Source organism: Mesocricetus auratus, unplaced genomic scaffold, assembly GCF_017639785.1.
Source record: "Mesocricetus auratus isolate SY011 unplaced genomic scaffold, BCM_Maur_2.0 Super-Scaffold_100006, whole genome shotgun sequence".
Taxonomy (NCBI): domain Eukaryota; kingdom Metazoa; phylum Chordata; class Mammalia; order Rodentia; family Cricetidae; genus Mesocricetus; species Mesocricetus auratus.
Genome location: NW_024429190.1, coordinates 89048659 through 90202091, shown reverse-complemented (window position 1 = coordinate 90202091; position 1153433 = coordinate 89048659). Strand labels below are relative to the sequence as shown.

Genomic DNA, 1153433 nt, shown 5'->3' with positions numbered 1-1153433 from the left:
CATTTATTCATCTTAAATCATTTTCTTAGACCCTCACAAAGTATTTAAGATTTAATTTTCATTTACACACCTTAAAACATATTCTTAGACCATGACAACTCAAGTTTTTACATCCTCAGAAATTACTTCATTTGACCTTCACAAGGTATGTAAATTTCAACCCTTTTTCCCCTCCCATTCATCATGAGACACAAGTAGTTGGTTACTGAGAGCAGTCATTGCAAAGCATATTCCTTTTAATAAAGGTATGACAAAAATTACATTGAATCCTATTTTGTAAGTTTATCTCTTTTATTTTGAAGCCTGTCAGGAAGGGAACCTTCTGTGTTTTTCTTCCTGAACAGGAGACTTATCAGCTCCAGAAAAGGGAGTCCCGATTTTACATGTGAAATGAAGTGACCAAGCAGCTGCAATCCTGGGGAGAGGGAGGGGGTTGCTTTCAGCTGACAAAGCCACAATTAGCCATCCATATGAGAAGGATGCCTTTAGTAGGAAATGTAATACACATGGCCACTGTAACAATTAAAATGACAGAGACTTAGCAGCTAATGTGGTCTAGATGGCTTTGTTGGGGGGCAGTAGTCTCAGGTCTTAGGTCTTTGGCTGGTCACACAGGAGACCTGTCATAGACCAGCATGGGGCTTCGGGTGTCAGTCCCAAAGGCTGTGGAGGAGGAACTTGGGAAAACTGACACCTTGATTAGGCAGTGTAGGGCCCTCAACACAGTAGTATCCACAGTTTCGACAGAGCACTGGCAGTGGGTGAGGCAATGGGAATTTTTTGCACAGAGGTTATCATCATCACAATCTAAGTGGAATATTTGTGTAGCATCATTTTCTTAAGAGATCCTGAAGTCACCTCTTAGAGCTGGCTTTTTTTTCTGTCTTGGAGCTTTTTCTTTTGTATTTTTTTTATTTAAAAAATTATCTTTCATTTTACAAACCAACCTCAGTTCTCTCTCTCCTCTTCTCCCACCCACTACCTTCGCCCTTCCCATTCCCCATCCACTCCCCAGAGTCAATCAAGTCTGGCACACCAAGTTGAGGGAGGACCAAGCACCTACCTTTCAATCACTGTAAATGGAGGAAACAAGATATTCTATGACAAAACAAGAAACTTTTCTCAATGAATAATTTAAATGCCATATTCAGCATATCTTTGAGGAGTTTGAAGACCATCTATTAAGCATACCTGACTTTAAACAACTTGGTTTTAGTTACTTGCTTTAGACTTAACTTTGAAATCATACACAAGAGACTAAATAAAACTTGCTCCTATAAATTCATTACATTTGTACTTGACATAATTGTGAGCATAATTATGAGCACATTAAAGAATTTGATCATTTATAAGGTTACTGACCATAAACTCACATGTCCTAATTATCTTTAACAGTTAGTTTAAAACAAGCTAGTAGGTTTTATAATATTAGGATTTTATAGTTTTATCCCTGTTAAGTTTGAGTTGAAGATTTAATTGAAGATCCTTTAACATCATAATAAAATTTTAAACTGTAACTGCAGTCCACACAGAGCCTGACAATTTTACCAGACCATAAATACAGTTCACACAGAAATTAGGAACCTTATTTCTCTGATCTTTTCTTCACAGTGTCATATTTTCTTGTACAGCTCAGTTTATCCAAACAGCTAAAGCTTAACCAAATTAGCAAAGACAAAGAGACTACATATATGTCATCAAGTCAGGTGGGGTTCAAGATAGGGTTTCTCTGTGACTTTGGAGGCTGTCCTGGAACTAGCTCTTATAGACCAGGATGGTGTCTCAAACTCAGAGGTCTGCCTGCCTCTGCCTCCAGAGTGCTGTGATTAAAGGCATGCATCACCACTGCCCAGCTAACTTGTTGGGAGCAATCATTGTTATTTAAAACCTCTTGTAAATATTGTCAGTCTTTTTAAAGTATAGTCCCTCCCCTCCCCAGCAGGGCATTCAGAAGCTGCAGAACTTAGCAGGGAACCCTAGAGAGAGGCAGGACTTAGGCAAGTTGGACAAGGGTGGGATAGAGAAGGGTCCTATTGACATAATTTAATCGGGGCATCCCCAAACAGATTTAGAAATGTCCTCTATCACATTGGAGAGGCATCCCTTTCCACACAACAGGGAAGAGGAAGCTTCCTGGCCCACTGGTGCAGCTTTTGAAGATGTAGTGGACAAAGCAGGTAGCTCCAGGGTAATACCCAGTAGAGGAAGAGAGGGAGCAGGTAGGGAGAGAAACCAGAAGAACAGGTCGACTGGGAGATGTTTTTGGTAAAACAGATGATTCCAACAGAGGAAACGGCATAAGTGTTCTAGCAGAGAGAGGCCCACATAGTGGGCACCCAGGAGGGTTTCATATGCTCCAGGAGCCAGAGAAACTGAGAAGGCAGTTACTAAGTGGGCAAGAAGAGAGCAGATAGAGGGTAAGACGGGACCTTATCATGTTATATGTGTTCAGGAGGGCATACCAGGCTCCAGGAGCCAGAGTGAGGTTGAGAGATGCTCCAAATCACAGTGGAGAAGCCTAGACTGGAGAGGGCAGAAACAACTAAAAAGGCATACTCTAGAATCTGAAATCAAATATGGTGAGTGGATGTAGCCAGTCAAAACAGATGATCCACTTGTACCTTAGTAGAGTCAAATCAACAACTTGGTTAGGTTAGGTTAGGTTGGGACCCTTGGATTGAGGTCTGTTTATACCAAACCCAGAGCTTTCAGCACAAGATTTGTAAAATGAGGACATAACTGCTCCAAGGAATAGTTGGAGGGAAGGTTTATATTGTATCTATGAGGGATACTATAGCCAGAAGCATGTGAAAGAGTCCTAAGTAGGAAAAGCAACTTGTAGACTAAACATGAGTACTAGACTGAACTGGGTCATGGGGCCAATATGGGGAGGGGTGGTAAGAGGAAAAAGGGCCAAAAGAAAGGGGGTATAGGGGACCAAGATAATTATTATTAATTCTTAAATTTCAAAATTTACTCTACTATATTTTGCTTAACCTAGATATAATTTTAATTTAATTTTTTCATTATATATATCTATATATTATTAGTTCATGTGTGTCCAACCCTAAATACCCAAAATAATTTTCAGCATAAAGATAAATAAAAGTTGGAGACTTTATTGTTTATTCTGTTATAAGGCATAACCAAGAATAGGAATAAACCTATAACACACAAATGATCCCATAAGTGTCTGCCAGGCCCTCTAGTACAAGATAATGATGAAATCAATCAACTATTAATATTAAATGTGCTAAAAGCCTCAGAATTTCATTAAAAAACACCATGTCAATAGAAAATTTTTGAAAAAAAAAGATTTTTCCATCACTTGGAAAGAAGCCAAGGGTGTTATAAGTAAATGTTCTATGTATTCCTTATACAACCAAACTCCACTACCTGTGGGAAGTAACTCAAAAGGCATAAAATCTGACAGATGAATGTGTTTCCTTTTGTAGAATTTGGAAAATTAAAATATGTACACGATACCATTGATACCTAATCAGGTTTTCAATAGGCAACTGCTTTGAGTCTGGAAAAGGCTGACTTGGTAATGATACATTCTCTAGAAGTTATGGCCATCATGTTTACACCTACACAAATAAAGCAGACAATGATCCCTCATATGCCTCCAAAACAATGAAACAGTTTTGTGCCTATTATAATATAAATCATATTACAGGTTTACAACGTAATTCTATAGGGCAGACAGTTAATGAAAGATCAAATCAAACTCTAAAGTATATGTTAAATAACAGAAAGAAATGATAAAGAACCCCAGAAACAGATTGCATAGAGCTTTATTAACTCTTAATTTTCTGAATTCTAATGAGAAAGGAACAACAGCCGAGGAGAGACATTAGATAAGAGAAAAAACTTTGTGTTCGTTTATGAATGGAAACCAGGACATGTGTTACCTTGGAGAAGAGGATTTGTTTTTGATAAAAATTTAATTTGAACAAGATACCTCTTAATTAGAAGAAATGATAGTTTGTCAAGCAGTATGACTATTTAATCTAAACTAATCTATAAAACTAACAAATATTTTTCATTTGATAAGATGTGACATCTCCAAAAAGGTAGGATTGGGGAAGGGCTTTATTTTGAGGAGAATAATGGTATCCATCAGAGGAATCCAGAAGCCACTGAACAAAAAAAACAACTGAAAGAAAAGACAAATAATCCAGAAAAATTGTCCCAAAGAAAGGAGTAAATTGGTCTATTATTATATCATATTTCCAACAGGAAAAAATTCATAAATCTTCCCAAATGTTTGTTTCTGCTTTTCTCTAAAGATATAATACAAATGGTTGTTTTGTAGTCCCAGGTCAATTAAAGATAAAAGCTGGCTTTGGAGTTGCAGTGTGGCTCTCTCCTTCTCTAAACCCAAGTATGCTTGTTAAAGAAAAAACAAAATACTCTGTTTCATGTTAGAAGATCCACCTGATATGGAAAGGAAGAAAAACAACTTTTTAAGGACTCTTAATCCTTTGGTTTTATATTGACTTTTCACAGCTTTTCTTAAAGCATAAATATTTATATGAAAATATACAAGATTAATATATATGTATTTTAAAGTTTATGTCATCATATTAATGGTCATATAGAGTACTAATTCTAGAAAAAGTTTTCAAGTACTTTTCTGCACATGATTTCGAGTTTGAGTCTCTACCAGTTTTCTATAGTGAACCATGACAATGCCTAACAGAGACCTTTGAAGTCTCCAAAAGGAGGATGGGGCACCATGCCAACAATTTTACCAGGACTATGACAACACCATTAAGCTGAACAACACCAACTAAGGATGAGCTTTGGACTACAAACTGCTTAGAACAATTTTGAGGTGGTCAGCTGAGATGATATAGCCTCAAAGACACTGTTCTGAACAATTTCAAGGAGGCCAGTTGAGACAACCCAGCCTCACCAACACTGCTCAGAACAATTTTGAGATGTCCAGCTGAGATGTTCCAGCCTCAGAAAGTACTCTATCTGGGACTTGAAACAAGTCCTGCTGTTTCCAATTATGCAGAGACTGGACAACAAATGATACAGTTTGACAGTTAACCCAATGTTTTTTTTTCAGGATTGCCTAAAGATATTGTTGTCCAAGACAACAGGAAGTAATTTTAAGAATATAAGGCTCTACAAATGGACTTTGTGTGTCCATAATCTCTCAGCCTGGACTCTTACGGGAGTGCCTGGACCCTGCCCTGAGCAAATTGACAGACTCTGGATATCCCCTATGTGGGAATAAGTGGGGATAGGGTGGGAGGCTGCAGGAGATGGTAAGGGGGTGTGGGAAGAGGGGAGGGAGATGAAACTGGAATTGACATGTGAAGCAAGCCATTTAACATTAAAGTAATAAAAAATGAAAAAAATAAAAATATATGATGCCACATTCTCAAGAGGTGGGGTGGGTGGTATTTGATCATCAGTGGGTTATGGATATTTGTCATTGTTTAGGGCAATTGGTTACAAAATGCTTTTGGTTACAATAAAGAAGAATGTTGAAGAAGGGGGATGGGAGTCAAGGTGTTTGTTTTGGAAAAAATAGGATACAGATATGATAAAAGGGTAGTTATTGAATCTACTCTTGAAAGTAAAAAGGGAGAATATAGATGTGATAAAATAAAAATGTAGATTATTGAATCTGCTTATAAAAATAATATATATATATATATAATGAGATCCAAAGATAGATTATTGAATCTACTTTTTAAAATTGTTTACTTAATTTTTTATTTAAATAGCAAACTTTTTTCATAGGCCAATCTCAGCTTCCTCTCCCTCCCCTCCTCCCCCACATCCCCACTAGCCTCCTCAGCCCTCTACCCAATACCCACTCAATTACCCAGTGAGGGTGAGGCCCTCCATGGGGCATCTCTAGAGTCTGTCATTTCGTCCAGGGCCGGGCCTAGGCCCTCTCCCTCACAGTGGCAACAGTATTAGGAAATCTTTACCCACCATAGATAGAGGCTTCTCATAGCTGAATAGGTGGGTTCCCTTTTCAATTAGACTGAACCAACACTCTAGCACCTGCATTTAAAGCCGAATGGCACCCAAATGGCGGGCAGACTATTTCTAGAAACCCAGGTGATGGATCAATGACCATCCTGACTCCCACCTTGTATGAAGGGTGTCAGAAGTCCATAGGCCCGGTTGTGATCGCCTCTCACAACAGCCACAACTGATCTGATGAAGATGGTGGCAGTTTTACTCAAAGGACCACATTCTACAATATAAAGGCATATCTGCATTCCCAAACGTGTCACGGTTCTATTCACAATAGTTGTAATATAGAAAGATGAACGGAGAAGGAAAAGTTAATTATGACTTGTCAGCTATATCAGTTAGCTTGATTGTGGTATTTCTAAAAGTGTACAAGTAAAAAAGCACATTATTTCTTTATCAATTACAAAGCAATAAATCTGGGGGAAATGGTATATGTAATAAGTAGAATTTTTCAAAGCTGGTGGAGAGAATGAATTTTATAACCCATAAACCAATGGCTATATTGCATGTTTTGTAACATTTTTATGATTTCCTCAAATATGTGCCATAACTAAGCAGAGCCTCTGTTTTAGGCATAGAATTGGAGTCATTACTAAGCTCATAACTATGTCAGGATGTAAATCTTGAACTGCTGGCCTGAGTTTACCAGCAACTGGGGATTCAGTCACTTTGGACTCTCCATTACTTTGTGATGATGATATCATTTCACAAATTATGTAGCACACAAAATACATTTATATAGTCTGTAGTCTGGGGACACTGGCACTCATGATACATTCCCACCTTGTAACTCCACATCCTTTATTAATTTTTATACTTTTAAAATCAATCACACACAGACACACAAACACATACCTTATAATTGCAAAAGTTTCCAATATTCTTTAACTTAAATTTTCCTAAGTAATAAGATAATTTTATCAATTTTCAGTAAGTTTCTCATTTTGTAATGTGATAGCATACATAAAGTGGTCTGTGACATAAACAGCATCCATTTTCAGTACTCAGTTTTTTTTTCAGCCAAGAAAATACAATGTTTCCTCTTTTGTTGACATTTTAATTGGTCAGGGTTGTAGCACTGCTGATAATGCTATTCATTTAATATTGAAATGATCAGATCTACACCTCTTATGGATTTTCATTTTTTTTATTAACGGAAACTTGATCATAATTGCTGATTGATCTTTAGTGAGATATAGGATGTCTTATCCAATACTTCCAATGAACTCTTTATCTGTAATTTACTGGCAAGTCCACCACAGTAACTAATCATTTATAAAGGCAGACACGGTAGGGACACTGTAATAATTTCATTTCCTTGTTCCGAGTAATTTTAAGTCTTACCTTCTGGCTCCATCTCTGTCTCTCTGCTCCCTCTCCCTTTTCCTTTGGGTACTGACTAGAATTTACACTAAATTGTTAAATAGAAATGGAACTAGAAAGCTGTGTTGTATTATTTATGAACTGGATGGAGTTCCATTACAGCTGTGTGTTCTGAAATGTTGTCCTCAAAACATCCATCTCTGCAGATGCTCTCAGGAAATGGTTACTTTTTTAAAGTCTGTGAAACTTTCCACTGAAGTGGTAATATATTTTTGAAAGCTAACCACCTTTTAAAAATGCTGTAGTTTAAAAAGTAACACCTTTAATCTGATTTTACTTTATTTTGCCAACAGATAAGATTTGTTTTCATAAAATTTTAATTAGAAATAATTTTTTTAAAGCCAAGCTTGTGGAGTGGTGTTGGTTCATGCCTTTAATCCCAGCACTTTGGAGGCAGAGGCAGGTGGATTTTTGTATGTTGGAGGCCCACCTGTTTTACAAAGCAAGGTCCAGGACAGCCAGGGCTACACAGAGAAACCCTATCTTGAATAGCAAAAGAAAATAACAAAAACAACAACCCCCCCAAAAAAAACAAAAACAAAAAAACCCAGACTGTGGTGGCACATGCTTTTAATCCCAGCACCCAGGAGGCAGAAGTAGACAGATCTCTGTGAGTTCAAGTCCAGCCTAATCTACAGATTTAATTCCAAGGTAGCAAAGGCTACAAAATGCAACCTTGTCTGAAAAACACACACAAAAAAAGAAAGAAAATTATCATTCGTATTTCAGGCCCCTAATTAGTAGGGCAGCATAATTTGTCCCTTATATTTAATTGAGAAAATACAAGGATGGGAGTAAAAGAATGGGAAAATAAAGTATTGGGAGAAATTTTCTGTTCCTGGCACTGACAATGGAGGTCATTTATTTTGTGAAAGTAACTGAATGGCAGCAACAAGGCCACCCTTAACATTCTCACTCAGAAATCTTTTGTGTGTCATTATAGTCTGCACTGAACATGAAGTTCATATATTCTTGGCAATTGTCCTTTAGAAAGCATTGTTTTAACAGAAGATCATTTGAAATACTACCAGCATATACTGGGTCACCACACTAGCAAAAGCAACCACACAGTTCAGATAACTGTATGGAACTGATTAGAACTATTTGTACTTGTTTTATCATTATGAGGTTACTTATCTATATATTAGAGAGCAAATATGAAATAAATTTTAAAAACACAGTGGTGATAAAGGCTACAAAGCAGGTCAGGAGGGTTTCAGTTCTGTAACTGCTGGCATTGGCAGTGTCTGTGTTTAGTTCAGGAACAAATGTGGTATGGCAATGGACTTGCTACATGCACACTTGGGTTTTCATGGGAGAATCTTGTCTTAATTTGGATAGCTCATTTTAAATTATTCTTATATGGTTAGGAGAGCTGGTCTTTTGTCCCCTCCCTCCATCCTGTCATTCTTTCATTGGCTAGGTTGGGGTAAGGAGTTTCCATTACCAGTGAATAATTCTCCAGAGAAAGGAGCAGGCAGGAAACAGTTCTTACAGCTACTGGAAACCCCAAACCCATACCCCCCTGCCTGGCTTTGGGGTCTGGATTTGAGCTTGGTACACTGATGCTCATGTGTTGTTTATTTATCAAGAAGATGCTTACAGTAGAGATTAAAAATACATCCTGCATCATCAATAATCTACTTCCTGGAACCAGGAATGAAATGTCGTTATAAATGGATTCTATGGTTTAGAATAGGGAGATTAGTTTGAATTTTTCAAGTTGATTTTGAATGTAATTTAATGTACCATTACAAAGTGAAAGAGAGAGATTTTACACGGAGACATAGAAAAGAAGGGGGAGTGGTGTGACCAAAAGATAGAGAACTGTAGAAAAGCAGGAACAAGCCAAGGAATACTGGCAGCTGCCAGCATCTAAGAGGGATGAAATGGATTCCCCGCTGGATGCTAGATGTGTGGAGCAGAACCCTAAAAACACCTCAGCTGATGTGTTCTGCTTAGTCAATGCTGTAGTGCGATGTCAGAGGACACATAAAAGAAAGCAAATGGATTTGATAATCAGTACTGCAAAACAATCATCTTCTATTTTTAGCTTCTATGTTTTGGCAATTTATTATAACACAAAGAAAAGTTCGAAGTAGCTTTGTCCTGTTTCTGAACTCTAGATCCCAAGCAAGTGATTTAAAACACTGGAGGCTCAAGTTTTCAATGCATAACACTGTCATCAAAGCAAAGGCAGCATAGGTCAAATGAGAAGCACAGCCTGGTCTAGAGCTAGAGACTGATAAAGCCCCTGTCTTACCCTGAGCAGTTATTATATAGTTTGATGTCCTTTCATTCAAGTAAATGGGGCTCTTGCTAGCTGAACCAGATGTGTTGGAAATTCAGATTTATATGTAACAGTTGATAATTACAAAAATGTGTACACTCTACATTTTTTATATCCAAAGGCTGCAGATTGGGTTGAAAAGTGACCTGGAGATCCTTTTAATTCTGTGATTGATAAATTTCTTTCCTACTCATTTTATAAATCATTCTTACAGTATGAAGGTATCCACTATAACTGTTACTAAAAACATTTTAAAATCTAGCATTTTCTTTGAAATTGAATAAAAAAAACAAAAACAAAAAAAAGCAATCATTAATAGCCTGGCTTTCTTCAATGTGGCTAGCTGTGTAACATTTCCTGTGGGGTCAAGAACTGCCATCTGTTTTCACAAATATTGTATGCAATGAAATTTCGCACTCCATATATTTATGCCACTATATGTATCAACATTAAACTTTTTAAAAAGGAGAAAACTAATTATTTGAAAATACGTGGCATTTACCAGAAATAAGTCTACTACTCAGATTCTTATTGAGCACGTTGGTGGGAATGAGGTGGTGAGAAGAAAAACAAAAAAAAAAGAAACAAAACAAAAACAAAAGGAAGTCACCCAGCTTAAAAGAAAGATGGTCTCAAAGGGAAAAGTAGACATCGGAAGAGGCTGAGCAATCCTCAGTAGACATCTTGGTGACCTATGGATCCATGGCCCCAAGGGTGGCTGAAAACACCAAAGTAAAAGATGGAGTATGAAATTCCATGCTTTTAAGTGTGTAAAATAGAACTGTTTTTTGAGACTATTTGCAACCTCATTTGTCTCTAGACACTCTGAATTGTTTTGTAATCCTCACTACCATTGGCTTCTTCAGTAGCTTTTGTTTTCTTGCAAATTCTTGGGAGCAGAAATTGTGTGTCTGTATGGAATATTAACTTTAGATTGCATTAACCTTTCTTTCTGTGTGTGTGATGTACCTTCTGTGCAAAAGCAGGTGATAATAGGAATACCTGGATTAATTTAACAAATTTATTGAGAAGTTGGTAAAAGAAAGCATTAATGTTTTAGATATATGCTTTTTTATACTTATACTATTATAGACATGCATATATTTATATACATAAAGATGTATTATGCTTAAGAAGTTCTACCTATACTGTAGTAAAACAGTGCTGAAGAATATATATATGTTACATATATATAAATAAAATTATCCAAAATATTCTTAATCTCCAAATCATTGTAGCTTCTCCTAATGTTTTAGAGGTAATGAATATAAGGTTGTGGCTCAGAATTGAAAAAGCCCAAGGTTCTTATTCATGGCCTATATTTTTCTCAAGAATTCATGAGAACTGGGCTAACAGTTCAGACAGCAAAGTACCCTCTTGGAAGTGTTCTATCACTCCAGGACCACAATGAGCAGTAGGGTAGAAAGCTCATCTATGGGTTAGGATGGCATTGGGACCGCAGTCTTGTTTCTCAGATTCAGAATCCCATTCTGTGAGGCAAGAGGCTAGATCGAAATTGACCCTACAGAAAATAGCAGAATTTTTAACAACAGGACTCCTTGATATTAAGCAATGCTGAAAATCTGCCCTAAATGTATCCCCAAGTTCCTCCTGGATCCAAAATCTTTCCTACTCCCAAAACCCATATAATATTGAGTTGTAATTTTTCTTTTTCCAAATTTTCTTTCCTGGTTACCTTCCTGTATATTCCTGAGCACCCTCTAATCTACTTTGGCTCCATACACCTTTAAAAAAGAAACTAAAATCTGACTTAGTCTGTTTTCTCTGAGGGAGACTATTTCTGTCTTCTTCACCCTTTCTTTTTTATTTTCATTTAATTTTACTATTTTATTATATTTTATATTTTGGGGAAAGCTCATGGTAATAACCTCCATTTCCATTTTGACATAGGTGTAAGGTGGGAAATTTGACTCACTTGAGATTTCTCAAAGATTTTGCGATAATCAAAAAGAGATGGAATATAGAGACACAATTTCAATAAATCTGAGTGTTAGTCCTCATGGCCCCTGTGTGAGCAAGTCAGTAAACTTCACTCCTCCATAACCTCTGTGTCAGCTCCTGCCTCCATGTTCCTGACCTGTTTGAGTTCCTAACTTGAATTCCTTCAGAGACAGACTCAGATGTGGAAGTATAATCCAAACAAACCCTTTCTTACCCAATTTCATTTTGATCATGATGTTTCATCATAGCAGTAATAATACTAATTAAGAAACACATTTTGCAAAATGTGGGAGGGTTTTAAATAGAGTTTTCTGAAATGGAATACCAATCACTACAGAAGATGCAGTTGTCCTATTTTCTGCTTACTATCATATTAAATCTTTTCTGTTTCTTCCTTCAACAAAGAAGGTTAAATGGAGGATGAAACAGAATTTTCTAGGATTTCCACCTCCTCACTCTTATAGATCCACTCCTCTTCCTGTTCCCTTTAGAAAAGAGCAGATCACAGAGAAATAACAACTAAACATGTGATAGCAAAACACAATAAGACTAAGCACAAACCTTAAAAACAAGGCTGGGCAAGGCGACCCAGTAGGAGGAAAAGAGTCCCAAGAGCAAACAAAAGAGTCAGAGACACTCCCACTCCCCCTGTTAGGAGGCAAACCAAAACATCATTCTAATAATCATGACATATATGCAAAAGACCTGGCACAGACTCATGCAGGCTCCATGGTTTACTCATCAGTCTCTCTGAGCTCCTAAGAACCCTACTTAGTTGATGTCTGTCGGGTATGTTCTAGAACCCAGGACCACCAGCCCAGAGTGGCACTACCTGCAATAGGCTTGGCCCTCCCCAGTCATAAACTAATTTAAAAAATTCCCTACCGGCTTGTCTACAGCTTGATTTTATAGGAGCCTGTTCTCAATTGAAGAAGACAGTAGAGTACATCAGAAGAATTACTGAATCTGAATTCAGTACTATTAGTATAACTTAACCTGATTAGAGTCTCAGAATGCACCATGTATCCATGCTATATTCATATCACATTGCATATTCATTTCCATGTGTGGAACCTAAGGCCCTATGATAGTTAACACTGATTGTTGACTTCATAGGATCTAGAACCACCTAGGAGACAAATTGCTGGGCTTGTATGTGAGCAATTATTTAGATTGCATTGATTGAGATGGAAAGAGCCAACCAGAATATAGAAAGTAACAAACCATGGACTGCTGTCCGAGATGGAATAAAAGAGAGAAAACTAGCTGAGATGAGTGAGCATTCATTACTCTGGACACACTGACAAGATGTCCCCTGCTCCTGCCACCACGCCTTTTCTGCTACATGGACTCTAGCCGTGGAACTGTTAAGTCAGAATGACAGCCTCTCCCCACTACTTAAGCTGCTATTGCCAGATATCTTGTGACAAAATGAGAGGATTAACTAATATTAATGCAATTATTAACCATTACAACGTTGAAGTCAAATGCACTGTGCAACCATTTTCTATAGTGCCATGCTTTATATTTCAAGTTTGTGTTACTGGATACTTAGGGCTAGAGCAACTCAAGAACTGTAGGAAAATCTAAATTTGTTGATCACTCTAACCAAGACCACTCCAACTTTGTTCTGTCTAAAATGGAGTCAAGGACAGATGTTGACAATTAGAAACAGGTCTAGAACTAAAAATTAGGTCCTGTTTGAACAGAAACAAATAATTGCTGAATGGTTTTCCACAGTATATGTGAACAAAAGAAATAAATTTGGTGATGGTGTCATCAACCTGCCTGTGTCAACAGTCTCCATAGTGATAGGGGAAAAAAACTTGATGAGGAGTGGTCATGTGCTACCAATAGTGGAATATATTGCTGAGAGAAGGTAGGCCTTAGTTAACTCAATTTCCTTTCTTCAGGCAATTTTATTGTAACTTTTTACACTCCTTTTAATAACAGTTTTTGTAAATATTAATCATACAGCTTTGAGAATGTTATAAGTTGTATTTCAGACTAAGGTTCTTTGGCATATTTTCAGATAATTTTGAGATTAACTTTGTTTATAGACAGGGACCAAGACAAGCTGGTCCTATCATCACTGCTGCTATCATGTGAGCAAATGCCTGTATTTACTTAGATTTTTAAATGTTTTACTTTTGTGCAAGGTACTATTGTAATATCACCTTCCTAAAGTTTGGGTGATAAATTTTAAGTCTGATGTATTACAACATGCCAATTTTTGCTATTTTGGGAAGGAAGCAAGCAGACACACTTTATAATACTACTCCTGATTGAGTACATTTTAAAACTCATGCTTATCTCTGGATTCTGTTTGTGAGCAAATCAAATTTTCTTTATCATCTTTCAATCTGCCTTCATAAATCATATATACACTTGATAAGAGGAAAGAACATAGCCTTAGGAAAATCCAACATGTCGGCGGCTATTTATAACTTGACAACTTATAAGAACATATGTCTCCGTTACATAAATAATTCAATTGCATTTCATTTACTTACACATCATTATTTCTGTAAGTTTGTTATAGAAAGAATGTTTAGCAATTTATCTTCTTAGCTGGCATGAGGGTAAATATGAATACCATTCATCCCATCAGCCTTATTTGACACAAAGGTGTTACTAATCTTATTTTATAAATATACATCACAATTTTAGCCAAAGACCACGGAGTTCAGGGACATAGACGAGCTTATGAGGAAATAAGACTGAGCTCTCTTTGTGCTCTGTGGTGACCATCTGTGTTTGAATAAAAAGCTGGACCAACCTTAGGCATTCTTTAGTACCCATAGTCTCGTCAGCGAGTCCTCTGCAGACTAAGGATCATAGGGCTTTGGGTCATAACCTATCCTCCATTGTTTGCTCTTGTGCAAACCATATACATTATTCTGAAAACAATTTGTCAAAAAAGAGGGTAGAGGTGTCTAATTATTTGCAGATTACATATGAATTATTTAAGATTCTAGCTATAACTGATAAAATCAACATCAGAATATCAGTTATACAGTAAAAAGACTGGGCCTTGTTCTGCAAATGTCTGGCAGCTGGGCGTAGGAACGTGGATCTCTCAAAACTGCCTTTCCTGTGGAAGAGGATCTAATCTCATTGGTTGTGTATTGGCTCCCAAGCAATTGTGCCAATTTAATTAATTATATCTTGTACAACTCTATGGGCCAAGAAAGTGTTCTGTATAGAATTTAGGGAACAGAAGTGAATCAAAGTCATCATTTTTTTGGCAAATACTTCATAACCATAAAAAAAAGGTAGCAGAGAGAGTGACCTGTGATTTCTGGCTAGGCTTTGACCTCACATAATTTGAATTCTAAGTCCACCTTGCCTTTCTCTTCACCCAGGGACCGTAAGTAACAAGCCTACTGCTAGCACTTGACTGTGAGTTCACAGAACATCTCACACATGAGCAGCAGCTTCTGGAAATGGGATGGTTACTGCATGTTCTCCATTCAAAGCCCATAGCCTGTCATACTCTGCTTCTAGAATTTTCCAAAATTCTGACACATTAACACATACCAGTTCTTCAAGTACACATGGTTATTGGCTATTTCTCCAGTTCTCCTGTTTTCTCTCTAGATCTCCACTTTCTTGCTTCCCCCTTCCATGTAGGCTCTCATTCATATCGTAAAAACAAACTCTTACATTTCTGTGAAAATTTGCCTTGCTTAATTTTGTTTTGTTTTTGTGTGACAGGGTCTCATAATATAACCTCCTCTGGCTTTGTACTCAGTTTGTACCCAGGCTAACCATGGACTTGTAATAAACCTTTTGTATCAGACTACTGAGTACTGAGACTACGTGTATGTGCTTCATACATGACTCTGGACCAGTAACTCATGTAAATACTTCTGGTCTCCTGAATGAACCCCAAGTGATGTGTACTAAAGCCCATGAGGTCCTTTCATCAGTAATATATAGTCAATTTGCAGTTTCTTTCACAAACCCAAACTTATTCTGAGTGAAAATAACATTTGTCATTTAGTTCTTATGTGCTGTTGAAAAGCATTTGTTATTATGGGACCCACTTCACAGGCAGGGAACATGTCTAAGAGTATGATCTAATTGATTTATTCACTGTGATATAGTCATAACTAAATCCCAACATATCTCTCCTTTGAATATAAGCCACACATAACCACAAACCTGTATATATATGAGCATCTCTGATCATTTGGAAAGTGTTGATTTATATTATTCTCTTTCTTAAAAAGGTTGCATAGTTTACATGCTTTTATAAAGGAGTCAATAAATACAAATTTGGTAAAAATCAATGTGTAACAGCTTGTCTTCTTCGTAGTCATTAGCCATATATGGATGCCTATATAGTAATTAATTTGTTCAGTAAAATTGAAAATTCAATTTTTTCTCATGATTGTCTCATCTCAAGTGTTTAGAAACCCTACACTACTAGTTGGCTACCACACTGGCTAGCACAGACATACAATATTTCCATCACTGTATAAATGTATATTCAATAGTGATGTCTATCAGGCCTATCATAGTAATACCTAATAAGAATTTCTGTCTTAGTTAAATTTTTATTGCTGCACAGACACCATGACCAACACATCTTATAAAAGGAAGAGTTTATTGGGGTTTTCAGTTTATGAGTGTGATTCCATGAACACCATGGAAGGGAGAATGGCAGCAGGCAGGGAGGCATGATGTATGAGAAGTACCTAGGAGCTATATCCTGTTCTATAAGCATGAGGCAGAGAGAGAGGGACAGCTAACTGTGGACAGTGGGCTTTTGAAACCTTAAAGTCTACTGCACTGACACATGTCCTCCAACAAGGATATACCTCCTAATGTTTCACAAACAGTACCACCAATAAGAGACCAAGTATTTAAATAAATAAGCCAATGGAGGTAATTATCATTCAAACCAACACAAGATTTGATTTAGAGGATAATCAACATTTTATGACAATTCAAAACTTCATTGCTGTATCACTATTGGGGGATCTAAGCCCCTTTCTTACCTTTCCTCGTCCTGCCAATCTTCTCCCTCCCCCAGAACACAAAACCCCCACCAGCACGAGCATCAGATTCATTGAACAGCTTTGTAGAAACTTTAATTTTTCCTTTTCTAAAAAGTGTCATGACTTTTTGTACAGTGTGAGTTCATATGGAGTTGAAAAAACTGACCCAGTTCACCTATGGAGCCACATAAATATTTAAGCTTGTGTTTTATAATCTGTAAACTTTATTATCAGTGTTGGTTTCAGAGCAGGTGAAGTCTATATATCATCAAGTCCCACAACCTCTGGCTGTTTTTTCAGAAACCATATACACCCAGCAGTTTGGATTAACATCTCCCTGGAGTCCCCTTCTCCCTTCCAGGAGAAATATTGATCAAACCTGAAGCAAATCTTTCCTTTTCTGACTTATGTGCATAGAAGCAAAACCCAGAATTTACCAACAGTACAATAGACTGCAAACAGGGCACCAATCACTGTCTTCAGGGAATGCCCTAATGAGGTTATCATCCTTTCAGGCCAGAAAGTCATTGAATGTCAAACACAAACCTTAGAGCTACAACACATGGTTTTTGTTTGTTAGTTTGAGCTTTTTCTTTTTTTTTTTTTAAGAAGCAGTCTAACAGTATCTCAAATTGGATACTAAATTGGGGGATAAGTAGTGGCTCCAGAATTCCGGCAAATACCCCTGGCAAACTGAAAGCAAACAGGAGCACTCCAGATTCACAGGTACACATGAAAGACCTGGGGTAGAAATCAATACCAGCTGTTTTGACTGAAAGTTCTCTGGTATCATTTTTAGGTAGCAGTTTTAGGGCATGAGTGGTGATCTAACATGATTTCTAGGGAACTACTTATTTTTAAACAAATTTTGGGTACCAACAAAGTTCAAAATATTTTCGGTGTTTTACCAGTGAGCACATCATTGAAAATAAGTAATAATAATAATAATAATAATAATAATAATAATAATAATAAACTGTGCAGTGTTGGCATACACCTATAATCCCAGCACTCCGGAGGCAGAGGCAAGTGGATCTCTGTGAGTTCGAGGCCAGCCTACTCTACCAAGTTACACAGAGAAATCCTGTTTCAAAAAACCAAGAAAAGTATAATAATAATAGTAATAATAACAAAAATCAAACAGACAAAAATAGCTGTTACCTCAAAATGAATAGAGATAGTTTACTCTGGAGAGAACATGCATGACTATATAATGGGAACACAGATTTAGGTAACCCAAAATACCATATGTTTTATGAGGTTATTGTAACAGAACAAAGAACAATTCAAGTGACATTTAGCATTCTTGTGGAAACCTCAGGTATGCAGGTTAGAGGAATTTGAGGAAATCTTAGCTAGAGGTCTCAGATACTAATTGATGATATTCTCAGCTTTAATATTGGTGGAAGATAGTGATCTATTAACAGATTTTAAAAGGACTTAGACATGAATGTTGAGTTAAACACAGAGGTGGTAATTAGTGGTTACTTATGGGGCTGAGATATCCTAACCTTACTCAAGAAGATTCTCTTAGCAATAAACAGAACAGTGCAACCTATGAAATACAGAAAGCAACTTATCATGGATGCCCATGCCCAATAGATATTTCTACAACACAACTAATATACCTAAGAAACAGGGACCGTGTAGGAAGAGAAAAGAGAAAAAAATTATTGCAAAGGCAAGATGTACAGGAAATGTGTTGTGAAATTGTCTTCCATAAGTAAAAAGGAAACTCTACCTATAATAGTTCAACAATATGATTGCCAAAGCAAAACCTGAACAAGGACAACACCAATAGACATGACTGTGATCAAACATAGGAGTCACCATGTGATCCCATGAAGAGAGGACACATGAAGCTGGCATCCTTGGTAAGATAAGATATATATTAGTAGTTATGGGTTAATACTTAAGACAGAACTAGTCAATGAGAAGCCCTGGACATTGGCCGACAGCATTGTAGCTAGTAGAGTCTCTTTGTCTATTTTGGGGTTGATGCTCTGGGACCAGGCTGTCGGAAAGATGCACATTACACCACCTGAAGGAGGCCTGGGCAATATATGGGACTCTGGTAGTGGATCAGTATTTAGCCCTAGTATACGAATGGACTTTGGGAGCCCATTCCACATAGAGGGATAGTCTCTTAGTCTAGAAACATGGGGGAGGACCTAGGTCCTGCTCCAAATGATCTAACAGATTTTGAAGATTCTCCATGGAAGGACTCACCCTCCTTGGGGAGCAGAAAGGGAATGGGATAGGGGGTCAGTGAGGGGCAGGGGAGGGAGAGGAAACTGGGACTGACATGTAAAACAAGCTTGTTCTAATTTAAATTTAAAGTGGAAAAAAAGAAAAAATAGACATGATATGTTGATTTGAATAAGAATAGCCCCCATGGGCTCATATATTTGAATATTTGGTTTCTTCTTGGTAGACTAGGAAGGATGAAGTAGGGCAGGCTTGTTGGAGAAGGTGTCTGACTCCAAATGGCCTTTGAGATTTCAAAAGGTCACATCAGTCTCTGCCATGGACCTGTAAATCAGATGTAAGGTGTTAAGATTCCACCCATGTTGGGTACTTTCTCATCATCAGTGTACTCCATAAAGCGTAGAATGCAATGTATGAGTGCACAGAATCTACAGGAAAGACAGATCCGGACAGCAAGGCCTCGAGGGGTGATCATGTAATGGTGCATTTCGGGAGTAGTGGACTTGACACGCCTGACAGAAGAACTCAGGGGGTAGGAGGATGGCTTTCCAAGGCCACTTGAGTCCGGACCTTATGGCACCATGGTGTGATCCGGGTGATTTTTCTGCAAGAGGCCAGTCATATGGCTCAGAGAGTAAATGTGCTAAGCAGGATAAGCTGAGTTCGATTCTTGACCTCTGCATGGTGAAAAGTGAGAACTTAACAAATTGTTCTCTGACCCCCACATGAATCACACGAATGCTATGGTGCATAGAAATGTGCATGCAAGGGGGCATGCTCACATACAAGCACACACACACATACAGAGAGAGAGAGAAAGAGAGAGAGAGAGAAATAAAAATGTGAATGCAAAATTAAAGAAATATTGAAAAGACAGCACAGCATCAGACATGCCCACTTGACTGGCTCTCAAATTTCCTTGTGAAGTACTAGAGAGAACATGACAACCCTATCTGTATAATAAAATATAAGCAAATGTCTAATATCATCAGAACCAATACTGATATTCAAATTATATCACACATAGTATACTTTAATTTTTGATTAAAAAATTATATAACATGAAAATGATTACTTGGTATACGTATAGCATTAGCTTGTGTTAGAGAAGAAAGAAAATGTGTGCCTTATTAAGAAAGACATACTATTTATTTTGTATAAGGAATTAAGTCTTAACTAATACTAGATATCATAGAGCATTCTCCACATTCCTCAAAATTGACTAAAATTTTGATTTTATGATTGTTAATGCCAAGAATACAGTTTTCCACATAGCTGTAATATAAAATTGCAGGAGTCTGTTTAGGGTCAGCTGAGAAGTTCTTGGAAATTCTTCCCTCCTTACAAGCTAGAAACTCACAGAGCTCCTACCCCATTCTTTAAGAAACTTAAGTCACCAACTCAAACAGGTGTTTGTTTTGTTTTTCTGTTTATGAAGGTCAGGAAAGTGTCAGATCCTCTAGTCCCGGAGTTACAGGCAACTGGGAGTAATCATGTGGATTCTGGGAATTGAATTTGGATCCTCGACAAGAACAAGTGGGCTCATCAGTTGAGCTAGCTTTCCAGCTCCAAATAAAACAATTCTAAATGAAACATTGTAACATAATACAATCTAAAGACAAAAGTTACTTACATGCTAAAGGATGATTGCAAGAGTATGCTCTCTTTGGTTTCACAGGTAAATTTTATTCCTGAGTGAACATAAAACTGTGTACAGTAAAAGAAATCTCAGCAGTTTGTAGCTTGTAATAGTCTCACCTGGCTGAATTGTTCCAGTGCCATTCACTGTGATTTAGTAACATTGTGCAAAGTGGCATGTTATATGTTCAGATCCAAGGATGCAGTCAAGTCACATGATATAACATGAGTGAGGGCTACCAGAAAATTCCGGTCCACTATGCATTTAATTTTTATTTTCTGTTTATAGTGTATGCAGAAAATTTTTGACTACTGTCAAATGTTTTCAGTTATATAACCCTCTGTGGTGTTGCTGGGCTTTAAAGTAAGCCAATGTGTTCCCTCTCTCTCTTTCTCTTTCTCCCCTCATCTTTCACCTCTCTCCTCTCTCTCTGCTTCTCTCCCTCCCTCCTTCTCTCCCTCCCTTCCTCCCTCCCTTCCTCACTCTGTCTCCCTCCCTCCATCTCCTCTTGCCTCTCTCTCTCCTCTCCCCCTCTCTCCTTTCTCTGTATCTTGTGGGAATGTATTTTCTGTATTGATACAATTACTACCTTACTAACATCCTGGCATCCATCCAGGTTGTGAGAAGCTATCACCAACATGTCAAATACTGCTTCAACGTGACTAAGCTGCATTCATGTTATTTATGTCTTTTCAGTTGACTTTTGTTCATCCTATTACACTGCCCATAAGGCAACACCTCAAAAAGAGACTGTGTTTTTCCCTAGGAGCATCAAGGAACCCCTAATATAAGAACGGAGGAATACCTCTTTCTCTTACAGCCCACAATAAACTTCCAATCCTGAAGAAAGTGGCATTTTTCTTTATAACTTGGTCTTTGGATTCATTCAGTTGGAGGACAGGGAAAAAGAAATGAAAAATGTATTTTCTTCTTCCTTGTCAGTGTCAATTTTAGCCAGCTTGTTTCCTGGGCTTTTCAAGTTATTCTGGATAAAACCCAACCTTTCTTCTCACCATTAGAGGTTTAATAGCCAATAAATCATAGATCTCCCGAGAGAGAAGTGGCTAGATGATGCATGGAGAAGCAGCACATTTGCAAAGACCCTTTCTAAAGGGGAAGAAACGTGAGCTCACTGTGAAGCAACAATTTACAAGGTTTTTTCAAAAAGCACCTGCCACAGAATTCACACACTGCCCTCTCTAGCATAGGACTTCCTGTGGGGAGTTAGAAAGATTTTTTATCATCTTATTTCATTTTGTACCACAAACCATATTTCAAAGTAGGAGAAAAAAAGAAGTATTTACCTCACAAACCCCATTGTTACCTTCAAGCATTTTAATTTTCTTCCTACTTGGTGTATCTCCTGAAGTTTTGTTCCTGCTCTCTGCATCATAGACCCTGCATCACATCATGGGACAAAGGGACAGTTGAAAAATAAAAGCAAAGTGTCACAGGTCCTCTTGTGGAAGTTCTGGAAACTTTGTCCTCAGGTCCACAAATTCAGGCTCACCTGTATGTTCTGGGATGTTCCAAGAAAGCTTTAAGCTGCCTCCCATCTGAGTGGGTGAGCAGGGAAAGTTATTAGGGAAACCACAGGAATATGCTGGAGGCAATTTTGAGAGCAGGCCAACCCCTGAGCTTCCTACAAAGTGACTTGTCAGCTGTCCTCCCCCTGACATCCACAAGCCTAATTTGCATCTCTCTCTTACCAAAGGGTCATTTGTGGTTCTGAATAAATTTAATTTTTAGCAACTGTGAAGCTTGTGCTCAAACAAAAGTTAAAAATAAATTAGTTTAGAGAAAATGTCAAAAATAGCAAGCATGGGACTGAAGAGATTGCTCAGTGTACTTGTAGCCCTTCCAGAGAACTGGACTGCAGTTCCTAGCGTAGGATCCAACACCATCTGGTGGCTATGCAGGCACCTATAGCTGTGTGGAAACACACACATAAACGAGACAATCAATTTTTTTGGAATATATGTGTTTCTTCAGCAATGCTTTTGTTGTTATGAGGTATCCACCAGAGAAAACCACCCAGACATAAGTTCAGGCCAATGGGAAGTCTTTATTAGTTGGTCAATGACCACTCTGGGTAATTGGGACCCAAGTGCAATCCTAAGCCTTACTCAGGGTGAGGTTTTAAGCACAAAAATCCACATCCTGGGCACACCTCAGTTAGCCAGAAGTGGCATTACAGCCTAAAAAGTAAGGGTAGTACACTTAGGAGCTTATCTAGAGCTATGGACCTTGATGGATTAGGTCTTTGTTCTAGTTTTGGTAGGTGTTGCTTCCTGTGTGGATTCCAAGGCATGAATGATACTTTAATCATGTTGTGCTAAGATCTGGTGGTCTACTAAGGACTGGTGGCTGTTACAGCTAGGCTGTGGTGAGTGTGTGTGTATGTGTGTGTGTGTGTGTGTGTGTGTGTGTGTGTGTTTGGAAGGTTCTGGTTGTGCAAATTAACACTACTTTGGATGTTAATATAGCAGATAGTGGGATAGGTACCTAACAAGTCCCAGTTGAAATCTCATGGTAAAACACATGAATTTAACATAATTTAAGGAAATAATAGTTTTGGGATCAGGCTGTTTCTAGACATACATTACTGTATATTGTATAAGTCTGTCTTTTCAGGTTAGGATATGACTTTTTGTCCCCACAGACAACATCACCTTTTTGTTTCTAACCACAAGACACCGAGTAACAAATGATTCCTATAAGCACAAAAGGTGCCATGCTAAATATGTCAAAGCAGATTGGATAGACAAAGAAATCCTGAACAAATAATAATAACAATACAGGAGGTATCACCATATATAATTTCAATTTATGCTACAGAACCATGGTAAACAAAAACAAAAACAAAAACAAAATGGTGCCGGCACAAAAGCAGGCACATGCATCAATGGAAGTGAATGAGAAATCTACATATAAAGCCCTACAAATAAAGTCACCTCATCATGACAAAGATGCCAAAAATACAGCTGAAGAAAGGACATAATTTTTAGACAACTGGATATCCTTGTAAACAAATAAATGTAGATTCTTGTATCTCAACCTGCATTGAGGAAACAAATTAAAATAAATAAAACACTCAATATATGATCTGAAACTCTAAAATCTATCAGAGAAAACTATATGGAAAAATATTTCAACAAATAAGCTCATGTAAGGAATTTAGGAACCTGAACATAGTTACTAAAACAAAGACCAACTTTGACAAGTGGGACCTCACAAAATTAAATTTTCTGTAGGACAAAACAAACAATCAAGCTAAGAGGCAGCCTACAGAACAGGAGAAAGTCTTTGACAACTATACATCCAACAGAGGGTTAATATTTGGACTATGAAAAGAACTGCAAAAACTAAATAAGTAAACAACCCAGTCAAAGAATAGGGCAATGTACTGAACAGAGAGTTCTCAAAAGAAAAAAATACACATTGCCATAAATACTTTTAAGGCATTAGAAATCCTTATCTATAAGAAAAATGCAAAGTAAAACTTCTGTGAGATTTTTTTCTCACACCAGTCAAAATGTTTATCATAAAAACAAAAAAAAAAGAATGATTGTGAGTGATGATATCCATGGGAAAATGAGAAACACTTATTCACTGTTTATGGGAGTATAACCTAGTGCAGCCACTATGGAGATCAATGTGATGAAGTTATGTCAAAAGACTATGAAACAACCAAGCTATACCACTCCTGGACATATACTCTAACAAGTCTACATCCTATGACAGAAATACTTGCATGCACAATAGCTATTTATTACTGCTCTCTTCACAACAGAAAGACAGTTGAATCACACTAGGTGTCTATTGATGGATAAATAGGAGGATGTATTCTGTCTACAAAATATTATTTTACTCAGCCATATGGGAAAATGAAATTGTGTTATTTGCAGGAAAATGTATGAAACTGCAAATTATTATATGAAATGAAGTGTGCCTTCATGGTGGTGTGAGTGTATGCAGAGGCTATGAAACTAGTAATGAGTCCATGAGATAGCAAAGAGTGCTATAAATTGGAAGACTGGGGAGACTAGCAAAATATATGTAATATGAAGGAGAATCCTTCAGATGGAAAAATAATAGCAGTAATGAGAACCCAAAAGATGGGGGAGAGATTCGGTGTGGCAAACAAAACTGTCTGTGTAAGAAATACCATAAGAAAACTAATAAAATAATAAAGAAAGGCCCTTTGAGATAAATATTTAACTTGGACAGATTTTATAAAACTAATAAATGAGTTTGGTCATTATATTTTCATGATAGTGCTGCATATGTCAAGTTGCTACAGGATTAGATGATGACAAATAGGTTTTATAAGGGAAAATGCAATTTCACAAACTCAAATTAGACTATAAAGACATTAGTTTTCTCTTGTGGTTTTAAAAGTGTTAAGGGTAGAACACACATTCCTAGAATTGGATGCTTCTGATGGTTATGCACGTAAACATCATCTCTGCCTTATTCAAAAAACACCAAATATAAGAAAGCCAGACAACCTATGAAAGCCCACATGCAGATTAGCCATTGTCTCAGATCTGAGTTTTGTACATCTGGTACAAGATGGCACATCGTATGTCAAAGCATATGGCTGCTGCTGAAGCTAAGGACAGGGAACATATGCTTAGAAGTAAAATATTTGTGAGTCTTGTTGCTTATCAAAAATTAATGAGAACAACTGTGTGTGTTTAGATTATTTTGAGTTTATAAACTGATCAGCAGGGTTAACTGTGAAAACTGCTTTTATGAAGCAGTCAAGTCAGATTTTATCAAGCAGTGACACTTTCTATATCTTGTCCATAAAACACTAATACACTCCCACACTACACTACAGACACACATACACACACACACACGCACACACACACACACAGAGAGAGAGAGACAGAGAGACAGAGAGACAGAGACAGAGAGACAGAGAGAAATTTACATTGTAGGGATAGTCAGAGACTTAATACATCCTGTAGCTCAAAGTTCCTCTGCCAACACTTCTTACAGAATTCTTCATTACAATTTCCCTTCTGCAGTGGGGAGTACCTCATTGGACAGAGTACTTGCTACACAAGTGTGAGGACCCGAGTTTGGATCTGGAGAAAGCAAATGAAAGCTGGTGCAGCAGCATGGTCCTTTAGCCTTAGCACTGGGAAAGCAGAGGCAGAAGCATGCTAGGCTCTCACTGGACAGTCAGTCTAGGCAAAACAAAGGCTAAGTATGAAACTCTGACTCAAAAAAAGATAAGATAGAGAAGTGATTGAGAAAATCATCCTTAATCGTTAGAGCAGTCTGATTTCTACATGTGATTACATGGGTAAGTGCACACAGGGTGGGGGGAATTAATATTAACATATTCACATTTCCACTGAGTGTCCATATGTGTAAAATTAAAACAGAAGCCATTAAAATGCTTTATCAGGGGCTGGAGAGTTGGCTCAGTGGTTAAGAGCACTGACTGTTCTTCCAGAGGTCCTGAGTTCAATTCCCAGAAACCACATGGTGGCTCACAAACCACCTTGAATCAGATCTGGTGCCCTCCACTGGCACGCAGACAGAAGACTGTATACACAATAAATAAATAAAATATGAAAAAAAATTAAAATGCTTTATCAGTTTTATTTTGGCAGATGACTTCTTTAATTATAAAGTTCCCTTATCTACAGGGTAAAATATAACTTTAAAGTGATCATGTGACAAGTATTTTCAGTCTTATTTGATGAAGAAAGGAACTTAGGTGTCCATCACTTTCCCAGTTGGTTTTGACAAAGCTGTACCTTGAGCTCTTAGCTTTTGTCGCCATCTCCAGTCTAGGCTGCACTGTAGCTATATAGTCTCATGAAAGAGTACCATCATATTAAAAGGCAGCTACTGTTTAATGTTGGAAGGGTTGAGGAGCCAGGAGAGTTGTGGTCAGTACCATTACTATGAGGTCTGCAATTTTGAAACTTCAGAAAACTTTAATGTAAGAGCATTTTGTTGCATCTTTAACATCTGATTCTACTTCTTACCAACTGCGCATTATAAGGAAATTTGTGATCCCTCTTTCCAAAGGTATTATTTCTTTTGGAAGATAAATTCTGCAGGAACTGAAGTGTTGAACCTAAATCTATAATTTATTCACAGTTTATAAACTCTGTGACTCTTCTCATAGCTCTACTAAAGTCATTGTACTGGCTTCATGATATCAACCACATCCTCCTCTCTTTCACAAGCATGCTGCCTGTATCAATCAGGTTTTAGTACAACTGTTATGAAATGTCAACAGAAAAAAAATTAAGAGAGGAAATATATTAATTAGATAAGATTCAAATATTCCGCCAGTCATGGAGGGAAGATGAGGGAGAGATGAGCTGTTCATACATGACACCCAGTAGGCAGAGAGGTAGGGAATGACAATCTTGTTGAGTTTTCATTACCACTTTTCTTCCATCTCGACATCCAGTTTACATGATGATGTTATCTACATTCAGGTGAGCTGATTCATTTAATTTAATCCGCACTCATTATATCTTTATAGACATGTATAGAGGCATGCTTTATTAATCTAATCATTTTTAATTTAATCAAGTTGACAATCAAGGTTAACTACTTGTCTTAGTTTGGATTTCTATTGCTTTGAGAAAAGTCCATGGGCAAACATAGCTTGGAGAGGAAAGAGCTTATTTGGCTTATAATTCCACATCACAGTCATAGGAAGTGAGAGCAGGGACCTGGAGACAGGAATTGAAGCAGAGACCACAGATGACTGTTTTTTACTGGGTTGCTCCTAATGGTTTGCTAAGATTTCTTTCTGAAGAACCATGGGACCAAATGCCCAGGGATGACACTGCCCACAGTAAACTAGATCTTTCCATATCAATTATTAATCAAGTCAAAGACCAATCTGATATAAGCATTATCTCAGTTAAGTTTCCCTTCTTAAAAAATCTAGGTTTGTGTCAAACTGACAAAAAACTAGAGACATAAGTCACGTTGTCTCAATTCAGGTCTCGGCAAGTACTTACCAGAATCTTCTCTAGCTTTCCTGGGATCTTATTCTCTTCCTTCTCAAGTCTAGCTATGATAGTTACTTTCTTAGCACTGAATGTCAAGCCTATCATGTCAACTTCCAAACCTCAAATATTCTCAAGAATTTTTGATGATTGGAACATTTCTAATGAAGATCATAACTAAGTGGCATTTATTCTCGTTTGTAGTTGTCTGTGGTACAAGAGGGATTTGCTCACAGTTTGTATATTTTAGGCCCTAACCTTAAAAACAGCTATAAGGAGGCTGTGACACAGAAAAAGGACTCAATTATCAAGGGACATTTTGATCCCTAGATCAGCACTGCCCAAACCACACAAAAATTAAAATTTACTAATAACCATAAATGCCAAACTCCAATGTAATGTCCCCAGGAATAATCTGAAATATTAAACAAATGTCCTAAGAGAGCATTTTCATTGTTATACCTTGTGAGGACACAGTAGGTAGACAGCCAATTATGCAACAGGTAGCAGGCTCTCACCAGATATTATCTCTATATTTGATATTGAACTTCCCAGTCTCTAGAATGAGAGATATACTGCTGCTTTTGTTTATAAGCCATTGTTTATGGTATGTTTTTACAATGAATTAAATTAAGATACTACATTAAATAAAAGCCAAAATTGGTGGATTAATTAACTAAGATAATTTATTTGATTACATCTATAAATATCTATAAATTTAGTTACCAATTTTCTGACATAATAATGTAACATGATACTATGTATATTATATGCATAATATATATTATATACTTATTAACATGTATATATTTCCCAACCAAAACAAAATATATATGAATTTTTGCATATTAATATCTTTGAAATTGAGTATACATTTTCTCATTTCAGATTAACCACAATTAATGTGCTCAATAAACTACAGGTAACCATTGGCTATCATGCTTGACACACAAAGTCAGAGCACTGTGATCTTCTGTTTCTTTTATCCCACAAATGATCAAACATCTAGAAAATATCGATACTTACTTTGTGCACTTGCTTGCAGTTCAATCTGCTTAACCCCAGCAGTATGACTTTTAGCCTACTCATCATTGAAATGGCTCTTTCCATAATCCCCAAGAACTTTCTCACAAGGAGTCATGGTGTTAGTTTTTGCTTTTCAACAGAGCTGTGAGGACCATGACATTTGTTAAAATGAAAGAAGTAAAGTAATATTGAGACTACTTGAATGTTCACTTGAAAGGAAGAAATCAAAAGACACAAATTATCTATGAAATTTTCCCAGAATAAAATACTACAGAAGCTTAAAAATCTTGTCTAACCGTTTAGAGGATTTGTAGCAGTGGGGGAGCCAAAAGAGCAAGCATTTAGCAAAGCAACATCAGGAACTCATCATCGAGAAGACAGAAAAGAACTAGTGGGAAACTGTGTCATTGCTTAGGATACCTGTGGCTGGCACTGCTATAAGAAGGTGTAACTAAAAAAATGCTGCTTGAGAATCTATTAAATTAGAGGAACGATTAACAATGATGATTATTCTCTGCCCCATTGTTAACCCATTTCTATTTTCTCTTCCATGGATGTTCTGAATAGTTTTATGTCAACTTGACACAGCTTGAGTTGTTTTGGAAAAGAGAGCCTCAACTGAGAAAAAGCCTCCACCAGGTTGGACTATGGGCAAGTCTGTGGTGCATTTTCTTGATTAATTATTAAACTAGAGGACCCAGTTTACTGTGGGTAGTGTACTCCGCCCATTAGGTGACCCTGAGTTCTGAAAGAAAATAGGTTCAGTAAATCATGAGGAACAAACCAGTAAGAAGCATTCCTCCATGGTCTCGCATCGGTTATGGTCCCCAGGTTCCCACTGCCATGACTTTCCTGGAAGATAAATAAATAAATCCTTTCTTCCAATGTTGCTTTTGGTCATATGGTTTCACAGCAATTAAAACCCTAATTTAGACTGGTCTAATTTAAGAAAAGCAGTGCGTGAGACAAAAATGCCATGAGACAGGGTTCAAACAGAGGAGTTCTTTATAAGGGAAGGGGATCATAAAAAGGGGAAAGAGGAAGGAAAAACTGGCCTCCTGAGACAGGAGCAAGAGGAGAGAGGAAAGAGGGGAGAGATAGAAAAAAGAGGGAGAGAGAGAAAGAGAGAGAGAGTGGAACAGACAGTGGGAGACAAAGAGAGAGAAGACAGAGAAGGAAGGATGGGAGGTGGACAGGTCCCTTTAAAAAAGGAACACGGTGAATATTCACAGGTGGTGCTCTTAGTGGCTGCAGTTGAAGTGTATCCTGGCAGAAACCCAAGGACAGGCCAGTACAGATGACTGAATATTAGCATAGACAATGGGGGATTTCATACATTTCAGATGTCTTTAATTGGGACATTTAATCTTTGATTATTTTCATTGTGGTGAAGGTTCTGCAATTTCAAATTCCATCTTCCTCAGACTTAGATGTCATTCTGAAAACTAAATACATTCGTTTCACTCTACCATGAACATATAAAATTCAGGATGTGCAAAACTGAATTCATCTTCCTTCTCCTCAGTTTTCCATCCTCACTCACAAAATGATGTCTGAATGCAGGCAGAAACTCAATCACATTTCTTTCATTCATGTGTCTAATCAATAAGCCATCTACTCTCCACTCACTAATGACTTCTCAAAACTGTCACCCTGTCCAGAAACCACTGATGATTTCTTAGTTCAAGCCATTTTTACCCTTGGAGCAACAATTAGGTTATGACATTAGGCTCCTAATTGTTCTCACTGTGGTCAACGTCTTTTTCTTAATACATTTTGAGTGATTACCTTAATATTCAAACTCAAACACATCATCTTTTTTTTTGCCTACAGCCCCTACAAATCTCTCTAAGATGTGTCTCTGATTACCAAGCTCATTTCATCCATTTCCTAGCCTCTTTGGGGATCAATATTCCAACAAACCAAACTTCCTGCTTTGCTTTTCTTGGCATTGATGTACACCAGTCATTTATTTTAACTAGGAGGCAACACTCCCATCATTTCTTCAGTATGCAATTTGATTTTATCAAAATATTCCTATTCTCACTTCAAGGCATGCTTAACTTCTTGTCCTCATGTGACAATCTCTCATAACACAAAGCAGTTGCCATATTTAGTATCTCTCTTTCCATCCCATTCTTTCCTAGAGAGAATGTGTTTATTTTTTCATATAACATATTTGACACATAACCAGTATTAATAAATAATTTAGAACAAATGGGGAAATAAATGTGTTCATGGACATGTGGCTAGTGGAGGCACGAGCAATTTTCTTGGCATACTTGGGGATCTTTGCCTTTTTTAGGCTGATGCATTATTTCAGTAAAGATAATTCATTGACTTCTGGACCATTCTGTTTCCTTGAATGTGTCACATGGATTGTGAAATTTGTATTCATTTCAAGTTATATTCTCAGTAGTCAAAGAAATGGTATATAAGACTCCCTACTGTGGAAATAATTATGAATTTCTCAGTCCCTATTTCTCTTTTTTTGTATATTTTTTACTTTTAAATTTAATTAGAAACAAGGTTCCTTTAAATGTCAATTCCAGGTCCCTCTCCCTTTCCCTCCCCTCCTCCTGTGTCCTCCCACCAACCCTCCCCAATATCCCCTCATTTCCCCAGGGAGGGTGAGGCCCTCCTTGGGGGTGTCCATAGTCTGTCATTTCATCCAGGGCAGGGCCTAGACCCTCCCCCAAGAGTTCAGGGTGAGAATGCATTCTCATTGTTGGAATGGAGTGCAAAGACCATTTGTACACCCGGGATAAATACTGATCTGCTGCCCAAGGTTCAATAGATTACCTAGGCATCCTCACTGACACCCCCATTCAGGGGGTCTTGAACAGTCCCATGCTGGATTGCCAGTGATCACTCTGGGAGTCAAGAGCTAACCCTTGTCAGGTCAGCTGTTTCTGGGGGTTAAACCAGCCAAGTCTTAATACCTTTGGACATCAGTCCTCCCTCACTGTCACTGGATTTCTTATGTTCAGCTCAGTGCTTAGCTGTGGGAGTCTGCCTCTTTTTCCATCAGCCAGTGAATGAAGGTTCTGTTTCCCAGACTCTCTGGCCATGGTGCAATGATATGCAGACAGAAATGATGCTGGAGAAATAAGCTGAGTGTCTTTAAACTTGACTTGCAGGTAGCAGGAAGTAGACTGAGACACTGAGACACAAATTTCACGATTGCAATTTTTAATTTCATATATTCATGAATATCTAGACTCTATCCAATTTCTGAATATTATGAATATAGAAATTATGAAAGTGGTTGAGCATTTGTCTCTGTAGTTGGATTAAACATCCTTTGAGTTTATGCCCAAGGGTGGATCTTGAATGAGATCTATTCTCAGCTACCTGAGGATGGGGGATGTTCTTCTGTATGTATGTTTTTCTTATTGGTTGATAAATAAAATGCTAATTGGCCAGTAGCCAGGCACAAGTGCAGGTGGGGCTACCAGACAAGGAAAGTTCTGGGGAGAGGAGGCATAGAGGAACCCCCAGGGAGATGCTTGTAGCTACCGGGAAGATAGAACACCAGGCATTCTTCAATAAGATAAGGAAATATATAGATCAATAGTTACGAGTTAGTGATTAAAAGAGACCTGGCCAGTAAGAAGCCTAAGCCATTGGTCAAACATTTTATAATTAATATAATCCTCTGTGTGTTTATTTGAGCCTAAACAACTGCAGAAACAATCAGGAAAGATTCCATAGTGGCTGTTCAAATTTGCATGCTCACCAGTAGTGGATGACTGTTCCCTGTACATCCTATCAGAATGAGCTGTCATTTGTTTTACTGATCTTGACCATTCTGACTTATATAAGATGAAATTTTAAATTAGTTTTGATTTGTGTTTCTCTGATGACTAAGGCTGTTAAACATTTAATTATTTCTCAGGCATTTGAATTTCTTCTTTTGAGAATTTGGTTTAGATCCATAATTTATTTATAAGTTGAGTTATTTGCTTTCTTGATATCCAGTTTGGTATGTTCTTTATATATTTTAGATATTAGTCCTCAATTGAATTTGTAATTGATAAAAATGAAAAATTCCCATTCTGTAACCTACTGCTTTGCCTGAATGATGGTGTCCTTTGCAGTACAGAAACTTCTCAGTTTTATGAGCTAACATTTAGTAACTGTTGTTCTGTGTCCGGTGCTATCAGTCTTCTATTAAGAAATTTCTTTCCTGTTCAAATGAGTTAAGATTTTTCCCCACTTTCTCTCCTATCAGGTTCACTGAATATGGCTTAATGTTGAGGTCTTTGATCCATTTGTAGTTGAATTTAATTTAGGATGATAAGTACAGATCTAATTGTATTGTTCTATGTGCATCAATCCTATACATATATTTTTCTTTCTTTTTGTGTATTTGTTTTTTCCCATGTAACATATCCTCAGTTCTGTTTCCCCTCTCTCTATAAATCTCAGTTCTTCCCTACCTCCTCTTTTATTTGGATCCATTCACTTCTTTTTCTCATTAGAAAACAAACAAGCTTCACAGGGATAATAATAAAAAAGATGTACATATATTTTATTGTTCAACATCTAAATGTGCAATTATAGAGACTAATATAATTATCTCTACTGTAGAGTGGAAGGGGTATCATTTTGGAATATGAAAGCATGCCAGTATGTTATGTTTGGCCACAGTGCTTTGACAACTAGGTTCATTTCTATGTATTTGCAAAAGCCCTCCTAGGTGATTGGTTTCTGAAGGTCCACAACACAAAACACACCCCCACCTCCAATGTGAATAAACTAGTTACCTAGAAGTTACCTTAGTGGTAAAACAAATGGACTTCTTTGTGTTTTTCAGAGTCTGTAACATCTTTAGATGGAGATGACATTTTCAACAATACTAATCTGGAGTTTTGAAAGCTTAGAAAAGCATCTGATCATACAACCCTAAGAGCAGAGTCATTGAAGGAAGACTTTTCCCCTCTTAAATGGTCTTCAAATATATTTTTAATGATTTTACTTAACTATGGGATTAATGAACTGAAATGATCAAATTCATGGTTTTCATTTCAACAAATATTTATTAAATATCAGTTATGTTCCTTCACTGCTATGTTAGTCAACTTCCCATTGCTATAACAAAATAACTAAAATAATCAACGTATTGAGAAGAAAAGTGTGTTTTGGATTACAATTTTGGATGCTTTACTCCATGGCAACTTGGAGTTGTTGTCTTTGGTCTTTTGATGGTACAATATTTTAGACATAGGTTAAAGAGTTAAACAGCATTTCCCTGATAGCTGGGATGTAAATAACCACTCATTTTAAGGTCATATAACCAATAAACTAAAACCCTAAACTAGTCTTCAGTTTTTAGAGTATCTACTGCTTGCCAACAAAACCAAGCTGGAGATCAAGCCTATTATATGTGAGACTGTTGACAACCCAGACACAAAGTATATCAATCATGCATAGCAGTATTTATAAAAATCTTTCTCAGCATAGTAGTATTTATAAAAATCTTTCTCAACATACAAATTAAAATACATTTTAAGTAGTTACAGAACATATGAGAAAATTTTCAGTAGTAAAAAGAGAATGTACACTAAGACAAGAGGAACACAAAATAACTGGATGGGGACCAGAGACACTGGAATTTTTTTATTAAGAGAATAGGGATGATTGATTGAATAGTGGGTAGGTATTCAGGAGGAAGTAATGTAAAGAACTAATCAGTATTTATATAATGGATTTGAGTTTCTGTGCTTAAAGGTATTCTATTCAGGACATTTTTCAATAACATATATTTGATGTATAGTTTGAGGGATAATGTAGCCTCAGTAGGATAAGCATTACTTCTATTTTGTTATTATTTTAATTAATTATTTTATACTAAGATTTGTATAATGATTGTCATATTGAATGTGACTTTCCTTAGGATCCTTCATTGTACACAAAAAGACAGATCATTATGGAAGGATTCTTACTTAGACCACTTTTCTCTGTCTCAAGTTCATAATAAGCTAGATTGCATTTTGCAAACTCAATTTGTGCTTTTACTCTCACATTATACAGCTATAAACTCCTATAAAAGTCTTATTTTCATAAAATTCAAAAGTATTTCATTGTGGCTATAAAGATTGATTTCTAGGTTATTTTTTATCATTTTTTATTTTAATTTTAAATAGCTTGTTTTACATGTCAATCCCAGTTCCCTCTCCCTCCCCTCCTCCCGCACTCCCCTTCCCCCCTGCCCTCCCACCCTATTGCCAAATCCTTCCACATAGGGGATATCTAGAGTCTGTCATTTTACTCTGGGTAGGGTCCAGGCAGTCCCCTAAGAGTCCAGGCTGAGAGAGCATCCCTCTTTGTGCTATAGGCACAAGAAGACTGTTTGAATACCAGGGAGAGACACTGATCCACAGCTCAGGGCCCCATAGGTTGCCCAGGCTTTCTCGCTGACACTCACATTTGGGGGGTCCAGATAAGTCCCATGCTGGCCTCCCCACTGTCGGTCTGGGGTCCAAGAGCTCTCCCCTGTTCAGATCAGCTGTCTCTGCTGGTTTTGCCAGCCCATTCTTTGCCAATTTGCTCATCACTCCTCTCTCTCTGTCACTGGGTTCCTTGGGTTCAGTTCAATGATTAATTGTGTGTTTGCCTCTGCTTCCATCAGTCACAGGATGAAGGCTCCCGGATGGTTATAGACATCAAGTTCATTATCAGGAATGGGCATTCAAGGTGGTCTCTCCACTATTGCTTAGCTTGCCAATTGGTGTTATCCCTTTAGATCACTTGAGGTCACTCTGGTGCCTGATCTGTATTCGATCCTATGATTCCTTCTTCCCCCTATTCTACCCCCACCCCCTCAACTTCCTGTTCCCCCATGACCAACTCTCTTCCTCTTCACCCCCTCTCTTCTTCCCAGGTCCCACTCCCCCCACCCCTCGCCGTGTTCCCCATCCATTCAGAGGATCTTGTCTCAATCCTCTTCTCTTGGGTACTATGCATATATGCATATCTTTTAGGTACTTCCCTGTTTCCCAGACTCTCTATCAGTGGAAGTGCAGACTGGCACTATCCTGATCCATGTCTAAAATCCATATATGAGTGAGTACATACCGTGTTTGTCTTTTTGCGACTGTGTTACCTCACTCAGGATGGTTTCTTCCAGTGCTATCCATTTACCTGCGAATTTCAAGATTCCATTGTTTTTTTCTGCTGAGTAATACTCCATTGTGTAAATGTACCACATTTTCTCTATCCACTGTTCAGTTGAGGGGCATCTAGGTTGCTTCCAGGTTCTGGCTATTACGAATAATGCTGCTATGAACATAGTGGAGCAGAGCAGATGCCCTTGTTGTATGAACTTGCCTCATTTGGATATATGCCTAAGAGTGGAATTGCTGGGTCTAGTGGTAGATTAATTCCCATTTTCCTGAGGAATCTCCATACTGATTTCCAAAGAGGCTTATGAGTCGGCACTCCCACCAGCAGTGGAGTAGTGTTCCTCTCTCTCCACATCCTCTCCAGCATAAATTGTCTTCGGTGTTTTTGATTTTAGCCATTCTGACAGGAGTAAGATAGTATCTCAGAGTTGTTTTGATTTGCATTTCCCTGATGGCTAAGGATGTTGAGCACTTTCTTGGAGACTTGTTTCTTGAGTTCTTTGTAAATTTTGGAGATTAGCCCTCTGTCAGATGTAGGGTTAGTGAATATCTTTTCCCATTCTGTGGCCTGCCTTTTTGTCTTTTTGACTGTGTTCTTTGCCTTACAGAAGCTTTTTAGTTTCAGAAGGTCCCATTTGTTAATTGTCGATCTCAGTGCCTGTGCCACTGGTGTTATGTTTAGGAAGTGGTCTCCTGTACCAACTCGTTGAAGAGTATCTCCCACTTTCTCTTCTAAAAGTTTCAGTGTGGCTGGATATATGTTGAGGTCTTTGATCCATTTGGACTTAAGTTTTGTACAAGGCGATAAGCATGGATCTATCTGCAGTCTTCTGCATACCAGTACCCAGTTATGCCAGCACCATCTGTTGAAGATGCTTTCTTTTTTCCATTGTACAGTTGTTTATTTATTTATTTGAGATTTTTAATTTTTCATTGAAAATTAATTCTTCTCTCATAGAATATATACAAATCACCATTCTCCACTTCTCTTAACTACCCCACAACAACTCCCACTCCATTCACTCTTTAGAAAAGAGCATGTCTCCAAGAGATGACAACCAGACAGGAGAAAAGAAGATAAAATAAGACAAGGTCAAAGTCCTCATTTGATGACTGAATGAGGAAACCCTAAAGGAGGAAAAGAGTCTCAAGAGCAAGTAAAAGAATCAGGTATACACCAACACCCAGTATGAGGTTTCCACAGGAACACCAAGCTGACACCAATGGGATGCACTGTTTCTATTTAAGTAAGGGTTATAGGTCTATGTAAATAGTTATCTGATCTTGATTTAACTTTGTTATATGGCACATGTCAAAAATATCATTTTTTTAGATTTTCCAACTTAACGAAGTAAAGATTTTTAAAATATGTACTTAAAATTCAGTCCTCTCTAACCAATATTATATTATATTCCCCTCTTCATTTCTGATTTTATTAATTTGAATATTAGTCTATCTTCTTTGTAGGTCATATAAGGGTTTGTCTACATTGTTTATTTTCACAAACTGCCAACTTTTTGTTTCATTGATTCTTTGCATCATTTTATTTTATTATATTTTATTGAATTTAACACTCAATTTGATAATTCCTTGCCCTTTAATCATCTTGAGTATGCTTACATCTTTTTGTTCTAGAGATTACAGGTGTGCTGTTAACTTTCTAGTATGATATCCCTCCAATATTTTCTGTAGGCATTTAGGGTTGTGAACTTTCCACTTTCTTTGTGTTCCATATGTTTGAGTATGTTGTATATCATTTTCATTAAATTCTAGAAAGACTCACTTTTTTATTTCTGCTTAACTCATTTTTTTCCTGAGTAGAGAGATGTTCAGTTTCTATGAGTTTCCTGATTTTTTTTTATTACTGTTGATGTCCTGCTTTAACCCATGGTGGTCTGATAGGATGCAAATGGTCATTTCAGTTTTCCTGTATCTATTGAGTTTGCTTTGTTCCATGTATGTGGTTAACTTTGGGGAAAGTTCCCTGAGGGGCAGAAAGAAAGTATGTTCTTTTTTGTTTGGGTGAAATGTTTTGTAAATACCTCTTGGGTCCATTTGTTTGTATCTTCTGTTAACTTCAGCATTTCTGTGTTTTTTTTTTTTCTGGATGCACTGTTTAGTAGTGAGAGTGGATTATTGAAGTCTGTGGTAAACAGATTTTTATTTATGCAACCAGCTTACAAATAACAACATGGAGAATTATTATTTACTCTAAATGCACAGCTGCAAGATTGGGTGGGACAGAAACTCCCATTTACATGTGGTGCCCAAACATTTTACAAGAATTTCCATGTAAGACCTGACAAAATTTTAAAAACAGTTTTGATGCACAGAAACGGAGCTGCACTGGGCTTTCTAGTTTCACAGTCTCATGCAGGCATGACACAGAGATGCTGGGGCATTCGGGCTCAAGCACAGCTTGGCAGATTCCCGCCCTGGCACACAGAGATGGTCTCCAAGCAAAAAAGTGTGGTGCATGGCATATTTAGCTTTTTCTCTTACAGATAAAAAGATTTATGGTCAGATGATTGATAGCAGGATAGATCAGAGTTGAGGTGGTGAGCATGGCTCCCAGAGCTGACAGTAAACAGACTACCACCATTTTGGAAAGCCAAACTGGGTGTACCCAGCAGCCAACGACTAATGTAATCTTAATGATTCTGTTTTTAAAGCCGGGCGTTGGTGGCACACGCCTTTAATCCCAGCACTCGGGAGGCAGAGGCAGGCGGATCTCTGTGAGTTCGAGGCCAGGCTGGACCAACAGCCTCCAAAACAGAGAAACCCTGTCTCGTAAAACCAAAAAAAAAAAATGATTCTGTTTTTCAGATTAAAGACTCATGTGGTTGGAAAAAGAGATTTACAATAAAGACAGATTCAGAGGAACTAAACCTCTAAATTGTTTATAGTGTGTTTAAAAATATAAGTACACTTGAGAGAGAAAAGACAAATGATAAAGTCCTTAAATAAGAAATAAAGTAGCTGAGTGTGATGGAACATGCCTTTAATCCCAGCACTTGGAAACAGAGGCAAGCAGATCTCTGTGATTTTAAGGCCAGCCTGCTCTACAGGGTTATTGCCAGGACAGCCAAAGATACACAGAGAAATGCTGTCTCAAGCAAACAAACACACACACACATACACACAAATAAAAGTAAAAGAAATATAGTTTTAAAAAAGTGACTTAAAGATGGAAAACATACAGAGAGTCTGGGTACTGCAAGTTCTTGTGTTGTCTTTGCATTATTTTATTACTGATGAAGTACCAACAACTGCTCAAAGACATTTCATTATAAATGCAACTGGACTATATATTTTTAAAAAGTCTTGACTTCAAAATTTAAGTCTAAAAACATATTACTTTGGAAAAGAGGTTTTGCTTCTATTTCCCCAGAAGATGAAAAGCTGTGGATTCCTTCCAGACTAATATAATTATAATTTGATCAAACAAGATCCCTTGTTTCAGTTGCCTAGGTGATCAAACATCCAAAATAGCTAAGATTACACAGCTTCATAGACCACTACTGCCAGGATTTTGCCAGGATTGTCGGTTTTCTCAGGATCCCCTTGGAATTGGCAGCATCCCCAAACAGCAGAAAGCAATTTTGAAAGAATGATGCCCACATTCCCAAATATTGTTTATAATTTTTGTTTCACTTAAATGCGTTTGGTTATAAGTGATAAATGGTCACACTCAATCTCTTTCTATAGAATAAAGGGACTAGGACTACTTTGCATTGGAATCAATTTAGGTTTATTGATACAAATTTAAGTTCAATTTTGTTGTAGGTATATTACTACTCTTGTTTAGGTATTGTGTTTATGCAGCTTATTAAAATGTAATGTATAATTAAATATAGATTATAGATATTCACTTATAATAGTCAAAACTTAGGTTTTATAGAGATACAGAGATATGTTCAAATGAATAGGTATTCTTCAAAACCCTTGAAAGACCTATATGATATGACATTTAAAATGATTTATTAAGGTTTTTCAGGGCAATGAGACACAACAGCTCCTGGCCACACCAATTATGTCAGAGAGGAAACTAGGCATTGAAGAAACTCATTATGGAGTTTGCCTTCAATATGGCAAAACTAGCCTCTAATGAGCATTCTTTCCACAAGCCTGGTCCCAGTGACATGTCTACCTCAAATAACGCACAGAAACTCTATTAGTTACAATGCCATCAGCCAATGCCCAGGGATTATCATTGGCGAGTTCTGTATTATTTATTAACCCATGACTACTAATATATATTACTGTAAGTTCTTATTTTACCAAGAACACCAGGCTTGTACATCTTCTCCTCCCGTAATCACAGGGTGACTCCCAGATATGCATTACATATGGTGCTCTTAATGTGTGGAATGAATTTCCATGTAGAATGACAAAATCTTAAAAGGGATTTTAGAAACAGAAGAACAGAGAGAGAGAAGCATGGTTTCTTGGTAGTAGCATTTTCTTGGGTGGGCTCTGTTTTAGTAGAGACAAGCAGAGACTTGACGGCCAGTGCTGGCAGTAAACTTATGCCCATCATTTTGGAAAGACAGCAGTTAAAACAACCGTGGCTTTGATTTCAACAATATTGTTTAGCAAATAACAGACACGTGGCCAGAAAAACATAAAGATTTACAATAAAGTCAGATTTAGATGAAGCAAAACCTCTAAGAGGTTTACAGTGTGTTTAAAAATATGCATAGGCTTAGGAGAGAAAAAGAAACAGGATAGTGGTAAAACAAATAGAGAAACTGGCCTATGGTGGCACATGCCTTAAATCCCAGCACTCCAGAGCCAGAGCCAGGTAGATTTCCACAGAGAAATCCTGTTTCAGAGAAAAACTAAATAAATTAAAGTAAAAGAAACAGAGTAAAAAAAATGTAAAGATGGAAAATACACAGAGAGTCTGGATACTGTATGCTATTGTGCTGTCTTTGAATTGTTTAATTATTGGGGAAGGAACAACAAGTGCTAAAAGATATTCGATTATGAATACTTCTAAATTAATGCCACTTCTGACACCAGAATGTTTCTGAAAAATAAATTACAAGCTTGATGACAGTATAGGTAACCATTTATTGTGGAAGGTACTTATAAGAGAAACTAGCAACCCAGGTGAGACAGCAGCTTTCCAAGACCAGACCAGAAGCCTGAAAGTGTGTGTGTCTCCCATGCTCAGTCTTTTATTCCCATGTCCATATGCTCCTGTAGCCATGCTCAAGGTGGGCGTGGTTGGCAGCACAGGTATCTAAGTTCTCTCCCTTCTGGGGCCAACATATCCATTTCTCCTATCCTGTCTTCAACACCTGAGATACTATCCTGTAATGTTGAAAGTCTTTGCTGATTACACAGAGATTACAGCTTCCCCCTGGTCTAGCAAATTATCTCAATAGCTTGGCAAAATTGAACACCCTCCCTCCAGCAAAGCTTCATGCTCTCTATCTGCCTTTATCTGGAGAATGTCTCTGGGCCTGAAGGACTGACCTTATTTGAAAGCTGTCTCTAAAACCAGATGCCTGATTCATCTTTATCTTGACTTTTGGCACAGATCTCTGCTGAGAAGACTTGTGCTAGGGGCTTTGCTATACGAGGCTATTGTCACATAAGAAGCCCCTTGATTGAAGTATGTTACTTAATGCAAATTAGGTTTAATCCACAGGCTCCCAAATTCTATGTATTTCTTATATTCTGTACTAAAAACAAATTGGTTCACTGATATCTCTCTCCCAGATAGCTAGCTACCTTTATTCATTCTCATGCATCACCAATGCTTTCTGTTATCCCATCTGCTTCTTTCCTCTCTCAGCCTGGTGGCCAACAGGCTCAGAGAGAAAGAGAACCCCCATACCCCATCTCTCTTGTTTTTTATTTCTTCTATTTCTATTTTCAGGTCTTAAATTCATTTCCTTCAATTGTTTGTGCTTACCTGGCTTTCTTTGAAGTATTTATTCATTCTTTATGGACCTCTATCATTTTCATATAGCTGGTATTAAGTTCATTTCCTTTTGCTTTAACTATAACAGAATATTCACTATATGCTGTAGTAGGACAAGATGGGCTCTGGTGGTGACATTTGAGACCGGCTGTTACTTATTGTGTCCTTACATTGGTTTCTAGGCATCTGAGTTTGTGTAATTATAGGTTAAGTGCTTAATTCTGTGTTTGTTTTGGTTCTGTAGGAGCTCTGTTTCTTAGCTTGCTTCCTCTCTGTATTTTCCAAGAGTGTGTTTGATGAGTATTGTCTTTTATTACTGGTTTTCCATGTTGGTGTATTCTTGGGGAAATGTATGCTGGTGTCAGAAGTTGAGGTCAGAGGGAGATGATCCAAGGTATTTACAGCAGTCATAGATATGGGGGAGACGAAGCTGCCTTTGGTGCTCTATTGCAGTACTTGGTGCCACCACAAGGAATAGATCTGGAGTAACAGAGAGTAAAGATGGTCCACGTGCTTCCTATCTGGTCTGACAGGAATTGCCTATGGCTAAAAAGGGAATGTCTGTCCAGTTTTAAGAATGAGTTCTTAAATAGCTGATAAATAGAGTTTATCTGAAAGATCAATATTTCTAGAATTTATTTCAGCAATCACTCATCCACTATCATATTTCTTCTGAGTCTAAAGAATCAGCTTATCTTGGGAGTCCTCAAAGACCCTTCTTGTAGTAGTTATGTCAAAATGCATCCAAAGAGCCTAATTCCTGTTCCTCTTGGAATTTCTCTGATATCCCTTGTCCTTCCCTGTTACACCTCTTCCGTCTAGGCTCCAGCAGTCTGTGGTGACATTTGATGCTATCATGATTCTTCCTGAAAATCCATTGTTTCTATGTGAATCCCTGTAATTAGCTCAAAGTCATTTCCTCTATTAGAAGTATGGGAAATCATACCTGCACTAGACTAGTTGGAAGCCTCGTGGACACTAAATTATTCCACATGATGAAAATACATGAATGCTAACATGCTACTTCTCCATTCAATGCAAGGCTGTCAGATGCCTTCCCTGAGCCTTATACAAAAGCACAAGCATCAGTGCATAAGTGAGTTCTCCAGATCTCTCAGTGTCTATCACAGGGCAACATAGTCAGTCTGTAGATTCATAGAACATGCCAATATCTACAGAAAAGATTTCATAATGGCTACTAAGAGTTTCCCATTAAGATTTAAATACCTAGTAAAAAGCAGAAGGATGATGCACACAGTTCCTAAGAGATGAAACCCAGAGTAACAGGGACAGGAGAGAAAGAAAACCTAAAGAACAGAATGTATAGATCCTTGGTTGACATGAGGCTGTGTCTGGAACTTGTACCAAAGAGAACTTTGCTTTCTTTTTATAAGTGGTTCAAGTACCATGTGTAGAATAGGAAATGAATGGCAAATGCCAGCAGAGAACTGAATGCACAAAGCAGAATGTAGTCATTACATTTCTTGAGATAAATGGAATCAAATTTAAAACCCCGATATTAACTCACACACCTAAGAACATCTGATCTTTGACAAAGAAGCTAAAATTATGCAAAGGAAAAAAGAAAGTATCTGCAGCAAATGGTACTGGCATAACTGGATGCTGGCATGTAGAAGACTGCAAATTGAACCATATCTATCAGCATGTACAAAACTTAATCCAAATGGATCAAAGACCTCAACATAAATCCAGCCACATTGAACCTCTTAGAAGAGAAAGTGGGAATTACCCTTGAATGAAGTGGTACAAGAGACTGCTTTCTGAGCATAACACTAATAGTACAGACACTACTAAATGGGACCTCCTGTACTGAGAAACTTCTGCAAGGCAAAGGACACAGTCACTAAGAAAAAACAGCAGCTCACAGAATGGGTAAAGATATTCACCTACCCCATATCTGCCAGAGGGTTGATCTCCAAAATTTAGAAAGAACACAAGAAGCTGGTCTCCAAAACACCAAATAATCCATTTAAAAATGGGTTAAAGAACCAAATAGAGAATTCTCAATAGAGAAATCTAAAATGGCTGATACACACTTAAGAAAGTGTTCAACATTCGTAGTCATCGGGGAAATGCAAATCAAAATAAACCTGTGATTCTATCTTACTACATTTTTAAAAATAATTTTTGGTGATAAACTTTTTTTTCCTTTTTTATTATTTATTTTTAAATTTAAATTAGAAACAAGGTTGCTTCACAAGTCAGTTCCATGTCCCTCTTCGTTTCTCTCCCCTCCTCCTGTGCCCTGACCCCAACACCCCCAATAACCCCTCATTTCCCCAGGGAGGGTGAGGCCCTTCTTGGGGGTGTTCATAGTCTACCATTTCATCCAGGGCAGGACCTAGACCCTCCCCCAAGAGTTCAGGGTAATAGTGCATCTCACATTGTTGATAAATACTGATCTACTGCCCAAGGCTCAATAGATTACCTAGGCCTCCTCAATGACACCCCCATTCAGGGTGTCTTGATCAGTCCCATGCTGGATTCCTAGGCATCAGTCTGGGATTCAAGAGCTAACCCATGTCAGGTCAGCTGTTTCTGGGGGTTAAACCAGTCCAGTCTTAATCCCTTTGATCATCAGTCCTCCCTCTCTGTTACTGGCTTTCTTGAGTTAAGCTCAGTGCTTAGCCATGGGAGACTGCCTCTTCTTCCATCAGCCACTGAATGAAGGTTCTGTTTCCCAGACACTCTGGCCATGGGATTGTAGGCTGGCACTCCCCAGATATATGTCTAAATTCCATATATGAGAGAGTACATGCCATGTTTCTCTTTTTGTGACTGCGTTGCTTCACTTAGGATGGTTTCTTCTAGTGTCATCCATTTGCCTGCAAATCTCAGGATTCTGTTGTTTTTTTCAGCTGAATAGTACTCCATTGTGTAAATGTACCACATTTTTTCTATCCACTCTTCGGTTGAGGGGCATTGAGGTTGCTTCCAAGTTCTGGCTATTACAAATAATGCTGCTATGAACATAGTGGAACAGACATCCTTGTTGTATGAATGGGCATCTTTTGGATATATGCCTAAGAGTGGACTTGCTGGATATTGTGGTAAGTTTATTCCCATTTTTCTGAGGAATCTCCATACATATTTCCAAAGTGGCTGAACAAGTTGGCACTCCCCCCAGAAATGGAGGAGTGTTCCACATTTACTACATCCTCTCCAGCATAAATTGTCATTGGTGTTTTTGATTTTAGCCATTTTGACAGGAGTGAGATGGTATGTCAGAGTTGTTTTGATTTGCATTTCCCATATGACTAAGGATGTTGAGCACTTTCTCAAGTACCTCTCAGCCATTTTAGACTCCTCTATAGAACATTCTCTATTTAGTTCTGCAGCCCACTTTTTAATTGTATCCTTTGGTGTTTTGGAGACTTGCTTCTTGAGTTCTTTATAAATTTTGGAGATCAACCCTCTGTCAGATGTGGGGTTAGTGAATATTTTTTCCCATTCTGTGGACTACCTTTTTGTCTTGCTAACTGTGTCTTTTGCCTTACAGAAGCTTCTCAGTTTCAAGAGGTCCCATTTATTAATTGTTGATCTCACTGTCTGTGCTACTGGTGTTATGTTCAGGAAGCTGTCTCCTGTACCAATTTGCTCCAGGATACAACCCACTTACTCTTCTAAGCGGTTCAGTGTGGCTGGATTCATGTTGAGTTCTTTGATCCATTTGGACTTAAGTTTTGTGCATAGCGATAAACATGGATCGATCCTCATTCTTCTACATGCCAGCCTCCAGTTATGCCAGCATCATTTGTTGAAGATGCTTTATTTTTCCATTGCATATTTTAGCTTCTTTGTCAAAGATCAGATTTTCATACGTGTGTGGGTTAATATCAAGGTTTTCAATTCGATTCCATTGGTCTACCTGCCTATTTTTGTGCCAATACCAAGCTGTTTTCAGGACTATAGCTCTATAATAGAGCTTGAAGTCAGGGATAGTGATGCCTCCAGACATTGCCTTGTTGAACAGGGTTGTTTTGGCTATCCTGGGTCTTTTGTTTTTCCATACAAAATTGACTATTGTTCTTTCAAGGTCTGTGAAGAATTGTGCTGGGATTTTATTGGGGATTGCATTGAATCTGTAGATTGCTTTTGGCAGGATTGCCATTTTTACTACATTGATCCTACCTATCCAAGAGCATGGGAGATCTTTCCCTTTTTTGAGGGCTTCTTTAATGTCTTTCTTTAAAGATTCAAAGTTCTTGTGATACAGGTCTTTCACTTGTCCCAAGCCACACAAAGACACAACTAAGAAAGAGAACTTCTGACTAATATCCCTCATGAACATTGATGCAAAAATACTCAATAAAATACTGTCAAATCAGATCCAAGGACACATCAAAACAATCATTCACCATGATCAAGTAGGTTTCATCCCAGGGATACAGGGATGGTTCAACATACGAAAATCCATCAATGTAATCCTCCATATAAACAAGCTGAAATACAAAAATCACATGATCCTCACTAGATGCTGAAAAAGCCTTTGACAAAATCCAACACCCCTTCATAATAAAGGTCTTGGAGAGAACTAGGATAACAAGCACATACCTAAACATAATAAAAGCTATATACAGTAAACCAACAGCCAACATCAAACTAAATGGACAGAAACTCAATGCAATTCTTCTAAAATCAGGAACAAGACAAGGCTGTCCACTCTCTCCATATCTTTTCAACATTGTACTTGAAGTTCTAGCTAGAGCCATATGACAACAAAAGGGGATCAAGAAGGTACAAATTCGGAAGGAAGAGATCAAACTTTCACTATTGCAGATGATATGATACTTTACATAAATAACCCAAAGAACTCTACCAGCTGATTAACACCTTCAGCCAAGTATCAGGCTACAAGATCAACTCAAAAAAATCAGTAGCCCTACTATATACAGATGATAAAAGTGCTGAGAAAGAAATCAGAGAAACATCACCCTTTACAATTGCCACAAACATCCATATATGAGAGAGTACATGCCATGTTTCTCTTTTTGTGACTGGGTTACCTCACTCAGGATGGTTTCTTCTAGTGTCATCCATTTGCCTGCGAAACTCATGATTCCATTCTCTCATATATGGATTTTAGACATAGATCTGGGGAGTGCCAGCCTACAATCCTATGGCCAGAGAGTCTGGGAAACAGAAACTTTATTTAGTGGCTGATCGAAGAAGAGGCAGACTCCCTTGGTTAAGTACTGAGCTGAACTCAAGAAAGCCAGTAACAGAGAGGGAGGACTGATGATCAAAGGGATTAAGACTGGGCTGGTTTAACCCCCAGAAACAGCTGACCAGACAAAGGTTAACTCTTGAATCCCAGGCATCAGCCTGGGAATCCAGCATGGGACTGATCAAGACCCCCCTGAATCTGGGTGTCAGTGAAGAGGCCTAGGGAATCTATTGAGCCTTGGGCAGCAGATCAGTAACCATCCCAAGTATACACACGGACTTTGGACTCCAATAGAACAATGTGAGGTGCACTCTCACCCAGAACTCTTGGGAAAGGGTCTAGGCCCTGCCCTATATGAAATGACACACTATGGACACCCCCATGGAGGGCCTCACCCTCCCTGGAGAAATGAGAGGATAACGGGGGGGGGGGAGGGCACGGGAGGAAGGGAGGGAATGGGAGAGGGACCTGGAACTGACTTGTGAAGCAACCTTGATTCTTATCTAAATTTAAACTGGAAAATAAAATTAAAAAAATAAAATAAAATAAAATAAAAACAATTGCCACAAACAACATAATATACCTTGGGGTAATGCTAACCTTACTACTGTTAAATGGCTAAAATATAAAAAAAACACAAATGACAATTCATGTTGGAGAGGATGTGTAGAAAGTTTATTACTCCTCCACTCTTGGTGGGAATGCCTACTTGTATAGTCACTTTAGAACTCATCATGGAGATTCCTCAGGAAAATGGAAATCTGTCTACCACAAGATCCAGAAATTCCACTCTTATGCATATACTCAAAAGATGTACATTCATGAAATAAGGACATCTGTTCTGCTATGCTCATAGGAGCATTACTTACAATACTCAGAACTTGGAAGCAATCTAGATGCCCCTCAACTGAGAAATGGATAGAGAAAATGTGGTACATTTACACAATGGAGTACTACTCAGTGGAAAAAAATGTAATCTTAAAATTTTCAGACAAATTGATGACAAGAGAAGAAGCCATCCTGAGTGAGGAAACTCAGTCTCAAAGAGACAAACATGGTCTGTACTCATATATTGATTTTAGACTTTTACCAGGTGGTTGTCAGCCTAAAATCCCACCAACAAAGAGCCTGGGAAACAAGAAAGACCCTAAGAGAAATATGCATGGTACCCAGGGGAAGGGGAATGGGACAGGATCTCCTGAGTGGATTAGTACCATGGGGGAAAGGGAGAGGAAGCTGGGAAAAAGTGAGGGGGAGAAGAGGAGGGGAAAGGCGGGTTTGGGGTGGGAAGGAAAGTTGAGTCCGTGGAAGAATAGAGGAGAGCAGAATGAGAGATACCAATATAGATGGAGCCATTACAGATTTGAGGAGAAATCTGCCACTAGTGAGATTTCCAGGCATCTACAAGATGATACCAACTGACAATCTAAGCAGGAGTGTAGAGGCTACCTAAATGCTCTTTCCCTTTCATGAGATTGATGACTATCTTATATGCCATCCTAGATCCTTCATCCAGTGGCTGATGGAAACACAGGCAGGCACTCACAGATAAACACTGAGCTGAACTCCTGGAACCCAGTTGTAGAGAGTGAGGAATGATGAGCAAATGGGTCAAGACCAGTCTGGTGAAATCTACAGAAACAGCTGACCTGAACAAGAGGGAGCTCTTGGGTCCCAGACTGATGGCTGAGAGGCTAGCATGGGACTGATCCAGACCCCATGAATGTGAGTGTCAGTGAGGAGGCCTCAGCAGTCTATGGGGCCTCTGGTAGTAGATCAGTATTCATCCCTGGCATAGGAATGGACTTTGGGAGTCCATTCCACATGAAGGGATGCTCTCTCAACCTGAACACATGGAGGAGGGCTTAGGCCCTGCCCAAGATGATATGACAGATTTTGGAGAATCCCCATGGAGGGCCTCACCCTCCCTGGGGAGCAGAAGAAGGATTGTGTGGGGGGATGGTGGGGGTTGGGGGAGGAAGGGAGGGAGAGGAAGCTGGGATTGACATGTGAAGCAAGCTTGTTTCTAATTTAAGTAAAAAATAAAATAATAATAGAAAAAAAGAAATTAGGAGCTGTTAAAACTGAGTGTGGTTGTCAAATTTTTAGGGTATTATCTTCTATGTGTGGTCAGAGAAGTATACACTTTCCTGCAAGAGAAAAGCCTGGTAAGGAAGAAGGTAAGGAAAGAAAAGGAATACCTCTCTGTTCCTTTCGATTTTACTATCTAAAGTGGAATATTAGAATACTTTCTACTGGGCCGGGTGTTGGTGGCACACGCCTTTAATCCCAGCACTTGGGAGGCAGAGGCAGGCAGATCTCTGTGAGTTCGAGGCCAGCCTGGTCTACAAGAGCTAGTTCCAGGACAGCCTCCAAAGCCACAGAGAAACATGTCTCGAAAAACCAAAAAAAAAAAAAAAAGAATACTTTCTACTGGCTGACAAATAGTGAAATATTCAAGGCAGGGAGCTGCTCAGATCATTGGAATTAATTTTGTAGTTGTCTGCTAATTTTGCCTTCCCCAACGCCCCCCTGAAGAATTGTTTTTGTCTTAGTCACCAACTGTGTAAGGAAAATGAGCATGTAGCCTGCTGCTCTGAAATTGGGCTTTGGTCATCTTCTGCTCTGGAAGACAGTCAATGACTAATTAACATGTATCTCTTCCTATCAATTTTTTACAATGTGGAAATGTTGGGACAGCAGGAGAAGCTTGCTGAATGGAGACTTGGGTAACAATGATGACTTGCGAGGCTTACAGGATAGGAAAGAAATCGGGTATTTTTTTCTTGATAACCATTTTCCTGAGCCTCCTATATCATTCTTATAAAAACTGGGCTATTTCTTTCTCTAATGAGACCCATAAAGCTCATGGAGGGGAGGGGAAGTTGGGAGAAACTATAAGGAGTAGAGGGAGAGGATACTGTAATTTGGATATATTATATGAACAAAGAACCTATTTTCAATAAAAGGAAAAAAAGCAAGAAAAAATCTTGTAGCTTAAAATGGGTTAATAATTATATTCATTGAGAGAATTTTTAAAATGTGTGTTCATGACCATATATCTTCACTTCATGAATAAGAATTTCATGAAGTAGGTATTAAAAATCACTTTTAAAAATGTTTCTCACTTATCACGATCTCCCACTGAAACCCTATTGAAAGAGGACATAGTTTATGGACAGACAATTGAGCCTCCCTTTTGACCTCTCTTTTCACTTACAAAATTAATTGCTTAACAGACATACTAAAGGTCCAGATTGGAGCTGACCTCTACAAAAAAGCACAAAATACTTCCACCCTATGTCTGAATGAGCCCATACACTAAGTTCTCTTTTAAAAAGGGGCGGGGAGAAACCCTAAACATAGAATGCCTACCTTATTCCCCTCAGTATGCCTTGAATTGAAGAGTATCTCTAAAACTCAGAATGGAGTCAAGGAAGCCAAATTGGATCTCACTCCCCCTCCCAAGAAAAGGAAGATTAACCTGTCACATATTTAAATATGCAGTATGTTCTTGAATGGTAATTTCTTGATAGCTAGGCATATATCAACAAAACCTTGAGGTCATTAAGAATGGACACTTACCCCCTTATGCAGCAGAGTTTAATACTAATTCAAGCTTTTTCTAAGGTAACTTGAAAAATGATCAAAGGCATCAATGAGGGGGAAATTGGACTTCTGTTTCCTCTTTGACAAATTATAAATAAACTGATTTTCTTTAGCAATTGCTATTTTCTTGTCCCAATGGAGATTCATACAAACCAAAGTGGTGCATTTCTGATCACAAGTGCCCAGTAACACAAAAGCTACCAAATATTTATATGCACAATTTAAGATGGTGAATATGATTTTTGACTGGAGGGACCATTTATTCATGAATTTAGACTTGGAAGAAAATAACACTGCTCTGTAGCTAACCACACACCTGAGAGTTTCCAGAACATGTAACAAAGTTAGTTTGTATCAATTTAATGTTCCTTGGTGTGCTTAAGAAACTAATATTTTCCTATAAAATTCTGCTTAACATTTTAAACTTTATAACATCTGATTTCAATATCTTTACATTGATGATTAAGTCATCTTTACAGAACACATAACATATACACTCAGAAGATATTTTATTTTCCCAGTCTTCACATATCCATTCATCTTAAATAAACAATGACTACTTGACAAAGAAGGAGACAAAATATTGAACACACATTTTTATGAATGTGTAGAGATGTTATGAATATGGAAAGAGGTGTGTCCTAAGTATGTCTCTTTTTTCTATTTTAATTGGAAGACAGTTGTCAGCACCTAAGGGAGATTATACTTCTAGGAGCAAAGAGGACAAAAAGAGGGTGTATGATTGGAACAGATACTGGGTTCAGCTCCTGTACTCTACCAGTGTCAGTGCACCTTACATGATAATTAATAGTGCAGCTTAGCCATGCTATTTAAGGACATGCCTCTGCATACTATGCACTTCTTAGTTCAAGAAACTAAACTATTTCAAAACAGATTATTTAGGTACTTGACATCTACTGAGGTGGAAACAATTTGGGCCACAGTGCTTTCAAAAATTCATTGCACTTATCCAAGCACAAAGATAATATTTTGAGTGATTTCTCTTCACTTAGCCATGAACCTTTATCATATCTTCTCACCCTCACTAACCCTTTAACTTGTGATTCTGAAACATTGGAAACCATGGTTACATTAGTATTGGGTAAATACTGGGGTTTTAACAAAAAGTACCAAGTTGTAAGGCTCTCATGCTCACAAGGCAAGTTAAGGTCCTACTATTCACCACCTCTCTTGAAATAAATTGAGACATACTATTGAAGAAGATAGTTTAATCAAAGTTTAAGCTTCAAAAAAACTGGAAGAAGACTTCATCTCAAAAACAAAATATACACCTACTATCCCCAAAGAGCCAAAATTGGAAGATTCCTTCCCTTATCAGTATTCTTTGCTTCAGACATATTCCTTTCATCTGTAACCAGCAGATCTGGAGGGCAGAAGAGTTATCATATAGCAAAGTAACAATGCCTTGAGTAGATACCAAAAGCTAACAAACAATAGCTCACTGACAAACATGAATTACCTTTTTAGTACTATAGACTGGGCGAGGTACCATAGACTTCCAAACATTACAGGAACTTGTCATTGCTAGTAATTAACCTCCAGAACTTGATGGCAAGACTATGTTGCTAAAGGCAGCATATGCTTGAATCATATAACATGAAAAAAATCAAGCTGGTATTCCCCTGGAAGTTTCATTCACACTGGCTAGATTTTATAGGATGGAACATGGTATGCAGATCACCAAAGGAGTAAAGTAATCATCAATCAGACATAATTGTGAACCACATAAGCTACAACAGTGACTTACCTTTCAAGACATGTCCTCTAGTGCAGTTGTATCAAACATTGTAGTGATAAACAACTACTTTCTGGATTTAAGGTCAGATGCACAAGATGATAATCATACCCAGCACCAATACTGTGCCAGATATGTCATAATCCCCCAGGGAGAATTTACTACTAATACTCTGCTAAATAGACATAACATTAAACCAATTATTCATGACTTATTGTTATACCCTTAGAGTATACCCATCTTTTGACTGTCATTGGAGAAACTTTTTTATTGTATATTGCAATTAACACAAAGACTTACAGTTTCCTAAGCTATAAGATACTTCAAAATGCTTAAGCTTAACTAGAACATCCATGTCACAACCATCTTTCCAAGGCTCAGGGATCATTGCCAAAGAGGATACGCAGAAATTATAAGAGCCAGAAGCAATGTATTACTACAAGTACACAGTATCTTCTAGACACAGCAGAGAAACTGTGCAATTGTATCAAACATTGTAGGGGTAAACAACTACTTTCTGTTATCAGTGTTTACTACAAAATGCACAAAAGTTGTGCAAACTCAAGCCAGACAAAATCTTGTAACATATTGGGTAAGTGGATATAAAAATCCCTCTTCTGGCCAAAAAAAAAAAAACTATTTCCAACAATGAATAGCTTCTGGGAGAAGAAGTGCTAGTACCCTTGTTTAAGATAATAGTCCCTTGCAGGTTGTCTATGTTCTAGTAGAAGGCCACTTACCAAGAATGTACTCAGCATACATTGGTCTTCATGAATTTAAAACAAAAAGAAGATACTGAGTTTAGTGGGTGGAGAAGGAGGAATAATCTTGGAAGGTGTTTGGGAGGTAGTAAATATGATTAAAACACATACAAAATGTTCAAAAAACTCAATTTAAAATCAGGAGAAAAATAACAACAACAAAAACAGGAAAGCAACCAAACACAAAAGTCACTCAGAAATAAAGATCAGATTGTGGAGGTCATGGTTAGGAAATGGGGAATGAGAGCAATCCATATGTATTATGACCATGTGCACAATTAATTAAAAACTGTTCTTATTAATAAAAATGAAATGGTTCACAGGAAATCCAAATTTCAACTTCTACCTCCACCTCACATGTCTGCGCTAAAACACAAATTTTGAAAGTGAAATATTGATAAGTACATTTTTTGCTTTTCTGTTGTTGTGATAACATGACCAAACTAAGATTTAAGTTTGGCTTGAGGTTCAAGGGAGATGAGTCCATCATAGGAAGAATGCATAGTAGCAAGTGGTAAGTGTTATAACATGAGGCACAAGGGGCACCTTGGCGAATCCCATGGTGGGTGAGGGAGGAATATACTGTGCAGACAGAACTTACATGGGAAGTCTTACTGGGAGAAGGGAAGGGAGTGGAGAAATGAAGGGAGAGAGGGAAGTGAGTGAAAGACAGAGAGACACAGAGAGAAAAATAGAGAGACGGAGAAAAATCAAGAGAGGCAAAAACTTGCCTGCCTCTTCAAAAGGACATCAAGAAAGAGAGAAAGTAGGCAGAGCTTGTCTTTCAAAGGGACCTTCCAAAGCTGTACAGAGTCAGGGTACTGGATGCCATGTGCAGAAGTGTCCCCAAGGGGCGGGGTCAAAGTGTGCCTGGATACTAACAGTAAGCATTGCAGGAGGAGCAGGAAAATTAAGAAGTTGCATCCTAACCTCAAGCAGATAACAGCAAAACAAACTGAAGGCATGATGAGGCTATGCACTCTCAATGGCCACCCACAGTGACACACTTCCTCCATTAAGGCCACAACTACTAACTCTACCCAAAGAGTGCTACCAACTGGAATGAATTATTCAAATGTCTGAGTTTATGTGGGTCACTGCTTATTCCAAACACTAAATTCCACTCCCTGTCACATTTGATTCATGACCATATCATGATGAAAAATGCATTTAGTAAAATTTACAAGTTTCTGTAGTCTCTAAGAGCCTCAACACTGTTTAATATCCAAACTTAAAAGTCTCTTCTGAGAATAAATACAATCTCTAGACTGTAGCACCTTGGAAAATGAAATATAAAAAGGAAATTACATACCATCAAGAAAAGAATGAAGGCATAGAAAGGGAATGCTATACCAAAGACATGAAACCCAGCAGGGTAAACAAAAAGTCTAAGAGCTCCATGTCCAATGTCAAAGGGCTTTTCTCTTCCAGGTTTTCTGTTTTTATCATGCTTTTCTCTTTTGAGCTGACTCTACTCTCTGGATAGTTCTTGTCAAATGTCCTTCAACTCTGGCATCTCTACAACCTTGGAATCTCCAACAAAACCCGGGCTTCCCCTTGATAGATTTATGATCTGTCAGGTCCTCCTGACCTGTAAGGAACCTTCACACAAGGACTTCCATTCAACACTCTCCCTAGCCTCCATAGCTTTCTGAAACAACCAAGGAAGAATCTACAACCCTTCATCTTACATTTTTTATGCCTCCAAAGCCAATACCACATGGAACTCTCAAATTAAAATGCCAGCTTGTGAAGAATCCTGGTTCCCTTTGATCATACAAGCAGTAACATTATTCAGTTACTTTAAAGAAGCAGAAATCTCCTTTTGCTCTCTTTCACAATTTGGGCGTAAAGCCTTGCTCTGAGGGTGCCACCATCCTGCAGAACAGGAGGTCATTCCATAAAAGCGCTCATCTCCTTAACAATTTCACCTTCTTTTCTAATATGTACCTTGGTTGAAATACTACACTTCCTCATAATCTTTTTTGTTTACTTCAAAATGTACACTATTTCCTTCTTTCTAACCCACTGTTCTTTTTCCTTGTAGACTCATGTAAGTATAATCACTAATGTCACAGATTCAACATTATATTACAGTGAAATTTCCTTCATCAAAAAATTAGTTAGTTGCTTTTAAAATTAACATCAGGCAAGTTCCTAAGACAAGATGAGAATATATCCAGATTCTTTGGCTCAATATCACAAAAATCTCTTCTAAATTGATTTCCGTTAAAGTCTGCTTCCCTCTGAAATGTTTTGAGGTAATCTTACAAAATCAGATTTTCTCTCATCACCTCTGTCTTCAGGTTCTTCCTATTACAGCTTGCTAAGCCCTATTCACAACATTAAATGATTTTTCTTTTCCAAAATATCAAAATCTTCCACATTACTCCAAACAAGAAAACATATAAACAAAAATTAAGATGGTCAGGCAGGTTCTTTACAGAAACAATTTACTACTCTATTGAAGACCTGTTGAGGTGTTTGCAGAGGTAGTCAGAGACACAGAATAGATGATAGTGAAGGAAAGCATTTGTGAATACCAGCTAAACCATTGTGACTAGATGCAGAAATGAGAAGTGTAATTGACATGACTGTTTGGTGTAGACTGCATGGCGACCATTGCTGTTTGACGAAGTTCCAGCATTTGGACATTGCAGATCACACTTCTCCAGCACGTTTTCACTTTCATTTTAAATTATTCTAAAATTCCTTTCCCTTAAGGAAATTTTCTGTGTGCTTTGGTAATGTATAAAAACTGTATGCAATGGTAGCCTCTATAAACAAAATAATTCTTTGGAAACAATCTCCAACATTGTGGAACAGGGAATTCCTATAGACCCTCCTAATTAAACCAAGAACAGGAAAGTTAGAGATTTATTAGACACACCAGATCCCAAGGATGAAATGCCTAAAATTCAGATCCAGTGTCTGAGGCCATTAAAGTCAGGGATCCAATTAATAAATACAGAGAAAACAGAATGGTGCTGTACAATGGGAAAAGAGTAAGACATCAGAACCTTTCCTTTCGGGAGCAGTATGAGGGGATCTGACTCCTATAGAAAGACTAAGAAATTGCAGTGTAGTATTTGGTCCCCAGAAGAAGTCCTTTACCCGAGCTCATGCAGGAGTCTTACAGGAGGTGGGTTGAGATCTCATTATATAATCTCTGTGGTCTGTAGCAGGTAACAAGATTGATTAGGTGTTGTAAATCTGTATTATCATATTTAAGTTATGAATCTATAAAAACCTAAACATTATCCCAGGGACTTTGCCACCTATTATAAAATATATAATGTAGCTACAGTTGCACATGGGATAGTTATATCATGTTAGACAAAATTGTTCCCTGGTTACTATTTTCATTTGGAATTTAAATATGGCCTAAGGTGTGATTTTGTGACAAGTTGACAAGGAGTAAACTTATGATGGCTAATCCTGCTTTTCTACTGGGCTGCATGTAGAATTAACTAGATATCAAGCTGCTTGTCATTGCTATGAATATTCTTGTTGACTGAGATTATATGAAACAAGAAGACAGATCTTAGCCTGCTTGGTACCTTCTGATGGCAATCCTCATAATTTGGCATATTAGGAAAGTTTTCTGTGATGTGGGTGTACTTCTATATGTAGTGAATGTGTCATGCTTTGATTGGTATAACAATAAAACTTCTTTGGGATATGGTATGGCAGACTATAGCTAGTTTGGATATCAGAGCAGAGATATAGGGAGAAAGAAGGCAAAGTAGAGAGAAGATGGAAGCAGACACGACACTGAGTAAGTCAGACATGTAGAAAATGAAGTAATGTCATGGCCATGTGGCAATCTCTACATTAAAACAAATTGATTAATTTAAATTGTAGCACTGTCTATAATAAGCCTGAGCCATCAGCCAAACAATCATAGGTACTATTAAGCCTCTGAGTGATTATTTATAAGCGGCTGTGGTACCAGGTGGGACGACAGAAAAGTCTTATATTCTCAATAGCTAGTTTGCCAATTCTGTTGCTGTGGGATTTCTTTATTGATATTAGAATCAATTTCTTTCGTATTCCAACATAGAGTAAAGACTAGCACCTCGCCATTAATCACCAAGCCTCTCCTGGCACACTGGGACTACCGAAGCTTCTAGCTTCATGGACTCAATAATTACTGCATTCTTAACCTCTCCATCATGAGACAGCTACTGAGACACTGATGCCTAATCTGTAAAGTAGTCTAAAAAAATTCCCCCTTATTTTTTCATTCATTCTATCAGTTCTGTTCTTCTAGAGAGCCCTCACTAATGAACAGGTCGAGGACAAGAAAAGTATCTCAATTGTCCCATTTTGGAATTTGTAGTACTAAGTGAAAGAAGACACAGCAAAAACCCAAACATACAAATGAAAACAACAAAAAAACACTAAAATCACCCTTCTCAAATGTAAAATCTTGTCAAAGTTAACAGAAGAAAAGGCAAAATAGAAGCTCAAGATAGCATGGATTCCTTGTGAGTCACCACAAGGACTGTGGTGTTTTGACACTTTTTTGCATTTTAAATATTAGTTACAGTCTCATTTTTAGTGTTTAATTTTAATCTGTTTGGATACATAATTACTAGTCCTATGTAGAGACACACCAGTTTTTAACTGCCCAGTAGGAGGTTGCAAGGTCATTATCTAAAATAATATATATGCCCATAGTCACATTGAAATTAGTCCTGATGGGTTCATGTCAACCATGTGGTCAAGACTACACTCCTCAGGAAGTCATTTGGTCCAGAGACTATAGAAAGGCACCTAGACTGCCTTAACCAATAGAACTGCACAACAGTCTCTGGTCATTGGCACTTTTGTCTTGAAGAATATTGTTTCACACAATGGTGTCTGTTGCCATTATCCTTTCTTATCCTTGAGAGTTTTTTTTTCTTTCACAATAGTTCCCATGACCATTTCCTACTCTCACTCCTGGAGAGTTTACCACATTTTCTTATTAAAAATCCATTTCTCTATATACTAACCTCTGTTTATTTGTTTTGTTTGAATTATTTCCAGGGCACTCATAATAACCAGAAAGCAGAAGAGTAATGGCTAAAATAGCATTAACATAAGCAAGAGACGCTCATGTACCCAAAAGCATTTATATAGGAGGACTGAAGCCTGTTGAGAAAGCAGCACTTATGAAGTGGATGGAGAATTTCTGGCGGGGCACAATTTGATTGTTAAACCTCACCACCACAAAAGTACTGGCAGAAACCACAGAAGACTATAACTCTCCATTCGGTAGGAGAATAACTATGTCTGCATGTTCTTTTAAGGCTGTGGATCTAAGGGAGTCTAGAGAATAACTGATATGCACAGACAATAAGTTGCATTTTATATTGCCTGATAAGCATCAATAATTTACTGAAAAAGTAGAGAATAAAGTCAATGTGTGAACTCTGAAGTTTATACAAATGAATACACTAATAGTGGTGCAAATTAGGCGAAAGCCAGGTGAGCAACATAGAAAAGAATTGGGCTTCTAAATTCAGAAAGGTAATAAAAGACAAAATAATCACTGAGAGAGGAGAAAAGATCCTGTAAAAACTGACTAAGTATATCTATGGTATCACTGACATACTTATTCCAGCTAGTCCCACTACAATAAAATTGATGCATCGGATATATAACTTCTTCCTTTAAAACATCCTTTAAATTCCATTTTAAAAACTTCCAATATAGTATGTCTTCACTTATATGTGGATATTAGCCATTAAGTAAATCATAATCAAGCTACAATCCATAGACCCAGAAAGGTTAGGTACAGAGGAAGGGACTAGGAGGGACACATGGATGTCCTTGTGAGGGAAATAGAATAGCTTTTATGAGCAAACTGTTGTCAGGCAAAACTCAAATTGGTGCATCAGGTGGGAAGGTGGAGGGAATGCAGGAGAGACATCTAGAATTAAGAGATATTTGAAAGGTGATATGGAAACATACTGCAGTGGAAACTTCCTAAACTATATGAAGGTGGTCCTAATGAAGTTTCCTAATAAAGGGTGAGATGGAGTCTCAACTAGGAATCTCTTGTCACCAACCAAGCTTCCAGTACTGGGACAGAGTTACATCCAATTGAGTTGTTAGCTATATCTCAAAACAGCCCAGGTTGATCTCTTCAAACTGACAGCAAGGTTCCATTGCTGAAGACAAACCCAAACCCATACAACTTACTGAACATGGAGAGGTTAATCTGGTGCCTACATAGAACCTTCAGCTCTATGTTCTAGAGTTTTGGTTCAGGAAGTTACAGTATGGGTTACCAAAAGAGAAATGTATACACAAACCTGACCCCAACCCCTCTGATATACAATGCTGTACTGCCTGGAAAATTACACTGGAGTAGGAGAGACAAAAAGCTTGTTCAAGTAGCCAATCAAGTAACCAACCTGATCTGACTTAAGTCACTCCATGAAACAGGCCATATCTGATACTGCATGAGTGACCAAGAACTAGAGAGCAGACAGCCCAGAGACCTGGAGTTAAACTAAATACTACTGGTAATTTTTAAAAAGTAATGATGAAGTGATTCCTAATGACACTCTAATATACTCCTAGATAAATGTATTACTCAGCCTTTATCAGAGAATCTTCTTCCTGCAGCAGATGTGAACAAGTACAAAGACTCTACATCAGACATGATGCAACACACAGAGAGTCTGGATACTGCAAGCTACTGTGTTGTCTTTGCATTGCCATTGTTTGATTACTGATGAAGGAAACAACTGCTAAAAGACATTTGATTATAAATGCAGCTGGATTAATCCTTTAGAGTGAGACTGGGAACGCTCAGTGCTAAATGGATGTCTCCAACAAATCCCTTCCTTCAGAGTTCAGGGAATGCTGTGTAAGAGTCAGTGCAAACAGTGTCAGAGACAGAGAGGATGGAGGATACCAGGAAAACAAGGCCCTCTAAATCAACTGAGCAAAGCTCATATGAACTCATAGTGGCTGAAGAAACAAGCACAGGGCCTTCAAAGGTCTACACAGGTCCTATGTGTATAGATGATAACTTTTAGTTTAATGTTTTTTTGGGATTCCTAAGAGTGTGATCAAGTGGGCCTCTGATACTTATGCCTTCTTTAGGTCTCGTTTCTTTCTGTTGTTTTGCATCATCCAACTTCAGTGTGATGTTATTTCTTAGAAGCCTGTTCTTGTCTAATGAAAGACATAAAAGGAACAGATGTGTATGCCAGGTGAGCTGGGGTAGAACTGAGAAAAATAAATAGAGATAAATCTGTAATCTTGATGTGGTATATGAGAAATGAATCTATTTTCTTTTTTTTTAGAACAACAAGTGCACTTTTTAAAAAGATTTATTTATTTATTATGTCAACAGTGTTGTGCCTACATGTGTGCCTTCAGGTCAGAAGAGGGCAACAGATCTCATTACGGATGGTTGTAAGCCACCATGTGTTTGCTGGGAACTGAACTCAGGACCTCCAGAAGAGCAGCCAGTGCTCTTAACCGCTGAACCTTCTCTCCAGCTCAATGAATCTATTTTCAGTAAAGTTGGGGGGGGGAGAAAGCATAACAAAGAAAAGACACATCACTGTTACTACTCTGTTCAAATAATAAATATTAAAACATGATTTTTTACTGTGTCAGGGTCACATGAAGCAAAACATGGTTGAGGATCAGCCATTGTAAATATGGTTTGAATTGAAGAAATCCTTTTGGGAACAAAGTTCAGGAGTGATACACCAAGATACTTTGTCAGGACCTTTACATGGTCCAATGTTGAAACAGTACCTAGTTTTATACAAACAACATTAATAGACATAAAAATAAGATTTTAGCTCCAATATTAATAAATAGCGTAATTGCAGAATTAAAAAAATCTCAAATTTCTTGTGACAGAACAAAAAAGGACACAAAACCCAGGGAAAAGGCAATACTGGGGACATAATATTGAAGCTATTATAACAAAAGGAAAATGGTATTGGATACATAAACCAGTAAAACATAATGGACCCCTAATCAATGTGTCTTCAGCCAACTAATTATGAATAAGAAATGCTAAAAATGTACATTATATAAAAGATAGCTTGAATAACTTGTTGTGAGAAAGCTGGATATCCACATGCAAAAGACTGAAACTAGAACTTGATATCATTCTATAAAAATGTGGACAAGAGATTTTAAGATCTAAAACTTATTTTGAAACTACTAGAACAACCCCCAACTCTAATCCCTATTGCAGATTGACATTCCATGTATTACTTAAGTCTGCTTAGTCCGCTGAATTTCTGACAGCTTAAGGAGGCTTAAACCTCTAGGCTGTATCCTGGTTGTATATCATAAATCCCAATAATTGTCTAATGAATCACTGTAATCCTAACATTCTCACTGCAGATTCAACTTCTAGGCCTGTCCAACTTTTATACATTTGTATGACACCCCAATATTGTACATCTCCAAAACTCTAGTTCAACTGAGCCATAATTAACCACCGGAAGTATACCATGTCATCCATCATATGTGCCAGTCAAGTCGGCCAAGTCTCTTGGATCCTAGCCTTGGCCTTATGGTCAAGTTAATATACTGGATCAGTCTGATAATTCCCCCAAATTCTCACAACCTGTTCTGTTGACAGCTTTCAGGCTTAGTCCTGGTTGGGCATTCTGTACATTTGACCAGTCTGGTGAGTTCCTCAAACCCTGATCACACACTTCTCAATCATCACACCTAGCTTAGGTCATATAGCCTGTATACTGACCTGGCCTAATGAGACCTTAAGACCCTGACATAGCCACACTATCCTAAGCAGAACAAAGGTAGCACATTAGCCTGAGAAGATCAAGTCATTTTTTCAGTTCACCTGATTCAGTTAGAATCAATCCCATTTTTATGAATCAAAATTATTACTGTGTACTGGAAGGCCTGACCTACCAGTTCCTCATACTTTATCTGAAATCATACAATTTAGTTAATAACACAAATATGACACAAAATTTAAAAGAACATCCAGAAACTTCCTCAAAGACCTCAAAAAACTTAAAAGAAGGCATGCACAAACACCTCATTCCACTTACAAAACAGCAATAAATGTCAAGAAAACAAATATATGACTGAATTAAATGGCAGAGGAAATTCAAGATTTGAAAATTGAATTCAGCAAAGAGATATAACAACTACTGTAAAGAACTCAAAATGAAATAAAGATGTAATTGAAAAACTCAAAACCTCTCTAGACAATTCAGGAGAATGGACTGAAGAAATCTTTCATCAGTTAATAGTACTGGCTGTTCTAAAGGATTCCAAAGGACTCACAGCTGTTGGTAACTCCTGTACAGGTTTCTGACATTTATTTCTGTTCTCATATGTATTGCACATACATACATTAAAGCAAAGTACTTATACATATAAAATTTCACAAAATGTGTTTTAAAGAAAGAAAGAAATTCAGGAGAAACCTTACAAGTGGAATGGGTCAAACACAAGATATAACATTGAGACTAGAAGATGAAGTAGAAAAAGTCCAGGTTTTGAGCCACTCAAGCAAAGAATATGAAGCAACACATGAAAGTAACATGAAGGATCTTTGAGGTACTAAGGATAGAACAAATCCTTAATCTCAAACATAGAAGAGGGGGAAGAATCACAGGTCCATGACATAGGACCAACCTTCAACAAGATCGTAGAAGAAAAACATGCTCAAACTAAGGAATAGGCACAACCATGCAGACACAAGATGCATACAAGGACAGAAGAGCAACTCTTCAACACGAGACCTAGACAGACAATAGGGTTCAAGCTTCAAGCTGAAGATCATAAAAGCAAAGAAGACATTCACTAGCTCTTATAGCTAACTCAGGATCAAAGGGTTGATCATGCTGCTTCCTCAACATCGCTAGGGAATCCTGGGACTGAATGTGTTCTTATCTTCAATTCGACTGGAGAATGAATCCCTCCTATCCTCAATGTCACTGGAGAATGAATGCCTGATACTGAGACATTGATCCTGTCTTATATTCCTCCCCAATGCTGGGATTAATTGCAAGTGATCCCATGTACTGAGACCATCTTTGTATGAGCTGTTTCTCTTTATGACTGAATCAATCTTATGTAGCTCTGGATGGCTTTGGACGCACGAGATCCTAGTATACGAGGTGTGTATTGCCACCTCCTAGTTTACAGCTGCTCGAATTAAAGGTGTGTGCCTGGATTCTATGGTTTCTGGCTGACTTTGATTCCTGAATCACCACACAACTTCACACCATATTATAGCTAAAATAGTAACTATAAGGAACAACAATATGAATTTCAAAGCTGCAAGCAAAAATCCCATAAGAAGGAAAACCTTTAAGAATAGTAGCCATCCCTCCACCCAGTGGAAAATTTAAAGCCTAGAAGAGACTCAATGTACTTCAAGTTTCAGAAGACCACAGATATCACTGGCCTCTTTAATAGTGCAAAAGTATCTGCCATAGTTGAAACAGAAAGACTACGTTTACATGATACAAAGAGACTAGAATAATTCAAGTTCATCACACAAGTCCTGCAGAAAACAGAGAAAACAATAGTTCAGACTGAAGACAGAAATAAGCCTAGCCAAGAAAAAACAGGAGAAAGGCAAATGCAGCTATAATTTACTGAAATTAAGAACATGAAGAACACTAACTAAAAACTAAGAACACTAAATAATACTAAGAACACAAGCAGTCAAATAACAAAATGTGAGAAATTGACAGACGCCTTGCAATAATATTAATGCCTTCAGCTCCTCAACCAAAAATACAGCTCCTAAAATGAATTAAAAACCAAAATCTGTCTTTCTGTTTTTTCTTTATTAAAAAATCAACTTACCATCAAATATAAATACCAGGTTTGAGTGACATAATGGAAAAAGTATTACAAATGAAGGAGACAAGAAATTGAGGGGAATAACTGTCCTAAAACTTGATAAAATATAATTAAGATGAAACTAAACAAGAAATAGAGGACAGTTCATTCTGACCAAGGGATCAACTAATCAAGCAGAACTTCCAGTCCTAAATATATATGCAGGACAACCTGATCATCTGAATTCATAGAAAGTCCTACTAGACTTAAAGACATAGATTCAATCCAAGTCATTAATAGTAGTTGATTTCAATCCCCCACTTTCTCTAATAAATGTGCCACAAAGAAAAAGAATAAGCACAGAAACATGAGACTTAAATAACATCATATGTCAAATGGTCCTAACAGATACTTATAAAATACTCCACCCAGACTCCGAGAATATGCATTCCACTAAATCTATACTGGAACATACAACAGATCTAAAATGCAGAAAAATTGGAATAACTCCATGTATCCTATCTAACTTCAAAGCAAATGAATATCTAGTAAATTCCAGGAACTCATAGAAATTAAATAGCACATTGCTAAGTGACAAATGGGTCAAAGAACAAATAAAAAAAGAAAGAAGAAACTCCCTGGAATCAAATGAAAATGAAAACACAACACAAGAAGACCTCAGGGATACATTAAAAGCAGTGCTAAGGGAGATATTTACAGCAACTAAAGAATTTGGAAAAAGTCCAAGGCAAATCCATATCCAGCAGATGAAAAGAAATAAAATTGTGAGCAGAAATTCATGAATGGAAACAAAGGAAATAACAAAGAAATAGAAAAATTTTGCTGACTAGTTGAGGTGATTAAATCAAAGGACCTTTCCTTCTGTCCAGTTTTTAAAAGGAAAAGAAAGAGATGATCCAAATTAACAGAATCAGAGATGGACAGAGAACAACAGTCACCAAAGAAATTCAGACTATTACTTTATTAAAACAATCTTCAAAAACTTGTAGTTCATTTAATTAGAAAATCTAAAAGAAATAGATAAATTTTTAGATTCATTCAACACAACCAACATCACACTAAAATGCTAGTAACAATTTAAACAGACACATGACAAGAACAGGAGATTGAAATATTTATGGAAGCCTTCCCAAAATATGCCCAGATGGGCTCATTGGAGAATTCTACAAACATTTTAATATCTTAGCTAATTCTTCTACACTAATTATATAATATATAAATTTATATGTATATATGGGTGTGTATATGTATATATGTGTGTATATATGTTTGCTTACATACAGAAAGAGAGCTTGTAAACTCCTACAAAGTCAATCTTAATATAAAAAGGAGGAAAATACATATGGAAAGGAAAATACATGCCTAATAGATTGGACAGAAACCAAGATGAGTGGCCCAAACAAGCATGCCAGCAAGTAGTGTTCCTCCACGCTCTCTGCTTCAGCTGATGTCTCTAGGTTCTTGCCTCTGCTGTGGTCAAAGATGGATTGTGATTGTTTTCCCCACCAGGCTGCTTTCAGTTATGGTTCTATCCCATTAATAGAAAACAAACTAAGACATTCACTAAGGACTTACAGAAACCAAGAATTAGAAATTCACAGTCATCAATCAGTCTGGGAATGATTCTCTTCAAATGACAATTTGTTGGCTAGGCAAGTCATGTGATTTCGTAGAGTTTACGCACAGGGAAGAGAGTCAGAAAAGGACTGTGTCAAGGTGGAGTGGGAGACGCTGGAAAGGGAATTTCAGTTCTCAAGACAAAGCAGGATGTCTACTTTTAAAGGTTTCCATGAGAAGAGGAGATCTTGCCCGATGAGGAGACAGGCTTAATGAATATGTGCTATATTCTGTGACCACGGCAAATAATAAGGTGCATGATTTAGGCTATAGGACAGGCCAGCCAGTTTGAGTAGGGGAGTGGTTCTTGTGTAAGGTGTGACACAAAACCATGTAAGGTGACAGTGATAAGGCTGCTGGTGACCTTTGTGTTTGTGAGGATGTGTGTAGAGTAAGCGCTTCCTGCCATTCTTACAATTCTCTTTTCTGAGGCCCAGTTAACTGGAGGACCTGGAATCCCTAGCATGAGCTATCATACTTGCCAAGAAATGAGAAGCTGGGTAATATTGTGTAAGAACTAGACGTGTCTGCTGTGATCTGTCATTAATAACTTTGCTTGTCACTTTCTTTTTATTAGGAGAGATATTTAATTTACTGAGAGAAGAAGGGGGCTGATAAGATAGTTCAGCACCTAAGAGTACCTGGGTTCAACTCACAGCACCCGCCATTGTGCCATCTATTACTACAGTTTCAGGGGATATGATGCCTTTTCCTAGCCTCTAGGCATGCACATGATGTGTAGATATACTCACAGACAAAATCACCCATATTCATAAAATACATTTTTGTCTTTTAAAAAAGAAAGTATTCTTCTACTGATATTTTCACCAGAGCATTCCTCCTCTCAGAATCATGGATTTCCATTGTCTGTTGTCAAAGGGATTGGTGTAAGTTATTGTACAGCATTCAATATCTTTTTCAATCTCCTTCTTTCTTCAACTATTAGACATAATACCAGCTTAGATCTTTGCTTTTATCACCTGATATTCTTTCATTCTTCCTAAACATTGGTCATGTATTGTTTTCTAGTCATTTCACAGTTCCTTGTATTTTGCTTTCTCCCCATGTATGTCATTCTTGACTCCTAAGATAAACATGGGAAATTTCATAACATGGATACCTCTGTTGAAGAAACTGTGCTGTATGAATCAACCATGAGCCCCACATGTCACCTCTACACTGCTTGTCAATAAATTCAGATATGCACATGTGCTCAAATCAGACACTCATATATTTTAAACAAACATGTATTAAACACCATCAGAATTTTAGGAATGGTATGTTTAGTGTCTATTCCAGTAAATGTTCCTCTTAATGAAACATCATTAATATTAGGTATTACCAGTACTACAAAATGCATGTGTCAGATGCAAAGAGGTATCAGAAAGGGCTGCAGGCAGAAAAAGTTCTGATCTTACATTATCCATAGATTTACTACTTTTCTGGAAAACATAGGAATTATTTAAAACCAATGTTGTATTTCTGAACAAAGAAGGAAGATTAACTCTAGAACTATGATTAACTCCTTCTTTCTCTTGAACTGGGACTATCTTGAAATCCATATGTGTGATTGGAGAAATGACTCAATAGTTAAGAGTGGGTATTGCTTATGGACACCCAGATTCTATTCCCAATAGTAGAATCAGCACAGTATATTTCCAGATCCAGGGGATATGTTGTCTTCTTCTGGACTCCTTAGACACCTGTACTCATGTGGCCACACATACACATACTCAAACACACACACTCTCAGAGAGAGAGAGAGAGAGAAGGAGATACATGTATTTACATAAACAAAAATAAATCTTTAAAAAGAAACCCATATGTAATCAAATGCTGTATAAATGAAAGAATTGAACTTATGTTGAGGCTTTAGCTTAATGCAATGTATACACTACAAAGCTCTGGATGTTCTTTTAATTTTAATATTATAGGTTTCATAACAAGAAAAGCATGTAGCATGCTTTAATTCTAGCATATACTTCTATTAGACACGTTCACAATATCCTATAATAGAACTTTCTTCGCAGTTAGGAAGAAAAACACAACACATCCATTCTTTCACCTTGTTGTGATTAGCATGACGAAGCAGTTTAAAAATCAATCCTCCACCTCCTAACATAAAAATTGGGACTTGCTTGCCATGTAAAAGCTTCTTATTGTCAGTTTATTCTTTGCAGACTCAGTTTCAGAGGGAAGACTAAATCACGAGTCCTATTAATGGGTTTACAGAATTATCTGAAGTGGGGTAATTATCTGAGGTTAATAAACTGGTGTGTTGATTGGCCATCATCTTCTTAGACTCAGGCTTAATTAATTCTTCAGCTGCCACATTTGAGTTGCTTTATGGAGAGTCACATGTTTCTGACCTTGCTCCAAACTTGTCTTCCACATTAAATAAGAATGGTGTCTACTTAGGAAATACTATTACCCCATGTGAGGAGGATTAGTATATGCTGATTTTTGAAAATTTTTAGAAAAATATAGTTTTAAGTCAACTCAGCATTGGCGATATGAAGAAACATACTTTTACTGCTTGTATCTGATCACACTCTACATTTTTTCATTAACTTTGTGAAATCATAATTTATTTACTTGAAACACTTTAGCAGCTTTTAAAATTTATTTAATTCACAAGCATAATTTTGAAGTTTTCTATTTCTTTTTAAATAGCTTGACTATAGTCTTGTATTCTACAAAATAGGCCTAAAGAACAAGAACTTCTTTACTGAAAATTAAAATTTATTTTTACAAAGTTTCTACAGATACAGAACTCATTAGGGTAGCTGGGCATTAAGACAAATATGTTAAATTAAAATATACTGAAAGAAAATTACTTGTGTCTATTTGTTTGAATTGTAGCTTTAAAGAAAAATGTAAAAATAATCACAATATAGAAAATTTACAAAGTAGGAGCTAAAATAAAAGCATTTGTGTTTTTGAATCTTTTTTCACTTCTAAGCTTATCAATTTAAGATCCTTCTAGTACCTTGTTACATGTATGTGTCATATGAATACAAAAGGGCCATGAATATGTGTTTCTCTTTGGTTCTATGTTCTAAGTCCATTTTATTGCTGTGATAAATACCTTGTCCAAAAGCAAGTTTGGGGGAAAGGGCTATTTGGATTTATAACTCCCTATTAGAGTCTACCTTTGAGGAAAGTCAGGGCAAGAATCATCAGCAATCTGAAGCAGAAACTATTCATGCTGAATCATGTGATTAACTAGGTATCTTATCCAGTCCAAGGCCATCCTCCCAGGGAATGATTAAACCCACAATGGGCTGGAAGTCCTCACTTCAATTAACTATCAAGATCCTGTCTCACAGACATGACGAGAGCTCATGAGATCTACAGTGATAATAATGCAGGTAAAAGGAATTGCTTATTGGAACTGACAGTAATGTGCAGTGTGTGTGTGTGTGTGTGTGTGTGTGTGTGTGTGTGTAGTCCATTTGAGTGTGTGCCCATGTAGACCAGAAAAGGATGTCAGAGCACCCAGAGATGAAGTTACAGGTGGATTCTAACAGGTGCCATCTCTCCAGCCCCTAAAGATGATTCCTAAGTGTAGAAAACATTATCATGCTAGTGCAAATCAAGGCTGTTTGATAGAAAGTCACTATCAGTTAACTGAAATTCAGGACCAAATAAACACAAAGTAGCATCTACCCAAGGTGTAGAGTACTAGTTATGACAATATCACCAAACACAGGCTCTACACTAGTACAAAATCACTTACACTAGTACAAAATCACTATGGGTTCTCTACACTTAGAATTCAGTGTGTCTGTGAAAAATGAAAACTATCTGCTACCAAGGTTATGGGGAGATGGCCAAATCTTTTAATAAATTGAGAGTTCATGAAAATCTAGAAAACATCAAAACATTTTGCAAAATGGATTCAAATATCTGGTAATTAATTATCAAGTACTACCAAGTTTTTTAGTTGATTTTTATTTATTAAGGAATTTAATGTTATTTCTGAGAGAGAGTGTGTGTGAGAGAGAGAAAGAATATGAAATTGTGTACTAGGGAGGTAGGGAAGGATTTAGGAGTAACAGTAGGGGAATTACTATGACCCAAATATACTGTATGATGAAATTTTTAATAAAAATGTGATGAAGTAAAGCAAACAAAAATTTCTCAACTAGTAACCACAAAAGAAAGGAATGAAAGAAGAGAAAGAAAGAAAGAAAGAAAGAAAGAAAGAAAGAAAGAAAGAAGGAAAGAAAGAAAAAAACTGTTCCCTAAGGATCCACTGTGAATCATGACTCCAGGGACAGTTGCTCCTGTGTTCCCCTCCATCTTGACTTGCTGGATCTTTTGACTGGGATATAAGAAAATGCATTGCAAGATTGTACAGTGGAGTGGCAAACTGGAATTCTGGAGGTACTCTGTGAAAGCATGCAGTGTGGCCAAACAGCTTGTCTGTCTTCCCCTCTAGCCCAATGAGCAAACCACAGAATAACCCAGCCGAATCACACAGTGAAACTTCATACTGGTGAGAGACAAATCATGTTCATTTTACATTAGCATGTATTATTTGGAGGAAGGGTAGTCAACAGGCAACCGAAAATTGTGATATGCCGAGATGCCATTTCTACCAATGGAGTTGCTATAAATTCAAAAGTTGTACAGCTCACTTTGGTTGTTTTGCTTATGGGAAATTAAACAAAGTGATAGAGTGCCAATGGAAGCACAAATTGACAAAACTCACTGTAAAGGGCAATTTAGCAATTTATAGTTTTCTAAGGGATTGTTTTTTAACTCAATGAGCACATTTCTGGGGAAATAATCTGAAGTATATTTACAAAAGTGTAAAATTATATATATGCAAGTTTATCTGTGCAGTATTTTTTAATATAAGATAAAAATAATGTGAATGTTTGTCATTAGGATTCTAGCTAAATTTACAATGGGATTATGACCTATAGAGCATCAAAGTATTTTTATGTATTTATGTGGAAAGATTTTAACTATATTTCTATGCATTAAATGCTCTATGCCAAATGATGGGAATAGGAAAATGTGTACTATGTGTGAAAAGGAGAGCAGAAGTCTATACTGCATAGATATGTAACATAAAAGTCCCAGAAAAGTAATACGTAAGGCTAGAGGGAGATAGAAGTACATCTGAGACAAAGGAAACAATAGGACTTTTCTTGTACCATATTTTCATATTTTGAGGGTTACATGCAATTATGCAACAAATTAAAAATAAACTAACCATTGAAGCAACAATGTTCAAGATTAGAAAAATGGCTCTTGGTTAAGAGTATTTGCTGATCTTAAATAGGACCAGAATTCAGGCAGCTGGGCTCCACAGGCACCTGAACTCAAGTGTCCATACTGTTACCCCCATGTACATACACATAATTAAAAACTAAGGTTAAATTACAAAGGAAACAACACTCATGTGCCAGGACACACATAGATCATGAATCCTGAACACAGAGGAAGTAGGTTATACACTGTAAAGCCGCTCTTCAGATTAGTGCTGGTGGAGTTCATTGTGCAGTTCACTAGCAAAGCAAGATGCCACTACAGTTATCTTGTACCTTGACAGCCTTAACAAAAATCACTAAAAATAAATCATGGTATGAAAGAATATGAGCAGTCTAAGGATGTTGGCACCCATAATTTTTCTGCAAAGTGATGTTAAATTTCCTTTGATTCGGACCACCAATATGTTCTGAATATCCTGTTAGAGTTTCATATCTCCAAAGAACATTAGAACTATCTTCAGCAGGGAATCCTCAGCTCAGATGTATGCTACCCACCTCCCTGGAGAATAAACTAAGGAGGGGAAGCAGGACTCTGGAGCAAGTGAAAACCTGTTTCACCCATGGACTACGAAGCTAAATGTGGATTTGGCAAGACCTTCATACTGACATTTCTCATTCATTTTGCAGATAGTCAGAGTCATTTAAGAAAGTTCTGGCAAACAGTCTGAAGGACAATTCAAGCACCTCAGCCCAGTCTCTGGACCTCCAGCTACCACTCCTCCTTTCTGTGATAGCAGAGCATTTCCAAGGCTGGGAAGAAAAGCCCAGTTTTCAGGAAATTAAAAGATTAGTGCATAAGATTAAACAAAAACTGCTAACGAGAGTTAATTGAGTGGTACCTTAAATCTTTGTTATCTATAATTGTATGGAAAGTAACACATCTGCAGGTGAATAAAAAGAAAATGTAGATTTTTGAAATGCACATATTTTTCTAGTTCCCCATAGTTGAATTAAGAGTGATTTTAATTGGATTATTTTTTCAAAAGAAAACAAACGGAATCTGCACACTTCTGCCTGAGAAGGAATAAGTTTGATTCTACTTTATTAATCTTCAGAGAGTAATTTATTCCTGGAGTAAGAATTTCCCCTACACTTCAAGTTTCCAGTAGCTAACCATTCCCTGTGGAGAACCTCAGTTTGATATACTCAGGAGATAGCAAAAGCATCCAGCATACTGAGAGCTTTACTTGAAGATAATCCATTTTCAAATGTACTAGGAAAGGAGAAAAGGGAGAGGGCCCGGAGAATGAAGCTCTAGCCTGAAAGAGGAAACACTTCCTTTGTTACAAAAAGTAGCTGAAAATGCTTCAAACAATACTGAAGATAGAAGCAAACATCAAAAACAAATGTTTTTCCATGCATAAGCTCACAGAAATGTCAACTGTACATTAGTTAGCCAAAAATCACTTGTAGGCTGTGTTGTTAATTCATTTGTCAGACAACAAGACCCATTAGCCCCCAGAAGGAAGTTGTCAACTAAATAACACAGGGAGTCTTGGCAGGCAGGCAGGAAAAGTTTGGCCAAGTCAATGCTGAACCAGTAAAAGAAATATAAAATGAGAGGCAGCCCCGAACAGGTCCCAGGATTTAAAACTTGGCTGAGTGAGGCTCCATGGACGGAAGTGTGTATTTATTTTTGTATGCATGAAAAAGATCTTTGGAAAATGGCCTGATTTAATGCAGCTTTATGCGCTTGAGTGGTTTTGCTTTTACTCATACATCTTGTGTATACCAGTAGGATGTTTTCTCTTTGTATTAATATATTTGTTTTCCTTAGTAGTCAACACTCTATTTTCTCTCTGAATACTCTCATCATATAAGCACAGAGAGAGAACAGATGACTTTATTTCCTATGTTGCTTAGGACAGTTGAAAAATATTACAAAAGTCAAGGGTGATTTAGGACACTAGAGAGGCAATTTACCTTATTCTGGGCTAAATTAAGGTGAACTAAGTTAAACCTAACTAAAGAAACTAAGGTGAAACCCAGATACGCCCCTCTTTAGCATTTACACACAAGGTGGCTGACTGCCAGTTTCCTCAGAAATGAGGACAACTAAGTTGATGAAGGCTCCATTGTGAATGTCTTTAAGACAGCACTATAGAAATGGTTCTCAGATAGCAGACAACAGTTATTGAATGAGGCCATCAGGATGTCAGTTGCTTTGTTATCTCTGCAGATAACACCCCCCCCCCAGAAAATAAGAATAATTGTAGATTCAGTACAGTTACTTAGGGAACTGATAATCTTGAATCAAATAGAGCAGTGTGTTGGAGATTAGGACAATATCTCTGAAAGTCTAAAGGAATACTCAAAAATACCGAATGGCTACTCATTTCTACATTCACTTTTTCAAGGGGCTAGAACTGCCCTGTGTGTAATTGTTTCTTTAAAATGGCTTACCATGTTCCTTGTGGAAAAACATACTCGCCCTCTAGTTTTCAATGACAATTACTTCCCTAAACTTTTGTTTATACCCAATACTTGTGGTACTTTAAATGCAAGTCCCTACCTTAAGTCTCTGGCATTTGGGTACTTGGCTCCCATTTGATGGCTCTTTGGGGAGGATTAGATGATGTGTCCTTGCTGAAGAAGTTGTATAACTCTGGTCAGATTTTGAGTTTCAAAGACTTTAGCTATTTCAGTGAGACCTTGTTTCCTGTTTCCTGGGTGGAACATGAGTCCCAGTTTCCCCACTCTAATGGTGATGGACTCTTCTCCCTCTGTAACTTTTAAGACCAAAACAAATCTCTCCTGTAACGTGTACTCTTTCCTGCCAGTTTCCTGGGTCCTGCCACTGTCTTTGCCCAAAAAAATAACACAAGAGACACTATATTAATTATAAAGTCATTGGCCATTTGCTATGGTTTCTTAATGGATAGTTCTGACTTAGTTGTTAACCCATAATTACTAATATATATTTTTATAAGGACTTATCTTACGGAGGACACAGACTCATGCATCCTCTCCCAATGACCACACAGTGATGACTCTCTACTCTTGACTACATTTCCCAGAATTCTCTGTGACTCCTAGTCCCACCTATCTTACTTTCCTATTGGCCAACAGTACTTTATTCATCTAGGTATACACAGAAGGACTTCCCCATCACATAGTAACCCTCCACCATTGAGTACATTCCCCAGAATCCTCCTTGACTCCTAGTCTCACCTATTTTGCTTCCTTATTGGACAACAGTGCTTTATTTATCAACCAATAGGACAAACATATACATAGAAGGATTTCCCCCATCACTCTCCTTCTAGAAATCATCCTGGCCATGGTTTTAATCACAGTAACAGAAAAGTAACTAATACTTTAAATAAATAAATACAACTTTAGTAAGTCTTTAAGTGTTCAGGAAACTTCTCAGATGAGAACTAGGAAGCATTCCCATGTATGAAAAACTTCTCTGTATTGTACAGTATGGGACCCATTTGTCACACATGACTCATAAACATTTGAACTGAGGCTAACACAAATAAGAAAGTGAATTTTAATTTAACTTCAGCTTAAATAGGCTTATGAGAGACATAAGACAGTGTAGCTAGCACAGATGCTCAGAAAACTAGATGAGAGAGAATAAATAAAAAAAGGCAGTGCCTTTTTGTTTTCTTTGTAAACTAAAGTACCTTGTCCAAAGTCTTGAAAAGGAAAGTCTGTGTTCGAGGAATGGTCAGATGAGGATGGAAGATAGATGGCCTGCTATGTAGTTGATTTCCATTTGCAAAAAATTCAGTCATTGAACATTTATATAGCAACATGGTTTTTTTTTTTTGCATGATTTCCCCATACTTAAAGTTACCATAATATAAGGCCATGCTAAAAGTAGCACCTGATAACTAAACATTTATTTTGGATGTGTAAAATGTTTTCTTCAATTTCTTTAGCTTACAGATGAAAACTCTGAGGACTACAATTTTATTGTCTGTTGCTGGATTCCCACCTGGGTCCCATCACTGCTTTAGCCCCGAAAATAACACACAGAGACTCTATTGGTTACAATGCTGTCAGCCAATGTCCAGGGCTTCTCATTGGCTAGTTCTGTCTTAAGTATTAACCCATGACTCCTAATATATATTTCTATAAGCACTTATCTTTCCAAAGACGGCATCCTGACGCACACTTTCTTCCCTGGGATCACATGGAGACTCTCCACTCTTGACTACATCTCCCAGAATCCTGCTTCTCTCCTAATATCGCCTACCTTGCTTCCGTATTGACCAACAGTGCTTTATTTATATGTAAAAGACAAATATATACACAGAAGACCATTCCCCATCAGATTTCTTTTCCATCTGTCTCAAACTATCCATTGCTCTCAATAAGTCAGAAAGAAGGTATGGTTTTAGTTTAAGATCCCTACTACATTTTGAATACAGTGAGTTTTAAGTTGATTCTATGTCAACATAAATAAATTATACTTTCAAAATTAATTTCATTTGTTTCTTTTTTTAAAAAGTATGTTTTTTGATACTGTCTTGCATGTAGTTCAGACTGGCTCCAAATTCACTACACATCTAAAGATGGCTTTTACCTGTGGATCCTCTTGTCTCTACCTCCTGAATGATAGAATTACTGACATGAATTACCATACCAGTGCTGTGATCATTTTGATAAACACCTCTGTGTAGAGACCTTGTAGACTTAAATATGCTTAATGATCCTAAGTTTCAATGAAGATTAGATTAGCATCAGAGCGAATGTAAAGTTGCAGCATTTCCTTTCTAGGTTGTGTTACAGATTGGCAGCTATGGCTTACATGGCCAGGGATACTGATTACACATAACTAACTCTGGGAAGTCAGAATTCAAACTGCACTTTCTCCTAAACCCAAGGTTGATTTTGCACCATCATAAGTTGAAATAACTCTAGTGGAGCCATCATTAATTAGAAACACTTTTTTTTTAATGGCAACTATACTACTTTCCCATAAGTGCTGACTGAACATTGTAAAGGAAGCTCCATCTTCCTCCTTTGCTTTCCAGAGCATATCTGTAGCTATAATTAGCTGAAAGGGAGATTTAAAGAAAGATATCTACAATGTTGCTTTGGAAAGTGTATAGATGAGCCACATGACCTTTTTTAATCACTGTCTCTGTGATAAGATATGGGGTGGGAGTCTTGGTTCAGATACCACCACAACTGAACAATGTACAGTACAGAGTTTTTGGATAAATGTTCCTTCATTTTCTGTATCCTGTTAAGGATATTTGCAGTAAGTTTAATTGGTACTTTAAAATAAATTATATAAGAAATACTAACTTTGTTTTAAAGTTTCCTCTATTTCATTTGGAAGATGACATAGAGAGGTCCTTATACTGTCATGGGAGTAAAGTACCTAATTTTACTTATACAATTAAACCATCTTCCTTCAATTTTCACAGAGTAAAGAGTTGTTCAATTTCCATGAGTTTGTAAACTTTCTCTTGTTTCTGTTGTGGTTAATATCCAGCTTTAATCCACAGTGGTCTGCCAGGGTGTACACTGTTGTTTCAATTTTCTTGTATCTGCTAAGACTTGTTTGATCAGTCTTGGAGGAAGTTTTATGAGGTGCTAAGAAGAAGGTATATTTTTGTGTTTGGGTGAAATGTTCTGTAAATATTTCTAGTTCTATTTGGTTAATAACACCTATTATCTACAACATATTTCTGTTTCATTTCTGTATGTATACATGTCTATTGGTGAAAGTGGGGTGTTGAAGTCTGCCATTACCACTATGTGAGGTCAATATATATTTTAAACTGCAATATTGTTTATTTTACCAGAATGGGTTCTCTTATGATTGGGACACTAAATTTAAAAATTGAACTGTTACATGTAGGCTGCTCTACACTATGGGATGCAGGGCAGCAGAAGTCACTACTGTGACCAAGTGTGTGATGGAGTAGAAGACATAGAGAAACAGAGCAAGTATGGGCCCTCTGAAGAGGCAGAACTGCAAACTTGATAGTGTTGAAAGTTGAGAGATAGAGCTGAAGTTGACATGCTGCCACTACCTAGTAGAATCAATGGGCTGGTGGGAAATAGCCTAGAACTCTGCCCTCTGGCATGTTACTATGCCTCAGGATCTCCCTAGATGATGAAAGGTTCCCTTCCTTAGTGGACCTCCTAGAAGGATCACTGTGATTTGTGAAGTCACGAGAGGCCATATTGGTGCCTATAGCTCATGCTACTGTCCCATGTCATATGTTGGTGAAGGTGGAGATCCATGTGAATGAAAGTGGTCTATGCTCTTGACTAATAACTTGGGGATGTCCTCAAGATTTGCTACCTGGGGGTTGGGATAGGGCTTGGTTGATGTGAGCGACATATGATAACTCCTGAGGTCATGATGAGGCCCAAAGTGTGTGGCGTCACTGATGGCCATGAGTGGGTCAGAGATACAGATATGACCAGAGACTGTGTTGCACAAAAGGCCTCATAGATATCTGTGGCATAAGCTATTGCTGAGGTCATCTTGATGCCGGCATGCCTGAAAGCATGGACTGAAGTTGGTTCCACCTCTTACTGGCTTATGTTCTGCTGTGCTAACAGTTCTGTGGCTTTGGAGAGCTGACCATGGCCCTCACTCAGCAGCAGCAGTGTGGGGGCCAAGCAGATGCTTAAGCTGAGTGACCAAACTACCACCGAGGCCCAGAATCAGGGCTTTGACTTGGACCACCCCAACATCTATCCCATTCATGAACTGCTGGAGCATATAAAGAGGCTGGTCCTACGGCACTATAGCTGTATGATCTAAATACCACTGGGAAACAGCAGGATATTCCAGAGGAGTCTAGGTGAGGTTCCTGTATTGATGGTGTAGAGGAAGCCAGAGGTTCTGAACCAGACAAATGGCTCCTTGAACATTTGCAAGTCATTCTCTTTGGGGAAAGAGGGATGCTAAGTGACATGGCGAAAGTTCCAACACTATTACCATGAACAAATATGTGAGGGGGAGGTGGAATGACTGAGGAGCAGAGTGGTGCATGCTTGGTGGAAGTGGAGATTTGACAACTGTGATAGGTGTGAGAGAAGGTGGCAGTTGATAGAGGAGCAGGTGGTTTTCCAGAGGGGTCAACAAAATTTTGTTATGTTTTGTTAACTTTTATTTTTTATTTTTTTTGGTGGCAGTTACAAGGGTAGGGGTGGACATGTAAGAACTGAGAAGTGAGTGGGATTGGGGTAAAAGATGTAAAATTTCAAAAAAATCAATAAAAAATTTTTATGTTAAAAAAAGAGAATGCAAATGCCATCTTGGTGAATTTTTTCTTTGAGTATGAAATGCCCTTATCTGTCCTTTTTGATTAATTTTGGTTTGAAGTATATTTTGGTAGTTAGTTAAATGGCTATACCAGGTTGCTTCTTAGGTTCATTTTCTTGGAATACTTTTCAAAACTTTTAACCTGAGTTCATGTTCATTTGTTGCATCCCATTTTTGCATCCGTTCTGTTTATCTGTGATTTTTTTAAATGGGAAATTGAGACCATTGATATTGTGAGATATCAATGACCAATGATTTGGAAATCAGTATGGTGGTTCCTCAGGAAAATGGGAATCAGTCTACCAGAAGTTCCAGAAATTCCACTTTTAGGCATATACCCAAAAGATGCACATTCATACAACAAGGACATCTGTTCAACCATGTGCATAGAAGCATTATTTGTAATAGCCAGAACCTGGAAGCAACCTAGATACCCCTCAACTGAAGAATGGATAAACAAAATGTGATACTTTTACACAATGGCATACTACTCAGTGGAAATAATAGAATCTTGAAATTCTCAGTCAAATAGATGGAACTAGAAGACGCCTGGAGACTTTTGAAAGTTATTCCTGTTTGGAATGATGAAGAGGGGGAACCTTGTAATCCTACCACTCTGGAAGAAAGGCAGGGTTCTAAGTTCAGTGCTTATTTACATAGTAAAACATACTTCAAACAACAAAGAGAGCAAAGACTATCACTTTTTCTTGCACACGGCAGAAGAAAAGTTCCTTTTAAAACTGTGCTTGGTTTTCCCTGATGCTTACCTCACAGCAGCCTATACAGTCATTCCTGGGCTACCATCCAACTTCCTAGAGAGGGAAACAACCCTATCTCAGAGAAATGAATAGATTCAATAATTGCTCCAATCTAAGAGAGTCATCCTTTGAATAGGCAGTACTAGCCACACAAATCCAAGGATTCCTGTTACACAATCACTGACAAACCCACAGAGACAATGAGAAATGCTTGTCTCATCTTTTGGACATACTCAATTTCAGCACGTTCTTCAATCCAGTTTCAATGTCAATGAAATGAGAAAGAGATTTATATATTTTCAGTTATTCAGATAGGAATTTGAAGCTAATATACAAATAACAATAGCCTACCTCATAGAGAATAAAAATATAAATTTGACATATAACATTTGTGAATAGTAGTCAATTTTTTGTACTTATGATGCTAAAGAGACAGGAAATTCACTTCTCCAAAGACAAAATCATCTGAGCTGTGTCTCCAGCATGGTTTTGTTTCCAGAATTGCCTCTGTTGTCTGATTTTATCCCCAGGCAATGGTGAACTAAATCTAGGTTTGAGAAGGCATTTATCAATAAAGTCCTGTTTACTTCCAAATGCAACCATGCAGGTTTTAACTATGAATGAAAGTTTTACATCCTGTGTATTTCCTAAATGAGGAAAAATGTGTTTATTTATCTCACTATCGTGAGTTTGCATACATAAGTAGCATGTCAGATCTGGAAAGGCAGCAAATCTCCCCATCTATCTCTATCTTTGTTTTCCTCCCTCTCTTCTTCTTCCTCTTCTTCCTGTATCAAAAATCTATATATACCTTTCTTGGGTATCTAAAATATCCTTTTCCTAAGTTTATATGTCTCTCTAAACTCCTTAAATGAATGTCAAATAAACCATGTGTGTACATGGTGTGCATCCTATGTGTGTGGGGACTAGAAGTTGACTTTAGTTGTCTTTCTCAATAACCCTGCAGGGCTCTAGCATCCCTTGACATCCTCTTGGTCAACCTCTCCAGTATTGGCATTACAGGTACTAACCACCATGCTTGCACTTCTAACAATAGTGCCGATGATAAAATTGAGGTCCTCATGCTTTCATGACAAGCAGGGTACCAAACAAGCCATCTCCCCAATACACCACCTTCTCTTTAAAATTTGAACTCCTATTTTAATAAAATGAATATAAAGAGTTATCTCATGGTTTCTTTTCTTAATTCAAGAAGAAGGAGCACATACTTTTGCAACTGGCATGAGAAGCGTACACAATAAGAACACATGAGTTTTGAAGCTCAAGGGTTTGTTGTGAGCCTAGCCTTTAACAGCTGAACCATCTCTCCAGCCCGTAGCTCAAGGTTTTGTGCTTGAGGTGGTTGTCATTTGTCTGGCATTGGTGCTAGCAATAAAATTGTCATAACAGCTAAGCAGTTTCATTCCAGCCGTCATAGTTGAGATTTTAGAACATATCTGACTGGGGGTTTATCTAATCTTCTTCTGTAACTGAAAACATCCCTTGCTCCCTACTTATCCCTACTTACATGCAGACAAGTCAGTTAACTCCTAGAGAACACTAATTAATTGGAATACTCAGTTTCATGAAGTCTATAACGTTCTTCACACTATTTCCCACATATCATCTTCCATGCTCTAGAAAATGCCAAACATCATTAAAAGTTGACAGTAAGGAGACACTGATACTTAAATCTCTCAGGGCATTCATTACAGTTGCCTCTCACACCTCTAAACGAGAAAGTGTGCTCTGAGGTACATGGTGACCTTGGCTCTCAAAAATCAAATTGCCTAGACTCGTGGAGTTACTGACTCAGAGTCAACAGAAAGCAAGGAGAAACATCTGGTCCTGCCACATGGTTCTTTATCAGTTCTGCTATGGAAAGCAGAATTGTTTCACCAGGTTGGCTCAAGTGTGCTGGGACATTTTAGCAGGAGGCACATAAGCTAAATGCCCTGTGATCCAACAGCATTTCTGTACAAGTGGATACCCAAGAGCGGGAGTGAGGTTCTTCTAACTGGTTTCTAGCAAAAAAAATCAGCATGGGAATTTAAAAGGACATTGGCGATTTAAGGTCTGATAATAAACTTTACACACAGGCAGAGATTTGTACATGTGAGCAGAACAGGGCTTACTGTCTAGCTACTAGGAGCTAGAATATAAACCCTTTATTGTACATGTTGTCATTTGCTCTGCTTGATTCTGCACTATGTATTTTAAAGTTGAATCTCATGAATCTGTTTCATCATTCAGGGCATAAAATATGTACATTTACATAAGATATATACATAAAAAATCAGTAATGGGAAAAGGTAGGCCTGTGTTTCCATTGATGCCCTGTCTCTATACTATCAGTGCTTAAAGTCCTGCACTGCAACCTGCCTGTCTGACAGCAGTGAGTGTATTCTAAGGTGACCTCCCTACTCTCCTTTTTAACTCTCTATGAAACAGAGGACCCCAAGATTCGAATTTGCCCAAGAGTCTCCTGTTTGGAGAACCCTAAGTCCCTGGGGACATTGAGAGGAGGAATTTTCTCCTAGAGAATGGTTTCTAGCTTGTCAGATGACCTATAGCAGGAAAGATATGGGGCAGATCGCTGAGAAGCAGGAGACCATACTTCATCCAATCTATGTAGCATACTTACGGCTTTCTGCACAAAGCTTACCCTCATGTTAAGATCTGAAAATCATCTTTGAAGATTTCCCTGGATTTCTCGTCCCTCTTTCCAATGTGGCCACATTGATTAAATCTCCTCGTTCTGCTTTTCACTACTAATTTGTTTCTTTCCATTGTCTTATGGAGAAGGTTAGGACAAATGGGATTTACTGGGGTGCAAGATATAACCCCAAGTGTGGTAACAGTATGCCACATGAAAAAGTAAGAAGATTATCAGGTTGCTCAAGAGAGAAACTGTAGAAATTTGGAAGAAAAAAAATCCATTGATGTTTTAGCCAAATTTTATTTTGTGTACAGTAAACACAGAAGATAATGTACCTCACTATATCATTTTCATCCACATGTCACTGCTTAGAGCTACAGAAACAGGTTATTCTTGCTCTGTTCATTTAGGAAGCAAAAGAAGTTTGAAAGTCAAGAAATGCCAAAATTTACTCAAAGAAGAAATTATATTAGAGTTTAATGGCAGAACTCAGAGCAGGCAAGTCATAAATCTCAGCAGCTCTCCAGAAAAGGCAAATGGAGGACTGGGGGAAATCTATTCATTGGGGTTACACAAATGGACGCCTACCACATGGTGGACATGTAGTCACATGGTAGGGGAAGAGTAGGGAAGCTGGAAATACCAGAGAAAGAAAGGAAGGAACAGATGGAGGGAAGGAGAGAGGGTAGAAGGGAGGGAGGAAAGCATACCTAAGCTGGGACCAGCATTGGGAGTAGGGCTAACAGAATATATTTAAAAAGAGTTATTAACATCTTTCTGAGTCAGGAGTCAGAAGGAGCAGACACAGTCAACCTTCCTGCAGGCTCTGCATGATAGCCCTAGGGAGCCAGAACTCTGTGAAAGAAAAGTACTTTATCTCAGTAAATGGATAATTTCCCATCTATCTCTTTAGTATGTCTTAAGGGAAGCCTTTCTAGGTTTGCCCGAATTTCTTGAAAAGTGATTCCTTGCCTAGGTGATTAACCACATCAGCTATATTGACTTAATACTTACACTTTGATTCCCCTGTAATGGGTCTTTATGTTGTGTCATAAACACATCCAAGTGTATATGGATGCTCACGTTCACTCCTAATTATACACTCGTACCCTCCGTCTTCTGTCCCACTTTGTTTGCCCTGTCTGCTTTAATGTCATTAATCTAACACATATTTCAATCAATAGTACACATGTGATAGAAAATATTTGATTTCTGTCTTTCTTTCCTTTGTTATCCCTTTTTGTTGTGCTTCCTGTTCCCTTTAATACCCTTACTCTCACCAAATTGTCACCTTCTACCCCCATGTCATAAAAGTATACTATATATTATATATTATATCATATTTAAATCTAGACCAGTGGTTCACAACCTTTCAAATGCTGCGACCCTTTAATACATCCTCATATTGTGGTGACCCCCAACCATAAAATACTTTCATTGCTACTTAATAAGTGTAATTTTGCTACTGTTAAGAATCATCATGTAAATATCTGAGATGAAATCTGCAAAGGGATCATGACTCCACAGATTGAGAATCACTGATCAAGATTTACATATGAAAGTATGGTATCTGCCTTTCAAAGTGTGTCTTATTTTATTTCGTATGATGTTATCCATTTTCATCCGCTTTTATGAATATTAGGTTTTTCTTCACTGAATACATATACAAATATATGTATATGAATGCACATTAGACACTTAAACAACCAAAAACCTTTTGCATAGCAAAGACAGCAATAAAGTAAAGATACAGCCTATATAGAGAGATATATGTACATATACATGTATGCACATGTATGTGTTTATATATGCATATATATGTATATCTATAAGAGAAAGGGATAAAATCAGAACTGCTTGAAGATGCTGTGGGTCATTCACTCTTCAATGAAACTTTAAACGGAGGAGAAAAGAGAGTGAAATCAAAATGAACAAGCTCAATGTTAACAGGTCACACAAGTAATGCCTGATCCCTAGAGGCCTGTTCCCCATCTTCCAGGATAAAGATTCAACCAGCGGAGTGAGCAAAGAGAAGGGAGTGCCCCCGTTGTTCTCAACAATAAAATATATGAGTAATTTAAACTGTTCTTGACAGATAGTTTAGCGTAGCACTCTATGGGGAACCATACTTCTCTGACAAATGTGGCCAAAGGAGAGGCAAGAGAATTTCTATAAATAATTTGTATTAACGCACAAGTATTACTCATTTGGCACAATCAAATATAAGTCAGTTGGGGATGTGAATGTCAGTTGCCGAGATTAAGTTTTTTGCTGTGGTTGCATTATTTAAGAGCTCTTATTTTTTTGTTTTGTTTTTCATTGGTATTATTTTGAACCCTCTCTTCTGAGATAGAACTTAAAATGATGCAAGCAACTTTATGTAACAACTTTGTGCCTTTATGTGTACTGCTGCCTCCTAAAGCCTCCTGCTAAGATGGAAGTAAAAATATAATACATTTTTTAATGTATAACTTGAGAATTTTATACATGTATATAATATATTGATAAAGTTCACCCCTCACTTTTGCTTCTAAGTTATTACAGACTTCTCACATCCCATACTCCCTTCCCAGCTTACATCGTCTTCATAAAGACATATACACATATATACACATATATGAATGTTTGTACATGTATGCATATATTTACATGTGTGCATATGTATAAATAGAACACTGAGTTCAATTAGTGTTGCCTATTAACCTATGTGAATGTTTTTATTGTGTGTGGGGGAGGTGGCCCACTGCAGTTTAGGCATCCTAGTAGTGGCTATACTCTCAAGAAAAATGATACTCCCTCTAGCAGAAGCCATCAAATATGAAAAGCAACTCAGCTAGGAATGGGGCATTATGAGCCTCTCCCTGATCCATACTAGTATTTTGACTCATTTGATTTTGTTCAAGTAACCATAACTGCCATGTGTTGAAAAGTGTAATGGTCTTGTTAGGTTTAGAAGCAGGGCTTTCAGAGATCTCCACTCTATCCTTTTGCTATAACATTGTTTCTGCTTCCTCTTCTCTGATGTTCCTTGAGCCTTATGTGGGAGAAACAGATTCATAAAGATGTTCAATTTAGGAATGGGCATACATTGTCAATTCTTCTAAACACTTGATGTGTTATGAGTCTCAGTATTAACCACTGCCTGCTGAAAGACAATTCTCTGACAAAGTTTGTAAGTAATACATATGTATGTTGGTAAACATAAATACTTAGAAAGATAGCATGACCACTTAGCACAATAAAAAATAATAGGTTCTCCACCTAGGAACTATAACCCCCCACCAGTCTTGGGCTTTTGAGAGGATCCCCTCCCCCGTGCAAGGCCTCAAATCAAAACAGAAAGTAGTTCATCACCCACTAGCCTTCATGCTACTAATATACCAGGGAGACCAACTTGCCTGCCAATTTGTTTTTACTGTACTCAAGGGCTAGTTCTTAGGGAAACCATTGATTTGTATCTCTTTTCTCCCAATAGAATACCCATATTATGAAATCTATTCAGCAGGGACAAATTTTCCCTTTGATTTGAGACTAGTTTTTCAATATCCTATAACCAAACCCACAAGGTCTTATCACCTAGATATGATAAGGAACCAAGTGTAATGGCAATAGCCTTTGTTGTTTTGTGGGTTTCAGGAAACTTTCTGACCAAATATTCATAGAGAATTATTCCAGGTTTAACAATGAGATTTTTTAATTTAATAGTTCGTGTCACCTAGGAATAGCATTGTCTGTTCATGCAGGAGTGTTCCATTCAAAGTCCCTTCTAAAAGGAGTATTTCTAGTTAGATTAAAACCTGCTGAGTTTCCTTCCACGTGCCTTTTTTGTACACAATGAATTCAGGTCAACCCACCAAAATCCCTTTCCTGTCTCCCAGCCTCTATCCCCATACTGCTTATTGATGTGTGTAAAGGGGACCATTATCCACTGTTGATGAGAGCGTGAACTAGTGTAGCCTCTTTGAAATTAATCTGGAGGTTTCTAAATCACTAAATTGACAAGTATACCATGTGACTCATTTATATTACTCTTGGGCATATACCCACTGTACTTCGTGTCTATCTTACTTACAGGGACTTCAACAGCTATGCTCCTTACTACACCATCAACTGATGAATAAATAAGGAAATTCAGAACGTCTACATAATAAGGAATACATTTTGGGTAAGGCCAATGCAGAAAGAAAGAGTGTCCTTGGAGCAACCTAGAGAAGCCTGAAAATCCGCAATTCTCAATGTGAGTAAAGACCTTGCAAACAATCATAGACACCCTTGTATTTGAGTTATAGGTGACACAATAGCAAACTGTGCCAGAAAGACACATTTAGCATGTGTAGGTGATTTGCACCTATTTAAAATTAAAAGGTCTGCCATTAATTTGTTTCTAAAAGATGCCAATATCTGCAGTGGTTTGAAAAAAAGAGGGAGCTGATTCCAACTCAAGTTCCAGAAAGTTTGAGTCATAGGAACAACTCTTCCCAGCCTTGATTATGTCTAAGCAGACAGCCACAAGGGAAATAAGATTCTCATTCCATGATAACAGATGCAAGAGGCCAGGAAAGCAGAACAGTGTTTCACATAACAGTCTGCAGGAAAGGATGTCAGCATAGGTGGAAAGCAAAAATGCTTATCCGACTGATTTCATTTGATAGTTGATACTAGTACCTTATTTTTCCCATAGGCTGGTATTCTGAAAAATTTACACTCTTCCCACTCTCCTAAAATAGCCCCCTTCCCAAGTCCCCATCCTTTTAATTCAGGATGCAAAGACAAATATAATAAATATCCTAGGCATGAAGCTGCTTCCTTTTCTGATCACATAGTCACACAGTCACACAGTCACATAGTCACATAGTCACATAGTTTGTGACTACCAGGGTACATTACCCAAACTTTTGTGACTCTCTGTTCTAAGTTTCCATGTGCTAATTTTGAAAATATCAAACTATAGGCACCCCTTCAGATACCATCACTAAAATAAAACAAAAGTTATACTTTTTTTCTGCCCTGCTAGTCTTATTACATTTTAATAATTCTCACCCTGGGACCTTTGACTTTCTGTCATTGTCAGGGAAAGATAAAGAACTTTTCAATATTCTTGTTAGACTTGGAGATATCACTTAGCTAGGAGATAGACCTAGAATAATGGATGCTAGGAGTTTTCTGGATCCCTTTTCCTGGATACAACACTGTGTCTCATCAGAACCTAGGTGAACTCAGAGTGATTCAGCATTGGGTGTTTTCTGGGCGTAATATATAGAGCCATCCCTTTTGAACTGTATTCACACACCTGCTTGCTGAACAGATCTTGGGCCTGGGAAATTTAAGCATAAACAATTAATACTATTGACCTGAGTGTTCAAAGGATGGCGGAAGACCAAAAAGAGAACCAACGATTTAACAGGACTTAAGCACTAGTCAACTCTTTCATATTTCAGAATTCATGTATGAAGACAGAAAGTTTCCATTTAGGAGGAATCATTGCATTTTCCAGTCTTTAATTCTTAGATATAAGATGAGGCATTAAAAAGTAGCAGAAGTGAGCTGTCTCTGTCTCTTTCTGTCTCTCTTTTAGATTTGTTTATTTTTCTGTTCCATATTTGTGCACATTTTGCCTATATGCATGTATTTGCAGCACATGGATGTGTGGTGTCCACTGGGACCAGAAGATGGGATCAGATACCCTGCAGTAGGAGGTAAGGATGAATATACACCACAATGTGGGTGCTAGAAACTAAACTCCAGTTCTTTGAAAGAGCATCAATTGTCCTTAACCTCTGTGCCATCTTCCATCTTTGGTGTCAGAGCGGGATTGAATTTCCACGTAGAATGATAAAAGCTTTAAAGGAATTTTAGAAACAGAAGAACGGAGAGAAGCACAGATTTTTGATAGCAGCATTTTTCTCAGGTGTTTTGCTGGCGACAAGCCCAGATATTCACATGGCTCGCTTACCGGAGTCTTCCTGACTCGGCATAAAAAGAAAACAAAAACCAGCAAGGTTGTTTTAAGAGACTCTGCTAATGATTAAAAGGTGTGTATGTACAGCTGGAAGTGGCAGCTTTTGCTGGATGTCAGCATGGACTGTGGCGGTAAGCTGGAATCACACTTATGCCCGCCATCTTGGAAACAGCAGTTTAAAACAGCCGTGGTTTTAACAGATAAAACATGTGGCCAGAAAAACATAAAGCTTTACAGTAAAGTCAGACTTGGATGAACAAAACCTCTAAAGGTTTACAGTGTGTTTAAAAATATACGTAAGATTGAAAGACAAAATGAAACGGCAAAGTGTTAAATAAGTAGAGAAGCCGGCTGTTGTGGCGCACGCCAGTAGGATTTACTCCAGAGGCAGAGGCAGGCAGATTTCCAAAGAGAAATCCTGTCTCAGAGAAAAAGAAATAAAAGTAAAATAAATAAAATAATAATAAATAAATAAATAAGCCACGTAAAGACGGAAAATACGCAGAGAGTCTGGATACTGTACACTATTGTGTTTTTCAGTTTTTTAATTGCTAAGGAAGGAACTGCTGCTAAAGTACACTTGATTTTAAATGCTGCTAAATTAATCCAACGTCTATCTTTTGAAAATGCCTTGACTTCAAAATTTAAGTATAAGGATATGTTACTTGGAAAAGGAGATTTTGCTTATGTTTCTACAGAAAATGAAAAGCTGAGGATTCCTTCCAGGCTTCTGTGGTTTGATGAACCAAGACCCCCGGAAGCACCGGAACAGATGTTCCTACAATTGAAACAGCTAAGATGATGCAGTCTTACAGACCCCAAAAATACGGACTTATACAGGTTTCTGAGTTTTGTCATGATCCCCATGGTATGAACAGTGCCCCCTTCCAGCAGGAAGCAGTTTGGAATGAACGACGTCCCAATTCCCATCTTGTTTATAAATCTTTGTTTTCATTTAAATGGGGTTGTTTATAATTGGCTAATGATCACAGCCAATATTTTTTTAATGGTAAAAAGGGGAATTATGGTATGGGTATTGTTTTTCATTTATTGATACAAATTCAAGGTCAATTTTGTGATGTGTATATTTCTCTTCTTGATTAAGTATTGTGCTTATACTGATCTTTTAAAACATAATGCATAATTGAATACAGACTATAGATAGTTACTTACAATAGAACTTATAGTTAGGTAAGTTAGGTTTTCTAGATATACAGAAATATATTTGAGATAGACAGTCTTCAAACCTCTCAAAGACCTTCAGAACATGGCATTTAAAATGGTTTAGGGTTTTTCTTGACAATGAGAAATGTCTGCTCCTGGCAGCACCAATTACATCTGAGAGGAAGATGGGCATCGAAGAAACTTGTTATGGAGTTTGCTTTCAACATGGCAATATTAGCCATTTGGGCAAGAAACTGCTCTTGCCTAGACTGTTTGACTGTTGTTGTATAATCTGGACATGCAGGACCCACAGAAAAGTGACTGCTGAACTCAGTCTTACAGGGTTCCTGCTTCATGGAAGAGTCTAGGAGACTTTCTGCAGGACAAAGAAAAATGACTGACAGACTGCCAATGCAGATGGACAGTTTTGAAATTTCCTGCTTTGCTGAGAAATCTTCTGGATACATTGTGGCCTATGGGCTGAAGATGGATGCCCCAACATTACAGAGGAACTTCTGGTGACTGTCCAGGCAGTAAGATGTCTCTGTCAATCCTAGTGTTTATATATTATACTTCTGTGGTCTTTGATGGAGTTGAAGACAGATAGTTATAGTTTTCCTTAGTTATGATAAAAGATAAGCTACATATAGGACTTTGGACTCACAAGAATGAGATAGATGATATTTTCTTTAAACCTTGCTAAATGTTGATAGACAAAATATTGTAACTATGTTCTTATTTGATAACTGTTCTGTTATATACAATTTGACTGTGTTAAAGTTAAGACCTTTCTTTTTGTTTAAACAAAAAAGAGGAGATGTTGGGGAAGTCTTATGTCAATAAAGCACTGTTGAGCCAATAGGAATCTAGATAGGTGGAACTAGGAGTCCAGAAGGACTCTGGGAAGGAGAAACACGAGAGAGTCTGAAATGTCACGCCATGGGATAGGAAGCCCGGAAACTTCTCTGGTAAGAGACATACTTAGATTAACAATTATGGGGTAATTACTTAAGTCAGAGCTAGCTAGTAAGAAACAAGCAAGGCCAACAGCTTCATAATTAATATAGCCTCCTGTGTGTTTAATTGGGACTGATGAGACTCTAGAACCAGGCTGGCGGGAAGGCTTCTCTCAAGGAAAAAGCTTCTCTTAACACAGCTTCAAGCCCAACTTTTCTCTCTTAAAGGAGGAAGCTTTAGAAAGGCCAAAGAGCTGCAGACCATTGGTTCTATGCCCTCTGAATATCTCCAAGCTCTATGGAAGAACAGTGTTTCACCTTCCTTGCCCCTGAATTTCCACATTCCCAATTCTAATGCATGTAGTAATAGATACTTAGGTAAAGAAACTGAAGTAAGTTCTAATGGTACCATAACTCATAATACCTTTAGCCCAAACTATCCATTTGGAAAATCGCCATGTGCTGTTGAGTAATAGAAGCTCTCCTGTTGGTCTTTAAAGCTTTGAAATTAAGCCATTGTCTTTTTTATGTATCATGTATTATGCATGCGTGTAATTATTTATTATATATTTAATTTATTTGATTATCCCTTCCAATTCTAAGCAAAAACAAACTCTCTTCCAACATTTATTCTTGTTTGTCATTTACTTTCCAGTCAGATTTTTTTGTAATCATAATGACAAAACTAGTTTACAGGCCTGTCATCTAATTTGCATTTCTCATCTTCCCTTTTCATCCAGAAGTTATAATTATATCATCACAGTACTATTCAAAATGCTCTTGCATAGGTTGTAACTGATCTCCTGATTCTAGTGCAGCCAACTCTCAGTCTCACATGATGAATATTCTCTTCACTTATTCCTGCTAGGATGTTTCTCTTTACTTTGGAGTACATTATATCACGTTCATCTGGTTCCCTCCAGAACTGATATTTAAGGCACTGCTGATCTCTATTTCTAGCCCAGATTCTCCTGCTTCCTCCCAGTGTTTCTATTTTTAACCTCTGAGAAATTGTGGGAATGTCATCAATTCCCTACTGAGTTCTAGACCTGTGATGGTGAATGTCTGTGTTTCATGCTTACTTTAAATTTATCCCAGGCAAAATATAATTCTATGAATTTGATATGAATCTGCTGTTTTCATGTACTTTTATTCACATTAGAGGCAATGTTCCTCATACAGTTGTCTCATATACAGAGGTATTCTGCTTCCTTTCCCTCACTCCTCATGGATCTTGTACACTTGTAAATTTGTCAAACCCACACACTAGTGTTCCCTCATTCTTTGACTGCTAGCATGAGTATTAGAAAAACTTCTCACTGCAACTAATCTGGAACTGATCCAAGTTTTTGTCTCCATGCCCATAATTAGGACAGAGTGGCAGCAGTCCATAAGTACAACTCACACTGCAGATATTGTCCATATTTCCTTGATGGGGAAAATTCAAAATATTCCACTTAATGACCATTAACTGCTTGGTTATAACAGCAGTACAGTAAAATATTTCCCCAGTGTATGGAAGGTATGATTTAATAAATTGCTGTCTTTTTCTAATTGACCAAGAGCTGCCATCTGGAGTACCTAGTGGTGACTGGAATTATGGTGCTAAAATATAGAGCACATTTTCATATTTATTGGGATAAACATGCCTTTGCACTCTTTGTATTAGGTGCCATACTTTGGCAGGTTACACAATGCACTAGACACTCTGGCTTAACTCTGTATGTAATATGGGGCATATACCCTGTGTGTTAGTTGTACTATGACTGGGGTGGAGGTGGAATAATGGTTGATACTATGTTTTTTATCTCTTCATATTTCTTGTTCTTTCCTATTTTCTCATCAAAATATAAAGCAAAATTCGTCTTTTGATACAATAGTCCAAATTCATATTGATTGACATCTCCATGTATTAATTTTATTTAATCTTACAGTAAGTATAATCCTCCAAAAGTGTTTACATTAGGTTGGACTTATCATATGTGTTAGATCTTTGGAAATTATCAGAAAATTTCATATAGCTTAATGTATCTTTTCATTTAAGGATAAAACTAACACAAACATATGCTGTATATTATTTAATTGCATGTTTGCATCCTTAAGTTTCTTTCAATTTCCTTTTGTTTCCTTGATGAAATTTATTTGAAAAACAGGAGTTCATATGTATTTATTTTGAACATACTGTCCCTTACACAAACACAAGAATTTATTAGCGAGAAAACAATATTCAAGTGCTCTAAAAACCCAGCTCACTTCTGTTGTAAGCAACAAGGACACTGTGCAGGGCTGTCTGTCAGTGATGTAAATATACACTTCACTGAACTAGAGGTCGTTATGAGAAAAGTATGTATGACAGAGGACTGAGAAATGTTTAATGACATGTGGCTGAGAGAGCTGAATGAACATGTAAGCAAGAATGAGAGAATGTTTGTGATGTAAGGTTGAGAGAATTGTGTGACAAAGGATTGAAGGGTGCTATGTACATAATGCTGAAGGAACTTTTATGACATCATATGGCTGAGAGTGTGTAAGCATAGGGCTGGAAGTGTATGAGTATAGGACACATAGTGTGTGAGCACAGGACTGACAGTGTGTGAGCATAGAGCTGAGAGAGTTAGGAATAATGAAACACAGGACTGAGAGGGAAATATGGGACTACTTTAGTTTTAACATTTTTAATAAAAAGTTATATTATTTTAAACAATCTTTAATTTTAAATACATTTCGATCATATTCTTCCCCTCCCCCAAGTGCTTCCATATCCTCTTCCTCTGTACCCACTCAACTTTAAGCTTAAAAAACCAAACACAAACTCAACACAAAAAAAAAACTGCCAAAAAAACAAGAAAAAAAATCACATACCACCCAAAAAGAAAAAACAAATAAACAAATAAAAAACAAAACAAACAAACAGAAAGAAATGAACCAAATAAAAGCACACCAAATAAACTGTGGAGTACATTATATATTGGTCAACAATTCCTGAACAGGAGACTTACCTTGGTGTGATAGATATAGCCATTCATTCTATTGAAGAAAAACTGATTTTCCTTTTCTATTAGGGTAAATTACATTTCTCAATAGGTAAAGGTTTAGTTGTTAACCTTTACCTTAGTGACTAGGTTTTCATCATTCTAATAAAATAAAATAAGGTAAAAATTATCACATCAAAGTTAGATAAGATACAAAGTAGGATGAAGAATAGGAAAAGGAGGAAGAACAGGAGAAGGAGGAGGAAGGAGGAAGAGGAGTAGTGAGGAGGAGCAGGAGCAGGAGGAGGAGGAGGAGGAGGAGGAAGTAGAGGAGGAGAGCCCAAGAGAAGGAACTAGTTCACACAGGAATTCCATGTAAAACACTAGACTGAAAGCCATAACGCATATGCAGGGGACCTGGTGCAGACCCATGCAGGCCCTGTGCATCTGTTTTAGTCTCTTTTATATGAGCCTTGCTCATATTGATTTATAGAACCGTGTTTTCATTGTGTACTCTCTGGTTCTCACCCTCTTTCTGCCTACTCTGGCTGGGTTCCCCAAGTTCTAATTGAAGGGATTTGATGGAGACATTCTATTTATGACTGAGTATTCCAATGCCTCTCACTCTCCATCTGGGTCTCTATATCTGTTCCCATTTGCTGCAGAAAAAACTTTGTGGATGATGGCTGCACAATGTACTGATCTATGAGTATAGCAGAACACCATTAGGAGTCATTCTATCATTACATATTCTCTCTCTCTCTCTCTCTCTCTCTCTCTCTCTCTCTCTCTCTCTCTCTCTCTCTCTCTCTCTCTCCTCTCTTCCTTTCTTCCTTTAGACCAGTATTATTTGGTTTTACCTTATGTTCCTGTGCTAACTAGCCTCTGATCCTCAATAGCCTGAGCAGTGTTAGGTACAGGTTCCATTTCCTGGAGTGATCTTAAGTCAAATCAGTTACTGATTGGTTACTTCCACAAGTTTATTGACATGGGGAAAAAACAATAACAACAATTCTACTGAACCGAAGCATTGTGAAGTGCTTGAGCACATTGTTCATGAGTCCAGTCACTTCATCACTGAGCATATTTCTGCTGAATAAGTGGTCCTGGAAAGACTGTTTTTAAATCAAAAACTGTGAAATTGTACTTGGCAGTCATGGCACAGGAATGACAAATTCTGTTTCCAAGAGTAGCCTTCTTTCCTTTTGCACCCCACCTTCCTTCATTTTTATTTTTTTTTAATTTATATCACATCTTACTGGTATTATTATTATTATTCGTATATCTGGATAGCTTAAGAGAAACAAGGATTCCTTTTTGTTTGTTTGTTTTGTTTTCAGTCTGTGAAAACAGGAGACCTTGAAATGTTGGCTGAATTAAGCCCTGCCCTGTGCAGTTGAACTAAAAGGTATTGCTGCTGGTGTTTTCACAGGATACTTAAGTTTTGTGGAAATGTAGCATTATCAAAGCAGCCATTTCCTGTTTTGTGCTGGACCACATCACAACTGTGCTCCATTAAGTAATTTTTAAAAAAGAGAAAGGAAAGAAAATTTATGTTTCCCTCTATGTTCTGTAATACTGTGAAAGAAATAAATGAACTCAACACTTTCAAATGAACCTTCTTGATGTTTTTAGAAGAGGAAGAGAGAGTAGGTCATGGGGGAACAGGAAGTTGAGTGGGTGGGGGTAGAATAGGGGGAAGAGGGAATCATAGGTTGCTAGATAGATCAGGCACCAGTGTGACCTCTAGTGATCTAAAGGGATGACACCAAGTGGCAAGCTAAGCCATAGTGGAGAGACCACCTCGAATGCCCATTCCTGATAATGAACTTGATGTCTATAACCATCCGGGAGCCTTCATCCAGTGATTAATGGAAGCAGAGGAAAACACACAATTAAGGACTGAACTGAACTCAAGGAACCCAGTGACAGAGAGAGAGGAGTGATGAGCAAATTGGCAAAGAATGGGCTGGCAAAACCAGCAGAGACAGCTGAGCTGAACAGGGGAGAGCTCTTGGACCCCAGACCGACAGTGGGGAGTCCTGCATGGGACTGATCTGGACCCCCCCAAATGTGAGTGTCAGTGAGAGGGCCTGGGCAACCTATGGGGCCCTGAGCAGTGGATCAGTGTCTACCCCTGGAATACAAACAGTCATCGTGTGCCCATAGCACAAAGAGGGATGCTTTCTCAGCCTGGACTCTTAGGGGAGTGCCTGGACCCTACCCAGTGTGAAATGACAGACTCTAGATATCCCCTATATGGAAGGATTTGGCAATAGGGTGGGAGGCTGGGGGGGGAAGGGGACTGCGGGAGGAGGGGAGGAAGAGGGAATTGGGATTGACATGTAAAACAAGCTATTTAAAATTAAAATAAAAAATGATAAAAAAAGAATTAGAGTTCTTAAATATCACTTATGAGCAATAAAATAACTGCCCTTTCCTGAAAACAGAACAAAGTAAGAAAGCTCCTTATTTGCAGCTATATCCTGGACTTGTTAAAATTACTGAACACTATAGCCTCCAAATAAGTTATTTTTAATCTCACTATGGCAGGCCTTTTCATGCTGAAAACACAACAGGGAATAAAGTATCAGATAGAAGCAGTAGAATCTTCAAGAGGGCAAGCATAAGAAAAATTTGTGTCTTAGAAATCACCTATATATATTCTCATACTGTACAAACCTTGCATGAAATAAACCTTTCAGAAACACTTGGTATGACAATGCCATTGCCTGTGTGATCACTAATACCTCAGTGATGAATATGTTGATTCTATGTGTTAGGTGGGAATCGGAATTTTCTTCAGGGCTTAATGGCTCTTGTACAAGTTATCCCTCTAAGCAAGTTTGAAGGACATTGACTATGAGTTGAAGAAATAATCATCTGTTGATTGATCTGAACCACATCTCGGGTATTGATAGACAGAAGCAGGCAGATGATCTTTGTCACAGAGCAGAAGTTTAGTGCTTCAACATGACATAGAAAACTTGTCACATTTGGACATGTGACAAGCTCAGTGAGTACATTTTTGGGACTGATGTCTTTTAGCATAATGTCACAGCACTGACTATTCCTCATGACTGAGAAAATAGTTCAGGTTTGTGATGTGATCATGACATAATTCCTGCTTCCTGATTTCATTCTATTTTAATTTCTATTGCCTGTTTTGTTTTCCTCCCTAGTTATTCTCTGAGGCTGTTTTTAGTCTCTCTCTCTCTCTCTCTCTCTCTCTCTCTCTCTCTCTCTCTCTCTCTGTGTGTGTGTGTGTCTGTGTGTCTCTCTGTCTCTGTCTCTGTCTCTCTGTCTCTGTCTCTGTCTCTGTCTCTCTCTCTCTTTCTCTCTCTGTTTCTTCTTCTCTGCCTCTCCTCCATCCCTGGATAACATAACATCCTTCCAATTATACTAGTGTTTACATGCATGGGCTCTGGAACACAATTTCCTGCGTTCAGTCTAAGCTCTTCCTCTACATTTACTCTGTCTTCCTTTGCTTCTTCACATGCGGAACAGGAGTAGAAGAAAACACTACACCCACCACAAAGGGTCATGTGAAGATTTAGAGTTCACAGGGCACAAAACATCAGCATGTATTAAGTTCTAAGAAAGTATTTTGTGTCTTTACCATTATCATCTTTGTATTGGTGATCAATCAAATCATCGTTCAACACAGAATTCCCCTTAAAGTTCCATAATGCATACTTGGTATTTCTACTCACATGTCAAACTCCAAAGCCAATCAGATAGAACTGCCTTTCTCTTCTGCCTATGTCTTGAACTTCTCCAAAACAACAATCTAGGTTTTCCAGTGGAAAGTAGGAGAAACACATATGAAGTTTTTCTCTCCCCCCAATTAAATCCATCACAAAGTATTGTTGATAGTCTCCCTGTTATTCAATATCGGCTCCTCCTGTGTGGCGATTGCCACAGACAAGTGACTGCCTCATTTTGGCATACTCCTTCATTCATGTGATACTCATGACTTTCATGTACTGCACCTGTTCCATTTTTTTATAGTCTGATCATAGTAAACATTCTAAACTATGAGGTGATGGTCTAAAAACCTTCAGGGTCTTCGTGTTGCTTATAAATGAAGTCAGTGTCTTTTAAGTTGGCAACTCAGTCTATAACACATCCATGTTATCCTCTTCATTCAAGTCTGAAATCCACATTGTTCTTTAGTAAAATCATTTGTCTCAAATCTTGCTTGCAATTGCCTCTTTGGAGAATATTTCCTTCTCCACTTACTTGCATTAGTTGAGAAGAGGCTTTTTCAGGTGGCTGTCTTGACAGTCCACATTCAATTTGTATTCTCTCTTGCTATCACATAATATATGTTGCACTTCTCACAGTATTTTGTAATTTGCTCCTACAATAGTATTATTTCTAAGGCAAGAAATTAATTATGTTTTATATATTTAAGTAACCACTACATTGTTTGGATCATGGCAAACATCTAATAAACAAGTGACGTAGGAAGGAAGGGAGAGAGGAAAGCAGTGAGGGAAGAATGAATACGTGAAATCAAAAGTGTCTTTTCATAATCCGGTGTTTCATTGTACTAGATATAGATTCTATTCGTTTCTATACTGACCACTAGTAATACCTATAAAGTTCCGTTTATAATATAAATGCAGATTATTACCACTTGTTGATCTAACAAATTTACAATTGGAATTCTACATAGAATAATAGCAGGGATTTTAGACCCCTTGAGTATTCACAACATATCCTGTTTGTGGGTAACCATAGCATTCTTTAATGTTAACCTCAAATCTTATGACAGATTTTATTTTTTTCTTATTTTTGTGTTTCTGGGCCCCCTGTTGTGTAAAATCTGGATCTTATTTAATCTCCTACCAATAGGACAAGTACCTTAATTTAGAAAAAAATTAATCATAGGACATGAAATGATGACATGGAAAAATATTATTTAAGCTTCAAAGGGGAGTCAATACTTATGAAAAATATAACAGAAAAACTGAACATGTGCTATACATCTAACTCAACTTTTTCATCCTGTGGCTGCAGAGAACTTAGTCAGAGAGATTAGTAATTAGACACAACTCACCAATGTACTTATTGGCACATTTTCTTTATTTTTTAAGTCTGGAGAACTTTCTGCATACTCATTGCTTAGGATAATTTTTACTTAAGTTCAGGGGCCTGTCATTTCCTCTCTGAACTGGCAATTAAGGAGAATCCATATGCAATAAAGTCATCTGTGAAAGCATCAACAAATAGTACCATGGTAGTTCCTCATGCATTCAATCTAGTATTCCAGAATTTCTCAATCTTGAGGTTAATGCATACAGTCTCAAATCAGATCAATGTGAAACATGTAATTTAGTGCATGAACGAGCAGAAAACAATAGAAGTGTGGCCATAAGAAAGCAAATTAACAACAATTAAGAGCCAATAATAGTTTGGAGAAATTTAAAGATTTCCTATGTACAATAAATTGTTAAGTCTTGCCTTGTTCTTCCAACCTTGACGTTTCATACTTGTATGAAATAGATCAGGGAAATGATGTTTATTGACTACATGAAATAAGCTCCTATTACTGCATTGCTCATCTTGTAAGACTCTCATGAATATACTTGCTAATGCAGGTTTACAATTATGACTGTGTGTGTATGTGCACAAGACTATACCTGTGTAGAGTGTGTGAGTGTGTGCACATGGCCTGAATTTGTATGTTTGTATGAGTGTGTGCCCACTTGTGTATACCACACATGTTCACATATGTGCGTACAGGTATACCTATACCTGGACACACATCCACATATGCACACACATATATGTGGAGGTCAGAGATTGGTGTGGTCTTCATAATCCAAGACAGAGACTCTCATTTAAAACCAGAGCTCACTACTCTTGGCTACATAGCTAGCCGTGACTTCCCATCGGGATCCTCTATCTGTATCTCCTGAGTGCTGAGATTAAAGAAGAGCTGTCATGCTCACCTGAGGATGCTGCCTGTCTTAATTGAATGTAAAGGTATTTACTCATTGAGTCATCTTTCCAGCCCAGCTTAGAACATTTTATTTAAATATTAGATAAAATTAGAATTCATTAATCTTCCCACCTATAAAATTGTATCTTAGTATCCCTAGAACTGTCCTGGAATTTCAAGTTTTGATTTGACCCACTCCACTATTTTATGACTATATTTATATCTTAGTTGTATGTGTTCCTGTTGTTGTTTTGTTGTTATATGTATTTGTCTTGAAAAGTATTTATAAGATGCCTTATAATGTCTTGGCCGGCCAAGACAGTCTATGGAACCTCTAACAGTGGAGCCAGGGTTTATTCCCAGACCACAAATCAACTAGGGGAACCCATTCCCTATGGAGGGATACTATTGCAGCCCAGATACAGAAAGGAGGGCTGGGTCCTCCCCCAAATGATGTGATGGACTGTAATAATTGCCCTGTGGAGAGTCTCACTATCCCTGGGGAGTGGGTGATGGGTGGGTTGGGGTGTTGGTGGGAAGCATGGGAGGATGGGAGGGAGAGAGAATGGGGGGACAGATGGGGAATTTTCTATAAAATAAATTCTATCCAATTACCTGTGAATATATACTTTCAGCTTTTTTAAGGCCTGAGTAGTATTACATTGTGTAGAAGTACCACATTTTCTTTAGCCACCTGTTGAGGGATATCTAGGCTATTTCTAATTTCTGACTATTATGAGTAGATCATTAGTGAGCATGGTCTGAGCAAGTATCTCTGTGGTATGATGAAGTATTCTGTTCTTTGGGTATATGCCCAAGAATGGTATAGTTGGATCTTGGGGTAGATAAATTCCCATCTTTCGGAGAAACTGCCATACTGCAGACAGAAGCTTTCTGTCCCACCACGTCCCACAGCCTTTTAGTCCAAAATAAATATACAAAGGCTTATATTAAGTATACATTGTTTAACCTATGGCTCAGGCTTCTTACTGGCTATCTCTCTCTTAATTGTTAACCCATAACTATTAATCTATGTATTTCCACATGGCCTTATCTTACCAGGAAATGTCCAAGCCACAACCTTCCCACTAGCTACATGGCATCTCTCTGGAAGCTCCTATCCATGTTCCTATTCCCAGAATTCTCCTAGTCTTGTAGCCCCACCTATACTTCCTGCCTGGCTATGTACTGCCTTTCCATTGGCTGAAACAGCCTTATTCATCAAACAATATGAGAAACATATATTCACAGCATATAGAAGGATCTCCATCATCACCGTATTGATTTCCATAGTGGTTGCACATGTTCATACTTCCACCAGCAATGGAGTAGTGTTCCCCTTGTAATAAATTATCATACTTACATTGGTTTATATAACCGATCTTAGTCATTCTGACTGATGTAAGATGGAATCACAAAATAATTTTGATTTGCATTTCCCTAATGGCTAATAATGTTGAACACTTTTTAAGTCTTTCTCAGGGACTTGTTATTCCTTTACTGAGAATTCTATGTTTAAATTTGAACCCTATTTTTAATTGAGTTATTTTTTGATAATAAATTTTTGTATTTTTATATATTTTTGATAATAGCCCTCTATCAGATATGGAGTTTGTAAAAATATTTTACAATTCTGCATGCTGTAGCTTTGTACAAATGGTGGTTTTCTTTACCTTACAGAATCTTTTCAATTTCAAGAGGTACCATTTATTAATTGTCCTTTGTGCCTGTGCTATTATTGTTCTGTTTAGAAAGTCTTCTCTTGTGCCAGTATGTTGTCCAATTTTCTCTTCTGTCAGTTTCAGCATACATGGTTTTATGTTGAGATCTTTGTTAAATATGTAGTTGAGTTCCATACAGGGTGATAGGTATGGATCTATTTTCACTCTTCTACATGAAACAATTTAGTTTGACCAGAAGTTCTACATTTGCAGATGATTGTCTGTGTCTCCAATTTGATTTCATTGATCATGCTGTTTTTATTACTGCAGCTTTATTATACAATTTGAGGTCAGTGATGGTGATACTTCCTATAATTCCTTTATTATTTAGCATTGTTTTTGGCATCCTGTAGAGTTTTGTGTGTGTATGTGTTTCTATGTGAAGTTGAGAATTATCCTTAAGATCTGTGAAGAATTGAATTATTTATTTATTGTTTTCAAGATATTCCAACTACAGTTCCCCTCCCTGTATTCCTCCTCTTTCTCCCCACACACTTCTCCCATTTTTCCCACATGCATCTCCTCTCCTGTCTCGCAGTTCCACCTGTCCTCCATTTCCCTTCATAAAAGAGAAGATATCAGTCCCCATCATCCCCACCTAACTCCAGAAATATTCACTGAACCTGGTACAAGAAAACATGATTAAGACTAGGTACAAACCATTCTATCAAGTCTAGGCAACCAAGTAGGGGAAAATCAGTCCCAAAAGCAGACAAAAGTGTCAGAGACACTCCATTCACTCTATTGAGACTCCCACAAAACCCCAGACTAGCAACAATAACATATTTTCAAAGGATCTAGAACAGACTATTTGATTTTCATTTCAATCTCTTGGAGTCACTATGAGTCCTACTTAGTTGATATCTAAGGTGCTTGACCATGCAGCCTCCTACAATTCTCCCCACCTCCTTTCCCAAGGTTCGCTAAACTTCAAGGAGAGGGACCTGATGAAGACGTCCAATTTGGTCTCTCTTTCCTCCTAAGGTTTGGCTGTGGGTCTCTGTCTCTGCTCCCATTAACTGCCAGAGGAAACCATTCTGATGATTATTGGACTAGGTACCAATCAATGAGTATATACATTAGGAATAATTGTATTGATTTCTCTTTTTTTTTATCTATCACAAGTTTCTGGGCTACCCACTTTCCAGTTCCTGTTCTTCCAGGCAGTGTCATACATGGGTTCCCTGTCATGATTTGAGCTTCAAATTAGATGTTGTTTGACCACTCCTACAAGTTCTGCAACTCAATTGCTCCTAGAACATCTTTCAGGCAGACAATAGATTGAAGGTTTGGTGGCTGCGTTGGTGTACAACTCCCACTATTAGAAGCCTCGCCTGGTTACAAAGGATGGTCAGCTCAGGCTCCAAGTCTTCCATTATTAGGAGTCCTCAATAAGGTCATCCTCATAGAATCCTGGGAGTTTATACATCACTGGGTTTCCACACTACACAGCCCATACCCTCCAATTCCAGTCATCTCTCCCCTTACTTTTTTCCTCCATTCCTCTCCTACACAGTTGATCTCATTCCTATTTTTCTCCAGCCCACTCACAAAATCTATTTAGTTAGGATCTCATTGAATCTGTAGACTGATTTTTCAATTTTAACTGTGATCCTACTTATCTATATGCATATGAGATCTTTCGGTATTCTGAGAAACATTCTTCAATTTCTTACCTCAGAATCTTAAAGTTTTTCTTATGAAAGCCGTTCACTTGCCAGGTTAGAGTTAACTCACAATATGCTATATTATTTGAAGATACTGTGAAAGGTGTTGTTTCCTGACTTTCTTTTTCAGTTCATTTGCCATTTTTATATAGAAATGTTTTATGTGTTAATTTTGTATCCTGCTACTTTTCTGAAAGTATTTATTAGCTGTAGAAGTTTCCCAGTAGAATTTTTGAGATTGCTCATGTATACTATATGATCTGCAAATACCAATACTTTGACTTCTTCCTCATTTGTATCCCCTTGATCTCCATAAGTTGTCTTATATATCTAAGTAAAATTTCAAATACCATATGAAATAGACATGGAGAGAGTGGATAGCCTTGTCTTGTTCTTGATTTTAGTGGAATTGTCTTGAGTTTCTCTCCATTTAGTTTCATGTTGGCTATAGGTTTGATAGAAACTATTTTTGTCATGTTTAGGTATGTCACTTGTATTCCTAATCTCTTCAGGACGTTTATCATAAAGATGTGTTGGGTTTAAACAAAAGTCTTCTCTCTATCTAGTGAGATAATCATGTGTTTTTATTTTTCTTTCAGTGTGTTTGTAATGTGAATTGCATTTATTGAATTAAGTATGTAGAAACATCCCTGAATAATGGAGGCCGTGTATACTTGATTATTTTAAATAATCATTTTGATGTGTTCTTGGATTTGGTTTGCAATGTTTTATTGAGAATTGTTACATCTGTGCTTATAAGGGAAATTGTTCTGTAATTCTATTTCTTTATTGTATCTTCTTTGTGTGGTTTGGATATCATAATAAATATGGTATCATAGAGTGAATTGAGCAATATTCCTTTCATTTCTATTTTGTGAAACAATTTGGGAAATATTATTGCTAATTTTTCTTTGAAAGTCTGATAGAATTCTTTGCTAAACATCTGGTCTTGGACATTTTTGGTTAGTAGTTATAATTAATGCTTCTATTTCTCTAGGGATTGCAGATCAGTTTAAATTACTTGCATAATCTTGATTTAACTTTATAGGATGATATGTATCCAGAAAATTATGTTTCTTTCAGATTTTCCAAATTGCTGGCGCATAGGATTTTTTCCTCTTTTTAAATTTAAAATAGAATCAAGATTGTTTTGCATGTCAATCCCAGTTCCCTCTCCAGCCCCTCCTCCCCTGCCCCACACTGACCCCCTATCCCATCCTCTTTCTGCTCCTCAAGGAGGGTGAGGCTTTCGATGGGGGGGATCTTTTTTTTTGTGACCAATAGTTATATTTTCTTTTTTTTTTAGTTTTTTTTTAGTTTTAAATAGCTTGTTTTACATGTCAATCCCAGTTCCCTCTCCCTCCCCTCCTCCCGCACTCCCCTTCCACCCTCCCTCCCACCCTATTGCCACATACTTCCACATAGGGGATGTCTAGAGTCTATCATTTTACTCTTTGTAGGGTCAAGGCACTCCCCTAAGAGTCCAGGCTGAGAGAGCATCTCTCTTTGTGCTATAGGCACATGAAGACAGATTGTATACCAGGAATAGACACTGATCCACAGCTCAGAGCCCCATAGGTTGTCCAGGCCTTCTCACTGACACTCACATTTGGGGAGTCCAGATCAGTCCCATTCTGGCCTCCCCACTGTCGGTCTGGGGTCCAAGAGCACTCCCCTGTTCAGATCAGCTGTCTCTGCTGGTTTTGCCAGCCCATTCTTTGCCAATTTGCTCATCATTCCTCTCTCTCTGTCACTGGGTTCCTTGGGTTCAGTTCAGTGCTTAGATGTGTGTTTGCCTCTGCTTCCATCAGTCCCAGGATGAAGGCTCCCGGATAGTTATAGACATCAAGTTCATTATCAGGAATGGGCATTCGAGGTGGTCCTTCCACTATTGCTTAGCTTGCCAATTGATGTTATACCTTTAGATCACTCGAGGTCACTCTGGTGCCTGATCTGTCTTCGATCCTATGATTCCCTCTTCCCCCTATTCTACCCCCACCCCCTCAACTTCCTGTTCCCCCATGACCAACTCCCTTCCTCTTTACCCCCTCTATTCTTCCCAGGTCCCACTACCCCCCCTCGCCCTGTTCCCCATCCATTCAGAGGATCTTGTCTCCATCCTCTTCTCTTGGGTACTATGCATATATGCATATCTTTTAGGTTCTTTCCTGTTTCCCAGACTCTCTATCTGTGGAAGTGCAGACTGGCCCTATCCTGATCCATATCTAAAATCCATATATGAGTGAGTACATACCATGTTTGTCTTTTTGCGACTGGGTTACCTCACTCAGGATGGTTTCTTCCAGTGCTATCCATTTACCTGCAAATTTCAAGATTCCATTGTTTTTTTCTGCTGAGTAATACTCCATTGTGTAAATGTACCACATTTTCTCTATCCACTCTTCAGTTGAGGGGCATCTAGGTTGCTTCCAGGTTCTGGCTATTACAAACAATGCTGCTATGAACATAGTGGAGCAGATGCCCTTGTTGTATGAACCTGCCTCATTTGGATAAATGCCTAAGAGTGGAATTGCTGGGTCTAGTGGTAGATTAATTCCCATTTTCCTGAGGAATCTCCATACTGATTTCCAAAGAGGCTGTATGAGTTGGCATTCCCACCAGCAGTGGAGGAATGTTCCTCTCTCTCCACATCCCCTCCAGCATAAATTGGATCTTCAAAATCTGTTATATCATTTGGAGCAGGGCCTAAAACCTCTCCCATGTGTCTAGACTGAAAGAGTATCCCTCCATGTGGAGTGGGCTCTCAAAGTCCATTTGTGTACTAGGGATAAATACTGATCCACTACTAGAGGCCCTATGGACCAGAGCTCCAAACTGACTCCCTCCTTCAGGGGGTCTGGAACAGCCCTATGCTGGTTTCCCAGCTATCAGTCTGGGGTCCATGAGCAACCGCTTGTTCAGGTCAGCTGTTTCTGTGGGTTTCTCCAGCCTGGTCTTGACCCCTTTGCTCATCATCCCTCCCTTCCTGCAGCTGGAATCAAGAGTTCAGCTCAATGTTTAGCTGTGGGTATTGGTGCATAGGTTTTTAAAGTATGTCCTTATGTTTCCTTAGACTTCCTCAGTTTATGTTTATTGTTTATGATTGCCTTTTCATCTCTCTATTGTGGTTAAGTTGAATATTCTCTGTCTTCTTTTTAGTTAATTTGGATAATGATTAGTCAATCTTAATAATTTTTTCAAAGAAGCAAACCTTTGGGTAATTTAGTCTTTGCATTTTTGTTATTTGTTTGCTTGTTTGTTTCAACATCATTGATGTCAACCCTAAATTTGTTAATTTCTTACTGTCTACTCACTTTACGTATTATTTCTCCTTTTAATTTTAGAGCTTTCATGTGTGTTCTTAAGTTACTAGTATGAGTTCTCTCCATTTTATTTAAATGTAAGGCCTTAGTGCTATGAACTTCCCTCTTAGAACCAACTTCAGTGCGTTCCATAAGGCTGTCTTATGTATTCATTTTCATTCAATTCTAGAAAATCTTCAACTTTTTTAGTTTTTGCCTTGACCCATTTAATGGTGACTTGTTCAGTTTCCATGAATTTGTAAACTCTCTGTTTTTTCTGGTTTTGATGATATCCAACTTTAATCTGTGGTGGGCAGATAGGATTCAGGGTTCTATGTCAATTTTCTTGTCTCTGTTGAGACTTGCTTTGTGTCCAAGTGTTTGTTTAATCTTGGAAGTACTTTTATGAGATTCTGAGAAGACAGTATATTCTTTTGTGTTTCAGTGAAACTGTAAATATCTGTTTGGGTCATTTGTTTCATAACATCAGTAGAATTTTTCCCCTAGCATTTCATCAGTTTTTGTCTGGATGAATTATCTCCTGGCAAGTATGAGGGTTAATATGTGATCTATGTTGTAGTGTTTTTGTTTTCTTTTCCATTTGAAATTTTTATTTAAATTAGAAACAAACTTATTTTACATATCAATCCTAGGTCCCTCTCCCTCCCATACCTCACATCAATCCCCTACCCACAAATCCAACACCCTGTCTACTCCCCAGAGAAAGGGAGATTATCAAAGGGGGATTATCAAAGTCTATCACATCATTTGGGGTGCAGCCTTGGCCCTCCCACATGCATGTAGCCTGAGAGAGTATCTCTCCATGGAAGAATGGGCTTTGAAATTCCATACAGGCACTAGGAATAAACACTGCATTCACTGCAAAAAACCCCTGGTATGCTAAATGTCACCCAAGTTCAAGAGCCCTGGTTCTGTCTTATGATGATTCCCCAGCTGTCTGGCTTGGATCCATGAACTCCTTCTTGCTCAGGCAGATGTTTCTGTGGGTTTCCCCAGAATGATCATGACAACATTGCTCATCACTCCTCCCTCTCTACAACTGGATTCCATGAGTTCAGCTCAGTGCTTAGCTGAGGATCTCTGCTTCTGCTTCCATCAGCTACTGGATGAAGACTCTAGGATGGCATTAAAAGTAGTCAGCATCTCATTATAGGGGAATGGCATTTGATTTAGCCCCTCCACTATTTCTTAGATTATTAGTGGGTGTCATCCTTGTGTGTTTCTGGACATTTCCCTAGTGTCTGATTTCTCATTAAACCTATAATGGTTCCTCCATTCATCCCCTGACTCAATATACCTGATCCCTCATGGTCTCTTCTTCCCTGCTCTTCTCTCCCCTCTTTCTCCTACTACCATCCTCCCCCCCCTTCCCTAGTGCTTCCAATTTGTTTAGGAGTTCTAGTCACTTTCCTCTTCTCAGGGGGTCTATGCATGTCTCTTTTAAGGTCCTCCTTGTTTCTTAGTTTCTCAGGAGGTGTGGACTCTATGGCTGGTAATCCTTTGTGCTATATCTAATAACCATATGTGAGTGAGTACATACCGTGTTTTTCTTTCTATGACTGGGTTATGTCACTCAGGATGGTGAGTGCCATCCATTTGCCTGTGAATTTCAAGATTTCATATTTTTTTTCTGTTGAGCAGTACTCCATTGTGTAAATGTACCACATTTTCTTTATCCATTCTTCAGTTGAGGGACATGTAGGTTTTTTCCAGGTTCTACCTGTTACTAATAATAATGCTGCTATGAGCATAGTTGAACAGATGTCCTTGTTGTATAAATGTGCATCTTGTGGAATTGCTGGATATTGAGGTAGACTGATTCCCATACTGGTTTCCAAAGTGGATGTACAAGTTTGCACTCCCACAGAAATGAAAGTGTGTTCCCCTTTATCCATATCCTCCCCAGCATAAACTGTCCTTTGTGTTTCTGATTTTAACAATTCAATTCTAACAGGTGTGAGATGGTACCTCAGAGTTGTTTTTGATTTGTGTTTCCCTGATGGCTAAGGATCTTGAGCAATTTCTTATGTATCTTTCAGCCATTTTAGATTCCTCAATTGAGAATTCTCTATACAGTTCTGCTTTTTAATTGGAAAGTTTCATAATTTGGTGACTAGCTTATTGAGTTCTATGTATATTTTGGAGATCAGCCCTCAGTCAGATATGGGGTTAGTGAAGATCTTTTCCCAATCTGTGGACTATCTTTTGTCGTGTTGACTGTGTTATTTGCTTTAGGGAAGGTTGTCTGTTTCAGGAGGTCCCATTAATTAATTATCAATTTCAGTGTCTGTGATAATGCATTATATCAAGTAAGTGGTCTTCTATACCAATTCCTTTAAGGGTAGCTCTTACTTTCTCTTCTAGAAAGTTTATTGTGGCCCGGCGAGCATTCTAGTGACTGGAGAAGGCTGAAGAGCTTCTCATCCTGGAAGGAGCCAATCATACCAGATACCCGATCATCTCTTCCAACAAGGAGATCAGGGGACCAGCTGTTCGAGCGGGACCAGGTGAAACAGGCCCTGCATCTGGGCCTGTGTTCCAGTGCCTGGAGATTGCCTGGGAACTGCATAGAGCTTCCAATACTGGTGGGAGACAAGCAACCCAGATACCAGGTCTTCTCTTCCACCAACGAGACCAGGAAACCAGCAGATCCAGCAAAGGGACCAGGGGACCAGGTGGGAGGCTAAGCACCCCAGATTCCTGGTCTTCTTCTCCACCCATGGGACCACAAGGAAGATGAGGAATAAAAGAACTACCAGATTATTGGACTTGCTAGCACACACCAAAAGGGAACTCTGGTACCCTAACCACCAAACTAGTAAGGGGCTCTTTCTGCACCCACTAGAAGAAGAGATGGGAAAGAGACAATAGAAAAATACACTCAGCAACAGAAAAACAAATATGACACTGCCAGATTCTAGAGACTATACACCAACAAGACACCAACATTCCAATGCAAATGAAGCAGAAGAGAATGAGCTTAAAAACACCTTCATGAAAATGATAGAGGCACTAAAAGAGGATATACAGAAATCCCTCAAAGAAAAAACACAGCAAAAAATGCAAGAAATGGAAGAAAACACAAAACAAAAAATGCAAGAAATGGAAGAAAAAGCAAACCAAATAAATGCAATAAATGGAAGAAAGAACAAACCAAAAAACTTATAAAATGCAACAAATGGGTGAAAAGATAAACCGAAAATTGCAAGAAACAATCCAAACAGTGCAAAGGTTGAAAACTAAAATAGATACAATAAAAAAACCACAATCTGAAGAAAGGCTGGAAATAGGAAAGCTGGGCAAATAGTCAGGTACTACCGATACGAGCTTTACCAACAGAATACAAGAGATGGAAGAGAGAATCTCAGGTGTTGAAGATACACTAGGAGAAATGGATTGATCAACCAAAGAAAATCTTAAGTCCAACAAATCCTTAACACAAAACATCCAGAAAACATGGGACACCATGAAAAGACCAAACCTAAGAATAATAGATATAGAAGAAGGTGAAGAAAACCACCTCAAAGGGGCAGAAAATATATTCAACAAAATCATAGAAGAAAACTTTCCCAACCTTAAGAAAGTCATGCCAATGAAGCTACAAGAAGCATCCAGAACACCAAATAGAGTAGATCACAAAAAAATCCCCTTGCCACATAATAATCAACACCACAAATATACAGAATAAAGAAAGGATACTAAGAGCAGTAAGGAAAAAGGCAAACCTATCAGAATTACACCTGATTCTCCATGGAAACTCTGAAAGCTAGAAGGTCCTGGATAGATATTCTACCAACACTAAGAGACCATGGATGCCAGCCCAGACTACTATACCCTGCAAAGCTCTCAATCACTATAGATGGAGAAAACAAGATATTCCATGACAAAACTAAATTCAAGCAATATGTATGCACTAACCCTGCCCTGCAGAAGGTTTTGGAAGGAAAACTCCAACCCAAGAAAGTTAACTACAACCAGAAAGACATAGGCATTAGAGAATCCCACTCTACAGCCAAAAGAACAAAGGGGTGGAATTCCACACATAATTCTACCCATAACAACCATTCCAAATCAAAGAAGAATGACCAATCAATGGTCATTAATATCCCTCAACATTAATGGCCTTAACTCACCCATAAAAATACACAGGCCAGCAAAATGGATTCGAAGACAGAACCCATCTTTCTGCTGCATACAAGAAAGACATCTCATCCTCAAAGACAGACATTACCTGAGAGTTAAAGGTTGGGAAAAATTTTTCCAACCAAATGGACCAAAGAAAGAAGCAGGGGTAGCAATCCTAATATCTAACAAATTAGATTTTAAAATAAAATCAATCAAAAGAAATGAAGGAGTTCATTACATACTCATCACAGGCGAAATCCACCAAGATGAAGTGTCTATCCTGAACATCTATGCCGCAAATGCAAAGGCATCCTCATTTGTAAAAGAAACATTACTAAAATTTAAATCACATATAAAGCCCCACACACTTATAGTGGGAGATTTCTACACACCACTCTCACCACTACAAAGGAATACCAGACAGAAACTCAACAAAGAAGCAAAGGGTCTAATAGAAGTAATGACCCAACAGGGGTTAACAGACATCTATAGAACATTTCATCCACATAAAAAAGAATATACCTTCTTCTCACCACCACATGGAACCTTCTCAAAAATTGACCACATACTTGGCAACATATCAAACCTCAGCAGCTACAAAAAAAACTGGAATAACTCAATGCATCTTATCAGACCACCATGCATTAAAATTAGAATTCAACAACAGCACAAATGGCAGAAACCCTACAAAAACATGGAAATTGAATAATACACAGCTGCAGCATTCCTTTGTTGAAGAAAAAATAGAAAATAAATTAAAGACTTCCTAGAATTCAATGAGAATGAAGACACAACATACACAAACCTATTGGGCACTTTGAAAGTGGTGCTATGGGGGAAGTTCATAGCACTAAGTGCCCACATGAAGAAACTGTTGAACAGTTATATTAGAGAATTAACAGCACAGCTGAAAGCTCTAGAACATGAAGAAGCAAAATCCCCTGGGAAGAGTAGATGCCAGGAAATAATCCAATTGAGGGCTGAAATCAATGAAGTAGATCAAAATTCTCCTAACCAAAAAAAGCTCAGGGCCAGATGGCCTCAGTGCAGAATTCTACCAGAAATTCAAAGAACAGCTTACACCAATTCTTCTCAAAGGATTCCACACAATAGAAGCAGAAGGGACTTTGCCAAACCCTTTATACTAGGCTGCAATAACCTTGATCCCCAAGCCACACAAAGATACAACTAAGAAAGAGAACTTCAGACCAATATCCCTCATGAACATTGATGCAAAAATATTCAATAAAATATTGGCAAATTGTATCCAAAACAATCATTCATCACCATCAAGTAGGTTTCGTCCCAGGGATGCAGGGATGGTTCAACATATGAAAATCCATCAATGTAATCCCCCATATAAACAAGCTGAAAAACAAAAATCACATGATCATCTCACTAGATGCTGAAAAAGCCTTTGAAAATTCCAACATTCCTTCATGGTAAAGGTCTTTGAGTGATCTGGGATAACAGGAAAATACCTAAGCATAATAAAATCTATATACAGCAAACCAACAGCCAACATCAAACTAAATTACAGAAACTCAATGAAAATCCTCTAAAATCAGGAACAGGACAAGGCTGTCCACTCTCTCCATACCTTTTCAATATTGTACTTGAAGTTCTAGTCAGAGCCATGCAGCAACAAAAGCAGATCAAGGGGATACAAATTGGAAAGGAAGAGGTCAAACTTTCACTATTTGCAGATAATATGATAGTTTACATAAATGATCCAAAGAACTCTACCAGGGAATCTTACAGCTGCTTAACACCTTCAGCAAAGTGGCAGGCTACAAGATCAACTCAAAAAATACAGTAGCCCTACTATATACAGATGATAAAAGTACTGAAAAAGAAATCAGAGAAACATTACCATTTATAATTGCCACAAACAACATACAATACCTTGGGGTAACGCTAACCAAACAAGTGAAAGTCCTGTATCGCATGAACTTTGAAACTTTAAAGAAAGAAATTAAAGTAGCCCTCAGAAAATGGAAAGATCTCCCATGCTCTTGGATAGGTAGGATCAATGTAGTAAAAATGGCAGTCCTGCCAAAAGCAATCTACAGATTCAATGCAATCCCCATTAAAATACTAGCACAATTATTCACAAACCTTGAAAGAACAATAATCTATTTTGTATGGAAAAACAAAAGACCCAGGATAGCCAAAACAACCCTGTTTAACAAGACAACTTCCGGAAGCATCACCATCCCTGATTTCAAGCTCTACTATAGAGTTATAGTCCTGAAAACAGCTTGGTATTGGCAGTTGTCCCATCTGAAACAGATCATTTCCTCTTTTCGCACATTGTTCTCTTAGAAGCAAGCTTCTTTTTATTCACACAGGGAACTGCTCACTTGCAACTCCTCTGTGAGGAATGGTATCTACACAAACTATGTGGATTTCTGTGTGGATAAATGTATCAATCCTTTCTATTATTTTACTCATTCAAACATTTGCTTTCATCATTAAAGAATCACGCATAATTATTCACTAATCTGTTTTTTTCTATTTTATTGCTCACACATTTCTTTTTCACATGTGGCCACTGGTCATTTCCAAAACCCTGGAACCAGAATCTGGCCTATGTATCCCTCTGATTTACTTTCCCACAACAGTTGACTTTAGTTTGGAACTTACTTTCTGTTTCCCTAAGTTAAAATATATTTGATAACTCCCATCCCAGTCTTAAAATCGGCTCTTTGTGGAAAGAACAGTTCTGGTTCATTTCAGAAGTTAGTGTATGGATTAGCTGTGCTTTGAAACATTGTTACTCTTGTGCAATTTTATTTAATGCAATGAGAAAATCTGTCTCTATGCTAAGCTGTGTATATGAGCACATCTATAAATAATTCTGTGTGCAAGCCATGTCTGCTTCAAGCTCAGCATGAATCTATGTGAATGTTTTCAGTTCTACTTCATTGCTCTTTTATAGCTCATTACAACTCCTCCACTTGCTGATCTGTTTCCTCCCATTCCTAGAGGGAGAAGAGAAGCCTGATACCTAAGTCTAGTTCCAGAATCCATCATTATCATGAATCCACACCTCACTGTAGCAGTGAGACTATAGTGCATTATGAGTACTTTATGTCTTTTACTCCACGGTATTCAATCACATGTGAAGTTCGGTCAGCAAAATTTTGATCAAATTCTTCAGAGAAATTGTTTCGTGGATTCATAAATTGGTTGGATTCTCCTGTCATGGTCTGTAAGCCTTTCTGCAACTGCAGAACTGTCACATATTTTTTCTGAAGTTTTCATGTAGTGACGTTTATTGGTTGCACAATATAATTGTAGAGGGTTTTAACAAGGGACTAATGAAAGATGTCAGTCATTAAAATAACTAGTAATTTCATTTTCATGTACAAAGTGTTCCTCATACTCCATGTATACAAATCTTTACCTATGTTCTACCCTATTGAATATCTCATGACAGCCTCTGCAACTCTGTTTCCCCTAGCATTGCATTGAGTGGAGTGATATGAGTTAGACCTTTTATTCAGGGTGTCTCCTTATAGTTAGCAGTATGCATGCATCCTGGTGTTTTTGGAGGAAATAATTGTTTTCTCACTAAAATTATTCAATTTATGCACAGTTATACCACTTATTTAACCATAAATTGCTGAGTAACTCCAATTATTAATAAACATTTCGAATGAACATAAGGTTGTACATTTAGATAGACTTTTTCTTTCAAACCATCTTCCCCAAACTCATCACATTATCCCTGACCCCAAACCAGCAAACCAGGCATTCCCTGGGAAGGTGCCGGCCACACCAGTAGGAAAGCAGCTAAACCAACAGGTAATCTTCATTTTTCCCTCTGCTTCTCCAATCAAATCCCCCAATCTCGTCCCCTAACTCAAAAAGAATTGTCTTATGCAACCTCCATTTCCTCAATGGCCCCATTACCAGTGAATCAAACACATCTTCTGCTCCAACCTTACATCCCTCATTGTTTCCTTTATAGTAAAGTATAGTAGTTCCCTGGGAACCCAATATCCAAGACTGCTTGGAAAACAAGTAGGCCAACAAAACAGGTAGGCAGAATTCAGATCTTCATTACTTTCATTTTTAGTCCTATGGAAGACTATATTTTGTCCTCTCCTCACTCTCTGTACCTATTTCCAGGGGACTAAGCAGGTGTTCCTGTAAAACCCTGATTTCCTTTGTCCTCTGAACTCCCACAGACTCCCTCAGACTCTCTCCTAGTATATCTCCATTCCAATGTGTCAGCTTAAAACCTAGAAACACATTTTACACAGATCTTTAGTTGCCAAATGTAGCAGGATAACAGAATTCTCAACCAGGAAACACAGCCAAAACACCTTCCTAAGAACCAGGGAGGACAATAGAAGTGAAACAACAAAACATTCATCTAAATAAGGCAAAACCCAATAGTAGCACCTAGAAATACAATAATCTGAAACCCAGATGCCTATACACCTGCAGAAAAGTACAACAAATAATAACTAGGACATTATGTTTCCACTAGAGCTCAGAAACCCTATTACAATAAAGCCTGAGAAATATAATATAGATGCTGCCCAAACTATTATAAATATGTTAAAGCACCACAAAGATGATTAATAAATCCATTAATGAAAACAGAAAAAAAGAGTAGAATGTAATGATGAATAGAGTTTAAGATATGAAAGTGGAAACAGAATTGATAAAGGAAACACACACACAGGGAAATCTTGAAACAACAACAAAAAATTGGAACTTGAACAGGAACATAAAAGGCAGGTCTCACCAACTGAATACAACTGATAGAGTAGAGAATCTGGGGCACTGAAAACATAATAGAAGAAATGGACATTTTGATATTATAAAATGTTAAATCTAAAAAACAATGCTGGCAGAAAACATCTGGAAAATCTGGGGGACTATAAAGTTCAAATCTAAAAATAATGGAAATAGTGGAAGGAAAAGATGCCCAAGTCAAAAGCCCAGAAAACAGATAATGTGCCAACTAATAATCAAAACACTAAACTCACAGAACAAAGAAAGACTATTAAAAGCTGAAAGGAGGAAAGTAAAAGTAATGCATGAAGACAGACCTAAAAGAACAACAGCTGACTATCAATAAAGACTCCGATGAAACAACATGTCAGTCCACAAAATTTCAATCACAAAAGATGGAGAAGGAAGGCTGTTTCATAATTTAACCAAGTTTTAGGAATATCACCTTACAAATTCACACCAACAGAAGGCACTAGAAGGAATACTCTAATATAAAGAGATTAACCACATCAAAGAAAAATGAATGAATAATTTCACTCCAGCAAACAAAAAGAGAGAAACTTACACAACAACAACAACAATAACTAGAAAATAACAGGAATAATCCAACACTGCTCTTTAATATCTGCCCAAGACAGTGGTCTCCATCTTTTAACAAAAAGACACAGAGCAACAAAAATATATGTGAAAACAGGATCCATCATTCCACTTCACCCAGAAATGAAACTTAACATCCAGGACACAAATTGCACTGGAACAAAAACAGAAACTTATTCCAAGCAAATAGAACTAAGAATCAAACTGGTATAGTCACTTTAATTTATGATACTAAATACTCATCAAGGGAAAAAAATCTCCCCTCCCACAAAAAAATTAGGATATTGTATTCTTAAGCATCTACGCATCAAGCACAAGGGAACCAAATTAGTAAAACAAAAACACTGGGAAGGCAATGGCAGCAGATACTGGGTGTCTGTGTCTGCCTCCAGGTCTCTGGGGGTTCAGTGACATGACAGGACTGGGGTGCTCATTTCAGAAGACTCAAACAGGAAAACGTGGGCAGGAAATGGCCAGGCACTCACCTACTACAGCGAGTGCAGATCCAAGACTGAAGATGCTGGATGTCTGTGTCTGCATCCAGGTCTCTGGGGTTCCAGTAATGAGACTGGACTAGGGGTTGCATTTCAGGGGACTCAAACATGGAAAGCTGGGCAGGAAATGGCCCAGCACTCATCTCTTCTGGCTGGTGCCAGTTCAAGATTAGGATGGAGGCAGAAGCTGGAGGGCTAAGTCTGCCTCCAGGTTTGCTGGGGAGTTCTAAGGCTGGATGGGACCGAGGGCAACAATTCAGAGGACTCAGACAGTGAAGGCTACGCGGGAGAAAGTAAACAGCAGCAGTAATGAATTATGTTAGTTATGGACAATACAAGGAAAAGCATGCCTTTTCCCCCAGATCTCATAGCTACACTCTACTTATTAGGAAGGCACAGGAAATCACCAATAAAAAAGGCATTCAAACATGCCAAATGCTCCTCAAATTTACAAGGCATCAAAATCACAGGAAACCTGAGACAATTTCTCAGCTACAGAAGCCTAAAAAGAAGTGACAGATGTGATATACCATCCTGAGGGAGATCCTAGTACATTGGGTAAAAGCCAAGTATCTTCAAAAACTCTGGTCATGAGTAGGTGTTTCATTGACTGCATCATGTAGCATGAGTACTAATTGATCTTAATGAAAAAAACCCGGAATCAGATATCACAGTGTGAAAGATGAAGGATCAGAGAAAAAAAGAAGTCAGCCACTAGAGTTCTTACCTCTACGAAATCTCCAGACTGAAAAGATGCTAAGCTCCTGTATCCTCCCATGTTATACTACTCTCTTTCCCAGTCATATCACTTCCTGTCTGTCTGAACATATCTCCAGACTTCTATAGTTAGCTATTGTTTATCTCTGTCCTCTGATCTTCAGGCAAGCTTTATTTGTTAGAGTACAAACAAGACAGCCAAAAGAAAAGGAAAAAAAAAGTAAACCATACCAATGGAAGCTATTAGTAACATTCAGAAGTAGAATAACATGAAACTTCCACTTCCACCTTTGTAACTCATCTAGAAATTTAAAACTATCCCAAATAGAAATTTTTATTTAAAGCAGCAAAATTCCCAAATCATGTTATGGTCTTGAAAAATAATCTGAATATATTTGTTTTGAATGACAGGATTAGATTATAACACTAAGAGACAGTGAAATGCTTGACCACATAAATTTTTAAATGAGTGTGCAATAAGAGAAATAGAGTGTTATCACCAAAGCATAAATTAATAACAGTTGCTATAACTGTCAACCATTGTTAGGTGATAAGGGTAATGGACATAAATTTCAGAAGAGTGAAGCATTTGTATAATTCAGAAAGCCCAATCCAAAATAAGTGAAATGAAAGTAAGATAGAGAGAAAAAAGTAACTTAACGATGGAAAATCCCAGCTGTGTAATGGTTAACATACTGGATAATAAGACATTTAGACTTTGAGGTGAATTAAGAAAAACACAGTATTTTCTCACATTTATCCCAGTAATTCATAACCACAGTATGGTCAGGAAAAAGGTACTGAGCTCAAAAGGGATCTTCTTCAGATTTTTTCAAAAATTCAAGGTCATGAAAAGTAAGAAGGACTGGCACAAACTGACTGAAGAAAACCAAGAAGGCATGAAAACTGTTTGCCATAGGCCTTAGAGTTGAAACGGAAAGGTTCATAGTGAAAAGAAAAGGCTAAACCTGGAAGAGACATATGGTTTCATTAAAAATGACATTGTGGCTGTGTTTGTTGGTTAGTTTTGGTTATTGTGCTATGGTTACAAGACAGGAACATTAGCAAACCTTGGCCATGGGACATTGGAACATGCTGCTATTTTTACAATTCTTCTGGAGTTCTAAAATTATTTCAGAGTAAGAAATTAAGTAAATACAGCGAGATAAAACTCTCTCCCAAAATTTTGTCTCTGATAATGTTTTGACTATTTATTTTGGGGTGGCTATTTGAAGTGAGGTTTTTGTTGTTGTTTCAGATCAGGGATGCTTTGTGAATAACCACTAAGCTCCTAATTAAATGATTAAGTAGTACTTGGCCTGGAAGATGTAATGACTCCTTCAGGGGATGTCATGTTCTTTTCAAAAATATGTGGTTCTTGTTTGTTTGCTCAACGTGTTTTGAAGGAGGTCTAGTTGGGGTCAGATGAATTTATTTAACTGTAAATCAGAGCCAGGTGTATATTCAATGCCAAAGGAAGAAATAAGTCACCCGATTAGTTCATACTCCAGGCATATTACTTTGGCTCAGTAAGTTCTTACTTCCAATATCTACAAATGCAAGTTCCCCATTCACCTGCAGCCAGATCTCTAAAGCAAATCATGGTTGCAGAATTTTATAAATTCTATCATTCCAATAATTATCTTACTCACAATGTCTTCAATATACAAGACCTTACTTAGTTTTAGAAAGTAACTAATAATAGAAGAAGATTAGAATTGGGATCTGGGATCCATGTATTGCAAACTAATTAATTTAGAAAATAAAAAGATATAATCCTTGTTGCTTAATATGCTTCCCAAAATCTATTTCCATTTTAATTGAAAGACTGCCTCTTTCCTTTTGAAATTTTGAAATGTGCTGATTTTTCCTTAGAATCACTACAAGGTCTTTGTTCACTTTATGGGTGGCATAAGTTACAATTATTTTAATCTTATAACTTCATTATTCTGCTATTTAATTTATATTTTCAATTTTAAAAAATTATTAGAACTTTTTTCTTAAATACAAAAAATAAAGACATGAAAAGGAAGCATAAATTAGTAGGAGTGATAAATAGATGATAGATGGATGATGATAGGTGACAGATAGATAGATACATGCATAGATACATAGATATATAGATACATAGACAATATAACTCTGGTTGAAAATGGTTCATTATTGTAGCTTACTGATAATGGTAAGAAGTGATAAAATGAGATGATAATTCATGGAAGAGGGCTGGATGACCTATGAAAAATGGTTGGAAATGTCTCCAGGAAAAAGTACTGGAGATTGCTACTGCAGATCAGTCTCTCTCTGTTGTCACAGGGTCTGAGTTCTTGAGGACTGTCTTTTCTTTAAATAATTTTGACAGCAGCTGATCCTGACAACTGATCAATGAAGAATGAACTTTATTTCAACCTTTCCTAAAGTGCCCTTTATTGTGTCATGTTCTTTCATAATATTTTCTCATTAGTTGGTTAAGAGTGATTCTAAAGATGGACCTATGGTAATTTCTCATCAAACCAGTAGCAAAATAAAATAGAAACCCAAAGACTGATATTGGGGTTCAAGCACTAAGTATCTGCTTCTATCTTATATTCCTTGAGTGTTGGGATTAAAGGTATGTGATCCCAAGTGCTGACATTACCTTTGTGTGATCTGTTTCTCTTTTAGACTAGATTGAATTCATGTGGTTCAGTGTGGCCTTGAACTAAAAGATTTATTTGCTTGTCTCTTGAGTCCTGGAATTAAAGGTGTGTGCCCATCACCACGTGGCACTATGCCTACTTAGTATGGATGCTGGAATTAAATGTGTGTACCACCATTGCCTAGCTCTATGACTGCATTCTGAACCCTCAGGCAAGCTTTAATAAATCACAAATAATATATCATCACAAGTCTAATACAAAATTAAGACTATATCTTATGTAAGAAAAACTATATACAATAAGAATAATAAGTATATGCAATATATGCAAGCAATAAGTAACAACAATGTCTAGTCCATTTGCATTTGTCAAATTCAGAGAAAATTTTCTATCCTATCTTGGGAGTCCAAAGTCTCGTACCTAATATATTTTCTATTCTAATTTGCATTACCAAATTATCTTTTTATGTCTTTCAACTATATATAGTTTATATTTCTTCAGTGAGTTTCCTTTCTGAACTGAGCAGCAAGGAAAACTCAAACTATACTGTCCAGTTTTCAACTCACTCAGAGACCTGAGAATTAATATTAATTTAGTAAGCAGCAAGTGCAAGCAAACAAGTTCCAAAAAATGTGATAAATGACAATAACAGCTGAATGATTCGACAGTCACCCAAGGTTCCCATACAATGTTGAGGCATCTACCTTCAGCCTATAGGCCTAGGATATCTGACAGACATTTCTGTGAATCAGGACATTCTGAAGGACTATCTCTCCTTGTCTTGGCAAGGTTTACAGTCACACTTTTTGGTGTTCTTTTTGTCCAATTTGGACAGCATACTGTCAGCAGTCAATCAAAGACACTTTCTTGCCTAGTGGCTTAACTTTGCACAAAGACATTAAGCTCCATGTACAGTTTCTTTTATACCCATCATATTCTTTGTAGTTTCTTTAATGTCCATCATCTTCTCTGAAGTAGATTTGTACTGCCATGAGCAGGCATGTGTCATTGTCATAAAAAATACCTATGTCATTAAAATACCTTAACTGCACTATTCTGTAGGTATCTGAATTGTTAGAAGATGACCTGACTCTCTAAAGTATATCGCTGTTTGTCTTTGAAAATGTAGCTAATGTGACTACAACTTCAATTGTAATAGATGACTGATTACTAACCTACATTTATTTATTATCTTATATAGTTGGTAATTACAACTTTCAAGGACTAGAAATTTGCATTACATTTTCAAATGAGTTGTATAGGTACAATACCTTTAACAAGATGAGAAATTTATGTAACGTATGCTTTAAAAAATTATCTCAAATTCGTATCAGTGCATATTTGTATAAAATATACAGAAGTCAATTCCAACGTTAAATATCTAAAACTAGTAGTTGTTTATTAAAAGTAGATTCAATAATCTTCATTTTTATCTTATCATATCTATATCCTCCTTTTTTTCTTTTCTGAAAAGATTCAATAACCTACTCTTTTTATCTGATCATATATGTATTCATTTTTTCAAAACAAAAACCTTGAATCTAATCCCCTTTGTTCAAATTTCTTCCTTACTGTAACCAACAACATTTTGTAACAAATCCCTGTAAACAATGATGAATATCCATAACCCATTAAGTGACCAAAAATCACCCACTCCACATCTTGGGAATGCAGGCATCATATTCTTCAATGTCCTTTCTGCTGTCTGGGAGTGACAGCATCTTTAGTGGATCATGAAAAGAAAAATTTGGCTTAACTGCCAAGCTGTATCAATTTTGTTCAGTCTCTACATAATGGGAAAGCACAGGACATGTCTTAAGACCTGGCAAGAGAAGTGTGTGAGGCTGGATCAGCTCAGAAGGCCACCTCAAATTCGTTCTAATTAGGGTCTGTGAGATTACAGCATCTCTGCTAGTCACCTCAAATTTATTCTGAGCAATATCTGTGAGGCTGGCCTCATCAAAATTATTCTCAGGAGTGGTTTTTGAGGCTGGGTCATCTCAGTTGACTGAGAAATTGTTCTGAACAGTTTGTAGTCCAAGGTTTACCTTTAGTTAGTATTGTTTGCTTTAATGGTGTTATGATAGTCTTGGTGTAATTGTCATTGGAGAACCCCATACTCCTTATGGAAACTTCAAATGTTGATCTTAAGCGTGGTCATGTTTCACTGTAGAAAACTGGAAGAGACTCAGAGCAGAAATCATTTATAGGGGCCTAGTTGAAACCTTTTTCTAGCATTAGTTAGTAAGTACTCTATATGACCATTAATGTCTTGATGGAAACTTTAATATATATATATATATATATATATATATATAATCAACTTTTAGTAATATTATATAACCAAAGGATATTTGATTAGTGGCAATAAAATAGTCCTTCAATATTTGTTTTCTTTTGTTCCATATCCAGGTGATTCTTCTGAGATGGGACCGAAATTTTTTATCTTTTCTAACTAGTATGCTTTGGTTTAAGATAAAGACACTGGACTACAAATGACCATTCACATTACATGTCTTTAGAGAAAACCAGAAACAAATATTTGGGAATATTTATGAAATTTTTATCCCGTTGTAAATGTGATATACCAATAGGCTACTTTATCCCTTTTCTTGGAACAATTTTTCTGGCTGATTTGTCCTATTTCTTCAGATGTCCCATTTGTCCAGTAGGCTGCAGATTCCTTAGATGGATACTTTTATTCTCCTGAAAAGACAAAAATAAAACCCTTCCCCAACCCTAACTTTTTGGGGAGGATCTCCATTGGCAAGTTACATCTGATCAAATGAAAAGCATTTGTTAGTTTTATAGTTTTGTTAGGATTAAGTGGTCATGTTGCTTGATGAACTGTCACATTCTAAGAGGTATCTTGTTCATATTAAATCTTTATTACTTTTGATGGTATTGTAGCTTTCTTCATCTGTGGAAACAAAAGCAAAACTTCTTTCCCAATGTAACACATGTTCTAGTTTCTATTCAGTGGTCAATGCATATTTAAAGTACACTTACTGATTCAGTTATGTACTTTTTTTTCTATTATCCAATGTCTCTCTGCAGCTATTGTTCCTTTCTCATTAGCATTCTGAAAACTCTAAGTTAATAAAGAACTATGCCATATATTGGGTTCTTTATCATCCCTTTTCTGTTTATTTAGTGCATACTTTAACATTTGATTTGAACTTTGTGTAGCCACCTGCCCTGTAAAATTGTGTTGTATACCTGTAATATGCTGTACATTAAAATATATGTCTTAGAGACATATTCTGCAGCTTTTTCTGTCTTTATTTGTGCAGGTTTAACTATGATGGCCATGATTACTAGCAAATGTGCAATTACTGAATTAGCCTTTTTCAAACTCAAAGAAGATGCCCATTTAAAAACTGAATAGCTATCATTGGTGTGGTGTACAAAATCTAAGTTCCCAAATTCTACAAAATGGAACATATCCTTCAGCCAGATTTTATTCCTTTGAGTGCCCTTTGGGTTACTTCCCACAAGTAGTGGAGTTTTGTTATACAAAAACAAGTAGCACATTTCCTTGGCTTGTGGTGAAGTGATGGAAAAGTCTTTTTTCAAACCTTTGCTATTGACATGATATTTTATAAAATTCTGAGGTGTTTAGCACATTTCCTATAGTTGATTTATTTCATCATTGCCTTGTGGTAGACAGTCTTGCAGACCTGTATGGGATCAGATGTGATTCCTGTCCCTGATAATGTCTTGTAACTGAATAAATAATAAATTCAATTCTCTAACATATGATATAAATTTATCACTTTCCATATGTAAAACAACTCTTTCTGCATATTGTGAATCAGTAACTATGTTGTGAGGTTTTTTATGATCCATTAACACCATGAAAGTAGCATATAATTCTGACTTTTGGACAGAAATATAAGGACATAGTTCCACTTTGCTTAAATTTTCTGATTTGTAACTTGCTTTTCCTGATTTATTTGCATGAGTATAGAATTTAGGACCTTCCGTTACTGGTGTTTCCAGTAATGTGAGGAAGGATCCCATAAGTTCTCTTTATAAGAGGAATTCTCTTGCTTGGGGGATAATTGCTGTATACCTTTCCTAAAAAATTACTACAAGCTCTTTGTCAGAATTCACACTGTATACATAATTTGTTAGATTCATCATTACTAAATGGTACCATAATTTCTGGTGAATTTGTTGATATTAATTGTCAAGTCTCTATTTTATTTGAGATTCAACTCAGAGATCTTTTCCTCATAAATTTTAAATTTTTTACTTAGTTCATGTGGTAAAAAGATATGTTCTATGATAATATCTTCCTTCCTCATTAAAATTTCTCTAGGGGAATGCTGAGAGGGTTATAGGACTAGAAGCTTTAGATCCACAAAGTCCATATGCACAATCTTTAAATCATCTTCCACAATGCCAGTTCTCGTGCAGCAGCATCTAATAATTTCCTGGTACTATTTCAGTCCTTGTCACTATCTAAGGTTTTGTGTAAATGAATCAGTTGATCAGGCTTTATCCCAGTAATGTGCCATAGATGGAAAATGTCTCCTAACAATCCTTGAAAGTCATTAAGAGTTTGCAATCAATCTCTCTTAATTTTCATCTTTTGGTGTCTAATTTTTTAAAACCTATTTTATAGTCTAAATAATTAATAGAATCTCCTCCTTGTTATTTTTCAGGAGCAATTTGCAGTCCCTGACAAGATATATTTTTCTTTACTTCTTCAAACATTCTTTCTAAAGTATTTGTGTTTGAATCAGGTAGTAAAATGTCATGTATGGAATAGTAAGCTATAGATTGAGGGAAATGCTTATGCATTAATTCCAAGGGCTACCATACAAAATATTGGAACAGAGTGGGGCTATTTAACATTCCTGGTGGGAGAACCTTCTATTGATATCTCTTAGCAGGCTGAGAATTATTATGAGTAGGCACTATGAAGCCAATTTTTTCTCTGTCCTTCTCTTGTAATGGTATATTAAAGAAATGATCTTTTAAATCAATAGCTATGATAGACTATTTGTAGGCAATAGACATGGCAAAGGTATTCCAGACTGTGGAGGGTCCATTGTCTGTCTCACCTCATTAATGACTTTTAAATCTGTTACCATTCTCCATTTATCTGATTTCTTTTCATAGCAAATATAGGAGAATTCCAAGGGCTAGTTGATTTCTCAATATGCTGAGCATTTAGTTGCTTCTTTACCAGCTCTTCTAAAGCCTATAGTTTCTCAGTTGTTGAAGGCCATTGTACAATCCATACAGGTTGGTCTGTCAGTCATTTTAAATGTAGGGCTGTTGGTGTCTTTGGAAGATTAGCAGCTGTTGTGTCCTGTTCTTATACTACCTGAACAGTCAGTGATTGTTCTTTATAATACCTTTTTATGAATTTTTCAGAACCACATGTAAATTTATTTTTTGTTTGTAAGATTGGGGAAATGTCATTATAAATAATGTACACACTCACTGAAAACCATTATTGAAATCACTGAAGCTTTCTCCCAATGTATTTCTCACTCAGTGAATGACACAACTACCACAGCTAAAATGGTATAAAAGTATATTTATTCTCAAGACAAATTGTGTTCGAAGCATGAGAGATGCATAGCTGAGGAGCCCTGGCTGATGATGTGAAAATTATTCAATTCTCCAACTCAGCGTATTTGTCACCCATTTGACTGTAATGCATCATTTTACAACAAAAATAGCCTTTTTTGCATTACTTGGAAAGACAGTAAAAATAAATGGATTTATAGCTCCCCCCCAAAAATTGGGGACAATGTTTATCTGAGTATTCCATTGCTGCAATAAGTCATGTCCCCACAAATTCACTGCAATATTAGCAATGTGTGGCTTTAAAATTTTCCCTGTCTTTTTAGCAAAATACTTTCAAGCCTTTTTGCATTCTGTTTTCTTGTTACTCCATACCTGTGTCTACCAGGTCTTCAATGATAACATCATTTATTCGCTCTGCTAATTTTGGTCTCTGCTCATTTAAGTTTGCCAATATACATGCTTTGTGATTTTATCCACAGTTTCTTGTTCTCTCTTCTATTTTTCAGAGAAGCATGATTTCCTACAGTAGGTACCTTTAATTGCTCTGGGAAGTGGATTCTATAGTGACAGGAAAGAACTGAACTGAATTTTTCATATGGTTTTCTGTAGGGGCATGCTAGAGGCCTCTTAAGGTGTTTTCCAATGGCAAAGTGTTGCCTAGATTATTTCTCAATGATACACATTTTTTAGGTTGGTGTTTGCCTTTGCCACACCATCTGCATAATCTAGAAGATAGGGGTGTTTTGTTTGAGTTCTATTTGTAAAAATAATTGTTTCTAAAATTGCCTATTTACAATCCCTTTTAAAGTGGCATTGTTTTTCACAATTAAAACATTTGAATTTTTTCAAACCTCTTGAAATCACCTCTCCTATCCATGTGTCATCACATTGTTAGTGAGATTCAATTTTGAATCCAGTCCTCCAAAGTTGCTGACCTTGGCTTTAAAGGCCTAATTATCATTTTGCATTGGGCATTAGCATCTTGAAAAGCTACAGTTTCAATTATTATTTTTCCAACTTCTATGTCTGGTATCATTCTATTTACTACTGAAGTCAGTCTTTATAAGAAATCCATGAATGATTCATTTCGGCACTGTATAACTTTTGTAAATGATTTAATTTTCTTTCCTGCTTCTCTGATTCTTTCCCAAGTGTTCTAAGCTGCTGTATGGCATCGACCTAAGAGGTGATCATCATATAGATACTGCCTTTCTAAAGTAGCATAATATCCTTCTCTAAGAATTTGTTCTTGGGAGATATCCACACCTCTTTCTTTATCCTTTTGTTCAATATTTTTAGCCTTTTCTCTGAGCCAGAAAGCCCATTGTAATTGTGGTCCAGGCTCTAGGACAGCTTTAATCAAATCTACCCAATCTATAGGCATAATGCTATTACAAACAGACCATGTGTTTATGATTTGCTTCACAAATTGTGAATGACTGCCATATGAGACAATAGCTTCCTTGGATTTCTCTACATCTAGCATCATCATAGGCTTCCAAGTAGCTCTTTTCAGCACTTCCTGTAAGGTTGCTTTTAAGAATTCAGAGTGTTCTTTTTAACCTGAAAATACAATGCTGAACTTGTTTTTCCATGTAATTCCTCAGTCTGGGTTTGAATATCTCTATAATCTGCTTTAATAAGTTTTGCTAAGGCAGAAACTTATCACTCATATCAACTAACCTTTTTTGGAGATTAACCAATAATTATTAAACAGACAAAAATCATTGGTGAAAAACCTCATTCATGGACACCAGAAAGGACTGCCCAAGAACATGACCAGCACTCACCATCTGACCAATGAAAGACATCCCAGATCATTACCAGCATTCACTGCCTATGGGTGTGACTGGCATCTGTGAAAGGAAAAGAAAATCTAGAAGGCAGTTTGAGCTAGCATCCAGGCCAGTGAGAACAGCTGAACCATTCATTTTGACTAGAACTCTTTCCTTTCCTTATTTAAGTTCTAATGTGAATTTAATGAGTTGTCATTCTGTCTCTCTTGCTCCCACTACTTTTCCATCTCCCTCATCCACTCTATCTCTTCATCCAAACATCTCTCTTCTCTTTCTTTCTGTCAATAATTTTCCTGGGTCTGGTTAGGGGCTATGATTATGGTAGGTTGCATAACAGTATTTCTTTGCCCTTTCTCTGATCATTCTACCTGTATTCAGAGTAGCCATCCCACTTGATTGTGCTCCTGTGTTTTATTCTTTCCTCCCATATTTTTGTTACACTAACACTAATGTCTAGATTAATTTTGCTATTTCCTTTCCATTCTTTAACAATTACACTATTAGAACATATGATAATGTCTCCTTTATAAAACTTGGAGTTGAAGGGGCGACTAACACTTACCTTACTGTAATTATATTTTCAAACTAGGCCCATTATTGACTTTGAATTGTATCTATGATTTGTATTTGTACTGGATATAGTTTATGTCAACTTGGCACAGTTAAAATTCTTTGAAAAGAGGGATCCTCAAATAAGAAAATGACCCAATCAGATTGGCCTATAGACAGGATAAGTCTATGGTATATTTTATTGATTTGTGTCTGATGTTGGAGGGCCCAGATATTTGTTGACATTGCTGTCCCTGAGCTTTTGGTCCTGAGTGTCATGAGAAAGCAAGCTTAGCCAAGCCATGGTAGCACAAGACTTTAATCTCAGCACTTGGGAGGCAGAGGCAGGTGGATCCATGTGAATTTGAAGCCAATCTGGTTTAGAGAGTAAGTGCCAGTACAGTCTCCAAAGTTACAGAGAGAAACTTCATCGAAAACAAAAAGAAGGAAAGAAAGAAAGGAAGGAAGGAAGAAAGAAAAAGAAAAGAAAGGGAAAAGTAGGAAGGAATAAAGGAATAAAGGAAGTTGAGCAAGCCATGGGATCACAAAATGAGCAGAGTTGCCCTATGTCTCTGTACTAGTTCTCACCTCTGAGCTCCTGCCCTTAGTTCATGCCCTGGCCTCCCTCAGTGATTGATTTGCCTTATGGTAAAATGAAACCTTTCATCCCTAAGTTGCTTTTGGCCATGGTGAGTTATCACAATAGAAACCCTAAATATAGTTAGGGTACGATACCCTTAAAGCAGCAGTGGAACATCAAGCCTAATGTCCTTAACCCATTTTCTAAAGGTCTAGATATTTAGCTATACTCCAAGTTCAAGAGAGAGAAATGACACCTCAGTCGTACTGCAATATAGACCCTGTTTAACAACGTAGTTACTCTCAGTGAAAGAATATGTGTGATTAAAGAATTCAACCACCAAACTAATCAAAATTGTATGAATCTCAATGCAAAAACCAAGAAGCCTGGAAAAAATGAGATAATATGATTCTTTTGAAAAACTGTTTTTTTAATATTTATTTATCCTAAGAGAATTTTATACAATATCTTTTTATCCTATTCATTTCCATACTCTGTCTCCTTCAAGATCCTCCCTCACGCCTCTGCCTACCCACATCATGTTCTCTCTCTGTCTCTTCAAACAAAACAAAATAAAAAATAGAGTACAGTTTGTATTGGTTGATCATTCCTGAATAAGGCCTGCTTTGAGGTATAATTGATAAACACAGTGGCACTCTACTGAAGAAGAATTTTTTTCTCTCCCAATACCTCTAGATTCTAAACATTCCCTTGCCTTTGGACATGACTTCATAACCACTTACAGTTTTGTCTGGCTTGAACAGGTCTTATACATAGTGTCACTGGTGAGAGAGGCAGTGTGGCCTAGTTTTAGATCAGCATATGAATGCTTGTCCAATGGATCTCCATGAAACAAAGCTTGTGGAGAGGTTCTCTCACACAGCAAGGATCAGTGGACCTCAGCAAATCATAAAATACTGCTGGGACCTCATGTTCTGCATGCTATCTTTCTCATAATGTTTATTGGTAATTATCTTGGCAGTTTATAGTGTCACTCTTTCAGTCACACATGGGAAGGGTGTAATCGTTCCCAGAAATCCCATTTTTGTTTTCAAATGTTTTTCCCAAAAATTCTTTGGAAACTGATACTTCTCAGATTTCTTATCTGGAAATACCAGTTGTTACTCCAAATCCTGGGAACTTTTCTGATTCCATGCTGACAGGATCAGAGGCACTAAAAGTTAATGGGCACATATGAGAAAGCAACACAGGGAAGATAAACTATGTCTCGCAAATTCAGGGGAGGAAACCATTAAGAACAGTGTAGCATGATGGAGAAAGAGTGGCTTATCAAATTTCATCCTTTATGGAGAGCCTTAAGCTTGCAAGACCCTTTTGTAGAACAAGGGAATAGTTAGAGAAATACAAACTAACAATATGCAAGAAGCTTATGACAAATCACCCCTATTTCTGTGAATATGTTTTGCTAAATTTTGAACAATATTATTGCCCTTGAAAAATGTGTGCCTCTGTATAACACCTTTTAATTTTGTAACAACAGGATGTTCCTGGCTCAATACTTAGTCGAGCTAGCAAAATGCTGAGAATTGTTTTTTATTTAAAAGCTGAAGCAATTTAAAAGTGGGGAAACAAATGTTTGTCTTTGCCTGATGTTAATGCTGGAGAGTGGGAAAATGTTTGTTTTTGAAGTACAAATAGAGATGACTTGAACTATTTGGGATACTGCTTGTATGAAACTCATGATGTGGTCAGACTCCTCTTTGTGCTGATGCATTAGCCTCTGGACAACTGAGATTACAGCAACAGGTCACCACATTTAATACATGAGTCTTAATATGGGAACAGAGGTATACAAGTCTTACCACAATCTCACTTTGGAGTTTATAATTTACAAGTCCAGATCTACTAATTCCATTCCCAATTCACCATCTTTCCTCAATCCCAAAGCAACCAAGCATTTCGATTCTCTGTGGAGTGTATATTCTGAACATCTCTGATGAAAGGAGAGGTATAATCTATGAGCTTTTGTATCTAACAGACTCATTCAGCATAATATGTCTGATGCCTGTTCTTTAATATTATCAAATAACAAACATTCCATCATATGAGTACCTTGTATCTCATTAGCTCGTTCGTTAGATGATGGACATCTGTGTTGTTAACACATTTTGCTATTATAAATACACCTGTTCAGTTAGTCTCTTTGGGTTGCTGAACAATAAATTCTTTAACAATATTAGGTATTATTAAATAATAATATAAGAAATAGTATATAATAAAGAAATAAGAAATATATAAAATTCATTCATTATGCTTTTGAGTTATAGAAAATTCAGTACTAAGGTGCTGTCAAATAAGTTATAAGAGGGAGAACAGGAAAACAGAAAGAGGGAGACAGAGAGACAGAAAGAGAAAAGTGAAACCACACAGAGAGAATTCCACAGAGATAGAGGTAGCACTTTGGTATCATTTCCTCTTATAAGATCCCTGGTTACTCTTTAAAAGGGCTGCAACTTACATTTGTACTCAGTCTTCACAACATTCGTGAAGGTCTTATCTATAAACACCATAGCATAGGTGTTGAGTTGGGGCTTCAACTATACTTCTCTCTGTCTTTGTCTCAAAAGGAGAACACAACTTGCTCTAAACAGCTAAACATATTTGTGCACATTTAAATAGAACATAAACTTCTTTTCCTAATTATTTTTCTACACAGGAGTAGAATTGCTGGGTTATATGACAACATCATGTCTAACCTTTAGAGAAATTGCCCAAACTGCTAGGGAAAGGTTAAATTTCCATGAATGGATCACTTAGAACAATTCTGGCAAGATTTTAGAAGAAGTGTAAAACTACACAGAAAAAAAAACTAATACTGAACAAAAGGTTTTATTTTAGAAATATTTTCCCATTTTAAAATGTCATTATTGTATTTATATTAAAAATAATCTTATTTTCCGTACAAATCCCAGTTCCCTCTTCCTCCTGTCCTCCCATGCGCCCCACCAGTCCCCCTCCCACCCCTTCCACTCCTCAAGAAGAGTGAGGCCTCCCATGGGGGATCATCAAAGTCTGTCATAGCACTTGAAGCAGGACCTAGGTTCTCCCTCATGTATCTAGGCTGAGATAGTATCTCTCCATAAGGAATGAGCTTCCAAAGCCCATTTGTGCACTAGGGATAAATACTGGTTCCCCTGACAGAGGCCCCAGAGGCTGTCCAAGTACCACAAATGACACCTATATTCAGGGGACCTGGTTTGGTCTTATGCTAGTTCCCCAGCTTTCACATCAGGGTCCATGATCTCCCACATGCTCAGGTCAACTGTTTCTGTGGGTTTTCCCAGCATGGTGTTGACCCACTTGCTCATCAGTCCTTCCTTTCTGCAACTGGATATCTGGAGTTAGGCTTAGTATTTAGCTGTGAATCTCTGCTTCTGCTTCCATCAGCCACTCATTATAGAGGAAGGGCGTTTAAGATAGCCTCTCCACTATCTTAGGTTTACATTCTTAGGTGCGATCATTCTTGTGGATCCATAGACATTTCCCTTTAAACTATAATGACTTCCTCTAATAAAATATCCCTTTTCTTGTTCTCTTTCTCTATTCTTCCCTCACCTTAATCTTCCTGTTCCCTCATGTTCTCCTCCCCCCACCTGCATCCTCTTACTTCTCTCCACCTTCCCCCTCTGCTCTAATTTTTTCAGACAATCTTGTCCCTTTCCTGTTCTCCAGGTGTTAATCTCTCTTAGGGTCCTGCTTGCTTCCTAGCTGCTCTGGTGGTATGGATTGTTGGTTAGTATTGCTTTGTTCTATGTATAATATCCATATATGAGTAAATACATACCATGTTTGTCTTTCTGGGTCTGGTTACCTCACTCAGGATGGATCTTCTAGTTCCATCCCTTTGCCTGAAAAATATAATTGTAAAAGATTTATTTTACATGTGAGTGTTCTGCCTGCATGCATATATGTACAACATGTGTATTTCTGCTGCTTGAAGGGGGGGCCTTTCCCAATTCTTTCTAACTGGAGTTACAGATGGTTATAATGGTTATGAGCTACCACGTGGATTCTAGTAATCAAGCTGGTCCTCTTCAAGAGCAACAAGTGTGCTCTTAACCACTAAGCCAACTCTCAAGTCCCAAAAATTATTCATTTAGAGATATTTAATTGTTTATGAAAAGTGTCAGTAGAAATGTTCTTGTTAAATACAAGTCAGGGAAGTTTGAGACATTGATGAGGATTGGTTTCTGGAAACACAAGGAAAGGATCTATTGTGTTCCCATAATTATTTATGGGAGAAGCAGACATAAAAAACTCCTAGTTAGCATAGTTACAGAAAGTTCTCTACCTTAAATTGATGACTATCTTAAATGCTATCCTAGAGCCTTCTTCCAGTAACTGATAGAAACAGAAACAGATAAGAACTGAGCTGAACTCCTAGAATCCAGTTGTAAAGAGGAAGGAGTGGTGAGCTAAGGGGTCAAGACAAGGTTGGGTAAACACACAGAAATAGCTGACTTGAGCAAATGGGAGATCATGGATGGACCTCAGTCTGAGAACTGGGGAACATGCATAAGCCCGAAAGAGATCCCCTGAACATGGGTGTCAGTTGGGGGCTTGGGCAGTCTATGGGGCCTCTGTCAGGGGAACCAGCATTTATCCCTAGTGCATGAATGGGCTTTGGGAGCCCATTCCCTGTGGAGGGATACTCTCTCAGCCTAGACACATGGGGGAGAGGGCCTAGGTCCTACCTCAAATGATGTGACAGACTTTGATGATCCCCCATGGGAGGCCTCACCCTCCCTGAGGAGTGGATGGGGGTTAGAAGTGGAGGGTAAGGTAAAAGGGGAACAGAATGGAGAGGGAACTGGGAATGGTATTACCCATAGATACATATGGAGGCAAAATATTCATACACATACAATAGAAATAAATCTTGTTAAAAATAATTTGAAAAAAGGAAGCAGAAATACTGCATTTCACATTCAGTAGTTGAACATAGTTTTGAATGTTCATATTGAAATATTACATAATCATAGTGATTTGTGGCCAAAAGCAAAACCAAACAAAACCTCAATCATAAAGATAAGACCTTGGGTGCAAGACTCACCATTGTAGACACATTTCTTCTTGTCTCATAATTGGTACATGCTTGTACACACTTGTCAATGATTGTGGTAGACATGCAAACTTCTACGTAGGGAAGAAAGAACAATTGTATACTTGACTTTCGGGTCAGTATTACACAATCAACTTATTTTCCCCCCATTCTTTTTATGAATTTATTCATTCTGCACCCAAGCCACAGTCTCTCAGTGTCACCTCCCCTATCCACTGTTCCTCTGTTTTTATTCAGAAAAGTGCAGGCCTCTCAGGGATGTTAATAAAACAAGTTGTAGCAAGACTAAGCACCTTGTATTGTATTAAGGCTAGGCAAGACAACCCAGTATAAAGAATAAAGTCCCTAAAGCCAGCACAAGTGTCAGAAAGAGTCCTGATCCCACTGTTAGGGGTCCTACAAGCAGACCAATGTAAAACCTGTCATGTATATGCAGAGGGTCTAAGTCATTCCCATTCAGGGCTCCTTGGTTGCTATTTTAGTCTCTCTGAGTTCCTATGAGCCCAGTTTAGATAATTCTGTGGGTTTTCTTGTGATGTTCTTGACCCCTCTGGCTCCTACAATTCTTCCTCCCTATCAACAGCAGGATTCTTCAACCTTGGCCTAATGTTTGACTGTGGGTTTCTGCATCTGTTTCTACCAAATTCTGGATGAAGCCTATCTGATTACTATTGGGCTAGTCACCAATCTATGAGCATAGCAGGATAACATTAGGCAATATTATATTGACTAATTTTTTTCTCCAGTCATATTTGGTTCTATTCTAGTTCTCTGGGCAATCCAGACTTTGGGTTCTTATGCTTCAGGCAATGCCCCAGTTGGGCTCACTCTCTTGGCATTAGTCTCAGACAGGAAAAGTGATTGTTTGGTCACTTCCAATATCTCTGGGGCAGCCTTATTCTAGCACAGCCCAAGGATCACACAGACTTTAGGTAAAAAGTTATGTGACTGGATTGGTTTCCCCATCCCTTCACTAAAAAGTCTTACCTGGTCACAGGAGATGGCCAGTTCAGGCTACATACACCTTTTACTAGGAGTCATAGCTATGGTCATCCTTGTAGATTCCTGGAATTTTTCCCTTGCACCACATTTCTACCTGACCATGAAATGACCCCTTTCCAGTAGTCTTTTTCAGTACAGTCATCCCCAACCCCATTCCCATCTGATCCCTTATGCTCCCATCCCCACCTGCCCACAGTCCACCCTTGAAATCTCTTATTTCCCTTTCACAGGGAAAATCAAGTGTCGCCTTTGAGCTCTCTTTGTTACCTGGCCATTCTGAATCTTTGAATTATAGCATAGTTACCATTTTACTTTATAGCTATTATCCTAATTTACTAATAAATGAGTACATACCATCTTTGTCTTTCTTGGTCTGGGTTACTTCAATCAGGATGATTTTTTCTAGTTCCATTTGCCTTCAAGTTTCCTGATGTCATTGATTTAGAAACTGAGAAATATTCCACTGTGTAAATGTACCACATTTTTTAATCCATCCTTCAGTTTCTGAATCCCTGCTTATTATGAATAAAGCTGCTGTGAACATAGATGTGTAAGTGTCCATGTGATACGGTTGAGCATTCTTTGGGTAGATGCACAAGAGTGTTATAGCTGGACATTGAGCTAGATCGATTCCCAATTTTTGGAAACACTGCCATATTCATTTCCAAACTGGCTGTAAAATTTTGCACTTCCACCAGAAAGGGAGGAGTGTTGCCTGTGCTCAACATCCTTGCCAGCATGAGGCGTCACTTGTGTTTTTTATCTTAGCCATTCTGACAGGTATAAGGTAGAATCTCAGAGTCCTTTTGAGTTCGAATTCCCTGATGACTAAGGATGTTGAACATTTATTTAACTGTTTCTCAGTCATTTGATAATTTATTGATAATCTGCTTAGGTTTTCATTGGCTTATTTGGTTTTTGATGTTATATATGAAATCAGTCTTTTGTCAGATGTGGGATTGTTGAGGATCTATTCTCATTCTGCAGGCTGCCATTTTGTTTTATTTATGGTGCCATTTGCCTTACGCTTTTCGATTTTGTGAGGTCCCGTTTATTAATCGTTGATCTCAGTGTCTGAACTATTGGTGTTCTATTCAGGAAACTGTCTCTTGTACCAAAACATTCAAAGCTATTTCCCACTTTCTCTTCTATCACTCTCTTAGTTATGGTTTCTATTACTGCAATGAAACACCATGACCAAATGGCAAGTTGTGGAGGAAAGGGTTTATTTGGCTTCATTATTGAAGGAAGTCAGGACAGGAACTCAAACACGACATGATCCCAGAGGCAGAATCTAACACAGAGGCCATGGATGGGAGCTGCTTACTGACTTGCTTCCCCTAGTTTGCACAGGCCACCTTCTTATAGAACCCAGGACACATGCCACCACCTACAATTGGCTGGGCTTGCCAACATTAATCATTAAATGAGAAAAATGCCTTACACCTGCATCCCATTGTGGCATTTCCTCAACGGAGGCACCTTCCTCTGATGAATCTAACTTGTGACAAGTTGACACACACAAACATCCAGTACAATCAGGTTCAGTGTATCTGGATTTATGTTGATTCAAGTTTTATTTGTGCAGAGTTATATAGTTCTATTATATAGTTCTATTCCCATTCTTCTTCAATCTGACATCCAGTTATGCCAGCACCATTTGTTGAAGATGCTCTTTTATTCATTGTATAATTTTGGCTTTTTTCTCCAAAATCAGGTGACCATAGGTATGTGAATTTATATCTGGATCTTTGATTGGATTCAATATATTTACTTGCCTGCTTGTATGGCATTGCCATGCAGTTTTTGTTTCTATAACCCTGTAGTAGAGCTTGAAATTCGGGGTGGTGGCAATTCTGGAAGATTTTTATTGTACAAAATTATTTTGCTATATTTGTTTGTGTTGTTTTGTTTTTCCATATGAAGTTGAGTATTATTCTTTCAAGGTCTGTTAAAAAATGTGTTGGGATTTTTTCTTTTTTTAATTTAAATAAGAAATAAGCTTGTTTTACTTGTCAATTCCAGTTCCCTCTTCCTCCCCTCCTCCCTTGGCTCCTACTATCCCCCTATCCTGTCCCCTTTCTGCTCCCCAGGGAGATCTTCTAAGTCTGTCATATCATTTGGAGCATGGCCTAGACCCTCCCCCATGTTTCTAGGCTGAGAGAATATCCCTCTATGTGGAGGGGGCTCCCAAAGTCCATTAGTGTGCTAGGGATAAATACTAAATCCATTGTGTTGGAATTTTAATGGGAATTACATTAAATGTAAAGATTGCTTTTGGTAACATGGCCATTTTTTATTATGTTGATCCTACCAACTAATGACCATGGGAGACCTTTCCATATTCTTAAATCTTCTCCAATTTATTTCTTCAAAGACTTGAGATTCTTTTCATGCAGGTCTTTGACTTGGTTAGAGTTACAAGATATTTTATATTATTTGTGGCTATTATGCTGGCTGTTATTTCCCTGGTTTCTTTCTCAGCCCATTTATCATGTGTATATAGGAGAATACTGTTTTTTTTTTTAGTTAATCTTGAATTTATTCACTTTTCTAAAGGTGTTTATCAGCAGGAGTCCCATGGCGAATTTTTCATTTCATAAGAAAATAATGATTAGTGATACTTTGACTTTTTTCCCTATTTGGATCCCCTTGGTCTCCTTTAGTTGTCTTATTGCTGTAGCTACAACAATACCTTTAATAGGTCTGCCATTGTATGTTAGTTTTCTCTTGCAGATTTTAATATTTTTTCTTTGTTCTGTATATTTAGTGTTTTAATTATTATGTGACATAGGAACTTTCTTTGCTGATCCAATCTATTTCTTGTTCTGTACCTTTATAGATGTGTTCATCTTTAGGTTGAAAGAATTTTCTTCTCTGATTTTGTTAAATATATTTTCTGAGTTTTTGAGATGGGATTCTTCTCCCACTTTTATTCCAATTAATCTTAGGGCTTTTTTCTAGTTGTATCCCTGATTTCCTATATATTTTGGGTTAGAAGTTTTTTTTTTAACTCTAACATTGTTTTGACTGATGAATTTATTTCTTCTATTGTATCTTCAATGTCTGAGTTTCTCTTTTCCATCTCTTGAATTCTGTTGGTGATGCTTGTATCTGTAGTTCTGTTTGCTTACCCAAATTTTCCATTTCCTGAACTCTCTCAGTTGTGTTTTCTTTCTTGCTCCTATTTAGATTTCCATGCCTTGTGTACTTTCCTTAATGTCTTAGTTGCTTTTCTTGGCTTTCTTGACATTCCTTAAGGGATTGTTGATTTCCTCCAATTTGTTCATTGTCTTTTCCTGAATTTCTTTAAGAGAACTTTTCATCTCCTCTTTATCATCATCATCATCATCATCACAAAGTTCATTTTCAGATTGTTTTCTTATGCTTCTGCTGTGTTGGAATACTCAGGCCTAGCTCTAGTGGTGACTTATTGACCTAGCTGTTGTTTGTATTCTTAAAATTATGTTTAGGCATCTGGATTTGGAGTGATTATAGGTCTAGGTGCAAATTTCTTTGTTTTTATTGGGTGGTTGCTGTCTTTCTCAGATTCTGTTTCCTCTCTGATGTTTTTTATCCTGTGGGCTGTGGTTGAGTAGGAAGTTTCCATTCATTATGAGGCCTGTACTTCTGATGGCCTGGACAGCCTCTGCTCTAGCAGGGGTTTTCTTCCCAAGTTTGGAGTTTACCTTCTGACTCTTCATGTGTATGGTCTTTGATCTGGCATGGGTGTCCTCTGGGTTTCAGATGCCTGTCTGGCTACTGGTGGGGTAGGAGGCTTTTGCCTGGTTTTCAGGAATTTGGCCTAGTATCTGGAGTTCAAGATACTGATCTAGCCTGTGGGGAAAGGAAGGCATTGGTCAGAGATGTGGCCTGTGATGTGATAACAAGAGGAGAAGCTGTTGGGATTATGTTGGACAAGCTCAGTGGGGTGGAGGCTGGCCTCTATTGGGGTGGAAGGCTTCTACCAGGGAATGATCCACACTTCTGCTGGAAGTCTCTTCTTCCACCTGAGGAAACTGAACCCCAGTTAATACTGCTTCACCGCTCCATCCTTACTCACCCAACATTACTCCAATACTTCCTCATTGCTGTACCCCAAACCACACTTCTGGTGGAAGCGTTCCATCCCTTGAAGGCCAGGCCAGCTTTCCCCAAACCAGGTAAACTACCACCCCAACTAACACCTGCCTGCCCCACCTAGCATAAACCCCATTAAAATTCCCCTCCTCTCTTAGTCATTTGATTCTGGCACACACATCTAGATGGAGTCTCCCATTCTCTAAACATCAGACCAGCATCCTGAACCCCATGTCTGCTCAACATAACCACAATCAACATCTTTAATCAGTATGTTGACATCATTGTCCTATGCTTTAATCATGACTTTGTGTTCCAAAGATTCCCGCCTTGTTTCACAGATAATATTTCATGATTTGGAAAAATAAAATAAGTATTGTTAATAATTTAAGGTCTTTGACAAGACATTGAGGTCCAATTGAATCATGGTCGTGACTCAGTTGTTTCAGTTTAGATAGGTCAAAGTGGGAGCCAGATAGGTACATCACCAAAGGGTTTTGTTTGCAAAAGAACATCTTGTTTACCTTGCACATAAAACTATTCTAATTTCAAGTATTCATTCTTAGCAACAAGTCCCGGGAATATTAATGTGAAAGAAAATAAAACACTTTAAAATGCAATGAGGCATTTGCATGATGGTTTCAGCAATGGCATTTGAATTTAATATACTGCCAATGTAGGACTTAGGCTCCAAATGTGGATGAGCAAAGGATCAACATGTCCCCTCCCAGTAGTGGATATTCACTCTTTTCAACAAAATTTCTTGGAAAGGCTGTATAAAATAGGGGGAAGAAACAGGAGATTATATCCATATTGGTGGAACTGCATAAGCTAAGGATATAACTGTCACTCTAAAGGGAGATCAGCAAGGTGTCTACTTTAGGGAACTCTAGCTACTAAGGAAAAAACTTTCTGGAATAAAGGTATGTGCTGGACTTAGTAATGAAAATATAGTAGCAGACATCAAGTGACTGATGTTGCCTTCATCTATTCATTCTACCAAGGTTTACTGGATATTTACAATATGTCCCTGGAAAATACAAAAGTAAGTAACACCAATCTCTTTCCAAAAAAACTATGTGATCCCAGGATGAGTCATACCTTTGTGGCCATAAGAATAAAGGCCAAGGCAATTTAAATTTTATGAGAGCAGAAGAGAAGTCCTTAATATTGTTTCCATTTTTAATTTTAATTATTACTTGTGTGTTCATGTGGGGAGGCATACATGCTACAACACACATGTAGGAGTCAGACCACAGCTTTCAGGCTGTGGTTTTCATCTTGTACCCTTAAGGACAGGGCCTCTCTTGTTATTTCTGTTGTGTTGCATACTCTAAGTTAGCATGCTCACAAGATTCTGGCCAATTTTCCTCTCTCTACTTCCATAGCACCATAGGAATGCTGGGATCACAGATGTGCACTGTAATACCTGAAAGTTTTACTTGCATTTCAGGACTCAAAGTCAACTTTCCAGGCAATTTTACATGCTGAGACATCTGAGAAGCTCTAGTCTTTCCAGTGACAATGCTGGTGCCAAGAAACAGAACACACAGTAAGCAAACAGAGGTAAATGATAGGGAGAAAGTAATAATCTTGTATGTACAGGTGTATATGTTATCTAGGTTAAGTTTCTTCTGCTGTGATAAACAGCAATTAGGGAAGAAAGGGTTTCTTTCATCTTACAACTTACAGTTCATCATGAAGGAAGTAAGAAAAGGAACTCAAGCTAGAATCTGGAGGCAAGAACTGACGAAGAAGCTATAGAGGAATGCTTCTAAGTGGCTTGCTCACCATGGTTTGCTCAGTCTACTTCCTTACAAAATATACAGTCAGGAACAATCTGCCCCAGGGTAGTGTCACACACAATGGTCCATGGCCTCCCACGTCAATTAGTAAAGAATAAAATGCCCTATAAAGTTGTCGATAGGCTGTGTACTAGAGGCATTTTCTCAGATGAGATTCTTATTCCCAAATACCTTTAGCTTGTGTCAAGTCAGGATAAAAAACTAACCAATGCATATTTCATCTCACAGTGGCCAATAGTCTTCCAGAGGAATATTCATTTCAACAAGAGTAAGGAAAGTATGTTTGGGGACTATTACATAGCAGATTGTACACCAATAACAATGTGAAGATGGCAACACAGATTGTTTATATGTGAATCCTTCTATTGTAGAAGATGTCTTAATGGCAAAGAATAGTGAGATTAGACAATACATGGTTTAATTCACTTTTTGAGACTCTCAACAGGCTTTGATTCCTTCTATACAAATTTGTTATCATAATTGTTATGGACCATGGTATTTAAATTTATCGTCCCATCTCAAAAAGGAGCAGACTGAACCATTTGTTTTTATGTCCCCTTTACAGGATAACATGTAATAAGCTAATTTAAAAACAATGACAAGTACAAATAGTGCTGTTTTTCCTGCATCCATTTCAGGCAGATACACTTGTGATCAGAATCTTACTCTTTTGATGAGAATATAAAGCAATGTTAAATTTCAAGATGGTGTACTAGAGCACATGATAGCTGTTTCTAGTCAACATGCCAAGAAATTTAGTGAGAATGTAGCTATTACATTAGCATCTTCAGTCTATGACCCCAGCTAGTCTTGCAGTGGTTCCTGTGCTGAAATTTCAACTTTATGGTGATTGGAGAGCTGTTTGGTGATCATGATTTCTCCATGGGATTGGTGGATTTGTTTGGTGCAATCATCTCAAACAACTGCAGCTCTGAATCCTGAGGTTGGCTCTTATGAAGATGGTACACACTCAGTGCTTAACTGTGGGTGTCTGCTTTTGCTTCCATAAGCTAATGGATGAAGGCTCTAGGGTGGCATTTATAGGGGAAAAGCATTTAAGGTAGCCCCTCCACTATTGCTTAGACTCTTAGTTGTTGTCATTCTTGTGGATCTCTGGACATGGATTCCAGTTGTAGAGAGGGAGGAGGTATGGAGTCAAGACTGTGCTGGAGAAACCCACAGAAACAACTGACCTGAATATGTGAGAGCACACGGACTCTGTTCGTAAAGTTGGGGACAAAGCATTGGACCAAACCAAACTCTCTGAATGTGGGTGACAGAAGCCTATGTAGTCTATGGGATCTCTGATGGTGGAACCAGGATTTTCCCTAGTGCACAAATGGACTTTGCGAGCCCATTATCCATGGAGGGATACTTTCTCAGCCCAGACACATAGAGGAGGGCCTAGGCCCTCTCCCAAATGATGTGACAGACTTTGATGATCCCCGGTGGAAGACTACATTCTTCCTGGTGAATGGATGGGGGTGGGATGGGGGTTTGGTGGTGGGAAAAGGAGGATGGGAATGGGAGGTAACTGGTATTGATATGTAAAATAATATTGTTTCTAAATTATATAAAGAAATTCAATGAAAACAAAATTGTCTCTCAAAATAAAATGAGAGTACATACTCATTTTCTCTAGAAAATATAAGAAGACTGTATTCTTTTTGTGTGTTCCTCTGTCTCCACCTCTCTCAATTTTTAGCTAACTAGATAATAAAATGTTCTATTCCTCCTTTATTTATGAAGTAAGTTTCCTTTCAAAGTGCTATACTCCTGGTAGTAGTTGTTCTTGTGCCAAGGTTTCAGAAAAGAGGAAATTTCTCCAAAGTAAGCTTGAAAGTTGGGAATGAAATATTGTATTTTGAATGCTAAGACATATTTTTCTTCATCATAAAAGAAATCATTAGAAAAATATGTAAGCCCTAAAGTTTGTCCAAAACTAGAGATTGATGCATCAATAATGTTTTTTTCTTTCTTTGCTTCCATTTCATTTTTTCATAGTATGCTTTAAATCAAAACATTCTGTAGCCTCCAGCAGAAACTCGCTGTAGAGTAAAAAACATCTTTGCAGCTTCAGGTCCTCTAAGCAAAGAATCCAAAACTTGTCTTCAGGTTTCAGAATTCTTTCACTCAAAACACTGACCTGACGTAACTGAAAGGCATTGATTCAGGTAGTCAGGAGGATATTGAGAAGGGTAAATGTGAGGGTGAAAATCTAGTGTCTTGATCTCTTATTACCAATGTACACAGACTATAGAAATTAGAGGACTGAATCAAGGCCTGATCTGAGAAAGCATCTGCGTTAGGGACCAAGAGGAGTCAGACAGCTGAACCTACAGGTTTATTGTGGTGTTTCAGGATGAGAAAAAAAGTGGCAGGACCCAGAGTGGGATCTGTGTCCACTGGACCCAAACCATTTGGCCACTGAGCATTTGTTTGCATGAAGTTTATAGTGAATTGTTCAATGGCAATCATGCTCCCAAGTGAGAAACTGAGCCTTGAAATGATGGCTCAATGACAGCCAGCAGATGTCATTAATTAAAGCTCTATTTCAGGACAATTTATGATTTCAATGAGATCCTAAATAGGAAATAAGAATTCTTACTATTATATCTGTGAATTCTTTCTCAATATAATGTTACATCCTAAAGTAAGGGCTCTCCATTTATCCTGGCAAGTTTTCTCCTTTTTCCTCAATTTGACCCAAACTAGAGTTATTTGGGGAGAAGAGTCTCAATTTTGAAAATGGCCCCATAAGACGTGTCTGTAGGCAAGCCTGTGGGGATTTCTCCTAACTACTGATTGATGTAGGAGACCCAGCCCACTGTGAATAGTACCACCTCTGGGGAGGGGATCCTGGGAGTTAAAGATAGCTTAGCAAAGCCATGGAAACAAGACAATATATTTGTCCAGGGTTTCTACTTTAAGTCCTGACTTCCGTTACTGCCCTGACTTATCTCAATAATAAGTGTAAAACAAATAAATACTTTCTTTTCTAAGTTGCTTTTGGACATGGCATTTTATTAAAACAATAGAATATCAAACCAGGACACCATCCTATACTTATTACAAGATCCATGAATATTATGTTTCAGAGGTATTAAAATTCTTCCAAGAATATAATCACAATCCCTTCTTCTCAAAAGATAAAAAATAAAACAGAAACAAAACAAAAAATAACAAATTAATTAAAAGCGAATGAGGGCTATAGATAATTAGAAAGAATTAACCATATAGGTTTGTCACTACTTAAAATTTTAGTACATATACTGCTCTGTCTTTCTCCCTTTCCTGTGTGTGTGTGTGTGTGTGTGTGTGTGTGTGCGATGATGATGAAGTGTGTCATTGTGGGGGTGGCCTTGAGGTCTCTTTTTCTCAAGTTTCCCTCAATGTGACTATCAGTTGACTTCCTGGTGTCTTCTAGCCAGTATGTAGCCAGCACCATATCTCCCGCATGCCACCATGCTCTCTCCCATGATGGCAATGGACTGAACCTCTGAAACTGTAAGCAAACCACAACAATTAAATGCTTTCTTTATAAGAACTGCCCTGGTAATGGTGTCTCTGCACCCCAATAACAACCCAAACTAAGACAGTATGCAAACACACCTCTATATAAATACACATAAGGAATGCATATGGCTATAGATAGATCTGTCTTGTATTGTAATATAGCTAAGTGTCATGTAAAACACAGAAACACTGGTGGTTAACCTAATTTTTTCTGATGATGACATACAATGGAATAGGTGTTAGCCACAGTAGATGGATGGTATTACTTCATTTTCTTTCTATCACATCACAGGATCATGACCGCAGTTTCCTCTATAAAGGAGGATGCTAAGTTGTTTCTGAGTTCAGATGATATTTATATACCCTTTCTTATGAAAGACTATTTCTCCCTTCATAAACAATAAGGAATCTATGGAGATATGCAGCATAAAACAATAAGCAAAGCAAAGATCTTCCTGAAAAACACTTCACCTAGAGATTTTAATATTCAATGCATTTCTTTTGTCAAAATAGAATACAGCATTGCAGTTACTCATCTTATTCATTACTGAATTTCAAATTCTCGTTTTCCAGTTATTGTGCAGAAGTGCTTGTTCAATGGCTAAAGGCAGGGTACACACACAGTCAGTAATGGCTTCCTTTACACTGAATGATTTAGGTTCTTTTATTTTTAGTTTATTCTTCTCTCATATAATACATCTTGAAAGCAGTCTACCCTTCCCTCCTCCCAGCCTTCCCCCACCACAAACTTCCCCAGATCCACTGCTTCTCTGTTTCACTTCAAAAAAGAGAAGACCTCTCAATAATAAGCAACATGGCATAACAGAATTCAATAAGACTAGGCATAAACACTCATATCAAGGCTGGACAAAGCAATCCAGTAGGAGAAAAATGTCTCATGAGCATGCAAAATGTGTCAGAAACAACCCCCACTCTAATTGTTAGGAGACCCCAAGTCTCATTATAATTAGGGCACCCTCAGTCACATTGTTAGCAACAATAACCCCAAGCTAAACAACCACAGCCTGTGTGTAGAGGACCTAGAACAGACACACACCGACTCCCTTGTTGATGCTTCAGTCTCTGTGGGTCCTATGTGTGAGTTCTGCTTAGTTGATTCTCCTGGCACAGACCACTCTAGGTCCTATCATTTTTGTTATTATACTAGAGCACGATGATAAGCCCCTGTTTCAGTTCCCCACCTCCTATTAATCTCTGATTCAGCTGCCTGGCCCTTACTGATCCTGTCATGCAATTGATGAGCAAAGTGTGACAATGAGGCAAAAGGGGCGGTTCAATTGGTGTGCAGTTTCATTTATACCTAACTCTAGAAGAGTAAACTAATTTGTAGTGACCTTCAAGCAAATAATTTGCTTCAAAGATGTGTGACTTTTTTACATCAAGTATATCTGACTAAAACCATTGAAAGCTAGTTACTAAATTCTTAACTGAAACATAAAAGACACGTAGAAGTGTATATGTGCCTTACTGCAGTGCACCCTTCAGGTGAGTATTTTTCCCTTGAGTATACAAAAACATTTATGTCTAACACAGTAGAAAAACAAGCAGTTGAGCTTTCAAAAAGCACAGAAAAAAATTAACTATCTGCTCCTTTACTGTAGGAAGGAATCGGCTTTGATTGTTTTAAATCTAATTTTCATTCCTTATTTAATTCTTGCATGCTCTGAATTAGCTCTATGATGCAGTCTTGGTCATACCACATTTTCTGGTCAGCATAGAAAAATGGGCTTCCTCTCCAGTTCTTGTGCTTTTATTCAAGTTTCTAGCATCAGTTCTACTAACTTTTTTTGTTGAATACCAAAAAAAAAGAAAAGTAATAAATCTCTTCCTTAAGACCAAAATTTCATCAAATTTTTCATGTTATATACCAAGAAATAAAATCTACTTCTTGTAACAATGATTATGGTTATTTAAATACACATAAACCCAGTATTTAAAAGAAAAAAAACACTCTGAAAATAACCATGAATATATGAAAACTGAGCTTTGAATATATATACATACATACACACACACATATATATATATATATATATTCCCTTGGATTAGAAACAAGGAAAAAATTTTGTTAGTTACCACATACATTTTAAAAATAGTGCAGTTATAGATAATTCTATTAAACTTTCATGCCTTAAGTAGTCTCTGAGGTGCAGTGTTTTATCTACTTGACCATGACATGTATTAATTAGTGTCAGAGAATACCCTGAAACCCAAGAAATTATGTCAAAATTCATGACCATTATCTTGATAATTTCAGCCTCAATTAGTTCTGGAAGATTGTTGAAATACCTGTTTTTAATAAACCATTACAAAAACTTATGTCTTTACTTATGAATAAAAAATACTTAGTTTGATATATACTTATCCAGTCTAACAATATCATTTGAAAGACAGGAAAAGAGGAAAAATGAAAGAGAGAAGTCAGGCTGAATTGTTGTCTCAGCAGTTAAAAATACTTACTACTATTTCCTAGGACTTGGATTCACTTCCCAATACCCATATTATATACCTCATAACCCTGTCCTCCGCCCAAAGCTCAAACTCCAAGAACTGGAATAACTTCTATACCTGTCTAAGGACAATCACACTCATTTGCAGTTGTCACACACATATACCAATAATTTAGAGTAAAGTAAGTATTTTAAAAACAGAAGAAGAAGAAAATGAGAAGTCAAATAACTTTTCCAAAGGCACAGACTAAAGTGTGTTCTCTCCAATATTTTCTTTTGGAGAGAAATGTAGCAGAATTTCCTTGCTACCTGTCAATTTGTAGATATAAAATACAATGAATAAATCTAATTAAAACATGGAGAATATAAGTGAAGGTGACATATCTAGACCATGATAAAGTGGAAAAACCAAGGGACAATGATACTCAGGAAACAGAATGGTTGAGGAGTCCAGGATAGATAGTGTGTTTGGGGTCCACGTAGCTTTCCCTGAAAAGTAGAGTGAAGTGCTGTAAACAGTTCCATAACTGTAGGGAAATTAAAGGTCCAGAGAAGTCAGATACTGCTTTTAGGCAATCAACATCTCTCCTACCTTAGTTGGCTCCTGGTAGATAGGTGACACTTTTGAAAGCTTATTTAATAAATGAACTGGAGAGACCCTGAACATCTCAGAGCCTGAAGGAAGCACCTAAAGTTGAACAGTTGATGTACACTAGCTTGTTTACCTTAGTTTTGATGGTAGGTAAATATTCTGTTTTCTTTCCATATCTCTGTGAGCATGTATATACACAAATAAACATATAATTATTCTAACACTAACCAGAGGGGATAGCTCAGTAATAGAAAAATTTGCCTAGTATGTACTGACATGGGCTTAATCTCTACAACTGCCAAAAAACCCTACCCTCAATTATAATGCATAAATAGGAGCATTTCTATGTGTACATACCTACTACAAATGTACACACACTACATACACACACATATATATATACATACATGCACATATAAATCCAAATATATATTTATAATAGTATTCCTCTATAATGGTGCTTAAAACTTAGAAATTAATCATTGAAAAAACTCAATTCTAAATATCATGCCAATAACTTTTTTCATCAGCCAGTATGTTCTTCTAAATACTGGTGACATTGGTTCACCAATGTAAGTAGTATTTTTGAGTAATGTTCATGATTATCTGAAGTGCTCTCTACCTGGGAAGCCACTGGTTCTGCAACCAACTCCAAAACATATTGCTTCATGCTTTGGGAGAAAGAAATTCTTGATTTGTGACTAAGAAACTAACTTGAAACCCTTGAGATGGTAAAGAGCTAAGCCTGACAACCTGAGTTTGAACCCTGGGACCTGCATGGTAAAGGAGATAATTATTCCTGCATGTTGTTCTCTGACTTCCACCTGTATGCTGAGCCTGTACACATTATTTTAGTTAATTTTGTATTATTGTAATGAGACACCATGAACAAGGCAACTATTAAAAAAGAAAGTATTTAATTGGGTCTTACTTACAATTATAGAGGGTTAGTCCACTATTATCATGGTGAGGCACATGGCAGCATACAGGCAGCAATGGAACAGGAGGAGCTAAGCACTACATCCTGATCCACAGGGAGCAGGCAGAGAGAGAGACACTCTACCTGGCACAGTAGAGTAACACACAGCTCCTCCAACAAGGCCACTTCTTCTCAAATAAGGCCACACCTCCGGATCCTTCCCAAGCAGTTCATAAACTGAGGACAAAATATTCAAACATATGAGCCTATGGGAACATTCTCACTCTACCCACCACAAACATTGACACAGATAAATTTTTAAAGTCATAATGTTTTTTAAAAGAATAGTACTATCAAAAAGAAGCTGTTTGGTTGAGCAAAGAGCTTCAAAATGAAATGGAAGCAATCATTTATTTTTAAAATATAAAAATGAAAAGAACTAGAAAAAATGGCACTAAGATGAGTAGCCAAGGGCACAGTGGTAAAAATGAGAACAACATTGATGACCCCGGGAAAACTGGTGCAGTGAATTTGAAGAAACAATAGCAGCTGAAAATGTGTCAGTGGCAGCTGCAGTTTTCTAACTGCTGCTGGGAATCTCATCCTGCCTCCCACTGGCCTTTTCAGTTCCATAGTGGCTCAGTCCCCTCCACATGCCCATTTTATCCTTCCATTGCTGATTACTAACTTCCTGAGTATTAATTACAGAGTTCACTCTTTCCACTATTGAGTCTGAAATAGAGAATGAGGTCTAAGTTTAGAACAAAAGCTTCAAATTCTCTTATCACTAAGGACATTCAAGGCCAAGGACATGTAAGGCAAAGAGATACATTCCTCCCCTTTCAGGAAAATCTGTGAAATTAAGATGACTCAAACATTCCTTCCAGTGCCTTAAAATAAAAGCGAGAGTGTTAACGGCATTCCATTTTTGAATGGTTCTTTTTTTAAAAGTCTTATTCTGGATGATGTGAAAAGAAGCGTATAATTATCTCAACTCATTGAACACAGATACTCTGTCCATCCTCTCCTATGTGATTAAACCATTGTCATAGTCACAGTTTCACCTCTATGTCCCAAACGAGCTCATTGCTTTAGAACTGATTTTAAATAAGTGAGGGGAAGAAGAATATTTTAATGGAATTAATGTCTTGACCTCAGGTACAAATCCCATCCTTTGGGGCTGCCATTGACTGCTCCAGCCACAAACATCAGTTTGTCACACATCCTCCTAAGAGCATGCTCCCAGATTGGCAATCTTCAGGTGAGGCAGGAAAGAGAGTTAGAGGAGGAAAAAGTCATCTACCAGAGCAGCAGATCTGGCAGATGACATTAGGTAGTTTCACTCAGATTGACACACAGATCATCTGATTCAAGTGTACTACCAAGGGACTTACTTTCATGAAAATTTTATGTTCTAATGAATAAAAAAATCCGAAGCCCACGTAAGACCAGCCCTATCAACAATCAGTTATAGAAGGTAGCCAGACTCTTAGAATCCCAGCTTTTCCCTCTGAATTATTGACTGTTAATGTATTCTGGGTTTCTTAGTTTGCATTCTATTGCTGTGATAGACTCTGACCAACAGCAACTTGGGAAGGAGACTTTATTTGGTCTACAAATCTCAATCACATTTCATCTTTGAGGGAAGTCAAGTCAGGAATTCAAGGCAGGAACATAGAACCAGGGACCATTCAGGAGTGAGTGCTGCTTACTAGCTTGCTCTGTATGGCTTGATTGACATATTTTCTTGTACAGCCCAGGACCACCTGTCTGGGCCTGGCACAACCAATAATGAGCTGGTTCTTCCTCGTTAATTACTAATCAAGAAACTACCTTACTGAGTTGCCTACAAGCAATCTGGTAGAAATGTTTTCTCTATTACAGTTCCTCTTTCCAGACAACTCTAGCTTGTATCAAGTTAACAAAAACAAACAAACAGACAAAGTAACCAGGACACCAGGACAGGGGAAACCATCCCTTTTAGCAGCATATCTACTGCTGAGCTCATGAGATGTCAGTGGATAGCAGTAAACCCATAGTCACACAGATAACCCTTGTTATTCTCAGGAAGTCACTAAACAAAACACACAGACATGAAAGTAGAAGGAAGATTTGTGGGGAGGGGGAGAAGTAGACAAGGGTATTCATAAGGAGAAGGTGAGAGTGATCAGTATACATATGTAAAATTAGTAGAACAAAATTCAATAATAAAAATATTCCCAGGCAGTTTTGACCAGGTGCATAGAGATGCTAGAAGCTATTTATCCATATTTTAGCAGCAAAGACATTAGTGTTGTTCTATCATGTTTCATTTGAGCCAAAGAATAGAAATTTGAGCAAAATATTCAAAAGAGCTTTAGTGATTATATTTAATAGAGGTCAAAAACAGTGATACTCTTCAGGTCTTTCATTTTTCCATCTATATAATGAATGACACTAGTTGGGTGGGTGGTTCCCAATACACCACAAATCTCTAGACATTTTTTCATAGTTAAAAGCAAGTTTGTGTAGATGTCCCAGTTAGAGATGAACATTCAAATGTAAACTGTTCCCCAAATACTGACTAAAGTTGAGCATCTGCCTTAACAGTTGCCCTCTTCCAAAGGGAACTTCTCACACAGGCTGAAATTGGAACTAGTCCTCAGATAAAAATATAAACATTTAGAAGGAAGAGTAACAATATATACATTTAAGGAAGAAACAGTAGTATGTGACTCCTTTGACTCATTTCGCTGGCCAGACTTTTGAACAAGCTTGTAATACCACATGCATAGGTGGCCTCCAAACCAATGATAAAACAACTGGTTACCTCCAACACAGCTGTGCCACTCTCAACCAGTGCATACATCCTGCCTGGCACAGCAAGCATGGTTTACTTCTTGTGGAGATTATTGATCCTTCTGTCCCCTAGAAGCTTGCATCACACCATCCAGTACTAGCAAGGAAGAGAGGTTTGGCTTGATTTCCAACTTGATTTCTCTGTGTCCTAGATCCAAAGTACACCATGCCTTCAGTGGCAGAAACAACAGCAATAGCCAATATTCTCTTGAGTCTTTGGGATCTCTCTGGACAACAAATCTTCACTGACACCAGGTTTTTGTTGAAAAGGCTGTAACTTTTATAAACAGCATTGCTTATCCATAAAGTACACTCTCATCCCAAGCTTCTCTTAAAGTTTTTATTTTTATTTTTCAGTTTATAAAGTAGTTTATTTGACATAGTTCTTTCACATATCTTAACTTTTCATACTCTTTTCCAAATTTCCAACATCTTGGTACACAAACACCATTCAAATATTTTCAAGCCTACTATTACTGCCTGATGTTTTCAAGTTCCACATTTTTCACTATCTTACCCCACCTTACTTCATTATACCTCACAACATTATTTTGTAAAAGTGAATTCAAGTTACTATACATCTGAAAAGTTAGGTAATAAGATTAAGTTTCTATCACACACCCGTAATCACTTTTCTTATCTGCTGACTGATTTATTGTCACTTATTAATTTAATTCTGCTGAGATGTTCCTCCTTAGGATGCTGTAAGTATATGTGAACAAAAACACTTAAGTGAGAAGAGTTAAAATAGAATAAGTGTTACATTAAAATTACCATTAGGTTTTCATTAATTTTCATTTATGAATTACTTTATAAACTTCAGAATAACTCAGTCTGTTCTATTTTTCCTGAAAAAAAAATTCCTTTTCAACCTGGGTAATTTCAAACATAACAGAAGGTAATACCTCTTGCAATGCCTTTCCTAGCCTGGGCTCCCTATCACTTTTCATAACTTCTGAATCTCTGAAAAGCTTGGATATTTTTGGAACCTTTTTTTCTCTCTAAAGGAATAAATGAATACAAGCTTTTTATTTATATATTATATTTAGTATTTTAGAATGAAATTATACATATTAATACATTAAAGTGATTTAAAATTAAATCCCTATCTCCTATAATCCAAAAGCACCTTTAAAGTTTGCTCTAGGGAAATGAAGGCCATACATACCCCAAGATCCATATGAGAGTAGACCTTCGTCCTCTCAATACCTGTTAGAATTGATGTGCTTTGATGGATATAGAAATAGGGGAAGACAGGGGCTGGGACATTGGCAATAACCCTTGTTTCTTTTGTAATGCATAGAGATTTGGTTAAATGCACCTACATTGCTACTCACGATTTTCTGTAACACAAGATACATGAGCCCTATAGTAGCCTCGGTGGGCAATGCATGCACATTGTGCACATACTTACATGTAGGCAAATCACTCAAACACACACACACACACACACACACACACACACACACACACACACACCATCCCTAAACACAGAAATGGAAAATAACTAGAATCTAACTTTATTTGTATTTGGGGGACTTACTCTTGATTAAGTCAAATTGGTAGATATTTTTTAACTGATAACATAATCTTTGTGAGAGTAATTAAATTGCAGCTAAAATGAATTAGCCACTCCCATGAAAGGCCTCACCCTCCCTGGAGAGTAGATGGGGGTGGCATTGGGAGGCTAGTGGGGGACATAGGAGGATGGGCGGTAGAAGGAATTGCTATTGATATGTAAAATGAAATTATGTATAAATTAAATTTTAAAAAGGTTTAAAACATGAGTGAGCCACCAACAGTACAGGATACACATTTCTCAAATCGGGTTTTCTAGTCTTTTAAAAGGGAAATGATGAATTTTGTAGATACAGAAAAGGACTATGTAATATTAGAATTGATATCAGTGAAGTCCAAAAGATAAAGGTAAGCCTGAAACTCATGGAAACCCACCCACTTTCATTTCTCGTGTGTGTGTGTGTGTGTGTGTGTGTGTGTGTGTGTGTTTATGTGCAGACTGAATGTAGAATGATCAAAATTCTCTATAAACTTGCAAACACAATGTGGCAGTCAATGAACCCAGTCCCCCATTGTCTGTTGGGTGGATCTGGCAAGAAGCCATAGCTGGAAGTAATGGGGTGAAGAGCTTCACACCATTACTTTCAAAGCAAATGATCCTGCTGAAGCTGTTACATTATTCTGAATTTAAAAAGAAAAAATGCAGGTGTTTTATCATCTCTTGTATTAGATAAAAATGATTTTTTTAAAAAAATGTGGATCGGTGAACTAGATATAAGGTGCTCAACCTGTCAGTTTCTATGTCCAAGTCAGCAAAGAGACAATATACTCAGTTTGTTTGTCAATGTTCATTTCTGCTTCCTGAGTGAAGGAGTTTCTAGATTGTGTGATTTTTCTAAATGATTTCTGACACCTGTTAGTCTATTGCTTTCAATGTATGAATTTAAAGTAAAATGATAAAATGAAAAGAAGGCATGTCAGAGCTTTCCAATGACAGATGGCTGTCTCCAACATGTAATTTTTTAGTTGATTATTAGCTACAAATGAGTAGATTACTAATAATTCTTATGTTTTGAATAAAGAAACCAGAAATACATAGTAGAAAAGAAGACATCTTTAAAAAATGATGCTGGGTCAAAGAGAATATATAGATGTATAATGATCAAAATAGATCCCTACCTATGACCCTGAACAAAACTCAAAACCAAATGGATCAAAGACCTAAACATAAAACCAAATACACTGAACCTGATAGAGAAGAAAGTGGGAAATAGCTTTGAGCTCATTGGTACAGGAAGAGACATTTGAACAGAACACCCTTAGTACAGGCTTTAAGTCAACGATACATAAATGAAATCTCATCCTAATCAGAAACTTCTACATGACAAAGAACACTACTATTTAGGTAAGGCAGCAGTACACAGAATGGGGAAAGATTTTCACTAACTGTGCATCCAATAGAGGTATGACATCCAAATTCATAAAGAAATAAAAAAATGGATATCAAGGAAACAAATGACTCTTTGTATCCATTTAAAATTGGGAACATATCTAAAAAGAGTTTCTTCAAAGAAGAAAATCAATTTTCTGAGAAACACTTAGGAAATGCTTAACATCTTTAGCAATCAGGAAAATGAAAATGCAAAATAACCCTTAGATTCCATTTTGTGTCCATCAAAATGGCTAAGTTCAATAAAACATGTGACTGCTCATGCTGGCAAGGATGCAAATTAAGGAAACATTCATCCATTGCTGGTGGGAGCATAAACTGGCATGGTCACTGTTAAAATCTGTGTGGGAGTTCCTCATCAAGATGGAAATTGGTCTACCTCAAGATGCAGCTAAACCTGTCTTTGTCATATTGACAAAGAATGCTTCATCCTACTGCAGAGATGCTTGCTCAACCATGTTCATTACTATTTTATTCATAATAGACAGAAATTGAAAACATCCTAGATTCCTCCCAACAGATGGATGGTTAAAGAAAACATGGTACATTTACACAATGGAATATTATTAAGATGTTAAAAAGGATAAAATCATAAAATTCACAGGTAAATGAATTTGTCTGGAAAAAGACATCCTGAGTTAGGTAACCTAGACCCAGAAAGACAAATATTGTGTGTATTCAGTTATATCTGGATATTAGCTCTTAGGTCAATGATAAGAAAGGTACAATCTAAGGAACAACAGAGTAGTATATCATATGGGACTAGAGATTATAAGAAAGGGAAATATTACTGATCATTAAGGCTTAATGGAGGATCTAGAACAAGAGAATCAAGTAAGGTACACAGAGGGGAGACAGCTAAAACTAAGGACCATTCAGAGGTATGTTTGGAAGTTCCTTGTCTCAAAATGTTACGTTAGGATCTTATTTTTTCATTATTGCTTGTTTCATTTATTTTATTTTTCTTTTACTTATATTATTTTTATCCCTTTTTATTCTATAGATCATTTGTTTCCAGTTTAGTGTTTTTATGGGATTCCTTCCTGGAGTGTGAAAAAGTAGATCTTTGCATGTCTCTCTTTTTCTGGTGCCTTTGTGGGGGGGGGGCTCTTTTTCTTTTGGTTTTTTGCTGATGCTAATACTGTCATTGTCTTCCTATTCTGATGTGTTGGTCTCTGTTTTATCTAGTTAATTTTATTTTATCATTATCTATCAGAAGCCTGTTTGTTTTCCACTGAGAGACAAAAATGGGATGAATGTGGATGGGAAGGGAATTAGGGATTAGCAAAGGGAGAAGAAACAATAATCAGGATATACTATATGAGAAACTGTGTCCCCCACCCCAAAAAAGCAAATAAGGACTAGAGTTATGACTCCATGACTAAGAGCCACTTGCTGCTCTTGCAAATGTACTGTTTCTATTCCCAGCATGTACACAGAAGCTTACAGTCATCTGTCACTCCATTTTCCAGAGATATAGCACCCCCTTTGAATTCCACTGGCACAACGCACACACATGTGGCATATACAAACTAACATTCATACACCCAAAATAAAAATTTAAAGGATGTAAAATAACTCTTCCCAGAGAATAAAATGATTTCTGAATGGAAAGTTAGGAAGAAATGAAGAATAAGAGGTGTGTTCTGCAAGATTGTAGTTTCTCCATTAATTGTTCATGTGAATAGTTCCATCTCAGTTGATACGGTTGCAGTGTGTGCGAGGAGAGTTCGCATAGAGGAAAAAGACTGTATCGTCTTGTTTTACATTATCATGGTTCATGCCTCTGAGTTTAATTTGTGTTTTTCAAACTTTGTTGCCCGTGAACATTGCAGTACAAAGAGTGAAATGAAGACACAATGAAAAACTATATAGAAATAGAATAGTTCATTGTCTACTGCAAATTAGACAGTGTCACAGACTAGGTTTGTTAACAATGAATTTTTATTGTGGCTCATGATGTTAGAAATGGAAACTGTGTGAAATCCGATGATAGCCTCGCTACCAGAGTACATCATGTCACAGATGACATAGCAGTAGACAGGAGACCTGCCCTTGCTCTCTGTTCCTATAGAGTTAGTCAGTCATTGGCTACACTCCTATGACTTCTAAACCCAACCATCTCTCAGTGACTCCAAGTCCAATATTGCAGCCCTATAGAGTTAGTCAATCATTGGGCTACACTCCTATGACTTCTAAACCCAACCATCTCTCAATGACTTCAAGTCCAATATTGAAGCTGGGTTAAGTTTTTATTCTCTTATATCCCACTATGTGTATTAAATTTCAACATAAGATTGAGAAAAAGACCATATTCCAACATTTTAAGAGTTGAAGATTTTCTATTATGGAATATAGAGTATGACAATAGAATTTAACAGTATTTTATAGATATAGAATAATGCCATTTTTTTAGAAAGAAGTGGTGGAAAAGGTGTCTGTGGTAATTTTAGTAATGGGTGGAGTCTGTAACATTATAACCAAAGGACACTCATTTTTATTGTATGCTAGTCAATATGCTGCATTATATGAGAAAAGAGGTTAAAACTTAAATCCACTATTACATTCATTATAGAATTGAAAAATGAAAGAAATATATGGAAGATGATAATTGAATGTTTCCCATTGGTGGAGTGTGTTATTAACATCAAATTGGGCTGGACTGGAGGGAACTATGTAATAATGGATTTGAGTTCAAGATAACATTACAAATTCCTGTTTGGCTTACTATAGATAAGGTAGTTAAAGACAACATATTCGTAGATACACGTATGTACCTGGATTAGTACACATGCCTATTATTCCTTCTCTGTCTACTGAGACAGCCTGGAAACAATAAAACACTACAGAAGTTCAAATACCTAACACATAGAATGTTGCTTCTAATATTCTATAAAATGTGAGAATCCTTGGACAAATGTTAGATTTTAAAATTCAGGTATCAAACGAATGTAAGTCTGGAATATTTCATAACAAGAAATAATGAAGCACACTTTAAAAGATCAAATCAAAGTGAAACTGCAGTGTCAAAGGTATCCAAGGGCTAACTGAAGGAACTCCAAAAATGAAAGTTGCAGAAATGTGAACAACAAAGGGTTTGATTGTAACAGAATGTACAAAAGAAATATCCAGACATCTATGATAATTTAAAAAATTGCATGCATACAAATTACAGAATGTGGTATTCTTCAAGTGTGAACTGCACAGGGTGACTTCATGCCAAAAAACTATCACATGAGAAACAGGGAAAAGGAATGTAGATATCCAACAAGTAAAACCTTACCAGCCAGGAAGCTGAGTCTGTGATAAATCATGCTGATGTGTGCCCAGAGAAACTGTAGCATACTTCAATGTCACCCCCATAGTTTTATGTCTAAAACTCCATGAATCTAGCTTAATGACAAAGAGATTCATTCACAGAGTTCAGCTCAGGAGCAGTCTTATAAGATCTAACCAACAGGTCTCCAAACTCTTGATGTCATCAGTACCACTGTGATAGCAGCAAGTGAGGGAGCAGTCCCCTAAAGAAACTCAAGTAGCAAGTGTCAAAATCAGGTAATGCTTCAAATATTTTTGTTTGTTTTTTCTTAGCAATTGCTGTACTTCTGAGCTGCATCTTTAGATCTCTCAAAACAATGAAAAGCTGGGATGAAGGGCATAAAGAACTGGCAGATCTATTCACAGAGAAATCCATGGGACACAGTTTCTATAGTAGGTGAATTGCAAATTCTCCACTGCTCTTGGGTATTGTTGCTGTTGTTGTCTGGTTGGGTTTGGGTTTGTTACTCTGTTTTATTATTGTTTGTTTTGGTTTTGTTTTGTTTTGGCCTTTTTGGCAGATAGATTCCCTTCCTGTCTCATCTCATGAGACAGGACTGGATCACACACATATGTTAGCACTAATGAACAGTGGTAGAGATTAGTTCATGGATCTTAGTAATTTCTTGGCGTCCTGGACAGCAGAGGTGACAAAGCAAGGTGATAAGCCAAAAACAGCATGCCACAGGGAAGACACTGAACAGATCTCCTCAGTTTAGCTACTAGACAGATCTTTCATGCTGTCTCATAATCTCAATAAGTGCTTACCAGAAGTGGAGAATAGCAGAGGCTAGCAAGTAACTGCAGAGTGATCTACCCAAGGCCAGTTGCTTAAGAGTGACGTTAACAAGCCTTGGTGTTCTGCTTAGGCACCCATATGGAAGGCAAAACAAGCCAAGTCCTGTCAATTTTGTAGCTAAACAGTCTCCAGTCTTGAAGCCTAGTACAAAGATCTGTCTAACAAGAGACATCAAACAAGAGTACCCTACAGCCAGAAGAAGAAAAGCAACCGCTTACCCCCATCATAGACAAGTGAAGAGCTGACAGTCCCACATGATCCTGACTCCAGGAAGAACAACTGATAGCGCCATTTAACTTCAGAGAACAGGGTGAGAAAGGAAGCTAACAGATATGTCTGCCAAGGATTCCTAGAAGCCACCCGATCACAAACCTGAATATAATAAATAGTCAAGTGTTGTGGAATATTTATTTAAGATGTGTTCCATTTTTTTATGCTGTGGAACATGTGTTTAATGATGCAAAGATGTGTTGCATTCTTTTATGTTGCATTTGTTTAACTCTGTGGAGCTGTCTTACTTTACCTGTCTAAAACGCCTGATTGGTCTAATAAAGAGCTGAACTTCCAATAGCCAGGCAGGAGAAAGAAAAGGCAGGGCTAGCAGGCATACAGAATAAATAGGAGAAATCTTGGATCAAGAAAAGAATGGACCAACCACTCAGTCACAAAGCCAGACACAGAATAAGAAGGAAAGAAAAGATTTACAGAAATAGGAAAAGGTAAAAACCAAGATGCAAAAATAGATGGGATTATCTAAGTTAATAAACTCTGGCTGGAAATAAACCAAGCTAAGGTCAGGCATTCATAAGTGAAAATAAGACTCTATGTATTTTTGCAGGGAGTTGGGTGGCAGGCCATTCAAAAATCAAGAGTAAAAAACAAAAGAATGTAACAAAAATCTGTTACCATTAAGGAACACATATATGTAAATAAATGAGGTGGCAATTCTCAAATTGTAGCTATCAATTTGAGGACACAATCGTTACCCTTATCACTCAGAGGACAATTAAAAAGAGAAAGAGTTGCAAGAAAATGTGAATAGGAAGGAAAATGAAATTTGTAAACCAAATTATGGGCACAATAAAACATTGACAAGGAAATATAATTAAAGTAGAAATATCCTCAGTACGGGATGTTTAAAATTATCCAGTCAGAAGAACAAAAAGAAAACACAAATTAAACGAATAAAGATGACTTGTGGGGACAATCAGTCGTTGCTATGGTCTGAACATGAAACAACTCAGCATTTGGGCACCCTATCTGAACTCAGGGGTGTTTTGAGAAGCTTGGCTTAGATGATAGAAGCAGATCACGGAGTCTTCAGGGTTGTCTGACTGCCTCTATCTCTGTTCCCTGGTTTCTGGTCAGGAGTTATATGGAGCCAATTGCTTACACTCCTAATATACACAGACAATACCTTCTCCTCCATGATAGTCTGATACCCTTCAAACCATGGACTCAAATGAACAAATCACTTCTACCTTCTGTTAACAATGAGAAAAGTAACCCTAACCCTGAAGCCATCTAGCCAACCAATTTTGTGTAAGAGGAGTTTTAAAAAAGATAAAGATAGGCCTAGAGAATATACTTAAAACAAAAAAATACTAGTTTCCCCCACAGGCCAATCTGGGAAAGTTGACAAATACAGAAGGCTCAGAGGCTACTAAGAAACTTCAACTTTTAATGGAATTTGCTATGATACAACCTAATCAAATGTCAAAGACAATGAAAGACCAGGAAAGTGTGAAGATAGAAGACATATATACATTGACTCTAAAATAGGGCTTTCAGGGCATTTCTTAGCAGAAAATAGGGGATGGGATTAAACTGCAAAGAGAAAAGCCTTCCAACCAAGAGTAGTTAACTTGGTATTGTTCTTCAGAAATGAGGGAGAAGTCAAAACTTTGAGACAAGAAAGAGTATTGGTCTTATTTTCTTTTATTTTCCTAATTAAGGCAAAACCAATAGACACAATTATACCCATATCAATTAGTAAGAATCAAGAGAAAAATATACATTTTGTTAGCCACACCATTAAAAAATGGTGGGAAATGTGCACAGTGTAAAGGCTTTGTAAGTGATTAAAGGTCACCTCTGTTAGGGGAACAAAATGTTTTTGTGCTGGTCATGGTAATGTATGTATGGAACCTTAGCCTCACCTGAAAAAGGAAGCAGGAATATACATTCAAGGCAAGACTTGGATAAGGAGAAAATACAAGGCCAGCATGATCCTGTCTCAAACTAAAACCAACAGCTAAAATGTCAATAAAATATATAGAGAGTGGATATGTAGCTCAATGGGGAAGTTTTTCTCTTGCGTGTATAGGACCTTAGTATCAATCCTGATTGCTTAGCATGTATAAGGCCTTGGTTTCAATGCATCAGTATGTTGTCCCCTCCTACACCAATTACCAATCAATCAAGAAAATGTCCCTTAGACAGTTCCATAAGCCATTCTGATGGAGGTAATGCTTTAATTGAGGTTCTCTCTTCCCAGGTGACGCTAGCTTGTGTGAAGTCTACAGAAAATAACCAGCCCAGAAGATCTTTTACAGTATTAAGAGAAATGTGAGTCAGTACAACTAGTGAATAAAACAGTGCAGTGGTGGCTCACACATTCAAATATAGAACTACGTGCTCCAGAGAGTCCTACTTCTGGTTACATAGACAAAGAAAATGAAATTAGTTTGTCAAAGAGACATGGGAAGCAAATGGAATGAATGTATCTTGAGGACACTGTTTGGAGTTAAAGAAGCTAGGCTTAGAAAGACAAATTGCACATGGTCTTGCTTATTTGAGAAACATGAAATTGTTTGACCCACGGCATATACAGGAGAATGATGATGATTGGGGTTGTGTAGTTCTACAAAGCAGTCAAAAGGCACACCGTTTTAGATAGAAGAAGGTTTGTGATCTATTGTATAGAAAGTGACAGTAATATGCCATACAGGCTTGTGAACTACTGCGTAAGAAGTGACAATAATCGGTAATGTAGGTTTGTGATCTATTGCATAAAAAGTGACGGCAATCACTATTGTACGTCCCAATGGAAGAATAAGCATCTCTTGAATACCTTCAAATTGTTTCCTCACATTCCTCTGGTATATACTCCCCAGGCTGCATCAGAAAGCTATTATTTTGGTTTTTATCTTTAGTATTCCTAGATATGGACCCTGGAAAATAACAAAAAAAGAACAAATAACAAAAAAACTTACTACATAGTGCACATGCTATTTTCATTTATGTTGCCCAGAACTTTAGTTTCTTAATTCAGCATCATGCTTTTGTGATACATTTATGAATTTATTAGAAAATACTCTGTTATATGGCCAGGATACATTGACTTAAAGCTGCCCCAATGATTATAAAACATTGTTTCCACTTTATACTCTGAACTGACATTGCATTGGGATGCCAGTTATTCTATGCATCAGGGAAGTTTTGGAATTGTGGGTTCGTTACATTGTAACTTTTATTTTCTATCTCTTAATATCCACTAATCTAGTTATTTACTTTCATGTATTCTACTGCAAAATATCTGACCAAACCTATCATCTTATTTTTAATAAATATGTTTACCTTTTTGGTTCAAAAAAAAATCCAACAACCCTTTATGTTATAAACTATGAAGAAACAAGTTATGAAGGAACACGTTTCAAAGCCTTTATAACTATACATGGCAAGCACAGGTGATACCATACTGGGTTGGAAAGGGAGGAAGCAGAAGTGTTGGTTATAAGACCTTGTGAATGTCCAATCCCTCCATTTATTTGCCCCAATCAGGATACTCAAGTCGCTTGTATAAAATGACACTGTGGACCAAAACAATGGTACAGAAGGGAAAGGCACTTGCCACCAGGCCTGAGTTTGGTACTCAGGTCTCACATCGTGGAAGGAGGGAATAGATTTCTACAAGTTGTTCTCTAATCTCCATGCATGTACCATGGCAAATGAGTGCACATGTATGCATATACGCAAATAATAAATGTAAATGTAGCAAAATTAATTTAAATGTCACAGCATTTGCATACAACCTGGACATACTCTAAAGCACACATTGAATCATCTCTAGAATATCTTTAAGAATTATATTAAATGCTTTTAAATACTTTCAGAGAATAATTCTGAGAAAAATGCTTTTATATTGGATACAGATAAAATTTTACTCAAGTATTTTCCACCAGTGGCTACATTCATTTGGAGAAATTGAACACATAGCAAGGACTTGCTTCATGTGCCTATGTATGGATAAATATGAATATTTGAGTATACATGTAAGTGAGTCCATCCTGACTAACAAACCCTGCTTATTATCATATGAAGTATCTACTTATTAGTCTGTTTTGTCAAATGTTCTTGTAATGTCATCAGATAGATGTGCACGATTTAAATTATTTCTCGTATTTGTTTTTCCTTTGAAGAAAACTACAGTTTTATTCCAATAAATACGGATTAATCTCAAATTGACTTGTAAAAATGTTTAAAAGAGAACTGGTTTAAATCCACTAAACTAACTTTAAACAATACACTGGAAAATGTTACTCTTTAAAACATAACAGAATATTATTTTAATATACAAATTCTTATCATGGTCAGGTTTTAATAATCAACAGAGATAAATAATTCAGTAAGAGATTCATTAGCCTTTGTCTCCAGTCTGCCGTGCAGAGAACAGAGAGGCTGAGTGCCTGCCTCTCGGAGAACATTTACTGCTTCACCTGAGCACAAGCATGAACAGAATTGTAAAACGGAAAATTGCATGTTCAGATGCCAAACTGCAAGGCCAAATTGCTATTTACACCTGCAATTACAACTCAAAGCATCACACACTCTGCGCAGATGTGAAGTCAACCTCGCAGCTGCAGCCTGTCTTTTGGCATCTACAACCCTCATGGTACACAATGGGGTCTCCTGCACATGATCATGATGGCAGTGGTGTGAATGCTTCAGTGCTATGATTGTTGACTTCAGTCTCCATGACATTTATATAATGCATATTTTCTGTGGAAGACTTTTTGCATTTGAAAACGTGAGGACCTCTGATTGTCATTCAGGATAGCTTATTTTGATCAAGATAAGAAAGATCATTTTTTTTCAAACATTCAATCATTGAGACAAAGAATTTTCCCTCTTGTGCTGTGGCTGTACCTTTGCAAAGAAGCACTTGTCTAAGGGTACAAATGCCATCACCACTAAAGAAAGGATGAAACAGTGAGCCTGCAGAAATTGGACATGAAGGTAAGAGCTGCACATGTCAGTTGGAAGCATGTAACCATGACCTCCTGGTCCTCAGTGGGTGAATCAAAAGTCAGACAGTAGAATCACATGAACACCGATCCTAGTGGTGGGGTTTTGAGATCTTATGTATTCAGAATCATTCTTCCCAGAATGGAAACAAACTAAAACCAAAGCACAAGGCCCATACCAAATAGAAGCAAGTAGGACAACATTTGGAATTGGCTAATTCAGACATTTGACAAAGGAAAGCATCTCCATATACAAAAATACCTTGGGATCGTAATAATGTACTCATAGAGGGAGATGAACTGGCTGCTTTAATTAAAAATTGAAAACTGGCAAACAAAAGTCAAGCAAGTAAAATCCTCATGGCACTACATTGCTTGTTTCTAAATACTGACATTGATCATGGTTTAGTTTTGCTGCAGGGACATTGTTTATACCACTGATATGCTTTCTGTTTAGGAAAGGATTCATTTTCAGAGCTCCTTGGAGTATCAGCAGCTGACATATCTCTCAAAGAATTTCTTCCACTTGCCTTGTTCAGTATTTCTTCCACTTGCCTTGTTCAGTATGAGGCTGCCTCCCCAGAGGCCGGAATTCTGGGGCCTGTTCTCTCAGCTACTTCATAAAGCAGCTCTGAGAGGTTCTCCCAGATGGGAGCTTCCCCACTGGACCTTTTGCTAGGACTCTGCTCTCATGGCTCTACAAAACGTCTACTTCTACCTGTCAATCTTCAATTTCCTCAGATAATCCTTCTGAACTTGCCCTTACATAGCCCTAAAGCATTCCTGAGTCTCCAGCTCACAGATGAGATTATATCCAAAAGACATTGGAACTCAACTATTACTATCTCATAGTTGGATCTCAGCTATAGAACCTAAAGTCTGATAAATCTAGGAATGAATGAATGAATGTAAAAGTCATTGAATTTCCAGTAGTCTGGTTGTGGGTCTCTGTGATGGTGGTCCTATCCTCACAAGTGCAGACTTTGTGCATTGGTAGATCTCAGTTCCCAAGTGGAATTCTTCCATCAGGGCACAGACAATGTCTCATGAAACTTTAAAGAACAGTTGTCATTACACACTTCAGGTACTCAGTGCTAAAGAGCAGTTAGTTACTGGCAGGAGTATTTGACTCTTCAGAGAAGGAGGTAGGACTGCCCGCCCTCACAACACAGAAGAAAGACTTATTGTTTAGCAAAAATTTGATACTTAAACTGAGATGGGCATGGTGACAAGGGACTCACACATACTAAGAATGAGTATTATTGAGTCAGACTACCTAAGAAGGTAGCTAACATGAGAAAAATCTTAGATGAGTGACAGAAAAGAAAAAGGGTTTTGCTTTAGAGTCAGGAACTATCACATATACTAGGATGTGAAGGGCCACTGTCCTGAAAGAGATACTCCATACAAAGAAGTGTAATTCAGTCATGTAGCAGCAGAGTCCCTTAGAAGTCATGATGGACTACAAAGATTCTCTTTAGATCAGGCCTACCTATTCCTGCTGCAGAGATGATGGTTGATAGACTGGGATTCTTCAGCCACAGGTCTTTATTGCCTGTTCATTATCGCATGCACTTCCTAAAGTGTTGGAATGTGATCTTTAGCAGGATAGCATTTTTTTAACCTATGATTTTAAAAGCTTTCTTGGGAATCTTAATCAAATAGTATATAATTTATCACATCTGGACTCTGGCCAGCATCGGGATATCTCTGAAGATCTAATGAACTCCAAAGTACTGATAATACAAGACTCTCATTAAGACAGCATCAGGGTCCCCTCTCACCTAACTTGACCCCTGTTCCCTTTTCCCTCCTGGCCTCCTGTTCCTGTCTTCTTTCCTATCCTCCTTTGTATGTTTAGTCTGTTGTTCAACTAGAGACAGTCTTCCAATGATACTCAAGCTGACCTCCACTGTATAATCACTCTGAATCCATTTCCAAAGCACTGATATTACATGTGTGGGTCATCAGGCCTGATTAAGGGATGGCCCCATTCTTGCTGTGTAAATCCCACTTTATTTTATTCGTTTTCTTCCCCATGCTAGGACAAATCCAAATGGTCTTCTCTATTTCTTTGAATGATAGTCTCTTTCTGAATATCATTCTTAAGAAATTTGATTTTCAGTATTTCCCAAAGATTAGAAGTAACTGAGTGTTCTGTGTAGGGTAGAAAGATGACTCTACAGCCATGTATCATGTCTTCTTGAGAATGCTTGATAATATATATAAATTTTCATCAAGTCACTTTAAGTGAAAAAAAATGAGACTGAGACTGTGGAGAAAAGAGAAAGATAAAGCAGAAACAAGGGAGGTAAAAAGGAAGGAAGAGAGAAAAAGGAGAGGAAGAATGAATGAGAGAGGAAGGAGAAATAGAGGCAATGACAAAGCAAACAGAGAGAGTGGTAATGCAACTAAACACCACTACATTTTCTGCATTCCGCATTGCCCAGCCAGGCTAAGAGATCATCCCCCCTCTTTCACTTTGCAGAATACTTCATGATTAATATGCAGTAATATTTAATTGTAAAGGACTATGCAAATGGACTTCTTGGTGCCTGGTCTGAGAATGTGTAAATGCCAGGATTTCTCTTATTTTCTCATATCAATATTACAATTTTAACTACAGTTGGAATGTACTTTGCTAATTGAGAAGGGCATTATGAACTTTGTATCATTGTAGACTTTTATTTGTTTTCAGATAAAGTCTGTTTGTAACTGTGGCTTAGCTGAAACTTGCTGTGTATGCGAGGCTGGTCTGTAACTTGTGATAAATCCCCTGCCTCAACTGACCAAGTGTTAGGATAACAGGACCATCATGTCCAGGTATCCATTGGTAAACTACAATAGAATATTGAGTCATTATTTTCAAAAGTGTGCCCCAGTTAACCCTTTAAAGCTCACAGCCATCCTGTCTGTCTTTAGAGACGATGCTGTACATATATCTCTTCTTAGCATACTAAGATATAGATGGATATGTTTCAGGAGGCTGTCCCTGTTCTGTTGCTTTGTCTAATCCACAGCAATGGTTCCTTGACCTGTAAAACTCAGGCTTCTATAAGTATCAGTCAGAGATGCTATGTAATTGCCAGTTTCAAGCTGTATTCTCACATTCAAGACTTTTCCTATGTGATATTTTTATCATCCCTTTTTGGCCTTCAATGCTGACATTTAACCTTGAACCTAAGAGTAAGGGAGATAACTGAAAAGGAGGTGTATATGGATTGCATGTGTGCATTTAAGGGGCGAGGTACTTACTTTTTAAAGAACCAATTCCCTCCTTAACTAATGTTTTATAAAGATCCTTTATTTTGACTGACTGTTGATGTGATGTCTGGTTGAGTGACTGCTTTATGAGTGCTGGCCTTAGTGCCTGACACAGGATGATAGACCCAGGTAGCCAAAATAGCATCTACTACCAGCTGTTGTTAAATGAAGCAAGAGAAGATGAGGATTAAAATATCCTGCCACTGTGATCCCTAGATGAGGGTACATAGTGACAGCACAGAAAGAGGAGCAGGGAGATGGAGTATTAACTAGCTTTCTATTCTTGTTACCATTCTAAGACAAGACGGCTCTGCATCTGGGAGACAAATCAAATCCCAGTCCTATTACGCATTTCCTAAAGCTTGTGTGATTTCCGCGGGTGTCGTGCTATCCTGACTCATCACATGCAATCTGTCTCTTTTGTTCACTTCTCTTTTATAATCTCCCCCAGTAAAATCAGATTATACTCAGCAAATGGAAGATGAGACGTGTGACGTTTATTATTGGAAATAAAACTCTATGCCTGCATTGTTTCTGGCAATTGATTTGTAACTCTAAATATTCACACTTTGTTTTGGTTTTTATTTGAAACTACTCGAGTCTTAAAAACCACACTAATAACTTGCCTGCCAAATCTGAAAAAGAACGAATCTGACTCAAAGGGTAATGAAGTAGATTATTAGCTAACACATGGCACTGTAACCAGACATCTCATAGTATGCAGTGATGTCCAAGGCCCAAAGGCAGCTGGTCTGTTGCTAGCGGTCTTGGATGCAGCCCACCGTGGTCACATCAAAGTCTGTGTTCAGGCTTCCACCAATTCTGACCTCAATGGACCCACCTGGTTAAGAAAGTTTAGGTTTATTCTGGAATCTATGCTTCAAATGTAAACATCGTAGGGCAGGGTATACTGCAAGCAGTCAACTCCTTTCGCTCTGTGATTAAAATTAGATATACTTTACACGGAAGCTATTTGTCCCATATGAAAAGAAACATATTTAGCACATATCCAATCACTCTGTCATGTTTGAAAAAAGTGTGTGTGTGTGTGTGTGTGTGTGTGTGTGTGTGTGCTTAGCATAGACAGATAAGATGTAAGAAAGAGCTGGATGACTGGTATAATATCATAAACAAACAAAATGTTTGAAATGAAAATTGAGGGGTTTATCTTGGTAATTGCGTTTTACAACAAGCCAGGTCAAAATGTTCCTGAAATACTCAGATAGCTGCCTCACTGTCTGTCTGGTGTTGCACTTCAAGTAGATACGTTGACACTCCAGCTACCAAAAAATTATCAAATAAGTGATAAGTGCAAGGGGAAATAGATTAATTTCAGGGAAGTGACAAGAATGTTATAAAAACAAATAAGTCAAATAGGGAATATGAAAGAGTAAAGCAGACAGCAACTTAGTACTTTACAGACTTCAGGAAATTTTTACATTCACCTTTAAGTGTTAATAGTTAACACTAAGACACCCAGTGTTTAGGTATAGTAAGTCGGTTTCTTCATTTCTTGTCACTACCATACCTAAACTAAGCATCACCTCGATTTTTATAAAATGAAAACACAGTACCTAACTTTATCACTATTTAACCCTTCAGAAGGCAAATAGGTAGAAATGTCAGCTTCCGGGTTCTGGATGCTTACACTGAACATGGTAAGGTTCAAAACGCAGCAGGCCTTGTTATAGGCTTAGCGTTTGGCAGCTGTGTTTGCTCTAAGGTGCTTGTTACCTGTCCCCACCCGCATCCAACTTTGTCCTGATATTTTTGTGCTGGGATTGAAGCTAAGACTTCACACAAGCAATGCAAGTGCTCTACCATAGACTTACACCCCCAGTCCTCTTTGGTGCTTTTAACATTGAGAGAGAGGTTTCTTAAGTTGCCTGAGCTGGCCTTGAACTCACTCTGTAACCCAAGGAGTCTCAGAGCAACTGATTCTCCTCCCACTGTGGTCTCCAAACACCCGAAACTAAGAGCTTGAGGAACCAGACTGCACTTCCTCTTTGACATTTGCTTCAAATGCGGATGCTTCCTGATTCACTGTCCCTCTGCCCAGCACACCACTGTTTGCCTTCCAATGATGCTGCTCTTCTAGAGGACCAGAGTTTGGTTCTCAGCATCCATGCTCAGTGGCTCAAAATTATCTGTTTGTCCAGCTCCAGGGATTCAGGCACCCTCTTCTGACTTCTGTGGGCACCTGCACCACCATGTACACACAGACAAAAATACAAATGAAGTAAATCTTGAAAAAAATTCAACATGCCAAATCTATGGACTGCCACAACAGTGTGAATAAGAGGGAGTTATCTACTACAAATGCCTTCATTAAGAAAAAAGGAAATCACAAACAAAAACATCTAAATGTACATACACCTCAGGAAATCAGAGCAAGAAGACCTGACCCCAGTATCAACAAGAAGAAATGAGAATGTGCAAAGAAGAAACAAAAAATACAGGAGAATTTGGTTTCATTAAAAGAATAACAAAGCTAAACTATCAGTTACACTAAGAAAAAGTTCAACGCTCAAATAAAAATATACAAGTAAAAGAGAAATACCACTGAATGACAAATAGAAAGTTTCCTAGGAAAATTAGCATGTCATCAACTTTTATACTTGAATAAATGAGTAAATTCCCAAAACACATATACTCTACAAGAGCTGAATTGTGAAGAATAAAATCTGAGCAATGAGTGATAAGAATAATTCAACAATCAAAAATTTCTCACTAAATAGGAATACCAGGACTTAATGGCTTCACTAACAAATTTCTCCAAACATTAAAAAATCAATGTTAATACAAAGCTCATAAATAAATCACCTGATTTAGTCATCATTCAAATTTTTGGGTTCTCTTCAATTGGAATAGTTCATACAAAGGAAATGTCTATATAGCCCAAACTGATCTATGCATGTGATGAAATTCCTAATATGCCAAGGTGATTGTTGGATAATAGGAAACTATATCTTTAAAATCCCTATATGATATTAAAGAGTATGCCAAAAATGATTAATAATCCTGGAGACACTGTGGAGTGGAATTTCCAAACACACTAAAGACCTAGTAATAAAGCCAACAAATATCTGTAAAAAAGGGAACTCAGCGAAATAGAACCCAGAAATAAACTCATGATTCTATGGTCAAGTGGTCATAGACAGATTTGACAAGAACACACAAGATAAAATTAATCTCATCAATAATAAATATCCATATGCAGAAGAACTTAGAGCCTTGTCTCAAGTCACAGACAATGTTCAGCTCAAAATATATAGCAACAAAATTCAAGTCCCCAAATGGAGAAAATACATGAAAAATAAAAGAAAATGCTGGCATATTTTAAACATCCTGAGTAATGTGTTTTTCATTTTATATCTATCTTATGGGGCCCATTTTGTCTTCCCTTCTTCCTCTGGGTGAATTCTCTCAATACCATGATGTTCTAGGCATGGCTATTTCCTGGCTAATAAATCTGTAGGAAAATTTTATGTTGACAAGAAAAATTATGATCTGCTCTAGTAAGAAAGAGTGGGGAAATTAAGAGTGTCATTTTCTAGACAGGTTAATAAGACCCAAAAGATCTCGTGTTTTCCTATGACTTTTTCCATGGACTTTTGCAGTAAGGCAGGTGAAACAGCAGACCAAGTTGTTTGTGTTCTATCATGCTGGGGCTGATATTTGTCCCTTGTAGTGACACCTCCTTCAGCAATGTGGAACATGGTGATTTTCTCATTCCCAATAGCAGGAAACAGATATTTAATTCAAAGGACTACTAATGGCCCCTAACACAGCAAACAGGACTTAAATAATTAATTATGTGTTAGTTTCATTTCTAGCAATGTAATTAAAGGTGACTTAAAGGAGACAGGAGAAGGTCATGATGTTAGCAGGAATAGGTGTGTACTGTGGAGCAGTATACTGAACATGCTGTATGCTTAGCCCTGTTTCCCAGTTGGGACCCTCACCAACTTACATCAACATAATAATTGTTATCAAGATACATTAGAAAGAAGAGGGAGCATACATCTGCAGTCTTCTTCAACCTATGCTTCTCAGCCACACAAGAAGCAACACAGCAACCAGTTTTAGTGAAGGAGAGTTAGAGGAACGTAGGTAGACAAGGAAAGTAAAGGTGTGCTTCCCGAGACGGCAGTTTTTTGTTGCCAGAAGACACTGTGAGGAAAAATGGCAGAAATGCATGTGATGAGGAGGAGAAAAACGGGGACCTGGGGGCCCTATTGAATACCAAAGCCAGCATCAATTTCCAAGTTTCCAGCCTAAGCTTCTTTCATCCATCCCAAAGTGGTTAAGCTGATTGTGGTCCTTTCTCTGCAGTTCAGTCTTCTGTCTTTCCCAGAAGTTCAATTCTTTGTCCATGCCAAAGCATGAACTCAGTAATCGTCTAGAATACTACCAGCATTTCAGCCTCTAAATCCCACCATTATCTTTTAATAATACGCCACTATCTTTTAATAAATTTTAAAGGAGTGTGGCTTTATAGACTGAAACAAAGTATTCCAACTAAAACTAGAGTTTTTATAACTTTGCAGGGGAGGAGGCTTATATACAAATTTGCCATAGCATATTGCCTTTGTAGTCCTCTGTCTTAGTCAGTGTAATAGTGCTGTGATGAGACAACATGACCATGGCAACTCTTATAAAGGAAAGCATTTAATTGGGGCTTGCTTACAGTTTCAGAAGTTTGATCCATTGTCATCAGGGTATGGAGCATAGCAGCACTCAGGCAGACATGGTTCTGGAGATATAGTTGAGAATTCTACATAAAATCTACATCAAATCCATAGGCAGCAGGAGAAGAGAGACTCTGGGCTTGCAATTGGGTTTTTATCTTATTTTTTATTCTATTTAAAATTTTTATTTTTAATTTTACTTACCAACCCTAGTTCATTCTAATTCCCTTCTCCAGCCCCCGTCCTTCACCTTCACACACAAACCCCGATGGGGGATGTCATATATTGCTATGAATATATGTTGTTCTTATTGGTTGATGAATAAATACTGATTGGCCAGTAGCCAGGCAGGAAGTATAGGTGGAGCTACAAGACTAGGAGAATTCTTGGGAGGGGACATAGAGAGGAATAGCCAGAGAGGAATGTAGCCTCTGGGAAGAATGACTAGGCATTCTCTGATAATCCAAGACAAGGTGGAAATACTTAGATTAATAGAAATGGATTCATGATTAAGAGAGAGCCAGCCAAGAAGAAGCCTGAGCTATTGGCCAAGCAGTGTATAATTAATATAAGCCACCCTGTGTTTACTTGACACTAAATGGCTGCCAGACCAGGCAGAAGAGAAACTTCTGTCTACACCCACATCAACAGCTCACAGGAGGTAAGGTCTTCCTTGGGGAGTCCAAATTCTGGCATACCAAGTTGAGACAAGACAGAGTCCCTCTGTGCTGTATCAAGGCTGAACAAAGTATCCCACTATAGGGAATGGACTCTGCAAAGCCAGTTCATGCCCCTGAAATAGGTCCTGGTGCCACTGCCAGGGGCCATCCCAACAAATCAAGTCACATAACTGTCATCCACTTTCGGAGGGTCTTATTTAGTCCCATGCAGGTTTCCCAGCTGTCAGCCCATAGTCCATGAGCTCCCACTAACTCAGGTCAGCTGCCCCTGTGGTTTTCCCAACCACAGTCTTGACCTAATTGTTCATATGTTCCTTCCTCCCTCTCTTCAGCTGAACACCAGAAGCTCAGACCAGTGCCGGGCTATAGGTCATTTTGCATCTGCCTCTATCAGTTTCTGGATGTTGTAGGTTCTACAATCACAATAAAGGTAGTCAATAATATGAATAAAGGGGAAGGCCCATTCAGATATCATCTCCATTATTTCTAGGAGTCTGAGTTAGGATCATCCTTACAGAGGACTGAGAATTTCTCTAGCATTAGCTTTCTCCCTAACCCCATAATGGCTCCCTCTATCAAGCTATCTCTTTTATTTCTCTCCCCCTCTGTCCCTGCCCCAACTCAGTCTTCTTGATCAATTATGCTTCTGTCTCCCATGCTGCCTCTTCTACACCCTTCCCAGTTTACCCAGGAGATCTTAATTATTTTCCCTTCCTAGGGCCCTACATATGTGTCTCTCTTAGGTCCCTCCTTTTTACCTAGCTTCTCTAGGGTTGTCGATTATAACCTGGTTATCCTTTGCTATAAATCTAATATCAACTTATGAATAAATACATACCCTGTTTCTATTTCTGGGTTTGGGGTACCTCACCCAGGATGTTTATTTTTCTACTTCCATCCATTTGCCTGCAAATTTCAGGTGCCATTATCTTTTATTATTGAATAATATTCCATTGTGTAAATGTACCACATTTTCTTTTATCCACTCTTTGATTGTGGGGCACCTATGTTGTTCCCATTTTATGACTATTACAAATAATGCTGCTATGACATAGTTGAGCAAATGTTCTTGTGACATAATTGTACAAACTTTGGGTACATGCCCAAGAGTGGTATTATGGGGTCTTTGTGGTAGGTTGATTCCCAGTTTTTCTGAGAAACCACCATACTGATTTCCAAAGTGGTTATACAAGCTTGCACTCCCACCAGGAGTGAAGGAATGATTATACTTACTCTATATCCTCTCCAACATAAGCCGTTCTCGGTATTTTTTATCTTAGTCATTCTGACAAGTATAGGATGGTATCTCAGAGACATTTTGAGTTACATTTCCCTGACAACTTAGGGTGTTGAGTGATTCCTTAAATGTGTTTTGGGATTTTTTTGTTGAGAATTCTCTGTTTAGATCTGTACCCCATTTTTAAATTGGATTATTTGTTATTTTAGTTTCTAGAATTATTTATGTATTTTGGAGATCAGACATCTATAAGATGTGTGTCTGGTAGAGATCTTTTCTCATTCTGTAGGCTGACATTTTGTTTTATTGACCATATCCTTTGCCTTACAGAAGCTTCTCAATTTCAGGAGGTCACATTTATTGATTGTACCTCTCAGAGTTTCTGCTACTAGTGTTATATTTAGGAAGTGGTCTCCTGTGCCAATGTATTCAAGGATACTTCCCACTTTTTCTTCCATAAGCTCCAGTATATTTGGATTTATATTGAGGTATTTTATTCACTTGGACTTGAATTTTGTGCATGGGAATATATATGGATTTATTTGCATTATTGTACATGTTGACATCCAGTAATATCAGCACCATTTGTTGAAGATGCTTTCTTTCTTCCATTGTACACTTTTGGCTTCTTTGTCCAAAAAAAAGGTTTTAATAGGTGTGTGGATTAGTATCAGGGCTTTCAGTTAAAATCCATTGATCTATGTGTCTATTTTTATGCTATTATCAAGCTGGTTTTTATTACTGTAGCTCTGTAGGAGAGCTTGAAGTCAGAGATTGTGATGTCTCCAGAAATTCCTTTATTGTACAGGATTGTTCTGACTATCCTGGGTTTTTTGTTTGTTTGTTTTTCCACATGAAGTTGAACATCATTCTTTTAGGATCTGTGAAGAATTGTCCTGGAATTTTGTTTTATTTTACTTAAAAATCATTTTTCATATACTAATCCTAGTTTACCCACCCTTCCTTTCTACACCCCACCTTCACCCCTCCACACCCCCATCTACTTCTCATAAGGGGTAAGGCCTTCCTTGGGGAGTCAACAAATTCTAGCATACCAAATCGAGGCTACAGTTACCTTGACACACAAAGCACACAAAGAGGCAAATAAGAAAGAGAATTACAGGTCAATCTCCCTCATCAACAATGACACAAAAATACTCAATAAAATACTGGCATAGTGGATCCAAGAATACATTAAAAAAAATCATCCACCATGATCAAGTAAGCTTCATCCCAGAGATGCAGGGATGGTTCAACATCTGAAAATCTGTCAGTATACTTCACCATATAAATAAAATGAAATAAAAAACACACACACATGATCATCTCAAAATCCAATACCCCTTCATGGTAAAGTTCTTGGGGAGAGCAGGGATACAAGGAATATACATAAACATAATAAAGGCAAATATACAGAAAGCTAACCGCCAACATCAAACTAAATGGAGAGAAATTTCAAAGTGATCTCACTAAAATCAGCAACAAGACAAGACTGTCCATTCTTTCTATATCTATTCAATATAGTACTTGAAGTTCTAGCTGGAGCAATAAGACAACAAAAAGAGATCAAGAGGATACAAATTGGAAGAGAAGAAGTCAAACTTTCACTGTTTGAAGATGGTATGATAATATACAAAAGTGACCCCAAAATGTCTACCAGGGAACTCCTTCATCTGATAAATCCCCTCAGTAATGTATCAGAAATGAGCTTTTTAAAACCTAAACGGGCACCCTCAGTGAAATGCTTCCTCCTTAAAAGTGACACTCCCTAATCCTTTAAAATAATAACACTCCCTGGTAGCCAAGTATTCAAATCGATGAGCTTCTGAGGGCCATTCTCATTCAAACCATCCCATCTTCCATGGTGACTTCTGACCTTATGCCTTTACACCCTGACTCTGGAATGTACTGTGTGATCGAATCGATCAATAGAACATTAGCAATGCTATATAATCAAAAGCCTGATAAAACTTCATTCTTTCTCTCTCTCTCTCTCTCTCTCTCTCTCTCTCTCTCTCTCTCTCTCTCTCTCTCTCTCTGATATATATATATCACTGCCTAGAGCATTCACTTTTTAAAAGGAACATACTCTTGAAGAGACCCATAATGTGTAGCTTCAATGGCATTGGGCTTCCTCAAATGAAGCCCTAAGAAGGAGAACAGAAGAAGACACATTTGTTTGTGTTCTGTCTCACATCTTTGTTCACAGAAGAGTGAAGAATAGAAATGTTGAAACACTGTCTATATGTGTAACTCTCTGAGTGATAGAAAGTAAGTGAAGCTAGGAAACTTTCAATCCCTAGCTAGAGGACCACATCTGCTATACATGTGAAGTCAAGGATAATCATTATGATTGTTTTCCATAAAAGTGCTGGTAAAAATAATTGCTCTTCATTTTTTCAATACAAATACTAAGCAAAATATTTTGACTGTTTACAAGGGAAAGCTCTGTTCTTTTAAATTAAAACCCTGAATCATAATTTAGATTTGTAACATGAAGAAAAAAATGCAAGTTCATCAAATATAGTGGACTAGATGTAATGAGAAATATTTCTATGTGGTATATCAACATGTAAAAATAATAAATTAGGCTGTGTATGTGTATGTATATATATGCATTTCATATTTATATATACATACATACATGTATCCCCATATATATGCAATTAATTTGAAAGTGTTGTGTTTTCATGTGGAATAGAATTTTATATTTAGAATCTAACACAGTCAACAGACTCTTGCAGTTTATACTGTATAAAAGCCATTTATATGATAAAATATCCAGTATACTCAATAACTAAAATCCGATTGCCTACACAAAAGTCAGTTCTTTGAAAAGAACAAAAATTAGTTATAAAATACTGACCTGGAACTGACTTGTGAATGTTTCAGATCAATGTTTCAGATCTCCCATGCCCTCCCCCACCCCCCATATCCCCTCATTTCCCCAGGGAGGGTGAGGCCCTCCTTGGGGGTGTCCATAGTCTGTCATTTCATCCAGGGCATGGCCCAGACCCTCCCCCAAGAGTTCAGGGTGAGAGTGCATCTCACATTGTTGGATGGGAGTCCAAAGTCCATGTGTATACTTGGGATAAATACTGATCTACTGTCCAAGGCTCAATAGATTACCTAGGCCTCCTCACTGACACCCCCATTCAGGGGGTCTTGATCAGTCCCATGCTGGATTCCCAGGCTGATGCCTTCGATTCAAGAGTTAACCCTTGCCAGGTCAGCTGTTTCTGGGGTTAAACCAGCCCAGTCTTAATCCCTTTGGTCATCAGTCTTGGTGTGACTTACCAGTCTGAGGCAAATTCTGTATTCTGAGTTTCTCTGTACAGAAACATAATAGTCAATACAAACACTATTCTACCTTCTGCTGTATGACAAGATATCTTGACAAAAAGAGAGAAAGAGTTTATCTCAGCTTATAATTCTAGACTATAGCCCATTATTGTAGGGACCTTAAGGCAGGAGCTAAAAGCAGGTATTCAACCCACAGTCAAGAACATAGACAGAATAAAGAGAAACTGCCTCCTGTGCAGCCTAGGAACAAGTATTCACACCCAAAGTCAAGAGCAGAGAGAGAATAAACACTGCCTGCCTCCTGCATATACTATGAACAAGTCTTCACACACTTGGCCAAGATCAGAGGGAGAATGAGTGCATAACTGGCTGCCTCACTGCCCAGGAAATGCTGCTACCTAGATTTACGGTATGTCATTTCCATACAATTAAACAAAACTTGCACAAGCATGCGCAAAGGCCAATCTGTTTTATGTAATCCCTCATCCTTGATTGTGCCAAGTTAACAATTAAAACTGTCCATCATAATCTCAGAACCATCTCCTATTTTGGAAAATGCAATCCAGATTCCAAAAGCTGTTTTCCACAGCTCTAACCACCAGACCTCTGACTTTTCCTTCATCTCCTCATGCTTTCTAGTGGGTTCTGTGCCCAAAATATGCTTAGGTGCTTTCAAATATTTTCTGGATCATGTTCTGAAAATCACAGCAACCTTCCCTTTAGATTTCCCAGAAGATGGATTTATACTTTGACTGTGAATTTCTGAAGGTGGTAGCCACAGCATCCTGGTATGACCACAAAGAAAAATACCTTCACAAGACTCATTCAGCCTTCAGAAAAATGCAGTATTTTACCTATTTTAAGTCCTACCATGAACTAAACATGGAGATTTCCCTATTGTACTGTGATTCCTTTTAACTCCACGACTTAAATCAAGGATTGTTGTGCTCATAGAAGGTGCTGTTAAGCATCCTGATATATACAAGGCAAGACAATACTTGGTAAGCACACAAGGCAGCCTGTTCCCTCCACATCTTTTTTTTCTAAATGGCTCTCATCCTCCATCTATGAGTTCTATAAATAGCAGCTTTTATTGTAAATCAGGCTGTGGTATAATGTCATATACACAGACAGTCTACAGAGCCATGTTCCTTACAGGAATACCCTGCTTGACTTTCACAGCTGGATAGGGATTCGAGAGATGGTGAGCAGACAAAACAAGATACCTTCCTTACTGCACTACACAAAAAAAGAAAGTTCTCATTATGTCACTAAAAGAAACATGAAAAAGAAGTAGGGTGAAATAAAAAAGGTTGAGGAGAGGAGAGAGCATGAATGCACTTTGCGGGTGTTCATATGTCTTCTACTGATACCTAATTTGGCCTTTGCATATTGCTAGTCTATTTGTCTGTCTTTGCATTTAGTATTTTATATATTCATACAAATCCATTTAGGAGGCAGGCAGTGTTGAGGAACATCTGGAATTCCCATTACTATCCCAAGAGGAGGAGGATTATTAGCATGTTCTTGTTTATAAAAACTCAATGTTTCAGATCTCTCATATTTCAACTATTTAAACTGAATCTAAGCATAACATGTCTCCCTATTCTAAACCTCATTTGTTGGGATAAAGTTATCAGGCATTGACTACATTTTACTTACCTCTTATATCATGTTTATGTTGCTGTTCCATTTCTGAATTTTAAATGAATTAACTATAATCAGTTTAACTCTAGCTATATTGTATCTAATTTCCTAATATGTATATAATATGAAAATAACAGAGGAAATTTGGGGCCTCGGTGCTGACTGAAAATTGAAAATATTCATTGGGACAGTAGAAGTTAAAAGAAATGACATTTGGAGCTAGAAGCTGCTTAGCTCGCTGGAGTTAAAGACTTTGTGGCTGATCTCAGAATTTCTGATAAGATATGGAAGAAATCTTAAATTACTCTGAGAGATCTATGCTCAATTTAAATAGCAGCCACTACCTTATGACTTTTACCAAAAGCAAAAACACACTACTGTGTAAATCTCTTTATTATTGCTTAAGATTGAATGAAGAAACGTTAAGCATTTACAATATTTCAAACTCAGCAATTACAATCAAAATATATTGTGGATAAAGAAAAGCGTTGAAAATAAATGTTGGCCCCAGTAGTGTATCTGGGATTTCAAAAGGCCTTATCATCAGTCAAAAAAAGAAGTATGTAGTGAACCACTGCACATTTGATCAGTAAGGAAATACAAATACTGTAAAACTCCATTTATGCTATGAAGTGTTGAATTGCTATGGAATGTGCAGAAAGAGCTATCTTTCTATATCATCTATCTACCTACTTACCTATTTATTCATATCTGAATGTCTAACAATATCCATTTCTATATAGATATATGTCAGGGGTTGCACACACCCATAATCCCAGCACTCAGCAGGCTGAAGCAGGAAATTCTTGAGTTAGAAGCTACCCTTAGTTACATAAAGTGTTGCCATCTCAAATGAAAAATCCTATCCTCTCTATTTATAGTGGTAGTTTTCATAGACACATGAATAGAACTCAAGACACAGACAAAATGGAGGAATGCACACGCTAAAAGTGAAGGATGAAAATTGATGGAGTATAAAAAATACAAAAGATAGTAATGGGCAGGGCAGGCTGTTGGTGAACATCTCCATGGAAGTTAAATCAATGGAAAAGATATAGACTTTCCAATCTTTTGGTTGAATTTGCCTAAATGCTACTTAGTTCTACTTAAGTTTAATTTACTGAGGCTTTCATTTGTATTCATAAGACTTGTAGCACAATAACAAAATATTTTGTATTTAACATGATTGATGCAGAATGTTGTCAAGCAGTGAACAATAAGCATAACTTCAAGATTGGGACTGATATTTCATATATATTCTTGAATCTTTGGTTTGAACCCAATAGATATGAATGAAGTCTTTAAGGCCTATGAAGTTCCAACTAGGACTTCAGATTTTACATTCCAGAACTTCTTGAATCAAAATGTCAACAAATGAGAATGTAGTATGTAACACATGGCCCTGTGGAGACAATTTAAGACTGAAGATATAACATGCTTTTAAGGTTCTGTAGCTTTATATTAAACAGAACTGTTATGTCATTATACTATTCAAACATCTATAGATGTTTTACTTGTACTTAAAAAAATCTCCTATTAAAAAACAGCAGCCCTTGTATTTCATTGATGAATGTTTGCATAATATGTGCACTCCACTTTGAATTTGAAAATGCATAGAGATGAAATAAGTATTTTGTTGGTAGCTTATAATTGCATCACTTTCTAATTCATTAGAATATTGATTGGATTTTTTTGCTTTTGTTTTGTTTTAAATTTTGTTTGTTTGTTTGTTTCCTTTTCCTTGCTTTTGGAAATTTACCTGTATCCATAATGAACTTTCATGATTTCTTCAAAGTCATTTACAATTTGTGGATTTTTATGTTTGTTAAAGCCACTCATGCATTTTTTTCCATTGGAGTTACTTTTCCAACTACTAGGTTAGATATATGAAACCCACAATGTTTCAGGTTATTTCTCCACGAAATATTCTACCCTCATATTTTTGGTCTCATTATATCTTAAGGAAAGAAGTAGTAATTTTAAAATAAAATTGAAGCTCTACATTTTCTTTTAATTCTACAGCCACAAATTATTGACCTGTAGCTATGTCAAGAATATTTCCTGCTCCTGGCATTTGTACTTGCTGTTCTCATTCTTGAGCACTTGCTGTTCTCATTCTTTTCTTCACTTTACTATTTATGTGGTTAGTTTCTTCATTGTTTTTTTTGTATTTAGATCTTTACTGGTAAGTTATGTCCTTAAAAATCACATCACATGAATTTTCATCTGTAAGATCTCCAGAACACTCAACTGTCCAAGTTTTCTAGAACCCTTTCAACACATAAGTCTAAACAGAGGGATGTGTCATTTATAGGCAGCAGCTATTCTCACTACTGCACTACCAGCATGATTTGTTCTTTTTAGTTCAGCTTCTGTATACATTGTGGCCTTGTTTGTCAGGTCTTCTGTAAAGCTATATGTTTGAATCAGACAACAGAGTTGTGGTGGTGGTGCTTCTCCTGGAAAGTTGATACCTCAAATGTTCATGGACTAGAACTCAACCCTTAAATGGTGAGTGGGATGTCATCAGGAACTTCCAGACAGGGTGTCCAAGGTGAGCTTTTTATTGTGCTTAGCTACTGTGAAGTAATTTTGGAAAAAAGGACTGAAAATATGCTTTATCAAACCAGTCTACAAAGGAGACACACATTAATTTTCTTACTCATGGGATGATATATGGACACCACAGGGTGGGGAGGGTCCACCACGTGTGAATGAGGACATTGCTTTTAGATGTACTCAAATCGTGTTCACAGAAGCTCTATAGTAAACTGAATCAAGTCACCTGAGCCAATGTATGTAGATATTAGAAGGAGAAGGAAACTGCTTAACTTTAAAAATTACTAGATCTGTTGTAGTTTTGTTCATTATAAATGTGTATTTACAACATTTTCATATAAAATACATTTTAATATATTTGTAATTTTCCCATCAAAGAAAGTAAAATAAAGCTTCTACTATGTAAGGTCCTGATGATTCTCTAACAAACTAATATATATAAATCCTGAAACATTTTGTTAATTGGTCTGGTGCTTTCAGTATAGCAGAGCTAAGTTTATAATTCTCCATTCACTTAGTTTCACACTGTGGTCATGCTCCAAAATGTGTTCAAGCTTTTAAGAGTTTGTTTTATATATAAAAGAATATCAGGAAGAAGATTGCCTAAGCCATATTGGTGTCTGAAGGTCATGTTTCAGTCTGGCCCGTACAGATGTTAGTGGCCTGCAGTGCCACAATATTCCATGGTGATATCCAGGTCTGGGATGCAGCTAAGGACTATGTCTGTGTCAGTGGTCCTTCAAAAGATGAGGTCTGTGTTGGTGCACCAATGTTCACATGGATGCCCGGGGCTAGGTCACAACCTGTAGTCATGTTGGTATCCAAGGGTCATGGAACAACCAGGGTCATGATGAACTGAATGGCCTGTGCTTCCACTTGGAACCATGGTGTCATCTAGGCCCAGGCTGCTACCAAGGGTCATGTGTGGGTCCATGGCCCTTCAGTAGCCAGGATCTGAGTTGACATCATGGCTCCTGATACGACTGAGAGAAATGCACATGTCTGGAGTCTGGTTGGTCAACTGAGACCATGTATGTGAAGGTTGCCTGGTGCTAGAGCCATACTTGCCTGGATGGCCTGCAATGCCACCAGGACTATGGTGACATCTGGACCTAAGCTACTGCCAAGGCCCATGTCTGCGTTGCAGCCCTGTTGCAGCTGGGGGCTGTGTTGATGTCTACTGGCCCCAAGATAGTCACATGGTTCTGCCCCACAATGGAATTATAGACAGTTGTTAGGTAACTGACATGGGTGCTGGGAATGTAAGTAGGGTCCTCTGGAAAAATCAGCAAGCACAGTAAGCCCTTTCTACAATCCACATACACTTTTCTCCAAATAACAAAGTAAACAGAAAATGAAAATTTTAAGTCAGAAATAACATAGCTAGAAATAAATATTTGAAAAATAGAGAAAACAATTTGAAATGAAGAGTAAGTTCTTTAATAAAATTGCTGGATAATAACCAAACTATGATATGGCATAAAAATAGATTATGAATATTATATAAAATGACATCAATAAAAATTCTACAGATACTGAACTGGTAATAAAAGAATACAGATAATTGTATTTCTATTTGATAATTTATGAAAAAAGCAAATCTCTTAAACCCACAAACTTCTAAAGTTCATTGAGGATGAAGAAAATGATGACAATTATTATTTAACTGTATTGAGTTGTCAAGACTCTCAAAGAGAATTTAACACACACAGACACACACACATACACACGCGCACGCGCGCGCACACACACACACACACACACACACACACACACACACACACTTGAATACAGCATAAACTGGGTTTTCCAAGAGTGGTCACATGCATGCTGGGCAGCCTGAGAGTCTGGTAGCTGTTCAATCCCTTGAGTTTGATGACTGAAAGTACCAGTCCGTCAGTGAAGGTCTGAGATATCTTTGGAAAGTCATTGGGTTTCAGTCCACATTGAAGCAACTGGGGTCTGAGAAGAATGGCAGTGTAGAGCAGAGGTTGCCCTACTCACCAGCAGAGCTAAGGGCAGGAGGAGGGCAGATTGCCTCTGCTTCTTCCTCTGACACCTCTACATCAGGGCAGCCACTTGAAGGTACCTCTCATCCTGGCAGGGCGCTTCTCTCCCTCCTTTATGGCCTCATAGACCCACCCGAAGGCATATCTTAGTTGATAACATACCAAGGAAGATGCCAAACAAGATAGACCATCACAACTTCTTATGAAAACTCCAAATCAAGATGGTTTCACCTATGAATTTTACAAGCATTTAAGCAAGAAGGTCACACCAAATTAGTACAAACTATTCAGATAATTAAGAACTGGCTATTCTCTCCATTTCACTCTAGAAAGCAAGTACAAGGTTGATAGAAAAAGAATAGAAATATATAGTCAGAAAAATGCACTGCAATTCATAATTTTCCATTAATTCAGCGAGATTTCACAATGACATTTGTGCAAGTCAAGCAACAAATAAAACAATGTAATCTCATTTATTGATAAAGATTGCCATGAAATGCAGAGCTAGTTTAGCACTCAAAATCTAAAAAATGAAATATACCATATTACTATACTTTAAGAAAAACATTTCAATATATCCAGAAGCATTTTACAAAATACAATATATATATTCACAATTAAAAAAATCTGTACAAATTACCAATAAAAGACAGCTTCCTCAAAAGCTATTATAATCATGTAGATCATAAAAGACTGAATGGTTTTCTTCTAAAACCTAAGTGTCAGTAATAGAGAAGAATGGGGACCACTTTTTCCTAACTGGCATTTTGCTGAGTGCTTAGCCACCGTAGTAATGCAAGAAGAAATACACTCAGACAAGTATAAGAAGAATATGGACACTGCTTTACAGACTACAAAAAAATTAAAGGCATCTCATGAAAATATTACACAGAAAATAAAAGAGATTATCAAACTTTTAAAATTTTTTTATTGCTTCTTTGTGGATTTTACATCATGAATTCCAATCACACTTATCTCCCTGTCCCCTGGGATCTGCATGCCCTCTGTCCTTGCAACCTCCCTGCAAAACAAAACCAGATTTAAAGGAAAAAAATAAAACAAAGAAACAAAAAGGAACAAGAAACATCTTGTGGTGGAACCTGTAGTGCGGCACATTGAGACACATAGTTTACCCTTTAGTCTTTTCATCTTTTCATTGCCAGGAATCATTAGGTTCTGCCATACCACCAATAATGAGCTCTCACTGGGGCTCCTTTTGGATACCCTGTCATCCTGTGTCATGGAGATCCTGATGTTTTGGATCTGTAGGTTTGTCCCCTTCATATGTTCCAACAGCTCACCGAAGGGACGAATGGTCGGGTGGGCCAACTCAAAGCCCCAGTTCTGGGCCTGGGTGGTAGCTGGGTTGGTCAGCTCCCTTGCTTTCCCTTATTGCCAGATGAGTTCTGCCTCTGTTAGCTCTGTTAGCTCACCCAATGCATCTATAGAAAGGAGCAGGTCCAGTTAGTTCTCTCACTCTTGGGCTCTCAGATCCTGGTTCCCCTCATTCATATCTCCAGGGCCAGCTCTACTATTTTACCCAGGCAAGGTATAGGTCCCTCTCTCCTGACTGCTGTAGGGGGCATGTAAGTGTGTGTGTGTGTGCCAGAGGTTCAGCTATCCTGTTCCCAGGCCCTCAGGGCTGCATCACCTGAGACCTGGTCCAAACAGTGTCAGCTCTAGTGTGCCGTCAGGGCAGGGTGCTGGGTCTGCTCTCTTATGTGCTGCAGCTGGCGTAGGGCAGGGCTAGTTCTCTCACACTTGTGACCTTGTGGCCTGTCTTGCCTGCCACAGGCAGCAAGGGGTGAGGGAATGGGAATCACCTCTGCTTCTCTCACACCCTCAGGGTTGTCTGCAACAACAGGGTCAGCTTTAAGTCTTGCTGAAGCTACTTTCTTCTGCATTGTTGCTGGTGAGGGTCAGGACTAGCTAGCTCTCCCACTCTTCAGACACCGGGGCCAGCTCTCTCACCTGCTAGAGATGGTAATTAGTGGCAGTGGGGGAAGACATCTTTCCTTCATCCATGCCACCCCATGGCAGACAGGGGAGAAGTGGAGGTTTCACCTTTCCTGTTCTCATGCTCTCAGGGTTACCTCATTTGAGTCTCCCTCCCAGGTGAGGTACACACCTATGGTGAGAGGGTGGGCAGGTGAGGAGCAAGACTAGCCTTCCCAGGTCCAGGGAAGAGCACAGTATGGTTCCAATGCTGCCATGCTAACACAGGACATGGACGTCACCACATACCCCAGGTACAGCAAGACTGTGGACCCAGACACGGCCCTTGGCAGCAGCTTGGCCAGGACATCACCATGGACCCAGTAGCAGTGAAGGACCTTCAGATCAGCACAGCCCTTGCAGCAGCATGGCTCCCAAGTATCAACATGGGCCCAGTTGGCTAGCCAGACTCTGCATATCCACAGAGCCCTCAGTGGCATCTGGAGACAGGGACACACACTGGATCCCAGTCTTTACAGAACCATGATCCAGACACAGCCCTAGGCAGTGGCATGTGCCTGGACTTCTCCATGACTCCAGGAGGAAGCCAGCTACCTAGAACAACATTGTTCCAGGCACTGTACTGTCCTTAGACAAGGACATGATCTGAGGTGGCCAACCAGATCTGGGTCATCCTCTTAGCCCCCAGTGACAACAGGAGCCCTGGACATCAACTTAGACCCTGGCTGCTGTAGGGCCACAGAGATTATGAAGTTTTTAATGTACTATATAAATACACAAAAATAATTTCCTTTTTATAAATTGACAGCAGGAAATCACATATTAAATTTTTGGAGAAACCATACAGGATGAAATGACAATGTGAGTTGATAAACTTTATACAGAAAATGCATCTATGAAACAACGATTAAACCTTTCTGAAGACAAAAGAAATAAAGTACATGGAACAACCAGCTTTGCATTCCTTCTCCCAAGTTTTATTTATGGATTTGAAGTAGTTCCAATGAGAAAAAACAAAACAAGTAACTGTTTTGTAGATACAAAATTTTAAATCCATGTAGAGTTGCAACAAGCCACTTAAATAGATTATATTTGGAGAGCTTAAACCACCTGACCTCAAGATACAACATAAGGAAAATAATGGATACAATACTAATGCAAAAGATGAGTACTGTGGTTAAAGAGATTATGTGGCCACCAAGCAGATGGACAGGTGAAGAAACCATCAACTGATCCCCTCACAGATGCACAGGTACCCTCAGTTGATCCCCACAGAGATGCACAGGTATGATTAACTGATCCCCACAGAAGCGTACTTACATCATCCACTGATCCAGACAACAGTGCACAGGTACCACCCACCGATCCCTACACATGTGAAAATATGTACCATTCAGTGATCACATATGCCCATATGCAGATGCACTCATGTCATGTCAACTGACCTTCAATAACAGGAACACATCAATCAAAATCAGAGTAGTAAAAAAAAAATAGTGTTGAATCAACTCTGTATCATCATGCAAAGGCCAGAAAGCAGCAGTCCTAGATCACAGAGTGGACCATGTGCAATATTGACACAGCTGACTTCAGAATTTAGCAGAACTGAAAGCTGTTGCACTTTGTTAGGGTCCACATACTATTTTAGAAATATGTTCCACCCAGCCAAGTTCTGAGAGGTCAGAACTTCTATTGTCTTTTAGATGTAGGCTGATTACCACTGGATAGCCTGGCCTCAGTGGGGAATGACTCCTATTCTAAATAACAAAAGATTTTGTCCAGGGTAAGTCTATACCCACCCTGAGGGCTAGTGAGGTGTGCTGGTGTGGGGTACCTGAGGGCTTGAGTACTTGCTGCTAAGAAGTGTCTCAGGATTAAAGGAAATATTTGCTGTCAGCCTTTTATGCATGATAATGTTATACATGATAACGAATGTCTTCTGCCATTACCCACACTTTTGGATGGTTACTTAAGATGATGATGCTTCAATAAACCATGGCCTTTAGTATTGTTGGGGTTCTCCGAATTGAGGATGGGTCCCCAAGCTGGATTCGTCACCCCAAGAATCAAGAGTCCACGCGCCAATTGATGCAACATGCAAGAGGCTTTAATTAGGCATCTGCAGATGGGCCTCTCGGTCAGCTTTTAGACCAATTGGCCCCAAGGTTCAGTTACAATCAGCTTTTAAAGACAAAAACCACAAGCCTTTGGGAGGGGTCCCTATCTTGTGACCGGGGGTACATGACTACTGACCAGGGGAAGTAGGTGTCTTCCTGTTGTAAATTAATCATCTCTCCCTAAGTAAATGGTGGTTATCATCTCCTTGTTTCCCATGAATCTTGTTTGCCCATCTCTGACGCCCTGGTCCGTTCCTCACAGGTGGTCAGCAGCCCGGAATTGGCCTTTTGTGGGTTTACAGCCCTTCTGCAATTAAGGTTGCTAAACCATACATCCCATTCTCTGGTCTTTCAGTATTAACTGAGAACCTTCTTGATGTGACCAGATGTCTCTGCCTCATCCTTAGTGCTGTTGGATAGCTAGGCCTTTGCTCATCCACATTCCACCACTCAGGGTCAGACCCATGGATGTCCTACTGGTCCCAATTGCAGCCCCAGAGTCATCAGTCCGGAATAGATGGCCCCTGTAGTGTGGGGCTAATACAGACCAAACCACGATAGCACTTTCAGAGGAATAACAGGGGGAATGCTTTTTACAGGCACAATGTCCTAGATTTCACCCCAAACCCAAGACTCATAAAATAGAAATTGGAAAATTAGTGTCATAAAAGCAAAAACTGGGTTTTGGAATTATGCTTTTAAGGCTGTGTAAATAAATGCACAAAGGAAGAAAACAAATTGTACCCCTAAATTAATTGATTCTACAATATGTAAAGTACTCTCATTTATCAATAGTGGGAAAAACAAAAACACAGTTTTTCATAGGAGAGATAGCTCTCATAGAAAACCTTGTAAGCCCAAGGACCTGAGTTGAGTCACAACAACAACCTACATTGGAAAAGAAAAAGAAAGGTGCCTATGACGGTACTTGCTTGTAATAGCAATGCTGTGGAGGCAGAGATATTTAGCTTATGGGGTTTGTTGCACCTAGTTGATATCACAAGCTCCTAGCAAGTGAGAAACTGCCTTTAAAAATTTGGTCCTGTAGAACAATAGTCCTGGGTTGTTCTTTGAATTCTACATACATGCACACACAAAGCACAATTATCAGAAGGATGGGGCAAATTTCTTGAGGAGACACTTTAGCCAGGAAGATTTCAAGATAAAAATTAAATACACAATTTTTTATATCACTAGTCATTAGAAGAATTCAGAAGGATCCCGGTGAAATAAACTACATATCTAAAACAAATGGAGAATTTTAAAAGGACTAATCATACAAACCATTGGTAAGAATGTGGAGAAACTGAAAACTCCCAAAACTAATGGTTAACAGATGTATTTGGAATATAGTTGGGAGATTTCTTTAAGGTAAAATACGCATGTACAGTGCCATTTTTTCAGGTATTGTGGTCTGACCATGAAATGTGCCCCATTAGGGATGTTCAAGTGTTTGAGCTTGTGCTGCTATTAGGGAAAGTTGGGGAACTATAAGGAAGTGTAGCTTTCCTGAAGGAATGGGGTTAGGGGGGTGGACCCAGCGCTATTTACTGCTTCCTGATGCAGATATGTTGTGACAGCTTGCCTCCAGCTCCTGCCAACACACCACTCCTGCCATGATCGAAAAGCCCACGTCAGGCCAAGTGTCTCTCAGCCTATGGATCAGGATGTAACTCTTAGTCACTTCTCCAGCACCATGTTTCTCTGCCATCATACACCCTTCCTTGATGATGATGGACTAAGCCTCTTGTTTTAGTTAAGGTTTCCATTGCTGTGAAGTAACATCATGACCATGGCAATTCTTATAAAGATAACATTTAAGTGGGGGTTGCTCACTTACATTTTCAGTGGTTCAATCCACTATCACCATGATGGTCAGCATGGCAGCATACAGGCAGATATAGTGCTGGAGTAGCTGAGAATTCTATATTTTGAAGGCCATAGGAAAGGAAGCCTGAAAAAACAAACCTAAAGAAAGAAAGAAAGAAAGAAAGAAAGAAAGAAAGAAAGAAAGAAAGAAAGAAAGAAAGAAAAGAGGAAGGCGGAAAGCAGATCACTGTGAGTTTGAGACAAGGAGAGCAGGCTGGTCTATAAGAACTCGTTCCAGAACAGCCTCCAAAGTCATGGAGAAACCCTGCCCTGCCTCAAAAAAACAAAAACAAACAAATAAACAAAAAAACAACAACAAAAAAACACAGAGAGACCTCAGAACTCACCACCACAGTTACACAATTCCTCCAGCAAAGCCACAACTCCTATTAATGCCACTCCCTTTCGGGGCCATTTTCTTTCAAACCACTACACCTCTGAAACTCTATGCAAGCCCCAACTAAATGCTTCTTTTAATAAATTTACCATGTTCATAGTGTCTCCTCACAGCATTAAAACATTGACTCAGTTACCTTCCTTAAGTTGCTTCCTGCCAGGTATTTTGTCAGACTTAGGAACATAACTATGCCTGATATGCAAATGTTCATACTGGTATTGCTACAGTCAAACAATGAAGGTAAATTTATGGGAAAATATTCTCCAACCAGTGAATAAATGAATAAACTATAATATTCTATGATTACATAATACTTAACAATTAAAAAGAAAAGAAAAAATTTTAAAAGTGGTGCAGCACTGTTGTAAATTACTATTCTCTTTTAGTTTATTATTTATTCATTTTAATGGTTCTAGAAACTTAACTTTGGGTCTGTTGAATGTTATATGCTCATTCCACCCCTAAGTTATGATACAACCCCTCAGAACAAGTATCATGAGTGAAGGAATTATACAGCCCTGGAAGGTCTCAGAATAAAAGAGAAGAAATTATGATTAGTTATTGTGGGGACAACAGACCTTGGCCAGAGACCCACTTCCCCATCAGCCTGGGACCAGGCAGCTGTAAGACAATGTTTACTCAAAACATGCTTACTAAAAACAATACAATGCCCAGGGCAATAAGTTCCTGAAAAGGGCTTGCCCATGGGAACACCCTGACCTCGACCCTTTCCAAAGACTAACTGCCTCTTCTGACCCACCCAACACATTCTCTGGTGTTAGGGCAGAACCAGCTAGAGGTAAGACTGGGAGCAGAAGTTTTTCTGGAGGGAAGCCTTTCTTGGGAAGTTTTCTTGAGCCTTTTTGGGGCCTGCTTAAAGTTTTCTTTACATAGTTGACTGGTCTCTGTGTCATCAATCTCGACACCCTCCACACATTCTCGGATACAGGCTGCACAACATAGGTGGTTATATGGAGAAACAGAATTACCTAACAGGTGAGGCAATAATAGAGCATGAATGAAACTTGTGAGGGTGTCAGAGAGGTCGATCAGCATGAATTTGCTTTGGTCTTTGAGAGCAAGTCTCATTGTGCAGTCCTGGGTGGCCTCAAAATTCCTGTATCTCAATACCACACAGGATAAAATTTTAGGCATTTGCTCTTCCACAATCCCTAAGACACTAAATTTTGTTCTTATTTAATTCATATTTTCTGTTCATTCTATAAATAACTATTTAAAAACTTAGCTTAATGTACATACTTTAAATAAATAATACAATTTATTAAATTTTTGTTTTCCTTAATTTGGAAAGTGATAAAATAATCTGAATAGGAGCAATGAATAAATGACTATGAGCCATTTTATTTATTTGGTTATTACTGTTTCTTATTTATTCATTACAAGTATTTACTATTGTCCTTTTATATATTCAAAAATGTTCCATCGTTGAAAGATAAGCAGACAAATAGTATAGTTTCAACCAGCGGTCATGCTAGCACCCAGATTTCAAGCCCATGCCTCCTGCAGAAACCCCTTGCCCCACAAGAGGCCACACCAGCACCTAGATGCCCAGCTCAAGTCACCCCAGTGTGGCCCACACCTTCTTCCAGCAGAGGTTATGCCAGAACCCAAATCCCAAGCCAACCTTCTGTGGAAGCCATCCAGTCCACCAGCCTACTTGCTCTGGGGCATTGGGACCAGTCTCTCCGGCAAAAAGCAGAGGCAGCATCCCTGGACTCATGTCATCACGGCTAGTTCTCCCATGCCTGTGGTGGGAGGTATGGCCATCTCCCTGAGTGCTGGCTCTCCTGTTAAAATGTCCAGAAAGTGGCAGGGCCACCTATACTGGAGCTAACAAAGGACAGGGATGGCTTACAACAGCCCTGAGTTTTCAAAAGGTAGTTCCTATGATTTCCTGTGATAACATGAGCCATGGACATCAACGTAGACCCTGGCTGTTGTTAGACCATGGACCTAGATATGGCCTATAGCAGCATCCTGGACCCAGACCATGTGGCTTCACAGGCCACTCATATTGTCATGGTCCCCATGGCAGTGAAGACTTCTGACACCAACATACCCACAGGTGGTGGCCCATACACCAAAAATCCCTGTGGCTTTGGTGGCAACATGGATCATAGTCATCAATATAGACCCCAGCTGTCACAGACCTAGATATGGCCATAGACAGCATCCCAGGCCTGGATATCACCCTAGTACCAGGTGGCAAGAAGCCTACTAACATTATGCCATTGCTCACACAGCCCTCCCTTCTTCAGAACTGCCTCTTAACACAGCACATCATTCATTCTGCCTTTCTTTCTTTCTTTCTCCCCCATTTTGCCACCATATCCTTGCTCATCATATTGGCCCCAGGGAAGGCAAGGGTATGCTTCAGGCAAGCTGGACTCTCAGAACCAAGGCTACTCCATGGGTGCCATTCACCCTTCTAAGCTTCAGAGCACCATGGGACCTGTGAATCCTTCAGGCATGCCACACTGCCCTGTTCAATTGTCTTAACTAACCATCCAAGTCTTCCTTACATGAAGTCAATTGTTTAAAGTTTTTTTTTTTTAGCTATGATGCATACTAAAATCCAGAAACACATGTTCCAATATAAAAAAAGAGCTTGAGCTAACTCCTGGGACTCAATTGTTTTCCTTCATCATTAACCTAAATCATAGTCTATATGGCTCCTCAAGAGAAACTCCTAAGTCCTAACTTCCTGATACTTCCTTGTTCCTATTTTTCATCCCTGAAAGCCCTTGCTTTATCAGAGGTTGAAACAACACTATATCCTGCCTTTACCTATATCAATTTTCCCACTAACTAACCTCTATTGTGATCCCTTGTTATATTTGTTAAAAACCCTTAATCATCCAAATTCTATTTAAACTAACACTACTGTATAAAAATATACTTTAGTAAAATAGAGTTTAAGAGGAAATCATCTTCATAATAACCCGCAGATACAAATGCCAAGTAGAAAGAGGTATTCTCCCGCATCCATTCACACCATGCCAGATACCAGAAAGGAATGGCAGTGATAAACATGTAAAGTTACAAAATTATCAAGAAACATTCTGGAGTCAAAGCACTCAAGACCTTATCGATCCAGGACTCACCTATCAGTGCTTTGCTTCCTGGTAGGACAAACTCCCAAAGCTCAGCTGTCACCTGCTGCTTCTCAGACATGGAAAAAGGCACTCCAGCAAGAAGACCAGTGAGGAAACAGAAACCAAGGAACAAAACAGCCATCAAACAAAGACATACTCTGAAATCAGAAACTATCATTATCCCAGACCAAAATTTCTTAACACTAGTGTATGAACACAATAGCATCAAGGAAATATATTACCACTATGCCTCACCCAGCCTACTGCAGCAGGACCTGAAAATTACAACACAGTTGAAGCACACACACACAAAAAAAAACCTACCAGAAAACCAACTTTAAAAGATGATGAAGTTCTATAAAGAGGAAATGAAAACAATCCCCTAAAGAAATCCAGAAATCCACAAATATAAACATCTGGAGGAAAGGAATAAATCTTTTAAAGAAAGCCAAGAAAAAAAAAACAGTTGAAGGAAATGAGTAAAACTCTTCAAGACTTGAAAATAGAAGTATAAGCAATAAAGAAAATGGAATTCTGGAAATAGAAAATCTAGGTAAGCAAACAGGAGCTATAGTTTCAAGTATAATCAACAGAATACAGGAAATGAAAGACAGAATTGAAGATATGATAGAATAAATATATAAAACAGTCAAATAAAATATTAGATCCAAAAAATCCCTGACAAAAAATATTCTGGAAACCTGGGACAACATGAAACAACCAAACCTAACAATTATAGGAAGAGAAAAGAAAAAAGAGAAGAAAACCAGCTCCAATACCCAGAAAATATTTTAATAAATCATAAAAGAAAAATTTCCTAACCTAAAGAAGATACAAGAACATTGCAGAACACCAAATAGATTATAAGAGAAAAGAACACGTAACAATCAAAATACTAAACACACAGAACAAAGACAGAACATTAAAAGCTGTAAAGACAAAATAATGGCCAAGTAATATAGACAGTACTTTTAAAATTATACCCAACTTCTCATTGGAGACACTAAAACCCATAGGGCCTGGACAGATGTGCTGTAAACTCTAAGTAACCTTAGATGTCATCCCAGACAATTATACCTACCAAAACATCCAATCAGCTTAGATGGATAAAAGAAGATATTCTATGTTAAAGTCAAATTTAAACAATAACTATCCATAAATTCAGCCCAACAGAAGGTACTAGGAGGTGAACTCCAACCTCAGTAAGGTAAGTAAGTATACCAAAGAAAACACAGGCAATAAAAATTCTTACACCATCAAAACCCTACAAAGGGAAGCAGCACAGACACACACACACACACACACACACACACACACACACACACACACAGATATGCACACATACACACTAAAGCCACCAACAACAAAAACACCAACAACAGCATTATAACAGAATTAGTAATCATTGATTATTGATAACTCATTATCAATGGACTCAATTTCCCAATAAAAAGACACAGACTAACAGAGTAGATTCAAAAACAGGATCAATCCTTCAGGTGCATAGAAGAAACACACCTTAATATCAAGGATTGACATTACCTCAGAGTAAAGAGTTAGAACCAGTTTTCCAAGCAAATGGACCCCCAAAACAAGCTGTTGTAGCCATTCTAATATCTAACAAAATAGACATCAAACCAAGTTAATCAAAAGATACAGAGAAGGACACTTCATGTTCATCAAAGGAAAAGTCAACCAAAATGATTTTTGCAATTCTTAACAACTATGCTCCAAAGACAAGGGCACCCAGGTTTATAAAGAAAACACCACTAAGCTTAATTCACACAATGATCATCACACACTGACTGTGGGAGACTTCAATACTCTACTCTCACCAATGGACATACCTTCCAGACAAAAACCAAACAGAGAAATACTGGGGCTACCATATTTCATGGCTTAAACAGACCTAGCAGAATCTAAAGGGAATTTCACTCAAGCACAAGAGAATACACTTTCTTTTCAGCACCTTGTGAACAATTCTGAAAATTGATTACACATTCAGTCACAAAGCAAGTCACATAGAATAACATTGAAATAATCTATTGCTGCCATGCCTGCAGCTGTATTTCCATAATGGAAACAACAGAGACTAAGAACTAGTGAAAACTGAGCAAAGCTCTACTGAATGAAAGAAATAAAGAAATTAAAGACTTCTGAGAACTCAATGGAAATAGATATGCAACATACTCAGACTTAGGGACACAGTGGAAGTGGTATTAAGATGAAAGTTCATAGCACCAAGTGCCTTCATAAACTGGAGAGATCTCATACTAGCAGGTTGCACACCAGGAAGACCTATAATAAAAAGAAGCAAACACACTCAACAGGAGTAATTGGCAGGAAATGATCAATCTGAGGGCTGAAATAAAGACAACAATACAAAGAATCAATAAAACGAAGAGTTGGTTCTTTGAGAAAATCATTCTTATTTAAAATAACTAAAAGGAACAGAGAGAATATCCAAATTAACAAAATCAGAAATGAAAAGGGAGACATAATAGTACACACTGGAGAAATCCAAGGAATCTTTAGGTCATGCTTCAAAAACATGTATGCTATAAAATTGGAAGATCTAACTTAAAATGGATAATTGTCTCCACAGGTGCCACTTACCAAAGTTAAATAAAGATCAAATTAAACAATTTAAATAGACCTACAACACCAAGGAAATTGAAGCAGCCATAAAAATCTCACCACCAAAACAGCCCAGATCCAGAATTTTAGTGCAGAATTTTATTAGACGTTCAAAAAAGAGTTAATGTCATTACTCCCCAAATTATTTCACAAAGTAGAAACAGAAGAAACATTGCCAAATTTGTTTTATGAGGTCAAAGTCCCTCTGATCCCTAAGCCACACGAAGACTAAAAAACAACAACAAAAAAGAGAATTACAAACCAATTTCACTGCAGTACCCACCAGTCAGTGAGGAAGTGAGAGACCTGCCTGCCAGTTGGACCACCAACAGCCACTACCAACTAAATTCTGTTTCACTAAGACCTACTCCACTGCCAAAACCCCACACATCCAAACATCCTCCCTGTGTCCAGCCCGTCCCCACAACTGCAGCAGATTCCATAGGCACAGAAAAACCCCACACAATCCAGAAAATCAGGTGAGACACTCATCTCCCAGCTGAGCTTCCCCACTCTCCAGACTCTAAGCCCCTTGCCCTTTCCCCTTCCATCTCAACATCAGCAAGGCAACTGTCCCCAAGTATGGTGGAATTCCACTGATCCAGTGCAGTCTCCACCAGTCATCTAGCACAAGATCTACTCCACCCAACTCCATCTACCTCATCCTTATCCCTGTGGCCAGAACTTTACCACAACTCCAGCAGACTCCATAGGTCCATGAGGCCAGGCTAGATCTAGGCATCCAAATGCCCACAAACCTCAGCTGACCCTACTAGACCTAAAGACCTAATAGATACCAGAACTCTTGGTCATTTAGGCCTGGAGAGAATAAATGAAACAAAAATAAAGGAACAAAACACCCACCCCAAAAAGACAAACACAAGAATCAATATCCAAACCTGTATAATCATCCCAAATCCATATGCCTAAACATCAATGTAAGAACACATTCAATGACAGAAAGGGTATCATGGCACCACCAGAGCTAATCAATCCTATGAAAACAAGACATGAACATTCCAATGCAAGTGAAGCAGAAAAACAATCTTTAAAATAGCTTTATGAAGATGATAGAGGCCCTTACAGAGGAAATAAAATATACCCTTAAAGATATCAAGGAAAAGACAAACAAAAAATTGGAAGAAATCAATAAATCCCTTAAAGAATGCCAATAAACCCAAGAAAAAACTATCAAATGGGTGAAGGGAATAGTTCAAGACCTGAAAATTGAAATGGAAGCAATAAAGAAAACATAAACCGAGGGAATTTTGGAAAAGGAAAATCTCGGTAATTGATCAGAAACTGTAGATGCAAGCCTCACTAACAAAATGCAAGAGGTGGAAGAGAGACTCTCAGGTATCGAAGATATTGTTTAGGAAATATATTCATTTGTCAAAGAATATATTAAATCTAAAACATCCTTAACACACTACACTCAGAAAATCTGGGATATCATGAAAAGACCAAACCTAAGAATAATAGAAATAAAAGAAGAATAATCCCAACTCAAAGGTACAGAAAATACATTCAACAGATCAATTTTGCTCATTAATATTGTTGCAAAATTATTCAATAAAATACTCACAATCAAAATCTAAGAACACAATAAAAACATCATCCATTCATCTTGATAAAATGGGCTCCATCCCAGAGATGCAGGAATTGTTCAACATTCAAAAACCTGTCAATGAATATACCATATAGACAATCTGAAAGACAAAAACCACATGACAATCTCATTAGATTCTGAAAAAGCTTTGCCAAAACTCAACACACCTTCATGATAAAAAGTCTCAGAGATACCAGGGATAAAGGAGATATACCTAAACATAATGAAGGCAATTTGCATTCTATGGAAAACACCAAATTAAATGTAGAGGAACCCAAAGCAATTTCCTAAAATCAACAAGACAAGAATATCCATTCTCTCCATACCTATTAATATAGTACTTGAAGTTCTAACTAGAGCAATGAGACATCTAAATGAGATCAAAGAGATGCAAATTGGAAGGGATGAAGTCAAAGTATTTCTGTTCATAGATGTTATACATACATATTGAGAGATAAGCAATCCCAAAAATTCTACTAGGAAAATATTTCAGCTGATAAATACATTCAGAAAAATAGCTGGATGCAGGATTAACTCAAAACATTCAGTAGCCTTCCTGACTTTTGGCAAAGAAGTAAGGAATATATAATGGTAAAATAAAGCATCTTCAACAAATGGTGCTCATAATACTGGTTGTCTACTTGTAGAAGAACGAAAATTAATCTGTAACTATTACTTTACACAAAACTTAAGTCCAAGTAGATCAAACACCTCACCATAAAGTGGAAAATAGTATTGAACACACTGACACTGGAGACAACTTCCTGAACAGAACATCAATGGCACAGGTACTAAAATTAACAATTAGTAAATGGGACCTCATAAAACTGAAAAGTTTCTGTAAGTCAAAGGACTCTGTCAACAGGACAAAACTTCAGCCCGCAGAATGGGGAAAGACTTTTCAACTGTACATCTCACAGAGGGTTACTACCCCAAAAATGTTAAGAACACAAGAAACTAGACTTCAACAAACCAAAATGATCTAAACAGAGAATTCTCAGCAGAAGAATATCAAATGGCTGAGAATCACTTAAAGAAATGTCTAACATCTATAAACAACAGGGAAATGTAAATCCAAAGGAGTCTGATAGTTCATATTACACCTGTCAGAATAGCTAAAATCAAAACCACAAGTGACAGATCATGCTGTTGAAGATGTGGATCAAGGGGAACACTCCTCCAGCCACTATGGAAATAAATATGATGTTTCTTCAGAAAATTGGGTGTCAATCAACCACAAAAACCTAGCTTCAACATTGCTCAACCATGTTTATAGCAGCTTTATTCGTAAGACTAGAAACCTAGATGTCTATCAACTGAAAGATGAATAAGGAATATGTACATTTTTACAATGGACTATTGATGGGCTGTTTAAAAAGATGCCATCATGCCTAGATGTCCCACAATTGAAGAGTGATAGAGAAAATGTGGTACATTTACACAATGGAGTACTACTCAGTGGAAAAAACAACAGAATCTTGAAATTTGCAAGCAAATAGATGGCACTAGAAGAAACCATGCTGAGTGAGGTAACCCAGTCACAAAAAGACAAACATGGGATGTACTTAATCATATATGGATTTTAGACATGAATCAGGGGAGTGCCAGCCTACAATCCCTCTGCCAAACCTCCATCCAGTGACGGATGGAAGCAGAGGCAGATACCCACAGCTAAACACTGAACAGAACTCCTAGAACCCAGTGACAGAGATGGAGGAGTGATGAGCAAAGGGGTCAAGACCATGCCAGTGAAACCCACTGGGACAGCTGTCCTGACAAGGGGGAGCTCCTGGATCCCAGATAGATGGCTGAGAGGCCAGCATGGGACTGATCTGAACCACCTGAATGTGGTGTCAGTGAGGAGACCTCAGCAATCTCTGGGGCCTTGCATAATAGATCAATATTTACCATGGTGTATGAATGAAATTTAGGAGCCCATTCCACACATGGGGAAGGGCCTAGGCTCTGCCCTGGATGAAAGGACAGACTCTGGAGATTCCCCCATGAAGGGTCTCACCTTCCCTGGGGAAAGGTATGGGATTGGGTGGGGCACTGGGGGACTGGTGGAGGAGCAAGGGAGGAGGGTAGGGAGAGGGATCTGGGATTGACATGTGAAGCAAGCTTTTTTCTAATTTAAATAAATCATATTAAAAAATACTGGCAAATCGAATCCTAGAATACATCAGAAAAACCATCCACCATGATTAAGTAGGCTTCACCCAGGAATGCAGGGATGGTTCAACATACAAAAATCCATCAATGTAATCCACTGTATAAATAATCTGAGAAAGAAAAATCACATGATCATCTCACTGAAAAAGAAGTTGGCAAAATGCAACACCCCATCATGTAAAGGTCTTGGAGAGGTCAGGGATAACATAAACATAGGGAAAAATGGTGCATAATGAAATTTTCAGTCAAATTAAAGAACTAGAAAAAAATCATCCTGAGTGAGGCAACCCAGACCCCAAAAGACAAATAAGGTATGTATTACTTATAAGTGGATATTAGCTATAAAATAAAAAGATGACCATGCTGTAATCTCCAGACCCAGAGAGATTAAATAACAAGGACTGCCCAAGTGAAGGTGTACCAGTCTCTTTGGGAATATGAAATAGAATAGATTTCCTAGGTAGATTGGGGACAAGTGGGGATAGAAACAGCATGTATTAAGAATATGTAGTGTTGGAAGAGAGTATTGAGAGAGATGAATGGATTTGGGAGGCATTTTAGAGTCAAGGTAGAAACCCAATACAATGGGCACTCCCAGGAATCTATGAGGGTGACCTTAGGTAAGATTCCTAGAAAAGGGAGATATGGAACCCAAGCCAACCACCTTCTGTAACCAATCAAGTCTTCCAGCAGGGGTATTGGTATACCAAACTAGTCACAAAACTTTCTACCTATAATTCATGCAGGATGTGCTGGGGTAAAGGTGGCACAGGACTTGTGGGAGTAGCCAAGCCATGACCGTTCCAAATTGAGACCTATGGTGCCTGGAGGGCAAGGAACCCAAATATGAATAGCCCAGAGACCAAAGATAGAACCAAATGTAATAAGAAAAAGAAAGTCAATGAAAGAATTCCTAATGGTACTCTGCTGTATTTGTAGACCAGAGCCTAAAATAATCATCATCATAGAGGCTTCATTCAGCAACTGATGAAAGCAGATGCACAGACACACAGGCAAAGTTTAGGCTGAGCTTGGGCAATCCTATAGAAGAAGGCAAGGAAGGATTATAGGGACAGGAATGGCCAAGATACCATAAGAAAGCAGCTCACAGTATTAACTAACCAGGCTCATAGGGGCTCACAGAGGCAACTGACAGTCAAGAAGCCTGTGCAGGTCAGACCTATGTCCTCTGTATGTGTGTTATGGTTATGTAGCTTGGTGTTCCTGTGGGACTCCTAACAGTGGAAGCTATTCTGTCTCTTGACTCTTTTGCCTGCTCCTATGACCCCTTTTTTCTATTAGGGTGCCTTGTCCAGTCTTAACATGAGGATAATACCTAGTTTTATTATAACTCGACATGTCATCTTTAGTTGATATCCCTGGGAGTCCTGCCCTTTTCTCAAGGAAAAGGAAGAGGTGTGGATCTGGAGGAGAGTAGATGTAGCAGGGAGAGACTGAGGAGAGGAGGCAGGATTAACTATGGTTGGGATACAATGTGCGGGAGAAGAATAAATTAAAAAGAATACTGTTCCTTATGTCACTGTCCAATGTTAACATATTTAGTTGAGTTTAATGTTTAAGTACTAGTAAAACAATAATGGACAAGAGTTGTTCATTATTCTTTTATAAACACATTTTGAGAAGTGATATTTGTTAGATTTTGACAAATTTCTTTCATCTATATGATACCACATAGTATTCTTATTAAATACCTGCTTTACCCCAGTCTGGCTATGTGATTATACTGTCAAGCATTATTAATATGGTGGATTCACCATGAGGTAGACACTTAAACCTTGGACAGCTGACTATGGTTCCAACAAATGATTGGTAGCAACAGACAACGTAGGAAGGAATCATGGCTATGATTCAAAAAGTCACCAAAAGATGTTGTTACTACTAAACTAGAACAAAGGCCATGATCTCATGCACCTACTGTGTTCACACAAAACATCAAGTTTAGCATAGTTCCTGAAATCCAGGTAGTCTCATCCTGTGGGCCACATCTCTGGGAACATGTCAGAAATGCAGTCCTTGGAAATTTCTTCATGTTTTACTCAATCAGATCTTTGGTGGTCTATCCTAGCCAAGTGTACCTCCATTTGTCCTCCAGGACACCATGGTACCTTTTCCATGTATAGAAACATGATTCTACTCTCCTTCTACCAACTTTCTAAGTAACCTATACATCCAGAATATAGATTGGTTATGTGCTTCTCCCCTGCTTAATTAAATCTTAACAGTGTCATTATCAGCACAAAAGGGCAGATGGTTAAATGCTTATACCTAGGGCTTGGCTTTTACAGCCTAGATAAAGATCACCTGGTTTTCATTTACTCACCCTGTGTCCAACATCCTCACATACACAACAACAAAAAATAATACTACCTATCTCATAGGAGCAGTAGGGAGGTAAAATTAGTTGGTATATATTAACTATTTAGAAAACTATTCAAAAATAACTATTTAAATAAAAATAAGTATTTTAATAACTATTTAAAATCCAGAATACTTTTACTGGGAATATATCTCAGCTGCCATTGATAGCAGAATATGGAACACCACATCTTTTTCTTCATCTATTATGTCTCATAATGGGGAATGCCCTTCTGTAGAGATTTTTCTATTATTGGTTGATGAATAAAGCATTGATTGGCCAGTAGCCAGGCAGAAAGTATAGGTGGGGCTAGGAGATAAAGAGAACTCTGGGGAGAGAATGCAGAGGGAGATGCCATGTAGTCATTGAAAGAGTAACATGTTGGAGATAAGTTAAGACCACATGGAAATACTTAGATTAATAGAAATTGGTTAATAATTAAGAGGGTGATAGCCAGTAAGAAGCCTAAGCTATTGGCCAAACAGTTTATAAATGATATAAGTCTCTGTGTGTTTATTTGGGGCAAAGTGACTGCAGGACCAGATGGAACAGAAACTACAACTACAAATCATCTAGTTTTTTGCCCTATGATTTCAACACAGATACTTGTAGCATGTTCTACATTCTCTGTTGTTTATCCTATTATGTTTTGTAGATCAATAAATATTTAAATGTCTCTACAATGTATTACTTCTTGTTTAACTTTTTTATTCATTATTTGGGAATTTCATATCATGCATCCCAATCCTGATTTTTCCAGGCACTCCCTATCTGCCCTTCGCTCCCATATCACCAAACTCCCAAAACAAAAATTTTAAAAACATGAATTAAAAACAAAACAAATTAAAGCACCACTTCACTCCTCCATCTTTCCAGCCTCTCCAATGCCTCTGCATTCATATTAATATCATTGGGAGCTGTGGTATTTTACCCAGTATAATCTTTTGTCCACTAAGCTTTACTTGCAAATGTTCATTGCAATGAGTTGTTGGTATGGTGAAGGCCCATGGGTTCTAGTACACCATCAATACTGAACCCTCATGAAAACTCATCTCAGATACTCTGCTGTTCCAGGGGTCATGGAGAGCCTGCAGATATAATTATATAGGACCTTTACAAACTGGCAGGTTAAAGATGGGATGGAAGTTTGAGTGGACCAACTCCATGCTCTGGATGTGCATCTGGATGGTAGCTGATTTGGTCAGTTTGACTGCCTGGGACTGTCTCACTCAGGTGATCAGAACCAGCTCTATGCCCATGCCATCAGGGCCAGCTTTCCTATATCCAAGTTGAGAGGGGAGGCCATCCCTTCTGAGTGTGATGTCAGATTTCCTGTGAGGTGTGAGTCCAGTTCTTTTGTTGCAATGGCCAGCAAGGGGCAGGAACAGCTCACACAGGGCCAGACAAGGGAGGTGTCATCTCACACATGGTTCCTGTTGCCCTCTGTGATAACATGGGCCACAGACATCAACACAGACCCCAACCGCAGTAACACTATGTGTTGTAATTTTAAAAAAGCAGTTCGAGAGAGAAAGATGCCATGAAACAGAACTCAAACAGAGGGTTTTTTTTCTTTCTTCTCTTTTTCAGGGAGAAGGATCCTAGAAAGGAGAGGAGACTGGTGTCTGAGGACAGGAACAGCTGGAGAGAGGAAAGAGAGACAGAAAGAGGGAAAGAGAGACAGAGAGAGAGAGAGAGAGAGAGACAGAGAGAGAGAGAGAGAGAGAGAGAGAGAGAGAGAGAGGAACAGACCAGACAAGATATATAGAGGGAGAGAAAAAGAGAGAAGAATGGGCAGGGCCCTTTTCAAATGGAATGGAACATAGTAAATGTGTACAGGAGGCCGGGGGAGGGAGTGGTGGCACATGCCTTTAATCCCAGCACTCAGGAAGCAGAGGCAGGTGGATCTCTGTGAGTTCGAGGCCGGGCTGGACTGATAGCCTCCAAAACAATACAGAGAAACCCTGTCTTATAAAACAAAAACAAAAACAAAAAAAACAAAATGTGTACAGGAGGTACTCTAAGTCACTACAGCTGAGGGGATATCCTGTCAGAACCCTAAGGACAGTCCAGTACAGATGCCTAAATACTAACACCATGGGGCCAGACATGGCCCTCAGCAGCACCTCAGGTGCAGACATCATCGTGGTCCCGGTGGCAGTGCAGGCCACTCAGATCAAGTAATCTTTTTTTCCTGAAGGACCTTATGCATTATTTATTTTCCTAAATTACCTTTGCCACTCATGAGCATCTATTCTGATTTTATTTTTATTTACTTAATTTTTAAGTTTATAGGATTTTTCCATTGGATAAATGCCTGGTACTTTGTGAGAAAGAGGAGTTTTTTTCAAACAATGAGATAGTTTATAATTTCATCACAAACAAAATACAAGTGAATTGTTATCTTCTGTGGAGACTTGGTCATCCTATGCTTGCACACTCATTACTAGTCTCCTTGGCATCAGTTAACGACTTGCTTCCCTTAAATAGATGAGATACCAACAAATAACAGTAGTGGTTTTTATACTTCAGCACAGAAAGGTGCTGTGGTGACAGCATAATAAATCTGAACAAAAACAGTTAATAGCCACATTAGTGACAGCGTAGTATGAGCACAAGAGCCCCAAAAGGCTGAGTTTCCTCTTCCCTTCTCTGTGATCCTCTGTTCTCTCCCCCCAGTTAATGTCTCTTGCTTACCTCATGCGTAGCTGAAATCCTTCCAACTGGAAACATACCTATTTGTAACTCCTTTTTACCCATAAAAAGGATATTAAATTTCTGTGGTAGCAGGTAAATGATTTCATAATAAAGTAGTTTTGAGGATATCCATAGTGATGGAGATTTATAATTTGAACCCAGTATGTTTACTTAAATACACTGCATTAGAGAAAAATCCACTTGATGTATTTGAGCCAAGATCACTAATTTCCACTAGAATGTTCCCTTTTGCTCTGTGATTGGATAGCAGTTCTGTCATGGAGGGAGATCCCCAGTTCTCCCTGGTCCTATCTCAGAGAAATCAGAGATAAATGAAACAGACTTAAAGAAACTGTGACCAAAGATGCAGTAAGCATAGGGTCCCTGGTTGCCCCATGGGTAGCCATCTCCTCTTTGTACTGTTGCTTAGTAAAGATTGTCATTCCATGGTGGCTTCTGTAAGCCACTGCTTTAATATTTATCATCAGAGAACCCCATTTCTAAGCAGTGTTGTGGGCTTACATAAAAAGGAAAAGTCAGACATATAATCTAACATATCTCGTCTTCTTTTGTTCTCCACTCTACTTCTTACTTTTCCAAATGGTCCTTCTGGATTCTTCTCAATGACACTCTGCAAAACAAATGTGCTCTCTCACTTTAACAGTACCATCCAAAAATGTGTATCTCCTCTAAGTTATCCAGAAGTCCAACATAAAGGGATAAGATTAGAACACAAAGCAGGTTGGACAAATATAAATTCAAGTAAATATGCATACTAGGTAATATTAGAAATTGCTTCCATTATTTGCCAAGTTCTTCCAGTTTATCAGGCAGAGGACTCAGTTTCATGTATTTTGCTTCCATTGAATCTTTGAAATATGCATATTATGTTCCAAGTTTGCATGCACTTAAGGTGTCCACTGATTTTAAAGATTTTTTTTGTCTCAGGTCACATAACTAGAAATTACTAGAGTCAATGTAGACTTGAAACGGTTATTGAAAGCCAGTGTATGATTTACTGCAAATTGCAGTCAATGTGCTTTCAGAATCCTTGGAAGAGTAACAGGTTAGTTTCTGAATTGTTCCAGGTCTCCATGTTCCAAAATATCTGCAATGTTACTAATAATAAATGGAAGAATAATCAGTGTCTGTGTAATGCTTCCAATGTAATAGACACATTCCAAAGCAAAGAATATGAACAATGGTTATAATCATGGGCTCTGGAATCTCATTCCCTAATTCTGAATCCCAAGTCCACAATTATGACACCCTAGTCCCATGTATCTTAATATCTATGTTTTATCATTTATGTGGTAAAGAGTAATAGCAGTCCATATCATATAGGATGATCATGTGAAGCAGTCCACACATGTTATCTATACTGCTGATTGCTTTTATTGTTGTGCACCACTGATGTGCTAGGTTTATATTTGTCTTTTAATTCATTATCAATAATGCTGCAAGGTATGTAGTATTATAGCATGATGCTTCCTATTGATTATCAATATGGCAAATCTAGTATTGTTTAGGACACAAGTTTTTGGTCATGTCTGTGAAGGATTGTCTTGATTTGGTTTGTTGAGGTAGGAAGACTGCACTAAATGGAGGAGGTAAGCAGAGTACACGTTTCTTGTTTTTCTGTTTTCTGATTTCAGAGGCAAAAGATAGGCAATGTGAAAGTGAAAGAATGTGGACTCATAAAATATTACTAAGTGTTTTAAGGTAAGGCATTATCCTAAGAATATTGTAGGCAGTTATCTCCAATGGTCCTGTTTAAATTCTTTGCTAGGAGAGGATGGAACAAGCATGCACAGACTTCACTCTTCATTCTGTTCCTGATTGCACAGAGGTTCTGGTTTGGGGCGCCCCCCACCCAATCCCAAAAAGAAAAACACCATCACCATGCTCTGAGACTGATTTTCAGGGACCAAAAACTTTAGAGAGGTTGTGTGCTGGCTGCAAACTTGTTGCATAGCAACAAGCAGATTTTCAGTAAACAAATATGTTTCAAATAACTATATCCACCAAGGAGAGTTCAGATTGTCTTTTGGTCTGAGTTGCACTTGGTGTTCTGTCCTTCCTGTGTTGGATCTGAAAACTACACATTTTTTCTTCCTCTTTGTAAATTATCACAAGTGGAAAATGTTTTTTTTCCAGGGAGGTGATGAAACATTGCTTTTCAGATTTCCCCAGAGCAATTAGGGAGACGGTGTTCGAAACAGAGTTTGATTTAAAAGGATGAATGTTTGTCAGACTTCACTTTTGAATTCCCTGCTGGAACCCTGGATGGGCTAAGGAGATATTCTGATTTCATTTCCAGCATAGTCAGAGCTGCAGGGCTCTTACTGATCCTGCAGTTAAGTAGAAAATGGGTATTGATGCATTAGAGCACTTTGGAAAATGTAGCATAGTATGTAACATTAAATGCATTTCACACACAAAATTATGTCAAAAAACGTGTAGGAGAACCAATGAAATAAGAATAGGTTCCAGTCAGTCTCTGGGAACACTGGCTGTCTTTGTTTTGCCTTACTCTAAGCCCTGACTTCTGTTACTCATGATCTATTTGAGGACACTTAACAAAAATAAGAGTCTTTCCTGGGCAAATGTCTCAATTAGCACAGACAGCCCTTACCCTTCTGTGGATCAGAATTTTGTCCCTCACAAACATTATGGTGACCCTTCATTGGTGGCTCAGAGAAATACTCATTCTTCAGTGTCTTTCATGTGACAAGCCTTCCCTCAATCCTTTCTCCCTTCCCCTTTGAAGCTGCCATTCTCTCATTGAAAGCCTCCATAGAATAACCTGCATGCCTTTTGCTGCATATCTACTTCCCACCTAAAGTATTAAGACAGAAGTTACATTCTATTCTTTCAAACAATTTTTCTGTGAACCTAGCAAAATCCTGTTTCCCAAGTGTTTACTAAAGAATCAGAATTGCTGGTAAGAATCTCATCATTGCTGCAGCTAAAGTTTATCAACTAGTCACTAATTCCCACTAATTAAGGACAGGCTAAATTACTTAAAAGAACCATTATTTTTGAGTAGAGAAGACTTTAAAACCACTGTCCTTCATATTTGCTACTTAGTGTGGCTATGATTATAAGACAAAGACTATTGGCATTATATATATAAGTTGGGTGTACCTAAGATTGCTTTCAAGGAATTTCATAAAAATCAAATAAGATTGTAAATATAAAGGTTACATTAATTATAAGCTATATAAAATGGTAGTTATTTCTGACCCTGACCAGGCACTTCTCAAAGTTTCAACATATATTCTTATTTCTATGTAAAAATGGTTACAAAGCTCTCAGAACACGTGCACACACGCACACACACACATACCACACACACACACACACACACACACACACACACACACAGAGATATATAGACACATATACAGGGATTTCTGCTTCAGGAGTTTCTCATTTTATTGGATTTTTAGTAATAATAAAAACAAAAGATGTCTTTTTGCCATTTTCATTCATGTATTTCACTGTATTTTGTTTGTTCTTTAGTGTACACTTCTACTCTCATTAAACCTATTCTTCCAAACAGTTCTTCCTCTGCCTTAATTCTATGTAAATTATACATTAGTATAATTTTCTAACACATATGTATAAATCTAATATGCATGCTATATCAGCATAATAGACTTTGGTTCCATTAATAGTCCTGTAATTGATAACGTTTATTCTTCTTTATAGCTGAATAAAACTCTACTGTGTGTGTATATATCAAATTTTCTTCAGTCATTCATCTGTTGATGATAATCTAGGCTGATTCCAGATTTTGGTTATTTGGAATAGTGTGTCAGTGACCATTAATGTCACATTTCTTTGAATATAGTGACTCTCATTCCTTATGGTGCATACCCAGAAGTAGTGTGGTGAGGTCATACTGTAGTTCTGATTCCAGCTTTGTGAGGAGCCTATCAAAATTTAATTGTGTCTGTAGTAGTTTATATTCCCACCAGCAATCTGTAAGGTTAATTTCTGACAATTTTTTTGTTTATTTTGAAACAGGGTTTCTCTGTAGGTTTGGAGACTGTCCTGGAACTCTTTCTTTTTTTAAATTTAATTTAGAAACAATCTTGTTTCACATGTCAATCCCAGCTTCCTCTCCCTCCCATTCTCCCCCACCCTCCCCACCAGGTCCTCCAGTCCCCCACCCAATCTCCACTCCAATCCCCAAGGAGGGTATGTCCTGGAACTCTCTTTGAAGACCAGGCTGGCCTCAAAGTCACAGAAACCCGCCTGCCTCTGCCACTCGAGTGCTGGGATTAAAGGCGTGTGCCACCACTGCCCGGCCCAAGTTCTGACAGTTTTAAACCAGTGGTGTCTAGTTTACATTTTGGAATAGACTTGGGGACTTCCTATCCCACCAGAGAGATGAGTTACTTTCTTCACATTTTTGGTGGGTAGCCTTTCTATTTCTCCTTATTTTTCAGTTGCCCTTTGATGTATTTTTGTGTGTTTTAAAAATGTCAGTCATCTAATTATCTCTTTGGTACAGTCTATTTTTTCTCTTGAATTTCCTCAGTGCTGCCATCAAAAAGGGCTGCTGGTCATCTGCCATCTTGGCAAGACCATATTCTCTTAAATAGAAACTTTCAAACCAATATTTGTGAATGTGAAGCTTAATGATATGTGATAGTTCAGGGTCCCACAATACCAATAAACACATGGACATCAAACAAGGAAGCACAAAAGAGGAGCAAGTACTCCACTGTGGGAACCAAGCTAGCAGACACCAAAGTAATATTCTAGCAAAGAATGTTGCTAACTTTCTTCCATGTCCCAGAATAATGAATTGGAATTCATCAGTTTATTTGGGCAAACAAATTAAATCTCTACATAACATTCAGGAATTAGCTTGGTTGTTGCTATTTACTTTCAATCACATTTACCTTAAAACTTATGAACAAAAAGAAAAAAAATAGAGCAACAAGAATAAAACTATGAAGATTAGCAAGAATAAGCACATCAACTCATTGAAAGTTTGGATACCACAGGTACAGATAAAGTAGCTCCAATTGTTTTCTTTTGTTTGCTTGTTTGTTTTCCTGTTATTTAAAATAGGGTTTCCATGAAATTTATTATAACTCCACTTTCTCTAATCCCAAATCCCCCCCATTATTCCCTCTTTTCCTCCCATCTAGAGCCATATCTTTCTGCCTCTCATTAGAAAACAAAGTAATATAAACAAAATAATAAGTAAAATACAGCGAAGTAAAATAAGATAAAACAAAAATAAGCAAATTAGAATAGAAAAATACAAACAGAAGAAAAAGAGCCAAAAAAATTATGTGACACCAGCGGATCCAGGGAGACCAGGGGACCAGTTGTTCTGGCAGGACCAGGTACAACAGGCCCTGCAACCGGACCTGTGTTCCAGTGCCTGGGGATTGCCTGGGAACTGCACAGAGCTTCCAATCCCAGTGGGAGCCAAACACCCCAGACTCCAGGTCTTTTCTCCCACCAACGAGACCAGGAAACCAGAGAAGCCAGGGAGACCGGGGGACCAGCGGTTCAGGAAGGACCAGGTACAACATGCGGGCCTGTGTTCCAGTGCCCAGGGATTGCCTGGGAACTGCACAGAGCTTCCAATCCCGGTGAGAGCCAAACACCCCAGACTCCAGGTCTTCTCTCCCACTAACGAGACCAGGAAACCAGCAGATCCAGCAAAGGGACCAGGGGATCAGGTGGGAGGATAAGCACCCCAGATTCATGTATTTCTTCTCCACCCATGGGACCAGAATGAGGACAAGGAATAGAAGAACTACCAGATTATTGATTGGACTTGCTAGCACCCACCAAAAGGGATCTCTGGTCCCCTAACCACCAGACCATTAAGGGGCTCTTTCTGCACCCACTAGAAGAAGAGATGGGAAAGAGACAATACAAAAACACACTTAGCAACAGAAAAACAAATATGACACTGCCAGATTCTAGAGACTCCACACTAGCAAGACTCCAACATTGCAATGCAAATGAAGCAGAAGAGAATGACCTTAAAACCGCTTTCATGTAAAAGATAGAGACCCTAAAAGAGGATATAGGAAAATCCCTCAAAGAAATGCATGAAAAAACAACCCAAAAATGCAAGAAATGGAAGAAAAAAACAAATCAAAAAAGGCAGGAAATGGAAGAAAAAACCAAGCAAAAAAGGCAGGAAATGGAAGAAAAAACAACCAAAAAATACAAGAACTGGAAGAAGCAAACCAAAAAATGCAAGAAATGGAAGAAGAAGCAAACCAAAAAATGCAAGAAATGGAAGAAAGAACAAACCAAAAAATTAATAAAATGCAACAAATGGACGAAAAGATAAACCAAAAATTGCAAGAAACAATGCAAACAGTGCAAGGATTGAAAACTGAAATATAGACAATAAAAAAACACAATCTGAAGAAAGACTGGAAATAGAAAAGCTGGGCAAATGGTCAGGTACTACCGATACAAGCATTACCAACAGAATACAAGAGATGGAAGAGAGGAGAATCTCAGGTGTTGAAGATACACTAGGAGAAATGAATTCATCAACCGAAGAAAACCTTAAGTCCAACAAATCCTTAACACAAAACATCCAGGAAATATGGGACACCATGAAAAGATCAAACCTAAGAATAATAGGTATAGAAGAAGGAGAAGAAACCCACCTCAAAGGGGCAGAAAACATATTCAACAAAATCATAGAAGAAAACTCTCCCAACCTAAAGTAAGACATGCCAATGAAGGTACAAGAAGCTTACAGAACACCAAATAGAGTGAATCACAAAATAAAGTCCCCTCACCACATAATAATCAAGACCCCAAATATACAGAATAAAGAAAGAATATTAAGAGTAGCTAAGGAAAAAGTCCAAGTAACATATAAAGGCAAACCTATCAGAATTACACCTGACTTCTCCATGGAATCTCTGAAAGCCAGGAGGTCCTGGATAGATATTCTACCAACACTAAGAGACCATGGATGCCAGCCCAGACTACTATACCCAGCAAAGCTCTCAATCACTATAGATGGAGAAAACAAGATATTCCATGACAAAACTAGATTCAGGCAATACATATCCACTAACCCAGCACTACAGAAGGTTTTGGAAGGAAAACTCCAAATCAAGAAAGTTAACTACAACCAGAAAAACATAGGCATTAGAGAATCCCTCTCTACCAACAGCCAAAAGAACAAAGGGGTGAAATTCCACACATAATTCCATCAACAACAACCATTGTAAATCAAAGAAGGATGAGCAATCAATGGTCATTAATATCCCTCAATATTAATGGCCTTAACTCACCCATAAAAAGACACAGGCTAGCACAATGGATTCGAAGACAGAACCCTTCCTTCTGCTGCATACAAGAAACACACCTCACCCTCTGAGAGTTAAAGGTTAGGAAAAAATTTTCCAATAAAATGGACCCAAGAAACAAGCAGGGGTAGCAATCCTAATATCTAACAAACTGGACTTTAAAATAAAATCAATCAAAAGAGATGAAGGAGGTCATTACATACTCATCACAGGTGAAATGCACCAAGATGAAGTGTCTATCCTGAACATCTATGCCCCAAATACAAAGGCAACCACATTTGTAAAAGAAACATTACTAAAACTTAAATCACATATAAAGCCCCACACACTTATAGTGGGAGATTTCAACACTCCACTCTCACCACTAGTCAGGAATACCAGACAGAAACTCAACAAAGAAGCAAAGGGTCTAATAGAAGTAATGGCCCAACTGGGATTAACAGACATATATAGAACATCTCATCCACATAAAAAAGAATATACCTTCTTCTCACCACCACATGGAACCTTCTCAAAAGGTGGTCCTGTCTAGTGATGACAGTGGGGCATTGAAGTCTCCCACTAAGTGTGTGATGTTTTATGTGTTATTTGAGTTTTAGTAATGTTTCATTTAGGAATGCAGATGCCTTTGTATTTGGGCATAGATGCTTAGAATTGAGACTTCATTCTGATGGATTTCTTATGTGATGAATGTGAAATGACATCCTTAATGTCTTTTGATTGGTTTTAGTTTAAAGTCTAATTTGTTAGAAATTTGATTGCTACCCCGCTTGTTTCTTGGGTCCATTTGATTGTAAAATCTTTTCCCAGCCCTTAACTCTGAGGCAATGTCTGTCTTTGAAGTTGAGGTGTGCTTCTTGTATGCATCACAAGGATGGATTCTGTCTTTGCATATATTCTGCTTTTCTGTGTCATTTTATACGTGACTTAAGACCATTAATATTGATGGATATTAATGACCATTGATTGTTCATCCTTGTTGGTTTTGGATTTGTTTTTTGTGATGTAATTATGTGTGGATTCCCCCCTTCCTTTTTTTGTTTGGCTGTTGGTAAAGTGGGATTACCTATTTCCTTAGGTTTGACCTTTTCATGGTGTCCCATATTTCCTGGATATTTTGTGTTAGCAGTTTTTTGGTTAAGATTTCTTTGGTGGATGAATCTATTTCTCTTAGTGTATCTTCAACACCTGAGATTCTGTCTCCATCTCTTGTATTCTGTTGGTTGTACTTGCATCTGTAGTTCCTGATTGTTTATCCATCTTTTCTATTTCCAGCATTTCCTCAGTTTGTGTTTTCCTTATTGTCTCTATTTCAGTTTTCAGGTCTTCAACTGTTTGAATTGTTTCCTTCATCTGTTTGATTTTTTTCTTGGCTTTTCTTGCTTTCTTCAAGAGATTTGTTGATTTCTTGTAATTGTTTTGGCTTGTTTTTCTTCCATTTCTTTAAGGGATTTTATCATGTCCTCTTTGATGACCTCTGTTATTTTAATGAAGTTGTTTTTAAGGTCATTCTCTTCTACTTTATCTGTGTTGGGATGTTCAGGTCTTGGTGGTGTAGACTTCCTATACTCTGGTGTTATATTGGTTTTTCTGGTGTTGAATGTGTTTTTATATTGTTTTCTTCCATCCTTTCTTCCAGTGAGTGCAGAAGGAATCTCTTCCTCTTCTGGTAGGTATGGGTAAAGGTTCCCTTCTGGTGGGCACAAGCATGTCTAATACTCTGATGACCCTCCTCTTCCCATGGTTGGAGGCGGGTATAGTACTTGGGCCTTGACAGTCTCTGGATGGGCTGGACTGCCTGGTTAAGATCCACATTGGGCAGTTCCCAGGCCTGAGGTGGCTCCATGCAGGGCACATGTGGCTCTCAGCAGGGCACGCCTGCATGTACCTTATATTTGTTTAGCTTAGTGTTCTTGAGGAATTCCCAAATGTGGGAATGGGATTATCTGAGTCTTTTGCTTATTCTTTTTTTTTTTTTTTTTTTTGGTTTTTACGAGACAGGGTTTCTCTGTATTGTTTTGGAGGTTGTGCTTTGTTAGGCCATGTTCAGGGAATATCACTGGGAGCAATGCTCTTTTCTCTTTTCATTTTTTAAGGGAGAGGAAGAGTGCATCTGGGGGAGAGGGGAACATGGGAAGAGAGGGGAACATGGGAGGAGAGTCTGCATAAAGTAGAGGGAGTAGAAACTGCAGTAGGGATGAGATTTATGAAAGAAGAATAAAAGAAAAACAAAGAAAAAGAAGGAAAATGTATACATCTAATTTTACATGTAGAAGAAGGTGAGAAGGAATGTATACTTCGGAAGCATGCTGTGTTAGTCTAAGGTGGCTGTGGTTCACTAAACTAACTAAACAATGCTAGTTTACTCTTTATGTCTACTAGTACCAAAGTTAAAGATTTTCCTAGTACAGAGGATAACAGACCAAAGAGGGGATAGCAAATATGTCACTAAGGATGTCACTTTAATTTGGCTTCTTGATACTTGGTGTGTGATTTGCCATGAAAGAGAATACAGAGATAAACTGGGCATGTAAACTCTTAAATGTACCTCTGTCACATAATCCCACCCTTTTTTCTATGATATCAGGCATCTCTATTTATTCAAAGTGGCATCAAACTTGAAATTCTCTTATTCAGGCTCTGAAGTGCTGGGTATTACAGACTTGTGTAAACCGAGTCCTAAATTCAGCTATGTAATCTTATTAACTGATAACAAAATATTTAATTTAAATTAGAAACAAGTTTGCTTCACATCCTCTTATAGTTTTTATTTGTCTGCATAATACTTTAACCTATTAAATATTTATGTAGGTCCTATTTTATAGGAACTTATGGAGACATTACTCTAAACAGTCATGACAAGTGTGTGTGTGTGTGTGTGTGTGTGTGTGTGTGTGTGTGTGTGGTGTGGTATGTTGCTTTGGGATATTTCCTATAAACCCAAGAATCAGCAGATGTGCCTTGTCTATAACATCTAGATTCAGTGATATGTTCTGTTGAAAAATTCCTATTTGGTAGGGACTCTTTTGTAATTGACAACCCTTCTAACATCAATCTCATCATCTTATTAAAGCAACTGCAATATAGTGCAGACTGAAGAAAGGAATATAGAAATTTATACACAACAGATGCTTACAAAAATAGTGGAAATGTAGATAATAGATTTTTGGTTGTTCTGAAGTTCTAAGTTCACTCTTCTGTGAAGGAAAATACAGAAAATAAACTGGGTTGTTCTAGACATATAATAAGTTCAGTCAACAGCATTATCTTCATGATGCTCTCATTGTCACCATTTTTATTAAAATTATGGAAAGTTGCACACTTTGGCTTTTACTATAAATGAATTCTATCTATCTGTTCCTTAACTGAACTTACAGAAATTTTATTATTCTCCACAAGAAACATTCTGACTGTGAAATTAGATGGTAGAAAGACTTGCCAGGCCCTGAGATTGTGTGTGTACATGCCATCATCAATGTTCACTCCCTGTTTATCTTGTGGAAGTGGATCCACACGTGTGTAGTATTTTGTTCCTGTCATTAGGAAGACAAAATAAAATATGCATTTAACATAGAGCTTATCAGTAAACTTGTCTCAATATCTGTCTTCTCACTCATCCTATATAGGATATCTTATAACTGTATAATGATGAAGGACTCATGATTGGATGAATTGGGGAATAAGTGGATGGAAAAACCATCTGTTTCTTCCTTAATGGTATTCCCTTTTAATAATTTAATTTTGTTAAATATTAAGCCCTAGACACACAAAAATATTATCTCAGTCTATTCATTTCATAAATAAAGAAAGCAAGAATAAAAAAAATAAGTTGAGCATATCAAAGTGGAAAATTCCAGACCTGTAAATCAAGTAGCATCCCTGAGTCCAAAAAGTAGCAGATACATTGGCTTGTCAACATTATCAAGAGCTGAATGCATTCATTGTCATTTTGTCTAACCACAGTTACCTCCTTTACCATACTGTTTTCAGAAGAGCAAGTTAAAACTAGCCCTTAGCTGGTTTCTCTCTGCATCCATCTGCATTTGCTTCAGAGAGGTGATGGCAGTTACACAAAAAGTTTAGGAATTCCATTCCAGTGTCTGCTTCTAAAGGCCACGCCCAGACCCTGAGTTTCTAAATCAGATCTTTGAAGATGTACTTAGGTAAAATCCAGTCATACAGGAATGGGATGGTTCAGAAATCCAATATGGCAAGTAAACTTAGGATGGTGAAAGGGACAGGTATACAGGAAGACATTTAAAGACAAGGACAAAGATTAGAACAGGTGACGGTAACCCATGAAACACTAAAGATTGCAAGAAGTCAACAGAATCTGAGGGACTTTCATGGAAAATTATCCCCCTGGAAAACTCTAAAGCAGTGGTTCTCAACCTGTGTGTCATGACCCCTGTGGGGGTTGCATAGCAGAAATTTAAATTAGGATTCCTAACAGTAACAAAAATTATACCTATGACCAAGAAATGAAATAATTTTATGGTTGCAGGTCACCACAACATGAGGAGCTATATTAAAGGTTCATAGGATTAGGAAGGTTGAGAAACACTGCTCTAGAGAAGAACTCTTAAGATTTAGGACTTTGAACCTCTGAAATTGTGAGAGTGAATTTCTGGTGTTTCAATCCACTCAAATTCATGGATAGCAGATCGAATGTGTTTTCTGGAAGGAAAAATAGATGCCTTTGGAGTTTTTAGGGAGGATGGTATGAAAAGCTTGGAATCTCATTTAACTGAACAATCCAAAGAGTTAAAACAATCTTTAATGCAGAAAATCTAAGACCTTAATGAACAATCTGAGGACTTGGGACAAATTTTAGTGGAGGAAATAGAAGACCTCAATGAACAGTCCAAGGAATTTGAACAATTATTAATGCAGGAAATACGAGACTTAAAGGATGACATGGTTGCAAAATTTCAATCTTTAGAAGATACATCCTCTGAAATATCAGAAGTTGAGTCAACGGATGCTAGGCCACTAGGAAATAAACGAAATATGGCTACTAGACATCCTAAGGTGGCCTTTCCAGTAACTGTAGTAGAAAGGTCATCATCACGGAGGCACCAATCTGGTTCCACTACACAGAAATGGGAACCTATTCCCATGAAAGATATGAAATCCATTAAAAATGCGATAATGACTTTTGGGGTCCACAGTCCTTATGTAAAACAGTTACTAAGTACATGGGCTACGACCAATAAGATAACTCCCTCAGATTGGAATGATTTAATATCTGCAATGTTGGACCAGTTTACTCAAATACAGTGGAAAGCTTTGTGGAGACAGGAAGCCAAGGCCCTTGAACTTCAAGGTTTGAAGGATGGCTTTGATGCTTCTGAAAGTAAGATTATGGGAGAGAAGCAATTTTCTGACCCGCAGGTCCAAGCTGGTTATGATGAGCATACATTTGATTTATGCAAAACAGCAGCTCAGGCAAAAGAGTAGAGTTGTTTCACAGTAGAAGTGCCTTTGCAAAAATGGTATTTTTTCTAATTGTAAATCTTTATTCCCTATTTCATACCAGTGTCCTTTGAAACTAAGCCTTCTGTTTTGTACACCTCTCACATAGAAAAAAATCCAGGGTAGAATCCATAACAAAACTATATTCTTTTAAACTCTGGATAGCATTTTGCTTCTGTTAAGTTCCCCATCCAGTACTGAATAAATCAAGAGTTTGCTGAAAATTTGTTTATGTATTTTTCTTTCATAAACCAGCCCACCTGAACTGCCTTGACACTCTCCAAAAGAATTTTAATTAATGAATAACACATGATAAATGGATAATTAGCTTTTGAAGGTGAACTTTTTAACAGAACTCTAACAGAAAGATAATTTGGTAATGTTCTAATTGTTTCCCCAGCATCAGACCTTAGATGACATTTGGCTTTAGCTTCCACAAAACAATTTCCAGTCTATGTTTAGAAAGACCATGAGCAATTTCCAATGACTTGACCAGATATTATTACAAAGCCTGAATTGCACACTTTGAAAAATGTGAAGTTGTGTGTTATTCAAGATCTGGAATCTCAGTTTGGCAAGGGATTTTGACTAGGGATGCTCAATACAGAGTTATGTATGGTCCTGTCATTTAAATAAAAAAAAATCTAAAAGAGACTTTTGGTAGTGTGTATTTAGCATTTTTAAACTATGGATGCCTAGTAGTGTGTGAATCAAGTTTATTTCCTATGTAAAGTGCATATAGGCATGACACCGTGGACAATTCTAAACACTTATTTTCCAGAATGTGAGGAGCTTCAGTGCAGCACTTTTAAATGCATTCTTTTCAAACTGACTATCTACATGTCCTAAGTATTTGAGAATTCCTTACAAATCAAAATATATTCAGCCAATCTATGTTCAGAAATATTTCTGCAATTATCTTCAATTTGATTTAAAGAAAGAACAAGAGAAATAAGAACTCATTTTTCTATGAAACCTACTTGACCATTCTTCCAAAAGTCCAATTTTTACTTGCAGAAAAAGACAAATAGTCTTGTTAAAAAACCCAGAGGACACACCAAAATCACTTAATTCCTTGATTTTTATTTACAAGAGAATCAAATATCTCCTGAATACTGTGGTCTGAAACTCTCCCTATTCATCGGAGAATTCCTTCTGTGTATATGCCTCTCTTATTGGTTAATGAATAAAACACTGTTGGCCAATAGGGAAGCAAGTTAGGCAAAACTAGGAGAAAAGGTGGATTCTGGGAAATGCAGTCAAGAGTAGGGAGTCACCATGTGATTCTGGGTAAGAGAGGATGCTTCAGGATGCCGTCCTCAGAAACATAAGTCCTTATAGAAATATATGTTAGGAGTCATAGGTTAATATTTAAGACAGAACTAGCCAATGAGAAGCCCTGGACATTGGCCAACAGCATTGTAACTAATAGAGTCTCCATGTGTTATTTTGGGGGCTAAAGCAGACATGGGACCCTGGCGGGAATCCTTCAACACCCTATCCCACTCACCATTGATCCTTCACGTTCTGATGAGAGAAACCTTTCCTGAAGTTAATATTTCTAACATTTCCCCTTGTGAAGACTGCCTGTTACTGTTAAGTAGTAACAGGAAAAACCTGCAGACATGAAAGAGAAGAGGAGAAGATTAGAGTAGAGTAGAGTAGAGTAGAGTAGAGTAGAGTAGAGTAGAGAGAGGTAGAAAAGTCTACAGACCACCCATTTGGCTGTAGACCAATAGCTAGGGGCCCTGGCGAGATGCAGGGGAAAGGACTTCTGCATGGAGCTTTCAGAAGATGTGTCCACAGGGGACACTAGGCATGGCAACAGAGAGTATCCACCAGTGTGAGAAAGCAGGTGTAATTATTCATAAATGTGAGATTCTTCTGTATACCAAGGCACTTGTGTGTGGGTCAGAAGTCAACTTCTGGTGGTTGGTCCTTCCTTTGTACTAAATTCAGGCCATCAATCATGCACAGAGAGCAATTTACCCACTAAGCTGCCTAACTGTGGAAGAAAAGTCTTTTAAAACCATGTTTGAGAATGAGCTAAACTATTTTCATCCTGTAGTATGAAGGAACAGTGTCTCTAAGTCTCATATCTACATGGAGATTTTATTTCAACAAATACCAACATAATGAAAATGGTTGTACTGTTTTCTCATTAAAAGGCAGTAAGTAAACACATGAAAAAATGATTTTTGTCGTTCTACGAAGGCAGAGAGAAAAGTCAATGAATCAAGTACTGGCCAGAACTAAATAAAAGCAAACTCTTTTATGCCATTTCTGCATGCAGCACACTTCCAGGAGACACATTTGTGAGTCACTAAAGCTTTTACCCAGTCTGGGAATGACTGTGTTGTGTGGGTTTTCTGTGCTCTAATGGGAAGACATTCAAAGGAGTTGTCTGGACCATGTAGAATATATAAATGCCTGTAATTTTCTTCTTCCAAAGAAGCTTAAGGAAAGAAAAGCACTTCTCAAATTGAGAATTTTTACTGTGGATTGTCTTTTGGAAACATGAAAATAAGTAGCTATTTTCATTTTGTGGACTAAGAGAAGATAAAGACATGAGTGTACCACTTCCCCAGAACCATTGTCCATATCTATGGGCAATGTGGATTATTGTCAGAAAGGAGGCAAAATTTGAGGATGTTTCTAGAACTGCTCAAGTAAGGGGAGATTTTGATAAATAAAGTGACTGCTAGAATCTTTTCGAAAATGGAAAACTTTGGATAACCCCTATTAAAAGTTATCATTCATTTCTTCAGGACTACAGATGAGAGGAAATGCATCGTGCTTTACATTTCTGTACATGAAATGGACAACTTCATGTCAGACTAATATTTGGGAGACTTACTTGATGATGGCTACCGAGCCATACCAAGTACACCAGGAAGGGAAGTCATATGATACTTTACTAGAGAGAGAGAAGTCACTTACATGAGAAGCTGAGAACTGAGGCCAGCGCTCTGCTGGTCTCTGACTCAAGCGCAGCCCCAAGAGAGAGCATGACCCTCCTTCCTTAACCTTTATCTCTGCCTCCCCCAAGTAGCTGTGACCATGCGCAAACATGAGTGGTCAAAGCTTCGGGTACTTGAGGTCTCTACCTACGTGTCATGTAGGGACATTGATTGACATATGGGAATGTGTCATCCCATGCCCTCACAGAAAGATGGGCATGAAACACAGTATGCTTATTTCCTGATTAGGTTACCAGTTTTTAGTGCAGTAATCTAGTGTCAACCATGATGCAGTTTTATGTATCTATAAGTAAGATAAATTTAATAATAACATAGATGATCATCATTTAATAATTATGATATAAAAATTTTTTAAAAAATCTCCATTTTAAGTGCACAGGCTCCTCAAGAAAATCTAGAACCACAGAGAAAGGTTACATAGCCTCCTTTGACAGAAAAGCAGAGTCACTGATAGTGGATGTACAGGTCAATAAAGTGATACAGGATGGCACCCTGAGCATTTGGAACCTTCCTACTCAAGTCATGTTTTCAGTATGCAGATGAGTACATAGCAAGGAAGCTCAGTACCAGGGAAGGGAGTCTTTGATATGGCCAAGGGATACATGAAAACCTCCTTCTGTGCAGCTGCTAGCCAAATGCCCCACCATGGAGCTGCAGCTTCAGTCATTACTGCCTTTGCCAATCTGAAGTATCATATTAAATTGAATCAGGCAAAACCTTGCCAAGGTACTAGGGATAGACAGACCCCTAATTAAATTGTCTTTCAATTTTTTCAGATATTATTTATTTACTTTTTATTTATTTACTTGTCAGTGGGGAGCTTATATATGTGTCTGTGAGGTCAGAAGACATTTTTAATTTTTTTGGAGGTCATTTTCTCTTTAAAATTTTATGTGGGTTCTGTGGATTGAACTCAAATCTTCAGACTTGCCTTGTAAGCATGTTACCTGTTTTACCTGCTAAGACCTCTAATAAGCCCATGACTATATTTTCTAACATAGGGGATCATAAAGAAGAAAATTTAAAAAACCACATGAATATTTTCTATAGTATTTTTTCAGAATTGCAAACATGTAAACCATAGTCCCTTCTTTTTTCATTTCTAAAGTATTCAATTTTAGAATGATTATTCAATGTAAAAGTTTATAAGAACAGCTTGGTTGTTAAAGAAAAGACTATTGTCTTTAATTTGTTCTCATTAAATGCATATATATTAAGCTATGTTTAGATCTGCTACCTAAAATCCCAAACTTGTCAGGTCAGAAAATAGGTGTACTTGGCATTTCCTCCTTTTTGATATGTTTTCTGCAACTCTTTTGTTAAGAATAAGCATTTTAAGGGCTGGAAAGCTGACACATCATTAAAAACAATTTTGCTCATGCAGAGAACGTGGGTTCAGTTCCCTGCACCCACATGTTGGCTCATATCCATTCTTAATTCTAGTTCCAGTGAATAAAGTAACCTCTTCTGACATCTGAGGACAGCACACACACATACATACCCCCCCCCACACACACACATGCAAGTAAAGCACATACATAAAATAAGTTAAATGAACCTTGAAATTTTAAAATAAAAATAGCAAGCATGTAGTCTTGTGTGAACTGAATATTTTGTAATAATTTGGGCAATACATTCCCTCCATGCCAGGCATGATGACACATGTCCATAATTCCTGAACTCATTTGGGGAACTGAGACAAGAGGGTGATGCATTTCAAACTAATCTGTGTTATACTGCAAGCTCTGTCACAAATTTTCCCCTGGAATCTCTTAGGAGTTAGTTTAAAATTAACTTCTATTAATTAGATATTTATAGAGAAATGCCACTTAAAAAACAGATTTTGGGTCTTAGACAAATGAGCTTTCCACTGAGAAAAGAAGTGGCAAATATTACCAAAAAGTTCTCAATAAAAAACAGTATTTTAAACATGAAGATTCATGTCCCCGGGAAGAAATTTTAAAAAACATGCCATCGATTCTTCAGAACAAAACAAAGTACCTAATACCAAAACATCGGTGTAGGTCTGGCCTGAGACCTGATTCATTTCAAATATATAAGGATTTGAGCATTGTCCAGTTTCATTTTTTAAAAAAATTTCAAATTTATAGAACTAAGATTTGATTTTGGAGCTATTTTTAGTGTCAAAGGACTTCCACTAAATTCAGTTTCTTCTTTGCACAGTCCATGTTACCAATGAACATTATTCAAATTTTGTCCAAAAAGAATTGTCATGTTATGAAGTGAATTATCCCAGGAAAACCTGGCCACTGTTCTCTGATATTCTATAGTGGGTCCAGATCCTTTGGCTACCCACCAGGTACTTCACCACGCAAAAGTTCTCTACCACACAATACATATCAAAACTGATGAAAATATAACATTTTATTTTACATCAGATGTTATCAACTGAAATTCATTTTAACTATTTGATTAAAATTAAAAATTTGATAATCTCAATAACCCTGTTTCTTCCCCATTTCTGGTAACTTGAACTCAACTACATAGTAGATTCATTTCAGTTCAAGGAAGGCTTTTTTGCAATGTGTGCTTTCCCTAATCAGAGAACCCTGTGTTATAATTATACAATGATAGATTTTTCAGTTGGATTAACATGGTGCAATAGAGCCCACAATATGCTTGCTTAATACAATTTCAAACTGCATGAAAGCTTCAAAACTCTGTAATGTTTCTCAGTCAGCTGAGGTGGCCCATACCAATAATCACAGTACTTTGTAAGCAGAGGCAGAAGGGTTGAGGCAAGTTCAAGGCCAGCCTGGGCTACCTAGTAAGTACCAGGTCAGTCAGGTTGCATAGCAAGACCCTAAAAAATGGAAAAATATTTCTGAATGAATTTCTACTTCATAACTCTAAAACTTAAAGATTATTTTGACATTAATATTATCTTGGTCCTTACCAAATATTTTCTTTTTGATAATTTGTCTTTATCCATGTTCTGTGCCCTGCTTGGTATGGAGATTAGGTTAGGGCTCAGCTTCATAGTTTAATATCCAGGTTCGAGGAAAGGACATGGTGAGAGTACAGAATACCAATTGCTAGCACGATGACCTTGGTACACAGCTCAGATCCCCCACATAGCACTAATTTTCATTCCTCCAGTGCCTTAAAGCTATTATGGTTCTTATAAAATTATACTTTTCTTATTTATTTTAATTTTATGTAAATGAGTGTTTGCCTAAATGTATTAAGTGTTCCACATAGGCCAGATGAGGGCATTGGGTCCCTTGGAACTGGAGCTACAGATGATTATGAGCCACAATGTGCATGCTAAGAACTGAGCCCCAGTCATCTGAAAGAAAAAGCAAGTTTTTGTAAGTGCTGAACCATCTTTCCAGTCTCTTAACATAAAACCAATCTAATCATTAAAAATAAAATGATTGCCATAACTTTAAAACAAATGACAGTTATGGAAAGCATTGAGAGTCCCTTTTTTTTTTTTTTTTTTGGTTTTTAGAGACAGGGTTTCTCTGTATTGTTTTGGAGCCTGTCCTGGAACTCGCTCAGTAGACCAGGCTGGTCTGGAACTCACAGAGATCCACCTGACTCTGGGATTAAAGGCGTGCCCCACCAATGCCCTGCTGAGAGGCCCATTTTAAAAAATTGTGTGTATGTAGGTGGGCACTGTTAGAACTGATCATTATACATTTACTTATTTTTTAATATATTTTCACACATTGTGATGAACTAGACCCATCCAAGACTTTCTCAGGGCCATGACAAAGGAATAAAGGGAACTTTAGCTCTGTGTCCCTTTCCAAGAGTAGACTTGCCAAGGTTGGTCTAGGACAGATCCCATGGCACAGAGGAGTCAAGCTTGTGAATTCTGGAGACGTAATTCTTCCCTCTGGGCTGTGGTTATCAATCCTAAGGCAGTTGTATCTGAGGTATCCTGTGTTCTCTTTGCCAAAATAGTCTGATTTAGCTATCTATTGATCTTAGCCATTTTCAACCTACAAGTGTATATGATGCTGAAATTCTTTTTTTTCTTTCTCATTTTTTAAAATTTTTATTTAACTATTTACACGTTACTCTCAGTTCTTTCTCCCTCTTTCCCTCCCTTCCCTCCCAATCTTCCCCACCCCCCCACTTGTTTGGCTTAAGTCATTAATTTATGCCACACCTCCTGATCCTAGCTATTGCTTTTGTCTTTTTCGTTTCTTGCCTCCTCTGTTTCTCATTTCCAGTCCTCTCCCTTGACACCTAGCTGTTTGGGACTCTTATTCTTGTAGACTTGGGTCAGCTCACAATTATTTCAGTCTAAATATTGACAAATTGCCTTTAGAGGTGGCTTGTCATTCATGGAAAGAATTTGCCCTGTTCTATACACTATTAGTAAATGTGACAGATCATTAAGAGTCAATTTGGTCAAACTAACAATGATCAGATTAAATCAATTTCAAGTTTATTTGGCAGTTTGTAGAGTCAACCTGGACATTAGGAAGGATGAGTTTCCAAGAAATATATAAGGAGGAAGATCTCCCTATTAAAGATATTTCTTTGTCCTTTCAAAAGGAAATGCCTCTAAGCACTTCTCTTCTACCCTGAACTTTTATTCCTTAAACTCTGGGATCTCTCATGACCCATATAGACTTCTGTAGTACACAGGAGCTTTTCCTTGCAATGAACGTGACCTACATCATCATGTGTTATTCTGGTAAGCTATTAATCTACTCCCGGAAGTAACAATTTTGATGGCCACACAGGGAAAGCACATCAGCAAATCCATCTTTCACTGTAAACTGCAATGTCATTCTCAGACATAGTAAGTGGGCAATGGAGACCTGCCACATAAATGATCCATTTCACCTCTGCATGGAAGCCTTTCTGTTTACTGAAGGACACAGAACAAGAAGAGATGCTTTGGAAATAAATATCCCCCTTTATCATGTGCACCAGCAATTGCTAGACAGAATGTTTACTGTCAAGACTCAGTTCAGGCATGACTGGAAGAAATAACTAATACTTTCAGCTATACAAGAAAACGTATGGGCAAGATAGTCCTTGGCTAAAACTGAATACTGAGGCAAAATTAGTTAAGCCTTAAGTAGAGGAATGAGGTTCTTTTTTATTGTTGTTGTTGTTATTCTTTAAATAGAAACAATCTTATTTTACATACCAATCCCAGTTCTCTCTCCCTCCCATCCTCCCATGTCCCCCACCACACCGTCATCCCATCCCCCTCTGTTCCCCAGGGAGGGTGAGGCCTTCCATGGGGGATCATCAAAGTCTGTCACATCATTTGGGAATGAGGTTCTTAAATAATGATTCTGTTGGAGTCTTGTTAACCCAGCAAAGCAAAAGAAACAGCACATACATGATGATGTGCTTGATTACAATAAGTGAATATAAATCAAGCCAGTTAACAACTCCTCCACTATTAATTGATGAGGCATACAATCTAGTTGATACAATCTAGCCTTACAATATAGCCTTACTGGGCTCTATGCAACCAGTATGGGATAATATAAGTAGCTGAGTTGCTGTTTTATTCACTGTAGAAAATCAAATTTAATTCAGAGATTATTCAAAAAATACTGTTTTAATGTGGAAATATTAAGCTGGATAAGCCTTTAATCTCTCAGTATTTTCTAATTAATTTAAACAAGGTAGATTTTAACTATATGAAGTAGTCCTGGAGCTCAGAGACAAAATCTACAACAACCTGTGTGTGTGTGTGTGTGTGTGTGTGTGTGTGTGTGTGTGTGTGTGTACAGGAAGTGAAACGTGAAGGAGTTAGTTTTCTCTTTCTACCATTTGGGTCCCAAGAGATTTCCTGATGGCAAACACTGTTACCCTCTAAGATTTATTTGTATTATTTTATACATTTGAATATATTGCCAGCTTACACCATGAGCAAGCCTAGTGCTGGGGGCCAGAAGAGAGTGTCAGATACCAGGCAACTGATGTTATGGATGATTGTGTGCCTTTGCGTGGATGCTAGGCATTGGTTGCAGGTCCTCTGCAAGAGCAACAGACACTCTAAGGCATTTAGCCATCTCTCCAGACCCTTCAGTTTTATTTTTTGAGTTGATTCTACCTAAGCTGCTAAGGCTGCCTTTAGCTTTACAGTTTTCCTTTCTCAGCCTTCTGTGTGGCAGAACCTGAAGGCCTATACCACCAGATAAACTGATTCTAACTCCCTTTGCACTCACTCTGTCACACTTATGCTTTATATAAAAATAGTTACTAATAAGTGCCATCCATGCTCCCATACAGAAACATACATCTCTACATCAACATACATACAGAAATAGAGCCCTTTAGACTTCATTACACTTTCCACTTCTGATCTGATCTTGGTATGATTTCTATTTGATTTTCTTTTTTTGAAAATGGTACCCCATGTACTCCCTCTAACTTGCTGTTTATACCTTGAACTTCTGGTCCTTTTGCCTCTGCTTCCCAAGGGATGGTATGATAGGCATGTGCCACCATGCCCAGTTTTGTGCAGGCCTGGAAATCAAATCCAGAGGATTATGCATGTTGGGTGTGGTTCATACAGGTCTACCAGCCGACTTGTATCCCCAGTTCTCAGGAACTGGCTTCTTCAGATATGGGGAAACATGAGTGGACACAGACACAATGATACTCCAACCTGAGCTGCAAGTAGAGCAAACTGCTAAACCTTATTGGATCAGTGGCTTGCAGATGTACACAGACATACCCACGGTGACTTCCACCTTATCCTCTTAGAAATTTTATTTTTATTATTTTTAATCACATGTTATTGTGTATGGAAGTACAGATACTCCTATAGGCCAGAAGCATTAGCTCCCCTGGAAGTGGATTTATAGGCAGCTGTTAGTCCTATTGTATAGATACTGTGACATGAACACAGGGCTATCTTTCCAGCCCTCCCATACCTTTTCTTGAAAATGATTTTTCTTTAAAATTTGAAAAATATTTGCTTTATTATTTCTTGTTCTCCTAAATTCTAAATAAACATTATATTATCTTCACTAGTTATTTCCTTGCTAACAAAATTATGTCTCTAGTCACATAGCATGTTTTGCAATGGTAAGAGGTTCCAACAGCGCAGAAAGATAGCAGTCCTTGCCAATGAGGCAGTGGCTAGAGAATTTGCTAAAAGCCACTTTGCCTGCTTATGGGAGAGAAACAACTGTTCTTCAAAGTTTGTACCTGTCTTTGCAGAAGAGAAACACAGTCATAGCCCAACCACTGTTTACACTTGCCTGAATCCTCTGGAAGAGTGGCACAAATGCCTTCTGCATTCTTTGGCCCTTGCACTGTATTTATATGGTTTCCAATGAAATGAAAAGCACTTACCCTGTCATACCTGTGTTGGTTAAGACACACAGAAAAAGGTGTATAACCCTGAAGTCAGACTACCTTTGGGGACTTTCATAGTACCATTGCTGAGGTATCTGAATTGTCAATCTTTATTTCTGAAGAAAATTTCCTAGAGAAAAAGACTATCGCTTTGTAGCAGTCTGTACCATATTTGATGCTGGCTGAGTCAAGATAAATAAATAGGGCCAGAGGAAGAAATCACAGAGAAGCCACTGGAGGTTCAATGGTTAGGCTTCATCCTTTATTAGGTAGTGAATAAAAGACAACTGATGCTTAAAACTCCAATTTAAGAGACCATTTAAACAAAAGAGGTTCCGTCGCAAAGTGAGGCAGACGGGGTCCAGGTTTTTCTGAGTGTTCTCATATGGCTGATGAAGAAAATATGGCTGATTTGTTTGTTCCAAGCAAACCATTAAAGTTATTAATGCCTTGTGACCCAGGACTCCATGTGATCCATGGGTCCTGACTTCTTGCAGACTGGTTCCTTCGCTTTGGTGAAAATGGGAGGAACAACAGAAATATATTATAATGAAATTGCATTGATAGTAAGCACAAGTGGCCTCATCAGGTGGAAAGACCAAGATGCAGTGAATACAGTGAACAATCAAATAGAAAAATTAAGTTGCAACACAACTTGAAGCTGCTGGTCACATGGTAACAAACTCCGGGTAACTAAATCCACCTGGCTGAATTTGTCCCATCTGTAGGCAACCAATAAATAAGCAAAGGAAACACTTGCTAAAAGAAGAGGGCGGTGCTTAGAAAGACTGCAACTGAGAAATCACCACATTCAGTGACAGATATGTCTAAAAGATCTTTGTACCAAAGACTGATGGAATGATTCTACTTGCTTCTTATCATTCTCCTTCTACTCCATATGTTTTCCTTTACAATCTGTCTTTTTCTTTCCTCTTTGAAAATGTTGTTTTGGTTGTTTGTTAAATAACAGGAATACACAGCCGGCTGCTTCAAAGATACACTTACATGACAAATTCTACAACTAGACACTGGGAAAGTCCTCTAAAGACCACATTTAACAGTCAGCACCATGCACACTATGCATATTCTTTAAATATAAATGACAAGTCTCCAGGGACTCCTTAATTCTCTATTCCTCTCTGAAGGTCACTACAATTGAGATAAAAGAAGTTCCAGGAAGGCCACACTCATTCCATCCCTATAGTTTTAAATAGTTTTTAAAAAACCTTTTCAAAAATATTTTTTATTTTCAATCCTAAGTCACAGAAGGCTGATGTGTACATGTTTTGTCTTGTTCTCTTGTCGAAGGTCATCATTTTTGAATGCAATTATCTGTCTGCATCCAGCCCCATCATATGTATAGGGGCAAGCTAACTTTCAATGGGAAAAAGCATACTGCCTTCATCACAAATTAAAGGCACAGCTATTTCATGCCATTTGTTACCAATTTAATGATAACATGTAACACTGAATGGTTATAGAATTATCTCATATAGATTTTCTTTTTATAAGTTATTTTCTTAATCTTTCTAACATATATACAATATACATACATACATTCATATATATATACATACATATATATATATTCCCCTGATAAATCTTTTTTAAAGATAAAACATCAACTACTTTCAGCTCTGTGATAAATAATCAAAGGCAGTTCTTATCTCACAATGCCACTAGAGAAATGATGGTCTAGGGGACCTTGCTAATATACTTTTTTGATGTCCTATCATTGGTGTGCAATGAACTCAGATTAATTTTTCTTGACAGCACTAACATTTACAAGTATGTTAGAGGTTTATGTCCCATCAGTCAGAAAAAGATAACAACACAGCCTTAGCTCATGCTTATGTCTGTCTTCAGACATTCCTATTTAAAGCAAAACCTTTTGCTATGCCTCTACAAGGATAACATAAAGGGTTATTACACATGACTAGTTTTCTCTGCTTTTATAGATCTGTTCTCATATTACATCATCATCTGAGATTCTGACAGCTCCTCGGGTTTAGAGTAAAACACTTAAACTGATTTCTTACTACTTGCCCATGATACATGGGTTGATTGGTTTTCAGATACATTGCCATTTCAGATACACTTCACATTCTCCAGCAATCCCTGTTCCAAGTGGGAAACTAGTATTTGATGATGCAGTGTCCTTCTTGGTACCTCTTCACCTCTAAGCATACAGGACAGGGGTGCTGACCATGTAGCCTTCCAGGATACCATCTGATGTTTTTTGATTGTTTGTTTACTGATTATAGGTATGAAATAGCTGTTCATTCTACCTTTTGTTCTTTAAAACCTAATGGCAAAGATTGAGACACAGCACTATTGTTTGACAAGACATCTACTGTATCTATTTTTGTTTGGATACATACCCAATAACTGCTGTCATAGCCAGAGGACCAGCAAGAGCACTACTATTCACAGTGTTGCTTTTGTTTTTGTTGCTTTTTTTCTTTTATATATATATATATATATTATTATAATCTATAGAGTAAATTATTATATATACATTGGAACCAGTTAATGCCCTTAGACAATGTATAATTGTTTTAGAAAGCAGGAAAGACAATGCAGGGGTAACAGGTGCCCAAAAAAGCACAGTCACAGACTTTTGAAGTTCTAGATACCACTATGAGTCAGTGCTGGAGATAAGTTCTAAAACAATCAGTGTTCAAGAAGAATGCTTTAATTTGAAGAAAATGCCACGCCTTCCCTCCCCTCCCCCCAGCCCTACATCCGCGCTTCTTTTTTTTTTTTTTTAAGTAATCATTTCATTTTACTATCAAAAGTCCTGGCTCTTCAGATACACTTTAAACTATAAATAAACACTGCATAGTTCTCTTTTTGTTTGATTTTAGTTTCATTTTGTTGTCTTAAAAATTATTGCAGTACAACACCTCCTGTTCGGAGTTCAGTAAGGAGCAAAGAGCACAGGAGTGTGGGTGGTCCGAATGGGTCCAGGAGCTGGCCGAAGGAGGGCTGGAGGAAGGGCAGATGTCTGGAAGAGGGTGGCCGCTGGAGCAGTTCGAAGACTGAAGGGGGAATTCACTGCCACAGCTGCTGCAGCTGCTGCAGCTGCCAGTGGATTTGGGAGAATTCTGGGAGTCAGCGGCTTCGAAGGTTCTTTTGAAAATACTAATTTTACCTGCAAAGAAAAGAAGTTTGAAAAGGATCAAGAAGAAAAGTTTTAGAGTTTGCAGTTGAAATCCAAAATGGTAGGCCATAGTAGTGAATACCCAGTAAGTGCCAGTGAAATGACAAATTAAAACAGAGTACAATTGATCTCTTGGAAAGGCTGAAGATAACGACCATAAGCCCACCAAGCATGCTTAAGTATCCTCCAGAGATTAACTCAACATTTTCTTGCATTTTAGTTGAAAATTTTAACTGCACAGGAGGCCGCCCTCTTAAGGAAAAGCACAGAATAAGGTTGTGCTAATCTATACACACTCAGCAAATGGAATGCCACAAATACTTATCTGTAAAATGACATTAGTTACACCACCACGCTTTTTACTCTAGAAAGCATATTTGATGTATTATGAGAGCACGTTCTAGGACCTATTTCTCTAGGTACCTAAACATCCTTCCAGGCAGCATTACACAACAACTAAACCATACCCTCAAGTTACCGTTTTTAAAATAACAAATTTTGGAGGGTACAAAATTACAAACATGCCCAGACAAAATTTAACGAACACTTTAACAGAGGAATTTAAGGACTTGACTATCGCTGATGCCTTTTCTTCATGTGTGCAGTAACATCAAGACCACGTTCTAGGTGATCATTCACTCAGCTCAAAAGCCTCACTTCTCTCGAGTCCTGTTCTCAGGGACAAATCTCAGCTTAACTAGACAGACCAGCTGAGGTGAAAGATGGCAAACACTGGAACAAATCATGTGACTCCACATTCCATGGTGGAGGGCAAGCTGAACCAGAAACTCACCTGTTACTAGATTCTTCAGTATACTAACTGATAGCCTCCACCCCAAGTACCTCTAAAGCAGACTGTGGGGGCGTAAACAACATCCCATTCTCTTTTAGAAGCAAAAGTATTACTTACCCCCAATGGGTTTGCTGCCTTCTGTAGTTTGTTGTAGGGACTGTATTTTGGTTTGGGGGGCTTCCCAGCAGCTCTGTCTTTGTGCCTTCGACTGCTAATGTGCTATTAAAAGCAATCAAAATGTCAGCTTCAAAAACACGCGTAAAACACTTCCACAAATATTGTTTTTACCTGCAGGAAGATAATGCTTACTTCATGCATGTTTCACAAAGACAAAAAGAAAGAGCAGAGTACAGTTCTGCCTTTGCATTTGAGAGCCTTTCACACTGTTCATTTTAATGTATTTTTAATAAAAAGAACAATTTTTTTCTGCTCTGCTTTTGCCTTATCACAGCACACATCTCCAAAAAGTATTTACAGAGGAAAGGGTGTCTGAAGGAATTTTATGTGCAAATAAACAAACATGCCCAGGCAGGCATGAATGAATTTCCATACTAATATTTATCCTCATATTTGTGCAGCCAAATGTCAACCCCTTAAATTCTAAAAATAAATAACTAAGGTACAAAATAACATCCATCCACAAACCACAACAGAATATGAAGGCTGAACCTTCAGCTGTAAATGTACCATTGCTTTCTTTAGTAGGCTATTTGGAGCACAAATGAGTGTCCATTGTTAGTCATTGCATCAGCAGGTGGCTGTAGGAATTAGAAATACAGTACAACAAATACTTACAATGAAAGGACATGCAATAAAGGAACACCACAGTATGAAATTAGCTGTAGTTTAAAAATATCTAAATAAGTAAAATTAGAACATTGTGTATTGGTCTTTAAAGAAAACTAACAGCTTTGAGTGGAAAGGTCAGTAGAGAAAGGTGCTAATATCCCTTCTCTTCCCAAAGTGCCCACACAAGAAATAGACAAATTCACTGTAAACAACTTCCAACATGTTTCATTTGTTAACCACTGCATCTTAATATTCCTTCAACAGCTAAAATGAAAACAGTGAATGAAAGAAAAATGAGGGTGCGAGTGGATGAATGGATGTACTGATGGGTGGATGGAGAGGTAGTTGGGTGGACTGGTGAATGAATGGGTGTTTGGATGAGTGGAAGGACAGGTAGATGACTGGGTGGATGAATGAACTGATCAATGAGTGGCTGGGTAACGACTTAGATGAATGGGTAAATTGATGAGTGGTTATATGGATAATTTTATGTGTAAGATAGATGGGTACAAGGATGAATTATGGATTGGTGAGTGGACTGAAGGGAAGGAGGATGAGTGGAAGAGAGAGACATGAGAAGAACAGGAACATACATAGACCTCTCGCTGGCGGCCCTTTTGGCTTTCAGTTTTATGGTACCTGTTTGAGTTGTGTTTCCGAGTTGACGTGCACGTCACATATTTCACAGTGAAATGTTTTGTTTTGGAGGCCTGTGTTTCCCTTGTTAACCGGTCCTTTGCCCTTCATTCCTGCCCGAGGAAAGGCCTTGATAGTCCCACTTCCATTGCGGGCTTCTAGCATTGTTTTGTGCTTTGTACCTACCAGGGATATTTAGAAAAAAGAGAGAAAAAATAAAAAGAAGAGAAAAATAGTTTATTAATTATAGCCTTCAAATGGAACACCAAACTCGAGGCTGTACTAAAATATATCCAGGACAAAGTAGATTGCAAGAAGAATCTTTGGTTTTATATTAAATATTAAATTATTAGCTTTTAAAAATGGTTAATTTTTTAAACTTGTTATCACATATAAGCACTATATGTAATTCAATGACAGGTCTGGAGCAAAATTCAATGGGTATGATCTTATGTCATTTGTTCTTGAGGCTAGTATGACATAAATGATGGCTGATAAGGAGTGGCCTGCTTGCTGAAGGTATGGTTGGAGGTGGGATGTACCAAATGTAATTAGGTTAGGCATGGCGGTCTTATAGCAGTGGCACCCATTAAATACGCACTTCTAAACAGAATGCAAATAGACTTTCCTGCCTTTGTGTTTTAGGCTCAAAAAATAAGAGTAATAGCAATGATAGTAATATGACTTTAATTTTTTTAATTTCATTTTTAGTTGTGAGCTTAGATTTTAATGGCTGAGCCATCTCTCCAACCCTTTTTAAATTTTAGAATCCAGAAGAGAATGTTGGGTCCTCTGGAGCTGGGGTCATAGGCAGTTGTGAGTCCATTGACATGGGTACTGGGAAGAGAACTGGGATTCTGTGCAAGAGCAATAAGCAGTTCTAACACTGAGCAATCTGTAGCCTGACAAATAAAGATGTGTAAGGATAGTGATGGAGTGTAATTTCAAATGTAAACAAGTGACCAAGGAGAGGAAAGTTATTTAAAGGGTAGGTAGTTATGTTGAACCTGAATTTTAATTTAAATATTAAACTAATAAATCTATATATGGACTGTCTCACATAATTAATGTAATTTTATTTAACTACCATTAACATATGTTTTCTAGCGTCATTATTGTTATATGTAGGTCATATTGGCAATTTCCCCTCAAAAATTGCTTAAAATGTTTCATATTTTTCTCGCTAATACATTTTCTTTGTTTTGTCTACTTGATTATGTAATTTTGATATGGAATTTTCTTTTTCCTTGATGCCATTTTAATTTTTAAATTTTCTTTTTGTAGTCCCTCCTTTTTATTTGTATTTATAAGATTGTAGGCCAGTTCTGGAAAAGAGTCGCATGTACAATAATACTCTTGAATATTCATAAGATTTTTTGAGTTACGTGTACAGAACTCTTGAATATTCATGAAAAGAATGTTGTGAGTATGATACAGATTGCATCACGCTCAATAAGCGACAAATCCAGGAAAGAGCTTCATAGCCACATTTTCCTCATTCAAAACAAAAAAGCATTACTTCACCAAGTCCAAATAAAGATGTCCTTTCCTATAATGTAGGCTGATTGATGTGATGATGACTGTTCCTAATGCACAGCTATCAAAGCACTCTTGTACTGGGGAGAACGGCACCTGCAGGAAGAGGGGGGCATAGATGCTTGAGCCACAGAATGGGCTCATAGTGGTGGCTGGGATGCCTCATTGCTTGTCTTGGGTGATCATCCTTGCAGTACTGGGTACACAAATGCTTCCCGTATCCTCTGAAGATGGAAGAGAGAAAGGGACACTAACTTCCCAGGGAGCAAGCAGGACATATGTGGATGGCTATCTGAACAGCTAATGTTTTTCAGACAAAATGGGAAACACCTATGAGGTCATTTCAGCTAAGGTGTAGGCCAAGTCTCATTCTGACTTTCATGATGGAACTCTTGTTGCACTTAGCTTCAAATTCTTTGTGACTTGGAAGTGGTATCTAATATGTAGAACACACACACACACACACACACACACACACACACACTGAAAAAAATCTAAAAATGTACTAAAAATGTAACAAGGATGGTATAACAGTGAACTAAACTAAGTCTTTAGCTCTCTGGCTAACATTTATCCTGAAATACAGACAAATTCTTTATGTACATCGTTGCAAAATGTCAGTTATTATAAATAGCTACTGTATACTTTCATTAGATTTTCAAAGTATTAACAAGCCTAAATGTAGCTAAACTTCAGAGGAAAAAAGGGTACCCTTAACTTTAAAGCATTTATATATTTGAGAGAAAAAAAAGGTGCATTAACAGTATAAACATCCAAAAACACCAAGGACAGTTTATGCTGGAGAGGATGTGGAGAAAGGGGGACACTCCTCCACTGCTGGTGGAAGTGCCAACTCGTACAGCCACTTTGCAAATCAGTACGGATATATTCCTCAGGAAAATGGGAATCAGTCTAGCACAAGATCCAGTAATTCCACTCTTAGGCATATCCCCAAAAGATACACATTCACACAACAAGGACATCTGTTCCACTATGTTCATAGGAACATTATTTGTAATAGCCAGAACCTGGAAGCAGCCTAGGTGCCCCTCAACTGAAGAGTGGATAGAGAAAATGTGGTACATGTACACAATGGAGTATTACTCAGTGAAGAAAAAACAATGGAATCTTGAAATTTGCAGGCTAATGTATGGCACTAGCAGAAAACATCATGAGTGAGATATCAAAAAGACAAACATGGTATGTACTCACTCATATATGGATTTTAGACATGAGGCAGGGGAATGCTAGCCTACAGTCCCACCTCCAGAGAGTCTGGGAAACAGGGAGGATCCTAAGGGATGTTACCCCAGAGAAGGGGAATGGGACAGGATCTCCTGAGTGAACTGGGAGCATGGGGAGATGACAGGCAGCTCGGGTAAAGTGTGGGGGAAAGAGAAGGGAAGAGGAGGATATGGGGGAGGAGGAAGGTTGAGTGTGATGGGGAAGTCCTGTGTATATGTCTATAAAGCACTGTTGGCCAATAGGGAAGCAAGATAGCTGGGACTAGGAGTCCAGGAGGACTCTGGGTAGGAGAAACACAGGGAGTCATCATGTAGCCCACCAGAGAAGTAAGATGTCCATCTGGTAAGAGAAATACTTAGATAGGTTAAATACTTAAGTCAGAGATAGCCAGTAAGAAACAAGCAAGGTCAACAGCTTCATAATTAATACAGCGTCTTGTGTGTTATTTGGGGAATACAACGTGACAGAGCCGAGGCGACTGATGGGGAAAAACCAAAACGGCTGGCAAGGAAACGGCTTCTCTCTACATGAGTGGGTGAAGACTAGAGGAGGGCGAGATGAGAGATACCATAATAGAGGGAGTTATTATTGCTTTGAGGAGAGATCTGACACTATAATGAGACTTCCAGAGATCTACAAGGATGACACCAATGGGCAATCTAAGCAATAGTGGACAGACTACCTTAAATGCCCTTCCCCAATAATGAAATTGATAACTACCTTGTATGTCATCCTAGAGTCTTCATCCAGTGGCTGATAGAAGCAGAGGCAAAAACCCACAGTTAAACACTGAACTGAACCCATGGAACCCAGTGACAGAAAGAGAGGAACGATGAGCAAATTGGCAAAGAATGGGTTGGCGAAACCAGCAGAGACAGCTGATCTGAACAGGGGAGAGCTCTTGGACCCCAGACAGACAGCTGGGAGGCCAGCATGAGACTTATCCAGACTCCCTGAGTGTGACAGTCAGTGAAGAGGCCTGAGCAACCTATGGGGCCCTGGGCAGTAGATCAGTATTTATCCCTGCCATACAAATGGACTTCGTGTGTCCATAACACAAAGAGGGATGATCTCTCAGCCTGGACTCTTAGGAGAGTGCCTGGGCCCTGCCCTGAGTGAAATGACAGACTCCAAATATCCCCTGTGTGGAAGGAAGTGGGGATAGGGTGGGAGGCTGGGGGGGGCATGGTAGGGGTTGCGGGAGGAGGGTGGAGAGAAGGAACTGGGATTGACATGTGAAGCAAACTTATTTCTAATTTAAATGAATAAAAAATAAATTATAAAAACAGTATAAACATCATGGATATTTAAAAGTTACTGTTATTGAATATTTAATGCATTTCAGAGCCTATGCTAAAATTTCTCCTGCTCACTGCCAACCTGAGTTTAGTGCTATTATTATCCCTTCTCTAGAGATGACAAAACAGGTGCTGAAAGGTCAGGTTATTGGCATGTGGTCATAAAGCAAACACCATTTGAAGTGCTAGTAAACAGAAAATGATTTCCTAGCTTGTTTCCAAATACTGACTAACGACTTCCAAACCATTGGGACACAGTCATATACCAGTCTTTCTTCAGTACACCATTCTACACAGCAATGAAACCTTTGGGAAAGCGGGATTTTACTTCAGGTCTTTGACCATTTTCATCCATGTTGCTCCCCACCATCCTTTCCCACTTAGCAGAGTTTCATGAATCCTGACATCTGGAAAGTATGTCTCTGCCAGTGATAACACATCTCTTTTCAGCATCCTGTGAACATTTGCCAAAACTAAGACCTGTTTTCAGGACTGCTCAGCAGGGCATCGTGAGCCTGTTCTGCCCTTGACTACTCCCCTTCTGAGGAAGGACACCTTTGATGCCAGGTAGACTGTCCCACCTCTGTAAGGCTGATGCTAACAGTGGCCTCCATGTGAAGCTCCATGTCTCCTGAAAGGAGAAACCACAGCATAACCTCATAGGTCATAAGGCTTCCAGAAACCCTGTATATGTTTGCTATTTGTTTAGTCTGAGAAACTTTGCGCAAGTTAAATACTGTTCCAAAATGGGAAGCAGGGGCTTTTCTTCCTGTCATTTTTAGGACATCTTTGTCTATGTCCTTCTCTTTCTCCCCTTCATTTTCTTGCACCTCCTACATCTCCTCTTCCTCTAACTTCTCCTGTTCCATCTCCTCCCTTCTTCCTCCTACTCCTGCTTCTTCTGTGGTGCTGAGATTGAACCCACAGCCTCAACATACCAGAGAAGCAGCATCCCCTCCCACAGCTCTCTTCCTCAAACCTATGACTTTCTTTGTCTGCTTTGCAACATGGGTGTTAGCATGGAGGAAAGGTGAATAAGATGGGAAAGTAAAGACCTAATTAACAAATAAAGCTTCAATCGTAAATGATTTGTTAGAAAATCATAGATATTGTTTTAAAAGAAACCAAACACAGTCCTACCGACTAGATTTTTAACAAAGCATGAAAAATGGTTTTATGAACTAGTCTTTTATTTTTTATTTGAATTTATTTATGATTAGTGTGTCTATTTTAAGGGGATCATATAGTCATGGACACTCTGGTGGCTGGAGAACATCTTTGTGGAGTCTATTCTTTCCTTTCATCCTGATTGAACTCAGATTGCCAGGCTGGTGGGGCAAGGCCATTACTTTACCGAATGAGCATCTCCTCTTCTTTTATTCATATGTGAATTAAAAAAATGGAAAACTTATCCAAAGTGATAGTGCATAAAAATTCTTATGGCATCACATCTTCTTTCAGAAACGCACATGGGTTTTAGTGACAGCACAATGGATAATCACTTATCCAATGCTAGGAATTAGAATTAGTCTTTTTTCCTTAAATGATTAGGTAAGAATCATACTTAATAAATTTTTATTTCAAATCTGATAGTTTCTTAAATAAAGATTGTCATAAGTGGGACTACAAGAACAAAGAATCTGAATTATTTTAAATGTCTGGATCCAAATTTTCTAATAATTGCCAAAGTAGTTCCAGCGGGAAAATAAACGTAATAAGGGCAATTTACAACAAGCCTATAGTCAACATGAAAATAAATGGAGAGAAACTCAAATCAATTACACTAAAATCAGGAACAATAAAAGGTTATTCACTCTTTCCATATCCATTCAATATAGTACTTGAAGTTCTATCTAGAACCATAAGAAAACTAAGGCAGATGAAGGGGAAACAAATTGAAAAGGAAGAAGTCAAAGTAATGCTATTTGTGTATTATATAATACTAAATACAGACACCCCCAAAATTCTATCAGAGAATTCAGACAGCTGATATATACATTCAGTGATATGGCTGGATACAAGATTAATTTTAAAAAATCTGTAGCCTTCCTACATACAAATGACAAACTGGATGAGAAAGAAATCAGGAAATCAGCTTCACAATAGCTATGAATAACTGAAAATATATTGGGGTAACTCTAATCAAGTCAGTGAAATACCTTTATAATAATAACTTTAAGCTTTTCAGAAGAAAATTGAAGGTGATATCAGAAGGTAGAAATATCTCCCATTCTCATGGATTGTAAAAATGGCCATCCTACCAAAATCAACCTACAGAGTCATCACATTTCCTATTATAATTCCAACACAATTCTTTACAGCAATGCTCAACTTAGTATGGAAAAAGAAACAAACAAAAAAAACATGATATCTAAAACAATCCATCCAATAAAAAAAACAGAAGTTTTTACCATCTCTGATTTAAAGCTCTGCTGCTATCGTAATAAAAACTGCATGGTATTGGTGTAAAAACAAACAGGTAGATCAATGAAATTGAGTTGAAGACACAGATGTAAACCCACACACCTATGGACACCTGTTTTTTGACAAAGAAGCCAAAATTATACAATGAAAAAGAGCATCTTCAACAAATGGTGCTGGTCTAACTGGTCATTGGCCTGTAGAAGAATTCAATTTAATCTATATCTATCACCCTGCACAAAACTCCAGTCCAAGTGGATCAAAGACCTCAAAGTAAAACCAAATACAGTGAACCTGAGAGAAGAGAAAGTGGGAAATAGCTTTGAATGCCTTGGCACAGGAGCCAACATCCTGAGCAGAACACCAATAATACAGGTAATAAGATCCACAATAAATCTGACCTAATGAAACTGACAATTCCGTAAGGCAAATGACACTGTGAACAGTGTGAACAGGACAAAAAGGAAATCTACAAAATGGGAAAAGGTCTCCACCAACCCCACATCTGACAGATGGTTAATATCCAAATTATCTAAGTAACTCAAGAAACTAGACATAAAATGGGGTACAGGTCTAAACAGAGAATTTTCAATGGAGGAATTTCAAATGGCCAAGAAGCACTTGAAGAAATGTTCAGTATCCTTGGACATCAGGGAAATGCAAATCAAAACTACTTTGAGATTCTATCTATCTTAACAACTGTCAGAATATCTAAGATCAAAAACACAAGTGACAGCTCATTTGGACAGGATGTGGAGCAAAGGGAAACACTGCTCCATTTCTGGTAGGAGTACAAACTTGTGTAGCCACCATGGAAGTCAATATGGATATTTCTCGGAAAATTAGGATTTGATCTACTCCAAATCCAGTTTTACTATTCCTGGGTAAGTAACTCAAGAAACTAGACATAAAATGGGGTACAGGTCTAAACAGAGAATTTTCAATGGAGGAATTTCAAATGGGTATCCATCCTACCACATGCTCCACCATGTTCACAGCAGTTTTATTTGTAAGATCCAGAAACTAGAAACATCATAGATGTCCCTCAACTGAAGAATGGATACAGAAAATGTGGTACATTTACACAATGGAGTATTACTTGGTTGTTTAAAAAATTTCGTGAAATTTATAGGCAAATTGACGGAACTAGAGAAACCCATTCTGAGTGAGGTAAACCAGACCCAAAAGATGAGCATGTTATGTGCACAATTATAATTGACTATTTACTATAAAGTAAAGGGTAATGCCGCAATGCACAATCTAGAGAGGCTAAATAACAAGGAAGATCCAAGTGGGGATAAACTGGGGAGGGGAAGCAGAATAGATTTTGTGGGTAGACAGGGGACAGGTAGGAAAAGGAATGGGATGGATTAGTTGGGGATGTGGAGGGAGAGAGTAGTAGAAGAGACGATTTGAATTGGGGGTGTGCATTTCAGAAGCAAGGTAAAAACCTAGTGCAATGGAAACTCACAGGAATTCATGAACGTGACCCTAGTAAGACTCCTAATAAAGGGGGATATGGAACCTGAACCAATCATCTTCTGTAACCAGGCAAGGCTTCCACTGGAAGGACTGGGATATCAGCCAAGCCACAAAACCTCCTACCTACAATTAGTCCTTTCTTCAAGATGTGCTATGGTAAAGTGTGCACAGAAATTGTGGGAGTGGCCATCCAATTCCTGGTCCAAATTGAAACCCATGCCACAAGAGGGAGCCCATGCCTACACTCCCTGTAGGGACAGTAATCAGAGTCTGGATAGCCCAGAGACCAAGGAGAGGACCAAACATAATCTGCATAAAAAAGAAGTCAATCAGTGAAATGATTCCTAATGATACTCTGCTATGCTTGAAGAACAGAACACAGCACAATTATTATCAGAGAGGTTTTATCCAACCACCAATGGGAGTGGATACAGAGACCCACAGCCAAACAATAGGCAGAGTTTTGGAGTCAGTGAAGGATTATAGTAGCCAGAGAGGGCAAGACACCACAACAAAAACAGCCCAGAGAATCAACTAACTAGGGCTCATGGGGTTCACAGAGCCTCATCAGATAATCATGAAGTCTGTGGGGTCTAACCTATGTCCTCTGTATATATGCTATGGTTGTGTAGCTTAATGTTCTTGGTGGATTCCTAACAGTGTAAGTGGGGACTTTCTCTACTCTTTTGCCTGCTTTAGGGACTCTTACCCTCCTATTGTGTGTGTGTGTGCCTGTGTGCTCATGGATTTGTGAACTATGAATGTTGCTACTTCCTCCCATGGAACCAGAGTGAAGCACTATGTAGGTGCTTGAAATATGGAAGCTGGGTCCTCTGTAAGGGCAGCAAGTATTTTTAACCAGTGAACCACTGAAATCTCTGTTTCTCTTTATTTCCTGTCATCTTCAAGCTGCAGAGCAAAGGGTTGGAATACTAATAAAGTTCTGACCCTGGCTAAGTAGCTTGTCTCCAAGTGATTCTGGTCTTCACTAGCCCAGGGCTTCTTGAAGGCAGAAGCCACCCACGTCTTGCTCATAGCCACATTATCAGTATCTAACTCACAGCAGAAGACCAATGAGAACTAGTTGAGGTATTAGACATCAATTTGGATCAGTCTGAAAGTATGAATTTGTTTCATCTCAAGAGTTCTGCTTTCAGACTGTTGAGGGGATCCTATAGTCCACCTCCAACAACTGTTTGTACAGTTAGTACTTTCTTCATGTCTCTGTTCCTCAGCAATAAAAAGGAAAAGCAATGCTGGTCTTCACTTGAGTGTTCTGTTTATAATATGTCCTGTTTAAGGATTCCTGTGAGTGTTCCATGTGCCCAATAACTTTTAAGCAACTTTCTCTTTCTCTTCTTAGTTTTCTTTTGTTAACATAAAGGAGAAATCTCTAAGTATGTTTATTAACACTAAACTTTTCAAGTGTCTTAAAACCTTGTAAAGTCTGCCCTCTGATAGCAATATTTTTTGTGTATTAAAATGTGGAGAGGCCTGGAACAAATCTGCCTGGGGTTAGCGAAACCGGAGCAATGCTTCATGTAATTACCCGACAAATATGTCCAAATTAGTCATCAGCTTGAATGAGAAACCATTCAAAAGGTTTCTCTTTTCAAGTGTGTAGAGGAAAACAAAGTAAAAATTAGTAGAACAAGTAGAATGTTCGAGAGAACTTTCTTTTTCAAAGGCATCTTTTATGAAGTCTATGCCTCTCTCATGCAAGTCTTAAGGGGCTTTCTGCTCACTTGGAAGAATTGGGTCCTCATGACCTTGTATTTACAAATCAGCTCCAGAGAGCTTCTAAATATGGTAAATTAGGAATGTTTGTTCTAATCATGTATACAATGGCATGGAGTACTAATCAAATAAGTGCGGTGTCAATTGTAACACCTCTGCAAAAGGAATGAAGAGAAGCAATTGAAGTAGCTTCACCAGTTCCCATATATATGCTAGAAGCTGTGCTTGTGCAAACACTGCTCCCACAATCTCTGACTCTTAAAAAGTGTCATATTGTAACATAACACCATTAGAGACTGAGATGCGAAAAACACAGCCCAGAGAACAAAATTTTCCAGACCATACTCGCATGAGAAGAGAATCTGTATAATTGATGGTAAATATTAAATTACTTCAAGTTAATTCTACTAGGCTAAATTACAGACAGTATTTAACAAAAATTCTCATTATCCTTTGCTTATATCATTTGTTTGGATTAGGAATACATTTATAAGTATTAGAAACAAATCAGGAACCATTCTGAAAAGGCATTACCTTTACTTTGGCAGTCCATAGAGACAGAGTTAACACTTGATATTGCAGGCATTATTTTCACCTTATATATAATCTCTTCTCAGTGGGAAAAAGATAAAATTTTATTTGGATAAAGAAGAAACATCCTCTTTCCCTGATGCTTGAGTTTAAACCTACACCTTGTTCCAGAAGTAAGAGGAGAAGATTTCTGATCTTCAGCAAGGGAGAGAGACAATAGAGGTCACAAAGTGAACAAGACTTCAAAAAAGACTTCAGGAAAAAAACTACGTCATTAAATGGACTAACGGAACTTAGCAATTTTCATCCACCTAGCACTATAAGAAGCCATCAGCTCTAAAACCATCAGTGAAGGACTATGCACAATCCTATTGACCTCTATTTGAAACAATGGATGTTGTTGGTGTGGGAGAAGGAGAATGTGACCACTGCTTATTCTAAAAAAGGCATAAACCTGGGTTACACACACACAAATTCAGTTACATGATTTTGTTTAATCATTAAACTCCTAACAGTTCTAAAGTCTATGTATGCACACTAGAGGTATAGCTTATAACTCCCCCACTACCACATCCTTTTAGAAATTATACAAGAAATGTAGGAAATGATAAATAAGAAATAGCAGCACAATGATTATAAAGACAAAAAAGGATAATTAGAGTTAGTTCTTAAGTCTGTCATTCTTTCCTTGAAATCTAAGAGGAAGGGGGTACTGAAGCCACAGAATCTGACTGGGCTATATTTCCTGATCAAGCTGAGGTTTGATTTTAAGATTTACTTTATTCTGATAACTAACCTACAATCCATAGACTTACATATAGAGGAAGGGACTGGAGAACACATTGGTTCTCCCTGGAATGGGGAAATGGAATAGATTTCATGGGTAGACTGGGGATGGCTGAGGACAGAAATGGGAGGATCAGGTAGGGAGGGGAAGCAAAGATGGAGTTGAAGGGGGGAATTCAAGAAGAGAAATATGGAACTGAGAGGTACTCAAGTGATGATATAGAAACCTATTATAGTGTAGAGTCCCTAAATTATACAATGGTAATCTTAAAAAGGTCTTCTCATAATGGAAGATACAGTGTACCACCTGCCCATCCCTTGTCACCAAGCAAGGTGTCTAATAATTCAAATGAGTTGTTGGCCAAGGTGATCTGATGGAAAACCCCAAATAACTCAAGATGTTGACAAGACAATATATTGCTCTCGGAAAACTGAGACTAGGTTCCCGTTGCCAAGTACAACACCTACACAATTCATCAAAGATAAAAAAGCTGAGTTGGTGCCTACATGGAGCCTTCACCAATATGCTCTAATGTCTTTGGTGGTAAAGTACTCTGCAGGCTACCAAATAGAAAAATAAACACCAAACCAACCACAAAATCTTTGACCTACAATCTTTCCAGCATGCAAGGTATGCTAGGGGCATAGATTGTGGGAGTAACACACCAATGTCTAACTTAACATAAGGTCCATACCACAAGACTTAAGATGGTAGGTGACATTTCTTGGGTGCAGATAGAGACTAGATAGCCCAGAGACCTAGGGTAAAACCAAAAAATTGAAAAAGTGTATCAGTAAAATCACTCCAAATGGTATTTTGCTCTACTCATAGATCAGTGCCTTATTCAGTTATCATCAGAGAGGCTTCCTCCTGTAGCACACAGAAACTGATGTAGAGATCCATAGCCAGACAACATGCACAGAAGGAATCCTTCAAACACACAGCATTTAATGGGATTTCTCCATCAAATCCCTCCCGTCAGAGACAATGGAACCCCAGTGAAGAGAAGGAAAAAGATTGTAAGAACCAGAGGGAACAGAGGATGCCAGGAGAACAAGGCCCTCTAAATCAAGTGAGCAAAGCTCACATGAACTCATAGAGGCTGAAGTAGCAAGTACAGGGCCTACATGAATCTGTACCAGGTCCTCTGAATATATAACATAGCTTTCAGCTTAGTAATTTCATGGGACTCCTGAGTGTGTGAAGAAGTGGGTCTCTGATTCTTGTGCCTGTTCTTGAGGCTTTTTCTTCTTCTACTGGGTTGCCTTCTCCGGCTTTGATATAATGATTTTGTTTCATTTTACTGTTTTGTCAAAAAATTAAGTAATTAAAAAAATTCTACTGTGTGTGTGTGTGTGTGTGTGTGTGTGTGTGTGTGTGTGTGTGATTGCATGTGTATATGTGAGTAGCTCAGAAACCAGAAGAGGGCATTTGAAGCTGGAAATTTAACCAGTTGTACTATGCAATAATTTCTGTTCCTATGGCAGAGCATCAAGCACTCTCAACCACTGAATCATCTGAGCCCATCTTTCCAGCCCCAAATGATAACCATTTTTCCTGTTGACTATAACAAACTGGCAAAGCAGCTTATGTTGTTTACTTTACTGTCTTCCTTTCTTTTCCCTAGTCCCCTAGCTTTGACCTTTTTACTCTCCAAATATCTGTTTGCTGTCAGTTTTCTGCCTCAGAATCTGCTATTCTAGGAAGTTAAACTAAAATTCCTTGCAACAATTCTATGCTGAATCCTTCAACTCCAGTCATTGCTGGCATGAGTTCACAGCACACAGAGCCTTTTGTTATTATATCCACCCTTTAGAATTCCCTACAGAAGACTGCACACAGTCACACATGTGACTGTTCACATGTGAACACGCAGTCAGAATATGTATATGGACATCACTACATCTACTTAGATGCATACAGGATGAAATCCAGACACTGTGACCTATTAAAACTATTGCAGATAAGAGAAAGAGAGCTAGTCAGAGATCAAATGCAAGGTGTTGGGGAGGGATCAAAAAATCACTGACTATTTTTGTCTTCTTTATTTGCCACCTCTAGACGTAACACAGCCTTATGCTTCAAGTGTAGAGCAGAACTAAATGAGCCAGGGACTCTTCTGGCACTTCATAAATAGAAACACCTCTCTGGTGCATGAAGGAAAATGCAAGGAAGAGGAAAATTCAATTTAAAAATCTTGGTGTTCTGGGGGTTAGCTGCCATGGTCTGCATGGGCTGATGGAAGAGTCCTTTACAAGGCCATGAGGAACAAGAGCCTCATATTCACCTCCTAAAACTCTCATATGGGATGTTTCCAGTCATTCTCAGCAGAGGACATCAGGGGTTCCTGCTCTGTCTCTACCCAAAATGACACCTGTCCATGCCCCAAGTGAAAATCTTGTAATCCCTGGCTATTGTGCCTGGATAAATATAAATGTATCCCTTCCTGGGACAAAGTGGAAATGAGGACCATTCAGTTGGAACAAAAAATTATGACCCCACGTGATATAATGAAACAGATTCCTTTGGCCCTAATCAAACAATTCTTATGAAAATTCAAGGTGCCCCCAATCTTATAAATTGATAACTTCAAACCACACAGGCATGGTGATGAGGGAAGTCCTTCTGTGTATATGTCTGTCTGATTCGTTTATACATAGAGCACTGTTGGCCAATAGGGAAGCAATATAGGTGGGACTAGGAGTCATGGAGAATTCTGGAAAATGTAGTCAAGAGTAAGGAGTCACCATATGATCCTGGAAGGAGAGAACACAAGTCTGCATTCTCGGTAATATAAGACCTTATAAAAATATATATTAGCAATTATGGGTTAATAATTAAGTCAGAGCTAGCCATTAAGAAAGATAGTAAACATCCAACAGTTTCATAATTAATATAGTATCTTGTTTGTAATTTGGGAACTGAGGTAGCGGTGGGACTCAGGCAGCTGGCAGGAAGGATACATATTACATCATGGTTGATTTGTAAATTTGATGGACTCTAAAATGAGTGCACTTCTGTCATTACACAGACTGATCAAATGGGTTCTGATGGTGTTCATTAAACATTGATACATATACATCAATGTGAACCTGCACCATGTAGATGCTGATTTGGGGCAGGAAGCTTGTCTGTGTGTCTCTGTCTCCAAACTCATGATCTCTGCCTACTTCAGCTGAAGGAACCATACTCCATTTGCTATCACTTCCCAGAGCATGGAGTCGACACTTAAATGTCACCTGTGCAGAACTTCCACTGCTTAGTGGTGCAATTTCCATCAACAACATGAAACTAAAACATGAACCACAATGATTCTCCATCCACTATATTCATTTACAGAACCTGGCCCCAAAGCCTAAATTTTAGAGTAACGTTGATCTTGGCAATCAACTAAGGAATTAGAGAAAATCTCATATGTTTAAGTATGTTTTCACAGATAAAAAATCATAAGTGTATATATGTCACACATGCATATACTCACACACATATTCACACACATATGTATGTGTTTGTATACATCTCACACACACAAACAAAAAGGGAGCAACTTGGTGGAACCATAACTGGAAGACCAATTGTTTCCTTTGTATTCCAGTTTGCTTCTTTCTGTTTTAAAAGAAAAAAATAACTCACTAAAAGTGCTTAAGTAAGAGAAATAGGCTTGAATCACAGCTTTACAAGTTGGTCCCATGATATTCTCTGTGCCTCAGTCAAATTAATAATGCCTCCCTGGTGTACGTAGTGAAGGCTTTCTGAAGTACACTGGCACACATAACATTGGTTTGGCTCAGACATCAATATTTACCACAGCAAACATAATGGGAACTATGCCTGTGTAGTAGCACCACTGGGTTGTGTTGCAAAGGTTCTCAACCTCTGAGATGCGACCTTTTTGGAGGGACACATCAATTATTCTGCATATTAGACATTTAAATTACAATAGCAAAATCACACATATGAACTAGCAATGACATAACTTTATTGTTGGGGATGAACATAACATGAGGAACTGTCTTAAAGGGTCTCAGCATTAGGAAAGTTGGGAACCACTGGAACAGAAGCTTCTTCTAGAAACAAGTGTATAGCAATATAGAAACAATTACATAAATTCTAGACATTTTAAAACAGCATTTCCTTTCTTTGATGATACACACACACACACACACACACACACACACTCAGAGGCACACATACTCGTGAACTCAAGTCATAGAAACCTTTCTTTGCCCCTACATAAATGATATTTTGCTTGTTGCTTTTATGTTGATGGGCTGCTGGAGTTCATGTAATAATTGCCAGTTTTCTGTCACCACTGTTTCCCCTGCTGCAAAAGATCTAGTCTGTTCAGAGGAAGGTAATTGCAGAGTTGTTAAGATAAAAAGGGAAGGCCTGCAACTCACCGCTGTTGTGAGCCTCCAGCTGTGAGGCAGAGTTCACAGCCACCTTGCATAGCGAACAGTAAAGCAACCTCTTTGCCTTTTCTTCCTCAGTCTCTGTGGACGGACTTGAGCTGTTCCCAGTGGTTGCCACTGCCGTGGGGCTTTTTTCTGCTTTAGAGGTGATCTCAGTTGCTTCGGCATTGCTCTTGCGCATTTCCACACTTGTCGTTGTTGATATTACTGGTGTCCCTGTGGCACTGTCTGTATTCAAAACAGAATAGGACAAAGACTTAGGAAATGATGGCATCATCTTTCCCTACTTAGAAAGACATCACTAATGCAAAATTCTGATAACAGCAGCTGGCCAGAATGGCTTGTCACCTCTGAATTAATCCCCAAATCTATCAAAAGTGACCACAATTAATTTCATACATTAAAATTAAAGTTTAGATGATGCCTTAAAGTAGTCACAAGTACAGTTAGAAACTATTCAGCTGTCACAGAATAGGCATAACACAAATTTCCCTGAACTTCCTCCCAGGAGGAAATTCAATACTATGTTTACCTCTTCATATATGTAAATAGTTTTAAAAATAAAGATACAGGATGAATGTTCTTAACTGTTTTCCTTTTTTTTAGTTCCTGTTTTCCTACTACATTTATTTCTTCATTTAAACAATAGCATGGACCCTTTGGTACACACCCAGGAAAAAGAAACAGAACAGTGATGTAAGACTGCTCTGTTCACTTCAGCATGTCATTGAAAACATGACTGTATTTATAAAGAATTACAGTTCAATAACCGGTACCAAAATCACTGATACAAAATAAGTGAAATTCTAGTCTGAATATTTATTAAAGGCACGCTCTGTTTCAGGATGTGTGCACCAAGTTCACAGCAGGTGTAGTCAATCAAAAGACACTACTCCCAAGGCATCCCAGGCTTGTCACACCACGTTAGTATTTTAAGAGGTTGATGACCATGAAAGTGTTGATGTATTGTAACCCAACAGCCCTCTGGCTCCAAAGTCTGATACTAAATCTGGAGAGATCAGCCCTCAAAGTGCAATTACACCATCCTAACATCCTTAAGCGGCACAGTAAACTCCATATGTATGCCAATAACCATGTTAGTCATGTTCATCATACCCAATGATCATTTGTATAAAAGACCTGTTCGTTGATACTACCTAAGTTCATATGTTTTCTACCTCTTGCCTGATTCTTTAAACTCTTAGGTTCCCAAGTGATCTCAGCCTGCTTTTCTAGCTGCTATTAAATTGTCCTTCATGTCATTCCATAGGCATAAACACTTTTGACTGTGGTTATAAGAAAGAGTAGTCTGCTTGTAATGGTGTATGGTATCGGTACAAACATTTGGAGTGTGTGTGTGTGTGTGTGTGTGTGTGTGTGTGTGTGTGTGTGTGTGTGATGTGGACCTGCATAAATGCCAGGATCTCAGGTGTTTCTTAGGGGCCACCCTCCTAATTTTGTGAGACTGGGTTTTAATGATCTGAAGTTTGCCAAATAGGTAGGGCTGACAGGTCAAGGAACCCCAATGACCTGCTCCTCTCTGCTTCTATACCATTGTGATTACAAATATGTGCCATCATTCTCAACTATTTTATGTAGGTGCTGGGTATCTAAGTTGGGTCCTCATGCTTGCACGGCAGGCAACCACCTAACTATAGCTCATATTGTAATGCACTTCTTTTACTTGGGAGTAGGACTATGGACTAAGGCTGTCAATTTAAGAAGAATAATAGGGCAGTCCTATAAAAAGGTGCATCTGAGTGTGATTTCCTTCAATTGACATTTTACACACTTTAATCACGTGTTTAAGAATAAGTGTCCTCCAGTGGAAGGGAAAATATTCCCCAATTAGTTATATATTTTTAAAGTGTCATCTGTAAATTGGTACCTCATGAGCAAAGAAAAACAAAGTTATTCTAATTTTTGCCTTGGAATACATGTATGCTGTTTCTTCTAATATTTATGTACATGTGTAGTGTATGCGTGTATGTCTTTGTATGCACACATGGTATGTATATTCATGCTGTGTGAATGTGTGCATGGTAAATGTGTGTATGTATGCATGGATTGTGCGTGTGTGCATGACCCATATGTGTGCATACAACTTTGAAGGCCAGACTAGGGGATTGTTTTCCCTGGACATGGATTCAGGGAACAGAGTTTGAGTTCTCTGCCTGTGCAGTATGTTCCCTGAACCACTAAGTGCTGTTAAAATCAGATGAATAGTCCCCAAATATCTCTAAGAATCTAGAAGCAGCATAAAAGCAACAGCTTTTAGATAGGTCTATAATTGTTCACTGTCCACAATAAACAAAAACTATTGAAAACACTTGTCTCTGCAAATTTTGCCAGCATCCAGTTTACCAAGGGTTCATATAATAAAATTAACCTTGTGTACTTCCTAAACCATTTAATTTACCCTTCAATGATACTAGGGAAATCTGAAATATCCAGAATGTAAGGAAATGTTACAGGCCCTCACAATTGGACAGATTGAGGCAGGGTATAATACTTCATGAAATGCAGAATTGGACATTTGAAAAAGAGAGTGAGAGATTAATGACAATCTTTGCCAAGACTGTGATTGCCTATGGTAAAATCACAAGCAGCTATGAGCTACAACCACTGAGTTTGTTTTCTACTCATCTATATGGGGAGTGAGGATTGTAAATATAGTACTATAAATGCAATGTGACAAAACAAGCATCAGAGTGCACTGGTGTGGTTATTTATTTCATGGAATGACCACTGGAAAGATTTCCATGGTAATACCCTCCTTCTAATAACTCTTTCTCCAGACCAGTACATTTCTTTTTATATATTGATCTAACAAGGGTACACAACACAAACCATATTAATCCTAAAACAATGTTCTTATTTATAGTGAGATTCATTTGTAAATTATAAAATACAATCATGTTTCTTCCAGTCCCTACAATAAATATTCTAGTGTATTCTCCTACATCTAGAGAATAATGCTCATTTATTTCAAAGACACTGTAAGGTGACAGATGCCAGGTTCTGTGCATAGGACTTAGTGGAGCCTTAGCACCCTGTGGAGACTCCTAACTTGAGACAGTCTTTTGGGAATTCACAGCTAAATGCCAACGTGTCTGTTTTATGACGTATCTTTTTGTACCACAGAGTTTCTCAACTATGTGTTTACTATTTTTTAAGCTTAAATGAATTTTGAAAAAAACAAAGTTATATTTTGATAGTTTTAAATGTAATTTGTAGATCTTGGTTTCACAAATGAAGACTGATATTCATTTATAAAAGGACATATATTTTATCTTGTCCTTGTTTTATCTCCAATAAAGGGATATTTACTCAAATCAACACAAATGTTATATCATATTCAAAGAAAATCACCAATCTGTATTTGGTAATGAAATTAGAAACTTAAATTCAGAGGCACTCTACCTACTTCTTAACCAGTGATCCTCAATGCTATCAAGGTCCTCAAGACAAAGAAAGTCTTAGAAACTGTGACAGTTAAGGATGCACAGACATGATGACTGAAAGACAGGATACAGTAATGTTTCAAACAAGCAACATCTCCCCCACCAACACAGCACTCCTTAAGTCAGAATAAAATGGGGCTTTGTAAATTACTCATCAATTTGAATTCTATAGTTTTAACAAACAAACCACAGTACTGTGAAATACTGATAAGGGGAATTTGGTATAGGCCACAGAGGGTTGGCACTATTTTCTTACATCTATTTGTAAATCTAATACTTTAAATTCAAGTCTATTAAGCCCAAGGAAAAGGACTTGCCAACAAAAAGCATAGTACTATCAGAGGGACATTCAGGCCTACAGAACACAGTTCTCAATTTTTAGGTAAGTTAGCTTCAGGAAATTTTCCATCGTCAAGTTTTGCTCTTAAGTGGAAACTCAAACTGGGTACTTCATAACCAACTTCCAAATTTGAGCTTGTCTTCTTGCTCTGAAAAGACGTATGTTTTCAACCTCCATTCCACCAACATTTTACATTAAACAGTTAACTCCAATGTTAAGATACTGTAGGCAGCAAGGTCCTTAAGTGTAGATCATGTGCTTATTGGTAAAAGAGACACACTATCAAAACTTCAAACACTGTGCTATAGAAACCTGACTCTTTATCTGCTTTGCACAAACCAGTCACTTAATAAATACTTACTGAAAGAAATGAAGAAAAGAACACTATATTAAGTACTGTGAGGTACTTTCGAATTTGTAGGCACTAACTTGTTCAACCCAATAAAACATGAATGTTGTTTATCATTTTTATAGCCAGCTTCTCATAGAAACTGGGGGCCTGAAAAGTGTTGGAACTTTCCATTTGACAGTTCTGTAGCACATAGCACAATGCTCTGAATTCAGACTGCTTCAGTTGCACTGACCCTTCACTCATGTCTTTATTGACAAAATTAGATATTGTAAAGGAATTTGAGTGATCTTTGCTTTATCTTAAAATCTAAAAGATATTATCTCAAAACTTTGACTTGAAATGCAGCTAGCTAGCCATATCCTAAGCTAATCATGACGGTGTAATCATATTGTTATGCACTGCTCAAACACTCTCAGACTAAGAGGAAAAGCTACATCTGTCAAATCACCTCTGATACAGTAGTAAGGATCATGGTGTCCGTTAGTGTTTTTTCAGCACCACAAAATACAGAGGAGAAAGGGGTAATGACTCATTCTTCCCAGTGTTCCCCAAAGGCTGTTCAAATTTCTTTGCAGTGTTCAGCCAGTGTCTCTAGAAACAATATATGTGACAGGAAGCTGAAAATAATGGGTGAGGTTCAGGCAGAAGAAAAATGGTGCGAGCCTGGAATTCTGTGCTGTCTTCCTGCCAGGGCCCCGTAGCAAATATTCATTAATGCTCCTGTCACTGCTCAGATCTGCCATCCAAACAGACTGCTAGTACCTTTGTGGAGTAGGCTTTAGTTGAGAATGAAAAGATCTATGTCAGTATTCCAAGTATCCATTTGTAGCCCTGGCTTCTACAAAAAAAAAACATTCTAAATACTGGTTTTTTTTTTAATCTACAAAGCACAGAAGAAGCCCAAAAATTACCCACAACTTGAATTCTGTATAACCAAGCAGAGCAGACAAAATACTCAGATGTATTCCTCCAGGGATGAATTTCAGAACCAAGTGGGGAAACACAGTTGGGTTCTACCAGTTCCTCATAGACTCTGGGGAATCAACGCTGTGACTCTCAGATAATCATTGTGTTTTCCTGTGGACAGAAGAATGTGAATTGTACTTCTTTCTTTCTTTCTTCCCCATGAAAATTTCATTCTCAGGCTTGCTAAAAGATAAATACTGAAAATCTTGAATATGCTGACAAAATAAAGTAGGGGTTGCAGAAAACCCTGGGTTCAATCCTCAGCACTCCTGGAAAGTGGTGACCAGTGGTACACATCTATAATCCCAACACTTGGAAAGTAGAGGTGGCTCATACCTTTAATACCAGCACTCAGGAGGCAGAGGCAGGTGGATCTCTGTGTGTTTTCAGCCAGCCTGGTCTACAATAGCTAGTTACAGACATCTAGAGCTACACAGAGAAACCCTGTCTTGAAAAACCAAGAAGGGGAGGGGGCAGGAAGATCAGAAGTTCAAAATACTCTTGATTATTTAGAAAGTGCTAAGCCTGACCAGTAAGATGAGACAATATCTAAAAAATTAAATAAATAAAACGAACAAAATGAGAGAGGGATGAGAAGGAAAAAGACAATGAGTGAGGGAGAGAGAGTCTGAGGAAGAGAGAGAGGAGTTTTCATGACAAGAATTGTTGGGGACTGCTAGAACCTTGAACAAAATGGAGTCTGTCAACCGTTTCTTGGCCTTCTGCCTACGTGACTGCGAGCACACATGCCCTTGAGACAAAGGAAAAGGCTAACCATAAAAGTTAAATTTACACAGGGCAGCCCACCCGCCTAGCCAGGAGGAAGTACCCTTACAGAGTAATTGTCTTTGTTAACAAAAGATTAAAGTGTTCTGTTGTATACTCCCTACCCCTCCCTAATTCCTGCACCTGACTTACGCTGACAAGCATTTGTGGAATGCAACTAATGACTGATGGAAAATTACAGCTTTGTCTTTACCGTATTTGGTGTATATTTGAATTGAGACTTGATTGACATGCTTGTACCACCCCCTGAGGTCCTTCCTCAGCGCGCCCCAAAAAATAAAGGCTCTTGATCAGCGAACATTGTCTTGAGCCTGTTTCCTTTAACCTCTTGAAGTTCACTTTCCAGATCGGATCTGCTCGTGAAGGCCCACCAAATTAGTAGCCACCCTCATCACCTCACCCCCGCGGGTCGGGGGTCCCTTCCCGGGGGTCGCAAAGAATAATAGCCAACAGCTGAAGAGCTATTGGGAGTCTATGGCTGCTAGTGATGGAGAGTCATTTTCTTTTGATATCATGGGCAGATTAATTGGATCCAATGATTATTAAAGACAAAACAAAATACACATTAATTTGGGAGGGAAATGTGATAGGGGAACTAGAACAGGGGAGCGGAGGTAGATATAACCAAAATACATTTTAGTCATGTATGAATTTCTCAAAGAGAAACAGAAAGACATTAAAAAGAATCAGGTGATGGATAATAAAGCAAGGGAGTCATGAATTTTAGGTCACATTGTACTAAATAGTAGGACATTGTCTCCAAATCAAAATAATAGAATAAAGAAGGCCGGGGTCAGGCAGCTAATAGCAGAGCACCTTCGAAGTAGAGAGAAGGAAATTCTGACCAGGCAGAGGGGACAGGCCACAGCTTTCATAAACTCCAAAGAAAGAGGTCCCATCAGAAACTGTCCCATGTCTCTCTGGGAAGTTAGGAGAGTCCAGTAGTTGGCCAAGCATGGCTGAGATCTATTTTGCATCCTCACACTGTGCAACTTTGAAATATCCTGACATTTTACAGGATCACACTAGTCTGAACTGGGATTTCACCAAGAATAAGCAGGCTACACTAGGTAGATAAATGTCTCTTCCACACAAAAATAGCCCATAAGTCAATGGAAGGCACTAAAGAGGAAAATGAGTGAAGTAGGCCAACTGTGCAGACACTGTTAAGGGTATATGCAGCTTTGCCTGGTGTTTTGGTAAAAGCCCCAAATGTAAGTTTCATGTAAATGTTCTCAACTATAAATGGCAATTCCTCTATAAACACGTGTTAAAATCCTGATTTGGCCAGTCTGAATGTTCTGGGCCACACACTGCTAGTGTTGGAAGGCACTGTGGGACCCAGAGATGTCCAAGGACACTATAGCTAAGGGACAGTCACCGGGCCTTACCCAGGCTCCCCTCATAATACAAGGAGAGATACACTTATTACAAATTATTATGACTTTTACTTCTTTTTAAATTTTTATTTTTTATATTATAACCAAAGTGTATCCTCCCTCCCCTCTTCCATTGTCACCCCTTCTCTCCCCGCTATACCACCCACTCTTCCTCCACTTTTTCTCTTCAGATACAGGTGGGCATCCCATGGATATCAGCCACCTATAGTACATCAAGCTTCCCTAAGAGCTGGCACATCCTCCTTAACTAAGGTTAGATGAGACAACCCAACAGGAGGAAAGGGTCCCAAAATCAGGCAACAGAGTCAGAAACAGGCCCTGTCCCCACTACTAGGAGACCTACGAAAAGACCAAGTTACACAACTGTAACATATAAGGACCTAGGCCAATTCCATGTAGGCTTTCTGGTTGTCAGTTCAGTCTCTGTGAGCCCCTTTGAGCCAAGATTAGTTGGTTCTGTGGGTTTTCTTGTGGTTCCCTTGACACCACTGTGCCTACAATCCTTCCTTTTCTTCTGCAGGATGCCCCAAGCTCAGCCTAATGTTTCACTGTGGTCTCTGCATCTGTTTCCATAGATTGCTGGATGAAGTCTCTCTGATGACAGTTGGGCTAGGCACCAATCTGTGAGTATAGCAGAACATCATCAAGAGTCAATTCACTGATTATTTTTCCTGTCATGTTTGGTTCTGTCCTAGGTCTCCGGGCTTTCCAGCCTCTGTGTCCTGGCCCTCAGTGGGGCACTCCCTCTTAGGGTATGTGTCTTGAGTTAGGTCACTCATTAGTTGTTCACTCCCACAATTTCTGTGCCATCTTTACCCCAGTACATCTTATAAGCAGGAAAAACTGTAGGTCGTTGTATTTGGGGCTAGGCTGGTGTCCAAGTCCCTCTTCTGGAAGCCTTGCTTCTTTACAGGAGATGGGTGGTTCAGGCTCAGTGTCTCCTGTTGCTAGGAGTCTTAGCTGGGATCATCCTCATAGATTAATGGGAGTTTCCATGTCTCTAGGTCTCTAGCTCATCTCAGGGATGTCTCATGACTTATAATTTATTACAGATAATTTTTCCTCTCTCCTTTCTTTGGAATCCACACAGAAGGATAACACCTAGGGTATAAGCCTTCATGCATCTTCCTAGATAAATTTAGTGTTCCAGTTCCAGCATCTTCTTGGTTGATACCAGAATGACAAGCATATACAGGAAGAGTTGATCGAATCAGAATCATAGCTTCTTAATAATTTTAATGGCCATACTATTCTTTGTATGTTTCCTGTTTTAATATTCCACAGCTAGACCTGGATCTTCTGTGGAAAAGATGATGTCATTGGATATGTGACGTTAGCCTTTTTGCATCCTTCCAAAGGATATATTCCTATCTTTGTCAAGGGCTAGACCAAAAACTAACCAGTAGTATACTCAGTGCACTTTTGGTTCCCTGAACTAAGTTACTACACTTATTTGTTTTCTCCAAGTACTTGGAAATCACTTCTTTTCCTTGCTTCATCAGTTACCCAGGTGAAGGTTCCCAGAGAATCGTTCTGTGATTGGGCACAGTGTTAGAAACATTTAATAAGCAAGCACAATTGTGTTCCTGTAAATTCATAACCCTGGAACTTTCCTTGGCCTCATGACCACAAGAATATTTTAAAAAGAGAGATTTCAAATTCCACTGCCCAGTCTCCTATTTTATATGGGCTGAGTGGGAGCATGAATGCTTGCATGTCTAACAAATCACCAAGTATGACTGCAGCTGTGAGAACCGCACTTCAAAACCACCATGGACATCACTGCCAGTCAGTTTCTGGCTGAGATTTATTGCTGTCAGCTGTGAAGTTAAATACCACTTAAACAGCAAGTCACACACTTAGGAAAAGAAAATTGAGAATAGAGTGGCTTAGTGTCCGCATTTGCCTGTGACTGAGGGAGTTCAGGGACATGGACCTTTTGTGCAAAAATGGAACTGTCTGCGTGTCCCAAGAAAGCCGAGTCAAGTCAAACATCCATGACAGCATTTCAGAAAAGTAGCAAACAAACATACAAAACAAAACAAAATAAAAAACCCAACAACAAAGAAAAACCATGGGGTTAGAAAAGTTGGCTTAGGAGTTAAGAGAACTTGCTGCTCTTCTAGAGGACTAAAGTTCAGTTCCAAACATATAGATCAGGCTGCCTGTTACTCCAGATACAGGATCCATCACCTCCTCTGTACTCTGTGATTATTGCCCTTGTGTGTGTGTGTGTGTGTGTGTGTGTGTGTGTGTGTGTGTGTGTGCGTGTGCGCGCACACACACAGAAAACAAAATAAATGTTTCCTTTAAAAAGAACATGCAATAGCAATAGCAAATACAACTAGCTGATTGGATGTTTCTGCACGTGCACATGTATACAAGGCATGTGTACATACAAATCATGAGCATATCATGTAAATTACTATCATGAGAGGCAGGTCATGAAACATTTGTTAGAATCAAGAATATATGAGGACACATTTAGATCTTTGATGCAAATTCCAATCCCAATCTATCCTTCAACTTTAAAACCAAGCTTTTTTTTTTTAAAGTGGGAACGGGGTCTTGTCTTTCTAATTAGTGTGTGTTTCTAAGAATATTCTTTTTTTCTCTTACAAATCCAGTTGTTTCATTCTCTCTGAATGCAAATTAAACCAATGGAAATCAATCACTAGTGAAGCTCAGTCTATCTGGGTGGATCTGGACACTGTACACAGAGTGGATAAGCACCAAGGTAAATGTATGTATTTTGTTAGACTCTGTGATATTTCTGCTAACTATAAAGGAAAGGAAAAAGAGAAAAAAAGCAAAAAATAGTTAGTTTAAACAAGTGGATACAGTCAGGGTTTTATTGCTATGAAGAGAAACCATGATTATAGTAACTCTTATAAGGAAAGACATTTAATTGATTCTGGCTTAGAATTCAGAGGATCAGTCCATTAACTTCATAGTAGGACAAAGTATGAAGGCAGACATGTTGCTAGAGAAGCAGGTGCTACATGTTGATATGCAGGCAACAGGACACAGATTGTGACACTAGTGGTAGCATGAGCATAGGAGACCTTGAAGACTACCTCCCACTGCGACACACTTCCTACAACAAGCTCACATCTGCTCCACCAAAACCACATCTAACAGTGCCATTCCATTTGGAAGCCATTTTCTTTCAAAACACCACACCCTGCATTACCACAGACAGTATGACATTAGAAAGCTACCTTTTAAAAATCTTCGTATATCATGTTTTTCCCTCAGTAGGACAAAAGGAAAAAAATCAGTGTATGGATAGTGGTTCTCATGTTTCAAAAACTTTCAAAGGTTAAAAAAATGAGTACTGCATATGGCAATAAGCCTATATATTGAAAGTCTTGGTTCCATTTCTGTCAAAAAGTCAAGGTTTGTTTTTTCGTTAGTGGCCATCTACTTAAAACATATAGGAACAGCGTTTTCCCTCTAGTCAAGTGCTATAAGAAATAAGAAGTTATCTTGTGTCTTTAATTGTTACTGTAGCTGTGTATTGTCAGGAATTATAGCACAGGGTGCCATGAAGTTGGAAATATTTGCTGACTGAAACTGAACGCAAAATGAATGAATCTTGCCTAGTACTATTTAGGATATATAGAGAAGTTAGAAGGTCATCATGCCAAGTTACATAGAATATAGATAGGATGTCTTGGATTCTATTAGGCAGAACATAGAGTGGAAAAAAGAACACAATAATGATGTGTTCTTCCATGTAGAATGTTCTTGAAGATAAGGGAACAAGTTCTCACAATTGGCAATGCCTGATGAATGAAATACTTAGTAAGGATATAGGTATTTTAGTGCCTGTACAAGATTACTCACATTTTCCATTACAGTGCTAGAATTTCATGGATTAACTACAAAGAACACATTTTACCCATGAGAAAGAAGCCACAATGTAAGGGGCTTCTACCACAGTTCATTCTGCACATCTCCAGAGTAAGGAAACCTTTAATTTCAGACTACTAGGAAAGAAATTCCAGGGAAACAATTTCACTGGTGAAATGATGGAATATTTAGAAAGAGGAGGAAGACATAAAACAAACAAAGGGCTTTATAAGACAGAGAGAAAATTTATTTTTATGGAATCATTGTTAATAATTAAATGAAAACTAAAAATAGCAATTTATTATTACTTTTTGCTTTGAGGAATGGGGAAGAAAAAGGTCACAAAATAATACAATTATATGATAGAACTTCTCTCTTTAAAGTAGTTGCCTCTCTATCGTGTTAGCCATAATTTTTTTTAATTTTAATTTTTATTTTTAAATTTAAATTAGAAACAAGGTTGCTTCACACGTCAATCCCAGGTCCTTCTCCCTTTCCCTTCCCTCCTCCCACACATTCCCACCAACCCCCCCAATACCCCTTCATTTCCCCAGGGACGGTGAGGCCTCCATGGGGGTGTCCATAGTCTGTCATTTCATCCAGGGCAGAGCCTAGACACTTCCCCCAGAGTCCAGGGTAAGAGTGCATCTCTCATTGAAACACCCATAAAATTAGAGAAAATGTACATGGTAAAATATAACCAGAGAAATTAAAATTCTACTATATACCAAAAAGATGAAAGCAGAAAGGTTCTAGAAGCCCATATTCCCAGCTAGGGAGAGGGGAGATTTTCTACAGAAACCATATAAACAGAATCTCATGAAATGCTAAGCATAATATTGTATTTCCTATTCTCTTCATTAATTATCTCATAGTTACTCAACTTCTAAACTATAGAATTTTTCTTTATAATTTCTCAAAATAGTCAATACAATTGTATCTCCATTTCAGCAAACACTAAAACATTACTAAGAAAACACAAGTAGTTATTCTTTACTTATCCTGAAATAACTATTTTGACTTTCTATAAGTTCACTTAAAAGTATTTGTTTGTGAATAGTTCAAAACTAATTGTTTGCATATATGTTGTTTAATTTGATAGTGCAAATTACTTTTAAAGCAGAGCTGTGAATAAAGAGCATTATATCTGAAAGTTATTTCAAAGGACATAGGTGAGCTTTTAGAAACTGATAACCCTATTGACTAGATCCATCCTGTAAAATGTTAAATTTTTTACAACTACAAAAGGATAGAAATATGTTCCCACATGGCCTAACTTCACAAAGGATGTTGATGTTTTTATTCAAAGTTTCTGCTGGTGGGATCTTATTTCAGGAGGCAAACTATGCATTTTCTTAGAGGGTATCTTATACAGACAGATCTAGACTTCATCATTAGTTTAAGTAAAATAACGTTTAATAAAAACAACATTAAAATAATATCCAAGACAATGCATACATTTTAGGAGTTGGTATTTTTGTTAGGACACATATCTTGTGTTTTGTTTTGATTTTGATTTTGATTTCTGTATTCATGACCAATCTTTATTTAGCTTACTTTGTTCCTCCAAGAGACTTATGTTTGCTTTATTGAGCTCATGGGACTGAGTTAATTATCACCAGACTAAGTTTTTACCAAATTGTACTGTGATTAAATACACCTAAAATAAACTAGTCAGGGTCAGAGTCTCAAAGTTTGGACTAACACCAGCCTACTGAAGATCATTGCTTTACTGGCCATGGTGGTGTCACAGACTCTGAAGCCAGGAAGGAAACTGGCTCACTGGTTTAACAGTGGAGTAACTGGGAAAAGAAGGGACTAGAAAGACTCCATGCCCTGTGACTCTTCCTGCTAGGCCGGCCCCCTTTTGCTTTCTTCCCACCAGCCTGCGACCAGGAGGTGGTGGCTCCTTGCCTTCTTCCTTCTCTGGCATGCCCAGACAAGTCTCTGTTGGCTCTTTTCCAACTTTTGGTATCTAAATGAGTTAATTCCTCCAAGAAACAAACTGGGAGCTGAGGACACATATATCTTAGGTGATGCACAAATGATTTGTTGATTTTTGAGGCCTGGTTAACCTAGAACTAGACATCTTTCTGTCTGCCTTCATTTTCCTGGTGCAAGGTATGCAGCATCCACCTTGACAATCTCTCAATCTCTGTTTTAATTATTGATATTTTTGTGATTTTTAATCAAGGAGCAATTATGAAAAGCAAAAGAAAATGCTGGTACCTTGAGTTAGTGAGTAAACTCACCTTATAGTGTATTTCTAAAAACAAAAGCAAAAACAAAAACAAAAAGTTCCTCCTTTTCACATTATGGAAGATGAACTTCTGGTGTGTCCTGCATCTTGTAGAGCTGCTATGAAGGCAGTATAGGCTTTGGCGCTGTTTCTTTTGCAATGGAAAAGCCTTTCCATGGAGCGTGAAATGCTTTGTCCTCTCTAAGAGCCTGCTCTTCCCTAAAGAGGAAGTCAGTCCAGGAACACAAACACTCCAGGCTTGGATGTGTGTAGTCAAACATCTCAGTGTTCTCAGAGTGTGTGGGGCTAAGAACACAGCCAAGCATGGTACTTGGCAGGATTCTGCCAGGCAATCAAGATCACAGCCAGGTCCCAGCAGCCAACTCATAGGGTTGAGGTGACAAGGCAGAGCCAGGAGGCAGGCTGGGCTAGAAGAAACAGAGCTTCGGGTATTTGAGGACATGGTTTCAGACCACAGTGGTCAGACAAGTGGTGACCTTGTCAATTTATTTTTAGCATGACTGTCTGGCCTCTTGGATAGCTCCCACGGCTTCATGGAGGAAAATTTTCATGCTTACCACCTGGCCCTCCATAGAAGAGGACAATGAATAAAATCAGCAGTGGTTCATATTCTGTGCATTGTGCCTCGAGACATAAGTCTAGACATGTGACTTCATACCTCTTCACACTAAAAGAACAAAGGAAACAAATATATGTGTATATGTATTCTCTCTGTGAAATTTTAATTTGCTCCCATGAACCAGGTCTTGTGGAGGACATTTCTAGAGAAATCAAGTTAAAGCTTTTCTCACTCCTCTGTGGAAAAAACAAACCCAAACAAGAAACAAACAAAAGAATGAAAACCAAGGATTGGTCAGCTCAAACAATGGAATCCAATTGTATGGTCTGGACTAGCATCATCATCCTCTCAGAAAGAGGATGTTCCTGCTTAGATCTGTTCTATAAAAAATATCATGTTTAAGAATCTCAAATGGCCAAAAGACATTTAAGGAATTGCTCAACATCCTTAATCATCAGGTAAATGCAAATCAAAATGACTCCAGACACCATCTTATACATGTCAGAATGGCTAAGATAAAAAATACTAAAGACAGCTTATGTTGGAGAGGATGCAAAGTAAGGGAACACTCCTCCACTCCTGTTGGGAGCAAAAACTTGTACAGCCATTTTAGAAATCAGTATGGTACCTTCTCAGAAAATTTGGAATCAATCTACCTCAAGACCCAGCGATACCACTCTTGGGCATATATACCCAAAGACAATCATACCACAAGGGCATTTTCTCAACAGCATTATCCATAATAACAAGAACTTGGAAACAACCTAGATGCCCCCCAACTGAAGAATAGATAAAGAAAATGAGGTACACCTATACAATGGAGTATATTACTCAGGTGTAAAAAGCAATGACATCATAAAATTTTCAGGCAACTGGATGGAACTAGAAAAAAATCCTGAGTGAGGTACCCAGACCCAGAAAGACAAACACGGTATGTACTCACTTAAGAGTAGATATTAGATGTAAAGTAAAGGATAGCAAGACTACAATAAACAGCTCCAGGGAAGCTAGGTAACAAGGAGAACCCTAAGAGGGACACATGGATAGCCCTGAGAAGGGGACTTAGATGATATCTCCTGGGTAAACTGGAGATGAGAGCATTGGTAAAGGAGAGGAAATGGGGAATGATAACGTGATGGAACAGGATAGTCACCTGAGAAGGGACAGAGAGGGAGATCAAGGAAAAAGATATGTTGATAGAGAGAGCTACTATAGGATTAGGGAGAAACCTGACACTAGGAAAATTCACAAGAATCCACAAGGATGACCCTGGCTAAGACTCCTAACAATAATGGACACAGTGCCTGAACTGGCCTTCCCCTGTATTCAGATTGATGAATATCCCAACTATAATCATAGAGCCCTCATCTAGTAATTGATGCAACAAGATGCAGAAATTCACAGCCAGGCACTGTGCCTAGCTCTAGGAATGGGCAAAGGAATGCATGAGCAAGAGTGATCATGATGGAGACATCTACAGAGACAGCTGGACCAATCTCATGGAAATTCATGAACTATGGACAAACAGCTGTGGAGTCTCAATGGGACTGAACTAGGCCCTCCATATGCAGGAGACAGTGTGATGGTTGGGCTATCTGAGGGGCTCCTGGCAGTGGGACCAGGACCTATCCCTGGTGCATGAGCTAATTTGTTGGAGCCCATTCTCTGTGAGGTGATTCCATGCTCAGCCTTAATGCAGATGGGAGGGGCTTAGTCCTGTTGCAACTTAATGTTCCAGACTTTGTTGACTCCCCATGGGAGCCCTGACCTGTGGAAAGGATTGGATGGGGAGTAGGCTGGGAACAAGGGAGGTGGAAGGAGGGTGGTAAGGAGAACTTTGGTTGGAATATAAAATGAAATTAAAAAAATAAATTTAATTAAAAAATCATGCCTTTTCTGCATATTAAAGACCAAGAGAACAATTACTTATAAGCATTACAGGAATTCTTGAAGATTCTTGGATATTGCAAAAATAGTGCATTATATTTTAATTCAACTTATTTCCATAGAAAATGTGATGTTTGTGTATGTATGAGTGTATATCCATTTATGTGTGTGTGTATGAGAGAGTAGCATCATCATGCTACCATTTCAATAATTACTTGTTATTTAATAGTTCAGAAAAAGAATAATCCACCATGACCAAATATTTAGAAGATAATTTCAAAACCAGTTTGTCTGCATTCTATTGACAAGTTAGTCACAGTAAATAAATGTGGTTCTGAGTAGAGGTTAAATAACTTAAGCTGAATAGATTTGAGTAAGAAAATTTCTTGTATTTGCTTGTATTTAACAGCCAAAGAGATATGTTATTGATGGTCTTACATTATATTTCAACAGAAATCAATCTGTGATTTCCTTCCTTCTCTTTTTCCTCTGTTTGGTTTATGTTTTATAGGATCTGATTCTCCAGGCTGTCTAGGAGCTCACTATGCAGCCCCAGAAGGCCTGGATGATCTTCCTGACTCAGACTCCTGAAATTCTAAATTACAGGCATTAACCCAGATAAACTTTTTTTCATAAAATAATTTTTATCATCTGTAATCCCAGAATTTAAGAGGTAGAGGCATGCAGATTGTCTTCAGTTCAGGATCAGCACAGGCTACAGAGTGAGAGCACATGTTAAAAATAAATAAATGAATAAGTTGATTACTACTCAGTCTTAATAAAATGAGAAGAAAAGAAGGAAGACAAGAGGGTAAAGGGAAGGAGTGTTAATTTCTATAAGTTTATCTGGATAGCTGCATGGGATAAACTAATCCATAGAATTTGGATGTAATCCATCAGTTGCATCTTTGAGATTCCGTCATCACTGAGGTCCTGACTCTAAGGTAAGAATGGATAAGATGCCAACCTACCTATTCACTGTGTAAATGCTGATGTTGATGTTTGGAAGCATGTGAATAAATGGCAAATGTGGAAGAAATTCAGTACATTCTGTAAGCTCTGAGCTACATAACACACTCAGAGTCAAGAGTTGCCATGCTAAAATGCAGACTCCCTTTTAAATTACTTTAATACCTTATTAGTTTTTGCTATGACTTTCTCTAGATAGCAGACTCACAACTTGGCTGTCTACCTTTATAAATGATTATTCTAAATAAACAATTATTTTAAAACCAAAGTTATTTATACATTATTGTTATCACTTGAGAGAAAAGATGTTATCTCTGACCATAATGAGCAAACTTTAAAAATTTTATGTGGTACCAACAGGACATTGCTTCAATTATACAGTTAAAATATTCTGCTTCTACAAAAATATTCCCATGGTAATGCTTATTACTAAAAAGTAGTATTGATTATGAACTACAACAGAAATATCTTAAACATTTTAATGTGATGTTACATTATTGTAAATTGGATGCCACATTTATTCTTCTTATTGATTGTATTTATACTAGTTTCTAGCTTTCTGTAAACACAATAGTTTAAAATGCTAAAACTTCAGAGATATGCTTTAAAACTAGAGTTTAGATGTCATCAGTTTATCAATTATTATGATGGGGCTTTCTGTTGCTTCATATATATAGTGATCTTCACCTGCAGGCATTCTCCTTAGATAAAGAATTATCCAAGGATTAAGGGATGCTGCCACAGTGAACATCATTTGTTTCTCTTCCAGAAGACACAAGTTTGGTTCCCAATACTAAAATGAGTTCACAACCTCTTATAACTCCAGCTACATAGGACCTGACACTGTCCTCTGTACTTCACAGGTACCCATTATGTAACATATACTCATACATGCACTTAAATAACAAATTTTAAAAGAATAAGCCAAGCTTTCCACTCTGCTCATGTTATTGCTATTCATCATTGTGATGAAAGTTTTAGTCAGAGTTGTTAAGCAACAAAGAAAAGGAAACCCAGATTATATGGGATGAAGATAAACTTTCTCTGCTTTCAGCTCATGTAATTTCATGACCTAACACTTGTAAAATCCTAAAGAATCTAGCAAAGAACAATATTTTAGTAATTCAGCAGTGTCATAAATGCAGCATTTATGCACAAAGTCAATTGTATTTCTATTCATCAGCAAAAAATAATTTGTATGAAATTTGTATAATACTCAGCACTAAATTCAATCAGTATCATGAGAGATACACACACTGGAAATTATAAGATAATGTTGAAAGACATTAAAGAAGACTGAAGTATGTAAGTGGAAAATACATGTCCATTTATTGGAACACATAATGTTAATGTGGCAAGATGACTCAAATTAGCCCACATCATCAGCATAATCACTTCAAATTCATTTGTGCATATTTTTTTGTAGAAATGGACAGTTTGACCCATGACACACAGAGAGACAGTAGTCCTTAACAACAAAGACAAATATTGAAGAGGATAAAACTAGATAACTCATACTTCTTGAACTCAACATATATTAAAAATTATAGTCATCAAAAGAATATGCAGCCTAAGGATTAACAGGAGAAACAGAAATGAATCTGAAAATTCACACACATGTCTGGGGGAAATTCATCTTGCACAAGGGTGACAAGATTGTCCGCACGATTCATTTTTGTAGGCATTCTATTCTTCTGCTTAGTGTTTTGTCAACTTGTCACAAGTCAGGGTCACCTGGGAAGAGAGACCATTAATTGTGAATATGCCTCCATTAGTCTGACCTATAGGCAAATTGGGAGGGCATTTTATTGTTTAATGATTGATGTGTGAAGGCTCAAATCCCTGTGGTTGGTGCCACCCCTGTAGGCAGTCCTAGGCTTTAAATGAAAGCAAACCAGCAAGCAGCGCTCTTCCATGTTCTCTTCTTCAGTTCCAGCCTACAAGTTCCTGCCCCAGTTAAGTCTTAGTTTCCCTCAGTAATGGGCTGTGAGGTACGTGGCTGCCTGCAGGCAGACATGATACTGGAGAAGGAGTTGTTACTACATGTTGATATGTAGACCATAGGATGTAGAATTGTGTAGGAGTAGCTTGAGCATAGGAGACCTCAAAACCCAACCCCAGAGTGAAATACTTCCTCCAGCGAGGCTATCTCCACTCTAACAAAGCTACACCTCCTAATAGTGTCACTCCTTATGAGCTTATATGGGCCAATTACAAACTACCACAGAAGGAAAAAAAAAACCACATACAATGTCAGAAAATATATATGGATTGTACACTTTAATAATATACAAAGAAACACTACAATTGAATAGCAGAGAACAAACAGTTACATATATGGATTTTAGACATAGAGCAAAGGAGGACCAGCCTACAATCCACACCACCAGAGAAGCTAGGAAACAATACCCTAAGAGAGACAGACATACATGTTCCCCTGGAGAAGGGGAAAGGGACACGATCTCCTGAGCTAATTGGGAGCATGGAGGGATGGGAAAGGGAGTTAGGAGAAAAAGAAGGGAAGAAGAAGAGGAGAGGGGAAGAATAGAGGAGAGCAAAAAAAGAGATATAATAGAGGGAGATATAATAGAGGTTTAAAGAGAAATCTATCACTGGGGAAATGTCCAGAGATCTACAATAGTCGAGAGGCTACCTTAAATGCCCTTATCTGATAATGAGATAGATAACTACCACATATGCCATCCTAGAGCCTTCATCCAGTAGCTGATGGAAGCAGAAGCAAACACCCACAGCTAAATACTGAGCTTAATGCTGGAATCCAGTTGCAGAGAGGGAGGAGTGATGAACAAAGGGGTCAAGACCAGGCTGGAGAATCCCACAGACACAACTGACCTGAACAAGGGATTGTTCATGGACCCTAAACTGATAGCTGGGAAACCAGCATAGGACTCTTCCAGACCCCTTAAATGATGATGTCAGTTTGGAGGTCTGGTTAATTTATGGGGCCTTTGGTAATGGACCAGTATTTATCCCTAGTACACGAATGGACTTTGGGAACACACTCCATATAGAGGGATACCCTCTTATCCTGGACACACAGGGAGGGTCTAGTCCCTGCTCCAAATGATATGACAGACTTTGAAGATCCCCCATGGAAGGCCTCATCCTCCCTTGGAAGCAGAAAGGGCATGGGATAGGGGGTCGGCAGGGGGCAGGGGAGGAGGGAAGGGAGAGGGAACTGGAATTAACATATAAAAGAAGCTTGTTTCTAATTTAATTTTTAAAAAGGGTAAAAAGTGGACAGGAGTTTTGAGTCAACTTTCTAAAGTAGAACTGTAAAAACAAATAAAGACATGAAAGAAATACATCATGAAGCTTTAGGGAACTAATAACAGAGTCCATTACATATTCAGTAGAACCATTACATAACACAAAACATCCATTCAGATTAAAGAAAAGCCAGAGAGTAAAGAGTGTTGGCAAAGCTGCCAAGAACTATAATCTACCTATGGTTGGATGCTTCTCAAAAATGGGAGTTTCTCAAAAAGTTACATATGGATTTCTTCATGACTCAGAAACGTAGCCCTTTGGACGGACACATGCGTATCAATGAAGATAAATGCTTACAAATAACTTGATCATGAGCAGCCATTGGGGATCTGCACTGTTCATGCTCATCAACCATTACTAACAAACCTTTAGCCCATACACTAGTTATATTATATGTCAATGCATGATGCTTCTACATGGAATTTCTTTCAACCCTATGTAGAGAAAGAAATGCTCATTGAAGCTATGTTGAACCTTGATAGCATATGTCAAACAAAATGTAGTTGTTCACAAAGTCCACACTTTGTATGGTCTTATATAAAGTGTCAGGAGTATCAACAGAGACCGAAAGCAGATTGGCAGCCACAGAGATTGAGACAGGGTGAGTTAGGAGGCATGGGGTTTCTTCTTGTGGGGATGGAAACTGTTATTGTATTAATGGCAACTCATTAGGAAAGTCTTGGTTTTATACATTAATCTGATAAAATACTGAATTTCACATTATGTACACTTCCTATCTTTAAGTTTCTTTATAGGACCAAAGTTTTTATAGTGGTCAAAGCCCTGGGTGAGCCTAGTCTTCCAGGCTTTATCTGGTTTTATCAATATAGGTGCAGGTGTGTCTCCCACCCACCCGCAGCTCTTCTTTGCTGACTTCTTTCTCCAGAGCATCCATCACATTCAAATATGCTTTACCACATGCTATAGCACCAAATTGTTTTTATCTGTGTCCTAGACTTTTTGCAAGCAAGGACTTAAAGTTGGTTTATTCTCTGCTGACCCTTAGTATCTAGACCAGTCTCTTAAACAGAGGGATTTCCTGATAAGTACTTTCTGCATCAATGAATGAGACAATTCAGGAAAGCAGTGATACTTTGGGAAGAGAAGCATAGAGAAATCCAGTACCACTGCATGGTTACATTTATCAAAGTCATTTTCATCTCTTCCCAAGTTTTATTATCTTTCATTGAGGTATGATTTAGTTAAATAATTTATAGAGAGTGGTGATGACTTCGTCGAGGGAGGGTATATATCCCAAGATTCATCGGGTTCCTTAGAACACTAAGCTAACTCATTTTTATAAACAAGATGGCTATAAAAACAGAAGTTTTAGGCCTTAGTTGGAAGCAGCCAAGGAGGTATGTGTTGATATCTGTGGTTCTTAGTGCAGGTGGGGTTGTGAAAGGAGCCAGTAGTGTAGCCTGCTACCTGGGGCCATGTTGGTGTTTAAGGGCCATGCTACCTTGGGAGTCATGATGGTTCAAGTGGCCATGTGAAACCATGGTGACATCCTGGTCTGGGCTGCTGCCTAGGAACATGTCTGGGTCCATGGTCTACCACAGTCAGAGTCTGTATTGAAATCCGTGGCACATATTGCTACCAAAGGCCACATAGATGCCAGGGTCTGGGCAGTAACCTGTGGCCATGAGGGCACCTGAGGTCTGCGCTGCAAGCAGGGACATCCTGATCTGAGTGGTCTACACTGTCACTTGGGGCCATGGTGCTATCTGGGCGAGGGCTGTTGCTGAGGTCCATTGTGTTGATAAAGCTGGGTCTGTGATGACATCCAAGGCACATGTTAGCACAGGGAAGTGGTCAGTAAAACGATGCTGTGGTGTTGACATAGCCCTGCGCTTCACTGGCCCAACCCCTCACTGGATACGGAAGCAGACATGCTGGCCCTACCCCTCAGCAGAGAGCTTGCCCCTGCACTAGGGATAGATGACCCCACTTCTCACTATTGGCAGGAACCTCACCTGGGCAGTACACTAGAGCTGACTCTGTGGTCTGGACACAGGTAAACTGACCCTGAGGGCCTGAGAGTAGGAGAGCTGACCCCTACCCCTCTCATCTGCCTTGTGGTAGCATGAATGAAAGAGAGATATCTCCTCTCCCTCATTCATTATCACCTGCAGCAAGTGAGAGAGCTGTCCCCAGGGTCAAGAGAACTAGTCCTGCTCCACACCAGCCTCAGCACCCAGGAGACTGGGCCTTGCACCTTACCTGGGCAGCACACTTGAGCTGACAATGTTTTCAGGGCTGCAGGTTAGCCAGTCCTGAGGGTTTGAGAGCAGGAGAGAGGGACCCTGCCTCCCACCTCCATATTCCTCTTACAGCAATCAGGGGAGGGCCCTGCACCTTGTCTGGGCAAAATAGTAGAACTGGCACTGGAGAAACGAGTGAGTGGAACAGATTCTGAGGAGTGAAAGCAAGTGAACAGCCACCACTCCTTGCTGCAGGTTGCAGTGGGTGAACTAGCTGAGGCAGTGTTGGAGAGCTTGCCCTAGTACTGATGATGACAGAAAGCTAGGGAGCTGACCAACCCAGATAACACCCAGGCCCAGAATAAGGGCAATGATTTGGCCTTCCCCAACATCTACCTCATCTATGAACTGTTGGAGCATGTGAAGGGGACTAAACTTCAGATTCAAATTAGCAGGATCTCTATGACCCAGGACAACAACAGGATATCCAGGAGGAGCCCCAGGGAGAAGCCATTACCTGTGGTATAACAGAAACCAGAGGACTAGAGCCAACGACTTGCAGCAATGAACACTTGGATGTAAAGATGAATGCACTAAAAATTAAAATGCATGATTCAACAGGCCACATTACAGCTTCCAAGACAAAATTTTGGTTAGGGTTTTGTTTTGTTTGGTTTGGTTTTGGGTTTTTCTTTTAAATTTGATTGGTTTTGATTTAGGGCAGAAGGCAGAGGGCAGATGTGATGAGATGGGGACATAAGTAGGATCACAATGCACAAAAATCCATGAAATCAATAAAAGTTAAACAAAAAAAGTAGCCATAATGCTTACCATTTCTAAAGAAGGATTAACAGGTAGGGAATTGTAACTAATTCTAAAGCCAGTCATTCTCCTTGGTCAAAAAGAGGGGAGCCTTCTGTCCAGAAAGAAGGATGCTATAAAAGGGGAAAAACAAAAACAGACAAACAAACAAACAAACAAACAAAAAACCCCACAACTTACACAGCTGAGAAAAGTATTAAGATAAAAGCATGAAAATCAGACTAATGAGGCAGTGGGGGAATGTGAACTCTCAGGCATCAAGAAATCAGAGAGCCCTGGAAACAGGACTTGAGATCTGCATGGTCTTCATTTAAAAGTAAAGACAGGAGAAAAACAAAAATTCTGAATGTAGTAAATACCTAAATATAGTGATTCTTTCAGCCTTGTTCTGCAGCTAAGGAGTCTCCTGCTTGTCATTTGTTAATGCTTGCACTTCGTGTTTGTACGTTTCACAGTTTTATGGAAATTCCATCGCTGAATGAAAACACATGCTGGTTTTTTTTTTTTTCAGTGAGGACTTCACTGTGAAAAGTACCCACCCAGTGAACTTTCAATAACATTTTCCCCTTTATAGCTGAGGATGAATAATCTCAAACACAATGTCCAATAAGCTGTCCCACTTTGGGATCCGTGTCAGAATAGTCACTCAGATCATAAAATACAAAGTTTGAGTATGACCCAGGAATACTCAGCTTGCCCAGTTTCACACATATTCAATAGACATACAAACATGTCTAGAATTTAATTTCATACAAACATTACTTACTTTTTCCAAACATTAGAAACAAGAAAATGTCTATGAGGAGATGAAAGAAACAGGAAACTGTGGTATAATCCTATAATGGAATATTATTCTGCTACCAAAACGAAGTCATCATGGCAAAGGCCATATTGCCAAGAACTTGAAAACATTCCCATTAATTGAAAAAAACATGAGGTGTAAACTACTGCCTTATGTGGTTATTTATATGGACAATGCAGCATGGGTACATCCTCACTGAGATACCAAGGGAAGAAGGTCATGGGAATGGGGGTGATAGCTAACGGGTTTGGTATTTCCCTAGAGGTCTGAAATCAACTGTGGTGGTGACTACACAACTCACCATGTACTCCACAAGCCACTGGGTGAACACATTAAATAGTGTGTTGCCTGTTGAGTGCATCAGGACCCAATATACTATAAGAAATCCAATTAAGCTCTATTTTCTTCATTTCACGCTTAGTATCAGGGAACATGACCTTATGCTGACTTTTGTCATCTTGAAGAGACATGGGTTTGGGCAAATTAGTTCCCATACTGTTCAGTGGTGGCTCAGGCCTGAACCACTTTTAACAGAGCTTCTGAACTCTTGTGCTGTCCATGACTTCTTAATGCTCTGTTTGATGGGTGAAAGCTATGAACCCATTTAAAAGAATAAGATGGTAGACATGTAGCTGGAGCTACTAAGATTCTTCTAAATGATAACTCCACTGTCAATGTTTTATTAAAATCTCCTTAGTATCTAAGATAACCTTCATGCTCTATTAGTCTGGCTCTTGAAATCCCCCAAGATTTAATGCTACCTCCTCACTATGCTTCACATTTTAATACTGTCAAACCACCTGCTGAGTGTTTCCCAGAGGTCCATATCTCAATGACTGTATACCACCACTAGCAAGAGATAACAGAACATTTAAGAGGTGTGGCATCATAGATGAAGTCACTGGGATGGTATTTTAAGTGTAATGCATCCCTGTCTGTTCCTTTGTTGTTCACTTTCTGGTTGCCAGGAAACAAGCAGCTCCTTTCCTAATGGTCCTTGTTATTATGGACACCCTTTCCACATACTCAAAGGACTACAGGCTGATACCTTACACCCTGAGCCAAAATAGGCCCTTTTCTTCATAAGCTGGCCATTTCGGGTATTATACTAATAGAAAGCTAAGTGTTACCCTATTTAGCTGCTACAAAGGAAACCTCTTTCCTGCTCCATCGTCTGTCCATGCCTCACATAAAAATGTCAATAGAGAAGCTTTCAGAGTTCTCCCCCTGCTCCTAACAGTGCCCACACTGTTAGTTTTATTTTAATCATGTTACTGCAATTATTTTTGAAATCAGCAAGCTTTCTCCAAGATTCCAAGTTTCCAAATTGAAATATCTGTCATGTTAACTTCTTAAATAAAGCACCTATTATTTGGCAATCGGGATGAATGACTGGATCTAATGTTGCATGTAACTATTTCTGCTTGACATCTCTGTTTTATAGGGAAGGAGGGCAAGAGTGAAATAAAATGACAATATATAAATAAATGCAAAAATGAAGTTAGACAACTTGAATGAATTAGACAATCATGCATTAAATGTCGAGGACAGAAGAAGTGTGGGGTAACCTGTGTGCAGATGGGCAGTTAAGACATCTTCTATCCTTCATGAATTCTCAATCAGTGTGAAGAATATTCTTCCAATAAATGTGGACCATAAACTCAAGCGACTTTCTTCATCTAGTGCTCATCCCATGCACCATCACCTACTGTATTGCTTGATTAAATATGGACTGAGTTGGGCTCTCCAGAGAGATGGAATGTTCCTTGCACATGCCATCTTTGAGAGATCTTCAGCTAAGGCTTTCCTCCATGTTCACTTTAAAATATAAAATGTTTAAAACTAAGCTTTCATATGAGTGGGGGGCTCAACTCTCTCAATGTGGGCATTATGAAGTTGTGTTCAAGTCCCCAGCTGATCACTTTCAATTCCCACACTCCTGCTCCCTAAGTTAAAGTGAAGTAAGCATCTCCCACATTCTGGTTACCACCAGCTGCTGTTAAGTTGCTCACCAGAGATTCTGAATTAGGTTTTTCCCCAACTAGTGCTTAGCTTTCAATTTTTTGAGGTGTTTCTGTTGATGCTGCTTCCACAAGAATCCCTCAGACATCCCAGGATGACCTCTTTGTGGCCTGATAGTTTTCCCAGGAAAGCCACCTTTTTCCTTTACAGTAGTAGAAAATAGAAAACTCAATTATTTCTTAGTCTCCAATGTACTGACTTGCAAAATTACCAATACAAATTTGGAGAAGGCTGCTTTTGTTCTCCTTAAGTTCAGATTCCTTCACTTGAAACTTTATCTTTTTAGCCAAAAGGCACTTGGTAGATACTGGACATTTATAGCCTAACTTGGTGCATGGCAATTTAGAATTAGAATTGGTATACAGCTTTAATGGCATGCTACTCAACTGTGTCCATAAAGAGGAACAAAAAGCATAAAGCAATGGGGTTTTCTTTAAAATACTGCCTTGCATGAAGCATAGCATACAATATCCCTATTATATATTGTCAAGGGTCTGCATGAATAAACACAGGTGTCTACCTTGTCTCTACAATGTATATAAAGAGAAATGATCATTTGGTATCTCCTGGTTTTTAGGTAGAAGGAGATTTTGCAAAGTTACTCATTGAAGCAGCTGTAATCTCCAAAATTGATGGTTGCCTAATTTTATTTAGAATCATGATGTAGGACTCCCTAAAGGAAAGAACAATTAATTAGAGCAATTGGATTCATGAGCTAATCCTTGGAGGTCTTGAGACTTGTCTTTCTCTGTCATGACAAGAACTTTAAATTGATTTGCCTAATCATTTCTCGGTTTTCATGCCACACGATATACAAAATACTTCCATACCCTCTTATTTCTAAAAGACTTCTCTGAAGTAAAAATAGTTTGTTTCCTTTAAAGTGTGGAGGCAACCATCAACCTCCTCCACCACATTCTAGCATCTTCACTAAAGGAAGATACTCTGCAGGCTACCAAAAGATAACTGCTGAACTGTCATTTATAACTACTGAGAAAGGGAAGAGTAAGTTTTCTCCAATGGAGTGACACTTGGTATATCAACCACTGCATTGAAGGGCCTCATCTTCAGGAGAAGTTGACCAACATTTAATGAACTCCACAGTTACTTCATTTTATTTTTTATTTTTTTTAAATTTGTTTACAGTGTTGTGGGTTGATGGGAGATTCATTCTGTAAATCTGTCTCTCTTATTGGTTAAAGAAAGCACTGTTGGCCAATAGGAAATCAAAATAGGTGGGACTAGGAGTTGAGGAGGACTCTGGAAAAGGCAGGCACAGACAGTCATGATGTAGAAAACCAGAGAAGTAAGAGGTCCATACCCTCTTCTCTGGTAAGCGAAGACCACATGGAAATACTATTAGCAATTATGGGTTAATAATGAATTCAGAACTAGCTAGTAAGAAACAAAGCAAACAGCAAACAGCTTAATAATTAATATAGCATCCTGTGTGTCACTTGGGGGTTCAGACAGCTTGGCAGTGCCCAGGAGGCCTGCAGGAAGACAACAGGTTACAGTGGATTCTTTGTTTTGTTTTTCTTTTAGTTGGTGTTTTATTTTGTTTTCTTGGTTTGAGTTTTTGTTTGTTTGTTTGCTTGTTTCAGTGAGTTTTTTTCTCTTTTTATTTAAATTAGAAACAATCTTATTTTATATACCAATTCCAGTTCCCTCTACTATTCTCTCATGCCCCCCACTGATACCTATCCCATCTCTCTTCTGCTCCACACAAAGGGTGAGGCATTCCACGGGGAATCATCAAAGTCTGTCATATCATTTGGGGAAACTCCTATGCCCTGCCCCGTGTGTCTAAGCTGAGAATGTATCCCTCTATGGGGAATGGGCTCCCAATGTCCATTCTTAGACTAGGTATAAATGCTGTTCCATCACCAGGGGCCCCATAGACTGCACAGGTCTACAAACTGACACCCATGTGCAGGGGGCCTGGTTCTGTCCTATGCTTGTTCATGTCAGCTGTTTCTGTGGGTTTCCCCAGCATGGTCCTGACCCCTTTGCTCATCACTCCTCCCTCTCTACAACTGGATTCCAGGAGTTCAGCTCAGTGCTTAGCTGTGGGTCTCTGTTTCTGTTTCAATCAGCTACTGGATGAAGTCTCTCTATGATGGCATATTAGGTAGTTATCATTCTCATTATAGGGGACTGGCACTTAAGGTAGCCTCTCCCCTATTACTTACACTCTTAGTTGGGGTCATCCTAGTATATCTCTGGACATTTCCCTAGTACCAGATTTCACTGAGTTTTCATTTGTTTGTTGTTTTTGCCAAAAGAAGCTAATATTGGGTGAGTAGGGAGGGAAGAGTGGAAGGACTTGGGGAGAGAAAGAATATGATCAAAGTAAATTTAATTTTTAAAATTGTTTTTAAATAATAAAAATATAATTAACTAATCAAATAAAAATAAAGTGTAGAGAGCTGACTGAATTCACTTGAAGACAACCTTTGCATTGCATCTAGAAGACCACCAGGTAAGGTTCTTACCACATGTAGCTCCTAAGGGGACAGCAGGCAGCAAAGACCTTTCATCCCTTCATTCATGGAGATTTCTCCTTGTTGTTCACATTCAAAATACGTGATTAAAAAAATTAAAATTCATCTCTGAAATTAAGTTTTAATTTTGAAGAAAACTGTTTAAGAGAGCAATTTCGGTAAAGATGTTAGAAATACAAATTATTCATGTTGGGCCAAATGTTAAATAGTAACTTAATTGCCTGCAAATTTGCACAGTAACTAATTAGGCCTCCAGCCAGTTGAAATCACACACTATCAAGTTGTAGTTGAATATTTGAAATGCTTGTGGAAAGAGGGCAGATAGTGTCTGGAAAGCTCACTCATCTGATAACTGCCAATATCGAATCAAACTGTTTAATGGATGATCCAGGACAGATATCTAACTGCAGCTATGAGGATATTATCCTTAACCTCTACTTACCTGTGGGTCTCGAGATGGATTCTCTCGTTATTATAATAACAGCAAAAGTATGTATGCAAGAACACCTCATAAAATAGTATGAGATGCAGGCATTGCCTAATAAAAATTTACATGTGACTTAATTCTTTAGGTTGCTCATGACACTTTAATGGCTAAAAATTTACAGTATGTCACATTATGACCGTGTTTAATAGAGAAAGCATGTAGTCTACACCAACAGACTAGAACTCCCAGTGATCCATATGGCTTGTGGCTGGAAGTTTATTCAATTCAGCTCTAAATATTACTCTTTCCCGTTCGTCTTAAATTTATTTCTCACTTTTTTCCCCACAAAAACAATCACAAAGAATTCTCTGGTGTTTGATATTCCCCAGGCTCAATTCTATGAGCCTGGCATTTGCAAGTAAGTCAAGAAAGGAATCACAGTTTTTTTTAAGAAGTAATAGATGGGTAGATAGGGAGATTTCTAGATTATATTTTAAGAAAAAGTACACATGAAAGTGTGTAATGTCAGAAGTAAGAGCAAGACTGAGGACAATAAGAATAAAAGCATGCTGCACATCAGGCAATTACATAAAGCAGCATTTAAAATAGCATGGTACACTTGGCATAAAGCATGCAAACAAGATTTCTGAAACAGGACATACCAAAGAAAGCAACTTTTAAAATACTGTAACTAATTTTTCTCAAAAAGCGTTTTGATACAGTTAAAAATACAAATGTGACTAAAATGTTAGACATATTACATGTAATACTATTAAAGTTATTAAAATAGTAAATGCACAAAGACCTTAAAACTAAAAGGAAGACAGAGAACAAAAAAATTAAATGACGTGTAAAATCATGCACCCTGGTCAAACTGTCATCAAAACAAAAGCACTGTCTAGCTTCCCTTGTTTTGCTGTGCTAACATTTTGTGACCAAAATCCCCAGAGGAGGAAAGGATTTATTTGGCTTAGAGCTCAAGGTCTTGTTCCATTACTGAGGAATTCAGTCCAGGAACTCACACAAGAACTGTGGAAGAACACTGTTGCTGGCTTGCTCCCAGTTCATGCTTAGCTGGATTTCTTAGACCAGGACCACTTGCTCAGGGAAGCACAGGCCACACTGTGCTTGACCCTTCTACACAAATTAATAATCAAGATAATTCCCAAGTCTCTGGACTTGCCTATGTCCAGTTTGGTCCTTCAACTGAGACTCAGTCCTTTCTCAAATAGTTAAAGCTAAGGAGAACAACATATATTTTTAAAAGGAGATTAGAATGGAACCTCTAGGGTTGACAGAGTCTCTACATTTCTCCATTAAAATGAATTGTAAATTCTGTTTTCACAATTAGATTCTGTCCTAGTGACTTAGAGCAATTAACACAGGGTACTCAAAAATATCATGGCCTATGTCATAAAGCCTCCCTTGGAGACAGTGCCATTGCACAGTAAACATCCAGGAGCCCTTCACATGTGGCCTTGTAGAATCACATGCTTTGTGATACTGGTTGGCTCTCTTACCCATTTTTCTGAGATGGTTAGCCATGAGACCGCTATTTATATGGTACTATCATGGTCCAGATGTCTGGAAATTAAGACAAGCTTCCTTAGGTCTGAGGCCTCTTATTGGTTAGTGGTACAATCATATCGGGTAGGGGCAAAGATTTTCCTCCTGGTGAGGTACACTTCATATGATACATTTGTGGGAGAGCCTTCATGCAATAGGAACAAGTGTATGTCCTATATTTTCTGTCTTTAGAAGATTGTCCACAGGTACAAATGAAGCAAACCAATTACTTTACCTGAAATGAGTGTCTAAGGTAAGGTCTATGCACAACTCTTAGCTTACCCAGGGAGAGCAGCATTAACAGTAAATCCTAACCTCATTTAATCTCTACCCAAAGTAAATACTTCACTGATTACAGTATTTTCAGGGTGTTTTGTAAAGAAGTCCATATAATGTAGATTTTAGAGAGAGTAATCGCAGAGATTTTATAATAATTCATAATCACTGACTGCAATTTAATATAATGCAGCTCACACATGTTTTTATGAACCATGTAATCTCATATTCTCAAATGGAAAGCAAAAAGCCCTCTTTTAAATATTTCTCAGAGAATAGTGCTACTAACCTAAAATAAATAAATCTAGCTGCTAATGTATGAACTTTTTAATATTTAAAAAGCACAAAATATTTTCTGACACCAATTCTTCATGTCGATCTTTCTCCTTCTTATAGTTAGTAACTTCTTGCATGAATGCATACACATACACATGTATACGCATGCGCGTGCGTGCACACACACACACACACAAAGGCACAGGATCTCATTCAGTCAAGGAGCTATGGCATTTATCTTTAGAATAATCATCTGCTTCAAAAGTAACAGCATGTAAGTTTTCCTTATCCCCTTGTCCATCTGGAAAACCTACATTGTAGGCCTGTATCTATTTTTCCTATTTGCTAAATTTCTATGCATCTGGCTAAGTGCCACATACAAAATACACTAGTCTCTAAGGATTGCTCTTCCTAATGTATGTTTTGGGGTGACTAACACATATAGGATCTCAGTTAAATTTAAATATATCCTGTTTTCAAAATGGTGAAAAATGGTGTATTAAAATATATTTTTAATCATGCCTGCATATGTGTGTGTGTGTGTGTGTGTGTGTGTGTGTTGCTGGGTGGGTTGTGAATGTGAATGTGGGTACTTGTGGAAGGTGCAAGCGGGAAATTAGGATCCTTGGAGCTGCAGTTACAGGCAGTTGTTAGCCACCTAATAACGGTTCTGGGAACCTAACTTGGATTCTCTTTAGGAACAGCAAAGGCTGCTGAACCATCTCTCCAATGCCTGTGTGAAATAATGTTTCAGCGCTTAGATCTAATGGACGTTTCTTTTTTGTTTGGTTTTTTAACAGGGTCCTCCTAAATAGCTCTGAGTGGCCTGGCACTGCTAATGTCACCCAGGTTTGCTGTGAACAAATCTCTGAGGTGTTAATATCACAAGTTTATGCCACCACACCGAGGCATGCCTCTCTCTTTTGGCCCACAGTTGTACAAGTTCTAACCAAACCCTAATTGCAGACTGCACCATAAAAGGACCTCAACTTTTCATCACCTGGTAAGGGCAGGTAAACAAGAAAAAAAACTTCATAAAATCCATGACATTTCCTAAAACACTGAATGCATCACACATCATATTGTTAATTATCACTGTGATTTAAAACTAATTCTCAAAGCACTCCAAGAATATCTTGAAGTCATTTCTTTTTCTTGGCACTCCTTTTTTTCACATCTGTGTGAAAAAGTCTCAGGGTCTCTTAGGTCCCTTCCCAAATGTGATTCTAACTTACTGTGATAAGTCCACCTGTGTGAATTTCAGCATTACTGCAACTTGTCTCTTTTTCACCAATTTTAAGCATGTGATTTATCACACAGGAGACTGAATCCAGGTGCTGATCAGTAGTATTTGTCACATAACCAGGTGTGCAAGCTGCAGAGTTAGACAAGCTCTCAGATTACACACACTCCTGTCTCCATCACTCTCCAGAGTGCAATCTGCTGTGAGAACCAGGAAGGTCACATTTCTGTGGCAATCTCCACTGAGGTTGACCAGATGCTCAGAATACTGGATTACTAACAGCAGAGTTCAGAATTCTTATGTTCTCCATGCATCAACACAGCCATGCTGTGAACCTGCCTGCAGAAGCTGCTTCCCACCTCCCAACCCATGCTGATAGGCAAATGAGTTGTAGAACTTTACTTTGCAACATGTTTGTTTGCGCAGCCTTTGGGAAAAATGAAGTTTAATGTCCTCAATATGGCTTTCTGCCTCCTTAAATCTCTTCCCATTTTGCTTTTGAGATGTAAGAAGGCCCCACTCTCCCTGGGGCCTGGGTGAGGAGGGTGGGATTGGGGATTAGTGGGGGCAGGGGAGGTTGGGTGGGAAAGGGAACTGAGATTGAATGTGGAATAAGATTTCTAATTTAAATAAAAACAAAGAAGTGTCTATATTTGTGGACACACATCAACAGCTCTATTGTCTTATATGATATAACTACAAAAGGTAAGATGAGCATGGTAGCAGGAAGATCATCAGTTAGAAGCAACGTGAACTATTTTATGGGGTCTTGTCTCAACAACAATTAAACACACTGATTGTAAATGGACATATCTAGGATAAACATTATCAATTTACTAGCATATCTATCACCCCTGTTAAGCTATATGACCCTCTAACAACCTAAAAATACCACTATTGGCCCATTACAGTTAATTTTCATGCCCCCTTAAAGGCAAACAAAACCAAACAAGAATTTAGTGTTAAAGAACTCCTACATTTTCACCCCTTTGCTCTTTATGCTTTTTGCTCAGTGTGAGTTTTTTCTTGCTGTTGTTTTTTTTTAAGGTTTTACCATTTCATTGCTTTGTCCTTACTCATCCATTTCAGTTTGCCCTTTTACCTGATGTGGACATGAGTTGGTTGATAGCTGTATTTTCATGCATGAAGCTATCTTAACATTCTTGTTTACATTTTTGAATAATTTACTATTATTATTAATTCTTATTATTGGAAAATACCTAGAACAGATCTATCCTAGTTTTTGGTCATTTAATTTTATAAAAAATATCAAGATTTTTTATAAATTACTGTAACTTTTTTATTTCCACAATAGCATACCAGTCATTTTTGTCCTATTATTTCCCATGCAAAAAATTCTAGGCTTTTCTGTTGTAGCATTTAGTATAGCACATGACACTTCATTGTAGTCAATAGTCTACATGCAGAAGAAGGTGGTTTAGAAATGATACCTTGTCTAAATCTACAGCACAGGTCAGGGGCAGGAGCAATGTCTCATATATGCTGTATGCTCTTTGGCACATGTTCTTCTCAGCAGAATTTCCCAGTTCTGAAAACTGTGGTGTCAGGTGAAACTCAAAGGTTTCTCAGGGTTTGTTGGGGACAGAATCAGGATCAATACTCTGCGTTATGAGCAGTACCACATAGGAAAATGCCAGTGGCACCAACCATCTAAAAATAGGTCCAAGCTCTAATGCTGGAAGGGAACTCAGGCTAGTACTTTCTAGCCTCACTCTGACTGCCAGGTTAGAAAGAATGTGACATGCTGAAGGATGTCAAAATTCCCTTATTTTAGTTAATGACATTGTTGCCAAAATATCATGGCATCCACAGGCACAAACAATAATGTTTCAGAGAGTTCAAGTTGCATGTCTTCCAGTTTATTTGTACTAAACAGTCTGATTTTGTTATTAAGATGTGGGAAGTGTATGACACAAATTCTTATGAGCAAACACCACAGCTAGAAAATTAACAAAAAGGACTTTTGTCTCAAGAACTTGGAAAACTCATGGCAGTGCTGGATTTTAACCCAGGGAAGCAGCCTCTGTGCCTGAACACAACCTGCCTTGAGAGTGTGTTCACCCCAGCTGCCCCCAGACTCCTGATCTGTGCCTGGCATGTCTTCATATTTAGCACTGATTTCTCTATGGGAGAAAATGGAAGTGGTTGTTCCTGTCAGGGTTTTTTAATCCCTTTATTCACAGTGAATTAACACCAGGCATGTGGGTCCTCTGAAAACAGCTGGTCTTTTCTTCAGCAACAATAATGGATATAAATTGAGCATAAGGCTTAGCTTCTGGTGGGAGTTTTAGCTCAGTGTTTGCCAGAAGTCATTCCACATCATTCCTTCTACTCTGCTACTTTCTTCACAAACTGATGAAGGTTAAATTACTCTAGTTAAATATTCTTTCCTGTTTTTTGTTTCACAGCCAGTTTTACACAGGCATAGCTACATGAAGCTCAAGAAGAAATTATTAAAATGGATTTTCAGATACTTAAACAAATATGCAAAGTAGACCTAAGGAGAGGCAAAAAAAAGTCAGCAATTTTTGGTGGTAGAGAAATTTAACACCGGAGATACAAAACAATCTCTTATTATTTTCAGAGTGTAACATGAATCAGGTGCATTAAAGAAGGATTGATGGGCAAAAGGGCTGAAGATTTAGCTACTAATGGAAGGTGTCAAATTTAAAGTTGGTTAAAATGGAAGGTAAGTGCAAGGCTTCTCTCCAGCACTTTGCTCAGTGTGTATATTATGCATCTCAAACACTTGGTGTTTTCCCTTTGAAAGTACAGCATTGTTGCATAATTATGAAAGGAACACACTGGGTCCTCCTTTATTTATTCTTTTTCTCCATTTGCCTAGTATAAGGCTTCTCAGATTTGCTCTTCTGCAAGGATGTACTGAGGCAATTAAAGAAATAAGCTGGTGTTACAAATATTCTTCATAGCAAACACAAACTTCATGCTAAATGTTTATCTAGGTCTCCTCTGGAGAGTAGGAAGTTGTTTGGCTGTAGAACTCTCATCCCATATTCACTACTTGCTCTGAACGATGGGGGCTTGAGTCTTTAAAGGAAGAATGATTGAGGAAACACAATGTGAATTTAGAAACAAGGCTTTATGAAACTTCAAAATACTGTTTCATAGAATTAGTGCCAAAGGAATCATGTAAAATAATTTGGAGACATGAAAAAAAAACAAAGGAATGGCCAAATTAAATTAGGTCTGATTTGCAAGCACAGCGCTTTAAATCTTTTGAGTCTTTCGGTGCTGTGAGTCTTTATCACTTATTAAAGTGATAAATATTCTATGTATAAATCAAACTTCTGATGGAGAAAACTTGACTTGCAAAGTCTGCTACCATTGGTTATGATCTACTCTTCATTTTCATGTCTCTGTTCAGTTTCTATATTAGTCAGACTCATAGTCAGAAAAGTGTTCTGTCTGACATGAGTACCCTCTCAGGTTGACACTGGAGGTGAAAATAACAGGACAACGGCCAATCCTGTCTGGGGTATAGTTAAGATTTTGCATGATCACTCACAGCCTTCTGCCACGCCTGGGCCCAAATATCCCTTTAACCACATGAGACACGGAGAGTTTCCAGTTACATTCCAGCACAAGGGATAACTGGACTTGCACAGTATACTAAAGAAACAGTAAAGCTACAAATTCATATGTTATATAGCTGTCATGTACAAACGTTCTTAATTTGAATAGGAAAGCATAGGGGTTTGGCAATGAATCAGTTATGTGCCCAAGATAGCATGCACATACTCCATATCACAGCCAGGGCCACTACTGCCAACTTGACAGTCTCTAGAAGGACCACAGATAAATGTCTCTGGGCATATCCATGAGATTTTCTTGAACAAGCTAATTTGGGAAACATGAGGCACTGAATTGTGGGTGTCATCTTTCCATGGGCTATGGTCCTAGACTCAGTAAAATGAAAAGGGCATGCTCAGCAGAAACATCCATCACTTCCTGATTCATGGTTGTAGACTCCACACAGCCCACATCCTCACTCTTCTTGTTGCCATGCCTTTTCCCTATGATGGACTCCCCTTGAACTGTGAGATAAATAAACCCACCCTCCCTTCAGCTGCTTCTGTCAGGGTGTTTTAATCCAGGCAACAGGAAAAGACACTAAGACAAACTCCAAGTCTCCTGAGCACCAGGCTAGAGTTCAGTTCACTTTTTATGACTGATGCTTGCTTATGTCTATTCACATGCCTATATTATTTTCATGGATAAAAGCCCAAAGCCTTCTGATATTGCAGAAGAGACACTAATACACAATCCCCAGAGCAGCTCAGATGTTCTCTCTGAAGAGCCTAGAGCAAACATAGCCCATTTATTTTCAAGTGCACTGTCAATGGGGTATTTATGGTGCAAATGGTTTTCTGTTAATTAATCTAGTATAAGAAAACTTCAAATAATCAAAAACTCCCAGAGGAGGGAGTACAGAGAAACTCTTCATACCACCTCAAGTGAAAAGTATCAAAACATTTAATAATACTCAGTTTCTCTCTCATTCAGAATAGCCTGTAATATGGAGGGAGCATTTCCCTTAAGACTCCTTAATTTTGATACAATTAAAACAATGATTTCTTTGTGAAAAATTTCAGTGCTTTACTGAATGTCTTTGAGCACTGAATTCTCAAGAAGTTAAAGTGAGTCAGTATTTTCTATGGTATTCTCCATTGGAGTCAAATATAAGGCTTCTCATGATTGTGAGGGTTCAAAAGACAGAAATGCTATTAGATAAACAAGTTTGCTTAACTTACAGAGAAGTTCTGTGCTTCTATGAAGACTGACTAGAATCACTATCGCTTGAAATACATTCAACACAGTGCGAACTGAGGGTTTAAACTATAGCTCATATTCTTCAATAAATTTTGAAGCTCATTTTTCAGAAGCTTTGAAGTAAAGTAAGCTTTTTTTCCTTTCTTATTTCCCTACCTTCTTTTTTTCCCTTCCCTTGTTCCCATCCCTCTCCATTTAATTTGATTTGTTTATCAATGTTGCAAATTGAAAGCCCTAAGGCCTGTACATGCCAGGGAAAGAGCTATGTTCCAATCTGGCATTTTCTCATGTTTCTATAAAAACTTTATTGCCAAAGTTACAACTCAACATAGGAGCAATACTAATATTCCATGTTAACATCTGGTGACTTCAGGGACACAGCAAGAAATATTAGAATGATATAAAAAAACAAACAAAAAACTAGACTCTGTAGCTGGAAACTCCTATTGTTGAAGACCTGAGAATTAAAAGTAGAAGAAAAAGCATAAAGACATGCACTCAGTATGGTGCAGAAGAGGCAGTTTTTGACCCGGACATGGTTACATAAGGGGTGGGGTGTGTTCACAATGTTGATGTTAATAAAACCTCTTCAGAAACTTTGGTGCACAGGAACAAAGAGAAGCACCATTTAATGAGCCTTCCAGGAAAACCATTGTCAAACCCTGTCCATATATTGTTAAATTTAACTGAATTTGCCTTAAAACTGACTTAAAAAAGCAAATTTCAATCTGTCTTTATGAGATAGTCCTATGGTAAGCAGTTGAATCTCAACCAGTCATATGAGTCAACCTTCAGTCAATCGTAGGCTAAAATCAGGTCATGTACACAGAATGCAGAAGGGTGACCCTATTATGTTTGCGAAAGACAAATACCAGCCGTAACCAAAGTGATTCTGCAGTCCACTTCCATTTTTATGTCTACCTGTAATCTGTCCAGACTGTTAGGTGGAACACTCTCAACCTCCCCTGCTTCTGAGAAGTGCTGATTTATGAAATGGCTTTTGCTCGAGTGTTTTGAAGTAAGTTAATTTCTTTAACAACATAGAAATATGTTTTAAGTCTGTCTACCTCATAGTGGCCCACACCTGTCCACATCCTCATCACCTCTTGCCTGGATGGTGAAACCACATCCAATCACCCTACCCCATTCCATCATTTTTCTAATCTACTCTCTATTCTAAAATCATAGGAAGTTTTTGAAATTTGAAATCCAAATGCCTTCTCCTTAACACCTTCCAGTAGCTCCCCATTACTCTTCAAAGTCCACCTGCTTATATCATACCTTGCAAACTCCCAATGTGCTTGCTTCCTGCATATTCAGAGGCCATCACCTCCTCCTGTGTAGAAGATTTGGTAGTGGTAGGCTGAAGAACTCAAACTCTTACCTACCAAGATCTTGATTGCAAGTCCTGGCAATGGTTTAGTTTCTCCCAAGTATACTATATGAGGTTAGAATGAGGAATTCAAATCCTTCCATGTTTTTTATCTTCCCTTGCTTTCTGGAAATTAGCTTCAAGAAGGGTCTGAGAGGCTTGGAGCTGTAGCTAAAACTATTGTCATTCAACGTCACTTTTTTTTCCTTTAGATTTCCTAAATGAACTTAAGTATATCTTTCCTACTGCAATTGCCAGGGATTCTAAATCCTACTGTTCAACATCAAAAGATATATTTCTTTACTTTCATTTTATCTAACAGGACTTCCTTTTCCTTGTTTCATTTCATTGACTGACTTGGAATTCTTTGGGATTCTTCTTGCCAGTTTTTCTTTCCAGTAACATATTAACAGGGTTGTGATTACTCAACCCAGTTTAGTTGTTCACCCCACTTCTATTAACCCTCTGCTTTTCATGTGAATAATATAAACATAAAGTATGAATTTATAATGAACTACAATATATGCTCTATATTATTCCATCAACATGAACAAATACCTACTCTTTTGTGAGACTGGGCTGGCCACTGTTCATCAGTGGATACCTGGTAATCTTGGAGAGTAGCTAGTGTCTTGTACAATTTTAGGTTTAAACTCGGGAGCAATCCTCTTGTTTCTAGGAACCATTCCACTTGTCCTCAGTGCATTCTGCTTTCACTGTTTCCTGAAATCAAGGCCTCAGCTAAGAAAACTTCCAGATTCGAGCCATTACAATGGCTGATGAGTTTCTCCCACAGCACAGCATCAAAACAAGGTGAAGAACTGCCCAGCATGGAAATAGAAGACGGTGTGTGTAACTGAAGGCTTTGAGGTGGTACCTGGGTGGGTGGCAAAGGAATCAACCATATACTGCTGTGTCCAAATTCTGAACCCCCAAATCACCAAGAGGCCCATTTTGGTGCAAAAGCAAAGAGTCTTTCATTGCAGTTGTTTAACGAGCTAACCCTATTAGCTCTGCCATTTCATCCATTCAAGGCTGCAGATAGCTGGAGAAAGACCTCAAGAAACTGCAAGACTGAGATCTTAAAGGACAGTGTAAGGGGAGTGTCTAGGGTTATGCAACAGTCTCAGGACTGGTGCATTTCCAGGTTTGGATGACTTGCCCTGTATTGATTAGTCAACTAGTTGTTATGGCCCATAGGCCCTCCCAGGGCAGTTGCTGTGCTCAGCACGACACTGTTGTGTACTGTCCGTAAAGCACACCCAGAGCCTTAAAGCACAGCCCTTCCAGCTAACTTCTGATTGGTTCTTTGTCACGAGGAGGGCATCTCGTAGTGAACAAGACAGGAGCAGCAAGGTCATACAAACACATGTTAGCCTGTCATGGCTACTAAAACGGGTGACTGGTCACTTCAATACTAACTTTCCACATAAGAACAGGAGATCTAAGGGGGAATCAATATTATTAAAATCTACTATATTATCTTCAGATGGCTTTGGGTGAAGAGTCATCTGACACAAATAAGTTGTCCTTCCCTGAAATTGCATTCAAGCAGCCTGTCTCTGAAATTTCTCCCATTTGCACTTCTGAGGTTTCACTTATTTTGAATTCTGAAAGCAAAAATTATACAAACACTTTAGACTTTAAAAACTATGAGATATTTTCTAATCAAAACCTTTTCATGAGGCTTTCAGTCCTCATGAGCCAAAATGTTATTATACTGCTTGAAAATCAGCTCTGGCTTTCCCCGGGAAATTTCTCCCTAAGTAACAAACTCCTTACCATGACTACAGTGCTCCTCCTCACATGTGATCTAGAACAGAGGTATGATTTAAGTGCCACTGTCTTGGTTAGCTTGACTATAGCCTGAGGCAGTATAGAGTCACCAGAGAAAGGAGTCTGAATTGGGGGGGGGTGGACCAGTTCAGATTGGAATATGGGTATGTTTGTAGAAGACTGTCGAGATTAAGACACTTCCCAAAAGTAGTTTGGTTAGAGTGTTATCAAAGCTACAGAAAGCAAACTAGAACAATGACTAGGACACATTGGCATAACTGATGGCACCTTTTTCTCTAGACATCAACTAGAGAAAATACAAAAAAACAAAAACCACCGTTTTCAGTTTGTCTTATAGCTAATTCCCTAATATTATGTTTTCTTTCCTATTGTGTATACAAAGTGAAAGAAGCTGCCACATAGGCAGCCAGGCTTGCAAAACAAAAGATCAAAAGACATTGGCTTGTAGTGGGATGGTACTGCATTCTTCAGTTCTCATTGACATTGCTAGGCCTGGACTCAGTATTTACATTAACAATGACATCAAGTGGAGGAAAGCTTTACATCAAAATATCTGTTTGTTTTGTGTAATAGGTATGAAGGTGTTTATTTCATATCTGAGCCATTTCACTGCTATTTGTGATGTCCAAATAATAATTTCATGTGTGGAAAACAACATGTATCTTTATTTTCAAATACTTAGTCGTCCTGACTTGAGTATTCAGAAAGTTAGAATTCGGGATATATTTTTAACATATCCTTGCTACAGAAAGAAAAGTTCCTCTGGAAACCCAAAGCAGCTACTGAGACCAGTTGATTTCATTTTGCAAAGAAGCAAGAGAAAAGATCCTTTCAGGTCTAACACATCAAAAGTATAGAGCATTTTAAGACATTTAAAGTTTTTTGAGTCAGAGAACTCTTCTGCTCACAGATAAAGGTACACATTTGAATTGTCCTGTTCACTGTGCTTTTCAGTCTTCTGTGATTGCAGAGGAACACGCCCACCTCCGTGCACCACATGTATAAGTCAAGGAGCGTCAATGTGTTTAACCTAAGTCTTTAAAGTAGACATGACAGGCACACCAAGGGAAATGCACTTCTCGTGCTTTTCAAAGCTTCATAGAAAGTAATTTCTAGCATGTCCTACATATATTTAAAAAAGACTTCATTTTTTTCACACAGCTCATATTCATCTCAGTGAATTTTGAATTCCCAGTAAATCAACAGAAATCAGCTAATTGCTGGTTAAGAAGTGAATCACAGTTAAATATTCCAGTTTTGAGGTGTATATGACAGGGGGAGGGGCAGTAGTAGTCTTCCCATATAGGCAAGGCTGGACCAGGATTACAAAATCCTGCTGTTCCAGAGAGTGCTAGAAGTACCGCCACCGCCACCAAGACTCCTGTTTCAGACTACTGAATATAGCACTATAATTACTCCTGAACTCGCAACTGCAATGACTGAGACCCTCCCCCATGCCTGGCCTGGGAATTGAATCCAAGGATTTCTACCTAGTAAGCAAGTGCCCCACCTTGGAACTAAAGACCTAGCTTCTACCTCTTCCTCCCTCCCTCCCTCCCTCCCTCCCTCCCTCCCTCCCTCCCTCCCTCCCTCCCTCCCTCCCTCCCTCCCTCCCTCCCTCCGTCCCTCTCTCTCTCTCTCTCTCTCTCTGTTTGTGTGAGTGTGTTGTTGTTGTATTTTGGGACAAGTTTTTATTACATTCTCAGGCTGGCCTTGTGAACTTGTGATCCTGCTGATGCTGCCTCCAGAGTCCTGGGGTTACAGATGTGTGTCCCCAAGCTATATTCTTGTTTGTTTTTCTGTTTGTTTTCTTGACAGGGTTTACCTGTGTAGCTTTGGAGCCTCTCCTGGAACTAGCTCTTGTAGACCAGGCTGGTCTTGAACTCACAGAGATCTGCCTGCCTCTGCCTTCAGAGTGCTGGGATTAAAGGCCTGTGCCACTACTGCCTGTCCATAGCTATATTTTTAAGAAATTAAAATTTGTTTGAATAGAAAAGTGGCCAGTTATGGCAGTATTTGTGACAGCTTCACTCTGTTTTAAAGTAGGATTTCAACAGCAAATGAAGCTCACTGCTATGGATTGGGTGTGACTTTAGTGTACTTCTACAGGTTTATACTCTGGAAGTGTCTCAGGAAGATGCTTGAGATGTTGATGATTCTTAGAGGTGGGTCCCAATGCATTGTTAGGTCACTGGATTCATCATCATTTAGAGGGACTGATAAGAGTTCTCCTGGCATCGCAGCTACTTCTCTAGAGAGTGACTTGTCATAGAGTTAGCCTGACTTCTCAGTTTCTAGGGCCTTCTGTATTGCAGAGAGACTTTACTGTCTCTCTCATGATTCCACAATAATGCCACCTGGTGTGTTGTAGTGAAGCCCAGGAGGATTCTCTAAAGCCCCAAAAGATGGAGTGGCTGGTCTTTGCCTCTCAAGCTCTGAAAGCATTAGCAAATCAAACCCAGTACTTCACAAATTTTCTAGCCCCAGGTTCTCTGTTATACAGAAATTTATTCGTGGACTAAAACACCACTTTAGTCATAGTCTTGGAGGAGATTAAACACTATCAGCCTGAATAAAGCTTCTCATTATTGAATTACTCACTGATCCAAAACCATGTCTACAAGGGAGGAAAGGGCTCATTCCAAGAGATCACCATTTGAATTGGTTACACATCAAATAGATAATTACCAAATTGTTATTTGCCTATTGATTCTAAAAGTTAGACATAATAGTATGTATTAATGGTATTTATGTCTATTTTCTCTTACTTGCAATTACAGATTCTACATATATCTGTTTGAACCATATCTTCAATATAATAAGGAGGTATGTGTACATGTACACATATATATGTGTATACACATGAATGTTACAGGAGACCTCTGCCTTCCTTAATTTTGCTGTTGCAACACGTAAAATCTATTCATAGTAGCTATTCTCTTCAAGAAATATAATCCATACTTAGTCCAAATCAAAACAGAAGTTTTCTATTGTCACAAGTTTTTATTTCCTTTGTCAAAACTCTTAGTTTCCTTTCATATTCCACTTTGCCTGGAACTTAATTTTACCTTCAAACACTGACTTCAGGAAGATTGTATTCTGTGTCGTCTTTGGAGGACACTGGTATGTCAGTATTTCCAGATTTAGAATCCCAGCACATTCACTGTTCTGTGCTTCCCACTACTTGCGAAGACCCTGGGACCATGAACTTCTCCCATATTTTTAAGCATTTTTCTGTTCACCTAAGATCCTTTACCTAAACTCATCCCCAAAGACAACATAACCTCTTCTATACTGTGTCTAACCCATTCCATCAGACCACATTGGTACTTCTATCCTTCTTCCTACTGTTCCCAGGCTCTGGGAGGTGATAGCATCATATTTACAACTAACACATTCACAAAAGTTTCCCTAGCACACTTTCTTCTTCAGGTCAGTGCTGTCTAGTGACCACAGATTTCTGTCCCCGTGGTTACATCCTCAGTCATCAGTGGACTGTGTTTCCTTTCAACTGCTGGAGGTACTATCTGCCTGTCCAACATGGCCACCTCACCACCACAGTAAACTACCCTACCGCCATGCTTACATTTTGTACTTGTTCATGAAGATAGCCTTCCTAACTTGTTTTTCCTTTTCCTGACCCCAAGTTGGGGCTAAAGCAAATACTTCCATTAAATTATTCTACATATCTCCTGTAATATCATTGCTAGGGGGTAAGCATAAAAACATCTATACAGCCATTAATATCCTGCTCTTATAATATATCTGAACACACAGTGTCTTCCTTCTACTGTCAGGACAGGAAGGGCATCTTTGCAGAGCTGTATGGAATCTGAAGGGACATGCATGGGAATGTATTTGGCTACAATATTATTCTCCCTGCCCCACTGAGACTTTCCTTTGGAGAGGATTATTTACAGCGTCCACAAAATTGATACAAAAGTTAAATCTACACACTTCCCAGGGAATAACACGGTGAGTCTATAGTATTTATCCCTCCAGTCTAAACACCAGCATGTCTTAGCACATATTAGACATTACAAAATGTGTACCAGGAGAACAGATATTTACTGCACAAATGTTAGTGCCATTGTTCATGATATTAAACCTCTTCCCAGTTACTATCTATAATGTGGGATTGTCTATGTTGATACCCAGAGACATTAATCAGCTCTCAAATGCCATTGACATGGACAAAAAAAATAAAAAGGAAATTTTGAAGGTGACATATGGCACCTTATCATGGGGAAAGGAGGTTTAACAAATAGAGTATGCCTTAAATTTATATGAATTTAACCAACACTGACCCATGCACCTGTTACCTTAAACTACATTCAGGAATTAAGGTATGTTCAATGTGACCAAAACAAAGACCACAGTACTGAGATCAGTGTTGCCAGACAGGATTTAGATTAAGCTAATAATATACAGAAAAAAATCGGAGGCACGATGACCTTCTCTTACTCTTGACAATTGTCTCTGGCAGGAATAAAGGACAAGTCCTCTTAGGCCAGTTTATAAATACAAAAACAAAGTCGCCAGAGACATAGCAAACAGACTGAAAGGAACAAGGGAAGAGGCAGAGCCTCTCCTTGGTAAGAGAAAAACGTTGATACATAAATTAAGGATGTTTTTAGAGTTTTGATCACATAAAGACTTTTACATGTGCACACCGAGCTTGTGCAATGTATGCTTAAAAAAGTGAATTGTGATGAACAGAGGGTGGGCTATAGGACTAGTGAGAGAGCATACATATCTTATTCACATTTTATGAATACATTAAATACTTCATGTGAAAGCATGAAATATCTGTTAAGATTTCATGTTGTAATTGACAGTCTAGGAATAATATATTAATTATTAGTATTAACTTTTACTGAAAGCTTTAGTGAACCCTAGAACTGTATATTGATTCCATTGTTTGCTCAACATTGAAGCTAAAAGTGCATATGCTGACTGATTCCTTCCAGAATGCTACCCAAGAAATTCACTTTTGCTTTGAGTGCCTTTTGTGGAAATTTTCCTTCCCATGTTGATCCATAATTTAGCATGTGTGATTAACACATGTAATGATGCATTAATAAGCTCTTTTTTTACAGTATCTAGCTTCAATGAACACAAAGTGCTCTATTTACCTAATTTATTCTCTGAACATATGCTTCTGGAACTATCTTAGGACTTTAGAAAAACTAATTCAACTAAGGAGTAGCCCTCTGCAAAAGATTTTATTGAAGGGGCAGGGATAAAAAAGCAACAACGAGACATGTGACTATCCTTTTGTAGGACAGAATTATCTGAGGCTCTTGATTTAGATTTAGAACATAAGAAATGCACTTCCAATGCCCTATCAGTGTTCTGCAGGCTCCTGATGACTAAGAGCCTTACATTTGTATTGCTCTCATAAGAAGAACTTAATTTCCAGTGAGAGGCTACTTTGCAGATCCTGCTAATACTACATTTACCTGCCTCTGTAATTTGCTTCACTTATGACTGTCTCTTACATTAATATTCATTACAAAATCCCTCTCCAATATTACTTGATTTGACAGAAATGCATTAGCTTTGTCAAATGCCCCATAAATTACGTAGTGTTAATGCAAGTAAAGTCTATGGTAATTATTTCTATTTAAACATAGAGATTATTCTTTTTGGCCTACTTCTAAAGACTGGAAACAAAATTGCAGTCACCAGAGATTAGAACTCTTGGCTTCCTAGAAAATATTTTCTATAATATCACTTCTTCATATTAAAACAGTCATACAGAGATAATGGTCTGTAATAAGCCATATATTTAGGTAGGTGCACATATTTACAATAGAGAAAAGAAGAAGAAAATGTTAGACTAAAAGACAAGGCAGAGCATGAAATTTAGAAGGAATAAATCTCATATCACATTTAATCTAAGGTATTATCTTGCTTTTAATTTTTTTCAAGACAGTTTCTTTGAGTAACAATTTGTAGACCAGAATGTCCTCAAACTCCTTGTAGAGATCCTCCTGCCTCTGTCTCCCAAGTGCTGGTATTAAAGGTGTGCAACACTGCCCAGATTATCTTGCTATTTTTCACCTATACTTTAGCCAGGGTACCCTTTCCTCAGACAAGGCAGGGAGTTAGATGTCCAAGGTCAGTCTGGGCAGCATGTCAAGACCCTGTCTTGACAAACAAAACCCAAAACAAATAAAGCAAGCCATAGTTCTGGGCAGCACAATGAAACTCTAAAGGTAAGGGTTGCCTAATGGGCGACTGCTCCAGTGTGTGGGCCACTCAGGTCTCTAAATAAGACATCATCAAATTTTCTAGGTTTGTAAATAAAGTTTTACCATAAAATAGTCATGTTCCTTGCAATTATCTTTGACTGCTTTTGATGGTATTTTCAGAATAGAATGACTGTATAGGAAGTGTATGACTGGAAATGATTTAAAAATTTCTCTGGCCTGAAGAAAATCTGCCAACTATAGCCGAGTCATTATTGTACAGGATTACTAAAGAGCAGACTGCTCAGTGTGTGACTCTATAGAAGAGAAATTTACTAGCATGCACCAATGTCCTGGGTTCGAGCCCCAGCCCTCGGAAAAAAATACTATCAGCTACAAGAAATAGTACTTCCTATCCAATAAGTCTAGGAAACTACTCACTCAGACTTTTAGCCCAGAACTTCTTTAAAACAATGTATTGTGAACCAATGCCTGGCTATGAGTTTCTGTAATTAGCAGAGAATTGTCTGTGGTTTCTTTTCTTTTAAGGTACAGTAACTTAGCCTTTAATTTGATACCCGGGATACGGGTTTGAATAAACCCCAGTATGCCTTGCTAAGTGGCTATAAGTTATCTTTCTACCACTGTACTGCTCTGCATACCAGAACATGCCCTCTGTGTCATTAGTTTCTATTATGATCATTTGTTCTTACTATGATTACATTTCAGATGTACATAGAGATTGCAAAAAGCATCTCATTTGTAGTCTTGCCATGACAACATCATGCAACCACAGAAACATGATCAACACCCAAAACTTTGACATTGAAAGGTACTAGATGATATAAAAATCTCACTCAGGCTTCATGAGTTTGAGTGGGCACTACTTCTCTAATATGTATTTCTATAGAATTCTAACACCTGTATCAGAGTGGGGCGGTCTCCATAGTCAGGAGCAACCCATCATCTCACTCCAGTGGAACTGGCTCCCTGCCACCTAGGATGGTCATGTCTTCCCTTCAGTATTGAACTATGAACAATACCATGTCTGTGTAATTTATAGAATATCATATAAAATAAATAATAAGGAGGAGTAATTTCAGATTAGCTTTCTTCGTTCCCTGTAAGGCGTTAGGAACCCTCCAAATTGTCTACATTACTCAACAGTTGTTGTTTCTGTTTCTGAGTAAGATCCCGTAGTGTCAGTACACCACTGCTAACTCACTTGCCCAGCTGAACACATTTGGGTTGTCCCAGTGTTTGGTGAGGATTAGCAAAACCACTGTAAATATTTGGGTTGTGTTGTCTGCATGCACATGTACTTTTGTTTGCCTTAGGCAAATGCTTAGGCAGAAATAAGCCCAAGTCAGATAAGTATGTCATATTTTTCCCTCTTTTGTGGATCCTAGATAGTATAGGATGCATGTTTGAATGACTTGGGGAAGAAAGAACACTTAGCAAGAAGAGTGAGGAAGAGGGTGGAAGGGAGAGAACTGGGAGGTCAAACATGCTCAAGTACATAATATACTTGAAAGACATTATCTATGGAACTGGTAGGCAGTGGATAGACAACAATAAAAGCTTTATTTAAAGAATAATGTGTCTTGGTTATATGGTAATTACATGCTCACTTTTGTAGGAAATTGTGGAACTGTGTTTCTCAGCAGCCACATTAGTTAGCACTTCTTCAGTGGAACCTAAAATCTCCCAAAAGAGCCACATTCTTATCTGTACCTAGTATTACTAACCTGTGTTATTCATTTCAATTTAGCCATTCTGATATGCAATCATATTTCAACCTGGCTTCAATTAATTACACAGGATAATTTAATTATCCTGCATTATTGCAAAAGCTAATGCTCCTGGAGATGATTCATTTTTGTATGTGTGTTACGGCATACTTGTGCAGGTCAAAGGACAACTTGCAGTATGATCTGAGGGTCAAACTCAGATCATCAAGTTTGATATGATGCATTTTCCATAGTGAGTCATCTTGACAGCCCTCTATATCTTCTAGTATATTAATTAACTGTTTGGGTACTTCAGTGGAATATCTATTCAAGCTTCTTGTACAGTTTCAAATGAGAATGTTGAATTTCTTGTTACTAGGTTCAGGTGTCTTGGACAGGTATGTGAAAGACTGAGCCTGTCTTTTATAGAGAAAAAGTTTTCATTTCTGATAGTGTCCAAATAATTACATTTTTTACATTTGATGCCATTCTTAGTCAGAGTGCACTCAACTAAGTATAGAAACTCCAGAACAATTGGATCATGAACAGCTTTATGGTAACTGTGATAGAACTGTGTAACAAGAAATGGCAGGAAACACGTAAGAGATCTCTAAATAAAAGAAAATTATGAGGTATCAGAACAATTATGTGCCCAAGGAAGAGCCATATTCCTCAAACAGGGCTAAACACAGGACCAGATTGAAGACCTGTCACCGTCCCTAACTGTGGTGCTTCCTGGAATATGTCCTCTTGTCACACGTACATTGTTCATCAAGTAGATCAGAAAGGGTTTATTTAAAGGACATATGGAAAGAACTGTTGGTTCAGAGATGCTCTGGCCATCCGTTTTGTTAATCTGTGCTCATTGAGCACTGGAAATAAGGAATAAAGGAATAAAGCTAGTTTCTTCTGGTAGCATCTTTCTTGCACTCTGACAAAGGTCAGTATTGTGCCTGCTTGTCAAATGATGTTGAAAGGACAGACTTGTCTTGATGCTGTTTGGTGTGCACCCACTGTTGGTTCCTGGTCACAAGATTCTCTGGCCTATGTAGGAGACAGAAAAAGCAAAGCAAACAAGCAAAAGCAAAACTCAGAATGGGGTATTTGGTCCTCAGCCTCTGAGCTTCTTGTCAGTTTCTGCTTCTTATCACATTGCCTTCTTCTCTAAACTCTTCTGCAGCCACTGTGCCGTCTTCATAGTCACAGCTAACAGGACTCACTCTGCCTTCCTCACAAACAGAAAATAACACCAGCATCTGGGCTTAATTTCATTTTACACTGCTTTGACCAAAGTCAGAAATTTTCCCTTAGGTAGAGATTTCTGAGCCATGATATTCTCATGAGCAGGTGATTTGAGAAGATTCTGTCCACAAAATGTTGCCTTGATCCACCTACTTCCTTCCAAGTATGCCTCAGTGTGGAGGAATGACAAGAGATACCTACACAGCAATCAAGGGCGAGCTCATAACACCCTGAGTGAGCCTTCAGGAGAGATTTGTCCTAAGTGGTCCTCTGAGGGTAGCACTTGCTTTTTGTGAGGCTCACCTCTGTGCCATGTCAAATGTCCCAAGATGCCTCGCATGTTTTTCTTTGCTGACGTTTCGGTCCATCACAGTAGATATCAACTTACTTTTGTGGCTTCCCTTACATAGAGAAAAACAATAATTCTCCCCCCCCTCAACATGTACTTTTAGTTCACCTGTAAAACTCAGAGATAATTGGAATAACCCAGTTCTTTCCGAATGTCACTTATCCAAGCAATGTGTTAGCTGCCTTGACTGAGCTATTAACCTTCCTAATTTGTAGAAATTTTAATGATATATCAGAGACCTGCAATTTAGGGTTAGATTCCAAACTCTCCTTTTCTGATAAAGTATCACACATTATCACTAACACTTTGCAATTCATAATTCATAGCATTACACTTTGGTTTTACCTAAGCTATACTGAAGTAGAGTTGGTGTAAGTAGTTCACCCTAAAACACCTGCCCACCATAGTGAGCTTTTGGTAGGGAGTGGCTAGCTGGGAATTCTTGGCCTTTTTTTTTTGCCAGTTCAGGTTTCAGGAAACTGACTTAGCTGAAAGACTGGAAAAAGGTATCTACAGAGTCACAGATCCAGCCAAAACCCAGATTAGTGGCAGGGATGATGTGGGAATAATAAGAGGGCTAATGTGACTGATGATCAAGATTCAGCCATGCATACATATGAGCATCCAACTTGAAATGAGGTGTCACAAGGCACATTAATTTATAACTACCTAAGAAGAATCAGAGCCAAGTGGCATAAATGAAAGTACAAGCCTTTCCAACACTCAAATCTCAAAGGCTCCTATTTGATGATGACATGTGATAAAGGCCCCCATCACTCATGCCTCTGCCTCCCTTCCTGATTACAAAGTACAGGCTGTCCATTTCTCTGAACATAGTGACACATTATCAAAAGATGATAAATGCCTTCACAAACAGAAAAGGCTGAAAAATGCTTGCAATATTTCTCTGTCATTCTGCAACAACAAACATCTTGACTGGTTTTCTGGTCTGCTAGTGAGTAACAAGAAAATACAGTAGCAATTAGGAAAGTTCAAATTCAAGGATAGAAACACAATCCAGAAGATCTTGGTACTAAAATAGAACTACGTTCTATGTACCATAACCACAATGCAGAGGTGTTCAATAATGTGCTATAAAATCAGTCAATTTCCCCAAAGTTAGGTATATGAATTATTTCTAATATAGAGTTCTTTTGTTGACTCACTCATCTCCTCTTGCATTTATTTGGTGGTGTGTCATGTTTTCCTTTTAGTTTTTTCTATTTTTGTTGTTGTTGTTTGCCTGTTTGTATTTTCAAGATAGGGCTTCTCTGTAACAGCTCTGACTGTCCTGGAACTCACTTTGTAAACCAGGCTGGCACCTTCCCTCTGCCTCCTGAATAAAGAGATACAGATGTGTGCCACCACTGCCCCAGGCCATGCTTTTCATTATGAGCTAGGTTTATACAAAGCACAGGAACAATAGCCATAAAAAGTCACATTCCTGATCATGAGTAACTTCAGAAAACTGACAAAACCAAATGTGATAAAAGTACTTACAAAAGTAAAGAAATATCAGAAATATTTTAAGAAATGCCACTTGTACTGAACCTAGTAAGACTCTCTGAACCTTTTCCAGTTTGTCAGTCACTTCCACACTTGTGGGAAAGGGATTTTCATTGTTTTGCATTGGGCACATCGAGCAACTGAAGGCATCTTACCTCTCAAATCACAAACCTTTCATTAACAGATAGATGTCTCCATTTCCAGTTTTGTTTTTCTCCTATTCCTTTCCCTTCCCCTTCTGTTCCATTCTCTTCCCTTCCCTTCCGTTCCCCTCGCCTCCCCTCTCTTTTCCTTCCCTCTCCTCTCTTCCCTTCCCTTCCTTTTACTATACCTCTCTATCTCTCTATCTCATCTCTGCCTCTTTCTCTGTCTCTGTCTCTCCATCTCATTGCGTGTGAAAAACAACAAACACACGCGCGCACGCGTGCGTGCACACACACACACAAAAAAAACTTTGGCAAAAAATGAAACACCCATCCAGGATAAAAGGACTGGAGAAATTAAGGATAAGGAACATACCTAAACATAATGAAAACAATTTACAAGCCTATAGCCAACACCAAATTAAATGGAAAGAAACTCAAAGCAATTCCACAAAATCAGAAACAGGACAAGGCTGTCCACTCTCTCCATGTCTCTTCAATATAGTACTTGACGTTCTACCTAGAGCAACTAACTGAAGGAGATCAAGGGGATACAAATTGTAAAGGAAGAGGCAAAGTATTATTTGCAAATGATATGATAGTAAACATAGGTGACCCTAAAACTTCTATTAGGCATCTCCTACAGATGGTAAACAATTTTAGCAAAATTGCTGAATAAAAAATTAACTCAAAGACAACTACAAATATACAAATATAAGTAAATACATATACAAATAAAAAATGGATTGAGAAAGAAATCAGGGAAATAACACCCTTGTCTGTAGCATCAAATAATATACAACACTGTGGGGTAACTCTAACCAAGCAAACAAAGACTTGCATTGGTGAAAACCTCAAGTGTTTGAAGAAAGAAAATGGACATGGTATCAGAAGATTTACAGATCTCCCATTCTTATGCACAGATAGAATTAACATCTTAAAATGATCATCCTCCCAAAGACAAACTATAGATTTGATACAATCTCCATCAAACTACTAACACAATTCTTTACAGTCCTTGAAAGGACAACTCTCAACTTCAAACAGAAAAACAAAAACCCAGAATAGCTAAAAAGATCCTGAACAATTAAAAAAATATGATAGTGGAATAGAAACAGACAGTTGATGAATGAAATCAATTTGAAGATTCAGACATGGATTCACATACCTATCGTGAACTGATTTTTTGATAAAGAAGCCAGTCAAACCACATGTCTGTATGTAGAAGAATGCAAATAGATCCACATTTGTTAGCCTGCACAAAACTCAAACCCAAGTGGAAAAAACATCTCAACACAGCATTGGTGGCACACACCTTTAATCCTAGCACTCAGGAGGCAGAGACAGGCTGGTCTACAGAGCAAGTTCCAGGACAGGCGCCAAAACAATACAGAGAAACCCTGTCTCAAAAAACAAAAAACAAAACAAAACAAAATCTCAACATAAAACCAGCGACACTGAACCCAATTAAAAAAAACTGTGGGGGAATAGCCTTGAAAACACTGACACAGGAGATGACTTTCTATACAGAACAGGAATAATTCAGATGCTAAGATCAATAATTAATAAATGGGACCTCAAGAAACTGAAAAACTTCTGTGAGGCAAATGTTACTGTTAATGTGACAAAGAGACAGCCAAAACCAAATAATCCAATTAAAATTCTAATGTACACATTTAAACAGAGAATTCACAGTAGAGAAATCCCAAATGGCTGAGGTACACTTAAAGAAATGTTCAATATCCTCAGGGAAATGAAAATCAAAACTGCTTTGAGATTCCATCTTATAGCTATCAGAAAGGCTAAGATCAATAACACAAATGACAGCTCATGTTGCCTAGGTTGTGGAGCAAGAGGAACACACCTCCATTTTTGATGGGAGTGCAAATTTGTTCAACACAGATGTTCCTCATAATATTGGGAATCTATCAACCTCAACACCCAGCTATACCATTCTTGGACATATATCCAAAGGAAAAGGAGATTCCATTTTATTCATAATAGCCAGAAACTGGAAGCAACCCAAATGTCACTTAACTGAAGAAGGAATAAAGGAAATGTGGTACATTTATTCAACGGTGATACTTTGTGATCCAACAAATGAAGCTTGCCTGAAGATTAGAGTGTGAACCTAGCCACTATTTAGCCATAGAGGCCAGTCAATGGTAGCTAATACCTTTGGTTCCACCACTTGGGATTTCATGCCTTTGATCTCAGAACTTGGGATCTGATGCTTTGATTTCAGCACTTAGGAGAAGAATGCCTTTAATCCAAGCATTAGGGAGGTGGAGATAGGAATATAAGAGGGGAGAGATGAGATGGATCTCTTGTCCATTCAGTCTGAGGATTCATAGAGACAGAAACTCAGTCCCTTTGGTGTGAGGATTTGGTAGAGGAAAGAAGTATTTCTAGTGACTGGCTTGTTTATTTCTCTAATCTTACAGTTTTCACCCCCTAGTATCTGGCTTGGCCTTTTCTTATTAAGACCAAGCAGAAATCCTGCTACACAATATTCTCAGCTGTTTAAAACAAATCACAACATGAAATTTACACGCAAATGGATGCAAACAAACAAACAAAAATATCATCCTGACTGAGGTAGCCCAGACTCAGAAAGACAAATGTGGAATACATTCACTTATAACCAGATATTAGCCATTAAGTAAATGATAATCAAGTTACAACCCCCAGAACCACAGAGATTAGGTGAGGAGGTCTATAGAGTAGAAGAATTGCTCTCCATGGGAAGAGGAAATAGAATAGATTTTTCAGATGAACTTCAGTCTGGATGGGTCAGGAGCAAGAGGAATCAAGTGTGTGTGGGAATGGATTTAAGTGGTGATGCAGGACACAGCTGGAGTTGGGGATAGCATTTGAAGGGTAGTGTGGAAACCTAGTGCAGTGGAAACTTTGTGGAATCTCTAAGGGTGACCCTAGTTAGGTATTTTGGAATGCAGGTAGAGACTGGGTTATATTCAGTTGAGTTGTTGACTAAGGAGGTTCCCCGGAGATTCCTAAACAGCCCAGGTTATGCTAGGTCAGAAGGTTGCTGTCTGAAAACTTTCAGCAGGTCGCTGTTATGAATAGAACATGAGGGAACCTATGTAGGTGAGAGACAAATGGCAGGTAGGAGACACAGAGACCTGCAGACATAACTTATGTGGAAAGTTTATTGCAAGAAGGGAAAAGAGTAAGGGAAGAGAGAAGAGAGAGAAAAAGATAGACAGAGACAGAAAAAGAAAAAGCTGCCTCCTCGCAGGAATGACAGATGCAAAGAGAAAGTGGGAAGAGCTTGCCTCTTAAAGGGACATCTGCACCTGAGTACAGAGCCAGGGCACTGCCTGCCATGTGCAGAGGGGTGAGACAGTGTCAGGTTCCCAAAGGATGGGGCAAGGTTTGCCTGGATTACAACAGTCCTGACTGCAACGAACAACTTCCTCACAGCTCATTGAATGTAGAGTGTCTAGCTGATGTGGACTTGGACCCTTCATCCCTGAGTGCTAGGCTCTTTGGCACTAGAGGGTACTCTTCAGGTTAACAAAAAAGAACCCTGGCCACCAACCCAGCCCCCTAACCCTCCACTTATAATTGGCCCTAGATGCAATACATGCTATAAATTTATGCTGGGACAATGCTGACATAGAACTTATAGGAGTGGCCAACTGGTGTCTGGTTTAGTTTGAGGGCCATGCCAAGGAAGGGAGCCAATGACCTACACTTCCTGGATGGCAAGTGTAGGTCATTGGCTCATGAGACTGAACAGAAGCCAACCAAACAAGGCTGATAAAAATGTTAAAGAAAAAAAACATTGAAATGATTCCCAAATGCTACTCTACTATACTCTTGGATCTAGAATTGCAAATTGTCATCAGAGAGACTTCCTCTGGCAGTAAACAAGAGCAAATTCACAGAACCACAACTAGACATCATTCAGTGAGACAATCTAACTGGAGGTCACCATCAGGTCCCTCCTCTCAGAGATCTGGGAAGCCTCCAGAAGAGGAGATGGAACATTGTAGACTTCTACAATCCAAACTCCCAAGAGGGGATACCAGGAGAACATGGTCCACTGAATCAACTATTCAGGGCTCAAATGGGCTCACAGAGACAAAAGTAGCAAGCACAGGGCCTGTTTGGGTCTGCTCTAGGTCCTTTGAGTATATTTTATGACTTTTAGCTTGGTGAGTTTTTTTTGGTGGGGGGGACTCCTATCATTGCCAGTGGGTGTGTCTCTGATACTTTTCCTGGTCTTGGATTTTTTTCTTTGTATTGAGTTGCCTTGTCTAGCCTTAACATGAGGACTTTGCCTTGTTGTACCTTGTTGTATCTTGATTGGTTGTCTGCTCTTTTCTGAAGAGACAACAGAGGGGACAGGATCTCAGGGAATGATGGTAGTGGGGAGCTGGAAGGAGTGAAAGGGGAAATTGTGCTTGGGGTTTGTCTTTTTCTCTTCCCCTGCTGGGTCAGTTCCAAGAGGTGACATCATGGAGACATCAGAAACTCTGGACTGTCAATATGTGTCATCCTGCCCAGCTTGGAATGTATTGTATGTGTAAACAGAGTTCTTAATTTGTCTAAGTATTAAAAACCCAAAGTCAGATATCGAGGGAAATGCTGAGAGAGCAGAGAGAAGAAGGAACAAACCACTATCACACCTTAGCATATCAGCAGACAAGAGAGAGATTTTGTTTCTTCCTGCTTGTGCCCAGCTATCTCACTTTCTGACTGTCTGTACAGACCTCCAGAACTCTATGGTTAGTTAGTGGCAAGCTCCATGCTCTGACCGTCAGACAGGCTGTATTTTTACAAGTAAGATGTCACCACAGTATGCAAGACGATTGTATGTTCTATTTAAAAACGATGCAGAAGAACCTTGGAGTTAGAACAGAATAACAGTAACATGGCAAACATTATATATAATGCAAACTGCAAATCTCACCTAACATCACAGCAGTAGATACAATAACACTATCAGCTTCATCATCACAAACTCTATACAGTTTTTGAGGCTTCCAAATGTAATTCCGTAAACAAATGCATTTATTATGCATAGCAACCCACACTATAGAGTGCTTACACACAACATGTAAACACACACCCAAACCAAAGTGTTACACGTGCATACACCAGAGTGCTGCATTTGTAAGTCCTATAGACATGTGTGCTATTGTTATTACCCATATATATATGAATATATATACAGCCTCATTCTCAAAATCAAATCAGTCATCCTTTTTGACTCCCATCATGCTACATTATATATGTATATTTAATAATGAATTACATGTCATCTTCATAATCTGTTCATGTTCCATAGGTTCTTTTAAATGATTCGTGGGTTCTATAAAATGACTTCAAGGATGATCACAGTTGTTCATGGCATTTGTTCTAATCTTTCTGAAATTTGGAACAAACAGGGAAACTATCTCTTTGACAAGGAAAAAGCAGAGCATATACTTAAAAAACTAGAGTCTGCTTTGCTCTTCTGATACCCAAAGGTCTATAATGTAAGTAGCTAATGAATAACCATGGAGGCAAAGTTATTTCATCTCACTCTAGTAAATTTACCTTTGTCTTAGTAAATTTGGTTCTCCCTACAAGGATTCTTGTGAAATCTACCCAGTCATCATGACTCTCAGCCTTCTAGTACCCCAGTTATTCACAGTCAGGGTAGAAGTGCCATCCACACTTCAGGACTGGAATAGACTTGGACCCATTAGGCATTCTCTGCTTCTACATTGGGTGTTTCCTTAGGCCATGGTTTTCAGAGTATCATAAATCCAGTCAGCCCCAGTTCTCTGGAAAGAAAGTTCTAGCATTTATTTGTTTAATCTTTCCAAAATCAGTCCAAAAGCATGACCCTAGAACAGGAGTCAAAATTGGATTTCTGGTCCCAAAGGACAAGGCTGCTGCTGGGAGAGTCTGCCTCAACCCTGGTACATAATAGGCACATCTGCAGCACAAGTCTATTAATAACCTGGGGAGGGCCCAGGAGCTAAAGCAGAGCAAGGCTGCTTACTGTTCTCTGTTGTTTATGGAAGACTAAAATCTGTGAAATAGTGCAAATGATAAGGCAACTGTTTCTGCAGTTGTTAAAGTGATAAGGACCGATACCCATGCACACACACACACACACACACACACACACACACACACACACACACACACACGATGGATTTTCATAGACCCTGCACCAACAGCTACTGGGATTTAGCTGTACCTAGAATCCACAGGATTCAGGAAGTTCCACCCAAAAAGAAAGAAAGGAGATGTGACTGGAGACAGTCCACTCAGATAGAACTTCTATGATTACATTGTCAACTTTCCTGGGGCTATTAAATCGGTGGAGCAAAAAATAGGCACATTTTGGTTCATAGACAGTGAAGGCCGGGTGGAGAGGAGAGAAATGAAAATGGCCCAGCAGCTGTCTCGGGGCTCTGGCATCAAGGTGCATGCTCCAAAGCACTCTTCTGAGGCCTTTAATGCAGAGAATGGCTTATTGAGCACAAAAGTGGAGAAGTTAGGGGATGGAGTTTTAAAGACTTTTCTCATTCTTTATCTTCCCAGATGGGCTGTTTCCATCTATTTTTGGCTCTGTGATGTCAAATCAGTCAGCTAATGTAGTCATTTCGGTGACACTGTTGCTCCTGTGACACCTGTCAGGAGTCGACTTCACTGGTTAATCCTTGCATTTTCAAACCCAAACCCACATCTGTTCATCTACCCGTCACGTGCATCAGGAAACAGTGGGAAATGGAGTTCAGAACTGTGCAAATCTTCTTGTTTAAACAGAATGTGGTGTTCTGTGCCCCTGGAACCCCATTCTTTCACTTCAGAAACCACTTTCTGGTGTCCTTTCAGCCTCTGGAATGACCCTTCTTCTACCTGTTCAGCTTTTAAACATCACTTATCCCTTATCTGCACTTTTTTTTTAACTTGGCAAGCATGGCCCACAACATCATGCCAATACGGACTCTGCTCCCGATTTCCTAGGTCTCTGTTCTCAGTGTATCCAACTTTTCTAGCACCAGGCTCTCCTTTGTGACTGTTTTTTTAAATGCTGCTTGTTCCATTATAAAATACAATAGTAATGCAAATCTTAAACTTCACCGTGTCTGATTTTATTTCCCAAGGACAGTCACAAGTCATTCTCTTGCTCTTCTTTGCAATATGACTGTGCTGTTCCATTATCAATGGTCGGGAGCTAACCTCTCTGGTCCCTCTTCAACCAACAGAGTACTGCAAATGGATAGATTAGTAACCACGTCATGAAGGAACTCAGCACTAGTCTGTCACTGGGCGCATACTGAGATTTTATGATCTGAAAGTACCAGGTCATCCACGTGGGGCAGGCACCAGTAGATGCTAAGGCTGCATTCCTGGTTGGGTTTCCAGTCTGAAGTGAATGACCCCATGCACCTGCTTCTTGTCTCTACTAGAGCTTCAGCCGCAATTTCCCATACCTAGAAGAATTCCTACTTAACCTTAGTCAACTATCAGCATTGCCAGAGACACTAATATAGTAAGAGTTTTCCACTACAAATTTTGGTTCATTTTTGCATATCTAGATAATTAAAGCAAATATTAAATAGCCGAGCATTTGGAAATCTCGAGTTTAAAAGAGTGAACTATGAGCAAAATTGGTATTGCTATCTCATATAGCAAAAGGTTTTATTGGGATGCAGGCATGTTCATTTATTTGTGTTGACAATTACAATGGTTGTTTTTGTGCAGTAGCATTAGAACTCTGACATTGTTTCAGATGTGAGATATTGTTACCTGGCCCCTTGAAGAAAATAAATTATAGAACAATAAAGAGCCAAACAGATGGCTTTCTGATTTTGAGAGTTGATATTTACAATTTTATAACCTAATCCAGTGATGCAAAATTTAAATTTGATTTGGCTACTAGAGGTACCATAACATATGCACAAGAGAGAGAGAGAGAGAGAGAGAGAGAGAGAGAGAGAGAGAGAGAGAGAGAGAGAGAGGGAGAGGGAGAGCCTGAAGCTTTACAGTAAGAGAAGTTTGAAAAAGAAATGCATATGATTTTATAATTCTAATACAGAATTGGGTGTGATGTAAGAGTTGAAAAAAGCAAATATATTCATAAGCCAATCCAGGGAGGATGTGTATTCATAACGAAATTTCTATTTTTATCTGGAATAAGAAGACAGCTGACGAACTCAGAAATTCATGACTGTGCAGAATATTTCAATTTTGGGAAGGGTTTTGAGGAAAATAAAGCAAACCCTATTTCAGATATTTAAGTAAAGAAATATTCTTTAAAATCTACATCTAAACTGAATCAATCTCCTGACAAATTGCTCACCAATGGAATCAGCTTATTTTATAGTTTCTAAATGTGTTCCTGTGTGTTTAATGTGTTGTGTGCATGTGTGTGTGCATGTGTGTATATGTGTGTGAACGTGTGTGCATGTGTGTGCATGCACATGTGTGCATGTGTGTATGCATATGTGTGTGCATGTGCGTGTGTGTGCATGTGTTGTGTGAATGTGTGTGTGCATGTGTATGGGATGTGTGTGTGTGTATATGTGTGTGTGTGTGTTTGTGCATATGTACAGGCATGTGTGATACCCGCAGAAGAAGAAGAGGCCTTGGCTCCCTGGAGCTGGAGGTACAGGTGGTTGTGAGCTGCCCATAATGTTACTAGGAAGTGAATTAATTTCCTCTGCAGGAGTAGCCAGTGCTCTTGGTCAGGGCCATAACTCCAGCTCTTTAGCTCCACTTAGAATTGACAGAAGCACTTCATGGACTTAGAGCAATGAGAAGCAAATTATCCTGACATTACTCCATGCATAGCTATAGGTCCTGTTGTGAAATTCTTTTTTAACATATTCACTCCTGTATATGAATATTTTGCCTGCATGTATGCCTAGTTCCCACACAGGCCTGAAGAAAGCTTTGAATGGTCTACAATTGGAATTACTATTCACAATCTTCTGCAATTCAATTTCCCTAAAATTAGGTGTCAATAATCAATAATCAAGAGAAACCTCTTCCCTGAGTGTGCTTTATTTCACTTACGTGAAGACAACACATATACCTTGGACATTTTTGACCGGTTTAAATTTTGAGATGTTTGGACAGGTTTTTAGACATGTGTGAGGGTTTGCTGAATAAGAGGAACAACACTGAATTATCACTTCCTACCTTGAATTAGATGTTATATTTACATCTTGTCTTCCCAACCGGAAGCTGGAAATACTATAGAATCTTATGTATTGCAAAAATACAGAGATAGAATGTAACTTAATTGTTTAAAATTAGGATGGCAGCAACTTAAGGGAGTTATTCACACACACATGCACACACACACACACACACACACACACACACACACACCCCACATTTTTTAACAGGTCCAAGTTTTTGAGATGCCAGACATTAACAGCTTAGAGGTATGTTATGACTTGTATGAAATGTAAAGAAGTCAAAAGAATTCTGGGGGTAAATGCTTATGTAACTTTTTCAAGGATCTGCATTTGATCATCAGTCCTTCAGTGAAGGTCGGTAACTTGTTGTTGTTGTTTCCCACAAACTGACTATTTCAGTTGTGAAAAGTTTAAAAAGCTTTTTTGTTGTTGTTGTTCCTGCTATTTTCCACCCCACAATAACAATGAACAAGACTATCTGGCTTTGTGGCACAGACTTTATTTCTACTTCTGGTTTCACTTAATCCCACTGTTAAGGAGACAAAAGGTTGAACAAAGCACTACCTGAGATCTAAATGGCTGAAGGTCCTTCTCACAGCACCTGCTTGCTGATATTCATCCTGGCCTTGGGCAGCTCTGAGGGTGATTTATTTGAGCAACCATGTAAAGTGAAGCATTGTGGAGACTGTCCCAAACTGCAGTCCTAATCAAAGCAAAGTCAACTAGAGGCCTGCTGTGTCCTGGCTGAGTGGCAAGTACTCTTCCCAGGGGAGTCTCTGTATGTTCTGTGTCCCAGTTTTATCCTGTTGCCAATGTCGCAACTGAAAGTTCAATAGCTAGTCAACCTGATTCAATAGAGAATTTAAAAACATCCTTACATCTCATTAGAAACCAAAGTAGCACAGTAATTGAAGGATGAATCTGAATGCAATTATGATAATTAAAATAGCAGCTTCATTTTAAGCTCTGGGAAATGTTAAGCCCAGTGCTCACACATTCAGATCTTGATCTGTACTGGTTAGTAACTCAGATTTGTACTGCAAAGCAGTCAAACCTTAGAGTTTAACTAGTAAAATTTACTGACTACACATGTTCAAATGGTTACTATATAGGTTACTATGTATTTGAAGGTTATTGCTTTTATTGCTAATAGGATTCTTGAAGTAATCTTTCTCAAATATAGTACAGTTCTATTTATGGATATCTTTATTTGCCATCCCCTAAATGCCAGGATTAAGATGTATGAGTGAGATTAAGGTGAGTGCTGTACAAGGAGTAGAAATCTTCATGAAGGGGACTAACAAAAATCCATATAACAAGTGCATGATGGGACTGTTTGCATAGAAGCCTTAAAGAAGAACCAATCAGTGTGGAATGGGAAAGGAGTTGGGCCTGTTGCTGTGCACCCATGCAACTGTGCACAGCAGCACATACCCCTTTCAACACAGGGTTTGACGCAGATTGAGATAAGTGATGGATTATTTTACAGCCCTGGTTTCTAATCCCCAAGTGCTGGTGTCGGGTTGGAGATAGAGAAAGGTGTGGGAGAATGGACAGTAAAGAACACCAGGTTCAAGAGTTTGGAATTCTGGGTGATAAAGTCAAGTGTAGGTTTAAACTGAGCCACCTGTCTTTGATTTTAGTTTCTCTAGGAGCTTCACAGATGCCAGTATGCCCTGACTACAGGGACCATACCACTAAAATGCTTTCCACATTTGGTGTTCATCACTGTTCTACATGATCTCATGACTGCACATGTGCCCTTTTGGAGCTTTTGATCATTGTTCAACTCCTTTGTTATAGCTTGGATTTCTACTTTCCATCTTAAATATTTCATCATATAAGGTTATGTGCACTCACTCCATCTCTATAAATGGCATAAAGAATGGAAGGGGGACCTCTTCTGTGAGCATGCACAGACACAGATGTTATCAGAAGTATTGTATCTGGCAGTAAAGCAACTGGGAATTGTGATTTAATTTAACATTTGATTCTGATACCAGATCTCATACATATGGGCAGTTTACTTAGCTTACCATTTCTTTTATAGATATTATACTTCTGGTGAAGAGAGTTTCTACACATACACACATACATATTACACATATGGACACAATCATCCATCCGCCCTGAAGGACTTCATTATATCACTACCCTGAAATCCACCACTGATCACCGGAGCTTTCAAACCAAGGACAATCAGGGAACAGTAGATGTAGGAAAATGCTTTATCCACCAGTTCCTCATCTTCCAAAGAATAGAATCTGTAAAGGAGGACCCACTATTATTCATGTCCTCCTCTAGACACCCATCAGCCAGGGAAGAGGAGGACCTATCACAGGAGAGGAAAGAAAGTCAGGCTCATACCCAGAGGATTCTGTCATGGCTTATCAGAATGTTTCTACAGTGAAGTCAACATTCCTCTAGGTACTTAACTACTGCCCAAGTTGTCTATCCTCATTCACTCTTGCCCTGTGACAACAAAGTATAGAGAGAGCTATCAGATATCACTGGGGCTTGGGATTTCCCTTTTCTCTCAGGTGTAGTTCTAACCATATAGGAACTTCGAACACCTTTTTCCCCCTACTAGTCTGTGCATGTTATTTGTTTATTCTAAACAAAATCATCAAGCCCATAGAAGACAGACAGAAGGGGTTCTACAGTTCACATGCAGGTTTATGCATAGGTAAAAAAAATCTCAGATGACCATAGATGCCAATATAAAAATACACATTAGCATAGCAACTCAGCATCTCTCTTGTCTTGTATACCATACAGCAACATGTCAATGAAGCTGATAGCAGAACCTCACTGGTCCAGATCCTAATGGCTTCTCTGTTCTTGGCACTAAGGAAGTTGATTGACTCTTGTCAAGATAAAACGTGCATTGTGCAGTTCTTCTGTGACTCAGGAGTGGTTTTATGTAATGTGCCTAGGCCCAATCTTTTATCTCTCATCTAACCAGCAAAAATGCCATTATCCTTAAGTATGAAAGAACAGAATGCATTCCGATTATTTTCATGTCTCCCGCAAAGTGCAATTTATAACCACCATTCTTATTCAATGATCTTAGAATCATATTTCCAGAGTGTTAACTTTTTTTTACTTTAACTGCATTTTATTTCTTTACATTTTTCAGTCTCTTTTCTGACCTGCTACTAGCAGTCTATTGGCACTTGTAATACACTTGATAAAATCCCTTCCTTAAGCAATCTTGAGCAAACGCTGAGAAAGAAAAGGCACTTGATGCAGAAAGGGCCTCCAAATTGTGCTTCCATCCCTGTGTGAGGATGCTTGCAGTGGGATTCCTCTTGTTAGGAGTACATGTCTCAGGGGAGTGGGATCTTTTCTTGAGAAGGATCTGACTCCTCATGCTGCAGGAGCCTGGTACCCACTCCATTAGACCTCTATGAATCAGTGAAAACATGTCCCCGAATCACTTGATATGTCCACAGAGCTTATTCAAAACCCACAAAAATGTGCCTCTAGATGCTCTTTATGAAGACACAGTGCAATGCTTCAGAAACAAGCACAGAAGAGAGAATTACAGTAGACCATACAGATTTGAACATCTACATAATAGTCATCATTACAGGCAAGCAAATTTGCTGTCATAAGAGACATGTTACATTCTGCAGTTAAGCTTGAGTTGTATATTATCATTCTTTTTCAGTATTTGAGACATTTCAAACCTAAGTCCACAAAGGTAAACTCTTCTCAACTTCCTCATGAGAACAGAAATAGATGTGACTGGCATTCGCCATCCTCTGAAGATTCCTTGTCAGTTTTCCAAATAACATTTTGGTGGATTTTATTGTAAAACTTCTACTATCTTTCTTACCAGCTCAATATTGTCACTGCCTAGTTCCTACCAAAATCCTAAAGAAAGAAATGCCTCACTTTGCTTGTCATTCTGCCTGATGGAACACACTGATCAAGCAGTCATGTGAAGGACAGAGTTCAGCCTTGGGGCCTGAGCATGTGCAGATTTTCCTAAGAGGCTTACTTTCCAGTCACTGGCTGCCAGTTTACATCAGATTTCCTGTTTGTGAGGAGAGAAGTTCAGTCCTTGTTAGTCCCTGACTGTGTTTTTTGAAGCATAGTAAACACTTAGAGCCAGTAATTAATCAAGAGCCGGTACCCTTTTGCTGGGGAGAACAACATCTTTAGACTACATTTTTAAATTTAAAGGAAAATGAGAAAGAGGGAAGGAAGGAAGAAAGAAAGGAGGGAAGGAAAGAAGGAAGGACACACAACTGAGTACAACATGTCTAAATCATGAAACTAGTGAGTACAAGTTCCTTTGATGAACTTATTTGCCACTAAGATAAAGAGAAGTATGTAAATTAGGAAAAATCTTCTCAGGCCTTGTCAATTTTTAGGACATGAGTAAACCATGTTCTCAGTAGGCTAATTAACTCCTGATTAATAGTCACTGAAGGGCCATTGCAAATGTCAAGTATTTTCTGCCTCCACTTGGGGGGTCTCAATAAAGCAAGACAAAACAAAACACAAAACACTTCCCTAGGGGCTCCTTCTGATGACCTTTTATAAAACTTGCAAGTCTGAAATTTGATGACTAGTGAAGAACCGCTGTTATTTGACAGAACTATCTAGTAGGAAACTGAAATTCTAGAAATTACTGTATCCAAATGCTGAACTTTTCATTTACTTATTCATTTATTTATAATTTTAGACAAGGGCTTTTGTTGTCCAGAGGCTCTCTTCAAATTGACTATGTAGTTGAAGCTTGCCTGCAACTCCTGATCCCTTTACATCCATCTACCTAGTGGTAGGATTATTGGCCAGAGCCACCATACCCAAAATGGACAATTTTTAAAATTTACTTTTGGAATCTCCTAAATATTGATGCGGACAAACTTTCTATGTAAGTGCCCAACAGTTATAGGAAGGCAGAACTAGGCCTGGATCTGGAGAAAGCTGAGGTGAAAGTGGGTTGGGAGATTATTGCTCACCAGTGTCTGACCTTGAAGGAAGGAGGATCCCATACTGGTTGAAAGGCAGTCAGGCCATGCCTAGAACTTTCCAGTAAAAGCTCAAAGGAAAGCAATATGCCTCTTCCACTGAAATATTAGCTTCACCAGCTAAGGATTCCTGACGTTCTTTAACAATCATGTAGAATTAGCAAGGCACAGCTATTAGCTGCTTCATTTAATACCAGGAGGCCCTAGTATTAAATCCATGTGGAAAGAGACAATTGTCATCATGGCAAGAAGCATGGAAGCATGCAAGCAAACATGGTCCTGGAGAAGTAGCTAAGAGTTCTACATCAGGATCTGCAGGCAGCAGGAGCAGTGAGAGCCACTGGGCCCGGCTTGGGTACTTGAAACCTCAAAGCGCAACACCAGTGATACACTTCCCCAAGAAGACCATACCTCCTCCAACAAAATCATACTCTGTAATCTCTTCAAATAGTGCCATTCCCTAAGCATTCAAGTATATGAGGCAATATACAGAGTTCATTCTTATTTAAATACACACAGACACACACACACACACACACACACACTTCTCACTATGTAATCCATACTATGTAATCCATAAGAACCCTATAGGTGACTTATATATATATTTCATTGCACTAGGACCAAAGCATGATTCTTTTTTTATTTATATTTGGAATCACTATATGCTCTGAGAATTTAAGAAAAAAGGTCTGTCAAAATTTCTTCTTATTTAGCAGGTTTTCAATTCAAACTCCTTTTTCTATCTTTTTCTCAACTTTTATTACAAAATACTTACATGTATACAGGTGTGTTTGTGCACATGTATGTGTATGTCTGTGTGCTGGTGGATGCATGTAGGTAGGCATTCACACCGTAGTATGTTTGGAAGTCAGAGGACAGCTGGTGGTGGTCGTGCTTCTCTTTGTCCATCATATGGGTTTCAGAGATCAAACTCTGGTCATTAGGCTTGGTGGCAAGTCCCTTTTATTCTGAATCATCCTCTCAGTCCTTCTCTGCTTCACTTTCTGTATTTTAAAGAAAATCCCCAAGTCTACCTTCAGATTCAGTCCCACACCTGCCCCCTCTCCCTGCCGCTGCCCTGTGCCCCCACACCTGCCCCTTCTCTCTGCCCTGTTCCAAAACACCTGCCCCCTCTCCCTGCCCTGCTTTCCACACCTGCCCCCTCTCCCTGCTGCTGCCCTGCTCCCCCACGCCAGCTTCTTGTTCCTCTGTTTCTGTCCCTGCTCTCCTAGAGGCCTCGGCATTTTTAAGACAACTAAGTTTTTTTTTATTCCAGTTCTGGTCAGTTTGCTCATTCTTTCATAATTTTAATATGTATTCAAATAATTGGATTATGTTTATTGAGATGACTTGGTAAAATCAGAAAAATATTTTAATATATTTCAATATTTTATACATAGACAATATGCCAACTCACAAATATTGTTCAGGAACCATCAGGATTATGATTTCTAATCTTTAACAGATACATAATTTTTGGTTGTTGCATCCTGTCTCCCTTTCCTTCTAGCAAGTATCTAGCTGTTCTAGACAGCTATTTCTAAGCCTAATTTTGGTACCATTTGAAGGAACTAGATGTGACTTTGTTGAAGCAAATGTGACACTGGAGATGGACTTTGAGGTTTCAGAAAGCCCACTCTAAGCCCACAGTCTCTCAATTCCTGAAGGCCTGAAGATTCAGATCCAGAACTCTCAGATGCTTCTCCAGTACCATGGCTGCATGCATGCCAACATGCTGTCTACCATGATGACAATGGACTAAAACTCTGAAACCATAAGCAAGCACCAGTTAAATACTTTCCTTTATAAGTGTTGCTGGAGTCATGGTGTCTCTTCTTAGCAAGAGAACTAAGCCATCTCTTCTTTAATCCTTGGGTACTTGTACATATGCACATACCCACAGAACACACACACACTCACACCCGCTCTCTCTCTCTCTCTCACACACACACACAGTTAAAATGTAAAATAATTTTTTGAAAAGCACAACTCAATCAAAAATCTATTATGGATATTTTTAATGGTAGTGCATGAAAATTGAGGTAATTAAAAACAGTACTCTAACATTTTATACCACACCCACCTCTTTCTTCTCCCAGCCACTATCTTCTCTGCAGTAGAAAATTATTTGCACAATTCTCTGTGACAAGAGTGGCTTTGAGAATACCCGTCCTTATACTGCTATTTGACAACAGAAACCATGTTCATCAGCTTTCTTACCGAGGCACATTCCTCTACAGCCACCAAAATGAAGCAGTGAGAGAATTTAATATTGAGAGAATAGGCAAATATGTTTTTACCAGGACTTTCTGCATTTATATTAAAATGGCAGAACCTCACTCTTGTGCTAGATATCAAAGAAGTGTATATGATAAGCTCCAACAGTAACAGCCTGCTCATTTGGTGGCAGCAAATGGAACCTATTAGAGGATCACTAAAAGGATCATTTAGAGTCTACAACCTAAGAGACCAGATGCCGGCGCATAGTTGAAGGATGCTTGCAGCCTCAGCTGTGGGATGCACACAGGCTCCTAGGGAGGGTGTGAGATACCAGTCAATAGCAGCTTGGTATGAAACACTCAGTGTGATATGAAAATGCACAGTTCCCTTTGTGTTTATATAGAAGTACCCACAGTCACAGATCACAGGAGTACTCTGTGTGTGCCCAAAGGAGAAAATATACAGTCACTTGAACCTGTGCTCCTACTGGGCATTCTATATTCTTATCTGTATACTCAAAAGGTTCCCTTCTGACCAAGACATTCCTATATTTGAGGTTATAAGCATGTCCTTCTCTTCACCCATACCATTTGGACATTCTGGAAGGCAACTGACCCCACTAGCCCCCGTTTTCTAAATTTGATATTCTAGAAAACAGTTTATTACCACTCTGTCTCCAAATCACGTAGGACTACATGTTCAGTACACTCCAAGGACCAGTGCTCTCATGTTTTAAATGCAGGCTTAGGGAACCCCACTAGTTTCTTAGCTGTGAGTAGCTGGTATTTGCACACTGACCCAGGGGCAATGTAGAAGGCCTTAGTTTTCCCAGGAAGACCACTAAAAAGAATAATTGGCATCAATAACACTTACCTGAACATTCAGAAGGAAGGTTACTGAGCCATCAGGAACCCAATCACATAGCCACACTTCAAACAAGACAGTGCTTAGAATTTATGCAAATAAAGCCTGGGGTTAGTAGCTCTTCCATCTAGGTCTTCTCTATCCACTCAATAAATTTAGCTGTGCACTCATAGCTAGATCCAATCAGCCATGCAGTTATACTGCAGGTATATTGTGCAGAAGTTGTTGAGAACATACACATCATTCACTTCTCAAAAAGTTGGGAATGTGGCCTCCAGGGAATGTATAACAACTGTGTCTCTCTAAACAGCCATAAGGCTACTACAGAGTGCAAGATCCATTGCAAAACTTGTGATTGTCTTAACGGTTGTGGAAAATGAAAGGAACAATTATCATCACATAGATAGATGGATTCCAGTGTGAGTCAATGTAGTGGGTACATACTTAAACATACATGGGGTTGACAAAGAAGGGAACCCCCAAACAATGAGAAGGACAACAACAAAGATCATTGCTTAACCTGTTTTGTCAAAGCTGGTGGTCATGGTATTGGTAGTGATGGAGGTGAAGGTAGTCTTTGCGCTGTCCTTGGCAGTGACAGATTTCTGCTTATTTTTCATGGCTTCCAGTGCTTTGAGCTTCTTGGCATGTTTCGTGCCTTTGTAGTGGGCCGCAGCCTGGCTCTACAAAGGAGAACACAATGAACCATGCAATCAGGCTCATTTCTAAACTGGCATTCTCTGTATTACTGCAAATACAGACTGTCTTTCAATAACAGGTACCATTCAAGATATTGCAGGCCAGGGCTGACTTAGAATGATGCGTAGAAAGCAATGGGAATTGAATACTAAGAGGCAGAAGGAAGAAATATCCAGTTGTTTTTCATATGAAGGTGGATATTAGCACATCAGCATTTTCTTTTTGGAGTGTGGGTGTGTAAGAATTTTCACCTGCATTGCCTTTGTTCTTCCCGCAGAGATACTGGGCTCCCAAGAACTAACAAGGACTCTAACAGAGTCATTCTCTCCTTCTCTTTTCATAAAACATGTTTTCTCTTACTGCAATGTGACTGATGGCCACTCACTGGGTTTACAAGAAGGAGCCACATAATCGAGCATGTGTGCAGTCAGGAGGCTGAACTTGAAAACTCAAAAGCAAACACAGGACTGAAGTCCAAATGGGCCATGGAGAAGCAGGGGAATTTCCTGATTCTTTCTTTCCTTTTGCTTCCTATCAGGGCCTCCTGAGAGAGTACAAAGTGATGTTTCTCTCCAGCGTGATACTCACGATAAGGAGGCTCTGTGGCTCTTAAATGTCTAATGTGATCTACGCAGTTCTTCCACCTGTGGTTTCTGAGATTCCTTCTTAGAGCCAATATGTATTTCTGAAGGCTGCTATTTATCATATGGGACATTTGCTGAGACACTGCCATTTCCTTAGCTTAGGACAGTTTGAAACTTGAGACTTTTCTGCTTCTCTCTCCCCAGTGCTGGCATATTTTCTTTTAAGAAGTTTCAAGAAGGCCGAGCATTGGTGGTGCATTCCTTTAATCCCAGCACTCAGGAGGTAGAGGCAGGTGGATATCTGTGAATTTGAGCCTGGTCTACAGAGTGAGTGCCAGGACAGGCTCCAAAGCTACACAGAGAAGCCTTGTCAAAAAACAAAACAAAAAAAGTTTCAAGAGATACATTAATTAAAACAGAGTTATCAGCTATGAAATAATTATTAATGTTCGGTGAGAAGATAGAACTCTTTGCTGGAATGGTACATGGATAAACAAGGGGATTATCAAATCCCAAAGTTATGCAGGATAAAACTTTATAGGGTTATTTTTTAAAATTCTAATTGAAGGACTATTTCTTTTGACTTACCCATTACTTCCCATTGCACATTCAAGCTAAACGCTCCATTTTACTAGTAAAATAGACAACAATTTCATCATATCAACTAGAGCAAGCAGGATCATTCATTTTAATATATTTTAACAAATAAACAAATATTCTACACCTTTATTTGCATCATTCTGAAAAGATGTTATCAAAGGCCTAGGTACCTTTATTGAAAGAACACTGGATAAGGAAATTGCATATTAGGAACAGTTTGAACAGGGAGCACACTCATGCACCACATATACATTTCCAACAACACAAAACACTAGGAGACATAGTGTAAGCCCAACAGGAAGTTCAAACATGCTGCAACTAACTGAGACTCAGTGACAGGTTGCATTGCCCTCATCCTAAGGGGAAAACCACTCTGACAGAAGACTGTGTTTTGGTCTTCTTGCCTGGCTCTACTTTTCAATTCACTGGCTTGTGCTGCAATAGTCTAAATTTACATGGGAGCTGGATGTGTTCTTCAGATCACTGTTGCACAATGCCCCTTAAAACGAAGTACTTCCCCCTGGTAATTGACAGGAATGATTTTTATAATACATATTAAAAGGCTGACTTTTAATCAACAAGGCTGCTATCTTCACTTATGTTTTCAAAATGCACCTATGTTTCAAATGTTGAGACAAGTACATTCTGCAGGCCAGGCTGACCTTGACCTCACACTTGGGTTGTTCTTGCTTCAGTCTTTTCAGTGTTACAGGTGAGTCACAGACATCATGCTCAGCTTCAAAACTGTACATATTAACAAATGCTGGAAAAATACACATTTTCAGCAGATTAGAAGAGATTTTCCGTAATGTAGCTTACTCTGGGAGAATGTCTTTCCTTTTGAAATGAAGACCCTTACTACAAAAGAATCCTACAACAGAATGAGCACAGTCCACAAAGAAAATAGAACTTTTCTCTGCACAGGAGCAGAGGCCTGAGGTTCTCTGGTGACTTAGGAAGGCTCAGGATGAGAGTGACAGGACGAACAGGACTTGGTAGGTTCTTGATTGGCACATCTCATATGCTGAGATTGAAAACGTAACAATTAAGATTCATACTCACACTCATGTCCATCAAGTAATAGCCTTGAAGGACCATGTCAGTCACTTTGGTTACAGATTACCTAGGTTTTTCCCACTAGGCAATTAAGGCTTGTCTAAATCGGGAAAAAGGGGTCAGATGGCGGAAAGGTGTGAAGCGCTGTGGGGATGTGTCAAATTTGAGAGAAATGAATAACAGTGGTGGACACCAGCAGAGGAGGCTAACTGACCGTGGTTGGGTGTCCGCAAGTGTATGCTTGTAGTGGCAGGGCAGTTTTGAAAATGAGTATAGATTCATAACCATCCTAGCTATTTTGAATCTTATTCAACTGAGTATTCATGGAGTTTGGGAACAATCCTTGGAGCATTCTGGTGTAATAAATTCTAATCTATGCCTAGTGACCCTAATTGCTTCGTTTGCCTTAACTCATGGGTGTGATAGTTTATGTGAAGGTTTGCACATCTAACCAGCTTGCCTTACACTGAGGCCATGTGACTGACTGCAGAGGTGATTCAGCCATATCTCTCTATCTGTGTCACTGCACACAAGGCTGAAGGCTGAGACGCAGTGTGTCTGGGGAATTTTCAAATGCATCCCTTGGCAAAGACCTCGTCTGCTTCTCTTTGGGGCAGAGAGATGCAAGTCCATCTTGTTATACACCAACGTACTCTGTTCCCTATGAGGCTACTTAGGATAGTAATCAGTTAGTTTCTGAATTAACTCATTCCCAGAAACATGAGAAGCCTGAAGAGACAAGCAAATGTCCATTTTTAAACACAAATGATGTCATCATCAAATCAGCAAGTATGCTTATTGAGGTTACTCCCAGGATTCTGTACTTCATAACTAAACAGAATCATATGCACAGAAGCCAATATAGCAGGACAGTGCTGTAACAGCTGCCTTTAAAAGAAGTGAAATGTGAGACCATGGTGTCACAGGAATCACTGCATGGATGTGAATCTTCAGCTGGCATGTGGCATCAAAGAGCTTAACAGGTGTCATCCCAGAGGCATGCCCTGCATAACAGGATGATACCATTCTAAATGTTGCCTCCACACCCAGCTTCTCAGTGCTATGATAGATTTCCTCATCTTCAGGTTTTGTCATGCATATTTCAAGCTGTCTTTTAACCTGGGCAGACTTCAGCTTCCAAAGTGGCTACCATTAACTTGCAAGTGACTAACACTTGAGAGGAGAGTTGTTTACAAAGACATAGAGCAGCAGTTTACTGACATAACCAAGAAGCATCATCTGCATCCTTAACATCCTGGGAGATTTTTTAAGGCATGCTGTGTTATGCTTCTACTACCAGTTTCTTATAAATTTGTGCTTTGTACACTTTTATTTGGTGTGCTTTATTGAGGGTTCTTTATGTAAACATGTGCACTTGGCTACCACAAACAATCAGTGTTTAGGGGCTCATCTGGTCTTAGTTTGTGATATCATAAACTTTCATACTCCTTAGTCCTGGTAAGGAATTGGAAAAGTGCACATTCTCAGTGTCCATTCTAGGCTTCTGGGATCAGAAGCTATACAGAGATAATGCGGTTATACAGATCACCAGATAGTCAAAATCTTGGTGGCCACTGAGGATGGACACCCCTTTCATAATCAGAACCTTGTAAAATAAGGAACTGAAACAGCAGACCTAGGGACTCCTCCAAAGAATGCGATCTGAGCCGACCTCTGGCTCTGGGTGGGAACATGACCTTCTGAACTGTCCAGAAGGTCATAAGATTATTATTGTCTAGTGCAGACGTTCTGGAAAAGAACAAAAACATACTATTGGATTCTCCAAAGGGACTGTTTATTACTTGAACAAGGAAACACCCCTCAGAGAAGCTGGGCATTCAGGGAACAGAAAGCCTAGCTGAATGAACATGTGGATTAACATAGTGGTGCTCCTGTCTACTCCCAGCTGAGAGACTGTTCTCTGCAATGGCCCCTTACTGAACTCCTATGGTCTACACATCTCTCTGTATTGCATCTGCATTTATTCAACAGTTGGGGATGGAGAAGTGGTTCTTGCAGAAGATCTAGGATGGGTTCCCACAACAGGATGCTCACAATTGCTGGTAACCTCGATTCCAGGGGATCTGACATTCTGACATCCTCTTTTGCAGTTTTTAGGCACTTGCATACATGTGAAGTACTCATAGAAATCACACACACACACACACACACACACACACACATGCACACACACATACACACACGTGCACACAAACTAAAATTTGAATTTATTCAACAGCAAAACAGAACATCAGGACCTGAGAGCAGAAGGAATGCCAGGGTAAGATCCTGGATTTGACTGTAGAATAAGCCTTTTGAGTAATTCTGATTCATACTAACATTTTTGAGCTGCTCATCTTAGTAATTTTCTCCAGGAACTCATTCCTGCAAAAGTACCTGCTGGGGTGCAAAGCTGAAAATTCAAACAATGGTGCTTTGACTTTTTCCCCTCCTTCTGCCCACAGTACAGGGATGAGCTTGCTCTTAGTTCCTGATATTTGACTAAAGTGTTCTCACAATATTCTTACAGTGAAACACTCCCTTCCCCTATCCTCCCTCCCTCACTCTTTCAAGGGAGAATGAATGCTATTGACACCTGCCTCACCCAGGAAGGTTTTGACCTCTGATCTATTCTGAGAGTTTAGGCTGATAAATGACCTGAGAAATGAAACAGCTTTCTGTTTTCCCTGTATTCTACCACCTTGTCATACCATAACTCATCACCACCACTTCCCCAAACCTGAGCTCCTGTTCATTTCTATAGCTTAAGTCCATAGCTTAGGAAGCTACCTACATGTATATATAAAAATTTCTGTATTTTCCACTTCCAACCTGTCATGATGACTTCATTCCAGACTCAAATCATCAGTGCAAAATCATTTGAAGATTAAGCAGTTCTATCCACAAATACATGTAATATATGGAGTTGGCAAGCACAAGAGACAGTTTAGTACCCTGGAAACCCCTTATTTGTTTTGGAGTTAGGGACAGAGGCCTCTTGTGATTATATTCTTAGCAGCCTAATTCCTTCACTTACATGGACTGACTATGTGCACAAGCCACTCTCCAAACACTATATCTAGCAACCTCAGATCTTTTTTTTTTACATATTCTTTTTTTTTTAATATTTTGTTTGTTTCTTGTGGATACAGTCTTCTGCCTGCATGCCAGAAGAGGGCACCAGATCTCACTTAAGGTGGTTGTGAGCCACCATGTGGTTGCTGGGAATTGAACTCAGGACCTCTGGAAGAACAGTCAGTGCTCTTAACCGCTGAGCCATCTCTAGCAACCTCAGATCTTTACTGAACTTGTTTTGGAGGCATGTTCAATCAGATACAACTGTATCTACCAATGACCTTTTAGGTAGAATCTCCCATATACTTATTATGATTATTCACATCTGGGCATATATATGATCAAAATTGGATTTATTATGGGAAGAGGCATACACAGTAGGAAGCATGTATATATGACTTAATCTATAAGTCAAAATAGAGAACTACCCAAAGCATGCCCCTTAGTAACTGACTCATCCTTCTTTGACCCCATAGATGAGTCACCCCCAAAGCAGATAGCATCATCATCCTCTATCACCTGCACCATCATTTTGTTTCAAATAACGTCTGCTTTCCTTCTTCTGCAAATGTGTGTGAGTCTGTCTTTGAGTCCTTTGGGTAAGAGGCCAACAACTTGGAATCACTAGACACAGGCTCAGACCACTGTGGGTAACAGTGTGAATCACCAGTGAACCATTATCAGAAATATATTTCCTTCATAATTGGGGCCTGGGGTTCCATGGCTTGTAATCTCAGCTGCTCAGGAGAATCTAAAGTGTTAGTTCTGTCTGAATAGAGTGAGTTCAAGACCAGCGTGGGGAACTTAATGAGATTCTATCTAAAAAGAAAAAAGATGTCTGATGATATAGCTCAGTGTTAGAGTGCTCACTGAGCATGTGTAAAGCTGTAAGTACAAGTTACAGTACAAAAATTAAAACAAACGAACAAAGGAAACATACCTGCCCCAAATCCCAGCACTAGGGAAGTAGAGGCAGGAGTTTCAGGAATACAAAGGTAGCTTGGGATATGTGTGACTGGTTTTAAAAAATAAAAGAATAAATTCTTAAGTCATATCATAGGGCCCATGTCTATGACTGTGTGTGTGTGTGTACATATATGTTAGGTATATCTGTGTCACCAATACCTACCTATAGCTCTATATCCAGAAACTTTATCTAGGAGAGACGAACTGAAAATACCCAGTTAACTTGGAAAACTTCCATTCTAGTCAAGAGTGTTTAACCCTCTAGCTAATGTCACCTCAGTTTCTTCTTTTCTTTTCTGCCTAAGGTAATTATTGTTACAGAGTGAACTCCTACACCATTACTTTTACCTATTACAGATATTTTACTGCACTTCTAGGATCTTAGTTGTGACAGCTAGAGAAACATAATATGTTGTTACAATAAATAATAATTATTTCAAATAATAATGGTGAGAGTGATAATGAATAATAATAGTAAGCAAAAACTAAGCCCTGTGCCAAAACCTTTGGAACTTCATTATAGCAAAGAAGTATCTAATTCTATTTTACCTGCAGGGAAGTGACTTAGAGTTAGCTATATCTATGCTCTTTAATTATGCACTTCTTTCTCTTATTGAGGGAGTTGTTGGGTAGTAAATGACTCTGGAAACTCAGGGCAGTATTTCCTCTGCTGAATTATTTAATGAAATATTGAAGAATAATTTTAAATACAGAATAATGAAGTATTCTAGGTTTTCCTTACACCTATGTATATCAATCCTCAGGGAATTGCAACAGGGAAAAGGACACAAGACTGATATTTTTAGTCCGTCATTACATACCATATAGAATGTTTAATGAGTTGTATCTTCTGACTGTATAGTTTAGAATTCAAGTACCAGACTCCACTAATAATGGTTATTTATGAGGGGTATGTACCAAAGTACAAAACCACACATGGTGATTCACTTAAGTGTGTTGGTGAATTCACATGATGGGTGCTAACATTCTTTAGTGCATTCCATTACAGAAACAAATAGTAACAACTATGGGAACAGAAAATAAAGATAACATCACAAGTGGTTGTCATACACTACCACTATTCAAGGGAGGGGGCATCTAATAAGTCTATAGGAAAGGACATTGCCTTGTTTTCCCAGATATAAGAAAACTTTATGAACAAAGAAAATACTTTGTTGGGGTTTACTATGTAGTTGGAAAAATCTGCTGAGATAGGTTCATGTATCTTACAAATCTTATCATGACTTCAATGCATGAAACAGTTACTATTTCATGTTTCTACATTATACAACAGAGTACCTATTTGAGTGAGAGAAGCTGAATGTAGAATTTTTCCTGATTTTCGCTATGGAGAAATCCACAGCATCCGGGCACCTGGACCTCACATTTCTGCATCCTTAGGAAATAATGTGGAGAATTGAATGGGGCAGGGAATAATGGTAGGATTTAGATGCTGGCACTCAAGGTCAAGTCTTTTTTGAAGGGACATCCTCTCTGGTTAAATTTTCTCATCTGCTTTTGGTTGTGGTCAGATGTTCCCAGTGAGAATTAACTATAGAGATCCAATCGTAAATGATCCAGACTTGTGAAGAATAGAGAAAGATCAGAGAAATCACAATGTCTAACTATTCAGTATACAGGATGCTTGCTCGATACTTTCCTCATAATGTGAATGTCACATTCTGTCTCTAAAGTCTGGAGACAAACTAGAGATGGTGAATCTAATTATGTCCCAGGGTCAAGTTGTCATAGATGTTTGTACTCTGGAACAACATGAATGTACTCCCTAACTAGTGTGTGACTTTGTTCAGTAACCCACACCTACCCTAGTTACAAAGTCTATCTCTGACAAGAAAAAAATCATTCTCACTGGAGATAAATGAGCAGCAGCCCTTTCCTTTCATCCTCTAAAGGAAAATGCCAAAGAAGAAATCTTTTTCCATCTCCTCTGAATAGTTTGCTCTTGCCTGGAGTACATTTACTGCTTAATGACATGACATCTTCTCTAGTCTTTACATCCCTTAAGGGTTAAGTGTCGGCTCTAGCTACAGCTACAATCCCACCACAGAAAGTAGACCTCAAAATACTCCTCATTCTGTCCGTATAATTCACTATCCATCTCTAAACACTTGCCTATTAAATGCATGTTGAATTAATTTCTCATTTTGATTTTTAAATGGAAATATGCATATGGTGTCTCGGTGGATTGTGTGTGTGCACAGGGTTCAACTTAATTCTCTGCTGTTGGCTGGCACTTCGCCCTGTCTGCTGAACACACTTCAGGGGAATTTTAAGGCACTTAGCTCAGGCAAAGCATCTGGCACAAACACAAACTATTATTTTTTCTCTGAGAGGAAGCTTATCATGAACCACAAATTGTACTATTTATGAGCACTCTCTTTGCATAGAATGTAGCCAAGGCATAATTTGGAGATGGTTTGCTTTTAAAAATTTGTAGTGAATAATAGTTTTTTTCAGGAAATGCACTGGATAATTGCAATGATGACTTTACATTTTAAAGGTTATCTGGAACACCAAATTCTTTCAAATACACAGGAATCATAAATACTTGGAAACTTTTGATATAGAATGTTTCATGTCCAAAACTATAGAGAAATTATGAGATCAACAATTGGATTTCTTCCCTGTATGTCCCTGTAGTAATGTATCTATCATATTTCCTGAAGAGAAAACCCTAGAGGAGACATCAGTCTCCACACCTCATCAGTCAGGAAAGGCTTCACCCTACAGTGATTTAGGATGAATATATGCTGAAATAAATGAATCCAAGTGTTTCTTCTTTTTAAAATTCCTTTTCCTTTTTAATTGTGTGTATCCATGTGTGTCTGTATCGGGGTATGTGAATGTGAGTGAAATTGGCCATGGATGCCAGAAGGAGGCACTTAATTCCCTGGAGCTGGAGTTCCAGCTGATAACCAAATCTGGTGTCTTGGAAGGACAGCAGGTTAAGAGAAGCCAGTAATCTTAATCACTGAGCTATTTCTCTAGAGCAGCAGTTCTCAACCATTCTAAACCTGCCACCCTTCAATAGTTCCTCATGTTGAGCTGACCCCAACCATAAAACCATTTTGTTGTTACTTCAAAGCTGTCATTTTGCTCCTGTTGAGAATCATAATGTAAATATCTGATATGCAACCCCAAAGGAGTCACAACCCACAGGTTCAAAACCAATGAAGTCCAAACCTTACAATTGTTCTTGAAGAGATCTTGTCTGAAAAAAATCATCCTCAGAAGTGTGCAATTATCTGTAAGATCTATGGGGCCTTCAGAATGATAATCTGTATGTCATCCAGATGTTTTGTCAGAGGTGAACACCATTTGGGTCTCTGGAACATTTTTGTATTGTGTGAAAAGATGATGAGTTGTTATCATAGATAAACCCCAAACCCTGCATTTCTGTGGGTGGAGTTCACACATATTCAATTTTTTCTAGCAGTTCATTTATTTACAAAGGACTCACTGCACAGTTACTGTGGACCAGACATAATTATAGTATGTGGTCTGGAGATTACAGATGAATTCTAGGCTGCTGCTAAATTGGGGAATTAATCAGCAACAGATGGTAACTGAAGTCCCTGAGAAATGCCATTTGTAAGACAAATTAAAGATATTTTTCTGTTTAAACATTGAAGCCAATCCCTGGTCAGCTGCAGCATTTAAATGGATGAACTCAGACTCCAGCTGACAGTTATGTGGCTACATATTTACAAATCTTTCAGTAAGTTAAAGCATACTTCAGCACTTAGCTGCTTTTACAAAAATCTTTTCGTAGAGGGCAAGTGCTTTAGCCCTTGATCTTCACATGTCAACCCTAGTAAATCCTCCTCTTCTCAGTCTAACACCATGGTAAGTTAACTAGGAAAAAAGAACCCATTTGTTCTTGCTGAGTAGAATGCAGTGGCTCAGCATTTGGTCTTTGGAGGCCAATTTAAAACTATTAAAGTTCCATCATTAGTACCGTGAAATGAACTGGGCAACGTCCAGTTACAGGAGGCTACAATGAGGTGTCCTCATAACAAGGCAGTACGACTGTTCTTCCAGAGTTAAAATTGCACCACATGAAATTAGCCTTTTGAAGAAGCCTTATTAAAGGGTAGGTCAAATGCAGGAAGGAACACTAGGAGCACTAATCAAGGGCTGACTGAATGCAGGATGGGCGATGACTTAATGAATATTATTAACATGTCTGAAATAAGCCTGTGCTCGCAGAATAGATCTCACCCTGGCATCCAGAGGAGGAAATTTAAAGATATGTGGGGTTTTTTTCTCTGCCCCTAATAAATACAGGAGGAGGAGCTACCATCTGACATTATCTGTGAGTATGACTTCTGTTTCTTCTGACGCAAGGGGCAAAGGGCTAGTTGGTACAGCACAGCTTTTCAAAGTTCGTATACATGGAAGTTTTAAAACTCTTGTGGGGGTGAAACACTGGGAAAGCTTTTGTCTCTGTGATATGAGCCAAAGCCAACACAATTATCATGAAAGGAGACATTAATAAGAGAAGAATAGTGATTGGTTTAACCAAAATTTAGCATGTTATGAGATACTACTCAAAGACTTTGGCAGAATGCCATTGTGCTGATCTGATGGAGAGGGAAGTCAGATAGTTGCCTCACTGCCTCACTAGACAAACAGACTGACCTTATGAGAAAAGACAGTGTGAACAAGCAGGGAGCCCTTGCTGCTTAGATGTCTTTTAGCCTCTCCATGTAACAGTCCTTTCCCCCAGGAATGATCAGGACTCAGAAGCAATCCCATGATCTAATGTCAGGAAAGGCACCATGGGAATTGCCTCATGACCAACTATGATCCAGAGAGACTGAAAGAATTTTGAAATAATTCTAGATTTCTATAACTTCTTTTAGTAAAGAAGGGTTCTGGTTTCGATGACTAATTCTAGTTTCTATAACTTTCATTAAAGAATATGCAAGTTCTAAAGTCAATGGTCTGAATTTTTTTCTTACAAGTTTGTTTCACAGGTAAATCCCAGCTCCCTCTCGCTCCAATCCTCTCCATCCCTCTCCAATAGGCCCACCAGTCGCCTACCCAACCTCTACTCCGATCCTCAGAGACCGTGAGGCCCTCCATAGTGGATCTCCAGAGTCTGTCATTTCATCCAGGGCAGAGCTTTGGTCCTCCCACAAGAGTCCAGGCTGAGAAAGCATCCCTCATTATGGGATGGGCACTCAAAGTCTATTTGTACGCCAGGGATAAATACTACCCAAGGCCCCATAGATTACCTAGGCCTCCTCTCTTACATCACATTCAGTGGGTCTGGATCAGTCCCATGCTTTCCACACAGCCATCAATCTGGGGTCCAAGAGCACCCCCTTGTTCAGGTCAATTGTTTCTGTGGGTTAAACCAGGCCAGTCTTAATTCCTTTGCTCATCATTTCTCCCTTTCTGTCACTGGATTCCAGGAGTTCAGTTTAGTGTTAGCTGTGGGTATCTACCTCTGCTTCCATCAGTCCCTGGATAAAGATTATGTTTCCCAGACTCTCTGGCAGTGGGGCTGTATGCTGGCATTCCCCTTATTCATGTCTAAAATCCATAAATGAGTACAGACCGTGTTTCTGTTTTTGTGACTGGGTTGCCTCACTCAGGATGGTTTCTTCCAGTGCCATCCAATTGCCTGCAAATTTCAAGATTCCATTGTTTTTTTCTGCTGCATAGTACTCCATTGTGTAAATGTACCACATTTTCTCTATCCACTCTTCCCCTGAGGGGCATCTATTTTGCTTCCAGATTCTGGATATTAAAAAAATGATGCTATGAACATAGTGGAACAGACATCCTTGTTGTATGAATGTGCATCTTTTGGGTATATGCCTAAGTGTCCAATTGCTGGGTCTTGTGGTAGACTAATTCCCATTTTCCTGAAGAATCTCTATACTGATTTCCAAAGTGGCTGTAAGAGTCGGCACTCCCACCAGCAGTGAAGTAGTGTTCCCCTTTTTCCACATCCTCTGTAGCATAAACTGTCATTGGAGTTTTTGATTTTTGCCATTCTGACGGAGTAAGATGGTACCTCAGAATTGTTTTGATTTTCATTTCCCAAATGGCTAGGGATGTTGAGCACTTTCTCAAGTGTCTCTCAGCCATTTTAGACTCCTCTACTAAGAATTCTCTATTTAGTTCTGTACCCCATTTTTTGATTGGATCCTTTGGTGTTTTGGAGACTTGCTTCTTGAGTTCTTTGTAAATTTTGGAGATCAGCCCTCTGTCAGATGTGGGGTTAGTGAATATCTTTTCCCAATCTGTGGGATGCCTTTTTGTCTTGCTGACTGTGTCCTTTGCCTTACAGAAGCTTCTCAGTTTCAGGAGGTCCCATTTATTAATTATCAATCTCAGTGTTTGTGTGACTGGTATTATGGTCAGGAAGTGGTCTCCTCTACCAATTCGTTCAAGGGTACCTCCAGCTTTCTTGTCTAAGAGTTTCAGTGTGGCTGGATTTATGTTGAGGTCTTTGATACATTTAGACTTAAGTTTTGTACATGGCAGTAGACATGGATTAATCTGCAGTCTTCTAAATGCCAGGCTCCAGTTATACCAGCATTATTTGTTGAAGATGCTTTCTTTTTTCCATTGTATAATTTTAGCTTCTTCGTCAAAGATCAGGTGTTCATGCATGTATGGGTTAATGTCAGGGTTTTCAATTCAATTTCATTGGTCTATCTGTCTATTTTTGTGCCAATACCAAGCTGTTTTCAGGACTATAGCTCTGTAATACAGCTTGAAGTCAGGGATGGTGATGCCTCTGGATGTTGCCTTGTTGAACAGGGTTGTTTTGGCTATCCTGAGTCTTTTGTTTTTGCATATAAAGTTGAGAATTGTTCTTTCAAGATCTGTGAAGATTTGTGCTGGGATTTTAATGGGAATTGCACTAAATCTGTATATTGCTTTCAGGAAGATTGCCGATTTTACTATGTTGATCCTACCTATCCAATAGTATGGGTGATGGGGGAAGTCCTTCTGTGTATGTGCTTATCTTATTGGTTCTTGAATTACATACTGTTGGCCAATAGGGAATCAAGACAGGTGGGACTAGTAGTTGAGGAGGATTCTTGGAAAGAGAGACACAGAGTCACCTTGTAGGACATGGGAGAAGTAACATGCCCAAACCTTCCTCTGGTAAGAGGCACGGAAATACTTAGATTAACAATTATGGGTTAAATAATTATGTCAGAGATAGTCAGTAAGAAACTAAGCAAACCCCAACAGCTTCCTAATTAATATAGTGTCTTGTGTGTTATTTGGGGGTTCAGACAGCTCAGCAGGACCCAGGAGGTTGGCGGGGAAAACTACACATTACAGTATGCGAGATCTTTCCATTTAAAGAAGAAAAAAATGAAGAAAAACAAATTAAAAAGCCAGGGAAGTAGTTGCTTATGAGCCCCTTTCCTCCCACTGAAATTGTCAGCACTCCATGGACCACATTTGTTTGTTTGTTTGGTTAGTTGGTTGGAAACAGTAGAAATTACAACACTTAAGCATCCTCATTACACAAATTAAGGAATAAGTCCCAAACTGCAGCTTCCTGCAAATCCTAAAATTAAGTTTTTTGCTCTATCTGTTTTTGCTATCTTCAAAGGTTATTTTTCAGTTTCTAAATTATTCTGCTAAAGGTATATACAGTGCTTTGCTGCAGGGAACAAAAACCAGGATGACGTTTTTAGGTTTCAGTTATATTTGAAATTAGTACCAAAAAGTAAATTACAGATAAGCTTTCTCTAATAATAAATTAATAAATTTTAATTTTGTGAACATTATAAATACAACATATGACTGCTTATAATATTTTGTGAGTCTCTAACTTGTTTGAGCTCATCAGGGTCCAAGCATGTTTAACAATTAATATTCTTTTATATTTTTATGACAACATTAAATACTGGAGCTTTCTCAACCATGTTTGATAATATTACCACTTCTACTGTTTAAACTAGCAAATGATTTTCCCCCCTTAGGCATATATTAACAATTTACTTTTTTCAGACAGTACACAAATATGATTAGCTTTGCAAATTGCTCTTTATTCTGTTACTGGTAAGTAATTTTTATATTATAGCAGTATAAACAGATGTTATTTCAACTATATACCCAGTTGTAATGAGCTAATTTAATGTGTTGAAACAACAAAAGAACTTCAGGAATGATTCAGTGAGTCAAGCCACAGGGAAGCTCAGAGCAACACTGAATATAAAGTTTATGAAAGTATTCTAAAATTCAGTTATCATAGATCCCCCTTTCTTTGAAATTCACCAATATCTATGTAGTTACCTCAGAGGCTGATATTTCAACCTTCTAAGCAAATAGATCCATAGATGCTGTTCTTTACTCTCCCATTTCCTCAAGCTTAAGATGTCTGTCACTGTTCTAAGTTGAACATGATTGATTTACTTTTATATTCTTGCATTTGAATAGTTATGAATTCTACAAATGTTTCTAACTTGTGACATCCCAACATGGAGACAGACAGTTGTAGAAGTAGAGAAGGAATGGAGATGCATAGATGTAGTCTTGGAGACAGGACATATACCTTAAGAATGGGGCGTGATGGAAACCAATAATGAAGACCCAGAAGGGTCAACTACTGCTATTATACCAGAAAAATGTAGGACTCAAGAAGAATTGTCACACCCAGAGAAATGCATGTGGTTGGAGACTGATTCAGGACAAGGCTGTCTAATACTAATGAACTCCCTTGAAAAAGAAATTTGGGAAATCTAAGCAATGAAAGAAGTATCCAAGTGTTTCATCACTGACTTGCTAAGTGGAGTGACCTCCTGAATCAAACACTCTGTCTTTAATTTCTCTGCTGAGAATTATTATTTAATTCTACACACACACACACACACACACACCCACACACACACACACACATACACACACACAGATTTCTAAATTATAAGCACTAAGAAAGAAATCTGTATTTGATTCTATCATCTGTGAATGAACAAACATTAAATAGTATTTTCAGTAACATTACTCATAAGAAACCTGAAAAGTCCAAATAATGGAAACAAATAATAAAATATGAGCTAGTCTTGCAGTGGGAAATCTCTGATTGTCAGAAATGGTGTTTCCATGATAAGACACTTAATGGTCACTGACTATCTATTTGAGGTGATGATGGTGAAAGTCCTTCTGTGTATATGTTTCTCTTCTTGGTTAATGAATAAAACAATGATTGGCTGATTGGCCAGGCAGGAAGTTACATAGATGTCAGAATCAGAATATAAGCAGGGACAAACAGGAAATCAGTCTCTGCTCTTCTCTTCACTTCAGAGTTGTTTAACAGTTGATATGTACATTGCCAGAGGAGGAAGAGGTCCCTGGACCTTTCTCTGGTAAGATAAGATCATGTGGAGATACTTAGATTTATAGAAAATGGTTAATGATTAAAAATAAGAAACCTTAGCCAAAGACCAACAGCTTTATAATTATATAACCTCTGTGTACTTCTTTGGGGCAGAGAAGGGTGGCAGGACCAGCAAGGCCAAGAACGTTCACTTAACAGGGTGATAATTATATAGTATGGCAAACAAAATAAACCATATAAATGATTTTGTTCACTTATTAATGTATTGCTTCAATTTCCCCATTTGATTTCTGTTCCATTTCCTTATAATGCCTGCATTGGTTAAAGTAGCTAGACCTTGGCATAAGCTACAAAATTAAGACAACTCCCAATCAGACCCAGTATTTTATTCAAACATCCATAATGAAAATTTTAACCTCAAAAAAGGAATTTCTCCAATATCTGCATTTCAAAGACTATTGAAAACATATCATCAGGTAATTGTCAGTTACTTCAAAACTAAATGTGTGGGTTTGTGTGTGTGTGTGTGTGTGTGTGTGTGTGTGTGTGTATTTGTTTTGTTTTTATCAAGACATAGTCTCACTGTGAAGCCCTGGCTGTCCTGGAACTCACTTTGCATACCAGGGTGGCCTCAAATTCACAGAAATCTGCTTGCCTCTGTCTCTCAAATCCTGGGATTAAAGGTATGCTTCACACCACCAGGCCCAAAAATCGATATGTAAATAAAGACCATGCGTTAATTTTGTTTTTCTTTTCTTGAGTTCAAATGTAATCCAAACAGATACCATTAATATTAGGCTTTCTCTGTAGACAAGGATGGTACGATGGCACCTTGCTGGTTTTCAGCATTCCAGTGCCTATAATGGACATGACTTGTTAAACCACCAAGCACTGGGCTGAGCTCCTGAAGTTCAGTTGGAGAGAGGAATGAGGGATCATAGGAACAATGGAGGTCAAGATCATGATAGGAAAACCACAGAGACAGCTGACCTGAGCTAGTGGGAGCTCACAAACTAAGGACTGAACTAGGCCCTTTGAATGTGTGTGCCAGTTATGTGACTTGATCTGTTGGGAGTGAGGGGGACTGGCAGTGGGACCATGACCTATCAGGCGTGCATGAACTGGCTTCTTGGAACCCATTCTGTAAGGTCAAGTGCCTTGCTCAACCTTGATACAGGGACAGGATCTTGATCCTGCTTCAACCTGGTATCCCAGACTTTGTTAACACCCCAAGGAAGGTCTTCCCCTCACTGAGGAGTGGATGGAGGGTAGAAAGGGAGGAGGTGTGGGGGGAGCTGAAGAAGGGTGAGGGAGGGAGAACTGGGGTTGGCATGCAAAATGAAAAATATTTATTTGAAGAAAAAAGACATATATACTGTTAGTATATATTGTTAGGTATACTAACAAATATTAGTTTTGGTTGTGTTATAAGAAAATGTTAATTTTGGTTGTTCTATAAGCACAATTTTTTAGATTATTAAAGGTATTATGAATTATATCATTAGAGTCATTATCCCTTGATTTGTATTGCACACAGTTACATTATTGTCACAACTATGTTTACCTCATGTTGAAATAAACTTTCATGAGCAGACAATTCCCAGACAGGATGAACAAGACAGATGGGCACACTTATACCTTATCTAGATGAAGCATATTGTGGCAGGGTCTTTTCTGCACTGAGTCTAAGCCAGGAAATCTCTTCCATGGCTCATCAGGAGAGCTTGCCAATGTCTCCCTGACTGTGAAAAACTAGAACAAAAGATTCAGCTTCTTTTCAAGGAAACTAAGAAATGATTCCTGAAAATTACTCAAGATATTACTATAGTGCATACACCCAAATAACTACAGGTTTCATTCCAGGAAGCTTTTAAACTCAAAGTTTTCCTACATTCTGTGGCTGTCATTTCTTCTAGCATAGTGAGAAAATATAAAACAATAATTCACATGTGCTTCTTTCTACATAAAATTACTTTTAGAGAACACAAAGATGACCTTCTGATGTATTCTCATTCTTTCCCGAGTGCTATCTATGGATCTCCTAGTCTATTGCTAAACAGCTGTTTATTTTTCTGTCCTCGGGTGAAGAAAAAACATTGATTTGGAAAAGTTTTATAAATATAAAAGGTCCATGTATTTATGTCAGTGCTTCCTAGAACCCAGAAGTTTTTATGAGTTTAGTGTCAGTTTCTGAATCTTCTTCAAAGGGAAACAGAATGAACTTTTGGATTCTATGATCTTGAGGTGAAACTCTGACCTTTGCCGGGGTACTGGCTGATCTCTACCTGTTTCTTCTTTTGCAGCACCATTCCCAGAAGTGCTGATTCTCTGAAGTGGGCATCAAATCAGAGGATCAAAATCCCCATGTATTCAGGAAACAATAAACCTGAGTGGCAAATCCTGAGTATTTATCACAGATCCTTGATTTATTTTCTCTTTATTCCTTTAGAATTCCTTTGTGGGGGGAATGACTTTCTCTCTATTGATTTCAAGATCCATGACCTTTAGCAACCTCAACTATTTGACTCTAATCAGCTCTACGATAAGGTATAGGAGAAGGAAAAAGGAGTATTCTCATTAAGATAATTAAAATGTGATTAAGAATGTCTGAATGTAATGTATACAGGCTCTGCTGACTGAGACTCTCAGGGACAGCATGAGTTAGCTTAGGGGTATTTGATTCTGAGGAACCTCAGAATTCTCTGCCTAGGGCATACAGCATGCACGGATGATCTAAAGTTGTCTGTCCCCGTTGTTGTTGCACCTAAAGGAAAAGAGATGAAAGGAGGCGACAGAGGCAGCATTGAGAGACGTCCCAAGGACACTGTCACTGGGATGCTCACAAACCTAGAGACTGGTACAGTAGGAGATTGGCAGAAACCTGGCTGGAAGGAAGGAATCTGTTTCTCAGCTGAAGGGGTTGAGAGTCAACTTCATTGTCAGATGTATAACTACAGAGTAAAGACAGGTAGAGTGGGGAGTAGACACACCGATCTCATGTACTATCTCCATTCTCAGCAAGGCTTGAGACCTCTCCAACCTCAGCAGCACACCTCTAGTCTTAAAAGTTTTCCTAGGAGCCCAGGAGTGGTGGCATGCACCTTTAATCCCAGCATTCAGGAGGCAGAGACAGGAGTTCAAGGTCAGCCTGGTTTTCAGAGTGAGTTCCAGGACAGCCAGGGCGGTACAGAGAAATCCTGTTATATTTTTCTAGGACATGTTTCTTAGCTTTGTGTCACACAGAATAAAGAGAGCAGCTCTGTTATATGCAGAACCTAGAAAGGTTCTAGACTTCTCACGTGCATCCTCAGATGCAGTGAGAGAACCTTTCAGTAGGAAAGATGGGAGACATAGATTTTGCTCACTTTCCCTTCATTTAAAACATTACATTATCACATTACATTTAGAGAATTGGGGAGCAGGATACAGTGTTTCAGAAAGATTAATTTGTATTTCTTCCTCAACATTGAAATCCTCCTCAGTATTACTTACAAAGACAGGCTGAATGCATTTTTTTCAAAACATATGCAAGATCAATATTTCATTATGAAGTAAATAACACTTCTCTTGTTTTTGCTTTTAAAATCAAATGTTGGATTGACCCACAAAAATTTAATTACAACTCCCACTTCATTTCCTCTGGAATTTAGATTCGTGTCACATTTTTTCCAGGACTTCTCAAACACCAGGAAACAAAAACCACAGTTCACATTGTAGAAATATATGCCTTTCCTTTTTCAGGGCCTGTGGGAAGGTGCTACGTTTAAGAAAATGCAAGGGCTTGGTGGTTCAAGGACAGGGTCCCAGTTCCAGCTGCACTGCTTTCTCTGAAGGGCTTGTCAAATCCTCTTCTATCAATCAAGCTATGAGCTGCACAGGGGGACGGAACAATTGGCGCTTGTTTGTTTATTCCTTCTTGTATCAACAGTGTAGGGGTATGGGTACATAAGATCTCTCCCTACACAACAGTATTATATTATGCTGTGCTGGGAATAGGACTGTATAGAACTATTAAAAAAAAAGGTCAGAGACTAGAAGGTGCTATTCAGACTGCGGGGAAGAAATAATGACAGTGGTCTTATCCACTGGACCTGAATGCTGCAATACTGACCTTCTATTAGTAAATGGTCAAAGCCCATGATCAAGGTTTAAGCACTAATTTACACAATTGTTTTGCTAAACAATTGTGTTGTCAAACTGCTTTCTAAATATTTATATTTATATATTTGTTTGAGAGATTTTTTTCACTTTTGTTTTTTTGTTTTATTTTTGCATAGGCAGTAGGTAATAGAGGCTCAAAAGTGCTCAAAGTGCTAAGACTGAGTAACTGTGAATGCACCTGTACATGGAACAGTCTCTAATCTACTCCCTTAAGGCACAGAGAACATCAAGGAAGAGGAGATGGAAAGATAGAAGATGGGTAAACATGCTATGAAATGTGGTCTGGGCATCACATAGCTGTTGCACACATGAATTCACAGCATCTGTAATTACCTGCACAAGATGAAGCCAGCTAAAATTCCAGCATGTAGGAGAAGGGGCTATTGAGCCCACATCCCTAGCTGAGGTGCTACTGGCCAATGATGACTCTTAAAGTAGGAGGAGTCATTTTATTGGGGGTGTGGTTGATGGTACATTGGTCATGCCTTGGTTGATGGTCCTATACCTGTGCACATAGTGGTAACACTACATTACTATATTTTTTAAGAAAAAATGACATACAGTTAGAAGAAAGATGTATTGGAAGTAGGTCCAGTGAGAGTTTAAGAAAGGACATAGAGATAGATGTATTCAAGATACACTGTATGCACCTATGAAATTTTCGAAGGATAAATAAAACAGTGTCTTCAAAAATAAAAATGTAAACAAATACCTATGATTTGTCTTTGCTTCTTTTTTCTTTTAAGACAGGATTTCTCTGTGTAGCCCTGGCTCTCCTGGAACTTGCTCTATAGACGTTGCTGGTCTCAAACTCTGCCTGCATCTGCCTACCAAGTGCTGGGATTAAAGAAATGCACCAAAACCATCTGGCTGCTCTTTGCATTCTTACTATCTATGTATAATACCTGTTATTATTATTCATTTATTAAACACCAGGACTGTACAAAATTTTCCATAAAAAACAGATGACAAAGAAATAGAAGATATATAATATGACAGGAAGTAAAGTTGTCCTTGTTTATATATGATGAGTTATATAGAAAGTCCAAAAGAGTTAAAGCATAAAGCCATTCTGGAACTAATATATTATTATAGCCTGGCTGTAAGAGTCTGCTGTTTTCCTATGCAATAACAATGACAAGTAGAACTTGAAATTACTAACAAAAATGAAATACTTGGCTAACAATCCAATAAGCTATGTATAATATCTCTAAGAGGGAAGTTATAAATTTCTATTGAAAGTAAACAAACAATAATTAAACTAACAAAATACCCCATGTTTATTGAAAAGCTAATAATGTCAAGATGTCAATGTGTCCCCATTTCCTATATAGTCAATGTAAATGAAATTAAAAATCTTTCCATATTATTTTGTGAATATTAAAAACCTGATCCTAAAGTTTAATATGGAAGGGGAGAAGACTAAAAAAAACCTTAGAATAACTGAGACTAGCAAGCTTAAAGACTTACTGCAAAAGTGCAATAATCAGGGCAGTGTGGTATAGCTGAGAGAATAGAGAACCAGATCTATGAAACACAATGGGGACCAGAAGTAGGTTAACATAAATATAGCCAACTGATCTTTGACAAATTATCATAAACAGCTAAAACAGTTAAAAGTAATGATTAAGGAACTGGCTTCATCAAAATGATTTTTTTTCTGCTTTATGAAGCACACTGTTAGGAGAATTAAATGTCTCACAATAGACAGGGAGAAAGTAATTCCTAAAATTTTGAAAAGACATGAAGAGAAAATATACAGATATGTAGTAAGCGTACCACACTTCACCAGGAAATGCAGATAAAAGCATCACTGAGATACCACAGAACACATTCCAGAACAGTCGGAGTCTAATCTCTGAAGTACTGAGTCTGATAAGGACTTGGTGCATAGAAATCACTGTCAATTACACATGAGGATACAAAATGGTACAAATATTTTTTAAAAATAGCTAGCCAGTTTCGTCCAAATTTAGATGCTTTCTAAACTGTGGATATAATATGACCAGTAATGTAAGATCCTCTTATGTTGAATTCTCTGCTAGCCTATACTGTGAACATAATAAACCTTTTCTCTCTTAAGTTGTGTTTGTCAGGGTATTTTGTCACATTAGCAAGAAAAGAATCAAAACAGAGACTCACAAACTATAATACAAGTGCCACTATATTGAGGGATGTTGGTGCCAGCAGAAATTTCGTAAATTTCATTCTTTATTGTGCACTTTAAATCATGGTAAAGAATTTTTTATATATAAGAATTATATGTAGAGAGAAATATGCACAATTATGCTTGGTTCTATTTTTTATTTCATGAGGGAATTTTATATTATTTTCCATAATGGCTGTATTAAATTATATTTCAACAAAACACATGAAAGTTCCCACTAATCTAAACCTTTACAGTGGTGTGTGTGTGTGTGTGTGTGTGTGTGTGTGTGCTTTGCTTTTAAGTCACAGCCATTCTGACTGGAGTGGCATGATATTTTGTGATGTTTGATCTTGTAGACACTGCAAATAGTGTAATGGATAATGGAGGTGGGTGGAGTGGGAGTGGTGAGGGTGGGAGGAGTTCAGTATGGGTTACTATGCAGAAGGGATAAGTTCTAGGGTCTGAGTGCACAGTAGAGTTAATATGGTCAATGATCAACTATTAAGAAAAATGGTGTGTCCCAAAATACCAAAAGGAAGAAAGTTCAGTGTTCAGACAGACTGCTAAGTGTTGGTAATGGATATGCCAATTATCCTAACTGGATCAACAAAAAGGTATGTATGAATTAAAATGCTATGTTATATACTATAATTATATACAATTCTTAAGTTTCAATACTAAAATAAGCAAACAAACGAGTAAATAAATAAGGTTTAAAGATGTGGGTTTTCAATTAATGTCATGTGGTAAAATGTACCTCTTGTTCTGGGTATAGTTCTGTTTGTCCAGGATAGAAAACTGACAGTATGAGAGAATGATTACAACTACAGGTGGCAGACAGGAAGTATGGGAAGTATCCTGAGTGAACTTCTGAGTTCTTGAGATGAACCTAGAATGAAACTGCTCTTGAACTCAGTGCGATAGCATAATAAATTCTCGCTCATGAAAAAGCAAAGCATTTTTTGTGTCTACTGTATATGGCACAATAGCTACTAAAGAAGTAAATGAAAAGAAGGTGGGCAGGAGAATACAAACTAATGAATAACATAAATTACAAAAATGTTGGTCTATTCAATATCACATTTAACTGAATAGAGATTTCTAGTAGCTAGATTATAAGGTATCATTTAACATGAAAATTTCTTCTTTCCTTCTCTATAGAGACTGCAAAATTTAAGTAGAATCCACTTAGAAGTGAAGTCATCTAAACCCCATATTTGAAGTAAATGCAGACAACATCTGCACAGAGGTTTCTACACATCAGCCTGTACTATGAAACTGGGCAAATACATGTGCTTTTCCCCCTCAGGTTGTTCCCACATGTCTCCTCAGCACTCACTGTGGTAACTCATTACATTCTATTGCCATACGGTCCTAGGTCCTTCTCAATTTAATGAAAGTGAAAGATACTCTGAAAGGAGACAGGCTAATACATTTGTGATCTGGCTCTCCACATATCACTTGCCTGTCTGGACTCTATGCAACTGCTCACACAGGTAAGCAGATCTAGGGGTTAAACAATTTGTGATTCAAAGCACTCTGGGGCTCCATCACGTTGGCTATAATCATGACCATAAATCTGAAAGTTATGCACAAAGCAGCAGTGACAAACAAGGCCACAAGCCATCATAGGTTCTTGAGATTACTGATGGACTACGAGACAAGCTGTGAGTGGGTGAGGAGGTGCTCTCGCCTCACAGTCTGGGCTCTAAATCTTCCCAATGGACTGAGAAATAAGCACTTCACCATTTAACATGAGCAGGGGACTCACTTCATCATCTTCAGTCTGGGGAACTGCTGGCATCAGAAACCTCCCACTTAGAGAACTACTAGTTCCAACCACATGCAGACCACAGCAAATGCCAGCTTTTGCTCATGATTACAGTCTCATTTGAAAACAAAGGCCATACTCTGAGAAGCAGTGGGTCACTCAGCATTAGAATTCCAGTCATCTACAATTCCCATAGAAAGAAACCTTTGGTGAGTCTGACCATGGCCTATAAATTTATTTATAACTTTAGCTACACCTCTATTATCCATGATATGACTCAAAATGCCAACTGTCTGATACTTGAACCTCAATTCACTCAATAACATTTTCAAAAAATTGTTAGGTCAAGCCTGCATTTATTACATGAGATCTCATGGATTAGGATTAGTAAGGCATACACCTGCCAGTTACTGAGAACAGCTACCCATTGTTTCTGGAATTAATTTACTTCATCTATATTTTGTTTTTCTTTTTTAAACAACATCATTAATATGGACACTTAAAACTAGCCTGGAATAGCAAATTAGCCAGAGGGAATAATTACATCAGCAGAAGTCAATTAACATTCAATTATATTATTGCAGAAAACAGAAGCATGGAATATCTAGAAATCTTTGCCCAGTTTTTCATTTGGAGAGACACTGAGTGCATTTTTAAACATATTTTCATGGAGATATCAAATTTAAGAAGGAAAGGAAACTAATAGGACAGAGCTAAGAAGAGTTGAAGACTTTATTTAAAATATCCCCTTTTGCCTCCAGAGTGCTTGAGTTACTAGCATTATATTCATTTTCCAAGTAAGAACACAAGAATTTTAGGAGTTAAAAGGAGTAATTTTCTCAAAATTACACAACTATGTCCTGAGACAGGATCAGCTTGGTCCAACTCTTTCCATTTTCCGAAGGACGCACAAATAGTAACATGAAAACTAGTTCTTTTGTCAGCTGCAGTTGACTGTAGACCAAATGCATGCAGAGAACTTTGTTCTTCATGATTTACAGATGGGTCACACAAAGGGTTGTGCAGACTCCTTCACCAACACTTTAAGATCCCTCTAATAGATCTAACCTTGCCCCTCCCCAAATACTCAGCGAAGGTGGTTCAGTTTACCCGGCACTCACAAATTCTGTAATTGGGTTCAACTTTCCCAGCAGCAGGCTATCCTGTGCTGACCAGAAAAGCAGGCATCCAAGAGGGGCCTTTTTACATGCTGCTCATTCTCATAGGCACAGCTGGGCAGAGGGGACCTCTTTTCCTAAGTTCCATTGCCAAGCTGAATTTCATGATCTTCTCTGGTAGATGATCAAATACAAACTCCTAATTTACAGCCAAGTCATCTCGAGCAGCTGTTTAAAGGCATCATTCAGAATGCAAATGTAGTCATGTAGTCTTTCTTAATCTATGGAAAACTGCTGCAGCGGTGATGCTTTATTTATTTATTTATTTATTTTATTTTCCAGTTTAAATTTAGATAAGAAACAAGGTTGCTTCACAAGTCAGTTCCAGGTCCCTCTCCCATTCCCTCCCCTCCTCCCGTGCCCTCCCCCCCCCGTTATCCTCTCATTTCTCCAGGGAGGGTGAGGCCCTCCATGGGGGTGTCCATAGTGTGTCATTTCATATAGGGCAGGGCCTAGACCCTTCCCCAAGAGTTCACGGTGAGAGTGCACCTCACATTGTTCTATGGGAGTCCAGAGTCCGTGTGTATACTTGGGATGGGTACTGATCTGCTGTCCAAGGCTCAATAGCTTTTGAAGCAGAACTTTAGGAGGCACTGCTTATGCCCTGTAGTAATACAGATAAAGCCAAATATGGCTGACATTTGTGGGTTTTTTTTCAGCAATACCCTTCCAGGGCATATTGGACAATTGGGCGTAGAGGGTAAATGGGCAAAAATATCCTTCAAGTCTTCTTGCTAGGGAAATAAAATTGAAGTTATGGACTAAAATGAAGTCTACATTTCAGATGATATCTCCTCAGTGTCTAAAACCATATCATTCAGGGCTGGTCGGGGTACAGCAGTTGATTGTGAAAGTCTTGTGCTAGGAAAACAGTATCAGCAGCAGCACCCATCATTGATCTTGCCTTCAAAGAGTATGAACTCTATACTACATACACTATACATGTGAACTGTTGAACTGTCGATGAAACTGGAATTCTACGGGTACTTCAGATTAAATACAGAAACCTAAATATTCAAAGTAAGGGATCACACATGATGTGAGAAAATATTCCATGTTTGTTTTTCATGGCCAGGGGCACCTCACTCACTATAATCTCCATGGGGCTCCATTCATCCATCTGCAAATACCACAATTTCAGTCTTCTTCACAGCTGAATAAACTTCCATTGTGTGTGGGGGGGTTCATTATCCATTAGTCTGATAGATGTTGAGCCTGTTTCCGTTTCCTAGCTATTGTGAACAGAACAGCAATGAACATGAATGAGCAAGCATCTCTGCAGTTGGATCCAGAGTCCTTTGAGTTTATGCTCAGGAATAGTATAGGTGGATCACACAGCAACTCTGTTTCTAGGATTTTGGGGAACCTCCATACCATACTGATTTCTCCCTAACTTTATGCAGTATAAAAAAGAACATCCGAGGAATACCACCTTCATTATGAGGGTTCATTTGGATTCACAGTTTTAGACCGTTTGTCCAATGAATGATACCACAGCCATGCTGCTCTGTGCCTGTAGTAACATAGCAAATTGTGGTTGAAATACCCAATGAAGTACGCCTCTTCTTGTCATAGCTGGGAGTAAAGATGAGCACATCAGAATCCCAACAAGGTCACACCCCAGTGACCTAGCTTCCTCCATCAAGCCCTACCCTCTAAAGTTCCACCACTTCCCAATAGTATCACAGTCTTTCAAACAACCTTTAGTATTTCAGGATTTTGATAACACTGAAAATTGAAAGACTAGCAATTCATTTAGCTCCCAGATAAAAGAAATATTATAGAATGCACAATATGTTAAGAATTCACTGGATCACCTAACAACTTTGATCCCTCTTTACAGTTGAATGAAATCTTTAAAAAAATCACTCAGTAATTGCTATTGGGAAATCATTTACACAAGAAACCTGGGATTTGAGCAATATGTATAAAGCTAACATCTTATGATGACTGCCAGAGTTAAGGCCATGGAAAAAGTCCCATCTGCTCTTATTTTGTTGGACAGTGAAGCTGATTACTTCAGAATTTCAAATCATTTACAATAATTATTAGGAAAAGAACAAGGAGAAATAGCCCTCATAGGGAAAGGATTAGAATATGAAAGATATATCCACCTGGAGACATTCTCTAGCCTGGCTTGGAATACAGCAAAAGAAAATGTTAGTTTTGAGTATGTATAGAAACTGTCTTACTCAAGGTTTCTTAAATAGTCATGTTTGGGGGATGTTTTCTGTTTCATATGAGCTAATACATAAAAAGGGGAAAATGTTCCCACTTGTTTGCATGTCTAAGCTTGCCCTTCCTTGATCTTATTACCAAACACCGCCAGTGTGATAATTTTCACCATGAACTTGGCTGCATTTTCAATCACTTAGTATACACATCCAAGGAAATGTCTGTACATGCATTTCTAGATGTTTTCCTAAGGGTAAAAGATATACTCCAAACATGTGCCCCATATTCATGCTGAATAAAAATGGGGAAAGAATATATAAGCTAACACAGACCTAACACCAGGTTAGGTCTCTTTCTTGACTATGGACACTGACAAGCCCACAGCTGTCTCACATTCTTGCTGCTGCTCTAACCTCTATTACATTCCACACCATGATTTACTGGCCTTCAACCTGTGAGCAAGAACAAACATTTAGTTGACCTTTGTTGGGCAATTTTTAATAATGATAACAAAAGCAAAGACTGCATCTACTTTTCTTAGATGTACAGTTCTCTGTGTTACTAATCTACATAAGTCTGCCACAGAGAATGAGATTTTTGATTGGGACAAAAACAGTTATTCTGATATTGTCACTATCGCATCAGGAATCTGGAGCCATGTCTATTACAATTATCAGCTTCTGCTTTCTGTTCTTCAAGACTGCTAAAGCCCTTGAGCTCTAAGTGTTCTAGGGGGTTTAACAGGAGCAACCTATTTAACATTAAAGCACTCTTCTATTTCAACATATTATTACTGACTAAATGAAGAAATCCCAGGCTGACATAAATCATACATGCACTGAGTGAATGTGATGATGTTAAAGTGTCAGAAAATGGAATAAGATCACAGGAAGGTTGTGGTCACAAAACCAAACATAATGGGCAAGTGTGGCTTCTGCCAACTCCTTAGAGAATATCTCCATCTCTTCTCATGAAGTGTAAGCTTTTATAGTTTCAGTAGAACAGAAGAAGAGAAACTTGCAAACCATGGAATTTTCATAGAATTTGGATAAAATACATCTTGGATGTGTACAGTTAATAAGCATCAGGATATTCATCTTGTCATTAATGTATGAATTCAATAAATACTTATTGAATTGTCTATGGAGTAATGTTGTAATGCTTATTTAAAGTAAAAGGAATAAATCATGTCAATATCATTCTGACAGAATTTACATCCAATTAGACACTATGTTAAATGAACACAGCTCATAAGTGTATTTTATAGAATGTGGAAGGGGTTAAGAGAAAAATCATCAGATGAAAATGGTGGATGATGGTATATTGAAACCTTAAAGCACTGCTCAGAGTCAGCATGGACAGGGCGTGACATTTTAATATAACCTGAACAAGCAAACTACATATAAATCCTAGAAAGGGGCAAGCCTGGATGAAAGGAGTCATGCATAGCAAAGTCTGGAAAGAAGAGAAGGCTCAGAACATTCAAGTTACAGTGTAGTGAAGGTATGGCAAGGATTGGGCACACTTGCCTACTCAGCAAAATTGCAGAGGATACTAAAACTTCAATAACTGAGGCATAATACCAAATATAATATTTTAGATAGTTGACACAACAAAGGTACTTGATAAAAACCTAAGAATTTTAGAAAAGGACAAGATTTGGACGTGCACTTGTACAACCTTGCCCTACCTGATTCAAATAAAACTTTATTTACAAAAGCAGATGGTCACTCTTGAGTTATAGGATGCACTCAGTCCTTTGAGTATTTAGCATTACACTCAAAGGATTGTTTGTCTCAATTATCACATGTTTGTTTAGGAACCCTTCAGTTTTTCCCCACCATACAAGTGCCTCATCTCTCCTGCTCTGTGTCAGTTCTCAGACTCAGGAAGCCTGTGTACTGGGAAGGTGTAGGGAAAGTATGCAAGGAACACATGAGAAAAGGAGAGCTCTAGGAGGCCAGGGATGATCACACATACAGACACACACACACACACCTGTAACACACACACCTGTAACACACACACCTGTAACACACACACATGTAACACACACCTGTAACACCCACACACACCTGTAACACACACACCTGTAATGCACACATACACACACACACACACACACACACACACACACACACCTGTAATGCCAGCACTCAGGAGACTGAAGGAGGATATGTTAGATAGTTTTATGTCAACTTAATACAAGCTGGAGTCCTCTGAGAGGCAATTAAGAAAAGGCCTCCATAAAATCAGGTTGTAGGCAGGCATGTAAGGCATTTTTTAAAAATTCTTCTCTCATATATGACATCACCAACTGTACTTTTTCCCCTCTATACCCTCATTCCAGTCCATTAGTTCCTACATTCCCCTCCACCAGATCTACCCCTACCTCCCCTCAGAAAGGAGCAGGACTCCCAGCAATATCAACCAAACATGGCATAGCAAGCTACAATGAGACAGGCACATATCATCACATCACATATGGATGAGGAGGAAAAGGGCCCCAAAAGTAGGCAAATGAGTCATAGCCCCTGTTTCCATTGTAAGAAATTGTACAAGAACACCAAGCTACTCAGCCATAACATGTATGCAGAGGACCTAGGTCAGACCCCTATAGGCTACCTGGTCTCTACGAACCCCTCATGAGTCAGTTGATCCTTTGTGCCATATTCTCTTGGTGTCCCTGACCCCTCTGGTTCCTCCGATCCTTCCCCCTCTTCTGCAGGAATCCCTGAGCTCCCCCTAATGTTTGGCTGTAAGACTAGGCCTCTTCTCTCTTCAGTTGTTGGATGAAGTCTCTCTGATGACTATTATGCTTTGGTCCCAGAACACTCTGCAGGCAGGACAAACTCTAGGTCAAAGGTTTTGTGGCTGGGTTGGTGTCCCAATCCCTCCACTTGAGGCCTTGCCTGATTACAGAAGATGGCTAGTTCAGGATCCATGCCCCCCATTACTAGGCATCTCTTTTAGGGTTACTACCATAGATTCCATAGAGCTTCTATTATACTAGGTTTCTAGCTCTCCCCCCAAAATGCCCCCAATTCCAGTCATTTATTCAATTATGTTCTCCTTCCATGCTTCCCTACACCATATCTTCAACATAAAACCAGATACACTGAACCTGACTGAAGAAAATGGGGAATAGCTTTGAACACAATAGCACATAAAACAGCTTCCTGGACAGAATACCAATAGTGCAGGCACTACAATCAACAATTAACAAATGGGACCCCATGAAACTGGAAGGCATCTGTAAATCAAAGGACACCATCAATAGGAGAGCATGGCAGCCCAGAGACTGGGCCAGATTTTCACTAACTCCACATGTGACAGAGGGATAATATCCAAAATATATAAAGAACTCAAGAAGCTAGACATAAAAAAATCAAACAATGCAGTTAAAAAATGGAGTACAGATTTAAAAAGAGAATTCTCAACAGAGGAATCTCAAATGGCTGAGAAACCCTTAAAGAAATGTTTAACATCATAAGTCACCAGGGAAATACAAATCACAATGACAACGAGATTCCACTAATTATTTTTATGGTGGACTAGAGTCAGGTGGGTTTGGGAACATTAAGGCATTTTCTTAATTAGTAATTGTTGGGAGAGGGTCCAGCCCATTTTGGTTGGTGCCATTCCTGGGTTGAGTCCTTGGCTATATAAAAACGCTGGTTGAGCAAGCCAGTAAGCACAACTTCTCAGTGGTTTCTGCTTCATTTCCTGCCTCCACATTTCTGCCCTGCTTGAGTTCCTGTCCTGACTTCTTTCAATGACGAACAGTGATGTGGAAGCATAAGCCAAATAAACCCTTTCCTTCCCAAGTTTCTTTGGTTATAGAGTTTCATAACTGCAAGTTTGAGGCTGATCTAGAATATGAACTGACTCTGTTTCATTAAGCCAAGGAATGAATATATACCTCTAAGACAGAGTGATTGTATAGTAGGGATAAGGCCCCATGTCAACTGGTAGCACTGCAAGACAAAAACAACCCAAAAACTCTACTAATTAAATTAAATCAGAAAAACTATTATCATCAAAGCTCCCAGCAGCCATACTCGATGGAGCTGTGTGCTAAGGGTTTTCCCTGTAAGAAAATATTTTTATTTATTTTTATTTTAATTTTAAATAGCTTGTTTTAAATGTCAATCCCAGTTTCCTCTCCCTCCCCTCCTCCCGCACACCCGCACCATCCCCCCCATCGTCCCACCCTATTGCCAATTCATTATGCATAGGGGATATCTAGAGTCTATCATTTCATTCAGGGTAGAGTCCAGGCACTTCCCTAAGAGTCCAGGCTGAGAGAGCATCCCTATTTGTGTTATGGACACACGATGTCTGTTAGTATTCGAGGGATAAACACTGATCCACTGCTCAGGACCCCATAGGTAGCCCAGGTCTCCTCATTGACTCTCACATTCAGGGGTTCTGGATCTGTCCCATGCTGGCCTCCCAGCTGTCAGTCTGGGGTCCAAGAGCTCTCCCCTGTTCGGATCAGCTGTCTCCGCTGGTTTTGCCAGCCCATTCTTTGCCAATTTGCTCTTCGCTCCTCTCTCTCTGTCGCTGGGTTCCTTGGGTTCTGTTCAGTATTTAACTGTGGGTGTTTGCCTCTGCTTCCATCAGTCACTGGATGAAGGCTCCAGAATGGTTATAGACATCAAATTAAATTCACTATCAGGAATGGGAATTCGAGGTGGTCTCTACTCTACAGCCACTTTGGAAAGCAGTATGGAGATTCCTCAGGAAAATGGGAATCAATCTACCACAAGACCCAGCAATTCCACTCTTAGGCATCTATCCAAAGGAGGCAAATTCATACAACAAGGGCATCTGCTCCACTATGTTTATAGCAGCATTATTTGTAATAGACAGAACCTGGAATCAACCTAGATACCCCTCAACTGAACAGTGGATAGAGAAAATGTGGTACATTTATACAATGGAGTATTACTCAGCAGAAAAAAACAATGCAATCTTGAAATTCGCAGGTAAATGGATGGCACTGGAAGAAACCATCCTGAGTGAGGTAACCCAGTCACAAAAAGACAAACATGGTATGTACTCACTCATATATGGATTTTAGACATGGATCAGGAGAGTGCCAGTCTGCACTTCCACTGACAGAAAGTCTGGGAAACAGGAAAGAACCTAAAAGGTATGCATGGTACCCAAGAGAAGAGAAATGAGGCAAGATCCTCTGAACAGATGGGGAACATGGCGAGGGGTGGGGGGGGAGGAGGGGGGGCCTGGGAAATAGAGAGGTGGAAAATTGGAAGAGAGAGTAGGATGTTGAGGAACAGGAAGGTTGACTGGGGGGGATAGGATAGGAGGAAGAGGGAATCATAGGTTAGAAGACAGATCAGGCACCATTGTGACCTCTAGTGATCTAAAGCGATGACACTAATTGTAAAAATATATTTTTATACTCACATTTGGGGTGTCCAGATTAGTCCCATGCTGGCCTCCCCACTGTCGCTCTGGGGTCCAAGAGCTCTCCCATGTTCAGATCAGCTGTCTCTGGTGGTTTTGCCAGCCCATTCTTTGCCAATTTGCTCATCACTCATCTCTCTCTGTCACTGAAGGCCTGGGCAACCTATGGGGCCCTGAGCTGTGGATCAGTGTCTATCCCTGGAATACAAGCAGTCATCGTGTGCCTATAGCACAAAGAGGGATGCTCTCTCAGCCTGGACTCTTAGGGGAGTGCCTGGACCCTACCCAGAGTGAAATGACAGACTCTAGATATCCCCTATGTGGAAGGATTTGGCAATAGGGTGGGAGGGTGGGGGGGAAGGGGAGTGCGGGAGGAGGGGAGGGAGAGGAAACTGGGATTGACATGTAAAACAAGCTATTTAAAATTAAAATAAAAAATTATAAAAAATATATATATATTTTATAGTTATAATTGTTGGTGCTATTCTGGGTGCCACGCAAGGGGCACTTATATTGCGTATATAGACTTGGTTCCCTCTTTTCACCTTTTATAATTTATTTTTTGTCTTACATAGCAACCCCAGTCCCCCTCCTATCCCCCCAGTTCCCATGCTTACTATGTCCCATTCTTTCCTCAGAGGGTGTTAGGCCTTCCTTGAGGAGTCAATAAAGTCTGGCATACCAAGTAGAGGCAGAACCAAGATCCTCCCCTGTTGCACCCTTCCCCCCTGAGGGTCTGTTGACCTGCTTGCGACTAGGAGCTTTTGAGCAACACATCTCTTTCCCCTCCTCTCAGTAAGGCCTGCGTGCAAGTTCCTATTTTTCATCCATCCTTATTGTCTAAATGATAATTCCTGGTTTTGGCCCACCCTTTGCGGGAGGACCCTGGGAACATAAGCTTCTGACCTTGGTGGTTTTTCCACCATAATTGCCTTTAGTATATAAGGCCCCACCCTTGTTAAAATAAACGACATTCTCCTTGTAAGAATGAGTTGCTGTCTTTGTCTTCATTTACATCCTTAGCCCTTCGACTCAGATCCTTGCAAAGTGTTGTAGCAGCTTAGCCGCGAACATCGCCGGTGGATCGCTAGAATCCCCCTTGTATCAAGGCTCAGCAAGTTATCCTACAATAGGGAGTGGGTTCCAAAAGGCCAGTTAATAGATCCTGGTGCCCAAGTACTCATGTTACCAGGCTTGTGGACAAGAACCTTGACCCAAAGAGTCATGTCACTATCCCCAAGGATTTGTTTCTTAATTAAAAAGGAAAACAACAAGACTGTATCCTCACTCAATTAATCCTGACATCTTTTCAAATGGATAATAAAAGGAAAAGAAATGAGGAGAATGGACAAAATGATGGATGCCCTCTGACATGGGGTCTTGCAGCAGTGAGAACATGATTGTTAGTGCTGGATGTTATAGATTAAGATATTTAGGATATCTTAGCTAGCCAAATGATGCTAGTGACTAATTGTGATTGGTATAAATAACCAGAGGATAAATTTCATTTGGAGATACTAGTGTGCAGGTTCTTTGGAAATAAACAGTAAAACATTTTCCTCTACTTCTTCCAGATTCTCTGGCATTTTTTCTGAAAACTGAATGGAGGCCTGTTTCTGCAGAAGGTATATCATTCATTGATGTGATAGGACAATTTAGTGATGTGTTGACCTTCATTCTTTAACATTCTCTAGTACCCTAGGAGTTTCATCCCAGGGATGCAGGGATGGTTTAACATATGAAAAATCCATCAATGTAATCCACCATAAAAACAAGCTGAGAAACAAAAATCACATGATCATCTCAATAGAAAGTGAAAAAGCCCGTGACAAAATCTAACACCCCTTCATGATAAATGTCTTAGAGACATCAGGGATACACAGGAACATATTTAAGCATGATAAAAGCAATATACAACAAACCAACAGACAACATCAAACTAAATGGACAGAAACTCAGCATGATTCCTCTAAAATAAGGAACAAGACAAGGCTGTACACTCTCTCCATATCTCTTCAATATTCAAGTACACTTGAAGTTCTAGCTAGAGCAATAGGACAACAAAAAGAGATAAAGAGGCCTCAAACTGGAAAAGGAGAAGTCAAACTTTCAGTATTTGCAGATGATGTGATAGTTTACACGAGAGACCTGAAAAACTCTACCAGGGAACTCCTACAGCCTATTAACACCTTCAGCAAAGTGGCAGGATACAAGATTAAGTCAAATGATCAGTAACCCTACTATATACAGATGATAAAAGGGCTGATAAAGAAATCAGAGAAATATCACCCTTTACAATTGCCACAAGCAACATAAAATACCTTGGGGTAACGCTAACCAAACAAGTGAAAGGCCTGTATCACAAGAATTTTGAGCCTTTAAACAAAGAAATTATAGAAAATACTAGAACATGGAAAAAATCTCCCATGCTCTTTGATAGGTAGGATCAATATAGTAAAACTGTTAAACTTGCCAAGAGCAATCTACAAATTCAATGCAATCCCCATCAAAATCCCAGCACAATTCTTCACAGATCTTGAAAGGAAAAGTCTCAACTTTATACAGAAACACAAAAGACCCAGGATAATCAAAACAATAAAGGAACATCTGAGGATATCACCATCCCTGACTTCAAGTTCTTTCTAGAGCTATAGTCCTGAAAATAGCTTGGTATTGGCACAAAAATAGACAGGTAAACCAATGGAATCGAACTGAACATCCTAATATTAATCCACACACCTACAAACACCTGATTTTTGACAAGGAAGTTAAATTATATAATTGAAAAAAGAAAGCATCTTCAACAAATGGCTGGCATAACTGGATGCTGTCATGTAGAAGATTGCAGCTAGATCAGATAGATCCATATTAATCACCATGCACAAAACATAAATCCAAATGGATCACAAACCTCAACATAAATCCAGCCACACTGAGCCTCTTAGAAGAGAAGGTAGGTGGTACCCTGGAACAAATTTGTACAGGAGAATGCTTCCTGAACATAACACCAATAGCATATACACTGAGATCAACAATTAATAAGTGGACCTGCTGAAACTGAGAAGCTTCTGTAAGGCAAAGGACACAGTCAACAAAACAAAATGGCAACCCACAAAATGGGAAAAGATATTCACCAACCCCACATCTGACAGAGGCCTGATTTCCAAAATATACAAAGAACTCAAGAAGCTAGTCACCAAAACACCAAATAATCCAATTAAAAAGTGGGCTACAGAACTAAAAAAAGAAAACTAATTAAAGGAGTGTAAAATGGCTGAGAGACACATAAGAAAATGGTCAACATTCATAGGCATCAGGGAAATACAAATCAAAACAACTCTGAGATACCATCTTACTCCTGTCAGAATGGCTAAAATCAAAAACACCATTGAGAGTTTATGCTGGAGAGGATGTGGAGAAAGGGGAACACTCCTCCACTGCTGGTGTGAGCGCAAACTTGTATAGCCACTTTGGAAATCAGTATGGTGGTTCCTCAGGAAAATGGGAATCAGTCTACCACAAGATCTAGTAATTTTACTCTTAGGCATATACCCTAAAGATGTACATTCATACAACAAGGGCATCTGTTCAACCATGTTCATAGCAGAAATATTTGTAATAGCCAGAACCTGGAAGCAACCTAGATGCCACTCAACTGAAGAGTGGACAGAGAAAATATGGTATCTTACACAAGGGAGTACTACTCAGTGGGAAAAATAATGGAATCTTGAAATTCTCAGATGAATGGGTGGAACTATCCTGAGTGAGGTAACCCAGTCAAAAAAAAAAGATAAACATGGTATGTATCCACTCATATATGTATTTTAGACATAGAACAGGGGATTATCAGCTTATAATCCACATAGCCAGAGAAGCTAGGAACAAGGAGGACCGTAAGGGAGACATGCATTGTCCTCCAGAGAAGTAGAAAGGTACAAGATATCTTGAGCTACTTGGGAACATGAGGGGAGGGGAGAGAGAGGTAGAATAAAGAGAAGGGGAGAAGAGGAAGGGAGAGGTGTACAGGAGAAAGTAGGAAGATCCAATTAGGAAGAATAGAGGAGCGCAAGAAAAGAGATACCGTAAGAGAGAGAGCCATTATAGATTTAAAGAGAAGTATGGCACTAGGAAAATGTCCAGAGATCTGCATGGTTGGCCCCAACTAATAATCTAAGCAGTAGTTGAGAGACTACCTTAAATGCTCTTCTCCGATAATGAGATTGATGGCTACCTTATATGCTATCCTATAGCCTTCATCCAGTAATTGATGGAAGCAGAAGCAAACACCACAGGTAGACATTGACCTAAACTCTGGAATCCAGTTGCAGAGAGGGTGGAGTTGCAGATGAGCAAATGGGTCAAGTCCAGGCTGGAGAAACCCACAGAAACAGCTGACCTAAACAAGGGATTGCTCACGGACCCCAGACTGATATCTGGGCAACCAGCATAAGACTGTTCTAGACCCTTTGAATGAGGATGCTAGTTTTGAGGTCTGGTTAATCTATGGGGCCTCTGGTAGTTGATCAGTATTTATTCCTAGTACATGAATGGAATTGGGGAGCCCACTCCTCTCTCTGCCTAGACACACAAGGGAGGGTCTAGTACCTGCTCCAACAAACTGATGATCCCCCATGGAATGCCTCACTCTCCCTGGGTAGCATAAAGGGGATTTTATAGGGGGTCGTTTTGGGGGCAGGGGAATAGGGGAAGGGAGTGGTAACTGGGATTGCCATATAAAAGAAGCTTGTTTGTAATTTAAATTAAAAAATGGAAAAGATACAAAGTTTTGTATATGAAATAGCCTTTGGTAGGGCCTGTGAAGGAGGCTGGGGCTGTCATTCATAGCATGTTTCAGATTAAGGAATGGCAGTTTATTTAGAGGAAAGGGTTGGATCATAATTTTAGTAAAGGGATCCCATTATCTGCTTCAAATTTTCTGTCTGAATATAACATGCTAATGAGATTACAGTGTGAAGACCATCTTCAGAGGAAAAAAGTTAAGATATTAGCTCTTTCCTCTGTTATTTACAAAGGCTTATCATTGCATATCAGAGTCTCCAAGTTATAATAATTTTCCCCACACTTCAGGTGGTTTATAGACATGTAAACATAGCCACTTAAGTGATGCTGACGTTTTCCATTTGTCACTGTTGAAAACTGCAATATTGGACTGTAGTTGGGCCTAACAAGCTGTCATAGCAAACAAGACATGGGACTTGACTGTCACAGCTGAGAAAAGAGAATGGTTTACTCTGTGTTTTTTTTTTGTATGAATCCTGGAACATATGGGCTGCCTAGTTTTGGGAAGTCATAGAGTGGGTTCTGGAAAGTAGATCAGGTAACTTTGAAATCTGTGACAATGGCATAACTATATAAAACTGATAAATTCTGATCCTGGGAAGTTTCCAGAACACACAGAAAATGGGGAAGTAGTTTGAGACCAATTTTTCTAAATGCTGAGTTCCCAACCAGTATTGCATGGTTTATACATGTCCATAAAGATGACTTGTCATTAAAAAATGCTATTTGCCCTAGTTTTTGTTTTATAACTTAAAAACCACAAATAGTAAATGTCAGTATAAAGTGAAAACATGGAACTATTTCTCATTTTAAAATAAGAAATATTTATATAATTTAAAGAGATACTGAGACTGAGTTATTTATTTTAACCAAGATAGAAAGCATTAGTGACAAAGAAATTTTTGGCTATTGTAATTAAGTCATTTAAAGGAAACAGTTATTTTTCAATCAAGCCCACATGATTCTGTGATTTCAAGCCATCATGTTTCCTGATTTTTTGCACTTTAACTGTTAAAGTTTTCATGATTTTCTAAATTATTATTTTCTAAATTATTACTTCAGATTTCACACAATAAAAATAGTACAAATCATAGGTCCTGCCCCTGGAGACCTGACAGAGTCCCCCTGTCTCTGTAAGCAGGCATAAAAGATCTCTTTAAGGGAAAAGTCATGCCTACTCTGCTCTCTTTGGTGTTTCTCTGATTAGGCAGGTGTCTCTGTCACTCTGTCTCTCTGTCTCTCTATCTCTGTCTCTCTCTCTCTCCCTCCCTCCCTCCCTCCCTCCCCCCCTCTCTCCCTCTCTTACTATCTCTCTTCACTCACCCCCTCCCTTTTCCCAATAAACTTCCTTCCCATGAAAGTTCTACATGATGGAGTGTTTGTCCCCCACAATGGGATTCACAGTCCCACATACACCCCATATCGTAGCATTGGAGAAAACAAATAAGGACTAAATGGAGGACATATAATTTATTCACATATCTGTTTCAAGTATTTAATGAAACAAGTATATAGTTTGCTGTGATCTAAGCTGTCATCATTATAGCAACTAGTGAAATCAGAAAGACTTTTACTGCATATAGTATTTATCACACATACTGTGTATGAGCAACACTGACATTGAGTGATTGGTTTCAAAATATTTTCTTCTCAATGTCTTTTTAAACCACAAAGGCAGACAGTTAATGCTACTTAAAATAAGATGAAAATTAAAGATAAATATTCAGTTTCCCAAGCCAACAAGGAAAACAAAAATTCTAATTCAGGAAACTGTTAAAAAAAGTCAACACAATTATACTTGCAAACATCCAAGTGAAACATATGATAAACTGGTTTTACAGTGTTACTGAATATTCATTGAATTATAATTCATGTGATTTGAATTTCCACAATATCTGCATCAAGGATTGGAAAACGTAATATGATAATAGGGATAAAATAGATTATGAGCAAAATAATTGGGCAAATAATCGAGGAGACTAAGGGAGCTATTTTGGAAGATGATTTTTGCTGAGGGGGGAGGCAGAGTCAAAGGCAGACATGACAACTCAATGAGACACAATGTAAATGATCAAACCTTCCACAAAAGCCTTGGAGGAAAGTGCTTTTCCCCCATGGAGGACTGATTTGTACTGGCCTCCAGGTGTAATATTATGTGCACTGATGAGCTGATCAACAGAACAGAACTTCTATCCAGCTGTAATCAAGAGTGATTGATGGTTGGGACAAAAAAAGTTGATTATCATGACAAGTTCACTGATGCAGAGAAAATAAGCCCTGCTTGGGAAATGGAAGAATCGGTTCAGAGACTACTTCTGTAACCTTATTTAAAAAGGAGTCTGCTGGAAGGTTAAAAGCCCCATCGACAGGCCTGATCACCAATGAGCGGGATAAGAATCAGTTTGTCATTCAGTCTTCTACACAAATCCATATAAGGGCTGCAAAGCTCACTTGTACCCAGTACATTCAAGGCCCATGTACAGACTGCTATGTGTGATTATGCAAAAACCTCTTCTGTCTCAAAGGCATCAGAACAAAGCACATGCCTAGAAACCTGAACTGTTTGTCACACTGCTTCCTGTTTCCAGCTGCCCTATTCCGCAACTCTACATACATATGAGTTTCCCCACACAACTTGTAAGCTTTATCTTGATCAAGTTCAATTTGTGCCAAAACATTGATTTGGAGCAAGACAACAGATGCTAGGGGCATTATTCTAAATTTAAAGTAAGGTTAGTCTGGCTTCAAAATAACTGATCCTGGAACAAAATGTTTGATGTAAAACAAGTTTCTAAAACACTGCATAGATTAGGCGGGGCTGGTAGAATAGGCTCAATATGTAAGTTCTACTAAGGTGCCCTAAGCATGGTATGCAATTTCCAAAATGCCTGCTATAGATTCATTTTCATTTAATCCAGGGTCAAGGCAAATTATCATCCCTGAAACAACCACCATAAGAAACTTCTAGTGTGGCGAAGACAGTAGAATATATTGGTAGGTGTGTTTGATCTATAAAGAGATTTGGGGAGATTTTGATACTTGGAAAACATAGGTGAGTGATGTCATAACAGTTCTAAGTATTAATTCAGAAAATAAGCCTCAGTAAAAACAGAGCCAAGAGCAAAGAGCACAGGTTAAGAGAAGAGGGTAAAAACAGCCACAAAATCCAGATAATATACAAGTGGACACTTGACTTCTGATCCTTCTCTATCCAGGAATGCAGCTCTTCCATTCCAGTTTCAGGGAGGGGGTAAAATCACTTTATAAGAAGTTGAAATAAACTATAATGAAACATAATTCAAGGGTCCTAAGGATCAAGTGAGTAGATCTAATGTAAAGGAATGGGCAAGCTTTAGCTTTGGATTCTTTATCCTTGCGCTTTATGTTCCTGGTAATAATTAGTTCATTTTCTAAAATTTGTCAGTGGCTAGTACCACTTTAAGAACTGCATGATGATGGGGGATGTCCTTCTGTATGCTGGGAATATATGTTTCTCTTATCAGTTGATGAATACAGCTGTTTTGGCCAACGTACAGGCAGGAGGTAGCCAGGAAGAAGGTATAGGCAAGGTGACCAGAATAGGAGTATTCAGGGAAGAAAAACTTGGAGAAGAGATTCCAGAGAGACACCACGTAGCTGCCAAGAAAGAAGATGGCTTAGGCATCACTGGTAAGCCAAGACCACGTGGCAATACATAGATTAATGGAAATGGGTTAATAGTTAAGAGAGAGCTAGTCAATAAGAATCCTGAGTCATTGGCTAAACAGTTTATAATTAATAGAAGCCTCATATAGAATATAGAGATTAATTAATAGAAACTGTGGGACATGGAGGAACAGAAATATTCTATCTATAGCATATATTTGTCAAAAGAGATAGAGAATCAAATTTTTGATTAAACGTCCATGAGATAGGCATATCTGGTAACTATATATATATGCATATATAGTATTTTTCAATTTAAATTAGAAAAAAGGTTGCTTCACATGTCAATTCCAGGTCCCTCCCCTCCCCTCCTCCCATGCCCTCCCACCAAATCCCCATTATACCCTTATTTCCCCAGGGAGGGTGAGGCCCTCCATGGGGGTGTCCATAGTCTGTCATTTCATCCAGGGCAGGGCCTAGGCCCTCCCCCAAGAGTTCAGGGTAAGAGTGCATCTCTCATTGTTGGATGGGAGTCCAAAGTCCATTTGTTTACCCGGGATAAATACTGATCTACTGCTCAAGGCTCAATAGATTACCTAGGCCTCCTCACTGACACCCACATTCAGGGGATCTTGATCAGTCCCATGCTGGATTCCCAGGCATCAGTCTGGGATTCAAGAGCTAACCCATGTCAGGTCAGCTTTTTCTGGGGGTTAAACCAACCCAGTCTTAATGCCTTTGGTCATCAGTCCTCCCTGTCTGTCACTGGATTTCTTGAGTTCAGTTCAGTGTTTAGCTGTGGGAGTCTGCCTCTGCTTCCATCAGACACTGAATGAAGGTTCTGTTTCCCAGACTCTCTGGCCAGGGCACTGTAGGCTGGCACTCCCCAGATCTATGTCTAAATATCATATATGAGAGAGTACATGCCATGTTTCTCTTTTTGTGACTGGGTTACCTCCTCAGGATGGTTTCTTCTAGTGCCATTCATTTGTCTGCAAATTTCAGGATTCCATTGTTTTTTTCTGCTGAATAGTACTCCATTGTGTAAATGCACCACATTTTCTCTATCCACTCCTCTGTTGAGGGACATCTAGGTTGCTTCCAAGTTCTGGCAATTACAAATTATGCTGCTATGAACACAGTGGAACAGACATCCTTGTTGTATGAATGGGCATCTTTTGGATATATGCCTAAGAGTGGAGTTTCTGGGTCTTGTAGTAGGTTTATTCCCATTTTTCTGAGGAATCTCCATACTGATTTCCAAAGTGGCTGTACAAGTTGACACTCCCACCAGCAGTGGAGGAGTGTGCCCCTTTCACCGCACCTCTCCAGCATAAATTGTCATTGGTGTTTTTGATTTTAGCCATTCTGACAAGAGTGAGATGGTATCTCATTTTTGAGTCACTAACTGAGTTATATCAGGGTTATTAGCCCATGGTTAATAACTACCAACCTCAGACAAACTGTGAGGTGGCTGCCAACTTCTCAATCATAAAGTTCAGCTTTTGGAGTGAAGATGGTAGTGACATTTTTTTCAAATAATCTAGAACTCCAAGGCCAACACAAAACAAGCTTATAGTTACTGAGAGTCAGCAGAAGCCCATGCCCAAGTTCATCTCCACTTCCTTCCTTCTAATTGAAGATGTAACTTTTCATACTTAGTTTTTAGTATTCCATAGCTTCAGATGTGAATCCTGTATAGGGATCAGACAGTGGAGAGAAGGAAATCCAGAGTTCATTTTCATCAATACATAACAAGGGTGGCCAACACACAGTAGCTGGAGCAGATCATCTTCTAGAGTCTTGCTTTCAATTCCATTTTCCTTCCAGAAATAAGGGAAGTGTCTCTAGGCTTGATTGCTCCCTTCATCAATCCATTCATAATTTATTGAGTGGTTTCTAAAACCCTTAGAGAATATTCCTGCATCAGCAGATGCTCGCCTCCACTTCCTGAGACCCAAGTTCAAGTTTTGGTTCACCAAGACAGAAACCTCTCTGTTGCTTCACTGGCACATTCTCCCCTCCTCCTCACAGGCCCACATTCTAATAATTGCAGGCATGTGCCTGGCATAATCCTGTTAGCATCTTCCTGTCACGACAGACTTTCGGCATCTATGATCACCTTCACAGTCATACTCTTTAAGTGGCCCTAGGCTTTCAAATTCCTTTCTATATTTTACTGGGTATGCAGCCTTGATCAATCTTTAGAGTATATACAAAAGGTCAGTGGCCATAATTGAGAGTATCAGCTAATTACTAGGCAGTTCCCAAAAGAAATTTACCCATGTATCACCTGCTATTCTTGAACTCAATCCCATACTCTTAGCTATTACTTTTTTTTTTTTTTTGGTTTTACGAGACAGGGTTTCTCTGTATTGTTTTGGAGGCTGTCGGTCCAGCCTAGCCTCAAACTCACAGAGATCTGCCTGCCTCTGCCTCCCGAGTGCTGGGATTAAAGTTGTGTGCCCGGCACTCTTAGCTATTTCAAGTCTAGGATGATTTACATTTACTACAAAGTGTGTCATTTGCTTTCCTCATCTATGAAATATATAAATGAACAGAAAGACTATTTTAAATTTATGTTTATCTTATTTATTTATTTATTTACTATCTCTGTGTGTGAATTTGTCCTTGTTGTATGAATGTGCATTTTTTGGATATAACCCAAGAGTGGAATTGCTGGATCTTGAGGTATACTGATGCCTATTTTTCTGAGAAATGGCCATGATGATTTCCAAGTTGTCCTACAAGTTTGCACTCGCACAAGCAATGGAGTAGTGTTCCCCTTTCTCCATATCCTCTCCAGAATGAACTTTCATTGGTGTTCTTGATTTTAGTCATTTTCACCAGTCTAAGACTGTATCTCAGAGTTGTTTTAAGTTTCATTTCCCTGATGGCTAAGGATATTGACTTCTTTCTTAAGTGGCTTTCAGTCCTTTTACATTCCTCTATTTAGAATTCTTTATTTAGTTCTGTAACCCCAATTTTTAATTGGATTATTTTGGTGTTTTAGTGAATAGCTTCTTGAGTTCATTATATATTTTGGAAATGAGCCCTCTGTCAAATGTGGGGCTGGTGAATATCTTTCCCATTCTGTGGGCTGTTGTTTTGTCTTGTTGACTGTGTCCTTTTCCTTATAGAGGGTTCTCAGTTTCAGGAGGTCCCATTTATTAACTGTCAATCTCAGTGTCTGTGCTCCTGTTGTCATGTTCAAGAAGCGGTTTCGTCTTCCAATTCTTTCAAGGGTACCTCCCACTTTGTCTTCTGAGAGGTTCAGTGTGGTTGGATTTATGTTGAGGTCTTTGACCCATTTGAATTTAAGTTTTGTGTATGACGATAGATATGGATCTATCTGCAGTCTTCTACACACCTGCATCCAGTTGTACCAGCACCATTTGTTGAAGATGCTATCTTTTTTCCGTTGTATAATTTTAGCTTCTTTGTCGAAAATCAGGTATTCATCGGCGTGTGGGTCCATACCAGGGTCTTCAATTCGATTCCATTGGTCAACCTATCTATTTTTGTGCCAATGCCAAGCTGTTATAAGGACTATAGGTCTATTATAGAACTTGAAATCAGACTCTGGAGGGGATGTTCCACGGGGACAGGTTCCCCGTGCACAGTTCCCAACCTTCAGGAGGTTCAGAGCAGGGCACCTGAAGGCATGGGGAAAAGGCCCTGGCTTATCTCCTCCTGTGGGTTGAGGTAGGATTAGGACACTAGCAGACTCTGGATAGTCTGGTCCGCCAGGAACTGTCTATTCCCAATAATGCTGATTTGAATAGTAAAAAGATTTTTTTAACACATGATGTGAAGAGCAGGTAACTGAGTGATTTGGTTACGTGGAAAGAAAATCACTGCTAACACTGACTTACACTGACTTTCTGAGCATTATGAAACCTTTAACTGTTTAATATTGCTTTATCTCTAGATTAAAATATAAGACATGAATAATGATTAGCAATGTTAATTAATTATTAAAAGCCTCTACTTTACAACTGCATTGGTGAACCTATTAATGATGCTGGTGGCTATCTCAAATGTCTTCCTTTAAAGTGTCAGAGGCTCTGAACCACGGTATCTTCTAATAATGTTCTGTTCCCTCTGTTGCTTCATCAAATAAGATCCTAGAAGTAATTAATGGTTGATAGCACTGAGTTATAGCAGGAATCTTACTGCATTATAACTAAGGCATTTGAATCTGAACTTGTATTTAAACTGTCTGTGTGTCTACTCTTGAATTGTGAGTGGGATGGAGTAAGAATAACCAGAAGTCTTTGTTGGCAATGCCTACATTTTCTCCAAACCAGCTTGGAGCCCAACCATTAATCCATCAAAATTCAGGACTATCTCCTCAGGACAATGTGGCTTATGAGGAAATTCACAGAGCTCTATCCACACTACTCTGCAGCATAAAATGTGACAGGAGAACTAACAAGCAAGTGGCATGAGTGCATTTCTCTGTCTCTGCTCTTGCCTGTCGATGTGATGTGCCAAGCTCTTGCTGCTGTGACTTCCCACATTGGTGGAATATAACCTGGAATTGTGAGCTAAAACATCTTCTCGCCTAAATTGCTTTTTGTGAAGGCATTTTATCACTGCAACAGAAATGAAACTAGAAGACCAGCCATTGGCCACCTGACCACTTACAAATCTCTAACAGTATACCTTAGCTTGGCATAAGAAATTAGCAGTTTCTTCTGCCTCTATCATAGAAGAAAACTCTGCTATTATGACTTTGATTGCAAACATATTTTATATTCCTTGATTTGTAACTTGAGATCTTATGTCATGTTTCACAAGCAATCATTAAATATTTGTCCTTTCTTTCACTCACTCATCTTATATCCCTGTTTTCCCAGTTTTATTCACATGCATATTAAAATATTTTAGTAAGAAGTTTGTATCAAGAAAAGACAACCTGATTTAACTGAATTTAATGTAGTTTGTGGCATTTTAAAATTATCTGCATGGCCCTGTGTGGAAATTGTAGCATATAGGAAACAGGAATGTATAACATCAAACTACATAGTTTTAATATGAAGGGTTAAAAAATAAATAAAAGCTCAGAGAGTGAGAGGAAATTGAATTTTCATGATCGAGAGATGAAAAGAACTGTAAGCTATTATTTTCACTGGAAAGAGGAGAAGCTTTGAAATGTAAAAAGGTTCCTGTGGCAAAAACACTTTCCTGGTGACAGAAAATTCAATCAAGCATACAAGTGAATTACAATGTTGCTCCAGAACATTCCAATCTTAAAAACAGAAACAAGAAAATAAAATCCAGATTACCTGGAAAGAACAAATGGACAGTGGTTTGGAGATTAGGAAGGGTTTCCTTGCAATCAAACTATTATGATATAATATACATGTGGCTGATTTTGTAAGTTTTCTGTATATAGGGATTGCATTATTGTAATGTTATAAATTGATAAATCTAATTGATACTGTCATTCAGCACCTAAACAGTTAATAAAATTAGTATTTTATAATAATACAGGTCAGTAAGCACAAAACTCCATTCTTTCCATGCCTTAGTTCTTACTGAAGCACAAAAGTATAAGGATAATTCTACATCTCTAAGGAGGGTCAATTGTTACATTTTAATTCTGCAATAATTATACTTTATTAGCAAACTGTGTTGAAAATTTTGCCTATGTTCTAAATCTACATTAGATGTTTATATTTAGAAGGTAAAGAAAGCTGTTGTTTAAAAAAGTAACTCTAGGGTGGCAAGATGGTTTACAGGGTAAGGGTGCTTGTCACTAAGCCAGAGGACATAAGTTGGGTCCCTAGGACACACAGGTTGGAAGGAAAGACTGACTATGACCTTCACATACAGGATGTGACAAACACAGGCTCATGCACATCATGTGTAAATAACTAAACAAATATACTTGCAATCATTTAAGTATTAATCCTATATGGTGAGTTTATATCAAACATATAAATATGAAGAAAAATTTAAGAGCAGTGGATGTATATGAGCCTATAAAACACATAGTCCATTTGCTCTGCATTTTATAATGCCATGGCTATGAAGTCAATGTCCATGATTTGTAGTTGGAACTATGGTCAGACTTCTCAGAAAGTATCCATGATAGATAGTGACCACCCACATATGGCTAAATTCTCATCCCTTGAAACGAGACTTGTGGTTATGATATAGAATAGTGGGGATTAAATTAAAGTTGCTGGTCAGCTGAAATAAAAATGAAGCAATTAGGATGGATTATGATCTTGGCCCAGTATGATTTGTTGATATGCAGGAGTCAGGCAGAAGAGTAAAAGCAATGGAGTAAAGACGTGAACAACCTTCTGTTATCCAGACAAGTGGACACCTTTATGCCAGACAACAGGTCTCAGACAGGCTCTGAAATTGCCAGCAGTTTAGATGTAGGCTTCCCAGCCTCTGGAGCTAGTAAGTTTCTATTGATCATGAACTACCTGAGTACACTAGGATAGATCTATGAAGTTCAAATGCAATGGGACAGGTCTAGGCAAATGCCTTTCTTTCAAGTCAATAGAAGCAATACTTGAATTACAACAGAAGGCTTGAGTTCCATTACCTAAGAAATCCTTACATAAAATTCACTGTTCTGCTCAAAGAAGCAATGAGACATTTGTCTAGGCCTCATGTATTTTCTGTGGATGGTCATTGCCCATAGTGTTGCAGCAGATTATATTCTCATTATGGCCTCACAACTTTGCACAGGTAATGGCACCGCAGGGTGAGAGTCCATTCAGATAGCAAGCATGGACTTTTATTTGCTTACTGTATGAGAACTAGTTGTGTAAGTCCTGTGTCTTCTGTATCCACAATTCTTTATTCTGTTCCTCTCAGGACTAACTTGTCACCAAAGCAAATTTGGGGATCCAGAAAGAGTCATAAACATTTTTCATATTGGCTACAAGTAAACATAGGTATCACTTGGGATGGTCCCACAATCTACCTTCCTCCTGACAAAAATTGTAAACAGTGTGAACAGCCTAACACTTTCAAACCACTGGCCAACTCCCCAAACATTTCCCTTCTATCTTGTTCCCCTCGTAAGTTCCATTCTACTTGAGTTTCATAAATTGAGGTCTTTGGAGTCCCCTTGTCATCTATACTTCTGAGTACACACACACACACACACACACACACACACACACACACACATACATACACACACACTTGCCTCCCACAGCACGTTTTTGGAACTGGGAGCCTGTCAATAGTGAGCAAAAACAGTTGAAGCCAAAGTCTTGGTCTTGGGAGATGATCTGTCTTACTTCAGAGATTTAATCTACTAAAATCTTCATGGGCTCTGAATATGATAATCTCCAAAGACAAAGTATGTGATATACATTAAATGTTCTCAAGATACTAAAGCCAAAACATTAAACTTCAAGTATATCTAGCTGCGCATGCAATTTTTCTATAATCAAACATATACAGTAAACTCCCAAATTAAAGAACACATGGATTTGCACGCTATCTTTGCATTTGGGTATGCTCAGCTCCTGGGAAAAGAAGAGACATGAAACTAAAACCATATAATACATTTTGTTACGACTGAGTGGTATACTCACATCTGAATTAAACCTCAATTGGCAAATGTTGCATGAAATGATTTGCTTTCTCCGGTGAGGAAGAGGAACCCCGAATGTATGGTTTATCACGGCTTTCTGAATAGGGTCCATCTGTAAGGAGAGAGAAAAAACACGAACACACAACAGATAGAAATAAAGGTTGTCAGTTGCTTGTTTCATTAAATCTGAACAGCTCCTGTCTGTTGCTTACTCTATAAAGAATGATTTCAGTCTAAGAAAAGGCATTTCTACATTTTTGGAAAATAGATAACAGTAAGCCCAAAGCATGGTATGATAAGAAGATGAAAAATGTTCCAATTCATGTCTGTACACTAAATGCTTTTCTCATTTAGGACAAACAATTGCCACAGTTTGATAATATTCATGTGTACTTAAATGTTTATGAAAACTCAAGTTCTTACTAGTGTGGGCAGTCTAACACAGAAATGTGTTCACATCATTGTCCAAACCTGAACTTGAAAACACAGTCAAGAATTAATACTAATTAAATACTGCTATCCAATTTTAGTCTCTGTTTTGTGTCATACACATCCTAAAAGTACAGCATGCAAATCCACTTTTGCAGCAATGGACACAAAGAACTACACATTAGCTCACTTGGTAGTCCATTCTATGGACTGACATTGGTAGAGCCAAAGTGTCTAGACAAAATTTCAGTTATCTACACCCCAGGTGAGAACAGAGTGCATGACAACAAGCTCAATGTCACCAGTTCAATTCTATTAAATGTAAAATCTCTCTACCAATCACTGTCCTTGGGGCCATGTGCCAATATCCCACCAATTAGTATCAGATCGAAATTTTGGTCTGCTCTGTAATCCATGGATGGGATCTTTGGTCACTTGTTTCCAACTTTTAAAGTTGGGATGAGGCTTGACTATGATGACTCATAAAATTACTCAACATCATTCTGTGTGCGCTAGGAAACCAATAGGTATAGATAGCTGTTGTTCTTGTGTAAAAGTTTAAAAATTAGAAAAAGGAAAAGAAACGTCGAAGGCGAAAGATGGAAGCAGGGCAGGCGCAATTGAGCACAAGCCATAGAGAGTACATTAATCATAGTTTATTACAGCAGCGGGAGAGCCAGAGGGGGAGAAAGAGACACAAGAGACAAAGAGGGTAAGAGCAGAGCAGGAGGAGAGAGACAGGGAGAGGGAGAGGTGGGGGAGGGAGAAGGGGAGGAGGAGAAATGATGGCAGGAAACTTAAAAGGGGGAGCCCGCGCATGCGCGCTGAGTCCTGCAATGAGCAAGGCAGTGATGACATGATCTTGCTACCGCGCATGCCCGCCTATCTTTAGGGGAGTGGGGTCAGCATAATACCAGAATTCCATCAATAGCTACATTGTGGAGTATGTGAAAGGGGAAAGTTAGCATGAACCTGTAAACATTGTTGGCATCATTACATGGTCGTTTAAATTTTTCAATGTTATACACACATGCAAATGCAGATATACATTTATCCATAGTATCTATTGAATATTCCCATACTCAGGAATTCTTTTCTTGTTTACTGTTATTATTTTTTCATCTGTATTCATAAACCTTACTAAAAGCTTCATGGTGGCTTGATATAGCTTGAAAATGAGGTAACACATTACAAGTTAAGAATATGTCTAAGAAATGATGCCTAATGTTCAGTTTGGTACATATTAGAAATCACTAATTATCCTAATCAAAACATGGGTCAATTTTAAATTGTGGAAGCCAGTCAACCAGTCCTACCTACCTGCTGGTAGGTAAGAGACTGCACTGGGTTCTGACATTTACAATTCTTCAGTTGCTTGTCTAATCTAGCATTTAAAATATACATTTAAATGGCACTCAGTGGTTAATAAACATGTTGTCCCACAGCTTGGTGTTTACTTCAAAGTTATAGCAATTGAAAGAACTCTTGGGCATGACCAAATTCATCTTCTTCCTTCCTTAAGTTGGTAATTTCAATGGGAAATGGAGTGCACATCTATAATGGCCAAGGCAGGAAGGTCAAAGCTTTTGAGGCTAGTAAATACTTCTGCATAGTGAACCCTTTTTTCAAAGAAACAAACAAAATAAGCCACATGACACATTTATTTTTCCAGATTCTGAGTGTCTCCTACAGTGTTCCAGTGATTTTTATGTTCACTTCCAAGTACTAATAAGTTACAAGGTCCCCTCCTCCTACTTACTGCTCAATGTTACCATGCTGTTTCTTTCTCTTAATCCATTCTTGGGTGTTATATGCATATAGTAAGAATAATCCAATGAGGCCCAGAAACAACTGGTCCATTTTCTGTCACCACATTTTAATTTTATGAGGCACACACAGAATAGAGAGGCTTGTTTACTCCAAGAAAGTATTCCTGTCACCAAATTTTTACCATTTCCCTCAGTTCATATAATGGTATTACAGAGAATGAGGTCATGGTGTCTAGTATTCTTACAGCTCATCATGCAGGCACATACAACCATAGCTTCACCCTTTTTATAACTGAGTAGTGTTCCTTCAAGTGACTATATCACAATGTATTTTCGCACTTAGAAGTTGGCATATATTTGCACATCTGCAAGGTTTGCAGCACATTCTACATTATTTCTTCCATTTTGACAATTTAAAATATTTCTTAAATTCAATTAAGTTCTTTTATCTAATCACAGAAGACTAATTTAAAAAAAAAAGGGTATGCCCTGTCCTCTACTGGTGCCTGGGAAAGGTGAGATCTGGTGTAGAATTCTTCTCCATATATACTGCCACGTTTTTCATCCCAGCCAACTTTTTAATCACCCGTCAAGCCTTACACACCCTCGTTTCCATAGAAACAATAACAGTGAACCAAGTATGAGACCTTAGATGACACATGCAGCTCACCCTGCTTCCTGGGGTTAGTCTCACTGCTTTAACATGTCATCCCACACATTTATAGCACACATGCAGAATGATTTCCCCTGTACCCTTCAGGCGAAAAGCAGAATGAGGCTGCTAATTCAGAGAACTTGGTCCCATTGATTTCTGTTATGAATGTTGAGTGCACAAAACGGAGCTGTTTCTTTTAGGGCAGAAGCTGAACTTTTCCCATTATCCATTGAACCTTAATGATTAATGATTAATAATCAAGGGCTATTACCATTCCCCTATAATGGTATTTTAAATTATAAACATCCTTCATATTTATATCAAAGATTTGCTCTATAAACACATACAGCTGGTTTTTATTTCACAATGGTGAACAGCATATTATTTTGGTCTTCCTATAATACTGGAGAAGTATCCACTGGGTTGAATACCCTGATTTTTGTTGAAGATATTTCAGATCCAGATACTGCTTGCAAATGTGAAACGTTGTCAAAATTGTTTTGCTTCCGTTGACTGATGCTTTGATCACTGTGACTATGAAATCAGAATGCAAGATGCAAGGTAGCACATTCTTCAGCAATTATTTTATTTCCCTATATACTTGGAGGGGGATTGACTGAATTGCATCTTATGAATGGATGTCACAAAGAATAATTGACATCATCAAAAATTCTTTAATTTCAGGAATCTGGAAAATTTTACTATAATAGCACCTTTAACAGTGAAAATTAATGATAATGTCCCATATGTAAATACATACAATGTGTCAATATGAAGCAATAAAAATTTTGAATAATAACCAGTTCCATTACAAAACATTAATTATGTGGCATATGACACAGTGTGCACTAATGGCAGAACCTACTAACAACCTGGGGACTTTCACACAACCACTGAAATCATTTTCCTAATGTTGTAAATATCTACCATATTTGCTGACAAAGAATGTCATATACATTTTCATTCCAAAAAATCACAGGATCTTATCTGTTCAACAACCGCATCTTACAGTGTTCTACACAACAGAGCACAAAGGCAACTAGCATGCTCAGGACACATAAAAAGAGGGGTTCTTGGGTTAATGTGCTTTTTAAAAAATCAGAATCCAACCAAGACATTGTTAGTACACAATGGGGAATTAAATTCTTAGAAACACCTACAATAAGTGTGCTCAAATGATGATTCCACAACAGTGTAAACACAGATTTTCTCTTTTGCTTTTAAATTTGTCATGATTTTCCAATGCAAAGAGCAGTGTGAGAAGAGAAATTTAGTGTGAAAATGTGAATGAAGTATTAATATTCCTATGTAAATAAAGAACAAACACCATAATACAGAGAAACCTCATACATAGAGCCTTGAGAAATACACTAAGGACACCACATGGCCCTCAGGAGAAAAAGGGATGGGATGGCAAAAATCAATATGGTAAACAGTGGCTCAGTTGTCTGATTTCTAAGTAGGGATGGGTTTTTGTTTTTGTTGTTGTTCTTTTTTTATTTATCTATTTTCCCTTTTTAATTTAAATTAGAAACAAGCTTGTTTTACATGTCAATCCCAGTTCCTTCTCCGTCCTCTCATCCACTGCCCCCACCAATTCCCTATCCCATCCCTTTTCTGCTCTCCAGGGAGGGTGAGGCCTTCCATGGGGGATCTTCAAAGTCTGTCATATCATTAGGAGCAGGGTGTGTCTAGGCTGAGGGACTATCCCTCTATGTGGAGTGGGCTCCCAAAATCCATTCGTGTACTAGGGATAAATACTGATCCACTACCAAAGCCCCATAGATTAACCAGACCTCCAAACTGACATATTCATGCAGGGTGTCTGGAACAGTCCTATGACGGTTTCCCAGCTATCAGTCTGGGGTCCCTTTGCTCATCACTCCTCTCTATCTGCAACTGGATTCCAGAGTTCAGCTCAGTGTTTAGCTATGGGTATTTGCTACTACTTCTGTCAGCTACTAACTGAAGGCTCTAGAATGGCAAATAAGGTAGTCATCAATCTCATTATCAGAGAAGAGCATTTAAGGTAGCCTCTGGACTATTGCTTAGATTATTAGTTAGGGTCAACCTTGTAGATCTTTGGACACTTCCCTAGTGCCAGATTCCTCCACACACCAATGCACACCTGATTTTTAACAAAGAAGCTAAAATTATACAATGGAAAAAAGAAAGTATCTTCAACAAATGGTGCTGGCATAACTGGATGCTGGCATGTAGAAGACTGCATATAGATCCATGTCTATTGCCATGCACAAAACTTAAATCCAAATGGATCAAAGACCTCAACATAAATCCAGCCACATTCTTAGAAGAGAAAGTGGGAAGTACCCTCTAACGATTTGATACAGGACACTATTTCCTGAACATAACACCAGTAGCACAGACACTAAGATCAACAATTAATAAGCAGGACCTCCTGAAAATGAGAAGCTTCTGTAAAGTAAAGGACAGAAAACGAAACAAAATTGCAGCCCACAGAATGGGAAAATAAATTCACCAACCCCATATCTGACATAGGCCAGATTTCCAAAATTTACAAAGAACTCAAGAAGCAAGTCTCCCAAATACCAAGGATCTAATTAAAACGTTGGGTACAGAACTAAATAGTAAATTCTCAATAGAGGAATCTAAAATGGCTGAGAGACACATAAGAAAGTGCTCAACATCCTTAGTCATCAGGGAAATGCAAATAAAAACATCTCTGAGATACCATCTTACTCTTGTCAGAATGGCTAAAATCAAAAACCCTAATGACTCCTTATGTTAGAGAGGATGTGGAGACAAAGGAACACTCCTCCACTGCTGGTGGTAGTACAAACTAAGTAGGAATATTTTAAAGGGCAAGATTTCAAAAATTCATTAGTTTAGTCCCAAACACAAATGAAAGAAAAGACTGACACTCTACCTATTGCTATGCTTGCCTCATCTCTAGACTAAAATTACATTTCAAATTCAGCCTATGGCCTTATTTAAAGCCAAATGAAAATGTTTGTCTTCATTTAAGGCTTAAGACCCTTTGTATTTCTATCTGAGGCCCAGGTTTTCATTACTTCCCCTCTGGGCTTTGTGTTAAACTGATGTATAAATGAACGTGTCCCAGGGTCTACAGCCCCATACCCAATTCTCTGCTCATGAAACCATTTCATGTAAACACAGAAGAAGCTTAAACCTATGTTACATTTATGCTTTAAAATATCTCCTCTCCCTTTGTTCTGTTGTTGTTGTGGCTTTCAAACTTTAAAGAAAAGAATAATAGCATAAATTCCAAGAATTCTAGTAATGTAAATGTTGTCCCCCTGCTGATATTTCTAGCAATTCCAAACAACACCAATTCTAAAGTTGATACAGACACTTCTTAGGGGCTTCAGGTCCATGAGTGGTATTGTCATCCCAGCTTTCTGAAGACATGTCGGTGCCCCTTGCTAATGTCACAGGACTAGTAAGTGCAAAGCCAGCTAATACACACAAAATGTCCATGCTCCCTTTGGCATGCTTGGGTGCCATAATGAAATATTTTTCCATTTGCATCAACATCTACAAATTTGTGTTCTCATAACACATACCAATAACTATGTATCTCAAGAAAGTGCAGAATTTAAAATTGTGATTTTACTGTGAAAACATCAAACAGCAGTGAACCATGGAAGCTACAATAATAATAACCCTGGAAAGATATGTCTGCTGTTGACATGAATGTTATCCAAAACCTTCTGACTAGATTTAACGCCCACATGGATGAATCTCAAAAACATAGATTAAAAAAAATAAGGATAGGAACCATAAAACCCTAGGTTCCAATTAAGTAGCCTAAGGACAGGAGCCAGGGGATCCCAAATGGAAACAATGACTCTTGCTCCCCAGAGAAGAGAGAAGGGCAGCTGCCCCTTCTTTTCAACACCGCGAAACCCACACAGGCCTGGCAGCCCAGAGATATAACCAAGATTTCCTGATGAGAAGACTGGCTATTTCTCCAGACCCCTTCCACTGGGTAGAGTTCATTTAACTCAAAGACCAAATCCTGGATTAACATAGCTAGTCTTTCAGGTGACTAAGCTTCACCCTGGAATCTGGTCTAAGGAGGTCACTGGGAAAATGGAGAATTGCTTTGGGGAATTTCAGGATGTTAGAAGATGCCTCTCAGGAAATGAAGATAAAGGCAAGTTAAATTACAACACAAGTTCATTTCCTTTAACTTAACTATGTACCCAATATTTTCACTTAATTTCCATGTTCTTATTTACTAGTAGAATACAATAGAATATAATTTCCATAAATGTCTGGGGCATCATTATTTAAACTATATCTACTGTTGGATATTTATTTTTGTGTCAATTTTAAATGGCACTATACTGGTCATCTCCGTGCATGGGTTACTTCCTAAGACCAACAGTGTCTGATATCCCAGAAGAGCTGTAAGGTTACATTTTGTTCTCTTGATCAAGTGGCAAGACACTCCATGCCCCAAAGGAAAAACACTGACATAAAAGGGAAAAGAAGTCAGCTCATCACATCACAGATGTAGGTTCTTACCAGTATACAACGCTAAGCGTAACCATGAAAGCTTATTTGCCCCTAGATGAGTGGTAATATATAGTTTACTGATAATTGTTAAAGTACTGCACACTGGCCTCTAGCTGATGATATTCCCACCTCAGCCTTCTGAGTAATGACTGGGGTTATAGGCATCTGCCACCACACCTGGCATCACTAGTTCTATTACTCACAATACTCACAGATCTACTACTAGATCTCCAAATGGAGTGAACAGAGGCTAGATTAAGTCTATATGATTCTACTATGTGTATATGGAGCCCATTGCTGGGCCATGCATACAGAAAGAAGCCTTAATATCATAGCTGCTTCTGCCACTATGCCTTATCAAAGACATAGGACACCCAGTCTCTTCCAACACCATGAAACTCACATAGAGACTGACCTGTGATCCAGAGCAACCCAGGGAGAGACTGAATTAAACCACAAGAAGTTTTAGAACAACTGGTGAAGAAAATAATGACAGCTAACAAAAATGAAGCACTTAAGTGGGAGGTTCACTGTTCATAAAGACCCATAAATCACAAAGAATGATGTCCTCAGAGTAAGAGTGGCACCTTTATTCCCCTCCCCCTCTAAAAATGATATATTTTATTTCTTAATTGTATGGTGAGTGTGCAGGTGTGTATACATGAGTGTGGTACCCATATAAGCCAGAAAGGGCATTAGATTTTCTGAAGCTGGGCTTATAAGCAGTTATGAGCTACCTGGCATATGAACCAAATTCAGGTCTTTTGCAAGATCAGAAAACACTCTGTCTATATCCATCTTTGTTCCTTTCAAAAATGGAAGAAATTTTAGGTAGCCAAACATATTGGTGCTTGGAGTAAGACTGCTCTAGATGTTTGATTTAAATTCAAGATGTCCAACACCTTTACTCTTTTTCAACTCTTTAATCATTTCCTTATTTATAATCTCTGTGTAGAAATGCACATGTAGCACATGCCACACTACACTTCTGGGGGTCACAGAATACCTTGAAGGAGTTGGTTTTGTCCTTCCATGATGTGGATTCTACGGATTGAACTCAGACTGAGTGGCAAGTCTCCTTAAGCAATGACCTATCTCTGAACCTTATCACTTTTAATACTATTATTTTATTCATTAATTATTTTGTGTTGGATTGTGTGTGTGTGTGTGTGTGTGTGTGTGTGTGTAGATCAGAAAAACTTATCTACTTCTACTATGTAGTTCCTTGAGATCACACTCAGGTAATCATTCTTGGTGGCAACAACCAGCTGAGCCAGCCATCCTGCCAGCCATAAAAAATAATCTTAATTGCTATATTATATTGTTGGCAAAAAATCTGAACAACAAAAAGTGGAGGAAATGTCTGTAAGATCTAAATAAAGACAGTAATCCAGATTACAAACTAGCTTTAGAAAGCACAATGTAAAAGCTAATTTAATACCAGTAAAATTGTTAACGTTGATTAAGCATCAAAGTATAGAAGTATGTCTAGTTAAAATATAATATTCCCTGTTTATTGCAAAAGTGAAAGTTGAATGAAGGATATGCTTTTCACAGGGTGGTTAATAAAAGTAATTCTGATGACAATAAAGGAACACATTTCTTTCTCTTTAATAATTTTTGCCAGTTTTTGTATTTCTACACAGAGTTTCACTCTGTAACCTTGGCTATCCTGGAACTCATTCTGTAGATGAGGCTGGCCTGGAACTCTCAGAGATCCACTTGCCTCTGCCTCCAAAGTTCTAGAATTAAAGGAATGTACCACCACTGCCCAGAAAAGAAAAACATTTTTGAATATGCATAAGTTACTTAAAAATGGTTTTGCAAGCCAAATATGCATGAAAATATAAGAGTACCTTGACCTCTTCATTGGAGAAAACATTTTATCAAAGTCTGTGGACACTGAAAAACAGAAAAAAAAGGTAGAGGAAGTGCACCTTACCTTCAGGTCTCACTATAGGATGTATTAATCAAAGGAAAAATGTACACTATGATTATTTCTCTTGCCTAATAACTAAAAGAGGAAGCTTTGGAAACCGGTAGAACAGCCAGACACTTCTTACTAACACAATCAATTTTCATCTCACAGAGTTTTGTGAACCCCAAGGATCAAGCAAAAAGGAAAGAGTTCAAGGAAGTGTTACATCCTGAAACAAGAATAGAATCAAATTGAACTGAGCTCTTATTGACCAGCCTACAAAATCTTTAAGTAGTTTTAAAACTTCACAAAATGAAAGTTGTGATATCTGTAGGAAAAGTAAACAATGACCTTAGCTTGAGCTATACTACTGCTTCTGTTTGTTTAAAAATCAAAAGATACAACTTGGAGAATAAACATTTTTAAATACATAGCTTTTCTTGTTTCTTTACAGATTTACTTTCATTATACTTCACTGTTAAATGAATTGGAGGAATTCTGAAGATACCTGATGTCTCTTTTACAAACTATCTGTAAATAATCTGTATGGTCTCTTCATGCCTAAAAGTTTCAAGACATAAATATACCCATATATGTATTTCAGTAGTCAGAAACAGCTTCAGTGTGCAGTATGATTCATTCTAACACAGGACATAGTGAACCATGTACATTGCTGTTTTATGCATAATACTCAGAAACTGGAAACAACCTATATGTCCTTTGACAGACGAAAGGAGATCATTATACACAATGAAATATTATTCAGCTATTAAAAATGACATCATGAAATTTGCAGACAATTGGATGGACTAGAAATAAATCATTAGGCATGAGGTATTGCAGACCCGGAAAGATAAATTTGATGTGTATTTGCTTACATCTGGATATTAGACACTACATGATAATCAAGCTCCAATAAGTAGACCTAGAGAGGTTAGGCATAGAGAAAGGGACTAGGAGGAATACACTCATCTCCATGTGAGGGGAAAATACAATGGATTTTACAGGAGAGGAGGTGGGAAGGAACTGGGATATGTAGGGGAAAAGAAACTATACTCAAATTATATTATGTGAGAAAAGAAACTATGATTAACATAAATCTATTTAAAATGTTAGCAAGAAATCTTAAAAGAATTAATTTCACTTAGGGTAATTTTCAGTGGTTCTTGACTAGGCCTAATTCTTCTAAATAATGTAAAGTGGCAAGGGGATGATCGTACTAAAATTCTAGTATCCAAATAAAATATTGATACGATATTCATCAAGAAAAATTGATTATAGACTACAAAATAACAACGGGTAAGAAATCTACTTGAGCTGAGACAACTGTGAACATACATCATAAAGAAACCAACTTCAGTTCAACACTTCAAAAGATATTAAGATATAACGATATTATTATTTATGGGGAATTACACCTATATAAAGTAAATCTTGCTTTGAAATAGTCATAAGATATACAACAGATTCCCAGTAAAATCTGTAATTCTGAAGTGGAATTGAGCTATGGAATTATTCAATGCAACAAATATTTGGTAATTGTCAAAGGGGAGGATATTCTGACTCCTCAAACAGTAGTTTTCACTATGAACAAAACAAGTCCACTATCTAAATACTTTGCCTTTATTCCACACTGATATATGATATCACATATTAAGTCCTCTCCACATTAAGCTTCTATTTTTTTACAAAACATTTTTCACTATTGAACTGACTACTCTGCATGCTTAGATGCAAGACACTGCGGTACAGGTGCTATACTTAGTACCATGGAATCTTTACAAATAAAAATTAATTAATTAATTAATTAACAACCTGTTAAATAATGAGGATGGTTGCTTATAAAGCCTTAGCATCCATGGCACAGCAATTCTAGCATAGCAAATTCATATATTCCCATCTCTAGATCTCATATTACCAACCCAGGAAATTCAGGGATTAAGTGATGTTGAAGTATCTTAATTTATTTTACTGGGGTTCATTCATCCTAAGAAAACTCAGATTGCTAAAGGAATCAATCTAGAAAAGGCTTCCTATGAGCTAGTTCCAGAATGAGAGTTCAGCAGATGGCATTCTTGTCATCATCTTCCTAGCCCTTATATTCTCTGATACATTATAGAAATGGCAGCATATTTTCTCAATAAATTTCTCTGCAACATGGAGAAAACCAAAGTGGATCCTGCTCTGCTAGAAGATCATAGCTCTGTTCCAGCATCTATACATTGCTGTTCACATAAACCTCTAACTCCAGACCTTTTCCTAGACTCTGAAGGTACTTGCACTCATATATGCAGCCACACACAGGCATACACATATTTGTTATACATTTTATTAAAGACTAAAAATTCTTCAAAAATTATCAGCCCAGAGGTAAATGAGTTCATTTTTATTAACATGAGGGTTTTATTTTCCAGCTAGTTGAGATCATTACACAGAATGTTAATATGTTTAGATATCCCAACACTAAAATTTAGAAAATTTTAATATGTCACCATCAGGAGACCTCATCTTTTCTCCACATTCCTTCACAGAAATGGTCAAAGTTTTATTTGAATATGTACTTTTATTTTACAATATGCATAACACTGTTTTATTTGAACACTTGAATTTATACATTTGACTTGGGCTGTTAAAATTTCTTCTTGAAATTATCCATTTTCTTACCTATTTTCTTCCTCAGTTTCTAATTCTCAAGCTTTCTAAGCCAATCTTACGCTGTTAAATATTCACAAATTTCCATGTAAAGTATCTGTGTTGGCTTTGATCCACCCTCTAGACACTGTCCAGGTGTCGCACTGCCGTTGGAAAGCTGATAATGAGTGCCATTATTGTTCTTGTGTTGTCAGTGTTGGAGTCTGCTGCCTGGAAGATACAGTAGGATTCATTTCTTTCCCCATGGTTCTAACACTACAAATCTGAGCTCATTCAATGGAACCATTTTTAGATTTGTGCAAAGCAGCCCACATTTTCTTTCCTGATTCATGAAACATAAAAGACCCAGAGACAGATATTAGGTTTCAAGCTTCAAGCTGAAGATCAGGAAAGCAAAGCAGCGAGGCACTAGCTCTCACTCCACCTCAGACTGAAAGGTGATCCTGGCTCCACCTAATGACAGATTTATCCCTATGATCAGTATGACTGGAGAATCCTGAGACTTCAATGTTATCCTGTTCCTCAATGTGGCTGGAGAATGAATCCCTCTACCCTCAATGTGGCTACAGAATGAATGTTCGATACTGAGAGCTTACTCCTGTCCTATATATCTCCCTAATGCTGGGATTAAAGGCATGCAATCACAGGTGCTGAGATCATCTTTGTGTGAGCTGTCAATTGTCTCTGTGTATTTGTGGGTATAAACACATTAATGCAAATGCCCAGGAGTTAAAATGAGGGCACACGATCCCCCTGAGCTGGAGTTACAGGTGTTTGTGGGCTGCCTAGCATTGGTGTGTAAGCAAACTCACGTCCTCTGGGAGAATAATAGAAGTGCTTTACCACTAAAACATCTCTCCAACATCCCCAATATGTAATTAAAGATGGTTTTTCTTCATATATTAAATTTTGTTTACTTTTCATTACTGGACATTCTTTTTCTTTCTTTTTATATACTTTATTTTTCTTCCATCCACAGTATCTTACTGCCTATTTTCTTCTCTGTTATATTTCAGTATCTGACTTTTTCCATGTATTTGTACTGCATTATTTTACTTTTATTTGATTTTTTCAGGTTAATTTTTTAACTCATATTTTGACTTTTCTACTCACTATCTTCATCCAATTTTGCTTTCAAATTTTCTCATTATTGAAAAATCTTTTGGCATTTTTCTACTTAAGATGTGTTCTCTAATCTCTCCTTTTTCTAACGCCCCAATAACAATATTCTATACCCATTTTTCTTTGTCTCATATTTTCCCCTCTCCTGTCCTCCTTCCTTTATCTAATTCAATTCTGATTGCAGTTTTACCATAAATAATGGTTTGTTTTATCATTTTCTGCTTCTTACTTGTTGGAGATGTATTAGTGATCATTCATCAGTTTTAACCCTCTCTATATACCTTACCATTTGGAGTCATTGCTAGTTCAACCCCTCTGTCCTCCCTGAGTGATTCTTGGAACTAAGCTTTCTAGAGAATGTTGCCCTGTAGGATACAGCAAATGGAAAAAAAAAATAAGCACACCGCACCATAGGAACACAAGAGCTGTGAAATGCAGGGCAACAGGACTCATCCAAAAGATCATAATCCTGCAACTGCTGAGCTCAAAGATGATGAATCATGTAAGATACCAGATGAAGATTTCACGAGTTTCTTGGCAAAACATGAGTGACTTTCAGGGTATATAATCAAGCAGTTGAATTCTACCCATGACATGGGCGACAGTAAAGTGATGGAAGAAGTCGGAAGCGTGGATGAGAAATTTACCAGGAAAATTGAAATTTGAAAGGAAGGAGAAAAACAGAAATAAGATAAATAGAAACTTCATGAAACACACACACACACACAAACATACACAAACATAGTGGAAAGATTTGATCAGGGAAAGAAAAAAAAGTCAAAGGAGAGTAGGAATGAGGAAGCACTGCATTCGTGTCAGCACAGAAAAAATAATAAATGATCAGAATCCTAACACCCAACAACACTGGAAACCTATCCAGAAACAAAACCTAACAATCCACAGGATAAAAGGAGCAGTGCTTAAAAACTAGAAGCACAGAGATTCTGATTAATGACACTATAACAGTAACATTTCCAAGAAAAAGAGACAGGTTTACAAACAAAAAAAAAATCCACTTAGGATCCCAAGTATACATAACTGGAGAAACTTACAGTGATACAAAATGAAATATTATGAAACTCTATACCGTAAAATTGTCAGCTCATACAAAGGTAAATTTCCAAGAAGAGCATCAGAGCTGTCATCAGCAACATAAAAGCCAGCCAAGGGCAGATGATACTCTTCAAATCCCAAATGTAAACAAAAGGCAAAACAGACTGATCCACCCAGCAAAACAATCTTACAAAATTAAAATAAGGGAAACATAAGACAAGTACAGTCTTAGGAAGTCCATGACCCCTAAGCCAGTACTACACAAAATACAGAGAAACAATACTATAGTAAAAGGGGGATGAAAGACACTTGCAATCAGGACAACACAGGAAAAATGTCAATTCACTATGGGAATTGATGAAGAAAGTTAAAAGGAAATCTATTATACCCAACACAATAAGCCAGCAAATCCCTAATAAGAACAAAGGGGTAAAATAGAACAAACAGTAATCCAACCAAACAGAAAAACCACAGAAATGAGTAAATGTTTCTTAGTAATAACTTTAGATGCAAATGCCCTCAGCTCACCAATAAAGAAACACAGAAAAGAGGGCTGGATCAAAACATTGATTGTGCCGGGCATTGGTGGCACACTCCTTTAATCCCAGCACTTGTGAGGCAGAGGCAGGTAGATCTCTGTGAGTTCGAGGTCAGCCTGGCCTACAGAACAAGTTCCAGGACAGCCTCCAAAACAATACAGAGAAACCCTGTCTCGAAAAAAAAAATTGATTGTATCCAACTTTTGTCTCTAAGAAACACCAAAGTGGAACAGATACCCACAGACTCAGAGCCAAAGAAGGAACGTCAAAGAGGATGGAAGTTAAAAAGCAATCTGACTCTTCTCCCCCTCTCTTCTTCCCAGCTCCCACTCCCCCCCCCACCCCTGGCTGTGTTCCCCATAGATTCAGAGGATCTTTAGGTCATGGGGGAACAGGAAGTTGAGTGGGTGAGGGTAGAATAGGGGGAAGAGGGAATCATAGGTTAGAAGACAGATCAGGCACCAGAGTGACCTCGAGTGATCTAAAGGGATAACATCAATTGGCAAGCTAAGCAATAGTGGAGAGACCACCTCGAATGCCCATTCCTGATAATGAACTTGATGTCTATAACCATCCGGGAGCCTTCGTCCAGTGATTAATGGAAGCAGAGGCAAACATACAATCACTGAACTGAACCCAAGGAACCCAGTGACAGAGAGAGGAGTGATGAGCAAATTGGCAAAGAATGGGCTGGCAAAACCAGCAGAGACAGCTGATCTGAACAGGGGAGAGCTCTTGGACCCCAGACTGACAGCGGGGAGGCCAGCATGGGACTGATCTGGACTCCCCAAATATGAGTGTCAGCGAGAAGGCCTGGGCAACCTATGGGGCCCTGAGCTGTGGATCAGTGTCTATCCCTGGAATACAAACAGTCATCGTGTGCCCATAGCACAAAGAGGGATGTACTCTCAGCCTGGACTCTTAGGGGGAGTGCCTGGACCCTACCCAGAGTGAAATGACAGACTCTAGATATCCCCTATGTGGAAGGATTTGGCACTTGGGTGGGAGGCTGGGGGGGAAGGGGAGTACGGGAGGAGGGGAGGGAGAGGGAACTGGGATTGACATGTAAAACAAGTTATTTAAAATAAAAATAAAAAATGATAAAAGAAAAAAAGCAATCTGACATAGCTATTCTAATATTCAACAAAATAGATCTCAAAACAAAAATGAGTCAGAAATAATAAAACCAATATCAGTACTAATAAAAGAAATGATTTATCAAGAAGATTAAAAAAATGTGAACACACAACACTGCACGTTGGGACTTCCAATTTCTCAAAACACACTAATCATCATGAAAGTTCTGGTCCTAATACAGCAATGGTGGAGATGTCAGTGTCCACTGTCATGTTTAGACAGGGCATCTGAATTAAAAACAACAAAGATGAACTGGTGAAATAACTCACCAGATAAAGGATAAAGGTGACTCCCACTTAGCCTAAAAACCCGAGTTCAATCCCTGCAGTCTACATGGCTAAAGAAGAAAACTGACCCTCATAAACTGACCTTTGAATTCCACATGTGTGCCATGATATTTATGCTTGCATACAAGTTACACACTCACACACACACACACCAAAGAAAAATCAAAGTTAAAGTATTCCATAGATACTTAATAGTTAATTCCAGATAGAATTAACAGGTATCTGCAGAATATCCTGTCCAAAAGAAATGGAGTACATGTTTTTTACATCACCCCAGTGAAGTTTGAAAAACAGAGCACGTTCCAGACCACAAAATAAATCTTAACAAATATCCCTCCCCACAGAAACAAAACTTTCTCACAATTTATCAGATCTTATAAAATAAAATTAAACTAGAAATCAATAGCAAGAAAAACTTCACACACTATTCAGCTACTTGAAAAATAAACAGTATATAATTAGATTACTACTGAGCCATGATTGAATAAACCAGGAAGGAAATGTTAAAAATTCTTGGAAGCAAATGAAGATGAAATCAAACTCATCATCCCTTTGCAATACAGCTGAGGCACCTCTCAGAAGCAAATGTCCAGCTACGAATGATGAAATTAAAACATCACAGGAGTGCAAATAAAAAAGCAGTGTTACACCTCAAAATCTTAGAGAAACAAGAACAAGAAAAACTCAAAATCAATCATCAAAAAGATAATAAAGATTAGTATATTAGTTAATACAGGAGAGTTTAAAGTACAATACCTGAATTAATCAAACACAAAGTTTGTTTCTTTGAAAAAGGAAATAGGATTAGCAAATTCCAAAAAAAAAACTAATAGAAAGAGATGACTCACATTAACAAAATAAGATATGGAAAGGAGGCATGACAATAGCATTGAAATCCTTCTGATCATCACAGAACACTGTGAAACCTGCATTACAAAGAAAATGGAAAATCTAGAAGAAATGAATATGGATGCTATAGTTTACTAAAATTAAATAAAAGGGTATGTTAATAGATACATAATAAGCAATGTGATTGAAATAGTGATTAAAAGCCTCCCCCTAAAATAAAGCCTAGGATCATACAGGTTCAATTATGAGTTCTATTCAATCATTAAGAATGAGTTAACACCAATACACCTTAAGCTGTTCCCCCAAATAGAAAAACAATAAATAAAAACAAAATCCTACAACATAGCCAGCATTATCCTTATATCAAAATAAGATAACAATAAAACAATATAAAAAAGAAAACTATAGGACAATTTTTCCAGATGATCATGGATCTAAAAGTTCTCAATAAAAATCAACAAAAAAATCATATGCTTACTGGATTGGTTCCCCATGACTTGTTCAGCTTGCTATCTTCTGTTCAGGTATGACATCACCAACAATGGACTGGGCCTTCCAACATTAAATACTAATTAAGAAATTGCCCTAATACCTGCCCACATGCCAATCAGACGGGGCGTGGGGGTTCTCACCTGTGGTTCCTTCTATTCAAATATGTCTGGGTTTATGTCAGGTTGACAAAAATCAATCAGCGTACATACAAAAATCTCAAGGAATTACTAGTGAATTTTGTTAGAGGAGGGCTATACAGGACTCATAGTAGGAGAAAAGCTGTCAGTTCAGGACAGAGTCTTTCTGCTTAAAGTCTCAGTAGTTTTAATCAGTTTCTTCCTAAGATCTTCATGTCACAGTTGAATAAAGAAATTCTGATGACTAATAATTACTTTTTTCAAAATCTTACCTTTATTTAAAAATTCATGACATTTTATGATTTAATTTTTTAGAATGAGTAGTACCAATGTTTAAAGATAAGGACCAGCTGATTAATTGAAGAATCTATGAATAATTTATCTATCTCTACAAGAACAAGAATCATTCATCATTGGGAATCTTAGGTAGATAATTTATAAAACATATTTAAAGAGACTGAAGAAAGAACTAGGTATGTGAATGCTACACCGTATTTATGGATAGAAAGATTCAAAATAATGAAAACTGTTATACTGTTGTTTCCAAATTGAAATGTTAATGTGGCATTAATAATATTAATAATAATAATAGCAATAATAACAATGAAACTTGGCAGAATAATTCTAAAATTTAACCAGGAGAAAATGGGATCAAGCATAGAAAAATTTCTATTTTAAAAATAAGAAAAAGAACAGCCCATGCTCAATTGGGTAACAAGCTTTCTTATAAAGGTATAAGTCTATTGAGATAGTGATATTCACTAAAGAGAACTAGACTCTGGTAAAATACCTGAAGTAGATTTGCTGTATACATATTATATGACCATTTAGAATCTGTGCACAGTAGCTATTACTGAGCATTTATAATGGACTGACTGGGATTTTTCTTTAAACGAAACAGGGAGATCTCCTTCTTAGAAGCAAGGCATGGTGCCACCCACCTGTAATTACACTCAGAAGAGGGAGGTAGGAGGATCCTGAGTTTGACTGATCTGAACTACGTAATGAGACCTATTTCAAAAACGACAGTAATAGCCACACATAACCACACTCTCACTATGAGCATGTCCTAACATGTAATACAGACACATCACTGTCATACAAACCAGACGGAATGAGTCATTAATGAATTATCACCTACAGAAAACATTGCAATTTCGTTTCTACCACATACCACACAGACTTAAATGGGAATGGAAAAGTATTTTCAAAAGACACAGATATTATTTCATTGTCCTTAAAGTAAGAAAACACTGTAACTATTTTAATTATTATCACTTTTTCCATTATGGGGAATGAACCTATCACAGAGCTATTTTCTAAAACATTTAAATTGTAAAAGATACACTATCTTCCAAAGTCTTGAACTTGTCTTTGTCTCCCAAGGAAAACATTTTAAAAGGAGAAAAAGAAAAAGAAAGTTAATTTTAAAAGAAATCTGTCTTCCAAAAGTCAAGGCAAAAAAGAACAAAGCAACAAGTACCAAATCCGACAAAGGATTAAAGTCTGTCACATAAAATGAACTCCAACAATTTAGTGAGAAAAATCTGTGATGGCTTGAATGCAAATTTCCTTATAGGCCCAAAGATTTTAATACTTGGTCACCAACGAGTGGCACTATATAAAAGGATTAAGAGGTGTGGTCTTCTTGGAGGAAGTATGTGACTGGAGGACTTGTTTGGAGCCTATCTCTTCCTACTTCCTGATGATCTGGATGTAGACCTCTCTGCTACTTCTCCAACAGAACCATGTCTGCTTTATGTGTCACCATGCTCCTCACCATGATGATAATGGACTAAAGAAGTAAAACAATACACAAGCTTCAATTTAATGATTTCCTTTATAAGAGTTGCTGTGGTTACAGCAATAGACTAGGAAAGACGCATAATCTAACGAAATGACAGGAAAGGAAGATTTTATGTTCAGGAAAAAAAATATGAGAAATTAATTTATCTTGTTAGTAACTGGGAAAACTACTACACATTGAACACTACTTTGAGTTTTACTATTGAATTTATTATCACGATTTTTTAAAAATGTACAGCAGTACTGACCATAGATGAAAATATAGGAAAACAATGATGCCTTTAACCTCTAGGGAGGGTCGATAAAAACAAGACCACTTTCTATAACTTCTATAGAAGACTCTAGCACTATGAAAAACAGTGATTCCATTCCTAAACAGACTGTAGGAAAACTCTATGATGTTATATACAACACAACTATGTACGAGGTGTGTATGAGTGTTGATAGAGAATTCCTTTGTACACAGCAAAGATCCAGGCATCTCTAGGAAGTAAAGCAGGTCTGTGGTCTGTTCACACAGCAATCAGCTATGAAGCATGATAAGAAATAGGATGAATCTCAGATAGTACCATTGAGTGGAAAAATACCTCTCTCTCTCTCTCTCTCTCTCTCTCTCTCTCTCTCTCTCTCTCTCTCTCTCTCTCTGTGTGTGTGTGTGTGTGTGTGTGTGTGTAAAATCTGTTTTTCAGAATATATATTTAGGTACTTTTATCTACATACTTTGTATTTATTCTTTGAAAATTATATGCATGTATACAATGAATTCTGCTCATATCCACACCCATTATCTCTAACATCCCTGAGGGCCCCCCATAGCATTTCTCCCTCCCAGATCTTTATCCTCTCTTACTTTTTTATAACCAGTTAGTGCTGCCCATATATTGATCAGTGTGGAGTCATTCTCTGAGTTATGTACAAGCTAATAGTGGTCACCCTGTAGATGAAAGTTACTCACCCTCCCCCAACAGCTAGAAAGTGCTCATAGTCCCTCAGTTAGTATGGGGTTTCAATAGTCCTTCCTTGTTCCCTGCTGGTTTTTGCAGGGTTGATCTCATTCAGGTAAAAAACATGTGTTATAGGATCCTGTATATGCAACTGTCAGACCATGTCTAAAGGACAGCATTTGGCATCCTTCCCATCATCCCAGTCTTATATTCTGTTCTTCCCTCTTCCATGATGTTCCCTGATCCTATAGGGTAAGTCTGACATAGTGTCCAAGGACACTTTTTTTTCTTTTTTTTAAAATTAATTAATTTTTTACATTCCAATCCCAGTTCCCCCTCGGCCCTCTCCTATCATTCCCCCTACTCCCCCCCCCCAAACCTCCCATTTGTTCCTCAGAGAGGGTAAGGCCTCCCCTAGGAGGTCCACCAAGTCTGTCCCATCATCTCTCACTGAGGCAGGACCAAGGCACCTCTCCCCCCCAACATCCCTTTGTGTAGTTGGAGTAAGGTATCCCAAGACACTTGCTAACATAATAAAATTAAAATGATGAATGAAACTCATTTCTCTTATGTTTGTTTTGCTGTCTTTGAAAGAGTGTCTCTTGAAAACTAGACTAGCCTCCTAACACTCCTGTCTCAGCTTCCAACGTGTTGGTATTACTGGTATGCCTGGCCAGACAGGCCAAAGTTTGAGGTATTTTGAAACAAGGCCTGTCTGTCCTGCAGAAGCTGCTCTCGGCCCCAGGAACTTCCTGCCTCCTGCCTCATTCTCCTAAATGCTGGGATTAGAGAGTATGTCACTACCACAGGCTCCAAGAGGGATTGCCTCTGACTAGAAAGCCAGGAACTGAGAACACGAACAGGAAAGAGCACAAGTTATTTGAAAATGAGGGTTCAACCCATGATCCCATGAAATTCAAGACAGTAATTGTAAACTTAAAATATTGTGAGGCTGTTTTTGTGTGTGTCATTCAATTGCATGACTGTCTGGCATGAATTTTCTAGATGATAAAAAATTGCTAAAGTAATATCACACTTAATAAATGTATCTCTGCTCTCTTTAGAGTACATAAGGCTTCAGAGAGCACATTACAGAAGCATGTTGCTTCCAGTGTGTCATCCCCCGGGAGCAGAGAGCTGAACTGGCACCATCAGATGCTGCATGTGCTTGTGGTGGTAACTGGGCAAGGAAACACAGCACTTAATAATGTTTAACCCACCATTGCAATCAATAGGCACTTAGCTTTATTTGAAAGACAGGTAAGTATTCTTTGATAATTAAAAGTATTTCCACACCTCGGTTGTAGCTCATACTTTACAAGCTGCACTTCACAGTCAGCCCTCTGCTTCCCTCTACACTAGCAGCTAAAATGGGAAGGAGTTCAAGCCCAGTTTTCTGCTTTCCTGTCAATTATTTTTTATAACAAAACTAAGCACAGTCCCCTGTCTGTTATTTTGTTCCCCGCATGACTTCGGCAGCATCTCATGAGACATAGAACCCCAAAAGATAAAGTAAAGATGAAGGAATATTGCTCAATTATAAGAGGATAGATGGCTTTTATAATTAGAAGGAGGGGTGTCTAGGTACTCCACATAATTTGGAGGAGTTTTGCGCAAGTTTTCAAAAACTACAAAATGGTTTTATATGAAAAACTAGGGCATCATACCTACTATGTGTCAAGGATTGTGTCATGAGTTAAAAGCAGCAGAACTTTGTCTTTCTAGCAACACATTTTAAGGTATAACTGAGATTCTGCTGAAAAAAAAAGGTAGATATGTTGTCACCTATTTAATGGGAAAAACCCAAACCAATTGCTAATGATGAGTTTGTAAAATATTTATGTAAAAGGTAGCAGTTATGATGTGTCTTGAAAGGGGAAGATTTCTAAAACTGCCTTTACTAAATATTTTAATATTTCTAAAATTATTTGTCTTACCGGACTATAGCCAGGAGAATAGAAGAAAGCAGAAATTTTATGAAAAGAAGTTTGGAGAATAGAGATGTTCATTTTAAATGTCATGATTTGGTAATGGACAACAGTACTGACGGTGAAAACATAGTCATTTTTACTAGAGGTATTGAAGGCAAATATGAGGTGACTGAAGAATTGGCTTCCTTATGACCATTAGAAGACACAACTAGATAAAGAGATTAATACAACACGTCAAAAAGATGTCAAAATGATTTTCTTTGTCCATTGTCAGTGTACCTGGTTTAGTTACTGATGACGCCCACTAATGTTAGGGAAAAGAGCACAACTAACTCATGTTCAGTGAAGTATTGTAACAAAGTGGTATATCAAGGAAAGTTATGCACAAGGGAATTAAAACTGGTCAGTGCCATGCAAATTGTCATCAAGATTGAAGCTCATAAGAGACAATAAATTAAATTATGTCCAATCCCAGTAATTCCTTTAACTTGTACAGACCCACAGCCAAACATTAACCAGAGTGCAGGCAATCCTGCAGAAGAAATGGAAGGATTATAGGAGCCAGGACATCAAGGACATCACAAGGAAAACCTACAGCATCAACTAACCTGGACTCATAGGAGCTCACAGAGTCTGAAACAACAACCAGGGAGCACTCATAGGACTGACACAGGCCCACTGCATAAATGTCACAATTGTATAGCTTGGTCCTCTTATGGGACTCCTAACAGTGGGAGTAAACACTGTTTTTGACTCTTTAACTGGCTTTTGGGAACCTACACTCATTCTGGGTTGCCTTGTCCAACCTTAATACATAGGGAGATGATAAGTCTTACTGCACCTTAATAACATACACTAGACATGGAAAGTCAGAAAAATGTCTGAACAAACATTCCAAAAGTTTCCTCTATCTGCTTCCAATCTCTTAGGCTGAGAAATCTTTGCTTCTCTTGCTAGTGATGCTTTGTTTCAATAAACAAAAGCATTTTACAGTGCCTTTGTATTTTCTTGCCTAAGGATAAAGAAATGAAATTTAATTCATTCTTCTATTAATCCTTCCTGGGTGAGAAAAAAATCACTGAAGGGTTATTAGCATGTCAGAGAAAATACATTTTTAAAATTATTTCTCATGGAAAGTTTTCCTTAATATATTGATTACTTAATTAAATACCATGATAATTAGTAGTTTTCTAAGCCAGCTATATTGAATCTAATATGAATATAAATTAACTTATGGAGAGTTCAAACTGCCTACTGCATTATACTCATTTAAAGAGAGAACAAGATAGACAGTTTCAGTGTTGCTAACCAACACTACAGTCGCATCCTGACCATGATTTATCAGGAGCTGCCTGCCTTCAGGATCCTAAGTCCTTTTTTATTCCACAGTACCCCTTTTCTCTGCCTGGAAGTTCAGTCAGAACCTCTCTTCTATTTCCAATACCTTCCTAACGTCCCTCCCAGGCACCAGTGGACTTGATTTTTTGCTTGCTCCATTTTCCTTCCATCACATTTATTACAAGTCCTGTCTTATACCAAACAAGTTAGGGGATTTTCAACTCATTTGATTGGTATCAGCTCCTGATGCAGTCTGATTTTCTTCCACATGTCAACTCCAGTTACTAATGGTGACAGTAAAGTAGTTAACCCCTTTAAGTCTGATTATTTATAAGTGAAATAGTAGAAGGCAACCCGTAGGTATGTTATAAGGATCCAGTAAGATTATATTTATCACAGGGTTAATTATTATAGTTTCTGGCACATAACACATGGTTGTAATTATCTGAATAAATAAAACTACTATGTAGACATCCTACTGGTTTTGATTACTTCTAAAACATTTTATTAGGTTTATTCATTTACTTGTATGTGAGTTGTGAGTATATGTGTGTGGGTGTGCACACATGCATGAGTGTGTGTGTGTGTGTGTGTGTGTGTGTGTATGGTGTCTGTGTGTGTATGCTCCATGCACATAAAAGCCAGAGAATAACAAGTTAGTTCTCTCTTTCCACATTGTGGCTTCTGGGAATCAAACTGAGATCATCAGGGCTGGCAACCAGCACCTTTACCAGCAGAACCATTTCAACTGCCTGATTTCTATTTTTATTATTTCTCTTTTACTTTCCTTACAGGATTCTGTTCATGCTGTAAATTATACTATTCTCCACTACATCATTTGTTCTCCCAGCCAGTGACCTTCTATTTAATATGATTCAGTGTTCTTATTTTAAAAATTTGTGTTTTCAAATTATAAACAAATCTCGGGACAAGTTAACTATGGCTTCATTTGGCAGTGAATCGGTAGGCATTGTATTATTCTCTTCAAGTTTGTCTTTTTAACATATTTACATTTTCTCAGAGAATGCCTTGCTCAATAATCTTATCTTCATTGCAAAAAAATGATTGCTTTATGTCTAATTTTTGGCTCTTTGTAAAAGAAGAATTAAAAGAATATACCTGTAGAAAATCTTTTGTTGGCTAAATTTCCTGTGCTCAAATCAAATCTCTTAGATGTGAATGAAATGGCAACTCCTATTTTACGATTCAAATAACAGCAACAGGTAACTTCAGGAATAAAACCTATTCCATTTTCTCCTAAGTCGAAAGCAGTTAGAATCTGCCAATCAAATTGCAAAACTTCCACCAGAGAAAAGCATTGTAGAACACAAAGCCATACATTTATCTAAATCAAATGAAAGGTAGATCTCTCTGTTCTTAGTGTGCTCTATTCCATGCCCTGACTAAGAGGCATCCACGGCTGAAAGAGCCCACATTACTAGTCTCTGACCTTTTGTGAAATGACACCACATATGAAGACCCTTGCATGACCTCAGTGTGTCCCCATGCATTTACAGTCATCAGATATAATAGCTACTAGTCACCGGTGACCTTCCCCTGATACTGCAAGGAATTCTTCAGTTGTCCCTTGTTTTCTGGCCACTCCATAACAATCCTACTCAATTCAATTCACTTGCTTTGACAAGGGACTCTGCTTAACTGTTTTAAAGAAAGAAAGGGTACATTAGTAGTGAGATACTCCTCTGCCCCTTCAAGCTCCATTAGCTGTTCTTTAAAATGTTTCTGACTTCTATTATATCAGTTCACTTTCCAAGTTTTATCTTTCATTCTCAATCTCACATATCAATCTTAAATCAGGTCCAACTCAGGATCCAAACATCCAAAGTACCTTTGACATGTAAACATCTCTGTCCTTTTTTAACAAGTTCCGTAATTGACATTTTTCTTCCACTAGGGTAGCAGAACAAGAGATATATAAAGAAGCTACATGCATGATGCAGAGTCTTTGGTCTGTGTTGCTTTCACTAAGTTTAGCAAGTACAAATCTACCCCCCTCCAAGCATAAGCATACACAGGTGCATTTATTATACAATACATTTTGAACATTTGCAAAGGTCTTAGGTTTCTTTAAAATTACCATGAGAATTTGGACAAAAAGGCTGTCTAAAATAATTGACCAGGAAAATGAGAGAACCAAAGGTACATGTAGTTCTAGAAACTGGGAGAGAGCCAGGAATGTCTTTAACAGGAAAAAGGTGTCAGTGCTTGGGCAGGGGCCTCACTGAGTTTCCTTGACAGCTTTTGGCAGTGTGAAGACCACACTAGTTGGTTCTCACTGGCTGGATCTGCTCCCATGAGTAGAGCTGAACATTCAGCAGATTTGTCTTGAAATAAAGTCAGCATGCCTACGTGGAGACAACAGACATCAGCTTTCTCTGGCCCCGATGATGCAAAGCACCATGAATCTTAAGAAACAGCCATAGCCAAGAAGCCTTCTGCAGAATGGGGCAGGTGCAGTAGCACAGTGCTCAAAATTGTTCTTTTTGAAATGAAAGCCAGCCAGGTCCCCGTGCAATGCTTCACACCTGAGCCCCTAAGACATTCACACCAAAACCACACATTTCCTCTGGTTCTGAGCTTCCTTTGCTTGAAAGGACATGGCGATAGGAACAGTGTAGAGTCAGTTAATGATGGTCTGTGTGTTGTAATCTAAAACAATTCTATCCTAGACCTTGCTTTCAGAAGGACACTCTAAACAAAGATTCCACTGTACAAATTGATTTTCCTTGATAAGCTCAGTTAATGGTGCCAGGGGAGGAGGAAGCAGAGAAGGACTAGGGAAGGAGCCAGGCAATTGAGAGTTATCAGACTGATCCCACAGAAGTGACAGGACTGAAGATACCAAGGCTAGTGCTGGTGGAGAAGCATACTCCCACTCTTGTCACTGTTCCTAAGGATATCCTGAGTACCTTTGCCTCCTTGTCTGGGTCAGCTTAGTGACTCCAGCAGCACTTATGAAGGAAAGTCAAAGGTACAAGATGCTGAGGCAGGGGCAAGTCCACTGAAATTGACAAGGAAAAATACATGGTAAGGGTGACAAAGGCAGCATGACAGTGTGCACCTTGAGCCCTTCAACCTGTCGTAGAAACTGTGCAGCAAGCATCGTGATCTGTCTGACATGAATGAGAACTGGGGAAAAATGCAAGTCAAGTTCAACGTGCAGGGTTCCCTCTGCCTTGACTTGTCTTGAAAAATATTTGTGTGCTTTTCAATCAATTGAACCCTTTGTCCTTTCACAAAGTCGTTCAACTCTTCTCACCATGACTTCTCAAACGAAGAAGCAATGCAAACTGATGACCGCAGATGGCAGCGGCTTCTGTGATTAACTATTGGGAATAAAGATAATGGCAGGCATGTGCTTAACAAAACACAGATGTATACAGATACAGAAGCATATGTGACAAAGCACAGATATATAAATGTATCTATGTAGTCCATGAAAACAAACTGGCTACTTGTTATCACAAGTAAAATACAAACTTTATTAAATGTCAAAGCAGTTTATAATGTTAAATTAATTGTGATACCATCCAACAAAGATGTAAAATCACATGCTTGTCTTAAAAGATCTAAAATTGAGAAAAATGATCTGCAACTTTCTACAGTGTTCACAGAAACTGGGCGGTGCCTGTGAGTTTCTCCAAACAGTGACCCACTCAGAGGACCTGTGTTTGTCCTAGGATGAGAAAACAGCACATCCAAAGCTACGGTTTATTTTTGTGAGTGTGTGTGTGCACACGCACGCACACAGGTGGGTGTATGGGTGTGACCGGTGTATAAACCAGAGGACAAACGCAAATGTCATCCTTGAAATGTTCTTTAATACCTTGGAGACTGAGGGTCTCATTGCTCTGAAGAGCACTACTTAGGGAGTCCATGAACACAAGGCATCCTGCTAGCTCTGCCTCTTCAGTTTTGGGTTGAGAGATTCACATCCATGTGGGTTCTGGGGACTCAATCACATCCTCATGTGAGAGGTAAGCACTTTGCCAACTAAGCTAAGTGTGCGGCTTCACAGCTTCATTCTTTTCTTTGTCATTCCAGGTACTACAAAACCCTGTATTGGAAAATCATTGCAGGCCCACAGTTCCACCTTCACTCAGTCTCCTGTGGTATACTTCAAGCCCTATGTGCCACTTATAACATGGGAAGGCAGGGGCCGACCGCATGGCTTAGCGGTTAAGATCAAGCATTGCTCTAACTGAGGATCCGGCTTTGTTTCCCAGCATCCATGTACAACAGTTGCCTCTAACTCCAGCTTCTTGTGTCTCAGATGTCTTTGGCCTCTGCACATGCCATTCACCAGCACATACTCTCACATAGATACACAGGCAAAAACATCATTTAAGGGGAAAGAAAATAAATATTAAAATTCCCAGAGAGTAGAATTCTCTCTGCAAATTGATGCTGAATTCTGGGCCACATCTAGAAATATCAATAGGCTAATCTCCAGAATCACCTTCCATCTCCAGTACCAAGTTCAGTGAAATCTAGCAAGCCACAGCACTCTGCTCACTCAGGGAAATGGATGGTTCTCACAGAATTACATGTCACCAAACTGGCTTAAGAAACATAGATGTGGATAAAACCTTTAATGAAGAGAACTGACATCACTTTCAGACACAATCTGCACCAAGAAAAAGAAGGCCATGGAGATCCTAGGGTGATTTGTCTGAAATTGCTAGTGTACCTTCATTCTGAGATCGTTTTCTGCTCGTTTTAAAGTTATCCTCTTCTGATAAGATTAATGTGGGTATCTAAGTAACTCTGAAATGCAAAGGAAGCATTCTATTCATGAGAATTAGCAGTATAAAAGCTCTATCTGAAGCATCGTGAACATTTAGTAAAGCACTGCAGGGATGCTCTATCCTGCACCTTTCCATGGAACGTGGATGACACATTGGCTTAGCTACCTCTCAGTTTTAATCCAGCACCTAAACAAAGTTGTCATTAGAGTTACAAACATGTTTGGCAAATATTTCAGTAGTTTGTAACAATACTAAGAGAATAATAAAATTATAAAGCAAAAGATCAACAAGTCATAAGTCCTACTGTTAGGATTCAGGCATTATGCTGGCCGATCCCCTGTCACCTAGCAGGATGTAGTCAGGTAATACCCTAGTCAGCCCAGGGTCCTATGACTGCTAATTTACTACATAGTCTGCATGGAAGTACAAATGTCCCTTTAAGAGGCAAACTCCACCCACTTCTGCTCTCTCTGTTTCTCTGAAGACACAGGCAGCACTTTTCCTGTATCCTTTTTCCCTTCTTTCTCTTCTCGCTCCCTCTCTCTGTTCTTCCCACTCCCTTTCCTTCCCCAATAAAATTCCTTCCCACGTAATTTCTGCCTGAGGCCTGTTTGTTCTCCACCTGGTACCTGCCGCAGTCCCATCTGGTGCAATATTATAACACCTACTATTCAGTTGTAGCAGTTACGTTCTCAGGTCTTCTGAAGTCCACCATCCTCCATTCACAACCCCCACACTCCTTATGATGCAGTCAGAAGCAACTTTTCACCAATCTTAGATCCTTCCTTCTTAGAAATGATGGTCTGCAGGAGCCGGATTTCTGCTACAGCTGGTTCAGGTCTGCCTCAACTTGTATTCTCTTGCCACCTCCTTGTCTTCCCTTTGCAGTGAAAAGAATTCTCAAGGACAATGGTGGGGGTGGGGACAGTGCAGCCTGAAACTTGCTGTGGTTTCCCCCTTTACTTGTACACTTGGGAATAATAACTTAGTCTAAAAAATGTACTCTTGTGATCACGAGTTTTGAGCAGTTACAAGTCTTGCTTTTGTGATAGTTCTGAGAGATTTCCCCAGTGTTTTTTCAGGTATGATTTTATACCAGGAATCTTAATAAATGATAACCATGATTACAAAAAAAGGACACAAAAGGCAAAAAACCAATAACCCACTAATCTACAACCAAAGCTGTTTATTTAAATAAAAGTTGTTTTTCAAAATATGTTTTAAGTGTTTAATCAACTAGTTATAATTTATGACCTAATTAATGAAGTTTCATATCTTTTCCTGATGGAAATATTCACAATGTGATATCCCTCCCAAGTCTTACAATTCACACAGCATGGTAGTTGTTAAATGGAGAAGCAATGTTCTTGTAGTTGAATAACTGATGAAGCCTAGAAACAGTTATTCAGACAATTCTGAAGACAAATAGGACATTCATTTCTATCCAAGAAGAAATACACAGAATGTGCAAAGAAGAGCAAAGTATAGACAAGTTCAGGGAAGGGAGAGAATGAGAGTGTTCTCTGACTAGAAGAAAGAAGGAACTTCAGTGAGGGCTAGAAAAGACCACGAATGAGCCAGGAAATCGACATCACAAAGGAAAGTGGATGGATGGATGGATGGATGGATGGATGGATGGATGGATGGATGGACAGATGGACAGATGGATGGACAGATGGATGAAGAGGCATGAAAGTGGAAGTACATGCAACAAAAGTGTTTCATCAAACATCTTAAGTATATTTTAGGATGTGTGAACAATAGCACAGTAGTCAGTCTTACAAATAGTCCAACACAACCTTGTTACCCACAAAATTCACCCTGGAGTACTACATAAGATACAACGACACAAACAAGCTGCAAAAAATTCATAATGTTTAATATGTTTATGATCTTGTGTTGGGTCTCATTAATAGCTATCCTGGAGCACATGTAAAATCAGATCACAGGTTGAAAAGATCCTCCTGCAAGGCTTAATACAGCCAGCATGTAGATAAATGGTAAAACATAAAGACACAAAAACCTGCTAAACACCAGAGTGGTCCAGGTGTCAACTATTAAGTGATGAAAACCAAAAGATGTGCTAGAGGATTAACATATCTGAAAAGACGAAGAATTAGAGTGGGGTTGGAGAAAGGTCTCAGTGATTAAGACTACCTGCTACTCTTCCAGAGAACCTATATTTTGTTCCCTGTACCCATGTGACATGGTTCATATCTGCCTACAACTCCAGCCCCAGGAAATCCAACACCCTCCTCTGGCCTGTGGAGGCACCTGCACTCTTGTGTGTACACAGAGTATGTCACATAAAATACTCAGAGAAGTGAATCTCTTAGGAAAAAAAGTGAATATAATCTGCATGGTACCATACTTAAAGATACCTTCTACTTCCTGTTTGCAAATTCATTTCAAATAATTCCTCACTGGTTAAGTTATTATTTCATATTTTCAGCATGATCAAACTCTTGTTATTGATTTGTTAAGCTTTGGGAAAGACAAATTGTATTTTTCAGTTTTACTTTGAAGCCTGATTTGTGGGGATTTTCGTAGGGTAGTCTTTTTTTTCATTTATGATAGAAGAAAATAAGAGATTCTTAGAGAAAGCAAATAAATACTAATTTTATTGGTCACTTAAAAACTTAGCACAAGAATATGCTTAGTTAATATACAAAATTATAAATCCCTATCCTATTCCTGAATTACATTGCAAAGTTTCTAATTTCAAAATTTCCCAAAAGCTAAGGAAAGAGTAAGTTGGAAATGACAGAAACATAGTTTTCAGCCTAAGAAGAGAAAAATCACCAATATGAATTCTAGGAAACACAGAGTAAATTTTGGAGAAAGAGCTGGAATGAGCAAAGTAACATATTCCCATCAGTAACATTTATTTGTGAACACAGTTTTACAGAAACTAAAGCTAGAATTGGATTTAATGACAGTAAAACTGGTTGTTGATCAAAAGTGAGCAAAATGGAATGTTTGCTTGACAGACAGGACTCTCAAATAACTTCTGGTATGGGTGTAAAAAGAAAAAAAGGAATCATATGATGCCAAAAATGAATTTATATATTTTCATTAAAACAGAAATTAGGTACTATGAGTTAGGTTAAGTAAACAAAGGCTTGGAAGTGTTAATCCCAAAGACAGAAGAAAAAGACAACTGACCTGAATCATCATGGTCAAATCAATTAAAGCAAGCAGTAAATTAAATAAAAAATTTTTATTCTTTTGTTTGGGATGCTTCCCCCTAAGGCAGGGTTCAAGCTTTGGAAGTGAAGAAGACAAGGATTTTATAGCTCAGGTGTGGGAGGTTTCTAAATGAGGGAGTTGGCAGCAAAAGTGGGTGGGGTTACAGGAGCAGAACATAAGCATAACAACTTAGTCCCCCCTGAAACAAACACTCAGATTCAAGGTGGGCAAAGCAAGGAGTCTTAACAACAGGGGGTCATATAACCTTTTGAAACAAAGATGGGGCTGCAAGATGGTTATAAAACAACTTTTGAATCAAAGACATGGTTCTTAGAACTGGTAGTAAAGAACCATTTGTAGTTACGGTTACAGGCAAGGCATAGCCCAACCCATGAAAAAGAGAGGTTTCATCATAAACGGGATTGAAACTAATTTGTCTTTTCTGTAAGATGGATTTTAAGCCTATGATGGAGGCAGGCTGGTGCTTTTGCAGCTTGAAAATTAGATACTAAGTTCCTGTGTGAGACATTTGGTGTTGCCAGGCTCATGTGGCCTTTCAGGAAATATATGTCTAATGGCATCCTATTTACCCAATTTCTTTCACAGTTCCATAGAAGACACTCTGCTCACTAACACTGAGAAGCATGTTAAACGAGGACCATATTCCAGTGAGGCATCCAGTCTACAGTCATGATGAAAGGGCTTCCAAGGCCACAGCTATAAGATAGCAGAAAACAATGTCAGGGATCAGGAATTCTTGCAGAGTGGACTTAAACCACCACATTATTTTTAAAAAATGGAACTTCATGTCAATGTGAATCGCATAAACATTTCTACAGGTCACTGAAATGCCAATGCAGGTCCCCCCTACACTCTAGTTTTCTTATTTACTGACAAGCATTTTCAACTGACACAGTTTTTTTCATTGCTTGACTTCATGGAAATGCCAATTCATGAATAGGCCTAGAAGATCCTTGAAAGGATGGACACTGTGCTTCGAAAATATCAGATACCAAATACCAAATGTGTAGATGAGCTTGTGGCCACACAGAATACAAAGAATAAAACACAAAGATGTGCATTTTAAACCCCAAATGTTTTCCAGTCGCCTGAATGCTTAGTTGAAGGTCTGCTGAGAAAATAGTTTCTCTTCATGAAGGAAGGACTGCTCATCAAAATCTGGCTCATGTTGAGCCATGCCTATGTACTACCCAACATTGTGGTGTCATTCTTATCCTGTATGTGTGGAAAGTGATTTTCTTTTAACTCATAGGGTCTACAAAGCAAATAAAACTGACTAGAAATGACATTAGAAAAAAATATCAATGAGACAAGAATGATATTTAACATTCCCAACAAGGGGATGACAGATGGCTCAGTGAGTAAGGGCTCACGCTCTCAAGCATGATGACCTAGTTGGAGCCCCAGAAACCCTAAACTGGAAGGAGAGAATTGATTCCTACATCTTAGCCTCTGATTTCCACATATGTGCTCTGACAAGTATACACACATAATAAAAATGTAACAAAAGCAATTCCAACATGAAGTACACAGAATACTTTTGCATTTTAAAAACTTCTCAGTAAATCCTAATCTGATTTAAACTCTTCCTGCAAGATACTTTAAGCAACTGTGACAATCAGTATTAATTATAGAAAACTAATTTGCATAAAATAAATAAAAATATGCTTATTTTAAAGGGTCCAATAACTGAATTCAATATGCCTTATTGGTATTTGAGAAATTTTTGAAATAATGAGTTCTCCAAAATAGAAAATAATACCTTTGTTCATAAAATAGTCTATAGAGACACTACAATCATTTCTTTTATTCCTCTTTAAAGAAAATAAAAGCACTATAATCAACCCAAATTTCCCAGATAATTATATTCTATTACTGTGGACAGATGTGAGCTATGTCTTTGAATTTGCTAATTGATCAAGGTTTTAAGAATAGAGCTCTTCAATTATTTTAAAGTTTGAATTTCTAAGATAGTTAGCAGAATTTTAAAAATTGAATATTTGAAGACTCCTAGAACAAAGCATTTTTTTGAAGTGCAGTGGTTTAAATTGGAAACTGAAGCAACTCTCATAAAATGAGAAATAAGTACATTTCTATACTTTCTCTTGATTTATCACTTGAAAAAATCAATGAGAACAAGAAGCAGAGTTAAATATCTGTACATGGGGTGGTTATGAGACATACATAAATCTGTACAGTGGAAATGCAGCTCAAAGAGAATGAGACTTGAGCATTGTGTTAGCTTGTGCTATTGCACAGACAGGTGAGGTGCCCAATTTACAAGAGAAATGGTTTATGGTAACCAATAGCTTTGCATGTTCTCGCCCATAGCTGGTTAGAGATTTGGTACCTGTGATGAGATGGTACAGTGTGAGTGTCTAGTGGAGCAAAGCTATTCACTTCACAGAGGGATGTGGAAGAGAAGGAAGGGGACAGAATTCCATCTCCATCCTTCTGAAGTTGACATTTTGTCCCAATGATCTGAATTCCTCCCACTGGGCTGAACCTAGTTCTACTAACCCTCATTCACACACTGGGCTAGGTAGGTACTAAGCTTTTAGTACAAGGAACACTTACCCAACCATAACAAGTAGTAAGAGAGAAAGAAAAAAATGGTCTAAGAATCTTATTTGCATATTATTAGGACTGGGAAAAGAGTAGGTGTTTTGCTCTGCTCTATTTTGTTTTGTTTGCTTTTGATACAAGGTTTCTCAGGTTCCTTAAGTTGACCTGGAACTCACTGTGTAGCTATTTGCATTACCAATCTGACAGAATCTCAAAACCAGAAAAATCTCTGAGCATGTCTATCAAGGATAATCTTGATAGGGAAGGAAAACATACTCTGTGGAGACAGCAGCATCCCAAGCTGCAAAAAAAGGAGAAACTAATAGCGTATGAACATTCATCTGTTCTCTTCCTAGCTGTGGATACTCTGTGACCAGGTGCCTTTCGCTCTTCATATCAGGCCTTCCCTCCAAGATGGGCCACAGACTCACACTGTGATGCCAACATACCAATTAATCAACACAACAGCCAAGGATTACCTTAAACTTCCAAGCCTCCAGCCTCTAGCACTTGGGTGCTTGGATTGCTTCTGTGCACCACCATAAACAGTTTGTATAGGGCTTATGCATGTGCTGAGTGTGCGAGCATGTTCCCAACTGAGCTACATCCTCAGCCTAGCACCATGTTGCTGGGGGATGACACTCAAGGTTCGGAGTGTGCTGATACTTTGGATTGTATAGGTAATAGATAAGCTAGGAGACCTCACATCCTTTTGTTTTCAATGTTCACCCTAGAACTATTTCCAAGGGAAGAAAGAGGACTATCCTTCCAGTATGTGCAACAGGAAAAGAGCAGATCCAGTAGTCACTTAGGGCAGCATATTGAAATAAGCTGATATTGAAGAAAGTCCACTAACCTAACTAGTAGGATTCACCAGTCCCTCCATCCTCCAACATGTACAACTGTTCAGTGTGCAGCAGCTTGACCAAATGTAGCTACCAAAATTATACTTCAAATAAAAGTAAATACTTTCCAAGCTTAGTCTTCACTGGCATGAATGACGTTCAAACACTCAATGACCACATGTGGCTGTGGTTCCAGCACTAAATTCATAGGTATAGGAAAGTTTATGGTAGTCCTGCTGAACAGCATGGAAAAATTAGCAACTTATTACAGCCACCAAAAAGAAGGTTGGATGATGACATCGAATAGCATCTGAAAACTGCGACTGAGGATGACTTGTTAGTTTTCTGAAGATATTAGAGCAGGATCACTCTCTACTGCTGGTCTAACGTCATCCACACAGCCACATGTCCACTTGTGAATCTGCTTTAAATATAAATAAAACTGACACCATATGACATCAAAGAAGAACTTCCAACATGGAAGAAGACATAAACAAATAGCAAAAACAAAGAAACATAAACATACATGCTTGTGGATACACAGACACACACACACACACACACACACACACACACACACACACACCAGCACTACCATCACCACATGCAAGAGCAGGTGTCAATCCCAAAGACGGGAGGAAGAAGACCACCAATTCAAGTCATTACCGCAAGCAATTAATTAAAGGAAGCCTCCCCCCCCGCTGCCTATTGCACTGTTTAGCTTTGCCTGTCCTAGAACTCCCGCTATCGACCATTCTGGACTCAAACTCACAGAGGTTTGCCTACCTCTGGCTCGCAAATGCTGGGGTTAAAGGCATGTGCCACCACTGTCCAGCTAAAGCAAGCATGTTTATTCCTGTATATGGCCTGCTTTACCTTAAGGCAGAGTTCAAAAGGTAAAAATTGCATGAGAGGAAGACAAGGCCTTTATAGTTTAAGTGTAGGGGATTTCCAAATGGAGGTTTTGGTGGACAAAATAGATGGGGTTACAGGAGCAGAACATAAGTGTAACAAGTTAGTCCCTCCTAGAACAAGCACATGATTGCAAACTGGCATCAGAAGGTAGTCATCAGTGGTCATCTGAACTTTTGAAACAAAGGTAGGCATGTAAGATGGTTATAAAGAACTTTTTGAAACAAAGACATGATTGCCATTCTTGGGACAGGAGGTACAGAAACATTTGTAGTTAAAGCTACAGGTGGGGTAAAGCCCAAACTTTTAGACATCGAAGTGTAAACATAATCAGGAATAAACCTAGCTTGTCTTTACTATAAGATAGATGGCTGTTAAGCCTAAAATGAAGGCAGGATGGGTCTTCACAGAAGACCCATGCAAACAAAGGTTATCATAATAGAATATACTCATGCCTGAAACCGGAAGAAGAGGCTGTTAAAAACGAGTGTGACGATAGACCCTCAAAACACAGCAGTTTCCAAGATTAATCAAAAAACATATCATCAAATTTAAAAATAATAAAAATTAACTATCAGGCCAGTTGGGCTTGGAGTTGCACACCTTTAACCCCAGCAATCAAGAGGCAGAGGCATGCAGATCTCTGTGAGTTCAAGACCAACCTGGTCTACAAGGGTATTCCAGGACAGCCAGGGCTACATACAAAGAAACTGTGTCTCCACAAAACAAAACAAAAACATATAAACACAAAAGAAACCAACAACAACAAAAAATAGCTATCAGGATGAACAACAGGTGAAAAAAGAAAGATTATTCTGCAATAGTCCATATCTGATGAGTAAAAACTGCAGGAAAAAAAAAGCGTTTCTTCATCCTGAGAGAAAACTCCACATAAAATTTGAGTAGAAAGAAGTCTGTGAGAAACCTCCTGCTTTTATTGTTCATATATCTAGAATGCCATATTTATGACATTTTTGCATATAAGTGTCACATTGATAAAAACAAATTAATCAAGTTATTTCAGAACTCACAGTCATCCTCATTGCAGTGGCATGGGTATCCTCTACGGAGAAACTCATCACCATGCTTACAAAGGTTTCTGCAAACACCTCCTTAGAGTGAAACCTAAGGCTTTCCCTCTATTAAGCAAAAGATAAACCATAGGCCAACACATCTGAATTCTTCCTGCTGACTCATTTGCATGAAGGAAGGAAAACATTCTAAACTTCCAAGAAGATTAAAAAACACTAGCTAATTAGGCCATTTGTGCAAATTCATTAGCATGAACATTTCCAATTGATTAGCACAAAGTGTTACAAGAAAACCTCAAGAGTAAAAACTAACCTGCAAGCTTCCAGCCTGGAGGCTACTCTCCCAAGATAGGAAATACCCCTGGGAAAGAAACTGGAGTTAAGAGCTGCAGCTGGTTTCTTTTGCAAATAAAAATCTAAAGACAAATTTTAAAAAGTAGGTACCAGCTGGTTCTGAGCACTCTGTAAGTTTATTAGAGCAAGGATTTACTTTTACAGAGTTGCTGAATATGAAATCATTAAGAGAATGCAATTTTTCACCCTAATTCTTTGTAAAACATTACCATCGTCTTTTAAACAAACACAAAACATCACATCAGTCACCATGCTCAAAAGCACCTAAAATGCCTTGCCGTCTGGCAAACCAGGTGACTCAGGGACCTTAGTGAGCCCAAAGATACTTTTGAGTTCTGAGCCAATCTTAGACACCCATTTCCATGAAACCTTGACTAAATTAGGCTGCACTGTGCTGGTGACATACTCTAATTAGCAGGACCTGATATTCTTACAAGAACCCATTCAGGGCACCAACAGCAGCATTGGCAATATCTCCTCACTTATGTCCACAGAGGATTAATAATCAGCCTTTCAAAGACAGGAAAATTCCTTAGTCACCAGAGTGCTTGTATACAAGTGTGAATCAGCCAGTCTTCCAACCCAAGTACCACACATACTAGGCTTGCTGGCGAATAAGCTGGTCCCAGTGCTTAGAAGGATCAGATAGATATTCACACTCTTCATTGGCTACTCAGTGAGCTTCAGGATAGTCTTGGATACTTAAACTCTGTCTCAAAAAAAAAAACCGAGATCTTCTGACGCCCTCAGTAGAGGGTCTAGCACTCTTTGGCATGTTGTGAATAAGGGCAGAAAGAATAAATAGATGAGCCGCTGGAACTCCTCCTTTGGCAGATGCAGAAGGCAAGGCTGTAAGTCACCTGTCCTAGTCCAGGGTCACCTGGCAACAAAATCACAGGAGGAACACATGTCCTTGGGGTCCAGGCACAGTGCTCTTCCTCAAGTGCTCAAACAGCCCCTTGATTCACACTCAAACCACTCAAACATGATTGTAAGTCTCTTTAAAAATCATTACTCTGTTCCCTTTGGCCAAAAAAAAGTCTCCTTTCTGCTAACACACCCAGGGCAGGAGTTACAGCTCCATCTCAGAGTGACATGGCAACTACTTAGGAAGGCAAGAGCATCAATCAGCAAAGGGGGGAGAAAACTGAAGAAGCCCTAGAGAGTATTCTAAAGCTTCTTAAGTCATTGGTCATGATCCCTGTGATGTCACAGAACTCAATGTGCGGGTCCCGAAAAGGTTTACAGAATTAGTATTGTTTGAGCCACGCTGATTAAAAACAGTAATAATTCAAATTCATTGTGTAAGGCACTGAGTATTTCTGGCAGTATTTTGGTCATGGTACCTTACACAGCTCCCCTGTGGCCTTGGTTAGGAACATATGTGTGTATTGGCCTTGCCCATGTTATCCATGTTACACAGTACTAATGAACACTGATTGAAATTCTGTGACTCAGATTCCAGACCATTGCAAGCTATGAATTGTAGTATTTTTTATTGTATGTGCAAAATTTCCTACTTTTATAGTATAATTATGGGAAACAAAGACTTTTAAAATATTTTCTTACCATTATTATTTATCATTAGCCTGTTTTAGATTATATTATGCTAGAATATTTGATTTTAAAATTTTCTGTTTGACTTGAAGACTTGAGTATCATTGAAAAATAGTGATAATTCAAGGAAGTGGCCCTAAGTGTATCGATACCTTTTGTTGAATTTATGTAAAGTAGGGTTCTTGCCATTCATTAAATATTGCATCAGCAACTCTGAAAAACATTTGAGGATATCCTACAGTACCAAAGTTTCGTCAAACATTTAATTATTCATGTAAAACATAAACACACGTATCCTTCTTACTAGCATGTGAACTTGCTTTCCTTTTTAACAATTGGTAAAAGTGTATGTACTCATACATATAATATATACCAGAGAATTGTTGTAAAATAAATTTTGTTAAAATATATCATCAATTGCTGTTGGATTTGTATACCTATTTTATATTTCAGATACTCAAGGACATATGAACATTTCCCTGGCAAACTGGGGCACAGAGAGGAAAAGTTTAAGAAGCCTTTGGCCAGCCTCCATGAGCAAAAGCTGTATGGTAAAGGGATAGGTGACCCATCATGTAAGATTTCAGGAGGTGAAGTGAGGTGAAGCCTGGGAGTAGAGACTGCTCTACACTCAAAGAAAGCAATTAGCTTAAGCTGAAAAGAAACTAGGTTGAAAACCAGAGCTTGAACTTCAACCGACAAGGAAATGAGGTCATTTGCTATAGGAAACTGGATTCCCAAAGCAGGTGGAGGGGAAGGAAGGAGACAAAAGGGAGCAACTTGGGACCTTATGAAAATACTTTATCAAATTGTTTATTTATGAGGATGGTACATGTGTAGGAGAAAGGGAAACTTTGAAAACTTAAATTTGTTTTTAGACAACTTTGTGTATGTAAGCAATGAATGTTGACCACTCTCAATGCTGTCAAGAGGGACACTAAATTTTAATTGGTTGTTTTATACAAATGATAAGGATAAAAGTCAAAATTTTTATGAGAGCTGGGGGATTGGCTCTGTGGTTAAGAGCATTGACTTCTCTTCCAGAGGACTAGAATTCAATATCCTCACATAGACATACATACAGGAAAAACACAGATGCACCTAAAATACAAAGAATTAACGTATTAAAAAAACACAAAGAAGCCAGAGGGTGGTAGTCAAAGGTACATGTGATCCACACTTGGCACTAGATAATGAATTCAAATTCAAGAGGAGAGCACCCTTAAGTATACCTCACATGCAAGAGAAAGGACAAGGAAAAGAGAGGGACCACTAAGAGATGCTGAGGTGAGGAAGAGGGAGTCTGAAAGGAACTCCAACTTAATCCTAGTGCTTCTGACATGTTCATTCCTTCAAGTATAGCCATTACAATAGTGTTAGAACTGAAATGACTGTAGAGACGAATTGTGGGAGCTAGGAATCTGTTCTTCCTAGAAAAGGAAAGGATGGATCACACATGAACCCAAGCCTAGTGACAGCTCAAATATGAAAAGAAGGATGAAAATGGGACCCAAAGCAAACACTGAAGAACCCTTTCCAGGCAGGCAGAGTAGCTCCAGTACAGAATGAAAACAACATTCATAACATCTCTGTGTCTCTGTGCCTCAGTTTTCCCATTTGTACAATGGAATTAAGGAAATAAATATCCTTAGTGTAAGTATTTTCTTATTTAATCCTTGCTTTCCTCTGTTGAGGAATAATTACTATTAGTCACGATTCCAAATGAATAAATTGGAGAACTTCATTCTTTGTTCACTTTCTGCAGCTATAAAAATACTTGAAGTCTGATAGCTATGAAGAACAGAAGTTTAGTTAGTTAATAATTTTGAAGGAGAGAAGTACCAGTTTAGATGAGAGCATCTACTTGACCTCTGGTGACAGGCCCTTTGGATGGGTAACAGCATAGCAGGAAAGAAAATGGAGAAGGTCAGAAAGTGTTTAGTGTCCAGAGCAGCCTTGTTTACAATCAATGCTCTTAGAAACTCAAAACAGTCCTCTTAGTCACTGTTCTATTGCTGTGAAGAGACTATGACTAAGGCAACTCTTGTGAAAGCAAACATTTAATTGGGGATTTATTTACTGTTTCAGAGGTTTGGTCTATTATCATCATGGTGGGAAGCATGGTAGCATGCAGGCAGGGCTGGAGCAGTAGCTGAGAGCTACACGCGCTTATCCACAGACAGAAACACGCACGCACGCACGCACGCACAGTAACACACGCACATGCACACCACACACACACACACACACACACACAGAGAAAGAGAGAGAGATAGAGACAGAGGCAGAAACAGAAACAGAGACAGAGAGACTGAGCCTGGCATAGACCTTTGAAACCTCAAATCCCACCCCCAGAGACAAACTTTCTTCCAACAAGACCATACCTAATAATCTCAATTCTATCAAAGATTACCACTCCCTGATGACCAAGTATCCAAATATGGCCATTCTTACTTAAACCACCACATTCCACTCCCTGACTCCCATAGGTTTGCAGCTATATAATGCAAAAGTATATCGAGTTCAACTTCAAAAGTCTCCATAGTCTATCATAGTCTCAATAGTGTTTAAAAGTCCAAAGTTCAAATTCTCTGAGACTCATGGCAATTTCTTAACAGTAACCCCCTGAAAAAAATCAAAGTCAAAAAGCAGATTATATACTTGTAACTCATAGTGGCACATAATACACATTATCATTCCATAGCAGAGGTAAATAAGCATAATGTGGAAATAATGAACCAAAACAAGACCAAAATCCATCAGGGCAAACTACAGATCCTGGATCTCCATGTCTAATGTCAGAATGCTCCTTAGATTTCCAACTTCTTTCAGATTTGTTGACTGCAACACACTTCTGTATCCTGGGCTTGGTCTACACCCAGTCTGCAGCTGTCTGTGGCATCTCCATGGAAAGCTAACTTTCATGTTTACTGCTTCATGTACTGGCCTCTCTGGGTTCCCAATGCCTAAACACTGCTGACACACCCCGACACCTGGACTCAACAGCTTTCCTTAGCCACAAAGAGATTCTACAGCCTCTTTATTGTATACTTTACTCTGAAACAGAACTATAAGGCCATTGCTGACAAATTATCCTGTTTGATGGGCCTGAAACTTAGCCCCCCAGTTCAATTACATCTTCATCAGCTTTGTGTGGTACATGATTTCCTTTGCTGTTTAAGATTCCCTTGAGTTCCTTTTCCATAAGGTGGAAGACTGGCAGGGTGAGGTCTTGCCCTGAAGTAATCACTCCCTTTATCTCATCTAGTACCAAGTTGCCTTTAAACACCTTGAGCACAGAACTTAGCTACATTACATTTTCTGGTGTTCCTTTTCTCCTCAAACTACACATTTCTCCTTGCTCAGCTTTTTCATTGTACATCTGTGTAAGAGTAGCCAGTCATAACCACATGACAGCCAATATTAGGCTGTCTTGCAATCTCCTTTGCCAATGGCATTAATCCAAAACCCTTCAGTTTAACCTCAGGACAAGTGCAAAAAGTATTCACATTCTTTGTCTAGGGGTCAGTTATTAACATTCTTCCTCTATGAAACTTCTTGAGCTGGGCCGCCACAGTTCAAATTGTCCTCAGCCCTTTTTTCCATGCTCTCACCAGGCTGGCCTCTTAAACTCTGCTTAAAATGTCCAACTGTTTATCTATCCCAAAGTTCCAAAGTCTTCCATAGTTCTCCGACAAAAAGTGTACTCAGTCCTGTGTCTCAGTTTAGGTTACTATTGCTATGATGAAATGCAATTACCAAAAGTGAGTAAAGGAGAAAAGGGTCTATTTGGCTTACACCAAATTTGTCCATCATAGAAGAAAGATAGGATAGAAACTCAAATAGGATAGAAACGTGGAGGTGGGATCTGCTGCAGAGGTCAGGGAGGAGTACTACTTAGTAGCTTGGCCCCCATGGCTTTCTCCGTGTTGTAGTTAGTTCTGCTGCTTTGAAGAGACCCTATGATCATGGCAGCTCTTATGAAAGAAAACATTTTAACCATAGCTGGCTTACTGTTCAAGTTTTGCCCATTATTGTCATGGCAGGAAGCATGGTGGCATACAGGTTAACAAGATGCTCAAGAAGGAGCTGGAAGTTCTATATCCTTGGGCTTCTGAGACACCAAAGCCCACGCTGAGTGACATGGCTCCTCCTACAATGCCACACCTACTCTCACAAGGCCATACTTCCCAATAGTGCCGGTCCTTTTGACCCTATGGGGCCATTTCCATTCAACCTACCACACTCAGTCTGTCTTATTAAAAATACTTCTTTGCTGGGCGTTGGTGACTCCTGCCTTTAATCCCAGCACTCAGGAGGCAGAGGCAGGCGGATCTCTGTGAGTTGGAGGCCAGCCTGGTCTACAGAGCGAACTCTAGGACAACCTTCAAGGCAATACAGAGAAACACTGTCTTGAAAAAAAAACTTCTTTATTAACTCTTGACTCTTTAAGAGTTTCATATCATGCACCCCAATTTCATTCACATCATGATCTGCCCTATCCTCCCCTCATTCCTGCCAAGCCCCCTTCCCACACGCATAAGGAAAGAAGTCAAAGTAAGCAAGGAAGTGAACAAAAGCAAAAGAAAATAAAACCCATAACAGAAAAATCTCTTTGCTTCTCCTTCTTTCCGGCCTCTCCAACACCTCTTCATTCCTTCAGGTATCAGTGAAGGCTTTGGTGTGCCATGTAGTATAACTCTTTGTTCCATCAGTTTTACTGGCAAATGTCTATTGCAATGAGTCACTGGTCTGGTTTCTGGTACACCATTATCACTAGATCCTCATCAGAACTCCTCTGGGATATCCTGTGGCTGTCAGGAGTCTTGGAGATCTTTCCAGTATCATTCCACAGGATCATTCCCTTCACCAGCTCCAGCAGGTCCTACACGGGGTAGGTAGTTCAACCCAAAGCCTACTTGTGGGCCAAGCTGGTCACTCTGGACCCCTGGGGCCATCCACCTAAGGTAAGTGGGTGAATTCAGCTCCAAGGCATGCATGCCCTCAGGGTTGGTACACTCTGGCCTGTGTTGGGGGGTGGGAACCAACTTTACAGCATTCAGGGGCCAGCTCTCTTGATGCAGTGTCCATTGAGAGGCAAGGCCAGCTTTCCCAGGACCAGTGAAGGATGTGGCAGGCTCAGGTTCCTAGGGTTTCCTGAAGTGATACAGGCCACACCCATAGCCACATAGACCCCAACTGCAGCTGACCTATGGGCCCACACATGAACCTCAGCGGCAGCTTAGGCCTGAACAACATCCTGGTGACCTTTAGTGGCAGTGCAGGACCCAGCCAGAATTCAGCACATACCCCAGCCACCACAGTAGTACCATGGCCCCCAACATGGTCCTCAACAGTGACTGGGTCTGGATATCACCACTGCCCCAGCAGCAGTATGGCCCTAAGACAACAACATGGTCCTTGATCTCTGGTGTCTGCACTGCCTTCAATGGTAACCGGAGGACCTGACATCAGGACAGACCCTGGCTACAGCAGGGTCACTGACCTTGACATGGCCCTCAGCTGCAGTTCTGACCCAGACATCACGATGACACTGAGGAGCAGAGCCAGCCACTCAGATCTGGATGCATCCTGGCCCTCAGACACCAACCTGAACTCAGGTGGATCATTTGACCCTGGGCATCCTCATGGCGCTTGGTGGCAACAAGACCCCCACACATCAATCTAGATGCTGGCTGCCATAGAGTCATGGATCAAGACATGGCCCTTGGCAGCAGCCTGCACCCATATAACACCATAACCCAAGGTGACAGTGCAGTCCACCCATATCTGTTTTGGTTTTACTGTGGTATGGCCCTCAGACTTCAACCAAATCCCAGTCTCTGTCCTACATTCCAGGCCTCTATATTGGCCCTAGTGCCTCAGACAGCAGCTAGACCTGGTTCACATCCTAGCTCTAAATAGCTCTAAACTGCCCCAGCAACTTGGATCAGGATGGTTCTGGTAGCAGTCTGAATCCTGGAAGCCAATGAGGCCTCAGGTTGTGGCCCAAATCCCAGCCTTCATGTGGCCTTTCATGGCTCCATGGGACATGGGCATCAACCTAGACCTCAGCCATGGTAGGACCATGAACCCATCAGTCTCTTTTCTCATATAATCCAAGACCATCAGCCTAGGAATGGTCCCACTCACAGTGAACTAGGTCCTCTCCCATCAATCACTAATTTAAAAAAATGTTCTACAGGCTTGTCTACATAGAATCATTTTCTCAACTGGGGTTCCCTCTTCTCAGATTATTCTAACCTGTGTCAAGTTGACAAAAATCAGCCAATACACGCAGCCCGAGTACCAACTTCTGTCTTAGTCACTGTTCTATTGATGGGAAGAGACAAGCCATCCAAGGATTACATTACTCTTTTATGAGGGCAATGACCCAAACTCCTTCCAATGAGCTACCCTCTTAGGTTAACTCACTTCTTAACATCATCACCCAGGGACCATTGGGGGACAAACTATATATACACAGTAACACACAGATCTTTAATTATTTGTTAGAACACTATCAAATGGAGAATGCTGAAGCCATGTTTACATTGTATCCTTCTGCCACACTTTCTCACCTTCTGGGTTCCCTGAGAAGGCCACTTGCATCCCTACCACCTAACTTCTGGTTGGGTTTTGTCACTGGAGACACAGAAAGAATAGTGAAGAGTCAGAGGAGAGAAGGTATAAAAAGAATTTTCTATAAGTGTTCTCATGGCTCTGGGACAGATGTTGTTTTTTCACTGTCACAATTCAAGCCTTGATGTCCTTCCAGTGACACCCCATATCTTTCCTGGTTCCACACTTCGGAGACACAGGTGGCAATGATAACACCTTTGGAAGCCTGAAACTGGTCATCTTGGTTGCTTTAACCCTATCCTTAACTCTAAGCATAGCCTTTTGGTTAAGCCTTTAATAATGAGCCATTTGAGTACCCTCTCTCAGTGAGTAGTATGAATAAGGCACATAGTACATTGGAAATGCAATACACAAAGGAACACCATTCATAAATCAGAGAACCTGAAATAGTTTGCGATATATTAGGGGAAGAAAGCAATGGCTGGAAAATAAATTGGTTCCAAGCCTGAAAAGGTAATAAGAGCAGAAGAAAAAGAAGGTCAGGTCTCTCAATTCTGAGAGCAGACAATCTGTACTCTACCACAAGTCTCTCTCACAAGGAGACCTGAACCGGAAAAACAAGAGCTTTTGATTATAGGATGCATCTGTACGTAGTGACTGCGTTTCCCATTAACTGTATTCCACCATAGACCTTTCCACTCTTCTGTCAGAACAGCCTGACCATCTCTCTCTGTGGAGATCATTAGGATTTGACCTCTTTGTGGAGTCAGTAAGATCTTTGCTTTCAAAGAGATGTAGTGAAGTGTCAAAACTATTTTCTTCTGATCAATTTTGCTGCAGTGAAGTTCCTCCGTTATGTGTGGTGGTTGGGGATAGAGACTATCATACTGCCTCCAGCTTTTTTGCACATGTGTACACAGCAAGTCGTTTTTTCAGGCAAGACTGAGATACTCAATATTCTCTGTAAAATAGTTCTGCCATTCTGAAGCTCAGACAGAGAAAGGAATAAATTTTGGTGAATCAAAATTGACTTTCTAGTTGTGGTGAAATATGCCAGTTTGAAGTCATTCCTATCTACAAAGAACATACCTTGTATTGGTGCCCTGTGATCAGTAAGATCATTATCAACCTGACCACAGACTAAATTCTATTGATGGGGCCAAGTTGTCTCCTTGGCCAACTGTTTCTTTGTAGTCTCACATCTTCTCATGGAAACCAAGAATGTGCTGGATAGCTTTATGTCAACTTAATACAAGCTAACATCCTCTGAGAAAAGAGAATCTCATTTGAGAAATTGCCTCCCTAAGATCCAGCTGTAGACATGCTGGTAGGGCATTTTCTTAATTAGTAATTTAGCATCCAACACCCCAACACATCTATTCACATAAGGCCTGAAAAAAAAAGCAAAACAAAAAACAAAACAAAAGTTCCAAAGGGGGAGAATTACTTCCTGGCCCAGCTTCCTGGTAACCATTGTCTCTCCAGTAGGCTTGGGTTTGTGTACAAAGGTGAGGCTCTCCTAAGAAATTCTGCTGTGAAGCTGAGCACTTGAACAGTCAGCACTGGGTACAAATGCCTACTGCTATAAGATACAAATTCCCAGAGCTGGGGTGGGTAACTATGGCTCTGGGGCAGTTACCTGTCAACAGCACTCAAAGAATCAAGGCGGTGGGGCAGAGCTAGCTGCCAGAACCACTCTACAGCCATAGCCTAGTCAGTTAAAGTTTGTCTCTTGCTCAACTATGTTCATACCAGCATTATTCATAATAGCCAGAGCCTGGAAACAACCTAGATACCCCTCAACCAAAGAATGGATAAAGAAAATAAATGTGGTATGACACAATGAATTAATACTCAGAGGTAAAATAAGATGGACATCATGAAATTTGCAGGCAAATGAATGGAACTAAAAAAAAATTCATCTTGAGTGAGCTAATCCAGACCCAGAAAGACAAACATGGTATGTACTTACTCATAAGTGGCTTTTAGATGTAAAATAAAGGATAACCAGGCTACAATCCACAGCCCCAGATAAGCTAGGTAACAAGGAGGACCCTAAGAGGGATACATGGATCACCCTGTAAAGGGAAATAGATGAGATCTCTTGGGTAAACTGGAGATCTGAGTTAAAGGGAAGGCATGGTGGAGGGGAACATGAGAGATACAGATAGTTGATGTGGGGGAGACACTGAGAGAGCAAAGAAAGAGACATCTTGATAGAAGAAGACATTATGGGGTTAGGGAGAAACTTGGTGCCAGGAAAACCACCTGGAATCCACTAGGATCACCCCTAGTAAGAGTGGAGAGGGTGCCTGAACTGGTCTGTAATCAGATTGGTGACTATCCATTTGTTATCATGGAACCTTCACCCAGTAGCTGCTGGAAGCAGATGCAGAGATCCACATCCAAGTACTGGGCCAAGCTCTGGGAGTACATTCAAAGAGAGGGAGGAGGGATTATGTGAGCAAGGGTGGGTCAAGATCATGACTAGCAAAATGACAGAGACAGCTGACCTACAGTCCATCAGCTCCCAGGAGCTCAGGTCAGCCTGCATGGGACCTAACTAGTCCCTCTGAATGTGACTGACAGTTGTATGACTGGATCTGTTTGTGAGGCCCCTAGCAGTGGAACCAGGATCTGTCCCTGGTACGTGAGTTGACTTTTTGGAACCTATCCCCTATTGTGGAATTGCTCAACCTTGATGCAAAGGGGACGAGCCTGGTTCAGCCTCAACTTGATATGACAGACTTTTCTGACTGCACAAGGGAAGCCTTACCCTTTCTGAGGAGTGGATGGGGGCGGGGCGTAGAGAGGTGGTGGGTGTGGGAAGTGGAGGGCAGGAGGGAAGGGAAACAGTTGTTGATATGCAAAATAAATTTAAAAATGAAATAAAAGAAAATGTGGAAAAATAAAACTCTATAGCAGGACTGCAGTAAAGAAGTTCAAACAGAGAAAACCTTCAAACAAATAATTTAAAAAATGGGTATTGAAAATCATAAAAATAATTTTAAAATAACAAAGTCTTTGAAGAGAGGATAAGTAACAAAATAATAAGCCACATAAAAATGAAAAATACATAGGGCATCCAGATCCTGTATGGTGCTTTATTGACTTTGCATTTTTAAATCCTAATAAACAAAAAACAACAGCTACTGAGAGAGATTGGATTATGGAAACTGCTAGGTTAAAGCAACCTATATATTTTTAAAATGTCTTGACTTCAGAATGAAAGTTGGACATTGTGTTGCATTCCAAGAGAGGTTATGCTATTGTTCCCACAGGAAACAAAAAGCTATGGATTCCTTCAAAATTAATAAAGATCAGATTTGAGAAATCTCCTGAGGATCTTGGCTATAGTCATGAGGGAAGAAGCCAGGAAAAATATAGGACAGGTGACATATATGATGATCCCTCAAAATGAAAGCAGTTCTGAGACTGGTGGAGTCATGATAAATATTGTTGGCCTCAGAATCCTCAAGACATATTATTACAAACCATTGTTTATAAGGACTTATAATGTTGACAAAAGCCTTTTACCCACTCAAACATAAAAAAAAAATCTTCAGCTTACTTGTACACATCACACATCCCATACTGGTGTTAATGCAGAGAAATATGTTAACGTTAACAATTTGTGTGTTTTCAGAATAAAAGCACCAGACACCAACGAAGACAAGTAGCCCAGGTTATCCTGCCACTCAGAATGCCTTTGTTGAGGTTAAATTCTACATTCAGAACAACTTCAAAGCTACTAACTGAGGTGGTCCAGACTCAAACTCTCCAACCAAGAATTCAAATAAGCTCTACACGTCCCCATCGCAGAGAAACTAAACTATAACAACAAAAATTAACACATCTAGCTCTCCTAGGAATTGACCATTATCCCAATTTTCTCAGGGTCCCCTAAATATGCCTTTGACCCCAGAAAACAGAAAATAATCTAGAGAACATGACACCATATTCCCATGAGGTGGGGGGGGGTTGATCATGAGGGGTGCTTATAGATGTTTGTCATTTTTTAGTGGATTTGGTAACAAGTTGTTATTGGTAATGGCCGGACAAAATATTAAAAAAAAAAAGGAGCTTAGATTCAGGAATCTCTTTCTGAAGGAAAAAAAAGGGTGACGTAGTATAAAAATGTTGAGATATATATATGTTTCATCTGTTTTAAACTAGTCTCAACCATTTATATTGTTATATATATATATATTAATTTAAGGGTGTTTTTATTTTAACATACTGTATATATGCTCTTACTCTTGTTTAAGGTATTACTATCTATGAAGTTCATTTAAAAATCTAATGTATCTGTGTAGTGGTGCATAGGCAGAAACAGGTGTATCTCTGTGAGTTCAAGGCTAACCTGGCCTACTTCATAATCTTAGTAATTTGCAGGACAGCTTCTATAGCTACAGGGAAACCTTGTATCAATATATATATATATATATATGTGTATATATATATATAAATTTTTAGTCCATTAAATCTATTTAAGATAATAAAGAAACATGGGTTAGTAGTTATCCATCTATAACAGTCAAACTTATAGCCATGTTAGGTATGTTTTCAAAGTCACACAGAGAAATATTTTAAATAGATAAATGGTCTTCAAACACTTCAAAGACCTATAAAATATGACATTTAAAATGCTTTAATAACATAAAGCTTTCATGGCAGCTCATCTTGTCTGCTCCTGGTAACACCAATTTGTTTCAAAAAAGAATAATGGCCATTAAAGAACTTCATATGGAATTGGCTTTCTTCATGCAATGTTAGCCACTGGTCAAAGAAACTGTCCTTGCCTCAACTGCTGACAGAATGTTGCCCAAATTAGACAAACAGGACACAAAATAGGCAACTGCCAAACTTTGCCAAGACTAAACAGGACAGTCCTTCAAAATCATTGCTTCTGTCAGATATTCTAGGCCCATAGGCCAGAGATGGATGCCCCAACTCAGCAGAGGAACCTTGGGCAACTGCGTATCCAGACAGCCCATTTTCTCTGTCATTTCTACAGCTTTGGAATTTGCTGTCTCTGCATTTCTACTCAGGTAATATATCCTTGTAGCTCTCTGATGGATTTGAAAATGAGATAGTTATAGTTATGTTTTTCTTGTTACTAGACTAACAAATAAAAATCACAAAAGAGATATAAAGTATGTAATGTTAAGCAACACATAAGCTTAAATTGTTTGTCTAAGAAAATGTTTTGAGGTCTAAAACGGTGGTTTCCAGTTGATAATACAAACAAGGCTAAAAAGTAAATTAAGTATAAAACTTTGGACTCAACAGAAGAAAAATAATAGAGTAATTTTTCCAAATTTTCCAAATACAAATGACCTGGACATTGTGAATGCAATTCTTACTTGATAATTGTTCTAATTATATATAATTTAATTTATATACATATTAAAACCTTTTATTTTTATTTAGACAAAATGGGGAAATCTTGTGGGATATTTGTTCACTGTGTGAAGATGTGTCACATGATTGGTTTAATAAAGAGCTGAATGGCCAATAGCTAGACAGGAAGAGGCTAGGCAGGAATTTGGGGACAGAAGGGACTCTGGGAAAAAGAAAGGCAGAGTTTCCAGGCAATCACAGATAGGAATCAGGAGAAGCAAGATGGAAGAGAGGTAATGCCATGTGATAGAACATAGATTAATATAAATGGGCTAATTTAAGTTATAAGAGCTAGTTAGGAATAAGCCTAAGATATAGGTAGAGCTTTCATAATTAATAAGAACTCTCCATTTCATTATTTGAGAGCTAGATAGTGGAACAGATAAAGACTAGCTATGGTAATTGATGTAGGAGGGCCCAGGCTATTGTGTGTGGCCTGATCTCTGGGTTTGTCGTCTCTGGTACTATAAAAAAGGAAGCTGAGCAAGCCATAAGGAACAAGTCAGTAAGCAGCACTTCTTCATGGGCTTCTGCATCAACTCCTACTTCCAGATTACTGCCCTAAATTTCTTCCAAGCTGCTTTTTGGTTATGGTGTTTCAGCATATCAATAGAAACCCTAAATAGGACACTCCTGTCCTATAGTCATTTAGGAGTGACAGATTCCCAGAGAAGCAGAGAGGAGATACCACTGAGTTCTGAAAGGTGAACAGCTCAGTACTGAACTGGACTGCTGTTTGATCTCCTTCTAAGAAGTCATTTGTCACTTCTGCACCTGCATTCCATGAGATGCCCTTTCTTCTGTCAGTGGCCTCTTTAGTTCACATAAACATGTTTGAACAATACTACCTATAGCAAAATAACTATGATGCAAAAGTAGAAAACTGTTTCAGATAATTATGTGCTCTCTTAGGAATTCCATTAAGATCATAAATTTTAGACTTTGCTGATCATAAAATTATTTACTTAATGGAATGTCATGTGACCAATGCTGTGAAATTACCAGACAAAGGGTAAAAGTGTGGGCTTTGCATTCAAGTTTCCTGGGTCAGTAGGGCAGCAGCATTAATTTTACAAATTCTGCATCTACTTCATTTGCAGTTAAACATGGAAAGTGAAATGATGTATCCAAAGAAGCAGCCATGAAAATAAACTCGATTAAGGTGCCGAGAGCAGTTACCACAAATCCCTGACCCATCGGAAGAGCAAAGACTATGTCAAGTTGTTTTCCCTGTTATCCTTGTTGACCTAGTCATCTCTATGGCAACTTTCCCCATGTCTCATTCTCCAGGTAAAGCTTCATTTGTGATTTTACATAAAAGATTCAAAACTCCATTTAGAAATAAAAATAGCTGCAAATAAAGTTGTGAAACAGAAGTAAGGCCTGCCGTGATCATGAATGCCAACCTTTATACTTCAAGAAAGTTTCATTCATTCTCATGGGAAGCTGTTGAGACAATGAATCTTTGCTGAGACAGGGTAAAAATGTCCTAAACATCTTGCCAATGATAAGTCAGACAACCTTGAGATATAACCAAGCTCCCAATTTGGAAATAGGCTGTCATTCATAAATATAAATGACTACCCACTCCCTCCTCCAGGGAGTTACCCCAGAGTCATTTGCTCAGCCACGTTATTAGATCTGATTTAAATAGCTCCACCTGCTCTTCCAGGGTCTGAAAGCAAGTGTGCTCTTAGGCTTAGAAAAAGCACAGAGTCCATATTCTGGACAGAGATAACCCTGCTGAAACACATGGGGATTTTCCCAGCACATCTGCCTCATTAGCACACAGTTCTAGTCAACTGAACTAAATAAGGAGAGACTTTAGACAGAACTACCACTGATTGTTCTCAGATTTAATATCTGTGCCTTTGATTCTAGCATCTCTAATTAATATACAAAGGAAAAGCACTTGGAAGTACAGAGTCAGTTCATGGTTTATTATCATCTATTAGCGAGTCAGATGACCCAATGATAGAGAATGCCATCTAGAACAGGTTCTCAAGCAGTAAATGTTTAAATCCCATGTTTTGATGAAAAGCTCAGCCAATAAATTCTAGATATCATAGTTTCATCTAGTTGAGCATACCTTCCCTCTTTCTGAGATTATTGCACACTCTGCTAGTAGTGAACTCCTGAGTCAGGCTGAGTCAGCTTGAGAAGACTGACCCATGGGATAATAGGCATTGTCCCAAGGCATGAGTACAGAACCCAAAGGGATCCAACTGTACCCATCTCTGGGAGACATTTCAGGGAGCAGCTAAGAGCATGTGTGCTCCCTGACATACTGGTTCGAGTGCTGTGCATATATACATGACATTTAAAGTGTATACAGTGTTAAGGAGCATTTTCCTTAAAATGTACAGAAAATTAGGTTGGGAAGAGCATATAACAAAAAAGCATGCAATAGACTTCAAAACAAGAGCAAAACAAAAAGAAGCAAAACCAAAAGCACCAGGTACCAGAAACATAGACACCAGGAAAAAATGCATATTTTGCAACTCATGTTAATTATGCCTTTCCCCTACATGCCTCTGGGCCATCGCTCTTTGCATGCCTCTCCATATGACAAAGATTTTATATAATTTTCAATGAAGAAGATAAAGAGGAAAAACATCAGTCTTTAATTTGCTATTATTGACTTTCTTTTTAGTCATAGGTTTAGAGACGAGGGGATATTTTTCATACACCAGTTTCTGACCGTACGTATCTAAAATTTCATCTCTCCTATGTTATTCACACACCTTCACTGCAGGCTCTCCTGGGCGAGCTCCCACTGAGATCTGATCTGCCAACCTGAGCTTTCTGTCACATTAGAAGGTGAATGAGAAACAATTTTTATACGATGGTGGCTTCAACTTTACTATATGAGGAAGTGTCTTGAAGCTAGGCATGGCAGCACAGGTCTGACCTTTAATCTTAGCCCTCAAAGGTAGTGGTAGGCTGATCCTTGTGAGTTAGAGGCCAGCCTAGTCTGAAAGGGAGTACCAGGACAGCCAGGACTGTTACACAGAGACATCCTGTCTCAAAAAAACAAAACAAAATAAAACAAAAAGTGCCTAAAACCAAAACAAATACAGGCCATTAAACTCAAATTGAGTATATCCTCAATTCAGCTCCCCATTAGCAAGATTCTACATCACTCAACAATCCTGCCCTACATGCTTTGGTGTCTGTAGCCAAAAGCAATGTTGAATGTTGTAATAAACAAATTACAAAAGCAACCAGATGTCAGTATGAAGATCTAATCACACAAGTTGAGTTATTATCCCTAAGATAATAGTGGTTGGGGTCTGGCATAGGCTCTCATGGTCTACCAGGGACAGCAATGGTTAAAAAGCTTTTACTATGCAGTTTTCAAAGCCACTGCATTACTTTGCTATAGCTACCTTATCACCCTTCACTTCAACTTCTCCCTTTACACAGTCTAGGACTCCAGTCCACAGAATGGTGTTGCCCATTTTAGGATAGGTCTTCCAACCTCAGGTAACCTAATCAACATAAATCCACCACAGGCATGCCAAGAGGCTGAATAATCTCTCAGATGTACCTGAAGACTTGTCTTCCAGGTGATTCAGGATCCTGTCAAATTGACAGCCAAGATTAAATGTCCTAGCATTCACTTGGGAGCCTTGGAGGGGGTGGATTCTCTAAGTAACAGCTGAAACTTTCAAATGATGATCTTTCTTCAGGCAACCCTCAAAAACTGCTTGTCATGGCTGAGTTAAAAATGATTGTAGGAGGTGAGGGCTTGCAGTTATAAGATGTAACCATGGTGGGAACTGGCAGCAGGTTAAATGACACTTTAACAGTAAATACAATTAGTTCTTCCTTCCTGTCCCAAAGCAGAGTAATAAATGTGGTTATCTAAGCTCCCATCTCAGAGACCAAAGTTTGAGCCAATCAGAAAACACTCTCTACTTGACTACAAAGTCAAGACAACAGTAATAACATTGACGTATTGATATATATATTTCTTGGATGGTTGGTTAGATAAGGACAAACCCAGATTTTACACCCAAGTCTCAGAACCTACTGAGTCTTATTACCATGACTGTAACTGTGATTTTCATGCCCTTTTCAACACACCAAGACACCAGCTAGATAACCCATTCTTTACTCTTTCAGGATGTTCACCTTAACCCTCCATGGTTGTCTTATTTTTGCCATTGGATTTAAATCTCACATATACTTTCTTCTGGTCTCTGCTCTGTTCTTTCAGAAGATGCTTACAGGAACATGGCCAATACCTCAGGCTGCCTCATTCAAGGATCAAAGTGATTTGACAGTACTCCCAGAACAGATAGACAGAAATTTACTTCCCAAAGTCCTACACTAAGTCAATGGTGAAGGTGTGAACAGGGTTTTCTCCCCTCAGGATGCCATCCTATCGCTGCCTCACACGCCTTCCTCTTACAAGTACCTCTGTCTTAATGCCTTCTTAGAAGGACTTCAGGCAGGTTAATGAAGGACCACCTTAACAGCCACATTTTAGGTTGTTGTTTTTTGGTTTTGGTTTTGCTTCTGTTTTCTGTAGAGAAATGACTCAAGCATATTCTAAGTTCTCGAATATTGTCAACATGGGAATTTTGAGGGGATATCCTTCAGTCTGAAAAGTTTCTGTACACCGAGACGTCTCTCCACCAACACAGCAATCCAAATCAGATGGAATTAGAAAGCCCATGGATTATTTTCCAGCCCCCTCCCCCCCAGAGGAGATGAAAAAGAGACTGGAAAACCACAGCTCTGTTTTCTGGGGAAATTTCAATTTAAATATGGTATGGAAGTGGTCTTGAGCATCTCTTGGGGAGGGGTCATCATCATTTGGTGGGCTTTCTGAGATGCACCAGGGTTTGGAGAGAGATAAGGAGAAAGACTTGGAGTGAAGCTTCCACAAGAGGACAGTCCATAACAGGAACTTTATGAATCTAACTGAATCTGTTGGTGTGGGCAAAAGTATATCATGGAGGAACATGGGAGATACTTGCAATGTAATTTTTTGAGACAGTATTTTGTTGTATAGCCCTGGATGACATGGTACTTGCTTTGTAGCCCTGTCTGACCTTGAATTCATGGAAAACTCTCTCCCTCAGCCTTCTAAGTACTTAGATTACAAATGTATGCCCCTAAGCTCTGCACTACATTACTCATTCAGGCTTCTTAGCTGCTACTCAAACAAGAGGCAACATTCCCAGGGAAGCTGGGAAATGTACCAATCAACCATAGCAATGCTCTTATGAAAAACAGAACACATTTGTATGGACAAGTGAGTTTCTTTACCACAGTCCTACATTCCAAATGCTACCTCCCCTTCATTAATCTATTTTCTTCCCATTCCAGTATTCTTGATCTTGCCCTAGTCATTTCCTTTGTTTGTTTGTTTTTTTAAAAAAACTTTAGAATACTTCCTTTGTTAACTGTCTTTTTGTTAACTATAATGAATTAATTAATGTGCTTATATTTGAGAACCTTCCATGAACTCACTGCAGCTACATTTGGCTGCAAAAGATCAAGCCTCCCACCAAACCAGAATGGATGAGGGAGGAGTACAGGAATTCCAAACCTGGCTAAGAAGGTATTGGGAGTTGATGGAGGGGGAGCCAATTTTCTTCAGGAGTGGTGCTCCTGATAGGTAATCAATCCTCTGTGAACTGTATCACACCCATGCCCTTCCCTAGAGTGCTAATTAGAAAAACAAAAATAAGAAGTTGAGGGGGTCTCTATTGGGAGGGAATGAGACAAGGATGAGTCTGATGGGAAGGAGGGGCATAATTATGGTCAAAATACATTTTATCCATCTATTAAAGATTCAGGAATGAATAAAATAATACTATTTTACAAAGAAACTTTTGATGACTTTCGGGTGGTCAGTCTGTCATAGAAGGCCTCCTTTAGTTTGGGGAAATAATTTGTGTATAGGCAGTGGAAAAAACTTGATGGAGGAGATAAAATAAACAATTTTGAGATGACTTTATTATTTCTAGAAAAAGGAATGACAGGCTACCCACTTGGCCTCAAGACCTGAGTACTGTTGACCTGGGATGATGACAGTCAAATTCAGAAAGGCTGATCAGAATCATGAATAGAAAAAGTAAGAGCTATAATTAATTAATTGAATATGGGGGAGGGAGCTTGTCATCAGTAGTCATATTTGCTCTATTTAAATAAGTTGATTAAAATGCTTAAAACAAGATCGCCTTAAGACTGCCTTCTTTTTTAAAATTAAAAACTAAATGAGTAAATTAAGACTTCAGAAAGAAAAGCCAATCTGATCATGATCATATGATGTTCACCACTTAATTTGAATCAAGGCCAGTTTCTATTTATGAGAACGAAGGTCAGACGATGCAAGAAGCCAGTATCCACAGATCACATAATTTCTTTACAAAGGAATCTGGGTAATAGGAAAAGGGCAAGGAATGGCTTAATTCTCATTTACTGCTGGGAATATACAGACACCTGATTCCCTGATAGTGCTAAATGAGGTGCCTCTCCATTGATGTTACAGATGCCCTTCAGGACCTCCCACCGGAAAATCAATTTCCTTACAGAAGAGTTTCTAGAGAATGGAGCACATTTTTTTCTGTTATGCTAACTCACTAGTCCCAGCAAAACACATTTCTCTTACTAGGATGACCTCTACAAAGTGGGGAAATCACAGATTTGCAAACATTACTTTTTTCTCTAACCTTTAAATAGAACTAGTTTTACCGTAAGCTGGAAATTGAAAACAACCCATTCTCTCACTGATTATGACATTACTAACTGTACCTAGTTGTGGGTTGTCAGCATATTCTACACAGTAGTGAGCATCTGAGGAGCTACTGATCACTGACTGCAGTGGGTGATGTCTAACTGCACAGCAAAAAACAGTTTTCCCAATTGTTTGCTTCTGATGAATGAGATGGGGTTGACTACCAGGTCACTCTGAAGCTGGGTCCTCAATGTGCTACAGAGGAGTTGTAAACATAGTTGACATTTAAGGACCACCACTAGAATTCTCCACAGTAGCAAATACTCAAATTATAATCCCTCTTCCCTGACACAATGATTTGCCACTACTATATACCTTAAAACACGAACTTGATATGTCTCTTCCTTGCAAGAGTCTAGATTTCAGCAGTGTCCTCTGTGCCCTTGGAACCTGTGCTTTCAATAACAATTTTCACATCTACAAGCCTCACTATGGCAAGTATTAGAGACTTCTGACTTCTGCTATTAAAGATTGCAAAGTTTCATTTCTAAGTTTTCATTTACTAAAATTAATATCAAGGTCTCTCAATTCCCAGGTGGTCAGAACAATCATATACGTTCTGATGTCTTCTTGTTGTGTTTTGTTTTCCAGTCAAGACTCAAGATAAAAAGTTGGGGCCATGCACAAAGAACAGTGTCGGGTTCAACAGATGAATTAGAGTTGCTGATGAACTAACTGTTTGACCTTGGAGGAGAGACAGCTGTCACTCTAATATAGATCACAAACTTACTGCTCATATCTAAATGTTTCGGAATGTCCTTGTGACTGGCTACTTCCAGTGCTGTCCATATATTAGCTTGTATCATTTTCAGCACAGTCCAAAAAAAGGTCTTTTGAATGTCTTTGCTTTATGATATAGAAACCCAAGGTAGACTGAAATTAAGAATCTTGCCCAAGATCAACACTACAAGGAAGCCTGGTACTAAATAATTCGGGTCAACTTTTCATACTACTGAGGTCATTTCCAGCACTGCTATGCTCTTATTTGCATTAAACTAAACAGAAGGAACACTAGACCAGGAGTTTGGTAGCTCTTAAGAAGATGTTCCAAGCCAGGAATATTACATACACACACACACACACACACACACAAACACACACACACACCTTTGGTACCATCATATCTGTCTTAGCTAACAGCCTCTGTGCTAATCTGTGTATATGTATATGTACATACTCCTACCAGATACACACATGCCCTCCTTTCCATCTAATGCCCAGTTAGACAAGTTCTGAAGACACAACTGGATTACTATACTATGGTTTATAGCGTCACAAAGACTCCATGCATTAAAAACTCCTTGAAGAAAACAGAGTCCTTGCAAAATTAATGGTGTGTGTGTGTGTGTGTGTGTGTGTGTGTGTGTGCGTGTTTGTGTGTGTGTGTTCATTCTACAACCCTATCCTCTGAGCAATACATCCACCATCTTCATCAGGTCAGCTGTTCCTCCTTTGAAGAGTTTAACAGGAGTGGGCCTGTAGATCATTGCCTCAGGAAAGATTAGATTGAATAGGGTTACTGGACCATTGCCTGAGTACCCTGCCAATCCTCTCCATCTTTTGTGAGTGACTACAGGGTCTCCTAATTGGCAAATACATAGGTTAAAGAGTGCTCCACCCACACTGCTATATGGAAGTCAACATGCAGGCTGGGTGAAGATTCCTGTGTGGCTACTTTGTGATCACATATCCTCCTGCCTGCATCTCCTCACCTATGTTCTATCAGTAATTCCAGTAACCTCATCTGTTCTTCATGGTGACCTTTTGCAGGATAGTGCTATGGTTTATTGTTGGGGCATTATGAGGAGGGGTTTATATATTGTTCACATTCCCAAGGAAAAGGATTGTCAAAGCACTGAGTGTGTGTGTGAGAGACAGAAAGAGAGAGAGAGAGAGAGAGAGAGAGAGAGAGAGAGAGAGAGAGAGAGAGAGAGAGAGAGACAGAGAGAGAGAGGAGTCTCAAATCAGCAGAAGCTTTGTATTTCTAGACCTAACTTCTGTGAGACCAATGAAGGAAAGCCCTCTCTGAGGTAGTCCTTGTCCCTCAATGTTGAGTCCACACTGTGTGAGAGAAAGGAGTAAGGTGCTACTCCATATTCACATCCATAAGTTCCAACTCTGTATTCCAACAGGCTGCACACTTCGCTGTGCATTAACAGATAAAATGCAAGTGCCCATCAGGAGCAGCACTGTGAGAACACAAGGGCCGATTAGCAGGACATGGCCTGTGTTTCCATGTTAGGGAAAGTTGTTTGGGAAGTAATGAAGACCATACTGGACATACAGGAAGGAGAAGGTTATGGCTAAAAACAAAAGCAGTCAGGAAAAAAGAGGCCCGAAAGGACTGGGTATTAGTTCTCTCAAGCGTGTAGTTCAGGAAGCTTGGCTAACATGGGGCTAAATGAATTATGACAACTCCTGAGAAAGAGTCCTCTTTCTGCCACATTCTATAACCTTCTCCCCTCTCCCTCATCCTCTGAATCCTCTCCCAGTGGCTCTTTTCAGTGAGTAGATTAGGGCAAGCCTCTCCCATTTTCCTTAGCAGCCTGTGTTATGCTAATGAAGTGCCATTTTCTCCTAACGAGCCAATGATTAGTCTCTCTCAAAGCAGGGGTTTCAGCAGCACTGTGGCAGGCTACCCTGCTGCCAGACCTGTTTTTCATTTACACAGCTGCCTGTCATTTTAGCATCAGGTAGAACTGAATAGCAAGAGAAGTGTTTTCAAGCAGCCCACCCGCTTCCACATTCGAATGCCTTTGACCTACTTGATTCTGCCATTTGGCTCAGTCTGCTTAATCCTGAGTCATCCATCCCAGGAACAGGGTGGCTGCTGAAGCATGCTGGTCAGTGCCCCTCAGGAACAAGCATTTCCAGAATTCTAAGGGCAGAATTGGCTGGGGTTGGGGGTGTGTCTGAGTCCCTGGGGAAACTTGTCACTATTGCAAATGAATGCCCTCAACACAAATCAAATGCTGGGGGTGGGAAAGGCTGTCTGTGCATCTGGGCTGTGTGCCTGTGCACACATGGTGTTTACATTCTGAAGGACTGAATACCTAGCAAAGATTAGCCAGGAAACAGTGGGAAGATATCAGCTTCTTCTACAAAGCTGTCCCACCCCGGGAATGACAATAAGGCCATAGGAGTACTTTTACAGCTGGACTCCTTGCCCAAATGGCTGGGTGGTCCTCCCTCCCCTAGCCCAATAATTAGGCATTTGCTGTCTAAGATTAATCAGAGAAGTTAATGGTGCAAAAAATTACATTTATAATCTAGTCTGAATACAGCTGTACTGCAAGCTAGCTTCTAAGTCCTATTAAAGTAAATGGAATTAATGGGCTGTCGCCAGCAATCTTTAGATCTATCAGTTACTAATTAACATTCTTCTGTAAAGAACAGTTTGTGGTGAGGAAAGAATAACCTACACCTTAGTGGTGGCTGCAGCAAAGTGTGTACGTTTCATTAAGGACATACCACAGCAGTAGCTGTGGAGCGTGACCGGGAACAAGAAACCTACAATTGGCTGCATCATCATTTAGAAGAAAACCCTTATGTATATGTGGTTGTGCACATGTGTGTCTTCACATATGTGTCATTGCCGGTTCCACACAGCACCACATGATCACAGCTATGGATGACCTTCCCAAGGGAAATGTTGACTTCAGCCAATAATTCAAGGACAGGAGTGGGCCAGCTGTAAAAACACAAGCGATTAGCTTCGCTGGAACTGAAAGAGACACTTAGAAGCTGCTTTTGCTAAAATGCCTTTGATACATACATCACTTGGACCCACAAGGTAAATAAAAGCCTGGTGTTTGTGCCTTCATGTGTATCTGTCTCTTTCAGGTGGGGTCATTTGCTAACCCCTGCCTGGAGGCACTCTAACCATTTAGGGACGGCTTGACTAAAACTTACCTTGGGACTCTAAAGAGATATGTAATTGTCCTTAACCTGAAGTCACTTTGGATTCCTGGAACAGTAAACCTTGCCCTGTCAGATGTGAGAAACTATTGTTATTACTTTTCAAAGCCCAACTAGGACTCATATTACCTTCCCGGTTGAGTCAGATTGTGACATTGATCTCCACCAACAGGGTGCGATGCAGTTATCACCTACATCAGGGAGAAAGATGGGAACCATGTTAACCCTGGTGTCCATAGGTGGGTTTGGATTTTGGCACACCCTTTGGGCAAAAAGAATTGCCTTTCCTAAATAGTTTTGCATCAGGTGTTCCTCTGTGAGCCAACAAGATTATTCGCTGTTTCTAACATAGAGCTCCCTTCCACACACATCAGATGACAGCAATTATCTATGAAGACAAGGCTGCACCCTGGAGCAGAAATGATCATCAGAGAACAAAATCAATCCTTTCATGGGATGACAGCAATAGGGACTTTTTCAGACCTCTGTCTAAGACCAGAACTGTGAGACAAGGATTAGAACAAACTCTTCTTGACTAGGGCTGATTGACTGTGTCTCCTTCATGCCCCACCTACCCACTGCCACCCTGATTCTATTTAAACCTAAAATTCATGTTAGGACCCCAGATTAGGGGTAAGTGGACCCTTTATTAGTTCCTCCTCTCAATATGACTGCATTGAATATATGTCCTCTCTGCTTTCCTGGTGGATGTTTCTTTAACTGGGGAACTAGAGAGAGACCAATGGCTGAGACTCACATTTGTAACAACAAAAAAATGAATGAAGGGAGCTATCAGTGTTCTGAGACGTTCAAACGTGCTGGCTGTTCTTCTCACAAAACCTCCTAGTTTGATCACTAATTCCGTGTCTGCTCTTTTCATGTGAAACTGAAATTTCCCTTCTAGTCCTTTTCACTTCCCATGTGTGTCTATGTCTCTGAATCTCATGTACTATACCAAAGATGTACACTCCTATGTATTCCAATCATGGGAGGATTTGCTTATTCCTATTGTTTTTTGGCATTTCTTGCCTTATCCAGAAATGTGTCTTTTGTTGTATCATAACTGCAGGAAAGTTCAGTTGCTCATGAAAGGTTACATAGGAGGCAATAAGCTTCTACTCATTTTAATCACATATAAGCCAATAATTTGATAGCAGAAAGTCACCATAAGTCTTATCATAAACAAAGTTGTCATGTTTGGGAAAAAAACAAAGGTCCTGCAAATAACATTTTACAAAGCACATAAGACCAAGAGGAACTGACCTCAAATTTGCAATTTCCCAAATTTGCCTTGGCCCTAAAGGTTAATTCATAGAGTTCAAAGACATCTTTTGTTTGCAAACCTTCTGGATGTGCAGATCCAGCCTTTCTTTCAGCTACATACACAAAGAGCCTCACACAGCAAAGGAAAGGCTGAAGAAGAGATGGGGCCTGAGCCTGAGACCTTCCTGAAGGACAAAGGTTAACTGCATGACTTACTAGAGAGCAACCCTGAATGCTCCATTTCTATACATCCAAAGCAGTGGCTGGCCCAGGACCTTTCTTCTTCCCATAGAGACACTAGGATGCACATCTTAACTTCAGGTTACAGACATGGAGTCTTCACTTAGCTACATCAATTCTATATGTGGAAGTTACCCACCCACATAGCTCAAAGAGCCTCATTCTTAAATTAAATGAGATTTTAATATAAAATACATGGTATAGTTTGTTTAATCCTCATTTTATTTGATCATGGCTTAATACCTTTCTATCTTGGCTCATTTTAACTAAGATTTATGTTGGCAAACTCACTCATTTTGTTCTTTCAAAATGATTTATTGGATGCTCCAAGCAAAATGCATAGGCAAAGAGGGGAATCACAATTTCAATAGCTTGTCCCCGAATGGAAAATAGTCATTAGCCTGTTTTCCTCAGCTTGTCACTGGAAGCGATGCTGAGATAATTTTCTTCAATGCCTATAATTAGTATTGCATGTAGTTCCAGGCAGGAACACTTCTGTTGGAGGACAGGCGCTCAGGTTGCTCAGATTTTACACAGCCTGTTCTCCAGGGAGCTCTGATTGTTGCCCATTATGGTTTTGGATCAATTCCTCATCTGTCTTTAAAGACAACATAGTGCCTACAGGAGTTGTTCTACAGATCCCAAAGGCAAGGAAAGTCTGCCATGCCTTGTAATAATTTACCTCAATAACATTAAAACTTTGAAATTTTAGTGTGCGTGTGTGTGTATCCCCTGCATATATGTCTATGTTCCACATGTATACCTATAACCCACAGAGGCCAGAGAAGATGGTTAGATCACCTGGAAGTGTAGTTACAGAAATTTGAGGGTCAAGAGTTGCAGTATGGGTGCTGGGTGATGAACCTGGGTCCTGGGTCCTCTGGAAGAGTAGTCAGTGTTCTTAACTGCTGAGCCATCTCCAGCCCCTTAATAAAATTTATATTACACCGTGTTGACTATACTCAGAGAAAGAAAATCAAGACTAAGCACATTCACAACTACAAGTGCCTAGAGGTCTTAATCCTTATTGGAACACAAGGCCAGTAATATGGACTTAATGTTATAAACCCCAATGTGTACTGACTACTACTCTCAGTTGCAAATATAGAGCAATAAACCTTTGCAAAGATGACTACAGAAGTGTTCATGTCAATGGATTTGAAGAGAAAAGTAGAAACTAGTTAAAATGCCAGGATGGAGTGAGCACAGAAAGGAAAAGCTTTCAGATGACTGTGGCTGTTTGCTTCTTCAGAGACATAAATGGATTGAAACACACAGTTATTGAAGAGGCAGCTAATGAAGGAAAGGTTACACACTCTATAATTCATCATATGAGTCCCACTTCACCCAGGCCAATCAGATGGTTTAATTTAAGGGAAGCCAAGGAACAATTTTAAGAGATGTTGACATTCATGAACATGCTATGGATGGCCACCACAGCATGACTTGGCTCTAGGCACCTTTCCGTATGACTATTTTTGGGCTGATCTACACAATTAGTCCAATATTAAGTACTCAAATTTAAAGAAAAATGCTTCCCCTCACCTTCAAAGAGCATTGCAGTAAAAATAACAATGCTACCTGCAGCCAGACAAATTCATAAAAATGATGAAAACTATGTTACCTGAATTAGAAAACATTATGTTTCTTTAAAAAATCACTGAAATCTGGGAAACAATCGTGTTCTGTGACCTTATAATGACTACAGGGAAGGACTGGATTGGTAGAAATCCAGGCAGCTGGGAAATTGTCAACAACTTCAGAGAGAAACCTTGAGTCACTCCCCAAGAAAAAATATGGACACTTTGTAATGCTCATCTACCAACTTCAGATTCAGCCCCACCCAGGCAGGAGCAATGATGACTATTCCAGGAAAACCAGCATCCAGTGTCAAACAGAATTCTGGAAGATGAGAAAAGGATCTACTGCAGCTGTTATATTTGTTAAAGATTTGAGATAACGAATTTCTCCCACTTTAGAATGAGCTGTACCCATGTTACCCATTGTCCGTGGTAGGTTTCAAAGGGAAAGGAAGGATTCCATCAGAGTTCATTCACACAAGATATTTTTCACCATACGCTACCTTAAAATAGTGTATTTCCATAATGCTTGCATATCTTTCAAATATTTTGTTAGAGCCAGTGTTTTGTTTTGGTTTCTATTGCTGCGATTAAGCACAACCATCAAAAGGAGCTTGGAGAGGAAATGGTTTATTTGACTTACACTTCCATGTCACAGTTCATCCTTAAGGAAAGTGAGGGAAGAAATTCAGGACAAGGTCCTATGCTGTTCGCTGGCTTTCCCTCCAGGCCTTGCTCATCTTACTTTCCCCTACAGTCAAGGACCACCCGCCCAGGCATGGCATTGCCTGCAATTGACTGAGACTGTCCATATCAAGCATTAATAAGAAAAATACCCCATAGCATATATAAGCAAAAGCTTAATCTGATGAAGACATTTACTCAATTGAAGGTCCCTCTTCCTAGATAACCCTAGGTTGTGTCAAGCTGATAAGTTTTAAGGACAAGTTTGTTAAAATGTTTTTTTGACCTTAGTTCAGCCCCCAGATTACACATGGTGGAAAGAGATAATCAAATCCCATACACTGTCCTCTGATCTCCTTACACATACCCCTGCATGCCAGAATAAAAACTGGTTAGTTCTAATATATCAAGTTAGACGAAATTGGTCAAAATGGTGTTTACATTTTTTTAAACATTTGATGGTTGATTCGAATAATAAAATAAAGTAATTTAAGAAACCATGTTTGGTAATGTATTGTAAATTGTATCTGTAATAATCCAGGCAGACCCGATTCCGCCCCTTTGTAACCTGGCACAGTTCCTCTGTGCATTTTAAGCAGCATCCTGACTCTGCGCTGAAGTCTCTATAAGAGAAAAACTCCAACTACTTTCTCTCTCTCTTTTGGCTGTTTCTCTGAGAATGCAGTCCCCCCCCCCACTCTGTGTGTGTGCATGTGTGTGTGTGTATGTCCCCACCTCTCTCTTTTCTCTCTTCTCTCTCTTTTTCCCCCATTCCTTACTCCATCAACACAATGGGAGCAATAGACCTTTCACATAAGTTCTGTCTATAGGTCTCTGTTTCTCATCTGGCATTTGTCCCTCACCCCAGTTCTTCTCTGGGTTTAGCTGTGGGGACTCATGGGGACTGAGGCTTACAGTTACTTTGCATATGTCCATCTTCTTTCCCCTCTTTGTTTGCTGATTGTAAATGTAATCTGACCATCTGCTTCACTTCACTACACCAAACCTTTCCTACCATGGTGGGTTGTATCCCCTTAGTTAATCCATCATGGAAATGTCTCATCATGTGACACAGACAGTCCAAGACATGACTCCACACTGGCTTAGCATCTAGCTGACAATCAGATTTAAGCTCTCCAGTTTTTGAGCTAGCTTTGCTACAGATTTTCAGTCGTCAGCAGCAAAAGTGCCCGCTAAATCTTTGCTGAGTCCACTTCTATTAAACAAGAAGGCCAGCAATAACTTTTTATTCTTTCATAAGTAGCTATGGTAACACAGGCACTCATTAGAAAACAAGAACAACTCAAGAGAACAATGTTACTTAACCAAATTAGGAGAATTAGCTTTGACTTAGCCCAAAATTTAGTTTGTGAAAAGTAGAGTTAAGCTTGTATTTTAGTTAAGCTTGTATTTTACACAGTTTGATGACTGGGTGGTTGGTACCTGGGAAAGGCACATAAATTTTACTCATGCATTGTTCAATGTCATGTCACTACTGTGAGGATGTTTAAAATTCAGCTAATTTCACAACGCAGCCCCATGTTTCCAGGCTACAGAGAAGCATTCAAGGAGGTTCCCGTCACCTTGAAAAACAGAACACCAATTGTCATTTTAGCTGAGATGTCTTGAGACAATCTGCCATTTCTTCCAGCTTTCTGTCCATTCAGAGTTTGTCAAGTTGCATTTTACTTAAGTCTTATCATTGATCAGAAACTTCTCACATTGTTTTTCCACGTAAGTTTCACAACTGTGCTGTGATATCAATGTCAAGGTTTGGATTTCACAGATGAAGACACTAAAGTTGAGAAAGACTAAGCACATTGCCCAGGGGACTCAAAGACCTTGCTGATCAAAATGTTGAGATCTGGTGATTTTATCAAGAACAAGGTAGTTCAGGGCAAAGTTGATCATATAATTCAAGTTCACTTTCCTCCCAGGTCTTTCATGAAAAAAATTATGAATACCTGTCTTGTTCTTTGTTTTCCATGTCTCATGCATTTGTCTGTTTGTTCCTCAGCTGGTAATGTGGTTCTGGAAGGTTATAGAACAATTGACAGATGTATTCTGCAAGATGAAGAAGGTCACTGAGGGCAGGATGTGAGGGTTTATAGCCTGATGCAACTTTCTGTTATCTCTGTTTCCTGAGTACCAGCAAAATGAGACTATCCAGCTTTATGAATCTACCAATATGTTCTTCCTGTATGTTGTCATCTCTTCCCATCAGCCTGGATCCTATCCCTTGGGAACCAACAGTCCAGCAATAATAAACCCTTTTCCCCCTTAGCTGTCATTTTTTTTACAGTAACAGAAAAAAATTAACAGAGTAAGAAGAAAAGCAATTAATTCAGATTGTGATGCTGCTATGCCTGGAGTTATACTCCTGTGTTGCCATAATCTTCATGGATTACTTACAAATTGGAGATGGCTTAGCAGTTAAGAACACTTGTTGCTGTTCCAGAGGACCTGGATTCAGTACCCAACACCCATGTCAGGTGGTATACAACTGTATGCAACTCCAGTTTCTGAGGACCTGATGTCCTCTGGATTCTAAATGCACCTTCATACAAGTGGTACATGTAAACACAGAAACACACACACACACACACACACACACACAACCACACACATACATGAAAGAATAATAAAGGAAGAAAATCAAAATATAGATCAACCCTGGAAAGTATCAAAGATGTTCTATATTCTGCAGTGACAAGAACCTCTGTTGTGGAAAAATCTTTTTGTACAGTGTAAAGGTGTGACTTTGCCAAGGCACCTATTGATTGGCTTAATAAAGGTGATGAATGGCCAATAATAGGGAGGAAGAGATTAGGTGGGAATTCTGGGCACATGGAGAGAATAAAAGAAGAGGAATCTAGTCATGGGAGAGATGCCAGAGGACACGGAGAGGAAAGAGATGGAAAAGAGGTAAAAAGCAACAAGGCAAAATCTATAATAATAAAAATGGGTTAATTATCAATCTCAGTGTGTGTGCTATGTTCAGGAACCAGACTCCTGTACCAATTTTTTCAATGGTACCTCCTACTTTCTCTTCTAAGAGGTTAAGTGTGACTAGATTCATGTTGAGAACTTTGATCCATTTGGACTTAAGTTTTGTGCATGTCGATAGATATGGATCTATCTGCTGTCTTCTACACACAAGAATCCAGTTATACCAGCACTAGAACATTTAATAAATGGGACCTTCTGAAACTGGGAAGCTTCTTTATGACAAAGGACATAATCAACAAGAAAAACCAACAGCCCTCTGAATGGGAAAAGATCTTCATCAACTCCACATCTGACAGAGTGTTGACTTCCAAAATATATAATGAACTCAAGAAGCTAGCCACCAAAACATTAAACAATACAATTAAAAAGTATGGTGCAGAACTAAATAGAGAATTCTCAACAGAGGAATCTAAAATGACTGAAAGACACTTAAGAAAATGCTCAACATCCTTAGCCACCAGGGAAATGCAACAGAAAACAACTCTGAGATACCAGAATGACTAAAATCAAAAACACCAATGATAGTCAATACTGGAGAGGATGTGGAGAAAGGGGAATACTCCTCCACTACTGGTAGGAGTGCAAACTCATAAAGCCACTTTGGAAGTCAGTATGGCAGTTCCTCAGGAAAATGGGAATCAGTCTACCACAAAATTTAGCAATTCCACTCTTAGGCATATACCAAAAAGATGTGCATTCTTACAACAAGGACATCTGTTCAACTATGTTCATAGCAGCATCATTATCATAGCCAGAACCTGAAAGCAACATAGTTGCCCCTCAACTGAAGAATGAGTAAAGAAAATGTGATACATTTACACAATGGAGTATTTATTACTCAACAGAAAAAAAAAACCAATGTAATCTTGCATTACATTGGCACTGGAAGAAACCATCCTGAGTGAGATAACCCAGTCACAAAACGACAAACATTGCATGTACTCACTCATATATGGATTTTAGACCTAGAGTAAAGGATTACCAGCCTATAATCCAGACCTCCAGAGAACTAGTAAGCAAGGAGGACCCTAAGAGAGAGACATATGGTCCCCAGAGAAGGGGAAAGGGACAAGATCTCCTGAGCAAACTGGGAGCATGGGGAGAGGGGGAGGGAGTTAGGAGAAACAGAAGGGGAGAAGATGGGAGAGAAGGACATGAGGGAGCAGGAAGATCAAGTCAGGGGAAAAACATAGGAGAGCAAGAAAGAGATACCATTATAGGTTTAAAGAGAAATCTGGCACTAGAGAAATGTCAAGAGATCTACAAGGATGATTCCAACTAACAGTCTAAGCAATAGTGGAGAGGCTACTTTAAATTCCCTTCCCTTCCCTGATAATGATATTGATAACTACCTTATATGCTATCCTGGAGCCTTCATCCAGTAGCTGATGGAAGCAGAAGCACACAGCCTCAGCTAAACACTGAGTCTAACTCCTGAAATCCAGTTGCAGATAGGGAGGAGTAATCAGCAAAGGAGTCAAGACCAGGTTGGAGAAACTGACATAAATAGCTGACCTGAACAAAGGGGAGCTCATGGACCCCAGACTGATAGCTGGGAACCAGTTTGGGACTGATCCAGATCCCCTGAATGTGGATGTCAGTTAGGAGACCTGGGCAATCTATGGGTCCTTTAGTAGTGATCAATATTTATTACTAGTATACGAATGGACTTTGGGAGCCCATTCCATGTAGAAGGATACTCTCTTAGTCCAGACACATGGGGGAGGGCCTAGGCTCTGCTGCAAATGATGTGACAGACTTTGAAGATCCCCCATGAAAAGTTTCAACCTCCCTGGGGAGCAGAAAGGGAATGGGATAGGGGATTGGTGAAGGGCAGGGGAGGAGGGAAGGGAGAGGGAACTGGGTTTGACGTGTAAAACAAGTTTGTTTCTAATTTAAATAAAAAATCAATCAAGAAAAAATGAGTTAATATAAATTATAAAACTAGTGGGACAGGCCTAAGCTATAGGCCAAGAATTCATAATTAATACTGGGTCTCCATGTCATTTTTTGTGAGCTGGGGGTCTAAAGAAAAATATGTCTACAAATGTCCATCTTATTAGTGTGCCAATTTGATGTTGTCAAGAACAAATGGTAAAATTATGTGCATACAAAAGAATTGTTTTAAAGTAAATATTTTGGGAAGGTAAGATGAGTAACTTATTAAAGGCTTTTACCATCATGATTGACAACTCACGAGTTTGATCCCTGTTAGCCATACAGTGGAAGGATAGAATTGATACTCACAGTTTGTCCTGATACATTCACACATACCCACACATGCATGTACACTCATTGAGTTAATGGATAAATACATAAATAAACAAATAAATAAATAATAAATGTGAATTACTCAAGTTACAAAGGGTTACAATCAGAAGGAGTTTAAGAAGCCAAGATTTCTATGATCAACCTAGATAAAGGGGGAAATTTAAGAAGAAAAGAAGCTAACCTCTTAATGTCTCCAAGCCTTGGTTTTTACTCTTTTCTACAAAAGGCATATAAGCACAAGAGTAGCTGCTAAATTCCATACAAGACACAGCTGCCAACACTGGGCTATTCTAAGATTTTCCTGGTGATAGAAAGTCTCTGACAGTCACTGTTCCTAATATTGTGTCTGGGGAGAAACCACAGGGTCTCAACTGTTGCAAGGGGAACAGAAGGTAAAGAAGCTTGGTACCAAGCCTGATGGCCTGAGTTAAATCTTTGGACCCATATGGTGAAAGGGGAGATTTGATCCCTAAAAATTGTCCTCTGCCCTACACACATATGCTGCCACCACCACCACCATTAAATTTAAAAATGTATTCAACTGTTACAAGGACCACGGTGATTTTTGTAGGCAAGTAAAGAAGGATTCATTGGGATTACCAAGATTAATGGTGGCAGTAATATCTCATCTCTGTAGCATTTATTACATGCCAGAACAAACACACTGTGCCAACTCACCCAAGAATTGCTTTGATGGAATTATATCCTGACATCATCTCCCTGGAATCTGCTAAGTGACAGAGAGGAGACCCATTACAAGTTTTGCTGCAAAGTTTGTGATTAAATATTCATCATACAAACAATATTTTTCTGTGGAAGCACCCATGAAAAAATGCCCCTCATTATTTTTTCTCACAGTGTCCTCATCATATCAAGAAAGGTATTACATTATTACCAGAACCACTTGGCACAAGGGAAGGGAAGTTACAAATCATAAAAATTTTCCTGTAATTATCTATCTGGTCAATGATGGAACTGGTATTGAGAATAACTGTGTGTTTACAAACATGTAATTAATGACACTTGGACATAGGTCAGTGATGCTAACACACTTGTACACATAAGCAAGTCACTTTGTTTTTGAGCCTCATGTCACTGATCTGTAAAATAAGGAGGTCTGTAAAAGCAACTCAAAGGTCCTAGTTAATTTTGATGAGGCTATTTGGACACTGGGACATTTAATCTTTGTGTTTATAAGAAATGTGTGACTCAACTTGCCCACAATGTCAATGCCATTATTCTGACTACCCTAAATACCTACTGCTTAATCACTGAATAAGAAGGGCCTTAGTTCTGTAGCACACCCTGTAAATTAGGTGCTGTGAATGCCTCCACTTAAAACTGAACTGTAAACAAATTGGAAAGTGGAAATATTATCCAATCCACAGACTTAGTAAGTGATAAAGATGAGATAAAAATGCAGTCTATCAATTTCAGATGTAGATCATAGGAAACAAATTTTTGGTCATCATTAATAATGTTCTAAAGGATATGTGTACTAAGAATACTAGACCTAGATATACATGTACCTTTGGGGTGTGGACTGTAACACAGGGCAGTGTGTCTTGCAACAACATGCTTTTGCATGGATTCCAAACAACGGCTGGCCTGCAATGGCACTTGGTTTCTTACTCACCTCCATAAAGGCATATATCAAGAGTTTTCTCCTGCACCTTAGGCAGAGGCCAGCCTTACACTAAGACAGTTGGAAGTGTCCTGTGTGATGAATTTAGGCAGCACACACAGTTCCTGCCATCTTTCTCTTCTTTACTCTCATGACACTGTAGATGAGGAAGACTTAAAATCTCTGTCTTTGGAGGAAATGCCATTTCAGTTTGACAGCAATCAGTACAAAAGTGCTTATTTTTCCTTCCTTGTTTATCCTAATAAGGAAATAAGGAATTGCTCTCCCAAAAAAGGCGATGTGATCACATGCTTTATTCAAAATGTTCACAGTGACCCAGGAAATGCAAAGCTTATCTGAATCACAGTTATTCTTCTGTATTAAAGCTCTGTACTTGAAGGATTTTAGAGTTGTCCAAACCTTTGTATTTACAGATATATTTTTAAAATGAACACAGGGTTTGTATTCTAAGGGGAAGCTTCTTGAAGACAGAACTTAGGCATATAATAAATAGGGGTTCTTTGTAAACAGGGGGGTAGATTTTTCATGATTAGAACATTATCTCATTCTTGGAAACCAAAGTTTCCTTTGAGTTCCCAGTATTATAGAGGAGATCCTTATCTTTAGGGTGCAGATAAACTTACAGAAACATGAGACCATTGATAGGATTCTTGCATGCAATTATGGATTTTTAATAGAAAATGCCCTTTTTAAACCAGAGCTAGTGAATTCCACACATGTGCTAAAAACTCTTCTAAACACACTACTACCATGTTGACTGAAACAAAACCCCCACTGTCAGCAAGACTGTGATATAGTCTATGAAGAAAGAAATAAAAATGAAAATGGAGATGCAGTTAGAGTTTGGCTATCCTCAAACAGGTTATATATCTAGTAGTTGAGAGATGGATTCTGTTTCAGCTACTGTTCTAGTGTTATGAAGAGACACCATGAGCAAGGCAACTCATGAAAGAAAGCATATATTCAGGGGTTGCTTTATAGATTCAGGTTTAGTATATTATCATGATAACAAGAGCAAGGTGGCATGCATGGTGCTGGAGCAGTAGCTGAGAGCTATATCCTGATCTGTATGCTAAAGGGTCGGGTGGACAGAAGGACAGAGATTGGACCTGGCATGACTTTTGACACCTCAATGTCCCCCTCCAGTGGCATACTTCTTCCAACAAGGCCACACCTCCTAATCCTTCTAATCCTTTCCTTCTTTCAAAGAGTTCCACTCCTGATGACTATTCATATACATGAACCTACAGGAGTCACTCCCATTAAAACCATTACAGATACCAAACAAATGAATATGTGATATAATACCTGGTTTAGGTAAGCATCATGTAGAAATGAGGCACACTGGAGAAGTCACGGGGGATGGTAAGACTTAACTAAATGTGACCAGCTTCAGTCTGATGTCCTCAGTTTATTCATTTACTTAATGTGTACCATTAGTTTATTTCCTTGGGGAATATATTAAAATTTTACTAACTTCTCATGCTGAGTTTTGCCAATTCAAAACAATTCTGCATGAAATATATTAAGTTAATTTATAAAATAATGTAGTTAGGGGGTAAAGGCAATGTAATAGCATCTTTCTTAGGGAGACGGAATGCAATACAAATACAAATACAAATTGGACCCATGGAGTATATTCTCTCATGAAAGAAAACAGATTTATTTTCAGATTCACTGAACAAGTATTGCTGTGTTTCCTCAATTTTTGGTAGACACATATTATTTATGTTGGATTGGATATAACAAAATTGGGGGAATAAAATAACAAAAAAACATTGTTTAGTTGTAGAAATTAGAATCAAGTTATAGCATCATCAAGCAATCTGAAGCCCCAAGATATTAATTTTTATTGTCTCTAACCAGTACAGCATAAGTAACTCAAGAATTTGTGTTATGTCTATTTTATTAGTTTATTTGAGCAATATGCTTACAGGTAAGTTACTCTTCTATATTACTCAATTTCACTTAGTTTTACCAAATGATTAAAATGGGATTTTAAAAACTTAATTAAAATTGAAAGCTATGTAAAGAATCTGAAAGCAACACTTCCAAACAATTAAGAAGGAAATTATCAATATTTTCCAAAAATACCTTGGTTGGTAAAGGACAAAAAGAAGGAATAAAATTCCCTTAGTTCCCTCCTTTACGAGAGAGAAGTTAAATCCGGAGAGGCAGAACAGTTGTTTCACATTGTTATAATAGATTATCTTGAATAACAGCTGCCTGTAGGATTTGATTATGCAAAGTCAGATTCATTGACATGTCAGGATGATAGATCTTTAAATTGGAATGTGAATACAAATGTAGACTAAGAAAACAACAAAACATGAAACAAACAGTAAAGAACCAGGACCAGTAGCAAGCTGTAACACCACATGTCCTACTATGCCTGGATTGATCACAAATAAATCCTCCTTTCTACAAAGTTACAAAGCTGGCATGGTGATACACTCCAGCAATACCAACACTTGAGAATTGGAGGCAGGAGAATTAGGAGTTCAAGATCAGCTTTGGATAAACATCAAGTTTATGGCTGACTTGGTCTACAAGAGACCCTCTCTCCAAAAGCGTTAAAAAGACTTCCAGTCAGTGAGTCTTACCAAAGTATTTTAAAATGAGTTTCATAATTCCCAGATTTCAAGGCAACTTCAAGCAAAGTAAGGGATTTCAAGTTGTTAAGTTACTAATTAATATATTCATTAGGATCATCAAGGTAGATGTTTTTGGATCATATTCCTGTAATGAGTCTAGTAAACAAATGAATAATCAAGTATAGAATGGATGTTTCTTCCAAATTTCTCTCCATAAAGTGACTACTGCATTATTCACGGCTTATAGATAAATCCAGTGAGTCTATGATCTTTACTTCAGCATTGTCAGTATTAACGTTCTAAGCCAGTGGCACTGTGCAAACTAAAACAAACAAACAAACAAACCAAAAAAAAAATAAAAATAGGGAAAAGGTAGATTTTATTTTGCACAGTAAAATAAATCATAAAATCTATCTTCAAGGAAATCTACAAAATTAAGGCTCTAAATTGCATTGATTGCCATATCTATTATTTGTTAAAGTTTCTAATACATTTTGGGATTAAATTTGAAAGCACTTAGCAAAACTTTTCTTCTCATTTCCCAGTCAGTTTAGGACACAAAGGATAAGCAATGTCCTTTTAATTTCCCCAGTTAAAGCAAACAAATTAACATTGTGACTACACTGCATTTACATTTTGTCATTTTGATATTTTCTTAGTACATAATTAACCAGTTAATCAAATTGCATATAAATAAGGCATTCTTCTTAAACCAGATACCTTCCTTCTGTACAGTGTACAATTTAAACTGACTGTTTAGGCCTTTTTTTGGATCATGAAATTTTTCTTTCAGATTTTATTTCTTGCATATACCAAAACTATCACTTAAGAGAAATGTGATTTAAAGTGTAAATCCAGAAAATGAACTTATGCACACAGAGCAGATAACATGTCAATTAGCTTATGATTTTAATGGGAACAAATAATGGATTTTGCTGAAAGTTCAACTGTGTGATCAAATGTTCTTCCCTTAAAGTTCAAGCCAATTTTCACACAAATAGCACAGTACAGCCACATGTGTACATGTACAGACCAGAATGACAGGAAGAATCCCTTCATCCACATTTTTCTATGGTGTAGGAGGCACAGCTACTAATGTGATGCCGAACAAGTCATATTTGCCTCCTGTACTTGAAGAAATGGTTTCAGAAATATTAATTTCCAAAATGAATTACTGCCAACAAAACCTACAAACAATTAAAGACATTAGCTAGAATATATGAATGCCACCATGCCCTGGCACTCATCTGAGCCTCACAACTGTCCTACAAGCAGTTTCATAAACACCCTTTTCTACAGTTCAGGAGGTGCAGCTCTAAGCTGCACTTACACTCACTGCAGGACCCTTTTCCATAGTCTCTGTGAGGTGATGCACACTACCCCATATTAGCCAAGTACATTACAAAGTAGATTTTTAAAGAACATTTCGGGGGGGCGGAGATGGCTCAACCATTAAGAAAGCTTCCTGCTCTGTCTTGAGGACTGGCATTCTGATGCTACCATCCATGTTGGGTTGCTCACATAGGCTGGTAATTCCAGTTCAGAGGTATCCAACAACCTCTTCTGGCCTCTCCAAGAACCCTCCCACACACATATGCATCTGCACACACTTGTACAGACATACACACGAATAGCAAAGATAAAAATGAAAAAGGATGAATCTTTAAAGAGCACATGATATTCAAATAGTTCATTAGTCTACTGTCTGTTGCTTCTACTTTCCAACTCTCCACAAAGCTTAGATACTATATTATACATCACCTTGAGTAGAAGCTTCTTGAGGGGTCATTGCACTAGAGAACTATCTCTTTTTTAAAGGAGGAAATTCAATTTTAAGAAACTTTCATTATCCAAGAGTATGGGAGTTCTTTCTATTTTCTGATGACTTATTTCATCAAAGTCTTAAAGTTCTTGTCACACAGGTCTTTCACTTCTTTGGTTAGTGTTACCCCAAAATATTTTATGTTATTTGTGGCTATAGTAAAGGGTGATGTTTCTCTGATTTCTTTCTTAGTTCTTTTATCATTTCTATATAGGAGGGCCACTGACTTATTTCAGTTGATCTTGTATCAAGCCACATTACTGAAGATGTTTATTGGCAGTAGGAGTTCCCTGGTAGAATTTTTGGAGTCACAACCTAAATGATGCTCAACTGAAGAATGGATAAAGAAAATGTGGAACATTTACACAATGGGGTACTACTTATCAGTGAAAAACAATGGTATTTTGAAACTTGCCTAGGGAAAAAAATCCTGAGTGAGGAAATCCAGATCAACAAAGACAAACACTGTATGTACTCACTCATAAATGAATATTAGATGTAAAGCAAAGGATAACCAGCCTAGAGTTCATGACCCCAGATAAGTTAGATAGCAAGGAGAATCCTAAGAAAAACATAGATGAACCCCCTGGGAAGAGTAAATAGACAAGATTTCCTGACAAAATTGGGAGCATAGAGGTTGGGGGAGAAAGGAGGTGGAGGGGGACTGGGAGGGGAAAAGGGGGGCAGTAGGCGAACACAAGGGAATGTGATGGGTGAAATGGGAGAGCAAGGAAAGAGGTATCTTGACTGAGGGAGTCATTATGGGGCTACTGAGAAAGCAGGCACTAGAGAAACTCCCAGGAATTTACAAGGGTGACCCTAGCTAAGACCCTAAGCATCAGTGGAGAGAGTGACTGTACTGGCCTTTTCTTGTAATCACATTGATGACTATCTATATTATAATCTAATAATAGAATCTTCATTGTGTAACTGATGGAACCAGATGCAGAGATCTAAAGCTAGGCATTGGGCCAAGCTCTCAGAGTCCAGTTTAGAGAGGGGGAGTGATAATAGGTGCAAAGGTGTCAAGACCAGTTTACGGACAACCCACAGAGACAGCTGACATTAGCTAGTGGGAGCTTACTGACGTTGGACTGACAGCTGGGAAACCCACATAGGACCAAACTAGGCCCTCTGATTCTGGGTGGCAGTAGTGTGGCTTGGGAAGTCTGCAAAGCCATTGGTTGTAGGACCAGGGTTTATCCCTAATGCTTGAACTGGCTTGTTGGAGAACACTATCTTTGGAGGGACTCCCTGTTCAGCCTAGATACAGTGGGGAGGGCCTTGGTCCTGCCTCAAAGTAAGGTGACAGAGTTCATTGACTTCCAATGGAAAACCTTGCCCTCTCTGAGGAGAAGATGGTTGTGGGGTAGGAGGAGGAAGGGGCAGCAGGAGGAGGGAAGGGAGTGGGAACTGGGATTGTCATGTAAAATGAAGAAAGATTGTTTTTTAAAATAAAATAAATGATAAGAAGAAACTTGCAATTATTTCCACAAATCTTAAATTTCTAATACTGACTGGATTTAAACTGGATTTAAAATAAAGTCTCAAGATATTTCCCAGTACTTTCTTATCCAAGTCTATTACTGAACACATCCCCAAATATCCAAAAGACAATGAAAAGAAATTTGGCAATAAAAATGAAATAATAGTGCCTATTGAATTGAACAGTGTATACATTAACAGATTTAAGCTAGTATTTCTGAACATACCAATGAATATGAATATTTTCCTACAAAGGATGAAACTAAGAAAGTACATATAACATCAGAGTTTCAGGTTTCAGTGTGCTATGGTCAATTGGGAGGCAGTTTTCAAGGGTCCAATGGCAATTCTGTAGTACTGTCATTGACCACTGATATTGGAGTCCCATGGCTCATGCTCACACCTCCAAACTCATTTAGTCTCAAGCACTATGTTTGGCATTTTCCAATAAGAGACAAGTTGATTTCCTGAATAAAAATATATGTCATCTATCCTTTACTTAAATCTTTATCTAGCCATTATAATATTAAGATTTCATGAAGAGCCGGGCGGTGGTGGCGCACCCCTTTAATCCCAGCACTCGGGAGGCAGAGGCAGGCAGATCTCTGTGAGTTCGAGGCTAGGCTGGACCGAAAGCCTCCAAAACAATACAGAGAAACCCTGTCTCATTAAAAACCAAAAAAAAAAAAAGATTTCATGAAGAAATCATAGTGAAATAAACATGATCTCGAGGCCAGATAATGGTGGCAAATACCTTTAATCCAAGATTTCAGGAGAGAGAGACAGGCAGATCTCTGTGAGTTTGAGGTCAGCCTGGTCTACAGAGCTAGTTCCAGGACAGCCAAGGCTGTTACACAGTGTAACCCTGTCTCAAAAAACAAAAACAGTACCAAAATGTGTCCTTGAATTTGACCAAAGTTGACTCAATGGAAATCATATTTTAACCTACTATTTGTAGAAATTTCCTTAGTTACTGAAACAAAATTATTCACTAATAGAAAACTATATGGAAATGTCAATTCTGATAGACAGACAGGCAGACAGACAGACAGGCACATGCACAAACACACATACTAAAGTGAAGGGGGCAGTGAGTAATTCCCCTCCAAAAGTCATTTGTATTTAATTAAACTTAATTACCATTTTGTGGCTTCCTTTACATTGAGAACAATAATCAATTATAAGTTTCCAAATTGTTCAATAAGAATTAAAACAGTAAATACTGTCAGCTCTCTGTCTGATTCAACCAACCTGTGATCACAAAACAGTACTAAAATGAATTGTATCAGTATTGTACACATAAAGACTTTTTTCTTTTGATGATTCCCTAAATTCTTACATAGCATATATATCACACTAAATATTGTAAAGAATCTAGACTTGACTTAAAATACATTTTGATACACATGTGCCTGGCCTGTATACAAGTATCATGGCACTTAGTATAAGGGACTTCAATATGTAAAGATTTGTCTAACTGTGCAAGTCATGGACATCCAGGAAACATCTCCATAGCTACAGAACTGTAAATGTAAGAGTAGAATTAGCACTCCTGCATATGCTGCACTTCTTCCAGGCATTTTTCTTAATTCATTTTTCTAACACATGCAGTACCTTCTCATATACTTGACATACAACCTACTTATTTGCATATTATCTGTCTCCTTCTCCTAATGTTCAAATAGCAGGAAGACAGAAATGTGTTCTCTAAATTCAGATGCATAGCAGCATGTAACTCATAATAGGTACTCAGCATTCAACAAATTAACTGATAAATATGCTAGATAAATAAATATACTAATTGAATTTTGCAAAATTGGGAGACTATTAAAACACCATATGATGCTTTATAAATTAAAGTATCACAACACTTTCAAATCCAAATATCAGGAATTATTCTTCTAAACAACTTTTTTTCTATGACTATTTTACCAGTCCAACACAATGTAAGGATTCCTTTATGGGAAACAGTTGGCCTTTGTTCAGAGTTTAGACCTAATTGACCCTGCCTCAGATGCACAGAGAACCTTTGGTAGACTAAAAAGTACAACACAGTATCTTCATTTTAATGAACTCCTTTGCTTCCAATTTATGCATAGTAAGCAACTGAACCACAAACATGGTATGCATTAGAAGAATTCATAGTAAAAAAATGAATTATGTACATTGTAATAGTTGTAGATTTTATTTTAAGAATGGCCACTGCCTAGCTCCTTTTCTGTTAGTAGAGAAGAGGGAAATGATAGCGATCATCAGAAACACAGCTTTCCTCTGACACATGGTATAGAGACACTTGAGAAATTTTAATTTATTATTCTTTCTTCCCAGTAGTTTAAGTAGATTAAAGCTCAAATTGTGAGCTTGAAATAGTCTTGGAATTTAAGATAGAATGCTGTTTTGTTTCAATGAAAGATTTTACTTTCTATGTCTTAGGGAATTAACCTTGAAATCTACGGTGTAGTAGATTTCTGTTCGTACATTATACAGGTAAGAGATGGGAAGTGCTACTCCACTTGAAACTCTAACATGACCCAAATGTATGTGTGATATGTATGCAGACGATGGTGGAGATTATAAGCTGGGAAGTAGCTGTTGGGTGCCAAATTTAGGTCCTCTGAAAGAGTAACATGCCTTCTTAACTGGTAAGTCATTTCTCTAGCCCCTTTTCATTTCTTTTTTAAAATTTAAATTACTCTAGAGATTCCCATGGATGACCTTATCCTCCCTCAGGAATGGAGTGGGGATTGGGTCTGGGGTTGGGGTGGATGGAGGAGGTCAGGGGAGGAAGGGAGGGAGAGGAAACTGGGATTGACATGTGAAACAAGATTGTTTCTAATTTAAATTTTTTTGGACTTTTTAAAATTTTACACTTTTAATTATATGTTTAAATTAGAAACAAGCTTGCTTCCCATGTCAGTCCCAGTTTCCTCTCCTTCCCTTCCTCCTCTGACCTCCTCCATCCACCCAACACCCCCACCCAATCCCCATTTAGCTCAGCTCCCCAGGGAGGGTGAGGCCCTCCTTGGGGGATCTTCAGAGTATGCCATTTCATCCCAGGCAGGGTCTAGGCCCTTCACCATGTGTTCAGTCACAAAAAGGCAAACACAGTATGTACTCACTCATATATGGAGTTTAGACATGGATCAGGGGAGTGCCAGCCTACAATTTCACCACCAGAGAGTCTGGGAAACAGGGAGGATTCTAGCCCCTTTTCTTTTTTTTTTTTAATTTATTTTTCAGTTTATATTTGGATAAGAAGCAAGGCTAGCCCCTTTTCTTAAAATTGCATTTTGATAATATAGTAATATTTTTTCCTTTTTCTTTTTTTGGTCTTTTTTTAAAATTTAACTTTTTCCAAAACAATACAGAGAAACCTTGTTTCGTAAAACCAAAAAAAAAAATTTTAATTTTTACACATGTTACTCTCAGTTCCCTCTCCCTCCCCTCCTCCCCCAACCCCCCATTCCTCCAACCCCCATCCCACTCCATCTCCCCTCTGCTCTCCAGGGAGGGTAAGGCCTTCCATGAGGGATTTTCAGAGTCTGTCATATTTTTTCTATGAAGTAGTAAGTATTACAATTACTGAAGTGAAAACGTCTTCTGTGATTGGGACTACCAAATAAGTTAATGCAGCAATGTTGGTTTCTGCTGCCTTATGGCTGTGCATTGGGACCTCACAATGTCACCTACTAGGGAATGGGAGAGTAATTCTCACAAAGAACACCACCATCTTCCCACAAGTCCTAATAAGATGAGTCCTCCAGGGATAAAAAATATCTTTCTTTGTAAAGATAGAAGTATTTGGCTTCTGGTGACGTTTAAATGAGAATGAAGAGCAAGGCTTCAGGTGAACAAATAGCCGTGTGGAAAGCTGGGGACATGTGCAGCAATGCCTGCTGCAAACAGTCATGTAACAAGAAGGGGGCTTAGTGTAGACTAGGAAGTGACAAAACTTCTCTGTAAAGGTCAAACAGGAAAAAGTGAGTCTAGGGATGAAATAGGTAGAGAAGGAGAAGGGATGGGAAGCAGAAGGAAGACAAGACTGGGAGAAGGGAGTAAAGGAAGAAAAATATGTATAAATACTGTGTTTGTTCTCCTCACTGGGAGCTACGCTGTCTCTTCTCCCTGCACTGTCAATCAAATTGTTTTTTCCTGCTTACAACTATTTCTCTTTCCATCCTCATTATGAGCACATATATGCTAGTTCTCTATAGTAGACAATGGGAAGAGCTCATCATGTTATCATCAAGAGAAAATTAACTCTCCTGTGGATTAATTCCATGTTACCTTGGTCAATGACACCTCTTTCAAGTCAATAACCTCCTCAAGGTCTTTTCAGGGACTCCCATTTGTTTAGCAGCAATCATTAGTCATGAGAAAACAGAGGCTTCTGGTCATAGTATCAGGAGAATTTGTAACCTGACACATATACACCAATGTCCACAGCAGAGTCATCCACAGTATTCAACAAGTAGAAGTATCCTGTTTAGTGATAGGCAAATGTGGCACTTACAAACAAGAGAATATTATTCACACATGTGTGTTATGTGTTATACTGAGGACGTTGTGTAACGTGAACTAGGCTCAGCACACAAGAAAAATGTTTTATGAAATAGGAGTTAACTAGAATGGTCAAATTTGTGGAGATAGAAAGTAGGTTAGTGGTTGCCATAGATGAGAAGGGGAAGGTTGATTCACCAGTACAGAGTGTGAGTCTGGGAAGACTAAATCTTTCTAGAGTCAGATGATGGTAGAGAATGTGAATGAACAGCAAAATAAATATGCTCATTCCTGCTGAGCTTCACACGAAGCATGGACAAATGGTAAATTTTATATTTTGTTGTGTATTTTACTATAATAAAAAAGTGAGGAGGCATAGTAAACACACTTGATTTTCAAAAGCATGTGGTAAATGTAAGAGCATTTCAGCCACATTCCCTAAGTCAGCATGAAAAGATGGAGAGAGGAGAAGGTATGTTTACAGTGGGGACATTGCAGAGGTCTGGGATGAGTTAGTCAAGTTACACCACTTACAGAACTTAATGGGGGAAAGAACTTTGCCTCAGTGTTAGAAGTCTGGCCCATGGTCCTTTGCGTGCCTTGCGTCTGGACTCATGTCTACTGAGACAGAGAACATCATGACATTTAACATGTGGTGGAACACATGCTAACACTTGACAGGAAGCAGGAAGCTGAACACAAGAAATACCTACAAAGGCACAAACTCATTGATCCCCTCTCCATCCAGGCCCTACCTCATAGCTTCTAATATTTCCCAATAACGCTACCAATTAGTAATCAATTCACGGAATTATCTATTTACAAGTTAACACACTCAAAGAGTCAATTAGTTTCCAAACCTCACACATGACCCCTGCAAAGACTCTCCATATTAAGGAATCAGATAAGGACATAAAATCTTGGCCCTGGCTAGTGCATTAGAAGGGTCATAGTGAGGAGCTGATGGCAAGATCACCAGATGCATGTGTGGGAAAGCAGGCGGAAGGAAATCTCTCTTGACACTGTCCTCTGTGCTCATATCCAAAGAAATAAGTGACCAATGAAACACAAGAGCCTGAGTGCTTTTGTGTCAGCATATTTCAGGAAACAAATACAAAAGGCCATGACTCAGCAGCCTCACAGATTTCCAGAATTTTCCAGGGACATGGAGTTTAATATGACTTATCATGAGTCCTTGGGGTAGCATTCAATATGCTAATACTTTGGAAAACCTCATCAATTTCCTCTCTCTGTTGAGTTTCACAGGAGAAATGACTAAATCAAAACCTTGACTGGTATAAAGAGAAATGACTTAGAAGTACTGTGACCTGCTATTCAATGCAATATCCAACAAGCTATATGTAACTATTAGTTAAATTAAGTTTTAGATACGAAGTCACATTAACAATGCTTTAGGGCTGGAGAGATGGCTCAGCTGTTAAAGGCTAGGCTCACAACCAAAAAACAATGCTTTAGTTGTTCAATACTGTTCATGATTCAGTGGCCAGTGGCAGGCCAACTAAGCATTCACACAGGAAATATTTCCAACATGGTAGAAAGACCTACTGGATGGTATCAGTAGTCAGTAGTACAGTAGTATAGTAGCATAGCCTATAGTAGTAACTATTGTGGTTGAACAATCAAGAAACACGGTCTTTTTTGTTTTGTTTTGTTTTTTGTTTTTTTGGTTTTTACGAGACAGGGTTTCTCTGTATTGTTTTGGAGGCTGTCGGTCCAGCCCGGCCTCGAACTCACAGCGATCCACCTGCCTCTGCCTCCAGAATGCTGGGATTAAAGGCGTGCGCCACCACCGCTCGGCAAGAAACACGGTCTTGATAGCAGGGCTTTGTATCCTCTGTTCACAGGGGCTGGTATGATCTAAATTAAAGGTTATCCCACATACAACTGAGGTTCAAATTAGAAATAAGCTTAGCTGCCAGGGGACAAGGCTTCCTACACAGCCTTATAGATTACAATTTACCGTTCACTGTGAAATGCAATGTGAGATGAGAGAGTCTCACTACTGTGACTGGCAGTTCAGAGTGTTTTGATCAGGACCTATGTGAAAGCCAGAACGGTGTCTGGTTTACTGTCATAGATGACACACGGCACTCAAAACTCTTGACTTCAAAACTTTTGGCTTCTTTGATGACCATTTCCTGAGTAACATTCAAAAACATGTAAAATCAGACAGACTATCCGAGAAGAAACAAAAGTCCTGCAACTGAAAATGACAAAACTAACTCAGAAATTAAGCAATCAGCCTAGGAGCACACCCTTAGAATAACAGATAAGAAAATTTGGCTTGTATTAACTGTAATATCTATAGTAACTACAGAACTATATAAAGATTAAAATGCTGTCATTTGTAAGAAAATAGATGGAACACTATGGGTCGATATGAATGCATATCCATGCACATTGAACGCTAGTATAGAAATCCCATGCTTTGCACAATTAATATATGTTAATGAAATAGAGGAAATCCACAATGACTTTCATGTCTGGAGTCAGAAGACTCCAGTGTAGGCTTAGTCCAAGGGTCTCTGGAGATTGTGTTCCTGGTGGAGATGTGTATTGATGGAGATGTGCAGTACTAATGGAGGGGAGTGGAAGGGAAGTGTGTGTGGATGGAGGTGTGTACGCATGGGAGTGAGCATCACTGGAAGTGTGTATAGATGACAGTGAGTGTGGAATCTGTTTCCTATCAGCTCCTTGCCCTGCCCCGTCTCAGAACTGGCAACAGCTATACTGTCAAATTCACACCCATCGGTTAGCAGTTGTCCAAATCAAATTGCAGCCAAGGCTGTTAGAGTCCATGGTAAAATAAGCAGCTGTTGAGGGGGAGGTGGTGTGAGTTGCTGAGCACCCTGGCAGCTGGATATTGAGCCCAGGAACGGGTGGTCAGGAACACTCCTTTTTTCCCTGTGCTTGGAGACTCCTCTCCACCCCAATCTGTCACTTGGGCTGCAATTCTCGTGACTGTGGGAATTACACTGCATTAGAATCAGTGGAGAAGGAAGAGGCACAAAGGTTTTACTGTTCAAGTACAACTCCATTTTGAGAGTGGCCATGATGCTGAGGAATAAAATGTAAATCTTGAAGTCACTCGCTGGCCAAATTAGGAGATTGATATGTGCAGGGCATGTGTGAGAGAAGCAGGACTCTTGAGCCTTACACAACTGTTAACAGCTGAGTTCTGCAGTAGCTGGAGTTCTGTTGACCCCATTCACCTCAGAACAGTCACCAGCCTTCACTGTCACTCAGGTCATAAGCCACCAGTCCCTGAGTGGTCATAGGGATATCCACAGGAAGGCAGTAGTACAGAGGACAAATGTGTTCCCTCCAGCTATCTTTTAGTCACAGCCCTGTAGTAAGGTCACAGTCATTGGGATATGCTTCTGTTTAGCGTCAGAGGACGAACTGTATCGCTAATAATAAGAAATGCTGGCCTAGGTCTGTAGGCCCAATTACTATGAATGCAGCTACACAGAGTCACGTCACAAATCTAAGTTCTATCTGAGCTAAACTGAATTCAAAGCCAGCTTGAACAACTCAGAAAGATGGTTTCAAAATGTAAAGCAAAATAAAATAACAACATAATCAAGAGGCCTGGAATTCTAGCTTAGTGGTATAGTGTTACATGTCATGTGTGAAAAGCCTGGGTTCAATCCTTCCCTCACCCCCTACTCAGGAAAAACTGTCAAGGTTTTGTCAAGGTTTTAGCTAATTTAGTTGATGTACATGTTTCCTTTGGAGTTCAATCTGGATAAACATTCAAGCTTTTCTTCTACCTTTAAAGAGTGTGCACTCTAAGATGACAGTTTAAAGGAGCTTCTATAGGATCTTTTTGGGCTATGGAGGCAGATCAGCAGCTAAATTGCTCGCTGGCCAACCAAGAAGACCTGAAGATGCCACATAAACACTGGGCAAGTATAGCTGCCCCTCCGTAATTCCCCTGTACAAAGGCGATGAGTGGATACTAAAGCAAGCAGGCTAGTGAGGCTTGACATATTGGCAAGCTCTGGGGTTTCACTGAGTGAGTTTACCTTAATGAGTAAAGTAGAAAAGCTGTTGAAGATTCTAGACATCACCCTTGGGCATCTACACGCACAGGTACACATGCGAATATTTCTGTACCCAAACACACACACACACACACACACACACACACACACACACCACAAAACACATAAAAAGAGAAAAAGGGCTCTTTCAGGGGTTTTTATAACTTATCTGGAGTAGCTGAGAATGACAGCTAAGGCCACAGAATTGGATAGATTTTGTTTGTTTGTTTTTGCTATAAAAGACAGTAGCTTTTTATGTAGCCCACTGTGACTTAAAGTTTAGCAACTCTCCTGAATCAGCCTCCCAAATATCTAGATAAGAGGCATGCACTGCCATGCTTGGGTTCATTTTATAAAGAATGAGGAAGGACACATAATTCTCAGGTTCTGAAAACGGACCATGTAAGCCAGCGCAGTCATGAGTTTGGGTATATTAACAAAACGAAAGGAAGAGAAAAATGCCACTAGCTCTTACCTATCTTACTGAATCTCATGGTTGAATATGAACTGTCCTCCATAGAATCATGGGTTGAGTAGCTTCCCCACAGATGCTACTCCACTGGGCATTCCTGCCACTGTGGTGCCATGCCCCAGAGTGTGGACTCAACAAACATTGGACTGAGCCAAATCATGAGCCAGAATAAGTCTTTTCTTCCTTAAATTATTCTTTTACGTACTTTGGGCAGTAATATGGAAGCACATTGGCTCATTATGGAATGAAATGGATTCTGCAGAGGGTGGATACTGTGCTCCAAGCTACTATCATCACTTGATAGATGAAAACATAGATGCTCAGGAAGCTGAAGAAGTTATATTTGCATCTGAGCCAAGGTATTCACATCCAAAGGTAAGCTACAAATTTGAAAGTGCAGCTGTAGGTCACATGATTTTCAGTAGTAATTGCCACTAACGTGTTCAATAAAGATTGAGTGCCAAGGAGCCAACCCATTTTGGGACAAAACAGTTCATTTAAAACATGTGTCAAATCTAGAGTAAATATAGTGTGAGGGTTAGCTGTAATTGTCAACTTGACAAGACTGACAATCACCTGGGAAGAAGGTCTCAAGGAGGGATTGTTGAAACCAGGTTGACCCGTCGTTATATCAATGGGAGATTGTCTTCATTAAGTTAATTGGTGTGTAAAGGTTCAGCCCACTGAGGGTGTCATATTCCCTAAGTATGGAGTCCTCTACCTTGAGACAGCGGAGAAACTGAGCTGAGTGCAAGCAGACAAATGAGCATGCATGCATTCATTACTCTCGTCCTTGACTGTGGAAGTTACGTGACCAACTATTTAATTTCTGCTGCCATGACTTTCCCAAATGATGGTCTGTAATATAATCTGTATTCCGTTTAGATTATTTTATCACAACAGCAGAAATGAAACTACAATACACAATAATTTTGATAATGTTTGGTTTCTACTTAGTGCTGAGAATTAATAGTAAAAAGAGTGTTTTTCCCCCTGGCTTCATCAATCTTGTACCATGTCTTTCACTTCGTTCTTCTCGGTACCTGAGAATGGACTAAAGTTGATTTCACAGCCAGAAGCTTCAGGCTAGCAGAGCTCTCACGAAGCAATGGAAAGTACTAGGTCATTATGTGTCATGACAGCTGTATCTACCCCTCCCCCCTGCCGCTTTACCCAAGGCTCACTGGACAGAATCGAGAGCCAGTCCAAAGGGCTTCTCTAACCTGCCACAATATACTGCCGGTGACTTTCTTAATTAGCAATCGATTTCTTAATGAAATATATATTTTTTTCTTGGTTTAAGTAAAACAGAATGCCAAAGAAGCAGTAGACATGGAAAGTTATATGATTTTCAGTCATATTTAAGGCAATCAAAATACAGAAAAATTCACATTGTTCAAATTAGAACACAGATTTAATGAATTGTATTTGCTTTCTAAGTACCAGTATATTATATAGCTGTTTACTTTTCACATTTATTTTTATTTATGTATTTATTTTTTTCTTTAGTGTGTGCCTGTGCATGTGTGTGTGTGTGTGTGTGTGTGTGTGTGTGTGTGTGTGTGTGTGTGTGTGTATGTTGGCAAGCATCCAATGGCATATGTTTAAAGGTTGAAAAAAACTTGATTGAGTGAGTTCTCTCCTTCCATCCTGTGGGTTCCCAGTTTTAAACTCAGGTCTTCAGTCTTGACAGCAAATTCTCTTACCTCCTGAAACAACTTGACAGTTCAGAAGCAGTATTTTAAAGGGATTTCCTAAATAGCATGCACAAAACCTCAACATGATATTTTCTTTTTTGTATTGTATATCAAATTTATCAGCATTTGGTATTTATGAAATTATTAAATTCTATGTCATTTTATTAGTACTTATAAATATTTCCTTAAAATGCACTGCTTAGCATTTTTGAGGTATAGTAATAATTACATCATCTCCCCTTCCCTTTTCACTCTCCAAACCCTCGCCTATACACCTCTTTGCTCTCTTTCAAATCCATGTTCTCTTTTTAATTAGTTTCAACATGATATTTTCATTATCACTTTACAGAGCTACATTTCTTCAGGCTATTCTAAAATAGCAGTACCCAGTCATCCTTTCCTTCTGTCCTCTCCTTCCCTGTCCTTCTCCCTCCCTCTCCCCTCCTCCTTCTTCCTTTTTCCCTTCCCCTTCTCTTTTCATTATTATTCCTTACCCTTAGGACTTCCTTCCCCTCTCCTCCCTCATTTTTCTTCTTCCCTTCTCTCTCTTCCTCTCTTCCCTGCCTATTATTATTCTCTCCATCCATCTGTATTGTTTCTTCCATTTATTCTCTACCATGGCTACAAGCCTGTTAGTAGTATGTTAGAAGCCACAGAGAGTCATATATTTTCTATCCCCATTTGTTCTTCTATTATCTGTAAGTCTGTTCATACATGGAATTAACTGTGGATATAAGTTTATTTCTCTCTACTTTCCATAGTTCATAAAATTTCTTAAAGTAGACCGCTTTTCTCAAAAAGCAGGCTATCAACTTCCTCCATGTAACTTTAAATTTCTTGTGCTCTATGTATCATGCATTTCTGATTCTATATGAATAATAGAACAAAATAAGCATTTATCCTTTCTCATATCAGTGCTGTGAAGAAAATGGAGTAAACTTGTATGGATTAAAATTACAATTCTTAATATTTTTTAATAAAATTTATGTTAAAGCAGGGTTTCTCATTATGATTTGACAATTCTGGAGATTGCTTTATCTAATCTTCTTAGGAAGATGTTTTGTACACAGAGAGAAATTTGGAGACTTAGAGATTTCAGAATGGATTGATCCTGGATGGATTGCAACAGGGCACATTCTGGAGCTTCTTGTAGCTTCACTATGCAAATTGTTCCTTGCACAGATCAAGGTAGGGAGAAAAGAGCAATAGCAAGCTGTTTACAGTATCCATTTTCTATAGAGAAGAACGACTGCCAATTAATATCACTGCCAATAAGTAATCACTTATGCCTACTTCATGAAAACATCACCTACCATGAAGTCAGCATATCTGATGAATTTTAGAAGGTGACAAAATAATTGGAAAGAAGCTACCAAGAAAGAACAATGGAGAAACCATCACTGTTGCCTGAATGACAACCCAGGCAAGGGCAATATCAGTGAGCTGGGAGTGTTCCAAGAATGAGATAAAAACATGAGTGAGAGTGACATCTCATCTAATCTACAAATAACCCAAGAGACATAGAGCAGTACTATACTGAGTTTATAGATAAGGAAACTGAGGCATAGAGACAAGGGACCTTTCTGAACCTTGTATGTCTGGTATATGATGAATCTAGACTGTGCTGAAAGATTGGTTCCCAAATGCTTTTGCTCTTTAATTTTGCCAAGCAGTGTGAAGTTTTCCAGACATACATCAGCTTTGCATGTAACTCAGCAGTACAGAATATTCAGAGCACATTAGCCTTTGGAAGCACTTTCTACATGAAATGAGACTATAAATGGAAACAGCATATGGGATATTGAACATTTATAACTTGAAAGTATGTGCACATGCCATAGAAGTGGTACACTTTAAGGAATTAAACTATGGAAAGTAGAAAGAGAGACACATTCTTGTCTCTGATTTAATTTCATGAATGAGAGAAACAGACTTACAGATAGTAGAAGAAAAGAGTAAACCTGTTATTTTAAAAATTGGTAAGTGTAGTTAGATAATATATAACTATCTATGGGCAAGACAAGACTGCTCTTGGACACCAGCAGAAAGGGCTTTTCATTGATCTTTATGAGATGACAGGAGCCTCTACAGTACTCCGGGAGGATTTAGAAGGGGTGACTGTAATTCCTGCCTCCACTGGTTGACAACATCATGGAAATTTTCTGAGCCTGTCCAGGAAAGGTTGTCAAAACACATGTCATCATAAGTGATATCAGCTGTCCTTTTTAAGAACATGAAGGAAAATGAGCCCAGCCAGATTTAGAGCTCTGACTTCTCCCATTTGAAATTGAATGTAATACTAGATAGAGCTTGTTTACCATATGCAAGTCAACTTGTAATCTCTTGATTACATTGCACTTGGTGGAAACATTTAAAGACGTGGTGAGAGTCAGATGTGCAGGAGAAGTAGGCTTTCAAAGACTGAAGACACAGGAAAGGTGGTGGGAAAAATTTGTGTGTGTGTGTGTGTATGTGTGTGTGTGTGTGTGTGTGTGTCAACATTTCCATAGGTCTATGAAAATTTCATATTGCATTTAAACAAAGTTATTTTTGTTAACTTTAAATCTTTAGAATGACTTCAGGAACTGAAACTGTTTGACATATTCTTTTTGCCTCTGTGATAAGTGTATTTTCAGGATTTCTCAGTCTCTCCCTGCCACACTGACTACAATTTATTTCTGAACCAGTGCAATATAAGTCAAATGGCAGAGATGAGAAAGAAAGAGCTACATTTACTTATATTTTTATTATTCATCAATCGTAGTTTTAAAACATGAATTTTAATTAGTTAAAAAAGTTTCCCAAAGCTCCCAAGCATCAGAGGATGATACATAATTAGGACAGCTTACATAAGCAACTCATGCTTTCAAATAACTCTAAAAATAGCATGAACACTCTTGTTCTACATACCCAGCTACCTGATGCCCAACACTTTCCAATGAAGTTCAAGAGTATGTGTAACACAAGGCATTGGAACTTTGCTCCTCTTTTGGAACTTCTAACAGTGTCTGAGAAATGTGGCTATAGAATTACAGCTGTCACACCATGTATAATGGTACTGAAGGATTTCAACCCCATGAGGGTGCTTTGATTTCCTCTGGGACACGTTGACTTTCCCCTTTTTATTTTTACCAGTGAGACAGTTTTCAGCTTTTAACAATTTTCCTAACAATTTAAAGTCTTCAAGCAAAGTGATTAAAAGCTACAGATATAAAATATCTCCTTTACATTGTGACTCAGGACATTTGCAATATTGTTCAGGTTCTATACAATATAAAGGTGAACACAGAATATAATACTCTGTTTGGTCAGTATGCAGATCATGACAGGAATTCTTTTCTGGGCTGAGGATAGTGAGGTGGGGTGATTCTTGAAACTTGCTATTGAACTATTTACAATAGTGGCATTTATATGGCAGGTTGAACATACAGACAAATTCAGTCAACCAGATTCGAGTTAGACTTGAACTTCTCAACCTCAACCAGTTCTATGATAAATATATTATAGTAAGCTCAATGACCCTTGCTTCTAAACTAAAAATTTTTCAATGTGTCTGGGTTATCTAAAAACTACAGCATTGAAACATAAATACCTTCTATAGAAAATTAACTATCAACTTGACATTTAAAATTTTCTGCCTGGATCAACTTCATTTAAGGATGTATAAATAAAGTTGATCATGTCTGAGAAATAACAAAAGGGCAGATTTTGAAAGATGATAATACATTTCTGGTCTCTAAAATAGCATGGCTACCACAAGATGAAATAATGCAAGGCTGGATGGTTAACCAGGCTCCATGTGACTAATGAATGTAACTAGAAGTCAGTACAAATCAACTGTCTACTCATATACTTCACCTTCATTGAATGCACAAGTGTTTAGATGACCACATCTTTAATAAGCATATTATAATTCTATTTCAAGGGTAGAGAGTCAACTGTAGTTAAGATGTTTTCTAATCGGTGATGTAATCATATCCAAATAGTAGGTCATGGAAATCAATGACTGAATTAACCTTTCTACTGGGTATGAATCTACATAGGTCTATAACACTTTGATCAAATTAACAGTACTGAGCACAGGCCACAGTTGCTACCAAAGAGTGTCTGCAGCGGTTACATCAAAGTATTTATCAGCTAGGCCCTAAGTATACCCTACTGTACATGTTACAAAATGTTGCTTTATATGCCCAGTTTATAAAACTGAAAATCCTTTTGAATATAAAAGCATATATAACATAATCAATAATTATGAATTATAATCTATGTAAGCATTGACATCTCTTCATATTTTTCAGATATTCTTCTTTAAAACAAAATCTGAAGATTATAGAATGTTGAAGTTTCTTTCAGAATGCTCTAGGGTCTTGTTCCCTTGCCCCTTGCTCCTTAAAAACACTTTCTAGCAAGCAAGGAATTCATTTGGCTTTCCAGGTCATGTTGCTATGTACTATAAATCTCTGTCTTTCTCACTCTGTTTCTGTCTCTTGTCTGTCTCTTTGGTCACTTAAATAAGACTTCCACATTGATATAAGTTGACATTCAAACATGGATGGGGAAATCTCACAAGGTCCCACCCCCAGATAACGATATACAAGTAAGTAGTGGGTTCTACAGAGGGAGAATCAGTGTTTTTCAAAATGGAGTCCCCTGGTAGGTTATCCAACCACAAGTGGCCAATCCTACTCACATATACTCATGAGCATCACTAAATGGACTCAGTAGTTTCAACAATAGAAAAAAATGTTGCTTTGCAGGTAGCTTTGCTGGCTACTTTTGGTCAGCTTGATGCAAGTGAGACTCATCTGGGAAGAGGGAACTACAATTGAGAAAAGCCCCCCATTGGATGGCCTATAGACTAGTCTATAGGAGCATTGTCTTGATTAAAGATTGACATGGGAAGGGCCACCATGGTTGATTTGGGAGGGCCCATCCCTGGGTAGGTGGTCCTGGTTGTACAAGAAAGCAGGATGAGCAAGTCATGGAGAACAAGTCCATAAGCAGAATTTGTCCATGATCTTTGTTTCAGTTTTTGCATCCAGTTTCCTGCTTTAAGTTCTTGAAATAAACCCTTGCTTTTCCATGTTTCTTTTGTCCATGGTGTTTTATCACAGCAGTAAAAAGCAGGTGAGACACTAACAAAGTCACAGAAATGTCTGGGCAGAAATTGTCCAAAGGTGTTCTGAAGAGCTCTGGGTATTTTGTGAAAAATAATAATGTGTCTGTATAATTTCCTATAGGAAGGTAGTTAGATCTACAGATGGTCAATGGTTGCTAATAAAAGGGGAATCAATTTCCTTCAGGGATAAGCCCCTGAATAGGTTTTCCAATCCTAAGTGGTGTCATGGGAACAGTTGGATGGGGAGTCAGGGGGACCAATGTAGATGCATTGTTCATGTATGAAGTTGTCAAAAGTAAAATAATTAAAAAGAATTAAATAATTAAAAGAAATATAATATATCTATTCTGCTATAAAACTAGACTATCATACTTCTAGTTGCTGTTAAAATAATAGCTCAGAAATAAAAATCAAAACAAGGTCTCTTAATACTATAAACTCACTTAGAATGTGTTTATTAAAAGCTACTTCTTCCAAAACACTTAACAAGGTCATTTGAAGCATTGAAGAATAGACATTTAAAATCTAATAATAAATTTTCCACTTTACCATTTGCCTAAGTTCAAGATGGAAACGTGGAAGAAGAGGTCACAGCTTGTGAAAGACAAAATGAAAATGCCTTACTTTGAAGTTCCTAGTGTCTTGATTTATGGGCTTCACGGAGAACCATTAGCCACTGCCACACCTCCCCAGGAAAATGGAAATTGACTATAGCTAAGAGAATGAGTCAAAATGAATTCATGGCTCTCTTCCACATTGTACAAATCACCTAAATGCAAACTTCAAAGTCTTTTGTCATATGTATGGAATTCTAAACGGTGACCATATACAACACAACACAGCAACAGCATCACTGACTTCTGCCCGCACCCACCTGTGAGAGCTCACTAATTTTATAAAATAACATGGGGATTAGCAATGAGAAAGAGTAAGATGAATTAAACATATGAAATGTCTTTAGGAATATATATGCATGTACAGCTGGTAAAGAAAGATCATGAACTTGAAAGAGAGCAAGGAAGGGCACATGGGAGAGTCTGGAGAAAAGAGAAGGGAAAAATGATGTGATTATAACCTTAAAATGAAAAGAAGTATTTATTTTTTAATGTGGTTTTTACTGATGTCCACAGAATAAAATGATTCTTAGGTTTCTTTAAAAACATCTAAATCACCATACTCACTTTTATATTTACTTCATGGCCCACAAGGACTGCTGTACAAACACAGGTCTGTGCCTCAGCTTTGAGGAACACACCCTCTGAGAAGTCAACTTCTAAGGCACTGGAGATTAGTCAGCTCCTTTGCCATAACTCTGACAGTAGATGGAGAACCTACTGTCATTTAGGCAATGGACAAGATGACTATGGACAATAGGTTCTCAACCCTTTGACTAAGGCTGATAAGAACTTGGCAGCAAACCTTGCAAGTTTATTGGTGAGAGGAGGGTATATAAGAAACTTTCCTCAAATGACAGTAAGGATATCAGAATCTGCACTGAATCTGAAGTGGAACATACCAATTTTGGCTACAGGGTAGGATGCAGTGACTCTCACCATTTAAAGGACACACACATACATGCACACACACACACACACACATGCACGCATGCATACACATGCTCGAGAAATAAAAATAACTTGAAGATGTTTACAAAAAATAAAAATAAAAAGACTTCACTAGGCTCTCAGTACTAGAAAATCTGTTTCCACAGGCTTCCCTGATCTTAGTGCTCCCTTGCTTACTTCTTTTCGACTTGAGAGGCCTAAAAAGTCAATATTCTATTGCCATAGATGGTGACAAACAGATTCAGGAAATAAGAGTTTCAAATGTGGAACTCAAATCCTTTAGGCACTAATTCCAGTGGGTTTTATAGTTTCTTTGTTTTGTTTTCTGTTGCTTTCTTATTTGTATCTTGCAGCGTGAATGGGACTAGCAGCTTAAGAAGTGTAAGTTGCTACTCGAGTAGGATTTTAAAAACCCATCGCCACGTAATTACTTCTGTGACAATGATAGCCCATATACAATATGAATGCTTGTGTGGGTGACATAAGGCATGCCTATGAGTGCCCTTGAAGTTTCCATTCATTACCAAACAATCTCAGTCACAATCTTCTTGGGAAATAGTCTTCATTCTTGGAGTCTAACCCTTGAGATATTACTGATTATTTAATTACTTAGCTTGTAAGGCATACCAAAGTACTGACAGCTGATTAAGGAAGCTGCCACCATTTAGATGAAAGGTTATCTGGCTCTGTGGCACACAGAGGAGCTCTGAGCTTGGAGTGCTGAGCCTAGAGTCAAGCTAGGATTCAGCCACTTACTGCTATGTACAAGCAAATAATTTCCTGTCTCAGAGGTCAGTCATCTTTCCTATGTAATTCATATGATACCTATGGCTTGCGAGTCTCTTGTGAAAATAAATTTACACATAACAAGTGTGAAAGTACTTTCTTGAATAGGAGTGCCAAGTTATTTTTTGTTTGTTTGTTTGTTTAAAAGCCAATATATTTATATTGGCTTCTTTGCTGGGGTGCAGTAGTTTGGGAAGGGTTAATGGTTGCAAACAGAGAATTTCCTTACAGTGCAGGTGGCTAAGTCTCTAATTCCTAGGTGGATACTTACCCAGTGTCACTGATCTAGCCAAGAAAAACATGGGTTGCCAGGTTTTGCCAGGCACAATGTTAGACAATCCCAGCAAGAACAGTTAGGGGATCAGATGACTCAAAAGTCCTTTTCTTGCTAACGCTAGTAGCACAATATCAAAAACTAGGGTCATGTCAATAAAACTATGTTATTCTCTGTTATGGTGGGATTGCTTCTTGCATGAGGATGTGAGGGAACAAATACGTTGGTATCCTTCACTGTGTCCCCCATGATCCTCTGAATGTGACTCTGGGACCAGAATGTATTCAGTCTTCCAGCTTTATTTTTTTAAGACATTTAATACTCATATAATAATCACTGTATTATACATGCTGGTTTATGTACTAGCTCCTATCTTTATACCTTCACGTTATCTATTTTTAAGGACCTGATTTACAAGTGTCACACTAATTCACAGTATGTTAGTGTATGAGTTTTGAGGGGGCATAATTCAATTCATAATGTTAGAATTTTTTTCTTTACTCCTATTTATTGTTCACAAGAAACTTTTTAACAATAATACCTTTTTTATTGTTTTTTATTATTTATTTTTAAGTTTAAATTTAGATTAGAAACAAGGTTGCTTCACAAGTCAGTTCCAGTTCCCTCTCCCTTTCCCTCCCCTCCTCCCGTGCTCTCCCCCCAAACCCCCCCCCCGTTATCCCCTCATTCCCCCAGGGAGGGTGAGGCCCTCCATGGGGGTGTCCATAGTCTGTCATTTCATCCAGGGCAGGGCCTAGAACCTCCCCCAAGATTTCAGGGTGAGAGTGCATCTCACATTGTTGGATGGGAGTCCAAAGTCCGTGTGTATACTCGGGATGAGTACTGATCTACTGCCCAAGGCTCAATAGATTACCTAGGCCTCCTCACTGACACCCACATTCAAGAGTTAACTTTTGTCAGGTCAGCTGTTTCTGGGGGGTTAAACCAGCCCAGTCTTAATCCCTTTGGTAATCAGTCCTCCCTCTCTGTTACTGGCTTTCTTGAGTTCAGCTCAGTGCTTAGCCATGGGAGTGTGCCTCTTCTTACATCAGCCACTGAATGATGTTTCTGTTTCCCAGACTCTCTGGCCATGGGATTGTAGGCTGGCACTCCCCAGATCTATGTCTAAAATCAATTGTGTGGACCGACAATAATAACTTTTTATATTTTTCCCTCAGTATATGTTTTTATTTAAATTAGAAACATGAATGCTTCACGTGTCAATCCCAGTTCCCTCTCCCACCCCTCCTCTCTTGTCCCTCTACCAGCCCCCCAACCCCCCACCCAATCCCCACATCTTTCCCCAGGGAGGGTGAGGCCCTCCTTGGGGGTTTCTCAAAAGTCTGTCATTTCATCCAGGGCAGGACCTAGGCCCTTCCCCCTGTGTCCAGGCTGAGAGAGCATCCCTCTATTTGGAATGGGTTCCCAAAGATATAATGTTAGAATTTAATGAGGGGCATTGTCCAAAAAAAGCAGTGGCCAAGACTTTTAGGGATTTTTGTTTGTTTGTTTTTTATCATTCTATGTTTTTCCACAAAGTAAATTATATGAGGTCAAGACAAATTAATGTTAAAATCTTCTTTTCCTTCTGAATATGTCTACATCTAAAAAAAGTGTGTGTGGATCAGAAATGACCAGGCAACTCTGAGACCATTTAAAGAGCTGTGGACTTCTGTGTTTTCACACCAAGATATTTTCCTGGAATCCCACTGAGTAAGACAGTTGGTTGGAAATGGACACATTCTTTCCAAAGCTTCATCTCCTTATGATTAAAGCATTTTCTCAAATCACCTGTGTATATGTGTACATCCTAGGTAGTAGGCCTTCTCAAATTATCTGTGTATATATGTTTATTCTGGGCAATAGGCTCTCAACATCTTTGCTGGAAGGACAGATGGAAAAGTAGCTTACTGTGGGATAAATAAACCCCAAGGGGCCTGACAGCTGGCCTGGTCTTGTAGTAAGAGTATGCATAGTAGATATCTACTGATGTCTGGGTCTGGCAGAGAGCCTTGACAAAGCAGCCAAGTCTGATGAGAGATGACATTGTCTTATGGACAGCGCCCACATCACCTCAGCAGATGCCAGTTCAATGGAATTCCTCCCCTGGGGCAGGATTGGGAAGAATATAAGGCTTACCCCTTCCTGGAATGAACTGAGCGTGTTTTGTTCAACTTGTTCCCTATGCTGTGTTGTTGGTGTTGCACCTACTTCACCCACCCATAAAGGATACCGGTCAGGATCCTGCAATAGTTTACCACCCTGCACACTACTTAAGAGAGCAGTGACCATCGAGGGGAAACAGTACGAAAATATGTTTGATTCTTTACACTCTGAATCATAACAATGCACTAGCCATTCAAACAGTAAATTACTATTACAAAGTAGAAGAAAACCAATTTTGTGCTGTACATTTCTTTAGAATGTAGTCTATATTTGATATTTTTGTGTGTTTCCAGATCAGTATGTTGAGTTGCATGACTTTTACAATCTTTTGCTTTCACAGGAAGCTTCAGGGCTCAGCAAACATGCTTGGATATTTGTTTCCATAGGATGCATGATGAAAGAAGACCTCATAAGCAGATGTTTCTTAACAGGCTCTGCTATACAAATATGATGCATTTATTGCACACAATGAATGCGCAATCTGTTGCATGAGTTGTCAAAGAGTGAGGAGCATAGCCATCAATACCATACTTAGAAAAGCATTCACTTACAGACATGCCTCCCCTCTGTCAGTTATGAGCAAGGAAGACAGGCTTGATTTTCATTTCACAATTTCACCTTTGCTTCCTACTTAATTTAAATTTAGTGGCAGCAACAGTTCCAGTAACTCAGAGCAGTTCCCAATATATAAATGGAACATAATTAATGTTTCTTTGAAGTAAACATATAGATATGTACCTAACCTCTATTTGTACCATTCTGAGCATTGGTCAAAGAAGGGAAGATTTCCCCTGACTGTGTCTACATAACAAGACACAGTTACAGAAGACAGTAATATATCAAGAATCATTATTTATTTACAGATTACTTTTTATTGGTGTAGAGACGCTCATGAATGCTACACTAGTGTTACATTGACACATATCATCATTCCAATTATTATGATTGGGATATACCTATGAAAATAGACAACATATGTCAGCCAATACAGTGGTGCAGGGTAAGTTTCACCAATCTAAATTGCTTGGAATTTCTGCTGAAGGGTCTTTTCAGATTGGCAAGTATTTAATATACATTATGAGATAACTTAGTGATGGGACACAAGAGAAACATGGATAATTTTTAATACTAACATCCTATTCATAGCCTGGAGATGATGTTAAACAATGTTTTTACTGGAATGAATCTCATGGGCTCATATACACAGTTTCCCATCTGTGATATCATGCCAAGATTCACAAACTTTCAGATTCTGGAGCACTTCAGATTTTGTATTTTTGAGTTAATGCTGATCAACACATAATTCATTCTTACAGGTGGAGAAAATGGTAGCTCCTGGCAGGTATATACGTGAGGGTAAAATAGAAATGACTCATTTTGAACCTTCTAAGATAGTCAATATTGTAAATGTATGCTTCAACTTCAGTTCTGAAAAAATTTTATTACTTAAGCTTATTTTCTCTGTTCTTTTAATGTCCTAAAATGCCTGATGTCCATGTGTCCCCTGCAGAATTATATAACAAAATTGGGGGATATTATAAAGGACAGACTTTAGCATCTATTCTATAGAAATCCTCTGGGGATTTCACACCATTGTCTACTTACACAACAAAAATAAATGAATACATGAGCAAACATAAAACTATTATTAAAATGTATGGGGTGTTTAGTGCTGTGTTATGCTTCATCATAATTACTTATATGGCAAATTCTGGCTAGATAGAAGGAATATAATATGTGAAACAGTGAGCATTTAGACTATGTTTTCTTTTTTAAGTGTTTATTTATTTTATCTGTGTGTGTTTAGTCTGCATGTATGTCTGTACAGAAGAGAGTGCTACAGTTACAGACAGTTTTGAGCTTTGATGTAGGTACTGGGAATTGAACCTAGGCACTCTGGAAGACGAGTCAGTGCTCTTAACTGCTGGGCCATCTTTCCAGGCCCTAGATCTTGTGTTTTCCTATTGAGACACTTTCATTAACTGCTTTCCATGGCATAAATTATGACTAACTCTCCAATTAATTATCCACTGTGCTTTTTTTCCTTCATTACATTTATCTATGCATCTGTCCTTCCTGTGCTAATTCATTAATGAATTGTTTGCTGAGTCTTTGTTGTGACCCAGGTTCTGTATTATGATCACTTCAATGAATAGCATTATGTAACAACATAAAAAAGGGAATTCTCCACTGTAATGCTGATCTCAGATCAGAAAAAAACATAGAATAATTAAACCTTTGTACTGGAAAGAAAAGATAAATATGGAACTGACCTCTGATGTTGAGCATAGGTGATCCTTTACTGTTCAGTTTCTTTTGTACCTCCCCAGTGAGGTTTAAAAACAAAACCTCTAAAGAACTTTATTTGATCAGCTAAGTACAGGCACTGACAATCATTTAACTGCTTGTCTGAGTTTTCTTCCTGGTGCTATGTTCAAACACCATGGCTCAAAATATCTTAGGGGAGGAAAGAGCTATTTGGCTTACAGCTTCATATTACAGTACACCCTTGATGGAAGTAATGGCAGGAACTTGAAGAAGAAATCAAGGAGGAATAATGCTTGTGGGCTTGCTTGCAGAGTCATGCATAGCTAGCTTTCCTATACTATACAGGAGCATTTGCCCAGGGAATAGTGCTGCCCACAGTGGACTGGCCCCTCCTATAGCAATTGAGAATTGAGTTTAGCTTCCCACAGATATGCCTACAAGTCAGTCCCTTTAGTTAACAGTCTTTGCTTGGGTGAAGTTGTCTAAATCTGATAGTTAAAGCAGGCTTCATAACACTTTTCTACAGTGTTTTTCTACAAATTTAGTGAACAACAAAAATGGAGCTGCATGCAGGTTTTACTGTCTAATCAGGTGTTTAATATCTAAATATTTAGATTTCCTTAGGGAAGAGTATTTTAAGGAGTAACTAGTCAGCTATGTCAACTCTGAGGCAAGAGCTGCATTCTCCCCCTCCCACCACTTTAATCTCTCTAGCCTCTCCTCTTTCTTCCCCCTCACCCCCTCCTTGTCTTCCCCTCTTCAACCTCCTTACTGTTCTGTTTTTCTTCTTTACTCTTCCATTTCTGCCCCCCCCCAATTCTTCCTCACTTTTTCACTGGTTCTCATCCTCCTGTCACTCTGTCATCCTTCTCTGCTCTTCATTTCCTCCCCATTTCCCCTTCTCATGCTTCTCTCCCCTCTCCTTCCCATCATGCTTCTCTCCCCTCTCCTTCCCATCATGCTTTTCTTCCCCTTCCTCTCGTAGTTGTAAACCTGGTGTGTAAGTTATCAGACATATAGCCAGGGTCTGACAAATGCCCAGTGAGTGGATCAGTCAGAGTTGATTTACCCATTCCTTACCCTCTTATTCAATTATATTCAGTAGAGCCGTGCTTATAGCAGATGCTTTTGAGTAAAATTATTTTCAGAAGGCACATTTTCCTGCACTGAGAATTATTTAGTAGGACACTAAAGTTTGTAAAACAAAGAAATCGTTGAATAAGCAAATGAAAAATCATTCACATATTTTTCACCCCAGAGAATAAGTTATACTACTGAGGACTTAGCTGTGAGATTCATAGCTGAACCCTTGGGATCTATCACATGTAAGTCTTCAGTGACTACTTGCTGAGTGCCCGAATAAGCCCTCCATTGACATGATTACTTGACAGTGTTCACATCTTCCTTCTAGCTTCCCAATCCACCCTGTCAGGTTACAAAGCTACTCAGCTTGCTCTCTGTTCCAGTCATGGGACTGCATCCACCTGAGGGGCCTTTTGTCTTCAGGACCACCTATCAATGATTGTGAGCACACCCAATATGGCCCTTTTATAAGGTAATTCCTCCCAGCTCCACAACCCTGTGGAATTTCTAATTTAAAACATCTCTGAACTACTGACTATGAATCTGCATTTTAACATGATTTCCCACAATTCCTATGAGAAGCACTTCATAAATAGCATAAACTGCTCTTCTTTGTCCCAGCCTGCCTCTCCCCTCCTTCACCCTCCTGCCTCTATTGCAACTGAAAAATCTAATCTGGAGCTGGCAAGATAGCTCAGTAGATAAAAGTGTCTACTGCTGAGACTGACATCCTGAGTTTGATACCTGGAACTCACATGGTAGAGAGAACCAGCTCCTGTGGTGTCACACTTTCCTTCTACTTGAAATACTCCTTCCTGGAGTTAGGCTTAAGACTGAGAAAGTGGTAGATTCGAGAAGGAAACAACTTAAGATTCTAGGAGTTCTTGAACTGTGCACCAAGTTACAGAGCATCTCATCAAAGTTATGTAAGCAGTAGACCTTCCAGGGAGAGAGGACTTTCCTGAAGTGTCAAGCTGTCTGCAAATCATATAGGGGCTCCAGTTACACAGCTTTTGCAGATTTTCATTTAGTCTGTGGTGGGCTTTATGATAATGTAGCCCTCTTGGGATTCATCTGTATTCCTAAAGGCAACCCTTATTCCCCATAATTAGCCCTGGTATCTTTGCTAAATAGATATTTAATCACATGCCCAGAGTAAAAGTCACACAGCACCATGACTATGGATTAGAATATGAAGAAAATACATAACAGATATAAAAATGAAAAGGAAGCTATAAGGCCCAGTAACATGTTTAATTAATGCAATCCCACTTTGAATGATGTTCTCAGTCCTTTCCAAAACCCAGTTTCAGTTTTACCCTCTAGGATTTAAAAGCCTACATAACCTCAGAAAACAAACCTAATGTTTAGTTTTTCTAATTTTTTTCCTGCGCACTGGACTTCCTTCCTTCTAGCGATGGTTGCAGATGTGTTTTATACCTTCTGACTCAATGTAGCTGGCCCTATGGAGGCCTTCTGTGGGCAATCCAGCTCTGCATCCCACAACTTTGAAACCATAAATTATGCTGGCAGATCTCACTAAGGAGAAGCAGGTCATGGGATTTGAGTGAAAGAAACTCTTGTAGAGGATAACTGATGTTTTTCTAATATTCCAACTTCGTGAGAAACACAAAAACAAAAACAGACAAACAAAAAAGAAGAAAAAAAACTTAGCCAGAAGCAAGCTTATCTTTAGTTTTTGTAAGCAGCCAAAGATTGCACAAGAAGCTAAATCTTTACATTAAATCATCCATTATTTGAATGCCAAGAGTTGTGGAACATTTTTCTCACACACTCTCACTATGCCTACTGCTCTATAGTATATGCTGACATTCTATACCACAATCATCTCTATCAAGGCACCTATATAGTTAGTCCATTGTAAAACTCCTCCATATTCCCTGACCTATCTTCACGTAAGAAGTCATGCTAGAGTCTCTGATAAATCTTCTCTTGTCAAGATCCGCACCAGATGAATCCAAGGGACAGTTGACTCAATTGATTAATTTATGTGCCACTTCCAATTCGTTTCTTCATAGGTGTCATCTATTTACTTTCTAAATAAATTTTGTTCAGAAACACAAGCTAGGATATGTTCCCTAATTCTCAATACCTTTGAACACTGAAATTTTCTTGAATGACTGAAGGGCAGCATTATGGTTTGGATCAGAAATTATCTTATATCCCTATGTTTTGCAAACTTCATTCCTTGGTTATAGTGATTTTTGAAGCTGGTCTGTCACTAGGGTGGCCTTTGAAGGTTATACCTTCTCTTGGCTCCAATCTAGAACATTCTGCTTCCTCAGCTGTCCCATGCTATGAGGAGTATTCACTGTGATGAGCTAGATCTTTGTGAGACCATGAACCAAAACAAACCATTCCATTTTAAAGTCATTTCAGCCAAGATTTTGGTCACAATGACATGGAAGTATCTAATAAAGGTTGTTGTGTATGTGCATAAGGAACTTGCTTTTGTGCAGCTCTTTCTGGAACATTCAAAAATACAGCATAACCTTCCTGAAAAGTATCTTTAGGAAGACTAAGGGATCCTAATATTTTTGCTAAGTCACCCACATAGTCCCCCTCACTGTGTTTACCTTCACAGACTCATTTCATATGTATTTTGACTCATACATAAACCCAATGGCTTATAACAATCAGAGATGGCTAGCTACATTTTTTATGTATTTTGCTTTTAAAGAATTGTTTGTAAAATTGTCTTCAACTTAATGGCATACCTTACCTCAAATAAGCAGAAGATGCTCTATTCATGGTGTCAAAGAAAAATAAAATTGATAATTACTAATCATCACGAAAATTGTTTACAATGGTAAACAAGTGGAAGTTGGTGGCAGAATGGCTAAGGAGTACTTTCCTTCAAAGAAACAATTGTTACATTGTGGGTCTGCAATGCTACGACCACTGACAGTGTTATGAGACTTGCAGGTGCTAAGTACAATACATAAAAAGCTTGTCACCTAAATGACTAATCCAACAAAAAGCAACTCACAAGTGCTTATGCACACAAATAACTCAACCAGTAATGCCCCTCCCCCACCATAGGTTGGCTAGAACTGCTAGGCTCTCAAACCTTAGCACACCCTATTATGTAGTTAGATTGGAAGGGCTGGAGAGATGGTTTCATAGTTAAGAGCAGTTGTTACACTTCAGGGTCCCTGGGTTTGATGTACAGAATCCTCATGGTGCCTCACAAGCCTCTTTAACTCTAGTTCAATGAGGTATAACACTTTCTTATGATTTTCTTGGGTGCCAGGCATGCATATGACACACACACACACACACACACACACACACACACACACATGCAAGCAAACACTCATATGCATAAAAATAAATAAATAAATCTAGAAAAAGAAATTCAATTGGACTTATCTTCAACCTGATGGAATGAGATCTTCTGAACACACAATTGGAAACAGGAGGAAAACTAAACTTAAAATACCCTGGATTGAGTTTCCAACTGTTATAAAATCAAGAACCCACAATGAAGCTTACAGAGATATTCAATGTCCTGATTTTGAATCTAAAGTCCATATATGTGGACTTTCCTAATGTTCTTGTTTTAAAGCAGGAAAGGCTTAAGCTTTAACTATCTGTAGCTTTACCAATGCTAGAGCAACCACAGAATAGACAACAAGCACAGGAGCAGAGGGCCCCAAGGTCCTAGTGAACAAACAGCAATACACTTCAGGCTACAAGAAACAGGAAAATGTTCATGTCAGACTGTCACAACCACTTAGTCAGTGAACTGCCATGTTCAAATTCAGAAGAGTTTTGAAACCCCTTAGGACAGCATGACTGAATCATTCAGTAGCCTGCCCATATGATGAAGCCCTGTTTTAAACAGTTTGACTCACATATTCAGCACACATATAAATATTTATTTTGTGGATGAAGATACTGGGATATACAGGAAATGTGTGAATTTCCCATGTGATATGAAACATCCCTAGTATTTGAATTTAGTCTTGCTGTAGAGTCCAGCCTCAGTTACACAGATTATCTTCGTTCACAAGGAGGAACAAATTCAATTTTTGAATGGCATAACTACCAAAGGAAGAAGTTTCACATGTCTACTTTATTCTTTTTTTGTGAGAGATTCAAGATAGGGTTTCTTTATGTATTCCTGACTGTCCAGAATTCTGTAGACCAGGCTGCCCTCAAACTCACTGAGATGTACCTGCCTCTTCCTCTGGAGTTCTAGTATTAAGGGTGTGCACCACCACCACCCAGATGTCCACTTCTCCTTAAGATGAAGAAACAGCAGCAAAGAAGGTGAAGATTTGCTCAGTCGAAGAGCAGAGCAGATATTTTTTTCCTACTGACAAACAAGTCTCACTGTCAATCAAGGTAACCACTTTGTTTTTAATGTTTCCCAAGAGGCATATTGAAAGTTTTAAATTAAGCTTGAATAATCTTCCAAAACTAATGCCTAAACAATTACAGAGCTGACTTGGGTCAGGCACGCCATGTTGTCAAGTGATCTCTCAAGTCAGATTAAGCACCTTGATGAATTATAGTCCAGGTGCTGGTGGGAGCAAGCTGTTGCCAGAAAGCTACTTAGCCTAAAGACAGACAAAGAGATCAGGGAAAGGAGCTGGGGGTCTGTAGTGACTCCATTTAAGAGGAAAGAATTTCAGTGTTCAGCGAGTTTCCCTATGGTTGTCTTAAAAGGCAAGGTAAGAAACCATAGTCCTAGAAATGTTATTTTTATGCTGCTGTAATTCTACCTGAATCCATTTCTCCCTCCTCTCTTGCTTCCTCTCTCTATTGCTTCCTTCCTTTTTAAATTGCAGATAGTATCATACATGTATATTCTTATTCATCTTCTCCTATTTCCTTCTCCTACCCATTTCCTTCTGCTGAACTTTCTTTCCAACAAGTTCCCCTCTACTTTTACATCTTTCTAGTGTGTGTCTTTAATTGTCCACATGAGCATAGAAAGGAAGTTTCTTGCTGGAGCAGGAACAAATTTTCAGTGGCTACACCACTGAAGCATGACAGGGAAAAGATTTCTCCATCTTGTCTCAGCTGGTGTCATCTTTGGTTTAACCCTTCTTTTCTAGCACTGCTATGAAGCCCTATAGGTAAGTATCCAGCCCTGTTCTGGAAACTCAGATTCCCAATGACCCAGACAAGTGTATGTTTTGGCTTCTATTAATCTGTTTGCTTCCTTGATTGCCTTACTTACCTTTGCAACTGCCAACTAGAATATAGCTTTATTCTATTCTTTGCCTTGAAAAACTACCTGTAAAATGCATTCAAGGAAAGATTGCTCTATAAGAAGTATTTCTTGCCAAGCATTCTAAAGAAGACTCTCAATTCAGAATTTGGTCATGCCCTGTAATCTATGGGTCTCTACTCTGCAACAGAAGAACATGACATGACACCCCATTCCCAGCAACCAAAGGTTCCTCAGGGAGAGATGGGACCTTGTCCATGATGACATATTAAGGCCCCAGTCATGCGAAGGTCTTATGCAGCTATCCATAAGTGCAGAGTGTTCTTGAATGCATCACTGCAGTGACTTCATTAATGAGACAGCATGTTATATCAAGAAGCATCATTTTGTAACACACCTATTCCATCTCTTTGTTATGTCCCCTCTTTCATAATGCTCCCAGAGTCTTGGGGAGGAGGAGTGATGAAGTTAATACACCTAGGGCCAAACACTCCCCTAAACTCTGTCTCTTAGTCTCACCTCTATATTACCTGCCTTCTAGTGGAATCTATTTTTCTTTTTTTCTTCCCTCCTTCCTTTCTTCTTCCTCCCTCTCTTTCTTTTCCCAACCCCTCTGTTTTTCCTTTTGAGACAAAGTATCTCTCTTAATATGAGGTCAGACTGATCTGATCTTGAGATATTCCTGTCTCAGCCTCTGAGAAGGCTGGGATGACAAGCATACGTTACCATGTCTAGCTTACCCCACTCATCTCAAAGTAAGGTTTTTATGGAAAATTCCTCTTCAATAACTGAATACAAAGATATCATTGGATATGCCTTTTTCTACTAGCATTGACTAGCATACCATTGTCATTTAAATAGCACCATATTCCAAGTTCCTGTAATGAAACACTATTAAGGAATAAGTCCTTCTGGATTCTCCATTCTTGAAGGGCTTCACTGTGGGCAGATCATTATACTTTTTGTTAAGTTAGGCTCTGGGTAAGTTGCTGCAATCAGAAAAGAGTATTATTGAGCTCATAGGTCACCGGGTGATCTCTCATCTTAATCCTCTTCTTGGCTCAGTTGACACATCCTGTCACTGATAAGCCCTGCTCTCCATTGCATCACCTGCTGAAATGCAAAGCAGGCGATTCTCAGAAAACAAAAACTTACTTGTTTCTTTTTTATTTTAATTCTTTTTTTAATTTTAATTTTAAATATCTTGTTTTACATGTCAATCCCAGTTCCCTCTCCCTCCCCTCCTCCCACACTCCACCCCCCCAATCCAATCTGGGTTCACTTCAATTTCTGTCCTAAGGAAGTTCTCATGGCTTGCAAACACACACAAAACATTTATGATAAATATGATGAATACCATCTTACAGCATCTTAAAAGAGTGAAAATAGAGATAAGAAAATAATTGAATTTGTGCTGAGAAACCTTCCAATAAAATTTAAAGAAACAGAATAATTTAGGAGACATTTGACCTGACTCATCTGTAACTGGGAATGGAGGGTGTTGTAGGGTGGACATTAGTGCCAGAGTCTTAAGCGGGTTTAAAGTAAGGAGGAAAACAGTCATATAAATTAAATGTATCACATTTTTTAATCTATCAGACTGAATTTATTATTTTGGTCCTTTGGATGAAATAACATTTAGTAACATTTAGCCACTCATCTCAGTTGGGATAGGAAATCCAACAGCACTATCTAGAACCAAGGAAATCCCTTGATTTAATAGACTTCAGAGGTGTGGGGGGATCCCTGAGTTTGGAGGGAAAGAGGTCTCTGCTTTTAGAGGAGTGGAGGTCTCAGTGTGTAGCAGTAGAGTGACGATGACAGAAAGATACAAAGGAGCTTCTCATGACAGGGGAAGGTACTAGGTCAGGTATGAGGCGCAGCTCACCCCTCTACAAGAGTGGCCCCTATATTATAGCATCCAGTTTTTTTTTGTTAACCCACTACAGACACACACAAAACCACTTCATTGAGCAGAAGTTAGAGAGACATGGAAAACTAGCAACTTTGAGGCATCGGCTTGATTTCTGGCTACTTTTGTAGTCCTATTTATTGCAATAGAAAAGAATCATACATTTGAAGCAACTCAGAAGACTCAAGTGTTAAAAACGATACATTGAACTTTAACTTTTATACTCCAAAATAGAGTTGTTCAATTTCAGTTTGGCGCGTTCCAAAATAAAGCAAAGTTGTCTGTTTTACAAAAAAAGAGTCTCAGATTACATCAACTCATATTAACGAATGAATTCTCATTCCACCATGTGCCCCAGGGAACTGACTCCTTGAACATTTTCTTCCTAGATGGGCACCCAACTTCACCATGGCACACAGAAACACTGTGGAATAAACAATACCTCAAGACTTCTGTAACAGAAAATGGTATCAGAAACACCCCTGGGCTTAAAGCCTTCTTATCCTGGACAGGTGCAAATTTGAATCTGCTACTCACCGCATTAAAATTGGGAAACAGGTTGACTGCCGCTGCAGTGTCAAGAGGAAAGGGAAGAAAGGGCTTAATATCCAATGATGGCTGCAAAGGAGGGGCTGGTGGCCGGACCAGGGCTGGGAGAGCAGGACTCTGGCATGTACCACCTGTAGAAACAAGAGCAAAGGGGATGATCAGGGACACAAGGCACAGAAAAGAAAACATCAAGACCTTTGGTGCAACAAACAAACAAACAAACAAACAAACAAAAACAGACGAGCTTTCTAGGTCACTGGAAAAAGTAAGACACAGAATCTACTCCTATCAGCTATGATTTGGTCAGTGGATAGATAGCTTTGGAACAGAACGTCCAGAAGTAGGTGAGCAGCACCTTTCCTCGGGATACTAACTACATGATAATGTAAGGATCAGTTAATATTTCACACTCTACAACTTGCTTTATTTTAATTGCCTGTAACTCTGGTGCTCAGTCGGTCATGTGTCTATAGCCAAGCTTTCAGAGGTCAAGGGAAACCCCCTATAACCCCGCATTGCTCTCTCATCCCTCTTTGAAAACTAACCTGCTCAGAATATGCTACAAGTCTCAGTGGGCTATTTTGCAGAACTGCTCTTTTCACCAGCTCAAACTCCGGCAGAATAAAGAAATGAATCTGGAACAGAAAAGAAACTGAACAGGCAGCCGTACCACACTGCCCCAGCAAGAAGAGGATTAAAAACACCAGCAAACCTACCATTACAAGCCCAACAACCCTGAGCTGTTCAGCACCCTGGAGCTTTGACAATTCAAGTACGGCCTGTCTCCACCCCAGTCATGAGTGGGAGGAATTCAGACGTGCACCAATGAGTAGGCAATGAGACTATTACTCCAACACAAATCCCACCCTGCGTACCAGTGGGCAGGCAGCTGCTTGCAAGGAGCACACAGTTCTGGCCCCTGCTTTCAGACTATCTGCATTTAGAAGCTGCAAGTATGGAAGCATAGCTTGCATGTTCTGTCTCCCGTATTTTGATAAGATTCCAAAACATCAATTTTCCGTTAATTAAAGGCTGTTTGAATCCTAGGAAACTGTTAAAATATGCCAGCATTCTTCTAATCTGAGAGGCAAGCACCAGACTGTAAAAACCTGCTGGTGAGAAGCCAAGAAGCATTAGGAAAACAAAATGCAGTGAGGTGTTTTCTTGACTCACAGAGAAGCGTTCCCGCAGATGGAAGGCAGAAGGCAAGGGCATGCTGTGTCTCTCACTTTCCTACCACCTGAATTTGAGAGCAGGCTAGACCAAAGCCCCATGCTCATCACCTTCACAGGTCCCACACCCAACAGGCTGCTGTCCTATCCTCAGCCATGTACCTAAACATGAAGTAAACACTCTAGAGAGAATGCTAATGATAAATTCTGTCTGGTAGAGTTCTGCTAAAAATGAGAGGGGCTTAATAGAAAGTGAAGCCATATGCACAGGATTTAACTAGCCATGGACGAGAAGGACCAGCTCCCAGGTATAAAATCATCTTGCACAAAATCAACATAGTTTCTTTTTTTACAGTTTGAATTCCCCCCTTGAAATATTCTTCAAGAAGAACAAGGCCAACAAAGTCCAAATAAGTACATTTGAGTTTTTGCCCCCCCCACAATAAAGTATATAGGTCAAGGAATAGAGGACAGATATTAAAACAAACAGAGATAAAAGCAAAATATAGCAAGCCTATGTCTACCAAAGCACACCATAAACTCATTTTATTTTCCACCTGGTAATATAGCGAGTGTGGGTGAATAACCTTTTCTAGAGAGGCCGTCTATAAAACTTCAGTGATAAGCCTGTCATGAGTTTTGTATTACTAAAAGTTTCCCTTTAATAAAAAGTTAAAGAAATCAAATAAATTTTTGTTTGACACCTCTTCAGAAAACAGGGAGGTGAAATAAAACTTTTGACTAAAGTCTGCTTTAAAGTATCTGTACCTAGTATTGAGCTTCAATTTTTTTTTAATTTCGCTCATGGAAGATATTGATATAGTGTGATTATCCTCTGCATTTTGTTTGAGCTTAAAATTCCTCACTACATAAAGACTAATATCATATCATGTTAAAGCACAGTAACAAGTTATAAGGTCTTTGGTGGCTTCCAAACTATCTTTCCACTCTCAGAATTACAAGAACTTTACAGCCTGCTGAATTCTGCAATTACTTATTTTAATTCCTCCTCTGGTTCATTACTTGGAAGAAGTTAACACATGGATTGCTTTTTATCTAGCAAAAGGTGAGTTACGAAGAATATATATATATATATATATATTTTTTTTTTATTGGATTGCCAGGTAGATGTATCCAGCCACTAAGTATGTACGTATTTGGTTACATCTATGCATATAGTTCAGGAACCTCTTCATAGAACATAAAAATACCAGATAAAAGTTATGAAAGTTTGAAATGCTGGGAAAACCATGCAGGCTCATTTTATTTCCTCCCACCAAACAAAGAAAGAAATCTACAGGACCACTGACAATGGGGAACACAGGACTGAACATTATTTGTCACCCTGTGAAAGTGGGGCTTGGCAAACTCTGTGGTGTTAGGGGATCATTTTATTTATAATTTCCATCAACTGTGTTTTGTTTTTTGGAAAGCACAACTCAGGACATATCAGTGTTCATAAGGAAGATAACTCACTGAAATAGAGATTCAAAATTACATAAGATCATGAATTTTGCCATTGTAACTGTTACAATGATGAAGACATTAGTGTGTTTCTGCAACGTCCGAGCTCACTGAACAATAATCAGTTTACTAGACCTGTTAATTTTGTTGTGTGTGGATTGCCATGCCATCTCAATTTCCCTTGTTATCTAGATGGGTACCATGAGTTCTTTTATTCCAATCTTAGTAATATTTATTCACAGATCATATATTATCCATCATACAGTACCTGTAACTATATGTACAAATAACGTAGGTTACAAACTGGGTAGAAAAATGGCAAAAATGCTGCAGTAGAATTCAAAAAGTATGCAGGTTCCTAGAAAGAGGCAGAAGCTGAAGCAAGGAACTCATGCCATGTAGTCTTCTTGGACATCAGATAGGAAAGATGTTAGGGAGTTGCTGAAAAGACCAGGGTTAGTCCAAGCCACAGAGCTGGGACTGAGCTGAGCTGCAGAGGGAAAACAATGAGTCCTGTGTGGTAAGGGACAGCAGTGGGTCCTTACAGGCCAATGGGTGGAGACATGTTTCAGTGGGTGGATCAGTGACAACTAAAGAAGGTTCAGTCAGCACAGTAGTGACTGAGATAAGCTGAAGTCCAAGGACCATTTGGAAAATTTCTAATTTCTCTTAAGGGACAACACACATCAGATAGGTCAATAGATTCAACCCCATTGTTACATTAAGTGGAGTCATCTTTATAAGATCCAGGTGAATGTGTTGCCATCTATCATATTAAATAATGTCTCAGACCTGATTTTTCTGTTACAGTTACATATGGCCAAGTGATCACATAGTCCTAATCTAACATGATAAGTTTATCGGGTGGTATCTTTTTGCTTTAATGGGTAATATCTTGTCAACCTGTGACTCATGGTTGGTGCAGGAAAGATGGTGATGTGATAAGTGTGGGACAAGGTGCAGAGTCCCCCTGCCTTTGATTTTCACTCAAAATAGTGCCAAAAGTGCAAATCTTGAGATTAGACCTGTCCCTTGGTCTCCAAACAGCAAAGTTCACACAAAACATGTTGTTTGTAGCACAAAGGACAGTCTAATCACAAGACTTGCATTTCAAACTCTATATCTAGCACTACATTGTATATCACATAGGATTTTATTGCTACAGCTTTAGCAAAATAAAATGTAATCAGTCTGATTTCAGACCAGTTACTATTTTTCCATGACAAATTGATTAAATAAAAAGCCTTCAATGAAGGGCTGGAGAGAAGCCTTGGTGATTTAAAACTCATACTGTTACTGCAGGGAACCAACCTAAGTCAGATGGCTGATAGCAGTCCCCTGTAACTTCTGCTCAAGGGTGTTTGAAGCTTCTAGCCTCCAAAAGCCCACACAAAAACACACACACACCCTCACATACACACTCTCACACACATCAAACATACACTCACACACACACTCACAGTCTCCACTCATACTCACTCACATACATACACAGCCTCACACACTCACTCATACACACACACACACACACACTCCACACATATTCACACACAGAGACCACTCATACTCTCACATACTCAACACACACACACATATTAACAAGACACTCCATACACATACACATTCATACACACTGCACACTCTTTCACACACACACTTTCACTCACATACACACTCACTCAAATACACATTCTACACAGACAAACACACACACACATACACTCCGTCTCTCACACACTCCACAACACTCACTCACACACACACACTCACACACTCACACATACACCCCACACACACACCCCTACATAAAAATAATAAAAAATATTATTTTTAAAAAGCACCCAATAAGCACAAAGCCCTTTGTGTCCACTGAATGAGAGACTAAGTAAAGAAAGTTTGATACAGCGAAGATGTGTTCTCAGATTCTCTCACCTTTCTCCCTCCTTTTTTCATTCATGCTTCTGCTAACCTGTCTTTACAGCCATGGTGAACTGTAGAGCAAGCATTTAAACACAACATAGGTCTGTTCACAAGACACCTGCACCTTCACAAAAGCAATGCCTTGTGAACTTGAAAACAATAACTAGCTCTTCACCAACACAGACTGAGAAACTAAGACACTAACTTTCCCCTCTGAAAAGCAGAGGCTGGATAAATACTATTTGTTTTAACGACTTATTCAAGAAACAACAATAACAAAGCACAGGAGTGCTGAGTCAGTGGTTATCAGCGGGGTCTTATTTTAGGGTATTGAACATGGAGGACCTCACTCAGAACCTGAGCCACTAGTGCGGACATGCTTTAATAAGCACAATAAACTTAGCAGCTGTTCAGGCCTTCTGACAGCTGGTGTCAAGATATTTTTGAATGTATCTTCAAAATCTTACCTTTTAATGTTAACTTTTCTGGATTAATCCTCACAATACTTCAAAAAGGACAGCACAGTTAAGCTTAAAACTTCTGCACTCTCGGCCGAGGCAGTGGTGGCACATGCCTTTAATTCCAGCACTCAAGAGGCAGATCTCTGAGAGTTTGAGGACAGCCTGGTCTACAGAGCTACTTCCAGTACAGTTAGGGCTGTTATACAGAAAAACCCTGTCTCAAAAATAACAACAACACCAAAAAAAATGTGTAGTCACTCAACTTGACTTTCACGACATTCATGGACCCTTTGTCCCACAGTTTAAGATTAATCTCCATTGTTAGCTTTAACCTCAATCTTAATTTCTGACTTAGTCTTTCATGTTGTCTGTTGAGAACTGAATTTCAGAATGATTAGAGCTTTTTGTTGTCAAATGTGCATCTCATTATGTAGCTTAGAACTGAAAATCAAATATGTATATTTGCATTTATAGAAAATAGTATAAATTTCTGATATCCTGATGGGAAAAGTATATTTGTACTACCTGCAGCCAAATTTACCTAAAGTGAAGTACATGAATATTTTCACACATACACACACACACACACACACACACACACACACACACACATATATATCAATGTGTTACAGAACTATACATATGTTTATACTGAAATATATACATATATATTAATCATTGGTAACTGGGTAGCACGTTCAGTTAGATTGGATAGATAAATTTCAGACCTGTTTCATAGTTGGGCAACTACAGACAATAATGACATATTGCATATTTCAAAACATCTGGAAGAAAGGAGTTTGAATTTTTTTTACTCTAGAGAAAGGATAAATAATCCTAAGTAAATGTTCCTACACTCACTTGAAAAGTATACAAACATTGAAATGTCAGACCCTGTAACCTGGTCAAGTTCAATGTGACAAAAAATGATTTTATGTGAAAAAATAAAGATATATTTCAATAAGTCTATGATTAAATTGTTAACCTGATTAAAATTATACATAGTAGAAAATACTGAGAATATTATAAGCAGTATTAGATTACAAGGAGTTATTTGATAATAATCTTATTTGCTACATCTGAAATACTACTTATATCTATTATCAAATATTTCTATAAATACTTATCATTTCTATAGCCAAGCACGATGTGCAGCCTTTTACCCTAGCATTTGGGAGACTGACTTAGGACAATAGAGGCTCTGAGTCTGGGCTACACAGAGATATTATATCTCAAAAATAATAATTTAAGAATTTGCTGTGTCTATTGGAGAAAAAATCATTGTAACACATCTTAAAACATTGGGCTTTATGTGACAGTTAAGACTTAATAGCACTAAATGTAAGTAGAAAAGAAATGACAGATTTGGAGTCTTAAAGCAAAACTCAGTCTGTTCAAACATTGGTTACGAAGGGCTACAGTGACCCTGAAAAGTTATGGTGGGAGCAGAGGCAGAGACAGTTAAATTCCAGGTCAATATACTTGATATCCCCTTAACTCCTTCAAAGCACACAATCCCACCTGTTAAACACTGTATTGTCCACCATATAGATCCAAACCCAAAAGCTCCAGGGAAACAACTTTCAGAAGATCTGAGGCAAACAACCACTCCAATTTTCAGTGTTAACATAAAAATAGCTTTAAATGAACACAATAACAAAAACACAAAAAGAAATATAAAATTTAAAGAAAATATTCTACATGGATGATGTGTTAATGGTGTGGAGGACATTGTACTCACAGCCAAAACAAAATGCTTTAAAACCAGAATCTTGGGCTGGTAAGCATGGAAGCCTGATGAACTGTAACATAAAGATAAATGTTAGTCCTGCCTCAACTTGAGAGGCTATGCTTGGTTGGTACCCATGGGAGGTCTACATTTTCTAAACAGAAATAGAGGAGGAGTGGATTGGGGAGTGGGATGGGAGGAAGGAAGGAAAACTACAGTAGGGTTGTAAAAATAAATGAACAAATTTAGTAAAAAAAAAATAGAAAGACTAGAGCCAGCAACCATAAACATATTTTTATTACCAATAGAAAAGAAAAAGAAATTTTTAAATGAAAGACCGGCCACATTTCTTGTCAAGGTAAAGGGAAAATCTAAAAATATGGCCGGATGTTTATCTACAAGGTGACCATGTTTGCTAGTGTTGTCTCTATTGGGAGGAAGGATCATGAAAGCCAAAAATGTCATTTCAAATGTGCTTCTAAAGCACTCAGGTCTATATTAACACCCACATTACTATCCACATAATATCAAACATTCGTTTGACATATTGCTTTGAATAACTGCCTCTAGAATGCTCAAGGTTGTTGGCAAATAATAAAATTACTTTTGTTATTTTCATTGTAATCTTTATTTATGGTTTTTCAGGACAAGAGTTCTCTATGTAGCTCTGGCTGCCCTGGAACTCACTTTATAGACAAAGCTGGTCTAGAACTCACAGAGATCCACCTGCCTCTGTCTCCTGAGTGCTGGGATTAAAGGTGTGTGCCAACACTGCCCAGCACCTTTTTGTAATGGTTTTTATTTTTACTCCTTGTGTAGGATAACTACTTTCCCTTAAATCTCAGTGGTCCATAACTCCCATCCAATTCCTCTTTGTTTAACCATTCTTAACTGAACACTAAAACTAGATACTTATTTTGAGCTAAGATTTGTAACTAGTGTGTTTTTATTGTCTACATGTTTGAGGGTTCTGAGTCACACTGGAAGTTTAAGAGAGAGAATATTCAACACATTTCTACCTTCCGTTGCCTCTCCTTGACGACCTAAAGTGACCTGCTCTTGGCAAATGAGATTGAATGTGATGATTCTCATGAAAAAACTGGAAAACCAACCCCCTGGGGATAACTGTTGTGTCATACACCCTGATGTTAATCCAAGGCAGGAATGAAGTAAGGGACATGACTAAGGGCAGCGTTAGAGCATCATTCTGTAAACACCGACTCAGGATCTTTCACCCAAGTCTATTGCTGAGGACTAAACTATCCACCAAAAAAAATAAGAATGAATGATTGCACTTGTATTTTATCCAAATACCTTTTTCTTCTTTATTTTATGATGGGATATTTGAACACTCCAGTAATTAGGCCTAAAGATAATTTGGGAAAGAAGGCTGGAATGAAGTTCTGACTCGTTTGGTTTCTTTTGCCACTGAATCCATGACCAAGACCAATTCAGGTAAAGATATCCTGAGTTGAGTTCTTTGATGGTAGGGAAATGAACTCTCTCACTTATTCATGGCTTTCCTGATCACCTCTGGCAGCAGATGGCACCTGGAGAAGGTTCTGGGAACACTCTGAATGCCCCTCTAACATTTTCTCCTGTATGACTATTCATAGCCCAGTATGAACACCTGTGTCACAGGAAATCAATCCTTTACCTGAAGCATCCCTCAACAGTCAGCAACTAGTGCTGGAGGACATCCATGTGCAAGGTTTTCCTAGCAAGGATTTCTTGACCTAATCTTATCAATCAACTACAACTACTAAAGAGGCCCTAGTGCCAAAATATCCAAGATGATATTTGTTGGCCATGAGAAGCGATTTTAAAGTTGAATTAATTACAACTAATAATTAAATACAAAATTCGTGTTCTCAAGCACAGTGGAGTCTATATTCCAAATGATCATTAGTCACATGCTGCTACTGTGATGCTCTCTCTCTCTCTCTCTCTCTCTCTCTCTCTCTCTCTCTCTCTCTCTCTCTCTGTGTGTGTGTGTGTGGGGGGGTAGGCAGCATCATTCAGGGCTGGAAGTCTAATAAACACATTATATCTACATATATTCAGAGGTTGACTGTTTTGGCGTTTAAATATGGTGTCACAATGTAACTCAGGTTATTCTGAAGCTCCCTACATAGTTCAGGCTAGTCATTAATTCAATATCATTTTGTCTCAGCTTCCCAAGGGCATGTACCACCCACTTGGCTCTGGTTTTCCTTTTCTTATTGGAATACAATAGAAGGATATATACCTGAAATCGATTAAGGTTTGTAAAAATCAAATCAAGCTAATGACTATGGAGCGGCACTTTTTTATCAATCACTGGCTCATTCAATAAACATTTCACATGTTCCTTTCCTCTGCTGTAGCATATGCGCTAGTACTTTACAGACTGTTAATAGAGATGGAGCTGAGCAGATACTCTTTGTCTTAGTCACTGTTCTATCCCTGTAAAAAAAGCCATGACCATGGCCACTCTTAGGAAGGAAAACATTTCATTGGGGATTGCTCACAGGTTCCTTGGTTTCGTTCATCTTCATCATGGCAGGATCAGGGTTGGCACAAAGGCATACATAGTACTGGAGATGTAGCTGAGAGTCCTGTATCAGTATTAGCAAGCAGCAGGAAGAGATATACACTGGGCCTGGCTTGAGCGTTTGAAACCTCAAATCTCACCCGCAGTTACATACTGCCTCAAACAAGGTCACAGCTACTCCAACAAGGTCACACTTCGTAATCCCAGCCAAGTCCATAAGGATCAGGCATTTACATCTATGAGCCTATGAGCTCACTGTTGTCCAAACCATGATACACTGCATCCATACAAATGTAGATTTTTTATTGTTTGTGTTTCCATGGATGGTTGCATCCAATATTTTACTATGTAGAGTCAAAATAAGCTAAAGGAAGTTATATTTGCTTCTGCTATTGTTAATTTTCTTGAAATGAATGTCAGTACTTCCTGGAATAGTTACTCATTCAAACACATTCATTCAATGTTTCCAGTAGCTTTTTAAATAATTAAATCTGATTTTGTAACAAGATGAGAAATAAAACTTTGGGGATCCCCTTACTGGTATTGGGTGACATTGTATTCCCCATCACTATTATCATGGTCAGATTAAGTAAATGCATCTTTGTTGTCTTCAGGGACTTAAATTGAACACCTCTCCTCCTGTAGTATCCATGAGCTCTGTTGGAACTGTAAATTCTGGTTTCCATGGCTTTGGGGAACATTTTTGGGTATTATATAATAGCACAAAGAATCCCAGATTTCATTCCTTCAAGAACACTTCCCATGGTGCTGGGACTTGCTTAGTTTAGTCTTGGTCTCATTGTTTCTTCTGGCAGGTTTCCCCCCTAAAGAAACCTAATTATATTTTCTTCTATTTCTAAAAAACTTAATCCCAATAAAAATATAAAATTAGTTACTAATGAAATTTGAGTAATTGAAGAATCTAATAGATTCTTGCTTTAAGGGGAAGAGAAAATAAAATGCACATTAAATGAGTGCAAGCAAGAATGTACATGTGACCTATTTTTTATCTTAGAAGCCCTATCATTTTGAGTCTGTATTATATGCTGGTTGATATTGTGTACAGCTTTTCATATCTTACTGACATGACAATGTAGACAATCATTCTCAAATTGCAGGGAAAGAAACAGGATTACTGAGATCATTTTACTAAAGACAAACAGCCTGCTTAAGTGGTACAGCTAAGAAGAATTGGAAACCAGAGATGTCTCCTTCTAAAGTCCATATGCTCATTCTCTCTCAAATAGCTACCAACTTCTGATTCTCCTAAACTTGAAGGGGAATTGAAGAAGTAATTTGTGGCAGCAGAAACTGTTTTCTGGGAAAAGGGCCTACATTTTTAGATTCAAATAGTCAAGAGAAGGAATGTATGGGGTTTATGATTTCAAAAGAGATAGATATTCCTGAGAGCTTCCAGGAGAGGAAAGTCCTCATGGTAAAGTCATTGCCAAGGTGTACCACATAAGACATGTACATTGCTGCAAATCAAAACATGCTATAACACTGATCAGGGGAACACAAGGGCTAAGGGTGACACACATGAAGCAGAGGCTATCAGTATAAGCCACACTGCCATGAGTCATGTCAAGACACATGAAGAACAGTAACAGCAAAGGCTGACATGCCTTCTGAGGAGACTTCTTAGTTCCGAGAAGCCAAACAATAATGAGAAGCCTGAGGTCAGAGGTCAAGGTACATGGGAAAACACAAAATTTCTGGTCAACTTCAACATATTCTCCCACTCCACTGAATTGAAGAACAAAACACAGAAGCCCCTTGATGGGCATAGGATGCATATACATTTCAACTTATATGATTTATTTCCATATATTACCTCAGCTCAAAGAAGCTAGAATTGGATAATAGAAGATGTTAAAGAAATTTCTTCTGAGTTTTCTTTTTTTTACCATAAGTTTAATTAAATTTCTTGAAAAAAATATTTGTGGTAAGAATATATGAGGGTGTTACTTAAAACTGATCTTGGCATGCTGTGAACCATATATACTGAATCATTAAAAACAGTACAAATTTCAAATAATGATGATGTGGGAAAAAATTAAAAAAACACTATCAATTATATTTACCATATATCTATTTGTATATGCATATATATATTATGTGCTTTTTATTTTTACAATTGCTAGTTCTTAATGACTTAGCTATTTAATTATAGAAACTGAGGATCTGTAGGAAAGAAACTGAATGTATGTAATAGCTAATTCAAGCTAAGCTATGGATGCTCATATAAATTGACAGATACCTAATAGTCAAATTCTCTCCAGTTCTTTGAGGTCAAAGACAGGAATTCATGACACAGTTCTCTTTCTAGTTCTTGAGTCCTTTATAATCAGTTACTCCTATTTCCGTTTATCTAAGACCTGTACTGTATAGAACTTATCAGTGTCAAATTCAGTTGATTAGTTATGTATTTCTGCACACATACTTTAAAAAATGATGTAGGTTGAGGTCAGAGAAATGGCACAGCAGTAAACATCATTTATTGTCCTTACAGGAGACCAAAGTTCTGTTCCCACTAGCCAGGTCAAGCATCTCATAAACTTCTATAGACTCTGCAGGCATTGGCACCCATACACACACACACACACACACACACACACACACACACACACACACAATCTTTTTTTTATTTTAATTTTAAATAGCTTGTTTTACATGTCAATCCCAGTTCCCTCTCCCTCCCCTCCTCCCGCACTCCCCTTCCCCCCCACCCTCCCACCCTATTGCCAAATCCTTCCACATAGGGATATCTAGAGTCTGTCATTTTACTCTGGGTAGGGTCCAGGCACTCCCCTAAGAGTCCAGGATGAGAGAGCATCCCTCTTTGTGCTATAGGCACACAAAGACTGTTTGTATACCAGGGATAGACACTGATCCACAGCTCAGGGCCCCATAGGTTGCCCATGCCTTCTCGCTGACACTCATATTTGGGGGGTCCAGATCAATCCCATGCTGGCCTCCCCACTGTCAGTCTGGGGTCCAAGAGCTCTCCCCTGTTCAGATCAGCTGTCTCTGATCTTAAACATGAAATACTTGAAATATATCCTTGTTGTGATCACATTTGGGTTTGGTAGATTGTACTCTTAAGACTATCAATCAGGCTAGGGAATGCATGGAAGCCATCTGTGAGCTTTGCAAGACAGAGTGAATTCATACTGATGATATCCTCCTCATGGGGAGCCATCTGGCAAAGTTTTCCACCACGTGTTGTGGGAATTCATTCTGCCAATAGACTAGGAGTACTGACCTTAGGGGGTGGCCTCTTGTCTGTGGACTTGGCCTCTTATAAGGAGGGGTGGCAGTTGCTCTGTCTTGAGAAGTCAGAAAGGAAGCAAGCCTTGCAGTTGTTCACATCTCCCCTAGGCAGAACAGTATGGCATGGAAGCTGGATCCACAATGGATTCCACCTTGTCTGGTATTTGTGAGTCTGCATTTCCCATTGAATCCCCATAATAAAGACTTTTGTAAATTTTAGCATTATCTGTCACCCAATAGGGGGTCTGCCTGAAACCCACCCATCAGCCATGGCTCAGTTAGGATCTGCAGATGGGACTAAGACAGGTACCTGGTTTTTATGAGGATTACTGGAAATAAGCACTTGCTTCTCAGTAAACAAGAGACTTTATTCCTAGGCTTTCTGCACAAACCTAAGCATGCATTTTCTGAAATTCCCTCATGACTCAAGTGTGATGGAGCGTCTCAGAACACAGAGCTCCCTGAAAGCCCTTCTTCCTTATTAATATGTCTGGATAGTGGAATTTTGTGGGGCAGCCTAATCTCTGTAAACCACAAAGCTCCATGGAAAACCACATAACTACTAACCCTAGAGGGAAAGGAGAGGAGGGGCTCTGATCAGTCTCAGAGAATTAATGTGAGCCCTTTCAAATTCGCAGGGCTGTTTGCCTTAAATTGAAAAGATTATTTTGTGCTTTTGCAAGGACATTAATCCCAAAGGAAGAACAAAACAAAGTGAGTCAAATTGCTTTGAGCAGGAATGCCTGCTGAGAGAGAAGAGAAAATCTGCAAGTAGCATGTCTTCTGAAATTGGCCCTGTATTTTCCTCAATGATTCCAATCTGTCCTGCATAGACTTTTCAAAAGCCATTACATCTTCTGAGGTTTAGAATCTTTTCTCCGAGTTATCAATGTCATTATGACCTTGTCTTACCTGCTCATGCCATTTACTGCTCTTAGGAAAATGAGGGAAATACTTTTGCTCCTCACATTTTTCACATCCAGGCCCTTTCTTCCAAGGTTCAGCTGAAACATCGTGGTTTCCTGAACCCATCTTGTAACACAGTCAGCTCTGCTTTTTTTAATACTTCCTCAGAACATTTCAAGTAGCTAAGGGCTACTTTGCCATCAGAAAGCAACATAGATTCCAGCTGATTCTGCACTAAGGAGTGGAGACTTTGATAACTAGCTTCTCCATTTATAAAGCAAGAGGCACAGTATGGCTCAAGGTGATGGGTCAGTGGGTAAACTGCATATTGTGTGAAAAAATGGAGCTGAGTTTAGGTCAAGCTCAGTGGCATGGTACAGAGACGAAACCGTAGACCCCAGGGACTAGTCAGTCTATCCATAATGACAAAACTCCAGGTTCAGTGATATATCCTGTCTCAAAAAATATGATCAAAGTGTGATAAAAGTATATACCTGGGGTAAACCCCTAACTTGTGCACTTGTATGCATGGGCAAGTACAAGCATATAAACATACATGCACAAATATGCATACACAGATGCACAAATACATACATACATGCATAAACACACACACACATAATACTGAATATGTAATAAGTAATGATTAAATAAATATAAAATGAAATATGGTTTCTAAATTCTAAGACTCCTGTGAGGATCCCATGGAGAAATACCTAAATGATAAATATAAAATTATAGTAACGATTCTTATTGATTAATAAAAATTATCATAACAAATTCTTATTGTCATTTTAATTCAAATCGTATTATGAAACTGACATGAAATAGATGTAATGTATTTTATTAATACAACTATTTACACCAGCAAGCAATTTGTCTCTCAAACTTTTCACCATTCATTTATTAGTAGAGTTATGTGGTTCTGCCCTTTGAAAGGGACCATCCATGATTTCCTCTCCAAATAAAGTGCTTTTGAACATTATAGGCAGCTAAGTAAGTGCTGTTAAGTTAATGAAAGAATACATGAATGAATAAACAAGACACCACTGTACTATGCCTAGAGAGAGGAATGGGAGATTGTTTTTAATTTCATTAATACTATTATGTTGCCCTACTGGGAAAGTGAACTATCCATTGTCTTCAGTATGTGGTTATTGTATAGTCATTGGCATGGAAAATTTTAAACAGAGAAATAATGGAAGGAAGAGGAAGAGAGAGCAGAGAGTAATAAAACATGCTTCAAAAACTAACAGTAACCAAGTCTGGTAGTCAGGTGACTTATGTGACCCAAATAGACCATTCCAGAAACAGTCTATAAAGAGTGTGAAAATGATCCCAAAGACACTGAAAGCATCCCTGACAACATCAGTAGAATTAGAATGTAGCCAATACAGAGATTGATATTATCTGGGCATGTTGCTATACTCCTGGAATCCCACCAGTGGGGAGCCTATTGTAACAAGAATGTGAGTTCCAGGCCAGCCTGGGCTTCATAGCAGGACTCCATCTCCAAACCAAAAGCAGAACAAAGCAAAAGTATGACCTGGCTTTACCTTACTAAACTTGCCTAACACAGTGGTCACACAGGATAGGACAGTCATATTGGAACCAGGGGTGGAAAGTTCCAGTGTTATTCTGGTCAATGAGAAATGACGCCAGAGAAATTGACAGCAGCTCTTTAAATTGGGGTTCTCCACTACTTCCCTGCCTCTGCCCCCACCCACTCTAATTTATTTCTCACACCGTACATCTCCATCCTGACAACAGTCCACTCCTGTCCACTCCTCCCAGGTGACCTTTACCTCTCTTCTCCCCAGATCCACTCCCCTTCTGCTTTCCCTCAGAAAAGAGAAGGCCCCCCCATAGATATCAACTGGACATGGCATAACAAGGTACATTATGACTAGGCACAACCCTCATATTAAAGGTGGAGGAGACAATACAGTAGCATAAAAAGGGTCCCAAGAGCAGGCAAAGGAGTCAGTCACCCCCACTCCCACTGTTAGGAGTCCTAAGAACATGAAACTACACAACTGATACATGCATGCAGAAGAGCTAGGCCAGACACATGCAGGCTCCTTGATTGCTATTTCAATCCCTGTGCACTCCTATGAGACCTGCTTCATTGATTCATGGCCTCCATACTATTCATAGTAATTCTGACCTTTTTTGACCTGTGCCACACCTGTAGAGCTCCCTGATTGTGGGTTCATTCTCTGTGAGTCCCTATGAGCTCTGTTAATTGATTGTGTGAGTTTGACCGCTCTCTTAAGTATCCTCGGTCGGACTTACTTCCTGACTCAGTCTTCCTCACAAGTGTTCATCAAGTATTTACTGGCTGCCAACTCTCTTTAATGCGTTAAGTTTCAATAAAAGTTGATATTATCTCAGATCTTCCAAATAATGATGAACAAATCAATAGCAAGGCAATAAGCATACATGTTTCCTCTTACCCTCTCCATCAGTACTGAGACTAGAGGAGTGCCTCACCAGATCTTACGTGACTGACACTTGCATGGCACTGACATAGTTAGCACGTGGTGAAGATCAGATGCACAGCCATTCTATGAGTTGTGTGGCTTCCCTGTTCATTGATTACATTTGTACTTATCCCCCTCCTCCATTATGGAAGTGGTGTTCTGGTAGTGGGGAACTCTGGTTAGTAATATTTTTATGTGGTAGTCTTGTCTATAAATATAATTAGGTCAGCCAAAATTTTAGTTGTTTAGTTTTTCAAAGCCTTAACAAATCCAGAGAGCTTACATAATTCAACACAATAGCCTTACTTTATCACTCTCACATACCACATTACAGTTTCGTGATCCTTTCCTCAGAGATGCCAGGCTCTGACGGCCCTTGTCATAAAGCCAGGGTATATTCTTCCAAATCATATTTTCTGACTAAGAAAAAAATCTCTCCCATTTTGAATTTCCATTTACTACCTTTCCCTTTCACTAGCATGAATTTCACCTCTACTGTAATTATAGATTCCAGTGATAGTGTTGGGCATGGGAGAAGTGTCTGAAGGCATTTAGATACCCCCACTGCATTGCAGAAGATCCCACTGTTGTCAGATATCTAAAATCTCTCCTCATGGAACAATAATATGGAATGAGAAATCTCAAAATCACACTGCATTATTCTACATGAATGTATTCAGAAAGCTGTGTGAATACATCTTGGGAGTAAGAATCATTTAGGCACACAGGATGCAAATTTGATTGACATGAAGCAAATGATGTTGTTCATTATGTTTCTGGAAAGGTAAAAGCTGTACAATTGGTAAATTAAACATGATTATTTCAGTAATGAGATATTTCAAATAAGCACACTTGAAGCTGCTGGAGGAAATGGCAGGGTATTCTTGAAGGGGCAAACTCAGAGAGGCTGTCTGTCCTTCAAATAAAGTCTTAATACCAGAGCACAAATGTACATCACCAATAATGTAGGCAGAAGAGAAATCAAAGGGGCACAATAATAAATTTGTTTATATGTAAAACACACACACCACATACATATACATCACACACACACTCACACACATGCTTGGAGGAAGAATTGAAACAATTCGATAGAACACACACACACACACACACACACATGCTTGGAGGAGGAATCGAAACAATTCAATAGAACACACACACACACACACACACACACACACACACACACACACACACACACCCAAAAAACTCAGTATGATTTTAGAGTTACATATCAGGGGAATAATAAATCTAGGAGTAAAGTTAATGTTATAAAAAGAAGTCAATAAAAAGCAGAAATGTGATTGACTGATTTTGACTGATTTACTATTACATTGACTAGGTACTGAAATCACAGAGAGGATTAAGAAAAGGCATGTAGGGAGAGGGAGCTGGGATTGACATGTGAAGCAAGCTCAATTCTAATTTAAATTTAAAAATATAGAATATTACAATCAAAAAATGAGAAAAAAAGAAAAGGCATGCAAACCTGTTGTTGGGTGCATAGGTTAGGAGATTCAAATGTCACTGAGAAGACTTCCCATTCAAATTCTGTATATGACTAAGGCCAGCCGAGTGAGTGAGAATCCACCCAGCAGCTCTAAACCACCCTGGGTTTCTGTGGGAGAATGATAGTATAAACACAGGGATGCAGTTCACACTCTGGGTACCATAGCAAGCATGAGTCTGAAGATGCATTGTCACCCAGAACTCTCACAAAACAAAGGGCTAAACCTCAGGGGGGGGGGATATTTTTGATTTGTTTTGTCAGTTTATGTGAAAGTGAAAAAGATTAGTGAGGCATGTTCATAGCCCAAATAGTTGTAAAATAAGTCCCCAGCAGAAAATCTCCAAAGGAGAGAAACAGGTGTGAAAAAGGGCATGCAGACAGGGAAAGTGACAGGAGGTAGCAAGCTGTGGTGTTGACAACACCTCGCTGAAGTAAAGAGAATCATGGTGACTAGGCAACCTGGCAAAGACATCTTCTCTCACTCTTCATACAACAGAGCAAGCCAACAGAGGACTGAAAGTGCAGAGGGCATAAAAAAATACATGCCCTGACTGTTCCCATTTGTGGAAGTAAGGTGTGCTTCCAGGACTCTAAGAGGAGTAGCTTCCAGTCCCTATCCTTTTGGGAAGAATGAATCTTGAATTCTCAAACACAGATGTTTAGTGTGTGCACAACAAAATTGTGAACTCAAGTGACTATGACTGAACAAGATCCACATGTCACGTGATGTCCTTCCTGAACAGGAATAGGTGAAGTGACTTCTTGGAAAGAGGGAGACTGCTATGCCTTGTGTGCTGCTAACACTTCTGTGATTGCATTGTGAAAATGACGAGTGCATATGCAGTCAAAATGGCAAGCTTGTTCAACAAAGTTTTATTTACTAAAAGACTGGTCAGCCTAATTTCACACTGTGGCCCCAGAGGCTGTTTGCTGGCCTGGCCTTGAGAACTACTTGTCAAACATTAGTGGCCATCAGAAGTATCTGGTGGGCTTTTCACAGCAACACCACTGCAGCTGTTCCCACCTGGAGCCCCTGACTGACTCTTGAGTAGGGGCTAATAACCTGCATTTCTTCGGAATTCACAAGTAACACACCTCTTCTAGTGATCCAGCAACTACACATGTAGACAGCAAAGCCTGGTAATGGAAGTAATGAACACAGTTCCCATGTGGGTGTCTACCAAGGTAAGCACAACTCCAAGACACATACCTCACCATCTTCCAGACTGCAGAAAGCTGGTGGGTATTACTACTATAGTCAAGTTATTGCTACAGATCTGGAAAATGGCTTTCCAGATGGGCTAAGTATATGAGTTCTGAAGAAGGGAAGAAGGCACAGCAGAAGGATTCGGGGAGCCTTTGGTTGCTTTGAAGACAGAAGATACAGGTGGAGAAAAGTTGGTGGTACTTGGCACTACAATCAGGCCCAGGTTGACAGGGAGCATGGGAACAGAGATGGCATCCCTACAACCAGAGAATGAGAAATCTACACATGAGAATGTGGTCCAGCATTACCTGCCTTCTGGGTTATGATGCCCTGAGCAGAGAACACATGAACACTGAACTTCTGAACTTTAAACCTGTGAGGTAACACATGAATAATACAGAAAGCAACCAGGCTTCTAGTAAGTGCAAGTTTCTGGTAAGTACACTGTTGCACAGTTGCCAGACACCATATCCATTGTAACAACTTCCAGACATGTCCGTTCCCTCACTACCCCTTCAGTCTTCAAAGCATCACATGCAAGTCATTGCTGTTTGAATTAAAATGTTCTCCAACTGCTGATCACCCCCTTCTGTCAGGAGCTCAGAGAAACTGAGGTAATAAATAGCTTACATACTTGGCAATCTTAGCTACACTAACCTAACGTGAGGTAACTTTTTCCAAGCAGCATCAAATGTGAGCCAGCCCATATAGATAGATCCTTTTATATACATTATTAAGGCCAAACTGCTCTCAATTGTTAAGTATTCTAAAATAACATTAATTTAAGAGCATTATATTGTCTGATATTCAAAAATCTCCAACATGACATAGTCATAGTTTGATTTTTCTAATCCTCTTATAAGATCATGTTTACAGTATAATAAGCAAGGTTATTAATCAGAGTAAAGTTAAGTTGCAAACAGACTTCCAAAGAATTTCTATTTTTAGGTTGAATGTATTATCTACTTAAAATGTCACATTTTTAAGGGTCTGCTTAGAAAAAGATTAACAAATAATTTTGATCAGAGTTATGTCCTCATTTCAAATGAAATCCCAGGGCAGCTTAGGGAAACAAATGGCAGGGATATAGTGTGCTTTCTCAACAAACTGGTATGATGATTTGGAAAATTATAATTTTTTTAAGTTAATGTTAATTAGCAAGACAAAGACTGAAACTCATGACTCTATTGAGAGATCAGTAGCTAATGTCCTAACTTAATGAAAGAGTCAAACATTCTGAACACTAAGAAATCCTCACTTTGAGCTCAGGGTGTAACCTGACTTAAGTGACTCTACACTCCATAAAACTCAAGAGGTTCCATTTTACATCAGCCTGTGACTCCATGTTGAAGAAGAAAGATGGATGTGAACCTCACTGAGCATGTGAACCACACCAGCTATCCAACATCACTGGGGCAGCACAAATTGAGAAATGACTTATTCCTACACTAGAAAGGATATCACCTTACAAATGTATTGGGGTGAATTGAGACAGTAGGAATACATGGTTGTGTTAAAGTCTACCAGGGAAACCAGGGCCAGGAAATTATCATACAAGTCAAAGAGGAACAACAACATGTGTAATTACCTCATCAGACCCATGAAGAGGTGGAATCTAGCCTTGCAATTGGAACTTGCCATCTCACCAACTGGTGTGTACATCAAGACTGGCAGGCAGATAACTTCCAACTCACCCTGGGCTTTCAACTCAGTTCAGGGTCCCCACTGTTGATATGGCTTACTCTACTGTCATCTGTCTGTCTCTGTTTTATTCCTGATTTATCTACACCGCCATGCCCTTTGACATCAGCAACTTGATTCAGCTTATAGATCTTAAAACTCTGATGAGCATTCCCCTAACTCTATGCAAGCAGGCGCTTTCCTTATGAATTCCTTTTCTTATACATATCATATTCTATGCACATTTCACGCAGCCCATTTCTGAAATATCATAGAACACTGTGGTAGTCTTCATAATCCTTTGTTTCCATTCCATAACCCACATGTAAGTATATATAACTGTGTTTAATAATTCAAATTGGAAAAAAAACTTTGTTTACTTTGACCAGATCATAAAGAAAAGCAGGATTGTCTGGCAAATAGGTGCCACTGAAACCTCTGTACCTTGGAATGGAAACACACATACATGATCCTCCATGTTCCTGACAGAGAGTGTTGATGACATCCCAAATCCTGGTCCTGCAGGAATTGAAACTTATTACCTCAATTACCTTCCCATTTTATCTCAGCAAGAAAGAAATTAGAGTATTCTTGTTAGATATAGATAATTAGACTACTTTGTTTTAAAATATAGGAAACGCCACAAAAAGGCAGTGTGTTTGAAGATGTGATGACTATTGACCATTTGGAAACATTGTTTGCCTGAGGGACAAACATTCACCTTACCTTAAACCCTTTTCAAATGCTTAATCATAGCATAAAGAATAAACTCCAATGCTTTCTAGCCTCATCTTCAGACAGCATAAGTGGCAGACTTTTAATCAACTGAATTTCAAATTTGTGTGCATCTTATTTTTCAATTAGAATCTCTAGGTTTGTCTGGGTTGAACTTCCCAGACAAATCAGCACATGTGGTTTTGCTCCAAAAGGAGGAAATATTGGTTCCAATAACTTCTTTATCTGCAGAGTGTTTAAATACTTGCACCAGACAAGTTTCAAGGGCTCTGAATCACAAAACTCATGAGAAGACAGTACAACCCCATCTGAAAGTGATGTGAATCACTAGTAATGATCTAAGACTCTTAGGAAACCATTCATATAGCTTACAATACCCATGTCTTTCTTAATTTAGAGGTAAGCGTGATCAGCCACAGAGATTGGCCAAGAACACAGTGAAGCAATAAGCCAAGCATGAAGGAATACACAGGTGAGTTCCCCGGGGCAAAATTCCTTACCAAAGACAATTGGAGAAGGAAGGATAAATCAGCCAAGGATGGAGCCAGGACGAGGTTAGAAAATCAGGAATACCTAGACCTGACAGCCACAGGTGTCCAGCATTGCTTTCCCCAAATTAAGAAGCAAAAAATTTTGAAATGAAATTTGCAAAAGAATGATTAATGATAGGTATTGGACAAGAGGGAGGTAGTCACATAACAAAAAATACTAGCATTGGGTTACTATAAACATTTGAATATATATAGAAATGCATTTCAATTGGAATAATTTATAAGTCTTTCACTGGACTAAGACCAAGTTACTTGCTTTAGTAAGTAAGTTTGCTGGTCTTTTTTTTTTCTGATGATTATAGGTAGCTGTAGAAGGAACTTAAATATTGTACATGGAAATATTTATAGTTTCCTGATGGGGAAGTCTTGTGTATATGTCAATAAAACACTGTTGGCCAATAGGGAAGCAAGACAGGAGGGACTAGGAGTCAAGGAGGATTCTGGCAAAGAGAAACACAGGGAGTCACGATGTAGCCTCCAGAGGAGTAAAAGGTCCGGATCCTTTCTCCAGTAAGAGAAATATTGACATTAACAATTATGAGGTAAATACTTAAGTCAGAGATAGCCAGTAAGAAACCAAGAAAATGGCCAACAGCTTCATAATTAATACAGTGTCCTGTGTGTTTATTTGGGAACTGCAACACGGCAGAGCCCAGGCAACTGGCGGGGAAAAACCAAAGCAGCTGGCAAGGAAAAGGCTTTACCCTACAGTGTCCAATGAGAAAAATAAAGAATGGCCATCTATACTTCTTAGGCTAAATGAAAAACTTTGGTATTGAAAGGAACATCACCAACATGCAATACAATATGAGCCATGAAGGTGGGTCATGTGTTGTTTTGTTTTATTATTTTTCATTTCCAAGTGGCCACATGACAAAAGTTTATAAGGGTAAAATTAACTTATTTTTATTCAATCAATATACAAAAGATTATTGGATAAATAAACATAAAAATAGTAAGGCGTTACCTTACAATCACTTTTTCTATTCAGTTACTGGCAATTAGCATGCATTTATACACACATGGACACCAACTCAATTAAGACTGCCCACATGTGGCAGGTTGATTTTAGTGGCCCAGGCTGAGAAGTTCTCTACCATCAACTAGCCAGGGACCTAATTTAACCTAATTTCCCTTATTTGTAAAATTGAAAAAATAATAGTTTTCAATTTTATTCCCAAAATTCTGCCTCTAGATTAATGGATTAGAGGAGATCAGCTATGTAAAACTATTGGTACTGTTTGACAATAAACACTCTAAATTTTTATTTTAATATTATATTAACATGAAATTGGAATTACTTATAATCTCAAAAATTACTTTGGCCATCATAGGTGTTGCCTTTTTCTTTTCCTTTCTTTCTTCCTTCCTTTCTTTCTTTTTTTTTTTCTTTCGATTTTTCAAAACAGGATTGTTCTGTGTTGCTTTGTAGCCTGTCCTGGAACCCTCTCTGTAAAAGATAAGAGACCAGGTCCAGTAGAAAGTTATCAATATCTGTGCAATTCTGCCATTCAATGGGGAAATAAACATGGCCAATGACATTGAGTTTTGCTCCAGAAGATATACTGATCTCAGCCTGAGTTAGGATTTGCTTTGACCAAGGTTGTGGAGTGCAGGTGGAGTCTGGCACCTGTAAGGCGTATGCAGGTTCCTTGAGAAAAAAGCCTGTGCAGACTGCAGGAAGCTGAGAAAGCACCAAAAATGTGAACCAGCATCCATAGTAGCAGCCAGCACTTGCTATCAGAAACATCAGTGAGGTCACTACAACCTTACAACCCAGCTGATTCTCCAGATCAATGCTTCTTTTTGAATGAAGCAGGCTAAACACAGAAATTCTCAAACCTAAAACATCACAAAAATTAAAACACTATTACTGCCACAAGCCATTTAGATCTGGAGTTGCTTCATAGAGCAGCAACAGATAATAAAACTAGTATGTATGACCCAAAATACAGATTTAATTTAAAAACATATGTTTGAAGTAGTCTCAGGTTCATAGCAATATTAACTGGGAATTAGAAGTCTCATATATGCCCATAGCCTCCATGATTCTCATTCACAGGTTATGGGTTACATGAAGCTTGACTTTTGGTCCTGCGTACTCTGCAGGTTTGTAGACATGTGTAGCGACATTCTAGCACAAGGCAAAGGACCTGCATCCCAAAAGCCCTGGTGGTATGTTTCAGTGGAGCAAAGCACCTGAGTTCATGGGAGAAAAATGATTTACCAATAACAATGAGCTCAGTAGAAATCATGTTCAAAACTCCATTTACAATTTTCACAATTATTTTAGGATGATCCTGCAGTTCCTTTACTAAAGGTCTCATCATTGTTATATTCAGTTTTATCTATATAAAGGAACCTGATAAATTGTAATATCCTAATCATGAATTATCAGAAGACACATCTGGTAGGGCTAGGGAGGTGACTGTGTAAAAGCAACCGAGAACTCTGGCCTCCACACATGTATACTGGGACACATACATGCAGGCACACACATATACATATATCATAAAAAGAAACAAATTGTGCAGGTGGGATCGCTGGCCCTGAGGTGGTGAGAACGGGAGAATAGTTGCAGCCCCCTACTGGCAGCAGCACTAGGGAGAGTAGGCCCAGCACCTTGCCTGGGCAGCTCACTGCAGCTGAACCTGCTGACTAGGACACAGGTGAGTCGGGTCTGTGGGCTTGAGAGCTTCCTCCCTCATATTCCAGGGGATGGCAAAGGTAAGGGAAATATGCCTCCTCCCACCTGCACTGCCCCTTGCCACCTACAACAGGTAGGAGAGATGGCCTTGGAGCATGAGCGCAAGTGAGCAGACTCTGCACCTCTTGGGAGAGCGGATCTTGTACCCCATCTGAGCAAAAGAGTAGAACTGGCCCTGGTGGTGTAGATATGGTTGACCTGGCTCCAAGGTCAGGAGAGCAGGAGAACTGCCCCTGCTCCTTGCTGTCTGCTACATTGTGTGAGCTAGTTGGGACAGTGCTGAAGACCTCACCAGGTTGGCGACAATGAGAGAAAACTGGCAGGCTGGCCAACCCAGTTGCCATGCAGACCCACTGAAATACCTCATCGATGAACTGTTGGAACATATAGATCCCAAACTGCAGGATCTCCATGACACAGGACAACAGTAGGGTATCCAAGAAGAGTCCCAGTGAGGGCTCAGTATTGAGGGTGTAGCAGAAGCGAGAGGCCTCAAGCCAGACAAATGACTCATAGCAATGAATACTTACAAAGATGCATGGACTGAAGAGTGTAGGGGTGAGTCCCACAAAGCTATGTCACAAAGAGTATACCGTGTGACTCACTGGACCATACTGCAGCTTCCACACAAAGATTTTTGTTTGTTTGTTTGTCATTTTATTTATTTTATCTTGTTTTTACTTTTATATTTTGTTTGGGATTGAAAAGACAAAAGGTAGACATAAGGGAATAGGAAGATGAGCGGGACTGGGATGTATGATATGAAATCCACAAAGCATCAATAGAAAGTTAAAAAACAAGAAATTGCAAAGGCTGAACTCTTGGGGAAGGGTCTAGGCCCTGCCCTATATGAAATGACAGACTACGGACACCCCCATGGAGGGCCTCACCCTCCCTGGGGGAATGAGGGGATAACGGGGGGGGTTGGGGGGAGGCCACGGGAGGAGGGGAGGAAATGGGAGAGGGACCTGGAACTGACTTGTGAAGCAACCTCGTTTCTTATCTAAATATAAACTGGAAAATAAATTATAAAAAAAGAAATAAAAAACATATAGCATTGTAAAAAAAAATGCTGTATTTATGAGAGTGTCCAGTAAGGAGAGACACATGAGGAAATAAAGAACCGCTAGTACTTTTTCTTATTGTTTATCACTACCAAAAAAAAAAAAAAAAAGAAATTGCAAAGGCAATCGGTACACTGGGAAGGAGGAAGGTAGCATACTATAAAACACATGGAACTGTTTTGCATTAATTGTGCAACAAAACTGATTAAACACTTCCTTGCCTCAATTAGTCATTACTTGTACTTTTCACAAGTCCTAAAGGCTTTAAGTGTTCTCCACAATGTCCCAGTACCAGAAAGCATGGCTATCCAGTGAACTTCTTTTTAATTCCACAAACTCGGGCACAACCATTTTCATCTGGTAAAGGTCTAATGTGCATTTAATTTATAACTCCAGGAATGCACTATAAAAACTAAATACTAGGCTATATAAATTTAAAATGCCATAAAGAGAAATTTCTCATCTTAGCAGCTTTGTAATTTGCTATATGCTTATAAATTCAAATAAAAGAACATCAGGATATCTGAACACAATATTTGTATGTGATGAAATCATTGTAATATGTTTTGTGCTCCTGACTACACACTTCAGTATATACTAAGTGGCAGCCAGCCTTTAGCCAGGAAAGCTCCCATCCAGACAGAAATACTCCTTGTGGTAAAGGGAATTCCAGCATTCAAGCAAGCCTTAAAGGCTCCTTTTGTAAGAGAATGAGCTATTCCTGATGTCCCAATGTTTAGATCCACCCATCCTGCTCTATTCCCTTAAAACAGAAAAGGTGCAATTCTTTTTGAAGACAAGTTGACCATGGTATCCTAGAACAATCCTCTAAATGTATGCAGTAGAAAAGGAGAGCTTTGATATGCATCTCCTGCTGCCCAGAAAGGAACTTTATCCTCATTAAGAATCCACTGAAGTTAGCAATTGGAAAGGAACATTCTGTTGTGTGGTAGCATTTGGTGACTGATCCTGTAGTGTACAGCTAATCACTCCATATGATCCATTTCCCTTCCATTCCACACATAGCAAGCGAACTGTAGAGGGACTGGGCCTCCTTGGGAGCCTGGAAAGGGTGGACTGAGGAGCAGGTACAACTTCTGAGAACACTGAAAACCCCACAAGCAGACAACTCGGAATTAACAGGGCGTAGATGTTTAGCACTCATATCCACTTTGTTTGTAGGTCTCCATCTCTGAAACTCGGATGGTTACCTTTCCTTAGAGTAGTATCAGATGATAAAAAAGTAAGCTGGGCATTTTCCTGGCCTCCTCCAAAGATAATAAGCTCTAAAACACTAAGTCTCAAAAGGTTTTCAGAACCTTCTGGAGGGATGAGCAAACCATGGGCCTCTGTCTTGGAGATGCCTAGTGTTGCTGATTCTATTTACACCAGGAACCTTCCTGTAACATTTGGGGCCTATGAAGGTTGGAGTCTTTGGTTAATATGCCTGTGTCTGGCTACAGTCTAGCTGTTTCTACTTGCAGGTCTACCATACTGAGAGGCATCTCTCCCATAAGCCACAGTCCCTGGGAAAGTAGTGATGTATTCCCTGCTGTGATTGATTGAAATTCCTCAGAAACTGAATCAAGTAGAACTTTGCTTTAAACTCTATTAGACATTTTATCAGAGTGATTCAAAGGTAAGGAACACATTATCTAAAGTGTCCTCGAGTCATAGTATGAACGTGGGGCCATTCCATACTTTAACAGTTTATAGATACAGCACTATACAGAATGGGTCAGATGAAGATGCCCGTGTCCAGGCAGATGTTGCCAAGTGACACCACAACCCCTAACTAACTCTAATCTGTGTGTTAGATTGTCACCAATTCTGAACAGTGACCTCAGTTGTCTGAAAACACAAAATTAGTACCTAAGAGTCTAGAACTGAGTGAAACCCTCCACGGTTTTACTTGTTGCTGATGAAGAGAAATTTTCATTATTTTTAAATCCTAAATGTCTGGTTTTAGAGAGGGGGATAAGTAACTAATAACCCATTCTGCTTTTTCAGAGGACAGAGGTCTGGTTCCCATCCCCACCTCATGAAGCTCACAACCGTCTATACCTGCAGTTCCATGGATCTGAGATGCTCTTTTCGTATAAACAGACAACTTCATACATGTGAAGCACACACAGACAGGCAGATGCACACATACAAATATATTCAAATAAATAAGAATCTAAAAAAAGTTTACTGTCTGTTACTATGAAAAACACTCACCAAAAACAAATAGGGAAGGAAAAGGTTTATTACAGCTTAGAGGACAGAATTCATCATCAAGACAAACCAGGGCAGGAGTTCAAACAGGAACCTGGAGGAAGAAATTAAGAAGCCAAGGAAGAATGCTGATTACTGAGGCAATCTCCATGGCACCCCCAGTTTGTTTTCTTATCCAATCCAGGGCCACCTGCTATGGTTAACACCACCCACCTGCAGGGGCTGGTACCTCTTACATCAGTCATGAATCAAGAAGATGACTCCTCAAATTTGTCTACAGGCCAGTGTGATGGAGGCAATTCCTCAACTAAGTACTCTTTCTGAGTGTCTCTAGGTTTCTGTCAAGTTGACAAAAAACTAGCCAGCACAAAAAAAGCTAATAATTTTAATAATATTTCCAAACATTTAACTGCTTCAAAAGACTAAAAAAATAAAACAAAACTTCAAAATGGTAAAGGGAGGCAGATTCTTCCTCATGCTGAGGGAGTCTCCATAGCTACATGAATAAGCATTAGTGATTACTAATAAAGATGGAGGGGAACAGAAGATAACAAATGTATAAACATGAAGGGCATGAAAGTATTCTTTTACCCAGAAGGTATAAATCCTTCACTTTTAATTGAAAATCCATTTTTCTTGTTCTACTAAACAAATACAAGAATTTAAGATAAAAGATGACACAAGCTTCTGTTTGCATATATACATCATCTTATCTACACACTCTGCAGCCATAAATACTCATCCATATAACGAGACTAAAAGCAAAATGATTTGAAGACAGAACTAATGCAAGCCACTTGAGAGGCATCAGTAACACATGCCATCAATGCCTAGTCACTTGTTTTTATGTTATTAAAGCACACATTGCCATACACCACATGAAAGTCCCAACTGGATGGGTAGCAGGTCAACCTATCAAAAGTCATGTGCTTGCATTCCCACCACCTCCAGCACCACACATACTCTAAGCAACCTTAATTTTGTATTCTTCTTCTCATTATCGTCAGATTCCTTAGCGCTTCCCTTATGTTCATTGAATCTTGGAATCTTGTTCTCCCTTTGTGCTCTGCTAGGTGAATTGCCTGCCCTGAAGGTCTACCTTACTTCCTATGCATGTTTCCCTGTGTTAAATTCCAGGGCCTCTCTAAGTGTGATCCTCATGCCAACGGCAGCACATCAAAGATGAACATATCGGATATGCAAATTCACCCCCACCCCAAACCTGAGGAATCAGACCCTCTGGTTATTCTGCGAAATAGTGTACTTCTGTGGTTTTCTGCCCTGAACTTGTGATCTTCCTGACTCTGTCCTCGTGTCAGTGCTGGGATTTGGGATTTCCACGAATGTATCACGACTACAACAAGCACAACATACTTCAAAGAGTCTGGACTGATTCTGACATGTCTTAGGGTTGAGCACCACCCTGAAAGCATCTGCCATCAGCCAGCACACTTCCTCATCATCTTTGGGACAGCTCTGACATCCTTCTTCATGTGCACTGCCTCTTTCTGACATTAAAACCAGTAACTTCTAAATGCTGCCCAGGTTTCTCGAAATCTTTCAACCATCCTTTTTCTTTCTTTCCTCTCCAGGTGGACAACAGAGTCTGCTTAATTGAATTCTCCGGAGTCCTGTCAGTCCCCCAATTCCTAGATTTTTGACTACAACAAAGGAGAATCTATCAGAATTTTGACCACAACCAATTCCATACCATAAATTAACCCAACTCCCTGTTTCTCAAGGCTGTTGCCAGGTGCCTTTACAGAATATGGTACAGGCATACTGACTGGCTCCGTGAAAAATTTATTACAGCCAACTTCAGCTAGTAAGGTGACACTTCTTTGATGATTCTCCAGTCATCTTGCTTTCATTTTCCCAGCAGCTGGGAATATACAGGCATAAATATACAGACTTTCATTTACTTTTTTTTCTTCTAAGGAGAGACATTTTGGTCTCTTTTGATTCTTTCATTCATTCCTCATCCAACAGTATGATAATCATGATGAACTTTCTTTGTATCCCCCTCAACCTGCCATCTCAACAGCATGTTTAAGGTGTTTAAATACAGATGTCATGTAACAGGTGTCAATGTAACTTACCGTTTTCAGTCTTTTAAAGCACACAGCTGGGCTATAGCAAGCACACCACTGTTACTATGCAGGCCCTCTGAACTTCCTCTGGATCTCAAACTGAAACTTTGTATTTACTCAACAGTATTCTCTGTCCCCCTCTCCCACTTCTTGTAATCTTTGCTCTTCTTTACATTTCTGTGAATTTTAAGAACCTCCCAAGTAGAATCACTCAACATTTACACCTTTGTATACAGCATATTCCACTTAGCTTGGGGTTCAAGGCTGCCATTCTACAGCATGTTTAAGAATTTCATTCCATGTTAGGACTACACAGGACCCTAATGTGTGTGACTGCATGGGCATATATTTCACCTGTATGTAGGTGTTGCCAAAACCAGAAGCAGGCAGTACATGCTCTGGGCAATAGTGACACGCAGTAGTCCACTGCTCAGTGCAGGTGCTGTGAATAGAACTCTAGTCCTCTGAAAAATAGCAAGTGCTCCTAACCACTAAGTCATCTTTCAAGCCCCTGTAGAGTCTATTCTTAACTTCATTTCTGATAGAGAATCACAGAGATTCTCTAGAAAATCAAAACACAGGGCTTTGATGCAAGTTTAGAAGCCACAGCCAGAGTCTTCTAATTTTGTGGCTCTGGACTTTCTCACCACCCTCCAAACTGTCTCATATATTTCTTCATCTCTAAAAATTGTACCGCATCTATTTTCTACCTGCAGTGGACTTGACTTCCTACCTACGATTCCTTTAAAAAATTGTTCACTTTTAGGCAATCCTAAAAGATAGCAACTCACTGAGACAAAAGACAGAAGGGGTAGCAGGTGAACCAAGTATGCATTCACAAAGCCTTTCTAAACTATAGTTTTCATTTTTTAGTTCACAGTTTCCTATCGATACATTTTTTGCCATTCCTTGTTTGGCTCTTGCTCACTCTTAAGTCAGTATTGCCTTTGCAGAAGTTTCCAGGCCCCAGGTCCCACCTTAGGGAATCATTTGTGTCACTGACCAGCATTTTTATACCATTTTCTGAACATTTTTCAAAGGTTTCTACTGCACATACAGTTGTTGAAGTCAATCACTTTGTTATTGTTTTTTGAGACAAAACCTTGTTGTATAGTTCAAGTTGGTTTGTTACTCACTATGTAGCCCGTGTTGATCTCAAGCTCAAGACATATCTCATTCTCCAATTTCATGCATGATGAGATTACAGATGCATTCCACCATACCTAGCTGGCAATCATTAATTTTAGGTAGAATGGAAACTTACATCTGGACACCTCTTTTAACTTCCTGAGCCCATCTTACTCATTTTTTTCTCAGTGGATCTTATTATGAACCCTACCACCCTACTGTAATCAGACCATTCCTCACCTGCAGAACAATGGGCATCTCTTGCTTCATTCCCAAATCTGTCCTAGTATCTCTGAACAGCTCATCCACAGCTTGCTTTGTTTACGGATACAATTTAATTTAATATCCCATGGTTCCACTTCCTACCCAAGTGGATAGGAATATTGTACAAATGCCTGCTTATTCAGTCAAGAAATAGTAGACTGCAGTAGGTTTCATAGCCTGGATCACTTCAGCATTCAGTCTTCACTTCCCCTTTTCTGTTGTCTGTTTTTCCTGAGATCCTTCTTAGTATTGAAACCTGTAGAGTAGACCCTCCCCATATTGTCTGAGATCATTCACAAGATACATACTTGCATGCAGAAGTTCCTCCTTAGGATAAGGATAGACACCTGTAGTGTATACCCTTCCCATTGTCTATCCCTAAGAATTTTCTCATGACAGATTCCTGCAAACACATATTTGTTCCTGAGAGAAATCTGCATTGTAGACCCCTGTGCCAAGTTCTGCTTTCACAGTGGCTTAAGTTAAACAAATAAATAAACGGAAATCATCACAATAACAGTGTATGAGCCTGCTACATATGAGCTCTGTCACCTTGGGCAAGTCATGCTCAATCCCATAATTTCTGCATTTCTCAACTGTGAGGGTGGTAGGTAACCAAAAGTAATGATACTCAAGCTCCCAAGCTAAAAAAGTATGGGTCCCCTTTAAGGAATCTTGGATTCTAGGAAAATTATTATATCCTTATCAACTACTTTACAAGCTTCTGAAAAGTTGGGTTCCACATATTATTCACAACTGAGAAATTCAATAAACAGTTTTTAAGTGTTTTTACTTTAATAAATGGTATATGATCTAGCCAGAAAAAAAAGTGAGAATCTAGTTAAAATTACTAAGGTTGAATACTTTAGGAATCCTCTGAGATGCACAGACATTTCTAAGAACTTCCTTGTGGCATTAAAAACACTCTAGGGAGAAGCTCACATTTCTATAACATACACAAGAGCAACACAGCACAGTGAAAGGAGGTAGGATTTAAGATAGCGTGGCTCTGCCTGTCTTCCCTTATCCCCTCATCCTCTCCTTCCCTCCTTCCCTTCTTTCTCTCCAATCTCCTCTCTCTCTCTCTCTCTCTCTCTCTCTCTCTCTCTCTCTCTCTCTCTCTTTCTCTGACCCTCAATCTCCTTTTATCCTTTTCCCAGTTCCTCCCTTCCTTCTAAAACATCACCTTGTTTTACTGCTAGATCATACACCAAGAGAATTCTGGATCTTCGGGCATCCCACACTTCACTTGGTGGGGGAATAAAGAGAAATGCAATCTGAATTAGTACCAATTACTCCTCCAAATGGCTTTAAGTGCTCATTTGTTCATCTGTGTGCCGCTTTTAGAAGGAAGAATCTTGGGTGTCTGACTGTAGGTCAATGAATGAGGACAGCTTGGTGCTTTGAGATGAATTTTAATGAGGCAACCTTGTGTTTGCATTTAGGATCCAAGCTCTGCCTACTGTGCAGTGCCAGACCAATTATTTAATGTTGCCAAGTGTTAAAGAAAATCAACAACAAATAAAGAACTTTAAAAGTGAAAGAAAAGAATGGGTGAAGGGATGAAAGGAGAGACAGAGGGAAAAGCACAACGTGTTTGGCTTGAAGCAGGCAGACCTGGACTTGGATGATAAGACTCAAAGGAAACAGCCTGGTTTGCAAACTGCATGTCATCACAAGATGTCACCTGATGCTGCCATTTGTAGTTCACATGTTGATGGCATACTACAGAATGACATAAGGATCTCAGAAGCCATTGTTTATTTGGTCTGTAAGTGAGAGTAGTTCATGCAGATTAAACAATCACTATCCAAATTGTAGGAAACACTATCCAAATTGCAGAAAAATGGCTGAGCCCATCACATCCACAATGAATTCTTCCAGCATGGATAATGACATCCCCTTAGCTGAGCTGATGACATCTCCTTCTCCTTATCTTCCACAGCCTATATACTAGGACCCATTTCCTCCTGAACCCTCAGGTCAGGAGTTATTAGGGGAAAATTGTATACGAATGACTGAAAAAAATTGCTATAATCTCAAGTGAGGGTACAATGACCCTGTGTCCCCCATCTTCCTTGAGAGACTGTCCTGAGGGACTCTGGCAAGTAGACACAACTGAACTGAAAAAGATGGCAGCCATGTTACTCAGAAGGGAGCACCTTATACCTGCCTCAAGAACTTCAAAACAGAACAGTACAATGGGGTTATTTTTCTTTCCAAAATGTGTTTCTGAAGCTACTTTTCTTTTCCCCTTTAAATTAATTAATAATGCTCCTGGCAACCAGTGATTTTTAAGAACTGAGTAGGTAAGAAGCTGATCTTTACTTGACAGTAAGATATAAGCCTGGTTTGCAAAATGCCTGTCATCACAAGATGCCACCTAGTGCAGCAGTTTTGAGGTCAAAGGTGGCTGACACCTGGGATTTTCAGCAATAACACTGCAGGACACAGAGTGTATTAGAGCGTAAGTAAAAATGACCAGCAGCCCATCCAGCTACAGCTAGGGTTCTTATTCAAACAAAGCCAGCTATGTCGATGAAAATAAAAGAAGCTACCACTTCTCACTGTACCCTATACCAGCACAGGGACAACCACCAAGTGCTCAGGTAATCTATACTTGATAGTCAAACAACAGGTACTATTAAAGACATATTATACAATTATACATACAAATAGGGAATGCTTCCCTTTAAACAGTAACAGTTGCTATTTCTTTTTCCTGTCAAAGGATGTAGTGTAACTAAGAATAGTATCGCTGTCTCCTAAAACACCTTGTATGATAGAATTGCCAATTCTATGACTTCTCCAAGCATGGCAAGGCCTGTGCTAAACCACTCACACATACAACTTCTCAGTCAGTGGTTTCCTCACCCATTTTTCAAATAAAAGAAGTGAGATGTGATGGTTGGGTGAACAGAGTAGCCTAATTCCATACAGATAATGAATATTATGCTTGGAGAGGAACCCTGATCTCTTTGGAGCCAAGGCCACCAGAGGTAACTTCCTCTTCTTGCCATCAAAGACTAGAGACAAGACTGATGAAGGCTGAGTTAGGGATCTTCCAGTGAGAAGCGAGTAGCAGAGATATGGAATCTGGAATGTGACCACTGATGTCACACAGGCTACACAGGTGGGCCATCTTATGTTTGTGTGAAACGGGCACAGTAAACTATTGCCTGAGCATGCCTGAGCCAATCTCTGGCCTGCCTTTAATTTGCCAGGCACAAGGAAGACATTCTGGTTGTTATCCTGGCACTCATTAGCTTGTATATAACTTGATCATAAGCAGTCATGCAGAAGTTGGCCTGCGAGAGTGAAAGCCAGACAGTGAATTCAGCCACCACCCACAGCATCTAAACTTTTCCCTTTGACCCCACTTCTTGATGATTAATGGGATTTCTGGTCTAATAGGCATGTTGCGTGTGCACATAATATATGCATGTCCATCAATCTGCAGGTCTTTACAAAATCCATCGCTGTCCGTTAGGGTTAAGCAGAGCCTTTGGAGTGCCTCCTCCACTAAAATAGAAATGAGACTGGTGGAAAATGATGCTTTCCTGTGAGGAGTGATCTACTCCTAAGCCAACTTCCCTAAAAATCAGCAGGGCATTTGATGACTGGGACCCAGAGCGAACAAGAACATCATCACTGGACCAGACCAAAAGTTTAAACATTTTACATTTTCGCTTATGTCTTGGTAACATTCCTTGATTTAATACTATTAGAAAAAACGTGATAAGGAAAATGTAAGAATGATAGCTTATTTCTCCCTGCTCACTGCTTTGGGGGTGTTAGCTCAGGGGTACAGTTGGATCAGAGAATGCTCTCTGAGAGGCCATCCTGGACTGATGTCCTGGAGACAGGTACAGATACTGGCTCAACATCTCTGGAATGGCCAGGGGAACCTGTTCAGGAAAGTGTTACCACTTTGCAGACCTCCAGGTTTACTACAGACTCCAATACTGTGAAAAATGAGTAGCACATGCTAATTTTTCTGCCTTTAAAAGTTTATAGTCAGGGCTGGGGGTTAAGTATATAGCTACAGGCTACATAGTTATAGAAGAAGCCAGAGTATGTTTGAAGCCTGGGTCTAATCTGAAGCCCACAAATGAATAAAAAATAAATCTGTAGCCATATAAAGAGGAGCATAAATCAACAGGCAATATGCCAAAAGTGATAAGTTAAATCCATCCTTAGCTTTGACAGGAGTAAGCTTTGTGCTTTGTTTTGAGTAACCCATTTGACCTTGCCAAGTTTCATATTGCTAAACACAAAAAGTGAAGATGTGTTGCTTCCTGTGCTCTAATATGGTAACAGCAAGTCCAAAATTGAGGTACACACTAAGTGCAAATACTCATGGGATCTAGACCTGATATGCTCCAAAGTGAATGCTCTAGTGTAAAGACCCAGGGTAAAAATGAAAACTAGAAAATGAAAGGAGTATTTTATATGAATAATATTGAAATTAAAATAATATTTTGTGAATATTAAGTGAACAAACCACATTATCTCTTTCACTTGTTTCTTTTAGCTCTCTTCAAATATGACTGTCAGAAGCCATAAAACTATAGGCATAATCTGCATCTACAGTTTGGACAGGAAAGGACTAGACTGATGGGGGCCAGGTTAGAAGGGTGAGATATCTGCTAAGGGAATATGACTATTAAAATTATTTTATTTTATTATTAAAATAACATGTGCTAAATAAATAGGAAGGGGTTTGACATTCAGTAAGGGAATAAACTTCAGCACTAAGATTATTCTGCTTCAAAAGTCTGACCTGAGAGTTACAAGTAAATATTTAGGACTTGTGAATTTTAATTTAAAAGCTATATTTTCTTGTTTCTGAGAGCAGCTGAACCTAAGACCTAATTATACTTTTGCTCTGACAAATATTTAGACCTTGTGACCTTGAGTAATTGTGTCATCCTGGGCCTCATTTCCAGAGGTGAAAATTTGGAAGAAAGACTCAGTAGGAATGTCTCCTGCACCTTCTAAGCAGAGTTGTAAGGCTTTGTCTGTAAAGCTTTAAAAAGCTTCATAAAAATGATAGTGGGATACTCAAGTGTTGTGTGCATACTAATGTCATCACTGAAATCTACAGGTAGGATGTCCAAAACAACTCCAGCACAATCTCTGACAACATCCTGTCTGCTAGGGGAGCAGAATGAAGCTCTCTCAAGGTAGCTGTTTGGAACAACCATCCTGGCTTTTTTTGTCTTGGTTTGAATTGTGGACTTAATCTCAGGACCCTTTGGTGTGCTATCAGAAGCTTGTCTGTCAAGACTGCAGCCACAGGCTCCACTGCTCTCTAGCTTCTAGTGGTATACTTCCTTGGGGAAAGTAAATGATCTAAAGGAAGACAATTTTGTTCATTAATGATTATGTTTGTTGTTGATTTCTTTTTTCAAGACAGGGTTTCTCAGTGTAGCCCTGTCTTTCATAGAACTCATTCTGTAAGACCAGTCTGACCTTGAGCTCAGAAATCCTCCTGCCTCTGCTTCTCTACTGCTGGGATTAAAGGCTTGCCTATCTTGGAAGTTTTATGCCATGGTGGGTTAGAATGAATTGGTTGTGTCCCTCTACTAAGCCTCCAGGAGGACTGATAGTCACACAGCTAAAAGATGACCTATCTCCTCACACAGCCTGCTGTGTTTTCCTAAATGCTAGACAATTTTGTAAATGATTCATTTTTTAAACTCCCCACAGCTTTTGTGTGCCACCCGTTTCTTGATGCATCCCACAATACTGAATATATAGCTAAATGTGTAGGCTAAACTATTTAAGTGAGGAAGTAGCAACTGTAAGCCCCTACCAATGTAGTTTACGCTATGTATCTTTCTCTAAAACTTGCAAGGAGAAACACCTCAGAAACAGATGCTCATCTGTAAGGATATTGGAATTAATGGACCTTTCACTTTGAGGACCATCAGGATGGCACCTCCTTATCCTGAATTTGGATGTTTGTAAGGACAGCCATGTACAGAGCAATTCAGGACTACTTGCATATAGTCAACCTTCATCCCTCTCTCCCCAAAAAGTACACACCTAAGTGGTACTAAGGTACTTCCCTCCCACTCTCCATCAATCTGTCTCACATAAGGTGAAGCTCTTACCTGCCTAGGTCCTGTACCACAAACATTGAAAAGAAACCTGGTTTTCTTTTCTGTGATCGGATGCCATTTAAATTCCTTAAGTCTGTAGTTTCCTTACTTTTGAGATGATGTTGCGTGAATGCTGTTTCATAGTCTTTGGCTGTATTGCCTGATTGGCAAACCAGTTTGGCTCTTCATGTTTCCTCCTGACATGTGCTTACGCTCCTGGGCTTTAGAATGTTGAGTGGCTGGAACACGGGGCACTCTGCAAGCCTGAGCAGTCCTTACTGGGTCACCAGCCTTGCTCTGTAATGATGCTCTTCACTATCTTTTTATTTATTTTTATTTCATTGTCTACAAACACCTACAATCAACTACCCACTTAATTCATTATCTTTTCCTTCCACTAAATGTGAGTTCAGTCATATTTTATTCCCATAAGTATCCTAAATTGAATGCTGTCTGCCACATAGTACATCATTTATGAACTGTGTTACATGAAATGATGAATCTTACATTTTAATATAATGCTAGAAAAAATAGGTACATAACAGAATCTAGCTTCTTTGTGGTAACTCGCTGTATTGGTGGAGCAGAGAGAGTCTTCACTATGTATATCTGTCAGGAAGAATTCCAACCTAAACCAACTATAATCATCTTTCATAAATGTAGGTATGGTGTTTCCAGATTCTTTCATATACTCATATACAATGAAAACTACAAATACGTTTTTTCTACACCCAATCCTCCATTTATAAAAGGAACTTTTTCAATAGAGAGAAAATTATGCTAAGATATTGTGTGACCAAAAGGAACACTATACAAGTATAAGGCAGTTAAGAGATTTTTAGGAGTAAAACCCCTGCCCCACAACAGGACCCTATACAGTGAACCCATCAAGTAAAGTCCTCAATAAATATCATCTCCTTGGATTGATGAGGTCCTTTAAAAAGGCCAAATGTAGATTCTTGTTTACATCTAGAAACAATAACAAAGGTTCTTTTTTTCCTTTTTAAAATTTAAATTAGAAACAAGCTTGTTTTATATGTCAATCCCAGTTCCATCTCCCTCCCCTCCTCCCCTGCCCCCCACCAATTCCCTATCCCATCCCCTTTCTGCTCCCCAGTGTGGGTGAGGCCTTCCTTGGGGCATCTTCAAAGTCTGTCATATCATTTGGAGCAGGGTATAGACCCTCTCCCATGTGTCTAGGCTGAGAGAGCATCCCTCTATGTGGAGTGGGCACCCAAAGCCCATTCATGTACTAGGGATAAAAACTGATCCACTACTAGAGACCCCATAAAAAGGCTTTAAAAATACTAGTTAATTTGTAACTTGACTATAAGCGAATCCTACCAGATTTAAAGTTAAGTAAACTCCATGCTTCCCTAAACTTCAGTGCGTGTGGGAAGTGATTCTTCTCAAGAGACCTTAGAGAACACAAAACATACAGTCAAAACAGCTCCGCCAAATTCATTTGCTGATGATTTCACTGGAGAGCCAAAGAAACAAGAGACTGGCTGGAGGCCATTTGATGCCAGAGCTTGTGCATTGTCTAATGCATTGCGTACATTTCCAATCTCAAACTCCTTGTTCACCACGCATGTCTTGCGAGCAGAGCTACTTCACTCTCAAACTTAGTCTTGGGACTAGCCTTGCTTTCTGACCCCATACAGCCCAGTTGCTCAGATTCTAGCATTTCCACGCCCATACATAATAGCCAAACCTGAGCCTGGGACTTCAGCCCAGATGAGCTCAGTCACCAGGAAAAGTGCATGCTGGATCAATGACGGCTGAGGTATGGGCAATGGATAGAAATTTCCCATCCCTCTACACTCTGAAACATCTGATCCATGGCTGGACTTCCTCAGATCACACTACACATTGACTTGACCTTTGAAAAGCTACTACTCTTTTTTCGGTATAATGTTTCAAATATTTTTTGAGGGTTTCGTACATGTGTAACAAATGTGTTTGATCACATTTTACAAGACTGACACTAACAGGGGAAAAGAATGCCTCACCCATCCCTCCACCAAAAAAAAAAGCAGAACTGGTTTCAACAAGGTCATGCAACCTTACATTGTTATGCATGGCCCTGACAGACTCTGTACTTAATCTTCGGATGTAATCAGCTGGGTTCCCCCATAGCATTAAAAGCCATCATCATGGATCACAATAGTTTATTATAGTTTCTAATCTTACAGCTGTTCAAAAGTGAATAACAAACAAGGTCAATATCAGAAAGTCTTGCTTTTCCTCTACCAATTACCAGGAAAATCACTGTCAAAGTAAGAGTTGTATGCCTAGCTTCTTGGGTAGGGGCCTATAGACAGATGGACAGATAAATAGACAGATAGATAGATAGACAGACTGACCAATAGAAGGAAAAAGAGACTCCAGTCTCAGAGATCAAATCGAGGTTAAGAAAGTGAAGTTGTCCCCCAGGCCTTTTCTAACAACTGCATGTTTACACAGAGATCCACAGAGACAATTTGAAAAGCTTCATGAAGTTGCAATTCAAAGCCTCTTTCTGTAGCTTACCTGTGATAAAATTCAGATGTGTGTCCACCCTGAGTAGGTCTCACTTGCTGAGTGCATTAATTGTCATTTACTCTCTCATATATGGATTTTAGACATAGATCTGGGGAGTGCCAGTCTACAATCCTATGGCCAGAGAGTCTGGGAAACAGAAACTTCATTTAGTGGCTGATCAAAGAAGAGGCAGACTCCCTTGGTTAAGTACTGAGCTGAACTCAAGAAAGCCAGTAACAGAGAGGGAAGACTGATGATCAAAGGGATTAAGACTGGCCTGGTTTAACCCCCAGAAACAGCTGACCAGACAAAGGTTAACTCTTGAATCCCAGGCATCAGCCTGGGAATCCAGCATGGGACTGATCAAGACCCCCCTGAATCTGGGTGTCAGTGAGGAGGCCTAGGGAATCTATTGAGCCTTGGGCAGCAGATCAGTACCCATCCCAAGTATACACATGGATTTTGGACTCCCATAGAACAATGTGAGGTGCACTCTCACCCTGAACTCTTGGGGAAGGGTCTAGGCCCTGCCCTATATGAAATGACAGACTATGCACACCCCCATGGAGGGCCTCACCCTCCCTGGGGAAATGAGGGGATAACAGGGGGGGGGTTGGGGGGAGGGCACGGGAGGAAGGGAGGGAATGGGAGAGGGACCTGGAACTGACTTGTGAAGCAACCTTGTTTCTTACCTCAATTTAAACTGGAAAATAAAATTAAAAAAAAAAAAGAAAAGGCAAAACTGAAAAATGAAAATGGACAGTATCTATTTTGTCAGATGAATACACATCAGCATTTCAGTATGTGAGTTCTTTTATCTATTAGAACAGCTATAATAAAATGACAGAAAACTAAAAAAAAAAAAAAAAAAAAAAAAAAAGAAGAATCCAGCAAGCAAGCTGACGTTGTGACCCACACTGCCAGGGGAGAAAGATGCATAGCTAAGTATTCTCTTTAATGAGGACTATTTGGATTGGCTTCATTATGTAACTTACAAATCACTTCATCTTTATTAAAGGCACTTAAAATATGCAATATGAAATGAAACTCCGAATGCTTAATTTGCTGTGGATTGTGCACAGGTGTGGGGCTGTTTACAGAGCTCTGTCACCGTGCAAAGGCAAGTTTTCATTTATATCTCGTGGTGCCATAAGTTCCATTTAACTCTGAAATGTTAGAATCATTACAGGAAGGCTGAAAATATGAAGCAACTGTCGATACAAATCAAATTTTAGGCTTAACCACTACCACAATGTATCCTTAAGCCACATTGCAAGGGCTTCTTGGTTAGAGACTTAAAAAGGAGAAAGTAGATATCTACAATGGGAAGACATGTGAGCAACTTAATGCTCCAAGGAGGAAAAAATGCAGATCAAGGAAGTGTGTGCCAATCTCGGCACAAAACGAACTCCCAAACACCCAACCGCCACTCTCAATCTTTGGTAAGGAAGTGGTCCACTCAAATGCCCCTTCTGAAGGGGAGGTCATCTGAGAATACACTGGCCTTTTAAACTATATTGGGTTAATGTTTGCAGTTAGTAGAATTCAATTTCTTAATCTGGCTTAAGAGACCAGAAAATTTACTTAAAATTTATAAAATGAAGCACACATCCCGTAAAAGAAAACAGATGTTTTGAAATGTTAGAAGTCAGCCAGTGAGTAAGGAGAATCAGATGTGTCTGTGATGGCAGCCTTGAGTCATCTGTGATGACATGGAAGTTGCTCTGAGCTGGTACCAGACATCTAGGCTTTACTGGCACTATTGACACTATAGACACTTTGGAAGGAAACAGCCCCCTATATGACTCAGTTTCCCCATCTACCAGAGCAACAGCTTTGAAGCATATCTGGGCTTTCGCTTGGTCCAAAGCTCCATGATAGATAAATTTTCCTATAAGACTAAAGTTCTTGAGTATTAATAGATAACTGCTGAGCACTTAGTATGTTGTAAGTGTTGAACTAACATTTGGCAAGTGCTTCAGTGAGAAGATTCACTCAGGTGGTGAAGCTGCTTAAAAGCTGAGCCTGATAGTCAGAGACCAACCCCTGCAACCCACTGTTTGGGAGGAGAAAACAGAATCTGGAAAGTTGTCATTTTCCTCCACATGTACATTTTGGCGCACACACACACACACACACACACACACACACAAATAAAAGTTATTTTAAAAAAATTAACAAGCAGAATTTGATGTGGTTCTTAGAACAGTCCTGCAGGGAGGAACTAACTCCATTTTTTCAGGTGGTTGAAGCAACTCAGTGAGGATGGCACAAATCCAAAATAGCATCAACAAGATTTACACTGGGGTAAAAGCAGGTGCCACATGTCTATTCCACTTCTAAGACTTTCACATTCCTGAACGTTCCAGCAAATTCCACAGCCTTCCTCCACATGGACATTTACTTTACCTCGGTGTTTTGTTCACTTCATAGTAGATACAAACTCAGCGTTATTTTGCTATATGTTTTCAAATACAATGTTTCTGCTCCTTCCTCCCTGTTTCAGGGTTACTTCAGTCCTGTATTTTGTGCTAAATATTAAAGGTTGTTTCAGTAGAGTGTGGTTGAATCCTCATAATTATAATAATTACATTTCATCATCAACTTTTAAAAATACATGTAATTGCCTAAAATTTTCAGCTGATGTGTGTCAGTAGTTTTTATTTTTTAAAATATCAAGACATTAAAGTGAGCCAATGATTAAATCATCCAGTACACACGCACACACACACACACACACACACACACTATAAAATTTTAAATAGGGATATTAACATCAACGTACTATGCACACACATGCATGAACAAGTGGCAGTCAGAGGACAACTTTCAGAAGTCTTCTTTACTTCCATCAGATTAGTCTGGGATATCAAACTCAAATAATCATGGTTGGTGGCATGCCTTTAAGTACTTCTCAGCAAGGAAAGGGGTGACAAATTAAGGAGGTGTGTCCATTGTCCATCACAATGTCCACAGACTGAGGGCAAGGGTTCTTGTCAGAAGACAATATTCTTTATCATGCATTTATTGACCTCTAAAAAAGATTAAAACTAGACAGAAATTAGGTGAGTGTCTTCAGGAAGTGGGATTGAAATATAATAGGTTATGTTAAGGATGATGTATTAATCAGGGTTCCCTAGAGTAACAGTAGCTATAGAGTAAATCTCTTTATATGTATATATATATATGTATATAAAGGGGATATATTAGAGTGATTTCTATTCTAAGACTATGGTCAATCCAACAACAGGTGGCAACAAACAAAGTCAAGAATTCAGTAGGTGTTTAGTCCATAAACTGGATATCTCAGCTAGTCTTCAGTTAACACTGGCATCCCAAGAAGTAGGCTCTTGTGAAGGAATGGACTTACTAACAAGGTAGAAGCAAGCAGGCTAAGAGCTTCTCTTACTATGTTCTTATACAGGCTTCTAGCAGAAGATGTGGCCCAGGTTTTCCCTTATCAAAATATCTGAATTAAAGGTATCTTTTTCTACCTTGAAGATCCAGTAGAAATAGATCTTCCTACTTAAATTAAGCCAAAAATCCGTCACAAATGTGACATTCCAAATGTAGTTAAGTTGACAACCAAGAATAGTCGTTGTACATGGCAAAGGCCATTTAAGGAGAAAACAAAGACATTCTAAAATCCAAATGAGGCAGTGGTTACACACACACACACACACACACACACACACACACACACACACACACACACGCCAATATTTTTACACCTAAACATTATATATAGTAAATTATTCCTTTATAAAGACAATAGATAAACAAATATGTTCAGCACACTGGTCCTTCTAGAAACAATGTTCTAGTGAGACAAGGCAGGATAGTATGACTGTGAGAAGGCTCTGCTGTATCTGATATTTTTTTTAACTTAATTGTTCCTTAACAGAGTCAGTTTCTCCTTTCACTGGTGTGGGTCTGAAGGAGTAAACTCCAGTTGTCAGGCTTGGTAGCAAATGCCCTTTATCCTCGGAAACACCACACTGGCCCCTTGTCTGAAGTTTTATTAGCCATATACAAAGCTCAAAACATTCCTTCCCAGAACCATGAGAGAGAAAGCTAAGACCCAAGTAGACAGAAAATAGCAGTAAGACTAGGGTTTTATTTTGCTCTGTGTCCTCTGTTGTATTGAGTAGTCAAGTCTATGAAATGAAGAGTTGCTGACCAAATAGTTTTTCTCCTAAAATAGGGATGTCATCTTCATAAATATAGCATCCAGAAATTCTCTGTAGTATTAATTTAAGTTTACTAAAGGAGTCCTTTTCCAAAGGCAAAACCAGTACTACAGTCTCTTGGTAACAAAAACCATATCATCACAGCCCATTTCTTCAAATTTGATGGCTCCTCAGCTAGTTGACTATGGACAATATATCAGCTTTTCATCACTGTCACTACAGCCTCTCTAGCCTAAAATAATCTTTCCACGTAAAAAAATCACGGTGGTGTTCTTCAGTATTTCTCCCCTTCCTTGGGCATGTCTATTTCCATTCATGGTGACAGCAGTGTGATGCCCATTCTCAAAGTCAGGTATACTGTCTTCCTTATTCTCCAGTGTGTTACCCACCTGCCCTCCCATAGGTTGCTGGCCCTTTGAGCTCATGGTCTTCTCTCTCCTTACAACAGGCTCATGTTTTACCAATGTTTCTACAATTGATAACATACTTATATGTTCTTGGCTCAAGTAATCATGAAACGATGTCATTTAAAATGGTAGGTATCACAGTCCTAAAATATTTTTTGCCCCTTTGCATACCCTTGCAAAATTCTGCTGCAATAAAACTTTTATCAAGAAGTGTTACCATTTATACACACTGGTATCTATGTGAAAATTTCATACAGGAATGAATGAAAATAGGGTATAATGAGAAGGTTCTACTTCACAAATATACAATCACTTGGAAATATGGGTTTTACTATGTCTGAATACATAAACCTGTCAGTGGTCTTTACCTAGTCTGAACAAACACAGTTTTCTCTATTCAATCAAAAGTAATTTAGTTCCTGAATCTTTTATATCCTTTTGGCCTCTACTAGCTAAGAATTAATTCATTCCCTAATAATTGTCTGAAATAGCACAACGCATTTCTAATGGATTTTGATTTTAGCCCTAACCCACCACATACACAACACACAACTGGACAGCACACATGCACACCCACACACACACACAACTGTAACACACATACACACAGACACACCTGTTTCTGACTTGCTAAGAGTGACACATTTTGTGAAATAATACAATACTATTTTTTCTATTTGTGTACCATGTTACTTTCTTAGCAGTCTTGGGACCACAGTTATGATCAGGAAAGAAGATGTAAACAATGAATAAATGCTTCCCCATGTATCTGTTGATTGAGAAAATATATGGAGAGTGTTTTAATGAAAGCTGTTGTGCCTTTTGGTGGATTATCTTTTATAAATTTTTAATTTTAAAACATTTAGTTCATTAAAATAGCATAAAATAACTTCTACAAGGAATTCTGAGTCCTCCTAGTGTTTCAAATTTTGTGGAGGCCAAGCTAGGATTTTCTTTTTCTTTTAAATACTATTTTTATTAATTCTATAAGAAGTTCATACAATGTCTTTTGATCATAATTAACCACCCAACTCCTCACCAATCCACTTCCTTATCAACCCAACTTTGTGTTTTATTTCTTTATTTTTAAGCTCACTGAGCCTAGTTTGTATTGCCAAAATACTCTTAAGTGTGAGGCTTGCATTGGAGAGCAGCTGATCTATCAAGGGACACAGGTCACACCAGCGGCTACTCAGGGAAGGGTAGGATTGCGTTTCCCCCTCTCCCACTACACTGTGACTTCATATGGCTTCAGCTTGTGCAGGTCTTGTGCATGTTAACACTGTGACTGTGAGTTCCTATGTGCATCTGCCCTGCGGCTGCCTGAACCGCAGTGTCTTTCCAGTCATCCACCACTTCTGGCTCCAACACTCTTTCACCACATCTTCTTTGAAGGTCCCAGAGCCTTGGGGGAAGGGTTATGACACAGATATTCCATTAGGATTTTCAAATCCCCTCTCATAACTTCCCAGCACTCCTTGATCCTGAAATTGGAGTCAGTGTTTTGCCCAGGTTGTGCTTCCCAAACACAAAATACAGGATATGTCCCCAACATATCCTTTCTCTGGTTAAAATTATTTCTAACTTATCTTTAGTGTGTGTGTGTATATAAATATGTGTATGTGCATATGTGAGTTCAATATCTGAATATGTATGAAGAGCATGCCAGATCTCCTGGAGGTGGAGTTATCACCTCCCAACATGGTTGCTGGCAACCAAACATGTCTTCTACAAGAGCTGTAAATGCTCTTAATATCTGAACCATCTCTCTAGCCACATTTACACATTTAATTTTTCAGTTAAAGTCTTTTATAGATAACTGCGCCTACCACATTATATATCCTAGTTTAATATGCATAACAATTGCCAGGACATCTTTGAAAACAAGATTTCTGGGTCCCCTCCCACATTTTCAACTTCACTAAGGCTAGAGAACTGGAGAATATACATTTTGACCATGCGTCTGATGATCCAATGACAGCTGGTGCTGAGGTGGTACTAGGCAAGCACTACCTACAAAGTGACAATGCTTGTTTTCATGTCTTCTACAAACAAACCTGCAGGGCATTTCTCAGAGACCAGCAGGTGAGGGGCCTCTAGTCAAACACCAGGGAGGCATTCCAACTTTCTTCTAAGTTTGCTCCTGCTCAGCTTTTCCAGGATCACTACAACATGGCCTTTTTGCAATTGAACTCCCTTGTTAGTCCCTGGGAAAACCTTGCAGGGACATTTCAGATAGCCAGGTGAGAGAACTAAACCTGGGAGTCACTGTTGTGTACATAAGCCAGCTGTAGCCACCAGCTAGCCAGGCAAGGTGGGGACAAAAGCCAATGTTTGTCTAAGAGCTTACAAAGTGTCTGGGAATTTGCTAAGAACTTTACATGTATTATGTTATTCAATCCTCTCCAAACTCTATAAGGCAATAACCATTATTATTTCCATTTGATAGATAAGGAAAAGAAGCCTGATCAAGATTAATACTGAAGTCATAATTAAATAGCTTATTGGTGACAAAGCCTGGAATTGAGCCCAGGCATCCTAATTCCAGAGGCTAAAATAACCACCATGCTATAAACCACCTCCCCATAAATATACAATGGTGGATGAGTAAAAGTAAAACAAATATTTGCTTCTCTACAACATTAGGCCTCTCTTAACTTGTGGCTCCTAGGCCAGCAGCAGCATTACCTGGGAAGTCATTAGAAGTATAGATCCTCACCCCCGCCTCAGACCTGCTGACTCAGAAACTCTGGGGTGGGGTCAGCTGTCCGCTTAACAGATTCTCTGGGTACTTTCCCAGAACACACTCCAGAGCAAGAACAGCAATGTGCAAACATTGCCAAGGTTTCTCTCTTCCTGTACAGCTGTGAATTTTGACTGGGAATGATAACAGTACCCCTGCTCTACAAATTCCGTGGCATTGAATTTGAAGATCTATTTTATGGTGGTGATGGAGTTTGGAAGAGAAAACGAAACTTTTTTCATGATGATAAAGAATTTCTCTGATGACCACAATGCAATTATTTGATAATTGATGAGGCATGAATAGACTCTTCCCATGTGTTCAATGGCAAGCTTCATGTGTGTGATAGATAGTTTTGTGTCAGCTTGATAAAAGCTAAAACCATCTGAGTGGAGGTGCCACAATTGAGAAAACACCTCCATAATGCCATATAGGCATTATCACTCCAGTGACCCAGCTCCTCATCCCCAAAGTCAGAGTGGTCACTTCCATGTCCCCAACAAGTTCTCAGCCAGTGACACTTACTGTATCAGTTCCAAGAGCAGGAGTCATCTAACCACTCTCTGGCAGAGAGCGAATGCAGGGTGAGTAAGAATTGAAAACTCCAGACATTTCGTTTGATGAAATGAAAGGCCACTTGCCATTCTTTGGTCAGGCTCTATCCCTCCAAGGTCTGAGCTATCCTTTCCATGACTATAAAAACAAACAGTGCAGAGAAAGGCAGTTGGCAGACCCTAAAATAGACTTCATAAAAACAGGGAAATGTCCATTTACAAGTATAAAGAAATCATATTCTTAAGCTTTGGATTTCTTTGTAATCAAAATGAAGACAATAAAATCCAACTTGGAAGGATACCTAACTTATTTTGAAATATTTTTGATCCTTAAGTCCCTCAAAAATCGTAGTAATGTTGACTCAGGCCACATTTAGTTTTTCTAATGAAATGCTAGATTTTATGGAAAACATGTATGTATAAAGTTATGTCCTTTTTAGCTGTATTTCTAAAAGATCTACCCTGCATTTTGAGCCAAGCCTGGCATTTTCTGTTTGAGCTATGTAAGTGTCTTTTATTAGTGCAAACAAATACAAGGTCAACAGGAATAATGTCCATTACCCAAAGTGGACACAAGAAGCCAAAATAAAGCAAAGCACCATTTTCCCTTCCCAGGGATTGCATAACCCTGAAAATAGCTCCAACCATGGTATGTGAAGAGCAGACATCTAACAGGTCATGCATGTGCATCCTGTCCTAACTCTGACTCTCTCCTCCTGAAGGCCACCATACTGAAGTGTCTAGTCTATGCTTTCCTTTTTTGGCTTATATTTCTTTCCTTTCTTTTTGTGACAGCAAATGTCACATGACTCAGAGGCAAAACAAGGCCTGCTTCTCAAGACTTTATCACCTCCTTCATAGGAAGCAAAGTGTCTGGTTTGCTCCAGGGTTAGCAGTAGAAGAAGACTGATGCCACTATGGCCTCTGAGCAGCTCTGGTGTGTTTCCTCATGACCATCTTTCCTCACGCTCTGGGGTTCTCTGGGGGAATAGCAGGGACAATGGATCCATTCTTCCATGTTACAAGCCAATTCTGAATCCTGCTGGCAATCAACAGGCCCTGTAACCTGTAGGGGACCCTTACTGCCTCCTCTTGCTTCATTTTCCAGATCATCCAATCTACCTTCTCAGTCATTTTATACCCTGACTAATCTAACCATACCTCTAATCCTGGGTCTGTGATATGGTTTACCCTCCATTTGTTCCTATATCCATATTCACACTTGAGGCCTACTTACCCTTCACATCTATCTGTGGCTTTCTTCTAGTCATGATACCTAATCATCAAGTCCTGTTCAGGTAAAGACCTCAGATGATTCTCTGAGATGATTATATGAGTTGAAAGGAAGACAAGACAAGATGTCCACCAATCCAAGGGGCAGCATGTTCTTTTCCAAAACCAGGTTGCAAATAGCCACAAAAAATGTTTTACTAGACTGTATAGAATCAATGCCTACTAGCTTCCATCATCAGATATATCCATTAAAAAACAAATAAACAAAAACAAAACACTTCATTCAAGCTGGATAAGCAGGTCAGCAGCTGAGGAGCTACACAAGCAAGAGAAAAAATCCCAGAAACTCTGTAAATTCAGGGTGAGTAGGTGCCCTTCCTGTATTTGCAGCCTCATGATGCGGAGACAAGGAATTCCCAGAACAACTTGGCTATGGAGATTAGTTCTATTAGTGGGACCTCAAAATGAATACTGTTGGAGAGCGATCAAGAAAGATTTCCAACAGCCATGCTTAGTTCCCATATTTACTCATACATATACATGAGCCCATACATATGTGAATATGTATACACATAGGCACATATACAACATAGACATGGAAAAGAAACAGGAAAAATGTCTAAAATAAATATGTAGATTTGATTACAATGGTTTTACTAGTATGTTTACAAAGCTCAAATACCTGAACTTAAAATAATAAAGCAAACCTATACCTTTCTGAGGATTCAGCTGTACAAGGTAGCTTTAACTGTCAACTTTGCACAGCCTATACTCACCTGACAAGGGAATCTCAGCAGAGGGGTTTCCCAGATAAGATTGGGCTTCATGCCTTGACTTAAATGTTATTTTCATGTGACTAGCTACATCAGGCTGACCTAGTGCTTCAGGGCTCTGAGGAACTCTCTAGAACCTGAATTCTTAGTCATGGCATTTATTATAGTCATGTATGCTACCAATATTAGGTGGCAGTTATTACTGCTTACTGTCTGTTTCTTCTCAAGGAAACAGAAATTCTCTAAGGGATTTTTGTTTTGCTTCCTAATTCACCTTTCATGTCTGTCACCATGCCTGGAACATGGCAGAACTAGACTGGATGGGAAGAAGCCACTAACAGTATATCTAGATGTCTCTGCTGTCCCTTCTCTAGAGGACTCTCTGTAATGTCCCTATTAATAGAAACTCAAGTTCATACCATGCTGGGACATTATCTTTGACAGAGATTAAGGAAGGATGAGCAGAGAGGTCTCTCACCATCCTGGTATCTCACTGGTGACAAATATCAAAGAGACATCTGCTCAAGCATACCTCACACTAGAGCTTACAAAGACCTACAAGTAAGTTCTTTACAGTCATACAAAGTACAGAAATTAATTGGCTGGGAAGCTGCATTTATCCCAATGTCAGTTTGCTAGGCACTTCTTGGAATAAGTCTATTTCTGTGAGAGGAATCAACACTTATCTTATAACCCACAGTGAATTGGATTATATTCCCATTCCTCTGTCTTTAAAGACAAGAACTGTCATTTCTATAAGCAGAAGAAGGCAATATAACTGAAGAAACCAGAGAACTGTGGCAATCTTATCACCACAGAGGATTCCAGTGGGGTGGCAGCCTCTCTTTCCCCAAAGGTTTCTTTAAGATAAGAGATAGGGCTCAGACAGAAGATCACTAGGAAGTGTTTCTGTAATCTTTCAGAATCCATCCCAAACTGTGCCATTCATTAATTGGGCAGAAAATCTAGCTCAAGAAGAGAACAAGGAAATTTGAAAGAATAGAAGGATAGGAAGACCCACCTTCAAGGGGTCTTGGCTCTAAGACCTGAATTGGAAGCAAGATCTGCTTGCAGCTAGAAGAGGATAATTTGTCGGCCCAACTGGAAGGAAAGGGCTGAGTTTTCCTTAAGTTGCTTTCAGATGTACTAAGATGGGTGCGTATCCTGCCCCAGGCTTCCAAGAGTACAGGGGCTTCATTTCTTCCTTTCTAAATTCTTAGTATCTAATCTCTTGCTGACTAAATCACTAAGTGCCAACTGACAGAATGCTGTTATCTAAGTAACAATTTATATTGTGTGCACAACACATGTGATTTTACTGGAGAAAAATCCTATGGCTAAACTTAGATACTGAAGAACCGGCCTGCCTCCATCTTAGGCTTAAAAGTCATCTTATACCAAAAACAAACGAGGTTCATTCCTGTTTGTGATGAAAACTCTGTTTCTCAAGGATTGTTTTGTGGACAATCTGTATTCTTAACTACAAATGGTTAAGTACTGTCTCAGGAATGGAAATCATGTCTTTGCTTCAAAAAGTTTATAACCATCTGGCAACCCTACCTTTGCTTCCAGAAGGATGTTATGCCTACCTTGCTATCACGTCCTTGTTTCAGGAGATCTTTCATCAGGACTAACTTGTCATGATGTTCTGCTCCTGTAACCATGCCTGTTTTATCCACCAAATCCCCCATTTGGAAATCTCCTATCCCTGAGCTATAAAAGCCTTGTCTTCCTCTTGAACACCATTGTAGGGAGAGGCAGCCTGTGTATACCAATAGAGAAAGTTTGCTTTAATTAATTACTCCTTTAATTAATGTGGCCATGATGATTGGGCCAGTGGTCTTTTTACTCCTGTCTTTGAAATTAACAAGACCAACATCAGGGAGCATAGCAAAAATCATTCTGCTGCTGGGCATGGTGTTGGAATTTAAATCTACCCACAGAGTGTAAATTCCTATTCTTTGTTAGCTTGGGGCCAGAGGCAAGCCTAAAGTAGAGATGATTGCTAACCACAGACACCTACCCTGCCCTCTGACAGAGATGGGTCCAACAGTGCCCCCCAATGTCAGCCAGGCTGCTTTTATACACTTGGCATACTCGCTTCAAAGGAATATGTACCCTTTTCTGTATAAATGCAGAGACAAAAAGAAACAGTACAAAAATGTGATTCACAATATAGTGCTAGAAAAATCTGTAAAAAATTCTATAGATACAGCCCATGACAGGTCTCAGTAGGTAAAGATGCTTGCTGTCAAGGCCCAGGATCTGCACTGTGGAATGACAGAACTGACTCTTCAAATTGTTCCTTGATCTCCAGATACATGGTTTCACACACACACACACACACACACACACACACACACACACACACACTTGTATAAAGCAATTTAAAAAGCGTAGTTTATGGATAATATTGATCACTTCCTCTTCCTCTTTGCCAGGCAGTTTGATGACGCTGGAGCTAGAACAGCAAACAGACACCTGAGTCCCTACCCTTTGGTCAACACCACACTCTATCATTTCATCCATGTACAGCTCAAATCTGCCTCCGTATTCTAACAACTGTAAAGCACTTTCTAGCTTTTCTTTGGAAATACAAATCGTGTATCAGCATAGCTATCTGAGAGCCATCTTCATCTTTATTCCCCGAATAATTTCTTTTTCCCTCCAAACTTCCTTTCTTTGTAGGTGTTTTCCCAAGTCACAGCATTCAGAGAACTGATTTCACTGACACACATTATTCCAGTATTTGGGATGCAATATCACTTTGTTTAAATACTTCCTCCAATGTGTGACACGTTGCTTATGTAGCCTGTAGCTATATACTTAACCCCCAGCCCTGGCTATAAACTTTTAAAGGCAGAAAATTTAGGAGAAAGCCTGGGGGACAGATTGCTCATTCTATACAAACATACGGACATATAAGCATTATCAAATAGCCTTCACATAACTTGGCAAGAAAAATATAATCTTCATGTAATCGTGTTGAAGAATGGCTAATGCCAGACCTTAACTACAGTTAAAACTTTCCTAAGTGAAAGATTATGTATTATATATTTAGCTGCCTGGGAGATAGCAAGTATGCTGGTCAAGAGGCATACAGGATTCATATTTCAATGATAATCAGTGGGTGCTCAAATCATGACTAGCACATGGTGTTTCACAAGGTTATGAAATTTTATCTTTTCTTTATGTTATTGGTTTTGAGACCAGGGCTAAATATATAACACAGCCTGGCCTCTAGTAACCTTCCTGCTTCAGCCTCCTCAGTGCTGGGCCTGTTCCAGATCTCTCACCATCTTTGGTAGGAAACTCATTGTGCCCCACGGGTGTTTTCATCCAAGTTTCCTGATGATTTGTTATGTGGATGATGTTTTAGAAGTCTTCTGTTCCTTTTTTCAAACATCTCTGACAAGATATTTGGCCCATTTTCAGCCAGTGCTGCTTTGTTTTCATAGTAACAGAGTCTTCCTTTCAAACTCGCCACATAACACAGGCTGGCCTTAGATAGCTTTCCTTCTTTACCTTTAAGTTTGAAGAGTTTCTTTGTCAAAGCCTTTTATCAGGCATGTCTTCCAAAGATTCTCTTCCAGCAGTGACATGAGTCCTTCATCTCCTGACAGCATTCTTTGTCTTAGTGTCATATCTGAAGAATCATCACCATGCTCAGCAGTTTCTAGGCTTCTTCCTATGTCATCTTCTTCACTTCATTCGGCTTTATCATCCATTTTGTGTTACATTTGTGTGAAGAGTGTCAAGTCTGTGCATTGTTTCATCTCTAGTATGTGAATACCCAGTTGTTCTGGGACCACTGATAGAAATAACATCTTTCTCCTCTATTGGAAAACCAATAACCGCCCACATTCCAGAAGCAATCACCCCTCCCCCCTCACCAGCCTGCCTTCAGTAACTCAGCACCAGTGGCCACATCATCATCACAAGATGTCTACACATTTCCATTGTCAACACGAGTCTCAAGTTCTCCCTGTATGTATGCACTATCCTCCCCCTTTTAAAGTCTATGACTTTACAGCTTATATTCTTCCTTCTTCATGCTCACTCAGAGGCAGCCTTTGTATTAACACTCTCACCCTAGGGAAAAAAATTGAGTGAGGTCTATTGCATAGTGAGACTTTGGTATTTCTTGGCACCCCCTTCCAAAGTGCTCTTCTACTACAAAACCATAATTCCCCCGGTATTTCTTGCAAAACATTCAGGACTTCACTTGTATTACTCAGTTTCTGGGCTTCTGTGAGAGCCAAAGTTATGTTTTAAGTTCTAATTACTATGCCTAAGAGATCCATGAAGCAAAAATACCTGTGATCTGAAAGTCCCTTGCCCAAGGACATATAGTTCATAAAATTCTGGAGGCTGTTATTTATTGGAGATAGCAAGCCATAAGCTTCCGTTCTTGCAAACAAGTTCGTTGAACCCAAATACACCAAATGAGATGGGGGATGTCCTTCTGTATGTATGTTTCTCTTATTGGTTTATGACTAAACACTGGCCAATAGAGGCAGGAAGCTAGGTGGGACTAGGAGATGAGAATTCAGGGGAAGATAGGCAGAGAGAGAATGAAAGGAGACACCATGTAGCCTCTGAAGGAGTAACAAGTCTAGACCCTTCTCTGGTAATATAAGACCACATAGAAACACTTAGATTAATAAAAATGGGTTAATAATTAAGAAAGAGCTAGCCCATAAGAAGACCTAGTCATTGGCCAACAGTTTTATAATTAATATAAGTCTTTGTGTGCTTATTTGAGGCCAAAGGTAGGCAGGAATTGGTGGTACAAAAAACCTCCAACAACACAGATTTAAATGATCATGTGGGTGAGTATTAAGTGGACAGTATGTACATCAGGATGTATGCTTACCCTGATTGGACCTGATGGGAATTGCTGTGAATTGTGGGGTTTCCCTTTTTAAGCCCCTGCAACCCATGATGCAGAGTCCCATTTTCTTTTTGAAACACAGAGATGGACCTGTCCAGAGAGTTCATCAACCTGGCAAGTATTTAATTAAACCTTGCTTAAAATTTGGCTTTATTCTCAAACAGTGGGATTAACACTTCCAACCTTCACACAAAGGCTACACTGATTTCCTTCTAATGGCCTGATAATAAAGTTTTGAAGTAGGGTGTTATGAGCAGTCCAATTTTGTGTTCTCCTTCAGTGTTTTCAGAACAGTGATGGATATTTTGCTCTTTCAGAGTAAGGTTCCCAATGCTTGTTCATATTCTCATCAGTTTCCCTTGATAGCTTCCCTGTTAAGTTAATAATACAATTTTTGCTTTATTTTGTATCATAGTTACATAGTTTTTTTCACTTTGCCATTTTCATTTAATCTTTTAATTTCTAGATTTTTTTCCCAGTTTTTTTTAAGAAAAAGAAAGCATTTATTGGGGGAAGGGCATAGCCTGTGAGGTCATTTATATGGAGATCAGGGACAATCTGCAGGAGTCACTTCTCTTCTTCCACCAAATGGGCTCCAGGGAGTAAACAAAGGTTGTTAGGCTTGGTGGAAAGTGCTTTCACCAGCTGAGTCATTTCATCACAGCCATAATTTAATTTTATGTCATGTAACTTGTCTGTTCTTTCCTTGGTTGTATTGGAGACTCACTACGCAGCACAGGCTGATCCTGATCACAACCTGGATATGCTCACTCCTGGGCCTCTTAGGCATCTGAAGATTATTTCACATTTGAACTTTTGTGAAACCTAACATTTATTTTGTTGTAATAACTAGAATTAAAATATACCTTGTTTATTTGTATTATTGCTTATTCAGTTGTGCCCAAACCATTCACCTAATAATTTCAATTTTTACTAGTGATTGGAAATGTCATTTTCACTACAGCTCAAATTTTCAGTTATAAGAATCTTGACATTTACTTCCTGATCATCTGGTTTTATTACTTGTGTATTATTTAGTACTGTGCTATTTAATTATCATAGTTCTCTGATATATTACAAGACAGGTTGTCTGAACATTCCATGTTCATAATTCCCCCAGCATTCACTTATGTATGCTTCTTCACACGGCTTGTAATATACTTGTAGTTTATTGTCAAATCCTTTTAGAATCTGAAGTTCTGTCTTATTGCACCAATGGATTAATTTATGGGGAGCTAATAATCCCATGATCTCAAAATTTGGGGGACTTTTAGAAAATGTTAATTCCTGTGCTAAACCCATAGGGATATTGACACTATAGCTCTCCAGTAGGGAACTGAAAAATTAGAAACTTAAAAATATCCAGACTTTTGTTCAGATGGGACATAGGCAATCAGAGACCAGAATATTTACTCCTGACTGATAGGAGGATTTAGATGCATCTTCCTAAGAGAGCCACATTGGCAGGCAGCCCTGTGAAACAATTTGTGAAACTTATTTGTTTGTGTTGCAAATGTTTAAAGGAAAAAGAAAGAATAGTGAAAAATATGCTTAGATTTGGAGACACAAAGCGAAAACAAATGATAGCTCAGATAAAAACAACATGAGGTAACGACTCAGAAGAGAAAGAAACCACAAAGTTACATGGTGGGAATTTAGGGTTAGAAGAGTCATAGGCATATGGGGGTATTCAAGGAGAACTACCAGGTACATTACAATGTGATTGACTTGACCTGGATGAGAAGTCTGGGCACCACAAATAAGCAAAAACCTACTGGCATTGTGTGTGCCTGTGTGTGTTGTTGTTGTTGTTATTGTGGCAAGGTTGTGTCTGTAACTATTTCTTAGACAACAGCATGTGAGCTGACTTTAAAGCCTGATAGGAATAAATAAGCCAGGAAACTCATTAGGGACGATTACAGCAGTTCACGCTGGAGGTAAATGATGTGCTCTTCTGACAATGAGGGATGAAGTGGAGAAGACTTGATTCGACCTCTGGGACTCCGGAGGGCTGTAGTGATTTATTGCTGCAACAAGTTCCACTCTTTTATCTCCACGACTGCTACTGTGCCATCAGGGACTTTCAAGGCTAGGAAAGATTGTTGAATTAATTTAGATGCTGGGCAGTGCAGGGGTCTCCTTAAATTCAAATCTAGTACAAAGGAAAAGATTGGAGCTCGGCAGTCAAGAAGGAGACCTGAAGCTGTTTGTCCCTCCACTCCTGTATAATAGTGAGAAAGTAACTGAATATCATTTCCTTTATCTACTAAGGCACAACAACAGTAATCTTATCTCCTAGATCTGTTATGAAGAAAAAATAAGACACCAAGTATCTGTCCATCTATATGGAACACATGGCACTGGTTGGTTGGAGTCAGTGGGCTTAGATTCTAAGCAACTCTACTATTCCCTCACTGTTTATTTTGGTTAGACAGTTCATTCTACTGGTTTTTCTTCTTCTCACCTGAAGTTACATATAGGGCACCGCTATGGAAAAAGTAAGGATGGGGAAAACTTTATGGTTAAGTATACAGGAGGAAGTAAGATAGAGTGTGGCTTCTATACAGCATTCCTAGTTAACATATCATTAAATCTGATGATTTATTAGTTTCCTTCACTTACTTGCCTTTGTTTTGGCACATTCATGGTTTGTGTAATGGGGAAGAGTTTGCTGTTCTAATCATACCTTAGTAGTGACAGTCATGATTGGCCTTAAGACTTTTAGCAAGGACTGGCAAGGAATACTCTGACTCTACCTAGAAGTCCTACACTTTCATCATTGAACAGAAATGACTCAAGAGTACCGTCTCAGAACAGAACAATGCACAAAAGCATAATGCAAATTTTTTGGTGTATAAAATACATTTTAATTCACTGTGCCAAGTCTTCCATCTACTTTGCCGTGCCCAGGAACTTATCATTCCAACCTTACCTGTAGTCTCTTTAATACAAAGAAAAATGACACTCACCCAGTTCCTTAAAGCAACAGTCTTGCACTAAGGGGGAAGGGACTTAATGTCTGTAAGCACCCAAGAGTTCACCAGACTATATCCATATCCACTACTTGGGGATTTGAGCCATAAGTAAATATGACAATTCCCTTCTTGTAATAAAGTCATGCTATAGACATCACCTAGACACCCTAGATCTTTTCTTAAGTCAATGTATGCTGAATGCACATGCTAGAAAAAAGAGAGCAGGTCATTAGCAATGTGACAAAAACCCTTGAAATACAGAGCAATATGAGTATGCACACACATTCAAATATGTGTCAGCTTCAAAAGGTTAGAACTTTCATCCATGTCTAGAACAGTGTTCTCTTTGGACTGACCTAACAAATCATTTTTCTTCCAAGGATGAACCTTCTAGTCTGGGAGTTAGAACATCTTATTTTACATATAAGATACACTTTTCATTGACTTTATTCTTATTTAAGATTATAGAAAACCTCTGAATTTTTTGACTCCATGGGTTTTATGTCTATAAAAACTAACAGGAATATGTAATTAGGACAGTAGAAGTGAAATAAAAAATAGACTGGGAGGCAAAGGCAAGGGCAAAAATACATGAAAACAGTTCATGTTGAACCACCCTGAAAATTCACCCTCTGAGAGAGGTCAGCAAAGCAGTTTCCTCATGAATAGCTTACCAGTATAGAAGCAGTTATTCCACACTTAATGACAGAAGTTGATCAACAGACCTTTTTTGCTAAGGCACTTCGATAGTACTCACGAGAAATAAATATGCTTTATGTCAGTAATTCTTGTTCTAAGAATTTCCATTATATGTACAATAATTTATGAATAAAAATTTAATATGCATGGTGATAATTATTGTTTTATTAGAAAAAATAAAAATAATTTCTTTAAAAGCAGCAGTAAAATGCATTATAATATGTCCCTGAATTAGAATACAACACAGCCATAAAATAAAGAGAATGAGATATGTAAACATATGATAAATAATGCAATATACAAAACATAATTCACACTATTCTGTGCTTGTAAATAAGGAGAATCATGTGCATAACCCTCAGAAAATTTGTTCTACAAATGAATGCAACAGGACCCTCTGGTGTGTGTGGAGGCCATGTGCAGTTGTCACTGTTACATATGGCATCTGACTGAATCTGCACTGACATCATATTGCAATATATAGTATATTGCAAATATATATATGTATGTAAATATAATATATAGGAATTATGACATATATGTTGGATTATATATTTTGTACTAAGGATATGAAAAGAGCCCCTGGTCTTTCTCAGATTTTGATATCTATGAACATAAAAGAGAATCAAACTTCTACCTGGTAAAAAGAACCATTGCATATGTATCATTTTGCCTGCTGTGTAAAGGAAGAGCAAACAGACAAATGCAGGGCTCCATTTGGAGGAGTGTGGTCACCACAAGCTACACACTCAAATTCAGGACAAGCACATGATAGAAACCCGCTGAAATTTTGATTCTCCTGGTAAAGGTCCTTCTTTGGAAGAATTCCTAGAGTGAGGGCTGAAGGTCCTACGAACAGGATCTTTCAGTTTCTGTTGTAGTGTCGACCATAAGCTAAAGACTTTTAGTTTTTGCACATCTGTGTGGATAAGGTAGATTCTTACCTCTGTTGTACTTTAACAGGGATTACACATGCCAGTCTTCAGTTTTAAGAACTTGCTCAAGCTCACCAAAAGACTGTGGCAAAGGCCTGGGAAATGGAGAATGACAACTTGGCTCTGGTCAGCCTGGGACATCTCTCACATTACTCATCCTCTGTTCCTGAGTTTCCTAATCCTTGAAACCTGCACACTGATGATATTCTCACCAAAGGGCTGCAGGATAGACCCTGTTCTCAGCACTCAGCTGTTACTAGGAGTTACAGTGGTCCCTGGCATTATTTCAGTTGACCAATTCGGATGCCAATACTCAGGGCAATCCCTTAAGCAATTCCAATACTAGGTCAAGATTGGGTTTTAAATTTTAATTAAAAATATTGTTATAAATGTTATCATAAAAAAATTGGGGTCTTTTGTTTCTTATTGTTTGGTTGACTGGTTTTGGTTTTGGTTTTGGGTTTTCTAGAAAGGGCTTTTGAGAGAACCCTTGGCTGTCCTGGAACTCACTCTGTAGACCAGGCTGGCCTCAAACTCACAGAAATCCCCCTTGCTTCTGCCTCCTCAGTTCTAAAAAAGTTTCTAAAAAATAAAAACATCACGTAAAAAATGTAACCAAACGCAAAGTCTGTGAAACACATTCAATAGCTGCAATGGAAGCCGAGGAGTTTTACATTAAGTTTTACATTTGCAAGTTTAACATATTTTAAGGTTTTAAGTATTAGTAGAAGTATTTCCAAAGCCAAATACAGATATTTAAAAGTGGTTTGGCCTCTATTGTCTTTTCTAGTAAATGGAGATGCTGGCTTGTTTTGTCCAAAGCACTTTCAAAATAACATCAGCTGTTGCTATAGTAAATGAAGCTAAGAAAAGACAAAACTCTACTGCGCTCACTTTGTAAAGTGGACATCAGTGAAAGCATGCTTCTGCCAGGTCCTGCAGCAGTCCCATTTGCACTTGGGAAACAGAGTAGCCTTGCTTTGCTGCTTATTATTCTCCAGGCTAACACACCCTTCAGTACTGGCTCAACCCCAAATCCCCACAATGGAGTGTTTTGCTGCTTGGAGATGCCCACATCCAATCATAACAGAAAAACAAGGGAACATCTCTTATAGTTCTCACATATCTGCAGACATAAGACTCAATAAATAGATGGCATTAGACAGTTGGCGTTCCTGGGAAAAAGCTGGCAAAGCTAGCCATTGTCACTCAACACCAGTAAAATGATCAAAAAAAAAAAGGGTAGCCATAGGTCCCTATTGAGAAACGACATGTCTCTCTGTGTGTGGGGAGTACTCACAGCTCACTTCACACCCCAACATCATTAAGAATCAAGTGTCCAGTGACAGACTTGGTGCTGGGAAGGCATGGGTTAAAACACCTTTTCCCTTTCTCTGGTTCTCCTTAGTGGAAACTGTGTTGGAGGCGCTGCCTTGTCTGGCTGCCTTTTGTTTTAAAGATATCGATTGTTAACACAATGACTGGGCAGGAGATGGAAGGCACCATCATTAGCTGCAGCCACCTCATCAGTTGTTACAGAGCTCAGAGAGACACTAATGGATAAACAAGGTCGACAGGAGTGCCATCGGCCAGTTCACAATGTCCCAAGGTGGCAAAGCTTTAGCCAAGCCTTTCTGTCCCTCCATGGCAAACACATTAGTATTGATGCTTGGGGTCTACAAAATGTACCCTCGACCAAGAACTGCATCACACTACCTTGCACATTGTAGTGTCATCCGTAGATCAGTAAAAGTAGCCTGGTCGGTACACAGATGATGTGGCAAAGAAGACTGGTGGCTGCCTGCCTTGCTTTACAGAGTTCCCAGTACTGAGGAGTAGTGCTGAGTAAGGTCTATGAGTAAGGGGCCCTGGTCACTGCCAACACTTAGTGACTGTCTACATCATGATAGTGATGTTTTAATGTTTTCCATATGCTGTTTAATTTAATCCGTATGATTGCTTTACAGAGAATTTCTTTTTTAAGTAATATTATTATTTATTTTTGAAAATAAATTTATGCATCGTGTTTTGATTATACTGGTCTACCACTACTTCCCTTTAGTGTTTCCTAGAGTCTTCCATCCTAAAACCCTCAAAACTCTATGCGCTATTAATTACCCTCTCCCAGTGCAATTGTTGCTTTCCATGGGTGTGCAATGATGTACTAAGTCATGGACAATCTACCAGAAGCTACATCCCCAAAGGAGAATGACTCTTCCTTCCTTGGCTCCATCCAGTGTACCTACTACCTGGGGCGTGGCCTTGAGAGACTCTCTCCCCCATTAAGATTGGCAATTTGACTGCCTTGATCATGTGCATGCAACTACTGATTCTGTGAGTCGATGTTTGTAACAGCCATGTCATGTCCAGAAGTCTGCATTTTACAGCTCTCTTCCCCATCGGCCAGCTTGTGCATTCTTCCTGCACACTCTTCCTTAATGTCCTCTGAGTCTAGCTGCCCAGGAACACAGAGAAGAGACTGACCGACTTGCCTCACTTTTCTCTGCTCTTCAGCAATAAAGTTCAGGTAAAAAACTCTGTTTACCAGAAAAGTTCAGGTAAAAACTCTGTTTGCCGGTCGATTGATCCCCATACACCTAAGATGTTTACAATTTTCACAGCAAAAGTTTCAAGGTCCAGGATCCCAAAATCTCAAGTCAAACGCATAGCTAGTTGTCTTGCTTTCGTTTCTGCTACTCTGATAAAGCACTGTGACTAAAAGTAACATAAGAGATCCAGGAGTTTATTTCAACTTAATAGTCTAAGTAACAACAGCTTGTTATTGTCAAAGAAGTCAAGGCAAGAACTTTAATTGTCTGGTCATATGACATTATTTAGAGCAGAGTGAAATAAATGCATACGTGTTTCCTTGCTTTCTTGCTTGTGCTCAGCCGCATTTAATTTTTCCTCTCATATACTTCAGAACTTCTGCCTGGGAATGATGTTAGCCCACAGTGGGTTAGGTTTTTCTGCACTGATTAACTTGATTACAAATCCTCCTCCAGACACACCCACAGGCCACCTGACTATAGACAGTCCCTGATTGAGATTCTCTTCCCAAGTGACTCGCAATGATGACAAATTGATGATTAAAGTTCATAGTCAGAGTTGTTAACTCTGTGAACCCAACATAAACCACTTATCTAACTTAGGGTTTCTGTTGCTGTAACAAGACACCATGACCAGGAAAATTCTTATTAAGGAAAACATTTAACTGAAGCTAGTTTGCAGTTCAGAGCATTAGTTCATCATTAGTATCATGGCGGGACATGGTGGCTTGCAGGCAGACAAGGTGCTGCAGAAAGATCTGAGAGTTCTACATCTTGATTCATAGGCAGCAGAAGCAATCTGTGTCCACACTGGGCACAGCTTGAGCATAGGAGACCTCAAAGGTCACCCCACAGGGACATAGGGACATAGCTCCTCCAACAAGGCCACATATACTCCAACAAAGCCACACTCCTAATAGTACCACTCCCTATGGGGCTGTGAACTCAAACTGACCTGGGTTGGGTTCCTGACCCTGCCAGCTGCTGCCTGGGGAATCTGCTACAAACTGGAAACCCAGGAGGCTCTTTACTAGAGGGCTAAAATTACCCATCTGAGATAATCATTTCTGCTGAATCAACTGAAGGCTTTTATGAGAAAGGGCAGGTGGTTGGATCTGTAACCATAGAGTGGGGATTTTATTAGACTGTGATGTTGTTCTGCTGTTAGTATCATTTCTAAACCACCTGATGGAGTCTTGCATGTATCCAGAATTTATGTCCCCCGACCTTCTCGGAAAGGATGGTGGCTATGTGCCAATGGCATATTTGCCTGCATCCCCAACACTGAGCACCATTGAGTTCCTGTTAAATTCCTCTTCCCTGAGAACCTGTTTGCAGGGTCAATCACCTGTCAGTTCCAGGGAGCTTCATTAAGGAAGGCCAAAATCTTCTTAAGGATGCAAATGCCCCGAGGGACACCCACACTTTGATATGGTCACTAAACTGTCTTTCTCAGTTGGGGACTTGAAAAGAAGGAGAACTCTTGCCACCATGCAAAAATGTTCACCTAAAGATCAGTATTTAGGACCACAGATAACTTGTTTTATAAAGAAAAATAATAATTGTAAAGCAACCTTATTTCTGGTACACATTTTATCTGATAAATTTTCCTTAGGACTAAATTCTAAGATGCCCTATAGACTTCGATGTTACAGCTTATCCTTCCTTGGGGCAGCTAATTAAAGCACCTGGTGGGAATTATTGCCTTCCATATTATCCGCAGCAAGGGAACTCCTTTTCAGCAATTAAAAGAGCATCGCCTGAAAACAAAAAAGCTAAGATCAAGATGGAAGCTGTCAGAGTTTTCAAAGTAGGCCTTTTCAGGGTGGTAGCAATAATTTCATCCTCCAGCTAGACAAAGACCCAACATAGCAGGGGTAAGGTAGACATGATGTCTCTTGCTGACCTGAGAAGCTACTGGCAATGTGATAGCTTCCAGGAGAGGAAGAGTTGATTTCCTTTAATGATGTGATCACTGGTATGTTTAACACACACCACAGCAGGCCACATTCCCAGGACAAGGTGGGCAATACAAACTGAACTCAATGAGGAAGAAGAAAGAAAGGAAGAAGGAAAGAAAGGAAGGAAGAAAGGAAAAATCTCAGAGTTGGTGGGAAAGAATAGAAGGATAGAGAGGATGACACAGGAAAAGTAGAGAGAGGGATAAGCATGTTCAAAATATATTATATAAAATTATCTGCAAAAATAATAAAATTGCATTTTAAAAGTGAATGAATTTTTCTTTTATGCCTATGAATAATATGCCCAGAGAAGTATAAATCCTAACAACACATAAAACTACATTAATCAGTTAAATAAGCGTCATATTCCTTCTCTTTTCTCAAGCAATTATTAACAAACTCCCTGAGCTTTCAATGTATCTAAATCCATCATTGTCCTGACAAGGAAGGAATACAGGGCTATATCCCATGGGATATCAGGTGCCCCTCCTTGCTGGCCTTCCTCCTTCTGCAGTGTCTGTTGGGTCTGTTGGTTATGGAGTAATGAGAAAAGACAGGATACCTGGCCTCTAAGATACCCTTAAACTCACTCATACGACAAAGGACTGTTTGATTAAGTAGCCAGAAGTAATCAAATGTCTACTTCCAGGTACTGAGAACTCTGTGCTGAAGTTTCTAAACTGCTAGTTAGAATAAAGATCCAGGTTACATTCCTCACACCCTTGTTTACTTTGAGTTTTATTTCCAGATTTCTCATGAACATTACAAGGCCCATTCATTCAGTATTTTGCAGATTATAAAGCCTATGTTCAAATACCATAGAACTAACCACTAGATAGACTCTAATCAATTATAAAAAAGGAAATGGTGATGCAGAGAAAGACTGCAGATATTTATATGAGACACACTGTTGGAAAATAAGAAGGGAAATATTTGAACCAGCAGGCATTGGTTCCAGTTCTTTAACTGTACATCAGCATTTGCTTCTTACTTTCTCTCCAAACTCCGACTAATGCTTTTGAGTCGTCTTTGCAGAAACATGCTCCCATTCATATGCCACTTACATTCACTGTAAAACATCCTTGCAGGTCCTTGCCTCACAGCTAAAATCTGCATGTTGCATTTCCCAGTATGCCCTGCCATCTGGTCATTGGGAAGGTCCATCAATAAGGGGCCAAGGCAGTAACTGAAGAATGTAAGAAAGGAAGAAAGTTGGATATGCCTCTGTCACTCTCTGGGCTTAAAACAAGATTCCTTCATACTTTAACTTTTGCTTCTGCTGTGACTCTATTCCTGTGAGATGGCCCTGGGCTTTAGTCTTCACAACCATTCAGTCTTTCATTAATGCCTGTCAGTTGCTTCCTAATGGTCCTGTTTCAATCCCTACCATCCCACCACAGACAGCTTCATCAATGAAACATATTCTCATGAAAGTCCTTATACATTAAGGACTTACAATAATGCTATGTTGGGTTTAATCTCAATGATACAATACTTTTCTCAAATTTTATACATCTGCTTACTGTTTGTGTAAGTGTAAAAAATTAAGAAAAACCTAACTTAAACTTTTACTTCTGTATGCTTCCTGATGTCCAGTATTTTCATGTCTATTGCATATTTTAGTCATCAAAACATAACTGTAGAAAAATAATTTATTTTACAAAAAATATCCAAAGTGAAAGGACCTACTCAGAACACTGAGTCAACAGTTAGATTGTAGAGTAGACCATTGTCTCCTCTTTTGCAGTTCTATTGTGAAGACAAGAGGCCATCTTGGACATTCAGAAGACAAGATTGAGGCCATCTTGCACATTCCTGGTGGTGAGGTCTTTGTGAATATCAAAGACATCATAGCGTGAATGACTGGCAATACTTTGCAAACATAGGGTTAATGAGTGAAAGAACAGAAATACAAGTCACGAAGTTAATGTTAAAACATGTGGTTTTGCTCTACAACACATAAAGATAAGCTCTGTCTACAGTTGTCACACTTAGCTTAGGCTTCTGTGACAAAATGCCATAGCTTGGGTATCTTAAACAATGGATGCCCATTTGTCTGAGCTCTGGAGCCTGCATAGTTTAAGATCAAAGGGCTGATGTCATTCCAGTGTGTGGAAGGCTCTTTTGCTGGATTGGTGTCACAGCACAGGGCAGAGAGAGTAGGCACTGTTATACTCTTCTAGTTTACCCCATTACAGTGTCTCTATTCCCATGTCCTACTGCCACCATATTGAGATCAGGACTTCAACATATGAATTTGGGTGAGGCATAAATATCCATTTTTATTATACCAGCTCATACCTTGTAGGCAGTATTGATTTTCTATGATTAAATTTTTATATAAATGGCAAAGCAGAACAAATGAAATTATGAATTATACACATACCCCTACATGCAGTAGTGATTCTGTAGTAAAAGCACAGACACTTTTCCCATCTTAACCATTTCTTCATTTCTTGTTGTGTGAGAATATTTTTTCTAGGAATGCTATTTCAAATAACTTCTATTCACACAAATAATCCCGAAGTCCTATAGTCTGCTATAAAGAACATTGAGTATATTCTCTGAAGTTCTGAATTAAAAGTTTGAGCCTTGATATTAACTGGCAGTATGACCTTGAGAAAGAAGTGTCGGTCATTGAAGGATCAAGCTACCCTACAGAATAGGAATAATTGCATTTACCTGCCTCCTGAAATAGGTCATTTTGAGGATAAAGACAGCATGTTTTGAAAAGCAAATTGCTACACAAGTGTGAAAGATCATGTTTATTAAAGGACATTTACATTCATTACTGCATGCCACCAGTAACTTTCCTCCTTAGCAAAATGCTTGAATATACAAAAAAGTTGCAGATGAAGAAAATTCTGTGAAAATCATGCAAAAACTTGACAAAAATCTTTGCTTCTGTTTCTCCTATCTAAACAATAACTTCAGAACTGGTAACCTTCCTGGCACTCTGAGCTACTGGTTCACAGACTATTTTCTTGACCATACCACAGTAAGAAAATGTCTCTGCACGGAGGCTAAGAGCCACCACTGTGTCAGGTGACTTCATGGAGAATTCCAATCTGACCATCTTATATGGTGATTTATTTTCTCTTCAGAGACGTTTGTATATTGATCTTAATATTCTATAGCATTCTTTCTCTTTTATTCCTACTTCAGAGTCTTAAGACAATGAAAACAGGACAAACAAAAAGAATGTGTGATTCTACTGTATTTAATTTATGGCCAAAAATGTAAGGATTATCCTTCACATATGTGGGAAAAATAAAAAGCACAATACAACAAACAGCAATTAACTAGAAAAATGTCATGAATCTGTGAGAGTATCAGTGATGGAGAGGGGCATGGAATGGATCAGAGGGAAAAAAGGGAAGAGTGTAAATGACAGAATCATACTATATACTAAGAACCCTCAAAAGGGCATCATAGATCTGAAGAGTTGACTCAGTGGTTGAATGCTTGCTACATTTGCAGGGAACCTGAGTTTGGTTTCTGCCACTCATGTCAAGTGACTTACAAGTTACTAGTTACTCCATCTTCAGAGGATCAGACACCTCTGGTCTCTTTAGATACCTGCATTCTCAGATCTCCCTTTATCCCTTCCCAAAATACACAAAAACTAAACTAAACTAAACTATAGAAATAAACAAAATAAATAATAGCACCTTACATTTTGGAAGCAACAGGACTGTTTCTTCTCAACACAAAATCCAAGTTTTCACATAAATGCTGTCACTGAGCTACGAGTTGCGGGGGTGGCCATCCTTTCTTTCCACCCTCAAGCACTTGCTCCATCCAGAACGAACATAGATATCTGAGTGTTCAACACTGAGCTCAGATTCAACAGTCTTCATCCATTAAAAACTCCCAACCTAGCAAATCGCCTGCATCCACTCAGCCTCCATCCCTTTGCAGGTACACAGTACATCCTCTGTGGTCAATTAGGGTATCTTGTGATGTTGCCGCTGTTCTGTTCCTAGGCAATGTTACATTTCTTCTTTCTCTGACCTTACCGAAACATAATACTGCAGGAGAGCCAAACAGAGGGAACTGAGAGATGGATCAGGAGAAGGGGTTTAAGGTGTCCTCTCCATTGCTCCAAATGCACTGGAGACTTTACACAGAGGAGTTTTCATGGCAATGTTTTCCATGTTAAATGCTGTGCCAAGCTGAAGTTCACATACAATGAAGGCTGGCTGACTTCCAGCTGCCTAATAACAATTTGAATGCTGTGACAGAGAGAAACGTCTTCCTATTTCCAACCCTAGCAATTTGCTTCAAACATGATCTCAGCCACTTTAAGTTTTGAAATTTCTGGCCACCTCTTAGGCTGCATTTTCTCTTAATGCCACCAATCGTTTGTGAAATTCTGCTGCAAAACTAATCTCTGGGGGAAATAATACATAATGGTTTCCTTACAGTCAGACAGACAGACAGATAGAAAAGGACTGTGACTTTTGCTCTTTTATGCCATTTTTTCACAGTGTACCACAAATAGGAACATCACCTTCTCAAGGTCAAGAAGAAATGAATTTTTGCTTATACAAGCATCTTGGCTTCTTAAGAAGGAGAATCCTTGACAATTATCTTCATGATTTGATTTTTAATACCTAGAATAACTGCTCAAGTTAAAAAGCAGCTAAGCTAAAAAAATGTATGTTCAATCTACCATATTAATCAGCAATTAAGTGTAATCATTCAAATGATGCAAAAAGACTCAGGAATATACAAAAGCTGTGGATAAAGAAACATATTGGGCTACCTACATAAAAAGACGTGTGTGTGTGTGTGTGTGTGTACACACACCTTGTATTATAATGGGAGATCTCAGTCAAAAGCAGCTGCAGCCCCTTCTTCTGAAAAGGAAATCACAAACCACTAATTTAAATTTTCCATTTGTTTTTTCAGAACAATTTGCCACCCACAAAAGGGTAACTTTGTAAGTCTTCATTATCTCATGAATTTTGGGACTTATCCCTTAAATAAACTCATCTCATTTCCATATAATTATAGCAACTAAGAAGGGCCTTGAAGGAAGAGAAAAAGGCAGGGGAAAGCGGCACAAGATGTAAGGATGGGCTGAAGAATCTGTGTTACTGTTACAATGACCATAGTTGGCTTTTTAAAATGAGAACATCGAGTGAATTCAGAGGAAAATCAACTTTAGGTAGAGTGTGTTTGAAGGTCCCTTTGGTTCAGGTTCCTTTCCAGGACTCTTCCTGACAACATGGTTTTTTTTTCTCAGTCTCTGTTGCTGGTTGCTATTGTTGCATGGTGTGTCATTGTGACCCATTTGTAATGAGACACAATGGCATGAACTCATCATTTGAAGAGAGAAACTTGGATGTACCACTTCCCAAACTTTTCTCTGTCCTTATATTCAGGGGATAGAGAAATACCTCCCGAGGGAATGGAAAGATGCTCCCAAACCTCGTTTCTCATAATGGATGGTTACTGCAAATGAAAAGGAGTTAGGTGTTCAGAAAAAGAGGGAAATTTCTGTCTGCTGCCTACTGTTTTATTCTCATCTCTACCTTGCTGCAAAACAGTGTTTGCAACACTCTGTCTCAGAGGTGAAATGTCATAGTTAAACCGCTGCCCACGGTGCAAACATTGGGGTGAGCTGTTCTAAATATCTGAGGGAAAACTGCCTTTTGAAGGCTAAACATGTGCATCAATTAGAAGGATGGGATAAGGATCTTCTTTAGACATTTTCCAACTGCTTGTGTTAAAAGCTTCCTCGATGAAGCATTTCTGCATATGACAGGCCTGTCATTAAGCATTTTCTTCCTTTCCTTAGTCATTTTGAAGGACACAATTAACATCAAGCTGAACTTGAACAGCTCAGTAACACTTTCTAAAATTTGCTTGCCCTTTTCTCTGGGTTTAATTATTATACTATTAATAGGAACATTTGCAGTGAGTGCTAACATTCGTCTCTCAGTTCTGCCTATTTGTTCAGGTGTATCATTTTCTTTTTTAGGAGTATTATCAAGGTGTAATGCCCAAACACTTTTAGATGGCCCGATTGCCATAGCCTCCATTTGGGCGACTCAGGTCTGGAAGCACTGATTTGGGGCCATGCAAAAAACAATCCTGGGTACAATTGCTCTCTTGACATCTAAGGACAGGGCATGGCAGCTTTGTGGCCAACTTAGGTCAGTGTGTATGGTCAGCATGCCCACCGTCAATGATGGCTGACCCTCCAGAAAGAAAGAAACATTTGGGGTGGCAAAGAGATATGACTCAGACATATGGTGCCCGGAGCTAGAGACAGTGACTTACTATAACCTTCTGCTGGGCTCTGGGCGACTGCGGTGGTGCATTCAAGCAAGCAATCTGCCCTTCATAGCAGCACACTCCCCAGCCCCACTGTGACCTGGCAGCCCTGCCTCTTGTACTGACAACCACCCACAGCCTCTCTTCCTGAGTCTGGGGAGAAGTCTCCGAGGTGCCTGGCTTTCAGTACTGAATAAATTATTAATGGCTATTAATCCATGGCACATGCAATTTTTAACTTTGTAAAATCTTTATGGGGGCAGAAAGGTTAATTTCATAGTCTTTGCTCTTTTCCTTTTTCAGTGCTTTCCACTGACGGAGTTACTGGGATTTTCCCTTTTTCTCCTTTGTGAACCACACATTTAACTGCAAGCAATGCATGTAAAATCGATAGAGTGACAGGAGCACCCACAGCGACCTAACAGTAAACTGAAATCACTAAATAAGAAGAGCACACAATTACAGAAATCCCCACAGCAAAATCTCAATAGGACATGAAAGTGGGGTCCAAGTCATTAAAAGGGTCCAGCAGTTCTATAGATGTGAGAGAACACATTCAGATAGGATCTAATGGTTAGAGTTGGAAATCTGGAGGCAGAGGTAGGCAGATCTCTAAGTTCAAGGCCAACTTGGTCTATAGAGCAAGTTCCAGGACACAGACACCCTGTTTCAAAAAACCAAAGGGGTGGCAGGAGAATTGGAAATCAAACACAGCTCACCCATTTGTATAAACATACAACTCACTCTAACTGACCTTTCACAGGTCCAGTTCCTTAGTGCCCCAAGGGGACAAAACTTTAAGCAGGTAGACCCAGCCACCCTCATCAGGAAAGGAGTCTTCAGCTGCATTTGAAGTGGGACAACATCTTGCAACAATAGGGTGTGAGAAGAGAATAACCCGCTTGTCTTCCAATTCACCTCTTCACATAGCATTGCCATGCTCTTCGTCACTCCTACTGTGTACACAAATAAAAGACTATCACACTGCTACAAATCACCAGAAAATCCCAAGCATGAAGGGTTCCTTTTGCCTCTTCAAAAATGAAGGAAGTAATGAAACATCAATAAATTTGCAAGTAAAAGTACTCTTTAAAAAAACTACCTAAAATAGAAATATTTCAGGCTTATGCACACATAAACATATACACACGTGCAGGTGTACTCCCACACATGAGCATGCTTCGGCATTGGAGGATGCCCAGGTTATTCTGTTTGTTTGTTTATCAATTTACTAGCTCTAGCCCCAATGCCAGGTGACTTTCTTAGATGCGGCTTGGCTCCACGGGTTCTGGATGTCTAGCAGCTTCAGTGAGGGACTGCCAAAGCCCAACCTTCTTAATATACACACATTACTTCCTACAAGAATGGAAAACATTTCTCACACTGGAATAATGCTGAGGATGACGGTGAAGCAGACCTGGGCTCACACCCCTGAGGGCAACTGTAGCCTTAGCATGGGGACTTGCAGCTGAAGTAACTGGGACATCACATTTCAATTCATACTATTAAAAGCTTACATTATACAAGGAAACTAATTGCCTGCAGAACTGCCCACTTTGCAAAGCAACTAGGTTAACACACAGTTAACAACCTGAGCTGGCTCTGTGAGCATCCCTTCAGTCACCCACAGCTCAGATCAGCAAGGTGTGGGCAGCCTCTGACCCCGACTTTGAGACTTTTCCTATTTCTCCGATTAGTCGTCCCTCAAAATCCCATCAGGCATTTTATAGTACTCCCAAACTAAACTTAAATAATAGTCTCTGCTATTCCTTAATCTCTTTTTAGAAGCTGAAATGTAATTGTATTCAAAAGACACATTATCTACAAGTTTCCCCATTTGTCAAAAATCACACACAAGATGAATCATGCTCCGTTCATTACTAATAAACAAGCGTGTCCCTTGCAGCGCTACCCACGGGAAAAGTGCTACTTAAGTCTGGATTCTGCTTGAATTGGACTGTGGAATAAGGATCCTTTCTTTCCAATCAACTCTGATTATTTTAAGATTTCTTTTGTAATGTCACACAAATTATAGGGAAATCAAAGCTACTGTCAAGACAGCAAGAGGCATTAAGCTTTTGCAACTCGGGATGCTTCCACACTTTCTCGAATCTTTTAAAAGGCTCCGAAAAATCAGACAAAGCAAATAGCACACAGGGAAATACATGCCCACCAAACTAATAGCTCCCCATCCACACACATTTAAATATAACTTGATGGAAGATTGCTGATTTCATATTTAAAGCAAACCCCCAAATCACCCATTGAGTCTGCAGTGTACAATAGCACCCCCAGCCCCTCTCCAGTTGCTCCCACAAACCTTTTAACATCAGATAGATGCTGTTAAATGATGACACCAGCTGGGACTTACAGAAGGAAAGCATAACGCCTGGGAGGAGGAAAGGCTCCTCTGTCTTACTCCTTGGTTTCTTCCTCAGAAGTGAAGGGCTCTGCCTCCTCTCAGATGTAAGCTGCGGCGTTGCAGTGCAAAGGTACATACAACTCAGCTCCCAGCCTGCTCACAGTGCTCAGCCCAGAGCCCACATCTGAGCCTCCACATGCTTTCTGCAAATGCATGCAGCTCAGCTGAAAACCTTGGGGAGCATTCCACCGCAGCCCCAAACTAAACCGCACACATATTTAACAGCCCCGTGACCTCGGAAGGTTTAAAGAAATAAGCATTTGTTGCTAGTCTCTTCTAGCCTGAAGGAGCACCAGGCTGGGAAGGACTGCTCGCTGGTCAATGAATGTTTTTCCTTTCCTGCCTCTCAACTAGGGAAAATCCCAATGCTTGAGGCGTACGTTCATGTTGACTAAGCTCGCAGGGCATCAGCCGTGTGGGAACTTTGTCTCACATTCCATTAAGTTAGCCCACCACTTCCCACGCTGCACCACGTCTCATACACCCAGCTAAATCAGCCAACTTCGTGGCCCCAAGTCAAAGCAAAAGTTTATCCACCCCACCCTCACCTCTTCTTTTCCAGCATACATCCGTGCACAGTTGATTACCAACCCCAAAGGGGGCACAAAGGAAGCTTTTAAAGCCGCTGTAGCGGGTCCGCCAGTTGCCCACTGAAGGTAGGTTTCGAGCAATATATTCTAGCAGCTTAAATATTTTTAAAAATCGTTTACTTACAGGATGGAGAACTGCCAGGCACCCCCCAGAATTGCATCATCAAAGAGAACACTCACCAAAATACATTATTTTTCTCATTAATCAACCAGCTGGAAGCCCACCGTGGCGTCTTCAGCCTCCGCTCGCACCCTGGGCTGGAACGCCGAGCAGAGCCGTGGCATGCTATGGTCACTGTCGATGTTTCCAGCGTGGCGAGCAGCAGCGTGGAGCGTGCCTCCTCCCGGGCGGGCTGGGCGAGCAGCGCGGGGCAGGCTCCTGCCTTCCAGGCTACGATTCCCCGCGGCTGGAGCGTGCGCTCCGGCCGCGCGCGCCACTGCCCATCCTTACTGTAACACGACTCCTCCTTGCGATGTCCTTGCCGCTCCCGTGACATCAGGACTTCCCGGGAGTACTACAAACACAACCCCCACCGTCACCCCACAGCATCCCAGCCGGGCTCTCAACCATCCCAGGAGGTGATCTGTTGATGGCCTGCTAGGACCAACCAAGGCTCTGGGAAGCTTGAACCAGTCCAGAGACCTGGGCGTGGGCGGAGTGAGGGGCACGGAGGCTGGTTTAAAGCGAAGGGTCTGGCGAGCATCCGGAGCCTTGCAGGGTAAATTCACCCCAGATGCTGGGTGGGAACCTGGCTCAGGCAAATTCTGCCATGATCGGGTAGTTAGACACACTTTTATCTCGCCCCTCCTGAGAGTGCTGTCCCTCTCATCAAAATTAAGCTTGAGTGGATGTTGAGAAAGCATGCTTTGGGTTCTCAGCTTGAGGGGGAATGCAAGTCTGCTTACTGAGGGAGTATCATCCCATCACAGAAAATCTAATGATGAGTGATTTTTTATATCTTCTTTGCTGGTTTAGGTAGAAATATGTTATAAAAGTCCCCTCCTACTGTGGCACACCGATTGTGCCCCTGTCTTAGCAGATAACGGACAGAACATTGGGGGTGGAAATGATCTTTGACCTCCAAAGGGAGAGAAGTTATGATGAAAACCCGATCACGATTGGGTCATAATTTAAGCCTCATCACCAATATTGAATCCACACACTAAATTTGAGATGAACAGCTAAGAAAGGCACAGCCTGACAACATCTCTGTCTCCTCCAAGGGTGGAATGAATTGCAGTGTTTATTGTACACAGAAAAGAATGTTAGAAAGAAATCCCTCAAAGCTGGGTGATTAATGCACAAATGCTCACGGTGAGAAACAAAACCACTAGCAAGCTCTCTTTTCCCACTGAGGGACCTCGTTTATCCACTGGAGTCTTTGACTTGAAAACGTCTGTAAAAGCTATGGAACGGAAGCAGTAGAGATTAAAAAAATAATAATGCAGCCTCTGGAGCATTTGTGTGTGTGTGTGTGTGTGTCTGTGAGAGAGAGAGAGAGAAAGAGAGAGAGAGAGAGAGGGAGAGAGAGAGAGAGAGATCTGAGCTTTTCTAAACCATATTAGCAAAGAACCCCATAGTCTAATGTTAAAAGATTCAACGATGTTTCCTTTCATAATTCTGCATCTGGCAATTATTCTGCACATTGAACCTAGGGGGCAGAGGGCCTCATAGCGACATCACATCTTTCTATGCAGTCTCATACAAGCTTAACCTTTGTTTCCCCTCCCGGAGAGGAGAGGAGTGCTTTCACTTCAGAGTGTAAAGAACTGGGTAAACAGGCAATCATAATGAATCAGATCCATGGAGTTGCTTAAAGAAATCTAGTCTTCCTCCCCCCTTTCTGCTCCTCCCTTCCCCCTCCCCATTCTTTGTGCAGTTTGTTGTTTGAGATAAGGTATTGCTCTGTAGCCTGGGATGGCCTTGAACTTGTGCTGTCCCATGTAGCATTCAGAGTTCTGGGATCACACACAGGTGAATAGCACACTGCCCAGCTAGTCCTGCTCCTGTAGAAATAGCACTCACTTAAACGCCTTGGAAAGGGAAAGCTTAAGTATCAAATTTACAATGTCACAACTCTTTGTGATTAAAAATAAAAACGATTTGGCAGGCCAACACAGAGGACAGATGGAAAGTATCCAAAGTGCAGTGAATGGCCACCCCTTCCAGAGGCTGGAGATCCACCTGCAACGGAGCTTCTTCAAGCTACTCGTCAGCTGCCTCACCTCCTTCTCAGGCTAGAGGGCGCTGTAGTTTAATGTTAGAGGTTTTGGTCCTCTTGAGCTCCTGTAGTTGGAAAACTCATCTAGAGTTGAGTTTAAAGAAAGATTGACAGTACCAAAGGACTGCCTTCCACCATTAATGACACACTTGCATTTGTCTGGCATTTTACAGTTATTTGCACACATAACATTTTTATTAGTGACATATGAAGTTTAAATATTTTCCAGTTAAAGGACTACTGGCTTCCTATTTGTTTATGGGATTTGTGTAGTATTCCCCAACAGGTTTCCATATATAAACATATCTGTTATTTGTACTGGTACTAGTATGGTCTTCCCAATGACTATGCAACTGGATGTTACAAAAGCAAATACAACCAAATGACCATGAATTTACAGGTTTGGAGTGTTTTAGGTGACAGAATATGCCAGCATCTGTTGCTTACAGGGGATTATATGCCAAAAAGCAGAGGTAGCCACTGGAATGTTACAGTGTCCTGAGAGCACCCCAGTGCCTATGCTGCTGTGCAGTCCTGCCCAGGGAAGTAAAGAGGGTTGTTTTCTCTTTTCTCTATTTACAGGTGCCTTCTCCCTCTTCTTTTGTCATGATTACCTGGAATATCAAGGCCTGGGACACAAATTTAGCTGTATAAAAGAGTTGCGTTTTAACATTCAAATTTTTCTATTCTGCTTAAAATTACATTGTTTATACATACTGCATCTACCCAAGAAAAATGTAACCTATTTTCTTTGACTAACATCTGCTTGCTTTTAATTTCACTTTCTGTTGCTATGAGCACAACTTTCATACAGGTCACACAGGGCTCATGGTGGTCACAGTATTCTTCCCGTGGTGCCTGCGTTAGTCATGTGATGTAACCTCCCAGCTTACTCATCCTGATTTGAATAACATCTTTCCTCTTTTTAAAGGCTGAGTGTCATGTATATACTTTTTTCCTGATTTTTGTATACCTAGATCGCTATGGCTATTGTGATTAACAGTATAACCAGTAGTCAGCACAAATATTTCCTCAACATACTATTTTAAGAGATTTATTTATTCACATTTTATGTGTACATGTTTTACCTGTATGTATGTCTGTATGCCATGTGTGTTTAGTGTCCAAGGAGGCAAGAAGATGGCATCAGGTCCCCTTGGAATAGGAGTTATCTGACTATGGTGCTAGGAAATGAAGCCAGGTCTTCTGCAAGAGAAGCAAACGATCTTACCTGCTGACCCATCCATCCCTCCACCCAACGTCAACCTATAATATATTTAAAAATGGTTTTATTCAAGTCATAAGTAGAAGTGTGTGTTTGTGTGAATGTATGGCTAGTGTGTGTGGGTGCCCATGGAGTTTAGAGACTTCAGATCTCCTGGAGCTGGAATTACAGAAGGTTGTGAGCACCCTAATAGGGTTCTGTGAATTGAGCTCAGGTCCTCTGGAAGAGTAATAATATTATTAACCACTGAGCAATCATTCAGCCCAACATACTGGTTTTATTTTAAAGTGAGAATATCCAAATGAATCCCGAGTTGGCATTGGCTCCTCTTGAACTGCAATATGTCAGCTGTGCTTGAGATACTTCCTGGTGTCTTCCTCCAGGGAAGGGATGATTCAGCTTAAATCTGTGAGGTTTGCTTGACCCTATCTGAGAGAAGCTCTCCTAACCTGGATCTGTCTGAGGGGAATCAGGTCAGCTCTTCTGAGACTAACCAAATAGTAACGTATTGTTCCCTGTTAAAGGGTGACCACAAAAGAGTAGCATATCTTAGATGGAAACTCTGTATGGGGGGGGGATTTTCTTTTTGTTCCCTAGTGGAGATGGCTCCCAGACTTAATTCCTTACTTCCTTCAAATCTGCATCACAGCATCACAGTTTCACCTGGCATTCCCTCCCCACTTGACCTACTTACAAACTTCATTCCTCTTTTGGCTTTTCCTAAAGTATCTCTCTTCTTTTTCTCCATAGCAATTATCGCCTGAGACACTAATGTAGACATCTGTTCATTTTGACTTCTCCTCACTGGAATAGACTCTCCATTAGGCCAGAGATTTTCATCAGTCCAGTATTCCTTCCCATTCCCTAGAGTACCTGCCACTTCACTTGTGGGGAATGAATGGCTGAGCACACTAAGTACAGCTGTACTGCATGTAAAACCTCAGACTTTCCTATGTGCCTGCAGTCAGTTCTTTGGGATGATGGTGTTTTATGCAACGCATTTTCACAAATTTAATCTGTCCATGCTTAGCGGCAGCTGTTCTTAAACTCCACACAATACAGATGCCAGGTGGTACAGCAGACCACAGCTTGCAAGCTTGTTTGCCCTTTCAAATTCTTATAGCCACATGCAGCCATAATGTAGCAATGAGATAGCCTAGCCCGGTGATGCTTCCTGTTACCTTTCTCTGACCTTTGTTCTAACTTGCTCTTATCTCTTTTCCTCATTGATAATAAAATCTCATCCAATGTTGCTGACTCTAGGGTTGCCAATGGACAGTCTCTGACAGAAGGTGCATTATTATCTGCTTAAAAATGTTACGATCTGGTTCTCCACTGCTAAGTCTGCTTCCTTCATCTATTTCATCTGTTCCGGCGGATAAGGCCTTTCCTGACTAGGGTCTTATTTAAGTCTCCATTCTAAGTGTGTTTCAATTCATGTCCTTCATTCCATCTTGCATTCCACCTTCATCCCTGCTCCAGCACTTGAACATTCAGTGGGAATTAACCTTGTCAGTCAAGCAAATGAAAGAGGAGGCTCCTTTATATCACCATGATCTAGCAAATTAGTCATCTAATGAATGGATTCTCTATTAATTCAATATTTTTAGTACACTGAATGTCTTCTTAATGCCTATTACATTCCAGACATTGTTCTGTGGGGTGGATAAAGAACACTGAATAAAAGTACAAAGGTAAAAAAAAAGTCATGTCTCACAAGAATTAGGAAAAACAACAAGGCCAGTATGATGGAGACAGATGGGTCACGTGGGCAAGAGTTGGAGTCAAATAGGTCACATGGACAAATAATAGGAAGCACCATCCCTAGGCAGGCGGTCCTGGGCTGCATGAAAATCCGATGAAGCCAATCAGCATTTCTGCTTCCACCTCCTGCCTACATGTCCTGCCTTGGCTTCCACTGATGATGACAGCTATAATGTGAACAAGATGATAAAATAATCCCTTTGCTCCCTAAATTACTATTAGATAGTGTTTATTACACCAACAGAAAGCCAACTAACACAGGTGGTGTGTAGTGAAGCAATTGTTTGACACACTTGAGTTCACTGTGGCTGATATGTGTGGAGGACGAAAGGAATTAGAGCAGATGAAAGATGAGCACTTAGGAAGTCTATGAAGCAACTGAGAAAGGGATGGTGACCTGGCCCAGGGTAAGATTAGTGGAATGGTGTAATGCGGCCGTATTCTATGCAGACATCAAACTGGTTTATAAGGATTTCCCAATGAATTATTGGGCAACCAAGCTAAGAGAAAATAGAAATGACACAATATTAAAATGGAGAAGATAAAAAAACTGGAAAGACGACATACAAATGAGATTCAAGACACTTGGGTAGATAATTGGAGGTAGCCTGTGGGGTGCTAATGTGTCTGAGATCCTTACACTGTTAGGGGGATCATAGTCCAGAGCACTTTGGCTGCGCGGGTCCTGAGTTCTGAAGGGAAGTTTAGCCTTTGTTTCTATTTGTAAGTCATTATTTTGTAGATGGCAATGAAGTTCAAGAGACTGGATCTTCAAAGGAAGATGGAGAAAAAGAAGAATGGCAGGGATGAACACTGGCACGTTTTAAGAAAACAAGGACATGTCTGTGGGTATTTGTGACTGAATATTTGGTATAAGCATAACAGCCTGCTGGATGAATATGTGTTGATATGAATGGCATGCGATGGGAGGCTGTTTATTTTAAGCCTGAATGTACCTCTAATAGTCCATCATCCAATGTCAAAACAGCTTGAAAAGTGTGGAAATAATTTGTGTATATGAGAACAATGGCTGAATTCCATTAATCTATGTAGTATTTTAATCAGAACTGTTTAGATTGTGTAGACAGTGTTACAAAATCATAAATCATTTTTATTCTCAGATTCTCTCTTGACACTCTTATGGAAATTAAATGCCTGGGGACTTTAATCTAAAAAATTAATCATCTATAAAAAAGATGTGCTAGAATTGTGATAAGAATGAAAATCCTATAAATAACATATTTCCCAATTATACCTCACTATATTTCCCTTTTATATGTGCACCTGTCTCTCCTGATAGTCAATTATTAGGGACTTCTCTATTTCTCATTATTAACATTGGGGTCCTCCTATAATTATTATTTTTGTGATATAAGAATGTTTCATTTATTCAAAACTTATTACCAAGGTCCAACTTGTTAAAGGCTATCCTAGATTTTGAAGGTTCATGAATGCACTCATACATAGCATCTTTGTACGCAGGAGTTCCCACATTTTAGTGCATCAAGTAGGACTTGGATACACCTCCACCTATTATTACACAGGGCAGAACCTAAAAACCTTCTTTAGCTCATTCTTTCCCTGGCCAAAATTTATTGCTGCTCTCCCCGTAGTATAGACACAGGGCAGAGACTTGTCTATCACACTTATACTATGTATCGAAAACATGGGAGCAATGCTGTGGATATGTCCGTTGAGGGAGTTTTCTGCGTGTATATTATGATTCCTCCAGGCCCTACTGAAAATATAATGTTAGAGAACACCTGAATGTTATGTAGATGATATGATTTTCCTCCTATCTATACATATGTATCTTGTGCCTGTGATAAACTTTTCTAGAATTAGGCAAATTGAGTTAATTGTTAATAGAAGGATTATGACAATATGCTTGCATTGGTCTGTGCTACCAGTAACAATATCATAGGTAATATGAGTTAAGAGAAAGGCCTAGGGATTTATTTCAGTGTCAAGGTATTTATTTGAATGAACATGCCCTGGGCTTAAGATTGGCAAAAAGAAAGTAGGAGGAGAAGGATGAAGAAAGATGGGAGGGGTGGAAGAAAGAAAGGAAGGAAGGAAAGAAAGAAAGAAAGAAAAGAAGAAAGAAAGAAAGAAAGAAAGGGAGGAAGGAAGAAATTGGTTTATTTGGCTGATGAAGATTGAGGCTCTAGGTTAAGGGGTTTCATATGATGAGGGTCTTCTGGTAGGCAGAGTCCTGAGATGGCAGAAAACTTTACATAGCATTAGAGTGTGTATGTGCTTGTGCATCTCTCTCTCTCTCTCTCTCTCTCTCTCTCTCTCTCTCTCTCTCTCTCTCTCTCTCTCTCTGTGTGTGTGTTTGTGTGTGCACAAATGCATGAACTCCTGTGCACAAGTCTTAGTTATGCTTTCTATTGCTATGAAGAGACACCATGACTATGGCAAATCTTATAAAGGTAAACATTTAATTGGGGTAATTTATAGTTCAGAGGTTTAGTCCATTATCATCATGGCAGACAGGACATGGCAGTGTTCAGAAGACATGATGATAGAGAAGGAGCTGAGATTTCTACATCTTGATCCACAGTCAGAGGAAGGGGTCTGTGTGCCATACTGGGTGTAGTTTGAGCATAGGAGACCGATGGGGAAGTCCTATGTATATGTCAATAAAGCACTGTTGGCCAATAGGGAAGCAAGATAGGTGGGATTAGGGAAAGAGAGGCAAAGTCAGATATGATGTGGCCGCCATAGGTGTAAGAGGTCCAGACCCTTTCTCCGGTAAGAGAAATACTTACATTAACAATTATTGGTTAGAGATAGCAATTGTTGAGAGATAGCCAGTAAGAAACCAAGCAAAAGGCCAACAGCTTAAATTAATATAGTGTTCTCTGTGTTATTTGGGGACTGCAACTGTGGCAGAGCCCAGGTGGCTGCCAGGGAAAAAACAAAAGTGGCAGGCAAGGAAGGCTGCACTCTACAGGAGACCTCAAAGCCCAACTCCACAGTGGCCCAGTTCCTCCAGCAAAGCCACACCTACTCTACCACACCTACTCCAACAAGGCTACACCTCCTAATAGTGCCACACACTATGACCAAGCATTCAAACTCATGAGACAATGGGGGCCATTGGTATTCAAACCACCACAGCAGGTTTTCTGATCTTTTGTCCTTTTATTACAAAGGATTCAATCATGGAACCTCTTGTCTAGTTCTAATTGTCTTCTAAAGACCCTGTTTGGATTATTTATACCTTGTGAGGAACTCAGGATAGAAATAAAATTTCAACATTTGTAAACTTGTACAGATAATCTAAACCGTAGCCAAATTGTAGTGATGCTGTAACAAAAGCCTGCACTCAAAACCCAGATCTAATCCAAAAACACTAACTATAAAAATATATAAATATAAAGCACAATGTCATAATGTGCACTTTGGGTGGTGGTAGTGGGTAGACATTATCAAGTAAAGTTTACAGGAGCACAAGCAAAGTGACACCACAACATTTGATCTGACAGCTAAGGCATATACTAAGTGATTGACAGGTGAGGAGCATATACAGTGTGAATATACTGGGCAAAAGATAATTCTTCTCTCAAAGCGGATAGAGAAGGATAGGACAAGCTTTCATCTCGCTGCACAGAATGACATGCACCTTAAAACTTGTAAGTTACTTCTTGTCTGAGTTACTGTGACAAAATAGCTGGGAGAAATGACTTAAGGAAGGAATCATTTTGGCTTATGATTTCAGGGTGTTTCAGTACATCACAGTGGGAAAGCATGGGGGTAGCAGGAAGAAGTCAGACTTGGTGGCAATAGCATGAGGCAGAGTATGTTAACTTCATCTTAGAGGGCCAGGGTGGTGGTTTGTATGAGCATGGCTCCCGTTGGTTTTTATATTAGAATGTTAGGTCTCCAGTTGATGGAACTATCTGAGAACAATTAACAGGTGTGACTTTGCTGGAGGATGTGTGTCACTCATGGTGGGCTTTGAAGTTTCAAAAGCCCATGCCCTTCCCAGTTAGCTTTCTCTCTCCACATCATGGTTGTGTGTAGGGTTGTGAGTTTACAGCTACTGCTTCAGTGCTGTGTCTGTCTGCCTGCTGCCATGTTTCCTGCCATAATGATAATGAACTTTACTATCCTCTAAAACCATGAGTCTGAAATTAAATGATTTCTTTTATAACTTGCCTTAGTCATGGTGTTTCACCATGCCAGTAGAAAAGCAGTAAAATAATCTAGAAACATGGAATGAGACCCAAAGCAGTGCTATGCTGTTACTCTGGAAGGTCAGCTCCCAGTGACCAATCTCTTCTAGGCATAGATGGGAATACAACTGTGAGTGACACTGAACAATCAAACCATAACAAGTAGGAGATGACTGTACATTCTTCGAGGAATGTCCCTTGCTCCTATTCCCTTTTGTCTGTCTAGGTACTTTAATAGTCAGTGACCCTACAATACTCAGAAATTCTGTTTGCTAAGACGTCTTACCAAGGCACATTAAAAAAAAATAAAAAGAAATACGGTGTATACTCTTTCTTTAACTTTAATTCAATATTCAACAGATTGTAATTCAGTGGCCAGTGCAATTATCAACAGTCCTCAGTAGGATGACAGTTCTTTGGAGTGGAGAAAAACAGATACACATGAGCTATTGGAGTGATTTAGCATTGCCCAGAGCATAGCAGAAATATATCCCCAGGGAATAGCATATTAAGTTAGTGATTTGAACATGCCAGGAACACCGGAAGTCATCTCTGATTTAGGAAGCAGAAACCCCTGCTTTTGAATGAGAAAACAGCCTGTAAGAAAAGCCTTCAAGTGCTTTTGCTATGGGATGGCAGATAAGAAGCCCTGGATCTGAGGAAAGGATAGCAAGGATTTTGAGAGTTCTTAGGAAAGAGACTTGAAATCTTGTGGGTTGAGTAAGTAGGGAGTCAAATTTGGGAACCAAATTGCAGAGACCAAAATAGAAAAATGAGGAAGGGAAGGACTGAGGGGAAGTTTGTAAACCTCATAGATGCTTTCACAGGGGACTTTTTTGTCTTTTTTTAATTTTTATTTTATTTATTTATTTTTAGGGACATGGTTTATCTTGGGATCCCTGGTTGTCCAGGAACTCTCTGTAGACCAGGACTGACCTCAAACTTACACAGATCTACCTGCCTTTGCCTCCCAAGTGCTGATATAAAAGGTGAGTGCTAATACAGCCTGATTCACAGGAGACTTCTTAGTCCTGGGTTTTTCTTTGTTGGTTGTTCTGATCCTCTTAAACTAAGAAGTGTTTTCTCCTGGAAGCTCTCAGTATAACATCTTGTGCACATCTCTTTCTCCTTTCCCGCCCTTAAATCCCCCAGCACATTCTGTTTATCTGTATTTAGTCTTTATGTGTTGAACTCTGGCCACTCTTCTTACCTGTGTAGTCACTGTACCCAAAAATAATAGCCACTGTGCCTTGAGATTGACATCCTGAAGACAGCTAGATTTTTTTCTGTCACTTACAGGAAATCAAATTATTGTAAACCTCATGACCACTGTCAAAATGTGTATGTCAGATAGTCCTTCCTAACAATTCACTGAACTTGAGAACGTTAGGTCACTTCTCTGCTCTTTTCTTCTGCCTTATGCTTTTTTTGTGCTAGAGCTTGAACCTAGAGTATCCTTTGTCTTAGGCAAGTGCTCTGCCCAAGGTTCCTAGTCCTTCCACTACTTTTAATTTGTTTTATTTTTAAGTTAATTTTTATGTAGTGTGTATGTGTGTGTTAGCATGTGTGCATGTGTGTGTGTGTGTGTGTGTGTGTGTGTATGTGTGTGTGTGTGTGTGTGTGTGTACAGGTATGCCATGGTGTGAATGGAGGTCAAAGAATAACATGTATGATTCAGTTCTCCCATCTCCTGGGAAGAAGGAGGGCCATGCCCTGACACAGATTGCTCTGAAGCAGAAGAAGCTGACAACAGATATTCTGCAAAGATTCTGCTGGCTTTAGGAGAGCAAGGGCTAGTAGAATTTTAAATAGAAGTTGTTTTTAAAGATCTTCAAGAAAATGAAAAGATGCAGAGGCCACAACAGATGTGACTGCTCCTTCTATGTGAAAGGGTTAGATTTTATTTGACATATAATGTAGTAAGTGCTTCCTGAATAAATACATGAATGAACTTGAACATTTCCCAAGGACAAGAACATATTAATATGTCTCTGAAGACATTTGATGACACAATAACATGAGTTAGTACATCTTGTGTAGCAGATTGACTGATATGCACTCCAGAGGATTCAAATTTTTCATAAAAATCAAATTCATTTAGGGCTTCTAGACAGTTATTTGAGAAACAGCTCTTTCCCATCCCCACAGCAAATGTGTATTCAAACAAAATGGAAGAAATAAGCAGTATTGTATTAAATTGCATTTGCCTTGAAAATGAAAGAAGTTCTCTCAAGATGAATTGTGTAACTCTGATGCTTGAGGTCACAGCCATTCTTCTTAAAACACGTAATGTGATAATAAGAACACTGAGGGAGTGGAGACAAAGCCCCTGCACACCGTGATGTCATAAGTATTCACAAAGTAATTGAAAGTATTTCTAGGTGTGTGTAATTTGGGGCCTCCAGTCAAGTACAGTATGAAAAAATGTGTTTAGTTCTCTGTGTCAATATGTCTAAGGTACATGAAATGAAAGTGCAACTGGAAAATAGAACATTACAGTTTTCCTGTTCTCTTGATTATATTTCAATCTCATTTTGACTTTGCTATTACATAAGAATAATTCTTTTATAGATGCAATGACCGGATGTGATTTTTACCCTTGATTCAAAAGTGTCACTTCAGAAAACCTACAGCATTTGTCACCATGAATACCACTTAACAGCAGTGGTACCCAAAGGGACTGTGCACAGTCACACTCAAATATTATGGGAAGAACTTAATTAATCTTGCTGTCACTTCCATGATGCTTTTCATTAGTTTCTCGGTGATGTGATCAACAAGACTTCTCTGAATTGGAAACGGCAACACATAGCCTCTTGGGGAAGCATTTTAGGTAAACACTCACCACTGTGGCAGGTAGACTTTTTGCAGACAGACTATTAACTGCTATTCTCAAGAAGGCGATCCCCACATTTCATGTTTATAATTATAAACCCCCCCAAAAACATTGTCATCTCCAATTGAGAAACTTCCTTAAACTCTGGATACTGATTACGTACATGAAGGTAAAGTTCCCACTCCATATTCGCTTTGGAATACTGATGTTTGGGTGTGGCACCAGCAACAGTACTGACTAAATACAGAATGCCCCATATAAGAAATCCTGGCATCTCAGAAGCACATAGATGGCAGGAAAGTTTAAGTGAAAGCAGAAGACAGGTCGTGACATCATAGTCAGCTCTCATTATCTGTGTTATTTTGAATTTTTCAAATATTGACCACAGTTTAATGTTCTAAAATGAAACTTAATCTGTTTTTACAAAACATATTAGCAGTTTGACTGTAGGAAGTTCCACCCGAAACTATAATATCATCATCAAGAAGTAAAGCTCAAGATTACTGATTATTTGACAGGTTGACAGAGACATACAGGCTCTGCAATGAGGCCCCTTTCTTTATGTGAAAGTCAGCTTCTCATAGAGTCACAACTCTTTCCCATTTCCTTGTGTTTATTTCCTTGTACAGCCCTCCCACTGCAAAATAGAACTGAATTTTACATCCACCAGGATAGTGTAGAATAACTGAAAAAGCTTCCAAAGGTAAAAACACCTTCAAAAACTCTTAGAAAAGTCATATGCCATGTTGTGAGGACAGTCAAGAAAACCTATGAAGAAGTGCATGGGAAAAGAACAGACCCTAACCAATTACCAACATTAATTAGACAGGCAAATAGATAGCCTTTTTATCCATATGCCTTTTAGTTTGTGTCAAGCTTCCATTACCTTCTGCCAGGCCCAACATTTCAAATCAAAATCAATAAGACTACATATTAACATGACAAAAACTTTAAATTTCTTGTTTCTAATTTAAATAAAAAAACAGGAAAAAACTTTAAATCATTTTGAAGCCATATAGGTTTAAAGTTATGTTTGAAATACCTCACCGCCTCTGATGTGTTCTATGGATACCTGCTATTTGACTCAGCCTTTACGGTTATTCTTCCTTGCTATTTAATTCTATTTTTACTTCTACATTTCTTCTATTGTTGCCAACCTCTGATTATTCATTCCATTCCTTTGTGCTTGACTTCATACTTGTCTGCTGCCTATGAGACCCTAACACACATTCTTTTCCTGTAGAACTTTTACCCCACATCCTATACCTATCAGCCATTCATCTTTGGGTGATGTGTTCATTGTCCTCTTCTATGAGATTTGCCTTTTTTGCCTAAATCATAATTAGTGGCTTCTTTCCCTGTATTATAGTAATTTGCTTATTTTTATTCATTGTTCTTGAAATGTGCTACTGTTTATAAAACATAATTTCTTTTGGAAAAAGTATTGACTCTCACATATTTTATTGTCTTTTAGCATTTTCACAACTGTCATGTTATGTGTTATGTCATTCAGCTTTCCCTACAATGGTCGAACTGTTCTGTCTCTGGGGATACTGTTGACAGTCCTCAGTAGTCAGCCCTCTACATATGGCCTAAGCTTAAGTGAGCTACCTGGTCAAGGCATTCAGTGATGGACACTGTTTAGTGATTAATACAGGAGTGGAAACACCTGACCATGTTGGAACAACCAGGGAAGTATTGGGCAAATTAAACTATCCAGAACTACCTTGTACCACAGCTTAATTCTCCGTGTCCCAAATCAAGCATTTTTCAGTAAACACCCACTAGCATTATAATCTTCACATGACACTTTCATGCTTACACTGAGTTGGTATAAAATACATGCTTTTTAGGAATAATTAGGCCCCAAGACTATAGCTTCAGATAAACAGAACACATTTCCCAAAGGTAAGGGAAGGGTATTGTTATTTCCTAGAAATTCTTGAACTTCCTGGGTAATTCCTGAAGAAAAGTGACCTCTTGTGAGAATGCATTGAGAGTGATGGATTGTTCTTGGATGCCTGGGCTGGAGACTCTGACTGTTGAGAAGCAGGGATCAAAGCTGATAGGTCTGTGAGGAGTTCTCTTCTACAGGGATTATCACTCAGTATTTTATCTTTTCCAGGGGCATCCTCATTTTTTCATTTTTTTAGCTTTTATTGACTGTTTGTGAATCTCACATCTTACATTCTAATCCCACTTATCTCTGTACCCCCTTGCATCTTCATTCTGGCTCTTCAACCTTCTTCCCCCCAAAACCCAAACAAAACAAAGGAACAAATCAAAACATAAATAATCTTGTCTTGGAAACTGTGGTATGGCCAGTTGAGTCACACAGTTTATCCTTTAGTCCATTCATCTTCACATCTAAGTCAGGAGTCATTGGTCTGTCTCAAGACTTCTGGCTTCTGCAACATCACCAATAATGGGATCGCACAGGGGCTTCTCTTGGATATCTTGTTGTCCTGTGTTGTGGAAATCCTGCTGTTTTGGATCTGTAGGTTTGTGCCCTTCCTGAAAGTGGGGGTTGACCAACTCATGGTCCTGCCTCTGGGCATGGGTTCTAGCTGAGTTGGTCAGCCCACCAACTTTCCATCATTGCCATTACCTGAGTGAACTCTCCAGCACTACCTCTGCTAACACACCCAATGCAGACTGTAGCAAGAATCTGGGCCAGTTATCCTACTCTCAGGTCCTCAGATTCGGGTCACCCACACGCACACCACCAGGCCACAGGGAAACATTATTTTTCAAAGCCAAAAAGACACATTAAGTCTACAGAACACTTTCTTTTCATCATGGAGAAGGAACAATAAACAAACAACAACAATCCCCCCCCAAAAAAAACAAAAAAAGAAAAAGATCTAATTAATTTAATGTAACAAAACATATGGAAATATACTTGTAGCAATTTCCATACATTTAACATACAAAATTTGGGGACCTGGGGAAATAGCTCAGTTAACAGCATGGACTGCTCTTCCTGAGGATCCAAGTACCCCTACTGAATAGCTCAAAAACTTCCTATTACTCCAACTCCAGGAGATCCAACACCACCTTCTGGCCTCTGTATCCAATCAGATTCATGTGCACAAACTACAAAGAACACACACACATAATTAAAAATAAAAGTTAATTGCTTTTATTAAATTATAAAAGTTTCTTGGAAAACTCTTTCAAATGAGTCATTTTTCAAGTAATCTAATGGGTCTGATATGAGCTATCTACAATAAAGTCATTGTTTGATTATTTATTTATTGCCCTAGTGAGAACTTACCACATGCTAAGTAAGAGCTCTGTCACTGAGATATATTTCCAGAATTCTTTTCGCTTTTTATTTTGGGACAGGTTCTCAGTAAATTGTGCAGAAAAACTTTAATTTGTAGTATCCCTACTTAGCCTCCTGAATGTTCAGGATTACAAGACCATACTGTACAAAATTGCACTGTTTTGGTTAAAAGACAGGATTAATTCCTCCAGGGAGAATATGAAATATGCCTCGAGAAAAAAATCTATGATGCAGAGAAATGTGTAGTGAATTTGACCTGTAGGAACTATAAATAATAAACGGCTGTGAGGCTCCATCTTGGGTCACTTATTTTTTAATTCACTGGCTATTTAATAAACATTTACCAATACTCAGCTTTTAAATATGTGTTAAAGAACAAGGACAAAGAATGACCAGATGATTTTTTTAGCATCCAGAGAATAGGGTCCTGCAATGTCAAGGTGATCAATGTCTATTTCAGTCTGATTCCATGGGCAGGAGGAAAATAAAGGAGGTTAGCGCAGGGCTTATGAGGATTTAATATATAGATTACAAAGTAAAAGAATTTGTAATTACTCAACAATAAGGGATCATTAGCCTAGACACAGTTGAAATCCAGTGAAAAGGTTCAGATGTTAAACAACATTGTGACTAGAGAAGACAAGTTATGTTCATGAAGAGGCAAGAAACCTACTCCTTTCTACACCCTGGGTTTCTAGAACCTCACTTCTCTGTACCTATGGAATGTATTGCTCTCAACTTTGTTCAGAAAACCTTGTTCTGTAAAGTGGGCAGTAATTAATTCAGAGGATATATCTGGTAAAAGTATCATGTATGAGTAACTGTGACTGGTAGACTTTATCAAGGTCCTTCCATCAGAAATTCAGTAAACGTCATTGAAGAGTGGGTGGAAGAGACAAAAGATGAAGATGGGAGCTATGAGATGCAGACTTCTGAACATGGCAACTCATGGCACCATGGTTACCTGCATAGGACCTGGATAAGACCTAGCCAGTCAAAACTTCAAGATGGATGGGGAAGGACCCTGAGGGTCCACCCATATCAAAGGAGATATTAACTGTTGATGGTTGTAGAGAGAGGGAACGCCACTTTCCTTTGCAATTGATCCTACTGGTATGTTGCTCATGCCACAGTATATAGCTCACACCTTTCCACATATAAGCAGCACCATTTGGAACTCGTCTGTGTGGGTATTAAAACATGCAATAGAAAGATATCAGGTTGGGCAGGTAATCTGGTGTGGGACTCCAGGAGGAGTTCCTGGGAGGTAGTTGTGAATGGATATGACCAAAATAATATACAACTGTATGAAAATGTCCAAAGTCTAAATAAAAGAATTATTTGAAAAAAGAATATCAGAAGGTGGCTAGAGAGATAGCACAATGACTAAGAGCACTGGCTGCTCTTCCAGAGTACCTGGGTTCAACATATGCCGTCCTAAAGCCTTTATCCAGTAGGTGATAGAAGCAGAAGCAGACACCCACAGCTAAACACTAAACTGAACTCCTGGAATCCAGTTGTAGAGAGGGAGGAGTGATGAGCAAAGGGGTCAAGACCAGGCTGGTTAAACCCACAGAAACAGCTGACCTGAACAATGGGGAGCTCATGGACTCCAGACTGATAGCTGGGAAACCAGCATAGGACTGACCCAGACCACCTGATAGTGGGTGTCAGTTAAGAGAGCTGGGTAATCTATGGGGGGGGGCCCTGGCAATGGATCAGTATTTATCCCTAGTATACAAATGAACTTTGGAATCCCATTCTCCATAGAGGGATATTCTCTCAGCCTAGACACACATCAGGGAGGGCCTAGGCCCTGCTCCAAATGATGTGACAGATTTTGAAGATCCCCATGGAAGACCTCACCCTCCCTGAGGAGCATAAAGGGCATGGGAAAGGGTGTTAATGGGGGCCCAGGGAGGAGGGGAGGGAGAGGGCTCTGGGATTGGCATGTAAACCAAGCTTGTTTCTAATTTAAAGTAAAAACTCTGAAAAAAATAAATGAAATACTTCTCTGTTGACAAAAAGGAAAAAAAAGAAGTGTCTGGAAGTGTGACTAAGATTTCACAGACCATACATGTAGGATGCAGCCTTGATCTCTGCCAAAAGGACGTAGAAAAATCCAGTGTTTTCAGGAAAGCTATGTGCCTCATTATTATAGGTTCAAAATGTAGAAGACCTACATATTGAACATCATGTGGAAATATGGCTCTTGTGACAGTCAAAGTATACAATATTGTTAGAACTCTGCTGTCAGTCAAGGTGTTCTTTTCTTCAGGGTTTCTGTCTTCATGTTACCTGTTGACACACAAGAATTGATAACAACCACAATAATTTTGCATGGCTGGTCTTGTCTACTAGGGACTCACTTAATTAGTTTTGGAGTAAATCATATTTTTTTAGGTACCATGAGATCTGAACACTGAATATGAGGATAAAACCCAAGCAGCAAGTAACTTACAATTGACTCCATACAGCTTCCTAGGAAAAGGACAAAGTCACAGTGCAGTGGACTCTGTACCACACATAACGACACATAAATTCACGGGAAAGATGTCAGGATACAAGTGTGGTGGAAACATACGCATTCTTAACTCTCAAGTTCACTTCTTTATCAATAGTCTGCTTCCCTTCTAGGATATTCCAGCATTATAATGCCGCATGATAGGTGAGCATGTTTATGAGACCCTCAAACTATATAAAATAGCCCTTGCCTGATATTGTTTACAATTTTCTTAAATAGGTAAAGCTTCAGATGCCCACAGTGGGCAAGGATATCATATTTCTTCTCAAATTTCATGAGTGCAGGTTTTTCTGATTACAATAATATTTTTTACAAAGAAAGTTGTGAGGTTTGTGTTTGCTTGTTTTAGAAATACAAAACTCATAGTTTTAAAAAGATCTACATTTGTGTTTATGGACACGGGAGTATAAATCATAGATTTCACAACATATTTCCTAGAAATAAGCAAGTCAGCGTTTATAGGAACATAGGGAACTTACACATTTCAGAGCAACTCTAAGTCACACAACTATACAGGGCAGGTCTTTTTCAATATGAGCTATTCAAGGCAGAGAGAAACCCGAACGTAACTTATTTGATTAGGATGAACTCTGGAAATGATTTTTGAGGTCTATTACTTAAACCAGGCTAGTGTGGCTTTATTTGAAAAGATAAACTAAGACATTCACTTATATTCACCAAATACTCACTGAGAGATACATAGGGAACATGTAAGTCAGGAAGGAGACTGGAAGCTACCAGGTCACACAGAGTCATGTGAGTGTGTCCAGTGTATCTGAGATTGATAAGCAGAAGAATACAGAAGGAAGAGATGGTGACAGTGAGAGATATAGATATAGATACAGGGATTCAGAGAGGGACAGAGCAAGAAATAGGAACTGGACAGGAGGGTAGATTATGGAGGCACCTTCTTTTAAATAATACTATAATCAAACAAGCAAATAAATAAATAGGTTATTGAACAGTTTGTTACAAACTCTTTTCAGTAATCTTGTGTTGTTTTTTCAGAGTCAAGTTTAAAATTTCTGTTCATCCAATATTAATCCATAGTAATATTTTTTACTCCACTCTTAATTTTGTAGAAGGGAATCAATTGACATACACTAAGAAGAGCCACTGTCAAGTATTTTTGCTAATACCTGGTGGTGCCATTTAACCAGCTTTCTTTTACTTTTCCAAAGTAAAAGAAAACAAAATGGCAACATTATGAAGAAAGGGAAGATGTTGCCTGTTAGAAAGAGGAGAAAAAGCATGGTTGAAGAGCTAAGAGGAATGAGAAAGTGACATAATGAAGTCACAGGGTTAAGATGAAGACTTCTTCAAGAGACTGGTGATGGCTTCCAGCATGCTGGATAAAAATGTTGCCTTCTCTTTGCCCTCTTTGAAGATTTGATTTGTATGAGTTGTGTGTAGGATGAGTATAAAAGCCTTTGACATCACTTATCAATGTGAATCTTCTATCTCATAGGCTTGTATGATAGATTTTTTTCCTGATAATCAAAGTTTTTCCTCCAGAAATGGAGAATACTGATAAAGTGTATTGACTTTTGACACAATAGGTCATCAGATATGCATGGAGGTGATGTCCTCAATGAATTAGAACCACAGATAATTACCTTGCCATAAATTTGCATCGCCAGTGCACTTTGAGAGAAGAGTGGAAGTGTGACATTTTATGGACTCCACGTAACATGTACTACCTTCATCTGAATTTGTGGTGGGTGATTGTAGACCTGCAACTGTACACAAATACTTACTGTGAGTTTTAAAGACAGTATCTCCTGCAACCCAGGTTAACCTTGAAGTGACTGTTATCTAAGGATAACCTTGAACTGCTAATCCTACTATCTTCGTGTCCAGAATTACAGAAGTACATTATCATAGTTGGCCCAAGACACCAATATTTGAGGGAGATTTTGTAGAACAAACAAAATTTTATTCACCAGTATAGAATATATACCACAGAAACCATTTGGGGCATGCATGAAAACAAAACAAAAAAATCAATAATAATGACAAGAGTAAAATAAAATAGACGTTATTTAAAATATGATATTTCCAGCCATGTAAAAATAGGATATGAGTTAGAATGAAGCAAAAGCAGCAGAGAACCTTGAAATCAAAACACATGGTTAAAATTGTATTTACTGGAGCCGGGCGTTGGTGGCGCATGCCTTTAATCTCAGCACTTGGGAGGCAGAGGCAGGCGGATCTCTGTGAGTTCGAGGTCAGCCTGGTCTACAAGAGCTAGTTCCAGGACAGCCTCCAAAGCCACAGAGAAACCCTGTCTCGAAAAACCAAAAAAAAAATTGTATTTACTGGAAAAAATCGTGTGTAGCTGAACCAAGGTACTTGAAAGGATTTCCAGCTACAAGTAAAGAGAGCAGATATGATATTCTATTAATATAAATCTTAGCTAACTCAGTACTTGACTCAAGTTGCGAGTTCAATGGCCATATTTAATACAGTTGTCAAGTATATGATTTTTTGCAAACTCAGTGTGGTTTTTTTTGTTTACTTCTGAGAAGTGGTTAAATAGTGTGGATACACACACACACGCACACACACAGACACACACACACACACACACACACGATACTGCTATTGAAGTCAGAACTTAAACAAAAATGCTAGCAAGTAGCACCAATTGACCTTCTTTCAGAAACCAGCTATCACAGAAATCAAGGAGAGGAAAAGAGGCATCCTCAGCAAAGGCATGGCTAGGGAGACATCTCAGGTCTCCACAGTCACCCCACAGGATGCAGTGTTACTGTTACTTACCTTTCTCTTCCATCTGACAATACCCTACATTCTTTCTCTCAGGTAGCTCCCGTTTCTTGCAAAGATTTTCCTGGCTTTGTTGCTAATCCCTGTGTATGTCCTCAGAACAATCTTCTGACCAATTTGCTATCATTTTTAAGTAATTTGTTATAATTGCCTCCACAGCAGCTGTGCATTTCTTTACAGGACTGTAAGATTCCTGACAGCAGAGTTTTTAGTGGATTCTGCCTCATGTTTCCATGGTGCTGTGTGTGGTGCACATACCTGTATAATACTTGAGCTAATGGATGGAAAGGGAATATAGAAGGGGATGAGGAGGGTGGAGGGATGGGAGGGGTAGAAGAGATAGATTTTATATAGGATTTCATAGTCTGTGATATAAAGTTATGAGAAGCATTTGAAGAGACGTCATAACAGACCTTTGTTTTGGAAATTTGTAGTAAACAAAGTGGTCTGTTTTTATAATGACAACTATGAGAATATATGCAATTCTTTGACAATTCTATAAATATCCATAGCCAAATGAAAAGTCCCCTTTCCATTATTAATGAATCTCATAATCTTCCTAACTCATTTCAGGTCTTTTATGTGCATGTAAGACCACTGGAGATTAAATAGAATTGCTTGTGTGTCTATGAAGCTATTTAAAGGCTTATAGGTACCTAACCACTGGCTATATAATACTAAAGTGAATGACTCACCCACCCCAGAGGCTACTAACTGGTAATAGCTGAAAAGAAAGAAGTAGAACTTTCTCAGCCCCTGCCCAGTCCATAACAGACAGCAACAGGGCCAGTCTTGTGCTGGACTTGTGTCAATAACTACTGTGAGATCATGCCTGCGGTGACCATATCACATCTGGAAAACAGTGCTTCATAGCAGCACTCATCCCCATCACATATGTTTTTGGATGCTTCTTCTGGGATGGTTCCTAAGCCTTAGAGGAGGTGCTACAGATGCCCACTGTAGAGCCGAGTACTCAGTGGTCACTTATTCTCAACACTTTGATCAGTGATGCATCTCATCATTAACTGCCATTTACTGAGAAACTCCAATGTAAATTTCATGTTTACTACACTCATGGATAGTGCTGCTTGCAGCCTTGGTCAGAGAAGCTTCTGTCTTATATTTTTAATGTCTGTATCATTAAAATTTAGAATCTTACATATATACATAGTGCTGAATAGATACTGCTAAGTTTGGAGCAATTGCTTATTATTATTTAATCATAAAATTCCTATGCATTCCATTCTAAACTAGACTTAGTGTTCATGGTTGGAGTTAACTCTGAAATATGGGCAAAGAACAAGAAATCAAGTGAATCTTAATTGTTTCCCAGACTCGAATCAAGAGTGATAATAGTAATGATAAAGAGCCTCTGGGGCTGGGTGACAGCAAGACAAGATAATAGCAGGAGTATCAGTTTGGATTAATATTCACCAGGAAAGACACAAGCATTGTACCTCCACAACTGTGGTAATCCCTGCAAATTACTTGACAGTTTCCTTGTTCTTTTATGATTTTAAAATTTGATTATTTGTGTACATGTACATGCAGGTGGTTTTAGAGGCCAGAGGAGGTGTCTGATTCTCTGGAGGTGGTGTTATGGATGATTGTGAGTCACCTGACTTGGTTGCGAAAAACAGAACCCAATGTTTTCTGGCTTTCTTGTTTGTTTTCACTCCATTGGGCAATATAGGCAGTAAAGAAGCAGTAATTATCATCAGTATTAATCACACTTTAATAATATAATATTAATTTATGTAATTTTAAAATCTTCACACCAATATAAAATGCAAAATTTTTCTCTTGAAAATGGTAGGTCAGGAAAGCTACCTATACAACACTGACAGCATTTGGTGGCAAAGATAAGTTTCTGGCTGGCAGTCAAGCACAGCTCATTTGATAATTACCAGCTCAATGAAGTAGCAGAACCTATCCATGACCTCCACATCATTGGCAGAAAGCTGTGCATATGCTTCTGAAGTAGTTTGTACATAGCTTGCAAGAGAAAGGTAGAGAAAATTACCCTGTGTTCAAAATATCAGGAATGTGTGCTTTATTGTAACTGGTTGTTGAAATAGAGAACAGAGGTAACCCTGAGAAGTAAAGGCATTTATGAGGCTTTGATAAGGAAACTATAGGCAGCCACTGAAAGGCACAGAATAAGACAACACCCAAGCAGAGCTGAAATGCATGATTCTGATTGGCTTTTGACATAGACACTGTAAAAATCCTAACAATGATCAAAAGCAGAGGATTCTGGAACCCTGGAACTACACAGAGACTCAGCAACTAACAACACTTGCTATGTAACCATGGGGACTAGAGTTTGGACCAAACCATCCACACAGCAAGGCAGGTATTCCACAAATGCCTACATTTCCAGCTATGGGGAATTCAATGTCCTGTTCTGAACCTTCTCATACCCAATTGTGTGCACATACATACACAGACATAAACATAAATATACACTGAACTATGTACTTTAAAATTGGATAGTAAATTTTTTATTGAACATAATAAAAATACAATTTGAAAGAAAAAAAATCACCATTTTGTGTTTTCAGACCAGGTAACTTTAGACTTCCCATTCTTTCTTGAAATTCCTTCTTCTTTAAGAATGGAAGAAACAGGCCGGGCGGTGGTGGCGCACACCTTTAATCCCAGAACTCGGGAGGCAGAGGCAGGCGGATCTCTGTGAGTTCGAGGCCAGGCTGGACCGACAGCCTCCAAAACAATACAGAGAAACCCAGTCTCGTAAAACCAAAAAAACAAAACAAAACAAAACAAAAAAAGAATGGAAGAAGCATCTTTTAAAAACCACAAGACAGATACTCTGAAGAGATACTCCATCCCATTGAATCTCAAAGATAAGCTAAGGAGAATAATAAATTAGGTAACAAAAATCACCAGGCAGGACACAATGGTACATGCAGAGATAGACATTGTTGACCATAATAGACAACCAATGAAAATGTGTGACAGAAAACAGCTGACTGACATTTCTCGCTTCTTGGTAAGATAACATGAAGAACTTTGATGTCTATTTCTAATTAGGAAGACTGCCAAATAAGCAAAATTTTTGTGATACTTTTAACAGAGATAAAAGGCTGAATGAAGGCTCTAAATCAGTGCTTATGCCCGGCGTGTTTTTGCTGAGAAATATATAACAATTTGCTTGATGGGGAAAGAGAGCCCTGAATGGACAGTCATTACCATCAATTATTTCATGGTCTCAGTTCAGGCATCATAGCTTGGGAAGAGACTAAAGAAGTAGTCAACTGGAAGGTGCTGGTTCACTCACATGTAGGCTTCCTCAAGAATCAAGAATATTATGACATGTAAATCGCTCTTGAGTGGTGAGTTGATTTTTCTAAAGAAGAAATCCTTTTGCTGTCATTTATCTGGTAATGACTTGATGCTCTAGAAATGCCTGCATGAGGTTTTCAAGCATCAACATCTGTTCTTTTTTTTAAAGAAACATATAAATAGTTTATTTGAATTAAGGTCTAAAGGATGAGTCAGTAATGGCACAGTTATGGAGGTCAGCTTCTAAAATCTTTTTCTCTTTCTTTTCTGTTTTAACTTTTAAAACTTAAATTAGAAACAATCTTATTTTACATATCAATTCCAGTTGCCTCTCCCTTCCTTCCTCTCATACCCCAACCAACCAAATCCCATCCCTCATTTGCTCCCTGGGGGGGGAGGCGGTAAGGCCTTCCAAGGGGGAATCATAAAAGCCTGTCATATCATTTGTGGCAGGGCCTAGGATCTTCCCAGTATGTCTAGGCAAGGAGAGTATCCCTCTAAGGGGAATGGGTTCCAAAAATCCATTCATACACTAGAGATAAATACTGTTTTACTACCGGAGGCCCCATAGACTGCCCTGGCGTCCTAACTGACACCCATATTCAGGGGACCTGGTTCCGTCCTATCCTGGTTTGCCAGATGTCAGTCTGGGGATCATGAGCTGCACCTTGTTCAGTTCAGCTGTTTCTGTGGGTTTCCCCAGCCTGGTCTTGACTCCTTTGCTCATCACTCCTCCTTCTCTACAACTGGATTCCAGGAATTCAGCTCAGTGTTTAGCTTCTGCTTCTATGAGCTACAGGATGAAGGCTCTAGAATGACATAAAGTGGTCATCATCTCGTTTAAGGTATCCTCTACACTGTTGTTAAGATTCTTAGTTGGGGTCATCCTTGTATATCTCTGAACATTTCCCTAGTGCCAGATTTCTCTTTAAACATATAATGGCTCCTCTATTAAGATATCTCTTTTCTTGCTCTTCCCTATTCTTCCCTCTACTAAGTCTTTCTGCTCCCTCATGTCCTCCTCCCACCTCCTCTTCTCACCTGCTCTTTCTCCTAAGTCTCTCACCTGCCTCCCCCCACACTGCCATGCTCCCTATTTGCTCAGGAGATCTTTCCGCTTCTCTGGGGGCCATGTATGTCTCTATGAGGTTCCTCCTTGTTTCCTAGATTCACTGGAGGTATGGATTATAGACTGGCAATCCTGTGGTCAAGGTCTAATATCCATATATAAGTGAGTACATTCCATATTGGTCTTTTTGTGACTGGGTTACCTTACCCAGGATGGTTTCTTCTAGTTCCATTTATTTACCTGTGAATTTCAAGATTCCATTTTTCTTTCCCGCTGAGTAGTAGTCCATTGTGTAAATGTGCCACATTTTCTTTATCCATTATTCAGTTGAGTGGTATCTAGGATGCTTCCAGGTTCTGACTATTACAAATCTATGTATTTCTCTTACCGGAGACGTTTCCGGGCTTCCTACCCCATGTCATTACTTCTCGACTCTCCTGTGTTTCTCCTTCCCAGAGTCCTCCTGGACTCCTATTCCCTCCTATCTTGGTTCCCTATTGGCTCAACAGTGCTTTATTGACATAAGACTTCCCCAACAAATAATGAAAAAAAAGAGAAATACATAGATTAACAATTATGGGGTAATTACTTAAGTCAGAGCTAGCCAGGAAGAAACAAGCAAGGCCAACAGCTTCATAATGAATATAGCCTCCTGTGTGTTTATTTGGGACTGATGCAGCTCTAGAACCAGGACGGCGGGAAGGCTCCTCTCAAAGAAAAGCTTCTCTTTACAAATATCTTTACCCATTCTGTGGGTTGCTGTTTTGTCTTGTTAACTGTGTCCTTTGCCTTACAGAAGATTCTCACTTTGAGGTTCTATTATATGGAAAACAAAAAGGTCAGGATAGCCAAAGTAACTCTCTACAATAAAGGAACTTCCAGAGGAATTACTATCTCTAACATCAAGCTCTATTGTAGATTTATAGTTCTGAAAACAGCTTGGTATTGGCACAAAAATAGACAGGTAGTCCAAAGCAATCAATTTGAAAACCCTGATATTAATCTACACACCTAGGAACACCTGATTTTTTTTCACAAAGAAACTAAAATTATACAATGGAAAAAAGAAATCATCTCCAACGAATGGAGCTGGCATAATTGGATGCTGGCATGTAGAAGATTGCAGATAGATCCATATCTATCACCATGCACAAAACTTAAGTCCAAATGGGTCAATGACCTCAATATTAATCCAGTCACATGGAACCTCTTACAAGAAAAAGTGGGAGGTACCCTTGAATGAATTGGTGCAGGAGACTGCTTCCTAAACATCAACATCTATTCTTTAAACAGCCTTGTGGTGTGGTTCTAGGCCCTTGTATGTCTTGCCACTTGAGAAGGTCCCCATGATATCAAGGGTGAGTGAAGTATCACTTTTACTTACAAAGAGGGAATAGGGAGTCCTTATTCTATTGCCATATTACCTAAACTGCCAATAAACCCCATGTGCAACTGACCTGAAATTAACCTTCCTTTCTTTAGCCTAACTTCCTGAAGAATATGTCTCCCCAGCAGTAAGGAACCCATAGTATATCTGTTTTCCAGATCTATGTTCTCTATAATTTTATTATAAATGTTTTGGATATTTCTGAATCACTTACTCATCTGTAGCTGTTTATACAATTTCTTATTGAATTAATGATATGTTCCTAGAGTTCACTGTGTGATTAATAGCTATCTATAATTAATATATTTCTAACTAGAGATACTTTTCATAAATAGCACTTTCAATGATCATAAAATTAAGATTTTTTATAAAACACTTGAAAATAATCTAAAATGTAAAGAAAACAATTATTAATAATCTATACACAATTTTCCTGCTTACCATTAATAACCATATTACATCTTAGTATGGAAACCTTTAATGTCTTGAAATACTACAAGTGTCAAAAGAAAACTACCAATTAGCTTTTTTTCTTAAATTCTTATTATTACTCTTTCAGTATATGTGATATTTTAACAAATAAATTTGTACAAGCAGAATTACTGAAGCAATTGGGTGGCAAAAAAGGGACAGAATATTAATAAAAACAGAGCAGCTAAATTATCAAAAAATAATCTATACACAAAATCCTTTTGTAATTTTTGGGAGGTATTAATTTTCTGACAGTAATTTTAGCTACATATCTTATATAGAATACACCATACATTGTTTAGATAGAAAACATTTAATATTTTTCATACTTTGAAAATTTATTAAATATACTATTGGCATCTTCCTTATGTTTTTTGAGATGCTGAATACCCTAATTAAAGAATATTCTCTGATTCGATAGAACCATATTTATTTTAATTTTTAAAACTTTTTAACACTTAAGCTGGTTGCCAAGTTTTATTACTATGAGTAAAATGGCATTTGGCATCCTTTTCCTGTAATTTTGATGTTTACAAAGTATCTTGCTTTGGATAGGACTTTACAAATTGAATTTCTTGGTTCAAGGTAAAATGGTGGTAAAGAATCTTGATACATACCATTCTGTCATTTTCCCACAACACAGTTCCAATTTCAAATACGTCAACACTAAGTGTGAGCAATTATTTTAATTTCACCACTGGCATTAAATAGCTACCTCTAAAAAAGGAAAAAAAAAACAAAAACAAAAAAGGAAATATGTCTATTTACACCAGTTCTGGCAGCATTTTATTGCTATTCAAATTGATTTCTTCTTTAAGCAAGTTAATACTTTATAGAAGAAATATGTGTGTGTATGTGTTTTTCTTGATTCCCTTATTTATTTTTCTTTGATGCGGAATGTTGTTCTATATTACATAAAAACGTCTAAATGCTTTAGACATAACTGAAATAATAACCTTTATTTAAGCTCCTAGAAATATAATTTCTAAATGGTGCATCAGTCATTACCATAAAAGGGAACATTAAGCAGATATAGGAATACATACAGATGATGTTTGCAAGCTATAATTATGCAAAGAAAAATAAACATTCCTTACAACTGTTAGAAGTCCATGAAGAAGGCACACTCACTACTGCTGAAGGTAGAAAATGTTTTCTTTTCTGCAAGGATGCAGATGGATTTGAAGACTTGCTCAGAAAATTTTGAAGTCCTTTTAATGTTGCTGCAGTGGAATGCTGCAAAGGAATCCTTGCAAACAATTGCTGTAAGCTTTAGATAGAATTTTCTACTTCTCTCTTGGCCTCCAAACATGCTACTTACTCAGCCTTTCCCCCAACTGGGACCATGTTGCCAATAATGTCATTGGGATAAATTTGAATTCATCAGGCTTGAATATAATTACATTATGTAAACTAGAAAATGTCCCCAGTAGGCTTGGAGGCAACAGTCTCTGTATGTGACTGCAGAGTTCTGTTTTGTTTAAAATATTAGCATTTTGACCAGTCTAACTCTTATTTTCATGCTCAGATTGAACTTACTTTTTAAAGATAATAAATAGATGCTTACATAATTTTGCACGGAATCTTTTCGTTTGTTCCTCTGTTAGTATCCACTCTGTCCCCATTTGGCAGGATATTAGAAGAGGTAGACAAAGCCCTGGACTCATGATCTAACTCAACACCAGAGAAAGCTCTGTATAAGGAGTATTGTCAGACAATGTGTGAGGCACACAGTCTCCTACACTCACTATGATACAACAAAGAGAATGAATGAAGGTGGAATGATGGATGGATATCATAACTGATTCAAGATGACATTTGAGCTGTTTCATTAATGGAAGTATCTGTATCCCCGATATCCTTGTCCTTTGCCGTGTATGGCTCTAATTCCATCTCCTATCTGGCCTGCTTCATTTCCACCTCTGATTCAGTTTGAACTTGGCTCAGTCACTTACTTGATAGAATGATGTGGGCTATGTTTAGGCTAGCTTTCTAGAGTTTCCTGGCCTCACCATGAGAACAACTTATCCTGGAAAGCTGCTCCAAAGAGAAAGAGAGGGATGCGGATCACAGATGCCCTATCTGGCTTAACATTTAAGCAGTAACAATGCTAAGTTGAAGCAAACCTTTCTTGCCAAGCCAAGCCAATATGATAGGAAAGCTCCCTTGATAAAGATCATCAGAAAGTGCTGTGCTGTCTCAGTGAGCTCTGCAAAGGCCCAGAAAACATCCACATAGACTGATGTAATACTCTCTGAACCTTATCAACTTATACCTCCACATTCTACAACATCTGACAAAACTCCTTGATGAGGAAGAAATCTCATCCATGCCCTTGTCTGTGGTCCGGGGGATGCTCAGCTTTGCCTGTTTCTCATTGACAGCTCTGGCGATGTGCACTCTGCAGTGAGGAACTATTACTCATGCAAACCCACTTTTTATGTCCCCTCAACACACTTCAGCCGCCATCTCTCTTCAAAGCTCCTCTCCAAATCCTTCCTTGCTGTTCCTCACCTCAGAGATGCAAAGGGCTTGAATGAAAAGTGGTAATGGTTGATTTCAGAAACAAGGCAAGCCTTCCATTTCCTATTCCCCTTTGCAGGGGCAATCTACACCTCCAAGCATACTGCAGTCAGTCGGGCATGCTTGTGCTGCCAGGTCTTAAAAGATGCAGAAAAAAGATTCAGATTCAGCCCATGGGTCAATAAAAAACAAAATCTCTCATCAGAGAAAACATACACATTTGTCTGTCTCACAGAAGGCAGAGAGACACATCACAGTGACCATTTCTGATTTCTTGAAATATTAAAAGATGGGTAGTATGTTTTCTTTAGACCTTAAAAAGAAATTATAAAATAAAAATAAAAAACCAAGTTATTCAATGGGTTGTGGCTCATTTTTACCAAAATCCATAAGCTACTTATAACTCAATGTTTTCAAAACAGCCCCCAAACTACAGGGAAAATATTGTGATGAAAGTGGTATAAAGTGAAACAAAGTGACCATCTGGCATGCTACTGCCTGTAAGAGGACAGAGCCTATTAATATCTCAGCTTTACTAAAGACAGCAATCCTAGCTTATTGCAGTAGGCAGAACTAATTCCTCCCCCACAGAAAACCAGGTTGTGAGCAACCCAAGCCCAGGGAGTGGAGCATCAGCACTGACACACACAGAAGCTCACTCCTGTTTGGTCAGAGGAGACAGAGACTCCACACAGCTCTGGTGCCTTACAGGGAACTGGTGAATTTACCTGCATCCTCGGCTCTGGTGACAAAAGCAGGATCACCCCAGTCCTTAAGAACTTCAGGATCAGAAATCGCATACCTTGTGGTTCACAATCAAACAAATTATTGATGTCAAACTCATTTCTATTTTAATGATCACAACCCAGAAAGGTTGCCAGGTTTGCATATCAGCACATGTCTGTGTCTTGTAAATGGAGTAAAATACAGCTTAAGATTCCACCTGCATCAGTAAGGTCAGTAGACTGAGCCTATACAATAGTTGTTTCTGAGAACTAGGAGTATTATTTTATCTGACATTTATTTTAATATTGAGGACAAATAAGGGGAAATAAATATTAATATTTACTAAGTTGCTTCTGAATGCTACTAGCAGGACTCATATGAATCTGTCATGTAAGAACAAGGCCTCCTCTGGTCTCCTGAAGTCCATTTGTACTTCAAGTAGACAGACATCTAGATGTCTTGACTTTGAGTGCAGGCTTAGATTTAACAGATTCTCTGTTCTGTCACTATCCTACAAATCTGCTAAATCAATCACATCCAATTACTTTTTAATATTTTTGTTGTTCCTTAAACTTAGTTCCAAAATTTAATTCACATTTAATAAGGAAATAAAATGGACCCAGAAGATGCTGTGTCTAGTTGTTGTTTTGCATAGTTGACTTACACTCTCAGAAGGATAAAGAAAGGTTATGCCATGTGAAAAGTGACCTCCAGGAGCTGAGGAGTACATTAGTGTTCAATGCACATCCACACGGTACCTGACCAGTACCATAGCAATCAGACACTTAAGAAGTGCCCACAATGCATCCACAACAAACCCCAACAAGAACCATGAGACAGTCAATGTTTTTAGAACTTTGGATGAATTAACTACTTTAATCCTGTGAGACAAGTGTCACACATTTCAAAGGAAAATAACAGATTAATAGAGTTTATGTCAAAAGTAGGTACCAGAAGCAGGGCACATTCTGATTGTAACTGCTATCAAGGGAGTCATGACACCATTTACTGAGTCTTTTTCTAGCATCTCTCTTTCTTCTTTTCCTATTTTTTCTCCTTCTTTTCAGCCTGAACATTTTCTTTCTCAGTGTAATCTTTATATGGCTATGATGTATTTGCAAAATTTATTGGTATTATTTACTGAAAATTTAAATATGTTCTTTTATTTAATTTCAAGAGTAACATTGCTAGATTTTTTTCTTCTTTGTCTAGACTACTTCAATAATGACAAGGACTTGAAAGTTAACATATATAAATGCTATTGTGAAGCATGGACCCTGTACATGAACTAAGGCTAAATGTGCATTATTAGCCCTCACTGCATTCTAATAGGAAAACCAACAGGACTTGTACTGACCAAAAAGATCTGTTCTGTCCACATGATATCAAAGGAAACATTGTTTGGAAGCATCTCCAGTCAGTGGCAATTAACAATATCCCAATACTAACAATAGCTACGAAACCCTAAAGACTTCCTTTAAATTCACCTATTATGGGTGATTGTCATTTCTAAAGGTGAGATGGCAAGATAAGACCAAAGGATCCAGGACTGGAGGGGTGAGGAGTGGTTTAAGGCAAACACTGCCCTTGATGAAGAATGCAGTTTAGTTCCCAGCACCCACATCAGGTGACTCACAACCAGCTGTGACTCCAGCTCCAGGGGTACAACGCTTCAGGAATCCTCAGGTACCAGCAAATATTTTTATTATTTTTCATTAATTTTTATCTAAATTAAAATTATCTTATTTTACATACCAATCCCAGTTCCCTATCCCTCCCATCTCCCATTCCCCCAACAATTCCCCCATCCCACACTCATCCATTCCTTAGATGATAAGCCCTCACATGGGGATCATCAAAGTCTGTCATATCATTTGGGGCAGGACCTAGGCCCTCCCCCATAAATCCAGGCTGAGAGGGTATCTCTCTATAAAGAAACCCATTCGTGCACTAGGGATAAATACTGGTTCCACTGCCAAAGGCCCCATAGACTGCCCAGGCCACATAACTGATATCCATGTTCAGAGATATCCATGATATGGCTTCTTTAGAGATAAAGCTGTCCTATGTGTCAATTGCCCCTCCTGTAAGAACTCTGTGCATGTGCCTGTCAGCTGTAGTTTTTCATCCAAGGAAAAAGACGGATGCTACAGGCCAAGTGCCTGCCAGGTGGAGTGTGCAGTGTGACCATTTGCCTTCCTGAGACATTAGCAGGTGTTAATGTGAAATCTCTAGTTTGAAAGACAATCTTCCCTATAAAGGAAGTTGCAGGTACAGATTTTGTCAGTTAGAAAACTGAGTGTTGGAAGGAATCAACAGGTTCATCCAATGTTATCCATGGACTCAAGACCAGTAATGCTAATACTGTAGCCCAAGACACTGCTCCAAATGATGTGACACACTTTGGTGATGGGAAGAATGGGAGGAAACAAGGGAGAGGGAATTGGGATCGGTATGTAAAATAAGATTGTTTTTAATTTAAATGAAAAGTAATTTAAAATATACTCTGATCATTCTGGCATGGTCTAAGTGGATACTCATTTACTGCGTGGTCCCTTTTGTAATGATTTCCAACATCTAAGTCTTCATAAATTTGCAGTCCTATAGCTTTTAGCAGATATTAACCTTTCTGGAACTGTTTCCTTGCAAGCAGAAACATGCATCTTAGTAGATATGATGAGTATAACTTTATGCTGCTAAAGAGTAGATAGACAATCAAATTAGGCAATCCTCTTAGAAAATACACACTATCATTTATACACTCATGAGTAGTTGATTCCCTACTACTCTTCTCTGGGTGAAGTTGATGAAATAAAAAGAATCAGAATAATGAAAATTTATATCATGGCATGTTTTATTGGATACAATTGGGAAGGTGGCATAAGAACATCATTTGACTTGACCTGGTAATACACATTGGATAGTTAGGCTTACTCACCTGAAAACTCCTTTTGTAACTACAATTCAATATATACTTGATGTATAGGCATGTTTTAAGTAAAATATTTTTACTTTAAGTGGAATTCCTACTTGTTTCCCTGACCTTCATTCTGCTGATCTTTCTTTATTTTCATAGCTGATAAAATAACTGATATATCTTCATAGTTGTTTGACCTCTCTCTCTGTTTCTCATATGTGTGTGTGTCCCTTATTCCTTCCCTCTCTCCCTCCCTGTTATCTTTGGCTCATTATTTTAAGGTCCTCATAGGAGGAAAATACATTATCCTAATAAATTATATTTAGGAACTCTGTTAAATTTCTGTAAGTAGATGATATCAGAAACAACCTGATAAAGGAGAAATATGGATAGTGAACAAAACACAGACTTGCAGAGTGTTTTATGGATCGAGGCTTTTCTGTAATGATATTTGGAATCCCATCAAATTCCCACTGCTGGTGGGAGAGTCACACCCCCTGCTCTTAAGAAGACTGCATTTCCAGAGAGGCCCCATTCTGTTTCTTGCCAAGCAGACCATGAATTTGCCCTCACCAGTGAACTCTAATGGAGTACAAACCTGACAGGGGTCTGTTGGAAATCGGTGCTATTCTGTGTTGGGTGTCACTGTTTTTTCGGTTTTCATTGTCAGAATCAACCTGGTCTTTCTGCATTCAAGACTATAATTGTAGAGACGCAAATACCCTGTCTACAAATGTTCTTTTGAAAATGCATAAACCAGTAAAGCAGCATAAAGTCAGTCCCAGGCAAAGCTAGCTGATCCTTCTCCTTGTGAACAGGGGGCATTTCTTTGAATAAGGAAACACCGAAAGCTTACAATATTGCTAGGCAAAGCTAAGCTTTTCTAAAAATATCATGATCGACATGTACTTCCTAGGACAAGGCTAAAAATATAGCATGTAAGCGAGGTGGTCATGACAGTCTCTGTCCTCCCTTTCTGTCAGGCCTGATGGACAGCAGGGTTACCACTATCAGCAATGCCACAGTAACTCAGTAGGCAGCAAGGCTCTCCACACACTGGCTTATCAGCCCCCTGCAAGAACTCTGCCATTTATTGAACCACGGGTATCAGTACAGTTACCAGGAATAAATTTTGCTAGGCATAAAAATTTAGAAATTAGTCAATAAAGGAGACTGCGAACATAGTTTTGAGATCCATATTCTCCACAAGAAATTTAAACAGTCCTTGGGTGGGTTTCTCTTTCTGTCAATCCTCAACATGGGTTCCTTGTTTAACCACTCCACTCCCAAGACTAGCTTTCAGTGTTACTTCTTAAGATGCTGATACAACCACTCTAATCATTTTGATGGCTTTTCAAGTATCTAAGGCTGGGATCTATATACTTAAAATATGTTTACTTAACATACAGATTTCAGAAAAATGGAAGCTAGAGAGAATTTTCAAATATTACTCTTTAAAGTACTATGTAAATATATCCAAATGTAGACACTGACAAAGAAAGGGAATCAGGGTATGGGCTAGATGAAAACAGAAATTCCATTGAGGAACATTTAGCATGCCCCAGCTCTCTCAGCATTTAATACAAACAGTATTTTATCTGATTAATTTCTTACATTGCATATGTTAAATTTGTACAACACCATGATTTACATACATAGCATTCCAATACTGATTTTCAAAAAAACCTCCAAAGGAAGGCAATGCCACATTTTAAATTAGGACAAGTCAGTCTCACTGAGTTCTCTCTTGCCCCAGGCTCTTCGTGGCATGGTTACTGACTGACTGTGATTTTACCTTAAGACTTTCATGTTTGTTGAAGGGTTGAATTTTTTACTCACATCTCAGTTTCATAAAACATATTTTTGTTACCCTAAAGTATTAATTTTACATTTTTAATATTGTTTTGAAAAATAGTTTTCATTTTATCTGTATTTTGTGCACCTGTATATCGCTGCACTACATGTATTTTTGGTGCTAGCAGAGGGGCAAAGAGGCCATTGAATCCCTATGTGTGTCCTGGGAGTTGAGCTCAGGTTTTCTACAAGAGTAACCAGTGCTCTCAACTGATCAATTTCTCCAGACTTCTACTTTTTATTTTTTATTTATTTATTTTTATTTTATTTTTTTATAATTTTTTATTTTAATTTTAAATAGCTTGTTTTACATGTCAATCCCAGTTCCCTCTCCCTCCCCTCCTCCCTCACTCCCCTTCCCCACTACCCTCCCACCCTATTGCCAAATCCTTCCACATAGGGGATATCTAGAATCTGTCATTTTACTCTGGGTAGGGTCCAGGCACTCCCCTAAGAGTCCAGGCTGAGAGAGCATCCCTCTTTGTGCTATAGGCACACGAAGACAGTTTGTATACCAGGGATAGACACTGATCCACAGCTCAGGGCCCCATAGGTTGCCCAGGCCTTCTCGCTGACACTCACATTTGGGGGGTCCAGATCAGTCCCATGCTGGCCTCCCCACTGTCAATCTGGGGTCCAAGAGCTCTTCCCTGTTCAGATCAGCTATCTCTGCTGGTTTTACCAGCCCATTCTTTGCCAATTTGCTCATCACTCCTCTCTCTCTGTCACTGGGTTCCTTGGGTTCAGTTCAGTGATTAATTGTGTGTTTGCCTCTGCTTCCATCAGTCACAGGATGAAGGCTCCCGGATGGTTATAGACATCAAGTTCATTATCAGGAATGGGCATTCAAGGTGGTCTCTCCACTATTGCTTAGCTTGCCAATTGGTGTTATCCCTTTAGATCACTCGAGGTCGCTCTGGAGCCTGATCTGTCTTCTATCTACCCCCACCCCCTCAACTTCCTGTTCCCCCATGACCAACTGTCTTCCTCTTCACCCCCTCTCTTCTTCCCAGGTCCCACTCCCCCCCACCCCTCGCCGTGTTCCCCACCCATTCAGGGGATCTTGTCTCCATCTTCTTCTCTTGGGTACTATGCATATATGCATATCTTTTAGGTTCTTTCCTGTTTCCCAGACTCTCTATCAGTGGAAGTGCAGACTGGCACTATCCTGATCCATGTCTAAAATCCATATATGAGTGAGTACATACCATGTTTGTTTATTTGCGACTGGGTTACCTCACTCAGGATGGTTTCTTCCAGTGCTATCCATTTCCCTGCGAATTTCAAGATTCCATTGTTTTTTTCTGATGAGTAATACTCCATTGTGTAAATGTACCACATTTTCTCTATCCACTCTTCAGTTGAGGGGCATCTAGGTTGCTTCCAGTTTCTGCCTATTACAAATAATGCTGCTATGAACATAGTGGAGCAGATGCCCTTGTTGTTTGAATTTGCCTCATTTGGATATATGCCTAAGAGTGGAATTGCTGGGTCTAGTGGTAGATTAATTCTCATTTTCCTGAGGAATCTCCATACTGATTTCCAAAGAGGCTGTATGAGTCGGCATTCCCACCAGCAGTGGAGGAGTGTTCCTCTCTCCACATCCTCTCCAGCATAAATTGTCTTCGGTGTTTTTGATTCTAGCCATTCTGACAGGAGTAAGATGGTATCTCAGAGTTGTTTTGATTTGCATTTCCCTGATGGCTAAGGATGTTGAGCACTTTCTTAAGTGTCTCTTGGCCATTTTAGCCTTCTCTACTGAGAATTCTCTATTTAGCTCTGTACCCCACCTTTCAAGTGGATCCTTTGGTGTTTTGGAGACTTGTTTCTTGAGTTCTTTGTAAATTTTGGAGATTAGCCCTCTGTCAGATGTAGGGTTAGTGAATATCTTTTCCCATTCTGTGGCCTGCCTTTTTGTCTTTTTGACTGTGTCCTTTGCCTTACAGAAGCTTTTTAGTTTCAGAAGGTCCCATTTGTTAATTGTCGATCTCAGTGCCTGTGCCACTGGTGTTATGTTTAGGAAGTGGTCTCCTGTACCAACTCGTTGAAGAGTATCTCCCACTTTCTCTTCTAAAAGTTTCAGTGTGGCTGGATGTATGTTGAGATCTTTGATCCATTTGGACTTAAGTTTTGTACAAGGCGATAAACATGGATCTATCTGCAGTCTTCTGCATACCAGTACCCAGTTATGCCAGCACCATTTGTTGAAGATGCTTTCTTTTTTCCACTGTACAGTTTTAGCTTCTTTGTCAAAAATCAGGTGTTCATAGGTGTGTGGGTTAAAATTAGGGCTTTCGATTCGGTTCCATTGGTCTACCTGCCTATTTTTGTGCCAATACCAAGCTGTTTTCAGGACTGTAGCTCTATAATAGAGCTTGAAGTCAGGTATGGTGATGCCTCCTGAAGTTCCTTTATTGTATAGGGATGTTTTGGCTATCCTGGGCCTTTTGTTTTTCCATATAAAGTTGATTAATGTTCTTTCCAGGTCCTTGAAGAATTGTGATGGAAAAGATCTTCCAATCAAACGGTCCCAAGAAACAAGCGGGTGTAGCAATCCTAATATCTAACAAACTAGACTTCAAATTAAAATCAATCAAAAGAGATGAAGAAGGACACTTCATATTCATCAAAGGAAAAATTCATCAAGACGAAGTCTCAATTTTAAACATCTATGCCCTAAATACAAAGGCACCTGCATTCGTGAAAGAAACATTACTAAAGCTCAAAATGCACATAAAATCTCACACACTAATAGTAGGAGACTTCAACACTCCGCTCTCACCGCTAGACAGGACCTCCAGACAGAAACTTAACAAAGAAACAGAGGAACTAATAGAAGTTATGACCCAACTGGGTTTAACAGACATCTATAGAACATTCCACCCAAATACAAAGGGATATACCTTCTTCTCGGCACCACATGGAACCTTCTCTAAAATTGACCACATAATAGGAAACATAGCAAATCTCCACAGATACAAAAAAATTGGAATAACCCCCTCATGTTATCAGACCACCATGCATTAACATTAGAATTCAACAATAACACAAATCGCAGAAACCCTACAAACTCATGGAGATTGAACAATGCACAATTGCACCATCCCTGGGTAAAGGAACAAATAAAAAAATAAGTTAAAGACTTCCTCGACTTCAATGAGAATGAAGACACAACATACACAAACTTATGGGACACTTTGAAAGCAGTGCTGAGAGGAAAGTTTATAGCACTAAGTGCCCACATGAAAAAACTGGAGAACAGTCATACTAAACAATTAATAGCACAGCTGAATGTTCTAGAACATTCTTTCTCTTTAACCATAGCATCCCCATGTCCCCTGGCAATTTCCTTCCTATTCATTGTTCGTACACCTTATACTATGAAATTCTACATGTAAATAGTATCAGATAATAATTTAAGGGTCTGGGGGGATGACTTAGTCAGTAAAGTGCCTGCCAAACAAACATAAGGACATGCATGTAGATTCCCTACCACCTGAGTAAAAGCTGGGTGTGGTAGCATGCATATGGAAATTCACTGACTTAATCACCGGGACCTTGGTTTGACAGACTCTCAAAAAACCAGATGAAGAGTAATAGATTTGTAACTTGCACATGTAAATACATGTGCACAAGTATCTTGCACCTCCATGAACATCTGCATATAGCACATGTACACATATACACATGCACACTCAATCACAAGAATTAGTAGTATCAACAGCACTTTATATACAATTATAATTTTCCTTCCTGTTCAGAGTATCATAGCAGAATACAAACAAAATTCAAAAACACTTATTAAGAAACTACCTTACACATTAAGGCATTTTGTAGGAAAATTTGAAGGTAAATATGGCATTTTTATGTCAATATGTTTATGTCACTCTGAAGTATACATAAAATATTTGACTAATATAAGGAATAAGGCAATTGCATTGTTTGATGATGGCTAGTGTTGTCAACTTGATACACATGGAATAACCTATGAAGGAAGTCTCAATGATGCTGTCTAGATCAGAGTGACTGGTAGGCATGTTAGCACAGTAAATGATATGGGATGAACTGCCCCCTGTAAACAGTACTGTCCCTTAGGCAGGGTGTCCTGGACTGTATAAGGACAGAGAGAGTGCTGAACACAAAGAATTATGCATATGTCATGTTTCTCTGTTCTTGATTGTGGCTATGACTATCTGCTTCAAGTTCTTTCCTTGAATTCCTACAATAATGAATTGCAACCTGGAATTATGAATTAAAAAAAGCCTTCCTTTCTCCCTTGAATTGCTTTTTTGGCCAAGGTATTTCATCACAGAAATAGAAAAAAATGAAGATGCCATCCTTTTCTGTACTCTGGTTATAAATTCAGTAATTTCTTTCCATAGAGGCCACAGTGTGCTAGACGCTCAGAATCAACATTAACCTTAGCATGATAATTGGTTGGAAATGCCTGGAAATATTGTTTATGCCACCAGTCTATACTAGGTGACATAAATGTTTTGTTATTTTGGACAAGAGGTTTCCTCATATTCTTTTATATTATTTTTATTTTTAAATTTTAATTTAAAATAGAACAAAGGTTGATTCACATTTCAATTCCAGGTCACTCTCCCTCTCCCTCCCCTCCTTCCACACCCTCCTACCAGCCCCTCCAATATCCCCTCATTTCCCCAGGGAGGGTGAGGCCCTCGATGGTGGTATCCATAGTCTGTCATTTCATGCAGGGCAAGGCCTAGACCCTCCCCTGAGAATCCAGGGTTAGAGTACATCTCTCATTGTTGGATGGGTGCCAAAAGTCCATTTGTATACCAGGGATAAATACTGATCTACTACCCAAGGCTCAATAGATTACCTAGGTCTCCTCACTAACAACCCACATTCAGGGAGTCTTGATTAGTCCCATGCTGGATTCCCAGGCATTAGTCTGGGATTCAAGAGCTAACCCTTGTTCAGGTCAGCTGTTTCTGGGTTTAAACCAGCCCAGTCTTAACCCCTTTTCTCATCAGTCCTCCCTCTCTGTCACTGGATTCCTTGAGTTCAGTTCAGTGTTTAGCTGTGGGAGTCTGCCTCTGCTTTCATCAGCCATTGAAGCAACGTTCTGTTTCCCATACTCTCTGGCCATGGGATTGTAGGCTGGCACTTCCTGGATCTATGTCTAAAATCCATATATGAGAGAATACATGCCATGTTTGTCTTTTTGTGACTGGGTGACCTCACACAGGATGGTTTCTTCTAGTGCCATCCATTTGCCTGCAAATTTCAGGATTCCATTTTTTTTTTCTGCTGAATAGTACTCCATTGTGTAAATGTACCACATTTTCTCTATTCACTCTTTGGTTGAGTGCCATCTAAATTGCTTCCTAGTTCTGGCTATTACAAATAATGCTGCTATGAACATAGTGGAACAGACATCCTTGTTTTATGAATTGGCATATTTTGATATATGCCTAAGAGTGGAGTTGCTGGGTCTTGTGTTAGGTTTATTCCCATTTTTCTGAGGAATTTCCATACTGATTTCCAAAGTGTCTGTACAAGTTGGCACTTCCAGCAGCAACTGGATTTTTCCCCTTTCACCACAACCTCTCCAGCATAAATTGTCATTGGTGTTTTAATTTTAGCCATTCTGACAGAGTTGTTTTGATTTGCATTTCCCAGATGGCTAAGGATGTTGAGCATTTTCTTAAGTGCCTCTCAGCCATTTTAGACTCTTCTATTGAGAATTCTCTATTTAGTTCTGTAGTCCACTTTTAATTGGATCCTTTGGTGTTTTGGAGACTTGCTTCTTCAGTTCTTTGTAAATTTTGGAGATCAGCCCTCTGTCAGATGTGGGGTTAGTGAATATTTTTTTCCCATTCTGTGGGTTGCATTTTTGTTTGCTGACTGTATCCTTTGCCTTACAGAAGCTTCTCAGTTTCAGGAGGTCCCATTTATTAATTGTTGATCTAACTGTCTGTGCTAGTGGTGTTATGTTCAGGAAGCTGTCTCCTGTACCAATTCGTTCAAGGTACCAGCCACTTTCTCTTCTAAGAGGTTCAGTGTGGCTGGATTTATATTGAGGTTTTTGATCCATTTGGACCTAAGTTTTGTGCTTGGCGATAGACATGGATTGATCTGCATTCCTCTACATGCCAGCATCCAGTTATGTCAGTACCATTTGTTGAAGATGCTTTCTGTTTTCCATTATATATTTTTAGCTTCTTTTTCAAAGATCAGTTGTTCATACATGTGTGGGTTAATATCAGGGTTTTCAACTCAAATCCATGGGTCTATCTGTCTATTTTTGTGCCAATACCAAGCTCTTTTCAGGACTGTAGTTCTATAATAGAGCTTGAAGTCAGGGATGGTGATGCCTCCGGACATTGCCTTGTTGAACAGGGTTGTTTTGGCTATCCTGGGTCTTTTGTTTTTCCATACAAAACTAATTATTGTTCTTTCAAGGTCTGTGAAGAATTGTGCTGGTATTTTAGTGGGGATTGCATTGAATCTGTAGATTGCTATTGGCAGGATTGCCATTTTTACTACATTGATCCTACCTATCCAAGAGCATGGAAGATCTTTCCATTTTCTGAGGGTTTGTTTATTTTCTGTCTTTAAAGACTCAAATTTCTTGTGATACAGTTCTTTCACTTTTTTGGTTAGCGTTACACAAAGATATTTTATGTTGTTTGTGACAATTGTAAAGGGTGATGTGTCTCTGAATTCTTTCTCAGCCCTTTCATCATCTGTATATATTAGGGCTACTGATTTTCTTGAGTTGATCTTGTTGCCTGCCACTTTGCTGAAGGTGTTAATCAGCTGTAAGAGTTCCCTGGTAGAATTCTTTGGGTCATTTATGTAAACTATCGAATCATTGCAAATAGTGAAAGTTTGACCTCTTCCTTTCCAATTTGTATCCCCTTTTTTTGTTGTATGGCTTTGGTTAGAACTTCAAGTACGATATTGTAAAGGTATGAAGAGAGTGGACAGCCTCGTTTTATTCCTGATTTTATGTTCTTAACCTGCTCAGGATCATAAGTATGACTGGTAGACTGGATACATACATTAACTCTCCATCTGTTCTTTCCCAGGATATCTTTCAAAGAACTCCATACATATGTCTGAATGTTAAGCACTGTCCTTTCAGCCATCCTGGGACAGGATAGCTCACTGTGTCCCAAGATTCCATTGGTTGTCTTGGGAAAGGGCAACTATCCTGGCCAGAAATGCTCAGGCCAAGAAAGTGAAGTGAGGAGTGAGTATACAGTGTTTTCTGGGGAAACTTTTGTTTGTGTTTGTATATTTCTGATTTTAAGCATGTACAATTTACAGCAAATGGGATTATATTATATAAATAGTGCCTCCAGCAAGAATTATTGAAAAAGCTTTAATCAGTAAATTTTCTCCTTTTCCCTTTGCCCTGAAACCATACATTCTCATAGTACATTATCTACTAATAAATCTATGCTGGGTCATCAGTAAGGAAAACAACACTCAGATGCCTCCCATTGTGCAAAGAATATGGCATGGAGCAGCATAGCTCTATTGATGAAGGAATAATAAGGCCATTTATATTTTTCTACTTGTTAATTCAGAAAAAAGCAAGCCGTGGCCAACTAATTTTTTAAGCATTAAGCTCTTCCTTTCTGTGGAAATATGCTAATGAATGAAATCAACAGATTTTTTTTGTTTAAACAAATCTCATCTTTTAAAACAGAAACTATTCCAAAGTTATGTCTCCAAATATTTAAATATATTTCCTAAGCCTACACAATGAAATAAACCATGCGTTATTTTAGGAATTATGCTTCTAAGATGAAAGAAAAAATATGTTTATTTAAGAAAATGTAGCAAACTGAGGACACATGTTTATCTTCATGTTTTTCCTCAAGTAGAATTAAATGACAGAAAGGATTAAAATTTGGATTAATATTTAAGGTCATTGAAATCAGAGAGCAAACATTATGTAAGTGGTACCGGTGAGACTTTAGAAGGCAAAGGAATAGCAAGCAGACAAGGACGGTTAGAAGTGAGATATTAGATCCTATAAAGATTCAAGAGTTAGATACTTCTCCATTTGAATGTCACTAAGAAGTAAAGAAGCTTCATTGAGCATGAACTTTGGAAACTCACTCCATGAAGACACAGATAAAAGAACGGCAATGTGATGCTGGTTTTTACTGTCAGCTTGATACAACTTAGACACACCTGGAATATTAGTCTTAAAGTAAAGATATGTAGAATAGCTTGAATTTGGTCAGGTCTGTAGCGGTCTATTTTGACTATTAACCCAGTTCATTGCACCATACCCCTGGCAAGGCATTCTGGTCTATATAAGAGACGGACGAGCTTAATGAAAGTGAGCAAACATTGATTCATGCATGTATTGTCTCTTATCTCTTAATTATGGATGTAATACTTTGAGTTTCTTAATTGGCTTCCTACAGTAATGGTATCTGACCTTAAATTGTAAGTCAAACATACCCTATCCTTTTTATATGCTTTTTTGTCAGGTAATTGTCACCAAAACACAACTACAACAGAGAAAGGAGAAACTAAAATAAAAGCCTAGAAACAAAGGGAGTAGCCATCTCTAAGCCTTCTCTACCTTCCGTTGATCCACACTGTAATTGCAGTGCAGTCCCCGTCACATGACAGCTCAGGCACCCATATACACTATGGTAGAAGGGGGGCCCTCTATAGTAGAACCAGAACGATCTGTATAGACACCATTTTGAGAGTATCATTCCAGAAGATGCAGTGCCGCACTTACATATAAGTTCTGGCATTTCAATTTCAATACCTTATTTTTAAATAAGAATTTTAAAGTCTACCCAACAAAACCAGAGACCAAGACAATTGCAGATAAAGAAGCATAATGTGTAAAGTAGAAAAGAAACCTTTGGGAGATAATTAATGCCTGGTAACTTCAAAGAAGTTGAAATCAAAATCATCACCATTTTAAGGAACACAATGGGCTGGGAATGGTGTCTCATGATTTTAATTCTAAAACTACGGAGTGAGTAAGGAGGATGGAAAGTTATAGAACAATTTACATTTCATAGAAAAAATATTATCTCAAAAAAGTAATAATAACAATAATAAATAAATGATAATGGAAGAGATAGGCAAATTAAAATCATGAGCCAAATAGTCAAATATGTAATGGAATCAACACTGGGTAACGTTCATGATATTTTCCAAAGAGCAGAGACAGTAATACAGAAAGTAGGAAAGAAATTATAACAAATAGAAAACTCACATACATAAACTGACGTTTACCAAACAGGAGATCAAAAAGTTAGAAGAAAACCCATCATGGAAGTATTAAGCTAAAATCAAAACTGAATGCTTAAAAGTATAAACTCTGCCTCTTAATTCTCTTCACTGTTTGAGATGTGTGTTATCATGCCAAAGATGATTTGGATAAAGGACCCTGAACATTGCGATCTGATATGCATTACATATTTAGAAATCTGCAAGGGGATAAATAGTGGAATGCTGTAGTAAAATAGACATTTAGAAAGCCTTGAGAATGGCTGGTCTACAGTAGAAAATGGGGAGCATCAGGAATGAGGAATAAAATTCTGTGACCTTTTCTAATAGATGACAATGGTATGCCATTAAAAAAGTATGAAGAAAAGGTCTCCTTAATTCGGTAAAAAATTAAAGCAATATATAACTCCTAGAAAAACTAAAAGAAATCTCACAGTAAGTATAGCTAATTATTTGTGTCTACCATGAACATTAGATTAAAAGAAAATCCCAAATAGTGTTCTAATTAAATTCTGTGGTATAATTATTCTTACACAATAGGAAAGGGTTTGCACAGTGCATTTTAATTTAGGAATTCAGCTCTTGCTTAAAACTTTAAAACAATCAAAAATATATTACTGTTACTGGTTTTAAAATACGACAGCATTTCTTCTAATATACAATGGAACTAACATTGGCATGTTATGGTGAAGACTTGGGAGTGGAAAGTATTAGGGAAGAATGTTGGTTTTATTTGATGGTGCAATTCTTTTAAAAATTAATTTGTATTTAAATTAAAAATAATATTATTTTACACACCAATCCAAGTTTCCTCTCCCTCATGTCCTCATATTCCTCCCACCGACACTCCTTGGTGGTTTAATTCTTGAAGTACTGTTTGAATTTCAAGTCACAGGCTGTGTTTGCTTGTTGAATGTATTAATAAAAACCTTGACATTACTGATTACAGAAGAAAGTCTAGTTTTCCTGATGTCTAGAAAATGATGGATTTTAATATTTATATAAAAATTGAATTAATGAAGCAAGGAAAAGAATTAGTTAAGCAAAGGTGTTAGTTAATGTATACAGTAAGACTGTTCCATCTTTGCTGTGTTTACATGAGGACTATTCCTGGAAATTTTTTGATCTTCATGCATCTGAGTTCCTGGGAGTTTTAATTTCTCAGTGTGGTCTGAATATAGTGAGAATCCTCTGTAAGAGACTAAAATTTATACAACATAATTGGTTCACAGCAGTTATGCCTTAAAAGGAACCTGTTGAAGCTGTCAACGTGTTTGTAGAGGTCTGAATGAAAGTTGTCTGGAATATATGCAATGACAGTAGGAAGACTCAGAACAGAGAGACCCATGTGATTTCTCCAGGTTGTGAACACAGCACACACAGGTATCAAAGCTTGTAGATGAACAAACTAATATTTGGAGGAAAAGTCTTAAAGTGCTAACAGTGCACACCTCCAAAGAGAGACAGTAAGATTCGATGTGTGTGTTAGTACTCTGATTTGAAAACATGTGTGCATATGTGGCATTTTGTAATTTATAAAGTAGTGGATAATGGTACATTAAATGTCAATCTTTATGCTGCTGTTAAAATGGATAGCTTTAAAGAGAAAGGAACTGACCAAATTGTGAAAAGGGGCAAAAAGGATGATAGTCCTTTATGTCAGATTAGCATACAGTATTTGCTGGTAATGAAAGATGAAGTGATTGGTAATTTTGAAGTACATGAATCATCTAGAGTGAAATGTATGTATGTATGTATGTATGCATGTATGTATGGTATTTAAGTAAAAGAAAATATGACATTGTCAAAACCAAGAAAGTGCTTTGTCACCTTTCTGGCCCCCTTAGAAGTCCCCTCTGAACACAGCGATGCAGAAGGAAAGGCAGCACCCCCAGTTTCTATTTGTGAATGGGCTGCACACCAAGCAGATAGGTGGTTGTCTCAAAGATAGTTATTTCTGCAGAGGCAGGAACTGCTACTTAAACCTGCAGGCTCTGTTTCTTCATGCTGGAGTTTTCCCTTTCCAATATGTGCTTAACAAATATGCCTAGGTTTTCCTAAAAAAATTTCCCCAACATTGAAGTTACACTTTTCTCTGCAAAGATGCCAAACTATGAAATCTGAGGCCTCAAGCTTGTTTTCCAGAACTGTTCATATTTTTCTTTCTGTTTCCAAAATTACCAGATATGTGAAAAACAAGGGCTAAGAAAATAAAACAGGATCAACGATTGTGAAGAAGAAAATGTACAATACTAGTACACACACACACAAGACACAACACGCTTTCAGAACAATAAGCAACTTTGTTTTCAATTTGTCAGAATCGATAGTTCTAAACATCATAAGTGATTTGCTCTGGAAGCAAAGGTCTTTGGCGAGATCAGGGTGGAAACTGCTAAGCTCTGCCAGGTTTTCTCTCTTTTTTTGTTGTTGTTATGTAAGGGAACATGATGAAGTTCTTTTTCCTCTTTTCTAAAACTCTGTTAGATAGAGTATTTTTTTTAAAAAAAGGATTAGTTCTCTCTAAGTGTGTGTGTAAGAGAGTGTATGTGTGTGAGAGAGTGTGTGTATGTGAGTGGGTGTATGTGAGTTGTGTGTGTGTTTGTGTGAGAGTGTGAGTGTTCACACCTGTGAAGGCCAAGAAGATGTCATACATCCTGGTGTTGGAGTTCACAGGTGGTTGTAAGCTTCCTAACATGGGTTCTGGGACCCAACTTTAGGTCTCACTCACTGCCAGCAATATCTCATCCCTCAGAGTACCTGTTTTACCTCAAATCATCACATTGTAGTTTTGGTTTAGTAGGTTCATTTTTAACAAAAAGAAAACATATATTTAGTCTTTCAAGTGGTCATAAGGTGCATGCAGTTGTGCAGGACAGAAAAGAAAATGAAGCTCAGTTACCTATGAGCAACAAGTGATGGACGGACGTGTCTCAGAAGAACAGCCTTTACAGCAGAGCTGGCCTTAAATTCAAGGAGCTATGCTCCAAGCTTTCAGAACTCCTTTCCTGAAAAAGAAATCTGGCTCCTTCATTTCCTCAGACTGCTGTGTGGACAAAAATCTGGGACTCTGGTGATACTTAGAGAATGGAATCCTCCAGGGGTATTTTATAAGACATTAGCAGCTCTAATGGTTTCACTGTTTAATGGTTCCTAACATTACACATCCAAGTGAAAAAGTACAGTTTAGGAAGTTTAAGTATTGACAAATTGTACCGTCTACATTTGGGGCCTGAACTTAGTCCTTTTCATGTTTCATTTGGCCAATTCCCCAATATCACTAAATCATGAAAAAAATAAATGAAGGACCCTAGTTATTGACTTCTTTCATAGGGAAGCTGTCCTGAGTGATCAGCTTCTGTGGACTTGGTTTTTATATCTACAAAACAGTGTCACACTGCACATGCTCTCTGATGGTCAATCTCAGCTTCAGTATCCAATGATGAAAATGTACAGTTTCCATCTCTAGAGCATGTTGTATCTCCATTTAAGGAAGGACCTGGAGATCTGTAGAGCCAGGGAAGTCATGATCTAGATGTATAGAGTAAATTTCATCTAGGAACAGCTCCCAACAGCTGACCCCAGCCTCCATATTCCTGATGTAGTCTGGTCCATCAAATGTTTTGTACATAAACAATGCCTACTTTTTATTTGTTCCTTTTTTCCTTCCTAACTTCTCTTTTCTTCTTGCTTTCTTTCCTAGCTGCATACAATATTTGACTGGAAGATAGCCTCCTGCCTTGCCTTTCTTTTTTATTGTGGCTTTCCTCCCATCTGGGCACAATTCAGTTCTTAAGGTAGGGTCAATAGAGAGCACTAAGCTTGACACATTTCCACACAGCAACTGGCTCCATACAGAAAGAGGCTGGACTCCCAGCTTAAAGTCTCTTTGAGCTGCAAGATCCTTCTTGTCACCTGCAAGTATCTGGAGACTTTTACAGTATAAATTCAGATGCATACATAGATTTAAGGTCATTTTCTATACCCTCTTAACACAGGGTCTAGATGTGTAAAGCCCTAATACCAAGATCCTTACACATGCTTCTAATTCCAGCTCCAGGGCATCAAATGTCTTGGGTCTCCATAGGCACACACACACACACACACACACACACACACACACACACACACACACACGCATGTGTAAGCTGTCCAAATTGATCCTGGAAACTGAAATCAAGTCTTCTGCTAGAGCACTACAAAGTCATGGCTCCAGCTCCCAGCAGAACATTTTTTTATCAACCTCAAGTGTCAATCCCCTTAAGAAGTAAGTTTTACAACTCTTTTGCAGATGAAAAGAACAAAGGAATATGCTTTTGTTGTTTGTTAGCTTCACACATAATCCTGGAAGCCAAAATGTCAGCCTCTGCTGAAAGTTTGCTAGAAACTGAGGTTCTCCAGCTCTTACCTAGAGCTAGTAAACCAGACTCTGCATTTTATCAAAATCCCTGATAATTTTAGAAAATATTATGCTGAATATTTCAGGAGCATTTTGTTTATGAAAGTTTTTCTATGCAATATATCAACCACTTTCAAAATCTGTTCTTTTTAGATAAAGAAATAAGGACAGGAGAGATTACAGTTTATTTTGTAGCTGTTACAAACTGGCAGACAATTTATGTTTGAAATGGTTCTGTGCTCAGAATACTCAATGCCTAGTGAAAAGTTGGCATTCCAGGAAATAAACAAAACATACTATAGACATGCTTTAGAACAGCTTGATACACAAAGGTTGATGTATTTATTGCTGTGTGTTCATGGAACCATCATTTGGTTATGTTGACAAAGTCTAGATCACTTTTTCCCTGGAAAATGTATGTAAGGTAGAGCTTTTTATTCATTCTCCTTATTTCCTATTGAGAGATACAAAATTAATTAAGAAATTTAAACTTTTCTTTATTAGGAGCAAGGCACCCATCACTTCTGTGACATTATGGAGAACAACACAGATAACTAAGAAATTTAAACTTTTCTTTATTAGGGGCAAGGCACCCATCACTTCTGTGACATTATGGAGAACAACACAGGTCAGAATGGGTGATATAAGGTGGAAAGAAAAAAGGAGAAAGGAAGTTAGAGATTAGATCTTCTCCCTACCAAGTAATGAAGAAGTCCCAACAAAAACATTTTAGAGGCAAGAGTTGTACTATGGACCTTGCCCAGGATAGGGAAGTAAGATTGTGGCAATTGGGAGAAAGACAGAAAAATCAGAAACCTTAACTCAAAGAGCCTGAGAGTGAAGAGAACATGACCAAGTCACTGTTGGTCTCTGAAGGCATCTCCAAAAATCCAGTCATGTCAAGGAACCATGGAGAAGACTGAGAGGTCACATTAAGCTGCTACCACAAGTACCATGATAAGAAAGCTCATAAATTGAATAAACTCATTTCTCATAGTTCCAGAAGCTAAACAGTCCAAGACCAGCTGTGGGCAGATCAGGATTGGGTTCATAGATGTTGCTTTGTCATTGATTTTGTGTGAAGGAACTAAGACTTTGGGATCTCTTTGATAAGGGCACTAATGCCAATCTTAGTCCCCAAATGTGGTGGACAGTGATAGAAACAAGACTTTATTAGTCAGGATTCTGTAGAAGAGAAGCAAAGAGATGAAAAATATATATGTATAGTTATGTAAAAATATTAAGTCATAGCCAGGTGGTGGTGGCACACTCCTTTAATCCCAGCACTCGGGAGGCAGAGGCAGACGGATCTCTGTGAGTTCGAGGCCGGGCTGGACCGATAGCCTCCAAAACAATACAGAGAAACTCTGTCTCGTAAAAACCAAAAAAAATATTAAGTCAGTCCGGAAGTTGGTGGCACATGCCTTTAATCCCAGCACTAGGGAGGCAGAGGCAGGTGGATCTCTGAGAGCGAGGCCAGACTGATCTAAAAAGTGAGTTCCAGGACAGCCTCCAAAGCCACAGAGAAACCATGTCTTGAAAAACAAAAACAACAACAACAAAACATCTAAGATGTAGAAACAATAAAAGAATCAAAAGGTTCATAACTGATTCTACTCATTCTGTTGATGGTAGAACAAAGAGGAGTTATGAAGGAATAACCTAGATTCCAGCTTCTGTTTTTCTCCTTGTTGTTACTACATAATTCCATGGATTATATAGAAAAGCCTCTACCTACTCATCCAGAAGACTGAAGATATCACAAAATATTGTTGTGGTAAATAAAATAATGATTATACAGTATTGACAAGTTAGAGGTGAGCATGACAAAACCATTATATCATTGCCCCTTTGCTTTAAGGTAAAGGACCAAGTGTTTTCAAACTCCTGGACACTTACAGTATCTTCGGTGTGGAGCACTATATCATGGACTCATGTATGATCCTTAATTAAAACAAAATGAAAGTCTAATACGAGAATATGATGCTTTGAGTGTTCCCACACTGGTTATCCTCAGATCACCCTTTAAGTTGAGTTATCTAACCGCAGTGCCTGCTTTTTCTGAGATCACCCAGCGTGAATGGAAAGCCAGCTAAGTCTTTTCTTTTCTTTGCATAATTATATTCACAGTTGCTTTGGGCCCCAAGGATTGGACATCCAATAACTAAGAAGCCTGGCAAGTTTATGCATCCTCAAGTTACAACAGTGGCAGGCTATGAACTCATCTCAGTGACAGATGGTTTTATTAGTGGCCATTGCCAGACACTTGGCTAAGGGAGGGACACATAGCTATTAGTGTCTGTTCCACTTTGGTGGAATGGCAGTTGTGTGCCCGGGAGAGCTGGGTCTGAAAATAATGGCCAGAAAGGGAAATGGTGTACATTTGATACCATCCATGAAGAAGCTACAACAAAGACTTCCCTTGGATACTGAGGCAAGAAACATAGCAGGCAAAAGAGGACCATAAGAGGACCAAGATGTATTCTCACAGGGTAGTCAAAAAACGTGGGACAGAATATCAGGAGGTGTGGAATAGTCAGTGAATTTTAACCCTAATTACTTTGGCAAAAATGTTCAGAAATAAAAATTTCAAATTATTATTATCCAAACATAGGGAATGGGAATGTTTATTAAATAATATGTCATTGAAAATAAATTCCCCATCCTTGGTGGTAAACAGAAAGTACTCTTTAAGCAGAATTTGACTATAATGATGTGGCATGGTATTTGAAGCATTCAGTTTATGGAGGAAGCAATAGTGTAGCGAGATCTAGCTACACACCTGTGAAGATGACCATAACTATTTGGGCATGATCACAGGTGTGTACAGGACAGGAAGATTTAGGTTGGTGTGGGGAGGTGCCCCTCTATCTGGTTGCTGGTGGGGTCAAGGAACACAGTCTGGGAGGATACTTGGAGCTGGAACTTGTAGCAGACACCTGCCTCTTTTGTAAGTGTAATCTTTCCAAATAAACCTTTTAACCTGTACTGGCTCTAGTGAATCTTGATTCTCACACATGACACAATAGTGACAATCTATTAAACAGAGAAGATACCAGCAGGAGCATCAAAGGCCAGGGAGTTCAAGGTTACATTTTGTAGTTGGCATCTAAATATGAACAGTGGCCAGGTGCTTTGTTTGTTTAAGACAATGTAAACCAAGTTTCACTCATACTTAAGCATCCAAGTGGCAGAGTATACTCTAAAGTACACTGATGTGTATCTACCAATCTTCAATTTCAATTTACCAACAAATGAACAACTTTTCTAGCTCATTCTATTAAGGCATCATTAAACAATTACCAAAGTCAGACAAAGCTTTGACAAGAACAACAGCACAGAGCAGTGTCTTGGGGGAATGGACACTAAAAATTTCAACAAGATAAAATTGCATAACTGAATACTTTATAGTCAATACAAAATAGTATATAAAATATATATCATTACAAATTAGAATTTGTACTAGTTATTAAAGGTTGGGTCAACACTTGTAAAGTCACTTGGTATAATATATCACAACAATAAATGATATCAAGGTAGAAACTTAACCACAAGATTATATCATGAAGAATATTTAAACAAAACCTATAGATAACACATTGCTTCCTGAGAGAGAGCTAAAAACTTAGGCACTAAGTTCAGAAAGAAGGAAAGATTCCCCTATTGCTAAATTCCCTATACCATGTTATGCTAGAAGTCTCATCCAATGAAATGCAACAAGAGAGGAGAGTAAATCATACGTACAGTGAGAAGAAAGTTAAAACTCTCCATGACAGTAGATAACATGATCCATTTATGTAGAAACCTACAAACAAAATTCTTGGAACAGGGTGCAGGCTGCACAGGTGTGATGGTTAGATCTGCCAACTCAATATAATCTAGAATCATTAGGCAAGAGAATTTCAACAGAAAATTGCTTAAAGTTGGTTGGCCTGTGTGCTAGTCTGTGAGGGGTTATATATAAGTTAATTAATATGGAAATAGATAGTCTGCTATGGGTGGCACTATTCCCTAAGCTAGGAGTCATGACCTGTATAGGAGCTGAGCAAAAGCAACAGGAAAGCAAATATGTATGCATTAATTTTCTCTGTTATTTATGGAAGTGAACTAACTAGATGCTTCAAGTCCCTGCCTTCATGTCCCACAATGATGAATGGGAGCTTGGAATTACAAGTTGCAATTAAACTACTTTCTCCCTTTCTATATTATATTTTGTCAAGTAATTTTGTAACAGCAGCAGAAAGGAAATGATGACAATGAATAATATAAACATACCAACTACTTAGTTACATAATATGGAGATGTGGGATTTTAAATTCAAAACACAATGAAGTTTATATTTGTAATCTGAAAAATATTTGTATGATTTCCATCATGAAAATTAAAGCAGTGATAAAGGAAACAAGTAATCAAGTAAATGGATTGGAGATATGTGCCACAAACAAGTGCAGTAGAAAGACACAATGCTGTCAACATATCACTTTTTACTAATCCTATCTGCAGCTCTGACAAAATCCAAGTGAAAAAACCCTACAAATTACTTTTTAGGCACTGACAAGATATTTACGAGGTTTGTGTATTCATGAAGTTTTAATGAAGATGCAAAGACCAAGAGGGCCAATATAAGTCTGAAGAAACACAAAACGGAGGACTAAGGTCATCCAAAGTTGACTATAAAGTTACAGGCACTTAATGCAGCAAGTATGACCACCTGAGTTTTATCCCCAAGACCTCCATGCTTGAGAGACAATTCTAACTGGCAGCTCAATGAGCTCCTGTGTGTGTCCTGGCATGCACATATGTATACTTGTGCAATATACACACTGATTTTAAAAGTAATAAAAAATTTAAAAGAGAAAATCATTGAAGCTGTAGAAAATTGTAATTGCTGTTGTATTAAAAATATGAAAATGTGGGTACTGAGTCATGTGTGATGGTGCATACCTCTAACCTTTATCCTTGGGAGGAGGCAGAAGGACCAAAAAGTCAAAAAAATCTTGACTAGCATGGTGAAAAGTTCTCTGCCAGCCTATCCTGCTAGAGGCCCTGTCTCCAAAACCAAAAAGGGGGAGAACAGAACAATAATTGCTTAGAAAATACAGCATCTGTAACGACTCCAAGTTCCTTTTGAGTGAAAAGTTGATTGAGCAAGAAGTGGCACCTTCCATCCCTTTCAACAAAGGGAAAGCATACACCTTTTAGTTTTGGTAGTGGGCTCACCAGATTCCTAAGCAACCTAACATGCTTGAAAATGCATACTAGAGAATACACCATGGTCCAAATATTTCCCAGATATTTATAAATGTATTCTATATAGTTAATTCTCTATATTTAAATAATGTTTCTGAAACAACAAGACAAATACAAGAAAGATTTTATGGTTTAGTCTTGATGTGGTGTTATTCATTTAATGAATTTAAGTTTTGTGGCAATGGGAATATGTCATATAGGAACTATATGACCACCTAATTTTATCACTTGTGCACACTGACAAGCTTCTTATCCTCTGAGCCTCTCTTTCCTCATATCTAATATAAAAATAAAAATGACTGCTGACTCACTTGGCAGACAATGTAACTTGAGATGCTCTGAAAGTCACCAGGTTTAAGTACTGGGCGATGACAAGGGAGTGAGCAGAGGACAAAGGGAAGAGAAGGAAGAGTGGGAATGAGTGATAACCATCACCCTAGGAGCCTCGGGTTTCTTATGATTCAAAGCCTGTCATACTCAAAGGCAAAATGGCTGCACATTGTTGCTGCTGTACCCTGCTGTTTCTGTAGATGTGTCCCCGTCACTGACTGAGGGAACCTGTCCCCCAGAGCTTATAAGCATTCTCTTCAGAGAATGGTGCTGGCTTCTTAACATGAAAGAGAGATGGGAGGAGGGTGGGGTGCACCCAAAATGGCAAACCTGATCAGGCAGGTTCTAGGTGAAACACAAAAGTATACTATAAACAGTTCGTGTATTGTTGAGCTTTGATCCCAGATTTTTGCTTTGTAAACCAGCTTCAACATTATTGATAGTGATTTGTTTGTTTATTTTGTTGTTTTTTAAATCTGTATAAGACTAAAAGTACGCATTGTGTTCCTTAATTGATATAATGTCTTTTCAAGGTGCTTCAATTTTCTGTTTAATTCTCTATTGAAGGAAAAAACACTTTCTTTGAAACCGTGTAATAAATTTGAAAGCATTCTGAAGAGTTATTGGTGTCTCTTCTGAGACACAGATGATACATGCTCCATTCCTATTATAACTGAAATAAAATGTAACTTCAAGGACAGTGCATCAAGAATTACAAGCATTTTTGTCTGGCATCTTCTCTTTTTAAGCTTTGGGAAATGGAATCTGGGTACCTCCTGAATATTTCCACATGAGACACTTGTCCCAAGAGGTTTAGAAAGCAATAGGTGGATAGAGAGAAAGGCTTGCCAGCTTCCCCCAGGTCAGTTAATCATTGCTCATCGGAACTGCACTTGACTATGACACTCTCAGTTGGGAATGAGGCATATTGTATCACTGCACATCAATTGGACTATTGTGAATGTATCAAAGACTTCCATTTCACGCTTAGAAAGTGGAGCAATTTTGGCTTGAAGTACCTAAGCTCATCCCAAGTCCAAAGGAAAATGATTTGACAAAGCTGTGTTTCAATTTAGCTCAGAACTTGAAGGATTTCAAGACAAAACATATCCCATATATGTTTTCCCTAGAAGAAAACCATTTGCATCCAACCACAAATGAAATGAAAACATTCTTGATGTGGCTGTTTCCATAGACAGAATCCCATTTATTTATACCACATGCCTTTTATTCACAATTAATGCCCTCTATGAATTTTTAATTTGTCTTCTTATACAATGGAAGGCAACTTCCTTATACAACCAAAACAGACAGAGTAAGTCTCTTGGGGCCATCTGTAATTAGAATGAACACAAATGTGAGGACTGCAGTTACTGTGGGAGAGGGAGGTTTTGAAGAAGTAAATCAGATTTAAAAATTGAGTAAATATCACAAGGAAATGCCTCAAATTTTCAGGGATGCAGATTACCTATGTGGAGATGATTCAAAAGCATGGAGAGTGACATTTCCACTTGTCAAGCCTTGCCAGAGGGATGTCCTCATCCTGGTATCTGTAGGGACATGCATTGAGGTAGCCAGTAGACAGGGTTCTCAATCCCTTTACAATAAAGAATTGTCGATCTTTGTCCAATTCATGCCAGCTTTATCTCACCTGCCTTCATTTGCTTTAATCATTCGCATAAAGAGTTGTCTGTTTTAATGTACATTCTTAATTTAATTTTACAGATGTGGAAAATGAATGGTAAGTGATCAATGCTCCAGGTGGGTCTATTTGGTTCTAGAATACACCTTGTGTTGTCTCCATCTTCTATTATATCTATCTTTTCTTTTATTACTGGTATTAGAATGAAAGCCATTTGAAAATTAATCTGAAGAATGAAAATTAAATAATTATCATTTAATTTAGGAACACTGCTAAGTAATAATCTCTGAGTCTTCAACAATTTCATATAATGTACTTTGGATTTATTCTACTCCCCTACCTCCCCTACTCAAGTTCTACTGTAACTACTTTATCCATTCTCCCCTCCCTTACCATGCTACTTCAAGTTTTCTTCTTTGTCTTTCCTTTTTCTTTTTTTTAACCCACATTGAGTTGAGTTTGTATTGCCCAGTTAGTCTTGGAAATAGGGCCTGGCCTGAAATTTGGTCAACTTACAAGCAGTCATTAAATTCATATCATGAAAGAAATCTTACTCTCCCTCTTCCAGCCACTATCAAAAACCAACAGCTCCTCCCCCAGCTCATGGTAGATGTTGTGGCCACTTTCCTCTGTCCTGGTTTTGCATGCTTGATTCTGTGCAGATCTTGTACATGCTGTCAAAATTCTGAGAGTTCATTTATACATCTGCTTTCTGTGTTTGAAAAACAGTTTCCTTGAAGTCATTCACCACCTCTGGCTCTTAACTGCTTCCATCTCTTCCTCCTCAAAGCACCCTGAGCCTTTGGGAGAGGGGTGTGATGCAGAAGTCTCACTTACTGCTGAGCGCTCAACCATCATTCTTTCACAGTACATTGACTTTTTTTGATGCTCTCTGTGTTAACCACCATCTACTTCGAGGAGAAGCCTCTCTGATCCTCAGTTCCAGGTTGGAATCCACAATGATTCTTACTTCTTGTGCCTAGATGACATTCAGATATCCAAAGTATGACCAATTCTGATCTCTATTGAACTGTGGGAATGGAGTGATACAAAAAGAAGAGGAAATGAAAAGTAAACCAAAGAAAAAGCAGCTGGTAGCACTGAGAATGCTGGTGGATTTCTGTTTCTCAACCACGAGGGAGAATACCAACATCACTGACCTCCTGCTGTGCAGGACCTTCCCTTCTAGCACACAAGGATGTGGAAAGCATGCCAGCTGTGGCTGATGAAAATGCATACAATAGTCTGAGTGGCACAGGGAAATCTGGGTGAACTATCTAAACTAGGTTAATTTAAATGCAAGCACATGTGTGAAAAGGGAAGCATAAGGTAGAATGCATTCATATTGCAAAATTGTTGTGCAAATTTATTGTAAATGTGCTTGCATTTAATTCAATGTATGGACTCATGGAAATCCAGCTCTGTGAGTGAAGGCTGTTTATATTCAGTGATTCCTTCCCTCAAGTCTAAGACCCACTTCAGTTTGAACAGTCACATTGTCATAAGAGAAAGAGCAAAATCTATTTTCAGTATTAAGATATTTGGCCCTGGATGTTTTCCCTAGTCCAGTCCCTTAAGGGACATTGGCTTTTATAAGATGACCCAGCAGAGCAATTCCGATGATCCCATCTCTGGCATCCCAGCTCCTCCTGGCATTGGCTCACTTTTTCTCACTGATTTTAGGAGCTCAGTTATAGTAACAACACTGGGTTTTACCCCATCTTCTGCTGTCTGTCAGGTGGAATTGTCTTGTAGTTCTTTTACCTGTGGTTATAATAAAAACACCCTTTCAAAAACAACTGAAGGATGGATGGGCTTATTTTGTCTCAGATCTAGGGTGAAGCCCATCATGAGAGGAAAGTCAAGGTGACTGGAGTTTAAAGCAGCTGGTTGCATTACTCTCTCAGTCAAGGAAAGAGAAGGATGGACTCTGGTGGTCAGTTGGCTTTCTGCTTTGCATGCAGTCCAGGGTCCCGTTCTAGGGAATGGAACACCTACTCAAGGGTGGGTCTTCCCACAACAGTTAAACTAATCAAGATAGTGCCTCTTAGGGTGCCCGAAGTCTTGTCTCCTATGACATTTAAATCCTGTCAAGTTGATAATATTAATCATCACAAGCTTCTCAAAGCCATACATAATCATAATGCAGGTGTGTAAATAGGAAAAATGGCAACTTCTTAGAGGTAGGAGCACAGCTCTCCCAGAAATCCAAGCCCCTTTCTCAGGATAATTTGGACTTGACTAAAATGTTTACTGTCAGTCTATCCTACTTTCCTCCACCATACCACAAACTGGGATTCTAATCACTTTCAAAGTTTGTTGGACACCATTAAATATATCATATTCAAATAGATAATATTTGAATAAAAAGTCTTGCTTTCCTTCAGACAACTGATATGATGGTAGCCAAACAGTAAACCAGGCACTTTATTTCTTCCTTCTCTCCATCCTTCCTTACTTCCTTTTTCCAATAGCACTGTTTCAGAACTTCTGTTCATCCTTTTCCATACTAAATATTACCTAGAACAGTAGCTCTCTGAGCCCCTGTGAGAGTTAATATTAACTGGTCCAGTTGATTGAGTTGAAAACTGCCTAGCAGTTTTGGGAAGACCAGTTCTGGGATGTATTGCATTTCCAGAGACAATTAGAACCTCGGGGCTAATGAAGGAAATGAGTACTGGTGGATTTAAAATATGGTGGTAATGCTGAGACAACAAATATTGAGGTGACAAAAGACATGAGTACTTTGCCAAAAAATGGGAAATAGATCACTAGCGATATGACAAACGCCCTTGCATTTCCTTGTTAAAATTTCTGTGACCAGTAAGTAAATGGATGTCTTCTAGCAATAGTGGAGAGACTGCCAGAATAGGCCTTCCCCTTTTATTGCATTAGTCATTATAAAACCTACATCCAGGAACTCATGGAAGCTAAGCACCTGGTTGAGCTCCTGTATTCCATTGAAAGTGGAAATGAGGGATCATATGAACAAGGGGGAGTCAAGAGTATGATAGGGAAACCACAGAGACAGCTGAAGAGAGATAGAGGGAGCTCACAGGGACTATGGACTGATGGCTGGGAAACCAGCAGTGGAACAAACTAGACCTTTTAAATGTGGATGAGTTATGTGACTTTATATGTTGGGATGGGGGACTCTTGGCAGCGGTATCACAACCTATCTCAGGGGTGTGAACTGTTTTTTTTGGAGCCCACTCCCTATTGTGGGATACCTTGCTTAGCCTCAATGGGGGAGGGCGTGGCTTGGTCCTGACTCAACTTAGTAAGCCATACTTTGTTGATTACCCAAGGAAGACCTTACCCCCTCTTAGGGGTGGATGGGGGAGTAAGAAGTATGGGAGTTTAAGGGCAGGAGAAAGGGAGGGAGGTGTAACTGGGGTCCTTATATAAAATGAAAACTATATTAAAAAATATAGACTTAAGTTTTCCAAGGTTCTGATCAAATTATTCTGGAAGTCATAGACTAGGGCAAACAATAGCATGGTGGAAATTTTAAAATGTTGTTATGTAAGAGTAGATCATGGTAAATAATATTCCCTAAGTAACTTTACCTAAGGTTAAGATTAGTCCACTTAAAATTGTTTTCTGAAAAACGAAGAAAGTTTTTAAACAAAATAACTCTTCTAAATATATTTATGATATTATAATTTTTTGAAATGAGGAAGCAGTCCAGTGATAATATTTTTCTTTTCTTTGACAGCTTTCTTAAATTTTAAAATGGTTTCTTAATTTCCCATAGTGCTACAAATATCTGTCACTGGTATAATTTTACTCAGAAACATTGACTTGTGCCTTAATAACACATGACATGCTGAAATTAGGAACTGAAATCAATTATTAGAAAGACAGTTTTGAAAGATTTGCCCATGGGGATTAAACATATTAATAAGGTCATCATGACTTTGTGAGGCACTGGGTTGAGAAAAATCAGAAAAGAGCTCACTTTGACTCCAAGTGCCTCCAAATGCTGGCAGAAACTTCGCACAGTTCCCACAAGTGTGAGCTGCATTGTGCTGATAAGAAATAGAAAGTAATTTCTTACATGTAATATATGAACTCTTCAAATTGATTTTTAAATCTGCTCTTTCTAAATTGTCTATTTTGTGGCTCATCCTGATAGTCTCGTTGCCTAGAAAACCAACTGTGACAGCTGTGGCATACCAAGCATGCAGTCATTTTTATTAGAAATTATGTTTGTCCATCATCCCCACATGCACAATATCTTATCAGATGTTTGATTCTATGGGGAAGATGAGATATATTGCCACCCAAGAATTTAAACATGCATTTTCTAAGGGTCACTGCTAAAACTTTTATATGTCTAGCCCAAATAAACTGTTAAAGGCATGAAAACATTTTCATATGTGAGGATAATATGTGCAGCAAATGAAGAGTTGCAGAAATAAGGCTCAGAAGTTTTATCATCTTTCTACTCATGCTGGGGACCGTAGTTGAGGCACTGACACCCACATCATGCATCTCACAACCATCTGTAATTCCAGCTCCACATAATCTTACATTTTCTTCTGTGGGCATTTGCACTCACAGATACAGACTCATATCATTAATAATTTAAAGTTATAAAAATGAAAAACAAGCCAATATTTAAAAACTGAAGTTACTATGTAATAAAAACGGTAAATCACTTACTTGTTAAAATGTCAAATGGTCATTATATTCATATATATGGCAAAGATAATGATATATGCTTATTTTATAAAGTCACATACTTTATAGAAACTTCAATGTGAATATGCTACTACAAGCAAAGATCACATATTCAGACATGAAGTTCGCAGTGCCGGGACATGGATTGTTAAGTAAATGGTTTATATGCACACCATATATTAGCATTGATTAGCATAATTAGTATTACATAAATAACTTTTTAAAATACCAATCAATGGTCTAAATGCCCTGAAATTATAAGAATAAACATTGCTCATGTCATTTAAATAACAATGTTAAAAGTGAGAATCCAATGTTAAAACATTATTGAGTTAAAACATTATTAAGCTCTGCTTGTATGGTATTGTGGAGCAAATATTTCTGTTCCTCTACAATTTCTGTGTTGAAACTGTAACCTCAGTGTGATTGTCTTTCCAGGTGAGGCCTTGGGAGGTAAATGGGTCATAAGGGTGATATAAATTGGATTAGTGTAGGCAGCTAATCACTAAGTGAGGACAGAGGATGACCATGAGGAGTCTCATCAGACATTAAGCATGCTACCACCTTGAGCCATGAATTTCAGCCACCAGGAAAATGAGATCAAATTTTGTTAATCATAGTCTATCCAATCTGTGGTATATTGTTATAGTAACCTAAACTGAATTGAACAAATTATATATAAAATATCAGTAACACACAATAGAAGGCAATGAGAAGAGTCATTGTTTCTAATTCTAAGCTTTATAATGGATCACACTAAATATGAACTAATTCTAAAGAGAAAACACTCCTAAAACATATTTTACTTATACAGAGACCTACAGACGATTATCTTTATGATGTAATTATTCTGCTCTGGGCAAAGGCAAACATAACCTCAGGCCTCACAGTCTCTACTTTCTGCCATAGCCTTTGAGATGACTAGAAGTAGAGATGATGACCGTATCACTGATCTTCTGATAGAACTCAAGCAGAGATGGCACCTATTCTGTTCAGTGCTGGGCCTGTGTGTCTGCTCTGGGATGGTGAAGTAGGATGTAATGCAGAGAGTGGAGCATTGTAAGGACTCTTCCCTTGTCCTAAGATAATAACATGACAGGAGAGCACCACAACTGAGACCAAAAGAGGATGAAGAAAGTAGTTATCTGAATGAACATTTTTGTTGTTCACCAAACATAGGTTACAAAAGGTCAATGATAAATGAAAACCTGGGTGCTTTCCCCAGCCAGCCATGAATGAAACCAACTATAGTGAACCCAGAATGGAGTGCTGAACAGTGTTCCAAAAGACCTTCTGTATGACGCTAAAGGTGGTAAAGCATATAAAGACTAAAAATTAACCTTACTTGATTTTAATGGAAAACTTCAGGGTAATAGTTTGGCCATGATACAATTAAATGTGAGCCATCACAGTTAGAGCTAGGAAAATCCCACCAGGAATGAGAGCTGGTATTCAAAAGTGCAAGATAGCATAAAGTTGGAATTAAAATTTAGACTTTAAAGCAGCTGCCAGATGTAGTCCAGCATATAATTTTAAACATTTTTTAAAAAAGGAAATAGAATAAGGGACTATAGAGATAGACAAGAGGTTAAGAGCAATTGTTTCTTTTGCAAAGGACCTGGGTCTAGTTCCCCACACCCACATAGAGGCTCACAACTATATATAATTCAAGGTCCAGGAGATCTGATACCCTCTTTTGACCTCCACTGTTGCTGAGCATACCCATTATGCACATGCATACAGGCAGACAAAATACTCATAAATAAGAACTTTATTAACATTTTTTAATTGGTTCTTTGGAAGTTTCACACAACGAACCTCCAATTCCACTCATTTCCAGGTCCTTCCACATTCATATTCCATCCTTGCAGCATCTGCCACCAAAATGAAATAAAACAAATAAAATAAATTTAAACATTAACAAAAACATCACTCTTCTATCTTTCCTGCCTCTCTGTCACATTTTAATTTGTTTTAGTGGCAGTGGGGGCTGTAGTGTGTCACACAGTGTACACTTTTGTCTAGTCAGCTCTACTAGCAAATGTTCATTGTAATGAGTTGTTGGTCTGATTCAAGGCCCCTGGCTTCTAGTACACCATCATCACTGAACCCTCACAGAAATTCCTTTCGAACACCCTGCTGTTGCCGCAAGTCATGGGGATCCTGCAGCTACGATTCTGCAAGACCAGTTCCTTCACGCACTCTAAGAGGTCATAGATGGGGTAGATGTTGGGGTTAACCAACTTACTAACCTGGATGTATATCTGGGTGGTAGCTGAGTTTGTCATTCTGGGCCTCCACTGACATCACATCCATCAGGTGAGGGTCAGGGCTAGCTACCCACACCAACACAACCAGCTCATTTGAATGCATGAGGAGGGCTAGGGCCAGCTCTCATACATGTGGGGGGCAGGTCTTCTGTTGTGGTGCCTGGCAAGAGGGAGGACAATTGTCCCAGGGCCATCTAGGGTAAGAGGCAACTCTCTTGCAACCATACCACCAAGGCCAGTTTTCCCAGGAGGGAGGGTGCAGCTCTTCTGCTGAGATGGCCTACAAGGGGTGAGAACAGCTATCCAGTGCTCTGGCCACCAGGCCCAGCTCATCCATGCCCCTGGCTGTAACATGACCCACAGACATCAAACACAGACCCAGGATGTGGTAGGACCATAGACATAGACATGGCCCTTGCCTACAGCTCCAGGCAGGACATCTCCATCATCCTGGGTGGCAGCTCAGGCTACTTAAACCAGTATGGCTCTGGTGGTAGGATGGCCCTCCAATGTCAACATGGCTTCAGGTGGGAACCAATAGATACAAAGTTTTAAAAATACATAAAAATAGAAGAACAAAGTATCAGGGAATAAAAAGAAAATAGAAACAGAATACTTTTACAAATAAAAATTCAATAGTAGCACAAACATCTGTGTAAACACAAAAGACTTTCTATGAGTCTATAAAATTTGTACTGTTATACTTAAAGACAGACTCTGATTGAAGAAAATATATATGGTATTGTCTGATATGGGCTTTCAGTACATACTGAGAAACATGTAAAATAACTCTCATAATGGATAGAAAATGAATAGCACAGGAAAATAAATAGTCATAAGGTTGTAACATCCACTTGGAGTCATAAGATGCTGAACGGGGATGAGTGCTGTGATTTAGAAGTGTGTAAAATCCCCAGAATAATCACTGAAATCACTACCCAAAGAAATACTTGAAAGAAGTACTTCTTCTCATCTTCTTTCTTCTTCTTCTTCTTCTTCTTCTTCTTCTTCTTCTTCTTCTTCTTCTTCTTCTTCTTCTTCTTCTTCTTCTTCTTCTCCTCCTCCTCCTTTTTCTTCTTGTTATTATTATTATTGTATACATGTGCTTGTGTGTGTATGTATGCACGTATGCATGTGTGTGCAGCTGTACACATGAGTGAAAGTACCTGTAGAGTCCAGAAGAGAGCATCAGATATCCTGCAGCTAGAGTTAAATGGGTTGCTACGAGCCACCCTACTTAGGTACTAGGAATTCAACCGCAGCCTTCTCCATCCCCACAAAGAAAACTTTAAAAACTCTAGATGACTTAAAATTTCATATTAAAAATGTAATCAAAGATAAGGAAGAGAGGGGTAGAAATGACAGAATAAACAGAAAACCAATAGATAACTCCATTTAAATTATAAGTAAAAATAAAATTGTGGCAAAAAGAATTGATATAAAGAGATACAGAAAACATTGGCAACAAAGTAAAGAATTATTTTGAGCAATTTAAAGATATAATTTTTATTTTAAATTATATGTCTGTATGTGTGGGTGGGGGTGGGTATTTGCATGTGATTGGAGTTCCTGTGGAGGACAGAAGAGGACACTGAATCCACTGGACCTGGAGTTACAGGCAGTTGGGAGTCACCTCATAAGGGTGCCAAAAACTGAACTCAGGATTTCTACACAAATAGTACACACTCTTAATTACTAAATCATTTCTCCTGCTCCAATTTTAAGTAAATTTAAGCACAGAGTTTTGAGTATACACTCTTGGTAGATATATTCTAAGGACAAAATCATGAGCATATTCTATGTGGTTATAGAATACATAGGCTGTCTTTAACAACCACATGCAGATAGTAACAACAAAGATAGAAACTAATATAAATGTAAAAATCAAGTGCCTTTTGGAGAATAACCTGAAATTTATATGTAAATGAAAAATATCAAAATAATCTCACATTTTGTATGTAGCATAAATCTTATTTCTGATTTCCTTCAATAAATAGTTCTAGATACAAGACAAATGTAGTATTGATGAATATTCCAACTGCTGAAATTACAGAACTTAAATAACCTTTTCCACTTAGAAATATTGAGATTTATTGAGAAAAGCACTGATTCTCAGGCCTGACAAAGGACACAGTCCAGAGACTAGAGCATATTTTCATGTGATAAACAAAGAGAAGCTACAGGGAGTACGTTGGTGATCTCAAAGGAATCAAGAGTCAATGAGAGATGTTCCCATTTTCCAGAAGATTTTAACAACCACAGAAGATTAATGGATGGTGTTTATTTATTTTTATCATTTAAATTTTTTTCTCTTCCTTGTTTCACATATTAATCCCAGCTACCTCTCCCTCCCCTCCTTCCATGCTCTCCACACCAGCGCCCCCTCCCCCAGTTCCCCACCCAATCTCCACTCCGATTGCCAGGTAGGGTAGGATCTCGAGAATCTCTCATTTTATCCAGGGCAGGGCCTAGGCTCCCCCACAAGAGTCCAGGCACTCAAAGTCTATTTGTGCGCCAGGGATAAATACTACCCAAGGCCCCATAGATTACATTGTCCTCCTCACTGACACACACATTCAGGGGGTCTGGGTAGTCCAACGCTGTCCACCAAGCCATCAAACTGGGGTCCAAGACCTCTCCCTTGTTTAGGTCAACTGTTTCTGTGGGTTAAACCAGCCCAGTCTTAACTCCTTTGCTCATCAGTTTTTGCTTTCTGTCACTGGATTCCAGGAGTTCAGTTCAGTGTTTAGCTGTGGGTGTCTGCCTCTGCTTCCATCAGTCATTGGATGAAGGTTCTGTTTCCCAGACTCTCTGGCACACCTCTGATTCATGTCTAAAATCCATATATGAATGAGTATATGCCATGTTTCTCTTTTTGTGACTGGGTTACCTCACTCAGGATAGTTTCTTCTAGTGCCATCCAATTGCCTGTAAATTTCAAGATTCCATTGTGTTTTTTCCAAATAGTACTCCATTGTGCAAATGTACCACATTTTCTTTATCCACTCTTCAGCGGAGGGGCATCTAGTTTGCTTCCAGATTCTGGATATTACAAATAATGCTGCTATGAACATAGTAGAACAGACATCCTTGTTGTATGAATGTGCATCATTTGGGTATATGCCTGAGAGTCCAGTTGCTGGGTCTTGTGGTAGACTGATTCCCATTTTCCTGAGGAATTTCCATACTGATTTCCAAAGTGGCTGTATGAGTCAGCACTCCCACCAGCAGTGAAGTAGTGTTCCCCTTTCTCCACATCCTTTCCAGCATAAACTGCCATTGGAGTTTTTGATTTTAGCTATTCTGACAGGAGTAAGATGGTATCTCAGAGTTGTTTTGATTTGCATTTCCTGGATGGCTATTAATTTTGAGCACCTTCTTAAGTGTCTCTCAGCCATTTTAGACTCCTCTTTTGAGAATTTTCTATTTAGTTCTGTACCCCACTTTTTAATTGGATCATTTGGTGTTTTGGAGACTTGCTTCTTGTGTTCTTTGTAAATTTTGGAAAACAACCCTCTGTCAGATGTGGGGTTAGTGAATCTTTTCCCAATCTATGGGTTGGCTTTTTGTCTTGCTGACTGTGTCTTTAGTCTTACAGAAGCTTATCAGTTTCAGGAGATCCCATTTATTAATTGTCGATCTTAATGTCAATACTAATGGAGTTATGCTCAGGAAGTGGTCTCCTGTACCAATTTGTTCAAGAGTACCTCCCACTTTCTCTTCTAAGAGGTTCAGTGTGGCTGGATTTATGTTGAGATCTTTGACCCATTTGGATTTAAGTTTTGTGCATGGCAATAGACATCTGCTGTCTTCTACGTGTCAGTCTCCAGTTATGCCAGCACCATTTGTTGAAGATGCTTTCTTTATTCCATTATATAATTTTGGCTTCTTTGTCAAAGATCAAGCATTCATATGTGTATGGGTTAATATTGGGGTGTCCAATTCAATTCCATTGGTCTCTCTGTCTATTTTTGTGCCAATACCAAGCTGTTTTCAGGACTATAGCTCTGTAATACAGCTTGAAGTCAGGGATGGTGATGCCCTAGATGTTGCCTTGTTGAACAGGGTTGTTTTGGCTATCCTGGGTCTTTTGTTTTTCCATATAAAGTTGAGAATTGTTCTTTCAAGGTCTGTGAAGAATTGTGATGAGATTATAATGGTGATTGTGTTACATCTGTATATTGCTTTTGGTAAGATTGCCATTTTTACTATTATTGATCCTATCTGTCCAAGAGCATGGGAGACCTTCTGGTGTCTTCTTTGATTTCTTTCTTTAAAGACTCAAAGTTCTTGCTACATGGGTCATTCACTTGTTTGGTTATTGTTACCTCAAGTTATTTTAATGCTGTTTGTGACTATTATAAAGGGCAATGTTTCTCTGATTTCTTTCTCAGCCCTTTTATAATGTATATAGTAGGGTTACTGATTTTCTTGGGTTCATTTTGCATCCTTCCCCTTGCCGAAGGTATTTATCAGCTATAGGAGTTCCCTGACAGAGTTTTTTGGGTCACTTATATAATCTATCATATCATCTGCAAATAGTGAAAGTTTGAACGCTTCCTTTCCAATTTGCATCCCATCAGGAACAAGACAAGGCTGTCCATTCTCTCCATAACTTTTCAATATTGTCCTTGAAGTTCTAGCAAGAGCAATAAATGATATTTATAAATACACATCATATATGTCGACATGTGTGAAGTTGCAATAAGGAAAGTACACAAAACCAAAACCAGACATATTTAGAACCTATTAAGTAGACCAATGCATAAAAGAAAACCTCTTGTGGTTATCAGCTTTTATTTTGTAAACTCTACTTCAAGAAGCCCAGCAGTTGAGGGGGTAAACACACTCTAAATAGATGAATTAATCTCAACTAATTAGTTCCTCCATTAGAAATAAAGGTAGAATGTCACCATTTTGCAAGCTTCAGTGGTATTATGCATTTACTACATGGTAATCAGTTGCTAGTGATCCATATGAAAATGCTGTCAGTGAACTGGGGATCAATAGAAGCCTGTAACAAAATTGGAAGCCCATGACCATAATCAACGCTACACACAGAGACAAGAAATTGTGAATATTCTGCAACTTCTAACAACATGCAAAATATTCTTGATCAAATTCTAAACCAGACTTCATAAACTGTCTTGTGATTTTACTAGTAGTTAAGGAAGATACAGCAGAGGGAAAACACAAGAAAAATTGCTTCCTTTATAAAAAGTAGAAGACATGTCTTTTGTGATGTAGAAGATTCTTTGAGAGAAGTTGAACCAAGTAAATGTCTCATTCTTTTTTTATTTATTTTTCAGTTTAAATTTAGATAAGAAACAAGGTTGCTTCACAAGTCAGTTCCAGGTCCCTCTCCCTTTCCCTCCCCTCCTTCCGTGCCCTTCCCCCAACCCCCCCATTATCCCCTCATTTCCCCAGGGAGAGTGAGGCCCTCCATGGGGGTGTCCATAGTCTGTCATTTCATATAGGGCAGGGCCTAGACCCTTCCCCAAGAGTTCAGGGTGAGAGTGCACCTCACATTGTTGGATGGGAGTCCAAATTCCGTGTGTATAATCGGGATGGGTAGTGATCTGCTGCCCAAGGCTCAATAGGTTACCTAGGCCTCCTCACTGACACTCAAATTCTAAACTTCTGTTTGACTCAACTGTCAAAACAAGAATAGGGCAAGTCAGAGAATTTGCATGCTACCTGTGTATCCAGTGGTATTAAGGGATAATTCTTTCTATTTAGTACTGGCAAAATAGTGTGTTAATTTTTAAATAGATCCCTAATCTCCTCAATACACATTCTTAAATATTTATAAAGGAAAGAGAGAATAGCTGGAATTAGCCTGAAATGATTCATTAGGCCATGGTGGTACTGATGAAATGGAAAGGAAGTACCACTGAAGAGAAGCAGGACATCTACAGTCCATGTCTAAGGGGGAAATTTTCATCCACTATAGAATTTAACCCTTTTCAGATATATCTAAAATTATTTTATATTAATAGAAAAAAGCATTGCCATACTAAAAAAGAACAAGAGAGGAAAAACATTAAGAGAATGTCCCAAACAGTTTTTAGAATCACATTCATGAGTCTGTGCTATTATGCATGTGAAAAACAAATCTATTATGTTTTTCATATTGGAATAAAACTAAGGTTGCAAGAAAAGGTGGCACATATACTAGCAGGGAATAATTGTTATTAATCTGTTCTTGTTAACCAGAATTTGTAATTTTCAGGAATTTAAAAGGTATTATTCCAATTTGTATTTAAATATAATTAATATACTGTTAAATGCTTTAACCAACTACTAAAAGTATTCAGAACATAATGAAAAATATAAACCAGATACAGCTGCTTAAAGACAGGAGAAAGGAGGAAATAGCCTGGAAAAGAATAGAGAAAGGCACACAATTTTTGTTAAAGATTCAATACATTTATAATAAAATCAATCCACAAACACTAAATTCTGGTTTTCAAAGGCAAAGGCTGCCAAGTGAAATTCAAGACCAGAACAAAAAAAAAACAAAACAAAGTAAAATAAATCAACCTTAGATGTGTGACAATAAATGTGAGTTTTGCACCAGTTAAATACAGACTGGGTAGGACTCTTGTCATCTAAGGTTTTATCCCACAGTCACACAGCCTGAATATATTTCTCTTAAGCAAACATGCAACCTAAAAAACTACTTTAAGTTACAAACCATGCACTATTATGAATTGTGCAATAAAACCTCATACCATTGAGCTCTGCAGCTCCAGTGGTAATTGAATCTTTCCTATGCTCAGGTTCTTCTATGCCACCTGCTAATTGCAGTCATCATACTGGCTCATGTGGCCCTGGACTACTGTGTTCAATGGATGTTTATTTTATTTAATGATGGCTCCCAAATCAGAAGTATGATGCTGGCAACTTTCAAGGAAAGATCAGAAAAACTAAGACAGAAGAAGGATAGATGGGTTGGTGTAAAGAGCACATTATTTTAAAACTGTAATATAGAGGCTGGCAATTGGTGGTACATGCCTTTAATTGTAGCACTCAGGAGGCAGAGACAGGCAGATCTCTTTGAGTTCAGGCCAGTCAAGAACTACAAGACATAGGACAGGCCCTAAAGCAGCACAGAAAAAAACAGTCTTGAAAAAGAAAAACCCAAAACTGTAATGCATGATTTGAAACGATTATAAAAATAAATCATCAGTTGGGCATTGGTGGCACATGCCTTTAATTCCAGCACTTGGGCAGCAGAAGCAGGCATATTTCTGTGAGTTCAAGGTAGCCTGGTCTACAGAGCAAGTTAAAGGACAATCTCCAAGGCAATACAGAGAAACACTGTCATGATAAAAAACAAGCAAACATACAAAACCGAAAACCAAAAACAACAACAACAACAAAAAATACATTATCTGGGAAGTGGTGGCACACTCCTTTAATCCCAGAACTCAAGAGGCTGCTTGATCTACAGAGTGAGTTCTAGGACAGCTAGGTTTACACAGAGAAACCCTGTCTTGGAAAACCAAAATAAATAAATAAATCAACAAACAAACAAACAAACAAATCTCATCACATTATGGACTTTTAGCAATACCATATTAAGCATATAAGAATATAAAATATATAAAAGCATATTCAGTAAGATTTATCTGACAGACATATATACTAGACTTTATTTTATGCTTTCCTTATGAGTTGAGGAATAAGCACTGTTTCCAAGAACATCTGCCACTTTTATAAATTTCAATTATTCTTGTTAATAAGACTGCCCTGGCATATTACAGAGAAGACTTACCATTCTGTTCATATTCTATAAGCATGAAACAATGGAATTCAAAATCAATAAAGAAAACAATCATAGAAACTGAAAGCAAAACAACAATTCTAAATAGTCCAAAGCAGTAACAGAAATGATGTTGAAAAACACTTCAAAAATAAGCTCATGAGAACCACACAAGGCAAAGCTAAAAATGTGCAGCAGAATCAGGACGAAGTAGAAAGATTTGTACCTAGTTGCACACACACACACACATAAACAGACACACACACATAAACAGACACACACACACAGACAACACACATTCATACACACACACATACACAGAGACACACACACCATACACACACACACAAACAGACACACACACACCACACACACACACATACAGCAGACACACACATGCTACACGCGCACAGACACACACACATTCATACACACATGCAAAGAACAGACACACACCCACATAAAGATAAGTTACTTAAAGTTTCTTTTTTTTCCTGTGTTGAGGGTAGAACCCAGTGCCTTGTGCATGCTAAGGAAATGCTCAACTGTACAGCCCCTATATTCAACTTAAGAATTTGATAAAAATTAACTAAAGAACCGTAATTAGAATGTAACAAAAAATAAAATAAGATTTCCAAAAGCAAATTTCTATGAAAAGACCAAAAAGACAAAATAATTTTTAAAACATTCTGAAATAAAAAAAGAGGGAAAGTACAAATGATTACTATTTGGAATAGATGAAAAAAGGGGATATAATTATAGCTTCAATTTATACAAAATACTGAGTGACAGATATAGAAAAGTGTTGGTAAAGAATTAAAACTTTTGAGGAGAAAGGAAGTTAGGAAAAAGAGAAGGGGAGAAGAAGGAAGAGGAGAACATGAAGGAGCAGGAAGGTTGAGTCAGGGGAAGAATAGAGGAGAGCAACATAAGAGATACCATAATAAAAGGTAGCCATTAAAGGTTTAAAGAGAAATCTGTCACTAGGGAATTGTCCAGAGATCTACAAGGATGATACCCACTAACAATCTAAGCAATAGTGGAGAGGCTACCTTAAATGCCCTTCCCCAGTAATGAGATCGATGACTACCTTATATAACATCCTAGAACCTTCTTCTAGTAACTGATGGAAGCAGAAGCAGACAACCACAGATAAACACTGAAGTGAACTCCTGGAATCCAGTTGAAGAGAGGGTGGAGTGATGAACATATGGGTCAAGACAAGGCTGGTGAACCCCACAGAAACTGCTGACCATAACAAGAGGGAGCTCTTGGACACCAGACTGATAGCTGGGGAACCAGTACAGGACTGATCCACAACCCCTGAACCTAGGTGTCAGTGAGGAGGCTTGGTAATCTATGGGGCCTCAGGTAGTAGATCAGTATTCATTCCTAGTATATGAATGGACTTTGGGAACCTATTCCTCCTGGAGGGATACTCTCTAAGCCTAGACACACAGGGGAGGCCTACCCTGTTCCAAATGATATGGCAGTCTTTGAAGGTCCCTCATGGAATGCCTTACCCTCTCTGAGAAACAGAAAGGGGATGGGATGGGGGTTAGTGGGGGACAGGGGAGGAGAGAAGGGAGAGGGAACGGGATTGACATGTAAAACAAGCTTGTTTCTAATTTAAATAAAAATATCTGGGAAGAAAAAAAAGTAAAACCACAAAATATAAGGAAAATCAAAACTGATTCAAGAAAACAGAATCTTTTTGCATCTCTCTGTCTCTCTCTCTCTGTCTCTCTCTCTCTCTCTCTCTCTCTCTCTCTCTCTCTCTCTCTCTCTCTGTCTCTCTCTCTCTCTGTCTCTCTAACCATATTTAACATATAACACCAAACTTAATTTTTGGTTCAGAAATAGAGTAGATACTTTACTAAGTTAAACATTTTCAAAAGATATGAATGACTTCTTAAAGAAGAAAAAGCTTGACATAGTCACACAAAGGTATAAACTTTATTGTCAATCAGGAAGATACAGATAATAGCACCATAGGGATACATAGTACACTTTCCAGATTGTTAAATATTTAAAAGCTGACTGAAGCTTGGGATCTGGTTCTGTGGTAGTACTCTTGCCTGGCATGCATAGGTTTCTAACAATCAGGACATGATGGTGTACACCCAAAATCTGAGCATTCAAAAGGCAAAGGAGGCAGATCTCTGTAAGGAAAGATGACAGTGACATTCTCCATATATCAAGCCCAGAAACAAGTCAAATATATCTCTACAGCAAAATGGTTTGAATTAGTTGTGGTATAATTAAAAACTGGTGCATATCAGGAAAAGGAATGTACTATGGCGACACATGCTAGCATGAAGGAAGCCCCAGAAGGGCATGGGATGAACAGTAAAAGTTTCACAATGACGCAGAAGAATCTAAAGTGAATACAACCATCAAACCATCAAGAGCAGCGTGGCACAACTACACAAGATATTGTTTAGAGATCTGTGCATGCATTATGCAGCCATAAATAAAATGAAATGGAGTACTCAGAATTCAGGATGGTGGTCATCTAGGGGGGGCAATGTCAGATGAGTTTGTAATCAAAAGGGTAACACAAGAATGTCAAAGGTACTATAATTTTTCAGTGTTCTAAAATTTCATTACAGTGGGAGAGTGGGCATGACCAGTCTCCCCATCACATTTTAAACTGAAGAATCTCGGAGACTCAAGTGTTTCTGTTATTATGAATGCATACATTGTACATATATATATAGATCGGTCAGTTAGCGATTTTCTACATAAAAATCAAAGGTTATAATAGGAGCTTTGACAAAAAATTCCAGTATTTGTTATGTAGTTGCTTACCATATTAAAATTTGCAGTTTATACTAATTATAAGAATATGGTTTGAGGTACCTCTAGACTTAATTCAGAACAGTCAAATACTCAGCATGATAATTATGAGTGTTGACAGTTTGCTTTTGCATATTAAATCACGATTTGCTTCCTTGTATTCATATACATGTACAATGCATGTGGACACCTGGCAAGCCTCCTGCACTGTTCGGTTAATACAATATATAAACACATTTCCCTTTAATTCACTTCTCTTTTCATCAGGTATTACAGGCTCTCTGTGGGTATGAAGTCAAGTGTTGCTATGTTCAGATGAATTTCATGGCCCAAGGAGATAATTTTGCACACAGTCAATAGCAATATCCCAGAAGTGAGCCAGAAAACTCAACTAGCGAAACAAAATTCAATAGCAATATCATAGTACAGAACTCCTTAATGATAGAGTGTATGTTTCCAAAGAGCACACCAGGAAATGCAAGATGGCACCAAGAATATCTACATAGATCATAAAAATGATGCCATTTTTTCGATAAGGCTGCCATGGTGATGGGAGCGGTCACAAAATTATTTTGCCTCTATAACTCCCAAGTGGTGCCTATACTACTTAGTTCATTGAAGGTCAATTTATGATATTAAATTGCACACAATTGTACATCAAAGATCAGGTGAAGTTCTCAGTTTATTGACAAATCATCCCGTTGTCACACTACTTGACCATGCATGAAAAAAAGTAGCTTGAGTGTTAAGACAAGCATTTTAGTCCAGACTGTATATTATCACTAATACAGAATGTAGCATTTTTGTCAGCTCCCAGAGCTCAGCATGGCCATCTGTGCAAATCTAAAACCAAGGAGATGACAAAAGGTGACTAATTAAAACATGACTTCTTTCAAAATCCATCATGTCACAGCCCAGTGTGCCACCCATGACCTCAAGACTTGTGACATAGGTGCACCTGTCACATTGCTTATATTAACTTAATCTCCAGAGTGCCATGTTTATGCCTTGGAGAATTTTTTTTCACTTAAGTGTAGATGGCACTGTGATCCACAACTCTAAACTTTGGCTGGTTGTAAGAAATGCCCAAAGCTACAACCATAAAGTCTCACCAACATAGCTACCTTAACTTGAACTGAATAAGAATGACACCAATAAATACGTAATTGTGGATGTGGGCAAGTTCACCAGGTCTCACCCACGTACAAAGAGCTATAGGCAATTAAGAGATGCTGATAACAGGAAAAATAGTCTTCCCCATAGAAGAGCATACTAATTGGCTATCCATTACCAAACTGATAGCTATATATGTTACAAACACATGCTTGCACACACACACACACACACACATGCACAGCTGTTATGTGTGTGTGCATGTGTGTGTTTTCATATATGTAGGTGTCTTAGTCAGTGTTCTATTGCTGTGAATAGACACCATGATCCTGACAACTCTTATGAAAGAAAGCATTTAACTGGGGACTGGTTTACAGTTTCAGAAATTTAGTCCATTTTTATCACGTCAGGGAGCATGGTGGCATACAGGCAGATGTGGCGCTGGAGAAGTAACTAAAGTCCTACATCTGGATCAACATGCAGCAGGAAGAGACTCTGGACTTGACTTGGAATTTTGAAACCTCAAAATCTCAAAATTCAACCCCAGTGAAACAATTCCTCCAAGAAAGCCACACCTCCTAATCCATTGCCTAGTGAACAAGTACTGTCTATGGGAGCCATTTTTACTTTAAGAATCAGTGTGCATGCAGCCAGGCGTTGGTGGCACACGCCTTTAATCCCAGCACTTGGGAGGCAGAGGCAGGCAGATCTCTGTGAGTTCGAGGCCAGGCTGGACCGACAGCCTCCAAAACAGAGAAACCCTGTCTCATAAAACAAAAACAAAAACCAAACCAAAACAAGAAACAAAACAAAACAAAAAAAAAAAGAATCAGTGTGCATGCATATATTAAGAAATAATGCAAAAGATACCTTGATTTTGAAAAACAAACGAATGAGAAGATTTGAAGGGAAGAAATGGAAGGGGGAAATGATATCATTATAGTATCTCAAAAGATAAAAGGAATAACTTAAAAAAAAGAGGAGATGGCAACTGTGCCTGATAAAAGTTGTCTGGTACGCATATGTCCATACCCGTGAGTTAAAAAGTATAAGCTTTACAACATCAGTGATATTATGGAAGACTCAATCTGCAGTGGCTTGAATGATAAATGTCCCTGTAAGCTCCTGTATTAGAACACTTGGTCCCCGGTTGGTGGTGCTGCTTGAGTAGGTTGTAGAAGCTTTAAGAAGTAGACCCTTGCTGGAGGAAGCATTTCAGCTTCCTGCTACTGCCACTATGTCTGTCACCTGCTTCCATGCCTACACCACAACATTATAGACCCTTATCCCTCTAGAGTCCTAAGTGAAAATAGATTATTTCTTTCTTAAGTCACCTTTGGTCATGGTGTTTTATCACGGCACCAGAAAAGTAACTAATAGAATATCTAAAACAAAGGAAATTGAAATGTTCTCCAAGTTAAAAGAGTGCTTGCTTGCATGCTTGCATATCTGATTCATTCAATCTTACACATTATTAAAACATTTTTATTTACTGTTTGAAAAGTTTATGCATGTACATACTTTAAAAAAAAAACATGAATGGACAGAACTAGAAAGAATCATCCTGAGTTTGGTAACCCAAAACCAGAAAGATAAATACCATATGTACTTATTCATAAATGGATACCAGAGATAAAGCAAAAGATACCCAGCCTACAATCCATAACCCAGAGAAGCTAGAATCCTCTTGCAGAAACAGATGGAAGCAGATGCAGAAATCCACAACTAACTAATGTGTCAACCTTTTGGAGTACAATGGAAGTGAGGGAGGAGCGGTAAAATGAATAAAGGAGTCAAATCCACAATGGGGGAACCCACAGAATCAGGTGACTTGAGCTAGTGAGAGATCACTGACTCAGGTCTGAAAAATGGGGAACTTGAAGAAGACTAAACTAGACTCCCTCAATATAGGTGACAATGGTGTCACTGGGACAATATGCGAGGCCACTGGCAGTGGATTCAAGATCTAATGCTAATACACAAACTGACTTAGTGGAGCCCATTCTATATGGAGAGGTACTTTACTCAGTATAGATACAGGGGTGTGGGGTGGGGAGGTGCTTTGCTCCAGCATCAATGAGATGATGGGACAGACTTAGTAGACTTCCTATCGGAAGCCATACCCTTTCTGAGGAGGAGATGAGGGGAGAAGGGACATGGGGGAGGAGCGGGAGTAGAGGCGGGAAGAAGAACTGGGATTGGAATGTAAAAAATAAATTGAGATTGATTGGAAAAATCTTATCCCAACTCTTTAAAAGAAAGAAAAAATAAATACATTGAGAAAAAGAAAAACAACCTTAGCTATGCCACTACCTACTTGTGGAATGATTGGAAGACATTCAAGGACAAGTTTGTGTGTCTTGTAGAGTGGCCTTGTTGTGGTGTTGGTAAATTATTACTTCACACACCAGTAACGTCAATTCCCAGGCAACATTATTCTAGAGAAATGTTTAACATGACAACACATATATCAATGAAATTAAAAGTATACAAACAATGCAAGAGATGGAAGAAATGTTCAGCAAGAGTCTACCTACAGTTTCCTCTCTGTCTATAGAAAATGTATATGGGTATATGCCTAAGAGTGGAATTGCTGGATCTTGTCATAGACTGATTCCCATTTTTCTAAAGAAATTCCATACTGATTTCCAAAGTGGATGTATGAGTTTTCATCGCACCAGCAGTGGAGGAGTGTTCCCCTCTCTCCAGATCCTCTCCAGCATAAATTGTCTTCGGTGTTTTTGATTTTAGCCATTCTGACAGGAGTAAGATATTATCTCAAAGTTGTTTGCAGATAGATCCATGTTTATCACCTTGTACAAAACTTAAGTCCAAATGGATCAAAGATATCAACATAAATCCAGGCAAACTGAAACTTTTACAGGGGAAAGTGGGAGATACTCTTCAATGAGTTGATACAGGAGACCACTTCCTGAACATAACACCAGTGGCACAGACACTGAGATCGACAATTAACAAATGGGACCTCATGAAACTAAAAAGCTTATGTAAGGCAAAGGACACAGTCAACAAGACAGAAAAGCAGTCCACAGAATGGGAAAAGATATTCACTGACCCTACATCTGACAGAGGGCTAATCTCCAAAATTTACAAAGAACTCAAGAAGCAAGTCTCCAAAACACCAAAGGATCCAATTAAAAGGTGGGGTACAGAACTAAACAGAGAATTCTCAATAGAGGAGGCTAAAATGGCCAGGAGACACTTAAGAAAGTGCTCAACATTCTTAGCCATCAGGGAAATGCAAATCAAAACAGCCTTTATAGTTTTGAAGAGAAATCTGGCACTAGGGAAATGTTCAGAGATCTACAAGGTTGACCCCAACTAATAATCTAAGCAAGAGTGGAGAGACTACCTTAAATATCCTTCCCCAATAATGATGACTACATTATACGCCATCCTAGAGCCTTCATCCTGTAACTAAAGGAAGCACAAACAGATACCCACAGCTAAATACTGAGTTGGACTCTGGAATCCATTTGCAGATAGGGAAGGGTGATGAGCAAAGGGGTAAAGACCAGGCTAGAGAAACCCACAGAAACAGCTGACCTGAACAAGGGGGAGCTCACGCACCCCAGACTGATAGCTGGGAAACCAGAATAGGACTATTCCAGACCCCATGAATGAGGATGTAAGTTTGGTAGTCTGGTTAATCTATGGGGCCTCTGGCAGTGTATCAGTATTTATCCCTAGTATATGAATGAATTTGAGAGCCCACTCCACATAGAGGGACACTCAGCTGTAAGAAATAATGGCATCATGAAAATTGGATAGAACTAGAAAAAACCATCATGAGTGAGGTAATTTAGTCTCAGAAAGACAAACATGGCAATTATTCACTCATAAGTGAATATTAGATGTAAAGCTAAGGATAGCCAGACTACAATCCATAGCTCCAGAGAATCTAGGTAACAAGGAGGACCCTTAGAGGGATATACCGATTTGCCTGGGAAAGGAAATGAGAAGAGATCTCCTGGGTAAACTGGGTTGAGGTAGGGTGGTAAAAGGGAGGGGAAGAGGGATGGAAACATGAAGGAACAGGATGGACAAGGAGTAGGAAGTGACAAAATGGGAGATCATTGGCAGTCTGAACCACACTTGTCTCAGAATATGATGGGCTTCAAGACCAGACTTCAGTTAAATACTACACCCTCCTTAAATATTGTTTACTTCATAATAATACATCTTCAACTCATCTGATGAGCATATAAACAACATACTTACACATATGTACATATGTACCTTTGCTCAATTGGATTGTTTTATGGGGTTCTTAGTTACTAGAGTTTCCTTAAACACTTCTCATTACATTTACTCATTTATTTAGTGTATTTGTGTGTGTGTACCATTCTAATAATTTATGTATGGAGGTAAGAGGACCACTTTTAGGAGTTGATTCTCTCCTTTCTACCCTTCGAGCTGCAGGGATAAAACTCAGGTCATCAGACTTGGCAGCAAGTGTCTATACATACTAAGACATCTTACAGGCCCCTTCAGACTCCTTATAAGGGAGCAGTTGGCAAGTTGGGAGAGCAGTGTTCCTGAGAGCAGACTCCTTGTTTACTTGGGCATCACAAAGTGAAGTCATCAGTAAAAGCCCATTTTGGACTGGGTTCATTCACGAGGCAGCCTATGACTCATCCAGAATTCATAAGGGAAGATTACTAATCACACCAGTACACTCTTACATTAATATACTTGAATGCCTCTGTCTGAAGCACTCCCAGTACTTTGGAAAGCTTAAGGAGGGAAAACTACAAAAGAATGATAATTTTAAGAGTTACAGCTCTAAAAAAGTCTACAAAATGCACATGAAGAGTCTCTTTGTTCGAATGCAGTTTTTGATTCTTTCAAAGCTTTCCTTTCTCAAGCTAAATGTGTGGCTCAGAAAGAAAAACATGCTGAGTTTTTACCTCATATTTTTCTCCATTCAGACATCACTTAGAGGCACCAAGGGGGGTGGTGACCATGAGCACAGAGAGGAGTCTCCACCTAGGTCACCTATATAGATCCTGTTATAAGCCACTGTATTGGATACTATGTTGGTGAGGTTTGGGGACAACTTGACACAGCCACATTGTAGTGTCTTCTTAGAAGAGGAAACTTCAACTTAAAAAATGCCTCCATTATATAGGACTGCATGCAAGCCTGTGGGGGCATTTTCTTGATTAATGGCTGACGTGGAAAGGCCAGAAATACTCTGGGCAGTATAATCCCTGGGCAAGTAGTCCTGGGTTTTATAAGAAAACAGGCTGAACACGCCATGAGAATCAAGCCAGTAAGGAGAATTCCTCCAAGTCTCTGCCTTGCCTAACTTCCCTACATGATAGCTTGCAATATTTGATGTTAAATAAACCCTTTCCTCCCCAAGTTACTCTCTTAATCATGGTCTTTATCACAGAAATATAAGCCAAATTAAGACACAAACTGGTACCAGGATCAAGGGGTATTACTGTGACACATCTGACTATGATAATTTAGGAAGAATTATGAATGATTTTAGCTGTTATGCTAGAAAACCCTTCAAGTGTTTAGAGCTTAAGGAGATGTAGGAACTTCTAAGATAATTCTGACAGTGGTGCAGATGATAGAGGCCTAGAATGTGGATTTTCAAATGGAAGCTAATTCTCTATCAGGATTTTATATTTGACATTTTTGGTTGAGAATCTGTAGAGTGAAACCTTTGCTTTATTGGGACACTTGATATTGATTAGCTGTGTTTGAGAGATCAGCTGTGATTTAGAAGAGACTGTCATCATTTAGGTAAAATTTTCTGGGAGTGTTTCCTTGCGGTCAGCACTCAGAAGCTGTGGTCCAGAAGGTTCCTGGGCTGCATCTCATGCTGGAAGTTGAACTTGGTAATGTGTTTGTGTCTATCACATAATGGTGTCGTCTTTTATGGATAAAAGGTTCATGGAGTACAACTGAGGCATGTCACAGTGAGAGGCCATTGGTTAAGGTACAGTAGAAGCTGCAGGATTGAAGGAGACATAAAGAATACAGTATATTGTACCTATGTGGGGTCAGAGTTCCTGAAGACTGGCCAGGACCACTGGAGAAAGTGTAGCCTGTGGAGACCCTGGAATATTGGACATGCCAAGACAGTGAGACCACCACCAAGGACAGCAACTGTTGTGGTGTGGAGTAGTCAGACTGAGTCTATGAGACAAGAAGTATGCTGTGAATGGCAGAGTCTGAGAATTAGAGTAGCTCACACTATTTGGAACCCAGAAAAAAATGAGTAAATATCAGATGCGAGGCATTTAGCTACAAGACTTACATTATTGGGTTTTGTTGTACTTTGTTCAGATTGCAGGGTACTCTATACTTCCTTCTTTTAATAAGAAGTATGTAACTTATTTTTTTTATTTTACAGGAACCCCAAATTAATTGACTTTGGATTCTTAGAGAGAGACAGAATTTTAAAGGGGTTTTGAATATTTTATTTATTTTATTATTTACTTATTTTTTTGAGACAGAGTTTCTAGGTGTAGCTCTGGCTGTCCTAGAACTCACTCTGTATGCCAGGATAGCTTCAGACTTGTAGATCTGCCTGCCTCTGCCTCCTGAGTTCTGGAATTAAAGGCATGCACTATCATCATCTGGTCTGACTCTGGATACTGTAATGACATTGAATTGTTAAGGTGGTTTGAATTTTTGAAGACTGGAAATTCTAGAAGTTGGAGGATGTTTTATATATTGATATATGCATATCAATATGCAAATACTATATACATTTATAAAATATTTTGATATTAATATGAGATCATGGGGATAAATAATAAGTAAAATACAGATAAAATTAAAATAAAACAAACAGCAAAAGCAATGGGGAGGTGTAGAGGTGAGCCCACAATATTGTCCACGCCCCCTTTCGGTGTGTGGACAGGATTACGGGCACAAATGTGAATAAAGGGAAAGGAAAAGCAAAGCACTCTCTCTTGGAAGCCTGCAGTACTTCTGATCTTCCAGCTTGTGTGTAAGTGCTTTCTCTGGTAAATAAATATATTAATTTCCATATTGCATTGACCTCCCTCATCAGGGAGGTAATTTAGATTTTAAAATAAATGATAGCTACAACTGTAGAACTATTCATTTCCTGCCTAAATCCTTTCACAGACAGAAGTTCCTGTGTGTGGTTTATATTTATTATTCTGTCAATATTCTTGGTTTCTCTCGTATTTATTCCTCCTGGGCTTGCATCATGTCTTGGAGATGAGTAAAGCCCACTGATGGATATGTGATTGAGGCCATTTTCAAGGACTATTAGTTGATATGATTCATTCCACAGACAGATTTAAAGATGGTTGGGATATGACACATCCAGATAAAGGAAATAGAACAGTGGACATGCCCTTGAGGTTATATCATGCTCTATCTACTTCCTGTTACTTCTGCTCCCTATTTCCTGTTTTCTGTGTGGTGAATCGCCTCCTTAAAAATTCTGACCATGATAACTGTCCTGATAGAAGCTTTACCTCAACCCCTGGCATCCATATACCCAAAGAGTCTGGGAAGTTATGGTGGAAGCTTCACTCCAAGCGTTGGCATTCATATACACAGAAGATCTGGAATTTTATGATGCAAGCTTTACCTCAGCCCTTGGCATCCATATACCCAGAGTCTGGGATGTTATGGTAGAAATTCCACCCAAGCAAGCACCCTTCCCCTATCTCCCTCCAAATCCTACTGTATCTCAGAAAGCTGGCCAAATGGAGACCCCTCCACCAGAGATGGCCAAGATCAATCCCATAGGGTATTTAAACTGTCCCCCAGAAAATAGATATGTAGTTTTCCAGTTTCTCTTTCCTGTCTTCTCTCTGGGGGGGCTGGAAGACCATCCAGGAGCATTATATTCATTAAATGTGGGCTTTTTCTAATTTGTTTTGATTTGGGCTGACTTTGATTGCTGCATTGGGGGAGCGGCCTATCAGTGTGAAGAAACTTATCAATTACTTTCTGCTCACAACAGACCCAGACCCATGCACATAGACTGAAGCCTGTGAAATTATGAGCCAGAATAAATCCCATAGGCTGTTTCTGTCAGTTATTTGACACAACACAAAAGTAATCAATATAATAGCTGACTACATGCTTGATTACTAAAGAGAGATGGATTCAGAGAAGAGCAAAACAAGTACACTTTTATTAGTTGGAATTAGTTGGGCTGATCTAAATTCAAGCTGTGGTTAATTCTGGTGTCTTCTGAAAGATAGAGGAGAAAGATGGTGCCCTGTGCTATTTTATGGAGACACTAAACATTTTAAAATTCATCTCTCACTTTGTGTCCAAAGCTCACCAATCTAACCTTCGCTCCCATCTTCATTTCTACTTTTACTGGTGGTGAGCCTCTTTTCTTCCTTTGACAGAGATGCCACCTAGATAATGCAAAATGATCTTTCTGTCCCCATCACATCTTCAAAGCTCCTACTTCCATATGAAATAATATTCACAATATTTATGGCATAAGGTCATATGATGTCAGCATTGTGAAATAGGACATTATTTTGTCTACACTGTAAAATATACTCTTATGAAACTTGTGTTTCAGGGGAAGAAAATAAATATGTAAACAGATTTCAAAATAACATGGTTTCAAGAACTATAATGCTCTGTGCAGAAAGGACACTCGAAGAAATAAAAAGATAAGGCACAGAGTGTCCAATCAGAGCTGCTGAGGGAAGCCCTTTGAAAGAGAAAGCATTTTCTCAGTCATTAAGAGGAAGGGAAGAGTTTCTCATATGGAAGAATTAGTAGATATAAAGATCAAGGATTTTTTGAAACAATTTTGGGTGTTTCAATGGCCCCAAGCTGCCAGTGTCATGGCTTTACAGAAAGAAGAGCAGGAGGCAGAAGGAAGGTAGGCTCTCACCTGGGAGTATATGGGGATTATGTTGAAACCCTGAATTTTACAAACTAGGAAGAGAAAGCCAAAATGGCATCTCAACATTATGAAGCTATGGTATGTGTTATGCTTTGAGGATATAATGTTGGCCATTGTTGAAAGACTGTAAGGTTTCAGGCTTCTGGTGATGAGACAGCTGAGTGGAAGGTCTGTGATCCTCAGGTGGGAAATGAGGGTATCATGACGTCTTTTGGGTTGCAGATTATGAAAAAATATTAGAATATCTTCTAATGATAGCTATGAAAAACATTATTAACTAAAAATTATTTTCTGAGAAATGCATGCACATGCTTGCCTAACAGACACCCTGGCTGCTATGTACATATGTAATAATCTGGAATTATTTTCTAGTTTACTTCTTCCAGCAGTTGATTTAATTGAGTTGTTTAACCAAATTGGTAGGACTGATCTGTTATTGTACAGCACTAACTTCTCTATACCCATCTCTGGAGTACCCAAAGGCCTTGTGCTTGTCTTATTTGTACCCTTCTAGAGATGCTAGGAAATCCTCAGCATATCCTGTTGATACGGATATTGACTTGATTCTGTGGTCCAAGCGCTATTTGCTCACGCAATCTTACTCAGCATTTGCTTGCTGTCCTTCTTTGCATCCTGGCTCCTGTCTGTACACAGTGAGGTTGAATACTGGCCAACTACTTGCTCACAGCATCTTTTCTCTCAGAGTTATAGGAGGTGCCTGTCAAACTTAATGTAAATGGACACGTTGCGATTTCTTTCTATTCTTGGCCAATGTTAGTATCTGGAAATTTCACTGAAATTCTATAAAGAAACCTTTTTTCTCCTGGGATGTTAAGGGGGTACAAAAATAGTGATGCTCATGTCTGCCATTGCCTTGGAATAGTCAGCTGTGGGAAGAATCAGAAGGATAGAATTTGTGCCATTTATCCAAATTTATTTACCCAACCTCACCAAAGGATACCATCAAACAAAGCAGCTTTCAAAGCTAGTGAATGAAATATCCTGTTAGACACTAGTATTTGGGTTCAAGAATAAAGAAAACTAAGCAGAGAAGATTCTAGGACTTCAAAATGTACGTGCACAGTGAGACTTGGACTCAACTTAGGCATGAAAGGAAACGTTTCCTTGACATTTCCTTTCAAAACAAATAAACACCCAGGTTTGTTTTTAGAGCACAATCCAGTAACTGTTCAAACACATCTTACTTAGAAAATTCCCCCTCCTCACTGCCTAGAATGCCCTGTCTCTTGTGATGTATCATTCCTTTCAAAATTTAATTCCAGGACTCTTCCTCACTTAGAGGTAATAGAAGCTAAAATCATGTAACCTCCTAGAATGCCATGATACAGAGGAAAGCACACACAAAATATCTTATGAGAAATGAGAAGTAAATTTGCCTCAAGGAGCTAAGAGGATTTGACATTGAAATGTACCATACCAAAGCTGCCTTGGTTCAATGATAAAGCTCTTGTCTAGCAAGACAGTGTCTTGGTTCAGGTTTAGTGCAAGCATCCAAAGACATGAAAATAAAAAGCACTCCATCTTTAAGTAGTTTGTATAATATTCAAATTTAACAAAATACACTTACAAAAACATGTTAGAGAAATTTTTTCTTCTGTGTACTCTCTTGTCCCTGATTTTTGTATCTAATTTTTCTTTTTAATGATTTTAAGATAAAGACTGCATTAATAAACTCCATCAGCTTAAATTATTTTTCTTTTACATTTATTTTTATTTAAATTATTTAATAATATAGATAATAATTATAGAATAGTTTTGGAAGTCAGCACATCACCATGAAGTTTGTTCCTTATCATTTTGCAAGTGCATTATAAGCACTGTGTTAGAGTGTTATGGTATAATGGCTTTCTTTATAATACTAATTTAAAAAGTATGTTTCTTAGTCCTGAACTATGAAAATAAATCACTGTCTATTTAACAGGTCACTGTGCATTCTTGTGGATAATGAAAATCATGTGTAGTTGTTCTCCTTTGTTTAGAAGTTCTCCCAAAACTTAATATTGTAGCCCCCATACAATGGCTGTGTGATGGGCAGATGTATTTACACTCTGCAGTGTTTGCTTTCACTTTATTGAATCAGTTCAAGAGAAAACAGGCCGAATGAGAAAGTGGTGTGATCTTCCAATCTGGGTCATTGAAAAGGAGTTTAGGCTTTTTGTTTTTCCATTTAATAACTCAAACAGGGAAAAGACGCACATACCAAATACCAGGTAATATCTCTGACGGCACATGAGGGCATCTTCATAGTCAACAGTTGTGAGAATACATATACATAATGGAAAATTTGTCTCATTTCCTCAGTTGTGCAGATAGATACCTCACTTTCCTAGAATAATATTCTATCTCTACTTTGTTTTCTTGCCTCTGTCTCTACATGCATGGGTTTATTTCTGTGTCTTGTATATCTGATTCCATTCATCAGCACCATGTTCATTTGGTCCTGTATACTTACTTACACTTTTGCATTGCCCTGAGCACCAAGCCTTTTGTAATTCCATAGAAATTTTGGGGGCACAGATTTCAGTTTCTGTGAAGAAAGTTATTAGGAGAAGACTTAAAAAAGGGAGTGCATCAAAATATTGGTAGGGACAATTGTATTTTGGATCAGAGACACAAAGTAAAGAAACAAATACAAAAATAGAGAAAAAGAGCATCAAAATTAAAAGCTTCCACTCAGAGGAAAAACATCAATAGAGAAATAAGACAGGCAATAGAATAATAGTACCTGGAAACTTCAGTAACCAGAATCTCTAACAGAAATGAGAGAAGTCAATATTAAAACTCAGATAATGCAATTTTAAAACAAGCAAATAATCAAAACGCATAAAAATTGTAAGTCCTAGCATGTGGATAAGTCAACTGGAGCTGAACCAACTTAGTTCCTTTTGAAGGTCAGAATGCTGCCAAGTACTATGTTAATAGTCTACATCTGGTTTTCTGCTTCAAAGGCAGAACCTTGGCCATTTAGGTGCGTGACTTTTCTGAATACTGACCAGTATTAGAAGTTTTTAATGTCAGAAATCATAAAAAATAAAATAAGATAATTAATCTACATATAAATGTAGATTTTAAATTATTAGAATATTGCTGGAATTGCTGCATTATTTAACATCAGCAACAAAAGAGTTCAGTTCCACAGAGCAGAAATTCACTCTGTATTACAACTTTGTCAGGATGTATGACTAAAACCAAGTTCCATGAATGCCACTTGCTGCTATCCCAAAAATTTTTCACTTATCTAAACCCATTTGTGACACTAAAGAGCAATTAGATTTCCTGGTATAATTTTATCTAAGTCAAACCCAAGTAGAGGAAACTCTAGTAGTCAAGATGGGCTAGATTTAACTATAACAACCAAACTTCAATATTCACAGTAGCTCAGAAGAACAAAAATTTTCCTTATTTTTTGTTTTTTTATAGTAATCAAACTTATCTGGAATCTTTCAGCCTCTTACATTACTTTTGCTAGTGCTGGCTAGCCTCCAGAAGGCTGTGACTGGTTTCTTTATTTATTGTTCTTTTTGTTTTAATTTTATTTATTTAACCTTTTTCTTGTTTTTCATACAGACTACAATTTTCCGTCCCTCCTCTGCCCCCATTCCATTCCCTGCACCTCCTATCTCTCCCCTTCCCCAGCCACTCCTACTCCATCTTCATTCAGAAAGGGGCAGGACTCTCATGGGATTGAACACAACATGGCACACCAAGTCGAAGCTCTTCCCCCTGCATCAAGGCTGGGTAAGTCATCCCAGAAAGGGGAACAGGTTCCTAAAGCCAGTTAAGCCCATGGAACAGGTCCTGACCTCACTGCTAAGAGCCTTACAAACAGACTACACAAGTGCCACACATATGCAGAGATCAGGGTTGTTCCCATGCAGATACCCTAACTGTTGGTCCAGAGTCTGTGAGCTCCCTTGATCTCAAGTCATCTGTCTTTGTAGATTCCTCCATCATGACCTGGACCCTGCTATAAATCCATGTATTTCCATATATATACAGGAGGACATCTCCCATCATACCCCTGCCTAGCAGACACAAAGATATCACTTTTGTTATTCTCCCACTCCAAGTGTTTTTGATTTACCTTTTCCTGATGACTAAGGATGTTGAGCAATTCTTTAAGTGCATTCTGGCCATTTGAGATTCTTCTGCTGAAAATTCTCTTACCCCACATTTTAATTGGATTATTTGGTATTTTGATGTCTAGTTACTTGAGTTCTTTATTTATATTAGAGATAAACTCTCTGTCAGATCTAGGGTTGGTGAGAATCTTTTCCCTTCTGTAGGCTGTCATTTTGTTTTATTGCCTTATAGAACTTTTTCAGTTAGAGGAGGTGCCATTTATTAATGGTCAACCTCAATGTCTATGCTACTGGTATTATGTTCAGGAAGTATTCTCTGGTACCAAAGCATTCAAATGTACTTCCCATTTTCTCATCTACTAGTTTCAGTTTATTTGGATTTATCTTGGGTGTTTGATCTACTTGAACTTGGGTTTGGTGCAGGGCAATAGATATGGATCTATTTGTAATCTTCTACATGCCAACATCCCCTCATATCACCACCATTAATTGAAGATGCTTTCTTTTACCCAATGTGTAATTTTCACTTCTTCGTCAAAAAGCAGATATTCACAGGTATGTGGATTTATGTCAGGGTCTTTAATTAGATTCCATTGATCCATGTGTCTGTTTTTATGCCACTACCAAGCTGTGTTTGTTACTATAGCTCTATATAGTAGAGCTTGAAGTCAGCGACGGTGATTCCTCAGGAAGTTCCTTTATTGTCCAGGATTGTTTTAGCTATCCTGGATTTTGTTTATCCATATGAAGTTAAATAATATCCTTTTGAGGTCTGTGAATAATTTTGTTGGGATTTTGATGCGGACAGCATTGAATTTGTAGATTGCTTTTGGTAATATTGCAATTTTTTGTTTTTTTGATACAGGGTTTCTCTGTGGATTTGGAGGATGTCCTGGAACTAGCTCTTGTAGACCAGGCTGGTCTTGAACTCACAGAGATCCACCTGCCTCTGCCTCCCGAGTGCTGGGATTAAAGGCATGTGCCACCAATGCCCGGCAAATATTGCCATTTTTTACTATGTTAATCCTGCTTATCCATTATTATGGGAAATCTTTCCATATCTTCATAAGTTTCTTTCTTGAAAGACACAAAGTTTTTGTCATATAAGTCTTTCACTTGTTTGGTTAAACTTACCTAAAAATATTTTATATTATAGGCTATAGGGTGTTGTTTCTCTGACTTCTTTTTCAGCCCATTTATCATTTGTATATAGGAGGGCTACTAATTTTTAAGTTAATCTTATGTCCTGCCATATTACTTAAGGTATTTATCAGCTGGAGTAGTTCATTAGTATAATTTTGGGAGCCACTTATGTATACTATCATATCATCTACAAATAGCAAAAGTTTGACTTCTTCCTTTCCACTTTGTATTCCCTTGAACTCCTTTAACCTTTCTTGCAATACTATGGGTCAATTAAAATGAACTTTCTGTCACTTTCTTTCAGTCCAGGGCCAAGCACAGCCGTCATTATTTGGAGCATGTCCAAATAATATCAACACTGGAAAATTCAGCCTGGAGATATCACATAGTGGTGACTAAAGGCCTGACCTATACATAACCTTTATTACTTTCAGTTTTACTAGCTAGAACTTCTACCAGCATTGTCAGGAATTACTTGGCATGGTATCCCTAAAATGTGGACAGCATCAGTAACCACTGAGAGTTTCTCTGAGCTCTGTGCAGAACATGGAGTCAAACCCATGTGTCTACAATACTTTGTATTTTAGCAACTGTTCTACAACATCTGGTGATGTGGAACCAGCACCTGAGAGTTTGAAGCAATTTTGTTTTCATATTTCTTTTTGTTCAATGCTTATGAACTCTTTTACCTACATGTATATATGTGCTTCATGTGTATGAAGTGTTCACAGAATCCAGAAGATGCTACTGAATTCCGTACAGCTGAAATTATATGTAGCTAGAGCCATAATGTAGGAAGGTGATGGGAAACAAACCCAGGTCTTCTTCAAGAACTGTGCTTTAACTGCTGAGACCTTGCTTCATCAATCCATGCTTCCCATCACCACATGGGGCCATTTGCAGATAGATAGTAGACTGATTCTTTCTTAGAGCATCATTTGCTTTAGGTTTTTTTGGGGGGGGTATTGTTTTTTTAACTTAACTTGTTTTTTTTAATTTGACAATTGAAAAATTACACATGATTAAAAAATACAGGCTACTTCAATGATTAAAAAATAAAAAAACAACAACCAAACAAACAAACAAAAAAGCCCAAAACTTCTTATTGCCCAGGCTGGGAATTGAATGTCTTCCTAAAGCAGAGCTATACCCTCACCTGTGGTGATGTTTTGTTTAGTGATCTAATAAATAAAGTTTATCTGAAGATCAGCGTGCAAAGCTAGCCACACTAGTTAGCCACAGAGGCCACGCAGTGGTAGCACACAATTTTAATCCCAGCAGTCACACTAGTAAACCACAGACCCCAGGTAGTGATGATACACACCTTTAATACCAGCACTCAGGAGACAGAAGCAGATGGATTCTGTTAGTTCAAGGCCACCCTGGGCTAGCCAAAACTTATCCAGTTTAAAAGAGAAACAGAGCTCACACAAAGGTGATACCAGCACTTGGAGTCACACACCTTTAATCCCAGCATTAAGAAAGTGGAAACAGGAAGGGATATGGCTAGGAGGAGTATTAGTTAAGAGAAAACAGAAGCTCAAAACAGTCTAGGGAGTCAGTCTGAGGATTCATATAGTATGAGGATTCATAGAGATGGATGCAGTCTGAGGACAGAGTTGCCCATTTGGTCTGAGCATTCATAGAGGCAAGAAATCTCTCGTGTAGTTGGCTCATTTACTTCCCTGACCTTTCAGCATTTACACTGATAACTGACTCTGAGTCTTTATTATTAAGACCAATTAGAATTTGTGCTACACTTTCATCGAACAACATTTATTTCAAATGGACTTTGATTTCTGTGACAAAATTGCATATGAGTGCATTTGAAAGCAGCTCATGGCTTGGGGCCCACTTCTGCTTGCCCACTCTGGGATCTCCTGGCCTGGGAACTACAGGCATGTAGACTTGTGTCTTGTGGACCAAGCAACCTATAGCCTGTTGAGATTGCTGGGCCACTGCCACCCTCACTCAGGGCAGAGGTGAGCTCCAGCTCCCACCTCAGGTCAACTCGTGCTCTGTGGACCAAGGAACCCATGTTTGTATTTGTAAAAGAAACATTACTAAAACTCAAATCACACATAAGGTCTCACACAGTTAAAGTGGCAAACTTCAATAATCCACTATCACCAGTAGACAGGACCACCAGACAGAAACTCAACAAAGAAACAAAGAAACTAACAGAAGTTATGACCAAATGGGTTTCACAGACATCTACAGAACATTCCATCCAAACAAAAAAGAATATACCTTCTTCTCCGTGCCACACAGAACCTTCTCTAAAATTGACCATATACGTGGCAACATAGCAAACCTCAACAGGTACAAAAATATTGGAGTAATCCCCAGTGTCTTTTCAGACCACCATGCCTTAAAGTTAGTATTCAACAACAACAAAAATTGCAGAAATCCTACACATTCATGGAAATATACCAACATGCAATTGCACTATTCTTGGGTCAAGGAAGAAATAAAAAAGAAATTAAAGACTTCCTAGAATTCAATGAAAATGAAGACACAACATACTCAAACTTATGGGATATTTTGAAAGCACTACTAAGAGGATAGTTCATAGCACTAAGTGCTTACATGAAGAAACTGAAGAGTAATTACGGTAGAGAAGTAAAAGTACAACTGAAAGCTATAGAAAAAAAGAAGCAAAATCACCCAGGAGGAGTAGCCACAAAGAAATAATCAAACTGAAGGCTGAAATCAATAAAGTAGAATCTAGGAATACAATACAAAGAATCAATGAAACAAAGAATTGGTTCTTCAAGAATAGCAACAAGATAGACAAACATTTATATAAACTAACAAGAAGCAGAGAAAGAACATGCAAATAAACAAAATCAGGAATGAAAAGGGGAACATAACAACTGACACTGAGGAAATCCAGAGAATATTCAGGTCATAATTTGAAAATGTGTACTCCAGAAAATTGGAAAATTTAAAGGAAATGGATCATTTTCTGGATACATATCACTTACCAAAATTAAATCAAGAACAGATATTTAAACAGACCTATAACCACTAATGAAATAGAAGCAGTCATCAAAAGTTTCCCAACCAAAAAAAGCCCAGGCCCAGAAGGCTTCAGTGCAGAATTTTACCAGAAATTCAATGAACAGCTAATACCAATACTCCTCAAAGTGTTCCACACAATAGAAGCACAAGGTTCCTTGTCAAACTCTTCTTACTAGGCTACAGTTACCTTGGTACCCAAGCCACACAAAGACACAACTAATAAAGAGAATTACAGACCAATATCCCTCATAAACACTGATGCAAGAATACTGAATAATATACTATCAAATCAAATCCAAGAGCACATCAGAAAAATCATCCACCGTGACCAAAAAGGTTTCATCCCAGGCATGCTCAGATGGTTCAACATATAAAAATCTATCAGTGTACCATGTAAACAAAGTGCAAAACAAAAACCATATGATGATCTCACTAGATGCTGAGAAAGTCTTTGACAAAATCCAGTACGCCTTCATAATAAAGGTCCTAGAGTGATCAGGAATAACAGGAACATACCCAAACATAATAAGAGCAATATACAGCAAACCAACAGCTGACATCGAACTAAATGGAGGGAAACTCAATGTGATTCACCTAAAATCAGGAACAAGACAAGGCTTTCCACTCTATTCATATCTCTTCAATATTGTTTTTGAAGTTCTAGCTAGAGCAATACGACAACAAAAGGAGAGCAAGGGGCTACAAATTGGGAAGGAAGAAGTCAAAGTTTCACTATTTGCAGATGAAATGATAATTTACATAAATGACCTTGAAAAATTCTACACAGGAACTCCTACAGCTGATATACTTTCAGCAAAGTGGCAAGATACAAAATTAACTTAAAAAATCAGTAGCCTTAATATATACAGACAATAAATTTGCTGAGAAAGAAATCAGAGAATCATCACCATTCACAATAGCCACAAACAACATAAAATATCTTGGGATAATGCTAACAAAACATGTGAAAGACCTGAATAGCAAAAACTTTGAGTTTTTTTAAAAGAAATTTAGGAAGATACCAGATAATGGAAAGTTCTCCTATGCTCCTGGATAGGTAGGAGCAGTATAGTAAAAATGACAATCTTGCCAAAAGAATCTACAGATTCAATGCACTTCCTATTAAAATTCCAGCACAATTCTCCACAGAACTTGAAAGAACAATAATCAACTTTACATGGAAAAACAAAAGACTCAGGATAGCCAAAACAACTCTGTACAATAAAGGAACTTCTGGAGGCATTACCATCCCTGACTTCAAGCTCTATTACAGAGCTAAAGTTCTGAGAACAGTTTGGTATTGGCACAAAAATAGACAGGTGGACCAATATAATCAAATTGAAAACCCTAATATTAACTCACACATATAGGAACAATTGATTTTTAACAAAGAAGCTAAAATTATACAATGGAAAAAAAGAAAGCATCTTCAACAAATGGTGCTAGCATAACTAGATGCTGGCATGTAGAAAACTGCAGATAGATTCATGTCTACCACCATGCACAAAGCTTAAGTCACAATGGATCAAAGACCTCAACTTAAATCCAGCAACACTGAACATCTTAGAAGAGAAAGTGGGAGGTACCCTTGAAGATATATTGTTACAGGAGACTGCTTCCTGTACATAACACCAGTAGCACAGACACTGAAATCCACAATTAATAAATGGGATCTCTTGAAACTGAGAATCTTCTTTACAGCACAAGACACAGTCAACAAGACAAAAAGGCAGCCCACAGAATGGGAAAAGATTATTCACTAGATCCACGTCTGACAGAGGGGTATCTCTAAAACTTAAAAAGAATTTGCAAAGCCAGTCTCCAAATCACCAAAGGATCCAATTAATAAGTGGGGCACAGAACTAAATAGAGAATTCTCAACTGAGGAGTCTAAAATGGCTAATAGACACTTAAGAAGGTTCTCAGCATCCTTAGCCATTAGGGAAATGGAAATCAAAACAACTCTGAGATACCATCTTACTCCTGTCAGAATGGCTAAAATCAAAAATATCAATGACCGTTATATGCTGGAGAGGATGTGGAGAAAGGGGAACACTCCTCCACTGCTGGTGGGAGTGCCAACTCAGTCACTTTGACAATCAGTATGGAGATTCCTCAGGAAAATGAGAATCATTGTATCACAAGATTCAGCAATTCCACTCTTAGGCATATACCCAAAAGATGAACATTCATACAACAAGGACATCTGTTCCACTATGTTCATAGCAGCAATATTTGTAATAGCTAGATCCTGAAAGCAACATGGATGCCCCTCAAATGAAGAATGGAAAGAGACAATGTAGTACATTTACACAATGGACTACTACTCGGCAGAAAATAAACAATGGAATCTTGAAATTTGCAGGCAAATGGGTGACACTAGAAGAAACCATCCTGAGTGAGGTAATCCAGTCACAGAAAGACAAACATGGTATGTACTCACTCATATATGGATTTTAGCTATGGAGCAGGGGATTGTCAGCCTACAATCCCACTGTCAGAGAGTCTGAGAAACATGGAGGACTCTAAGAGAGATATGCATGGTACCCTGGATAAGGAGAATGGTTCAGGATCTCCTGAGTGGATTAGGAGCATGAGGGAAGGGGAGAGGGAACTAGGAGAAAGACATGGGGACAAGAGGAAGGGATATAAAGACATGGGGAACAAGAAGGTTGAGTCAGCGGAAGATTAGAGGAAAGCAGGATGAGAGGTACCACAATAGAAGGAGTCATTATACATTTGAGGAGTGATCTGGCACTAGTGAGATTTCCAGAGATCGACAAGGATGACACCATTTGGCAATCTCAACAATAGTGGAGAGGCTACCTTACATGCCCTTCCCAGATAATGAGATTAATGACTACTTTATATGCCATCCTAGATGCTTCATCCAGTGATTGAAGGTAGCAGAGGCAGAAACCCACAGCTAACCACTGAGCTGAACTCCTGGAACACAGTGGCAGAGAGGGAGGTGTGATGAGCAAAGGGGTCAAGACTGGGCTGGTGAAACCCATAGAAACAGCTGACCTGAAGAAGGAGGAGTTTCTTGGACCCCAGACGATGGTGTAGAGACCGGCATGAGACTGATTCAGACCTCAGGTGAAGAGTCCTCGGCAGTTTTGGGGGCCTCAGGTACTAGATCAGTATATGACATATGGATGGAAGTTCAGAGCCCATTCCATATATAGGGATCTCTCTCAGCGTGGACACATGAGGGAGGGCCTAGACCCTGCCCTGAATGATATGAGAGACTTTGGAGATCTTCTATGGAGGGCCTCACTCTCTCTGGGCAGTGGAGAGGGGATTGAGTGGGGTGTTGGATGGGTCGTTTTGGGGCAGGGGAGGTTGGGAAGTAGATGGAGCTGGGATTGACATGAGAAACAAGCTTGTTTCTAATTTAAACAAAAAATATATCATAGGAAAAAACTAACAAAAAAGAAAGCAGAGCACGATCATTGAAATGCTTCTGTCAACATTGCATTCCTCATGCCTTAGGTCTGTGAGGTCCCTAAAAGATTCCAGCCCTTGGTAACACATGTGGCTTATTGCCCTCAGACACAAACTCATTGATGAAAATTCTGTTTTCAAAGACCTAAAAAGGAAAACAAAACACACAAGGGCTGTAGTCCCATGAGACCTCTCTTATACTTTTCCTTTAAGGATCTTTGTTTTCTACTAAAGGCAGCGAGTTTCCTGTTCTCAGGAAGGGTTGAACAGCCGTTTTTGCTCAATTCAGCAGTGGTTACAATTTAGAAAGTGTAAGAATTACTTCATCAAAAATCATCACATACTTTTTTCTATTAGTAACAATGGGAATTTTCTTAAAGAATTTTATTTTTGGCCAATGTGTGTGCCAGCATGGTCTTGTGGTTTGGCAGTTCATAAACTAGACAGCGCTGCCTCCTCATTCAAGTCCGTTCCAGATGCTGTTCTTCTTTTTTATGATGTTCCATGTTATTCAAACTTTGTACCTTTGCTCATTTGGATATTAACTATAGGAATTTGGCCAGCTCATAACATTACCTACTATTCATCGAAGCTCAGCAAATCTCCCCTATATGGAAACTACTTCATTTATATAACACCTAAATGTCATGCTAGGACGTTGATGATACACAGCCTGAGGCTTTGAAGAATTTGTGCTCTAATATAAACTAATATGTGAATCCATGGCTGTCATCATAACCTGCTTAGGACAATGCCACAGTGGGCCATTGTAAATGTAAGTGATTAACAAAGACCATCAATAGTTTCTCTGAAAAGTTAAAGATTCTGTTAAGTATTTAAGAATACGTGAGAATAAAAGGACATACATGATAAATAATGACTCTCATGAACAAAGCAAAAAGTATAGATGTAGCACAAATAATAAAAACCCACAGACAGATATTGGTTTTCAAGCCAGAAATCAAAAAAGCAAAGCAGCCAACCACTAAAGAGTTCTTACCACTACCAAGGCTGGGGCGATTCTGTTCTCAGTGTGACACTGCCCTCCTGCCTCTACCCACCTCATATTCCCCTGTAGTGCTGGGATTAAAGGTGTTCATCACACCTGCTCAACTTCTATGACTAACTAGTGTGGCTTCTCAGATTAAAGGTATGTGCCAGCACTACTTGACTTGTATGTGACTAGTGCAGCTGGCTTTGTCCTCTGATCTTCTTTGCAAGCTTTATTTGTTAGATCATTGTTAAGAGAAGCTTTATCTTGCTAGCCGCTTTGGTTTATCATCCGCCAGTCGCCTGGGCTCTGCCACATTGTAGTCCCCAAATAAACACACAGGAGGCTATATTAATTATGAAGCTGTTGGCCTTGCTTGTCTCTTACTGGCTAGCTCTGCTTAAGTAATTACCCCATAATTGTTAATCTAAGTATGTCTCTTACCGGAGAATAGTTCCTGGCTCCTACCCCATGGCGTCACATCTTGAACTCTCTTGTGTTTCTCCTTCTCAGAATCCTCCTGGACTCCTAGTCCCACCTATCTAGATTCCTATTGGCCAACAGTGCTTTATTAACAAATGTACAGGACTTCCCCCATCATCTCCTCTTTTCTGTTTAAACAAAAAGAAAGGTCTTAACTTTAACATAGTCAAATTGTATATAACAGAACAGTAATCAAGTAAGAACATAGTTACAATATTTTAGCAAGATTTAAAGAAAATATCATCCATCCCATCCTTGTGAGTCCAAAGTTCTATGTAGCTTATCTTTTATCATAACTAAGGAAAACTGTGACTATAACTATCTGTCTTCAACTCCATCAAAGACCACAGAAGGATAATATATAAACACTAGGATTGACAGAGACATCTTGCTACCTGGACAGTCACCCAAAGTTCCTCTGTAACGTTGGGGCATCATTCTTCAGCCCATAGGCCACAATGTATGCAGAAGATTTCTCAGCAAAGCAGGAAATTTCAAAACTGTCCATCTGCATTGGCAGTCTGTCAGTCATTTTTCTTTGTCCTGCAGAAAGTCTCGTAGACTCTTCCATGAAGCAGGAACCCTGTAAGACTGAGTTCAGCAGTCACTTTCCTGTGGGTCCTGCATGTTCAGTTTATACAGCAACAGTCAAACAGTCTAGGCAAGAGCAGTTTCTTGCCCAAATGGCTAACCTTGCCATGTTGAAAGCAAACTCCATAACGAGTTTCTTCGATGCCCATCTTCCTCTCAGACATAATTGGTGCTGCCCGGAGCAGACATTTCTCATTGTCAAGAAAAACCCTAAACCATTTTAAATGACATTTTCTAAGGTGTTTGAAAGGTTTGAAGACTGTCTATCTATCTCAAATATATTTCTGTATATCTAGAAAACCTAACTAACCTAACTATAAATTCTATTATCATTAACTATCTATAGTCTGTATTCAATTATGCATTATGTTTTAAAAGATCAGTATAAGCACAATACTTAATCAAGAGGAGAAATATACACATCACAAAATTGACCTTGAATTTGTATCAATAAATGAAAAACAATGCCCATACCATAATTCCCCTTTTTTCCATTAAAACAGAGATCGGCTGTTATCATTAGCCAATTATAAACAAGCCCATTTAAATGAAAACAAAGATTTATAAACAAGATGGGAATCAGGACGCCGCTCATTCCAAATTGCTTCCTGCTGGAAGGGGGCGCTGTTCACACCATGGGGATCATGACAAAACTCAGAAACCTGTATAAGTCCTTATTTTCATGGTCTGTAAAGCTCCATCATCTTAGCTGTCTCAATTGTTGAAACGCGTGGCCCACTGCTTCCGGGGGTCTTGGTTCATCAAACCACAGAGCCTGGAAGGAATCCTCAGCTTTTCATTTTCTGTGGAAACATAAACTAAAACTCCTTTTCCGAGTAACATATCCTTATACTTAAATTTTGAAGTCAAGGCATTTTCAAAAGATATAAGTTGAATTAATTCAGCAGCATTTATAATCAAGTGTACTTCAGTAGCTGTTCCTTCCTTAGCAATGAAAAAACTGAAAAACATAATAGCGTACAGTATCCAGACTCTCTGTGTATTTTCCATCTTAGGTGTTCAGATTTGGGTATTTCTTTCAGATAAGTTTAGGTTTAGATAGAAGAGATGTTTGATACATTTTGTTCATGGACACAAGTTGTCCTTTTTAAGACTAAAAGGGGAATTGTAGGAGGAAGTCTATATGCCGCCATTAACCATGTGACTTACTAGAGGCGCATACAGATGAGGTAATAAAAGGGCGGTTTACCACACCGCTAACCACACCCACTTTAGGCATGACTAAAGACGTATATGGCCAGACGTAAAGATGTATACGTACGTAGGCGGTGAACTACGTCACTAGCCAGGCCCACTTTTGGGCATGGCTAGGGGGTGTTACGGGAGAAGGTATAAAAGACAGCACACAGGAAGTCTCGGTCTCTTTTCCCGGAGTTCGGCTTCTGGTTCGGCAGCGGAAAACTGCTCGGCTCATCTGGGTTACTTGTTTGGTATCTTGTGAGTAATTTCTACAATAAATACTTAGTTTTACTTTCAGTAATTGTGTGTCGCTTATCGTTACAGCATCATTTGGAGCTATAGATCATAAACAAAATATCACCACACATGGACTAGGCAAAGAAGGCAAGGGCATTCATGGCAAAATGGCACCAGCTCTTAATGTGAGTATGCAGCTTCTTTGCACAACTCAACTAGGTAACGTAAGCATTCCTACAGAATCGTAGTGACAAATGAACCCATTTTTTCCATCTGTCTTAATTAGGGTTTTGATTGAAGTCATGAAACATTATTCCTAAAAACAATTTTCAGAGGACATAGTTTAATTCTAATTATAACACTCAGGTCATAGTCTATCACTGAGGAAAGTCAGGGTAGGAACTCAAGACAGGAGCCTGGAGGTAGGAACTAAAGCAGAAACCATGGAAAATGCAGTTTTCTGGCTTGTTCCTCCTGGCTTGCTAGGTTTACTTTTATATACACACCAGGATCACCTGCCTAGGTTCGCTACAGTGGAATGAACTGTCCCATATCAATCATAAATCAAGAAAATGGCCTACAGGCTTGCTTATAAGTCAGAATAGTAGAGGCATTTTCTCAACTGAAGTTCCCCCTTTTCAGATAATCCACTTAAATGAATTGACAAACAACAATAAAAGCAGGATAATTGACTCTTGTCAACTTGAAACACAAACATGTCACTTCCAGTACAAACTTTCCCAAGAACTCATGTTACTGTTACTATCATAACCAAAACACTTGAAATTTGAGTCTCACAGTATAAAAATACAAACTCTTTAAGAGTTCAGTTTCTTTAGAATACCCAAAGTCTTTCTAAAATATTCAGTCTCACAACAGCCAGGTCCTGTGAAACAAAGAATAAGGTAAATAGTTTCTTGCTCCAGGATAGAAGTATGAGAACATAGTCACAATCAAATGAAATAAAAAGAAAAGTCTAACACAGTAAGGCCACAGCACATTCTGCTTGTCTCCTAGGCTTAGGCCCACTCAACTTTATAGCTGCTTCTGTCCTTGGTGGTCACACCTGGCATTGGCATGTCCAAAATGTAGAGGTCTCTATAGCAAGTAGGACAAACCTTCAATAATAATGTCTCTTATGCTCTTTTTGGGACTCTGACCTTGCCACATGATGCTAACCCTAAAAAGCTCTCCATGACTCCTTCCTGTCTTCAAAATCCTCATCATCTGGGAGATATTGACACAGCTCAAGGTGCTGCCTTGGTGTCCTCTGAATAGTGGCTTTTGTCTACTGACCCTAAGGAAATATTGCCAGAACACTTTGCATCAACCACACTAGTCTCTTCTTGATCACAGATAACCAGCATTAATTGTGCTAGCAAAGCAAAAGTTTCTAGTGTTACTAATTACAGCCAGTTTTTTACCCCACATTCTCCAGAACCACAAATTCATACTTACCCAAATAGCATTGTTAATGTTTTTCTTCCTTCTGAAACTTCACAAGCCAGGCCACTGTTGTCTTCATTGGTCTTGACATGCTTATTTTTCATGATCCTGTAGCTGTGAGCACTTAGTACCATTTCCAGATTAAAGTTCAAAGGCCAACATGACCTTCCCCCAAACATATGGTCTCAGGTCTGTCACACAATCATCCCAGGAACCTGGTACCAATTCTTGTTGTAGTTAGAATTTCTAGTTGTATGATAAAACATTGACCAAAAACAACTTATGAATTAAAGGGTTTATTTCATCTTATATTTACAGGTAACAAATAGTTCATTACTGAGGGGAGAGATGGCAGGAATTGAAGCAGAAACCATGGAGAAATGATGCTTACTGTCTTGTTCCTCTTGGCATGCTCAGTTTGTTTGCTTATATAGCCTAGGACCACCCTACCAAAAGATAGCATCCACCATGGGCTGAATTCTTTCACATCAACTCTCAGTCAAGAAAATGCCCCCATAGACATGCCCACAGGCCAACCTAATGGAAGCAGTTTTTCAGATGAGATTTCCACATCTTAGATTACTCTAGTTTGTGTTAAGTTGACAAAACAAAACAAAAAACAAAGAAAACAAAGAATGCCTTAACTTCCTTGTAATCTGAAAATTAGCCGTGTACTATCACTCAGACTTATAATTACTAACTAAGAGACATTTAGGTCATTACCAAGTTCTTATTTCCCTCTACCATTTTAGTGTACTGAAAATCCATCTTTCATTGTTGTTGCTTTTGGGTGATTTATTATGTATACAGGCATTATTATGATGTCAAAGGACTTTTGTTTTTCTCATCAGGTCACCCAGAATACTCTCAAAATCATGATCTCCATGTGTGCTAGGATCCAGAGCATGCAGCAGCATGCCTGACCTCACAGATCTAATTTTAATGTCATATTACTATAACAATCTATCATCCCACTTCCCATGGTGGCTTATAAATCTTATAAGGAATTGCTAATTTTAATGCCCACAATAATATTTCCTGGGTGTGAATTTTTTATCCTGTCCATCGGTGGAATTGGAAATTTGTCTCATTGTGTGATTATCATGTTTGATAGCTAGCTTCTCTTGTCAACTTGCCACACCTCGGAAGGAGAAACGTCAACTGAGAAATTTTGGGTTGTGGATTTGTCTGTGGGGGCATTTTCATGTTTCATAAATGGTGTAGGAAGACCCAGGACACTGTGGGCCTGGACTTTATATGCAAGAAAGCTTAACAAGCCATTAAGCAGTGATCTTCTATAGCTTCTGCTTCAGATCCAGCATGAGGTCTGGCCTTGGCCTCTCTCAATGATGGATTGTGACTTGGGAGTTATTAAATGAAATAAACCCTTCCCTATCCAAGTTTCCATTGGTCATACTTTAAGGCTATTAATTGTATTATAAATTTTTTTCATAATTATTCAAAATTATACACACTCTTACTTTTGTCTTTCAATTTGTTTTATGTAAGACTTGATTGAGTCATTTTATTTAATATATATAATATATATAATTAATATAAAAATATATAATATATATATTTGGTTTTTCGAGACAGGATTTCTCTGTGTAGCTTTGTAGACCAGGCTGGCTTGGAACTCACAGAGATCTGTCTGCTTCTGCCTCCTGAGTGCTGGGATTAAAGGCAGGCATCACCACTGTCCAGCCGAATGAGTTCATTTTAAACAAAATTTTTTGATGAAATCACTCATAATTTTGTATTTTGTAATTTCATATGAATGTATATCATCCTTTGCTTTTATAGATTATTTGTGTTTGGTTTGTGATTTTTTTATGTAAATCAACCACATCTTAAGTTATACAAGTATTCATCTAAAAATTCCCTCTTTTTTCTTAACCATAGCCAACATTTATATCTATCATTTGTTTAAAACTATTTGCCATTTTATGGTCATTTTCTCTTTCATAATAGTGACCAAGGAGAGAGAACTAGTTAAATAAAAAATAATTAAAAACACATCTATTTTTCATTTCTGAAAGTCATTTAGGGTTCCATTCCTAGATGGAATGGAAATTGAACTTGAAATTTATCTTGCTTAGGATATATGTACTGTTAGGGTATTAAGAAATAAAGGAACAATACAAGAAAAAGAATGAAAGCTGGCCCTAGTTTTTTTTCAGGTCTCTCAACCATGTGCTAATCAGTCCAGATCCTGATTATCTTTCAAGGACAGGAGAGAATGGACACATTCAGGGTATTTTGGCCAAAGGTGGAGTTTTACCAGAACTGATTCATACTGCTTCTATTGATTCCCCCTACAATGAATCTAGCAATTATGAATGAACTCTATCTGTTTGTGAGGTGGCAAGGAGTGACTGGAAGGCACGAGAGATGACTTCAAACTTAGCCCCCAGTTCTATGGAGCGACAGCAGATGCTCACTCAGAGTGGGATTTTTTTAATGGTGATGTTGTGACAAGAACTCTGGGCTGGATGCTCACTCAATAGGTTGAGGATGTGAAGTTATATCCAGAGGTCTTTTCCCTATACCTTATAAGCACCCTGAAAACTTTTTGTTTAATTCAGCAACACAGTCAATCCATTTCCTTTCAATGCCAAAGTGGCACAGAAATACAGTACTTTTAGCTTTGGTTACCTTCATATTTGATCTTCTGTCAAACACAGTTAAACTGATGCCAGAGGATTATTTTAATAAGGCTATTTCCAAAGACAGAATTCAAAACAAGAATATTATGGTCTTCTCCATTAATGACAAATAAAATCCCACTTCCTAATGAGGTGGGTAGGGCCAGGGCCATCCTATCTAGGGAAACTCAAGATAATCAAAAGACAGGTTTCAGAGCAGGTATCTGAAAGTCCCAGGACTCATCTTAGGCTTCCTTATCAGTTTCCTCTTTGTCCCCAGCTAGCATTTGTGAGTCAGAAGTTACCTGGCCATTTTGGCTGTCGACAAGGACACATCTCAGCAAAAGACAGATGCAGCCTAATATCAGGAATAATTCCCAAGAGCCCTTATCGAAGCAGGAAGACTTCACTCTCAGGAAACAACACTCACTGTTTCTTCAGCTCTAGCAATAAGCAAGTCCATCCAAAGCTACATGTTTACTGATGAATAAAGGGTGGAACAGATATGCCTGGAGCTGTACACTGAGGGAAATCCAGCAAGGAGATCAAACACAAAGACATTTACAAATCAAAAACAGGTAAGGGAGAAGGAACTGGGTTGACATTTAGAATAATTATGTGTGGAATCCCGGGAGACTAGAGAGGAGGGCAGCGCTGGAAAGGTTCAGCGAAAATCTGAAGTCCTTTTCACCACCTCCTTTGCTTAAACAACTTCAAGAAGTTGACAATGATGTGATGGACTTTGATGGTCCCCCATGGAGGGCCTCACTGTCCTTAGAGAGTGGGTGAGAGGTGCATTGAGGGGGTTGGTATGGGACATGGGAGGATGGAGGAGCGAGTGAATGGGGAGACTGATATGTAGAATAAGATTGTTTCTAAAATAAAAAAAGAAGGTGACAGTATAAGACAAATAAGAAAATTCGAAGCATGGAAGATGGAGAAATGTTTTTTGCTTCTTTCCTCAAAATTCAGCTTCATAAGAGCATTCTAGCTTGAGGGAGTTCACTCCAAGAACACCTGTCCCTTCATCAATGAAGCTGTACCCAACATGTTTGTTAAGTTTGGGGGTGTCATAAAAGTCTGCCTATCTTGCTCAGAATAATCAAAACATATGTCATTTAAACTCAGAAAGGCAAGGTGCTAAGTTTCACATTTAGGATGTTATTTCAAATTCAGTTTTTGGGATGTCACTTAAAAATTTATCCTGGTTGGAGATATTCAATGTTTGAAACATTGCATTCTATTGGGAATTTTTCAATCAGCCAAATTGTGCTGCCCATAAAGTGCTCAAATTTCTTTTGTAACCAGTACTTTCACTGATTTCTGAAGTGTAAAATGATCAATTTTACTGTAATTTTTCTGAGCTGCCTTGTTCGATACCAGAGCAGATTACAGCCCCAGATAATAAAGGAGATCCTGGTAAACTTCAGAATTAGTTTTATAAGTGATGGTTTCTCTCTCACTACTACGTACTTCCAACATGTAGAAATACATGTTGATGGACTGCTAAGTCATGGACAGAAGCCAAAAGCTAAAGAGGAAAGAACTAAAATGAAATGGGATTCAGAGATTCTTTCATCTAGTTTTCACTTTTTTCCTCCAAATATCAACAGACTCTTTTAGAGCTTAAATTGCTGGGAATGTTATTAGACATTTGCCTTGCAGTTTAGTTCTGAAAATGTCCTGTCACAGGCACCTATCTAAGCTAAAAGTACTCTGTCTGAAATAAAATTAGAGCTTCCAGACATTAAAATTAAAAAATCAAAAACCGCAGACTTTATTTGCCTGTTGCCTGGTGGCAACATTTCCCATACAGATGTAACTTGTAGTATAATGTCATATAATAGGGATTTTAATTTTGGTTGTGGCATGAACCTGGCCAAAGAAAGGACCAGGCACAACAGTCCACAACTCTGACCAGTGCCAATGTATAGCGAATGTATAATGTATTATCCTTTGTATCTCCTCTTTGCTTTATTTTTCTCTTTTCAGTTCTCTCTCTCTCTCTCTCTCTCTCTCTCTCTCTCTCCCATTGTTTTATTTCTTTTCTTGGGACAGGGTCTCTCTGTGTAGAACATGCTATGTCCTCAAACTCACAGAGATACATCTGCCTCTGTCTTCCAAGTGCTGGAATTACACTACAGTCTTTCTCACTCCTGCTTTTGCTTTTGCTTTCTTCTTCTCTTTTTCCTATAGCCCTCCTCTCTTCCTCTTATTTTGCTTCATAAATACCTTTGCAACTAAGGAATCTAACCCCTGAACTAATATAGAGATTTTGCTAAACAAAATAAAATTTTCCGTATTAAATTTTAGACAAATATACCAAGTAAGCCATGTCAGTTTCCACGTAACAAAGAAAACCTTGCTACACCACATTTTTCCCAGGAAGGGCTTTCCTCCAAGTGTGACAAGTGTTTCCGGTGTGTACATGCTCTCATGAATGGAGATCTGAATAATTTTAGGATTGCTTCGCCCTTGCTGGATTCAGTAGAAATCCCAACAGATCTGATTATTAGATATGAGGATTTCACTGCTGATGATCTTGTAAGAGTCAGGGTCTTTGACTTTCAAAGGAGATGGCTGGGATGGAGTTTCTTCATTAATGTTAGGTTTCGAAACTCTTAGATACTGAAAAACACTTAGAGTTCATGCAGAGGTTGCTAGAGTAAACATGAGTGTGGCTTGTTGACACTGGGAACTGTGAAGTTTTACATAGTGCACTAAACAGGGGCAGTGCCCAAGAGAGGATGGAGCCCATGGTTCTCAGGTTTGAGAGCCTGCTCTCAGTGGAACAGGTCTGCATTGTCTGTCAGTCTTTGCCATGGAAAGACTAGAGACTTCCTAAGGACAACTGCACTATGAGGGAACCAAGGACAAGACATGAGAGGAGGTACTTGGATGGAAAAGTACTCAGCAGGCAATTCCAAGTTCTGGCTTTCTCTAGAAACTCTACACTAATTGCTATTTTCCATGGGCCTTCATATTTCATCCTTAACTTTTCTAAAGTTCCTTAATACTGGGGTAGAATTTTACAGATTTAAAAAGCACTTTCCTAAAAACTGCTGTAGTGGTAAAATTACCAAATTTTGTTTTTAGAGTTTAATCCCATAATAAGATTTTATGATATATCACTTTATGGTTTGCCCTGGTTAGGGGTGAAGCAGCTCCTTCCAGGCACAGGAGAAACAAAGGGTCTAGTGGTAATTTGATGGCACATTGCCAAAAGGACACGAGCAGCAGAGTGTAACTGCAGAGGAGAGGAGATATCAGAGTCTGAAAAGTGATGGAGACTTCAGACTGAGCCTAATCCTTTGACACTACCCTCCCTAAGGTATATTCCATATTCGCATACAGAGAAAGAATAAGGAACAGCTCAGTGGTGGCTGAATGGTGCAACTGGGAAACAGCAGCAAAAGGACTTCAACCCTGGAAGCAAGAGCATTTGCATACTGAGGGACACAGCTGTCAGAAAAGCAGCAAGCCAGGTGGTGAACTGTTGATGCTGCCCTTGATGCTCACATGTGCTCATGCCTTAGCCAAGATCACACAGCAGCTACAGGAAAACAAAATGAAGAGCCTGCATTCCCTGTGGAGCAGCCTCCATCCTCAACTCTGTAAGTGGTGAAGATATTTCTATATCCTAATCCTACTTCCTCTGCCAAAGTCTAACTCTGGAACCTAGCCACTTTCCTGTTTTCACCAGAAGAAAAGGGGAATAACTTATATTTTAATAACTCATTTCCAAGGGAACACTGAACAAATAAATTAAAAAAGCAAAAATTTTGTTTCTAAATATTTCAGCTGTCTTTTAAACAGGCCTGGACTAATAAGACTTCTTATTAGGGGTAGAGGTACTTGATGCCATGTCTGATAACTTTAGTTCAATCCCCTTAACCCACACATCTATGGACAGAATAAACTCCAGCAGGTTGACATTTTACCTACACTCAAGCAGCATAGCATTCATGTGTGCATACATGTGTGTGTGCAAGTATGTATAGACATATACTAATAAATAATTATATGCAATAAAAATTTAAATACACAGTATCTACATTGATGCCTTTGCTTCAAGATGTTTGAGTATGCATCAGGAAGGAGTCTAATAACTTACCATTGCAATTCTAAAAACAAAAATAAATACAACTCTCAATTAGACCCCATCAGTTAAGTAAGCAACTGCATATCTAAACTGTTGACAGCAAAAGTCAAAAGTATTCTAGTAAACCATTTCTTTCATAATAATAAGAAACTTCCTAAGCTTTCATATTGTTATTTAATAATATTGTGGACAACTACAAAGTTAGGGAATTTATTAAATAATGGCTTTTATTATTTATACATATAATTATTTTAATTATGGAATGTTTATGTAATAATTTAGTGAACTATAGATTTTCTTCCCTCATTTTGGTATTTTATGATGATTTTATACAAAAACCAAACTTACTTTAAGTGTATGGTATTGCAATTAAGATTAGTGGCTTAAGGAATTTCTATTTTCCTAGAAAGTGCACTTTAATTCCTTCTCAGCCAATACTCTCTCTACTCTTTTATCTTTAACATTGACTGATTTTTTAAAAAGGTTATTTATCTAGATGTCTGTCTGTCTATTTATCTATCTACTTATTTAATGTGTAGGTGTGTACATTCCTAAATGTATGTATTGCAGCAGGAATGTCCACGCACCTGCAGAAGCTCGAAGAGGGAGTTGAATTCCCTGAAACTCAAGTTATAGGCAGCTGTGATCCGGCAGATGAGGTTCTGGGACCCAAACTGAGGTCCTCTACAAAAATAGCAACTGCTTTCTTTTAACTGCTAAGCCATCTTTTCAGCTACATGTATTTGTTTTTGTTTTCTTGTGGAAGGTCTAGGAGGACTTATTCCAAATTTTTTAGTGAGTAGTATGGAAGAGACAGTGGGTGTCCTGAGAAGAAATGTATCTTTCGAACTTCTCCTAAATTAGACCTTCATATGTAGGAGTAGCTGTCCCTCCTTTCTCCCTTCCCAGTCATTTTCAGCCGGTACTCTACTTTCCCGACTGTAAGTCTGGTAGGGCTAGATACTTCTATAAGTGGAAGTATGTAGATCTGTTGAAACTAGTTTGCTCCACTTAATATAAAGTCCATACATGAAGCAAAACAGTGTGATGTTCTCATTTTCAAAAAGAGTAAATAATATGGTCCTGTATACATGTGCCATGCCTTACCACTTCACCTAGTACTAGGCATTTCAATTATTTCTCCATTTTGTCTATAGAATAATGCTCTGGTAAAAAGGAGATAATATCTCATTGAGATTCTGATTTTAATTATTTTGCTTAAGTAATCAGAAATTGGTTTTCTGGAGCAGTTGATAGAAAATAATAAAGATTAGAACAGAAATAAATGAAACAGAAAGCATAAAACAAATAGAAAAAACAAACAAACAATAACTTAAAGTTTCTTCTGGAAAGATAACATTAACTAACTTGTAGTGAGTTTAGGAGTAAGTGGCTGGATACCACAGCTGCTTCTACAGGACCCATAATGGGACATGATGAGAATCAGATCAACAAACTAAATTCCTAAACACGGATGAATTCCTAGAAGCAGGAAACCCACCAAAATTGAATCTCAAGGTAATAGAACATATAAAGAAAATTAGAATTAGTAAGGAGATGGCTGGTAAGATGCCCTGGCTAAGAAAGCCCAGGTACACAAGATTCGCCCATGAACTCTTGGAAACATGATAAAAGAATTTCAAAGCAAATGTGGCAATATTAGTGGGCTTCCAAAGCCAGACCAAAAACATCACAAGAAAAGAAGAGTGCAGGTCAATATTCCTGTTAATAAATAAGCTTATTAATAAACTTGGAAAACTACAGTGTACTGATGAAAGAAATTAAAGAGAAGAACAAATAGGAAAATAAACTTTGTTAGTAAGTTGAAATTTTTAAAACTGTTAAAATATTCTATAATAGGTAATACACAAAGCTTATTCAAAGCAATTAACTAGCAATTATAACCATTGGCATTCCACAGAAATTTTTAAAATTCTAAATTTTATATAAACTACTAGGGACCCTAAGATGAAAAATGTTGATGGACTCCAATTTCCTGGTTTCAAATTGGATTGTAAGTCTTCAGAATTTTGTACAATATAGCACTGCATAAAAATATATGCACAACCTAGTGGAAAAAAATGGAGCTCCATTAAAACATATACAAGAAGTTAACTGATATTCAACAGGTGTGCTGGGGACAAATGCGATAAGCAAAGGCTAACTCTGGGAAAATGCTTCATCCATGCCCAAAGTAATAGAATTTAAATCTTGCTTCATATTCTACAAAAATTCAACTCAGAAAGACTTATAGTTAGGGCTGTACATATGGTTCAGTGGTTATGAGCATCTACTAACATTGTAGAAGACCTGAGTTTGGTTCCTATATTCCATGTAGGGTGACTCACAATCCCATTGACTTTCAGGAGATTGATAACTTCTGTGGGCACCTACATATACCATCACGCATAAGCACCAGCAAGAAGACATCAACAAACAAACAAACAAACCTAACACTAAATATATCTTGAAAAATAGAAGACTTGAAGCTATAACATTCCTTCAAGAAACTGATGAGGATAATCTGTGAGATAGCCTCTAGAAACAGTCCATGGGATACCACAAGAAATATCCTGTGTAACATAATATAAATAGGAAGTGGGCTGTTTTCCCTCTCACATCAATTGCCATTCATCTTTTCTAGTATGTCCTATGATTAAATGACACATGGCTTAATAAATTTATGTCTGATCTTATCTACTTAACACAATGTAGAAGACAATCATGTGTTTGCACATTTTTTTTACTATGGAGTAGTGTTCCCATGCAAGGTTATATTTAATTTCTTTATTAAGAAGTAAATGAGTACTTGGGGTTTTTTTGTGTGTGATAATATGAATAAATCTATGGACATTCATATTTATGCTTTGGTGTAGTAGCACAGATTTTCTCTTGGGTACATAAGCAGGAACTATGTTTGTGTGTTGAGCAGTAAAGAAACAAAAAGTGAAATGATTGTGCCACTTCAGAATTCTAAAAGTGAGGCCTGAGGAAGTTAACTGCACTGCCTTTGTGCTTTGAAGTGTCAGTTTTCTTCATTTTTGGAACATAGCATAAAACCTTATCCAGTGTGATTTTAATTTGTATACACAGGGTGGCTAAATGATGTGTATTATCATTCTACTCTCTCTTTTGCAAAGTGTATGCTTGAAAGAGCTTGCACAGTTTTAAGCAAGATATTTCATCTTTTAATTATAGATCTTTAGAAATCCTCTTTCATGATATACAGATTCAAACAACTAATCAAAACTTTTAACCTAAGAAAATATGATTACCTCTGTCAAAATTTGAAATGATACTTCAAATGAACTACTAGGAATAATAAATGAATTTAGCAAAATGCAGATCTATCAGTATATAAATATAATTGTATGTATTAAGTGAACAATATTCAAATAAATATAAATACACCATGTTAAACACACATATATTAATTCAAAATATTATTTACTAAGGCATGAAAGTAAATGCTTTGCTATAAAGTTACAAATCTGGAAGATCTGTTTCCTAAAGACTATAAATAATGACTAGAGAAAATTCAGAGACACAAGTTTAAACCTTGTCTATGGATTTTTGATACTAAAAATTGTTAAGATGTTAAGTCTTCTTAAATTGACGTATAGCCACAAACAATCCAAATTGATATTTCTGTAGGACTCTTCTTAGATAGTGATAAAGTGAGTTTTATATATATATATATGTGTGTGTGTGTGTGTGTGTGTGTGTGTGTGTGTGTGTGTGTGTGTGTATCGTTGGAAGACACTGCTGGATGATAGAGGCTGCCCTCTGCCGTAGCCTGGCAGCGTATCTCAATAGTTCAGCAATGTGGAGATCCCTCCCTCCAGAACAACTTCCTGCCTCTACCTGCCCTTATTTGGAGAATGTCCTTGGGCCTGGAAGACAGATATTATCTGAAATCTATCTCTAAACCAGATGTTTGACTTATCTTTAGCTTGAATCCTGACATAGATCCCTGCTAGAAGGCTGACTTGCTACACGTGTGATAACTAAGACTTGTGGTAAGAGCCTTATGATAGGAGTAAGATACTTAATGCAAATTAGAGTTTGTCCTCATGAACCCCAATTCCACATATTCCTTATACTACAGAATAAAGCTGAGCTGATTAACCAAAGTATGTATCCTGGAGGCCTGTGTCAATTCTTGCTCATGGACATCGTGCAAAGCTTTCTGTTGCCTCTACTGTATCTTACCCTCTAACTTGGTGCCCAACAGGCCAGGGGGAAAGAGGACCCCCCACAATATATCACAAAGGCACGAAAATCTAGAACAATCAAAACAAAGTTACTGGAAAAGAGAAAAACAGTTTCAGAGATCCCAAAATTTATTATCTCAAGCTTTAAAGGAAAACTAGGGTAAAGCTACTGAAGACATGGAGAAGGCCAGGGGTGTAGATGAATGGAATACAGCAACAGCTTCCAGACATATCCTCAGATACACAGGCAATTATGTCAATGTACCTTGATAGTTCAATGGAGAAAAGAATGATTGTCTCAAGAAGCCGTGCCAGAGGCAGTGGAATCAATTTTCTGTCAACGGAAGAGTGGAAGTATAAATTTATTTATATTTAAAAAACAATTAAGTTAAACAGTGAAAGATTGAAATCGCTCTTATTCCATACCTCTCACAAATAATAACTCATAGTAGACTTTGGGATTATATAGAATAAAATTACAATATATGTTCAATGATGAGATGCAAAATTGTTATTGACCTTAGGTCTTTAGGCAAAGATATTTTTTAATATATAGAAAGCACTAACTATAGAATTTAATGATAAATTAGCTTCTATTGAAATTAAATGTTTGATCACAATGTAGACTGCTAACAAAATTAATTGAACAATTTTCAGCATTGCTTCTCATGTGTACACTGAGCAGATTGATACATGTGGGGACCTGTGCAATAATTAGTTACCTGGTTTCTCCACTTTACTCTGTTTCCATAGAGTAGACGTGTGCATAGCCACAGAATTCTGCACTTCAAGAAGAGTTGTTTTCCCAAGCATTCTATGTTGAAACTAGGGGACAAGTCCCAGCATCATGGGAGCAGTTGTCTTGGGGTAAAAACCTATTTTATTAAGTCATCCAAGAGATGCTTGTAATTCATCCTCCATGACCTCAATCTCCATTGTCAAAATCCATGGATTTGTCATGTAAACCTGTCATTAATTTCTCATGTGTTGTGATTCATAACAGTGCTATCAACAAACTTGTTAACAATGGGCAACAATGAGCCAACACCAGCTGTCTGTTCTTTTATCTATTACCACAATGATCTGATCATAATGATAATATACATTGAAGCTATTGGCAGATAATTAAATGACAATAACTTCAAATAATTGTCAAATATAATTTTAAAGTAACTCTAGACTTTGACCAATCTCGATATAAGAGCTAGAATGTTGTTGAATGGGCTACATGACTCCAGACATAAAAGAGCTTGATACAAATCATGATGACCTGAGTTCAAGCCCTAAGGCTCACATTGTAGAAGAGAGTCAAATTTCATATGGATTGTCTGGCCTTTATACATGCTATTTTCATGTGCTCCCCCCCCTCTCTCTCTCTCTAATTAATTAGGAAAGAAAATTAGAGTGTTTAAATCATGATTTCCCTGTAGAGTAAAGGGAGAGTTCACTATTTAGTGTACCAACAGGATACAATTGTGCCCGAAACAATCTGTGTCTCCAGAGTATTGCACTGTGATCAAGTCAGAGTACCTGCCATGGAAATGGTCCATGCTCTCATATCTAGGATCAATACATGAGCCATAAATGATTAAAACCTGGTTCACTGGCCTTGAAATTTGAAGACTAGCTGTGTTATCATAGAACTCTTCATCTATCACCAGATGACATAAAGCTAATAATATTGAACTTTCTAAATGTAATTTTCTCTAGTTCTGAAATGGATGCTATATGCCAAGAGATCTCACATATTCTTAGTTAATAATTAAAGATCATCTTTCTCTGCTTTGGAACATTGTTGGCACTTCAGAGACAAAAGCACCTTCTCCTGTTAGAATGCCACTGCTCTATCACACTTAAAACTGTCCTCAGTATTTTATTAACAGTATAAAAATATTTCTATATAGCTGTTTCCTGTGCTTATAACATACTCAAACATGAGATCAACTGTCACTTATGTTTTTTTGGTACTTAGGATTTATGTAGACACAATCGCCTTGTGATGGTTGGATTTCTGAAAGTTTGACACAAGCCTAGATAAATCTGGGAAGAGGAAATCTTAATTGAGAGAAAGCTTCTCTCAGATAGACCTGTGCACAACTATGCAGGGCATTTACTTGAGTGTTGATTGATATGGGCAGGCTCAGTTCAGAGGCGGTCCTTTAAGAAATCAGGGTGGACAAATCATGGGATGCAAACTAATAAGCAGCACTCTTCCCAGGCCTCTGCTTCAGTCCGTGCCTCTAGGTTGCTGCTCTGATATTCCTTCATGAAGAACTGTAATCTGTGAGGCAAAGCAACTTTCTTTCCCAAGTTGCTCTTAGTCATGATCTTTCTTGCAACAGTCAAAGTGTAACTAAGATGCACTTGTAGCACACACCTTTTTTCAAGGTATTGTACTGTGTTGCATATTAATGAATATCAGAGTAATTTATTTTGATAATATTCAGAGTAATAAAACTTCTATAAGAAGGGGAATTCTAAACTGCTATAAAAGCATGAATTCATATGAACACTGTTAACATGTTTATGAGTTATTTATTTGGATGTGTTGCAAAATATGCTATCATTTTCATTTTTTCTTTTAACATTTAAATATTAAATAGTCAACATGCATTTTCACTAATATACAGTACATATTTTAATTACAAGGAAAAGATATAAGACAGACACTAAAATGAGACATTAAATCAATTAAAGAATAGTTTTTATTAAAACCCAAGTAGAATTGAATGTGTATTCAAGCTGTACATTAAATATTTTTTCTATTGCTATCACATGTATCATCTGATAACCACTATATTGTGATTAAACCCTAAATTGACTTTAGTATTTTCTAATACAATATTGGTAAAAAATTATTTGTTTATTTCTCTTTTAGAGATTTACTTATTTTGTGTGAGTGCTTTTCCTGAATGCTTATAGTTGTATAACATGTACTTGCATGTGTACCATATGTACTTGCATGTGTAACATATGTGCTTATACTTGTAGAGTTCATTGAGGTTGGAAAAGGGCATCAGAACCCCTGAAACAGGATTTACAACAGATGAGTGTGAGTCAGCATGAGGGAGCTGAAAAACTAATTCAGCCCTCTGAAAAGACAGTGTTTTTAACTTCTGACCCATCTATAGCCTCCTTAACTGTAGTTTTCATCAGATAGCATTTCATATTTCTATTTTCTCTTTGAATGTCTTCACTAGATGCCAAATCTTGTTATGTCTTCTAAAATAATAGCAAAAAGTAGGAGCTAGTGATTTCATACCAGTAATGCCTCATAAAAATTGAAAGTTACATTTTATCTTTGGAGGTTTAATAGGTGATTGACAATTTGGTACACACCTTATAAAATATCTGGATCAGATAGAGAACAATTTATGTATTCCAATATAGCCATTTTCTATAAATAACCAGAAAATTAAAGAACTATTATTCAGTTTTGAACACAGATAAACATAGGATATTGATCCTGGAGACACAGACAACAAAATGAGTACTCCTACCATGACAGTAGATTTGTGCCTGCAGATACTCATATCATAGTGGTAATATTCACACCACAGCAGTATTCCCACTGTTCCAGCATTCATTTCATCATGCCATGATGGTATTTGTAGTAAAATAATGTCCCTATCAAGTAATAGTCATACCATGTAAATGTTCCCAACAATGGCAGTATTCACAACATGGTAGTCATCACTTCATGGTGAAATTCACACCATGGTAGTATATAACACAGTGGTATTCACACCATGAAAAATTTACAGAACATAATTCAGTAAGAAGAATATAAACCAAGATACCAAGCTCTGGTACACTGGGGTAGCACAATTTGTAAGGAAGAGCAGTCAAAAGGAGAGGTGTACTTAGAATCAATTATATAACTTTGCTTAGCAAAATCCTTGAGCTTTTGGTTGCATAAAAATTGAATTATTCAACTGTATGTCCCAAAGCCTCTGAGAGGGCCACTAATGGGTGCAGAATATTAATGATAGAAAATAGACAGAGCTCACAGACAGACTTGTCAGTGTTCTAAGAGTCACAGCTGAACGTTTCAGACATCTAGAAAAGCAATGCCTTCAAAGGAATATTAAACTGACCAAAGAGTAATGGCTTCACCTCACTGACAGAGATTAAATTTTACAAAGCTTCCACACAAGTAAATAAAAAACTAATAAGGCAGAACTCAACACCCTTTGAGGGAAAGCAAGAAGATCCAGATGACCAGTAATAAATTGCCCATCAGCATCCTATAAAAAATAAGTATGTCAAGGATTACAAAAATGTAGATTAAAATCAATTATATGCAAGAATGTTAACTTAAGTAAAGGACTAATTTTCAAACATGATTCATTGTACTAGACTTAAAGATTTAAATAATACATGAACACAATTGAAGTTAAATGGTAACTACAAAAGAAGTAACTGCAAACTTTGTAGAGAGAAAGGATGTAACACTTGGAAAGCATTCCCTCTGAGCATGTTGGCCATGAAATGGGTACTGTAGAAAGACACTGTGATTGTGAGGACAGGGCTACCAATGACTTCCAGTAAACAGAAGGGAAAAGCTGAGGTGCTGAAGAAATACTGACGTTTGGGTAACAGCAAGAGGCTCAAGACCCTGAAACTGGAATCTCAGGAAGGAGGGCTCAAAAATGAATCTGAGAAGAGAAAGAAAATTCTTTCATGCTTTATGAACAAAGTGAACTTATCTACCCAAAGTTCCAGTAAATTACAAAATAGTAAACATTCATGCATGCCTCATAGGGAAATAGTTTAAAAAACTTAAAAATAAGCAGAATTATATAAAGAGTTTAACAAATTTTAAAAAAGTAGACAATGTCCTTGCATATTTATCACACCTAATGAAAAGCACACAACTAAGGGGAAGACTGTTTGCTAGGGACTGAAGGAGGAGGGGAGATGTGGAGAAACAGCCTGTGAACTGAATATTCTATTGCAGAAAAAAGAACTCCTTGAAAAATAGAGGCAAGACTATACCCATTTTATTAAAATGAAGTATCAAAGCCACACTCATTTTGTTAAAATGAAATGCTCTTCTGAGCACTCGAGAGGTCAGCATGGTACCAACTTGAAGACTTCTGTATCTCGTCAACCATAGGGCTCCACAGTTGTGAGGACGTGTAATGGGATGGAATCACAAGGTTTCTTTCTGAAAAAGCCAGAAGACTTTCAGAACTTACAAAGAATGCAAAGCTATATTAATGTTGATTTCTAAATTTAAAAACAGACATCGAAAAGGGATGGATATGGACCTGTGTATATGTCATTAATTAAATCTCACAATTTCATTGTGATTAAATCAGGAGGTGATCTGTTTCATACAAGAAGAAAGGTTTTTTTTCAACACACCTAAATTTTTTCATGTGAAATTTATTTTAAAAAACCTTTACCATTCAGTATTTAGAAAGAGAAAACATCATGTTAGAAATGGCAGTAGATTGTAATGCATAGTTCATGAGAGGCCACATGATGGGTTACAGCTCAGTTTGTAGAGCGCTTACTTAGCATATGGGTTGGATCCCTAGTACTGGGAAGAAACAGACAACCACTCTAAACAAGGACTCCTACCAGCACCACCTGACCTGATGAAGGGATTGCTAGCATCACCAGAAAAACAAAAACAATGAAAGACCTAGTACTCTCTAATGGCAAGGATAGAATCAAAACTTGTTCCTCAAGCATCAGGACACATTGAGTAGGAGGGGGTGGAAAGAACGTAAATATCAAAGGGTGGTTCTTCAGAACATGACAAAAATATTGCATGTTCACTTCACCTGTGGTTATCTGTATCAGTACAACCTGAGGAGACCAGTCACAATTCATGCAGGCAGAACCAACTGAACTCTGAGGGAAACAATAAAGACAGAGACACACACATACACATAGAAGAGGGATACAGAGAGCAGGTGGGGAAGAGGGAATGGGATAGTGAAAGATAGGAGGGTGTTATGTCACGTGGGAAATATCTGTAGGGAGTTGGAATGTGAATATGGCAGTGGGTATGAGCCACTGATAGTTCATACACACATGAAATTGCCAAAGAAAAAATATAGAAATCAAAGAAAATAAGTAGGGGCTATAGGAACACTCAGTGTTTAAGAGCACTTACTGCTCTTGCCGAGGACCAAGGTTTGGTTCCCAGCAACCATATAGGATGGTTTTTCAACTAACTGTAGCTTCAGTTCCACAGGATATAATACTCTCTTCTGGCCTCCAGAGGTACCAGGAGCAAATGTGATCATATGCATACATTCAGGTAAACTCTCATATACATCAAAGAAAAATAAATACATTTAAAAACAAAAATTAACTAAATGTTTAAAAAACAAGTGTGAAAATAGCAAGAATTAGCAAGGATGCAGAACAATTTGGACTCACACATGGTGGTCAATTAGCAAGATCTACAACCTCTTCAGATGCATCCTGAGTACATGTGGCAAGGGATGACACACCCAAGGCAGTCTGCAGAGAAATGAAATGCCACAACTTGTACCACAACACATTTACAAGGCTAAAAGGTACCTGATCTCTTGTACCCCTGAAAAAGTAATGGGAAAAGAAAGTGACATTTCTACCTAGTTATGTACCAAAAAAAAAACAATAAAAAAGGAAATCTCTTCTGATCACAGCATTTTATGAATTTAAAATGTTGTGATTTTATTATTAGTGATATCTGATTACATACCTTGTAGCAACAAATTTAAAATTGCACCAAGGATATAATTAAAAGTGGGTTCTGAATTGGTACAGGAGACAGCTTCCTGAACATAACACCAGTAGCACAGACACTGACAATTAATACATGGGACTTCCTGAAACTGAGAAGCTTCTGTAAAGCAAAGGACACAGTCAGCAAGACAAAAAGGCAGCCCACAGAATGGCAAAAAATATTCACTAACCCCACATCTGACAGAGGGTTGATCTCCAAAATTTACAAAGAACTCAAGAAGCAAGTCTCCAAAACACCAAAGAATCCATACAGTGGGCTACAGAACTAAATAGAGAATTTTCATTAGAGGAATCTAAAATGGCTGAGAGGCACTTGAGAAAGTGCTCAACATCCTTAGCCATCTGGGAAATGCAAATCAAAACAACTCTGAGATACCATCTCCCTCCTGTCAGAATGGTTAAAATCAAAACGCCAATGACAATTTATGCTGGAGAGGATGTGGTGAAAGGGGGACACTCCTCCATTGCTGGGGGAGTGCCAACTTGTTCAGCCACTTTGGAAATCAGTATGGAGATTCCTCAGAAAAATGGGAATAAACCTACCACAAGATCCAGCAACTCCACTCTTAGGCAAATATCCAAAAGATGCCCATTCATACAACAAGGATGTCTGTTCCACTATGTTCATAGCAGCATTATTTGTAATAGCCAGAACTTGGAAGCAACCTAGATGTCCCTCAACTGAAGAGTGGATAGAAAAAACATTTACACAGTGGAGTACTATTCAGCAGAAAAAAACAATGGGATCCTGAAATTTGTAGGCAAATGGATGGCACTAGAAGAAACCATCCTAAGCGAGGTAACTCAGTCACAAAATGAGAAACATGGCATGTACTCTCTCATATATGGATTTTAGACATAGATCTGGGGAGTGCCAACCTACAGTCCCATGGCCAGAGAGTCTGGGAAACAGAACCTTCATTCAGTGACTGAGGAAGAAGAGGCAGACTCCCACAGCTAAGCACTGACCTGAACTCAAGAAATCCAGTCACAGAGAGGGAGGACTGATGACCAAAGGAGTTAAGACTGGAATGGTTTAACTCCCAGAAACAGCTGACCTCACAAGGGTAAGCTCTTGAGTCCCAGGCATCAGCCTGGGATTCCAACATGGGACTGATCAAGACCCCCTAAATGTGGGTGTCAGTGAGAAGGCCTAAGTCATCTATTGAGCCTTGGGCAGTAGATCAGTATTTATCCCGGGTATACAAATTGACTTTGGACTCCCATCCAACAATGAGAGCTGCCCTCTCACCCTGAACTCTTGGAGGAGAGTCTAGGCTCTGCCCTAGATGAAATGACAGACAATGGACACCCCCATGGAGGGCCTCACCCTCCCTGGGGAAATGAGGGGATATTGGAGGTTTGTGGGAGGGCATAGGAGGAGGGGAGGGAAACGGAGAGGGACCTGGAATTGACATGTAAAGCAACCTTGTTTATAATTTAAATTTAAAAATAAAAAATGAAATAAAAATAAAAAATGGGTTCTACATCCTTTTTATCTGTTTATCAATGCCAGAGTGAAGCACTATTTTCATGTGAATAAACAGGTGATAGACGAGGGGAGACTTTCAGTGTGACCAAGTTAGTGGATGTCACCATACACCCATAGTCCCACTTTACAGTATCTGGCTGAAGAATTGCAAATCACCTGGTTGACAAACTGACATTTTATTCTCTAACTGGTGCCCCTAAAGCCTTCTCCAAACCAGGTCTCCTTGTGTTACCCAAGCTGGCCTTATTCTCATTGGCCCTCAGAGTGTTTCCTGCTTAAGCCTCTTGAGGAGCCAGAACAATGTATATACATATGTACATCCATTGCCATCGCACCAATATTTCTAAACAATCTTGGCTTGGTGTTCTGGATGGGTTTGCCAGAACATTGTATAGAGTACATTCCTGATGGACAAAGATGAGCCTTCCTTTCAAAAATTACAAGGAATAACACAAGAAAATGAAGCCTTCATAGAGCATTTTCAAGAAGTACCGTCATAGACAGGAAGACCACTGTTAGCTGACAAGCTGTGAACTGATTGTCTTAATCAACTCATCACCCACTGCCTTTGCAGCGCTCACCCCAAGGGTGTCATTTCTGATCTGACACCCAGTACTAACAATTCCCCACCTGCCCTCTACAAGTTCATCTATTGATGTCAGTGATATTTGTGACTTAAAATCAGATGTTTTTGTTATCTTTATTGCTGTTCTTTCAAAACCATCCTCCATGTTTCCACTGCAGGTAGAACAGAGGGCACACTTGGCTGTGAGAATGGCTGGTGTCTCTTACCCTGCTTTGTTTCAGTCTCCTCTCCATCTTCAGTGCCCTGTGATAAGTATCCTCTTGTTTCTCAGACACACCAACTTCATTCTTGGACTGTCTGCCTGGTTGCGCAGTCTAACATAGATCATGGAGTTTCTCCTCATTTTACAGTGCTGTGAGAAGTCCCTGTTATGTATCACTATTTGATATCCATGCCCCTGTTCATCTTACAATGTGCTTCAAGGTAATAGCATCAAAACTTCTTGTCTTTTTTCTTTTCTCTGATGCTTGGAATGGTGAATCCTCAAAACTGCTTTCCAGAACGGATGGATGAGAAAATGAAATAATATCAAGTAAGTGTTGTGTCAGCTTTGACTTTTGGTGTTGAATTACCAAAATCGGGTCTGATCCATCTTGTGGAATGAGTCTGTTTCCTAAAACTGAGAGATGCATTGTGTCTCCTCACTTAGCTGGACCATCTCTAAGGAATCTCTAGTTTCAAGGAAATTTAGAGAAGGCAGAAATTTCAACAAGTTCGATTAATTTCATGGCAGCTTCCCTCAGGACATTTCAACCCTGTGTTTAAGTCTTAGTCATAAATGAGATTCCCTAAGTGGCTACAGTAGACAGGACTTGTTGAAAACAGTCACCTTTAGACCAGTGGCCGTATTGATTTCACAAGGCTTTTACTTTTGAGACATCAATGTCAGAAACAAACAAATATCATGCTAAATGGGTAATTGGTAAAGGATTATTTTCTTTAAAGAGTTCTGAAGACAGGTCACTGTTCTGAATCTTAAGATTAAGCAATAATTACTGTCCTGAGTGGAGCATTAAGTGCAGTTATTTCTCCCATAGTATTTAGGACAGAATTGCCCTGCAATTACTAAGCACAGACTAAGAAGGTGACAAGGATAAAATGAGAATTTTTGAACTGAAGAGCTAATTTGAGGTGTAGAGGTCAGTATAAAATAATTAAACTTTAATTGAAGCAGTATAGTGAGAAATAGCAGGCTATGAATGAAATTGTATCCAAATTAAAAACCCTTCCCCTAAAGCCCTGTTCAGTCATAGCAAATGTAATGTCCTCTCACTTAGAGAGTGTTACAGATCCAAAACCAGAAGCATTGTATAACAGTTTGCTTTCATTTCAGTCCGTTTCATTTGTTCCCCTACACGTTCCTATTTTGTACTCAAAGTCAATGAGCATTTTGCATACACTAGAAAAAAGTCAGACCTAACCTATCTTGTGGCAAATGCTTGTAATCCCATACTCAGAGGCTGAGGCAGGAGAATAAAGGCTTAGAGACCAGACTGGCCTACAGAAAAAGAACCAATGATGGGAAATGAAAACAAACAAGCAACAAATCAGACTTTTGAGGAAGCTGAAAAACCTAGGCTAACAGAAGAAAGATTAGTCAGAGTAATTATTCTAAAAGCCAGTAAATGCTTTTGAAATTCAAATGTGATTGTAGTTATGTATTCTTACCTATGTAGGGATACTTTTGCTTTTTAGTGGTAAGAAACATCTGTAGTTAATTATTTTCAGTATGTGGACAGTAAATAATATTTTTAAAAGTATTTTCCCATTTGGTATTTTAAATTTAGAGAATACAACTTAAATAAAGTGTGTGGTGCTACCTTAGAAGTGTGGTCAGAAAGTCAACCCACCTCCACACTGCTGCATTTCCTTTCCATGATCAAAGCCATGGCAACTAAAAGCACCATTACTGGAGTGGAACTTACTTTTTCCAAAATTTGAGTTTTATCCATTTTACTTCTGGAAGGTCACTTTGTCACCTTCCAGATGAACAACTAAATGGGTACCCAAGAGCACATTCAAAACAGAACCAGAAGGTACAGAGAAGTGACTAGGACAAGCAGGGTGGGGAAATTCCTATTAGAAAGAGTGGGCTGCAAATTGCAGTGAAGTCCTTTCTGTTAACCGTGTGACTCATGTAATTTCATTTCTTTATCAGTTTCTGTTTAATTTCCTCATCAGTGAAAGAAAGAGCCAACATATAGCTGGGTTATCGTCCATTTCAATATTATTAGATACCATATGAGTCTACTCCTTGAGTGGCACTCAGGAAAGGCAAGACCAATATCAAGGTAACAACAAGAATGCTGACCATGGGTGTTAGTTTGTTGACTGGGAAGGAACCCAATGGATGGTTCAGACATGATAAAATATTCTGTGCTTTTGTGTAGGTGGCAGGTCAAAGGGCACTGCCATCCTGATATGTATTGCATTCAGAACTATACAGTTTGAGTAGACTAAACACCAGAAGTAAAAATAGAAAATCTGCAAATGAAAACTACTGATGCTCCATAACATGAGCAAGAGTCGTAAGGACATTGCCTCTGTTCTAAATTTTATTATCTGCACACTCTGTTCAACTTGAATCAGTGTTTCAACTAACCAACATGTCCTGGCTACCAAGTTTGCCTCTTAACATCAATGAAATATCTACTTCTCCAACTCAGCCAAGCTGTGTGGAACATGTTTGCCCTGAATCCCGGCTGATGCCTTAGGAATGTCAGGCATAACCAGTGAGTTTTGAGTATTCTTCTATGTGTTCTGTTAATTTTTTTACTTTGTTCATCTTATGTTCCCCTAAGATCATTCTCCAGCAGTGCATCTAGCATTTTGTTCCTTATCAGTAGAAGAAAAACATGACATCCACCTGCCTCTCAAGCCCAAATTGCACTGGGAACATGCAGTGAGTTTTTGCTATGGTGCCATATGAACAAAACGTGTTCCTACAGGCTGCTTATGTGCACATCTCTCCATGGAAACATGAACACACATGACCTACATCCTTCTTTCTGAGGAACTCAGTTATCTGCTGGAACTTCTGTGATTTAATGCTGTGCATCTAGGTTCTATTGCTGTCTTCTTCTTTATGAAATCTTGATTCTGTACATTTCCATGTTTTTTCTTTACTTTACTTGTCAGAAAATAATGGTCCAGATAAAATATGTATCATCCATTTGTGGTGTCCCTCCACCTGCTATTTGTCTTTCCCAGATAAGTTTTCTTAATGACATGAATAGTTAAAGAATGCAAATTTGTTTTAAAGGTACAGCAAATGTCATAACTTATGTAAATTTGTGTTGCATGTTTCATATGGTGTTACCCATTTCAAGTGTTATCACGACTAAGCTTTTATAGCAATACATTGCAGCAATCACTATAGTGAATAATTAAGTTTATTCAGTTTAGTTGTCTCTTCCTAAATGCTTTCAAAAGAGACTGCTAGCAAAAATACACAATCACACAGAGCTGAGTGAAATCTATCATCCATTTATTTCCACATACACATGCTATATAATATATAAACATTATATATTCCATATGGAGTATATTTATATGAGATTTTTCTATGTATCTGTCACATGGTTTTCAGTGTACTTGAGGTTAAATATAAGTGGAAGGGTGCTAGTTACATACTGCTCATTATGTGAGACAAGAAACTCCTTCTTTCATCTCCATGATAATTTATTTCCATAATGTATGCTATGGTTCAGGTGTGGTTTGTACCCACCAAAATCATGTGCTGTTAGACTGACGTAGCTGTTGGGAGGTGGGAGAGACTGAGATATGAAGTCCTGACAAGTGATTAAAGTTTTTCACATGAGAGTGAGTTCCTGATACTTCACCGAGCTATTTTTTTGAGGATCTTGAAAACTGAAACTGCTTCTCATACCTTATTTCTTTTACAAATGCCTATAAAGCCTTCTGCATTCCACTTTGGTTGCTATAGTACCAAACCTGTACCAGCACCATGTGTTCTGACTTCCTCAATTGTGTGTCAAGATTAACATGTTTCTGGTGTACTTTTCGCAGTCTCAGACTCTTTTACAGCAACAGAACACAGACTGGAGTATTTTGTTGCATTTGTTCACATCAGTGTCTTCCAATGTTCTTCATCACACACTGGTCATGTTTGAATAGCACTCTTTACTCAGGAGTTTACTGCATCTGAAAGTTAACCTTTAGCAAAGCCCACAAACCCTTTTATTTGTTAGTTTTGTTCACCTTTCCTATAATGCAGTCCATTGGGGTCTGATTATCACTTAAATTTACCTTGAACTTGAAATCCATTTACCTCTTCAGCATTTCCACATAGTTTTTACACTTCATAACAACATTTCAGAGTTAGCACACGTGACATCATCTAACTTTTCTTCAACATTTGCTGCCACTGCAACCTGTTCAGTTCTTTCTGGTACTCTTTCCTGAAATATCGGAATTGTATTCAATAGCAAAGAGGAACCATGGTATCTTTAAGACAATAGATGAAAATAGGAATGGCTTACATTGATCCAAGAAACTCCAATTCAGAATGACAAATACTATGTTTCTATCATATGCAGATTCTAGATTTTACATTTTATGTATGGGCATAGGATTAAACTATTGAACCAGAATGACTGTTTTTTTCTTCCCTCCAGTCCTTCAGACTCTGACCTGCCATTACTCTACCATTGCATCCAGCTAATGCCACTGTCCTATGCCTTGATTACTGGTGGGTGTCCTGAGATTAGTGACTTGGACTGCATTCTGCTTTTAATGATCTGAGAAAACACAATCTGCCCAATAAAGAGTGAGGAAACAAATGAACAATCATGTCCATAAAATATGGTTAATGGAAAGAAACAGGTGCAGGTGACATAGAAATTGTTTAGAACTAAGAGAGAAAAGGGGGGAGGGAGAAAGGAAACCAAGAGAAGAGGTGATGTAGAATGAAGAGAGAAGAGATCATAGGCTCAAATTAAAATGCAGGGTCCCAGGTCAAGCCTTAGTGGGATTCTTTGCTCATGTTATCCATGATTGCCCTGGAATGAGTTCTGTTCACAGTGGAAATAGCTTCCAAGTCCCAATGCCTGTTTCACAGACATCTTCTCTTAATACATCACACATTAAGTTTTCTCCGTTCTCTTTTTTATTAGTTTTTAAAATTAGCATACAAAGTAAGGACTTTCATTGTAAATTATCTTTTCATGTATGTGTGTGTGGGGGTGGTGTTTTGGTTGCCTGTATATCTGCGAATCACATGCATGCAGTGTCCTTGGAGGCAAGAAAAGGGTGACAGACCCTCTGAAACTGGAGTTACAAATAGTTGTGAGCTGCATGGGTGTGCTGGGAATCTAAACAGGGTCCTGTGGAAGAGCTTTTAACTGCTGTGCTCCCTCTCCAGCCCATAATGATTTTACTTACATTCTTAATTGTTATGCTTACTCATTTTCCTAGTTGTTTATTTGAGATAGAGTCTTACTGTGTAAATCTGGATGGCCTCGATTAAGTAGACCAGATTGGTCTTGAACTCACAACCATCTGCCTACCTCTGTTTCCAAAGAGCTTGGATTGAAGACATGAGCTACTGTACGTGGCTCATTATAGAATTATTATGCACAGTTTTTTTGTTGATTTCCCTACCCCCAACTTCACCAATCAAGTCTCCCCCACTCTCTTACTAGCCACCTCACATTGTAACCACTTTTTGGGTTCTGAGCTACATCTTTTCACCATCATCTCCCATTAATACCTTTCTTTTTCACTCCCTTTCTAGTATGATAGAAACTTAGCCTACCCCATCCCAAGTGTGTTGTGTGTGTGTGTGTGTGTGTGTGTGTAAATCTATGTTCTACATATGAGGAGAAAACATGTACTATTGATTATTCAAAATATGGTATGTTTTCCTTAGTTTAGTAGTATTTAATTCCAATAATTTTATTCAAATGTCAAGATTCTTTTTCACAGATTATTAAGTTACATTGTAGTCACAATAGTCACTGCAGTGACAGCAGATATGGAGATAGGAGGCTTAAGTGAAAGAAATTGGAACTCAAGGTCCATCTGAGAAGCAAGTCCTCATCTTAAACAAACAAATCCTTACACCCTTGTCCTATGTCATGCCACCTAGAAGCATCATTAAAAAAGGCTATATTTAAGTGTCACCTTTGCAGTCCTATCAACATGTTATCTGTGTCTGTACTTTCTTGATTTCCTTGTTAGCATGCAGTCACACAAAGGCCAGGTTTTCGTGATGTTTTCTGCACACTCTGTCCTCTGGCTGGGAAATGTGCTTAGCATGTGGCTACTTTGTTCAGGTTCCACAGAAAAAATTAGATTTTATTCAAATAGAATCCAATTGTAAGAGTTTACTTTTCTGTAGGAAATATGGCCAGAAAATTAAGAAATCTTAGATGAATTTGGGACATCTAAAAATTAGCAACCATGGAAAAAGGATTCCTGATGATTTCAGTAACTCAAAAATTAGGAAGCTTTAGAAACAAAACACTGTGACACCTGACTCTACAAAGGAGGGCAGTGGCAAGGCACATGATCCTGTAAGGAGTGAGTGGAGCCTCAGTCCCACCGCTGGAAGCAGTTAGGCAGCAAGTGTGGATACCCTGACCTCTGTCGTCTCGGTTTCAACTCTCCTTCCAGGGTTGTCAACTACCCACACACAGTTGAGAGGAGTAGTCCATGGAACTCTGAGCTTCAACTAAAGGTCAGTTTTCCAAGACACAGATCCAAGCAGAAAGCATGGTTCTGGAGAGTCACCAGCTCATCAGAACTTCACAAATAGTCATGGAGTGAATAAAAGACAACATTCTTAAAGTATGCTCTTAAAGGAAACTGGGAAATAGAATCCAAATGATTGTTTATCTCAAAGGCTTTACATAAAGTCAGAGACATTAAGTAAAAATAATACTTTAGATAACCTGACATTAGTTGGATAAAAAACAACCACACAAAAGTTTGGCACCAACCTCGAGGAGGTTATGGCAGGTGGAAAAAGAGTTTGAGAGATTGAATCCAAGTTTGTTATTGTTGCTGGTAGTGTTTTTTTAATCCATTTTCTCTTTGGGTATGGTTTTATTTTGTTTTCTTGGATTTTTTGGGGGGATTATTTTTGTATTAGCTCTTTGTTTTATGAGAAAAAAACTTAAATTTGGGTATGCAGAGAGGGAAGCTATTTATAAGGACTTATAAGGAGGGGAAGAATATGAACAAAATACATTTACATTTAAAAATTGATTAAAATAATAAAAATAATAATTTTTAAGAAGGTGGAATCCAGTGGGAAAAAAATGAAATCATTTTGTGTGGACAGCGACATTGAAACTCTGGCTATAAGGAGAGCTTAACATGCCTCCTGTTTCCTGCTCTAATGCCTTACTCACTAAAGATCCCAAAACAAGAGAGTTGATGATGCAGTGAAGTTCTGAAATCTTAAGCCAAAGCCGTTCTTCCCTCATTCAATATTTAAGCTAGGGATTTTGTCACAGCAGTAGAACAACATTTAGCCAAAGGCAACCCCAGAAATGTTAAGCTAATGAAGTGGTTTCTAGTGTTCTGCTATCAAGGAACAACGAATACAACAGACCCTGTGCGTATGCTAAGATAATTGTGTGTATTAAGACAAAGATGTTTACATCCCTTGTTACCCTGAAATCAGTATAAAAATGGTTTATGTCTTCATAAAAGGGGCCTGAAGAGCTTCCTTGTCCCTTGGCCACAGGATGGTCTGAAGGCATGGTATGAGGAAAGACCTGTGCTGTATAAATTATCTGTTGGTCATTTAATCTGACACTATCAGAAATAAATGTGTGTTTCTCATAAGCCACCCAGTTTATGGTATTTTGGGTATTACAATCCAAATCGACCAAGAACATGGCTTATTTTAAATAGGCTTTAAACTTGTTCTACTAATAATCTGTTCATTTAACTAGGTGGTACTCCTGAATCTTATGCTTAGATTGACTTTCTTCCATGCTGTAATGCTCCGCTGCTCTCTTCATAGTGACATCTATCAAGAATTTCATGTTTTCTTTGACTGTGTATGCCATTGTTTTATCTCAAGCAATCTAGGAAAGGATTTGCTATCCCAAAGCAAGAAAAGCAGACATCACTGTCAGCATCAGTCTACGTACAGTGGAGGAGAGATGTAAGAGTCAGCTTTCCCACTGGATTCTCAAAGAAGGGATTCTTTGAAGGTGCACTGCTGCTGGAACTGCAATTTATCACTTCTATAATAAGCAATCTGGTAAAAGATGAAAGCTGAAAACCAGTTACTAAGTATTTTGATCCCAAGAGACTGCAAAGGTTCAAAAACTTTCCCTAGAATAACTGTGCTTTCTGTGCTATCCATAAATACTTTGGCCTCAGGAAGAAAGTTCTTAGCCAAAAATCAGCCCATGGAGAGGCCAGAAGTTCCAGTCTGGGGTTATTAATGTGTAGATTTATCTTGCCCCTTAAGTAGTTGGCTTGGAAAGAAAGAAACAGAGGAGAAGTGAGAAGAAAAGGAGAGGACAGCAGTCACCCATATATTGTGGCCATGTGGACAGCACCATGGCCTGCTCCTCTTCCCTTTGTTCTCATCAGTAGCTGGGGACCAGGACATCAGTTGAATTCAGTGAGAGCAATGAGTATGACCATGTCAAAGTGGAGGCCCTTTGTTCAGCCTCCAACAGAGCCCTGCTCTGGTCTTGCTAGCTGTGGAAAATTACAGCCAGCTTTGAATGAAGAAGTTCTAAAGGCATTTTCCTTTTCTCTCCCATAGTTATGAGGTCCTGACCTCCTTGCTGGAATCAGAAGATAAGAAAAAAAGAGTGTTTCAGTCCGTATGTTAATTATTGAATTTAGAATGGCAAACAAATATTTTGGGAAACTTCGCGTTGCTTCCAAATGTGGCACTTTCCATTTTAAGCCCAAAGTGCAATTGTGTATTCAAAGCTCGGATCTTCATGGAGCCTCATGCATTATGTATGTTTTACTTCCCTGGGACAAGGAGGATGTCACGCTCTGCATCCTGCTGAAATGGGAAATCATTTCAGACACAGTCTGACTTGAAAAGTCTCAAAGCTTTAAAAGGAAAAGCAAAGGAGAAACTTGGGACATATTTTTGGGGACCAAAATATTCCCTAAATTTGATGGTCTTTCAGTTAAACATAATGAAGTTCAATGGGCATTGAAATAGGACATTGAATACTGGGGAAAAGGAAACAGGCTCTATGACAGAACTTGGTGTCCTGGCATGCTGGTTGAGTTCTCAACCCAGGGAAACTAACACAAGACAGTCCAAGTTTGGGGTCAGCCTGGGTGACCTGAGGTCCAGACCAGCCTTACTTTCACAGTGAGACTTTGTAGCAAACTGCCACAAAAGAGAGGTTGATTCAGAAAAGCCAGCCCATATTTTCTAAAAAAGATCTGGAGAGTAAGACATTGGACATTGTAGTGGCAAGGTCTTTGTCATGCTTATCTAATGTTGCCATTGTCATACAAATACAGTCATATATGAACAACAGTGTGGGACTGGGTCTATGTTTTTCAGACTCTGTTGGTCAAAGACGTTTGACAGGCAATCTGTGGTCTGATGTCCTCCACATAAATTGTTCATCGCAGGCTAATATTTTCCCTAGGCAAGTTAATGAACAAAATGTTGCCTTCTTTGATAAGCTGATTATAACACTTGATAATCCTTGGCCTTCATCATCAGCTGAGTGAGCATAAATGTTCCCATATCAACCTCAATTTTGAAAGGGAGACTTCTACACTGAAGATACCTCCTGCAATGTGCTCCTGCAAATGAAAACAGATCAAGTGTCCTGACTGCATTAGTGCTAACACTGTCCACGTCAGATTTAATAAAATCTTATTAATAGTTCTCATGGCCAGGCCTGCACACATTCTGATTTCTAAATGAGAATAGCATGTTAATTTCCATGACTGGGATCCCAGGCCATGGGCACCATACAGGCTCTTTATTGTTGCATGGAAGTCCAAGTTCAGGGATTCTGGGCTCTGTCTGCATGACTCCTCTCAGGCTCTACTCAGGATCTTGACACACTAAGTTAGAAGAAGAAGTATTATAATAGCCATATAGATTTGCAACCTCACCCACATTTAGTTCTAATATATGTTAGTCTCTGGGCACAACTGCCAGTGCTTGTTTCTATGAATGATTTATGGTAATGTTTGATTAACATGTCCCTACACCTTGCAATGCTTAAGATACATAGCATAGAGCAGGCAAAGAACACTTTATACATTCATTTCAAGGTCAAGATAAAATATTCTAGTTCCTCCAGCCTAGTCAATGAGGTCAGCTAATTCACCAAGCAGGACAAAATCCTGCTTCATCTTGGTGTTTTTGGAAAATCAGAGCAGTAGTTGGCTTTCAAACAACTTCCCTTTATTCCATCTTGCAACAGCACAGATGTTTCAATAGTGTTAGCATGAACTGGGGAATTCAGAATAATAAGGTGAGACTCTTCAGAGGCATTAGCTGCTCCTCATAAACATTTATCTAACCACTCTGCGTTTATTTGACCACCTTGAGTCATATTGCACAGTGTGCATGACTCCCATGACTTTTCTAATATAACCCCAAAGAAGAAAAGCTCTTATATACTAAGTGGAAACTTGGAAAATACAATTAATTAAAATGCTTATGAGGAGGATTACTCTAAAACAAAACAAAAAATAATATTTGAATGGCTGAACACTAAAGTCACTGATCAGGCAACACAATTTTGTAAAAGCTAACTAAGTAAGAAACCAGGGGGAAAACACTCAAAAAAGTCTCTCTACTCTCTGGAGGTAGGTATTGTTTCAGGAAAGAGGATGAAGTTATGGATATATGGGAAATTTGGTTTAGCAGAGTAGATTATACGCACAATCAGAGTAAACCACCCCCCAGAACAGTTACATCCATAAAGGTAACCATCTTTATGCCAATCAGCACATAGAAATCTAGGGGTATCTAGAAACACATTCAAGAGCAGTGAGATGGGAAGGATAGTCCTAACAGTAACATAAAAAGAGATTACTAACACTCTGAGAGAACTAATGTTTATCTTCACTTTCTTGTTTATATTTTTGTACTTTTCATGTAATTGTGTGTATGCATTCTCCTACGTATACTCACATACATGAATATAGACTTGAGCATGTAGAGGCCCAAGGTTGGTGTCCAGAATCCATTTTCCGCATACATCTTCTATCCTGCTCTTTTGAGGCAAAGTCTCCTAATCAAGTCCTGCACTTGCACCAGGACTTGTTTTCCTACCAAGCTTGTTTTGGGGATAATAGGGAGTGGAGGACACCCTGAGTGATGAAATCCTGAGTACAAGTGTACTATTGCCACAGATGTAGCCAAGCCAATCATCTTAGCCTCAGACCCATGGGAGAAAGGCAAGGCCTCTCCCAAGAGGTAAAGCTCATAAGGATGTCAATGCCTTCCCAGGGGCCCAAGTGCACATGCTGACTATGTATGCAAAGATGTATGCGTGTGACTATGATGTATGTCCATTATAGTTCCATCCCCTTGCTATTTTGGACTGGAAGACTGTTCCTACTAAGGTTATGAAACCCCAACTTTTTGCTTGAACTCTATATCATAAGCCCTGACTTCTTGTTCATCTGTTTGTAATAACCCAGCTTCCCTATAACTGTATTAAATGAATATATTGAGTTCCTGGAGTCTTGTGTCTTCTCAATAAGAATGCAAAACCCACCTATTCTTATCTTTTCTGGGTATGTCTGTTTGTCATTCCTTCATTCCCTGACTGCCTCAGGCAGGCCAATTCAGGTCAAGTCCCTGGAACTGTGCAAGGATATAGCAGGAATTTCCATCTTCATCTTCCATGACTGGGATTGCAGGCAAGTTGTGATGGCCACCTGGTGTTTGTGTGGGTTCTGGGAATCCAAGCCCAGCTACTCCTTGTACAGAACATGTATTAGAAACTGAGCCATCACGCACCTCAGCCCTTCACATTATATCTTGAAGACATCACTGTGTGATCAAAGAAACTGGGAAGCCATAAGTAGACCATTAGAGCTTTCCAAGTAAATGATCCCTTTCCTGTTTTATGAGTATAATACATAGTTTCAAGTTACATTAAATATATAGAGAAAATCAAAATGCTGCACTTACAGTAAGAAATGTTAATATTTGTCTATGCTTACATCATATCCTTTTGAAAACAAATGTGCTAAACATGTACAATTTTAAAACTCATATTTCTCAATTAAATTAATTATGAATTTAAACAGTCTTATCACTGAAACGCCATTGATGAATTGAGCACTATGGGAAGGGTATCTCTACTTTAAGGGGTGGGGAATGTATGAAAATATATGTAAATACTATGCTTGGAAAGGGCTATAGATACTTGCAAATACAAACATAAATATTTATAGAGTCCACTGAAGCCAGTAGCCTTAAAGCATGCTGAGAAGCCATATTAGAGTTTATAACTCAGCAAAATGACATCCACTGGGTGAGAAAATTCAACAGAAATGAAACTGGACAGTGACATTTGTCAATGGGCCTTTTCACTTCAATTTTTATCAGACTTCATTTCAAAGTCATTTTCTTTTTTTAAATATTGTCTTTGTTTTCTATTTTCTTGGTCATTACAGACACTTTTTATTTGCTAAGGGTATGAAAGGATGAATAAATTAATAAAAGACAGGGGGCTGATCTAGACTCCATGAATGCAGTGTCAGTGAGGAGGCCTCAGAAATCACTGGAGCCTTGGGTAGCAGATCAGTGTGTATTAATGATCTTTGGGAGACTATTCCAAATAGAGGGATGCTCTCTCAACCTGGACACATGGAGAAGGGCATAGGCCCTGCCCTGGATGACATGACAGATTTTGGAGATCCCCCCCCAAGGAGGGCCTCACCCTCCCTGGGGAATGATGTGGGGATTGGGTGGGAGGTTGGGGAGTGGAGGGACAAGGGCGGAGGGGTCGGAGAGGGAGCTGGGATTGACATGTGAAGCATTCATGTTTCTAATTTAAATAAAAACATATATTGAGAAAAAATCATTATTCAGCATGCACTTTAAGAAATCAAAATAGTATGAACATAGTGCACATAGTGGCCAGTCAAACTATAAAATTAAGACTGCATTTACCAGAGCATGATAAAATCAGAGATTAAACAGGATAGCAGAAGAGTGTTATTCAGCAAAGATATTAACTGACAAGCACAATTTTTTTTCAAGACAGGGTTTCTCTGTATTGTTTCAGAGGCTGTCCTGGAACTTGCTCTGTAGACCAGGCTGTCCCCAAACTCACAGAGATCTGCTTGCCTCTGCCTCCCGCGTGCTGGGATTAAAGGCATTCGCCACCAATGCCTGGCAGGACAAGCGATTTTTAAAGTCAGAGTTCACATAGGAGAATCAAGAGCTATTCATGTACCTATGTCCACACAAGAAAATATCCAAGATGGATCTAGCCCTCTATACAATGTAAATGGAGGAAGTATTTCAAACATTAACATGAAATACAAACTCTAATTCAGTATATCCAGAAAGAAGCGACAATTCCAAAAACATGCCAGAAGGTGCTTATGGTGTTTGTTAATAGGTGACACTTTGTGTTGATGGGGGACGTCCTCATGTATATATGTTTCTTTCATTGGTTGATGAGTAGAACACTGATGTTGGCCAGTAGCCAGGCAAGAGGTGTCAGTGTGGCTAAGAGATAAGGGGAATTCTGAGAAGAGAAGGCAGAGAGAGAAGCTGCTGGGGGGATGCTGTGCTGCTGAAGGAGTAACATGTTGGATTTCATGTAAGCCACAGCCTCCTGGCAATAAATAGCTTAATAGAACTGGGTTAATAAGAGAGAGAGAGAGAGAGAGAGAGAGAGAGAGAGAGAGAGAGAGAAGGGAGAGAGGGAGAAGGGAGAGAGAAACCTATGCTATTGGCAAAAAGTTTATAATTAACATGTCTCTGTGTGCTTATTTGTGGCTAATCAGCTGTGGAACCAGGCTGGAAAGAAACTCCAGCTACACTGTGTAGCAACCATTGGAGGAGATACAGATAAGGACAGTGTATTCCCACAGCATGTATGCACATGTGTAGCTTGTGTATAGCCACAGAACACCATTCATTGATTTAATTCCTAAGGAATCTTCATATTGCTGCTTTTAAAATATTACCAACATCTCATACATACTTTTAAAAAGATAGTTCATTTTACTGTCTTTAAATTGTGCATGTGTGTGTGTGTGTGTGTGTGTGTGTGTGCGTATGCATGTGTATATATGAGAGTGCAATATCCTTGAAGGCCAAAAAGATATCTCAAACTCCCTGAAACAGGATTTTCTGGGAGTTGCTATTTTTATCAAAAATCTCAATTTCTCAGTTTTGCTAATAAAGACTCCAGAGCTAGATGTTGGGGTGAAAACCTGCTAGCTCAGAGAAGCACATAAAGCACCCAGCTGGCCTTCCTCTTCTGCCAATGTCCCAGAAGCCTCTGTAACTTCAGCTATCACAAAGACAAAAACCTGAAACTCAATGTCCCTCCCTTGTATTTCGTGTGTCTCTCAACCCATCCTTCTGACTCCCTCTTACATTGCACAGTTTAATCCTATCTTCACTTCCTGTTAACTGGTTGCTTGCTGTGCCTCTTGACATATGGCTGAGTTAATTTAATCCTGTTTACAATACTCAAGAAGAAAGGTTTTGAATCAAAAGTGTGTTCTAGGGCTGAGCCACACCACAATTATAAACAGATTTTTCCAGTGAAATGCAATCTTAGGGTTCAAAATGTGATCACATATCCTACAACAGGGAGTTACAAGCTTCTTAACACGGATGCTGGGAATTGAACTCAAGATCTCTGTAGAGAATCTGACATGCTCTTAATCTCAAAGCCATCTCTTCAGCAGTTCCAAACTTAGGTCTTTTAAAGAAAGGTATTATAACTTGTAGGTCTTATGCGTTTCAAGAGTTATGATTAATTAACTTAGGTAGGTACTTTGTTTTCCTATCAACACCATTTATGGTAAAAATAGAATGCACTGGGTAGCATCCTTGGGAAGTTACAGGTTCTCTGAGCACTTACTGTATTCTATGGATTATGTCTATTTGCTTTACCTCTCCTTAATCCTTGCTCTTTTAATTCTACCTCTGTCAGTAGAAAGTTGTTTAGCTATTTGTCCTAGTTAGTTTTATCTGCCAATTTGTTACAGCCTTGAATCATCTGAGAAGGGAATCTTAACTGAGAGATTGCACACACTACAGTGCCTTGTGGGCATTGCTTTTGGTGGAATTGTCTTGAATGTTAACTGATGTAGGCAGGTATAGCCCACTATGGGTAGCACTGTCCTTAGGCAGATCCTTGGTTGTGTAAGAAAGCTATCCGAGACTAAGCATGCATGACCAACCCAGCAAGCAGCATTCCTCCATGATTTCTTCCCTGACTTTCCTAAATGAGGAATGGACTGTGACTTCAAAGAATAGCTAAATAATTTCCTCCCCTAAGTTGTTTTGGTCTGAGTGTTTTATCATAGCAACTGAAAAGAAACTACAATGAATGCACATTTTTTACCTCAGCTTTCCTATTTTGAAATTATAGATAAAAAGCATACAGACTCAATAGAACCCTGGGTAGTAGATCAGTATTTATCCTGGATATACAAATGGACTTTTGGCTCCCATCCAATAATGAGAGATGTACTCTTACCCTGGACCCTTGGGGGAGGGTCTTGGCTCTGCCCTGGATGAAATGACAGACTATGGACACCCCCATGGAGGGCCTCACCCTCCCTGAGGAAATGAGGGGATATTGAGGGGGGGTTAGTGGGAGGCCATGGGAGGAGGGCAGGGAAAGGGAGATGGACCTGGAATTGACATGTGAAGCAACCTTGTTTCTAATTTAAAAATAAAATATATAAAAAGGCATACAGACAAATATTTGTAAAGTGCTTATAAACTGTGACACATTAAGACTGCGACAGTTTGAATGAGAATTGCCTCATAGGCTCATATATAATAATACTTGATCTCCAGTTGTTGTTGAAGAATTAGGAGGTGTGTCAATGGGGGTGGGCTTTGGGATTTCAAAAGCCCACATAATTCTACGTTGGCTCTTTCTGACTTACACTGGTAGATAAGGATGTACACTCAGCTACTGTTCTAGGGTCATGCCTGCCTTCCTGCCACCATTTTTTCCACCATGACAATCGGGGATGTACTATTTGAAACTGTAAACTTCCATAAGCTCTATCTTTGGTAAGCTGCCTTGGTCATGTTATCTTTTCATAGCAATAGAGAAATAACTAAGACAATGAATGTTCAATAAGTGACAGTATCTCTAAATGCTAGTGAAACCTAAAATTGTACCTTCATTTCTAAAGTAAAACATGTTTTTATAACTATTAATGTAACCATTAACACATGATAATGATGCAAATTAATGGGATTCATCATGACAATTCTATACAGGCATATAATATACACTGATATTATAATTCTATTATTAGTCTTTTGGTTGTGGATTTGCTTGAAAATAACCATAAAGATTTTGTGCCATTATGTATTCTATTCTTTTCTGTCACCTTGTTTAATTCTATTCATTATTTCTTTATACCAAGAAGCTTAATTTTCCAAACTAAAACAACCCTGTAAAATATCATTTTTATTGTACCAATAACTCAGAAATGTAGGTCAAGTAAATACAAGTGGTGTGTGAAATGACTGCTTCGGATTTTATAGTGCTACTTGTCAAACAGTCAAAAATGGTTAGTGTGATTGTTAAAGCCTGCAAGACCCATCCACACATCACAACAATGCTATGGTCTTCTTGGCTACTCTCCCTTTGCAGTAAATGTTTGGGGAAGTAAGGGAAGGAATGCTTTATTATGATGAAGGCCTCAAAGACGAGCCTACCATGTGCTTTGTCTATTTTCATTTGGTATAATATAGTTAATGCTTTTTCCATGTAATTATTTGCAAAATTAAACTATCCCAGTTATCGGAACATATCATATGCCTCATGAAATTATGGAGTCTTTGAAAAATATTGGAAATTGGCTATATAAACTAGTAAATAAATGGGATTAGCTTGTGATTTATCAGACAGACACTGACGGAGCATTAATTTTGCACTATCCATTGATGGAAAAATATCCTTGTGAAAGAGCTTAGCAAGGTAATTTACAGTTCTCATGGAATGCATTCTTTTTAAAAGAATTTTAATTGGAACTAGCAGGCTGCAGTACATAAATCACCGACCTTTCTGTGAGTTCATTAAGGTGAAATTAACAGCTAATGTGCATTTGTTAGCATTATTAAATTAATTTACTAAGTGAGTCTTTTCTGAGAATGTGTGGAAGAGGACAGCTGAGTGAATTAGTGAAATTCCACACTAGAATGGTGAAGATCTGAACCCATTGGTGAATTCCCACCCTGGGAGATGGAGGGCTGAAGGCACTGGTGAAATCCCACCCTGGGAGGGGGAGGGCTGAAGTCACTGGTGAATTTCCACATAGGAATTAAAAAACTTAATAACCTTGCTTTGTGGAAGAATGTGTGCTTTCATTTATACACTGATTTCAACCTCTTAGAATTTTGCTCATCACCTGAAACTGACACAGCTACTTTATTCATATGCACACTCTGTATTACATTGACCCAATGTAAAGATTGAATGAAAATACGTGTGTTTTTTTTGCAGTGTGTTCTGTTTAGATTAGTAAGTGCCATGGCAATGTACACAACACTCAAAGAACTTACATCAATGGGGTTCCAGTTGCCAAACATGAACTGGAGCAATAATTTATTTATATTAACAAGAGGTGAGAACTAATTCACTGGCTTAGCATCTGCTGCTTTAGGAGTCTATATTCTAATGCAAAATCTGCCCTTCACTCCCATGAGGATTATGGTGATCAATAACTGGATCAACTCTCTCTTCTTCTTTGTCTATCTCAAAACTTCATCTTGATTCTATCTCAGTGTTTTTTTGCATTTCCCCTAGTTGCATTTTAATTTGTAGTTTTAAAGTATTTATAACTGTTCCACATGGATGTTTATATTTAAATTATAACTTGTTTGTTTCTTTGTTTTGTTTTGCTTTGTTCTACAACTTGACACAAGCTGGGGTCATCTGAGAAGGGAGTATTTCAAGTGTCCAAATGCTCCATCAGATTGGACTATAGGCAAGCCTGTGGGATATTTTCCTGATTGATGATTGATATGGTAGGGCTCAGTCCACTTTGGGTGGTATGGTCCCTAGTAGGTCTTCTTGGAGATATATTAGAAAGAAACTGAGGAAGCCAGTAAGCCACATTCTTCCATGGTTCTTATGGTATTTCTTGTCCCTAGATTCCTGCCTTAAATTTTTAACCTGACTTCCCTAGGTGACAGCATGTGACCTGAGATGTAAAATGAAATATACCCTTTCTTTCCCAAGTTGCCTTTGGTAATGGTGTTTTATTATAACAACATAAAACATAAGGCAATTTATTTTCTACTTTATTTTTTAATTTTAATTTAATAACTCCCAATGTATTATGTACTGCCAAAAGTCAATGTATTTCAGCATAAAAGCAAAACAAAAATCAATATAGTCAGTTTTATCATCTTAAGGAAGAGCTATGGCAGTTATGTCATACTCAGTCCGATATACTTGACACATGTGATTCTGAAGTACATAAGATGTGACAGATGAACATCACAAACTTAAGTTCTAGTTAGTTTTAACTACAGTTTAATTTTTAAGTATCAGTATATTTCAGTGGTACCCAGTGGGAAGGCGTCACTTTGATAGTCAATTGAATTAAGCTAGAATGGGAGTTGTCAAACATATGAGCCTTTTCTATGTACCTGCTCTGTGTGAAGGGATTCTCTGAGCTCCATTGCATTGGATTTGCATGATGCGTAAGTAGAAGCATCTTTTGGCAGAGACAGGGAGTATGACCAAGCCAGCTCTCTTGCAGTGGTGCTATTTCAGTAAAAGCAATGCATGTATGCATGGACTTAGTACAATACATACACCAGGGATTATGACTGAGTATGAATGATCAAACTTGCAAGCCCGATTTAAGACACCTGCTCCTGAAATTTTATAATGTTGTGGGTGAAGAACCAACAGAGGAAAGACACCAAGCAGATAAAAACCCATGAAAGGGTTCCATTCAACATCTTCTTTCCCACTTTCTATTATCATTTTATTTGGAGCAGATGAGAAAACTGGTTCATGTAATTTACCTTTAATAAGAAATACCTTGCTCAATTTTTCTTCTCACTCATCCATTAGAGGTAAGTGTTTGAATACTAGTAGTCCATTGTTCTAATATGATTGTCTCTTGATATTTTGTAATGTAATTGTGGGTTCCAGTGCCTATCAAACATTTGTGTGAATATGTGTATATCATTGTGTAAAACAGTCATAAAACACTGACCCATCACATTTTTTTAATTCATGTAGCAATAATTAACTGCCATTATTTTCAAGGTGTACTGCTGCCCACTAAGTGGAAAATAGAACGAAACAGCACGATTCTTTCAAGGGCATGTGAGAGTCTGAAGTGAGAGACTGCTTGTGCATAAATTACAGTAATACATGGTAGCCTAAGGGAGGTAGAAGCCGAATGTTAGGAGCATAGAAAGCCAGAGCTCAGTTTTCTAGAAATGGAGTCCATGAAATCAATAGGCATCTGCTAAATATCTGCCTTTCCCCAGAATTTTAACAGTGTAATAGCAGAAGACAAGTGTAGAAGAAAATTAAGTTTCTAGCTTTTGTAGCTTTGACATTATTATGTCAGTAAAGTACAAGGATACTCTAAAAACAACTGAGAAGATTCCTCAGGGGTTTATTTCATTTTTTCTACAAATTATTCTGCACAAGAGCCAAGAGAATTAAGAGGAAAGATGGAGACTCTAAATATAATTAGGGTTTGAAGACTCAGGTCCCAGGGATAGACCCGCAGGGCTAAACATTTATTTATAGAAGAAGCTAATCCATAATTAATTTTCAGGTAAATTATCTTATTTAAATAAAAAGAAGTAGACTGAAAAAATAAGCCAAATGTCCTAGTGGTCATTCATTGTGTTATCTCAGAGAAGTATTAAGCCGGACATGGTAGTGCAAGTCTGTGATCTCAACATTCAGGTGGCAGAGGCAGGAAAAGTCAAGTTAAAAAAAAAACAGACTAGATTACATATTGAGACCTTTTCTCAAAAACAAAACAGAAATGTGTAATTTAAGATAAATAGTTTAGAAACCATAGGGTGGAACTGTATAGTGTTTGGGGGTATCTGATTTATGGTAGATTGTATGAGAATGGCCCCTATAAGCTCATATATTTATCTGCTTAGTCACCATGGAGGTGAACTCTTGGGAAGGATCAGAAGGTGTGGTCATCTGGAAAAGGTACGGCCTTTTGGAAGATGTACATTACTGGGGATGGACTCTGAGGGTTCAAAAGCCCATGCCAGGCCCAGTGTCTCTGTCTTTGCCTTCTCCTTACATATCAGGATGTAAAGCTTTCAGCTACTGCTGAAGTACCATGTCTGTCTGCTTCATGTCAAGATGAACTCAGACTAACCCTCTGAAACAGTAATCAAGGCCCCAATTAAATGCTTTTTTTAAAGAATTGCTTTTTTTAAAGATTTGCTTTGGGCATGGTGACCCTTCACAGCAATAGGACAATAAATAAGACATGACTGGATCTTGGTTAGCCATGTTCCAGTAAGTGAGTATGATATGGAGTCTTTGGCTTGATGTCTGTACAAGGTTACACAGAATTCTCTATAGCAGAAAGCAGATACTGGTAAGAATTGAAGAGTCATATTAACTTGATCAGATCATGAAACCTCACAGCATCACCCAAAATTTTCAGCAATATTTTTTAAAGAGAGATCTATCTGGTCTCTTTCTTATTTGTTACCTCTTCTATTTTTCTCCTTCTTGAAATTCCTTTTAAGCCCCTTCTCAGTAATCTCTTGCCAGCCTTACTATTTTTATAACTTGTATATATTATAAAATTATATCACTAAGGTAAAATGTATTTGTTAGTTCCATGGTCTGATAGAGGATATTATTTCACACAAATAACATAGACAGACAGAAAGTTTAAAAACCATTTCTGAACTGTAAGCAGGTAAACAGGTAAGAGATACTTTGCTGTTGTTGTTTTGTTTTTAATCTCAACAGAACAGAACATCTAGTTGGGGCTGAGCTGATTTTCACTGTATTGCTGAATTGCAGGTACTCAATCAGTATGCTGTAGAGGCAAGTAAAGAATATTCTGCCTTCCTGAGTTAGACACTGTGTGTGAGAGAGAAGGTTATATTCTCTCATCTTTTAAAGAACATGTAAATATTGAGCATCTTAGATCTGCAGTATCAGCTGATAAGCTTGGTGTATTTGACAACATAGAAGTGCAATGCTGAATAGCTTAAACCCAAGCTGAGACTCAAAATTCCATTTTGAGAGGATGTGGTGTTCTGTCTTCCCTAAAACTATGCTATCAAGGTAGATTTCTGCGTTAGTCTATCCCCTATTATTGGCTAAAATACTGATACTAACACGGTTATTGAAATGTAATAGCTTGCAGCTCATGACTATTGACAAGATGTGAGCTGGGAAAATTTACTCACATAAATAAGTAGCATTAAACTAGTTTTGAGTGATCAATAATGCATAATTGAGCAGTTGAATAGAGGCTTTCACATTATTTCAGGTCCTAAGTGATGTTAACTACTTCCAACACAGGGGAAAAAAAGAAAACACAACATAGTGTAGTTATCTTTTACTGCTATATAGTAAGAAAAATAAAATACTTTATAACCTTTAATAACTTAATGACATTTTTAAACAAAGATGTTGTTTGCCCCATACAACAGAAACTAGAACTGAAGCTTTGTTGAGATGAGCCTTTAGCTATAATAATATTAACAATATTCCGAAGACAGGTAATGATTTCTTCAACACACAATTGGGAAGTATCAGTAGGGGAGCTTTTTCTTTTACCTTTGGTACCACAACCAAAGGTAATACATGTGTGCCTTCTCAGTAATGCATCATCCTGCACTGAGCAGTTTTAATCTATCTCCACCAGCTACTATTGAAAATATCTGGATTTTCAAGTAAGTGCATACAGAAACTGATCATTCTCATTATGCAATACAAAAGTTTGTGTTTAGAGAGGGTACTGCAGCAAACCATAGAGTTTGCCTAGTCTAGCTGGCTAGAGAGGCATTTCAGGTCAAAGTATATGGTTCCTGGGGCACAATGTGCCTTTCAGTTCCTGAGAGGACAGATGCACCCACTCAGGCAGTGAAACATTCAGGCTGCTTTGTGTTTCCCTGTATGATCCCTTAGTAGTCAAGGAGGCATGAAGGTTTAACAGGACAATTAGTCTTAGACATAAGTCTGGTGTATCCTGTATGACTTGCAAACTTCACTGTATCCTAGTAACTACAACTGAATTGATCCTGGAAATTACCATTGTATTCTGTCTCTGATAAAGGTATAAAATCCTGAATGTTCTCAAAAAAGTTGTCATGGCCTCAGTTGTACTGTGACCCCTCAAACAAGCCTGATTTAATTCCTTGCAGCGTATCAGGTGACCTTAGCCTGCCAAGTAAGCATGGACACTTACAAGGTATTGTAAATTCTAAACTGGCCTTGAATTCACTGGCTGGTGACTTGAACTTACAACCTTCTTGTTGCTACCTTCCAAGTTCTAGGAAGACAGGAGTGGAGCACCACAGCCAATATGTGTGGTATCATGATCAAATATTAAAAGTATTTCTAATTAACAGACAGTCATGTATATTTCTATGATATAATATAATGTTTTGTTTTATGTATATATGGTAGATAGATTCAATCACACTAGCCAATATATTCATTACCTTACCAAATTATCATTTTTGGAGTGAACATGTTAAAATGTATTTTAGTAATTTTAAAATGGATACTTTTTTATCAACTATGGTCTTTTTTTCAGAGATATGCCACTAAAATATATTTCTTTTGTCCAAGTAAAAGGTTTTAACTTTTAATCAGTGTCTTCCTTTTACCCAACCCTACCTAACTCCATATATTATACTTATGAAAAACATAATTGTTGTGAACTGAAATCACTTGGTGTTATAGAAACTTACAATGAACTTATCCTATATAACTATTTTGGTATGCAGTGTTCAGTTTTCAGGATTCTTGTCCATCTTTTTCCCTTCCAATTTTTTATGATCACTATTATATTTCTCTACTATGAAGTCAACTTGGTTATATTTCAAATATGAATTTGAACAGGCAGTATTATGCTTCTGTGTCTCACTTACTTCACTTAGTATATCCTCAAATCCCAACCATCCTTTCTTTGCTAATTCAACATCCAATGTGGACACTTGGATTCCTTCTATAATTTTGTTAATGTAAATGAACTTGAAATGAACATAATGAAGATTGCTATAATAAAGGCACGAGAGGGACCTTCTTGGATTCCATGCCAGGTGAGGGTGACGGAGAAGGAAGACAAACATGCCAGGCAGACAGAGTTTAAGTGAGAAGTTTTTTTAGAAAGGGGAGGGAGGGGAAAGGAAAGACAAAAGAGGTAAAGAGGCTCAGAGACACAGAGAAAAAGAAGATGGGAAAATTCCTGTCTGCCCCAAGAGAACAGTGGGAAAGAGAGCAGGAAAAAGAGGAACAAGAAAGAGAGAGGGCAAGAAAAGAGCCTGCGTGGGCTGGGGTCTTTCTTTTAAAGGGGTGCTTGCTTGCACCTGCAAGCAGACTACTCAATCATGGAACCCTGGGCTGACCAGGGTACTGCCTGAGTGCATTCTACCAGGTGACAGTGCAGGTCAGCATAATGCCTGAATCCTTACAAAACTACTTTTCCATTATACTGATTTAAGTTTCTTTGATATGCTAGGAAGTGCAATAGTTGGATCATATTTTTAGTTTTAGCCTTGAGTTTGAGAATAACCTAGATTTGGTTTTGACATGCTAACATTAAAATTTATTGAAGATGCGGATTTCCTTCCATGCAGTGTATCTATTTGATCAAGCAGTGGCCACTATTGCTGCCAGTTCCTACAATCATCTCTGGAAGTGTGATTTGGGTATGAAGGGTCATTATCACCGTATTTGTTTTCTGAATTTAGAATGTTTATAATAATTAATGTCTTTATCTACAATATCTCAATTAACATGTTTATAGCCTTACACACATTTTTAAAAAATATTTTTGGTGTGTGAGTCTCTGTGTGTGTGTGTGTGTGATGTATGTGTGCTGCTTGCAGAGGTAGAAAAGGGTATTGGAACCCTTGGAAGTGAAATTGCAAGTGGTCATGAGATACCTGTTGAGGGTTCTGGGAACCAAACTCAGGTCCTTTAGAAGAGAAGAAAGAATTCATAACAGTTGAGTCATATGTCCAGTCCCACATTTTATTCACACATTATGCCACTATTACCCAGCTTTCACGTGGGCATAATCTCCTGTCTTTCTGTGTGTCTAACTCTCTTGATTTTGTCTCTGCCTCCCACCGTCATACACACACAGACACATTTTAGCCTCCTCGGACGTCCATGTTTCTGAGCAAATCACTGCTACATTCAGAGTCAGACGACATAACACTTCTCCACCATTTAATTCTTATCTAAGTAAGAGATTTGACCTTCTCATAATCTCCTGGTCCACTCTTAAACTCGTTGCTTATTTTCTGATGACTACTCTTAAAGATCTTATTTATAATATAAAATTAATCATGCTTCTTGACAACTAGATTCTAACAGCTTACAATCACAAATAGAATGACCATAGCTTCCAGGGCTGATGGCACTCTGCCTGGAGCCCTACCCAATTACAGAACTTCATCTTTCAGTACAGTTCTTTCACTTTATTCTGGTAAAACTGGCTCCCTCTCCTCTGTGACTGATTGGACATGCTCTTATGCTGGGTCCTTTGTGCTAAGACTACATCTATAGTAAGCTATCCTGCTAGATTTACAAGGATAAAACAGCTTCTTCAGAGGTCTTCTCCAAGGTCACCCATGTGGCTTAGGAGAACAGTGTCTTATAGGCTTGTGGCTTAAATATCTAACACAACTAGAGACGCTGAGCTAGGACATTCTTGACAGTTTGTCGGGGCTGCTAACTGAAGGCATTTCCTTGGAGACTGAATCTCATCTCAAGATGATCAGTCTGTTTTCTCTACTTCCTGCCTATTCTGAGGTGGTGGAACTCCATGGCCATTTGCACCCACTATCATGATGCTCTGCTTGCCTGTAGGGTAAGAAGCACAGACCAATAACTGAACCTCTGAATGTATGAACCAAAGTCAATGCTGGTTCCATTGCAGTTTTTCTAGGTATTTGCTACTGTCGCACAAGCTGATTGTTACAGAAATTTACCTTCTTGAATATCTTAAACCTTGCCTTACATTTTACTACTGCATTCACTACCACTTGAGACACTATTGTAAATGTAAGTGTCTTAGTACATTCCCTATTGTTATGGCAAAATATCCCAAGGAAGGCAATTCAAGGATTTAGTTTGATTGACAGTTTGAGGGCTCAGTCCACCATGTCAGGGAAGTCATGGTGGTAAGAACCTGAGGCAGCTGGTCGCATTGCATCCATCAACAGGAAGTGCTCGCACTTATTTTACTTCTTCTATTTTATTCAGTCCAGGACATATCCCACAGAATAGTTTTGCCTATAGTTAAGACGAATCTTCTTCCCTCAACCAAAAGACAATCTCTCACTGGTATGACTGGAGGGCTGTATTCCACTAGTTCTGTCAAGTTAATAATCAATATTGATCATCAAAGCAAGCATGTATTGATTCTGCCCTTAACCCATTAAAGCCTAGGATTCATGAAGCCTTTATCTGTTGCTATCATTGTTCAGTTTCCACAGTTTTTAACAGTGCCTGGAATATAGTAAACAATAAATCTCTGAAGAAACCAGTGCATGAATGAGGATATATAGCAATGGAATAAACATTTGCATATTGTATTTGTCCTATGTATCTTTGTGAGAGATTTGTTTTGATTAAATTAGATACCTGAATCAACTATTTTTTGAATTCCATAATTTCAATTAATATCTAATGTTAATAAATTTTATGTAACAAGTATAACATGTATTTTGAGTGTGAGTTATACTTTTGCATAATGGTAGCTAACATCTACATTTGTATACACATGTTAGTATTATAGACTCTCACTAACATTTAATAATTATACATACACATAATAAAGACTAGATGTTCATTGATACTGACATGTAATTTAACATGTGTGGTAATACCCCTTCCATGTACAGGTTTATGAGGCTCATTTTTTGTTTTTGGTTCTTTCAAGACAGCGTTTCTCTGTATTGTTTTGGATCCTGTCCTGGAATTCGCTCGGTAGACCAGGCTTGGTCTCAAACTCACAGAGATCCACCTGACTCTGCTTCCCGAGTGCTGGGATTAAAGGAGTGCGCCACCACCACCCAGAGAGCTTCATTTTTAAGGATTTATTTTACTTTTATTCATGTGTGTATGTGTTTGAATGTCTTGGTAACTGAACTTGGATCCTCTCCTAGAGCATCAGAGCTCATAACCACTGAGCCATCTCTCCCGTCCTATAAAGTTCATTCTTAAATGGAGTGTGCTTACAGTTGTATATTCCAAACTGCATGATGAATAGGCAGCACATTCCCTGTTTATAAGCAATTTCCTAGCACTGTATAAAACTGGAACTTAATCTTTATGCTTTCTCAAAGGAGATCTGCTAATGGTCCTGATGATATACTAGGTAAATAAAAAGATGTTATTAAGTTTGTTCAATAACAACCAGTTCTTAGATGTAGGACTTTGCATTTTATTTTCGTTAAATGAGAGGGCCTAAAAGACAATGGTTCTCCCCCCATCCTCTTAATTTAAATACTTAGTTTACTTCACTAAAGCCTTAGTATCCTGATCTTGTCGTATAAGGTAGTAACTGTTATTTGTTGGTAGAAAATTACCTGAGAGAAACTGTTTGCTGAGTTCACAGTCCCAAACTTCTGAAGGAACACAATCATCAACAAGCATGAGCAACCATGTGCAGAGAATGTCACAGCCACTGCTGCACCGTCCTAAGGACACATTTTTTAAAAGATATGATTGGATGCATAGAATTCGGAGTACTGAGATACTGAGATTATGACAGTACTCAGCTGGAAGTGTACTGTCAGTAACATAAGGTGATCTCAAGATGGTTTTAACTTGCATTTACACTTTAATGGCTGCAAACTGCTCCCCAGACAGAATGATACAACTGTTAATGGCATTTCATTTCAGTTGAATTGTGCAAAAATAAAAGACATACACAGTCAAATCAAGTTCATCATACTATAAAATATAGATTCCGCCTTACTTTCAAAGTTTGTCTCCCTTTGCATAAAATCAGGTTTATGAATGGTACTTTTGTCATATTAAAGGGTGTATCAAACAGATGGTGTATAAACTAGTAAGACAATGTTAAGAACTATATGCGTAAATATGTGTGTGTTCATGTACAATGCAATATGCTTGTAAATGCTTAACATGTATATGTAGGCACATATATGTATCTCAGCAATATAATGACCCCCAAGAAGTATATATTTTAAGTAGTTATAGACAAAAGAATCTCTCACAATAGGTATGAATTATGCAAACATGTATATCCAGCAAGTGGCAGAACCAAAACAGTCTCAATTATACCTGTTCCTGAGTATCATTTCCCACTGGACACTGTATTACTGCTCATTATTTATTACCAATTATTTTTCTTTGTTTGAAATGAACAGAACACTCTCTAATCATTTAAGTGTACTTTGAGCAGTATATACTGTAGCAGATCTCTGGAAGACTTTCCACCCACCCCTTTCCCCTGCCGTGTGTGTTCAAGTGCATACAGGGGATGTCTGTACAAATGTACAACACTGTGTGTTGTCCATTTTTTCTGAGAGAGGTTCTCTCACTAGGACCTGGGCACACTTACTAGACACGGCTGGCTAGCCAGTAAGCTTGCCTCAACCTCTCTAGTGCTAAGATCTCAATCATATGACATCATGCCCTGCGTTTTTCAGGTTTTTGGGAAGAAATTCGGGTGTTCATGTCTGCCAGGCAAGCCCTTCATGGACTGTGCTTTTACCCAGCCTTAAAATATTTTCCTCTTGTATGCTAAAAGTTTACATTCTATACTTGGTAATATCCCATTCTCCTTACACTTGGCACCAGGAAATCATCATTACATCATCTAACTTATGACTTAGATTGTTTTCCGGAACTTTTATAAATGGAATCATGCACTATTTGGTCTTTTGTGTTTTTTTTCACTTAGAATTTTGTTTTCCGGGGCCATCTATGTTCTTACAAAGTGTAGGAATCCCATTTCTTTTGTGGTTAAATAATACTTCATCATGCATGTTACATATTCGTTCTTTCTTCATCCTTCTGTGGACATTGGTTTCTGTATATTGGCTACCATGAATAATGATACAATGAACATTTAAACTATACAATTTCCCTTTAAACTATGATAAAAAATTTGGGTTATATGTCCTGGAAAAACCATTGTGGAATCATACATAATTCTACTTTTACATTTACTCTTGTGGAAACTGCATACTGTTTTCCACAGTAGATAAATCATGATATATTCCCAACAGTTTGTAAACGTTCTATTTTCTCCCTACCCTTACTAACACTGTATTTTTCTGCTTCAGTATTTATTTTTTATTGTTTTATTTATTATATATGTGTGCACAGTCATGTATGCAGTTGCCCAAGGAGGGCAAAAGGAAGCATCAGATCTCCTGGTGCTGGAGTTACAGGCAGTTGTGAGCTCCCTGATACAATGCTGGTGTTTGAAAACTGGTCTCCAGAAGAACATCAGGTGGTCTTAACTGGTGAGACACCTCTCCAGCTTCATGCTTTTCTTTTGGTCATTTAATTAATGACCATTCAAACCGACATTTGTAAAGTGATACGATGCTGTGGTTTTAGTTTGCATTTCTCTTGTAACAGAGATATCAATCAGCTTTCTACACACCTGTTGGCAATTTGTGAATCTGTCTTGGAGAAAAAAAAAGAGCTCTTTGTCAATTTATTCACTATACTTTAAAAATATTCTTTTGTTTCATTTTGCTACAGAATTGAGGAGATTCCTTATACATTTTAGATAGTCACCTCTTTTGAGATGCAGTGTCTAAACTCTGACCATCCTTTCTTTAGGCTATGCCTACCCTGATTGTTTCTCTGTATTTGAAAGCTGGTCTTTGTTTCTGTTCGTTTTCTGATAACTATACTAGCTATATAACTATACTGTGTGGTTCTATAACTTACTATTGGTACTTATGTCCATCATTGTAAATATACTACTTTTTTATATTTACCACAGCTTAAAATACACTTTGAAATCAAGATTGTGGCTCTCTTATAGTCCAGTGGTGCAGTTCATTATGATGGGGGAGGATGGCAGCATGCATGCAGGCATGGTTCGGGAGAAATAGCTGAGTGAGCTACATCTTGCAGGTAACAGAAAGTCAACTAACTCATTTGTCAGTATCCTGAGTATATGAAACCTTGAAGCCAACTTCCACAGTGACACACTTCCTCTAGAAGGCGTGGCACAGACTAAAGCTGCACCCTCAAGCCTCAAGGTCTGGATTAAAGGTATGTATTATCCATCCTCCAACAAGATCACACATATCCCAACAAGGCCACATCTCCTAATAGTGCCACGCCCTTATCAGTTTATGGGGCTAAATACACTCAAATTACCACAGTTGTGTTTCGTTTTGTTCTTTTTCACGTGATTCAATTTATTTGTAGTCCTTTATGGTTCAGTCTGAAACTTGGTGTGTTGACCACAATTTTTGTACAAAATATCATTGGTATTTTGATGGGCACTGTACCACATTAGTACTTGACAATACCAGAGATTTCACATATTTCAATAGCACTTTTTTTCCTGATTTATGGTCAGGATCTTTTCTGGTACTGTGATACAATACACTGACTGAAAGCAATTTAAGTGAGAAAGTGTTTATTCTGGTTTTCACATTTGGCAGGATAGAGCCTACCATGGTAAGGAAGACTTGACAGCAGCAAAAAAAGAATGGAGGCCGGAGTGGGAAACTGACTGTTCACATTTCACTCCCATCAGGATACAGCAGGAAGAAGATGGGGAGCCATCGTATAAAAGTTCCGACTAACTTTCCTCTGAGAAATCCATCTCTTGAAGAATCCATAGCTTCCATAGCATTATCACAAGGTGAAGACACATGAGCCTATGGGAATGCATTATATTCAAACACAGCACATGATTTTCCATTAATTATTTTAACTCATATCCATGTTTTATTGTTTTCGGCACATAAATCTTCAGTCACATGAGTTAAGTTTTTTCATATTTCATTGTATTTAATTAAACTAATTTATTCATATAATCTATTTTATTACATTTAGATTAAGATCAGTCTCCAATTTTCATTCAGATTTTTTTCATTAAGATATAGAAACAACTCATTTTTAAATGCATACTGTATAACACAACACTTGTGATCCCATTTATTAGTTTTAATGGAGGACTTTTAGTGTGCATTTGTGTATATGCCTGTGATGTATGCCTATATGCATGTGTCTAACATGAAAATTTCTACGAATGAAATGCTTTCCCCAAAGAACAGATGATTTTGCTTGTTTTCCAAGTTGTATGCCTTGTATTTTTTTGGCTCTCCAAATCGTTCAGCATAGGTTTTCAAACACTGGTTCTCATGGGTGTGGAATCTGTCGGTACTTCTTCCTCATCTGCCTTGGTTGTGAATTAGATCACATTTTCCATTAGCTGTTTCTTGTTTTACTGTTCCCTCAGTATCCCACTCTTGTCTTCCATTTTGGTTGCGTATTTTGAATTCTAAGTGCATTTCTGCTTTAACTTTTCTTCCCCAAAAGTTAGGCATCATTACAGTTAGTTTTCTTTCCTTGTGATGCGCTGACAAGAAGGAACTCAGGGGAAAATTGTCACCCTCCCCTACAGGTTCATGGCAGAGGGGAATTGCAAGGGAGAGCACACGTACCCAAGATACTGTCTTGGGGCATAGACAGAGAGAGGTGGAAAGGCGAGCAATATGAGGGAAAAAGAAAAGTAAAAGCTCTCTCTTGGATCCTGGCCACAATTCGGAGACCATAGAGCTCTTCCCCGTAAGTGATTTCTATACTTAAATAAAGTTTTTAGACCTCCCTTTTCCTGTAGCATTGTTTTCGTTTCACTTGTGTCAGGATTGCCTAGCATATAAGAGCATGCAGCTTTTTATATTCCAGCCAGGTGAAACTGAGGCCAGGATAAAGCAATGACCCCACCCTGGTGACCTTCTCGCAGCAACAGACCTAACCTATTACAGTTCCACAACCTTGCAAACCTACTCAGCCTGCTGTAGATGAAAGGTTCAACACTTTCCCAACAAAGCCATGTAATTACACCACCTCAGGCCACAGCTCTATATATTTCACATTCTGTTAAAGCTCATTGTCTCTGGACCTTGGCCTCTAAGCTTATTTTTGGAAGCTCTCAAATGTGCTCTAAGACAAAAATGGTCTTGATGTAGCCAGGTCAATCTCTTTTCTCCTTTGCCTGAGCTTTCTCATATGCATGACTCTCTTTATCCTCTTCCTCAACTAACTGGTATCTAGTCAAGCCTTGGGTATCTGAATCTGGGCCTGCTCCAGGTGGGAGCATCTGCATCCTGCAACTACTATCATCCCCATAATTCCAGGTCTGACTGTACAACCTCACATGAAGACAAGGGCTGGAGTTACGACTAAACATTCAGAAACCTCGACCTCAGTTTAGCTCTGCTAGTAATAATGATGATAATGATATGTGGCAATTTAAATACAGCAGCTCTCAAGGGATTATAAGTAAGAGCAGGGAAAGAAGCTAGCATCCAGGAACTGGAGAGAAGGCTGAGCAGGAAAGAGGAGCTCACAACTGCCTATGACTACACCATCTCCAGGGCATCAGACACCTTATGACCTTTGTAAGTATCCATATGCATAAGGAGCACGTAGTTACATACACATAAATAAAAATCAGTCAATATAGCCTCTTAAAATATTTTTGTTTGGGGGATTATAGTTATATAATTTTCCCTTTCCTTTTGTCCTTTAAAACTACCCCAACTACCTTCCTCCTTGTTCTCTTTCAAATTCAAGGCTTCTATTATTGTCACACACAAACACACACACACACACACACACACACACACGTAATCCTTAAATAAGTAAAAACAACCTGTTAAATCATATAATTTACTAGTATGTATATGTGTTCAATTTAAAAGAAGCAAGAAGCTAGTACTCTATACTCTCAAAGTTGAAGTTTTGCTTTATAATCATTCACCAAAGTTCCTCACATCATTGAACATACAATTTATGCTCTGATGTTCAGATGTTCCTTATATCTTTTAACTATACACAGGATAAAACCCAAATATACAAAGAGATTTTAAAATGCTTATGATTTACCAAAATAAAGATCATGTGAAAGAACCTTTTTTTCTCAGTCTGGGACTTGCTTGTCTCCTCCTTCAGGTTACTAGTGCGATGGCAGAACCCCATTGTGACTGTGCCCTTTCAACTTGCTTGGTTTGGGGGATTATGTTGGCATCAATAAAGATTTATTGAGTAGGTAATCATTACCTATTAACACGAATTAATATAGCACTTCTTTTGAAGAAGATAAAACATATATACACATTAAGAATTACTCTTCAGAACTGACTTTCTTCTTAATCTGTTGGCTCATTCAGCTACCTAGCATTTCCTCATTCACCTTTTGAGTGCTAGGCCTTATATGCAATACTGGGTCCATAAGGAGAATAAAATCCCTTTCAACACTGAGTTCAGAGGTAGAGAGTAGCTTGGGTCATGATTCATCAGTTCATAGCTTAGGTATTTCTATATATCATTGGAAATGCCTGAATGTTAGTCTTCCTGGTAGACAAGGATAGAAAGATTCTGTCTAACATGGAAACACTATTCTTCACAGTCTCTTCCTGCTGAAACTACTGATCATGAATTGTGGCACAAAGGTACTTCCACCCTCTGGTTGCTTTCTGTCTTCCAAGAATCATCCTGTACATTATGTCTTTGCCCAATAACCAGGGAAATCTTTCTTTCCACCGGTGCTAAAAAAAGCACAATTAAAACCCAGCTTAATTTCTGTGATCCATTTGCATGAATAGGGAGCTTCTGAAAGGTACTTAATCCTATGGGATGGGTCTATTCCCTGCCCAAAGTGACCTAGACTGCAAGGAGGCCTGGCACATCACCCACACTCACCAAGCAAGATAATTACATAGTTTTCCCCAAAGGACAAAGCATGTTAATAATTTGCCTGCTTTGACTCTCCATAAAGCTGAACACCATCCCTGCCAGCTCTGCTCTCAAGCATTTGCTGCAGCTTGTAGAAGTCTCAGCAGCACTGTGACCTGGAATTTTGATCCACTAAGGAAATCAATTTAAGAAGCGATGCCCTCAATATGTGACCCATTCTCTATGCTGTGATTCTAGGGACACACACAACACAGGAATGTGTTAGAGCATAAAGATGACAATGGTGCCACACAGACTTTGGAAGTTATTTAAAGTTAATTAATTTAACCTGACCTTTCCATAAAAATACAATGCACAATAGACTCCTCTTGATAATTGATTCTGGAAAGGCTCTGAAATGGTTCGAAGAAAGCACAGCTGGGCTATGCAACAGTTCTTGTTTGCTCTGAATTCTAAGCTATTTTTGGTAGTTGGTTAATAACATTGATTTTCTTAAGGGGCCTCCAGCGGAATCTATGAACTGCCCTGTCAAAAGCTGATGGAACTGGGATTTGTAACGGATAAACTTAAGAAAACTAATTCTACCAAGCTTCTAGATCCTCAGAGTTGAGACTCTAGTATGTAGAGATTCCCAAGGAAGGCATGGAGAGCCTAGTTGATGGCTTCCTGGAGTAGACATATCAAGGTCTAGAAAAATTAATTGACTTGGTTTCCCCTCTTCACTTTATGCATTGGTGTTTTAAGTTCAAAATCATTAAAAAGAAAAATTGCAAAATCTAATAGGCCAGTGTCTAATACCAAGTGTTCAATGTCCAATAGTTACATCGCACTAAGCTTACAGTCTCTGTGTGTGTGTGTGTGTGTGTGTATGTGTGTGTGTGTGTGTGTTCCACCTGAATTGATGACATGATAGCGCCAAATATAGCAACTGCAGTGATTGTCTGACTGCTGTTTTCCTATTTATGTAAAGAAGACAGCAAGGACTCTTAAATAATGAGTCTAGAGAGCTGTGGAACCCGAAGATCTTGGAATTGAGTCAGATGATGAATTCCATGAAATGTTTCCTGGATTAATTTAAGTCTGTCTCAGGTGTATTAGGGACAAGTTCATCTTATATAGATGAACTATTACAAATTTCATGGCTGAACTATCAGTATAAGGAAAGCATTAATATACACAAAGTAGAAAATACATAGTAAAGCTCTGAGTGGCTTTAAAGAAAAGTATGTAATACTATGAAAATCCACTTTGTTTTTGTGACTCAATACTAATACACATGATGTTGATTTTCCTTTGAAACTTCTTAGCCACTTTACAGCATGGTTGGACATAGGAATTCATGTATATAATATTAACAGTACAACAATGATATATCTTGCAAAGCTTGTTTTAAAATAAGTGTCTTCTAGGCTTATCACAGAAGGCAGAGTGTCTGTGCCACAAGTGCATCTGTTTTTTTTGTGTTTCAGACTTAGATGCTATAGCTGTCACAGTCAAGAATTTTTCATAATGCAATACGTTCTTTTTTTTTTAACAAGACAGGGTTTCTTCTGTATTGTTTTCAAGGCTGTTGGTCCAGCCCAGCCTCGAACTCACAGAGATCCGCCTGCCTCTGCCTCCCGAGTGCTGGGATTAAAGGCGTGCACCACCACCGCCCGGCTAAGGCAATAGGTTCTTAAGATCATCAAATGACTAGTGAATATATTAGTCATCTCTGAAACTCATTTGAAGATCTGTTCAGTATCACAAGGGAATCTTAAGATTTTTCTACACAGCCAAAGGATAATTTATAAAAATGAGCCTTAAATATTTGCAGAGTAGGAGATTTGGACAGCAGTTATTGCTATGTTCTCTGGTGACATGCTAACAAAGAAGAGACATGTCTGTGCTACTCATCAGCATCTAAAATTTGTAAAACATATCAAGATTCTGACATCCTGTTTGTCATGAATGATACTAACAAGGACTCAAATAATACAAACTTGCCTCTCATTGGATCCTAAGAATCTGAATGCAAAAAATATCATGCACTCATGTTCTTACAGCACAATGAATTTTGTTCTCTTGACTCCAAAGTGTTTGTTTTCATAAATTATTTCTAACAAATGCTAGTGCTGTCTAAGTGACAGTGTTTCAGCTCAGTGTCTCTGAGGACATGAGTAGCCTGGTTATTGCCAGCAACAGATCCTTAGCCATGTCTGCAGATGTTTATTTTCTTTGATCTTAATATAGTTGTTTAGTACGGAGAACAGTTATGTCACCAATACACCTCCTATCAGAGGCAAGACTGTGATCTTGAAAAGGCATAGGCTTTTCTGTATTAGCTAATCTTATATAAATTACCTTCTTCAAAGGCAGGAAACTGTTAAGATGTTATTATCTCAAGCACGCCAGATATGATGTTTTCTCCCAGTTGCTATAATATGCCACAGTACTCCAATTATGAAACAGGTAGCGGGACAGCTTAAGAATAACTAAACATAAGTGAAGCAGCTATCTTTGAGTCACTACGTGCCACTTGTAAGAGGACACAAGAGAGCTCGCTTGAGAGGTTGCTCCTCAGTGGGGGAGGTGGGCTATTGCATAAGGCTTTAGCTGTTTCCCCACTGCTTTTCAATGAGTCTGTATTTTTGTTTGTTTTAGATTGTTTTGCTTCCTCTTTTGAGACAGGTTCATGATCTGTTGCCCTGGATAACTCAGTAATTACTACATGGACTAAGATGACCTGGAAATTGTAGTAAATCTCTGACAGAATTGTAAACAGGTAGCACCATGACTATCCATTACTTCAGTCTTCCAGTGACAAGACAGGAAGAATGGTCATTCTTCATTAATAAATTCACCTTTCATTTGCCATTTGTAGACATTTATAGAAATGCCTTGATAGCTCTTCTTCTTATATCAATTCTATTATTTCATTTTATAATTATTTTCTGTATATGAATTTTGGCATTGGGAATTAGAGTGACTTTAAAACTGGAATCATGCTAATGTTTCTTAAGCTATGTTCTTTATCTTTAAACTCCCAAACTTCTTGAAATAAAAAAAAAACAAGTAGCAGGGGTATGTTCTCTTGAAATTACACCAGTTTCACATGAAAAATGGGCACTTTACCTACAAGTTCTGGTTCCCTGTTTTGGAAATCTATAAAAACAAGAGCTTGTACCTGGTGATGAGGCTTTATAATATACAATCATACATAAACAATTATGACTATGTAACACTACCAGTTATCATCCATTGTGTTATTTTATTATATTAATAAACCCTCACAGTTTGAAGAACTTTTGCATAGTCTGGAAGGTTGGAATGGCAATGGTTTCAATAAAATTTGCAAAAATGTTGAACAATGGGTCTTACCAGTCGATGCACAGTGCATTTCAAGGGAAATAAAATACAGTAACAACACAAACAAAGGTCATTTCCTTTTTATTATGGTTCCTAAAATATTGCATGTAAAATGCTGGCCTTTTATATATTTAGAAAAAAATGATTATTTATTGGATACACAGTGTGTGTAAGAATAACTGGTCTCAGATTGAGACGGTGCAACACTAGCTCATCCATTTTCTCAGCAAGAAATCATATCTAAGTCAAAGCAAATTCTATGACAGGGATTTCTTATCTTTTAAAGGGAATTGATTTGTGAGCCATTTCATGGTGTTCTGACAGCATGTGAAGTGTGAGATACCAAGGCGCTGGAGATGATGTGTCATAAAAGGCAAAGTTGTTATGCAGTGAATCAATGGGTTAAGGAAGATGCAGTCAAATGTGTTCCATGTGGATTGACTGTCATTTTGTCAAAAAACAACAATATGTACAGTTCATAAAAGTAGTCACATCAACTCTACAAAACCTGATTTTAGCCAAATATAACTATCTTGCATGTGAAAAAGTGAACCTGTCAACTGTTTGTGTATAGGAAGTATATAAATTATAGATATATTGTTATAAATGGATCATTTTTCAAAATCTAGTTGGTCATGACCTGATAATAGAAACAGCATTATATGTTAATTTTCTCTAAGTTTCTACCCCATCTTTATGCCCCAGATGTCCCCAGACCTCCACTCAGCCGTTACATTGGTTCTTTTTTTGTTTTTTACCAAAATAATATTTTTATTAATTATTTGTGAATTTCATATAATGCATCCTAAACACCCTCACTTCCCATTTTCCTCACAGGTCCATCCTTCCACCCTTGTCCTCCCACAAAAGAAAATAAAAACAAAAAATATCCTCTAATCTAAGTACAACTTGTCTTGCTCATATAATCTTTTAAATTGGTTCTTGATTAAATTCGATAAAAATTAGTAACAGCTTTTACTGGCTCATGGGAGCTAAGTTTTAAATTGTCAAAACTTATGAAAGCCAGCTGTATATTACACCCAGTATTTAAAAGTTAAGTTATATAAACTTACAACTAATTTGAAAACATAGGTTAGAGTATCTCCATAAGTAAGCAGTTCTCAATTCTTTTGCTGTGATTCATGCTCCTCTATACATTTTAGGATACTCTTATATATGTTATACTACAGTGAATAAGTGCACAATCATGTTCTACTGAATACTTTTTCAGCTCAAGCTTCTTCGGTTGGCCTTGAGGGAAAAATTTACACCACAAAAATTAGCAAGCATTGCAAATCAAGGCTTTGACTCTGTTTGTAGATCAGAGGTAAGAGAACTGTGACCACAGTGTCAACATTATCCTATCTTTGATTTTGCTTCTGAATTTCTATAATACATACTTGGTTATTTGAATAGTCTCTATTGTTATGTTAGTTTCCAATGGCAGAATTCCCTAATATGCCTTAGAGAGTAACAAGTTGAGAAAGCCTAAGGTAGCAACTATCTGGTCATTATAACCCCATGCACATATGATTTTTGAACTCAGCAGGTTAAAATAGTTAAATAAATAAATATTTAAAAGAGGAGAACATGAAAGTCAGAGGGAAATGTGGCAGGTGTCCTTATGGAGGGAAGATTAGATGTGATCAAAGTATATAATATATATGTATTGAATTTTTCAAAAATCAAATTAAATAACTTAGAAAGTTCATCTACTTTCTCTGTAGAAACTGATGGTAACTGGTAGTAATTTTAATTAAATCTAAAATGTGCAATACATGTTGCATTAAGAATAGCACATAGATGGAGGAAATATCATACCACTATTATCCAGCTCAGTGAAGAAGTTAAGTGCCCAAATCTATTGTGTTCTCCCATTCTTCCCTCACATGTTAATTTAAGGTAGACTGCCAGCAATCACTTGTGTTGGATTGTACTTTCTCACAATAATGTGACTTCTGGGGTGGATCACACAGCAGTGGACTGTTTATTTGTAATGTGATTTTGGGACATGTTTGTTAGCAATATAATTTTATAGCCAAACACTAGATTGTGCAGGTCCACAAGTCAGGATTTATGACAATATGCTTATTGGGAAAAGAGTTAGTAGATTGAGACATAACTCCATTTGTCAAATCAGGGTTAAATTGCAACCATAAGTTATCTAGGAATATAACAATTACTCAAAAACCATGAAAGCAAAAAAGCACTATACTAACATCTGGAATGTTGATGAAGGATTTTATGTATTTTATTATGATTTTAAATTGGGTTCTGTGCAACTTCTTATTCGAGTAAAATTTATAATATGCTCAGCATATTTTAGAGTTCATTAGGATAACATTAATATATATTTGAACATGCATATACATATACATTTATATACACATGCATGTACATATACAAATACTGAGAAAGAGAGTGTGTGTGACAGAGAACAGAGAGACAGAGACAGAATTGGATCACACAAGTATGAGGTTATGTAATCACAAATCTTAGTGTGGGGCCAGCAGATGAGCCATATATCTGTAAGCATCCTATATTAAGTTCTCTAATCATTAAATAAATGTATTCCAACATTACAGAAGGCAAGCTACTTTACACCCACTGACTTATTAGTTTCTTTTGCAATATATTCTTGCAGAGACATGGAGAACACTATTTAGCCAAATATCTGACTACCAGGCCCTATATTGACCGAAACAATTAGTCACCATTTATACTTTATATCTTGAAGCACAAGCTAGTCATTTATGCCACATCCTGAAGCTGGGTAAGCCTTACTCGCTGTGGTAGCCTCCCTTGTTTACACAGCTGTTTCCTCCCTTCTGAGCATACAGATTCAGAGAAAAGGCTGGGCTCCACCTTCTTCGGGTTATGAGTTAGATGGGGTCCCACATTCTGTTTGCTGCACAAGAGCTGTGACTGCTAAGCTAGTTGCTGGACCTGGGTGTCTTTAGGAATTGAAGCAGAGAAAACATACAGGAAGAAGCATAGATGTCTTTTGTTGTTCATAACTGTGGCATCACGTGAGCAGAGTACTTGCATTTAGTGCCCTCTTCCCACCATTTCTGACTGCTTTGATGGGCCCTCCTACCTAATGACATCGCTACAGTCTTTTTGATTGTAGCCATGGTTAGAGCAGCATGCTCCCTGTGACTCACCTTCCATCACACTGTTCCATTCACGTTTGCGGCCACCTGGCTAGAGCATCTGCCACCCTGTTTCACGCCAGATTTTTTTTTTCAAGACTCTTGGCAAATGTCCCTTTCCTCCCTCACCTTTCCAAGGATGTCCCTTTGAAACTATCTCTGACTGATTTTTTCCCCTTATGAATCCTTTTTAGATGACCACCAGAGGAAAAATGTTCCTTCCTCTGTTTAGCTTACACAAAACCTTTGGGAATTGATGAGAACAGACTTTGAGTTGGGATTCTTCGATATGTGGGGTAATGGTTTAGTTTTTGAATTACAATGATATGAAGGATGTTTATTTTTGTAGACTTACTATACATATGATAGTTTCCACATGTTCCAATATTTGTGTACTACTGATAATTTGTTATACATTTTTATTTAAATTAGAAACAAGCTTGCTTCATATGTCAACCCCAGCTCCCTCTCTCTCCCCCTCCTACCCTGTGTCCCCCAGTACCCCCCACACCTGACCCAATTCCCAACTGCTTCCCAGGGAGGGTGAGGCACTCCATAGAGGATCTCCATAATCTGTCAAATCATCCAGGACAAGGTCTAAGCTTTCCCCCATGTTTCTAGGCTGAGAGAGTAACCCTCCATGTGGAATGGGCTCCCAAAGTCCATTTGTATGCCAGGGATAAATACTGATCTACTATCTGAGGCCCCATAGATTGCAAAGGAATCCTCTTTACTGACACCCAAATTTAGGGGGTCTGGATTAGTCACATGTTGGCCTCTCAGCCATCAGCCTGGGGTCCATGAGCACCCCCTTGTTCAGGTCAGCTGTTTCTGTGGGTTTCACCAGCCAAGTCTTGACCCCTTTGCTCATCACTCCTCTGTCTCTGCAACTGGATTCCAGCGATTCAATTCAGTGTTTAGTTGGGGGTGTCTGCTTCTGATTCCATCAGCCGCTGGATGAAGGCTCTATGATTGCATATAAGGTCGTCGTCAATCTCATAATCGGGAGAGGGCATTTAAGGTACCCTCTCCTCTATTGCTTAGATTGCCAGTTGGTGTCATCATTGTAGATCCCTAGAAATCTCACTAGTGCCAGATCTCTCCTCAAAACTGTAATGACTCCCTCTGCTATGGTATATTTCATCCTGTATTCTTCCCCTGAATAAACCTTCTTGCTCCCTCCTGTCCTCATGTCCTCCTCTTCTCCCCCTGTCTTGCAGCAAGGCCCCTCTCCCCTTCGCACGCTACCAATGTACTCAGGAGATCCTATCCCATTCTCCTTCTCCAGGGGACCATTCAAATCTCCTTTATGTCCCTCCCTTTTTCACCGACTCTCTGGCAGTGGGATTGTATGCTGGCACTCCCCTCATCTATGTCTAAAATCCATATATGATTGAGTACATACCATGTTTGTCTTCTTGTGAATGGATTACCTCACTCAGGATGGTTTCTTCTAGTGCCATCCATTTACCTGAAAATTTCAAAATTCCATTTTTTTTCTGCTGGATAATACTCCATTGTGTAAATGTACCACATTTTCTCTATCCAGTCTTCACTTGAGGGCCATCTACATTGTTTTCAGGTTTTGGCTTTACAAATAATGCTGCTATGAACATAGTGAAACAAGTGTCCTTGTTGCATGAATGTGCATATTTTGGGTATAAGCCTAAGAGTGTAATTGCGGCATCTTGTGGTAGACTGATTCCCATTTTCCTGAGGAATCTACATACTGATTTGCAAAGTGGCTGTATAAGTTAGTTGGCACTCCCACCAGCAGTGGAAGAGTGTTCCCCTTTCTCCACATCCTCTCCAGCATAAACTGTCATTGGTGTTTTTGATTTCAGCCATTCTGACAGGAGTAAATGGTATGTCAGAGTTGTTTTGATTTGCATTTCCCTGATGGCTAAGGATGTTGAGCACTTTCTCAAGTGTCTATCAGCCATTTTAGATTCCTCTATTGAGAATTCTCTACTTAGTTCTGTACCCCACTTTTTCATTGGATCCTGTGATGTTTTGGAGACTCGCTTCTTGAGTTCTATGTAAAGTTTGGAGATAAGCCCTCTGTCGAATATGGGTTTATTGAAGAACTTTTCCCATTCTGTGGGTTGCTTTTTTGTCTTGTTGACTGTGTCCTTTGCCTTACAGAAGCTTCTCAGTTTCAGGAGGTCCCATTTGTTAATGGTCTATCTTTGTGTCTGTGCTACTGTTTTAATGTTTAGGAAGTTGTCTCCTTTACCAATTCATTCAAGGGTAGCTCCCACATTCTCTTCTAAGAGGTTCATTTAAGAAATCCTTTAAACAACTTTACTGCTTAGTGCCATGTTTAAATTTTAAAACTTAGTTTGTGGAATGTCAAAAATACTTGCTGAGGAGAAATTTAAAAGAGAATAAAAGATAAGAACACACAAAACCTCAATTAAAACCCAAGGTCAGTTTAAAATCTAGCATTTTGTCTAGCACTTTTTTGCCTATCATGCTACAGAATTAAATAAAGCAAACACTGTTATGTTTTAGAAACATTTTATAAGTACATATTAGCTGCAGAGATTGAGGGGGCAAATTCTAGCATCAAAGGCAGTAGTTGTTCTCCAGAAAATTTTTAAGGAAATAACAGTTTGGTTAAAAAAATAGAACATGCAAAAATATATTGCAATAAAGATTCAGCATAAGAAACAAAAAATTATCCATTCAAAAGCAGTTAGCCTAGACTCTTATAGCTCCTAAATATTGAAAGTGAAGGATACTCCATTAATGCTTACCATGTTCCTCTGTATCATGCATGAATAGTATGAGGCATGATAGAAAGGCAAAATCCTAGCTAGTGAATTTGTAAAAGCAAGTTAAAATATTGCTGTATGAATTATAAGTGCAGGATATTAAGTGGCTAACCTTTCAACTGAAGGATTATTAATATATTGTAAAAATTTGTTTTACACTGAAGAAAATCAGTGTATTATCAAGTAAGGAAGTTACTTCTAGAACAAAATGATTATATGACTAAGAAGCTAGTTCTAAAATACTGAGATCCCAGTTGAAATAAAATATTTGTGAGCCAGTCCAGATATTTAGACTCAAGAATGACCATGGAAATACATGTCTATTGGATTAATTTCTAAAAGGGAAGATGAGTAGGGTTCAGGTGTCCGGAAAAAGACTTGTTGAGCAGAAGCATTTAGCAGAGGTTTATTGCATGGGAAATCAAGACTCATTACAGGTTAAGTAAAGTTTATTCGGGGAGAATGAACTCACATAAAAGGCGAGTGACCACTGGAGTTTCCAGCTCCAGGATCCTCCCAAGCTGTTCCCTGTTACATGACCGAATCAAGAGAGTATTCTGGGGTCCAGGACCCCAGATCTAGTCCTCCCTCCATCATGTCTTTGGGTGTAGCCAGTGCTACAGGTGTGGGCAGGGTGGATATCTCACTCCAGAGGTTGGAGTAAGAAAGCATGTGAGAGACTGAGAATATAGATATTAGAGAATAATGTAGACGTGTCAGGGCATAGTTTCACATCCATAAGCAAGTTGGAAGCACTACTTGGATGAAGGAGGTATAGCAACCACTACACAAAGAGGGAGACATGAAATTTAGGGGAGTGAGAGGAGAGTAGTAGAGAGAATTGAAACTAGTGGTAGGTAGATATGATCAAAATAGATTACAGAAACATATGAGATTTTCAACTAATAAATAAGAGATATATATTTTTTAATTGGTGTGAGCTTGTAAGGTGATGGGTGTTCAAAATGAAGGTGAAGTTCATACTGGGTCTCAGAATTCTACAATTGATAGAAAATTAAGTATCCAAACCATCAAGTTATATTTACATAGAGTTTTTGGTGTTGCTATGGAAATATAAGAGTGTTACAAAAAAAAGAGAGGATTGGAAAAATGGGGCAGAATATGAATATCGGTAGTTGACTGACTAAAACTGGAGGTGATTCCCAGGTATTACCCAGGATTTCAGGTTGATAGGAAAAGAAAGATGGCGAGGGTTCTCCGAGAAAGGGCCCACTACACTGTATATAGAGAAACAGGTCTTTCCCTTCATTCATCCACCTATCTCCAGTCAGCACTTGTTGGAAAAGCAGACCTTGTAGGTAGATTTTACCAAATCCTTCCCAGCCCCCAACTGAATCTAGAAGCTTAAAGAAAAGGTAGAATAACATCCTTGAAGACAGAAGACTGTTGTGAGTCTCCTTGGCTAAGCAAGAGTTTCAGTACAGGCATATGCTCCTTTTTAAGAGTAATTTTGGAGAAACAGAGGTCAAGTAGCTGACACCAAAGGCAACCCATAGAGAACTAAGTTGCTGAGACTGCTTGGGGTACTAGGGAAGAATGTCTTAAGCAGCTGCAGTTCTAAGCTCAAATTAACTGATATTTGTGCTAAAGATGAGATGAGGCATGGGCAAGACTGATGTTGAACAGATTTTCCCAAGAGGCCTTTTGAGTGGAGACAGGAGGCATCAGAAGTAAAACCAAAGGATATAGGGATAGAATACCTTCTTTGAGTAGGCAATGTAGCCAGATATATGGGGTCTAGGAGATAGGGATAGAATACCTTCCTTGAGTAGGCAGATATATGGGGTTTATGGGACTATGAGAAGGGAAGACATTGAAGACTCTTCTCACTAATGACTGCCTTTGTCAGGGCATCCCTGGATCCCACTATGTTCTCTTTTACCTAATAGACAGATCTGCATGTTGTATTAGTAACCTTGTATCCTCTAATCTTCTCCAGAATCATCTGGAGAAGGAAATAACTGATACAGAAAGGACAAAGCACCAGGCACTTGCTAAGAATGGGAAGCAAGAAAGAGAAGACATAAATCTTTTTCTAATGTCACCTTATGTGTTTGTTTAAGACTATCATAAAAAGGAACTACAAGCTAAAGGTATTCAACAACAAAACTTCATTATCTCATAGCTCTAGAGACTATATGTTTATAGTCAGACTTGATTGGGTCAGCCCCATTCAAAGTGCTAGAGATCTGTCCTTTGTCACTTTTTGAACTCTAGCTCATGATGTCTCCTTATGGCATCTCCTCATGTGTGTACATTACTCTTGTGTCAAAAATTTCCTCTTTATATAAAGATATAAGTCATCCTTGAGAAAAGCACACTAAGATCATATTTTAACTTGCTAACCTCTTTAATGTCCCCATTATTTCTTCACAAAAATCCATTCAGATGTAATGGGGATTGTGATTCACATCTTCCTGGAGAGAGGACACTGGTCAGTCATAAAACCATCATAAACCCTAATTTTTATTATGCAGAATTTGTAAGCCAGAAAGGAAATGGCAGGTGTACAGATGAAGAAAATTACTTAATGTTATTGAATTATCATAAGAAGAAAGGGGATGATGATGACATTCTCAAGTGGTTGCAAGAAAAGTAGAACAGTCTTGGAGGCTCAGGGTTATCATCCAGGCTTCTTAGGAGCCAAATCCGGAGGAACACAGTCCTGGGAAGCTTAGGGAGGAGTGCCTAAGATTTCACTTCATGGCAGAAAATTTGAATGGCATGGAGAAGATGCTGGGGTTCAATCTGCTGAATTTCAAAAGAAAAACAGATGAAAGAAGTTCCACATAGGGCACAGCCAGGTACAAGAAAGAACAGGGTGCTGAGTTGTAACTTGCTAGGGACTTGATTAGACAGACAACTGATGGCCTAAAGCAATACTGACTGAGCAGCAGGACTGCTGTGCTGAGCAAGACCACACAGGAAAAAACCAGAACAGTTAATCTTCTGCGGAGAGGCCAGACAACCCTAAATACCACAGACTTTCAATGTCTTCAACCACAGTGGTTGAATGGATTTAGGGTTTTGCCTTTTGTCTTCCACTAAGCAATATTTAAGTATTTGAGAGTGAAGTAAAAGAAAGTGATTTTTCCCCATCAGTATGGCAAAACCCAAACCTATTTCAAGTTTGATGGATATAGCATTGAGTGTTATTTCTGAGATATCCAGTGTGTGCTTACAAGTGATCTAGAAATTCAGGTGTCCTAGGATGATTGGCCTAGGCAAGAAAATCAAAACAACAGAGGAAAAATACTTATCTATTATCCTCATTAATACACAGCCAAATACTCAATTAAGTAGATATTTTTGCCATCGTTACTCTTTGTCTGTTTTAATGGTAAAACTCTTGTCATCAGCATTATGTTTTTTAAGATTTGTGTGTGTGTCTGTGCGTGCACACGTGTGTGTGTGTGCAACACAGAGAGGCCTAAGGTAGGTGTCACATCGGTTGGAGCTAGGATTACAGACTATTATTGATGACCAATGTAGGTTCTGGGATTTGAAGGACCCTATCCTCTGAGACAGAGCTCCACTGCAACATTAAATTCTTATAATTCAGAAGATTGTTGAGTTGTTAGGAGAATGAAAAAGATGGGTTCAACATGACTTTATTAGATTTTTATGTTTTTGGTGATGTTATAAGTTGCCACAAAATTAACCACTTGAAACAATGTGCATCTATCACCTGATTCTGTGATGCAAGATTCCAGGCATATTGAGGTTACACCCTATTCCACTGGAAGCCTCTAGAAGAATTCATTCTTTTTTATTTAAAATAGAAACAATCTTATTTTGCTTATCAATCCCAGTTCCCTCTCCCTCTTATCCTCCCCTCCCTCCTCATTGCCCCCTCACCTCATGCCCCTTCTGCTCCTCAGGGGGGTCATCAAAGTCTGTCACATCATTTGGGGCAGGACCTAGGCCCACTCCCATGTGTCTAGGCTAAGAGAGTATCCCTCTGTGGGGAATGGACTGCCAAAGTTCATTTGTACAGTAGGGATAAATACTGTTCCACTACCAGAGGCCCCTTAAACTGCCCAGAGCTTCTTACTGACACCCACATTCAGGTGTCCTGGTTCGGCCCTATGCTGGTTTCCTAGCTGTCAGTCTGGGGTCAATGAGCTCCCCCTAGTTCAGGTCAGCTCTTTCTGTGCATTTCATCAACCTGGTCTTGATCCTGTTGCTCATCATTCCTCCCTCTCTACAACTGGATTGTACTCATTCAAATATGGATATCAGACACAGAGAAGCTAGGAAACAAGGAGGAACCTAAAAAAGACATGCACGGTCCCTCAGAGAAGGGGAAATGGACAAGATCTCCTGTGCAAAATGGGATCATGGAGGGAGGGGAGATGGAGTTAGGAGAAAGAGAAGAGAAGAAAAAGACAGGAAGGAGGACGTGAAGAATCAGGAAGATTGAGTTGGGGGAAGAATAGAGGAGAGCAAGAAAAGAGATACCTTAATAGAGGAAACTCATAGGTTTAAAGAGAAATCTGGCCCTAGGGAAGTGTCCAGAGATCTACAAGGATGACCACAACAAAGAATCTAAGCAATAGTGGAGAGGCTAACTTAAATGCCCTTCCCCTATAATGAGACTGATGACTACCTTATATGCCATTTTAGAGCCTTCATCCAGTAGTTGATGGAAGCAGAAGCACAGACCCATAGGCAAACACTGAGCTAAACTCCTGGAATTCAGTTAAAGACTTCACTCTTAAGCTGAACCACATTGTTTGCAAAGCTCATTTCCTTGAGCCTGCATGATCTAGGACCTGTAAGTACTGCTGGCTGTCACTAGATGTAACCTCAGATCCTGACACCCACACACCCTTAAAATCATGCCACATCACCCCCTCCATGTTGGCTCCTACATTACAGCCCCTTGTTTTACCAAGAATACAAGAAGTTTCAGTCTGTGGTTTGCTAACATGGAGTAATAAGTAAAGCAGTGTGATCACAGGGGTGACATCTTATTTTCTGACTCATCTTACAGAGTTAAAAGCAAGACACAGGTCCTAATTACCCTTCAAAGAAAGGGTTCGTGCAAAGGTGAGAACACCGCAAGACACACAACATTAGAGGAGCTGTCGGCCAAAGCTGTGACATAGTTCACCAAAATCATTGCTGTGGCATTTTCTGGCTTCCGCTTGAAACTGTGTATAAATATCTACACTTCATTCCACCAGTCAAATTAGCTCTTTTCTTCAAAGTGGGTAGGAAAAACTACCAATGTGAATGATACTCATTATAATCTTGCATTAAAATTAAAATAATCTCAAGCCATTTTCGTGCAAGTGTGATGATAAATCAACAAAATGAAACTCTTTTCAGGACAAAAAGTTATTAGAAAATTAAAAAAAATACTTGCTATCAACGTGTCTACCTTTTAGCTGGGACAGAAGGCTCAATGATCTTATGATCTTTAGTTCTCTGGTGTAACCATATGTTCACAAGAAACAACAGCATACATGGAAGATCTTTTTGACTAGGGATTCCTAAAGTCAAGCTGTGTGCCAGTATTAATGTGTCATTCTAATCCCAACCTGCTGGACTGAATGCACAGGAGGCTCCCAGGCAGTTAACTGGGAAGCAAAGGTAGGGAAAGACAAATGAAATCCACAATGAAACCTGGATCTCAAGAGATGGTATGCTGAAGAAGAAATCTCTTGATCCATCTCAACTGTGTCTTTAAGTTTTCACCTCCTTGCACTATTGTTATTCCTGAAGGATCTTTTCCTTACAAGGTAGTCTGCTGTGGATCTATTTATAATCCTTCTTCCCAACTGAAAGGTAACTTGTAAGGGAAATGTCTGTCTACCTCAGCTATGTGTATATGAAATTAGGGCAGAGTCTGGTAGAAAGCAAATAACAAATGTTCACTGAAGAGATAGATGTAATAGCTTCACATATGCTAAGGTTTTGTTGTATTTTGCTTGTTTTTGTTATTGTTTTTATACTGTGTGCATGCATGTGTATATGTGTGTGTGTGTTCTAGAGGTTAACATCTTCCTCATACCATGATTTTGTTTTACAGGGCCTTTCACAGGACCTGATATTCATATATTCAATTAGACTGGCTGTCTAGAAAGTCCCAGACATACTTCTGCTTCTGCCTCCCAGTGCTGGGTTACAAGTACATACAGCTTTTTAAAACATGGGTTCTAGGAACTGAACTGAAATCCCTATGCTTGTGTGGCAGACACTTTGCTCAATAAACCATCTCCCTAGCACCATAATTTCATGTTCTGAGCCAAGTGTTGGATCAGTTTAAATTAGACTGAGAACTCTTGCATTTTTCTATTTGACATATTAATGAACAATGTGGTGGTTTTTTCTATCATTGTTATTCAATGACCTATTTCTTGGTGAATTTTCTTGGAACATTTAAGGCACTAGTTCCTCATACTCTGTAATCTTTAGCAAGATTGCCTGGAATGTGATTTAGATGAAATCCACTCAGTCTGTTTAATCACCTTAAAAACAGAAATCCAAGCTGACTACAAATACTGTCTATAGGAAAGAAATATTTGGTCTCCATGTGTGCTTGTGAAGTATCCATTTTAATTTAAATGTAGTTATTATGATATGTCTTCATTTCAAGGATAACTGAAATTTTCCTTCATGTTTCAACTTTTCAGCTTTTGCATTCTGGAATTGGATGCATATTATAAGAAAAAGATTATCACAATCAATGGAATTTTTTAAACAGTTTTCTCTCAGTGGGTTAGACAAAAGGATTCAAAATAGCAGGGTATAGGTGAGAGAACCCTGCTAATTCATCACAGAAAGCAGCAGAAACCTACAAAGGAAAAAAGTAGCACATGGTGGCCAAAAGTCTTCAGGAATGTCATCGTCCAGAAAACAAAGCAAAACACAACTACCTCAGATGTCCCCTGTCTCATTGGATTCAGAAGCCATTTTTATCCTGACTGAGTTGACTTAGTAGTGTCAGTTAATATAAAAACGACTTCTCTCAAAATACACTTGAAGAAATAATCAAGATTAAGATTTACAGGCTACAGCAAAACAAATCATATTTATACTTAAGGAGCTAAAGATAGGTCTTTAATGGATTTCAAATTAAATCAAAACAAAATACACTAAATCTCTCTATCAACATTCATCCCCCTATTACCTTAACTGGTTCCTATTCCTCTGAAGTTAATCTTTCCGAACTAAGTCTTTCGCAGTAAGAAAAAACTCAGAAGTAAAGTGAAGATTGCTTTTTTTTCTAAAAATGGACTATGAGCTGTGAGAAAGTTGTTAAATCAATTTATTACTTTATGTTTCACAAAACACAATAGAGTGCAAAAGTTCACTGTAAGACACAAATTGTAGATATAAGTGCCATTCATATATAAAATATATGTATTCACTGAAATATATATAAATAATATTGAAATATAAGTATCATCTGAAAAATACTTTGTTAGAAATATCTGAACTTCGTATCATGTAAAATATATTCTTTAGAATGATTTGAACCAGAAGTTGGAAATATATAGAGACAGAGAAGAACAGAAGGTAGAGGCAAATGGGCCTCACCAGAAACTGGTTTAATAGTCACTGTATGACATTGATGCAGTGATGATAAGAATTCCAGTTACTGACTTAAAGGAACATCAGGCTATTAGAACATACCAGTAGATGAAGAAAATATAATGATAAAATCACCATCCCTTAATGACTTTAACATATGAAGAACATGTATAACAGCTGGTACCTAGTACCCTATTGAATGGGGAGAAACTGCGGGATTTCTTTCTCTAATCTGAATCATAGAAAAGATGGTATATTCACTATCCATTCAACATAGTTTTAAAAGGTAGAACCAGAACAATTGTACAGGAGAAAGAAAGGAGAGGGAAGTTGGAAAAGAAGAAACAAAATTGTATTCAGCATAATTACAACAATATAAAACCTCAACAAGGCCACTAATTATTTTCTTTTTTTACACGTTTTATTATATATTTACAATAGAAACAAGCTTGCTTCCCATGTCAGTCCCAGTGCCCTCCCTCTCCCCTCCATGTCCACTCCATCCCCCAGCCACTCCAGCCCCCCACGCAATCCCCACTCCATTCCCCTAGAGTCTGTCATGTCATTCCCTCCCCAGAGTGTCCAGATTGAGAAAGCATCCCTCATTGTGGGATGAGTCCCCAAAGTCCATTTGTGTGCCAGGGATAAATGCTGATCTACTACCCAAAAACCCCATAGATTGCTCGAGTCTTCTCACTGACACCCACATCCAGGGGGGTCCGGATCAGTCCCATGCTGGCCTCTCAGCTATCAGTTTGGGGTCCAAGTTATCCCCCTTGTTCAGGTAGGTTGTTTCTCAGGGATTCACCAGCCCAGTCTTGACCCCTTTGCTCATCACTCCTCCCTCTCTGTCACTGGGTTCTAGGAGTTCAGTTTAGTGTTTAGCTGTGGGTGACTTCCTCTGATTCCCTCTGTTACTGGATGGAGGTTCTAGGATAGTATGTAAAATAATCGTCAAAATAATTATCAGGGAGAGACATTTAAAGTAGTCTCTCCACTACTGCTTAGTTTGCCAGTTGGTGGCATCCTTGTACATCTCAGGAGTTCTCACTGGTGCCACATGTCCCCTCAAACCTAGACTGGCTCCCTCTATTATGGCGTCTCTAATCCTGCTCTCCTCTATTCTTCCCCCAACTCAACTTTCCTGCCCCCCCCATGTCCTCCTCTCCCTTCCTTTTGTCTACCACTCTTTTTTCCTGGCTCCCCTTCCCCTCCTCCACCATGTGCTCCCATTCTGCTCAGGAGATCTTGCCTCATTCCACCTTCTCTGGGGTACCATGCATATCTCTCCTAGGGTTCTTCCTGTTTCCCTGCGTCTCTGGCAGTGAGATTGTAGACTTGCACTCACCTGATTCATGTCTAAATTCCATATATGAGTGAGTACAAGCCATATTTGTCTTTTTGTGACTGGGTTACCTCATTCAGAATGGTTTCTTCTACTGCCATCTCTGAAGGCTCCTGTCTAATTGGACTTAGGTCCCTCACAACAGGAAGGAAATCTTGCCTGGTACAAGAAACTTAGCTAGCTACATGGGGCTAGTGAGATCCTGGATAACAGAAGAGAATCTGACACCGCCATTTAGCCAAACTACCATAAATTTTAACCTCATTCTAAACAGTGTCTTTATGCCCAAAGACAAATGAAGCTACCGTCCCCCATCAAAGAAGCTTCTCTTTATAGAAAATAGCAGCCATCACAGAAAACCACAACTGGATACAATACAAAGATCAATGGATTCTTGGAAGCCCAGGTCCAATAGATACATCCAAATCACAAAGTTTTCATGTATGAGAGTGGGTGGGAAAATTGTTAGAGCCAGAATACCAGAATTCTGCTGTGAAATAGTTTCTCATACAATGGCTTCATAAGAACAATAGCACTAACAATGACCACATTAATTTTGAAGAGAAAAAAATTTTGAGGTGTCCCACCAATAGTCAAATAACTGTAGGCAATTATTGACTGCAATAATAAGAATTAGCCCCTCTAAGAATGAGTACCCTTATTGGTAGTCCATTGTAGTGTGGTCAGCCTTGAAAGCATATACAAACAAACAACAAAAATGGACTCTGTATTATGTATGTATATGTATGTGTGTATGTTACCTACATGCATGTATATGTGTATGTAACTAAAATAATCACAGAAAAAGAAACTATGAACTTGTGTGTGGTGGGCCACAGGAGAGGCTCCTGAGAGAGTAACTGGGAGGGACTGGAGGAAGAAAAGGGGAAAGTGATATAATTCAATTATAATTAAAAACATTTATGAAAATAAAAACGAAAAGATAAATGTTCAGAATATGTAATAAACTCAAACAACCCAATATTAAATCTTCCAAATAACCCTGTTTTAAAATAAAAAACATCCTTATAAAAACTAGAAAATATGACTTTGACTTTTTTTAACCAAAAATTAAGTGTTTTTGACATGTGTTTATCTTGGCTTGAACATTATTGAGTATATTTATTCATTAAAGCATGTTATGACAAGTCACAAATGTGTAAAATTTTAATGAATCAGTTGAAAACGTTTACAAGTAAAAAGTAAAAATTACAAGTGCTGAAAATGAGCAATTTGGATTTTGATCCCATACACATTTGCTTTTATCTCAGACCTTCTTCCTTTAAATATTAGTTACATATTTTTTGAGAAAGAGGGAAGGATTGGCAGAACATTTAAACACAGTTCAAAAAACACTCAAAATCTGTTTCATCTGGTATAGTAGAAGATCCCTACTAGCTAGTGTCCTCAACATGCTTCAGTGGTGTCAGACTGTGGTCTGGGAGCCAACATTGGAGAAAGTAAATATGAGTCATGATACTCATGAATCATATTTTAAAAGGCCAACTTATAAATATCAAGTATTTGTGTGATATTTGAAATCTTTGTTATCCTCTGCGCCCTTAAATAGTTCATCTCATCAAATGTTTCTCCACAAAACTCATTCAATTTGCCATCTGGAGGAGTCTGAAATTTGAGATGATCTGAGTGAAATTTAAGATTTGTCAGTAGTAGTCTGGAAGTTGATATTTGCCTTAAAGAGACATCACAAACTGAGAGCCAGTAACAATGAGAATCCCCATCCTCACCAGTCTAGTTGTGGCAGACCTTGGATAGTTCACAACCAGACATCACACTATTTATTAAAACTACTGCTCTAATTATAGGACCTGAATTAGGCAATCAGCTGAGCAGATATTCAATAATGTCGCCTTGAGGCTAAATTTAGATTTTTGACGTTATTACTTAAAAGGAAAATGATTTTGACTGTATAGGCTATATGGTTATACCTACAGGTAATCACTTCCTCAGATAATTCACTAGGTTTAATACATTTAAAACCTATACCAACAAGTTGAAAAATCTAAGGATAGAATATTTGTGTGTGCGTGTGTGTGCTTTGTTGATTTTATAAAAGTTTTCATTTCTTGCACAACAATGACCATCAAATTGACTTTAAAATTGCCTTAAGCTAGGAATGTTCTGACTTATTTACTTCTAAAGAATATAATGTCAGCAATATATCTATAATAATTAAAGTTTAAATGTCAGATTACTCAGTTCAGATTCAGCACACCTTAATTATTACACAATGTCATCATAAAATTCTGATGTATAACTGATTAGTTCATATAATATTATTTTTGGAAATCGTTATTGGAAAGATGTTTAATGACGATACAGCTATGAAGTCAATGAAAGTAATGGGACCATTTTATAAAGCAAAGTGCATTCCAGATTTCAAGACTTTTCCATTTTCTCTCTAACTTGCATAATGAAAATGGTGTCTGGGTAGTTTTATTTTATTCAGTTTCAGATGTCAGACTTGTTTAGTTAATATTTCAGAACTGGAAAATTCCCTGTATCTTAAAGGCTCACTTTAAATAATTTTTAATTAAGCTAATTTGTTAATGGTAATGACTTTCCAGGTTCATGGTATATGGGCTCCCTCCAGTGGCTAACTTAACACTCCCAAACATGAACTGGTCATTTTAGACTAGAGTCACAAACTCTGGGTTCAAATTCTACAGGCTTATAAGTTTGAGTTTAAGTTTTAAAGGTTCACTTATGTAGTAATTGAGCATGTCAAGATCAATTCTTCATCTATTTATTCATTTAGCAGGAAATGTAAATCTGGACACTTTGCCAGATACAGCACCAACCTCTGCAGATTCATGGAGAGGCAATCATGTTTCACGAGCTCATGTTTAAACAGAGACACAAATGTACACATACAAAAAGAAGCAATCCTTCTTGAAACCCAATAGATGATACAATATCATAGACTTGTGCAACATGGAGTGGAGAATGAAAATAAACAGAGCACACTTGAGATGGCTTTCCCACAAACTATAAAAAGCCATATTTTGGTAAAAGAATATTATAAGCAAAGATGGACATAAAATGGACACACACACACACTAATTAAACTTTTCTGCTTTACTGAGAAAAGTTCACCAAGCAATGGGTGGTAACTATGAACAGTCAAGAAGGTGAATATGCAAGCATGGCGGACACAAGTCTTATAAGTATCTGGAAGATGACTTTTTGGTGTGGATTCCTATAGCTTTTAAGTATCAATAGAGCTCTATCTGGGAATATGAAGGTTGCATGCAGAACAGACTGGTGCAGAGAACAAAACTGAGTGTTTTTGGTTCAGTTAGGTAAGGTTTAAAGAACAACTATATGATAAGAAGGAAATGAAAGGCAGCATTTGCAGACAGTGATCAGCATATCCTAGATTTCAGATTATTAAAATGAATTTTCTGGTAGACAGAACAGGAGAGAAATGAGCATCACCTGGAGATTCATTTCCCATTTGGCATTGTGGCCTCACTATTTCAGTTCTGGGCATTCATGTGACTTATGGTTATTCTACCAGCTGACCATGGGGTTCTTTTATAGTGTGTACAAGATGAAGCTAAATCTCCAGTATCTCATTGCATGGTGTTACTGTTGTCCTCATTGTTGCTTAATAGTTTTAAATTAGCTACTCATGGGATAGAGGTTCTTAACAAAATATTTTTTTTATTTTTTTATTGATGTCTCTCTGTGTTGGGGAATTTTTACTCATGTGTTAAATTCTCACAGAGGCTGAAAGAGAGTGCTGGATCCTTTGGAACGAGAGTTACAAACAGTTGTGAGCTACCTAACATAAGGGCTGGAAGCAGAACTCAAGTTGTGGGGTAGAGCATTGAGTAATCTTAACCACTGAACCATCATTCCAGACAAAGTTCTTCTCACAGACATAATATGACTAAATCATGAGCAGTGAGATTGTATTTTTGATCATTCAAATGTTAGCTGATGAGGGAAGGGGATGAAAATAAACATTTTCTATTCCTCTCAGATTTAAGTACTACTTTTGAGGCCAATTATTTTAAAACAAAAGGGAACAATACATAACAAAGATACAAAATTACATTTCAGAGATTTTTCACAAAAAATTTCATTATCACTGAATACAACGACACCTGGGCACATAGTCACTATTAATCCTCCTCCAAAATCTAGCACAATAGCACAAAGCATCTTACTGCAATGGAATTTTCTTAATTCAGAGATCTCAAGGTGGTTTCTGATGAGTTTCATTCTTGTTGCTAATGGAAGACAGGCTTCATACATAAAAGGATAAGAAAATTTGGTTCGTGCATTAACTACCTCCAGATGCCATTCTATCCGTATAACTGTTTAATTATTTGTATTGGTAGTTTAATTCTTGTTATTTTAGAAGAACAAAAGTAGATGCATATAACTTTCTATTTATAAGGTTTTAAAATGCAACATCTCCTTCATGTTGAATGCAACACTTATGTTTTAGCTACCAATAACACAAACCAACTAAGGTGAACAAAACTATAGGCTACTTTTTGAAACGAACAATATGGGGCCCTCAATGTGTGCTTTCTGGGCTGAGACATGCATTAGTTCAATTATGACATCTACTCTATTTTCACGTTCCAAGCCTTCTCAAATTTATAACTTCCCCATAACGAGTATGATCCCAAAAGCAAGAATGGGAGAACATATTTCCTTCCATGTGTAGCCATCTTTACTGGATCAGAGCATATTTCTGAGGATTATTCAAAAGACTTCCCATAAACACTCACTGAACAGACTGGATCACACATCTATAGTCTTATCACAAGAAAATATGAATGAAGTTTTGATGTCCATATTAGAACAACTTTGCTATTAGGTATCATCATCTAGAAAAGTGATTCCCATGACAATGGTTGTGGAGATCCACCTCACTCCAAGTGGTACCTTTAGCTGTGGTACCAAGAGTTATTTCTGATGTTACAACTTATCTTTAGAGATTACTAGTATCAGTTAGCTAGTTTTTGATTAATAATATCCTTTCAATTAAAACATTTTGCCCAGGAAGGACACTAATTAAGACTTGAGAAGTTCTAAAGAGAGGTACTTTAAGATCCAGGAAACAAAAACATTTCCAAGTCTCAGAAAGTCCCTGGAACTTATCAGCTTTATAAGGATTCTCCTTCCCCAAAGTAACTTTTTTTAGTATGGAAAATCAAAAATTGAACCATATAAAAGAAACAGCAGGTCAACTGAATTTCTTGCATATAGAACACCAAAAGCCACATAGTTCAATATCAGGAGTTACAGATCAAGTAAATGGTTGAGTAGCTGAATAGATGTATATTTCAGTGCTCTGATGGGAACACACAAAAGAAAATACAATAAAATTTTAAGTAGCTTATTGGAGAATAGTATGATGAAATGCTAATAAGATTATACAAAAAATTCAACTAATAGTCAAAGAGACACCCACAAAAAAGGCATGACATAATGTTAACATGATAAAAACAAATGTGGACAACACTGTGTTTTAGAAATTCAGAGGAAAGCAACTGGGATCACTTCTCACAGTACTTAGGAAATTCAAATCCAGATGGCTAACAGAATCAAATAAGAATGACAAATCAAATTATGGGGAAAATAGAGATACCTTCTACAGCTATGTAAAATTTATTACCTGCTTAGCTTCAGAACGAATAAGTACCATCACTGTTTTGATAATGATGATGCTCTTGATATATTTTTGCTTACTAATATAGTATGGGAAAGGGCAAGAGATTCCCGAAAAAAATAATCATTCATTTAATATCAGAAAAGTGGCCAATGTGTAAGGTCTATAAGTTTAGATTTAAAGAGAAAAACAGCAAAACCATAGATACACAGGAATACAAGGAAAGCTGAAAACCCATTAAAGATTAACTATAAAATATAATTACTAAAGAATTATGTTAGAAAAATAAAACCAGTGCTACTAATGTGACGATATTATAAAAAACAAATAGACTTTGAGTGTCCATGCCACAATATGGGATGCTCTCTCAGCCGGGACTCTTAGGGGGAGGGCCTAGGCCCTCCCCCTGGATGAAAATACAGTCACTGGAGGTCTACCATGGAGGGCCTCACCCTCCCTTGGGATCAGAGTGGAGATTGGGTGGGGACCTGGGGGATCTCGTGGGGAGGGCAGGAGAGGAGGGGAGGGAGAGGGAGCTGGGATTGACATGTGAAACAAGCTTAAGTAAAAGAAAAAGAAAGTTAAAACAATACATAAATATGTAAATATACATAAATAGAAACTTAATTTACTATAATCTATTCAATAAGTGGGTAGGGAGTAGTCTGGCAAAAGATCTTTACAGACTGGCTTTGGCTTGGACTAAACTAAAAGCTGGCTATTATCCACATTGTGGACACCATCTCACTTCTTTTACAGGTAGACTTTTTCTCTTTCTGAACGTAAAAACATGCTATGTTTCAGCAAGGTTAAGTGACCTGCCTAGTTTTCCCTGACATCAGAGCCTGTGCTCTTCCCATTCTAATTTCAGTGTTGCCCTTGGATGATAACTTACATCAGAACATTAATGACTAACATTTATTGAGCAACAAGGGTTGTGCTAAGCAAATTGACTGCATTATCCCATTTAATTCTCAATGTAATTCTGTTATCTATTCCCATTTGTAGGAGATAAAATCATGAGGCTATATACAAGGTCATAGAACTATTAAATCCATGACTGACTCCTAAAATCATACACAAAACGCTTCCTCAATTTTTGCTTTTTAAAGCATATTAAAAGAAGTATAGGAAGAAATATGGTGTATGGGGGGGTCACAAGCAGAGATTTCCACCAATAGATTCTAAATCAATGTGAAAGAGTCCTTTGTTATTTTGGTAGTGATTAAGGAACCAATGGAAATGCACTGTCTGCTTTAAGTTAGTTCTGAATTTCTACCTAGCCTTAGCCCTTGGCTCTAAATGGAATAAAATTAACTTGTGATGTAGGGTGAAAGGGAGAATTAAGACAGACTTAAGAACATTCTGTTCATTGAAAATAAGATATTAAATAAATATCTTCATATATGTTAGACAATAACTTGATAATAGTAGAGAGAAATCATTGCAAGATCGATAATAGTGCCCATCTTTCACTGCAGGCAAACTTTATTCCAGGTACTGTCATCTCAGCTTCACAAACACACTACTGTTCAGTCACAGGCTTGTGTTGGTTCTCCTTTACATGCTCAACCAATGTGCTAACTTTCCAAATTAATACCTGTTTAGAGATCTAGGAACATGCCAAGAATAACAGTATAAGTTGTCACAGGAAAATTCTGAGGGGTAGGTAATTTACTTAAGAGTAAAAACAAAGGTTGGGAGACTGGAAGGGGCTAAAGCTACCAAACAGAAGGAAGATATCAAAGCACCCAGAACCTATTAGTAAACATGCCATGTAGAAGTCATTGCTTTACCGATATCTACTTTCAAAACTGGCAAGGAAGTTCTGTCTTTTCATCTACTGAGTGGTAAGTTGTTCTTTGCTCTATTGGTTTCCTTGGACAAATAACACGAAACTAAACTCCAGTGTTTGAAATATACAACCATAAAGTAAACATTAACATATTTATAGAAGAATATAACACTACTTGTGTTTAAAACTTCTTTCCAGATTAACAGTACCATTTAGTGCAAATGCTTACAGGGACCCAGATTTTTCTAATGGTGATGTCAGTGGCTCATAGGCACCTTGGACAAAAACTGGTAAGCACAGAGTTTATAAATCTCTGACCTAACTGAGATATGTATGACTTATGCTGTCTGTGTGGGCTGGAAATGTCAAAGGGCTTTATATGGTTGAGGCTTAAGGTTGTTGTCAATAAGAAGAAGATAAATATTTGATGAGATTAAATCAAGTTATAAACTTCATTTCCTCAAGTTCTTTTATTCCATTTTCACAACACAGATTTTTTAATGAAAATAAAAGGAAGAAAGTTACATTTTAGAAATGTTAATTTAATGGGCTAGTTCAACAACCCAGAGAATAGCACTATTTATTCTGTAGAATATTATTTTACTTAAGTAGCTATTTTATTAAGTAACAGTATTTGAATAGACTTGTAGTGGCCTTCAACCTACACTTATCTCCCCAGCCCAAGCGCTTTTTAGTTGTAACATCATTATTCAAATTTTAGCACTGATCTAGTATCATAGTAATTGATTTATGGTTTAGTTATTTGTAAGCTAACAGCTGTGCTGGCTTGGCAACCCCACAGCCATAAAATAATTGCACCTGTTACATTAGGATATAAGGCCTTAAGATCATAAAATCAACCAAGTCGCTGAGTCATCTTTCTGAAACAGGCTGGTTTATTTTCATGATAGTGATGTGTACAAGTTCTATAGCCCTGGGGTGACACCTTTAATACGATTTGGGATGTCATTTCTTTCACTCAGAGCATATTACAGAATATAGGAGTAGAATGACGCTCACTTCAAATAGGAACTACCAGTGGAAACAAACCCAGATTCAGTTCAGTGATTCAGTCATTTGAAATTGTGACCTGCTAACAGCTGTGGCACATTCACACCTGTGAATCTTCAGTCTGATAGACTCGCATCACAGACAGCATCAGCCCAACCCAAGTGACACACAGCCAAGCATCTAAACACATACTAAGTGGCTGATCACATTTGAAGGCTGTTATAGAACTTTATAGGTTGGGTTTGGGAGTGTTTGGAGTGTTGATCACATTGACAAAATGTTTCCCTAACATTCCTAAGTTCATTTCTATATATGGAAATTATGCTTTATTAAGGTTACTTTATAAACTGTAACCAACCATGTTGCCTATGAATACAAGTCTGTCTGATCAAAATATAGTAGTCATGAAGTCAGTTCTGAGTGAATGCTAATAAAGATTAAATATAGTATTTATGACAGAGAGGCTATGAGAAGGAAAACTTCCTTCCAAGAACTTGAGACCTGGATAACAATTAAAGATCTGGTAACTTTATCTTCCACTCACAAAGTAAATCACTTAGGGTTTCTGAATTTCTTTTTCTTTTTTTGTTTGTTGTTTGTCTAAGCAAACATAGCGTCTATCAGCCTGCTTGAAGTTTATCTCACCATATGTGTACACAGCTTGCCATGAGGGAAGTGACCAAGTCAAGTATGGTATAAACTAGAAGACTATACAGTTTATATTTTATTTAAGACAATATCACATAACTGAGTATGCTGACATACATCTGCAAATCCAACTGAGAAAGTAGGAGAAATACTACAGTCTCAGTTACAGACTGAGATCCTGCCTTATAAAAACAAAACAAGGAGTAGCAGACAGGAGATGAAGAAGAGAAGAAGTAACAGAATGAAGAAGATAAAGAGGAGTAACAGGAAGAATGAATGCAGCTTACTCTCCTTGAGATTACTATTCAAGAAATTCCCTCAACATGTGATGTTTACATAATAAAAAACACACCAAGCTCCCAGTTTCATTTGTGTTGAATGGAGAAAGTCACAATATCTTTTTGAATTGCTGTTTTTACCTCTGTAAAATGAAAGAGTTAAGCCAGATATATCCCTGTGTCACATCAAATCCTAACAATGAGCATCATAAATCATACTTGCCACATCAAATCATGGATCATAACTACAACTTACTAAGCAGGAAAGATTTCTTTTGTATAGTCTAATATTTTCTTCGCTTTTGTGATGCTAGATTTTTGGTACTTACTAGAGACAGAAAAAAAAGTGCAGTTATTTCACTAAGAAATCTATTAGCCACTTGGATAGTGGAGATATGTGTAATCCCAGCACTCAAAAGCAAGGGAACTGAAAGTCCCAACCTAGGCTTAGAAAGAAAGACCTTGTCTTAAAACAGACACAGACAGACACATGGATCACACACACACACACACACACACACACACACAGAGACAGAGACAGAGAGAGACAGAGAGACAAAGAGACAGAAATGAAACAACCACTAACTAACTCCTTCTGGCATGTTTGATTATTCTAGTTTTATGAAATGCATAGCCACGTTCCCACAGCTGACCCTATACACATAACCGTGACTGAGATTGATATTTTAGAGATCAGCATTTAGAGATAGCAGCAGGGGTTCCTCTTATCACACAGAAACTCCATATTATTCAAGGACTCACTTGATTCATTTACTGTAACTGTTCAGTATCTGACAATCTGGCAATCATTATTCATTATTATTGTTCTTCATTGCAGTAATTTGGCACTTGAATCTTTTGAATAATATACTCCTCATCAGCATTGTCTATCATATATAATTCCTAATAAACTACTCAGTTCTCTACTTAGAACTTTTACAAAGAATGTTTACTCTCTCTATGTGTGGGAGTGTATATGTGTGTATGCATATGTGTACACACATGTGTTAATGATGGTGGTGGTGAGTACGTGCGAGGGCACACCTGCATATTTTAACATGTGGTGTGTGAGGGTCAGAATTCCTTGATAGAGTTTATTTCCTCTTTCTTCCTTTATGTGGGTTCTAGGAATAAACCTTAGGTTATCAGGTATTACCAACAAATATTTTTCCTGATGTGACATCTCTCTAGTCCAATATTCTCTTAATCTCATGTTTCCTTTACATTTCATTGGGGTGTAATGAAGTTCACTTTGTTGAAACTAAAAATATACACAAAATATAGTAAGATTAGCATAATTATAACTTTGCCATCCATAAGCATAACTAATATTGTGGTCTAATCATATCTATCAATATTCATTATTACAAAACAAAAGTTTCACCCTTTAAAATGTCTTTTTTCTTGTATGAGAAAATCCATTTCTATGCCAATATGTATAATTTCCTTACATCCTTTTAGTAGACAAATGGCATTTTACTGTCCATAAGACCATATTTGAGTGAATAATCCCTTATGGCTAGAATTTAGATAGTTTCTAATCTTGAAATCATAAATGGCACTGCAATGGACATTTTGATGATAAATGTACATGAATCAGGTTGGCCCTAAGCACATGATGAGTTATGCAGTATAAGACTGATTGATGCCCAATGCCATGCAGGAAGATTGTACTTAGAGACCGATGTCAAATAAGAACACCCCATACTCTTATCATCAGGTCAGCATTCAATATTTTCAGTTGATTTACAATATTTGACATGAAATATTGCAAAGGGTGATCATTCTTGATAAATTAAATTTGTTGTAGGTGGTCCACATCATAGCTCCTCCAATATGAACTCTAACATAAGAATTTTAAGAAGACACAGTCAGATGTTCAAATCCCAGAAGATTCTACAACATTGTCAAGTGAAAGGAATATACCTATGAAGACCTTTCTCATGGAAGGGTAAGTAAGGCAAGGGAATGAAGACAATGAGGAGACTGGGAAATCATCAAGTATGTACTGAGGATAAAAATACTGTTTAATACATTACTGATACAAACAGGGAAAAGAGTTGCTTGATTTTTTTGTAGTACATTTAAGTCTTAACACACCGAGGGAAAATGATGAGATGGAGATTCAAAAGGGAAAATATAATATTAAATGAATAAATTAAGGAACAATGTAAGGAGAGTTGGAGAGATGGCTCCATGTTTAAAAACATACTGTTTTTGAAGAGGACCATAGTTAGATTTCCAACACTCTACTTGTATGGTTTAAAACTGCCTGAAACTCCAAGTTCAGGGCATCTATCATCCTTTCTTGGCCACATGGATACTGTACTTATGTGCACATACACACAAGCAAAATACATGCATATACATAGCTAAAAATAGAAATAAACATTTAAAACCATGTAAGGAAAAGAAAATCATGAATGCACAGCATGAAGCTTCACTGTATACAGGAAATGGCTGGAATGGTGTTACCAAAGGAGTGGGAATCTCTTCTGTAGATAGTGGAGCAATGCTTTATCCTATGCTTTATTCTCACCAAACAAGCAAACCCACTATGTATCAATACTTGTGAGTAAAGAAAATCACAGTACACTAAGGCTTTATCTCATAGAGGAAGAGGTAGATGGGGCCCTTCTAATAGATGAACTCTTCAAGAAAGGTTACTGTATAAGTTGAAGGATATTTCATGCTGGAATATTAACTATTTATGGGGGTGAGGGGCTTTTCATACATGTTGTGATGAACAAGTTGGGGTTACTAGAATGAGGTAGGTTTATACCCTGTGGTGATAGACAGAATCCCAGTCTGGGAGCAGATAGACAAAATTGGCAGAGATTTACCATTCAATTCCTCTCAATCTTTTCTAGGGGAAGGGGGGTTGGGGAAGACACTTAGAATAGTGATTTATAATATTTTTGAAGAATAGTTTAGCAATTTTTTAAACTGTCTGAAAATCATTAACTCTGAGCATGAACATCTACATGTTAATCTTATGGATACCCACTGTTAGAATGTACATCAATCACATAGTATAACTGCAGAGTGGTAGTTTCTTTGCCTATTAGGTGTTTTTTTCACAAAGTCTAGACTTTTCTCCTCATATAAAAGCCACGAAATAAACATCTCAAATATGTATTTAAAAAATAGACACCCCCATGGAGGGCCTCACCTTCCCGGGGGGAATGAGGGGATAACGGGGGGGGGGGAGGTTGGGGGAGGGCACGGGAGGAGGGGAGGGAAAGGGAGAGGGACCTGGAACTGACTTGTGAAGCAACCTTGTTTCTTATCTAAATTTAAACTGGAAAATAAAATAAAAAAATCATAAAAAATAGACAGCAGAGGTAGAGTTTGTGATGTTTATATTTTTCCCTAGAGGTCTTATTGACTAAACAGAGAGTTAATTGCTCATTGATGGCGTTAGTGTTGAAAACACAGATGCACTCTTTCTTTAAATTGCATGTCTTCCAACAGGATGGCTGTGTCCTGTGAGTTGTGAGTTCATCCAAATATAATGTGGCTCCCATATGGAGGCAATCACACTCTGTTTTTGGAACCACTTGACAGAACTCTGTCACTGCACAAAGCACATGCTTCCTCTCCCCTTCCCCCTTTCTACATGTCAAGGGTTCCATTAACAACACACACTGACTATGATCGGTTGAAACCTTGGAAATGCGTCATCTTCCACTGTGTCTGAATGGGATGCAAGGGAGGAACTGCACTGATGATAATGAAGAAGTCTGGTTTTGCAGCTTCAGTGCAGGCAGGAGTCACTAATGGTAACAATCCTCATTTAAAACACAGCTGAACATGATGGCCAATGACAAAGTAGGAGAGAGGGGCTATTGGTAAATGTCCAGTAGAGACTGTTTTTAAGGTAGCTTGGGCAAGACTTGAAAAGAAGTTTCCAAAGTCATTATTCTACCTCTTGTAAAACTGAAGCAGGGATGGGCCAGTTTTTTTTTGGGGGGGGGCAAGGACAGAAACATTGTATGTGGAATGAGGACAGATCCTAGATGTTTACTCTGAAATTGTTTTAAAGATTAATTAAATGAATTTTGGATTTCTTAGATAGAAAGTAGGATTTCCGATGTGGCTTCACAATGGAAAATGGAAAAATGAAAACATTTATGCAGAAATATCCCAAATATGCTAAATTTACAAGTGCATGTTTAGGAGCAATGTGTCATTATTAGTAAACAGAACAGGATTTTACAATGGACTGGCAAAAAAAGCAAGCTGTTGAAAAATTATAAACTCCTTTTCAATACCTGTGCTACATAGCTAACTTGTGTTTCAAAGAAATGTATTCATCTGCCTAGCTATGGGTAAAATACATGTGGTCTATAAATCACACACAAACTGTCAGATGTCTTTCTTCAGCAAAACATCACTGTCCCCCTTCACTTCCCTGGTAGGACTGTTCTATCCTCCAGAGCCTAGTGACTTCAGGGCTCTATTCACTACTGAGTATGCTTGTGAAACATGACACTGCCAGGCATTACACTAACCTTATCAGTTTATTTTTAGATCCCATATGTTTAACACAATATCCAGCCATCTGAAATAAAAAGAAGGCAATTCATTTATTAAAAATTATTAAGATGAAGCCTAGCAAGGTTTCTCAGTGGGTAAAGGGCCCTGCCCACAACTTGCCAACCTGAGTTTAAACTCTGGACTCACGTGGCCAAAAGAATGCAATGACTTCTACAAGTTGTTCTCTCACCTACTATGTAACTTGGCAAGTGCATGCATGCACACACACACACACACACACACACACACACACACACACATACACTAATGGGTAAATAAGCATAATAACAATTTCAAGGTTATTAAGACAATAACCTTGAAATTTCTAATGTGTATTATGATTCCAAAAAGAGAACCTTAACTTCTCTAAAACTTAAAAAAAATATTGTTTCCTCCTAGATAAAACTGTGCTAAGTAAGATTTGTTGCCTTCAGGAGATTACTAAAATTGTCATTTTATAATCTGAAAGTGGGGGTCATGGTGCATGCCTATACTTCAACCTCTCTGGAGGATAAAACCAGGAGATCTAGAGTCAGCTACACCCTGGGCTATGCTGCAAAACCCTTGTGTCAAAATAGCAAAGAAAAGGGTAGTTTTGTCCAAGCAATCAAATGCCTTTGGGAGATTAACAAGCAAACTGGAAACTTGTTTAATCTTCAATGAACATTGCACCTCACATGTAGTAATATCCATGTTTTGTAATTAGACCTACAAAGCCTGAACTGTGACTTTAGAAAAATAGTGATGACAGCCAGACAAAAGGAACTGAAGAGATTTTATTAGAGAATAATGGGAAGAAAACTGCATTAATTCTTAGGATGAAATGATGGCTTAATTTCAAAGTGCACAGATAATAAAACCATTGAGATGAGATTTATTTTTTGTTTCACCTCTACATATTTTACATTCACTTGTTTGAGGTCAGAAATACACTTTGTATTAAGTATGTATAAATAAGTGTACATAAAAAAGTAACTGTCCCACATAGTATTTTCTAAATATTATAGCACCGAATGAAAACACATATTATGTGATGGGTTGAGACTACGTGTTGATGGAGAAAAATGAGACATCTAAAAATCAAAGGTAATATTGGAACTTATTATCTCAAGCAATTTTGCTATTTTTTCAATGGACTACTTTTGGGATGGCTAGGGGTTTCAAGTCTTGTTTTGTATCCCAGGGTGGCCTTCAAACTGACAATGATCCTATTGCCTTAGCCTCCTGAGTTCTAGGGAGGGCTATGGTGTCTGGCTTTAAAATGATTTTTTAAAAAAAAACACTAATGACTCTTATAATTGGAAATATTTTGGCAATTATCTAACTCAACAAAAGTAATTGGTACTTAGATACAAGCTGTAAAAATGTGCTATAGACTCACAGATTGTAATTTCTTTGCTCATTTCACATTGTAGGAAATATCTGTAAAGGTTTTTAGAAGGTTCTAAAGAACAGAAAAGGGAATGTGAAGTGCTTCCTGGCCTGCAGGTGTCCTGCTGACACTGTGCTCAGTGTCACAGTCCTGCTCTGAGGAGGTTGCAGAGGTGAGCACCTATTCTCCTGGTGACATTTAGCAGATGTTTGACCCGAGGAAAGCCACATTGTCCTCATGGCTCTTTATCTGTGACAAGGACAGATGCCTAAGCTTTTCCTCATGAGCCTCTTTTCATCATCAAGATCTTCAGGGGTAGAAGGATGTAGAATCCGTGCATGCTCAGCACCACCAGTAAGAAATAGGTGGTTCCCTTCACAAGCTGTGCAAACATGGCCACTAAATCTCTTTAATAATTTTCTTAAAAGTATTTTTCATTGCTATTTCTTGAAGTAATGTTAAGAGAAGCTTTTTTTGAGTGGAGCCTTCCCGCCCGCCTGGTTCCAGATCCGCATCAGTCCCAAATAAACACACAAGAGGCTATATTAATTATGAAGCTGTCGGCCTTGCTTGTTTCTTACTGGCTAGCTCTGACTTAAGTATTTACCCCATAATTGTTAATCTAAGTATGTCTCTTACCGGAGAGGTTTCCGGGCTTCCTACCCCAATGGCGGTTACATCTCGAATTCTCTTGTGTTTCTCCTTCCCAGAATCCTCCTGGACTCCTAGCCCCACCTATCTAGATTCCTATTGGCCAGACAGTCTTTATTGACAAATGCACAGGACTTCCCCCAACAAAGTAACGTGTTAAATGAGAAATAATAAAGATGTCACAGAAACTGTAGGGTTCTTATTCTCATTAAATTCCATTAGATGATTTTCCTGCCAAAATTCCTTGCTGGTAAGTTATTTTACTAAATGAAACAGGACAGACACAGTTGCCATGTATATGTAAACAAAAGTGAATACTGCTGGAAAGTCACTGTAACATCTAGAAAGGTACAATGCTGTAGGAGGAAGCCTGTATTCCGCCATTAACCATGTGACTTACTAGAGGCACATACAGATGAGGTAATAAAAGAGCGGTTTACCACACTGCTAACCACACCCACTTTAAGCATGACTAAAGACATATAAGTACGTAGGCAGTGAACTACATCACTAGCCAGGCCCACTTTTGGGCATGCCTAGGGGGCGTTACGCGGGGAAGGCATAAAAGACTGCACAAAGGAAGTCTTGCTCTTTTCCTAGATTTCAGCTTCCGTTTCAGCAGCGGGAAAACTTTAAAACAACTTATTACTTTATGAAGTGAAAATCTCATAAGGCTTGTAAATCACACCTGGAGTAAGCATAATTAGCCTAGTTTCTTGTCCATGATATATACACTCCTGCTACATATACATGTATGTGTATTGGCATAGTCCTGGGATCTAGGGTATAAAGCAATTAAAGATCTTATCTATCAAGACTGATGATTTGCTTATTAAGACTCACTTCCAAAACCTTGTTTTGTGCCCTCAACCAACCTCAAGCTTCGATGTCACAAACTGTTCCTTCTTTATTATTCTTCTGTCTTGAAAGTTCTGTCTCAATGCTGCTTAGCTGAGGCATGAACTGCTCCCTATGTTGTCATTTGGAAGTATTAATTCAAAGTGGTCCACTACTTTTGCAGTAAATCTTCCATAATGCTTTTTCTTCATAAACAGATTTTTCTGGTGGACTTATTTTTAAGAAGGTTGCCTTTGATGTTATTTAGAGACAGGAGATATGCATGAGTCCCTTGTTGGTGATAAATGACAAAATACCCCACTGGTACAATGATAAATGTAAACATATGAAGAGGTAGGCAAACAGTAACCAAAACACACACACACACACACACACACACACACACACACACACACACACACACTGTAGTCACCCAGTGAACTGTTCTCTGAAGAACAAAGAACAGGAGACAGATGTGAAATCACAGGTCATGAGAAACCCTAATACCATATTATGAAATTGTGATATTAGAGAGTTATCATTAGTACTTCCACTGTCCTTGTGGAACTAAAATATTGGGAAAGCATAACTAATTATATTATACTCTGTAACAACCTGCCAGTAAATTATATTGCACGTAGACCTTTATAGAGACTTGGCTAACCAGACAGGCTGGCAGATCGGCTTCACTCCTCTCTAATCTTTACCTGTACTCTTTAGTAATTGTTTTATGAAGTGGCATTAAAATTCATAAGTATTTTATATTTTTATTGTTTATATCCACGCATGTTTGTGTGGAGGTATCTACACATGTGAACAGGTACCAAAGAAGTTGGATCACCTGTAAATGGAGTTATAAGAGGTTATGAACCACCTGTCCTGGATGCTGGATACCAAATTTGGGTTCATTAGAAAAGCAATAGATTCTCTTTACCAGTGACCTAAATCTTGAGTTCTGGCATTTACTACACACACACACACACACACACACACACACACACACACACACACACACACACAAAATCTCTTAGACTGTCTAGTCTTCGACATCCAATAAATTGAAATGGTACTGACTATGGTGTTCTTGGTTGAGAACTTTATGTGCTCACAGAGACTAAAGCTGTAAACACGGGGCCTGCAACAAGGTTCTCCACCAGGTCCTCAGCGTATGAATTAGCTCGTGTTTTGGGGAAGTCCTAACAGTAGCAACAGTTGTGTCTCTGACACTTTTGCTTCTTTGGGGCCTCTTTTCCTCCTATTGAATTGCCTTGTTTGCTCTTGGAATAAGTTTTTGCCTTGTCTTATAGTACCTTGTTTTGTTGTGTTTGGTTGGCATATCTCATAGCCCTGCTTGTTTCTGAAGGGAAAAGAGGGGGGGTAAACCTAGGGGAGAGGAGAGTTGGGAAGGATCTCTGAGGAGTACAAGGAGGAGAAAAATATAGTCAGGATATATTATTTGAGAGAAAAATCTATTTTCAATTTAAGAAAGAAAGAAAATTGCATTCCTGAATAGTAGGATTCTTTTTCTTTTTCTTTTCTTTGTTTATTTTGACTGTTGTTTTGGATAATTCCCACTGTTGAGAAGATAGTGGACACTGGCTCTGGGCAAGGATTTGGGAATAGTACTTTGGATGAGTAATTGATCAAACTGCTTCCAGATGGGGAAGTAATGTCCCTACCAGTGAGAAATGCTTGCTCATTCCTCACTAGAAGATGAAGTCCTAGTGGCCCTGGGAGCAGGCACAATGGAGAAGGTCACAGAAGGGTCAAGGGCAGGGCAGCACATGGTACTGGAATGGCTCTCACTTACAACCTTCTACAGTGGTTTGAAAGAAAATGGCCCCCAAAGGGACTGTTGATATTAGGAGGCATGGCCTTGTTGGAGGAAGTGTGTCATTGTAGAGGCAGACTTTGAGGTCTCATGTATGCTCAAACTACGCCTAGTGAGTCAGCTCACTTTCTGATGCCTTTGGATCATGGTATAAAAGACTCTCAGCTCCAGCTCTATGTGTGCCTACATTCTGCCTTGCCTCGCAACATGATGATAATTGGCTAAAGTAAGCCACCACAATTAAATGTTTTCCTTTATAAAGTTGCCATGATCATGGTGTGTCTTCATAGTAATATAAACTCCCACTAAGACAGAAGTCGGTATCAGGGACTGGGATACTATTGTGATAGGCCTGCATGAGCTTTTGTTTGAAGGACTATGGACATTTGTGACTATGGATTAGTAAAGCAGTTGAAGGCTTTAAGTACTGTGTAATGGGAACATGGAGAAAACAGTGGTGCTGAGTGTGACTTGATGAACTGTGGAGGCCTTGATGAAGAAGTTACATACCATTTTTGTGATATTTTGGTGAAGAATGTGGCTACTTTTTGCCCCTGTCTAAAGAGTCTGCCTGAACCTAAAGTGAAGAATTTTGGATAGATTCTGTTAATATCAAAAGAGACCAGTATAAGTGGTGACTCTAATGAAGATTTGTAATGAAAAGGAGCAAGCTGAGAAAGGAGATAAATAGGTTAAGAAATTAAATGAAAGGAATGGGGACTTCAGAACAAGATCCCTCCCAAATAAGTTTTGAACTTGTGGAAAGGAACTAAAGAAAAGTTTAGAGGCAGATTTGGTGGTGCATACCTTTAACCCCAGCACCCTGAAGGTAGAGGCTGGCTGACTTCTGAGTTCAAGGCCAGCCTGGTTTACAGAGCAAGTTGCAGAATAGTCATGTTTAGGCAGTGAAGGAAACCATTGAAAACAGAAAGTTGGTGAAGATGCAACTGAAAAACGAGGCCATATTCCAGACCTAGTAAGCAACAGAACATGGTTCAGGAGTTAAAGGAAAGAAGAAAGAGGCTGTGCAATTTGCATCTGTGATTAAGAAAAGCCACTGATCTGGGTGTCCCTGAATGGAGGCCTAGAGAAACCATTGCATGAAGCTGTGAAGTCGAAACCTGGATTGTCTTGGAGACCTGAAGATTTTGGAGATGCCAGAGCCATGGGATGCCTGCTGAGGAAAGCTGCCAACAGGAAATGGAAACAGTTCAAAAGAAAAAAGTGTTGCAGTCAACAAAGCTGAAAGAAGTTGAAGATCTGATGAATGTTTTGACATCAGACATGGAGATGCAGTTTGGAGTTTGCCCAGCTGGTTCTCAGTCTTGCTTTGGTCCCATATTTCCTTACTACTCTCACTTCCCTATGATTTGGAAGGATAATGTATATCCCGTGCCATTATATATTGGAAGTATGTGATCTGCTTTTTGATTTTGATTTGATAGGGGCTTACAGCTAAGCAATTGCGTGGTTCTCAGAAGAGACGTCACAATTTATATTTTTAAATAAGTTTGAGACTGTTATAGATTATGGGGACTTTTTGAGTTGTACTGAATGCATTTTTGCATTATGATATGGCTATAAGCCTTTGGGGTTAGGGAATAGTATGTAGTGGTTTGAAAGAAAATGGTTCCCAAGGGGAGTGGCACTATTATTAGGTGTGGCCTTATTGAACAAAGTATATGACTGTGGAGGCAGGCTTTTGGGTATGCTCCTACCATGGTTAGTGAGTCAGTTCACTTCCTATTGCCTTTGGATCAAGATGTAAGGACTCTCAACTTCAGCACCATGTGTGTCTACATGCTGCCTTGCTATACACCATGATGATAATGGACTAAAGCTCTGATTGCAAGCATGCCACTAGAATTAAATGTGAGAGTTGCTGTGGCCATGGTGTGTCTTCGTAGCAATAGAAACCTTAATCAAGATAGCTTCAAATCTCATGTACTAAACAAAACACCCCTATATAATTTGGTGCAACTCTGTTCTCTCAATTTACACATCTACCAGTGTTTGAAATAATTCATTTGAAATAACAGAGAGACCCAGTAATTTATTCTATTTCCCAAGTGTCTATTAGGGAGTGGTCAAATAAACCTTGGTGCTTACCATTCACTGAAACACATTTACTGAAAGACTGGTGTATTTAGGTATTATAGCTGCTTTTAAAATGATTACATTTAATATTTTGATATAAAAGGTGGATTTCTACATAATAGTTCCCATATAATTCTAATATGATTAAGTTTATTTCATACAGCTACTACATGAGAAGCCCAGTCCACATTAAAATGTAAATGGAAAGATGTCTGCTGCTTCTGTGTTCATACAGAGCCTATTGTGTTTCTGTTAAATTCAGATGAAAATGTATGGAATTCTTTGTGTTCTAAAACAAGATAAGAACTCTGATTTGCCAGGGATTAGCAACCCCCTCCCCAAAACTTGTCGCTCCCAACAGCCAACCTCCACTCTTTGATCAAAAAACTAAATTATTCTACACACAGACCTCACCATTAGTTGGTAAAATTGAGAATGTTTAGCGGATTATTTTTACCTATAGTCACACCAAAACAATCTGCAAAGTCGTCAGTTTGCCGTATGTAGACTTTCATGCTGGGTCCTCAGAGTTGTATCTTTAGTTTATTAGGTTCATGCTTGGGAGGCAGCTGTTAGGCGTTAAGTTAATGGAATCCTCTTCCTATAGGGATCTGTGCTTTATTGTCTCACAGGGAGACACATAGATTCTAGAGCTGAACATTAGAGCCATTTTAGCTCTCTCTTTATTATTCCTACTTTTTAAATAAAGTCAACTCCAGAGTTTGCATAGAAGGATAAATCTAAGCATGACTGAGCATGGGGTGGGGGAGCTGGTTAATGCTCCATGTAATATTTTTGAGATAAATCACATTGACTTCAATGTTTGTGAGTAAATTATCTTCAAATATACTTAAACTATTCAGCCTCTAATCCATCTCTTATTCAGGGCTTCTGTTTTCCTTTTTCCTTTTTTTCAGTTCTTATCTCCTTTTTCAAATATTGAGTTAATGAGAATATATGCCATTAAACCTTTTCTTATTTTATTGTGTCCTTGCCAAAAGATCCTATCAGTAAAATCTCATTCAAATATCTCATTAAAATTCAGTTCCCAGATAAGCTAACTTAATTGGCATGAAGTCAACATACATAATTATTTAAATTATGAATGTCCCAGAAACTGGAGATTATGATGAATGGCATTTATTTATCTGGTGTAGCTCCATTTTGTTGAATTTATAATAAATACTCTACATTGTTTCTGATCCCACAATGTTTTTTTCTCACTTAGATGTCTTAACACCCTTTAGTTTATTTGCATTGGGAAGCAGGAAGATAAAGATTTCCTTCAGCCAAAACTTTGAGAACATATCTAAAAATATTGTGATAAATTATTTTGTTATTTAGCACAGACAGCTTTGGACATAAAAACAACTAGCAGTCAAAGCTTTTCAGTAATTCAAAATACTTAAGTGTAAAAATACCACAGTCATGAGGGGGGAGGTTGAGATTAATTAATTAAGGTATGTAAATCACCCATACCACATGTGACAGGAGCCAGGCAGTGAGGATGACTTTAAAGACTTGAAAGAAACACAAAAATAATCATACAGTTGTTCGTACCCTGCACATTTTTTAAGTCAGTGCTCAACTTCCTAATGCTTCAACCATTTAATATAATTCCTCCTGTATTGGTGACCCCAAACCATAAAATTACTTTATTGTTATATCATGACTATAAATGTGCTACTGTTATTAGTCATAATGTAAACATCTGGTATCCAGCAAATCTGATAAGCTAACCTCAAAGAGGAACCAGCCCACAGGTTGAGAATCACTGCTCTTTGGTATCATTCTTATACCATGTTTTATTCTTACTCATGGATCCTGGTTAATATGACTGAACAATAAGGAGGAAATATACTTGAAAAATCCTCAAAACAAATTTATAATCAATAAAATCAACACACTATACAAAACTGACACTATGATTTGCATTTCCTGAAATTTGAAATTAGTTTTCCTTATTTAAGCTATGTTTAAGTTGTGCTTGACAATTCACAGCATTGGAGACAGAATTGTGAGAACAGAACACTCAATGGTACACTCTCACTCTAGAGATGCTACCATGTGGCTTTTGCTGAATGTGTACCTACTTATTTCTTTTCCATTTACTTAATGCTTTTGGTAAATATTTTTCTGTAGCATACAAATTGAGTTTCTTTACAAATCTTTTTCTATTAATGATTTTGCAGAACTTGTTACTGTAAAGTAACTAATTCATTCAAGAGACTTGGCTTATCACTCCTTCCCCAACACAATTGATGGTCATTAGCAACATTGTTGCTGAATTGCAAATTGGTCTACTCATTGCAAAAAATTAAAGTATAACTGCCCTGTAATCTCACCATTCCATTAGTGGGTATATACCTAAAATAAAGGAGACCAGTGTGTTAAAGGGACATCAGTGCTCCTGGATTCACATAGTCAAGAAATGGAGACAAGCCAAGTTTCCATCAAGTAATGAATGGATAAAAAATGTGTGTGGGAGGGGTGTGTTATTTGACCATAAATCTCACTGATCTGAGAGGACTTATATTAAATGCTAGATACCAAGACTGGGGGGCAGTAGAAAAATGGGACTAATGAGCGGAAGGTTGATCAATGGATACTACAAATACTATTCAGAAAATAGGTAGATCCTGTGACTTGGCACAGTAGTGTGAGTGCTGATAACAATAATTTGTTGTGTAATTAAAAAAATAACAAAGAATGGGTCACAGTGATATTCACCTTTAATCCTAGCACCTGGGAGGCAGAGGCAGGTGGATCTTTCTGAGTTTGAGGCCAGACTGATCTACAAAATGAGTTCCAGGAACAACCAGGAATACATAAACAAATTCTGTCTTAAAAAACAAAACCAAACCAACAAACCAATTCAAGGAAAGTACATTTAATGTTTTCATAAAATGATGATGTGTGTGAGAATATGTTTATGCTGCTGCAAGTATTATACATTAACATATTTATGCTGATTGAAATAAAGCACATGTTAACTACATGTGCCCACTCATCACATGGCACCTCAAAATATCTACAATTCATGTGTCAATAATATTAAAAATAAATAAAATAAAAATAGTGACAAGAACATTTCTCCCTATATAAGAAATAATAAAAGACTCCCAGGGTGAGCTGGACAAAGGATCAAGGGCTGCTAGTCAGAGAGGAGAAGCTCATTCAGAGAGTGGTCATAAAGCACATTCAGTTCTCAGAACAACTCACAGCTTTGATGAAATTCAAGGCAAACTAAAGGCTGGTAGATAACTTTTGTTGTTTTATGAGAACTCTAACAACAGTTAAAATAACTGAAAACTCAGTATTTCCCTCTGAGGCCATTATTATGGTGGCTCTTACTACACTGGCCCAGGGCAGCTTAAAAGCAGAAATGCTTCCATAAAATTCTACTTGAAATCAGGTGACTGATAACAAGCAGGCTTATAATAGACTTTGTTTTATTAGAGAAATTTCAAACTTTCCAAACATCAATAACGATTCTAACAATATCCCTAAATTATATGTGCATTTCTCTGTTAACACAAGGCAAAAAAAATAAAACTCGTGATTTAAAATAATAGAATATTTTAAAAGTAATGACTTCCTATTAATAGTTGAATGTTGTCGTAATGCACACTGTATATACTTTCTGGTGTTTGGGTTTCCCTCTCATTTTCTGCTTCCTTAACTCCTCAGTCTGTTACCTAAAAATGCTGATATAATATCCTTTTAGATTGTGTTTGTGCTTTGTCGTCTCTCATGAATGATTTTTACTTATGTATTTATATTCAAAATATAATCTTTAATCTGTGAACAACTATTATGTACCTTATGGCTGGAATAAAGAATAACACATAAATGTTTAACAAGAAAGAACTCCCTTAAATGTGAAATAAAACTCTGTGCATACCCATTTAAATATTTGTTTTAGAGGCTTTCCAGGTTAGCCTACCTTGTGCGTCATAATTATTTCTAATATTCTAGTGTTAGTCTTTTCAAGAGCTATTTTAATAAAGTATTTCTACAAAACTCTCTCAATTAATTGATAATTACTGGATATTTTGGTGGGTTTAAGGAATGTGGTCCAGTGGTAGAACCCTTGTCCAGCATGAGTCAATCCTTAACTGTCCATTCCTAGGATTATAATAGTTAAGATAAAAAATAAAAGAAAGGTAAAATTTAATTTGGTGGTCTCCACGCCACTCTGACAGGCAACTTTATTTACTAAATATTCTTATGATGAGTGTACTGGACATATTTGAGCATTCAGCATTAAAATGTGATTGACACTGTCAAATTAACTATTAGGAAGTCACATCAAACTCACTGTGTATTGCCATCACTAGCTCCCATACTTCATGAATACTAATTATTATCATGTCTTCTTCCCAAACCTTGGCTAATTACTAGGCATGATGCTTAATCTCAACTGTCACCTTGACATTATCTAGACCCCACTGGTCATTCCTGGGTGTGTGTGGGAGGGCAGGTGAGGGTGGGGATTAAATTAGGCTAACTGAAACAGAAAGACATATTCTAACTGTGGGTGCTACCATTTCTTGGCTTAGCATCCTAGACTGTGTGAAAAGGAGAAGGTGATCTGAACACAGGCATTTATTTTATTTTTTTTATTAATATTTTTTTTATTTTCCATTTTAAATTTAGATAAGAAACAAGGTTGCGTCACAAGTCAGTACGAGGTCCCTCTCCCTTTCCCTCCCCTCCTCCCGTGCCCTCCCCCCATCCCCCCCCTGTTATCCCCTCATTCCCCCAGGGAGGGTGAGGCCCTCCATGGGGGTGTCCATAGTCTGTCATTTCATATAGGGCATTTATTTTTATCTGCTTTCTGGCTGTGGATGCAATGTGAGCAGTCCCGACCACCAGGATTTCCCTGCCATGTTAAGACTACACTTTTGAACTGTGAGCCAGAACACAATCCTTTCTCTTCAAATTGTAGCCGCTAGACTAACATTTTTCACAACAAGAAAATAAACTTACACAATAGGCCAAAAAATGGATCACTGTTATCATATGGATCTTAAAGGTTCCCTGCAGATCAAAGGCTTGTCTCTTCTTCCCCCAAGAGCTAAGTAGCTTTGCTCTGCCAAGCGCTTCAGGCCTTCATGTCTGCCTGGCCACTGGTTTGCAGGAACAGGTCCTTCCTATGGCTAACTTGACAGGCAAGGGCTGGGATCTCTGAAACCAAAATACATCTTTTCTTCTTCAAGTTAATTGCTTTGAGTATTTTGTCAAGAAGGTAAAAAGACCACATATTTGAAGACCTGTACATTTTTAAATTAATAAATCAGAACAGAAAGATAATTATTAAGAACTGTTATACTTAGAACCAATAAATTACAATGATGTTTTAGAAAAACAAATGTAATTGTAAGATCCTATATGCTCTGGAGAGAATGGAGATACTCTGGCTATACACGGGCTATATAGAATAGCGAAAGACGAATTACAGGTAGTGACAACCTTTTTCTGCTTAAGAACACAGGATTCTTGAGGTGAATTTCATGATCCTAGAAAACTTTTAGGTGGTTTACATAAATAATATATGTGCATTTACTCTAGGAATCAAAGAGAGCATGTGAAACTATCATTTCTGTGTTGACACTGATGTCAATCATTTCACTGACTGTATATCTGAGATGAATAGTGAAACAGCATGGGTTATAAGATATCTTGAGATTAACAAAAATAAGACAACAAAAGAAATACAGCTGTCCATTCCACTTGAAATTACTCTTCTCTTCCCCTGTATTGTAATCTTATTATATGACTCTAGAATACATTGTATTTAACTTTGGTGGCTGAAGCATCTAGGGTTTAAAGTATTTAATCTTCTTACTACAAAGAGATTTAAATTAAATTATCAGATTGAAATGAATTCTTGCTGAGATTATCTTCTGATACATTAAGCAATATTTTTATTTTTGGATTTAGCCTTTATTAATGTGTTAGCTCCAGGGCTGTTTCTAATGCTTGCTCTAGATCCAAACATCTAAAGAAAATATTCAAGATATCTTTAATTTCAAGCATTTCCAATCGCTATCAGATGGTTCAGCAATGCATTAAAAACAGAACACAGCCGTCTCAAATAACAATTTTTTAATAATCATCTCATATCTTTTCTTTGATAGTTTCATCATCAATATTACCAAGGGATTCAGACAACTTGAATTACAATGTCAGTATTCAGTTATCATTTGTTCATTCATGCATTCATTATTTGACGAGCAAATCTTATAGTAACCACATGCAGGGACTGAGTTTAGCTCAAGAATTTAAAAGGCATGAAATATTTGGTGCCTGACATCAAATACTTGGCACTCCATATGCCAATGCAAGCAACACCATGAAATACTTTGAAAGGATGAACCCTGGTGGCTGGAGCTGAACTTCAAGAACTCATCTTCTGGTTGATATGGGGGAAATAGGTTCACTTAATTATAAACTCTTGTGTTTAGTACATTCTCAGTAAGTCTGAAACATTGTCCTTGCTGACTCCAGATCCATTTACAAGATAAATGACAGTTTGGGCATATACTAGGTGTGAGGAACATCCTGAATTCTGATCTGGTGGACATTTCTTTGAAAGAAAATAGTTAACCAGGACTTTCAGTATGTATAAGTAATACCCAAAGAGAGAGGGAAGAGACAGCTTTGTAGACTCAGGATGCAGTTAGCACTAAATCACAGAAGGGTGAAAATATGTGACATGATCTCCAGAAAACACAGAATTCCACAGCAATATAACACATCAGCAGCCAAATGGTGTGTGTGTGTGTGTGTGTGTGTGTGTGTGTGTGTGTGTGTGTGTGTGTGCGTGTGTGTATCTGATGATCCATCTTTTAGCCTTTGGGTGTTTAAACACTTTTCATGGTTATGTACATTTCTATGAATCAATGTAAAGGATTTTCATTTTTTCTCTACAAATGTTCAGAAATTCTATAGCTTGTATTTTTTTATTCAGCTTTTATCATGACTGATGAACTCTGCTGTATTCTAGTAAAACTCTGCAGAATCAAAATTTGGCTTTCACATAATTTTCAAATGCCAGAAAATAGTCATGAGTACAACTGTTTTATGTTTCAGTGACTTGAAAATGTAAAGTGTCTTTAGTTCTTGGTAGGCTGTGAGTTGAATTTGGAACTCTGTCACAATTGCTCTCCCAAACCACAGTGTGTAATGCAATAATGAAGATGGTGTGCTGGCTCAATATACATGACATAGGAACATGCTCTTGCCAGATAATCTGAAACAGTAAAGTCTGTGAGGAAACACAAAAATGACAACCTTGTTGTTTGTGTCAATGATGGTAACATGTCATCATAGATTCATGTTTGGTTCTTTCCATATTCTCTGTGTTCGGCATGTATTAATGTTAAATGAAAATAAAAATATCCTATAAAATTTAAAGTTCTCAAAGTTATTGACTTGATAAGTTGCTCTAAGTGTCTGCATGGTCTTTCAAAAATACAAATACACAAAATAAAACTAAAATTGACATCCTTTTCTTCTTTTGAAGGAATTATCAATTGTACTTAGTAAGTAATCAATAAAATATTGTGATTTATGAAAGGAAATAGTGGGAAATCATAAAGTGTCTTCCTATGCAAATATCTGTATTGTTTTTTTCATTTTTCTTATTTTAAAATTTTAATTAAAATAAGTTATATCAATTTGTTCATTCTTCTATTCCTTTCTATCCCTCCCATGTTTGCCCTTTCCAAAATTCATGGACTCTTCTTCAAACAGCAACAGACACATATAAACAGACAAAAATGCAATCTGCTGGGTCTGTTCAATGTAGCCTGCATGAATATATTTCATTAACAATTTATTTTTCACATTAACTCATAGGGATAAAAAACAGACTTATCAAAGATGATTTCAAGTTACTGTATCTAATTTCTGTATTTAATTTGAGAATTTTCTTTCCTTTCCAATATAACCTTCTGTTACATGCAATTTTTCGGAAAATTATGGCAAAAATATATGTGCTATTGATATTTGTTCATATATGCAAGAGAAAGTACTAATGATAAGGATAGAGAGAGGGGGGATCAAAAACAAAGAAGACATGAAGAAATATCCTGCCTACAGTTAAGTATACATTTTGCATAAAAGTACTTTTATTATATAATTCTTAAGTGACAATAGATACAAGCAAAAAAATCCATTGCACTCAATAGTAATAAAGCAGGAAAAATAATTGCAGGCTCTTCATTTGCTAACCATCAATGAAGGGTAAGACATTGATATAAACCATGACGATAACATTAAGAAACGTCATACTTAATCATGGTAGCATTGCTTTTGAATGATGAATGAGATGGTTAAACTCAAATTATCATTTCTCATCATTATGAAGGGAATTTTTAGTTTTATTAAACAAAGGCAACAGCAAATTTATAATCACAAAGTTTCCTTCAAGGAAAAATATAATTATTTGCTGGAATACTCCAGAGATTCTTACAAACACATGAGTTACTTAGATTAAAAAAAAAAAAAAACACCCAGTAGCCGGGCGTTGGTGGTGCTCGCCTTTAATCCCAGCACTTGGGAGGCAGAGGCAGGCGGATCTCTGTGAGTTTGAGGCCAGCCTGGTCTACAAGAGCTAGTTCCAGGACAGCTTCCAAAGCCACAGAGAAACCCTGTCTTGAAAAACCAAAAAAAAAACCCAGCTATGTATATAAATTCACAATCAATATAAAAAACATTTCAGCCAAATAAAACTAATAATGACAATTAAATTAGACTTTAGCATTATAACTTAGCTATAATATTATTAAAGCTGTAAAAAGCTATATAGGACATATTTTAAAAACTATGGAAAGTCACTGAAAGAACATATATGTAAATGAGGGGCAATTGACGTGAAATATGTTATATTTGAAATGTCAAAATTTTCCCTCAAAATTAAATTATCATTTTAACTAACTTTCATTGGAAGTTCATGTATTGGTATGTCTTTAGTGTCGGTTCAATGGGTTTTCAAATCACTTTGGAGACAGACTTCCTGGTATGTTTCTGAGGGAATTTCAGGAGAAGATTTAATTAAGGCAGAAAGCTTCAGGCTGAATGTGTGTGCCACCATCCTAAGGGCTAAGGTTTCTCTACTGAACAAAAAGGGGGAAAAAAGGAAAATTGAGGAGATCACCAGCATTCATCTGCCACTTAGTTTCCTGATCTGCCAAGATGTGAGTAAACAATTGTGAGATATTTGATTGCACAGTACGAAGATGTCTCTATTTTTTCTCATCTGCCTAAGGCATCTTCTGATTGGTCTCATAAAGAACTGAGTCGCATATATCTAGGGAGGAGAGGATAGACAGGACTTCTGAGTAGAGGGAGGAATTGGGGAAAAGAATCACCAGCCAGATGCAGAGGAAACTGGATGAACACTGTTGAGTAAAAATAACAAGCAATGTGGTTAAATGCAGATTACCATAAGTGGGTTGATTTAAGTTTTAAGAGCTAGTTGGGAAGAAGCCTTAACTAAGGCCAAACTTTCATAATTAATAACAAGGCTCCATGTCATTATTTGGGAGCTGGAAGTTCAAAGAAAGATCCATTACAAGCAGTCTTCTACTCCTGCCAGCACAGCCACAAGCCACCCCTGCCAGCACAGCCACAAGCCACTCCTGCCAGCACAAATCAGAACAAACCTTGTCTTTAATTTAATTAGTCAGATATTTGGTTAAAGGGATGAGAAAAGTTAACTAACTCCATGCCCAGACAATTATGGCAAAAATCACATGCAAAATAGCCTGCTATAGCCTAAGAATAGCCCTAAGACAACTTAGAAAATGAACAAAAATTGCTCCATGAGATATCAATAGCAAGTTTATAGTTACAGTAGTTTAATACAGGGTGAAACACAGCTAGAAGCATAATCACGATTGAGAGGTGAGAAGGATAATATAAATATGACCCCTTAACATGGGAAATATTGTATAACTCATCCAAGAAAACAATATTACAACCTCTGTACAACACAAAATCCAAAAATCTATCAAAAGTGGTTTATAATTTGAATTTGATTCATGAAAAAATGAACTATTTTTACAATTTGTTCTGATTACATGTGTATTATTTAATCTCAAGAATATGACCATTCAGTGATTCCGGAAGTCTAAAAGTTTGAATGACCTAGTACCTTTCAGTAAAGAGCATTTTTATTTCTCACACCGAAAAAGACACTAGAAGGCTTGCTTCCCTGATATAGCACAGCAGTGCTTTAATCTACATGTCATGAGAGTTACTTAAAGACAAGTCAGTGCCTTAGCTCTAATAGTCCCCTGTGCAAAACACTGTCTGCTTGATAATGGAGGAAAGTCTCTCTTACTGAATATGAACTTCCCCATGTGTATCTGAATAATTGGTTATGCAATTATAGAGAACCTGTGCAAGACTGCAGAACCAAGCCTCGACAAGAATATTATTTGCCTCTGGGACACCAGCTGTGTCCACTATGGTCAATAAAATGGCCCTAAGAATGAGCTTACCAAGCATATGGAATGCTTATATTGTAATATTTTCATGGACATTATTCATTTTTTAAAAATCTTTACAGTTTAGACCCATTTATTTAACTAGAAGAAAATTTCATTTCAGCTTAAACAAAAAATAACAAAGAATTGGGAGGAAAATAACAAATGAAGAAGTCTGGGAATCTTCTCCTGTGACAATCAATTTACTGCGTCGAGTTTGGATAATGTATATGAATTAAGTATCTGACTGATGCAGTAGGGAAATGGGATTGACTTCTGCACAGTAGTTACACTGAACTTCTTAAATAGAAAACCCCTCTTCCATGGGTTTTAAGAAGAACTCACAGTCTTGTTTTACAGAAGTAGCATTCTTTACAAGGCACTTCAGAGAATGCCTAATGTGGGCATGTGAGGAGCAACTTTCTTTACTTGTTCACTCCAATCTTGTGTTCAGTACATATGAAATACTGAATTATGTCTGAAAGTTCACTGTATGGTCATTTCTTGATCAGCATAAGAACAATAACTTACTATTAGATTCACTTCTGTCACTTTTAGGGCTGGAGAACTGTGGGCTGTGAGTTAAATGTGGAGAGTGTTTCGATGTAGTGATTTTTTTGACATTAATAAAGAGTTAAGACCCAGAAACCAAAGCAAGTGGAGGAGAACCTGGGATGGAGATTATAGATGCTCATGGAAGGCCAAATTATCTGTCTTCTGACCATTTAAAAAGGATGTATGAGTTCTACTCGGGACCAATTGTAGCAGTAATTAAAAAGTTTTTCCCCTGTTGTACATTTCTCAGCAAAAGTTTAGTGGGAAACCTGCCCTCTCATGCCTTAGACTCAAGGGGACTACACATTAATTTCATGGTCATTGAGGCCTATTTTGAAACCAGCACCTCTAAATCTCACACCTCTTTATTGAGGGAGTATCTCTACATCTGCCCTTGGAGCAGTGCCAGAGAAAGCTAGCTAAACTGCAAAAAATGTCAACACCAAAAAGATCATGTCAGTAAATGGAGAAGCATATCCTGTGTTGGAAGCTTTGAATGTGTTGTTCCTGCTGAAACACAAATTCAGATAGGATTTGGTCCTTGTTAGAATACCCCAGGATTTTGTAGGTGTTGGCACCTGATTCTGAAATACTCATATAAAAACAAAGAAAGCAGAAAGCCAACAGAATTTCAATAACGTTGAGGAATCGTTGACAATATAGAAATCAATAATCAAAACTGTTTGTCATTAGCAGAATGGTCATGTGGAATAATGGAATGAAATGGAAAATTTAACGATAGACCCATACAAATATGCTCAGTTGATTTTTGACACAGGGGTCAAAAACTTTAAAAGCAGGAAGCAAAAATGTTAAGCAGAATCAGATATGCATATCCAAAAACAAAACAATCAAATAATAACAAAAATCCTGCAAAACATTTTTAATCTAGATATAACATCTTACATAGACGCTCAATGCTCTATTGAACACCACAACAGTATCCAGTAACCCAATTAAACCCAGTTCACAGACATCCAACTTCTACAGAGCCTGCTCAGCTTTCCCAACAACTCCTTATCCCCCCATCTCCATATCGCAGCCCACCACTCTGTCAGAAGCTCACTGCATTACTGGAGGCCACTCTGTTACTTGGAACCACAGAAGTCAGGACTGTATCTAGAAACCCAGAGATGCCCTGCTCTACCAGAGGCCATGCTGGTACATGGAACCACAGAGGCCACACTAGCTCCCAGAACCCTAGAGCCCCAGAGGAATCGCTAGAACCCAAAAGCCCAGAGATGAGGCAGGCCATCAAAACCCCAGCAGAGATACCCTACTGAATCTGAGGGCTCCTCTGTCACCAGAACCACAGGCACTCAGGCCAAACCAGAAAGAAGCAGAATCCAGGAGAAAAGAAAATCCTTCCAACAAAAATAAACTCAGAAATCAGCACTTAAAACTGATTACTACTAATCCAGTTGTATAGTGGCCAGCATAAGAGCATTATCAGAAACAGCCAGGGTAGTATGGCAGCAGCAGAGCCCAGCTATGCTAATATAGCAGGTGCTGGATATTCCAACACCTGCTAGAATAAGAAAATAACTTTAAAATCCATTTTATGAAGATGATGGAAGTCCTTAAAGAGGAAAGAATTAAATCCCTTAAGAAATCCGGGAAAACACAAACAAATGGAAGAAATGAACAAATCCCTTAAAGAATGTCAAGAATAAACAAACAAATGAAGAAAGTGAATAAAACTGTTCAAGACATGAAAAAGGAAATAGAAGCAATAAATACAGTAACAATTTAGGGAATCCTGGGAAAGCAAAATCTAGGTAAGCAAACAGGAACCTCAGACTAAAGGTCACCAACAGAAAATAAGCAGTGAGAAAGAGAATCTCAGGCATTGAAAATAGCACAGACAAAATGGAAAGAAAATGATAAATCTAAAAAATTTTTGAAACAAAGCATCCAGGAAATGTGGAACACTGTGAAAAGACCAATCCTAAGAACAATAGGAATACAAGGAGTAGAACAATCTCAGCACAAATACCCAGAAAATATTTTTTCTTTTTTTCTTTTTGAATTTAAATTAGAAACAAGGTTGTGTCACAGGTCAATCCCAGCTCCCCTCCCTCTCCCTCCTCTTCTCCCACACCCTCCCACCAACCCCTCCAATCCCCCCCTTCCCCTATCCCCAGTCTTCTCCCCAGGGAGGGTGAAGCCTTCCGTGGGGGGGTATCCATAGTCTGTCATTTCATCCACAGCAGGGTCTAGGCCCTCCCGCAAGAGTCCAGGCTGAGAGAGCATCTCTCATTGTGGGATGGGCACCCAAAGTTCGTTTGTATGCCTGGAATAAATACTGACTTATTACCCAAAGCCCCATACATTGCCTAGGCCTCCTCCCTGACACCCACATTCAACGGGTCTGGATCAGTCCCATGCTGGATTCCCAGGCATCAGTCTGGAATTCAAGAGCTAAACCTGGTCAGGTCAGCTATTTCTGTGGGTAAAACCAGCCCAGTCTTAATCCCTTTGCTCATCACTCCTCCCTCTCTGTCACTGGGTTCCTTGAGTTCAGCTCAGTGTTTAGCTGTGGGTGTCTGCCTCTGCTTCCATCAGTCACTGGTTGAAGGTTCTGTTTCCCAGACTGTCTGGGAGAAGATATCTTTAATAAAGCATAGAAAAAATTCCTAACATTAAGGTCATGAATATAAAAGTAGAAGAAGTATACAGAACAACAAATAGAATAGGCAAGAAAAGGCAGTCCTACTTCCACATAGTAAACAAAACACTAGGCACACAGAGAAAAGATAGAGAATTAAAGGATGCAAGGGAAAAGCAGCAAGTAACCTATAAAGACAGACATGTTAGAATTACAATCGACTTCTCACAGCGACCCTAAAATAAAGGAAGACCTGGACAGATGTCTTTCAGACTCTAAAAGAGCAGACTACTATATCAAGCAAAAATCCCAATCAGTATAGATGGAGAAAATAAAATATTCCATGAAAGTCATATTTAAACAGTATTTATCCACAAATCCAGCCACACAGAATGTACTAAAAGGACAAGGAGGCTATATACACCCTTGAAAACACAGGAAATAAATAATCTCACACCAGTAAAACTAAAAGAAGGGAAGACCACACACACACACACACACACACACACACACACACACACACACCACAACCCCACAAACCCCTCCCAGGAATTAAAAAAAATATTGGTCATTGATATTTCTCAATACCAGTGGATTTCATTCCCCAATAAAAAGACAAACTAAAAAAACAGGATCCATCCTTCTGCTATACAGGAAACACTTCTCAATATCAAAGATAGATACCTCAAAGCAGAGGGATGGAAACAGATTTTTCAAGCAAGTAGTCCTAAGGAACAAGATGGTGTATTCCAATATCTAACAAAATAGATTTCAAAATAAAATTAAACAAAAGAGACTGGGAAGGACAATTCATACTCATCAAAGGATAGATCCTGCAAGATGATATTTCAGTTCTTAACATTTATTCCCCAAACACAAGGACATCCCCTTTTGTAAAGGAAACACTACTAAAGCTTAGATCACACACAGACCTTCACACATTGCTAATGGGAGACTTCAACAATCACCAATGGACAGGTCATCCACACCAAAACTAAATAGAAATACTGGAGCTAACAGAGGTTCTTTATCAAACAGACCTAACATATATCTACATAACATTCCACCCAAACACAGAAGAATATGCATTCCTCTCAGCAACTCACAGAGTTTTCTCCAAAATTGCCACATACTGGGTCACAAAGCAAGTCTCATCAGAAATAAGAATACTGAAATAACAGTCTACATCCTATCAGATCTCCATGAATTAAATCTGGACTTCAAATTTAGAAGTAATGCACAGCCTACAAACTCAGTTAAACTGAATAACTTTCTATTGATTGATCCCTAGGTTAAGGCAGAAATACAGAAAAAAATTAAAGACTTACTAGACTTCAATGAAAATGAATGCACAACATACCCAAACTTGTGGGAGACACTGAAAGTGGTACTTGGAGGAACGTTCACAGCACTAAGTGCCTGCATAAAGAAACTAGAGACTTCTAGTTATAGCAACAAAACAGCACGCTTAAAAGTTATAGAGTAAAAAGAATCAAGCTCACCCAAGAGGAGTAGACAGAGAACAGAAAACAACCAAATTGAGGGCTGAAATCAATAAATTAGGAACAAAGAGAACGATGCAAATAATCAATGGAACAAAGAGTTGGTTCATTGAAATAACCAACAAGATAGACAAACCCTTTTCCAAGCTAACTAAAAGGCAGAGAGAGAATATCTAAGTTAAGAAAAATCAGAAAATAAAAGCGGGAAATAACACTGAATAGCTACAGAATCCAAACAATCATTACATCATTCTTTTAAAAAATGTACTTCACAAAACTGGAAAATGTGAAGAAATGGATAATTTTCTTGAAGAATACCAATAATACCGAAGGTAAATGAAAATTAGATAAACAAGGAAATAGAAAAAAATCCATATAATTCTCACAACCAAAATTCCCAGAGACAAAATGTTTTAGAACAGAATTCTACTAGGTTTTCAAAGAAGAATTAATGACAATTTCCTGCAAGTCAGTTCAGAAAATAGAAATGTAGGAACATTACCAAGTTCATTTTGATGAAGCCAATTAACCTGATATCCAAACCACAAAACGATTCAACAAAGAGAGAGAATTACAGACCAATTTCCCTTCTGAACTTAGATACAAAAATGCTCAATAAAACACTGACAAACTGATCATCCATCATGATCAAGTTGGCTTCATCTTAGAGATGCAGGGATGGTTCAACTTACAAAAATCAGTCAATGCAATTCACAATAAAAACAAACTGAAGAGAAATCACATAATTATCTCATTAGATGCTGAAAAAGATTTTGAAAAAAAACAATAACCCTTACATCTTTACTCTTGGAGAGAGTAAAGATGTAAGGGACATGTGTCAACATAATAAATGTAATTTGCAATGAGCCTATATCCAATATCAAAGTAAATGGAGAGAAATTCAAACAATTCTTCTAAAATCAGTAATTAGACATGACTGTCCCCTGTCTTCTTATCTATTCAATATATATCTTGAAATTTTAGCTAGAGTAATAAGAAAATTAAAAGGAGGTTACAGAGATACAAATTTGAAAGGAAGAAGTTATACGGTAACATATATCAGTGGCTTGTATTTTTCAAATTAAATAACACATATACTCAGTTCTCTCCCTTTTCTCTAAAAAGTATGTTTTCTTTTCTCAACTCTGTTTATTTACTGCCCCCAACAAGAATGACTCCGGCTTGCTCTAAATTGTGTGTTTGACATGTTTGACTTAGTTTATAGTATATTTATAATAATATACCTCTGAATTCTGTAAATAATCAGATTGAGGTCAGTGATCAAAGGAAATATCAATGCAGGCAATCTTGTCCATTAACCAAAAGGTCAATACTCATAGCTGTGACTACCTAGAATCAAAATTGCTAGATGAGTTATTGAGAGGCTCATGAAGTAAGTGTTTCTGACTGCTGTTGAGTATGCAGAACTGGCCAATGAGTTGAAGATCTGGGTTCATTACCAGGACCCACCTGGTGAAAAACAAGAACTGAGTTTCATAAGTTGTCTTCTAATACACATACCCAGAAACACACACACTTAAATAGATACATGTATTCTTAATTTTTGTAACATGCTGTGACTAATATTGGTTTGATAAGTAAAAAAGAAACCCGTATTTATATTGATTGAAAGAGAGCAATCTTCTCCTAATTTATTCTGTGTCACATAATATATATGAATCAATGGATCATATATATCACTCTACTTGTGATTTTTAATATGGTTCAAATCTTATTGAAAGGGTCAATTTATTTTCAAGTCAATTGAAAGAAAACTATAAATCATATAGCCTCTATGCCTATCAGATTTTTGATCTATTAACTATAATATTTAAATTATCTTAGCTTCTCACTTATAGATCAGGCCCTTACTCAACCATCATCAGAGAAGTTTCCTCCTGCAGCAGATGGAACAAATGCAAAGACCGATGGCTAAAGACTGATTACAGAGAGAGAGAGAGAGAGAGAGAGAGAGAGAGAGAGAGAGAGAGAGAGAGAAGGAGACAGAGAGAGAGAGAGAAGGAGACAGAGAGAGAGAGAAGGAGAGAGAGAAACATTCAGATAGAAATGGGTTGTTTCCACCAAGTCCTTCCCTGAGAGTTCATGGAACCCTGCAGAAGAGGAATTAAAAAGAGTGTAGGAGCCAGAGGGGATGGAGGGCATCAGGAGAACAAAGCCATCTAAATCAACTGAGCAAAGTTCATGTGACCTCACAGACTGAAGTATCAAACACAGGGCCTGCATGGGTCAGCACCAGGTCCTTTGAATTATATATTATAGTTTCCAGTCTAGGATTTTTACACTACTACTGAGTGTGTGAACAAGTGTATTTCTGATACTTGTGGCTTTTCTTGAACCCTTTTCCTTCTTCTGATTTGCCATGTCTAATTCAATGTGATCTTCTTTGTGTCATCTTATTATAGTCTATATTTTACTTCAAAATAAAAAGAATTTCAAATCATTTACATACTACTATTAACAAGTTTAATCCTATGGACAATCAGTTTCTTTTCTTTACAATTAGTAGCACCTACTTTTAATGATTTACTCTGAGACTTGTAATGACCATATTTCTAAATATTCAGTGAGTAGCCATCTTGCCATTTTATCATGGTTCCTTCTTGAAATCACATGTGCAACTGCAGAGCAGTATAGCTTCTAAGACCTAAGTCACTTGTTGACTATTTCATAAATTTGTTAGAAATATATATTATGATCAAATATTTTATCCAGAGTGATAACTCACCATGATATGTTGGGATATGATGAGAAAGTATAATTTGGGTTACCAAATTCCATTAGCTAAGGCATAAATAAACAATGCCAGCCCTGAGGAAGTTTTCTTTGGTTGGCAGCTTGACTGTGACAGCAGATGAACTTGTTTTGCAAGCAAATGAGTAAACAAATCTGTTAAACATAATTAATTTTCATGTTCTGTCTCCACTGTTTTACTGCCAAGTAATTATCATTTCCCCTTAAATATACAAGATGGAATGTAGAGGCTTTAGCTATGTTTTACCTGATGGAAATAAGAAATTAAGCAAAAGTGATGCTTAGTATGATGACTGACTTTATGTTTCATGCTACTAGCTAGGATGTTCCCTAAAACTACACCATAGGTCTAACAGACAGCTCATTGCATAAAGACACTTGCCTTGAAATGTGCACTCCTGAATTTGAGCCCCGAGAGTCACAGGATAGAAGACTTGTTTCCTGCAAGTCGTGTTCTGATTTCCATATGCATACTGTGACATCCACATGAACACAAACACATAAGTACACAGTAAGATTGTATCATACTCAATTTGCCTCATTTGCATAATGTGTCCTTTATCCATGATTTATCTAGTTACATTGCATGCAGAAGTGCTTAGTAATTAACTATATAAGTGGAAATAGTGGGCTTGTGCTTGTTCTACAATCAGAAGATGTGAACTACCATTAGTGATGAACATGTCAACATAGAAATGTAATTGCAGCACAAAACCTTGTTCAATAGAACATTGATTCAGTAAATTTTATATGAAAACAATGTATATGAAGCAAAATATGTCTGCCCCATCAACTCATGTTCATATTACCCTCAAGCTGAAAATTAATCAACTGATACACAAGCATAAATTGAATAATTCAAAGAACACAGAACGGGCATTAGGGTTTGGACTTATTTAAGACACAGGTTACCTTTTCAATTGGACTCTATTAATCCTGCCTTTCTGATCTCTACTCCAAAACTGTTTACTTGATAATTTTACTGACCAATTATAACTTACTATAAGTTGGATTTTTGGACATACTATAATTTACTATATGGAAGTGGCCTTTTCTTAGCCTGTAAGATAAAGAAAATAAGAGCAAACTTAGTTTCCAAAAATAGTACCTAAAAGATAACAAAGATTAAATGGTCTGCATAGAGATGCTGGTCCAAGCTCAAATTTTATTTTGTTATGTTCTTAGTGGACTCAACCTATAGATAACTTCTTTCTCTGGCTTTTGGCTGAATATCCTAAGAGTTACTCTAGGATGTTTGAGGAGTGTTCATTATCTGAATAGACTTGCTTTTTTATGTTGATAAAAACCCACATCAAAAAGCTTCTTCTTGCAGTAGTTGGGAATTGACAGATAATCACGCTGGACAACATGAAGAGAGTAACAGGCATGTGAAGGAGGTATGTACTTGATAGAGGGAGGAAAGACTGCTACACAACATAGTCCAAATGTTGAAAGTAGAGCTTTACTGACATTTTGTTCTAGTGGCACCAATCTCCAGAGAAAAAAATTCTTTCTTTAATAAATATGGTCATCTCACTGTAACCAGCTCCACTCACTAGAGTAGGCAGTCTAACCTTATTCTTCTGATTATCTCCTGTAGAGTCTTTTATTTTGTCATAATGAGGTGATATATTGTCTATGATTCACTAAAGCCATTGGAGGTCAAAATAGCAACACAGCCATAATAGTTAACCATAGAAGCCAGGAACACAGCTTTAATCCAAGGACTCAGGAGGTATACGCATATGGATCTCTCTGAGTTCAAGGCAACAAAGGGATACACAAGGTTGAATCAGTCTAAAATAGTAATAGAGCTCACACCTTTAATTCCAGGTCTCATGAGAGATATTTAACACAGGAACAGGGTTTCAGAGCTGGCATCATTCTCCAGTCACATTGAGGATAGGAAGGCACTGAGACTCTCTAGCCATGCTGAGGAGAGGCAGCAGTCTGAAGCTTAATGAGAGTTCATGGAGACAAGATCAATCCTTTCAGCCTTAGGTAGAGGTAAGAGCTAGTGGCCAGTTAATTTTCTTTTCTGATCTCCAGCTTAAATCTTGAGCCCCAATATCTGTTTCTGAGCATTTTATTTATTGTGTTACATCATAATACACATTGTAATTTGTCATTGTACCCTCATTTTGTAATTTAATTTGTTCCATGTTTCTAAGACTGGTCTAAAATCTTCAGGAAGACATAACCTATTTCCATTTAATAGCAAAGTACAACCTTGTAATGTCATAAACAGCTCACAGTTAAACATGGTATTCTTCTCTTCACTAAAAGACAAGGTTTTGTTATAAATACTGGGGACTAAAAAACTGAGGTAGAACCTGGGTGTTGTTATTCAACAGAACTGTGTTGAAAATAAATACATAAAAAAATCTAAGTCTGGAATCTTCCTGAGCTATTGAGAAGCAAAGTTTAGAAATAGGTGATTGACTAGGTTATCAGGGACTTGCAAAGTTCATACCACAACTCTCTTTAAAATGGAGGCCCTCTATTAACACCACATCTGCAGGTTCTCAGATGAAAAATATTTGCTTGTAATATGGAAAATAAAAACCCAGATACAGATGTTGGGTTCAAGCTGAAGATCAGAAAAGCAAAGAAGCCAGCAAGTAGCTCTTACCTCTACCAAGGCTGAAATGGAGATCCTGTCTTCCCTATTCTCGAAACTGGATTTCACATGGGACCCTTTGCTTCTTCCTTTAGTGCTGGGATTAAATGCATGAACTCTTTTAGACTGACTCACTTTCTTGTAGTCCTGGGCATCCTTGAACTCACAGAGATACATCTTCCTTTGTCCCTTGAGTTGTGAGATTAAAGCTGTGTTTTACCACTGCCTAGCTTCTGTAACTGTCTAGTGTGAGTGGATCTACATTCTGATCTTCAGTGGCTTTATTAGATCTTAAATAACATATCACTACATTTACAAACAGAACAGGTTGTGGTATACCATTAAAACACTCAGGGAGAGAGATAACCACAATATCAGAACAATTCACACTACAACAAGATTAGTCTCACAAAATGATCATTACAACAACAACAAAACAAACAAAACAAAAAAAACCCAAAAAATCTTATTGAGGTTTAAAAATACCCAAAACATGTATTCATAAAAGTTCAAGTATTTCAATCAGAGTACAGTATGGCGTATACTAATTTTTTTTCACAGTTGAAAGACCCAAATAAAGTAAGCTTTAAAAAAATCAAAGTACAATAAAGGTCTGTGATCCAGAACCTCTTCCATCACAGCCTCTTACTCTCATCTAATTTCAGCTCTCTCCACTCCAGTGCCTTTGACCTTCAAAGAAAAGTATTGCCTGTGACATCTCTGTATTTGCCCCACCGTGCCACTCTAATGGAGTTCACCATCAGACCTTGTGACATCAGCCTAGTAATTATTCATGCTGGAGTTGTGCTAGCTATATCAGTAAGTCTTCTAAAATCAAATGAAGAGAGAAAAACGTAAAGGATGGTTTGTGTTTACAAGGAGGCACTTCCAGGACTACTCAGTTTCTCAGTGTCTGCATTCTTAACCACTTTACGTGTATATAAGCAAATTAAAACAACAAAAATATACTTGTAACAGCTGTAAAGGTTGTCTCTTGAAGTTGAAGGAAATGTCCTCTACTGGAAAGTGAAGTAGCATTTACAAATACAACCTGATGTTTCGTTAAACAAAATAAGTGAGTATTGTTTACCATGTGTGCTAATTGCACAATTCCTTAATTTCTATTGTATATTACAGCCTATGTTCCTTTATAGTTGACCTGTGAGAGACAAAGTTTTAACACAGATGGCTGAAAAGTGTAAAAGATTGCTGGTAGTGTCAGGTCCTTTCTCAAAGTTACAAACAGAAACCATTTAGTAACACTCTATTGTTCTCTTTGAATTAGAGACACACTATTTTATGAGTCACTCTTTCTCTTTCTTGTTCTCTTTCTTTCTGTTGCTCTCTTGTTCTCTCACACTCTCTCTCTTCCTTTCCAAAGCCTTCCCCTACACACCACAGCTATTTAGTACGCAGAAAACACAATACACTATGTTGACCAGAGCAATAAGCTATCAGTACTTCCTACCATTTTCCCTAATTTCTAAAACAGTTTCATCTATATTTTTATAGAAATTATATCTCCTAGGTAATTACATAGCTTTCTCTTGAAATAAAGTAATCCATTTTTATAGCAGCAAAGAGAACAAACAAAACACAGTTGCTTTGTTGTTCCTTCATAACACAGTGTTCAAAGTGAATAGTTCTTTATGATTTACAATCTGGAATCTGTTAAGACACCTTCTTGCAGGCAAACTTGAATGCAAAGTCAACACAGTGAACAACCTTCCACCCAACAACTGTCTAGAGACTTGCAAACTTGGGGTAAGAGCATCTGCTTAGACACAAGAAAAGCAAGCTCTGCAGACTGCAGCCACACAATTTGCTTTTTGATTTATCAGGCCTCTGACAGACGAAGCTCAAAGCTTCCATGCATATCTGGGCAACTGGGGCATCTCTGATGGAGTGAAGTTGACAGAAATATGGCCTGTGGAAACACCATGGCTATAATAAGGAACCACGGTAAGTCTGACAGCTGTGTCAACTGTGATCTTCTGCTTTGATATTTCAAAATGTCAAGCACCATCACAGACTACCAGTTGGAAAAAATGTAAAGATACAGCAGAGGAAAGAACGCATCTCTCTTTACACTACTTAATAAACTTATTGTTCTAGATGGTGCTAGTCACAGGAAAGTTACACTTGTTCCTCTGTCAGTATTCCAAGACATGAGATGTTATCACAAGCCAAAGGCCAAGTTCATCAGATTTATTTTGAGACACTATTTTTTGTAGATTAATGTTGGAATAGTTCTCTAATTATTTTATAATAAATAAAGGTATCAGTATGCCACATATGAATTTACATTCCTAATAACAAACATTGTATCAGAGAAGTCATCAAGACTATAATCTTTTGGCTGAATTAATTTGTTTTATTGGTAAAAACATTGATTGAAGCACGGATTTAGCCAACACATTCCATCCTTTGGTGTTGTGTAACAAAGAGGAATAAAATAACTACAAAACATAAGTAATTGCTTTCTATCTCAGTCTCCTGTTTCTCTAGTTCCTTTTCTACTCTCCGATTTATCAAATATTGATCTTTACAGTATTAATGACTGTATGATAACTCCATGAAAAACAAAGATATACCTTACTGAATTGACTATGGTCAGTATGTTTCATAAATTCTTTAAGTCAAGAATTAGTACTGATGATAAAATACAGAAAAATTCTCAAAGAGAAATTAAGGCTATGTAATTAAATATAGGCTATTTATGACTTTACAGGAAAGGTATGTAATCTATGAATTCATCCATTGGTTAGTTATATTGTGCCATATAAAAAATGGACATTTTTCCCCATAATAATTAGAAGTCTTATTAAATTTATCCTAGGAGACAAGTTGTTCAAGGAAGAGTAATTCAGTTCTGACAATTTAATGAACCAACCAAATTAAGCCTGAAGGTGTGAAGCCATTTTGCTGCATATAGAACAACAAAGAAATCATTAAACATTGTTGCATTCCATGACAAGAACTGTGATTGTGGTGAAAACTCAATATGCTTCTCTTGTCAGTCCAATAACAATGATTTTAGCATGTACACACCGAAAGCTCACTGAACCGTGTCATCAATCAATAAACAGAATGAATCTAGACACAAAGTCTATGACTCAGAAAAGATGCATATACTTACTATTTATATTTTCAGTTGAGCAAAGAGATGCATTTTTTAAAAATTACTTTAAAAATTCTTATATATAGTGTACTCTTATTTTCGATGCTCACATCAACTTACCAAGTAGCATTACCCTTGCTGCTAATGAGGAGAAAGTGGTCTGTTCAAACGCTGTCTCCTGTGGCAGGAAACTATTACAGGAATGAACAGAAGGGAGTCTGGAGCTTTCCCGCTACCTTCTTCTTTTACTAAAGGCAGCTGTGATCACATTGAGACCTGTCAACACCAAATAAAGCGCTGGCAATTGGGTTTACATCCTCTGGGCCGTCAAGCTTCCAGAGGGGGTGAGCTGGCTTTGTCCAAGCACCAATTTATCAGAGACAATGTGAAGCTCCCAGGACTTGAGCCTGGCTTTCAACCAGAGACAGAGAGGCAATTCACTGCTAGGACTTCACAAGCGAAGGCTGTTACAGAGAGTTAATTCAAGCAGCCTCAAATTCCATCAACTCCCATGTGTCTCAGTACCATGAATCTGCAGTTTCGTAGTGTTCTTTCCCAAAGTAGGTCTGCTGGAGGCTGAGAGAACAACTGAGTTTACAGAATGCTTTAGAAAAGTGCAATGTCTTAACTCCAGTCATGGACCAGAAAATACAGATTTAAGTACTCTGTGGGGATTTATAAGTGCTGCCTTCCAAATGCTTCTCAAATTGTTAGAATTGTTGAAAACTCGAAATCTGTTAATTATCTTGTAATATCTTAATATATTTAACTCTTCTGAAATAAATGAGAAAATCATTGACCATGAAAATTATGAAAGTATAGATATACATAGAAGGTACTTCTGAGATTAAAACTTTATAACCTAGATAGTAGAGACAAGCATGCCACATTTATGAAGAAAGTAGCAAATAATTTAATGAAACTAATTTAAAAATTCCCATGTTCACTTTATATATGGGAACATGCATAAAATATATAACATTTTTGTCTTAGTTTGCTTTCTGCTCCTAAGAAAAACACCAAGATGTAAGGGGGGATGGAATGATCTTACTGCCTTTTACAGCATCATGAAGGAAACTCACGGCAGGAACCCAAGACAGCAGCTTGAGAACAGGTTTTAAGCAGAAGCCACGGCTGAATGTTGCTTACTGACTTGCTCCTCATGACTTGCTCAGTTTGTTTGTTTGCTGGCTTGTTTGTTGTTGTTTTTCTCAGATCATCTGCCCAGATGGAGTACTGCCTATAGTGGGCAGTACCCAATACTGTTAGTAGGCATTTGCACAGAAAACATATTGCAGACTGGTATATAGGCTGATATGAAAAAGGTATTTTATTTGTTTTAATTTTATATATTTTATATCTTCATAATATTCTTATTGTTATTTAGCAATTTAACATCATTAACTCCAATAATACTTCCCAGTTCTCCCAGGTTCAAACCCCAACCATTGTGATTCCCCCCAAAAAAGAAGAAAAATAATGTCTAATTTGTGATGCCCATATAGTCACTGGAACATGGTCAAACTCCCAATGACCAGCTCCTTAAAGAAAACTGAGTGTGTCCCCACCTGCAACTCCACCAGAAGCCATCAGTTGTGGAGAGTTACACTTCAGTATCTTTCTTGCTGATGAACCTCAGGCTTCTATATAGGTTTAGGCAAGAATCATGGATATCAAAGTGACCACCAGGGGCAGCATGGGACATAGAGATCTTGGACCTTTCCAGCAGGTCCAGTACAGTAATGTTCTTCACCTTGGACATACTTTCATTGTTCAAAACCAGGGAATTCATGCGGTTTGGCAACGTGTTCATAAGTTGAGTTAGAGTGCAAGCTCCAGCCTCCTGCAACCCCCTTATAGTCGTCACTCAGCGATGGCACGTTCCTCTCTCCACCTCAGGCTTTTCTCACACCCATCACCACCACTGTGGCTCTAGTTCCACCTCTCTCCACTACTCACTCACCCCTCTATTCCTCTGTTTTTGCCTCCTATCTATCGAATATTTGTTCATCATAGCGGCATTCTAAACTGCCGTTTTGGGGTATGTATGTATGTATGTATGTAAGTATGTATGTATGTATGCATTTCAGGGTTAGGGAGAAACCTCGTGCCAGATAAACTCTCAGGAATCCACAAGGAAGACTACAGGTAAGACTCATAGTAATAGTGGAGAGGGTGCCTGAACTGGCCATCTCCTGTAATCAGATTGGTGACTACTCTAAATGTGATCAGAGACCTTTTATCCAGTAACTGATGAAAGCAGATGCAGAGATCCACAGTCAAGCACTCGGCAGATCTGTGGGAGTACTGTTGAAGAGGGAGGAGGGATTATATGAGCCAGAGATCCAGGAGGGTCAAGGTCGTGACAGGGAACCCACAAAGACAGCTGCTGTCCTGAGCTCCAGGGAATTCACAGACTCTGGACTAATGGTTAGGGAGCCTGCGTGGGACAGGCTTCTGCATGTGTATGACAGTTGCTGTAGCTCAGTCTGGTTGTAAGGCTCCTAGCAGTGAAATCAGGATCTGTCCCTGGAATCTAGCTGGCTTTTGAGAACCTGTTCCCAATACTTGATTACCTTGCCCAGCCTTGATGCAGGGGCAGGAGCTTGGTCCTGCCTCAATTTGATGTGCTATGCTTTGTGCAAGCCGTTGGGAGGCCTGCCCCTTTCTGAATAAAGATGGAGGAGGAGCAGATAGAAAGAGGGTAGATGGGAGGTGAGGGCGATGAGAGGAAGGAGAGAGGGGAAACTGTGGTTTGCATGTAAAGAAAAAAATGTTCGTCTCACCTAATGACCCTGGCTTGTGTCAAGTTGACAACTAACTAGCACAATGCCAATATTTGTCTAATGATTTGTTAATTCATGAATACAAATATATATCATTTAATTACTCATAGCGTTTAATATACTTATGAACCATTTCGTTTATAAATCATCACCATATCACTTGGTTAAGCTTCTCCTGGGATTTAATGGTATTTCAATTGTACTATAGGATTTCTTAAGGAATTATAACTTTTTGGTAAAGCAAAATACTGTAAGAGCATTTCTCTTTTTTCTCTAGGATGAAAAGAGGAAGGAAGGGAGAGAGAGACAGACACAGATACAAAGATATTTCTGCCCTTTCCGTCTTAATTAAGTTTATGAATAATTTTACAATTTCCAAAATTTTCTGGAATTCAGAAATGTTTCCATTACCTACCTGGATGCTTACACAGGTAAAAGACCTATTTATGGTGAGATTCATATTTTCTAGGGAAAAACAAAGATATCAGGAATATTTTTTTACTTTAATAGTTGTGTAAATTTAATCTACACTTTAAAACAATTCAATAAAAACTTCTATAAAATAGAAATGACAATGATGGATTAGAGGGTTATAAGCCTTACTTATTTTGCTGATGTTTAGAAGTATGACATAAAATACATTGAACAAATGTTGATTTTACTGGATTGGGATATTAGATGACAGAAAAACTAATCTTCACAAGCATATTTTGTGTTCACATGGAAATGTGTGTTTGTTCATTTGTTGCATGCAGTAGAATATGTGCTTCCTAATGAACCTGTGTCTGATTTCTGGGGCATCTCCACCACCTACTTAAACTCAGAGCTCCCATGTTAAACTTTTCATCATATTACTCAGTTTCATGAAAGAATCTCTGTAGAAAAGACATTGAAATATGTGCCATGAGATGCTAAATTGATGACCTAGTGTTTATTAGAGAAACATAAGGAAAGATTCACTTTTCATTAAGAATGTATATTTAAAAGGATAAATTTCATGTTTTGATTTATGAGGCTCAATTTCAGAAAATTAAGAAACCAGTTCACAATATGTATTTAAGCTGAACCTGGGAATCATCTCTTAATTTTACTTAGTCTAGTGTGTATATTCAAATGGAAAATTAACTGATTTAGTCAACCCATGCTCAGGTTATGGATATATGGACCTAGTATATTTATGTATTTCTCCATGGTCATATACCAGTGATCCATAAAATTAGGATATTTTCTTTAGAGGAAACATTGGTTCCTTGATTTTATTCAAAATTCCCTTTTAATTTAACTATTTCTATCCTTTCTTTAAAAATGAACCGAACCAGAGGGAGACAGGGAGGAACGTGCATGCCTTTTGAATAATGTTTTAAGTAGATTCATAAAACCATCTAGTTTGCATTTTTACAAACATTCAAAGCTGAGAATCCTAGTGGCCAGCCCCACTGATGGCATCTTAGAAATCACCCAAGAACATAAGGAAAAAAGGGATTTCACTGCCCGTAAACGTAATTGGTTGTTCTGGTACCTCTTGAATAAGACAGTCCATCCACTGATTTAAAATGCTGGTTTATAATTGCTTTTACACAAATTTGGGTCTGAATGTGCACTTTCTAATGCACTAATTAATGTCCATCTTTCCATAGTTATGTCAATATCAGATGTTTATAATTTATTATAGTTCCATAATACCTAAGAGTTCATTCTGCCCTTGATTTTCTTTCTAATAATTAGTTTAATTTCTCATTTCCTAGTTATATTGGTACCTGATTTAAGAAAACAATAGCACTTTCATTTTTAATGTTTTTTATTTAAATTAGAAACATGCATGCTTCAAATGTCTATCCCAGCTCCCCCTTCTCCTTCCCCTAGCCCCCCACCCCCACCCCCAGCCCAATCCCCACATCATTCCCCAGGGAGGGTAAGGCCCTCCTGAGTTTCTAATAAAGTTGAAAACTGATAAAATGCTTTTGTACAAGTGTTTGAAACCAAACACTCTTTTTTCGCCAAACACTCTTTTAAGAGGTAGTTTTTTTCTTTTTTGACAACTCTTTGAATTTCTGCTATAAATATTGATTTTCTGTCTCTTCCCCAAATTCAAAATACCTTCAGAAGTTTATATTTTAATGAAATACTCAGTATTCACAGAGTTACAGACAGGCCATATGCTCATAGTGATAATAACCCCATTTGAAATTCTAGTTTTATATATTAATATGTTGTTTTTATATTGAAGAATGAATATTAGATACCTCTTCATGAAATTTCAATATGTACTCCTATGTATGTAGATTTAGTTGTCCTTCTGATATCTCCTGATTGACTTTGCTATGACCCTCATATTTTATTTCTGTATGCTTTGTTTAACACTTCTATCAGTTGTTATTTTATTTCCTGTCATTCTTTACTCAGTTTTACTGTTCATTGTGAAAAAAGATAAAAAATGGGGAGGAAACAAAGAGAGAATTTGAAGTTAACCCTATATGACATTGAAAAATAATTATATTTGCTATAAAATAAAAAGGTATCTCTCATATCTTGAAGTTTTCTATGGGCATTAAGGATAAATTAACAGAGATTTTAGTCTAGCAAACATAGAGTTTAGCTAATTATATTTAAGAACTGTCCTCTGGGAAGGCTTTCTCACTGACAGCATATAAGTGAAAAGTCCTAGTTATCCATGCTGTCATGATACTGGCGTTTCTCATTTTTATTTATTACCACAACCTAATCTCTTCCTCCCCTTGTAATTGTCATGTTTTATTATTTAAGTTTGGTACACTTATGATCTTTTCTTTTATAATCCATATTATCTGATCTGCTCAAGAATCTCTTGGGATTGTTTGCAAATTGAACTATAAGGATTCTTAGGGAATTACAATGTTTGGGTTAAATAGTGCAAATATTATTCTTTGTTTTTCAGTATTGTTTAAAAGATGTTTGTCTGTGTATGTGTGTGAGTGAGTGTGTGCGTGTGTGTGTGTGTGTGTGTGTGTGTGTGTGTGTGTGTGTGTGTGTGTGTGTGATATGCCATCCCCATGACAACCTCTTTTTTGCTTACCCTGGTTTAGCCATTCAACCATGGGCGGGACATGCTTGCTGAGGAATATAGGAGAGCAGGATATCTATAGCCCAGCTACACATGCCAACCCAGCTTTTGAAGGGATGCTAAGCTTACTGGCTGTTTTCTTTTATAAGCTCTTACCTCTATGCTCCTGTTTTCTGATTGAAGCTGCTTCCACTTCTGTCCACTATTTGTTTACCATAACAGTTTTCTGCTTTCTAAAATCTAGAAAGCATCATTTATGTCCACCCCCACCAGTCCTTGTTATGGTTCAATTATTGCTATATGTTAAAATATGCGTTCTACATTTTCAGTGTTTTATGTGTAATTTTTTTCAAATCATGGCTTAAATGTTTTCTCTCTCTCTCTCTCTCTCTCTCTCTCTCTCTCTCACACACACACACACACACACACACACACACCTCTACTTCATATCCTTTTTTTATTCTTGTATAAATACCAGGGAGAGAGGCGTGTTAATGTCCACAGCCCATGCTACCATCAAAGGCCATGTTGACATCCATGGTCTGTGCTGCCACCTGATTTCCTGTTGATCTGTGCTGATGCAAGGACTATGATGGTATCCATGGCCCATGCTGCAGTAGATGGCCATGTGAGTCTGTACTACCACCAGAGACCATGCTGCGGTCCCTGGCACATGCTGACACTGAAGACTATGCGGATATCCATGGTCCATACTGTTGTCAGAAACCATGTGTTCTCAATGACTGTAAATACCAAGGAAGCTACTTTTGCATGGATATTGATGACTGCAAATGATCATTTGAGAAAGTGGAACATAGAAGGCTTCTGTGACAATCCCTACCCTCCCACCCCACCATACCAACCAGAAAAGTAACATCCTGGACAGAAAACCATTGAAGAAACCTCTTAAAAATTGTGTTAATGATGATGGAGGATAACTCCACAGTTGATAGCTTCTGGTGGGGGTGAAGCTGGGGAAAGATTCAGTTTTATTTAAGGGGCTGGACACCAGGAGTTTGAATATGTCCCAGCAAGAACATAGGCAACACAAATTGCTCTTGATTTTCTTCTTTTTTGAAAAACTCTGTTTTCCTCTACTTTTCTTCCTCCTTCTTTCTCTCTTCCTGTGTGGGTATGTGCATACCTATGTTTGTGTGTGCTTGTGCATGCACATCCATGCATTTGTGTGCATGTGTGTATGTGTGTGTGCATGTGCATATGTGTGTGTATGTGCTTGGGCCAGAAGTATGGGTGGATCCCTTGGAGATGGAATTACAACTGCTCTTAAGGTGCCTGAACTGTACCTGCTCCTCACTGCTGAGCCATCTTCCTAGCCTGAGCTGTCTCATCATTAAAATTTAAGTAATTATAATGATTAAATAAAGCAATTAAAATTAAATTTTGAACTCAAGAGTTTGGCACAAAACAATCATTAAAAGACGTTGGTTAATTTATCATTAGCATAATTATAAATGACTTTTTAAGGATTGACAGGTTTTGAGATACAATACTATAAAATGCATCTGACACCGAATAGTTTTATTATTTTATTTTTTCAAAGAAATACTAAAGCTAAACTACTGTGTTGGGTTAAGACAGTGCAGAGTTTCCTCCATCTTGTATTCTTGCCCAGTCCATTTCAAGTTTAACTAGAATTTGTTTTCTTGATGGAGAATTCCATGGAAAAGGACTATACTCTAGGAACCAAAGTCCAGTTTTTCCTAGTTAACTTATCTTACCCTTTGTTGAACCTATCTGATTGTGTGGAACCTCCTCCAAATAACTGCTTGTCTTTGCTTCTGTTAAAAACTGCTTGCTTCAAACTGCTTGCTCAGCCAAGTCACCCTGGCTGAGCAAGATGCTTGGACAAATGTCTCTGCCTTTAAAAAAATCTCTTGTTCCCTAGGTCCCTGAACACTTAGATGTGTTCCCAGCTCTCAGAAATAAAAACTTTCCATTGTATATGTGCTGTATCTGATGACTCACATACTTTAGTTCCAGTGGTCACAGAAAATGTAGTCAGCAAGAACCAAACTCAAGGCTACTAGTGGTTAGTGGCAGTCTTTATAACCCACCACAGTGACCAACTTGAGCCCACTAAACATAATTCCTCTGAGGTAGAGTTTTTTCAAATGTTTCCATATCAAATTGCCCATGGCTGGTGAATTGTAATAAAACATTTGCAACAGTCTATGAAGAAGTGCATATTTCAAGCAGCCAAATTTGGATATCAGAAGCTAAATATGGGACAAATTTTACCCTCTCCCAAGTTACTTGACAGTTATGAGGCTTGAAAGGCCTCAGTTAAATTTGCTAACATTCAGCGACTATTCATTCTGATTTTTCCTTACAGTATCATTATTCCTGGACTTATCTTTAATGACTGCATTCATTATTGCCCATTTACAGCCTTCTGACTTAATACAGCTTGGGTAAATTAAATCATCTCTTACGCATAAAACTTTTAGCAAATGGACAATAGCCAACATACTTAACAACTTAACAAACAGTGGGTAACTGTTTTCAAATAACGTAACTTTGAGGAAAATAGTATTAGTGAAAGTGTGTGGCACTGTTCTCTAAGCCCTCAAGATGTACAGTGTTGATGTACTCTCCTTTGACTTTAGAGAATGTTGAGCACAGCAATTCATTTCCTTAATGCCCATGTAACGAAAATGAACATAGGACCCAAGTGAGCAATCTATTTAGGCTTGCACAAAGATTCTACTGCTATAGTTGGGTAAGAGGTAATTAGAATGTGAGAAATCTAATTAGGATTTAGGGTAGTAAACACACACAGTCATGCAGATATACAGACACTTAGACACAATGAAGTACATTAAGCAATCCATTGATGAGCTTTTTTTATCTTTTCTAATATACTTTGCTGAATTATATTCATAAAATCATTAATAAATAAAGTTTAACAATACTCTTGGCTTATGCTAATTGAATTCCTTAAGGTATCAAGTCAGACTGGAGATCCATCTGCTTCACTCCAGGGGAAAAGCTGCTCTTGTGACCATTGGAATGGTAAGAAAGCAGTAGACAAACCAAAGCCACCAGAAAGTCTCACTTGATCCCTATCTCCTTAGTGCTAGGATTTGTAAATAAAAAACCTCATGAAAACAATGACATCCTCAAGTAAAAAAAAATTCTTTCCAACAGTCTTTGCAGGGGAGATGTTTGGTCCAAATCAGATGGACTGTATCTATCTATATGTTGCTTCTAGTGACTGCATAGGAATCATTTAACTCAAAACTGTAGTTTTCCAATGATTCTTCCTATAATATTTCCCATGTAGTTTTTAGGCTCATAGAAATGTAGGAAGCTTCTCAAAAGAGAAGAACTCTTGAATAGTTTTTTTAAACTTTCTCATTCTGTGGCATTTTTTCTGATTTTAATGACTTACACAATGGCATGTGATGGCCAATAGGCATGTGTGAGGTCACCTAGGATCATTCTAAAGTACATATGCCCCAACATCAGTAAATACCTATGTTCTCAGAGCTGAGTAGCCATATGATAAAAAGAGTAATGAAGTATTTACCTGAAAATAAATATTATTTTTATTTCATTTTTAATTTTCACAGAAGCTTACTAACATGATGAATATGCTCATGATTTGAAAAAAATAACATATTTCCATTCCCATTGTGGGGTCCTTACTGATGTCTAGAGTATACTACTAGCTAGCATAGCAATGACACAAAGCTAAGTATTATGAAAAGATGATATTATGGTAAGAAAGTTCCGGTAATCAGGTTCTCAGCTGTGAACAGCCTCATGAAAACTCTGTTTGGTGCTCACATGCTATGTTGCAGAAAGACACAATGTCCAGATACAGGTTGGACTACAGACAGACACAATGTCCAGCCATAGGCTGGGATGCAGAGAGTCAAAATGTCCAACCATAGGCTGTACTACAAAGAGATACAATGTCCATCCAGAAGCTATAGTACAGAAGCAGATACTGTCCAGCCATAGGCTGGGCTGTTGAGAGACAAAATTCCAGCCTCAGGCTGGGCTGCAGAGAGATACAATGTCTAGCCTCAGGCTGGGCTACAGAGAGACACTTATCCCTGTGTCTAGCTGAGCTCTCTGTTTGGGTTTGGAGCTCCAGGACCTTAAAGACATGTCTATCATGATAAAGTCAAGGAATTTTACTGTTGCCAGCAGAAGTTTGATGTTATTGTAAAAATGAAGGGTTGCTCAGTGTGATGGTTTTGAGGATTCGTGGTTTCACTCTGCTTCCTGTTCTCATTCTCTGTTCCCTCTGCACTATGAAACACAGCTTCCTGCTCCTGCTGCCATGCCAAGCCACACGTTCCCTACCATTACAGAATCCCTTCTTCTGGAATTGCAAGCTAAAGTAAACCTTTTCTTCTCTAAGTTTATTTGATCATGAAATTTACTGCAGCAGAAAAGAAACTACATTGTGTATATCTGTAAAGACATTTTTCCTCAAACCAAAGAAAACAGCTACACAAAAAAACATCGTTCCCAGTAACACACAGTACAATGACATAGAGCACAATAACACCACCCAGAGCGATAACACTCAGTACAATACCACACAGTCCCTTTGCACATCACAGTGCAATAATGTAGCAAAATAACGAAACTGAGCACAGTGCTGCTGTAGAGTGTTTCCCTATGCTTTTTAGTTGTTATACATACAATGCTATACGGGAGAAGAGAATGATACAGAAAGTAATACTGGGGGTTCTTATTCTCTGTGGGGAGGAGGACAGACCCTGAATAGAAAACAGACCTAGATGGAAAAATGCAGGTAAGTGTGACTTACACTGATGCCTTATGTCACTTTGTTTCCTAGGAAGTCACTGTATAGGCACAGGATCCATTATTGTGTTCATCAATGCCTTTGGCTGGCTCAGAACACTTTAGTGGGCTGTACCAAACCAAGAAGGAACCTAGGTTTTAGAACACTATCTAACTAACTTATTCTCAAACAATTCAAGGCAAATATTTTGAGGTTCCTCATATATAAACAAAAACCTGTGTATTAGCATCTGAAATCTCAACCATGATATTAGCCTTTGTCCCTGGCTCCAATATAGCAGAAAGATGACATGTCTCTATTTCTTGCAGTGGTGCTAGCCTTGATGAATACTAATAGTATATTCTGTATAAACGAAAAATGTGACCACTCTATGGTATAGATAGGGAGAAGGTTTTCATTGTAGATACAAGAAAGAAAACAGCTGGAATGTTCTGGATGAGTCCAGAGAAGAAAGAGAAATTAGTATACTGAATGTGACTTCCAGAGTAGACCTGGCTATGAGAGAAATAGAAGCAGAGCAGAGAAAGGGAGAGAGGAAGACCATGGGAAAGAAAAGAGGGGGAGAGGAGAGAGACAGACAGACACAGTGGAAGAGTGAGGGTACCTGGAAGGGTCATAAGGAGAATTGGTATTGGGAGAAGGAAGCCTGTGAACAGGGAGGAGTTTAGAGGAGGGAAATGAGAAGAGCTGGGATGCTAGCTAGCATGAACTTAAAATTTGTAACAAGTACTTGTGACACCGAGGAAGCTTTGAGGCCAGGATGTGGTTTAGTATGCTAATAGACACCACAGATAGTGGATTGTCCCTTCTGCCTTTTGGAATTTGGGCAAGTGGAGTTTACTATGAACCTAACAAGATCTTTTAGTGATGAGATGATATGTCCATATTATGAGTCAGATGGGTGCCCTCTGATAATGCTTTTCTGTCTGGAACATGTAGAAATGAGAACTACTGGTTTCTGATACATACTTGCCATCAGTGAGTTCACTGAATCTTTTCAGTAGGGCTTTGTATTACTAATTAGTGCTTGTTTTCTTCTAATATTTTATCTGTTTAATTGATTTTCAATTTATTTGACTGGAAAATTTAGAACAATGTCAAATGACATAACTTGCAGACTGCAGTGGTTTTAAAGAAAATGGCCTCTGTAGTCTTACAGGGAGTGGAATAATTAGGAGGTGTGGCCTTGTTAGAGTAGGTATGGTTTTCTTGGATAAAGTGTGTCACCAAGGGGTGGCTTTGAGGTCTAAAATGCACAAGCCAGGTCGGTCTACTGTAACATTAACTTCCAGCTGTGTAGAACTCTGAGTTGTCTCTCCAGCATCATGTCTGCCTGCAAGCTACCATGTTTCCTGACATGACAATAATGGACTAAATGTCTAAATTGTATGCCAGCCCCAATTTAGTGTTTTCTTTTATAAGTGTTGCTGTGGTCATGATGTCTCTTCACAGCAATAAAATATTAATTAAGACACACTGAAAATGTATCCCATCCCTGACCACAAAAAATTCTACTAGTAACATACTATTGAATAGTAAAAGCTACTGAGCAAAAAGTAAGCATAGTAGTACATGCCTGCAATCATACCACTCATGATCTAGAGACAGGAAGATCAAAAGTTCAAAGTCATCTTTGACTACCTGGTGGATTGAGGTTGACCTTGGTAATAGAATACTTGTATATGTGTATATATATATATATATATATATATATATATATATATATATATATATATCCCTGGCCCATTTCAGTGAAGATGCAGCTTCAGTTGTGGAAACTCTAGGACCAACGGGACCATTGTGAGTAGCTGAGGCTTGACACCATGTGGCAAAATTAGAATCCTTGAAGAAAGGCCAAGAAGCCATTAATAAAGGTGCATCCTATGGGGAACCATAGAATATTGGAGCTGTAGGACAACTGTCAAGGATAGCAGCAAGTGGGGAGTGCATCTAGGTGGAGTTTGTAAAATGAACTATGAGTGCCGTGTGACTGGCAGAGCTGGAGATGTGGAGCTGTTCTGTCCAGAGGAGCATGAATGAGTCCCAGACATCAAGGATTGAACTTTTTATGCTATTGATTGTTAGTATTTGATTAAGATTATGCCCTGGTTCTGCTTGGAGTAATAAAGTACATAACTTAATTTTATTTTATAGTTAATAGACTGAGATTTTATAGAGACTTGGATTACTAAAGTGACAGTGACTGAACTTATAATGTGAGCCACCTTGGAGTTGCTGGGAATTGAACTTAGGAACTCTGATCTCTGGAAGAGCAACCAGTGATCTTAACTGCTAAGATGACTCTCCAGCTCCAGAACTTTCAATGTTTTACAGTTTCTAAATACTGTTTTGAATGTGTTCTATATCGTGATATTGATATCAATCTGTGGCCTTAAAGATAAGTAAGGAAAGAATAGGTTATGGTTTAATAGAATGTATTGGTACATAAATTTGACAAGGAGTCAATTGTCCTGGTTCTTTTTTTGCCAGCTTGACACAAGCTAGAACTATCTGTAAAGAGTAACCTTAACTGAGAAAATGCCACTAATAGATTGCATACAGGAAACTCTGTAGAGCGTTTTCTTGATTGTGATTAGTATAGGAGAATCCAAGAGAAATTTCACACTTCAGCAAGTGGTCCTGGGCTACATAACAACACAAACTTAGCTAATCATAGATAGATAGCCAGTAAAGATCTTCCTCATGATTTCTGCTTCAGTTCCTGCCTCTAAATTTCTGTCCTTCCCTCACTAGATGGAATAAAATCTTCCTTCCCCAGGTTGCCTTTTGCTAAGGGTGTTTATTACAGCAATAAAAACCAAATTAACAAAGTAATCCTAAACTCTCAGTCTGACTCATTTATGATCAGATACACATAATTTATTTTTCAGCATGAATATGTATAAGGCAACATAATTTTATACCAAAGTGTACATTTTATTCTGTTATAGAAAAATAATTTCTGAGCAAGACAATCAAAAGGGAAATATCTTGCCCACACACTGTTGTTTAGATTGCTATTGTGAGGATAACAAGAGCAATTCAGGTCTACTGGCACTCCTCAGCACCTCAGCTATATTCCCCATATCACTATTTTTTTATCAGTGAACATTTGATTTCATATCTTAGTTACAATCAAAAGGTTAAACTTACACCATTGAAACTTTACAAGAATGAGCTCATTTAAAAATGATAAGCGCTAATGCTCACTTCAAAAAGCATTTGGTGATCAATTAAAGTTTATTATTTTATCTCTATGTGTCTGAAGCCCTCATGACTCTGATACCCTCACAGATGGTAGACAGACTACAAACCCCTGCAATAGTCTCCTCATTTAATTTTACTGCTTGTCACCTAAGCTAATGTAATGGTGGCAGAAGCTGCTCAGTGGGAGTGGTACAGTTTCCTACTTAGTGAAATTATACCATCCATTATTAGCACCTGTTTATCATAGATGACTTAACATGAATGGTCTGAAGAGTTAGGCAACTTTATATGTGCAATTACATATTTATCAGGTTGCCAGAGCCCAAGCATCTCATCACAGCCCTGAAGAACAGGTCTGAAAGCCCCGAGCTTATATTCATTACTCTCTATATCCTTGCAGAATGTTTTTCTCTGAGTAGATTTTTCCTTCTCCTTCTCCAACATTATTTCAAACTATGTGCTAATTTCAGACCTTGTCAGTCTAGCTATTACTAGCTTACATTATTTTATTGAAGTGCCTTTCAACCTACAGATGAAATTACTCTTCCCAGCTCTACAGCCTTGCATGGTAAAATTCTTCAGGAGACCTAAATGATATGAACTGTATTTTCCTCGAGTGGTGTGCTGTTGTGCTTGGATGTCTTTCTTAGATTTTCACCATCTAGACTTGCCCCCTTATCTCCTTTCCATTTTTTTCCTCATGCCTTGGAAGCTGATAGGCATGAAGTACATCCAACTGTGCTTTTCCTTAAACCTTTCCCCCCTCAATTATGCAGATCTAAAGTTTTCCCAACAATACCCACAAAAATTATACTGGTTAAAAAATATCCCATGAGTGTATCACCTTCATTAACATGCTGTTATACCACTTCAGGACCAGGAGGAAGACAGCATGGAATCCCATCAGTACACTGTTCCTCGGTCATTTCTGGATGCATGTACTGTGCTACATCAGAACACCAGCCCTCCCATTAGCAAAACATTAATAATTGCATGTTATACCAGTAAAATCATTCATTGGAAGTATATAGATTAATCTCTAACTGAAAATCCTTATCTGTTCAGTATTTTCTAATTCTATATAACTAAGATAGATAGACTACATTATATGTTATGAATGCAAGCTCAGACAAACAGTGTGCTAGACCCACATTTTTCAGTTAGGGGTATGTACAGTGATAACTTAAGACTAGAATTTGACCATTAATTCCATATTGATCAGAGTTCAAACTCACTTATAGTGATTTATGCAGTGTTAGACACTAAATTGTATGATTAATAAATGGGAACTCCAGTTCTGATGATATTATCATTCTTATTTGTTACTGACTAAAGCTACATTGCTAATAAAGACAGAACAATTGCTTCTAGTCAATGAAAATGAAAATTTTTGTGTGGTTTAATTTCAAAGTAGGACCAGTATCTATTTTCAAATTGTACAATAACTAAATAACCTATTTTTCTAAATTACTGCAGCACGTTTTGTAATTGAAGTAAAAATCTAAATAAATATAACAGAGAGGGATGTCCTGAAATTAACTATCAGGAAAACATAAATGGTAACAATGCATTTTTTTTTACTCTTCTAACAGAATGATATGCAAGTATGTCTTTGTTTGCCTGCTTTTGTTTTTATCATCATAACAAACCAAGGAAAGGAAAGCACTGAAGGTGAGTGAGACACTGTGGTACTATGTTACATTTCCTGCAAGAGGAAAAATTCAACACCATAATGTTCTTCTTTCAAAGCCTTGGGATTTCATAATGCAGCATTACAAAATAACAGCGGCTGGGGTTGTAACATAAAATAGTCTTCTGGCTGTTATCTTTATTCCATGTAGCTAAGAAAGTTCTTTTTATGGCAATTTTATAACCAGTAATTCAGTTATGTGAATCCTTTTGCTTTTAGCATAACACCAACAACATATGATATCCCGTACAAAAATCTGATACACAGCAATTTGAGGACTCTATAGTTTTCTTCACGTAGAAATCTATTTAAATTAGTGATTTTAATAGGCATGTTTTTGACACATAGGAAAGAGACTTTTCAACAACAGGATAAAGTGCATTGTCAAAAAGCAAGTGATGACAATGAATGCAGTTAATCAAAAAAATTTCTACTTCCCGATTTCTTTTCCATCTGTCAGGCTAAAATATAAGAGAAAATAATTCATAAAGGTGTAAAATATCACAATGTTTCTCATTAAAGAATTTAAAAAATCTAACCTCTCACTGCCAGCTGAGACAATGTAGGCAATTAACAATTCATTTCAATCCAATGCTGTCAACATGAGGGAAACAGTCACCCAAGGGTTTTGTCTGACTCTGGTAACAGAGGTGACCTACCCCAAACCCTCTAGAAATTCAGCAGGGTCTTATCACCTTTCAGCATCCTGGCATGTTTGTGGGCTCAGCTCCAGGGTAGGCACAAGGAGACAGTGCTTCAAACTTGAGAGACAGCCTGCTCTCAGGAGGATTTTATATGCCATCGGTCCTCAAACCAAGAGTACATGGTGAGTCTGACCCAGGGAGAGAACAGATCTGGAAGGGCAACAGCTTCCTCAGCCTGTTTTGACTCATCACATATGCTTGGCATATAAAAAAAGCTTGATTACTAGTTATTAAAAAATCGTTAAATTGTGAGACTGTGTTTTACTGGCAAACAAGGAACAAGGAGTTACACAAACTTCCTAGTAGGCAGATAAATAGAGAGAGGGCCCATGGCTAGATAATAAAGGTGGTGAACTTCCAAGATGACCAGCTTTTTCCACACCCTCCTTACTTGAGATAAAAGCCTGATCTGAACAGGGGAGAGCTCTTGGACCCCAGACTGACAGTGGGGAGGCTAACATGGGACTGATCTGGACCCCCCCCAAATGTGAGTGTCAGCGAGAAGGCCTGGGCAACCTATGGGGCCTTAAGCAGTGGATCAGTGTCTATCCCTGGAATACAAACAGTCATCGTGTGCCCATAGCACAAAGAGGGATGCTCTCTCAGCCTGGACTCTTAGGGGAATGCCTGGACCCTACCCGGAGTGAAATGACAGACTCTAGATATCCCCTATGTGGAAGGAATTGGCAATAGGGTGGGAGGCTGGGGGGGAAGGGGAGTGCAGGAGTAGGGGAGGGAGAGGGAACTGGGATTGACATGTAAAACAAGCTATTTAAAATTAAAATAAAAAATGATAAAAAAAAAGCCTGGCAGCATAAACAAAGGCTTTGCTGGCTTCTGGCTACCAAGAGCAGGCCCCTTGTTAATGGACTGGCTCAACAATTCAAGGTCATCTCAGGAAGACAGCCATTTTGGGACATCAACCATATTGTCTTCAAACTGACCAACCCTTGTTCTGGAGAAGAGACTGGATGTTTGGTCCTCTAAGCCCACCTTTCTCTTTGCAGATGATCTTTTTCTTTGTATGTCTGCTGTGTGCATGTTTCTTCAGTCCAATAACTGCTTGCTCTTTCACTTCAGATTTTTTTCTTGCCTTTTAATTCTTTAACTGGCAGGGAAAATGAACTCATTTGAAAACACCCAGGACTGTATTAATATTGTTATCAATTTGAACAATTTCACATGGAATTTGAAGAAAATTAGACTTCACAAAGTTTTAAGGTATTTGTGTATTTCTAATTTTAGTTAACAACAAGCATTTTGACAAAAATATTTAAAAAGTCAGTTCAGTAAAAAAATATTAAGTAGTCTTGAATCATTTCACTTGCAATAAATTTTGGCATAGAAGGAAATTCTCTTTAGTACACTGCTGTAATGGATTGAGTTTGTTTTTTGCTTTAATCATAACTTTTATTTGTACAGAAGTGAAAAATAGCCCTACATACTTCATTTCATTTTAATTCATGAACAACTGATTTGCTAGTACATCAAGACAGAATGGATGAAAGTCTAATGGGAATCCCAGCATGTTCTGGAAGTTCAGAAAAGTGATCTTAGAGACATCAGTTTGAATCAGGGACAGAAGGCCATCCATTAATGAGAGAATAGAGCATAAGATGGAGAACCATACGGGAAAAGGAGTGTGTGCAAAACTCTTGAGCTGAATAAGACCAGTGTGCCTACTAGAAACCGAGAGAACACTGGTTCATGTAGAAGATGGGTGGATGTGAATCCAAAGAGAATTCCAATGAGCTGTTCAGGGTCAGGCTGAGCATTGGTCCTCAGTGCTGAGATTAACAGGAAGACAGAGAATCATGTTGAACAGATGAGTAGTTGTCACAGGAATGTTTGGGAAAGAGCCTACTCACTGAAGTACAACAGCCATATTTTGAGCAGAAGAAGGATGCAAGATAACCACAGGTAGGAAATGCATAGGGCATAGGAAGCTAATGGTAGAAACAATGCATATGCATCTTACTAGAATACAGGTGGGGATAACAAGAGAAGAAGGCAAACATGGGTTTCAGAGCAAAGACCAGTAGTTGTATTAATTAGTGTAGAATGCAAAAAGAAGGGTGAAGGGAGAATTCTGAATTAGCAGTTTAGGAGTCAACATGGAGAGTGGTGTGTATCCCTAAGGACACAAGATTTAAGAAAGGTCATTGTAGGTTTACCTATATTGAAGTGACTGCATGGCATCATAAAAAAATGATGTCATTAGGGAGTTTGGAAAGAATTCCATGATGTTCATAGAGATGTACATTCAGAACTTAAACATTTGATGAGAGTGTCAGGTCACATACCAATTCTTTTTAAGGACACAGAGCATGGAAATGTAACCTTCTTGTAGGTAGACTGCAACTAAAGGTTGTGAACTGACAGTTTGCTCAATTCTCTATTGAGAGATATTTTTGGTACTATGCCATCATTTTATTTTTATGTCCTATAATGTTTTTGCTATTGTGTTATCTCACAAATTGTGAAGTTTTCACATTGTATTTCCTGATGAGAAAATACTAATATAGATTGGGAAATGTCTCATTAAAGTAAAGATGGTTTTGAGTGTGAGATATCATAGAATCACACTTAGTTTGAGGTGTGAAGAGACACAGTAATGACACCTTTCTCTAAATATTTATAAACAACCCTTGTATTTAATGCAATGAGTTACAAATAGTGCTGCATAGAAATGTATGTTTGAAAATGGGAAAGAGGCAGTGACCAGAACTGTATGTAGCAATCCAGCTTATAACTAGTTATGGGGTGAATCATCGCTGTTTTTGAGAAACAAGAGAAGCAAAATAGAAAAGAATATTTTGTTTTAGATTCTGTTTTCCCTAGTACCATAATGATTTTTGTTTGCTTTACTTATGTAATCCACTGCTTTTAAAATATAACACAATGATCCTTTTTTCTGTGTGATAAGTTCCTAATTAGTTTTATTACTTAAAATGCATGGAAACCCAGTATTACAGAAGTTTACTTCAAAGTAACACAATGTGAATGTTAAGAACTGTTCTTGTAATGATCCAGATGAATAAGAGCTAAATCCAGAGTAGAAACACAAGGCCATTTGGTGTCAGTGTAAAATGGCCTTGGATTCAATGTTAAGTTAGATAATGTTCTGGGTACAAAGTCATACCATGCCATTTATATAAACAGATTAAATATTATTCGAGGGTTTTAAGTAAACAAGTATAGGCATCTAATTGCATTAAACATTTTCTGAAAATGCAATAAACAATCCAATAGGTACTTATAAATTTCTCATTTGACTCTTTTAATTCAAGTTCATACAATAGTACATGTGATCCACAAAAAAAGTATATTGATGAGTAAGGAATGAAAGAACTTTCATCAGTCAGGATTTCAAAAAAATTGAGATCAGAAATTTAGATGGAAAATATACTTTTCCATCTGTTTTTTTTGTCTCAGTCACTAAAGAAAATGGAATTAGTATCTTTGTTTGTACAAAGAGGATCTCATTTTAAAATTACGAAGGGGAGCCAGGGAGAGAAGAATGAACATTTAATTCCAGCACTCAGGAAGCATTATGATTTTGAAGCCAGCCTGACCTAACATACAGAACAACTTTAAGGACAGCCAGCCCTACACACAGAAATCATGTCTCAGAAAAACAAAAACAAAAGCAAACAAGAAGGATTGAAAAGAATGGATTGAGAACAAGAAGAAGAGAGGGAGAAAGGTAGGAAAAAGGGAGAGTGAATGGAAAGGGGTATGGAAGAGGGGGGTAGGAGAAAAGGAGGAAGGGGGAAGTATTAAGGGGGAAAAGGGAAGGGGAAAGGGGCCATCCTTTAAAATAGAAACCCCTCGAGGACTTTTCCTAAATGCCTACTACAGAAAAATTCTTAAATACATGTTTTGCAGTTTGGGTCTTTAAAAAAAGCTAGCAGAGAACAAAGAGAAGGAGAAAGATACTCTTTTTTCCAAAAACCTTGAGGTTACAAAGTGGCCAACTGCCAGATTTGACATCTCTTAGAGACTGCCTAAATGTGGGTGGTGTGTGTTCACTCAATCATGAAATAAAGACAGCACATGGCCACTTAGGCTTATTTTACTCCATTCTTTTGTAGTTACCCTATAATAATTGCTTAGCATAGTTGATTCAACATTGATATTGGAACCAAGTTATCAGTACTGACTCAGGAGATGGAAAAATATAAACTCAGAGACAGTGAGACTCATATGTGGAGAAAAGATTTGTGAGCATAATAGGTAGATATCCACCTTACTAATCTTACCTAATACATGTCTGTAAAATTGACCTATGAATAATTAAATTTTCAAAATTTATCTAGAATTATAAATGAAGCATTGTTAAAGTCTGTGGCTTTGAAATACCTATATCAATTTCTTTAGCATATATAAAAGAAATTTCATATTATTTCACTGGTTCTGAACTATATGTTGCTTTAATCAAGTCTATCTTGTTTTTTATATTCTTTAGTTTTTGAGATTAAAATATAATAACATAATTTCTTCTATTTCTTCTGTCTAACTTCCCTAACCTCCATCCATCCCTTCTTGTTGACTTTAAAATTCTTGGCTGTTTTTTTATTAATTGTTGTTTCATGTGTATATGCATATGTATGTTCATATATACTGTTATATATACCATGTTCTATCTGTATAATGTTATTTTTATGTATGTTTTCAGGATGAACATTTTATATTTCATGGTAGATTGGTGTTTCAGCATAGCTATGTTGCATCTAGCACTTTGGACAGGATTGAGGTCTCTCGGTCTTTCCCATCTTCTTTAACATGTCTATTGTTTTTCTTGTTCAGGTGGTTTTGGTAGACATATTTGTGGTGATATATTAGTTATGATTTATTAAAGCTTGCCTGTAGATTCAGAAAGCAAAGTCAGTCACAAGTTATATAGGTCAGGTAGTGATAATACACACCTTTAATCCCAGCAGCCATAGACCCAGATGGTGGTGGCACACACCCTTAATCCCAGCACTCAGGTGACAAAGGCAGATGGATCTCTCTGAGCTTAAGGCCATCCAAGGCTACAGGAGACTGGATCATTCTCAAAGTGTAACAAAGCTCATACCTTTAATCCCAGGATTCATGAGAGGTATTTGAGACAGGAACAGGTTCTCAGAGCTCGCATTCATTCTCCAGCCACATTGAGGACTGGAAGGCATTGGATTCTCCAGCCACGCTGAGGAGAGGCAGCAATCTGAGGCTTGGTGAGAGCTTGTAGAGATAGGAACAGCCCTTTTTGTCTGATGAAGAGGAAGGAGCTAGTGGCTTGGCAGTTTTGCTTGTCTGGTCTTCAGCATGTCTCTGGAACCCCAATATCTGTCTCTGGGTCCTTTGTTTATCATGTTACATGTGTAGGTGATAATCTATGAGTGTAGCTTCTGACATTATTAGGAAACACAATCTCATAGCCGGATCCCTTATCTTCTGGCTCTTGGCAACCTTTAGACTCCCTCTTCCACAATGTTCTATGAGCTTTATGTGTGGAGAGCTGTTTTTTTAGATGTTCCCTTGAGACTGGGTCTCCCACCTCTGCATTTTGATTATCTGTAGCTTTCTGTTGTGGGGATCACAGACCCTGGCTGGAAACCCACCCCTCCATCAGCCTGGGAGCAGGCAGCTGCAAGATAATGTTTACTGAAAACAATTCAGTGCTATAAAGCTCTTGATAGGGCTCCGATAAGGGCTCTCTCACTGAAACACCATGACTTTGATTCCCCCTACGGCTAGATGCTTCTTCCTGCTCCCTGCTGTTTCTCCCGGATTCTGGTGCCAGAGATTTTAACGACCAGCCAGGAGGGCGAGAAGTCTGTAAGAGCTGTGAGAGGTGTGTGAGAGCTCGGTTGGAGAATTGTGTGTGTATGGATGGCAGAAGTCTTTAAAAAGGGAAGCGTTTTTTCTTGGGGAGTTCTCCTAAGCCAACTTGGGGAGCATAAAGTTTTCTTAAAGCAACCGACCGGTCTCTGTGTCATCTATCCCGACCACCTCGCTACATTCTCGGATGCAGGCTGCTCAGCAGGTGCAACACTCTGTAACTATCTCCATCTGCTGCATAGTTGAGCTTCCTTGAGAGATGACGGCTATACTTATTTTTGGGTATAAGAACAAATGTTTAGAAAAGTTATGGATTATGTTAGTTTATTAAACTAGTGGATGTAGGATCTCTTCCTAGATCCATGACTTTACCATTCCTTCCTAGTTGCCTAGGTTTCCATTACCAGCCGTACTTTCTCACTTATTGAATAGAGCCTTATAAGTTAATCCAGGTTTTGCTCTTTTTTAAAAAATCTTCATCCTCAAACCATGTTTTTTTTTTTACATCATCTGGTACTTTTAATAGCACCGAAAAGTTATGGGCTTTGGTAAAAAGCCTTCAACATTTTTACTAACCTTGAAAAATTCTTCTAAGCAGTTAAGATTTACATCAAGATCATAGATCAAATAGATCAAGTGATGTTCATGGTCATCAGGAAGAAGGTTCTGCAGTTCTACTAAGATCCTCTTTCCTGATATTCTGTGCAGACTTGTGGTATTTTCTTCAGTTGCTTCTAGTGTCTCATGGTCATGGTTGCCTTTGCTGTTTATCATGTGAACACCAGTTTATTGGAACATCTATTTTATCTGAGTGGAAAAGGTAGTGGTGTTAAAATCCACATTTTGAGTGTTCACTCCATTTAGTAAGTCGCCTATAGTTCTTCCTGCTATTCTTAATTTATGATTACCTTTGACAAATAAATCTATCCGACTCTACAATACTTCTGTGATAACTACTGGAATTCTGAAGACTACAACTTCATGGTAAATAGGTGTTGTTTGGCAGGCGTAATCTTCTCTAACTACAGCTGGAAAACTGCCTGTGCCTAAGATACAGGTACCTCAGCATCTGGGGACAGTCACCAAACATGCATTGGAAATTCATGTGGCACCCTGAGAAGCAGCCATTCTGCACTTTGAGGAAAAGAAAGCTAACTCTGCTATGAGGGAGATGCAGGCCAAGCTTCAAGATCCTGCCATTTCCTAGGGATACAACTCTGAAGTGGGGTTGCTAGGGCCTGCCTCCTATGCCAAGTGCCCATAATCCTTGAATATTTTTCATTTGTGTCCTTTTGCTTTTGTGTGCTAGCTACATACATAATTTTAAAAAGACTTGATATCAAAGTCAGGGTTTGGTGGTGGTGGTGGTTTGGGAGTAGCTTCAGGCTTGTCACATGGACCTCTTCTAATGACATCCGTGAGCTTTGGAGACTTTGTGTTTCCAAGGAATACTAAGATTTAACTTCAGGAGAGAAAGTCAGAAAGTAAAGGAAGTAATAGGACTTTGAATAATATGTGTTTGCATAGATACGTTACTTTTTATCTGGGTATGTCTTCTGAGAAGTGAGCAGAATGACAGCAACTAAAGACCAGCGAGCTTTCACCCCACTTACTATTCACGAAACAGCTCTGAAGATGGGAAGGCAATGTGTGCCACCGAAGGCAACAATCGTGACATCGGATACTACTAATGATTCTACTTTGTATTTTAAAAATCAACATGCTTCCAGGTCTCTTTTTAAAACTTTGATCTAAGGTTTTGGTTTGTTTCTTTGTTTGCTTGCTTGCTTGCTTACTTGGTTGCTTTTTTTAGTTTTCTTTGTTTTACTGTTTCCAGATAAGCTATCTCAAGCTCCTTTGGAACATCTTTTGTGACTTTATTGCCCTTTTGATTAGAGTCTCTATAGGTTCTAAACTCTGATGTCTTCTGAGCATGGATCATTTCTCAGCTGAATGTCTACATTTCTTGTAGCAAAATAAAGAACTAAAACAAGGTTAGCTGCTAGTTACTAACTTCAGCTAGATATTGTCTCCAGTTACATGTTCTGTCCTTCCCACTTGCCTGGAACTATGATGTCACTAATAAGCATAGATTAGGATGTGTGTGTAGTGGTATGATTAAGATCATGCTGTGTTTTCTTTAAGATGAGAGGGTTTTTCTATGATCTCATGCATATGTTTCTGATTAGACTTGGCTTTTACCTCAGTACTAGACTTACTAGTAAAACTTCCACATATCTTATCAACTTCTTCCTCCTGAGTACAAGGCATTTCTGTTAATTATTTATATAAATCACTGTAAATTTAATCATCAAGGCAATTGGCAAATTAACACCTAGAATGTTTCCTTAGGGAGTAAAATTAGCATGTAGAAGCTAACTCAAGGTGTTTAAATGAACACAAATATTTCTTGAAAGGCTGAAGTTAATCCATTTCCTTTAAAAAGAGCACAACCAAAAGATTGCCAGAAAACACTTAAAGCTGATAAATTCTTTCAGTAAAGTGGTAGATACATGTAAAAAATAAAAGCACTAGCCTTCCTATGTTATGATTATAAATATACAAAAGCACATCAGGAAAATAATTCTGTTCACAATATTTACAATTGGCTCTAATGAATAAATTTAACTCAAAAAGGGAACACTTGTATAATGAAAACTTCAAAACACTGAAGATATGCAGGAAAACATAGAATATGGAACTAACTCCCATGCTCATAGATTAGAATACTCAATTTAGGAAAATGTATCTTCAGAGCAACAGAAAAGTAACTGAGAGGACACAAATGGGAACTTTTCAGGCATTCAGAAGAGTAAAGTTATGTCATTTGTATAAAAATGGACCCAACCAGAGATGTTAATACTCTAGGGCTGTAGGTTGAAGACAGATGCCCCAACATTGCAGAGCACCATCGGGTGACTGCCCAGGCAGTCTTCTGTTTTTTCCATTTTCCACATTTTTGGGAAGTCACCTACTAGTTTTTCCTGTCTACTCAGTTATTATTTCCTTCTCAAGTCTCTGAGGGGGTTTAAAACTAAATAGATATAGTTATAGTTTTCCTTGTTTACCAGCCTCAGAAAATAAACTCACTAAAGAGGTGCAAAGTGCAGGTTCAGAGAAGTGAAAAAATAATTTGATAATTCAAATTAGAATAGAAAATGTGTTAGTTATAACCTTTTGGACACACCAAGAATAGGATAGAAAATAGAGTATTTTCTCTGAATTTGTCAAATGCAATTGTTGATATATTCATTGCCTATACATATTGTATATAGTTATTGTCCTTATTATATATTGTATATTATATATAATATCACAAAAAGACATGTATCAAATATTTTACCTCATTTATGGCTCCTAAATTGCATATAGGTAAATAAAATCATACATTTACATGCATATATGCATGTATGTCACGATACTAGAACTAAACTTCCTAGGAGAAAAAAAGTGATCAGTATTGTAGGGAAGAGGAGACATGCAAAAGAGGAGGAGTGCTGGAGAATATTCTCAATATACAATGCATATATATATAATTTTATACTAAAGAAATGAAAATATGAATCACTAAAGAGTGAAATATTTAGAATCTATATAACTATAAATGTATATACATCATATTAATATTTCAAATTGGAGCATCAAGCCTAAAAGCTTACATTCTCTATATCTAGCTCACGAAAGTTCAAGTTCAGCAGCCACAATAGTCTAGCCATTGGATACAGTAACTCCAAACATGTGTCTATGTCTAGTTTTCCTTATCAGCAGTCACTATGATGAAGTGATACCTCAGTGTTGACTCATTTGTTTATAGAATATTATGGGCTACATGAAACATTAAATACATGATAGGGCTGAAAAGATGGCTTGGAAGTTAGTTAATACTGATTACTGCTCTTCCAGAGAACCCACGTTTTGCTCCTAGCACTCACATCAGGTAACTTGTAAGAGCATGCAACACCAGTTGCAGGTAACCAGACAACTTATTTTGGCCTGCATCTGTAAGTATACACACACGGTACATATTTACACAAACTCACACAGGCACAGATACATACATACACATAAAAATACATATTTTTTCTAAAAAACACCCAAAGCAACACATGAAGTAAATTTTCATCATCCTAAACAATTTCCTCAAAAAAGTGCAAAACCACAAAAAGCATATACTTATGTAATAGTGTGTAGAATTCGATACAATTGGAATAACCAATCATATAATGTAATATACCATTAAACATATCTATAGAGGCTATTGTACTATTGACATTAGGCACACTCAAATTGGTTGAGCTACATAAGCTGAAACCATGACTCAATAGTTGTGTCTATTTCCTTACAAATTATTAGGGTTTTGGCATACAAGATGCATCATTTTGGGGCTTAATTTAAAGATGACAAAAATAATTTTCTAACCCTGTTAAGTAAGTCATTTACATTCTAACATAGAAGATGCAAGAAGGGTGCCTTCACAGAACACTGAAACTGTACAAGATAAAGATTCATGCTTTTCCGATGTTCCCCTTCTATAGACATGCTAAAGAAAGAAAAGAATGAGGTCTTTGTAGGAAATCTCTAAGATAAGAGATGGTAAGTGGAATCAGAGTGAGCCAGGGAGGGAAAGTATGTGTCAAGATATCAACATAAGAAGCTCTTCGTGTTGGCCTACCCCAATACCTGTTCAAAGGGGCTGTACTCAAGTTCTCAGGTGCATCTCTCATCTGTACTTGAAGATATATGGATTGCATGTGTTGTCAGAAAGATAGGATGACAGCTATAGGTATCCCAACACTACATTCCTCCCCAATCACCTATGTGACAGCAATTAACTTCTGTGTTAATCTTGGCAAATTGGCAAAAAGAACCCTCCAAATCAAAAAAAAAAAAAGCTCTTATAGTATTAAAATCTTTCCACAGCTCAGTGGCTTACACACACGAGAGAGAGAGAGAGAGAGAGAGAGAGAGAGAGAGAGAGAGAGAGAGAGAGAGAGAGAGAAAGAGAGAGAGAGAGAATGAGAGAGAGAGACAGACAGACAGACAGACAGACAGAGTATCCCACTAAAACCTTGTTACATGTACTCTTTCTGGGCAGGAACTGTCTCTCATGGCAGCTTCAGCACCCAAATAACACAGGGAGACACATTATTAATTTTATAGCTGTTGGCCATCTGCTTTTTAGGTGACTTCTCCACAAAATAAATTATATTTAACCTATATTTCAGCTTAATCGCGTGAATCATTATATGTACCTCTGCAGAATGCCTCAAAAGATTAAAAAGTAGATACCATGAAAGGGGAAGGGAATGTATTGATGGTGACCTGGGGAAGTGGGAGGAGAGGTTGGGAGTGAATATGATCAAAATGAATTGTTTATATGTATAGAATTATCAAAATTACATAAAATAACATATTAAAGTTGTTTGATCTGGAGAGATTAAAAATAGATTTATCCATAAAATATTTGAGACTGCATCTTCCAAATGAGGAACTGCCTCACTCTTTATAGTGAGACAGACTTAATGTGATGATTAGTGTTAATTGTTAACTTAAAAGCACCTGGAACTTCCTGGGAGTTAGGCCTCTTGGCTACGGCTGTGGGAAAAAATAATCTTGGTTGTGTTGATTATATTGGGAAAATCCGCTTAGTACAGGGAATACCAATCTTTGGATGGAATCCTGGACTGTTCTGAGTGAGAAAGAGAGCTGAGTAGCAGCAACAATTTATCACTCTTTGCTTCTTGAGTACGGATGCAATGTGACTAGCTATTTCAAGCTCACTGTACCATAGTGCCTGGCTTGACATCCTAGGCAGGATGGGTTTTACCTCAAATATTACCCATATTAATCCCTTTAGTTCCTTTTCCAAAATTATTCTATTACAACAAATTGTAAAAAAACTAAAACACTTTGTCAGAACATGGTCAAAGGAATGATGATGCATGGTGAACAATACCTTGGGGGAATGTAAGAGAGGCTCCTGGAAAGAAGGCAGAGGGCCTTTTATCTCAAGTGAATTTTGCTCCAAGGATTGCTCTTGAACACAGTTACATGCTTCCTGTGACAAACATTTACATTCAGTTTCTAAGATATGTTTATTCTTGTTGGGTGTCAGAACACAGCTATAGAACCCAATCTGATAAAAGGGTCTGGTGAACGCTGTCCTCGGTGTACCCTGAATCTGGAAATGGCCTTCTGCCTTTCTTTTGTAGTTTTCCAGATATAATCTATATAGTACATGCCAGGCAATTGTGTTTAAACTGGTCTGTCCTAAGAAAGTTCTGGGAAATTACTGCTTTATTAATATTTAGTATATGCTTACTGACATATCCTTACAAGTGTTTCTGAACTCAAACAACCTTCCTTGAGTCATTCATATACAAAACCGCACTGGAACTGAATGAAGTAAAGTTGTCTGCACCATTAGACTGTAGTCTGTCCCCTTCTCTAAGATTCTCAGATCCCAAGGCACGTAGAGAGATCCATACAGGTCATAAAAGGTATTTTGTGCTCAGACCAAGATAAAACACTTATTTCTTTTCTATTGGTCCTATCCTCTAGGTGAATTGAACAGTCATATTGTGGAGTCACGGTAGCAGACTTCTAGAAACGTCCTTTGGCAATGACTAACAACTTCTTTTCAGAAACCAGTTGAGCCTTCTTAGAAGCAGACCTTTTAGTTCTAAGAAAGGCTTCTGATACTCTCAGCCCTTTGTTTACCATTATCTAATTAGAAAGCCTCAACTAAAATCACCCAGTGCAACCATACTTGAGTTCCTAAGACACAGAAACTGTGAATTCTTAATCAGGAACATGGAACTAATGATGTGATATTGAGTTGAAAGGCAGTCCACAGTAACTACAAAGTACAATCATGATTTGGGTGGGTCATAAACAATTATATATGTATAATATACTTTATTCCAAATTTTGACTAAACCCCGAATTCTCAAGATGCACATTGTTGAATTTATTTGATGTCTTCCTGATCTCCTAAGCTCTACATCAGTATCATTAAGATTTAGTGACACACTCTCCTGGTGCAACAGCTGGAAACAAATTTCTGGAGGATTATCTCGTAGCTTAGACATGTAAGAGAAAATTAATAGCAAATGGTCATGCTTTCTTTCAAAGGATATTTGGATTTTGGCCTCTGAACAAATATTTGACCAAATGAAGAATGTTTCATATATCTTTCACAACCCTAATTACAGAAAACTATTTTCTTCTGATCCTTAGACATCCTGGGTGGAAATTCTTGGATGTCACTTGTTTATGTTAAACATATACACACCATGAGGTCTCTAAGGATATAATTACCATGAGTGTTATCCTCCTTTAGTGCCAAGATGGTGTTTTTATGACCCAGGTAACACAAAAAATCAGGTTTCTTTTAACTCACTGTCTGTTTTTGGCAAAGAGCCAGCTCTTTCCACATTCCTCTTGATGACATGTCAAGCTGCTGAGTGAGAATTTATTTCTGTTTCTATTATCTCTGGAGCTCTTGTAGGTGTGTGCTTGAAGAAATGCAGATTCACAAGGGGCCTTCCACACGTGTTCACAGCAGCATCTTGCTATGCTGTATTCTCCAGTACTGCTTCCAGTACAGTATTCTCCAGTACTGCTTTAGCTGAGAGCAGATCTGTAGGAGGTGCTATAAAAGCAAGAAGTGAACTTCACCTAGCACTTGTCAAACCTCCTTGTTGAAGAACCACTCTGAACAGCTTTCATAATGTGCTTATTGCCCTGAAAACAGGGATGCTAAGCTTACATTTTAATTTACTAACAATCATTATAATATGAGGGGTCTACTGGTGATGGTACAAGCATGGTACTTTGTTTTCTTATTACCATGTCAAAGAAAGGTTTGATCAACAGCAAATTCAAGGCATAGCAGTATGGTCCACTTCATGTAACTGCAAGATAATGCAGCAACCTCTCCATAAGGACTTATGCAAACTTGACCATTGTCAGGTAATAAAGTTAGATTCGATGTTTGTTTTCATTTCTGTTCACTTTTATTTCTTGAAGTTAATTTTCAAAGTTAATATGCATTTGTATTGGAATATATAGATAATATATAATAATTAATAATCAATTTGCATTTAATAAATAATCCATATTCTACAAATTGTATCTTTCTTAAATAGTAAATCTACCATCATACTTAGCAGAAATCGTATATATACAAAGTTGCCCTATAAACAAGTGTACTCTAAAAGCTTATTGACTATTTTCCCTAACTTCTTTGTTTAGAGTTCTCATATCCTCTTTAGAGAAATAACATGAGGTGAAAATTCTGCCCTCCCAGTGGGAAATGGGGAAATTTTAAGTTCCAAAAACTATTAAAAATAGCATGGCTTAGTTGGTCTTTGAAAACAGAACACAGCATTCAAGGACCACAATTTCCAGGTAGTAACTCTAATCTAACCGGGTGTAGCTGCAAATTTATCTTTCTAAACAACCAGCGTGTGACCCATCAGGGGAGTCACCGGTACATTGCATCAAGAATTGGCATGCTATATTAAAGCTGCTAATTGGCAGTGGTTTTTATGGCAGTATAATTTTCCATTTAAAATATAAAATGCTCTGTACAAAAACACCAGAATAATTATGAAAATGTAAGTAATCCTCTGCAAAAAGTAATTACAGTGCAGGAGACTTTCCTTTCCTTCAATGTTGTTATTCATGTATTTGGTTCCATAAGCAAAGTAATTAAAATATCTCAAGACATTCTGAAACGCTGGCATTCCCCATGGAATGCAGTTGTAGTCCTGGCAGAAGCTGTCTTCGTGTTTCTAAGGAATTTAAAAACAAAGTTGTAATAAACCATTTGGTTGAACAATCTGGAAACAAGAGCCAGTATCATGCCCTCAGCTGTGAGATCGGAAGCCACATGCCAGCACAAAGCTGTGAATTTTCAAAGTATAAAGTGGGACAACACACATACTTATTTTGTCAACAAACATCTGAGGCATGTGTGTACACACGTCTCTGGGATGAAATCAGAAAGTAATTTCGAACTAATTGTTTTCCACCATTAAGAAATCATTGGCCAAATGGTTGAGAAAATGTTATTTCTGTCACAAACAGGAATGTGTTAGCCTGTTGATAATGAAGTAAAGCACATGACAATGGTTTGTATTCATGAGTGGCAGAGGGTGACTAACTGGATTTCACAGTTCAGTTTCTTTAAGATTGGAATGAGTATGAACTGTGGAATCCAGAGTCAAGAAACCCAGACTTCAGTGTCAGCTTATACCCTAGTCATAGCATAGTTGTAGGCAAGTTAACCATTGTCTTGAGGATGCTCATGGAAATAAGAATATCGGAAGTCGTCCTCGGTTCTTTCTTGTGAGAATTGAATGAGGAAACTTGTGCATGAACACATAATGCCTGGCACTTAGTATATGATGCAGGTTATTTGCTGTTATTTTTACTTTGAATGTAAAAAGGAAGTGCTACAAATAACACTTAAGGTACATTCTACATGTTACTTAGGTGATAACCACATATGAGAATGATCAGAAAATCTCTATGGTATAGAAAAGAGAGATGGCTGTCTGAAAACTGTTTCTACTTATCCTGCAGGCAAAACATGAATGTTCACTGCAGCCAACCCCCAAAAAAGAGCACGTCAAACAAGATAGAACAAAAAACAATAACTGACAGCAGCCAGAGGAGGCAAAAGAAACATTTCCTATGAATCTGAAGAAAAATAGGCTGAAATTCCATCATCATCCGCGGCAGCCACAACTGCCTCATAGTTGATTCAGTGTCATGTGACTCAACAGCTCCTGATAGTATTCAAGTCAGTGAACTCTTTAGAGGTCCTCCTCCTCTGCCCCTGCACTTCAAATCTGCACACAGCACTAATGACAGTTAGTGAAGAAAATATAGCAAGAACCCAGATTTCTGTGAGGGTAAGACCCCTCCCATTTTTAAATTCGATTCCTATTTATATAGTGTTCTGTACATGTTCCCATATTGCCACATAGCCATAATGATCACATTTTCCAGTTGGTACAAAGTGTCCCAGCCTTTGCTATATCATAGCTGATTGCTCCTGTCTTGTTGAATATTTATACTGTTTCTAATCGCAAAGATCTTGTAACCTATTTGCAATAAGGATTTTCATGTATAAATGAAAGTATATATATAGCTGATGAGGTTCTTAGAGCAAATTAGAAGAAGTGGAGTTATTGAACTATGGGATTTGAAAATTTCTAAAACTGTTTTAATGAAACTGTTGAATCACACATGAGAAATGTTAAAGCCTTTTTCACTACTTTTAACCAATTTTATCTTTTTCATTACACTGTCTCCTTCCCAACCTGAATGTTATAAATGAGAATTTTCTAAGAGTCAGTGCTGGATTTAAAAAATCTTGTTGGTTTACTCTGTGCGTTTCATTTCTACTCATGTGCTTATGGAGTACTTCACCACTTTTATTCAACCAACAGATACAGACAATAATTTAGGTTTCCTTTATCGCTCTGGCCCCAGTCTTTTTGCAGGAAACTTCTGATTTTTTTCTTTTAACAGGATTGTATTCCTATAGTATTTGGGAAGTTTTCCCAACTAGTCTAAACAAAGTCTACTCTCTGCTCTGACCTATGCACATATTCCTATATTATAATTTAGTTTGTGGGTAAACTATACCTTATTTAGTTATTGTCCTTACATTGTGAATCATTGAAGAATATGTCACTTAATGATTTGCTAGATCTTTCAAGACTTGATACATAGTGAATACTCTCATAAGGAGACTTAATTAGTATTTCCACAAAGACTTCAACTTGGGACTTTAATTGACTTTCCATTGATTAAATAAATTATGGAATGATTTATAATTCAACAATAGTCTAGTTGATTAGGCACTATGGAAGACTTACAAATGAATAAAATCACTCAGTGTTATCTCCTTCCCTATTAAAGAATAGTAGCATGAATCATAAAGTCAAGCAATAATGTTCATCACCATATGATGTTGCCATCAACATAAAAGCCGTGTTTCCAATGGACACTGAAAACTCCATACACAAGGGCCTGTGTATTTTTTCAAAGGTTTAGGAAAATTGAAAAGTAAGAAACAATTCTTCTCTTTGAGTGACTGATAGTTTTAGCAATCCTAATACAGGCCTTCATCTTAACTTCTCCAGAAGTTGTCCAATACTTGACCACCTAATCTATGCTTGGTGGCCCATCTCGAATTGGTGATTTTTCAAGACTTTCTTTGCTAGCAAATAGATCTTCATCAAAGAGCAATTCTATACACATTGTAAATCAGTTCTTCCACAAATGAGGATGAAATTATGTCAATCATAGAGAAAAGGATGGAATTACAAATCACTGTTAAGTGAAATAAGCCATCTTAGAAAAACACCCTGTTTTCTCTCATATTTGTAATTTCAATTTAAAACTCTGTCTGTCCCTATCTGTCTCTCTATTTCTCTTTTTCTGTTTCTCTCCCCCTCTCTGCCCAAAGCATATATGACATGACTGTAGAAGGGGAACTGTGTGAAGGAGAAAGCAATCTAAAGTGAGGGAGTGCCAGATAAGAGACCAATAGTGATAGGGAAGAAACATCATACAGTTTCCCTCTTATGAAGATACTGAACTTCTAGTGTATAGCAGGCAAATGACATAAATATGGATGAGTGTGAAGATACAATGACGCATAATGTGTGAAAGTACAATGAGGCTTATTATACCAAATGCAAATGGAAAACTTAATAAATAAAAAAAGAACAAAGCTTAAGTGAAAATGAAGTGTGGAAAGTATGAGAACAGATTTTGGAAGAGACATGAGTGTATTAGGTTTACTATGTTTGAGTGCCTTCAAGCTATTTCACTCTTTAAATATGTATATGAGGAAAATGCAGATGGAAATGAAAAATTTGGAAACATTTAGTATGTGGTTTTCTTTTATGTTGTTTTACACTTAAAAATATTTGTAGTTCCTATTTCCCAGGTTCTAGGAAAGACACTGAATGCATATCTATCTATCTATCTATCTATCTATCTATCTATCTATCTATTTATCTATCTATCTCTCTATCTATCTCTATCTCTATATCTATATATGTATATATTTAATTCAGTATATCTTGTGATAAATCTGTTAACATAGTTACTTCATAAATAACAAGAATATTAATAGAAAACAGATCCAAGGTTATTGATCATATCTCATGTCTCCTCTTGAGTTTGTATGTAGAGATGGATTATTTAAGTGAAATTTACAAATTTCCTAATGTCTTTCATAAATGAATGTTGTATTAAAATGCGTCCACGTTTTCCTAGACATGACAGGACTAATGAAACAATTCAGATCTTCTGTCTGAAGAATCATTTCAGAGAGAAGCAACATGAGATAAAAGGTCAGCTAAGTATGGAAGTCGCTCTTCCATGAAAGCCTTGGAACACAGCATCTTTGCTGCGGGCATTTAAACTTGGCATGATGCCCTTGTGTTTTTAATTGGTGAGACCACGGCAGGACCACAAGGACAGACTGAAGCTCATTAAGCCTAAATGACCTTCAGGGCTAGTCAGGTGCATTGCTAAATCTAAGCATGAACTGCATGTTAGGGGTCAGCAGATAGAACAGGCGAGGCTCAGCAAGACCTTCCCCAACTCTGAAATTCTGTGAACCCACAGAACCGTCTCAAATGCACAGCAACGGACCAGAATCAGAATGCTGCAATTCTCCCTGAGAAGACCTGCCCTGCAGAGTAAAATTTCTACAGATTACTTCACCAGGCCAGTTAAGGCTTTGTACCTCTAAGAATGACAGGTTTCCAATATCTAAAGCAAAGTACTCAAATACAAATAATTATAGAATCAGATGACGCTGAAATATTAAGAACATTGTAGTAATTTGCTTGTGCATTTTGCTGACTGCTTGTCCCTCACATGCCCCTCTCTTCCTTTATCACCCTATCCTGTCCTATTTCTCCTTTTCCATAGCCTTTCTTATTTAAACATTTCTTATTTAAGGACAGTTTCATATTTTAAGAAATCTTTTAGATGAACACAATCACAGTTATTAAAAGACACTGTTCCTTTGATCATGCTATTAACTTTAAATAAATAACATTAGGCTAATCTTTCAAGAAACCAAAATATTTGTTTGTGGTTTGGCAACCAAGACTATGGCAATCCACAGACAGTGATGCCAGGGTAAAGTATAAACTAATTGCCCAGGAGGAAATCTAGAAATTCTGTTCCCCACAGAGAAAAATACGTAGATATTCATTGGTCCATCCCTCTTGTACAGGGAATGTTCACAACTATAAGTAACGGTGAGATAACAGTTTAAATCTGGTCCAGAGCAGGAGAGTTCTCATTCTTTAGAAAAATTAGGTCACTTTGATGACAAATGAATCCAGCTTTTTATTTGATCCAGAAGAGTTCTGAATAAATAGATAGAAATTGAAAGCTATGCTAATGTGAGCATAAAGCATCTTTGGGAACTAAGTGTTTGGCAGTCAGTGCCTGCTCATTAACCTAATAGTTTATCCTTCTTCTTCTCAGGAAAGATGAGGTCCACAACTCTAACCTCAGTTCCCTGCTCTGCCTCTGTACACTTAGGGAAGTGTTCTCTTAAGGTCTCAATCACAAAGTCAGTCATAATGAGGGCACACCCATCAGAGAGTTTAAGAGTAAAATACTAAGTGACTGGAAGTATCCTTGCTTTAGCTTCAGTTGGCATTTGTAGAAATAGGGGTGAGTTTTAGGAAGTTTAAAATAAGTGGAAGAAAATTAGAGGGTGCCACATGATGGCCCTTCTCTGTCTCTAGGCCTGACGTTTTTCAGACATTTAAAACAGAAAGAGCATTCTAAGAGATTATGTGCCTTCTCTGAGTTCTGACCATAAGAATGAAGGAAGAGAAGAGCAGCTTATATATATATTTAACACTGCCCCAAGGCTCCTACATTCTCATCCCAATTTCACAGCATGACTTGCACTTAGATGTAGAAATATTTTTAAGAATGGAGGGAAAGTCAAATGTAATGGAGAATGCTTGTCATTACAATAACATTTAGACTGATGTCAAAGAATTATGAGTTTGAGGCTGTGCAGTTTACACAGTGAGTACAAGGCCAACCTGTGATATAGCCAAATAAAGGAAAGAAAAGGCTTCAGGAAACATAAACACAATTTTGTATAATTTGCATACTGCTTGAATTTTACCCCCAAGAAGAGGAGAAAACTAACTAGTCCACCTGTATTTATACAGTCAAATACAGAGCCATTTGTTTATACACTATACATATAAGCTATGGCATGTAGAAACTAAAGCAGAAATGGTAACTGTATGGGCAACCAAGAGACAACTGGATTTTAAAGCCATTCTAGGTTGGCATCAAAGCCTTGTGTAAGTTGTAAAGGTTGTAAAGTTTAAAACTTAGTGTTAAATTCAGCTTTTGTTTTAACATCTTCATTTGTTAACTGTTTTGAATGCATAAACCATTGACTTAGTTGAAAAGGAAGAAGCTAGAGTAAAGGAGCCAATCAGAGAAACTTCAGTGTCATCCACAAGTTTCCACTTTCCTTTTATCCTTGCTCTTCATGACCATAATCTTCATATTGCCCCAGACCATGTCCCTTTGCTTTCTTTGCAAAAATGAAAAACTGGTTTTTGCATATGGTTATTTCATTCAATAATATATTTTGACATTCTGGAGTTTATGAGATTTTATTCATGCTTTTCCACACCCGAATATTGGGTTGTTGTAAAGCTTCCCTAGTTTATTCAAATCAGAATTTTATGAATATTTATTTAGGTAGTTGCTAAAGTTTGGACTTTATAAATAACTTTGCAGGAATAACACTGTGCTATGTGTTAGAGGTATATCCTCAGGGTGTAGAGCTATAAAATGTACTTACTGTTGGCTCAGTGGGGAATTACTATCTAGTTTTTTTTTTTAGTTTCTCGATAAAGGGTTTCTTACTATCTAGTTTTGAAAACCCTTGGTAATCTAACCTAGAGGGTCTGTGCACCCCTGTCAGCAGTATGTTACAGATTCATCACTATAGAGCATGGCCAGTCTTTCCAATGGTTGTCAATTTACAGGTGAGAAATGCTAGTCAAGGTAGTATTAGCTTATAGTTAAAGAGTTAAGCTAACAATTTTTACTTGTTTAAGAGAGTATTTGCACATGAGCTCTCTGAACTGCCTATATATATATATATATATACATATATATATATATATATGAATATATATGAAATATCTATAAAATAAGAAAGATAAGTTACTTCTAAATTATTATTTTATTTTGTTTTGTTTCTTAAGTGAAAGTATTTTTAAAATAGCATTTGCTATTAAATTCACCAGAATTTTGTCATTTATGAATTTTGTGGTAATATTGTGTGTTTGTATCTATGTGTATGTGTGTGTGTGATGTGCTGCGTATTTAAGGGTGTTCAAACCCACGTATGTGCAGATAGAGAACAAAGGACAAGATCAGTTTGTCTTTCTTAAATGCTGCCCTAGATAATTTTATCACAACTTAGCACAAGCTAGAATTATTTGGGAAAAAAGAACATCATTCCACTAGATTGGCCTGTGGGCAAGCCTGGGGTACATTTTCTTAGTTAGTGATTGTGTGGGAGGGCTTAGCCTATTATGGGTGGTGTCATCCCTAGGCAGATGACCCTAGAATGTATAAGAAAGCAGGCTAAGCCAGCCATGAAAAGCAGGCTAGTAAGCAGCACTCTCCCACACTTTCTGCGTCAGCTCCTGCCTTGAGTTCATTCTCTGACTTCATTTGATGAGGAACTTTGACTTGGAAATGTATGCCAAATAAGCCCTTTCCTCCCACAGTTGCTTTTTGGTCATGGTTTTTCATCATAACAACAGACATCTTAACTATAAGGAATGATCCCCCTCATATTCCTTGAGCCGGGGTCTCCCACCAAATCTGGTGCTTATCTGGCGAGCCCTGGAGAATCGACGTTCTCAGTTTATCATTGCTGAGATAACAGCTCTGTGCCAACATTCCCATATTTTTACATGCATGCTGTGCATACCAGTACAGGTCCACATACCCACAGAACCATCTCCTCAGCCCCTCGAGGCAGTAGCTTTAAAATAAATATCATCAAGTTTAATAAAAATTCTCAATTTATTTTGATGACTGATCATAAAATTCAGACCTCCAAGTATTATACTGTAAAAATTGATTCAGAGTGTTCCTTGCCTGCAAATCAAAGTACAAGAGAACTTTCTCTTTGGGCTTGAATTTGAAGAAAGAACTCAAAGAACACAAGGCAAAATTAAATGGAGAGGAAGGATCAGTTTCTTCTAGGCTATGATTTTACTCACAATGCAGCGAAGTGGAAAAGAAGTTCCAAACACAACTGAAAATGCCATATCTGTAGAAGTTGCCACATGTATTTCAAGTAATAATGAAAACTGGAAAATACCTAAAGCATGTATAAAAATGCCACAAATTGTAACTTTGGGCAATTAGCTCTATCAGTGTCTATGATGAAAATGATGAATTAAAAATTCCATATTGTAAATGAGTGTATCTCTAACACAGAAAAACATTGTAAAATCACAGAATAAATAAAAATAAATTGAACAAAAGGGAAAATCCAGGCAACAGGAATTTTCAAAAAATGGAACCTCTACTATTTGGCAGGAAGGATGGGGACTCTTGTACACAGAGGACAGAAGTCACCAGCAAAATCAAGATGATAGGGCATGAAAATATGATAGAGAAATGAGAAAGTAACATAGAATTAAAGACAGGAACATACTTTTTGGTTTTTTATTTTATTTAATAACAGCTTTTCATTTATTTTACATATCAACTACAATTTCCCCTCCCATCTCTCCTCATATTTCTCTCCACCCCCTACACCCTTATCCCCTCACCCCTACTCCACATCCCATCTATCCCTCTCCCCATCCTCTCCTCCTCTATCTCCATTCAGAAAGGGACAGGCCTCCCACTGGCTTGAACAAAGATTAGCACATCAAGTTGAGACAGGATCAAGCTCCTTCCCCTACATCAAGGCTGGGAAAGGTAATCCAGCATGGGGAACAGGTTCCCAAAACCAGTTAAATGCTAGGGACATGTCCTGATCTCACTGCTAGGACCCATACAAACAGACCAAGTTACACAACTGTCACACACATGCAGAGGGCCTAGGTAGGTCCCATGCAGGTTCCCTAACTGCTGCTTCAGAGTCCATCAGCTCCCAAGAGCTTAGGTCATGCATACAGGAAACAGTACTTGTCCCCAAGGAACCAGGTAAGAGGAAGATGGAGTTTAAGGATTTCAGTTGATAAAATTTATGAATTCTATAAAGTAGCCTGGCTAAACAGGAAGGCTGCAAGACACAGAACAAGAGGTTAGGTAGGAGGGTGACACCAGGGGGTAGGTGTTTAGCAGTCCCTGTCTCACCAGGCCCTCCCACAGCATTCAGAAGATTGGGCAAATCAAGTAATTTTGTGCACAGCAAAACTTTCATCCACTAGCTAAATCCTTTCTGAGATACCAAGGCAGACACATCATTTCCAGGACGAATCATTTGATGTCAGCACCATTTCACTGTTAAATTAGTCCTTGAGTTATTTAAAACTCAAGAGCTATCTGTTCCATTTCCTGTCATTAGGGGTAGCATTGCGTTTATCCAGTCTAGAGACTGGGATTCCAAGAGGATGTTGTTCACACTCCAAGATTGACTGGAGACTCCTATGCATACTATTCCAATGGACAAGAGAAGTAGGATTCATTCACTGAAGAATGATACGTGGATTTCTGCACCCTTTGCAAACGAATCATCCTTAAACTGTTCCCAGCATATTTATTTTAGCACATAATTGTAGTAATTTATGAGAAAACCCCACTGAGTTTATTGTTTTTGAAAAACATTTAGAATTCAAGCTGCTTTCCCTTAAGATAGTTTAGTGACTATAAATGTAGTGTCAGAAATTATTTAAAGCATCCCAAATATTGAAGAACTTGACATTTGTTCTACAACTAGAAAGACACAACCGTGTGTTCTTGAAGTTTAATTACCTACTTACAAATATGTATGTCATTGCAACAGTGTACATTCCCCCAGTGAAAACAATACTGGATAAAGTATCGCTTGTCTAATGTTGCTTAGTTCTCCTCATTTGCTGGACAGATTCAGAGGAAATCAAGAAAAACACTTATTTAAGAGGCAGTCAGAAAAAGAGAGAATGCTTCCAGCAGTTTGATGTTTCCCAGAACATTTTTAATATCATAAGTGAAGGTGATGGATAGACAGAGAAACCATTTTGGAATATACATAATTTTAAATTTACAAAAGCTGTTGCTTCTATAGGCATAGCTGCAGATATCCAATGACATCTTTAAAGTTACCACTTACTGTCAATAACAATCCCTTGAAGACCACTGGGCATTTTTGTCTTAAATTACTGAGACAGAAATGTACTTACATTGATAACCTTAATTCTGCTGGTGGTTTATTTAAATCTAAGCACTACAGTCATTGTGGACCACAGCAGCACAGGCAGATCAGACTTCTCAAGTAAAGGTGCAAGTTGGCATCAGGTTTCACTTATCTTCTCCTTCCTTTGTGATTTTGTTTTCAAACAGTGTGGTTCTAAATACAGATACATCTATCAATATGTGGTAATACACAAGAACTTCTTGATAAGAGTTCTCGGTAAGACAGGAACCAGGGATCCTACAGCCCTACTGAAGCTGGAATGCAAGGTGACTTGCATTTGTCACAGAAGTGCTTCACTTTCAACAATGGCTTGTATAGTGTAAGACCCATTGCCGGACTCTTGATGTTCACACACATTTGTCATGTGTAGCATTGTCAGAACTTTGTTCAAGTGTGAAGCCCATTAAGAGCTAATGTCAAATATGTGAGCAATTAAAAAACAATACCACTACTTGCATATTCCAGAAATATGTATTAATATGAAAAAAATTTTTAATAGTTGTAAACTAGTATTGTTTTTCTTTTCCTTTTGTTCCCCTTCTCTCCCTCTTCATCTCCTCTGTGTTTGAATGACTGGATTCTATGTATGGTGGGCTGAATTAAATTTCTCTCTTAGGATGCTTCTGTCCTGTGTTCCATCACAGATAAAGGCAAAGAAACTGGATATTAGTATTAAGATGTTGGTATTAAGAATGTGGATTATTGGTATTTAACCTTGGGCCCGTGAGAGGACAATAGCCACAGTTCCGTGCTGTTGCTTGTGACTGGCACAGGCAGCCAAGCCCTGCTCTGGGTTTCTCACCCAAGGCTCCCAAGAGGACAACAGCAACAGCTCTGTACCAGTCTGGAGACTAGCTGGGAAGAAGTGCCATTATGGTGAGTGAGTTCTGAGTGTGAAGGTGGGAGGGAGAAGAGAGAGAGAAAGAGAGAGAGAGAGAGAGAGAGAGAGAGAGAGAGAGAGAGATACAGAGACAGAGACAGAGACAGAGAGACAGAGAGAGAGGATGGTGAGGGACAAGTTGACCATGAATGACCTGCTTGCCACTAGAGTCCAAAGTGATGTCTAGACCTGGGCTATCGCCAATGGTCAAGTCTTGGTTCAAGGCCCAAAAGTAACCCAGGGTTTCTGAGTTGTTGTCTAAGGTTCATGCAGAGTCTTGTAGTCTGGGCTGCCTCCTGGGGCCATGTTGGTGTCCAAGGGCAACACTGATACAAGGGCCATGCTGATCTGAGAGTACAGCCCTGTCACCTGGGGCCATGGTGATACCCTGAAATCAGGCTCCTGCCTGGGATCATTTCTGTTCCGTGGTCCTACCACAGCTGAAATCTGTATTGATGTCTGCGGCTCATGTTTCCAGCAAAGGCCACACTGATGGTAGGGTTCTAAAATGCAATCTATAGCCATGTAGGTGCTGAAGGGCTGTGCTGCTTCCAGATAGGACCATACTAATCTGAGTAGTCTGTGCTGTTAACCAGGCTATGGTATTGTCCAAGCCAGGGCTGCTGCCCAGGACCATTTCTGGATCTTGTAGCAGCCAGGGTCTGAGTTGATGTCTGTGGCTCCTGTTACCATGGAGGGCTGTGTAGTTGCCCAGGATCGGGTAAGCCATCTGAGATAATGTTGGTGTCCCAGGGCCATGCCACTGCTGGAACCATACTTATCTGGGGGTAGGGGCTGCCCCAGGGCCATGTTGAGATCTGGTCCAAGGTGCTACTGTTGACAATGTCTGGGTCTGTGGTCCTGTAGCAGCTGGGGTCTGTGTTGATGCCCATGACACATGTTACCACAAGAGGTCAAAGGAACCATGAATGTTGAAATCTGAGGGTCTTACTGAACTGGCTGTGTGCTTCACATGCCCTGACATAGTTGACCTTGCTCCTTTTCAGGACAGACACTGGCATCAGGAGAGCTTGCCCCTGAACTCCTCTGGAAATATGCCCCCACCTCTCACCATGGGCGCGCACCTCACCTGGGCAGCACACTAGAGATGACACTATTGTTGAGGATGCAGGTGAGTCAGCCCTGAGGGTATGAGAGCAGTAGTGTACATCCCCTCTGCCATGTGCTGACCTGGTGATGGAAAGATGTGCTCCCCCCTATCCCTTGCTACCTGCAGTGTGCAGGGGAGCTGGCCCTGGGATTGAGAGAGTTGGAGATTTAGTCCAGTTCCTCCCTGGCTTAAAGACACAGGACCATGGGCCCTGCACCCTGCAGGAGCAGTACACTAGAGCTTACCTTGTTGGTGGTAGTACAGGTGAGCTGGCCCAGAGGGTGTGAGAGTAGGAGAGTTGACCGCCCTCCCCCGCTTGTCTGTCGTGTGGTGGCATGGGTGAGGGATGTGTGCAGCAGATGAGAGAGCAGGCCCCAGGGTCACAAGAATAGGAGAACCTCACCCTCACCAGCTGCAACACACCCTGTGGGCCCTGCACCCTGCTAGGACGACATATTAGAGGTACCCCTCTTGTTGGGGGTGCAGCTAGTCCTTAGAGAGTGAGAGCAGAAGAGCTGACCCTGACCCTCCACCCTTGTATAACCCCTAGTGATCAGGAGAGGGGGCCTTGAACCTAGGCTAGGCTAAATATTGGAGGTAGCCCTGGTGGTGTGTGTGGGACCCAGCTGAACCCAAGGGCCTGAGAGCAGGGAACTGGCCCTGCTCCTTGCTGCAGGCTGAGATGGCTAGGCTGGCTGGAGCAGTGCTGGAGAGCTTTGCCTGGTGGTTACCATGAAGACAGAAGACAGGCTGACCACCAGCCCAGTTACCACCCAGGCCCAGAACCAGGGCTACTAGCAGTCCCACCCAAACATCCACCTCATCTATGAAGTGTTGAAGCGTGAGAAGGGGACAAACCTACAGATCCAAAACTTCAGGGTCTCCACGACACAAGACAACATGGTATTCTTGAGGAAGCACAGTAAAAGGCCATCATCAGTGGTGTAGCAGATGCTGGTGGCCTCAAACCAGAGCAATGACTCATGGCAATGACCTTTTTCAACTGAAGATGAAAGTACTAAATAGTGAACTGTGTGACTCACAGGGACACCCTGCAGCTTCCACAGCTTTTTGTCTTTTTTGTTTTGCTTTGTATGCTTTGTTTGGTTTGCTAGTTTCTTTTGATATTTGATTTTTTTAAATTTTGTTTTGCTTTGGGGTTGCAAGGGCAGATGCCGGGAGATGGGGAGATATGTGGAATTGGGATGAATGATGTGAAATTCATAAAAAATGAATAACAATTTAAAAAAAAGAAGAATTTGAACCTGGCCATGGTTTTTTAGACCTTTGGAACTGGTGTATGGTAGTTGGGATCTAGGAAAGTTGTTGAATGTGAATGCTGTAAGCAGGGTGATTCTGGTGGATCTGAATATACACTGGGACATGTATATGGTGCCCACAGAGGTCACAAGAGATCATTGGATTCCCTGTATCTGGAGTTATTAGCAGTTGGGAGCCACCCATTTGGATACAGGGACCCAAATCTTGGGTCCTCTGCAAGTTCATGAAGTACTCTTAACCACTAAGCCATTTCTCCATTCCTCTGTATTTATTTATGTTTTATTATATCTATTTGAGTGTGTCTCATGCGTTTATAAGTGCTGTGAGTTCAGGAGGTGGTGTTAGTGTCTGAAATGACCAGAAGATCCCCCTGGAACTGGTGTTACAAGCAGCTGCTATCTATCCCACATGGCTCCTGGGAACCAAACCTGGGTCCCTTGCAAAAGCAGTACATGCTTCTAACTCCTAAGCCATCTCTCTAGCCCTCAACTTGCTGTTTTTATATAGATTTAAATTATTTTAAACATCACTGTTATTTCTCCCAGTGAAGGTCTATGAGTGGGTGGCTCTGTCTTTATCATAAAATGTGTTCATTCCATGCTTAGTCTTGCATATTTTATTCAGTATAGAAGTCTATGACAGTTATTCCCCACTGAAACACTGAAAATAATATTTTACCCTCATGATGCTTGGTAAGAATTTAACTGTCAGTCAAATTATTTTTTACTAGTATTCAAGCTCTTCTGGTTGCTTTCAAAATGTAATCTATATTTTAATTCCAAAAGATGCTTTATCGTGTAAATTACTTAGTACAAGTAATTGTTGTCATTGAAGGATTTATGTCTCCCTCTAAACAATTTCAGAAAATCATTGTTATTATCTCTTTCTTTTCTTTCTTTCTTATCTTGTACATTATTATATTCCACTCTGAAATCTTACAACCTACAGATTCTTCAGTATTCTTAAATTCATTTTTATTGATTTGACTTTTTGTCTTGTTTTTTATCTTTTAAAATTTTTGTAATTTTATCACTTGTATCTTCTTCTAACTTCAAAGTTATCAACTGCGTTTTGCCAGTTTTTCAAGCGTTGGCTATCTTCATGATATTTTCACACATTGTGAGAATTGGGTGATTTCTGACACCAATTGTAGTCCATTTATCTTCCGCTATAAGCTCTGATTCTTCCCCATAGCTTCAGGAATTACTAGTAATTATCTCCCTCATACCCATTCTCAAGTGTGACCTGTACAATTTGGTTTCATTTAGTCTATCTGCATTACTGATCATACAGTTGGCTTTGGCTCACATTGCATTCTACTTTTTAAAAATCAATTTATTTTTCCTCTTATTGAAAATAGATTCCTTTCTCACATACTATATCTCTATTACAGTTCCTCCTCACCTGCTCTCCCAACCTGATCCACTCCCTTTCTGTCTAAAACAAAGATCATCACATGGAAGTTGAGCAAGACAAATCAACAGAAGGGAAAAGGTCACGAAGGAGGATGGGGGAATCACAGACCCATTTATTCACACATTCAGAAGCCCCACAAACTACTAAACTGGAAGCATAGGACCTGGTGCAGACCTGTGCATGCCTTGGGCTTGCTGCGTCACTCTCTCTGAGTTTATATGAGCTTTGTTCAGTTGATTTAGAGGGACTTGTTTTCCTGGTGTCCTCCAGCCCCTTTGGTTCTTATACTCTTTACATCTCTTCTATGGGGCTCCCTGACCTCTGAGGTGATGGATTTGATAGAGACATCCCACTTAGAGTTGCCTATTCCAAGATTTCTCCCTCTCTCTCCCTTTTTGTCTCTCTCCCCTCTCTCCTTCTCTCTCTCTCCTTCTCTCTCTCTCTCTCTCTCTCTCTCTCTCTCTCTCTCTCTCTCTCTCTCTCTCTCTCTCTCTGCATAATGTCTGCCTCTTGGTCTTTGTATTTGTTCCCACCTGCTGTAGGAAAAAAACCTCTCTAATGATGGCTGAACATGGCACTGATTTTTGAGTACAGCAGAATATCATGAGGAGTAATTTTATCACCACATTTTTTTTTAGATCAGTAGTGTTTTGTTTCAACTTAGGTTCTTGAGATATCTAGTCTCTGTTCTTGGTAACCCAATCAGTGTTTTAGTATGGGCTCCATCTCATGGAGTGGGCCTTAAGTCATATCAGTTGTTGGGTGATTACCCACAAACCTGTGCTGCCATTGCTCTAGCATATCTTGCAGGGATATCATTGCCAATCAAAGCGTGTGTGGATGGCTTGGTGTTCATATTTCTCTATTGCTAGACTGCAGAACACCTTCCTGTACCTAATATTATAGTACATATGGATGAACACTCTAAGTAGATATAGGCATCAGCTTGACTTCTACATGTTCAATGATTTGTATATGGATTGTCTTCAGCAATGGGACCTTACTGCCAGTTTGTGGAGTGTAGGAGGAAGCCTGTATGCCGCCATTAACCATGTGACTTACTAGAGGCACATACAGATGAGGTAATAGAAGGACGGTTTACCACACCGCTAACCACACCCACTTTAGGCATGACTAAAGACATATACGGACGGACATAAAGACATATACATATGTAGGCGGTGAACTACGTCACGAGCCAGGCCCACTTTTGGGCAGGGCTAGGGGGCGTTATGGGGGAAGGCATAAAAGACAGCACACAGGAAGTCTTGGTCTCTTTTCCCGGTTCAGCAGTGGGAAAACTACTGAGCTCATCTGGGTTACGTGCTTGGTATCTTGTGAGTAATTTCTACAATAAATACTTAGCTTTACTTTCAGTAAGTGTGCTGTTTATTGTTACAGCATCAGTGGAGAGCAACCTATTGTCTTTGGAGCAGACTGAGTTGTTTGGGGATTCCCATGGGACACATTTGGCTGAGAACTCAATTATATGTAACCAATTCCCAGTACAAGAAGCTTCATTTTGTGACAAATGATGACCAATCAGAACTCTGTCTCCCCCATTATTTGGAGATTTCATGTAGGTAGCCTTCATATATGTTTCTATTTTAGGTTGTTTCTACTTCATTAGGATTTCATACTACCCTTCAAATATGCTCTGCCTCTCCATATTCCTTCCCCCAACTCTTTCTTCCCTCCCCCTCTGCATTTCATCTTCCTGTTTACTTCTACTCCCATCACATTTACACCAGTCCAGCCATGATTATTCTATTTATCTTTCCCAAGTTCTACAGAATACTGTGTGCTCTGAGCTTTGGTAGTATTTCTACGAATACATTGTACATATGCTTTACAGAGTGAGCAATGTGCTTCATAGCAGACCTAGGTAGAGCTGAAATATCTGAGTTTAGATTTATGATGTACAGCATATGCAAATTTGGACTCTACATGTATAGAAGAGCAATTGCTACCTTCTCTCCAGTTCTCTGACCTGACAGCTCTCACAGATATGAAATTCCCTATTATGTCCTTTTCTTGTGTACAGAACAATTCAATATTTTGTCCTAAGTATGGTGAATAACTAGTTACAGCTCTAGGTCAAGGTCATGCCTATATCTGATCTAAAGTCCTCCAAAGAAAGACATTCTTATCTTGGTTTTGGAAAATGAGAACTTCCTTAAGATTATCTATGTATTATTTTAAAATTTTGCCTCATTTTTTATATCCTTATCTTCAAGAGCAGAGCTAAGAACATTTACTTTAATTTATTTAATTAATTTTCAGACAAACTACCAATTGTGTCAAGGATACTATCACTCAAAAACTACATGTCTAACTTTTTCATATGACCATGCCTAATTCTCTATACATGTGATTCCTGGAAGGAAACTAATATGTTGTGTTTTACAGTCACATATACCTACATAAATAAAGTGAACATGGACATACATAAAAAGAGGTTGATAGGCAAAATTCTTGACTTCCTACCCCAAGACACTAATGAAAATATGTATGTGTGTCTAAAGCAACTTGTCTGAAGCAACATGAAGCTCTTCCCAAACCCAGCATAGTTTGGAGATGCCGAGTGTTTAATGAGACAAACATCATATAGGCAGGATCAAATATGTGAGACTATGCTTCCGCAACTGCCAAGTCTTCATTTGGAAGTGCCTAAGAATTGGAGATGATAAGATGGTATGTACTTAAGCACATTGTCTTTATGAGCGTGGGGACTTGTGTGCCTAATACATCTTGTGACACTAATGTGTTTTGTTTCTGAAACACATAGAGAATTCAGTAAACTTAGTTCAATTATCCATCCAATGTGTTCACCGTCAGATGCTATAAAAAGTGAATAAAGATAATATTTTGTCTTTAATATTTTGTTAATATCTTGTCTTTAATAGCTACAGATATTAAAGATAAAAATTGGATAATTAAAAAGCCTCAGTCTCCTATAATAAGAACTCATTACAGGTGTTCAGTAGATTTTAGGATAATATGTATGAATAACTGTGGATCCTTATGTAATGAATGGTCTTAAGCTGTGTCATGCCATACTTGGTGAGCTATTCTAAAAGTACTGTTGATATAATGGGAGTGAAATTAACCCATTTTGAGAAAGAGAGAGAGAGAAGGAGAAAGAGAGAGAGACAGACAGAGACGGAGACAGAGACAGAGACCTGCAAAGAAATAAATAAAAAGAAATGGAATATCTTGTCTAGTGGGTTAGAACAGTATATGTGCTGTAATAGGATACCCTCAAGTTTGTCAGAAACCTACAGTTCTAAAGAAGAGTATTTCTCTTAGGTGAACTCCTTATAAATTAGTTTGTTTTTTTGTTGTTGTTTATTTGTTTTGTTTTTTGGGGAGAACAGGGTTTCTCTGTAGCTTTGGAACCTGTCCTGGAACTCACTCTGTAGACCAGGCTGGCATCAAACTCACAGAGATCTGCCTGCCTCTGCCTCATGAATATTGGGATTAAAGGCATGATCAGTGTTTCTGAAGAATGAAGCAGAAATAGAAACAGACAAGAAATTTTGAAAGATTTTTTATTAAATTTAAAAGCTATCATGCAGATAAAGCACCTTTTGTTTCAAATAATGTGACAAATAGTGATGGGAAGAAAAAAGGAGTCTTTTAACAGTCAAGGCCACTGTGGGGTACATTCATTCTCAACAGTTTATGCTTGAGAGGATGTGGAGAAAAATAAAAATAAATAAAGAACCTTTTTTATGCTGAGTCAGGAAGACACCTTTAAGCAAGCTGCGTGAGTCTTTGCTTGTCGCTAGCAAAACAGAGCCCACCTGCGAAAATGCTGCCACCAAGAACCCATGCTTTTCTCCGTTCTTGTGATTCTACAATTCCCTTAATACTTTTGTCATTTTACGTGGAAATTTATGACCACACTCCTGATACCATTTGTAGAGAGAAGCCTTTTCCTTGTCTGCTGCTTTAGTCCCCCCACTCTCCGCCAGTCGCCTGGGCTCTGCGCATTGTAGTCCCCAAATAACACACATACACAGGCACACACACACAAACACACACACACACACACACACACACACTACACAACATACCCCAAAATAAAACAAAAACAACAAAACCCAAAATGTACATATGTGTTTGTGATGGTTAATTTTTGTAGATTTGATAGTTACTAAAACATCATCTCTTCACATCACATATGAAGCGTCTGAAAGAGAGAATCATTTAAACAAGTGGACTGAGAAAAATGAAGATCCACCGTCACTGAAGAGGCAGGCAGTACTCAGTCACAGAAGGCCAGGAAGTATAAGGTTGAAGAATAAATTCATGTTTTTCTCCTCTCCCCCTCTTTCCCTCTCCCTCTCTCCTCTCTCCCTCTGAGCTAGGGCATCATATTTCTCCTGTTCTCAGATACCAGGAACTGCTGGTTCTCATGTCTTTGTTCTGAAACAAATTTTGTATCCTGACTCTTCCTCAAGCTTCGTGTATAAACTGAATTGCATCATCCGGTCTCTAAACTTGTGTCTGATAAATCATGGAAAAACCTAGCCTCCAAAGTCACTTATGCTGATAATCATGATAAAACTCTTCTTGAAGATATCTGCTGTGGTAATAAATATTTGCAAAAAATGAACACATTTGACAAAATTCAATTTGAATCTCAATCAACTATCAATACAGATATTATTTTACATACTTCTACCAATAAAATAGTATTAATGAGGAATAAGTATTGAGCAGACAATGATACCCAAAGGGCAAATTAGATTTACTTCATCAGTAAATTTCAATTTTATAAATTAAACTCCCTTTGGGGGAATTGAAAAATACAACCAGTAATCTAAATATTCTAGAGGACTCTGAGACATTTTCCCTTTGTGATTTGTCTTAAAATTTATTTTAATAATGAGTTAATTTGGGGTTCCATTCAAAGTACAGGGATCTTGGATCATGAAGACATAAAGTTTGAATTATTAAAATCAAAAGTGGAAGCAAAATGGGAAATTTTCTTTGGGTAGCACTGTTCACTGTTCAAAAATAAAATCCAACATGGAAAGTGCTCCACTCATGACTTTTTATAAAAATACTGACTATTAATTATAAGAGTGTATTAAACATCAGTCCTAATTGCTTCATCATCCAATTAATCAGGCAGAGGATATTTTGGCTCTCACAATGAAGTAGGAAAAGTACATTCAAACGAAACTTTAAGCTGATAAAAAGGTTAATTTCATATCAAAGGAAAATGAAGTAATTCCATTTCTACCAAGCCACTGACATATAATATATGAGGAAGTGATAACTGGATGTTTAAAGGTTCTACTGTTCCCTTCACTCACTAGTAACAAGAGTAACAAGCATTAAAGAGGCTACAACTTATGATAACTGAATACTTTGGTGGTTGCAAGGATTTACTTTTCCATCATGGTTATTTTCTAACATTTCTTCTCAAGGAAATAACTAAACATGCATATGTAACCATTTCACCCTTTCTGCCCTGTTCTGTTTTGACACTATTCTCTCCTGATTGTGTCAAGCCCATCCCTGTTGGTAGATCCTTTCACTTTTGATCCCTTTCAGTTTAGTCTCCAAAGTGCTTGTATAAACTTGTTGCTAACCCCACAGCAGAACATTTTGCATTTTCTCAAAACTTTAGCATTCTATAATGCAAAACCCATGAAGGAAAACTCAAAAGAAATTTTTGTTACTCTTCTTAATGTAATCAAATATCAGACAGAAGTAAGTTAGGGGAGGAGAGACTTATTTTGGCTTACAGAGTTCAGATTTAGAGTTTGCTGTCCACTGTTGAAGGGAAAGCATGGCAGAGTTCAGAGCAGTGAGAAGGTAGGGTGGAAGGACCAGTCAAGAAACACACCCTGACCCTGAACGCAGAGCCAATGAAAGAAACACACCCTGGCCTTGATATCAGAGCCAGTGAAAGAAACACACCCTGGCCCTGAAATCAGAGCCAAGGAAAGAAACACACCCTGGCACTGAAACAGACCAAGTGAAGGAAACCAGAGCCAAAGAAACACGTTTTGACCCAGGAACCAGATCCAGTAAAAGAAACATGTTTTGGCCCTAAAACCAGAGCCAGTTCTGCCTCTGACAAACAGAACATGAAACCAACCAATCCTATAACACAGAACTAAACAATCTCGAAGCATGAAATCTAGCCAATTTAAGCTTTTCCAAGCTCAACGGGATCAGAATCTCACCGATTTCCTCCGTGTAAACCTCCCTGGGAAAACTCCAGCCATAAGAAGCCCTATGTAAGCCCTTCTTCTTGTTCAGTTGTCAGTTGTCCTCCTCTACCCTGGCAGAGGCAACCACTCCCCTGCATTCCTCCTTCCCAAATACATCCCTTTCTTGAAAGAGTTTTGGTTGAAGATCTTCTTTCCCTGGCATGGAGCAAATCTCTCCTGGGAGTAGAGCAGAAGAAGAGATGGATACATGCACTGGGAAATTCCCTTGAGAATGAAGCAGAAGTAACAACTTTTGGAGGAGATGTAGTAAGTTTTGAAGCAGAAGTAAAAATTTTTACAGAGCCAGAGCAGATTTCTGTATTTCTTCAGGGGTTTCCTCCTTAGCAGAGTGAAGCAGAGGCAGTAACATCCTAGGATGAAACTCAGAAATATTGGATACTTCTGTTGGGGGAGGCAGAGCAGAGCTCAGCTGCAACTCCCCCCCACTCTGTGTCCCCATATCCTGTGGGGAGAGCATCCCCTACTGGACCCCAGTTTCAGGTACAGCCTGAATTCCCAACAAGTGAGAACACCTTGCTCCTTAGAGTTGTAGGTATCCAGGATACCTTTCCTTCACAGCAGTATGTATAGCCTGAGTTCCCAACAAGTCAAAATACCTTTAGCTTCAGAGATGTAACACTTGCAGAGAACATGTGACAGCTTGTCACAGTGTAGTTGCAGACAGGAAGTAGAGAACTCTGGAAAAGTAGCTTGGGAATATAACCCTTAAGATTTCGGCTTTGGTACCGCAACTCTATCAATTATATCTCCCATCAATAAGATTCTTTAATCTACTAAAAAGCACCAATGTCTGGGAGCCCACACATGTCATACAGGGGACATTTCAGACTGAAACTGTTAATACTCCTCCAAACTCCCAGGAGATCATTTCAAATGTATTTCCACTTTTCTTTCTTACCACTCCCTTGCAATACTTAATGTTGATCATTCAGATTTATTCCACTATACACCAAGAATCACGTTATTGGTGGGGCTTTCTATAGTCCTTAAATTAAAGTTCATTGCCCCTCCTAATTTCCAATTCACTTATATGGCTCTTGCATATACATAATGTTTTCCTTGTCCAGATTCTTAGCCTTATCATAGTCAGGACTGTCTTTCCTTTCTCTTCTGTTAGTTTGTTTATTGACATGCATAAGGGCATATTTTGATTGGTTCTTCATATGCAGACAAAACAATTTGATGCACGGCACATACTTAACCAACATTTAGAAAACAATTTTATGATATAAAATTTTTATTGTTGTATTTGAAAGTAGCCTTTCTTCTAAGAAAAAGTATTAATGTTTCTTCTACTGTTCTTACTTTATAATAACTGATTCTATGTGTATAACTTTGCTTTTCTATTGTTGTGATAGGACACCATGAGCAAGGCAACTTACAAAAGAAAGTAATTTGACACAGAGGATTAGAATCCCTGATGACCGAGCAAAGGCACAGCAGTAGGAACAGTATCTGAAAGCTCATATCCTTATCCAAAACTTGAGTCAGAAAGAGAGTGGAGTGACACACTTCCTCCAATAAGGCTACACCTCCTAATCTTTTTCAAACATTTCCACCAACTGGGAGGCCATTCTCATACAAGCTACCAAAATCAGACAAGCATTGCTTTGCATAAGACCTGCTTTGGGCAGAAAAGAAAACAATTACACTGAATAATGGTTCCAATTTGTGGTCAAGTGTTTTAAAAGTAAGCACATGGGCTGTTATAAGTTATTTAAAGCTGTGCTGATTCTAAAACATGTCTACAGATTCTTAAATTTACCATGCCCTAGCCACACAAATATATGGTCTCTATTTACTGTAAGTATAGACAATTCTTAATGATCTGATATCCAGGAGAGGTTATGTCAAAATTGGTGAACTGAGAGTAAGTTGCAAGACCAGATTATAGAAAACATAACAAATTCATGCTTTCTCAGTCCATGGGGTGATCCTGCCAGATATCATGTTGTGAGAAAGCTCAAGAATCCATGCAGATCACCCAGGTGTGTGGCTATAGTATCATGCTTAGTTACTCCGGCAAGCCACCACAGATGTTCACCTTCCAGTAAAAGAGACAGCTTTCCATGACTGCTGACTGCAGCCTAGTCAATGTCTTAACTGTGGCACACACACAAAATAAATTCACCCGAAAACCCCACTAAGCCACTCATAGCTTCATAATCCAATGAAAATAGAGAGGAGTTCATTATTTGACCCACTTCTTGTTGGGCACTTTATTATTTAATGACATATAACTAAAACAGGCTTTTAATGCACCTTTTACACACAGACTAGAAATGTCCAAGTTACACATGGGATATGGAATTTTGTAGATGTAACCGCTCTTACCCACACCAGTTTCATCTGAATAAGGCATTATCAACTGTATTGCCTCACTGTGAAGAGAACAGTAAATTTGTTCTATGTGAACAATGTCTAGAACAATCTGATTTTGGGTTTACTTTTGACCCCTGAGAATCCAAAATCTCATTACATGACTTTGTTGAATCTTTTCTGGAGGAGAATGGAGTAAGGAAGGCCTGGGAGTTGTAAAGAACCTAATTTCAAAATGCATCATGAGCAAGATTTACTGAACAAGCTGTTTATTTGGAACGGGTAATGGATTTACTCATAAAACCTTCCTTGCAAAGTGAATATAACACTTGGAAAGCCCACTAAAGCCTCCTAAATTCTATAAAGTCCTTCAAAGCATCTAAATTAGAAGCAAGAATAACAATATGGTAACATACACACATACATACACATACACACACAACTGTGTGTGTACGTGTATGTATGTATGTGTGTGTGTATGTATGTATGTATGTATATATGTATGTATGTATGTATGTATGTGTATCTCAGTCCCCTTTGGAGAAGGAAGGATTTATGCTCTGAATGCTGGGTGTTTTGTGTGCCTATAGCAATCAGCGTCATAATCTGGTAGGACTAAATCTCAGCTGAAGACAGCTGCCTCACCCAGAGGCACACACTCTCTCTGAGCAGCCTACCTTTATTAATTTATTTGTGGGTCCATATGTGTTCCTGAACAGCCATCCCAGTGCAAAACTCCCATGGAGGTTGCCACAGATCTTAGCAATATAATCAGGCCAGCCTTCCCTTACCTTCTGCCCCATCTTCTGTTTCTATACCTTGTAATTACCAGTGTCTGAGTGTACCCTGGTAAACTTCATCAAGTAAATCTCCATCTCCGAATCTGCTGCATGGACTAACAAAATGTTGACACGTGCATTGTTGCCCATTTTCTGAGCTAAGCCTGTCTCTAAAGTCTTTCTGGGACTCAAGTGTAGTGATGTTTAGAAGTGGCTCTTTGGGACTGCCTCTTGAGGAATTTCTTTGTGGCTATGGATGGCAATTAGCCTACGTGTTTGCCTCAGAAGATAGAAAGAAATTCTTCTTCTAACCTAAATGCAATTCGTTGAGAATTAGAAATTTTTATCAGAAAATATCAAATGGCTAGATATGTTTATGAGTATCTTAGTGCCTTCAGGAAATTTTCAAGAATTATTATAAAGTAAAGCATGTATTACTGTTACTTATTTGTTTTAAAACTTACCCCACTTGTGGGCATATAGCCAAAGGAGTAGAAATCAGTATGTTGAAGAAATGCTTGCATGCCAGGCTCTGTGCAGCATTAGATGTAATAGTGGAGATATGTAATTAATCCATGTGTGAAGCAACAGATGGATGGAGAGGAAAACATGTCGCATATACACAGTGACAAGGTAAGCATCAATAAATGGGGTTTGGGGGTTATGTAATAATCCTGGAGGGTGTGATGACAAATGAAGAAGGCCAGACACAGCACGGCAAATACACATGGAAAAGTGAGACCTATGGACGGGAGAGTAGAATGGCAGTTACTGGAGGTTTGGAGAGGAAGGCAAGAGGAAAAAGAGGAGGGGGATCAGAGGGCATTAACCTTTGTCTAGACAGGATGGAAGGTAGGATCAGCTAGCTCTATAATAATAATAATAATAATAATAATAATAATATATTGCATATTGAAAAGAGATATGCTCCCTGGGCAAGATGCTGTGGGCAAAGGGATGGAGAGGCAAAAACATGAGAGTGGAGAACGAAGGATTCTCTTGTGAAATGGGAGAAAATGACATAAAAGCAAAGTTAGGTGAGATGGTTCCCTCTCCACCTCCCAAGGGCAACAAGCAAACAGGGAATTTTGGGTCTCTCCCGTTCTAACAAGGACAGAGGAGCAAGGGGTCCTATTTAGAATGTAATCAGAAGATAAGCAGTGCCCACTTTGTCAATACATTCTGGTTACTCCCGATGTGAGATAGGTGTATTCTAGAGAGTAAGATGCTTGAAAAGAAGATGAAAATGGATCTATTTGAAAACAGAATCCAGCTGCTGAGTAAGTTTACCCTGCGACGAAGCTTTCATCAAAACCAGTGAGGCCCATAATCTGAAGGACCCTCTCCTTGTTTAGTTTCCCAGCTCCCTAAAATTCATCAATTCAGCAATGGATTGTGAATGTCTGGATCACACTCAGGCACCTTGTGTAACTATAAAGAAGTGGTCTTTCCTGCAGTAAAATTATCCCTTTTTAATGCTCCCAAATTCCAAATTCCATTAGTTAGAAGCCGTGGAAATAATGGCAGGCACATTAGGAAAATAAAGAGTGCACAGGAAGATTGCACTCGCCTGCGTTTCATTCATCACGCTGCCTGTGGAGTCCCATCACTGGCTTTACTTTAGCCATCTCTTCTCTTTCATGAGTGCAGCCATTAAGGGGAAGCTGTCATCATTGCAAAATAACATTTGGAGGCCTTTGAATCTCTTCAGCATAATCTTTAATAACTGTCTTACACTCACATTGACAGCAAGCAAGTGATAAGATGTCTAAGACGATTTTATAGGTCACATAATACCTCGGTTTATTTTGGCTCAGAAGGGCAATAAAAGGTAACAGATAATGAAGTCACTATAGATTTGTATAATGTCATTTCTCAGTTGGCAGTAACTTTGGAAAAACCTTAGAATTTTTATTTCGAGCTGCGACAAAACAGAACTGCTTTTCACTCTCCTTCCTTCTGATGGTTTAGAACACTAGAATTAGCCTCTGAAATAGAGCAGTTCAGCTTTTACAACTTGTGAGTGGTAATTATGCAAACACAACAATGTTTTATTGACAAGAATGCTTCCCCCAGAACTCCAAATTTTAAAAATTAAGCAGGCAGTTTTGTACAGCTCTCTAAAAAATGCAAAACCAAAATATACTGAAGACATTTCCATGTAATATAGTAGCCACTGGCCAAAAGTGGGTGCTAATTAAAAAAAGATTGATTTAAACTACATGGAATTTAAAGTGTAGTAATAGCAAGGCAGTGATTTTTTATTATGGGTTGTCTCCTTCAGTGTAATATTCCATAATGTTGTTATCATAGGGTAAAAACTGTAGCAATAATCCCTTAATGTGAGGTATCTAGCAGGAAATATTTCAAAATTAGATACTAATTTTGTGATGTTTCCCCCATGTACAATTTGGAATCAATGCTAAGTATACATTGTATTTGTGCAAACACAGTCCCTCAGATAATCTTTCAAGTGGGCTTTGTTATTTCTAAACTTTATGGTATGAATTATTTTTTAGAAATTTATTTGTATTATTGTTTTGCCTGTATGCATTTCTGTGCACTGTGCCTGCGTGGTGCCTGTGGAGGCTACAAGAAGACATAGGATCCGCTGTGACTAGAGTTACAGTTGGTTGCGTGAGCCCCTGTGTGGTTGCTAGGAATTAACCCTGGGCCTCTCCAGTCCCTATGGAGTGAATTTTATTCTTTAGCCCACAACTGCTACCTCTTCACTTTTAACCCACTGTGTAGGGGGAAATTTAGGACTCGGCCTTTATCCAAGTGGCTTATGAGAGGCACATACAAATGAAGTAATAAAAGGGCGGTTTATCACACAACTAACCGCACCCACTTTGGGCGTGACTAAGGACACATACAGAAGTAGGCTGTGAACTATGCCGCTAGCCAGGCCCACTTTTGGGCGTGGCTAGAGGCATGTACGGAGGTATGGATAAAAGACAGTGGCAGAACTGCTCTCTCCCTCATTTTGGATTCCAGTTTGGTGGTGGAAAACTACTCATCTGGGTTGCTTGTTTTCTGTTGTGAGTACTTTCTACAATAAACAGTTACCTATACCCTCAACAAGTGTGCCGTTTATCCTTGCAGCATCACCACTATGACTACCTCATCATAGAAATTTGAGTTCTGCAGAAGTTTAGTTCATATCAATAGGCTGATTTCTTATTATTTCAGGGACATGAAAACCCAAATCAATACATCCTTTTACAAAAAATATTTTCAGTTATGGGAATCAAACTCAGGGCTTTGTGGGTGCCTTGTATGTGGTCCATACTCCACCATCCCACTACTCCTAGCCCAAGACAGTCCATCCTAAAGGCCAGTGTCCAAGTGTGATCATTGGAGAATCTCATATTTTCCTTTGTCCTTTGTACTGTGGCTCTTCCCTACTCCTTCTCTTCTCTTTTCTTCTCACTCTTGCCCTCTCAATATGATGTTTAGTAACTGGAGAGGGTAGCTTTTACTCTGTTTTTTTTAACATGTATTTTTTAATTGAAACAGAATGATATCACTTTATTCTCTCCCTTTCTTCTCCCAGGTATCTCCTTTTGAGGATCTCCCATTTCAGATGGGTGTACAAGACTTCCTTCTGGAATAGTAACCAGAACAAACTCTTACATCTTATCTGTAGGTTACTTTTGGTCATGGTGTTTTATCACAGCACATCATGCAACACACTTCTGAGAGTGTAGAAGATGTTTCTTGAATGGTTTATCAGGAAAGAAGGCTTACCCTGAGTGTGGGTAGGTGCCACCATCTTGCAGGCTGTGGCTCTAAATTGAATGCAGAGCTTCCTGACTCTGAATGGAAAGTGACCAGCCTCATTATGGTCCTGCCAAGAGTTCTTCACCATGACAGACTTAGTTATTTTTCTCATTGCTGTCACCAAAATATCTGACAAAAAACAACATAAGGAAGGAAGGTTTTGTTTTATATTACAATTCCGGGGGTCAACAGTGTATCATGGTAGGTAAAAAAAATGCCAGCAGGGGCAGGAGCTAGATTGGTCACATGTTATCTAGGGTCAAAAACTCAGATAGTGAACAAGAAATGAGGTTAGGCTATAAAACCTCAAGTCCTGCATGAAATGATCTACTTCTGGCAGCAAGGCTCTACCTTTTAATGGTTTTCCACAGCTTCCAAAAATATCACTTCCAGCCTGGGATGAAGTATTTAAATCCACAAGCAAGTGAGGGACATTTCTCACTCAGAGTACATCATATTGCACTATTTAATCTGTGAGCCGAAGTAATGCCTTCATTCCTTAAGTGTCCTATGTGCAGGTAACAAGGATGAAACACTAATACAGAAAATTGTCGCTGAAACATGGTGGTTTCTATGACAGGTATGGCAATGTGGGTCACAGCTTTAGTAACTGATTTGTGAGATAAATATGAAGAGTGTGGGACTACAAGTTAGAGACACCGGAGAACGATATGATGAGACCTTGACGCAGTGTGGTGTGTGTTCAGAGAGTCTAGAGAAAGGAATATGGGGAAGAATTCATGACATTTTAGAGGTGAATGTAGACATTCTCAGGAAGGGAGCTAGAGTCATTTTTGTCACATCAGACAGCAATAAAAACAAAATAATGGCAATTTTCCTCCATGTTCTAAGAGTGTGAATGGGCTAAATCTAAAACTAATGAACTAATACGTTTGATAAAAGAAATTTAAAGGCAGTATAGTATTCAGACTGCGTCATACTACTGTTCAGTGCTCTTATCCCTGTCTGTTGTGAGAGTAAGCATAACGATATGAGAAATGCACAGTTCAGTATGGAATAAACATGAGGTTCATAAGCAGATGTAATTGTTATTATAATTGAGATTATCCCATTAAAAAGAAACCTCATGCTATAATATGCAGTAGAACAATGAGAAAGGTAACATGAGGGCAAGCCCCAAACTATGAAAGTTTCCAACTAATTAAGACACAAATTCATTTGAGAGAGCCTAAACTGAGAATGCCACTACAGAGGTCCCTGCACAAAAAGTGACTACCTAGGGAAGGTTCCCCAGGTTGAGTCTGGAAGTTACAAGATGTCCCTGCAACTGGGGTCTGAGGGAATAAGCTGCATCTCAAATTTGTAGCACAATTAAGAAGTGTGGTAGCTATGATGCTGGCTTTGCAGGCACTGAAGACAAAAGGGTGAGAGTGTGGTGATTTGAATGAGAAAACCCCATAGGCTCATATATGAGAATGCTTAGTCACTGGTTAGTTGAACTCTTTGGAAAGGATAGGAGGTATGGCCTTGCTGGAGAATGTGTGCCGTTGTTGGAGGAGGCGTGCCACTGGGAGTAGGGGGTAAAGTTTCAAAAGCACATGTCAGGCCTAGTCTCTCTCTCTGCCTGCTGTTTGCACATCAGGATGTAAAGCTCTCATGCCTGTCTGTTTCCACCATGATGGTCATGGACTAACTATAAACTACAAGCAAGTCCCTAATTAAATGTTTTCATCTATCAGAGTTTTCCTTGGGCATGGTGTCTCTTCACAGCAATAGAACAGTAACTAAGACAAGGGGATACACAGGCTTGCATTGAGATTCTGCAAAGTTGATAAAGTCGGGAACTGTGCAAAGAGGCTACTGTATGAAGCTGAGAGAGGGAAGCCTAAGTTGCAGTAGAATCCTCTGGATGTTGGAAACGTCAGAACATTGGAACATTCACCAAGAAAAGCTGCAGGCACAGTATGGAGTGCATTCATGTCTTCTGTGGTTTCAGGGAGTGTTCTTCTAATCACCCTTTTGTAATCTATGTCATTCCCTCCCATTTACTCTCTTTGTAATTCATTACTGGGGTTAGTGATATCAGAGGAGTCATGATGCCTGTTTTGTACACTGTACTACTCTGTTTGGGAGTAGGTCACTGGTTGAAGTCTTCACATTGCTGTCATTCTTCTAGTTGAGACTTTGTAGTGTTCCACTTGGATCAATGGAAAAAAGATTGAGGTGTCTTTCTACCCCCAAACCGTGGAATGGTATATAGTTTGGGGTCCTAGACACAATCTCCATCACCACTCTGAAAGTAGACTCTTAACTACAAAAATAACTTCAACTGATGAGCAGACCCTCTATGAAAACACAAACATGGTGTGAATAAATGGCTCTTCAACTCTGGTAACTTTAGTGAATGGAATAAGGTATACATACAATAATATTAGAATATTAGTTAGTAAGACAAATAAAGAGTAAAATCTGAGATAGCAATTATTAAAAATAGGGTGAAGGAAAGTAGATAACAGTGAAGAGTTGATATGATTAGCATAAAAGGAACTTAGATGTTATTAAAATTCTAAAAATTATAATTAACAAGTATATAGAGGAGGAGTAGCATGAGAGAAAAGAGGAAATGAACTAGGAATGAGAGAGAAAGTAAATGGGTTTTAGAACAGGAGAATACCCAGAATAGGTACAGAAACATGGGGAAATTATATAAGCTAATACAGAACTATAACAAACCCAATATTACCATATGATTACATATTCTAAAAGTTAAAATTAGCCATCAAAATATGTCAATACCATCTCTCCATCACTTGCTCCATCAAAGAATATTCCTCTCCTCCATTAGATGCTAGATGGCCTTTCACCCTACATTTTAAACTTCTTTAAATGGGTTTCAGTGATGATCAAACAAACGACATGAGAGACTGACTTTGGACCTAGTGTCCACAGAAGCCATTCCTCCCTAAGGAGTCTCCCAGGTCTGGCTACCACTATAGCTGCCGTCTTCGCCATCCTGGCAGCTCCTCTTTTCCTCGTGTACTTGGTGATGCCACTCGCTCTCCTCATGCCGATCTCAAAGTCCCAGCCACATCCAGTTCTTATGTTTATCTCTGCAGCTGGAATTTCTGCTCTTAACAGGCGATTGGAATAAGGTACACGTTAATTCTTGCTTTTTTTCTTTTTCTTGCTACACATTTCAATTTACCTGGTTATGTGGTTCTCTGGATGTCAATCTTAGGTGTGGCATGGGGGGAATTCCTCTCTTATTTTCATTTAAAAATAAGCCCACCTATGTGTTCAGTAACCTTTCCATTTCCATCTATTGCTGTATCTACAAATTCTTTATCACATCCCCACTGATGTTAGATATTGGACTCTCCAAAACACTCAAGGTGCATTACAATATATTTTCCCAGTTTGTGCTTATTGTTTTCCTCAAATTAAGTAAGAATGGTTTAGATAACCAAAGAAAGATGCCATCTAGTCAGAAACTTGAGGTCACAGAGTAACTGAAATAGGTGCAGAAACATGGGGAAATTATATAAGCTAATATAGAACTAAAACAAAACCAATAATAAAGTATGATTAAATATTCTAAAAAGTTAAAATTAACTATCAAAATATGTCAATACTGTCTCTGAACTGAACCCTTAAGCAAAAAAATCCTTCTGGCACCTGTCTTCATTGGCTTTCCCCCCATTCTTCAGGATGACTTTATAGAAGTTATCCATTTTTATTCTTCTATTTGATTTACCATATAACATTGGAAATAATAAGCATTGTATGATGGGATAGCTCATGATTACAATTTACTTAAAAAATAGATCTGCTTGTTTTCTGATTAAGTTCATGCTTTCTTGGGTTGAGAAATGAGGGTAGCATGCAGAGTACCCACAGGATCTCAGGGAAAATTTTACATCTAAATCTCCCCTCCTGCTTTTGCTAATGCACAACTGTTATACTTATGATACCTTTGGACAACAGTAGTTGGCCTGTTGAAGGACTGCTACATCAAAGTGCCTCAAAACTGGTTCATGTGCTTACGGTGTCTTCTTCCTTTAGTGACCAATGGTGTTTGCAGGGAATTCATGCTGCACACTGAGTTTCTTTTCTTCCTAGTTCTTCTACACTTCAGTCCCACATAAACACACCGAGGCTTATAAAAATGATCAAATGTTTGGCCAATGGCTCAGGTCTTCTTATTGGCTAAATCTCTTTAGTATTAAGTAATTTCTATTAATCTAAGTATTTCCATATGGTCTTGGTTTAGCAGAGAATGTCTGGACCTGTTACTCCTTCAGAGGCTACATGGTGTCTCTGGCAGCTCCTCCTGGCATCTTCTCCCCAGAATTCTCCTTGTCTGGTAGCTGCGCCTATACTTCCTGCCTGTCTACAGGCCAATCAGTGTTTTATTAATCAACCAATAAGAGAAACATATATACAGAAGGTAATACCCCATCACATGGTATGTTACCAAATTCAATCAATAAATAAATAAATGAAAAATCTTTATCTGAGAAGGGCAGTAACTTCTATCTTTGGTTCCCATGGTAGGTGAACTGTGAGATTTTCTATTTCTCCTCTTGTGACCATGATGAAATTAGGCACAAAGAAAACAAACCATAAAATGATAAATCTGATGTTTTAATTCAAAATAATATGACAGTACATAACTAAACTCTCCCTGTTCTCAGTAGAGTCTGAGAAAGAGCAATGTTCCTTAACTAGACATTGTAAATAATTTAAATGGACATGGACAAATGCACACACAGCAGACACTGTGGCTGTATTTGCACAGTGTTCTTGGAAAGTTACCTGTTGTTTGATAAAGAGGAGTGCATCTGTTTCATCAGCCTAACCAAACCTTGGGGCATCTAAGAGGCTTTCTCTGTCCCCTTTAAACAGCAGCAAAAATCCCTATAACATCATTTCCAGCATTACTAGAATGGAGAACCCCAGCCACTTGCTAAATGTTGCCTCATACACAGTAATGTGCTGACAAATTTTGCTTCTGAAAAGGATGGTTACAAATAATCAAATTTTAAAAATCAGAGTAAGTATTAAATATAATATATATGTAATATATATACTAAATATATTATATATATGTATTAATCAAAATTAAATCAGAGAAGGAGAAAAGGAACGAAAGTGGATGAGGAGGGGAGGACACAAGTCAAAGTGAAAAGGGGAAGAGAGAACAAAGAAGGAAAAGAGGAACCTAACGTGGAGAATAAGAAGTGAAGAGAAGGTCTAGATTTGAGTCCAGGTGCCTCTGGTTTCTCATCATTTTTCAAGGCTGTGTTCCTTGATTCCAAGCCTAGATCTTATAAGGAGAGACTCAGGACAAAAGCACTTCCTTTGAACACACAAGAAAGAAAGCCATCAGGAACAACCTGCCATTTTGTGCTTCCTAGACACTTTCATTCTTTTCTGAAGTGAGGATTTCTACCCCAAAAACCCTCAGATATGCAGTGAATTAGAAATCTTCATTGAGGTCAGACAGAAGAAGGTTGTGCTAGAAGGTAGGTGTCCTTTGCATACACCTTTATGGAAAAACAAAAACAAAACAACAAAAAAAAACCCTAGAAGTTAGGAAAATCCTAAACCCTCAATTTCCATCAAGTTTCAGCAATTAATTAAAACCATTACTTGTGAATAAATCTAATAATATTTTCCTTTTAGATCCTTGGTTTTTACTTTCCAAAGTACTTTAAGTTAAAATTAGTTTTTTATAAAGGAGAGATTAGCAGGGGAATAAAGAAAAGAGCATAATTGCCTTGGAAGGAGGGCACTGAGAGACTAAAATGCCATTATTTCTCCATTATTACTGCTTTATTCCTTAGGGCAAAAGAAGTTGGAGTTTCTAAAAAATTAATTTTCCTCAAATTTAATAACTTTTATTTTTAAAAAGTGTAAAAGGCCAAATGTAACCACTGTTTGTGGGAAAAATTGTTGGCAAAGGATAAGGAAGCAAGGGTCTAACCAAATGTCTGCTACCAATTTTAAGAGAAGGTACCTGATTTACATTGCTTTGCCTTTCACTATTATAGGCATATGAGATTATATTCCTTGTTTTACAAATTTGTAGCAAGTATCAAAGGCATAGGAACCCTGTATCAGAAGGATTAAAACCTGTTCACTAACCTGCAGAATATATTCACCCAAACTCTTGTATTGACCTTTTTGAGGCAACATGTATAAGTTTGTTTTCCAGGCTAGAGAGATGGCTAAGTGGTTAAGAGAACTTGCTGTTCTTCCATAGGAACTGAGTATGGGTCCCAACACCCATGTCAGGCAGCTCACAAGCTCAGGTAACTCTACCTCCAAGGATTGAACACATTTTTCTGGCCCACATAGAAACCTGCAAGCATACACACACACACACACACACACACACACACACACACACACACACACACACACCACCACCACCACCACCACCACCACCACCACCACCAACACCAACACCACCACAACCAACAACAACAAACAAAACCCAATGAACTGCAAGTCTGTTAAGAGTTTTCTTTTTGTGTCAAGGGACACTAATGAATGCATCCTGCACATTTCCAGGCATTTTAAGATACAGCCTTAGAGCATTTACGACCCCAAAGGAAGCCCTTTGTAGATATCTTTCTAGACTGTTCTTCAGCTTCTGTTTACCTATAAGATGAAGACATGTAGTGTGGAGTTCCCAGAAGGTTTTATAGGACCAATTGCCAACAGCTGTTTGATTTGCTAGCCCTGCCAGCTCATTTACTCTGAAGGAAAAAGGCAAGCAGATGCCACAATTATCAGCTGCCACGAAGGCATTGATTATGCCAACGCCAAAGCAATTAGATACATAGCTACTACAAACAGCCTTTGAAGTGGCTCAATAGCAGTAATTCTACACACCACTGTCATCTTTCCATTGGCAGAGAAACCAGCTCTCAAATTTCGTGTGGATGAATCCAAACAAAAAGCTTCTAACCAACTGCCTAATATGAGAAAATTGCCATTAAATGACAGCTGGAGAGGACTTTCTATATAGGTTACTTGCTGTAAATTGCATAAACACTTGACTTTTTCTCTTCTCAAATTTCTGCTTTAAGCATTTAAAGAGTACTGTGTCATATTTTATTATATTTTCATACTGTATTTAGAGTTCACATTATAGGAAAAGAATCTCCTTTCAGTTTCCCATCTTTTTGTTGGCCTCTTATGATAATCTGAGTACTAGACAGATATTACAAAGAAGGTGAAACCCTGTCTTCCAAGTTAGGTCTATCCCTCTCCTAGCTTCCTGCTCCCTTTTGATAGAAGACAGTGAAAGCACTAGATTGTTAAGAGTGCATCTTTTATATAGCCTTGTGCTTTCTCTTCACCTACTCATGGGCTTCATTTGTTCTATTAGTTTAGTGACTCTCAGTACAAGACCAGCACAACAAAACATGAATCGGCAGTTACTGTGAGAGTGACTCTTAAATACTATTCTTTTAAAAAAGAAAATATTCTTCTGTCATACAATATATCACAAACACATTTTCCCCTCCTTCCACTCCTTCCAACCACCTCCCATCTTTCTTCTCCCCAGATCCATTCCTCCCATTTCCCTTCAGTAAAGATCAGACTTCCCAGGGATTTGAAATGAATATGGCATAAAAGAAGATACAATAAGAGTAGGCACAAACCCTCTTATGAGAGTAGTCCCACGGTTAGGAGTCCCAAAAAATATCAAGCTGTTAATCGTAGCATGTATGCAGAGGACATAGTGCAGACCCATGCAGTCTGTGATTGCCCCTTCAGTCTCTGTGAACACTTATGGGCCCCTCCTTTGTTAATCCTGTGGGTCATGTTCTACTGGTGTCTTTGTCCCCTCTGGCTCCTTCAATTCTTCCTCACTTCCAAGAGGTTTCCAGAACTCTGAGGGGAGGTGACCAATGGAGACCTCCAATTTGGACTTTCTCTATGCCTATTGTTTGACTCTGGGTCTCTGCATCTGATCCCATCAGCTTCCAGAGGAAGCCTCTCTGATGACGACTGAACCAGTCATTAATCTATGAGTACCACAGAACTGATACATTTATTCTTAATCTGGAGAACCACTCTGGACCAGCTCAGTGCTTCTCAGTACTAACTATTGTTAGTGAATGTGGGATTGAAAAATGCCAATAAAAATTCTTACTCCTAGACATTTGATTAATAGCAGTAACATTTGAAATCTTCCCAGATTATTTGAATGTCCTCCTGGGATGAGATATTCTAGTAACTTTCTCTTGATTATTTCCATGAAACTTAATGCACACTCTTAACACATCACATGAAGTATATAAAGTGGCATTGAGTAAGACAAATGCTATATATACTCTATCATTTGTAGATCCTTGTTCCAAATTACTGATATGAGTATACAGGCTGGGGTAACTACAGAAGCCAAAAACATGGGAAGGTGCCCTAGACAGAGGATTGTCAGGATGGAGGTGATTTAAAGGCAAAAGAATTAAAATGGGGGGCTTGAATTTAGGAGTAGGGATGACTAATGAAGTTATGGGCCTTAGAAGAGAACCTACAACTGCCAAGTTCCTAAAGGATGGTCTTCAAATGCATTCTAAATACTTATGCTTATGCCCACAGATAAAGTTAGCTCTTGGCCCTCATCAGAGAGGATTTTTTCCACAATAGATGGAGGAATGGTTACAGAAATTACAACTGCCCCTAGTTGATATATCTACAACACAATTCTTACACTTAAGAATGGGAGAACATTAGTAGAAGGATCAAAATTACTGTAAAAGTCAGAGGACTAGGGTATCTGATGTCAGATTTTGTCTTTTAGTTATGACAGGGAAGCTGCACCCATGAAATCTCAACCATATGGCTTCCTAAACAAGACTGGAAAGATGATAATACCAGTCACCATGCCAGTGTGATTAGCGGAAACCTCATGGAGTCCCACCCTGTGATGAAGATCCATAGGCAATTAATGACTGCTGAGAGAGAGAGAGAGAGACTTAGTCTTTCCTAGGATGAGCACCTAATAGTTATTCAATACCATGCAATCAGTTCCAAAATCATCCACATACAAGAAACCAGAGGTGTCGTAGTTATATATTTATGTATACACACAGACACTTAACAATGATGGAAAATAGAATATGAATTTGAGAAGGCATAGGGGAAAGAGGCAACAAGTTGGAAGAAATAGAGGGGAGAAATGATATAATTCAATTAAAAACAAAATTAAAAAGGCCATCTCCTTCAGACTCCTTGAGCATTGCCCTTCTGAGATTATTGATCTGAAGCCATCCACTATCAACCTTCTCCCATTTCCCAGTAATTCTTGAATTCAATCCCACTCTCAAGGTCCCGTAGAAAGTGTGACATCCAAAGTTTCCAGTGAACTCTATCTTTCTGCACCTGAAAGCTGTCCCCATGACACCAAATCATTCACGGTTCTTTGAGGAACAGAACCAAAATGATGTGTTAGTCTATATTACAAAGTGGGGTTTCCAATGACTGCTTGCAGATGTGAAGAACAAAGAATATCATTACTTGACACAGGAAGCCTGGATGCTTAAGCAGTCTCTGCCTGGCCCTGGAGACATGAACGCCCTCTGGAGAAAATTGTGGTAGTGAGTCTTCTTTGAAAACCTGAGGAAACTGCTGCCAGGTGTCAGTGCATCCTTGGCAACACCCACCACCATTCACCCAGAAGGGCATTCCTGTGTGTCCTTCCTGCAACTTCCTTCAGTGTCCTCCAACACAAACTACTACTGCTTGGATGATGCCCTGCTCAAATTCAGGGTGGATTATTTTCCAGTTATGACTCCATCTGTTGGTACTCTCTGGAAATTTCCCACACACACACTCCACACACACACACACTCCACACACACAAGTACGTTTCAGCATATTGCTTAGTCCCATCAGGGTGATAACCAAGCCGACCAGAATGACCCTTCTCACTCTTCCTTTTTTCTTTAATTATTCTTTATCCTTGAAGGTTCCTGGAATTCTAAGCCCTTGATATCCTCCTTTTGAAGAGTTGCATTATTCTAATGTCTTTTATAAAAGTACAGTTCACTCCTGAACTGCTAAAGTTTGGAAATCCCAAAGATTTATCTATGAATGGTCTTCCTTCTTCTATTCTATTCCAACTAAGTTTCATTCATTCCTTGGCTTTGAGTACCAACAAAGTTAAAACTCCACATCCATCCCAGGTTTTTCTGATATTCATGGATTCTAGTTATCTTATGTCTCTCAGAAACATCTCCATGCCACATGGAAGAGCCTGAGCTCTTACCTAAAATCGTCCTAGACTTAGTGAGAATTCTCCATTCCTTAATTCTGTATGTCCTTCAGAATGGTATACATTGTGAATTCCAACTGCAATGTTCATCTGAAGTTGATCCATCTCTGATCTCCACCATTGCTCTCTCAGCCTAAATCACTGTAATCACCGGTCTACAATATTGTGTTTCCATCCTACTTCCTACTGTGGCTCTATACTGCTCTATTATCCACTGAATTCCTAGAAGAATAATTGGAAAACCAGTTAAGTTGTATAATTGTCTTACTCAAAACTCATTAGTTTCTCATTTCATTTGCATGTGCGGAAGAGATCTCATTCTGCATTATTGTATTCTGGTCTTGATTCTACTCTCCAACTTCTATATATTGATTTTTATTTTTCTTTCACTTTGGTCCAGCGGTTTATCTGTCATATGTGTCCTACCTGCCACCTTGCTGACTGATATGACATTGTATAGAAACTTACCCAGAGGTTAAAACTTTCTACCTGGAGGAGACATTGTGAAGGCTGTCTTGGAACTTACTGTGTAGTCTAAGATAGCCTTGAACTCAAAATTCCCTTGCTTAAGACTTCTACCAAAACTAACAGCCACATGGTCACCACAGTGATATTTTTTATGAATGAAGTTTGTATTTGAAATATCATTAATTAGCAAGTACATTTTACCCTTAGTAACAAACTGAAAAGCTTTGTAATTTATGCTTGAACAAAATCCCATTCTTCACAGATCTGCATAAAATCAACCATCTTTAAAATGGATAAAAGGAAAATCTAAAAACACAAAGACAACAATAAATATATTTCTGTACTTCACAGTATCATGGAAACTGCCAACTTCCAGGTTTTTAGCACTCTATGCTTAGAGGCTCTGATTTAAAAGTATGTGTGAGCTGTCATTTCTAATAACCCAGAAGGGTCTACAGAAATGACTCAGAAGTTATGAGTACTTGCTGTGCTTCTAGAAGACCAGAGTTCAGTTCTCAACAGCCACCTCAGGTGGGACACAACCATATTTAAATTCAGCTCCAGGGCATCTAACATCTCTGGCTTATTCATTCACTTGTATTCCTGTGTACACACTTAAATGCAGACACACACAGAATACTAAAAAAACTACTAAAAATAAATATTGAAAATAACACTAGATCTTCATATTTACAACACCTATCTATATTCAAGGATAGTTAAAACAAATAAAGAATAAAATACATTTTGCTATACTGTATGGGTATCTGTTCTTTGTTAAGAGCATAGGAGTGTCTAATATCATCTTTTTGCTGTTATGTATTACACCTTTTATGGTCTAATATAGTGGATTTTAACTAAATCCTGGTCTTCGTTGTCTAATTTTTACTTCCTTCAAAAGGTCATCATTTTACAGAAGACAACACAAAGTATTTAAAAAATCCCAGACACAAAGAAAAATCTAAAACAATGACACAGTGGTAACCTGAAAACATCATTTGTGGCAATGGGTTTGTCCTGCTTGATCATGAGGGAGACACTTGGAATTTCTCCTCAAGAGATTATTCCTGAAACTGCTCTACCTTCATCCATTGAAAGACCCACGAAGAGTAGATTCTGCATCTGAAATCAAGGTAATATTCTATTTCACATTTTTTAAATAAGGAAATATCACACACTATGGGTTTTCAAATGTGCTTGCTATAAGTTTTGTTAGCGAGCAATAATCTTTTCATACAGATTCCTTTCAGTAGATGTTTTGAGGTATAATCCTAAGGGCTGGGTTAATGTCTGTCTTAGGAGCTGTTCCTGATAGAAATGTGGAAATGACATGGTGATAGAATGCTCCAGTGCTCAGCATTAGGTCCCTGTCCATTTTATAGTGAGCACTCCTCTCATGTAGAATGCTGTGGGACATTTTTCACAAACAGACAAACTGCACAGCCCGTGTGAAAGAAAGACACATAATTGGTCATTTAAGATAATTTTGGAATACATTTAAGATGTATTTTATTACATTTCAAAATTGTGAGCTATCTAACTTAAATTGATATTTGTGAAAACTACTTACTTCTTCCAGATTCTATTCCCTATATGCAAAACTGTGAATTTTCTAGGCTTTCAGATATGTGAAAACCAGGATCACGTATACATTGCAGAATAGATTTACACTTATGGACATTTGCCTTTTAAAAAGAATGTTGACTAACTGAAAGCCTGAACACTTCCATAGTTTTTCAATAAAAAAACTGAGTGGCCATCATTATGTGAACATTATGGATGGTTCTGACCCAGCAGGCCACAGAGCTCAATGCAATCACACAGTGCAGCAACCAAGCATAAGTCGTTCAAACCTATTTATCATACTTCCTGGGAAAGGATGAGGGATAAGGACAAGGTATTGAAATGTCTTGTCTTTGAGCTCATAGATGAGAGTTTGTATTGCCTTTTATGAAGGAAATTATGACAGGCAAAGTGTTTATCAAGGCATGAAAATTCAACAACAAAAATAATAATGCCCGGTCACTATGTTGACACCATCTTCACAGCAGAAATCATTAATAGTGACAGATAACAACATTCAGGGTATCTTCAACTTGCTTGGGCATAGCTGTCAAAAACTTGTATCACAAACAATGACAGGTCACAGAAATAAATGGCATAAATGTCAATGGGGATTTAGAAAATAACTTTTCCATGTAGAATACAGCTTCAAAATCAAGGGGGGAAAATGATTTAAGGTGAATATAGAAACCATTCATTACACGTAAAAACCTGAATACAACCACAATATTTCTAACAACATCTAACCCTGCACAAATTATGCTTGCTTTAATTCCTTAATTAAAATGTGAGGATTATTTATGCTTAATGTTTGTGAAACAAAGTTTCACTTTATTGTCAATGCTGACTTCAAAAGACTGGGCAAAACTTTCTGCTTCATTTTCCTCAGTAGCTGGAATTGGCAGCATACCCCCTCATTTCAATTTAGAATTCTTCATATTTAGATTTTCCTGTTCCAGATTCTGTAAGACTTCCACTGTGAAATGGTCCAGGGAAGAATGCCTGTGCGTGGCTAGGGGCACATGCTTTGGCTCCACTCTTGGGCTGACGGCAGTACTGGCCTTCTTTGTACTGAGAAAGGGGACACCGAGAATCTGCTGCGTGAGGTGACATCACAGTTCATCACACTGTCACCCGTGGCGCTCTGTGATGGAGTGCCAACCAAAGCATGAGCCTTGAGTGCAGAAGTGGCAGCTGCATTGATCATGATGGCTGTAATGATAGCTGTGGGGACTCTGGTGTGGGACAGGCTTTTTCTTAGCAATCTGGAATACTTCCAGAGAAAAACATCAATCTGTCAACCCCGAGTCACTGCCTGAGGACCAGAGAGCTACCGTGAGAACCATAAAAATGTGTATACCTCTTGTGGCTGCAGGGCTAATGGTGCTGAAATGTTAACACAGCATTTAATTGTGGAGGGTGCTGAGTCACAACCCCCATGATGATCACAGTACAGCTAGAACCTCCTCTGAAATTTAGGTTATCCACCAGTACAAATGAGCTCCTGAAACTTGGAACAAGATGTGATCATTCCACTGGCTCTTGAAAGACACCTAGTTTAGAAGTCTTGTGTACCAAGCAAAAGATAAATTACTACAGTTCCATCTGACCCAGTCTGCTTCCAGGAAGAATAAGCTACTTTTATTTAATAATAGTTAATTAACTTCTTTTAGTTCTCTCAATGTATGTTTTTATTTAAATTAGAAACATAAAAGTTTCACAGCTCCCTCTCCTGCCCCTCCTCCATTGTCCCTCCACCAGCCCCCCATCCGCCCCACATCATTCCCCAGGGAGAGATGCTGAGAGAGCATCCCTCCATGTGGAATGGGCTTCCAAAGTTCATTTGTACACCATGGTAAACACTGATGTACTACCGAAGGCCCGAGAGATTTCTGAGGGCTCCTCACTGACACTACATTCATGGAGTCTGGATCAGTCCCCTCCCTGTTGGCCTCTCAGCCATCAGTCTGGGGCTCCCCCTTGTCTGGTCAGCTTAAATCACTTACTTTTGAAATTACTAAAGCAATTCATATGTGATGAAATAATTATTTTGAGCTATTTAAAGTAAGTGTGACCAATCTATCCAACACTTGAAATTCAAAAATGCGTACACACAAATAGTGGTCAGGGATCTGGAAAGACAACTTATTTGCTCAGAACGTGGAGCATGGACAGTAGTTTTTTGTGTGGCATGAGGTCTCCTGTCCTGGGCTTTTTTTATGTCCATGCTGGCATGTCTACTGTTACTGTTGTTCATCTTATGTTTAACCGTTATGTTGCTGACATTTTATGGTGGAGTTACTGACAGTTCTAAGAGACTAAGAATTTCTCCTCAAGGAAGAGCCCCAAAATTGGTCTCCTATGAAAATATACATAATAGCAACATTGCAACATTATGCAGACTGATCAAGTTCAATTAATATATTTTGGAATGTATGCATGTGTGTGTGTGCATGCATGTGAATGCATGTGCATTTGTGCATGAGTGTGTGTGTGTGTGTGTCTGCCCGCGTGTGCATGCACAATAACAATACAAAAGAAGCCATGGATCTGAAAGAGACCATGATTATATGGGGGATTTTAGAAGGAGGGAAAGAAAGAGGGGAATGGTGTAGTAAAATAAATAAAGGTTTTTGAAAAGCATTTAACCATCTTGTAAAGGACCTTAGTTTGGTTCAAAGCATGTACTACATATGGCTCACCATCTCCCAAGTCCACCTCCAGTGCTTCAAGGGTCTTACTTGGCTTCTATTGGCATTGTATTCATTTACTCATTCTATCAACCACTCTCTCAACACCAGAAAACAATAAATCTTTAAATAATGGTCAGGGCTTTTGGTGTATCCAAGTGGTAGAGTACTTTCCTAGCAGATGTGATGCTCTCAGAATAGAGGGAGGGAGAGTGAATAAAGTTCAAGACTCAGTGCTGTAGTACTCATTGACAAAAATACCAAATATACCAAGAAGTTACTGAGGACAAAATACTGGGAAAGTATATTAAAATAAAGATCCAGGTTCTGGAGAGATGGCCCAGTGGTTAAAAGCACTTGGTGTTCTTATAAAAGACCGGAGTTTGGTTCCCAGTACTCACATTGTGGCTCACAATAGTCTGTAGCTCTGTTTCCATGGAATGAATATACCTTCTAACCTCCAGGGATGTACATGGTGTGTGGACAGGCAAAACACCCATACATGTAATGTATCAAAATTAAAACAGAATAAAATAAGAGCCCAATGCCTGCCCACATATAAAAATATCTAAAGAAACATAGTGAATGGAGTATAATGGAACTATAACTGTCTAGCAACAATTCAAAAATTTCAGGGGAAATCCCAAACATGTCAATTCACTCCTTCCTGACTCATTGACAATAAGAAATTCTTATCACTTTACAATGACCAGTACAGCCCTGAAGGAAAGGAAACTTAATTCAGTAACAATTAAGGAGAACAGGTGTCCACCTGGGTGCTCACCCATGTGCAGGTGGGGCCAGGACTCTCATAGTAACAGCTGAAGAGAACAGGTGTCCACCTGGGTGCTCACTTGCTACAAGCTGCACGATCACACAGTAATTATACAGCTATTATATTATGAGACAACTCGGAAGAATTAAGAATTCTTCTGATGGATAAAACCAATAAAAATGTTGTATTTGGCTATAAAGTCTTATGAATGAATTGGCAGTTTCTTGCTATAGATTCTTCTTGTAGCTTACTCCTTTATAGCAACTAATTTGGGATTTACTTCCCACAGTTTAGCACTATATGATCATTTACTGGGAATAATTTCTCCCATGCATTTAGACTTTACTGATTACACTTCTTAGCTATGTTTGCAACCCATTCTCCATTAACAGGTTTTAGTTTAATGACTAAATTCCTTAGTTATGCATGCTTCCCTCTATCAGTTCCTATTCCCTGCTCCAATGTAATTGCAGAGATCTGCCTTCCTGCAATTATCCTTATTGACAGGCATTTGGTCAGTGATTAGGTCCCATGCAAAAGCATCCCATCTAAGACTTTCCTAAATATTCAAAGTTGCTGATTCATAGCTGCCTAGATGCATAGAAAACAGAAGCATGCCTTGGTTTAACTCACTGGCAGATAGAGAAGTGATAACCTAAACTAACCAGGCACTAAAATATTCTCAAACTTCTTGCTTAATTTACTCAAGATTTTACCTCAAAGATCTACTGCTCCCTCCTTTTTCCCCTCAGAAGATACTGACAAAGGTAATCAGCCCATTTACTCATCCTCAGAGAAAAGTAAACTTTCCTGAAGGCCTGTGCTGCCACTGAGGCCAGAGCACTGGAAGACACCAGGTTTGGTATCTTGTTCAAGTTAAACTTAGACCGTCTCTTTGACCTACAGACCTAAGCAATTGAGGATAAAAGTTTCTCCTAGCAGTTTTAGTTTATTGTTCTTTGTGTAAACCTTATCTGTCTTGCTGAACCTGAGAAACTTAACACTCACATCATATTGTAAAAAGGATTACTGTTGCAAAGGTTTATATAACTGTACCCCCAAGAACTGGGGAGAGAGAAAGGGGAAAGAAAGAAAGAAAGTATACAAGAAAAATATTAATAAAGGAACATACAGAGGAGGAATTGTGTGTGTGTCAATTCCTTTTCCCCTCAGATTTTAGTTCCTTTGTTTATTTGTAGTTCCTCTTTTTGAACCCTGAGCAAAAATTTTAGAAGCTGGCCTTCTAATTTTGGTACTCACCCCTGTGCTGTGGTGTCAGGACTCCCATAGTAACAGCTGAAGGGAACAGGTGTCCACCTGAGTGCTCACTCCTGTGTCAGGACTCCCATTACTCCAGTAGCCCTGCCAAGTATCTTCCTCACAGAAATCCTCCTTTTTTCAAAATGTTGGTCAGTTTTTTGTGAGATTTTGTTTATTTTAGGGTGGGGAGTCAGCAAGAAACCAAAATGCCAAACAGTGTGGAAGTTCTGAGATCTCAGTTCAGAACATGTGTCTTTTGTTGAATCCAGTGCTTTGGCTGGAATGTCCTGGAGTATTTATATGCGTATAAAATATTCATTCATTGCACGACTGACTTAGTTAAGTACATTCAACAGATAATGAATATATTAAAGTGTTTCAAATATTTAATAATTTAAAATTAAGCCACTAAAATAATGTGAGAGAAAGATACAAAGGACACTTGAATTCTTACCATTTCCTCTGAAAGAATTTGTTGAAGCATTGGTATACTTGCTCTTTTGCCAACTGCCTAATTTCCCTGTTCTGAAAGCTTCCATAGGTGATCATGCAACCATTAAATGTGAAAAGGGTTTGGGTGATGGTTTCTTTATAATTTCATTGTGTAATTCACATTTTAAAATTCAAAACCATTTGAACATTTTGCTTTTTTTTTTTTTTTTGGTTTTTACAAGACAGGGTTTCTCTGTATTGTTTTCGAGGCTGTCGGTCCAGCCCAGCCTCAAACTCACAGAGATCCGCCTGTCTCTGCCTCCTGAGTGCTGGGATTAAAGGTGTGTGCCACCACCGCCCAGCAACATTTTGCTCTATTAAATGGTTAGAAACTTAGAAAAAATACATGAGAACATGTAGAGAAGGTAAAATCATATAGTTTTGACTGTATGACTTGTTGTTACTCATATCCCAATGAATGGCCTTACTTTGGAAAGTACTAACTAAAATTTATTATTAAAATATTTTTTAATGAAGGAAGAAAAAAGAAAGTGAGAGGAAGGTAACTGAGTAGATGATGTGTAGAAGTGAGAGTGGTTATAATAATATTTCATTGTGTAAAATATAAATATCTCAAATTTTAATTAAAATTATGCTGTTTCGTAGACTGCTTATGGTGAATGATTTTAAAAATACTTGATTCTATGGCTATTTTTCCAAATATTATTATATCTGAGTCTAACGATTCTAAGTGCAAGTCAAGTAACTGACTCAAATATTTAAAGTATTTAAAAGGAAAGATAAATTATTAGATCACACACAAACACACACTCGAACACACATATGCACACATGTATGCACACGGGCATGCGCACACACACACACACACACACACACACACACAATATCATATCCATCTGTACTTGTTACCATGGCAAACACTATGTCAACAGTAAGTGTTCATATGGTTTTAGGTCAACACCTCATTCCCTCACACATTTTATCTGGATTTTCAGGTTCTGTTCCATGCGAGGGTCTGGAGATAAGAATATTGTCCTATAATGCTAATATTTCAAGGACCTTCATTTCACTCATAAAATGCTTCAAATAGAAACAAACACATGTACTACTAAGGCATGACAGTCAAAGTTCCAAACAAATTGCCAAATGGGTTTAAAATATCATTCTTTTAAAATGATTGACTTGGGCTACAGGGACAGTTCAGTGATTGGTAGAGTTAGCCTCATACACATGTACCCATGTCATAAGGTGACCACCCCATTTATACCTGTAATACTAAGGTAGGCAGAGATAGGAAGATCTTAGGGCTTGTTGGCTTACAGCTCTAAGTTCAGAGAGAGACCCTACCTCTAAAAAATAGATGAATAGTGATAGAAGAGGATATTCAACACCCTCTCTCTCTGTCTGTGTACAACAGTAAACACATATACACAAATACTAACTACACATACATAAGCCACACTCATACATACATAGACATATATACACATAAAATATAAAATTAAAAAGTTAAATTTGAATAGGTCTGCTTCTATTAAGACATAGAGAAAGGATAAGCACCACGTGATGAGGTTTGGTTTGAACTTCCTGAAGAGCCAGCAAGGCTCCAGTGGACAATGAAGACATAATCTCGAGGACATGCCTATGTGTTGAATGTGTAATATTGAAAATTCACAGGTGCAAACACAGAGGGAGTCATATAGGACACAAAGGTGGAAAAATAGCCAGAAAATGAGATTCAAAAGAACAGTGAAGTGTGCAGGAATCTAGACTTCAGCCAGGAAGCTGTGGCTTCCTAATCTAACATACTGAGAAACTTTTTGGTAACCTACACTTGACCATTACATCTCCACAAATACCTCAAACTGAATCAAAAGAGAACTCCGTATGGAAAAAATGCCATTAAATTGGGTCAAAACTACCTACTTATTTTAAGGATAACGAATAAATATTCACATAAATTGTCTTTCAATATAGATCAAACCAAAAACATCTAAACTATGAAAGGGCAAATTTTAATGTAATGGGGGATGTCCTTCTGTACATATTGGTTGATGGATAGAACACTGATTGGCCTGTAGCCAGGCAGGAAGTATAGGAGGGGCTATCCGAATAAGACTGGGGAGAGGACACAGATAGAGGCTGCCAAGTGACACATGTAGCCAAGGAAGGAGTAGAGGTACAGACCTTTTTTTTTGAAAGAATAGAAAGAATAAGAGCTGGAAGCCATGAAGGTTCATCTAGAGAAAAGTATCTCCATGAAGCTCTCAGTAGTGCAGTTATCTAAGAATACATAGTGTCTCTGTCTTCAAGATCTGACACAGAATTCAACACCCACTCACACATTTTTACTCAATGCAGACCCTTAGTCACTTGTTGATTGAGGTGGATATTTACCTTTAGATGGGTTGTCTCACAATGGTATTCCCAGATTCCTTTCTGGGAAAGGAGAGGAACTGTCAGCATCTGCATAGCCCTTACTTGTTCTGAGGCTCTCCCCATGGGCTCACTTCTTCCTTCCTTCCTTTTATATGGCAGACATGTTTCTTGGTCAGAAGGATTTACTTGCATACTTGTGATATTGCCCCTCCCTTTTCTGGTTCTCAGGAGTTACCTCCCAATAAAAATCTGAATTCTCCAGTGTTCCGTGGGGTCTTACCTTTCCTTGGAGCACTGTTATGTCTTTATATTTCTATTTAGAAATACAAATGATGTAAGACAACAGAGGGATGTATACTAACATGGGTGAAACAAAGGGCAGTTTGATCACAAGATATCTGAGTTATCACTCATTATCAAGAAATACATTTGTAAATATTAGAGAACTTTGATGACTATGGGAATTTGTAAATAAATACTGCTGTATAGCAGGGCATGGAGAAGACAAAGATGCATGGAGTGGTTGGTGAGATGGGGAGAAAACAGTTCAAACCGAACCTGGGCTACATTTGTACAATTGTTTCATGTATCAAACAGTCAGTACAAGCATTTTTCAGGATAAGAGAACCTGGAGAATCCAACAGCAGTAAGCATTTCATTAATTATAGAATATTGTTAGAAGCCAGAGTGATTGCTCACACCTGTCGTGTCAGCACCAGAAGGCTGAAACAGGAAGGTTGCCATGAGTTTGAGGTAAGCCTGTAATGCATGGCAAGACAGGTTCTCTAAGAAAGATTAAATAAAATTCTATCAACTTGTTTATTAAAATTCAAATGAATTAAATTTTATTCATTTAGAAACCATGGTACTTATTAATTTATCTAAATTAATGATGTAAAGGAATGGGCAGAAATTTTGTTCGAATGTTATTTATGGTTATTTATACTGTATTCTTGAGCTCTGTGTGGTCATATGGATGTTCTCAGCCTGAAAAAAGTAATAAGATGAGTAAATAACTAGAAATTATAGAATTATTTCATATTCCAAGCATTAGTAATGCCCTAGAAATGAAATATTTAGATGAGGTACATAGTGAGCCCCCGTACATCCCTGTGAGTGGCTGATAAGGACCAGCTCTAGTCAGTCATTTAGTGTCACTCATCGAGTGTCACTCTCCAGGCTGAAGCTTTAAGAAGCTGGAAACTTCTACTTTCCATATTGAGATATTCTCTATGGAACCCAGCCATGACCTGTGAGAATATTCACCTTCCTTCTTTGAAAGAAATTGAGGGTCAGTGCCAGCTTGCTAGCTATGTGAGTGATGGACAACGGGTCTTCGTTCATCAGTCAGGCTCCACTGTCATGGACTACCAGCATAAACATTCTGAACTGGTCATATTCAACTTACAGACTTGTTCACAAAGTGGATGATAGTTGTTTAAGATCACGGTAATAGAATGGGATTTGTTACCCAGCAATAGGCAAGTGGACTAGACTTTGGTGCCAAGAAGCTTTCAATAATATGATGTTTTGTTTGGAACTGGATTATAAACTAGATGGTTAAATCAGTTTTTGAGAGAATGTTAGTGAGAGCCAAAGGCAAAGAGGAGGCCATCACTTAGGACATGAAAAGATAATGGAAACATTTCTGGAAGCTGGAAAATATTGACAGAAAAGTTAACAGAACTCTCACTGGCAGTAATATACCAATTAGGAAATGTTCCTACTGAACTCAGCATGTACCTAAGGAGTCTTACAAGCAGTATACAGAATTGTATTCTCCCAGCTGGCTTCTCCCTACTGTGATAGCATTTTAATGGAGAAACCAGTGTCTGACTTAGTCTACCCCTATTCCTCAGAGAGCAGGAAAATATCATTTATACATCTACATATGGGAGGTCACTTTAGTCAGTCATGTAACATCAGTCCTGAGAGGAAAGATCTGTGTGCATTGAGAAAAACAAGAAGAAACAAGAATAGTTGTTTGTACAATGCCCCCTGTGATGAGAACAGTGTCAGCACTCTGGCAGAAGCTTAGAATTATTATAGTTAGAGTCCCATCTTGTTCCCATGGTAACACAGAGGCAATGGATTTTTCCCAGTTTCAAGCACAAACAGGGTTGGGTGAGAGTGATGTGAATCTTGACTAATGGCCACTGGAAACCAGAGGAGTTTCCCTTTAGTGTTTAAATGACTTGGGCTAGGGAGTGGAAGTGGTGGTATAGGCATATTCATAAAACATAATTGAAACTGAAGCATCTTCTGGAGAGTCAGGAAGATGACTTAAGGACAGAATGAATTTGTATGAAAGGATAAAATAGGGTGTGACATAACTTTGTGTCAAAGGTAAGAGTGTATGATTACAATTCCCAGTAAACACTGCTATTAGAGGGTGTGACCACCGGAGTTGACTCAGTTGCTCTGGGAATGATTAGAAAACAGAGTCAACTATTTCAAGAAAGCACAAGAAATTTGTGTGTGGGGATTGCTAGTTAAGACTCAGAGGGTGACATTTAACATATCTTGTCAATTAAGAGAAAGAAACATTTGGGGTATATACGTTTCCCCGAATTCACCAGAAGTAAACCTGCACATTGTATGAAGACAATGAAGAGCTGATTTGAGTATTTGGTTCTTCACTCTAGCTGTGCCCAACAGACTAGTCATTTCAACAGCAGGAAAGGTTTCTATCCCCAATGACAATGTCAATATTTGGGGTTTCTCTGGGAAGCAGAGAACAGACATAGTTATGGGTACAAATGCAAAACAGTTTATTTAAAAAGGCAGCAAGTTGTACACTAAATAAGCACACGAAAAACATTCAATTTCTAGAGTTTCCAGAGTAATTAAAGACCCACATCCAAAATAGAGAAAACCATATTTAATGATCAGATAAAAGGAAAATATACACAGATTAATGACATTGAAAAGTTGCTTAGAATATTAAGACTGAGCAGGAAACTAAGATCTACTTGCTGGCCTATTGCTCTCCACACTGGAACTGGAGGACAAAACAGGGGCCAGCTTGATGCCACAAGGTACCAGGAGGTTGGGACCTATCATGTTGAACAAATATATAGAGGAGTATGAAAGAAGGAGAGACAGAGAGAGGGGGAGAAAGAATGATTATGTCCTGTAGAGAGAGGCAACTCCAAAGAGTTGAGACAATGAGGTGTGGGCTAAGGTCAGTGAACTGCTTGTAACCCCGACCAGGTGACATCCATGCCTCAGTTGCTGTCACTGGCCATGCCTGAGTCTGTGGCTCTGCCTAAGCTGTGTAGATATCTGTGACTCCTGTTATTACTCAAGGCTGAGAGAATAGGGCTATACAGAGTTGGATCTGCCCCTTACAGGCTGCAACACTGGAGAGAACTGGACCTTATCCTCACTGATTACAGCACTGGAGAGAGCAGGTCCCAGCGCATTGCGTGAACTGCATGACAGAACTGATTGTTGGCAGGAGTGTGGGCCAGGTGGCCTTGAGGGCATGAAAGTGGGAGAGCTGGCATTACCCCCTTGTCTCCCATGTGGTGGAAAGGGTAAGGGACAGAGGCCCTTCCCAACTTGCCTCTCATTACCTGAGACAGGCAGGAGAGCTGGCCCCTCTTTTCACCAACTGCAGCAGTAGGGAGAGCAGGCCCCAGCACCTCACCCAGGCAGCATAGTAGAGCTGACCGTGTTCATAGGGTTGTGGATATATAGATGTAGGCAAGCTGGCCCAGAAGACATGAGAGAAGAACTGGCCCATGCTCCTTGCTGCTTACTACATAGGGTGAGCTAGTTAGAGCAACTCTGGAGAGCTCTCTCTGCTATTGAGGATGAAGGCGAGCTGGCAGGCCTACCCTCTCAGCAAACACCCAGACCCAGAACCAAGGCTATGAGTTGGCCGATCCCATCCTCCACCCCATCTATGAACTGTTGGGGCAAGTGAAGGTACCAGTACTGCAGACACAATACTCTAGGATCTTCATGACACAGGATATCCAAGAGAAGTCTCAGCCCAGGATGTATGGTGTAGCAAAAACCAGAGGCCTTGAACCAGACCAATTGTAAAGAAAACCTTCAAGTAATGATATATGGTCTAAAGGGTATACTGTGTGAGTCACTGTGTCACACACTACAGCTTCTCAGTTGAAATGTTTCCTTTTTTCTCCTTCCTTTTCTTTAAAATTTTATTTTGTTTTATCCTTAAGAGAAAAGGGATGGAGAGGCAAGTGGGATCCTCAAAGAATGAGTAGAAAAGTTAAATTAAAAAAAAGAGAAAAGTTAGAATATCAAATCTTCAGTTGGGTGATTGTCACGGTTCCTCATAGAGACAATGACAAATGTTTCCTAAGACAGGATTATTTTTGAGAAATAGTCTAATGTAGGCAGAGAGTACATACTAATACCAGAGTAATGATGGAGTGATGATGAGCATATCCCAAGCAAGGTCTTGTCTATTCTCAAAGGTAGTGAGTTGAAACTAATGCTATAAAAATATGAATTCAAGACTGGCTACACAGCCCTTAAAAAGCGACAAGTATATATTGTACCCTTTCTCTGAATGTTCTACTATTAAATGTCAGTTCTTAAAGTCATTTTAAGATGTAAGATTTCCATGATTGAACTAGAAATTTTCAAAATAAATGAAGTGGTAAATATGAAGTCATAAAATATATTATTGAAGACAAATAACCAGACTCACAGCACAACAGAGAGTTTATTGTAAACAAGCTACCCAGAGAGCTTTCAATGATAGAGTTTTGGTGCACATTTACTTCACATAAATAGAAACTTCAGAATGAGACCTGGTTGAATGTTAATTTTCATAAAGAGTACAGTGTTAAAGCTAAACTTTTCACAATAAAAATCACTAACCCACTGTCAATTCTATCTAGTTAAAATAGATTTATAAGTCACAAGGTGTCCAAATTTCTCACGAGATAAACGTATGCAATGGTTAAAACATACAAGGTGATATTGCAGGACATATTGAGTAGAAAAGACTACGTAAATAAATAATCTCATGTAAGTGTAGAAGATGATAAAGGAAAGCAAAGTAATGCTGATTCACTTACCAGATCCCAGGCTGTGGGCTGGGTATTCTCTCAGTGTTGAAGTATCATGCCTGTAGCTACTGCCCACATAAACTCATAGAAATGGTGGCTACCTGGGCAAGACCTGTGCAAAATCAAGGCAATGAAATTCGAAGCACAGATAGAGGAGGGGATCTGAAGCCCTATTTCCAGTAGAGAAACTATCATCATGTGAAGGTTGCTGAGTCAGGGAGAGTCACTCCCTTTTTGAAGACTTGGTCACTGTTTTGTTAGAAATGCTCTAATGGATGACCACACCTTTGTACATATGGGAAGCACTAACTGGACTCAGGTTATTAATAAACAGTTTTTTAAAAGATACTTTCTAGAGTTGGGAGGGGAATACTAGGAAAGTTAAGGGGAAGAAGATACAACTTATAATTTTGCATGAATGTATGAAGCTTTCAAAGAATGAAAAATATTATTCAAAGAGAAATACCACATTCAATATTATGCTTCCACTAATCAGCAACTTTAAGGTTTAAACATTAATGTAAATATTGGAATATCTTATTATTCCTCACTGTAGCATTTGCTTACAGGCTCCATTTATATTGTGCTGAGGTGATATAATTAACACAGACACACACACACACACACACACACACACACACACACACATATATATAGTAACCAAAGTGATATAAAATAACACATTTAATTTAAGAACTATAGCTATACTGAAAGAATAATAAGATCCTATAACTTCTGTAAAAGTTCAGTTCATTCCCTCTCTACCTCACACAATATCCACTCACTCACTCCTCCTCTTCTGTTTCTCTTCAGATACAAGCAAGTCTCGTGGATCTCAGCCAGTCATGGTATATCAAGTTGCTGTGAGACTAGGCAACTCCTTTTCTATTAAGCCTGGATGAAACAATCTGGTAGGAGGAATGGGTCTCAAAAGAGGCAATAGAATCAGAAACATACCCCATTGATGGGAGAAGTCCTGTGTATATGTCAATAAAGCACTGTTGGCCAATAGGGAAGCAAGATAGGTGGGACTAGGAGTCGAGGAGGACTCTGGGTAGGAGAAACACAAGGAATCAAGATGTAACCGCCATAGGGATGAGAAGCCCGGAAACTTCTCTGGTAAGAGAATACTTAGATTAACAATTATGGGGTACATACTTAAGTCAGAGATAGCCAGTAAGAAACAAGCAAGGCCAACAGCTTCATAATTGATACAGTGTCTTGTGTGTTATTTGGGGACTATAATGTGGCAGAGCCCAGGCGACTGGCGGGGAAAAAAAAAGTTCAGTTCATTAACAAATAACAAGTTTTCTCAGTTTACATACACATACACATATACATGCATTCACTCACACACACACACACACACACACACACACACACACACACACTTTATGCCCATGATGCCTTCTTGCATTCAATATGAAATTAACCATTTGACAATTTAGTAAGCTACATTCCTGCTCTATATTTATGCATTTTTAATTACATGTGAGAAAATCATCTTTAATAATTTATTAAGTGTCTTGTTTGCATTTGGGCGCTGTAGAAAACTAACACAAAGTTATGACTCGTTTTCTTGGTTCACAAAACTAAAACCTAGTCTTTCTTGCCTACACCAGTGCCTACATTTAAGAAGGGGTCCATGAATATATGGCTATTATATGAAAATGAATAATTTTGGTGACAGAAAATCTTGTTTTAGAGGAATAACAGACAAGTATTTGGGAACTAATTCTTTGTGTAGCTTATGTCAGAACAAATAACCAGGCCTCACCTTAGACAGTGGAGGAGAATGCACTTTGAAAGTAAATAGTCTGACCTTCATAAACTCCTCACATGCACCTCTAAATCAAAAGGATGGATTGGAATTGGAAAACGGGGGAGTTTAGTTGTAATGTGCAAGTTTCTTTTTCCCTTAATCACACCAGCAGCACAGGCCAGGTATTGTTTACTTACAATTACATAGCATATAAATAACATTATTTCAAATATTTTCATGTAATAAGTACATTGTAAAATGAATTTTCTTCCCTGTGGAAGGTGGGCAATCTGTAGAAGCCCTCCTTTCCCCCCTAAACAGGTGTGCATATCTTTTTAAACTGGATACTAAGTGATCCAGATCTTAGGGAAAATGCAGTTGGGTCAGTGCTGTCACTATGAGTGCAAGGTTCGCAGAAAGTGCACCTGTAGAATCCTTGGTTCTTGCCGTCTGTGGCATCTTTGTTGCAGTATTATCATTCCCTCCTTTCTCAGGCACTGGACTTCACCAACAGTGCCTTCTGCTATCAAAGGCTACTTGTGAGAAAACAGGGGTGCTTCCTGATGTTCACTCTATCTGCCAATGCTTGTCACTGCTCTGCTGGAGAAGAAGAGTGGCTTCCTTTCTCAGGTAGCACTGGTTCTTGTTTGTTTGGGTTTTGTTTTTAAAGACACGGATGTTTCTTCTATTTCACTAACTGAATGCCATGTTCAATGTTTTACACTCCCCTGAATCTGGCAGACATTTCCAATTGGGATACCTGCTTCTCAGTGATGTATCTATGTTTTCAGTTTATAGTTTTATTCATTTCACCTGACTCCTACATAAAAACTACAACATGGAATGGGCAGACAAGTAAGACAGGAGTTGTTAGTCATTTCCTACCCAGACTAGAAAGAAAAATTGTTCTAACCAAAATCACTAAACAAATGGACAATTGTTATGGGAGATACCTTATGCCATCTAGAAAACACGAATCTAGTTTTGCTATGAGGTATATTGCCTGCAGAATGTTGTCTGAAATTAAAAAAAAATTCTCTGGATGTGACTGAATAAATTCAAACCTAAGATCCACCCCAGAAAAATGCAGTCACTGCTGCTAGGAAATAAGGTACTCCATTGTTACTTCAGTGGTGTCTGTATACTGACTGCCTCAAATGAGTTCAGGAGACTAAAGTTTATGACAGGTTTGAATCTAATACTGTTTCAACAAGAAGATGAAGGTCTCTTCAGACAGATATGTGAGAGGGGAGAGTGGAGTAGCCTCCATTTATTTGTACTTGTGTTTATTACCTGTGGAAGTATAAGAGAGGAAGACAGACAGGAAAGTGATTTGCATGTCAGAATTACGGAACACTGTATACCCTCTTACTGTGTATAGTTAGCAACAAGTAAGACATAGTCAAGAATGGCGGCATGCTGACTTACAGTCTTCGGAGACCTCGAAGGGCTACAACTTCTCAAATGGGGAGTACATATATGCAGCAAAACATGTAAATTCATCTTATATTTTTGTTGTTTTTGACCCCAATCCAAAGGCTTGCCACCAAACTGACCCTACTTTAACCCTTATGAAGGCAAAGTTGTACCAAACCTGAGTAAATGAACAGAGGGATGAAAACTAAAAAGTAACTTCCTGAGTAAGAACTGTTGGACCTAGTGGTTCCTAAGGTATTGGTTATTACATAATACTGTTTGACTTCACCGAAAAACTCAAGTATTTATTTTGACATAAATTATAATTCAAAGGATTTCTGACTGATTTACTCTGGAAAATGAAAATAACCAGTGGAAAACCAAAAAAAAATATTTACCATTTAACCATTTGAGGCAAGTCATTTCTCTCTCAACTAATCCTGATAGGCAAGGGGAAATAGTGAATAGCACTGTTATATATAATGACATATTATGGGATATAAAAAGGATGGTGGTAAAGAGTGGTAGTGATTGCCTAAACAAATTGTGACCATATTTTTTTATTTCTAGTTTATAGACAACACTATGTTTATTAGTTTATTTGTTTTTATTATTAATACATTTTATAATTATCTGTTAGTAATTTCAACTTTGTTGTTTATGGATAAATGAGGGATGAGTATATGATGTAAGATATCTTTCTGTATGTTGCAAATGTGTGTTTCTCTCATTGGTTGATAAATAAAGCTACTTTGGCATATGACATGGCAGGATAAAGCCAGGTGGGCTGACCAAGCTGATACAGGAGAAAAAAGGCAGAGTCTAAGAGACTTCACCTAGCTGCCCAAGGAACAGCAAGCTAAAGTCGCACAGATCACATAGAAAAACACAGATTAATAGAAATGGGTTAATTTCTTTGCTCTTTTTGTTTGCTTGCATATTTTTTGTTTTAGAAACAATCTTATTTTACATATCAGTCTTCCCATTCCCTTGCCTCCCATCCTCCCATGCCCCCCACTGACCCCCTCACCCCACTCCCAAACCTCTGCCTAAGGAGAGTAAGGGCTTCTGGGGAATCATCAAAGTCTGTCACATCATTTGGGGGAGAGCCCAGTCCCTCTTTCGTGTATTTGGGCTGCAATAGTATTCCTCCATAGGAAATGGGCTCCCGAAGTTCATTTATGCAATAGGGATAAACACTGGCTCCACTGTTAGAGGTCCCATAGACTGCTCAGGCCTCCTAGCTGGCACCCACATTCAGAGGGCTTGGTTCGGTTCAATGCTGGTTCCCTAGCTTTAAGACTGGAGTCTCTGTGCACTCACTAACTAGTTGAAGTCAACTGTGTATGTGGGTTTCTCCAGCACAGTCTTGACTTCTTTTTCATCTCTCCTCTCTCTCTACGACTGGATTCTGGGAGCATGGCTCAGTGCTTAGCTGTGGGTGACTGTTTCTGCTTTGATCAGCTACTGGATGACGCCTCTAGGATGGCAACCAAGGTAGTCATCAGTCTCATTACAGGAGAATGGCATCAAAGACAGCCTCTCCACTACTGCCTAGATCCTTAGTTGTAGTCATTCTTTCAGATCTCTGAATATTTCCCTAGTGCCAGATTTGTCTTTAAACCTATACTGACTCCCTCTATTAAGGTATCTCTTTTGCTGTTCTCCTCTACTGTTCCCCTATCTTAGTTATTCTGATCCCACTTGTTCTTGTCCCCCTGCTCTTTTCCCCTTCTCTTTTTTCTATCTCTCTCCTCTTTCCTCCCATGCTCCAAATTTGCTCAGGGGTTCTTGTCCCTTTCCCCTGCTTCAGGGGACCATGCATTTCTCTCTTAGGAGCTATTATAAATAAGTCTGAGCCATCTGTCAACCATTTATAATTAATAATAAGCCTCAGAGTAGTTATTGGGGAACTGGCTGGTGGGAAAGAAACCTCCAATGACAAACTATTTGAATAGAAAATGGGTTGGTGTCCCTGTCCCTCCAGTTGAGGTATTGCCTGGTTACAGAAGATGACTGGTTCAGGCTTTGTGTTCCCCATTGCTAGGAGTCTCTGTTAGGGTGACTCTAATAGAGTCCATGTCCATGGAATTTCCATTGCACTAGGTTTCCACCACACCCCCCAAATGTATGCAAATTCCTGTAGTTTCTCCCAGTGTTTCCTTCCCAGCCCAACTCAACCTGACTGTCCTCTTCTCAACTTGACTCACTCCCAGTCCACCCAGGAAATCTATTCTATTTCCCCTTTCCAGGGAGGTCCTAACACAAACCAAGTCACAAAAACTACAGTGTGTCTTGCCTGCACAGTGTTCTGGCGCTAAAAGTTAGCATAATTGTCATAAAAGACCAGAACGACTTCATCCAGTAGGTGATAGGAGCACATGCAAAGTACCACAGCCAAACATTAGGCAGAGTTCAGGGAGTCCTGTACAAGAGGAGGAGGTAGGAAGGATTGTAGGAACCAGAGGACTCAGGGACACCATGAGAATAGAATCATTTGACTGGGAATCATGATGTCTTAGAGTTCAAGGAGCATTTTGTGGTCTGACCTAGGTCCTCTACATATGTGTAATGGCTGAGAAGCTTGGTGTTCTTGTGGAATTTTGAACAGTAAGTGTATGGGCTGTCTCTGACTTTTTTGCCTGCTTGTAGGACCCTTTTCCTTCTATTGGGTTGCTTTGTCCAGCCTTGATGTGATGGTATGTGCTTGTCATGTCATGTTTGGTTGATGTCCCTGGGGTGCCTACTCTTGTTTGAGGAGAGTTAGCAGATGTGGATCTGGGGAGGGAGGTAAAACTTTCATCAGGATGTAATGTACTACAGAGGAATAACAATAAAAGAAATAAAAAGGAAATTAGAGAAAATGAACCTGTGTTGTTTAGACAAGAAGTTTCTGTCAAGTTCCAGGAGTTCTGTTTTCAGAAATAGCTAAGATCATTGAATGTAGTCTCAAGAATGTCAGATAAGGTCTCAAGTTTAGCCTCTATTTCATCCAAGCACTCAGTTGTGAGTTTTACCATAGAGGCTTCATTACAAAAATCCATCAATGTAATCCACCATATAAACAAACTGCAAAGGAAAAACCACATGATCATCTCACTAGATGCTAAAAAAGCCTTTGACAAAAACCAACACCCCTTCATGATAAAGGTCCTAGAGAGATCAGGGATAATAGGAACATACCTGAACATAATAAAAGCAATATACAGTAAACAAACATAAAACTAACATAAAACTAAATGGAGAGAAACTCAACACAATTCCTCTAAAATCAGGAACAAGACAAGACTGTCCACTCTCTCCATATCTCTTCAATAGTTTACTGGAAGTTCTAACTAGAGCAATAAGAAAGCAAAAGGAGATCAAGGGGATACAGATTGGAAAGGAAGAACTCAAATTTATACTATTTGCAGATGATATGATAGTTTACATAAGTGACCTTAAAAACTCTGCAAAGGAACTCTTACAGGTGATAAACACCTTAAGCAAAGTGGCAGGATACAAGTTTTACTCAAAAAAATAGTAGCCCTATTATATACAAATGATAAATTGGCTGATCAAGAAATCAGAGAAACATCACCCTTTACAATAGCCATAAGGCCGGGCTAAAGATGGATGGTCCCAGCCGGGCGGTGGAGGCACACGCCTTTAATCCCAGCACTCAGGAGGCAGAGGCAGGTGGATATCTGTGAGTTCGAGGCCAGGCTGGACCGACAGCCTCCAAAACAATACAGAGAAACCCTGTGTCATAAAACCAAAAAAAAATGTAATTTACAATAGCCATAAATGGGATCAAATATCTGGGGATAACATTACCAAAGATGTGAAAGACATGTATACCAAGAATTTGAGTCTTTAAAGAAAGAAATTAAAGAAGACACAAGAAAATGAAAGATTTCCCATGCTCTTGGATTGGAAGAGTCAACATAATAAGAATGGCAATCTTGCCAAAAGCAAAATACAGATTAATTGCAATCCCCATCAAAATACCAGCACAATTTTTCACAGACCTTGAAAGAACAATAATCAACTTTATATGGAAAAACAAAAGACTCAGGATAGCCAAAACAACCCTGTACAATAAAGGTACTTGTGGAGGCATCTCCATCCCTGACTTCAGGTTCTACTGTATAGCTATAGTCCTGAATAGTGCTTGGTATTGGTACAAAAATAGACAGGTAGACCAATGGAATCAAATTGAAAACCCTGATTTTGACAGAGAAGCTAAAATTACAAAATGGAAAAAAGAAAGCATCTTCAACAAATGGTGCTGGCATAACTGGATATTGACATGCAGAAGACTGTAGACAGATCCATGTCAATCACCATGCGCAAAACTTAAGTCCAAATGGCTCAAGGACATCAACATAAAGCCAGCCACACTGAAACTCTTAGACAAGAAAATTGAAGATACTCTTCAATGAATTGGTACAGGAGACCACTTCCTGAATATAACACCAGTAGCACAGACACTGACATCAACAATTAACAAATGGGACCTCCTGAAACTAAGAAGCGTCTATAAGGCAAAGGACACAGTCAACAAGACAAAAAGGCAGACCACAGAATGAGAAAAGATGTTCACTAACCCCATATCTGACAGAGGGCTGATCTCAAAAATTTTCAAATAACTGAAGAAGCAAGTCTCCAAAAACACCAAAGCATCCAATTAAAAAGTGGGGTACAGAACTAAATAGAGAATTCTCAACAGAGGAATCTAAAATGGCTGAGATACAATTGAGAAAGTGTTTAACATTCTTAGCCATCAGGGAAATGCAAATGAAAACAACCCTGAAATACCATCTCACCCCTGTCAGAATGGCTGAAATCAAAAACTCCAATGACAATTTATGTTGAAGAGGATGTGGAGAGAGGGGAACACTCCTCCACTGCTGGTGGGAGTGCCAACTCATACACCCATTTTGGAAATCAGTATGGAAATTCCTGAGGAAAATGGGAATCAGTCTACCATAAGACACGGCAATTCCACTCTAAGGCATATATATATCCAAAAGATGCACATTCATACAACAAGGACATGTGTTCCACTATGTTCATAACAGCATTATTTGCAACAGCCAGAACCTGGAAGCAACCTAGATGTCCCTCAACTGAAGAGCAGATAGAGAAATTGTGGTACATTTACAGAATGGAGTACTATTCAGGGGAAAAAATACAATGGAATCTTGAAATTTGCAGGCAAATGGATTGCCAAAAAAAAAAACCATCCTGAGTGATGTAACCCAGTCACAAAAAGATAAACATGGTATGTACTCATTCATATATGGCTTTTAGACATGGATCAGGGCAGTGTCAGCCTACATTTCCACTGACAGATTTTGGAAAACAGGAAAGAACCTACAAGAGATATGCATGGTACCCCAGAGAAGATGAATGAGGCAAGATCTGCTGAACAGATTTGGAGGGGGTATCATGGAAAAAGAAGGGGAGAAGAGGATCAGAAAGTAGGTCATGGGGGAGCAAAAAGGTTAAGTTGGTGGAGGAAAAGTATAGGACACTTTCAACATAAGTAATGAGTTCTTCAGAAGAATTGGGAATGAACAAACAGCATGGCCATAGACCATCTGTGGGTACAGAGAATGTGAACTTCCTTGAGAAGTTTGCAATTCTGTCAGGGAACATCCTGGAGAAGCAAGGAACTTCATCCTGTAAATACAAGATATAATTTCACTCTATCACCATACCTCAAAATTATAGAACTCCACCCTGTCAACATGCCCAAGATGTATGCAATCTCATGTTGGGAACATGCTGGAGAAGCACATAACTCTATCCTGTGCTGAAAGGAACCTGTTGTGTGGCCAACACTATTAACTTCGAAGATGGAGTCAGTAAGAACCCAGATAACATATAAATCATCCATACATCAAGTGCCAATGGTGGTGGCAGCAAGGTCTGCTTGTTACCTTGCTGACAGAGCTCATACTACCTCAGGGCTCAGAAGCTGAAAGAACAGATGTGGTAGAGTCCTGGTATGTAAATTTTGTTTATTTATATCCTTGTCTGAGCTGATACCAGTATAGCTTTGCAACCCTTGTCTCACTGCAAATTAACATCAAAGCAATGAGTGAGGAATAGGTACATGGGGAAGTAGACTTCAAGAATGTCCAAGTACTTTAAAATTCAATTTCATCTTCCCTGCCTGCTGTAGCATTTAAAGTTCCAATTACTCATTATTTTGTTAAGATAATACTTAACTATTACTAATCATAAATATTTGGTGAAAATGAATTGATTGACTTAGTTAAATTATGATGAAGACCCTGGAAGTAATAAGATCTATGATGATTATAGTTGCATTAATTAGAAGGAGCATAGTCCTTCATGTATAAAGCATTGGTTTCACTAAAGTTAGTGCAGACCGAAAAAAATCAATGAGCACCTGAGGTTAAAAGTGTTCAGGAATCATATGATGTATCTGGAAGTCATGGAGGATGGTGGTAGGCAATGAGCTAGATGATGCATAAATATGAAAGAAAGTCTGTCTGCCTTCAGGGCGTTTTAGAGGTCTATCCAATGTAAAGTCTGTCTGCCTTCAGGGCGTTTTAGAGGTCTATCCAATGTAAAGGACTAAGAAAATCTGGCTCTTTTTCAAGATTAACTATGTTAATAAAGATCTCTGTACCCCCAGGATTAAGTGCAGATTCCTAACCCGTTAATCTAGATCAAATGAACTAGATGGGAATGCTGTCATTCATACAACAGAATTAGAACTGCCAATCTTTTGATTATTATTTCATTAAACTGACAATAGAGACATATCTGATTATGTAAATAAAATTATTACCAGTGTTAAAATGCATCAATCCATATTTAATAAGGGAAATGAGAAAGCATTAATTATGTGCTTTATGGCCGTTTAGACTGAAATGTTGATAGTATTTGGATAAAATATCACATTTCATCTAAATTTCAAATATCCATTAGCAACTCAATGCAAATAATTTTTAACTATGTGTACTGATTTTAATTAGATATCACATATAGATGTGGAGTTAAGAAATATTAAATATCTATATTGGTTAAAGTATAAATGCTAAATGGTTTGCATATGCCACTGTAATTTATCAACTGTAATTATATACATAGAGATATATAGTCCCTCTATGTGTTATACCTACTTCACATATATGTGCATAAAAGATTAAGTATTATGAACTATTATTAGTGTATATTTGTATGCATATGTAAATGAGTGTATTATATATGTGAGTGTCTGTGTGTATGTGCAAGTGTGAATGTATATGGATGTCAGAAGTCAAAGTTAAGTTTTGTATTATATGGTCCTCTGTCTTATTTTTAAGATGATGTCTCTTCTTGAGCTCAGGGCTCACCTAGTGGTTAGACTGGCTGTCCTGAGAGCTATGCAGTTCGGTTTGTCTCTGTCAGAAAAGTGCTAGGATTATTGACACTCATTACCATGCCTGTTTCTTCATGTGAGTTCCAAGGGTCTAAGAACAGTTCCTTAGGCTTGATAGGAGACTTTTTACTCACTAAGCCATCTCCGCAGCCTTGAATTGTTCAAATTGTGAATCTAAACTGCAGTGCTAACTAATCCAGTTCACTGCACTGATATGTCAGATAGTGGGTAATCTTATTCTTTTAAGCTGAGGAGGAAATAGCGATTACCAAAAGAAACTAATGAAACTTCCAGTCGTTCAAATTATATTCTAATACTAAGATTCTGGAAGATAAAATATGATTATTTTACAAAAAAGCATAAATATGACTAGCTTTAAAAATCCTCAAATATTTAATGAATGAGTTCCTTGATAGCCATTAAAACAATTACACAGAATTATTCGGCAGGCCTTAGCAAAAGGAGCTACATATTTACTGAGAAAGTCTACCTCAAAAAACAGGATAGAATTCTATGGAACAGAGCAGTCAACACTGACCTCTGTACTTCACACATGTACATATGGATATGCACCCTGCACATATATCTGTACATATGCTCATAACACACAGAGAACATAATGATAAGAGATTTTGAGTATATTAATTTGTGCAGTGCTTAATTTTTACCTCCATGTTATTTTGCATTTTCATTTTCCCTCACAGTAACCATCTAAACTATGGGATTTTTAGAAATGTTAAGGAAAGTAATTTAATAACAATAGTGTTTACTTGACCTGTAGACATGTCAGATGTGACTGCAAAAATTAGAATGTGTTCCTTCAAATGAGGAAACATTCAAAAAGCACAACAAGCAAAAATATTACTTAAAAAATATAAACTCGGTGTGCACAGGAGTAACATAGGGAACTTTTTCTTTATCTTGATTTGATTACTCTCTCACAGTAGCAACTGTGCTGTTATTTATTATGATCATAGCTTAAAGTGACAAGAACTTTGACAGATTGTTCTTTTACAGTAACTGAATTCAATTGGAAGTGCATATGGTTTATTCACAACTGCCTCAGCAAAATAACTACACTGCTGTTTCTGCACACTGTGAGGAACTCATTCTCTTCTCTGCCTGTTCATGGAAACAGATATTTAGCATATCTTTAAACTTATATTTAATTTCATTAATCACTAAATAACTTTGAAGAAAATAAGCTCAGTTTTTCAGATGGGTCACTTAGTTAATTGATCACTGTGTTGGCTTTTTTTTCTTTCAGTTCCTATCTCTGGGAAAAGGGACTCTTAAATGAAAATGTGCTTTCATAAGATTGGCTTGTAGATGAGTTTGTGGACATTTTCAGGATTGATGATTGACATTAGGAGGGCCTAGTTCACTAGGAAAAGTGTCACTCATGGTCAGGTAGCCCTGGATAGATGAAGAAAGCATGCTGAGCAAGTCATGAGGAACAAGCCTTTAAGCAATGTTCATCCATGGCTTCTGCTTCAGTTCCTACCACTAAATTTTTGTCTCAAGTTTCTGCACTGACTTCCCCTCATCAAAACTGTAACCAGTAAGCCAAATTAACCATTATTCCCAAGTTACTTTTGCTCATGGAGTTTTAACATAATAACAATAAAGTAATTAATATACTTAATAAAGTTTTAAGGGGGTAGTTGTAAACTAAATAAAGAGAAAATTCCTCCATACCTACCTGTTCTAGTTTCAATTCTGTAATAAAATAGTCTGACAAAAAAACTAAATATAGAAGGAATAGTTTATTTGGTTTACAGTTTCAGGATATTAGCTCTCATTTCAGGAATTCAATGAAGAAAGCTCCAATAGCTAGTCATATCATATCTGCACTCAATGTCAGAGAGAAAAGAAAGCAACACACTGCCATTTTTCTTGCTAGCTTTCTAATATTTTGTGTGGCTCAGGACCTTCTATGTAGGGAATGATGCCACTCACACCACATAGGGTCTCTCTACATCAATCAGCAATCAGGAGCTGACAAAGGCACATAAATAGACCAAAGAACTCAAACCATACAATAATTTCATTAGATGCAAAGAAGTCTTTGATTAAATCTACCAGCCATTTATTATCAAATTCCTTATATGGATATAGGGCACTTAATCTCAAGTTAGTATACTCAATGTGATACTAAAAGGAGAAAAACCTTAGAGAATTTCAACTAAAAACAAAAACAAGACAAGACTATCTACAATCTCCCTCTTGTTAGATATAGTAATTTATATCTTAGAGCAATAAGACAAGAAAAGAATATCAAGATTGTATCAATAGGAAAGAAAGAAGTCAAAGTATTCTGATTTTCGGATGGATGATATGACTCAATAAACAGTGACCCTAAATACTTCATCAGAAACCTCCTGAAGCTGATAAATATCTTAGGAAAATCACAGGATATGGAAAAAATACACAAAACCCAGTAGCCATCTATCCTACCAATGACAAACATACCAAGAAAGAAATGAGGGGAGCAATATCACCCCACAACAGTCTCAAAAGTATTGCCATGGATTAGTTTGACTGAGGAAGCGAACTTGTTTAATGAAGACTTTAAGACATACACAAAGAATGAAGAAGATACAGGAAGATGGAGAGACCCAGTCTCATTGGTGGAAAAGTTATCTTCCTATTGCTGTGATGATACCAAAAGCAATATGAGGAGGAATTTCAGTTCTCATGTCCTGGTTACATTCCATCATTAAGCAAAGTCAGGGTGTATACAATGGGAAAAATATTTGTCAGCTATTCATGTGGCAAATAATTTGTTTAGAGTGTAAAAAGAACTAAAAAAATTCTAATGTCAAGAAAGCAAATAACAAAGTAGGCCATAAAACTGAAAAGAAAGTTCTCTGAAGAAGAAATACAAATGGCTAAGAAATGGAAGTGTTCACCACCTTCAGCACTCAGAGAGATGCAAAGTAAAACTACTTTGAAATGTCATGTTGACACAATTTAAAAGATTAAAATGCTGCCCGGCGTTGGTGGCGCACGCCTTTAATTCCAGCACTCAGAGGCAGAGGCAGGCGGATCTCTGTGAGTTCGAGGCCAGCCTGGTCTACAGAGCTAGTTCCAGGACAGCCTCCAAAACAATACAGAGAAACCCTGTCTCAAAAAACCAAAAAATAAGTAAATAAATAAAATAAAAGATTAAAATGAAGAAAACCAACCAAACACAACAAATGCTGGTTAAGATGAGGGGAAATATGAAGCCTAATGTGCTGTCAGTGGGAATATAGATTGGTGCCTTCACTGCAGAAATCAGTGAGGCAGGTCCTAAGTAAAGTAGAAATAGATCTACTAAATGCTCAAAATCACTCCTGGTCATATATTCAAGGACTGTATTTCCTACTACAGAATCATGTGACTCCTTCAGGTTCATAGCTGCTCTATGCACAATAGTTAGTATGTGAAAACGCCTTTTATGTCCATCAACTGATGAATAGATAGTAGAAATATGGTACCTATTACTAGGGGATTTTATTTAGATACAAAGAAAAATGAAAATTTGAAATTTATAGTTAAGTGGTTAGAGTTGAAAACATATTGGGTGAAGTAACACAGACATAGAAAGATAAACATCACCTGACTTCTCATGTGTGAACCTTGGTTTCCAGTCTTTATACTTGTGTGTTTGTATTATTTAAGGTTCTCTAGAGTAATAGATGTTATAGAATGAATCTCTCTCTCTCTCTCTCTCTGTCTGTCTGTCTTTCTGTGTGTTTGTCTTGTCTCTCATATATATGTAACACTATATAGTATATATACTATATATTAATAATTTACTTTTTTCTAACATATATATTAGTCTATGTCCCTATGGGGGATTTATTAGAATGACCTACGGGCTCTGGTCCAGTTAATCCAACAATGGCCCACTATAAATGGAAGGTCCATAATTCCAGTACTTGTTCAGTCCTGAAGGCTGCCTGTCTCAGCTAGTCCTCACTTTATGCCAGAATCCTGAATAAATAGTCTGCAATGTCAGTGAAGAAAAGGAGAGAAAGCAGGAAAAGACCTAATGTTGTAGGAATTTTATCATCGGGCCATTAATCAATGGTAAGGAGAAGCTTGGCCCTAAGGGCACAATTTTTTTTCTTTTTGGAAATATTTTATTTTTTTCTTTCTATCATTTATTTTTCTTTTAAATTTCATTTTATATTCCAACCACAGTTCTCCCTCCCTCCCCTTCTCCTGTCCCCCTCACCTTCCCCCTCTAGTACCCCTCTCAATTCACTCCTCTTCATGGGTGAGGGCTCCCATGAGCAGTCATTGAAATCTGACACCATAGGTTGGGGCAGGGCCAAGCCCCTCTCCCATGCATTAAAGGCTGAGCATGGCCTCCCACAATAGACAAAGGGCTCCAAAAGCCAGTTCATGTGCCAGGTTTGAATTGTGGTTCCACTACCAGGGGCCCCTCAGCTAGTCCAAACTTTGGAACTATCTCCCACATTTGGAGGGCCTAGTTTGGAACCCTGGAGTCTCTACCGCTGTTGGTGCAGAGCTCATGAGTTTCCACGAGCTTGGTTCAGCTGTTTATGTAGAATATACGACTTCCCTTGCTCATATATTCCCTCTTCTGTCTCTTCAACTGGATTCTAAGGGCAGGTTACTTTTTTTTAAGGGGGTTGTGTTCTGAATATCCAAATAAAGGCCAGGGTAGGACTAAGGGTGTTCTCTTGGGTGTAGACAAGCTAGCAGCAAGTCACCTGTAGCACTCATGGCTGGCATTTTTTTATTTCATGGCACTCAGTGCTGCCCTGCCACTTGGTCTTTCAGTGCTTGCTGTTGGTCCTGCAGAGCTTCCTGTTGGTCCTGGGGCCAGGTTTGTGCCCCAAGCACCTGCCTACTCCCCATGCCCGACACACGATACACTTCCATTGAAGACCAATTAGATGCTCGGGGCAGCGATGATCATCAAAGCAGCTTAGCCTTTGGAGTAAGAGTGTGCTATGTGTGCACACATTTAAACAATATGTTCATATGTTTTTAAATATATATATATGTGTGTGTGTGTGTGTGTGTTAAAGGTATATATTTTTTATTCCTTTGAGAATTTAATGCAAGGTATGTTTATCATATTTACACCAACACATGTACTCCAAGTTAAGCACTGTGATGGTCATTCCTGTTTGTCATCTTGACTGCATCAGGAATTAACTCATATCCCATAATGAGTAGGCACACTTGTGGGGAATTTTTCCTTAATTAAATCATTTGAAGCAGGAGGTCCAGTTCTAATGTGCATCTTCGGGGTAGGAGGACACACATTTAATTCAGATTTTAGAGTGAAAGGAAAGCAGATATGGCTAAGGCACTCCAAGTGGCGATACTCCTATGTAGCACACATGATTAGAGGCAAAGAGAATTCATTACATGTTGCTAGTATCCTCAGGAATATCTAGAATTTAGCAGAGAATTTACAAACAAAATAAAGGAACCGTATACTTAGTGAGTTTTTCTGAAAAGCTCTACATGCATTTTGCATTACCTTTTCTAACATTCATTTCCATTATTTATTTATTGTGTGTATAGTTTGGGTCATCTGGCCTCTGCAACATGTGGGTAGTTTAATAGTCACCATGAGATGCTCCACTAGGGAAGCTCATAGTTATAAGGAAAGAATACTGAGATTGCTTTAACTAAATTTATCTTTCTACCTGATGACATTGTCAGTGACCTGAGGTTAGCTGGTGCCCTTAGAGAGTCAACAGGGTCTGCAACTATGGGGACATCTAGATGGAGACTAAAGGATTAACAGTATCAACCCGAAGTCATCTTTTACAGCCTAAGAGCAGAGCTGATCACTATTTTTTTCTGCATTCACATGAAACTTTCAAACATTGGTAGCTGTTATCCATCACACACAAATAGGATTTCAGCATGCCAGGGCATTCAGCTACAAAAGTAAATATTTAGAATAGAGAGGTGTTCAGAGCGAGAGTTGGAAAAATCAGCCCCTCAAATGCTGAAGGCCTCTTTGAATTTAAGGCTGTCTCATAGCAGATAGTACTTCTTATAATTGTTGCAATGACTATATCCCATGGAGTGACAGCTTTCCTAGCTACTAGATGTTCCATTTCTTTCCAGCAACCTAGAAAGTTGGCACCTAAGAAACAAATGTTCATTTTGTTCATTTGTTCATTGCATGGATGAATACATTTCATTACACACAAAGGAAGAGCTTAAGGCATCTTATGAAAATACAGACAATAAAATTTAATAAGGCCAGTGGTAAATATATAAAACAGGGAAAATAAAAACAAACACAAATATGGAGGGTTATGTTATGCAAAGTTCTTTAAAAACAGGAGCAATTTTAAATGTGAGCTTTCTAATAACTAATAGAAAGAATTATGACACATATTTGAATCAATGACATCATCATATAAAACCAAAAAACTCCACATATAATCTGATTACTGATAGCAATCAAGCTAGGGATGGTGTTCCACAAAACCTAGAAATAAATCAAGAGTGTTACACAGAATATCATTTCTATAAAATGACATTACATTTAATAAATATTGCTATTCTGAATAGTCTACAGAAGCTATCTGTAACATTCATATAAATACCATTTACAAAGTTATTGCCATGGGCTGTTTACTGCATATTGTTACATGTTTAGAGCATTCTGTTGTAATAGACACTCTGTGCAATGGGGAAAATTTACTTTTCAGAAGACTAGAGAAATGGCTCAGGAAAGACAAGCAGATTATCAAGCTTTTTTCCTCATGAGAGGTCACATCAGGACTCAAACTGATCCAAACCCAGGCCTGGTTAGCAGGCTATAGGATTCTCTGTATCAGGAACTCTAAAAGGTACTTAGGAATACAGAGAATCTCAGCACTGTAGAATTATGGAAATACCTAAATTATTTCAAGTGGGTGTGTTTTCACCATCAAGGGGTGTGTGCGCTCTCAGGAAGATTCAATAGAGACTCAGTAAACTGCTCATAAACTACATTGTGAACTATGTTACTTCTTTGTGTTCCATCCAAGAAAAGCGGGTTACAGAATGGCCTTCCTAGCATTGAATATTACACTGGAATGGTAGTCATAAACCAGTCAGTTATAGGGTATGCCTCCTGAGCAGTACTTTTGAAATGAATAAAATGCTTAATTATCTTTCTTCTGGAGAGGAGTGAGGCATAGGTATCCTGCCCAATATAAACTGGAATGAAATGGTTAAGTGGCAGGTTCAATAGAAAAATCTTCTCAAGTCACAGTGATTTGCCACACTGGATCTTTCAACAATGTTTTAAATGATTCTAAGTTAAAGAAATACAGATCTGGCTTGCATATTTCATGTGCTCATATTTAAATATATAACTGATAATATTACCATTTATTAGTAAAAGAATTTGCATGAAATAATCCTTATTGCTAATAAAGAAGAAACCTAGAACAAAGATTTAGTTTTATATATACAGCATTTAGATAACAAAAGTAGTAATCAATTAAATTAAATATGGACATTATTACTCGAAGGCTAAGATTTTTAAAAATATATATCATATGGTACGGTTCTTACCACCTGAACCAGGTGCTCTACTGCCCTCTTATGGATATGATACAAGTAGCAATGGCAATGGTTTAAGAGGGGTTAACAAAAGGAATTGTACTGAAATAAACCCTCTGTTAAGCGACAGTCCCACCAGAAAATACAAGCTATTTCCTTATGTTAAATGTTATAAGGGTTTTGAGCACTGAAACCTTTAAGCATTGTGGAGAAAATAGAATATATTTATAATAGTTTTAGGAAGCATGAAATTCCTCATATCTTTTTTTTTACTTCTAAAACCCTGTGCCTAGTCTCCTAAGTTTGACAGTCTCATAAAGCTGACTAATATACATAGTATAAATAGTTAAGGACTTTAGCTTCAACATTCTTTCAAAGGATACAATGTCTCACCGTAATTGATAAATCCTTTCTTTCACAAAACAAGAAGTGAAGGAATGCATGACTTCATAAACGTGAATTGAGACACAACCATGTTTCCCAAAATAAGAGATGGTGCTTGTGGCAGGGAAGGACACTATTAAGACGAAGTTGTTGTGTTTACTTATGTGGTTGGGTTGTTGACAGTATGTCTAAGAAGGGTGAATTCTGCATGGGATAAGCTAAAACTATGCATGTAAGTTATAACACTGAGACTTTTAGTAGTGTGACAAGCAACTAAACCTTTGTTTATTTCTCTTAAAAAATGTTATCCTGAGAGGGCTTACTCTTACATTGGGATACTGAAATGGACATGTTGGTTTATTTACAGTGAATTTGTACATATGCATTCATTTGTATAAATAATTGTGCCTTCTGCCTAAATTAGTGACCCTTCATGTAACAGAGTTCCAGCTTAAACATTTCATTGACCTCAGAACAAGGTAAAAAAATTCCTGCATACACAGACAAACATTACTTATGTACCCTCTATCATATGTTTTGACTTAAAGCTTTTAAAAAGAATTGCAAGTTTTACAGCATGATCAACCAGGTTAAAACCTTTTAAGTTGTCAGAAACTACCTACCACATGCTGTGAATTGTTCTTCAGGCATTACTTCCTAAATCAACAGAATATTCAGCTACCCCAAGTAACCATGCTCATGCTTGCTATTGTAGAGGGGTTAGAGAAGCCACCAAGAAGCCCCAAAGTGAATGATGAAAATACCTCTGTCAATTGGGCATTACCATTAGTTTTGTAGAAGAATTTTCTTAGAACTTAATGTGATATAAATCAATACTCTCAACATGGTACAAGAGCAAATATCTTTATTACAAATCAGTGAACAAAAATGGTACATAAAACAGGCACAGCATCATACCTAGTTTTGATGAATCTTCATTTCCTCAGCACTTGACTGAAATGCATTGTATGGTAGCTCATCTTCATTTCAAACTAAATAGTTTTAAAAATATATTTTATTTCTTTATGGGTATACATGTGTGTATGTGTGTCTGGGTGCCTGAAGAGGGTCAGAGAAGGCAACAAATCTCCTGGAACTATAGTTATAGGCAGTTATACATCCCCCTAGGTGGACAACTATATAGGCCAGATTCCTAAGCTAAGGACAGTGGGATCAACAGAACACACTGACTATCCTCTCTAGTGGCTTCATATCTAGCTGCTCATGGAGATACATGATTGGTGAAGATTTCTTCCACATGATGATATAGAGAAGACTTAACACACTTGGGAAAATAGACTGTCTAAATTTGCTAGGATTACAGTAGAAAAATACTGAAATCTGAGGGGCTTAAACAGCAGAAATGTTTTCCAAAAGCTCTGGAGGCTGGAAGTCTAGCATTAAGGTGCTGAAAGTATGGTTCTTGTGTGACCTTTTCCTTTGGTTTATAGGCTGCATTGTTCTTCTTGTGTCCTGCTGTGACCTTTTCTCTGTCTGGCTCACTGCTGATGTCTTTGTCTCTCTTATATCAGTCACAGTGGACCAGGGTTCACAGATAACACCACCTAATCTTAACTGCCCTTGATAGGCCCTATCTCCAAAACAGATACATTGAGGAAAGTGATGTCAGTCTACAGATTTAAAGGACACTCAGTTCAGCCTGTAATACACAGGAACCACACATCTCTTAATTTTTCCTGCTTTGAATTCAACCTTCCCTGTCCCCAACTTGCTGTGTGACAGTGAATAAACCACTTAATGGAAACTTTGAGGATTTTGCTTCATCATCTACATTTTATGAATAATAATAATATAACCATGTCATCTAATATTCAAAAATTGCCATGATACAGTTTATTTATTTAAAAAGAGAGATGTAATTTAAGATAAAAATGATTTTTATTTCCTTCATAAGTCCTTAGAACTAAAACAAATCAATCCCTGAAATTATTTTATGAGTAAAAGTTTAAAAACAATGACTCCTAAAACTAGAAGCACTTGGTGATTCTCTTTGTACCCATAAATAAAATAAAGCACCAATGGTCTTTTCCTTTTCAGGAGCCCGTATATATTCAGTACCTGAGAGATCATGGTTACTCTCTATCAAAATTATGTTTAGTTAAAGACTAGCTAATTAAGCTACTCAGTTGTTGCTAACAGTGACATGTTTCCTCAAAACAGTCTAACAGTTTTGTTACTATCTTCACCACTGAAGCCAAAGTCTAAAAACAGCAATTTCAGCTTCATTTTCACCCTCCTTCTTGACCTGCACCCAAACTCTCCCTCACAGTACTGGTGATCTGTGAAATATTGACCATCCAAGCACTGTAGCTAAGAGGCAATGGGATCAACATCCTGCCAACTAGCTCTGGCCTGGGGAGAAGGCCAGTTTCCCTTCATTCCCTGACCTGGAGAATCTCACACATGAGTCAGTTCACAGTTGGCAGTCCCAGATTTAACTTCACATGAACAATCAGAATCACTGAAGTCTTTGATTAAACTTTTACAATCTGGGCTTAATGTGATGCAAATAGGGAAAAGCATTGATTAAAGAGTGTTAAAATGATAACCAGTTGAGCTGAGAAAAGAAAATGCTGTGAGTTGGTGAGGCAACCTGGGATAATTAATGCTAGGAACAATGCCAAGAGAACTTCCATGTTCAAACACCAAGGGAATTAAAACTGTATCTAGAGATCTACTTGTCAGGGTCTAGAGGCCAGGGAAAGTGGCTGAATGGTGAAACTATCCTGTTTTACAATGAATGCTACCTGGCAAACTGCAATTCCCAATCCTAATAGTAATTCAACATTTTAGTCTGGAAATTTAACTTTTATGTTTTGTTTTTCCTATTTAATAATTGACTTTATATATCAGAGTAGATCACTACCAGCCCAATCATATTTACTCGAGGTAGTAACAATTAGACACTGAGCCAATAAGATAATATTAGGAGTTGGGGAATGAGAGTTTGGGGAACTAATTCATGAACTCTCTGTGAGTGCATTCGTTTCCATGTAAATAAAGCTTCAAAGAGCCCTGACCCTGCTCATCAAGGAGGATAAGGAACAGGTGCACCATATATGGCACTGGAAAGTAGCCTCCTTAGCCATCAACTTTCCAGTGGTTTGATCATGGGATTCTAAGTCTCCAAGATTGTAAGAAATATAATTTTGCTTCTATTCCACTCATTACAGGTATTTTGTTATTACAGCCCAGTTATATTAAGATAAATGATAAAGCATACTATTTAAGCTGGATAACTCCAAACCAAATATAAGATGACAATGGATTAAAGCCACATTCATATTGATGTTCTCTTTATATAATGTAAACCTTCACTCTATGAGCATACTTTATAAAAAATTCTTACAGATGACTTCTAAAAACATTAATTCATAGTAATCACTAATGATGATCTTTAATTTATAATGTGTAAGAATATTTACTGCTTAATGAGTTTGTGTCCAGGGAATATTAATACATTAGAAATTCAATGATTTACCTATATAATATTTAAGATTAACTTTAAAAATACCAAAAGTGTGTCATGACTAGCTGTGCCATCTTACAGTTTTAAATTTAATGAAATATAACTTACTAGCTTCCAGTGCCTAAGGACTGCCTGGGGACTGCCATGGAGCCTCTCCACCCAGGGGGAGCCTAAGCACCCCAGTTTCCTGGTCTTCCTCTCCACCCCCAGGAACAGTACCAGTGCCTGGTAACCACCATTGAGCCTCCCCTCCTGACAGGAGCCTACACACCCCAGGTTCCTGATCTTATTTTCCATTCATGGGACCAGGACTAGGACCAGGAAGAGGAGAACTACCAGATTATTGGACTTGCTTGCACCCACCTAAAGGGATCATTGGTCCCCTAACCACCAAGCCAGGAAGAGGCTCTTTCTGCACCCACTAGAAGAAGTGAAGGGAAGGAGACAAAACAAAAACCCACTCAGGAACAGAAAAACAAATATGATACCTCCACATTCTAGAGACTCTATACCAGCAAGACTCCAAGATTCCAATGCAAGTTAAGCAAAGAGAATGACCTTAAAAAAACTTCATGAAAATGATAGAGGCCCCCAAAGAGGATATGGGAAAATCCCTTAAAGAAATGGAAGAAATAAAAAACAAAAAAATGCAAGAAATGGAAAAAAAAGAAAAAATCCAAAAAAATGCAACAAATGGAGGAAACGATAAACCAAAAAATGCAAGAAACATTTTAAACAGTACAAGGGTTGAAAACTGAAATACAGTCAATAAATAAAACACAGTCTGAAGAAAGGTTGAAAAAAGAACAGCTGGGCAAACTGTCAGGTACAGATACAAGCATAACCAACAGAATACAGGAGATGGAAGAGAGAATCTCAGGTGTTGAAGATACACTAGGAATAATAGATTCATCAACCAAAGAAAATCTTAAGACCAACAAATCAGTAACACAAAATGTCCAGGTAATATGGGACACCATGAAAAGACCAAATAATAGGTATAGAAGAAGGTGAAGAAAACCACCTCAAAGTGGCAGAAAAAATATTCAACACAATCATAGAAGAAAACTTTCCCAAACTAAAGAAAGACATGACAATGAAGGTGCAAGAAGCTTACAGAACACCAAATAGAGTGGGTCAAAAAGGAAGTCCTCTTGCCACATAATAAAGACCACAAACATGCAGAATAAAGAAAGAATATAAAAAGCATCTAAACAAATAACATATAACATCATGTCAAATAACATATAAAGGCAAACCTATCAGAATTACACCTGATTACTCCATGGAAACTCTGAAAGCCAGAAGGTCCTCGATAGATATTCTACCAACACTGAGAGACCACGGATGTCAACCCAGACTACTATAACCAGGAAAGCTTTCAATCTCTATAGATGGAGAAAATAAGATATTCCATGACAAAACCAGATTCAAACAATACATAGCCACTAACCCAGCCCTACAGAAAGTCCTAGAAGGAAAACTCCAACCCAAGGAAGTTAACTAAAACCAGAAAAATATAGGCAATAGATAATCCCACTTTACCAACAGCGAAAAGGAAAAAGGGGTGGAAATCCACACATAATTCCACCACCAACAACCATTTGAAAACAAACAAGAATGAGCAATTAATGGCCATTAATATCCCTCAATATTAATGGTCCTAACTCGCCCATAAAAAGACATCGGCTAACTGAATGGATTGAAAGACAGAACCCATCCTTCTGCTGCATATAAGAAACACACCTCAGCCTCAAACACAGATTTTACATCAGAGTTAAGGGTTGGGAAAAGTTTTTTTTCAATCAAATGGATGCAAGTAACAAGAGGACGCAATCCTAATATCTAACAAACACGACTTTAAATAAAATCAATCAACAGAGATAAAGGAGGTCATTTCATACTCATCACAGGAGAAATCCACCAAGATGAAGTTTCTATCCTCAACATCTATGCCCCAAATACAAAGGCATCTACATTCATAAAAGAAACATTACAACTCAAATCACTTATAAAGCCCCCCACACTTATAGTGGGAGACCTCAACACCCCACTATCACCACTAGACAGGCTACTAGACAGAAACTTAACAAAGAAGCAAAGGAACTAATAGAAGTTATGACCCAATTGGGATTAACACACATCTATAGAACATTCCATCCAAATAAAAATGAATGTACCTTCTTCTCAGTGCCACATGGAACCTTCTCAAAAATCGACCACATGCTTGGCAACATATGAAACATAAACAGGTACAATAAAATTGGAATTACTCCATGCATCTTATCAGACCAGCATGCGTTAAAATTAGAATTCAGCAACACAAATTGCAGAAACCCTACAAACTCATAGAAATTGAATAATGTGAAATGGCACCATTCCTGAGTCAGAGAAGAAATAAAAAAAAGAAATTAAAGACTTGCCAGAATTCAACAAGAATGAAGACACAACATACCCAAACTTATGGGACACTTTGAAAGCAGTGCTACGTGGGAAGTTCATAGCACTAAGTGCCCACACGAAGAAACAGGAGAATAGTTACACTAGAGAATTAACAGCATAGCTGAAAGCTCTAGAACACAAAGAAATAAACTCACCTAAGAGGAGTAGATGCCAGGAAATAATCAAACTGAGGGCTGTAATCAATAAAGTAGAAACTAGGAAAATAATACAAAAAATAAATGTAACAAAGAGTAGGTTCTTTGAAAAAAATCAACAAGATAGACAAACCATTATCTAAACCTACTAAATGGTAGAGTATGAAAATGCAAATTAATAAAATCAGAAATAAAAAGGGGCACATAACAATGGAAAATGAAGAAATCCAGAGAATCATCAGATTATTATATGAAAACCTATACTCCACAAATTTGAAAATTTAAAAGAAATGGACAACTTTCTGGATAACTATCACTTGCCAAAATTAAATCAAGAACAGTTTAGATTTTAAATAGACCTATAAGCCCTATGCAAATAGAAGGAGTTGTCAAAAGTCTCCCAACTAAAAAAATCCCAGGTCTCAATGGCCTCAGTTCAGAATTCCGCCAGAATTAAAAAGAACAGCTTATACCCATTCTTCTCAAACTATTCCATGCAATAGAAGCAGAAGGGTCTTTGCCAAACTCTTTATACAAGGCTTCAATAAAATTGATACCCAAGCCCACACAAAGATGCCACTAGGAAAGAGAACTTTAATATCCCTCATGAAAATTGATTCAAAATACTCATTAAAATACTGGCAAATTGGATCAAAGAACACATCAAAACAATCATTCACAACAGTCAAATACGTTTCATCCAGGGATGCAGGGACGGTTCAACATGTGAAAATCCATCAATGTAATCCACCAGATAAACAAGATGAGAAACAAAAATCACATGATCATCTCACTAGATGCTGCAAAAGCCTTTGACAAAATCCAACACCCCTTCATGATAAAGGTCTTGGAGAGATCTGGGATAACAGGAACATATCAAAACATAATAAAAGCCATATACAGCAAAGAGCCAACATAAAATTAAATGGACAGAAACTCAATGCTATACCTCTAAAATCAGGAACAAGATAAGGCTCTCTACTCTTTCCAATACTATTCAATATTGTACTTAAAGTTCTAGCTAGAGCAATATGAAAACAAAAGGAGATCAAGGATGATACGAATTGGAAAATAAGAGGTCAAACTTTCTCTATTTGCAGATGATATGATAGTTTACATGAGTGACCCAAAAAACTCTACCAGGGAACTCCTACAGCTGATAAATATTTTCAACAAAGTGGCAGGATACAATATCAACTCAAGAAAATCAGTACCCCTACTATGTACAGACATTAAAAGGGCTGAGAAAGAAATCAGAGAAACATCACCTTTACAATTGCCACAAACAACATAAAATACCTTGGGTTAATGCTAACCAAACAAGTGTAAGACTTGTATCACAGGAACTTTGAGTCATTAAAGACAGAAATTAAAGAAGACACCAGAAAATGGAAAGATTTCCCATGCTCTTGGATAGGTAGAATCAACGTAGTAAGAATGGCAATCCTGCCAAAAGCAATCTACAGATTCAATGCAATCCCTATTAAAATCCCAGCACAATTCTTCACAGACTTTGAAAGAACAATAATCATCTTTATATGGAAAACTAAAAGACCCAGGATAGCCAATATAACTGTATTCAACAAAGCAATGTCTGGAGGCATCAGCATCCCTGATTTCAATCTCTTTAAAGAGCTATCATCCAGAAAACAGCTTGGTATTGGCACAAAAATTGACAGGTAGACCAATGGAATCGTATTGAACACCCTGATATTAACCCATACATGCATGAACATCTGAACCTATTTAATCCACAGAAACAACTGACCTGAACATAGGGTTGCTCTTGAACCCCAGAATGATGGCTGGGAATCCAGCATGCTACTGAATGTGGGTGTCAATGAGGAGTCCTAGGCAATTTATGGGACCTTGGGTAGTAGATCAATATTTATCCCTGGCATACAAATGGACTTTGGGTGCCCACTGCACAATGAGAGATGCTCTCTCAGCCTGGACCCTTAGGGGAGAGTCTAGGCCCTACCTTGAATGAAATGATAGCTATGGATACCCCTCATGGAGGACCTCACCCCCCCTGGGAAAGGAGTGAGGATTGGGCTTGGAAAGTAGGAGTTGGTGGGAGGGCACTGGAGGAGGGGAGGGGAGGGAGAAGGAGAGGGACCTGGAATTGACACGTGAAGCAACCTTGTTTCTAATTTAAATTTAAGAATGTAAAAAGACATAAAAATAACTCACTAAATAAATAAATCTTTAAAAAGTCCTTACTATAATGATGAATGAGAAACAAATAAATATTCACTAAAAATTCTGTTAAATTATGAAGATAGAAATTATAAGCACATTATATGTGAACACTGACTTAAAGAAATAAAAGAAGGAAAGCCATAACATTTGGCTCACAGAGGAAACTGACACGTCATTCCCCCTAAGGAGCTTCATTGCAGTAAGAGAAACTGTATGGTAGTTTGAAATAAGGTGGCCCCAAGAGGAAATGGCATTTCTCATGGTTGTAGCATTATTGGAGTGGGTGTGGTCTTCTTGGAGGAAGTATGTCATGGTGAGGGTGGATTTTAAGGTCATCTTTGCTCAAGCTACACTCAGTGTGACATATAGACTCCTTTTGCTGCCTGCAAATCAAGATTATTGAACTCTCAGCTACTTCTCAAGCACCATTTCTGCCTGCATGCTACCATGTCCCACCATGATGATAATGGACTAAACCTCTGAAGCTGTAAGCCACACCCAACTAAATGCTTTCCTTTAAAAGAGTTACCATAGTCATGGTATCTCTTTACAGCAATAGAAAACCTAACCAAGTAAAACTCACAGCTATGGTCAGACCCTGGGTTCTGAGGGAAAGCATTTGATAATAACAATACAGTATATGGAAAAAATCTAAACACAAGGGAGAGGATGTTTAGCAAATCTAAAACTTAGAGACAGGCAGAGTGTGAGTGAGAGATGGAGGGAGGAAGGTAGTAGTAGTAGGAGAAAGAGAGAGAGAGAGAGAGAGAGAGAGAGAGAGAGAGACAGAGAGAGAGAGAGAGAGAGAGACTGAAACAACCGTGGGACTAGAGTCACTCTCTCTGACAAGTCTCAGAGAGACATGCCCAGAACAAAAAAAAAATCTGACTTTTTACATTTTAGGGATGGATGAGAAGTTTTATATCATAAGATTTAGGTCAACACACCATAATTGACAAAGACTATAGAGAATCCAGATACCACTAAAAGTAGTCATTACAGCACAGACTACTCCTTAACAATACATCTCAGAAAGACCTTCAGGGATGCCTGGCCTGATTAGGGCTATTAGACCAGGCCTAAAAGTACAGGCGCTTCTAACAAATCCTATACTCATACCTTATATTTTATGTGAAATGTGTTAAAAATATCTCCAGCAGAGTGAATATCCATCATCTGAAATTTTTGGGACCAGTAGCGTTCCAAATTTAAGAAATTTTCAGAATGTAGAATATCTGTATGAATCTTTCATATCATACATTTTTAGACATTCTGTAACATTTAAATGTGGACAGTATTTAGTTGTGCTTTGCATATACAATGTATAATTAACATACACTGCTTAAAGATAATTTTCCATAATTAATAATTGTCTGTACTGGACAGTATGGCATGGTAGCAGTCAGTCACATTTGATACCACATCACCAATCAATTTTGGATTTCAGATTTTTTGATCAGGGACTTAGGCCTTCCAAGGACTAGATGTTTAAGCAACATATTATATGACTTAGGTAAAAATGCAGCTAATTCATCTGTCAAACGGTACTTTGTTCTCTCTCTCTCTCTCTTTCTCTCTCTCTCTCTATATATATATACATATATCTTGAAAAGGTTTACATTCTTACTTATATTTTGCTTGAGAAATATTTATATTTTCAATATCCTATCTTAATGAATAAACTTGACTTGATAATTGTACTCAGTGACTTGGAGATTTTGGTTTTAAAGAGTTCATCAGACTGTATGGTAGAGTACTGAAGATGAGCATGTGTTGTACACACTAAGAGAGGAGGAATGATCTTGAGATACATTATATTCAAAAGCAGCCAGTTCAAGATACTCAGAATTTATTCTATGTTACACTAACACACATCACATTAAAGTCATAAGAGTGATTAAGAAGATGATGCATATTACATCTTAGGTTTAAGGAAAGATAAAGTAGATAACCTTCTATTCTTCATACACATCACAATTGAGATATCAGGAACAAATACAACATTGTAGTTAGAGGACTGTAGTTATAGGTCCTCAGCTGGGGTCAAAGTAACCTTTCATAGAGGTCTCCTAAGACCATCAGAAAAACACATATTTTTATATTACAATTCATAACAGTATCAAAATTACATTTCAGAAGTAACAATGAAAATAAATGTATGGTTGGGGGTCACCATAGCATGAGGAACTATATGAAAGTATAGCAACATTAGGAACTTTGAAAACCACTGGGATAGAGACACACAGAATGTCATGGAAACTCGGTTGCCAATGAGTAAACCTGCAGCAGTTCCAAACCTAGACCAACATGAGCCTCACACATGCATGAAAAACTTAATGATAACCAAAATAAGAAATGCCTGATTAATAATATATTTCATTGATTACTAGACTGACAACCCATGTGACTTCATTTACATAATCCTGTGTAAGTAAAAAGCCATCTCAAAACAATGAGTACTGTGTCTCCATTTCCAGAGTATCTTGGGATTATAAAACTAAAAGACAGACAAACCTAATGTAATGCAAGCAATATTTTATTTTTTCAGAAAACAGCTAGCATTTTTTCTCAGTAATAAAGCAAAAAGACATACACTTAAAAATAATTAATTAAAAATACATATATACTATCCAATTTGATAAGATTTTTTAAAATAAAATAATGTAAGACAAAACAAAACCAACACAATGAAGTTGGACAAAAAAAGAACAACAGAAAAAAAAAAGAGCCCAAGAAAGGTACAAGAATCAGAGACCCACTCATTTCCACACTCAGGAGCACCATTCAAAACAATAAACTGTAAGTCATAATATATATGCAGAGAACCTGGTTCAGACTCATGAGGGGCCTGTGCATGCTGCTTCAGCCTCTGTGAGTTCATATGAACTTTGATTGGTTGATTTGTATTGTTCTCCTGGTGTCCTCCATTCCCTCTAGCTCTTCTATTCTTTCAACTCCTCCTCTGCAGGATTCCCTGAACCCTGAAGGCAGGGATTTGATGGAGACAGAGACATCCAATTTAGAGCTAAGTTTCCCAAGGTAGGTCGATCTGTCTGTGTATAAATTTGTGTCTGTCTGTACGTCTGTCTCTGTCTCTGTCTCTCTCTGTCTCTGTCTCTGTCTCTCTCTGTCTCTCTCTCTCTCTCTCTCTCTCTCTCTCTCTCTGTGTGTGTGTGTGTGTGTGTGTGTGTGTGTATGTGAGTGTTTAATGTCTCCTTGTGGGGCTCCATTTTTTCTTACCATCTGCTGCAGGAGGAAGCATATCTAATGATGACTTAATAAGGCGCTGATAATGAGTATAGCAGAACATCATTAGGAGTTATTTTATTACTATTTTTAAGATCAGTAGTTTTTAATTTACCCTTGACTCCTGTGCTAGTTAGTTTCTGGTACATAGTCACAAAAGCTGTGTTGGGTATGGGTTCCATCTTGTCCTGTGATCCTTAAGTCAAATCCAACATTAGTTGTTTATTCCCGTAAAGTTTGTTACACTATAACGTTAGAATATTGTACAGGCAGGATAGCATTGCGTCTGATTGATACATACGTTTCATTTTTCGTTGCCTGGAGAGTACCTCCCTATACCAAAAGACACTAGGACAAAGGTGTGAAAGTTCTATATAGGCACCTGCTCATCTTTTCCATGTACAATGAGTTCAATGAGTGTCGGTGCAGTCTTCAGCAATGAGGCCTTTCTGTCAGTTTGTGGAAAACAACTTATTTTCTTGGCAACAAACTGGGTTGTTTGGGAAGTGTCACGTGATCTCTGGCTAACAACTCAATTGGATGCAACCCAGTCCCAGTACTAGAGGTTTCACGTGGTGGCAAAAGATGGCCACTTGGGACTCTGTCCTTCCTATTATTTGGAGAAATAGGATCATGTTCATATATTTTAGGAAGCTTCTAAAGCACAAGTTTTCCAAACCACCCCTCAAATGCTCTTCAAATCTAGATGTTTCTCCTTGCATTTCCTCCCACTCCCACCTGATCCTTCAGATCAAGTCCCCATATCTCCAATCAACCCATAAAATCTATTTTATTTTCTCTCTCAAGGAGATCATGTGTCCCCTTTAGTACCTTTCTCGATACCTAACCTCTTTGGTCTATGGATTGTAGTATGGTTATTATTTACTGAGTGGCAAAAAGCCACATATAAGCAAATGCATACCACATTTGTCTTCCTGAGTTGGTACTATCTACCACAGGAATTTTTTTTAGTTCCATCCATTTGTCTGCAAATTTTGTAAGGTCATTTTCCTTAATTGGTCAGTAATATTCTATTGTGTAAATATACCAAATGTTCCCATATCCATTGTCCTATTGAGGGACATGTAGGTTGTTTCCAATTTTTGGCTGTAGTGAATAGAGCAACAAGGAACATGGTTGAGCAAGAATTCTTGTGTTAGGGTGAGGTGTCCTTTAGGAATATATCCAAGAGAATTATAGCTGGATATTGAGGTAGGTTTCTTACTATCTTTCTGAGGAACAGTCACACTAATTTCCATAGTGGCCATAAAAATTTGTACTCCCAGCAGCAATAGATAAGTGTTTCCCTAGCTCCACATCCTTCCCAGCATGAGATGTCACTTGTGTCATTGATCTTAGCCATTCTGACAGAAGTAAGATAAAAATCTCAAAGTGATTTTGATTTGCATTTCTTCTAATGACTAAGGATGCTGACAGTTTTTCAAGTGTCTCTCAGATATTAAAGATTCCTCTGTTGAGGATTCTTTATTTAGTGCTGTAGAACCTTTTGAAATTCAATTATTTGGGGTTTTGGTATTTTATTTCTTGAGTTCTTTATATATTTTGGATATTAGTCCTCTGTAGGATTTAGATTTGCTAAAAATCTTTTCCCATTGTGTAGATTGCCACTTTCTCAGAAAGATGTTGTTCTTTGCTTTACAAAAGCTCTTCAGTTTCATGGGATCCCATATATTATTTATTGATCTTAGCCTTTGTGTTAATGATGTTCTGTTCAAAAAGTTTTCTCCTGTGACATCATTCAAAGTTATTCCCCACTTTCTCATCTTTCAATGTATGTGTATGTGGTTTTCTGTTAAAGTCCTTTATCCAAGTAAGAGGTGAGTTTTGTCCAGGGTCCAAATATGGACCTCTTTGTATCATTATATACGCAGCAATCCAGTTTGGCCAGCAGCATTTATTGAAGATGCTGTTGTTTTCTTTTTTCTAGAGTGTATTTCTGATTTCTTTTCAAAACTCTGTGCCTATAGGTGTGTAGATTTATGCCTGGGTCTTCAATTCAATTCCATTGCTCAGTGTATCTTTTTCTTTGTTAATACCTCACTGTTTTTATTGCTATGTCCAGAAGTTCTTTACTTGTTCAGGATTATGTTATCTATTATGGTTTTCTTGTATTTCCATATGATGCTGAAAATTGTCCTTTCAAGATATGGGAAGAACTGTGTTGTGGGAACACCAGACCTTGAGCAGAGACCCACTTCCCCTTCTGCCTGGGAGTAGGCAGCTGTAAGACAATGTTTAGTAAAAACATGTTTACTAAAAATGATACAATAAGTTCCTGGGAAAGGCCTTCCCACAGAAACCGCCCTGACCTCGACCTTGTCCAAAGACTAACCGCACCTTCAAAAACCCACACACATCCACCTCTGGGGTCAGAGCAGAACCAGCCAGGGGAGAGGAGAGAGCAGAGGCTTCTCTGGTGGGAGCCTTTCTTAGGAAGTTTTTCTTGAACCTTTTTGGAGCCTGTTTAAAGTTCTCTTTATATCATTGAACGAGTCTCTGTGTTATCAATACCCGACACCCTCCGCACGTTCTCGGACACAGGCCGCGCAGCAGACGTGACAATTGGAGGTCCCACTGAGATCGTGAAAGCGAGGTAAGTGGACGGGGTTAAGAAACTATGGGGAATAGTTCCGGGAAGCTAGAATCATTGCAGTATCAACTAAAAAAGTTACTTAAAGAACATGGGACTGCAGTCAAGTCTAAAACCCTAGAAGGCTTTCTAAAATCGATCGAACGAGCCAGTCCATGGTTCATTACTGGGGAAGCTTAAATATTCCAGATTGGGAGGAGGTTCGCCGTGATCTTCATAGACTTTTACGAAAAGAGGGATCTGAGTCCTTGCCCCCTACGACATTCTCCTTATGGAGATTAGTGAGGGAGCACTTTTGACAGATAAGGTTCGTCACCGCCAGGTAGTTCAGGACACAAAAGAGGCTTTTTAGAGTTACAAGAGACTGAGACTCAAGCCTCCTTGAGTTCAGGGGCAGAGAGTGATGATGAAGAGACCGTGATTGAAACTAGAGGCTCCATTGTTAGTGAGGATGAGGAGGAGTCTCTTAGTAACAACAAAAAAACGGGTAGACATCTCCGGGCGCGACCCAAAAGAAGGACTCCGGTCAGAATCGGTTATATCCTTCTCTATCAGACCTAGAAAATGGAAGTAGCTCAGACTCAGACTCGTCACAGTCTGAAAAGGAACGGTTACTTGCTGAGATCGCGGCCCTTAAAAAAGAACTAAAAAGATTCTAATTAAGGAAAGACAGGACAGGGAGAGAAACCCTTCCCCATACTCTGAAAAAAGGGACTCCTCCTATGAGATAACCCAGTCCTTCTTGGACCTGGAGGGAAGACCCAGAGGAGGGGTCCAATGCTGCCCGGTGGTGGCCCCGGTAATGGAAGTTCCAGACCCGAACAATTCTCGACAGGTCATTCGGCGCCATGACCCTTTAAGTTTCAAAGATATAAAACAACTGAAAGAGGCAACTTTAAATTATGGAGCACAGGCTCCCTTTACACTTTCCTTAATGGAATCTTTTGCGTCTCTTAATTTGACACCTGGCGATTGGCAGCAGCTTTGCAGAGCAGCTCTGTCGGGGGGAGATTATTTGATTTGGAGAGGTGAGTTTCAGGAAAGATGCAGCCAGACAGCCCAAAGGAATGCACAGGCCGGACAGCCCCAGAGAAATGTGGAGATGCTTACCGGAAGTGGTCAATACGCCACCATTCAGCAGCAAATGCAATATGACATCGCAGTCTATGCCCAAGTGGCAGCAGCGGCCCAAGGAGCTTGGAAAGCATTGCCTTCCAAGGAAGGAGGAGATCATCTGTCCAAAGTCCTTCAAGGACCTTCCGAACCTTTTCAAGACTTCGTGAGACCGTCTCAGTCAGGTAGCAGAAAGAATATTTGGGGGCATTGGGCCTGCGATGCCAGTCATAAAGCAGATGGCATTTGAAAATGCAAATAAATATTGTAAGGAAGCCCTTCGTCCCTATCGCAATAAAAGTCTAAATGACTATATCCGGATCTGTAGGGACATTGATGGGAACTTCATCCAGGGCCAAGTGTTAGCTGCTGCTATTCGGCCCCAAGTGGGGAAAGAAAGACCTACTCTGGGAGGGAGAAAAACATGTTTTAGCTGCGGTAGGGAGGGACACTTCCGTAGAGAGTGCCCTCAAAATAGTACTACGGGTCTCAAGAGACCTGGTTTATGCCCCGTTGTCGAAGGGGATATCATTGGGCCAATAACTGCTACTCTAAAACTGACAGGGAGGGAAATTTCCTTTCTGCTAATAATAATCAGGGAAACGGGAGGAGGGCCCCGCCCCAGGGCCCCAAAACCAATGTGTACGGGGCAATGACCCCTGCTCTGGGCAGTGGCAGGACTCATTTTCTCCCCAGAGCAACCCCTTCATATCTCAGACCTCCTTAGAGCCACCTCAGGGAGTGCAGGATTGGACCTCGCTCCCTCTGCCCGGGCAATCCTAACACCGGAAATGGGGATCCAGGCCCTCCCTACTGGGGTGCATGGGCCATTGCCCCCAGGCACGGTCGGACTACTTTTGGGACGGTCCAGTACTATTCTTCGAGGCATCCAGGTACACCCCAGTGTTATAGACCAGGATAGTGAGGGGAGATTAAAATAATGACATCAGTGGGCAGTGGGGTTGTTGCCATCCCTGCAGGAGAACGGATTGCTCAGATACTCCTTCTCCCTACAGCTCCTTGTGAGGCTAGAAAAATTAAAGAGAAAAGGGGCAACCAAGGTTTTGGAAGTACCGGCCCGGCAGCATTTTGGGTAGCCACTATGGAGAACCGCCCCCAGCTTACATTAAAGATAGAAGGCAAGTCCTTTAGGGGCGTCTTAGATTCTGGGGCAGATTTCTCTGTCCTCTCAGATAAATTCTGGCCCCCACCTGGCCGAAAGAGGAAGGGACAGTGACCCTCCAGGGAATAGGACAGGCTGTGCCCCAAAAAGCCTCAGAATCTTAAAGTGGCAAGACTCTGAAGGCCACACAGGGCTTTTCCAGCCATATGTTTTGCCTGGCCTCCCTATAAACCTCTGGGGACGGGACCTCATGCAAGAAATGGGAGTGGTCCTCACCACTCAGGCACCCAAGTCCAAAAGCAGGGGCCCCCAGATGATGCAAGGGAGGGGCTGGAGCCCGGGGAGGGAACTAGGTAAACTAGAACAGGGAGAGGTTTGCCCTGTGGCATCCCTCCCTTTGGAGACCAGGGCCCCAGGGGATAGGAAGGGTTTTGGCCATTTTTGATGAGGGTCACTGTTGCGCCGCCAGCCCCCATGCCCATCACATGGCTATCAGATGATCCGGTATGGGTGGAACAGTGGCCCTTACCAGCGGAGAAACTAAGGGCGGCTCACCAGTTAGTTCAAGAACAATTGGAGGCAGGTCATTTGGTTCCTTCCACGTCCCCTTGGAATACCCCTATATTTGTAATAAAAAAATCTTCAGGGAAATGGAGGTTACTACAAGACTTGAGGGCAGTGAATGCGACCATGCAGCCTATGGGGGCTCTGCAGCCTGGCTTGCCCGTGCCTGTGGCCATTCCTAAAGACTGGCATTTGATTGTTATTGACTTGAAGGATTGCTTCTTTTCTATTCCCTTGCATTCTCAAGATAGTCCTCGGTTTGCATTTAGCCTTCCTGCGATTAACTTTAGGGAGCCTGCCCTTCGCTTCCAATGGGTGGTGCTCCCCAAGGGATGGCTAATAGTCCAACTATATGCCAGATTTATGTAGCTGCCTGTTTAGATCCCCTCAGACGTAAGTTTCCTGATCTTTACATTATCCACTACATGGATGATATTCTTTTGGCCGCGCCGAAGAAAGACAATGTTACATAGCCTTTGCAGAGCTACAGGAACTTCTGGAGGCCCGTGGATTTATTTTGGCTCCTGAAAAGATCCAAAAGAGACCCCCTTATACTTATTTGGGTCATCAAATTCAACAAACTGGCCTCCGGCCACAAAGACTCCAAATTGATTGTTCAAATTTAAAAACACTTCATGATTGGCAGAGATTCTTGGGAGAGGTGCAATGGTTTCGCCCTTCTCTTTCTATTAAAACAGGGGCCCTTAAAGCGCTTTATGATATTCTTCCTGGAGATCCTGCTCCAACTTCCCTAGACAGATTACCCCAGAGGCCAGGGAAGCCCTACAATTGCTGTTAAGAAGTATAGAGCAAGCCCACCTTTGGCGTATAGATTATGGGCAGCCCCTTGTTCTGGTTGTACTTTCATCTAGCTTTTCGCCCACGGCCGTGTTTTGGCAGACTGGTCCTATTTATTGGGTACATTTGTCAGCCTCCCTAAGAAGGTAGTGACCCCTTACTATGATCTCATTTTACAATTGTTGTGGAAGGCACACAAGTTTAGCATTCAAACCTTTGGAAAGAGTCCTGATAAAATTATCCTTCCTTATGGTAAGGAGGAGGTGGAACATCTACAGATCTTCCATGATGGGTGGACCCTGTTTATTACATCTACAGGCGCACAGTTTGATAACCAATATCCCAACAGCCCCTTGATGTCTTTTTTCAAACAACACCCTGTGATCTTTCCCAAGATTTTAAAGGAGAACCCTCTAGTTGGAGCTCGCTCAGTCTTTACAGACGGCTCCTCCAAGGGTTTCGCGGTGGTGGTTTCTTCTCAGGTGCAGAAGAGGGTACCCACAGGACAGATGTCAGCACAAGCCGCCGAGTTGTTTGCTTGCTTGATGGCTTTCCAAATGTTTGAGGGAGAGCCCTTTAATTTATATACTGATAGTGTTTATGTTGCCAACATTGTTAGACCTTTAGAAACTTCTCCATATGTTCTTCCAACCTCCCAGGTTCGTTCCTTATTAGTTCAGCTCCAACATCTTATTTGGCAGCGCATCCACCCTGCTTATGTGGGATTTATTCGTGCACATACTAACCTTCCAGGACCCCTTGCCCAGGGCAATGAAATTGCTGACTCCTTGACCCGCCCTAGGGTCTTATTTACTCAGGAGCAGCTGGCCCACCAGCTCCATGAGAGGTATCATCTAAATGCCCGCTCCATTAAATTTCACACTGGGTGCCCCTTATCCATAGCTACACAGATTACCTCTCAGTGCCCTGATTGTGCCCCTTATCATAATTCTCCCAATGAGGGGTAAATCCCGGGGCCTCAGGGCCAACCATCTCTGGCAAATGGATGTCACTCACCTGCCGCAGGCAGGGAAATTAAAATATATGCATGTCTCTGTGGATACGTATTCTAAACTGATTTTTGCCTCTCTCCACTCAGGAGAGAAGATTAAAGATGTTATTTCTCATTGCCTGCAGGCCTTTGCCTACATGGGCGTACTCCGATGCCCTGAAAACGGACAATGGCCCTGCCTATGCCAGCAATCGCTTTGCTGCCTTTTGCAGGGAACATCACATTGTCCATTCTTTTGGTATTCCTCACAACCCCACGGGACAGGCTATTGTGGAGCGCACCCATGCCACTCTCAAACAGTATTTTAAGAAAATAAAAAGGGGGAGTATGTTACCTCCCCAATATTCAGTTATCCACCATACTTTACATTTTAAATTTTTTGACCGTAGACTGTAATAATTTGTCTGCTATGGAGAGACATTGGAACAAACCCTCCCAGTCCTTGGGATGGGTCAGATGGAAGGATTTGATTACAGGAAAATGGCAGCCACCCACTCCCCTACTAGCTAGGGTCCGAGGGGCTGTTTGTGTTTTCCTCCAGGAAGTGAGAAGCCCATTTGGGTCCCCGAACGGTGCATCAGGCATGTCGACCCCAATACTACTCCGGATACTAGGAATGCTCACCATGATAAAGATCCAACCATTGCTGAACACTCAGGTAAGTGAAATATGGGCGTTGGTGAGGATTCTCCCCATGTTGATGCCAGTTAGTCATTCCAGCTCCCTGTTCATCAATTTTTATAACACCAATAATACATTGGAAGCGGCTGCTGCCAATGAGATTAAAAAGTCAGAAACTAGACATTCTGAGTTTCCCCTCCTAAGCCTGATACCAGGGTCAGGAAGTAGGGGAATCCAAGAGATTCCCAGCGGCATACGCTTTAATCCCAACACACCTTTATGCAAGTCCCAGGACAGCCTCCAAACAATACAGAGAAACCCTGACTCAAAAAAAAAAAATTGGTACTGGTATTAATTAAAGAAAAAGACAAAGACAAAGGTATATGGAATGGAAAATTTTGTTTACATTTAAGTTCTATTTTGTGAGTCATCTCTAAAAACTTTTGGCCAAAATCCTGGCCTCTCTACCTTGCATCTACAGAGTTACAAGGAGTAGGTACGGCTGTACCCCATGACTGTAGCTCAAATGGAGGAATGATAAAAACATATAGGACTTTTTAACCTTTTTAGTTCAAGGATTGGCTGGAGTTGTTCTTTTACATAGATTTCAATTAAGGAAGCTTCATTGCAACAGACTAATCATGACCTAGGGAAAAAGGATGACTGAAAGATGCATGTATGTTCTGAATGTATGGTGTGGCCACACCGGTATGTATGAAATGTGATTGCGAATGTGTGAGTGTGAACTGCTTATATGATTAAAAGGATACTTAAATCCCTTCAAAAATAGTTAAGAAGCTACCTAGATTGCGTTAAATATAGCCAAAAGGAACATCCAGCCAGTCTGTTAATGTTTTAACAGAAAAATTTAAGATGCAAATGAGGCCTTGTCAGCTAGTGAGAGCTCTACAGGTTAGATTGGGAAAGACTGCTCACAGACTTCAAATAATTTTCAAAAAGTTATTTGGACACAGTATAGTTTACAATCTTTGAGTGATTTTTCAGAAGTTTTTGGGAAATATTCAAAGGATATGTCCTTTTTAATGGACATCTACAAATAATCTAAGTAATAAGCCCAATTTACCTAGATAGTTAACCAAGGAGGGTAGACAAATCCTTCTACTGTTATGGCCCAGCTTCAACAGTTCAAAAAAAATTTTTTAGAAAATAAAAAAGGAGAAATAATGCCCCCAGTCCCCACATGACTCATCAAATAATACACTCCTCATTTAAAAATTTTATAATGTGAATGCCAGTGAGTTTCAGACAGATTCTGGCATGATGGAACTTGAGCAACCATTGCTCAGGTCAAATGGAGACATCCATACACTAGACAGTGGAGAAGACCCTAATTTGGGGTCGAGGGCATGTTTGTGTTTTCTTGCAGGAAAAGAATAAAGCTTCGGCAGCTGTCAGACCATTTAGTGAGATGCATGGAGCAGAGAAAAACTGGACCTGAGACCATGGGAGCCTACCTAAGCCAGTTTGAGTGAGATCTCCTAAATCAGTGTTCCTGACCCTTGATGTCATCGAATCTACAGCCCAAAAAAGAAAGAAAACAGTTGGTTCGAGATTTCCAGTTTCTCAACAGACCTGCTGCATCAACCTTCCGGACCCATGAGTTTTCATCATGAAGCTAACAGAGAAAAAAGGACCCATTTAAAGCATTTGGACATTGGTATGGACTATGATGAGTGGCAAAAGCCTCTTTTCAGTATTTGAACAGGACATGGTCACTTGATGGTTCCTGTTTCTGGAATCACGACTAGGCCAGTGTATTTTTCTGGAGAAATGCAACTTGTCCTAATGCGACAACTATTGTTCATATTTTTCGTAATGCTACATGTGTAACATCAATGATTGTACTTAATGTATCTGTGCAAGTGCACTTTCTAAATGCTTTCCTGAGCAGATCTTGAAACGATTGGAAACTTTATCAAATTGTAAATGTAAATCACATGCGGGTTACCCTTGTAACAGATGAAGGCTCGTAGAATGTTATGGCCCAGATCTGGTGATGGGTATGGTGATGGAGAGGCGCTATGTCAATGGGGGTCCTGGAAATGGTGGCAGTGGCGGTAGGCATTCTGGCTTTATGCCAAGCTCAAACGTGCCTTGTTCCAGAGACAAGAGATCCGTAACCAAGTATTGCTTAGCTTAGCCCATGGCAATCCCGATAGCCATGAAGGTTGGTTACAGATGATTTAAGATTGGGGTATCTCCGATGACGGGCAACCTGTGGGGAAGACCCTCCCACCTAAAACAGGGGTTCAAGGTCCCCCAAAGACGGGAAAGGGAGGGTGACCCTACTTGACCTAAGCCAGGAGTGCCTCATTTGAAAATAAAAAGGGGTGAATTGTGGGAACACCAGACCTTGAGCAGAGACCCACTTCCCCTTCTGCCTGGGAGTAGGCAGCTGTAAGACAATGTTTAGTAAAAACATGTTTACTAAAAATGATACAATAAGTTCCTGGGAAAGGCCTTCCCACAGAAACCGCCCTGACCTCGACCTTGTCCAAAGACTAACCGCACCTTCAAAAACCCACACACATCCACCTCTGGGGTCAGAGCAGAACCAGCCAGGGGAGAGGAGAGAGCAGAGGCTTCTCTGGTGGGAGCCTTTCTTAGGAAGTTTTTCTTGAACCTTTTTGGAGCCTGTTTAAAGTTCTCTTTATATCATTGAACGAGTCTCTGTGTTATCAATACCCGACACCCTCCGCACGTTCTCGGACACAGGCCGCGCAGCAGACGTGACACTGTGTTGGAATTTTGATGACAATTTCATTGAATCTGTGGATTCCTTTTGGTAGGATGGTCATTTTTCCTATATTAATGCTACCGATCCATTAGCATTGGAAAACTTTACTTCTTCTGATATCTTCTTCAATTTGCACCAGTAAACTCCACAGATTATAAAAACTTTCAGCAAATTAACTGAATAGAAAATTGACTCACAAACATCAATAATCTTCCCATATACAAATGACAAAGACACTGAAAAATAAATCATTGAAACAACTTTCACAATAGTCTTAAAACAATGATTTTACTTTATTTATTTCTTGAATGATGACAGAAAGAAATGAAGAAAAAAGGAAGGAAGGAAGAAAGAAGGGAATGAAGAAAGGAAGGCAGGAGGGGAAGGAGGGAAGGTGGGATGGAAAAAGGAAGGAAGGAAAAAAAGAAGGAAAAATGAAGGAAAGAATGAATCCAAGCAAAAACTCACTGAGCACTCTGAGACTTAGACAACGACTTCTCAGTTACTTGTTCAAATAGAGGAGGGAATCATCAGGGAATTATTTATGGTGCATTTTAGACATTAGGGACTTTGTGGGGGCAATGGAACAAACAAGCAAAGCCTTAGTATTCCTGTCATGGGGATATGAGAAAGACTATGGAGTGAAAATAGGACCATAGCGCACAGGGTAATGACAAGCACTGCAAGGAAAGAGATGGGTTTCAACTCTATATGATAATAATGTTCCATGGAACTTGTTTTCTTTTCTTAATATTACAGTGAGGAAAATACATCTTAGAAACGGTCTTAGTTTGATTTCTGTTGCTGTGATAAACACTATGACTACAAGTAACTTGTGGAAGAAAAGGATTAATTCACCTTACAGTCCTTCATGAAGAGAAGTCAGGCAGTAACTAAAGGTAGGAACATGAAAGCAGGAACTGCTGCAGAGTTCCCAGAGGACAGTGATTACTGCCTGTTCCTCTATGGATTGCTTATTCTGCTTTCTTATACAACTCAGGAACACTTGCCTAGGGGTGTCATCACACACAGTGGGATGGTATGCCAATTAAGAAAATGACTCACATACTTGTCTCAGTTGAGGTTCTCTCTCCCCAAATGAGCCCAGTTTGTGTCAAGTTGAAAACAACAACAAGCCTAGTCAGTGCAGAGACAATAAGTTACATGACCAAGTGTACATGATTAATAAAGTCAAGTTCAGTCCTCTTGCTCATACAAGTTGATACAACTTTCTTTGTATGTTAGCTATGTAGGTACAAGAAGACACAGAGACTTGGATTGTCTACCTCCCTTATATTCTAAAAGAAGGTCATGTTTTGAGCAAAAATCATGGAGTAGGCACACTGAAGCTATGAGCAAGAGCATGTGTGTAGTTAGAATTTCTGGGAATGAGTATTTTGTGGTAAGTGTAGATCTTGTACTATTTCTGTAGATTTATTAAGATGGTCCCATCTGTGAGGAGCAAGGACTGTGCCCATGCCCTCATTTTAGTAGCCATCAATCAATGAGGACTCCCGAAGTAAACAAGACAGATGAATGGGGTTTATGACTTCAAGTATTTGCTTTCAAGTTCCTATACTCATGAGGTACCTGTGTGAGAACCCAATCATAAATGAAGACTTACTGGAAATCAATGACTAGTGAGAGAAGGAAAAATGGTCTTCTTCAGGGATGAGCCATCTAAGATGTTACCTGATCCCAACTGGTAAACACTAAACACACACACACACACACACACACACACACACACACACACACACACAGAGAGAGAGAGAGAGAGAGAGAGAAACATAGACTCAGAAGTAAAATAATATACAACAATAGCTTGTCTAGCATATACATCTCTTTTTCCAATCCCTAACATAACAGCAACAACAACAGCAAACCTTTGCAAACAAAATATATTATTTAATAAATAGACATGGTCAATCAGGCATGAGCTGATTCTATAAGTGCATTCGTGAAGAAATGTCTGTGTGCATGAAAACCCAGTTATTACCAATGCATTCGTTGAAGAAAAGCAAGCACAACGTTTATTTTATTGAGTGAACATTATATTTTATGACCTTCAAATAGATATTTTGTTTATTCTTCATTAGCACCATGAGACACAGATATACCTTTGTGAATATAGAGTTAAGACAAGAGTAACATATACTTAGCAAGCAGACTTTCTTTATTTGACTGTCAGCCTCCTGTCTGTAAACTGTCTGCTCTGTGTATTATCTCATGCTCTTGCTCCAGTGAGCATTTTGCTTGAGTGCAACTCAGTATCAGCATAGAAATGGATCATAAACAGGCCAGTTCAATACTCAGATCTCTTATGTTTGCTCCATTTATTTTTGGTTTTTGTCAATATGTTTTTATTTAAATTAGAAACATGAATGTTTCACATGTAAATCCTAGCTCCTTCTCCTACCCCTCCTCCCTTGTTCCTCCACCAGCCCACAACCCAGTGCCCCACCCAATCCCCATATCATTCCCCAAGGAGGCCCTCCTTGGGGGGATCTCGAGAGTCTGTCATTTCATCCAGGATAGGACCTAGGCTCTTCCCCATGCGTCCAGGCTGAGAGAGCATCTCTCCATGTGGAACAGGCTCCCAAAGTGCATTTGTATGCCATGGTAAACACTGATCTACTACCCAAATCCTCAGAGATTTCTGAGGCCTCCTCACTGACACTACATTCATGGAGTCTGCATCAGTCCCTTGTTGGACTCTCAGCCATCATTCTAGGGTTCAAGAGCTCTGCCTTGACTGGTTTCACTAGCACAGTCTTGTCCCCATTGTTCATCACTCCTTCATCTCTGTCACTGGGTTCCAGTTCAGTTCAATGTTTAGCTATGGGTATCTGTCTCTGCTTCCATCAGTCACTGGATGAAGGTTCTAGGATGGCATATAAGGTAGTCATCAACCATATCATCAGGGAGGGTCTATTAATATAGTCTCTCCACTAATGCTTAGTTTTCCAGTTGGTGTTATCCTTGTAGATCTCTGGAAAACTCACTAGCATCAGCTCTCTCCTCAAACCTATAATGAATCCATCTATTATGGTATCTCTCATCCTTCTCTCCTCTACCCTTAACTGAACTCAAACGTCTTGCTCCCCCATACCTTCTTCTCCCCTCCTCTTATCCCCATCTCTTTTTCCTGGTTATCTCTCCCCTCCCATGATGTTCCCAATCTGCTCAGGAGATATTGGCTCATTCTATTTCTCTGGGATATCATGCATGTCTTGGGAAACTCCCTGTTTCTCAGACTCATTGGCAGTGGGATTGTAGGCTGGCACTCCTCTGTTCCATGTCTAAAATCCATATATTAGTAAGTACATACCATGTTTATCTTTTTGTGACTGGGTTACCTCACTCAGGAAGGTTTCTTCTAGTGTCATCAATTTGCCTACAAATTTCAAGATTCCTTGATTTTTTTCTGCTGAGTAGTACTCCATTGTGTAAATGTACCACATTTTCTCTATCTGCTCTTCAGTTGTGGAACATCTAGGTTGCTTCCTGGATCTAGCTAGTACATGTAATGCTGCTATGAACATAGTGGAACAGACATCCTTGTTGTGTGAATGGGCATCTTTTGGGAATATGCCTAAGAGTAGAATCACTGTGTCTTGTGGTAGACTGAGTCCCATTTTCCTGAGGAATCTCCATATTGATTTCCAAAGTGGCTGTACAAGGTTGGCACTTCCACCAGCAATGGAAAGGTGTTCCACTTTCTCCATATCCTCTCCAGCATAAACTGTCATTGGTGTTTTTGATTTTAGCCATTCTAACAGGAGTAAAATGATATCTCAGAGTTCTTTGATTTGCATTTATCTGATAGCTAAGTGTGTTCATCACTTTCTTATGTGTCTCTCAGCAATTTTAGACTCCTCTATTGAGAATTCACAATTTAATTCAGTGTCCCACTTTTTAATTGGATGCTTTGGTGTTTTGGAGACTTGCTTCTTGAGTTCTTTTTAAATTTTGGAGATCAGCCCTCCATCAGATATGGGGAGAGTCAATGTCTTTCCCAATCTGTGGGGTGCCTTTTTGTCTTGCTGGCTGTGTCCTTTGCCTTACAGAAGCTTCTCTTTCAGGAGGTCCCATTTATTAATTGTTGATCTTAGTGTTTGTGGTACTGGTGTTATATTCAGGAAGCAGTCTCCTATACCAATTCATTCAAGGGTACCTCCTACTTTCTCTTCTAACAGGCTCAGTGTGACTGGATTTATGATGAGGTCTTTGATCCATTTGGACTTAAGTTTTGTGCATGGTGATAGACATGGATCTATCTGCAGTCTTCTATATGCCAATATCCAGTTATTCCAGTACCATTTGTTGAAGATGCTTTTTTCCATTGTATAATTTTATCTTCTTTGTCGAACATCAGGTGTTCATAGGTTTGTGGATTAATCTCAGGGTGTTCAATTCATTTCCATTGGTCTACCTGTGTATTTTTGTGCCATACCAACATGTTTTCAAGACTATAGCTCTATAATAGAGCTTGAATTCAAGGATGGTGAGGCCTCCAGATGTTTCTTTGTTGAGCATGATCCAAAATCCCAATATCTACTGTCCAAATCTAGATTGTTGGCATGCTTTCTCTTCTGTTGAGAGGCTTTACATCCAATTAGATAACTGTTTGTTACAGCCAAAACATAAATGTTACTACCACACCTTTAGGGACAATGTTCCATGTTTGTCCTTGCGATATGCATAACAGCTGATCAGGACTATTGATTGCTTACCTCCCTTGGCTCCTTGCAAAGTACTTCCTGGTACTATGGAAGTTGGATCACAGGAGGGAGCCTTTCAGGTTAGATCAAGTTCAAATCATCTAAGTAGGATCAGTAGGAACTTACCTTTAACTTCTAAAAGAAAAGAAAGCAACAAAGATAGCCTGTATGGTTTGGGGAGTTACTTGTAATACCTTGACCATCAGCTCAAACTGATGTTTCTCTTGTTTGGAGTAGGGAATTCATTAGGTAGTCTATGTAACTCTTGTGGGGAATACAACCAACCCAAGTGACATAACTTCATATATGCATCTCACATAAATAGACATACACTTATGTGTTGCAGATTATCTTAGGTAAATATAAAATCACATGATTCCTTGAGGCTCTAGCAATCATCCAAAGTTCTTTGTTCTTCCTCATCCCTTTGTCACTTCTTTAAAAGATTCCTATCTTAGAGCAGGCTGTAAAGCAAAATTCCCTTTAAAAATCATATGTTTTTTAAATATTTTAGTCCCAAGGGAAGCTTAGAAAGATGACAGTGAAGAATGCTCTGAAAGCAGATAAAAAACACGCTAAATAGCCAAAAAAGAAAAAAAAAAGAAACTACCTATGCAGGGGTGGCTTACACATTTAATTTCAGCACTCAGGAGGCAGAAGCAGATGGATCTCTTTGACTTTTAAGAAAGCCTGACTTATAGGGGGAGTTCCAGGACAGCCAGAGCTACACAGAGAAATATGGTCTCAAAAAAAAAAAACAAAACAAAACAGAAAAAGAATCTAATAGCAAATGAATTTGCCAACTCAAGCATTCTGAATATGAATCTCAGATAGAACTTTTGAAAGAGCTGAGATATGTGTATGTTTGTGGGATTTAAAATGGAATGAAAAATCAAGGCTGCCCTCTATCAGTAGAGTTCTAGCAAAAATTTTGAAACAACAACTCTAAGGGGAAAGTCCTTAGTGCTCAATGATAAATTTTAAAATGCAAACTTATAAAATGATGGCAGGGAGTACAATATTTATACATTCATAAAATTAATCTTCTTAGTGAAGGGTTTAATTATGTAAAATTAGATAACAAGTCAGGTCCCATCCACAAAAAAAGCATTGTATTCTATGGTCATAAATCACATTTCAAATCTGATATATGCATCAACGAAATGACTCAGAAGGAAAAACCCCTTGCCACCACAAATGGGAATCTGAATTTGATACTGGCATTCTCATAATGGAAGAAGATAATTAACTTCTATAAGTTACTCTCTCACAGTCACATATTTCCTATGGCACTTATACATGTGTACACACACATTTGCACATATACATTTAAGTAAATCTAATGTTAAAATCTACTCTAAGCCAACATGTAGTAATGTTAGAGTGTCAGAGACTAGGTGATCTTTATATTCACAATGAAAATCTTATTCCCTGTCCACACAAAAGCCTGGTTAATTCTTAGCAACTTTTACAATTCTCTAAGTACTTGTTAAGGTTTGCTAGATGCAAATTCAGGTACCTGGGTTTGCCAAATATTTCTACAACACAGAGAGATGGGTGTGTGAGGAAGACTCTGGTATACTCTAGAACCTTCTATCCCTTACCCATGTCCTGCACTGGCCACACATTTCAAAAATAAGGAAGTTCTTTACTGTGTATATCTTCTGATGAGTTTTGGTTTGGGGAAGTTGATATTGAACACGACAGTTTCACCAAAGAAGATGGCAGAACTGAAGGATAGGGATCTGGGAGCCAGCAACTGTATTAATTTCATGTCTCTGATGACCACTTTCTGAAAGCTGTAGCTGGTTCAAAGCTACTTTAGACCAAGTCTTCATGAATAGGATTCCAAATGCACAAAATGTGTATACTATATTTAGTATGCATTGATATCATTTAGGAAAACTCAACTGAGTTATAATCTGTGCTTCATAAATATGTCTTTAGTCATTCATTACTAAGTGGTCAAATTCAAACACACAAGAGAACAAATTAAAGCATCTGGGAAAGTCTTAAATTCAGTAGAACCTGCTTAGGTATGTTTTGTTCTTTTTTTCCCTGGGACCTACCACTTCAAATATAACCCCTGCAGTTTAAAAGACAGAACTTCCTACTAAACCACCTAGTGTGCCTGTTAAAATACAGAAGATAATTTTCAACTTTTTCTTAGATAATCAATAAAACAGTCGAAGCTTAGACTGACTACTATTTAAACATAGTGTAAATACTGCAAAATTTCAATGGATATCATCTATGTAGCTAATCATTAAGAACCTGTGTGAACCTGACTGTAACTCAATTTCAGAGGATCTGATTCATTAACACAGATATACCTGCAGGCAAAATTGTTACAAGATGCCAAGAGAGTCTGTTAAAGAGTCTCAAGGATGTATATAGGCATACAGAACCAATTAAATGCCACTTCTGATCCAGCTCCCAAACCACAAGCTGCCTCTCTGCTGCCTGCTCTGCTCTGACCACCGAGAGTGAGTGAGTGAGTGAGTGAGTGAGTGAGTGAGTGAGTGAGAGACAGAGACAGAGACAGAGACACAGAGAGACAGAGACAGAGAGACAGAGACTCTCCCTCAGCTTTTATGTTGTCACGCACACAGACAAGACCATACCCTATGGCTTGCTGTACCAAAAGTCATTGGCTAAGCATATCAAAATCCCACACTTCTCCTTTTTTTCTTAAACAAGAAGGTTCTAATCCTAACATAAATCTACTTACAATAAGAACAACTATCAAGTGTTGTGCAAAAGAAAGGAAGGGTGATAACATAAACAAAAATGAAACTACCACAAACAAGAACAACATCAAACAATAACACATACTAAATGTCTAGGCCATGGGTGACTAGTTAGATAGTCTATATAACTCTTGTGGGGAATACAACCAACCCAAGTGACATAACTTTATATATGGATTACAGAGATTATTCCAATAGTTGTCCTATCCCAGAAAGTCTAAGTCTTGTACCTAAGATATGAGAGGATTGTATCACACCATGCCATAGGGATTACTGTCCCCAATATCATTGGCTAAATGGATCAAAATTCCACAGCAAGAAATACCAATAAAAATAAATGAATTACTAAAATTAAAAATTAAAGAATCCATGTGAGTATAATTTGGTGTGTGTGTGTTTGTGTTAATATGATTAGAACCAAATTTAACTTCAGAAGAGCAGTTGCTTTTGAAAATTAAATCTGACAGGTTTACTGTGTAAAGAAGCATAAACCCTATAGGTAGTTTTGCCATCTAAATCCACACAGTCATGGCTATGTATAGTCTGTCTGACAGATCTGTTCCAATATTTGCAGAATCCAGCAGTACTGTGTGTCTCCCATGAATGGATGTCATTAGTGGGGAATGAGTATGTAGATTTAAGCACTGTTAGTTAGCTGCTTTCCACATTATGTTAGAGCAGTGCTAAATCACTTTGTACATTAAATGGATGTATGCTACAACTCGAGGGTGGAGATATGATGATTTCACCGAGTCCCAAAGGGCTGTCTTTTTTCACCTTTTGATGTTGCTAAGAGCACAAACTTTTGTGGAAGACTGACTCTAAGAAGTACCGTGTGGGAGTAAAGGTGACCACAGGCTAGACCCCTCTTCCTTAGAGTGTGGCTTCAGAAGTAGCATCATGAGCACCATCTCAGGGTGTCTGGAAATGTACAATACTCCGTGGGGCTCACACTGATATGGGTGATGAAACTGGGGGTCTGTGTTGTGGTACATACTTATGTGGTTGAAGATATTCACTATGGCTCCTCAGTGTGTCGCGCACTGATAAGGGTGATGATGCTATGGCTCCTCAGTGTGTCGCGCACTGATAAGGGTGATGATGCTATGGCTCAGCAGTGTGTCACGCACTGATGTGAGTGATGGTACTCACTTAGGCCGAGCAGTGTGGCACACACTCACGTGGATGGTGATACTGGGGTTCTGAATTGTGGTACACAGTTATGTGGATGATAGTACTCACTGGGGTTCTAAAGTGTGCCACACCCTGATGTGAATGATGATATTCACTATGGTTCAACAGTGTGTCACACGTTGAAGAGGGTAATGATAATGGGGTTCCTGAATTGTGGTATATAGTTATGTGGATGACAGTGCTCACTGGGACTCAGCAGTGTGCCACACATTTATGGGGCAGTGATACTGGAGATTTATAGGGTGTCACACACTAATGTGAGTGGTGGTACTCACTGGGGCTTTGCAGTATGGCAATACTGACATGGGTCATATTCCTTACTGGGGCTCTAATGTGGATGATGCTGTTTATTGGGGTTCTGCAGTATGCCACACACTGATGTGGGTGAGAACCTTTGAGAAATTCACTGCGTTAGTAAATAAAACTCCAGAAGAGACCACAGGGAAGTCACAAATGTACTGGTAAGTTCTATTGGTCTATTGATGTTTTACAAAAGCAAAACAGTCCTTGATGATAAAAAATAAGACAAATTTATATATAAATGATAGGTCTGTGCTACAAATTCAGGGCCAGAAGCACTAGAAAATTTGGGGGCTGTTTTGTTTTCATTAACAACTGGCAATGCAGGAAAAGCAAATCTTATAAATGGAAGTACCCTGACATTTTAACACCATCTGGGATAATCAATGTGAAGGAAAAGTAATAGATGAGTGACAATAGAAATGACAAATTCACCTACTTCCTCTACTAAGTGATAGAAAATTTAATACATATATATATATATATATATCAGAGGAAATATCCTAGAATTATATGGAAAGAAACAATGAGTAGCAAGAGACTGTAAGATACTGCAGTTAAAACTGAATTATTTGATAGAAGTTGCAGCCAAAAAATAGAAAATAAGTATTAATAACATAAGTAAAATATGAAAGTGAATGTGGGAATAAAATAAAGCCAGAGTGATAGGTTAATGTGTTGCTCAGTCCTTTAGAATAGTATTGACAACTAGCTTAACCAAGGTGGGGATTAATGGCTGAATGAAATTAATTGGTCACATGAGTTTTAAACATCTCAAAAGATGTGACTTTTGTTATATGTATTTCAAAATACCTTCACACATGGCAGATATTTTATTATAATTTTTAATATTGTTTCTATATAAATTTTCTTGTGATATTTTAACACTGTATTTTGTACTTCATTATAAAGTTTTTCTATATTATATAACAAGATTAAGAAAAGGGCAAATGGGAGTAAAATATCTACATTTCAACAGACATATAAACTCTTAACTTCTTATGGTACTTTTATATTTTTTTATTTGTTTAGTTGTGTTGGGGAAGGGTGCTTGTATGTAGAACAAAGCATTCATGGCAGTTACAGGATAACTACTGGAAACTGGTTCTCTCTATCTTTACATCATTTGAGTCTCCTGAATCAAATTCAGACCATCAGGTTTGGCAGTGTGCATCTTTATGTGCTAAGTATGTGGCCAAACAATAAATTATGTATCATATAAACTGTACTGTACATACATTATTATGTCACAGTATAGAATAGGCATATAAAATTGTGCATATTATATTATTCATATTTATGTTTGTACTTGGTAAATTGTTGCTAAAAGCTTAGGATTCTTGGTTAACTTATTTTATATTTGTTCATTTGAGTGCAGCATAAATTGACTATGTGATTTTTATAATCAGAACAATAATCACCATTTCCAAACCTTACATTAGTCAAAATTATGAAATCAAAACCTTTCCTATATTGCAAATTCTGATATCTGAAGGTTTCATGAACTGTGCCCCACAAGAGTTCCAAAAAATGGCAGACTGCATATTCAGTTAACTTTTAATGCTAGAAATCCTTATGGCCACTTTTTAAATCTTACCTCATCATGAATAGTTTGTGCTAAAAAAAAGGAGGGGGAGCCGGGCGGTGGTGGCGCACGCCTTTAATCCCAGCACTCCGGAGGCAGAGGCAGGCGGATCTCCGTGAGTTCGAGGCCGGGCTGGACCGATAGCCTCCAAAACAATACAGAGAAACCCTGTCTCATAAAAACCAAAATAAAAAATAAAAAAAAAGGAGGGGGACATAGATGTTTGGTAGATATCAGTGTGATTTCTATCTATGTGACTTTTTCTGCTTCAGATGTTTTAGCAGATGAAAATTTAAAGGAGTCATCAGCTTTTTGTAACAATGTAGGGTAAGCCATTTCAGAAATGACATAAATGCAAGAGCATATGGAAATACGCAAGTATACATACCAGTTCTCCTGATAATGAGATGTGTTCTGCATATAATTAACATACAGGGGGTGAAGAGGAAGAGAGTTGGTCATGGGGGAACAGGAAGTTGAGTGGGTGGGGGTGGAATAGGGGGAAGAGGGAATCATAGGATCGAATACAGATCAGGCACCAGAGCGAACTCGAGTGATCTAAAGGGTTAACACCAATTGGCAAGCTAAGCAATAGTGGAGAGACCACCTCGAATGCCCATTCCTGATAATGAACTTGATGTCTATAACCATCCGGGAGCCTTCATTCTATGACTGATGGAAGCAGAGGCAAACACACAATTAATCACTGAACTGAACCCAAGGAACCCAGTGACAGAGAGAGAGGAGTGATGAGCAAATTGGCAAAGAATGGGCTGGCAAAACCAGCAGAGACAGCTGATCTGAACAGGGGAGAGCTCTTGGACCCCAGACTGACAGTGGGGAGGCCAGCATGGGACTTACCTGGACCCCCCAAATGTGAGTGTCAGCGAGAAGGCCTGGGCAACCTATGGGGCCCTGAGCTGTGGATCAGTGTCTATCCCTGGTATACAAACAGTCTTCGTGTGCCTATAGCACAAAGAGGGATGCTCTCTCAGCCTGGACTCTTAGGGGAGTGCCTGGACCCTACCCAGAGTAAAATGACAGACTCTAGATATCCCCTATGTGGAAGGATTTGGCAATAGGGTGGGAGGGTGGGGGGAAGGGGAGTGCGGGAGGAGGGGAGGGAGAGGGAACTGGGATTGACATGTAAAACAAGCTATTTAAAATTAAAATAAAAAATGATAAAAAATTAACATACAGACACCAGCAATCCTGGAGATGAATGAAGACACTGACAAATCTCAGTCACTTTGATCTTAGCTACATAATTTGTCAAATAGATGGAATTGCACTCATTTTTGAGAGTCATTGACTGAATAGATGATGTATACAAAATACCCAGAGAAATTGATTCTAGTCCTTTTATCATTCCTTTGCACTTTTGATGTTGAAGACTCAAACAACAAAACAAGTATAGAGAAACTAGTAGGTAGGCTGTGCTTGGTATGGTGCGTATTGTTAGCTCTGAAGTGCACTGGTGGCTTCTTAGGGGGAATCCCATGAAGTAGAAGCTGAAAGGGATTTGTGAAGGTAAAGTGGGGGCAGCAAGCCAGGAGGCAGACAGGGCTCAGCAAAGAGTGAGTCTAAGTGGGACACAATTTCAGCAGAGACACCAGCCAGTCTGGTGGAAGGGCCTTTCAGAGATGCTCTCCTGGTGGTGAAGTAAGAGGCTGCCACAACTTTGTACCCCAGCCCTAACCAGGTTGTCGATACAGACTACTCAAGGGTGGAAGAGGCAGTTCCCACCTGATGGGAACAGTTTTCAAGAAGGGCCCACAACTCTTCTAACTCAACAGTAGGGATTTGGAGGCTGTGGATGCTAAACAATTGGTGAGGAGCACATGATCAGTGTTAATTTGGTTTTAACCAAACTTCGTCAATATCAGACACTACAGTGAAGCCTCACTTATTGAAAAAGACCCTTGACTCCTACATTTCAGCTAGTTTTTCACTGTGAAACAGATCATTTTCTCTAATAAATGAAATGACATATGAAGTGTCATCTGTTGTTCACACACAGAAGACACATTTTATATCACATGCTCTCTGGAAATTGTGCTTTACAGAACATATTCCCATAATTACATACTATTTTATAATCATTCAAGGCTGAATGACACCTATCTCTTAAAAAATCCTAAAGAAATACTGACCATAAGTTGAATATCTATTGTTTTATTTGGACTATAAGGACACAGTTCAATAAAAAACATTCCAATTATCTATGTTTTTATCTATGTATGTATCTATGTATGTATGTATCTATCATCTATCTATCATATATGTATACATATATATATGGATTAATTCAGGTAATATTTCTATTGTCACATTTTTTCTAGCTGAATATATTTAGTACTCTTCTTTTTGAAATCTAAGCGGAAGTTCTATTATCAGTAATGTACAGAACTATGACTATAGACATGGCTCTGCAGCTAAAATAGGTGTACTTTTCTTACAGAAGACTAGGGTTCAGTTCCCAGTGCCTACACTGAGCAACTCCAAACTTGTGTAACTACAACTGGAGGGTATCTAACACTCAGTTCATGTCTCTATGGGTACCCAACACATACGTGCATGCACAGACATACGATGTAAGTAAAGATAAAATAAACATGATTTTTAGAATTGTAGTAGTTAAGTGTATACATAAATCTGTGTCTGTATAATAAATGAGTGACAATTAGCAGATATGTCAGGCTCATAGTATGCCCTTTTCTTATCCCCAACAATGCTGCAAGGCACATGTTTGTAGTGGGTGGAATGGGTGTATGTAAAAGATGTGTTTCTATACTAATGTGAACAATAACTCATTTGTGAAGATAATATGTCAGATATGTGGGCAACAGTTGGATTGCCTATTCTGTTTATGGAACCCCTGGCAATGGGACCATGATCTATCCCTGATGCATGTGCTGGCTGTTTGAAGCCCATTCCATACAGTGGGATACCTTGCTCAGCCTCAATGTAGGGGGTAGGTTCTTGTTCCGGCATTAACCGAATGTGACAGGCTTTGCTGATTCCCCATGGAAAGCCTTACTCTTTTGGAAGAGTGGTTGGGGGGTGTAGAGAGATTCCTTTTCCTGGTCTGCCACTTGGTTTTTTCCCACCAGTCACCTGGGCTCTGCCGCGTTGTAGTTCCCAAATAACACACAAGACACTGTATTAATTATGAAGCTGTTGGCCTTGCTTGTTTCTTACTGGTTATCTCTGACTTAAGTATTTATCCCATAATTGTTAATCTAAGTATTTCTCTTACCCCTATGGCGGTTACATCTTGACTCCCTGTGTTTCTCCTACCCAGAGTCCTCCTTGACACCTAGTCCCACCTATCTTGCTTCCCTATTGGCCAACAGTGCTTTATTGACATATGCACAGGACGTCCCCCATCAGAGGGAGCTGAAGGAAGGATGGGGGAAGGATAAGGAGAAGGTAAGGGAGGGGGAAATGTGGTTGGTATGTAAAAATGGATAAAAATTTAATAATAGTAAACAGACTCGGGCTCTGTTTCTTTAGAGAAAATTTCAGGATTGTCTGGTACAACCTGGCACCCAATGTGAACCAGGCAGTATTTGCAGTAAAGCACAGGGTCAGGACAGATTTCACTGAAACAGAGGCTAATTCAGTGCTAGGGTGAAATAAACTACCAGACTATGGAAAGTATGATACTAAGTTAGAAAGAATGTGTATGAGGGGAAAGGGTCACCATGGAAAGCCTGTGTACCACATGATCCTAACTATATGACATTCTGGACACATAGCAACCCTGGGACAGGGGAGATCAGTGGTTATGAGTTATCAAGCAGAACATGGGGGACTTGGGGCAGTGAAAGTGTTCTAAATGGAACCATGATGGCCAGCATAGGCCATGGTGTAACTGTGAGCATTCACAGCCTGTGCATTAACAAAACTCATGCTAATCATGGATCTGAGTGAATATGAAGTCATTGGAGGAGGAAGCTGATAGGCAGTAGGAAGGAAGAGGTCAGAGTGTTCCATTTTCTCTTTAATGGTGCTGTGCAACAGAATCCTCTTTAAAAGTATGTGGCATAGGTTGAGGTTATGTCCATGTACATGTGCATGTGTGTGCATGTGTGTGTGCATGTGTGCATGTGTGTGTGCATGCATGTGTGTGTGTGTGTGTGTATGTGTGTGTTTGCATGCTTGTGGAAGCCAAAGGCTGACATTGAATGTGTTCCTCAATTGCTATCCGCACTTTGGAGACAGGCTCATTTTCAATGTAGGAAGCTCCCTTATTCTGCTAGACTGGCTAGCTGGAAAACTCAGGGATCTGCTTCTCTTTGCTTACCATATCTGGAGCTGCAAACAACAACCACCATGTCCAGCTTTTTCATTGGGTCATGGGATACAAACTAAGGTGTTTATGCTTGTGCAATGACCATTTTACAAACTAAGCCATCTTCCTAGGTCTATATATAACCTATTTAAAATAAGACACATGGTAGCCAGTTGTGTGTCAAGCTTTTGGTAGACAACCATGGAGAAGTATCAGTTCCGTGTATAAGAAACAGGCTGGGAACTGCTTAGTACCAAAGTGACAAGTGGCTTGGGGGTGTTAAGGTTAAGGAAGAACATACCAGTCAGGTCTAGGTGATTTTTTTTCAGACTGAACACCTGGAAAATTTTAAGGAAGCCTTAACCTATACACATTGGGATTTGAAATGAATAAGTTTTGCTTTTCCACCCCTCCCACATGACATGTGAGGGGTGGAATTCTTGTAAACCTTTGCAAATAAGACTAAATCTTAACTATTATTCATATCTTGAAACCCAGTAGATATTGCAGTTTCTTAGAAGGATACCCATGGCTGAGCTTCACTGAAATCTGAACCATATTGAGTGGTTATTATAACCTACTCCTTCAATAAAAACCTGCTCAATGAGCTAGAGTTCCTAAAAATTTTAAATTAATGACAAAAAGTATTCCAATGATTTTGTCCTTAGTAGAGTCACACTCCTCTCTTAATTATTGAATTTACAATATATACCCTATTAAAATTTCCTCAAAAACAGACTCATCCCAAGTTAAGGCCAGTCTTACATACTTTCATAGTCTGTTGGGGAAGTCCTGTTATTTGCCTGTAATTTGTCAATAAAGCACTGTTGAGCCAATAGGAATCTAGATAGGTGGGACTAGGAGTCCAGGAGGATTCTGGGAAGGAGAAACACAGGAATTCAAGATGTAACCGCCATAGGGTAGGAAGCCTGGAACGTCTCCAGTAAGAGAAATACATAGATTAACAATTATGGGGTAAATACTTAAGTCAGAGCTAGCCAGTAAGAAACAAGCAAGGCCAACAACTTCATAATTAATACAGCCTCCTGTGTGTTTATTTGGGGACTGCAAAGCAGCAGAGCCCAGGCGACTTGCGGGGGATAAACCAAAGCAGCTAGCAAGGAAAAGCTGCCCTTTACAATAGTCCAGGAAGCACACACCATTGCCCCAAAAAGCTCTTCTAATTGTTGTAGACTTTGAAACTTGGATATGCCACTTGCTGGTCTCATAGTCATGGCTACCTTCCTTCGAAGTGTAACTTCAGAACAAATGAGTGTGAATTAGCTCTCCTAGGGCTCCAGTGAATCAGAATTGTTTTCAGTGGCCTACATAAGAACCTAAAATGCCTTTAGCAGTAATTAGCTTAACAGAAAGCCCAGTTGTTGAACAGAATATTGATTAAGATATTTGGAGGAATGTAATAGAATTTCAATTTTCTCTATTCTCTTAGAAATAATTTCCCCATTGAACAGAGAAAAGCACAGTACTTTTCAATATTAATTTTGTGAGACAGTAGACCTGAGAGTTGCAGACATTTATGTGAAGAGGAGATTCTCGGATTTCTGGTTTGAACAGATAAAATATGTGTCTGTCCCTCTAATGAGAGTCAATCATTGTCATTGCTAATCTCCACATTTATAAAATGAAGGGACTGACTATCCTCCAGGCTGGTTGGGAGGACAAAGTGAATAAAAATACATAACTTTAGTTCAATCTGACCTATAATAAGGGCACTGGGATGATTATTATAAAGTATCAAACGGGCAAATCCATTTATGGTATTACGGTTAGAAAATATTTGGCCACTGTTTATGGCAGGATCTGGTTTGGGTTATAAACCAGTCATTCTGGTGCTTTAGTTATTTCTACCATATCATTTACTATTTATCCTGAAGAAGTTTGATTGTCAAGGAGGGGCATAAAACACAGCAGCCCATACCATCCCCTTTAATAATACTAAAAATGGCAATGTGGGATTGAATTCTGTCACTTAGGGGAACATGAGTTGACCTAGAAGTTGGAGCTAAATAACAAATTCTTCTCAGGCAGTTCTAAGCAAAGACTGAAACATGTATGTTTTCAATCATCTTATAAGTATATTTGCTTTCTAGGTTCATGCTATGCTCATAGAGTTCAACTTATAAGTTCTGTTTCTTTTATATTCCTCACAAACAACACCAATGATAAACTAATGTTATATATTTGAAAGAAAAAATCGGAAATTCTTTCCAATGGAATATTCTAGAATGTACACATACATGCGTGTGTATGGATAGATACACAAAAACTTGGACACAACAGAGTTGAGGGAATTTCTATTGTGTAAATAGTCCTTTGTTCAGTAGTACTGAAACACACTGCAAAATAATACATCTTTATGGCACTGAATAGCTACACATACTGAGATTCAGCCTTATAGTCAGTAAAACTTCATATTTTACTCTCTAAACAGGACATACTTGATCATATGCAACAGAGCAACTATCATTCTAATTATTACACCTTAGTATTCAAAGTACCCCACAGAAGTTCTTCCATTTCTCTCTACCTCTCCTTATTTGCTAATAACCTTACAACTATTTTCCAAAATATTAAAATTTTAGACTGATTTTTCATACAGTGAGCACCTAATTTAAAACAACAGTGCCAAATGACCCAACAAACTGTTAATTTCACTACAAACTTCAACAACATGCTTATTGAATTAAATGCCTCTTTGAGAAGAAATATGTTAACCTACTAGGAAAAGACATATGTTAATTCAAGTATTTACAATCATACTGATGAGAGTATACCACATGTCTGCTACCCCAAATACCTGAAACACCACTGTTCCACACACACCCTGAAAGATTATCCTTTTGCATGAATTTATATCAAAAGCAAACGTAAAGAATCCCAATAATCATATGCACCATAAAAGAGCATCCATCTGTAAATCTGTCTGTACCAAAAGTAACCACAAGAAAAGAATGTTAATGTTTTTCAAATTCTAGAAACTTCCTGGTGGTCACAATCTAACACAGACACAAAATGTACTATATCTCCTCTTACAATGAAAAATGGTTCAGCACTGTACTAATCAATTTTTTAAAGTAAATTTCCTTTGATTTTAAAGAAGAGGCCAGTCTCTTTTTCTACCTTCCCATCTGCAGACACATACCTGAAATTGATGGTATAAATTGAGTGCATACTTTAATGAGTCTTACCATTGTTGTTCTTCAGTGTTCCATTGGCAAGTTGTTTCAGTCTCTTCTGGTGAGATTTGCCATTGTAGTGAATTTGTGCTTGAGCAGCCGAATTCAGCTGAATGTTACACACGCTGCACAAGGTGAATTTTGAATATTTCTTTTCCCGTTCTGTTTTATCTTCCAACTCATCGGACATTAATTCAGCCTCACTCTCTTCATCTTGTGCTCTTGTGAAATCTGGAAAAAGAGATGGGCAAGAAGATGGAGATTCTAGGTTATCATCAAATAAAGAAGGCTCTAGAGATTGATAATTAAATATCCCACTCTTCCCATGTTAGTAGGTTGTAGTCATAATTGAAAAGGGGGTGGGTAAATGTCACCTTTCTAGAAGAATACGAACAACAATACAGACAACACAGCTTAGTAATGTGTCCAGGTACATAGCACACATCATCTCATTTTGACAGCTATAACAATGGAAGAGATATTTCCAGTTTTTCAATCCCACACTGCAGGAAGCTAAGTAGTTAAAAGACTTGCTTAAACACACACAAGTAATTAGTGAAACATAGACAAAGTAAGCATGTATTGTATCTATAAGCCTGTAGTTCTGTTCATTATACTCTTTAGTATGTACAAATCATTTGGATATTTTTCTTTTGATTCATTGAAATAAAATTCCTTCTATTTTAACCAGGCCTGATGTCAAAGAATGAAGTCTTTCAACTGAATACGTTAACACAGGGGGTAATAAGTTCAAAGACAACCAAGATAATATGTAGAGATGATCTTTCAAAATTTTTAGAACGTAAAAAGAAGGCTACAGATATTGCTCAGTGGCAGGTCTTCTGCTTGGACTGGTGATGCCTGCAGTTAATGCTGTACCTCGAATTCCAACTTCCTTTTAAATATCTTGCTTTTCAAATTTCTTACCTTAATTAAAGTGACTTAGTGACTTACACCTAGTTGGACACATCCTATGCACACAAATTGCTAAAGCTATATCAACACCTACCATTTTATATACTAGCACTGAAGTACAAAAGATGTGCTAAACATCCAAGATGGCCTTAGGCTCAGAACTTCATAAGCACAGTGTGATAATTTGTTAACTGATCTGTGATTATCTTTAAAAGCATTTTGGTATTTCTGTTTACAATTTTAGCTATTTTGGAATAGCTAAACTATATTGGAATAGTTAAGTGACTGCAGCACTCTACTCTTCATTTTCAAGTTATTGAAATCTTTGTGTTCTTGTTTAAAGGAACACAGCAGAGGACTGATGCTCTAGCTATAATCTGTGCATGCCCTTTCTGAGTATTCTTCATTGAGTTCATTGATATTATTTAAAATTCTGGCAATAACTGTAGTCACTGATTGTCCCCACAAATCTCTCTTGAATGTTTATGTCTGCTTATTTTGTTTTCTAACGCACCAAGATTAACAAGTATGAATGTGAGTTTGGCTTATGCACTAAAGCCTGGTAGGCTTAGGAGAGGGAACAGAACTAAAGACACGAACTTTTCATCCATCATAATCTCATAATAGCCCCAAATTCCAAGGTAAACATTAAGGGTCTGTGAATTCTTTCTTCCCCTTTCCTTCCTTGGTAAGCTGAAAGGGCTGGTATTTTTGGGCCCAGAGCAGGTAACTACAGTTGGTATGAATTAATGATTACAATATTTGTATGAAGTGTAGCTAATGGTGTCCTTCCTTGCAACACTTGCATACCTTCCTCTTCCACAGTGTTTTCTGAGCATTAGAAGATGTGGTGTAAATGACTTGTTTAGTTAGGAATGGGTCCATATTATCTGCATCTTAAACAGCCATGCCTCTGCATTTACCACAGTTTATTATAAGAGTTGGTCTCTCTGATTAAGGCTGGGAGATACTTTATCTTTTGTAATGTAAGAGGTATTTATTATGAAATTTCAACATATGCCAGCTTAACTGATTAGCAGCAATCCATTTCATGTCTCAGCCTCCTATCTCCCTCAAGTTGTTATTCAGGCAGATAGTAGCAGGCATTGGTAACTCCCTCACCTTCCATGGTGTAGGATTTGAATCTATTTGGAGGGCAGTCAATTACTCCACAACTATCCAGTCACTATTGTACAAGGGAGCACATCTTCCTTTCCAAATGTCTTCTGTATAACCTCTTTGTCCCAGTTATTCCTCTGCCTATTCTGAGCCCTGTATTCTCAACTTCTTCACTGTCTAAACATTTTCATCAACCTATTCCCTCCCATTATTCTCTATTTTCTACTATCCCTATTTTCTTGATGTAATACTGCCTGCTATTTCCTTCCTAGCTTACTAGCTTGTTCAGGCACTCCATGTTAGATAAACAGCACTGAGAACTGAAAGCTAGGATCTGAGATAGAGGGAGAGAGAGAAAGAGAGGGGGAGGGAGAGAGATAGCATACACTGTTTGCACTTTGGAGATTTTGTTACCCCACCCACAGTAATATTTCCAAATTCATCCATTTCCCTGCAAGTTTCATAGTTTTCTTTTACCTTATAGACAAACAACCTTCCAGTTTATATATGTATCATGTCTTCATTATCCATTTATTATCCAACAGGCATTTATTATCCATCTAGGCTGCCTCCATTCTCTTCCATATTAAGGACAACTATGGACATAGACTGTAGGCATGATGCATTCAAGGATTCTTCATGTACTTATTTATCAAAAATATGTTAACCTATGGTATTTTAAACTGTTCTTAAATGTTTACAAAATACAAAATAATTCCCTCCTTTAATTTCCTTTCTTTAATCCCTCCCATGTACCTATCTAACTCTCTATTTCGATTTCTTTGTTCCCTAGCTATGTTATCTATATATTCCTAAATGTAGAAATACATCCTGATCAACCCACATAATGTTACTTATATGTATATGACTTAGGGCTGACCACTGGTATTGGATAACCAGTTGGAGTAGTTTTCTTCTCCAAAGAAGACTATTTATCCTGTTGTCATCATTCTTGATTGCCTGTAATTCTGTGTTTAGGATTGGGTCCTATGTTATTAATTCCTTACTTAAAAGGATACATTCATTTTATTAATTATGGACACCAATTAAAACAATATTAATGATATAATTGAAAGGGTAACATTAAATACCCATAGGCTTTTTAAAAATGATGGCATTATTTTAGCTACATCCATAATGTAAGCATATTAGCTTTTTTATAAATAATTTAAATACTTACCTATATTAGATTTAGAATACACAAAAATTATTTTCCATTGATTTTAAAATTTTGAACTCTATATTTTTTTTTATACTTCATTTTTTATTTAAGTTAGAAACAAGTTTGTTTCACATGTCAATTCCAGCTTCCTCTCCCTCCCTCCTCCCCATCCCTCCCCACCAGGCCCCCCAGTCCCCCACCCAATCTTCACTCAGATTCCCAGAGAGTGAAGCCCTCCATTGATGTCCAGAGTCTGTTATGTCATCCAGGGTAGGGTCTAGGCCATCCTAATGTGGGATGGACACTCGAACTATATTTGTACACTACTTCATTTTTAACAGGAGAATCATTCTCTCAATGTTTAAAAAACTAGAGCCTTCACTGGAAGTTCACTTTTCATGAAGACAATAAACCAATTATTAGAAAGCCATTGCTAAGGTTCAAAGCTTACATTACAGTTCAACCTTGGTAATGTGCATTTATCCACTGTTGTCTATCTGTTTACTCCTATCATCCTCAATCTCTTGATAACTTCTTTTTTTCCTTGCCCAACAGTTTTCCTTTTCAAAAATGTCGTATATTTAGGATTATAGAACACAGTCTATAGCCTGGCTTCTTTTCCTTAATATGAACTTAAGGGACATCTTAGACTTCACAACTTCATAATATCACTGAGTAACATTCCATGAAGTAACATTTCAAATATAGTTTCTGTGTTTGTCCATTGAAGTATATCACAGTGGTTCTGTATTTGGGTAAAATGTAAAATTCAAATAAGGATAATGAAAAGAAAAACAACAATGTGTGTATCTAATGATAATACTGGATAATACTGTTATAAATTAGAAGAGGAAATTACTTGAAAATGTCATTTGATGTCTACAAAATGGCAAAAAACATTTCCAATAGAAATTTCAGTCCCACCATGAGGTATCTAATAATGAACTTATAGACTATTTCTAAAAATGGAATGCCCATGTCAAAATACACATTCCCTCAGGTCCTCATCAGGGCTTCACCAACTCCCTACAAACCACTTAATAGGAAACAGTGCATAGTTTATAGTATAAGAATACTAACTATTGAGTACTATTCAGTGGAAAAAAACAATGGAATCCTGAAATTTGCAGACAAATGGATGGCACTAGAAGAAACCATCCTGAATGAGGTAACTTAGTCACAAAAAGGCAAAAATGATATGTACTCACTCATATAAGGATTTTAGACATTGATCAGGGGAGTGCCAGTCTACAATCCCACTGTCAGAGAGTCTGGGAAAAAGAACCTTCAACCAATGACTGATGGAGGCAGAGGCAGACACCCACAGCTAAACACTGAGAGGAACTCCAGGAACCCAGTGACAGAGAGGGAGGACTGATGAGTATAGGGATCAAGACTGGGCTGGTTGAACCCACAGAAACAGCTGACCTGAACAAGGGGGAGCTCTTATTCGGCAATGGAAAAGACTAAATAAATCCTGGTTCCATTATCTATTACTGTATTGCATCTATTGCAAACAGAGTGAGAACTGGGCATTGTGATTCATTTCTACAATCCTAGCACGTCTGAAATTTTAGACAAGAGGACCGCCCTGAGTTCTATATTTAACCTCTACTTCACAAAAGTAGAAAGAATGTAAAAACATTTCATCAGATTTTATGCTTTAATTTAAGAAATGTCTATGACTTACTTAAAACTATGTGAAACACTACAGATGATAACTGCTAGCAATATTTGCTTTTTGATATTTGTGATATTAGCTAGGTGATATTTGGTGATAAATTTGATATTTGGTGAGACTAGAATTGGTTTTCCCTTAGTTTTCCTGTATTTTTAAATTTTTTCATGAAAAAATAAATCAGTATCTATCAAAGAAATTGACAGAAAGGGTACTTATATCAGGGAAAACAAACAACTCAAGGTTTTCTGAAATAAGGCCATGCTTCAAAGTCCATTGACACTGGTGAGAACTTGCAAAACATCATTTTGCTAAATATATTAATGTTTAGAAAGAAATACTATCTTAACTGGTCCGCATGGCTACCTTGTCACATAAAATAAGTTTATCTGCCAACACCTCAGCAGGGATGATAATCCAGGAGAATTGTCCTTTCCAGGCTTTGGAATTCATTCGCCACACAGGAGGACATTTCTGCTCGTGAGGGAAAATGAAGTCAGCAGCAGATGGCATAAATAAATTTGATCTGAAGGCAAAGACAACAACACTTAAAAGGAAAAGAAGGTAAAGTATATTCACAATGGCACAGATATATGTGGGTAATTGGGCCCTTAAATAAACATTAGAATTGGGTTCTGACATCATAAAACATGTCTAGCGTTGACAAGAAAACATACCTCAAATGGCACTGTCCAATGGAGGATCAAAGGTTCATAGATCAACTTTCCTACCATCCTGTTAGCACTGAGCAGCAAGTCATACTGCTAACAATGTGTAACAAGCCATATTACTGTTGATCTCTACATTCAGTCTCAAAATAAAACAAGGACAAAGGTTTTAGATAGCATTGAGGGTACATCCATGACCAAAGCTAGAACCATCAAGGAACATTTAATAACAGATCGCTGGATTATAAACCAAAGTATCAAATGAGTGACATTTTAAAATGGGAACATATGGCCCTTTTATATAAAACTAATTGTTCTCTTGTTCTGTGATCTGATACCTTGTCAAGATACCAAGAATCGCCATGATCTAAAGTAATTAAGTATCATATGAGAACAGAATAGAGGGTATGTGCTAACAGTCAGCTAAGAATATAATGGCATAGAGTGGGAACTTCAACAAATTATCTAAAATATCATAAAATTGTAAGTGGCATGCAGAATGGACAATAACTCTGTTTATTAATAGCTCCTGCCTCTGTAAAACTTAGAAAATAAATTACTAGGGGTTTGTAAATCTAGATCACATTTCACACAGACTTATGTTTCTCATAAGTAGTTGTGGTAGCAACATGATATTAAGAATTTCTTTTTAAGGCTCACTCTTGAATGATAGCTTCAACAACCATCTTGTTCAAACTAAAAAAAAAGATCTTGAGATATTTTCGTGGTAAAATACTACAATATTGTGTGGTGGTAGACAGATATTTAGCAGAGAATAGAATTTACAAGGGCATTTGGCAAATAGTTATGACATGAAGTTTGAACGGATAAGAGACTTTGGTTGTTTCAAGATCAATTAGAGGAAATAAAACCAAGTGTCAATATATTCAAATATAAGAAAAATGTCTATTAAAGAAATTGTCCTTCTGAGCAGTGGTGAATTCCTTGTGGAATCAATTTTATGATGGTAAGTTTTGGTACTTGCTTTATTATAGGCTAAACATTCCCATGTGAGGAAGGGACAGCAATGCAGATAGTCTCTGAGGGCGTGTACTTTTGAAAACTTCCCCTGACTGATTCAGGATTACAGAAGATTAAAAAGAATATTAACTATTTGCAAAGACTCATTTCTGTAACTCCAATAGTATTATTTTTGAAGAAACCATGCAAGATGTCTTTAAAATTCTATCATGGTGCATAAATCATGAAGGGGTGTCTATCAAAGGAAGTGGGAAAACGCAACTTCACCAATGTTATGAAAGCAGACCCTGCATACCTAGAGTACAATTTCCAGTGGCAGCCACTTCACCACTGGGTTTTCAAGCCTTTGTTTGTAACAACTCAGAAGAGGCTGAAGAGCCCACCAGTGGTTCCACAGCAGCTGGAGGACTGGCAAAGATGCTCTCAAACCACACCCAAATGGGATCCAGTAGAAATGCACAAAACTAAGAGATGAAATGATACAAGTCAATGTAACTCTGACTTGTCCTCATGCTCTTCATGGTGAACAACATGAGGAATCCATGTTGATTTAGTTCTTTAAATTAGGATGTATATGTATGAGTGGCCTCTATAATGCAGGTTTATATTTGTGTGTGCTCTAAATACACTGTAAGAAACTAAACAAAAAATTTTACTAATGAGTACTCCTCAAATTTAAGAGTGTTTTTAAGCATACTTTCCCTGAGATACATAACATACCCACACCATTTGCGGCATTTGCCTTATTGCTATTAAAGTGTCACAATAGCGTTCATATCTTACTACTACAATTGTAAATTGTCCACACGGAAACTACTTTGCACTGAACTTATTCCCCACTAGAGTGCAGTGTAAATTTAAAAATTAACATTGCAGTATTCAGAAATTTCCCAAACATAAGATATGCAAATAGCATTATTCCATTTATTAATAACTAATAAATAACACAGCTATATGTATCATTAAATGCCAATATATATCATATGTGCATATATGAATGTGTATATTGTATGACTAATAAGATATAAACTCATCAAAATACAGTTTGAAAAAATAAGACATCAAGGAGTAATTGGAGAAAAATCACAGAACAGCAGGTGATTGGTATCTTTTGTCACGGGTCAACATAACTTTCTTATTATACAGCACTTTGAAATCTTGAAAATAAAAATCATTTTGATTGAATAAATCTTATTCTCATGATGAGAGACATTATCAGGCAGTACATAAGATAAATCAAGGATAACAAATGATTTCACATATAGAACATATCGCATTCTATCCAATGAAGCAAAACATATGACTCCTGATGCATGCGCAGGCTTCACAGGGTTTGGAAACTCCTACTGACCATTCAAGAATTCACCCACGAGGCAACACCCCTTAGTCTCTTAAAAGGATGTCAAATTGCCAACTAGTACCTATAATCAAAAACATCTGAGCTCTCATCTCAAATTGCAAAATAATTAGTGGTATCTCATGAAATTATAAAGTATTATGAAATTGTATCACTGCTTTTCAAGCAATTGCAATTTCCTCCCATATTCTTGTCCGATGTATTCCTTGTCTGCAATCACTCATACTCTCAGGGTTTTCTTGGGAAAACAAGAGCCTGTGTCTGTGCCACACTGAAGCTACTCCTTGAGACTAAGGCTGTGCATTTTTAAAAGTCTCTTTAAAGTATTAAATATTTTCAGCTGAAGCCACATCCCTGTTTCTTCTTTCAGTCAGCTGTACCCCAGTTTATATTTAAAATGTCTTACATATAGCTTAAGAAAGGCATGTTCCCAAAACTTCCTGTGGACTCAGCAGATAGTGCCTGTTTGACCTCTCTATGTGGTAGAAAGGGATGATAAAAATGAATTATAGCAGACTACTGCAAAACAGCTTGTTAATTCATACATCCATCCCTGTACTCCTTCAGTCTTAGTTACCAGGGAGTTCAAAAAGTGGTTAGACGAGGAGATTAGATTACTTTGTGATTGGTAACTTTCAAAAACCTCATGTTAAGAGTAAAACCATGAAGTTTACTGTGACACAATTCTTGGCTGGGATATTCAGCACTGTATACCTGCTTTTCATTTACTATAAGAGATGACTCTGCTTTCTCTCCTCCCTAGACAGGTATGAAAACCCAAGATAGTTTTCCTCATTCCATTTACTATATTTTTCAAAATTGTCTGTTCCTTCATTGATGACTTCAACTTCTGTATCTAGTCTTTTCTTAATACATACTTTCTCAAGACACTGCCTGAACTGTTGGACCATAGTAAGTCTAATCAATGTCATTTAGTGTTCTTAGCTGAATGTCTCTGATTTGTTTTCCTATCTTCTTCTTAGAAGAGTAGACCAGGCTCCATTCATGAATCAAAAAATCTCAATTGTTTGAGGCATACTAACCACCATTTCCCATGGAAGCTTAGCCCTCATCACTGTAGTCAGGGTCTTCTACCATGGCTTCTCTGATGGCTAGTGTGTGGAAAGCAGACTCCCTAAGGTCCACTCTCCTGGAATGTAAGCGGAATAGAAGCTGCTTCTGGCAGGCTGCCAGAAAGGTGATGGAGCACCATCTGTTACAGTACAAGTGAGGCTGTGTCACACAGACTGTAATGGCACCTTGTAAGGGCACACTGCACTCTGCTAGGTTTGAAGAAGAAAGCTGCCAAGTTCTGAGATTTCCTACAGGGAGGACCATGTGGTGGGGAGCTTACAGTCACTTCCAGCCAGCCACAGATGAGGCCATAATGAGTCACCATCAGAAACAGCCACATGAGTGAGGATGTCATGGTGTCTTCCTAAAGCTAGGTGAAGATGTAGTTTAGAAATAGGACTCAGCTAAAGGACATCTGAGCTCTGGCTGGTCAGAAATAGTAGATATCCACCTGCAGAATCTTAAGCCATTCCATTTTCTAATAACAATGTGTAGTAACACATAGAGACTCTCCCAGCTAACTGCTTTACATGACATTGTAGCAACATTGAGAATCCACTGAAATTCACAAGTGTGGGAACACCAGACCTTGAGCAGAGACCCATTTCCCCATTGGCCTGGGAGTAGGCAGCTGTAAGACAATGTTTACTAAAAACATGTTTACTAGAAACAATACAATTCCCGGGGCAATAAGTTCCTGGAAAAGGCTTGCCCACAGGAACCGCCCTGACCTAGACCTTGTCCAAAGACTAACCACCTCTTCTGACACGTCCAGATCAGTTTTTGGTGTCAGAGCAGAACCAGCCAGGGTAGAGGAGAGAGCAGAAGCTTCTCTGGAGGGAGCCTTTCTTGGGAAGTTTTCTTGAACCTTTTTGGGGCCTGCTTAAAGTTTTCCTTACATCATTGAACGAGTCTCTGTGTTGTCAATCCCCGACACCCTCCGCATGTTCTCAGAAACAGGCTGCGCGGCTGACTCGACACACAAGAAAATGTTCTTGTCAAGAGAAACTCTATAAACCACAAAACATTTTCTTAAGTGGTGGGCTTTAAACATCACAGGGGAGTCCTTGATACTGGCGTTTAGTAAAAAAGGATGCAATATAAATTGTTCTTTCCTTAGTAATCTCCAGTTTATTTAACCAAGATCCAGCCAGGCAAGCATCACTTATCAATAATTTTATCCTTTTCTTCAGCCCCCATACTTGGTTTTACATGCGCAAGATGTCATTGTAGGGTTCATATGCAAGGGTTGCTCAAATGTGACGTCCTAGACTGAGGAATATGCTACAAGAAGATAAGAGCATGTGCAGGTACTTTCCTTACAGTAGCACTTCCTGTATTTCCATGACGTCTGGATGCGAACATTTATTAGGTTTACAAACAAATAATCTCAGGACATACACATTTTTTTAAAAAAGTAAATGTGCTAAAGTACAGAGGTTACAATAAGTAAAAAGTGAGGCAGGATGAAAAATTTAAAATAGAAAACATCCACACATACACAGTAGGGGCTTTGTATATGAAGTACAATTTAGTGAGGTTTGACTTCAATTTATTTGTGCTTCTCCCATGTGTTATATTCAGACAGAATTTTCAATTGATGATGTGATGGATATAAATGTGGTTTAAAAAGCAATGTAAATGCCTAAGAGTAGATTTGTAGATAAAACTGTGAGAAACTTGGGGGGAGGGAGCAACCTTAAAGGCAGATATAGACAACTCTCAGTAACAGTCCTAAAGTACACAGAGTGAGGGGAAGAGCAAGACACAAATTGAGTAGGTTCTCCACAGATTTCTCCCCATATACACACTAACTGAAAAACATGTACCAGGCAATGACTTTAGGAATTTGGGAAAAGACCCTAGTACTGTCTGTAAACAGAGCAAAGAGAAAAGATCACTGAAGAAGTCAATAAGAAAATATGTGTCTATATCACTTCTATCTGCACTCATTGACAACACAGCATAGAGAGAGGCACCTCCCACTTGGGAAAGAAAGAAAATTAAGTCTAGAATGTGTACCCAAGGAGGACTGCGTTTCAGTCTTCCAGGATGGTATCAGACTGATGGGTATGGTTCTGCATTCACCAATACAGTCTGAAGGTAGCGTAGCATGTGTGTAAGACCTCATTTGCTGAGTTTAGGAAAGGATAGTTAGATGAGACTTTACCTTAGAACTTTGAGCTACGCTGATGAGCCCGAATATGAGACAAGTCATAACAACCCTCATCCAGAGGCCTGGTTGCAAATGGAGCCTTAAAATACCTCTAATGCCATGGAAAGGTTGGCAGGTCGAATTCATCAGGATTTTGTTTCAATGAATATTCCAGTGACTAGTGACAGCAGCCTTGGGTAGTTACTCCATCTGAGAAATAGGGTCAGTTAGTGATATAATGTATTGACTTTGGTGGCCATAAATATGACACGGGACCTAAGAGCTGGTCCTATGATGACTATGCCAGAGCCAAGAGGAATTCTGTAGTGCCTGCTAATTGACCAGGAACTGTGGATGAATTTTAAGTCAATTCTGCACCCAGGCAGAGACTTGTGGGCAAAGGTAACTTTACCGCGACAGTCTCCTATTTCTTTCTGAACAGAACACCAGAAAAGTGTTGTAGTGAAAGTAGGCTTAGGTTTCCATATAGGACTCACAGTGAAGACAACTCAGCAGGAGCAAGGGCTCAGCGCATGTGGGCCAGGATGTCTGATATTGCTGCAATAGCAGAAGTGCATGTAACCCTTTTAAATTTTCTAGAGATACAGGTACAAACAAATGAGTTTAGAAAAATGGGAATAAACACAAGATCCTCTGGTGCCCACAGGGCACTGCAAGCCTGAAAATATCAGGAGCTTCCAGGAAAACACCATCTCACCTCAAACCAAACAGGCGCCACAAACTGGCCAGACAGTCATAAGTGTGGGAAAATTGTCAGACCACTTCAAATAAGGTAACCCAGGAGAGTTAAAAAAAACACAGAGAAAATGTTTCAGTAGACTAACAGAAACACTTAGCAAAGGCATGGGAGAAATTGTAAAAACTCCAAACAGAAAATCTGTAGATGAAAATTACACAAAGGATGGGCATAGTTTCACTTCCCTGAAGTTTGAGCTCAGGCTGGGTGATGGAGATGCCTTTTCAGGATGATAAGATGGGAAAAGGTCAGGTGTCCCAGCTTTCCTACTCTGCAGTTTGTGGTATGCAGTGGTTGTCATGACAGGCTACACTAGGCTGCAAAAGGCTCTTGCCAACCCTATGTGTACCCTGTAACATGGAGACCTCAGGAGTGACCCAGATGTGGAGCAATGCCTACAAGTCCACTACAGTTACATAGAAAATATCAACTCGTTCCTCTTCCTGGGTCGTGTCTACTGGTGCCTGGGGCCCAACCCTTTGATTTCCTAGATATATTTCCCCGTCATCCTCACTGATCATGTGGTAAACATGGTGGCTTACCTGTGTAAGCCGAATCCTGCATGCACCAGGGCTTACCTCTTGACCCAATACTTCTGTATCTTTACAGCCCTGCAGATTCTCGTGGAAGTTGCCCACCATCAGGAGCCAGCAGCTGAAAGCTCATGCAATTTGACATTATGAACTGAGAGTCGTGGAGGCTGAACCTGGGGAGTTTTCTTCCCTTTTAGAATGGGAATGAACTCAAAATCTGAATTCCTCAATGTTTGGGTTCCTGACCAACTTTGTTATATGTATATCATAGTCTCCCTCTCTCTCCCTCCCTCTCTCTCTCTTCTCTCTCTCTCTCTCTCTCTCTCTCTCTCTCTCTCTCTCTCTCTCTCTCTCTCTCTCTCTCATTTGTGTGTTTGTGTGTGTGTTTGCCTCATTGGATCCCAACTGAAGTGTTCAATTAGAACCATTTGTAGATGAATAAAAGGAAGTACCTATAACAAGTATCTTAGTTAACCTTAATTTTTAACTTGAAAAAACATAGTCATCTGAGAGGAAAGCATAGAATTTGGACTTACTTAGATTAGACTAGAGTGTGTAAAAATTTATGGTGATTGTCTAGATTATTAATTGCTGTGTGAAGACCTAGCCCTCTATAAGTGGCATCATACCTAGATGTGTGTTCCTGGACTATAGAAGAAAGCTAAACATGACCAGGTAAATGTCACCGAGAGTCAGTACCCAATGTCCCTCCATGGATTCTACTTTGAGTTCCTTCCCTGACTTCGCTCGACTTATTGGGACCTGGAATCATAAACTAAATTAACTCTTTCCTCCTCTAAGTTACTTTTGGTTCGTAGTTTGTCACCTCAATAGAAAGAAGCAAGATCAACAGGACAGAAAATACGGAAGAAAGAATCAGTTAGCACCAAGGGACCCTGCCTGAAAATACACAATTGGAGAAGAAAAAATGGAAAGGAATGAGGGAAGACCATAGAACTTAGAAAGGATATGAAAATACCTGGAGGAAGACTTGAGAAGCCTAAAGTGGCTGAAATATACTCGATGAAATAATTAGTTACACAAGGCCTTCCAAATATGGACCAAATATCTAGATCAAAGGTCTTCAAGCAAATTTCACCCATCCAAATGGAACCACCTTGTATGTAAGCTTTCACGGGTTAATGGTAAGAGAAGACTCTTGAGTTACAGAGACTGTTCAGTGGTAAAGAACACTTGCTACTCTTGCAACCATGCATAACCTGTGTTCCAGGGGGTCAAGTGCACTGTTATGCACTCTACAGACACTAGACACTCATAAACATAAACAAAAAATCTTAAAAGAAAGGGCAAATTCCAAGACTACAAGAGAAAAGCAGAAGGGCATTCCAATTTTCCCAATGCAGAGTTCTGAGCAGAAACTTAACAGCCCAATAACAAGTAGTGGGAGACTTACACAGGACTGAAGAGACAAAAATGGGAATAAACAATGCTGCCACCAACACAAAGCTGTGCTTTAGAGAAGAAAATACAAAAACAAACAACAAAAAAACAACTGAAGCTACAATCTCCACCAGACCAGTCTTTACAAGAATTGATGAAGTGATATCTTCAAATTGAAAGAAAGGGTATCAACAAAAAAGAAGACAATATGGAAAAGTGTTAATCTTACTGCTAAAATTATACAAATTCAGAAAATCTAGTATTATAAATGCGGTTGAATGAAGCATATATTTTATGTAAAGACTAAAACAAAAACAAAAATAATAACTAGGGTGTATGTTGACTACATACAATCAATTCATGTTAGGTAAAATTAAAATTTAATAACTCAATTGATTATTATGTTTCTTAAGTTATTAAAATATAAACATATTTATGTACTATATATATTAATGTATCATTCATTTCACACAAAATTTCAAATGTTAAACTTAGGAATGGATAAAAATCAATAATTTTGTGTACAGAGTAAGTTTGAGTCACTAATAATACCAAATAAAGAAAAATTCAAAATAAATTTAATAAAAATATATAATTTACTCTGTGAATTTTTGGTATTAATTGGAATGAATTTTTAAATGAGAAAACAAAATTTTATTGTTGAACTATAAAAGATTTAGTATTCATGTTCTATTGGTGTGTGTCTGTGTGTGTGTGTTTGTGTGTGTGTACTTTTTCTTTTTTTCTTTTTAAATTTAAATTACAAACAAGGTTGCTTCACTTGTCAATCCCAGGTCCATCTCCTTTTCCCTCACCTCCTCCCACACCCTCCTACCAACAACACCTCCAATATCCCTCCTTTCCCCAGGGAGGGTGAGGCCATCCATGGGGTGTCCATAGTCTGTCATTTCATCCAGGGCATGACCTAGACCCTCCCTCAAGAGTTCAGGGTGAGAGTGCATCTGTCTTTGTGGGATGGGCAGCCAAAGTCCATTTGTATGCCAGGGATAAATACTGATCTACTACCAAAGGCCCCATAGATTGCCTAGGCCTCCTCAATGACACCCACATTCAGGGGTTCTTTATCAGTCCCATGTTGGAATCCCAGCCTTCTGTCTGGGATTCAAGAGCTAACCCTTGTCAGGTCAGCTGTTTCTGGGGGTTAAACCAGCTCAGTCTTAAACCCTTTGCTCCTCAGTCCTCCCTCTCTATCACTTCCTGTAGGTGTCTGCTTCTCCTTCCATCAGTCATTGGATGAAGTTTCTGTTTCCCAGACTCTCTTGCAGTGGAATTACATGCTGGCCCTCCCCTGTTCTATAACTAAAATCCATATATGAGAGAGTATACCATGGTTGTCTTTTTCTGACTGGGTTACCTCACTCAGGAAGGTTTCTTCTAGTGCTATCCATTTGCCTGCAAATTTCAGGATTACATTGTTTTTTTTTTTCTGTTGAATAGTACTCCATTGTGTAAATGTACCACATTTTCTCTATCACTCTTCAGTTGAAGGCATCTAGGTTGCTTCCAGGTTCTGGCTATTACAAATAATGAACATAGTGGAACAGATGTCCTTGTTGTATGAATGTGCATCTTGTGGATACATGCCAAAGAGTGGAATTGCTGGGTCTTGTGGTAGGCTGATTCCTATTTTCCTGAGGAATCTCCATACTGATTTCCAAAGTGGCTGTAGGAGTTCGCACTCCCACCAGCAGGAGAGGAGTGTTCTCTTTCTCCATATCCTCTCCAGCATAAACTGTCATTGGTGTTTTTGATTTTAGCCATTCTGACAAAAGTAAGATGGTATCTCAGAGTTGTTTTGATTTGCATTTCCCGGATGGCTAGGGACGTTGAGCACTTTCTCACGTTCCTCTCAGCCATTTTAGACTCCTCTACTAAGAATTCTCTATGTAGTTCTGTAGCCACTTTTTAATTGGATCCTTTGGTGTTCTGGAGACTTGCTTCTTGGGTTACTTGTAAATTTTGGATATCAGCCCTCTCTCAGATGTGGGGTTAGTGAATAGCTTTTCCCAATCTGTGGGGTGCCTTTTTGTCTTGTTGACTGTGTCCTTTGCCTTACAGAAGTTTCTCAGTTTCAGGAGGTCACATGTATTAATTATTGAACTCAGTGTCTGAGCTAATGGTGTTAGGCTTAGGAAGCTGTCTCCTGTACCAATTCATTCAAGGGTACTTCTCACTTTCTCTTCTAACAGGTTCAGTGTGGCTGGATTTATGTTGAGGTCTTTGATCCATTTGGACTTAAGTTTTATGCATGGCAATAGACATGGAGCTATCTGCATTCTTCTACATAACAGCGTCCAATTATGCCAACACCATTTGTTGAAGATTTACAAATAGTAAATCTTAGAAGCATTAGTAATTTTTTCACCTATTTCAGCAGTCTTGTTATGTAATTTCATTTTCAACACCAAATATTTTTCATTTTGTTAAGATTTCACTTTAACTGTCTGAAAAAATCAAGTTTTATTTTATTTTTCAGCTTCATTTTGTTAACACATTTAGAAATATCTTCCATTCATTATTTGGACTTCTCTCAGCTCTGATTCCCTTAATAAATAAGGCCAGTTTAAGAGGTTCTGATCTCGATCACGGTTGTATTTTATAAATTCAAGTCTCTTCAAAATGTTCATCTTAACATTTAAAGCTAGGAGGTCTCTAGCAATATCTTCAATCCCTCTGGCTACTCCTACTTGCTTAAAACCAAGGAGGGCAACCAATGCCTTCCTTCCAGGGATATCAGCCTCAGTGAAATATAGGGTTTTATCTTTAGAGTAATTTTTAAAACCTTATTATCTTAACTTTAGATTTACACATAGTTTTCAATTCTCTTGTCATTTAAATTTACCTCAATCATAATGGATCTCAAGGTTTTAGCAATGTGGCAGGAGATTACAGAGAATGCAATTTGGTTGACACACTAGGATGAAATCATTTAAGTAATGTCTTGATGGTACAGGGCTGACCAGGGGACAAGTGGAATGAATGGGCAGCCACAAAATAATTTCAGGACAAAGTTTTACAGATTTGGTGTTCCACATATCTGCATATAAAGCACTAATGGTAGTGTGTAATTGTCAGCTGTTGTTAGTGTTAGTTTTCTTTAAGAATGTGGTCCCTTGGTGGTCAACCATGTTCCAGTGAAGACTCCACACCCATGTATACACGGGTAGCACTGATTAGACTCAGTGAGCTATTCAAGACAGACAGATGGACAGACAGACAGACAGACAGATACATGAAAGAAGAGATGAACTAGAGATAAAGTGGAATGCTTTGGGTGTAGGAATTAGAAGGAATAGCATCAAAATTCATTGTACACATCTATGAATTATCCAATTAAATATTATATCAAAGTTGTCTTCTTATCCTACTTTATTGTGAGCTTTGAAATGTGTTTAAATTAAGAGGTATTTCAAGTAAATATTTCAAAAATAATGGAATCAACAAAGAATCTGCTAAATACTGAATATTTATCATGGACCTCATTTCATATCATCATTCATCAACCCTACACATCTGTGCTCTACTTAATCTGTTCCCAAATGCCAGTACTGAATATGGGAAGGCCATGGGATATACAGGAAGCAATTTATATTTCCACAGTTATCTGGGACAAAAATGGAAAAGAGAACATCTTGGCTAAGATGAGACAGCAGATGAGATATCAGATATCATATTCAATGCCCATCTCATTTTTGTGGAAATGAGGTTGATTAGGAAACATGTGTCTCTACATCCAGAGTGCAAGCCAAATTCAGCCCCATGAGTAGAAAACATGGTCACTGCAATGTGTTTTTAAAGAAAACACAGTTACATGCACATGCTATAAATTCTTCAATATTATTTATTTTAAATAGACTGTATTTAATCTTTGAATAATTTGCACATGTATATAATGGGTTTTGATCAAATCAACCATGACTCCCGATCTTCCAATTTCTATCAGGAGCACACTATGTCTCCCTACCAAATTCAGAAACTTGTTTCTCAACCCTCTGAGTCTAATTAGTGTTGACTGTATGTGAACATCTATAAGCTCACCCACTGGGCCGTGGGAAACCTACTAGAAATCATATCCCAGGAGAAAATTGGCTGCTTTTCCAGAAGCAGCCTTCCTCAGTTGCCAATAGCTCCTCATTCAGGGGCAGGTTTTTCTTAGCCTCTCCTTTATGAATGCTGGAACTGACTAGTTTGGTGTAGCCTGAGTATTATGAATGCGGTCACAGAAGCTTCTGTTCATGTAAACAGTAGCACAGTCCCAATCATTCTTACCTTCTTTCCTTCGTTCATTCGTTCGTTCATTCCTTCCTTCCTTCATTCCTTCCTTCCTTCTTTCCCCCTTCCCTCCTACCATCCTTCTTTCCTTTTTTTTTGGAGACATGTTTTCTCTGTAGCTTTGGAGCCTTTCCTGTGACTCGCTCTGTAAACCAGACTATCCTGGAGCTCACAGAGGTCTGTCTGCGTACACCACTACAACCTGGTCACTTATTTATTGACTGATTTTATCAAGCACACTTTCCCATGCAAAGGAATCACTTTTAAAGGGAAATGTTATTTGTATTGGTTCCTGTGCCTACTTAGAAAAGGGGAGTTGATGATTCTTTCTCAGTTTACTTATGTGTTCACCTGAGAATTCTCTTTGCATAAAGAAAAAACCACACATCAGCATAAAAGAACAGATTTGTAGAGAAAATCATGCTGCATAATTTTAATGCAATTATTAATACTTCATTATTAAGTGATCAAATTGGCAGGAGGGTGGTTAGGATTCTCACTAAATTCAATCTCTAAAATATTGTTTCAAAATTCAACTTTGGTTCACATTCTACTGACTTAATTAAAGAGCTGACTTACCATATCCCCAGAGAAGCTAGGCAATAAGGAAAACCCTGGGAAAGGGAAATATACAAAATCTCCTGAGAAAATTGAGAGTGCAGTGGTGAGGGGAGGCGAGAGGGAGGGAAACACAGAAAATGAGAGCAAGAAAAGAGATATCTTGATTTAGGGAGTCATTTGGGGGCTAGTAAGAAACCTGGCCCTAAGAAAATTCTCAGGAATCCACAAAGATGACCCTGGCTAAGACCCTAAGCTTTAGTGAAGAGGGTATCTTAACTGGCCTTCCCATGTCATCAGATTGATGATTATTTGAATTATCATCATGGAATCTTCATTCAGCAACTGATACAGGCAGATGCGGAGATCCACAGTTAAGCACTGGGCTTAGCTCCCAGAGTCCAATTGAAGAAAAAGAGGAGCAACACTATGAACAAAGGGGTCAAGAACTTTTTGAGGATGTCCACAGAGACAGCTGACCTTAGCTAGTGGGAGCTCACTGACTCTGGACTGACAGCTGTGGAACCTGCACAGGACCAAAATGCGTCCTTTGAATGTGTATGACAGTTGTCTGGCTTGGGCAGTCTATGTGGCCACTAGCAGTGTGACCAGGATTTATTGCTAGTGCTTGAACTGGCTTTTTGGAACCCTTTCTCCTTAGAGGGATACCTTGCTCAGCGTAGATATGGTAGGGAGGGCCTTGGTCCAAAAATAGGAGAGCTGACTTAGTCTATACTGAAGTTTAAAAGTGAGGCTTCACCAGGAACTTCAAAATTAGAAAAGTTTCTGAATATCCTAAAAACTATTTCTTTCATAGGACTTCCATCTCGGCTCCAAGCTTTTGTCCTGCATCTAAGACAGCATAAATGCCTGCTTTGTGTCACAATATGGGGGATCCCTACTGCATTATCAAAGGGAAGGCCAGGCAGTGGACACTGGTCCACAGGAAGATATGCATTATGGTTGCCTTCCTACGTGTTAACTTGGTGTTCTGAAGGAAGCTATTAGGAACAATTGCAATAGCAGATATGATCTGATGTGATGAGAGGCAATGTCCCGAGTCCAAAATCTACAGTTTATACTGTCAAATTGAAAAAGGCAAAGGTAAAAAACTCACTACTAAAGTGAGTTAAATTTACACTGCTAAGTTTTATGTACATAAACATAATTAAAAATTTCCTTTCCCAAAGCAAAATAACAAGTATTTTCACATCTGCTCTTATTTTTCTGAGACATAACAAAAGGATTTGTCTTGAAAGCAACTCTAATTTATAACCAATTCCTTAAACAATATTTGCTATGAGCCATATACCATTGACACACATTACAAGCAATGTAAATCTAATTCACAAAATCCTATCAGTGAGGTAGGTATTGTACTTACTTCCAACTACAAGTAAAGCAAACTCAGATAATGTAATTTGTCCTTGAACTCAACTCTAGGTCTTCAGCCACAACTGATACTATAACAAGTGACAAGAACCTACTATAAACTACTCTCTAAAATTGTGGGGGAAGGAAAGAGGAAACTCTGCAAGAACAATGTAGCCATTCTTGACTGAAATTTCCTCATTTCTTGGTTCAGTATAATTTCCTGGCTACTATTTTTAACTGTCATCATGTTGCCTGGAAATATATGAGTCATTTATTTAATTGAAGTCTATTAAAATAAGAGTGCTAAGTCCTAATCAACACCATGTGCTTTTCAATTAACTGATAATCCATATCTATTTCTAGTTTGTGCTAATTAATTGAGCACTTTGAGTGGTCTAAACTATTGAAGATTAAAATTCATGAACATTAGCATGCAAATAAATAAACACTCATGAAGTGATTAATTTTTTCTCCCTCTATCTCCACCCTTCCCAATGGCTCCTCCTTTTCTGTTGCCATGTTGCAGAAAACTTCATGACACTAAGAGTGCAGAATGAGGAAGCACATACTTGAACCAGCCTGAAATCCTGAGTCCATATAAACAAAGGTTATTCATGTAACTCTCTCCTTTAATACTAATTTGTATTGCATCCTTTCCTGGACATTTAGACTGGTTATATTGTTTGCCTCCAGAGCTCCTGTCTTAAGATTTCTTCTCTGTTTCACTTCTTCCCTTGAATTTCATCAACAATGAAGAATGATCTGACAATGGAAAACTAAAATAAACCCTTTATTCCCCATGTCCCTTTGGAGGATGTTTTATAATGGCAATAGAAACCCTTAGAGAGAAATTGGCATCAAGAGTGGAGCATTATTGTGAAAGACCTAATCATGTGTTTTGGGGAAGATTATGGTAGTATTTTACCTTTGGATTGGAAAAGCCAGTAAATGCTCAGAGCTCTGTTGGCTGTTTTGTGGAGCTTGGAAGATAAGAGTATTGTGAGTAATGCAGAAAATGGAAGCCAAACATGCAATATTCAGAGTAAAGTTTGAGAGTACCTTAAAGATTCTACGGCACTGCCAGATATCTTGTACCAAAATCCTGTGTTTCTGGCCAGTTAGGGCTAAAAAATCAGCTGTCATTAAGAAGAAACTGGTACCATTGAGGCAAATCTTCTGGAAAGGTTTTTTTTTTACAGCCAACACACAAAATTCTGTGGTCGACAGGCAGCCCAGGCTCATGGTCAAACTTGGCTATGCTCAAAAAACAGTGGTACCTGTTTTAAAAGCATCAGAGGATCTCCTCACTGACACCCACATTCAGGGGATACGGATCAGTCCAATGCTGGCCTCTAAGTCATCAGGCTGGGTTCCATGATCTCCCCCTTGTTCAGGTCAACTATTTCTCTGGTGTTCACCAGTCCAGTCTTGACACTTTTGCTCATCACTCCTTCCTCTCTGTCACTAGGTTCCAGGAGTGTTTAGCTGTGGCTGTCTTTCTCTGCTTCCATCTGTCACTGGATGGAGGTTCTAGGATGGTATGTAAGATAGTCATCAAAATCATTATTAGGGAGGGGCATTTAAAGTAGTCTCTCCACTACTGCTTAGTTTGCCAGTTGGTGTCACCCTTATACATCGCTGGCATTCTCATTAGTGCCAGATCTCCCCTCAAACCTAGAATGGCTCCCTGTCTCATCCTGCTCTCCTCTATTCTTCCCCCAACTCAACTTTCCTGCTCCCCCATGTCCTCCCCTCCCTTCCTCTTGTGTCTCTCTCTTTTTCCTGGCTCCCTTTCCCCCATCCTGTGTTCACCATCTGCTCAGGAGATCTTGCCTCATTCCACCTTCTCTGGGGTACCATGTATACCTCTCTTAGGGTCCTTCCTGTTTCCCTGACTCTCTGTCAGTGGGATTATAGACAGGCACTCCCCTGATTCATGTCTAAAATCCATATATGAGTGAGTAAATACCATGTTTGTCCTTTTGTGACTGGGTTACCTCACTCATGATGGTTTCTTCTATTATCATCCATTTACCTGCAAATTTCAGGATTCCATTGTTTTTCTGCTGAATAGTATTCCATTATGTAAATGTACCACATTTTCTCTGTCCACTCTTTAGTTGAGGGGCATCTAGGTTACTTCCAGTTTCTGGCTGTTACAAATAGTGCTGATATAAACATAGTGGAACAGATGTCCTTGTTGTATGAATGTGCATGTTTTGGGTATATGACTAGAGTGGAATTGCTGGGTCTTGTGGTAGACTGATTCCCATGTTCCTGAGGAATCTCCATACTGATTTCCATAGTGGATATACAAGTTGGCACTCCCACCATCAGTGGAGGAGTGTTCCCCTTTCTACACATCCTCTACAGCATAAACTGTCATAGGTGGTTTTGATTTTAGCCATTCTGACAGGAATAAGATGTTATCTCAGAGTTGTTTTGATTTCCATTTCCCGGATGGCTAGGGATGTTGAGCATGTTCTCAAGTGTCTCTCAGCCATTTTAGTGTCCTCTATTGAGAATTATCTATTTAGTTCTGTACATCACTTTTTAATTGGATGTTTTGGTCCTTTGGAGACTTGTTTCTTGAGCTCTTTGTAGATTTTGGAGAAAAGCCCACTGTCCAGTGTGGGATTAGAGAATATCTTTTCCCATTCTGTGTACTGCATTTTTGTCTTGTTGACTGTGTCCTTTGCCTTGCAGAAGCTTCTCAGCTTCAGCAGGTCCCATTTATTAGTTGTTGTTCTCAGTGTCTGTGCTACTGGTGTTATCCTCAGGAAGCAGTCATCTTTACAAATTCGTTCAAGGGTACCTCCCACTTTCTTTTCTAACAGGTTCAATGTGACTGGATTTATGTTGAGGTCTTTAATCCTTTTGGACTTAGGTTTTGTGCATGGCAATAGACAGGGATCTATCTGTAGTCTTCCACATGTCAGCTTCCAATTATGCCAGTACCATTTGTTGAAGATGCTTTCTTTATTCCATTGTATAATTTTAGCTTCTTTGTCAAAAACCAGGTGTTCATAGGTTTGTGGGTTAATCTCAGGGTGTTCAATTTGATTCCATTGGTGTCTCTGTGTATTTTTGTACCAATACCAACCTGTTTTCAGGACTATAACTCTATAATAGAGCTTGAAGTCAGGGATGGTGATGCCTCCGGATGTAGTCTTGTTGTACAGGGTGGTTTTGGATATTCTGGGTCTTTTGTTTTTCCATGTAAAATTGAGAATTGTTCTTTCAAGGTCTATAAAGAATTGTGCTGGAATTTCAATAGGGATAGCATTGAATCTGTAGATTGCTTTTGGCAAGATTGCCATTTTTATTATGTTGATCCTACCTATCAAAGAGCATGGAAGATCTCTCCATTTTCTGGTGTCTTATTTAATTCTTTCTCTGAAGACTCAAAGTTCTTGCTATATAGGTCTTTCAATGTTTGTTTAGCATTACGCCAATGTATTTTATGTTGTTTGTGGCAATTGTAAAAGGTGATGTTTCTCTGATTAATTGCTCTGCCCTTTCTTCATCTGTATATAGTAGGGGTACTGATTTTCTTCAATTGATGTTGTATCATACCACTTTGCTGAAGGTGTTTGTCAGCTGTAGGGATTCCCTGGTAGAGTTTTTCAGGTCACTTATGTAAACTATCATATCATTTGCAAATAGTGAAAGTATGACTTCTTCCTTTCCATTTGTATTCCCTTGATTTCCTTTTGATATCTTATTGCTTTGGCTAGAGCTGCAAGCTCAATATTGAAGACGTATAGAGAGAATGGTCAGCCTTGTCTTTTTCCTGATTTTAGAGGAATTGATTTCAGTTTCTCTCCATTTAGTTTGATGTTGGCTGTTGGTTTGCTGTATATAGCTTTTATTATGTATAGGTATGTTCCTGTTATCCCAGATCTCCCCAAGACCTTTATCATGAAGGGGTGCTGGATTTTGTCAAAGGCTTTTTCAGCAGATAGTGAGATGATCTTATGATTTTTGTTTCTCAACTTGTTTATATGGTGGATTACATTGATCGATTTTCATATGTTGAACCATCCCTGCATCCCTGGGATGAAACCTACTTGATCATAGTGGATTAGTTTTCTAATGTGTTCTTAGATCTGATTTGCCAGTATTTTATTGAGTATTTTTGCATCAATATTCATGTGGGTTATTGGTTTGAAGTTCTCTTTCTTAGTTGTGTATTTGTGTGGCTTGGGTATCAAGGTTATTGAAGCCTTGTAAAAAGAGTTTGGCAAAGTCCCTTCTGCTTCTATTGCATGGAATACTTTGAGGAAAATTTATATAAGCTGATCTTTGAATTTCTGGTAGAATTCTGCACTGAGGCCATCTGGCCATGGGCTTTTTTTGGTTGGGAGACTTTTGATGCTGTTTCTGTTTCTATAGGGGTTATAGATCTATTTAACTTGCTTATCTGTTCTTGCTTTAATTTTGACAGGTGATATCTACCCAGAAAGTTGTCTATTTGCTTTAAATTTTCAAATTTTGTGTAGTACAGGTTTTCAGAGTATGAACTGATGATTCTCTGGATATCCTCACTGTCTGTTGTTATTTCCCCTTGGGGCTTTTGGTTAGTAGATCAATATTTATCCCTGGCACACAAATGGACTTTGGGGACCCATCCCACAAGGGGGAATGCTTTCTCAATTTGGACACTTTGGGGAGGGTCTGGGCCCTCAGTGTAACGAAATGACAGACTTTAGATATCCCCCATGGAGGGCCTTACTCTCCCTGAGGAATGGAGTGGGGATTGGGTGGGGACTTTGGGGGGCTTGGGAAAGGGTGAAGGCATGTAAGCTTGGAGGGGAGGGAGAGGGAGCTGGGACCAACATGGGAAGCAGGTTTGTTTTTAATTTACATATGATAGAAAAGTAAAAAAAAGAAAGCATCAGAGAGTCACAGAGATCACTGTAAGGCAGGCCAAGGGATCTGAAGAGAGCCCAGGAAGCACTCCTGGTGAAGGTATGGTCAGATGTAGCAAAAACACTAACACTTTGCAGATTCCAATGCAATAGTCCACAGACTGTCACACAGCAGCAGGTGGAGAGTTGATCAGGCATGAGCCTAGAAGACAATCAGGATTTTTTTTTTAGCGAAGAGCCCTTGGGAGGGTCATGTAGGAGTCACAGAAGTCACTAGAACCATCCAATCTGTGCTTTGGAGGAAAATGCCCAGAAAAATTGTCAAGACTAACTGGAAAGAGCTCAGGTCAATCAATATCTGAGATATTATGGAAACACTGATTTCAAGATCTAAGATAATTTGTACCCTGTACTTGAACTTCTTTTTATGGCAGAAGTGATAATGGATGTACCCTTTTAATCAAAAATATTGGAGTTAAAATAGTAATGGTGGGAAGAAACAAGAGAATTATAATATATTGGGTAAAATTATATTGTTTTCAGATTTGTAAAGCTCCAGTCTATAACAGTGATAGACTGAAGAGTTCAGTGAGTGAATCCTTATTTAAAGAGGTGTAGAGGTCTTGATGTTCTTGCTTATCATGAAAAGTCTTATGCCTAGAAAATTTATATGTCTCTTTAGGTAATTTTAATGAGCCACATTTAAATAGCTCAGTGTCATTTTGCTTGGCAATAAACAGCAGCAGTTAGCAAAGAAAGATGATTTTAGGTTATCTTAGATCCCTTGTCAAGAGTCCTGTTGTTTGATCACCAGGAACAGGTACTGCCTTCTAAGTGATATTTAGAATCCTGACTCTGTGTACAGAGCTATCTCCATGCTCATTTTCATCTGCCATCTGCTATTTTTCACTAATACTAACACACATTTGCCATGATGTGTTTGCATTATTTGGAAAATGAACACTTACCAATTAAATCCAACAATAAAAATGGTCTAGTGGGTGAAATGAAGCAATATTCTTGCTAAGTGTCACCATCACAGCTTGAGATTCTAAATTGCTGCTGAGAAGCAATTTCTAAAACAATTACTTATGGGCAAATATATTAATATTCAAAGACAGTCAAAGTTGAAAATCAAACCTCTAAGAATGGAAGGCTGAATATAAAACTGACATTTTCTCTGTGTATGAACAGATAGCAGACCTGGGTTTGTGTGAGTTAGTCTATTTTAATTATTCAAGATTTTACCGCTTAAGGATAGCTGCATGTGAAAGCTATAGTAAACACGTGACTTGTGAATAACTACATTCTTCATTTCTTTGAAATTCATATGTTAGAAAACTTAATTTGATTTTAGAGAATTTCTTTATAAATTATCCAGAAGCAGTTTTTGGAAATGCATTGCTAAGGCTGCTTACTATAAGATGACCAGCCACAAGTATACAAAGCAATTGGTAAGATCATTATCCCTAGTGGTCAAGGTCATTAAAAAAAAGTATTTTTAAGTAATATGAAACAAATTATCTAGAACATTCTGAAATAATATGTTACTGGAGTAAAAAGTAAATATTGAGTAAAATCACTTTTATGGATCATCTTGTACTTTTCTAGCATTTCTTTGTAACAATAACAAGCCTTTAAACATAGTCTACCACATAAAATTTTGTCACTCTGTTCCAGATGGCTTTCAAATCTTGCAGGTTATTTTATCAACTGAGATGGTTTAAAATTATCCTCAGTGGCTGGAAAGATGCCTTTGTGATTATGAGTACTTGATGTTCTTGCAGAAGACCAAAACTTAGTTCCTGACACCCATGGTATCAGCCCATAGTTGTCTATGTAACTCCAGCTCAAGGATCAGATGCCATCTTCTGGTCTATGCAGGCAACTCACATGCTATATACACAATGGCATTCAGTCATACAGTTTCTCTCTCTCTCTCTCTCTCTCTCTCTCTCTCTCTCTCTCTCTCTCTCTCTCTCTCTCTCTCTCTCTTCCTCTCCCTCTCCGTCTCTGTCTCTCTCTCATAAAACCTACCATGAAAATTCATAAAGGATGCTTTGTAAATATTTTAAACTTTCAAATATTCTCAAAATACAAGGTTTCCTTCCTTGGCTTTAATTTTTCATAGTAGTTGTCTATCAGTGCGGTGGTTTTAAAGAAAATGGCCCCATAGACTAATAGGGAGTTGCATTATTGGAGGTGTGGCCTTTATGGAATAGGTGTAGATTTCCTGGAAGAACTGTGTCACAGAGTTAGGCTTTAATGTTTCAGAAGCTCAAGTCAAACTCAGTGTCACTACTCTCTTCCTGATGCCTGTAGATCCAGATGGAGAACTCTCAGCTACTTCTCCAGCACCAATTCTGTCTGTGTGCCTCTATGCTTCCCATCATGACAATAATGGACTAAACCTCTGAACCTATAAGCCATTACAAAGTAAATGCTTTCTTTTATAAAAGTAACTATACTCATGGTATCTCTTTATAACAGTAGAACACTGAGTAAGACAATCAGGTATGCCTGTCCTTAAAACAATTGGCAGTAATTATTTTAGTTGTTGATTTCCCAGTGAATTATGCTTAATGCAATACTTCAATTTTCTTTACATGATGAATTGCTTGAGCTATCACTATTTAAGTTAATTATTATTGGCCTAGTTAAATACATGTATATAAGATTCTTAGTGACATGTTAAAACCATTTTGTGTAATAAATACTAAGAGGTGTTCCTTGAGCTTACTATTTTACAGAATACATTGAACCCCAAGAACATAGATCACATGAATATTTTCTCTTAATTTACTCTACTGTGTTGGGCCTCAAAACTTATGGAGTCATTTTTCAATTAATAAGAAAATCTAATGATATCTTTTTTGAAAAAATATGATTAAAATAAAAGACAGCATTAAAAGTTTTTTCAGTGAATCCCTAAAATGATATAGACCCTTTCATTTCAGACATTAAAATATAACACACGCTGAGAAACACAAAGAAAGTGCTGTTTTTACTACAGATTTTTTATAGAATAACCCGAAAGTGACTAAATCTGAAAGAAATCAGTAGGGATTTCCAGATCCATCTGCTAATCAAGAAACTTCCCCAGTCCATTTTATACAGGACATGGTGCGAGGATAATATGGTCAAAATGTAATTGTCTCTGCCCAGTTACCATGAAATACTTTCACCCCATCTGATTCTCCATCACAGTACAATGATTCAACTGAGCCTATCAATCACAGAGCCCTGTACCTGACCTGGACCCTAGGCTAGAAACATAACTCCAATATAGGATGAAAGGGCCATTATAGAATGTTATGACTAAAGCTCATATTCTCTGAGTTGGTTTCCATTCCCTAGATTGTAACCTGTAGTACAATGGGGGGGGGTTGCAATCCCAAGGGCCACCACTTCCCACACTGGGGAGAAATTCTAGTGTAGGAAGGAATCTCCAATCATGTTTCAGATTTCCTCAAATGGTATCTTCATTTTGTTATTCATGTTACTGTATGGCATTCCTCCACAATGAATTGGATACCATATGACCAATAATGTTGGTAATGATGATATGACCCCTCAGGCTAGGTCATTAGACTATAAATTCTGAGGCAAACCAGCTGCAATACTAGGGGTAGGGGGCACTTGAGCAAGTCATTTTGTAAATGAATCTTTTTTATTTCAGTCAGTTCATTTACTTCCTTTGTGCAAACAGGACTCTAAGAAGATGCAGGTATAATCTTGCTTTTTTGAAACTGAAATAACTGCCACTTAGAGACATCCTAAGGAACCAGACCTATAGTAATGCTTGAAGAGCTAACTATTCTTTCACTGTTTTCCAATATATGTTAACATTTATTACCATTAAACCATACTAAATATGCAAGCACCTTGACATTTCACAAAAGTGTTTTTTATATATCTTTACATGTAACACCACTGTCCATATGCCTTCTACAATGATGAAACAACCTATTTCTAAACACTTTTGACCAGGTTGAGGTTCAGACAAGGAAAGAGTAACTGCTTTTATTATTATCCACTCAAATTTAATTCTGATTGCTAAGATATTCACAGTGGTTACTTATGCATACTTTCTACTTCACCCATTCAAGAAGCCCTATATGTCATATGTCATGTCATACCTGCCCTCTACATTTCCTTTAAGGCAGCATTAACTATTCACTCACTTTGCTCATTTAAAATTTCAATCAAACCCTAAATAAACCTTTGAGGATTAATTATTTATGAATTAAAGATTGATTCTTTTTCTGAGTTGATCATGAAATTTGAAAGCAGTAATTCAAGATTAGTATCTATTGTATATAATTTTCTACCATAAGGTAAAAGTGTATATCAATTTTGACTTAAAGAAAATCATTAATATTTTAGCTAGTTCCAGGATAGTCTCTGAAGCTACAGAGAAACCCTGTCTAGAAAAAAATAAAGAAAACCATTAACATTTTAGCAATTATACTGTGCTGCATTTCTTAAAATTATTATATAAAATAGGAGGTGAATGTTATCTCTGATTGGAGCACAACTCCCATCATCCCCCCTCCTTGGATCTTGCTGGCCCTGATCCAAGAGTAGAGTGAACCAGCCCTGGCAGGATACACCACCCTGAGTCTGGCTGCACCACAGTCTTGGCCCACCCTCTGCCCTCTGCCCTCTGCCCTCTGCCCTCTGCCCTCTGCTTGAGGTAAGCATGGGCTTTGCTGGGGGCCCAAATCCCACCATCACTCCTCCTTGGATCTTCCTGGGTCTGCTTCTGGCATAGAGTGGACCCACCCCACTAGGAAGGACCTGGCCACACCTCATTCTTGGTCCACCTTCTGTTCTCCCCACTGTGCTTGAGTGAGAAGAACATCAGGAGAGTTCTGACCATCCAGAGTTGCAGAAAATGAACCCTTGGCTCACCTACACAACCTGGAGCCTAGAAGAGATGGATAAACCCTACCTGTACCCTCTCAAAGAAGGGATGGGAAGATGACAGTGTAAGAACATACTCAACAACAGAAAGACCAATAAGCCACGACCAGAATCTATGGACTCCACACCAGCAAGAATTGAAAAGCCCAACCCAGATGAACCAGAAGAGGAGGACCTTAAAAACTTTTTTATGAAAATGATAGAGACCCTTAAAGAGGAAATGAGAAAATCCCCTAAATAAATAGAAGGAAAAATACATGAAATTGAGGAAAAGACAAACTAAATCATTCAAGAAATAAGCAAATCTCTTAAAGAATCCATAGAAAGCCAAGAAAAAAATAACCAACCAAGTGAAGGAAACAATTCAAACAGTTCAAGGCTCAAAAGCTGAAATAGAAACAATAACAAAAATACAGAATGAAGGAATGATGGAAATATGAAAGCTGGGTAAATGTTCAGGAACTACAGATGTAAATATAACCAATAGAATATGAGGGATGTAAGAGAGAATCTCAGGTGTTGAAGACTCACCAAAGAAAATCTCAGGTCCAATAAATTCCTAACAAAATATATCCAGGACATATGAGACACTGTGAAAAGGCCAAACCTAAAAATAATAGGTATAGAAGAAGGTGAAGAAATGCAGCTCAAAAGTAAAGAAAACATATTCAACAAAATCATAGAAGAAAACTTCCCCAACCTAAAAAAGTATATGCCTATGAAAGTACAAAAAGCTTACAAAACATCAGATAGACTGAACAAGTAAAAGAAGTACGCTGCCACTTAATAATCAAAATGCAAACCTACAGAATAAAGAGAAAATATTAAGAGCAGCAAAAGAAAAAGCCAAGGAACATATAAAGGCAGACCTATCCGAATTACACCTGACTTTTCAATTAAAAACACTGAAAGTCAGAAGCTCCTGGATAGATGTTTTACAAATGCTAAGGGAACAAGGTTGTCAGCCCAGATTACTGTGCCCAGCAATGCTTCCAATCAATATAGATGGAGAAAACAAAATATTCCATAACAAAACCAGTTTTAACAATACATATCCACAAATTCAGCCCTGCAGAAAGTACTGGAAGGGAAGCTCCAACCCAATAAAGATAACTACACTCGCAAAAACATAGGCAATAGATAATCCTACTTTACCAAACACCAAGAGAAAAAAAGGGGGTCCACCCACAATAACACCACCACCAACATATCCAAAACAAACAAGAATCAAAAATCAATGGTCACTAATATCCCTCAATGTCAATGGTCTTAACTTGCCTATAAAAATGCACAGGCTAATAGAATGGATACAAATACAGAATCAATCCTTCTACTACATACAGGAAACACACCTCAATGTCAAGGACAAACATTACTTCAGAGTAAAAGGTTGGGAAAAGATAATGGACCCAAGAAACGAGCTGGTTTAGCAATCCTAATATCTAACAACTTAGACTTCAAACTAAAATCAATCATAAGAGATGAAGAAGGGCATTTCATATTCATCACAGAAAAAGTCCATTCATATGAAGTCTCAATTATACCCCAAATAAAGGCACCCACATTTGTAAAAGAAACATTACTAAAGATCAATTCATACATGAAACCTAGCACACTTATAAGGGGAGACTTGAACACTGCACTATCATGACTAGACAGGACCACCAGACAGAAATGTAACAAAGAAACAAAGGAAATAACAGAGGCTTTGATCCAACTGGGAATGACAGATATCTATAGGAAATTCTATCCAAACACAAAAGAATATACCTTCTTCTTAACAACACCTGAAACCTTCTCTAAAATCGGTCACATACTAGGCAACATAGCAAACCTCATTGGATACAAAAAAATTCAGATAACCCCCTGTATCCTACTGGATCACCATGGTTTAAAGTTAGAATTCAACAACAACACAAATTGCAGAAATCCTACAAACTCATGGAAATCGAGCAATAAACAATTGCACTATTCCTGGTTAAAGGAAGAAATAAAAATGCAAATTAAAGACTTCCTAGAATTCACCTAGAATGTAGACATTGCATTTCCAAACTTATTGTACACTTTAAAAGCAGTACTAAGAGGCTAGTTCATAACACTAAGTGCCCACATGATGAGTTTGGAGAATAGTCACACTAGAGAATTAACAGCACAACTAAATGCTCTAGAACAAAAAGAAGCAAACTCATCCCAGAGGAATAAATGCAAGGAAATAATCAAATTGAGGGCTGAAATAACAAAGTAGAAACTAGTAAAAGAATACAAAGAATCAATGAAACAAAGAGTTGGTTCTTCAAGAAAATCAACAAGATAGAACAACCTTCATCCAAACTAACCAAAAGTTAGAGAACAAGCATTCTAATTAAGAAAATCAGAAATGTAAAGGAGGACATAACAACAGACACTGAGGAAGTTCAGAGAATCATCAGGTAAAAACATGTACTCAACAAAATTCAATAATCTAAAGAAAATGGACAATTTTCTGGGTAGATAGCACTTACCAAAATTAAATAAAGAACAGATAACCAATTTAAATAGACCTATAATGAGTAATGAAATAGAATCAGCCAACAGTCTCCCAAACAAAAAAATCCCAGGGTCAGATGGTTTCAGTGGAGAATTCTGCCAGAAATTCAAAGAAGAGGAAATACCAGTACTCTTCAAATTGTTCCATGCAAAAGAATCAAAAGTGACATTGCCAAACTTTTTTAAGAGGCTACAATTACATTGATAACCAAGCCACAACTAAGAAAATTACAAACCAATATCCCTCATGAACATTGATGCAAAAATACTTAACAAAATACTGACAAACTGAATCAAAGAACACAACAGAGAAATCATTCACCATTATCAAGTAGGCTTCATCCCAGGGATGCAGGGATAGTTCAACATACGAAAATCCATCAATGTAATCTACTGTATAAAGAAACTGAAAAAGAAAAACCACTAGATGCTGAAAAATCCTTTGAAAAAATCCAGCAACCCTGCATGATAAAGTCTTGGAGACATCAGGAAAAACAGGAACATACATAAATATAATAATAGCAATATACAGCAAACCAGCAGCCAACATCAAACTAAGTGGATAGAAACTCAATGTGATTCCTCTTAAATCAGGAACAAGACAAGGCTGTCCACTCTCTCCATATCTCTTCAATATTGTACTTGAAATTCTAGGTAGAGCAATAAGACCACAAAAGGAGATCAACATGATAAAAATTGGAAAGGAAGAAGTCAAACTTTCAGTACTTTCAGATGATATTATATTTTATATAAGTGACCTGGAAAATCTCTACTAGGGAACTCCTACAGGTGATAAACACCTTCAGTAATGTGGCAGGATACAAAATTAACTCAGAAAACCACCCTTTACAATAGCCACAAACAATATAAAATATTTTGGGTTAATGGTAATGCTAACCAAAGAAGTAAAACAATGGAAAGACCTAGATAGTAAGGACTTTGAGTCTTTAAAGAAAGAAATTAAAGAAGATTTCAGAAAAGAGAAAAATCTCCCATGCTCTTTGATAGGTAGGATCAACGTAGTACAAATGGCAATCTTGCCAAAAGCATTCTACAGATTCAATGCATCAAAATCCCAACACAATTCTTCACCAACCTTGAAAGAACAATACTCAACCATATATGGAAAAACAAAGAACCTAGGATAGTCAAAGCATACGTGTATAATAAAGCGACTTCTGGAGGCATCACCATCCCTGACTTCAAGCTCTATTACAGAACCATAGTCTTTAAAACAGCTTGGTATTACCATAAAAGTAGACAGGCATACCACAGGAATCAAAGAGAAAATGCTTATATTAACTCACACACCTATGAACACCTGATTTTTGACAAAGAAGCCAAAGTTTTAAAATAGGAAAAAAAAAGCATCTTCAAAAAATAGTGCTGGCATAACTGGATGCAGACATGTAGAAGATTGCAGATAGATCCTTACTTATCACCCTGCACAAAACTTAAGTCCAAATGCATCAAAGACCTCAACATAAATTCAGCTATACTGAACCTCTTAGATGAGATTGTGGGAAGTACCATTGAACGAACTGGTACAGGAGACTGCTTCCTGAACATAACAACAGTAGCACAGACATTGAGATTGACAACTAATAAATGGGACCTCCTGATACTGAAAAGCTTCTCTAAGGCAAAGGACATAGTCACCAAGACAAAACGGCAGCCCACAGAATGGGAAAAGATCATCACCAACCCCATATCTGACAGAGGGTTGATTTACAAAATATACAATGAACTCAAGAAGCTAGCCACTAAAACACCAAACAATCCAATTAAAAAGTGGGGTGCACCACTAGAAGAAGAGATGGGAAAGAGACAACACAAAAACACACTCAGCAACATAAAAACAATATGACACCGCCAGATTCTAGAGACTCCACACCAGCAAGACTCCAACATTTCGGTGCAAATGAAGCAAAGAGAATGACCTTAAAAAAAACTTCATGAAATTGATAGATGCCCTAAAAGAGGATACAGGAAAATCCCTCAAAAAATGGACGAAAAAGCAAACCAAAAAATGCAAGAAATGGAAGAACAAACCAAAAAATTCATAAAATGCAACAAATGAACAAAAAGATAAACCGAAAGTTGCAAGAAACAATCCAAACAGTGCAAAGGTTGAAAACTGAAGTAGAGACAATAAAAAAACACAATCTGAAGAAAGGCTGGAAATAGAAAAGCTGGGCAAATGCTTGTACTACAGATACAAGCATTACCAACAGAATACAAGAGATGGAATAGAGAATCTCAGGTGTTGAAGATACACTAAGAGAAATAGATTCATCAACCAAAGAAAATCTTACGTCCAACAAATCCTTAGCACAAAACCTCCAGGAAATATGAGACACCATGAAAAGACCAATCCTAAGAATAATAGGTATAGAAGAAGGTGAAGGAAACCACCTCAAAGGGGCAGAAAACATATTCAACAAAATCATAGAAGAAAACTTTCCCAACCTAAAGAAAGACATGCCAATGAAGGTACAAGAACACCAAATGCAGTGGACCACACAAAAAAATTCCCCTTGCTACATAATAATCAGGACCCCCAGCATACAGAAAAAAGAAAGAATAATTAGAGCAGCTAAGGGAAATGGTCAAATAACATGTATAAACATCTGATTTTCGACAAAGTAGCTTAAAATATACAATATAAAAAAGAAAGCATCGTTAACAAATGATGCTAGCATAACTGGATGCTGGCATGTAGAAGAATGTGGATCTATCCATGTCTGTCGCCATGCACAAAACTGAAGTCCAAATGAATCAAAGACGTCAACATAAATCCAACCACACTGATCCTCTTAGAAGAGAAAGTGGGTGGTACCATTGAATGCATTGGTACAGGAGACAGCTTCCTCAACATAACACCAGTAGCACAGACATTGAGATCAACAATTAATAATTGGGACCTTCTGAAACTGAGAAACTTCTATAAGGGAAAGGACAAACTCAGCAAGACAAAAAGGCAGCCCACAGAATTGGAAAAGATATTCACTAACCCCACATCTGACAGAAGGCTGATCTCCAAAATTTACAAAGAACTCAAGAAACAAGTCTCCAAAACACCAAAGGATCCAATTAAAAAGTGGGCTACAGAACTAAATAGAGAATTTTCAATAGAGGAGTCTAAAATGGCTGAGAGGTACTTGAGAAAGTGCTCAACATCCTTAGCCGTCCAGGAAATGGAAATCAAAACAACTCTGAGATACCAAATCACTCCTGTCAGAATGGCTAAAATCAAAATCACCAGTGACAATTTATGCTGGAGAGGATGTGGTGAAAGGGGAACACTCCTCCACTGCTGGTGGGAGTGCCAACTTGTACAGCCACTTTGGAAGTGAGTATGGAGATTCCTCAGAAAAGTGGGAATAAACCTAGCACAAGACCCAGCAATTCTACTCTTAGGCATATATCCAAAAGATGCCCATTCATACAACTAGGATTATTTGTAATATCCAGAACTTGGAAGCAACCTAGATGCCCCTCAACCAAAGAATGGATAGAGAAAATGTGGTATATTTACACAATGGAGTGCTATTCAGGAGAAAAAAAATAGAATCCTGAAATTTTCAGGCAAATGATGGCACTAAAAGAAACCATCCTGAGCGAGGTAACCAAGTCACAACAAGAGAAACATGACATGTAGTCTCTCATATATGGATTTTAGACATAAATCTGGGGAGTGCCAGCCTACAATTTCATGGACAGAGAGTCTGGGAAACAGAACATTCATTCAGTGGCTGATGGAAGCAGAGGCAGACTCCCATGGTAAAACACTGAGCTGAACTCAAGAAATCCAGTGACAGAGAGGGAGGACTGATGACCAAAGGGATTAAGACTGGGCTGGTTTAACCCCCAGAAACAGCTGACCTGACAAGGGTTAGCTCTTGAATCCCAGACTGATGGCTGGGAATCCAGCATGGGAATGATCAAGACCCCCTGAATTGGGTATCAATGAGGAGGCTTAAGTAATATATTGAGCCTTTGGTAGTAGATGGGTATACAAGTGGACTTTGGACTCCCATCCAACCATGAGCGATGCACTCTCACCCTGAACTCTTGGGGGAGGGTCTAGGCTCTACCCTGGATGAAATGACAGACTATGGACACCCCCATGGAGGGACTCACCCTCCCTGGGGAAATGAGGAGATATTAGGGGGGGTTGTGGGAGGGCACAGGAGGAAGGGAGAAAAACAGAGAGGGACCTGGAATTGACATGTGAAGCAACCTATTTTCTAATTTAAATTTAAAAATAAAAAATATAAAAAAGTGGGGTACAGAACTAAAGTGATAATTCTCAATAGGGGAATCTAAAATGGCTGAAAGACACTTAAGAAAGTTCTCAATATCCTTAGCCTTTAGAGAAATGCAACTCAAAACCGCTCTGAGATACCATCTTACACCAGACAGAATGAGTAAAATCAAAAACACCAATAACAGTCTATGCTGGAGAGGATGCGGAGAAATAGGAACACTCCTTCATTGTTGATGGGAGTGAAAATTTGTAAGACCACTTTGTAAACTAGTATGGTAGTTTCTCAGGAAAATGGGACACAGTCTAACTCAACATCCAACAAGTTCTCTGTTGGGCATATACCCAAAGAATGCACATTTATACAACAAGGGAGTATGATCTACTATGTTTATAGAAGCTTTGTTTGTAATAGCAAGAACCTGTAAGCAACTTAGATGCTCTTAAATAGAATAATGGATGGAGAAAATGTGGTACATTTACACAATGGAGTATTACTCAGCAGAATAAAACAGTAAAATCTTGAAATTCACAGTCAGATGTGTGGAACTGGAAGAAAATATCCTAAGTGAGGTAATCCAATCACAGAAAAGCAGGGTATGTACTCACTTATATATAGGTATTAGACATAGAGCAAAGGACTACCAGCCTACAATACAATCCATACCACCAGAGAAACTAGGAAACATGGAGGATTCCAAGAGAAGATCACATGGTCCCCCGAAGAATGTGAGGGGGGCAAGAACCCCTGAGCAAATTGGGTAAGAAGGAGGGATGTGGAAAGGGGAGAGGAGAACAGGAGAGAATAGGAGGACTGAGATAGGGGATGAACAGAGGAATAGAGGAGGGCAACAAACAGATGCTTCCATAGAGGGAGCCAGTATAGTTTTGGAGAGATATCTGGCAGTGGGAAAAAGTTAGTGGATACACAGGGATGACCTCAACTAAGAATCTTGGTAGTGGTGGAGAGGCTGTCTTTGATGCCTTTCCCCTATAATGAGGATGATGACTACCTTGGTTGTCATTCCTATAGCATCCATCCAGTAGCTGATCGAAGCAGAAACAGCAGCCAAGGCTAAACACTGAGTCATACTCCTGGGAACCAGTTGTATAGAGTGAGAACAGATGAGCAAATGAGTCAAAAATGTGCTACAGAAACCCACAGAAACAGTTGACCTGACCTAGTGAGAGCACAGAGATCCTAGTCATAAAGCTGCAAACTAGCATTGGACCAAATAAAGTCCTGTGCCAGCTAGCAGGCCAGGACAGTGTATGGGACCTCTAACAGTGGGGCCAGTGTTTACCCCTAGAGCACAAATGGACTTCGGAAGCCCATTCCCTATGAAGGGATACTATTGCAGCCCAGATACAAGAAAGAGGGCCTAGGCCCTCCCCCAAATGATGTGACTGGATTTTTGGAATCTCCCATGGAGGGCCCCACTATTCTGGTGGAGTGTATGGGGGGTGAGTTAGGGGAGTCAGTGGGGACCATAGGATGATGGGAGCATGAGGAAATGGGGGGATTGATATGGAAATAAGAGTGCTTCTAAAATAAAGAAATATTATATAAAGTAATAGCAATAACTACATGGGAAATCTGGGATGTATTAACATATTTTCGTTTGAAAAAATTTGAGTGAAACAAAGTCAAACAGAACTATTTACTGTTGGACATCTTAAAATATTTATCATATTTAAAATATTCTGAAATAAAGAATAGAAAATACAGGCTCTATTTGATATAATCAAAAATATTTGATTCAAATAGAAAAGTCCTCCTCACACAGGACAATATATGAATGAAAAGTAAATATGTAAAAAGTATTTGATATCATGAGACATTAGGGAAGTGAAATTGAAATTGTGATGTGATTTGTAGAACACCAGTGAGAATGGCTAGAATTTGAAATAAAACACCAACAATGTTAAGTACCAATGATGATGTACAGCAATTGGAGTTCTATCCACTGCTGATGGGAATATAAAATTATGCACTATTTTTGGAAGACAGTTTGCATGTTCTTATGAAATCAAGTATTGCTTTACAATCACACAGTTCCTGGGTACCTATTTCAGATGAATAAAAACCTATATTCATGCAAAAACCTGTTCTGGAGTGTTTTTTGCAGCCTGTACTTATAATCAGCCAAAATTGAGAAAAATCTTAAGTACACCTCAACAAGTGAAATATGTGACTGTGGTAAGCATCTCAAAAAGTAAGAAATCAACTAAGGTTCAAAAATTGGAAAGATCCCAAGAACATTTCCAAAGTTAAGGCTACTTCTGAAGGGTATACCCGTATGTTTGGTTCCATTTATACTACACTCTGTAAGTGTCACAAAACTAGCCACTTTGCCTGCTCTGACTGTAAGTGATGGCTGCAATTATCCTGTATTGCCAGCAACATCTGTGCTTGATTGACAGGGTAGAGCTGTATCAGTCCTATCTCTGGCACAGACCTTTTGAGAATATCATTCAGGCCTGACTCTTTTTCAGACAAGACTTTTATTTCTGTATTTTCTAATAAATACTTTAGAGTTTTATGCATTATATTTGTCATTTTTATTAGTCACTCTTCTATTACTATGAAGAGACACTATGACAAAAGCAACACTTATAAAAGAAACCATTTAATTGGGAACTTGTTGAGAGTTTAGAGGGTTAGTCCATCATCATCCTGACAGAGAGCTTGGTGGCAGGCAGGCAACCATGGTGAGATCTACATCCTGAACCACATGCATCAGAAAAGATAGGGGGAGAAACGAGGGAGAAAGCAAGAGAGACTGGGCTTGGCAAGGGTTTCTGAAACCTTCATGTCCACCCTAAAGGCACATCTGCTCCAATAAATACATACCTCCTAATTCTTCCCAGACACTTCATCATCTAGGGAATACACACGCAAACTTATGAACCTATGGGAGAGGCATTTTCATTCAGATCATATTTCACTTATAGCCCCCATAGACTTACTGCAATGTCATAATACAAAACATGTTTAATATACCTTCTAAAGTCCCCATAGTCTATCAGAGTTTCAACACTGTTTCTTCTAAGACTCAATGCTATCTCTTAATTGTAACCCCTTGTAAAATCAAAAGGAAATTTCAGAACATATATTTTCAACATACGGAATATATGTCACCATCCCAAGCAGGAGAAAAGAGAGTATAGTGAGGAAATACTGGACCAAAGCTAGGTTGAAAACAATCTGAGAAACTCCAAACTCTGCAGCTCCATGTCTGATGCCAAAATGCTCCTTAGATCTCCAACTCCATTCAGCTGTGTTGACTGCAATGCACTTCTCTCTCTTGGGCCAGTTCCCACACCCTATTCATAGTTCCTTTTGCCAGATATTACAGGGCTCCAGCATCTCAAATATCCTGAAACACCCAATGCAATATAGGTTTCACCTTCATAGTCTCATGCAATGATCTCTCTGAGCCTCCATGCAAAGACTGCCCTGCCAAACACCTGGTCTCAGTAGCTTTCCTTAACCATGGAGGAAGATTCCACAACCCCCTTTCTGTATCTGTCTTGCTTCTAAATTCAAAACCATATGGCAGACACTGCCAAGTTGTACATACTTGGCCTGGAAACTGACCCCTTCTGTAATTACATTTGCATAAGCTTTCTCTTCTTTCTGTTGTTTAGGCCAAGGAAATCCCTCAAGTTGCAGGATTATCTGGGTGGGGTCTTGCCCTGAGGTTAATATTCCCTTTATTCCATGTGGTATCAGACTTTAAACTTTTTATTTTCTTGAGCACAAGACTTGGATTCAGCATTGCATTTCCTGGAGTGATGCTCCTTTTCTCCTCAAAGTTTACATTTTTCTTTTAATTTCTCTTTGTACCCCTCACTCATTTTAATTGTAGATATGCATGAATATGATCACCAATAACCACGTGACACAGTAGATACTAGGATTTCTTAAAATATTCTCTGCCAACACCATTAATCCAAAACTCAGTATAGGCTATGGCTGATTATTTAGACAAGGGCAGAAATCAGCCACATTCTTTGCTAAAGTACCACAAGAATTGCCATAGTACAATCCATGATATTAATATGTTCCTCTCTGAAGTCTCTTGAGCAAGACCTCCATAATTCAAATCACTAGAAGCACTATGGTCTTCTGTGTTCCTACTAGGATGACCAATTACGCCCACTTAAAGCATTCAACTACTTTTCTAGTCTAAAGTTCCAAAGTCTTCCAAATTCTTTCAAATAACAAAATTGTTAGGCCTGACACAGCACTACCTTAGTGCCTGGTACCAACTTCTGCCTTAGTCACTGTTCTGTTGACATGATGAACTGCCATAATGAAGGCAACTCTTATAAAAGGAGACACTAAACTGGGGCTTGTGTAGCATGAATAATAAAAACCCAGTGAGAGATATTGGAGTTCAAGCTGAAGATCAGGAAAGCAAAGCAGCCAGCCATTAGCTCCTACCTCTACCAAGCTCTAATGGAGATCTTGTCCTCCTTGTGAATGTAAACTAAATCTCACATGAGACCCTTGTCCTCTTCCTTATATACCTCTCTGGTACAGGGATTGAAGGTGTGAGTCCTGTTAGTCTTTTAACTGTTTCACTCTCATGTACCCTTGCTGTACTAAAACTTACAGAGATCCATCTCTCTATCTCTCCCGAATCCTGGGATTAAAGGAGTGTGCCCTGCCACAGTCTCAGTCTGTTTTGATATCCATGATTCCCATCACCACTGAAAACAGTGAGGATAGGACTGCAGAATTGGCCCCATTCTTCCCTAGCTTGAGCACTAGGGAGAACTGGTCCTACCCCTCACCAACTGTAGCACTTAGGAGACCAGGCCCTATACCTCTCCTGGGTAGCTCAGTAGAGCTAATCCTGTTGGTTGAGGTGCAGGAGAGCTAGACCCACAATTTGTCTGTCACACAGTGGCTTTGAAAAGAAAAAGGTAATCCCCCCATCATTCTACCCGCTACTGCAGGCAGGAAAGCTGGTCATGTGCTCATGAGAGTCGGAGAGCTGACCCTGCCCTGCACTGACCGCAGCACTCAGGAGACCAGGCCTTGCTCCTCACATGGGCAGCATTATACAACTAACCCTGTTGATGTGGGCACAAGTGATCTGGCCCCACGAATGTGCATGGGAGTTATGGCCTCACCCCTTCTCTGCCTAATGGTAGAGTGGATGAGGAAAAACTATTTCCCCATTCCCTACCCCTTGCTGTCTGTGGCAGATGGGAGAGTTGGTCCTTAGGTCATGAGAGTGGGAGAGCAGTCCCTGCTCCTTGCCTGGGCAAAAGAGTAGAACTAACCCTGGTGGTGTGGACATAGGGGAGAAACCCTGATCCCATGACAACCGGAGAGATAACCCCACTCCCCCCATCTGCCATTTGTTAGCAGGGGTGAAGGGATGATTCCCTTCCTCCCTTGTCCCTTCACCTTGCGTCAGGCAGGAGAGCTGGCCTCTGGAGCATGAGATCAGAAGAGCTGGCCCTGAACCCCACCAGTTGCAACTCTCAGGAAAGTGAACTCTACACTCTGCCTGCTGGTATGGGCGTGGGTGAGTCTTCAGAAGTAAGAGTAGAACTGACCCCACTGCCCCTTGCTACCTGCTGCAGTGAATGAGTTAGCTGAAGCAGTGCTGGAGAGCTCACCATGGTGTTAACTCTAAAGGCAAGGTAAACTGGAGAAAATGGAGTTAACTCCATCCTCAGAAAAAGGCACCTTGAGAAATTCCTTGCGTGGCACAAGGCTGATTCAGCTCTACCCATGGAACCATAAACAGTTCCAAGGAGTGCCCATCCCATTCAAGATGACCTCATCCAGATGGTCAGGCAATGACTAATTTTGAACTGTTAGTAACAATTTTGAAATTCCTCTAGTCCCCACGTCAATGAATCCAAAGGTCACCTACTCCTACCCAATCCTGAACAGCCAAGGCATGTACCATCCTGATTGCATTTTTTTCTTTATAAATCTCTTGCAATTGAGGCCAGGCACCTTTTCCTGAAACTGTTGTGCCAGTTTGCTGGACAACATCCCTGCTGAGGCTTATAACTTAACATTAGACCTTATGCATTGGCATCGATCAATCGGCTCCTTGGTGGTCTTTTTGGGGTCTCATGAATTTGGACTAACATTAACTGTGAGGGAAGGCTGACAGGCGGACCAACTCAGCTACCACCCAGATCCAGAAACAGGGCTATGGGGTAGCCCACCTAACATCCACCTAACCTATGGCCTTTTGATATGAAGGGGCCAGACCTGCATATCCAAAGCTCCAGGGTCTCTATGATGCAGCACAACAACAGAATATACAACATGAGTCCCAGTGAGATCCTAGTACAGAGGGTATAGCTAGCCTAAGGTAGAGGCCTTCAACTAGACCAGTGACTCATTTAAATGAATATTTACTAGTATAGATGTTTGACTAAAGGGTATACTGTGTGACTCATTGAATCACATGACAGCTTCTACACTGAAACTTTGTTTTGTTTTTCCTTTAACATTTATTTCATTTTGGGGGGGAGGCTGCAAGAGCAGAGGGTAGATATGATGGGGCAGGGGATGAATGGGATTGGGATACATGATTTGAAATCCACAGGAATCAATAAAATGCTTTTTTTAAAGAAAAGAAAGGACAATAAACTCTAAATATAAATAACTGCTGGTATTTTCATCACAGCTATTAAGCTTGATTTGTGAAACGATATTGAGGGAGCTTCTTGATAATTAATGAATCGGTACCCACCATACTCTGGGAGAAAATGCTAAGTCATTTATACATAGGGGAAAATAGATGGGTGCTTGTTTATGTAAATAAGTTCTCAGGGAAGAGGAAAGAGATAAATGCTATTTCCTTATCTTGTTATGCTATAGTGCCTGTAAAAGCAATGATATACAATATTTCTCAGCTAAAGCAAAAATTTTACATATTTGAACTCTCTTTGTAGAACTTCTATTTTACTTTAGATCACATTTTATGGTAAAATACAATATAAACAAATGGCCACATATCAGAAATACTATGATTAAGACAGTAGGTGGAAGTCTAGTGGTAACAGGTAGAGCATTCCAGTTGAGAGTAGACAACTGGGAAGAAAACATCTTTATGTTTTCCATCACCCTAAGGCCCTTTGCCTCCAGTTAAAATTTGCTGCTGGTTTCAAATCAAAACTTAACCTGTTTCAATTCACGGCATTAAAAAATTGTATATAATTTGGGTTTTTTGCTGCTTTATTAATGTATATAGTGTGAAATGTTTAAATCAAGTATTTTTGCTCCTGTATTAATTCATATAGTGTGAAATGTTTAAATCAAGTTTACTAAGTCTAGCTCCCTGCTATAGCATGTGAAATGTCCCCCATGTGTTTGCATATTTTGTGGAGCTTGTACAACTTTAAAAGGCAGTACCTTACAGGGAGAACAGGGTCCTGGGGAGGAGTTTGAGGTATTTTAAGCCAGCCCTGCTTCTTCTCCCTTCTCTCCTTCCTGCTGTGCACTGGTGTGGCCATTCAGCCTCACCTTCTGTTGCCACAGTGACGGGCCACTCCTTGCTGCCATGTCTTGCCCAGAATGATGGCCTGAATCCTTCTAGCCATGAGCCAAAACACCTCTCTCACTTTGAGTTCATGTTCTTTCATTTTACTTCCTTTTCCTTCCTTCATTCCATCTTTTCTTCTCTTTGTGTGTGTGTGTGTGTGTGTGTGTGTGTGTGTGTGTGTGTGTGTGTGTGTATGTGTTATACACTCGGTATATGTATGCTTGTGGGTATGTGATTCAGAGCAGGAGGAAAACATTGGGTCTTTACGAGTATCTACTTTGATACTGAGTCTTGAGTTGTCCAACTTTTATAGCTAGAATGGCTGATCAATAGATGAGTCTCCTTTCTTCACACCACAGAGCCAAAGCAACAGGCATGTAGGGCTACGTTTGACATTTTTGGGGTTGCTGGGGTTCTGAACTCATATCCTTAAGTTGTTTCTTGTATTGGTCAAAGCAAAAAGAAAAGCAACTAGTACATACCTCCAACATTTGATATTGGTTTAACTCAAACTCTAGTATTGTAGTTCTTTGAACTACATAGTATGTTATGATTATTTATAGTCACCTTCCTTACAAAATCCTACTAGAAATTCTTGCTTGCATCTTATTGTATTTACACCCCACTTCCCTCTACTTACTCAACCTCTGGCCACCACACCTTCAATTTGTAAACTAAGTGTTTTGAGTTTCATGTGTGAATAGGGCCTCTCAGGACTTGTGCCTCTGTGCCCACTGCATTTTACTTAAAGCAACAGCTTCTATCTCTCACCATTTACAAAAAGTAATGCAAAACAGCAGAGGCAGACTCCCACAGCTAAACACCGAGCTTAACTCAAGGAACCCAGTGACAGAAAGGAAGGACTGGTGAGCAAAGAAGTTAAGACTGGGCTGGTTTAACCCCCAGAAACATCTGACCTGACAAGGGTTAGCTCTTGAATCCCAGACTTATGGCTGGAAATCCAGCATGGGACTGATCAAGATCCCCTGAATGTGGGTGTCAGTGAGGAGGCCTAGGCAATCTATTGGGCCTTGGGTAGTAGATCAGTATTTATCCCTGGCATGCAAATGGACTTTGGGTGCCCATCCAACAATGTGAGGTGCACTCTCATCTTGGACTCTTGGCGGAGGGTCTAGGCCCTGCTGTGGATGAAATGACAGACTATGGACACCCCCATGGAGGGCCTTACCCTCCCTGGGGAAATGAGGGGATATTGGGGGTGTTGGTTGGAGGGCGTGAGAGGAGGGGAGGGAAAGGGAGAGGGACCTGGGATTGACATGTGAAGCAACCTTGTTTCTAATTTAAATTTAAAAATAAAAATAAAAAACAGTTTAAAGACCTAAATGTAAGACTTGAAACAATGACTGTATAAGGAGGAATACTTCAAGACAGAGAAATTAAAAAGTTGTTTTGAATATTATTCTAAAGGCATGGAGTGGGGGTATACAAAGACAGACAAATTGGATTATTTTCAACTTAAAAGCATTTGCACACCAAAGGAAACAGTAAAAATGCCAAACAATCACATTTTAAAATGAGTAGCCATAGACTCTATTTTTTCAGCCACATACTTATAAATCTGCAGTAGGCACATGAAACAAAACATTCAGTTCTCATGAACTATCAGGGAAATTCAAGTTAAACCCACAAGAAATCATTCCAGTGAGAATGGCCATTATCAAGAAGACCAGAGAACAGCCGCTAGTTAAGATGTGGGAAAGAAGGAACACTGGTACATTGTTGGTGAGAAGGTAAACTAGCCCAGCATTACTACCACAGGAAGTTTTATAGAGGTTCTTGGAAACTGCTTTTGTTTACAGTTAGTTCCTATTGTAGTTTCTTTGTTACATATTAAATGAAGGTAACATACAAGGCAGAGATACTTATCTATACTAGAGTTGTGGTTCACTTAGGAACTGTCCTCTTTAATATCTTTACAAATGCACATCCAATACCACCTCTCTACTGTGCTTTCACAGATCTCACAGATACTGATTTTACAGGACTACTCCCCAGTGAGTACATCTCACACAACTTAGCTGTCCTCTGCTGTTTCTGAAAATTCCAGTTTCTTGGCTCATTTTTGAATATGCACACATAGAGAAACACAACTCAATCATCCCACCTACACATTCTTTCCCCATCTAAAGTTTTGGTCTCTTTGTTGTCTGCTCCTTTGTAGACAGTGAGAGATTTTGGAAGACCCAGTCCTAAATGGGATGTCTTCATCAAACTCTTCCTCTCAGGGCTCAGGGATGTAAACAACTTCCTGAATCTGCCTTCTGATGCTGGTGCTATATCAGCATGGTGGAACATGCAATGGGGTGATTCAATTCAGTCTCGCTCCCCTCCAACTCAAAAGCAAAGAGATGACGCAGCTGAACATCATGGTACCCTGCAAGGCAGAATGTATATTAGGAGAGCAAAGACAGGTATAGGTCTTATCATGCCAATGACTATGAGAGCTTTCTCATGGTGACATCAGCTATAGGAGAGGGACTGGCAAATAGCTTTTAAAAGTACAATCTGACCAAAACGAAGAAAATAACTGGATTATAGCCTTTAATGTTATAACGTTTCCTAAGAACTAGCTCATTGCCTTAAAACAAAGTGTTGAGAAGTATTGAAGTCTAGCTTTTGAATGTATACTACTAGTATACAGAAACATGCAGTTGCATACTCTATTGCCACACACTTAACTACTTGAGTTCAATGTATTTTGGACTTCATTCTTATTTATCAGTTTTGTGCTTATGGTGTGTGTGTGTGTGTGTGTGTATGCATATATTATATGCATATGTGCGCAAGTGCCTATGAAAGCCAGACAGGGGTGTTGAAATCTCTGAGGCTGGCATTACAGTGAGTTGTTACAGAACTCAGGACCAGCTTCATAGGAGTGACATGACCCACTATAGGTTAGGCCCTCCCACTCAAAACATAATCAAGAAAATGTCAAATAAATATACTCACAGGCCAATTGATAGGGGAAAGTCCTCAGTTGAAGTCCCTTCTTCTCAGATAACTCTCATTTGTGTTAGGTTGAAAACTCCTCGAAGACAGCATCTGAGTGCCACTGACCACTTTTCATACCTATTGTCTCATTCTTTATAAACTATGATTTCTTTTTGTTTTTACCTTTTTTAATTTAAGTTAGAAACAAGCTTGTTTCACATGTCAATCCCAGCTCCCTTTCCCTCCCCTTCTCCCCCTCCATTCTTACCAGGTCCCCTAGTCACCCACCCAACCTCCACTCCAATCCCCAGGGAGGGTGAGGCCCTCCATGGTGGATCTCCAAAGTCTGTCATTTCTTCCAGGGCACTCCCACAAGAGTCCAGGCTGACATTTCATCTAGGCCCTTCCACAAGAGTCCAGGCTGAGAGAGCATCCCTCATTGTGGGATGGACACTCAAACTCTATTTGTATGGCAGGGATAAATACTACCCAAGGCCCCAAAGATTACCTAGGCCTCCTCACTGACACCCACATTCAGGGGGTCTGGGTCAGTCCCATGCTTTCTACACAGCCATCAATCTGGGGTCCAAGAGCTCAACTGTTTTTGTGGGTTAAATCACCCCACTATTAATTCCTTTGCTCATCAGTTCTCTGTCTCTGTCACTGGATTCCAGGAGTTCAGTTCAGTGTTTAGCTGTGGGTGTCTGCCTTGGCTTCCATCAGTCACTGAATAAAGGTTCTGTTTCCCAGACTCTCTGGCAGTGGGATTGTATGTTGGCACTCCCCAAAAGATACATATTCATACAACAAGGATGACTGTTACTGTTCCACTATGTTCATAGCAGTATTATTTGTAATAACCAGAACCTGGAAACAACCTAGATGCCCCTCAACTAGAGGAAATGTGATACATTTACACAATGAAGAACTATTCATTGGAATAAAAATGGACTCTTGAAATTTGCCAGCAAATGGGTAGCACTAGAAGAAGCCATCCTGAGTGAAGTAAACTATATCCTATCAAATTGTTGATGGATTACAGAACTTCACTCTAATACTACACATGCATTCGAATGATGAGTGGTCAGCTGATCCAGACAGAAACAATTAAATTCCTTTATTCATATTTTGAACTCAGAATCAGAGGCTTGGATTCATTTGAGTAGGCAGACAAGCCAGTGGTAATCAGGCCTATGTAGAAACAAGTTAGAGTCTTTCTGAGACTGAAAGAATAAAAGAACAAACTGAAAATGTGATAGAAAACAGGAGAATGATAGCAGTCCATAGAGAGTGAGAAGGCAGGCAAAGGGTGTGAACAGTCTTACTGGTACCCTGACAAAAATATTAATAAGTTACCATATTAGCATCTGTAGATAATACTAAAGACTTCTGATAAATTACATTACCTCCAAATTCTTTTCTAAATTGAGACTTACTGTGTAATGTTCTTCTCTCCCCATTGGTTGTGCTGGGTGTTGTTGAACTCAGGGCCTTGCAGATGTTAGTCAAGTGCTCTGCGGCTAACCTGTCCCTCCAGAACTTTTCTTTGATTGTCTACAAATAAACAACTGCTATTATCACATTCATCCCTGTTACCCTGTGTTGTCTTCTTCCTTTCCCTCAAAAGCACCTTTTCACCCTTCCTAGTACTACCCATATGACTACACAGGAAAATGACACAATTTCAACACCCATTAGCAGTTAATAGCTTCTCTGTAGGATATCCCGGTAGAAATTTTTAGGTCACATATGTAAACTGTCATATTGTCTTCAAATAGTGAAAGTTTGACTTCTTCCTTTCCAATTTAAAACCCCGTGATCTCCTTTTGTTGTCTTATTGCTCTAACTAGAACTTCAAGTGCAATATTGAATAGATATGGAGAGATTGGACAACCTTGTCTTGTTCCTGATTTTAGAGGAATTGCATTGAATTTCTCTCCATTTAGTTTAATATTGGCTGTTGGTTTACTGTATATTGCTTTTATTATGTTCAGATATGTTCCTGTTATCCATGATCTCTCCAGGACATTTATCATGAATTGGTGTTGAATTTTGTCATAGGATTTTCAGCATCAAGTGAGATTATCATGTAATTTTCTTTTGCAGTTTGTTTATATGGTGGATTACACTGATAGATATTCATATAATGAACTATCCCTACATCCCTGGGATAAAGCCTACCTGATCATGGTGGATGATTTTTCTGATGTGTTCTTGGATTTGATTTGGTAGTATTTTATTGATTGTTTTTGCATCAATGTTCATGAGGGATATTGGTCTGTATTTCTCTTTCTTAGTTGTGTCTTTGTGTGACTTGGGTACCAAAGTAATTGTATCCTCGTTAAAAAGAGTTTGGCAATGAACCTTCCACTTCTATTGTGTGGAACACTTTGAGGAGTATTGTAATTAGCTCTTCTTTGACTTTCTGGTAGAATTCTGCACTAAAGTCATCTGGGCCTGGGTTTTTTTAATTGGGAGATTTTTGATAACTGCTTCTATTTAATTAGTGGTTATAGGTGTATTTAAATTGCTTATCTGATCTTGATTTAATTTTGAAAAGTGATATCTATCCAGAAAACCATCCATTTCCTTTAAATTTTTAAATTTTGTGGTGTACAAGTTTTCAAAGTATGACCTGAAGATTCTCTGGATCTCCTCAGTGTCCTTTGTTATGTTCCCCTTTTCATTCCTGATTTTATTAATTTGCATGTTCTCTCTCTGCCTTCTGGTTAGTATGGATAAAGGTTTGTCTATCTTGTTGATTTTCTTGAGGAATCAACTCTTTGTTATATTGATTCATTGTATTGTTTTCTTTGTTTCAGCCCTCAATTTGATTATTTCCTGGTGTCTACTCCTCCTGGGTGAGTTGGCTTCTTTTTGTTGTAGAGCTTTCAGTTGTGTTGTTAATTCTCTAGTGTGACCATTCTCCAGTTTCTTCATAAGAGCACTTAGTGCTATGAAATTTCCTCTTAGTACTGCTTTCAAAGTGTCACAGAAGTTTGGGTATGTTGTGTTTTCATTTTCATTGAATTCTAGAAAGTCTGTAATTTCTGTTTTCATTTCTTCCTTGACCCAAGAATGGTGCAATTGTGTGTTGGTACATTTCCATGAGTGTGTAGGATTTCTGCAATTTTTGTTGTTGTTGAGTACTAACTTTAAAGCATGATGGTCTGACAAGATACAAGGGATTATTCCAAGAATTTTGTACCTGTTAAGGTTTGCTATGTTGCCAAGTATGAGGTCAATTTTAGAGAAGGTTCCATGTGGCACTTTGTGTTTAGATGGAATATTCTTTTTTTTTCTAGGGTCCTCAAAGACTAAGTGGGTAAATATTTGGCAGTGACAAATAGAACAAAAAATACAGAGGCACTTTGAATCTGAGTGTATTTTGCAGTTTTCAGGCAAGGATTTTATACAGGTTTTTTTCCCTCAGGGGATGTTTTTGTGAAGCAATCCCAAACATAATGACATTATTCTAACTTGGCACTGTAACATAGAAATCCAAAAACTAAAAACACATGTCTATGAAACCCATTTGGTCATAACTTCTGTTAGTTTCTTTGTTGAGTTTCTGTCTGGTTGTCCTGAATAGTGGTGACAGTGGGGTACTGAAGTCTCCCACTATAACTATGTGAGATCTTATATGTGATTTGAGTTTTAGTAATGTTTCTTTTATCAGCCTGGTTGCCTTTGTATTTGGGGCATAGATGTTCAGAATTGAGACTTCTTCCTAATGGATTTTTCATGTGATCAATATGAAATTACCTTCTTCATCTCTTTTGATTGATTTTAGTTTAAAGTCTAATTTGTTTAATATGAGGATAGCTTCACCAGCTTGTTTCTTGGGTCCATTTGATTGGAAAATCTTATCCCAACCCTTTAATTTAAGGAAATGTCTGTCTTTGAAGTTGAGGTGTTTTTCATGGATGCAGCAGAAGAATGGATTCTGTCTTCATCTTCATTCTGTTAGACTGTTTCATTTTATAGTCAAATTAAAACCATTAACATTGAGAGATTAAAGATCATTGAGTGTTAATACTTGTTTGTTTTTGATTTGTTGTTGGTAGTGTTATTTTTTGTTATTGTTACCTTCCTTAGGTTGAAGTTTTCCTTCCAGTACTTTTTGTAGGGCTGGATTAGTGGGTATGTATTGGTTAAATCTGGTTTTGTTGTGGAATATCTTATTTCTTTCCATATATAGTGACTAAAAGCTTTGCTGGGTATAGTAGTCTGGGCTGGCATTCATGGTCTTTTAGTGTTTGTTGAATATCTATCTAGGACCTTCTGGCTTTCAGAGTTTACATGCAGAAGTCAGGTGTAATTCTGAAAGTTTTGACTTTATATGTTACTTGGGATTTTTCCTTTGATATTCTAAATATTCTTTTTGTATTTTGTTTGGTTGGACCATTGGTTATTATGTGGTGAGGGAATTTTTTCATGGCCCACTCTATTTGGTATTCTGTAGTTCTTGTATTTTCATTGGCATGTCTTTATGTTGGGAAAGGCTTCTTCTATGACTTTGTTGAATATATTTTCTGCATCTTTGAGTTGGGTTTCTTTTTTTGTTGTTTTTGTTGTTTTTCGAGACAAGATTTCTCCATATTGTTTTGGAGGCTGTCCTGGAACTCACTTGGTAGACCAGGCTGTCCTCAACTCACAGAGATCTGCCTGCCTCTGCCTCACGAGTGCTGGGATTAAAGGTGTGAGCTACCACCACCCGGTTTGAGTTGGGTTTCTCCACCTTCTTCTAAACCTATTATTCTTAGGTTTGGCCATTTCACAGTGTCCCATATTTCCTGGATATTTTGTGTTAGTGAGTTGTTGTACTTAAGATTTTCTTTGGTGGATGATTCTGTTTCTCCTAGTGAATCTTCAATGCCTGAGATTCTCTCTTCCAACTTTTGTATTCTGTTGGTTATTCTTGTATCTCTAGTTCCTGATCATTTACTCAACTTTCCTAATTTCAGCATTCCTTCAGACTGTATTTTTTTTAATTGTCTCTATTTCTGCTTTCAAACCTTGCACTGTTTGAATTGTTTCTTGAAATTTTTGGTTTGTCTTTTCTTCCATTTCTTTAAAGGATTTCCTTATTTCCTCTTTTAGGGTCTCTATCATGTTCATGAAGTTGTTTTTAAGGTCGTTCTCTTCTGCTTCATCTGTGTTGGGATGTTGAGGTTTGCTAGTATACAGTCCCTAGATTCTGGTGGTATCATATTGGTTTTTCTGTTATTGAGTATGTGCTCATATTGCCGTCTTCCAATCACTTCTTCCAGTGGGTTCAGGTAGGGTCTCTTCCTTTCTTGGTGAGTACAGGTCTAAGTTTCTCTTTTGGTGGGTACAAGCAGGTCCTATATTCTGATGGTTCTCACATTGGGTGCAGGCAGGTCTGAGGCACTCTCTCTCCCAGTGGGTGGGACCCAGATTAGCATAGTGTTATCAGCAGACTCCAGGTTACTTGGCTAGTTGGGGGCAAGTAAACTGATCATTCTGCAGTACCCAGATCCAGAGATCCCAGAGTGGGAAAGCAGAAGGAAATCAGAAACCAGTGTGGCTGGAACTCACCTCTTCCCTAACTGGGGGAAGGAGTGAACTGGCACTCTCAGCATGTTCCTGGTTGCTTTGTCCTCCAGGGGAGAGTTGAACTATCAGCAGTCCCCAGGCCAGGAGATACCAGAGTGGGCAAACAACATAAAATAGCTTGGGATAAAACTAAGCAAATAAAAGAAATATTTGGATAACAAGAACTTTTAGTTTTTAAAGAAAGAAATTCTAGAAGATACCAGAAAATGGCAAGATCTCACATGCTCTTGGATGGATAGGATCAAAATAGTAAAAATGCAATCTTGCCAAAAGCCACCTACAGACTCAATGCAATATCCATCAAAATACCAGCAGAGTTCTTCACAGACTATATGTGGAAAAAGAAAAGATCCAGAATAGTAAAAACAACCCTGTACAATACAGGAACTTCTGGAGGCATCATCATCTCTGACTTCAAGCAATATTGTAGAGCTACAGTCCTGAAAACAACTTTGTATTGGCACAAAAATAGACAGGTAGACCAACGGAATTGAACTGAAAACACTGATATTAACCCACACACCTATGAAAACTTGATTTTGACAAAGAAGTTAAAATTATACAATGGAAAAAAGAAAACATCTTCAATAAATGGTACTGGCATAACTGGGTGCTGGCATGTAGAAGAGTGCAAATAGACCCATGACTATTGCCATGAACAAAACTTAAGTCCAAGTGGATCAAAGATCTCAACATAAATCCAGCCACACTGAATCTCTTAGAAGAGAAAGTGGGAGGTACCCTTGAATGAATTGTTACAGGAGACAGCTTCCTGAACTTAACACCAGTAGCACAGACACTGAGATTGACAATTAATAGATGGGACCTCCTGAAACTGAGAAGTTTCTTTAAGACAAAGGACACTATCAACAAGACAAAACAGCAGCCCACAGAATGGGAAAAGATATTTGCTGTAACCCCACATCTGACAGAGAGTTGATCTACAAAATATAAAAATAACTCAAGAAACAAGAAGCAAGTCTCTAAAACAACATCCTAGAGCCTTCATCCAGTGGCTGATGGAAGTAGAGGCAGACACCTATAGATGAACACTGAACTGAACTCCTGGAACTCAGTTGCAGAGTGGGAAAAGTGATGAGCAAAGTGGTCAAGACTGGGCAGGTGAAACCCACAGAAACAACTGACCTGAACAAGGGGAGCTCTTGGACCCCAGACTGATGCTGAGGGATCAGCAAGGAACTGATTCAGACCTCCTAAAAGTGGGTGTCAGTGAGGAGGCCTCAGAAATCTTTGGGGCCTCGAGTACTAGATCATTATTTATTTGTGTACCCATTCCATATGGATAGATGCTCTTTCAGCTTGGACACATGGAGGAGTGCCTAGCTCCTGCTCCAAATGATATGACAGACTTTGGAGATTCTTCTTGAAGGTCCTCACCCTCCCTAGAAAGCAGAGTGGGGATTTGGTGAGGGGTTGGGAATGTTGGTGGGGGGCAGGGGAAGAGGGAAAGGAGAGGGAGCTGGGATTGACGTGTGAAGCAAGATTGTTTCTAATTTAAATAAGCACAAAGAAAATAGTATCTCCTCAGGAAGAACTGGAGTCGAATATACAGCTTTTCTCTACCTGATGGGTCTGATCCTGTGCAGGCATCCAAACTTGCTGTGTGTGTGTTCAAGGTTAAAATAGCTTTGCCATATCTGGGTGGCAGAATTTCATGATAATCACCCCTTGTCCTATCTCTTAAATTCTTTCCACTCTCTTCTGCAATAATTCCTAGATTTTGTGCTGTGTGTGTGTGTGTGTGTGTGTGTGTGTGTGTGTGTATAACAGATGCCTTATTTAGTGCTGACACAGCTTCAGCCAGTGATTCTCAGCATTTTGATAAGTCATGAATCTCTGCATACTGACACTATGTGAACAAAAACAGAGCTATCCCGACAAAGGCTGAGAATTTCACTAGCCTGTAAGTATCAGTATAATTTTTGGGAGGTAGTTTGACAACATGTCCATTTAGGAAAATAATGCTAGTTCTACTGCTGCTTAGGCCCATGAACTGCCCAGCCATAAGTTTTTTGAATAGGCATATGGTACTAAATGTAGATTTTTTTCTGAAGGAAAGGACCTCAAATCCATTCAGAAAGTGGTTGTCCACTTCAGGAGAGTTGTGCCAGATATAGCATTCATGAGTATTGGTTACTTGGAAGGTTGGTACAGTAACATACATTGTTTACAGCTACCCTTGGGGATTTTTAGCATGTTTTTCATTCATTCAAACTATAATTGGCTGTAGCAGCAGATGGCAAAAAAAAACAAAACAAAATACCTATTTCTTCTAAATTTTTCATCAGTTACCCTGTCGTTCAAATGCTCCTTCGATATATGTGATTAAAAATGTATACATAGCAATGTCCTAGGTTGTAAATAGTTGAGATTTCCTAGGCTATGTCGAATATCTTCCTTGACAAAATTCTACACTCTTGTGCATATGCAAAGAAGTTTCTTTCTGTTATTCCTAATGAAGGCAAAAGAATTCTGTAGAAAAATACAAACATGCACTACACACAGACCATTAAATATTGACCCATTCTACCTACTGAGCTCAACTTCCCCATGTCCCACATACTAATCCTTTCTCCACAAAATGAAAAAAAACAATAAACCTCCATACTTGTATTTCCACATGGCACCATCCTGCATTTCTACATGCATGTGTCTCCACACAGTGCGTTCAACAAGAAGGAAATTGGCTGAAAAAGAAAATTGATTAGCACAAATCAAGTGGCTCCAATCCACCTGCTAGAAGGTGATAGATTGTTGACCTTTTAGAAGCACATTAGTGATGTTTCACTTAAGAGAGTCTCTTTTCTCAGAACTAATATGTCTCTAAAATGTCAGGCTTTATTCCCCCATCATTAAACAAATCAGGTTTAATATGTTTCTTCTTTCAAGTGACTATTTTAAATGAGTCAAAAGGCCACCCTTAATGTCAATATAAAGATGATTTAGGTGAGAAAGGGTAAAGGCAAATCAAAAATCTCCTGGGGTTAAGCCGAGCATACAACCTATCTCCTCTAACTAGAAACAGTGAAGCCAGAGCAAAGCTAGCAGAGGCTTCAGTTAATACAGATGCAGAAACTATTTCTCTTCTACACAGCTTTTCTGAAACAAATCACTGATATTTAATACTATTAAATAGTGTTAAGCACTGAGTTAACAGATACATCCAAATTAACTTCATGAACTAGAGTGAAAAAAGAATTAAGTATGTTTACTAATATGTAGCCAATAATGTAATGTTTGAATAAAGTGAAAGATAGTGTGCCTTCAATTGGAAATGGTGAAAAGGTTCACTTTGTAGGCCCCTGACATGCAAAATGCAAGTTAACTGATGGAAAGTTCCAGGCCACATTCTTTTCTCAGTATTTATTTCCTAAAGAAAGAATATTGTTTAAGGAAGAGCTATTACTTGAAGAAATTAGTAACATGACACTTTAGTTAGTAAATTATAATGGTGCCTTAGATTGGCTTGGGAACACATAAGGCAGATATATAGGTGTTTTCTATAAATGGCTGTGCAATGTTTGCAGGCCACAAGTTCCTGTTACACAGTCATCCATTTTTCATCTGTACATTTGGTATTTACAGTTCCTTGCAAATGTTGACAGCCATTCCCAGTTTATAGAAGGTATAAAAATAAGACAAGGGACAAATTTATCCAAGGGGTTGCAGCTGAAGATTAACTATTTGACAAACAATGATGGGGTGTAGCATGAAATATAATAAAGGCAACATACTGTGGTGATACATTATTTATGATTTATTAAAGCTTGTCTGAGGATTCAGAAAGCAAAGTCAGCTACAAGCCATAGAAGCCAGGGATATACCTTTAATCCCAGCAGCCAGAAGCTAAGAGGTGGAGATATACACCTTTAATCCTAGGACTCATGATAAAAAGGTAGACAGATCTCTGTGAGTCTAAGGCCACCAAGATCTACACAAGATTGATTCAGTACTAAAGAGAAACAGCTCACACAAAGATGATCTCAGCTCCTGAGATCAAACACCTTTAATCCCAGCATCTGGAAGATATATAAGGCAGGAGCAAATTCTTAGTTTCAGGCATTCGTTCTCCAGCCACATTGAGGATAGGAAGACATTCAGTCTCATGATACTACAGCCACACTGAAGAGAGGCAGCAGGATCAGCCCTTTCAGACTGATGCAGTAGAAAGTGATAGTGGCCAGCTACTTTGCTTTTCTGAACTTCAGCTTGAATCTTGAACCACAATATCAAATTCTGGGTCTTTCATATTTCCTGCTATAATATACAGCAACATAATAACCAACATCAAATTAATGTAGAGAAACTCAAAGCAATTCAACTAAAATCAGGAGTAAGACAAGGCTGTCCACTTTCTCTATATCCATTCAATATAGTATCTGAAGCATGAGTTAGAACAATAAGACAACCAAAGGTGGAATATCAGATACAAATTAGCATGGAAAAAGTCAAAGTATTGCTATTTTTCATGTTACATGAAATTATACACAATCCCCACTCCCAAAGTCTACCAGGGAACTCCAACAACTGATAAATACCTTTAATGAAATGGTTGAATACAAAGTTAAGTAAAAAAAAAGTTCAGTAGACCTGCTATAGACAAACAATAAATGGGCAGAGAAAGAAATTAGGAAAACAACACACTTTAAAGTAGCTACAAACAAAGTGAAATATCAGTATTGTAACTCTACCCAAGCATGTGAAAGACTTAGATGGCAAGAAATTCAAATCATTGAAGAATGAAATTGAAAATGATATCAGACGATGGAAAGATCTCCCATGCTCCCAGATTGGTAGTTAAAATTGCAATTTTATCAAAAGTAATGAACAAGTTCAACACAATTCCCACTTAGATTCCAACACATTTCTTTACAGAGCTTAATGGACAAACTAAACTTCATATGGAAAAACAAAAAACTCAAGAAAGCTTAAATAATCCTGTACAACAAAAGATCTTCTAGAGGCATCAGTATCCACGATTTCAAGCTGTACTACAGAGCTATAGTATCAAACCACATAATATTGGCATAAGATTGAGATTAGCAAACAAAGACCTAGATGTAGATCCATATGCCTATGGAAGCCTAATAATTTTTATGAGGAACTCAGAAATATACAATGCAAAAATGAAGCCAATGGTGCTGGAATTAAGCATGTAGAAGAATGCAAATAGATCCATATCTATTACCCTGCACAAAACTCAAGTCCCAGTGGATGAAAGACCTCAATGTAAAACCACACACACACTGAATCTGATAGAAGAGAAAGTGGAAAATAACTGTGAATACATTGGCACACAAGACAGATTCCTGAACAGAATACCAGTAGTGCAGACACTAAGATCAAACATTAATAAATGGGATTTATAGTGCCTCTAGTCAAGGAACAGGATTTATGCCTAGGGCACGAATGGACTTTAGCAGCCCATTCCCCATAGAGGGATACTATCTCAGGCTAGACACATGGAGGAGAGTCTAGGCCCTGTGCCAAATGATGTGACAGACTTTTATGATCCCCCATGAAAGGCCTCTCCCTCCCTAGGTAACAGAAGAAGGATGGGATGGGGGTGGTGAGGAGCAAGGGAGGATGGGAGGGAGAGGGAGCTGGGATTGATATGTAAAATAATATTGTTTCTAATTTAAATTAAAAAGAAAATAATTAATAAATGTGACCTCGTGAATCTGAAAAGCTTCTGTAAGGCAAAGGTACTGTCAACAGGACAAATCAGCAGCCTAGAGCATGGGAAAAGAAATTTACAAACCCTACATCTGCAAGAGGGCTAATTTTTAAAATATATAAAGAACTCAACAAACCAAATAACCCTATTTAAAAATGAGGTACAGATCTAAACAGAATTCTCAACAGAGGAATCTCAAAAGGCTGAAAAAAAAGCTTAAATAAAGGTTCAACAGCCTTAGCCAACAAGAAAATACAAATCAAAACAATTCTAAGATTCCATCTTACACATGTCAGAATAGGTAAGAAAAAAAGTGACAGTACATGTTGGAAAGGATGTGGAGAAAGAGGAACACTCCTCCATTGCTGGTGAGAGTGAAACTTGTACAGGCCACTTTGAAAATCAATTTGGCAGTTTCTCAGAAAATTGAGACTTGACCTACCTCAAGACCAGCTATACCATTCCTGGGCATATAACCAAAGGACACTCCACCAAGCTACAAGGATACTTGTTCAACCATGTTCATACCATATTTATTCATAATAGCCAGAAATTGGAAACAATGTAGACATCCATCAACCATTTAACATCTGACTTACAATCTGTCATGCCTGCACAATATGTTGGGACAAAGGTAGCACATACATTAAGGTAGTGGCCAACCAGTGACTGGTCCAGCTTGAGTCTCATACTATTTCAGCGAGCCCAGCCTGACACAGCCTAGACGGTCAGGCCCAGAGGCTGGGTAGCCCAGAGATATAAGACAGAGCCAAAAAAGAAAAAAAGAGTCGGTACAATGATTCCTAATGATATTCTGTTATACTCATGGATCATTGCCTACCCCAATTGTTATCAGAGAGGATCCACCCATTAACTAACAGAAACAGATATGGAGACCCAAATATCAGGCTGACCTCTCAAAATCCTATGGAAGAGGAAGAGGAAGGATTATGGGAGTCAGAGGGGCCAAGGACACCACAGGAAAATCCACAAGGTCATCTAACCTGGGCTAGTAGGGGCTCACAGAGACTGAACCACCAACCAAAGAACTTACAGAAAACTGGCCTTGGCCCTTGCGTGTGTGTTACAGGTAAGTAGCTTGGTCTTATTGTGCAACTCCTAACAGTGGGAGCAGGGGCTGTTTATGACTATGTTATCTGCTTTTGGGACAATTTCCTCCTACTGGGTCATCTTATACAGCCTTAACAGGAGAGGTGTTGCCTAGTCTCACTGCAATTTGATATGCCATGGCTTGGTGATGTATATAGGAAGACTGGACTGTTCTGAAGAGAAAGGAAAAGGAAAAGATTGGGGAGGGGAGGTTTCAGGGAGGAACTGGGAGGAGTGAAGGGAGGGAGGGGAATCTATGATTGGGCTAAGGAAAATTTAATCAATTAATTAATGAATGAAAAAATTTAAATAAAAATAATATCTCTCTCATTGGAACAAATGTAATAAAGTGAGCCCCAAGTTCAGAATAACCTGCTCAGGGTGATCACAGCCAACAGTGGGCTAGGACCTCCCACATCATTCATAACTCAAGGAAATACTCCATATACCAATTCAAAGGGAAGGAATTCCCTAGCTGGTGGTCCCTGTTTCTAGATGACCCAACATTCAGGGGGTCTGGATTACTACTATCTTTTTACCAACTACTTTTTTTTCACTCTACTATTGAAGCTATTTACATTTAAAAATATTTAAATTGAAATAATTTCTAGTCTATTACCAAACTAATAACCAATGTAGTAATCAGAGATATGCTTTACATTTTTCCTATTTTTCTCTTGAAAATCACTTATTCTTACATAAACAATTCCTGAATCTCTACAAAGAAAAAAATAAAGTTCCTTTCATTTCCACATATGGCAGAATTATAGAAAATGCAACAGTGGCATGTAGTCATATCCAAAATATTACTTCCAAACTATGTATGTGAGGAAAAGAAATAAAACCATATGCAATTAAAATATGTAAATGCTGAGATTCGACACTTATTGACTCATGGCCATCATATTACTTCTATAGTGTTACAACTGACCTATGCCCACCCAAATTTATTTTGACTCAGATCTTAGATACTACAGTATATGGTTCTTAAGTATGATAACCTATAGGCACAACAAATGTGGACACTCAGATCTTAAGACAAAATATTTACTAACTTTCAAATGAATTGGTCATTTTTAAAATTTTTTTTATTTATTTTTGAGTTTAAAATTAGATTAGAAACAAGGTTGCTTCACAAGTTAGTTCCAGGTCCCTCTCCCTTTCCCTCCACTCCTCCCATGCCCTCCCCCCAACCCCCCCATTATCCCCTCATTTCCCCAGGGAGGGTGAGGGCCTCCATGGGGGTGTCCATAGTCTGTCATTTCATACAGGGCAGGGCCTAGACCCTTCCCCAAGAGTTCAGGGTGAGAGCGCATCTCACATTGTTGGATGGGAGTCCAAATCCGTGTGTATACTCGGGATGGGTACTGATCTACTGCCCAAGGCTCAATAGATTACCTAGGCCTCCTCACTGACACCCACATTCAGGGGGTCTTATCAGTCCCATGCTGGATTCCCAGGCTGATGCCTGGGATTCAAGAGTTAACCTTTGTCAGGTCAGCTGTTTCTGGGGGTTAAACCAGCCCAGTCTTAATCCCTTTGGTCATCAGTCCTCCCTCTCTGTTACTGGCTTTGTTGAGTTCAGCTCAGTACTTAACCGTGGGAGTCTGCCTCTTCATGAAGTGGTCATTTTAATAAAACAAAATCTAGTAAATATGACTTTATTTTAAAGAGAATTTAAAGCATTTGTGGATTTTACAAGAAAACAGATTTTATGGTTGATTATGGCTAGTCCTTTTAGCAAAAACGCAACTCAGTTTTGGTTTTTTTAATGTGTTAAAAGGATATTAATATAAATGAAACTATATAGTGTATAATAAATCATGAGGAATTTTTACAAAAGAGCTGGGGAAGAAAAAATAATATAGAACTTATATTTCAATTGAATCCATCTTTGTATGATTGGTTCAGCTTAAGCCTTTTATTGTTTAATAATCAAAACCTTTAAAGTATCAATAAAAGAAATACTTCCATAGATGAGAAAATGTTTGGTTATTTAACATGGTTATTAAGTTTTTCTCATGGGGGAGCAATGTAGCTATTGTAGGGCCATCCTGAAAACTATATACACAGATTTCATTAACAAATTTCACTTCTGCTTCCATAAATTCTTACTCCAACATACCTGGCTTTGAAAAGGTAGAATGCCAGCCTCAGTGAAGAAATCACATCTGTAGATGCTGCTTTAAATGTCTTCATCTTCATTGAAAGTTCCAAGGTCAAAGACACTCAAGTGGAGGTTTTTTGGGGAACAGGCCATTTCTCTGGTATCTGTACAGTTCAATTGTAGTAACTGTGCTGCAATTTGTTCTATAGCCTCTGAAGTTTAACTGGGTTATCCCAAAGCAAAACAAAACATCGAAAAATGACCAATAGCATGGTGAAGCACTTACCTAATGATGCATAAGCTACTCACTGTTCTGAACCTTAGTGACTTCCTCCAAAAAACAGGGATAACAACAGCAAACTATCCATGTTGTTAAAAATGGCCACAAAAGTTATAAAACTCTGAGAAAAACCAAGAGTTGTTATATAAATTGGCAATTTTAAGTACTCAAGAATGTAGAGACTAAAGGACATTGTAGATCATCTATATTTATACCAAAATAAGGACCATGGAAATGTGGTGATATATTATTTATGGTTTATTAAAGCTTGCTTGAGGATTCAGAAAGCAAAGTCAGTCTCAAGTTATAGACATCAGGCAGTGGTGGTATACACCTTTAATCCCTAGACTGAGGAGACAAACACAGATAGATCTCTTTCAGTTCAAGGTCACCTAAGTTTATAAGAGATTGAATCATTCTAAAAGAGTATCAGAGCTCATGCATTTAATCCCAGCACTAGAGAGATATAAAAGATAGGAGCAGGGTCTCCAGTAGTCAGTCTCAGGATACTCCCACCATGTTTAGGAGAATACAGAAGTCTAGGATTGCAGTCTGAGAATTGCCTTTTAGTCTAAGATAGAGGTTAAAGCTAATGGCTAGATGTTTTGCTTTTCTGATCTTCAGCTTAAAGCTTGAATCCCAATATCTGTCTCAGGGCCTTTTATCTATTGTGTTACATGGGATATATTTAAAAATATTTTAATTATTTTTATTTTAGTGTTTGGGGGTTTGCTTCCATGTACATATGTGTACCATACATGAAAGCATTAAGTGTGCATTGAATCCACTGCAACTAGAATTAAAAGTTTGTGAGATGCCTGTGGTGGTATGAACTTAGCACGGTCAGTAAAGGCTCTTAACAGATGAGCTACCTCAGCACAGGAGAATTTTTAAAGAAAAATTAAGTTTTCAAAATGCTAAAACCTTTCTTCAGACTCCACTCCTCTAAATATTGGATACCACATTAAGAGTATATCACGGATTTCACCAAACAGTACTGGTCTTTTGGTATGGCTTTACTGAAAAAAGGAAAATTCTTCCAGGATTTGACTCATATGTAACCACGGCTACCCCAAACTTGGTTTTCATTAATTATGTTTTGCTTCCACTGCTTAAAAAGTAAGTGCTTTAGTTTGGAAATTTAATGTTCTTCAAAGACCCATGCACTAAAGACTGGATCTGCAGTATAGTGTTATTAGATGCCACTGGAACCCTTAAGACATGGAGCTCATGCTACGTTGTATTTCAGAGGTAGCATGTTGGTCTAGTATACCTGAGATTCTGGCTTTGGGACTAAGAATAAGTGCAGTGTGTATGGTCTTGAGGTTACAGAGCATATCTCATCAAAGGTACAATGGTGCCCTGGCCTTTTCCTCTTCCTATTTTACTCTATGGGCATGAGGTCCATTACATATGTCAGGCCATAATTGGATACCACTTCACGGGCCCAAAATATAGGAGACAACAGACATTGACAGTGAACTCTAAAACAATGAGCCAAATAAACCTTTACTTTTCATAAATTTACTTCACTGAGATGTATGTGAGAGTGATGGAAAGTTAACTGGTTGAAGGTTTACAATCACAGGCCTACAATTATTGTGTAATATAATTTAAAGTTTTCATTATAAGAACAATGATAATTATATTTCAGGTCTCTGGTTTCTCATTAGACCTCCTCTAAATTTCAGAAGTAAATATACTTGGGCTTTAATTACCAGGGTGTTCACCCTGTCTTCAATCAAAACATGCCAAGGAAAAAGAGAGAAACGAATAATGAGAATTTTTTATATATTGTACTGGCTCCTTTTCTTTTATAATTTACATCACTGATTTTTCTAGAAACTACTGGCAATTTTCACAATTACAGTCAATACTTCTGCAAAAACAAAGGTACATTGAATGATTATATAATGGGTTTAAGAATCGAATTTCCAAACAAAACAAGGTAAACCTTTCTTTTCCTTATACCACTGAGTTCTTGGTAACAAGGCTTTTGTGTGATATTTAATTTCCTTAGGTCTTGCACTCCTTATTTGTAAGCTAGAAAAATATTATTGCTTGTGTCACAGGATCATTAATTAAAGAGTAGAGCTTTCAAGCATGTGGCAGATGTCCTGACAATTAGCAGAGCAAATTTTATTTAATAACTGCAACCCAGGCCTACTGAAAAAAACTCCTTGTACTAGCGAATTGGCTTAGTGATGAGTATTTCTATCAAGATCAGTGTTAGTTTACCCAAAATGACTTGTGGCCTTGATTCTTTCTTCAGTACCTGCTATCACTTTGTAAAAAGTATAGGAAGAATTCTCCAGGCCTTTTCTTTGTTCTTTGACCTTTACCACCTTTGATTCCTATTGAGATTAAAACCCCACAGACCACTTCTATAGACACAATATTTTACCTTCACTGCAAGACTCCACCTGAATAGAATAGTGCAGAGTAAATGCACTAAAAGGAAGGGGATAAGTGAGTGCTACTCATTTTACATTGATGCTGCCCTTCCCTAGGTGGATCCTATAGAAGAAAGGAGCATTCAATGTCTTTTTGAAGGGTATTCACTTTAGCCAGAGTGGGACACAAAATTTATAAGGCGGCTCTCCACAGTGGTAAAATAGCTTGAAAGCATGCCTCCATGTGGCAGGTGAGCTTCTAGAGTCACACAGATAATGGGGGAACATTACCAGTCAAGAGCTACACAGAGCAACCAGAGACCCAGGTAGAAAAGAGCAAGGATTTTCTGAGCCCTAGAAGTTTGCTTCATTCAGACATCCAAAGTTACTTTCTAAAGTGTAGCCTCTTTGTTCTGCTATCTATAGACATGACAATAATAGAATTTCAGTTATGTACATTATATTTGTACATTGCTATGTGCTTTGTGAGCTAACCAGAGGGATTGCTCTGGAAGTGGGTTTACTCCATTTTAGACCCAAGCATGTTTGTGTCATGTCCTTCAACACCTCTGTCCTGAATCAAGCTGGCCCTGGGTCTATAATGAAAGGGAAAAAAAGAACAGTAAGCAGTTAATGGTACTAGAAACACTGTGCCCTTGAAAACAGATAGAAGGGACATTATTATAGCCAAGGTTATTATGGTCTGTAACATAACATAAAAACAGCTTGTCACATACCTTTAATGTCAACACTTGCTCTAGCTATCCTCAGAGAAGCTGCCTTCTACAGTAGACAAGAATAAATATAGAAAATAAAATAAATAAGAAAAATAAATATAAATAACATCCAGAATTATGTAGACAGTGAACCTTGGGACACTCAGCCCTAAGTGTGATGTCTCTGTCAAATACATCCCCCCTATGGCTCAGGGAACACAACAGAAGAGGACACAGAAAGAGTATAACAGCCAAAAGGTCCTCTAAACCAGTGGGATTGCTGCACATATGAACTCACATGAGTCTGCACCAGGTAGGATCCAGAACTGAAAGGAGTAGACACATGCCTCACCCCTAACTCAGAAGATCTCCAATTGATAACCACTCGCAATTTAAAATTTAGTATCTTCCAAGGAAGCTCCACGGGTTAAACAAACTATTTTAAAAGTAGGCTGCATCTCAGAAGTAGATGACCAACTGAAGACTATCACAATGGCATTTTTGAAAGTTCCTTGTCTCATAATTCAAGGCTTTTCCTTTTTTAATTATTATCTTACTATTTTAAAATTTTCATTTATATTTTTTCTTCTCTCCTTTTACCTACAGGTCCTCTGCATATATACTTTGTCTTCCAGTTTAGCTTTTTTTCTTTGTTATAAATGGGATTCTTGAGTGTTCCAATCAGTGAATCTCTGAATCATGTGCCTTCTCTTGGACTCCTTTCCTCCTGTTTGTTTGTTTTGCCCAATTATGATGTGTTACTAATTGTTTTATTTCATTTTATCATAATTCATTACAAACCTGTTTGTTTTCTCATGAGAAGCAGAAAGGATGTAGATCTGGATGGGAAGGGAGGAAGGGAGGAACTGAGAGGTGTAGAGTTAGGGGAAACTGCAATCAGGATATATTGTATAAGAATATAATTATTTTTAATAAAAGAGAAAAAAGAAACAAGGGTAGAGTCTGAAATTTGTGAGTTCAATACACAGTGAAGCATAGTGAATAAGAGCCTATGGTAGGAATCAGAGCCCAGAATTTCAGCATTGAGAGGCTCATCCATGGAGAAAGAGAACTGCAGATATGTGCTCTCTTCAGTTGGTTTCTCCTGATGTTGTAAGCATCTCATGAGATGATATCAACTGTTTTATTTATTTCCTTATTTTACATCCTGAGTGAAGTTTCCCTCCTTCCTCTTCTCTCATCCAACCTCCCTTTTGGCCCCTCCCAAACTACTGCCCATCTGTTTTTGTTCAGAAATGGATATTAACAAAGCGACACAGATGATGTCAAATACTGGCTTCTATCTGTGCTTTATGTGGAAGGTTCACCACAGACCATATTCTATTTTTCTTTTTGACTCTAAGTCCAAATGAATGCCCCAATGGGCTTTCCCAGTTGATTTTTGATTGTATGCAGCTGATTTAATGTTAGGTTTCTTTGCTCTCTCTGCTGGGCTACCCCAGCTGTTTCTGCAGGATGTTGTGAACTCCAAATTTAATGATACCTGGATATCTATCTGTTGCTACTATCTTCTACTATCTATTTACTCTTCTTTATTCTATACACATGTAACACACTTGAATTGAAAGTACAACTAACTAGACTATTCTCTGTAATGTACATAACAACTGTGAAAACAGCATCCTTGACAGCATCTGTTTGATAATTATTCTCTTGAAGAATCAGTGAGTAAAGTTGCCAGGCAGAGTGTCACTCTTACTTGTATGAGTGAAGACATTCCTCCTGAAGCAAGCTTTCAGCAGTCTCTTCTGTTGAAGTTGGGGTCATCTGTGTATAGCACCCCTCCACATCCTTGTCAGTCATGTTTTCATATTTCCTGATTTCTTCCACAATCTTACTTGTCTTCCTTTTCTCTCTGCCTTATCATCTGTCATGTTGTTATATGGCGGTGGTTAGCATCTGTGTTGATTTTCTTATTTAGTGGGACAATGTAGACAACTCCTGTGACCTTAGTGTTCTCTTAGTTGAATATTCAATCACATCTTTGCAATTGCTCTTCCTTGTCATGTTCTGCCTTCTGAAGCAAAGAAGGAAATTGGTAGGTTAGGTATTAAGGCTCAGAGTTTATTCAAGCACACTGTGGGAGTTTGCTAGCTATGTACAATCTCAGAGTCCACACGTGCAGAGTCAAAATCTTTATTTAATAAGACCTACCATCATGTGTGTGTATGTTAAAGCTTCAGAAGATAAACGGGAATAGTGAGGCAGCAGAGGTGATTATATGGTAGGTAGGATTTATAGATCTCTCGTAATTTCATCCTACTTTTGAGTGGATTATTATCAAGTGGTAGGTCAGAGCCTACAGCCTACCACAAAGTAGAAATGAGAAACCCTGAAACCTAGGGAATTCTGAAAGCTGAAACGAACAGGCAAAGGTACTTTGGCCTGAGTCCTCCCATTTTGACTTCAGACTCCATTTTACCTGTAGGACAAAATAAACTTCAGGTTTCCAAGCCCTACGGGAGCTGAGAACTTTCCAATGGCTGATCAATCTCCTCCCTAAGCCATAGAAACAGTTATTATACAACTGTAGTTCCCTAGAATCATTATGGCTGTCCCCAACAACAAAAGGAACAAATTAATGTGATTGGTTGGACTGAAAGATTTGCATTGTACATTGGTTGACAATGTTGCACCACTCAAGGGAACCCCTAATCTGTAATCCTAATTGATGAAACTTATAACTATAATTTGGCAACAGATGTATGTGAATTTTATGCTTATAAAACCCACTTCTTCCCCTTCTTGGGTCTGTCAGGAGAATAAAGGCTCCCAAATCCATGTCCTGTATCCCTGATTGGTCAGGGACCTGCTTATAAAGTGAACTATAAAAATCCTGAACCTACAGTGTTGTCTCTCTCTTTACTCATGGTGCATAACGGGCTAAGTGTAACAGATGCTACAACCACAGAATAAAGGTGAATATAGGGGCAACACTGCTCTTTATTTTCCTGAATGTTGTCTCATCTCCAGACTGGGTTGTACTCACAAATTTTAGTATTTTAATGAAACAAGAAACCAGTTTCTCACTTATATATCATTAGGTTAAATCTGGCCTGGGTGTTTTCAGATTTTTCATTTTTATCTCCTTTCCTTCACTCCATTTTATGTTTTATTCTTCACATCCATAATTCCTTTTCACCCAAGCCCCAGAAGTATGATTTCAAATTCTGCTTTCTCTAGTATGTGCTCCTCTCTCAGTCATTAGATTTTAATCTACCCTATGTGAGATCTAAATGTGGGGCCACCTATGATGATGTTTAGACCCTATGTGACCAATCTTCAGATGCTTCAGGGATAACTAAGACATGTGCCAAAGAGAACAAAATGTAAGCATCTGCTTCGATGTGCCATTTTAGTAAAGTGATTGTGTGCCCCTTTCCTCAAATTTCTGACCTACACTTCCTCTCATCTGAAGTACAGCTTCTGTCTTTGAATGTGTGGTAAACGTTGTCTTTTGTGTCTCAAATCCATCTGATTCCTGACCCAGGCTTGATTTATGGAAGATAACATAACTTCCATTATTTTATTTGACCTGTATAATTTTGTTCCAATAAGAAAGAGGACTTTTGTTTGTGTCTAAAAGGTATGATGAAATTCCTTATCTTAACTCTTTTTCATATCCTTTTCCTTCATATAATCTGTGAACCTGTGACTCTCTATAAATATTTCACTATAAGTTACTTTTTAACATTTTCAGTTACATTTGGGATTCATTTATTTGTTTATAACAATTCCCCTCCTTAAATATGTCCTCACAGAGACTGAAGTGGCAAGCATGGTGCCTGCATGGGTCTACACCAAGTCTCTGCATATATGTCATGGCTTTTGGCTTGGTGTTTTTTTGGGACTCTTAACAGTGGGAGTGGGGTGTTTTTGACTCTTTTGCCTGCTCTTGGGACTCTCCCTTCTGTTGGGTTGCCTTGTCCAGCCTCAGCGTGTCAACTTTTGCCTAATCTTTTTTTAAATATATTTTTATTGAGTCTTTGGAAATTTTACATCTTGTACTCCAGTCCCTGCTCATTTCCAGTTCCTCCCTATCTGCCTCTTTCTGATGTAGCATCTAGCAGCCCAAAAGAAAATGTAAAAGATATTAAAACAAAATAAATAAAACCATGTACTCCTTCCTCTTTTCCACCTCCAAAAATCTCTTCATTTCTCTTTAGAGTGTCATACGATATACCCTTTGCCCACTCATTTATTTGCAAATGTTAGATTGAAATGAATTGTTGGTCTGGTTCAACCCCTCTGGCTTTTGGTATACTATCAATACTGGACCCTCATTGAAACTCTTCTCAGATGACCTGCTGTTGCCCTGAGCCATGGAGATCCTGCAACTATGGTTTTGCAGGACTAGTCCCTTCACTAACTCTGGCAGGTCATATATGGGGTGGTCCAACTCAAAACCTTGGATGTGTATCTGGGTGGTAGTTGACTTTTTCACGCTACTGGAACAACCCCCCTTGAATGAGTGTTGGAGCCAGTTTTCCTATGCCCAACATTAGAGCCAAATCTCCCATACCCATTGGTGAGGTATGGTACCAGCTCTTTTGTGAGGAACAGGGCCAGCTCTTCTGCAGCAGTGGCTAGCTAGGGGCACAGCCAGCTCTCTTAGGGTAGCAACGTGTGGTACCAGCTCAGCATGGCCCTCAGATTTCAACACACATAGTTCCTATGCCCCTCTGTGGTAATTTGGGTCACAGAGATCAGCACAGACTCCAACTACAGGAGGACACAGACATGACTCCTGGCCGCAGCTCAAATCCAGATGTCATCATGGCCCAGGTAGCAACACAGGCCACTCAGATCAGCCTGACCCCAGCATCAGCATTGCCACAGATGACAGTCCAGACTCTTGGTGTCTGCATGGTCTTTAGTGGTAACAGGTGCAACTGACATAAACACAGACCCTGGCTCCAGGAGAATCATAGACACAGAAATGTCTCTGAACTGCAGGTTGGGCCAAGACGTCACCATGGCACTAGGTGGCAGCACATTTCACTCAGATTGTCGTGGCCCTGTGGCAGCATGACACTTGGACACAAACATGACCACAGATGGGTGCTCACATCTTGAAGCTACCTGCATTGCCATAAGTGGCAACACGGATATCAATACAGATCCTGGGTGGGGTAGGACCATTGACCCAGCCATGGCACTTGGCAGCAACCTGAACTAGGACATCACCAAAACCATGGGTAGAAAGAAAGTCATCATCTTTACTCTTCAGTTCTTCTTCCCACAACACATGAACTTGTCTGCTTTTTTTCTTTCTCTCCCATTTCTCCGCCATATATTTGTTCATCGTAATGATGCCTACCCACCTAACCTGTCATGTCAACAGGCAGATCTGTGGATGTCTTCAGATAGCCTAAGCTATGAGGACCTAGGCAGGCCTGTGGGTATCTTTCACCTGCCTGGGCAAGGAAGACTCAGGTGAACCTGTACTACCTTGTCTTACTACATCTTGTTTTGCAATGGTTTCTTGCTGTCTCTTGGAGTCCTGCTCTTTTCTGAAGGGAGATGGAGAATGAGTGGGTGTGGGGGAGAGGGGACGTAGGGAGTCTGATCTGGGAGGAACAGATGGAGGAGAAACTGTGGTATGATGTATTATGTGAAAGAAAAATCTATTTTCAATAAAATGTTACCTGTATGTACCTTACCTCACTTAAATATTTTTCACATTCTGAATACTCAACAGCAGAAGAGACAGAATGAGGAAAAACATGAATGCATCCCAAGATCATGTTGACTGAAAACACACACACACACACACACACACACACACCAACAAATGCAACCCAGCATAAAATAGCATAGATTACATTATTCTCTTTGCAAAAATTGGTTCCTAATACCATAAAAGCCTATATGTCTAGCTCCAGGGGAAATGACACCTAATTATAGCTCCATGGGCATTTACACACATATGCCTACACTCATATATACACAATAACAAAAATAAGCCATAAAATCCTTGATTTTAATATATTCACTAGACTAGCAGTTCTCAACTTGTAGGTTGACACCCCTTTGTGGTTGCATATCAGACACCCTGTAGCTCAAATACTTGCATTAGGATTCATAACAGCCTCAAAATTACACTTGGGAAATAGCAATGAAATAATTTTATGCTTGGGGGTCTCACAACATGAGGAACTGTGTTAAAGGGTCACAGTATTAGGAAGATTGAGATCTACTGTCCTAAACCTTCACCTCTCTGAAGGGGTGAGAACTGCTGGAATACAGCAGATGTATTGCCTGAAGACATATTTGGGTGATCATTTCACAAGGAACATCAGTGAACCACAAAGATCACCCCCAGGTCATCAACTGACAATTCTAAGTTTTCATTTCCTAACCTTTTCTTCTTCTAGAGTTTCCTCAAATTCTACCCAATATGCCAGCCTTAGATGACATATAGTCTGAAAGATTAGATTCACTGTGACCCAGAAATGCTTTGATTTTTTCACTTTTCAACATCATTTTTTAAAATCTTCCCTTGAGAGTATGTGCACAAACTCACCCTTCTAATAACCTATGCTGACTTCCAAAGCCTTGGTGACACAGCAGGCTGAAGGATGCATTTTGGGAGGCTTAAGGAACATACCACTCATATTGCTAATTTATTTAGTTCCTTGCCACATGCCTTCTTACAGTAATTTCAATAAATATAACCCCCTTTTCAAACCATAATTTTTAGGAATAATATAGCAAGAAATACACATCTGGCAAGTGAATACTTCATCAACCACCACATGAATGATCTTGTTACTTCTCAAGTAAGGCATTCAGCTTTGACACATAGCCATGCAAAATGTCAGGTACATTTTTCTAACACATAAGTAAGTTTTATTTTAGTATGTATGGCAAATATTAATTAAAACTACCTCAGTATTGTCAAGATGATCTAGAGCCAACAAGGTACGAGAGAAAAATATAAAACATTCAGCATTTTGTTAAAATAATTCTCAAAATTCGACTAAAGAAAAACATGAACATGTATAGGACGCACATCTATAGCAGAAACCTAAAAGAACAATTTCGTAGTCATCAAGAGTGTTATATTCAGTCATCTCCCACTTCTTTACCTTTTATATAGTCTACATACACCATTCTTACCTTAAAACTTTTAACTATAAAAAATGGAAATAAAGATATGTCTGCAATCCTGAAAGGAACAGGAGATCTCATTGCTGAGGTGACAAGGAGACATTACGCATTTTACCCAGGAGAGACATGAAGGAGCCATGCAACCAAAGTCAAAATCTTGAAATCCCATTTGTACCTTTCAACACTTGTACTTTGTGATTCCTATCTAGAGTGCTCCCAGTCCCATCATGGTCCTTTTTGTACTTTCCTGTATTAACAGTTACTCTAGAGTAAGAAATAATGGAAACATGGAGCATGGTTTGATGTACGTGTTTTAACTAGAAGTGTGGATGTAGTGAAATACTGGAGATAGAAAGAGGAGAGAAAAATTAATATCCATATTTACATAAAATTTTATATTTAATACATGTGTGTGTTTCTGTGAATAAATACACACACATAGTCAAAATAAGTTGATGTCACTGGGGGTGACAATGCTCTCTGTGAAGTTCTAGACTATTTAAAACAAAACAAAACAAAACAGAAGCTCTGTCATGCATGCAAAATCAGATTTCAACTTGCTCTTTAGGGAAGGTCTTTGGAATTGGATACTGAGATTATTCTGGCATTCCTCTCAGAAAATGAAGGTTAAAGCCTGTTGTGGAAGACATCACAAACTTTGGATGCACAAACTGGAGAAACTGAAATGAAATGGACTTGGAAACCTCTTTCTTGAGGACTGGCTCTCAAGCACTGTGAGTACTCTGCTATCACCCACAAGTATCATTTGGTTCCACAATAGCCAATCTTTGTTCAAAGTGTTGTTGTGCATGTTAAATCACTTTTACCTAATGACTGCTAAGCACTCTCTCATGTACTCATTACCTATGGAGAAATAGTTTTCCAAAGTATTCATCATTAGAAAAATTGTGGTTTTTTTTCCCACCGTTGAAATGTAAGGGTTTATTTTACTTCTGGATTCTAGAACCTTCCTACATATACAGCTTCCAAATGTTTTTACTATTCTGTATTTTATATCACTTTATAAACAGAATTTACAATTTTTTCATATGGTCTAATTTGTTATTTTCCTTTTGTTCCTTACATTCTGTACTTTAGGTGTCGTATCTAAGAAAGCATGATAAATCAAAGTAATAAGTATTTACATAAATGATATTTTCCATGAGTGTTATTAATGGTTAAATTGCTGGAAACTTCAAATTAATGTTTGCATCTAATGTGAGAATGTGGGTCAGGAATCTTCCTTCCATTTTATGTTGATTTGATTCCCTTACCAAAATGTGACTGGAGAAATGGCTCAGCTGTCGAGTTATATATTACACAAACCTGGCGACTGGAGTTCCACACCTAAACCTCATGTAAAGGTAGAAGAGAGAACCAACTCCACAAATTTGTGATGCCATGGCATGCATGCCTCCAACACATGGCATACATAATAGATGCGTGTACATGCACACAACACAAACAACCCCAAGAGCAATTCCAAAAAACTTTGACCATGCACATTTGTTCTGAGGTGTGTTTTTTGTGGCTTCACAAACAGCTTTGAAATTGAGATGTGTGTATCTTCCTTCTCTGTTTTCAAGTTTTGACTCACTCAGGTCCATAGTATTGCCACATGGGATTTATAATCAGCCTGTTGACTTCTGAAAGATTCCAGCTGCAGTTATACTCAGGACTGGTTTGAATCTGCACATCAACAGGGGAACATCATCATCTCAATTTTTTTTATTTTTTACTCTATGAAATGCAACACTGAAATTAATTTTTAAAGTGATTTGTGGTTTTGCTGTAAAAGTTTTACATGACTTATGTTAAATTTATTGCTGAATATTCTATTGTAAATGAAAAGTATAAATTTATTTTCAAATGTTTTTCTATTTGTGCCTAGAAAAGCATGGAAGAACAGTTTTATGTTTTTTCATTTTACAGAAATAATTGCTCAACTTTGAGTGTATGCATGAGTATGTGCATATTTGTGAAGATGTGCATAGGGTATATTTTCTATATGCATGCCATAGGATGGAGTGTGGTAGGAGACAGAGGCAAGGAAAAGGGGAGAAGGGAGGAGAACATAGGGGATCATGAAGGTCAAGATGGGGGAAGAACAGAGAAGGAGAGCAAGGAAAGACATATCTTGATAGATGAAGTCATTATGGGCTTAATCTGGAACTAGAAAAATTCCCAGGAATCCACAAGGATGACCCCAACCAAGAATCTAAGCAATAGTTGAGAGGCTACCTTAAATGCCCTTCCCCTATAATGAGATTGATGACTACCTTAAATGCCATCATAGAGCCTTTGTCCAATAACTAATAGAAGCAGAAGCAGAGATTCACAGCCAAGCACTAAGCCTAACTCTTGGAACCCAGTTGTAGAGAGGGAGGACTGATGAGCAGAGGTCAAGACCATACAGGGGAAACCGATAGAAACAGCTGACCTGAGAAAGTGGGAGCTCACAGACCCCAGTCTGACAGCTGGGGAACCAGCATAGGACCAAACCAGGTCCCCTAAATGTGGGTGTCAGTTGGGGGCCTTGGGCAGTCTATGGGGCCACTAGCAGTGGAACCAGTATTTATCGTAGTGCATGGACTTTGGGAGCCTACTCTATTTGGAGGAATACTCTCTCAGCTTAGATACAGGGTGGAGGGCCTAGGTCCTGTTCCAAATGAGGTGACAGACTTTTATAATCCCCCATAGAAGGACTCACCCTCCCTGAGTAGTGGATGGGGGTGATATGGGGAAATGGTGGGGACAATGGGAGGACAGGAGGGAGAGGGAATTGGGATTGGAAAGTAAATTAGATTGTTTTTAATTTAAATAAAAAATTAATAAAAATTATTTACAAAAAACAAATCTAATATACATGATTTTGTTAAATGGATATTATTAAGTTACTAATAGATGCAATTTCAAATACTTTAAAAGTTAAAATCCCTAAGATTCAGAGAAAAGTAAAGTGGTTATATAAAATGCTTTTAGTTGAAGCTCTTTTTAATGTTTTTGATTGTTGTTGATTATCTCCCTTTTGGTTGGTTAAATCAGAGTATTAGAAAACCAAAACTAAATTTTGCCTGCTACGAGTTTCTGCAAATAAAATTTTAAATGAACTTGGCCATGCTCATTCCTTAACATATTAATCTATGATGGCTTTCATGTTAAAATGCTGTTGTTATATATATGGGGGTGGCTGGCCTTCAGGACCTCAGAATCTAAGATATATAAATCAGTATTTTCTATTCTTGCCTAGAGTGTGTGTTAGCTCTTGGTTTACTATATCCTAAACAAAAATATAAAGCATTAAGCATGGTTTTTAATTTAAAATGTTTCTTGTCCATGATGATTTCCAAGCCTCGGGTGTAGGAGTTGCACTGTATAATACATATTGGGGTTGTGAATCCTGTGGTCTGCTGATTTTGACAAGTTGAATGTTTCTGTAATAGTCTATCTGTTGCAAAAATAATATCTTTTGATGAGGGATAGGGGGTACACTAATATGTGAGGAGAAGGATAAATCTTTAGAATTCAACTAGACTGGTTTAGGGAAGTAACAGTAATAAGTACTCCTCCACAGTCCATGACCTCACAAGCTATAGTTGGGTATATTTATCTGTTTTCTTAGTCACTTTGAAGGAATGGCTATAATTATATTACCAAGAAACAATTAGCTATTGTTGAGTGGGTATTAGATGCTGTTGGTCCCCCACCCAGGATATAAATGCCATTATTGCACCACTAAGTGTATCATTCCAATGGTGTGGTTCATAGGCTTTGCAATGGAGTAGGACTACTGAATTCTTTTGGCAGCTTGTGTTGTGCCTCTGCTATTATGTCCTCATGGAGGGAGCTTCCAGGTCAGTTTCATCTTGACTCCTTCAAGTCCTGTGTTCAGTGTGTGTGTTATCTTCAGTAATAGGATCTCCAAGCTGACCTTCATGTTCTAGAAGACAATCAAAGGCAATGGCAATATCCTTTGTTGTTTTGGGCGTATCATGAACTCCTCTGACCATCAACTGTAAGGGTTTGTGTAATGACGATGCCAGGTGTAAGATAGTGTCTTCTAAATATGATAAGGAAATTGTACCCATGAAATTTCAGCAATACATCCACTTAAACAATCACAGTTATTATGGCTGCATAGAACAAGGAAACCTCACAAGCCCTTCCCTAGACGAAGAAGAGATGCAGGCAACTAATGGCAAATGAGAGCAGGAGCATAAGTCTTATCCAAAGAGAAGCTTCCAATAGGTTATCTAATATCCCAATACCCCCTTCCTCCTTCCCTCCCTCCCTTCCTCCCTCCCTCCCTCCCTCCCTCCCTCCTTCTCTCTCTCTCTATCTCTATCACTATCTCTCTCTATCTCTATCTCTCTCTGCTGGATTCATTTAGTGCTCGCTCACGCTCTCTGGGAATAAGCAGACATGGGAAGAGAGAGGACTGAAAGGGACATAAACATAGTACTCACCTATGAAATTAAAAATTTTAATAAAATAGCATGTACTTTAATGTCTGCCTCTTTTAAAGAAGATTTCTCTTATGCACATGCCTGATTGGGCATATGTACAACATTTGCTTGCAGGTGCCAGGGATACCAGAAGAGGGAAGTAGATCTCCTGGGAGTGGAGTGACAAGCAGTGTAAGCCGCCCAAAGTGGGTGCTGAGAAAAAGAAACAGATCCTTTGAAAGAGCAGTATCTACTCTCTATTGCTGAGCCATATCTATCTCTGAATTCTTCCAACACTAATGATACATATCACCACATACAGAAAACACGTTGTGTCATATTCTGTCTTTAAATGACTTAGTAGAAGGGAAAAATTATTAGTGGAAGAATCATTGCACTTTAGGTTTTCTATTTTATTTCTTCTTAGTGAAATATCTGGCCTTATAATTAAATTGTTACCTAGATAAATATTCTAAGATATCCTCCACAAAACTCTACCAATTTATATTTGTATCATGTGAAATTAGATGATTTGTTGAAAGAAATATCTACTTTAGACTTCAAAATGAGATGTAGAAAAAGAAATAAATAGTGAATTTCCATGTAAGACATAATAAATTACACATCTTCCTTTAGATACACACAGAGAAAAATGCCTGTATATTTACTTTTATATTTTAGACTCTAGTCTTGTCCTCCCAGGAGTTGTTACTGACATATACTCTGGTTTGAACATTTGTTAACTGCAGGCTTATGTCTGTTCTGCCACTGCCCTACAGCTGTCCCACAAGAGACACAGGTACTTCCACCTTACAAACCATATCTTAACAGTAAGCACCATTATAGCTCAGGTCACTCCTTGCTGCCTGTGTGTATGTATGTGAGTTTGTATGTACACATTGCAGCATATGTGTGTGTATGTGAGTGTGCATGTGATATATATATATATATATATATATATATATATATATATATATATAAAGAGAGAGAGGGGGGGGGTCATGCCGATGTGTATGTGTGTAAGCCAGAAGACTCAGATGTCACTGTTTCACTCTGGACTCTCTCCCCCATTTTCTGAGACAAGGTCTTTTATTGGAATGGGGCAGAGTAACCCCAGAGATCTGCCTATTTCAAGTTCCCAGATCTGAGATTACACGTATGTGCCATCATGCCAGACTCTATGTGAGTTCTGGAAATCAAAGTCAAGTACTCATGTCAGTGGAGCAAACGCATTACTAGCAGAATCATTTTCTCAGCCCACCATTCTGTCTACCTTTTTTATAACAGCAACTGACCTTTCTCCCATCCTCTGGCCCTTTGGTGAGCTAGTCTGTTATCACTCTCTGCCATGCCCAACCTGCCTTCTGAAATGATATAGACCCACCTGTTCAGCTGCTTTCTTTGCTTACCCTCTTTTTGTTATGAAAAGAATGGGGTGATAAAAGAGGCATCTGTGGATGAGAATCAACTCCAGATTTCCAGGCTGTCCAAAGACCTGTAATCACAACCTTCCTGATCCTCCCACCTCTTTATGCCCCAGCCAGGCAGAGGGTATTAGGCAACAAATGAAGGACAGCAATAAACACACAGTAATACGCACATAGATAAATTACTAGTGGCATCACAGCTTTTGTTATACTCCAGTTACCAGTTGCAGTGGCTTAACTTGCAAATTCTCTGGCATTTCTCTTCCTATTTAGAAGCAGTGTTTTTGTTTTTTTCACCTTATTCTGAGCTGTGCTATTCACAACTTTGATGAATCACATATCATAGGAATTATACTGCACAATTCTTGGGAGTGAGTAAGGAAAGGTTGTGTAAATTCTGCTTGATTCATTGAGGATGCTTGCTATTTCATTGAAGGAAAGGACATTTCATACAAAAATCTTAACAACCCTAAGACCATTGTTTTAGTTTGCTTTCTGTTGCTTTATCAAAGCAACAGAAAAGAAATTAACAGGGGGGAGGCAGTTATTTCTGCTTACACATTGCATTACATCATTGAGAGAATTCAAGACAGAAACACAAGACGGAAATTTGGAGAAGAAATAATGAAAAAAATGTTACTTAATGACATTGTCTACTTTGATTTGCTCTGTTAACTGTCTTATACATGTTAAGTACACCTGCCTAGTGATGGCACTGCCCACAGTAGGCTATCCCTCCTACATCAATTAGCAATCCAAAGAGTAGACAATAGGCAAATCTGATAAAGACTATTTCCTTAGTTAAGACTCTCTTAGGTAACTCTGGCCTATATCGAGTTGATAACTGTAGCTACCTCAGAGAATCACTATGTTTTTAAGGGCCACACATTAGTAAGATACTTTACATTCCTCCATGAGCACCTATCCATAAGATAGGGTCAGTTGTCAACTATGTTATTGACCAATTATGGATGGAGGTCTCTGTCTGAAAAGTCTGAAGATCAGCACCAAGTATCAGGCACTGGATCTGTAAGCCACAGAGAGTTTCAAGACCTCAGGACTCTGTACTTAATTTACAATCCTGAAATATGATAATCTGTATTTTTTCTTTAAAAACTTTCAATGGGTATATGCCCAAGAGTGGTATAGCTGGGTCTTGATGTAGATCAATACCCAATTTCTTGAGAAGTCAACATACTGCTTTCCAAAATGGTTGTTCCACTAGCAATGAAGGAGGTTCCCCTTACTCCACATCCTTTCCAGCATAAGCTGTTATCAGTGTTGTTGGTGTTAGCCATTCTGACATGTTTAAGATGGTATCTCAGAGTCATTTTGATTTGTATATCCCTGATGACCAAGGATGTTGAGCAATTAAGTGGATTTTGGCTATTAGAGATTCTTCTGTTAAGAACTCTTTGTTTAGATCTGCACCCCATTTTTAAAACTGGATTATTTGGTATTTTGATGTCTAGTTTAGTTTCTTGGGTTCTTTGTTTATTTTGGAGATCGGCTACTTGTGAACTGGACATTGTACTTATTGCCATATATATTGCATATAGTTATTTTGTTCTTATTGTACATAATTTTTCTCCTATTGGCTATAACTTTTTTAATTTTTACACAAAAAAGGGGATATGTGGTGATACCTTTCTTGCACAAATAAAGCCTGTCTAGGGATTAGAGAATGGATCTTGCCACTAGGTAACCACAGAAGTATGGTGGTCTCTAAGGACAGGCAGGAAGTGACAAAGCTGGGCAGTAACAGGATATAAGCAGGAACAAACAGGAATTTTGCCTCTTCTTTACAGGGATGTTGAGAAGTTATCATGTAGCAGGCAAAAGAGTTGCAGAATTTTGCATACCCCAGTAAGATAAGACCACATGGAAATACTTAGAAAAATAGAAATAGGTTAATAATTAAGACAGAGTCAGCCAATAAGACATGCTAGTCACTGGCCAAAATATATATATAACTAATACAGCGTCCATGTGTCCATTTGGGGCTGAAGTGCTGACGGGACCTGCTGGGCTAAAAACCTTACTTTACAACCGGCCCTCGGTCAGATGTGGGGTTGAAGAAATTCTTTTCTCATTCTATAGGCTGCTGGTTTGTCCTATTGATAGTATCCCTTGCCCTATGATTTTTTCAGTTTTTTGAGGTCCTGTTTGATTATTATCTACCTTGGTTCTGCACTATAGTTGTTCTCCTATGCCAATGTGTTCTAGGCAATTTCCCCCTTTCTCTTCTATCAGGTTTAATGTATATGGATTTATGTTGAAGTCCTTAATCAACTTTGTAGTTAAAGAGTTTTGTACAGGGTGATAGACATGGATCTATTTTCATTCTTCTACGTATTGGCATCCAGTTATACCAGCACCATTTATTGAAGATGCTTTCTTTTTCCCATTGTATAATTTTGCTCAATAATACCACAAGGACACTTGCTCAACTATGTCCATATCAGCTTTAGTTTCAATAGCAAAAACCTGGAAACAACCTAGATGTTCCTCAACTGAAAAATGGATTAAAAATATGATATATTTACTCACTGTATTATTACTAAGCTGTTAAAAACAATGACATCATGAAATTCACAGTCAAATAGATGGTACTAGAAAAAAATCCTGAATGAGGTAACCCAGACCCAGAAAGACAAATATGGTATGTACTCACTTAGAAGTAGATATTAGCTGTAATGCAGAGGATAACTGTAGATGAAAGTTTCTGTACTGCCTGGTCCTGCAGTCCTTCATGCCCAAATAAATACACAGAACCTTATATTAATTATAAACTGTTTGGCCTATTTCTCAGGTTTATTGCTAACAATTTCTTACAACTTAAATTAACCCATAATTCTTTTCTATGTTTAGTCACATGATGGGTTCCTTTTCTCGATAAGGCATTCTCATCTTGCTTCCTCTGTGTCTGACTAGCAACTCACTCTCTCCTTTCCTCTTCCCAGAATTCTCCTAGTCTGATAGCCCTGACTATACTTCCTGACTGGCTATTGGGCAGTGTTTTATTAAACCAATATGAGTGACAAATCTTTACAGCGAACAAGAGCATTATCTCAGATCAGATAACCACACTACAATCTACAGACCCAGAGAAGCTGGGTAACAAGAAAGGCCCAAGAGGCGATGTTTAGATCTCCCTGGCAAGGAGAAATAGAAGACACTTTGTAGGTGAACTAGGGGTGGGTTGAAATGGAAACATGAGGGATCAGTTAGTGAGAGGTAAAGGGTGAGAATACCAAGACTACTAGAGTGAAGGGCATTTCAGGGTCAGGCACAAACCTGGTGCAAGGGAAACCCCCAGGAATCTACAAGGATGATCCAGATAGGACTCCTGAAAATAGCAAATATGTAGCCTGAACTGTCTGTCTCCTGTGACCAAGCAATACTTCCAGTGGAGGGATTAGGACACCAACCCAGTCATACACCATTTGACTTACAGTCTGTTCTGTCTATGCAATGTGCTTGGAGAAGGGTGGCACAGAGACTGATGGAGTGACTAGCTAATGACTTATCCAGTCAGACACCCATGTCATGATATGAACCCATTGCCTGGAGCACCAGGACAAAGAGGCTGGATAACTGAGAGACCTAGAACAGAACCAAACATTATTGGAGAAAAATGGATAGTTACTGTAATGATGCCTAATGATACTCTTCTATATTCATAGAACGGTGCCTAGACCTATTGTCGTCAGAGAGGCTTCATCCAACAACTGATAGAAACAGATGCAGAGATTCACAGTGAAACTTGAGTTCAGGGAATACAGTTTGAAGAGGGGTTGGAGGAGGGTTGAAGGGGGCAGGAGAGGAGGAGAGGAAGAGGGAGCTGGGTTTGACACCTGAAACAAACTTGTTTCTAATATAAATTATATTTAAAAATTTTAAAAATCAGATTAGAAATCTATCTACCTACTTTAAATTAAGAAAATCCCCCAAGATATGCCTTCCATTTTTAAAATTTTAGTTAATATTCCAGATGAAGTCAAATTGACAACTAAGAATAGCCATCACAAGTCCTCATACTAACTACAAGGGTTATTTCCCCTTTTGTCTCTATTTAAAACATTTAACTTTTGAGTTGAATGACTAAAGATAAATGTTAGTTATAACTCTGTTTGCAAAACAAAGAAGGTCATTAACTTTTGGAGCCACGGCTAGGTCAAAATCCACAATTTTAGTAGAATTACCTATTATCTTTTGTTTCAGCAATGTAGTCAATACAGAAGAGAATACTAAAAGGGAAACTTGCTAAATTTGAGGATGACATTAAGAAAGACCATGAATAGTATATAAAGAGGAGAAGTGTCAGAAAAAAATTATAAAGGAAGACATAATATAAGAATTGTTTTAAGAATCAGCAGCACAAAATGCAAAAGACTGGACAAGAAGGTTTAAATTATGAAAGTTCAATTTCCAAGGGTATCATAAAGCTGGCGTGATGGCTCAGTGAATGATGTGACTGCTGCTCAAGCATAAGGGCTGAGCTGATCCCCAGTGTCCATGGAAAAACCACCATAAAGCGTGTAAGTCACAGCAGCGTTTGCCGGGTGCAGACAGGTAGATATGCAGAGCTGACTGGGTATAGTTGGAGGTTCAGTGAGAGACACTGTTTCAAAAAAATACACACACACAAGTGTACACAAGGGTGTGCCTCCCATGTCAGTGTACCCACACTCACTGGAACACATATATACACACCACCAGCACAAATGCAGGTATTCATTTAAACACATAAACACACACACACACACACACACACACACACACACGGATATTTCTGTTTAGATGTCCTTAAGCAGTTTACGATAAACCTATTTCAAACATAAATGACTGTGATTGATGTTGTTATAACACAACTTTTGTTTCTTTGAGGAACGCAATCTCACCTTCAACACTGCAGCAAATGTGTAGCAAGCAACCTAATACTGGGAAAAGGACTCTTTAATGTGTTCATCTGTGTGTATCCCCTATATTGTTGTTTTCATCTGATTAAAAATGGTTCCTGGCTTGCTTTCTCTTCCTGAAAGATGAAATACAGTTCAAAACTCAAATCACTAGTCTATAATAGAGAATATACAAAGAAAATGAAGGAAAAAGAGAGGAAAGCATCAAAAGATTAAATCCTAGTCCTTATTCTAAAATTATTCTTTCTAGATTCATAAATTATTGTTCCAAGGGTAAAGTTTCATCTGTTAGGTAATAGTCCCTTTAAAATTTATATAATGTATTGAGCTTACACCCCCCCACTCACATACAAGCAAAATGCACCAGAAAATTGACCTAAATAAAAACAGCATAAATATTGAAATGTGGCTTAGAGTTACGCAGCACTGGTGCTTTCCAAGTACCCTGAGTGCTTGAAGAACATCACCTAACTTTTCCAGAAGCATGCTTTCTTAATGAGAAGATGGAAAAGTTTATTGCCTTTTAATTTTCTTAATTGACTCTAGTCTTTTAGAAAGGAATGTCCTCTGCCACTTACTCAGATTATACCAGTACCATTTGTTTCAGTTTCTAAATTATTCTCAATAGTTTACAAGCATTTTAACATATTAAAATGTGTCCTATGGTATAATTAATAATGGAAACAAAATTTAAGATTGACATAGCAGTTGAGTTGTTGTTTACCTGCACTACAGTCTGGTTCCTGCATGTATGAACAGGAGTAGAGTGTCCACATGAACTTATAATAGTGGTTTTCTTGAGCCCATGGTTAGTTATAGTTGTTCTGAACCTACTCATAACAGCAGTGATTCTACATGTGCATACAGTAAAATCATGCAAGACTGAAAAACAGTAGCATCCATGCATACATTTAGAGCAGTCAAGTCCTTACATATGCACATATAAGTCATGATTTTTCATCGATGTAAAACATTTGAATTCTTCCTTATACACATAGCAGCAGTATTCCTGTATGTATGCATACCATCACAGCAGCAGCCTTGATGCTAGTGTGCACTACAGTAGCCTTCTGCATGTATGTACATCAGTCACTTTGCTGCATGCATGCACAGCAGAAGCACCTCTCCATGTGTATGCAGCATGAGAGTTCCTGCATGAATCCAGAGGGCGTCTCAGCATGTGTGTACCATAGTCCTGTTCTTGTATTATGCACAGCAATCGTTCTATATGTGCAAGTAGCAGTAGAGTGCCTGCAAGTGTGCAGAGCGGTAGCTTTCCTGTGTAGCTTGCACATATGTGGAGCGGTAAGAGCTCATGAATATGAGTGTGATTAATGTGAGGAAATGTGACAGTTGCCTTCTTGCCAACAGCCTCCAGTTATGTTTGAGCTCCCCTTTGTTATCTGTCACCTCTAAAAATATTTTAATTGGGTTTTTTCTTTCCCAACTTCTACAAAGTTTAAGGAAACTTATTTTAAATATCTTTTAATTAAAAAGTAATATTTTAATATGCGGTAGAAAAGTATAAATAACTTAAAACCTACTCTAACTCAGGAACCTAGAGCTGATAATCTCTGAACTGTGCGACAGGTTGATTCACTCCATCATTCCTCTCTCCACTTCTTTCTTCTCTTCCTTCCTTTGCCTTTCCACACCTTCTTCCTCATCTTTTCCACCATCCAGCCATTCTTGCCTGTCCATCCTTCTGAGTTTCTACTTAGTATCCAATGATCTTTATTACATCACACCTAAGCAGTGAAGACTCAATTTTATCTACCAAGAGGCAATTGGCAGCCAGCAAATTTGACATTTAGTCCCTGGAGGCTCTTTTGCCCATGCAAATTACCTCATTGTATCTTACATCTTCTTTGCCTTTACTTTTTCCATAAGCATCTGCTTCCATGGCTGTTTTGTCAAAGTGAATTGAAATTGGTTTGTTTTAGCATCTATTATCTCTGCCACACCAAGAATGCCTCCTTGCACACCACATATCTTTCAGCAATATGTGAACGTTCAGCTGAACATACAGATGTACTTTGGACACTTAATTAAGAACATTTATGTAGCAAATATTCATGTTTGGCAAATGATATAATGAATAAATTATTTTCTGGTTGTTTTTGACATTGAATCAACACTGATTCCTAGTTCTGGTTCCCCCCTTTATCAAATATTTTCCCAGACAATCACATACAACACAGAGCAACACAGAGCTGAATATACTGGCTTTTCTGGTGGGGATGCAAAGGGTGTTTATAAGGGGCACTGTGTCTGTAGTCTTCCTCTATAATTAATTTCTCTGGTCTATCTCCTTGTAGGATCTCTTCAGGGTTTGCCCTCAGCCTAGTACATCTCTGTGTTTTATTCTGAATCATACAAATGACTGATTTGTGTATTTTTCTCAGATACTTATAGACATTTAAGTCTCGACTGTTTGGATTTATTGTGTGTACATTTGCAAGACCCTGACTCTTAATGAATATATATAGCTTCAATGCACAGGACAGGACTGATCTACTCTACTTTGTTGTTGTAATTTTTTGTAGTGAAGACAAAGGATTTCTAGATGGTATGTCTCCATGAAGGCTGATGTGATGGGCAATGAAGAAAATATTTTCTCAAACAAAGGCATATTCATTTTACAATTACAAAGCAATGGATATCATTGTATATGCCACCAGGAATGTGTACACAATTGCATTTATATGCTCTGCACATAGGGCTCAGACTAAAAATTTCCCTGTAATATTTATTAGGAAACTGTTTCCTCAAATAAGTGACAGCTCTAAATGTTTTTACCCCCAAAGTATACTATTGTTAGTTATAAGAGGGAATTTAAATTTAGGATAAAAAATTATAAGTACTTATTTATCACTAAGTACATTGCTTTTCAATTATTAAATTAGTAAGGAATTCAATGGAGAAACTAGTTTTGACATATGGTTCCAGGATAATTGGACACTAATAAGCATGAAAATAATCTTACATATTCAAACATATTACAAATTAAATTAGGAACCAATTTTTAAAAATGTAAAAATATACAGCTATTGAGTTGGAGGGAGACATCACTGTGACCTTGAAGATCTAGATAAGACATCAAAGACCATGTAAAAAGAAAAATAATCTACTATATAAAAAATAAACACCCATTCTTGCCCCCTCATACATCCATAACTATCTATACTATTTCTGTTTTCTAAAGAGATTTATATGCTCCCCCAGTCCCTTGCTCTGTAATAACTTATGTGGTTCTATGGGTTGTAGCCTGGTTATCTAAGTAGAGAGGGGAACAAGGGATGCAACACAGGGAGAAGTTAAAATTAAGGGTTTTTAAAGAGATAGTGTGGAAAACTAATGCAATAGAAGCTTCCTAAAACATATTCATATATGATGGTGATTTACATGAAATCTTCAAATAATGCGGGGGGGGAGACAGATAGAAACCAATTGGCTATCTTTTATTCCCAGATGATATTTGTAGTACTAAGATTAAATTACATCTAATTTAGTTGTTAGCCAAAGGAATCCCATGATCATCCCCAAATAACCCATCCTGTTGCCAAGACTACAGGTTGCTCTCCACAAACTGATAAGACACTCATTGCTGAAATCAATGCCTACAAAGTCACTGAACATGGAAAATCCAGTCAGTGCCTAGACAGAACCTTCACCCTTATATTCTAAAGAGTTTAGATGAAAAGGTTACCCTACAAGCTACAAAAGAAGAAACATATACACCAACCTAGCCACAAATGCTTTGGTCTAAAATGGTGCCCTGCCGGCAAAATATTTTAGGATAATTGTGGCATAAAGTCTGTGTGAATAACTAACCAATATCTGATTTGACTTAAGGTCTACTCCATGAAATGGAACCTATACCAGACACTGCGTAAGTGACCAAGAACCTGAGACTAGGGACCTAGAGGACCTAGAAGGGCCTAGAGGACAACCAAATACTACTGTTCTTTAAAAATGTAACAATAAAAAGAATTCCTAGTGACATTCTATTACACTCATTGTTCAGTGCTCTGTTCACATATTACTAGAAAACCTTCTTCCTGCAGCAGATGGGAACAAATACAGACACTCAAGCCAGACATTATGCAGAGTGAGAGACCTTGGAACACTCCACTCTAAATGGGATGTTTCCAACAAATTCCTCCCCAAAGAGTTCAGGAAATCTATGGGAAAGGAAGCAGAAAGAGTGAAAGAGCCAGAGAGAATGGAGGATACCGATTAAACAAAGTCCTTTACATCAGTATGAGTAAAGATCTTATGGGCTCATAGAGAATGAAGCAGCATGCACAGGACCTGGACAGGTCTACACCAAGTTCACTGTGTATACATTATGGCTTCCAGTTTAGTGCCTGTATGGGGATCCTTTGTGTGTGAACAAGTGGGTCTCAGAATCTTCTGCCTTCCCTTAGGCCCTTCCCTTTTGTTCTGCCCAATCTCAGTCAAAGGCATTAACTGCTCAATATGAACGAAAACAAGCTACAGAATTGTTCTGAGTAAAAAAGTAAGATGTTAGAAGCTACCTTTGAAAGGAAAAAAAAAACAGAAATCAGGTAGAGAAACTAAAGCTATTGCAATGGAAATACAATTCCTTAGGGCAACTTGGAAATAATGGAAGAGATGGTGAAATGGATTCCCAGAAATTAAATGGCTGAGCTCAATGGCTAAATGGGGTCTTTGAAAGCCTCTTTTATAGAAGTACAACAATTGAGAACTAATCTGGAAAAATAACATTGTTCTGAGGAAGAATAAGTAAAGGGAAGGTGTACAAAATGATGACCAGCTTGGAAGAAAAAGCCATTTATCAACCTTTGGGAGGTGACAAACTTTGAGTTCAGCCCTTCTTCAAATGAGACATTGAATCAGGCATCCATATTCTCAGGAGATAAACTAAAATACCTTTGAAAGCTGGAAAAGATGACATAACTGTCACACAAGTACTCAGGGGCAGATGTGTGGTGATTCTGAGGTCAACTTGGACCGTGAATGGACTCTGTCTCAAACCTAAAGTGAAATGAAAGCAAAACACCTTTGAAATCTACCCATGTGTAATGACTATACCTTAGAGCCTATGCCAACAGCCAGCCTTTTAATTCAGTACATCTCTTATCACTTTTACAGTTTCCCACCAGAACTAAGAAAACCCCTGAGGGTTGGTTATGACTTGGAGGGTGAAACCCACAGAATCAGGTGACCTGAACAAGGCAGAGCTCATAGACCCCAGACTGATAGCTGACAGGCCAGCATGGGACTGATCCAGACCCCTGAATTTGGGTGTCAGTGAGGAGGCCTCAGCATCCTTTGGGGCTTCAGGCAATAAATCAACATTTAACCCTGTCATCTAGATGGACTTTGGGAGCCCATGTGGAGGGATACAGTCTCCTCCTGGACACATGGGGAGGGCCTAGACCATGCCCCAGATCATATGACAGACTTTGGAGATCCCCCATAAAGGGCCTCACTCTCCTTGGAGAGTGGAGTGGGGGTTGGGAAAGTGGTTGCAAGGAGGGTTGAAGGGGCAGGAGGGGAGGGAGGGAGAGGGAGCTAGGAATGATACGTGGAGCAAATTTGTTTACAATTTAAATTAAATTAAAAAATAAAAGAAAACCACTCAGAAACCGCCTGAGATCTTTTCTTTTCTTCCTCTGGAAGCCAAGGACTCACCAAAATTTGCATTTCTCCATGATATAGTACTCTCTGAAGGGACCTGGGGAAGGAAAGACCAAGTTAGCCATCTTTAAACTTGGTTCTGTGTCTTGCAGGATCTGGCCATTGCAGTGTGTTACTTTGTAATGATAGCTTCAGACTTTTGAAGTGATTGGTCTCACATCCATGCTGGTCTTGGAGGGATAGAAAGAATCCCTACTTAGCTTGGTAGCAGAGAAATACCTAGAAACTGGACTGAGACAATGGCAAGGGTCACGGGCGAATAAGAACAGCACCCTGAGTTCCAAATATCTACTCGAGAGAACAACAGGAAGTCAAAATGTTGCTTCCCACAATTATTTAAGTAAAAGCAAAGCAAAAATACAAATAAATAAAAATCTCTTCTTTTGTAAGGAATTTTGGAAACTGTTTGTTATTCAAGTTCATCTGCTTAAAACCCAGACCAGTGCTACAGCAAACTGAACAAACACAAGATTACATAGTCTGCCATTTGTCCCAGAAATTGTCTATGACGTCTAACATCCTGGTATGGAACTGTAATCCTAGCATGGTCTTACTTCAACATGGCCTTTACAGTTTTCAAGCTATATTTTCATTTGTAGCTGATTTGTCAATGAAATGAAGACAGACCTTCCAAGTGAGAGGAGATCTACAGTCTACCGATCCTGTTTCCCCTGCAAGTAGAAATACTGCCTATGTCTCCAATAAACTATGAGGTGCTAGAGATCTTTGAATTAATATTTCCTGTGCTTTCAGGTAATTTTTTTCAGTACTAGGCATTATACTTAGGATCTCATGCATTTGAGGCAAGCCACTTCCCCACTGACCTACAGTTGTACCCTTGTTTCCAGGTAACTCTTTATAAAATTGTTTCTTGAAGACGTGTTCCTGTAAAGGAAGTGGGTTACATGTTGAATGTATCTCCCACATTTTGGCCCCCACTCTAAGAATGCATCCCAATGCCAGGGCAGCTGTTATGCCTGTATTTGTAACGATGGCATGGCACATAGCTGGTTTTGCAGCAGCAATGTTATATGAATATTCAGAGGAAGCATAGGCTAGTACACTGAGACTCAGCTATTTGTCCCGAGGACAAGTACACAATAAATAAATTAATTAGTTCATGTGAACAATTTTTCACTCTTGCAATAATGGTTTTAAAGTCAGCTGACAAATACGTTTGACATTTACAGGGGCAGACTTGTTTCAGGCTTCACAGTTCACCGTGATGGACAGGAATGCACCGTCCTGCCATGGAGGATGAAGTGAAAAGCGCAAAAGGTGGTTCCACTTTTCTTTCCTTTGTTGTTTTAGGAAGGTGTGTGGGAAGCTCTCAGCTGCCATCTGTCTCAGCAGGCAGGACTATCACCTCCCTCACTCCACCAGCTATTAGAAGCAACAGTGATTAAAGCTGACGTGATGAAGCACTATAATCAAGTCATAATTGCTCTGACTCAGTTCCAGAAAAAGTCCACAAGGGGCCAAGGCCCAGCCCTAGCTCCATGTACAGACAGGCATCCATACCCCAGTCATTCTCAGCTGCAAAGGCAGGCCCTGAAGCAAGCTACAGGGCCTGAAGCAAGCTCCCTGTGCAGACAAGAGTTCCCACACTAGCCAATCTGAAGCAACTTCCCTGTGCAGACAGAAATTCGCCCCAGCTAATCTCATTTGCATAGGCAGGGCCTGCACCAGCTTCCATGACTTGCACTTCTTGAAGTCACCATCTGGCCTGGATATAGGAACACTGCAATATATGCTTAGAATCGTTCTCCAAACCACAGCTAATGGGAAGAGTTTTACTTGTGGACTTGTATGCACTCATCTACAATTATTTTAATAGTTCATACTAAAAGAGTTTCTCAGTGCCTCCATGTGTTTAGAATTTCTTTCAGGTGCATCTGTGTATCTCTTTGATAATTAGTAAAATGATTTTTCAGTCCATTAATCTTTATGAAGTGACTACTTGTGATTGTTTTCTGACCTTGTCTGTTCCAGAACACGCTGCCTTTGCCAACCTGCTATAAACCCTTCCCTCAGCCAGAGATCATACAAATTTAGTAACTGTTTGCAGGAATCAAAAGTTACATCTAATCCATTACCTAATGAAAGTAAAGGAATAAGTGAGAATTATTCTAATAGCTACACTCACAAGCTACAGAGATATATTCAGTCTGTCATTAAACGCTAGAGATGTGTTTATCATGAAGCTAGCTGAAATGGTTCAGTTTTGCTAACAACTTAGTATCTCTATTGCTTGACATGGACATTAAGGCCTTCTGACAGAAAAGGAGCTTTGGCAGCTTTGATTTTTCTACTTTATAATCAAAGTGGGAAAATCTGTTGCAATTTTTATCCTACAATGGAGATGGAGAAAATGGGAATCTTTCAGAAATGACTTTGAGAGATGCTGGGCCAATTAAATTCTGGTCTCAGAAACTCTTGGTCCCTTCATTTTCCATTTCTAAAATGCCTACCTCCCCAAAGAAGTTCTGAAACTAATTTTGAGGCTTAATTTTTCAATGACATTTTTCAGAAAAATTCTGTTTGGAAATCCTGGTAGATAATCATTATACTTTACTGACAATCACACACGTACATATACATCATGGAGTTCTAGTGGTAATTATATATACTCCGAGTCGTTTATTCCACCATTCATAAACATAGACATGTTCATTTTACATGCATACTTTTATATTTTTACGTGAATAATTTATATTCTCTCTCTCTCTCTCTCTCTCTCTCTCTCTCTCTCTCTCTCTCTCTCTCTCTCTCTCTCTCTGTTTCTCTCCCCTGTATGTGTGTGTGTGCACCTGTCTGCCTGTCTCTCACACAGAGGTTCACATATGAGTATAGCTTAATTCATTCTTCCTTTTTCATTACATTTTAAATTCTTGTACATAAAGAAGATGAACTAATTATTTACAACAATAATGTTGGGTCACAAAAATAGATCTTTATTTCATATTTTCTGATTCTTGTTGAGGCTTCTCACTTTGAAATATGGTTGCATCCTATTAAAATTATCATGAATATGTAAGTGAATTTAGTTAATCTACATTGCTAAAGATCACAGTGCCACATCAATATGCCAATAAAGGTAGCTTTCAGTGCTCAGGATTAAGAAAGCACTGTATTTCATGATCACTGACAAACAAAATCAAAAATTGAAATTCTAAGTATGGTTTATACTGAACGTATATTGTTTTATTTAACACCAAACGGTCTTAGTTACAACGACTGTACCCTGGACGGTGTTTGTGATGTCCTTCACTTAACTTGATTGCTTAGTATAGTAAATCAACTAAATACTAGAAAAAATCACTTTGAGCAATTTGAAAGTTTTCTTAAATTAAGTCCAAAAGCAAATAAGAAATATTAAAACACATTTTACTGTATGAAATATTGTTGCTGATAACTAACTTAAACTCAAGACAACTTCTACCAACATTATGCAGCAAAAATACAAGATCTTAGAAAATCACATTTTAATGAGGATTTCAGCAGTATTATGAGGCTCATAACACATTGCTTTCTGAAATCATGCAAATTGAACTTTGTTTTTTTTTCAGTATTCAACAGATTGCTATTTACATATCACAGTTTTCTCACGTGGCAATTTACACAGGAGATTTCCTTTGGATTCAGAACTAACTCCATTAAGTTCAGGAATTTCACAGTGTAGTCCACATAAATAAGTTCACAAAAAGCAGACCATAGTGCTTTAAGTTGACACAGAAATATGCAGTCTTGTTTGGAGGTCCATAGCCAAGTGGCATTACACTTAGTTTCTGAATTCCATCAAGCATTCTATCCTACAACATGGTAGACTGCTGAGCGTAGTCATTCATTTTGTGAAGGGGAAAGAACCCATCCCCAGCTACCGGCAGAGGAGGTGGGGCCACACAATACAAGGCTCATCATTAGTCAAGCACAATAACATTGAGCTCAGCCTCCTTCCTTTAGCAAGTATTTATTCTACTCTCTACTTCCACTAGGGATACTTTCATGCTCTGGGAAACAGGGAACAAGACAGATACTGCTCTACACCATTCATAAAGTGCCTTATTTGAAGGGTTCAATGTTAAAGACAACACACAGTTTATAAGGAAGGCAAAGGCCAGATGAGGAGGTAGAAGAGGGTGCTCAAAACTGACAATCCTCTGTAAGAGAGTTTTACATTTTTAACTTGCTCCCTGACCTTGATAAAGCCATCAATATATTAGTCCCAACTTCCTCAGCTCTAATGTGGGAATTAGTTTCTTTATGTGGGGATTTCTCAGTGGGGTTGCAGATTATTTGCCATTCCTCTACTGAATAGATAAACTTAAGCTTCTTCCATGCGACTTCATCAACCTCTGGGGTGCAGAGGTAACATCATACCCTACAGATGAGGTCATACACAGCCAGTCAACTCATACTTCCACCTGCCCATCTTGGACACATTCACTAAGGACTTGTTCTCCTGGAAGGCATCATCCAGATCTTGTATCCAAAGGACAATCAGGGAGCAGTTGTGCAAAAATCAGATGGTTATAACTGACATTCCCCAACTCTTAGTGCAATATCCAGTTTCATAGCATATATCCCAATTAAAGTTTAGACTCTTAGAACAAGCTATGCCCATTCTGAATACTCCCTTCTTAGAATCTACAACAGTAAATGTGATACCCAATCAAGTAGCAATCAAGTTTTCTGAGTAGCTTAATATATTTTAGAACACCATCAGAATTCCTTCCATCCTATATCTTCCACTGTTGCAATTAATGTAAATCAAACAACATTGCATCTTTGAGGCAGTGGGGTTTAATTCTAAGGAGAAATTACACTATATGTGCTATTAGAAATTTCAAGGAAGATCCACATACTTGGTGCCATACCTAATATACTACTAAGCATTCTGTTAACATTATAGGCTTCTGGGTGTGGCTCTTGAATCCAATTCTTGATCCTAATTCTTAAAAACTGAATAACATAAATTTTAACTTAAAAATATTTATAACACATGCATATAAATCTATAAGTAAGAATAAGGCAAACAAACTTGTTATTCTAGAAAACACTAAAGACAAAAATTTTCATACTATAGATAAATCCATGAGTAATGAAGACAAAGAATATCACTAGTTGATGGCAAACTCTTTCAAAGCTCCCAAGAATACATAAACTTACACTATTACAAATTGTGCTGCACTTCAACTTCTAATTATTACAGGCTGAAAGTACCTTCTTCTGTTTATCCTGTGGTCCCTAAGAGTTGGTCTGCAAAAACAAAAACAAAAAAAAACCAAAAAACAGGATATGGGTGTATATGCCTTGACAGCTCCTTATTCCTGGAAAAGTTACTGCATAATTCAGGCTACAAGGATATTGGTTACCCACTTGATACTAATTGTATACTATTTTAGGGGGCATTGCTAAATTGTGCAAATACATAGAATGAAATCACATTTTTTATTTCCAAAAACGCATCTACAACTAGCCTTTTATGTTTAATGTTTCTCTGTCCCTAACCAGTAATTAAGGAAAAGAACAAGGCAAAAGTAAGTTAAATTGAGAATATATTCTCCACATTCCATTAATAGCGAAGCATAGTGCTATGTGATCATATATGATACAGTGAAAGGATATCTTAAAGACTACTGTCCAATATTTTTCATGGAGTTGTATTGTGACACTCTTAGTTGCAAAGCAAATTTTATTTATTCTAACATATGTAGGAATGCTGAACAGATTTACCAAGCTAGATTTTAACTTTCGATGATCTATCGCAGGCAAGTATATTTCTGATTATCGTTTTCTCCTAAGTTGCAGCCTATTTTGCTGGTAAAAAATTAATGCCATTTATTTGGATTGAAGTGACTTTGCTCTTAATAGATCCATTAGGAGTACATTGGAATACTGCCCACAGCACTCTGAGTCTTCAGTCTGACAATGTGTAAGCAAAATTCACTTGCTGAAAAGGACCAGCAAGAATCTGGTATACAGAGCAAAATCTGGGACCTGTGGTTCAAAGGTTATGGTTTCAAAAGTATCATAGATGGTCATTAGACAAAGTCTAGCCCCTGCTAAGCACACAGATGCTAGCTGCTGTACAGGTCTACACATATCAAACCAGTATTCTACAGGAGTCCATGGTGACCAAGGGAGCACAGAGGAAAGCACTGTGAGTGGAAGGCCCAGTGTGGGTCTGCGGGTACCTCTGTTATTTTAAATCTCAACCCTTCTTGCCAACAAAAAATGTCACCCATAGAATCCAATATCTCTCAAGAAAATGACTCACAAATACTTACAAAACTGCCAGACACTTGGACAAATTGAAAGTTCCCACAACCTTCCTCCATTAAAGGGGTGCCAGGAGGCCAGGTTGAGAAACAGAGCTCAAGAGGTATACCTCATATGATCTTGCTCCAGGCTGGATTTGTGAAGTTCACCCATTAAGCATCAAATAAATGTTATTTAAAAGCTGCAACTGAAATGCAGCTTGACCCAAATAAATAAAATTATGATCAGAGATTCAGGAAAAGGAGAAAAGAATGATAGCAGAGTTCCAAACCTATATCTGCAGGTCTCCTCTGTTTAATGCAAACTGTAGACAGTTATAAGTTATTGTAGAGCTCAGGTTTTCAAATTGACTTGAAAGCTAAACTGGGGGATTTTCTCCCTACCTCCATCCTCCCTTTCCACCTTCCCCCTCTTTCTTTGTAATTTTTTTGAGACCAAGTCTTACAATAAACCACCCTAGGTTCAAATGTTTTGATCTTGCAATTTCAACATCCTGAGTGCTGGGATTTCAAGTGTGCTCTGCCAGGCCTAGATTGACTATTTCTTAACAGAAGAAACTTCAGTACATTCTTTAGTAGAGAAATTGGGGAAAAGAACACTGGTCATTAGAACACTGGTCATCGTTTTAATTTATATAAATTCTTCAGTATTTCCTACGTGAATACAAAGTATTAAGATTAGTATTAAGATTATGTCTACCTCTGCAAACCCCTTACCTTCTCCCTTTGTCCAGTTCCTTGACAGTCTCACTTCCAAGGAGAAAACTCATACCTGGTACTGTAAACTTAATGAAGAACACTTCTCTAGGGAGGTTACAGGCCCTAATACAGTTACTTTGCTAAAAGGAGATTGGATACCACTGCCTTATAAATACACTTTGTACCCACAAACTAGTACAACTCTCAGCCTCCATCAGAGATTTGTCATGTAGCAGATGGTAGTTAATACAAACTCACAAATGGTCTACATGCACAGAATAAGTGACTCCCGAGTACTTAGGAAACATCACAGAAAGGGGCTGAAAGGTTGTGAAAGCCAGAGTTAAGGGGATAAATAATGACAGGACCAATGCATTCATGAACTCACAGAACTTTGGTTGACTTCATCACAGTTTAACAATATTCTGAACCCAGGTTAAATGCTATTTATTTGATAATTTAATCAGAAAGGAGTATCTGGTCACTATGGGAAGAGAACAGGCGTTTAATGTTTAGATTTGCCTCCCAAAACATCTTAGTCTTTAGTGTGATTGCTGGGTGCAGCCCTAAGTATTCAGCATTCCTTATGCTCTACAACATTGTCTTTCTAACTCGGGAAGGCATTCCCAGCAAAGAAGCAGATGCTGGCATTGGCCTCAGAGGCTGGCGCATGTGCACCCAAGACTGGATGAAGAAATGTGCTTCAGGTAACAACAAAACAAACAAAAAACAGGTAACATTTGAACATAGGCCTTAACCCTGGAGACATATTCCATCAGTAAAACAACTTCAGTATGGTCAAAGCATATGCCTATAAAATTGAAAAATCAAGAATTTACAGGCCAAGATTATTTAAAAGAAAACACGAATCTTATTCCAGATTAGAGTGGGTTTTGTTTTTGTCGTTGTTATTGTTTTTCTGGATTTTTTCACTACTGGAATCAGAACATAACCATGATTGTGTTGAGTGATGCAGTAAAATCTGTTCTTAAAGAAGTGATTTCAGGCCCAGAGCGTCACTGAAATACAAGAAGGTCTGACAAAGAGACAGATGATAGGAGACGTGGAAAGGGGGGAGGACCAGCTTGAACCTGGTCTAAGGTGCTGAAGTGATGGATAGACTGCAGTGACAAAGTGCACTGAACACAAATGACGTCTGTGAGAGGAAAATAGTAACCATGACAAAAACATAAAACCCATGCTTAAGAAGGCCCTTGAAAACACATGGTTGGGTCGGCCTTAGGGTGGAAAGAGCAAGGAACTATAGAATAGATGGTAATCACAGCTGGGACCATGTGGTTAACTGTTATCAAGGAAGAAATTGGAAAGTGAGATAATAATTTATGATAAAATAAGCTTCTAAGTTGATTAGTTCACATACTTTAAATTACAGTTCCAACTTCAGCAGCCCAATAGTCATAAATTACAAAAGGCTCTATTCATGTTAGGCATCTTCTCACATAAAAAAGACTAGGCATTTCTAACAAATTCAATTGTAATAGTTTTCTTCTTATATTGTTATGGATGATAAAGGAGAATTTGTCTTATAGTGGGACACATCACATCTCCGTGAACTAAAACTGAGCTGGCCCACCCGTGAAAAGATTACAGTTCTCTGCTATTAAGTTTTAGAGATTTGATTGAATTTTATTTGAAATGTCAAATGTGGTTAGTTTGGATTTTTTTAACATTTTGGTAATTAATCCAAAGTTGGAATCCTAAGTAAAATTATATAGCAATTGCCAGAAAACCACAGCAAAAGTGATAAGTTCACGACCAAACATAATTACTGAAGCTGTGGTACACTGGCATAGGAACACAAGTCAAACTCTGCTGGAAGAAGAAAGAATTCTGACAGCAGAAGCAGAACAAGAGAGGCTTTTCAGAAAAATAACACTACATCTTTCCCTACTCAACGTATCAAATTAAACAAGTCCGTGTCTAAGCACGCAACAGCAGCAAACATGGTAGTTATGATTACAGAAAACAATCTTTTTTTGAGTATGTTAAAAAAACAAAAACACATTCTAAAGATCTATAGTAACAGAAGAAAATATTTACAGGTTTTGAAACCTAAAAAGCACTGTTAATCTTACTGCAGACAATTCCCTTATGATCAGTTAAAGAGAGAAACAAAAAAAAAATGCTTTTGTGGAAACAGAGTGAGAGACATACACAAATGGTCCATAAGAGAAGAGTGGAGAATGAGCAATAAATATTTCAAACATTGTGAGTCTTACCAGTAATCATCATTATGCAAATTAAAGCACTAATGGGCAATTTGTTTTTTCAACTGGCAAATACAGCTGCATGTATTTAGTGTTACTCTCAGAGTAGACAGAATACATACATATTGGTTTCCCCTCCAGTGACACATACCTTCTGTGGAATAATTTCGTTTTCTCTATCAGAGATGTTTAATCTACACATTTTTAACCCAACAAGTATCTTGTGAGTGCTTATACTAATGTTATCTATTTATAATTGCTTTATGTATTTCATTATGAAATATGTACTTTCCCTACATACATAGTCCATTTCACTTACTGGGTAGACTTTAAATGATGCTGAAAAAAATTCAACTTTGTAATCATCAGTAATGCATCAAATTAATGCTGGCATTAATTTTATAGTAAGTTCACATTGTTGCCAAAAATAAGGAACATGAAATATTGTCATTAACTCTACACATTTCCCTCACATACACAAATGGACACATTTTATTACATTATTATTTCTGAATCTGTCCCATGGTATGCATGTTAAATAATTTGTTTAAATAAATTCTTAATATTGAGGTGTTTCTTTTTTCTGTTTCCTGTTCTTAACAAGACTAGATGAACATTGTTGAATATTTCTTTCTACATTACCCATTATTGATTTCATGCTTTTCTGTTTTGTAGGATAAGTTTACAAAGGACCTACACTCTTCTCAAACTAGTCAGAATGGTGATATCTTGGACACTTTTAAATGTATGCCTGTTTTTCAGGAATTGAAAACATATCAACATATTTTGAAATATTATGTTAATAAAGAAAACTTGCTGTAACAATATCCATTTGATATATAATTCTTGGGCTGTAGAAATGGAGAGGTTGCCAGCAGCTACATAGGTTCCCAGCTCCAATACACTGTACTGGCCTATGTAAATACTTACATATGTTTTTAGGACACACACACAGAGACACACATACAAACAAAGGCAAAATTTTATGAAAGGATCTTACATACATATACATATATACAAACATACATATATATATTGAGAAAATATAAACACACAATCACAGTATTTTTTTCTCTTCGAGTTTAAATCTAATAACAGGATTTTGAAGATTTATTTTAACTGGGCCTCATTCCAGTTTTCCATTTGAATCTGTAAGAATGCTCATGTAATTTAAGAGAATCTCCATAAATGTGATGTCAAATTTGTTAATCAAGAAGATTCCTGGATATTCTTTTGGCTACTTGAACACCACTGTGATGAAACAACCAGCATATACAAATTAAAGGGGGATAGTTTATTTTAACTCCTGGTTTCAGAAAATCCATGGGTTGTGGGGACTCATGGGATGGATAGTCTCATGGTGGATAAAGCAACAGAGTGAGGGACTGAGTATGTAACCTACAAAGACAATCCCCACTCACTCACCTCCCTCAAATATGCTCCACTTCACAAAGTTTCCAAAACCTTCAAATATCACAATCTTCCAGGACCATGGGTTGGAGGCCAAACATTTAATATACCCTGTGGCACAATGCCACATCCTTGTATGATTTGGGTCCTGGACCTTTCTAGGACAGAGAAGGATTGAGAAAGGGCACGTAGAAAAGTCTAGATCTGGTATACTTGGCTCTCTGATGCTGAAGATTCAGCATCTCAGAAGTCTTTTGTGTCTTTTATTTAAAGCTGAATAGGGAGATGGCATTTCACATGCAGCTGAAAAAGGAGGGCGAGTTTATGGCTCATGAGTGAAAAAGTAGGCAGGGGTAGCTCATCTCAGCAGGAGCAGTCTCCATAGGGCACAGTCTTCATGGCAGTACTCATGTTAATCAATACACATTCACTCTGGTGTTCACTTACCTCTATAGGGGACATTTCATATTTGAGTCACAATAATTATTACATTATATGCAGAGAATCTTTATGAAACTGAATCCTTAAATTTTCACCTGAGTACCCCCCTTCAAGGTCACACTGCAGAAAGTTCTTTTGCAATTTGAAAATGAATAGAATTTTCTTTGATTTGGAACCTGTGTAGGTATGTCAGGAGGTAGAAATGCAGTTCCCTTCTGTGTACACATAAATCATAGTATCTGTCAAAGAAACTTTTGCTTCTGTCTGTTTGCATTGTAGCTGCTCTTGTCTTGGCAAACATTTAATTTGTTGCCTGTTAAGGCTACATTTCTACCACCAAACTTTAATGTGCTATAGTTCTTATATATTCATGATTTTCACTAATGTATACTAATGATTGTGTACTTCTGTCAATTCCACCACTGTTTTGGGGTATTGTGTGAGCTTCCATACATACTGCTGGAAGCAGATTTAATGTCCTACTCCACCTCCCCCCCATTGCCTTTCTGGAGCTCACATCTCTCTCTGTCCATTTCTTCACATTCCAAGTATCTATCATTTCTGGCAATAGTTAAATGCAGGTTCTCTCTGGAATGTCAGTGTGCCTCCCTTCCTGCTGTGATATGTACATTTTAGAGCTTTATATCTATTAGGGGTGAAGGAAAAAGACTAAGAATCTTTCTGACATATGAGCCAAGGATGAGTGATGGTGTCCTGCCAATCTTCCTTCTAAGCTTCTTTTTAAATAAAGTTAACTCATATTATCACTGTAAGTTTTAAGGATAAATCCACAGAGAACAGAGCTGTGATATCTAAGCTCTGAGTCTCACTGTATGATGACTGAAATGCTGAATAAGCAAGACAATTCCAGCTACTGGGTTGAAAAGTACATGCTTTAGTAGGAAATCATTGTCTAAATATTTACTAAAGGAAAAAAACAAATCAAGCCACCAGACATGCTAGTACCAATTATTGATTAGTTGGGCTATTGTCACTGAGTTTGGTGGCAAAATCTCTATATTCAGGCAAAAGAAGTATTGCAGGGAAGACCAAAAGGGATTCCTGTGTCCTAGATTACCCGAAGGATGTAGGGGAGCCAGCTGGGTTTGTAGTTGGCGAGTGAAGGGCAAAGGTTGACTTTTCATGAGTAGGACACATTGAATTTTCACCTCTCAACAATAAAAAATCTTCAAACAAGTTAATTGGGATACTTTAGCTGGAATTTGGATATTTTAATGTGAACCAGCTTTAAACATTTAATGTGACACTTGCATTGAAAAGGGCAAAGTGAAGTCAACATGGCAGATTAGAAACAAATATTACTTCCCTTTTCAGTGACACAGATGGGTTGATACACAGAAAGAAACTTAATACTGGACAGACATTTGGCAAGACACAACTTAGTAGCTTTCTCTAGTATGATAAATACTCTGACAACCTCAAGGGATGAATACATTAGGCTCCCAGGCTACAGTTTATTCTGGCAGGGATGCTTCAGTATGAGGCTACTGGTCACATTGCATTCCAGTCAGGAAACAGAATGTATTGGATGCTTGTTATCAGCTCACTTTCTCTTTTTGCAGTACAGGACCTCATTCAGGTAATGACTTCACACACTTAAGATGGGTCTCTTTATATCATCTGACCCAAACAAGATAATCTCTCACAGACATTCTCAGAGTGTAACTGCAATCTAAATAATTTTTCACAGATATTCCACAGACTTGTGATTTTGATAATAAACATTTAAGCATCATATGTGACACAAATTCTCAACAAGGCCATATCTATTTTAACAGGCCACACCTCCTAATAGTGTAATTATCTATGAGCTTATTGGGACCAGTTTCATTCAAACTGCCAGAAGACATCAAAACTCATATTGAATAGTTTTTGTCCAGTTGACTGAAACTAGAGTTACACAGAAGGAGGAGGACACCTCAATTAAGGATATGCCTCTGTAAGAGGCTTACTGTAATCTAGATAATCCCTCACAGGTGTTGCAAGTGCTTGCGATTTTGATAATTTACACTTAAGCATCACATGCCTAGATGCTGGCAAAAGATAAGAAATGGAATATGAGTATTGAGCTCAGAGTAGCCTTGCAATACAGCAGAAGGAATAGTAACACAAAGAGAGAAGAGGGGACATGAAGTTAGAAATATTTATGTAGAAACAGAAATAAAGCAAAAAAGCCAATGAAGGAGCTTTGCACTGACCCTTGAGAAGACCTCCATATTTGTATCATGAATGTTTGTGCTAGAACAAGGAACCATCATGAATGGTTTGAACACAGCCTGCTGCTTTGGTAAATATTTCCCATATCTTCCTTTCCCTTGGAACTCCAGGAAATTATCACCAAATTATATTGTTCCAAATGGCCCAATGTCACCCCAGCAGAAACCTAAGGACCCAAGACCACAAAGAATATATACAATGGATGCAGTTTAGAGATACATAAAGAACCCCCCTTTCCCTTTTAAGACTGTCCACTTGGGTGCCAGCTAGAGAAGGTGGTGAGTGTCAGCAGGCACACATGAGTGTGGAGAGTGGGTGCAAGGAGCCTGCTGCAGTTCCTTCTACTCAGCAAGAGTTCATGGGGAGTCTGCTAAGATCTACAAGGGTGGTAAAACTTATTGCCAGCAGCATTGATTGTACCCTGATGCAATCTGGTTATGTGAACTAATGCAATGTTAGTTCTATGCCACCCTCCAGTAGCCAACAAAGATATAAAGTTAATCCAATGAGTGCTGGCCTCAAAAATCACACTGACTGACTGGGAACATACACACACACACACACACACACACACACACACACACACACACCTATGACCTTTACTTCCCATCTATCTCCCTTTTCCCTTTTCAGTTTTTAAACATTTGAAACTTCCTTTTGATTTCTCTCTCATAATTTCATTTCTCTTAATTATATTTTATTACTTTTTAAATCATCTTTAAAACTATTTTATTTTGCCAGGTGTTGGTGGCACATGCCTTTAATCCCAGAACTCAGGAGGCAGAGGCAGGTGGATCTCTGTGAGTTTGAGACCAGTCTGGTCTACAGAAGGAGTTCCAGGACAGCCTAGAAAACAATACAGAGAGACCCTGTCTCGAAATACTAGAAAAAAAACTTTTGTATTTCTTCTTTCACTGTGGTAGTTTGAATTTTTCTTCACAGTTAAGGAAAGTCAGAAAGGCCAAGAGTATGGCAGCAGAGTTCCTTCAGTAAGACCTGGAAGGGGCAGTGTGAAGCTGTACAGATAAAACCTGTGTTGCTTTGGAGACTCCAAGATGCTGGAGATGCCAGAGCCATGGAATACCTGCCAAGGGGATCTAGAGTGAAGTTGTAGAACCAGCCCAAGAGAGAAAAGTGTGCTACATTCAGCAAAGCTAGAAGAGAAGAGTCACCTACATCCTTTATCATTGGAAAAGTAGACACAGAATTTGGAGTTTGCCACTGGGTTTTGGTCATGTTTCGGTCCGGTATTTCATCACTATGCTCCTTTTCCTATACTGTGGACTGGTAATGTATACTCTGTGCTACCAATGTTGGAACTATATGATCTGCTTTCTCATTTTGATTTTTCAGGGGATTACAGTTAAGATATTGCCCTGAGTCTCAGACGAGATGTTGGCCATTTAAGCAATCTTATGATAGAAAAACTGAGGACTTTTAGAGTTGCACTGAATGCATTTTGTATTATGATAAGGCGACAGACCTATGGAGACCAGGGAGTAGAATGTGGTGGTTGAATGAGAATGGCTCCAATAGGTTTATCTATTTCTATTTCTATTCTTATTCCCTAGTTGATGAACTTTCTGGGAAAGATTAGAGGATGGAACCTTGTTGAGAAGGTATGGTATGCTGGGAAAAGTGGATGCCTTAGCTGGTGCTACGTGTTTTCTTTGTTTCTGGATTTGCATCATTACTTCTCATTGCTTTAGCTGGTGTTTTTTCCCTTTTCCCTGCATTGTCATATTCACAGGGTTCCAAGTACATTGTGTAGATTCTTTGCTACAAAGACGTACTTAAAGGCCAGTTAACCAGAATCATGCCTTCTTCTGTGCACAATGAAGCCACACTTGGTTTTCAGTGAATATGTAACATGAAGGGGAGGGTGCATAAATACATTAAGCTGTCATCTAGACTACTAGAAGACATGGCACTGAGATAGGGGCCTGTAACATGACTAAAAAAGATAGAGAAAATACACAGTAAAGTAATAGCAGAAAAATACCATAATTCCTGGGAAAGGTACACAGGTCTTGGCAAAAAGGCATTTGAAAAGACCAGAAAATAACATCACAAGGGATATTAAAGGTGCTATGAGTATAGAACAAAGAATACCAGAAGCTGTGAAAAGTGCTATCTCATGTATAAGCCACTAGAATAGCATTTCTAAGCAGAAAATGTGAGGGGACAGAGATCACTGAATGATATACTTTCAGCATTGAAATCACAATAAAACAGCAATGTGTATTGTTAAATTCAGCACAGTACTCCTTCTGAATTGAGAGGGAAACAAAGAACTTTGTAGATGAACACCAAGAAAAGGAGTACATGAGAACTAAATAATCACTGCAAAATACTGAAAAGACTCCTCTTAACGAAGAAAATACAGGAATCACAAAATAGCATCAGAGGATGAGATGAGCAAAGGAGACATAGGAAAGAATCAAATATTAAGAGGAGCAACAATATCATTGGAGTTAGTGAAGACTTTTCAATCATAACTCAAACAATATAAGGGATTTTAATGCTCCAATTAAAAATATAGACTTGGAAATAGAGGAGTCTAAAATGGCTGAGAGGCACTTAAGAAAGTACTCAATATCCCTAGCCATCAGGCAAATGCAGATCAAAACAACTCTGAGATACTCTTCTTACTCTTGTCAGAATGGCTAAAATCAAAAACAGCAATGACAGTTTATTCTGGAAAAGATGCGGAGAAAGGGGAACACTCCTCCACTGCTGGTGGGAGTGCCAACTCGTACAGCCACTTTGGAAATCAGTATTGAGATTTCTAAGAAAAATGGGAATCAGCCTACCACAAGACACAGCAATTCCACTCTTAGGCATATATCCAAAAGATGCACATTCATACAACAAGGACATTTTTTCTACTATGTTCATAGCAGCGTTATTTGTAATAGCCATAACCTAGAAGCAACCTAAATGCCCCACAACTGAAAAGTGGATAGAGAAATTGTGGTACATTTACACAACGAAGTACTGTTCAGCAGAAAATCCAATGGAATCTTGAAATTTGCAGGCAAATGGATGGCACTAGAAGAAACCATCCTGAATGAGGTAACCCAGTCACAAAAAGACAAAAATAGTATATACTCATTCATATATGGATTTTAGACATGGACCAGGGGAGTGCCAGCCTACAATCCCACTGCCAGAGAGTCTGGGAAACAGAACCTTTAACTAATGACTGATAGAAGCAGAGGCAGACAGCCACAGCTAAACACTGAGCTGAACTCAAGGAACCCAGAGAAAGAGAAGGAGGACTGATGAGCATAGGGGTCACGACAGGGCTTGTTTAACCCACAGAAATAGCTGACCTGAACAAGGGGGTACTCTTGAAACCCAGACTGATAGCTAGGAATCCAGCATGGAAATGATCAGGACCCCTTGAATGTGGGTGTCAGTGAGGAGGCTTAGGCAATCAATGGGGCCTTGGGTAGTAGATCAATATTTTTCCCTGACTTGCAAATGGACTTTGGGTGCCCATCCCACAATGAGAGATGCACTCTCAGCCTGGACTCTTGGGGGAAGGTCTAGGCCCTGCCCTGAATGAAATGATAGACTATAGACACCCCCATGGAAGGCTTCACACTCCCTGGAGAAAGGAGTGGGGATTTGGGAGGCAGGGTGGGGAGGGTCAGTGGGAGGGTGTGGGAGGAGGGGAGGAGAAGGGAGACAGACCTGGGATTGGCATGTGAAGCAACCTTGTTTCTAACTTAAATTGAAATATACATATATATATATATATGGAAAATGGATTCAAAAGATGAAGCTGGATGCTTCTTGCTGAAAATACAAGTTACAGGCAGGTAGCAGGAACACACACTGAAAAAAAAGAATGGAAATCTACTCATTTTTATTTGCATATTAGCTATGCTCCTTGTTGCTGTGAGTAACCCCAAAACAAACTATTTAAGCAGGAATTCTAGGGTGGCTGAATATCTCAGGGTACACAATCCTCCATTAAGGGAAAGGCATGATGGTAATTTTGTGGTGGAAAGGTATATATCTGGTGTGCCTCACATCCTGGAAAAAGGAACAGAGAAATATGAAGTGTGCCTGGCATATCAAAACTCGAGGCACATGCAGTGACCTGTGTCCTCCAGTGAGGCTCTCCCTTCTAAATATTCCACAGTCTTACAAAATACAACTACCAACTGGGTACCAGGTTTTCAAATACAATGAGAAACATCATATTTAAGTCACAACTGTTTGTCAAACAAGTTGTATCAAAATGTAGCTCTGGCTGTCCTGGAATTCTCTATATATTCCTGAATGTCCAGAACTGACTGGTGATCAGGTGATCCTCCTGAGTCAGCCTCCTGAGTGCTAGACTGTGAATAATATTCTCAGCAAATGGCACCTAAACAAACCAGAAGTCATATTCTTATTTTAAAAAGGAGGTTTTAAGTCAACATTAGAAGAAACAAGAATATCACTGAATACTCTTAAAACAATCAACACAAGCAGACCCTTCCAGCCACCAAATCCACCAGAAGGACAAGGAGGCAGTGTAAATATCTAGTATCTGCTGCTATTCCTGTCTTGCCCCCTACCCTCCAGAAGAGAAGTGAGTGCTGGGGGCTCTTCCTGCCCACCTTTCCGTCTTTGAGTCTCCTTACCTGCTGCTGCCAGACCCTTCCTGCCACCAAAGCCCCAGATGGACCTGGAGGCAGAACAAAGCATCCAGCATCTGCTGCCATTCCTACCTTGAACCAAACCCACCCACTGGGAGAGGAGAGAGCTTTGAACTCATACCTACCAGGAGAGGGAGAGACCCCACCTCTACCCACTGAAAGAAGGGATGGTAAGACAGCAGTATAAGAACACATTCAACAACAGAAAGACTCATATGAGACCACCAGATCCTAGGGATTCCACATCTGAAAGCTCTTGAACAAAAAGAAACAAACTCACTCTGGAGGAGTAGGTGCCAGGAAACAATAGAATTGAAGACTGAAATCAATAAAGTAGAGACAAAGAAAACAATATAAAGAATCAATGAAACAAAGAGTTGGTTCTTTGAGAAAATCAACAAGATAGACAAACTGTTATCCAACCTAACCAACAGGCAGAGAGAGAACATGAAAATTAGCAAAATCAGAAATGAAAAAGGGAAAATAACAACAGACACTGAGGAAATCCAGATAATCATCAGATCATGCTTGAAAAATCTGTAGTTCACAAAACTGGAAATATGTAAAGGCATGTCTGTGGAGGTCATAACATAGCTTTATGGAGTGAGTTCTCTGCTTATGCCTTTCTGTGAGTTCCATGAGTAGAACTCAGGCCATCATGCTTGGCTGGCTAGCATCTTTACCCACTGAGTTATTTCATCTGCACAAATAATGGCAAATTTAAATAATATACCTGTTTGTTGCTGTTGTGGTCCTTCTTCCCTCATTCTGTTTTTTAGAATCTATTCCTTTAAATTTCATTTTGCATTCCAACACAGTTTTCTCTCCCACTCTTCCCTCTTTCTACATTACCTCCCTCTTCTTTGTCTATCCTCCCTTCCTCCCTTCCTCCCTTTTCTCCCTGCCTTCCTTCCTCTTCCTCTTTCTTTCTCCTTTGAGGTGGGATCTCATATAATTCCTACTGAGTTTAAACTTGGTACATGGTGGAAGCAGGCCTTGAATCTCTGATATTCCTGCCTTCAAATGCTGATCTATCTACTTTTACCTCCCAAGTGCCATATAGGACCATGCCTGGATATATTGATTTCTTGGAAGTGTTTGGTCAGTTAATTACACCATTCATTGAGTTGATGATTTGTTTTTTTTTCAATTTTTTTTATTTTAAATAGCTTGTTTTATGATTTGTTTTTATGGTGTTTAATTTTTGAAATAAAATGTCAAAAAGATGTAAAAAATAATTAATTCGAATCATTGTAGAAAATCTTACATAGTTTCTCAAGACCCCTTTAACTCAAAAAATCATTGAAAACTTAAAATTTATGTGAGTCATATCTATAGTCACATTAGAAATGAAAAGTCAGAGAAAGTGTTCCCACATTGATTTTTTTTGTTTTTTGTTTTTTTTATTTTATTTTTTTTTTAATTTTATTTTCCAGTTTAAATTTAGATAAGAAACGAGGTTGCTTCACAAGTCAGTTCCAGGTCCCTCTCCCATTCCCTCCCCTCCTCCCATGCCCTCCCCCCAACCCCCCCCCGTTATCCCCTCATTTCCCCAGGGAGGGTGAGGCCCTCCATGGGGGTGTGCATAGTCTGTCATTTCATATAGGACAGGGCCTAGACCCTTCCCCAAGAGTTCAGGGTGAGAGTGCACCTCACATTGTTCTATGGGAGTCCAAAGTCCATGTGTATACTTGGGATGGGTACTGATCTGCTGCCCAAGGCTCAATAGATTCCCTAGGCCTCTTCACTGACACCCAGATTCAGGGGGTCTTGATCAGTCCCATGCTGGATTCCCAGGCTGATGCCTGGGATTCAAGAGTTAACCTTTGTCTGGTCAGCTGTTTCTGGAGGTTAAACCAGCCCAGTCTTAATCCCTTTGATCATCAGTCCTCCCTCTCTGTTACTGGCTTTCTTTTTTTTATCATTTTTTATTTTAATTTTAAATAGCTTGTTTTACATGTCAATCCCAGTTCCCTCTCCCTCCCCTCCTCCCGCACTCCCCCTCCCCCCCTCCCTCCCACCCTATTGCCAAATCCTTCCACATAGGGGATATCTAGAGTCTGTCATTTTACTCTTGGTAGGGTCAAGGCACTCCCCTAAGAGTCCAGGCTGAGAGAGCATCTCTCTTTGTGCTATAGGCACATGAAGACAGTTTGTATACCAGGGACAGACACTGATCCACAGCTCAGGGCCCCATAGGTTGCCCAGGCCTTCTCACTGACACTCGCATTTGGGGGGTCCAGATCAGTCCCATGCTGGCCTCCCCACTGTCGGTCTGGGGTCCCACATTGATTTTTAAATAATAATTTTAAACTGTGCATAGCTCAAGTAGATTATTTGTTTCATGAAAAATGTAACTTCACAGGTTTACAACTGAGTACAATTTTTCTGCTTCTATGTGTATTTTGATGCAATTTATTATTTTCTTTGAAGTCTCTGAAGATCAATGTTCCGCAGGGGGGGTACTAACTATCTAAAAATTCCAATTCTGGGTATATTTTGAAGCCACCACAGCTCAACATATATCAGTTTGGTAAATCCTTGCTTTGTTATGAATTATGAAATTATATAAATGAATTGCTTTTCGCACAGTGCCTATCTTGTACTTTTAGTGCCTCTTTTAGGCACTATTCTTGTAACATCATGCATTTATCACTTTGATAATGGTTCAAAGAGTTGTACTATTTTTCTAAAATTGACATGTTGGTTATATGTATATTTTATATACTTTCATATATCACTATTCATTTCATCAGAAATGTCATTATCACCAGCAATAATCTGTTGAGCTTTTGAATTCATAACAGAATATTCAACATTTAAACAATTTCAACTTTCACTTGGAACCGTGTGTGTGTATGTGTGTGTGTATGTGTGTGTGTGTGTGTGTGTGTGTGTGCGTGCATGTGTGTGCGTGCACATGTGTGTTCATGAGTAGACATGTGTGTGGGTACATGTACATATGGAAGCCAGAAGTAAACTCTGAGAATCAGACTTCACCTGTTGTATCTACTTGTTTTAGGATGAAGTGTCTGCTCTAACTGAGACCTGTGTTCACCCATTAGGTAGGCCAGACAGCCAGGGTGACCCACTAGCCACCAGTTTCTGTCTTTCCAGTGTTGGATTATGAGTGTGTGTCAGCATGTGTGGTTTTCAGTGTGGGTTCTGTGGATCTAACTTGCACAGAAGCTCAGACCTAAAATCTTATTGGCAAGTAATGCTAAACGATTTTCTTGAAATAATTGATTCTCCTTATTTTGACAATTATTCATCTATGAGTAAGCAGTTTCTCAGGTGTTCTTTCAAGTACAATTGACATTCTGTTATAAAAGATTCAAGTTTAGCCTGAAATCCCTTTAGAGCCATTGTCCAGTGCGCTCTTTTGCATTACTAACCCTGCAATACTTCAGTGTGCATGACTCTGGGGATTATTCTGGTTTTATCAACAGAATATTAGAAATATATGAATTTGAGTTTTGTGATACAGGAAGTATTTTTCTTCACAGGTAAAATTTGTAAATAAAACTAATTAGTCAGGGGCTGGAGAGATGGCTCAGCGGTTAAGAGCACTGCCCGCTCTTCCAGAGGACCTGGGTTCAATTCCCAGCACCCACATGGCAGCTCACAACTGTCTGCAACTCCAGTCCCAGAGGACCTGACACCCATTGTAAAGCACCAATGCATGTAAAACAAAAATTAATAAACGTAAAAAAAAAAAAGACACAAGCCACCATGCTTGGTCTTACTGTAAAAAAAAAAAAAAACTAATTAGTCAAATCAGAGGAGGATAGTTGTGTGGAGTTCAACCAGTAGGCTAACCTGCTCCTCAGTGAACTCAATGAAGGAAAATGCAAACAAAAATCAGAATCTTAATTAGGAACCTCATACTCCACTCCATACCCTCTGAAGAAGCAGTATTGTGTTAGAATATCATTTTAAGGTTTGTGACCTTGTACAGCTTTTGTTTAACTCCATGAAGGTTGTCTTAAATACCTGTTAGTTTAATAGAGTTGAGTGACCAATAGTGAGGCAGGAGCAAGGATAGATGAGGTTGGCAGGCAGAGATCATGACTAGAAGGAGAAACAAGAAAGGAAACGAACAAGAAGAGAAAAAGGACAGGGAGACATCAGGGGCAAGTCACCCAGCCACCAAGTCAGTCACAGAGTAATAGTGAAAATAAAATAGACAGAAGTAAGTAAAATAAAAAGACAAGGGGCAAAAGGTAGTTTGGATAATTGAAATTAAGGAAAGCTGGCAAGAAACAAACCAAACTAAGGCTGGGCATTCATAACTAAGAGTAAGCCTCTGTGTGTGATTTATTTGTGATCTGGGTGGTGGTTCTCCAAAAGACAAAAGAGTAAACTATCACACAACACAGTATCAACCTAATTCATATCTACTACAGAATCTCCATGTCCACAGAAAGAGAAAACAGACTAGACAAAGTTATGAAGCAGATGAATTCGACTGCACAAAGCAGATGAGTCCAACATGCAGGCAGTTGTTCTGGACATCATTAAGGGTTTTACCCCAGAGAGCAAGAAATACAAATTGATTTTTCTCATACTTTCAAACTGACATAGACTTTATGGAAAATACACTGTCTTAACTAAAAATGGGGTTTATTTTGCCAAATAAATAAAACTTAGTTTGGAACTGACTTTAACAGGTTATAAATAACTTTTCATTTCTTATGTATCTGGGTAAAACTTTATTTAATACAAAATGCATACGGATCATGCAATGAACTGAAATCTATCTGCTCACAGAAAGGAAGTCCTTTTAGTCATGTAACAAATACATTCACATTTAATTACAAGTGAAAACCACACATTTTCGTTATTATCTCTTTATTATACGCTGAGTGTGATATTGCCACAATCATTGCTTCAACTGCTAATCTAACTTAATCATATCCAGATTTTAATTCTGAAAAAAACGGGCTTATACTACTTGCCATAATGAAATGATTATCATGAAACTGCAAAGCTTAGAAACAAAAGATACTATGCTAATATTTTATAATAACATTAAACATGATTATTATAGAATTCTTTATTAACCTAAGAATTTAAAATAACATTTAACTATTATAGTCATTTGTCTAATATGTGAGAAGTGAGTAAAATCAACTTATCACCAGAATTGTCTTCATGTGGACCTACCTACACAAATGTTTATATCATCCCAAGCTTAGTGAGGGTCATACCTCCAAGAGGTAAAAGTGAGGGGCAAGAGCAGACCTTCGAGTAGTAAAGGGTGGAGAAGTCAGAAGCAGCCAGGCAACGTATCATAGAAACTAGTAGAAAATGTCATGGAAAATACCAGGAATATAATCTAAGAGTTATCTTAACATCCAAATGCATAGAGTATCCCTGGATTGAGAAGCAGTTGAATTAGCCTGGCCAGGCAAGTGCAGTCACCACTTGAAGAATGGTGCTAAGCATTAGCAACTATTCAGAGTCTATCCTTACTGTGCCTAGAATCAGACCATCTCCCTATGTCTTATTGGATATAAACAAGAGTTCTAAGAATAGTGGAGTGAGCATGTTATCACTATCAGGCCTCAATGCACTTTTCTACTATTCGTTAAGTGCTGGTGTTCTGAATTTTTACACAACCTCTCTTTTTCTCTCTTTCTCCATGCCTGATGTTTCTTAAATGCATGCCTCTACAATTGCCTAGAGCTCATTGCTTCCTGTGTATCAGAACCCTAACATTTTCTTCAAAACTTTTCTCATCATCCTTTTCGTGGTTGTGCATCTGTCCCCCACAACTCTGATTGGTTGATAAATTAGACTACTAATCTATATTTTTTGATTCCAGCACATTGTCAATAAATCTATTGAAGATAATATTCTAAAAGTATTTCATAGACATTTGCTTTTTATGGTCTAGGGTTTTTGAGTCATCTTCTAATGCTGTCATCCCAGACTGTTTCTTTTTCATTGGAGTAAATAAAGACAAGGGTATAAACACTGATATTTTAGTAACAATATAAACAATGTTGTCAGGAAGGAGATCTTAGCTGCTCTGTAAATAACTATCCTATTGACAGAGGCAATGAGTTCAAAGGCAATGAAGGGAATATTCAGGGACATCTTCCCAATGATGGAGTTAATTCACAGTGAAAGAAGCATAAAAGAACAAAATTTAGACCTGATTGAGGAAGTTGATGTGTATCTGTATGGGGAGTCCAGCGATTTAAAAAAATTCCATAATATTGTCTTTGATTTGGAATTAATAGGAATAAAGACAAAATTAAACACAAGTGACTTAAAAACAGGTTTTGATTTTCTACACCTTCTATCCATTGCAAAGTTAAAGAGCAAACACTCTGTGCTGAGTAGTTTTACCCTAAAAGTCACAAAATAATCTAGCAACCATGATGAAAAGTATCATTCCAAAGTTGATTTAGGGACAGGATTTTTCAAGATAAATCATGGTTTAATCAAGTCTTCTTTTAGTTTCGTATTAGTAGTTTTTGCTTTGTTTTTTCATTAAAAAGAACTGGTTCTAATACTACTCCATAGTAGATGTAAAAGTTTGTATTTCCTCCAGAGTGGAGGCTTGTTCCCTTTGGTCTACATCCTTGCCAGATGTAGAGGTTTTCTTTTTTTCCACTGTAAATTTTGACTTCTTTGTCAAAAATAGGTGGCCCTAGGCATGTGGATTTACTTTTGAGTCTTCAACTCGGTTCCATTGATCAACCTGTCTGTTTTTATGGCAATATCATATTATTTTTATTACTATTTCTCTGTAGTACATCTTGAAATCAGGGACTGTGATACCTTGAGCAGTTCTTTTATATAGTATTGTTTTATCTATCATTTTTTTCATATTAAGTTGAGTATTTTTTTCAAGGACTTTAAAGAATTGTGTTAACATTTTGATAGGAGCTGCAATGAATTTGTAGATTGATTTTGGTAAGATGGAAATCTTTACTATAGTGATCCTTCTGATTCATGAGTGTCTTCTAGTATCTTTATTTACTCTTTGGTTTGATTTTTCACTTGGACTTAATACCAGTCCATCTAAATGCACAGTCAAGTTTGCCTTCCATTACAAATTTTTTCCAATGACATCTTCTACCTACAGAAATACCACTTGTGGCCAATATTAGCTCTCACTTACATATCAGCCCTTCTTTAATCAAGCCTCATTAGATCCATTAGTAGAGCACTTGGTATCATACTATCTACCTAAAGTGCAGTTTTCAATATTATCCACTACAAAGCCACCCAACCATCTGACGTTTCTTAGGACCTATTTATTAATACTTTTTATTTTCAAAGATGTGAGCTCGATGATGACAAAGGTCCCATTTATATTTAATTTTGTTGTATCCACAAGCTGCTGGACAGTGTGAGTTGATAAACATTTGATGAATGAAGAAAGAGATGAATAGGTGAGCAAGAAGAAAATCCCTAGAAACACTAACTCTCATCACAAGAGATATGACACAAGAATACTACCAGCCCCTAGAGGGTATGGCCACAAATGCTACTAAAGTGTCTGCAACTCACAAGACAACCCTGACAGCATGAATCGCCTGACACAAAATGCCAATAGCATAAAATGTCCGAGACCCAACTCAATTTTAAAAAGTCTAAACTAGAAGATAATAAGAAACCATGTTCTTTTACCCTCACTTATTTTCCAGCTGTAATAAACACACGTTCTTGACATATAAAAACAATTTTAGACAGTGAATCCCCAGGGACGTGGAACAGAGGAAGGTGGGAAACAATCCAAACTCACAGGTCTCGAGACTGGAGGAATAGAACTCTGATTCCAAAGCCAAAGCATGTGAAGGTAAATGTGGTGCATATGCTTTGATCCCCAAAGACAATAGGGTGGGACCCAGTCTCTAATTCCTCTTCTTGAGAGAAATTGTCCACTAGCTTCTTCATCCAGTTTACATTGGTCTCTCAAAGCTTCTTCCTTGTTACTCAAACCTCCATGTAACATGTAGACATGTTGTGTTTACTGGTTAAAGTGCTTCTCCCATCTGTACTCCAAGGTGCTATATTCATATAAGTTGGCATATAAATGTCGAACTTAATAAATATTTTAATAATCTAATGAATAAAGGCAGTAAACTGTGTTGCTATGAAAATACTCCAGTATCAAAAATGAAGTATCTTAATATAAAAGTCCACTCTCTATATGAGAGAGCAAGGAATTAATAATTTATTAACTCTTTCAAACACGGTGTCCCTGTAGCAGCCTCGGGATTTTTTGTTTGTTAGCATTTGATAATTCAAAATCAACAACACGCCTTACAGGATACTGACACACTGTATATTTCCCATCGTTATTTGGCTTTTTCCTTTATATTACTTTAGCCTCTCTTTAAAAACTTTATTATTTATTTATGTTTATATGACTGTCTATATCCATTTATTTTCTTTTCAAAAAACTTAAACACATTTTAAGCTCACTGTAACTTTTTGAGAGATTTTGTTATTGTTGTTGTTTGTTTTTTTTTTTTTTTAGTTTAAGTCAAGGTCATGAATTTATTTTCAAGTCTGTATATTATTTCTTTTTTTTAACTTTTTAAAGATTTTTTTATTATTTTAATTTTAAATAGCTTGTTTTACATGTCAATCCCAGTTCCCTCTCCCTGCCCTCCTCCCTCACTCCCCTCCCCCCCCTCCTTCCCACCCTATTGCCAAATCCTTCCACATAGGGGATATCTAGAGTCTGTCATTTTACTCTTGGTAGGGTCCAGGCACTCCCCTAAGAGTCCAGGCTGAGAGAGCATCTCTCTTTGTGCTATAGGCACACGAAGACAGTTTGTATACCAGGGATAGATACTGATCCACAGCTCAGGGCCCCATAGGTTGCCCAGGCCTTCTCACTGACACTCACATTTGGGGGGCCCAGATCAGTCACATGCTGGCCTCCCCACTGTCGGTCTGGGGTCCAAGAGCTCTCCCCTGTTCAGATCAGCTGTCTCTGCTGGTTTTGCCAGCCCATTCTTTGCCAATTTGCTCATCACTCCTCTCTCTCTGTCCCTGGGTTCCTTGGGTTCAGTTCAGTGCTTAGTTGTGTGTTTGCCTCTGCTTCCATCAGTCACAGGATGAAGGCTCCCGGATGGTTATAGACATCAAGTTCATTATCAGGAATGGGCATTTGAGGTGGTCCCTCCACTATTGCTTAGCTTGCCAATTGGTGTTATCCCTTTATATCACTTGAGGTCACTCTGGTGCCTGATCTGTCTTCGATCCTATGATTCCCTCTTCCCCCTATTCTACCCCCACCCCCTCAACTTCCTGTTCCCCCATGACCAACTCTCTTCCTCTTCACCCCATCTCTTCTTCCCAGGTCCCACTCCCCCCACCCTCGCCATGTTCCCCATCCATTCAGAGGATCTTGTCTCCATCCTCTTCTCTTGGGTACTACGCATATATGCATATCTTTTAGGTTCTTTCCTGTTTCCCAGACTCTCTATCTGTGGAAGTGCAGACTGGCACTATCCTGATCCATGTCTAAAATCCATATATGAGTGAGTACATACCATGTTTGTCTTTTTGCGACTGGGTTACCTCACTCAGGATGGTTTCTTCCAGTGCTATCCATTTCCCTGCGAATTTCAAGATTCCATTGTTTTTTTCTGCTGAGTAATACTCCATTGTGTAAATGTACCACATTTTCTCTATCCACTCTTCAGTTGAGGGGCATCTAGGTTGCTTCCAGGTTCTGGCTATTACAAACAATGCTGCTATGAACATAGTGGAGCAGATGCCCTTGTTGTATGAACCTGCCTCATTTGGATAAATGCCTAAGAGTGGAATTGCTGGGTCTAGTGGTAGATTAATTCCCATTTTCCTGAGGAATCTCCATACTGATTTCCAAAGAGTGTTCCTCTCTCTCCACATCCTCTCCAGCATAAATTGTCTTTGGTGTTTTTGATTCTAGCCATTCTGACAGGAGTAAGATAGTATCTCAGAGTTGTTTTGATTTGCATTTCCCTGATGGCTAAGGATGTTGAGCACTCTCTTAAGTGTCTCTTGGCCATTTTAGCCTCCTCTATTGAGAATTCTCTATTTAGCTCTGTACCCCACCTTTTAAGTGGATCCTTTGGTGTTTTGGAGACTTGTTTCTTGAGTTCTTTGTAAATTTTGGAGATTAGCCCTCTGTCAGATGTAGGGTTAGTGAATATCTTTTCCCATTCTGTGGCCTGCCTTTTTGTCTTTTTGACTGTGTCCTTTGCCTTACAGAAGCTTTTTAGTTTCAGAAGGTCCCATTTGTTAATTGTCGATCTCAGTGCCTGTGCCACTGGTGTTATGTTTAGGAAGTGGTCTCCTGTACCAACTCGTTGAAGAGTATCTCCCACTTTCTCTTCTAAAAGTTTCAGTGTGGCTGGATTTATGTTGAGATCTTTGATCCATTTGGACTTAAGTTTTGTACAAGGCGATAAACCTGGATCTATCTGCAATCTTCTGCAGACCAGTACCCAGTTATGCCAGCACCATTTGTTGAAGATGCTTTCTTTTTTCCATTGTACAGTTTTAGCTTCTTTGTCAAAAAGCAAGTGTTCATAGGTGTGTGGGTTAAAATTAGGGCTTTTGATTCGGTTCCATTGGTCTACCTGCCTATTTTTGTGCCAATACCAAGCTGTTTTCAGGATTATAGCTCTATAATAGAGCTTGAAGTCAGGTATGGTGATGCCTCCTGAAGTTCCTTTATTGTATAGGGATGTTTTGGCTATCCTGGGCCTTTTGTTTTTCCATATAAAGTTGATTAATGTTCTTTCCAGGTCCTTGAAGAATTGTGATGGAATTTTGATAGGGATTGCATTGAATCTGTAGACTGCTTTTGGCAAGATTGCCATTTTTATTATTTTGATCCTACCAATCCAAGAGCATGGGAGATCTTTCCATTTTCTGGCATCTTCTTTGATTTCTTTCTTTAAAGACACAAAGTTCTTGATATACAGGTCTTTAACTTCCTTGGTTAACATTATCCCCAGATATTTGATGCTGTTTTTGGCTATTGTAAAGGGTGATATTTCTCTGATTTCTTTCTCAGTCACTTCATCTTCTGTATATAATAGGGCCACTGATTTTTTTGAGTTTACCTTGTATCCTGCCACATTGCTGAAGGTGTTTATCAGCTCTAGGACTAACCTTGCGGAGTTTTTTGGGTCACTTATGTAAACTATCATATCATCTGCAAATAGTGAAAGTTTGACTTCTTCTTTTCCTATTTGTATCCGCTTTATCTCCTTTTGTTGTCTTATTGCTGTAGCTAGAACTTCAAGTACAATATTGAAGAGCTATGGAGAGAGTGGACAGCCTTGTCTTGTTCCTGATTTTAAAGGAATTGCTTTGAGTTTCTCTCCATTTAGTTTGATGTTAGCTGTTGGTTTACTGTATATTGCTTTTATTATATTCAGGTACATTCCTGTTATCCCTGATCTCTCTAGGACCTTTATCATGAAGGGGTGCTGGATTTTGTCAAAGGCTTTTTCAGCATCTAGTGAGATGATCATGTGGTTTTTCTTTCGCAGATTGTTAATATGGTGGATTACACTGATAGATTTTCTAATGTTGAACCATCCCTGCATTCCTGGAATGAAGCCTAATTGATCATGGTGGATGATTTTTCTGATGTGTTCTTGAATCTGGTTTGCGAGTATTTTATTGAGTATTTTTGCATCAATGTTCATGAGGGAAATTGGTCTATAGTTCTCTTTCTTAGTTGTGTCTTTGTGTGGCTTGGGTATCAAGGTAATTGTAGCCTCGTAGAAAGAGTTTGGCAGTGAGCCTCCTGCTTCTATTGTGTGGAATACTTTGAGGAGTATTGGAATTAGCTCTTCTTTGAATTTCTGGTAGAATTCTGCACTGAAGCCATCTGGGCCTGGGCTTTTTTTTTTGTTTGGGAGACTTTTGATGACTGCTTCTATTCCATTAGGGGTTATAGGTCTGTTTAGATTGTTTATCTGTTCTTGATTTAGTTTTGGCAAGTGATATCTATCCAGGAAATTGTCCATTTCCTTTAAATTTTCAAATTTTGTGGAGTACAGATTTTCAAAGTATGCCCTGATGATTCTCTTGATTTCCTCAGAGTCCGTTGTTATGTCCCCTTTTTCATCCCTGATTTTGTTAATTAGCATGCTCTCTCTCTGTCTTTTGGTTAGTTTGGACAGAGGTTTGTCTATTTTGTTGATTTTCTCAAAGAACCAACTCTTTGTTTCATTGATTCTTCTCAGTGTTTTCCTGGTTTCTACTTGATTGATTTCAGCCCTCAATTTGATTATTTCCAGGCGTCTGCTCCTCCTGGGGGGAGTTTGCTTCTTTTTGTTCTAGAACATTCAGCTGTGCTATTGATTCTCTCGTATGACTGTTCTCCAGTTTTTTCATGTGGGCACTTAGTGCTATAAACTTTCCTCTCAGCACTGCTTTCAAAGTGTCCCATAAGTTTGTGTATGCTGTGTCTTCATTCTCATTGAAATCGAGGAAGTCTTTAATTTCTTTTTTTATTTGTTCCTTTACCCAGGGATGGTGCAATTGTGCATTGTTCAATCTCCATGAGTTTGTAGGGTTTCTGCGATTTGTGTTATTGTTGAATACTAATGTTAATGCATGGTGGTCTGATAAGATGCAGGGGGTTATTCCAATTTTTTTGTATCTGTGGAGATTTGCTATGTTTCTTATTATGTGGTCAATTTTAGAGAAGGTTCCATGTGGTGCCGAGAAGAAGGTATATCCCTTTGTATTTGGGTGGAATGTTCTATAGATGTCTGTTAAACCCAGTTGGGTCATAACTTCTGTTAGTTCTTTTTTTTTTTTGTTTTGTTTCTTTGGCATGGACCTGAGTTCACTAAGTACCTGCTGCCACATATTTGCAGCATGCTCTGTCATTGTGAGCCAAACCCTAAACAGCTAAGAGGTGATTTGTTGTATAGCTCTACCTAGCACATGGCCTGGTGACTGGCTCCATCTTCTTCAGGTAGGTAAGAGAGGGGCCTCATATACCAAAGGCCTGGCCTGGACCCAGTCTTGGGTCCATGCTGCAGCAGGTGGTTTTACCTAGCCTCCTACCACTGAGCAGTGTACTGCCTGCCACTTATAAACACCATTCAAGTGCTTGCTAGCAGTGCCACTTAAAGAGCTATGCCTCCTTGCACCACAAGTCCTGATCCTACCCAGAACTCCCTGCCCCTTGTTTAATATGTAGATTTCTATGACATATATTGGGTGTCAGATGAAACAAGTTTTCTTATCAAACTCTCTTTGGATTGCTTACAAACGATGACCTGGAGACTTTATTGCAATTATAAAAGCTTGGCCTTAGCTTAGGCTTTTCCCCAACGGCCCTTTAAAAGTGAATTAGCCTGTTTCTATTAATCTATATTCTGCCACATGACTCAGTTACCTCCTTTTAGAATGACACGTCTAAGTTGTTCTGGGTCCCTCTCTGTGTTCAGAAGTCCTGCCTAATTCCGTTTTGCTTAGATATTGGCCATTTAGCTTTTTAATAAACCAATCAGAAAGCATCTTAGACAGAGAGACACCTTTACAGTTTAAACAAATGCTCCACAAGAGTCCAAATTCACAAATTACTGACAGACAGAGTGAAGTTATATGGAAGGACTGATTTGAATACCTGCCTCCTAGGGGCCCTTAGGGATAGAAAAACCACTAATCTAACCCTTCCTTTTTAACACACCATCCCACGCTAGCATCTGCTGTCTCACTGCAATCTGTGCATAGCAGGGATCATATCTCAATGGTAAAGAAATAGTCATATGGAGACTAAACCTCTACATTGGAGAGCACATCACCAGCAAATACATAATGATGTGAATACAGTTCCATGTGACTTCTATGTGTTTCTTTCGATCATACTGCTGTGTCTCCTTTGTCTTGGAGTCAGCTAACTACAGAACATTTTGACCTCCATTTCTTCCTCAGCAAAAAGGACCTGGTTTATATCCACATATCTTACAGTGCTGAAAATGTTGTGATTTCTCTTAGCTTGTTACATTCTGTCATAACTTTACAGCATAAAAATCAAAACTGATTTATCCATTGTTTAGTCTAGAATCAACTTAAGAGAAAATCCATGCAGCAATCATGTGACGGAATTTCCTGACCAGTAAAGACACACCTTACATGTGGGTAACACCTTTGGTGGCAGCCCAAATAAAACTCAGTAGGAGAAGGAAGATTGCTTTTGGCCTGCTTCCCTTCTCTGTAGTTAGCATGTCCATTGACCTCAGTGCTGCCACTGCCGCCAATGCTACATTCCTTCACTGAAATCAGAACTAAGATTATTCAGACTCTTCATAAATTCTCTAGACCAGCAGCAGTAGATTGGTCCAGCCTTACAGGCTAGGCAGTTACTAGGTTCTCCAGCTACACAGCATAAGACAACCATCGTTGGATTTCCCAGGGCATATTGTATAACCTAGTCTAACATTTTAATTTTTAATATATGTCAACACATTAGCTTTTAATATATATTCAGTCTATCAACTCTTTTTCTATAGAGATCTCTGACTAACACAGGAGTTCAATTAAGTTTTGTCGCTCTTGTTAGAATACTTATTTCAGAAAATAACAAAATATGATTCATCTTTACCAGGTTCACAACACTTACCAAGCTACTCTTTTTTATCAGAATGTAAAATCAGGCTACTTCTTCCATCTAGGTCATTATGTAAAAGACACATGAGGGTCAAAGCATTTTCTGAGATATAGAGCATGGTGGATCTCGTATTGCAGTGTTACATTAGCTTAAAGACACTGAGATTTCCCTAACGAATCATAAGCATCCCTGGAATGGTTATGTAATTTTCTATACAATAAATTTTGAAAAAGGAAAAAATTTACAAGCATATTGAAGTCCATCCCCAAAGTCACAATTCCAATTCTAATCTCACATGCACTTCACACTCTTTAACCACAGTCTAGATTCCCACAGTACTAACCATAAACCTACCTCTTAAAAGTTCATATTTAGAATATCAGGTTATTTTCAAGAAATAGAAGGTAAATATAAACTGTGTATATGCCACTGAAGTGATGATTTTGTTCTTATTTTGAAAAGGTTTAAGCATTCCATTTAAATAAACTATAGCCTTGGTGAAAATACAATCGATGTTTCAAATCAATGTTCTTCAGCAAGAAACAAAAAGTGACAACCCCAGATCACAAAAGAATATGGTTACCTCCAACTTCATTAGGACTCCATCATTTTGATTTTAATTACACTTTCCTACAATTTATTTGCCCTGTAAAAAGATTTGGTTGTAGATGATTGATTTATTTCCTAAATACACTCCCAAGCTATCACAATATCTATGTAAGCAAATATTTTATTTTGATTTCATTTCATCTATTAAATTATTAACAGAAATAAATCTTTGAGTAGCTAAAGTATTAAAAATATACTCAGTGAATACTTTACATATTTTATGTGAAATGAAAGACAATAAAAACATTGAGGGAAGAGAATAAATATTGAATATGTTCCTATTTAAAGTTTAAAAATATGACTCATTACCATTTTGAGTTTAGTACAAAATCTGGATTTGTAATAACTAGGTAATATGCTATCTCTTCTTTTTCAATTACAGTGTAAGTATGCATTACAAGAGAGATTCTTTTCTAAGTTTATGCAGCATTTTCAGGTTATTCTAAAGAGTAACAATGTTGGATCTTTTATCTTGAATATTAAGTCAACAATAAAAAGTAACAGCCACTGTAGCTACTCTATAAATAGTGATCCAGGTGTCCAAATCCAGGGTCACCATAGTGCCATCATAAGGACAAACAGCAATTATAAATATTAGCCCTGCTTCCTGAAGAAGATCATTTCCTGTGTAATTTCATTGTATGACAATGTGGCAACAGGAACCCCCATCACAAATTATCATCTGTGTGTCAAAACAATGGTGCTTTGTGTTCTCATGGTCAACAGTAGCTAAAGGTTAGTTTTACACTTTTTACTTCCAGACGAGGGGTTTGGAAGGTTTTGTAGGTCAGAAGGAGATTGTTCTTAGACCTCAAGCCCTGTCACTGGAAGACCAAAGTAGTCACATGAAGAATGTACCCAAATAGTATAGTCACACTCCTGCATAGGTTTGTTTACTAAACAAATCTGGCTTATGATGCATTTCTTAGATCCATGATATCTGAGAGAGTAGCAACAGTATTAGTATACAGAAAAAGATGTTACATTCATCTAAAAAGTCAAAATGGAGAATGACTATGTGCTGTAAGTGACAGCATGTTTCCCCACAAAGGCAGGGAGGGATCATTAGCTGGCTCACCTCAGTTTGCATTGAAGCACTTCTGGTGACCATTATATGACCTTTCTCCAGTTACTTAAACCTCTGTGTCACTTTCCTTGTCTGGAAAATGCCGGGAAGTGAGGAGAAACAGAGTATTGTAAAGATAAAGTTAATTCAGGTGGTTCACCCAGAAACATGCCTGATAAATCCTAAGCTAAATAAACAGCAGCAATTATTATAAAATTAATTCTTATATATAGTGGCCTATCAGAGAAATAACATAACCCCTATATATTTTCCAGCTTCTTCTCAGTATATAAATAAACACAAAGTGGTAAATCATGTGCTACTGGAATATTATGAATTTGCATGCACAATACCATACTGAGTAAAGACCATGCCAAGGTTTGTTTATTATTGTATCTCCAGTACTCAGCCATTGTAGGATATAATAATTGGGAAATGTGAAGGGAATGCTTGAATTGAATGCATAAATAGAACAATAGAGATCCCTAGACATTAAAGACTGTGATAAAACGGTCTCTGGAGCTGAAAAAAGATAATAGTTTCAACAGAACAAAGAAAAGAGATATCATTAGAGAGTGAAATGCAATGAAGAACAGGTCCTAGAAATGGAAACAGGGAAGGTATTAAAAGCAAGGTAAAACAGGAATGCTATAAGGAGTTCAATGCCATGCTTGTGATATTGCAGGCCGAGCTGATGACTTCAGAGTCACTTTCTGTAGGTCATGGGAATTCTTAAGCAGTCTGAGTCATGGAGACAAAGCCCTGGCAATGTAATACATAAGGTATACTCTGAGCAAAGGAGACTGGAGGGGAAAGTAGGCTGAACTGGATTAGTACAGGAAAGAATTTCTCCAGGTTTTTCAAGGTTTGCATGGATAAGGACAACTGAATTCTTCTTTCTTAGTAAAGACAGAGTGATTAATGTGGACTTCAATCCCCATACTCTTTCATTTGGCTCTTTGTGAAAGCCTCACACTAATCCAAAGTTCTATGGATCCTGAAGTGAACAGATTCCAGCTTACTGCTTTACACAGTGTCCCCATCTACGGAACTCAGCTCTCCTATTCTATCCATTCTCTCTATCAGTAAGTCCATGCCACCTCTGACTACACAATGAGATGCTTTCTCAAAAACCCCAAAGAACACTTGATTCAATCCTCCTCTGTTCTCCCCACTCCCTTCCTATCTCCCTCTCTCCCTTTACCCCTCCTATTCCACATACGATATGGTGTGTGTGTGTGTGAGAGAGGGGGGGGTGCGGGAGGAGGGGGACAGGGAGGGATTCTGGAGCATTTCAAGTAACATTGCTCAAAGTATGTAATATAACCAGGTTCAATTAATTAGTAAAGTTTAAAAATTAACCAAAACAAACACCAAAAAATGAGCTTGTTAGCCGGGCGGTGGTGGCACATGCCTTTAATCCCAGCACTCGGGAGGCAGAGGCAGGTGGATCTCTGTGAGTTCGAAGCCTCCAAAACAATACAGAGAAACCCTGTCTCGTGAAAAAAAAATGAGTTGTTTTGCTTAAGATAAGAATTTTCTTTACTTAATGAAATTGTAAGTTGGTTTATGAGGAACGTTGTTTATGTCTACTTGAAGAAAATTTGAAGTTAACATTTAGACTTCAAACATGGGCTGATAGCTGGAGGGCTCTTCTAGAGTGAAAAGGTTCTCTGTGCAGGCAATCCTCAAAGCAGGTGTGACTTGTCAGTTGTGTTTGTTTTACTCTCAGCTAGAGAGAGGCTTCTGCTGGATCTGAGTGCTGGAAGTGCCTTCCCCACCCATATTGTCTGGTTTTCTATCTCTCCATCCTGCCTCAACACTGCATTTTTTCCCAAAGAAATGGTTTTCTCTACACCACAGCTTCAACTGTGGTCTCCTCCTTTCCCATCCCTCTGTGAAGTGTCTACTCTTCATCTTGTAAATGGATTTGTGCTGATGGAACCATTAAAACAATTCTTCAGAGCTCTGAAAGACTCAAGTTTTCCCTCACTATTTCACTGTAATTTTGATAATAACACTCTGACTTTTCTGCTTCTCTGCTAAAAATCAACTCTCCAGCATCTTTTTCTCAGTTTTTGTTTTCTAATTTTATTTTTAATCTAATTTGATTTTGTATGGATGTTTTGCCCATGTATATCAGAACACCACATTTACGTCTGGTGGCCACCAAGGCCAGAAAAGAGTGTCAGATCCCCTGGAACTGGAGTTACAAACAGTTATAAGATACCAGGTAGGTTCTGGGAATTCATTCCAGGTCCTCTGGAGAAGCAGCCAGTGTTCTCAACTACTTAGGAAAAATTTTACTTGTTATATCAATACAGTTGAACATTGTCATGATTTTATCCCCTTTGGATACACTTGAATTTAAATTAAACATAATATTTGTTTCTTACTTGCATAGTAGACATCTCATTGACTGAGTCATCCCTCCAGGTCCATTACCCTTCACTCTCAATTTTATAATCACATAGGTTAAATACTTCTACAGAACAAAAACAAGTTAAATATGTAATGAGTGAGTATACATAAATTACAAATCTTTATTACAAGAAGCTTCCTTATTTGAAGTAATAACCAATAAACCTTATGCTATTTCTCCTATCAACAGGGTTGATTTTGACATGGTATATATCCTACCAAGACATACAAATCTTACTAGACTCAGATTACTTCAAGTGTACTCACGTTGGTAAATGGCAAGAACACACATAAATTGCACAAGTTCCCATTTTGAGAGTGAAATGACTTGGCTATCCTTCTGTCCGTGATCAGTACCTCAGTGCAGCTCTGCATGCATGCTGGACTCTTTCCTCAGCCCTGTCAGTTCGGACTCCTGACAGCTCCATTATCCCGGTTGTCAATGTCACACTCAGTGTCCTTACCCAGATTCCTTACTGTCATCTCCTTGTCCCTAAAATCTTCTGGAACAATTACTGTCATAACCACGGCTTCTCTGTCTGCCCACCCAGCCTATCATCTGTGTTTTCACTGATTCACATCCACTGGCATTTGGTGTTAGCAGCCCTCACAGCACTACCTGGGACCTGTTCCATGGGGTAAAACACTCAGGAGACAGCCTTGCAGCTACACTTTGTATGAAAGGAAGGAAGAGGAGGGCAGAGGAGGAAATGGTGGCGAAAGAAGAAGGACACAACAAAGCCAACCATTTGGCTTTACTTGTCATAATCATCTTTCCACAAAGACATTTTTCTCTTTCAAAAGTTTGTTTTTTTTCTAAAGCAAACATTTTCTTTCAAACTTTTTGAAAGATGTCTCTAGACAAATAATTTCAAGATAAAAACAAGATACAAAAAATCATATTGCAAAAAGAAAAAGCAATTACCCTTGGAACAAAAGCCAGACTTCTAGCCGGGCGTGGGTGGTGCACGCCTTTAATCCCAGCACTCGGGAGGCAGAGGCAGGTGGATCTCTGAGTTTGAGGCCAGCCTGGTCCACAAGAGCTAGTTCCAGGACAGCCTCCAAAGCCACAGAGATACCCTGTCTCGAAAAAAGCCAAAAAAAAGCCAGACTTCTTATCACAGTATAAAAGTCCACCATGTCTGTCCTATACTGCGTTTCCGAACTCAGCACCAATTTCATCCCATGCCTCTCAAACTAGCTCACCATGTTTCATTATTTGCTTCCCGGGACACAGGTTCATTATTACCTCAAATTGTATGTCTGTTGTTCTTCAAACCATAACAACACTTCCATCCCCAAAGCCTATCGATCATTTGAACCTCCACCATGCCCCACTTTCAGAGAGCACCCAATTGCATCTTCAAGCCCTCCCATCTCACCCCCTTTGGTGCTATATCATTTTCTCTTTATACTTCTCAGCCACTGCCATACCTCATATTTATTTTCCAACTATAGCTTATTGTCGTTCCTCCTGGGATAGAAGCTCCTGGGTAGTGACATCTCTGTCACATTATTTAAATCATCATCAATCAGAACATGATGCAGAAGGAACTCAATTACTGAGCACAGACTAGCCACCCTCATTCACCATTAGGCCTGCAGTGTGTCCACCAAGCAACAGGAACAGCAGCTAGTAAGACCACAAATAAATTTTAATGAGGATGCAGTGAAGGCACTGTCTCCTACACTGCTATCCCAAACAACTATAGTCATCATTTATTTTTTTAAAAATCATAAAACATTTGGAATAACTGTCAGAAATTTTATTGTACCAAATGATATATGAGCATTTCCTGCTTTCCTCTATCAACAGCAAACTGAAGTAATAGGAGACTCACCTCTTTCACCAGTGTCCTTTCTTGCACACACCACATCTGAAATATATTCTAAAGGTCTCACCATTTCAACCCCAGTATGCTTCCACACTGAGTCCTTAGAGAAATCTCTTCTGAGATCTGCGGTTAGGTGATGTCAAGGGTGTCGCCATGGCACAGCCAGCTTTTTTGACTAATTACTTTTACCAGGATTTCTCTGGTGAGTAATTTCACCCCAATCAGCATACATAAGGTTTCCACTTCCTCAGAAGACACAGACATACCACATGTCACAACCTATGCCACAAATAACAAGCTCTCCACTGTTTAAAGCAACTAGAATGGGCAGCAAATCCAACGCCATATCTGGGTCTGGTGATTTCAAAACTTCAACACTCCAAACAAACGTTTGGCTTTGGCCTTGACTGACATGGTGATGAGAGGAAAACATTTTCACACCTGATGTTCAGTCCAGTCTTAGGAATCTCTGTATTCGACACAGGTTCTTTCCGATTTGTGTTAGTCTCACTGCCATCAAGGAAGCATCCATCACTCTGATCTTGATCCTCAAAGTGTAGCTCTGATTTCATGAGACATCCATGAGTAGTAAGCAGTAACCATCACTGATTTCTAAGAACATGTGAGTCCTTAGTCACTTTTAAAGTTATTTCCGTTAATCACATGCTATGGCCTCTAACGAAAAACAGTGTAGAAGATTCTGTGCACTGAGGGGATGCAAAGAACCAAACAAGAGTCTTAGGAGGTTGCTGCAGACATTACATGACATGATACTTTACAGCAAACATGTTTTGAAAATAAGTAGGGAGGGCACATTACAACACCGATTAAAAGTCCAGTGTATTAAAATCCTGGGCAAGGAAAGGGCATCGTTTACAATTACTATCACATATGTCAGTAACGGAATGGGTGCCTTACTCTGAGTTTGACCCCCTGTATTTAAAAAAAATGAAAGGGCAAAGAAGAAAAGAAAGCCATTTTATGTGTACCTTGGTGAAGAATGAGATGAATTAAGACCAACTTCCAATATCCAATAAACAGAACCATCCCTATTACTGTTAAATATCACTTACCATAATTATCAGGGACCATGCTTCTTTGCATAACAGCATCACCACAAACAAGTGGAAAAGCAACCTCACTAAGATGTCACCATGGTTACAAGGTGATTTGTGATGGAAATTGTTCGGCTCCTGATTATTATTTCACAGCATTGTCTGTATTGTATAACTGAAACACTACGGATCATATAACTACATTCACCTGTGGATTACAGCCTGGCAACTTTCAGAGGCTTTCAGGGACAACAGCGAGCAGTGGCAATACTGACTGTGTGTAATCACACATGCCATGCTGCTTCCTTCCTGTCCTAGATGGCACTAAATCCATTCTTACAATTGCCAAAGCCAGAGAGAAAAAGAGAGATGAAACAATGAGAACACAGTCAAAAGCAGAGAAAGAATCCCTGACACAGCCAAATGTGTTCTGCAGGCAGGCCCAAGAGGACACAGAGTCAAGAAGCTGTGTACAGGAGGTTATGACATGGAATGAAACTAGAGGCAGTTTTCTAAGGTAAATGTATGTTCAGCATTAATCACAACTGTGGATTTCAGATCTTCCACCCTCCACACTTAAGAAACATTAGCTAAATGAATAAACACTGTATGGTATATTTTAGAGAAAACATAAGTATGTATATATTTCACTCCTGGTTCTCAGTTAGGGTTTATTTAATGTATACCCATCAGAAAGTTTTGGCACTCTCTGGAGATACTTTTAGTGGCATTACTAGAACCCAATATGTGCACGGGAGAAGCAAGCAAGCAGAACAAAGAGTCACTTGTCCCAATGCCAGTGGAGTCACAGTGAGAGAGAAGTGAAGGGTAAAATCAAGATTCCCATATCAGTGTAAGACTGATATATCTTAAAACTGTATTTCAATCAATATTTCAAAAAGAATTCAAATCAGATATACTTACAGATCAAGACCTGAATATGCAAATGAAGGCAAAACTACATTATCCACAGAAGAGGGATATTAACACCCACGGGACAAGCAGAGGTCATGTGCAATATGTGAAAATCATATAAGATTGAATCAAGGGTATGCTACACAAGGGCCAGGAATGGGCAGTCCGCTGGTGTATATAATTGTTCCTAAATATGAAAGGCAAGTATGGTTAGAGATGCTGCTCACCACTAAATGCTATCATTGGCCAAGTGTGTCCTGGCAGTGTTTTAGTATTGTTCATTAAAGAATGGGTGTAGTCAGCACATAAGCAATAATTCTGTGTACTAGATATTGGAAACAGATTTTAATTTATCATAGTCTCCTGAAAAAGCATAGTTCTCATATAACACCTTATTCTCCTAAGGACACTTAAAATGGCTTTCATTTCTCCTTTATCGTTTCATTTTTCTTTTAAATACTAGGGTCAAACTTAGAACATGGCAACCTTTCTATTACTGACATGTATCTTCAACCCAGAAACTATTTGATAGCCAAAATTAGATATTTAAACATGAATTTTATTTCCCCTATCTCCATCTAAATAGGCAACACTAATCAAAATATAGGAATGTATGATAATATTCTACCTTTGTACAAACAAAGATATAATAGATAATAAAGCTAAATCAAATGTTTTATTTTTGTAAAATAAAGGGCTTTCATTCTGTCACAGTCTAACAGTGGAGAGGGTATAATATCTTACCATAATCTACATAGAGGACAATTTAATGTCTGCTCAGACTAGCCAACACAGGTTCCCAAGGAAGGAGGGAAAATTCAACTTTATACAAATCACTCAGGATTTCCATAGTTCACAATCATACCATTATTTCTGTGTTAATTTTCTCACCAAGTCTGGCCAAGAGTCCTTTGAAATAAAAATGCCTGTTTGGCTTTCTGGTAGTTAAGCCATCAGATCATGCATATAATATTTCTAGTCAATGACACCAAATGCATTTATCTTATTGAATTTGAGGAAGAATCTTTGAAAGAATTGGTTTTCACTTAAGATCTTGTATTTTATTCAATTATCTGGCAGAGATGAAAATTATGGCTGACTGAAATAATGATTATGTTTATATATGAATGTGTATTAAATTAGTTTTAAATTAAAATACTGAAAATTTTGAAAAGCATTTTTACTAGACTTCAAAATAAGAGAAATACCAGAAATATAAAATTGAAAACATTGTAAAATGTAAAAATTGAGCTGAAAATAATCAATTTGGATTTGCTTTGGAAAAGAAGAATTGTTTATAAGACAGGTCAGCAGGTTATAGGATAGGATAACCCAGCAGATATTTACTAGGTTTACTGAAAGATCCTGGACCTCCTGCACTTCAGAGTGATCAATAATTTAAACACAACTCAGTGTTCTGTGAGCACTGCATTTTGCATTACTTTATCATTTAAAATACTGTGCATCACATACAACAAGTGATATCCCTGTAAAGACAACGCTTGCACCACAATAGCAAAAGCTAATTTCAACCAGGGACACATTACTTTGTATCCCATTTCCTCATATGATTGACTGTGGCATTAATCAAAATGAATTCTGATTAGTGAATACAAAATTTGATTAGGTCCTTGTAAAATGATGAAAATAGGTATTAATCAAGATTATCAGTAGGGCATAGCTAGGCCCTTACCTCATTAACACCTGCACACACAGCAGGGAGCACCCTCTGGCGACCATAATAGCCTCTAGTTCTCCTTAAGGTATTACAGAGTACAATTACAACTTGAAGTCCACAGTCTATCAGCTTTGGATTAAGCTGTTTCAAAGACATTGTTTCCTTGTTATGAGGTTAAGAACTACAACAACTTACTCTACTCATTCTGTTGTTAAGAATCCTATCTAAAACTCATCTTATTTCAATGTAGGTAATATGAGTGCTTGATATTGGTAAAGTTCAATACTCACATATAACTAACTTTAAGAAGTTATTTTTCTAATTATTATGTGTTTTACCATTAATTACACAACTGTCCATGAATAAAAGTCACATTCCTACATCTGCAAATATCAACAGACTTGCCTAATCATGCAACTTTCAGTAAATTATTGTGACAGTTTTCTCTGAAGAATAATGGAAATTGACATAGCTAACAATAGGGAAGCCAGCACAACAATAGAAATGTCTTCCTTATTTGGTGTAGTTTGAATGTAATTAGTCCCTGAATATGGAGGCTTCTGTCCTGCCTGGTCCCACATGCACTTTGCCCCAAATAAATACACAAAGACTTATATTAATTTATAAACTGTTGGCCAAAAGCTAGTGCTTCTTCTTACCAACTAGCTCTCTCTTAACTTTTAACCCATAAGCACTAATTTATATATATAAATATAATCTACATGACATTATCTTACCAGAGAACACTTGACATACCCTATTTTCAAAGGTCTCTACATAGTGTCCCTTCCTGACAGTCTCTCTCTTTGCCTCCTCTCTCAGCATACTCCTCATCTCATAACCTCACCTATACTTCCTGTCTGGCTAATGGCAAGAGTTTTATTCATCTACCAGTATTATATATATATATATATATATATATATATATATATATATATATGTATGTATGTATTTGAACATCTCCCATCAAGCCCCAATAATCTCACAAGCAGTGGTACTATTAAAAGGTGCGGCATTGTTGGAGTGATTATGGCCTTGTTGGAGGAATTGTGTCACTGCAGGGGTGGCTTTTGAGGTTTCCTATGCTCAGGATACCACCAAGAGTGTCAGCCAACTTCCTGTTGCCTACAAGATGCAAGACTCCTGGCTATCACTATGTTTGCATACACACTACCATGCTCCCCATCATGATGATAATAAACTGAAACTCTGAAACTGTAATCACTTTAAGAGTTGCCATGGGCATGGTGTCTCTTCACAGCAATAAAACATTCTAACACAAAAGTTGGTACCAGGAACTGGGGTATTGCTGTATTAGGCCAAACCATGTGTTCATTTGGAGGAATTTAGACTTTGGTACTTTGGGTTAGAAAAGTAGTGGAGTGCTTTAAGTGCTGTTTAATGGGCCATACTAGCAGGAATATGGAAGATAGAGGTGTTAAGAATTATTTGGACTGTTGGTGGCTCACTCAAGTGGTTTCAATAAAGAATTTTAGTATGTAGCCTAGAGACCATTCTTGTGATAATTTACTGAAGAGGTTGGCTGTCTCTTGTCCTTGTCTGAAGAGTCTGCCTGAGGAGAAATCAAAGAGTTTTGGATTAATTCAGATGGTAGAAGAAATCTCAAAACAGTCTAGTATAGACTCTGTCATGTACATATTAGTGTCCATTACACTAGCATTGGGAAGGCACAGACTAGTAAATCATTGAATCTGAGGCCAGCCTGGTCTACAGAGCAAGTTTCAGGATAGCCAAGCTTAGGCATTTGATGGGGGATGTCCTGTCTGTATGTTGTTAATATATGTTTCTCTTATTGGTTTAATAAAACACTGATTGGTCAGTACTAGGAAGAATGTATAAGAGGGGCAACAAGAGGAGAAGAATTCTGGGGAGAATAGAGGAGTTGCCAGAGAGGTGCCATGTGCCTGCTGAATGAGTAACAGGTCTAGGAAGTCTCCAGGAAGACAAGACTACACGATGACATATAGTTTAATAGAAATGAGTTTATAATTAAGAAAGAGCTAGTCAATAAGAAGCCTGAGTCATTGACCAAACAATTTCTAGTTAATATAAGCCTCAGTATGTTTATTTGGGACTAAATGACTGTGGGATCAGACAGGACAGACACTTTGTCTACAGGCAGTGAAAGACTGAAAGCTGGTGAAGATGTAACTGAACAAGGGGACTATGTTCCAGCCCAAGCAAACAACAGAACTTGGTAGCTTCAGCCACATGGTTCTGGATTTAGCATTAAGGATAAAAGAAATGGGCTATAGAATTTGCTACTATGCCTTAAGAAAGACTCTGAGGCCAGGCATGTGTCAGGGGTGTCCCTGAATGGAGCTTTAGTAAAGAGACCATTACATGAAGCTGAGAAGTTGAAGCCTGGATTGCATTGAAGAATTCGAGGGGTTAGAGATGCCAGAGGCATGAAATCTTCTGAGGAGAGCAGCTAACAGGGAACAGAATCAGCCCAAGATAAAGATGTATGTTACAGTCAGCAACACTGAAGAGAGTTGGGGATCTGAAGAGCATTTTGACAACAGACATGGGATTATAGAATTTGGAGTTTTCCCAGCTGGTTTTATATCTTGCTTTGGTTCAGTATTTCCTTGCTATGCTCCCTTCTCTATGTTTTGGAATGGTAATATATAGTCTGTGTCTCTGCATGTTGGAAGTATGTGATCTGCCTTTTGATTTTTGCAGGTGACTACAGTTAAGTGACTGAATGAATCTCAGAAAAAGACTTAGACCTTTGTACTTTGAGATGTTGTTGAGACTATGATAAGTTGAGGACTTTTGAAGTTGTACTAAATTAATTTTACATTAGATATTATTAAAATTTTATGGGGGCCAGAGCATGGAATGTTGTAGTTTGACTGTAATTGGCTCCCATAAACTCATAGGGTATGGCACTATTAGGAGATATGACTTTTTTGGAGTAGGTATGGAGAAAATATGTCATTGTGGGGTGAACTTTGATGTTTCTTGTGCTCAGGATACCACCAATTGTGTCAATTGACTTTCTGTTGCCCTGCAAGATGTAGGACTCTTGGCTACCTATCCAGTTCTATGTCTGTCTGCTTCTCACCATGTTCCCCATCATGATGATAATGGAATGAACATTTGAAACCCCAATTAAATGCTTTCTTTGCAAGAGTTGCCGGGTTAGGATGTCTCTCTACAGCAATGAAATACCTAACTAAGACACTTACCATGAATGATCTCAATCTCATTTGTGCTTCACACATTCAGACTTCTAAAATACCTCTAGGGGAAGCAGTAAGGACTGATCCTTACAGTGAAAGTTCAGAATTCGAGTCATCAAGATTTATTCGTTTATATAATCTATCATATTCAATCATTCCACATTATATTTTATCACAGTCATTCCTGTTATTTATATCGCCAGGCAGTGATCGTTAATCCCAAAGGACAGTCGTTGGGTTCCATGGGCATAACCCTGGTGTGAGAATATCATTCCTGATTTTTAGACCCTATCTCACTAACACTTTGTTCATTAAAATTCACATTCTACTCTTAAAAGTTAATGAGGACGGTGGTACACTCATAGTGTTACAGTGAGCTTTGTAGAATAAAAGTGAAGTCATTTTCTAAACATTAGAAAATGAAATAATTATAATTTTTGTTATTTATCTCTATGTAGTTCATTTCTAGTGACTCAAGTGGACACAGATTATCTGCAACAGCATTTCTCCCTAAATTGAACCACAGGTACAATGAATATCAGTATACCAAATCAACCAGGAACAGGATCCATATTCTGCATAGAAAGTTCATCAAGAACATAGATAGTTCAAAGTACATAAACCACTTTAGATGGAAAAAAACAGAAAATCAAATACAAATGCATTGTAAGTTTCAGCAGTATTCTAGACCTGGTAAGGGAAGAATTACTTTGCATGAATATGGGTCTTTTGAAATAACCTCAACAGAAGGAATGAAAGAAATATGCAAGATTGAAGAACACATTTAGAAATCTTGTGACTATCAAGCTGTCAAAAATCAAACAACAGGAAAGAACAGTAAAATTAGCAAAAAAAACTGTGAAACCATCTATGATGGATACATATTAGCTTATCAGCTACAGTTTCAGCAGAAATCATGAAGAGTAAAAATTAAGATTATATATTCCACACCTAGAAAAATAAACAAAACTAGTCTCAAATATTACAAACAGCAAAGCTTACCTTGAACACTAAATGGCAAAAATTATTCACTCAAAGTCTGGTGGACTTAAAATGATTTTTTCAAACTTTAAAATGGGGTGTATATGTGTATGCATACATGAGTTATAGATACAGGTCATTGTACAACACCCAACATTGATGTTGGAAACTAAACTCACGTCCTCTGGAAATGCTAGATGTACTCTTAAAAGCCAAAGGAAGAAATAATACATGGGAATAAAAAAAATGAAGGAATTCTGAGTGAGGTAATCCAGACACAGAAAGACAAACATGGTATGTACTCACTCATAAGTGGATATTAGACATAGAGCAAAGGATAAGCACCATACAATCTACAACTCTAGAAATGAAATAAGGAGGATCCTAAGAGAGACACACAAGGTCCCCTGGAGAAGGGGAAAGAGCAAGATCTCCTGAGAAAATTGGGAGCATGGGATGAGTGGGGAGGGAGGTAGGAGAAGGAAAAGGGGAAGAATGGTGGGAAGAAGAACATGTGGGATCAAGAAAATTGAGAGGAAAGAATAGAGGAGAGCAAGAAATGATATACCTTAATAGAGGGGAGCCATTATAGGTTAAAGAGAAATCTGGCACTAGGGAAATGTCCAGAGAGCCACAGGATGACCCCAACTAAGAATCTCAGAAACAGTGGAGAGGCTACCTTAAATGCCCTTCCCCTATAATGAGATTATTGACTATCTAAAATGCCATCCAGGAGCCTTCCTCTAGTAGCTGATTGAAGCAGAAGCAGGCATCCATAACTAAGCACTGAGCCAAACAAACTCCTACAATCCAGTTGTAGAGAGTGAGGAGAGGTGAGCAAAGGGGTCAAGATCATGCTGAAGAAACCCATAGAAACAGCTGACCTGACCAAGTGAGAGCACATGGATCCCAGTCATAAGGCTGGGGAATCATCATTGGATTGAAACAATCCTTCTGAAGGTGGGTGTCAGTTCGGAGGCCTGTGCAGTCTATGCGACCTCTGACAGTGGAACCAGTGTGTATTCCTAGTGCACAAATGTATTTTGTGAGTCCATTCCCCATGAAGAGATACTCTCCCAGCCTATATACCCCTCCCCCAAATGATGTGACAAACTTTAATGATCCTCCATGAAAGACCTCACCCTCAGTAGGGAGTGCATGGTAGGGGGTCATTGGAGAGCATGGGAGGATTGGAGGGAGAGGGAACTGGGATTGATGTGTAAAATAAAATTGTTTCTAAATTAAATTAAAAATGCTACCTTAAATGCCCTTCCCCTATGATCAGACTGATAACTACTAAATGCCATCATAGGGCCTTCACCCAGCAGCTGATGGAAACAGAAGCAAAGATTCACAGCTAAGCACTAAAACAAACTCCTGGAATCCAGCTGTAGAGAGGAAGGAGTGATGAGCAAAGCGGTCAAGACCAGTCTGGGGATACCACAGAAATAACTGACCTGAACAAGAGGAAGTTCATGGACTCCATACTGATAGCTGGGGAACCAGTATCAGACCGAACCAGGGCCCTGAATGTGGGTGTCACTTGGGAGGACTGGGCAGCCTATCAGGCCACTGTCAGCAGAACCAGTATTTATCCCTAGTGCATGAATGGTCTTTAGGAGCACATTCTCTATGGAGGGATACTCTCTCAGCCTAGACACACGGGGGAAGGCCTAGGTTCTGCTTCAAATGATGTGTCAGACTTTGATATTCACTCATGGGAGGCCTCACCCTCCTTGGGGAGTGGATGAGGGGTGGGACTGGGGTTGGTGGGGGGCATGGGAGAGAGAGAATTGGGACTGGCATGTAAAAAAAGTTTGTTTTTAACTGAAAAAAGAGAAAAAAATTGAAGAACTTCAACCAACTTCCAGTAATAGGAAGATCCGTTGAAAATTAATCAAAAAATGGGATTTTAATATGGTCTAGACTAAATGAATGTAGTGGATGCTTGCAGAACACTGCACCTAATGCCTAGACACATTCCCTTTACCAACATGGGAATATTATGAAAAAAGATCATATGCTACACTTAAACATGTAGTAGCAAATTTAAAAATATTAAAAGTGTCTCAAGGTCCTTCTCTGATCACAGGGATTAAAGCTGGGCATCCTCCCATGGGGTTATCTTCACAGATTAACTCATCAATGAACTACTGAACAATTGAGGGTTACTGGAGAAATTAGAAAATTGGGTTGAAAATTTTACGAGGACAAAGAAACTTAAAACATAAGTGCTCAAACCTATAGAATACAGCCAAAGCAATTTAAAATTGAAATTTATAGCAGCAGCAAACCCACATATAAGAATTAGGACACAGATATACAACCTTGACAAACTAGGAAAAAGTATCAAAATTATTAGATGCAAAGGTATAACAAGTATCAGAGCAGAAATAAGTGACATAGAGTCTTACAAACATCAGAAAAAAGCAAATCAATAATTCAAAAAGATAAAAGTCAAATTTGAAAATAGAAAAGATGGAAGAATCCAATAAATAAACCAGGGAAGAAGATAAGACACCACATCCTACACCTCATCATATACCTCAACCATAAGAAATATAGATGACATGGACAAATTCCCCAAGCACATACATACTACCAGGCTTACATCTTGAAGAAAGAGAAAACTGAAACAAATGACAAGCAATAAGACTAACTCAACAACAGAAAATCTCTTGTGAAAGACAAACTCAGAAACCAATGGCTTCACTGCAGAGTTCTAGCAAACAAGAGAACTCTTTGGACAATCTCAGATTGTGCCAAAAGAGAGTGGAGGAAGTTCTCTCAGACTTTCTCTACAGAGCCAGAAGTGATCTGAGCAAAGAGGAAAACAACCAGATGCTTGTATTTCTGAGATACAATGCCACAGAAATCCTTTACAAGGGCTGAGGAAATTATGGGTCTATGAGGACCAGAATCTGATGCCCAGTACTTATGGACATGCAAAAAAGTGGGGCATTACGGCATGCACTTATCATCTAGATGCTGGAGAGGCAGAAGCAGATAGAGTACTGGGGTTGGTTAGGAAGCCATCCTAACCTTGTCAGCAGGACCCAAAGAGAGATACTGTCTCAGAAAGGTGGGTGGCTCCTGAGCATAGATGGATTTCTGGCTTCTGTATGCCCACTTCTTCTATGCATACATGTACACACCTAGCTACGCCCCAATACACACAGGTACACTTAAACACAGGTAGACAAATGCCTGTACACTTACAGATACATAAATGCACACACAAACACATTTACACACACACTTATGATCCCACTAACAAATGCATACATAAAAACATACACACCCATACCTGCACACCCACACACATGCCTATACATATATAATCAATAAACACATGCACATGCGTGTGTATGCACCTACACACGCACATAAACACATGTATGACTATGTATCCCTACGCACACACATATACATTCACTCTACATGCACATGCACATACATGTATACACATACACACAAATGCACAAGCACACACAAATACATTCCTATGTGTCCCCACATACACATGTTTGTGTACGGGAGCACACAACAACAAATTATCAACAATAGAAATTCAAGAGTTAAGGCAAAACATTATTTATCATGATAAGCTGTTATTTATCCCATGGATCCAAAAAAACAATTATAAAATGCATTTGGTTAAATTTGATATCCAAACATTCTAAACAAAGTCAGAGCAGAATGAATCAAACACGATTAATGTCACCTGGGATTAAACAACAAACCTAAAGTCAGAGTCAGTAAGATGAGTATTCCTACTATTTTATTCTTGTTAATATTATTTATTATGTGTACATATTATAAGCCCATGGATATAAGAACTCATATGCCAGTGTGTATGTGTGTGTGTGTGTGTGTGTGTGTGTGTGTGTGTGTGTGTGTGTGTAGGTAGGACAAAGGAAAAAATTTGGGAGCAGGTTCTCTTTCCTTATGTGAGTTTGTGGGACTAAACTCAGGTCATCAGGCTTATACTGCTGGCACTGTTATCTAAGCCATCTTACTAACCCAAGGATTCCAACTCTGGTTACTTTTATTTTCTTAAGCAGGAAGGAGAAAGACACAAGGGGACATACCAGCAGGAATAGAGGAATCTGAATTGCCTTTATTGTAGGATAACATGCTCTTATAAATAGATGCCACTAAAAAAAAGGAAGAGCATTATAATCAACAACATTGTAGGAAATAAACTTACAAACATCAGTGGCACTCTCATATGCCAATGGGAGCTGGCTGAAACAGATACAGGGGATGGAAAACTCATTTTCAGTAGCAGCAAGAGAAAAAACTTGATAATAAATAAGTCTAATCAGACAGGTGAAATGTCTTCACAATGAAAACTATAAGAGATTCATGAAAGAAATTGAAGAGAGTGAAATAAATGGAAATATATAACAGGATCCCCTGAATCTGGAGAAATACTCTTTAAAATGTTTCTACAACAGAAGGTGATCTGCAGATTCAATGCAATCCCATCAAAATGCCAGTATTAATCTGTCATACAGAAAGCACCTTCACGTCTGTCTGAAAGCAGAAAAGACCATCAATACCCAAAGCAACCTTGAAGAGAACAACAAAGATGCCTGTATCATATTACCTGAATGTGAAATTCACTACAAAACAATAATAGCCAAATATGTGTTATGCTGGAAACAGAATGAAAACACAAATGAAAGGAAAGGAACTGAAGGAGCACAAAGAAATCTGTCAGCGCCATTGGAAGCCATCTGATTTTCAACACAGGAGTCCCAAGCGCTCCCTGGGGGAAGGGCATTCTTTTCATTGTGTCCTGTCAGGAAAACTGGATGGCCATAGCAGAAGGGTAAAAATGGAAGGTTATCCTTTGTCAATACAAGACAATAACAACTAAAATCTGAGACTCAAAGCCTTGGAACAACTAAACAGGAAGTATGCTTCATGACATTTCTCTGCATGTGGAATCTTGAGATAAGAAATCAAAAGTACAGGTGACATAAGCAAAGACATGTAAGCAAGGATGCATTAAACTAAGAGACCTCTGCATAGCAAAGTAAATGAGAAATGATCTATTTTAATATGGGCAAATATCTGAGAAGACACTTCTCAAAAGAAAGCACACAAGTGGAGACAGGGTTCACAAGAAAACGGCAAATGTTCTGACATTATTGACCATTAGAGGAATTAGGATTAAAATTACAGTACATGATCATCTAACCCTCACTTATATGATCATTATATAAAAAAAGAATAATAATGGATGTTTCACAATGTAGGTAAGATAAAGTCTCACACATTACAGTAGTCGTAAAGTTTAACATGGAGATTATAAAAATGTGTAGAGGCTACTCAAAACACTAAAATTAAAATTACCATATCGTCCACCATTCCTACTAGCAGGTTCAGACCTCAAGGAAATAAATTCATATCTGAGAGAGCTATTTGCATTCCATGATAATAAAAGCATTATTACTAACAGTCAAGAAATGAATTCCAAAATAGTTGAACCAAGGAAATATTTATATGCAAAATACAATACTATCCAACTATAAAAAATAAAACGTTGGCCTTTCTGATAAGTAACACTCACGGCCCCCGAGTATATTAGATTAACCAAAATAAGTCAGATTCTACAACGAGACAAACATTTATTGAGATCAGTCACATATGAAATTTTTAACAAGTTGATCTCATATTAGTGGAGAGTAGAATAATGTGTCTTAGATTCTGGGAAGCATAGGGAGGAAACACAGAGGATGGCAAGGGGCTGATCATCTACAGTGTTTTGGTGCACAGTTAGGTATTTATGGGTGACAATAATGCATTTTTCAATGGCTAGAAGAGAATTGTTTACCTTTCGTCTCCTCAAAAAACAAAAAAGGACAAGTATATAACATAATGAATTTCCTAATTACCCCAATTTCAACATTGCAAAGAGTGTACAAAGTATGTATGAATACATAATTTCTACACCATAAATAAGTACAATTACTGTACCATACAAAGAAAAGAAGTGAATATATTTTAAAAGAGTTAGCAATAGAGATTTCAATTCCTTGATGCAGTGAATATCTGGCACCAACCCCAGGAGGCAAAGGGATCTTCTGGAATGCAATAGTGTGAAAGGTTGCCTAGCAGAGTGTAGACAGAGGCAACAGGCCCATTCAGGCAACTCACAAACAATAAAATCAGCAAACTTGAGAAAGAAACACAAGAAAGACATGCCCAAAGCCAAAATAATCACATGCTGATTTATGAATCCCCAAACAATATCGGTCAAGCTAATGCTGTGAATTTTTATCTTGTGCTTGCCAGCTGCCAGGAATACAATACTGAAAAAAATAGACAAGAGTCTTAGTTCCATGCTGTTTATAGTTTTAAGTAAATGAAAGTAGTAGCTGTGTTAGCACAGATGTTATTTATGTTCTTATAATTGTTATTTACAAGTTTAAAATCGAAGGAAACAGCAGGCTCTTACTAACAGCAGGGAGGGAAACTTTGGCTGTGCTACTCAGGTTGGTTTTTAATGTGGAGAAACTACATATCAGCTGAGTTAAACAAAGTCCCCAGACTGGTGTGCATGTTGAGCTACCCACTGAAGCATGGATAACTGTCTTGTGACTAAACCAATAAGACAATGACTTACATTCCCACAAAATTCCTGTATGAGCACTGGCTCCCTTGGCGGTGTTTGGGCCTAGGAACCACTTCCCCATCTATGATTAACTGTTTAGGGCCTCAGTCTTGTGTAAAACCTTTGTAGATAAACCAACCACAGCTGCTGTGAGATTATGAGTACAGTGACCATATTGAGCCCATAAGACCATATCTCAAGGCTTCCTCCACATTATCAACCTCTTGCACATGTTCTCTAAGATATTTATTTACTTTTTATTCTCCCTCTCCTGCTCACTCCATATATGTTAGCATGTGTGTTTGTGTGTGAGTGCATCAGATAACAATATTCAGGAGTCACTTCTTTCCTTTTACCATGTAGGTTCCTGAGATGATACTCAGCTGGTCAGGCTTGGCAGCAAACCACCTCATCTAGGGAACTATGTTTCTGGTACAAAAAGGACTTCTTGACTGCTTCTTGTATAGCTATGTGGTCCCTCAAACTTCATGTGTCCATACCATTGTCTCTGGTAGATTCTATAATAATCTACTTGCATGATGTTTCCTGCACCGCATCAAGCGATTAACAAGAATAGGTCTGATTAACCCCTTTTCATATTACATCTAAAATAGTTTACATTAATATCAAGAATATAGGCATTCGATAAACTATCACTGAAAATGAAGAACTGATACAGTTTTAAATGTAGCCATTGGATATGTATTGGTGTTGTTAAAGAGCATTCAGTCACTGAAAATTAGTAAGTTCCCATTCATCACTCTGCTGGGTGAATCACTATGGTAACCATTTGAGTAGATTTCTGATCTAAGTCATCATTCTCTCATCTACTATAAGACTAGGTCAGACCTTCAGGTAATGTGCTGTACAAACTGAAACTCATAAAAGTATTTTATTCCTTCTCTGGGAATCTTTTTGTTTCTCCTGATAATCATGTCCTGTTCAGTCCCTTTTACTTCTTGCCCTTTTAAGACTCTTATTGAAACCACTTGTGGGCCCCCACTTTCCATTTTTCCTTGAACAAATGCAAAAAGTTTCCAATAATTCGTGTTGAACAGTGTCATTACGTTAATTCAGTTTAGAATTTTGCTATTAATTCCTTAATTCTTTAAACTTCTACAATGGTCAATCCTCTGTACAGGTTCAAAAGTGAGGGAATAAACACATGTATTCTACTGTTCCTCCCTATTAACTCCCAGGACTTTGGGTAAATGTGTGTAGAAAGAGTTGACAAAAATTAGCCTAAGTTGCGTTAAAACTTTTACTCCTGTTCATGATTATGGTTGTTACTTTTCATTGACAAGTGAAGCAGATTCATAATCATTGAAGAGATGTGAGGATGTTGCCTGAGACATTTAACTCAGAAGCCAAGAATTATCCTGGATATGGGCAGCATAATCACATGGACTAAGGGACTATACTAAAGGAGAAAGTTAAAAAAGGAGGTGACTGAGCAACAGAGTTCATCCCTCTTTCAGTCAATGCTTCTTCCTACCCTAGTTATCATGCCTTTATACCCTGATTAACCATATGCTAATATGCCCTTTGACCTTGATGAGCTGTATGCAACCATGCCTTTAGACTTTGCTGAACTCTGATCCCAAAGATCTGTATGATAGCATGTTTTCACACAATAATATAATGCATGCTACTATGTCTTCACACTTGCTGACCATGCATTCAGACTCTGGTGAACCCCCCTACCATCCCTTCACACCTTTCTGAACAATATGTTACCATGCCTTAACACCCTAAAGAGTTGTGTTTCATGTCAAACTGTGAGCCAAAATAAACACTTTTATTTGACAGTTGCTTTTGTAAATTATTCCGTGTTAGTGATGAGAATGGAAAATTCCATCCTTTGGTCACAGATGCAAACACCAGCTCTTCCAGGAGCATTCCTGGGCATTCTGCTCAGAAATAGGGAGTGAGTTTGGAGTGTGAAGTTTTCTGAATTCCCTAATTGACTCTTCTGCTAGAATCCCCTGCCTCTCTTATTTATTAGTTCTCTTCCTTCACATAAAGTCAGCACAAACACAATCCTGGACATTATACTTCAGATGCAGTGGACTTGTCACACAGAAACATTGTAGCACTTGCCACAGAAAATGGGGAATATGTGTCTCTCCACTAACCCTTAATTGCTATAATTTTATGTTATTGCTGTTTAAGGGTATTTAAGGTCTGCAGATCCAATGTATAACAGATACCCAATCAGGTAATGGTGTCATATTTTCCTTTATTCTCATAATCCATATCCTTATGAGTAAGAGCCAGAAAATACGGAACTGAAGCCAGATTCTTAGAGAAAACAGCTGTATTCAGGCTTAAGCAAGATGGTGTGCCTCCTTCTATTCCTCCTCCTTTTCTTTTTTTTATCTACCTACTTCATCCAATACTGGGGCTTCATGCATCTAGAAATATGTTTCCTACTGAAGAAAGGGAATTCGATTGCCTAAGCATTATTATTTATAAATTAAACAGAATCCTCTGCCTTGGAATATGGTTATAAAGTGAACTAAGTTCATAGTTAACTGTGGTTTTCTTAGTCAATTATCTGGTTCAGAGATAACAGAACAAATATTAGCTGTTATTTTACTTTCATTAAATTCCCTCCATTCATTAACAAAAACTAATCCTCCATGTATTCTCCCCATGAGACAAGTCTTTTAACGGGAATACATGTTTCTTGTGATTCTGACTATCAATTTCTTTTTCTTCTTTAGGAAAAACAAAGGTAGAAATTTCTAATTTGGTGGGTCTGATGTGATCTGAAGGTGATGGGCTATGTTTGGCTTGTACTTTCAGGTCACAGTCTATCAATGAGACAGTATAAAATCTTCCAGCGGGACCTGCAGCAAGAACCATGACTAACGCTATCTTTCTTATGCAGAATAGAACACTCTACCTAAGGATGGTACTGCCCAAAGTGGGCTGTCCTACAAAGTTAGAAATCAAGAAAATGCTCTCTAGACACACCTGTAGTGGTCTCCCATTTGGAGCTTGACAGATGAAGCTGTGTGGTGCTTGATCTTCTCTTTAATGAGTACTATTCTTTTCTGCCATGTGACCATGTTTGTTATGTATACTTGAGCATACTTCTAAGACAACAGGAAATTAGTATTCAATCTCGTGCTATCACTTGAGGAAAGATACTAAAACCACCATACTCTATTGACCAATAAAAGGAAATATGTGATTAATAAAAAATAAGGCATTGCCAGGCATTGGTGACACACACCTTTAATCTCATCACTAGGGAGGCAGAGGCATGCAGATAGCTGTGAGGTCAAGGGCAACCTGGTCTACAGAGTGAGTTCCAGAACAGCCTCAAAAACAATACAGAGAAACTCAGTCTCAACTCCCTACCCCCCCAAAAAAAACAAAAAAATAAAAAAAAACTAAGGCATTAGCAGCAAACACAGGATTAATATCACATCATTGATGCTTATCTCATCACTCATCATTCATATCACACGGTAGGCCAAACAGAAGTGAATCCTTCAAGAACTATTAAACAGCATGGTTTATTTTAACTTTAATTTAACATCTAACATTAAAAACTTTTCACTGCCAAGAAAACAAAAACAAACTCAAACCAATCACAGCAACCTTCTTCTGTTCTACTTTTATATTCTTCATTCATTCTTCTAGAAAAATAATGAAAAAAATTCATCGTCATAATTTGTGAACTTGGGGAGAGAGAAGAATACTAATGATGTACAATTAAAAATATAAAATCCTCACAGTCAACAGGACAAAAAGGCAGCCCACAGAATGGGAAAAGATATTCACTAACCCCACATCTGACAGAGGGCTGCTCTCCAAAATTTACAAAGAACTCAAGAAGCAAGTCTTCAAAACACCAAAAGATCCAATTAAAAATTGGGGTACTAGAAGTGTATTTTAGGAGACCAAAATTAGTTGAGACAAAATAACACCTCATCATAGATGGGGAAAATGACATAAAATGCATACAAAGATATGATGGAAAATAAGTAAAAAGGGAAATAGGATACTGGACATTTAATTTCTCTAAATAAGTTAAATATTATTGAATGATACACTGAATGGAGGTTAGGACAGACTCAATGGGTTAAAAACTGAAAAAGTTCAGTCACTAGAGGTTACATTGCAAAGACTAAGCAACTCAGAAAGAAACTGAGTTGGAATTCCCTTGGACTTCCCAGGCTGACTCAATAGAGTGGCTTCCTAGCACTGTCAAAATATTTTTTGATACTGACAGCCTCCGTCATTCTCTATACCCTCATTCCTAGTTTAGACACCTGATACAGGGTCATACAAATGAAGCTGGAGGTCACAAAAATAGCAATAGTAAATAACTTCTGAATGAATAACTGAAAAAGTAATTCCAAATAAAATGAAAAAATATTTTTAAAAATTGGATTAGGACAAAACAAACAGAAGAAAATGAGCCAAAGAAACAGCACAAGAAACACCGTACAGACAGAGATCCACACATTCACACACCAAAGAATTCCATAAAGTTTAAAGCAGAATAAATACAAAGTGTTTCTGCCAAAAGCTTGCCAAAGTTGCATCCTGTGACTTCTTTGCAGACTTGTTTGGAATACACACATGCACTCTGCAGTATGCATGCCTGAAACAAACACCTCAACTCAGATTGGAGACTACAGACTGTTGTGAGCTGAAGTAATTTTATTGTGCACATTACAGGACATGAACATTCACTATTTTCCCACCATTATTCCTTAGAAGATATATCAAAATCAACATGTTTTTGGGTTGTAGTGTATTAGGATGTATGATTTCTTTAATTATCATTTCAGTTGCTGACTTGAGTTTCATTGCAAATCATTTCAATTAATACTGATTTAGGATTAGGTCAAACTTATTTTTGTCATTGCATACTACATATTTATGTGAAGTGTAGTTCTCAGCACTGACTATTATAAAATCAAAATATTGATTGCAATGTTGTTCAACATACTGCAGTATTAAATATTAATGCAATATTTAACTATTTTCTTTGTGTCTGGGTATGTGCATGTGCTCATGAAGGTTATGTTAATGGGATTAGAAGTCTACACCAGAGCACATGACTTTTTACACAGGAACTGATGACTCAAAAGCAGACCCTCATGCTTACATGTCAAGTACATAGTGGACTGGTTGATCCTCTCATTAGCAAGATTTAATTATTTATGTAAACAAAGAAAAACACAAAAGCACACTTCTTTTATCCTTAACAAATTATAAAATGTTCTTTTGATTAATTCTTGATATATATTCTCATTTTAAATAGAGATATAACTGGTGTCACAGGGGATCTAAATCAGTGGTCCCCAGTTGAAATATTTAGCCTCCTCATTATTAATAACTTCACATGTTATTTTACATTGTTTAATATGAATAGATGTAATATTTTCTTATTAAAGTGTGTATGAGCTCCATATTTTGATATAAGCAAATAACACCATCATTTATTTCTCATTAGACCCAGTAAATTTTAACAAATGATCATTATTTTCTATTTAAATAGCTAAAGAAGACTACAAACATTAGAAAGTTGTGGTTTTGAGTCTTCTTGCTTTTATGGATATAATCTTGCTATTGTATCACAAGATGACCTCTGCTTGAGGTTATCTTGTGCCAGTTTCATTGGGATAAACAAAATATGCAGATCTTTGATATTTTCATATAAATTGTGGGAGGTTATCTCCATTTCCATGAAGAATATGATTGATAATTCAATTAAAATTGAGATTTCTTGATTGAATTTGTGATAATATAGTAGGGACATTTTACCATCACTGATTTTTTTAGTCCATGAACATTGGGTGTATTTCCCTTTTGACATCTTCTTTAAATTTGTGTCACAGTCTTAAGTTTGAAAGTTTGTATTGCCTAAGGTAAATTTACATAGTTTAAAATTATAGAAAGTAACTAGGGGCATACATTGTTTAATAAATGTCAGAAAAAGAAATATTACTACATTTTTATGTGTTCTGTATCTTTTTTTAATGTGCTGGACTTGATGCAAGTTGAAGTCATTCAGAAAAAGTGTCCCTCAAATGAGAAAATTGGGCATTTTCTTGATTAATGATTTATGTGAGATTGTGGATGGTGTTGACTCTGGAAAGACAGTTTGGGTTGTTTAAGAAAGCAGGCTGGGCTGGCCATGGGACCAAGCACACCTCTGTTGTCTCTGTTCCTGCCTCCAGTTTCCTTCCTTGAATCCCTGACTTGACTTTCTTCAGTGATGGCATATTACCCAAAATTGTAAAATATGTCTTTCCCGAACTTGGTTTTGAGCAATATTTTATCACAGTAATAGAAATAAAACAGGGAAATCTAAATCCACTAAGCAGGTCAAATGGATTTTGATAGCTTTAAGGGTTCTATATATAAAGTCAGGATCAGTTGAGACACTTGGCTTTCTTTTTCCTATTTGGGCAACATCTCTTCCTTACATAATTACTCTAGATAGGACTTCTGTTATGTTTCAACACAGTGATGGCAGTGGGAAATCTCTTCTTCTGTCTTTAAAGATTCTAGCTTTGCATCATTGAAAATTACTTGGGTTTGTAACATATGGACTTTCATGTGTTGAGGTACATTCTTTTTAACCTAATTGCTGGTAGTTTTTATTAATCATGAATGGATATGGATTTTTGTCAAATAATTTTAACTATTTGGATAGTAACATAATGTCTGACTTTTGTATTATAGTGACTTTTTGAATTTTTGACTGCTGAACCATCCTTGCATTACTAAGGAACATCCCAATTGATAATAAAGATTGGACTTTTTAATGTGAACTTTGTTTGCTATAATTTTCTTGAGATTTTTGGAATGACCTTCAAATTTCCCTTTGTTTTCCCTGTGTGAATTTGTTATCAGAATTAAACAGTCTCTCTTCTACAATACTTTGGAAGAATATGTGGCAGGTTGGTATCAGTTATTCTTGAATATTTTGCGTAAGACTTGAAATACATACCAAGTTTCTTCTTAGTGGATACTTTCATTATTTTTTGGAAGTATTTTTTTCATGCAATATATTTTTATTATGGTTTATCTTCTCCCAGCCCCTCCCAGATCCTCCCTACCTCCCCACCCACTCAAACCCAGACCCCTGCCTTCTGTCTCATTGTAACACAAACAGACATCTAAAATAACAATAACAATAAAAATAAAATAAAAATAAGCAAACCTTAATAGGTAAATCTAAACAGGAAAAAAACAAAGCACCTAACTTTCTTTGCAATTGTGATTCAAATGTACATTTATTTAGCGGTAAAATCATTAAGAATTTTCTATCTTGGTGAGATTTTGCACTATTTTGAGAAAATTACTTTCAGTTAACGTATTTTGGATAAAATTATTTCATGGAACATTAATTAAATTAGCAATAAATTATTAAGTGGAAGGCTATTATGTGAAATTTTACATTTTTCTAATATTACTAATAATTTTCTAATATATCATTCATAAGTATCTTATTAAATGTTGCTTCTAGAATGCTTTAATTGATTTTGTGTATAATTTTCAAGCAATTATAATGTTATACTATTATTGTTATTTTTTTTTTTGGTTTTACGAGACAGGGTTTCTCTGTATTGTTTTGGAGGCTGTTGGTCCAGCCTGGCCTCAAACTCACAGAGATCCGCCTGGCTCTGCCTCCCGAGTGCTGGGGTTAAAGGGGTGCGCCACCACCGCCCAGCTCTATTATTTACAGTAGTTACATTCATCAAACGCCTTCACAATTTTATTGTTCTTCGAGATCTCAGTGACTCTTTCTAGATAGTATGCTTTACATCATGGGTCTCTTTTTTCTTCTCTTTATGAGAAATATTTACCTCTGGACAATGTGAGACTTTATTAAAAATCTTGTAACAGTAAATGATTCATATTCTAGGTATTAATCTCAATTATGCTTGTTCAATATAGAAAAATGAAATTTTGATTTTTTCCTTACACATTTCTTTCTGCTGTTTAATATCTGGAAATATGTTTTTCTCCCATTACTTTTCAAAGATTTCAATAACATAATCATGTTGGATTTCTAAAATCAATTGGGAATTCATTATTCTCCACTAAAGACTACTACATCCATGTGCTTGCTCTCCTGTCTTCTTGGTATCGTGGGAAACTAGGACATGTAACTTTTGTCCCTGCAATATTACTTAAAAGTTACGTAAATTTTAGTGTTGGCTTCCATCTGACTAATTTTGCCCTATCAAAATAACTTTCAGCACATTCACTGTTTCCTATTTCATCATGCTCTGAAAGGCTTGGGGTGTTTTATTACTGTGAAGCAAGGAATATGAAATGTCCACCATTTGAGCCTTAATACTATATGCATATAGAATAGTCTGGCTGCTGTTCTAATATGTTAGGTGAAATTCTGGAAAACTGAATTGTTATATTAGATTTATTTTCCTGGATCCCATTTGTTGATGTATGTAGATTGTAAAATGGCTCACATAAAATTATACAACGTTCTATAATTTTAATTTTCAAGTTCACACGGCCCTGTTTTCTTCAGATAAAGGCATGAAATTTTGCGTTCTTAATATATTTTCTGCACCTGCAGTGATGTGTTTATGCAGTTCTGGGGGTCAAGCCAAGACCCTGGACCCATGGGTAAGCGTTGGCCTTTGATGGCCACCCCTGCTTTCTGCATTGATAGTTACAAGTTACGAAGGATCTCCTGGGGTTCCATTCTTTCCCTTGCAAATTATATATTTCATTTCTTCTATTGAGAATGGTGATTCCCCCCCCCAACCTGTCAAAAGAGCCTCTATTCCTCTCTATTCTTCTCTATAGCCTCGTTGCCTTTGGAGTAGGTGATTTCTGGACTGGGGCCTCCTGAACTTTCTGACATTTTCAGGAGTCTCTGCCTTCAGCCTTCTGGGCCATAAACTCCTTCCCTGGAACTGTCACCTTCTTAGCTGAAACTTTAGTTTTACTGACAGCAGCTGCTAGACCAGCAAAGGCAGCCTTAGCTGCAGGTAATTGGAGGGTGGGGGGAAGCTTTCATGATAGCCACTCTTTGAAGTTTATTGATTTTGTTCTTGATTATCGCTCTTCATTTTCTTTGCTCTCTTAACTTTAAAATGGTCAAAACCTGTCATCTTGCTTTTTGAGATTTCTGGTATCAATCTTCTTGGCCCAAACAGTGGCTTCCCATTTCGTACTGGTATCTGCCTTCTCACAAGCTTTTCTTACATACCTCTGAGGGGCATTGTATGGGAACTCGAGGATGAAGCCGCTGACCTGTATGCATTTGAAAAGCATGGCCTGCCCCTTCACCAGAGTGCAAGGTCCACCCATTCAGGGCCTGTTCTGACCAATAGCAACTACAATCACAACCACATTTCCAGCTTGAGCTCCAAAGGAGAAACAGGTAACCCAAACAACCTCCCAGGAAGCATCTGGATACATGTAAGTAGTGATAGATGAGGATGTGAGAATTTCATGTTTGTATGCAACAAAATATGTTCATGTCTACCACTATTTTACCCTCTCTGATTCTTTATAAATGTTTCCCTTCCCTGTTTCAAATCCTTTTAGGCTAATGGTTACTGAGTCTGTTTAGTGTTGCACAAGCCTACAACAATCTTTAGAAATGACACACACTCAAACAGATTAGACAACATGCTACTAAATGATAAGAAAATAAAAGCAGGAAAACAAAAACAAAACATTCCTGGAAGAAAATGAAAATAAGCCTCCAGAGTTTGGATTATTGAGTCTACCCACAATTTCGCAAATAGACCAGGCAAAAATTCAAGACACGATTTTAAATAAGGGCTGCTATATATAACCCAGTTCCAGATCCCCAAAACAACAACTGTTTGTATTATCTCTGTCCCAGGTTACTGTTTTCAATTTTTTCAACTTCTGTGGAAGGACATTAAGTCAAATTGTACAGAAACAAGTACCTGATTGTCTTGCCTGTTACTGGGTGAAGCATTGAGTAAGAAGGCCAGCAACCCTCTCACTTGTGTGAGCTTCCTTTTGTCTCTTTGTATTTAACTCCTGCTCTAGCTGATCATCTTCCATATGTTATAAATCCCTCCAAGGAGCATCCACTGTGTCCTAAATACCAGGTCCTACCCTTCCTTTGCAAGTGTCAGTGTAATTTCATTGCCATAAAAAGAGAAAACCCCATTATTAGGGCATCAGGAGTCAGAAATACATAACAAACCTTTGCTACTTTTGATTATACTCCAACTTTGTCCTTATCCCCCTCAATTAGTGGTCATATTAATTCCTACCTTAATCTTTCTCCCCTTCCCCACACAAATTCAATAAATTATACATCTTCTCTTCAATTTAGAAACTTCAGATATTCTCTTTCTACTAAAGCTGATGCTTTCCCATGAGTGATATTATATTTTGCTTTTTGGTAAGCACTGTCATCTCAGCTGTGGATCCTCTTATAGCACAGCAGAGGCAGTGGCAGGAGAAGAAAACTGGGCTCAGTAGCAGTGCAACTTTACTTCCACAGAAGATGACTATGTGTTTCATTTCATTCACTGTCTTTTCTATTAATATCTCCCCTATGCAGGGAAAAGGGACCAGCCAAAGAAACACACCCTGAGCAGAGCCAAAGAAACACACTTTGTCAATGCAACCAGAACTAAAGAAATGTACCCTGACCCTGAATCCAGTGCCAAAAGAACACACTTTGTCCCTGGAATCAGTGAAAGAAATGCACCCTGGCCCTAAAATTGAAGCCAAAAGGCTAAAAAGGACCAGAGAAAGAAAAACACTTTGGTCCTGAAACCAGAGCCAAATCTGACCCTAATCCTGTGCAGAAAACTAACCAATCCTTGAGCAGAGCTCTAGCCAATCTGAGCTCAGCACTAAAATCTGACCAATCCCCACCCTGGAAGCCCTATATAAATCCTGTGTCTGTTCAACTTGTGGCTGTTCAAGCTACCCCACTGTCCTCTGCCACTCTTACAGAGGGCAGCCACTTTCCTGGATTCTTCCCTCCCAATAAACCCCTTGGATGAGCCTTGTGGCAGCAGAGGAGCAGATGTGAACCTGGGCAGAGCAGAGGGAGCAGAGTTGTAACACTTTTGCCAGGGAAACCTTCCTTTGGCAGAGTGGAGTTGTTACACTCCATTCAAGGCTCTCCACTCTCCTCTCTCCACTCTCCAAAACCTCCTGCTGAGCAAAACTGCTACACTGAGCTAACATCCCCAACTGGAAGATCCTGTCCTGCCTGAATGGAGCTGATATACTTGGGGAAGCCTTTCCCTGAGGCAAGGCGGTTAGCTGCTAAGCTTACTACAACCTGTGGAGGTCCTTGGCTCCCGAGCTCCAGGATACCTTTCCACCTGAGCTGTGTAACACTCAGTATTCTGTGACTCCGAGTGCCAGAATACTTGACCCATCCTGATCCACCTGAAATGCCAACACCCTAGACACACCACAGCCTGTTACACCACTAGCTCGTCCCTGCTGAATGTGTACCTCAATGCAGGATCCAAAGAAAGCAGCATGGATTTTAGCGTTGCCATGACCATGTACTCATGTTTACAGTGCAGATCCACTAAGAGACAAAGAGGATGGGATGCAGCCACGCATTCTATCAATAACTCCCTGAGCTTTGAGCTATAAACACAAGTCTAAGACTCTACTGGGGTTTCTTCCAACGCCTTTTTACCTGTTTACTTCATCCAGGTTAGAATTTTAGTTAGAGACTTTGTGTAACTTGGCTCAACTAATCTGTCCTTCTTTGACATTCAGTTCTTATTGACATTTTTACTTTCTAGTTTATTACTTTCTTTGAAAAATATATTCAGGATGTTGTGTGGTTATCAAAAATATGACCATAAATATGACTCTGTTAATTCTTTGCATGCTATTGTTAAACAGTATTAAGTGTTCAGAAAAATTCTGCTGGGTAGACTGTGTCTACTTTATAGAAGGTGGATGCAGTTCTGTTCCCACCACTCACTCCTAACCGCAGGCCTCTGTACAAGCTCTAACTTAATGAATCTTCTTCATTAAAATGTTGTTTCAGACATCTTCCACCAGATGTCTCCTGATGAGAAAACTGATCTTAGATATCTGTTTCTTATTTTGTCACTAGGGAACTGTCTCTCTCTCTCTCTCTCTCTCTCTCTCTCTCTCTCTCTCTCTCTCTCTCTCTGTGTGTGTGTGTGTGTGTGTGTGTGTGTGTGTGTTTGTCTGTCTGTCTTCACTATCCTAAGTGGCATAAAGGGTATATTATTTAAGATTTTTAATAAAATATAAAATAACATATAAAATCCCAAAGTAAGCCAGGCAGTGATGGTATACTACTTTAATTCCAGCACTCAGGAGGCAGAGGTAAGTGGATCTCTGAGAGTTCAAGGCCAGCCTGTTCTACAGAGTAAGTTCCAGGATAGCCAGGGATGTTACACAGAGAAACCCTGTGTCAAACAAAATGACAACAACAAAAATCCCAAGTTAGAGGAAGGCAGGTCCGGAGGCTGACAGCATTGACCACACCGTTGGTGAGTGTGCCAGCTAGCATTAGCCTTTACCTTCCTAACTGCAAGAGCACCAAGGTAATGCAGAACTCTATATTGTCATAAGAATTAAAATTGAGTAGGTGAAATGTCAAGACAGTGAGAACCCAACATATTTTAGCACCTATCATAAAGTTATTAAATTGTAAAACTTTAACCTGATGCAACTACTAGCCTCTGTGTTTTAATGGAGTGTTTACCATATCAATTCCAAGCTTTGATTACATAGCAGAGGCATGGCTACTCATCTTCTTTACACACACACACACACACACACACACACACACACAGAGAGAGAGAGAGAGAGAGAGAGAGAGAGAGAAAGAGAGAGAGAGAGAATACATGTACTCACGTACACACAATCTTTCCTTATAGGACGTAATTGGTTTCAATGTTTGCTTATGGCACATTAATTTATTTTATTATTAGTGAGGAAACTCCAGTGTTGCTATTAATGGAAAAATCAACAAGATGTATTGAAAATAGGTGTGTAGAATTGCATACAATAGGTCTTTCTTCACACTTAATAGCAACCTGTAAAGCCCTGACACACTTTCAGAGCCTAGGTAAGTTACAGCCAAATAGGACTAAATTATCTACAATATATTAAAGTTTAAAATTTGCAAAGGTATAGGTAACATGACATAAAAAAGAGAGGAACAAACATTCTGACAAAAAAACATTGAGCTATGGAAACCGTTGTGCAGCATCACCCTATGAACAGACAAAGCCTGACTTATGCATCCAAAGGTTGTGTTTGATAAGAAATATATGCCAAACTAAATAACATAAATATCATTCTGTATCAATAATTAATACCCCATTGTATATATATATACATATATATCCACATATATAACTGCATGTATATATAGAGGGATATCTATCCACATATATATGTTTATATATGCATAATACATACACATATATACATATATATGCATAAATATTCACATATATATATCCACAGAAAGATTCAAAGTTCGAAATGATGGCAGTACATCAAATATAGGTCTCTCTCCCTATCTTCCTTAAAGCTTTTTTCACAGTATCTCAGACACCAATCACCATAGTGTCCATCAAAGGATAAATGCATAAGTATTATATGTCTCTAATATTTTATAAATATAACATGAACATATATCAAAATTTTAAAAATATAGTCATTTGCAACAGTATACATGAACTTGAATTAACAACATACTGAACTGTATAAGTGGAACACAAGAAGACAAATTTTTACTGTCTCACCTATGTATGAAATTTACACTCACTGAATTCGTAGATGATAAAATGATCATTGCCACAACATGGTGGTAAGTTCACTGTTTTAAAAGATATTGGCTAAGCAATACAACATTTCAGCTGTGGAAAACATATCAACTGTATAATATGGTGCTAGTAATTATTACTAATAGTATAGGTTTTAGTAATTAATAATAATATAAGCGATAAGTCAAGGGAGTATTAACTTTCATTTCTCTGATGATTGGTTATGTATTTTTCCAGGACAACCAGAGCCACACACAGAGATGTTGTGTTTCAAACAAAACAAAGCATTATATACAAACAAACAAAACAAAATAATTATAAATAACAATAATGATAATACAGCAAAATTATTGAAAATCACTAAGAAGATTGATCTTATGTCTTTTCACCTCAGAAAACAAGCATGTGATGTTATATTATATATTTTAATTAACTGGTCTTAGTTATTTCACAATTTGCATATGTCTTAAAGCATCATGCTTTACGTAATAAATAAATATGTCTTTATCAGTTATTATCTGGCAATTGAATGAGAAAGAACATGATAAATTTCTGTGGAAGAAAACTATTCAGACAAAAATTAAAGAAAATCTCCTGTAAGTGGACCAACAAGTTACATATTAACGATTCAATTGACTCAACTTCCCTGATTCATCTTTTATCAATTGCTGAGATGAAAACATCATTATGACTTTAGGGTATTTCATCCCAAATTCCTGCAAATGAATTTGGCTTATCTATGCATGTTAGAATAGTATATATACATTTTTATTTATTCAGAGCACAATTCATTCATTCAGTCTATTTAATAGCATTTATCTTGTTTCCATGTTTGTATTATATAAATCATGCTGTTATCATAGTTGTTTATTTACCTATAGGATCATGGAGATTTCTCTATCCTCTAAGATGAGCCCCCACTTTTAGATTTCAGCAATGCCAAATTTAAGTGGCATTGTCTGGACATTTGTCTCCAAAATTAATTGTTAAATACATGTCACTCCATAGCACTGTAGAAGAGGTACTACACCCCTTATCTTTAACAGCACAATAGCAACATGGCTATAAACATCTTGTTTGCAGTGTCTGTATATGTTTCTCATTGTGGTTGCAATTTATGTCTCTATTATCTAATTCATGATAGAGTTCCAGATGAATAACATAGGTCTATAAACCACATTCATTTCCTTTTCTACATGATTTATTCCTACTCTCTTCTCTTTGGTTGGTTTTGTTTATCATGGGGTTATGTTCAAAAGCTTATAGTTGACAGAGGAATGATCCATAAGAAGAAAGCAGGTAATCTGGTTCAGCATGACTTAGTTAGCCGGGCTAGTTCAAACTTCTATAGCCTGACAGTGGGCAGTGAGACAAGGTGCAGTGTAATTTTAGAAACAATTATCTCCATCTCATGTGCACAATAAACATATGATTGCATCGAAACTTTTTCGAAAAGTACATGTGGCCTCTACCATAAAGATGGATTTGGTAGCCTAGAGTCTGGTGTGGTCTCATTCATATAGGTCATATAGAAGTCACCATACTTTAACATACATGTAGCAGCTCCAGTAAGGATGGGTTCTATTGAACAAGAAACAATGCTCATCATAAAGGTCTAGGGGGGAATAATTTGGAATAAACATAATAGTTTGGATCAGGTCTAGCCAGGCTCTACAGACATCACAAGTCACCAGGATATTGACTGCATTCACTCCTAGCCTTCTGGGTGGAAAACAGTTATACAACCCTTTTGTTGAAGAGTCAAGCCTGGATGCTTAACATTTCTGGTTTCCGTGGTGCTTATCTGCGAGCTTGTATCTTATACAGTCCAGTTTTTGAGACAGAGTACCCCTATCTAGCCCAGAGTGGCCTTGAACACATGGACCTCCAATAACCTCTATAGTGCTGGCATTACCAATATCCACAACCACATGTACCCATCTCACTTTTGCATACTGTTCCATTGTACTTTGCATATTCTAATTTATGTCAAGGTCTTCCTCAGAGAACAAAACCCTGGGGTATTATAACAACACTCAATCCTGTATTCACAAATGGTTTCGTTTATTATTCTATCCATGCTCTTCTATTCGGATGGACCGTCTTTGTTGAGCTTTTCAGTAGGATCATATGGAGTCTGCAGATTTGGTGATACTTAATAGGCTGTCATTTGCATATGGACCCATCTCTATTTACACACTTTGCAGGCTCTTTAGGATTAGTTTAATATTTTACTATTGAGGCTTTACATGTCTTTCATCAAAGTTTTCCTTGGTTACTTAGTATTTGTTTTTACTTTAAATTAAAATGTAAATTGTTGTCTTGTTGCCCTATCTAAATAAATGTGATGTCTTCAGTAGCTTTGACAGGGAGTTTTCTTCTGTCTTTAGTCTTATGAGTTTAATCACAGACAGGTGTAAGATTTTAATTAATAATTAATTCCCTAATTCAAATTTAAATGGAGACAGTTAATCCTTTTTGTTAATGTTGCTAACTTAATTGTATTGTGAGGAGAAGAAAATGTGTGCATACTAATTTTCTGTTAGTCAGACCCAGCTCAGGAACTGCCACTCCCTCCCCCCAAGCCTGCCTTCTCTGTTTCAGGGATAAACTACCAGCTGTTCATGCAGCTGAGGGTAAACCATTTTTCGCCTTTTCCCTTAAAGTAACATGCGCTGTGTTTCATAATCTGGCTTCATTGGAGTGCCTGTTCTGTGCATGACCTGGGTGTTAGCCCCTGCTTCTATACCATTTTCATAGACACATAGACGATAAGAAGCAAGTTTCACCCCCCAGGGAATGAAACAAGGTACCCAAGCCACATGCACACTCACCAGTCCCATACATGCCTCCTCCTTCATTTCCAGCCTGCGAGGGTTTCATTAGACTTTTACCAGTCTTCCTAGACATGGAAAATTACTTTTAAGATAGCATTGTCTCCACTTTATTGTCTTTTTTTCCAGAAAAGTCCATCTGTTTCCTTACTATGTTGATTTAATTATAGTTAAACTGTTAATCTGGTCTTTTAATGCTACATATGCATTACAATGAATAAATAAATTTTTAATGTTGAAAACCATTTGACCTCAATTAAAATTATCCATTTCCACATTTTTTCATGCTGTCTCATGAAAATTCCCATTGAATAGATCATGGAAAAAAATCAAGAGCAGGCGTTTTTGTCTTCCAAAGATAAGAGCCCTCATATGTGTTTTCCTACTAAGGATGGCATCCTATCAGGTACATGTTTTAAACACAACAAACCATAAAACAATTATGATTTTAGTAGACATAACCTGAAAATATAGGTCACTTTCTTCCTAATTAATACTCAATCACTGTCAAATTAGATTTTTTGAGATCCCTAAATCTCTGTTATTTAATATCAATGTGAAAATTCTATTCTTCTGGTTGTTTACTATTCTCAGTTTGGATGATGTGTTAATACTGACAAGTACAGAGGATATCTCACATCAGTTTTCCAGAGATGTAAACTCAGCATTCAACCCTCTGAGGCCAGGGCCCCGATGTGAAACCATTCTTTGATATAGTCAACATTTATGAGGTCTTTTGTGCTCCCTACTTTATCTATCACCTATGTCCATCATCTGATTGTTCTAGAATACTATTCCCCACATTGGAATGGGTACAACTACGTTTAGTCTTCTTTTTTCTCTAAAATAGTCATATCAATGGGTATTTTGTTTTATTTTGGTGCCCATATATTACAATTTCCCTGGCCAGTTGTTGTGGGCTGTGTCTTTAATCCTAACATTCAGAAAGTGGTTTCAGGGTCTTGGTGAGGTCAATAGTCTTGCTGATATGTCAAGTGTCAGGTCAGTCAGAGACACGTAGTGAAACACTGACTAAAAACATGCATTTTCACTTATTTTAGTTAGTATCTGAGAAATATATATTATATTCATATTTTCACACATTTGGATCTGAGAAGATGGTCAGTAGTTACCAGTACTTGTTGTTCTCCAGAGGACCTAGGCTGCTTATATATATCCACACAAAACAGTTCATAAACACCTTCAATTCCAGTTCCAGGAAATGTGGTATTATATTCTGGCATCTCTGGACACCAGGGACACACATAGTGCACATATATACGTGCAGACATACATTCATACACAAAATAAATCCTAGAATTTGCTTCTTTATATAGTGTTCATAGTCTTTATGTAACCAAGCATTTAAGAGCACTTTTGATTGTTATTTTATTTTTTAAGCTTCAAGTATACTTTATTTCACAGAGAATAAACCACAAAATGATTTACCAAGAAATATTTTCACTTGTGAAAATATCAGTTTGCACAATTAAATGATATTGATGCTATAACTAATTACAAGCATAATGAGAATGTAGACCCTGAGATCAGACAAAGATCATCCAGGTCTGCCCCAGCCTTGGTTTCCTCACAGATGAATAAGCAGATTCAGTCTTAACTCAGGGCTTAGTCTTAAGACATTTCTTACATTTTTAAAATTTATTTTACATACCAACCACAGTTCCTCCTCTCACTCACCATGACCTACCCCACATGCTCATCCAATCTACTCCTCAGAAATGTAAGGCCTCCCATGGGGAGTCAATAAAGCCTGGAAAATCAAGTTGAAACAGGACCAAGCCCCTCCCCCCTACATCACGGTATCTTACCATAGAGAATGGCTTCCAAAAAGCCAGCTCATTTATCAGGGATAGATCTTGGTCCCATTGCCAGGGGTCCCGCAAATAGACCAAGCTACAAAACTGTCACCTACATGCAAAGGGCCATGTTTGGTCCCATGCAGGTTCCCCAGCTGTCAATCCAATCTTTGAGGTTCCAAGGGATAGCATCAGTTGTCTCTGTGGGTTTCCCCATCATGGTCTTGACCCCCTTGCTCATATAATCACTCTTCATTCTCTTTGATTAGACTTTCAGAACATGCCTGGTGCTTGTGTGGATCTCTGCATCTGCTTCCATTAGTTACTGAAGGTTCTATGATGACAATTAGGGTAGTCACCAATCTGATTACAGGAGATGGCCAGTTCAGGTAGCCTCTCTACTATCGTGAGGAATCTTACCTGGCGTCATCCTTGTGGATTCATGGGAATTTCCCTAGGATCAGTTTTCTTCCCAACCCCATAATGGCTCCTTCTATCAAGATATCTCTTTCATTGCTCACCTTCTCCATCCTTCCCCCAGCTTGACCAGACCATTCCCTCATGTTCTCATACCACTTTGACTTTTTAAACGAGATACTTTCCTTATAGATGGCATCCTGTTTACCTAAGTTGTCAATTTTGACAACATTTTTTTTTTGGTTTTTATGAGACAGGGTTTCTCTGTATTATTTTGGAGGCTACCGGTCCAGCCCAGCCTCGAACTCACAGAGATCCATCTGCCTCTGCCTCCCGAGTGCTGGGATTAAAGATGTGCGCCACCACTGCCCGGCCCAATTTTGACAACATTTTATTGGAAATAAATATAGATTTTTCATCTATATTGTTTCTTTCTATGAAGAAAGTATTTGGTTCATCTCCTTGCCTTAGTAGCCCCCAAAGATGTCCACTTCATGGCTGTACTCTTTCTTTTTAATTTTTCTATTTAACTTTTTATACATGTTACTCTTAGCTCCCTCTCTCTCCCCTCCTCCCCGGCTCCCAATCCTCCCAACCCCACCCCACTCCATCCCTCCTCTGCTCCCCAGGGAGGATAAGAGCTTCCATGAGGGATTTTCAGAGACTGTCATATCTTCCTAGGCAGGGCCTAGGTCCTCCCTCTTGCCCCCAGGCTGAGAGAGCATCCCTTCATGTGTAATGGGCTCCCAGAATCTACTTCTATGCCAGGAATAAATACTGATCTACTCCTCAAGTTCCCATAGATTGCCAAGGCCTCTTCTCTGACACCCAGGTTCGGGGAGGGGGTAGTGTCAGGAGCAGTCCCATGTTAGCCCCTCAGTCATCAGTCTGGGGTCCATTCATTCCCCTGTACTCTTAATGTCTGAATGTTTCTTCTCTCCTCCAGATCCTTTTAATTTTGTCCTTTTCCCTAGGCAGCTTCCTTTACCTTTTTACCATGTTATTCCTTTCAATCCCAGCTTTCTTGATAACAGGAAGCAGATGCTTCTCAACAGTGCCCACTATAAATTCTTCTCAGGCACGGCATAATTTTCCAGACAGAATGTGAGGCAAGTTTCCTTGATCAGTTTCTGAAGTCAGTCTCTCTGTCTCTCACCCTCCCCCCCGTGCTTGCGTGTGTGTGTGTGTGTGTGTGTGTGTGTGTGTTCATGCGTGCATGCATGCGCTGAGTTTAACTATTCTTGGGTGTACTGAACATGGTGTATCACTTATAATACAGTAGCCAATAACTTCATAGCCTCAAAAGCTGAGATACCAAGAGAACAAATGGGGTGGGTATTGCAGTGGGGGTACATCTTGGAGGAGTCAGGGAACGGAGCAAATTTAATCAAAACACTGTGTACAGAATCTCAAGGAATTAATAAAAGTATTTTTTAAAAAGAAGCCTTGAGTTCTTTCTCAAACTAGAAAAGTCCAGTCTGTGCAGAGCTCTGCTTCATGTCACTCTAAGCTGATGGTGCCTCTGCCTTCTGAACCAGCTGTCACAGCTAAGGAAAGAACACAGGGATGGGATCAGAAGTGACTCATGCCAGTGATGCTGCCCTGTCAACACTCTAAGCAAGTTTCATGTTCACATCTAAGCTCAGAGAAGGCAAGAAGTGAATTTCTACCTTACTCTAAGAAAGAGAAGAATACTAAAAACAACTATTTGTACCATTGGCTGTGTTCAACCCACGTACAGTTCTTCCCCAGCAATATACAGTACTGCTTTACTTAAGGTAGGCATGTGCCCTTCAACTAATCTTTTTCTTGAATATCGAACTTGACAGAATTCTCAAATGCAACTTTATTATTTATTAATTTAAAACTAAAGTATAAATACATTGCTTCCCCCTTCCCTTTTATCCCTCCAAACCCTTCAGAATACTTCCTCTACACTTTCTTTCAAAGAAATGGCCTGTTTCCTTCTGTATTGTTATATAAATACATAAATACATACAGATACAACCTGCTGAGTCAGTTTAGTGTGACTTGGGTATATATGATTTCAGAACGGATCACTTTGTATTGGATAATAAATAAAGGAGCTCAATCACTCCTGGGAGAGACTAAGCCTCTGACTCTCAGCAGTAAATAGTTGCCTGTAGTTCTGCCTATGTTTGGGAGCCCATGAGATTTCTGCCTTTGCATTAACATGACTTTTTTATTTTAAATAGCTTACTTCACATGTCAATCCCAGTTCCCTCTCCCTCCCCTCCTCCTGCACCCCCCCACAACCCCCCCCAGCTTCCCACCCTATTGCCAATTTCTTCCACATAGGGGATATCTAGAGTCTGTCATTTCACTTGGAGGAGGGTCCAGGCACTCCTCCTAAGAGTCCAGGCTGAGAGAGCATTCCTCTTTGTGTTATGGACACATGAAGTCCATTTTTATGCCATAGATAAACACTGATCTACTGCCCAGGGCCCCATAGGTTGCCCAGGCCTCTTCACTGACTCTCACACTCAGGGGGCCTGGATCAGTCCCATGCTGGCCTCCCAGCTGTCAGTCTGGGGTCCAAGAGCTCTCCCTTGTTCAGATCAGCTGTCTCTGCTGGTTTTGCCAGCCCATTCTTTGCTAATTTGCTCATCGATCCTCTCTGTCTGTCACTAGGTTCCATGGATTCAGTTCAGCGATTAACTGTGGGTGTTTGCCTTTGCTTCCATCAGTCACTGGATCAAAGTTCTAGGATGGTTATAGACATCAAGTTCATTATCAGGAATGGGCATTTAAGGTGGTCTCTCCACTATTGCTTAGTTTGCCAGTTGGTGTCATCCCTTTAGATCACTAGAGGTCTCGCTGGAAGGTTGAGTGGAGGATAGAATAGGGAGAAGAGGGAATCATATGTTAGAAGACAGATCTGGCGCCGGTGAGAACTCAACATGACTTTTGATATTGTCATTCTTTATGACAGGTTTAGGCAACATTTACCCTTCTTAATATTTGTAGGAGGCACAATCGTACAGCAAGCTTTCAAGTCCTCTGGCTCTTTCAATTTTTCTGCTCCCTCTTTTGGGATGTTCCCTGAGCCTTATATGCAGGATTTATATTGCAGAAATATTTAATGTGGATATGTACCCTACTACCAGTGGATTTATGCATTATGTCAACTTGTAACTTTCTAAAATGGTCTCCATTTGCTCTAAATGGAAGCTTTGTTGAGGAAGAGCCACATTCTGTGCTGGTATAAATTTTGGAATATAGTTAGAAATTATGTTGTAAATTATCAATAGTAGATTCTCTTCTAAGATCCATAACCTAGTTTTCATAAACAGAGTATTTCTCTTCCATTGAATGAACCTTAAGTCCAACTTGACAGCTGTCAGTTGCTACCAAGATATTAGGCTCATTACCATGCTTTAGGGATTTCTTGTCATGCTGGTAGTAGTTACAGTGATGACAGCTGGGTAGGAATATTTGATTGGTTCCCTCTCTTGGCAGATTGAATAGCACATTCTGGTGCTATGAAGTCTAGACTGAAGGAAGGAGACCTTCATGTCAGATACATCCCGAACATTATGAGTTCCTTGTCTGAAGTATGTGTTGTCTTCAGCCATATGGGCTTACCTTGAATCTCAGAGGCAACCAATGGCAACAGCAATAGCTCTATTGTTTGGGGAGTCACTTCAACTCCCCTGAACAATAATGCCAGAGGATGTTTCTCATGCTTGGTACTGCAGTTTTTGTCAGATAATCTCTGGCTCTCATGGGGAGCATTTGTTTAAAATTAGTTATTTATGTTGCCAACACTTTTAGTGGTTTTTTGAAATGAAGTTAACTTTTGTTCTTGTTCTGTTGGGCTATATCATTTACTGATGACAACCTGCCTTCCTTATCTGAGAAAGTCTATAGTTTCCCTTATGGAAGGAAGACAAACTATATTAATTCATAATCAGCATTAATTGTCTATATTTTCTTCTAAATTTTAGCTACTCTTAGCTAAAATGTCATGGGTATGATACTATCAGGGATCCCAGAAAATAGCTTACATCTAGCTATTTGAGAAATGAAGTTTCTGATTCTCTAGCGTCTTCATGAACTATCATTAGTTTGGAGAAGTTCTCCTTGGTTGACAGCTGTTTTCATGTTTTAATACCTGGACTATGCTGTCTCTCTTTATTACTACTGGAGAATTAGTGCTAATATGTTGGCACTTTACTGAGTCTCATCTGTATTCATGTGTTTTGTTTTTCATGGGAAAAAGAAAATGGGTCCACTGATCAGCTGCCTTCAACAAGGAGCAGCTGCAGATTTGCAGAACAGCAGTAGGTGGGCAGCAATGAACTGTCTGACAAGAGGAAGACTCTCTACACCAAGATGGGAAAAGAAAGGTTTGATTATAGGGAAAGACTTGGTGGGAAAACAAATCATGTGATCTTCATGAAAAACATCAGGTAGAGTATAGAAGTTGATGATCAATTGGTTATGGGCTGCAGGGTTCAGATTAGGTGAAAATATAAAGACCATGAATATAAGATAAAATATTTCAGAAGAAATACCCATATTCTTAAGACATCTATACATGGATGAAGGAAAAACCCCTATAAGCAACATATATGCAAAGCTGAGATGTCCTCAGAAGTTCTGTCTGCAAGTGTACTGCAGTCTAAGAAGGCAGTGAGGACCTCACATTGGAGGCTCTTTAAACACGAAGAAAAAGAAATGAAAAGAACCCCCGTGGTTCCTCAGAAGCTAAATTATATGATTAATCCTGAGGTTTCTGAAGAATGGGTCATGCAGAAAATACATGATAGAGAAAATTCCCCAGGATAAGGGATGTTTGGTATTTGTGTGGAGAAGAGATGAAGCCACTGGAGCAAAAAAAAAAAAAAAAAAAGTGAAAGGATGAAGGTCAGTCTGTAACACTGCTTAAAATCATAACCATACAGTCTGGATATCACAAAATACTTCAAAATCAGTAGCATGAACCTCGGGGTTTTTGATCAAAGGAATATAATCTACAAATATAGATGTTGGAAACCTCCAAAACAGTGGTGATTATAAAACAAATATCTTGACACAAGCATTGAATGTATGAAGTAAAGCATAGTAGTGTAAGGAGTTTATATAAGATCAAAGTGTACTCCTTTGTAAGCATGCCCCTCATATAACTACATCCATGTGACAAATAGTATTGAGAAATCTATGAAGTATAAATGCATCATGGTAGACTTAATATTGCAGTGTGTGTGTGTGTGTGTGTGTGTGTGTATCAAAAGTATGTGGTAAAGCATTTATTTACCTGTTTGAATGTTTAAAGTTGTCACACTCCCATATAAAGACATAGTTTACCATTTTAAAATTAATAAAGAAAACTTTCTTCAAGTAACCTAAAGTGGAACAGTTTTGAGGAAGATCATACAAGAGATACACAAAGAAAAAACATTGTTCATCTGTAAGTGATAGTGGTCATGCCACCAAACTCATTTGTCACTAAGAAGCCTTTGAAAGTTACATGAAATTAAAATTAACCTTAATTTTTTATCTAATGAAATCAGACATTTTCCAATATATAATTGAGTCTTACCACATCAAAGGCCAGCAGAAGACTATTTCTGTCTGGGTAAGAACAGGAGGTAGAGTGGCTTAAAGACCCTAGAAAGGTAAAGGCTATAATGTCCCAGACTTGCCACCACTATCATGAAAATATGCATCATTTAAGTAACATAAGCAACAGCTATGAATGGGAGAAGTACCAGGGCAGTCACATATCAGAACAGCACTGTCATTCAATAGCATTTATCTTTATCTTAGGCTATTTTTATTTCTGAGTTGAATTTTATAAATTAAAATTTCATTTTTTATTTCTTTCCAATGAGATCCATAATTTATTCTAGCAAAATTCACAACAATAACAGCATGATTTTCCAACCTTGATCAGTAAGTTAAAGGAAACCACTAATATAATAAAAATAGTTGCAAGAATATCAATATATTCCAGATTTTGAGAGAAAGGGAGAGAAGATCACTAAGAGATTCCTGGGGAATGAAAGCAAACATAAACCTTGATCTGAAGATAGGCACGAGGTTGGTTGCTGAAAACATGGAGGAGGACACTGAGATTAGGGTCTGCTAAAAGGGGAAAACGCCACAAGATAGCGTACTTTACAGAAGAATAGTAGCTGTCAAAAGAGGTCATGTGAGAAAACCAAAATTTGAGGATTTTAATATGACCTACAAAAATATTTCCACACAAAGTATGTGATTGAGAATAATCCATTTTTAATTAGCAAGGTTTCATAGTTTTGTTGTTGTTCAGCAAAAGAACAAATAATACAGACAAAATCTTTCTTCAGAGTGCAAATTAATAAATTTCAAATAAACTCCTAATCTAATTCAAAAGAATATGGAGGGCAGGTTGCCTATCTGTGAAGTGCTTAATATCTGAACATCTATAAGGAAACGAGATGCTGCTATGTGGTAATAATTCCACAATTTGTGCGAGTATTCACATATTACATGAATGAAAATATTAGCCTCCCAAAGCCGTACTCCAGTATCTCCAAAGGAAAAGCAGATCATCATTTCAGAAGCACGAAAACTGAAAGAAGGAAATGTCTGTTGTCTGCTGAAAAGGGTGTTTTGACAGTTCCCAGGTCTCCACAGATGCTTGTATTTTAAATAAAAATGAGCTGTGCTTGTAATTATTCACTCATCTCTGCCTTGTACATTTAACACTTTCAATTGTCCATGTGGCAATCTTTCCCATGATAAAGCATTTGAAGGATATATATATCTCACTTATTGTACTTAAAAGGGTGTGACCTTGCCCCAATTTCTTTTTCTTTTCTTTTTTTTTTTTTTTTTTTTTTTGGTTTTATGAGACAAGGTTTCTCTGTTTTGGAGGCTATCGGTCCTCCAGCCTGGCCTCGAACTCACAGAGATCCGCCTGCCTCTGCCTCCCGAATGCTGGGATTAAAGGCGTGCGCCACCAACGCCCGGCTTGCCCCAATTTCTTGTTTCTAAAGGTGTCATAAATGAACATAAGGACATCAAACTATTTTGGTGTAGGCTATATGTGGAGCGAGTATTAACACAGTTACAAGGTCAAGAACATTCTCTGCCCAAGTGTCAAAAAATATTGAAAAAGTAACCTTAAAATTTGAAATGCCGGTTCTCAAATAAATCATAGGCAGATAAAGAACAATACCAAAATAGGTTGCTTTCATTTAAAAATACTAAAAGATCAAGGGTGGCAGCCGTCAGTCATACTGATCCAACTCTTCCCTCAATGTCTTTTGGAGCAGTCAGGGCTTCTAACTCCTGTAGGATGACTGTTGACCCTCTGTGAACTGAGTCCTTCAGAAGTCACTCACCATACAATTAAGCACCCTTGCATTCTTATTTTCCATCTTAGAACTTTATCATTTTGAGTGAGCCTTGACTTTAGAAAGAAGAGGGTCAAAACGGCAAGCATGGTGGTATTTTTGTGTGAAGCCAGAATAAGAAAGTAAAATGTGCAATATCTCTATGAAGAGACAGAGGCTTTGGATCTAGTTTCAGGGCTCATTGCAACCCACCAGCAGGTTTACAGTTACACACTGGGGTAGTGTTGGTTCAGGCAGAAATAAGACCTCAGTAAACACTTCCTCTCACCAGGAATCCACAGTGTCTGCAGTGCAAGCACTGTGGATTTGTCTTAATATCAGACTGTGATCATTGGAAGTTTAATGATAATACTGTCTAAAGTTAAAAGCAGACTCTGCCATGATGTCTGGGATCTTTATGCAAGCATCAAAATTTATATAGTCACAGGCAAGAAATCTGGCTGCACCGAACACAATGTTGCTATACTTAAAAGTGAGAAATACTTTTTTCCTGGTGTCTGCGAAAATGATGTGAACAGTACATGTGAAGACATAGCACATCATTTGTGGTGTTCCCATTGTAACCTCTGCTACTACTGGCTAAACAACATCTTTGGACACATAACTTAATGTTCATATATTGTAGATAGGCTATAACGTATTTTACATGTTACCAATTTTTGACATCTATGGTATTTTGTGACTTTCAATGTTGAAAATTTAAGTGTAATGAACATTGTGATTGTATATCTAATTGGTTATTTTCTTCAAATTAAAACTGTAATCATTTTATATGATCTATATATTGCTCTATAGGAAAGAAGAAATTTAAGCTCATTCTAGTTTTCCTCTTTTATTTTCTGATCATACAATTAGGAACATGTCCTTCAATGATCTCAAAATTTACACCTGTAAATATATATGGCTTCCACATGTAATAAATTTTAAGTACTTTTGAAATTTCTTTTACTATTTTTTTCTTTTACTATTTTACTTTCCATCTTTGTATTAATATATGTTGTTTTACCATTTTGATATGTTCTTCCTGATTTGTATGAACGAATTCATTTCTACAAACTTCCCCTGTTATACAACATGTGCTAGTTTCAATTGTTCATAACAAACCCTTGCTATTAGTAATTTAGTTATTAAACTTTCAAATTTGCAAACGATCATCTTTGTCATTTTAGAAACATACGATCATTTTGTGCTTAGAAAATATTTTCAATGTGGTGGCCCACACAGGAGACTCAGGAAAAAGTTGTCAAGTTCATGCCCTGGTGGGGCTACATGGCAAGCACAGAGTATTTACTATATCTACATATAAACAATTAATTGGTTGTTAATGCTTTTCATTTTCATATTACATATTGTAATTCAGGAAGAAGAGGGAAGATGATTTTGCTTTTCTTCCTTCAAATTAAATGTTTAAATCTACACTAAACTGCTTCACGTGTTAGTATTTTTAATATTCTATTACTCTCATAAATATATCATAAGTCGTTTTAATTTCTAATGGGGTTTGGTTTTGTTCCTTCAAATACTATTACAACATGAATTTACTTGCTTCTTCTTTGGTTTAAATTTTGCTTTAAGTGAATCCTAAACCAAGTCAGAGAAAGTTGAGAACCAGTATATATATATATATATATATACATATATATATATATATAAATTCAACAAATTTTGAGATTTGGCTTTTGTGTACAGTCTTGAAATACGACTACAGAGTGACGTAACACATAACACATAATAGTTATTTTCAAATCTTCAGCAATGCAAATGATGCTACCAGGAATTACGGTATTTTATTGCCTTTATAATCTCTGTCATGTTGTTAGAAGTTTGTTCAGCAACCTGCCATATACTAACAAACATGCTGCATTAACATGATTGAGTACATTGGTTCCAAGACATTAGTCCCAGAGGATACATTGCTTAGCAGGACATCAATGAGACACAGCAGTACTATGGTCATTCTCTCTTCAGTGTCAGCCACCATGCTGGGACACTTGGCTGCAGGTCCTCATGCTGTCCACTCATGAATGCACTCACTCCTCCATGCAGAGAGAGTACATCATTCAGCACTCTGAGAGTCAGAGTCTCTTCCCTCAGGACTGGAGTTATAAAGCTACTGTTCTGATAATGAACCTTCCTCTTCAGAAATGTTGAGGAAAAAGTAGTTGTGTATAATCATTGTCTAGTGATAACACAATTCAACACGATTCCCAGCATTTCCTATTTGAAAGTTCCCTATCACAGCTAGGAGTCAGGGATTTAAACATCACTCATAAAAGCAGCAAAATCTCAGATGTAGTAGAGTTCAAATTACAAATTTTTGCAATGTACAGAATATCAAAATTAATGTATTCATGGTAGTTTTGGAGATATTCCCGGGAGATAAGTAAATAAGGCTAAGTTTTTAAACAGCTTTTCATTTGGTAGTGAGAGTGATTCAGACATTCAGCCAAGTGAGATTGCAATTCTCCGGAAACTCAGTCATTTCCCACCTCCATCTTTCTCCTCCACTTTTTATCTCCTTTCATTACTGGGAAATCAAGGAACAAGAGTGCACTAGGTTGGATCAAGTGCCATGCTTCTCTTTGAAAAACCAGAAACATTTAATGGAGTCCATCAGACCCTAGAACAAAGTGGTTCTATCTAAACTCACTTCATCTCTAAAACAAACAGCCACTATGACAGGAAATATACCACATCCTTCACACACCTCTCTCTCTCTCTCTCTCTCTCTCTCTCTCTCTCTCTCTCTCTCTCTCTCTCTCTCTCTCTCTCCCCTTAAATGGATGTTGGAACAATTGTAGAACATGGAGAAGTCTATAATGCTATGACATAAAGCAAAGTGAATGGATATAGGAGAAGTTTAAGAGGTATAAAAGGTATAAATTCACCATATTTTCACTTGAAGAAAGGCCTGCATTCAAATGTCCATGGTGAGAACCAAAGTGGATGAAAGTGACAAGAGGAAGCAACCAAGGTTACAGTAAGAGTGACAGTTACCAGGAGAGGTGATAAAATCAGAAGCTAACAGGGGCAAGGAAAGGAAATGGAGATGAAGCATCTGCAGAAATGCAGAGTACACAGAGAGAATACAGATTCATTGAAACCAGCACCACATAATGTTGAACAAACACAATAAATGGAAAAAGAGTTTCTTTAATTACTAGCATAGCAATATTTCTTTTTGTGTATGTTTATTTGACCATGTTCCTTTTTACCCCTTTCAATTTTTTTCTGTTATTGAAAATGGACTCTTTCTCAAATAATATATCTGGATCTCAGTTTTCCATCCCTCTTTTCCTCCCAGTTCCTTTCTACTTCATCTCCTGTCAAGATCCACTAAAACAAAGAGGCTTCTAAGGGATAATAATATGAGATAAAACAAAAACTGTCAAATCAGATTTGAACAAGACAAATGGAAGGACATGAGCCAAAGAGAAGGCAGCAGATTGAGAGACTCATTTGCACATTCAGGAATCGCATAAAGGTGCTAAACTGGAGGTCAAAACACAGGTGCACAGGATCTAATGCAGTCCTACCCAGGCCCTGTGCATGCTGCCTCAGACTCAGTATGTTCATATGTATCTTGATCATGTTGACTCAGAGAGCTTTGTTTTCTTAGTATCCTTCATCTCCTGTGGTTCTTACATTCTTTCTACCTCTTCTTTTATGTGGTTGCCGAGCCCTCAGGGGAAGGATTTGATAAAGACATCTAAATTAGGGTTGAGAGTTCCAAAGTCTTTCACTCTCTGCGTAATATCTGGCTGTTGGTCTCCATATTTGTTCCCACCTGTTGCAGGGAAGAGCCTCTCAGATAAGGTACTTATCTATGAGTGTAGCAGAAAGTCATTAGGAGTCATTTTATAAATGGTTTTTGTTTTATTTTGTTCTTGGTACAGTAGTACTCAGTTTACCCTGGGTCCCTGTGCTAACCAGTTTCAGGTTCTGAGTCAGCCAAGCAGAGCTGGGTGTGGGTTCCATCTTTGGAGTGAATATTCAGTCAAATCACATAACAGCTTGTTACTCCCACAAGCTTTGTGCCACTGTTGCAAACCCTAGAGCATCATGCAGGCAAGAAGCCACTGTAGATCAAATGTTTTATGGCGGGACTGGTGTTTATATTTCTCTTTTGGTAACGTGAAGAGTAACTTCCTGTACTGAAGACACTAGAATGTGAGAGTGAAGACCCTATGTAGGCATCAAATCAACTTTTTCATGTTCTGTGAGTTGGGTTGTCTGCAGGAACAGGGCCTTGCTGTCAGTTTGAACAAAGGAACTGATAGTCTTGGCAATGTTTCAACTGACTCATCTAATTAACATGATTCCTCAGCAAAGCAGGAATAAAACAATTCAGAAAAATATGTCATTTATTGTTTAACTTTGCAGCTTGTTGGCTTGATGACAAGGCCTCTTTCTGTAGCCAAGACTGACCTGTAACTTGTGGTCATCCTCCTGCAACAGCATGCAACACAACTAAAAATGAAAGGAAAGTGACACCATGGAAAGTACATGAGGAAGGATTGTGCTACAGGGCTGATGTTAAAATTTTAGCATTACTGTGTTCTACCTTTAAATTTTGAATATTAAACAATTTACTCATTGATGGGGAAGTCCTGTGTATTTGTCAATAAAGCACTGTTGGCCAATAGGGAACCAAGATAGGTGGGACTAGGAGTCCAGGAGGATTCTGGGAAGGAGAAACACAGGGAGTTGAGATGTAATGCCATGGGGTAGGAAGCCCGGAAACTTCTCCGGTAAGAGAAATACTTAGATTAACTATTACGGGGTAATTACTTAAGTCAGAGCTAGCCAGTAAGAAACAAGCAAGGCCAACAGCTTCATAATTAATATAGCCTCCTGCGTGTTTATTAGTGACTGATGCGGCTCTGGAACCAGGCTGGCGGAAAGGCTTCTCTTTACACTCATATTCTCTAAAAGTTTATTTGAACCTCCACAAACTAGGTTAAGAGCAATAGTTATCGAGGCTGGAGAGTGGGCTCAGGGTTAAGAATGTACATTGCTCTTGCAAAAGACACAAGTTTGATTCATAACACTTTGGTCAAATGGTTCACAAATACCTGTAACTTCTGTCCCAGGTGCTCTAATATCCTCTTCTGACCTCTAGGGTCACCTGCACTTGTGTGTCCTTGTATGAACATCCAAACACACACACAGATGCGTAAATAAATATTTATAAAAAATGAATAGTTACATAAGCAAGTTCAATCATTATTATGACATATAAATCAGAATGCTGGGGCATAGTGGTTACCTGTGACCCTTGGTTATTGATTTTAAATGAGAGAAAAACAATGAGGAAATTAAAATATTGAAATTAGTAATAACTGAGAACATATAAGCCAACTGTATTGGTGGAGATTCTGCACAGAGTGCCCAGCAATGGAAAGAGCTTTATACAAGGATAAAATGAAATTATTCCATGTAGCTGACCATGGTGAAATGGATGAAACTACAGAAGTCTGATGTGTCAAGCACCAGAGTCAAGCCCTGATTGATTCTTAGGAATCACACAGTTTCTCCTCCAGATGAAGCAAGTGAGGGAAGAGGACTGAGAGACATATAAAACTGGAGCAGCAGGTGTGAAGAGCACATTTGGAAATAAGTCATCAGTCAAGCTGAAAAGTTTCTCCATGAAAGGGAAACAACTGAATTTATGAACTATAATGGGAGAAACTGGACTCTGGTCTAACACTTGCAATAGATGCATTTTGAAAGCAGTTAAGCAGTAAGGAGAGAAACACACATAAATATCGGGGGTCCTGGGCTCTCTAAGAAAGCTGGATAAGCTAGCCACAATAAGCAATACAGTAAGAAGCACCCCTCCTCTGCTTCCACATCAGCTCCTGCCTCCTATATCCTGCATTGCTTGAATTCCCGCCCTGACTTCCTTCAATGATAAACTATGCTGTGGAAGTATAAGCTGAATAAACCCTTTCCTTCCCAACTTGCTTTGGCCATTGTGTTTCACCACAGCAATAGTAACACTGGGCTGGAAGGAAAAGATCACAGGGAATGCCATAGCTTTAACTTCACAAACCTCAGTCGACCATCTATACTGAGACAGAAAGGTGCACTGTTAGAAAAACAATCAGGAACAAAAGATTGTAGGAGGAAAACATAACTCTGCCATTAGCCATGTGACTTATTAGAGGCGCATACAGATAAGGTAATAAAAGGGCAATTTACCACACAGCTAAACACACCCACTGTAGGCGTGACTAAAGACGTATACGGAGGTAGGTGGTGAACTATGTCACTAGCCAGGCTCACTTTTGGGCATGGCTAGGGGCCTTATGGAGGGAGGTATAAAAGACTGAACAGCAGAAGTCTAGCTCTCTTTTCCAGCTTTCCAGCTTCCAGTTTGGTGGTGGAAAACTACTCGGCTCATCTGGGTTACTTGTTTGTCTCTTGTGAGTAATTTCTACAATAAATACTTATTTTTACTTTCAATAAATGTGCCGTTTATCGTTGCAGCATCATTTTGGTGTCAGAAGTTCCGGAACCCGGATCCAGATGCCCAGAAAGTGGCTGCTACTTGGCCCGACCAGGCACACACGGACTCCCCTTTCAATAAGTTCCCCACCACTTCACCCAAGTGATTCAACATTTAAAACAGACCCCGAAAATAAAGACTTATACAGGTTTCTGAGTTTTGTCATGATCCCCATGGTATGAACTGCGCCCCCACCCAGCACGAAGCAGTTTGGAATGAGCAATGTCCAGATCCCCATATTGTTTATAAATATTTGTTTTCATTTGAATGAAATATAATTGGTTAATGATCCCAACCAATCTCTTTTTAAAGGAAAAGGGGGATTATGGTATGGAAATGAGTACTTTGTATTGGTATGGTTTTTCATTTATTGATACAAATTCAAGGTCAATTTTGTGATGTGTATATTTCTCCTCTTGATTAAGTATTGTGTTTATACTAATCTTTTAAAATGTAATGCATAATTAAATACAGACTATAGATAGGTACTTATAATAGTCAGAACTTATAGTTAGGTTAGTTAAGTTTTCTAGATATACAGAAATATATTTGAGATAGATAGACAGTCTTCAAACCTTTCAAAGACCTTCAGAAAATGGCATTTAAAATGGTTTAGGGTTTTTCTTGACAATTAAAAATGTCTGCTCCTGGCACACCAATTACATCTGAGAGGAAGATGGGCATAGAAGAGACTCGTTATGGAGTTTGCTTTCAACATGGCAAGATTAGCCATTTGGGCAAGAAACTGCTCTTGCCTAGACTGCTGGACTTTTGCTGTATAAACTGGATATGCAGGGCCCACAGGAAAGTGACTGCTGAACTCAAAAAGTCCTTCAAGGTTCCTGCTTCATGGAAGAGTCTACAAGAATTTCTGCAGGACATAGAAAAATGACTGACAGACTGCTAATGGAGATGGACAGTGTGAACTTTCCTGCTTTACTGAGAAGTCTTCTGGACACACTGTGGCCTATGGGCTGAAGATGGATGCCCCAATGTTACAGAGGAACTTCAGGTGACTGTCCAGGCAGCAAGAAGTCTCTGTTAATTCTAGTGTTTACATATTATCCTTCTGTGGTCTTTGATGGAGTTGAAGACATATAGTTATAATTATAGTTTTGCTTAGTTATGATAAAATATAAGCTCCATATAGAACTTTGGACTCACAAACATGGGATGGATGATATTTTCTTTAAATCTTACTAAATGTTGATAGACAAAATATTGTAACTATGTTCTTACTTGATAACTGTTCTGTTATATATAATTTGACTATGTTAAAGTTAAGACCTTTCTTTTTGTTTAAGCAGAAAAGAGGAGGTGTTGGGGAAGTCCTGTGTATATGTCAATAACGCGCTGTTGGCCAATAGGGAAGCAAGATATGTGGGACTAGGAGTCGAGGAGGACTCTGGGTAGGAGAAACACAGGGAGTCATGATGTAGTTGCCATAGGGATAAGAAGTTGGGAACCTTTTTCCAGTAAGAGAAATACTTAGATTAACAGTTATGGGGTAAATACTTAAGTTAGAGATATCCAGTAAGAAACAAGCAAATGGCCAACAGCTTCATAATTAATACAGTTTCCTGTGTGATATTTGGGGACTACAACGTGGCAGAGTCCAGACAACTGGCAGGGGGAAAACCCAAGCAGCAGACAAGGAAAAGGCTCTCTCTACAAAAGATCATGTAGATAGGGGACAGTTTCCTGTTATAAGTGACATGGAAATTTGGTATTTTCATGTAGACAAGAAACATTCAGAGATCAAATTCTCTACCATGTAACTCATGAGTGAAGTACTTTGCTTTATAAAAATATTTTTCTAGTAATGAACTATAGAAATGATCTCTGAAAGCATGGAATTGACCCAGAACCCCTGAATGTGGGTGTCAGTGAGGAGGCCTAGGTAATCTATGGGGCCTTGTGTAGTATTTATCCCTGGCGTACAAATAGACTTTGAGTGCCCATGCCACAATATGGGATGCTATCTCAGCTGGGACTCTTGGAGGGCCTAGGCACTGCCCTGGATGAAATGACAGTCATTGGGGGGCCTGGTGGGGAGGGCAGGGGAGGAGAGGAAGGAGAGGGAGCTGGGATTGACATGTAAAACAAGCTTGTTTCTAAACTAAATAAAAAATAGAAAAGTTAATTAAAGAAAAAAATAAATAAAAATGTTTTTCTTAAATGTGGGCAGAGTTTACCTAAGATGACCATGGTGTTGCCCTTCAGAAACTCTTCTATTTCACAGAAAAAACAAAAACTTATCGAAAGCACAAGCTACATTTGTAGCCATAATATAGCTACCCAACATAAATAGTACCTCTGTGTTTGTGACATGAAAACACCCAACCTATGTTCTGAATATTTTTACATTTATTTTTATTCTATAAGGTGAGTGTTTTCTCTGTATATAAGCAGCTGGAACTGTGGGTAGACCTGGTATATGCAGAGATTAGAAGAGGGCATCAGATCCTTGGAAATAAAGTTAGGGACAGTTGTGAGCCATCATGTATTTGCTGAGAAGCTAACCTGGGACCATGGGGAAAGCATCTAAGGCTCTAAATCCCTGAGTCATCTCTTCATCCCCTCACGACTGATTTTTACGATATTAACTTTCTTTAAAGAAGATTTTTATATTGTAGTTCAATAAAAATAACAAGGAAAGTAAATTATATGAAAAAGCAATAACCATGAAATTACACTGCATGACTCGGTGTGAACTGGTTCCAACTTTTAAAACTGTTTTGGAGACTTTATTCTCTATCAGTATTTAATTTCACATTTTATTCTGCTTGAGTGTCTTTTCCCTAAATTCCACCTTATTCAATAGTGACATTGCTAATCCTTTTCTTTCCTGTTTGTTATTTCTTTCACCAATCTTTTACTATCTATCTTTGATCATTGCATTGGTTTGAATGGGAACAGCATCTGTAGGCTCCTAAGTTTGAATACTTTGTCCCCATCTTTGTCCCCATTTGGTAGACCTGTTTTGGAAGGATTAGGAGGTGTGACCTTGTTGAGGGAGTTGTAAACTGGTGGTAGACTTTGAAATTTCAAAAACCCTATGAAATTCCCAATATATGTGTTTATCTCTGCCTCATATATACATGTTTAGAAGAGTTTAATCCCTTTATTTTGTTCCTTGAAATTAATAATATTTATTTATTTATTCATTTCAAGTGTCTCTTCCTTTTCCCTGATTTCCTTATTTTTACTGGTTCTAACAAGTTAATAGTCACTCATCCCATGCTGAATCCAAGATGTATTTTGCTTTCTATTCCTTTCATTTTTCTACTACGTTGGTAGTTGCACTCCATTTTTCAGGTGATTTCCTGAAATGTGATTATCCCACTGTTGCTCATCAGCATATATTGCTAATTTTAACTAATTTTGTTTTTATTTTGTGTTTGGGTATGTGTCATGGATGACATGAGAGGTCAGGCTTATTGGGTTAGCCTTATCTTTCTGCCTTCTATGAGGTTTCCAGGTATCCAGTTCTGACTGTAGGTTAGTGCTGCAGGTTTCTTTCCCATTGAGCATTTGGTTGTCCCTTCCTCATTTTAAGAAGATTTTAGTTTTAAGTGTGCATGTATGCTGGGCATTAGTAGCACCCTTGGGAGGCAGAAGCAGGCATATCTCTGTGAGTTTGAGAACGGTCTGGTCTACAAGAGCTAGTTCCAGGACAGCCTTCAAAGCCACAGAGAAACACTGTCTCAATAAAAAACACAAAAAAGTGTGCACGTGTTTGTGCATGTGTGTGTGTATTTGTGTATGAGAGAGAAAGAGAGAGAGAGACAGACAGAGAGAGAGAGAGAGACAGAGAGAGAGAGAGAGAGAGAGAGAGAGAGAGAGAGAGAGAGAGAGAGAGAGAGAGAGAGAGAGAGAGATCTATAGAGGCCAAACACATGGTTTATCCCAAGAGCTAAAATTAAATTCATTCATGAGGCATCTCATGCTTGGAACTGAACTCAGATCCTCATTAAGAATAGCATGTAATCTTACCTCTTACCATCTCTCCAGCACTATTATTCCTATGTTTTATTCCTTTTATAACTTCACCAGAATGAGATTTTTTAGAAAAAGTCCTTTGCTCCATTAATTGATTTTCTCTACATGTTATCATTTAGTCTATTTCAGTCAAAGCTATTACTAAATGTTTATGCATAGTGTATAATTTCTTTCATCTTTATTCACATTCAACATCACATTCCTGGGCAGTGAACATTTACATACATCACAGAGAGCAACATCATCACTTCATCCTTCTCTCATATGATGTTGTTATTGTTTGTTATATATACCTCAGTACCTCCTCTGAATGAACATAAAGGTTATATCCCCTAAGTTTCATACACCACTACCAGCTGGTCTTGACCCTTTTTCTCATCACTCCTCCCTCTCTGCAACTGGATTCCAGGAGTTCAGTTCAGTGTTTAGCTGTGGGTGTTTGCTTCTGCTTCCATCAGCCACTGGATGAAGGCTCTAAGTTGGCATATAATGTAGTCATCAACAGCTGACCTAAACAAAGGGGAGCTCATGAACCCCAGACTGATAGCTGGGAAACCAGCATAAGATTTATTCAGACCCCCTGAACATGGGTGCCAGTTAAGAGGCCTGAGCAATCTATGGGGCCGCTTGTAGTAGATCAGTATTTATCCCTAGCCTATGAATGGACTTTGAGAGCCCATTCCACATAGAGGGATACTCTCTCAGCCAAGACACATGGAGGATGGCCTATGCCCTGCTCCAAATTATATGACAGACTTTGAAGATCCCCCGTAGAATGCCTCATCATCTCTAGGGAATAGAAATAGATTGGATAGGAGGTTAGTGGGGGACAGGGTAGGAGGGGAAGGAGAAGGAAATGGGATTGACATGTAACATAAGCTTGTTTCTAATTTAAATAAACAAAATAAAATAGAAAAAAGTTCCATACACCAACAAATGTCTTCACTTTATCTAAATATGGAAGGGCCCTTTGTTGTGCAAGGAAACACTGCACTGTCATACCATTCCCTGAGGTCCCTCTTCTCCCTTCTAAGGCTATGAATCAGAAACACAATGATGGACATATTTAGTTGAATTGATTGAGTTTTCAGAATTTTATACATTTTTGCTTATTCTTCACCATCAGGAATTGTGTCAGTCTATTTCTTCTCCAGCCCAGCATTTTTGTTTATGCCCCATCATCTTCAGTCCACATCATTTTCATCTGCAATTTTTTGTCATCTTTCCATCTATGATATTCTCTTGCAATGGAATAAAATTATATGTCTTGGATATATTTTCAGAGTAATGAACAAATATTTCCCAACATCATATCTCTGGTTTTCCTTTTAAATTATTTAAGTGTTCAGTGATTATTTTTCTCCCTCAATTCTTCTATTGAATTATTAAACTAAGATATAATTTTTAAATAATTTAAGTTCTACATATTTTTCATTTAATGTTCTCTTATTATTTTTGTAGCTGCTGCTGTCTGCTAAAGCCCTGGCTTGGTGCTCTATTTTACCATAGCTCTTTCTCATTGTTGGCCTAACTTTGGTAGAAATAGAGGGAGGGGAAGTTTAATGTCTAGTTTGCATTATTGGAACTTTAGATAAATACAGTACTGAAAATGGTAGCAAGTTGTTGACTACTCTCTCCTACATGAAAAATTTGTAAAAAAAAATTCTCTGTAGTACTCTCTTTCATTGCATTTTTGCATATGCCATGACTTTGTCTGCCCATCTAGCCTCTTTATGACTTCCAATGAGAGCTGGCATGAGCTCCCTGTTAATGTCAATCATTTTCACAGCTGGGACCACGGGTCTCTTTGTATTAACTTTTTCTAGGATCCAATCCATTCTACCCTGTGTAAGGACCTCTCATGCCAGGATACAGGGATATGCACATGATTAAGAAAACACTTCTCCTTAATACTTATCCTCATAAGATCCTAAGGGCTTATGATAAAAAATGTATGAGGGGTGAGAAGATATCACAGAGTGCTAGGTTGCTAGATTTCTTGTGCACACAAATATGAGGTCCTGAACATGTACATTAAATAACTGATGATGATTTTCCCACTGTGCTGAGATATTGGATGTCATCTCTTTCTCTCTGTACAGCACCCAGAGTAGAAAACAACCATAAGGAAGATGGAGATTAAATGTACAAATTAGTTTTTCTGCTGTTCTCCTTCCTTGGCATCAGGTGCCAGGAGTACCAACTATTGTTACATTATAAAAGATTACTTAAAAGTAAACTTTTTAAAGATCAAAGTTCTACAAAACAATATTGTTTGTATGACAAGAGGTAAATGCTTAACATGAAATAATAAACTTTACTGTCACTTGGTAAAAATAATAGTTATTATCACTTCTGTACCTTGATAAACCAGTTGATATGTTAAGTGATAATACAAATTTTGGCTGACTCTCTGTAATAGGGGATCATATATTCCATGTTTATACATAAAATTAGTTCATCATATGGGAACACACACAAATTACATCACTGACAATTGGGAAATACTGGAATGCTCACACATATTAGGTAACACAGGTTTCCCTCTGGTCCAATAGATGCTACTCACACCATGGAGCTGCACATTGTGAAAAGGAGATCACTGTCCAGAAAATATCTGAGATTCAGGAGAAGTGTAAAAAGCCTCAATTGTTTTTAAAATGATATTAGTCAAAACTCCATGCAAAAAATAATTATTCTTCTTTAACAGGGCAAAAACTCCTGGCATTAGACATTATTCAAGTACCAACATGAAGTGAGGTAAGTACAGATTTTCTTTGGGAAATTAATTATAAATCATACAACTGAATACAAATAACATTGATAATTACTAGGTAAATTTGTGGATGAAAAATTCAATAACCATTCATTGTGAATACTAAGCATTAGAACACCACTACCCAACTAAAGAGAAAAATTCTGTTAGATGAACTAAGCTATCTCAAAAAAAGTTCCAGTTCTCCAAAAGTAAAGGGTATTTACATCTATTTTACATGCCAAACTTAAGGCTTATAATTTAATAAACATCTATTCATAGAAGCAGTATATATCAAAATACAAATACATAGCCTGAATTTATATAGTGTGGATGAAATAATTCACATGTTTACTGAGACAAGAGAAAATACAATGGGAAGATATTCAGTACTGTGCAAGCTATTCCTTGGTTCTAAATTATTCACTTTTTCTCAAAAGATCTACAAACTCAGTGAAGGACAAAATGAAGTCCAAACAGCAAATCCTAATAGAATACTGAGCATTGAAGAAGTAACAACATTGTCCACTTCAAAAAGCTTCTTCTAAGTATTAAATGCAAGTGCAAAGTGCTCAAGATAAGACAGAGCTTCCTGGCTGAAAAGTAATATTCATACCTACAATAAATTCTAAAGGTGAAGTCAGGTATTGGTTCCTATCGGGATTTTCAAAATTTGACCTAAACATTAACAAGTTTAAATTTCAGCTTTAAGATTTAAAACAGTATGGGATGCAGAATATACTTTTAATTTGATACACAAAAAGGATCAATTGGACAAGTATTCTAATTGATGACTTAGTTGTATAGTAGGAAAGACAAACATTCAGTCTAGGTGGACTTACTATGGGGAATTGTTATGAATCTCACCTAGGGATGACTATAATCTGATAGAAAGGGTCATCTTACTTTCTCTAAAGGCTCATCCCAGAAAAGAGAGGGAACAGATAATCACATTTTTTTCTTCCCTGAAGCAACTGATCTGGAGAGGCAGTTAGAGAAACTTATTACAGAACATGAGACTGAGTTTCCAAGCTTTACTCACAGTATGACTCCTCAGAGCAGCTGCAGGGCTTATCTTCCTCATGAGCAATCCTGACCCTCAGGCTCCTTCTAGCTCTCATTTCCAACCGCAGAGATGGGTCTGTAATTTTCCTCTCACTCTCTATTTTCCCCTCCTGTTAGTTGCTAGGCACTGGAACTCAGTTTTCACTCTGAATTTAGACCCAAGTCTGCATCTCACTTAATACTCAGCCAAGACAAAGACTAGCAGTTCAGATGCCTTTCTGTCTCTGATAAGAGGTAGCTCTATTGTGACTACAGTGCTGGTCTCTGTTGATTATGTCAACACTGGATCCCCATCTGAATCTGAAAAGTGAGAGGAGAACCCTCCTCCAAACACAGAAGACAGCATGTACAACAGGGACCATGGCCAAAGATAGGACCAGAACTAGAATGCTGGAGGTCTGGCCTTTATCAACCCAATGCACCTCTGGGATATAATCACCTACCCAACAGCTTTGTGCAAAAATGGGCTCAAGCTCTTGCCTGCCATGTAGGTATTCTCCAAACATCCTTTAATCCTCTCCCATGGTTTCTTGGCATGAGGACAGCATTAGTACAGCATGTTCTCCATGTGTTGTGTTCTTAAGGGGGCTGTTAAATGAACACATACACAGTCCCAAAATACACTCCATAAGACTGGATAACTCAAATCTGGCAGACTGTAAATTTTCCTCAGACCAATGCCACTACACAAGGAATAAGTTCATTCTAGAAATAAACCTATAGTCCAATAATATTAGGATATGCATACTGTGTTTTCATTGGAAATGTGCTGAAAAAATCAGATTCTTCTAGTGTATCATTTAGTAAGATTCTATAGTTACACTGAAAACAATTATAACTTTTCCAGATTAGTTTGGTTTAGATTAGTTTGATTCCTTAAAAATTTTTATATGAATGTGATTTTATGTATCTGTCTCTGAACCTATAATTCTTTTGGGATATTCATTGCTGTTTTGTGTTGAAATAAAACTGTCTAGTTATTATTATCAAGAATTTACAGAAATATCTAAGGAAAGTGTTGTATTTGCTAACCTGAAATAGAACAGGACTGGGGGTAGCTGGATATTTCAAGAAAATTATTTAATACTCCCATCTTGAGAACAGGCCAAGACTTCATTATCCATTTTACATGTATCATCTATTTCATCTTTACAAGTACCTGCTGATATGGGTGAGTGATGACCACTGTAGATAATAGAGAATAAAGAAAAATGTGGATGGTAGTAATTCAAATGTGTAGGTGCCACCCACTCTCTCAGCATTGGGACCCTATCTGACTTGAACCTGTGCATCCCTGTGTGTGTTATCCCTGTGTGTGTTATCGTGGCATCTGAAAGTTTATGTGTGCATCAGTTGTGTTGTGTCTACAGGACACTATTTCATTGGTGTCACCCATCCCTTGTGATTCTTGCAACCTTTCTGTGATCTCTTCCACATAGATTGCTGAGCTCTGAGATTTGGAGACATCTCATTTAGAACTGAGTGCTCGGAAGTCTTTTGCTCTCTGCACATTATCCAATTGTAGGTATCTGTGTTAGTTCCCATTAACAAAAACAAACTTCAGAGATGATGGTAGAGAAAAGTATTGATTTATCTATATACTGGAATGTTATAAAGAATCACTTTTTCTATGTTCCTTTATCACAGTGATTCTCAACTTCCCTAGTGCTACAACCCTTTAATACAGTTCCTCATTTTGTGGTGACCACCAATCATAAAACAATTTCATTGCTAATTTATAATTAATTTTGCTACTCTTATGAATTTTAGTGTAAATATATGATATGTAGAATATCTGATTTGAGAACCTAAAAAGATTGTGACCCACAGGATGATAGTATTTGATTTTCCCCTAGGCCAATGGCTTGTCTAACCTGAAATTCTTTGTCACCTATGTAGTATCAACCATGTGTTCTCTCTCATGGAGTTGGCCTTAAATCCAATCAGTGTGCAGTCAGTTACTTGCAAAACATGTATACCACTATTGGCCTAACATGTCTTGCAGGCAGCTCACCATTGTAAGTCAAAGACTTGTGGCCTTCCCCGCTGGAGGCACACAAATTATCTCCCAGTAGCACCAATACTAATGAGCAGGGAAAAGTTTCTAGTTAAGCATCAGCTCAATTTCTTTGTGTTCTATATGTGATATTGAAATGTATTTAACAATAGAGCCTCACCATCAGTTTTTGTAGAGCAAGCAATAGCTTTGTAAAAGTCTACAATATTTGGGGTTTTCCATAGGACCCCTTTGGAGAACAGCTGAACTATATATAACCTATTCTCAGCACTGGAGGTTTCACTTAGTGACACAAAATACATATTTGGTGCTTTATCTTCCTGAATATTTGGGGATTACCTTCAGATTCATTTCATATACATATATATTTTATGAAGCTTCTAAGTAGTAATTCAAATTATAGTTCACAGCTAGATAGGAGAGAGATTCTTGGGCTGTGACATTGAGCATTAGGGTGATCAAGAAAAGATATTTAATACTTCACAAACCCAGAGGGAAAATGATGAAAAATTTCACCATATGGAAATAATAAGGTAAGTGTGATTAAAATGATTTAAACTTCTTATATTATGGACATGTAAGAATGTTTTTATTGTCCCCCACATAGTGTAATAGTTTTTGTTATGTTGAGAATTAAATAGACTAAGGGAAAAATACTTCAGTGACATTTTTCTTTTCCAGAATGTTATGAAAGTTCCAGACTTATGACAGTGAAAAAATGCATGTCACTACATTTCTGTATATCAACTCAAAATAACAAAGCATTTCTATCAAGAGCCTCCCAGTTTGATGAGAATCTCTTCCCCACACATACTCTCTGGATTACATCCCCTGTCCTATTGCACAGCCAGTGGTGGCTGTACTACCTGAAAACCTTGCTGTGTATTGAAACTAAGCTCTGGGCCAGGGAAAATGAGCCACATTTCTGGAATGTCACATAGATATGATTTAGTACCTATTCCCTGTGCCTCCAAATGCTGACCTTGTACCAAAGAAAGAGTTGCTGTTTCTTAAGGCATTTCTCTTCATTATGTTTTAACACTTGAGGTGTAAGATAAAGAACCTAATAATGTGAATCAAAAGAAAAATCTATCATCTAGAAAAAAAGTGTGAAATCAGAAACATTTATTGAATGACTACTGTGTGGTAAGCACATTTCTAAAAGTAGACTTTTCTCTTATTCTGTCTGCTTTACATTATTAGAACTGATTATCAATGACTTTTGTTTAGACTACGTTGTTTTTAAATTTTCTGACTTTAAGCAGAGTATTTAACCCAGTCACATAACAAGACATCTAATCCACTTAGTCTTTGAATAAAGATATATTGTATGCTTTAGATCTGTAACCCATTTACCCCTCTCCTTTTATGTTTGTGTGTTGTTACTACATGTTCCTGGTGTTATATTGTTTTAAGAACTAATCTTAATTTCATAATTCATATTCTTGATCGAGAATCTCAGAGAAATAATTCAGTACATCTATATTAGTATCATTGGCAGACTCAAAATCTACCAAATACCTGCACTATCACGTTCTTTACCTTCATCCCAACATAAATGAATGCATTTTGCAGAAAAAAAGAGATAAAAAGAATTGAATATGGAAGTATCTGATTACTTTTTACATTTACTGTTATCTCCAAACTAGGTCTTCCTCTGCTCCATTTCCCTACTGGAGTGGTTGTCATATAGCAATTCTTCTGCTATTTTATGACCATGCTGGTCTAGCTGCCTCCCACATGCCAAGCCTTCCTTTACTCCATGCCTCAATATCTCCTTCAATGAACCTCCTGGATGCTATATTAACTAGATGTAGCTTATTAGAAAACACTGTTTTCTTCACTCTGTGTTAAAGTCTGGGATAATAGTTTTGTATTGCTCTGTACTCATGATTGGCAAAGAATATTTCAAGGGAAAGCTACTTTTGTTCACTGCTTCAGATGCTACTCCGCTGTCAACAGCGTCTAGAGCAGTGATTTTCTACCCTTCCTAATGCTGGGACACTTTAATACAGTTCTTAGGTTGTGGTGACCTCCAGTCATATTTTTTGTTGTTACTTCATGGTTATAACTCTGCTACTGTTAAAGAATTGTAATATAAATATCTGGTTTGCAGTGGTCCTGGGCTACCCTGGTGGACAGTTCATTTGACCCTCAGAGGGGTCAAGACCAACAGATTGAGAACCATGGCTCTGTTATAAATTCGGGAACTGAGTCCAGGGTCCACAGAGAACTCTCTTGGGATTCTTTGTCTTATTAATACACTACTTACAGAATGGACTCAAACAGTTTTGCAAGGACAATTTATTGAAATTTGAAAGAAAACCCCAAGAACAGGCAAGCTATGAATCTTAGTACTTGCCTGGGGGAGGAGAATGGAGGAGAGAAAGAAGCACAAGCATGGAGTTTGAGTTAAGTTGGCATGGAGGTCTGCCACATAGTGCAGTATTAGCATCCAAAAGAAAAAGGGGAGGAGAAGAAACATAAATTTTTGTCTTTCTAAATCAGACTCAAGCATGATGACAGTGAACATCATGGTGAATCATAGAGGTGACAACAGGGGTGGGGATTTGGGGAGGCAAAAGTATATTACCTAATCAAAGCACCAATATTCTTCCTAGCTGCTTAACATAGTTAGCTTGACCAGTCTTCTTGAGGAGTTGTTATGTGGCCAGGTAGGTATTTAAGCTCTCCAAATATATTAGCTCTTGATGAGATAATGGCATGCCTTCAACTAGAGAGAGATTCAGTTCATTCCTGTAACAGCACTAACTTTTGCTTTGTTTATTGGAAGTGGCATTATTTCTTGTTTTTCAAATTTATCCCTAAAGGGTCATTAAGAAGTTTACTCTTGTATTGTTTCTACTGAGGCCCTGATCCTTACTGCCTTCTTTTTCTACAGCGAATCTATCCTCACCCAAAATTTCAATTCTCGTTTTTCTGTGCTAACAGAACACTGAGTCAGATATCTCAGCTTCTCAGAAGGTTCTCTTCCTACTCTTCTCCCACTCTCATTATCCTAGTGAACCCATGATGGTCTCTGCATGTATACCATGCAAGTGGGGATGGCTGTGTCCAGTAATGCATATTGAGCAAGAAGAATAAATAGAGAACCCCATCAAAGACTTTTTGTGCCATGAATATGCCTTTGTGTACTTAGCATATTCTCTCTGAAATCACCAAGGTTCAAATTGCTAAATAATTATTTCTCTAATTTAGAGACTGAAGGCAGAAGGTTGTAGCTGCAGCTCAAATTGTGGTTTTGAATATTAGCCCATTTCCTTGGCTGTGTCCAGTTTGGCCTTATGATAGAATTATACATGCCTTTATGCTCTTAAATTTCTTTAAATAAAAATATGTAAGTATGTGTATATGCATGTATTCATGTACTTATTTTTTAGTTTTATATTAGAAAAGATTTCTTTGAAGCCTAACTTTCCTGTGACAACTTCACCTTTCCTACTTTAAGTGCTGACTCTGGATAGTTTCAGAGATTCACCCTAAATGGGGAGCCCCACCCTTAATGTGAGTGGTACCATTCTGTGGACTGAGGTACAGTACTGAATCTAAAGGAGAAAGCAAGTAATGTACATGTATTTGTCTCTGCTTCATGACAGCAGATGCAGCATGACCAACTATTGTATTTCCAACACCATGCTTACCATTATAACAAATTATGCCACTTTTAATCCATAAGCCAAAATAAACCCTATTTGCATGTGTATTCATCATATAGTTTGTCACAGCAGTGAGAAAAGAAATGCATTAAATATTCAAAACCTGTTGGTAATGCTATCAAGTCTTCCTACGTGCCTCTAAAACAAGTTGACCCTAAGGCTAGGAAAAAATCCATTTTAAGAATTACAACTTTAACAGCATAGTAGGTTTGCTTGTAAATCTGTTCTTTGCATTCACAGTGACTAGCAGTTTTACATCTAGCATGCCTTTAAATATCAGTCTAAAAAACAATGGCATGATGATTTACAAAAGTGATTTTCACAGAAATGGGCTATTCTAAAGACTTTTAGATGTTGTCAAAGGAAGAAGAGACATGGTTGCAATGAGTTGTAAACCTGAAAATAATTCAGGAAAGGGGATTTAATAAGAGAAAGAATGAAACGTTAAAGATGAATGCCTGTAAGATTAGAATTGCTTAAAAAGAAACAGGCAAACTCAGAATTAAAGTATGTTTTTCATGCAAGAAGGAGATTGATTCATTTTAGTGATTATGAATTTAAGTTATATGGACAAATATAAAAAGTTGATTAAATATGTGCAGATGAATATGGAAGGAAAATAAAGAGAAAACCTTTTATACCATCAAAGTTAAGTAAGTGTAAGTTTCAGACAGTATTTTCATGTTTCTGGAAGTAAATCAGCCTTGAGGAATATGGTTACAAATTGAATGCAGTAGTGTGTCTTATTAACACAGAACTTACTGTTGCTATTTTTTCTTTTTAATATTTCACATTCCCTTCTGGTAATATTTTCAGTCTTCCAGAGACATTTCCTGCATCAACTGTTTCTCAGATTTGTACTGCACATTCTTGATATCCACTTGACCAGATCTGTCAGAAATGATATTTTTCTAGACATAGAAGTCTAGGTTGGCAGTTCTTTGCAATGACTTAACAATGTACCATTATACTTAGGCATTTTCAAACTCTTGGTCAGAGTAATGCAAGAGACTCCCAATCAATGCAGACTATCATTGTTACCCTTGATTACCTCCCAACTGTTGGAGGTTAAGTCACTATTAATGAAGAAATGATACTGGGAATAAGAAAAGTAGAAAGCTCTTATCCATGTACAAGGCACTAGGTTCCATCTCTGAAACTACAAGAAAGGAAATTTTAACTTCATGCATTCTTTCCAAATTATATTTTTAAATCTGTATGTCTTAAACCTTAACATTCCATATGAGCTAACTGTGCCCATGCCTTTTATCATTGCTGTTCATTTTATTTCTCCCATATTTATGTCCCTCTGCCTGGTATGATTTTTCACAGGAAGAGCTCACCCTATTACATTTTAAAAGTGGGAAGCTGTTGATAAATGCTCTAAATTTGGTGTCTGAAAACATCATTATCTTGCCAAAATAATTTAAAGACTTTCTCTCAAGTTCTCTATTCTACTTTATTTGAGAACTTTAAAATTGCTGCTCCATCATTTTCAGATTCCACTGTCTTTTTTTAAAGTCAGTTATTCAATCTGGTTTCTTTGTAGACTGCTATGTTTATATTGACTTTTTAATGGTTTTGCTACAATGAATATCCACTGGATGATTTGGAGACTTGTTTTGTGTTTGTTGTTTTAATATTTTCTACAAAGTTTAACAGTAAAGCGGGAAAGTATTTTTTGTCTTTTACTGAATGTAGGATAAGATCAGAAAGGACAAAAGAAAGTAGCCTTGTGATTTGTTACTGAAACCAGTTGTCCTGAGTAAGTCCAGAATTGACTAGAAGGTTTTATATTCCCGTGAAGTCCATGAATAGTTCCAATAAGCATGAGGACACCTGATAAAATCCTAGTCATTCTCAGGGTTTCCCGAAAAACTGAATATGTTACTACCCTGGCTCATGTGCATGACAGTTGCTTCCTTAATATTTACATCTCAATCCCTGGTCCAGTCCCTTCTCCTACATATATGAAGACTATTAGAATCAGCTTTATTTTCTCACAATATCAAGGCATTACTTCCTTAATCTTCCTCAAATCTATTAGTAGAATCCTAAATATCTTGGTCAGCATTTTCTAATATCCTCGACAAAGATGTTGATCATGCCACATGTTCTGTGTTCCCACAGACTCGGGATGGTTAACTAAAGATGCTTTTCAAGTTGTTTCCCACTGGAGAAAAATGGCATGTGTACCTACCTATAAGAAAATAAAACAAAAAGAAAAATAATAATGAAAATCAACCAGAAAGCTCAATGTACTTCTGAGGAAGATTTTTATTTTGCTGGTTTTACTAAACACATATTTATTAATTGGTGATTAGTTAAGTAGTCTTTTTTTAATGTTTATGGGTATAAAAGTTTTTTTTCATTTTTTTGCCTTAAAATTATATCTCTTCTTGTATCTTCATGTTGACCTTTGAGTGACAAATAGCTATCTAAAATAATATTTTAGGGGTCTGGAGAGATGGATCAGAAAATAAGAGCACTGGCTATTCTTTCAGAGAAGTCAGCCTCAGTTCTCAGAACCCACAAGGCGGGATACAATGAATCAGACAACTTAGCCTGACATTCACAGTCACCAGGCACACATACAGTACACAGACACACATGCATACAGCCCCCCACAGGTATAAAAACACAGTGAACAGCCAATAACAATGTAGAATGTGGAAACATAGTGTGGAGTCTAAAGCAATGTAGAGCAGTTGAATCACTAAGTTAATAAAAGTGAGTAAATAAAATAAAATGACTTTCTGCATTCTCTGAATTCTTTAAAATATCCATGTATTCAGTATTCAGAGTATATATGAGAAATAAGTATCATTTTAAGGGAAATTAGCAAGAGAGCTTAGCAGGTAAAAGCAATTGCTCAGCAACCTGAGTTTGTTACCTAGTAACCATGTGGTCGAAGAAGAGAAGACTCTCTCAAGTTGTCCTTTGGCATCCACATGTATGAAAAGGTAAGCACACTTGTAGATATATGACCCAAACAAATAAATATAATTTAAAAACTGGAAAAATCTATATGCCATGGATTGAATCTACCATTTTGATTTAATTATTACGAATAAAAGTTAAATTGAGTAGCTTGAAAGTAACCCATCTTCACCTTCTGAGGACTTGGGGCAAATTAGTTTGTCTTCTCATGTGATTACACTTAAATGGTAAAACTTTTAGCTTGAAGTACAAAGATACAACACAGAATTTAAAATTCAAGACGAAGCTAAGCACATAAACAATGGTGTAATCCATTATAAAGCTGTGTTAGGTTTTTCTCATTACTGTGACCAAAATGCCAGACAGAAACAACATGGAAGGAAATGTCTGTTTTGGCTCCCACCTTCTGAGAGATGTAAGCCCATCTTGGTGAGGAAGGCAAAATGGCAGGAACAGCTCCATACTGGAAGAAGCACATGGTAGGGAGCCTCCATATCCTGGCAACCACCAGGCAGAGAGGCTAGCACCAAGAAGAGGACCAGATTCATAATCATTAAAGGTCAACATCTATTGACCTACTTCTGTCAGGCATCTGCCACACTTCCTATAGGTTCAGTAGCCTTGTAAAACAATGCAACATCTGGGCCCAATCGTTGAAAACACACTTATGGGAGACTTTTCAGAATCAAACCAAAGCAAATAATGCTAAAATTATATGAAATGTTTAAACTATAGCTATACTTACAGAGTGATACCTGAAACAGTATTGAAAGTTGTAGAATAGCAAAAAAACCTCACATTTTAATAATTATTTTATAAACAAAACTATTTGGCTTTATGCAATTAATTCATTAAGCTTGGCTCTCAATGAGTTTGTGCCTTCTGAATTTTTGTATCTTAATTATAATAGGGTATTTATTCATTCCCTGTAAATTTTGTTAATTAAATCCAAAATATACTTTTCTAAAGTTAATCTGGTGAGAGCCTGGCTCATAGAATCACAGCCTTAGCTGAAGACCTAATGGTTATTGGATAATGGATGGATTCTAGGGGAAGAAGAGTCAGTTTTCTTGAGTAATGAAGCACCTAGTAGGTTGTCCAGGCTACAGTGGGATCTTCTACCCCTGTGCACTTACTGGCAGCATTACGTGAACACAGAGGGTTTTAAAAAAATGAACATGCAATTGGTAGTAAAAATGGTAAGGAGTGTTTAAATGTTAGGAGGTAGGGAATGTGATTGGATTTTATCACAACACCTTATATCTGTGTATGACATTGTTAACAGGGGCATTCAAAGTGTTAAACTGGTGACCTATACAGAAAATTCTATGTTTTTAACTTGAAAGGCATGTAGACAAACCATCAAGTATCCTATTATACACAAAATTTTAATGCTTACTTTTGGTAAGACCTAGGTTAGACCCAAATTTATTGTTAGTCCTTGATGATATTTTTAAATGATTTTCTTAGATTTATTTCTATAAGTAGAGTCTTTTTTCATTTCAAATTTTAGTGTAATGTGGATGGGCCAGAGCACTGAATAGAAATGCTATGCATGAGTGGCATCCTTCCCTACACCTAGCACAAAGTGCTTAATTCTTTGCTCAGGAGAAAAGCCTTTAGGTACATTTAATGAACACCTACCAACATTTCTTTAACTCCAATATTCAAAGAGTCATACAAGCCCATTCAGTTACCTTCTTCCACAGAGTAAGGAGTCAGTGTATTTCTTTTATTTTCTTTTAGAATCACTCTTACTTACATATCAATCCCTCCATTCCCTCACCCTCACATCCTCCCATGCCCCCCCACTGTCCCCCCCAAGGCACCCACCACCCACTCCCTAATGATAATGAAGCCCTCCATGAGGACCAACAAAGTCACTCACAACCTTTGGGGGAGGGTCTAAGCCCTCTTTCTTGTATTTGGGCTGAAATAGTATCCCTCCATAGGGAATGGGCTCCCAAAGTCCATTTGTGCTCTAGGAATAAACACTGACTCCATTGTTAGAGGTCACATAGACTGCCCTGGCCTCCTAGCTGGCATCCACATTCAGAGGGCTTGATTCAGTCCAAAGCTGGTTACCCAGTTTTACTACTAGGGTCTCCCTGCTCTCACTATATCAGGTCAACTGTTTCTTCAGGTTTCTCCAGCACAGTCTTGGCTTCCTTGTTCATCCCTCTTCCTTCCCTGCAACTGGATTCCAGGAGTATGGCTCAGTGCTTTAGCTGAGAGTGCCTGTTTCTGCTTCAATCAGCTACTGAATAAAGGCTCTCACTCAGGATGTTTTCTTCCAGTTCCATCCATTTGCCTGCCAATTTCAAGATTTCATTGTTTTTTTTAATTCCCCAATGAGTAATACTCCATTGTATAAATGTACCACATTTTCTCCATCCTTTCTTTGGTTGAGGGTCATCTAGGTTGCTTTCAGGTTATGGTTATTACATATAATGCTGCTATGAACATAGTAGAACATATATCCTTGCTGTATGAATGTGTATTCTTTGGGTGCATGCCCAAGAAAAGAATTGCTGGATATTGAGGTAGACTGATTTCCATTTTCCTGAGAAACCATCATATTGACTTTCAAAGTGGTCATACAAATTTGCACTACCACCAACAATGGAGGAGTATTCCTCTTTCTCCACATCCTCTCCAGTATAGACCGTCAATGGTGTTTTTGATTTTACTCATCTGGCTGGTATAAGATGGTATCTCAGAGTTGCTTTCAGTTTCATTTCCTAATGGCTAAGGATGTTGAGCACTTTCTTAAGTTTCTATCAGCCATTTTAGATTCTTCTATTGAGAATTCTCTATTTAGTTCTGCAGGCTACTTTCTATTTGGATTGTTTGGTGTTTTGGGGGCTAGCTTCTTGAGTTCATTGACCTTTTGAAAATCAGCCCTCTGTCAGATGTGGGGTTAATGAATATCTTTACCCATTTTTTGGGCTGCTGTTTTGTCTTGTTGACTGTGTCCTTTGCCTTACAGAAGCATCTAAGTTTCAGGAGGTCCCTTTTATTAATTGTGAATCTCAATGTCTGTGCTACTGGTGTTATGTTCAGGAAGCAGTCTCCTATACCAATTCATTTAAGGGTACCTCCTACTTTCTCATCTAAGTCCAATATATTTCACAGAATTTGTAAGTCATTACAACTGTTTATGAAAAATTACTTCAATACTGGAACTAAAGCATGTCAGTTACTTTCATCATTATTATAATTTATATCACCAAGGGAATGTAGGGAATGAGTGATTTCTTTTAGTTCATATATTCAAGCAGAAAAGGCATGCCAGCCCTTATACCTGGGAAAGGTTACTTATCCAAGATAGTAGAGTATGATGAGACTTACACTCTTATCCCAGCATGGTGAATCAGACTTGGAGCACTCTCAAGTTCATTGGGGGGGGGGGGCTCTGATCGTCTGTCTTAGTCCTATGTCCAAAATACCCCACAGCCCACTAAAACAGTGCTGGCAGTGTATTAGACATAGCATACATCACATGAGCCCCTGAAGGACACAACAAACAGAACATAAATCTCAACTTTGTCCATTAGCTTTTATTTTCCAACACTAGATTTCTTAGTAAGAATATCTAGTCCCTAGCCATTCAGTGGTGGTATATACGTTTAATCATAGCACTTGGGAGCCAGAGGCAGGTAGATCTCTGAGTTCAAGGCCACTCTAGTCTATAGCGACATCCAGGACAACCAGGTCTACATAGAGAAACCCTTTCTCAAACAAAACAAAAACAAAACAAAATCAAAAATACTTAATCCCATAGTTTATCAGAATACATTTAGTCAAGATACTTACTTACTACTGGAACCTCAACCACTTATGTAACTCAATAGTCACAGAGATGCTCATGGAGTGAAGCATTTTGTGCCAATGGGAATTAAGCAACAGAAATAATAGATAGCCCCTTTATACCCACTGCAGGTGCCTTTCAAATTTGTGTGAATTCTGGGCACTGCAGAGGATGAGGAACTAAATAGCTCCACATTAGTGTTACATTGGCACACTGGAGGGGGGGGGAGTGAGATCAGAAATGACCACAGCTGTCACTACAGGTTTCACACACAGTTGCTGGTTGCCTAGATTGTGACCTAAATTTTAATAAGAAAAGGAAATGGACCATTTGACTTTTCAACAGCAATCATTTTTGCAAGGCAAGCTTATTGAATGAAAGAAAGACAGCCTATTTCCCGAGCATTATTTATCTCCCTACAGGGCAGCAATTCTCATATCCACACAACCCATAATACAAAGCTGAAAGCTTAAGAAAATTTACTTGAAATATTTTTGTAAGAACTTCAGAAATATAAAGACAAACTAAAAGAAAAGTGACTATTACTACTGAATAGAATTACAGTAAAACCTCTTTTAAGAATTAATCAACACAGTTCCCTTACCATTTGTGGCAGGCTGAATTTTACATTCTTTATAAGATACAGATAGGGTAATTCTTTGATAAACTATTTTTGAGAAAAACTTGAAAACAATGTGATTTCAACATTAATTCCAGTTCAAAAATTCAAAGAAAAAGTGAAAATAAGTGGGAGAAATTTTCTGAGTTCTGATAAGAGACTCACTGTTTAGTAATTGAAGGTCTGTATAGATGCAGTCCTGTGAAGCTAAAGGAAACCATCAGAAACTCCAGAGATGTCAGAATAAAGTGGTTATTAAATGATGCTGAATCAAGAATCAGTTTAGTATAAATTGCTTCAAATACAGCTGTTCCTGTTACACTTAGCAGTTTCCACAACTCAAAACATAATGAGACCTTTAGATTTAAAAACCACTCTAAGGTGATAAAAAATTATTGGAAAAGAAATAATGTATAACAATAGTTATGTGGTTTTGCATATAAAAAGAAAATATTGAAGATTACATATACACATGTAGATATAGACGATATATACTATAATAATATATGTATACACATACATATGCATATATGCATGCATACCCAATGATAATATAGTTAGATTATGGCTAATACAATATAGTATATTAACACGTGTGTGTATATACATTTTGAACTGTGCACTCTGTGTGTCTCCTTGTATAAATACCAGTCCTGTTCATTGTTTTTCACACAACTTAAGTAAAACCTACTAGTCATCTCTTAAATTAGATTCCTTTTGAATATTATTCTTTGGGATACCTAATCTTCTTACCATGCAGATCTGTGACTCAGTTTCTCCACAAGCTTTCCAAATCCCTCACTTATGTGTTCTCCAACTTTCTGTGAGCTTTCTTTGGATACTCAGGAACCACAAAACTCTCTTTCCTTCATGAAAGTTACACATTTCCATTGATTGCATTTGGTACTTACTGCTTTCCTAAAAGACCCAGGTTCAAATCCCAGTACCTGAAAGGCAGCTAATAACTGTAACTCCAAGATCTGACACTCACACACAGACTTACCAGCAGGCAAAACATCAAAGCACGTAAAATAAAAGTAAATACATTTTAGTTTTAAGGCAAATGGACAGTGCTAGAAGAAACCATCCTGAGTGAGGTAACCCAGTCACAAAAAGATAAACATGGTATTCACTCACTCATATAAGGATTTTAGACATGAATCAGGATAGTGCCAGCCTACAATCCCACTTCCAGAGAGTCTGGAAAACAGGAAGGACCCTAAGATGAATATGCTATCCCAGAGAAGGGGAATGAAACAAGATCTCCTGAGCAGATTGGGAGCATGGGGGAAAGGTAGAGGGAGCAGGACAATGTAGGGGAGAGAGGAGGGGAGGAAGAGGGAGCTGGGATTGACATGTGAGGCAAGCTTGTTTCTAATTTAAATTTTAAAAAGATAAAAATGCATTCAATGTTGTTAACCAGGTCAGATGTGCTTCCTAACACTGGAATTATTGAAGAGATGGACTCAATTCAAATTTATAATCATACATCTCCACAAGACAAAAAAATTGTGAATAGGCCATTAGAAAGCAAGATCCACCAGTCAAGACTGGGCTGGTTTAACCCACAGAAACAGCTGACCTGAACAAAGGGGAGCTCTTGGAACCCAGACTGATGCCCGGAAATCCAGCATGGAACTGATCCAAACCCTCTGAATGTGGGGTCAGTGAGGAGGCCTAGGCAATCTATGGGGCCTTGCGTAGTAGATCAGCATTTATTCCTGGCATACAAATGGACTCCCACAATGGGAGATGCACTCTCACCCTGGACTCTTAGGGGAGGGACTAGGCCCTGCCCTGAATGAAATGACAGAATATGGGGAAAGGAGTAGGGATTGGGGGTGGGTGGGTAGGAGGAGTTGGTGGGAGGGTGTGGGAGTAGAGGAGGGAGAGAGAGAGGAAGCTGGGATTGGCATGTGAAGCAATCTTGTTTCTAATTTAAATTTAAAAATGAAAAAAAAAAGGAAAGCAGGATCCAGGCTGAAGAGATTGCTCAGTGGGTATAACACTTCTGTGGTTCTATACAGACTTGAATGCAGATCCCTTGAACCATGTAAAATTTAAAATGATAGTGCTTTTCTGTGATACCATTGTTCCTCTGTCTTGATAAGAGACACAGACAGGTGACTCCCCAGAGAGTCCTATGCCATCTCATGCGACATGCACAACATGGATCAAACTTGTAACTAATGAAGCAGGATGAGAATACAATCACCTGAATCATACTGTGACTTCCATATGTGTACCATAACACATGTGTGCCTGCACTAACACACTTGAAAATGTGCATGTGAATGCAGTCACACACATGCACACACACACACACATACACACACACACACACACACACACACACACACACACACACACCGGACTTTTAAAAAGAAAAAGGCAAGACAAACAGGAATGATAATACTCACACATTCCTGAGCATTTCCTACATTCACATGAATGTCCCATCAATAAGAGGAATTTCAGCCACAGATATTGAAGAACTCTCTAATACAAGGGATCCAGATTCATAACCTCAAAGCCTTTCCAGGAAGTAGAAAGCCAAAGGAGCCACACCACTCTCAATAACCATCTAGCAACCCAGGAGTGAATTTTTGGCTTTGATCTTGTTACACACTTTTCTTTATGTACTATTTATTTTCATAATTCTCAGGTCAGTGGACTACCACAAACTATAATTCTCTTAATATAATAATAACAACTTTGCAAATTAGAGGTATGGCATGTAGAAAATTGGAATCACAGAAATCTATCTTCTTGGCAATACCAATACTTCAACAAAGTATTTAACATCAATTAATTTCATTTTTCACCATTTAAATTAGATTAAGCCAAATGGTAACTGACTTATCTGCAAACAGTAATATGTTACCTAGAAAACATTCTTATCTAAATCAAGGCACGCATAGGAGGCCATAAGTTCAGGTCTACCCTGCCATCTTATCTGATTTTCTAAATAAAATTTTTTGCAGTGTAACCATGTGTATGCCATGGAGCCTGTGACTGCATTCCTTCCATGGCCTAAATTGGGAACTTGTTACAGAGATTATACAATCCCAAGAGGTGAACACATTTACCATTCATCCCTCAACCAGAAATTTTTGCTGGACAAACAAATCTGTAAGACTCCACTTGTGGTTATCTGATGCCTCAGCTAATGTACCACCAGGAGCAACTCCACTCTGACGTTTATTTCTACATCATCTGCTTTTATTCATTTAGAAGGCAGGTGCCTAAAATTCAACACAATTCACAGCCGAGCCCCCTTCTTGAGAGGCTGTAGAATACCAGCAGTAGTATACCTGAGTTACAACTTCCTGCATAAGAAAATGGAAATAAAATGATATTTCCTAACCATTCACTATTTCTTTAGTTAGTAATGCATTTGAATTCTTAATATCATTCCTTGTAAAAAATTTGTACCAAAACCCAAATGCAACAAAATTATAGTTATTCTATATTAACTATACTCTACAGTTGCTTACAACACTATGCTACTAACACTAGATTCTTAAAGTATACAATAAACAGCTAAAGAGACTTTCCTTAATAAACAAGCACATTAAAAGAAGGATTATTACAAAGAAAATTTGATTTTATCAGTTACTCAGACTAAATCCTCAAGTCATTCTGTTATTCCATGTATCTTGTAGACTCACAATCAAGTTTTCTGACATTTAACTTGTAAACTCTCTGAAACTGAGTCTTTAGACTTTTCTCTATATTATTAGTAACTGTCTACTTTTCCACTTACCTAGAAAAGCCTATTAGACACTGTTCCACTTTGCTACTCTGTTTCTATGAAAAGACACTGACCAAAAGCATCTGGAGTCAAGAAAGGATTTGTTTCATATTACACTTGACAGTCTTTCACTGAAAGAAGCCAAGGCAAGAACGCAAGAGCAAAACTGAAGAAGAGACCACAGGAGAGCAATGCTTACTATTTACTTCACAGCTTTTCTTATATAACCCAGACGCAATTGCCCAGGGATGTTACTACCCACAGAGAGCTGGTCATTTCTATACCAGTTAGCAATCAAGAAAATGCCCCGCAGATAAGCCCAAAGGCTATGCAAGTGCCAATTATTTTTAAATTGTGATTCCCTCTCCCCAGGCAGATTTAGACTTAAGTTGACCAAAGTAACCACCACAAAAACCTGCATTATGCCACAATTTCCACATTACCCTCTTACAGAAATCTGTGCTAAATACCTTCAGAACAGATCTTAACCTACCTGCAACAAATACGCAAAGCAGTTAATAAGCAGACAAATGAACAAAATGGTGCTTCTTCAAGGACCTCAGTACAAATCCAGCCACATTGAACCTCATAGAAGAGAAAGTAGGAGGTACCCTCAAAAGAATTGGTACAGGAGACTGCTTCCTGAACATAACACCAGCAGCGCAAACACTGAGATCAACAATTAATAAATTGAGAAGCTTCTGTAAGGCAAAGGACACAGACAGCAAGACAAAAAGGCACCCCACAGATTTGGAAAAGATATTCACTAACCTCACATCTGACAGAGGACTGATCTCCAAAATTTACAAAGAACTCAAGAAGCAAGTCTCCAAAACACCAAAGAATCCAATTAAAAAGTGGGGGACTGAACTAAATAGAGAATTCTCAATCAAGGATTATAAAATGGCTGAGAGACACTTGAGAAAGTGTTCAACATCACTAGCCATTAGGGAAATGCAAATCAAAACAACTCTGAGCTATCATCTTATGCCTGTCAGAATGGCTAAGATCAAAAACACCAATGACAGTTTATGCTGGAAAGGATGTGGAGAAAGGAACACTCCTCCAATGCTGGTGGGAGTTCCAACTAGTACAGCCACTATGGAAATCAGTATGGAGATTCTTCAGGAAAATGGGTTTGAGTCTACCACAAGACCCAGCAATTCCACTCTTAGGCATATACCCAAAAGATTTCCATTCACACAACAAGGATGTTTTTTCCACTATGTGCATAGCAGCATTATATGTAATAGCTAGATCCTGGAAGCAACCTAGATGCTCCACAACGGAAGAGTGGATAGAGAAAATGTGGTATATTTACACAGTGGAGTACTACTCAGAGGAGAAAAACAATGGAATCTTGAAATTTGCAGGCAAATGGATGGCATTAGAGGAAACCATCCCAAGTGAGGTAACCCAGACAAACATGGTATGTACTCACTCATATATGGATTTTAGATATGGATCAGTGGAGTGTCAGCCTACAATCCCAGTGCCAGTGAGTTTAGGAAACAAGGAGGTTCCCAAGAGAGATGCATGATACCCCAGAGAAGTGGAATGAGATCTCCTGAGCACATTGGGAACATCAGGGGAAAGGAGAGGGAACTAAGAAACACAGAGGGTGATAAGAGGAGGGGGAAAAAGGCATGGGGGGAGCAGGAAGGTTGAGTTGAGGTAAGAATAGATGAGAGCAGAATGAGAGATACCATAATAGATCGAGTTATTATAGGCTGGAGGAGTGAGCTGACTCTAGTGAGATCTCTAGAGATCTACAAGGATAACACCAACTGGCAAACTAAGCAATAGTGGAGAGACTACATTAATTTCCCCTCCTTGATGGTAAGGTAGATGACTACCTTATATGTCATCCTAGTACCTTCATCCAGGGGTTGATGGAAGCAGAGACAGATACCCACAGCTAAACACTGAACTGAAGTCCTGGAACCTAGTGACAGAGATGGGAAAGTGATGAGCAAAGGGGTCAAGACCATGATGGTGAAACCCACAAAGACAGCTGACTGGATAAGAGGAAGCTCTTGAGTCCCAGACTGATGGCTGCGAGACCAACAGGAGACTGATCCAGACTCCATGAATGTAGTGCCAGGGAGGAGGCCACAGAAATCACTGGGGACTTGGGTCGTAGATCTCTGTTCACCATGGTTAACGATTGAGCTTTGGGAGCCCATTCCAAATAGAGGGATGCTCTCTCAGCCTGGACACATGGGGAAGGGCCTAGGTTCTGCCCAGGATGAAATGATAGACTTTAGAGATTCCCCCAAAGAGGGTCTCACCTTCCCTGGGGAATGATGTAGGGATTGGGTGGGGGCCTGGTTTATTGGTGGAGGGACAAGGTAGGAGGGGTGGGAGAAGGAGCTGAGACTGACATGTGAAGCATTTACGTTTCTAATTTAAATAAAAACATATATTGAGAAAAAAGAGAACTACAAAGGACAAATAAACACATACACGAACACACACATACACATGATACACACAAGTGTGTACACATACACAATTCAACATCTTTAGCCATAAGGGAAATCAAAATAAAAATTACGTTTAAATTCTTCCTCAATCACTCTGAATGACCATCTTTGAAAATACAAGAACCATGTATAGAGGATATATAAAACTAAGAACTTTTATATGGTGCAGATACCAATGTAAATTCGTATAACCATTATAGAAACCAGCACAGAAGTTCCTTTATAATCTGACCATATGTCTCATCCTTCCCAATTCTTGATATAAACTCCAAGAAATAAAGGTCAGCAATCAAGATAGAGCTATCTGCATCCACATGCTCATTGTGGCTTCATTCATAGTAGCCAGGCTGTGGCATCCGTATAGGCAGGCAGCATCCATAGTGATTAGAGGTAGGCTAGCCAATTACCAGAGACCTGTAACCAGGCAAAACAGGAAAGAGAACCTGCCTTTATTTACTACCTGATTCATGCCAAAATTCTGTGAGGATCCTCTCGTCAGTGATATTGTCAAACTTTTACCAAAATTAGGACTGAAATTTTACTACTAAGGGAAAATTCCATCTTTTAAAACAAGGCTAGGAGCTGGGAAGATGGCTCAGCAGTTAGTACAACTGTTCTTATGGAGGACTTGAGTTTGGTTCACAGCATCTGTCAGACATCTCATAACTACCTGTGACTCTGCTTCAGAGAATCCAATGCCTCTGTGTGTACCTGTACAGAGATGTACATATGCATACAGACATGAACAGATTTTAATAATTTTAAGAACATAAAAATGAAACAAGGATGTTTTCCTTGATGCTTAGGGCAATTAATAATACTGCAGTAAGTAGTAAGCATGACTGAGTTCCCAGCCCAGCTCTAACTCTGAAGCCTGCGTCCTTTTTCTTAGACTATAGTTCTTCACTACCATTACACACGCATGCACGCACACACACACACACACACACACACATGCATGCATGCTATGTGCCTATAAAATTTCAGCAAATAACAGCAGAGGAAATAGAACTGTTTTTATTTCATTCCTGTGAAAATTATTTAGTATAAACATAGGATCATTGCTCATGATAATTCTTATCTTTGAGGAAATTTGTGATTGGAGAAAGTTGAGTTGCATATTAGTGAATGAAATGTAGAAAGAGAGAAGTGAAAACTATCTTCTCGGCTGAGTTTTTAAAATTAAGACGGCAAAATGTTATCATGCTATCAAGTGTGGTCGATCAACCATCAGTATCAGAATCCCCTATGAACTTGTTAGAAATGTGATATAAATGACACCATATATTTGTGGAATCAACAATGTCATATGATGTACTTTAACACTGATGATACTCAGCCTGAAGAACGTCCATAGACTGGTGTTGTTAGGACTGAGAGAATGAGTGGATTACTTTAGTAAATACACGCTACAGACAGATCAAAAGGCACCACGTCTTCAGGAATAAACCTTGGCAGTGAGCTATTAGAATCTTACATGTGTTGCACAAATTACAAAAGCAGAAAATATTTTAACTGTTGACTGTTGATAAGGTCGTAGAACCAAACATGACTGCACTCCAAATCAATGAAATAATTCCTAGTGATTTTATCCTATACTCATATATCAGTGACTAGCCCAATCATGATCATAGAAACTTCCTCAGGCAACTAATGAGAGCAGATGCAGAGCCCCATGGCCAAACTTAGGCAGAGTTCAGGAAACCCCACAGAAGATGAGGAGGAAGAAGACTGTGGGAGTCAGAAGGGTTGATTAAACCATGAGAGCATGACCAACAGAATTAACTAAGCAGGGCTCATAGGGGCTCACAGAGCTGAAGTGGCAATCTTGGAGCCTGCATGGACCTGCACTAGGTCCTATGCATATTTTCTGTGGTTGTTTAGCTTAAGGTGTTTGTAGGACTCCTCCCAGGGTGAGTGGGTAGTGTTTCTGACTCACACCTGCTCTTGGGACCTTTTCCCTCTACTGGGTTGCATTGTTCAGCCTTGATATGAGGGCTTGCACCTAGTCTTATTGCATCTTGTTATGCCATGATTGGTTGATATCCCTGGATGACCTGAAAGAAAGGGAAACAGAAGCAGTAGATCTGGGAGAGAAGAGGCAAGGGGAACTGGGTAGAAAGAGGGGGGTCTGCAGTCCAGATGTATTGTAGGAGAAAAAGAATAAATGAAAATACAAAGGGAGGAAAAGTTCACTCCTTGTGAACATGTGAGTGTGGGAGCCACTGTCCTAGGAGTGCTGAGATGTTGTCTTCTGATAGACATAAGAGTAAACATTACAGCTGCTCTATGTAATGTTCATAGATGCAACAGAAACTCAATTTAGTTAACAGGGTTGTAAATACACTAGAAGATCCTTATGAGGCTTATAGTTGTCAGTCACCCAATGTGGGTGCTAGGAGCCATATGTGTTCTTCACAGTGAACTCTCTCCAGCCCCAACTCAGGGAACTTTTGACACAGAGACACAGAGAAATCTTTTATCCAACAGACTTAGAGATTTTTGTGGCTGAATTTCAGACACAGGGCACATTCCTCAGTGACCATGGCACTGTGATCTGATTGTTCTTTGCTTGCTGCTGAAAAATGACAGAATCTATGGAAAACCACTGTGGAGAACACACAAAACTCATAGTTCTAAATGTTTGAGATTTTAACTGTCTTGTGTACACAGACTTACAACTGTCTGTTTTTGTTTTATTGTAATATTTTCCAACCTGCACAGAGCATACTTGGATCATAGTATGTTCTCTAATTACCATTCCTCACTTGTCTCTCCTCATGCAACTGGACACTTTTTTCTGTCACAGAGGCCATTGTTTTCTCATGTCCATTTTTTCTGGACTTCACATGGACTACAAAAGATGTTCCATTTGTCTTTCAGAGTGTGGCTCATTTTATTTAAAATAATTATCTATACACTTTCCTACAACTACAATTTCTATTTGTCTTACAAAAATAAATATCTGCTTTGGATACCAAATTGAATGCAACTTCATACCCATCTAGATACAGATGAGGTAAAAATATTAGTGTTTTCCATACAGCAGAATCTAATTACTTAAGAATATTTGAATAATTTTATGATATTAAATTGCCAGAGATTCCCAAGACAAGTATCATCCTAAATATCATACAATATACATTCTAGAAAGAACAGACAATAGCTAATTTAATTTTAAATCATTAAGACCATACAAAACAATGGACTGTACTATATTTTCAAATATCTCTAATGTATTCTGACTGTTTCAAATGTCCCTCCCTTTGTCCCATATTGAACTACCTCTTCATGTTTGATCTCTGTCATCTTTGTGGTAAGTTTGCTTCCAGTTTCCCACATTATTTCTAAGCCTAAATTCTACATATATGAGAAAACTTCCTGTATTTGTTTTTCTGAGTTTGTCTTGCTTGACTTAATATGCTGATCTAAAATTTGATTCATTTTCTTGCAAATAGCAGAGTTCTGCTTTGGGGACCTGAATGATACTTTATTTTCTACATATACTGTATTTTCTTTCCCCAGTCATCTGATAAATAAGCAGGTAAACCGATTTCTTTCCTTGAGTATTGTAAACAATGCAGAAATAAACAGAAATGTTCAGATAACTCTGTTGTAAATTTGTTTAGATTCCTTCAGATATGAACCCAGAGCATCTACATTGTTAACATGTGATTGTGTTAATACATGACTGCAAGAAGTATGAATAAGAATCCCTCTCTTTAGATCTTCATCAGAATGCACTATTGTTTGTTTTGTTGATGATAGACATTATGAATGGAGATAGTTTTATGATTTCCTGGTAACTAATGATGTTGAACATGTTTTCCATAGATTATTTTTGATATTATTTTGTGAGAACTGTCTTTTATCCATGTATTGATGGTATTTTTGTTATTTTGAATACTTTATAAATTGTACATATTAAGCCCATTATAAGAATAATTCACAGATATTATTCATTTATATAAGAGAAGAAATGTCTTTGTTCGTTTGTTTGTTGGGTTGGTTTTTTTAAGACAGAGTTTCTCTGTGTAATAGTTCTGGTTGTCCTGGAACACACTCTGTAGACCAGGACGGCCTCAAACTCACAGAGATCTGCCTGCCTCTGCCTTCCAATTGTTGGAAGTAAATGCATGTGCCATCACCTCCTGGCAAGAAGAAATGGTTAAATTCTGAATTTTCATTTTGAGTTTGAAAATTATACATCTTAAGCATAAACATTTGTTCATATTGTCTATGTTCTGAGCTCTTGGATCCATAATCAAAAATTGTTTCCCATGGTTATATAATCAATATTCCTCCACTTCCTCTAGCAGTTTCAGAATTTTGAGTCTCAGGTGGAAGGCTTTGATAAATTTTACAATGATATTTGTTAGAGAGTAAGAAATAACGATAATTTCTGTTTTCTATATTAGATATCCTGTTTTCATAGCAGCATTTGTTGAAGGAACCATTTATTCTTCAAATTTTCATTTAGGCCCTGTCTTATTTTCATTCTTGTCTCTATGAAAAGTATCCTGACAAAAAGCAACTTGGGAGGTCCCTCTGGCATCATCAGGTAAACAGGCCGGCTGCCCGGCCTGTGTTCCAGAGCCTGCAGATCACCTGGGAACTGCACAGAGCTCCCAATCCCGGCGGAAGCCAAGCACCCCAGACTCCAGATCTTCTCTCCCACCAACGAGTCCAGGAAACTAGAGGAGGCTGGGAGTACAGGGAAGTAGCTGTCCCTCTGGCATCATCAGGTAAACAGGCCTGTTGTCCGGCCTGTGTTCCAGAGCCTGCAGATCGCCTGGGAACTGCACAGAGCTCCCAATCCTGGCGGGAACCAAGCACTCCAGACTCCAGATCTTCTCTCCCACCAACGAGACCAGGAAACTAGAGGAGGCTGGGAATACAGGGAAGCAGCTGTTCCTGCAGCAGCATCAGAGCCTGCAGATCGCCTGGGAACTGCACAGAGCTCCCAATCCCGGCGGGAGCCAAGCACCCCAGACTCCAGATCTTCTCTCCCACCAAAGAGACCAGGAAACTACAGGAGCCAGGGAGACCAGGGGAGTAGCTGTTCCGGATCAGGTACAACAGGACCCAGCATAGGGTCCAGGGGACCAGGTAGGAGGCTAAGCGCCCCAGATTCCTGTTCTTCTTCTCCACCCACGGACCAGCATTTGGACAAGGTATAGAAGAACCACCAGATTACTGGACTTACTAGTACCCACCAAAAGGGAACTCTGGTCCCCAGACCAGGAAGGGGCTCTTTCTGCACCCACTAGGAGAAGAGATGGGAAAGAGACAATACAAAAACACAGTCAGCAACAGAAAAACAAATATGACACCGCCAGATTCTAGAGACTCCACACCAGCAAGACCCCAATATTCTAACGCGAAGGAAGCAGAAGAGAACGACCTTAAAAGCACTTTCATGAAAATGATAGAGGCCCTAAAAGAGGATATTGGAAAATCCCTCAAAGAAATGGAAGAAAAAACAAACCAAAAAATGCAAGAAATGGAAGAAAAAACAAACCAAAAAATGCAAGAATTGGAAGAAAAAACAAACCAAAAAAGGCACGAAATGGAAGAAGAAATGAAGCAAAAAATGCAAGAAATGGAAGAAAAAGCAAAGCAAAAAATGCAAGAATTAGAAGAAGAAACATACCAAAAAAGGCAGGAAATGGAAGAAGAAACAAAGCAAAAAATGCAAGAAATGGTAGAAAAAACAAAGCAAAAAATGAAAAAAATGGAGGAAGAAACAAACCAAAAAAGGCAGGAAATGGAAGAAGAAACAAAGCACAAAATCCAAGAAATGGAACAAAAAGCAAACCAAAAAATGCAAGAAATGGAAGAAAGAACAAACCAAAAAATTCATAAAAGGCAACAAACGGGCGAACAGATAAACAGAAAATTGCAAGAAGCAATGCAAACGCTGCAAGGGTTGAAAACTGAAATAGAGACACTAAAAAAAAACACAATCTGAAGAAAGGCAGAAAATAGAAAAGCTGGACAAACAGTCAGGCACTACCAATACAAGCATTACCCACAGAATAGAAGAGATGGAAGAGAGAATCTCAAGTGTTGAAGATACATTAGGAGAAATGGATTTATCAACCAAAGAAAACCTTAAATCCAACAAATCCTTAACACAAAACATCCAGGAATTATGGGACACCATGAAAAGACCAAACCTAAGAATAATAGGTATAGAAGAAGGAGAAGAAATCCACCTCAAAGGGGCAGAAGGCATATTCAACAAAATCATAGAAGAAAACTTTCCCAACCTTAAGAAAGACATGCCAATGAAGGTACAAGAAGCCTACAGAACACCAAATAGAGTGGACCACAAAAAAAAATCCCCTCGCCACATAATAATCAAGACCCCAAACATACAGAATAAAGAAAGAATATTAAGAGCAGCTAAGGAAAAAGGTCAAGTAACATATAAAGGCAGACCTATCAGAATTACACCTGATTTCTCCATGGAAACTCTGAAAACCAGAAGGTCCTGGATAGATATTCTACCTACACTAAGAGACCATGGATGCCAGCCCAGACTACCATACCCGGCAAAGCTCTCAATCACTATAGACGGAGAAAACAAGATATTCCATGACAAAACTAGATTCAACCAATATGTGTCCACTAACCCACCCCTACAGAAAATTTTGGAAGGAAAACTCCAACCCAAGGAAGCTAACTACAACCAGAAAAACATAAGCATTAGAGAATCCCTCTCTACCAACAGCCAAAAGAACAAAGGGGTGAAATTCCACCCATAATTCCACCAACAACAACCATCGCAAATCGAAGAAGGATGAACAATCAATGGTCATTAATATCCCTCAATATTAACGGCCTTAACTCACCCATAAAAAGACACAGACTAGCAGAATGGATTCGAAGACAGAACCCTTCCTTCTGCTGCATACAAGAAACACACCTCACCCTCAAAGACAGACATTACTTGAGAGTTAAAGGTTGGGAAAAAATTTTTCAATCAAATGGACCCAAGAAACAAGCAGGGGTAGCAATCCTAATATCTAACAAACTAGACTTTAAAATAAAATCAATCAAAAGAGATGAAGGAGGTCATTACATACTCATCACAGGTAAAACCCACCAAGATGAAGTGTCTATCCTGAACATCTATGCCCCCAATACAAAGGCATCCACATTCGTTAAAGAAACATTATTAGAACTTAAATCTCATCTAAAGCCCCACACAGTTATAGTGGGAGATTTCAACACACCACTCTCACCACTAGACAAGAATACCAGACAGAAACTCAACAAAGAAGCAAAGGGTCTAATAGAAGTAATGACCCAACTGGGATTAACAGATATCTATAGAACATTTCATCCACATAAAAAAGAATATACCTTCTTCTCAACACCACATGGAACCTTCTCAAAAATCGACCACATACTTGGCAACATATCAAACCTCAGCAGCTACAAAAACATTGGAATAACTCCATGCATCTTATCAGACCACCATGCCTTAAAATTAGAATTCAACAACAACACAAATTGCAGAAAACCTACAAACTCATGGAAATTGAATAATGCTCAACTGCACCATCCCTGGGTCAAAGAGGAAATAAAAAAAGAAATTAAAGACTTCCTCGAATTCAATGAGAATGAAGACACAACATACCCAAACCTATGGGACACTTTGAAAGCAGTGCTACGGGGGAAGTTCATAGCACTAAGTGCTCACATGAAGAAACAGGAAAACAGTTATACAAGAGAATTAACATCACAGCTAAAAGCTCTAGAACACAAAGAAGCAAACTCCCCCAGGAGGAGTAGACGCCAGGAAATAATCAAATTGAGGGCTGAAATCAACAAAGTAGAAACCAGGAAAACAATACAAAGAATCAATGCAACGAAGAGTTGGTTCTTTGAGAAAATCAACAAGATAGACAAACCTTTGTCCAAACTTACCAAACAGCAGAGAGTGAACACGCAAATTAACAAAATCAGAAATGAAAAGGGGGACATAACAACAGACTCTGAGGAAATCCAGAGAATCATTAGGTCATACTTTGAAAACCTGTACTCCACAAAATTCGAAAATTTAAAGGAAATGGATGACTTCCTGGACAGCTATCATTTGCCAAAACTAAATCAAGAACAGATAAGCAATTTAAATAGACCTATAACCCCTATGGAAATAGAAGCTGTCATCAAAAGTCTCCCAACCAAAAAAAGTCCAGGTCCAGATGGCCTCAGTGCAGAATTCTACCACAAATTCAAAGAACAGCTTATACCAATTCTTCTCAAAGTGTTCCACACAATAGAAGCAGAAGGGTCTTTGCCAAACTCTTTCTATGAGGCTTCAATAACCTTGATCCCCAAGCCACACAAAGATACAACCAAGAAAGAGAACTTCAGACCAATATCCCTCATGAACATTGATGCAAAAATACTCAATAAAATACTGGCAAATCGGGTCCAAGAACACATCAAAACAATCATTCACCACGATCAAGTAGGTTTCATCCCAGGGATGCAGGGATGGTTTAACATACGAAAATCCATCAACGTAACCCACCATATAAACAAGCTGAAAAACAAAAATCACATGATCATCTCACTAGATGCTGAAAAAGCCTTTGACAAAATCCAACACCCCTTCATGATAAAGGTCTTGGAGAGATCTGGGATAACAGGGACATACTTAAACATAATAAAAGCCATATACAGTAAACCAACAGCCAACATCAAACTAAATGGACAGAAACTCAACGCAATTCCTCTAAAATCAGGAACAAAACAAGGCTGTCCACTCTCTCCATACCTTTTCAACATGGTACTTGAAGTTCTAGCTATTGCCATACGACAACAAAGGGGGATCAAGGGGATACAAATTGGGAAGGAAGAAGTCAAACTTTCACTGTTTGCAGATGATATGATAGTTTACATCAATGACCCAAAGAACTCTACCAGGGAACTCTTACAGCTGATTAACACCTTCAGCAAAGTGGCAGGTTACAAGATCAACTCAAGAAAGTCAGTAGCCCTACTATATACAGATGATAAAAGGGCTGAAAGAGAAATCAGAGAAACATCACCCTTTACAATTGCCACAAACAACATAAAATACCTTGGGGTAACGCTAACCAAACAAGTGAAAGACCTATATCGTAAGAACTTTGAATCTTTAAAGAAAGAAATTAAAGAAGCCCTCAGAAAATGGAAAGATCTCCCATGCTCTTGGATAGGTAGGATCAATGTAGTAAAAATGGCAATCCTGCCAAAAGCAATCTACAGATTCAATGCTATCCCCATTAAAATCCCAGCACAATTCTTCACAGACCTTGAAAGAACAATAATCAATTTTGTATGGAAAAACAAAAGACCCAGGATAGCCAAAACAACCCTGTTCAACAAGGCAACGTCCGGAGGCATCACTATCCCTGACCTCAAGCTCTATTATAGAGCTATAGTCCTGAAAACAGCTTGGTATTGGCACAAAAATAGACAGGCAGACCAATGGAATCGAATTGAAAATCCGGGTATTAACCCACACACGTACGAACATCTGATCTTTGACAAAGAAGCTAAAAATATACAATGGAATAAAGAAAGCATCTTCAACAAATGGTGCTGGCATAATTGGAGACTGGCATGTAGAAGAATGCGGATCGATCCATGTTTATCGCCATGCACAAAACTTAAGTCCAAATGGATCAAAGACCTCAACATAAATCCAGCCACACTGAACCTCTTAGAAGAGAAAGTGGGTGGTACCCTTGAACGAATTGGTACAGGAGACAGCTTCCTGAACATAACACCAGTAGCACAGACAGTGAGATCAACAATTAATAAATGGGACCTACTGAAACTGAGAAGCTTCTGTAAGGCAAAGGACACAGTCAGCAAGACAAAAAGGCAGCCCACAGAATGGGAAAAAATATTCACTAATCCCACATCTGACAGAGGGTTGATCTCCAAAATTTACAAAGAACTCAAGAAGCAAGTCTCCAAAACAGCAAAGGACCCAATTAAGAAGTGGGCTGCAGAACTAAATAGAGAGTTTTCAATAGAGGAGTCTAAAATGGCTGAGAGGCACTTGAGAAAGTGCTCAACATCCTTAGCCATCCGGGAAATGCAAATCAAAGCAACTCTGAGATACCATCTCACTCCTGTCAGAATGGCTAAAATCAAAAACACCAATGACAATTTATGCTGGAGAGGATGTGGTGAAAGGGGGACACTCCTCCATTGCTGGTGGGAGTGCCAACTGGTTCAGCCACTTTGGAAAGCAGTATGGAGATTCCTCAGAAAAATGGGAATAAACCTACCACAAGACCCAGCAACTTCACTCTTAGGCATATATCCAAAAGATGCTCATTCATATAACAAAGATGTCTGTTCCACTATGTTCATAGCAGCTTTATTTGTAATAGCCAGAACTGGGAAGCAACCTAGATGTCCCTCACCCGAAGAGTGGATAGAGAAAATGTGGTACATCTACACAATGGAGTACTATTCAGCAGAAAAAAATAATGGAATCATGAGATTCGCAGGCAAATGGATGACACTAGAAGAAACCATCCTCAGTGAGGTAACCCAGTCACAAAAAGAGAAACATGGCATGTACTCTCTCATATATGGATTTTAGACATAGATCTGGGGAGTGCCAGCCTACAATCCTATGGCCAGAGAGTCTGGGAAACAGAAACTTCATTTAGTGGCTGGTTAAGTACTGAGCTGAACTCAAGAAAGCCAGTATCAGAGAGGGAGGACTGATGATCAAAGGGATTAAGACTGGACTGGTTTAACCCCCAGAAACAGCTGACCAGACAAAGGTTAACTCTTGAATCCCAGGCATCAGCCTGGAATCCAGCATGGGACTGATCAAGACCCCCTGAATCTGGGTGTCAGTGAGGAGGCCTAGGTAATCTATTGAGCCTTGGACAGCAGATCAGTACCCATCCCAAGTATACACACGGACTCTGGACTCCCATAGAACAATGTGAGGTGCACTCTCACCCTGAACTCTTGGGGAAGGGTCTAGGCCCTGCCCTATATGAAATGACAGACTATGGACACCCCCATGGAGGGCCTCACCCTCCCTGGGGGAATGAGGGGATAACGGGGGGGGATGGGGGGAGGGCACGGGAGGAGGGGAGGGAAAGGGAGAGGGACCTCGAACTGACTTGTGAAGCAACCTTGTTTCTTATCTAAATTTAAAATGGAAAATAAAAAAATAAAAAAAAGCAACTTGGGAGAGAAAGGGTTTATTTTGGGCCATCATTCCAAGTTATTGTCCATCACTGCAGAGAAACCAAGTGCCACTTGAGGTAACTTGTTGAGATCCCAACTACAGTCAAGAGCAGAGAGAAATAAGAGCATGCATACCTGATTGCTCACTTGCTTTCTTCATCTTCTCTTACAAAGTTCAGAACCACTTGTCTATGAATGATGATGACCATTCCTAGGTCTTCCTACATCAATTAACAATCTCAACAATCCCCCACAGACAAGATAAAGACAAAAAATAATAGTAAAAGCAAGAAATGAAAGGGGACAAGAAGATGTTAAAAACAAAAAACAAGCCTAAATAAAAGAAAAAAAGAGAAGGAAAGGAAGAGAATGTGGGCAAAGAGTAAAATAGAAAGAGACAAATAGAATCACAAAATAAAAATTATAAAATAAAAATGAAGATAAGGAAAGGCTAAAATTAGAAACACAGAGTTTAAAATGTAGTAGAAACAATATTAAAATGTATAGAGCTTTGGTTACAGAGTGAGAACTAAGGAAATTCTGTTCCACCTCCTCTAAAATAGAAATTTGCCAAGTCTGAGAGTCAGGGGCCAAAAGGATGTCATATGTGGAGTCTCTTATAGTTCTACTCTGTGTCAGTTTTATGATTCTCTGAGATTGCCAATTGTCCTATCATCGTTTTGGTTCTTGATTCACTTTTGTGTTCTCTCTCTCTCTCTCTCTCTCTCTCTCTCTCTCTCTCTCTCTCTCTCTCTCTCTCTCTCTCTCTCTCTCTCTCTCTCTCTCTCCCTCCTTCCCCCCTCTCTGTCTCACTCTCTCTCATGCAGGTTATCCTTTCTACCTTGATTCTTCTTATTCATTACATTGCTAAACTACACAGAGGAAACTTATTACAGAATCTAATTCACAACTTTAAATTCTTATATATGCTTTGTACATTGATGCTTTTCCTGCATGTATTTCCAACTAAGGACAGTTATGAAGTACATGCAGGTGCTTGGAAATGAACCCAGGGCTTCTGGAGGAGAAGCCAGGGCTTGCATCCATTAAGTCAGCTCTCCATTCGCTTCTCCTTTTAAAAAGGTGTTTATTGTGTGTGTACAGGTGTTTGGCATATATATATATGTGTGTATATATATGTATATATATATATATATATATATATATATAAAACATGTGTGCCTATGGCCATGGAAGCCAGAAGAGGGCACCAGATCCTCTGAAACTGGGGTTACACATGCTTATGAGCGCTTTGTGCATCCTGAAATTAAACCTGAGCTCCCTTTCCAAGAGCAACAAGTGTTATTAACCACAAAGCCATCTATAAAACACCTGAAAATTTCAATTATATATATATATATATATATATATATATATATATATATCGTCAAGATCCTTTCATCCAGATCTTAATGACTTCATCTCCTACCACCTAGAAAAATGTTAACACCTCAAAAGAAAGCTAGATCTCTTATCTGAAAAGAATTTCTAGGTCCCAGATCACATCCTCTCCCCCAAGCCATCTGCCTCTACTGATTTCTCAGTATGAGGCTGAATTGTAGCTGCACTCAGATGTTCTCCCAGCTCTAAGGTCCCCTATGTCCGGCTGACCCCTTTGAGCCTAGCCTGTCCCAGCCCCGCTCCCTCATGCACACTGATACCTAACAAATTCCTTACATACATTCTCCAGTCTGCTCTCTTTGGAATCCTATATCAATTGTCTGGTAGTGGAAATGGAAGCTAGGCTTTCTCCCCTCCCATCTCTGAGCACACCAGAACTTACTTTAGATTTCCCATTCCCATTACTTTGTCCTTAGAATGACTTTATTCGTAAGGCAGGTTCTCTGTAAAATTGTCTCTAGTAATTGTTCAGCTGAGATGAAAAAGGAAAGAACAGATTTTAGGCTCAAATAAATACTCATTTCTTTCTCTAAGAATATTTGACTATAATACAAATAGTGCCATACCTTTTCAAAGGAAAGGAGACCCAGCTCATTTGAGACACTGTGCTTGGAAAACCTCCCTTGGCTCAATTCTCAATTGTTTCCAAGGTGCAGTTACAGAGCTTTTGTCTGTAACATTATGTGAATTTTATACATTTATCATTTCATTTTATCCCAAGAATGCCTTTATGAGCTTACAAATAATTATTCTTTTACAACCAGAGGACTGAGTTTTCATGAATGTAACTAACTATATTCAACAACTAAAAGCCAGTTGGGTAATAAAATTTTAATTTTAACACAGACAGCAGATACATAACCCTAATCATTGTTTGCTTTTCATTTTACTTGAAAACTCCCAAAGGTCATATATAAAGTTAAGGAAAAATAATTCATTCTTTGCTCCTACCCCAAGAGCATAATAAGTATATTTTATTCTGGTCAGGAAAAACAATAAGAGAGACTTCAAGTATGTAAAGTTCTAGTACAAATGCTACTTTCAAAAGATAAATGATTTTTTCATTCCTTTACCAAAGTTTGACTCTATCAAAATAATCTCTTTTATTCTATTAATATTACCATCTGTCAGATGCTGTTAATACTCTAGTGAGACAATGAAAAGCTGAGAGACTTTATAAGGAGCTGGTCACATGGGATTTCTAATGCAATGTATAATGACCGCCAGTATAGGTGATGTTGAAATACAGAGAAAAATTTCTCAGGTTCAAGGTAAGACACTTCTAAATTGAAGGGATCGCACGATAATACTCCTGTATCATTTCAGATTTAATATTTTATCATTTTCATTCTAAAATACAGCCTGAAATCATATGGACATAATGTATTTGTTAATATTTAAATTATTCATTTTAAAGCAATGAACTTAAATTTGTCATGGCTGTCCTATTTTAAAATAGTCTTGAAAAACTGTTCTATCATTTACAAGAAAATATACCACTGGCCATGCTGGAACACAATTATTTCAGGTCAAACACCAGCAGGGAAGACAGATTTCTTTCTTTAAGGTTGAGCTATATAGTTCTGAAGTCAAAAGGGCTCTCTGAGGAGAGTAAACTGACCTTGATCCACAGCTCCCAAGGAGGGGAAAGAAAGTAGATTCTGAGTTGATTTGAAGAAAGGCAAGCTAATGCACAACAAATTTCACAGCTGCAAACAGGGCACAGAATATGATGCCTTTCACTGCAGAACAAAATAAAACTCTAAGTTGAAACCTAAAAATAGATTCTGCAACTTGACAGTGTCTTCAAAGGTTAGGAAAAATTGTTGCACGTATAGGTAGACATGATTGTTTTGTTTTCTGTGTGCTATAAGAGTACAGGATTCACAGAGCAATGAGGGTTAGAAACTAAGATCTAAGCCATGAAGGTTAAAAGGAACAAAACTTCCAAGACTAAATTCATTACTTTATACAGTATCACAAATAACAGTCTTCAGATTTGCATGTGAGGAAATATAATTTCAAATCATATTTTTACAACTTTGTCACCACTCAAGTAACTACCCATCAACAGCTTGGCCTTCAGTGTGATTACATTGTCTTATTTCATCTGAAATATAATAAATGAATTCCAGCAGAAGTTTTAGAACCTTGGTTCTAGAATTCTGTGACAACTGCAGCATGTTTGAAATCTAAACAAGGTTGATATTTTCTTTACCTGACATATAACTTATATAGATCATATATTGACAAAACACAGCCAGTTGTTTAATGGGATTTGATAATATAAAACTCAAGTTTTTTAAAAAGGCAATATGATGGTCCACATGTAAGCCTTCCCCATAACTCTCACATTCACATTCTCAACAATTGTCTCAGAATGTATCTATATTAGAAGAAATAAACAATTAAAAACTTAAACTGAATCTATTCAGTTGGGTCTCAATTCTAAATGGATAATGGATGTCCTTATAGACGGAATCAGGTCTCCAATACCTGCTGAGATAACACTACCCTGCACAGACATAGGACAAGGCAGCCACATTGAAGCCAAACTAAGAGGATTCCTACATTCTAGCTTTATTTCAGGTGTTGTGATAAAACACCCTCATCAGACGGCAACATGAAGGAGAGTATTTATTTGGTTTACAATTCCAAAATACAATCCATCATTGAGCAGGTTTAAAGGCAGGAGCTCTAGCAGCCAACCATATGACATCCACCATAGAGCACTGAGAGATCTGAATGCATCCATGATGCCCATGCACTGCTGGTGCTGCTGCTCAGCTAGCTTGCTTCATTCTTACATGGGAACTGGCTGAGCCCATGGTGCTGCTAATATTCATGGTGGGTCTTCACACCTGTCCCAGTTTGCTTTCTATTGTGATAACACATCACGAAACAAAAACAACTTAGGGAGGGGAAGCTTCATTTAACAGTTGCGCATCATGGGCCACCATTGAGAGGAGCCAGGGCAAGAAACTGAAGGTAAGAGCTGAAGCAGAAGTCATGGAAGAATGCTTCTTATGGCTTTGCTCCCTCCACGTGGCTTGCTCAAGCTGATTTCTTAGACACGCCAGGATCACCTTCCCATGGATGACACTGCCCACAGTGAGCTGGACCCTTCCTTGCGTACCAAGCATTGACAAGAAATGAAGGCCAATCTGACAGAGATGTGTTCTCAGATGATTTGTCTCTTTGCAGATGACTCTTGTGTTAAGTTGACAAAATAACAAGCAGAAGACCTCAATTAACAATCAAAATAAAATTAAAATTGCCCCTCAGATTACCATAGGCCAACATAATCATAATGATTCATCAATTGAGACTTGCTTTTCAGGTGACTATAGGTTGGAGGAAGTTGACAATGAAAACTAACATTCATAATTGCATGCTTCTGTCATATAGAGTGGTAAGAAGTCTCTCTTTGTTTATGTCCCCTGGTCTGTGAATCTTTTTTATAACAACCTTCACAATTATAATAAAACACATCATTTGAACAAAGACAAGGAGCGAGTATCATAGTTACAAACCGTGAGGTAGTCAGGAAGTCAGGAGAGCAACAATTGCAACCAAAGCTAATGCTGATTGCTGTACTCATGATCTATGCAATTAACCCCACTAGCTTTATTTACCTAATTAGTCTACACTTGCTCCCAAATACAAACTTCATATTCTTTCCTCTGTCATGTATACTTGTCAAGGATAAACCTAATAAATTTTAGCAGTAATATGCAGAATTCAGAGAGGAATTCCTGGAAATTATTTAGAAGCTGCAGAATTAAACTGAACCTGTGATCTAAAGAGCCATGCCATAGAACTCAGTTTGTGGCAATGAAGAAGTCCCCAGTTGACACCAGGCCATCATAATATGACTTAATCTTCAATATTCACTGCCACAATATGAATAATACTGGTCTTAGTATGTCCTGTCTCGAAAAGTCATGATTTTTCTTCAGTGTGGAAATATTACATGTTTTAGTAACTTCCCACTTGGCTTCAATTACATACTGGTGATACTGACTCTGCTGGAAAAACTGAGCATTTACTCACAGATGAGATATAAGGAGGATAATGCAATTGAACATATTTTGTAAAACATCTTTTATGAGATTTGACATTTCTGGGCCCAAACCCAATGTTTTACCATTTATGGCAAGTATTTGTTAAAAGCTGAAAGGGATCAAAGATAAATGACAGATGATGAACATGCTGCACTGAAAATCAAGTGGACATCCTAGTTGTCTTCCAAATCCCGCAGCAATGTTCAGACAGAGATACAATTTTGTTTAATGTAGAAATGAAATGATGTTCAAAAGTTCATTGAGAATAACTTCTATAATTTCCTAGGCATTGTTTTGTTTCTCTTCCAATTCTCCCAGCTACAGAGTAGAATACCAACCATCCCGGGAATGTTCCATTAAACTGTAAGTTAGAAGCAAAAGTGTATCAAACAAATATAAAATTAACCCTACACTTAGATGAAATGTGACAAACAGCATGCCTGTGATATAAGCAAGAGTGTATTCACTCTACTTAGAGTATAGGTCAATTGCTCCAAATATAAAGTTTAATATTTTCTTCCTCAGTGCCAAAATCTACGTTGTCCAACTTCTCTGTGTCATTTAACCATGATTTTAGACCACACTTTTTTACATCCAAATTAGTGTGTCCTAGTTATGGGTTAGTGTATTAAATATGACAATGTTTTTTACCATATTTATGTCAGATGATTATAGTAATGTTGAGTTTTACATTATTTCAAGGTTTTTTCACCTGGATTGTGATAATACTTTTTAAAGATTTATTTCTTTTATTACATGTGTATGAGAGCTTTGCTTAAATTTATGTATACTATGTATGCTTAACATGTGATTGTCTGGTGCCTGAAGAACACAAAAGAGGGCATCATGTGCCCTGGGACTGGATTTAGTTACAGAGGGTTAAAAGCCATCACGTGGTTACTGGGAATAAAATATAGCTCCTCTGTTAAAGCATCAATTGCCCCTAACCACTGAGCAATCTTCCCAGCCCCATGATACTACTTTTTGGAACAGAAACAAAGTTTGCAAAATATGTCAGCTAAAAATATCCTTTTGTAACTTACCCCTTCACACTGGCATTTTTATGTACATAAATACCATGAACTCAGATTTGGGGGTGATATCTTCCTACAAAATGTGAGCTGTGCACGCACGCATGCATGCATGCATGCACAAGTGTATACACACACACACACACACACACACACACACACACGGGAACATAAATTCATTTATCACAGGATGCTATTTGTTTTCCTATTATACTGACATAGACACTTCATAAGGTCATAGTGGTTACCTAAAATCCCACACCCTTAAATCATGTCAACAAATTGCATAGTCCCACATCTTTTTGGGTTAGCATACCCTCAAATCCACAATGCCACACTGGCAACAGCAAAAAGTAATTAGTATTATTTCTCTCAACTTCATCTGTATCCATAGTTATCTGAAAATATAAAGGTTAATTTTAAAAAGTAATTAGTCTGATAAAATAACCACTTAGGTTATAAAGCAGGTCTGCAAAGCAGCCAGGATTGCCTATGTTTGCCATAAAAATAGTAATTTCAGCTAATATATTCCATGATAATGACACTCACTTCAACCACATCATTGTATGAAAATCAGTCAAATATAGTAAAGTTTATATTTTTCTTAGACCCCTCCTCATTTAGATATTTCTAGAAGATTCTATATTTCTAAATTGAGCAAGTTGTACAAGGATACTTTATTACAAATACTTTAAATTAGATTATGTGGTAAATAATTATTTAATAATGAAGTTAACAAGAACAATTTCTATACTCTAGTAACTTACACCGATAGACAAAGACTACTTTGCCATTTTCCAAATTCACAACATAAATTTGAATCAGACTCATATAAAAATATAAAGCAAAAGTAGGCTTACTATCATAATTACATTGTTTTAAATTCAGGCAAGAATTTCTATTAGTAAGATCCAATGTGAAGAAGCCAACATGGACATATAGTGGTACTTTAAATTCAGATCAAGTTTCCTAGCATAAAGCAACTTTCATATTAACTAAATATATTCTCACAGGTTAGTGCCAAACTCAGTCATCATGAGAGAAGCTTCCTTCAGCAGCTATGGGAGCAGATACAGAGACTCACAGACAAACATGGGCAGACCTCAGGGAACCCCCACATAAGATGGAAGAGAAGGATTGTAGGAGCCACAAGGGTTGAGGACACCAGAGGAAAATAGACCATAGAATCAAATAATCAGCTTATAGGGGTTCACAGGGACTGAAGCAGTAACTAAGGAACCTGCATGGGTCTATGCTAGGTCCTCTGAAAACATGCTATAGTTGTTTAGCTTGGGATTTTTTGTTGGACTCCTAGGAATGGGAGTAGAGAGTCCCTGAATTTTTTTTGCTTACTAGTGGAACTGTTTTCTTTCTACTGAGTCACCTTGTCCAGCCTTGTTGATATGAGGCTTTATGCCTACTCTTATTGCATCTCGTTATGCTGTGTTCAGTTTACATCACTGGGCAGTCTTCTGATTGGAAATTGAGAAGTAGTGGAACTGGGGGAGAGGAAAGGGAGAGGTGAGGGAGAGAAGGCTGTGTTCAGTATGTATTATATTACAGAAGAATAAATTTGAATTAAAATATATCAGGAAAATCCATAATCAATTCTTCCTACTATGCATGATCATATTAAAACTAAACTTTAAATTGTCTTCCAAATTGATGCTGCCTAAATATGCCAGTATGGTTATTTAATTTCAGTTATACAAAATTTGAAATTCAGTTCTCTGAATGTACCAATGATATCTCCAATTCTCAACATCCACATGTCACTAGTTAGTAGTGACTAGTTACATCATACTGAGAAACACAGAAACACAGCATGATACCTGAGGTGCAGAAAGTTCTACTTAAGATCACCATGGGTATGGTTGCTTTATATGAAAACTCTAAAATTGCAAAGAAATTGGAATCTATTATAGCTGGGAGACTCTGCATGCCTACAGCACAAGAATGTCACCAGACACATTTTTCAGCATCATGGTGAAAGCACCATAATCTGAGGCAAATTGTTCTTTAGAAGCTGTCATTAAATCTTCATGGGTATTGGAGCATTTTCCTTTTAAAACACAGTTTAGAAGTAGATCATATAAGCTGATTTGTTAGGTCAAATTACAGACTTTCCAGGATTTACCAAAGACTGACACATTTTACATCTTACACACATCTTTTTAAACAGTTGCTTATTATTTTGCAGCTAAAATAACAGCTAGATCCAGGCAAATGATTACAGAAGTCATAAAGAATAACAAATAGGAGTTCAAAGAACTGAAATATAAGTTTAGGTTGGTATCTATTTAAAAAGACTAAAAAGTAACTGGGGGCAAGAAAGTCAGTGAATATAATTATTTAAAATGAGATCTAGAATAAATTGCATGGATGTTGCTGAATAATGATGGTAAATGTTGAGCACTAAGGCTCCTTGGTAACTGGGGAAAAGTAAAATCCATCAGAATATCACAACCAAACAGGAACTCAGCTAAAATGTATCATGACTTTGAATAATACATAAACTATAAATTTTCCTGTGGCTAAGGATCAACTCAAATGGAATTTCTCACATTCAGTATACATCTCATCATAAATTTAACAGCTCAGCATGCTGACAAAATACAGTATGTTTTTGAATAATGAAAGTACACATCTTGTATGACTATTATAGAAAATAAACACATAACTTCATCAATTCCATCCTTCAAGGGGTATTTTCTACATGTGCAGTGGAAGTGCCTTCAGTTTCTTTAGAAAACACAAACACGCAGTAATATATAATAAAATTGTTAGAGTGTATGCTTATGTGTCAGCATGACAGTACCTACATTTGTGCAAAGCAACTTGAGGTTTAATGACTTTGGGTCTCAAGGAATATCTGGATATAATAAGAAACAAAAATAGGAAATATGTGTGGAAATATCATAAATCCTGTATCTTCTTTTATTGCTGCAAAATTTGAATTAATTTACTCTTGAAACAGCAAAATAATATACAGAGATTGTATTTTTTGGAGATAGAATAATATTCTACCTGCACTTTTTCTGAATTTTATTCAAGTATGACTCCTCTTTTTATATCATCTTTCTTTTGTGTGGGTGTGTATAAGTGTTTGAACATATTTGCTTATGGGTGTGCATGCCCGATGTATGCTTATGAGGAGACTAGGTGTCAATGCTGAGTTTGTTCCTCTATTTCTCTCCATTTGACTTTACAAGCACAGTTTTTCACTGAGATTAAGGCTCACTGATAGAGTATACTGTGTGGACAGGGAACCTTAGCAATCCTCGTGCTTCTCCACACAACCAGATCTGGACTACAGACAGTTATGTTCCATCATTCTCAGATCATCAAGCAGATGATGGCCATCTGAGCTTCTGTCTTCATGCTTACTTAGCAAGCCATCACTCCAAAGTCTTTACCTTTTTTCTTAATGAAAGAACGGGGTTTTTCACTGCACACTTGAAGGTAGAACAGCATTGGTGAGGACAGATATAGAAAAGTGAGAGGAAAAGCAGCAGAAAAGGGGGCCAAACACAACTGGTATCCTTTCCTCAAGGCTACCTAAAGCACTGTCCTAATGAGACTTCACCAGTCCTGCTTCTTAACTCTTCATCCTGATATCTACAAACTCAAAAAACAGAGAAGTATAGCTGAAAAGTAGTGAAATTAGATAGATAGAAGACAACTGATAGATGACAGACAAATGATAGTGTGTAGATGATAGATATATGCATAATAAGACAATGGGCAGATAATAGAGAATGCAATAGTTACTTTAAGTTGTCAGTTTTACTAGATCTGGAATCAACTAATATGCAATGCTTCAGGACACAATTGTTGGGTATGACGCTCTTGATTAGATAACTGAAGTGAGAGGGACCTGCCCTAAATGTGGACAGCACCTTCCAGTGGTTACCTGAATAAAACAGGCATTTGTTTTAGCCTGCTTGTCTTCATGTCTGGCATGTTTATCTATCCTGTCTCTGCAACTGTCACTGCTACTACCACCACCAACGCTGTCATTCTTAGGTGAAAATGGAACCCAACTTCTTAAGCTTTCCAACATAAACCAAAGACTGATGGCTCTTCCAGTCTTAAATTTTGACTGCTAGAGCACACACTCTTATGGACTGACTGAGCAGCCACTGTTGGACTACAGAGACGGTAATAACCTAAGAAAATCTAATAAACCACATTTATTTATGTGTACTTTATATCTATTCTCTCCTTACAGAAATCCCCAGTAAATATTCACATATAAATTATAGATGATAGATTTATAGGTAGATGATAAGTAAATAGAGGACATGTAGTTAAGAGATGATGAATGATAAGGAGATGAAGGTCAGAATGGGGAAATAGATAATACTTGAAAAATGTGGATAGATGGATTTGTGATATATACAAGCTTGAACCAATTATCTGGCCAATCAAATAACATGTTTCTGTTTTTTTTAATTCAGAATTTTCCCAAATGATATGCATTGAATATATTACAAAGTAAGTCCTTGGTAAAATCTGCAAAAGAGAAAAAAATAGATGGCATGAAGTAAAAGTGGTAAGAAAAGAACCGAGTCTACCATTAAGTGAGCAAAACATTTACTATGCAGACAATGTACGAACTTCAGTATGTACAGGAAATTGAGACAGCAAGTATAATAAGGCCTATGTTATTGTAAGCATATTAATTATATGAAAAGTGCAGGAATGGGCATTAGCACACAAAAAGAAAATTCCATCACAGAGATTATCAAGAAGTTCACAGACATAATTAGAGAGGACAATTCCCAGTCTTAACACAATGAAGTTTTCAGATGAGAAGAAAATTAGACCATAGCATATCATTATCCCCAATTGCTATTCTTCCCAAGTCTCAAGAAGTTCATAGAGGAAGAAATGCAAATCTCAAAGAGTAGTCCTCAACTGGAATATGCGCATTAACAAATTTTCATGTATGGGATGGTTGTGAATTGGTTTCCTTTTCTGGTGTGGTGTGGTGTGTGTGTGTGTGTGTGTGTGTGTGTGTGTGTGTGTGTGTGTGTGTGTGGTCTATTACATTTATTAGTAGATATTTGTTAGTATTACTGTACATATTTGTTACACACCCATGTGCATATACTTGAGGAGGCAAGCAATACATGCTTGTGTCTTTTCTCTATCACCCTTCACTGTATTATCTGAGACAGGGTATCTCACAGAATGTGACACTCGGTGAGTGGTCTGACAAGACAATGAGCTTAAGAGGTTCCCCTGTGTCCGGCTGTCCTCCTTCCTTACCAACGCTACCATTACAAGTGCATGCCACCACGCCCAGCTTTCTATGTGTGTTCGGCAGATCTGAGCTCAGGTCCTCATGCTTGCACAGCAAGCACTTCACATAATTAGTCATCTCTCCAGTTCTGTGAATTGATTTTCTTCATAGCCCTGCCCCCAGCACCTTTTAGTTTAATGGAAGCTGACCTAGTAAATGTCACTTGTTTTCTGGCCAACACTTTCATATTTTAGAAATTATCAACATGGTGAGTAAAAGGAACTTGAAACATCCATGTCAAAAAGCCTGACAGGAAGCTTAGAAGTGGAAATACAAATGCTTGGAAAACAGTTATGTTCACAAGATAGTTTACTAGCTTTTTCCATCACAGTTCTCATCAGTTAGCATATGCTAACCTGTGCTGTTGTAATGAAATCATGTTATGCTTGCTGACTTACAAACTGCGAAACCCATCAGCATTTGGATAGATGGGGGATGTTCTTCTGTATGAACGTTTCTCTTGTTGGTTGATGAATAAAACACTGATCGGCCAGTAGCCAGGCAGGCAGTATAGATGGGAACACAAGATGAGGAGAATTCTGGGGAAAGGTTTCAGAGAGAGACACCATGTAGTGGTCAAAAAGAGTAACATGCTGGAACATTACAGGTAAGCCACAGCCTCAGGGCAATACATAGTTTGATAGAAATGGGTTAATAATTAAGACAGAGCTAGCCAATAAGAGGCCTTAGCCATCATCCAAATAGTTTCTAATTAATATAAGCCTCAGTTTTGTGCTTATTTTGGATTGAAGGGCAGCAGGACCCAATGGAACAAGAAACCTCATCTACAAATGGTGCCCAATGTGGAGCCCAAAGCCATGACCCTGAGATTAAGAGTCCCATGCTCTACTGACTGAGGTAGCTAGGATCGAACTGGCATCTGGATGAAAGAGAGGAATCTAGTGAATACTGAACCAGCCTGAGTAGAGGGCATGAGAAGCAAGAGAGAATTCAGAACAGGAATTTTAGTAAGGAATAACGGGGGAGTAGGAGAGTAGCTGTGTGCACTCTAACTGAAGCTTAAGCTCCAAGTGGTAAAAGAAACACTTTTAGTCACTGGAATGAACTATACAAATCAATCTAGAAAGCAAACCCTGCATACCACAGGGCCACAGCAAGAAGCAGTACTAGGAAATATAACCACAGAGACCACTTGTAAAACAAACAAACAAAAATTATAATAGATTAAAAGCTTCCTAAAATATGATTACTTTTACTTAATTGATTATGATTATATGATGTACTTTTTCTCAATCCCTATATTAAATTTCTTATTCTGTAAGCAGCCTGAATTGATTCAAGTAATGGAAAATATATACAAAGGTAGTATTATGCAACTTAAAAAAATCGTTTTTCACATCCTGGAGAGCTTAATACTTCCTTTAAAACATGTTTGTTGAGCTGGCAGATGCCTCAAGGGTAAAAACACTTACCCTGTGACGACCTGAGTTTTATCCCTACTCAATCCCCTTACTCTATGACCTGAGTTCTAGCCCTGCTTCCTCCCTTGCCCAGTGACCTGAGTTCTAGCCCTGCTTAGTCCCAGGGAAAGTAAGAAGCAACTCCTGAAAGTTATCTTCTAACTTGCACGTGTACACGGTGTCACACATGTATCTGTATTCACATACACACACACACACACACACACACACACACACACACACAGACCATATGCATATGCATACATAGTATCCATCCCAAATTAATAAATGGAAATTTAAGAATGAAATAAAATTATTACAGTTCTAAAAAGAGAAACAAATGAAATGGACATTTGTTGTCATTTTGTACAAAATGGATCTTTTCCTTTCCTTGGATATTTGGCTCTGGATGTAAGCACTGGCTACTCATATCAGAATGGCTCTGGTGGCAGCATGGCCCCCAGATACCACCAAGGCCTCAGGTTGCAGCCCTAGCTCCAGCCTTCTGTGAGACCTTTGGTGGCAGTACTGGATTTGAACTTCAGCACAGACCCCACCTGCGGTAGAACCATTGACCCAGAAAGGATCCTTGGTAGCAGCTGGATCTGGATGTCACCATTGCCCCAGATGGAAGTGCGGGCAACTCAAATTGACACAGCCCCAGCAATAGCATGGCCCACAGACATTTAACATAGTTTCAGACATGGGGTATCCATATGGCCGTCAATGGTAACAGGAACCCCGGAAATAAATACAGACCATAGCTACAATAGACCCACAGACTCAGACTTGATACTCAGCTGCAGCTCTTCCCCAGCTGTCACCATAGCATTGGTTGGCAACACAGGATATTCAGGTTTGCATGCCCTGAGTGGCATCATAGACCCAAGACACCAATATGAACTCAACTTGCTGATCTGACTCTGAAATCTGTACCACCCTGGACACTCTAGGACCATCGACCCAGACATGGCCATTGACAACTTTGACCCAGATGACACCATAGCCCCAGGTGGCAGCACAGGCCACACAGGTCTGTATGGTCTAGGCTGCAGCTTAGCCCCCACACTACAAGGTCACAGGTTGTGGTCCAGATTCCAGGCCTCTTCTGGGAGCTCATGGCAACCTGAGCTACAGACTTTAACAAAAAAACCCCAGTTACATCTGGGCCATGGACCCAGACATGGCGCTAGGCAGCAGATCAGGCCTTTCAACATCCTGACTCCAGGTGAAAGCACTGGCCACTCAGATCAAGATGGTTCTGGAAGGCCCATGGCCCCAAGACAACAACAAAACCACAGGTCGCAGGCTTCCATGCATCCTTTGGTAGCAATATGGGCCATTCACTTCAACAAAGACCCTGGCTTTGGTAGGACAACAGAACCAGATATGGTTCTCACCAACAGCCCGGGTCTGGGTGTCTTCACAGCCCCAGGTAGCTACAAAGGCCACCCAGATTGGCATCGCCCTAGTGGCAGTGTGGATGAATAAATTAAAAAATATATTATAACTCTGTGTATGTGTCTATGTGTGTGTCTCTCTCTGTGTGTGTGCATGTCAGTACAGTGCTCATGGAAGCCAGAAAAGATAATCAAATCCCCTGTAGCTGAACTTACAGGCAGTTGTGAGCTCTCCGTGTGAAGCCTCGGAATCAAACTGCTCTACAAGAACAGATTGTGCTGTTAAATGAAAAGTCATCTCTCCTGTGCCCAAATATTTTTAATGAGTGGCCACAGTTTTTTATGTGAGTGCTGATGTCTTTTAAGAATCACTTTGCTGGTGTTCATATATATATATATATATATATATATATATATATATATATATATATATGTTTGTTTTAGTCCGTTTCTCTCAGCTATGTCATGTACTTTGTCTTCACATCCTTTCAAAGCCTCTTTACTTCCTTCCACTTTCCAAGCCCCGCCCTCAGGTCTCCTTCATTTCCCTACTGTCTCTTCTGCTTTCTCATACACATGAATAAATACATGACATTGTGGATCTGTAAAGACCCTGGGACACACAATGAAAGAAAAGACATCGCTATCTCACTTTCTGCATCTGACTCACTTCTCTTAATATAAGCATCACTCCAATTGTGTCTACTTCTCAGTGACTAACATAAATTCATTATGGCTACATACAATTTCCTTATTGCAAGCCTGGATGGTAAAATCTTCACGAAGCCCCTAGATGAAGAGCTACAGTTACTCAAAGCTGCTAAGTGAGGAGGAAGCCATATTCTCCAGGAAGAGCCTCTGATAGACTATCCACACTCAAGAGGTCAGCTCTGAACACATGTACATATAAAACAGCACTAAACAGACTCAGAGGGAAATTATAAACAGTAAGAAGAGGTCAGAATTTTCAGCGTGAGTGGGGAAAGGATGGGTAGGAATTCATGCATAGTATCCATCTGAGATTCTCAAAAATATAAAAACACAAATACACTATTACAAAAGAAACCATTTTATCTATTCATCTGCTGATGGGCACTGGGATCACTCTGCAGCATGGTCACATGACTAGTGAAGTAATAAATGTCACTGTGCAAGCAGCTCTGTGCTATGCCCATGTGGATCCTACACATATAGGCCCCAGAGTGGGATAGCTGCATCACATGATAGATCCACTTTTAGCTTTTTGAGGAACCACCACAATGGTTTGGGTCACATCAATTTGCATTCCCACCAGCAGTGTGTACAGGCTTGCTTTGTTCTCACATCCTCATCAGAACTTACGGTTGGCACTTGTTAAACATGGATGGAAAGTGAAAGAAAAAAGAAAAGCTGTAAGATACAATGAAGATTCAGTCTAGGATTCCTGGCTTTTTTTTACTTCATTTGCATTGATGTTTAGACTTCAAGTATGTGCCATAACCACTATGTGCCACACCCACCATGTGCTACACCCACTAGAACTGGAGTTACAGACAGTTGTGAGTTATATGAGGGCTGGGAATTGAACCCCAGTCGTCTGGAAGTATATTCAGTGTTGTTAACAACTTAGCCATGGCTCCAGCCCCTGGAGAATCCTGTTCTTAAAGCCAAGCTAGGGGAAGCATTTTAATCACATCCTCCCTGGGGGATCTCTATGTTCACCTGGAAGATAGTTCACACTGTAATTTCTAAGTTATACATTTTCTGAAAAAATTCTAACAAATAAACATTGACTTGTGATTTTAAGAGCACAGTTTCCTGCACTAAAATGTTTGCTTGGTGTTTTCATTCTTTTCAAGAAAACTACTTTCATGATTTAACAACAACAAAAAAAGGTACGACAAGTCATCCTCAAGCTTGCCTTTTAATAGCAACTGTCCTGTATTTAGCCAGATTTGTTCACAGAAGTCCTTCAGGAATTTCTAATTAGGACACAGTAAGCAACTTGCACTGCTTGGCAGTATCTGAAAGGAAAAGTTTCTCTCTCTTCTCTACATACATGATGACATCCAAACAAATTTCTGTCATTTGTTGGAAGCACCACTAAGTAGACGCCAATGATTGACACCATGGAATCAGCCAGCTTCCAAGATTCACTGCTGTAAAAGCAATAACCTAAAGTCTTGAAAATTATTTTAAAGTGAAACAAATACTGATGCCTGTATTTGCTCTGCTCCCCACAGGATTCCATGGTGTTGGCTCACATTTTCCTTCTGTGTCCCTCTGTTAACCCCATGCTTTAACAGGTAGAGAGAAACATAAAGGACACATCCATATCAAGGATCTGACTTTCCTTTAGTGGAGTTTATGAAATATAAATGAATACTTACCATCCTCAGAGACACTGCTAATCAGGGTGATCACTCAGTCGGCACAGCTCTGCTTCTTTCCGGATATAGAATTCGAGAGGGTTCTAATATGATTTGATTAGGCTGTCTCTCTAGAGATTGCTCACTATCATTACTTTAAAACTTTCATTATTCCCAAACACACAGTGTTGGTTACAAAGTACTGTATTTGATTTTTAAGGATGTAAATATCACAGCAGTTTGCTGCTCAATGCAGAATCAGTTGATTCTGCATCCCAAATAGATTCAAGGGTGTAGTTGAGATGCTAGGTTTCAAAATCAAACTTGTGAATAACACAGACTTTTTCAAGTCAGATACTGGAAAAAATGACTGCCCTTATGTGGGAAGTCATATGGAAGGAAGCAACTGGAGAGGAGACTTGGAACTGAGGACCTTTTCAAACTCAGGCAAGAAACTCTCATAATCAGGCAGCATTAATTTATACAAAGATGTTTTCTGAAGCACCTAATTAGCCATCTAATCAATTTAGAAACTTATTAATGGGCCCGACAACTTTCCCTAAGCATCACATCAAGGTATTTAAAATAACTGTTAAGTCACTTCAGTTTTTGCATAAAATTCATTTATCTGCACCTCAGATCTAAGTGTGGTTAGAAAGTCCATCTGGGAGAACATTTTGTTAATGCTACTTTGATCTCTGATGCCATCAGTTACAAGGTGCTCTCCATCAGCTCCATCCCTGCATAGCCACTGTGTGAAAACTCACAGAGAAGAAGCTGGTTCCAGTGCCAGCAGAGAGAGCACTGGGACACTACTGGATGTGGGAAGTTCACAATTCAGCTCCACCTACAAGCCACAAGTTCCTCAGCATTAAAATATGAGGAAAAGGTACTGGGGTGAAGCTCACTTTTACCTATCTAGTCTTTCATGAGGTCATGGGTATAAGCCTCTGAACTAACAACAGGGCTAATAGGAACACATAATGCCTACCCATCTAATCTATAAAAATGAAACAAGTAAATATTATAGGTATAACTTGCATGTTCTGTGAAATGTTAATCTAGTGTATGTATATAATATAGACATAGACAGGAGACATAAATATTTTTCAAAATGAATATGGAAATATGTATCCCATCATTCTCAAATATTGACTGTTTATTATTAAAAATACCATTTTATCAGTGACAAATTAATAATGTTCTTATATATATTGAAAACTCTTAATTATAGTAAATTTTATTTTCATTAAGAGAAATTTAAGAAAATTCTTTGGAAACCTCAGTGATTCCAATCCTCATTGCTTAAGAAACTTAAAACAAGAAAACATGTTCTAACTCATGTTCTATAGAGAACATTTTGTTATTTTTCTAAGAATTTTCTTGTCAGGTCAAAATGCATTAATATTTTATATATAAAGAGTTAAAAATTGAAACATTGGTCTCAGACACAGTTTATATTTAATATAATTAATAGATTATATGTGCATCATTTTAATGTTAACACTATTAATAAGAGGCACATATAATTAAATTCAAAGTATCCCACAGAGTCTATAAGAATTGGCAAATGGAATGTTGAAAAAATTTCTAAGATAGAAATCTCATTTATAAAGTCCTAAGACATTTTATTAAACATACTCAAAAAACTGTCAGTTACCAGTGATTCATCTGTGTTTATTTTTCCCCAGAAAAAAAGACAACTAGGCTATGGAAATCCAATGGATTGTTATGCTGCTTTTAAGACAAATTTCAGAGTATGTTTAGATTTTGACAGAAATTTTTATGTGTTCCACAAGTGGAATTTCATAATTTAATTATGAGTGTTTTGTGGGTATACTTGATTTAAAAAAAAACACTTCAGAAAGTACAAAGACTAGCACATCCCTGTACCATAATGACACTCACCATTAGATATTTGATAATCAAGAGATTTGTGAAAAACTATATTGTCGGGGAAAGCTCTGGTGTGTTCACTGTGGTCTATTTGATACTTCACAAGGTGAGTATATAACCAGCTCCACATAGAGGGAAAAACAGGAATACTACTTCAAGTTTACAAAACAAAAAAGCTAAAATCCACTGCTCTCCAAACCATTATCAAAAGCATCATTAAGATAAGATGACCAAATTCGATAGAGCATTGTTTAAGAGGCTCATTCCCCCTCATCCTTTTGAAATCTTTGAAGGTAAGCCTAACCAGAAAGGATTCTAGGAGTTGAATTACTTTATACTCTGTGGGGATGATTCTTGTGCAAGGTTATGCTATATTAACAAGGATATCGCTCTATGGACCATTCTTGTCCATATTTAAATGACACATCAGAAAATTTCTGTCTATTTGTACCATCAGGAATCACCTTTTGTTTTTCTATAGGAAAATAGACTTCCAATTACATGTGCCTCTTTAGATTTTATGCTTCATAAAAACTAACAGTCAAATTAGTGGCCAAATCCAGCATATGCACACTCACTAAACACATGTTTGAGCTCTTTTCACTCTCATATTCTTACAAAAATGTCCCTCCATGAGTTTCTCAAGGATTTTTATCTTAACTATTTTGATGTTCAGTTTAGAGTGGTATAAATATCACATGTGCAGTTTGATGAGTTTTCATGGGTGAATAGGTCCATTTCAACAACACCAAGGCTGGATAAGAGGGGGTCACTTCAGTTATTCATTTCCTCACCCCCCTCAAGAGCAATTTGAAGTAGATCTCCAATGTTGGCTTTGCTGTAGATTTGAAAGTCATGTGAACACAATTGTGTTACAGCCCTTGTGCCTCTGTATTATGCTTGTGACACTAACATATTGGATTTTGTAACTGCAGCTTGCTTATTCATTCCCTAGCTGTTTAGTGCCTTTGTTATTACTGTTTACATGGTTTCTAAGAATTCTGAAATACATTGCCAAAAATTTTAAAAATAGTCAAAATTCTTGGCTATGTTACCTAAAGCAACAAGATAAATTGTACTTCATGAAAATTTCTTTAAAAAAAGTTTTGTGTGACAAAATCACTATTCTAGAACTAAAAAGCCAACAGACTAAGAAGAGATTACTTGCAAAACACCTCCACTCATGCTCGCTATCAGCTCAGGAGATCTTGCCACATTCCCCTTCTCTGGAGTACCACGCATAGGGTTGTTTTGTGTATTTTACCATACAGTAAAAATTAGAAAATGTGAGCCATATATAACTAAATTAATATGTATATTCAATAAAACTAATTCTTGTGTTTTCAAATGTATAAAATACATTAAAAATCCAATAAGTGGTTAAATGTGCAGTTAAGTCAGCATAAATAACCATAAGTTCCCATTAGTTGATATTTATAGTCAACAGTATTATGTGGCTGATGAATTTTGCTTATCTTTCTAAATATTTATTTGTATTTATTTCATTAAGCTTACAGCTGATGCATTATCCCAAGATTGTGTCTATAATCAGCAGAGTTTACAGAGTTCAGCTGTTGGCCCTTCTGAGTATTGAGTATAGTCTTTGGCACGGTTCCTCATCTTTAAAGTGAATTTAACAATATTCTTTAAGCTTTTGAGGTTAAACCTAAGGGACCATCTATATTCTGTAATGAAATGCAAAGTGAGCATCTGTATAAAGCAATGATGCTATTCATGCATTCGACAATGCAGTCCATGAAGATGGGGGTCTCAATTTTCTGGTCAGCTCTGGTATCCCAGCATCAGTACTCTGCAGGACGAAAGGAATCATCCACTTTCATGACTGGTCACATTATATCATGGTGAAGAGAACAAAATGGAGTGGTTGGACTATGCAAATATGATGCAAAATTTGATCAAAATTTAAATATGTTAAAACAATGGAGTTTAAAATGTATTGAATTTCGCATCTTTTCTGATATTTTTTCACTTTCCTTCTAGCTTGTCTCATACAGCTATCACAAGATATAATATACAGATGATGATTGACAACATACACCCACACTCCAATTCCTCACTGACAAAACATCAATTCCTAATCCTTACGATCTATAATTGTTACCATAATCAGTTCAGATAGAATTAAATGAAGGCATGAAATGCAGAGAATATTCTAGACACTTAGGACTGACCTTAGATGCACTCATAGCATCCTAGCAGAGAAGAAGAGGCGACTTGACCCATTAGGAAAAGGCAACACAAAGCCAAAGTCACAACTGACAAGGCCACGTGTGAGGAAAGTCAAAAAAATGCTGGATAAATCAAGAAACAGGTTCTTCCTAAACTTACCTAAATATACATAGCTATGCTATACCTTGATTTACACCTAATCATGTTATCAGATACATAGCCTCTACAACCACAAAATAATAGAGCTCTGGCATTTTAAGAAGTTGCTTGGAATGATTTTCTTAGAAAAGATTACACAGGACATAAATATGCAATATATATTTAATCTAGTATCAATGGGTAATGGATGTATGACAATGACTTTTTAAAAAATAATGAAGCAAACAGCAAAAATTTAGCATCTGGCCTGGAGGATGGCATACCAGGAAAGTCTTTACTCAACATGTCCTAGTCCCTAGTTCCAACCCCCAGTTCTACCTCCATACACATCTTAAGTACTTTACATGGATGTCTTGCTAAGTCTTCAGTCAAGAGCTTCCTTGCTCTAGATCATAAAGCCACTAGAGTAGATACATGCAGAAGTATTCAGTAAGTTGACTCAATTCTCACACCTCACAGAGGCATTAGATTTCTCAAGCTCTAACATAACCACAGCATGTTCATGGTGATTCTTGTCAGTTTCTTTTAATATCAAATCTTCCTGTGCATGGGAAATGTAGCCACCAGAGAACTCAGCACAGGCCATGAGACATTTATTCTTTCTATCCAAGGACACTGGGAAGGCTTTGAGAAACTGAGGCTTTTAATTCCTAAATGTTAAATGTAACACATTTTTAAGAATCTAGATTACTACTCAGGGTGCTTTCTACAATTGCCTGTAATATGCTAAGTAGTATACACCTGAAAGGAATGACATTCTGCAAAAGTCATTTCCTTTGTCTTTTCACATGAGGGTAGAGGGAGAGTAAGTGAGATAGATCCAATAAATTCTAAAATGTGCTATAAAATTTACAGTGAATGATATTTTGTAGCTAAGACAAGCAACAAAAATCATACTTTCTCTTTATTTCCTAAACACACACACTGAACAAAGAAATATCTGACCCCACATTCTAAGAAGCCTCCATGAATCAAAACAACACATCCTATATCACAGTATGATGACATTTCTTCTGGGCACAGATAGATCCATTGGACACCAGACATACAAAGATCAGTTCTTTTCCTGGGTGGGATACATACCTACATGAACAATGCTTCATTGCAAAGCTTCCCTTTAAAATGCCTGCTAAGGAATGCCAAACACTTGTTTTGGTTGTGATGTTTTCATTGATGAATATAGGAGAACGGCCCTTTGCATGTCAAATGCTGCAGAACATTGGATAGGTTGTGGGACAACAATAGAAATAAAGAAGTGAAGAAATTGAACATCTTTCTTCCACTCTAGAACTATGTTAGATAGCCCTATATTCATAAGTGAAAAATATACTGTTTATACTATATTACCAATCTAGGCAAATACTAGAAGTGGTACCAAATTATTTGAAAATGACAAAATTACATTCAAAATTGGAAAATGTCTTTGCAAAGGAATTTTATCCATGTTTATGGGGGCCTTTCTCTCATTACAATTTTTTTTCATGTTAAGGATAGACTGAATCTCTAATGAGAGATTCACCAGATTGGGCTATTGTGACAAAATGGGATAGGCAGTGGTGACTAAAGCAGCTAACACCCACTTCTAACAATTCTGAAGTTGAAAATCCAATATCAAGGAGTTAGAAATTCTATGACAGCCTTAGGCATTCCTGAAGCATCGCCATGCTCTTACTGTGACCTCAGTGGAGCAGAAGACTGGTCTCTAGTCTTTTCTACATCTCATAGTCACTAATGTCCCAATAGTGACTCCATCCTCATATCCCATCCAACTCTGCTTTGTGGACTGCACCTCCAAGTTCCATCATCTTAAAAGTTAATCATGACTTTCAGAAGAACTCAATATTCAATCTACCACAAGGAGCTATCACTAATTTTATCAGGCCCTAAAAGATATGAATAAATACATTTTAATGCACTAAAAAATTTAAAGGCTCTCCAGTGTGTTATCTACTTGTTTAAAATATAAATTAGACTCGTAAATTTTGTACATGTGCTTTCCATAATCTTTTTAAGTACTATTTAAGTGTTCACTTGATTTTCATTGAGCCTGAAACATTTATTTTATTCAAACTTTCACTTTAGGATGCTTGTCAGAAAACCAAGTGCAATCTGGCTTTAATTTCAAGGATTTAAACACTCAGACTTGCACCCACCTTTCCAATATTAGTTTCTTCAACCTGTGATGTTAATGTGACTCACCCTTCACAAGACATACATTCCCTTACAGAGATCTGCTTCTTAAAATTACCAGGTAACATCTATAGAAACCTTGGTCCTGTAATAGGGATATGGGCCTGAAACATCTGCCAAACACAACAAAGACGGCATCTGTCCAGGACTGGTGAACGGTTCAGTGTGCATCAATGCCTGCTATGCAGTTTCAAGGACCTGGGTTTGAATCCCCAAAGACCAATTTTAAAAGGTAGGTATGGTGAGACAGGCAGGTATCTGGAGCTTGCTAGCCCCAACCTAACACTAAATTCAGTGAAAAACCCTGTCTTTAGGTAATAAAACAGAGAGTAATATAGCAGGACCCCTGATGTATTTCAAAGGCATAGGCATGCAGGTACACTCATGCATGCGTGTGTGCATAAAAGCACACACGCACACACACACACACACACACACACACACACAGTGCATCTGTATGAAAGAGTTTACTACTTACAAGACTCCCATTATCCTAAAATATTTTGCATTTTGACATTTAAGATTTTACAACTCGCCTAAGATTAAATAGGTCCCCTTACTTTATGACATCTATGCCAAAATTCATCTATAGGTCAGTTACCACTGCTGTTTACTTTCTGTATGCCTGTGTTAAACTTCTGCATGTCTAGAAATACATTAATTACAATGGACAGAACACAAGCTTTAGGTCTCTGAATATATTGAAAAAACAGGAACAAAAAGTCGATGTCACACATGGCTCTTACTAGAAGCACAAAAGACTACAAAACATAGGAGATATCACAGCAATACCACATGTTTAAAGAGACAGAAGCTTTAGTTTTACTTTAAAACAGTGTATCTTGGAAGCATAACAATGCACAGCATGTCTTTAATTTCTCAAGATTTCTGGGCAGAAAAGATGGTTCAGGGAGTAAAGGCATTTGCCGCCAAATCTGATTGCCTGCCTGAATTCACTCCCTGGAGCCCAAATGTTATGAAGAGAGAACCGACTCTGGCAAGTTATCTTTAGCCTCAAAGTATGTGCCTTGTTCACAAACTCATACACAAACATGACTATATCCAATAAACAAATGAGTATACAAACAAAAAGAAACTATTTCCCAAAGCTATTCTCACATTTGGAATAATAATAGCATTAGTGTCCCAATAGGTTTGTCTCATTTTTATTTAGTAATTCCATTCATTTCATTGTATTTGGTAATTACATAAAAACTCACCTGCAATGAATTCATACAGCTGAAGCCTCCAAGAAGATAAAGGAGGACATGTACTTGAGCAACAGCATACATTTTACAATGAGGTGCAAGCTTTTAATTAAATTTCAAATAAAAAATTCTTAGCAGAAGTGTCTGTTATTGCTATAAATGGAAACTGTTTTGTTAGGTGGCAGTCATTTTTCATTATTGAACATTTGAGGCACCTTGCTAAATAGCAAATCACAGCAGGGGGAGTAATTGTTTTGAAAATACCACTGAAAATTAAAAGAAAAAATTGAAACAAGTGTCTTTTAATAGAAACCTAACATCCTACTGGACCTGAGCTTTGGTTATAAGTGACTTAAAACACCAGTGTCTGTAAAGACTGTAGGAAAAGTTTATAACCACAGAAATGCTATGCTATCAGTCACAGTGTTTAGGGCTATAGTACAGCACTATTGATTTACAATAAGGGAACTCAGCAGATGACATCGAGGTGAATGCCAGCACTCAGCATTCATTCTTCCATGGAGCTGGTAGGCTGGGTTACATAATTGTTGCACACAATTTTCAGCCAACTCAGACCTCAGTACCACATTACACTAAATAGGCTTATTCACTATATATGAATTAGTCTGTGAGAGTGCCATCAGCCTATCAGCATCTCATGTGATTTAGACAGCCAACCGACTCATTCTTTCAAATAATCCTAGAGGAGATTTTACTCTACTTGGTAGAACTGTCTTTGGGGTCTAGCAATCTCAGGTTCCAAAAACACTAGCTTTTCCTGTTTTGCCATCTCTAAAACTCATTATTCTCAGCTTGTAACATGAACAGTAAACCAAAATCTTCTGTCTTGGGGTCCTCAGCAATCCTACTGGCCTTGAAACAAGATGCCCAGTGGATGAGACCAAAATTCCAGGTGTATTGCTACTGAATGCTTCAAAGGCACCATGAGCAATCCTAGTTTGTGACTTGGGTGTCTTTCTCCTGAAACACAACTTTCAACACTTCATTTACTTCCATCTGAAATAGCACATTAACTCAAGATGTTTGCCCATTCTGAGGTCTATTTTTAAGCTTCACAAATTCCATGTTAGAGTTAATTTCTGAGTAACATCTGGGAATATGTATAAAGAAATCATGGCAACCCCAAGATACGCGGTACTGTATCCCTCTCTATTGAAATGACCCACATTGGCATACTTAGAGATGACATAGTGCAACCTGAATTATCTATCGAGCATGGGCTAAAGGGAACTTCAGAAAACCAAGGACCATTCACCTTTCGCATGATGAACTGTAACTGAGTGGCCACATCAAAGGCAGCTTCACAGACAAACCAGCAAATAAACCTAGCTTGCCAACTAGAGACCAGTCCTCACTAAGATCTCCAGACATTGAAGTGGGAATACGGAGAACAGCGATATCTCTATGTGTAAACTCCAGTATTCCATGTCTTTCCACTGGGTTCTGTGCCCCATAATTTGGAGACTCTCAAATGTCCAAGGATCTTGCCTTCTTCATGCAAAATCACACCCCTCTCCAAGGCAAAAGTAAACACATGCACAGCTTCTAAAAACGTGAGGTGAAAACAAGACTGAATCATGTATGTGTTGGGGAGAGTAAAAGAGCATTTCATATTAGAAATGATGGTGGAGGCTGCGGGTATTTCCCGACCTCAATTGACACACACAAGAAAACTTCCAAGATGCAAGAAGCTGAGGTGTGCCCAAGGAATGTGCATTCTTCCGGTTGGGTCACCTGTGTATAAGACACCCGATGACCAATAAAAGTAGAAATCTGAAGGGCACTGATTCACCTATAGGTTTCCAATGCCACCCTACATGTTAATGTGAATCTCCTGGACAGATGCTTCTAGAACTCTGCATCACCATACTCTGTACTCAAAGCTTATTTTAAGAAGCTTTATCATCATCATCATCATCATCATCATCATCATCATCATCATCATTATTATCGAAAGAAAAGCAGTCGGGAGGCCAAGTGCCTCTGTATCCCACCAACTTCTCTAGGATTCCAGAAGGGCACACCCCGCACACACCCAACAGGCAATAGCCAGCAGGACAAGCTTAGAGGCAGCTCCACTGGGCTGCTCCCTAATCGCCTTGGTGGTGCTTAAGGACCCTCTTGACTGAGCTTTCTAGGAGTCAGTGAAAGTCCCAGCATGGGGCGACCCCAGACTGCAGGAAGGTGATTAGGGCAAGGTGGCGGGGATTTGAGTGCTTTCAGTGCCAATCTACACCCTGCTACCCCTTCCCGCGCACAGCTCAACTCACCAGGTCTGGGCTTCTTCCTCAGAGTTCCAGGGAGCACCTCCTGCTTTCCTCCTGCCGCGTTCTTCATCCTTCTGCAGCTCCCAGCGCGTCGCCCGGGGCCAGGCATCAGGGAGCAGAGGCGGCCACAGGAACACTGGGGTGCCCCAAAAGGTGCACAGCTGCACCACGGAGTCACGCTGAGGACAGTGCTGAGGGGAACAGTGGCCGCTAAGCGCCTGGTAAGCGGTGCCCCAGCGGGAGGCAGCCTCTGCAGCCGGCAAGCTCTCAGCTCCGCAAGTCCTTAGTCCGCTTAGTCTCAGGTGCAGCCTGGACTAGAGGTACGAGCCTGCCCAGCTCCAGCAGCACGGTGTGGCTAGATGCCCAGATGTCAACCAAGCAGGGACTAGCGCGCACACAACCAGGGAGTATGAAGTGTGACCCACAGGCGCCAGGCAGCGAAAAGCATCAGGCACTAGAGAAGACACTCTAGAGAGCAGCTTCTAAGGACTCTCCTGCGCCCAGGTCCTTCGCGCTCCTACTTTGGGTGCAGCATCTTACACTCCACCCTGCTCAATTAATCCTAGCAGCCTTGCGAGGCACAGAAGGAGACACTGGGTGAGGCTACTGCCAGGACATGCAAGCTCCACAGTCACAGAATCTCCTGTTTCGCTTCATCTCCCCTCCCCTCTCTATCCATGCCAGTTCCAGGGCTTACAAGTGTGCTTTTCCATACTAACTGTTCTTAGGACTCATCCTGGGATCATACTGAAGTTCGAGCGCAGATACCACAGCTCAGGAGGGGAGGGGCCCCCTGAGCATCTGATACTTTAATGGCTGCGAGAGTTGTAAAACACAAAGAAGCAAACAAAACATAAATAAATGATAATTAAATACATACATACATGAATACACAAGAAAGTTAATTAATATTCAAACATGAGAAAAGCACAATCCACAAGCTGGCCTGCTGTGTCTCCCTTATCTCACCAACTTCTCCAGGGTTCTCAGAAGGAGGCAGGTTTACTTGCTAATACCAGCTGCAATAGTTATAATCTTAGCTTAACCATAGCAGACTGTTTCTCATAAAGTTCAGAATGCTGGGGGAGAGGAGGATAACTCATAACCATGAACCAAGTGCCCTGGGATAAATGCATGCTAAAGTTTTGTTACTGTTAACAATCACTCTTGGTACAACCTGGAAGGCTAATGCTAACCAACAGGTAGAAATATTGAGACAACCATGTACACATTGTCAAGAGAAGCTCATTTAAACAGCGTCCTCCCAACAATCATTTGGCAAAAAAATAGACTAGAGGCTGGAGAAATTGCTCAATAGTTAACTGAGCCTCATGCTTTGGCCAAGGACCCCAAGTTCAAATCCCAGCACCCATAACAGGCTCACCTGAAAATCTGGAAACCCAGCTCCAGTGGATTTTATGCCCTAATATGACATCTACACACACACAAAAAAAACAAAATAAAATAAATATTTCAAAGCAAATGTAAATAATAACCTCTTTGTTGCAATCTGTTGTTCCTCCAAACAGCTGTGGATAGACAGATATCCATTGTTGTTCAACTGTTGTATTAATCACTCAAATCACTTTGACGGCTATGATCAGCACACTCCATGCTCCCCAGCCCATGCTTTCATCAGGAGTGGGTCTAACGCACAGCTGATTCAATTTAGCAAGTGCTCAATAAGCACTAATCATGCTAAAGCCCCTTTCTGGGGTGAACTCGATCAGGTGTACTTTATGCTTTGGAAATAAGTTTGAAGGTGTACTAAAGGGTACCATGTGTTAGCAGCCTGTGTTGCCAGAGGGGAACCTGGAGCACTTTACCACCATGTCCCAAATGTGCCAGACCTGAGAGAAGCCACATTAAAAATGAGCCTTATTGTATGTTGTGATATGGTGTGCTGGAGGAGGACGTAGAAGACATGGGGATTGTCTAATCCTGGATCCAAATAGCTTGGAAAATCTGCAAAGACCATTTCAAAGTGTTATGGTTGCTCTCTTGAAAATTTGTTCAGCTGGAGCATATTATCATCTAAAATAAGCAAGAAGATTATTCAGAGAGAAGAGGTTACGGGGGGCGATCTAGAACCTGGAACAGCACAACTGCAGAAAGCATTTAGGAGGGGCAAGATCTCTAGGGAAACAAGTGTGAGTATAGGAACAATAAGACTTGTGGGGAATGGAATATGAGGGTGTTCACAGAGAAATGTCACTTAGATATAACCAGCAGTAGTAACGACATGGAAGAGAGGAGTCTGCTCAAGATATTTAGAAGGTTTGTGCGCAGGGAGCTAAAAAGATGAAGATGCCATGAAGAACTGAGAGAGAAGTCAGAAAGGGAATGTGCAGATGGGTAGGGGGTATTGATTTGTGTTCAGAGGTGGGCATGTTTTATTGGATAATGCTAACAGACACACTCTCTTTGGATCAGTGCAGTCAGTTAGCTGGTCAGATGCAGATATTTTCATAATTTCAAATGTAGCCTTGCAATAGTTGGAGTCTCAGGTCATATTTGAGACTTCTGAACACATACATGGGTTCAGTTTTGGGGAGCACGTGAGTTCAGCAATGAAACAAGGCACCTGCTCAGGAAATTAAGTGCAGTGTCACCTTCCTGTGTTTTATTCTTCCCCCATCACTCAAGGAACCTCCAGGCAAATTGGTGATTGGGGCTTAAGTGAAGTAATTTGTTGGCTTCTCATTTGTATTTGTTTTACCCAAACTTGAATCTGAGAGGAGAGATGCCATATGGCTTCTTTAAACACTGTAGCTCTCACACTTAACACAGAGCTTGGTAAAAAAGAAATGACAAAATATGTACAAATACTTAAATAAGTATTATGCACACACAGAAGAGACATCTAAGAGTATCCAAAAGAATAGAAAAAGATCCCAAAAGGGGTTTCGATAAATTGATGCCATAAAACCAAGTTAGGAATACTTTGTTCCAGACATAATCACTGGTAATAGAGAGATGCAAGAGCATAAAAGGGGAGACACTGACACATAGATAAAGATCTTGTGCTGGTTTGGAAAAGGAACGGATTGAATACTCAGTTAGTTGCCTTCAAGAACATAACTGCACTCAAGAGGTATCAGAATTGTGAGTGGCAAAAGACTGACAATTAGAAAGACGCTTTTTCTGAACAAACTTAAAAGCAAAATAAAGATGAGAGCAGAGAGACTGAGGCTAGAAGGGGGATGGCTCACATTTAGTGAAAGCAGCAGTCAAACATACCCTAACAATGAAACTAAGAGGTCACAGGTATGGGTGAGATGTGCCAGGTAAGAAAAGGGGAGGAAGGACAATCTGAATGAGTGTGTCAAGAGTGTCAGTGATTGATCTTAGAGAAAATGGCTACTTGGTACTTAAAAGCAAGGACTAGAAAGAAGTTGCTTTGACATTTCAAAGTGGGGTGAAAAGGCACAGGAAATGTACATATTTTTGTTGCTCAGTGTCTACAGGATTATGGACGTAAGGCCTTCTGCCAACCTTTAACCAACAGGAGATAATGCTGCAAGTTTAAAATGTGGAAATATTCAGAGCAAGTTATCATGAGCATATGATATTGACTCAACTATGGAAAATGGGCAGGCAAGATCTCTCAGTGAGTAAAGGCACCTGCTGCCAACCCTGACTACCTGAGTTTGAAGGAGAGAAGTGACTTCCATAAGTTGTCTTCTGACATTTATATATGTACAGAGCCATACATACACCTACATAAAAACACATGTGAACATAATAAACTAATACATAAATGTTTAAAACAAATATTCATCAAAAGTACAGGAAGGAAGACTGTTCACTAACACGGAAATCAGGCTCAGGAACAAATACGTTCATTTACTAGAATGAAGATAATTCTCCAAATAACACTGAAAACACCATGCAGAGGTAAAGGATACAACATTACTACCGAGATAAGTAACCATCAGAGCAGAAACAATCCTGGGGGGCTGGTTTATGGAGCAGAACCAGAGTGGCCTGGAGAGTCTTCCATTTTTGGCATTGGTTTGCCATTCTACCCTTTCCAGTGTATGACACTTTTAATTATTTATTTAAAGAAACCAAGCCCTAGTTTTCAAGTGGTAAGATATAAACCATGTAACCCCTAATCTTAGGATTTTACATTTAATTATCTTAATTATCATATTGGTGGCAACCAAATGTGTGCAAGCATGAAACTCATCTGAGGAAGTTGTAAAACTGTAAGATCCCTGGTATTCATGAAATGCCAACTCACCAAATGTGGGTGTGGGTTATCAAATTTATGTGTCCAGAAACTCCCTGTTGCTGCTGATAGTTGAGAAACCAGATTGAAAAAAAAACTACTGTTTTAAACATTTAACATTCTCCTTGGCATGTACCAAGTACTAAATACATAGTAGTTAGTATTTCCTGTTGAGCTCATGTTAGGACAGATGATGATACGATCCAAATTCAAGAGGCTCTAAATGAAGCATGAAGTGGTAAACAGCAATCATCATTAGACGTCAGAGCTGAGATTTTGATGGTCATATTTCACATGAGAGAATGTGTACAACTAATCAATATCAGGAGTTTTGAGCCAATGAAAAAACAGAATCATGGAGATTCATGTTTGCTTTGTCTATCATCTCTTAAAATGGTGGTTTGTAATAAATACCAAAGGCATAACAAAAAAAAACAGTTCATGAAGGGGCCAGGGGACAAACACAGGCCATGTCATCAGAAACATTCACTACTATGGCTGTGTGTGAATGTAGATGCAGGGCTTGGCCTTTGCAGCAATAGAGAAGCCTGAGGCAGACAGCAGGACAGGACATAACTGTCACTGCACAAGGTGACCTGACACTTAGAGCATCATCTGTCTATGAGTCACTTTGGGATATGGAGATCCTATGGCTTCTTAAAGGAAAAAAAACCTCACTTATAAGTAAGTGCATGGTACTACAGCACAAAGATGAAGGCACAACTTGGCTAGTCTAGGATGTGCTATTAGCAGTGAATTTCCTAAAGACTGAACCTCCATGCTGAAGGCCTCACTTCTCTGAGCATCTGTGTTTTGTTATATTCCACAGCAATGCTTTATCTGGGCCACCCTTGGGATCTCGTAAGATTCCTTTCCTGAGACTGCAAAGAAAGACATAGAGAAATAAATCTCTGAGATCATAACTGACCAGCTAACATGTCTCTGAAGCATGTATAAATTCCATTCCCAACTACTTTCTTTAAAAAATAAAGTTAATGAATATGGTCCATCCATCCTTTTGGTATTGAGTTCCTTAGGGAATGGATTCTGAACAAAAAATAATATACTGGAAAATTGCTGGAGGAAGCTTTTGAGGTCAAGACCCTTGAGATCCAGGACACAGGGTGTATAAAGGGAAAATTGATTGACAGATGTACAAAGGAATTCCCAGCCAGTCCTAGGAGAATTCTGGGCTGAATCATACCTCACAATTGTCCTGAGCCCAAGAGGGAAATAAGTCTTCATACCACTGCATCAATATAATCACCAGGGGCAGCTTCATGTTGAAACCTGGAGAATTAATCTACTTAAATATTTGACTATTATGTTGTTACTTCCCAGGAAATAAAAGATAATTATTTTAGCACACAGTATCATGTGGAAATCATTGAGGTGGATAAATCTGGGCAAACCCAATATATTTTAAGATCATATGTTTGGGGTCATGCAACTTAGAAGTAAATAAAATAATATAGAAGAAAATCACCTGTAAGACGAAAAAATAGCTCACAGGAAGATATGAATATTAAATATTCTAGCACAAAATAATTCTGAGTGCTTTCTGGTTTTCTTACTGTAGTAGGTGAAGGAATCTGTACTATAACCCGAGCATGTCAAACCTGGTACCAGCAGGTTCTGCTTTTCCCCTTCCCTCTCCCTTACTATACCATAAGATTACATTCCTAAAACAACCCCTAAGGTCCATTTGCTTATACAGCACTGACTCATTCCTGGGAGTACACAACAGCATTCACCAATCAAATTCATTATTTGGCTACACTGGCTAACCTGTCCAATCAGGACTGAGCAACTCACCCTAACACAGACTTTCCCTTTTCCTCTTAAAACCATTTCTGTAGAGATGCCTACTGCATGCTGTCTGCCTTTGACTGATCTAGAGGCAGGCCTTACCCCACAATTGCTCTCCAGAGAAATAAATATCCTATGTGCTGGGAACTTGGTGTCTGGGTGTGTTTGGAGCTGACTCTGAGGAGCTGCTGCCTATAGTACATATATGTATATATCCATGTACTTAATAATATCTAGGTAAGAGAATATCAGCACATCATCTGACTTGGTCTTGGCTGTGAAGGCAATGTGAATTCCACTACACACTTCTGGGAAGGAAGAATACATTTGAAAAACCAACCAACATTTGGACGAAGTGTTGAAAATACAACGAAAAGTCAGCAATACTCTAAAAAAATTAAATTTCTTATAAAATTCATGGCTTATTTTCGAGGAAAATGAAAACTGAAAATGTTGGGCAAATTAAAAGTATGAACACAGTTGTCTCATGTGCAATCCCATGAAATTTTGGAATAGAACAAAATCAAAAACAAAACTAATAACTAAGCTTTCTGGTTCAGCCCAACCTAACCCATGCTGAGGATCCATGTCTCTATTTGGCCTATGTAATGACCTTTGTTAGTCTGCATGTGTTCAGAAACCGCATCTATTGATGATTCTCCATGTGACCTGGAGATTTCTGGGAATCTCCATTTCTGAGTCTATTTCTGACCTACCAAAGCAGCAACTCTGATGAGGGTCTCATTCATCTCTGCCTTAACAAATGTTCCAGGCCATTCTAATATATACTCAAGACCAAGAAACACTGCTTTAAGAGGTTTTGGTTGGTTTTGCATATATGTATATGTATGGATGTATGCTACGTGATGAACATGTGTGCCTGTGTGCCTATGTATGTGGAGTGCAAAAGCACATGGATATGGGGACAGATATCAATGACAGGTGATTTCTTCAGTTGATCTCCACATTATTATATGAGACACACCCACTCACCAAACTAGGAGTTCACCAATATAGCTACACTGGCCAGCAAGCCCCAGGGATCTACCTGCCTCTGCTTCCTCTGTAATGGAATTGCAGATATGCAACACTGCACCCAGACTTTTACATAAGTTCTTCAAACTTGCATGACAAGCACTTTACTGACTGAAATATCTCTCCTGGCCAATTACTACTGTTGTTTGATAACACATTTTATTTCAGAAGAGAAAATCCTTCCAGAACATTCTAAAGTAACCTGTTCCTCAAGTTTGCATGCTGTGATTGCTATTTGCTAACATTGTTACAGACTGTCTTTGGGCACATATCTCAGTACCAAACTATGCCTACTCATATAAGGATCATGTGGTCTCTTCATTTTATTGATTTTAATTAACATATGATATAATGGGCTTAATCCACTTCTGACATATGTCAGTATTTTTTCTCACATTTACCCCCATTTTCATTTCTTATCCATCTCCATCTCCTACTGATTCCTTCCTTGTCTCCTGAAGCCCCCTTCTACTTTCAAGTCTCTCTCTGTCTCTGTCTCTCACTCTCTCTCTGGTTCTCTCTCTGTCTGTTTCTCTCTCTCTCTCTCACACACACACACACACATACACACACAGATACATGTAGATTCCACATATAAGAGAAAACATACAGTGTTCATATTTCTGAGTCTTTCTTATTTCATGTAAAGTGATGACTTGTGGTTTCGTCATTTTCCTTCAAATAACTCTTTATTTAGAGAGTAATCACATTGTCTTTTGCTCTTCATGTGTTGATGACCACCTGGATTTGATTACATATCTTGGCTTTCGTGATTAGTTGTGTAGTAAATGTAAGTGTGCATGAATCTCTATGTTGTACAAATCCATTATATATGTGGAAGTATGTCTATGGTATGCTTGCATGAATTCCATCATAGATGTACAGGTACCTCTGTGGCATAATGACGGAGGTATGTCTATCATTTGCTGACATTCCTTTGATATGCAGGAGTCTCCATGGTACACTGACTTAGGATTTTTTAGGTGATTGCTCACAAAACAAATGTTTTTTTTCTTTTAAAATAAATCTGTCATACAAAGTTCATTCCATTTGTTTTGGATATAAGACATAATAGCATGGATTTGTGTATTTTACAAGAAACAGTAAATCCGGAGACATCCTCAGAGAGTTTGTAGCGCATCTAGATGGAGGTGCTGAACAGCACAGTTTTCCTATCTAAAACAAACAGATAAAAAGCACTTCCCATTACTAGTAAAATCCTAGAAGGGCTAATGAAGATATACACAAAAGTGCAACAAATTTGAAAGGTTCAAAATAATTCCAGCTTATATACTGAGGTGGAGAATCACCAATAGATGGGGTTTTTGAACACATGCAGACTAACAAAGGTCATTACATAGGCCAAATGTAGACATATGGATCCTCTTTGGAGATCCTTCTGGATGAGTGGTCAGGAAGCTAAAAGAATCAACTAGCACAGCATGGGGAGGTGCTAGATGTCAGCCCCAAAGTTTCACATAACATAGTGAAACCCAGGATCTGTATTTCTAATAAATGTCCAGTTGCTTCCATTAGTGATCCTGACATCACCATTAGGGAACCACTGGCCTAGCAAGCTCTCTACTATCATTATTTTTCTAGGCATACCGCAGTAATTCCCTAATTGTTATTTAACTAGGAAATGTCTATACACCATGGTTTTCCACCTTTGTGAAACCTTTTTAACAACCCCACTTTGCAGTGGCAGCATTCACCTCTAAAGCATTTTTTTAATATATTGTCAACATGAATGAGTCTACATTTGTCCTATCTACATTGTTCTATAATAGACTCCTAGAAGTACCTTAGAGTTGATAGTTTGTGTGGAGATGATATATAAAGAATTGTCTGAGAGAAATTGGTTATCGTAGGACAAGTAGGAAAGAAAAAGGAAGAAAATCAAGCAAGTGTGTGGGCGGCTTCCCACAGAGAGTAGCTTCAGTCTTATTCTGACTTGGGAGTCTTAAATAAAGGAGCTGGGCTTTCCTATTCTGTCATTATTAAAGTTTCCCAGGAGGGGGCACATTGAATAACAGGAGATTCCACTTCTGAATAGCAGGGCAAAGAGGCTCCCTCGGTCCAAGAAAAGTGTTTGAAAATGAGTCACTGTTAAAAGTTAAAAAATGTTTTATAAAAGTGAGGGCTGTTCTCAGAGAATGCTGAAGAACGTTGGTGGAATCACAGTGTTCATTCCTTGAAAGAAAAAACAGTTATTAATAAAAAGCTATTAAGATCAAACATTGGAGAATGTTTTTGGAACAGTAATATACATAGACACTTGTATTTGGATAGATTTCATCAGTGCTTATCCTTGCAGCTAATGAGAATCCGAACTCAAGGAAAATCAGATAAACATTGTGACTTTAAGTTGATCCATAGGAAATTGCCATCATTGAGCAACAAACCTGATAAGTACATACAACTCAGTTCCTGGGTTTAAATTGACCATCTTCAACAAAGGAAAGGACAGATTTATCATGGAATATTTCAGAGAGTCTACATTCTCCTAGAGCCCTTCTCCACAAATGTTGAAATAGCTGAAAGCCATTGTTGCAGTTCCTGTAATTGTTGCTCTTACGAATTGGTCAGGTTTTTTTTACTTGTTATTTTAGTTATCCTTATTAGTTTAAACTTGCATAAGCTAATGAAAATGAGTGTGAAATATCAGGTTTCAACTTTGCAAATTAAATCCAATGCTTTTCAGATTTTCAAAATACAAGTTGCTTAAAAATAAAAAAATAAACTGCTATAGAATAGAGGTGCCAGAAACTGAGCTGTGAACTAAAAATTCAGAAGAGTTGGGAAGGTTTGATTACATGGGCTGTCTTAGTACTAGCACTCTTACTGTCTAACTGTAGATCAAAGAAACTCACTAT

At 38.4% G+C, this 1153433-nt stretch overlaps 1 protein-coding gene across 4 annotated transcripts; it reads right to left on the bottom strand.

Annotated features, from left to right (window-relative positions):
* Positions 1-225091: 225091 nt before the first annotated feature.
* Znf385d (zinc finger protein 385D) lies at positions 225092-1143800 on the bottom strand. 4 transcript variants are annotated; one of them, XM_040747650.1, is made up of 9 exons: positions 1143483-1143800; positions 903959-904177; positions 473275-473417; positions 363552-363662; positions 314866-315028; positions 245670-245909; positions 230236-230414; positions 228925-229026; positions 225092-228005 (listed from the first exon to the last, which is right to left on the bottom strand). In XM_040747650.1, exons 1-9 carry the CDS (start codon positions 1143586-1143588, stop codon positions 227772-227774), a joined length of 1497 nt encoding a protein of 498 aa, XP_040603584.1. In that variant the 5' UTR covers positions 1143589-1143800; the 3' UTR covers positions 225092-227771. The 4 variants fall into 4 exon arrangements, with proteins under 4 accessions (XP_040603584.1, XP_005081031.1, XP_040603585.1 ...); XM_005080974.4 differs by lacking the exons at positions 903959-904177; positions 1143483-1143800 and adding an exon at positions 546404-547004; XM_040747651.1 differs by lacking the exons at positions 903959-904177; positions 1143483-1143800 and adding an exon at positions 545532-545970.
* Positions 1143801-1153433: the final 9633 nt, after the last annotated feature.

Bases quoted from the DNA above. Each gene is read 5' to 3' on its own strand.
- Znf385d (XM_040747650.1), bottom strand. From the start codon at position 1,143,588: ATGCCTGGCCCCGGGCGACGCGCTGGGAGCTGCAGAAGGATGAAGAAC. The intron at 230,415-245,669 runs GTGAGTTGCAGG...TATCCCTGGTAG, and splicing joins GCTGGAGGCTCACAACAGCG to GTACAAAGCACAAAACAATG. The intron at 229,027-230,235 runs GTACCATAAAAC...TGCTTTTAATAG, and splicing joins CGGAAACACAACTCAAACAG to CACATTAGCAGTCGAAGGCA.